The 1,123,661-nt window shown below is 39.2% G+C and overlaps 11 protein-coding genes and 3 long non-coding RNA genes across 34 annotated transcripts; 10 read left to right on the top strand and 4 right to left on the bottom strand.

Moving 5' to 3' along the window:
- Positions 1–1,774: 1,774 nt before the first annotated feature.
- Positions 1,775–50,826, top strand: PRMT3 (protein arginine methyltransferase 3). Of its 2 annotated transcripts, XM_052695688.1 has the most exons (15): positions 1,904–2,105; positions 2,300–2,382; positions 3,589–3,638; positions 4,948–5,050; positions 6,306–6,459; positions 8,433–8,571; positions 11,257–11,322; positions 15,109–15,230; positions 18,637–18,736; positions 25,801–25,879; positions 31,096–31,283; positions 33,667–33,753; positions 42,100–42,150; positions 42,346–42,433; positions 50,099–50,826. In XM_052695688.1, the coding sequence occupies exons 1-15, from the start codon at positions 1,939–1,941 to the stop codon at positions 50,206–50,208; spliced, it is 1,587 nt and encodes a 528-aa protein (XP_052551648.1). In that variant the 5' UTR covers positions 1,904–1,938; the 3' UTR covers positions 50,209–50,826. The 2 variants fall into 2 exon arrangements, with proteins under 2 accessions (XP_052551649.1, XP_052551648.1); XM_052695689.1 differs by lacking the exon at positions 33,667–33,753 and having other exon boundaries at positions 1,775–2,105.
- A 22,520-nt stretch (positions 50,827–73,346) lies between these two features.
- SLC6A5 (solute carrier family 6 member 5) lies at positions 73,347–98,508 on the top strand. Its single transcript, XM_052693452.1, has 15 exons — positions 73,347–73,521; positions 74,552–74,692; positions 75,835–75,966; positions 76,058–76,231; positions 76,708–76,849; positions 77,281–77,413; positions 79,666–79,800; positions 81,092–81,195; positions 83,240–83,364; positions 86,538–86,650; positions 86,925–87,056; positions 88,089–88,188; positions 93,750–93,850; positions 96,151–96,318; positions 98,353–98,508. Exons 2-15 carry the CDS (start codon positions 74,623–74,625, stop codon positions 98,506–98,508), a joined length of 1,785 nt encoding a protein of 594 aa, XP_052549412.1. The 5' UTR covers positions 73,347–73,521; positions 74,552–74,622.
- A 9,473-nt stretch (positions 98,509–107,981) lies between these two features.
- NELL1 (neural EGFL like 1) lies at positions 107,982–394,300 on the top strand. Of its 3 annotated transcripts, none has more exons than XM_052694359.1 (20): positions 107,982–108,166; positions 112,059–112,187; positions 130,297–130,447; positions 145,328–145,498; positions 162,120–162,216; positions 167,815–167,887; positions 168,146–168,228; positions 173,180–173,314; positions 174,163–174,265; positions 177,592–177,665; positions 185,741–185,840; positions 204,869–204,997; positions 256,087–256,212; positions 288,428–288,550; positions 331,210–331,305; positions 373,680–373,820; positions 382,804–382,997; positions 387,710–387,886; positions 389,264–389,488; positions 392,350–394,300. In XM_052694359.1, exons 1-20 carry the CDS (start codon positions 108,118–108,120, stop codon positions 392,398–392,400), a joined length of 2,427 nt encoding a protein of 808 aa, XP_052550319.1. In that variant the 5' UTR covers positions 107,982–108,117; the 3' UTR covers positions 392,401–394,300. The 3 variants fall into 3 exon arrangements, with proteins under 3 accessions (XP_052550319.1, XP_052550321.1, XP_052550322.1); XM_052694361.1 differs by having other exon boundaries at positions 373,746–373,820; XM_052694362.1 differs by lacking the exon at positions 373,680–373,820.
- LOC128086121 (uncharacterized) lies at positions 383,694–569,064 on the bottom strand. Its single transcript, XR_008209242.1, has 8 exons — positions 568,960–569,064; positions 550,304–550,420; positions 536,059–536,228; positions 418,202–418,327; positions 412,649–416,285; positions 404,752–404,821; positions 403,650–403,774; positions 383,694–385,757 (listed from the first exon to the last, which is right to left on the bottom strand). It is a non-coding gene; the product is annotated as an uncharacterized LOC128086121 (long non-coding RNA).
- Positions 397,472–482,319, top strand: LOC128086124 (uncharacterized). 2 transcript variants are annotated; one of them, XR_008209246.1, is made up of 5 exons: positions 397,472–397,577; positions 407,076–407,148; positions 419,048–419,222; positions 453,802–453,899; positions 481,753–482,319. It is a non-coding gene; the product is annotated as an uncharacterized LOC128086124 (long non-coding RNA). The 2 variants fall into 2 exon arrangements; XR_008209245.1 differs by lacking the exon at positions 419,048–419,222.
- A 3,902-nt stretch (positions 569,065–572,966) lies between the features above and the next one.
- ANO5 (anoctamin 5) lies at positions 572,967–622,359 on the top strand. Of its 7 annotated transcripts, none has more exons than XM_052694349.1 (23): positions 572,967–573,142; positions 582,445–582,489; positions 584,899–584,969; positions 589,714–589,761; positions 595,236–595,280; positions 596,589–596,702; positions 600,891–600,959; positions 602,070–602,354; positions 602,692–602,805; positions 603,930–604,096; positions 604,843–604,977; positions 606,534–606,639; positions 606,729–606,789; positions 608,210–608,361; positions 611,665–611,739; positions 612,353–612,575; positions 614,414–614,583; positions 615,645–615,742; positions 615,983–616,113; positions 616,892–617,097; positions 618,131–618,312; positions 619,143–619,248; positions 619,979–622,359. In XM_052694349.1, the coding sequence occupies exons 1-23, from the start codon at positions 573,082–573,084 to the stop codon at positions 620,198–620,200; spliced, it is 2,886 nt and encodes a 961-aa protein (XP_052550309.1). In that variant the 5' UTR covers positions 572,967–573,081; the 3' UTR covers positions 620,201–622,359. The 7 variants fall into 7 exon arrangements, with proteins under 7 accessions (XP_052550309.1, XP_052550310.1, XP_052550312.1 ...); XM_052694350.1 differs by having other exon boundaries at positions 595,239–595,280; XM_052694353.1 differs by having other exon boundaries at positions 572,968–573,142; positions 603,981–604,096.
- Positions 622,360–640,415: 18,056 nt separating this feature from the next.
- On the top strand, positions 640,416–673,688 carry SLC17A6 (solute carrier family 17 member 6). Its single transcript, XM_052694363.1, has 12 exons — positions 640,416–640,976; positions 643,961–644,213; positions 644,959–645,077; positions 660,108–660,222; positions 661,194–661,281; positions 661,383–661,469; positions 662,310–662,452; positions 665,917–666,066; positions 668,863–668,995; positions 669,673–669,783; positions 670,898–671,025; positions 671,384–673,688. The coding sequence occupies exons 1-12, from the start codon at positions 640,891–640,893 to the stop codon at positions 671,714–671,716; spliced, it is 1,746 nt and encodes a 581-aa protein (XP_052550323.1). The 5' UTR covers positions 640,416–640,890; the 3' UTR covers positions 671,717–673,688.
- Positions 673,689–769,767: 96,079 nt separating this feature from the next.
- FANCF (FA complementation group F) lies at positions 769,768–771,563 on the bottom strand. The gene is given in 2 exon segments (XM_052694373.1): positions 769,768–771,455; positions 771,457–771,563. Coding segments are annotated over 2 exon segments (1,173 nt in total). The 5' UTR covers positions 771,549–771,563; the 3' UTR covers positions 769,768–770,374.
- Positions 771,564–778,116: 6,553 nt separating this feature from the next.
- GAS2 (growth arrest specific 2) lies at positions 778,117–876,759 on the top strand. 6 transcript variants are annotated; one of them, XM_052694382.1, is made up of 9 exons: positions 778,120–778,213; positions 784,320–784,407; positions 802,288–802,460; positions 808,680–808,804; positions 826,863–827,004; positions 836,262–836,325; positions 841,094–841,238; positions 845,052–845,159; positions 875,479–876,759. In XM_052694382.1, the coding sequence occupies exons 3-9, from the start codon at positions 802,319–802,321 to the stop codon at positions 875,695–875,697; spliced, it is 945 nt and encodes a 314-aa protein (XP_052550342.1). In that variant the 5' UTR covers positions 778,120–778,213; positions 784,320–784,407; positions 802,288–802,318; the 3' UTR covers positions 875,698–876,759. The 6 variants fall into 6 exon arrangements, with proteins under 6 accessions (XP_052550339.1, XP_052550342.1, XP_052550341.1 ...); XM_052694379.1 differs by lacking the exon at positions 784,320–784,407 and having other exon boundaries at positions 778,117–778,213; XM_052694381.1 differs by lacking the exons at positions 778,120–778,213; positions 784,320–784,407 and adding an exon at positions 784,947–785,076.
- Positions 876,760–881,357: 4,598 nt separating this feature from the next.
- Positions 881,358–884,785, bottom strand: SVIP (small VCP interacting protein). The gene is made up of 4 exons (XM_052694389.1): positions 884,631–884,785; positions 884,411–884,461; positions 882,406–882,519; positions 881,358–881,840 (listed from the first exon to the last, which is right to left on the bottom strand). Exons 1-4 carry the CDS (start codon positions 884,691–884,693, stop codon positions 881,826–881,828), a joined length of 243 nt encoding a protein of 80 aa, XP_052550349.1. The 5' UTR covers positions 884,694–884,785; the 3' UTR covers positions 881,358–881,825.
- Positions 884,786–932,185: 47,400 nt separating this feature from the next.
- LUZP2 (leucine zipper protein 2) lies at positions 932,186–1,046,152 on the top strand. Of its 3 annotated transcripts, none has more exons than XM_052694376.1 (12): positions 932,186–932,539; positions 979,355–979,472; positions 980,527–980,597; positions 982,400–982,481; positions 988,628–988,690; positions 998,763–998,825; positions 1,000,703–1,000,765; positions 1,011,147–1,011,221; positions 1,014,253–1,014,417; positions 1,035,271–1,035,357; positions 1,044,942–1,045,019; positions 1,045,466–1,046,152. In XM_052694376.1, the coding sequence occupies exons 1-12, from the start codon at positions 932,478–932,480 to the stop codon at positions 1,045,568–1,045,570; spliced, it is 1,032 nt and encodes a 343-aa protein (XP_052550336.1). In that variant the 5' UTR covers positions 932,186–932,477; the 3' UTR covers positions 1,045,571–1,046,152. The 3 variants fall into 3 exon arrangements, with proteins under 3 accessions (XP_052550336.1, XP_052550335.1, XP_052550337.1); XM_052694375.1 differs by having other exon boundaries at positions 1,044,942–1,045,012; positions 1,045,457–1,046,152; XM_052694377.1 differs by lacking the exon at positions 1,011,147–1,011,221 and having other exon boundaries at positions 1,044,942–1,045,012; positions 1,045,457–1,046,152.
- A 21,786-nt stretch (positions 1,046,153–1,067,938) lies between these two features.
- LOC128086118 (alpha-centractin-like) lies at positions 1,067,939–1,078,020 on the top strand. 4 transcript variants are annotated; one of them, XR_008209241.1, is made up of 6 exons: positions 1,067,939–1,068,232; positions 1,068,640–1,068,765; positions 1,069,564–1,069,693; positions 1,069,827–1,070,053; positions 1,076,530–1,076,777; positions 1,077,420–1,077,541. XR_008209241.1 is itself a non-coding variant. In XM_052694385.1 (6 exons), the coding sequence occupies exons 3-6, from the start codon at positions 1,069,674–1,069,676 to the stop codon at positions 1,077,955–1,077,957; spliced, it is 432 nt and encodes a 143-aa protein (XP_052550345.1). In that variant the 5' UTR covers positions 1,067,976–1,068,232; positions 1,068,640–1,068,765; positions 1,069,564–1,069,673; the 3' UTR covers positions 1,077,958–1,078,020. The 4 variants fall into 4 exon arrangements, 3 of the variants coding, with proteins under 3 accessions (XP_052550345.1, XP_052550344.1, XP_052550346.1); XM_052694385.1 differs by lacking the exon at positions 1,076,530–1,076,777 and adding an exon at positions 1,077,889–1,078,020 and having other exon boundaries at positions 1,067,976–1,068,232; positions 1,069,827–1,070,043; positions 1,077,420–1,077,545; XM_052694386.1 differs by lacking the exons at positions 1,067,939–1,068,232; positions 1,068,640–1,068,765; positions 1,076,530–1,076,777 and adding an exon at positions 1,077,889–1,078,020 and having other exon boundaries at positions 1,069,543–1,069,693; positions 1,069,827–1,070,043; positions 1,077,420–1,077,545.
- Positions 1,078,021–1,090,868: 12,848 nt separating this feature from the next.
- Positions 1,090,869–1,092,313, bottom strand: PTH (parathyroid hormone). Its single transcript, XM_052694388.1, has 2 exons — positions 1,091,923–1,092,313; positions 1,090,869–1,091,142 (listed from the first exon to the last, which is right to left on the bottom strand). Exons 1-2 carry the CDS (start codon positions 1,092,006–1,092,008, stop codon positions 1,090,869–1,090,871), a joined length of 360 nt encoding a protein of 119 aa, XP_052550348.1. The 5' UTR covers positions 1,092,009–1,092,313.
- A 6,725-nt stretch (positions 1,092,314–1,099,038) lies between these two features.
- On the top strand, positions 1,099,039–1,110,539 carry LOC128086123 (uncharacterized). Its single transcript, XR_008209244.1, has 3 exons — positions 1,099,039–1,099,150; positions 1,108,143–1,108,289; positions 1,109,285–1,110,539. It is a non-coding gene; the product is annotated as an uncharacterized LOC128086123 (long non-coding RNA).
- Positions 1,110,540–1,123,661: the final 13,122 nt, after the last annotated feature.

The raw sequence follows: 1,123,661 nt of genomic DNA on the forward strand, positions 1-1,123,661 counted from the left end.
ACCTTGAGTGGTTAAAACTGAAGAACGTCACTGCTATGTAAATTTAGAGCTATACAACTGACTAGGAATCAATCGGGTTTACTATCTATCTACATATTTTTTTTTATTTACATTTTCTCTCTCTTTATTTTTCTCCAGTGTACATTACACAAGGTAAAGTGATAGCAGCCTAGTAATAGTTTGCTCAAAAATGTTTCACTTGCTTTCCAAGCAGTTTCCATTAACACACTTTCTGTGCTTTTGAATAATGGCAAGCATGGTGGTGACGGGTAGAGAATAAATGTACGTGGCCTACAAGCAATATGATGACACTGCATTTGGTGTGTGAACACCCTTGGGTGGCCTCCCCAGTGTTGTCTTTCTAGAGCTGAAAAAAAGTTTGAAATGCAGTCCAAAAAAATCGTAAATATTTGAAGTTTCTTCCCCTTGGCCAGGATTATGGAATAGTAATTACATTGTAAATCTTCCTGTACCATGCAAATCCCTTTATAAGGATTAGGAGATGGTAACAAAGATGATCATATTCCAAGAGGTTCTGGTGTAAGCTGTGTGCTTTGGATGCAGGACTTCATACAGTCTTCACCCAATGAGTTACAGACATTGTTCTGGATGAACAGGTGCTTTACATTTATTGAGAATCTTACTCCAAGCAATTAAAGGAAATAATAATAAAAAAAGATTCAGTTCCAAGCCTTGGCGGCACATTCAGTCTGTTGCTCTCTGAGTAGGCTCAACAATAGCTGAGGGTGTGCAATGGAGCAAAGACTATGCAATCAGTGACCCCTTGCCCCTTCAGTGGGGGAGAATTTCAGGAAAGCACAAAGACGCTGCTGTTCCTGCCTTGCTGCTATCAGCCAAGGACTACTTGCACAACAGTGGCTGTTGGATCTATTTCTGTGATTAGCTGCTTGAATCAGATGGAAAAGTGTGTTTTCTCACCCTGCATCACTCCAGTTTCTTTCCTAGGATCAGATTCTACTCTGGGAGGAGGGGGTAGCAGCATCTGGCTTGCCTCGGTTTCTTCTGCACTTTGGGGGCATGCAGTGCTTTTTAACAGCGTTTTGCACTGCTTCCTAGTCAAGGAGCAGTGATGCATCACTTTGTAAGGAAACCAAATTTCATCAGGAGCACTGCTTTACCCCACGAAGCAGCACTTGCAGAATTGCTGTATACTGCTGTGTCCACAAGGAGCAATGGATAATGGAATTTGAAAACAGAGGCTGTGAAGGAGAGTGATTCAATAGCTGCGGAAACAACTTTCCTTTTTAAAATCTGTCATTCCGGTCATATCCGAAATCAGTTTCTGTGTTTGGATTTTCTCGTGTCCCTTTGGGTTTGCCTGAAACTGCAAAATTGAGGCAGCTCCAATCTGTCGAGTTAGTATGGCATTTAGAAGTCTTGTTAGCTTTAAAAGGAAGCCAAAGCAGGAATTCCATTATGTTTGGAAATATTTCTACTAGCACTACGGCAGATTGGTGCACGTGGAGCTACTGACAGGCACAAAGCCTTCATTCAGAACAGAACGCAAACAGCAGCTCCTCAGACACCACAGGTTGTGGTGTCCAACCATCTTATTTTTTGTATTTATTTTTCTGCTTTTCACCCTGGCTGGCAGTCCTGAAAATCTCTTGCTAAACTTTATTTAAAAGCCAGCTTGCAGTTGCCGTTCCCGCTATTTAAGCCTCCCCTCAGGCGGACGCTGCTCGTTGCAAGCATTTCCCGCCTCGGCCCGCCAGGTGGCGCCTGGCCGCCCTCCTTTCGCGGCGCAGAGGCGCGCGCGCGCGCGCTTTTGAAAAAGAACGGCCGGCAAAGCTGCAACTTCCTGCTTCCGGAGGGCGCCGCCAGGGTGCGCGCTGCCACGCTCTCACGTTGACGCGCGGGGCGGGGCGGGGCGCGCTGCCGGCCCGGAAGCGGCGCACGCGGGAGCGAGGCGCGGGAATGGGCTCGCGGGTAGAGGAGGCGGCTGCCAACTCTGTGCCCACAGGGCCTGAGCGGGACGACGAGATGGCTGAGCTGTCTGACGGCGAGGAGGCCTGGGAGGAGGAAGAGGAGGAGGAGCGGAGAGCAGGCGAGGGGCTGCGTGCCCGCTGCCTTTTCTGCGATAGGTGAGCGGCCCCCAGGGCCGGGCTTCTCAGGAAAAGGGCAGGCGTGCAGCAGGTGGGGCTCCCAGCCCTCAGGTTGTCTCTGGCTCTGCCGTGTTATGCCCGTGTGTCGGAATGCAGCAGTGTAAGCTGCGTGCGTTACAGATCCCACGTTATGGTGTTTGAGTGCTGTGTACTCAGTAACTGTCTGCTTACAGGTGGTTCTGCAGCCCCGAAGATGTGTTCTGCCATTGTAACGCGGAGCATCAGTTTAATGTTCGTGATGTGGTCAGAAAACACGGTAGGTGCTGACCCTGACTAATAACTACCTATGTATTGTTGTCTGTTAAAAACAAGTTGTGAAGATCAGCTTGATGGATTTCATGTTGGTGATAGATATTGCTATATCCTATATTCATGCTCGTTGTTACCTGCATGTTTTCTTTACTGAGAGAGCTCTTATCAGGCTCTCTTTGGTTAGTAGATCTCTGCTGGCTCGCTCTGAGTCTCTGCTGTCTGCTTTGTCTCCTCAAGCACTGTGCTAAGTGTGCATGGCCATGAATAGGGTTGAGCTAGTCACCTGTCTTGCAAGTTGCTATGTGATGTCTGGACTTATCACTGGAGAACCAAAAATCTAATGATGATTTTTTTTAAGGTTAATTTCTGCTTAAGACTCCCGTGCATTTAGGCCAAGATGGTGACTAAAGGAAAGAACATACAGGAGGATGCACATGAAGCTAAGGGGTGTGCTTTGGAACAGTTAAGTGTTGAACTGCTGAACCTCAAATTCACATCCTACTGCTGGTAGAGGAAAACCTAGGCAACAGAGGAAAGAGAAAGAGGATTGGAGAAACAGTGTTTTGGGAGTGTGTATGAAAAATGGGAGAGAAGAAGGGTTGGGAACTACATGAAGTGTTTAGAAATCTGCGTGTGAAATACTTACACCTGGTCTGCTTTCAGTCTAAAACCCAATAGAAGATATTTTGGGTTTATGTGGCATCCTCTCTGCTCTTGAGGAAAGTACATAATTACAGTAACTTGATCTTTTTGAGTTAGGCTGAGGTTTTAAATTAGTATAAGTGTGTGTTCTTGATTAGTAGGATCAATTTACCTGTTTGTTTGTTTTTAAGCAGAAAGCTGAAAAGTATAACAAGGAGCACAGCAGTCTAAAATATCAGCAAGATGGCCTGGTAGGAGATAAATATGGCTGTTCCAATGTACGTTGCTTGCTAAATGAAGGAAATACTTGTGAGATGAGTTGGCATGTTTTTTTTTCTTGACATGTGGTAAAAGTATCTGTACTAAAGGTGAGGATTTCATAGTTTGAACCTAAAAAGAGCAGAATTGTAGATGGCATGTCTAAGATAGGAAAACTGTACTGGGTGATGATGTACACCCTAAGGGGAAGCTGGCTGACTGAACAGGTAATTACTAATCTTATCACTGTAAAATGTGGATTTTCAGTAACACAAGCTGTCTCTGCTTTTTTTTTTTTTTTTCTTTCCAGGACTTGATTTTTATGGATACATTAAACTAATAAACTTTGTCAGGCTGAAGGTAAGTGTGCTATGTAATATTTCTGTAGATGATGTCTGGAGAATGTGTAATCAAGACACTATGCTTTCAATGTTCTTTTAAAAATAACTGTATGGAAACTAGGATGACACTTGTAGAAGTAAGAATTTCGTAGCCATTGATTGGTTTATTTAGATGTGAGCATTTTAACTATGAAGTTGTTTTAATTTCAGATGTGTTTATTTAATGTGACTTCTGTTGTTTCTATGAGATAAATTTTATACTTGCAAAAAGCTGGTGCTGTGTTCTGTGATACTATTTTGTTACTTCGTCTTGGCCTCTGACTTGGAGGTCTGGCGCTAGTATTGGGGTCACTTCACAGTGACAGAAGTTTCTTGGTTAACAAGCGTGCAAAAAAGGCTTTCGTGGGAATGTGAGCCAGGTAGAACTCTGCTGCAGCGCAAGGAAACTTAGGTCTCAGAATGTAGAATTAAGCTTTGCAAAAAATAGCAAGAAAAGCTGTTGGGCACCTACGGTTTTAAGTTAGGCTTGACTAGCTTTTGTGTTTGTGTTGACTTGAATATGGGTTCTTTGGTTGTTCTGAGGATGTTTACGTTTATAAGGAAGAACATTTTGCACAACTGAAGTTTTTTTAAATGAAATTTTCAAGTCTTTACTTAAATCCTTGGATGGTTATTTAAAGCATAACTAACTATTCACAGTAAATCATTTAAACGAAAAAACTGGTCCAGAATCTGACCTCTCCTTTTCCTAAGGAAAGGAATTAATTCCTATTAATTATGCAAGTGGGAGAGAATGTAGCGTTTCTGAAATTGATCCCCAAAACACTGTGCACGTTGAAAGACTTTGCACAATTAGGATCTTGGCTTTACAGATTAGCCCTGTTGTAAGCTGTGAGCCTGACAAAGCTGAACACCTGAGTAAACTTGATTCCTGGCAGCAGTGCAATCCTAAAGATACCTTTTGACATCTGTCAGTCTCCTATGCTTTGCTGCTTGTACTGGGTTCCACAATCCTGGGTTTTGCTGCCAGTCTAGCTTCTAGATGTATTTTTGTGTTGTTCTATGGTCACCATGGTTGTAATGTTAGTATGCTATTTTGGATATGTGCTGTCAGAGCTAGGATGGAAGACAGAACTTAATTTCTTTACTGTTGCTGCTTGTGCTTTAAAACAGTATTTGTCATAGCCCTTGCCATAAAGCTGCTTTGGAAATGTCACATTTATTTTAATGGGTGGAAGAAAAGGCCTTTGCTTTTTTGTCTTGAATGGACTTGAATGGTTTGTTTTTTCAAAGGAGCTTAGCCTGCATGCTGTTCTTCTTTCCTTTAGAAACCTATGCCAGCTTATTTGAATTCACTCAGCAGCCCGCTGCCTTGGGATGGAGAGGACTATCTGAAACCAGAGCTGGAAGATGATCTCCTGCTTCAGTTTGGTAAGAGATTGTATTTTAGAATTGAATGTATTGTATCTTGAGGTAAATGTGATGTTTGCATCATGCAAAGTAACCCTTCCTGTACTGAAATTAATTTTAGTATGCTTAAGAAGGTCCATGTAATAGTTTAAGTCAGGATGTTACATCATTCTCTGATATTTCTACCACATATTGTCAATTAGTTTTAATGGCTGGGATTTCTGTAGCCTTGTTTATTATATGCATTCACTTACATTAAATATGTTCTTAGTTGCCATGTGTAGTAATTAAGCAGATGAAAGGGGTATTACACCTGTATTTCAGTGAGGCTTCTATGAGATTTATAAACCTCCTAAACATAGGCGCTTAAAACTGGGTGACTTCAATAAAAAAAAATCCACAGTAGAAGAACAGAGCAAGGAATTAGTTGTGTTGAAAATTCCTTCATCTTTTATATGGATTGTCATTGGATAAAGGGAGTGTAAGATGAGAGTTAGGCTTTCTAGTGGTTCTGACAGTCTGTTTGCTAGAAATCCTTAGGAATACAGTTTGACTTCAGAACATCCTTTAGCAGCCCACAAACCTCCTACTGGCTTATTTGGCACTTGATTGGGTATCTTTGACCTGAACTATGAGATATTTAAACTCTACTGGAGCTTTCCCACTCAGTACTGTCTGTTTCTAAACAACTCCAGCTATTGCTAGCACACGGAGGGATGGCGCAGGGTGCTATAGTGCTTGAGCATGTATTTAGTATACGTTTCACTGGTTATAAGCCTGTCCTGTGTGTGCTCTTTGTGCAAGTTACAGGATTCTGGGATGTGTGGTTCTTTCAACTGCCTTTGCGGTTTGCTGATGGTTATGGATTATCTGAACATCTCCAATTTGTACTTTAAGTATCTCTTTGTGCTTGAGGAACAAGTAGTTGGTCTGCTATCATTAAATGTAATAAACATAGTTATGGTTTATTTATTTATTTATTTTTGTTAGTGAAGTCGTTATCCTGACAAGCTGCAGTTGCTTCTTAACACCCCTGGAAATGTGCTGGCATTGTCCTTTGAACCGCTGATAACTTTTTTAAAGAAGTCTCAGCTCAGGATGTACTTGTTTTGCTAAGTTTGAGTTCACTTTTTGCATCTTGCTTTTATTGAGTTTCTGCAGCTGGCTCTCTCAAATTCAGCGATGTTATTGCCTACAAGAAACAGAAATAGCAGTATTGGTTGAGTATTATGTTTATAAGCAGTTTTATGGTTTTTCCTCCTTTTTGTTTCAACAGATACAGAAGACCTATGTGAACCCACAGACATTTTGTGTTCTAATGGCTTAAATGATACCTCGGTGCTCCTTAAACAATTAAAGCATGCAGAAGACAGAGCAAGACTTGCTGAAGCAGCCTTCGCTAGAGCACAAGATGATCTTCAGAAAATGAGGTAAGTGCTTTAGCTGAGGTTTTTTTATCTGATGTGTTTTAGACAAGATAGAACAGTTTCTAAGACCAATAGGATTTGTAAGAAGTAGTAGAGTGTAACAGTGGAATAGAACTCATATCTTGTGTTGGAAATTTTGTGTGGTTTAATTTTTCTCGATGATCAGTGAAATTGTAAAAACTGTGTAAACAAAGCATGGTTAGGAAGGCTGAGTAAACACACAGAAACATGTACTTTTCTTCAGACCACTCTGTTTTTCAAACACTTTTCCAGTAGTCCTTTAAATATGAATTAAGTGTTGAAGATGTATGCAGTGGTGAAGAGGTAGTCTGAATTACAGGACTTGGAGCATCTTGAGAGAGATTTTTGTGCTGATTCAGTTTTCCCCTTCCCCGTTTATTTTTAAGTGGAATCCAGTTCCTTCAACAGCTGTACGTCATGCTTGTAAATCTTGAGGTCTTCAGAATGCAGGTTAATGATGCATATGCATAAAAACAGGAATTTAAGTTTCTTTAGAGAACACATGAGATTCAATGCTGTATGGAAATATCATTTCAAGATGATAACTGCAGTGATAAGGCACTGAAAAACTGGGTTGACTGAACTCAATTCATACTCTCCTTCAAATCCCAACAACTATGGCAAAATGGGCAGTTTTGTTCTAAGAATTTCAGGTCTTCTCTTGCAATTTCTTTTCAGCTCTCTAAGATTCATTCAGCCTTACATATTTTAGGCTTGTTCATCAAGCTACCCCTTGGTATAAGCGGGACCCTTTAACTGCTCTTTTTCAGTGTAGGTTTTTCCAATTCAGAAGGGATCAACCAGCAGGAAAAGTAGCCAGTTGTAGATGTGATGAAGCAGACTGCTTTGAAATTATGGACAGATTAACCAGCTACATTGTAGTGGCCTGTGTGCTGTAGTTTGTAGTGATACTGGTTTGTACTGTTATTTATGACTGTGTACAGGTGTTTTCTTTCAGGTAGACAGCATAGGGCTTCCCTCAGTGCGATTAAAGTAGCTCAGAAGTCAAATGTGAAGTGGAAATTAATTTAAGGGACCTTAAGCTACAGCAGCCTGTTTTTTTCTCTTGTCTTTGGTCATTGAAATTGGTTTATGCCAGTATTTAGAAGGCTGGTTCATTGACCTGAACTTCTGGAATATAAAAGCTAGATGAAGGAGCTTTCTCGTGCTTTACCTGTCTGCAGAGACTTCTTGGGAGATTATGCAACTGTAATTTGTCTCAGTGTTTATATTATGCAGATTTTTCTCTCTAGAATTGGGAAAAAATGTTAGGTGTTTTAATGACTGTCTGTTGAGGATCAGTCATGCAACTCCCTGGAAAATGTTGCCTTATGAGTGTGAGAATATGGGAGGGCCAGCTAAATGAGTATAATGTAATATCTGTGGAAATGTTTCTCCAGGCTTGCCAGGCTCTGCAGTCGTTTATGACGAAGTTGGTTCCGCCCTAATACTTCAGCTTTGAAGTTCTTTCTTTAGCTGTCCACGAGTTATTCAGTGATGTGTGCTGAATGATTCTTCAGTACTGCTTGTTTACTGAGTCCGTATCTACGTGACACGACATGACCTCTGTTGTTGCCCTGTGGATGTTTACCACTGTGGCTCTAGCTTTTGTACTAGACCAGCAAGTGCAGAACAGATGATTCCTATATAAAAGTAGAAATTAACTACGAATTGTGACGGGCACATAGATAAATACAGTGAGTGTTTCAGTGCTGATGTTTACTGCTTCAAGTCAGAGAGAAATGCTGAAGGGTAATGCACCAAGTGCTGGATCGTCATGCAGCAGCTTCCAGACGCCAGCAGAGGGAGATTGTGCACATTTGAAGTCTATGCCAGACCCATTGCTGTAGAAACCCCTGGGCAGTCTGGATTCCTTCTCTTTCAAGCTCCTGCCCCCACCTCCTGGTCGTGCTCTCATAAGCATATCTCAAGAGTATATTTCAAATTGATTACAGACAATTTGCACAGGATTTCGTGATGAACGATGTCGGAAGCAGCTCGTCATCCAACACCATTGCAGACCTTCATGAGGATGAGGATGGCGTTTACTTCAGCTCCTATGGGCATTATGGGATACACGAAGAGATGCTGAAGGTTAGAAAGTGATCTCAACTGCATCTTAGTAGGACTAAAGAGGAGAGATGGAATGAAGTGGGCTGTGTGCCTGTAAATATACTGCAGAGCAGCTGCATTTTTAACCCTTTCTATGCAAAATATTTTTATCCTTTGGAGATTAGTTGAGTTCCTATTTTCAATTTTATTCCTTTTGTGTAAGTTCTGTTTACTGTACAGGAAGTACTAGGTGCACAGAATCATTCACTACAGATACGTGTTTTGAAATGTTGTGTTTTCCATACCACAACTCTACCTTGGCAGAAGCAGCTTTTCGTGTAGGCTTAAAAGAGAAATGAAATAATGTGGTACAGACAATGAATTTTTCTAAGTTTATATTTTCTGAACAATTGGAGTTTGCCTTATTGTAGTATTGTAGAAATATTGTAAACTGAAACTAGGTATTTGTGCACCATCCAGCATACTGATAATAGAACACTGAACAGCTGGAAAAATTATGTGCACCTCTTATATAATAAAGATGATATAAAATAGTCAGAATTGTTCAAAGGGAAACCTGTAATGCCCTTTTAACTTCAAAAAAGAAAATAATGTTATAATTGGCATGCAAACCAACATCCCTTAATGCTTCCTTTCATAGAAAAAGTCACGATTAAGAGTGTTGTAAGCAGATTTACTGTTTTATGGCATAAATAAAATTCTTTCCTGCCTGTATGGATAAAATATGCACTTGTGAAGTACCTTAGTCCTTACAGGTAGTATGTGTATCCTTCTGTGTTGGAGATCAGTTAGTGGCCCCACTGTAGAAACACTCATGGATCTGTATTAAGAATAGTGTAAGTATGAGGTAGGTTATGAAGGGGAGGGAGTGCTGTGGAGAGACAAAGCACTGCTGCAGAGGTGGAGGGATGTTCTCCAGAATGCATAAGCTAGGGAAATAGGATCAAAATCTTGAAGATAAATAATAGAAGTTGGGTTTGGCAGTCAGTTACATTAAAAATTAAGACAAGTGTTTGAGATGTCACAGGAATGGATGGGGAAGCCTTTGCTACTGAAGTTCTTAGTAATTCTGCATCTCTGCAGAGGATCGATTTTAGAAAATCATATTCTGTTGATTTCAGGGAGTGTTTGTCAGGATGCCTTTCAGAATTCTGACTTCTTTTCTAAACAGGAAAAGGTTGATCTTTACCATGTATAAATTGAATGTTTTGCTGTGTGCCTGATGTTTACTTAGGTTTTGGTGCATCAGCCTTATTTAAATTGTCCAGTAACTCGCTACGTTTGAAGGAAGGAGGCTGTCTGCATTTTGTCTGACAACACTCTGTTTTGAAACCTTTTTTCTTTATTCTTAGTAGTGACAGCACAAAGTTGGTTTGTTTCTTTTACAGCACTCATTTCAAATACAGGAAAGATAACTGCTGCTTTTCTGCAGTGAAATGCCCAGTCACTTTCCTTTCCTTTTATTTTTTTTTTCTTGAGAATGTTTTGTATAGTAATCTGAGTGAAATTTCTTTCCACTTTATTTAAAAAAAAGAAAAGTGTGACATGGCAATGGGGAGTGAAAGTAATTCGTAAGTAGAGAGACCTGAAAGTGAATGACTGTGGCTTACTCAAGCCAGTAATGCATATAGGAGACACAGGATCTTGCGTTGTATTGATTAAGCTGGGGCAGTGCTGAGGCAGTGTCAGTGGGCAGGATGTAAAGCTGAAAGCTTTGCAGCTGACTGCATTACTGATTGATGTTGAACCCTTTTTTTCATTCTGTTTTGGTTGTTTCAGCAAATAGTGTGATAGAAATGAACTAGTAAAAATAGTTATTGTTGAAATATTTTTTCTCAATGTAATATTACAGTAATAAAATATAATTTTAAAGGATTCACTTTTTTATTCATAGTTGTGTACTTTTAAAATACAATTTTCTACACTGTTTGGGCTGTATGTGAGATGATGCTTTGTAACCTTACCTGGATTCTAGGGTTTTCAAGACTGAGTATAGCTTAGTTTGTCTAAATAATTTTTATGAATATACCTTTTGTTCTCACCCCAATCTTTTTTTTCCTAATAAAATACTTCTCACTAGAGAAAATTTATTTAATTTAAATATTTTTTCTGAAAATTATCTGCCATAGTAGAAGAATGTACTCATGATTATTTTTCTACTTTAGTATTATTTCTAGGCCAAATGTCTTAGATAAAGATCACTTTTGTAAGGCTTTCATTTGCATTGTTCTAACATCTGACTTACAACAGCAATTCCAAAACTGACTCCTAGCTGTAAATTTGTGTACTGGCTGATGCACATTAAATGAATTAATATATCACCATTCTGGCAGATTGAGCTACGCCATCAGCTTTCATACACTAAGATACTATAAATGCTCGGTTAGATGCTCGTTAGGAACTTTAAAGCATCCAAAAATCAAACATAGAATGTCAGTATGGTGTAAGTTGTCTTTTTTGTATGTTTGTTTTTGCTATTTTTTTTTTCCTTCACTTGTAGAGGTTCAGCTGACTTGATTTGCTTAGGCAATAAATTTTAAAGGGTTGCAGTACAGAACTTCATTGTTGCAGAATCCTTATAGGTGTAGCAGCAACAAAACATCTGTAGGTCAGGTTAAAAGCCAGTTGCTCAGCATGTTTGAACTGTATCTTGTATACAAATAAGCCAAGTAAACATTGTGTGGGTTGTTTTTTTTTAAATCATAGGATAAAGTGCGTACAGAAAGCTATCGTGACTTCATCTATCAAAATCCACATATCTTCAAGGACAAGGTGCGTAAAACAGTTCAGAAAATTCAGTAATTTCTGTTTTTTTATTTTTTTATTTTTTATGTTTCTGTTCCTTGAAGTGGTAGAAATGGTACAGACCAGCTGCTTTGTGGCTTTGGAAATGGAGTATTGCACTGACAAGGTTTGATTTAATAGACTCAGCTTTTATTAGTTGATAGAATGTTATTCAGCTGCTGGAGGGTGGATAGTGCTGATAACAGAAGTGTTGATTGCTGTTGTCACTGTTGTGTGTGCTGTGTCAGGATGTTCATTAATTATGTTGGTGGGGTTAGGCTGAGCCTTTCTTGTCTAGTATATTAAGCAGAATCCATCTTAGAGGGGCTCAAACAGAATTTAAGTGAATTTCAATCTGTGCCTGATTTCAGTAAAGACATCCTAGGAGCACTTAGTAATTAAAACGGGGGAAGAATTCACATGCAACTGACTTGTTGAATTGTTGCTTAATGCATCCAGGCTAGGTTATTACGAAGGGACTTGAAATCAGCAGCTGGTATTTCACTTGCAATGAGGAAAAAAGAGACCTGTCTTTATGATCCTACTGTGGTTATGACGCCAGTGCAGTTGTAACCTGCATGTCTTCTGTATTTTGCTTGGCTGTTTCTGATGAATTTGATGTCTTCTGAGTTATGCAACGCAGGCTTCTGTTCTGGAGTAGCTTTCATCCACTTACTGCTTACATTCTTCAGCTGGCAAGTTCATGGAATCTTCCATAAACTTCCAATTTTTATTTGAATTTTGATTGATACTTTGTTAATCAGCAAGACTTGAGAATAGCTGTGGAGGAAATGAAGGTGTGCCCATCTAATAGCTGCTCTTTATATTTCTTACATCAGATTTCTTTTAGCAACTTTTGCTTCAGCTCATGTCATAAGCCTGTTTTTACTAAACACAGCTAAGGTTTTCATTGCAGTGACAGCGAGCAAAAGTGTCTTTAAAACATGATGCTGACAGTTTGTCAAAAGTTGTGAATGATCAGATAGCTTGATGGCTCGTCCTACAGGGCAGAAAGATTCAGTAAAGAAGCAAAACTTTCCCGTGTGCAGTTCAGTTTCACAGATGAACCTTGAATTGATAACTGGATTTTCACAGAGGGCAGCTGATCTCTGAGTTCCCAATTAGCTGGTATCCAGATGATCTTTGGGTTGCAGATTTCTGCTTGAGGAAGTGTTCACATGCTTTGTTTAACTTGGGTGTCATATGATGCTCTCAAAATCGTATTGAAGAGTGAAACTTCCATCTTGAGAAAATAAGCAGATTCCTCTTAAAAGTTTGTTTACAATTACTAAGAAAATGAATAAAAGGAATAGTCTGACACTGTTTCCAAGATTCTTGTAGTATCTATAGAAATCATATGATATTTCCCTTTAGGAGATATGCGGTGATGCTTTTTTATTGTTTATGAAAAGATAGCTGTGAGAGTAGTTTATTAAGAGAGCTTATCTAAACTTTTAATTGCTAATCTGAAGTGTCCCTTAGAAATGCATGAAATCAGCATATCTATGTCATCGATGCTGTATTGAGGAGAAAAAAATAGGTTTTTAAAACATCCCTTCTACTAAGAATTCATAGATGGAATTAATTTAATTGACCAAATTAGCTAAAAGCCTGTTTTTCTGAATTTGAAGTACTTTTTTTTTTCCTACTATGAAAACAAGATAACGGCGTGTGTTATGGTATAGTCAGATCACTAGTCCAGCTGTTCCAGATCCCTGGTGAGTGGCCATATGTGATCACTGCAAGAATGTATTGGCTGCAGACCCTTGTCCTTAGGCTAACTGGTGATCATTCTGCTCGCCTTTCCCTTCCTCAGATGTGTTCCAGCTTGTGCGTATTCTCTCCCTTGCCTTTTTCTCCATCCCTGTCCCCTGCCTAAGTCTAGATGAGTTCCATCTGGGTTTTTAAGTGACCAGGGCAGCTATCCAAATGTTGTCCATTTTGATTTTTTTCCCATTTGTGGTGATTGCTCTCTTTCATACAACTACATGTCAAGAGCAGTCTTTTGCAGAGGTTTGTTTTTGGCTCTGACTTCTAGCTATCATGGCTCAGCAGTTCTGTTAACTACCATGGTCAAGTGCTAGAACAGATGATTCTGGGGGCATGAGATTTCAACAGCTGCAGGAACATTCTATTAACTTCCTATTCCTGTCTCCAGAAGATTTCAGCCTAGGCACTTCTGTAGCCTTTGCTACTCCTGCGTAACATGTCGCAGATGGGTCACAGCACAGACTCCCTTTGGAAGAAAGCTGCAGACTTCAAGTAGAACAACTATGTCTCCAACTTCTGTTTCAGAGGTAGTGCTGGGATGCCAGTGTTTTCTAGGCTGATTCCAGATAGTAAGTTTGTTTATGAAGGCAGGTGGCATTTGCTTCATCAGTTGCTGCTTCCCTGTGCACTGCAACAGAAGTCACGCTTTGTTGCAAAGTATAAAAGGGTATTTTAATTCTTGCTAGCTTCAGTGTTGTTGTCTGTATTCATCCTCAAAGTTGTATAATATACAGTGCAAACGTGCCTATTGTGCAGAACATTCATGAGCTTAAATTCTGAAAACTTGTAGTGTGAAATTTAAAAGGGCTTATGTAAGTTTTTTGTTGTGCCAAGCAGTCTTAATTGTTCGTTCATAAGAGTGCATTATTGCCTTGAAATATTTTGTAAAAAGGAGTTGTAATTCTCAAGCGTGACATTGATTACTAAGTGATGTGATATCTCCTTAATGAATTAATGCCATGTCATGAAAGCTATGAAGACCATTTTACAACAGTGGAATCTGTGCTAAGGGGAGCTAGTGAAATAAGTTGGTACTGCCTTCTAATGGATGATTCTTTTGATTACTGTTACTAGTAGTTTCAGAAGGTATGGCACACTGGTGTTATCAATGAGTAGGCATTTTCTTTCTTTTTGTATTCTCCTTTTGAAGCATATATACCTCTTAACTATCGCATTGAGTTTTTGTACTTGAAGGGAAGAATGAAACACACAAACATGTAATTATGATTTAAAATCAGAAATCTTAAGATGTAAGATAGGAACAGTTGTGTGAATTTACTTTGGATTAAAAAGGACATAGCCAATGAAGAAGATAAATATTGATATAGTAAGAATGTTGAGAGAATGCATTCTTAGTGTTGAACAGTCTGTGGTTGAGACATTTCTTTTCTTACACAAAGAGATACGAATTTTCAGTGACTTCAGATGTTCTTTATATTGAGCAATGTAGATATTTTAGAATTAATTTGTAAATGTTTTTTTACACTTGTTGAAATTACTTAACAGATCTACTTAAAGAAAATATAAAGGCTTTTGGCTTTGTGAGTATTTATGTATACGTTATCTTCTTGTGCTATAGTTGGAATTAAACTACTGGAAAGAATACAATTTTTTTCAGACTTCAGGAGAAACTGCAAAGTTAGAATGTGCTAAATTCAGTTGTTAGGATGATTCACTAATATTACAATTTTTAAGGCTCTCATTTCTTCTTTTTCCTTTTTATATAACTTTTTAGTTGTTTCCTAAGTAGTTACTTGGGATGAAAATGATCTCAGCAGCAGCGGGAGCTGGTCTGCTTTATTGCCAGTCTGTAAAAGGCAGAGGATCCTATAGGAGATCTGAAGTTACAATTGTGATTTGACTTGGATGTCTGAATGTAATAAGAAGATCTGATGCTACATTTTTTTTTTTTTTTTCTTCCATTAGAACGTGTAGAAGAGTGTGTAGAAAAATCAGAGCAAAGGAAATAAATGGAAGCAAAAATATGTTGCTTACTCATTTCAGGTTGTTTTGGATGTTGGCTGCGGAACTGGAATACTCTCCATGTTTGCTGCCAAAGCAGGTGCAAAGAAAGTGATTGGAGTAGACCAATCTGAAATCATTTATCAAGCCATGGACATCATTAGGTAGGAAAGCTGTGGAAAGAGCGTATGGTAAATATTGCTGTAAAAAGTTATTAAAATATTTTTCCTAATTAATGATCACGTATCACTTGGTTTGTCTTTTACTGAAGTCCTTCTTTGATCTGAAGATTAAAACAGGCTTTAATTTCTGTAAGCTGATTTTGTGGATTACAGAAAATTGAAAGCTTCACTTTACTGTGTCCATTTAAATACACATATATATATATTTAGATCTTCCTGTTGGAACTGTTGTGGATTTGAAGAAGAAAAAAAAAAAAAATGAAAAAAAGCTTGTTATGGAATCATAGATTCACCAGGGTTGGAAAACACCTCCAAGGTGATCCAGTGCAACCGTCCACCTACCACCAGTATTTCCCCACTAAACCATGCCCCTTAGTACAGCATATAATTGTTCTTGGCCCCTTAGTACAGCATATAATTGTTCTTGAACACCTCCAGGTGACTCCACCACCTCCCGGTGCAACCTGTTATGTATTAGCTATTTTCACCAGTTTTAACACCAACAGAGACATGAAATTTTGTGATTATGTGGTATCAACCTTTCTCTAGTAAGATTTTCTATGTTACTATATTTAAGGGACTCACTCTTTGTGGAGAGTAATAAAAGTCTACTATCTCATTTTATTTAGTTGGAAACATAGTGCTCTTTTTTTTTTTTCCCACTAATTGGTGATTACCATTGTACTCTGTTTTCTATAGTTTGAGGGGAAAAAAAATCCATTTCAGTAGCACTATACAGCATGCTATTTGTGAGGTTGCTAAGAAAAGATGTTTCAGTGAAAACGACAAATACAATGTGTACCATGTAAACTGTCACACAATTGTGTAGAGTGGAAGGGACCCCTGAAGGACATCTGGTCTAGGCACCATTCAGTTCGGGTTCTGCTGCAGCAGGTGGTTCAGACATTGTTTGGTCAAGTTCTGGACATTGCCACATCTGTCTGAACTTCTGGCAAATGTCTTATTTGACTAGCCTCTTATTTTTTAAATATCAAATTGAAATTTCTGTGGTTGCAGCTTTTGTCCACTGCCTCTCATCCAGTCTTTGTGATATTAGAGGCTAGCTTTGTCACCTCTTCAACCTCATGTTAGGTAGGGGCAGGCAGTGGATATTCACCTTTTATCCTTTCCTTCTTAAAGCTAAGGAAACCCACTTCTCAGTCTCTCCCTGAGTGTTATGTGCTCCAGCCCCTGGTTATCCTGGTGAATCCCATATGTCACTGTCTTGTACTGCAGGTCTCCCATCTGGATGCTGCACTCCAGGTGTATTTTCACAAGTGTCAAATAGGAAATGTTTGTTCCTTGAGCTGCTGCTCCCATCTTCTGTATATGACACAGCTGGTTATTATTTCTACAGGGACGTGCTGGTTGCTCACGTTCATCTTGTTCACCAGCACCCCTTGTTAGAACAGAGTGGAGAAAAGCAACCAGAGTTGATTTCTAATCCTCAAGAACCAATCTGTCTTGTTTTGTGATTATTCCAGCTGAGGTGGTCTTTGTCTTTGTGAAGCTGAGGTTCCTCTCAGCTTGGTTCTACAGTCTCTCCCTTCTAATTTATCATCTGCTTTCCTCAGTTGAGATCCATCCAGAAATTTTATAAGGGTGCATTCTTTCCCATCGTCTAGGTTGCTCGATTGGTATCAGATCTAGCACTGAATCCTGAGGAACACCTCTGATACCTGGCTGTCAGACTTTGTATTACTTTTCTCAACTCTTTCAGATCTCATGGTTTGGAAGGCTTTCCTCTCATGTAATAGTTTATTTATCTATTCAATGTTTCACTAATTTACCTTTATTGGGATAATATTGGAGGCTTGTGAGTTTGTGTAAAAATAAAAGAATGGTGCCTGAGCACTTAAGGATTTTCGAGTTTGAGGCATGGGAAAAGTAGGCTAAAATATGTACTGTTGATAACTGAGGTTAATAATGCTTTTTCTATTCAGAGCATCTGTGAAATAAAAAGCAAAAATAGCTGCTGAGGAATTTGGGGATCACAGTTCATGGGATTTTAATGATACAGTAATATTGTTCTTGAGGTGTAACTGTGGGGACACAACATGTCACACTTGGATGCTGTAACGTTTTTCTGTTAAATAAATACCAGGTTAAGAAAAGTGCAATATTAAGTATTAGTTGCAACGTGGAGTGCATAAATAGTGTCCAAGTTGTTTTTCCTACAGTCTGTAAACTTCTTTGTATGTTACAATTGAAATTAAGTATGTAATTAATACTGAGGAAGAGTACTGGTTTATAGTGTCCTTGTGCAGTGTCATTTACAATGTTATCTTTACATCCTTTTTGCTCTTAAAATATTGATACAAGTGATAGCCCTTTTAATTTCTGTTTTTATTTTTCCCTCTGAACTTCTGTTTTGACTCCTGTTTACAAAACTAAGTATTATATTAGTGGTGAACTGCTATTCTTCTAAGGGAAGGCTGTCGCATGTGCAGAATTTAATTGATGTTTCTTACAGCCCACGTGTTCAAGCAGCCCTTTGACCCTTTCCCTCCTTTTTTTCTGATCTTTCTCCTATTGTCTTCTAGATGGAATTTTTAATGTGATTACTGATTTGCATTGAGAGTCAGATGGTGTGAGAGAGTGAGATGTCAGGCTGTGGGGGGAAGGGGCAGTGATGGGAACTACAGTGGATAGATAAATTTCTTTGGGAGTACTTTTTTGCTCTCGGTAACATTAGCTAGAGGTATGTAGCAATTTAATTGTCATGGAGTTTTTTGTTTCAAAAATACCTTCCTTATACAGAAAGAATATTTGTGTCATTACTTGTGCGTGAGGTAATACTGATTGATAATTAAACATTGCAGATAATTTTGGCAAAAACCACAGCGAGGACAAGGCCTTCGTTATGGAGTAACTGTAATATTGTTCTAAATGGGAATGTTCTCAGTGGCTTTGCTGCTGGCTTCCTCAAATGATAAAAGAAAGCAAAACAGCACAGTTGTGCAGAAGAGCTTTGTACAAAGCTAACTTCGATTTCTGTCCTAGTGTGATGAGTAGCCTCTAATCACTGCAGACTTACACTACAAGGGTCAAAGAAGGATAATTAGAAACAAGCAACTTTAAATAAAAAGGAGTATAATTGTAAATTGGCTGCTTTTCTGTTCTGGGTTCTGAAGTCTGCACGCTTGCATGCACAAGAAGTTGGAGGTACACAGTTGTACTGTCTGCCACCTTTGCCTGATGCTTAATGTCCTGAAATTTTTGGCATTCTGGTAACATACCCTCTGAAGTATAACTAACAAGAATAATATTGCCTCTTAGCCTTTTTTGGGGGGAGGAGGGAAGAACGGCTCAGTAGAGACATCAGTATATCTCTCTTGACAGCATCTAATGGAAATATAAACTAACTGGCTTATGTTATGACTTGCAGATTAAATAAACTTGAAAATACCATTACGTTAATCAAAGGAAGAATTGAAGAAGTAGATCTGCCTTTGGAGAAAGTGGATGTAATTATATCTGAATGGATGGTAAGGCATATGAATGTTCTTTTCAAAGCATTGCTGTTCTTAGGAAAAAAAATGCATTGTTTCGTTATAAACGCCTGAAAAGTTCTTCTTCAAGGATTACTTCTTAAACCAACAAGACATTGTGCTTATAGCAGTGTTTTTCATAACCTGGGAGGTGGGATGACAGTTTAAATTATGTGGTATTCAAATAGAATTCTTCATCTTCGTTGTACGTGTTACTTCAGGTCAAAGTTCTGTAGGTACAGTTAAGCTGTTTTGGATATAGCCAGTAAGTTGGAGTTACGTAGTTGAGCATGCAAATCTATGGAACTATTCCATACTCATGAATAGTAATATTAAAGCTGCTCTTATGATAATACTTCATGTTTTGTATTAGTCATGTAGCTTAGATCATTTTGATAAATAAAATGCCTTTAAGTCCATGAAGACAACTCAAGACAGGGAAAGTGAATTAGAGGAGCATGTATGCTGCGAAATCTGTAAAGAGAGAGAACTTGAAAACAGCATTATTGCTGATTGCAGAGTTTTTAGTGTATGAATGAAATAACTGATTGTAAAAGTACATGATGATGATAATGGATCATTTGTATGCTGCTTAGTGCATTTCCTGTCGGTCATTTCCTGGAATGTGTTTGATTTCAGGTGCTGGACTGTTATCATTCTTTCATATGCTTTTTTTCAAACACAGTTGTGCTTGCTGCCTTGCACTGCTACTAATAAAGAAATCTGTTTGTCAAGACCCAGGTTCAGGCTGAATTACATAGTGGTTTAGTCTGTTCATTGTCAAAAGTGTGGGAGGAAGCACTCTGACTTTTTTTGTGGACTTCCACAATTCAGTTTCCTATGTCACAGACCTTGAAAAAGCTCTTAAAAAAAAAAAAAAAGTTGTTTTTCCATAATAATTGCCACTGTTCGGATTTGAATTTAAAGGATAGAAGAATTTTTCATTAAGATCAGTAATGAAAGCTTAAATTCTTTTGTGTGGCTGTTCTAGATGCAGAGAGGCCTTTGGGCATGTTCACTGTGCATCCGTATGTACTTAACTTCCAGATAAAGGTGAAAATAAGTTGTTCTGAAGTATTTTCATGTGCTGGCAAACTATAAGTGTGTTTTGTTCCACTGCTGTAAAGAATGTTATGTAAAGCATGAGCTGAATTTAAGGTGGAGGTTGCTTGTTTCAGTAAAGATTTAAACGAGTAGTAGTGGTAGTAGTGGATTAAAAACCAGTGTGTTATGATTGGTGATTTCTGACAACGTAGTGACTTCACTAGAAACAATAATAGCTCTTTTGAGGAAACTTCTGATCAGTTTCTAATATATGTGCCAGAATCATGTTTTCAAGAGCATATTTTTTATTCTGGAGTCCAAGCTTTGCTTTTGAAAATGATTTGGGCACTCCAGAACTTAAGATGTGTTGTAAATGGATTCCTCTAAGGTGAAATAGAGGACGATGTAAAACACTTCATGTAAGAAATCAGGTAATGGATGTTCTCTGTTTCCCATTTTGGTGCTGATTTAGCTTTTAATGTTACAATTATATAAATGTACTCTTGACTTAATGAGGTATTCTAAACATTTAGGGGTGTTACTATTTTTATAGGTTGCTGCAATACGGAGATAAAGAGGACAATGCTGTGAGTGTAAGATTGATAGCTGGGTATGGAGCACAGACAGTTCCAACACTGTCCAGAGAGGAGTCTTATGTTGTCTAGATGCAAATGAAGATTCCTCTTTGTCTGGCTTTCTCATGTTCCCCATTTTCACAACTGTGTGAATTGGCTTTTTCTTTTCACTCTCTGATTCTGAGCAGTGTGAAATATTTTGTGTTAATATGAGAACAGAAGTGCTTGAAAATTGACTGACCACTTGCTTGAAGATGTTGTACTTACTAAGCATGGAAGCAAAAAGGATCTCAGTATATCATGTTTTCTGTTTTTTGTTTGGAGTGTCTGGATGAACTAGCAGGGAAACCTCAATGGGTAATTTTTCTTTGTAACAAAAAATATGAAAACTTGCTGCTGCTTTTAGCCAGCAAGCTGCTACACTAGCAATTACTAAACCCTGCTATGGAGCCATCGCTTGGTTTTGCTTGGCAGAGAGTGGTGCTGAAGACCAGTTCTGTAAGCTTTTTAGAGCCATGCATCAGGAAGTTATAAGCAGGTGTGCAGCAATAGAATGGAGGCTGGAGGGAGGGAAAGATGCTGCATCCAGCAGGAATATTTCTAGAATGCACTTTCTGAGAAAACTGGCACATGAGTGTGTTATCAAAGGTACAGCACTGCTTTACGAGCACCTTCACTGCAGTGATTTCTGGTGATTATTCTACTTGTGTAAGTGACCTGTGACTTCCACAGGTTGCTATTCCTACCTATTCCATTTTTACATTTATTCCCTTAGAATATACAGAAATGAGAGAACCATCTTAAATATTATGTAATGAGTAGTTTGGGTATCTGTATGTCAGATACAGACAAATCCAAACAGTATTTCAAATCAATACTTGTCATCATCTGAAATAATGTTTTTCAGTTGAAAATTTATTTAGATCCAGTTTTGTTTTGTTCAAGGCTTAGAGGGTGAACCATGAGCAACTGCCTCTTTTGTGGCTTTTTTTTTTCCAGCCTGTGAAAGGAATTAGCAGACAGTGAACAGTGATCTTACTTTTGATGTAACAGCTAAGTGACTTACTTGTAACATCTGAAGTATATATACCAAAATTAAAATTGGGCAATAAGGGCATCTGTGTAATTGTATTCTACTAAAACCAGCATGCGGACTGTTCTGAAAGACAGTGGAATGTGTTTTGAGCTATAAGCTCTTCTGCTGGTGTCTGAAAGGAAGACTGCTGAAGATGGAGGACCTCTTACAATAGTGGATACCCAGATAAATCCGTCTATTTAGATATTTGCATTCTGAAGACAGCTATGGGTTCTTTGTAGCAGAACACTGGTGAAGTATTATTGGCTAGATGCATGTGCTTTGAGTGCTGTAGGCTGGGAGGGCTGAAAAGCCAGTTCATATCATGAACCATATTAGCTTGTGGATAAGAATGGCCAAATCATAATCTGTTCTGCTAACCAAACTGATTCTGCTAGACCAAGGTCTTCTGGTTGTTGGAGATAAACTGAATGTACAAGTGGGTGCATCTTGTACCAGATCTCACTGCTGGTGTCCTTCATAGAGGTTTCCCTGTACAGGATTGCCCAATAATCTGTTCCAGGGCTATAAGCTTCTGATGCTCCATCCTCCTTAATTGTCTCGAGTTCACACGTGCCAAAGCTTTGGAAGCCTTAAGTTGTAAAACTACCAGTTATGTTTTAGTGGTTATGTTTTTACTTATCTGCTTTTACCTTAGGAAACCTACAAACAAATCTCTTCTTGCACAAATTGTAGGCTTACATGAATTTCTAAGGAAAGATGCAAATAAAGTATAAATAAATTTGAAAGAGGAGCTGCTGTGCCAAGTCCTTGAAGCCTGTTTTTGGTGAAATGGAATATTTGGCAGGACAAGATTTGCTATCAGCGTACAGAATGTGGCTGTGTTATTGCACGTGTGGAGTCTGGCTGTATAATCATAAGCTTTGCAGGCAGCCCATTGAAAGGATAGAAACAAAAAATACAGTGTTTTTCTAGAATGCTGTTATTCAGCTGGGTCTGTTTACAGTTGTTTTGTTTCCAGTCAGTGCTTCTGCTTCTGCAGCTAGGAATATGAAGGTACAGATTGAGAGACTTGTTCCCCTCTCAAATATTTATCCCCCTATCAAGTGTCCTCAGGTTTTAATGGTAGGGGGTTTGAGATGGTTGTCTCAAATTCAATGTCAGAACACTGCATTGCCATACATTGCTGGTTTACGTAGTGCTGTATGATACTGAACATGCAGTGTCATCTTAAGAGTGGAAAAACTGGGAAACAATCGGATTCTTATCGGATTCTTAAAATCAAAAATGGCATCTAGTGCTCATGTTGCTCAGGCAGCTAATAACCCTTTTCTTGTTTTGTCTTATGTAATTTTGAAATGATATTAATGTGATTTGTGAGTAGAGGTAGCCTGGATCTTGGGAAAAGTACTACGAAGTGAGTGTGTCTGAAATACTGGAAGCAATCTTATCAACCCTTGCTCCTTTCCGCTGTTTCTATGTAGACACCCAGTGCTGGTGCTTGGTTTTTTGTTTTTTCTAACACTTGCTAGTGTTTGTGTGGTCTTCATATTCTATGTTGAGGTGTTCTACTCCTATAAAACAATAAAAATATAGTTTTCAAGTTTACTTAAGATTTTATTTCTTTTAATTCTGTGTGAGAAGCGTACTAAGTGCCTGAGTACTTTGATTTCTCTGCAGTGTTGTGTTTATTTGGTGTTTTTTCTTTTTATTTTGAAAGAGTGTTTTATTTTCTTATGTTAATAGCGAATGTCACTTTGCACGCTTCAGATCTGCTCTTTTGATGTTCTTGCTCATCTTGCATGAGTTCAAGGATACAACAGGAAGTATTGTTCATTTTTTGCTTTTTTTTTGTTATATCATAGAGTAGGCATGTAGGTAAATATTGTTTCTTGGTTCTGTGCTTGCTGCGTGGGGTTTTTTTCTCTGCTGTAGTAAAAGTTCTAGAAATTTCTGCTGATCTAAGCATGCTAATACCACTGTTTGGATATATCTGGATTTGTATCTGGATTTCACCAATGAAAGAGCTGCTTATACTTACGATGTATTGAATTAAATAGAAGTGAACCTTAGAATGATGTTGTCTATTTGAATAATAAGGAAAATGTAACAATACAGGATACTAAGCTATCCAAGTTCTCGGACTGTTTTACAGTCCTGTTACAAAATGCAAGATATGGATATAAGGGGCATACAAGATGTCTTTTATGCCTATTAGCTCAGCCAGTAGCAAGATAAAATTATCAGTATTCTACTCACAGTTTTGTGTTCTAGAAATCTTTGTGCTCATTAATCTTGAGGGTGCCAGTATATACTGAAGTAAAACAGACAAACAAAACACTGAGCATTTTTTGAGGTGGAAACATGGAAGCAGGAATGTTGCCCCACAGCATCATGGGGAGAAAACCAGTGTAGTTCTCTCTCCAGATGGCACCCCTACAGGTGAGGCAGCAGCCTGTGAAATTACATTCTAAATTACACTGCAGCTGAACACAGCGCACAGGGCAAAATGTTTTGGTATAAGTAATAAATGACTTGATTCAGTACCTCTGACAGTTCATGCAATTTGCAAGAATGCTGTATGGAACTGGGGATAAGGGGAAGAACAACAGCAATGCTGGAGTGGAATGGTTTGGGAAAAGGACTGTGAGAATTTCACTGTATTGCTCGTTAGGAGGTGCATCTTCCAGAGATTGTAGATAGTGGGCATCTCAGACAGAAAGAAGTGGATATCCTTCTTTGTATCTATCTTTATGGATATACATTAAGATGTTGCTTTGCAGCTTGCTGACTGTTGGTGTTAACTATTTGTAAGATTTGTCTTTGAAGTCACATTTTCATTTAAAAGCATGAGAAGAATTTATATGAGCCAAATGCATCATATTTTTAGAACGGCAAGAATTAAGAAGAGCTTTATGGTTCCAGTCTGTGCTTTCAGCTTTGCTGAAAGCATAAAATAATCTGGTGCAATAGGAGCCCCTGGCCTTTTCAACCATTTTGCAAAGCTTACAAAAGACTGTATTGCTCACAAAGCAGTAATGTTCGTTCTGGGGTTCACTCTAAGGATTTTGTGAAAGTTAGGCAATAAAGTGGAAGAGAGGGCAGCATTTGGATGAAAAGTATCCTGTAGAGCACTGTCATCTTAGAAATAGGATGAGAAAAGGACATTTCTGTAGTTTTCCAACTGTTCTTTTATTGAACAAAAGGGCAAAAAAACAGTGGCTGTAGAAATATAGAATTGTTGGAAGGGTGAGAGAAGGGAAAGCAGTCTTTACAGATTTGCTTGGTTCCTGCTGTTTGACCTTGTAGGACTGCAAGTCTGAAATCTGGACTTTCCATTCTCTTTTTTGTTCTTCTCTATTGTCAGTCAATTGTACAAATCAAGCCACATGGTTAAGCTGTGTTACGAGCAAAAGTAAGGATTTTGCTTGAAGCGAAAAAGCAAAGTGTATCCTGGTTGGATTTGTCTGAATTTATTTGATGTCATAAGAATGTGAATGAAATGCGCTGCACTATTCAGCAGAGATCATATTCAAACTTGGAGACAGGATGGTAGCAAAACTTTTGGCTGTATGTCTCTTTGAAATTTGGATTTGACTTACAAGTAGTTGCAGTTTAATGTTTTATTTGAAATATTAATTGTGTGTAATGCTCTTCTCTATCTTGTGCGCTCAGAAAATGCCTGACTGAAAATCTGGGAAGTTTACAATAAGCTGCTCTACTTGGCTAGAGTGGTATTCTCTGCTTTAATCTATGCTGTAGAGTACAACCTTCTCTAAAATTAACCATAGCACAAAAAAAAACTAAGCAAACATTGCACTCAGGAATTTTATCCTGAGAACATTTTAAGTTCTGGTGCTGTTGTATGATGCAGACCATTCAGAGAACCTCATGTATTTGCAGTGTGATTCATTTCCACCTATCTTTCTGAGCGTTGTCCAGTCTGGTGCAGGGTACCACTAGGTTGCAAATGTCAAGAAGCAAAGATGCATTCCTTTTGTGTTTCAGTGACTTCCTACATTGCGATAGTTCTAACGCTGCTTGCGGTTCGCAGTAGGAAAAGAATTTCTTTTGTGAGTTATTGCTATAAAATAATACTTAGAGCTTTTCACTTGGGATTGAAGGTGAATTTGACGTTTTGGAACTCAGGAAGTTGGTTTAGGTGGATATTTATTGCCTACAGTTTGTTGATTGATTAGATGTTAAGGTATGTGTAGCGTGGGGGTGTTTATCTCATGAGGTTCGAAGTGATGGCGCTACTGAGAAATTCTTTAGGTGCTGGCGCTTAGCAAGCAGTGTGGACATGTAAAAATCTCAAACCGTGTTGGTGAGTCTGTCTGTATTATTAAGTATGCTAAATGAGAACTGTAATGACTTCTAAAATTCTTTCCCTTGTGTGCATACAGGGTTATTTCCTTCTCTTTGAGTCTATGCTGGATTCTGTCATCTATGCAAAGGACAAGTACCTGGCAGAGGGAGGCTCAGGTTGGTGTGCATAATTCTTTTAATAAATTTAGCTCTGAGGGAAAACTAAATTAACTCGGAGAACTCGGAGACTTGGAATAAGCTATGCATGAATGAGAAAGTTGCCAGTCTAAATGAAAAATGTTTCCATTAGCATGAGCTTCAAGGCATTAATTTACTGTGTGGATAGTAGAAGAGCATTAGGTGGGGTATCAAGGTCTCATGTTAATGGTGTTTTTAAGATTTGAAGGGGTTATTTATTCTTAAGCATGGCCTAAATTTTTCCTCCCTACTTCTTTCCACACATACCCCTGTGGATGGGGAAGAAAGAAACACAGTGGCAAATAAACTTCATTTTAAGAGTACACTTTTATGTTTTGAGGTATTATTTTCCTTAATTGAAGGATTTGGATGGTAACCTCAAGCTGTATACTTCAATGAGAAATGCTTAATTTTTTTTTCCCCCAGATCCTCTGATTTGAAGAATGAGTGTTGCCTATCTGGACAAATACAGATGTATAAATGTCTTTTAATCAAATTAGGGCACTGGGTTTAAAACCTTTCAAAATACATGAAGCTAAATAGCAGCGATCAGAAAAGATTGCATTTGTTTTCCTTTCTCTAAATATCAGTTTCTGCAAAACTACAAACAGAAGAGGTTTTATTCTTTAAGATGTAGCACTGTTCAGTAAGGTACATCTAGAATGAAGAATTCACGATGGTGAATTAAAGGAAAAGTGGATAGAGTGCTTTCTAGGGCAGTGGAAGTGTGGGGAAGACATATGGTTTCATATGCTAAAAATTATGAATTAACCAATGGAATTCCGTTGGTTCTGTTCAGAATTTTTATCCTGTGCCAGTAGGAATGGACTTTTTGGCTGGAGAGGTGGGGAAGTGACAGAAGAAAAATATTTCACTTTGAAATTGAGTTCTTTTGTCCTTTTAAGTAAATTAGATAGCGTCATCTTGAGCAATGTTTAAATAGTTGATAATGTAAATATTTAGTGTGCATGAGGTGGTCTTGTGCTCTGCTTATGCTTTATTCCTTTCAGTTGATTCCTTTGTCAATGTTGTATTTCATATTGACCTTTTCAATCATAGCCATCAGTCTGGTTTTTTTCCCCCCAGTTGTGCTAACCATGCGCATAGTTAGTTTCACCAGGCTGCCTTAATGATTGGATTAATGACTGTGTAACAGTGCTCGCTGCAGTGCTTCACTTTGATTGCAGTAAGCTTTTGTATGCTACAGAGTGCAGAAGAAAAGAAGCAGTTTTTTAATGCAGTTTAACATTTGGTTGAGATTACTGTTCATGTGTGAAAATAGAAGCCTCTTGAACAACTTGACACAGAATAAAAGCATTTTTCTTTTCAGCCAGATCTGGAGCGCAGTTGTAATGTGCTCTGTGTAGGTATATGCTAATCATTTTACATCACAGTGTAATTATTAAATTTGAGGACATATTTTAAAATAGTAAGGAATCACTTTATTCTTAGCTAGTACTTCCACAGCCTTTTGAATGGAGCCAGAAATTGTTGACCTCTGTGGAAACTATAATAGAATCTTGTTCTCTAGGATCTTTCTGTATTGTTGGCATATTTGCTAGTGGCTTGAGCTTCAACGGTTTCCATTTGAGAGAGTGTGATGCTTTTGTAGTACGCTTAACCTTTGTGGTCTCAGAATGATCTTGGGTTCTTAGCTGACTCTTGCTACTAGGTATACTGTATTCCAGTACCAGACTGGTACTGTCAGGTTTTAAACAGAATGCTTAAGATGCTTGCTGTTACTGCTCTGCCAGTTTGCATAGCAGGTAAATGGCTGTGCCGAAGATCTGTGCCAAAATTGCTCAACGATCAGTTTAACAAAACCGGTGCTTCTGCAGCATAGATGTACAGCAGCAGCAGTGTGGGCACATCCAAATTTGAATGAGCTGAAACTGAGAGCTCATCCAGTACTTAACATCTTAACAGAGAAACTCCTGAGTTCTGCCATAGAGATTAATTCTGTCTGAAGCCTCTTAGAGTTATTAAACCAAAATGGTTATTTATAGGGGCTGTTTGCAAGCTGAGAAAAGCAGTAGGAGCAGCTGTGACTTGGCCAAATCCATCAGTGACTGAGGCAAGAGGAGAACCCTGATTCCCAGATACGTGTCCAGTTGGTCATATCATAGCCACTTCAGCTTAACCTATTGGCATACTGAGTCAGATTATGCCAAACTGTCTAGGGTAATGTGTATAGTATGCAATAGTTTTATTTGAGAACATAAAATTCTTGCTGCCTGTGACCCATCTGTTCGTTCTTCAAAGCTGTTTATTTGCTTGAGTGCATATTTTTTCCATGTACTTGAGTGCAGTGCACATCAGTTAGGAGTGACATAGGCAAGGAAGGTATAGTTCAAAATGTAATCACTCGTTCGTATAAAAAAGATGGTGTATTCACTTGGAATTATTTCTGCATATCCAGGGGACTACTGTCTTACCCTTCAGCATCCTGAAATTTGTGAGGCATTGCTAAGGGAGAAAGGGTTTCCCATTGTGTACTGTTCACCACGTGAGCTGCTACTAGTGACAGATGACTTCAAGGCACTGAGTCGAGAAGGACACAGATGTCAAAGCGATGAATCTGAGAGCACGGTGGAGCATGTGCTTTTGTCCAGTCAGCATTTTGGTCAGCTCATCTTTGAGAAGGAATAATTATTGAATCATAGCTTTCATCAGGGGGAAAAAATGACAACTCGGTCAAGATTGCACAGGAAGGTGTTACAAAGCTGCAGAAAAAGCAGGAGACTTTTGGAGGATCAGGGGTAATGGTGGCAATGCAGGTTGAAGGAGATGCTTTTAAACCTTGACAAAATTCTTCTGTTTTAGCATGATTTAGGATGATACTTGGATAATGTGCTTACGTTCCCAGTCAAACTTCAATACAGTGTATGCTTCCGGATGCGATTGGGTCTGCAAATTTAGCAGTTGGTGTATCACTGTCATCTTTTGCCCACGACTTGTTTATGGAGCTCAGATTTATTTTTTGGAAGTCAGAACAGGCTTAGTCTGGCTTTTTTTGTTGTTGTTGTTGTTCTGTTGATGGAATGAACAAGAACTATCAATTAGGCTTGGGCAGCAGTGTTTACCTTTTTTGTTTTGTTTTGTTTTTGCTTGTACTTTATGTGGTCGAAGACATTTCACTGCTGATTAAAGGATTTGTTATGTAGATAAAGAGACTTAATAAAGTCTGATAGGAAACTTTTTCCCTTAAGAGAACATGCTGGAAATGCAAGCTAGTCTAAGGAAGGAATGTTATAGAATAGTCCATGTTTCGCTGTCATTTTTGTATGTAGTTTCTCTACATTTCTGTAAGTATTTTCTGTATCTGGGTCCTCTTTCACCTCTCTTGTATGCTTTCACTGCATTCCTTGCATCCTGTAGTCACTTAATGTTGTTGTGTAAAGTTGTGTTTTAATTTCTGGAGTGCCTGTGGTTGCTCTTGGAGGTTTGGAATGCTTGGTGATACAGCATGTAATGCAGTTCTCACACTAGTAAGCAGCAATATGAAAGCTTTGAGAAGTATAAATCCCTTATTGATGGCTCTAGAAAGCTACTTTCAGATACTTCAACACCCGATACTGATTTTTGTGCATGTGTGACAGCTGTTAGGTGTGCTGAACCAAACAATTTGTTTCAAACAAGGCAGTTTGAACATCTTCCTATTTTGATACTCATCGAATTATCTTCTTACTGCTGAGTTAATTGTAGGCTGTCCATGGAAAAACCTTCTGTTTTCAGCTCTCATCTGCAAAGTGAGGATGATAGTTCACCAGTGCGATTCCAGTTTAAGCTTGCAGATTTTTATTATTCTGTTTTAGTCAGAATGTGAGAAAAATGACGTTGTGCCCATATTTTGCATAAACTAGTAGATTGAAATGTACATGTGATTGTTTGTTCTAATTTAATCTCTCCATGTGAGAAATAGCTTCTTTAAAGAACAGTCATCTTTACAACATGCAAAAGATGTTTTTGGTTATGTTAAACATACTCTCACAGTACAACAGGATAATTCTAGTTTACTATTTCTATCTTCAGTATTTTTCAAGGCAAAAAAAGTAATGCCTTTCTGACCAGTGCTTTCCCCTGTGCTCATTCGGGTAAGCCAATTTCAAGCAGAGCTGAAGATAAAATTCATTTTACAGTTCACTAGATTTTTTGGGGAGTAAAAGAAAAACTTTGCTTTAGTTTTATTAACGCCATCACATTGATGTATCAGTAAAAAAAAAAAAAAAAAGTGCTTAATAGGAAGCATTTTGTTCTAAAGCCAGATTTAAAAAAAAAAACACTAATTTGTGTGATTTGGAAGCCTTTAAAGCTCTAACGGCAAATGGGAATTTTATTTGTGGAAGGAAGCCTAACTTAATACTAGCTTTAAAATGGGCTTCTCTTAGTATTCGATAATGCTTTAGACAGCCATATTTATAGCAGCTGTTCTACCTGTCTTTTCCAATCAGTAGTGGGTAAGGAATTGATTATCTTTCCTGTAGGAAGCTCTTGAAAAGGCAAATGTCAACTTTCCACTACTGTTTGGAAAAGCTGTGAATAGATGGGTTTTCTAAAAACATTCTTGCAAGAGGAGAGCACAAATGTGAAGATAATGCAAGAATGATAGATATTGATGTAAAACTGGGGGGAAGAATTGGTGAGGGGGTTGTCTTCTGTCATTCCTGTCATGCTGTTTGGTTAGAGTTAGAAGTTTCTCTTATTTTTGGGTGTCTGGAAGTCATTTTCAGATTGTAAAGCATGTATCAGCTGAACACAATAAGAAATAGGAACCAAATACCTCAGTGAAAATATTTGCTCTTCACTGAAAATAAGGTCTTTTCTTGCTACTGCAGATTCCTTATCTGGATTTTGCGTATCTATCTAGGAATTATCAAATGTATTTCAGTGCAGTCTCTGGAAGCCAGAATAGGATGTTCCAAAATATTTTCATCAAACATGAAAATTTCCATTTGTGTCCTGACAGTGGGGTTTGGCTAAAAGAGATTTTCTCCTAAGGAGTAAATATTGTTATCAGAGTAGTGTGGGGAAAGTGTCTAGTCTCCCCTGTGGACATACGCAGAAAAGAAAACAGCAGAAAAAATCTTGTCTAAGAACTGAAAAAAGTTTTTGTCTTTTTAAATGTTAATCACTTAGAAAGGGAATTATGCATGCCTGAAAATAAAATTTCACTCATCTGTTTGTTGTTGTTGCAGTTTATCCTGACATTTGCACCATCAGTCTAGTAGCTGTAGGAGATATGAATAAACATACAGAAAAGCTACTTTTCTGGGAGGATGTATATGGCTTTGACATGTCTTGCATGAAGAAAGCTGTAATTCCAGAAGCTGTTGTGGAGGTGCTGGATCCAAGCACTCTTATATCTGAAACCAGCATAATTAAGGTACGTACCAGATCCTTCTGAATATTCAGTAGTCAGACTATAAGTTCCATTTTATTATTTGTGGAGAAGAGAACAGATATGTAGACACACTTTGGCATATCAAAAATTGTGTAAATGCTATAAGGTTCTTGATGTTGAGACTATATGGCACCATATTTATTATTTTTTTTTTCCAAGTTTAAACAAGACCATAAAGATGTCTTGTAGGATAGAACCATCTAAACATGATATTTTCCTCTATCAAGAATGAAATTTACTTGCATTTCAATAAGGTACAAGTTGCATAACTGAAGTGGAAAAGAAAAACTAACAGAACAACAGAGTTCCATTTTACTTTCCTTCCCTCTTCAGTTAAGTTACTGCATGGAGTTACAGGGTGATTCCTTAGCTATGTCTGCATAGTTAGCTAGCTTTGAAGATCTTGAGTTGCAGCATTATTCACTGTTATCTATGGCTTTCTTCAACAAAAATAGCTGTGCTGAGACTGATAATCCCTTTAATATGGACCTCTCAAGGGGTTCTTCTCCCAGATTGTATAAATACCTGGGAATAACTAATTTTGACCTTCCTCTACATTTCTTCATTCTTTTGTTTAATTTCAGGGTTCTTTCCTTGTAGATGGTAGTCATTATAGATGTCTTAGATTTTGTTAACTGAGCTTGTTTTTACCAGGCTATCTTCATAGTCAATACACATGTCCCTTTTAATTTATATATAATTATGAGCAGTCACTGGCCAGCACAGTTGCATGGGCTTAGCAAACTTTCACATTGTACAGCATTTAAGATAATGGCTCTGCTTAATGGTTTTGTACTTACTTATTTTGGTAACAGTCATGGTTTTTAAAATAGACTGTAGTCAATGTATGTGCTTGTTTGCTTGAAATTACAGTAGGAAATAGTAAAATTAATGAGTTGAGCGAAAGTGGCCTTATAGGTAAATTGTTTCAATCAATAGTATTCTACAAAACAAATAGATTGTATTTTTGAGAGAAAGATTAAAAATTCATCACTAGCTTATTACAGGCAGTGTCTTAATGTGCTTTCTCATATTAGCTAGTTCTTGTTTTGAATAGTTTATAATGTAATTTTCAGGAAGAATGATATTTCCTAAAGAAAAACAAGGTAACAAAAACTCACTAGTAATGTATGAAGTGCTTTCTGTCAACAGTATATAATATTATATAATATTATACATGATATATTATATATATATATATAATGTAAGGCATTTTAGCTGGGTGTGTGGACTAAGGAACTTCTTACAATGCCACTTGTGGATTTTTTTTATTAACTGAAAACTGTTTTTTTTGTTTTTTTTTTTTTTGAACTTCAAGTATTTGATACTTACATATTTAAAGTAAAATTAAAAAAAAAAACTTTGAAATGCAGGTTGCAATTGGATCTGACAGTATCATAATTATCCTGGATGCTGTTCTATGACTATATGAAAAGACACAAGCTGTTCTCTACCTCCTGTTTTCCTTCTCTATCACACCTACTTCACATTCTGATGCTTCCATGGTTGTTCTGCTGTTCAGCAGAGGGCCTCCCTAGGCTGCAGGAAGGAGCCAATCGTCCTCTGTGCAGTTCATCAGAGGTCAATGCAAAGTCCTGCAGTGGGAAGGAATAACCCCTATGCCAGTGCAGACTGGGACCTACTGTCTGGAAAGCAGTTTTGTGGAAACACAACTGAGTGTCCTGATTAAGCCTAAGCTGATCAGCCCCACGCCCTCTTGCAGCAAAGGCTGTCAGATGACAGCCTTGCAGTATGCACTAGAAGGCTGCTGCTAACAAGCCAAGGGATGGAAGCCTACTCTTGTCAGTCTTGGGAAGCCTGATGGTAGAGCACCAGGCCAGTCTTGGCTCCTGAGCACATGGGCAAGCTGGGTGTACTTGAAGTCTAGTGATCCAAGAGGATGAAGTTGATGAGAGCTGAATCTGTCGCACAATGCAATTCCACTTAAATATGAGGAATTTCATTATTTTTAATGAGAGGATGATTGAATGTTGGCCCAGATTGCTCAAGCTGCTGCTCAGGATACCCATATATATAACTGTGAATGATGCTTAATGTCAGCTATGCAAAGCTGTCAGCATTACTTAAAAGCAACTTTCTTGAATGCGGTGAGCTACAGTGCCTAGTACCAATCTATTACTCCTCACTGTCTATTGAATTTGACATCTGGGAGAAAGGATCTTTAGGTGCTTGGTCAGTGTGCATGTATAGTTGGCTCTTCCGTTTTTAAAAAGCTGTGTTAATACTGCCCTACAGAGATGTCTGTATATGAAAGTAACTGTACAACCTGTAAAAATCATCCAAAGAGCTGTCTCAATTTCTATTAAGCACTGTTATCTGACAATTGTTTTATTCTTTTCAACAGCGTATTGACTGTAATACTGCATCTATTCCTGATTTAGAATTCTCATCAGAATTCACCCTAAGAGTCAGAACAAGCACAAAGTGTACAGTAAGATAATTTTAATTTTTTCTTATATGGTCAGTAGAACCTTTTAACTAATGCACTGTTTGAAATAAACCTTTGTTTTTCATTATTCCATGTCTTGAAACTTTAATTTCTGTATTACAGAGATGTGACATGAGCCCTCTTTCTACAAAGAGTTTAAACTCTTGTAGTATGATGACATGGTACAGTCTGAGGAAGAGAAGTGGAAGCAGGGTCCTGTAGCCTGGGAGGAATACAGAGCTGTTGTCCGTGTGTATAGAGATAGGATTAGGAAAGCCAAGGCACAGATGGAGCTGAACTTGGCAAGAGATGTGAAAAACAAGAAGAAGGGGTTCTACAGGTACATAGGCAGAAAGAGACAGGCCAAGGAGAGTGCTCCCTCTCTCATGGAAGATAATGGGGAGCTGGCTTTCTCAGACATAGAAGAAGCTGAGGTACTCAATGAGTGCTTTGCCTCAGTCTTCACAAGTGGTCAGGCTTCCCATGTCTACTAGGACCCTGAGGTGAGGGTGTGGGGAGTGGTTTCTGTCCCACTGTAACAGTGGAACAAGTCTGGTCCCTCCTCATGAAATTGAACGTGTACAAGTCCATGGGGCTGGATAATATCCATCGTGGGGTTCTGAAAGAGATGGCTGGTGTGGTTGCCGAGCTGCTCTCCATCATAAAATCATGACTGTCTGGTGAAGTCCCTGGTGACTGGAAAAAGGGAAATATTACTCCTATTTTTAAGAAAGGGAGAAAGAAAGACTCAGGGAACTGAAGGCCACTAAGTCTCACCTCTGTGCATGGGATGATCATGGAGCAGATCCTTCTAGAAGCATTGTTAAAGCACATATGAGATAAAAGGTGATTTGAGGCAGGCAGCGCGGCTCTGATCATCAATAAGATGATCAGAGGGCTGGAGTGCCTCTCCTGTGACAAAAGGTTGAGGGAACTGGGATTGTTTAGCTTGGAGGAAAAAAAAAAAAAAAAAAGGCTTCAGGGAGACCTCATTGTGGCCATTCCAGTACTTGAAGGGAGCATTTAACAGGAGGGAGAATGGCTGTTAACGACTGCGAATAGTGACAGGACAAGGGGGAATAGTTTTAAACTGAGTCAAGGGAGTTTAAGTTAGATATTAGGAAGTTTTTCCACACAGAAGGTGGTGACCCACTGCAGCAGGTTGCCCAAGGAGGCTGTGGATGCCCCATCTCTGGAGGCATTCAAGGGCAGGCTGGATGTGGCTCTGGGCAGCCTGGTCAGCTGGTGGCAACCCTGCACATAGCAGGGGTTGAAACTGGATGATCATCATGGTCTTTTTCAACCCAGGCCATTCTATGATGCTATGATAATGGGTCTTAGCGTTGTTCTTGTTGCTGTTTTCTAGCCCACTGATTTCCTGAAACACAAGTTCTCTGTTCAGACAGGTTGTTACCATTATGCTGAAGAGTGAATTGGTCACTGTTCTCTGAAGAGATTTAAGTTTAATAAAAATAGTAAAAACAAAATAGATAAAGGTAAACTACATACACTGAACTACCTAAGTTCACTTTTTGTTTTTTTTTTTTCTTGGTCATTCAGTATCTGTTAATCAGTGTTTCTGTTTTCTCATTATGTTTGATTATTTGAAAGTGTCCAAGGGTGAGCATTCCAGTAAGTTCTTTAAAGATGAAGCTCATGAGATGATAGGTCTGCTTAGCAAATCGCAGGGCTAGTTGAGGAATCAAAGAATCATAGAATAACAACGTTGGAAACGACCTACAAGATCATCCAGTCCAACTGTCTCCTCATCACCACTGCCACCACTAGCACCAAACCATATCATGCAGCACGTCATCCAGATGCCTTTTGAACACTGCCAGGGATGGTGATTCCACCACCTCTCTGGGCAGCCATTCCAGTGCCTGACCACTCTCTGAGAGAAAAAGTTCTTCCTTATGTAACTGGTTTTGGATGGATCTGCATGTTATTTCACACTGCTGCATTTGTCGCCGCAGTTGCTGCACAGCAGGTTGCATGTGAATTTGTTGGCATTTTAAACTGAAATTTTCCCATATATGTAATTTAAAATATTAACTTGGTGTAGTAATTGAGTACTTTGTAATTGTGCATCATTTATCACCAAATTAAGTAAAGACACAGTAATACCTGTGATTTTTATTAAATCTGCCAATTTCATTGTTCATTCAAAAATCCCTCTAGTTGCTAATTAGTTGTAAATTCATAAAATAACTCTTTTTGCCTAGGGGCAAGGTCAGCTTTGATTTCTGATCATGCTCTAATGGAATCATGGGTTAATTTAGTTCACTTGTCCACTTCTTGAATAACTGGTAAGCAGTTGGAAATTGATCCAAATTCTTTGTCGCCTTAACTGCTTGAAGAAAGTAAAGTAGTTTATTTCTTAAAAATCATTTTTCCCTAACAATAGATATTTACAAAAACTTTGTTTCAATTCTGTTCTCCTAGCAAGTGTGTCACTAATGTGTAAATCCAGATACATACATGCCTAAATGTTGTGACTTCTGCGGTGAAGGTGAGGGAGTAAGTGGAGGAATGGTGTGTCTGAAATTTTGCACTGAGTTCAGGTTTTAAAAAATGGCCAGAACTCTGTAAAGTATTCTGCTCTTCATCATTTAGGTTTATTGACACTTAGAGAGAAATTTCCACTCTTTCGATGATGAATTGTACAAGTTTAGGTGGGGGTTGACAGTTCATCCATCATATCAGGCTGCCTAACCTTGCAGCAAATGAACAATACAAGTCCATCATTTATCTTGAGAATTTTGGGGGAAGTGCTTTAGGATTGCGATTTGTCCTTTGAAAATAACACTTGATGTTTTTCTGGTTTGCATCTGCTTTTTGTTTCTACACAGAATCATAATCATAGAATGTTTAGACTGGCCATAGACTGGCCTGGGTTGAAAAGGACCGCAGTGATCATCTAGTTTCAACTCCCCTGCTGTGTGCATTGACCAGCCAGCCATTTCCTAATCCATCGAACAGTCAATCCTTCACATCCACACTTCTCATATTTAGAGAGAAGGATGTGGTGAGGGACAGTGTCAAGGGCCTTGCAGAAATCCAGGTAGATGGCATTAATTATTTTGTGAATCCTACAGTAGATTGGTTATTAGTGTACACTGTTATTTGGACTATGGAGTGAGGAATTGCATGTTGCATCATTCCAGGATACTACTGTGGTTGTACAATAGGCATCACTCTATAGAAATGTAACAGCAGAGTGGAAAGCGTTGCTGCTTTTGCTAAAATTGTTTTTGCAGAAGCATAAACCAGTGAGAGGTAATTTAGTAAGTACCCAGAGCAAGGAATTGTAGCCTAAGCCTGTTGCAGCTTGCAATGTAGTGCTAATCCTTGAAGAAATTAACTTTTAACTTGCAGTCTGCTGCTCCTTCCCATCAACCTGTTTCCATTTCTGCAGTGACAGATGTTAAATAGTAAAAATTTACAGGAATCAAACTAATAATGCAGTCTCTTTGATAACTAATTAGTGCATTTACTTTCATTATGACTTGAAAGCCCCTAAGGACCTCAAGTATAGGCAGTCCTTCTAATTACAGTGGTAAGATGTTTAACATACCTAAACTCTGACCTTAGTTTCTTCTCAGTTTTTTTCCCCTTTAGTAGATACTATTTGAAATTGTTTACTTTCAGCCTTAGCAGAGAAATTGATCTCTTCTTAGTTTATTCATTCTTAGTTCTTTTGAATTATTTGGTATGTGGTGCCTAGTATTTCAGAAGTTATTTTGGCATGGGAGGAGTCTTAAGCTTTCCTGAGAGCAAATATAGCAAGTATTCATGTTTGCTTTTTTTTTTTTCTACTATGATTTGCCACTTAACATCTCAGTAGTATCCTAGGGGTGTCCTAGAAGTAGTAAGATTTCAAAGACTGAAGATAATAAAAGCGTGAAGCAGTTGTTTGGAATGATTGTATTTGATAGACTCAAAGCACTTTTAAGTGCATGTTAGCTTTATTTCGGTCTTACGAAGATAATGGCCAAAAATAAATTTAATTAGTCTCTGAAAGTGTATTTTTGTGGTAATGAATTAGGGTTTGTCACTGCTGATTTTAATGAGACATCTGGCTAATATCAGTTAGTAGATGCTGCTGGGAAAGTATTGCATTAATTGTATTCTGAGTTGATCACTGTGTGTGCTTTTGAGATAAAATATAATGGTGATTACCCTCAGTGTAGAAATCAATTTGACAAACTTCCTCTTTTGTTTGTGAGTGTTTCCCCTGTGAGCCCATCATTGTTGATCTTTCCTAGCTGAATAACAATATCCCTTGGGAGGAAAATGGCAGTATCTCTTCATTGCTCCCAGGAGATGTTGTCAAAGAGCAGGGGATGTGTGTAAGAAGTTGGAGGGAAGAAGGGTGTGAAAGAAGGATAATGAACCACAGGATGTGACTGATGTATTAAAACCTTCAAGAGAAAAAGGAAATTGAGTTGCCATGAAAATTGTTTTGAGTTAGGAAAATGTATCTTTAAGTCTTCTCTGTTAAGCGGTTTAGTCCCGTAATGTCCAGTCTTGCACTTGAGAGCCGAAAATGAGCGTTAGCATCTAAATCTTAAGTGAGGAAATACATTTTTTAGTTGTGAGTTGGAAGTCTGATTTTGGTCCTGCTGCAAAACACACCTTGAATGTCTGCTGCCTTAAAGACCACAATATCCCAGTACAAAGCAGGATGTGGCCTTATGATCTGTTCAGTTATTGGTAATCCCGTCTTCACTGAGATCCAGATTTGTGTTCCTTTTAAAACAACAACAAAAAATTCTTTTTAGCAGCAAGTGCTTTTTATTTTTTTACTGTGATAAAAAGGCAGCAACTCTGCCGCATGGATTACAAACATTCCATCTCCATGCTTGGGTAAACTCCATCAAAAGCACATTATCTCCCACTTCTGTGGCCAGCTGTCTAATTGTATTTGTTGTAGCCGCTCACTGTTGGAACATGATGCTAGTGAAGAGCAAGAATGATAAATTACTCACTGTAGGTGATAGCGGTGATGATAATTTTTAATTTCCTTGTTCCTAAGTGAATTGGTAAGGTTGCCTTTGAGTTCCCATAAGGAGTCAAGCAATCTCATTTGTTTTATCCTGTTAAAAAGCTGCACAAAACAGACAGTCGTTATGGAATAAGCCTACTGTTCAGATATGTCTGAACTAAAATTTGGTCTCTTCTTCCCGTTTCAGCTAAGGGCTGCAAAGCGAAGAATGCGTACACCCATTACAGCTCTTAAGGATTTTATGATCTTACTATATTTTGTACATCTTATATGAATAAAAGAAAAAATAGGTTTCAGATAAATCACTTGTGAGGGGAGAAAATGTTGAAGAAATGAGTCGCGTTGAGAGGAAGTGCTTCATTTACAGATCATATGCTTGCATGAACACCTTAGTGTCCCTCAATGATGGGGGAAGACTTAAAACTATTCTGAGAGTTCTTTGTCAAAGCCTGGGTTGGATGAAACTGAGGAGAGGTTACTGGATACTATAATAATTTCAAAAATATATTTCTTAAACTGTTGAGTAAACTTTTGCTAGCCTTTGCCATCTCAGTAATGCAAATCTGTTCCTAATTGTTTCTTTAGCTCTGTAGTTAACCTTCTTAGGTCCCTAGCTAATTGTGGGGAGTTTATTCTGAGGCTGTGTTTTTTGTCCCCATGGCTCTGCTTTCTTTCTGACAGTTTACTTGAAAGCAGGAAGAATAATATTTCTGCATCATTTCTTATATTTAGCATCCTTTGAGGCTGGAACATGTGTCTAAGTAGAGTTTTAGTTATTTATTACCAGTTTAAAAGCCATCATTTTTGTTGTATGGTATTCAAGAGACTGGCACTGGAAAGCTTCTGCCAGAGGAGTTCTTAATGGTTGATGCCTGGTGAAGCTGTAAATGATCTGTTGAGCAAAAACAAAACTGCGATGGAAGAAATAACTGTTATCATTATGCTTAAAACCAAAGAAACCAATGCAGTAGTTACAGAATGTCACCTGACATTTACAGTGGCATTATTGTCTTGTTCCTTTTAGTTTGACTACAAATCTTTTTTCAAGTTATTTTTAAAAACATTTTTACATCCTTCATTAAAATCTGGCCAGCCCTTGGTTTCATTTTAAAATGTCCTTGTCCGTAAGATTACTGCATGTGTGCACAGTGATTTTTTTTTCCTTACCTTTTTGCTGATTAGCTCTGTGTTTAAATTTTACTGCAAAAAGGGAGGACTTTTCCTTCAGTTTGCAAGCACTGGAAATTGCTTTCTTTGTAGTAATGCATATTTAAAAGAAGTTTGTGATTAACTGTTGTAGCTTCTGCAGTGTGTGGTAATGTTTTAAAGTGAAATCACCTGAAAATGCTTTGAACTTTGTACTTTGAATTATTTCAGTAAAATGCGCTTAAATGCAGAGTGTATTTATTGTGCATTTCGGTAACAGAGCACCAAACTCTACTAACAAATAATAGAAATTAAAATGGAAGAGAAGATACATTAGAACCTGAAAAGATTGTCATCAAAGTCACAGTTAGTTTTGCATTATTGGCTATTTTGACTTCCTGATTTCTTATCAGAAGCATAAATTCAGTAGTGAATTTCTAGGACTTTGACTTTGCTGTGAGGAACAACTCTGGGGGAAGTCTGTGAGAAAGTAGATCAAGTGGTATTCTAAATACAGTGTAGTTATTTTTGAAAATGCATAAAGGGAAATGTTTCCCTATATGTTTCTCTATAATGTTTCTTGTTCTCAGCCTGTTCTCTGAAGTGACAATTTTTTTTTTTTACCTCCAGACGATTTTGATAGAGTTACTAATTCCAATGATAACTAATTCCTATGATAACAAACATTGGTTTGGTAATATACATACAAGTTCTCATCTATGGAAAATAAAAATAAGAAAGAAAATGTTTCATTGCTTTTGGCTCAGTAGTTGTAGGAAAATTCAAGATGGGAACCTGTGGAGAATTAGAGAAAAGAATATTTTCTATTTTGCTACTTATCAAACTTGCTTATGGAAATGCTCTGTGTACTCCCTCTGTCTTTGGTAGGAGACCAAGTGATTTCTGTTAAGTGCCAAAATTAAATTATTCTGCAAGTTTGATCTTAAACTTGTTTTGTAGTGGTAAATACATGCTTCCTGGATCAGTGGCTTTGTAGTTGCAACAGAAGTCTTGTGTTCTTTTTTAGGTCTTTCTTCTGGCTCAACAATTATTTCAGTTTCAGTATTGAGGGGAATGGATCCATTTTAGAATGCTGCAAGAAATAATTTAATGAATCAGTGCAGAAAACAATGTAGAATCCCTGGAACCCTGCATATGGTAGACCTTGTGATGTCTAATTATCACTGATTTAGGTAGTCAAGGGCAGTGTTTTAGCATTTTTAGTTTGGGAGAACATTAATAATGCAAGGAATTAAATGGTTATTTGTCCTGATTCTTTACAGAATCATACAGAGTCCTCTATCCCTGAGCACAGGAAACAAGCAGGTAGCAGAGGGATGGTTTCTTTGCTTGTAACTGTAGTCTCCTTTCATCCTAAATCCCTAAAAATGTTCATCTGGGGATGTTTTCTCAGGGTCAGATGTTACTTCTTGCTGCCGAGTGCCTAGCTGTTTGCAGCTCCCCTAGCTGTGATATGTCTCCTTGGAGTTTGGGGCACTGTTTTTGCTTTCTGCTCGAGAACATAACTTGGTAGTCTCATTTTCTCTGGAAGCCATTCTTTTTTCCTTCAATTCTTAATGCATTTTTATTATCTCAACCTTTATCTTCCCTTATCCAGTAATCGTATCTTAACTTTTATTTGCAAGCATACCAACAGTATTGATGCAATGATTGATAGGTATTTTTATGGCTTAGATATCTGATTAGTATCCAGAAAAGATTCTGTGTCAGTAAAAGAAGTCTCGGTGGGTCAATAAAACTGTGTCAAACTTCTCAATCTTCACTGAAAAAGGCATATTAGAGACAAGGATATAATTCAACTGAAAATGAGATTCTCGGCACTGAATGAGTGATAGGACCTTTTGCTTAAGGGGTGGAAGAGTTGGCAGTTCCAATATCCTGGTATTCATTTGTCATGAAGGTCCCATAGTGTCTCTTTGGTTCATTTCTGAGCTTTCCATACTTCTCTAGAGTGCTATTAGTTGAAAAATCTAAAGCTGGTGATTCAACATAATGTTTTATTGCTTTAAGATATATTTGCCACCATGTTGTCTGTTCTGGATTTAGACTAGAAAGAAAAAAATACAAGAGTAAATCAGCTATCATTCAGATTATGTATCCATATTTTTTTGTATATTTATTATAGGTTTTTTTTGCTGTCATTCTTCATCTTATTTGTATTTTGTTTACTACAGGCAATTGCAGGTTATTTCGATATATTTTTTGAGAAGGACTGTCACAACAAGGTATGTGGTGGTATGCATTTTAAAAATAACTTCAAGGGAAAATACTTCTTGAGCCCTTTTTCTTTGTCAAAGTGTTTGGCAGCAAGTCTGTTTTGCTGTAGCAACACTCATATGCATGTGTGTTTAGTAATTGATTGATGTAGTCTGATATTAAAACTGTTGTTCTCTAATCAAACTCTTGAACTCTTCAAACAGGTCTTGTTTTCAACTAGTCCCCTGTGTACCAAAACACACTGGAAACAAACAGTTTTTCTTCTGGAGGAACCAATTCCTGTAGAAGCAGGTATATTTAAATTCAGTCCTGGTGCAACAGCTGTGCTACACTGGTATTATCATGAAATCTAAATCTAAAACATTTCAAGAGTTATGTAAGCATTAAAAAGGATTAGTAATAAAGTCCTTCAGCTACTCTTTAGGGTTGTTTTTTTTTTTTTTTGCTTAAGCAAAGCAGTGGGCAATATCTATATATTCTACAAATTTAATGGCAAATGTATACGTAAATGGGCATATATCAAATACTTACATAGTGCCATGCAGTACAGTGAGAAATCTCACTTGTGTTTCAAATGATTTTTCTCCGATGCAAGAAAAACTTAAGACCAGAGTACTGCTATTAATGTTCTCTTAATTTTGATGCTAGTTGTGTTCTTATGTATCAGTGATTGTATGGAGATCCTTGTACCGCTCGTAAACTTTGCTGCACTTGTTAATGTGAATCATGAGTACGTGGATGAGTCTTGTACCTGGAGCTGTGGGATTACTCTGTAATAGAAAATGGTTTCAGAGAACTCACAGCCAAGAGCATGACCCATTGAAGTATGGAGATGTCATTTGGATATGCTGAATGTTGAAATAAACTTGATAGGTACCGTAATTTGCTCCTTGTTGCTCAGATGTGAAGAAAGTAAAAAAGCTTTTCTTGTCATCAGAGATAACCCAAAGTTCAGACAGTGAATTGCTGAAGTACAGTTTGGGGGACTAAACTGATGTTTATTAGGTTTTATTTAGCTGTATTTATTAAGTTTTGACAGTAACTTTCCATGCAAGTAGTCAAATATCCTTTGATTTATAAACGCTGCAACGTGTCCATTACCATCATGGAATAGTTGTGCAGCAGAGAAACATGCATCAAAGCAATGTTACTCATATTGAAGGCCATGGTTTTTTTACAGGTTATCAGGACAGAGAGGATCTGGCAGTGGGGTTTGGTTCTTCTGTCAGCTAATAAACTCATGGTAATATGTGGCCTAAAACTGAAAAGTCTATAAGCAGATCAGGCGTACTGGGAGAGAAGTGTACAGAAATTTATGTGGATTCTGCAAAATAAGCTGAAGTCAAGAGGCTTAGTGGTGATGTGGAGAAGAACTGAGGTAGCTTGTTACCATCAGAGCTTTTTACCAGGTGCTCCTTTCGTAAAGGCACAGTGATCTATGTTCCATGGCAAATCATTTTTGTCATGCTTGAATTTATGTTCTCAAATAACTTATACTTACATATTCTTAAATCCTGTTGCTACTTGGGATGCACAAGTACTTGCGTGCAATTGTGCTTGGATTTGTTCTGTTCAGCCTCTTTCTAGATGAGGCTGGCTAAGCTCCTTGTGCTGCTGTTCATTATGTTTCAATGTCATAGAGCGTGAAGGGAATTTTTTAGAAGTGCAGTGACATTTGTTGGAATATGCACATTATTAAATATTACATAGATCATTTGACATTTACAAAACTTCTGAAATTATTGGGAGGCGTGTCTGGTTCTGGAATTTTTGTCTGCTTGCCATGACTTTCTCAAGACAACTGCAGAAATGTTGTGCTTTGAAGCAGTGAGCACAATCTGGTCGACCTTCAAGATTACTTTTGTCATAATTTCTTCCCTTCTCTTTATTAGCTCACATTTCTTTAAATTATAACAGTAACAAATCTTGCTGTTGCCATGTTTCTCTTTTCTTTCTATTTGCTTCCTTCTCTTTATCATTAAGCCCTCTTTTCCCTTTTATTCATTCCATCTAATTTTACATCTTCTTTAGAATTACCATTTTTGTTTTCGGAGCTGTCATTTTTATTGCAAGGTTCTGAGAGAAACTGGGACGTAATCTCCTTCTCCTTTGTAATTCTATTATTAATTTCTGTGGGGTATTTGTTGTTCATGGAGGATAGAAGTCCATCAGGGCAGAGAGTGTTCCCTTAGACTTACATAAGAGTGTTGCTTTATTTCTAAATAATTGTTGTCTTCTCCTTCAGCATTCCAAAAATCTTTTTTCCAAATCGTGTTACTTTAAGTGCATGCTTAAAAAATAGCCAAGTATAGTTCTTATTCAATGAAGGAAGGCAAAAGGGGTAAACCAGCACACAGCATAGGCCACGTGGTCCAATTTCAGATTTTGGTCAATTTTTAAAACTGTTTTAAAGACTGAGTTGCTTACTGAAGTGTTTGATTTAAATACTGACTAATTTATTGTGGTGCAGTGGGGGCACTTGTTTCCAGTATTTTGATGAGCCACGAAACAGATTTGTTGGTATAAAATACAGGCAATACATTCTCCTGTTCAGTAAATATGTCTTCTGGATATCATGATTTTTGTTTTGTTTTTCAGTAAAGAAAAATGGTTCCTTCAGATTTCCTATTCTGACCAAAATAGTAAAATTGACTTTAGTTCTATCAGATGCTTTACAGCTTTTGGGGATAAGCCTGAAGTGACTGTGAAACTGTGTTTGGATTTGCTCTGCAAAATCAGTTGAGCTTACAGGTATCTGAACCTGCTGGGTATTTATCAGAGAAATGCTGCTTCATTCCATGGCAGAATTCTTTTGTTCTGCCATGTTAACCCTCTTAATTTTTTTCAGTTCTTTGACTCCAGGTTATTTGTTGTATAAATAGATCTATTTTCTCACTCATAAAAAAGATTGAATATTTTGTTCTTGATTCTGATGGTAACAGAATCAAGCCATTACAAGATAAAGGATGGGGCTTGTAATTAATTCTCCCTGCTCTGCCATTCCTACTGCAGCCTTTGCTAGGTGTGCAGTGTTTGCATATCCTCTGAGAGAGGAAATAAGAGAGGCTTAACCTAGATCCAAAGGTGTGGAGGCTGGAAGGACAAAATTGCATCTGCTATGTGTGCTTTGCTACTGAATTTTGGCTTGAGTAAATATGACAGAGTGCTTTGTGTATAGTTTTAGTGGATAATTTCTGCTGATTAGATTTATTTTAGAAATGGGGGAAGTCTCTTACTAGTCACGTATTCAAAGAACTGGTTTTCCTCCTCCCAGACTGGCCTGAGAGACTTGAAGCTGATGTGTGATGAACTAAAACCAAAAAAAGCATCAGCATGTTGGATAGACTTTAACTGCTTAGCATGCAGTAGAAATAAAGAAGCCACATGACACTTTATTGCCAGAAAACTGTTTTTTCTCAAACAAGAGTATTGTATTGTGGACTCCCTACAGAGTACAAGGCTTTTCACAGCAGCTCTTATAATAGCTTGAAAAGGTCTTTGTTTTAAAAAATTGAAATTCAGATGCCAGAGCCATGCCATTCTCTTACAAACGCTCCAAATGTGAATCTTTTCCTTTTATTGTTTGTTGAGATATTCCTACTTCATCTCAGAAGCAGAAAAATACGTACAGCATATCATTTTCATTTGGTTGACCCAAACACTTACTAAATAAAATCATTTTTGTAAGCTTTTTATTTAAAGGGGTGACAGAATCTGTTCAGTAACAGTGCATTAAGTTAAAACCCATATCTATATGCAAGCAGATTCTATTAGCAATAAAACAGCATATTGTCGGCGTCTTGTGTTCTTGGTATTGCCTTGCAGTGGAAATAAAGCCTTGATTTGTTTATCAGTGGAGCTAAAAGGGGCCAGCACAGCAAAATAGAAGGGCTTACATGACCAACCCCCCATAAAATCCATGATTATCGTTAGCTCCCCAGTCTCTGTAATTGGTTAGCTGTTTGTAAATTTACAAACTGAAAAACATTAAAAACCAAAACAAAACACAAAAACAACACTGGCAGTTAGTCTGTCTGAGTGTTTAGATCTTATACTGAAATACTTCAGTATTATGTATCCCAGTGGGGTAGTTTGTTTCCTAATTGGCTTTTTATTGTTTGTTTTGCCTGTCTACAGTTTCAGTGTGGTGTCTTTAGAACAGTCACTTGTTTACTTACAAATAGCATCTCCAAAAATGGTTTGCATTCGATATCTAGTAATTATTAAAACTTGGATCTTGAGGTCAGACTAGATGTTCCATGTCTTGTGATGTAACTCGTGAAGTCTGCTGCTTAAAATTATCCTGTTGACTTGTCAGAAGAATCTGTAAATGTGTATTTTGGGCACAGAGCGGGCAGAATCTCTTATCACTGAAAGGTAATAGAAGTTCTATGTCTGTACAAGAAAGGTTGCACAGATTTCTTGCACCACACTGTTTCCTTTTGCACAGTCTGAAATTGCAAGGAGATACACTACACATGGCAGCAATAGTATGGTTTTCTCAGAGTTTTATTCCAACTGCTGAGAGAAAGATTGAGACAGGCCACACGATGGATCTCTGTTATAAAATGTAGTGACTTGAGACTAGCTCTAGGTGAGGTAGTTTGGCTCCTACAGCTCCACTTGATGCATGGTACTCACTCACTGCGGCAAGTGTTTCTGATGCCTGATCTACATTGGGAATTTTTGCACTGCCACGTGTGGGTTGTGGATGTTAGGCAGCTCATACTAGGCTGTCTTAACTTACTTAACATGCTGTGTAGACTTCTTTAGATTTAGTTTCAGAGGGTTTTTTTTGTTTCAGTTTTGACCTGGGGTGTTGAAACAACAATTTGGTTGTTGTTTGTATGCCAAAGAACAGGCTCATGTATGACAGGAAAGCACAGGGCCTTAAGATAGTTTCACAACAGGCTGAACAGTGAAGAGACAGAAAGTATTTAAACTGAACAGACTGTATGAGAGTGTTGTCACAGAGGAGATGAATAATACTGGAAGCCTGTGATTTCTGCTCAATTCAGAAACTGCTTATTGAAGATTGAGTTGGTGATTGTGTAAGTGACGTGGCCAAGTGGGAAGGTGATGGTTCACCTACAGCTGTAGGTGCCTGTGGATTACCTGGATGAATGGGGAGACTAAGGACAAGTTACTGAGTTTAAGGGAAATGCTCTCTGTTCTGCAAGAAATGATTTCTACCTTTCATTGTTCCTATTTGTTTTCAGAAGATGGATGATATATGGAAACTGCTTTCTAGCCAACTCTTCCAAAGTGATGCTTGCTTTTTTTCAGTTACTTGCTAGACCTCAGTGTTGCTTAAGATGGTGACTCCAGTTTGTTGAAAATAGAGAGGAAAACAAGATTTTGTTTAAAATGTCAGTCTTGTGTGAGAACTTATCTTTAAGAGAGGTGTCAGATCTCACTGTTAATACATTAATGTCTACCTCCTACAAGCCTGTGGTTATTGCTGTGTAGGGGATTGTCACAGCCCTAGAGTGGGGATTTCTAAAGATACTTCTCACTGGCAGTTGGGTAGTTAAGGTATCTTTAGCAGAAGTCTACTGCAGTCTTGTAAGAGCTCTATTTAAAACAATTTCAGTGAGATTTTTCTTTGACAGATCTTAAGGTCTTTGAAGTTGAAGATCTCAAGCTTTAACGGGGGGTCAGAATAAAGAATGCTTTAAGTACCATGCTCGTACTTGCCTCACAATTACTTTCATCAAACTCTTCCACAAAAAGAAAAAAGCTTTGAAAGATCTTGATGGCTGCCTGCCTTCATTTATTCCTTCCATTTTTTTTGTAATCAAAAAGTGAGAGGATACTGAGCTGTATTAAAAGGCAGGAGGGGTCTTCACATTATGAGCTCATTGCCATGGGTCACTTCAAGCTTTACATAGGTATTATGGATATGTATGCAGAAGGTTGCACAAAATCTTCAGGTTCAATCAAATCAGATGAATCAAGTTATAAACTGAAAAGTACCGCTTGCTCATCCTAAATAACTTAGTAGTAGAGGCTCTTGCACTGAGAAGTGTCTTATCTCACAGAATCGCTGTATGGGTGATTTTGTTGCACTGACATAATTAGAAGTTATGATTGCTTATGATTTCTGTGGTGATGAAAGTCAGAATCAAAATAAATGATCACAAGTGTTAAGGGTTAGCGTGTGTACAGAGTGTTCTGTAGAGCATGTAATGAGCTTTGTTACTTGGTAGCAGGTCAGTATAGAAGCAGGGATTTTTTGTTTGTTTATTTTCTCCTGTGCTAGCAAGCTTCTACAGCAGTTCTGCTGAATTCTTCATTTGTTTTCTTTCTGGACAAAGCTCAGGACTTAGCGAAGTCTAATAAAAATGCTGGAAGGGGATGGTAATGCATTCAGTTTTGTCCTAATCAAACTGCAGTGGCACTGTGCAGTTTACTTGCATTCAGCTAAGCGTGATAAGAGCAAGGTGATGCAGCTGAGTCCCGCAGACAGCTTCCTCCAGGCAGCTTGTAGGAGAGGACAATGGTGAAAAAACATCAGTCATCTTATATCTATGTGACATTGATTAATTGTTCAGAACTACCTTCCTGTTACTTGCTTGCAGTGCTGCTGCTTGGTTCAGCCCTCAGAAAAGCCTGTTTAGGAAGGCAGATCTAATGTTGTTACTGCATGAAAATGGCTGAGAAAAATGCTTTGTTTCAGAAATTGTCATATAAACATAATCTGAGGGCTCTGTTCTGTGAAGTCAGCTGTATTTTTTGAAATTATATTTAGATCTCCGCTTCATTCGTTGTATTGCTTTGTATTAAAATGTTTTATGTGGCAGGACTTCAGCCCCCCAGAGGGCTGATTTAAGTCATAGAATTTTAATTCTGCTTGTGGAGATTCTTTACTTCAGTCTATACAGTTTCAAAAACCTTTGGTATTAGGGAACATTAACACGAAGTAGTGAATTTTGCAGTGCATTTCTGAAAATGTTTTTATGTTCAAACTAGGTTAAACTTTCCCACTGAAGAGAAGCTATAATGCCTTTTTTTCTCTGACCTATCCTTCTACCAGGCAAATCTGTCTCTGTAAACTATCAAACCATTTTTGCAATTCTTTTTTCGACTCCTTAGCAGGTCACGAACAGTAGCTTTTACAATCACATTAAGAAAGCAACAGTGAGCATGGTGGGCATGAGACATGGAAGTGAATGGAGCAAGGACTAAAAGAAGAGTAGCAGAAAACTTAATTGCTGTTGCAATTTATGGTGTGAAATGTCTGAGTGGATTTCCTACATGCTTGCTAATGTAACTGAAAGTACAAGCCTTGTTAAGGACTGAGAATAAAAGGGGGTTAATTTTTACTAATATCCAGAAGCAGCAATCTTCACAAAAGCATTGTGAAATTGAGACATCTGCTTGGTAAGCTCATTTAAAATGTGACTAAAAATCCCTTATAGGTACTATTTCCTTAGGATATGAAGCAGCATTTGTAATTGTGGATTTTTTTAATTGACTTAGTAGAATATTGACTGACGGTAGTTTTCCTAAATGTAAAAAGAGTGTAACTTGCAGGTTGGTTGTAAACCTTGAGCCATGCTATTGAAACAGCATTTGTCATTCCTAAGCTTTCACAAGAATTTATAATATGCATATAAGTCTGAGGCACAGATCAGCTTTTGAATACCTGAATGAAAGCCGTTGAGTAAATTCTTGTAGACCTCGAAGTTAGTGTCTTGCTTGAGCACTTGGTGGGTCAGCTGAGTGATAAAGCATCTGTGTGACTCAACACCTCAACCAGTTTAACTGTAGATGGTTAGGACTGTTGCTCAGAGCTTTGAAAACATAAAGGAAACCTTTGTAGACCCTAATTAATTGAGAGCAACTTCTCATACAATATAAACATACTTCATGCATCCGTCCTCTTAGCATACATGATACAGTAATGCAAGCGTATTAATGGTTTTTGTGTTTTTTTTTTCTTCATTCTTGCAGGAGAGGCCTTGAGGGGAAAGATAACAGTCCGCAAGAACAGAAAAGATCCACGGTCCCTCCTTATAACCCTTTTGGTCAAGGATGTAAAGCAGACTTACAGTCTTCAATGAAAGTTCTATGTGTATAGCTATGAAAAATGTCCAATTTAACTGTTAGATTTAACTGTTGGTAGCTGTTTCTGTAAGCCAAAAATGGTAAACTCTTGGAACTTCATATGTGTGCAGGCACAACAGTGTGATAAGGGTACCTGAAACTGAGAGAGAGAGTTTTGGAAATTTTCAATTGAAATTTTGGATGCTCTTGCACGTGCGTATGGCAACTAATGACAAAATGAGATCCTGCTTTATTTCACATAACGTGGGGGAAAGAAAGAGAAGTTGGGTTTGGTTAGATGAGACAGCTGAGTGAGAAAAATGACTTTAAAGTTGTGTTGTGAGGAAAAGTAATCATGATATCTGAATATTACTTTATTCTCCAGCTGCCAATGATGCTTACTATTAAAGAATAAGAAAAAAAAATGTTTTTTTTTTTTTAAATATGGAAAGAGCAGTTAAATGATGTGCCACTGCAGCTCAGCAGTAGCTAGAAAATCACAATGAGAATAAATTTGGAATTTCAACTGCAGGTTGCAGCACCAAAGATTTTATTTTTATTACAACTCTGTGAATAAAAGGTCGTATCATGTTTCAGTTACATTAATCTAAATAAATGATCTGAGTGTGTTTTATGATGCAGTTGCCTGCTTCCTTTTTTTCCCATTTAATTGGATACTCTTTTATCTGTCCACTGATGGCTCATTTATTTATGACTAAGGTTTTTTTCTGTATTAGCCTACTGGAGCATGGGTGGGTGGAACTGTATATTTTTGCAGCTTTAGGAAAAATGCTAGGAACAGTTGCTGCAACAGTACATTTGGTTTGACTGGTTACAGAGATTGAATATGAAGTCAAAGATTGATGTGTGTGTCGTGGGTTTAAGCACACTTGGTTCTAACGCTAATGTAGTTTAACACCAAACTTGTGTTGTACACCAATATTTATACTGAATGTTGATTCAAAAGCCATTTCAAGGAAAGTGACAGCGTTTTGCTAGTTGCTTCTGAACTGCTGTTATAAAGTGGGTTTTTTTTGTTTTTGGTTTTTGTTTTTTTGTTTTTTTTGAAGGACTAAGAAACAGAGATTCTTTGCCTTGGACTCTGCTCCACAAAATTTGAGTAATTAGATACTATAGTGTAGGAAATTCCTTTTTTTTTTTTTTTTTTTTTTGCCTGTAACTAAAGGTTAGCAGAATGTTATCAGTGATTATGCCAATTTGGCAAGAGGGTGGAGGTTTGTATTACAGAAGCTGAAATTCTCTTGCAAGGCAGCCCTTTTTTCACACAGTGAAATGTGTATTGGGAGGAAACCGCAATTAGTACAGTGCTACCACATTTTTTAATTGTAAGCAGCCTTGTGGATTTCTGTGCCATCTCAACACTGTTTCATTCTCTCTTGTGGAAACACACAGCTTACTCATCTGCATCCAAATCGTTTTGTGTGCTTGGGAGGATTGGGGGCTTTTTCCTGTGTGGAAATTAATGAATTGCCATTAAAGCCTGAAATGTCCTGATTAGATGTTCAAGATCTCAGCTCATGTGTGCAGCTTAATTGGAGTGTTCAGTATATTCACTTAGTCTGGTTAATTCATTTTAATAGCCTAAATAAGGGCTTGACCACCAAAAGAATTTAAACCTGTGCTGAAACCTTGTGTTCATCTAGTAATGAATGCATTACTTCTGCTGATGTTTAGATGCTTCTGTTTTATGAAGTGAGATGGCACACAACTGACAAATTCTATATATTTTCAGGATTTTGTTTTCAAGGTAGGCTTTACTGTAAAAATAACTGAGACAATTGAATAGAAAATAAAGATGGATGATTTACTTCCCAGTAGTATTTGACACAACAGTGATATAGTTGATGCATAGGTTTCTGTGACCTGCCACCATTTTTCTAGTTTGGTAACATACATTCCTTTCAAAAATAAGTTGTTTGTTTTTTGTTAAAATGCTTGGAATGAAACTCAAACTATTCCACTATGTAGAAAGGCAGTCTATTGACAGACTGAATGAAAGTGTCACAGGGTGGGTATTCACAGCACTGTGGCAATCAAGCTGCAAGCATATGATGTTAATTTGTTTGGTGCATAATTTACTGTGAGAGTTTCATGTACATGTGAAGTTTTGTGCTTCGAGCATGACTGAATTTTGAGATATTGGACTCTAATCTTGCAAGGTTCCTTCTAACTTTAATTTTTTCAGTGAGTCTCCAGATTTTGTAGAAATGTAGAGTGTGTTTGTATAAATGTTGAGATGGAGAGCTGAGAGGAAAAGGAACAGAATTGGAGAGTGGTATAAAGGCCTTTAAAGAGTTGTTGATCTTTGGCAGCAGGGGAGAATAATGAATGAACAGTCGAAAATTTTTAAAAGGAAAGAGAAAATGTTAGCTGTGATTAGAAAAGAAACTGCTGTGATTAAAAAACAAACAAACAAAAATGCACCAAGATGAGGAGATTTGGTCATTATGTCTTCCAGGAGCAAAGAGTAGGAGGTGGACTAAAGAGGAGTTAAACTTTTGAAGCAGCATGACCAGTGCATGAGCAGATGCTCAGCAGAAACAGATAAAGCTGGATGCAAATCACTTGGAGTGCAGAGATGGAAGACTAAATGGTAATAATTGTTAAGAATTAGGGCACTGTTGGTATTTAAATTTGAAAAAATCAAATCTGAAAAATTCTCATACCGTTGTTTTTTGTCAAATTTGGGACAAGATGTGAGGGAGATGTGAATGATGTTAACGAATGTAACAGTTAATTAGCATGACTAACAGGCAGATTGATGCTACCGTGATAAATCCATTGCTGTTTCAAAGAACTTCCAGTACACGTGGGTGAAAATTGATCCAATAGGCAGCATCACATGGCATCCTGTGGAAGGAACCAATCAATTACAGATGGCTTTTCTCTACCCAGGAATTGGATTGTACAGGATTTATCTGAGAGCACAGTCAGTTATTTCGCTTTTCTAATTGTAATTCTGAGAATTCAATAGTTTAGGAAATGGGATCATTAAACACTTTTTGAAGACATTAATAAACAAATTGGGGGCAGAAAAGTGACAAGTAACTGCTGGGAGTAGAACTCATGCAGTCCAAGATTATAATCCTTTATCCTAAGGCATATGGTCAAAGGTGCAAATGAAGGTATTGCTCTTTGAGCTAGAGCTTCTGTGTTTCTGAGGACAAAGGTGCTGTATATCCATCCTCTTCAAATTCCTTCCATGACATCATGATATAGCCCAAGTGCTGTCCTAGTTGTAATTCTAGGAATGTACAGACAGTCATTTGTCTGTCATTCACATACTGTTTGTTTGGTTTTTTTTTTTAAACAATTGGGTTAATCAGAGTTTCAGATAGATATGTTACTTGATTTTTGTGTACATGTATTTGGAAAAGAATGAAAAAAAAATTGTAGAGAAGCTGAATTTCACTGATGCTTCTCTGTCAGACCAGCTGAAATGAGATAATTTATCTCATGGTATTTCTTTTCTTAGTAGCAACTCATATGTCAAAATCTGTCTTTTCCTGACTAAGAAATACCATATGAATGTGTCCTGTGGATTACACTGGATTATATTTGTCTAGATTTGAAATTCAAACTTGGTGTTTATTTGTCTGCCTCTCTTTCCTTGAGAATTTTTTCTCTTACCTCTTTTCCCTCTCCTTTCTGCATACTGAGATGTACAAATGCAATTTTTAATGCATGCAGCAAGTCCCGCTGCTGGTTGGATGTGGTCTTGTTTATACCACTCAGTCTTCCTCTTGTGTTTCTTGTGCTACCTTAAAGCGTTCCCTTATTTCTGATGACTGCAGCTTCCTGGTGTCTGAAGACTCTGACTTACCCAAGTCTGTCCCATTTGCAAGACTACTTCCATTCTCACTGCAGCCTCTTACCTACAGAAAGGTCAAAAGGGTAGTTTGTTCTTGAGAGATGCAAAAAATTGTGTACAAACATGAGTTTTGCTTTAGCTACCAGCAATACTGATGGAATCAGTACAGACTGTGTTTGATTTGCAGCTATGGCAGAAACAGAATGCTGATGCAATAAGTCAGGTACAGACAAGGGTTGATACAGGTCTTGGCCCTAGAACTTATGAAGTTAAAGCCAAACAAGTTATTGTTGCTAACGGAGAGCTGCTAAAATATGCTGAAATACAGAAGTGATTTAGTCTGTGATGGGCAGGTAGGAGGATATGAAGAAAAAAAGTCAGTGCAAAGATCCATAACTTCATTTTGGTGATCAGATGTGTAAAGTATATCTCCCTCCCCTCAAAAAGCTAAAAAACTGGCACATGGTAAAGGGCAGATGAACCCATGATGGCAATAACATGCCTGTTTCCCAACAGCGTGAAAGTTGGCCTTTCCCCTAACTGTCAGTGGCTGCCAATTGGAAAAGATTACTTGCTTGCCAAACTACAATCTCATGTAGGAATGGCGAGTATTAGTGTCATGGAACTGCTTACATGTGTAAACATCATGATATACATGAATATACTGTAAGTGCTCTGAAATCTTCGAGTTTGCACTGTGCGTTTTCAAAATACTGTATACTAATAACAATCTTCATAGACCAATACTATGTTCAGTGAATGTTTTGTAGTTAAGATAACTTCTGCAAAAATACTCTTCATAACAAGAGAAGCCCATATCAGGAAGGCAGGATTTACATGTCAGGGAAGGCTTTGTTCCGTGTTAACTAGTGTGCAGCTGCTGCAATTGTCTTGAGATCCCCCAGCACCAAGAAGATCATGGAGACCTGTTTGTATCTTGAGAACTGCAATGGAATGTTCTTACTGTTGTAAACAAGTAGAATATAAATACAACTGTTTGAGACCTTAACCTGTCAGTGACGTGGTTTGCTGGGTGAGCAATTAATTATTTTCTGGTTAGTAAGGCTTAATCTTGCTTATTTCACGTTTTCTTGCGGTTGATATTGAACATGAAATCAATGTCTGCATGTGGGTAGCCTTTTTGTCCAATATTAAAACTAATAGGTGAGTTTTAACATCTTAGGAGACTAGTCTGGCATTTTAAGCAAGATTCCTGAAAAATTGATCATTTCTGATATTCAGTAATTAGTTTGCAAGTTAATAACTCTGGAAGTGCTTTGGGCTATTTTAGCTAGCAGAGTGATAGGCACCAATATTGAGGAAAACATTGCCTTACTGAAATAGCTTTAAGAACCCATAATTATTTTTATATTTGCTCTCTCTTGAATAGGAAGTGGTTTGGGTTATTGGGGGAGAGGGGAGGAAAGCTTGTTTGGTGTTAAATAACTGAGGATTTTTGGTGGGGCTATTTTTTTTTTTTTTTTGGTTAGGAAATTATGTCCTGAATAGCACAGAGGACAATGAATCCAACCTTTTTCCCAATTAAAAATCCTCAAATACCAATCTTCATTCATGCTTAAATACTTTGTTATACTTAGCCCAAGGTCAGATGTGTTAAATTGACAGGTGATTCTTAAATATTCTTTAAATTCTTTAAATATTCATATGAAACTGAAGATTGGCTTACATTCTCTTGTCTGCCTGTCTGTGTCCTGAAATCCGTGTGTGCACACCTGAACATAAATAACTCCATCTGAAAAGACTATCGAATGCTTACAGCTCCATTTTCATGTGGATGCTGAACTACAGGTTTTTTCCCTTTTGGTGATTTGTTATTTAATCTTCTTTGTTTTCTGTAATGCTTTTAAATGTTTACTTCTGTACAGTGCAAAGCTCACCCTTTTTGTACCCATCGGAGAGCAGGTAAGCAAGAAAGACAAATGCTCCCGGTCCTACCAAATGTCTCTTTTGTGTGCATCATGCTGAGGTCTCTAATAGGATTTTTCCATGTGCACCTTAGCTTGACCCTCTGAATTCTCTTTGATGGAGCCTGCTATAACGAGGTAGCTCCAGCTTCTGTCATCCAGAGAAAAGGAAACCTTAAACTGCAAGTAGCTAAAGGTCTAGAGATGGTTCAGAAAGTTGGTTGGGAGGATATGCCTACCAACTCAAAAAGGAGAAAGCAGTTAGTTTTTAAGACTTCTTTTCTTCCAGGAAATTGTCTGTGCTCTATTTAATAGTGCTTGAAGTTCCCTTTAATGACTTGTGATGTTTTGGTTTTTTTTTTTCCTGAGTTAAATTTTTTTTGAGAAAAAAATGGTGTATTTATCAAGCATAGAGGAATGTCACAAACTAAGTCTGACTTACTTTCTGGGAGAATTAGAAAGAGCCCACAGCTGTACGGGAAAGGAAGCTGAAGATTGAAAGTTGAAACCAACAGCTTGGGTGAAGATGAAAGTGATGACAAATAGTTTTTTTAGAAATCAGATTTTGTGTGTAATATGTTCTTGCCTTTACAACGCTGATTGACTGCACAGCAATGGAACTGAAGGGTTCTTGAAGGCAAACAAAAATAAATTCAAGTCCTGTGCACATTTCCTGGTGTGCGGACTTCCAAAGAAACATCACGAAGATTTTATTCTCTTCTGTTTATGCAGGCTATAACAGGCGTTAAAACCAATGCAGTACAATATCCAGTGAAAAGACAAATATTGTATTGCACGACAAGACAAGGGAGAACATTGAAATAGTTCACAGTTAATGCTATGATCATGACAGAGAGTTTGCAGAAGGGTTTATTTGGTTAAAAATGTTTAAGAAGCTTATTTAATTGGACTGGAGAATAATCTGAGTATGGTTCAGTTTCCAGGTTTCCAAGTAATTTGAATATTTACTATTTGATATATTATTTGACCTTGTATAAAATTCATAGGTAGATGATCAAATTTGCAATTAAAAGCAATGTTCTTAGTGATGATTTACCATCATAGACAGGAGAGACAAAGAGCTCACACGTCCTGATAACATGGAGATTAAGTTCAGTTGGTGGAATATTTCACACCATCTTTTCTGAATCTGTAACTAGTGACCTGTTTCTTGATGTGCACCAACAGGTTCCTAGCTTTTATTTACTTGGCTACCTCTCATATATCAAAATGGAAACAAATTTTGCTTATATACCTTTCTAAATGGCAAGGATGTTAGTTTCTTTGACTTAAGAATGCATCTAGGTTCCAGTACTCCCTGGACTCCACCATGATAAGTGGGAAGGGCTCTCCCAATGAAAGAATTGTACCATACAGCAATCAACTTACAGATTTATAACATTTCTGTTCTGTTCCTGTAACAATCAGCTGAACTGAAATGACTCCTAATGACAGCAATAACAAATTAAAGAGGAATAAAGCTTACTCAGCATGTTAATTCTGTTTTCCACTTGGGTGCGACTCAAAGTGGAAACAAGTGATAACAAAAACGTCCCATGGAAAACAAGCAAAGTGAAGCTATCTCTCCACAAATGAGAGCTACAGACCAAATAAAACAATTCCTGGATTCAGTTGGCAGATGCTAAAATAATCCTGCTTTACATGGTTGTTTGGAGACTTTTCTGATTTCTTTTTTTCCTTTCTGTTTTTCCTCCTAAAGAAAGCTAGGCAGAACTGAGGATGCCAATTTTTGTTCTCCTTACCAGTCTGGCATCTTGAGATTTGTTACAACATACGTGAAATGATGGGCAGATTTTTCAAAAACAGCTTGCCTTAACTGAGAGAGTACATCTTTACAGTAATATGCAACGAATAACAAGGAATGGATTCAAGTACCTTGAACATGTTCATATTTGGGAGATTTCCATGGGTGAAAACACATGTTGAGTATCATGCAGTATTACCAGAGCGTAATCTGTGCTGTGTAGGCTTTCTTCGTATCTTCCCACCTGGCTTTAAATTGTATCCACATAAGGAGGTGGTTTTCATGCTGCGTAAAAATATTACATGAGCTATGTATCTGTAAAACAGGGAAAGCTCCTCTGGTGCTTTCCAAACAAATTACTATAAATTTGCAGTACCTCTTTAGTACTCTCCAGTACTCCTGTTAGCAGTAGTTCTCATTAAATATTAGTTTTACGAAGAACTATTTTTAACTTTCCAATGTGTTTCAGTGTGCTTGGGTGAAAAGTGTTGGAGGTGAGCAAGGTCTGCTGGTGGGAGGTGCACTGAATCTACAGGCTGTGGGTGGCACCTATCAATGAGAGCTCCTTTGAAGTACTGTTGCTTCAGTCTAGATAATGATGGCTCAGATAATTAAGCCCGAAACACAAGTAGGATTCAATAAGTAGAATTGGACTTTGATTAAACCATCTGATGGGTTATGCAAAAAGAGGAGCAATGCAGAGAGGGAATTTCCTAATAATATTGACTTCTGTCACAGCAGTGGACACTGTTGAAACAAAGTCCTACTCAACTGGAAAATTGGATGTGAGAAGGACTTCTCTGCAACTCGCATGTTACAGTGGCACTATGCTTGCCTACTTGAATTAATACAAAGTCTTATTCTGAATACTGTTCATTTTGAAACCTATGTGTTTAGAGCGTTCACAACTGTTTCATCTATTTGGGCCCTAAAGTATATTTAGCTTAGGTGGTAATAAATACCATACAGGGTCCCCAGAGAGGGAAATGATGCTCTTGCAAATCGATTTGAATACAATTTTGACCGCCTTCATGTTACCAGATAGAAATGTTATCAGACTGTGCAACCTGGTTGGAGCTTGGTGGCCTATTTTTTTCTTTCTCCTCTCTGTCACCTAAAGTGGACCAACATCTCTTGGCAGTAACAGCAAGGAGCATCAGGGAACGCTGCCATCTGAGGAAAATGGAAGGAGAATGATTTCATGAGAATATGCATGTGCCAGAAAGCTTGATGATGTTGGAAGTAACGAATATTAAGGAAAACATATCAATCTCTTTTACTATCAAACCATTTGGCTGTGATTTTAATTTTTTAATTATTTTTTATCTGCTGAAACAGTTCTTTTTTGCAAGAGTTCATCTTTCTGAAATGCCTGAAGAAAAGCCCTTTTGTGATATCTTAACTGAAGAACAACGTTTTTGAGAATCAAGGTAAATAGTTGTCAATATTTTTGGTCATTTTTGGACTCTCCAGCTCCTCTGATATCTGTGTATGACAACAATTTGCTATTGTTATGTAGCTGCCAAGAGCTTTAAAAAGAAGAATGAGGTAACACCTGAAATTCCTGGGGTAAAATAGAGATTTTTGTATTCTTCCAAACATGTTGAAAAGGGAAGTCTTTATTTTTATATGCAGTTTAAGATTATTTTCTCTGAAATAGATTTCCTGAAAATTATTTCTTAAGATTAACTGGGTCTGTGCTTTAATCATTTGCTTTAATCATTAAAGGCATCATGCTATTTCTCATCTCCCTATATTAAAATGAATATTGAATACAGGCAAGGTGACAGGTATTGTAATGGCTATATTAAAGTCTGAATTTGTGATACCTTTCAGAGTTCATTTTGATTCAAGATTTCAGTCAGTGCTTTCCATTGAAAGTTAGGTGCAATGTTAGCAGAGGAATCTATCATGAAGTAGGGATTGTGGTTCAGACTGATGGAATTTTGTTGTTCACACACAGTTTTTTTTTTTCATTGTTTTTTTCCAAATCAGATTTTCTGCCTGATTTAATCATCCATATGGCAGATAATTATTCCTGAAGTAACTGAGATGATGGCAGAGAGCTGTCAACAAAGGAATCGTAGCAAAATCAACCCTCGAAGACCATCTTATGGTCTTACCATCTTACCTGATTTCTCTAACATCTGAAATCTCTGCTCCTGTTAGTGGGAAAAGTAAGCAATGGTTGAACTATTACACCCTTCTCATTGTCTCCCTGTGCCACTTAAATTCATTACCAGCAGAAAATTGTCATAGTAGTCTGCGGAGTTGGGAAAAGGCAGAGTTGGGAAAGGGTTGGGAAATAAATTTGTAGGAGAGTTTAATGAGGTTGGAATAAAACGTTCCTCTTTCATATGCCTGCCACAATCTGCCTGTTTTTCCTGAGTCCTGCCATTTCTCCTCTGAGACCATTCTGTGCTTTAATGTTTTCAATAACTTCATGTGTTTATACAACTTGTTATAGCCCTGCGAACAAAATGGATGTCATTGCCATTAGTCAGCATGCCCAGCTAATAGATTACTGGTACTGAAAGCCTTGTTTTTAGTAAGCTATTGCTGATCAATCGGTTTTTCAGCAGAGTTGGTCATTGCCAGAGATGTTTTTAAAGCACTGGAGCATATAGATCCTTTGAAAAAAGACAAGCATATATTTTTAGATGATCTCCCACACCTGCATTCTCTCTACTTGGTATGTGCAGCTTTATGTTATTTGAGTAAGAAAGAGGCAGAAGTCTATAGTCACACTGTTTGATTTATTGGTTGGGTGTTTTTTCCACATTAGACAATATTTAACCAATCTGTTTGAAAACATAGTGGAGGCAATTAGGGTTTGTTGCCCTGGTTTGGATGCTGACTTCTGGATTAGGAAAATCCTCTGTAGGTTGTAAACTGTTTCCATTCCTGGGAGCGAGTGATCGAGCGCGGGTTGCAGTATTTTGAGGAAACAGGGCAGAATGACAAGGCAGCAGGCAGGCACTCCAGAATGGCAGTGGCACAGCTGCAGCAAGAGGGGCAGGATCCAAAACTAAGCCTCAGTAATGAGAGGTTGTGGATGTCCCCTCCCTGGAAGCACTCAAGGCCAGCCTGGATGGGGCTGTGAGCAACCTAGTCTAGAGGGAGGTGTCCTTGCCCCTAGCAGGGGGTTGGAATTAGATGATCTCTAAGGTCTCTTCCAACCCAAACCATTCTATGATATGATTCCATGATATGATGGGAAGCAGAGGACCTTCCAGACCATATAGGAGACTGAGCTTTCTTACTACCAAGGATGATCTTTAAAGAAGCACTTTGTTCCATGGAAAGGTAGGTGTTGATGTATGAGTTTGGGGGCATCTTTCTATTAAAAGTGGAGTCAGTGCAAATGCTACTGCTGGATCTAAGCATCTTCCCTTCCAGGATTATTTATGCTTACCTAATATTACAGCAGAACTTCAAGCCGTTCAGGGACTTCTCAGTGTGTAGAAATTTGAGCTTATGAAATGTTCTCCAGTGGAACCTTTTGCTCTGCGACTACGACATAGAAAAGTGCGAGAAAGCTATAATTATCTGAATTTATAGGGGCACATCAATTTCAGTACCTGAACTTCAGGTGTGATCTGAGCATCAAGCTAAGACTGAGATGCAGTATCTGAGGTGAACGTTAAGTGTCTTATGCACTGCAGAAATGTTCAAAGATATCTGTAGAGTGGAAGTGTGGTGAGATTCACTGAAACAGGCAATTCTACGGTCTAGAATATATGGTTCTGTATGAAATGAGAGCAGGCTGCCACTTGTGGCCTGTGCAGAGTACACAACAAAGCTTAGTCCAGAGAATCAGAGTTGCTGATACTAAGTTATATAATAAAGCTAGAGTCAGAATTTTTTCTTAAATCTGTACATTGCTTCTCATCCTTATCGACATGTCTAAATGACCGTAAGAGCATATTTGGTCATAAGAATATCAAGAAATTGGACATAGAAAAGGCCAAAAGCTTTTTAACCAATGAACAGGAACAATGATAAAAATGGTTCTTGAATACTGGGTTTGTGTAGGGTGATGAATGGACTGTGTGTAGAAAAAGAGCAAGGGTAGGGAAACAGATTTGTTACGTGCTTTTGTGCATAATGTATTTTCAATAAACAGCCTCTGTCCAGATTATCTCTCTTCTGCTTGCTCTTCTCTTTGCATATAGAATAAAATCCTACGTTGACTTGGTCAAATGCAATTTACCTTTTCTTTTGAACTGAAGGAATAAAGGAAATAAAGGAATAAAGGAAAAAGGGTCCGTAAGCCAAGCTCATATCAAGAGCACAGATGGTAGGCAAAGTTAATACGAGACAAAGCAAAACAACAACAAAAACACTCTCCTGGAACTTGGTGTAGTAATTCTCAACTTAGAACTTAATATGGTTTCTCAGAACATCACTAGAGCCCATTACATTTGCCAGTGCTTCTCGAAGGCCTCTACAAGTCTAATTTCATTTTCCTTTTGCTCCCTAGCAGCTTCTTGCAGTGTGCATGAAGAAACTATTTTTCATTATCTGAAACAGAAAAGAAAGTATGAGCTATCACTTGGAGGATTTCTACAGGGAGTTACGTGTGAATCTGATAGAAGGCCAGCTGTAGATTGTACAGATCACACTTAATCTTTGTAGTACGCTGTCTGGACTGGGGTTTGCACCAGCATGCTTTCCTCTGGTTTCTTCTAGTTTTCTGGATTTGAAAGGGACATAAAAGTTGCCATAGGTGTTAATATTTTCATGATTCCATGTAGAAGCTCTCTGAACTCAGAGTTTGATGAAAATACCAAGCAGGTATATGTCGCTTTCTTGCCATGTGTCATGTCCAGTCACCTCTTGTCACGAGGTCTGAGATTTGCAGCAGTTCTTTATTACCTTGCTAAGCTAAAAATCAGATGAGGAGACCCTGGGTGTCCTGATCAAACACTGCTGACCACCAGCCGACACTCTGGGCTGTTGGTAGTTCCCAGAACATCTATTCAAACAAACAAACAAACAAAATAAAACAAACAAATAAATAAATAATAATAAAAAAAACCCAAAACAGTGCTGTCTTGCAAATCTTTTTGCTACTCCCTGCAGAGTGCAATTGTTTCCAGCCTGTATGTTGGTCTGGCTTTGTTTTAACTTGTATCTGACATATGCTTAATTTCTGTCTCCATCAAAATTGCATTGGTGTGCTTGTATGCTCCTTCACTTTCTTTGGAGGTTCTTTGTTCTTCCTCAGCATCAGGGCTATGTGATACTTGGATTTTCCTCTGTCTGCTACAGACCAAACATTTCTTTATCTGAAGTGAAACCACTAATAATTGTCAATCCCAGCAGGAAAGCTGGAGGAAGAAATGTCTGGTCAAGTTTTATGAAATTCTCTGGGTTCGAGTCTCCAGACATCAAAATCAATTTTGTCTGTCTAAATGTCATTGCTTGAAGTTGAGTAACGATGTGTTTTTTGAGGATGAGCAGATGGGGTGAAAAGAGATGGGAGCCTCACTCTAGATCCAAGAAGTTTCTGTTCATTTTGTTTCAATTATAAAGTAACAACTACTGCTCTGAAAAATTTCCTCTGACATAGCAGAGGCGAGAATAATGACACTGAAGTAATTGGTTTGTCCAGGTGGATATATTGCATACATCCGTACAGGCATTAACTGTTTCTGGTCTTTGACCAAATAGCTCACTATGGTGTGATACCCAAACCTGAGTGGTACCATGGCCATTTTATATTTGGTGGTGGGAATGGTGACATCAAAAGAGAGTCAGCAGCCCCCCTCCATCTCCTCGCCTGGCCAAATCCCACAGCTATGCTGAGGTGGCAGAACCAGCACGCCTTGACAGAAAAGCATCAATTTCTGCTGTCAAAAACTCTCTTTCAAGTACATCACATGAGTAAGTACGTAGCTTCTACTAGTTTGCCCAGCTTGCATCCCAGGGGTGGGATGGGAATGTGGTTTTGATAGTAAAAGAGATTATTACAATAATACAGGAGATGCAGGTTTGTGAATTGTAGGCTATCCTCTAATTTTTAGATGTGCTTGAAGAGAACAGGGGGGTTAGTATAATGCTAGCAGAAAAAATAATCTTAAGCAGTAAATTAAGAGGAGAGGAGTGGGGGAAAAAGTAAAGTCTTCATAGTGTCACCTAGTGAACCACTATAATTGAAGCCTGTCATTCAAAAAGTTCCAGTTCTGTGGTAAGGATATCTAGACATGCTGAAACACTAATATTTAGCATCTGTACACATGGTCTCCAACAAAGCAGAATTTAGTGTGGTAGCTTGTTTGCTTAGAAACTACACAAGACCAAGTGCTGGGTCCTGCACTTTGGCCACAATAACCCCACGCAGTGCTATAGGTTTGGGCTGAGTGGCTGGATGACTGTGAAGAGAAAATGGAGCTGGGGGTGTTGGTTGGTTGATGCTTGGCTGAACATGAGCCGACAGTGTGCCCAGATGGCCAAGAGGGCCAGTGCCATCCTGGCCTGCATTAGAAATAGCGTGGCCAGCAGGAGCAGGGAGGTGATCGTCCCCCTCTACTCAGCACTGGTGAGGCCGCACCTCGAGTACTGTGTTCAGTTTTGGGCCCCTCACTACAAGAAAGACATTGAGGCCCTGGAACGTGTCCAGAGAAGGGCAACGAAACTGGTGTGAGGGGTCTGGAGCACAAGTCTTATGAGGAGCGGCTGAGGGAGCTGGGATTGTTCAGTCTGGAGAAGAGGAGGCTCAGGGGAGACCTCATTGCACTGTACAACTTCCTGAAGGGAGGCTGTGATGAGCAGGGGTTTGGCCTCTTCTCCCAGGTAACAAACAGGACCTGAGGAAATGGCCACAAGTTGTACCAGAGGAAGTTTGGATTAGACATAAGGAAAAGCTTCTTCTCCCAAAGAATGGTCAGGCACTGGAATGGCTGCCCCAGGAGGTGGTGGAGTCGCCGTCGCTGGCAGTGTTCAAGAGGCATCTGGATGAGGGGCAACGAGAGATGGTTTAGTGCTTGTGGTAGCAATGGTGGTGGAAGGATGGTTGGACTGGATGATCTTGTAGGTCCTTTCCAAGCTTGTGATTCTATGATTCTAAGGTGATTGAAAGTAATCGTAACCTCTTCTTTGTGCAACAAGGGTACATTAAATTAGTTGTTGAGCTGACACTTTTAAAAGTTAGTATTATCTCTCATCAGAATAATTAGAAGTTCAGCTGAAATATTGAAACCGTTTAAATACCTGTTAATTAAAAAAAAAAAAAATTATAAACATCTACTTCTGTCTTTCACAAGTAATGTGATTTTGGTTTTCTTTCATGGTTTTCTTTGAACTGGGAAATATACAGAGGCATGAAACCAATCACTGTATCACTGCTTTTTTTTTTTTTTTAATTAGGGTTACATCAAGGAAACAAATAGAAAAAGGGAAACAAAATAACATCTGTTAGCTCTTCTGTGAAGTTCTAAAAACAGTAAGCTCTTTCTTTTGGCGAAAAGACAAACAATAAAAACTAGCTAGATGCTGGAGTTGTTTTCCACTGCTGCTGTTAGAACAAAATATTACTTTAAAGGAAAGAAATAAAAATGGAGAAACAAACACAAAACATAGCAAAAACACCCACAGAGGAGGGAAACAAACCACAAGCAAAGATTTGCTTTAGGATAACTTTAGCATAACTTTAGGATAGCAGGATAACTTCTTTATCTTCTGCTGATTTGTGTCTGCAGTCTTACCACTGATGCCATAGGTGCAATACACAGTCATGCATGCTCTGACATGGAAAATATTGGATATTTTAGACAGAGTCCCCTTCAGTTGCCTTTCTGTGCAGAAGTATGTGGCAATGGTCTACCAGCCAAGCTTGAGTCAGTGGGAATTCTGTCCTTCAGCTGAGGAACATTGCTGAGCTGATAGTAAGTGCATGTTGCTACATTTAGTCAACTGTTTCCTTGGACAAACTTCAAGGGTTTTTTTTGGTTTTTGTCTTTGCGCTGCTCTCAAGATGACTCATAACCTAATCTTGGGATCTGTGCAGAATTGGCTGTTGGAATATTTTCTTTTTTTTTTTTCCCCTACTGCAGCTCTGAGGAATCTGACTGTATTGATTCTTATTGCTTCCTAATGATGTCCATCTATTTTTGGATCAAGTGTTAATCTCTGATGTCAGCGTAAAATGGTACAGTGAAGGGAGAATGCCAATAAAGCCAAGTCAGCTGATGTTCTGTACAAAGGACAAGAAATAAATGAATTACCTGTTTGGAATGGAGGTGTTTAATGCCAATGCACTAAAAAAAGCTGAAGTTTTGAGGAAGGTTTTCTAGCACTGTAATGCAGTTTGGAAACCATAGTGTGGATTTACCATTGCACGATGGCCTCAAGACAGTCATTTGCCTTGGAGCGTTGTTATTTCCAGAGGCATAAGAATATGTAATAAGAATTGATTCATAAATGGGTTTTATACCAATTTCTCTTTCTGTTAAGGCTTGAAAGAAGATTTTCTTTGGAGCAAGTGGGGAGGATTGAACTTGCTTCGTTAAACTTGTGAAACCTTATCCTGGCTGCCAGCATAACAATAGCTCATACTCATGCATCTGCCTGAAGTTAAGATGGCTAATACCTTTAAAAGTTACTTACATAAATGTTTTTTTTTTTTTTTGCAAGAAAGAACAGGAGGGGAGAGAGTGGAGTGTATGGCCTGTGTTCACTCAGATTGAAGTCTGTGGTAGAGCTCAACTCCGTACTCATGTTACCCTTAAATTTTTCTCTGGTTTTATCCATCTGCTGCATACACTGGTCCTGTTTTGTCTGTTTCTTTAGTTGGAGAAGAGAAGTGATGGTATTTAGCTATGTTTCAAGTCCTTTGCAATGTGATATAAAAACATCAATAGATTGGACGTGCAAGTCTGGCTTCAATTTTCCATCCTTCTAGATAGTGGATCACTTTGAATTTTTAATATGACCAAGACATGCAGTGTATTTGGAACTCAGTGTTGAAACTGTCCAGAATTCCAGATGAACCATAGGAAAAAACAGAGTGTTCATTTAAACAATGAATCTCATTCCTTCGGACAGCAACGTCATCTTAATTACTTTGAGGTTTGTACTCGAGAGAATGGTTAAACCTGATTTTCACAGGTAGAACAGACTGGTAGAAGCTTTCTTGCTTTTGTAGTTATTTTTAAGCAATTACATGCCTTTATTTTAAATCTAATTCCCTGAATTTAATGGACAGGTTGTCTTAGGGAATGAATAGTAATTTTTTTGCAGCTAATTGTTGGAGTCTTCTCTTTAGAACTCAAGCTGAAGGTATGTTGCAATTCAAGCCTACTTCAGCATGGCCAGAAAAAAAGCACTGTGCCATTAGAGAACATGGGTCTGCTCCAGTGAAGTGCAGATGTGACGGGTTTATGTAGCTTTGACTAACAGCTGAGAAGCCTGTGAGTAACAGCCGTGTGTGTACAAGCTGTAAGCCAGATTCTCTGCTGCGATGCCAGCCCCTTTCAGCCATCTGACAGTGTAATGAAGCTGAAAAGTGGCTGTGTAATATATCCCTGTCTTCTGTTCCTCAGCCTGGGGTAGTTCCCAGCTGCCACAGTGCTGGCATACCTGCCTTTCATCCAAGGTTTGGACCCAGAATGGGGCTCCGCTGTCCTTACATGGGCTGCCTACTAAGGCAGATGTGATTAGGGGAAGTGTTACCACTAATACATTCCTCTTTCAAGTGAGAGCTCAGGACAGGGAGTTGGTACTACATCTTTTTAATAGAGTAGCACTATCTGAATATCTGCCCTAATATTTATTCTTCACTCAAAATGAAGGAAAGCTAGATTTAACCCGCAGCCTCAGATACTTGCTGCTCTTAGGAATGTCTTACAGACTACTTGCTGATTCAGGTTTACATCCCAACCTGGTGTAAATCTGACTGTAAATCAACATGGTGAACAGATGGATTTCTTCATTTGGCATCACTATAGACGAAAGCATAGGATTCGCCCTTCCTCCCCCCCGGTATACAGGGATCACAGTTGACTCATTATCTCTGCGTGAAAATTGCCACAATTCAAAACACTTTTTTGGAAGTTTGCCTTTTCATGGTGAACAAGGGGGAATTAAGTATCTCCTATGAGAGAACACAGAAAAAGTTTAAGGCTTTTTTTTCCCCCCACTAAGTTAGAAACTCTAAAGATCCAAATGACAATCAGGCTGTGCCTTGTGAAACACCAAAGCAATTATGTTAGTGTTTGAGTGCTTTTTCTTAAAATTGGGCCACACATTGTATTGTCCCACAGCCTCACGGTGGTCAGTGTTACTGCATTTCATCAGTACTGTTTTTGACCTAACAGTTAAAAGTAGAAAAAAAAAGAAAACACAAAGTGAGAGATGTTAGAATTGACCTTATTTGCTAGAGTCTGCTGTATTTTCTGCGGGATGTTCGTGGCATCCTCGTTCTCTGCACTAACCCTACTTAAAATGCATTTGTGCAATTAACAGAAACTCCTGATCCCAGTGTTAAGCACCATTAGTTCCAACAGAGGTGTTTTTATCTTGTTGTGATGCAAGGACAGGTCGTTCTTACCTGGGATGAGCGCAGTGAGCAGGCTGGGAGTAAGCCTAGAGGCGCTATGGCAGTACTAAAACCGTTCTTGACTTGATTGCCCTTGGGTAAACCAGGGGAATATATTCAGAGTTCTAAATAGCATCTGCTTGGTGACTTCCATTAAATACGTCAGTCTTTTTTTTTTTTTTTTCTTTTTCATTTATGGATATTTTTTATTTTTTGATAAGAGATTTGTGGGCTCAAATCTGTTTATTATGCCCTAGATTGGCCTGTGGTTGGGGAAAGTGGCTGGACGGATGAAAAAAACCCATGCATGTACGGGTTAAATAGCTGTTAGGAACATCAATGCCTGGCCAGTGGTGCAGAAATTTCCTTCAGATGCTTCTGTTTCCCCCTCCCCCCCACCTGATCCCCCTTTCTCTTCACTTCGATTATTTACAGTGAATCTCGGCTGAGGGAGAGAAACTGGGTGCTTGTGGCAATGAGGATGCACGACTTCGGCAACGTGCTGAAAACCCAAGGGCCATCCAGTGAGTTATCCGGGTTAAAGGGAATGGAGAGGAGAGCATCAAAAAGTGTATAGTAGAGCCAGTAGTGAGCCTGAGGCATGTCACGGGAGAAAATTAGCAGGTAATTATCGCCCTAAAGATTTTTACAGTCTCTTCATTATTTGGACGTAATTAACTGAGAAAGGGGAAATATTGCAGCCTGATGAGGTTCTTTGGCTTAAGGAGGAGTCCGTGGGAAGGGTTCTGCCTAGAAGACTGTGTTCAGCTGAATTAAGGCTATAAAAATAATCTACGTCTGGTTAGAATTCTGGTTAGAAAAAGGAAATTTGAGATGTATCACTTCGCGGGATCCTGCAAAGTGGGTTTTTTGGTTTTTTTTTTTTTTTTTTTTTCTTTTTTTTAATTGTTTTTGTTGTTCTGAGTTTGATTGCTCATAGCTGCGGGAATGCAATGCTATTTTGGCTTTGCATTACGCATCGCTATCGGTGAATTATCACAACGGTTACCACCATCGCTATTAAATACACGCATATGTATTTAACGCACGCAAACACATCGGCAGTGCCGCGTTGCCCAAAGGGGGAACGTCTCCGCAAGATTCGGGAAAGGGGGCGGATTAACTCCCCAGGGATCGGTGCCAAGGAGCGGGTGCGCAGGCACGGGAGCAGCTTGGCACTGCGGCTGCAGCCGTCAAACGGAGGCAAACTTCGTAGCGGACAGGGAGGGGGAAGGAAGGCAGATGTCGGAGCAGCGGCTGAAGCCCGAACGGGGCTCAGAGCGGGGCTGGCAGCTGAGGGTTGTCTGCCCGTCCGGCGGCTGCTGAGCGGTGTAGGTTTCGCCACCGGCTCGCGGTGTGACTCTGCTTTTCCGTGAGGAAGGGGGGGGGGGTCTCCCCTTTTTGAGAGGTGCTGGACTGTGTTGGTCTGCGGGTTTCACTCCGAACCCTCTCTGCGGTGCTCGGTGAGAGCCTCCCGACGTCCCCACAGAGCGGGGGAGGCGGTGGGAATCGAGTGAGGGGGCCGGGGCCTGCTAATGGGAGTGGAACCTCGATCTCACGCTGCAGCGCTGATTGAAAAGGGAAAGAATATCATTTAGATATTGATATTAAAAGAGATATTAAAAGATTAGATATTAAAAGAGTGAATTAATTGCATCAAATCATCTGAAAACTAAACAAAACAAACGAACAAAAACCCCCCAAAAGTCAGCCCTCTGGTTTTAGAAGAAGTTTGGAGCTGGTGCCTTGTCGTTTCGAGTTTGCTCTGTGCCCTTAGAGACACGAAGCCAGGGCCAAGGACAGCCGAGCTGGCGGCCCCGCTCCGCTCCCTGCGCTGACAACGAGACGCTCCCCCCGCCCAGCACGACTGCGCGCTGTGTGCCCCCAGTGCCGCACGCACCGGTACAGGAAAACATAGAGGCAGGTGAAGAGAGGAGAGAAAAGCAACGCACGGAAGTGTATGAGCATAAAAATACTTCTATGTGTTTTAAGCAGCGTGACCTATGTTGTAAAAATGCTTTGAAGCTCTGTTGTAAGGTGAAAAATTTTCGTGGTTTTTTTTTTTTTTTTTTTTTTTTTTTTTCGCACGGGAAACGCAACGCTCTTCTCTGCGAAAAGCTGGCTTTTTTTAGCGCCGGTCTCCTTTGCTTTCTGTGGCTCACGGAAGAACACGCGCAGGTGAGTTTTTGCTGCTGTCCGCAGTGACCAGGGGCCGCCCCCCGCAGCCCCCGATGGTGAGCCGTGTTACCAAGGAAGTGCGAGTGTTGCGTTTGGTACACGGGAGCCCAGGGCAGTGCCCGCCTGTCCCACGCGTAAGTGCGCACCCCGCGTTGCTCACGCTGAAACAGCAAATAGTCTCGGGAGGAGCTGACGCTAGCACAGCGTATGCGGAGGGACAGCAGCTCTGCCTCTGACGTTAAACAATTGAGAAGGTTGCTTAGGGAGTGTCCCGTTTTGCCTACGCGTTTTTATTTCTTCAGTGAGAGTAAAGCTTCCCTGCGCACAGCAAATCTCCCTTGCGTAGAAAATAACATAAGAGATGATTAAGGGTGGGTTACTTCGTTGGGAAAATGATTGGGGCTTAACTTCTGGCTTAGAATGATGAAGAATCATCCCCCAGTTTTCAAACCAAAAAGCGTTTGATGGGTGGGAAAGAACTCCACTCACCTGACTGCAGTTGCTTTCACCTTGGCTCCCTGTTAAGTCTTATCAGGACAGTTTTGATGAAGGACAATGGCTTACAGTGTGTATTGTTTTCATTTATTTAGGGGTGAGGGCTTCCCACCGTGATGCACTGTAAAAGATAGGCAATGCAGGGTTGTGTGATGGCGCTAAGAGTCCAGGGAAGAACTAAAATGTTTGTATGCTATATGTACAGTGAATGCCTCTCTATAAATAGATATGTGGTTATATATATAATTTTCGTATACATAAGGTATTTTAAATTTGGTTGTAATGTGAAGTACAAGAATGGCAGAAAAAAAGAAGAGAACCGTGGGTAGAGAGAGAGGTGTAGAAATGGATGGTTGTTCCCCCTTCCTGCACATTTCTGTCTGCAGTACTGCGTGTTTCTCACATGTTTCCCCTAATTACCAGAAAGAAAGTTCTTCCGTGCTCTTGCTGGATTTGGTTTAGTAATCAGCCCCCATATGAGTCACACGGAACACGCAATCCCACTGCCGCATGAGTGACAGCTAGCCGACGCTCTGGCTTCTCATTGTCCCTTTAAAACCTGAATCCAAGGATAATGATTTATCAAACTCTTATTATCACAAAAATGTCAAACGAAGGGCACCTTGCTATGCACTGACGCAAAGCCAGTCTTTCTCACGGAAGTATAGAAGCTTTGCTCTGGACTGGGCAAAATCCAGTCCATCAATTGCCTGTACTGCAGCTTTTACCTCTACCAAGTCGATCCGTTGCCATTTAAGACGTGGTAAGCGCTCCATTTCTTTTCTTTGAAATTTAGAAGGACTGAAGGGAGGGGGAGGTTCGTGGTTGAATTTGGTGCTTATGTTGGTTCTCGGCCACTCGTTCGTTGTAGGCAGGGAGCGATGCCGACGGAGCTGTCCGCGGTGCTAGGGAACTGTCCGCGGTGCTGACCGTGGACCCGCCGCTGAGTGAACGCTCCCGCAGCGCGGGGTAGGGCTGCTGCTGCTAGGCGATGGGTGCGCGGGGCGGAGGTGGGGGGGGTATGGGGAGCCGTCCGTGCCGTGCTGGGGCAGGGAATGAACCCTCTCCCCCTCCTTGCCCTGCTACTACGGGTCGGGAGATGGGATTACGGTGTAGAGAACTTGCCACGGAAAGGGCGACGGGTAGTTCCGTGAAACCTCGCTGCGTGTAGGTCTGAAAAGAGGGTACGTTTTCTAAAGATAGTTTTTAACAGAGAGAAAAGAGAGGGTCCATCTGCAGTCTTCTTGAGGTAAAAGAAGAGAAGATGTGTTTTAAAATATAATTTTAGATTGATGGGAAAGGCAGGTGGATGGGAATGTCAGTACTGTGTTTAGCCTAGAGGGAATGTTTTAAAATGAACTTCAGAGGTGTGCAAATAGAAAATGTTAGAAAAATAAGAAGGAAACCCATCTGTTACTGGTCATAATTGCTCTGTTGTGGTGTGGTTATTTGCCTCTTTCACTGCCTTGCTGCTGGGTTTTGGAAGGTGGCAGACAGCTCAGAAACACTCACTAGCACTATTTCACTCGTTTTTTAACATCTCTGCCTGCCTACAGGGCAGCTTGTCTATTGCCTGTATTAAAAAAAATAAAGGGGAGCGAGAAAAGCCAATGTGCATTGTTGAATGACAGAAAGGAAATGGGGCGTAAAATTAAAGAATCTTTCTACACTGGTGATAGGGAAGGGAGCATCCTACACTCGTGATATGAAACTTAACGAGGTCTGGCAGAGCAGTGCTGTAGAAACATTTATCTAAAACTCGAATTGTGGGTTTCCAGCCACTGCTTTTTTTGTTTCGTTATCATTTCTGACTGTTTTCTCCCAGAGTATTAATGTTGAATGAGAGAGCAAGCAGAGGAACTGGGACACTTCGAAATTCACCAAAGCTCTTTATTTTTTATTTTTTATTCTTTATTTTTTTCCACCAAATCCAAATTTTCTAGTGGGCACATTTTGAGCCTGAGGAAATAAATCAGTAAAATCTCTGCAGTCCGAACATTTTTTTAATTATTATTATTATTATTATTTTAATAAAATATGTGACATTGTTATTTCAGGATTATACCAGCCAAAGGGATATGAACAGGCAGGCTGTGAACAGTCCTGAAACAGTTCCTCCTGGACCAAATGAAGGTGCAGGAGTCACAAGAATCAGCCCCGAAAACGAGCCACAGAACGCCCCACTGCAACCCTCTGCTGCCATGGCTCGGCTCCCACGATCGCTCTCCAACGACTACAAAACGCTTCTCTCCGAAGAAACCAAACAAAATGATTTGGAGAGGACGAAAGTCGGAATCTGCAAGCTCAGCAGCACCCCGGTGCAAGCCAACTCCACGCTCCGGAGGGAATCTGCTGAGACCTTTCCGTACAAGCAGGTGGCCGGGGCAGCGGCTGCCGGGCAAGCTGTGATCCCTCACTGCAAAATCGCCGCTTTGCAAAGCACGGACGGGGACGGTAACCCAGCTCTGGGTAAGAGCACTCTGGAGCAAAACAATGCCAAAAGCACCTGGGTGACCTTGAGCCAGAGCACCGTGGTACTGGGTACAGATGGCAACACCTCTGTTCTTCCTGGCAGAGTGGAAGGGGTAAGTTCCCCCTTGCGGGATTTCTCTCCCCCCTGAGGGAGTAAGAGATCATCTGGGGCGGAAGCTCTAATGGGAGCGGACCCGACAAGTGGGGGATGGGGCTGCTCAGTGAGGAGGGGGAAAGAGAAAAGCGGAGAGAGGGCAGCAGATAAGCTGCTGTGTCGCTGGTGGTCGTTAATAACGAGGTATCGGTATAAACGCCGATCGATAGCTCTCGGCTCATTCCCGTGTGCTCGACGAGCCGTGCCCTCCAGGCTCCGATGCTGCCTGGGACCACTGGGAGAGAAGTTCCTTGTGCTCTACCTGAGTCTGCCCCAAGAGAAAGAGCAGGGAAGGAAATTTGGGGTCCTTGGGCATCCCTTTGCTCCGGCGCGAGGTTCTGCAGCCTTCACGGGCTGTGCACTCTGCGCACGAGGTGTCGCCCACCCGAGCTGAACGCCCCGGAGCCAAAAATAGGGCCAAATCAATCAACCGAGACCCCAAAACGTCAGACCCTGCCCCTTCGCTCTGAAGTGATTGACACTGGCGAAGTAGGAGGCCGGAAAGGAGCACCCCACCCTCATCGTCCCTACCGACCCGCAGAGCCGGCTTTATCCTGAAAGGAGAAGTGGGAGGTTTCATTTCACAAAAACGATTTTTAGTTTTCTCGGGGTAAAAGACTGAGCCCGCAGGAGAGGGCGGGGACCCCCGAGGGCACCCCGGAACTGCAGCCGTGAGGATCCCGCTCCGGGGACTGAGCCTGGCAGCTCCCCCCACCCCCTCCCCACTCCCCCCTCCTCTTCCCCCCCGGGCCAGAGATGCGCATTGCAGGGGTTGGAGCTTCGGAAGGGAAATGTCGGGCCGAGCCCTGTGCCCTTCGCCCCAGGGGAAGCACGAAGGGGGGGGGAGGGGGGAGGAGGGGGGAAGGACCAGACAGGGGGTGCATACACGTAGCCCCACACCCACCACCTCCCTTCCCCTGGGGGCAGCCGCTAATTGCGATGGTTGTTTGCCACCGTGGCTGTTTTCCGATCTTCCCCCTTCGTTTTTTTTCCCCCTTTAGGAAGACGATATAGGGGATGAAAACAAAGCCCGAGGGAACTGGTCCAGCAAGCTGGATTTCATCCTCTCCATGGTGGGTTATGCAGTGGGGCTGGGCAATGTCTGGAGGTTCCCGTACCTGGCCTTTAAGAATGGGGGAGGTAGGATGGCTTTTTCCTGTCTCTCTTCCTGCAGTACCGTACGTGGATGAGCTGGGAGCTGCCCCCGTCCCTAGGTGGGGAGAAACCCGAGGGGAGCGGAGGCTGGGGTCGGGCAGTCTCGTACGTGCCGGCAGCATCAGATCGAGTGCAAATCCTCACTGTGCTTTCCGTTTGGTTGGGTTTTCTGTTATTATTATTCCTATTGAAAAGCTGGTGGTCAGCAGGGAAGTTACAACGAGATTTCGTTCGCATTTTCCGTTTAAGAAAAAAAAAAAAAAAAAAAAAGCAAACGAAACACACACGAAAAATAAAAAAATGCCAAGCAGGAGAGTGAAGGGAACGAAGAGCGAACGACGAGTCGCTCCGGCCGCATCCCTCACCCAAATGGTCCCTGATGTCGGGACGGGAAAACGGCAGGTGAGGGGGGAGAAAGAGGATTCCAGGATGCAGGTAGAAGCAGAGTCAATATTCATCTTATTTTGAGCTGTTTGAGGATTGGTCTTAATGCAATTGGTGACAAATCAAAAAATACTCTTCGGAAACACTGTGCGGCCAAATGGAATCATCGCATATGATTCTAGGGGAGAAGATTTGGAAGGGTTCTGAAAAGGTTAATGGTTCACAAAAGGAAGAAGTTGTGCCCGCAGAGGCTCCATTCAAACTCCCGTTGGCGTTGCCCACCCGCTGCAGCTGCCAGCGCAGCGCTATGGCACGGGGCTCTTGGTGCTGAGGTCGTGTTAAGCAGCTGCATCGCCCCCGTGAGGGCTGCTTTGTGCCACAGGTAGCGGTTTAGAGGATATTCATCTTTAAAATATAGATTAAAAAGTTGTGCAGTTTTTTTTGTTTTTTTGTTTGTTTGCCTGTTGTTCCCCCCCCCCCCCCCCCCCCCCCCCCCCCCCCCCCACCTCGCTTACAAAAGCGGGGGGCTGTTAAAATCCTCAGCTGACGCTTTTACCATGTTGAGATAGAGTTGGAAACGCAGCAGAGGTCACTCTCTATCGGGGCTGCGGGCACCGGTACGGGCAAACAAACAGAACCACTTTCGGTGTTGCCGAACCCTCCCGGTGCTGCGCGCTGCCCGGGCCGCTGCCGCCCCCCCGTGACTCACGCTATGCTCTGCTCTCCTCCTTCTCTCCCCCAAGGTGCCTTCCTCATCCCCTACCTGATGATGCTGGCTCTTGCCGGCATCCCCATCTTCTTTCTGGAGGTCTCCCTGGGGCAGTTCGCTAGCCAGGGCCCAGTGTCGGTGTGGAAAGCTATCCCCGCCCTGCAAGGTGAGCGGGACAGCAGCAGCCCCTCCGGGCTGCTTTTGGGGAGCCCCCCCTGCTGGACTCCCTCTTGGCTGGTGTTTTTTTCCTCTCTCAGGCTGCGGCATCGCGATGTTGATCATCTCCGTTCTGATAGCCATATATTACAACATTATCCTGTGCTACACTCTTTTCTACCTTTTTGCCTCCTTTGTACCCGTTCTCCCTTGGGCGTCCTGTAACAACCCCTGGAACACGCCGGACTGTAAAGACAAAAACAAGCTTTTACTGGGTAAGTGGGGGCTGATGGGGCTTTCTTCATCCAAAATCCACACTTTCCCATGCTCCATTGCTGGCTCTGTGTCCCTGAGTATGCATTTGGTTCCTGGGTAAAATCTGACCCCATCCTACTGCCAGCGATGTGCTTCTCTTTTGTGGGGCTGAGCTCCTTAGCATCTCAATAGGAATGTCTACATCTACATAGGAAGGAAGGTGTTATGCTGGACAGGCCTGTGATGAGCTTGAAGTAAGCTTTCCCCTCGAACTGTTTCATTCAGACCCCTTTTATGCCTTGGGCTTTTAGCTATAAGGGGGAAAATGGTCAGATACTGAGACTCACTACTCTTCGAGCCCCCTGCAAGCGAAGTATTACAGAAAGCAAACACAACTGAATTTCAAGTAATGCTTTTGTTGTCATTTTATGCTCAAATGGTAAAACAATCCAATCAATTTTTTTTCTTTTCCTTCTTATTCTCCCCTCAACCCCAGATTCATGCATCATTGGTGACCATCCAAAAATACAAATCAAGAACTCTACTTTCTGTATGAGTGCCTATCCAAACTTGACTATGGTTAACTTTACCAGTGAAGGAAATAAGACATTTGTCAGTGGAAGTGAAGAATACTTCAAGTAAGATCTTTACTTAACAATGTTATGTTACTTACCTCAAAATGTGCAGTAGCTCAGATAGTCACTCATAATGCAGGGACAAACTATTTGGAGGACTGGAAATGTCATCTTTAAGGGCGATAAATGATACCCGCTTTTATGTGTAATAACAGTGAAAGCTCATTTGTAAGGATTGTGTTTTTGTCCTATTCCTGTGGTGCTTAGCACAGCTGGAGTGCTGGCCCACGCTTGGCATTTTTATTTCCTACTGCAATGCGGATACATAAAATAATACGTGGTGAGATTCACTGGAATCTTCTAGAGGGACCACTGAGGATGCTAAAGCAGAACAAAATGCTGTAGGATTTTGCACTGAATTACTCTCTGCAGTTGTTGCATTTTTTTTTCTATGTTTTTTAAATGTATTTTTTCTTTTTTAATTATTATTTTAGGTACTTTGTATTGAAGATTTCAGCAGGGATTGAATACCCCGGTGAGATTAGGTGGCCACTGGCGCTGTCTCTTTTTCTCGCCTGGGTGATTGTGTATGCCTCCCTTGCTAAAGGAATCAAGTCATCAGGAAAAGTAAGAAAATCATCTGCAATTGCACTCTTCCAGGAAAGCAGCACACTGCTTTGATGGAATCATACCCCTCTTTAAAGCTCTGAGAGCTGGTTTCAACAAATGTCTAAGTAATAATGAAGTGCCCCCTTCCTTTCCAAGATTTGTTGTCTGGCCGTAATATTAAAAAGATAATTTTGTGTTAGCCTTTGCTCCCTAATCTGCACTGAATTTAAATTGAGCCCTTTGGCTGTACTTAGCAATTGGATGGCAAAAATAGTGCCTTCCCTTTTGTGTGTGGCCTTCATCAAAAATTCTGCAGTCGCCTCAACTATCATTATAATTAGGGAATCCATGACAAAAATGAAGATGATTTGCAACAAGTTTTAAATTAGTACTGAACCTAAACAGTCCTGTGGTGGATGTGAGCAGCGGCATTATGTACGCTGTTGTCCTGAATATTGGTGGCAACTTTCTGAAACTGCTCCTTTCCTTAACCCAGACCCCTTTCTCTGCCTTTTCACATTTCCAGCTGCTACAGCCTGCGACCATGTAAAGAAGGAAGCTGTGCTCTCATGGACAGGGAAGTGCAGGTGCACTGGTTGGCAAGGCAGCCCTCTGAGCAGGGAAACGCTGCCCTGTCTTTGGTGGCAGTGCTGGTTTGGGTGTATTTCATCGCACTGAATGCAGTGTGTGAGACTTTTCCATCAGTGCCACTGCACTGCTTGCAGATTAAAATGTGAGATGAGCTGTACAGAAATGTAGTTCATTTGTGAAGTGTAGACAGAGAAAAAGTGATGTCCCTCAAAACAACCAACCAACCAAACAAACAAAGCTGCATCAGAATAGAATGGTGTAAGTAGAAGTTTTCTGGGATAGCACAGATCCGGAGACTAAACTACCAGGGAAAAGTTACTCTAACTACACTGAGATATGTCAGTCTGCAAAACAGCTCTGTCTCTGGCTCCAGAGTCTGGCTGTCAGCAAAGTGCCCACTGTGGTAAATTGCAGCAGTATTGGTCTGTCTGTTGAATGTGCTAAGGACCAGGCTGGTAAAGTCAGCTGGTTTTGGAAGTCTGAAACCTGTATGTACTGTACTGATGTGGAGGCTACTAGCCTGCTGAATTTGTGTAGGTCTTATCTAAATGACAGAATCGCCTCTAGGTTTAAGATAAGAGCATCAGGCATACATCAGGCTAGCTTAATTATGTTCCAGTTTACTTAAGAAACCTCAAGCAAATTTGTTTTAAGATGAAGAGTGGAAAAACACTCATCTGGAATGGTCCGGCTGTCCTGGATAAGAATTTCTCTCTCTCTCTCTGGAGTACTTTTTTTCAGTTGCTTCTGAGATGCAGTGAAAACAGGAATCTGATCTGCCTGTACACGCCTTTAAAAGCCAAGTGCAAATATGCTGATGTATCTATTTCCCAGGAATACTGCTTAGATGGAAATAGATTTTATCACTCGCTATGGTTAAATGGAACTCCATTCACTGCACTGAACGCAACTTCTTGAAATGCCCCTTGAAACAGCAAGGAGAAAGCTGGAAAAGCAGTTTCAAACGTCACCTCAGCTCAGAGGATTTCAGTTCCTCTGGGATCCAGAAGTTGAAATGTAAAAGGATTTTAAATACTTTTGGGTAGAGAGTATGGCCTAACGGGTTGTAACTTTGCCATTTTATTTGACTAGAGAGAGCCCTGCTCTGTACTAGATAATTATGAAGACATTTAATGCACAACCTCTGCTGTGTTTTTAGACCCAATGATTATTATGTCTGTCTGGATCATTCCGCTGACTTTTTTTTTTTGTCCTCGCTTTGAGTCCATGAACATTTTTATGCAGATATGTAATTATTAAGTGGTACCGACTGATATTTTCTGGCTTAGATAAATAAGGAAAAATGCACAATACATGGGAAAAAACTTGGATCTTTAGGTGGTATTTGAGTTCCAGTGAGTTGTATTAGTTTCCTCTGGGTAAAGATCAAGCATGGTGTTTCCACTTAGCTTTAAATTACTGTTGCTCTCCAGGCTTTCTCTTCTCCTTTTCTTCTCCTCTGCAATCCCAGTTGTTATCACTGATATTATTCCTGTTTCCAGCAGTAAGAAGAGATGTAAAAAAAAATTACAGCTCCGTCCTAGTCTTATCCCCTGGTTGTTTTCTCTGATCCCCAATAATTCCTTTTTTTTAAGGCAATAGTGAAACAATTCCAGTTCTTTCCTCCTCTTCTTATAAATCCAAATAATCCCTTCTAACAATCTTTTTGGTCTGTCCAGGTTGTGTACTTCACAGCAACGTTCCCTTACGTGGTTCTCATCATCCTACTTATCCGAGGTGTGACACTACCTGGGGCTGGAGCTGGGATCTGGTACTTCATCACGCCCAAGTGGGAGAAGCTCATTGATGCTATGGTGAGCTGCTTGCTGCACTCGTAACTGATAGGATGAATAACCCGTACAGATTTCTCACTTAATGGCTGTTGCAACCATTTTGTGCGTGTGCAGAGGCAGTCCTGTCATCAGTGGAATCCCATTCATTGTGTGGGGAGCGTTGTTGCCATGGCTGTTTGTTGTTTGTGTGCACACACCTTATATTGTACCTATAGGTATAAACATGAGGCGTTTACTTCACATTTAATGTCTCACCCAAATCTCTCAGAGTAGATGCATTTAAAATTGGGAATTAAAAGGGAGATAGAGATTTTTGCATGCTGCCATCCAAGTGGATGCTGCGTTGACTTGAACAAACACGTGAAACTTTGATTGGTAACACAGGCTGCGTTTCTCTGTAAATGTCTTCAGAAATTCGGAGAATACGTGCATTTTTCTCACTGAATAAATTCAATGGTTCTGAAAAATGAGCCTGAGATGTAAATCATACAACTTACTCTAACACCTTCCCCCTCAACAGCATTTATGCTTACACGGAACAGCTGTGATCATTACAGTAGCTACTTTATAAGAAATAATGTTCTTTTCCATCTAGAACAGTATGGAAATAAAGGACTCAGTACCTGGCTTGGCTCTTTGGAAAAGATGGGCTGGTCTGCATGCTTCAGCTCTGATTTCTCACTTAAATTTCAGCTGAATGTTGCTGAATAAACCAGTGAAACACGCTACAAAAACACACCTCCTCTGTATTTGTGTGGGCATGAACCCACGCATCAATTTCGGTTGCTTGAAAGGGCACGTGAGCACCTCCTTCTGTCAATAGCAGTGTGACTTTTACAGGCCTTCATGTCCTTATCTCTATAAACAATGAGTACTGTGATCCTTTGGTGATGGTAGCATTACATCTTTCAAAACAATACAGAATCACAGAACAGCATTGCTTTCCTTAAGAAGATAACAGCACTGTCACATCAGTGCCCAATGCAGAATTTTTCCTCTTCGTTTGTGTTCCCTTTGCTGAATGTATTTATACTGACAAGTACCCAGCAACACAGTGTGCTGAATACTTGTGCCCTTGTGCCAAGATGACATGTTATCATTTCAGTTGGGCTGAATGAGAATTCCTAATAAAATGAGTGCTGTATTTCAGGGCGGGATTTTATTTGTAAATACTGCTTTATTTACATCCACAGCTCCAAATGTTATTTGAACTACTTATGTGTTAATCCCCAGCAGTAATTCTTAGTGTTATTGATCTCACTAATTCTTTCCTGAAGCCAATGCAATTTCCTCTCCTGTCTGTCTTATTTAGGTTTGGAAGGATGCTGCCACTCAGATTTTCTTCTCCTTATCTGCAGCGTGGGGAGGTCTAATTACTCTCTCTTCTTACAACAAATTCCATAATAACTGCTACAGGTATGTGGGAATAAAGTCCATCAGACTTATTAAAGAGATCTTGTCCAAAAACGCTGTTATTTTCCATCTTGCAGAAATGTGCACTGAAGTGTCTACTGCTTCACAGTGTTTAGTTTTCATTCCCTCCCCTTTTTGTCTTGTTGCCTCTTCTCTCCAGGTCCTAATCTAATCTGGGTCTCAAGATGAACTGTCAGTTAATTATAGTCCCTATTGACGCTTCATTTTCAGAGTTGGCAGTTGTAGGTTGAAAGAGAATCTGAGCAGCTGCCAACAGCTGTGAGCAGTGTTTATGGAGCCATGCCAACAGTCAGTGTCTATTGAAGAATGACCTGGGTGTGCAATAAGCTGAAGTTTGCTACTGTTCATACCTGCTTAAGTTTAGCATGCAACTTCTGCTGTATGTGCTTCTCAACTCTTAAATATTTTTTTCCCCCAATCACACGTATTGCATGAAGTTATTTCAGCTTCCAACTCTTAAAACTACTTTTGTGAGGGAAGTGATTGTTTTAGTGATATAGTATAGGTTTTGTCAAGAAATCTGCACAATAACTGCCTGCAGATAGGGGGGAAAAAACAAAAGCAAGGGAGATGAGCAGAAAGCTTCACCGATGCTTTGTGCTGTCTTTAGAGTCAGTTTTGTTTCCCTTGAAACAAATCCATTCTGATTCCTGTTCTTTGGATTCTGCCTTTGAATATGTTTGCCCTGTGCTTCTATTTTTTGACGAGGAATGAGTGTAAGGGAAAAAAATGGTTCAGGTGTCATACCAATTTTTTTCTACACTAATTTAGCAGTGTTTTGCAGCAATTGAAAATATTAATGAAAAATTTGAAAGTAATAGATGGTAATGAAATATATAAAAATATTAAGGCTTTTACGCATGCTTAACATATGATAGGGATGGGAAGAGTGAAGAAAAAACAGTAAGAAAGACTTAGTTCTAATCTGCTTAATTTTACAGTGTATCTTGAATACTGAAATGAAGCTTGACGATTTTTTCCCTTTCACTTTCTAAAACCATTACATTATAATGCAGATGAAATTCTAGAATTCTGGTTTTCAGTTACATATACAGTTGAAACATTATTAGATAATCTAGGATTGGAGTAAATTTACATAAAATCACTTGGTGATACATGCATAAAATGTTTCCTTAAAACTTATCTGGCTTTTGAAAGGATATTAATCCACAATGGTGTTTTTGTTTTTGTTTTTTATTAAATAAAAGTGTATATTTTTTCCATAAGTCCAAATAGTTAATGTAATCCTTCCTGCTAAGTGATGCTCTGTCATCCTTTCCAGAAGCACTGTCAACTCATTGAAGTTCTTAATAACTTTTCAGTTTGTATTTAATTCTGTTCCTGACAAAGAAATACCAGTAAAAATAAGCAATTTTAGCAATCATAGCCATGTTTGGAAGACATTTAGAGCAAACTACTTTCTTTTTCAGTCGTAGTAGTGTAAGGGGAGGTATTTCAAATTATTATCATGAAGATGAAATAAAAATCCCATAAGAATATAATTGTGGACAGGGCCAATGGTGTCTTGCTTCCTGCCAGACCACATGTATTTACCCACCCTAGCCTGGAATTCAGATACGGATTTCTTGAGATTCCCATTACAACACCAAAAAATGAGGACAGTATTGGGGAATCCTCCACAAATGAGTTGTGTACAGTATTATTTAGGACACAAATGATCTTGTCCTGTCTCTGGTGGGTAGTCCACATGTAATGCAGCAAGTAGATGGCCACATTAGGCAGAATTAAAGCACTCTGTTAGGTCACTGCTGCTGTCTTTAGTGATGCCAGAAGCAGAAACGTTCAGCCTTCTGGTTAGCCTGTGGCTTCCTACATGGTGTATGAGCCATGAAAACTTGCACAGCTGAATTCTTGTGGTCTCAAGACTTCCATCATCTCGGACCGGTGTCAAAAATACTGGATAAGTATTAAAGTTCCTCTTTGTCAGTGTTCCTACAGGATGCATATGTCATGTGAGAGTCTTGAAATGCATACAGAATCTTCCCTTTTTGTGCTTTCTTTCCAGGGACACGCTGATAGTCACGTGTACCAACAGTGCAACAAGTATATTTGCCGGCTTTGTCATCTTCTCAGTTATTGGCTTCATGGCAAACGAGCTCAAAGTGAATATTGAAGCTGTGGCAGACCAAGGTAGGGTATGCTGCCGTTTCATTAACTCATGTTAATGAATTTCATTTCATTAATTTCATTAACACCACAGTTCTGGTGACGCCTTCATCTCTATTACTGATGATTCTATCGACAGTGAAGGTGGGAATACTGGCTTCTAAATGGTGTGGATCAGTAATCTACTTATGTGCACCTTGATACAGAAAAAAGTCCAGTATTCATTACTTGGAAGTAAAGATCTCACTCATTTGATAAGAGAAAGCAGCAAGGTGAAATTCATTTCAAAGCTCTTTGTGAAAGAGTGTTTTGAATGAGGTATCTCCTTTATATAATCCGAGCAGTCAGCTGCTATTTGCTGCTGCCTTGTTACATCCTGGTCGATGTAGAATTTGTTCCTGATGGTGGAGATCTTGGATGGGAAGCAGTGGGCTTTGCAGTGTGGAGGTGGAAGAAATACAACTTGAGATGTGGATTATGCTTCTGAAAAGTGGGGAGGATGGAGATGCTTCTATAGTGAAATGAAAAAATTCGTCTGGAATGTATTAAGTGGTACAGATGAAGAAAGCCTTGAATTATGAAGAGAGATGATAAGAAATGTGGATCTGTAACATCTTAATTGGTAGAGCTGAATTGATATGAGAAGAGTGTGGCTGATGGAGGAATTGGTGCTGTTGTGTATGATTTGATATGAAGCAGCAGGATGTAGGAAGGGGTACTATTCAAAGAAGCTTAAAGGGCTGAATTATAGTGGGATAGTTCAGCTCTGTTTCCTGTGAAATGTGCAGCACTTCAAGTCTATGCCAACCCTCACGATCATTTCAAGCTGTGTTAAAAGGACAAGCCTGAAGTCATTTTACAATAACTTACACACGGATTTACACTTCCCACCATAGGTGTTTCTGTGTACGTGTGAGGGTGCTAAGTGTATTGTACTAACCTTCAGCACAGAGCCACCTTGAAGCACTGAAATAATGTATTTTAGTAGCTTCTCCATGAGCTATGGGAAAGCTGCCCATGCTATGCCCCCCTTACCCTGCAATATCACAGAGTAAAAGGAGGCTCTGAACTGAAGAAAGATTAAGGAGTTCAAGAAGGGAATTTTGCATGCTGGTGACTTCTGTAGGTGAAGTGTATCGCTGCCTGCATTAATGCAAAGATACAAAACATTTTTTCCTGAGATTTGTTGTGTAGATAAATCCAGCGCCATAAGGCATCTTGTATTGCCTAAGGCACTTGACTGATTGAGAATCGTGATTCAGAAATGGTATCAGCGAATTCTTAGTAGGGGATAGAAATCGAGAAAAGTTTCCTTCATTTATGTATGATAACATTCATGGTCGGAGAGAAATTAGGTATTAAGGTTAATATGTATTCGATAATTTTATCAGAGCTAAATGGGAAGCAGAAATCCTGTAGTTGATGGAACAAGCACCAGTAGAATGGATTGACCTTTTCTCAGAACCCTGATATTTCTCATTGCTCATTAGAAACCTGCTACTAAAAGCAAAAGGAATAGCACTGAAGGGAACAAGATACTTTGCTACTTAAGAAAAATAAAAGATTCTCAGTTTCCTTCTGTTTTTTTCCTATTTGAGACTAAAATATACATAATCACACAGACTTTGCGGTACTTCTGAGCTGACCAGAGAGGATGGCTAGCTGGCAAGACATTTCTTGATAGAAAGTTGTAGGGGTTAGTACCCTTGCAGGCTAATGCCATGTCAATTAATTCTTTGGTGCTTCATGTCTTCTTTTTTGGTCTGCCAGTCAGCTAAGTAGGAATGGAAAAGTACTGTTGTAGTCCCAACCTTCTGGATGAATTAGACCAGTGTGTTTGGGAAAAACTGTGTGAGTTTAGCTGAGGGTCAGTCTTCATCTCCAAGTTGTGTTAAACTTGTCTTGGCTAGGTGTCATTTGAGTCCAGCCTAGGGATGGGGTAGTAAGACAGGTTTTATTGCTGTATGTGATCATACGTGCTTTCTGGATAGCGTGTCTGCATTTCATAGTCCTTATATGAAGGTTCTGGTTGTGAGATGAAGAACCTCTTTACAGAAGTATCATCAATTCAGCGGTGAGATGGGAGACGGGCACGACGCAAGAGCACATCTATCAATTTCTGATGTAAGCACTGCAGGTGATTAGGAAGAATTAAAGCGCAACCATTGGCTTTTTGCTCAATTTTTATTTTAGATCAAGGTTAAGCACCCTGCAGTCCAAGCCACGGTGCAGTCAGTTTATCGTAAGGAGCACCGTCCTTGGGTGAATCTGCTCTGAAGGGACAGCTGAGGAGAGGGCTGGAGGATCTGGGAGGCAGGACAGTAGAGAGGAATCACTTGGTTCACCTGGTTCATTTACCCGGAGGTGACATATTACTTAGGACAGTAGATGGTCAGTCATGATGCAACGTAATCTGCCTTCAAAGCATGCAGTAACCTGAATGCAAATTGTTGATTGGAATGGGAAGAGACCTATTTTTGTTAAGATATGAATCTGAAGTACTATATAATATTCTGTTAGAATCTGTCTTTCAGGAAAAACTTGTGTTCCCGATGAAAAATAAAATTCTCCTCAAGAAGGGAGAGGCAATCTATTTTGTTTCTACTCTCATGGTTTGACTAAGAACATCCCAACATTACCGAAAAGGCTTTAGTAATTTAAAATGAAAGTTCAAGGTCATTTGACTTCTAAAATTCCAACATGTGCAAAACCTTTGGAGCTTTCTTGTCTTTAACAGCCCACACTGCTGTTAAATTTCATGTTCAGAAAGAATTTGAAATGCTTCACGAGTTGACTACATAGATTATTTCATGTGCTGCTGGAACAGAACGTCTGTTCTGCTATGTGAGAAAAAAACAGCCATAATACATGGCTTTGTTTATGCTTGTTTGGATCAGTGTATCAGCATAGTGGTTAAAAGTGTGTTCTGCAGCTTGGAAGGTAGCAGTGTGCAAATTTCTTGAACCTTATAGCTAAAATGGAAGTTAATCATTTGAGACTCGGTCTTAAAGTGGTAAAATCTTCCTGTATACAGCAGAGACTGATGTGGATTGCTTCTTACTTTATCATGCATAGTAATGTAATAATTTCATTATACTTTGAAATGGTACTTTTCAATTCTCCCTCCTTTTTCCCTATAGGGTCAACCAAATGGATACAATTAATTTTATCACAAACTTTATTTTTATCATTTCCAGGTCCTGGGATTGCTTTTGTTGTTTACCCAGAAGCTTTAACTAGGCTTCCCCTCTCTCCATTCTGGGCTATCATATTCTTTTTGATGCTTCTGACACTTGGATTGGACACTATGGTAAAATGCTTTCGTTTTCCATCCTTTTCTTGGTGCTTTTCCTATTTACGTGTGGGGATTGCTTGCTATTTTCTGTGTGGTCTATGTACTGACTTACAAAGAGAAGAATTAAGGCCATCAGCACTGAAATGATTCAGGCAATGCTTTGGCACTGGCATCCAAGCAATTAACACCAAGGATTAGGAACACTCTGTCTCACTTTGCAGTATATCCAGTTGGACCATTTTGAGTACACAGTGTGTGTGAAAGTGAATCTCTTTATTTTGTCTTTCAGTTTGCCACTATCGAGACTATAGTGACCTCTGTTTCAGATGAATTCCCCAAATACTTACGTACACACAAGGCACTGTTCACTCTTGGGTGCTGCATTTCCTTTTTCATCATGGGATTTCCTATGATCACTCAGGTAATGACATAGTCTTTGAGCATCGCTCTCTGCCCCCAGTCTCCCTCTGGTGGCCGTTCTCTGTTCTTGCAAGAAACGGTCGCAAAATAGGAAGCAGAATTCGAATGATTAAAGACACACCAGGTGAGTTTGAAAGCTTTGTGCATGGACGCTCTGGCTGAGATGCATTTAAGAGACTTGGTTTCTCAAATCTTTCTGAAAGTCTGACTCTCTTAAAATTAATTCCTAACCAAGCATCTCCAAGTAGTCATATAAGTCAGGTATTTGATTAGAAACAAAACAAAAAACCCAAAAGTTGATATGCCATCTAAACCTGTGCGTTAGTCTGGGGTGCCTTCCCTCACATGGGTAACATAGATACGCACTGATAGCCCTGGCAAATTGTGCAGTTAATAATGAAATTCTCATCTACCACAGATAATCCTCGCTGCCTGCTTTCCACTACTTCCTCCAGCATTGTAAGCTGAACAATTTCAAGAGGAGCTGTGCAGACTCTGTAACACTTATCCATCCTTTTCCCCTCTTTGGCTTTCTTTGCCTTACTCCACCAGCTACCAGCGTGACTCTGCTGTTCCAAAGTTTGGGATGGATTCAGTTCTTCATTCGCTTGAGTTATATTGCTTCAGGCTTTCTTCATCCAAATCAGTTGGACTCACTATTATTTCTAGTTTCAATGGTGATTTTGCTTTGGGTGTTGTACTTGGTGGTGCCAATTGAATTGCATTTCTTAATCTAAAAGGAGTGACATCTATGTCTTCCCCTTCATAGGGTGTTTCAGTCACCACAATCTGGCATTCTTTCTGTTTCTTTTCTAGATGAGATGGTCTATGGTGCAGAACATCTGCTACTGCTCTAGTAGAAGGAAGAAATAGTAATGTGGCTTGAATCTCTGTCTCTTGGATGCTTGCTTAGAAAAGGATCTTGTGTCCTGCTCCTGTCTGGTTTTCCTACCTTAGTGCTTAGTACAGGGTTATTTTGGCACATGGAGAGGCATGTAGGCCACAAGTAACTGCTCTTTTCTTTTTTCCTCAGGGTGGAATGTATATGTTACAGCTTGTGGACACTTACGCAGCTTCTTACTCTCTTGTCATCATTGCCATATTTGAGCTTGTTGGAGTTTCCTACATTTATGGTAAGAATATTGTTGTTGCCTATGTCAAAGCAGCGTTTCAGTACACAGTAAAGTAAATGTTATCATTAAGTTCTCAAGAAAAGGTGCAACATTTATTTGTATTTATTTATTTATTGTAGAAAGAAAAACCCAAGAATTCAGAACTGTTATTTTGAATGAAACATTCTGGGACTTCATTGTTATGATTCCTTTAAACCTGTATATTTAAAAAAATATTTTATACAGCTTACTGTCCTTTTTCTATCAGTAGCTTAAAGCCAATGTTTTGAGAGCATGGGAGCATTCTTAGTCAATGCTAAGAATAGACAAAGCATTTAGTGATAATTTTCCAGGAGTTCATCCACACACCAACTCTACGAGGTTAAACTCTGAGCAAATTTGCATTTAGCAGCTTCTGAAGGATTTATTTTCCGTATGCACATCTACCTTTCCTTTTAGAGGGTCTCTCTTCAACACAGAATGAAGATATGCTGCTACTCAGAGTGATTACCTATGCACAGTGGTAGCACTGCTTACATCAACCCACACTTCAAGTGATGGGAAAGATCACCTTTATTGTAAAGCAGTACAGTTACCTCGATGCCTCCATAGCTAACAGTATCAGCTGATTACTGTTCCCAAACTTGCCCACTCTGGGGAAATTGATTCTTGGAAGTGTGTTATCTAAGGTAACTAGTAGGACATGTGATGATCTTGCTATATAGCAGGCTTTTAATTTATGTCTGGAGCATGCTGATGCCACTTATGGCTTGTGTTCAGAAGTGAAAGAAGTGCTGAGTCTTGGTGTCAAAGAAAACAAGGTGAAGGCTGTTTCTGCTCTTGCCATACCCAGAAATGAATGATTTATTTTCAATCAGCTTGTCCTCAACAATCCTGAGGTTTTCTTCTAGGGATGTATACATAGCAGAATGATCTTAGGTCCTAATGCTGTGCACTTAAATCTACTTGGGTTATGGAGTAAAATAAAATAAATGTATGAAAAATCAGACATAACTCAAAACTCTTGCTTGAGAATTGGCTGCTATAGAAAGGACAGGCAATTCATCCTGCCCTGTCCTCTCTAATTTCATGAAAATAGAGCAGTGTATTCTAGCTCTGGTGATGTCCACTCCAGTGGGCTGGCTCAAGTGGTTTAAACTTAATTGTGGTTTAATTTAAGTCAGCTATGACCTATTGCAGTCTTACAGAACATAATGGAAAATATCAAAAACAACATGTCAGAAGTTTTTGATTGCTCACATTTTTATTTTATTGTTATTGTTATTGTTGTTATTATTATTATTATTATTATTTAATGTCCTTGAAATGTATGTATGTTGATTAGAGCTGGTTTAGAAGTGTAATGTCTGTGAGTGAGATGATTCTGGTAACTGCTATCAGCTTTATGTGCAAACGATCTTCTCAAATGACCTGAGAGTCATGCTTGGAGATACCCCCCGAGGCCACGTCTAGAGATGGATCTGGAGGATTATTTAGAGAACTCTAGGTCTGAAATTCAATGCAGGAAATTTGTCATTTCTCCACGCTTCAGTTTCCATGAAGACATGCACAGTTTGCATGTTCTGTCTTCCCACTTAGCACTGGGTGAGCACTTAGTTGTTTCTTTTCTCCTTCCTCCTTGCTGAGGACATACCTGAACAATGCCATGCTAAAAGCACTTGACGCTGCCCTTCTTTGCCATCACTATGATTAGTGTCACTCGGCCTGTGCCAAGATTGCGCCCTCTAAGCCATTGCCATCAGTACAGAAGAGAAAAATTCCTTGCAAAGAATATTTTTCAAGACCTCAGAAGCTACCCCAGTCTGTGGAATTCCTTTGCTCTGTGTGCTCTTAAGTAAGCATGAAGGTAAATAGGAAGAAAATAGCTCTATCTCACCTTTGAACATTGAGTGGCAGAAGAACTACAAGCCTGCCTTCATAGTACGGAACTTTGTTAAATTTGCTTGGCTTTGCCCAATACATTCATTATTCCTTAAAATACTAATTTCTGTGGAAAATGTAAAATAATACAGAATAGATACAGAGCTGCTATTTGAGGAAGGATTTGAGTAGAGGAGATCTTTATTATAAATTTTCTTAAGTAATCAGATGTGGTGAAGATCTGACAAATGGCAAATCATTTGCTCTGTGCTTTCCATACCCATGGATTGTTAACCAACAGATGTTAGTCATGTCTTTCATATGACAGTTTCAAAGATTGTTACCTGGAATTAACCTTTACTTTTAAACACTGAAATCTTCCACTCTCAGCATGAAAAATGAAGGATTTATTTTACATTCATCACTCACTCCTCTAATGCACCATAACTACTTGTACTGTATTAAATCTAAACACAGCTTGTATCTTCGTAAATTTGTATCTTGCAAATGCAAGTGAGGCTGTTGCCCTTGTTAAATTCCTTCAAGCAGTGCTTAAAATTGGCACAATATATTTTCAAGCTCCAACAATTACTTGTTTTACACTCCACTGACACCTTTCTCTGTACACTTGTACTCTTCATGGCAAGCAGGCTGGCAGAATAGTGGCAGGTGCTTTTATGATGAAATAAATCTTTCCTTAGCTCTTGTTACATGTTCTGCTTGTTGAGATTTTTAAATTAAAAAGAGGTACGCTTGGTTATTTCCTTGCAATCACTTATTTTTTTCAGGAAGGCCGTGCTACATTATTCTGTCCAAGTGCAGGTTTTTATTTCATTTGCCAGCATCGATGTTTGTTCTCCACTTGTTAGATGATGATGATGCATGATTGGTAAAGAATAACTTAAAGCTGTGGGTATTAACTTAATCATCAGCATTATTTCCACTGTTGTGTATTGTAATGCAGAGCTAAGCATGAAGATCTTTCTGCTTCAGTGAAACACTGTAGGAAATTGCTTGGAATTGAGAATGCATGACCTTAACTTGATTCAAGCTCCTTCCAGACAGTTTTTTTATGGCAGTCTGTTGTCAGGAAGGTTCATCATCAGAGTGAGTGGTAGCTGCTGCTGTGTGTTGGTAGGAAGTATGTCATTCGTTACAAACATTTCACCTGCAGAAGTTTGAAGCAGATCCTGTTTTTAGCTTGCATTGCACTTCATAGTGGATTTCATGCCTGTAGAACTTTGAATACATCATCCTACTTTAGAAGGGGAAAACTGAAGTTTGATACATTGTTGATTTCCCAAAGTCACACAGGAGGCTTGACTGATCTGAAGGAGAAACCAGATGCACTAAGATTGAATCAGTGCTTTACTAACTAAAACATCCTTCACATTTGAACCTATTTTCTATCATTTACTAAGAGACGCCTTCTCTGTCAGTTCTGCACGTGTTTATTTGCATCGGCCTGAACTTAAGTACTTCAAAGCACCCAAAGCTGAATTTTTGCCAACAATTCCAAGAAAGAGGTTTTTTTTTTTTTCCTTAAACATTGAAGTTTTAAGCAAATCTAGTTAAATCTGCACGAAGCTTGCCCAAATTTTGGAGGCAGAATCCTATGGTAATTACATCATGAGGTAAAGCTCCATTGCAGTTCCAATTTGTGGCCAAGGTAGCAGCACTCAGACTAGCTCTAATATGTGTGGACACTTCAGCCTACACTTCTTGTTGCTGCAACCAGTTTAACCAGTTTGGTTGCTACTGCAGCGTGCTGCAGGGATGGCTGCTGCTGAACATCTCTCCCAAGCAGCTTGCTTCAGATGGTTCACTGAGCTGGAATAAGCAGGAAAACACATCAGAGGGGCAAATCATCCAGCTACTGCAAAGATTGCTTTCACATCCATCACAGAGCAGTCCTGGGTCTTACATTCAGTCCATGCATGCAAAGGTTTGTGTTACAAAAAGGAGAAGCACATGATGAGAAAGATAGGCACAGATCTTGCAGTACCACCTTCTTTAGTTTCTGGATTTTCATCTTTTTATTGCAGTAACAGTTTTCAGCTTTTCTCTTGCATGCTATCTGCCTGTGCTGGCTTACTCTGGGCTCACTGCTAAGCTCAGCTCTGGGGCTGCCCTAGCTCCTGCTGTTCTCCTTGAGGTGTATCAGAAGATGCTGAACAGTGAGCACTGAGCCATTGCTATTTTTTGTGTGCTAGGGCATCCATTCTTAATTGTTAGAAGTCAGGTGGATAGATTAATTTCTCCTCAGTAATAGCAGAAAAGCTTCAAAATTAGGGAGATAAAACCTGGGGATTATCCCTTCTTATGTTCAGCAGCTGCAGCGGCTGGCTCTAAGGGCACTGAGAACATAAAGCAATTCATTGCTTTTCTTCTGAGAATTTCCTACTTCACTGAAGGACTTCCCAGCAATATTTAAGCTCTATCCATGTCTCCACATCATAGAAAAGAGACTAAATAGTGTAGAATAATGCTTTGTACAATGGAAATGGCAGAGACAATCACCCACTTTATCAAATCAAATTGGCCCAAGTTTGAAATGCCCATTTAATGGAGGACCCCAGGTTTCCTTCTTCTCATCACCATTAGACGAGCTGTAACATGTTTCAGTCTTGAAGTTTTTAATTTTTTTTGTGGTTAAATCTCAAATAGCTGTGGAATTGAGGAGGGCCCACTGATATGTACGGTAGTGCAGAGCCAGGCTGAAATGCAGACTGACTTTCGTTGGGTGGCATGGCCAAGGAGAATAACTGGAAATGTCTGAAATAGCATTTTCCCAATCGTTTGCATTTCATTAACTCACATGACCATATAGATGCAATCCATACAATAATCTGAGGGATCAACACATCGGTCAGTCCGTTCAATTGAATGACACTAAATGGAATTTTAAAGATTTACTGATGCTTAAGATCTTTACAGAGAGAGTGGTGAGGTGCTGGAACAGCTGCCCAGAGAGGCTCTGATGCCCCGTCCATCCCTGGAGGTGTTCAAGGCCAGGTTGGATGCGGTCCTGGGCAGCCTGGGCTGGTATTAAATGGGGAGGTTGGAGGCCCTGCATGTGGCAGGGGGTTGGAAATTCATGATCCTTGATGTCCTTTCCAACCCTGGCTGTTCTATGATTCTGTGGAGCTCTCCAATAGTTCTAAGCATTGCTTACGTATTGGTTGAAAAATAACAGGAGATGATCAGTGTCAAAGTTAGGCGATTTAATCGCAGTGGGTATACAGAGGCTCAGATATTATCTGTGCTGATACAAGTATGCAGCTGGATGGTTTTACTGGCTGCATGTCACATCACATCTGAAGACACATCTTAACTAAAGTAGTTTATTTAATTTTTGTTGTTAGTAAGGCTTTTATTTTTATTTTTTTCAAAATGTAACAAGTATGCACACAATTGCAGTTAATCAGCGCATGTTCATTATGGCTCCACCTGGAAGGTTCTAAACTCAGTGATTAATCTCTGCTAAAAGCTCCATTTTTGTTTTTAATCCTTAGGAATCGAGTGATTCACTGGAATTTGTGCCATTTTTGACTTTGTGGTTAGATTCCTTCAGTTGAAGTTTTCAGCTAACATGTCAACAATTTATTATTGTCATTAGACATAAGGATCACAAAAGCTGTGTCGCAAATTGAAACCAGTTTCTTTCGCCCCCTAATTGCATTTGCCTTTTCAACTTACAGGATTGCAAAGGTTTTGTGAAGATATAGAAATGATGATTGGATTCCAGCCAAGTAAATTCTGGCGAGTCTGTTGGGCCTTTGTGACTCCAACTATCTTAACAGTAAGCAAGAATTGCTGGTGCCTTTTTGTGTGTACTTTTTGTTGTTGCTTCGTGTGCTGGTGGGACTCCCCGCAGTGCTGTTGAAGCCTTTCCCTGCTTGTACCAAATGCTGGTACAGCATACCGTGGCATAGCAGCATGGTTTGGTTATTCTGGGCGTGTGTATTTGATGTGTGTGTGTGTGTGTGTGTATAGAGAGAGAGAATGACACAGTCCCTTTCTCTTCTTAGGCTCTGCTAGGGAAAAATGTGTTTTCAGCACGTTATATGCTTTTGGAAAGAGTTTCATGGAGATCTCCGTGACAGCTGCTGTGCAAAGCCGGAGCTATTTTTTTTTAGAGGCTGAAACATGCATGCCCTTAATAACAAATATAACCCCCTTTGGTGTTTCTCCCTGTCTACGACAAGGAACTCGGGCTTCCCCGAGGCACGCCGTGCCGGTGGCAGAGCAGGACAGCAGGTGGCGGCAGCGTCCTGCGCGAAGTGGGACTGCAGCCTCCTCCTCCTCCTCTTCTTCCTCTCCCTCCTCCTTCTCCTCTTCCTCCTTCCCCGGGCTGCCAGCGCTGCTGCCCGCCTGCCTTTAACGATATGACGTTTCAAGATGAACATTGCCACACCGATATCTTTTAGATAGGCTGTACTTCCATGTAGCAACTCCATAGCATCTCAATTTAGTCTAAAAGGGGACTTCATTTTACCATTATGAAGCATAGTTTCTAGGTCTTTTTTCCAAGTCCAGGGCTAAATATATTGCAGTTCTGTTGACAGTCTGACCTTCTAACATATTCTTTATATTTTACCCAAAATACAATTATACTCTTTGAGTGTGTGCCATATTTTGGCACCAGAATGAAATCATGCTCTCAGTGCAGTGTTGGAAAAGTTCTTTGATTTTGGGATGGAGAGGAGGTAGAAGGCATCTTCCATAGTTGGTTACTTCTTTCAGGTAATGTTAGTTCAGGAGTTAGGTCATTTCTTCTGAAAACTGAAGAAGTTTGTGTTAGCATAGAGGAATATGGGGGAAGGGACTGGTTGGTTTTAGTTAACTCAACAGAGCCCTGAGTTATGAGAAGAAACACCCAATGCTGAGAACCATCTTTCCAACAGGCACATTGCAGGTGTTCATAGAATCATTTGCAGTGGAAGTGTTCTGCCCTCTCATGTAGATTTTCTTGACTGTCTTCACCAAAGCATAGGGCTGCCATGCTTGGAAAACATGCAGATCTGGCTCACCTTCCTGGTGGCAGCTGTGGCAATATATCGGCGTAGTTTGGGACATTCATGTTTGAAAGTGTAGCCCATCTTAATCAACAGTATTAGGACTGTGTCATTGTGAACATATGCTTCCTCGTGGGTCTTGTTAAGAAACATGTGCACATGTTCTCTTTCCTTTTTCGCCAGTTTCTTCCAGTGGCTGTTTTCAAGGTCTGCTTTAGAACCGTTGTTACGCTTCTGAAGGGAACTATAAGGCAATTTCTGCTAATTGCTTGGTTGCTTTACTGATCAGACTTGCAGGCTTAGCTGCTGCCAGTAATCACAGCTAGGGAATAAAAAATAATGTTGTCTCTTATGAAAAGCAAATTTGGAAAGCAAGTGAGGTCAGTTCAGGCTTTCATGCTTTGCTGCTGTTCCCTCCAACTGCAATATTTAGTGACCTTAGAGTGAGAAATAATTTGAGACTGATCACTCATAATTCAATTTTTGTGCTATGGAAATGGACAAAGCAAAACCAACCAATACATATATATATTTTTCCTATTATGACTTCTTTAAAACTAATATTTGATGCATTTCAATAGTCTAATATTAGACTTTCAGCTCCTCCACATCTCTGGAAATAAAACCAATCGTTTTATATGCACCTTTACCTAGTTATGCTGTTATAAATCTTCCGTGTGCAATTATTGTAAGCACAGGCATTTCCCAAAAGTTACTGAATTATGCACAAATGTAAGCAGATGTATTGCTATTCATACCATAACTGAAATGGAGTAACTTAACATAATCACATTAGGTAAAACTGCCAATAGGCCATGTAATAAAGCCTGTTACTCTAGGGGCAAGATTCTAATTTCAATTCTTCTGGCATAAATACAGATTTTTGTGGGATTTTGCAAGATTTCCATGAAACTCATTAGATTCGTTCTCTGACCTGCTCATTACGTTTGGTGAGAGCCCCCTGCCTAGCAGCATGTACTTATATTTATATCCCTTGCACAGCAACTGTGTGCACAGCTACCTGCCCTTGGCTACAGAGCAAGTTCGTTTTGCTCATTCAGACTTTTTCCTCCCTTGTTTCCAGTTCATTCTTTGCTTCAGTTTTTACCAATGGGAACCGATGACTTATGGAGCTTACCACTACCCCGGCTGGTCGATGGTGCTTGGGTGGCTGATGCTGGCCTGCTCAGTTATTTGGATCCCAGTGATGTTTGTGATAAAAATGCATCTAGCCCCAGGCAAATTTATTGAGGTAACTCTGCTGTCTTTTTGCTGCTTAAAAATATGGTCACAGGAGACTGTCTTCTTTTATTTTACATAGATTTTTGTAATACTGAATGTCTAATGTTGCTAAGATTTACTCACTGGTAGGCTAGTCATTGTGTTGCAGAGAGATGCTCCAGTGATTTAGAACACAGACCTTCTACTCTCCATCCCTCAACAAAATGCTCCTAAATTGTTAATGGCTTTTAAGAGAAGTAGATGTTACAAATTTCATAAGCCCTGGAAATGGTGTCAATGGAAGAAAGTTATCCCAGCTTTGTGGCCTGTCAAAGCAGTAAGCTTCACCCAACCACTGGTATGTGCTGCACTGCAAAGAGCCCCGTGGGCTCTAGGGGATGACATCACAACATGCCAGGTTGCAGAGTGATAGGCTGTGGTACCTGAGTCCCACGGGGCTGTTCCAGGAGGCTGTGCCCATCCATGAAGCCTAAATATAAGAAAGATAAAAATATCTCATGCGCTACAGCTCAACCTACTTTGCTGACTGAATAAACTCTCCTGCTGTGGTGTCTGAGCTTAAAAAAAAAAAACAAACAGGTGGCACTTGATTTCTAGGCTGCTTTTTTAGGCTTTGTTTTGTAAATCAGACACCTGCTGCTTCCTCTCACCACTCTGGAAACGAGGCAGTACCCTTCTGAGTCTTTCTCAGTTTTGCTCTGTCCTTGCTGGTACTGCTTGTGCCATTCTCTCCTCGGATAAACAGCAGGCACTCATCTGCTCTTTTTATAGCAGTTTTGTCAGTTTGGCTCTCCTGCAAAAATCCATCGGGTCTGTTACACACCTAGAAAAATGAAGAGAGCAGAATTTACTAAGGGAAAATATTCACTTGGTCTCTCAGTATGTCACACCACATGTGCCCAAGGGAAAAGATCGTGTTTTTACATTTCGTAAAGAGCAAAGGAATTTAACATGAAGTGGTGAGATGCCCCAGGGAGAGCATCCAAGTACACAGCTGGCACTAGGCAGCAGTCACTTGTCTAAAGGGGCTGTTCAGCCCTTGTGTCGTGCATGTTGGAGTGCAGAGGTCAGGAAAGAGAACTGCTACTGGAGATGAGTTAACATGAAATTAGAATTGCTTGTTCACTGCTTTGTAAGCTTCTCTCTTTGAGACAAACAGCTGTGCTTCAGATCTTCTAACTCACCTGTACTGTACTAGAGTATATGGCCTGAAAAATAGGATGCTACCCTTACTGTCCTTCTGGTAGTGCACCTAAAGAAATGCCAAAAAGTTGGGCATGTTTTGAAGGGGCTTTCACTGAAGTTATTTTATCCATAGCCCATTATTTTCTGAACATTGGGTCTGCTTCATAAAATCATTATGGTTGATCTGGGAGGTATGTGTTGCAAACTGGCAATTAAGTAGAGATTAAAATAACTGCTATAGAGGCCTGATTCACTTTATTGGGTAATAAACATGTAATTGTTCCCTCTTAAGTAATCAGAAATATGTTTTCTTTCCTTTTTACCTGTAAAAAGCCAATCGTATGATCTATTCAATAAGGAAACCAGCAGAAAGATGAAAAGTTTGTTGTTGTTTGCCACATTAAAGTGCTCCTCTTTCTTTTTGCTGAGGATAGAAATGAAATATTTTGTCATCTCCAAATGAGAATCCTGGTTCATTCATAGCAATGTACTACTTTTTGGTCATTTGTATACTTTGGGGAAATATGCTAAACAGAAATCCAATTATTTTAATGCAGTTACCCACTGCTTAGACGACTGGGCTAAGTAATTGTGCACATGTCCTTCAGTAAGTGAGCCTGGCAATCTGTAGCAGTAGATCTGAGCTCCCCTTACATGGTGCAAGGGAGAATGAATAAATAAAGTCTGAGCGCTTTATCCTCTATTGGTCTTGCAAACTTTGTACGAAACAAACACTGAGAAGTGGAGCATTGCAGGGCCATTGTCAAAAACTTCAAACGAGCCTGCTTTTCTTCCTTCTGCTCTGTGTTTTGCTCCATAACTCCAAATGAGACTCTCTTTTCTCTTCCCTGCATTGCAGCGACTCAAGCTGGTGTGCTCTCCACAGCCAGACTGGGGTCCATTTTTGGCCAAGCACCGTGGTGAACGTTACATGAATATGATTGATCCACTGGGAACATCTTCCTTGGGACTTAAACTGCCAGTGAAGGACATAGAACTGGGGACCCAATGCTAATTGTTCTTACCTTGGTGACAGTAACATCATCAGCCTGTTCAGCTATTCTTTCTGATTTGTTTCCCCACCATTTTTTTTTCTTTCCTGCAGTGCCTGGAAGTGGTTGCTTAGAGAAGTAGAATTAACTTTTGCATGCCACAGGGAAGACCTAGCTAGACCATTTCCAGGGGTAGGTGATGCCCATGCTGTATTATGTTTTGACTGAGACAACAAAACCATGTTGCACAGTGGGTTACACCCCAGGTTTTGTTGGGCTGTGTAGGAATAAACAAAAGATCCTTTGTGACAGCTAAAGGTGGGACTAGAATTCTGTTACCAATGTCATCAAAGGGAAGGATGAGAGTGAACAAGCAGAGACCACTGAAACAGAATGCCAGTAAGCAAGATGTGGGATCAGAGCAGAAACACTGATCTGTGCCCATTTGATGTTTTTTGCATAGGAAAGTAAAGCAAAGTTTAGGGAAAAAAAGAAAATATCATTTGAGATTGGAGCAAATTGTATTTGAGTCAAGAGGCGGTTTGGAAATAGTGCTGGAATGAGGTGCATGGGCATTACAATTAGAGTGCTGCCATACATTTCCTTCTGAAATCTGCTATCTGTCATTTCCATTGGAAATAACTCAGTTACACCACACATCTGAAACCTGGCTGCTCTGGCCAACTGCACACACATTCCTCCTGATTGTGGTTTTACTCTCTTCAGTACTCTGAACGTGGTTTCCTTGTTTCTCTGCTTTCGTTTACAATATCTCCTCAAGAAGCCATCATATAATTTGTGCCTAACTTTGTATTCTTACAGTGGTAAGTGTAGTCTGGTTATCACTCAGTGACATTAATTAGGAGTTAGATGTGCTGTTCAGCCTTGTGAGTCCCCCTTCATTCTCATTCTTTATACTACTTTTAGTTGTATTCTTCTCTTTCAGCCAATGGGGAATGGCAAAACCCCAGTTGTCTATATATTATATATATAGCACATAAATTCTTCAAAGTGGTATTCTCTGGAATGTACATAGTTTACATAGTTTTTCTTCTTCTTTTTTTCTTCTTTCTTTTTTTTTCCTTCTCCAATTTAGAATGTTTTCATGACATAGAAAGAAGACAAAAAAAGCAACAGTTAACCACTGCAGTCATCCTCAAGGATGCAGCAACAGATGTACAGAATGTGAGGGCTGGGGGAGGGGGGGGAATGATAGGACATTCTAAATCACTACATTTTAGGCATCAGTTCTGTGTGGCAATAGGAATGTTAGACTTAAATAACCGTTACTTATTGGGCAAAGTAAAAAATAGAGCTTTTTAGGAGTACATTTATTTAACTGAATAGAAAATCAGCCCATTTTATTGTAAATGCACTAGAACAAGGGAGAGAAATATATCTTCACTAATTGGCAAAAACATAATAACCTTTATGATCTTGTTATATCTTATACATACTTAAATGATATTTTTTAAGAGTGACCAGTGTTCATGTAGTGTGTACTAGTGATGTTTTATGTCCCTATAAATATCTTATCGACCAGTGTAGAGATGGTGAGCTTAGAGTAGTTTAGCTTGTTTTTCCCTCCCAACCACACTCTTGTAGTAGCCAGTAAATGTTCTTTCCTTTCAGGGGGCTGTTTCTCTCCAGCTCTTTTGTCTGTCTGTCTTCATATTACAGGGTCTCAGGTAAATCCTCAGTTACTGTCTGTCTGTAGATCAGTAGGTGTGTCGTGTCATTCCATTCCTGTAGAAGAAAACAAGGCAAAACTAAACCTTGATGTAACACTTGTACGTGTTAACTTGTTTTCTCTGTGTGTGTATATATATATATGTATATGAAATATATAAAGCATTTTGCTGAACTTCCTCTTTCACGGGGCAATTAGTGTTGCCAATTGTAAGCACTGCTGGAGACCTTTAATCCTCATGCAGGACAAGAAAATGCCATCAAGGCTGTCTCTGAGGATGGATTTAGCTACAATCTGTGCTGGCCTCTGAATCTCTGCTCTGCCAGTGCCCATGTCATGGGGCAGCAGGATGGGACCCCACTGCAGCTTCTCTGCCTTAATGCTGTGCCCCTACTTTTCAGCTCTGCCCACTATTTCTTAAGGGGGTTTCTATTCGTATGGCTTTTATTTTCCTGGCAGAGGCGGTGTGAGAAACCATGCTGATGCAATGGAACTTTGGCCCCTACATCTGCTTGAGGCTGAGAGCATTTCTGGGTGAAGAAAGGAACCTAAGTCAGTGAGACTTATGCATTTTGGTCAGGATAAAAAGCTCTAGGCCTCCCTTTACTGATAGTATCTAGCTTCCTGGCTTGATTTTTGGAGTCCAGTGCAGTTTGCTTTTCTTACTGTTGTGATAAAAACAATAGAGCTATAGGCTTGTTCCTCCCAAAGAAAAAAACAAACCACAGTCAAATCATGTAATGGTTCTGAATCCTTTCACATCTTATCTTTGTCTCAGGATGTGCACTGGAACCATAATTTACAGTTTGCAACAAAATTGTCTCAGTATGAGGAAGTTGGCTGCTGTCTATGTTAAGAATAGAAGAGATATCATTTGAAGGAATACTGCTAGGTGATGATATCTGTCCCTTGGCCTGGATTGCCAAAATGAAATGCATGTGAATCCTGTAGTTTATCTGCACTATTTTCATTTATGCTGTTCCTGTGCTTGTTAAATCCTTATCACAGGATTAGATCTGACTTTGAAACTGAAGACAGATTATACAGAGTGATGTTCTTCTAGTTGATTTTTGTCTTTGGCTTTGACCTTCAACACTAGACATGCAAAAACACTTGGAGAGGTGGAGAAAACACTACAGAAGTTGCCAAAGATATGAAATGTTCACTAAATATTAAAAGCAGAAGTTTTTCATGCCAAGCTTCTAAAAAAAAGTATTTCACTGTCCAAATCTGAATGTTGAGATAAAATTAACCAGCAGTGTCCTCTTTAAATGAGAAGTAACCTTGCAATTTGGGAATGCACTTAGCTTAGTATGTTCTAGAAAAGTTTGCATGTACTTTAATAATTTTCTAAAAAGAAACTTAGTAACTAATTAAGTACTGGTAAAAATCTTCAAAGATTTACAAAAAAAAAAAAGGGGAAAAAGCCATATTAGTAAAAATGTGATGTGCTTACTAACAGATCTATCTGTCTCGTGAGTAAAGATGTTCAAATTTGATGAGAGTTAGTTTTGTTGCACATATTTTCTTTGAAATGAAATTGAACTTCTGAATGAGCCGAAATGCACTGTTGTATGCGTGAGAGATCACAATGCAAACGTTTGCCATCTTCAAATTCCTTGGGGTCTTCCTACTAGTGTTTTTAATATGCAATGTTCAAAACTTATATTTCAGCTAGACATGGCAGCACCTTGTTCCCAAGAAAAGGGTTTAACAAAATGACCTTTAATTGAGAGGCTTGAATTGTCTTTACATGACGTTCAATTGGTCCAAGTATCTTTTTTTATTAGGATCTGCTCTGCTTCAATGTCCACCTTGGCACTGAAGGTCATTGCTTCCAATGCGCTGTGGCAATCCCTTACCATGAAACTCAAAATACTCATTTATTTTGATACCTTTTGATCTTTTTTGAATATATGTAGAGTTATATGGATAATATGATTTCTTGCTGCCTGTGACAAAAGCAATTGCTTATTTATGACAGAGCTTGATTTCCTGTTGTTTTCTTCTTCTGCGACTCCACTTTTTCTTGCAGTCAAAGACTGGTATGGAGTGTGGGTTGCAGGCTGCAGAGCTTTTGGCAAGAGGCCTCCCAGAAGGCATGACTGTTTCACCATGAACTCTGCTGTGCCTGGTGTTTGTTAGTTGGTAGCTGAGCTGTTTGCACATCAGATACTCGTAAAATGGCCAGATCTTGGTATTCCAGAGGGACTCAGGTTGATGACTTGAGGGAAGCGGGCGGGTTATTTATGGTTTCTGCCTTCAGGCAGCCTATCACCAAAGAGGAAAGGTTTTCCTGTTGGGTTTAACATAAGGCGAGAACCAGGCTGGACCTTATCGCTTGCAATATTATTATTTGCCCATAATACCTAAATGCATCTTCAGGTAACCATTTGCCTTATAGCTATCTTCCATTGTTAGGGAAATTGTAAATTGACTATAACATGTTATCTGTCATTTATATTATGTAGTCTTACCTTGTAAAGTAGATGCTTAGGTGGCATAAATTGTCACAGCTTTGTTTGGAGCTGTGACAATTTACACCAGCTGAGAATTTGCTCCCTGTGTCCTATGGCACTTTACTACAGACTCATCGCTGATGGGTTAAATCTTAATTACTTGCGTAATGTCATATATAAATATATATATATATATATATTTACAGGTGTTCTATGGGGTACTGCTGCCTATGGATAAAGATATGTACCCTAACCAGGTCACTGTTTTTTTTTCCATTAGCTGTATGTGGAGAAGATGTATTACGTTACTAAGGTTGCATCATACATATCTCATGCAGGGCATAATATAATGCTGTACGTTATTCATTTAAGAAGTCATTATTCTTGAGGCCCTACCTCAAATTTTGTATTTATGTCTACAAATGCAATTTATTGTATTATATATTTGCCTATTATATTTGGATGTGATAAATTAAAATTATTCAATAATGTATGGGCTCTAAAGACTCTAAATAAATGTCCAGTGTTTAAAACAAAATTACTTAACATTTCCTGGTGAATATATTTGCTTTTCTACTCCCTTTCCCTACCCAACATGAACTACAAACATCATTCTTACTTAACACACAGCCTTAAGGTATCTGCAGAATTGATCCATTTGATTGTTAGAAACCTTGAGCAGCAACTGGAAACAGCCCTCTTGGGAAAGGGAGATATTGCACAGCTGCAGAAACAAGAATCAATTAAATGGCTGGGTTTGTAACTGTTTGCGTGCTCGGGAGCTTGTAGAATAATTGATTACTTATCAGAGGAACAACTGGCTTTGTTTAAATCCTTTTTATCCCATCAATTAAGTCACCCCAAAGATTGTTGAATTGTTACAAACAAGGGAGGTTCATATCTGATGGAAGTACAAACAAACAGAAGGGGAAAGGGGACAGAGGCAAGAGAAGAATGAAGGCTAAGCCCACGTTTCCTGATGTTATCACACCTTTGGTTTAAAGCTGAATTCCTGCAGTGTGGTGAGTGCAATACAAAGCAGTCTGTGCTGCAGTACTGCTGTACTAATGATACTTAACAACATTAATGATACTAATCTGACCGATTCCTCTTCTGGGAAACAAGCTTTTAATAAGCATCCGCAAAATACAATAGCTGAAGTGTGATAGCTGATCATAACACGGCATCAGATATGGTGGCAAATGATACATGAGTGCTCTGCCAAGAATGTGATGGCAATTCCAAGCCTCATCCTGAGGGTGACCCAACAGTCACGTGCACTGCTCCAGCTGTTCTGGTAGTCAGTTCCAGCCAGAAAAGTTTTTGTTTCTTTTACCTGAAAACTTACTTTTCTCCGACCTAATGATGGAGTACTGCGGGAATTCTTTGTGCATGTAAGACAGATTCCATGTTGGAAAGGGCTGCAGTTATCAGCGAGCACTGCAGGAGTGCTGAGAGGCAGGTGAATGCCATTGGTCTCCTCATTAGGAGGAAAAACTGAGGCACAGGGAATTGGTCAGATTTCCAAAGTCGAACAATAGTAGTCAATGATATAACACACTGATCTGGGAAGAAGAGGTAATCCTTCGCTGTCACCGCTAGGCTCTGCTGCTTAAAACTGCAGACCCAAGGGCACATCTTGTATCAGCCTAATCATGGAATCATAGAATGGCCTGGGTTGAAAAGGACCACAATGATCATCAAGTTTCAACCTCCCTGCTACATGAAGGGTCGCCAACCACCAGACCAGGCTGCCCCAAGCCACGTCCAGCCTGGCCTTGAATGCCTCCAGGGATGGGGCATCCACAACCTTCTTGTGCTACCTGCTCCAGTGTGTCACCACCCTCTGGGTGAAAAAATTCCTCCTAACATCTAACATAAGTCCCCCTTGTCCTATCACTATCCACCCTCATCAACAGCCATTCCCCCTCCTGTTTATACGCTCTCTTCAAGTACTGGACAGCTGCAATGAGGTCTCCCCGGAGCCTTCTCTTCTCCAAGCCAAACAAGCCCAGTTCCCTCAACCTTTCCTCACAGGAGAGCTGCTCCAGCCCTCTGATCATCTCAGTGCCCTCCTCTGGACCCACTCCATGAGCTCCACATCCTTCCTGTGCTGGGGGCCCCAGGCCTGGACGCAGCACTGCAGATGGGCCCGAGCTGAGCAGAGGGAGACAATCACCTCCCTGGCCACCCCCTTTTTAATGCAGCCCAGAGCACAGTTGGCCTTCTGGGCTGCAAGCGTACACTGCTGGCTCATGGCCAGCTTCTCGTCCACCAGGACCCCCAAGTCCTTCTCTGCAGAATAGGTCAGTTTCAAAACTTAGTTTAGATATGATCTAACCATGCACTTAGGAATTAAAAAAGCAGCACAGCTGAGCACTGATGTAGATGAAGGATTTCTCTTTGTCAGGCCTTGTGCTGGAAGATTTGGAAGCTGCTGATGTGATTATACAGCTTAACGTGGGTACCCTGAACCTGTTGGACTGACATTAAGGAGTTGTGATGAGCTGCATATCAGTGGGTAGGACAGGTGGGTGTAGCAGCATCCTCTGTAAATCCACTTAGTATTTTGGTGCTGTACTTTGTTGCCCTCTACTGCCTGCAAAGTAAACTTTGCCTGTATGAACAGCCAAGCAGCTCAGGAAGCAGGCTTCTGGGGGATTGAGCCTTACCACGAGTGAAACGGGAAGATTTCCTACCCCGTGAAGTAGGAGGTGTTTCTCCAGGTGTGAGCACTGCTGTCTCCCCAGTGTCTGCACATCCACTGGCAACCCAGCCTATGCTTGGCAGCACTGTGAGCAATACTTAGCACTTCTAATTGTCTGCTGTCTGAGAGCTGCAAACAGCATTGCTGCCATCTGAGAGAGGCCAGGCGTAGTCAGGAACTCTCCATCAAATAACAGAATGCCGCAAGCTTTGTGGCTGGGAGAACTAGCAGCTTAACACCACACAGCTAGCAACGTCACCATAATTTAGGTCAAAATCAAGAAGCATTCAGTGTCCAGCTTGCTGTGCAAGAACAGTCTTTCACAGGAATATGATCCGACCTGAAATCCAGCTAGCTTGCCAGGAATAACACTTCATACTTGCTAAAGTGCCATCAGATTTTTTTAAATTGCTACGAATGTTCATGAACACAGCTCTAAGTCTTATTTGAATGTCATGCCTTGTGGCTATTTATGTTTCTAACTAGATTCATACCAGAATATCAGATTTTTCTTTTTTTTTTTTTTTTAACTATAATTTGTTGCCATTTGAGTAGGTATGGGGACAGTGTTGGTGGGGAGAAAGCTATTTAGTTTTTTTTTTGTTGTTGTTCTTGTTTTTTTTTTTTGTCCTTCCTTTCTATTCTTCTCCAATATAAGTGCATGCAAAATAACTAGTGCTTAGCCAGGTCATGATCATTGGGCACAGGGGTAGGGGAGGACCCATGTCATGGAACCTGCTCTGTGCAGAGAGCTTCTGCCCACGTGGCAGGCTATTTGCTGTGCTGCCTGTGGGCTCTGTCCAACAGAATAACAAGCCAGGGATGGTGAGAAGGGAAGTGGTGGAGTCACCGTCCCTGGGGGTGTTTAAGGGGTGTGGAAATGTGGCACTGAGAAATGTGGTCAGTGGGCATGGTGGCATGGGTTGGGATTGGACTTGGGGATCTTAGAAGTCTCCTTCAGCCTTTGTGATTCTGTGATCTTCTGTTCACAACAGAGGTGAGAATATGCCAGGGCATTTTTTTTTCTTGTGTTCATGGTGATTTTTTAAATATCAGCTAATCCAGATTCAGGCTAAAGCTAATTACGTTTCTTACAAATCTTTGTAATACCAGTTTAGACTGCATAACCACTAAATGCTCTGCACCAGTTCTGCTTAGAAGTGAAAGCCATAGTGAAACTTCAGTTGTATTAGATTTGATTTTGTGTGTAGATAAACCCTGATTTTGTTATTTCATAAGCACAAATGTAACTAAGCTGTCATGAATTGGAAGCATAGCTGTATTTCCTAGAAAGAAATGTCTTACATCAGAGTACTGAGATGGGATACAAAGGTGTGCCTTCACCTGAGGATGTGCCATTGCTTTGTTTTCTTGTTGCTATGGCTACATGACATATACACATGTGTATACAATACACCTCTCCATGCCCGAGGGCTAGCAGTAGTGCTGATAACATGGCACACTGAACAAAAGCAAGCTACATTTGAGTGAAGGCTGTTTACTGAAACTGGAGGCAAATGGCTGAAATGCTGCAGGGAAGAGCACCCCGGGGTTTCCTGGAGTGCACACCCTGCTAGCAGCCAGGAACAGCTGTTTTCAGTGATCTTACTAAAGTAACGATTAGGCAGCCATGCCTTCTGATCACGCTGTTGTAAATGTGCACAATCACAAATGCCCCCTAAAAAGGGAATAGCTTCTATTTTATTTATTTTTATGTTCTTCTTTCCTAGAATCGTTTGAGTTGGAATGGACCCTTCCAAGGCCACCTGGTCCAACTCCCCTGCAGTGAGCAGGGACACCCACAGCTTCATCAAGCGTGCAGAGCCCCATCCAACTTGACCTCACATGTGTCCAGGGATGGGGTTTCCACTAAATCTCTGGGCAACTTTTGCGAGTGCATCACTGCCCTCACTGTAAAATACTTCTTCCTTATGTCCAATCTAGTTTTTTATTTTGTTGTTTGTGTCATCCTAGCTTTCTCCAAATGTACACTTTAATATTTTTTTTTTGTGTGGGAACTGGCCTAGCTTTGTGTTAAGCAGAGCCTAACCACAGTGTGGTGAGGTGAAAAGGCAGAGAGGAGCCCCCCAACCTTTCCACCAGCTGGGGCTTGATTGGAACTGTAACGAAGCAGGACCAGCCTTATGGGAGCTCCAGCCTATCATCTCTAACCCAACTTTAAATCAGGTGCCCAAGGGGATGGGGGGAAATTGTGAGGTAGAGCCAATTTTCTCTATACGAGTGAGTTGAAATCGTGGCTGGAGAGAAAAAAAGTAGGTGAAGCGATTCTTTAGAGCAGCCATTGGAGCAGCATCTCAGATGACTTGCAAGTATGCTGAAGCGCTTTCTCCTTTTCACGCTTGACAGACGTGGAGGAGAGAGCGGCTAAGCGACTCGAGCAAGGACACCGGGAAGACCGCGGCAGGGCACGGATCTCCGCGCTACTCTCCGGCGTTCCCGCAGCCTACGGGGCGGCGCAGGGGGCTCATCGTTTTGACGAGCCAGGGGGGCGGCGGCCGGGGTCCGCGCTCGGGGCCGCTCCCACCCGGCGGCCGGGGGGCGGCGCTGGCGAGGCCCGGGGGGGCCCGCGCGTCACGGCGGGGGGCGGGCGGGGAGCCCCCGCCGCGGGGGCGTCGGGGCTGTGCCTGGGCAGCGGGCGGAGCCGCCGCCGCTGCCGGAGCCGCTCCGCGCGTTGGAGGCTGCGTTCCGCTCGGCTCCGTTTCGCAGCAGCTGCCGGCAGGGAGGGAGGCAGGCGGGCGCCGCCCGCGCCGCGCCGATGGGTCTGTTCCCGCTCCTCTGGGCGTGTGCGGCCGCCGCCGGGGCAGGTGAGGGACGGGACGGGGATGCGGGGCCGTCTCCCGGTGGAGCGCAGCAGGAGCCCGGCGGGTGGAAACTTTGCGGGGGGCCGTGGGCCGAGCCCCGGCTCTGGGAGCTGCGGCGGGGAGCGGCGGCTCCGAGGGCGTTGGTGTGGGCGAGGGAAAGTTTCGGGGCGGCGGCTGCGCCCCGCGGGGCTGCGAGCCGGGAGCAGCGGGGAGGGCTGATCCGGCGGCGCCGTGCCCGGTGCTGGCCGCGGTGCAGCCCGTGGGGCCGCGGTGCCGTTTCCCCGAGGAGCGCTGCCGGAGCCTGTCCTCGGCGGCGGCTTTGTTCTCCCTTTTATCCCGAGCGCATCCTTGCTCGCCCGGGGGACGTTTCCTCGCTGGTGTCTGTAGGTGTTCTCAGGGAGATTTCCCGGTGCGATTGGCAGAAGCGCTGTTTTAAAATTGTTCTTAGTGTTTTCCCATTGACGTTCGTTGGTTTTGAGAGGCGGTGTACGTGGAATAGTTGGGAGAGCGTGCCGATCGCCCTTTCCTAGCAGCGTTCCCCCCAGCAGCGCACCCAGGCGCTTGAGGTGGTAAATAGGAGCCCGAACTCTCCTGCTCGGGATTGCGGAGCTGCTCGGAAAGTTCTTTGTGTGCAACAATTACTGGTGGAGCTGCGGGAGGGCCGTGCGAAGTGCCTCAGGTGGAGGTTCCGCTTACCACCTGAATGATTGCACATGGTTGTGGGCACGGCTGGGCTGTGTCGGCTGTGCTTTGAAAGTTTCTCTGTCCCCAGGCAGCCCGCACGCAGCGGGGTGGAGGAAATTCTGAATGTGTTGCACGCATCATACGGAGCGCGTCTGCTAGCTGGAGCGTGGTGTGATTGCCAGGGCTTGAGTGCTGATGATAAAGGGGCAAGCAGAGAGTATGAGCTGTAGGAGCTGTGAGGTGGAATTAATTTCTTTTAGGGATTTCCTGGTGACATCACTCATAATTATATGGCTTAATCCTTTAATCTACTCTAGTGCCTTCAATTTGCGTTGGGCCAAATCCACCAAGTCCTGAGATGATTTCTGTGCCTGCCTCCTGAGTGAATTAGCTGGAGTTTTGCTTGTGTAAGCCACTGATGTGAGGGAAATGGCCCAATTACTTTAAATAGGAATTGAAAGCACCGTTGGTCAGGATGAAGCCTAAGCTTTGCACAGCTCTCCAGTAAGGACTTATGGGTTGATGGTTAATCTTGACTTCCAAAAGAAGCAGTGTTTCCAGCCTTCTTTCTGCTGAAGGGAGGCAGCAGAACATGCTAGATGCAGTTGGTATGCTTGTGGAATCCTTTTGATAGAGCATGAGAGACCACAGGGGAAAAGGAGACTTAGTTATGATACTGAAGCTGCTGATTTGTTGTCTATTAATTATTTAACAAGGCTTCTGAGTGCTTGCTGTAGGCTGGAGAGCCAGCACAGGAAAATGACTAAAAATGACAATGTATTTAATGTAACGTTAGTCTTTTGCTAAATGGATGCTGTGACATTGGAAATCATCTTCTTTCTTGAAAGCACTTGAAAAGCTGGGAGGGGGCACACTGAAGTTGTCACACAGGATTCCCCCCTGGCATGAATTGAAATCTATGGAGCTGCAGTTGATCGGTACTTGTTGAGCCCCGGGTATCCAGGCTGGAATAAATAGCCTTAACAGAGCAGCGGAGCTTCGGTGATTTATGGGAGTGTCTATACGTGCTGGATGTGGTTTCTGTCCTCACCCTCTTGATGTCAGTGGTGGAGCATTCACTGCCTTTAACGGGGTCAGGATTTGTCTTATTGGATGTGGTCTGTCCTTTCTGTTGAGCAAGTTTTAGTCTCTGTCTGCCCTCATAGCAGTAGGCTCTCGGTGCTCCAGACACATCTAACCTCTTTCCAATTAGGAAGAGCATACTCCCCTCTTGGTAGGGGAGGTGAGATTGTCTGATAAGTTAGTTTGCACAGTTTACAATGTGTGGCTTTTCTCCTGAATAAAATCCTTTTGAAGAAATAATAAGTGCTTTTTTTTTTTCTTTTTTTTTTTTTTTTTCTCCTTCTAAAACAACCTTTGCTTTAACATTTTTTGACCAGAAAGGCTGCTCTCTCTAATAATATTTCATTATCTGTGTTTGTGCTGGAGGATCTCAGGTTGCAGCCCTTGCACTGGAAGAGTTGCTGTAGGTTTCTCACAGGTGTTTTTGGTCTCAGCATCGGTTGTAGCCCTGCAATGCCTGAGCATCTGGGATGGGTGGTGACACAGGTAGTACTGAAACTTGATGATGTTGCTGACTACCTGTGAAGTTTTTTTCTTTTGAAGAAGTTTATCTGGGTTCATCTGTCCAATTTCAACTTTCTATAGAGTGGTATTTATCCCCACATCCTCATGAAAGCACTGTGTATGTGGACATGTTGATATATTGGCACTTCTGGAGGTTCATTTCTGCCAGTGCCTCTGCATCTTGGTTTTCATTGCAGAGTAAGGTTGATAGAGACCTTTTTAAAACTGTCTGTTTTTACTAAAAGTGTCTGTGTTTTACTACTCAGCTTACTGTGCAGTAGCGTCCTCTGTGTTAGCACAGCTTGTTATCAGAAGGCATTTTAACATCCAAATAAAGGAGAAAGTACTGTGGAACAGATGATTTATGAGCAGAATACGTAACTTCTTGTTCATTCTGTACACCTCAGTAATTTTTTTAGAGCCTTTCAAAGAATCAGACTGTTTAAATGATCCAGAAGTACAGTCTTGGAATGCCAAATAAATCAATTTAGACCTGAATGTGGAGTCCACTCAGTGGATATCAATCCAGATGTGTTTCACAGGTAATGTCCTTGCCCCACAGAAGTCAGTGGGAGTTTTCCCGTTGACTTGGCTGCATCAGGCTTTCATTCTCTGAGCCTGTTCCAATTACTAATGATGTTAGCAAAAATTTTCGTTAGGAAAGTGCTTGGATCCTGCTTGAGGTTGTTTGACCTATGTCTCAGGCACAGGTCTCGTGCTATATTTATTACTACACTGAGAAAGATGCTGCGGTCAGGCTGGCCTGTTGCCATCCCTTGAGAAAGGAGATACGTTTAAAAATTCAGTGTACCGTAGCCATTAAGTTGCCCTGAACTTCTGAAGGCACTAACTTTAAGCTACTTGCGTGTGCATCTTTTCTGTCAATTTCATTGACTCCCTTATCAATTAAAGGGGTGACCAGCCTTTTCTTGGGCATGAACCTTTCTAAATCTAGGTCTGGATTCAGCCTTCTACAGGTCATGCTGCTGCAGATCAGAATGTTTAGTTAATGAACATTTCTTATTTGTCGGTAGGCTCTGGTGTGCTTTGTGGGGGCTGGCTGAGCTTAAATACAGAAGATGTGCTCCATAAGATTTATTGGCTTTGTGACTCACCTAGGGCTCTGTGATTATGACATCTTTCATCCTGGTACCATATTTCCTCCAGGGTCATTTTGTGCAGTTGGGAAAATAGATCATATTTAGGCTAGTCTGTTGGTCTCAGTTCCGTGTGAAGTGTGAGAGGAGTTTCCAGCCCTTGTGTCTCCCTGGAAATTCTGTAGCCAATAGCTGTATGCTGCACATCTCTTTCATCCTTTTGCGTAGGTGCTTATGCTTTTATTTATTGCTTTCAGCCTCAAAAAGATGCCGGGTTAATGTATCAGTTTTGTGATGTTTCAAGTTGTGCATAATAAAAGCTGTGAAAAGGAAATAGTTTAATTGAAAGATTTGGAAAAGAATATCTTTTTTTCTTGCAACAGAATTACTGTGTCTTCTTAGTAATTACTGTATACGGGATGTGTGTGTAAAGATAATGGAAATGCCTACACTAGGTATTCTTCTCCATGCTTTTCATTATCTGATTTGAAATAAAAATTGATCTAACTCTGTCTCCCTCATCCCAGCTGTAGGATTTGGAACGGATCCTGACTTACAAATTGATATCATCACAGAACTGGATCTCATGAATACAACCATTGGGGTAACACAAGTGCCAGGACTGCACAATGCCAGCAAAGCATTTTTATTTCAAGGTAAGACACGTGTTCTTGACTCTCTTTCCCCAGTTCTGTCTGTGTGAGCTCACAAGAGCTTTAATGCCTGAATCCCTGTAATAGTGGTCTCACTTGTCACTTTCTTTTGCTCAAATACGTAAGGTTTTGGTTGGTTCTTGATTTTTGTGTGCTGCCAGGTCACCAAGGTTAGCAGCCTCTAGAGAAGGTTTTTTTTCTGGTAGATTTATGACACTCCCCAGTATTTTTTTTCCAATTAGGCATGTCAGAGTGGTTCCAAGGTATAGACTGTTGTATTCTTGGGTACTTTCTCTCAGTCATTGTACACATGAAAGAGATGCACAGAGCTGAAGCTGTGTAGACAGGAGAAGGCAGATAATGTCTTGACACTGGTTAGTAATGTGTAGCAAGTCTTTCATCAACTGAGAGAACCACCAAAGTGAGAAGATCAAACTATATTGTGTTTAACTGTCAGAACTAAGTACCAGTCACTTTGAAAGGTAATTTTTCATCCAATAATCTAAGATAATGCTTGAGAAACATTTTTTTTTAATGGAGTAAAATGCGGGATGAATTGGGAAGCTTTTCCAGAAGCCCAGATTAAGAGACAAAGTCTTGTAAGAGGGACACTTATGTCACTAGAGATTAACAAACATTAAGGTGTGGGTAGGAGCATCTGTTACGGAGCATCCCTCTGTTTTTTGCCTGGTCAAGGTTAAGTGGCAAAGCAGACACTTCTGGAGACCATCTCAGATCTTGTTAATCATGTTTCCAATCTTCTATGCTATGCTGAGTAGTGAATTTTCACTGTTTGCCAGATCAGTGCCCAGGGTGTTAATTTAATCACTTAAAGTTACCAGTAGTTTTTCATTTGATACACTTGACTTCATCTGTAACACAGAAACCAATGCTGCAGTACAGGTATTCCTCCAAAGACTGCAGCAGTGGCCTAACAAACTTAAATTACTTGATTATTTCCAACTGCCATTCTGTGCAGCTAACAGCACCTGTGCTGATGAACTCTCATAGTGAGATGTTACAGACTTGGAGTTGTAGCTGTAGGGAAGATGACTGAGATGTGGGTTGTTTTTTTTTGGGGGGCAGGGGGGACGACGACACTGATTGAGACTGAATGGTGAAAATCTTATGTCTATTCAGTCCTGTTTGCCTTGAAAGGCTGCACCTGCAACTTACAAACTTTAGAGAAGACTGACTTAAAAAAAAAAAAAATAAAAAAAAAAATACTGCCTGTAAAGCTCAATGCTTCTGTGAACATCTGTTTTTTAATGTCCACTCACATGAACAAGAGTTCATGATATGAAGTGAATATACAATTCAGAGTCTGTAATTAGCTCAGTAAAGCTTTTTCTAATTCCTCCAGCAAAAAAAAAAAAAATAATAAAAAAATCTTTTCAATGGACACAGGAATAGTCTTGTTCTTGGATATTGTTTATAGAAACTTCTTGGAAGATGGCATAGGAAGTTACTGTCTCTGAAGAGCTCATCAGCCCTTGAGCTAGGAAAAAGACTCAAGACCTTTGGAATATTGCTCCTTCCTGAGAGAGATCTGTGAGAGCTCTTTTGCTGCTGCTGTTGGATAGGATGGAAGTCTGTGGCTGCCTGCTGGCTGCTTCCCTTCTTGTTCCTGTCTGTTATTTGTTAAATGTCAGCAGCTGTATGAAGTCTTATTTAGTAATGGAGGTGACTTACTTTACAGCTACAGTTAGGCTGTGTGCCAGGTCCTTTGGCTGGAACCGGAAGGTACTTAATTTCAATTTTTATCTTGCCATACCTTAAGACTAGTACAGAGCCCACAGGGATGTATGGGCAACTGCTAAGCATAGGTTGGAAGAAGTTGTACTTTCTTTCCCCACAGAATTTCACAGAAATCCAGCCAACGTGACAGTCCTGGGGGAGAGAAAAGATTGAAAGTCAGCGCTTACTTGAAAAATGTCTGTATCTTGCTGGATTTGCTGCTCTCTTTCAGCAGAGCTTTGCTCTGATCAGCTCTTACCAGATGTTAGTAGCTGGTATGTGCTGTGCCTTGCTGCTCTCCTGTCAGTGTGTGGGGCAGCAGGCAGACGGGCTCCCCCCACTCCTGGCAGGCGGATGGCTGATAAGGGCACCTCATTAGGAGACCTCTTCTCTATTGTGCTTTCATTGCTCAGAGTCTCCTTGATCAGAGAAAGAGAAAGTGATTTTGTGAGTTTGTTGTCTGGCATGTGGTTTTCACGGGGCAGTTCTGCCTGCTCCTCACCCCCACTTTGGCTGTGTCCTTGCAGCAATGTAGTAGGGCTCTGAGCTTAGACAAATGCTCCCCAGGGAACATTTTCTGTCTTGTAGGATGTTTTTCCTGATAGGACTTTGCTAGAGCTGTTCAAACTGGGTCTTACATCGTGCATCCCTGCAAGTCTAAATCAGTGAGGTAGAGAAATGGTAACTGCCCCAGACCAGATTGCATAGCACTGTAGTGAAAACGTGAATCGTTTTCCCTAGCAAGGTTCTTCCTGTGTGAATTAAGCTCATTGGTGCTGGAAGCTTTATGAGTTTTGGATGCTCAGTTGCATTTAGAGGCAGAAAGATAAAAGGAGCAAGTGCACAGTAGGAAGATAAATGACTATCTTTAATTTGACTTTTTGATCAGTGGCGTTAGCTCTCTTATAGAAGTACTGTTTGTTACAAAACTTCTGGAGATTGACCTCAGGATTTGATGTATCACAGAGGAAATGTAGAATGACTTTTCCCCTGAAGTCCAAAGCTACCTCAATTGTAGCCAATTCTGATTTTATAATACTGATAGTAAGAGCTGAAATTCAGATTGCCATGCAAAACAGTTTTACAGGCAAAGAATTAAATTTAACTCCATTGCAAACTGTGTGACAGCATGACAGAACCAAAGCGGCAATTGGGAGATGTGGGTTGCTTTTGGACAAGCAAATCTGTTTCTAATTCAGAAAAGCATAGAAACCTGCAATTAAGTGCAGTCATCTGAGTGGTCCTATTGGGATTTTTTCTTTGATTATTTCAGCTTGATATTTTTTTTTCATTGATAAGTTCCGTTACTTGGACGTTTCAGTCCCGTTCTCTATGAAATGGGGATGAGGGAATCAGAAAAGTGGTGTAGGTGCTGACAGCACAAATTAGATGATGAAATTTAGTTTCTAACTCACAGTTGCAATTGTGCAAACAGCATGTTATCCCTAAAATTGTGGTGTCTTATTTGTCATTAATAAATGAAAGAGTAGGGGGGAATAATTGTCGCATCCAGTCTGCTTATTCTAACAGAAAAGTTTAAAAGAAGGTGAGGGGAAACTCATGACTAGAGTGATCTTGGGGAATGGGATCCCGTGGTCCTGGTGTCCAACTGCACATCTTTTTTGCCTCCAGCCACGAGTTTGAAGAATTCAGGGAATCAGTTTAGGGGAGTGGGTGGGAAATCTAACTCAAAGAAATGTATTGGAAGTACTGATCACCCCCTTAATGTGTTACAACAATGAGTTGTAACTGAGTTGTATGAGTTACTATAACAGGATTATGGTATATGTTCTAGTATGTTAAGAAGCACTGAGCAATGAATATCCTGCTTAATGGAGCTCAGTCCCATCCTATACTTCAGATAGCAGAGAAGCAGGGCTTGCTTTGCCTCCCACAGGGGGGAAACCTCAACCTGAAGGTTCAGAAGCAGAGAAAGGCTTTAGTTATACATAAAGCCTGAGGAGGCACTTAGCTGGTCAGCTTTTTCCAGAGCTTTTTTGGGTAAAGTGAGCCCAATCTTTAGCCTGTTACATTATACGATTACCTTAATCAGTGACTTTTGTTCAGCACTCAGTTCTCATTGTGGAAGGAAAATTTTATTCCTTTTACAACCTGTCAGCTACACTCATTTCTTTCTAATTCTTCTTCCCTCAACACCTCCCTTGAACCTCTTTGATAGAGGCTTAAAGTCATTATTTACAAAGCAGTTCCCACAAGGAGTTGATTAAGGTTTTGTTTTTCTCCTTCCTACCAATCTGGCAGTATTTTTAAACTTGGTCTTTAAATTAGGAACTGTCTTTTCACTCTATGTGCTGTCTGTAGCTCGGAGTAGTTTTGACCACCACCACATACTGTTAAAGGTCCACCTCTATGAAGTCCTTTTTTACTTTGCTGTTTCTTTTACTTGTATTAAACAAGCACTGAATTTATAAGGGAAACACCTGGCCTGTGGCTCCTGCGGCACAGAGTTCAGCCGTGCTCCTTCCTGCTTTGTATTGGTTACTTCTGGCTTCTTTTTCTATACAGCTGTATTTTCCTCTGACAGGAAAAGAGAAAGAACGACGGGTGTCTTCGAGCATAGAGCACTGTTTTGTGAGGAAATCTTGTTGAGTTCCTGCAATGAGAGGGTCGTCCTGCTTCAGGTGGAAGGGAGAGCAGGGCTGCAGGGCAGAGGTGCCTCTCAGTATGCTCCTGGGAGCTTCCAGAAGCAGCGCGTTCTTCCCTGTAGCTATTTTTTCTCAGGATGTTACGGATCCCAATTTCTAGACAGCTCCCTTCTTGACTTGCTAATTTCTCTCTCAGAGAGTGAAGGTGTTTCCAGACCCCTTTGAAGTTGAGTTTTGAAGCTGAATGTGTTGCTTGCTCTTAATACAAGGTAATCAGCCGGGGCCATTGCTTCATGCTCTCTCTCCTGGGATGTTCATAGCAAACAGGAGGTGCAAGCAATGTCATTTTTACCTGGCAGAAACAAAGCAGGGGAGGGCACTCCATGGGCACTTCAGCCCTGCTCCTCCTTCAGCTCTGAGGAGCAGAGCACTTCTCTCACTGTTGTCATGTGGGAGAGGTTTGGGACACCAGTGGTGCAGAGGTCTTTCCCTCCTGCCTCCCACTTGTGCTTTGGAAGAGGGGCCTTTATTGAGTTGCTTTTATTTATTGTTGGGTACAGCTCTTCATTGGCCTTGGCTGGCAGCTGGGTGCCTGCTTAGCCCCCCTAGCTGTTTTTTTTTGCCCCTTTTTTTTCCTGAGATGCCAAGAGTGCTCTGCAGGGACATTTGCCACTTCTGCTCACAGAGACTCTCCTCATAGCATCTCTGCTGCCAGCACCTCAGCACCTGGCATGGATCTGTGTTCAGAAGTGGGTTTTGCATTTTACCCTCTTTTTTTCCTTTTTACCCAAGTGCAGAGTTGCAGTGTGAGAGTTGCAGTGTGAGAGAAGTGAGCAGTGGTGAAATAATATCCTCAGGTTGGATATTAGGAATTTATTCTCAGAAAGAGCAGTGAGGTGCTGGCACAGCCTGCCTGGGGGTCTGTCATGGGGTTGACCAGATCAATCTATGTCCGTGACAGGGGCGACAGGCCTCTGCCCTCCCCCCCATTCCTTCCCATTTTTGTGGGACTGGGGTTGGGGGGGGGAGGGCAGCTGCCTGTCGCCCCTGTCATGGATATAGATTGATCTGGTCAACTCCGTGACAGATTTTTGGCGCCCAGCGTGGGGCAGTGACACTTTAATACACCGTACACTACATGATGTTTTGATGTGGAATACTGAAACCCAAAAACAACAACAAAAAAACACAGAACCATGACAGGGTTGGGGGGTCACTGTCCCTGGAGATGTTTCAGAACTGTGGGGATGTGGTTGGTGAGGGTGGATTGGGGTTGAACTGGGGGTTCTCTGAGGTAATTTCCAACTGTAACGATGCTATGGCTAACACCAGAGCACATTTTAGGATTTACTCAGAACTTTGGAGCTGCTGGCTCTGTTGGTTGGGGACTGGGCCGGCACCTGGGCTTGGCTGTGTGAGGGGTGCTGGTGGGGTGAAAGCTGCTCTGTCAAATGCTGTTAAGAGCGAAGATGCCAGAAAGTTTGAGTGGCTAAATTCACTGATGTGCTTTCATGGGTGACAGCCTGGATCCATGGCAGTTCTATGGGGAAAAACCAGGCAGTGTGTTTGAGCATCTGCGGGCCTGTTGCTCCTTGGTGGCCCTGTCTGAGGGTGATGAAAGAAAGTGCAGCTTCTCCGGCTCATGTCTGTCAGCAGGATGGTGAGCAGGTACTCGGTCTCTTTGAGATTGTAGTTGCTCTCATGCTTTTCACCCTTCTTCCCCAGACTTCTCTGAAAGCTTGAAAAGGAGGGAAGTAAAGCTGGAAATGCAGGAGTATGTAAAGAGCCAGTAATTCAGCTGGGATAAAGGAGCCCTGCCAAGAGGCAGGGAATGATACAGATTGATGCTGGGAAATGGGTGGTGAGTAGCAGTTGGATGAGATTAACAGTGACAGGCAGGGCAAGGAAACTGGAACTCACAGGGAGGTAGTTGGAGGGGAGAGAAGAGAAACAGCTGTGGCAAGGAGCTTGAGGCCAATGAGGGAATTGGTGGTGGCTGGGAGGAAAGCAGTGACGAGTGGTGTGAGGGTGCTGAGGGCAAGGGATGTGGGCACTGGGATAAGGAGGATGGTCACCAGAGATGCAGCCTGGAGGAAGAGGTGAGTAGCTGGAACTGAGGGAAAAACTTAAGTGCTGCAGTCTTGCATTGGGTGGGTAGGGTTCGCGTGAAGGTTTGCTTGCAGTAAGGACAGCAAATTTGGGGAAAAAGCACTGGAAGCTCAGATTTGGCAGCACTGGGTGTCTGTGCTTTGTGCTAACTTTTAACAAATGTTTTTGGAGGATAAAACTTGGATCGTGTGTATTTAATTAGTGACTTGGAGCCTTAATTTTCTCTGCTTAGGTTGTTCACCTGTAAAGCTGAGGTACTAATACCCTTTTCTCTAACAGCAGTGGTGTGAAAAGAATTAATTAATTGCTGTCTCAGATACTGCGCTAGAATAATTAACTTGGTCATGTTCTGCTCTGTCTTCAGAGGAGGATTTAAATACAGTGGATTTACTCTTCAAGGTGTGCCTTGAACAATAAAAATAAGCCAACATCCTTACTTGTTAATAGGTGTTACTTGCTGTTTGTTCTTTGCTTTGTGCAGTGACTGAGGCAGGGCCCCTCTGGAAAGCAGTGTGTGATCCTGCCATTGAGGTTGGTGTTGTAACGTGTTCCTGCAGGGCTGAGCAAGGTTTCCTCTGTGGCTTCAATACTGACACCTGCTTAACTTCTTATTTATGTTTGTTCTTTCAATATGGCTCATGTTTTAGTTTTGTGTAAGTGATGTAGGTGTGTTTTTTTTTTTCTTTTTCTTTGGCAATGAAGAAATGAGCCTAAGGGGTTTATGCTTTCTGCAAAACTGACCACTTTCAGTAGAGGGAGATGATCTGGAGTCAAGGTACAATGAGCTGGGTAGAGATGAGTGAACTGAATCATCAAGAAAGGAACAACTACTTGAGACCTAAATATTGAACGGTGCTCTCATGCTCTGAAGTTAGGCAATCTGCTCTTCCCTTTGCCAGAGCTCAGTCATGGTTTTTAAGATGCTTCTGTATACCTATCCAGTGTTGGCTGTTTCCACTCCTGTCTCAATTTGAATTACAGCAAAGCAGCCCTAAGACTAAAATGTATCCCACATACATGAAAATACAGTTTGTAAATCCTCACAGACTTTCTTATTCATTATAGTCATTTTAACCCCTCACCCTCCTAAAAATAAAATATAAGCATAATCTAAAATAGAAACACGGCCATACAACACTACAATGACTGATTTCCAATTTTTTTTCCATCCTGAAAGTTGTCATCCTCCCTTCTGTTATACTTGACATTTTTTGGATTTCCCATCATGTCTCTAATGATGAGGGAAGAATTCTGAGCACGCCTTGCCTCTGCTCTTGGCAGTTATTTTTGCTTTGCTGGGAGATAATAATTGTTCTCCTTGTCTATCTTCATTGCTGCCGTGGCAAGTACAGAGGGACATGGAAGAAGCACTTCAGTATTTCTGTAGTATGCTAAAAGCCTGCAATGCTTCTGGCAAACTGTTGACAAAGTCCTGTAAGGAAGATAAGCAGAAAGAAGGCAAAAGGTCTGTACTCTTCAGTGGGTGGAAAGAGGGAATGGAGGAATTGGTTTCTGACGTTGCTGGTAAATGTGACACGCTTCCCCCGCTGCATGAGCAGCTAGGTTCTTAAAATGAGAGGAGATCAGTTTAGATAAAGTGAGAATAACAGTTTGAGTTTCTTGTGTCTTCATCAGAACAGAAACACAACAAAAATGTCTTTTCCACCCCTCCCCCCAAAAGGATATGAGTGACCTGATACTCCTAAATCTTATTATGCAGCGCATAATCGGGTTTTATTAATTACTTATTTAGAAAATGAGAATTACAGTATGGTAAGAGTAGCATTCTGTGATGTTGCACAGAGCAGGTGTGTGTGCTAGTGATAGCCCTGGGAAGTTGAAGCGATGTGGGGTGGTTGCTGGAGTTGTGCCTCTGCCCAGGGGTGGAGAGCCCTGCACCCAGTGCTGCAGGTCTGGCTTGTGGGCCAGGTGCTGGGATCAAAGAGAGCTGAACAGGAGCATTGCTTGGTGAAATGGCTCGTGGAGCAGAAGCACTGTGTTCTCACTGTAGACGGTGAAGCCTTGTGTCTTTTTGTGGGTGCTCTGAACCCCAAGAGGGGTCTTTAGATTTCTCAAAATGGTTTTAATGGAAACATGTTAATGTCTGTTTGAAGGGAATATTTCTGTTTGCTCTGCTTAATTAAATGAAAAAAAGACACGTGATGATGTTTATTTTCTAAGATTTTTGTATTTTAAAAAGGTACACAAAAGCAGCTACAGACTAAATGCAAGAGGTGGGCATGGAAAACTTCCTGCAGTGAAAAGCCCTGCTGTCTTCAACTACCTATCAAGAATAAAAATTAGATGCTAGTTGAGACCTCAGCCTGCTTCTTCTATGCCAAATTCTAGATTAATCTTGCCACCTGCAGTGTGGGTGTATAAATGACACGAGGGGGACGTTTTTTTCCCTCATTTTTCATTTTTGCCACATAAATGGTGAGAAGTAATCATGTCATACTGTGCTGGTTTATGGCACTATATCATGTGATTGCTTTGCCTTTTGTGGCCTTTTCAATGATACAAAATGCAGAGCATTAGTAGTGTGGGGTTTTTTTTTTTTTTTTTTTTTAGTAAATGGAGCAGAAGATTTCGGCACCTGGTGTCCACTAAAACATTCATTAAATCAGTAGTTACGTAGGCTGCTCACCTGCTAAAACAGCCGAATTGTCTCTAATTCTGACAATAGAGGGGCCTGTAAATCACTGATTTGACACAGGCAGTACTCTGTCTGAGGGCTGGTGTTCTGGCTTCCTAAAATCTCTCACTCCCCATCCTCCCAGCCTGTCTGCTAATGTTTCTGGATGTCCCACTGATCCTCTCTGGTGTAAATAGGAAAAAAAAATAATCAAAAGTAGTACAGTATGACTGCAGCTGCAGGGATTGCTCTAGGTGCCTGTGTTCCCCCTGTGCATATGAGTAACTTCTGCAGTTGAAGCTGGAGTTCTCCAGTAGTGGGAACAGATGATTCCTACAGTGGCCAAGTTGGTGGTGTTAAGGCAGTTGTGTTTCTCACTGCTCCTTCTTCCCCTGCCTTTTCCTTTTGTGTTTTGTAAGCTGCAAGGTAGCGTGGATGCCCTGAGAGCACAACAAGCATGAAACTAGATCTTGGAGGTAAAATACTCGTTGCTTCCCTGATGAAAGGTTGCCTACAGCCGGCGCACAGATCCGTCTCTGCTTCTCTCTCTGCTCACTGCCTGTATCACTGTTGGAATTTCAGAGCCTGTTCTCAGGACTAGGGAAAACAACTAAGCCAAGGTGTGTGGGAGGAGAGTGGGCTTGATGCATGTGTCATGGTTTTTGTGGTCTGTGGAGGTCTCCGCAGATATTCGTCATGCTGTTTGAAAGATGAAGCAGTGCAGCTTAGAAAGTGACATTTGGACTATAAATTGGGAAATGCTGGTGATTTGGAAACCTCATGCATTGGCCTTTATCTCCAGCCTTCCTTGTAGGGGAATTTACTGAGGAGCTGTCAGAGCAGCACTCTGCACTATTAGTTACAGTAGTCTTCTTAGCAAAACGGGGGAAGTTGCTTAGGTTTGCTTCATTGTAATTAATTACAAAACCAGAACAGAATTAAGTTTTTTTTCTTAATGATAGTATTCCTCTCTCTGTGTTAGTCTTTTGTTCTCTGATGCTAGCGGTGCTTTTAATGGTTTTTGATGTCTTGCAAGTACCAGCTTTCAGATGGGATATTCTGCTTCTCTAGCTTTACGCCATCCTAATTGTTTCAAAATGTAGTCATTAAAACAGAAAGTAAACATGATTGCTGGTGTTATTGCTAACGGCAAGAAATGCAAAAAAGAGGGACACATGTGGCAGTTCTATTTAAATAAAAGCTTATTTTCCAAAACAAAGGCTTGTGGAGCAAGAGGGAGCACTTAGTACCCTGAGCACGTTTGCTGTTACGGATGAACCCACAGCAATGGATGCTATCAAAGTTGTCATATTTTATTCATGAGTTGTGGTGTGCTCAGATGAAATAAGAAAAGCCATGCTCAAAATCATAATTATGGTGTAAAAAGATAATACAGTTATTACTGTGGCATTTTTGACAATTGTTAGATCTCAAATAATTCGTATGAAACTTGCAGGGGGAGACTAAGTGTGTTAGCTGTGGTTGTGCCTCTTTGCTGGGGAACTGTGTGCAGGGCTTCACACAGATGGAATTATTCATATTTGGGGCAAAGGTGTAAATGTGTGCTCACGTGTGTCCCACAAAACAAGGGTGGCTATAACATTCAATATAAATGTAAAGAGGCTGACAGGAGGAATTATACTTGAGCAGAGAGAGGCCTTGACAAATGTTTTGTGCCCCGTGCCATTATCATGCAGTGAGTAAATCAAGCAGGCAGCTAGGAGTTAATTTTCTTCAGCAGCAACACGCAAATGATTTTTCTGAGGTAAAGAAAACAGAAGGGAGAATGAATTCATGGCACACATTTGTTTACAAATTGCATAAAGAAAATGAAAAAGCATATGATTTTTAGTAGTAAGCGAGCAAAATGCTTTAAAAATAATTAAGCAACTGTTAAGAGTGCCACTGTTGGAGCTTCTGGCCACGAGAGCATGTCATCATATACTAACTTTGAACTTGTGGGGTGATTTCACTGCCTTTAGTTGGATTATTCCTGTGATTAAAAGGCTTTACTGGACTGGAAATCAAAACCTTTGTGTGGATGTAGCCAGGTCTGTTTGCTGCCAGAAGTAGCACTGGGCACTGTAATTTCTCTCTGCAGGCAAAGAAACTGAGCCAGAGGCCTCTGTTTTAAGGACCAGCTAACAGCTGCTGAGCTCTGGTGCTCAGATGTGCATGCTGAAGGACACAGCCCTTCACCAGGGAGGCGAGTGCTGCTCTCTGAGCAGCCCTGCTGGGGTGAGGCTGAGATCTTCTGCACTGAGCAACTTGGGCTTTCAGCCTCTTCTGCTTTGCTGAGTCTTGGCGTTACTCTGAAAATCTGGGTTGTAGGCTATCTCTGCCAATGAGAAATCAGAATTATTGAAATTTCTAAAATGACAAATCATTCACTCCCTCTGCGTAGTCAGTTGACAAAGCTGAAGTGTGTTTCTAGATGGCAAATGCCCCGGGAGGGGGGGGAAGAGAGGGAGGGGTGTAGATGGAGGGAGTGAGCTCAGGGGTGCCATCAGTAAAATGCAAAATTGTATGCAAAATGTACCCTCTCTATCTGATTTTTGGCTCCAGAGACTCACCTCCTTATGGTAGCATCCTCATTTAGATCTCTTGTATGTGTTGCATGCTTTGCCAAGTTCAATGTGTGTTACCTTTTTTTTTTTTCTTCATTTTTTTTTTCTTGAGATCACTTCCAATTTTGAGGGGCTGTTGCTCTGAGCTTTCCTGAAGATCTTCTGTAGAAGGGAATTGCTTTTGTATGAAGCCAGAACAGAAGCTGTATTTTTCGGTGTCTCATTATCCTGTGCGGCAGTGACTCTTAACATTCTCTGAAGCAGAGCGCTGGAGTGGACTGTGCTGTGTCAGTAATGAGTCCTGGAAATGAGTGTTGCTCACTACTGTGGCACCCAGGCCTGCTGGCTGTGTTCAGGCTGCTCCTCGGGACTGCATTGCTAGTGTAGTTGGTACTCTTTTGAACAGCTGATTATTTCCAAAATTTGCTAACAGCAGCCTTTATCGCAATTGCAGTGATGCGATATGTTAGCTGATATAGATAAACAGTGGAAAAGAAGTTATAATCAGTGACTCCTGCGCTAATTAACTAACAAGGCATGTAATTTGATTAACTCACATGATTTAAGAGCAGATGATGCACTGTTAGTGCTAGTGTAACTTCTGGAGCATTTCCACCAGCTCTGGAGTAAGTAGTTAATTTAAGGGATCATCCATTTGTAAATAGTGTTGATTTCAGCATGAGTCCCTTGAGGACGAATTTGAGCCTACTTGAGGAGGTGAGCTTGTGCCCTGTAGCTGCTTGAAATATTGCAAGTGAGGAAAAGGAACTGCCTGAGCAGCAGGTGATGAGCGGCAAGGTGAGTGCTGCCCTCGACAGCAAGTTTGTTGCAAAGCCTTTGGGCTTGCTCGAGTTTCCTGCTTGTGCTCTGCACCCACCAAATGCCTGGAAAAGGTGGTGTTAGTTGCTGTGTTGTTGCGTGCACCCAAGCCTGCTGCTTGTCCTTTTGTCATGGGAAGAATGAGTGCCGTTTGCCTTGAGTGCTCTGTCTGCCTGCGTGGAGATGAGAAGGGCTCTGGAGATGTAAAGCCTAGATGTAGGGAAGAGGGGCTGCCCCTGCAGTGTAGGCTTTGCTGCAGCTCTCTTCTGCTGTGCCCATTGCGTTGCCCCTGCTGGAGCTGAGACTTGACAAACAGAGGTGGCTTCCTTCTCTCTCAGTGTGAATTAATTTCCAAGTCTTGCATGATATCTGCTGCTCCGCTTATTCCACAGCAGCTCAGTTTCCCCGGTTCAGGTTGAAATGCTGATAAAGCAAACATGAGGCTTAACCTCTCGATCAACAACTTAATTAACATGAGTGTGGTCATTCCAGCCAGTGCTCAGGCTGGGAGAGCTTTCAAGTAGTGAAGAGCCTGACAGTAAGCCCCTGAGTCAACTGATTGGCTGGGGAGCAGCGGTGAGTCGATAAGCAGCAGTTTCACTTCTTTGGTGGCTCAGAATTCTGTTCTCCCTGGCATCTGGAGTTTTAGGCCTGGATTTGCAGTAGCTTACTGGATGGAATGAAATGTATCTGTAATTTTGAATGCTAGATTAATTTTGTTAGGCAAGACCTAGTTTGTAAACTAGTTGTCATTCTGATGTATGTTTGTCAGTGATATCTTAATGTTTACTGCCAGGATAGTTTTGCATGCTGCAAAGGAAGAGTTTACATTGCGTTATTACTGTTTTTCCACCTTCTCTAGCAGAACTGCCTTTGCTGTATAGTCATGGGAGCTTACCTTTGTAACATTAGCTATTCACCCTGATAATTGCTCCTTCCTCTAATTTAATGAAAACCCATTAAGCCGAAAGAATAATTAAAATGAGACATCATCTCTGTGGGAGGTTTGCATATTAAAATCGCCAAGCATTTCACTGCAGATGGATCTTATTCTTGAGGAACATTGTCTGAAGCAACATGTAAAAAGTGATTTATAGTGAATAATCATAATTTAGAAAGCTGTGCTGTTGAACATGATTTCCTACTGTTTATTACCAACTCTGAGCGGAGCTAGCAAGGCAAGGGCGAATAAAGCAATTAGCATGTCTTTTTTTGTGCTGGTGAGAATACCTAGCAGCAGAGATGTACTCGTGGGAGAACATCATGCCTTCTGTGAGCCTATTTGGTAGTAGCTGAAGGGGAAGGGAGAGGTTCTGTCACCGTCTTGTCTGGGCTGAGTAATGGTTGGAGAGGAGTGGGAGCAGATGGGCAGCAGGGGCGTCTGGCACTGGTTTTATCAGTTCTTTGATAGACAGTCTATGAGGCCAATGTAGGAGTCTGTGCTTCGGTGAATGCTTGCCTTCACTGAGAAGGGTTTTGTGGTGCTGTCTTCTGTTTCCATCCCAGCCAACTTCTGGACACTGCCTCTTCTGCTCTTGGTTCCATCTTGAAAAGCTGGCATCTGAAATAACTTACTCAGCACTCCGTTTTTATTTCTGTGTTTCTCTCTATAGAGAGATTTAGCTCTTATTGGATTTTGCCCGTAGCAAGGTAAAAGCCAGTCTGCTGCAACATTCGATTCTTTAATTGCTGTCACTGAGATCCAGACTTTCTCTTGTTGTAGGATTAATTTCTATGTGCTTGTCTGGCGTGATTGTGCAAAGGATGTCCCAAAAGCGCGTTTAAACAAATAGTTTTGCAATGATTGAGGTTACCAATAGAGCTGCATGCTCTTCATTCCCTGCTGGAATAAGGAAGTAAAACAAGAAAGTACTAAAGCAAGGTAGTTAATGACAAACTGTGTCTTGTTACAGAAGACCCAGCTTGATTTAGACCTGCGTTTTTAGTGATATATATATATATTTTTTTCCTCATGGAAGCATTTAGTGAAGAATAAAGATTTCCCAGATGGATTGGGATTCGTCTTGTAAGACCAGTTGTGTGATTTTCTTTTTCTCCAAGGCCTTGAGCTCCAGTCCAAACAGTCATGTAATTCCCTTTCCTTTTGTACCATGGGTTATGGACACTGAGAACTTTGCCTTGTTAATGTGGAGGTATCTTGTGTTTCTCTGTTTGGCTGAGGAAAGTAAGTTCACTTAATGCTCTGAGATGATTTGTATCTGTTGTACTTGTTATACTTTCAGTCTGTGGGTTTTTTCTTTTAGAAGCATTCCAGTATATTTAAAAAGCCCTCCAGACAGTCAGTATTTCACATTAAGAAAATATAATCACATAGAAGGGCATATGAAAGTTGTATCTGCACTTATTTATTTATTTTGTTTATTGCTGAGATTCCATTATCATCCAGGCATGAAGTGATGTTTCACTGAAGATTACTGTGTAAGCCTGTATCGTTCTACATTATGTAGGAAATATGGCATTTCATTACAAGCAGGCAGTTATTTTTATAGAGAGTGTAAAATATATTTTCCCCTTTGGACACCTGCAGTGAGGGGGTGTATGTGTGTTCAGGGTGGTTTGTTTTTGTTTTTTTTTTGGTTTTTTTTTTTTTTTTTTTTTTTTGAGTGAAAATCAGCTTGTAAATAGAAAGCTCTTACTTTAAGTGGATTGTACTCCCAATTCATTAGTGTGGCACTTCCTGCAGAAGTGATGCAAAACATGAATTGATGACATACCTGGAGATCAGGTTGCCCTGCTGCGCTGTCTCTGAGGCCTGTGTGCCTCCTTGCTGTGATTCCTCAGGAGGCACGTGAGCTTTAGAACAGCAAGCTGCCTGCACTCTGCATTATGGATGCGAACTCCTGGATTCCTGTTGAGCCTTCAGGGGCTCCTCTGCTCCCAGGTCCAGTTGCAGGCTATTGAGTCTCACCTGCTGTCTCACTGCTGGGAAAAACCCTCTCTACCCCTTGTTATTATTCTGCCAGTAGATGTTTCTACACCTGCAGTTTTGTCTTTGGTTTTGCAGCGAGAGGATGCTCCTGTGCACTGGTACCTCCTTGGCCTGGTAACGAGCAGATTTACACCAACAAGCAGCTCCAACCCTAGAAGTGTGTTGTTTGTTTGTTTGTTTGTTTGTTTTTAAAAAGCTAAACTTCCTTGTTATGGATTACTTTAGAATAGGGTTGCAAAACAGCACCTGAGTAATGTTTGTTATCTAGCAGTTTGGGCCCACATTTTTGGAATTTCAGGACTTTGTATCTATGGCAAATTCTGCTTTTAATCAATGGAGTTAATGTGATGTGCTGTTCATGTTGTTAGTGTATTTGTGACTAAGCACTGGTCTAGAATAAAACATGATATTTCCAAGCACGTTTCTAACTGGAGTAGTCAGTTAATTGATAATTCACTGATGAATCTGACTAAGGAGCCTGGTATTTGTATAAAATTTGGTGGATAAATGGGGGGTATATGGCTTTATATCTGGACCATTTAGAATGTGTTGTGTTTTGCATGACTTGATTGAAATTTTTGCATGTGTTCCACTGACAGCACTGTCTATGCTTTCACTTAACAAAATTTTTGAGAGCTTCAAAGAAGCAATATATTATTTCTGGTGAGTTTAGCACCGTTATCAACAAAATTGTGAGATACGAGGGTTCTTAGACTTCAGAACAAGACAGCAGTCTTTAGCTGTCAGCGCTTGGAAATGTTATTTCTGAACAGTACTTGTGCTTTGGTACGCAGTACTGATGGATTTTCTGTCAGTGTAGTGGGTCAGAAACCCGCTGTGTGTTTTAAATTGGCAGCCATTAGAAGTGGAAGGTGCGTTAAGTTAGTGTAGTAGAGGATACATTCAGCAGTTGGGTGTAATATTGGGGAGCTTCCTGATATATGGAATACTTTGTGCTGTGTCTCCTGTGTCAGCTGTTTCAAAGAAGACTAGTAGTATTTGTGGCCAGGAGTAACGCTTGGTAAGCTCCATGAGTGTAATGATAGGCATAATGAAATCTTGTAGGTAAACACAAAACCTGCTCCTGTTGCTCTGTGCTTTCTTCCATTCCCCTTTCTGTTGGCTGTGGAAACTACTTATGTTCTTTGAAGCTTTGTTCTCTTCTGATGGAAGTGGTATTGGACAAATAGGTGCTGTAAGGTGGACCTTTATATTTATTTATTGGGTGAATTTGAGCCTCTGGCAAAGATTTTTAAGTGATGAGTTGTATTTTTTGATGTCTAATTTGCAGTACTTTTCAGAGGTGAGCTTTCCAAAGTGCAAGTGTGTTATGCGTTCTGAGCATGGAGGCTCATTTGAAGGGCTTTAAGCTGTACAGGGAAAGTTGAGACACCCAATTACAGAGCATGCTTGAATACTTCTTCCTTAGAGTTTGGTTTCAGTCTGTGGCGTTCCCTCCATAGTCAACATTCCTGAGTTTCGGGTTGTTTTCAAGCCAGCTTCTTCTCTTTCAGTTTGCAAAGCCTCAGTTAATGATTCTTTTTTTCCCCCCTCCCCTGCAGTGAAATTCTGAATTGTAAATCTCATCACTCCTTTGTGTATTACAGCACTCATGCTGGGCCAGCTTCTCAAGATTCGATAGAGTTATAAGGTTTTCTACCAGCTGAGAATTTGTATTGGCATTTTTGGCTTCAAATAAACCTTTTCTAAAGGAAGCTTGCTAGGCTTCTAATTGGTTGTGACACCCAGGAACTGCAAGCAGCTTAGGTCTCGTGAATGTGTGACAAAGGCCCAGCATGAGCAACATGACAAGGGGTAGGAAGGTGAAATGCCACAATTTCTGCACTTTGTCATTTAATCATCTTTGGGAGTGATGATGTATTGTGAGTAAAAGGATGAAATAAAAATGGATGTGTTGGGAGATGGTGCATTTGAACCTTCGAGGATGATATAGGAGAAGGTGTGCTGCTGCTGCTTGGGCATGGATAGGATTAGTGAGACTGGAATATTTCTGGATCTGCCTGGTCACACCACAGTTCCAATAAATATTGCATGAGCTGTCACGCTTTGCTTGCTTAAACTGAGAAATCCCTGAAACTGTAGCATATTGCAGGCATGTCTTGTATTTATTTCTTGGGCAGAAGCACAACCATGTAGCGTTATTAGCAGTAATACATCTCTGCCTTAAATGGTGCAAGGACAGGTTCCCTCTGATGTACAGTGGAAAGGCAGTAACGGAGCTGACGGTAAAAGCTGAAATTGGAGCTTGGTGAATTCTGTTGGGAGAGGCAGTGCTTGAGATTCCTCAGAATTTAGGAGCCTATTTATCTGACTGCAGCACACCATATTTACAGCAATTTAATCTGGTCACAGCAAACACAAATGGCTTGGCATCCCATTAAAAATTGTCAGAAAATCAGTAGCTGACCACTTGTGAACTTGCTGAAGTGACAAGTGGGCATGCTGACAAGGTGCCATTTGTTTGGGCTTTTTTCCACTGAAGAAAAGCAGTGGTAGCGTGTGGTACATGTGTCTTGGAAATGAAAAATATCAATGGCAAAATGAAAAATGTAATCTGAATCTTTGACTTAGCATTTTTACTGGACCATTGTTCCTCTCCCTCCCGCTTCTCTCCCTCCCCCCCCCTTTTTTTTTTTTTTTTTTTTTTTTTTTAAAATAAAATCCTTAGATACAGAAAGAGAAATCCATGCAGCACCCCATGTGAGTGAGAAGTTGGTTCAGCTCTTTCGGAATAAAACTGAGTTCACGTTTCTGGTGACCCTTCAACAGAAGGCATCGACTTCAGGAGTTATACTGTCCATCCGGGAGTTAGAGCACAGGTAAGAGAAAATCTTCTCTCTTGTAGTTGTAGTGACATAAAAAGTACTGAGTGTTTGGTGGCCCATTGTGACAATGTGTTGAAATGGTAGATATCAAATCTGACGTGTAAGTTAAAGCCTCTTGGCTTAGGTTGCAATTGCTGCTACTTGCTGTTTTTTATTTAAATAGGAGGTGTGCATTATTTATGTGTCCTGGTCCCTAAAGTGACCCTACTTAAAAAACAAGAGGATAAAAGCTAACGAGGTGTAGACAAAATGTCTTTTGGAAATTAATTGTAAAGCAGTTTCTGCTCTTAGTTCATCCTGCACACTTGTGGTTTGCTTTTTCAGGGAAGTTAAACTCCATCTCATGTTTTCTGCTTCACTATGTTTTAAAATATCTTAATATGCTTGCTTTTTCAAGATTCAGCAGTTAAGCTGTTCTTCAAACGTGTGCTTCCATCTGGCGTTGTGGGTTTTTTTTTTTCCTGGCATAAATACAATATATTCTTATTGTGTGCATTTCTCTTCTTGTCAGTGTAGGAGGTAATGAAGAGGTCTCTTTCATTAGCTGTTACAGTAGCAAATAGCAGTTTCTATAAAAGCAGCAAAAAAAACCCCAGCACTTTTTTGTGGTATAAACAGTATTGATTTCAAAGATGTTTTGATGTTGTAAGGAGTGTATTGTGTCACCCAGTGTCTTGAAAACTTGAACTACTTGTGACTTTAAAAAAAAAAAAAAAAAAAAGTATATATAACTCATAGGGCTTCAAGGATCTCTGCATCTGGTTTGACCTTCTGTTGTAATACAAATAACACCGTGTTTTTTGCTTGCTTCTGTTTCAAGTTCAATTTGCAATGTTTCTTTCAAGTTCCTGTTGGTATTTAATTTTGCTAATCATTTCTATGGGACAGAATTACTAGCCCCATTTGTTACTTTTTGTTGAGGCAGTCTGTGGAGGAGATGGCAGTGACTTTTTCCGGCCAAATGATCAGTGATGGCTTTTTTCCTGTTCAGCAGCAGATATCCCAACAAGGATAACTAAGAGGACTCTAATTCTTTGTTATTCATCATAATACTTTTCCATCACTTCAGCTTTCATTCTGATCTCTTTCTTTATTCCTGCTTTCATTTTTGGGGCTGTTCTCTCTCTGTACTTTATGTTACATGAAAATCCATCTCTGTCTCTTCCTTTTTACCTCCTCTCACCCCATCCTTCCTTTTGCCATTACTTTTTATTTCCTCCAAGCTCTTCCAAGTTATTGTAGCTCCCTGAAGTCATGGTTAACAAGATCAGCTTGCCATATTATGGGATTTTTCTTATTTGAGAGAGAGGACGTTGAGGACAGACATTGACACAGGAACACCTTCACATTTAGGGACACATGCATGTACTCAGCAATCCAAGGTCAAAGCAGACAGGCAGCAATAATTATACAATGCAAGGCACATGGGTTTTTTGATATGGTCTCTACTGAATTTAGCTACTTCTCTATCTTGGTGGTCATAGACAGCAGCTGGTAGAGATGTACTGTGCAGGAGTAATCTTGATTGAATAAAATGTACTGCTGCTGTCCTTGGCCCTGCGGTTATCTCCAGTTTCTGACTTAATATTTGTCTGCTTAAAACAATGTGTAGTTGAAAGACTGGATGCTAGCCTCGCTTAAATCTCTGTCCTTCCGTCCAATAAGCCAAAGTAGTTTCAGTTTGCCTAATTCTATATAATAACCAAAACAGATGTGTCTGGTGTTGTTAGTGGCTGCTGCTACATTCTGCAAGTCAGATGGATTACTGCGACTGTATCTGTTAAAATAGATTGTTTCTTTTCCTAATGTCTTAAGTTGCTACTTGGACCTTGATAAGGATAATGCTTTAAAACCCTTAGATCTGTGATGACAGAAATGAATAATGTGGATGAAAGTAGGGAAAATATTCTGTGACACTGGTGCGTGGCTGATGAGTACGGGGGTCAGATTATAATGGGCGAAATACCAGAATGTTCACCTTGATGCATGTTGTTGTTGGATGTTATACCAGCTGCTGAGGTTGCTGTGTCTTAGCCTGACGTGTGAACCTGAATGTGCCATGGGTCCTTGACATACCAGTAAGCCCTTGTAAATATTTTTTGCTCCTAACAAGCTTTTGGTAGTTAATATGGTTGTGTTCTGTCTCTTATTTGTTAAGCTATTTTCAACTTGCACACATCTGTGAAAACACACGCTACAAAGAGATCAGTAAGAAACAGGGATTTCAGAGTGATTAAGACCTTTGAGAACAACTATTAGGGGTACCTTATTACCTAACCACTATAGTCTTTAACTACGGATAAGTCAAGAAATCTTCCCTTACATAGAAAATAGGAAATACTGTTTTTATGGCATAGTGGTTTTTGACTTGCCAGCATACCAAAAACTGAGAATTTGAGACTTGAGAACATGCAGGTCAGCAATAAAATAATGAAAGCAGCAGCTGTGTTAGTTATTGGTGGATGAGTTTGTATCTGTGTGGGAGACCTTTTGTTGCATGCTTGTTTAGTGGTTGAGAAATAGATTGTATTCTAAGTTGCATGCTAAGTTATGTGTGTCAGTGTTACTAGTTGAATAGGCTGTTTTGCGTGATGTCACATAGTGGAGACGATCTTTATAAGGTACAAGTGAAAATTTGTGAGGTAGAAACATGTTGAATGAGTGTTTATATGGCCTTTCTCTAGCATGTATTTGCTGGGGTTTATTATTCATGAATGACATGGAACTCTGAAACCAAGATATCTATGGTGTCTTAGAAATACGTAGGTAAATGGATCTTAAATCTTAATGAATAAACAGAAACTGAATACAAAAGGTATTAAGCTAATATGAATACAACATTCCCTGAAGTCAGTTGTTCATGAATGCTGTTTTGTTGCATTAAATGGATATCTCACAGCATTTAGAGATTAGTCATTAATTTGTATCATAATTTGATGTACAGGATTTATACTGCAGAGATGAGAAATGAGTCTTTGTTAATATTTTTATCTTGTTGAATCAACTCGATGATAAAGATTCTGTTTTCATGATTCAAATGTATTAATATACAGCTTGGAAAATTGAAAGATGGATTAACACAGATTTAGTCTAATTGAACAGTCTGGTAAGTGCAGACTATGTGCTAGTTATCTGGAATACAGAGGTGGATCTGCAGATTATATTTTTTCTGAAGCTTAGAGGACAAAATATAATGAAGGATGGATGAACATGTAACTTGTGGATGCAGAGCTGCAGAAACTATTTTCTTTGTTGGAGAATTACGCTAGCCCCTTCTATCTAGATCTCTGTAGGCTCTTCACAGCCTTTGAGTCTTTCAACCATGAAGAAGCTTGGAAAAGGCCATCAAGATGCTTGAAAACCCACCCATTATGAATCCTTATTTCAAAAGTGATTTAGCAGAGTTTAACACAGAGTTGTCTGGATCACAAAGGCCAAAATAGGTAAGAAACAAACAAAGCCCTTTAAAATAAAATAAACTGGAGTCAGCATTGCTTTTTGCTCTTCACTCCTTGAGTTGGATATATATTGATAGCTCCTTCCCAGTACTGGCCAAGATCAGCCTCTGGTGATATCTGCCAAGGGTGCTCAGATACCCAGCTGGATTCTGAAATATTGGCTGCCACCAAAGAAGCTGACTATGATTGTCTGGTCCTGGAGAGCACTATTTACAACTCACAGCTGTAAGGCTATTTTCTCTTGATGTGAAAATCTGGCCCCTAAATTAGCCATAAACACTTCCTACAGTACCTTAGTATTATGACAGTGAGTGGGAAAGGAAAGCATTTATTTTCTTAGCTTATAGTAAGAACATACAAAACATAGGGTTATGTTGCTTGGAAATGATGGTAAGACTTGGTGGGTGCAGATCTCTTCTACTGGCCACATCACTGACTCACATCATTTTTCTTTGTTTATTTATTGGAATGGCCACTCTTGAATTACTACTCATTTGTAGGTCTGTTTGGTCTAAGGTATCAGAGCATTCAGTGCAGGGAGGAACTTGAAAGGGAAAAAGAGGAAACACAATCTTTATGTTCTGGGGAGGCTCCCCATCCCTGAAGATGTTCAAGAAAGGTGTAGATGTAGCCTGAGGGATATGGTTAGTGGGCAAGGATGGGTTGACCACTGATCCTAGAGGTCTTTTCCAACCTTTATGATTCTGTAATTCTATGGTACAAGGAGGGAGCTGATGGCCAAGCTGTTGTCTTGTCATGATGTGGGAGGTAACAACCTCAACTCCAGTTTTCTCACTTTCCATCAGGTGAAATTCCCTTTGATCTTTTGAAAGTAACCTGTTGGTTACTTACTTGCTCTGTAACAAGCTACCCTCCAAAGAAAGATTTTATTGCTAACTACTGGTTTTAGTTTTTATTGACAACAGAGAAATTAGACATAGTAATGCAGAATGAGTGAAAGTGAACTAGGAAACAGAGGAACCGTTACCTAGAAATTACGTATAAGAAATCGAATAAAACCTATTGACCTTGAGGTCTCATCCTATGCATTTTTCAAAGTCACTGAATCCTGAGCAGTACTTCATCTCTCTTTATGTCCCCCCTCCTGTCTTCCCAAGGAAGTTATTGTTGCATTTGCTACTGGTTGCTAAAAAAGCACTAAGGAAAAAACAAACCACAACTGCTTTGTTGTACTGTTTTTTGTGTGTGCCCTGGGTCTGTTTTCCATGCTTCATGCTTATTAATGCTAACTTTCTATCCGTGTGTTGTCATTCTTACTGAAGAGTATTCAGAAGTGGAAGATCCCCCTGTGACAGAACTAGGAAGAGGTGAAATTAACGTTTTTGAGATTGTCTTACAGGAAGCACTAAAAATTTTTTTATATAGATTTTTCAAATGCTTTTATTCTTTTAACATTTAGCATTAACCTACATCTAGGACCTGTCCTTCAGAAACTTTGTCATGTTGGGTAGTTGGAAGCTTGCAAGTTAATGGCACTGCTGTGGTAGGTTTATTGAGTAGAGAACTTGGCTCTTCACTCTGCAGCAGCAAGCTGTATTGGTAGAGATGTTAGGCTGGTAGTGAAAGGTTTTTATAATTAGTGAATCAGTTTTGGATGGGGAGAGGGGACCTGGCTGGAACTCTCTAGTAAGTTGAATACTTCCCCAGGTTACACCACAAACAGCTTCTGAGACTGTTGAGGAGCAGATAGCAAGCTGTACACTCGCTTTTAACAATTGGAATATGTTGTGGAGATACAGTGTTTGGTACTTAGCAGGTACCAAGCTAATTGAAGCAAGCACTGAGATAATCTCATGAAAAGAAGTCTGTGCGAGTGCCTTTTGGCCTTAGTTACAAACCTGGAGGACTGGATTTAGCCCGTGCTACGCTTTAGATGATTTGCAGCAAGATGTGTGTATGTGTAGTGGCTTCAGAGATACCCAGTATTTTAAACAAAAGGCAGGAAAACCCCTGCAAATATATCCACTATCCTTTTTCTTTTAGGGTAAAGGTAATGCCTTCATTAATATTTATGAGTAGAATTGCTAAACTGGCAAGCTCTTTAGAGAATGTAAAGATGCGGCCTTACTTCTGTCCCTCTGCACCACGTAGTGTGAAATGAGAGGCATCTAGACACCTTTCCCCCCCCTTGACCCTCTGCCTCCTGCATGTCTAAAACCTTTTGGCAAAACATAGAAGTGGAAATAGAGTTATGCTCTTCTAGCTTTTTGATTCAGATATGCAAAAGATGAAAACAAAGCAGAATTGTTATATTCCATATATATCCCTCTGGTTTAAACGTTGTGGAAAAGGAGTTACTGGTTGAGTTACCTTCCATCTTGTGGCTCCCTGCTGAGAACCAGCTGTTTTATGTACACTGGGCTGGCTTTAAAGCATGAACATGCTGCTGATAACCAGCTGTTGCAACACACTGATTGGACCTTGTTGGCAATTGGAGCAGAATGGCTGATAGTTTGAACTGTTTAAAACTGAGTTTGGACAGTGCAGAAATGTTGTGGTCAACGAGGAGCAGAATGTGTGGGTCCCCCAGGAGCCTTTTCCAACATGCTGTGTTACTTTGTTGGCTTGTTTTATGGTTCTCAGATATAGGCAAAGTGCTGAAATGTCTCTCTTTGGGCTGAAGTCAACTTTCTGCAAACTGTGCTTTGAATTTTGGTTGCTCGTTAACACTGTAATGCTTCTGGTTAATGAGAAGCTTAGATGCTCACAACTTTTTATTCATAGTTGGTCATTTTCTTGGTTGGACATGAGGTGATGCCTGATGTTTATTTTTACTTCATTTGTTTATTTGCACTTCAGTAAAGATGCCTATGTGCTTTGCCCTAAGTGCTGTCCTATGAGAAGGAAGAGGGGCACAGTGCCTGCCTGAAGGGCTCCCAGCTGAGGGAGGCTGCTGGTGACAGCAGGGAGGAGAGGAGGGCAAGGAGGAAGTGTGCAGGGCAGGCAGAGATGGGGGGGGCATCTGGAGAGGAGCAGGGAGCAGACACTGGCTGGGCCTTGATGGAGTGGCAAGGGAGACTTGTGCAGGATCTGGCAGAAATGTATGGGATGGGTCATAAGTCAAGAAATAGCTGAAAAACTGCTGGCTTGCAGAGCAAGATCAGAGGGAGAACAGTACGCAGGGTGATTTGTTTTCAGATGTCATGCTTTGGTTCTCAGGTGGCAGGTCTCATGATGTTAAAAGGCCACGTTATCGTCTTTCGTTCTGTTAAAATCGGGTATTTTATGGGCCAGTTTTGGGGAATCTGCTGAGCAGCAGTGATGAGTGCAAGGGAAGGTGTGGGACTGGACAGGATTATGCTCTGCAGTGGTTACAGCTGTGCTGAGGGCTCTCTGGTGGCTCCAATCGCTCCTCTTTACCCATGATGATCCCTCAGCTAATGCTGCCTCGAAGTCCTATGGCTAGCTTCAGAAAAATTGTCAGGTCCTTTAGAAAACCCTTTGATAAAAATACTCACGGACTGGAGATGATCCACTGAAACACTGGGGAAAGTAACTCTTGTTCGAGGCACTTTTAGTGATGAGCTCTTTGAGGAGCACTTGAGTAATCCAGAGAGCAACTGTGGATTGCGTTCCTTGCAATAGATACAGCAATTGTATGAGTGCAGGATGATTCTGTTTCGGAGTGGTGGCGATATGTGAATAAATGATTCCTTTTTTTTTCCCCCCTTTTTTCAGGTTACATTTCTATCAGATTAGTTCCTCAGGTTGAATGGCTTGTTGCAACCAAAAGGCTGTCAGATGCAAAGGATAAGGTTGGAATGGGCATACAGCAGAATGAGACTAGCCCTTTCAGGAAAGGTAATGCTTAGCTGCATTTATCCCTTTCTGGAAGATCAGCACCTGCTTTTTGTAAGGGGATATAATCAAAATTTGTCCCATTAACTGGGCTGGGTAGATTGGCTTCTTGCAGAAGCTTGGTCTGGCAGAAGTCCCAGTTATTGCAGCTGTGTGCATTTTAGAGGAAGCATCTGAAAGGCTGTGTCATCACCTTTCTTCAAATAATGGACTCTCTTCTAGGTTCCCTATGCACAGGGAGGCTGCATGTCTTTTTCTTTTTTTTTTTTTGACAGGTGGGTAGCATCTACAATGAAGGCACGTTTAGACATATGAAATGGAAACAGAAACATTATAAGCTCAGCCATTACAACACATGACCATGAAAATAAGTAGCTGCTTTGTACCAGTTCTGACTCAAGCTATATTAGCCAGCAGGCAGATGGTAGAGTCGTTTTTTTTTTTCCTTATATGATCAAGGAAGAAAGTAAATTTGTATTTGGATGATCTTTGCCTTGTTGCAGGTACACAAATGCTTACTTTGAGCATCATAAGTGCTTTAGAGCCTTGCAGCTTGCATACCCAGTTACCTCATGGAAGATCTGTAGAACAGAAGATAAATCTTTATCATAGAAGATGCCACTTATGTGTGATTATTGTGTACAGTCAACAAATATACAATTAGCAGAGTGGCATGGTTAGACTGGTATTTTACAGGTCGTGTAACTAGAGGGATTATCACAGTGAGAAGGGATAATCAAAAAATAAATGAAAATGCTCACCTGTGTCCTAGACTTGCAGAAAAACTCCAAAGGGAGCAATCTCCAGGCAGAGATCCTTCCTCAGTGGCAGTCAGCACTTAAATGGGGTCTGAGAGGTGCAGCCAGGTTCCACCCCTTCTGGTCACACAGCTGAATTATCTTCATCAGTGCTCCCAGGGCTGATCCAGTGCTTGCCTCAGGTGCTCAATCAGAGGTTCAGGCCATGACTCAACAGTTCCCATACAATTGCTAAGTGTTTCAAGGTTGGCTTATACAGGCTTAGATAGGCACTGTCCTCAGGAGTCATCAGAACAGGAAAAAGATGTTAATTGCCTAGGTTTTGTTCCTTTTATTTGAAGTGAAAGGTGTTTGAAGGGATTATGCATGGGTAGCCAACAGCACACTGAAATTTGTTTGTATAGGAGTAATACATTAGAGTTGTAGATTATCAGAGAGTGAAACGTTTGGGATTCATCTTTTGCATTTGCTTTTGTAGAAAGCTAATCTGATTTTTTTTTCCAGCAAGATACGTTCAGTGTTACAGATGATCCTTCTTCTATTCACTGAACCTTTTGTGCAACCAGATGTCAGTCTGATTTTGCTCAGAGCCTTTGATATCAGTACGTAATCTCTGCAACAGCAGTAAGTCTTTAATGCCACATAAGTGATGATTTGCTGTATATGGTTTTGTTGTGCAGCCTCTCAATCTGTCCATATTTAAACTAGCTGCAAAGGGTAGCTCTGTGTGGTTTGTAAGTATGTTCGTGTGGCAGAGAGCTGGATCTGCACATTTGAGTGTGTAAGAGCATTTCTTCAAAATCTAGTGCCTGACAGTATTTCAGAACTTGGGATCTTTATCCTATCACTTTCTCATAACTAGGGATACAAGCATAGCACCTGTGGAAGCAGCTGAGACATTTGACTTGACGGTTGTAACTTATTCTAGTTTTGCATCCTTACAGAACTCTGATAACAACTGCAAGGTGAGTGTTTACTTTGTTTTGAAGTCAGGTGCCTCTCTTGTTTCAGAGGTGTCTCTTTTGTTCCATATGGTTTCACTGACTGTGGTGATGGTTATGGGTGCAGACCTACTAACTCAGCTGCAGAATTTAGCATAATGTTCCCAATGTATTCTCACTGCGTGACTTACTTTCCATCCAGAGAGCATTGGAACACGGTCTCAGTTTGTTTTTTGCTGTTGTCCAGGCTGAACCAGTTGGCAGAACCAGAACAACAATGTGCTCAGTCAACAGGGAGGAACAGCATTAGGCCGAAAGCATAATGATCTGTGATTTGTCACAGAATCTGTGCAGATTGAAAGTCCTGCAGTTGGCATGGTAATGGACTTGGGTGCCTTGGCTGTTGTTTCTGAATACATCCAGGAATGTTTCTGAAGTTTTTTCATTAACATCCTTAAATGTTCTTATATTCTTCTTGGCATGATGCTGTTGAATGAAAAGTCTGCATCTGTAAACATGTGCAAAGGGACAAAGTGGTGAAGAAGCTTTCTGATTTTCTAGTTAATAACATCCAGTGGTCATAGAACTTTCCTTGAATTAGTTTTGCTATGTAAAAACAAAAACAACAAGTGCCTCGACCAGGCAGTCAACCGTCCAGAATCTTCTGCTCAACGACCTCACTGAACAAGTCCGATTCTTACTATGGCAATTATTTTTTCACTAGTTGAGAGATCTGGTGTTTCTGCAGCTTGTGCTTGGTGAACAGTGATTCTAGTCTTGAACTTGTTTGATTTTTTGACCTTAACCCATACAAAGTTGAGCAGATGTGTGAGTGTTTTGACTAGATGGCTGCCATAAGTTTGTACACGTTCACAGGGATGCTATGTGTGCCTGCTGCCTTGTCCTGGGACATCTGTTCAGTAGCTCTACAAACATCTGCTGTAAGTGCTGATGCTGCTTGTTGAAAGAGGCTGTGGGACTTTGGCGCTTGATCCGGGATCTGAAGTTGTACAGTCAAAGTAGTTACTCTGCTTTATTTATGTTTGGATGTGATAAAGGGATAAAGGGGATGATTTCTTGAATGAAGTGCAAAATGTAGTTATGCCTTAGTTTTTGGAGCTCTTATCAAAGCCCTTAATCAGGGCTGTCCTTGCCAGGTGGTGCCCTGTCTTCACTGTGCAGTGTTTTAGTGCCTTATAATAGATGTTAGCATCATCAAGATGAGAACAGAAAGTACTGTACACACACTGAAGATGTTCATAAGAACATTTATCCTAGAGCTGCTCCAGAGGTTGTGGCTCGTGTACTTACAGTATGCTTTCAGGAACCTGAACCTTTTTCTTCCTATATGGAAGTGAAATGAACTGTCAGATATGCAGGTAAATCTTTGCTATGATGTGATAAAAATGAGACAAAAAGGAGTAAACATCAGTAAACTGGTCATTATTCTCTCATAACTGTACCCTTATGGGAGGTAGATATGGGTTGCAAAAGTTGTCAAAAAGAGTTGTAAAGCATCTTATGTTGATTGTGGAATATTGTAATCCATCTGTAAAGCACATTCCATGACCTTAAAATCACCCAAGTTCTTTGTGCAGAGAAAAAAAATCTAAATTTAGAAACACTTTTTTTTTTTTTTTCTGCTTTTCTCTCTTTTATAAATTGAGATTTGAATGAGAGGGACTGCTGTCACATGTAAAAAAAAACCAAAAACATTTGAATTCTGTATCTGGGTAAAAGAAGTCAGTGGTAGCTTGTATGCTTAGCAAATATGGAAATTCTAGCAGTGGAATATTCAACCGAGGTCATATAATGCTTTGTATTTATGTTCTGCGAACAGCGTGCTTTCTTAATACACTTGTTCTGAGAACTTAATCTGTCAAAATGATCTTGTCTGTTTTAAAAGACAAAAAAAAACCAAACAACGCCACTCATTGGGAAATAAAACAAGAAAGCATCATTTTGTGCTAACAAGTTGACAAATAGGTGTCTCTGACATGTCTGGGAAAAAGCGATGAGGAGGGCAGCAGGGGGCTAACTGTAGCAATGAGCTGACAAATGTATCTGAGACCCATTCCAGTCAGACTTCATGCAGCTGTTACGCAGCAGCAGAGCTGGTTGTAATACTCAGCAATCTCCCTTGGGCTACTGATATGGATCTCATGACAAGATTGAAAGTTCACACTTGCTGTTGATGCATTTATTCAGGCAGTATGAGTGTGCAAAGCCAGCTCGTTTTTACCAGGTGCTGTAATACTTTAAGGAACCTTGACTTGTTCTGTTCCTGTGTTTCCTCCTCTTCCTTAAAATGTTGGGAAGAATGTATAAAAAGATGTGTGTTGGACCAGTTGATTTTCTTTCCTCTTGCATGGAAGCTTCTGTTAATTTTCTCCCCTCGTTTACCTGTAAATTTACAGTAGATGAAAACTTGTGCAGTGGCATGTGAACTCTAAGGTGAGTTGCTTTTGAAGAAGCTTTCCTCTATAGTCTAGTTGGAGGAGGAAAGAAAAGATGTCTGCAAGTTGCTTTCTTGGTAGCAAATGAACTGCATTCTGGTTGAGAGGAGACAACTGTGCATTCTGATCAGTGAACATAGCTCTGTCTGTGTGCTTATTGAGACAAGACCTCTCAATTGTGCATCTTGGAAAAACTTAAAAATCCATGCAGATGTGATGGTTTAAACTGCTGTGCTGTATTTCAATTCCAGAGATATGAGCTGGGCTTAACCAGTTGGGCTTAACCCAACCATTTTCCCAGTGTTGGGTTTCTGTTGACTGCTGTTTGCTGATGTTTGAGTGTAACGGCTTCTGATTTGCACTTGTTGAAGGGTGGTGAAAAGTAGGTGCAGAATTTGGCTGCTGTCATCCTCTTTTCCAGTAACAGAAGAGGTAAAATGTCCTGTGGACAGTCCTGTGGCACTTGGCAATGCAGCAGGTATACATATATAGTTAGCATTGTCTATTGCAGTAAGTTTTAACAAATCACTTCTGCTTTTTATAAAATAAGTCAGGGAACAGACGACCAGCTGTTTTTAGTTCAGAAGTAACAGTTGAAGCTAAAGCTTATCAGATGGAAGCTGTGTTGCTTTGCAATTCCCTATGCTGTTCAAATAATATGGCATAGATGTAAGTGCGATATCTGACTGCCATTCCTGGAGCTGGAAAGTTGCATTTTTCAATACCAAACAAAACATTGTGTAATAAGTGATTAGCTCCATAGCTACGTGGCGTTGTGAAGATTGACTGCAGGAAGTGATGTGCTTCCCACAGCAGTAGCTTGTCCTACAGTCATGTGTGGCTTAGGCTGGAACGGGCCTTGAAAATCATTCAGCTCCAACCCTCTGCTATGAGCAGGGCTGCCAACCTCTAAATCAGGCTTCCCCGGCCCCATTCAACTTGATCTTGAATGCTTGCAGGGATGGGCTTCTACAGTTTCTTCAGACAGCCTGTTCTGTTCTCTCACCATCTTCTGAGTAAAGAATTTCTTCCCGAAATCTAAATTTCCCCTCTTTTAGTTCAAAGCCTTTCCCCTTGTCCTGTCACTATCAGACTGTGGAAAAGGTCCCTCTCCTGCTTGTAAGCTCCTTTGTAAGTACTGAAATGAGAAATGCAATGAGGGCTCCCCAGAGCCTTGTCTTCTGCAAGCTAAGCAAGTCCAACTTTCCTCAACCCTTCTTCATAGGAGAGGTACACCAGCACTTTGATCATCTTTGTGACCCTCCTCTGGACCAATTCCAGCAGCTTTACATCCTTCCTGTAAGCTTTACATCCTTCCTGGACACAATGTTGCAGATGAGGCCTTGCAAGGACAGTAGAGGGGGACAGTCACCTTTCTCCTTGCTGCCACCCCTCTTCTGATGCAGCCTGGGATGCAGTTGGCCTTGCTCTCAGACTCTTCTATGATCAACCATGTAAATATATTTATATAAATACTTTGTGCTTGAGAAAGATGCGTTACTCTTCTTTCCTTTCCTTGGTATTTTTTTGATATATTTTTCTTCTTCTCTGCTCCTTATCTGAACAAGAGTGAAAGTTTCTTTAATGACTTCCTATTGAGCTTTGACAAAAGATGGCAATTATGAAACCTTCCAGTTCACTGATGGTACTTGCTCTAGTACTTTCCAATGTCTTCTGTATGTTGACTGTTTTTACCAATAATTAAAATAATAAAAACTTCCTCCCCAGATTTCTTATGACAGTTAAGGTATTTAAAGGGGATGGTGATGGTAGTTAATCAAGATTCTGCTCTTCTGTTTGAGAAGCCCTGTTCCTTTGCCCTCCTCCGGGTTTTATATGTATAAAACCAGGCAGTTCCTTTACAACACCAGCCCTTCTTATTTTTTTCCTCTCTGTACTGTGTCTTTTATTCATACGTATTTCTGCTTTCATTTAATTTTAGTTTTGCCTCTATCTGCTTTGCCCTTGTTTATTTGTTTCAGGTGACCTGATAATGTGTGTGTTGTATGTGGAAGAAATCTTATCTGTCTGAACTGCAAGGCATTGTCAGTATGAAAGAGGGATGGAGTTTATTTTTGTCAAGCATTGTCTTGCTGTTCCCCTTCTCAATCTATTGTGATCTGCTGCCTGTCTCTGTCTCTTGTTTTATCTTATAACATAAAATCTGGAAAATTGAGTTTTTTGGGAGGAACTTGGTTCTGAGTTGCCTCTGCTTCATTGGTAAGAGTAACTCTTACATACACCTTGTCCATACTTGTCCACACCAGCTGATGAGGTCTGTGCACAGTCGAGCTAGGTAAAAGGCTTGAGTGAAAATGAAAATTAGTAGCTATGTATTTATTCTTTTATCTTGGATTTTTCATTTTGCTTTATGGAAACAAACTTTATTATTGTCTGATCGGTTGGTTGTTTTGTTCTGTTTTAATACTCCAAATCAGCATCCATCTTTCCACTGCAGTGTTGACATTGGTATTGCCCAGTTGGGAGAATGTGACACTGCAGAGACCGGCTGGCGTAAGGACTAGCTATAAAACCTAACATCTGTTCTTAAATGGAGTTTTTACTTTAAAAAGAGGCCTGTGTCACCATTCTATAAGTGGGCCATCATTTTACAAGAGAAAGAGAGTAACTTGATTTCATGTGCTGTAAATACTCCATGTGATCTGAGGTCTAAGACGGGGTTTAATAACTTATGCTGCCAATGCGTTGCCAGTGGTAAGGGCTAAATTCACCCTAGAAGATGATCTGGCTCTTCCTGCCAGTGTGACGTCAATTAGTAGCTTTACTTTGCTGACAAGGCAGCACTGCCCAAAGACTATTCTCTTGTGACAACTCTGTGAAAGCTGTGATTGCTTATGCCAGATGTTGAGACACGTAATCTAGCCAGGAGGCTTTGTTCCCTTGTAAAGCTGAACAGTTACAGCTGTAAAAATAAAACTGAGAAAATGAATAAAGCATAATTGCATGTAGGGGAGTCCTGAAAGTAAACAATTTTTAAACTAGATTTGCAAATAGTGAATACAAATTCAGTGATTACCTGGAGCTTTCTTATCTTAACGGCTTATTGTTTGTTCGTTGGTGATGATGCACCTGGTCCTTTATTTTGGCATTGCCTACGAAACGTGCATTTATAGAAAATATCCTGGTGAGTAGAATAAGGATCATTTTCTTGTTCTAGAGCCTATTCTATGGATAACAAGAGGACTTCAGTTTCTAGGACAATCAAATGGTTTTGAATGTGAGCTGTTTTTGTGTCAATGGCATTGCTATTTTTGTAACGTCTCTACCTCTTTTTAGAAAATGATTTATGATGAGTAACATCCTCAAATGGTGACCTTCCATGTTGTGTTTGCTTAAGGAATTCTGTGAGTTAAGAAGAAAGTGACGGAAGCAATGAATAGACCAAAAACGAAACTGATTCTTCTTCATGTTTTAAATGCAGCTATTTTGAACTGGAGAGCAGTGGCTTACGGGATGAGATTAGATATCACTACAGGTTTAATGGGAAGTCAAGAACAGAGGTGTTCCCATATCGCCTGGCAGATGGACAGTGGCACAGGATTGCAGTGTCTCTTAGTGCATCCCACCTTCTTCTCCATGTGGACTGCAACAGGTAAGAAAATACACTCTGTTTTATTTCTTTAAAAATGCTGTCTGCTTACTGCCCAAGAATAACATTGCAAAAGGCGTTTAAAGAAAGCCCTTAATTTTGAAAGCACAGCAAACTGCAATAAAATCAGAAAAGGAAAACAAAGCGTTAAGCTGAAACAATACGTTGTTAATTATGAACTAATATGGAAGTTGTTGACTGCTGACTGGGGAGTATTAAATGCACTTCTGTAGTTTAGACACTTGCTGATGTTATGTTTGACTGTGATTGCGTTTAAGTGTGATAGCTGAGTGTACAGTCTGTTCTGTTGTGAACCGCTTCACTCAGCGTACCTGGAAACCTGAACAGAGAGATATGTCAGAGGCTTTTTAATTTCCTTTCATATAAGCAATGTACGGTTTATTTTGATTTCCACCCACTGCTTCACTTGGAAACTTCTGAGAAATGTGAAAGCTCCTTTTTGCATGCGCAGAACTGGATGCTGTTTATTTTCTGAGGAGTGTTTCTGTCCGACATTTCACTTGTTTGCTGTAGAAGTTGTGAAGGCTGCAGTAAGGCAGATTGCTGGGATTTCAAGGACTAAAAAAGCCACAAACCTAGAATCTCTCTGCTGCAGAATCTCGTCCGCTGCGGTATGACCTCACGTGTTGAAGACCAGCCATTGCTAACTTAATGATCGATGAGGAAACGAAAATAACCTTAAAATTGGGACCTTTGAAATAGTCTATAGGAATGAGGAAAACAAACCATTACTTTCAGTCAGTGCTATTCTAGTGCTGGAATAAGTATCGAAATGTTTTTTTGCCTTCAGTAAGAATATCTGTCCAGCACATGGGTTTTGAAATTGTGACTTGAATGGACAAAGTGACAGCTGATATTTGTTTCTAAAGTCCTTGTTCCATTTAGGTGGACAGAAAAAAAAGTTATGGGACTATTGTGGGAGTAAGGGCTCACTGGAACATCTGGAAAAGCTTTACTATTCACTTAAGTAACTGTAAGGCACTGATTTAGAAGAAAGCTGCAACCCTTTTTTGCAACTGCATTAATTATTGACAGTAAAAACTTCATCTCAAGCAAGCTTGCTTATTAAATCCTTTTGTTTGGACCCTAAAAGCAATTATGTGCTTTTAAAGCAGTTTTAATTTCATTTAGGCATGAAATGATTGTCTTCATTTCAGTCTTTTGATTTACTTATCTAACATTTATTTGTTCATCTGTTATTATTTCTTGGCTTACCACAGCGTACTTTTGTTTCTTGGCATAATGGGTTTTGGGACAGATTACTCTTCATGTCCAATGTCTTTTTTTTTTTGTTTTTTTTTTTACGAATAGCAAGTGGTGTTCTGGAAGACCATCATATATTTTTTTTATTGCTGTCTGCCTTCTTGAATACTACATGGAAGGAAGACAATGCAAAAAGCCTGTCTTGTACAGAATTCTATCCATGGACGTGAGAGCTGCATAGAATCGTGGTTGATTTTCTTTACAGTAACAGACAGCAGTAGGTAAATAAGATTATGGAATAAGGTATGGTGTTACATGAGGAGATAACTGTGTATAGATATCTCTGCTAGGTAGCCTTAAGCAGGCCTCATGCATTTATGAGTGTCCTCTAGGCTACTCCCAGCACAGATCCATACCTAAATGCCGTTTGGCTACGCATTTGTGCTTGTTTATAACAACTCCTGAATAGCGTGATGGGAATAGTTTTTGAAAGCTTGACTTGAGGGCAGATAATAGTGGAAGTTTAAATTAAACAAGAGGGGGGGTTCTGACTCAGCTGTGATGTCTCAGCTCAGTTAATTAGAGACCTTTGTGCATGTTGGTGTTGTAGTTTGCTTTATATTTTAACCTCCTGCATCTTTGGTCTCACAGAATGAATCCACATCTTTTTCATCTTTGCACCAGCATTTCTGGATGACACTACAGTAAGGTCAGAAGATGTGAAAATGGTCTGCTTGGCCTATAGAAGGGCAAGTCAGTGAGGGGTAATTCTGAGATCTACCAAAACCCTGAAGCTTCCTTATGAGTCAGGAAAGCTGGAGCTTAATGTGTTGTACAGAGTCCAGTGTTAAAGACTGTAGACTTCATGTGTAAATGTCACCATTTTAGGCTGTGGTGGTTTCATTGGCTCTTGGCAAAGTTCAGGATACCTAATGAGAATTGATGCTTTGGCAGACTTAATTGAAAGTCACAGGGAAGGAAAATACAATTGCATCACCTGTCCCACATCCTGCAGAGATGCACTCTTTATTATGGAATTAGCTATAACAAGAAGTTAGGTTAAGAGTATCTGTCTAGAGGAAGAGTTCTGTGCTGTGTTTGTTTCTGCTCCCTGTCTCTTGTTTGTTTATTTTTTAAGAGAAAGAAAAAAATGAAGAAAATTCACTGCTTGGATTACTACTGAATTTCTTCAAGGAAGTTGCAACTTTATAGACTTTCAAATGTGTGTAAATTTGCATAGGAGCATTACTCCTTTTTGGCAACTGGAACACTATAGACTGTACTTGAAGAGTGATATGAGAATGTGATGCTTTTAAACTCAGCCTGTACACGAGATTGCTTTGAGAAACTATTTGCATTGGGAGAAATATCCAGACTCCCAAAACTTTTGCTACAGGATTTGCTTTGATACTGGAATGTAGCCCCTGGCCTCTAAAAGCTGCAGATAATAAGAAAGCATTGGGCAATGAACTTTTGAGTTGTAAACAGATAGTTAGATCTACTTGTGTTTTTTCACTGCCTTACCACCCACCTCAATCTGATTTGTTAAATGTCTTTGCCATTTGGTACTTGATTGCCTTTTGGCTTCAACTCAAAGCTGACTTCTGTTTCTTCAGACCTGGCAGGGTTAGGGAAAGCTACCTGAAGCCTTCAGTGCCTTTACGGGTGATCCTTAAAACAGTATAATTGCTGCTACTGTAATGATGTGTATGTGAGATGGTGGGAAAGCGTAAGTATGGAAGGATTGTATTTTTGGGTGCAAGCACAATAGTGATCTTTTGAAATCAGTTCCTACTGTGTCTCATCCTTCTGGTGTTCCTTTGTGAAAGCAGAGTGAGAGCTGTTGCTGAGTTTGGTGCTAGAGCTTGGAGCTGATGGCACACAGGAAGCTATCTGAAAGTCCAGGGTAAAAACTTGTCAATGTCACTGGATTTGGAATGTTTTGATTAGGTTCAGAAAGTTGAGAAAAATGAGAAGACTATATTTGTTATGGATGTCCAGCTGCTGCACAAGTAAAGCCTATGTGAAAGCAGCATGGAAATTAGAGTGCTGTTCAGCTCCTTCCATCCCCAATGCTGAATCCACTAGTGGCATACAAATCTTGTTTTAAGACATTAGTTATGCTTAGAATCTGTACCTCTCCTACTGTAGGGAAAAGGAGATTGTCGGGGTTGCCTTTCTGATGACCATGTAGGCTAACCTAGAGTTACTGTCAGAAGATCATTAAACAAATTGGCCCTAAAGAGTTACTCTGTAATGAAATAGGCTCTGCCAGGCACCTTCCCAGATTTGTTCTCTTTGGAGAGCAGAGGTAAAGGATCCCGCAGTGCATGGCTGTGTTGTCAGGAGATTTTCAACCCCAGGAGATTGTCAGTGCCTGTAATAGCTGCCATTTGCTTTCAGTTTGAGAATTAGTTTTAGGTGTACAGAGTCTGTAATGTCACCAGTGACTGAAGTAGCAGCACGGGGGCTGCAGTTTGAACAGGTGGCAGTAACTGTATTAAAATGCTTGTTCCTTAAGCTGTCAATAAAGACGGCACTTCTGAGTTTATATTTTTCAATGTATTTAATTGCTCTGGGGAGGTAAGCTGAAGGCTGCTTGCTTTTTATTTTGGTTCTTTTATTTCTCATCAACCATGCTGCTGCAAAGGTACTCACCTGTGCAGAGTATCGGGGCTCTTTTCTTTCATCTCTGTCTGCAGGTGTAAAAGGGAGAAGGCAATTTTCTGTGAAAATTAATGCTTTCCAATAGATGTTAGTGTCTTTTCTGTTATGGATCCAGCCCATGGTTTTGATGGATACTCTAAGCTGTTTGATGGGGGAGGTTGGTGAAGTACAAGAAGATGATTATGAAATTGGATAAAGCTAAAGTAGTTTTCATTTGAAATACATGTGGTTGGCATCTTCTACATTTCCTCTTTTAGAACAGAGCACTAAGGAATAAAATATACATGAGCATCAAGACCTTATTAATTGGAAAAATAAATAAATGGAACCCAGTACCCCTGAATCCTCATAAATAAGATTTTCCAGCTTCTCTTAACCAAACTCAGTGATTTTGATTAAAACAGGCATGTCCAACCTGCAGCCCATTGGCTGGATGTTGCCTGGCACAGCTCACAACGTGGCAGCCCCTTGTGCAATGCTGTCACTGAGCAATGACTAAGCACTGTTGCAGTATTAACCCTAGCTGAGCTGCAGCCAGAGCCAGGAGGAGGGTGCAGTGCAGTGCTGCTTCAAGTTAGGTAAAGAAACTGTATGCGTTTTGGTACACTGGCTAAACACAGACTTGTGAATGGGAAAAAAAAATATGCAGCAGTGCTTTCCATTATGATATGAAATTTGAGAACAGGTTTCAAGATTACATTTTTTGGTATATTTTTAATTCCATTTTCAATCAGGGTAAAAACATGACCTGCAGGTTTTTAAATAGAATGTATAGAGTTGCAATCAGATATTCAACTCAAAAGTCTGGTTGTGTCTCTACCCGATTTTTATAAGCACTGTCTTAGCAGAGAGAAATATCTCTTGGCTCACAGCCACACTGTATTCATATCATTGCTTTTTGGCAGTATGCACACTTGTGAACAATTATTGTCAAAGATGAGGCATAGAAAAAATAAAATTTCATCAAACATCTCTGATGAAACTTTGAGACCTCACTAACAATTGTACCCATTGAATGAGACTAATGTGTTAGAAATGTGCTCTATCAAACAGTGCTGCTGTGCTCATGGCATCAGTTGTAGTTTCCATGGAAATAAATAGGAGGCATTTCTTTTAGAGCAACCTGTATGCAGCCCAAGGCCATTCTTTTTCATTCAATGCAGCCTGAGCCAGCTGCGTGTTGGACACCTGTGGATTAAAACAATAAATTACTGAAAATTAAGGAGGCCTTTTGAAGAGAGATTCGTTGCTTTACTTTTGAAACACTTTCCCCTCAGAAGAGCAGATGGCATGCTGGTAGTGTTACGGAGCTAGGTGTTGAAAACTTCTGCTGTCCCAGACTGCGTCTCCATTCTTAAATCTGTAGCAAAAATTGTCACAGAGCTGGTCGCTTATACAGAGTGCTCTAATTGTGCATTGCAGGTGCACCCAACTTCTCATGTTGTGATACTCTGGGTTGGAAGTTTTCACCTACTGATTGTTCCTTCTGGTTGACAGAAAAGCAATAACTCTTTAGCATAAGAGAGGTCTCCAGCTGGCTCTTCATGTCAGCTGCTGTCCATCCTGTATTGTTAGAGGTAATGTACTTAAGCTGCAAGGAAATACTAGTATGCATTCAGTTGGACTCAATAAAATATTTATTTTCTCTTAATTTTTTTCTTAATAGCTGGGGCGTTTCATTGGATACTCAGCATTAGCAGAATGATAGTATGGATGTGACTGATGGCATGTCTTAATCTAGTCTATGTAGAAAACTTCTTAGTTTAACCATAGATGAACTAGTTAAATTTTTCTTTAGTCTACTGCATTGATAGTATGGGGAGAAGGTTGTAGGTATTTATGCAAGTGCTGAAAAAGTACTATAGAAAACAGGTAATCATAATCTGTAGCTGTGCCTGGCTGCCGTTGCCCATGTGTAGAAGAAAATAACTGCTTACAGGCAGTACCAGCAAGGTCAGCAGCTGGCTGCCTGGCATAGAGCAGTGCTGCAGCAGGGAGGCTGTGTAGCTCCTGGTCAGAGGGGATGGAGAGTGGCAGAGGAAATAGCATTAAACCAAGACTGGTAAGTTTCAGTTGAATTTGTCATTTCATAAAGTATGTGAACAGGTGTATTATCCTATTCTCAGATTTCTGTTATGTTTGTCCTGTATTTTTTCAAGTATTTATTACTTAATCACTTAAGCAGTAATCACTTAAATTGGGATGATTACTTACAAGAGCAGACCCTGAAAAATGTAGCATGCATAATTTGAAATGTATGTGGAGATGAATTTCTGTGGATCTTTTTCAGGAGAAGTCTCCTGTTGCTTGGTAAGTTTTTCTTTTCATTTGCTGGATTGCTAATGAGGTCACATGGATAGAAGGGAGATAGTCATAACTGGAGAATCAGCTACGTGAAGCAGATAGTTTGGGTTCTTCCTTTCAGATTGTAAAAACAATTATCCTGCACCAACCAGGCAGACCAGCAGAGATCCACAACATAAAGGAACTCTCCTTTGAGGAATGGTTAGCTGAAGTCTGATTTGGAACTGGAAGTCACAGAGGGTAATACTGGAGCTGAATTGAAAAATGGTAGTATAATTTTAGCATTTACTTCTATGGAAAGCGTTGGACCTGTGCCAGACTGCAGAGGAGAACCTTCTGAACTACTCAGGAGCTGACTTGAAATCTGAGTCTCCATACGGCGAATAGTCCAGAGTCTTTCCAAATAATGTAAAATCTCCTGAGCACTGTGGGGTATGAGAGTGACCGAGAAAAGAGCAAGGCTGCTCGAGTCTGTGAATCCAGCCTAGAGTTGTCTGAAGTGCTCTGGTTATTGGGAAACCTTTCTTTGACAGTCTTAAACGAGGGTAATTCTGAAAAAGTAATTCTTGGATATCTAAACTCATCTGGAATCTGCAGGCTATTGCAGAAATATGCGGAGGCTGCTTGAATCATTTGTTGTTACCTATTGTTTCACTGCTTGGTGTCCAAGCAAACTGCCAACCCTGAAAGCAGTTAGTGGATTAGGAATGATTGCATTTATTTCCTGTGTGTGGAGAGCTGACAGGTGCTCAGAAGTGGAAGGTGTCAAGGTTTGGGGTTTGCATGGCCATGGCAGTAAGGTTCCTGCTGCAGTGATGATATGTTGTCCTCTCTCGCTTCGTGTGTCTTGCAGAGCCTCTTGGCATATTTGCAGACTTGCTGAATGTGGGAGATATCTGTCCACTTCTGATATCTTTGAATGGTCCCATTGAGTGCCAGGGTGCAAGTGAGCCCAGTACTGAGCATGTGGGGACGAGTGCCTGTGGGGTGAGAACTGCTTTGGAAACAGGCAGAGGGAATAGCAAAGGCAGTCCTGTATCACATTTCAGGTAGTGAAGTTTGTCTGGGAGCTCAGGAAGTACTCAAATTTTTTCATGGACAAGTGTTTAGTGAGCTGTGTTTTTTAATAATGCAGTAGATATTGGCTACAGTGTCTAGTTTTTAATCACGTGAAGAACCATTACAATTGGTAGCACCAGTACAATGATACTGTGAAGGAGCAGTATTCAGCATAACAGTAAGGTTATGCTATTTCTAGTTTTATGATTGTGTTTTTGTACCTGTGAGATCAGTCACTAATGAAGGAATCAGTGGAAGCCGCATTACATAATTGTGCTGCAATTCTAGCAGTATTCACTTCAGCATGGTAAGAATCAAAGCGAATCACTATGCCAACTAATGCAACTGAAAGAACTTCCTCAGCCCTAGCTGACTCCTCGTGTGTCACACCAGCCACTTACCTTAAACTTGACTGAAGGATGTGCTGTAGACTGTCTCCAGGGTGAAATTCTGGCCCCACTGAAGTCTGCAATGCAAAATCTCATTACTGAGCCACGCTTTCACCTCTGGAGCTTGTCAGATGCTGAAAGAAATGAGCTTCAAACTTGAATGCTGTCCCTGGGTAGTGCTTTTGCCTGTTGGCCTGGGGGTTTCCATCGAAACTTAATTTTAGAACCAATATAATGGCTTGTTCTATGTTTACTGTATGCTTCATACATTTTGTCAGTCATGCCCAATTAGTTATTATGACAGAGCAAACCACTGAGGATAAAATGGGCAGTTCAAAATCAGTGGGAAAACAGATGAGGGTTATCTGATGAACCTTCAGCGAGAACTGGGGGATGTGAAATGAATCGTCCTTGTGCCAGGTTACTGGAACAGCAGTTAATGGGGAGCACTGGCAGCTCTGGGGAGAGAGCCATGGGCTGTTGTGTAGTGTTGAGACAACTGATGACAGGGCTCTGGTGGGAGCGAGGAAGCACAGGTAGGGTGTTTGTAACTAAATAAAACTCATGGTCCTCAACCCATAGCTACCTTCAGTCGTTAATGGAAATTAGCTGTGGAATCTGGATGAGTGATCACATGTACGCCTTGGTGAGATGATCCTGTGACAAGATACTCTAAGGTAATTAACTTTTCAGCAGATGATTTCTTTTTTTTTTTTTGGAGGGGGAAAAGAAGCTGTTTAGCAGGAAGGTTGCTTGTGGTTGATTTATTTTTGAATTTGTGTTTTGTAGCTGTGCAGAAAGGACTTGGAGTTGAGAGCCTGAGTCTTCTCACAGTCACATCTGTCTTACTGCTCTAGGTGAAATGACTTTTTAGAGGTTTAGAGTAGCCTTGAAACAGAAAACGGGATGTTCCATAGGCTTTGTGAAGAAGGGTTTTTTCTAGGCAGTAAACTGCCAGTTGTGAAGACCCGTGTGCTGCGGATCTTGGGCCGGGGACCAGCTTGTCCCTACATAATACAGGTAGGTGTAATGGAAGCCAAGTTTCTGCACTGCCAGTTCTCACTTAACAAATGTTTTATGTAGAACACTAACAGTAATCTTAACACTTCATTACGAAATGGAGATTGTTGTCGTAGGCATTTAGGAAGAATCATAATGTTACGCGTCAGGAGTAGGTGTAAATACGATTTCGAGATGTGACGTGTTAGGATCTCCCCTGTTCTGATACGTAAGTCATGACATTGGCTTGTGGGCACAGATGATACACAAGGGTACATAAGCTACTGTTTCAGTTTCAGTAAATGCCTTTTACCTCACACCATATCGGTGTTTGTGTGGTGAGATGGCTGGGCCACAGCAGGGGTTTTACTTCTTGAGAGAACTTGTTTGAAAAGTTGTATTTGAGCTATTGAGATGTATTGAGATGTCTGAAGATAAGTAAATTCATATGTAAGAACTGGCCTTGATTTTAAGAAAAGTATGTGCAGTATCTCCTCCACTCAAGGTATTTTTTTGACTCAGACACTGCTTTTAGCTCTGCTGTGGCAAAACAGGCTGAATATGGTAAAAGCTGACATCTTCACCAGAAAAAGTGACAAGTGTGTTTATCTTTTTGCTTCAGCTACCTGCAAGTTACATGCGAATCTTATGGTCACAGCCAGGATCAAAGCCACATGATGTTTACCTCAGAAGTAACAGCTCAAGATAGACTTTAAGAAAAAGTATAAAAAGATTGTCAGAATGTTAATGTGCACTAACCATTTGGGTATTGAGCCCAGCTGGTTTTGTGCTGAGAACCTTGTAATTTTATCACAAGGAAAAAAAAACAACAAATGTGAATAGTGCATAGTGCTCTGGATATGTCGTGTGGAGTAGTTGGCCTTGTATTTTGTCCTTTTATGTTTTTTCTCCCACAACTCTAGAAAGCTCAGATCAAATGGCTGAGTTGCTATTTCTGACTAGAGTGAACTTGTGGGGAATGCAGGTCTTTGCAGTCTCAGTGTAGGGCCTTTTTACTCATATGTTGCAGGTATTGGCACACTTTTGATATTGTACGTCTGACTGGCTGCTTTCTGAGTTTCTCGTACTTTCAGGAGTGCTGTATCAAGACAGGTAAACACTGCAGCCTTGTAGACAGGGTGTTAACCTCCTATTGAGGGATTCTGGAGGATCTTATCAGGAAACTTTATTTTTTTGTTCATTTCAAATCAAAGTTAATTATATTGATCTTGTTTGTAAAGGTGTTTGAAGACACCCTGAGATTTCCAGATAAAAGACACCCTGTAGTGTTCTGAGAAAGATGGCTTTCTGCCCTTTGTGGGGCTGATGTTGCATTATTTACTGGATCTGGTTCTCTTAGAATCAATAACAATGATTGTTTTTAGTCCAGTGCCCCAGCAACGCTGCTGTAAGTCAGCAGTAGTTTTGTTATAGTTTTGTGGGAAACTGCAAAGCCTAAGCAGCCTGGTCATCTTATATTTATATTATTTTCTGTTTAAAAAAAAAAAAAAAAAAAAGCCTCACATGGATGGAAAACATCTCTGTGAAGTTTTGTGTGGAAAGTCCCCCAAACCAGAAATGAATTGTGCTCTTCTAGCCATTTTTCCTTGTTTGTTTCATTTCCTCCTGTTGCTGCGTGATCTTAAAATTTAATTTGCATCTCTTGAATGAAAAAGAGGATGCTAGGAGAGGTTTAGTTAAAGGCGCTTTGTAGTTGTGAATTTAGATTTTAGGGTTGAAATAATTAAGCTGCGAAGTAGATTATGTTCACCTTATCTTGGTGATCATACTGGAAAATCAGTGAAATCATTTGGTCGACAGAATTTGAAAAGAATTTAACTAAGCATGCTAACTTGATTGAGTCTTTACCTGACACATACACTTACTGAATAGCTATTTTTTTTTTTCTCCTGGGAGTTGAACAGATACTTTTGATTAAATAGTTTGTAGTTACTATTGTATATTCGAAATTTAATCACCAAGAGCTTCCCTCAAAACCTGAAATTTTAATCTATATTGTTTTCCTATTTCCAGTGGTTGTGAACTCTTGTCCTGTGACAGATGAGATAACTTAAGAAATCAGAATTTCTATCAGAAAGGTTATTTTTCTGATGCAGAATGTTGGAAATGAAATGAATAATTTAGTTGAAGTTGCTCTGGAACTGAATGCCTGTCAAATAGCGTATCCTAGTTGTGAACACTATTAAAAAAAATGTTAGTGTTGATACATTTGCATTGGAAAGTATTTAGAAAATGGGTTGAAGCAGAGTCATATGATATCTTTGTATTTCTTTTCAAGATCATTTCTTAATCCCTTCAGAAGAATAGACTCTAAGACAAATACCAGCAAGTATCTTAAAGCTAGAGATTGACAAAATCAACAGTTTGTGTAGTTGGGATCCAGAAACATGTTGGACAAATGGCCCATGCAATGGACTGTGTTACGAGGCCTGATGCTAGCGATTTTGGATGCACTGAACTGTTTGCAGCCTCACGTGGAGATTGTGCCGATGGTCAAGGAGGTCAGCATTCCTCTGAAATAGATCAGGGGAAAATCTAGTGTAAAACATGGGAAGAACTTCCCCCTCTCCCGGTTTACTTTTATTTACTTATTTTTTAATTAAGAAAAATTTAGGGTGCTATAACATTGCTTTACTTTGTATGACTTATCCATATCCTTTATTTTTAAGGGATCTGAGAATACAAGTATATGTAAGGTAAGGAATGACTGCAAGAGAACATGAGCTTTGAGGATCAGGTTTTGAATTGCAAAAATCTGTTTAGATGACTCACGTTGATGTCAGAAAGTGCTCCTGTGCTGTCGCTGGAGGGGCCTGAGGAGTGATTAATTTACAGTAAGATGAATCGTATCCTAGAAACATTTTAGTTTCTTTTGTTAATGAAGAGATGTGAGGACTAGCTTCTCTGTAGGTGTAAAGTTTTGAGACATTTAAAATTGGATATGATGAATTGAACACCTGGCTGCTATGTGCAAAGTTATAGCTTCATGAGAGTAAGTGTGGCAGTCAGATCATATAAGCCTGTTCTTTGATTAATAAAGAGAAAGGACTGAGGAATGAGGTTCCCACCATACCTCAGCCACAGCAACATTAGACGGCAGCTCTTAGTTTCCTGGTTATACTACTAATAAGTCTCTGGTTTGAAACTAGCCTGTAAATATGAGAACATGTATTTATATTTTAGTAACCTACTTGTACTTGAGGCCTGAAAGAATTTGGAATGATATGGCATGCTGCCTTTAAAGTAATTTCTGCAGTTACAGGCTACTGCCAAATTTGAAGCAGTTGCATTTCCTGATCAGTCCGTGTTGGCTTGCTTGTCACAAATTCTTTTTTTGTTCTACTAAATATTTCAGCTATTTTTAACTGCTACTGGCATGGCAAATATTATATGCATGAAGAAGATCAGCTTTAATACCTGGACAGTAGGTCCACTTCCATGGTAACTTTTTCATGTGAAGCTTCACATAAGAAACTATCTTGGTTAAAGTGTTACTCTTCCTACCTTCCAGTTTGCGCACATGTAAAATGAGGGAAACAAGGTTTCCCTGTTCTACTGGCTCATTAATAGGATGGTAAAAATAGTTTTAAGGTTGATTATGTGTAAGGGAGCTGTCTCCTTGTCCAGCAGAGGTGGATTTCTAGAGACAGCCTTCCTCTATGCAGAGAAAAGTGTATGCTTGCAGTTTTGCGTGCGGACGTTTTAGAAATGACTCCTTTCACTCATTCCAAAAGAATCCCCTGATTCTTTTAAAGATTTGCCGTATTACTGTATTCATTATGTCACAGGTGCCTCTTTTGAGCGTGTCCTTGAAAAATGTGTTCCTTTCTAAGGATCACTTCTAAGCAAGAGTACTTCACAAATCAGTGAGTGCAGAGAAGGCAGATACATAGATTAAAACAAAAGACCTACAAAATAAAAACAAAAACACTGCAAGAGTATCCTAGCTCTTCCTGTATTAGCAGATCTTTTTCTTACTGACTGATTTAGCTAAACAGAGTGGTTAGTGAGTGTATTTCAAGGAAGAATTGGTTCACTGTTGTATTATTCCAGGTTTATGGTTTAGCTCCTTTGAAGTGTGTTGGTGTAAATTAGGTACAAATCAAGCTTTCTCATGGAACGTGAATGCAGTAGTCATAAATCTGCAAGTCTGATGCATGGAGAAGAACTTCTGTTAACTTGGAGACTAGGTCTGCTAGTGCTAGAGGAGCTATTCAGTCTTCAGCAGTTTCAAAGACCACTGTTCCCTGGAGTTCTCTTTCGAAACGTTCTTATTCTTGCAAAGTATACTGTACACTGCTTGGGTATCAAAGCAAAATGTATCAGAAAGTGATCTCCGAGGAGCTCTAGAGCAGTACTTCATAAAGATCTTCATAAAGGAAGTGTAGTAGATACAGCTTAGCTACTCATGCCAAATACCAAGTACAGTCAAATGTGGATAAAGCTGTGGAAGAAGACACACCTCAGCCCAGAAGAATCAAGTAAGGAGGTGTGAATGAAGCAAAGGCTTAACGTATCAATGTAGCTGTAAACAAACAAAATACAAAACCACAAAAAAACCCCACAACAACCCAAAACAAACAAAAAAGCCTTTTGCTATTCAGCAGGTTATCAGTCTGAAGCATGCTTCCTTGCACAAGAAAGTCAATGCAGGAAAGAAGAGGAGTAGAGCAAAGGCTTTTTCATGTTTAACAGACAATGGTTATAATAGAATTTCAACTCTAGGTAGTAACTTCTGTCACTTCACTTTGAGGTGGGTTACAAAATGTTTATGCTCTACAGGTTTTTCCTCAGTGTAGAAAATAAACTGAATAATCAGTAGCTATTCAGAGGCTTGGAAGAGGTGTATGCACGTGGGTAATCTGCATGTCTGGGTGAAACACTGTTCTCTGCAAATGCGTAGGTGGTTGTTTTTACTTTTTGTAGCCTGCTACAGATTTTTTGCTATACTTATAAATTCATGTGTAGTTTTTGACCTTTTCCTTTGCCGAGAGTATGAGGAGTATTACAGTAGCATGTCTGCATGCTTGCTGATGTTTAACAGCAAGCAACAGTAAAGTACATTCACTTTGCTCATGAACCAAATAGCATGATCCAGGATATCTTTTCACCTGGGAAAGTAAGTACCAACCTACTTCTTATGCCTTCTTTTAAATCCCAACTTACTTACCGGGCATATCCATGGAGATTAGTTATTTTTTTATACAGTAACAGACAGATGTAGGGTCCTGCACTTTGGTCACATCAAACCCATGCATCGCTTCAGATTTGGGGCAAAGTGGGTGGAAAGCTGCATGGAGGAAAAGGCCCTGGGGGTGTTGATTGATGCTTACCTAAATGTGAGCCAGCATTGTGCCCAGGTAGCCAAGAAGGCCAATGGCATCCTGGCTTGCATCAGTAATAGGGCAGCCAGCAGGAAGTATCTGATCATCCCTACCCCCTGAACTTGGCTCCGGTGAGGCCACAGCTTGAGTGCTGTGTTGAGTGTTGGGCTCCTCGCTACAGGAAATGCAGTGAGGCCCTGGAGCGTGTCCAGAGAAGCGTATTGAAGCTGTGAAGGGTCTGGAGCACAAGTCTTATGGGAAGCAGCTGAGGTAACTGGGTTTAGTCTGGAGAAGAGGAAGCTCATCTGCCTGATACAGGGCTGTGGCAAGGTGGGGATTGGCTTCTTCTCCCATGTAACAGCCGGAAGATGTGACGTGATGGCCTTAAGTTGTGTCAGGGAAAGTTCAGATTTGATATTAGGAAGAATTTCTTCTTAGAGAGTGGTGAGGAACTGGAGCAGGCTGCCATGACAAAAGTTCAGTCACTGACTCTGGAGGTGCATAGGGAAAGGGTAAACGTGGCACTCAGGGGCATGGTGTAAGTGGACAATATTGGTGGTGGGTGCAGAGTTGGGTTAAGTGATCTTGGAGGCCTTTTCCAACCTCTATGATTCTGTTCTTGAATGTAGTTACACTGTAACCTATAACTTGTCTGAGTAAATGAAAATAAAACATTCTTGAATATCCACAAATTAAAGGATGTTATACTTAAGAGAAATTCCCATTGAAGTAATGTAATTCAGTGACTGGCTTTCTTGAGAACCTCAATTCTTTGTTCCTTGTTCAGTATTTTACAGCATTTGAGTAGATCTTTAATTTTACATGAGGCATGGCAGAAGGGTTCTGCTTACACTTTAAAATATTGATAAAGATAGCGCATGTCAAATGCCTGTAATTCTTAAAGCTCTTTAAAAGAATGCCATCTTGTTTTACCTGTTCAAACAACAAAACAACTCGGCGTAGTAATTTTTTGGAGACAGTAACAAGTAATTAACTAGTAGAGGCATAAATTTCTGGAGCTTTGAATGTATCATGTTGATGGAATGTGATGAATTAGAATTGATTGTAATTATAATAAACTTGAGCAATAAAATGTTGACTATTAGAATGCATCATCTGACTCATGCTAACAGTTTTCATAACTGTTTTGTTCCTAGCAGTGGTAGTGGTTCTTTCTACTAAGTCATTTTCTTTTCAGGATTAGCAAACTCAGCATATATGACTCTTTGCACTTAACTTTGTAGAGCTTTCTTGAAGTTCTTTCATACTGGAAAGTCATTTTAGGTCCCTGCAGATGTATAAATTTTCTGACAGCATGGCAGTACACAACACAAAAACTAATGATTATTCTAGGTGAGCCTGAGCTAGAAAAGCTTGGACACTAAATGGGAAAACTATTATGTAATGGGTTGTGTTGAATGCCTTGCATTTTCTTTCTTGGTGTTCATTTTTTACATTCAGTCTAAAACTGTAGTTTTAAAGAAAAAATGCAAATCACTCCTTCAAAGATGTAAGTACGTCGTGGGACTTGGCACGTTTGGAGTTTTTCTACTGGCTGTCATGTTGGTATGATAACAGAGCAGCATGCACCACTTTGAACTGGACAGTAGTGGAAATATGTCATCTTTCAGTAATCCTTATTAAATGTGCTGGTTTTGTTCTGAAGCAGTAAGTTTGTGATGCCCACCTGTGGAACATGGTAACGTGAGATTCTAGAGTCTGTAATATCTTTGATCTTGAATTTTTCGTAACCCAGTGCAATGATATCATCATTGTAGTGGTCTGACTTGCTGAAGAAAGTATGAAGAAAACTCCTTTACCGATTTCCTAAAAATAAACAAAAAAAAAAATAAAAATCAAGTCTTTTTAAAACTCCAGATGCTTCTTGAATTTCAAAACGCATTATTACAGCAACTTAACCATGATTTGAATTTAGGAATTTGAGACAGAGATTACTGTGTTCATGTGCAAGTTTTTGCAGTCTGTAAAGCTTGAGCAAATAGAAGAAATTTCTGTTCTTTATCAGATCTGTGCCATTGGTGTGAGCAAACTGGCTGTGTAACAGAGGCAGAACACATGGAGAATATGTATGCAAGCCAAATGAGTTCTGGAGCAGCTGTAAACTGGAGAAGTGGATAAACTGGCAAGTCCAGGCACAAGGATGGATAAAATAGTCATAAAGCCTAAAAGGCTATGGGAGTATGAGGTGGAACAAATGACCTTTGCAAAGTTCATTCAAAATTCGAGACTGTGTGAAAATACTGAGGTGTTATTTCTCTGGTTGGATCTTGTTTATGTCAGCTGTTCTTCCTCAGGACTTGTAGCTGAGTTTGAAGTAGACTACTAAGGATAGGGCGGTTTCCCATTTTATTTTCCCTAGCAGAGTGGGTTCTGGCATTGTGCTTCTTCAGTTTAGCACTGCACAGTTGCACAAGGGAAACTGCAATTTTCTTGAGTCATTTAATTGTTGCTTTTAAGATTATTATGCAACTGCAAAACTGTCAGTGATAAACATTGTGTTTAATGGCGGGTTTAGTTCTTGTTCTGCTTCATACTTTTTGTTGCTGTCTGAATTTGAGTAGGAATTTTTCTGAGTTAAAATAGTATTTGAGTAATGGTAATACTTTCCCTCTGCAGGATTTATGAACGCATCATTGATCCCCCAGAAACAAATCTGATACCTGAAAGTAATTTATGGCTTGGACAGAGGAACAGGAAACATGGTTTCTTTAAGGTAAGCAGATATGAAATAGTGCATGAAGTAGGAAACTAGGTAGGCAATGAAATATTTTTGATTAGTTATCTTGCATTCCTTCATGTGATTTGTATGAATTTCAGTTGAAACCATGGGCCTGGGATGTGGGACAGGTCCTACACAGAAGAATCTGTTTGTGTAAGGTAGAATACTGTAGCTACTGGCTGAAATGCTGAGTATATTGTGGTTTGGTTCCTTACTTGGGGTTTCACCTACCCACTGTGCCTTGCCTTGCCACTCCTGTGTTCATAATGAGGCTGTTGACAACATCAGAGACGATGGCTTTAATCTTCAAAATTTTCCAAAGCAAAGGCTGAGCTGTAGGCTCCTGTCCAGTCTTAATCCCTTTTGGAGACTTGTCTCTCCATGACTTTATTAGCAGAGTATCCTCACATGATGCTTAAGGGTGTCTGTTCTTTGTTGCCTTTTCCAGCATTGGCTTCCAGATTAGAGGAGATCTCCTAGGCCGTGCTCCTGCAGTCTTTGTCAGATACTCGTTGTTTTTGTGCAGTGCCTGTGCCTTGCTGCAAAACAGTAGATTTTCTGTTTCTGGAATAACTTCATTTCTCTGTATTTTTCTCAGACAAGCACGTCATGTCTCAGCAGAGTGAGTAATGGGTGGCTGGGTTTTGTTTATAAGCTTCTTTGTCCTTTTGGAGCTCCAAGCCCAGGCTACTTGTAAGGCTGACTAGCTGGCAGGATGGTCTTACCATTTATAAGTCTTCCCAAGATACTGTCATTGAATATGCCAGTACATCCACGTGAAATAAAAATTTGTGAAGGAAAGATAAACGACCAAAGGCTTGAAAAGTTCTCTCCTATATATTTCATTTAGGTGTTTTTTTTTTTTTGTTTTTTTTTTTGGCTTTTGGTGATCCTGTATGATTTTGATTGATTTTCAATTGCAGAATCAACCAACAAAAAAAAACCCTCCTCCACCAGAAGCAATCTACAGAAAAACTGACAATATTTCTTCAGGTTTTGGTTAACAAGCCATGGACTATCTATCAGTAAAAGAGCCTATATGGTGTATTGATAGGCCAATCCGTATATCCTTGATATTGGCATGGATTTGTTGCCAAGGTGATTTACTGCCCACTCGGTTCACTTTGAAGCAGTCAATTCATAAGATAATTCTACGAGTTGCTGCATTTTTGAGGACCTTGCCTCAAATCCTCAACCTCTTGAGAAGCTAGGAATTTTATTTTTATGCTAAAATTATTTAGGGTAGGATTGTTGTAGCAAATAATAATTTTAATTGTGAAACAGAGATAAAAGCTAACTTTTCTTTCAAGTTAAATTATGGTCGAAGAGTTGCTCTGAACCTGGAGTTCATTCCATCTTTGAGCAGCTGGCTGTCACTGTAAAGTGAAATTGATAGCATTATTTTATTTTACAGCTGCTGTTTTTTTACCTCAGCTGCTTCCCGTAATTCCACAGATGGTAAACATATGTTTATAGCTATGTAGGAAAAAAAAAGTCATTTTGGATTTGCTCATCTTAAATTCTCATTTTATGCAGACATCCGATGCCTCAGAACTCTGGTATATTATGTAATTGTAAATTAATATTTCAACGTATTAACACTTCGGAAACAGCAGGGTAGCTAATGATATGCTAATGAGCTGACCATTTTTATTGATCGTAATGAAACTCAACAGGTGCCTTTGCTTCATGCATGCTTAAATATTTCTCTAACTTTCTTCGGGACAGAAATAGAATTGGTTGTATTTTTTTAATCCTGCTTTATAGTTTTAGAAGTCTTACTTTTGTATGTTGCTCATACCAAAAACTTGGGGCTTTGCCATTTTGTAAAGAGTACGCATCCCTTTCTGTACATTTACATGGTCAGCAGGACCCTCCCATTCTTTTTCAGAGCAATTTGTTTCACCATTTTAGTATATAAATAAATAGATCTGTTTTCCGTAGTGCAAACAGTGCTCTTCAGGGAAATAAGAGCATTAAAGAAGAATTAGCATATTTTGTGTTTGTGTTGGAGCCATGATAATATGTGTATGAAAAAGCACTGGATACTGTTCTAAGCATCATCTATGCTGTTGCAAAAATAATCTTATTTTAATGGTAGCTAGTTAATTAATTGTTCTTTCACTCTGTAAGTGAATAGCATTAGAGTACATTCTACGCTAATTTCAAGTGATGATTCTTCAGTGTATCGGAAGAACAAGGGGAAGGATGTGGTCTTCTAGTAGAATATTTCTAAAGCACAGCGGCTGCTCAGTGGCTGCCATTTTTCTTATGTTTTGTTCCCAGTCCTTACTCTCAGTGATTATTCCACAAATAAGCTTGCTGGGGAATCAAGTGCTGTACGGCGTAATGGAGTGGAGGTGTCAGCCTCCCACTAGGAACTCTCGCTATGTAGTTTGACTGTTGTGGCCAAACATTTGGAATTCAGACAAGGCTGAGTAGTTGTGGCATATCACTGGTGGGAGCTAATGCAGACCAAATTTAATACAGCTAGATCTGTTTGGTTTGAAGGGAATCTCATGAATTACTTCCTTTGAAAAACACGCATAGACCCTTTGGGCTTCTTTGTGTGGCCCAGAAGCGAGATTTCTTTTAGTGCTGAAGAATACTCATATAATGAGATTGGGAAACAAAAGGAAAGAAAGATGGTGACACCAGGCTTGCAGAAGACCCTTATTCTAGGATGGAATTGATGGCTATCGTTGTCAGAATTACTTGCAAAAATTCATTTTGTCATTGAGGAGCACCCTTCCCCTTAAGTTTCCCTCCAAATACTACTGCAGAAATGAGCTTGTTAATGCATTGCTGCCTAAATGATCCTTGTTGAAAGACCATAATTTTCAGATCTGCTCTAGAAGGCTTTGATCTTACAATCCCACTGTTGTTTCTGAGGTACAGCAGGTGCTTTGTGTTTTAACTGTACATCATCATACGTGCACTCAGGCCTCTGTAGATGTTTTGGTCCTGTAGTTAGAAGGAATAAGGTGAAGTCAGTTTTTCAGGTGCCTGACATGGAGTTCTTCACTGTGTAGAGGAGCATAATGCTGATGTGGTGCTCGTCTAGTGGGGTTGCTGTAGCACTGCCTAGACATGGGGCTTAGAGAGCAGCTGCTGAGACATCTGTGCAGAGTCTATTATCAACTTTAGCCTATGCATTTTACACAGCTGTAAGGCTCGCAGTCTTTGAGGCAAAAGTAGGTTTTAAAGGGTGAGAAGCAATGGAGGAAGTGAAAATGTAGAAATAAAGGACTTGTGCATTGCATGGGTCTTTACAGAGTGTGTGGGATAAATCTTCCATGTAGTATGGATATGAAAAGTGCAATAAATAGGGCTTTTGTATTTGTAAATCCTCATGGGATGGGCTTGGTATTTAGTGCCACAAACCTGAATTTAGTCTTGCTGCTGGTAATCTGTGCAGATGGAGGATCTTCACACTAGAGCATCATGAAGCTCTGGCTGTAGTTATAAGTTTAAATATCAAAGATAAATGGTGATGTTTCCTTGGGAAAGGAACAAAGAAGATTTTGACACCTGATATCTCTCTGTCAAGGCCAAATTCTCATATCTTACCACAGAATATGGATTGAGAAACTCTGCCTGGTGCTAAACTAAACTAGGGATTTGCCCCCTGGGAGCTGTGCATGCCTAATTCTTCTGGTTGCAGCTGTAGGAAGCTCTAAGCAACCTAGACTTAATGCTGAAGGAGGAATAGTCCAGGTTCCTTCATAAGTGTTGCAGTAATTATGGCTGTAATAAGCTTTTGCATGTAATGAACTCTTTCTGTTAAAAAAAATACATCAGCGAAATCTGTGCTCCTTCGAGTTAAAGGGTCACTTCTGTATTTGATTGTGGTAACTCTATTTCAGAAGGGTTTTTTGGTACAGAAGGCATCTGTCCTGCTAAATTGGTGTTCTTACATCAACCCATAGTAACGTTTTCATGAAGCCAGGAAAAGAGACAGAAATAAGTTTACTCTTCAGGTTGAAAAAAAAAAAGCATTGCTTTTCTCTGGATGACTTCTTAACTCTGTGTGATGCTACACTGAAACTTTGTAAACTCATCTTTTCGTGATTAAGCCTTTCGCTGGAGAGGCTTAAGCCCTGAAATGTGTTTTTGTACCTCAGCTTCTGATTTCTTACTGATAACTACTAGCAGAAACTGCATAAAATGGCTTTCAGGATGTTTCTTTTCCTGTTGACAGCATTGCTTCTCATTATTACGATGGTTTCATTATTCTCGTAGATGAAAAGGTTAATAAATATATACGCTTCTGCAGGAAAGACAGTGTGATCTGATTATGTCTATTAATATTTTCAGTTAATATTTCATCATAAAGCAGTAAGACGGTGCTTCTCATTACCTTCTGCTGTCTTAGAGAGCGAATATGTAAATGTGAAATGTTGCTGCATTTGCAGGGCTTCAAGCACAATGGCCTATATTTTATTTATGGATTGAAATGAGCATTTTGAGCAAGTGACTGCCCTTAGTCTGCAAAAACTGCTTCACTGCGAGTTAACCAAAAACTATAGTGATCTTAGAAATCAGTAATTTAATTAGGTAATAACTGCCATGATCTTTAATTTGGAAGGAAATGTATTAAATTCTTCTGTGTCTGGGAGGAGACAGGCGTGTCATTCTGTCTGATGAACAGTCGGGGAAATGTAAATTGCAGTGCTTGCAGTCCCTTGTGTTCCCTTGCTCCTCTTACTTAATGACTATGCCATTATTAAAGAAGTTAGTGGGTGCTGGGGAGTAAGCAGGCTACACAGTACAAAAAAAAAGTGCAGGAAGAGCTTTGCGCTGAGTGAATGCACCTCCAGCATTTTTAGGCTACTGGACACTTTAGGGTTTCTCAAGGCAGACGTGTGCAGGGATTACAGGGTGACGCTTTGAGTCCTCTGCTTTTGTCAGGAATTCCTTTGCAACTCAGAGATAGCTTGCAGGCTGGCACTGGATCTTCTGGTACTTATTCCTGCCCTGCTTGGTCTGATCTCTGAGCCTCACGTGACATGCAGTCTGTTCCTGACCTTGGAGTCCTGATTTCCTCTAGCCCTACACAGGGGATCTCTCCATCTGCCTGGGTTAGAAAGCAGATTTAATTCTAACTGATGGTGTGATTACATGAACTGTTTGCTGAGATACAAAGCCAGTAGGCTGCATGACCCAACAGTTAAAATATAGATGCTTACCTCTTGCTTTTTATACTGTTCCTTGTATAATGATAGATTTCATAGTCTTGTTTGGCTAAATCACTAGAGAGTAGTGCTGTGGTGGTGTTTTATTTTCTTGTGGTCAAGTGTCTTGTGTAATAGGTATTATTTAATGTATCTTTTCACTTGTTTGATCCCATTTTGAGACATTTAAGCAGCTTACACTTGATTGCAAAACACAAAACTAAAAAAAGCACGGTATGAAAATTACACAAGAAGCGAGGGAGGAAGAGTTGCTGGTTTTTTTCATCATCTTGAGCTGTATTCCACGTTAGCAGACTGCACTGGTCTCTTCTTTGTACACTATCAACAACTGACTTATGACACAGGTCAAAGTGAATGTTTGTATTCTGTATTACCAGTTATCTCTTCTTTTACAAAGGGTGTTATTCAAGATGTGAAAGTTGTCTTTATACCTAATGGATATATAACGCAGTGTCCTAATCTGAATCGCAGTAAGTATTATTTTCTAAATCTCTTTTTTTTTTAATGTGGATGATTTTTTTATTCTTGTAAAAAAAATATATATATATTTTCAGGATTGTCATTCTTGCGTGTGCTGACACAATGACTGTAAACAGATTGTATTTTATGTGCAGATAAGCAGCATGTGACATGTTAGCTGTGTGATAGACTTTATTTATTTATGGGTTATTTCCCTCTTTCCCCTCTTTTCCTCCCTTCCTTTTTCTTTTTAAACTTCCTTTATTGAGCATGCCCAACCTGCAGTGATTTCTTAAGCCTGGTGCAAGGAATCATGGATTTACAAGAACTCCTGGCGAAAATGACTGCAAAAGTAGGTACCTAAACATCTTTGTCAATTCCCTCTTTCTTTTTGGACTAAGACCATCATATAAGTCTGTTCCTTTTGCAGTTATTTTATGTTTTCATGGTAGAGCTGGTTTTCCCCTCTTTCTGCCAGTAGCCTTATCTGCAGTGGACTTAAGGAGACAGTTTTGTGGATGTCACTTAATTCTCATACAGCTTCTATTGTCTGGCGCAGCATTTGGTAGCTAGCGACAAAATGCCTGGGGTTTGATTTCTGTGAGAAACCTTAGCTTGATTTTCTTTTCCATGCTGAGGGACAAATGTGGAAACAAAGGAGTGAAATCCCTCAACAATTTCCTCACCATGTGATTCTGTCAGTGTGTGGTTTTTGCCTGTGGGGAGTCCTGTGAAATCTTCAGGACTGGCATCGTTTCTCCTTGGGAGCTGAAATGAGGAAATGTCTATAAATCTGCTGGCTGTGCTGATCTCAACACCTTTGATCAATGACTTTTACAGTGTAGAAGTGAATTCAGCTCCAGTTAGGCACGGTGGTGTGTGGTTTTCTTTTTCCTTCCCCTTCTGTTTTGGATTGGAGAAATGGTGAATGGGAAGCTGCAGCGATTTTTGCTGGGGACTTTCCTTAGGCTCTGCTCCCACACTGTGCAGCCAATATCTGTCTTACCTAAAGCCCTTCAGCTCAGGCTGTGGTCATGTTCCGGGTTAGGAAGCTGTGTTTTTGAGATGGATGATCCCTTGGCTTGTGCTGAAGGGAACCCTGGGAACATTTTTTTATGTTAATGTCAGTGAAACATCTGTTCTTATTAAGGAGCAATTAATTGTCTTACATGAATCAGCATTTGTGTGTTAACTACTTGTAGATTTAAGTGCAACAAAAACCATCCTGGAGTTACTTGCAATCTCAGTGTTGTTACTGGAAAGGAATTTCAGAACTAAGATGTGCATAGTAGTGCTACTAGCAGAAAAACATTGATATGTATGATACTTGTTACTCTGCTGCTTCTAAGTGTCCTTTCCTTTCCTAGCAGGGAGGGAACTTTTTTAAAGATAATGTGCACGTTATACTGAGAATCCAGTTACCCAGCTGATATGGTTTGGACAAGCTGACTCCAAATAGGAAATGCGAAGCTTTTAGTTGAATTCACTGCTTGCAGTGTGAAACAGGCAATTATTTTGAGCCCTGCTGATGCCGTGAGCAAGTTCCAATTATGCACTGTACTGAGTAACTTGCTTGCACTGCTGTTAATTACATTTTTGCTTGCTAGTACTTTACAAGGGAAAGCAAATAATGCAGCATTTGTACTGCGAAGACTCTGTACTTCCAGAACATGGTGCTGAGATAATACTTCTTTGTGAGTTCCTTTTCAGTGATAGTAGTGTAGACTTTTGTTTTTGTAGCAATGTGTGCAGAAATACTATTATTCAGGAAAAATACTTGCAGCAGAAAAAGAAATGATTTTGGTAGAGAAATGCAAATTAGAAATAGAGAGGTGTGAGAGAAGCATTAAGATTTGTATCCGTCTGTCCAGTCCTGGAGGTCAGTAGCCACAAGTAATACTAGTGCAGGTATAAGTAATATCGTATGGGACATTGGGCAAGCAAAGAGCAGGATTTGGAAGAATGTACGGCATCCTGCAGAGATCCCATTTGGCAGGGCAGGTGGTCAGAGGATGGCCTGCTAACGTGCATGGGCAGTGATGCCTGGCTTCTGGCCCTGCATGAGGAGATGCAGAGAATGAGCGTGATGTTTTGGAATAGCAGGCCCTGTGGTTCCAAGTTCAAGTGTAGCTTTTAGGATCTGTGATAGCTAGGGTTTCGCTTACTCCCTCAGTCTGTAATTGGTTACAGATGTATAATAACCCAGTGAATGTTGTTTGCAATGAATGTGCAAGTGCTGTTCATATAATGCAAAACTATGAAGATGCAGACCAGGGCTGTTGTGGAAAGAAAACATCATGCCTAGTGACAGCAGGGTCCCGTAATGTTGGTAGCTGTGCAAATTATGCAGTAGATAGGAGAGGAGCTCTGTGGGCTCTCCCTTGAGCTTTATCTCAGGGCCCCATGAGTCTTGTGCTGGTGCAGAGGCAAAGCACTGACTACAGAAAGTTGTTGTGTAGATAGTAAACAGGATTATACAATGATGACCTGAAACGAGCTTACTGCCGTTGTCTTCTTTGTACCAATGTTTGTGAAGACATAGTTTCTAAAGCTCATGCTTATTTTGCCATCATTTAAATTATTGGAATCTTTCCAATGAATTAGTTCAATTGATTTAATCTTCTGTCTGTTAGTAGGGAAGCACTGCAGATCAGTGTGTTAAAAATTGAGCTAACATGTTCATTTGCTGCAGGTGAAAAGGAGCATGCTATATTTCAGCACTCCCAACTGACGTGCTGAAATACTGCTGGCTTCTCTTTAAAAATTATAGGTAAAACAGTGCAATTTTTGCACTGAAATCAGTGTGGGCATCTTCTGCATCCACTTGGAGAGTGGATTATAATTTATTTTTGGTAAATTATGAGCTCATGTGTAAATGTGCTTTTCATTCATTTATTTGTTGCTGGGGCTGGAAGGAGATTCTGAAGACTGTCAGTGCAAAACTTTCTAGGGAGTCCTTCCTTCACTGAGGTCAGACAGACTGCAGCTTGGATTTGATATTTAAAAAATAAATAAAACTCTTGAGTTCCTGGAATAGTTCATCTCATTTGTTCATATTGTGAATGTATATGACCATGGGTAATTCTGTGAACAAAATGTTCCTGTTCACATTTGATGGGTTGTTTTGTGAGACATTTGTTATTAATTTGTTATTAGCTTCACTAGAAATAACATGCTTCAAACAGAAATCTCTTTGCAATTATTTGTGTGGACAAAAGAGAAACATGGAAGGTACACTATGTGAATAACAGCTAGCCCAACATTCCTGAATGTTAAGAACTCAGGATTAGGCTAGTATGTGGAAACTGGTATGGTGTGGGCTTCTTCAGTAGTATATTCCCGTTCATATCCTATGAAATGTAAGATATATGAAGAGCCAGATTTTAAAAGTTTAGCAAATTTAGTTTTGTGCATTTGACAACGTTTGGAAGGGTATTTTAGCTGATTTCATGGAGCAGGAGGTAAATGAGATTTAAACAACAACAAAAAAGCTTACTAAGCAAAATAATATAAACAATCCAGAAAGCTGTAAGGGAGAAAATATTTATTTTCTTAGTGTTTTCTTCTTTGCCTGGAGATATTTATAGTCCTGACAAAGGATATTAGATACTATTTTCAAAAATACATGTTCTGGGAAAAAAAAAAATTAAACATTGTCTAGCAAACATATGTGAATGTTCATTGTTAATTTGTTTTTTTAAATACGAGACCTGTTATAAAGTAGAAGCACAAGACAGGTCAGACACCTTTTAAATGAAACTAAATATGGCTTTTAGGTGGTAAACATAGTGACTAAATAGAACAATCAGAAAAGAGGTTCTGTTGAAAGCAAGCAACTCAGTAAGAGGATAGTTTTGTTTCTGAAATGTGAAGAGCAGTTTTGAAATCACCAGATGTGCATTCTGGGGAGATGTGTATCAATCCCAGTATTACACTAGATAAACAGTTTAAGAAATAGAGAACAATTATTCAGAGCTTTCTTTCCTCAGGACTGCAGAGGAAACAGGCCACAGCTACTTGCCTGCTAATTTCTTCCTTTTCTTCCTCTAAATATCTTGCTCTTATACTGGCAGAAATGAAAAAAGGCTTATTAGAATATTTTTACGTAAAGTGGTTGGAATTTTAGAGGATGAAAATGTATAAATGTCGAATATATACCATCATGTAAAAAAAGCCTACAGCACTGCACACCTTTGTAAAGCCTATAAATCAGAATTACAGCACTGGATTCATAACAGGATAAGGTATGCATTCATTTTGTCATTTGCCTCAGTGTTTGCAGTGATTCCAATGCAAATGTGAAAGCAAAAAAAATCAGGACCTTGAGAAATTGCCTTCTAGCTGGCAATGGGATGGTTTTTAGAGCAGTGGCAGTTGTGGGGTCAAAAGAATGCACGTTTACTTCCAAATATGCAGTCTGGATTTTTTAATTTCAAATTTTATTTGGATTTGTAGTTAATGTCACTAGAAATTGTGTTAAGGGTTAGAGATGATGACACTGGTACCAGATATGCATATGGTGGGAGTGTTCCTCCCTGGATTAATCTCACCTTAAGACAGTGCCTCCGAGGAAGGGAAGGTCTGTGAGGTGGTGAGGAGGGATTTCCAAAAGCCTTGCCTTCTTTCTACTGCTGTATGAATGTGCTTTGCCCCTACTTGTTATTGCATTGTATCTCGTTGGTCAATACAGCAATTGCTGGTGTGTAGATAGTAGTAGTTGGAATTGAGGAGGTCATATAAAGAGTAAGGAATGTTAAGTGCTACCCACAAATCCAGGGTTTTTTTCCAGGAGCAGGACTTGTCCATGGGTCAGTCTAGGAATACTACTCTGTATTAGAATGCTGTAAATCTTATTATCATAAAGTTACAGCCTCTCTACAAGTCAGAGAGCATTAGTCTAGCTGATGCTGACAATGAACAGGCGGAAGTAATTAGAAAAAGTCAGTCTGCTAGCTATCAGGACTTAAGATTTGTAAGCAAATTGATGAGCAATTAAGAAATTTGATTTAAAATCAATTGTAGCTTATGCACTTTTCATAGTGCCTAAGGAGATCTTAGTGGGGTTCATTACAGTACGAGAGACAGTTGTGTATATCATAAGCTGATGTTAGATCACACACACAGCTCCATCGAAGTCAGATGAGTAGGGTTATTTGTTACCTGCTGACATCTTGGTTTGGAGTTTCAAATATCGTGGTTAAATTTGGTTCAGATAAAAATAAATTTTAAGTTTTCTCATGTTTGGCTTTTAAAAATTGCATGTTTGAACTGAAGAAATCTCATCAAGTTAATTTCATTTATAGCTAAATTATGCGGAAACAAGACTGAGTCGATTGGAAGACTGTCACTGTGAGAAGACTTGTCAAGTAAATGGATTGATCTATAGAGACAAAGATTCTTGGGTTGAAGATGATCATTGCAGGAACTGCACGTGCAAAGTAAGACTTTCTAAGGACTTTAAGAAGTAGGACTCAAAATGTGAAAACGGTCCTTGAATACATAATATGAATTCCAAGAATTGTTATGTTTTTAGCATACATCTAGTGGCAGAATGAACAATAGGGAGGTAAACAGTAAAATAAATAAATGAAAATCTGACACATCTTATGTTGAAGCTTTAAATATAAAATCTTTCCCTTGACAATCATGTCTTGTATGTTTTGATTATATTTGTGAGGGCTTTACGGTTTTGGGGTGAATGCAGACATTGCTTTTATTTGATTTTTGAATTGTTTTCACAGTAGTTTTTTTAAATGGAAGCCTTATCTTAATAGTATTCATAGATGCTTAGTTGCATCTTGAATGGTAACAACATGCAGATCTTGTTTTCAGCATTTATCACTGTGAAAAACTAAGGAACAGAAGAGTATTAATATGTAAATCTTGTCTTGTCGAAATTATTTGATAAATATCTGAAGAGAGTCTGTTTGTTCAAGAAAATAGAAAACTGATTGTTAAAAGTATCAGAGATGATTGGCACAGCTTACAGAAAGTGGTGCTTATGTTGTTGTAGGGATGAGCTTGTGTACTCTTCTTGATGTGTTATACTCAGGGAAAGCAGAGTAAAACTAGTAAATAGGTACCTACACAGGGATGGCTTATCTTCAGATGGCTTTGGTTTCAAATCTGTAGCTGGATTGGACTAAACTTCTTAATGAAAGATAAGTGTATAATGCATAGAGGTGATTTCATTTGCCATAACAGTTTTCTGCGTTATCTATTTTGTTATCTATATAGTATTCACTAACTACAGGGATTGAATTTTGTCCTAAAAACGTTTTCTTAGAGTGGAGCTGTGGAATGTCGAAGGATGTCCTGTCCCCCTCTTGATTGCCCTCCTGATGCTCTCCCAGTGCATGTGGATAGCCTGTGCTGTAAAGTATGCAAGGGTAAGTAGATCAAAAACGTTTTTCTTACGCCCTCTGTTAAGCACCTAAACTTGGCCTAAAAGCAGGTGCATTTTATAAAGACTTATTAGCTCCTGATGATTCAGGTAAAGCGAGTTGCAGTGGTGAATTTGATTTTTGTAATTTTCTTCTAAATGAACACGCATGGCAAATCTTTAAGATTGTCTTGCTATATTTTGTTGGTGTAAAAGTGTTCTTCTACTTGTTTGTGAAAAACAAGCAGTAATAAAAAAGAATATCTTTGCTGCAGCTTGTACCTCTTGCTGATGAAGCCTTTGGTCTAAACTTGTCACAGTGACAAGTAATAAACTCGGGTGTTATCTTTTTGTCTGTCTTTTATTTCAGTTTGGAAGGTTTTCATTAAACATAATAGAATTTCAGAACCTGAGTGAATGTCACTGTGTACAGTGATTGTTTTTGCTCATTTCAAAATAAGTTGATGAAAAGAAGTAAATTTTGTGGTTAGTCTTGTTAGTCTTCTGGAAATGAAAGCTGTAGGTAACATTCTTGGAAGAAATAGTCAATATTTGATGCCCTAATGGTACTATGAGGGACAAAGACAATTTATACATGGGAATTTTACCTGAGTACTGTTGCCCATCTTGCCTTAAGAAGCAGAAGAAATAAATGTTTTGTCCTCTTCTTGTAGAACATCAAACTTCATGCATAATTTTTTTCTACAAGTTGTAAGACAAAGCTGTTGAATTATTTTAAGATTTACTAGGAAAAGATGAGCGTTTTTTTAGACTTCCTTTGGCTTGCTTTAGTCACTGAATTTATTAGTCGGAAGCACAGATGTCACGAAGGTCACTTGCTGTTATCTCGTTCAGTTGTTTGCTCATGCTGTCTCATTTCTTTCAGTTGCACTTTGTTCTAAGTATTCTGCTTACCACAAGACTCCTATGAACAGGGAACTCAGGTGGAAAGGTGGTGTTGCCTCAATTTTTTTTGTCTCAGAATATCTTTTTATTTAAAATAACGGAGTCTAGAAAGTTCCTTCTTGAATGTGTAGAGTATGGATGCTTTTTTTGACATGTGTTTGCTGACACATGTATGCACAACAGTTAAAATTGGACATGAAGTAATTGCTAGGCACCAAATTGTAGTTTCAGCTTATATCCCCATGAAAAACTGTGGTCCTGATATTTGTAATGGAAAGATGAACAGTCAGAATTGTCTTTTGTCAGTGATTGGCACAAACTTGACTTGTTATTCTGACAAGAACTCAGCTTGTCAGTCAGTGGGAAGAGATGTATGGAAGTTGATTGAAATTGATTGCAAATGCCAGCTCCTTGACAGAATGATATACAAGGGCCACAGTCAGTTGCTTTTGGGTATGTAGCAGTAATTGCAGGAGATTTCCAGGAGGCTGCACCACAGGTGTTAATTTCTCTGAGCTTTTCTTATTTTGCTCTGATAGAATCATCACTTGTAATTTGCTGTCTCTAGGGATTATTGAATGGCTGGATTATTGAAGTTTCCTGTCTCAGCTGTGGGTTAACTAACAAAGCAGTTCTGGTGTCTGATATGTTAAGGGTTTTAAAAATGAGGTGATTCTGTTTTGATCCCTGCCATCTTGTGTTGGCTTTAGATTACTATCTGACAAAAGGCTATAATTGTGTTGAAAATCTCATCATTTTTTCTCAGTTGTGGTTTAACTTGACTTGCTGTCAGGTGTGTCTGTTTTCATGTTAGAAGCAGTCATGTCGGGAGGAAAAATAAAAGAAAACAGAAAAGTTCTTTAATTCATTGTCTCCCAAAAATATTTACTTGAATTACTGATGTAAATGAAACTTCCTGATCTGCAGTTTTTCCTTGTGAGTTTGCAGCTCAGCCGTATAAACTGGGGTATTTTTAGAGAAAGTCAAGAAAACTGAGATACCAAAAGGAAAAAATCTGATTTCTGTATGCATAGTGGACAATGAAAACAGTTCTTTTTGAAAAATTGTTTTTCTTTTTTTTTTTAATTTAAAAGAGCATTTGTATGTATGTTTAAACTGAAGATCCTTAGAAGCACATTTGTGTGAAAGATTATGATGATTGACCTACTATTTCTTTAGTTTCAAGGCGTTTGTAATCAAATTGGCTGTGACAGTTGCTATTGTGGAAAACTGGCTGTTGGCATCAACTGCTAAAATTGTGTGCACACCTGTAGGTGCTTATGAGAGAAGTGGATCTGTGATTTATTTTCTGAGATTTGAGTGCTTAGAATGCTTCCACTTTCACAGTGCTTTTGCTGCAACTCAGGAAATGTTCAAATCTTTGGCCATTTACAGTACATCCTTTTGCTTTCCTTTTAGTGTAATTGGCCAGTCTGTTACTGGTCGAGCACAGAGATAGCAGAAACACTGCAAGAAAATCATATTGTCAGTGTTCAGCATTGAGTTGTTAGTAATGTAGAGTGCCTTTGTGATGGATCCTTGATTTGTGGAAAATAATAGACCAGTTTAGTGTATTTACTGTCCTTTATGGGACTGGAACTTAGATGTTCAGTTTCAAGACTACTATGAATAGTTATGGTAATACTTGACCAAGCTGTTGGCTGCCATGGATTTGCTGGAGTTTGCCTTCTTCGTAGCGGTGGTAATTCTAAACAAAGCTAGTTGATTTTTTCATAGGATGAGGAAAGTTCACTTTCTAATCTCTTGGTTTGTGTCTGGAGCTGGTAGCCTTTAGCAGAGGGGTCAAAACTTCAGGCAGTAATTTTTTTTAGTAGGGACTTTCAGTTTCCTTGGAAACCTGTTTATTTCAAGTGCATATTCAGGATATTTTTCTGAAATGTATTTCTTCAGTAGATTGATGCAATAGAATCATTTGCTAAATCAAATCCATTTGCCAGTTGTCCAGTAAGCTGAAGAGTTCACCTTTGTGCCTGCAAAAAAAATTTCAAGGTTTAATTGAAATCTGTGCTTTTATTACTCTCCTGAGGTACACGAAACATCTCAGTTTTCTTGAAAGAAGTAACGAAGACTTCTAGTAACATATATATAGTAGCTAATACTACTGTGTCAGTAATGTTTTCTAATGAATACTAATGAATTGGGCTCTATTATTTATTCTTATGCTCTTATTCCTCTTCAGTTGAGGAAGTCTGCTCTTTAAAATGAGTTGCTCTTAAAATGAGTTTATTATTAGTTATGTATCATACTGACTTCTGATGAAAACAAAAGGTATCATATTTTTAATGTATCTATATGAGTGTGATGACTGGTTTTAGATTAGTGTTATACTTCTGTTTTTGTTTGTTACTTAAATGCTCATTTTATTTATACATTTTTAATCCCTCACCTTTTTTTCCCAAATTACAGCAAAGTGTATCTACGGAGGCAAAGTGCTAGCAGAAGGTCAACGAGTATTAGCTAAGAGCTGCAGGGAATGTCAAGTAAGTTTAAGTTGTAGAACCTTTCCCTGATTTTAAATGTGTGATGTCCAAATGCGATGATAAGTTAATATTTTTTTTTAAAGCTCTCCTCATGCAAATGTGATGTCCATTGTCTTGGAAAGGTGACCTTGAAGTCAATGAAAGCCACAGACATGTAAACAAGGCAGGAATATGACCTTTGCGGTGTAGTAAAAATGTGTGAAGTGACTTGGAGGGATGTTTCCTCTTTGATGTCTTGATTTTATGAGGCTGACAAAGAGGAAGTAGCACCTTGAGCCAGCTGCAAATTTAAGCCACACATGCTAAAATTTGGAGCAACATGGCTTTTGTTTGAATTATTCTAAATTTGCCTAAGTATTTCTTAAACTATCTATCTTGCTCTACTACTATTTAAGGTAAATTATGAAGGACTGGGCTGAGGTCTTTCTCTGTCAAGTGCATAACTCTTAGGCAACTAAAGATATGGAAAAGGCTGAGGTGCCCAGTGATTTCTTTCCGTCAGTCTTCACTGACAAGAGCTCTAGCCATATCACCCAAGCTGCAGAAGGCAAAGGAGGGAGCTTGGAGAAGGAAGTTCTGCCTGCTGTAAGAGAAGATCAGGTTTGAGACCATCTAAAGAAATTGAAGGTGCACGAGTCCATGGGACCTGATGAGATTCATCACAGGTTCTGAGGGTACTGGCAGATGAAGCTGCTAAGCTCATGGCAGTCTGGTGAAGTTCCCACTGACTGGAAAAGGGGAAACATAACTCCATGTTCTAGAGGAGAAGAAAAGAAGGTCCAGGGAACTATGGGCCAGTCATTTTCACCTCTGTGCCTGGCAAGATCATGGAGCAGATCTTCCTAAACATCCTACTAAGGCACATGGAAAATAAAGGTGAGGTGATTGGTGGTAACTAACTCGGCTTCACCAAGGGAAAGTCATGCCTGATAAACTTGGTGGCCTTTTATGATGGAGCCATAGCAACAGTGGATATAGGAAGAGCAACTGGTGTCATCTGTCTGAACTTGTGCAAAGCATTTGCTGTCTGGCCAACAAATTGGAGACAAAGGGATTTGATGGATGGATCACTCACTGGATGCTTGCACTCAGAGTTGTGGTAGATGGTTCAGTGTCCAAGTGGAGACTAGCGACAAGTGGCATTTGTCACAGATTGGTGCTGGGACTGGTGTTAAATAAGACCTTTGTAGGTGATATGGATAGCGAGATTGAGAGCACATGCAGCAGGCTTGCAGTTGACACCAAGCTGAGTGGTACAATTGACACGCTAGAGGAAAGGGATGCTATCCAGAGGGAACCGGACAGACTTGAGAGGTGGGCCTATGCTGAACTCATGAAGTTCAACAAGGCCAAATGCAAGGTCCTTCACCTGGGTCAGGGCAATCCCAAGCACAGGTACAGGCCCTGAGGAGAACGATTTGGGAGTATCGATTGATGAAAGATTCAACATGATCAGGCAATGAGCTCTTGCAGCCCAGAAGGACAAAGTGTATCCTGGGTTGGAATCAAGAGAAGTGTGATGAGGAGGTCAAAGGAAATTATTTTGCCTTTTTATTCCGCTCTCATGAGATCCCACCTAGAGCACTGCATCCTGTTCTGGGGCTCCCAACACAAGAAGGACATGGAGCTGTTGGAGGAGGTCCAGAGGAGGGCCACGAAGATGATCCAGAGGGCTGGACGGGCTGAAAAATCTAGGGCTCTTCATCCTGGAGGAGAGAAGGCACCAGGGAGGCCTTATAGCAGCCTTCCAGTCCTTGAAGGAGGCCTACACGGAAACTAGGGAGGGCCTTTATAAAAAGGCACGTAGCAACAGGACAAGGGGAAATGGCTTTAAACTGGAAGAGAGTAGATTTAGACTAGATATTAGGAGGAAATTTGTTACTGTAAGGATAGTGAGACATTGGAACAGTTTGCCCAGAGAGGTTGTGGATTCCCCATTCCCTGGAGGCATTCAAGGCCAGGCTGGATACAGGTTTAGGAAACTTGGTCTAGTGGGAGGTGTTCCCACCTATAGCAGGGGTGATTGGAGCTAGATGATCTTAAAGATCCCTTCCAACCCAAAGTGTTCTATGACTTATGAACTGCAGTTGGTGTTTCAGAACGTAAGTAAAAGGAGGCTGTGTTAGATGAAAACATAACAAGAAATGGTAACGAATGAGTGCTGAACGCGGTAAGTGTGGCAGAAACCAATCCTTGTCAAAACTTATCTTGGGAGAAGAAAGTAGTAGATTATTGTAAAAAACCCATTTCTCTGCTGAGACACGCATGTGTTGAAACTAGAGTATGTCTGTGTCTTTAGTGTGATTTATCACTTCAGAAAGGCATGGCTATTTTAAACACATTTGCTCCCACATGTAATTTCCAAGTATTTCTGATTTTTTTTTTTTTTTTTTTTTAATGTCTTGTTGAATTTATGGAAGGGAAGGTGATACAAGGGAAACTTGTATGTGGTATTAATAGATCAGTGTGTTAGAGCAGTTATTGGAAAGAACTATATAATGATCTGGTTATTGTTGTACGGATGACTGTACTGAGCAGTAATTTTGTGTGCACTAATGGAAATGGACAATAGCTGGTTGTAGATGCAAAAGTAGCTTGTGCAAAATTACTTTGCTGTTGTTAGTGTTTGGCTGTGTGGGGGTGCTTGACATATATACAAAGGTCCTGGCCTTGGTCCTTGCATTTACAACATGACTTAAACTGTATATCTGGGAGGGAAAGTGACTGTATGCAATGAGATGAGGAGAATGGGAGGATTTTCACATTAAAGTGAGACCAGAGTGATCTGAACTACCTCTGTGGAACTCCTCTATGCTGCAAATAAGAGCATTGTACTCATTATTGCGAGTGTGAGAATACATTTGTGAAGATGAAAAGCGCACACTGACCGTAAAATATTTCTCATATTAAGAAGGATGGAACTAATAATAAAATGCAAAGCTCTTTTCACATACTGTTAAAGGAAATGGGTACGTCAGTGTGCGTTGGAGTAATGTTGCAGTTTGCATTATTTACATCTGAATGAAAAGTATTAATAAGTATTTGAAACAGAATCTGTTAATGTGATAATGTGATATCATGGAAAAATGAGCCTCAAAAAAAAAGGGGGGGTTTTCCACAGCCGTGTTTCAAGATGATGTCAAACCTTGCTGGCAAAACTTATTCTGATTCTGGACAGTATTTAAGCGAGTGCCTCCCTCTGCTTCTACAAGAAGTAGAATCTGTTGACAGGAAGTTCATTCACTGTATCTCAAGCATGACCTTGAGTGAAACACCTGTTTATTTACTGCCTCAATTAGCAATGCTTGCTAGATAAAGTCTGAATGGTGGCGAGTCCAAACTTTTGCTGTAAGTGATCATTTTCTATTCAGTACAGGCCTGCTGGTGGACAAGGTATGGAGATTTTTGCTGCTTTTCCACTTGTGTTGTATAACTAAAAGAAAGAGCTCTGTGCTTAGGGAAATGGCTCAAAAAAAAAAAAAAAAAAAAGTTCTGTGTGTGGTTTAATTTCCAGACTTGAAAAACAGATTTCAAGTTTGAAAAGCTGTTGATCCGTGAAAGACATACAGTAGGTGGTACAGGTCAGCTGTCAGTTTATTAATGTAGAATGACTTAAAAATACTGAGGGGAAAAAATCTTGAGTCTGTAAAGGAGAATGTATTTGTAGGTACATTAATGTCAAGTAGATGAAGTTAAGATTACATGCTTCAATTTTTATTGAAGATACAGTTTTATTTCTTGCATAAGAATCAATTTAAGCTAACAAGGCTTTTAACTTAGATTTGTCATCTTGCAAAGATAATAATACCGATGGATCCATATGGACCAAAGGTTTTCTTGATCAATCTATGAACAGTTATTAGTACTGAAAACTAATCCAGACTAACAAGCGTACTTATGTTGAACATCCTTTTAACCATAAGCACTGATGCTACTGATAAAGCCGTTTACTTGTTTCCAGCTGGAATCCTGCCTGAAAACACTCTAGATTAATCTACAAAGAGAAAATGGCAAAGTTAGTGCACAGGTGTTTCTAAGAATCACAGAATGGTTGAGATTGGAAGTGACCTCAAGAGATCATCTGGTTCAGCCTCCCTGATGAAGCAGGGCTGCCCAGAGTGAGGTGCCCAGGACCACAACAAATGTGGCTTTTGAAAATGTCCAAGGAGAAGATTCTGCAACATCTGGGCAGCCAGTGTGTTCTGTCACCCTAGCATAAAAACGGTTTTTAAAGTTTCCTGATATTCAGAAGGAATCTGTTTCCTTTTTGTATTGCTTGTTGTCTCTGTTCTGTCACCAGGCACCATTGGAAAAAGCCTAGCTCTGTCTTCTTTGCATCATCTGTTCAGATATTCATACACATTAATAAGATCAACTCTGTCCCCATCCCACCTTGTTTTCTGTAGGCTAAACCATCCCAAATCTCAGCCTTTTCTCACAGGAGAGATGTTCCAGTTCCTTAATTATCCTAGTGACCCATTACTGGTCACTCCTTAGTTCTTCCATCTCTTATGCCCTGGGGAGCCTTCAGCTGAACACCATATTCCAAGTATGGTCTCACCAGTAGTGCTAAGCAGAGAATCATCTCTTCCCACCTGCTAGCAAGACTTTCCCTAATGTTAGCCTTCTGTGCATAACAGGCACGTGGCTGGCTTGTGTTTGACTTAGTGTCCACTGCGACCTCCAGGTCCTTTTCTGCCTAGCTGCTTTCCAGCTGGGTGTCCAGCTGGATGTGTGCATACTGGTGCCTGTGTGTAGGGGAACTGTTAGGCCACAGCTTGCACTGGTGATTAAGCACCTGGTGAAGGGGTGTCTCTGGCCCAGGGAGCACAAGCAGATTATTTGCACCTGTGTTCCCCATGTGACCAGAAGGGGTGAAGCCACTCAGACTCATACGAAGGCCAGCCACTGATGGGAGAGTTTCTCTTGGGTGCAGGCTGCTTCCTGAGGGGAGTGCTGCACAGCCAGAGAACCCCGTCACCAGTTGGGTGAGTTCAATACTTCTTTCTGTATATGACTCTTAGCCCTCCTGTGAATACTTTTGCCTGGTATCTCAAAGGATCTGTCAGAAATAAGTAGAACACGGGGGCTGTTCCTTCTCAGATGCAGGACTTGCAAATAGTCCCGAGGTTTCAGTTACTGCATTCTCCAGACTGTTGAGGTCCCTATGGAAAACGCAAGTGTGTCTGTGATTCAGAAAACTCATGCCTGTTTGCTTTCAGTGTTTATTCCAGTTTGTGGGTTTCACCAGTGAGAGAATGTGGCTCATTTGAAGACAACAGAAAGAGATCTGTAGCTTTTGTGGGACTGGGAGGTTACTGCTGATCAGCTATAGTCCGGGTTAATGGCTGTGAATGACTTGATTCCTGTTCATAACTGGCTGATCTGCAAGATGTTACTAGTTGTTGCTAGAGTGAGGAGTCAGAGTGCCGTATGAATTCTAGAGATAGATAAGACTCTGTTAACTTTCCAGAAGCTTGACTTATAAGTTTTTCATGAAAATAAGGAATAATTTCCTACCTATAGGATTGACTGAGAGTTCTATTTGGAACTGAAAAGCTTATCGGTAATAAAAGGGATAACTTTCTCCCCCAGTGAAAACAGCAAGAAAGAATCAGAGTAACCCAGACATCTTTGTGTTGTTTTCTGAAGTTAGCCATCTGACACGAGCTGCCTGTAGTTCAAATTTCCATTGCATGTCACTGATTCGGCTTATACCCTATTCTTTTTTCTTAATGTACTTAGCTTTGTAGTTAAAGAAACTTAATTATCTTATAAATGTTTAATTCCAGATCTCATTCTTTGTATGCAAAAATGAGGGCTTTTTTGGTGTCTATGTCCATCCAGAATGTGTGACTGTGTATGTGAATTGAACATAAAAAGTCAGTCATTTTCCTAAGGCAGCCTGAAGCAATAATTCTGGCATGTGAACTGCTCTTACTTATAAGTCAATAAAATCTGAAATCTAATGATGATAATTATTATAATTGGATCTGTACTAGCTTATACCAAATTGATTATAATCCAAAGAATACTCAATGTGAAAAGATTTTTATTATTTTAAAGCTTCTGAATGATGTTTGTTTTCTGAAGAAGAAGATTTTGCAGCAAGTTGGAAAATTTAGGGAAATAGAGTCTTAATGGTAATTGAGTTAATAGAAATCTTTTTTTTTTTTTTTTTTTTAAATCTCCTGATTCATTAAGACAGTATGATTTTGATTTGAATTTTTTAATAGCTTCTTGATTTATCCTGTTGACTTATTTGACTGTAACCTTTTTTTGATCTCTGGCCATCCATTTGACTAGATTGATTGCCAGCTGACACTTTTTGTTCATATGATGGCATCCTTTACCCCTTTTGCAATTGTCTTGTCTGAGCTTTAATAACTGGTGAGTTATAACAAGAGCTTTATCCAGCTGGTAGTTTGATAATGTGATAGTAAATGATGGCTCACTGTGCCTGGTTCTTTTATCACCTTTGTTACTGTGGTTGCACATGGAACTGTGAGGCATTCTTCCCTTTTACTGTGGAAGTCAGAGCAGGAAATCTAACACTTGCATTAACTTCCCTGCTTGTGCAGGCACTTGCTTTGATGTGTGCTGTATGATAGTGTAGGGAGTTGTTAGGGTTTTTTTTAATCAAAAACACAAACCAAACTAATAAAAAAAATGAGTTCTTCTTTGTTTTTCTTGACAGCAAGTTATGCAACTTGCAGCAAGGGCAGCTTGAAAGCAAGGAAAGACAGTTTGACCTTACTTAAACTTAAGATTGCAGTTTCTGGAGCAGCCACTGGTAGTGTCTATAAAATGGTCGCTTCCTGTTTCTTGAAGTTGCTGGGCACCTTATGCATTGTCTGCACTTTGTAGACTCAGAGATATTTGCATGTGTGTAACTGTGCAGGATCTGGAGTCTGAGGAGATGCAGCTGAACCAGTGTGGCCTTGTTGGTGAGGTTAATGAACAGCAAGGGCTTCTACCTGTGCTGTTTCTGACAGCTGAATTACTCCTTCAGCATGGTATGGCACAGTGCTTTGTAGATGTGAAAGAAAGCTTCTGGCTAGCATGAGCATCTTGCTTCATACTGAATGAACAAATAGGTGCTCTCAATATGTTTTGTTCAAAGTCATGTATTTAACCCTCAGGTTATGAGATTGTTGCCTTTAACGTATCTTGTCTTTTTATATGGCTTTCCTATGCTTTCCTAGCCTTAGATGAATTTAGGTAATATTTTACATTTTCTCTGTGATTTGTTAATTTAAAACCATCTTTTTGTTCTGTATGAAAAACATTTTGGGAGGAGTGGGGCTAGGCTTATATTAAAAAGATGGGTTGGCAATGTTATAGGCGATCAGCTTCCTTAGTGAGGCTTCTAGTCTTTTGGAAAATAAGTTTACTCAAGCGTAGGGAGTCTTGTGGCATTGCTGGTATACATACTACTAAGCAAAACTTGTTTGCAAGTATACTTGCCAGTACACTTGAAGGAGAAGGTATACTGATGAAATAAATACAGGTATGGAGAAGGGTGGAGTGGAAGAAGGAAAAGGAGAAGGCTGCTTTGAGGTGAGATTATAAGAATCAACTGAACAAAGAATAGGACAGCGGTTTGATCTGCATGATGAAGCTGATTTTTCTGAATAGAAAGAAGATGAAGTGAAACTGTTGCAAAATCTCCCCAGATCTGTTCTATGTCAAGTATTTTAGAGAATTCCTACAAGCAACTAGAGCCTTTGTGCACAATCTCACTCTAGTAGAAATCAAAATTGTGGGACTGTCTGTACCTTGATTTACATTTCATATAGATATTACTGTATGAATACATCAAGATTGTATTTCTGCTTTGTCATACCTTCAGAGGAATTTTTGGAAATTGGGTGATCAGTACTTCCAAAGAACAAAGTTCTTTCCAAACAAAAAAACACAAAGAAAACACCTCAATAGCTTGCTCCCTGCTGATATGCTGTTGTTACTAGAGATTGCCAGAACTGTAGATGGAACACTGTGATCCTTTCCCTTGCATGTGCTTTCACTAATGTCATCTTGTAAATTTTTCTTTTTAAACTATTATTTATTTTCAGAATGGAGTTTTGGTAAAAGTAACAGAGACTTGTCCACCACTGAACTGCTCAGAAAAAGATCATGTACTTCCGGAGAACCAGTGTTGCAGTGTTTGCAGAGGTAAGCCAGAAGCTATGTGTACTTTGAAGGAATGTATGTTGTTGATTCATCTGGGGGATATGTTGTAAGGAACAATTCCTTTTAATGATACATTAGGTACCTGTATAAACTCGAGTCTGTAATTAGCCTTCACGTAATGCCAGATTGTGATTTTCCTTTGGGTACAAGACTTAACAGATACATGGGTGTAATTGCTGTGAATTAGAGAAGGAGGAGTTGGAGGAGAAAAGGTCTGATACCTCTTATAAATTCCCCTTAAAAAGAAATTGTTTAAACAAGGTATTTTGTTGCTTGAATGTGCCACTGCACTGAAGGTACAGGGCTATAAGCTTTTGGGGGGTGACACTTGAGCTCTGTTTTAAAATGACAGTAGAAATAAGGTTTGAGTTTCTGTGCTTTGAGGCTGATTTAGTACTGAAGTCTTTCAGGACTTGTTTATGAGATGAGCCAGACAATTATGAAATCAAAAAGACAAAATGACCCTACGGTGCAGAATGGCATTTTTTTATTCCTTTCTATAAGATGTTGAGACATAGGTTTCCTTTCATTGTTCTCTTTCATTTCTTGTGAATCCTGGTTGCATGCTACACCAGACTCATGAGCACGCTGTAGCTATTGTCACTGAAAAAGTTCTCTTCAATGAGGATAACACAAGTTTCACAAGGTCAGAGAACTCAAATAACTTTTCTTCTTCAGGTGTGTTGTAAGCAGGGACCTATTGGGTGTAAAGTGTTAAGGTCATATCCAAGGAATTATTATTTTATGCTACTTCTGTTCCACACTTTTCCTATGGCACTGAGACTCAGATAAGCTTAAGGGATCTGGCCTCTCAGAGCAGGACTTAGCAATGCACATCAGGCATGTTCAAGCGAGAGGCATGCCTAGTGAAGGTGAAATATTTCCAGGCTTAGGTGGTTTCTTGCCTGTATGCAAATTCCTCCAGAAAGCCATCGTAGATGTCATTGAAGGAGTTCTGGATCTGTCCCTTAGCCAGTGAAAAATAATTAATAAACACACGCAGTTAAATATTTACTAAGGTCTTGAACTTGCTAGTTTATGTGTGTGGTTGCAGGGGCCAGCACATTTGACACAGTTTGCTGGATGATGGACTAAGAATATACATGCTAATTTTATAAAGCACTTTCTAGAAACATCTGTAACTATTTAAGCAAGCACTAAATGTTACTTCTCTGTCCCTCAGAGGGCTCTGTGTCTTAATGATGCTTAACAGATGGCCCAGTTTGATGCAGTGTAGCACTGAAAAAAAAAAAAATGAGTTTCATTACTTTAAAAAGTACTAGAAATCAGAAAGTTTGAAAGTTGATGAAAGGTAAGTTCTATAATCACTCAATTCTGTGTTATTGCTAATGATAGGTAATCCTTTTAGATATTCATCCCCAAACTGTTTTTATTATTTATTAAATAACATGAATATCTGTACTTGTGGGATGGTTTCCAGAGGCAGAGGAAGGAATTGTACTTCTGCTTCTTATGGATTCTGATAGAGCTTTCAAAACGGTACATCAAACTTCCATGTCACATCTACTTTAGTTGATACTAAAGCAATCCTTTTTCTAAGTTCATCTTTGCTTTTTCAAATTCTTTTCAGAATTATGCGTAAAGATATGATCACTTTTGTCAACTTGATAAAGCAATAAATTGACCTTGGCACTCTTAAGTCTTATTTTATTATATATCTTGAGTTAGAATATGTATTTGACATTTTTGTCTCTGTTCCATGTGATCCAAATTAATAGAAAATAATTTTATTTTATGTAGAGCACGGATATATATATACATATACATAAATATATATATGTATATTATATATATATAAAGGAAAAAGGAATATATTATATTTTTTGGTGTGGGTTTTTTCATATAAACAATTGTGCTCTGATATGGCCAACAGGCCAGAGTTGAGAAAGAAAAGAAAGCTTCTCCATTTTCAAATAATAACTTCCTTAAGAGACAATGTTCATCTTTTTTGCCCAAGAAAATGCAGTGAGGAAGAAATCCAGTGGTAAATATAGCAATTAGCAATGAATGCTGTTTGGGGCATTTGCAGGTAACGTGCAAATTTCACTTTGTGTGTGCAAAGACAGAGGTAATACTTTGTATATGCATTTAGTTGTAACAGTCAACAGGGTGATTAATAAATCTTTACTAGTAATATTAAATTAGATGGCTAACAATTCTGTAAAAAGCTTATTAGTACACACTGTTGACTGGCAGATTTTGTTTTGTATCATATCTTTGTGTCAGGCTTTGCTTTCTTTAGCATTCAGTTGTTGAAAAGTGGAAAGCTTCTACTGAATTTCATGTTCTGTAGAATGTATCTTTGATGAAATAAAATACCTTTGCTGAACTAAATTTGGACAAGATTAGGTTTGCAGCCTTGGCTTTCCTAGTGGCAGCAAAAGAGTTTCAATTGAATGAAAGAATAAATGTAGAGGGCCAACAGAAGGAGAAACAAGAAATATGGAAACTTCATGATGCTGTGGTATAAGACTGTGCACTTTTCAGTGATCTCTAATATCTGCCACACTAATAGCTAACTGCTTAAAATAGAGTATGCAAGAAAAAAACAGCCCAGTATAAGAAACTGGTATTTATGGTGGTGGAAATCATGAATCAACAGAAGTCTGAGTTGAATACTGTAACGTACACAGCTGGTGGGCTTCCTAGATAGTCATTATTTGTAAATGATTAGAAAAGTAAAACTGGTGAATGAGACCTTTTCTTCCTCAGGTTTGCTAATGCTAATTTATAGTATGAGTATATGATAACTAAAAGCCAATTTCAGGATTTCAGTAAAATCATAGGATTGTAGAATGGCTTATGTTGAAAGAGACCTTGAAGATCATAGAATCACAGAACAGCCTGAGTTGAAAAGGACCACAATGATCATGTGGATTCAACACCCCTGCTGTGTGCAGGGTCGCCTACCACCAGACCAGGCTGCCCAGAGCCACATCCAGCCTGCCCTTGAATGACTCCAAGGATGGGGCATCCACAGCCTCCTTGGGCAACCTGTTCTAGTGTGTTACCACCCTCTGTGTGGAAAAACTTCCTCCTAACATCTCATCTAAGCCTCCCCTGTCTCAGTCTAACACCGTTCCCTCTTGTCCTCTCACTATCTCCCTTCATCAACAGCCGTTCCCCCTCCTGTTTATGTGCTCCCTTCAAGTACTGGACGGCTGCACCTCATGGTCTCCCCGGAGCCTTCTCTTTTCCAAGCCAAACAAGCCCAGTTCCCTCAACCTTTCCTCATAGGAGAGCGGCTCCAGCCCTCTGATCATCTCAGTGCCCTCCTCTGGACCCGCTCCCAGAGCTCCACGTCCTTCCTGCACTGGGGGCCCCAGGCCTGGACGCAGCACTGCAGATGGGGCCTCACAAGAGTGTAGAGGGGGACGATCACCTCCCTCTCCCTGCTGGCCACCCCTTTTTTAATGCAGCCCAGAACACAGTTGGCCTTCCGGGCTGCAATCTCACACTGCTGCTCACACTCATGTCCAGCTTCTCATCCACCAGAAGGATCCCCAAGTCCTTCTCAGCAGGGCTGCTCTCAAGGAGATCTTCCCCCAGTTTGTACCAAAACCTGGGATTGCCCCGACCCAAGTGCAGCACCCTGCACTTGGCCTTCTTGAACCGTATCAGGTTTTCAGGGCCCCACTTCTCCAGCCCATCCAGGTCCCTCTGGATGGCTTCCCTTCCTTCCAGTGTATCGGCCGCACCGCTCAGCTCGGTGCCATCTGCAGACTTGCTGAGGGTGCACTCGATGCCCTCATCTGTGTCGTCGATGAAGATGCTGAAGAGCACCGGTCCCACGACCGACCCCTGAGGGACACCGCTTGTGACAGGCCTCCACCCTGACGCAGAACCATTGATCACAACCCTTTGCCTGTGTCCGGCCAGCCAATTCCTAATGCATCTAACAGTGCCTCCTTCACATCCACACCTCTCCAAAGTAGAGAAGGACGTGGTGAGGGACCATGTCAAGGCTTTGCAGAAGGCCGGTAGTAGTCCATCCACCGTTCCTCCCCCACCCACCGAAGCCGTCACTCCATCACAGAAGGCCACCAGATTGCTCGGGCACGATCTGGCCTTGGTGAAGCCGTGCTGGCTGTCTCGAATCACCTCGAATCTATCTCGTATGTGCCTTAACGCAGCCTCCAGAAGGATGTGCTCCATGATCTGCCCAGGCACAGACGAGAGGCAAAACCTTCCCTGGAGAACCAGGCTGATCGAGTCCACGCTCATCGGCATCTCCCACAGGCCCTGTTCCAGCTCTCACTGTCGTTCTGGCCCTCCCATGACCTGGCGTCCCTCTGTCAATGTCTCACCAGCTGTGTCACCAGAAGAGACTAGAGAACGCTAGAGAAGGAAGAACTCACATCTGGCCCCAAGGAATGTAATCCTCCTCTCTCCCACAGATCCCCACTTTCTCAGAGTGATGTCTCACTGGACAGGAGCGTTCCTCACAGCCAGTCAGAAAAGCAAGCAGAGCCTGAGACCAAGGAGTCCCTCCCTGACGTGCAGCTCTCGGGCAGCTTCCCTTGCACAAAGCGCTGGCCCCAGCCGCATGCATTGTCGCACGCACTCGTGTGGGTAGTTGTTGGTGTCTAGACATGAAGGAGACTTGTTAAGCGCTCTGCTGACCCGTAGGGATGGATGGGAAACTACAAGGGGGGGCTTCAGCGTGTGTATAAAGGATGGAAGGACCTGCAGTTAAGATGCTGCAAGCGCTATGCCTTGTCACCCAAGGGAAACGGTCAAACAGCTGCTTTGGGACAGAATGTCTGTGGTGCTCAGAAAGTGTGGCCTTCCAAGGTACTTCAAGTGCCCCAAAGAACAGAAGCAAGCAGTGACGATTCCTTTCTTTCTCCATTCTAATACCTGTAGGTAGCGCGCTGGAGAGAGGCTTTGGAGGCTTTCCTCAGCCTCCTCTTTTCCTCGTACCTTGACAAAAGTGGACGGCCAGAGAACAAGACGACCTTACACACTTTTTTGGGGTTTGGTTGTTTTGTATTTTTTTTTATTGTAATATTTTTTTTTTTTTGGGTTTTTTGTGTTTTTTTTGTGTTTTTTTTTTTTTGTGTGTGTGTGTGTGTGTGTGTGTGTTTTAGTCCAGTCCAGTCCAGTGTAGTAAATTCTCTGTCATACAACTGATGAATGTTCAAGGTCTTGCTGCCGATGGACCATGCTCCACTTGAACATCAAGTGGAGCAGGAAGCAGTCTTCATCCAGAAAAGTGGAATTTTAATGGGATGTTGCTGTCTTGTGGAGAGGAATCTGTGTCCCCCAGGCTCAGCCAGCAGGCGGACACAGGTTTCTGGATGGTGACCATCACTCTCTGCCACCGCTCCTGCTGCTTAGTCTCTCTTCATCATCGGTATCCAGCAGGAGATCACGAAGCTCTGGAGGCACGGTTGTATCCAGGTCATCATCAGAAACTTCTTCCACCAGATTGGAAGGGACCAGTCCTCTCGTGCCATCCGTCAGCTCTCCCAGAAACCAGCCATCCTCATCCACGTCTCCGAAGATGTAAACGTACTGTCCAGCAGTCAGGGGAAGCTCGTTTTCTGGGTCCTCATTAGGGCCCTCCAAAGGATTGTAGCTGTGATGAGCTAAGAACCTTCGAATTAGCGGTGATGTTCGTCTGTGAGAATGCAGGCTGCAGACTGCCATCAGCCGCCCTTCTGACTCCTCCAACTCTTCCTGTGGGTTGGAGCATTCCTGTTTGGGATTTGTGTGTGGCCTCTGCTTTTCGCAAATCTCCTGGAGCTGCGTGCATTTCTCCTCCAGGCAATTGCTGAGCACTTTAAGTTTGGCCATAGCCTGCTGGAGCCTCTGCCGTTCCTGGCACACTTCTGGAGAGCGTCCCTCTCTCAGCAGGTGGTTCTCAGCCGGCAGGGCCTGGCACTGCCTCTCCAGGTTGCTCGGGGCTCGTTGCAGCAGCAGCTCGGTGCTTGTGCCGCCTGGGAGCCCCAGGTCTTCCTTGGCCACCTCTGGCACCTAGAACCAGAAAATCATAGAATAACAGAATGGTTTGGGTAGGAAGGGGCCTTCAGGACTCTCCCGTTCCAAGCCCATGCCATGGGCAGAGACATCTTCCACTAGGTCAGGTTGTCCAAAGGTGCCTCCAGCCTGGCCTGGAGCGCTGCCAGGGGTGGATGGGGCATCCACAGCCTCTCTGGGCAGCCTGTATCACTGCCTCAGCACCCTCACAGTGCTGAGTCTTTCCTCCTCCTGTATCATCCAGATCTGCCCTCTTCTACTTTCAAGGCAGTGTCTTTTGTTGTATCACTGCTACCCTCCCTTACTACAAGTCCCTCTCCAGCTTTCCCCAGTCCTCCTTCAGGCACTGGAAGGACCCTCTGTGGTGTCCCCAGAGCCTCTTCTGCCCCCGGGCTGAACAACCCCCACTCTCTCAGGGTCATCTCACCTGGACGTGAGTGTCCTTCACAGGCAGTTGACTGGAGCCCTGCTCTGCACGGTGGTGGCCCACCTCTCTGTCCTGGGAGCAGTTTGTTCTGTGGCTTTCCACGTGCTGGGGCTCACCCTCCCAGCTCCCCAGGATGTACTGCTCGAACAGACTCCTCTCCAGCTCCAGCTGATGCTGGAGTTGGCGGATACGGGCGGGCTGCTCACTGTCCATCGCCCAGGCCAGCTTGCTGAGGATGTCCGACAGCATGGCGCAGGCCCCCTTGTTGTTCTTATGGGGGCTCTTCAGCACCCCAGCCAGCAGCTGCTGCAGCTTGCGAGCCACGCGCTGGGCCGCATCGCACTCCCCCTCCAGCAGCTCCTGCGTTGCGTGCAGCTCGGCCTCCTTCCAGCACAGCAGCTGCTGAGTCTCTGTCGCCCGCTGCCGCTGCTCCCACTCCTTCAGCTGCTGCTCCTCCTGGGCCTGCTGCTTCTCCCAGGCACAACGCAGTCGGTCGGCCAGGAGCTGCCGCTCCTGCTGTGCCGCCTCCTGCAGCTCGCGTCTCTCTGCGGCCCAGCAGCGCTGCAGCTCCTGGCAGCGGAGCCGCTCGCCCTCCAGCTGGGCCCGCAGCGCCTCCAGCTCCATGTGCTCAGGTGGGCAGGCCTCTTGTTGCTCTGCAGCCTGAACACCCACCTCTGCTGCAGCCTGATGGCAGGCCGGCCTTTGCTGGGTGCACGGCCCAACGGCTGCAGCCCTGGGCCCGGTGCAGAAGGTGGGCAGCTGCCCCTCACCGTGCTCCAGGATGTAATGCAGGAAGCGACTCCTCTGCTCCTCCAGTTCACGCTCCAGGCGCAGGACGTGGGAGGCCTGCTCTCCATGGGACTTTCTGCAGAGCTGCCGCTGGACTTCCTGCTGCAGTTTGTGGCTGCTGCAGTTGACACTCAGCAGCACCTTCGCCAGCTGCCGCAGCAGATCCTGTGCCTGGCGGACGGTGTTGTTGCGCCGCTGCTGAAGCCGCTGCTGCATCTGGCAGAGCTGGGCCGCCTTCTCCTGCATCAGTTGGCGGATCTCTGCATGCCGCTGCTTGCGGCTCTGCTCCTGCAGGCGCTGATGCTTTGACGCCTGCTGCCGCTCCCAGGTGGAGCGCAGTCGGTCGGCCAGGAGCTGCCGCTCCCGCTGTGCCGCCTCCTGCAGCTCACGTCTCTCAGCGGCCCAGCGACGCTGCAGCTCCTGGGAGCGGAGCCGTTCACCCTCCAGCTGGGCCCGCAGCGCCTTCAGCCCCCGCCCGCGCTCCTCCCGCTGCGCAGGGCAGGCAGGGGGCTTTGCTGGGCCCCGGCGGGGATTGGGCCGGCTGCTCTGCTTTGCCTGGCCCCGTCCCGCGTTGCCCCGCACCATGGTCATCACGGGGATGTGAGGAGACCCTCGGCCTCCAAACGCTGTGGCCAAAGGCCACCGACGGTCACTCCTAGCTGGGGTCTCAAGGACAGCTGCCCCTGACCCCGTAGCGCCCACTGCCTCTCGTCCCTGTCGCCAGACAGTGCAGACAGTGAATGCCGTGGGGCTGCGCCAGCGGCCTTTTATACCGCGGGCCTGCCTGGCACATAATGGCGGGCGGGGCTGCGGCCTGCAGCTATTGGCCGGTGCGGCCTTCCGGCCCAGCTCATAATGGCGGGCGGGGCTGCGGCCCTCTGCGCTGTGGGGGGGGGGCGGCCGTGGGGCCCCAGCTCAACATGGAGGCTGAGCACAGTGGCTGTAAGCTGCGCTGGGGGGTAGAGACGTCACGGGGTTGGGCAGAACTGCCCTCCACAGCGCTGGGCCGTAGGGCGACCTGTAGCGGTGCTGCGGTACATGGACTTGTCTGGCACTGCAGAAGAGAAGCAGGAGGCCACCCAGCTCATTGTGATTTCCATTTAGATTCCAATAAAGGAAATATCTCACCATCCCTACGAGGTAGTTCAGTTTAAGGAAGCTGCTTGCGGGTTCTCCTCCCCGCTGAAACACGCGGCCACCTCCACAAAGCTCACAGCTCCTGCAAGCAAAGTGCTCCTTGCCGGGAACAGCCAAGGCCCAAGGAACCTCATCTCCTTCTACGACTGGGTGACCAGACTGGTAGATGAGGGAAAGGCAGTTGATGTAGTCTACCTAGACTTCAGCAAAGCCTTTGACACGGTCTCTCACAGCATCCTTCTGCGGAAACTGGCTGCCCGTGGCTGGACAGGTATACACTCCTTTGGGTAAGGAACTGGCTGGAGGGCCGTGCTCAACGGGTGGTGGTCAATGGAGTGAAGTCTAGCTGGAGACCTGTTACAAGTGGTGTCCCCCAGGGGTCGGTACTGGGGCCCATCCTGTTTAATATCTTCCTTGATGACTTAGATGAAGGGATTGAGTGTACCCTGAGTAAGTTTGCAGATGACACCAAGTTGGGAGGTGGTGTCGATCTGCCTGAGGGCAGGGAGGCCCTGCAGAGGGATCTAGATAAGCTGGATCGCTGGGCCGCTGGGCCGAGGTGAATGGGATGAGGTTCAACAAGGCCAAGTGTCGGGTCCTGCACTTTGGCCACAACAACCCCATGCAGCGTTACGGTCTTGGGGATGAGTGGCTGGATGAGTGTGAAGAGGAAAGGGACCTGGGGGTGTTGGTTGATGCTCGGCTGAACATGAGCCGACAGTGTGCCCAGGTGGCCAAGAGGGCCAACGGCATCCTGGCCTGCATTAGAAACAGTGTGGCCAGCAGGAGCAGGGAGGTGATCATCCCCCTCTACTCAGCACTGGTGAGGCCGCACCTCGAGTGCTGTGTTCAGTTTTGGGCCCCGCACTACAAGAAAGACATTGAGGCCCTGGAACGTGTCCAGAGAAGGGCAACGAAACTGGTGAGGGGTCTGGAGCACAAGTCTTATGAGGAGCGGCTGAGGGAGCTGGGATTGTTCAGTCTGGAGAAGAGGAGGCTCAGGGGAGACCTCATTGCACTCTACAACTTCCTGAAGGGAGGTTGTGGTGCAAAAGGGTCTGGCCTCTTCTCCCAGGCAAATAGTAGGACCCGAGGAAACGGCCAGAAGTTATACCAGAGGAGGTTTAGGTTGGATATTAGGAGAAACTTTTTCTCTCAAAGGGTGGTCAGGCACTGGAATGGCTGCCCAGGGAGGTGGTGGAGTCGCCGTCCCTGGTAGCGTTCAAGAGGCGCCTGGGTGAGGAGCTACGAGATATGGTTTAGTGCTTGTGGTACTGATAGGAATGGGAGGGTGGTTGGACTAGATGATCTTGCAGGTCGTTTCCAACCTTGTGATTCTGTGATTCTGTAATACCTGTAGGTAGCTCGCTGGAGAGAGGCTTTGGAGGCTTTCCTCAGCCTGCTCCTTTCCTCGTACCTTGACAAAAGCAGAGTGCCAGAGAACAAGATGAGCTTACACACTTTTTTGGGGTTTGGTTGTTTTGTATTTTTTTTTATTGTAATTTTTTTATTTTTTTGGGGATTTTTGTGTTTTTTTTGTGTTTTTTTTGTGTTTTTTTTTTTTTTTTTTTTTTTTGTGTGTGTGTGTGTGTGTGTGTGTGTGTGTGTGTGTGTGTGTGTTTTAGTCCAGTCCAGTCCAGTGTAGTAAATTCTCTGTCATACAACTGATGAATGTTCAAGGTCTTGCTGCCGATGGACCATGCTCCACTTGAACATCAAGTGGAGCAGGAGGCAGTCTTCATCCAGAAAAGTGGAATTTTGATGGGATGTTGCTGTCTTGTGGAGAGGAATCTGTGTCCCCCAGGCTCAGCCAGCAGGCGGACACAGGTTTCTGGATGGTGACCATCACTCTCTGCCACCGCTCCTGCTGCTTAGTCTCTCTTCATCATCGGTATCCAGCAGGAGATCACGAAGCTCTGGAGGCACGGTTGTATCCAGGTCATCATCAGAAACTTCTTCCACCAGATTGGAAGGGACCAGTCCTCTCGTGCCATCCGTCAGCTCTCCCAGAAACCAGCCATCCTCATCCACGTCTCCGAAGATGTAAACGTACTGTCCAGCAGTCAGGGGAAGCTCGTTTTCTGGGTCCTCATTAGGGCCCTCCAAAGGATTGTAGCTGTGACGAGCTAAGAACCTTCGAATTAGCGGTGATGTTCGTCCGTGAGAATGCAGGCTGCAGACTGCCATCAGCCGCCCTTCTGACTCCTCCAACTCTTCTTGTGGGTTGGAGCATTCCTGTTTGGGATTTGTGTGTGGCCTCTGCTTTTCGCAAATCTCCTGGAGCTGCGTGCATTTCTCCTCCAGGCAATTGCTGAGCACTTTAAGTTTGGCCATAGCCTGCTGGAGCCTCTGCCGTTCCTGGCACACTTCTGGAGAGCGTCCCTCTCTCAGCAGGTGGTTCTCAGCCGGCAGGGCCTGGCACTGCCTCTCCAGGTTGCTCGGGGCTCGTTGCAGCAGCAGCTCGGTGCTTGTGCCGCCTGGGAGCCCCAGGTCTTCCTTGGCCACCTCTGGCACCTAGAACCAGAAAATCATAGAATAACAGAATGGTTTGGGTAGGAAGGGGCCTTCAGGACTCTCCCGTTCCAAGCCCATGCCATGGGCAGAGACATCTTCCACTAGGTCAGGTTGTCCAAAGGTGCCTCCAGCCTGGCCTGGAGCGCTGCCAGGGGTGGATGGGGCATCCACAGCCTCTCTGGGCAGCCTGTATCACTGCCTCAGCACCCTCACAGTGCTGAGTCTTTCCTCCTCCTGTATCATCCAGATCTGCCCTCTTCTACTTTCAAGGCATTGTCTTTTGTTGTATCACTGCTACCCTCCCTTACTACAAGTCCCTCTCCAGCTTTCCCCAGTCCTCCTTCAGGCACTGGAAGGACCCTCTGTGGTGTCCCCAGAGCCTCTTCTGCCCCCGGGCTGAACAACCCCCACTCTCTCAGGGTCATCTCACCTGGACGTGAGTGTCCTTCACAGGCAGTTGACTGGAGCCCTGCTCTGCACAGTGGTGGCCCACCTCTCTGTCCTGGGAGCAGTTCGTTCTGTGGCTTTCCATGTGCTGGGGCTCACCCTCCCAGCTCCCCAGGATGTATTGCTCGAACAGCCTCCTCTCCAGCTCCAGCTGATGCTGGAGTTGGCGGATACGGGCGGGCTGCTCACTGTCCATCGCCCAGGCCAGCTTGCTGAGGATGTCCGACAGCATGGCGCAGGCCCCCTTGTTGTTCTTATGGGGGCTCTTCAGCACCCCAGCCAGCAGCTGCTGCAGCTTGCGAGCCACGTGCTGGGCCGCATCGCACTCCCGCTCCAGCAGCTCCTGCGTTGCGTGCAGCTCGGCCTCCTTCCAGCGCAGCAGCTGCTGAGTCTCTGTCGCCCGCTGCTGCTGCTCCCACTCCTTCAGCTGCTGCTCTTCCTGGGCCTGCTGCTTCTCCCAGGCACAACGCAGTTGTTTGGCCAGGAGCTGCCGCTCCTGCTGTGCCGCCTCCTGCAGCTCACGTCTCTCTGCGGCCCAGCAGCGCTGCAGCTCCTGGCAGCGGAGCCGCTCGCCCTCCAGCTGGGCCCGCAGCGCCTCCAGCTCCATGTGCTCAGGTGGGCAGGCCTCTTGTTGCTCTGCAGCCTGAACACCCACCTCTGCTGCAGCCTGATGGCAGGCCGGCCTTTGCTGGGTGCACGGCCCAACGGCTGCAGCCCTGGGCCCGGTGCAGAAGGTGGGCAGCTGCCCCTCACCGTGCTCCAGGATGTAATGCAGGAAGCGACTCCTCTGCTCCTCCAGTTCACGCTCCAGGCGCAGGACGTGGGCGGCCTGCTCTCCATGGGACTTTCTGCAGAGCTGCCGCTGGACTTCCTGCCGCAATTTGTGGCTGCTGCAGTTGACACTCAGCAGCACCTTCGCCAGTTGCCGCAGCAGATCCTGTGCCTGGCGGACGGTGTTGTTGCGCTGCTGCTGAAGCCGCTGCTGCATCTGGCAGAGCTGGGCCGCCTTCTCCTGCATCAGTTGGCGGATCTCTGCATGCCGCTGCTTGCGGCTCTGCTCCTGCAGGCGCTGATGCTTTGACGCCTGCTGCCGCTCCCAGGTGGAGCGCAGTCGGTCGGCCAGGAGCTGCCGCTCCCGCTGTGCCGCCTCCTGCAGCTCACGTCTCTCAGCGGCCCAGCGACGCTGCAGCTCCTGGGAGCGGAGCCGTTCACCCTCCAGCTGGGCCCGCAGCGCCTTCAGCCCCCGCCCGCGCTCCTCCCGCTGCGCAGGGCAGGCAGGGGGCTTTGCTGGGCCCCGGCGGGGATTGGGCCGGCTGCTCTGCTTTGCCTGGCCCCGTCCCGCGTTGCCCCGCACCATGGTCATCACGGGGATGTGAGGAGACCCTCGGCCTCCAAACGCTGTGGCCAAAGGCCACCGACGGTCACTCCTAGCTGGGGTCTCAAGGACAGCTGCCCCTGACCCCGTAGCGCCCACTGCCTCTCGTCCCTGTCGCCAGACAGTGCAGACAGTGAATGCCGTGGGGCTGCGCCAGCGGCCTTTTATACCGCGGGCCTGCCTGGCACATAATGGCGGGCGGGGCTGCGGCCTGCAGCTATTGGCCGGTGCGGCCTTCCGGCCCAGCTCATAATGGAGGGCGGGGCTGCGGCCCTCTGCGCTGTGGGGGGGGGCGGCCGTGGGGCCCCAGCTCAACATGGAGGCTGAGCACAGTGGCTGTAAGCTGCGCTGGGGGGTAGAGACGTCACGGGGTTGGGCAGAACTGCCCTCCACAGCGCTGGGCCGTAGGACGACCTGCAGCGGTGCTGCGGTACATGGACTTGTCTGGCACTGCAGAAGAGAAGCAGTAGGCCACCCAGCTCATTGTGATTTCCATTTAGATTCCAATAAAGGAAATATCTCACCATCCCTACGAGGTAGTTCAGTTTAAGGAAGCTGCTTGCGGGTTCTCCTCCCCGCTGAAACACGCGGCCACCTCCACAAAGCTCACAGGCTCCTGCAAGCAAAGTGCTCCTTGCCGGGAACAGCCAAGGCCCAGGGAAGCAGCTCGGAGAGGAGAGAAACTCCAATTCCAGCAGCTTCCCTGTGACCAGCACACAGATGCTGGCTGAGGGCATCTCACTGTCTCCGTGCACTCCCATCTCTTGCCCCTTGCCTTCTCCCAGCTGCTTCCCCAGGCCTCCACCTGAGGTGGAAGTGCTATGGCCATTTGCTGCTCTCCTGCAGGCTGCATCAATCACGGGTGAAAGGCAGCAGCTGAACTGGAACCTGCAGGGACAAGAGAAATGGCAGGGGAGCTGTGAGGGAATGCAGCAGCCCCTGTCCATGACAACTGCTATAACTGAGAAGCAAGAGGTCATTAGGGGCTACAAAACAAAGATGGGTGGAAAGGTGCTATCTGCAAAATGCCAGGTTGAGAAGTTACGTACGAAGCTTCTTTTTGGCTGCCCCTCTGCCTTACAAAGCATAGTACGAAGGACAAGCAGCTCATTGCAAAGATTCCTCCTTGTAGCAGTCCTGAACTTTTCTTCTCTCTGCCTATTGCTTCTTGGAATGTCCCCTGGGACCATGGTGCTGAGCACTACTGTTCCTTACTTGAAACGCAGGCAGTTCAAAGAATTGTAGAATGGCCTTGGCTGAAAAGGACCACGATGATCATGTGGATTCAACACCCCTGCTATGTGCAGGGTCGCCTACCACCAGACCAGGCTGCTCAGAGCCGCAATCAGCCTGGCCTTGAATGCCTCCAGGGATGGGGCATCCACAACCTCCTTGGGCAACATGCTCCAGTCTGTCACCGCCCTCTGTGTGAAAAACTTCCTCCTAACATCTCGCCTAAGCCTCCCCTGTCTCAGTCTAACACCGTTCCCTCTTGTCCTCTCCCTATCTCCCTTCATCAACAGCCGTTCCCCCTCCTGTTTATGCGCTCCCTTCAAGTACTGGACGGCTGCACCTCATGGTCTCCCCGGAGCCTTCTCTTTTCCAAGCCAAACAAGCCCAGTTCCCTCAACCTTTCCTCATAGGAGAGCGGCTCCAGCCCTCTGATCATCTCAGTGCCCTCCTCTGGACCTGCTTGAAGATCTCTCACCAACCATTAGATCAGGCTGCCCAGGACCTCATCCAGCCTGGCCTTGAACGCCTTCAGAGATGAGGTTTCCACAGCTTCTCTGTGGAACCAGTGCTGGCCAACTTGCTCTAGCTGTCATGTTCAGCCCATGTTTAAAATGATCGTATGATGTTTGCAGCAAAGCAGACATAGAAGGGAAGAAGCTTGCTTTATGATGACAGTTTTGGTGATTTGATGTACTTGAATTTAAAAACAGGCCTCAGAAGATCTGCATGTAGAATCTATCCATGAATATTATGTGCGCCGCGTATTGTTTTACCATGGATTTTTGTGTTTCCACATAAATATAGATGTTTGAACTATGTGGCTACTTCGTACTTTTTAGCAAGACAATATGGCATTATTAAGCTCTCTTTCAGGCTTATGAAAAGTTTAGTTAACTGCAAAAAATTTAAAAATATTGGTGTGCTAAAATTTATTTTTTACTCCTTTTTTTTTTTTTTTTTCAAATCACTTTTTTATAGCATTCATAGTGTCATGAATGTTTTATGCTGTTCCCTTCAGCTATTTTCCTCCTTGCCAAACACAGTGTATAATTTTGAAATAGTGGATTTTTTTCTCCTTTGCATGAGTGATTCAAAAAAATTTCACGAGAGTTTTTCTGTTATGCTCATAATTTTGATATGTTAGAAGAGCCTCTATAATAGCCCTAGCTCCTTCAATCTGACTCTCCCTAAATGTGAGAGTGTGAGGAAATAATGAAGTAGCAAGAGCTGGTTTCCTGCAGAAATGTTCATTTGCTGTCCTGTAATACGCTTTGGCTGGTAGATTTGGATTGACTGCTGACACTGATTTAACAGGAAGTAGAGAATCCTACAGATAATCTTAAGCATGCATTTTACTTTTGACACAGAATTACAATCTAAAAATGGTGGCTTCTGCCATCCTTACTTGTTCTGCTTTGCTTTGTGTTAAGGGGATTTCAATTATTTCACTTAAGGCATGAGAACACTCTTCAGTTAACATACTTCCCATCTCTGTCTAGCTGCAAGCTTGGGCTTTGCTTTTTCAGAAATCAAATAATTCTCTTGCGTTGCTGTGAAGTACGTGTTATAGCAAGGTTTTATTTTTATGAAGGTTTAACGCAGGTTGATAACTAAGTACTGGATATACATATTTTTAACTGTATTTGGTATTTAAAAGACCTTTGTTTGCAAAAGGGAAAAGGAAATATTTAGAATCTTGTAGGATGTGCAGTACAATTATTCTAATGCACAGAAATAGAGTGTTTAATAAGATCTGCAGTCAAGTAGCAGCTTGAAAGAATTTAGGAAGTTGCTCTTATGTCACACTACTGAGTTCTGGGACCTCAGACTCTGAAGGCATAAAAACTGCTGTTCAAAGTGCTTCATTGCTCATGACTTGTTTTAAAAACTGGTTCAGATCGTGAAAGGACATAATTGCTAGTGCATATTTTATGACTTCCTATGAGGTGTTTCCCAGATTTACTTTACATATTTACATTAGTTACTGTGGGACTAAAGCATAAGAAGTTAAAAGATTTTGAGGGTGAAAGGACCTTGAACCTTTTAAACATAGCTAATGTTATTAATGGAGGCATCATCAGCACTCTTTTTAGAAGCCTCTGACGTGTGAAACAGTGAAAATGTGGATTGCTGCAGGGGAGTTTCTTGAACAGCAAGAGAGAGGGGGATTACAGTTCCTAAAGTGAACAGCTGGGGACACTGGAAGGAGTGCAGAAAGCATTACAGATGTTACAAGGAAACCCTCAGAAATCTGGGAGGCTCATCAGTGTGAGGGTATGTATGTAGGGTATATTTGATTGCAGCTATGCTTTTGAGTGAATTCTTGCATTCTTCAATCAACAATTAAACCAAATCACCAATATAGTTGGTACTTAAAAGATAGGCAAACCTTGATGTCATCGCAAAACAGTTTAGCACACTGCTTTGGAAAGGCAGGTTTGGGGAACTGGAATGTGAAGATACTGAGAAGCCTGGAAAAATGAGAGCAATGTTTGGGTGCCCCAAATAGAATGAATGTTTAATTTTAGATAATCTGACTTGGGAGCAGTAAACTGTGCAATTTCTGATAGGTACACAAGTGATAGTTTTATGCCTGGCATCATGAAAATTGACCTCTTTCACGCTTGGTTTAGTACATTAGGGGTGGTAGTTCTGCAGTCAGATATTGCTGATGAAAAGATATGGAGGATGCTCTTAAGAAAAATGGGAGCAAACATTTCTGCAGCCTTGATAAGGAAGAGTAATGTTATTAGAAATGTTTGGGCAAGGAGCAGAGGTCATTGTGCCTATAAAAAAAAAAAATGTAAACACGCTCTTCAATATTTAACACCCATCTTGAATAATTTTGAAGGGCTGTTGTGAACATTCATGACTGTATGTGTGTGGGGAAAATGGTTTCTGACATCTGTTCTAAATGTGTTTATCTGTAATTTTAATTCACGCTCATTTGCCTTGTCATCTGTGTTGGCCTGAAATTAGCTTAGATGATCTGATCTATTTAAGATTTTCTGTGCTTCTGTCAAATCCTCTCCAATTGCTTGCTTGCTCACATGTGATGATTCTATTTTAAGGCTTTTCTTGTACTTAGAGAGGCGTTGACTGTCTAGATAAGAATTGGCTGAATATTTGGAAATCTCAGTAATTCAGTTATTTTCACCTGGTCAATAGCAATGTGTGCCCTCTGCTAGCTGCCATCCGTGGCTGGTTGGCATTCAGAGTACATTGGGTAGTTTTTCCATTTGTGTAGGTATGATGAAGGAACACCATAGATCATTTCATGGTCGAGAACTAATAAATATCAGATGTTTGTGGTTTTTTGCATTCTGGTTGCTTGAGGGTGAGTAGATGCTCCCATCAATAGATTGACATTTTAGTCAGTGCTCAGGGCCCTCTCTTCTTAGGAGTATAAGCACAGCACTAGCCAGTCAGCAGCCCTAGGCATGTTCCAGCCTGCTGAATATGAATGAATTTAAGTGTTTACCTGAATTAGTCATTGAATTGGACCTAAAAGTGTGAACAACACAGGTAGCTTATTTTTTTTGCAGGGTGGTCCAAATACAAACTGGTCTTTATTCACCAGAAAAGCACGATAAACACTCGGACCCAATATGAACTGCCAAGAATAGATAGCATTTATTCCTTTTTCACCTTCAAAACCCCAGCTGGGGAGAATGCAGACCAAGGTCTAAGAAGTACAACACCACATCCTGGATATGAGCCTGTCAGTGCTTTTGAAGTGCTAGGTGTGTGTCCTTACTGTGGGGGAAAAAACACTTGCAAGAGCCTCTGATTCAATAGAATGTGTACTGTGACAGTGAGCCCTTACAATTCAATACTGTCATGCACATTTTTCTGCAGGTTAACCTTAAATGACGTTTGTTTTGTAAAAGCTTGAAAGCATACAGCACTGTGCATGCTCTTAGAAGAACAGGTTTGCTGCTTTTTGCTTATGGATGTGTTGAACAAATCTTTTGAAATGCTGTGGGAAGTGGAGCTTGAGCCACTCTTGGTTAACATTTTTAAAAGGCAGGAAATGGTGTTTCATGGGTAATAATAAGAACATATTCATAATAACAAATGCTAAAGGCAATCTAGAAAAGTAGTAGGTTCTATTATCATATATTTCTAATGAGAGGAGAATAGTGGAAAGTTTCTTAGAGCCTATCAATTGTTTTTGATGCAGAAAATGATATAAGGACTATTGTAATGAAAACATGCTGAGAAAAATGAAATAGTTTTTTAAAGGTTTGGATGAGAAGGAAGGAGGTGTATCTTTTTATCATGGCTTATCGTTGTCTAAAGTTGGTTATTTATGCCTCTCAAGTCCCAGCACAGTAGTAGTAATCTACGCTAAATTGAAATGTATTATTTTATAGTAACTAATGCAATGCACTGATATATTATGTGGGCTTTTAGTTGCAGTGTCTACTACTAGTAATTAAGCATGTTAATGCTGTGTGCTAGTTCAAAATTAATTATTCTGAAGGAGCAGAAAATAGCCTGGAATGTCATGGTGTCAGGGAAACAGTGGAAAAAAAAAATATTAAAAAAAATCAACCAAGCAACAAACACCTTGTCTCTGGTGTAATATCTAGAATATTAACAGAATAGAAGTCTTGCTTAGAGATGATAAATTGGATGCTGAATGCAGGAGTTTTGGGTTCCAGTGCTCAGTTTCAATTATAAAGGCAAAAAAAGACAAATACTCTGGTAGCATAAATGGCTAATGAGTATAACTGCCCCTTAATTTTTACATTTCATTTTATTTTTCGACGCAAGTTAAATATATAACGTGCATAGATTCTGTAGCAGATTAATGAATTGCCATGGTTTCCTCCTCTGAAGTTGTCTTTTTTCCTTACTAAAGCCATCCAGGCAAGTGAATGCTTGGAGAAAAAAAAAAAAAAAAAGGCTTGAGTACAAATTGATGGAGGAATTCAAAAAGCCTGTGTACCAAAATTGATTATAGAGTGAATTTCTAACATATAACAAGCTGAAGCTTTCAAGAAATTAATATGGTCAATGTAAATTTTAAATCTGAAATAAGCATGTTTTAATCCCTATTTGCATTTCCTTGTATTTCAGGCCATAACTTCTGTGCAGAAGGATACAGATGTGGTGAAAATTCAGAGTGCAAAAACTGGAACACAAAGGCTACATGTGAATGCAAGAATGGTTATCTCTCTGTCCAGGGGGACTCCACATATTGTGAAGGTAAAGAAAATATTAAACGACCTGCCCCCTTAACAACGTGCTCAGAAAAATAGTATTAAACAAGTGGTGGAAGAATTAATTCCATTGCAAAGTTGAATTTCAAGATAGTGAGATCACTTCTCAAAGGGGGCCCTTTTTGAATGCATGAAGTTGAGATAATCAAAAAAAGGAGGAATTGGTGCTGGTCTATTCAGATTGTCTATTGTTCTCCTTCATTGGTGTGTTCTTGTATTGGCATGCTAAGGTCATGCTGTCATGACAACTTCCAAAATACCTTTTTTCAAGTGCTGTAACCTAAAATGTTTTCTAGAGAGTAACATCTGTGTAAGATGTATTAAACTGAGGCAGTGTATGTTCTGCTGGCAATCATGAGTAAGGTTAGTGTGAAGGGATATGGAGACTTCAACACAGAAATGGTGATCTGCTGTACTTCCTGGTGTGTTTCTGTGGACCAAGTATTTGTTTGAAGCAGTCCTCCTATGATACAGAAGATGCTGTTTTTGTAGCTGAAGGGCTGTAGCTGAGGTACTTCTGTTGATGTTCCATCACAGGAAAAGATGCAATATTCTCTTTTTTTTCCTCTGCGTTTTCTGTGCTTGCTGTTATTTTTAACAATGATCTACATATTAGAAAATGGATTGATGAATCAACATACAGCGCATTTCTTCTTGCCTTTGCCTTAGAAGGCTTTTTTAAATGCTCTTGTATATTAGTCTGCAGTATTTAATCTTTTGGCTAATATAGGAAGTTTCAGAACTACTTTGTAAAAAAAAAAAAAAAGAAAAAAAAATAATAAAAATTCCCCTAGGTTTTTCATCTAGTGGTACTAGTGATGGAATGGACTTTTTTTGACAAGCTTTTAAAGTACACAGAAAAATTGGAAGTCAAGGTGAAAGGATAAAAGAGGTGTGCATGGACTGGGTTTAAATAATCTTATGTTGATTAAAAAAAAAAAAGCTTAAGTGAATAGAATTGCTTTAAGCAGTTCATAAAGATATTTGGTAACTTGTTTCTACAAATCTTGTGGTATTTAGTCAGTTCTCTGCAGACAGAAGTTTGCACGCTCTTGTATATGCACTTTCAGTGTCTGTGAAAACAATTTGTATACATTTCTTTTAGAAGACAGGCAGCCTAGTTGTCATTTTTTTTTCCTACAAAAAGAGGAAAGTATGAGAACTGCTGTATAAGGGCACTACAAAGTCTGTGCAAAAAGCAAAAGACAGTTTCAAGGCTCCTTGTCACCCACAATGCAGAATTGAGTACATGTTCTTTTTCTCCTTTTTAATTACAAGCAATATCCAGTGTTCTTATTAATCTAGTAGCAGATGGTCTATTTTCCTTTTTTCTCTACGATACAAGTTGAAAAACCTCGAGTCAAGTAACTCTGGTGTTGACAGTACATTAGTGGTGGGGTAAAAAATGAGCTTTGGGAAGAAATTAGCTTGAATTTGTATATGGCCTGTGTTGCAGTGAATTTTGGAAGGGCAAATCATATCCCTCACTTCTTGTATGTATGAATAAAGCATGGCAGAACTGAATAAATCCAGCTTTCTTTGCTATCTGAGACAGTGATAGAGGAAAGAGGATTTCTAGGTATTACAATATTGTAAATTTGGTAGATGGAGAATGGTTCTTAGAAGACGAATACCTTTTTCTTCTTCTTATCAACCAGAGTAGCCACAGAGTGACAAATTGGTAGCCCAGAGATAACTTCTTCCAGCCCTGCAAAGGATTTCATTTCATTCCTTAGAACACTTTTCTGCAAAATTGCTTTGTATGCTCCTCTAATTTCATTTATCTCATCTGTGCTTAATCTGCTGGGTAGAATAATTTCATAGGTAGCTTTATAATATTCTCGAAGACATGGTAAAGCTGTTATTTGAATCAGTGAGATCACAGTCATGCATCTGAAGGTGGAATCTCTTAGTGTTGGTACAGAGGAGTAGTGAATTTCTGTATGTATTGTGTAAGAACTGAATGAACGAAACACCTGAACAAGAAGTAAAACCCATACAGAATATCTGTGGGAGCAGGGAAGATACCTTTTGTAATTCTGGTTTTGCCTTTGGTATTCTTCTGCCCTTAAAATTAAAAGATGACATTACGGTTTCCTTTGAGACTGTGAGATTAAAGTAGTTTGTACTTAAGATGCATGCCTATAAGTGGCACTTGAGTTCAGAATGTTCTGGAGCTTGAAATTTTCCAAATTTCTTGTTTCTGCCATTGTACTTAGAACACTTGTGTGCGAATTCTAATGCATGGTGTTATTTTATGGTTATTCCTGCTTACTCTTACGTTCAATTCTGGTGTATTGTTGACCTTTATGGCACCATTTTGATCTTGCAAGATCTCTGACAAGTTGCATTTCAGTTAGCTTTGCTTTATTTATTTGGAAAATAAATTACGAAAATAACCCTGAGAAGCTCTTGCAGTCCATTTCCAGTAACTACTCTTCAAGCAGCTATCAGCTCTTTGTGTCAGAATGCACAGGTGAATGGTTATTCACTATTAGGGATAATGTAAGTATTTTTAAGGAAGATTGTTTCTGAAAATAAGTGCACAAAGCTTGTAGAGAACGAAAGCAGAAAGCAGAGATCTGCTTTTATAGAATACAGACATATTCAAATACACAAGTTTTTTTCTTGGTCCACTTGCATGTGTTGTATATGTGAGACAAATCACTTGCCATTTGCAGAGCAATATATACAAATATGTCTATTAGCCAGTTTGGCTGAGCTTTAACTTCAGATGAGATACTTAGGTGCAAGTGTTAAACCAGTGTTCTTTTACTTCAGTCACGTGGATAAATTCTGGTAACTGCAGAGATGACCAGAGTCTCTGGTGACTGATATGACACGTGCAGCTATGACTTCTTAGCACACCATTTAAATCTGTCATGTTGATTCTTCCACCATGATACGTGGTGTACAGGAGATAAGCAAATATACTTTACTACTTAAAAGCTAGAATGCTTCACGGTTTAGGACTACTTCACAAACACCAACAGGACTCTCCTGAAAGAGCAGAGAGAGGGGAAAGCATTGGCAAATGAAGAGTCTGGAAGCTCAGAGACAAAATGAGAAAAATAAAGCCAAATCAGTTAAAATCCACACTTGTCACTGGCACGACTATCCTCGCCTTCTAGATGCTAGGAAACAAAGAGCCATGTCTTCTGAGAAGAACTTGGTGAGATTCTGCTGTTGTTTCCCAATAAAGAGCAAAAGCAAAAATCACTTTTTTTCTCCCTCCCTATTTCAGTTCTGTGTTCTTCACTACTAGCTAGCTTGAAATTCTGACAACCCTTTTCTGCCTGTGAAGTTATGCTGGTACAAAAGGGATTATTACCTAATTGTGGCTGGATTCTGATTTATTGTGGGGGCTGCTTAAATCTTAAGTGGAATAAATCTCCCCGTTCGGATAAATGCATGTCTATTCTTGCTGACAAGAGTGCATCAAACAAAATTAGTATTAATATCCTTTGCTTCATGCAGAGCTAATCATGCCCCCAGGAGGCATCTAGTATGAGTGATACTGTAGCCACAAGATGTCTTGTCATGCTACAAAGAGGTATTTTTTCCTTTCTAGTTCACTAATGTCACCCCAGAACATTCTTGTTGTAATGGATATAATGTAGAAAAGGATTCATGGACTAAAGTGAGCCTATAAGATTAATATTCTCAGAATTATGTTGGTAGCGTTTTTTTATTTCCCTGTATGCTGCAGCAGGATGACATGCTGTCTAGGATATCTTCCAGTTTGTGGTGATGAGTATAAACAGGCTGTGTGAATTTTAGTTGATCTTCTAGGAGCAGCTGACAAAGTAAAGCTATTATATAAGAACATGAAGAAAACTTCTGTGTCAGAAGCAGCATTTTTAGGTGGTGATTAGGACAGAAATCTTGAATGAGGCTGGTTTGCCCTTAAAAGGCCAAAAATTCTAAGGCCCCACGTACTGTTGAGAATGCCTGATACTACTTTCCACCCCTCCTTCCCCCCTTCTTTACTGGTTAAGTTGCCAGTGATAGTAGATCTGTGAGGAATGTACTTCTGTGAGATTAATTCAGCAGCACTGTTAGTTTCTTTATATGCTCTCTTAAGGTCACCACACTGATGTTACTTCAGCATGAAGAGTTAGCGAGCTAAATGCCTTAATGTTGGTGAGAACTGTTCTATTTTTTGTCCTGATGGCGTGCTCAAGGATCCCTTATGATGTTCATTCGGAGGGAACTTCACACTTAGTCACTTTCTTCCTTCCTCTGTCCGAAACATTTTATCTTAATTTGTCATTACGAAATTATTGCACATTATTGCTCTTTTCAAAAATGTCACATAAGCTGTGAAATATTAACTGAAGATTAAGAACTTGGCAGCAACCTGTTCAGTTTGTATTTACAGCGATCTTATTAGACTAACAGGTTCTGGGGAGATGACATAGAGGTGAATAATTTTGATAATCTTCATCAAGAAAATCTTAATTAGTTTACTTAAATAAGTGGCAACAAAACTTCCTGCAAGTGTCACTTGACTGATACAGTTTCTACTTTTCTTATCAGTGTCTTCCCCAATCCAGTCTGGCTGATATGTTCTAACAGTTATTGGCAGAATGATGCAGTGTTATTTTTCTTATAAATTGTTTCTCCTTTTATAGTAAGCTAAATAGTATTGTTATACCTGTACTTCAGTGTAGCGATTAAGCACACCTAGAGAAATAGGCTGTACGCAGACTTTTTTGGTGTGAGTTCAAGTTAATCCACAATATGCCATCTCCTACAGAATATTTTTGAAATCAGTAAGTAGGAAACAATTTATATGTATATAAAAAAAAATTATCATGCACTTAACATGTAATTGATCTTTTGTTATTCTTAATTTGAGTAGTCCATTGTGACTCACTGCACACAGTAGAAATTCCAAAGTACTGATCCTTCACTCCTGTCTTTTTCCTTCTTCTAAATAAGCAGACCTAAATTACAGGATTAATGAGAAATTTTAACATCCTCCTTCACACTTGTTGGCTTAACTCAGCTTCATATTAGCTTGAACTCAGCTTCACATCAACTCTTTGACTTTTGATTTTCATTACGGTTGGACAAGAGGAATGGTTTGACTTAAAAAATCTTTTGACTTAGAAAATCTTTCTAATTATGGCCTGGAATTATTGGCCTAGAAAACTGCATTTGTGTAGTCTATTTCATGAAGCAGTCTAAATGTCTTGAGGTTGGTTAGTTGACATTTTCCTGTAAGGTTGGGTTAGCAAACTGTCACTTGTTTGGATATACTTTCTATAATCAGCAATAGCAGTTCTTTATTTATGGTTATTCTTATCTATGCTAATGTTAGCAATTGCAGTGTTAATAGCAGTGCCCATTACGTACTGCTGGGGCTTTGAGATGACAGAGGATGAACTGGGGTCGTCAGCTCCTTGCTCTTCTCATTTCAGGTCATAGTAACAAAACTCCCAGTTTTGTCTGAAGTTCATTCAGCTCAAGATATGAAAAGTTGAAATAATTTACTATTTTGTAATATAATTTCTGTTACAATTATATAAAATAAATCTTTCTGGGATTGTGGCTTGTGAAGTCAAAAAGATGGAAACTGGCAGCAAATTTGAGAGTTGTACTTGAGAAACCCAAAACTGGGTGGTATGAAGCACTCTCTTTGGGTTTAGTGTGGTTGATATAGGTCAGGTGTTTGGGGTTTTATAGCACAGCCAGAACAAAAGCTGTTCCATGCTATTAACAGGCAGAGTCTTCCCCAGCAGAGGTAAAATTACTGTAAAGTCTGTGTCTAATGTCTACCATAGCATTGAGAAAGGCTGTATTTCAATTTTATGGCTAAGCATAAAGCTTTGGAGTCAGTAGACCCTCAAAAACACGAGTGAATGTCTGCATTTAATTTGCTGTTCTAGATTTACGTCTGTGAATGAGAGCAGAAAGTATTCCTGGGGCTTCTAAATCTTTCAGAATTTATCACATGAAGTAGGACAATCCCAATCTCAAAATATATCCAGTAAAGACTAGATCAGTCTGCTCTTAGTTGCACTAACTCACTTGCAAATAAAGCTTTTCAAGGGAACATGACCTCTTTTAAGACGGTGAAAGTCAACATGGCAAAAAATGACTGGTATTGACTAATGAAGTATGGCTGTTCCTAGAGTTTGTAACAACCTAAATTGAAGATGACCTTTCTTATTTTATACTGAAGTCTCATCAAAATGAGTCTTATGGTTTTGCAGACTTAATTCGTCCTGTAAAATGTAGAACATGTTGTCATAATACCATTATTCTCATCAGCGTTGCCTTTAAATTCATATCTAGGTACAACCCTGTTAAGATTGAAGTCAATATCAGAGATGTATGAAAACCTTGAGGAGAAAACTGCCTACTCATTTGCCCATGAGCATGGAACCGAGCATGCAGCATGGACAGACCAGATGAACTGTCTGCCTGATCTACCGTACCACCATGCAGTGGCTTTCTGCAGCTGCTTCTCCCTTGCCAGGCATACAGTCATCTTTTTGCCACAGCCTGATGCTGCACGTGATGCCATGGTAGCTATGGGCAGTTGGTGTGATTAGGATTGGGGACATTACCACGTGAATTATCTAAGCTTTTAATCTGGTAATGCAGGAGATCTCATTCTCAGGTCTGTAGAACAATATTGTGTTATCTTACTGCCCCATGGGAAACAAGAATATTGATTGACTTAGGTACATAGTACTATTGTGGTATCGACTTAAGACAATAAGCTTTGGTCCTCAGGATTCTGATGCTAATTTTCAAACCACATTGAGTTTTCCTGTTGTGTGCGTCCAAGACACACAGTGCCCCTTTTCCTTTTTGTTTCTTTTCATTTAAGCTTGATGATGAGATAAATAGAAATAATTGTGAAATTCTTTCCAGAAAGACAAATATATTGAAAAATTCCACTCCAAAGATGCTGATGTTCATACAGCTTTGGTTGGAAAACACCTATTTTCTGAAAGCAGTGCAGAAAGCAAAGCGAAACATAGAGGAAAAAGGCATGCTTTTTCTTTTTTTAACCCATCCTCACAGAAATTAGGAAAAAATAGCCTTATGATATTATTAGTTTTGTTCCAGAAGACCAAACACACAGCAGACTTTTAATGAAAAAAGGAAAGAAAACCCTGTTGCTATACTGCCAGAAAGAAGAAAATATTGAACCATGCAATGTGACTTCTGTTATTGTTCTTAAGATGAGAGAATTCAATGAAAGTTACCTCTTACATTTAATCCTTTGGTCGTTTACATCTTATCCATAGACGGCAACTTAGTGTACAGAACTCTTCCCAAGCAGTTTAAACAGACTGAGAAGTAAACCCAGTCTTGCATGTGTCCTTTCAGGTACAAGGCAACTGGCAATCCTTAGTTGATGTGTTTCTTGCTGTATGAAGTGAATTAATTTACTGTGCAATTCTCCTCCTTTGACACTGACTGTAGAATTTCCATTGCAGCTGTCTTAATTTCACTACGTTGTTGATTGGCAGGTGTCATTAACGTTATGTAGTAACACAGCTTCCATGTGCCAGTGATATATGAGTGTGGTTTTAGATGGTTTCCATTGGCTTGACTTCTGCATCAACTTTTGATGATTATCCTTTTGTTTGTTGTATACTAAACGAAAAAAGCAACCTTCCTCACAAGGTGTTACTTCTTCCTGCAGTCGATGTTCACTAACTGTCTTAGTAACCTTATGTTCTGTACTGCATAGATGTACATATATGCTTAACTATATGCCCTGGATACTTAGCAAAATTAACTAATGTTAAGAAAATGGGACAGCTGTTGGTAGGAAAGAATTGCGTTTGTTGCAAATGCACTGAAATTCTGTGTTGAAATGTTAACAGAGGAAAGTGGGAGGAGGATGTAGAAGTTCACCATATCTGCTGCAGAGACTCACTCAGTGGCAGTTTTTCAACCAGAATTAAGTCCTCATGTGGAAATGTAAAACAATAAAAATCCAACAGTAAAAATGCATTCCCATTTCATAAACATACGACTTGATACCATTAAATATATATATATTATTTATCTTTAAGTTCACAATTTCTTTAAAAGGTGCCTATTAACCTACTTTACAAGACTTTACTTACTTGGCAGTGCCAGCTTCAAATTTCCACACATGTATGTTTGTCAGTGAAAGTTCCTTCTTTTGTCAGCATAACCCAAATAATGCATTTGTTCTTTGTTTGTGGGCTTTAATGAACGAGACTGCAGTTTCCTTGTACTATGACTTGCTAGTGAGACAGAATTAAAAACAAAACAGACTTCCTTCCTGAAAGTAATTACCTAGATGGAAAGATGGGGATAGCATGCTTGCTAGTGGATGAAAGTTTTCAAATAGATATTTTTTTTTATATTAAGCAGATTCTGAAGCTTGTTGGAAGTGCTCTATGTGACTCTAGATGGATTATTTATGTTATCAGAACTGTTTTTATACTTAAAAGTAAATTAGTTTAAATTCATATTCCAACTACCAATCTCTGGAAACAGTATAAATGAAATTACTTGCCATCCTCTGGAGTAACTTCAATTCTTTTGGTGTAATGTCATGCTGAGATTTATATGAAAATGAATTTTAACTTCTAATAAGGTAACCATATGCTTTAGAGTTGTTGTAATAAAGTGTCATAAATAATTATGGTTCCAAAGGAATTCAACCTTGCAACTGTCAGTTCTTCTGTTAGCAACTTGCATTTGAATGCGTTACAATCATTGCTATTAAAGGAAATCTCACTCCAGCAGAATTGCAATGAAAAGCCTATTCTGAGGCTGTTTGTCTGTATGGAGGGGCATGGGGGTGCCATCTCCACTTCAACAAATGCTTTTAGGTGTTAGAGGTGCATTCTCCTGATTTATATTGAACATAATTGAATGTCTTTTGTGTAAAAGTTGGCTTTTTACTTTTGTCATTTGCCAAGAATAGGCAGATCATTTCTAATACAGAAGGAAACAATAGTGTTTTATTCACCATCTGTCTTTAAGCAGTTCACGTCTTTCTACTCTGTAATTTGATTTACTCCTGCCATGTGACAACTCCAGATCTTTTTGTGTTCCAGGACTCCAGATTTGGGCACAGGGAAGCATTTATGTATTTTTAGATTTGTGGATGGAGGGTGCTTAGGAGTAGAGGGCACAGTGCATTATATCATCAACTGCCATTTCATAGCCTTTATTTCTTTACAATTTTACTCTTTTAAAGAAAAAAGAGTAATTTATTTATAAGAGGCCTAATTTATAAATGAGTTAAACAAAAGCCTGTTAATGTTGTTCACTATTATTTGTAAGAGCTCATTGGTAGGAGGAAAAAAAATATGGCTGTGACCCTTGTAGCAAATTGTTCCCATTACATGTTTTGGCTCTGAAAAAAGGACCGAAATTCATGCCAGAAATTGTGATGTTTTAAGTCAGTCTTCCTCACTGTGAGCAAAAAGAGTTCCTGCTGCTCTTTATCCATTAAGACTTGGACTTGGTATTGCCAGTGTTCCTTCTTGAAATTGTTATAGTTCCGCTCCTTACCTCATGCAAACTGTGATATTTCCTTTTACTGATGTCAGCAGAAAAATTTGAAAAATTTTACTGGAGCAATGGCAATTTGTTACCAGGAAAGTGTTTGCATTAAACAACTGGAGCGAAGCAAGGATAGAAGTCTGAATGGCTTTTCTGACAATTACTGGGAGCTTGCTTGTGGCTGAGCTGGACTATAAAATGCTGAGAAGTATATGTTTATAATAAACTGTTTTTGTTTGAATTTGAATGGAAATTGCCAATACTTTTATCCAAATCACTGAAAATGGCGTGTCCAGCTTTTAAAATTTAAAGTGAGGTGCTGCATTCTTGTCTTTTTTTTATAAATCTGAATTGTAATTGGAATCATTCAGAAATTACAGATGTATCTGTGACACACGTGTGTGTTTGTGTCTGTGTGTGTGAAAAAGTGTCTGTATTGCAGCACAAAAGATTTTGCTTACTTAGGAAGTGACTGTCAACTTTCGCGTGAACCCATGAATGATGTGAGGATTGCTTTGATGTGTGTTTTAGGTAATTCTGAGGGCTAGTAAGGCAAATTTGAGTCACAGAGGTTCTGACTTCCATTGATTTTCTGTGTTGTATAGAGCCCACTGATGTGTTTTACTTTCAAATTTTGTTCGCAGACTCTATTTGAGGTCCTAGATTTGGGAAAAGGTTGTGTCAGGCAACAGTCTCTTAGATGCTGTGATTTAATGTGGTTCCAAGGCCAAACTTTTTCATCTGAAGGTCTGTCAGTTTTAGGGAGAAATTCCTATCGGATCCTGTCCTTCCTCTCTCAAAGTACTGTTGCTTTTGTTTCCTTCTCAGACAGTAAGAAATCATGTTATCTTGAAGCCACATTCCCTTGATAGTAACAAAAAGCATTAATGATTAAAGTTGATCTAAAATCTTGTGGGTTGCATACTAAATCAGACAGCGTCTGAATTCTCTCCTGAATGTGGGATTGTCAGAAATTTTAGTCTCTACTGTGATAAACAGAGTGAGCTAAAAAGGGCTGAATACCTTGTACAGATGCTTTCCCTGTGCTGTGTACTGTATGAGCATTTGAGAGAAGCTGTGGGATTAAGTACTGCAGCCAAGTCCAGCTACTTTCAATAGCCCAAAACAGCAAGGGTGATACATTTTGGGAACATGAATTTATGTTCTAGCAAATGAAAATGTCAATCAACACAAGATAAGGTTACTACGGCTGTCCTTTTCTTTCGTTATGATACGTGCTCTGTGAAGGACATCATTACTGCAGAGTTTATCACTAATGGTTTTTCACTATCTGGAAGGTCATTTCTTTTTAAAAACTAGTGGATGTTCACAATTCAAGCTGACAAGAAAATTCAACGATGAAAGCACAAACACATGCCAGTAACAGGCCAGTACATCTATGTTAGGTGACTGGACAGGCATGATTTGGGAGATTATTCCTGGAATGTATTCTGGCTGTGGCTGGGTAGCTGCTGTAATTTGGAGTGATTGTACCTAGGGTTACAGGGACTCCACTTAATCAAATATCTGAAGTTAGCTCTGCTTTTAGAAGGATACTGGACCAGACGACCTTCTGAGGTCCCTTCCAACCTCTTTTGTGTGTGTGCATTTCTTCTCTTATCCTATACTGTATTTTGCATCAGGAGCACTGGAGGGACATTAGATACTGTTAATTTTCTATGACTGCCCTTTGGAGAAGTGGGAAGTACAGAGGGGGCAACTCTTTTGCACAAGTGGAAGTTCTGAAGTGGAAAAAAAATCTGGTTTAAGTGCTGATACTTGTAAGACTTTTTTTTCAGCTACTTGATGCTCCAGCTGTCTCTCCACTGCTCTTAAACAATGGTTTTGAGGGTATGGATGTCCAAATAACAGGGAGAGGATGGCTTTTGGAGAGCTAGAAATCCTATAGTGCCCAGGGTCTGTAGTACAGGTAACAGGTACAGCAGCTTTGCTGCATCCAGAGAAGGATATCTACCAGGTGTTGTGTGTAGACCAGTTGTGGAATTAAAATTAAGGGCTTTGCTATGAGGTAAAGATGGTTTCAAAAGCAAGCAAACAAATACCGATAAACCACAAACCACCTCCTTCTCCCCACAACTTTTAACTACTAGTAAATTTTAACCTTCAGTCAAAAAACTTGAAGTAGAAAAATCGTTCTGCTTCATGTCAAAATACTTATTCTCTTTTATGTTTACCAGGAAATGTGTTTTGCCCTTTGTAATAGCTCAACTGAGGGCCCTTCTAGTAAATATCTGCTGTCTTTTTCTTTGTGTGAATTTATATTGTTTCCAGTAGATGGAAAAGCAAAATCGGTTCTAAAAAATGCAAGTCGAAATCCATGACAAATATTGGTTTATACTGACACGTTTTTCCCATAAAATCTAGCTAGCGACTTACTGATATGATTCGGGGTATTAGAAAGTGACGTGCATATAAAAATAAGGAAAAAAAGGTAAGCAGTTATTGGAAGGACCTCTTCTCTGTTGTATAGTTAAATGCCTACTTCCTTTTTGGAATTTCAGCAGGCACAATTTGCACAATTCCTTACTGACATTTCTCCTTCTGGTTTTTATTCAGATAAATTTGGGATTGAGTTTTACACTGCTAGGTCCAGAAAGAGTGTCTATTTAAGGGCAAACTGTCCTGATTTTATTAAGAGGCATTGAGGCTTTGACATAATCCAGATGTAGTTGGCTTACATTGGTGCAATTTTAATACATCTGGTTTCTGAGGAGAAACAGCTGTGAGGACAGCTCCAAGTTGAGACGTATATTTGTATTACATATTTGTATTAAGTGGTGTTTTCAAGCAATAAGTTCTCTACTTTTCCAGTGTAATTGATTTGTGGAAATATGCAATTTTAATGAAGAAAAAATCCAACATGTTATTGTATTATTGTATTGTATTGAGAAGCTGTATTGGAGCTGAAACTAAGAATGAGATTGGCTTGTCGAATTTCAGTGTCCTGCTAAGAAAAGGAAGGTAGAATTTTTCAAGTATAAAGGATCTGCCCGTTTCCTAGTGTATCTCTGTGCAGGTTTTTCTGTTTTGGTTTGCTGTCCGGAAGCTCTGATAATGGTGTAACCATCTTCCATGGTCTTGCTGGGGTGTTGTGGGGCTTATTGGATAAAGGTGATTGATAAGGAACAGCATGACAATACAAGAAAATAGCCTGAAGCAGGTGTAGAAGAGTAAGCATACTGTTTATACAATAAAAAATGTTTAAATATTCATTTTTATTTATTTAACGCTACTGACAGCTGAGGAAAGGTATTCAATAAAATATTCATGTGCAGATCTAATTTCTTGAAAGATAATTTCTCTTTCTACCAGAAACCTTACAGAATAAGAAGTCAATTTGATTTGGCTTTTTAGATGTATTTGAAAAATCTATTTTTGAAGGTACCTGCATCTATTTAATAATCATCTTCTTTGAACTTGGGGAAGAAAAGGATCTAACAAGAGATATTGATTCAGGTAATTGAATTGAGCACAGAAGTGTGTGCAGCGTCTATGGAAACTGGCATCAATATAAGTTATCTCCTATTGAATTGATGACTTTTATGATTTTTTTTCAGTACTCAGAAATTTTTCCAGTAAGACACACTGCCATTTTTTTTTTTTTCATTTAGTATACCTATTCTTCACATCTGAAGGGTAAATTTGAATTTTACCCTTTGGTTGTTTTAGAAACCTCTACCCTTACTGCTCTTCTAAGTTTTCTTTCTAGTCTTAATTTTGTCCTTCATTTTCTAGATTAGACATCATCACTTTCCTTCTTGCTATTTCTGATTAATTGCACTTTTATGTTTTGCTTTATTCTCTTGAAGATTTGCTTTTTCATACGTCGTCCTGAAATCTCTCACTGAAGCTGTATGTATTGCATGTCAGTTGTCCTTGTAGAGATTACTGTGCTTCAATAGTAGAAACTGGATATTCTTACAGGCTTAAGAAAGTGCTTGAAAATGATTAGGGTGAAATTGGCTACATTAAATGTATGTTAGGTTTACATATTCTCAGTGCTAATTCTTTTTTTCTTGCTTGGATTCCTTTAAATATGTTATTGTTTTGCTTAATGTGCTCTAAAACAAGCAGATGCCTTTACCCTGAAATGCAAACTCCTTTCTATCTCTCATTTTCCTTAGGATTGTTTACCTGTCATTTTCATTTTCATTATTTTGTTAGCCTAACTCTTATGACTGGTGTTTTTCCCTCAAGCTTTCACTAGAGAATGCATTTGTACATATCGGTAGCTTTACATGAATGCAAAGGAATGTCTTCAGATGTGAATGTGAGTTGGTGTTAGCTCAGAGACATTAATTATGGTTTGGAAAAACAGAGCTCTAATCTGTAATGAGGTTATGCTGAGAAATTATCATGCTCTTAGCATGTGTGAAGCAGGCAATTCCCCAAGGCAGCTCATGTCTGTAAGGGCAGTTGGAGCACATGCTTGCTCATTGCTTTGCATGCATGGAACTGAAGACACAGGGCTTAGGTTAGCTGGATTCTTGCTTCTGCTGACCAGGAGAGGTTGTGAAGTCAGACCTATCACTGCAGTGGGCTGGTCAAGAAGTAGCTGTTGCTTTTCCTGCCTTTTCTGTTTCCTCAGGAACAGCATTGTCTGTTCCTTGTTGCCTTGCATTCCAGACTCCACTCTTGAGGTAGGAAAGCTCCATTTTTTGCAAAGTTGATTCAGTTCTTCGGTTCTTGCTTCTAGTTTGCATTTCTTTTTAAAGCATCTCAACACTACACGGCATCATTTGAGCAATAGGAATCCCACAGCAGCCTGAAGTTGTTACTAATGCATTCCCATTACCAGGAGTAGGAGTGGTTGTGAATCTTTCTCTCCATGAAGTTCTTCTTTGCCAGTTGAATATGGACAGAAAAAATTGCAGACTTGAATGATAGTTGAACAGGCAAAATAGAAAACTGTGCAAGTGTATTAGGAAGATGAAGATCATTGCTAGATAGATATTAGTACCTGGGTAACTGACATTTAGGCTGATTCAGACTCTTAAAACAGTGGCCTTAGAGAGGCCAAATTCATGCACGTGAATTATTTTGTCTGTTTAAAAACTTTTTACAGAATCATAATAAAAAGTTTCCTCCATTTACTTGGGCACAACTGACATGAACTTTTGAAGGTCAGGCCTTCTGCTCTGTTCTGCAGCTTGCTTTTAACCCACTACCCCTTAGGTGACTTTATTTGCTTTTTGGCTTCCAGTCTAGCTAGCTGAATCAATGCTGTCGTGAAAAGGTCAGCAGTAATCTGAAATGCAGTTGGTTTGTGGAAGAATGTAAAGCACAATTTCTAGTCTTTCCTCTAGCTACGAGGATCAATTCAGAACCTGGCACCACAATTGCATGATTTTCATATAGTGATTTTTCTTTATCAACAGTAATATTAAATTTGAGTAAAAAAAATGACATGCCTTTTTGCCTCCTAGGGCAGCTGTTGTTAAAGCCAAGGCTGCAGTGCACCAAAAGGGCTTTTAATAATTAGCACCTTGCTGGTTTTGTTTTACTGTCAGTGCTGTGCTTCCTAACAGCTGGTGAAACATTGGATTGCATAAAGATGGGGTAGTTCTGTCAGTATAGGAAGCAACATACTCTGTGCCAGTCAGCTTGAACTTCTGTGTTGTGCGTGTGCAACTTGCCCCCACCTGATTGCCAACTGATTCTGGCAGCTGTTTCTCAGTTAGTGTTGACATTATTGGATGTTCATTAATGTGCAACAGATGATGAATGTGGAGACAGACTGAACATCCTCTCTCATTAAATACTGGGAAACAAATGAATTTCTGTTTCAGGTAAGTAGAATTATTTTTTGTTTAGTTAACACAAATAACTGAAGCTCAGTTACATCTATTTTGCAATTCTCATAGATCTTGAAATGAACTAATGAGGATGGTGGAAAAGAGAACTGTGTCTTGGAGTACATGGGAATCTAATCAATGTGTATTCCCCTGAGCTATATCTGTTTTGTGCTAGGTTGCCATTGATTTTAACATTTCGGTGTTAGCCATAATCCCCTTTGAATATAAATAATTCCCTGGTAGCTTCTCCTGTATTTGAATTAATTCTAAAGCGATTGACTTGAGAACTCTTTATTGGGCATTTTTAAATAAATCTCTGACTACTATGAAATCAGTGAGTATGTTGGACAGTTGGACAACTTTCTCAGTTGATGCTGAGAAAGCCTTAGACAGCTATAAAGTGTCCAAGTTGGATGCTGAAAGAAAAGCAGAAATCTTGAGGGAAAACCAATATGTTTGCAGTGAACTATGTATTTTATTAGTTAGTATGTTGGTTACAGTTCTTAATTCCCTGAAGATATAAAGGAGGCTGAGGTGGCATCCAGCTGAGTCTGAGGCTGGAGGTGTGGGTATATACCCTTATAATTTAAGAGCGTGAGGGGCTTCAGCTCTCTCTTGTCTTAGAACTTGAATTAGTTGAAAAATGTTTTTGAATCTGTAACCTGTTTGGTGCCATTCCTTTGACTTCAGTCTTAAAAAATATTATTATTAAATTGAAGATGCGATATTGAAATTGTTCTGTTGAGACAGGAAAAGCAGGCATCCAACAACTAACCTAAGTTGCTGGTGGTGTTATTGCTTGCAACATATGTATATATATATATATAGCAGTGGGCAATATTTTGACTTGTAGATAGAAGGACTTTATAATCTGTTAAACAGTTTGGAGCTACAGGGGATAAAATGAGTTAGGGATGATTTACCTGAAGCAGCATTAGATGCTATTCTTTGATATTCTTGATTAGGGGTGTGTTTAAAAACCTGGGGGGGAAATGTGTTCTACCATGTCAGTTTTATGTCTTATCATAGGAATTTGGTTTATGTAGTAGAGTGTATCAGATGAATGCTTTGCTATATCAAGAAAAAAATCCTTGCTGCTTTGAAAAATTGAGGATATATTTCTGTTTGAGTTGGTTTAACCAACAATAGGACTGAACTGATGTGTAATGCTTAGCTGAATTCTTGGAATAATGCGATGTTTTGGTAATCCTATTGACGGGAAACAGCCTGGGTATGTGTACGAATCTGCATATTATTAACCTGGATTGATGTGCTTGTGATGTGTTGCTAAGGTGTTCTGGAAGGGTGGGTGAGTTGCTCTCTATGTTAAGGAGGGGATAAACTGCAGGGAGCTCTCTGAATAATGATCAGGAGCAGGTTGGGAGCCTGTGGGTTAAAATTGGGTGTGGAACCAATAAAGGACAGCTGGTGGTTGGGGTCTACTATAGGCCATCTGATAAGAGGAGCCTGTTGATGAGTCCTTCCTGCATCAGCTACAAGAAGTTTCATGCTCATAGGCACTCATGCTGATGGGGGATTAACCACCAAATATCCTCTGGCAAGACAACGTGGCAAGCTGTAAGCAATCCAGGAGACTTACAGAGTCAATTGACAATAACTTCCTGGTTTGAGTAGTGGAGAGACTGACCAGAGATAGAGCATTGCTGGACCTGATGTTCGTTGATGCGGAGGAGATTGTTAAAGATGTAAAGATCAGAAGCAGACTGGGCTGCAGCAACTGTGCCCTGGTTGAATTTGTGATCTTGAGAAACACGGGGAGTAATGGTCTAAAACTTAAATACAGAGAGTTCCATTCAAACATGCAGAAGAACTTCTTTACAGTATGGGTGTTGGAGCACAGGAACAGGTTTCCCAGAGAGGCTGTGGAGCATCTTTCCCATCTAGATGCCCGCCTGCCTATTGTAGGGTACCTGCTTTAGCAGGGTGTTGGACTCAATAATGCCTTGAGGTTCCTTCCAACCCCTGCACTTCACTGATACTCTTACACCATATAATGCCACTGTAGTCATTGGTAGCTAGGGGGTACCGTTCTAGTCTTAGGATCTTCTCTTACTCAGTGAGGGCATATGTATATATATATCACATAAAATGGGAAGATCTAAAGACATATTTTAATTCTACAATATCTAGCACTTCTGTTTTGGGACCAAGCTTTCACTGTGCTGGGTATTATTCGTAGGAATGGTTAAAATGCAATCTCTTTTTCAGTAGGTTTTATGACTCAAATGTAAGACAAGAGACTATTTTAGGTGGGAGGAAAAGAAAAGTGTGGGAATGTGGTTTGAAACTGAAATCCTGGAATAGCTTCCTCTTTCTGCTTGCGTAAAATTCCGATTTTTAAGGGAGTAGGTTTTACTTTAAAATCTGTTTTTGCGAACTTAACATAATTCTGTTGATATGGACTAGTTGTGATGATAAAAGGAAGGCAAGGATGTCTTTCTCTGAAAAGCAGAAAGTTGCACTAAATTCTTCTGTGTAAGTTAAGAATCTCTTCAGCACGCTTTGCCCTCAAGAGAAGGAGTCCTGGATGCCTAGGTTTAGGTAAGATCTCAGCAAGGGTTTCCTCTCTGCCCTGCTTTAAAGAATTGATGGTTGTTTGAAGGGTGCAGTGGCTCCCTTCCAGGAGCCACCCAGGGAGAGTCTGTAATATTTGTCAGGGTTTTTAGACATTGTGGAAAAGGATGATTCCAGGAAGGTTTTGAAGGGAGTGACATGGTATGTAGTGATGTTAATTCAGAGCTAATCTCAAGTACAATGCCAGAGAGTGAGTGACTGTGCTTGGTTTTTGTTACTTTGTAAGTAAAATTGTCTCAGCTACTTGTCATGATCTGATTCTAGTTGGGACCTCGTGGCACTGAACGAGTGATTCTAATTAAAATTGGAAAAGTACGTGATCCTTTTAAAAGTGAAAGCAAACAGAATAGAGAAAGACTTCAGTCAGGAAAAGTATGGAGAAGGTATGATTAAATCTTTTTGTTCAATCTAAACAACGTAAGCATTGGGTCGTGTATTGACTTGTATATTTCTCATGATGCAACAGAGGAAGTTGCAAAGAGCAGGACTGATAAGTGCTATGCAGTATGTCATTTCCATGTGCTGGTTCTCTTGGCCACTGAACCTGCAGTTTGAAGGCTGTTCTGCAGACTTTTCTGATGCAAGAGAAAGCATTGTTCAGACCTTTCTGCAGCGCTCATCTTTGTTTTTCTAGCCTTTTTGGCTCAGGTGTTGAGCTCAGCAGCCTGTACAGTGGTAGCATGACTACTTATGAGATAGATATGTGGTAATATATATACAGATGAAATATGGCTCCTTAATGTTTCAGGATATTTTCCCTGGCAGGTGAGTGCCTGGCAGGACAGAATGACAGAACGAAGTTCTTGATACGTAGTAAGCTGGTGATTATACTTAACTTGCAGCTGTGAACTAATGAATTTAAACACCACATAAAGAGTTCAGATAATTTTGGCTTAAATGCACTGTTCTGTTCTCATGTTCCTGTGCACTTGGAGGTCAATTCTGGTAATGTTTAACTGCCGCAGTTGGATTGAATGATGTCTGAATAGAGAGATATAAGTATGAGGATAAATATCAGCATATGATCAAATTGTTACGTACTTATCAGTTACTTTGGTGCCTGTTTCCATTTAACGAGTACAGATGTCTCACACCAAGTTTCATGCATCTATCTCTCTCTACCCCCCAGTGACAGAGAAACGAAAGCAAGTTGTGCAAAGGCAGATTCAGGTGGGGTATTAGGAAAGCTCAAATAGTGGTCAGGTGCTGGAATGGGCTGCTCACAGAGGTGGTGGAGTCGCTGTCCCTGGAGGTGTTCAGAAATGTGTACATGTGGTAATAAGGGACATGGTTTAGTGATACTGGTGGTAGGTGGTTGGCTGGACTAGGTGGTCATGGAGGTCTTTTCCGACCTTGATGGTGATTCTGTGATTTTTATCTGGGCATTTTGATGTATACTGCATTCAGTGTTTATTTTATATGTATCTTAGGATCGTGGTTTTACCCACTGGTCACTGACCCTAGGGCTAGAAGTGAATTATTCAGCAGTCTGCTTCTAACTGTGCTTGCCCTCCTGTCTATTGGTAGGTGTGGCACAATTATTAATAGCCATTTGTAAGAAAACTAAGTAGAATACAAATACTTCCCCAAGCCTTTTATCCTTTCTTTTCTTCCCTTTCATCGTCTGTGCATTCGCATTACTTTTTCTAATGTCTTATTTTTTGAAGTTACTGAAAAGACCTCCTAGTATCCTGTGCATTCCTTAAATTCCATTTCAGTGGAACTAGAACTCGGTGTGCTCTACCAAAACCAGCAGCTGATTTCCAAGGCCTGGTATTGTTGTGTTGCCACGGTTCCCCACATGCTGAATCCCAAGAACGTGTCTCCCTGGGTGCCTGGAGCTGTTTGTGCAAAGCAGTGATGGTGCAGATCCATGCTGATTGCCATAGGGACGGGCAGTGCTCCCAACCGGTGGCTATAAAGGAAGCAAAGAAAAAAGCTTCTGTTTGCAAGGCAGATGAAAAAGCATGCAGTATAAGTGGTATGTTCTCACAAGGCAAAAGTTGTATTAGGAGTACAAATGGCCATTGCAGACATGGTATTTTTTCCAATGGAAACTTAAGGCGACATTGCATGAGCTGTTTGGCATGAATAAAAAACCCCAGCACGGTTCTTCTGAGCCAGTAAGGCAAACTTGAATCAAGTTCGCTGGGATTTATTGTGACACTTCAAACAGCAGTAATCTGCACATCTTGGGTAGGTGACAGCCTGGGTTATTGAGTGTTGCTCTGTTGATCAAGCTTAAAAATTGTTTTTAATTAAGGTCAGGAAACAAGACTTTTTCAGGACAGCAGTGTTTACTGAAATTATTATTAAGATATAGATTTACTTCAATAATTAAATTATCATAAGAGGGCTCATATGTTGACAACTTCCTGATTTGGCAATTGAAAAAAGTCATTCTCAGCTTTGCAATGTGCTTCTTCTCTTATAATCTGTACCTTACTCTAATATTTTGTATATGTGGGTCTGGATTTTTAAGAGAACTTCAGTGTAAGATTTTCCAGGATACTCAGGTAAGCAATCTCTGCTTTTTGTCTCTCTAGCTGATGGAAATTAATAAGAATGCTCAGCCCTCTTCAAGCCAAACTTTTTTTGTTGAGAACATTGTATCACAAGGAGAAAATGGTTGAGATTTTCTTCTGTGCAAATAGTGTACCAGCGACAGCATGAGCGCAGCATAAAGGATATGTACAATTCTCAGGCTAGACAACAGCTGTCAGTGCTTTTCTCTTGCCTTGGTTAATAATGTGGCCATTAATCTTGTTAGTGAAATTTTGCTCTCTCCTGATTAATATTTTTATGAGGAAGCATAAAACAACTCCCAAAGTTCACCCGAAGATGAGTTTGCTCTGATTTTTGAAATGGTGACCAGGGAAACAGCAGTGTAAATCCTCTGAAGTGTGGGAGTGACCTGGATTTTCACTGTGTATGAAAACATGACTGGGCTGCTGCACAAATGGGAGAAGCTGCTGCTTTTTCCATTGAAAAGAGGAGAGGAGTGGGACGGTTTCACTGTTTGGAGAGAGGTGGGAAGGATGGAGGGAGGGTCAAGTCCTAAAGGTATTTCAGATCTTAATCTTCTATTGTAAGGGCTTAAATTCTTACAACTTTAATGGGTGTTCTAAGTGCTTAAGAAGGAATTAAGAGCCTGCACACCTTGGCACCCCTTGGTGCTCATATTCTCAGGAAAATGTGAGGTGTCCCCTGTGGAATGGAGGGGGGACTTATAAGCTTTGTAGAGGTAGGATTTCAGCCAAACCCTTGCCATTATGGTGGTGTTTTTTCTTTTTTCCTGGATCACACTTGCTAACCTGAATCCCATACTATTAATCACCAATCACTTATATATTGATATCTTGGTACCTGCCTCAAGGCTGTAGATTTTGATGTAGGAAACAGACACCTGCTTCATCTTGGGGACGTAGTAATAGTTATGTGACCTCTAAAACAGCAGTCTGGATGCAAGCTTATCTACCTCTGTTATTTGAGTAAACTATGATATTTGGAAAGACTGCATGTGTGCATCAAGTAAACGCTTACAGTAATTATCTCAAGTGTCAGTTGAGCAGCGCTCTTGGCCAGCTCAGCGTGAAGATAAAAAGTAGGGTAGTAATTTAGGAAAGAGTGTGCATTTTTTCCATTCTTAAATATGAGGGAAAATAAATAGAAATGAGCCAAGCTTTTTCTGAGATGTGTTGTCTACTTGAATAAGTCACTTAATCCAACAAAAAAGATTTGATTTAGGTATCTCAATAAATACAATCAATAGGTGTAATTGACGTTTGTGTTCTTGTTAGAAACTGATGCACAATTTTCCCAAAATGAGAGAAAGGTGAACTAAGAGCTGTGTCCTCACTGAAGATCTTAAGAGCGTGGTATAAGATATATCCTTACATTCTGAAAATTACAACATATTTTATTGTCCAGTTTGATGTAATGTGGAGCAATGTTGAGGAGATGTGGGAAACCTCTGCATTACATTTGAGCAATGGATAATGTAGATGAATGAATAATATATTTGAAGCCTGTGTAACCCATCATCTGTACAGAGAAGAGTGAGGGAAGAAGGTAACAGGAAATAAAGCCATAAAGTTTTTCATTCATGCAGTGTTTAGGTGAGTGCCATGTGCAATAACTAACTGTTGTCCTTAATAGTTGTACTTAATTGCTTATAATTGTGATGCGCCACCTAGAAAAAACACAAAACAAAAAAGCCAACACAAACCTGTAGTGGAAAAAAAAAACAAAACTAGGAAGGTGCATCTGTAGGAGTGCTAGCATTTTTTGTCTGAAGAGATGATGTTTCAATAATCTACATTGTGTGAGTGTCAGTAAGTGAGTTTTTTGACTGATGGCAATAGAAGCAGCAAATAAGAGAAACTAGGAAATTCATTTTGAAATAAAAGCAAGAGGAATCTGTTGTTAAATTAGAATTTCATCAGACTTCTATGATATTCAGCTGTCTTGTGGCTTGTGCTTCATTTACTGTCTTCATTAAAAGCTGAGTGACTTTATATCCTAACTTGAAAAAATTCACAGAAGTAAAATTGAAATTGTTTGGCTTGGAATGTCTATAAGCTTGATTGTTTGAGTTCTTTTATTCCCTTTGAGCAAAGAGTACTCTTCTCTTAATGCCAAGATTCATGAGCTGGATTTAAAAGTGCTATTCTTTACCACCTACAGAGATGCAAGGTCCTTTAGAAGTCCTTCCAGTTCTTTTGTACTTTTTTTTTCTGCAGATCATTTGAAATAGAATATACGGGACAATTTTACAGCATGTTGCTTGTCTGCACAATTTTATCCTTTCCAACAATGTCTAAGTGGAATCAATACTGATAGCTAAGATTTTATACCTTTCTCACAAGTTAGCATCCACTCCATTCCTTCTGTAGCCTCACCTCCATAATGAGAACTGAGATTAGTGAAAATGCCAGTTATCAATGTGCAGGTGACACACTGAAGTGGTCTTCCTGTTGAAGTCTGGTCCTGAGGAACTGTGTTCTGTTCTTCATAATTTCTTCCTCAAAAAGCCATTTTGCTGATCATCATCAAGGAGAATTTATAGAGAGAATCTTGCACAGGAGGGGAAAAATCTATATGTCAGTATTTTAATTTATAAAAATACACTGCCTTTGCTGGTCTGTGCTAATACATCCCCTCTTTGCTTATCTTTTAAATGTTGATGAGATGCACAAGCTTTCAGGCTTTCAAAAATTGACTGCATGAACATCCCCTCTTCCAAGCTGTGAATTCTCATGTGCACTGGCAGAGCCATGTAGGGAATAAAAATATTAATCAGCCTCCCTTATAATTTCTTTCACATACTTTTGTACTTCCACTTACTGATAAGCCAGTGCAGAAAGATAGGAAACTGATCTAAGAGGTCCCTATAGCATGTTTTGCTTGCTTTACAATGGAGAGCTGGATAAAAACACTCTGACTTACGTTTATCTAACCTGATCTTCAAACACTACAGAAAATGAAACTATACAGTTACTCTATTACACTGCTTTCTTTCTCTTAGCTTTTCCAACAACTCATTTAAGATGCATTATCAATCCCCTAATCATCATGGATACTTCAAATGGGTTATTTCATCTGTAGCAGTAGCACTTAAAGATTGTTATAATGACTTCTCCTCTTCATGGCCTAAAACCACCCAGTTCTTCGAGGAAGGTTGTGTTAGCTTAACATCTGGGTTTCTTTGGGCTTCCTCCAGTAAGTCCTAATCTGACATGTACATCCTGAATCTGGAGGCGATGCTCTAAGTGATGCATCGCAATGCTGAGGGGAGCAGAAAGATCTGTTATCATTCGTGTTTCTTTCACAGTGGAGATGGCCTCATTTTGCAGCAGTGTGATACTGACTCATCGGATGCTGTATGTTTAATCTCAAAACCCTTGAGAGTTAATTAGTTACTTTGAAACAACAAAAAAAAATATCTCATTTTGGGCTTCCTTCCAGTATCAGTGTAGTCTTATTATTTTTGTGTTCATGTGTAAGCTGGCTGTTAGCATCACTGGCAAATTTTGTCTGTAAACTCTTTATTTCATTATGTAGGCAAAAACACTGAATAATAATTGAGTGTCAGGACAAACCCTGTGTAAACTGTTCTTAATATCAAGTTTTATTATTGAAACAAACACAAACCTCACAAGCAGCTGATAAATGATTTTAGAACAAGGTGTGTGTCACAAGAAATCCTTACTCTGTTGATGTCTTAATATCACTAGGAACTTCAGTAGCAAATTAAAGAGTGAAAGGGCTAAAATGTTTTGTATCCTATCATAGGTAAAGTAGGTTCAATGTTAGGCTTTCCAGATAGTGTTCATTCTTATCACAAAATATAAATATTTTCTTATTTACACAGCAGTGCACATGCTCAATGCTTGTGGTGACCACTGCATCCTCTGGGAGTTAGGAATGTGGATGCTCAGTTGATTCAACTGTATCTGTCTGAATCTTCTGTCCCAGTTCAGCTAGCTACACCAAGCTGGGTTTTAGCTTTTAATCCTGTGAATAGTCCCACTGAGTAACCTGGAGCCACTCAGGTACTTGAAGTTGAATACATGGTGAAGTGCTTTGCCAGTCTGTAGCTTTGCATTTTGTTACACTCTTTGAAGATATTTCTGTTGAGTAAAGATATTGTCTTGAAAACTCTCAGCTCTGCAGGATCACAATTTCATGAATGTCAGGCATTAGAAAACTCCTTTGTTCACGAACCTCTAAATAATTTGCAATTTCTCCTAAAATTAAGAGGAAAAAGCTGGAGCTTTTTCTTGAAAATCTAATTTTGTAGTGGTGCGCAGAAAGCTGGAGCTGTGTTTATATTGTATAGAAGCTGTTATTTCAGCTTCCCTTATGTTTTCTGTTCTTGTTGAACTGCTTTGTATTTGTCACCAGACTGTCAGTTCTTAGCTTGAACATGCTCACACCTGTAACCAGTCTGGAATGTTAAACAGTGTGTCTTAAAAAATGTTAAATAGATTAATTACAGATGTAGATGAGGATATCTAAAAGTCTTTCTCTATACTGAAGCCAGACCACACTGTCAGTTGTTACTGTCAGACTCAAAGGAAATCCATACAGCAGTTGGTTTGGGCTTGCTGCAGTGCTGAAGTAATAAATAAAAAACAAACAAACAAACAAACAACAAACAAATAAAAGTGCTTACAAAGCACTTCAATTATCATGGGCTTTGCTTTTGTTCAGTGTTCATTGTCTTGGTTGGCTTAAACTTTTCCCTTTTATAAATTAAATGAAAAAAAAAAGTCAAAGCATTGATCAATACCTGATTCAAGAATTACATATATCTGTTTAAAAGAGAACATTTGATTTAACTGCAAGTTTTTTACCAATGAGAGACTCATCAACACACTGATTGTGTATATTGCTCTTTTCATGTATGGTACCAGCTAATAGATATGTCAAGCTGTGGTTTTAAAGTGAGTTGAAAGAAGAAAAAAAGAAGAAGAAGAACTACTTAATCCATTAGAAGTGAATGTTATTCCTGGTAAATGCGTGGTTAGAGCAATTTGCTTCATCTTCTCAAAGCAAACAAAAACACCTTCAGTATGGAGGCAGGTGGAGATGACTGAAAGTGTTTAATCTCTCAAGTTCCGCTGTGCCTTTATTATTAATAGCATCAGCCTGCTTGGTGACTGCAAGCAATGTTTTAAAGTTGAGATGAACAGTGTTGAGGGGGTGGGGGCAGAGAGAAAAATAAACTTGATTAAATGTTAGCATGGCAATAACTGAATCTGCTAGAAATGCAAAAGTCAGTGACTTTAATGAATTTGCAAGTTAAAAGTACTGGAAGCTTTTCTGGTATCAGAAGAAGAAAATAATTGGTGTCTGCCATTGTCAGCAGTATTATTATTTACCTGCAGTATTTTCCCTTTGGTTGCTTGAGCTGATCTATATAACTGTAACTTCTTTTTCCCTTAGCCATGAGAGTGGAGAACAGGAGGAAAACCAGAAAAGCAAGGGAAGGGAAGTTTTCTTTGAGTGCTGTTATGCCCACGTGGTGGTGCATAAAATGATTTTTCAAAAAATGAGATTTGAGATGGAATATACTCAAGAATCATGCAGTATAGATACTTAGTTTTCAGGATGACATGATTTTGTATTGCTTCTTCTTTAAAGATGACTTAATCGCTATGTGCAGTCATCTGTAGAAGAGCTGAGCTAAAGTGTGTGCAATGTTTGTTCTGTTCGTCAATTCAACAGAAAAAAACCCATCTATTTACAACTTTGTTTTTTCCATTGCGGGAAGATAATCTTCCATTCTCACGGGTCCCATAGCTCAGGTTTTCCTTTCTCTTTTCCTTCCTCTGATCTCTGGTAACTTGATTAGGTTGGGCTATTTCTGGGTATGAAATTTTGAAGCTGCAGAAAGAAATATTGTGATCAGTGTGTATTTTTTCTCAATAACGACGATATTCACAGTGAGGAAATGAGGCACATGCCACCTTCTGGCTGGTTTTATAGGAATGTTAGCCTCAGTGCCTTGGTTAAGATCCGGTTTGGTCGTCTTGTGGTGGCCCAACTTTGTTCTGCTTTTGAAATTGAAACAGCATATCTAGTATGGCTGAATCATTTCCAAAAAGCATTAGATTGTCACGCTATTATGTCATTCTGAACAAAATTAAATATGGAAGACAATGATTGGTTTATGTTAAAGTGTTCATTCCTACACATGGAGATGTCCCTGCCTATAGCAGGGGTATTGGAACTGGATCTTACACGTCTCTTCCTACCCAAACCGTTCTATTATTCTGCTGTGCTGGTTAATCTTAGCTGAGCTGGATATGGACATTATTGGATAAAAAGACACAGTTGAGGAGCCTCGTCCTGGAGTCTGGGTGAATAGTGAAATTTCTTATCTTGTTTAAAAACGTCTTCTCTCTTGCACCTTTGCAAAATATTTGATTTCTCAAGAGAAGGTATTTTGTTCTTTGGGAGAGAACTGTACCCCAGGTGCTGTTGTGGTTGCCATGGCACTTTGCTGGGAAGCATCCTCTTAAATACATTACTACTGGCAAAGAAATAGTGTCTTTTTTGGTTGCTTTGACAGATGCTCAGTGCTCATTTTATTAAATATTTTCTGCTGAGTAGTTTGATTTTGGGGGGATAAAACCTTTTTTTTTTTTTTTTTCCTAAAAGAGTACTTTTGAATAAATAAGTTTGAGTTAGCTTTCATGTGCTTTTATTCAATAAATATAGAAACCTCCTATTCTCTCTCCCCCAGCCTTTCTCATTTTAGAAGCTGTTTTAATAACCGGTACGCAAGTGTGATTGAGCCAAGCTGGCTTCACTTACATAATCTGACTGGGAAATGAAATTTCACACATGTGACTTGTCTTGCTGAGAATACCTGCTTTATTTTATTTTATTTTTTCCTTCTTCTAATCTGCCTTCTTTCCCTGGTTGAATTTGGGGATGCACAGCAGTCTGTGTGTGTGTGTGTGTGTGTGTGTGTGTGTGTGAGGCAATGGGTTGGGAGGAGAGGTAAGCTGCTGCTTGTTTTACAACTGAGCCAATTCTTTTTTCTTCACTGAGCTACCTGGAAAAAAAAAAAAAAAAAAAAAAAAGAGAAATTTTTTCTTCAGACCCAAGTCATAGGTTTGTATCTTAATAAGCAAAGAAAAAGATGTAGGAATTTCTTTTAGAAAGTGAAGATATTAGTATTCTTCACACCTAAGCATCCAAAGTAATACAATTAAAAGGAAAGGAGTTAAGGCTGAACTGTACCTTTTGATACTTGCCTGAACAAAATGCCATTAAAACTGAATAGGTAAAGGTTGTGACAGAAGGTGTTGTGTGACCCAGGAACCTTTCTCTGCCTGAGACCCTGTTAACACTTGCAGAGTTTTGCAAGGAACATAGAAGTGGTGAGACATCTCCAGCAGATTGTGAGGGCTCTTCTGGCTCGTGTGGAAAGCTGAGGAGGTGGGTATAGTCTTTGTGTTCTTCACATTTTTAGTCCACCTGCTGTAGTTGGGAAGGCATCTACTCCAACAGTGGATTTATTATGCTATATAGCATGAGTTGAAGTCACAGTGAAGCCCTTAAGCAAGCTTTGATTTAGCTGCGTGCAGTTTTTTATGAGGGCTGCAGTGAAACTTATTCAGAAGGTTATTTTAATCCTGTTCCACAAGATGAAAATAGAAGCATAATTTAAAACAAATGACTTACCAGACATTGAATGCCTAGTGAACTTCTGCTAGTCCCTTGTGCAGGAGGTCATCAAATCAAATATTGTGGCTGAGTTTTTGAAATGCTTGGATAATTTTATGACCAGTAGCAGCATTTGTAGTTATGAGAGGTAAGATAAAAACCATCAACTCATGCTTTAAGGCATAAGGTGATCACTGCAGTGTTACGGGAGGGATGTTTCCCCACTGAGTAGCATTACACAGGTGGTTGTGTACATTGTGTTCTTTTTTTCTTTTTATCTAAGCCATTAGGCTAGGAGGTGACACTTGATGTGTGAACAGGTTGGTTAGACAAATCCCTTATTTGCCACAGAAGGGATATGTTTTCATATGGAAGGCTTTTGTTGCATCACATAATTCAAGCTGTTGTTTACAGGGACATTGGTTTACTGAGAATCTTCTAATGGTGAGGGGTTCCCATTTTGAGCTTAGTAACACTGTGGCTGCTGTGAGATGCTTACTGTTATATATGAATGCACCATTGCTTGCCAACTGAGTTGATACTCTCTCCTTCTTGCTCCCCACGTGGAGCCAGCTTCAGAGCACAGTCTGCAAGTGTTCAATTGTTGATTTCAGAGTAATTGTCAGGTAGTCTTTTGGTGAGTCTGAGAGCAAAACCTAGATCCTGACTCTGCATGTGGTCATTGACAGGGTTATCAGACACTGCGGGGTCCTGTCTGAGGTCTTCTCTTCCCTGACAGATTAGAGCTGGCTTACAAATGTAATACTTTTGCATTCAGCCTATATTTAGAGTTAGTCATGAGAAAAAGCTGAGTACAGTTGCTGCATTGCATGAAGGAGTCTTAAGTGCTATGTTAAAATCTAAATTATGAGGAGCACTCCTTCATGTTACCAGGGCTGTTTTGAGGGGCAAGAATAAAAGATTCACTGAAGGAAAAAGAAAAGAAAAGAAAAGAAAAGAAAAGAAAAGAAAAGAAAAGAAAAGAAAAGAAAAGAAAAGAAAAGAAAAGAAAAGAAAAGAAAAGAAAAGAAAAGAAAAGAAAAGAAAAGAAAAGAAAAGAAAAGAAAAGAAAAGAAAAGAAAAGAAAAGAAAAGAAAAGAAAAGAAAAGAAAAGAAAAAGAAAAAAACTATCCAATAAGAAGTGGAATCTGCTTAGTAGAGCATGCTTGAAAATTGAGTCATAGTATGAAATGCACAGCAGCTCAGGGACTGCGACTCTAAGCTCTCTCTTCCTAATATTTGGCTTACAGGTTTTTTTCTTTGCTCACTGCTCGGATATTGCCTTGCAATTTCTTAGTTCATACAGAAATTATGGCCATTTGATTATGTGCCAGGATTGCTCGTTAATGGCCGGTACTTCTCTTATTCCTGTTTTTGTCAGGATTTATCCTTAGATTCAATAATGACCAAGAATAATTGTATCTATTTGAGTCTTTCTTTAACTGGCCTAACAGGGCCAAGGTTTCATTGATTGTTTTCGTGAAAGTTACTTTCCCATTTTCGGAATTACCTTAGAAGCTATTTCTAGACACATGTACAATAACAATAAATGTTATTTATTGCAGTTATTATGAATAAATAGTAAATAATAGTAGTAATTATAAAACAGATGATGAGAATCTCCACTCTGTAGGAGATTTGATTAGTCTTTCTCAGTTGCCTGAAAATATCTTAAACATCCCGGAATTTCATTTGCAGCTGCAACACATTGGTACCTCAGAATCATTATATTGACCAAGCTTTATTCTTCTTTGTCCCTTAAAATTTATGAACAGTTTAAAGCAGAAATGCTTGTTCATCGTGTTATGTTGCATTTTTTGCTTTTAAATTTTGTCCCGTTTAGTTTTCTAGACCACAAGGTCGTCTCATCCTTCCTGTGTGATGATCTTGTCCTCTTCCATGCTGATGACTTTGCGATCTTAGCATTTCAGAATCTAGTCCTTGAACCAAGGTTACTGTGGAATATATTATGCAGGATCGATCCCAAGAGTGATTCCTGAGAAATACTCTCAAATTTTCTCCTTTCCAAGACCTGCTTTGGCAGTATGGACTGTTGTAGTGTCTCACGGAGATGATTCTCTATCCATGTTATGATGTATTCTTACAACGATTCCAATAACATACACTTTACTGAGTAATTTCTTACAGGATGCTATCAAACCCCAACTTAAAACTGGACGTGTTAGATGCCCTTGATCACTGTCTTTCCTAATCTCTGCCATATTCAGTGTCAAAATCAGTATATATTCATTCATATCACTTTTCCCTCCTTGGAATGTAGGATCTGTGTTTGGTATTCTCCAGTGTTGTTTTTCCTTTAGCAGTGATGATCTGGGATGCACAAAGAACAAAATTGTCAAGTAAAGGTTAGTGAGACTTACTGGAATAAAGGGAAAGCTTCTAACTTTCTAGATTTTCTTAAAACTTGCTACGAAATTGGAATTTTTATGTTCTGAGAATGCTCCTTTCTAATATTATGAGAAACTGGGATATTCAAACAGGCTCGAGGCAATGTAGAGATCATTTTAATTGAATCTAACTCCTATTAAATCATGGTCCTGTTTGTTTTCCTCATGTCTTCCTTTTGTTCTGCTGAAGTGAAAAAGAGTCTCTTCACCATTTGTTCTATTTTCCCTTGAAAGGTGCAGCTCAAGTACTAATACCCTGTGGCTAATTTAGGAGACATGGCTTAACTTGTTAGTCATTCTTTCCTGTCTTTGTATGTTTTTTGTGTACTCCCGAACTCGTCTTTGAAATACATTTCTAATCTTTATGTGTGCATTTCTCACTTTTATTCCAGATGATTGCAGCCTTTTATTGAAGTAATTGAATTATGTTGTCCTTATTCAAATTTTTGAGCTCAATATAGTCCAATCAGTTGTGTTAAGGGATGTGTTTTGTATTGAGGGATATGGTTTAGTGAGAACTATTGGTGATAGATGGAAGGTTGGACTGGATCATCTTGTAGGTCTTTTCCAAGCTTGGCATTTCTGTGATTCTGTTAACTTAGGCACTCATTTAAATCCCAAATATACATATTTTTTTCTTTGTAGCCAGTTTTTATATATAGAATCAGGGAATAATTGTGTTGAAAGTGATCTTATAGCCCCGAGCTCCTTCTGTGGGCTGCTTGCCTCCCACCAGATCAGGCTGCCCAGGACCCCATTCAAATTGGCCTTGGGCACCTCCAGGCAATGGCCTATCTGTAGTTTCTCTGGGCAGCCTGTGCCAGTCTCTAATCACCTCCATAGTAAAGAATTTTTTTTCTTACCTTTGATCTGTATCTACTCTATTAATATATTTTAATTAAAAAAGAAAGAAGTTGGTACAAAGTCATTTGATCAATTTCTTTAGGCAGCTTGCTTGAATTTTCAAGTAATGTTCTTATCTGTGAATTGAACTGGACAGAAGAATACAAGGTTCAGACTGCCTTTGAGGAGGGGTTCAGCTTGATGTGAAGACAGAGGCAGTTTATGATTTGATGTCATGAGAAGGCCAAACTCCCAATGCTCTGAGTAAGAGTAGTGATTTGTTTTGAGTATTTAAATGATTATTAACTAGTATAAAAAACACCTTTGACCCTTATACACACACACTAGTAGCTCTGAAATATGTATCAGAATATTTATCTGAAACTATTATTCATCAAGTTATGCTAAAGAATCAGTAGTGAGTGATTAAAGTATATAAGAGTGTTGAGAAAGCATAGCAACAGCATGGAGAATTAGAATTGTTTGGGGAATGTTATAAAGCAACCAACCACAAGTCCCCACAGAGGTAACCTCACCACCCCAAACAAGGCAACCTTTTGGTATAACCTCCGTACTTCTCCAGACTGTGCTTGGGATGATACCCTGGTGGGAGAAACTCTTGTTCAAACCTCTCTACATTCTTTTCTGCGTATGGCACTGATTACCTTGCAAGACTGAAAGATGTTATTTCAGAAATATCACACCCTTCAAAAATTATTTTATTTGCATTACTGAGCTCTGCGTTCTTAATTTGTTCTGAAGTCATGAATGATTTCAGGTGAGCTGAAACTTTTTTTTGACATGCGATTAGTTTGCAAAAGAAAATATCATCTAGCCCTGCTAAATACCTCTCCAGAATCTAATAAATAATTTCCAGCACTGGATTTTATTTCTAGTTTTGATTTGTGAGATTAATTCAGGTTCTATGAGCTCTGTTCCTCAAAAGCTGCCTATTCTGCATTCCGTGTACAGGGCAGTCTGTATTTATACCTTGCTTCTTCTTGTACTAAATTTGTCTGCTTCCACTCCTCAGGGAGAAACTCCAGGTTGTGTCTGTGGTCTTTGGAAAGCTCTCTAAAATATTTAGGAGTCTGAGAATGACTGACAGGCTCTCTGCTTCTAATGGTACATGCTGGGGTTATTAGGTAGGGAATCGACATCACACTTTGTGTCTGCATTTAGTTTGTACAGTTAATCTTTTAAGAGTACTCTTGGCATAATGAGGTGGTAAGCAGAAACAGATGTAGAATAATGAACATTTCATACTTAGTAGCTATAGCTATGATTACGTGCACTACTGTAGACTGCGAGCCTTACTGAAAAAAATATATGTAAAAGTAGCTGTAGAAATAAAGTAAGATTTTGCTGCTGCCTGGCTGTGTCATGTGTGAGTGCATTGATATTTCCTAAACTGGGAGCCTATTTAGGATCTGAGACTATGTCTACTTTTTAAATACACACAGCTATCAGCTCAAAGAATCGAGAACTTGCCAGATGTGGAAAGAAAAATCTCCCCATCTGCCTTTGCTCATTGGGGGAAAAAGCAGTAATGGCAGCGAGCAACAGAACAGTGTTGAATCTGTCTGCCTTTACCTTCCTCTTTTTCTAATGAGAAGTCTTCTTTCTTTTCAGTTAAAGTTTTGAGGAAAATGGCATTTGAATAGAGGCAAACATGCTCTACCAGTGGGCTGTTGTACATGAAATAGTTGTACAGCCTAAAAACCATTTGCTGATGTGCTCTCAGAAGTTGTAACTTTCTCCAAGAGATCAGAGGCAGCAGGTCTCTTTGAGCTCCTGGTTTAAGACCCAAAGGCAATAGCTTTTACCAAGCCATGCTGATAGGCTAGGCTGTTGTCAGAAATTGGGGAAGATTCTCAAGCTAGTTTCTGAAATGAGGTCATGTAAGTTTTCTTTTTCTTTCAAATTTGGAAAGTGTTAGCCTAATTTCTTCCTGAATTGCGTGAAACAACATGTTGGCTTTGGTCATTCCAGATGGTTTGTTTTCAAGGGAAGTCAGTGATCTGCAGCCTCCTGCTGTTGTGACCATAGTTACCCTCAGTACTGGGAAGATCAGGGTGTGCTGACGCAGTGAGGAATGAGAAAGGAGGAACCAAGCTCCTCTCTAAGGTGATGCTGTCCTGGTCCTCCTCAGTGCTTGGTATATCTTCATTAGCTATTCCCAGGGAGGTGGCAAGTCAGTTTAACCTTATGCAGTATAATCAGTGGTGCTTCCTTGTTAACTTGACTTGTGCTGAGGACTTAGAATCTCCTCTGTTCAGTTGTTAACTCCCTCATTGTAGGACGGATAGGTGGCTGGAACTGGGGTCTGTTAGACTCCACTGCCTGCAGTAAAGGGGGAGTTTTCCATGGCATCTCTTCAGTTGTGGCTTTCAGGCAGAGCAGAACTTCACAACCAACTTCTGCTGGTGGAGCCTGCTGAGACCAGGCTTATCCTGTCACCCTCTGTCATGTAGCATGTGTGTCCCATTAAATTTACATCCAGGAGTGACTCTCGTGGGAGTTACAGGCATTTCTTTGTTACCTCTTGCAAAGCTTAAAAAGTGTTGAAGCAGTTTATGATCCTGTGTCTGTGTAGTATAGGGACTAATTTAGGAGGCAACAGCAGTCAGTGTAGCAGTTCTCTTTTTTTATTGTGGGAATGTTGTTGTGTCTACTGTGAGTTTGTCTATCACAGAGTCTCTTTCTCTGTTTTCTTTCTTTTCTGTTTGGGACCAACGGTAGGTTGGTAGCAGAGTGATCTTGGAACTGTGTCATTTTTATCTCTAACAATGCAATGAGATTACTTTGGGCTTAGTCATGTAATTAAGACATCAAAAGCTAGACTGTTCGTACCAGCACTTTTTCTTAATACTGCCCTGTAGAGGATCTTTGTTCAGACACAATGCCTTGCTGATATCAGTAGTTGAGCAGGTAGTCTAGCCCAACTAGATAGGAGATGCCAAGTTGGAAAGCCTACCTCCTTGGAAATCGAGCATGGCTCTGGTCTATAGCTGTCTATGTTAACTTGCAATGGAAGGCTTGATTTCTTTGCCCCTTATGTTCTTTTTGCCTGCACAGACATAAATGCTTACAGTTACTTTTTCTGAAATTAATACAATTATATACGTACAAAAGTGATTTTGAGTTCAGAAATCTTTCCTGTTGTTTATGGCTAATTCAGAACTCAGGTGTATGGCTAAGTCTAGCAGTCTCTGACAAAAAATCTAGCAGGCTGTTTTAAGTTGTAGTATGTGTTTCTTCATATTGTACATCAATAGCTGTTTCGAGCCAGATTCTTTATGCTTTTAAGGTGTTTGGGCCCTTTGTGTAGTATGTAAGGCATCAGCTATCATCATTTACTGATACTGAAACACTAAATAAAATAGCTGATTAATGATTCTTAAATTGCCCCATTGCAAATTTCAAGATAGTCATAAGTTGGCTATACCTAAAGGAAATTAGGTGAGGATATGATTCAGTTTGGTCACCTCAGAAACAAGCTGCTCATCTTTCATCTGTCAGTAGGAATTTGAATTATTATTCAAACATTTTATTGTTACTGTATCAATAGCATGACTAATCATATGCTTTAAAAGGTGATGTAACAAATTGCCTTGCTGATTTAACATCAAATATAGATTTTAGCATGTGTTGTAATAGCCTGGATGTGCTCATTGTATCTACTATCCAAACCTTAAAGCATCCCTGTGACTGAATGAACATGGATGCTTCTGAATTTTATGTATACTTGGTGTTAGTGATCATCTTTTCTTACTGGAACCTGAAAAATTGCAGTATTTGGTGTCCCTTTAATTATATGCCTGTGCTTAGGATATTGGGATAGAAACTTCAGGGTTAAGAGTGCAAATGGATGCCTATATTTAAGATGAGCATGGCATGGCCAGAGAGCCAAGCGCCTCCTGTATCTGCTTGGAGGAATCAAGGGCTGATTTAACTATATTTGAGTGTGTATGTATATGGATTATTTAAATAGTACATATGACAGTTGCTTCTTTTATTAGCTGAAGGTTAGGTGTGTGGATGTTCTTGTGTGCTTCATGACTGAAGTCTTGTCCTTATGCCAGAGTACAACCTCTGTCTGTCATCCTTGGGATGCTGTGTCTTCCTTGTATTTTAATTAATTGCAGATTTATGGAAGAATCCTAAGAATGTAGGACCTAGTTGGAAAAAAGGAAGATTCGTATAACTTATCTATATAGTTTGTATGCTATGTTATTGTGTTATATGCTAGATAATTGTATTTATTATTTGTTTCTGTCTTCTTTTGATTAGGAGGTCTTTATGACAGAGCCTAAACCTCAAAATTAAGCCCAGTGATTTCTATATTCCTATATCGTTCCCCTCCTTAATGTACCTTTAGAATTGTTCCAATATAGTTGGGTCCTGGGATAATTTCCAAGGTCAAAGCTGCATATAATTTTACCCTTCCAAAATCTTCATGGCACTTCAGAAGCAGAGCATATGACAAGTTGAGGCAAATGGCACTTGCAGCTAAGTATTTTAAAAATAATAAATAGAAAGGCATTCAGAAAGGACTGTAAAATAATGAAGGGTTTATAGAAACTGATTTATGAGGCAAGACCAGAAGTTAAATGCAGATAGTTTGGTTGAAGGCATAGAAGGATCATAAGTGTCTAAAATATGTAGAGGAATAAATGGAGTGCAATTTTTGTGTGAATTGAAGATAGTGGACTAAACATAAGAAATATTTTAGGGTCACCAAGATGATGAGAAGGTAGGACTAAGGAACTCCTGTAAAGTAAATAGAAGTTAAGACTTGAGGAGAAATTTCTATGTGTTTATCTTTGTTAGGTGATAGGATTGATTGGTCTGTTGTGCTGATAGATTAGTTCACTCACTTGTATTTGAATTGATGGAAGTACTACAGAAGGACAAGAAACTGTTCTTTATTGGAAGAAGGTGGACGACTTCAAAAACAAACTTTTTTATCATAAGTGTTTTGTGTGAGAGAGCAGCATGTGTTCTGCGTAGAAATCTCGTTATTCTGCATTACTGATTTTCCCTTGACATTTATTGTACTTAGAAATACTGATGCAGTCTAGATGCAATAGTTACACTTCTATTTTGGTTTAATAGAATGTCAAATGAACTGTCTCAAAAAGGCTGCATTCAAGGTTGTATTAAATGATGCTTTTGTGACTCAATAGGATTTTAGTATATCACTCACCTTAATGACAAATGAATACCTAACTAATTAAAATTGCATCTATCAGCTCTTAAAATGACAGATGTTATCATAATTCTTGCAGGGGGAGCATAAAAATAATTGAATTTGCCTTTCCATCTTTAATGGGTCTCAGATTCTTTGTTTTTAAGTCATACAGTTCCTTACATTACTTTTTCACAGTTTGAAGGAGATAAAATTCTTATTGTAAAATATGTAAAAGAAGAAAGTTCGCTTAGAAGCAGTACTTGCAGTAGTGCTTTTACTACTACAGAAATCCCATTAAGCCAGAAATACAAGGAATGTGAATTAAGATAAATTCAGTTTTTTTAGCCTGACTGTGGCCTCCTTGGTATACCTAACAGTAGCACTTTGATATAGTGAATCTCTAGCCAGTACCATGCTTTGTCTTGGATATATGTAGGATTAAAGACACAGAACTGCTGCTACCTCGGAGTTGGATCATGACTCCACAAGCTGGAAGTAGATATAATTGAAACAAGCCCAGGAATGTGCCACGATTACACTTTTTCCCCTTGATGGTGTCTTTTAAAGACACAATTGTAAACGAATCTTCTATGTATTCTGTTTTATACCAATAATCAGAGATACAATTATAGTTTCCAGATAGGTAAGCAACACTTACAAATCTGATTTGCCATTACTATGGAGCCATGTAGTTAATCATAGTGATTATTTTCTAATAGTCTAATCAGTTTTGTGTGGAACACCACAAGAGTAGAAGGAGTTTGGAGTTCTCTAAAGGATTGCATTGATCCAATATTGCACAGAGGCAAGGTTGTGTTATGCGAGAAAAAAATGTGAGAGAATTGCTCATTATTCAAAGACAGCTTGTAAAAGAACTGTCTTGTAGGAGACAGTGAAATAAAGGCCACATATTCACAGAGGATAAGGACTGAAAACTGCAGGAGAGAAGATGAACCATAGCTATGTGCAGTAAAAATAGCCTGGAAAAGGAAGTCAGATTGAATGGAGTTAAATACAGATCTGGTGCTAATTTAGCATCTGGATCACTATATGTTCAAAGAGGAAGAAGTAAAGGTTAATGTGAGGAGGTATTTACAGCCTTTCCATTTATACTAATACTTATTTTCATGTGTGCTTCCCTGAAAATTCTGCAGAAAGCCATGTGGTCTAAGTGATGATGACATCACTTCTGACTCTTTCTCAATCCAAGAGTGCTTTTCCTCCTTGAAACAGGAATTAGAGTGGCTCATTCTGCTGAGAAAGCTTTGACTTGTGGAAATGGAATGCTTCATGTTCATCTTCTTTATACGTCCCTTTCAGCCTTGTTTTATAGCTCATCACCAGAAACTGTAGTCTTTCCCCTTTGCCTTCATGGAAGCCACTCTTGTACAGCTCTGCTGGGCTGTGTGGAGGGTTTGTCCTCTCCTCTTGTGCTTGCCTTTCTGCTTGGTTTTTGCCAGATGCTTTTGAATTAGCTGTGAGTCCATTTAGCCTTTCACTGAAAGCCCATTGCAAGTACAGGTTCTTGTATAAACAGAGTGCAGCATTTGAAATCAGTAATGGTTATTCAACTCTTTTCTCATGCAGTGTGATATCTTTGTAGATTAAAGCTTTTTGACAGTTGTTATGCTGCAGCAATAGCTGCACAAAAACAGGAAAGAAGCAGTTTAGGGATGCAGTGGATACACAGGACAGTGACAAGTGAACAGAGCACATGTTAGTGATGCAGCATACGTTAATGCAGGTACTTGCTAAGGTAAGAAGTGATTTGTTTGAAGAAACTTTTGTCAATTTGTGGTAATTTGCAGCTGCCAGGCCCAGTAAAGGACTAAGTCCTACCAGTTGCAGCTCACTTCTCTGCTCTTGGCAGCCGCAAACTGGTATTTCCCATATATAACTTATTTCCTATACATATAGGAAATACCATATACGCATGTTGATTTTCATTGACATAGGGTTTGTATTATCAGTTTTTCTTCAATAAAAATCAGGAAATTATGTTATGAAAACCAGTCTCAGAGATGCTTCAAAGTACAGTCTTTGTAATCTTGTGAATTCTACTAGAACACCTCTACTTTGACAGTCATCACCACTCTGGTGATGTCTCTAGCAACAGCTAGCAGTATGTTTTCATAAGCAGACACCACGGTCTGGCAGTACTATCTGAATGACTTCATGCTGTTTGTTTCAATGTGGCAAGGCTACATTGCTGTTAATAAAATGCCGTGGTTTTGTTATTTTTGTTACCAGCATTCCACGTAACAACATCTTGTAAAGCATGGGCAATTAAAGAGTTCATACACCAGTTCTGTGGACGCCTCTCTCTAGACCGGGTTGCCCAAATCCTCACCCAGCCTGGCCTTGAATACCTCCAGGGAGGGAGCAGCCACAACTTTTCTGGCAACCTGTTCCAGGGTCTCACCAACCCCACAGTAAAGAATTTCTTCCTAGTATGTAGTCTAAATCTATGCTCTTGAGTTTAAAGGTATTTCCTCTTGTCCTGTTGCTACATGCCATTCTAAGAAGTCCCTCCCCAGCTTTTCAGTAGGCCACCTTCAAGTACTGGAAAACCACTCTAAGGTCCCTGTAGAGCCTTCTCTTCTTCAGGCTAAAGAGCCCCAGCTGTCTCAGTCTGTCCTCGTGAGGGAGGTGCTCCAGTGCTTTGATCATCTTCCTGGTCCTTCTCTGGACCTGCTCCAATAACTCCATGTCTTTCTTGTGCTGGAAGCTTCAGAACTGGGCACAGTGCTCCAGGTAGGACCTCATGAGAGCAGATTAGAGGGGAAGAATCACCTCCTTCAACCTGCTGGTCACACTTCTTTTGATGCAACCCAGGATGCTATTGGCCTTGTGGGCTGCAAGCACACACTGCTGACTTGTGTTGAGTCTTTTCATCAACCAACACTCCCAAATCTTTCTCCTTAGGGCTGCTCTCAAGCCATTGTCCAACCAACCTGTGTCTGTGCTTGGGATTGTCCCGACCCAGGTACAGGACCTTGCACTTAGCCTTGTTGAACCTCATGAGTACCCTCTGGGTAGACAGCATCCCTTTTCTCTAGGGTGTTCACGACACCACTCAGCTTGCTGCACAACCACATCTGCACAGTTGCTGTGGGTACGCTCCCACTGTTCATGTCACCTATTAAGATGTTATTTAACCCCAGTTCTAGCCCTGATCCTGAATCTCTTGTCACTGGTCACCACTCAGACGTTGAGCCATTGACTGCAACTCTGAGTGCAACCATCTAGCCATTTCCTTAACTGGTGAGTGGTCCGTCCATCAAATCCATTTTTCTCTAATTTGGCAACCAGGATGTTGTGCAGGACAGTGTCAAATACCAGGTGGATGATGTCAAATGCTCTTCCTTTATTCACTGTTGCTGTAACTGTGTCATAAAAAGCCACCAAGTTGTCAGGTGTGATTTGCCTTTGGTGAAGCCATGTTGGACAGTCATGCCTGACAAGCTTGGTGGTAAATCAACTCATAGTTTATTTGCAACTAATGTTTATTTGCAATTAATGAAATCAAGTTAGAATTTTTGTTTTTAATAGAGATGATGTAAGTATATTACATATGCACATAACAAGCGACTCCTTGTGGTAGTGGATACAGTCATTCATTGCTGTTTTAAATGAAAGAGTAACGAAGCATGCCCCAATTTCATATTTCTTAACTGCAGCTAAACTTTGACTACATTATCAAAGGGGAAAGCACTAAATCACCGTTTCAACTTCATAGCCAGAAGCGAAGCAATTAAAATAAAATGTAGTACTAAACTTTGAGGCGGGAATTAGGGTTGCAGGTGAAGGATATTTTTATCATCATCTGTTGGATAGATTTTTTTTTTCCCTTTTATTGCTCTTCTTGTTTAGCTCACCTCAGGTTATGCCTAAGGAATGCAGTATTTTTGCAATTGCCAAAGCAGAAATGCCTCTTTCAGTAACTTGTGCTTTAAATCACTCCATTATCATATTTGCTATGATGAGAAATAAGTCTTGCATTTTTCAGTTATGTCAATTAAGTTTATAAGAAAAAAATAGCTTATATTACCTAAAATTAAGGCTTATTCTTCTGCTGATGTCTGCTTGCTTATTTATTTTCACATTATAAATTAAATTTTGAAAAGCATATATAAATTAAATTTTGAAAAGCAGATAAGATTAAGGCTAGATTGTGTAACGAGGGCATAGAACAAAGAAAATCATTTAGCATGGCTTACAGGAATACTTAGGAAAAAAACTGTTCTGTGACTGTCTACAGTTTTCTTACCTGCACAAGACATTTGGCTCTAACTTTTTTGTGGAACCTAGTTAAGGTGAAATAGTCTTTAACCATGAAAGTAAAATCAGTAAACTGTCTGTCATGTAAAATTACTTGGTTTAGCTTCTGCACCATTGAATTATCTTAGTTGTCAACTTTAAAAACAGTGATAAATTAAATATTTCCACGTGTGTTTTTCTGAAGAGTTGGGCGGAGGAAAAAAGGGTTGATGAAAATAATGGATTGCAAAGATATTTAGAGAACATTTAGGAAAGTACAAATAGTGTTGTGAAGGCCATGAATAAAGAAGATACAGCAACATGTGTATCTACCTACATTTTTCTATTACCTGCATGCTGCTTTGCATTGCAGAGATGATTGTTGAGTGAGCAAATTAGTGTGAAAATGGCCAACTGTTAATTATGTATAAATTTTGCTGTTAACATACCACAAGTCTCATTTATTACAACATTATCTATTAAAAGTCATTATAGAATGCAGAAGCAATTTTCTAGGGACTTCAGATATTTTTAGGCATGGCAAAAAAGCACAAAAATCATCACAGTTTTCATCAGCGTTTAATTTTTCAGTGAGATACAGTGTCCTTCAAAATGCCACAGTAAAAGGTTGCTCTGGGCACAGAGATTCTGCATCAATTCTGTGGGCAGCCTTCTCCAATTTATCATTCAAAGATAACATCTTTGTGGATTAGGAAGAATAAGCCAGTCAATGTTGCAGGACATGGATAGGAGGAGACAAACTGAGTAAGAGTATTAGGGGTAAAAATAGAGCAGTGAAGCAAAAATAGTGGACAGTGGTATGAGAGAAGTGCTGATGGAGCAGGTATTTACTGTAATTGCTCTCAGTACAGCAGTGTGGGGAACGGATTGTTCATTTTGATGGTAGTAATCCGTTGTTCACTCTTAGCCATTAGTAAAATAGAACAGAAGGGATTGAGAAGGCAAGGTATTAGGTAAATGAAAAAGGGTAGAATTATTTCAATAAATCTTATTGCTTGGCTGGTGTGATTGAATGGAAGATTACAGTAAAACAATGTTTTTTTCCTCTCCCCTTCCCAGTATAGCTTCTACTAGTATTGATGGGCACGTTTGGGAAGATTTAAGGCATAACAATAAATAAGGAGATGCATATATAACAGAAATCTGATATTGCTTTTCCAAAAGCAGTACTTAATTTATCAATGTGTACTGAGACCCAAAGGAGTTTCTTTTGTAGGTGAAATCAAAGCTAAAGCAAACAGGACTTGGAGAGTCTATTTAATCATTACATCTATTTAATCAGTAAATCAGAGGCAATTTTTCAAGGGAACGGAACTATTTTTGTAAAAACAGTGTGGTTATATTGCTTTGTTTCCTAATGTGTTGTAATAAATTTGGGAGCAGTAGTAGCATAACCTTTTGTAGCACAACCTTTTATTTGACATAGACTTCTGTAATGGTAACTCTTACAGCCAAGCATGCAATAGTTAGATTTAGAATGAAATCTTGTGCATTAAGAACCTTTTGAAGAAGAAAAATGAGTAGAAGATTGGTACTGAATACTGAGGGAGAATAGTCTAGTTAGATTTATTACTTACAACTCTTATTTCTTTTGACCCTGCAGTAGTTTGTTGAAGCTTCTGTCATGAATTCTAGCCCTGGAAAGCAATTAACTCCATGTCCCAAACAGGCAAATTGTACTGCACTGATGAGTACCATTTATGTAAGTGAGTAGACTTTCCAGACTATTTATGTGTTTATCTGCATAGGCTCATTAGAGATTCACGGTGCAGATCAGATCTTTGTTGTCATGCTTAGGGTTTTAGGAAGAGAGTAATGAAGAACAATAGCAAACTGTTGATTCTAAACTGGAGAGCTTGCAATTGACCAGAACTGTGCCATGCTGATGGACTGTGCCAATACAGCTATAACCTTCAGGTAGGATTATGGAATCAATTTTGGTGGCAGGAATTCCGCGCGTGTGCCTTGTGATGAACCTTGCTTTTTTCACCATCTTGTCCTCAACAGCTAGGAGATAGCCTAAACATTTCCCCCTTGATAGAAGGATATGTAGAAGGCCTAGGGAGGAATAGCATCTCTTTCGTTGTTTTTAATCTTTTGTTGCCTGCTGCAAGATGGAAAAGCAAGTAGCTTTTTGTGTTTGGTGTACTTTTTCATTTCTAGTGAGCTACCAAACATTACTGTGTGGAGGTTGAGCAATATTTTCTTCATTGGGTTATGCGTCACTATATCCATACAGTCATTCACAGCACTAACAAGGATGAACATTGGGTTATCCCAACATCTGACTTATCACATGTGTAGGAATTACTTATTCCTGTGCTAGCATTTGCAGTGAAGCTTAAGAAAACTTCTGTTCTGAAAGGTACAAGTATAATTATGTCCTAACTTAGTAAGTGTGAGTGATGAATGAATGAATTTTTAACATGGACTACAGAACATACCCTCTCTTTAAAAAGAACAGGAAACAGTTTCTCAAGTGAGAGAAAAACTGACACCATCATGGGACAGCCACATGAGTTTACATAACATTTCATATTTTTATAACAAAGGAGTTCAAAATGTATCATACTTGAATTGCATCCTTTTTTGAGTTTCTTTTACCTTTCCCTGAATTTAACCCCTACCTGTTTCAGTATCCTTGGTAATGCTGTCAAGGAGATTACTTTGACTGTTGGTAGAGGTAATGTTTCATTCATAGTCCTATGCTTGAGCAATACAGAGTTTTCTGTATACTGTGAAATTCCATGCTGACTCTCCACCAAAGGGTGGACAGCTTCTGGTTTAGCTTTGTACCTGCAGAATTCTGAGAGCAAACTACTCCTGTGGGGCTGGTGAGTTGTAATTAATTAATTGTATTTGATTAACCATTTTAGTTGTCTCATCGTAGCCAGAAGCAGTGACATTAACACTCGTTATCTTCAGAATTCTTGAGAAGATGTAAGTGTTCTCTGCTTTTTCTCCTGATAGAGACCAGGTCATTTCCCTGAAATAGAGGATTTTTTCTTAAAGAATCTGCTGGTGTTCCTGAGTTTGTTTAAAACACCTTTGGGTGATCATAAACCTTTCCATTCCATAATGTCAGTGAGAGGACATTATGAACGTTCTGCAGAATCCACAAATTCCTTAAGGCAGAGTTTCCCTCAAAGACATTGATCCACTCTGATAGAATCCAAGAGGTCAGGAAGTGGCTGGAAAGGCACTCACTAACTTAGGTAAAAGTTATGAATCCTCCTGGCCTGCCAACTCTTAACTGAAAAGCTGCATGCCTGCTATGTTCCAGTTAGTGGAAGAGCTCCAGACCTGTTCAGGCACACCACTACGTAGTCTATAGTGTTGCCTTGAAGTCTAAGTGCAACTATCAGTATATTTTCGGGGATGAATTAGAAAGCAAAAAAAAAAAAAAGAAAAGTATTTATAATCCTTGGTCAAGCTCTCTGGATTTCAAAACATCAGGGTGACTGTTGTTATACAGGAAGAATCTTGACTTGTATTTGCTATTTTCTTTGGCACGTTTGAACAAATGAGTGAGATGCTGCTGTTGGCCGAAACCTGTTTCCCCAAATGTTCCATTCTGCTTTTTGTGATTATTTTTAACCTGTGTTCTCTAAGCTGTATCATCATATGTGAATTCAGGGTGCACGTTGTTAAAAATAACTCATTTTCAACTGTCAGAGATGTCTTCTGAATTAGTTATCAACTATATATCCCTAAAAGCTATATGATTTTTTTTACACATAACATAAGGCAGTGAACATTTCCATTAATGTCTTTATCAGATGAATGAAATTGCTCATTTAGAATTTAAGGAAACAGATTCTTTCTGTTAAAAACAACAGATTACTTGTATTTTTTTCAACATTAACGCAACAAGAACAGCTTCCTAATTTAAATGATCTTTTATTGAAACCTCAGTCTAATAGAAACTTTAGTTTTTATCCTGGGAAATCTCAAGGCTCTTGGGAGGTCACCCTCCCTGAGCAGCTGCACAAACAGTTAATAATGCACTGCAAATTGTCAGCATAATGCTGGAAAGCGCACGAGAACAGTGGAATTCTGTTTTAAGGTTGGCTGAGAGAGGTGTAATTGTTACCAAAGATGGTAAAGGCATTTACTAATGTAGCTGAGATACAGGTAGACAAGAAGTGCTCCCTATGAATGACTAGTTACATTCCAGAGTGTGTTTGATAGAAGAATTTAAGCCTAAAACGCACTGAAATGAAGAGGCAGGGTGGGAGATGGATGTACTTGAATATCTTTTTATTCTTCTCAGTAACGTTACATCAGTTCAGGCATTAGCTGCTCTGCTCTGGGTAGTGTCCCTGTTCAAGTGTGATTTGCATGTGTATTTCAATGCTTATTTGTGTATTTAACCTGATAGTTATACAGTTATAATCCCTAGAGGGGCAATTAAATTGATAAAGAGCAGGTATGGAATACTGATACTCTTGTCCTGATCGTAAACTGTATGTATATCAGCATAAAGCACTTTTACACTGTGCCTGGAGGAAGAGGTGGCATCATTTTAATGAAGCTCTCAAATTGATAGTACTTTCTGATGTTGTATTGGTAGTTATTATACTGCTTATGGATTCCCAGGTGATGATATACCAGCCTTAATTTATGAGGGCCTTTTAGCTAGCTTACTTAGAATGTCAGGGTAATGCTTCTCAGCCTTGTTGAAAGGGATTTCTTCCTTTGGCTTATCTGCTTTTGTATGGGGTTGTTGACCTCTGACTGGTCAGCAGCACTGTCCCTCCAAGTCAGGAATGATGAGGGTTGCCTGTGATTGTAGTACTGCTGTGCCAGGAGATGAATTGCCATCAAGGAGTCCAGGTTTGTAAACCAGGTTTTAAGATCAGCTTAAACATTTGCAGCCAGGAACTAGTCTTTTCCCATTTGGCCAACTGAGAGAAGCTGAGCTGTCATCTCACAGGAGCTGCTGACTACTGCTCTCTCATGCTTTATGGCTCTTTGAAAGCTTTTTGCTGAGGGTTGCATTGCACAGCTTGAGAAACCAACCTTGTGCTCAAGGTAAAAATCAGGTATGGTGTATGTTAGGTGTATGCAAATAAGGAGAGGGAATAGGAGGGGGAAATAAAGATAAGAAGAGCTGAAATCAAGTGGGTCTGGCCGCGGAAAGGAGATAAGAGACAGAGAGGACAGGATTGGGAGAATTTGAAGAACAAAAAGTAAATAAAATGAACAAGGTTCTGCTAAGTCAGTGGAGTGAAAACAGCATGTGTTTGTTTTTGCATAAGCATAGGGTAACTGAAATTTTAAGTACTCTCTTCTGCTCCACTGCTGTTGTGTTCAGCTATTTTGAAAACTTTGTCTTGACTCCATCAGCTTGTGAATTTATTTTAGGATTTGGTACCATCTGAACAACAACGCATGTTGTTGTCTCTACATTAAAAAAAAAAATCCAGATTATTTAGACTGGAATTTAATACAACTCAAATCATGGGATAACAGTAACAAATAGTAACTAATATGAAGAAGGGACAGGGTTGGGAGAACTTAACCAACGCTCTCCCATCATTACTAATGTTTTCTAGCGAGAAATCATGAAGTAGAGATTGGAGCTTTCTGCAAAGCTGTCTCTTCCTGTCTTTTGTTTTCTGTCTATGCTTTTCTACAAAGTACTTGAAAAATTAGAATTAAGTTTGGGAAAAATGGCCCCCCAATGAGAAAGCAGCTAACTGTGAGAGGCTTGCAACTGAAGTGGTTGATTTGGGATACTTACTGCCATGGTTTTATGGTTTTTGCTTATTGGTATTCCACATTATAACATCATGTAGTACACTGGGGGTTAAAGAGTTAATGCTCCAGTTGCAGGTACCTGTCCCAGAAGAGAAGAAGAACTAGGTCTCCCAGAGGACTGTTTGCAGTTCTGTTACTTTTCCATTCTGATAGAAAAGATAAAAAGCGTGCAGATCACTTTTCCTTCCCTTTTTTCGATCATCTGGCTCGTCTCTGTTGTGGATGCCATCTCATCACAGCATTAGAGTAAGGCCTTTGGCTTTCAGACACTCTCACTTTATTTGATTTATTAGCTTCAGTTCTAATTATATTGCATTATAATGTGTTATCTTGCATTCCAATATCTTAATTAGTAAATTAGTTTGTTTCTCCTCAGATCATTGCAGCTGTTTTGTTTTTTAGGCCCATTTCTCTACCCTTTTCCCTTTTTTCCCTTTCCAGGGGTATGGGTCCATGGATGTCTCTGCCCTGCTAGTCACAAACCAGGCCGAAGCAGCCCGTAAAACGTTGACACTTAAGGATCATCTGTTAGTGGTCTGGAAGACTGTTCCAGTTTGTTTCCATTTGAGTGTTATCGTCTTCCATTACAGAAACTATGAAGCTCCAGTGTCACAAAGTTGGTGCTGGAACAGGCTGCCCAGAGAGGTTGTGGATGCCCCATCCCTAGAGGTGTTCAAGGCCAAGTTGGATGGGGCATGGGCAACCTGGGCTGGTATTAAATGTGGAGGTTGGTGGCCCTGCATATGGCAGGGTGCTTGGAGATTCATGATCTTTGAGGTCCCTTCCAACCCTGGCCATTCTGTGATTCTGTGGAGTTACCTAGATCAACCTGTGCCTGTGACGGGGGAACAGTAGACCTGTGGGTTTAAGCAATTTATAGAGTTTTTAAAGTACGTTTGTAGATGAGAAAATCTTGAACAGTTGTTAGGTTTGGTAATTTTCCCTGCTTTATGTTACATACTATTATGTCTTTACAACCAAAATGTTCATTTTTCCCGTTTACGTGTTTTTGATGCAGCAAGGATGGAGTTTCTTTCTTTCTTTCTCCTGTACAGAGTGGACACACACCAAGTGTTTTTAATTGGAATTTGCAGTTTAATAAGCCAACTATTTTAAATTCATTAGTCAAAAGTGTTTATATTAATTTAGTTAGATTTCATATGGAAATGAAATTGTTTCCTTTATAGCATCAATTTTTTTTGCCTCGGATATGTGGGATAGGCAGTACCATTGCATACCAAAGCATAATACAACTTATGTGTCTTCCACCGTGCTTTGTTTCAGTTGGTATGAGATGAGTGCCTCTGGTGCAACAAAATGCATACCAGGTGCTAAGCATCTCTGTCCCTTGAGGTGCTTTTCCTGTGCGTTGTTCCGGTGTACTCGCAGTGTTGCTGGGTGTATTGCTACTGATAATAGAAGGTAACACACGTATATTTCCCTTTAAGTTAATGAACACTATTTAGAACTGTAAGGAGTAATGCTGATACCTGATTGACTGTAGAGTAGGTGAGTACTGCAATAGTGAGAGCTCTGTGCAATGAACCTTATTTCAGTAACTGTTAAAGAAGATTGAAGTCAGCAGAATAGCACTCACCAAACCTACCACCCTGTAACGCAGCCGTTCTAACGGAGGAACTGAAGCCCAAATAAATGCCTTTGCTGTTGCAAAGAAGATGGAAGCTGGTGATATGTGAATCGTTATGGCATGTCAAGTCTCATTTTGAAGACCGTAAGTTTACCTTTTTAGAAGAAAAACAAACTACTTCACCAGTCTGGAGAGCAACATTAATAATGTATTTTTATCACCTCAAAAGACCACTAGTAGATGAACTCCAATATTTCAAATGCAACAAGCGATCTATACGCATGAATCACAATTTGTGTTCTATTACAGCCGAGCTGATATATACCACTGTGTGCTTTATGGATTTTATTCTAACAATATTAAGTAAAAACCCAAAGCTTTTTTGTGATGAATACCTAACCTTTTACAGGAATTTGTAAAAGCATGGCCCAAAGCAACAGCTTCAGCCTTGCCCTACAGGCTTTAATGAGAAAAAACCCGCAGTGGTACTTACCTTTCAATTTTACCTTTTGTAAAGGAAGCATCAGCTGAAGGTGAATGCTGCTAAGGTAGAAGAAAATGTGAAATACTGAAAGACTACTTGGAAAATGCACAGAAAAACATTTAGAAAAGAGTTAAATAAATGAGCAAATTTTGAAGAGAAGGATCTCTTGCTGCTTCTGCTTCCTTGTTAGGCCCAGTTGTTCCTGGATTCAAGGACTTCTGCAACCCAGTGTAGGTTGTTCTCACTTGCCTTATTTGTAGTCAGGTTGTTGATTCAAGATCCTCATCTCTTTGTGAGAAATCCTCACGCGGTGACATTTTTGTATAGGTTGTGGATTTTCTTTTAATACCTGTGAATTCTCATACTTTGTGTTACAGTAATGTGGGTCATGCTTGCAGTGAGTCCAAGTTCAACTTCCTTCACCTTTGCAAGTTATAATCCTCTTACTTCTCTCAGAGGAAGAAGGAGGAGGATTGTTGTCCAGTGAATTCAGTGAAAAAACTTGATAGCAATACCTCAGGTTAATTTTCAAGTGCATTTGTTGCTGTTAAGATGTTATAGCTTTCTTTTCACATAACTTTTTGTTCCTCTTCTCCCTTGCATAAAAGCAAGATTATTAGATATGCAAGAGCAAAACTCCTCAAAGCTATATTCTAAAAGTCTATTACAAAGAGTCTGCAAGCAGAACAGTGTGAACACACATCAACACCTGAGTGTTTCCCAAGTGGCTGTAGCACTCAGTGTGATAACAAGACGTGGGGGCATTTTTCTTGGCTTTCATCCTTTGTGCGTTGATTCTTCTGACTTCTTAAAAATCATTTAATCCAGTAGTACTGCATCAGGAACAACAGAAATGCAGGAGCAAGATAGTTCAAGGTGTTTGCAGTGGAATATGAAGACTTTTGTCTTCGGTCTGTCGTTTCTGCTTCTGCCCAAGTAAGAGTCAAAGATCACTACCAACTGACAGCTGTTGTTGACCATGGTGATTTAGCTCACAGTTCTTACTGAATAGATGTCTGTGATACAGAAAGCATAAGCAGAGCTGGTGCGTGTTTCGTTTTCAGGGGCTAAAAATGTGGTTGCATTTCAATTGCAGTTACCACTGCTTAGGGTTGTTAAATGAGATACCTGAATTGCAACTACAAGCTTGATGTTTGCACAGTTAATGACCACCCCCCTTCTAGCATTAAATGTGGAAGTAGCGTGTGTTTCCCTTGTGTCTCCATGAGGATGTTGTGGTGAGGAAGGTGGGAGGCTGTAGTTTGGTCTGTGCGTGACTGCGCAGAGGGATGTATTAGGAGAGCTCTGTGTGGTAATGAACTCCTCTAAACCTCACCAGCTAAGGAGGCTCTTTAGCTGTGTTGTCAGTTATTATAGTGGTGTCACACTCTTTCTTGAGTGTGAGCGATCAGTAACAGTGAGAAAGTAACAGGGGGAAAAATAAGTCTGTTTCTTTTTCTTTTGCATGAACATATGTAATACTAGAATTAATCTTTTGAAAGCCATGTATTACTTGGAGATCAGTGCTACTAAGCAGAAAATTTATCCTACTGAGAAAAAATAAAAGAATTCTTCAGTGTAATATCTGGTTTGCTGGGAAAAGAAGGGGGAAGATTTTACAGCATCACTATGGTGTATTTAGACAGGCTAGTAAATGATAGGTTTGATTCGCTGTTGTGAAAATAATAATTTTGAATTTTGGATTTACAATAGGGATTGCTCAAGCAAACAGAAATACAAGGCAAAGTTTCTACCGCTCTCAAATAATCTTTTTCTTTTCTATTGGAATGATGTAAATTAGGCTGAAAATGGGCTTACAGGGAACCAGCTTGATCTTCTGCTGGTGTGGATAGTGAAAATGGCACAGTGTGCTGATTAGTAATTCCTGTGGCTAAAGTTTGTTTCAGGGACATCTGGAGTACTCACTGACCAACTCCCTATTGGAAATTCTTTTCTTACATCATACTTTATCTGTTCAGCACTAAAACTGGTAGCATGTTGAACAAAGTTACCATGCCTTAATGATTTAGTTTACCTGTAAGGCAGAAAGTTAACATCTTCAATGTTGCGTATTTATGGTTCTGTGTTGTGCTTTTAAATTTGCATCAATTTGTATTTAAAATTGTAAATAATAATAATAATAATAATAAAAAGTAAGTTGCTTTTCCAATTAGAATAAAAATATTTATTATTGTAATTAAATTTTGATGAAAAACAGTGGAAGGAACTCGGCACTTAGATGCAGGAATTTTAGCTTTATTTTAAGGAATATTTTTCAACTAAACTTGCTTTGTTCTTTACTGCTGGAGTTAAATCAGTTTGCCTTTGGAGTCGTAAGTGAAATTTATTTCCTCTTATTAACTTAACTGAGCTTGACTGTGGCTTTCCCTGTTTTCTCACTGCAGATATTGATGAGTGTGCTGCCAAGATGCATTACTGCCATGCTAACACTGTGTGTGTTAACTTGCCTGGATCCTATCGTTGTGACTGTGTCATGGGATATGTCCGAGTGGATGATTTCTCGTGTACAGGTGAGCTCTTACGTATGTATCAGTGGTGTTATTCTCTGTATGCTGTGCATAGTAATCACTTTCTATTTAGTCTCTGGTCCTTACCAAAAGCTGTATTCTGGTTGGCCCTCTTCACAGCTAAGGTAGAAGTGGTGCGAGGTTCATTTCCTCCATGTGTTGCCCCTTGGGATTAACTGGCAAGTGACTCAGGAAGCTCTGCAATAGATGCAACTGAGTGCTATTCTATCCAGGACATGGTCCCTTCGTGTCCTACCCTTGTGTCTGAGGTGGATAGATCTGCACATCAGATCCTGTCAGGTTCCCAGCATTGATGTGCCCATTACCTCAATCCATAGTTCCTGTTTCTTCATGGGAGAATAACTTGTCCAAACCATTGGACTTGCTTAATTTTTTAGCAAGGACATGAAAAGGATTAGTGTAGTGAGAAGTAATGTTACATTAGCTGTAGTTTGAACTGGGCAGTGTGAATTGAAACAAAAAATTATCCAGGAGGAAAAGTTTTATGGTTGAAGTTGAAATAAATATGTAAGGGCGCAACTGATATTGTATTGTTGGCATGAATATCGTTAATACTGAGAAATAATACATTCAGGGCAGTGGCATCTTCTTTAGAAGAGAGATGGAGCAGTGTGGTCCTTTCTGTGACAATGATAAATCCAGTAATACCTTTTTTTAATATTAGCAAAATGAGTTGGAGTTATTTGGATCTCATTTCCAGCTACAAGGTCTTCAGGAACTTTCACTGGCAATTTTTAAGAAAATTGAGGAACTACTGAAATGCTTTGGCTGACTGTACCTAACTGGATAGCATCTTTCAACCACAATCCTCAAAAAAAAAAGGCTGATTGTGGGATTATTTTGGTGGTGCACCTGCCTGGCAAAGAATGAAAATATCAAACAGATTTACTGAAATGGAAATAAGGAAACTTGACACAATATCATGTTTAGAATTGCACTGGGTGAGCTATTCATTCAAGTGAAAAGGTGGCATAGGGCTATTCAATATGAGAATGATTTCCAGCCTGGAATAATTACATTGTAATGCATATGTATTGCAAGTCCTCTTTAGGGGAGGTTACAGGACTTGTAGACTTCTGTGATGACAGCATGTTTTGTAGCTATGCTTAGGTAGTATAAAAAACTTCAGGAAGCTCCTGCTCGCCTCTTGAGAAATACTGATACTAAATAGCTGTATGTTTCTTGTTGGAGTTTTTCTTGATCTTTTATATGCCAGGAGAGCTTCAGAACTTTAAATTTTGCTCTTAGTGTGTGTGTGTCATGTGAGGTAGTGACTTTCACAGTGGGGGGAAGGTGTTTCTGATAGTTGACACTTGCTTTCTGTATATGCATTACTGATTTCCTAATGTTCCTTTCCTTCCATCAAGACAGTATCATTAAGCATGCAAATTATGTAGAAAGCAGGATACTTATGATTTACAACAAACCTGTGAAGAGTAGTAAGACCAGTTGCTTGACAGTAATTAGTGAGGAATTAAATGAATGTGCATACACAACAAAAATCCAGAACAGATGTAAGAAAGAAATAACGGAATGAATGAGGTAAATATTTCTCATAGCTTTTATTTTCTTGCTGAAGTAACTTCTCTTTTTTGACATCAGAGATAAAAAGCACAGCAAGTATGTAACGTAATTAGGGAGAAGCTTGGTTCATTGCCTGTTGTACCTAGAAATAATAGTATGTTACAATAATAAATGTTATTTAAAATAAGTGCGCAATAGAAGAAAAATAAAACAACTGGAGAATACTTAACTAGATTCTCCTCATGCTGGCACCACTGCATAAGCAGGCACGAGCAAAACAGATTATTGCTATAATATAACTCCATTTTATTTTATTTTTCTCTTTATTCAAATTAAGCGAAAAATTATCTTGTTATTGAACGATGTATTTGGGGATGATAATTCATTGAGGTGACTCTAATTCATCAACGTGTGCAGTGTCCTCTGTTGAGGCAGGGGCTGTTGAGAAAGGCTTGTATTGGTGGCCAGCCCCATGCTTGCTGGCCCCTGTGGACTGCTGGCTTGTCAAAAGTTGAATAGCAATGATACATGGAAAACATTTATTTTGAGCTGAATGAAGTATTTCAATTCGATGTTGGGAGGTTTATCTTTTCAAAAAGAAATCAAGGGACTGTTGAAGTGCTAGGTCAGTTTGGACAGAGCCATGTTTAATTTGAATTGAGATGCTTAATTTGTCTGTTGTTGAATTTTAGGCATTCAGCTTCTTGTGTATTTTCTCATAGACCTTCATGTTTCTCACACAAATTTTTACTTTTGATGTCGATGAATTATTGTTTTTTTTCCCCCAACAGTTTGTTGAATAATGTTTTTTAGCCCTGATAGTGAGACCTGTGGAGCAGGAATTTCCATCTGATATCAGCAAACAGCTGCTGTATTGAAAGCTGTGCTGAGTGCATAGAAAATGCTGTTACAGAGACAAAGGTGTAACTAAAATAAATAAATTGAAAAAAAAATACTCAGAATGAATTCAGAATCGTGTTAAAATCTGAAATATGATTTAAAATGAGGTAATGAATATTTTTGTAAATAATTAATATTAGTGTCGCATAAGCAGAGGACCTGGTGAGCAGAGGTTCATCCCATGGCATTTTCTGATAGGATAGTCAGCCTAGCAATAGCTTTGACCTACATTCACCAGGGAAGATACATTAATAATGTTTTTGTGCTTTCCTGTTCCTAGAGCTTTGAGCTCTGAATGTTAATTAAGTTGTTCGGTGAAAGACAGTTTTATTAAGAAAGTCACCCTTGAATAGGAAACTTCTTTCTGTCTCTCCCAGTGACACTGACAGGTTGTTTATCTGTTCTCTGGTAAATCATGGTCTTGGTCTTTCTGAAAATGGCAGCAAGATTTGTTGCTCCAGATGCTCTCATTTACTAGAAACTACTGATTTAAAGCATTTTATTGACTACCTCGGGCTTATACCTTGCTTGCTTGTTGAAAAATAAGTTTTTTGGGTTGCTTTCTTCTTATGTAGCAGTTGGGGAGTTTGCATCAAATATGTGCTTTGTTTAATGTTTTTTTGAAGTATTATAAATTCTGCATTAAGAATCTGATATTCTTGTTTTTGGTGGGCTGGATCAATTCTCTGCTGTGTTTTGGAACTGTGAGTGTAGGTCTGTTCTTCTGTAGTTTGAAGCTACAGCCTATAGTTTCTTTACCCCGCTGTCATTTAGTCAATCTAGCAAATGTGGTGTTATATTAATAAGCACTATGCTGCCCATATTAAGTAGATATACTGTGCTAAAAAGAATGGGCAGATGTAGAGTTCTGTGAAATATACCTTCGAAAGGGAGAAAAAAAACAGCAACAGCCCCATTCTCCTGCTCCCCTCTTCTGTCTAAGAAAGGTAACTCAATTATGGTTCTGGCAAAAATGGTTCAAATTGTTTGCTATCACTAAAATTGATGCTTTGAGAATTTTGTTGCTGGATTTTACCTGTCAGGTTCAAGATGGTGTATTTGACCCCATAATAATACTAATAATGCAGTGAGCTTCAGAATGGTGAAGTGGCAATCAGGGCAGGTTGCTGGCCTCTCATCCAAAACCGCTGCACATGTTTGAAAAAGGCCTGAATAGAAGCTGCTAGGCAGCAAGCTGATAATATAGTCACTGAATGAAAGTGCTCTTACTGCAATCCAGTCTACTGACCCTCCTTTCTACCTCTTTCTTTTTAGTGAACTGAATTAGCATTCAAGCAAGAAACTTTCTTGTGTGCGTATGTGGCACTTGGACTTTCCACACGCTGCAAAGTCTTGCATGCTCTCAGAGGTCAATAAAATGTTACCACAGTTTGCATGATGGCCAGAACGGATTTGTCTGCTAGCTGAAAACCTGAAATCTGCGTCAGTAGGCAGACAAGATAGGTCTGTAGTGGAATAGTTTTCAGACTTGTTCAAAGGAAGTGCGTTCTTTAGATATCCTAAAGTATCCTACCTTGCACTAGATCATTTTTAAAGAAATATGAAAATAGAAATTGAATTTAGGTCATAATTATGTGTCACCATTTATAGATTAGATAGCGGATGTTTAGCATTGTTAGTATTAGTGGGCATAAGTACCTCAGTGAGATCCGAACTCTCCTGATTTTGACATTAATTCATAGATATAAAGTGCTCTGAAGCATTCCCTATTATCCTTCTATGATCTTGATTTTTGTGCTTCTCTGCTTATTGCAGCTTATCTTCAGGGCAGGACTTGGACACTTACAAATGCACTTGGAAATTGGTCTTAAGTCAGTATGAATGGTTGATGCTAGGGTTGCATTAACTCAGCAGGCATGAGAGACTGATTCCAGTCCTTTCTTTCCTGAGGTCCTCATGTGTTGATCACTATGAGGCCGGACAGGAATTATCTGCTAGAGTTAGGTAGTCTTTTACTCCAGCCACAGTCAATAGCATCTCTGTTCCCAAACTGTGAAGGAAAACATTGTTTAGTTTCAAGTGCCTTGAAACAGAGAAACCTTTGTTTGGAATCCCTCAGAGGGCTGTTGGCTGAGTTCAGCAGCAGGTAATCTATGCACCACTGAGTATTGTCTGCATCGGAGAACATTTCTTTGCCCTGCAGGACAAGTCAGCAGACAACTAGAAGAGTACTCGCTCAATCTAGCAAAACAAAAGGAGAGTGAATCCTCGTCAGATGACTGATATCTGCATGGGACTTGACACAGAACTCATCAACTCCAAGGAGTTGAGCCTTCAATTGCTTTCACTATGTCTTTGGAGAAGTTTTGTCCAGAGAGAACTAGCACACCAGTGTCATTTATAATGATTTATAACACTACTGTTATAACATATGTAACGTACTATTATTTTTTTATAATAATAGTAAATGGAGTAATCTTTTTGTACTGTCAAAAAAGCTATACTAACGTGAACAAGTTAGCTTTTTAGCACATCCCTAGAAGACTAATAAGTATTTAATTGCTGTTTTGAAAAAGGAGAAGTTGAAGTACAGAGAAGTGGAGTTTCTTGCTCAAACTTAAGGTTGAGACAGTTGGCAGCACTGGAGAGTCAAGGAAATGGAGTCTGAAATATTCTGTGTGAGGAAAAACATGGACTACAGCAAAAAAGTTTAACATTTCCACAGGAAACAATAGCAATTCATTGAAGCACAGCAAGCATAGGCCTTGAGTAACCACATGACCTTCATGTCATAAATCTTCTCCTTCCTCTTTCCATACAGTTCTATAACAGCTTTTGTTACTTTGGAGTTGAATTATTCCTCTGTCTTCTACTTTTTAAATGCCATGTTACATTCTGCTGTTTCTGACTTCACCTGCATTTACTGGATTTAACTCCAACATTTTAAAAACTCTTTCTTTTAAGATATGGTATTTGAGAACTGTGTATTACTTGCTCCTAAGTGCTTTCAATTGGAGGAAAAAATGTGGAAAAAGAAATGTAATACGTACAGTGATTTAAATTCCTTTCTGGTAAATAGTTTATTAAAGATCTTTGTGCTTTCTGTGCTTGAGGTATGGACATGTTTCTAATTTGTCCAGGACAGCTGGTAATCCTTTCAGGTCCTTTTGACATATCAATTTTCTGTAACTTTATTAATAGTAAAATTAATTAAACAACTGACTGCAAATAGTGCTGATAGTTATATTTCTTGGCTGAGACACAATGAGCATTTTTACATGACTTGTTAGGTGCGGCCATTTGTGCTATGCTATCACGTATCATCCCATTTTTTATTTTTATTTTTAATTTTCTCAGTCCTGACTCAGTCACTTGGGAAGGCTTGCTTAATGACTAACCTAGATCTCCGCAATTTAAGCCCATCACCTTTTGTCACGTTCTCAGTGAACACGGGACATTTTGACCCTTCTATTTGCAGGTCTGTTTGAGATTTAAAATCTCTTTTTGTGAATATGCTTTATTCTTCCTGCCTTTAAAGTCTATTTTTAGGTTAATGGCTGTACCAGAAGTGTCCCAAGGTGGGTTTTTTTGTTGTAACTTGATGTTTTCCCCTCAATGATCTGAGCCTGTGTCTCCCAGATTTGTGGTGTCTCGGAAGCTTTTTCACATCCTGCTGCAAGGTAGTTAATGTGTGTCGAGAAAGGAGCTCTGAAGCATGATCCCCAGGTAAAGGGTGCAGTGAACATAGCAAATTAAATGGCTGACACAACCTGGTAGGAATTACCTATTTTCCCTGCTATAACATTTTTTACATCCAATCTGCCTAAGTTCAGGTAGAGAAAGAAGAAATTTCAGACGGATGACAAACAGCCAGATAGATTCTGTATAGTGTTTGCTTTTGCTGCATGTGCAGGTTCTGTAACTGGTCTGCTTGCAATAATGAGCAGCATGGTTAGGAAAAAAAGGCTCAAATGCTCCTCTATTATGCTTATGTATATCTTGTGATGAGTGGCATCCACAGTCTGGTGTGACCAAAATGTGTATTTGTATGTATCTTTATCGTGTGCATACGCATCTCTTACGAAGAAATTACATACAGGGGAAGAGGAGCCCAGAGGGGTGGATTTATGGGCATACCAAATTCTTACTGCTTTGATTTAAGAACTGACAAATAGGATCAGGGATGCCGCTGCTAGACCTTTGGAAAGGCCAGGGACTTGCATTACTTTGGATTGGACAGATGTGTGAGTTGAGGATTTCCTTGTGAAAGGCACTGTGCCATGGTAGATGAGACCAGTCTGCCAAGGAGCAGCTGGCATAGCTGTGAAATGTGTAGCACTCAGCTGATCCGCTGTTGGAACTTGTATTTGCTGCTTGAATGTAAGATTAGCAGAATAAGGCTCTGAAACAAAGGAATTATGTAAAGCTTATTAAGCTCAAAAGAATTTTTTTTCATAAAGTTCATGGTGCTTATGTCTGATATGCTTTTTCTTACAGTGAGAAATATGCAAAAGCTTTTTGCAAGTCTTGGTGTTTCTTTTCAATCTGCGTGTATTTTATTCTCAAGGAAATAATATATTTGTTTCTTCCTTCACTATGATCTTATTTTTGTACCTGTGCTGAATATTTCATAGATGAGTGCATATTGATTGGAGAAAGTTAATATTTTATTAACAGCTATTGATTTTTAAATATCAGTTAGTGTGTATAAGTGATCAAAGAACTGCCTTCTGAGCTACCTTAGGTCTTAAAGTTTTTTCCATATCTGGATTTAATGATGGCAATCTGGTATTTGTTTGAAGTGGCTGGGCTGTGTGTATGTGTGGATGATGAGAGAGAGTATCGCTTTCCTCTGAAGTGTGCAATGTGATCAGGCCTTATGGGTTGTTTTGTTCTAGTTTTGGAGCATCTTTACGTTCTGTCCATCAACAGGAAGGTTGTACTATGCATAATATCTGGAGGTAAATGCCAGCGTGCCTGATAGCCCAGCTATACTAGCCTAATTTCTGAGTTGTTAAACTTCACTGAATAAGCAAAAACCTGTCAGTGTTGCCTTACTGAAGTGCTTGTGACATAATTTTAAGGGGTTCAGAGGAACTGCCACTGGCAAGCAGACTTTCTTGGTCCTTTGGGAGTAGCACAGGGAAGGGGGGAGCAAGAGAGGTGCTTTGATCCCTCACCTTGTAGTTAATATTGTTATACTTTCTGCTTTAGGTTTCTTGCCTCATAACATGAAAATATTCCTATTTAGTTACATGATTGCCTGTAATAATTGCTCATACTGGTGACTCTCAGAAATAACTTTTATGTCTCACTGTCAGAAGTGGGACGTGAGGAAAAACAAATGAATAATTCAGGCTTGCTAATTGTTGGATTAGTCCATTGCCACTTTCATGTGCTAAGTTTTTTTTTTCTTTTCAGAGTTAATAAATGAGGTTCATTTTTAGAAAATACAGTTTAGAGAAGTTGGGAAAATATAGCTGGGGAAGGCTGTTTTTGCAGAAGATAACAAAGGTCCAGAAAACAAGGTTCTCAAGCAAAACGTAAAGGTGACCACAAAGAGAGCTTGATAAACTGTAAGAGTAAAATATATTTTTTCTGTTAATTTCTGAAAAGTTTTCAAATCACAAAATGTTTCCAGGATCATAGAGATTTGGTTTAATCTGCTTTGTGATTCTCACAATGGAAGGTCCTCTTTCACAAAGTGTAATGTAAATAAACTTTTGTAATGCTAACTACCAATGAACATTTGTCCTTTTTGCTAGTTTTTGCCTTCGGAGCAGAGGAATCCTCTGATTTTCAGTACCTTCCTTTCTGGTAGATTCCTTGCTATCTATCCAGTCCTGAACTGCATCCCATATTTTACTTAGGCCATAAATGTCTCTTTGCAATAAAGCAGAGACATTCCAAATGTAATCACATTGCAGCACAGTGTAAAATGTCATTGTCTTTATTGCATGTGCTAGGAGTCTCTGCTCCGTTGAGAGATAAATAAATGTTCTCTACTTGTTCATTTCTTACATGTTTTAAAGAATTACACAAATCCTATACTGCATTATGCAAAATCATCAGTTTTAAGTAATTGAATAGAAAAAGCAAATGGTTCTCTCGCATGGCTTTGCAGTGTCCAGATGCATTTTCCAACAGAGAAAAGCAAGAAGGTAGATTCCATCCATTCTTGCAGTGTGCCCTTTTCTGTGTCTATCTTTTTACTAATTGCCCTCACTGCATCTTCAAGACTCTTTTCAGGGTGGCAATGAGATTGCAGATACAGAGATCTGCAAAGGAAATGTCTTGCAGCTGTTCTGTTCTAAGCAGGGAGGTGCTGGCTGGCACTCCTGTGTGAGCCCTGCTCTGTGCATGGCTGCAGCACATCCAATCTTCATCAACAGAGCAGGGAACGTGGAGGTTTTGGGACTGTGGCAAAATCTCAGAGAAAACTGTATTTATGATCTGAGTGTGGATCAGAGTTCAACTCTTGGGGAAAATGGCAGTGCAGCCTGGAGTCAATGGGCCAAAGGCCTTTCTTTACTGGCGTGGCCCAACCAACTTCAGCTTTGGTTTTAGGCACGGAAGTTAATTCTTCCTGTTTAGGAACAAAGGTAGCTGTTCTCTGTCTGGCAAGCTAAAGGCAGTTATAATTATTTTTTGCTCACTTCACACTAAGGAAATGAGGCTTATTTTAGTCATCAGTGAAGATGCAGAATCCCCACTCTAAGCGACACTTCTCCACTTTCCCTAGACAGTTAAAATCTGTGTGGATGATGTGGGCTCCTGTGTTTTGTTTTTTTTTTCTCTTTTGTTCTGCTTCTGTTAGAATTGAACCACAGACTGAGATTATTAAAACGAAAAGTAACAGATGAAAATTAAAAAAAAAAAAAAAAAGTAAAATTCCTGGCTGATTGATGTGTGACAGTACCAGAAATTGCATATCTTAGAGAGTCATTGCTTTGGGCACCAGGCAGTGTGAGATGTCTAAGTATACATGCTGTTTTTCAAGGTTGATGCTTTCAGAAGAAACTGAAAGGAACGTTTTTGAAGGTCCCTGAACAGCCCTGTCCCATCTGGCATTGCTAAAACCTGTCACCAAATTTGGGTGATGGGAGTATCCAAAGCGGATTGTTACTGACAACTGTAAAGACAATAAGAGGTTTCCTTATTACACAGATACTGAAGAAATGGTATGAGAGTCATCTGGAAAGACTTAATTCAGGGCAATAGAATTTGAAACGTACCTTTTTTTTCAAAGAAACTTTGGAAATGAGCAGTAGTGAGTTTGGAGAATTTAACAGTCCTTTAATATTCTGATATTAAAACTTGTAGGCCCTTTTCCAGGCAGCCAGCTTTTCTGCATGTTTTATCAATAAATAGTCAGATAAGCATTTTCGACTAGCAAAAAAATCACTGTAAAAATCAGCAGGGATTTGCTTTGGTTTTCCTTATACGTGGTTTCAGATGGAGAAGCTGTACGGCTAAATAGTCAGGTAGCAATCAGCACTGATGCTGCTGAATGTTATCTATAAACCTGCAAAGTCCAGAGGCTGGGTTTAGAGATGGTAGAAATCGCACTATATGCGCTTATGTCAATGTATGCTACTGTCAAACTGGAATCTGAGGAAAAAGTCTCACTTAAAATTGCAGCTGCTTTTGATTTGTGGCTTTGAGATTGTTGATTTATTAAAAATCATCAGTGCCATTAGACTGCCTGACAGGATCCATAAATTGGATTGGGAACCAAGGGCAGTTATTACTCTGTGCGGATTTTATTTTTGTGCTGGAGAAAAGAGGCCAATTAATTCCCTGAAAAAATGAGTTTCTTACTACTTTTGAAATACGAAGCTCTCACCTGTTGGGTTTTTTTTTTTTTTTTCAGAAGCCCTTAGAGATATTTGTTTTTCTCACATTATTTCAGTGGGTTAATTGCCTTTATGGTCCAAACATCTGTTCTAATGAAAAGTGTAGTGTGCTTAACACGGTTATTTGAGATGCTGAGGTTAAAACGGATTAGCAAAGTACAGTGAACTTGAGAAACTAATGTTATGTGAAGGTTAAGTGCTTACTGTGCTTGGTGAGTTCAGACAGCTCTTGAAGAACGTTAACAGATCAACGTTGAATCCTGTTCTGTAGATGATCTTAATTATAAAAGTTTTTGAGCAACAGATGGTATAAGAATAAATCATTACCAAAATGAAAAGCTGTTATTCTTGTTTTACTAGCGTGGTGCAACTCATGAACTGTTAAGACTTGTGTACTAAGTAAATCAAGGCAATATGTAGTAGTGCCTCATAGCAACTTAAGGTTAATTAGACTTAAGAACTAATTAATTTTTAGGTAAGGTTTTGTAAAGTTGGTAAGGTAAGATTTTGCTGGTTGCTACTGGGTGCTCCTGTAGCCCTGTGTTTGCTCTCCAGTGAAAAACAATACTTTTTAGGCTGAATGTGAGCTTGCAGTGCTAAGCATCTGCTGCAAATTTAATTCCTTCCCTTTTTGAACATTAGTCTGGGTAGTGAATTGTCAGCAAATCTCAGACTGTATGTAGACTTCGCCTTGCTTTGAACTCTTCCATCTCTCCTTTCTATGTATTGTTTGGGAACAGAAAGCAAGTTTTAAGTAGCAATTAAGGACATTAACTCTGCATACATCTAGAACTAAAACTTAATATTTTATTCTGTTCAATCTCAGATTATCAAAAAGCCAAAAAAAAAAAAAAACCAAAAAAACAAACAATCCACAACAAACAAAGAAAAATTAAAAAAAAACATGTGACTGTTTAAGAAAAGCAAAAAACCTTGTAATAGATTTCTGCTGTAAGAAATTGCATGAGGAAAATTTTGGGGTATTCTGACAAATCAAAGGCATCTTTTTTTGGAATGCTCAAATAAAGCAAGCGCTGGCACAGGGAATTTTACTAATAATTTTTTGAGTGACTAGTGCTTGTGTTTCTCATCTGATAGCTCTGTAGGCTCCATAATTCTGTGCAGAAAAGGTCTTCTGACTTCTCAGATCATCTCTGAATCTTAAGTTCTTTAAATCAGTCTTCACTGGGGAATATACAGCTTCAGTCACTTATTTGAGCATTTCATAGCTTACGAGATATGTTTTTAAAAGGTGGTATATTTTACTGTATTTTTATTCATCATCACAATTATTATGAACTCCTAGTATTAGATTTTTTTTAATAAATGAGATTTGCCATAAAAGCAACGTTAGTCAGAACATTTTTCCCTCTCTGATTACAGAATTCATTGTAACGTTAACTTTTAGAAACACATGTTGTTAGGATAAGACATGATACTACAGGAAGAATAACCCCAAACTGTGCCTCTTTGTCATGGAGGTTGTTCACTTGTTACGGCACAGAGTAGTTTGAAATGAGAGAGCAGAGTGCACCCTGTACAGGCTGGCTAACTTCTAAAAATTCTTCTGTAAGCTTTTTAAGATGTTCATTGCTAGAGAATGAGACCAAAGGCCTTCTCCACTACTATGAGAAATGAAATCAATTCTGTCCGATTTATTTGGTTTGCCTAAAATGAAAGGCAATCATTTTTGTTCATGGAGTGTGTTAAATCTTTATGTAGAGCAGCTGAACACATTAGCCTTTCTAGTGCAAAGGCATCAGAAACCTACTTTTAATGCCTCCTGATGAAGAACACGCAAGTCTAGTCTTTAAGTCCATGCTATTCTTCTGTCCCAGTGATGTCTGTACTTTCATAGGTGATTCATAGGAAACCACACCACGGCACTTTCGGTTTTGTCTAAGAACCACTAGGAACTAGAGTATGGAATACACTTTGAGGTTTTTCTCCTTAAGTCCTGTACTGCTGTGTGAGGTATTCAGCTGACGTCAGATGAAGGTAGCAGCCAACCTAAGTGTAAACTTGGTCTTCTGTCAGCCTAACATGAGAAGCCAGTAATGAAAATATATTAAGTCTAATAAAGTCATATGGACTGGAAAGCTAGTGGATGTGTAAGCTAATCCTGGATTCTGTCCTACCCCCAAATTCTTCAGGTAGCAGTCTAATATCCATGATTACTTTTTTTGTTAATATAAAATATATTTTCTTTTTATTAGAAACTGGCACCTTGAACTGCTGTTCATCTAGTATTAATTCTTTGACAGCAAACTTGGTTGCCTCAGAGAAAATGTTTGGCCTCCATACAAGTGTAGAAGGAATCCTTCCATCCATGTAATGATCATTTTGTTCCTTGAACCATAACAATCAATAGTTTCATAATTAATCCTAGCTGATAAAAATACTCATGTTATTCGTGAGTGTGAACAGCTGCTGTTCTGAGTGTTATTGGACTCAGTATCATCTGAGGTCTTCTATCAGTTGGGCTTGTTCTGTAAAATGACTTTGTCTGTCCACTCTGATTTTTTAACTTTGTTTATTTCACTAAGCAGGAGAGCTTTGTAAAAGTATTTTGGCACTGGGAAAAATATTTTTTTTTTCTGCCTTCTCTTATTCAGTGTATACACCTTTACTGCAGCTGCTGTTCATTCAAGTACTGAAAACTCATAATCTTTTAAATCTTTCCATTTATTTAAAGAAAACAAGTGTGACCTTCCAAGGAAGGTACACAGGTATTGTAAGGATCTGAGAAAAACAATCATTTTCATCATTTTTATAACTCACAAAGAGGAGGATAATTGGTACTTTCTATTTAAGTTCTTCAAATGCTATTTGTTGGTATAATTTCGATTTGCCATAATACCTTACTAGAATGTCTTTGCATTGTAAGCTCTGATATTAACAATATGATCACTTAACATGATTAAATTAAAACTGTTTCTGGAAGCACAGGCAGGTTATTATGAAATATGTGATATAATTAGATGAGATGAACTTGATGTGACTTAAACCGATCAGTTAGAAGCAAAAAAGTCAGAGGGAAATAACTGCTCGAGAGTACTTCACAACAGCTGCAACAGTAATAATTATAGTCCTTGGATACATCCATATGAGTCCTTCAAGGTGCTTCAAAACATTTTAGTATTTTTGTGGCTTAGTTGTCTCAGTTTTACAATAAAGTGCAGATTATACACTAAATCCTGTTGCAGAGATTTTTTTTTTTTTTGCTCCTGTGTGTCTCTCTCTCTGTAATCTTTTTTTAATTCTGTCTGTAACTGTTCAAATTATAACTCTTGCCCCGTGTATAACTTCAGTCTGGGGCAGGAAAGTTCAGCCTTACTAATGTGAATTTCAGACACTGTGTAATGCTGATGCCCAGGCTTTGTCCTGTAGTTTCTTGAAATTTGTGTGTCAATGCAGATGTGTTTTTGTTTCACTTGACAGAAAATATTGTTAAATATTCTGATGTACTTCATCTCAATTCATTTTCATTTGAGTTTTTCCTTTCTGGAGCTCAGTGTTATCTCAGGTTTTTTTTGTTAGTATGGAGTTGTACTTGTAACTCATTAGCTCATTTTTAGAATATAAAGCTATTTGTGTTCTATTTTACTGATTCCACAGCTTTGCCATCCTGTGTCTTTTACTATTGTCAAATGGAAATAACATCTCATTCCTTTGCTTTTTCATCTTTCTATGTGCAGCTGGTTGAAATTTGAGTTACAAAGCTTCTCCCATTGTATGTATTGTTCAGAGAGATTCTGTTTTCGGGGTTTTTTTTTTCCCTTTACTGTTGCTTATCATCTTTAAATCTTTTTATATTCCAATGCCTGGCCCGATAGTTATCAAACCAACCTTGATCAGAGATGTGGTGATCCCTTTCAGCCTAGATGGAAAATGAGAAAAGCCCATCTTAAAATGAAGTGGTAATCCTTCTGTAGTTAATGGTCTTCTTTTGATGGCTATATTATTATTATTATGCAACTTACATTGTGCCTTTTCAAGCAATAAATGGCACTCAGCAAGCAGTACAGAATAGTAACTGTTCCTTTTTGAAAGGGTTTTTGAAAACCTTACAAAACAAAATCTTGGGCTGTAATCATGTCAAGTATTTCAAAGGGAATAAACACAAAATATCAGTCTTCCTTGTGGATTGTTCAGAAAGAGAATGGAAAGTAGGAGTGTATTTTAGCAGTATGGGTTAGAAAGAAAAAAACTGGGTTGCAGAATGAACTGTTGGTTTACCCAATCTAAACGTGCTGGTTTCCTATAGCTGCTTGGGCTAGTGACGTTTCAGGGAAACACTGAATGCCTCGTATGGCTTTTCTTTGCCAGATGCCACAGCCTCAATCGAAGCCATCGTTTCTCTTCATTAAACTCATTTTTAAAATGTTCTTCTTCTTTATTGTACCACAGTTATTTATCCAACGTTTTTTTAATGAATTTTTTAATGAAAAACAAAGGAGATATCTCCTGACACTTATTTTCTCTTTGTATTCCCTCACTGTCACTTCTCCAGCAGAAAACTGCTGCGCTGTATTGCGCTAATTCCAAAACTCCGCACCTTGACATGGTTCTCGCTGATAGTAGGAATCAAATACTAGGCTGTGTTGTCATTCAGGTTTCTCTGCGGGTTAACTCCAGTGAACTTCCTATTTTGCATGCCTGCCTTTGCAAGCTCTTTGAAAATGCAGCTATTTTGCCAGTACTGCTGTAATTGCTGGTGACAGTGCGAGTGACACATGTCTCAATTGAGACAGTGTGAACACTTCATAGGATGCCAAACATGCACCAGTTATAAAGATCTTTCTGATTGAAAAAGATGGCATTCCTCTCATTATAGGAGAATTAAAAGAATCAGAATTGTTTATGTACAGACTTTCAGCTGAAAAATTATGGTGGTTGACCTTATCTTACCTCTTGTTAAATATTTGAAACGTTTTTATCCTATTAATTTCCTAACTGCATGTGAACTCAGTGAGGTGTGCCCCCACAAGATGACTTCCTTGTGTTATGGTGGCGTGAGGTATCCCACTGCAATTCAATTTGTGGTTCCAGTCGATTGCTTTGTTACGCTAATTTACTTCACCTGTAATCTTCACAGTTCTATCAGCTGGCATAAGGGGCCAAATTAGTATCAAAATAAATCCTTTTTCTTCCTTCTAAATTAAGTTGTTAGTATTTATCTATTCAAATTACTATTCATTTTTAACGTCTTAATTCACGGCTCTTTTCCTGCAGCACTGGTGCGCCTGTCAGTGTAATGCGTAGGAACACTGCTTCTGCTGCTGTAAAATGGAGATGAGATGGAGGGCTCGAGCTGACATTCAATTTGTATGTATGGGAGCTTGTGGCAGGAGGCTTCCTCCAGGGAATTCATCACCGTTATGCCGCAGGCCCTGTCTGTGTATTCAGGTTTTCTAAGGAGTGGTTAAAACTAAAAGTTCCATTGTCTTCTATGGGGAAAAGTTGCTTAAGTTCTGTAATGCTAATTTAGTGCTGATTGCAGCACTTGTACATCCTTTGGAAAGACATACACCTCTTCTCTGAAGCAGTGTTCTTTGTTCACGGGCATCTATCAGCTGTGTCGCAGAAGTGATGCGTAGAGCACTGATCGTTAACAATCGAGTTTGAGCCCCTTTAGATGGGAGTATTAAAGCACTGAAATAACAGCTTTTATCCAAATTACTTTCCAGCTGTAATTGCATCGCTGCCTTTTCTCACACTTGCCCCACAAGACACGAGTGGGAGCAGGAGGTGGAGGAACTGGGGTCTCTTTGTCCTCTTTATGGGGAAAAATTCATCTGAGAACTAGACAGCAAAGACACAACATGTTTTTGCAAGGGTTAGAGATGGATGGTGTGTAAAGCAGGGCTATTATTTGTTATGCAAAGTGTGTCTTCATTTGAATAAGAAAAGCATTTGATCATTGTGTTCCTTTTGATACAGAAAGTCTAGGAAGCTAGTGTTGGTATTTGGTGCCTTGCTTCCAATAATTTCCCTGCCATTGTCTGGCTAGCACTAATCCCAACTAATATGGACATGTATCAGGTTTCTTCTACATTTCTTACCTTTTTGTTTCGTTGGTTTAAATATGTGAAAGCTAGTATGTGAAAAGCTATATATATATCTTTCCCATTCTTGTCCATTGGTAAAAGGTTTCATTACATTAGATGAGTTTCACACTGACATAGCACCTTTCTAAACACTGCTATGCAGAAGAGATGGCTAAGGAGTCTTAGTCACTAAGTTATGCAGTCATTTAATGAGTGAGGAGTGAAATTCAGGCTGTGCCAGGTGTGCTTGGCACTGGATTGTGATTTCTACAGCTCTAGGCATGCACTGCAGGAAGGCCTGTGCTCGGTTTGTCTCACAGCACCGTTGCTCCTCTTGCTGCACTGAAGTGCTCTCTATAATCCTGCTTTTCTTCCACGGAATATATCTTGTAATTAGATTCAAAGCAACGCTACAGCAAGTTATATGAATAGATGCATGTATTTTGTGGAGGTTATTTTCCTTTTTTTTTTTAATTTAAATCCATTTTAAGATAATCATATTGCAGATTTAAATTTAACTTTATTCTGGGTGACTTGCAGCCATTTTCTCACAACTTTTCCTTTGTGAAGTATGATCCTCTTAATAGGACTACTTTTTCACTGATACCATTAGAATGTGGATACTATTTGGGGTGAAGAGGTTAGCAAATGGTAGTTCTAAGCTTTTTTATTCCTATAAATATTCATCTCCAATTTTAATGCAAAGACTTCATTACAGTTGTTCACTTTCCATGTGGGGGGACTGGAAGTAACAAGCCTTTGTGGAAGATTGCCTGTACTGTTCTGCAGGTGGAAATGTAGCAAGGGGTCGAGTTGGTGGTGGAAGAAAGCTCAGGAAGTGAAGAGCCTGCCTGGCAGGAACCTTTCCTTAAAGAGAATGTGGAGCATTGATGGCTCAGAGGATTAAATGATAGAGTACTGGGGAAATACTCTGTACTGTAAGATGGGAAGAGTTAGAAATACTTGTTCACGTGCTTTTGTGCAGTGCCAAAAGTTAAGTGTGGCATCATTCAGAAAGAAAAAAAATTAAGATAAATACAATTTAGGCCTTTGATAAGTGTTGATCTTCAAACGTTTTCATAGCTCGCACTGAAAATGCTATTTCATCTTGATATTAGAGCAGATGCTTCCTTCTGACATAGCTTTTGACTCAGATTAAAATAGTCTTTTGCATAAAGCCATGAACAGAAATTACAGGCGTGTCAGAAAATGCATGCTTTTTCAGACAACGTGCTCTGCAGATGTGAAAACATCCTGTAAGACAGCTGACTGTAAAACAAAATACCTTGTTTTCTACTGACTTTACTCATGGTATTATTCTATGGCATGCAGTACAAAAACATGGAAAATACAGATGCTGCTAAAACAAAAAGCAAAAAAGCCAAAGTATTTCTTTATTATTATTTTTTTTTAATTTTACCAGGGGCTTCTGGATGCTCATTTAGGGTCTCTGGCTTTGCTGATGTTGATGTTGCTTTTTGTTGGAAAGAGAAGGCAGTTCTTCCTGAGCTCACTGTTGCTTGATTCTCATTTCTCATTTTATTTCTTTTGTTTGACATCTGTCTTGCTTTTTCTAGTGAAACATTCTAACCCTTCTGCATTTTTCATGTTTCTTTCATGGTTTGTGGTCACTACTTTCTCTGTTTCATTGATGCATACATGAATGGACTTGTTCTGTCAATATTAGGTACCCGATCTAAGCATGGAATTTCATTTTACCTTCCATAAATTGATTTTTAATGGAATATCTTTTTAAATGAAGTTGTTCCCGACACCTGGTGCTTTGTTTTTCTTAATTATTTCTTGTTTTGCCAAAGGCTGATTGCAGCAACCTGCAGCAAGGAGGCTTTAGATAGCACTTTGTGAGCCAGCCTGGTTAACATTGGAAAGGTATGCCACTTCATCCCCTAGAGGCCCTCGTTTGGTATCTCCAATATATTTCTGCAGTGCTTGTTCAATGATTTTTGAGTAGCTGAGCTTACTCTCTGTTCTCCCTGAAATGTGAAGTTTTCTTGGAGAAGAGATACCTTTCTTACATCTTGCACTCTTTTGCATAATCCTCTGCTTGGAATCCTCTGCTTGGATTCCTGTTTGTCTTGGATCGCAGTAGATACTGTTTGTAGCCAGTTTCCTTTGCCTGCCAGTGACTTTTCAAGCATTTGTATTAAAGGTCTTCTAGAGAAGAATATTCTTTTTTTGAATAAACCTTCATCAGCCGTGCATTTCTTCAGTGTTCAGTGCTATGTTTGCATAGCTAAGTAATTTTTATTATTGTTTACTTAAGTGAACAACGTGCAAAATAAAGTGGCATCATCATTATCCTGCAGTTAGTTACAAGAGGCTGAGCAGTGCACAGCACAGGAATTCTGCTTGATCTGTCTTTGGTCTCAGCGGAGGCATCTTCACACTGTCGTATTTTGCTGCTGTAAGAAAAAAAACAGCTGCAGCCAAAGAAACTCAGGTTGGGATATTGTCAGGTCTCGTAGGACAGGGTTGGTCTAGAGTGATTGCTATTACAGTAGAATATCTCCAGGGAAGAACATGGGTGCCTCAGGAAATGGCGATTCACTAGTTGCCATTCCTGTCTACAAATCAAAGTCAATTTGGCGTGTTGAGAGTAAACATAATGCCGGAGTCGCACGCTTCAAGGGGTAAAATGATTTGATCTCTTTCTTCCATTTACAAATTCTGTGGTATCTTTGGGATGCCATAGCAGTATACTGAAGACCGATACCCAAAAGTGGTATAAAGAGACTTTCTTTTTGAAGAGCTTAAAGCCCGTTTGTCCTACTTGAACTCACTGGGGGAAGTTGGGTTCAGAGAAAACCATTTGATAGTTAAGGTGCTTAAATACTCTGCTAGAAGCCAGTTTTAAAAAATGTATTTTTAATAATCTCTGCACTCACCGACTTACTTAGGGGAGTTGCAGCTGGGTAAACATTCTGTTTACATGCAGTAAGTACTTCGTCACAAGAGCAAAATATAATGGACTCCATCATTTGTTGCAGCACTTGTATAATTAGAAACTCATACATAAAGCAGGAAGGTGGTGAGTCTGTGGGGGAAATCTAGCAGCTTGACTTACGCCATTTTTCTCAGTTTGTTGTTTAAGTCAAAGTCTTTGTGACTTCAGTATCACTGGCGAAGTGCATGCCAATGCTCTGCAGGCCTTTCCTTGCATCTCTAACAGGTGCAAAGAAACAATATGTCCTTAAGTGTGATTTTGTGTTCTTGTGCGAGCAGATGGGTGCTTCTGTCACGCACGTGCATTAAGAAACAATTCCAACTCAGTACACTTCAATAGCTCCAATAAGTTTTAGTGTAAGCTTGAACTAGGCTTTGCATGGCTTTTGTAATGTTTTCTTTTTCGTGTGTGGAAGTTAAATTGTCATGGAGTGTTGGCATAAAAAAGTCTTTTGAACTTATGTCACTAATACAAAGTTCATCAAGCCGTGATGGAAAGCTGCATTGAAAGGTAAATTTCATAAGTTTAGTTATTACTGATTTTGAGAGTTCTGCAAAGTGAAGCTCCCAGCTATTGTTGAACTGAAAATACCAGGAAGATGAGATTCTGATATCAACTTCATAAAATATGCAGCTTCCACAATTTTCTGGATAAAAAGCAGCCCATCCTTTTAGATTGAGTCATATTGCAATTATAAATAAATCAGTACCATATTGCTTTAGGGTGCTTTTTTTTTCTTTTTTTTCTTTTTTTTTTTTTTTGACACAATGCAGGTGTTTGGACTCTATTCAGCTCTGAGCAAAACAGGCAAAATAAAACTGTTTCTTAAGATGTAATGGTAACAGACATCTCTCCTGCAAACTGTAATTTAGGCAGTGGCAACTGCTATGCTGTCTCAGATTCTGTCATTATTTGTGATTTCTTTACTTTCCTAAGTGAATGTCCTATGATTTAGAGAAGCTGAGAACTTCACAGAAATGTTCTTACTTTTCATCTGTCAATATTCATTACTCACTGCTCCAGCCTTGCTGGAACTGTATAGTTTCTTTATTTCTGCACAGTACATCAGGGTGAATTCCAAAGCTTTATTTACTCTCTATATGAGAGCTAATTTGTTCTCTGTATGAATTTCCCTGCTTTATAGCTATATGTCAAGTAAAGTGAGAACTGCTCAAAGGAATTTGGAAGAGTTAATGGTTTACAGATATACAAATCGACATACATAAATTGTGGAACTGGACCTGGGGTTTGTCTTTGTGGGTATAGAGCCCACTTCCTCTGCAGTCAAATATAAATCGCATTTGCATTTGGGATCAGGCTGGAGATTACAGGGGTCATGTGGAGAGAGGCTGCCATGCAGACCAGGCTACTGCCTACCTCTAGACATACAGACCATAAATGGATCATAAATGCAATAACGAAAAAGACCCTTAAGATGCTTGGGATCTCGCAGATGAGGGCATAGTTCTGTTTCCCATGTGTGCAGTATTACATTTTTGGTAATTTTGTGAACCATTTCTATTGCCACATCAGCTTCAGTTGCACCACTGATATTAGTATTTAAAAAAAAATATTGTGCTGTATTTCATTAGCAATATTTAAAATGTTCCTAAATATGTTTTTTTTTCCTTTCTTTCTTTTTTTTTTTTTTTTTTTCCTGGCAGTAAAGGGGAGTTTCTTCCATAATGGATTTGTTTTTTTAATATTTGCATCTCTTAATTTGCAGTATGCACTCTTCCCCAAAGTATTTTAATTAATTTTGTCTCTAAATCCAATCTGAATTGCGTTTTTTGAGAGGATGCAGAGAAGGACCATGAAGATGATGGAACGGCTGAATCACCTCTTATATGAAGGCTGGCTTAAGGGACAGAGCTGGTTGAGCCTGGAAAAGAGCAGGCTCTGAATAGTCCTCTTTGTGAGCTTCCAAGCATTTAGAAGGAATTTATAAACAGGAGGGAAATAAACTTTTTACACAGTCTGATAGTGATAGGTCAAGAAGGAATGATTTAAACTAAAGGAAGGGAGATGTAGACTAGATATTAGGGAAAGTTTTTCTACTGAGAGAGTGGTGATGTGCTGGAACAGGCTGCCCAGAGAGGCTGCGGATGCTCTGTCACTGGAGGTGTTCAGGGGCACGTTGGATGGGGCCCTGAGCAATCTGATCTAGCACCAGGTCTGAAGGCTGGACACCCTGCCTCCTTCTCTAATGAAGCAGATGCTTGATAGATTTATTATGTGAAAAATATTTTGAGACTCAAGATTTGAAAGGGACTAATCTTGCGCAGTCATACAAGCTGCCTAGCGTGAAATATTTACAGATGGATTTTTTTTTAAGATTCCTTTTCAGCATTAAAAAACAACGCTGCATGCAAAGAGGTCTAATCTGATTTCAGTAAGAACTCCACAAAACTGCAGCAAAGTGTCCCATTTAAATAGGATGTGTGACAGTTGGGCTTGGTGTTTTCTAATCAACGCGCAAGTTTAAGGTTGCATTCTGGAACTTCTGTACCTGTCAAAACAATATTTCTAATGTTGATATGGATAACATGGGAATTCAATGTCAAAAAACACTTGATACTGACTCTTCACACAAAAAAAAGCTACATCTTTCATATTATTATTTTCATGTTCTTTACTAATTTGGCACATCTACTCAAATGTGCTATCAGAGAGTAGGAAATAAAATTTAAACGCAGAAGGACCAATGGTGCGTGCTTCCAATGATTCTTGAATTTTTCAACATTTGATCTAGTTTCCTGTTTTATCACCCAATGCTGCTTTTCTTTAACCTTGGGCAGCTTCTTATCAGAGTCTAGACTTAAGACCATTCTTAATTCCAAAGTTGTTTTTTGTATTTTCCTTTTTCCTTTATTTCCTTTGTTAATACTGTGTTCAGAAATAGTGAAAACAAATCTCTCTTCCTAAGAGATGTTATATAGCCATTTATTATATATGTGCAAATATATGTTGTTCTAGCAAGTCATCTTTCTCTTTTTTTATTTTTCCTGCTCTGCATTCTACACTTCTTGAAAAAGTTACAGTTCCATTACAGAGAAGTTACTGTTCAAGAAAGGTAGCTATTGTTTGTCTTGATTTGGCCAAAAATGCTTCCATTGTAGCAATTCCTAGAACTACATAGTGAACTTCTCTTGTGAAACTCAAATAGGCTCTATTGGTAGTTGTTGTTATAAAGTAGTAAAGCAGAACAGAGGATCACAGTATAAAGAATGCTTCCCTTAAGGGGGGGAAAAAAATAAAGGGAGGGTATATATAAAAACGCTCTAAATTAGCTATTGACATTCATAGAAAAGATATCAGAATTATTCCAGGTAGTTCACTGAAACTGTCAAATTATAGCTCAGCTGTAGTCGAGCAGAATCATGCGAACATTTGGGAAATAATGTCTTGAATACCAACTAAAAAATAGGAGAATCCAGTTGTACAGATCCAGGATGTTTTGACGTCGTGAGTCCTGAGTGCATTTAGAGGACTCTTCTTATTTCTGTCCATATATATAAGCCAACAGTGGACCTGGTGGGTTTCATGGGAATAGGGCTCATCAGTAAGGTGAATGTCTTAGCAATGAATAGTGAAGTTTCTATATACTGGAGTAGAATATAAACCTTCGTATTTACCTCTGCTTTCAGCTTCTTGCTGAGGAGAAACAAGGAAGGCTCAGTGTTTCGCTGCAGAAATGATAGGTTTGAATACTTCACCTGCCGAATGCTGGAATCATTCAAACGAATGTTACAAGTGTCATTAATTCTCATGTTTGCACACTGGTCTCTTTAGAACATGGTAGTGTTAATCTGTTTTCCCCTACAACTATTCCTATCACGTTACATGCATGAATAAGATTACAGTAGTTTTCTTTATAATCTTTGAATATGTGACTACAAGACTTCATTGTGGAATAAGTATGTTAACTATACCAAATAATAACTAAAGTTGTTGAGGAACAGGAAACTGTCAGACAAATCTCATTGATTCTCTCTGAATACCAGTTTGGGAATGAAAATCTCATTATATTGTTACACCAGTTTCTAGATGGTTCTAGGCAGCCTGGTTTAACAGGCTAAATCAACATAAAACAGTAGCAGTGTTAAAAATAAAAAGACAAACGGTGCATAAGCATAGATTTGATTAGTATTGTATTTAGTAAGCTTGAATTTTGGATAGCAAAATGTGACCAAAATCTAATTCTGTGCCAGGGAAAAAAAGGGAAGAATTTTAATTTATTACTTTAACGTAAACATTTAAGAGGTGTTATTCAGACAGCAAATATGTGAACGTTCAAAATTTTATATTCAAATTAAATCTCACTATTTCTTCCTAATTACCCAGGAGTAGCATATGTCTACTCTTTTAGAATGCAGTCTAAATAATTTGGCATTAAACACCAGAAGCTGTTCATTGTGTCTTAAATCACAATAGCGTTTTAGTTTCCTATTAAAAGAACTGCAAAGCAGATATTTCTGGCAGTACTTTGTATATTTAACTGCTCATAAGGATTAAATTGCAGTGTATCCTTATGTTAAGGAAATGGAACTTCTCTGTTCTTAGAATGGCTTAGTTTGGGTGGGACTTTGAAGATCACCTCGTTCGAACCGTTCTGCCATGTCAGGGTGGCCAGCCATTAGATAAGGCTGACTGGGATCCCATCCAACCTAGTCTTGAATGCCTTCAGGAATGGGGCATCCACAGCCTCTCTGGGCAGCCTATTGCAGCGTCTCCCCACTTTCTTGAGCAAACAATTTCTCTCTAAGGTCTAACCTAAAATCTTTTTTTAATTATAAAGCCATCCACCTCTTGTCCTATCACTATCATACTGTGCAGAAAGTCAATCCCTCTCCTGCTTGTAAGTGCCTTTCAAGTGCTGGAGGGCTGTAATGAGATCTCCCCACAGTCAAACTAAACAAGCCCAACTCCCTCAACCTATCTTCACAGGAGAGGTGCTCCAGCCCTCTAATCATCTTTGTAGTCTTACTCTGAATGCTTTCCAACAGCTTCACATCCTTCCTTGTGTATTGACTTGTACACATTCAGTTATGAGGTGGTCTTGGAGTCGCTCTCCTCTTACACTGGGAAGGATTTTGCTACTTCAAATCACACTTAGAAGATCAGGGATATGAAGAAACCCTTGTTCTTCACATCCCTCTCCAAGTTCAATTCCATCTGCACCTTGACTTTCCTGAGTCCATCCCTGCACATTTGGAACAGCATGCCTCTATATTTTTCCCAGGCCACCCATCCCTGCTTCCTTTTCCTTTTTCCCCTCGGTTTGACCAGCAGATCTTTGCTCAGCCATGATGGTTTGTTGCTTCATCTGCCTGATTTCTTACTTTGGAAAATGGAGAGCTCTAGCAGTCTCAAAAAGGTATCTTTTGAGTACTGCCAGCTCTGTACTTTTCCCTTGTTCCTAAGGATAGTTTCCCAGGGATTGCATCCAACAGTTCGCTAAACAGCCTGAAGCTCGCTCTCCTGAAGGTCAGGCCTGACTCTGCTCCTTGCCAGGCCCATGTTCCTTGAGACTATCAATTCGACCAGGACATGGTTGCTGCAGCCCAGGCTGCATTCAATCAATCTTAACCACTTATACAATCTCTTTCACATTAGTGAGCACCAGGTCCAGCAACACTTCAATTTTGGTGGGTCTGTCTAGTACCTGAATCAGAAAGTGGTTTTCTGAATGGACTCCAGGGGTCTCCTGGACTGCTTGCAGCTCTCAGTACTTTTTCCAGCAGATATCTGGTGGTTGAAATCCTTAACCAGGATGAGAGCCTGAAGGTGTTATGCCTCTTGAAGCTGGAGCAAGAATGTCTCAACTACAGGCTCACCTGAATCAGGTGGCCTGCAGTAGATTCCAACCACCAGATGTCCTCTGTGGGCCGAGTCCCTGATTTTAACCTAGAAATTCATGAATGTTTCTCAGAGGCAGCTCTCTGCACTCTCTCCACTTCTTAATGTAGAGGGCAACTCTGGGCCAGAATTCTTTTGCCTGTATGATCTAGGTGAATGCAATCAGCAGCCACCAGACCAGGCACTGAGTAATCTGCCCCATGGCCGATAAAGCCAAAATTCCCAAAAGGGCACCAGCCTCTCAGCCACGGATTTATCAGATGGGTTTTCCTGCTTCTCTCAGTATCCCTTGCTACCAGTGAGGGGAGAGAAGAAAACTCCATCTGTACTCCAGCTAACAATCAACTAACCATCCCAGTGATCTGAAATCCCTTTTGATAGCTCCTCAGGGCTTCTCTCAGCAACTTTATGGCTGCTCACAAGTAGGTGAAAATACAGATTTGTTTAGGATTGTCTGTGTTCGCTATTGTCTTTTACCAGCTTACCATCCACAAGGTAATTTCTTGTACATAACCTGTTTGATGTATGCATCTCATTCCTAACTGCCTTTATTTTCTTGGAGAGAGTCTTCCCAGGTGCACAGAGTAAAGTTTCTTTTTATCCAGCCTATTTCAAAGGTATCCTTTTTCTTTCATCAGAATTTCCTGTGAGCCGAAATCCCGATGCTGTGAAGTCCATGATATTTCTTAAATTCTATTTTTCATCTGTCATTTTTAAAGCGTTAATAATTAAATAGACATTTGAGTCTTCACGTCATGCAGCAGAGCTTTGTTTGTTCTTTTAAAAGTATTCAGGGAGGTGGCATTCTCCTTTCACAGTTTTAAAATACCATTGGCTTAAGTGTAGCCAGACAGCTGCTTAATTTTACATGAGATCATGTATTCTATACAAGTGGTCTCTGTATTAATAAAAAATGGCAGAATTTGATGACCTTGCTGTTCTTGAAGTGAGTTGTCTCTCTGTTATACGTCTGTTGGTGTATAGCAGTGGTTACTGCATTTGTGCTTACACAACCCAGAAGCAGTTGTCCTCTCTCACAATTTAGAGGTCAACGTAGATTTCCTTTCGATGTTGTAAAAGTAAGAATAAATAGAAATAGTCAGAATCTTTTCACAATGTTTTCCAAAGATGAATGCTTTCTATTAAGTGTGAAGGCTTTGGGTAACTAATGGAAGGAAATCCTTACAATAAGAAAATTGTTCCCATCTTCTGAGCCAATTTAAATTGAGGCCTTCTCGTGTAATGAGAATTGAAAGCAGCTCTGGTGAAGGACCATTCTATGGGATGTGTCTCCAGTAATTGCATTCCAGTGCCTGTCCTTTTTAGAAGAACATTCTTATCTAATAAAAAAAAAAAAGTCAACACACTTGTGAAAAAATAAACCTTAAATCAAATGTCTTTTTTCGAATAGGCTTTTGAACTCTGTAAGGGGAAGCTATCCCGATGTTACAATTATCTGTGACTCTTGTCTAAAAGGTGCTTAGCTTTGCTGTGTCTATATATTTTCAAACGTGGTTCTAATTTTCTGCTAAAGACTTGGACAAATAGTATAACAAATATAACAACCCAAATACTTGATTTTTTTCCCAAGTACGTACAGAGAGAAAAAAGAGAAAGTATGCATTTTTAAAAAATATACACACAAAATGTAATCTTCCTCTTGTGTCATTATAAAAATAATTTATTACAAATATCTTTCCAGTAAAAAAAGTGGATGATATTTATAATGTTCAAAACTTCAAGAGTATGGCAGTAATCCATTTTTTACTACTGACAGTTCTGATGCTGGCTGTCATAACTGCCTAGAACCTTTCACAAGCACTGCATTTCAGATGCACACAAATGAAGAAAAATTGTATTTAGCTGTAACTGTTTATTTAGAAATTATCACTCATCTGTATTTACAAATGCATGCTGAATCTCATTTTTGCTCTGTATGTGCTCTGAATTATTTTTGTGTGATTGTTTGTACTCTACATACAATTTTGCAGTGTGGTTTGGATGGCTTTCTGCAGAATTCAGTACTTCAGGCAGCCTAAATCTTTGTGTAGTGCTCTGCCTCCCCAACATGCTCCCTATTGCATTCTTCTACTTCACTGCTGCCCAGAACAGAGAGCTGTTTTTGAGCTAATGCTGAAGAGAATAGCCATGTGTAAGCCTCAGTAAGATCAGGCTAGAGAAATGCATATACAGAATATTTTGCAGGAAAACAGGTGCCTGAATGTTGACTTCTTTGGTGTTTGAACACACTTATTTATACTTCACACTGAAGAGACTGCCTGTCAATAGGGTTGCATATTAATGGAACGTGCACTTATTTGAGGTATGCAAAACACAGGCTGCTGCAACTTGTAGGTGCTTTACCTTTATTAGCCTCAATATGTACCTGTGTTTTGAAGAAAGTTGAAGATCTGTTAAGCGAATGGCTTCGCAGCTGAAATACATCATGATGGATCATTCTGCCTTGGCTGAAGATGTAGCTAATGGAGCTATTGAAGAGGTGTGATCTTTTGTAGCAAATACTTTGTGGATGGATGCAGAGTTTGGTTGCATTTTCAATCTCCCTCTCACTCAGGAATTAGTTACCTGTCGCCTTTTGCATGCTTGCACAATAAACATTGGTTGCAGATGTTGGAGTGGTGTGCTGCTTGCTTCAGCAGAGTCAATCTGTCTTGTCCACGTGCCCAAGTGCAGGTGGATGCAGGGTGGTCCAACTCTCTCTGTGGCAGTTGGGTAATTGTGCTTATTTTAGCCGTTTCCTATGTATCTGTGCTACTGAGTCTTTAACAGGAAACAGTCTGTTTTCCCATTGCACTCTACCTAGTTTCTTCTTTGGGATTTCAGGAGAAAGGAGGTATTGTTTGTGCCCTAGTGTCAGTGTGCAAACAGACTAGCCTATTTTTAATATAAGGCATTTTCTGCTATTTGTAGGATGCATTGCTGTGTCCTAAAATAAGATATTTAACTAATGCCTGCTTGAAACTACTTTCTGGGGAATTAAATTCGTTTTTTTTTCTTTTTCTTAATGTGATTGTTACCTTTGTAATGCCTTGTAATATTGAAACAAATTCTGTCAGACTGCTCCCAGGTATTCCGTTCATTAAGATAAGCTTATTTTATTAGGTTGCCTGTGAACAAAGCAAAGATAACTACAGTACTTATCTTTAACCACTGTATGCGCTACCATGCAGCACAACCTGTATATGAGCATCAGTATCCCCAGATTCATGGTGGACTTCAGCTCAAACAGAAGCAATTCCAGGTTGCCTGAGGCAAGTAGATAACCAGGGTTATCTAGATTGTGATGTAGATTGTTTTAAAGATATTCTTCAAAACAAGCACTGCTTAACATATGCATGGTGTACAGTTGGAATAGTAGCACGGTTAGGATGGTTCTTTACAGGTGTTATAGTTGGAAAGCTTATTGCAGTGAAAAAGAAACAATCAAGGAAGAAATACCTGTATTTATAGTACCTCCAAAAAGGAGGGATCTCTAGAAAGAGATCCTTCTCCAGTGCTAGTCAGCCCTTAAATAGGAGAGGAGAGGTGGAGTCTTCTGGTCACACAGGTGAATTGCCTTCTCCTGTGCTCCCAGGGCTGACCTAGTCCTTGCCTCAGGTGATCAGTCAGTGGTTCAGGCTGTGGCTCAACAGTTCCCATACACGCAGAGCATACCTGAGTAAGGAATGAGCTTTTTAGTAATTGCTTCTTAAACTGGTGTGCTTAAAGTAGGAACTCAGATGTTGGAGAAGTCTGTGAAAGCTTTGGGAAATTCAGCCAAGTCTTTACCCAGAAGAAAAATACCAGGCTTAAATATGTAGTTTGTGTCACTGTGATTGTAGCTAAGTGGCTAGGAAGCAAGAATATGACCTGAAGCTTGAGACACAATGCGTTCTTTCATACCTTCTTTCTATTTGTAGTAAAGAAATACTAAGCGGAAGGTAAACTAGCAGTTGGTATTTGATATCTTAAACTAGCAGTTGGTATTTGATCTCTTTTTTTTTAGCTGTAGAATATTGATACCCTTTAATTTTCTGTAAGATCTTTAGCTTCTGAGGACTTCAGAAGAATGGTAAATACTAAAACAGGTGTAGAATCTGGAAACATTCTCATTTTAGAGAGAAATTGAGTCACAAAAAAACAAATGATCCTCTAGCAAATGATCCAAAAACTCTGGTGGCAACAACCAAACACTTGAGTAACAGAAATTGTAATACAGAAGAAAAATTTGCAGAGATTTTGTAGATAAATCATCAGTGAGCAAGGAATTATAATTGTAACTGTTCTTCTGAAATGGTACCTGTTTCTTGAGATGAATGTTAGTAATCCAGTGGAAAGTGGTTTTTCTTTTGTTTTCTGGGAACTGCCTCCTCCAATAGCATCCTTCTCAGTAAGGCTCCCAGCTCTGTCTTTGATCACAATCCCCTTTTGTGCTGTGTAGTAATAACAAAAGTCACATGGAGATGGATAAACTCAGTCAGACTTTATGACACTGCCATTCCTGAGCTGTCATTCCATGGCAGTGTGTTTACATATACACAGATCTATGCATACATATGTATATATAAAAAATTAAAAATGAGATGGATTTTTTTCTTTGCTCATTTTCAGCTGAAAGTGAAGTTGTTAAGACGTGGCCTCAAGATTTTTTCCCAGCTCTCTCCCTTGTTCTTATGGAATGATACAGTCTGTGACTCTTTGCATTTGTTTTCCAGTGTCCTTTCCTTCCAGCCTATCTATTTAGGTGGTTTCAACCATAACTTTAAAGCAGAAGTACGTTCTTCCTGATTGGCACTTGAATGGGAGACTTTGAAAGTGATGTGTGAAAGTGATGTTCTTTGCAAATTACTTGTAATCTCTTCTGAGTTTAAACAAAACACGAGCTGACCTTCAACACACACTTCCCACTGTGGATACCAAGAGGATGAGGGAGAATGAAACAAAAAATAACTCACTACTGACAGACTCCCAAGGACTTGTCCCATTTGGAATAAAAGATTTTTGTAAGTTGGCAGAAAATCAAAGCTTTCTCATTCTTATTAACACTGTAGCATCATGATCTGTAGACATCTTTATACCAGGGAAAATTTTATTTAAAGTTCCCATAATTGCAACCAAACTGCTGCTGTGAAATCTTGGGATTCCTCACGCAGAGGAGATTCTCTTGATATTTCTTATGCTGAGGGCAGATTCCCAGGGTCCACTTTTCAAACTTAGTTGCTGACTCCTCAAGGTTTTGTCTACTTAGAAAAACTGACCTCTGTTTAATATTGCCAGAATTTCTACATTTGCAGGAGAAGTAAATAGAATGATTTACATTGTCGTAGTCCTCGAAAAAGCATGGCAGAGCATAACCTCTTTTGTGTTCTGGCAAAACACAAAAGTTACCACTGGGAAATCTGTTGTTTGTATTTGAAGTGCTGAGAAGGTAATCAACTAATTCTGGCAATTATTTCAGTAGGAATTGTGTGTGTAAGTGAGCCTGTGACAAAGGCCCTCTCATTGTAGCTTGAATACAACACATACACCTGCAGACTAATAACAATAATGAATAAAAGTAGTAAGAGGAGGGAGAAAGCCTGGAGAAAGGCTTTCATTTTAAAAGAAAGAATCATTCAGTTTCACTTGCCGGCGAAGCACTTCCTTGAAGGGTAGCTTGATGATCTTTGCATCTGATGCAGCCATTTGAGCACCATGAGACCACAGCAGGAAGAAGGGATGGAGAACAAACAGCCCATGAGGAAGCCTAACGGTTCTGAATGTCTAAGGCATTCCAATGAAAATTGGAAAGAAGCTGAAGTCAATTACTAAGCTGAGCTGGGGATCAACATAAACTAACAAGCATAAATGTAGACCTGAAGTTATCAGCAAAAGCCAGACACGTGTGAGTGTGTGCATATGAGAGCTTGTTACTAAAAGCAAAGAGAGAGCAAAAGATGTTTTGCTTTGATGTTTGTTAGAAGAAAATGATGGCAACCCATACCATTTGGTATCAATGGAGAGGCTCTTCTGAAGGGTTACTTCATAGTATGTAACAATGAATAATTTTATAGGCATCAGCTCTCTCTACTTTATAGAAGTCTGAATTGAGCCTGTAGTCCTTTGAACACTCTTTATTTACTAGTATTACCAAAGTTTATCTTTGATTCCAGAAAGCCTCTGGAACCTGACTATACCTCTTAGTAGAAGGGTGATAGTCTGGTTACTGCATTTGCATGAATGAAGACTACCAAGAAGGATGCCAAACTCTGATTTTTGTTTAAGTCTAATATTTTAAATCCTTTACGTGGCTCTCAGAAATATTTCTGCATTTTCTTGATTCCATTGAACAAAATGGTAAGTCCACCAGCTCAGAAGAGTAAAATATTTGGGTTTTCTTTCTGCAGTCTAACTGTGTGAAGGTAACCTCTAGTAATTAGAGGATGAAGCAAGAAACTTCAGGGTCACATAGCTCAGCACTTCTAATTGATGCTTTTCTACAATAAAATACATCACGAGAGAAAAATGCAGGAGCTGCAGTGAATTAGGCCCAGTGACAGCAGTTAGAATTGCTAGATGAAAACAAAATATGGAAGTCTGTTTGGGGTCCAGTGGTAGAAATAGTTCTCTAAAAAGATAAAATGTTATTACATTTTATTAAATAAAGATCCTACTCAGCAGATATTAGAGCAAGTGGCTGTGAAGACTGAACTGTGTGTTTTTGCTGTTGTTTTTAAGAGCATTGATAGGATCCCCTCTCCTGAGTTTTCTGGTCTTATATTTATGCTTATTTCTGTTGGTGATAGGCAACGAGATAAGGGTTAGTCTTCATAACAGATATTATTCTATGATAGCTTTCTACATAGGTTTTTGTCTTAGCAATACTTTGCATCCTCACTGATTCTTTTTTCCTGTTTTTGAACCTAAACAATCACCATGCAGATGTTGTTGAATCTTGTAATGAAAGCACACCCATCACTGACTGCCAGACCAAACTCCCAGTAATCAGCTGCTGTGGCACCCTTCTTATTCCACTTGGTTTTAAGATGTCATGTCTTCAAGCTGAAAAGCTCACTGTCTCTTGTTCTTTTTTTCCCTTATAGAGCATGATGAGTGTGGCAGTGGGCAGCACAGCTGTGATGAGAATGCAATCTGTACCAACACTGTCAGAGGACATAGCTGCACTTGCAAACCTGGATATGTGGGGAATGGGACCATCTGCCGAGGTAAGTCTGCTATTCTAGAAGCAATGTAAAAGTGGCATACTCTATTAATATTTTCTGACAGTCACCTACATTCTGTTAACTTGTGATGATGGCTGGATTCTGTCAATAATTCACTGTTAGATTCATCATATGGCAACTGGAATGCACATAGAGATTATGGGAATTGACTTGTGCACAGCTTTTCAGCAAGGAGTTATTTCTGGAATGCTAGGAGTAAAGGACTTTTACTGTCATTCTATACTGTCATTTGAGTTAGGTGTCTTTCTGATTTTAAGTGATATTAGCTGTTTATTAATGTCACATCTAGTCTTTAAATTTTAATCAGATGCCTTTTATATTAGAATAATCATCTCTTCTAATATCATATTGCTGCACTTTGTCTACTCTCACATCAGAGTAGGGCTTTTTTTTTTTTGTTCTTTACATTTGAACACTTATTTTGAAGCTTTCTCTCTTATGTTAGCAAGAAATATCTGGAGTTGGCTATGCTTTCTATGAAGTAGGTCAGCTTTTTAGAAAGGTTTTTTATTTCTGTGGAGGACAAGCAATGGTGTATTTAAAGGCAGGGGTATGACTCTGTTAACCAGTTGGCTTGGTGGGGGCTCTGTCATGGAGGTACTACTCAGTTCTACCTCTTATGTATTTATGAATTGTCTTGTTGCATAAAAAGCTGTTTTTGCCTTGCCTGGGGTTTTCTGACTTGCAATAATTGAAAACTAACATTTTTTTTTTAAATGATAGCTATTGAAATTGACAAAGTAGTCTGTTGTGAACTTCCAAGGAATTCTTTAAAGAAGTAGGACTGATATCATTCTTGCTACAAGCTAAAGTTCTTCACTAAGATTGGCCTGTTGGCCACAGAATTAGCATATGCCATCTGATTGCTTTTTGACTTGACTTTTTTTGAGATTCTTCATCTGCACAAAGGATAATGCTATATTCAGTACTGAAAGATGTTTTGCAGTGTTTTAAGAAGCATTCCAGAAACAATATGAAAACGGTGGCCAAGTTAAACCTCCTGTTTTTATTGAAGTTCAGGAGGTGATACTGGGGAGATGCTGTACTGTATTACAGTGAATGTAAATTACGGCATAGACAAAGAGTTTCATGGAAGTCTCTGTGAATAGCCTGGCTGTGTTTCACTGTTTTTGTTGTTGTTGTTGTTGCTTTTCTGATGTTAATACAATGTAAATCTTTAATGGTATTTCTTTGAAGCAGGAATGCTTGGAGTAGCTCACAAACCATCTTTTCACACTGATGATCTTTGGTCACCTAGTACTGGGTTAAAAGTACTGGCCAAAAACTCTAACTCTCATTGCATATTTATTAGTCCAGTAACGTTCAAGTAACTAAATATTCTAGTAATGAGATTACACTTGAGAAATGCAGAGATGTTTTCATCCTCAAAATTTGTTGAAAGCTGAGTTGTGGTTAGACATATGTATTTAAAATGCCTTGAATTGCACAGGTGAAGGTACTTAGGGTTACTTGTTTGAGATAAATGTACATGGAAATAGAGAAAAAAAAGTGATTCTTACATTCTGACTATGAAGCGTGAACTGAGGGGAAAAGTGGAGATGGTAGGAAAGCATTTTGCACTCTAATAATTACTGTATTCACTAGGGCTGAGAATTATCATTTGCTACATGGAATAGCCATTACTGCAAGTCAGATGATACTAGAATGTTGCAGTGTGTTAGCAAATAGTGCAGCGTGCCACGTCAAGAAGTGGTCTGAGTTTCTCAGCCTGTGGTTCTGTGGTCACTTGAGGTTTTTACAATTTGGGTAGCTAAATGGAGAGGCATTCACATTTTACACATTAATGGTAACATGTAATTTGGCTTAAAAAAAAAAAAAAAAAAAAAAAAGGCAGAAAAAGCAGAATTATTATCAGTTTCCAGACATACTGGTTGGCTTACAGTTCTACACTTGGCACAGGAAAAAAGTTGTGCACTTGTCAGGACAACTATCCATAATTTAGGTTGTCTTTTAGCAATTCTGGAGCTTCATTTTCAGGCAGCGTAACTTGGAAAAGAAGTATATGTAAGCCAAGGTAATAAGTTTGATATAATACCATCTGAAGCTGACAAACCTCCTTGAGTCACCTATAAGTGTTTTATATTTACATGTTATAGATGTTTGCAAGCACAAAACATTTGTCTCAACTCCTACTGAAGTAACGTCTCTCCAGTTCTGTAAGAAATCTTATTAATATTGTCCATAAGTAGAAAAATAATTTTATAATCAGAGAGCAATACTGACTTTTGTCTGATTGTACAATATATTTCAACCTTATCTTCGCAATGTCATAAATTCAGAGTAATGTTGCTTTTTTACTTTAGTGACAAATGCTGTGATTACATCTTTGTAAGAAAACAAATACCATAGGTCTGTTTTAGAAATTGTGTGAGCATTTAAATGAAATTGCATAGTGAAATACTGATAAATACAGTGAAGTTATTTTGGCGGGCAAGTTGGTGATATCTGCACTTTTTGTGGAAAGTATGGAGAAATAAAAAGGACAGAAGTAATCTGAATATTAATATGGTTGTTGTGTAGAAATAAAAACAAAAAGACGTGAGGAGTGAAGCAGAAATTTTTCAAAAAATAATTGCATAACCAGGAATGCCATCTTTCTTACACATTTCATGTGTAAGAATTTTTTTGCTTTTCTGTGAATGTGGTAGACTAGACTACATAATTAAGGACTGGATTATGTCAAGGTAGGTGTGGAAATTATCATGAAGAAAAGCAGTGGAAAAGGGCACGGTCCAAGACCAAATGCTCTTTTTCATTAAAATAGATACAATTATAGTTTAAATGACATAAAAACAAACAAAAAAAAATAAATAGAGGTGAATGTAAGAAAATCTTCATAAATACACAGGTACCAAAACACAGGCAGTGGGACTGTATATAAGAATAAGGACAAACAGAACTTATTTATTTCCTATGGATGTAGATATTTTCTCTATTTTCCTGTAAGAAATAGGCTTTAGTTCCTCAGAAAGATACTGAAATTTTGGGGATAGTTCATAAAAAGAGTGAGCTTAAGTTGAGATGAAATGACAAGAGACTATGATGCTGTACCATCATGGTACAGCAAATTTGACAGAGCGCTGGACCCAGAATAAAAAAGGATTTATATCTTATTACTTTTGCAAAAAATGCACAGTAAAATAAGAAAGTCTTTTTTAGAAGAAGCTATGACATTAAAGGTAGAGAATAGTGGTAAAACCAGTTGCATGGAGTATTTAAGTGGAAGCTGAAACTGTGGTCCTACAGGTTACTAGATGAGTAGATGAGATGTACTGCTGTCTAAAGTCATAGAAAGAGTCAAAGGTATACTGAAACGTCATCAGATTTCCCAAAATAATTGATGATATTTTACAGACATCAAACCACAAATAAACGCTGTAGATTCTGCTGGAGTTATAGATCAGTTTTTTGCAACTTGAGCAAAATTTGAGTCAACATCAATGCTGTGTTACAATTGGATGTTTTCTTGTTTCGTGCAAAGAGTCCTAGAAGTAGTGTATGATCCTTGTCCTAAAGTTTGTTTTGAAAGGTAACTTCTGCCATAGAAATGTAGCAGTGGCCCTTTTTAGAATACTCAGGTGGTAAAACAGGAGACTTTCGTCTGCAATGTAGGCAAGATGTGTTGGCTACTCCTTTTTTTGTATATCCCATTTGTGCAGAGCAACCAAAAGTGTAACACTTAACCAAGCATGAATATTTTTCATTTTATTTCTGTGTTTTACTTGTATAGTCTGCCTAACAGGTTTATGTGGTGAACTATTAATACCTCATTTGATGGTTTCTACTGAGACATAGATTTATTACAATGATTAAATGAGGTGGATTTAGTTACAGTCGTAAACATTAATGCAAGTGTGTGCAAAATGACTAATACCTGTCACATCAGGTATTGTGACATAGAAATCAAAACAGTGTTTGTTCTAATTAGTTTCCATGTTGTAGAATCGCTTATTTCTGAGAGTATGAAATAGGATATTTTTTTTTTCCTGCAGCGTTTCTCAGAAAACTCTCAGGGGATTGCAACTCAGTGTATGGTGGAGTCTTAAAGAAGGCAGCTGTAATTTTAAAGTGAGATAGTTTCTGTTTTACTGGTTAAATCTTAAAGTCCAGCTTAGTGTCTTAATTGTACTGTTGTTCTTCATATATATTTACCTTGAAAACTGTGTTTTATAGTGTGGTTGTTACTTAAGGACTTACTGGTCACCTTATGAACATCTTACTGGGATTCTGGTATGGAAAAATGTCCAGATTTTGAAAGAATGCTGTTTTCTTTTCTAAGGCAATGGGAATAATGACATGGAGTCTTTATTCATAATACATTCAAAGCATTTGCTGATGACTAGAGTAAATCACAGGCTTGAAAATTAATTTTGTCAGACGTGAATCAGTAATTAGGACTATTTTTCACTGTCTTGGTCACAAATTGCAATTGTATGGGCATGTCCTTTTTTAACAAATGGCAGTCTGAGTGTTGTCCTTCATTGCAGTTTTCTCCTTTTTTTTTTCCATGCAGGAATTTTTTTTAGTAAAGTAATTCTTAGCCTGAAGTATACTTAATAACCTGAAATAAGTGCAGGTGAAAGAAACTGTATATCTTCCAGTGTGTAGATGTTGTATTGACAGTGTAGTAAATAGACAACTAAAAACAAATTCTCATCCCTTGTTACAAAAAATACTGAAGAATAATGAGAGCTGAAGAAGAAAGCTCTAGTCTTATTGGTTATTCCTGTGCTCCATTCTCTACTTTTTTTTTTTGCGTCCCTCTTACATTGACATCAGCAATACTGAGATTAAATGCCAGCAATGTGAGACTGTTCAGTATGCTTATATCATTTTGTAAAAGCATATCTGATCACTCGGAGACATCTAACTACCACACTAGATTTGGATGTTCTGTGTGTGTGTGTTTGTCTGTTGGATGTGGACTTGAAAGCCTTTGTGGAGTGCTGGAATGTGTTAGGAATTATGTGAAGTCGAGCACAGTAGTGGAATGGAATGAAAAAATCATTCCCCTCAGCCTCTGATTTCTGTGGTTGTAAGGCTTTGAGTCGTTGATATAGATTATAATTTCTTTAATTGCTGTTTTGTTGTAAAATATGCAAGTTGTGTGAAAGAATGTAATAATTTGGACTTGTTTGGAGATTTTGATCCTGTTCTTCACCGTATTGAGCTTTGCATAGTTGTTTCTACCTAGCACCTAGTGAATAAATCACTGCAAAAGCAAATAGATGCATTCACATCCATATTTTGGTGTTACTTGGCTTGTGCAAGGTAGCATAGGAAGTATAAGAACCTGAATTGTCATACTTGTGGTTGAAACATTCCAGACAGAACTGATTTAATGGTTTTAAAAGAATACACAAAAAGATACATAACAAGATCAGAGTTCTTGTAGATTATTCATTCTAAAAGTAGCACAACTTGACTCAGAGTCAAAACAATACGATTCAAGCTACAATATTTCTTATATTCCTAAATTCACTTTCATAAAAGCGAACAAAATTGAATTTTCAGTGTAAGCATCTTTATGGCTTTGTTCATGATGATGCAGTTGTCAATGTGTTATATTTCTTATGGTTGCTCTGTTGGTGAATTAGTTTTGAAGTTATATAAACACGGTGCTTTAGCCACATTCTGTTTGTTACTTTAGTTCTAATGTTGTTGCTTTGCCTTTCCAATGTAAGGATTTAAAACAATATTGATGAAATTGTGATTAAGACTAATTTTCTCTTCTCCTTAAAACATCATCATCTAGATTTTGTTGTGTGAAATGTTGAAATTCAGATGTAATTATATTTGTATGAAGAGCTAAGCTATAGATATTTACCATTTTACAGACCAACGTTGCAGCCTTTCCAAGGGCAAAATATTTCCTGCTGATGAGATCCTGTTCTATGTGGGAGACTGTTCAAGATGATTTAGAATGCACATCAGTTATGGAAATAGACCATTTAAAAACCATGATTAATGTGTCCTGTCAGAGTTCAGATCCTGATCTCTCTGCTGTCACGGATTGTCTCGCTGCTCTAGATTTACAGCCTGTGTAAAAAGAGTGTAACACTGATTTATGTTTGCTTTGTAAGTGGTCCAGTCCAGAGCAGCTATAGTTATCTGTATAAATGCCTTAGTTATATGCAAGTGAAATAAGGTTTATTTGCTTGCATGTATATGTAAAGGCCTCAGCAGCGACCCACGCTTGAGTATTTGTGAGTGTTTCTAGGTTTACATCATAAAAAGGAGATTCTCTTTTAGACTCATTTGCTTCCTGTCTCCAGTTGCTTTGGTTAATGTTGATTCACTCTAAGATCAACATCCTGTACATCACATGCAAAATAATTGAAGCTAGTTACAGAAGTTAATGGCATTGTTTCCTGTGAATTCTTGGGCATTAAACTGGGTTGTATAGGAATGTTGTTTTGCAAGATACTCTTGTTAGGTCCTTTTCACATCCTCATTTTGTCCTCTGCCTTTTAAATTGATCCAGGAGTGACTTGCAAATTCAGTATTTGTGTTAAATAATATTAAGACTGTTTGTGACGTTACCAGGTTGACATTTTCTCTTTCAATTTTTTAAAGTTCAAAATGAACTTTGGATGTGGGATATGGGTTTCTATTCATGTTGGCGGATGTGGCAGCTCACTTCCCGCTGCAGCTCCATTCTCTCAGTGTTTCCCAGCTGTACTTTCCTTCTGTGTCTTTGTCCTCTATTGCCTTCTGCCTTACTCTGGCTGCTGCATGGCTGTGAAATGTGGTGAATTTTCTCATGTGCTGGAAGAACATTCGACGGGTGTGATAAATGTTTGCAAACTGAGATGATTTGGCCAAATTTGATTGGATTTTCACAGTTGTGTGGAGCTTACAAGAATGCTTGTAGAGTTTCAGAGGAGCAAAAGCTGCATCCCTCAAATCTCTGCGTTAGAATAAGAGCCAGGGGCAAGGGGGAATTGCAACCCTCCTCAACTACCTACTAGTTTTGGAGACTGCATTTTATTTCTTGAATACTGGGAATGGCAAAACTGTGTAAGCTGTTTGATGGTGTAATTTGCATATTTCAACCCCAAAAGATTCTCCAGTTTGCAGTTTTTTCACAGTGGTGCTGGTGTTTCAGCCTCTGCAACATGCTGACAGGTTGAGGCACCCCTGTGTGTGCGTAGAGTTCTTATCTGAAGTGTGCAACAATAAAAATAATAAATGCTGCTCTGCTAAGTGAGCGTATGCTAAGTACAAGACTAATGGCAAACTTTAACAGTATACTGTGGATGTTACCTGAAAGAAATGGTGCAGTGAAAAAGAATCTTTTTGGAACCTATTGAAAAAAGCACGAAAGGTGCTTTGAAGATTGCATCATCAAAATGAGTTATTGGGTGAATTCGGTACATGAAATACAAGAAGAATGTGAATTAAAATGGCTTAGAACGCATTGGGTGCAGAGAGAATTAGAAGTTAAGGTAAACCAAGAAGAAGTGGGAATTGAAGGGGTCTCACTTTTCAACATGATTTAAAATCCAGTCATCCAAGAGTTGAAATGAGCAATTCATATATCACAGAAACGAGGAGGGTTTTTTTTTTTTTTTAAGTTATTCCTGAAGGGGCAGAGCTGTGTGACTTATGTTATTATTGTGCTAATAAATACTCAAGCATTCTAGCGTGTCACCTTGATGGTACTTGCGGTTTTCTCTCTATTTTCAGATGTGCACCTAAAAATGGGATTGTCAGGCTGGTTTTTTGAAGCTAAACTTCAGAATGGCCTGTTTGTTTGATGGCTACATGATACACAGGCAAATCAAGTAGGGCTTGAAATTTTAAGGTGATGTAAACTTTGCAAATCTACCTTTGTTGTTTAAAAAAAAGCAATACCAGTCCATACCTTTGTGCACATCCATCTTATCCATCCTTCTCCATAGCCTGTTAATTATGTTTTAGCCTCAAGGGTATAAAGCGTATGTGCCTCACATAGGTTACAGGGTGCCTTTCCTGCCACTGATGAGCAGACGAGATGGCTGTTCTCAGCCATTACATGTAGTATTAATATGTATCCACCCATTCCCTTCAGCACGTAATTTCAGTCTCCAATGGCTTCGCAAACGAGCTGCTGTGAGCAGAAAGCCCTGGGATAGAATAAAATGGCAGTTGGGTGTGGAGCTGCAAGGGTGCTTGCAGAGTTTAAATAGGCAATATCCACTCCCTTGCATTAATTATAATGGTTTATGGATGCTCATTAATAGGCCACTTTTATTACTACAACACATGGTTGTACTGCTTTCCTGACACCTACTATTTCCTCCCTTCAAACAGAACAAAGGAAACAATAGTCCTCTGACATTGCCATGACATATGTTATTTCCAAGAAAAGATTGAAGTAATCAAATCAGTCCTGCATGCGCAGAGCTCTTTTCCCTTAGCCTTGGGAGAGAGACAAGTGAGAAAATTCTTAATGTGGTAATTTTAGACCTGACAGGGCAAGGTATGTGCCTAACTAAAAGTAAGTGATTGACTCCACTGAGACTACTTACATCAGTAGGCACTTAGGTTTTTGGTTTCATGCGGAATATGCTTTGCTGTGTTTGTATCACAGAGGCTCGGATAAACACAGACAATAAGCATTCATCTTTCGCTGTGCATACCAAGAGGAGGTTGAATTTTCTGTATCCAGAGACAGGATAGCTGAACAGCTGAACCTGCCTACTGCTTGTCCTTGAACCCTCAGCAAGGCAGTGAGCTGGTAGGTCAACTTAGTCCTAGTGGTGTTTCAAGATTCTTCAGAATTATGTTGTAGAAATAATCAATGCATTTCTGTAGGAAGCAAGCAGGCAGCGGAAAGTCATGAGATAACAAGACTTAGAGATTACTTTTCAGTGATATCCTAGAGAAGTTGTTGGAGCCAAAATAAAAATGAGTGGGAATCTGTAAGTGGTTGCTAATGGTATTGGTCAAGTGGTTTTTGAGTGCTCCATTATTTATTTATTCTTTTACTCCTATAAAAGCAGTGAAATGTTTCAGGTGGTAAGGTCTGATCTGCTGGATATATGCATTCACTGCATTAAATGCTTATCAGGTAAAAGAAAAAGAGGCAAAAGATTGCGTGCACACAGCTTAGGTAAGAGACAGGCAGTAGATATCTAATGACTGCATGTTTGTACAGGGAGCTGTGCATCCTTGCATAGCCTGGGCTGGGCTTGGACAAGAGGCTCTTGTTGAAAGTCAGTGCTTTCTGTGGGACTCTGGCTCTTGGGCATGAGGACAGCAGAGCTGGGAATAGGTCACAGACTGAGGCAGCTTGATTTCTGCTTGTAACTGGTGACATCTGGTTCCATGCCAAAGGTTTACTCCTTGTCTCAAGGCTTCTGTGCAAAGTACAGGTGCCTGGTGTCTCTAACAGGTAGACTGGTGAAAATGACTGAGGAAAAGTGCTTTTTAAACCAATTTTTTTAAATGTGCATGACAACTGACAACTAATGCATGACAACTAATTTAACTAACTGATACTGATAAAAGTAGATGTTAGAAATTTGCAAGCAGCGTCTCTTTGTGCTGAGTGCTTAAAACTGAAGATTGCACATTAAACAGAAGCATGATATACGCCTGGAAGTATAATGTCAGGTATTTTTATGATGTGTTTATGAGCCCTGAACTGTGTTTTTGTATAGGCTCAAAATTTTTTATGTTGCTGTATTCCAGCAGTCACTGAAAAAATATGCTGGCCTCCAATATAAATAAACTGCTGTAGAAGGCAGCTGAGCTCAAAGTTAGCAAACCTGGTATATATTGTATTTGCTTCTGAAAATAGTTAGCTAATTTTATTTAAACCTTTATGTTCTTTTTGACACTGCAACCCTGATAAACCCTGTAAGCCATGTCTCCTGGGTCACACTGGACAGGTTCAGTCTGGCTCCCATCTGTTCTAGGCAGGCATCCTTGACATGTGTTAATGGGGTTATGTGTAAGAGTACAGGCAGTCTGTTCTTGCCATGAACATTATGCTTGGTAGATGATATTTTGAACTGTTACCTGAGCTTAAGCTGTTACTTCCTATGTGTAGGTATTCTGAGAAGAAACATCTTCATCAGGAATTTGTTCATACCATTTATGGTGTGTCTCATTCGTGAGCAACAGCAGAAACTGGAACACAAGACTAATGCAAGGAAGAACTTCTTTCCTGTCAGAGTGATGGAGCACTGGAACAGGCTGTGCAGAGAGGTTGTGGAGTCTCCTTCTAAGGAGACAGTCAAGACCCATCTGGATGCCTACCTGTGCAACCTGCTGTAGGGTACCTGCTGTAGCAGAGGGGTTGGACTCAGTTATCTCTTGAGGCCCCTTCCAACCCCCACAATTCAATGATTTAAAGAGTTAATGCACTTTGCTGACTCTTGTTTATTTCGAACACCCTGCAACGCTGAAATTCTCCATTGAACTGATTGCCCTGCTGTCATAGGTTGTGTTTGTGTATCTCATATTGGTGACTTATTGCCAAAGCAATATTTATTTTCATGTATCTGAGCCATGTGTGCACTCCTGTCATCCCCAGACTGCACTATGAGGATTAGAATACTTCTAATTTAAGGGAAATTATTTTAACCCTACAGCTGGTAACACACCAATTTAAAAAATGTGCAGTAGATAGAAGGTGCAGAAGTTTGTATCTATGCAGATAGTTTCTCACATTTATGTGGACAGTGACATTTGTTCATGAGGACTGTTGAGCACACATTCAGATGCTTTAATGCAGCCTTTTCAGCATGTGCAGTGATAGATGGCTGCCAATGTAGAAAAAGCAGAAAAACAAGCAACTTTTCTGGCAGTAAGTGGAAGCTTTGATGCAATTATGTTGCAAATCTGCTTGCAATTAGACCAAGAGCATCTCCACTGTGGGCAGTGGAGCATGGCCCCATATCATTGCCAGCTCCAGTTGTGCCGTGATGGCCAGAGCAGACAAAGGCCCTAGGTGCAGAGAATCACAGAATCATAGGAGTTGGAAGGGACCTCCAGAGATCATTGAGTCCAACCCCCTGCCAAAGCAGGTTCCCTACAGCAGGTCGCACAGGTCGGCATCCAGGCAGGTCTTGAACATCTCCAGAGAAGGAGACTCCACCACCTCCCTGGGCAGCCTGTTCCAGTGCTCCGTCACCTCACTGTAAAGAAGTTCTTGTGTACATTGGTGCAGAACTTCCTGTGCTGCAGTTTCTGACTGTTTCCCCTTGTCCTGTCTCCACACACTGCTGAAAACAGTCCGGCCTCACCGCTCTGCCCCCCACACCTCAGATACTTATAGACCTGGATCAGATCCCCTCTCAGTCTTCTCAAGACTAAACAGACCCAGTTCACTCAGCCGTTCTTCATAGGGGAGATGCTCCAGGCCCTTCACCATCATTAGGTATTTCTCATTAAACTATAATAATTTGAGAAGTCTTCTAGTAACTTGGGTGAGACTTTCTTAGGTATGATAATTATATTGGTGATTGATGGTATTAAAGTATTTTTTTTGCTGGCAGCTTACTTGCCTTTCAATAGCAATGTCAACTAGTATGAACACTGTGTCATGATCAATGTCAATAACATGAAATTTCTTTTTATTGCTTTATTTAAAGTATGTATGAAAGTTACTGTTGGATATAAAACAACATGGCCTTCTAAAACAGTGTAGACTTCTGAAGTTCGAGCCAACACAAAGCTTAACATCTTTTTTTTTTGGCTTGGAAAATAAAGAAGTGGATACTTGAGGGGTTCAAATCTGATCCTCAGCAATGAGAGATCATACGTGTAAGTATCAGCTGTGCATTCAAATGATGCTGAAAGAAGCATTTCTGCAATGTAACTGCAGTATTCTTGTGATGTTGAATTGTGGCTGGGCTGCCAAAATATGACTTGATTGGAAATAGGTTTCTTCAAAAGTGTTTGTTAGAAGCGAGGGTTGTTGTTCCTAAATGAATTACAGGAAATTCAAATACATTTTGGTGCAAAACAGTAATATTTTCTTGAGTTAGCCAATTACTTTAAAAGGAATGAGAATTATATAATTCACAAATCAAAAGTTGACTCTCGCTACTTTTGAGGTGATTTAATCACCTTATTTAATCATTGCATAATTAAATAAGTACTGAGATCAGTTTTTAAGATGTACAGTAGTTGTATGTGATTTTGACAACAGTTACTTAGACTTTGGGATGAGGTAAAATAATGACAATTTAGTAATATTTGTTTTGTCTGGAGCATTTGCAATGCTGTATGATGTACTGATAAGATGGAATTTCTCCGTCAGGAGAGATTTTCTGAAGCTGCCCTCAGCTTTGTGTGCAATTCCCTGCAGTTGTGGCGGTCAGATGAGGGCTTGCTGAATGCTGGCTGTGAGTTGCCTTTGCCTTGAAGTCAGCCTTTCTCGTGTGGTTTCTTCATTTACAGATCAGGTAGGCTGTGCGTTCCTGTAGCATGCTGCTGACTTGTTCGAGGAGAGCCCTGTGTGCTTTCATCTGATGTGATCAATATTGACTTGACAAATGCACAGAGGGTGGCAGAGGGGAAGTCAAGTGAGTTCAGTAGCTGTGCAAAACATGCGGAAGCCTCATCCATGTTCTGTTCAGCACATGTGCTCATCGAGTCAGTCAGATCAGTCAGGTCAAAACCTCCTCCTCTCCTCTTCAGGAGTCTTAACTTTACCCTGTTGTCACTGCCTCTGTACACAGAGAAAATTGAAGTGTATTTTGTGAACGTTATTGTCAGTGTCTTAGAACACAAGTTAATAAGGGCAGGGAAACATGTCTATTACTAACGTCTGCCACTGCCTGCAGCCACCGCTGCAGCACATGCACTGGCAAGAAACAAGACAAGAATCCAAGAAGCAACATATGTAATTGCTTGTATCCCTTCTTGTCTCATCTTTTCCTTTCTGATTTTAATGATGTCGCCAGTGGAAATCCTCTGTTTAGTCCTTGGGGTTTTCGGATAGCTTTTGATTTTTTTTCTTTCATATCTTCCTAACGTCCAAATTGCTGCTGTTGTTGCCCATGAGGCTCTGCTGAAAGGGCAGGACCTGTGACTTGTGCTGGGGGTCTCCTTTATATTGGTTCGTACAGCACACTGAGATATAGTGCAGAGGCTTTAGGTTAGCTCTTCCCTGGGATGCAGCACCTTAACTGCATTTGTTTTCCACTAGCTTCAATAAAGGAGTATATTAAGGTCGCTTTTTTTCCTGAATCTCCCAGCTGGCAACATAAAAAGTTGCTTTACTACCAGGGCAGCATTTCTTCTGCTGTCATGTGGTTCTGGGGCTTAGTCTTCCTTTTTACCTGATCAGGCAGAAGGATGCCTCTGTATATTGGAGTTATTGATTCTGAAAATACATGCTGTGTAACTGAATGAATAGTAAAATATTGAATTGATAGGAAGAAATGTCCCTTCAGAGTTTTTTAAGTTGCCATTTAGCAAGAGAAATATTTCCCAAATTCAGCAAACCATCACAGACCAAACATACAATTATTTTTAAACAGATTTTTTTTTTTTTTTTTTTGCTAGTTTATTTAGTGTGAATGAATTCTAGACTGACAGCCCTAAAGTCAGAAGTCTTCAACTCAATTTGTATGTCGGGTGACACAGATAATCAGAACAGAGTACCATTACCAAGCACGGGAAGAACTATAAACTCCAGGAGGTTTGGTCTGTAATGACTGGCAGCAAACTGGCAAAATAAGTTATTTTTATTAGGTTTTGTTACTTGGGTGCCACTAAAAGCATTACTTTGTTTTACAATCTGTATGTCTTTATCTTTATACTGTATCTTTGTCTTTATGTTTGTTCTTTGTTTTTTGGTTCCTCTTCCTAAGTAAGATAACTTGTAAATTTTCTAGTTGAAACTTGCATTTCTAATTTCTTTTCCACAAAACAGTGTTTCACAGAATGTCAATTTTTACGTATTTCAAGAAAGATATTTTTTTCTTACGCTGATGATTTATTTTCCAACATTAAAAGCATCTCTTACTGTGAACTTTAAGTAGGAATACAAGGGTGTACAGCTTGTACAGGGAGAAAATGTGTAAGTTCCAATTTGGTTTTGGAGGCAGCTATGCGTTGGGGCAGAAGTGAAAGAAGGGAGTGGAAATTGCCAGAGGTATTTGCTGACTGGGTGATGATTAATGATAGGAGATGATGAAACTTACTTAGAATTTCTGATCTGGAACAGATTAGATTTAATTATGTCTGAAATTGGAGTTTTTTTACACTTTTTCTTTTAATTAAAACATGAATTTAAAGAAGAAAAACTTCCAAATCTTACAGTCTGAGCAAACAAAAAGTGAAAAGAAAGTATGCTATTTGTTATGCCATGCATGTATTGAAAGTGTTAGAAACTGAGGAAAATGGAAAGAAGGAGGACTTAAATATCTGTAAGAGCTGTCAGAAATGCAATTAATTATTACAGTGTACAGAGGCAGGTTCCTTGGCAAAGCACCAGCTGATAACCTCCGATCCGCTGAAGAATCACGGAATCATCTACAGTGGGAAAGACTTTCAGTACCACTAAACTCAAACATCAATTTGACCTAGTGAGTCTCATCACTACAAAATGTCCCTTGATCCCTCATCAGGGATGGGGATTCCACCACTTCCCTGGGTGGCCAATTCCAATGCTTGACCACTTTCTCCACAAGGAAACTCTTTACAGTATCCAACCTGAACCTCACTGGTGCAAGTTGAGACTGGTGCAACTTGAGGCCTTTGTCTTGCATCCTAGTGCTTGTAGCCTTAGAAAAGAGACTGAATACTTCCTTGTTGCAGTTTCTTTCCAGGTAGTTGTAGGATGATGAGGTCTCCCTTCTGTGTCTTCTTCTCCGGACTGAACAGCCCAAATTCCCTCCTCATAAGTAGTGGTTAATCCTATTCTGTGCTGTCACTGTGTGACAGTCTGCTGCTGATTGTCCTATTTTGGTATGAAATGTAAATAGCAAAGATCCAATAGTGAGAGCACTTAGAATCATGCAAATGCAATCTCTGAGTTTCCAGGGGAAATTCTAGTTGCTGTTTAGTGTGATGAGCTCCAGAGATCCATATCTCAGCAGTGGGTAAGACAACACCTCCCCTAGGTTTTTGCAGCATGGTTTCAGGTTTAGGAGTGTTACTGAGTAATATGCTATCTGAGATAAAGCATGCAAATTAAAAACAAAAAGGATAAAGTGATGTAGCGTACTTATGCTGATGAAGCTACTACTAAGTTTACTGTAATTAGTCCCAATAAAAGAGCAAAGGAGCAAAAATGATACCTACTACAGCATAAACTTTAGCTATCACTTTCTGAGTTACTTTTTACATTTTAATCTGTCCTGAAGGGGAGTGATACATGACTGAGACGTAGCTGACGGAGGTGATAAATGCTGACCATTTCAGCAATTCTCTTTGTCTTGACAGCTCTACTCACTCATCACACACGTGGACTGCTGAGATATATCTCCCTGGGGTTTGTTCTGTAGCAGGACTTCTCTCTCATCTGATGCTTTTATTTTACATTTTGAGAGACTGTATTTCTTTCCTCCTTGGAGCCTGGATAGAAAAGCACAAATATAGTAGCTTCTCACATAAACCAAATTCAACTGACCTTAACTTCAGGCAGTGGAAGTTGTACGTTTAGCACAGGTCAGGGCTTTGTGCTGAACATAGGTTCTAATGTGACTTTAATTCACCAGAAAAGCCCAGACACAAGGCATGAAGTGGAGTGTAAATACTTTAGCTGTATTCATGTTCCTTGTGGGATGGAACAGGTGGCTATGAAGCATGGGGGAGTCAAGCAAATGCAAGCTATAAGCAGTTGTGAGAAATGACTGTCCAGCCGTGGGGTTGAATGTGGAGAGAGCTGTACTGGGCCAAACTGTTAAACAGTGATGCTCTGATGAATTCTAGGGATCTCTGCTCTACTACTGAAATGTCTGCATTATTGTTTTGGTGACATCCCTCTCCCTGGGGTCATGAAATTCTATTCTTATTTGCAAGTACCTAGGAGCAACTTACATACTCCTTAGAGATCCATAGAGACAATAAATATGCTGATAAAACGTGCTGGGTGAAATGCCTTTTGAACTGCAACGCTCTACATGTTATGGGAATGTGGTGAAAGAAAATGAATGCAGGAGAACAAAAATAAGATTCTCCTGGATGACAGTGAATTAGTAGTTTTGTTCTGTTCATTCTCTCTTAGGGTTTGGCATAGGCACGGGCAAATCTGCTTGTGGATGTCTGGAGAGCAGGGCAGGCATGTGGAAGCAAGCTTATTGTCTGGAAAAACAGGCACTGAAAAAATGAAAACAGTATGGAAAAATAAGTAGAGCCAAGATTGTGAATTCTGGGTTTTAGGAATGATGACATAGCTGCAACTGTAAGAACTGATGCTTCCTGTATTGTCATTGTTTAAATCACATGGTTGAGTATCACAGGACGGCCTGCAGTCCATAATGTTGAAGTGGAAGAGAGAAAAAAACCCATTTTTGAATTTATGGCTGTGACATGATTATAGTGTACAGTGGTTTCTATTTCTGCCTGCTTTATATTTTGGTCCTGGGAACTACAGAAAATGGAGCTAGAGAATCTTTTTAAACCGGAGATCCAGGTTTAGGTTCAAATTCCTTCTTATATTTTTTTTTCAGTGCAGAATGTTTTCATGCCATCCAATTCTCGCACACCTAAATGGGAGATAATTAATAATTGCTTGCATTAGATAACAAAATTGTCTGTTGAGCTTTAAAACTGGTAGAAAAGCTTACAAATGGCAGTGGCAGTACCACTTGCTGTAATGCAACAGATGGTTCTGGATCATTGTATCCCACAGGGACTGAAGTGAGTTACAGCAAGGTTAAAACTTTGTCCTTTGTGACGTGCATAATTCACCACTTTCTTGTAATAATATCTCTCTAGAGAATTGACTCCCATTTGTAGCATCTGAGTCTTGAACATGTTTATGGATCTCCTCTCTTTCTCTTTATCCCAGTCTGACCTTTTGATAATAAAGCCATAGCTTATATGAGGACATTGTCAATTAATTAATTAGTCCAATGAGCATAAAGATCTAGTAGCTGTATTTACAGAGCAGCAAAGAGTAGCTGTTTTGTATTGCCTTTTTTCTTGATTACAAGTCCTTGTCAGTCTGTTGGAGAGCAAGTTCTTTAAGATTGAACTACCCCTTTTCTCCATGGTATTTGCAATACCAGTTTTGCTTTGCAATGCCTGTTTTGCGTGGGCATCCATTATGATGGTTTTATATGTTGCTAGCTATGTTCACTGAGGATTATAAAATCCAGTGAATTGAATGTTTGTTAGATTTGTCTATGAGCAATTTTTTGCCTAGGAATTTACTTAGATATTGCTGCATGCTGATACTCACGGATTGGAAAGATTGATTTTTGAAAGACTAGCAGGTTTTTTTTTGTGGTGGTAAATTGCATATGGAACAGAAAAGAATGACAGACTTCTGTTGTCTATTGGCAGCATGACAGTAATCTTAAAAAGCAATCTCTGTTGACAAATGATGCTATAGAAAGGAAACTTTGTACTCAGTTGGCTCCCTCATTACTGCATCTTCTACATCAAATAAATGAGTGCGGAGAGCTTTGTTTTGAAAGCTCATACTGTCCTGGACTTTGAGGACTTGCAATATCAAAGTGTATTGCTTTTTGCAATGTTTATGGCTGCCCTATATAAATCTCTTTACATTTGCCATTGAAAAAACACTCATGCTGTGTATCTGCTGCTTACATTTAGCGGTCTGTTTCCAACAAGGTTTTACAACACCTTGGTTTCGGAGATACTGCTACTGTGTCTTTGGGTAAAGTTCTTTATTGTACATAGAAAGATCTTTGAGCATAGACTTTTGAGATGCGTGAAACTGCTTACCTTTATAGGCTTAAGTAGTTTCTGAATGCAAAGTACTTGTTGGAAATGTTGATGCTTCTAAGTACTAAAGCAGAGGGTGTTTCTTTCAGCATGGTTAACTGTATCACAGCCTCTAGGGGCCTTATTCAATCCTGTGAAAATCAGGAGGTCATTTCTGTAGGTTTAGCCAGGATGGATCTCGGTCTGTTGCAGGGAGTTGCTCAATTACAGGGTGGCATTGAAAGCATGGTGTGCAAGCTGTTTAATAGCATTGTAGATCACCATTCAAAATACAAGAAGTGCCTCATTAGTCTTAACAATTAGCATATTAATGATGACTTTTGGGGTTTCTGTGAAGACTTTCACCCCAAGTTCTCCTCCAGGAAGAATTATATGACGTTGTGGATTAGAGCAATTATCCACTTGAAATGCTGTGATAACCTAAGAACTCTTAGGCGCTGATTACAGTGAATTTTTTTTTGCATGACTGGGGTTTCTCAGTCTAAAGTAACTTAGAAAGTGTGCTGGTGTTGGTCTCATAGTCAACTGGGAGATGTACCTGAGCTGCTGCTGCGGTGCAACTGAAAGAAAGGTCAAGTGTTTTTCCTAGATACAAAGAAGCTTTGATATCATAGTACAAGAAATCTTGCAAGACCTCATTGGCCATATCCTGTATATTTCTGTTGTGTCTGTTCCCAGAAGGTGGTTTTAAACTGGAAACATGTTTGTGAGAATGGAGAAGCGCTCTGATAATATGGATTAAGAGAGAGTGACTTTTTCTAACCTTGCTAAACAGAGCTTGCAGGGTATTGTTACCATGTACAAATTCAGAGAAAGGTGTATATCAAGGAAGACAAAATTTTGAAGGACGCTACTGAAACAAGTGATATTAAATACTTAAGAGTAAAATCAGCTTGTAAATTAGAAGGTTTCTGACCACTTAAGGAGTATAAGAGAATTTTTCTAGTGAATGATTCCACATACAGTTATTTCACTAATGAATCTGAGAAGCAATTAGCCTTGAGATTTGAGGGGGCAGAGATGGGCTGGAAGGATTTGGTTATTTCATAAGCTTGCATCATTTGCAGCTGGAGCAACACTTCTGAGCAAAACTTCAGTAGATCAAGTTCTTTTGTTAAGGAGGAGGTGCAAAATGACAAGTGTTTTTCAAGTGAACTGTGCTGTTCTAAAAGGTTGAAGAGACCCAGTAAATATGTGGTTTGCATTTTGACAAAAGGATTAAAAAAGAAAAAAATCTGCAGGTCTGTTTAACAAATCATAGAATTATAGAATGGCTTGGGTTGGAAGGGACCTCATCCCTGTTATAGGCAGGGACACCTCCCTCTAGACCAGACTGCTCCCTGCATCATCTAGTCTGGCCTTGAATGCCTCTGTGGAGGAGGCTTCCACAACCCCTCTGGGCAACCTGTTCCAATTTCTCACCAAGCTCACAGTAAAGAATTTCTAGTCAAAATGTACTCTTTTCCAGTTTAAAGCCATTTCCTCTTGTCCTGTTGCTACATGACCTTAGAAAAAGTCCCTCTCCAGCTTTCCTGAAGGCCCCATTCAGGTAGTGGAAGGCTGCTATATGGTTCCCCAGTAGCCCTCTTTTCTCTCAGTTTGTCCTCGTAAGGTGATCTTCTTGGCCCTCCTCTGGACCTGCTCCCAACAGCTCAGTGCCCTTCTTGTGTTGTGGGCCCCAGTACTCGACGCAGTACTCTAGATGGGATCTCATGAGAGCAGAGTAGAAGCGCAGAATCACCTCCCTTGACCAGCTGGTCACGTTTCTCTTGATGCAACCCAGGACACTGTTGGCTTTCTGGGCTGCAAGCGCATGTTGCTGGTTCATGTTGAGTCTTTCATCAATAGACACCCCCAGATCCTTCTCCTGAGGTAAGAAATCTAACCTTACAGTTAAATGCGTTGAACTATTTGAGAAAAGCAGAGATAGGAATACTTGTCTGTTATTTCAGACTGAAACTTAGAAGTGTGGAGGAACAGGTTTGCTGGTAGCATGAGAATCATGTAACAAATTTAACTTTCTCCTTATAATATGTTCCATGCATTAACTCAGCTTGGTTAATAGGATGGTTGTTGCTGCTTTTTCCAACTATTTTACATAGCTGCTTGTCATTCTTGTATGTACAATGCATACATGTATCTCAGTATCTAGGTAGATGTAGGAAAGATCTAAGTGGAAGAAAATGTCCTATTTTTCATTGAAAGAAAAGTCAGTATAAAAAGCTTCGCTTCATTTCTGGATGAAGTTCAGCTCCTATATGCAGTGGTCAAAGGCAATTGTTTTCAAGGCAAGAAATGAGGAAAAGTGCTCTGCCTAACTGACATTGAGCTTAAGAAAATGACTTAACAAAATATCCCCCTGCAACCAACTTGTATTTAGATGGAAAAAGAAAAACAAACACTGATGGTATAGATTAAATTGTTGCTTGCTCCATGGCTACATTTATTCTGAACTACATAAGGAAATGCTAAAAACAGAAATAAAAATTAGTGACCATATTTGATTGAGGAAAAATTGAATTCATTTCATAAAAGGTACGAGAAAAAGAATTCAGATCTCACCAGCATACACACAAATGCTTAGGAATAAATACAGTCTAAGCCAGAGCAGTAAATAAAGATGAGTGCTGCAGTCAGTTCTTGTATCATTTAAGCATCTGGTCTATTACAGTTAATGCCAAATTTAGTTCATGTAAAATAGATGTAAATGAATGTCTGTTGCAAAGGAGACTAAAAAGTGAATATCTTCTAAATGGTATTTTACTGCGGTAGAGCGACAAGAAAAGAGAATTCAGTTATTGTGCAGAAATCCCAAAAGCCAGCAGCATTTTCTGCAGCTGCAGTTGGGAAAACAAAGAGGATTCTAGCATCTCTTTTTTTTTTTTTTTTTTCCTATTTAAGAGACTGTTAAACTGTATAGTTTGTCTAGTTCCATTCAATATTCTAAATAAGCAGTTTGTCTTCCACAGTGAAGAGCAAGCTAGCATGGATCTAACTTATAGAAAAATTTCCCTTTGTGCTTCATGCAATGTCATGTGAGCTCTAACACTGATCTGGAACAAAAGGGATACAAGCACTTGAGTGCATGGTGCTCGTGAACAGATGGGTGAGCTAACAACAGAAAAGCCAGGGTTGAGCCAGGAGTTGGCCAGTCCTAGTAAAGCCTGTAGAATTCCCTCCTATCACGTCCTTGCTTACCTGCCACAGCCTTTCAGAGGTCACAAGTATGGAGCTGAAGCAGTCACATTTTTCTCTCTGCAGTTTCTCTTTGGACCAAGGGGAAAAACACAATTTGTCTCAGATCTAGGACTTCTGGAAGGGGCAAACATCCCTTTTGCAATACATAGTATTGCATATACATAGTATTTTATTATGAATGTGGGTTAATTTGTTGTTGTTACGTGGTTTGCAACAACAGCCTTTGCAATTTTCCCATTTGATCTGGGCTCACTGGGATTTGCACTTTTGTTAGACAACATGACAAGAATTTCTTCCTTTGGCTTCCCTGGCTGTCCAGCCCTAATCAATTTTCAGAATTTCAAAGGAAGAATTATTTATGCTATCCGAAAGTACTGTCATGCATGTGGACTGAAAGAATCTTCTTCCTCACTGTTTTCTGTATGTCTTCAGTGGGGTCTTGGATTTTAGGCAATCCTTTGCAAGCACAGCATTTGTCATCATCAGAGGAGTAGGACCTTGGCCTGTGGTCTCAGCTATGAAGTTGCACGTAGTGATGCATGATAATTTTTTTACTTCATAAACAGAATAGCAAAACGTGGAGTGTGAAAGCTAAGTTGCGTAGCTTGGTTTTAAATCTCCTCTTCAGAATTTAAGTACTTCACTGTCAGAAGTGCACAAATTCTCAGCAATCTAGTGGAAAGCTTTCTGGTGAGAGCACTACGAAGATGTCCTTCAGATTTTCTTCCTGATCAAATTGTTTGCGATTGACCTTGTAATACCAAACGAGTAGTGCAGAGTAGACCTTGGTGTGAGTGTACCTTTGCATGAGGGATCAATTGTGGAGATTGCCCATACATTAATTAGCTTCTATTTCCAGGTGTCATTTTCTTGAAAGCTTCAAACAGACCAATGGGAAAAATGAAATGGAGAAGTTCTTCAGAAACCTTTTCAATAACAGCATCATGAGAAAATATTAGAAACTCAGTGAGACTCTTTTTTTTTCCCCCCTTACTCTCTGTGACAGCAAGGTGAAGCTTTATGTCCATCTGACTATTCCTGAAACCTCTGTGCTTCCTCTAATAATTTTATAAAGATAATGTAGATGCCTGAAAGATTTCAGGGCACCAGATGAGAAGGAACCTCACAAGAAATCATTATTCCATTTTTGAATCTCATTTTTTATCTGCTCCTTGATAAATCTTGCTTTTCTGAAAAATGAAAACTTCTGTTGGAGGTTTGAGGATCCAGCAGATTGACAGGATAATTTGTTCCTGGACATGAATTCAGGTATTTCATCAGTGCCCTTACTGCTTTTCCCCTCACTTTCTTAGCAGCTGGTAACATTGACAGGAATATCAACAGGACAGTTTGCTCCAGATGTCTTGGGATTTTTCCAGTTAACAGGTGTCCCTTTCTGCCTCTACTCAACTCCTGTGTCTTCCAGGTTTGGAAGCTCTATTGCATTTTGTTCTCACTGACAGTGAATGATGGACTGGTTCAGTCAGCAGCTGTGTCCTGGAGAAGAGGAAATCTTGTTTTAAATATGGGTAGCTGCTCATTGAAAAGGCTTGCCTCTCAAAGAAGCTTCCTGACTGAAGGTAGTGGAAGAGGTTTTAATAACTGATAGCCCAGAAGAGGTAGAACTGGGCTGACTTGTGATTTGCGACTACTTTGCTATTTTTAAAGGGCTATGTCAGAATACCAGCCTGGATATACTATTCTGTACTCTGCTTTGTTTTCACTGTGCCTTTTAGTCAACTTCATTAAAATTCATCTTCCAATTTTTTGTTGTTGTTGTTTTTGGGGGGGAGGCTGAGCGGTGTTATTTCAGTATACTGGAGGTCATTTTGTGTGAGCACGAAGAGAATTTGCTTCTGTTTAATTCCTTGCTGTACTTCTTCAGAGGCATATTATTTTGGCAATGAGAGGACAGGCTGAACAGTCACCATACCACAGGTATTACTGTGCTCTGTGTCCCTTCCCTAGGGCTACATATGGACTCACTGTACACAGTGGCCTCCTGGACAGGTCTTTGGGGCATGTTGTCATAGGCAGGCAAGGCAAGTCTTGATCATGATTTTTTTTATTAGGAAACATATTTCTGTGCAAGCATTTTTTGTCCCACTTTTGAAGATTTCTGTATAGGCAGTGATTTTTATTTCTAACTTTAAGAAGAGAAAAAGTGGGATTATAGGTTACTGTAGATAATGTTTAGCCTTTCTCCTTTCAACTTAGATATTTCCATGTTTGTTTCTCACTGGAAATTTAATTTGGAGGTTAAATTCTGTCTCAGTGACACGTATACTTATCAAAGCTGCAGTACGCGTTGGGGAAAAGCTATGATGCATATTAGAAATATATGATGTTAGCTTTATTACAGGACTGTACCACTCAAATCACCACCCCTTACATCTGTGGCCATCATTAAATGTGCAAAAGGCCAAGCTGTAACTAAACAGCACTCTCTCTGTGCTGGGAGTGTGCCAGTGACATCAGTGTGGAAGACAACAGCATGCAATATCCTTCTGGACTCAAAAGCATTATGCCTAGACTGAGCTGCCAACTCAGATGCTTATTTGGGAGAGCAGTCAGTGGAATTGCAGTCACTGAAGCTGATATTTCTTATTCTCACCAGACCTACAGAGTGCTCTTTTTCAGTTGCTTATAGTGATATCGGCACTGACAGTTTATAAAGCATTTGTACATGTACCATCTTTGCTGCAAAATGTCTTGAAGAGCTGTAATCACTAGAGTGAATGATCAATTTGTACATGCTTGAGGTACTGGAGCAATATTTTTACCCTTAATTTTACAGGTGAAATATTTTTCTACTACGAAGGATTGAGGATTAAAATTATAAACAGAGACAGTAACATTGTTTTGTGTCTGTTCTTGGTCTCCTTTTAGTCATAATATTTATAGAAGCTTCTCTCTCACATTTATTCTCACACTTTATTCTTACACTCATCATATGCATGATGAGGTAGTGACTTTCTCGTTGATGTATCTTTGAATATAAGTGTTTTTTCTTTTCATTTCTGCACAGTTTTAGGTGTTGCAGGTTAGTTCCCTGTCTGGGACTCTTCTGCCTTTCCAAGTCAGCTTGCACCTACTTCTGATTTTAAAAATGAAATCTTGAAAGATGCCAGAACTTCTGTGTAGCCAAAATATTCCACTCTTCTGGTGGTTATCGATCTGATTGAAGGCACTTAGGGGTGTTCTATTTATTCTGTGTGTAGTTCCATAATTGCTCACTTTTTCCACACTTTGACTCTTCCCAACTTCTTTCAGCTATTGAAGATTCCTGAAACTTTTGGAAAGGAGGAATACAGTACATTTGTCCCTTCTCTTGCAGAGTTTGAGCAAGGGCAGAGCTTTCTGCTGGAGATTCTCTTTCCTCTTGAAGCGCAGCTGACACTTCTGCTCTTTAGAAAGCAGCTCAAGGAGATTGTATTTGAAATGCTATTCAGAGAGGCCCCTCAGCCATTTCTCTCTGGGGTCTCGGGTGCTTTGTCCTCTCACATATAATTTAGAGTGTGCTTAACAAGAAAGGCTCTGTTTAGCCCCATCCACTGTGACACCTGCCAATGCTGATGGGCCCTTTTCTGCAACAGAGCAAAAAGGTGGAATCCGTGCCTTGCTGCCAGCCAAGAACTTCCACCAGCCATTTGTAGATGAAAATCTTCCTGATGAGGGTTGGCTCCATCTTCTTCCTTTAGACAGGCTCTTCCTTTTGTGTGCAGTAGCTCGCTATCTGGAAGATGGATCAGAAACTTCCATTTTTGGGGATAAAGGTTTAGATTGAATTTGCAGCTCGATATTGCAGCTTGCTTGCTCTCAGGGTATTAGTAGTACTTTGCCACAGTTATAGTTCTTATATGGATTGGCAGCAGCTTTTACAGGCAGGCTGAACTTCACAGAAACCGAACTTAAAATGCACAGAATGAGAAAAATGCCTCTCTTGTAAAGGCTCCTGCTGAGCTGATAACAGTCTACAGGAAGACATCTATTTAAACAGAAATAAACATGCCTTGGGATGCTTGGATCCTATTTTCAGCTTTATTAAGCTATTTTCAGCTTTATTAAGAATGCTGTGTTTAATTTTTCCAGCATTTCCAGCCCCATTAATTTAGTTTACACCGCATTTGGATCAATTAGTGCTCTAGATGATAATGCACTATTTGCCTCTGCCTATTTAAAACAAGAGAAATAACAGGATGGATTTTCAGCATGTTAAAAGAATTTGGAGTTTGTCCAAAGATTCTGATTAGTACAAATGGTAAATTTCAGAGCCTGGCCAAATAGGAACAAATTTTCCATGTTGGGTAACTATCCAGTGGATTTATTTTCTCACTCCAGTGAGTTCTCATACCCACTCTTCTAGCAAAATCTTGGCTTCAAGGTGTTTTATCCCCAGTAGACATATTCTCATCAAGAGTGTCCTTCAAAGGAGTAGAAACGAGTTAATAATAACAGAGATAAAGCCACCAAATATTCAGGGAGGGGAGGAAAAAAAAACACACTGCTTTCTAATGGCAGATTTTGAAAGACTTTCTGATTTGATTGCAGTGCTTCTAGAAACCAGTAGAGATGGCATTCAGCTTTCCTGTTGTCATAAAAGGTCTTCATACATTTTCTTATTGGAGATTAAAAAAAATAGAGATCACAACAGTGGGGAAACAAACTCTCCAAACAAGTAATGCATGATGTTATTTGCATAGCCAAAATGCCAGTATGTTAGATTTCCTTGTCATTTGATCTCTGGAACCCACCAGATATCATAAAAATGGAGTCAAAGAAGTTGTGAATTTTCATGTTTCATTTTTGGTTTAGAGAAATGCCTGCTATAAAAAGCAAAGGTAAGACATCAATTTTATTACACTTTTTGAATACAGTAGGGTGCACTTAGCATAGTATCAGATCCTAATAACAACTGCTCCTGCCCACTCCTTAAGAGTATTGACAGCATTGAATTGTAGCTATTATTGTAAAGTGATGCTTCCTACAGTTTTATTGGTGACATATGCACTATAAAATACTGAATCATCAAGGAGCAATATGGGATTTTTTTTCTGCCAAAGAAATATGACTCAACTTGGATAAACTACCTCTATCTATTTTTGGTGTAGAATCATTTTGGAAGTTGTTCTGTTGAGTTACAGTGCTATTCTTTTGCTTTTGCATGAGTGAATAGTATCACATTTCATCTGAGTCTTTTATTTTCATTGTTCCCATGGGGTACCTTGTTTATTTGTCTTGCTGCTGGTCCACTGCAACATGTTTTAGTTTGATGTGATTGCTTACAAGTTTACACGCGATGACTCTTGTAATCTCATTCGCTTCACCAAACTTCATATGCAGAAACATTCCCATTTCACTGAAGCACCTTCTCAATGGCATAATGCAGATAAAGGCAGACGTAAGTCACTGTAAAAATTGCATTGTCATGCTGGATTTGTTGATTTATTCAGTGATAACAAAGGACAAAGCAATAGGTAAATGGCCTAGCCTGGATTCTTCCAAATACCTAACTGATGTAGAAATATTTCCTTCCTTTATTCTCCTTTTGGAAATGTCAGGAATCAGAGCTCTCCTAAGTAACAGTGTTCAGCTTCTTACAGTTTTAAATGCCAATTGAGTAAATGTGGAATCCTGAGAAAGCAAATTGCAAGAACAAACAAACAAACAAACAAAAAAACCCACAACCAACAAAAACCCTCAAAAAACTAATAAAAAAACCCCCACCAAAGCAAAACATGAAGCCAGTATTATTTATATAATTTATATATTTATATTTATATTATTTATATATGATATTCTACTGAAAGACTTGCACTGTCTTTATCTTACCCTCATAGTTTTTTGAAGTTCTGCCACCCCCCTAAAGCTTGAGAATGACTGTGCTGGCTAACATGCCATATAGGCCACTGTTGAAAAGGTTTCTTTCAGGTAGACATAGAAGTCTCTAGCAGTACACTGTGAGCATGGCAGTGTGAGGAATTCTGCCCAGCTACAGACACTCTCAGTTCTGTGGATAACTAGATGACTTCAGGCTCCAGGTTGCCATTCAGAAGAGAGAAACCGCACGCCCATCAGGATGCGCACTCCTGCACAGTGGATTTTTCTCTGCAAAGGTTCAGGTCTGCTGTCCATTACTTTCCTTAAGTCTCTTTGGTGCCTGTACAAATACAGAGCTCTGGCTTTGTAATGACATGTCAGCTCAGGAAATCTTGGCATGTCAGGTGCAGTGCGCACAAGAATGATGCTCATGTTAACTAGAAACTGGCTTTCTGTCCAGTGTATATTTTATTTAATGTTTTCTATTTATGTAACAACAAGATTTCATTATTCTGATTCTATCCAGCAGCAGTTTTTGTTTGCTGCTTATGATTGATTTTATGCAGCATAAGAGATTTAGTTCTTTTTGGTATATAATATTCGTATGGTGTAGAACAAACCTAGTAATTTTATTGAGACTTTCTGAAAACCCACAAATAAGCAGCAGTGTAACAACAGCATGCATAAAGGTTCACCGAGCTCTGCAGAAAGCTGCTTTTCCCCACAATTTGACTTCCCTTGTCAGTGCAAGTTAGAGCAGACCAGCTGATTGCTGCTCAGTGGAATCATACCTTTTTTACAAGATCAAACCTTGTTTCACTCAAAAACCATCTTTAAACAGAAATGGCTTTTGTTCTCAGCCAACTGTGGGAGAAAATTCTCAGTTTAAGGTTTCAGAAATTGTATTTTATTTTCACTTGAAGGAAGATGGAGCAATTTCAAGGGGTTTCTTTACTCTGCTGGAGCAGAGTATTAGTGAAGCTGTAGAATATTTGCATTACTTGTTCTTTGATTGATGTTTTTTTTTTTTTTCCCTGGCACTATTAGATGTGTTTTCAGCTTAGCACATGTATAATTACAAACACGAATGTCTTCACAACAAACAAAACCATGTTGTCTGAAGTATGTCTTAATGCTACACATATAGAGCTCATTCTTGGCTTGACTAATATGCTTTGGTGTTCAGCTGTCATTTAAAGTTGTGCTTCAGATGCACTCATTTCCAGTGAGATATATGGGGAGTAGATTCTGTAGGAGAGAATATATTGCAGTGGATCATTTCACGAATTATGGTGTAATAACGTTATATTTTCATCCCTGATGAGTGACATTTTAATATGGAAGTGAGTACCAAAGTATTGCACCATTGCTTTGCACAGCACATTCTCCTTTACCATAATTTGCACTAGATAGTTAAAATAAACGTCACCTCAAGTGGTTTCCTTCCCTGTCTAGATTGTGATTGCTCCTAATAACGTTGGAATATTTGAAGGCGCCTTTGCATCAGCGTGTAAATCCAACCTATTTTTTATTTTCAACTGCAAGTTTTTCCTCTCTGCCTGCCTGCTGATGCTTGAAGCACAATATTTTAAAAGTTAATTCTCCCAGACGTCACTCCTATTTGTGACTTGCTTCAAACAGCACATGCTTTGTGGAGCTCATTTGCGTGTTCTTTTAAGATGTGCTTGAGATTCAAAACGTATCTTTTCTGAAAATATTTTTTAGAACAAAGACTTGAGCGAAACCAATATAAGCTCCAGTATAGGCTGCCTATAGGCACGAAGGGCACGAAGTCAGGGATTCAGGTTGTTTGTGTTTTGTAAAGTCGGCAGCTTGTTATCAGCCGGAGCTGCTGCTATCAGATTGCTGAGACCCTTAGCGTGAGGGATGTTAAGAACAGAAACATGCAGGTGTGGAAAGTGGAGCTGTTCGAAAAGTTGTTTCACTGACTTTCATAGAAGCCACTCACAGCAGGCAGCTGGAAAAGCTAACAATTAAAATGAGCCTTATATCCTTTAAATCACAACTGACGTGGGCCATACGGCACACCATTTTGTCTTTGTCCACATGACTTCTTCAGCCTTACAGTCGGCATGATGCTGCCAGAGGTTGCACAGTGGCTCTTGTCATTCTTCTGTGCTTTAGGTTGCAAACCTGGGGCATCTTTGTGTGCATAACTGCCAAATGTATGAAGAATTCATATACAATCGAGTCTGCTAAGAGCAGGCTTAGCTGCTTGTTGTTATTCAGAGAAGCATGATGTTATGAGCAGTAGAAGCATGTGCTGGAGCAACAAAAATAAAAGCCGTACCCTTGCTAGTTCCTCACACAGCATTTAATGGGTATGAGGCAGTTTAGTCATGATACTGGGAAACTGATACATCTGTTAAGAGAAAGTACATTCTATGCACCATAAAATTAAATGTTGCATTGCCAAGCAATGCACTGAGTATTCTTTCAGTCAATTTTTGCAAATTAAATATTGTGAAATGATATCGTAAGAAGGTGATGCTGGAAGTCTATTTTGAAAACGTATTCCACTGGGAGCACGCACTGCTTGATAGGAAGATTGCAGCTGCCATTTAAGCAGCTTTGTTTTTTTCTACATTAAAAATATATTGTGTACTGTTTGCAGGCTATAGCATAGAAGGATATTTCACATTTATGTTGAACCTTATCATTCTAAATGAATCCCGAGTACTAAAAATATCTATAGAGCATATGCTCTGTGGCACTAGCAAACTCTGTTGACAAGCTGTGAGGTAAACACGCAGGATCTGGAACATTCTGTGTACATCAGGGAGGAAAATTTTGGTCAGGCACACCAACCTTGAAGTACTGTGCACCTTTGAACCAGCACGTTTGAGGGACACCACACCAATGTAGAGATTATCTCATTACTTTGATTTTTTGAAGCACAACGACATCTTGCTAGTGCCCATACAGCAAAATACAGAGCAGCTGATGCAGAATCGTTGCTGTTAGATTTGTGGCCACATAGGCTTTTCTCTGTAAGAAGCAACCAAGGATCTGTATTTCATCTTCATCTCCCTTTGCACTTCCCCTACCTTTGACTTCCTAAAGCATTTTCCATAGGGAAATATCAGAGAAAGGGAGCAGATGGCAGAAACTTCAGTCAGCACTACACATTCTTCTTAGCTATTAGCTAAGATGTTGGTGTGGTTTTGTGTCTGTAGGAACACAAGTCAATGGCACACTCCTATAAATTGCCACAGAAATGTATTCCTCAGAGTCTGGGAGATTAAGAATTTTGGGGGTAAGTTCTTAGTCACTATGTAAACTGATTTAGTTTTACTAATTGACATGAGCAGTATGTGGCCCCGTGGGTTTCTACAATGCTCTTGGCTCAGCCAAAGATTATACAAGCAAGGATTGTGTTTGCTTTTCTGCTCTTGCTTGTTAAATATGTTCTTTTTTAAATTATATTTCCGTAGTCGATTCTTTTCTTAAAAAAAAAAAAGAAAAAAGAAAAAGAAAAAAGTGCCTTGCAGGTTCAGGTTCTTAATGTGTCTGCCTCACTGGGGGGTTGTAGGGCTTAATTGTTTATAATGTGGAAAAGCTTGAGATGAAAGGAATCATGTAGTAGCAATGTATTATGATGATTATAAGGCTGATGGCGATGCATATCACACCTGCTGTCACACCAGCTTGAGCAAAAGCAATCTAAACCTTTATGCTGAAATTCCAGCGTAGTGGAGAGAACAATATCTGTGTTTTCAGTTATTTTTCAGTGAAGTTTCAGTTCTCAGTGTGTTTTCTCCATTGAAAAATCTGGTGGCTATCTCATCTGAGAAGATCAAAATTTATTCTTTTTATCTTATTTCCTTACATCTTAGGATAAAACTTACCTGATAAGATTATCCCAGGTAAACTGAGATGACCATATGAACAGGTCTTTTGCCACTGGGAAAATGAAAATAATTGCTAAAAAGCTACATTTTTTTTCCCCTCAAGAAAACTCTGCTTTTCTGGTAATGCTTTAGCTACTGTAAAGCCTTCTAATTGAAAATGCAGATAAGCACTGCCGTTATTTCTATCCTATTAATAGTTGTTTGCGTTCTCTTTTTAATCCAACAAATGCAAAGGTCAGAAGAGTAAAAGAGTGTGCAAGTCATCCAGACCTAAGTGCTGTGATATGCCTTAGCAGTGTAATTTAATCTTTTTTTTTTCCCTTCATTGTTTTCTTTATCATTCTTGCTTTCCCTTATATAAACTTGATATGATTGAGACAGAATACCCTGGGGTATTGCTAATGGGATACAGAGCTTTTCATCTCTTGGCTGCCAGCTTGGCGGTCTCTCAGTGAATACAGTCCTTTATCTGTTAGAGACTGCAAGGTAAGCTAGATTTTACAAATGAGGATTAACTCTTACTTCTTTTCCTTAGTAGTGAAATGTCTACATCTAACATGGCATCTTTCTTGATAAGGAGTGAAGATTGGATAGGTATTGTGTATGAATTCTGAACACTTCCTACAACAGAAAAACAAACAGGCTAAGCAAGACCTTCCTTGCCAGAGGATTCTGATCTCTGAAACTGACAATTCCCATCTTTCGTGTGTTGTGTTCAACAAAATGCAATCGTCCTTTGAAAAAGGCATTTTATTTCTGGTGGAATGGCTTGGCAGAATTAATGTGATTTAAAAGATGATGCAAAAGCCCATTAAAAAATATTTTCAGAGGTAATGTTCCTTGCAGCACACCAGAAGTATAATGTTAAAAAGAGAGGTAACTCTTCAATTCTAATGTGTTTGTTTAAAGTTACTGCTCCATGTCTAGTAATGTCTTCACAGAATTACAGAATTGTAGGGGTTGGAAGGGACCTCCAGAGATCATCGAGTCCAACCCCCTTCTTTACATATCCTTGATCCACCAGGAGAGCCAGTGTTGTTTTATTTCATATTTTCTTCTTCCACCTTCCAGTATTGTCACTATTGGGTAGCTGCACAGAAAGTGGGGTATTAGATCAAGTAATTATTTATAGGGTTTACCTATCAAAACAAGTACGTGTTTTCAGTTTCAACTGTTGGGCTTGGGAGATTGCAGCAGCCTTTACAATAATACTACTGAGTCTAACACTGGAAAGTAACGTGTTTACTTCCAGCCAAAAGTGAAAATGCTCTTCCTGAAGTTTCTTTACAATTTCAAAACATAATGCTCTTCATAAATACCACAAGATGTTTTATAGATGCTAGGTGTTGTTTTTTTTTTTTTAATGGCTATTCAATATTCAATTCTTTTTAATAATATACTTTTGAAGATGTTTTTTGAGATAGCTGGGTATCTTTTTATTAAATTGCATAGAGTACCTTTAATGCTACTTCTTACAGGTAAATAAAGTTAGGCTTTATTGGCGAAGGCCCCAATCAAGTCTTCTAAGTAAAGCAAAAAAGTGGAATCATAGAATCGTAGAATCCTTAGAGTTGGAATGGACCTTTAAAGATTATCTAGTCCAACTCCCCTGCAATGAACAAGGACATGCACAGCTAGATCAGACTGCCTAGGGCCAGATCCAGCCTCACCTTAAAAGTCTCCAGGGATGGGGCATCTATCATCTCTCTGGACAACCTGTTCCAGTGCCTCACCACCCTCACCGTAAAAGACTTTTTCTTCCTTAGATCCAACCTAAATCTACCCTCTTTAAGTTTGAAACCACTTTGCCTTGTCCTATCATAACAGACTCTGCTAAAGAGTCTGTCCCCTTCTTTCTTATAGTTCCCTTTCGATACTGAAAGGCTGCACTCAGGTCTCCCCAGAGCCTTCTCTTCTCCAGGCTGAACATCCCCAGCTCTCAGCTGGTCCCCGTAAGTGAGATGTTCCATCCCCTGGATCAATTCTGAGGCCCTCCTCTGTACACGCTCCAACAGGTCCATGTGTTTCCTGCCCTGAGGACTCCAGATCTGGATGCAGTACTCCAGATGTGGCCTCACAGTGCAGAGCAGAGCGACAGGATCACCTACCTCATCGTGCTGGCCATGCTTCTTTTGATGCAGCCCAGGATATAGTTGGCTTTCTGGGCTGCAAGGGCACATTGCTGGCTCACATCCAGCTTCCCATCCACCAGTACCCCCAGGTCTTTTTCTGCAGGGTTGCCTCGACCAAGTGCAAGATCTTGCATGTAGATTTGTTGAGCTTCATGAGGTTCACCTGGGCCTGCTGCACAAGCCTGTCTAGGTCCCTCTGGATGGCATCTGGTCCCTTTGGTGTGTTGACCACATCCTACAGCTTGGTCTCATCAGCAGACTTGGCTGTGGGTACACTTGACCCTACAATCACAGTCGCTGATAAAGATATTAAAGAGTTTCAGCTCTACAACTGACCCTTGTGGGACACCATCTGTCACCAATCTCCATCCAGATATGGAGCCATTGACCATCACTCTCTGAGCTCAATCCTACTAGATTCCTGGGGGATGAAAAACTTAATGTGAGCCAGCAGTGTGCTCTTGCAGCTCGAAACGCAGATGATATCCTGGGCTCCATCAGAAGAGGGGTGGCAAGCAGTTACAGGAAGGTGATTCTTCCTCTCTGCTCTGCTCTCGTGAGGCCCCATCTGGAGTACTGTGACCAGGTCTGTGGCCCCAATACAAGAAAGACCGGGAGCTGTTGGAGAGGGTCCAGAGGAGAGCCACAAAGATGATCAGGGGTCTGGAGCACCTCCCCTACAAAGACAGGCTGAGGGAGCTGGGCTTGTTCAGCCTGGAGAAGAGAAGGCTGTAGGGTGACCTCATTGCAGCCTTTCAGTACCTAAAGGGAGCCTACAGACAGGAGGGGAATCAACCCTTTGAAAGGGTTGATAACTGCAGGACGATGGGAAATGGTTTTAAGTTGAGGGAGGGGAGATTTAGGTTGGATGTCAGGGAAAGTTCTTTACAGAGAGAGTGGTGAGGTGCTGGAACAGCTGCCCAGAGAGGTTGTGGATGCCCCATCCCTGGAGGTGTTCAAGGCCAGGTTGGATGAAGCCCTGGGCAGCCTGGTCTAGTATTAAATGTAAAGATTAGCAGCCCTGCATGTGGCAGTGGGGTTGGAGCTTATGATCTTGAGGTCCATTTTATGATTCTACAGCAAGTTCTTCTTCCTTTGAACAGTTCACCCCTCAAATTCATATCTTTCCAGTTTGGAGAGAAAGATATTGTGGGGTGCCACTTCAGAGGCCTCACTGAAGTCCAGATAGTTGACAGAAAACTTATGTACCTCAGCTTTCTCCTCGTCTGTCGTTACCAGCTTGTCTGTGTCACTCACTAGGGGTGGGTACGCCCTACTGGACTTTCCTTTTCTGGTTGAGATATATGTAGAAGCCTTTTTTGTTCTTTTTGGCATCCTTTGCCAAGTTAAGTTCAAGCTGGGCCTGTACTCTGTACATATGTAATATTTGGGTAGAATCCTGTTAGTCTTAGGCTGAAAGAACGTGGAGCAGAGTGCTGGGATCCAGAGAACTGGAGACACACACAGAATGTAATGTGCACTGCAGGAAAACTGTTCTTAGGTTGTCTGAATGTTCCATATACTGCACTGGGTTCTAACAGACCTACGATTACTTGCACTGGTTACTGAATTCTGAGTTTTTTCAGCAAATTCAATGGGATTTTAATCAAGGTTTTGTTAAGGCTGTGATAATGCATCACATTAGGCAAGGGAAAATGCTTATATTGTGTTTCTAGAATGCGTTTATTTATCTTTAAATTGGGATTGATTAAGCACAACTGATTTCTGAAGAGACTGAGAGCAACTGTATTGTGGCTGAAATGGAAGCACGTTAGGAAGTTCATATCTTTCCTCTCTTCTGCTGCTGCATGTTGGGACAAACGGAACTGCACCACGTTGTGATAATTTGTTGTCTTTAGTTTTCCCAGTTAGGTTTTGATGAAGAGAAAATATTGCTGTAATACTTACAGTTTTTAGTAAAGAAAGAAAGGAAGAAAACGGGAATATACACATTGTATTGATATACTACAAAGGAAAACCCCAGCAGTATGGTATTCCATTTCTTGTTCATCAGAAAATATTTTAGGTGAAAATTTTATTAATCACGATGGATAACTTCCACATCCAAAAGGAAGCTCTAATGCTGTTTTAATACAAAGGAAATAATGTTTATCACTGTGAATCATTGTACTAATTTTAAAGGAGTTGATGTTTCATTCATCAGAAAAACCCAACAAAAAATCCACCAGCCAAACAGCACCTGAGCCCATCCTGCAAGCACTTGGGTGAACAGCTTACTTCTGCAGTACAAATGGCCACAGCTTGATTGCCTATCAGTCAAGCAAAACACCAAGAGAATTTAACATCATTTAACAGCAAAGGAAGGGCCTGCATGGAAGAGTCAGCGCCTTTTGTGAGAGACGCTCAGGCTTCCAAATTCACTTCAGTCTTAATTTCAAAAGTGCTGTATGACAGAGCAGTAGGTACTTGAAAAGATTGACTGTCAAAGCAGCTAAAATAATCTAATGTCAATCTTTACCACAGTAGTTTACTACTTTGGTAAATACTATATATGCAAATACATGAGCAGATAAAATCATGCATACACACACACTACAATATTCACCCATCATTCCTACCTGATATACTCACTGTTACTTACAATCCTTCCAGATACTTTTCTGTTTTGTCCATTTCCTTCACTCTTAGTGTGCATTGCCTCAAGTTTGATTGAACTCCTTCACGTTTTTCGGAGTGCTTTGATCAAACACTTTTCCAAACCCAAATTTCAAGATCACTGATCTTTGTTCATACTTAGCTTTAAGGAATAGTTTTGTACTTGCAGGATTTGAATAAGTGGGTTGACGCTCATTTCATTTTTGTATGTAATGTTACTCTTACATGTGTATTCTCTATAAATATAAATCAGGAATAACAGTTTTACAATCAGCTGTTGGAGGCCTGAGATTTATAGGCTCTTCCTGAGTTGAACTAATGCATGCCTCATGCATCCCGTGTATGAATTCTCATGTGTTAATTAGGTTGGAATTCACTCACAAAGGTGAGGAACTGCATGTCTGAGGAGTTATCTTCTGGTCTCAGGTGTATTCATGTGCTGATTGACAGGCTGATCCACGCTCCCCTTTCTACTCCAACACGAGATGAAAATTTTCCATTTGATTCTTTTGCACAGTGTTTTTTCCTGCCAGATACGGCCTTCTCTGACTCCAGCCTGCTGGAAAAAGGCAGCAGTGGCATTTGGCAGAGTTTGTGTTGAATAAGTCATGCCCTACATCCAGCGATTGTAGTTCACTGAACCTAGGAGAGTTTTGTGCTTTTATAAATGGTACCATCACACTTGAGTACAGCAAAAGAGTGTAGAACCTCTCCTGCACTCTTTGTTTCTGTGCTTTCTCTTTACTTTCTCAGCTATCTTCTAAGCCTACCTCAGCAATGGGTATCTTCTGATTATTCTGATATTTGGCTAACACAGTTGGATTGTTATCAGCTATGACCTTGTGTGTACTTGGCTGAGAAAATTCAATCAGCTAATGAAATTGTGGTCTTTCCATCAATTGATTATCAAATTGCTTGTGTGGCTCAGTTACTCCATCTCTTCCAAAAGTCAGCATGTTTTTTTTTTACCCACACAGCCTGTGCCTGACCCCTTCCTCACCTTTCCTGAATGTCCCCTTTTTCACTTCACGTACATGTAGACTTGGAATTCAGACAAATACCACCATTTTACAGATCACCTCATTGAAAATAAATCAGTAAGATGGCATTTCAAATACATGTGAGAAGTCGATATGACTTTCTCTTTTATAGCACCCAGTGCAGCAGCCTCCAGAAATCTGCTGATTTGGGAGGAAAACAGAGATGATGTAAAGTTTGGGTCAGTGCTTGCTGAGGCAATGACTGGAAGGAGTGTTCTACATTTCAGGTGGGGAATTCAGCACTGAGCAGAAGCCTGCACTGGGCACCTGCAAAAGGTGTATTTGCTGATACTTTTCTCCATAACTCCCTGTACCAATACATAATCTTTGAAAAGTGTGTCAGGCTGAAGCTCTAATTGAGGTCTTCTAGAAAGTGGCTGTAGGTTTAATTGTAAAACAGTACTGTATGGCTTCATACCTGTGTTTGACTATGAAGTGCAAACTCCTCTTTTTGCTGTATCTGCTTACATACTGAAACTGATGTTATTATGAGGCCAGCTATGGTTCTGGATGAATGTGAGCACCCAGTACTTTGGGGTCAAAAATGCAAAGAAGGTGATATTTTGTGTGCTGTATAGAGGGCATGGGCTCACCTTCAGCTGTGCTGCAATTGCTGCTGCCAACTGAAAACCCATTGCTAAAGCACTCGTTATTGAACCTCTCTTACCCTTTATGCTGTCAAATTGAAGAGGACTGCTGCTTAGTAAACAAATTGTACAGATGCTCTTAGAACATTGGTCCTTGCTACTTCCTGGTGCTGCTGAGACGAAGAGAAAGCAAGGACTATCCATTCTGGACAGTTACTTGTGAGTTCAAATATTTGCTCATGCTCAAGTGGAAGAAAAGAGACCCTAAGTAAATTAGGTGTTTCTATTTTAATGGAGTTACTTTTTTTGAAAATTAGTGGACAGGTAGGATAAAGAAAAAGAAAAGGAGTACAATAAATAACAGTCTTGCTTGCATTATATTAGGTCATATAGTAGGTCTTGCCTATATTAGCTATATTATACCTATGATATAACTGTATGTATGCCCGTGGTATGTTGTGGTGGCTGATGTATTTAGCTGTGGATGTGTGAACTGTGCTGCACTAAAGCAATGCTGAGAAACAGGCCTATTAAAAGGTACATTTATTAAATGTATCTCAATATATGAATTTTTATAAAATTAATTTTGTGATAAAATTAATTCTGTGATATATCATTGTTACTTTATTGGAAAGTTAATTTTGGTGTGGATCAGGAAATAGTGTTTAATATATGTCAATTTTACTAGGGAAAGTGACTTTTGTATCTCTTCACAGTCAAGTAATTTTCCTATAAATTTGTAGGATAATTACTTTTATTTGTGCTTTTCTTTTAATAAAAAGTGAATTATTATAATAGATATTTTCACTATATGTTATATAATATCTAATAATTACTGTCTTACGCTTAGAAGTAAGAATAAGAGCTCTCTCAAAATGAGAGTTACACAGTGCAATACCTGCTTCCACATAGCAGCACGGTGAAGTATTGAATTGTACTACCATACAAACAGGATACTGAAAGTAACTTCTTTAGCTTTTTGGGAAAATTGATTGGAACCTCAAAGCCAAACTGCCTAGCTTTTTCTGAGTTTTATAAGTAGAGTGCTAAAGAGAGGCTACAATTTTCAGTACTAAGCATTTGAAGCTGCACTTGACGTGCTGCTTCCGTCCTGGCTGTCTTACACATTGGTATCTAGATCGAGGAAAGAAGAAATAGAACAAAAAAACCCCAAAACAATAAAACAAAACAAAAGTTTCTTGCCTTCCTCAAAAAAGAAAAAAAACAACCCAGCATTAAATTATTCTTTTCCTTCTTGGGGATGTCCATAATACCCTCAACTGGGAACGGAGATAATTGTATTTATCTGGATGGGCCTGTATTCCGTAAATAAGTTGACTGTGGATGTGCAACTTGAGCACGTGCAGGACATGGTGCCAAGTTTGCTATTTTTTTTTTTTTTTTTTTTGTGGATCTGTAATGTAAGAATTTCTTGTCCCTGCAACGTTCCACAAAAATGGCAAATTGAGCAGATTCATCATTTTGATTGCTTCGTACTTGACAAATCTACCAAAGAGGAAATCAAAAATCTGGCTCCTCTGCAGAGAAATTTTATCTATTTAGGAAAGATCACAGAATCACAGAATTGTAGGGGTTGGAAGGGACCTCCAGAGATCATCGAGTCCAACCCCCCTGCCAAAGCAGGTTCCCTACAGCAGGTCGCACAGGTAGGCATCCAGGTAGGCAGATCTTTATATGATAAAGGCTTTGACTATGGAGGAAGAAATCCATTAGCATTACAGAGAGTAATGTTCACTTGGGCAGAAATCTCTTGACGTTAGTAGATTCTGTTTTCTTTACAACAAAGGTTTACTGTCATAGCCTTTACTGTAATGGCATCTTCTCTTAATTTTCCTCACGAAACCTTATTGCAAATTCAGTAACCATATTCCTTTTCAACAAGATTTCCAGACTGAAAATACTTTCAGAGGCAGGATCTACTTATGGGAATACATTAGAAGAATGATTGAACTGTGATTTATTTTTCTTGAGTTAACTTTTTCTGAGCAGGAAGGAGACTACAGCCAAGGTTTGTAACTGGGAGCTCTGAGGTACTATTGGGGCTTTTTCCAGCCATAATAGAGATTTGATATTGGAGGGTCTAAACTACGGTGCAAGTCATAGATCTCCCAGCCCCTAAGATGTATGACAAACCATAAGCACCAAAGCAGGTAGTTTTATGAGAGCGTGGGCACTCCAGTTGATTTACTGTTCAGTCACAGCTGCTCCCTGTTGGGTCCTCTGTTTTGTGAGTAAGGTGTAAGTACAGAAGTGAGGTAAAGATTTTCCTTAATTGATCCCTCCTATTGAGAGTACAAAGGAAAAACACTATTGCTGGGAAATAATTAATTTTGATAAAATATTCTAAAAGTTTTCAGTCAGAGGCAGAAATTCTGTTAAAGAAGAAAGTTCAAATGAGTGAAGCTGGTAAAATTACAAGCAGTTGAAATTGCGTTGCTGTCATAATGGATTTTGAGTATTCTTAACATTCAGAGCTGTGCTATCAGCGCTGCCTGAGCTCTCATTTCTGGCAGTTCAGAAAAGTAGCCTTCAGACAAACGTGCTGATTTTGTAACTGTGTTCACAGATTTGTGGTTTTGATGTTCTCTCTTCCTGCAGACCTACAATACAGGAATTAGAGGGTTTGTAGAAGAGTCATTTGAGGAACAGCAGGGTAATTGTGGGTGTCTTCCTTGGCATTTCCTTTCCTAGCATAAAAAGAAAGAAGCAATCTCCGCCACCAAAGCCTGAGCAACCAAAACAAGCCATTCAGAGCAGCTGGTCTGGGTTGCAGGGACCTTTTCAGCTTCTACAGAAATTGAAAAGAAGCATTAAATTCTTTCATTCTTCAATCATTGCCCAACTTCTTCCACAGTTGCATACTCATTCTGAATTCCCTGTGACAGGTTGCTGCCTGGGTGACTCCTCCCTACTGAGCAGTACAGGATCTTGTAACACTGCGATCCCTATAGCTTTTTGTTTGTTGTATATTTTTGTGGGTTTTTTAAAATAAGATGAAATTACTACATTATATGGTACGTAAAGGAGAGATGAATTTCAAAAGGCTTAACAAGAGCTCTGTCTATGCACACAGGAGGTGTGCTTGGGGATTGGTAAGCAGGAAGGATCAGGAGGACCCATGGCAGGCATCCCGTTTTCTCTCCCAGATACCAACATAATGCCTAGCAGTGCCTGCAGGTAGTAAGACTCCTCTGCTGCAGATGGAACATAAGTTTTGCACTTAAAAGATCTCCAATCTCATCCCAGAAACCCAGAAACCTTTTCCTCCTATTTATTTTAAAAGAAAACAGAACAAAAAGTGAGTGCACTGTGCATGCCTCGGGATAGATGTATTGTAGGAAGCAAACATTGCACTGTATTGGTTATGGTGGCAAAGTGTGAGTGCTCTTACTCAAGCCCCATCAATAAATGCATCTCTCCTCTGCTCTGATGACTTCCAGTGGACATGTGTGATTGTTATAGATAATGTTTATTTTTTTTATGACCTTTATTACTTCTACTTTAAGAAGCTTGTTCTTTCACGTATGTGGTTGTTATAGAAAATAAATATACAGATTTTAAATGCTTTATTACTGTATTTGAGAACTTGGTATAGTTCTTTCCCTGTTCAATGTGGTATATATTGCGAAGAAACTATTCATTTTTTTTTTCAGTGAGTCTGATTATATTTTCCTTTCTTTGCCCTTTATGTCTGCTTTGCCACAAGCTCCAATTCTTTTGTTGTGCAGAAACATCACTAATTCAATCTCTGGTTCCTCTTGTTTTCAAATAATAATTAAAAAAGTAGATGAATTTAACTGGCACCTTTTCTGAGTATGCTGAGACTAGAAGTGGGCAAACTCTCTCAAGAGCTACAGCAGGCACCTTTTACATCTCATCATGTTTTTCATGTTTTCTTTCTTGCTACTAATTTCAGCTTCCTGCAAATTCATACTTTTCTACAAGTATTTAATGAGAAAGAATCCCCAAGTGCTGTTCTTAAATCTTATTTCCCTTTTAAGTGGTTTGAAAATAGATATATTTCAGCAGATTCGCATCTGTGTGTCTGTGAGCAGGAAGTGTTACTGGACAAGAGCAGTGCTTTCTCCACACCATTGCCTTGTGCCAGTCCTAGGAGAGCTGATGTTCCCCTCTTTCCATCTTCTCCAAATCACTTCAGCGTTCCTCTGCCCATGTTATCCTGCACAAAACAGTATGATGTGTTACAGATTATGTTAGAGTACATCGGTCTCTGAGTTCCATGAAGATAAGATGATGTGCTCTTTTGCCTCTAAGCAGTTAAAAATTACAAAAGAGGCTTCCTAGTCCTCAGTACTGTCCTCTCTTTCTTTTTCTTTTAAGTGCAATGGAAAATAAATCTAAAACATTTATTCTGTTATCTAGCACTTTAGGCTTTTTCATAGCATTTGTAACATCTTTCTGCCAATGCTCCATCTGTGATTTTAGCTTCCAGAAAACACTTTTCAATTCTGTCATTGGCTTAAACGCAGAGAGCTACTGTTTAAATATTAATCGTAACTTCCTTTATAAGTGCAGTTAAGCTCACTGATTAACTTGTGAAGTTCAGTATCTATCTAGGAGAGAGTGAGGACTGTGTTTGTGGGTTCAGGGCCCACACTTAGCCTTAACCAAGTTTTTGTTGGAGTGAGCAGTGCCAAAATGATCGTGTCCTGATGCTTGCAAATTCCTTTCCTCTTCCCTCAATTCCCCTCCTTGCATATGCATTCAACAGAAGGCAAGAATAAAAAGTATCATTGAATTGCACACTTATTGGGTGCATCAAGGACTTCCTGCCAAACATGTATAACTGAGAAATATCACAGTGCTTGCTAGAAAAGCTGTGAGATTCATCATTTGTTTCAAATCCTAGTTATCTGACATGAACAATTGTGAAGTACTTGTGCATTTCTGTCAAGAATCACACTGTAATAGAGGCATTCTCCTGTGCTTGACACCTTCTCTTTTCAGTCACAAGCCTCCTCTTAATTCACCTTTTGATTCCATGAAATGTGCACTAATTCAAGGTTTGTAATTTGTCAGTGCACTTACAAATAAAACAAAAGGAAAATACAATGTTTACGGACCTTTCAATAAAATGCATTGGATGGAGATGAGAAACAAGCAGTTAGCAACGTCTGATCAGCCTGTTCTCCGTGGATCACCTGAGCATTGAAATTGTAGTACTTATATTGGGTATAACTGAAAGATCAGCCCCATTAAAATTGCATGCCATATTTTTCCCTTTTCTCTTCCAGATGGTTATTAATCTTTTATTGGTGGTTTGCCGATGGTGTAATCTGAATTTTTCCTTGTATCATTTAAATGACTTATTTCTCTTTATGTTTGCAGTTGGATTGAATTTTAGTACTTTTAATTCTGTTTAGAATTAGGGTGTTTTTGTTAGTAGCTTGCAAATGCATTATAGATTTGAAAAAATACTAAATAGCATCACATATTCCTTTCATTTTTCAGCATTCTGTGAAGAAGGATGCAGATATGGTGGAACTTGTGTAGCCCCTAACAAATGTGTCTGTCCTTCTGGATTCACAGGAAATCATTGTGAGAAAGGTAAAGTTTTGCTGAAACTCAGTTTCTTTGGTAAAGAGGAATAAGATATGCTGCATTAAGAAACTGTTGCTTTCCATTGTGTTGCTTTCAATTCATTCTGATTGATGTTTTCTCTTCAGTGAAGATACTTATTTTGATTCTTCCATAGCTGCTTTTCTCTTCAGTGAAAAACTATTTAAGTCCTACATCAAACAAGGGAAATTTTAAGTGATCAGGGATGTATTGGTTTTGGCTTCCAGTGGACACTTTTAATTAATTACAGAGGATGGTAGGTGAGAAAACATTTATTACACCTATTTCTGTGATGCAAGCTCAAGGTCACCTTCTGCTTTTTCTGAATCTATTGGCATACTAGGTCGGAATTCGGATGCTTCCTTTTCCCTGGAATTCTCAATTAATTTTTTTTGTATGAAACAAACACCAAACTAGAAATGACTGTTAAAAAGCCAGTTTTTGACTGGAACCAGAGCTTGTCAAGTAATTAAATAATTAGTGTATAAGTGTCTGTTTAAATCTCGGCTGTTCTGGTACAATAGAGAGTAATTTAAAGCCAATTGTCAACAAATTTGCTTTGAGTAGCTTCTGAAAACTGCTTTTACGGATGTACTTAAAAATTGAATACTAAAATCCCATAGTTTTTATTTGTCAGATTTTTTTTTTTAATGATTTGTGAATAAAATAGGCTGTTAATATTTTTGTCATCTTGAATTAATTTGAATCCTGCTTTTTCTTGCCTATGGCCTTTGGATTATTTGTTTTAAACAGAACTAAGCTCCCAAGCTGCTGACATTCAGCAATAAGACAGCATTCATGCTCAAGCAATATGAGCAGAACCTTCTTCAGAAGTCCACTCTAATCCTGCTGGCTACCCTCTCTGATGTGCTGTTTGTTCATTCCGTTCCAAAATGTCTGTTATTCAGCGGACACAGTACAAGCAGAGTAATGCTGGATAGCTGGTATGTGTCCTATCCACGTGAAAATGGTCCTATGCAACCAGTATCTGCTTTGTCCAGGGGTTCCCTGCTGATCCAGGCAGCCAGTGGCTTTAGGGCAGCTTTCAGCTCAGCTGCCTAATGTTCTTTCATCTGTGAATCTTAAAAGCATCTTTTTTTTTCCTTACGGCTGTAAAGGGACTTCCTTAACCAGAATACAGTCTTTAAATTGATGAAGTGATGGTTTAAAATTGACAAATGGATGACATAACTGCAATTGAAGGCTATGTTTTTCATGCTTTTGTGTTGTTTTGGTGTAAAATGTGAGTTAGCACACCAAGTAAAGGAAACACAGCAGGCACAGTACCCTTGGTATATCAGTAAATTTAAAGGTGTATATCAGAAGGATATAAAATCTGGAAGTCTGAAACCAGAAGGAACGTTTTTTGTTCTTTGGAGATATTTAGGATTTATCAGGATTCTGCTGCTCAAGCAAATGATGATAGCATTGAGAAATCCGACCTGAAAAACCGATTTGAAAACGAGTGGAGTTTTGCATGTGAGAAGTTGTCACGATTTAGTTGTATCAGCATGTTTGAAACCTTCAGCAGATACACCTTTTGCCATGTTCATATTTCAGTGGCTAGGTGACTGTCACGTTTCTGTGGTAACAGCTTCAGCCATCTGAAGGCACATACCCTGAGAAAACAAAGAAAACTGCATGTTGGGAGTAGAAAGGTGATGAACTATCTTTGAAGCAGGCCCCTTTGATTACTTGCTGACTTCTGGAAGATATAGAGGTGTCAGGAACAGGAGGTAGTTCAGTGAAGACTTCCTCCGTAGTCTCATTGAATTTTGCTGTGTTTTTTTTTCTTTCTTAATCTTAGAAATAAACACGTTGTTATAGTAATAGCAATAGCATTCCTTCATTGACATAGTCTGAAGACTGTGAAAGGGTGGGGCATCAGTTTAATTTAAAGCTTAAATGTTCCTGGTAAAATCTTGTCTAATGTAAGCTGATGGTAAGCTGATGTATGTCTGAAGCAAAATGATGTGTTTTGGGAATGCATTCTATTTGTCATGCTGCATTTAAATATGCCCTTCAAAACAACCACACAGCAATCTCTCATATGTTATTTGTGAACAGAAAGGACTCCGCAATGGCTTAAAATTGTATGACTCAAACTGGCTTTAACATTATGGAGAGGGTATAATGAACCATCAGTTAGAAAGGTCATTGAAAAGCAGGTGCATTTACTTCTGAATATGAATCATGTGTTGCTCATTGGTTTTGTCTGCCTGGTGGAAATGATATCAGGTTAATTAAAAATTCAGAGATAATTGAGAAGTGTGAAATATATGCTGGTTACTTAGTTGAAAAGGTGAAATTAAGATATACATTTGAGGTGTATGTACAAATACATAATTCAGTGTGCCGCGAAGAAGATTTAGCTATTGCCAGCTGGCTTTACCTGAAATGAGGAATTACCATAAGATAGTTGTGGGGCTGCCTTTCCTTTTTGCATCCAGTGTGAACTGCAGATTGGTATCCAGAGATCCTGTCAAGTATCTCTTTTTATCCATTCCTTATAATGCTTTGTTTTCTGTTAGTGTAAGCTTGATGCTTTTTACAGAGCTGCTGTCATTTTTTATTTAGGATCTGATTCTATTTTCTGATTAAGCTTTTTGTTTGCCTGCTTTGTTTAGCAGGCCATGGCTGAAATAAGTGAGCTATGTGATCATTACCATTTGTGATATTCAACACAGTACGGATGCCTATGCTGGAAAGTTTTGATGTTAGAATTTTTACTGACTTTGCTGTGCAATTCCAGTATGTATGTGTCTGACTGCTGAGCTGGAGATGCGCATCCTCAACTGTATGTAATGCTGTTGGCTGAAGCCCAGGTGTGCTCCTGGCAGGGATCTCTGTTAAAGTCTTCTGAGAGACATTTTGCTGTGCAGTGAGGAGTGCAGGCACAGTAGTCTCAGAGTGTTGTAGGCAGTGTGGAGCCAAATGCCCTAATCTTCCATCCAGTGATGTTTTCTCCATCTCATGTTTCTGCAGCATCAAAACAAACAAACAAACAAACCCAAAAACTAACAGACCCACAACATTATTCCTTGATCTACTCTGTCTCAGTGTGCGATCCACAGGATAGTAGAGTAGCATTGTTGGTTTTGGAGACAGGCTTTGCCATTGTTCAGTTATTTGTGGAATGCTGGTCACTACTGTCACTGGCAAAGCACTGAGAGTGAGACAGGCAGCATAATGTGGGCAGGTATCCATAGAGAGGAGTAAACAGATGAGTGAGCGCTTAGAAATGACAGTGTGCTGCTGGTATTCCATGAACATCTTCATGCACGTGGAGGAGTCTTGTGCATGACCCTAAGAAAAACAGACTGACTTCTATGTAGCTCCAGGATGTTGACCAGCAGTAGAATTTCTACCAGTGGTAGAAATTTCAGGTGAGGGAGGTACTGGAATTGCACTGCAAGTTTAGTGTGAGTGTCCAGTACAGGAACACAGGAGTAGAACTGCCATGGAAAAGTAGGTGGTCATCCTGGGCTACATACACCGTGCTCCAACACACACTCTTGGCAATCATTCCAGTGAATCCCAATCGAATGGTTACTCAAATATAAGCTACATATTTACAGTATCTTCTGCACAGATTATGAATTTGGGAAATGAGAAGGAAATAGCAGAAGTGTTTAAAGCAATAGATTCCCAGATTGTAAACAGTGAGAAGCAAGGGTGAGGCATGGCAGAGAAGCATCAGGATGTGATGATTACTGAGGTTTTACTTTTGTGTGTGGTTTCAGACTGTGTGTGCAGAAGATTGTCTGGTATTGAAGTGAGAGGTCATTTTTCAGTATGTGCCGTGGCTGAGAAATGTGCTCTGAATCCTAATAATTATATTTATGGATGAAAAAAGCATCAGCACCTGTAGTACTGTATTAGCTATGTGGAGACTCCTCAGTGCAGTTACAGCTTTCACAGGTGGGTGATGACATGTTGCAATGCTTGCACCTTCAAGTTGCAAAAGTTGTGTATTTCTCAGGAAAATGAGGAGGCCTTTACTTGGTTTATTTTATTTGCAGTATCTCGAGTTGTTTGTTGTCTGTGCAACTGCATACTGCTTTGTGTACTTGTCTCTTAAATTGCTTCTTTCGGAATGTACTGTTTTCTGCAGTCCTCTGGGTAAAACTCCCTACGGTCTGTATTCCTTTGGACCCTGAAGCTAGAAAGAAATGTGAGAATTCCATTTCCATGTGCTGTGTTTGATTCCTGAGCTGGATCAACCTTAGGCGTGTAACTATCAAAGACATTTCAGTTGAGGAACCTGGTTTTAAAATATAAGCAACCAAAACTCAAATCAAAACCGAGGAAGAGATTTTCAGTGAGTACAGGAAGATAAAATTCAAAACTCCCTACCTTTCTCTATCCAAAGATATTTTGCAGAATATGAAGCAAGGTTTATTTTGGGAAACAAACCAGCTGTGCTGCTGTGGGCATAAGGCTTTACATTAGATTCTTTCTAAAGCCTCTCATTTCAAGATGAGGCAAAGATAATACAGTGCAGTACAGAAGGGCTGAAGTGAGCAGTGCTTCACTTATTACAGAAAATGGTGGTTGTGGTTGATACAACACTCCTGAGGGTGTGACAGATCCAGTGAAGGCAGATGCTCCAGGTGGCTGAGGTTACCCTGCTTCATTTGTTGCAAAGCTGTTCACAGCTTTTGTCCCAGTGGTGCTTATTGCAAAATGGCAAGAGGTGATATCTTAATGTGATAGAAGAAACAAAGCTGTCATTTGCAAAGATATCAGGGAATAGATGAAAGAATATCTACTAGAAAAATGTGATTAAGATGGCCTCTGAGGATCAAGGGGACATCTGTCTGCAAATCAACAAATAATTCTCAGTAGAAGCAAAAAGTTGTTTGTTCTTTTTCACAGTGCCAAGCTAAGCCAAGAAAAGTGATGTCTCCCAGATCAGGAAGACCGTTTATTCCCTTAGCTGACCATAGCATGAAGAGACTGGGCTGTCTTCTATAGTGCTTTCACTGCCTCATACACTGGAAGCGCTAAGGTTTGCAGGCCAGGAGAAATATTAACCAGTCACCAGATTCATTTTGTTGTTGTTTTGTAAGGGATATTTTTATTGCTATCTAGTTTTCGTTATGTTCAGGTGTCTGGGTATATACACTGCTTTTGCTTTTGATGAAAGCAATAACTGCTATATTAATCTCTACTGTTAGCTGAGATGATATCTTGACATTCCAGCTAAAAAATGGCTCTAATATTGTAATATTTTCTTGTATGACTTGTGGTCATAAAATCTCTCTTTCATAGTCTTCAGACTTGGTGAGTGATTTTTTTTTTAAGTCACAGAAAATTATTTTGGTCCACGGAACTTGTACTTAGGAATTGAGTAGAATTATTTTGCTGATTCTGGTTGGAATAGTGCATGCTTTGAAACTTCTCAAATTCTACTTTCCTCCCCCGACCAGTGTCTAAATGACAATTGTACCTGTCAGGAATTACTGATGCAGTTTTATTCAAAAAAGAAAAAGGCAGGATTTAGCAAGTTGACATCTAATTTGCATTTGATTTAATATAGTACAGTGTAATCAAGAGGTAATTTCTGTTGATCAAACTTCACGTTGCAGAGAAGATCCAAGCCCAGATTTTAATATTTTTGTTCTCTTGCCTTACATTTTCACAAAAATAGTGTCTTGGCAGGCCATTGTGTCCCAGTTTCAGTTCTAGATGTTCTTGAATTAATATCTTGTGAAGACCATCTTTATTATAGAGAATAGAGCTTATTATAGAGCTTATAAAAATAGCTGGTATATTTGATTCCTTCTTAGTATTATCAGTGAAATGAAAATGGGATATTTAAAGAAATGAATGGATACAACTTCAGGATGTCAGTGGCTTTGTGTCTTTCTTTTGTAATGGAGCAATAGGTTTGACTCCTTCATTGCATCTTTCTTATTGATGCGTAGATTGTAAAAAATCCAAGAAGAGAATGACAGAATGTACTCTTAGAAGGGAAGAAAAAGAGTCTTATCTAGATCTCCAGTGATTAAGAAGCAATTAACAGAAGGAAAAGCTCTCAACAAAATTATGCCATCTCCTTTAGATTAAGGTAGTGACTTGCATTCAGTCTATTAAAAAGCTATTAGAAATGGTCTTGAAATTAGAGATGTTATCTTGAATGTTATGGATGGAACTAGTTGATATTACATGACAACTTAACTTTTTGATGTGTTGAGAACTGAAAAACATAGCTTTCATCAAAGAAAGTTTAGAGTATAGTGGTTCTGACAAACTCTACATGAAAACTTTGGTCAAGCTGAACTTCCAAAAAGCCCTTCACAGAAACAAGGCTGCATAAACTCTGTGAAGTCTAAGAAAATGCAAGAGCCTAAGAGCATGGTTCACATGAATGCTTACATGCCCTATACTTTGAGTGCCTCTGCAAGTGTCATCCCTTTGAACTCATCCAGTGAGCCCCTGTGTGCCTCATTCCCATCTCACTAGCCACATGTGACGAGCTGATGAGCCTTGGGGAACCTTCCAAGTAGAATGAGAGCCCTTGTGTTTCCCCAGGGCTGTGGGCACCGTGTGTCCTGCTTCTTAGTGAGCCTCCCAGTGCTGCTGACAGAACTGCTGGAGGTGCTCCTCGGGCATCGTCACACATATATTGGTGAAGGAAATCACAGAATCACAGCCTCATAAGGGGTTGGAAGGGACCTGGAGATGATCCAGGCCGGACCCCTCTGCTATAGAGCAGGTTCCCTAGGGTGGACTACACAGGAAAGTTTCCCAATATATATTTCCCCAAATATCTTCAGGAAAGTGGAGTCCACAGGCCCTAGTGAACTGTCACCCTCAAAGTCAAGTTTTTCCTCATGTTTGTGTGGATCTTCCCGTGTTCCAGTTTATGCCCACTGTGCCTTGTTTTGTTGCTGGACATCACAGAAAAGGGCCTGGCTCCATCCACTTGACTCCCACTCATGAGATACTAATAAGCATTGATGGGATCCCCCTCAGTCTTCTCCAGGCGGAACAGACCCCGGTCTTTCAGAATCGTTTTCCAGTTCTGAAATGCGTATGTCAAAAGGATAAGGTGCTTTTCCTCAGATTGAAGGGACTTTCGCAAATAGTTGCCTATATGGCTGGCTTCAGTAACATTCCTGGAAGATGCAGAGCACAGTGCTGAAGATGAAAGCGATGTTTGCAGGCAAAAAGGAGGTGCCTGTCTTTCCTAGTCGAGAGAAGAGCATGCTGTGGGGAATGTGGGCAGTACTAGCTGAGCAGCTAAAAATTGCCAGGACTTCTCTTTACAGTCTGTTTAGTGCCTGGAAATCTCTGCACAAAGAGAGGTTTGCTTATCCCTGTTTTCTTTCTTTGAGCTGCTGCTACACACCGAATGTTAGGTGATTATTCATCCATAAGTTTTAATTATGTACTACAGAAGGAAAATAATGTTTTGAAAGACACGGGTAAACTAACAGGTAGCAAACTCCTAAGCTTTAAACAAAAGCTTTGTGTTCTCTCTGAACTTTCTGCAGCCTACAGAGCCAAATTTTGGTCAAAAACATTGCTCAGACCGAAGCTATGGAGTTTGTTTACTGCTGATGGCCTTCTTGCTTTGGCCTTTTGACAGTGAATATTGAAATTTGCTGATAAACAAGAAGCGTGACTTGAGATGCTCTGAGTTTGCTCAGTGAGGTGTTTTTAAGGCATTTCCTCTTGGCTTCAGGGAGAATTTCACATGTGTTAAAGCATCAGGATCTGGCGCAGTTGAATTGTGTGAAATGAAAAATAAATTGCTTTAGTGAAATAAAAGAACGTGTAGATTGGGGTTTTTAAGTGAAACAAGCTGTGTTAGTTGCATTTATAAATGATAAACGTGCCACCTTTAACTCATTGATCTATGGCACAAATGAAACCTAGCTAGTCTACAAGTAAAGTTCTGTTTAAGCTGGGCACAGCACTCGGTCTTCTTAGAAGAAATGTGCTGCTCAGAGGCTTACCATATAGAGCTGCATTTCTGCCAAGTTTAATACAGTGAATACTAATGTATTTCACAAGTGATCTCTTTGAAGTTAATCAAGGTGTAGTGAGAGAAAATGTAGCTCAGTAATCGGAACCATCAGCGTTATTTCTTTGAGGAATAATGTGTCATGGAAGAAATGGAGCAAAAAGACATGCTGATGTTTGTAGAGGTGTTAGAAATTTAATTCAGCTTTCTTGTGTTTTTTCTTTTTTTAATTTAAGGTGAGTTGGTTTGCTTGTTTTCCTGAAGAGCTGTGGTATAAGAGGGGCATTTGAAACTGCTAGAAGGGATACAACCGAAAAACAAGTCAGCTACCAGGATACCTGAGTAGCAGCAAGATCTTTTTCGGTATGGATAGGAATTCCACCCCACAAAAACAGCCACTGCAGCTTGATTTCACTTGTTTGACATACAGAGGAAGAGATCACATCCACATCCATATATTTGGAAAGCAAATAAAGTGACATAGTTCTCTCGCCCTCTTACATGACTTATGTAGATTGTGCAGTGAGGATAGCTAATCCAATTACAGTGCTCCAGGAGTAGGGGTGACAATGAGTTAAACTCTTGCTGAAGGGTGTCATCTTTTCTTTATTAACTGAAGTATCCTCTGCAATACTTATAATTAAGCTGAATTCCAGTTTTTCTGAGTATTTTTGTAAGAGTAACACTCTTTTTGAATGGTTTTCTCCTACCAGCATTTTAGATTTGAGTTACTATAGAATCACAGAATCATTAAAATTGGAAAAGACCTCTTAAGATCATCTAGTCCAACTGTCCACCTACCACCAATATTGCCCATACCACTAAAGTGAAGAAAGGCCTACCACAGAAGTAGTGATTCTTTGCAGCTGAATTAAAATTAGTGTATGGATCCAACAAAAAACAAGATCTTCTTTCAGATTGTTCTCACATCTTTATACAGACATGGTAAGAAATGGAAGGTTTTGCTGATTTGAAAGCTTGAAACCTTGTTTTTCCTCTCTCTGAGCTTTTTCTGCATAGGTGAAATGTTTTCGTCGTCTGTAGTTTGTTTGATTGTGAAATGTCTACTTTGCTTCAGAAAGTGCATGATGTATCCAAAGATAGCTCTGAATTTTCTTCTGGATAATCCTATATATTATGAATGGTGAATTATATCAATAGATTAATACCTACTGGATGTGAGAAAGGCCTATGAATACATCTCCTGAAAAGAGTGGCATTAAAGTCTGGTCTAGATTCAGAGCTCACAAATTGACTGTGCAAATTCCTGTTGCTTTTGTTAGGCTTTTTTTTCTGTGACAGAGAAAGAATATACAAGATGCTGAAGTAATGCTGTGCTTAATATATGTGTGAAGCATAAACATAACATGGATTGTTCTGGTTGAATGTTTTCTTTGCTAGCTCCTTTATGATTGTGGTAGCTGTAAAATAACATGCTCTACCTCAAGAAGCTGGGTGTCAAAGTTATTTTCCAACTTCTTACAATGCTCTGATAAAAATCTGTTCAATCCTTCACATTTGCAGAAATAGAGTTCTTACTCAATGCATCACTCTTTTTTTTTTTTTTTTTTTGCTTTTGAAAATGGAAGCTCTGATCTAGCAGCTCAGTTCAATAGCTGGAGTTTTCTACTACTTAACCAGCGTAACATCAGATTTATTTCTTTCAACATGTAATATCTACTAAGTAGATCAGTCAATTCAGATGCAAACATAAATGGCATGGTTTTTATGTGTAAGAGTAAAATCCAGTTTCTTATTTGATTTTTTTTTTTTTTTTTTTTTCTGAAGAGACATTCTCCATATGCTGGCAATCTAATCTTTGGAATGGGACTCATTTATCTTTTGAGTGAGACATAAAATGAAAGCCCTAAACACTCCTGGTCATTAAAGATACAGTTGAACCTATTTTCTATTCCAACTCAACCATTCTTTAGCAATATCTGCCAGAGAAATCACTTGTTTGAAATAGCTTTCAGGTTAGCATGGAGGGGCACCCCATGCCTTAACGTCATAGATGACTGTATTTGTGATAGCTTGCAGGCCCTTTCAGCTTTTGATAGCAGTTACATCATTTTAATTTTTTCTTAGGTGGAGTACAAGTACAATATAGACTTGTGAGTACCTTTTACCAGGTAGAGGTACTCACACACATGCTGGGAACTGAACTCTGTGATCTTTATGGGTCCTTTTTGACTTGGGATAGTCTATGATTTTACTGGATGTTCTTGTTAGTAGACAATCAGCCTCTGTGATGATCTGCAAAATGAGGAGAGATACCCAAACTCTGCTTAGGATCCCATGTATCCCCCTATCCTACAGCAGCCACTCAGCTTCTTTTTAAATCTACTGGCCAGCTGAACCATCAATGACTTTGGCAGTAGATATTCCTCATTTTAAGGGAGATGAAGTAGATTGCTCTAATTTCCAAGACAACTTTGGTTGCTCTGTTTTTATTTGTTTTTTAATCCTGGCATTGACAACAGGATTTGACAACAGTCAGTCCTTTCTTTCACAGTTCCAATGAAAGTTTTCAGGCTCAGAAGAGCTTTGATGAAAGTTCTTCTTTCTTCTCTTAAGCACTCAAAAATACTTAAATTGTTCTGCTGTTGAGCAATCAGAAGGTGCGGCCAGTACATTTATTTTGCTTGCTTATATGACCAGTTGTGAAGACTGAATTTCAGTTAAGAAATGTTTTGTGAAACCCCCCCCCTAGATTTCCATTTGGTGCTTTGGAACACAGGTGGTAGTACACTGTGGGTGATGTTTGGTAGTGATTTATGTATGGAAAAAAAATTACTTCGGCCATTTCGTTGGCTAAAAGTAATTGTGCTTACACTTTCTAGAAAGATAGTTGGTAGTTCCTTTCCTCTGAATATAGAATGTCTGTGAACTGGCTCAGCCCTTGCAAAAAGTTAAGTTTAGTGTTAAGTTTAGTGATGTGACAAGTTTTTGTTTGCGTCTGTTTTTCTGATGAATGCTCATTCTGTGACTTCCTACAGCAGTCATCCTGGCTAACTCTTTTACCTGCAGTAACTCTGGAAAGCTTATCTGTGTGTCCAAAATAAATTTTAAGAAAGAAAAACAAACACACACCAAACCTCTGCATGCCACAAGGGCTTTTTGTGTTGCGTCTGTTACAGCTGAGGCAGATTGTAAATCCCACAGTTAATGGAAACTGCCTTTTCCTTCGCCTGCTAAAGCCTCCCTTTCAGCTTCCCATCTTAAATTATTATATTTATTACTCTAAGAATGTCCATTGCAGAATTCTTTTTTTTTTTTTCGTATCTAGTTGTATGGAGAAAGCAGAGATTTAATTCACACCTCAGAAATTTTCTTCCGTCTTCTTGTCTCAAATCTTGTTTCTTCTCCAACTTTGTGTATAGAGTTCAGAGCTGTTGCAGTCTGTGAGATGTGTGTGCTGATAGCAATAATAACTCCCTCAGTGCTGCCATTAATCATTCATAGGCTATTGAGTCAGATACCGTGTGATAATGCCTAGCTATTCCTACAGCCTCTCCTTTAAGATGACTGAGTCATATGGTTCTTTTGAAAGAGAACTTTGATTTTTATTACTTTTTTTTTCAATCGTTTCACTATCTTTTCTCAGTTGGCTTTATTAGTTATGTTCATTCCTAAATAAGATGAAAGAAAGTTGCATGAATAGCTGGATGACAGTCAATCACTGAGAATACAGTAGCTGATCAATAATGACCAGAATTTCTGATCCTAGCGTGTGTCTGCCTGGTTTCACTGTGGGGGATTTTTTTAGATCCCTCCATGATACAGGGTTTACAAGTGTAAAAAGAATAAAGCTCTGAATTACACAGGGAGTCGGTAGTCCACTAGTCCAGTTACTGCAGAAAGGTGTCTATTTGTTGATGCTTTAGGTTGTCATAGTACTACTAACAGTTTCTGTACTCTGTGTTAACTAACTAGCAAATCGAGACTGATTAACTAGCAGTCCACTTGCTGAATACTTTTATCAGTGAGCTGGAGCACTTAAAAATAATTCATGATAGCCTCTTTGGAAGATTTTTTTTCCAGGGAAGAAACATGCAAATTGGGAAGTGTAATACCTTTCACATTGGTATTCTGCTGATTCTGTAACACACCTCACTTGATTACATTTCATTCGACATTTTTTGTAAAAGCAATACTCAATCTAGCTGAAAAAATTTATATATAGTACATTCTCATCTGTGGATTTCATATTTCATTCTTCTTCGGGTTGCTATTAACTGCTGGACTTAAAGGGCTCAGGCAAGGTTTCTAGGACGAACTGAAGGAAGGGGTTTTCTGCATATGAAAGTTTTTTTTTTTAAAAAAAAAAACCTAACAAATTCCATTTTATGCCTTTTGTAAGAAACAGCAAATTTAAGTTTTCCTCAGAAGGAAAAATATTTTTGAGACGTAGAGAAAAGGGTTCAACCAAACCGTGAAATAATCCTTATATTTTTTCTTTCCCTCATTTGAATATCAGAAATCAAATGCGGTATTAAGGCTGAGGTGCTTGACTATATCTGAACCATAATGTAAAACCCCCAGTACTTTTGTCTGGGAAAGTGTAGAACATTACAGACTTTTTGTTTTCAATGTTTTGGTTTACGCCAACCTCAACTGTGCTTAAACGGTTTGAGAATCTTGATCTTTTCTGTTTGGTGAAAAAGATTATTATAAAACCTTAGGTTAGCTGTTAGAGTCACGAAACTCGTTGTCAGTCTTTACCTCACTGAGTTGTCTTACAATATGAATATTTAGAATGATTTCAATTATCTAATAGTGATGGAAACTGTAATGTGAGGTGGCAAAATCTGTCTGAATATGCAGTAAACCAATTCAAAAGAAATAATAAAGGGATAATATATATCCGTAACAACATCTTTTAAGTAACATTCAGAATATCTTATATCACTTATCTGACATTTTAAGCAGATCCAGGAGTAGATTGTAAGGCTGTGGATTATTTATATATTTATTTAAGAATGTGCATAAAGTTTAAGAATTGTACTCAGTTTTTTCCAGGAAAGTAGATTATTCCAAACTTCTAGACTCAAGATAATGCTATGGCTTGATCCTCAAGTTCAAGTTGTTCTAGTAAATGAAAAAGTATATGCTGAAACTAGGAATCACTGAATTAGCACAGAACATGTTTTATAACATTGGTTGTATTGTATATAACAGTATACTCTCTTTATAATCTCATTTAATGACTGTAAGCAACATTATAATGATAGGTTAGATATTTCAGCAGATTAACAATGCGGTCTAAATTGGAGCAGGTCAGCCATGGCAGTGTTAACCCGACTATCATGCTGTTCATTTAAAACACAGCTCACTTTTTGTTGTGTCATATAAAATAGCAGTTAAATGAGGGACCACGGCACTTTGTGGACATGGAGTTTGTTTCTGCTTTGGGAGCAGCTTAATAAATTTGTCATATGTAAAGGGTGGACGTTATAGGTAGTTCATCTATCTCAGCAATCAACTATTCCATGGAATTGTCTGCAACTGTTCTTCTAAGGTACCAGGCAGGTGAGACGAAGGGCAGACAAAGAGCTGGTATAAAGTTATGAGAAGTCTTGGGTTCCCTTTAACAAGTAAAGATCCCACTGAATTTGGCAAGGCTATAGACCATTGAGGGCATAGCCATCCTAACAGAGCCAGTCTTCAGGTTTTAACAATCAAGGTAAAGTCTTGTTTGAGAATAACTTTACACTGGAAAGATTATACAGCTATCATATCATATCATATCATATCATATCATATCATATCATATCATATCATATCATCATATCATATCATTACAGCTGATTCATCTAGATGTGTTTCCTCCTGCTTCCAGGAGGAAAATCACAATTAACACATTAAGTTACGCCTAAATAGTTTGTGGATATGTAATGCATATATAATACAGGTTGTATTTGATGGAAGTATGCATCTTTTCTGAATTCCTGAGAAAGGAATGCAAAAATTACTTGTAAATGTTGTCACATAATCATAGGATTCACAGATTCTCATTTTTTTTCCTTATTCTTTCTTATCAAAAACACCCAGTGTTGTTATGAGCATTCTGTTACTTCCACAAGTAATTTGGAAGTGAGATAATCTAATCTAAATTCAGTGTAAATATAGCTACTGTTAAAATATGCTTTCAAGATTAGCAGGTTTACATGTGCAGTGTGGGGTGTAGGTCATCCCTTGTTTTCAGAAAACAAGGATTTCTGTATATAAGCTGTGTGTTTCTGATTCTAAATTATAATTTGCCATTTCTGCATGTGTTTGCTCTATGGAGATCAGTTCACAAAAAATAGCATGTGGCCATTTCTTGGGGCTTTTTTTTGTTTGTTTTTGTTTGTTTTTTGTTTTTTCCTAATGTTGTGTATCTATTCTGAACATTGTATCCTAGAGCTACAGAATTAGACAAGTGAATATTTGTGGAGAGGAATCCTTATATAATGACAAGGTGGAATAAAAATCAGACATTTGCTTTCTAATTCTGGGTTTCATCTTTGCCAGCTTTGTGTGTTATCTGTATCAATTTAGAGTGGCTTAGTGGGGAGGGAATGGCTGACAAAGGATGTAAGGGCTGCACAGTCAAGAAAAAGAGTAAGGAAAAAAGAACTTCATGTCTTTTTCATCTGATCATACTGTGTGCAGCACCATTAGTTGCAATGCTGGTGCCATGATTTTTCAAAGACTTGAGACATTTTCCCAAAAGGTTTTTCTACCAGCACCTCCACAGCTGTAAAGACAGCTCCACAGGAAAGTAGCATGCTTATGTTGTGCACACCAGTGGCTAGTAATGTATTTAACTTTCTCTCCATTATTTATTTTATCCAGATGTGGATAATGATGATATAAAATACCTTTGCAGGGTTGTATGAGATGCTCAATAATAACATTGGACAGGCTTACATTAGGAAGGAGTCTGAATTCCTTTTCTTTAGAACTGCAGTGCTTGAAGGATGTTAACTGAGTGGTGAAAAGAGTTATGATGCTTTTTAATAGAGATCTTTTACATCTACCTCCTTAGTTAGACAGATTGTGTGGTCATGTGGATAGATAATGCTGCACAGATAATCCTGTCCTTGTGGTGCTTCACAGATCAAGCTTCTGATTGCTGTGTTCATCTGCTCTGAGCAGTTAGATGTGAGAATTTCTAACACGGTGTACTGAAAATTTGTTTGCAGACTGTGAACTTGTATTGTATCCATATAAGAATTATGAATGCATGATGCGGTGAAAATATTTTAGATTTAAAAATAAAAACACCAAACATGTGCTGGACTTCTTACTGTAATTTACAATTCAGTATAAAGAGCAGCTTATTAATATTTTAAAGGAGAGTCTTTTCTCTAAAATGATTGAGTAGATGTAATTATTTGTTTTAGCAAGGAGGTTTAAAACCAAGAAATTTTCTGCTGGTGTGAAACTGCTCTAATGCTGCTGGCTATTATTATATTATGGAGCTGTATTTTAGCAGAAAGCATTTCCGCCCTGTCATCTTCATTTAATACAGCCATTTTCAGCTTTATTCATTTCACCTGGGTTAGATTTTGTTTACAGTGTAATGCAGTTTGTGTTATTGAGTATGATTCTCACTGGTCCCTCGTTCTGAAAGATACACAGCCCAAGCCTGCAACGTGCCTTCAGTTTTGCTGCTATAATTACCCAAATCTGCTTAGATTAGAAGTATACAAGTAATGAAGCTGGCGAGAATTTAATATAATCTCTGAACAAAGTCGATAATTTTGTGTGTGTATATCCTGTGTGTGACTTTTTAGGTCCATGTATTGCACTTCCCATAGTACTTGTTTGCACTAAAACCAACTGAGGAATAAGTGGCTTAGCATATTTCTGCACTAAGAATCCAATGTTTGTAAAAGGAGAGCGTATTGTTTTTGATTAGCCTTTTCATTGACTTCAAGCTGCTTTTGCAGACTTTCTTACTCAAGATAATTTGCTCTTGACAGATATTAGTGTTAAATTATGCTTTCAAATGGTATAGATTGTTTCTAGTATTAATCTAGATTGCATAAATGACTTTAAAGATTTCTGGTAGGAACACATTTCTGCACAGAAAGTAATGAAGTCTTGAGACTCAATTTTGCTATGAGAAAAAAAAAGTTTTCTGTCTGTCTCTTATTTCACAGAATGCGGGCTATTGCCTAGCTTTATCTTCTTAGCTCTTCAGTATTCTGCAGACTTCTGTTTCACCATTTTGAGTAGGTGTGAAGTTTCTGACAACAGAGTGCCAGGAGCGATGGCTGGGACTGAATACATGCACTCAGGTGGCAGGTAAACATCCTGCACATGGTTTTTGTTATTTCAGCCAGCAGACTGCTCTCATGCCACATTCTGTGCTGGTTGTTTTCGTTCGCTAGGGAGAAGATTGACTGTGGCTTGCCCATACAGTGCTCAGTGTGACCTGTCTGGAGCAAGGCTGGAATAAATGTCCAGACAGAGAGGAATGTCACACGTCCAGCTGATAGAGGCTGGAGCAAACTCTTGCTTAGAGACACAAAGATTTTTAACTTGTTGTCCAAAAGAAAAAAAGACCTCTTGTTTTCAGCAGAGTGGTAGGGAACTGTCATCATTTGCTGTCCTGTGAGTCTGATAGAGCAGTAAGTAATACTGTATTAAGGGCAGTAAAATTCAAATGGTTGCTGTGATATGTTCACGAGGCCTGTTATGAACAGGTGTGGGTTTGCATGTGAGGGAGATACAATACCGATGAAAACAGAGAAGCTCCCCACACAAAACAACCTAGTGCAGAGTTCTAGAGCTCTTGAGATTGAACGTGTGGGCCATATCCCAGCACCAACATATGATGCATCCTGGGAGATTGCTAACTCTCATTTTATCGCGTGAAAAGCAGGTGTTAGCATCAGTTTTTAAATTGCAACTGGGTGTCTTGAGGAAGAAAGTATGGGAGATGGGAGATCAGTGGTTTGACCACTGGACGTCTGAGCAAGAGCTGTTTGAAACTTCTCACAGTTCCACTTCTTTGGAAAAAGATTGATTACCTCTGTGAGGACTATGGCAGCTACTCCAAAATCATCATTTGTGTCTGCTACAAAAGCAATGTAAAGTGAAGAACTGTCATACCCCACATGCAGTATTTCTTCTCTCAGCTTCCAATTAAACGCACTCAGCTTCATGCATTTGGCTTCTTTATTGATTTTTTTGTTTGTTTGGGTTTTTTTTTTGTGGGAAGTGGGATTGAAAGAAAATAATACTATAAAACACGGATTATACAAAAACCTTTTATATGAGCTATAAACTGTAATTGTTCTTTCATATCCTCCTCCTCCTTTCCTACGTGAGTACAATATGAAAAATGTCCTGTGATCGGAAAGTCTTCAGTCTGCTTTGTCAGCAAAGGTCTCCCAACTCCTGTCCATTTCTTCCCACTGCAAACTTTGTTGTAGTTTGCAGGCATATCTGGAAGTAGAGCATTTAATAAATCTTTTGGCAGTCAGCTTATGTGAGAGAGCGTGTTCTTGTGACTGAAAATTGTTTGTTTCTATTGATGATTGAAATGATTCTGTTCTGTTCACTGAAGGGAGGTTAGCAGTCAGAGGTGGCTCCTCCCAGTACTGATGAGCTTGCTCAGTCTTCTCCATGCAAAAAGACTGACTTAGCCAGAGTAGGAAGGAAATGCTTTATCCAGCTTTAGAAAAGGGGAAAGAATTTGTTGATATGTAACTGATAGAAGCCAACAACCACATCAGTTTTAAATGCTCTGTGATTAATAGATTCAGTGGCAACAGAGCCTGCGCGGTTCTGGATTAACAATGTTGTGCTGATGACTTCTGTTTACTGATATTTTTGCTTGCTTTTGTGTGCTTTCATTCTTGGTGATCCAAGGCATTCAAACCATTTTTAATTCCCTTATCCATTTCCTCTGCCTTTACCGTTGTTAATCTCTGCAGCTGAACCGAGTATTTCTGTGGCATTTGTTTTATCTTACAGAATCAAGATAGGAGAGAATCGAAGAAAGGGAGGGAGACCTGAAGTATTTGAATGAGCAGCTGGACTAGAGACTTAAATTATTTCGAATCCATATTATCCTCAGGGAATGCTGCATTAACCTCAACAAGTACTAATTAGATAAGATGTATTTTTGTGCCTCCGTCCTTAAAATGCAGTGAGTAGCCTCTGTAGAAGGATGGGGAGAGGCTGCTTTGTGAATGCAGCTCCTTCTGCTCTGTGACTGAAATAAATGATGGCTCTTTTTGGTTTGAGGTATACATTGTTTTTGTTGTTCATAGATCTCCTGCTGCTCAAGCACGCTGGGAAACAAATGCATTTCTTCTATGAGAAAATAAAACCTAGAGTTAGTTTTCTCAAAGCCTGTTTTGATCCCCAGCTGAAAATAAGATTATTGTAGGTTTCCTTGGCTGCTCCAGGTTGTCCGTTGCCCTCCTCATCTGGTCTGAGAGCTTGTAACAGAAGTGATGAAAAAGGATAGCCATATCAAGGAGATTTGTAAGCCCAGAATTTCAGCACACTTTCTCCCTTTGATTAGCATTCCAGATAAATGACTTTCTTCCAAAGAAAAGTGTATTTTGACACGCCAGATTACTGTATTATTGCCAATTATATCTTCTTAGGAAGGTGAAGAATCTCAAATTTATGTCAGGCTTCAGTTTGAATCTGTATAAATACAAGTGTATGTGTGTGTCCTGTAATAAGACTGCTTATTTGATCGTTCTAAACAAGGATGCAGAACAAGTCTTGGCTGTGCTCATTGAGAACCATATATAATCTTCTGAATGTCAGATCATATCTTCTGGGGCTTTGAATTTGAATATTTGAGAAACTGAAATGTTATTTTTCAGTTGTTACTGTCTTCCTTGTTTGCAGCAGGTGTGGATGGAGTTGTTTTTGTATGGGTTTCTTACCCAGAACACATGGGGTAGTCTAACTTTTCCTCTGAAACACTGTGTTTTCGAGGATCTTTCAGTCTAAACAAACCATTTGTATTTCAAAACTGTTTCCCTTGAGCAATGTGTTCGTGCATTTTAGGTGTGAAGATGAGCAAGATCAGAATTACTATTTCTTTACAGTACTGAAGAATGCAGTGATATCATTACTGTTGTTAAAAATGGATACGTCAACAAGGTATCCCACATCTGATTTGGCTGTTGCTAAATCTAATATGTCCAGATGTCCGTTGAACCAGTTTATGAAAAGTAACCTTTGCAGCCCTTTGATACTACTAAAGCTATGTGAATAAACCAGAGGGACTTTTGTTGTAGTTGTTGCTTCTTAAGTTCTTTGCAGAGAGAGTGGTGAGGTGCTGGAACAGCTGCCCAGAGAGGCTGTGGATGCCCCATCCCTGGAGGTGTTCAAGGCCAGGTTGGATAGGATCCTGGGCAGCCTGGTCTGTTATTAAATGGGGAGGTAGGTGGCCCTGCATGTGGCAGGAGGGTTGGAGGTGAGGTCCCTTCCAACTCTGGCCATTCTATGATTCTGTGATTCTTTGGTTTTCCATTTAAGGTTGTTGACAAAATGTACGTGGAGAGACATGGTAGGACTTTACCTATTAACTCATCTGAGAGTGTTCTTTCACACACAAAAAATTCTGAGGAAATGTCTTGTAATTAAAAGGCAGTGATAATTTTCCATTTCAAAATGAAAACCCCCACAGCGTGTTCATTTTGACAGTTTATGAGTTATAGTCTTATAGTCCTGAAAGCACACTAATGACTAACTTGATAGGGAATTTGTCATGATTTATAGGAGACTGAGTAATGCTGTACGAGGTGAGGAGAGAACCATATCCAATTTAAAAATGATTAAAATAAGTCCAAATGAGAGCTTAGCAAGCAGTACATCTGCTTGACCTCATGAACAGTAGGAGACTTGAGTGCTGGAAATGTGCAAAGTTCCTGAATGAATTTTCTTGGTCCCAGTAACCTGAAGATTAGCTGCCTCACATTGTTATGAACGTTGCTTGAAAAATCTCACTAAGCACTGATGTCACAGTTTAACATGGAAGTAGCTATAGACTGTGACTGGCAGTCCTATTAAAGCCCTCTGCTTTCAGGATCCATTACATAGCCATAAAAATAACACACAGGGACTCTGCCTGAGAGTTCTTTTTGTCCTTCTTCCTCCTGGGAGGAGATACCTCAGCTGGGTTATCCTCTGTGCTGTGGGGAGAGACCGTCTGTGGGTCCACTGTTCTCTGTGTTGCTCCAGGGAGGTGGGGGCAATCCCACCCTTGCTGCAAGCATTTCTTAGCCAGGTGGGGCATCCCTGACCTCTTGGCGGTGGGAGAGAGCGGGAGGGCTTCTGAATGTCTCTTGCCTCTCAGAAGAGGTAAATAATAGCTTATATGCAGCAAGAAACATTTTTCAACCTCCTCACAGAAGTGGCTAGCCTCTTTAGACAGCCTAACACTGCTTAGCAAGGCACCTTACAGTGTAAATGCTTTGAGAAATGAGATGAGAAAGGCCATAAACTCAGGCTTAACACAACTCATTCACACTAATCACTCCAAAGACCAAAGTGCTTTCTAGGAATTGAAAAAATATTTGTGGAGGCATGGGGAGTGGGTTCGTTCCCTATATTTTTCCATCCTGTGCCACTGCATCTGTTAGGTTTGCAGTTAAGGCTTTATTCTTTTTTAAATTCTGATTCTTCTCTTTCATTGCTGATGATGTGAAGGAGCTTATATTTCTTTCCAGCCACAGTATCACCTGTAGCTATATACTGTAGCTGGCCAGCTGTAGGATGAAGTATTTTTGTAAAGTCATTAAAAATGTAAACTGAATATGCTTGTGTTGAAATAAGAATCAGATGGTACCTAGGAGTTAACAGGCACTGTTCTAGGCAATAACAGAACTGTCAGCTTCTTCAGTAAAAATGTCATGGTGACATTCTTCAATATACTGTAATTTAATTTATATATTCCGTTCTGTGTATGTATGGTTGTGCCACTTGGTGTCAAACACTCTTAAAATGAATATTTACCAAATAAGGAATTTAGCAACTGCCCTAAAATATGATCAAATATATTGCTGCCTTTGAGGAAAAGCACTCGATTTTATTCCGACTTGCACTGTTTTTATACAGTTGTAAGTCTTGTAGCTAGTTGTCGGTAATGAATAATAGTAGACCAAATTTTCTTGAAATCTCTCTCTTTTTTTCATCTGTCTGTTGGCTTTTCTCAGCTGTGAACCTAGCTGAACAGAAATGTCATCCTCTGCTCTAGAGGTTGTAAGATTCTCCTTATAGGAATGTGGCACACTCCAGTTCCTCAAGGTAAAACTCTTTAATGGGAACATTCTTCAACAAGAGCCCAGTTACTTTGTGATTGAATACTATGGGAAAACCAAGGTAAAAATTTGAAACAGAAAAGAATCCTGCCAAGTTTGATTTGATGGGCTGGTCACAAAAGCAAACTAGTGAGTTCTTGCCATTGTGGGCAGGAGAAAGAGAAATAGGAGGGCTTTTACAAATCTGTACTCAAAAGAGGCTGTTCATAGCAATATTTAGAAGTATCTCATATAAAGGTATTTAATAGACCAGAAAGAATTTTAAATACAGTATCAGAGGCATGTGGCTCATTCTTTGATTTGGTGCCAGTATCTGATCTCATTGAGCTGTGTTGCCTCTTATTCTTCCTCTCCTGATAAACACATAAACACTGAAGTAACGAAAGCTGCGTAAAGAAACAATGGGATGTTTTGTTGTTTTGTTTTGCTGCTTGGTCTTCCCTTGAAGCCTTGTTTTCTAGGGATCTTCTTCAGATCATGTGTTGGTCTGTATCTCATATTAAGCTCTTTGTCTGCTCTTTGATGGGCATATTGCTGCAGCTGAGACCCTACCAGGAGCACTGAAGCACTGAAGGGAAGAATTCTTTTGTCCGTTCTTTCCAAGGAGGTGATGCCTTTGCTTTTATTTTTGTACCGTGTCCTGTTCAGACTGCGATCTGCTTTGTGCCTTGCTATGCTGTGTTGGCTTCCCTTTCCTCAGGACAGAAGGTTCAGGCCAGTATCAGTGCTCAAGGCAGCACAACGTGAGCACAGTGACTCATCTATATCATCTGTATTGACTTACTGAAAACTGGCCTGCATGATTTACATATTTTCTGCCAAGTGAATAAAAAAAAAGTTTTTGTATGACATGAGTGTTTAGCTGTACTCCTGACAAGCTTTGGAAGATTCTTTTATAACCTCGAGCATTTAACTTTTTCTTTTTTTTTCTCATAGTCAGAGGGAGTAATGTTTGATTACATGAACTGTTCAGCCTTTCTGTTCAGCAGTATTTTCTTCATTCTCTCTGCACATACACAGAGCTTAATAAATAACCCAACAATGTTTCATGGCTATTCCACACGTAAAGGTCTTACGTACTTTTCTGTCTGTTTGAAAGACTATGGACAGCCTTGAAAGCCTCTGTAAATGTTTCCAGTTTTGTGTGAAACATCTTTTACAAACCCTTGAAAAAACTACAATAATTCTAAAAAACAAATGAAGCACTATTTGACTTGAAGCATGATTATTTCACTTTCCAGTGTTGCAAAGAAGTAAACAGTCCAATTGTTTTGACCTGCCCTACTTAAAATGTTAATTGTGTAATATAAAGTTTAGAGTTCTTCTGCCATTGTTGTTCTCAGTCTTCATTTCTCTTCTTAATTGCACATTTGAACAAGAAATTGTAATGTTTTTAAATTAGCTTTTACAATCTATTGGGTCTTATGGGAAAGAGAAGATAGTTACTTGTAAACTATATGGTTTATATTTAGATAGATCTGGCTGATTCCCAGGAACCTTGTAGGAGAAGCTGAAAATGTTTTTGGGAAGGATGTCTTGAAATATCAATAGCTTTCATTTCCTTGGCCCTTTTTGTTTTTGTGCCTCAAAAGAAAAACAAATCACGTTTTGTATTCAAGGCTAGTCTAAGAACAAGCAAGTATTCTTTGTCTGTGTTAGATAGTTCTCAACAGCTAGCAGCAGAACAGCATTATAATGAAAATCAGACTGTTGTTAGTCAGTGAGGGGAAAGAGTGTCTCAGGATTTTGCCTCTGGTGTCTGGTATTATAGCAGTGAACAGTCCTGACTTCTTTAGAATTGTATCATATATTAATAATTATTATTTATGAACTAATAAAATATCTAGCATAGTAAACTGCACAGGAGCACTTACAGATGATCTAGCTTAGTTCCCACTTACCACAAGTGACTTTGTCACTTAATCATCTTCACGATTTAAAAAAAGAGAAATCAACAGAAGAACAAAACACCTTATCACTCTACTTTAGCCTAGAATGCTTACCTAGATATTGCTGGATTCCAGGATTTACAGCCTTGATTTATTCCTGACAAGTAATACTTACACTGATGTTTTCACACTTGTTCTTTGTTGCAAATGGAATTTTTTTTTTCATTATTTGCCCCCTGATGAGCTTACACAAAGAAATATTATCTCCTCTTGGCTTTGAATGTACCAGACTGGATAAATGAGGAACACTACATTACATGTCATAAAATTAAAATATATATATATATATGTATAAAATTATTAATTGACTGTATATCTTAGTGGCTCTATTTGTTGACGTTTACATTGAAGTTTTTTTTTTTTTTTTTTTAGCAGAGGTTACTGAAATTGTATTGAGATGTGTCATCATATCTTGTTTTACACCATTAAGACTTTTGTGTTTCTCTTGTAAATTCTTCTTTTGATAAATTCTAGAATAGCTTTTGCCTTTTTCAGTAAAAGTAGTCCTTCTTACTCTGTGATCCTGTGATTAATAGGTCTTTATCCTCCCCAGTCATTTCTCAATGATAATTTCCTATCTTTTAGCAGAAATGCTCATTACTGGGCTCTCAAGCAGAATCACAAGGCACTTTATATCACTACTTTTCATTCCATTTCTATTAGTCAAGTCCTAATGACTTTTCCCTTCTTTCAGAATGAAATTTCAGTATTCGCTGGCATTGGCAGTGTTTTCCAAAGTTGTATCAGTTGTACCAACAACAGCTGTGCCCTAGTTTTGTATGTCTTTGCTGAAAACATGGGACCATCTCCAAGACAAATTCTTGAAGAAATTATCTCCTTCAGTTCTCTCTCTTTTTTTTTTTCTATTTTTATCAGTAAGCTTCCAGAAACATGAAGGGTACAGGCATTCCAGTTTTATTGGTGAGTGTATTGAAATGGCATAATTGGAAAAGCCTGGCTCTCTAAGGCAATTCAGCTGCTTGGACTGTGGTTGTGACAGGTGTCTCACTGTACAGTCCCCCATTAATTTCTCTAATTAGATGTCTGTGAACACTCTTGTTATCGCAGGCAAACAATTCTAGACACCTTAAATTCTGCTTCTGTATGTATCTGTAACGACCAGCCCTGCACTAAATTCATGGCAAAACCACTGTAATTAACTCCCCAACTAAGTTTAATTGAGAAACATGCTAACATAGAGCATTGCAAGAACGTTCCCCACAGTTGGGTTTGTGGCCCAGCACACCCAATGGTAGCTGCTGCTTTATGTGGGAAACATTGTGCTGAGCATTTCTGTTTGTAGGTGTACATGACTTGCAGAGTGGCCAAATGATTGGTGCATTAGGGCACAGATACTGTTACCCTCATGTTTTTCAGTTAGGCTGACTGTGCTTAAGCTGTTGTACATCCCTTTCTTTTCCTCTCTCTCATCTCCCGCTCAGATGCGTGCAGGAGGAACCCCTTGAAGATTTCCTGGTGGCGTCATTCCATATTGCAGAGACCCAGACAGACTGATTTGTCCAGCAATATAAACCTGAACATCGTGTCCTAGGAGAGTAGTTAGGTGACTCTGCTGGCCTCCAGTAGTGATAAATGTTTAATCCAGAGATGGCTGCATGTCTGTGTTTTTCTCTCTGCTTGTCTCTTCCTGTCTGTGATGTGCTTCATGAGGACTGGGAACAGTTCCCCCCTTTCTTCTGCAGCTCTGCTTCTTCCCATTCCCGAAGTCTTTGGGGGTGTAAGTGCCAATAACTTAGTGTTGTGTCCATCCTTAACCAGCAGAGCAGTGGCACTGCCAGTCTGCCAGTATGAGGACACATGAGGACACAAGGACTAAAATAATTTCCATCATCCTTTTTTTTCTTTTTTTTTTTTCTTCTTTTTAAAGAGCTATCAGATTGCCAGTGGGTCGGGGGGAAGCAGTACATAAAATGCTTCTTGTTGCTTCAAAGCATCTTCCTTTCTTTGTGGAAGGATTAGCTTGCCACCATTGCAACTGGAGGAGTGAGGTAGGGAGAAATCTTCAAACAAGGTTTTGAAATAGACTCATTTCAGAGTAGAAATTTCTTCATTATTGGAAGTAGTAATAATACGTAGGAATATATTGTAAAGATCTGCTATTTGGTGCTGAACTGGGCTGCTACTATTTCACATGCACTTCCCATATCTTCACCATTTGTGGTCTTTTTTTTTTCTGGTTTCTTTCTCTGGCCACTTTGTTTCCAGCTCTGCTTTTCAAAAGATTAAAGGGCCAAAATGGGGCACCCTAAAGCACTTTTATTATTCATGGAAAGTGCCACATAGTTTAATTATAATGCAAGTAGAAAGTGGTTTATTTCTAGAAAAGAAATTTAATTTAGTACCGTGTAACAGAAATGAAAATTATTCTTTCATCTATGAAATTGTACATTCTTTGTAGTATGGCAGATTTTGTTCAGGTTACTTAATACCGTTTAAGGTTCTATATTAAACACTAAGTGATATCCAAACTGTCACAATTTAAAAATGTTGCTGCGTGTGGGGGTGTAATTTAGTGTCTGCAGTCAGAAATAAATTCATGGACTGTAAATTTAATTCTTGACGAGGCCACTGACTTGAGTGGAGGTGCTTCCTTCATGTCTTCAGGCCCATTTTTCTCTGACTATTAACCATATATCAGGGCAGGTAAATGTGACATGTTGGGAGTGTAATTCAAATCAGGATGTTGGTGCAACAGAGATGCTGGAATTTACTCTTACAGAACGCAGTAATGTGTCAAAAAGTAAGTTTTGGTAAGAAGTATTCAGCTCTGTTAATCTAAACATATTTTTAGAAATACAAAAGAAGGTGTATTAAAATTTCATTTTGGGCATTGCTGTTCTGTTTGTATGTTGCACCTGCTTCTCCTTGTTGGCTTTTCGTGGCTTGTGTGTGCATTGGTATTAAGCCATTCAATTACAGTCGAAGTTAGAGAAGGAGTATCAAGCCTGAATTATTTAAAAAAGGAATTAAAATGCTGTCCATCAGCACTGGTGTTGCACACCATGTTATGAAGTAATATAAAACAAGAAAATCATAGAAATTTAGAATTTTCGTAAAAGGAAACTCACGATTTTGCAGAAGACAATGATAAGAACATATGATTTATTCAATATGTGCGAGAAAACTGCATTTGACAATCAATGCTAGTGAACATAGGTCAAATATTTTCTGATACAGTATTGGTGTATTTTCCATAAGTTGTTGAAATGGACCACTGTTTTTGGGTAGTCTTGCTAATGCATATCAGCAAATAGTTCTTAATTATCAATACAGCCATTTGTAGTTACTAAATCATTAAAACCACAAACTCTAGGCGGAAGCTACACAGCAACAGGGAAAAAAACAAGTGAGAGAAAAAAAAGGAGGAAAATAGAGAAACAAAGTAATATTATGCTGCTCAAGAGGCAGAAATGTATGGATCTGTCAAGTTGAAGGGGACTTTTTAAAATTAAAGGAAAATATATTGTGCTCTTTTGCCAAAAAGAGTAGCATAGCCAAATAATAAGGGTAATTGATGTGGATCTGAGCAATCCAACTGGTTAATTGCACATGAAAATGTTTCCAGTTTTCCTGGAAATGAGAAAAACTGTTCCAGCATAAAAGGAGCAACTGGCAGCACGGTCTGTGCTGCTCGGCAGTTTCAGAGTTGGGCCCTCTAGAGCTAAAATAGTAATGTGCTGTGTTCTCTCTCAGTTATATCACAGTACTTGAACTATATAGCAGCAGAGAAAAAGAGAATTATTATAGTGGGTTTTTTTTCAATGTTCAGTTGTGAAATTATGAATGAAATTGGCTTTCTAATATTTTGCATGTTTAAAAAAAAAATAAAATAGAAAGATTGCAAAGATACTTGTCTGAAGGTGTCTGCTAATAGTTCTCTTTGGAGATGCGAAGGTGAGTTGTTCATGTGAACGTTTCCATTTCCCTTCTTGCATCATGCTGCAGTGGGAGCCATACTGTCCCTGCGAGCTGGTAGGAGGGCTGGGAAGAAGGACAGCACGGTGGGAGGGGTGTGCTCCCTTCCCTTGTGGGTGCTGGAGATGCTCTGCCCAGAGACAGGTTCTTGCTATCCAGTGACACAAATGGGGGCCCACAGTTTTTATAAGCTTTTGCTCAGTGTGTATCTTGGAAAGGGATTACATGTGATTAAGCTATGGAGATAACTCACTGAGGATAGAAGATCCTATCATGGAGTTGCTGCTGTAGGCATACTTGGGGACAGGCTCCAGACAAATTCTTTGTACAGTTCTTGTTCTCGCTGATGTTCAAACTCCGGACATTCACGTTCCATAGCTTTAATTTCATCTAAAGAAGCACCTGAGTGATAATCTTTAGTGCTGTCGCTGCTCTCTTGCACAACATTCTCTGATGGAAGCACCAAATATCTATTCCACAGGAAATGTCTCCATTTCAGAAGGTTGCTTTAGTATTCATCTCTATCCTGCTTGATAACAAGTCAGCAACTGTAATATAATGATATGGGTTGCTTCCAGTGACATGTCATATTGTGAAATTACAGTTTGGGTAATCTGTTTATAAAACATTATGGGTAGCTGCTAAGCAGTGACTAAAGTGCTTTACACACATGCACAAATACATCAAAGCATTTTGTACTGGTGTTGCAGTGAAACAGTTTGACACTTCAGTTACTGTACAGCACAGCCAGGAGATGCTTTGATCTTTGCTGAACTCCTTTGCAAATGGGGGCACACCCCAGTTCTAATTTCTGACCACTTTCTCTTTGTCCTTGCCTGCATAACTGTATGCCTTGATTAGCTTCTGTAGATTGCTACAGGGATGGAAGTGACTGGTAAAGAAAGGGAAGGGATTTCTTTGTATGCTGTGTACAATTTTTAATGGCTTGAAAAATAAAAAAGTATCTTCTTTTCTTTTTTTTTTTCTTTTGAATGAAGATTTTCAGCCAGAAAAACAAATGCATGCATATTCAGTTCTTCCCAGGATGCTCTATTCTTACCTCATTTTGTCTTTCATGTATTTTGGTATAATTCTACCAACTTAAAAACAGTCATTTTTGACTTACAGCAATATTAATGAAGGTAAAAATTTAAACTTTGATGAGGAAGGTTATAAAATATGAAAGCTATTAAAGCATTTCAGACGATTCCAGTCCTCCCTCAGAAATGGATAAATTTATTTGAAAAGAGGACTGTTCTATGAGTGCTTAAGCCAGAAAAAAAAGTCTTTGTTGCAGATTCATTTTTAAAAGAATTCAAATGCAGGCTGAATGACGTCTGGCATGTACAAGCAGGCACAGAGTTTATTCAATGCATTTGAGAGCAGAGCATGTATGGGTTGTTTAGTTTTGAAAGGGTGGGAACGCTCTTCTGGAAGAGAGCAACAAAAAAACACCCAGCTTAGAACAATGCCACAGAGCTTGTCCAACAAAAAGGGAGCTGATTGTATTGGTACATCTGGAATTCTGCCTTGCACTACGATTAGTAGCTCTTCTTTGTAATGTCACCTGAGTATTTCATTCTGTAAGAGAAAAGGGGAAAAAATCGATAAAGAACAACAGAAAGCAGTCAAGGGCTCATTGTAAAATTGCTCCCTTAAAGCATCATTAGAAGCACTGTTTTCATATCTTTCAAACTGCTTCCTCCATCATGTGTCTCCCAGTAGACCATTAAAGAGGCCAAAAACATCCCCAGTAGCTTGTTTCTGTACATAGTATCCAACCAGCACCACCTTGAAGATGTTCTCTTCTAATTCATCTTCAGCTAACTGAACAGATAACCTCACATTGGCTCTGTAGAGTCCTTTCTCAGAGCTGATGCAGCCTATTAGAGTTATTGCTGCCAGTGCAAAAGGAATCTATCAGTTCAAGAATGCACATCTAAACGGGAGGCAGTGTCCACAGAGCAACTAGGCAATGGGAGGAGGGAAGAAAGCATCAAAAATGCCTTTGGAATATCTGCAGTGGCCAGGCAGAGCCAGCTGCCCAGAGGAAGTCAGTCAGAAGGAGGCAACCAGTGCTGTGACCACAGCAAGCCCACAAGGGACAATTTTTCTGTCTGGATATTAACAGGAACACAGCCAAGGTACTGAGGGCAATGAGCAGGAGAGTTTTGAACGTTTTTCCCCATGAGGCAAAAATAGCTAGTTGCCCAGGGGAGCTGTGGAGTCTCCATCCTTGGCAGAGCCAGCTGGATGCAGCCCTGAGCATTCAGGTCTACTAACAGCACGTGCCTTGCTGGGGCAGCAGCTTGGGACAGACGCCTTTCAGGGCCCTGCCAGCCTAAGCTATTCTGACACTGCTGCATAACTTAGGTTTACAAATCACTGCAACGCTTTGTCACTGTTTCCCTTTCCTGTAGATGAATACATCGCTAAGTGAAATGGAATTCGTCTTACCCTTTTTTTAACAGAAGAGATTACAGCTGTCTGCCTTTGAGATAGTCAGCTAAACAACTTCTATAGTCAGTGGAGAAAAACAGGCATTTTAAAATCATCATGTCTTCTAAGGAGGCATCTAAAGTAAGTGTTAGATAAATTGTAGTGTAAAAGCACTCAACTTTTCATTGATGATAAATGGGATCTAGATAACTAGCTCTAAGACAGATACCTTCTTTCCATCCATCTGAAAGCCGGATGGGATGAATGTCACTTTATCATATTTCTGCTTGAAGGGGTTTTGATGCCTGTTATGGGAATATGGGATACAGTCACACTTCTACTGTTTACTTCCTGATATACAGGATGAGCAACAGGTGACTGTTCCCTGTTGGAAAATCAGATCCTAAGGAATCATTTCAAAACCATGGAACAGATATTCTTCTGTGGTACAGAGAGGACAAGAAGATAATGCCATTTTATGCTAGGGTTTTCGTTTTTATTTTTCCAAAGCAAAAGGATCCATGCATGCTGTTTGGTGCCTGACTCCTAAGCCATGGGCACTGCAATAAAATAGTTAACTCTCAGTTGAATGTTTGATTTTCTGTGGGAAGAAAATATCATTAAAAGGTAGGCTGTAGTGGACTATGCATGCAAGTGCTTCATTGTAAGGTCAAAATCAAAGTGACTGAAAAGGAATTGTGGATTTGGTTAATTAGGCACCTGTGAGCCCCTTCTGCAATTCTCATGTGACACAGAAGACTGCAGCGCCGCTCTGCCCTTACTCTGAGTACATCTATCACCAGCACTGCCTTCCTCCCCTGTGGTTGCTCTGCCCAACAAATGCTTTCAGCTTGGCACCAGGTGAGGCTGCTAGTTCTTTGTGAGCAAGCAGCTGTGGCCCTTAGCCCTCGTATTTCTCATTTTTTAAGTTAAAAGCTGAGCTATGCTAATGAAATACACACACTCTCTTATGAAACAAAGAATTGTACTTAAAATGTGTTGCTTCAGTAACGCTGGTTCTTTCCCAGCTATGCTTTTGAGAGGCAGAGCTGGCAGAAGTGGGAGAGGACTGTAAATATTCTCTTATTATTCCAATTCCTTCTTGCCTGTCAGCAGCTTCCCTGATTCACCTGTCTTGGCACTCTGTGCTTACCACCCTGACAAGATGATTCTGCTTCTTGATAAACTGTGGGTGTAAAAATTACTGTTTTGAACCAAATGAAGACAACATCTAACGGCAGTAACCTTTTATCAGCAGCTGAAGTGAACATATTGGATAAGATTATAATTTAGATGTACGTTTAGATGCATTTCTGAAAGAGCTGTATGTAGGCTATAATGTTTGAACTGCAGTTATTTTGATGACTGAAAGTCTGTGAAGCTGGAGACTGCATTTTCACTTAATGAAAAGGGTGGTAGTTTTACCAAGAAAATACCCCTAATGAAATTAATAAAAGGCCTCTTCTTTAAAAGAAGAAAGATTCTTTGAATTTATGTTTAAGAAAACAAGACTCATGTTCAAAAGACTGGCTAATTTTGGGGTGGTATGTTCTTAATGAAGTCATGTATTTAGTGTATTTAATAAATTAGAAGCTAGCCTGTAAGATTTCTGAGTTGGCACAGGTTAAGAACTATATGTAATAGGAATCTCAAAATTTGCCTTTTTTTTCCCCCACAGAATCTCACAAGCAATGTAGGCTCGAAAAGCCTGTTTTGGAAAGCCATATGTCATATATCCTTTTGTGGAGTTCCCATGTTTCTTGGTAACTGTGTGCAGCATGCTTTACTGGGATTTAGTATTCACCTGCTTTGAAACCACCCTTGGCCTAAGTCACTGTCAAGCAGGGATCACCTTCTGTACGGGCTTTCAAGCAGCGTACACCTTCAAGGTTGAGACATTAGGAGCTTTCACATAGCCCTAAGGATAATTTCCAATGCCCATTATCATTTAATCACAGATAACTGTGATAAATAACTGTGATTTGTCACATAGAACTGTGGTAAAGGCAGAATGTGTTTTTTTGCTAGTGTACCACAATCCCCATTCCCCCTTTTCTTTCTCTGATGTTTGTGGCTACTGTTGCTCCCATTGCAAGTCATTGTCCAGAGCAACTCAACTCAAACAGACTTTGACCTGGCTCTGGAGGTGCTCAGTCACCATGGTTTTCATAGAAGAAACACACTGTCTTTTCGTCATGTGAAAATGAACATACCTAATGCAATTAGGGGAAAAAAAAAATCTTACATGGACAATGTCTGTGCTTTGTTTTCAATGGCTTTTTTATTTTCACCTCATATATAAAGTCTTCCTCCTAAATATATAAACATATGTAGGACAGCTCTTCTCAGAAGTGCTTGCTTTTTTTTCTTCCTTTTTTTTTAAAAAAAACTCTTGATATTTTGGCATCCCGTGTGTCAAAAGCCAAGTTAGTTTCACTAATGATGAAATTCAGAAACAGACTGTATGCATATTTAGAAAGTCTTTGCTGAACAAGACCATTTTGTATGATTAATGTATCAGTGTATTCATTAATGTCCATGCTATCGGAAGTATTTACTGAAGAGCTGCTAAAGATTTCTGTAGTATCAAAGATTTTTGCTTGCAAGGAAACAAATGCAGAAGCAGTTTTAATCAAGACCAAACACAGCATCATGAGGTATAGCACCAGTGCTTCCAGTCCCCCATTAACTCAGTTCACTTGGTTCACTGAGTTTTTGGAACCCTCCAAAAGCCTCAAACACAGATATTGAGACCATGTAGCCATTTGAGATTTCAGAAAGTTCAAAATGATTTGTCTTATGCAATGGAATGTAGTTTAGCATGTCGGCTCTTGTGAAATGGTTGTGTAGGGGCATCTTATGGGAGTGGATTAGATGTCAGGGGGAAGTTCTTCACTGAGAGAGTGGTGAGGTGTTGGAACAGCTGCCCAGAGGGGCTGTGGATGCCCCATCCCTGTTCAAGGCCAGGTCGGGTCGGGCCCTGGGCAGCCTGGTCAAGTACTTATTTAATGGTTAGCAGCCCAGTCTGTGGCAGGGGGGTTAGAATGTGATGATCCATCAGGTCCCTTTGAACCCAAGCTATTCTGTGATTACATTGTGACATTCCAAGAATGCAATCAATTTCTATGAGAAATTCCTAACTTTGGGAGTGCTGTTGAAAAGCCATTACGTTCAACTTATGTATAACAAAGCTTAGTCAATTCACTGAAATTGAGGACGCAAAACTAATTTTGATAAATGTGTTTTTTTAACAATGTTCACGCAGTAAGCAATGAAGACTGTTTTCATACTGAAAAAAATCAAACCCCTTTAAGATAATTGCGGACAAAATTTTGTTACACTTTTATGTTTTTCCCCACAAAGTACTGTAATATTACATAATGCTTAGGAAATGTTTTGAGATCACAGGATGAAAGATGGTATAGAAGTGCAATGTATTTATGATTATTATTAACATTTGATGAGTCCCCTGGCTTTTCTTTCAGGATTTTCTACTTATTTCTGTTGCACATTTTTAATTGCTTAGAGAAATGATGCAGTCATATCTCGGAGTTGGTTTAATTGGAATTATTGATGTCTGAAGCAGAACCCAGTCTGGGAAAACTGGGTCTGATCAAAGTCTGCAACTAATGGTTTAGTGAAGTTATAAATTCAGTCTGTAATTAAAAAATGAAAGAGAGAGCGTGTCTTCAAAGTGTGCATTTTGTGCTAAGGAAACAGTCACTTCTTACTTGTTTGGAAATACTCATTGCAGTATTTGAAAAGAGGGTAGCAGTAATGACTGAAGTTCTTAATCCCAAGGATTTGCTGAGTTTTTCACCTGACGTGGCTGGTTCATTTGAGATGTGTTTCAAGCGTTTTGATTTGCTGTCTTCTTTTTGCAATGGGAGCCAATGACTTTGGATTTTCTCTGTGGGAACATTTTTAGCTTAATTCCTGTGTTTACACTTTTAAAATCTGAAATAACGTATAGAGCACACAAGCCTAACATTACCATGAATTCTGGTTCAAATGGATGAAAAGGATGGAGGATATTAAGCAGTCAGTATTAACCTAGCATTAAACATAGAGGTTGGTGGCCCTGCATGTGGCAGGGGGTTGGAGATTCATGATCCTTGAGGTCCCTTCCAACCCTGGCCATTCTGGGATTCTGTGAACTTTTTCAACTGCCTGTTCACTGACTGCTGAGGATGCACAGGACAGTTCTTAGTCAAGTGAAGCTAATCCTGGCCCTCTTTCTGCATGTTTGAGGGTGATGTTAGGACCGTTCTTTTGTTCTGAACATTCTACTAGATTTCTTAAAACATTTTTACTCATTATTTAGTGCTACAAAATATAGTGCTGTCCAAATTGTCCAGGAAAACACGCTTCTTTCATGCATCTCGATATACTTACTGAACAGTGTGTGGGAAATCACAACACACACTGCTTTTCTTTTCTGATGCACGTGTTGTGACAGAGTTAGGAAACTGGATGAATTTAACTGCTTTGGGGGTTGATGGATGGGTACTGGTGTGACTGGAGAAAGTTCCAGCAGACTGAAATACAGAATAACCTTTACTTGTATTATGAACATGATGAAAGACTTTTGCTTTCTTTTAAATGATTCTTCTGGTCTTTTGTTACAAAGGATCTTTTTGTTTGGCCTACCTGTTACCAGAAATAAATATGTATATATTCCAAAGTGGACAGGCATCTTGCATTGAATGATAGCAGTTGTAATTCAGTGCGTTGACTGGAATATCCACCACAAATTTCACTCTCCTTATGAAACTGTGTCAGTGCATTCTCCAAGAGTATGCACTTTTACCATATGCTCTGTATTGATCAACCCATCCTGAACCATTTTTTTCCCTAATTAAGGATGCAGAGAGCTTTGCATTATTCCTTTTATGATCTCAGGAGCTCTTTTTACACTGCTTGTTTGGGGATTTGCTTCCTTGGGAGAGTTTATTGCTGTATGGATGAGAATGCTTTTCTGAAGCTGTTAATCATTCCACGATTAAAGAAAACTAATTGAGAATATTTCCCATTATTACTAAAGTCTCAGGAGTGCCATAGGGCGTACATACTATTATAATCTAAACCTGCAATTTGTCTTTGCTCCTTGTATCCTTTGGTACAGTGATGTATACTTGAAGAAGATTTTTAAGGGGAATGGCTGACACTCCCCTACCCAGCCACAGTGAACGAAAAGTGCTTTTTACCATTTTCTCATCAGCTGCTGCCTCCTGTTAGCAGTGAGATTGTTTTTGCAAGAGTTATTTTACCCTTTGATTAAGGAAGGGCTCAAACTAATCAAAATAACTTCCTAACATTGCAGACTATTGGTCCTGCAGTATAAGTTGCCCAGTGAAGTGGAGGAGAACTTACCATTCAAGTCACTTTAAAATTCTTTGAGGCAAATCACTGAAGAATGCATGGTAGGGAGCATCTCCTTTCTGTTGCAGGATGTACTCAATAAAATAATACACATTTCATGGCTCTTTGATATTGGACTTCAGTATTTCAGGTGCTAGATAGAGGGATGTATTCATTATGTAATATACCTAAAGACTGTAAATGAATTAGCCTGCTAGCATTGGAGAATAATAGTCGGACTCATCAATGAAGCTCTGCAGGTAGAGCTGCTGTCATTTGAATGCTTCTTTCCGTGCAGTCCACTGATGGGTGTGTTTGGTTGAGAATACCATTTGTCAGTGTCCTGCTTCATAAGAAGGTACATTTGTTTTTTGTAACCCTGATGAAGAAGGCTGCAGCCTGCATCTATATTATTTTAGTAATTTTATTAGGGGTGAGCATTCCTTTTCAGAACATCACTTATTTTGTTTTAACAAATATCCCCATAAGGTGATTCTTCTCAAATTCTGTGATGTCGTTAAGGAATCTGTAGCTCTTCAGTTGCAGTATGCCAAAATCAATTGCCAAAAGAATTCTGATTCTGGTTGACGAATTCATCTTTTTATCATGTACATAATGCATTTTGCCATCCAGATTTACTGAAATGTAGTTCCACAATCTGTAATATGTTTTTAATATGGTCTTACCAGTCACTGAACATTAAATGAATCTGAATGTATAGCATTTATGCTTTGAACCAACTTTAAGTGGCTTTGGGCATAAAAGTACTGTGCTAGTAAGGACAGATTTGAATATATGTATGTATATATATATATATAAAGTCTACATAATCCTGACTTTGTGGAAGCATTTCTCTGTGTGCTGAGAGCTTCATTGGTTATGTGCTACTGACATGAAAGATCTCTCCTGTTGATACTGTTCTGTCATTGTATTCTAGTGTGCATATCTAATATTTTGAATAACTGCTTTGTATGGAATAGCTGCACATACAATCCCACAATTTACTTGAATTAGCAGTCAGGGATAAAGACACTGATTATTTCTTCAAAAATCCCATGGCTGGAATGAAGGTTGGCCTTACCACTACCTGGTTATTTGAGAGCTTCTTTTAGAGCGTTGAGAATGATAACCTCAAAGCCAGGAAACTGGATTGCAATTAAAAATTGGGGAGCATCTCACATATTGGCAGTGGGCAGCTGTGGTCAGTTCAGTGTATCTCAGTTATCTCACATGTAAATTGTGCGTGATACTGCTCTCTTCTGCAGAAAATCTAACCAAAGATATTTAATAAATACTATTTGACTAATGGACTGGCTTTTTGTACAAAATTGTCACCAGACTAAGTGTACATGGTTGATCATAGGATGGAGATCATGCGTAATTGTTACGTGTTTCTACAAATATAGAGAGAAAATTTTGGAGTCGTGACTAACTGCTCTGACACGATTAGGAAGAATATGAAGTCAAGTGAATATGAGAGGAGAATTCCTGATGGTTGTGGGGTATTTCCTTCCAAAACTTGAAGGGAGCTTATAAACAGAAGGGGGGATGGCTGTTTTCAAGAGTGGACAGCAATAGGACAAGGAGGAATGGTTTAAACTGAGACAGGGGAGGTTTGGGTTAGATATCAGGAGGAAGTTTTTCACCCAGAGGGTGGTGAGGCACTGGAGCAGGTTGCCCAAGGAGGCTGTGGATGCCCCATCCCTGGAGGCATTCAAGGCCAGGCTGGATGTGGCTCTGGGCAGCCTGGGCTGCTGGTTGGTGACCCTGCACACAGCAGGGGGGTGGAACTGGATGATCCTTTTCAACCCAGGCTGTCCTATGGTTCTGCAGATCTATGATTTCCAGCAGGTACAAGTAGGCTGACCTAATTTCCTGAAGTCAGCTCAGCAATGGTTGTAGTTGGTGAACTGGCTGTTTAGAGCTGTTTTTTTCTCTTTCATCTAAGCTAGCTATACCAAGCATAGTAGCAGTATCCTTCCAACATTTGGGTAGAGCCAAATAAAATTTATATTGGCGTGAAATCCCTTCTGTTTTCAGGATTGTGTAGTTGGAGAGGCATGTTGACCCTAAAATGTGACAAATAGCCTGTGCTTCGGTTTAAAACCTACCCTACTGATTGCAAAGTCAGTCTGTATGTTTCTGGTGTGTGAAGTGATAATTACAGTCCTGTTTGCAGTGGAAACTGAAAGGCATCACTAAATGTGATAGTTCTTCACCCTGCCTTGGATATCCCTGCCACGCTTATTGCTGAGCAGCCTGTCTGCAGTTTTTGTTTCCCATATCACCTAGAAATCCCTAAATATGGGAATCAAAAACTCCTGCTTCAGCTCCGGTGTTGTGAAGTGACATTTATTGGTGTCATTCAGGTCCATTAGGCTGCAGACTCCAAGTGTGCTGCCTATTTAGCATACAAATAGACAAATAAGAGTGCATGAGAGAGACGTGCACCAAAGTGATAAAAACATCAGCTTGGTGCGTGTATTAAAAATGAGTTTCAGTAAATTAGATGTTATATAAAAAGAATTAATCTTAAAAATTACTGGTACCACTGGTCTGTGTTATTATACTGATACCAATTTAATTTCATTTTTTCTTGTTAAACTCATCATGCTAAATTTACACTTGTGTTTCAGATGATTAAAAATCTTGATAACACCAATGTGGCATTACACAATAGAGCATATTACAGCTGTTCTTTAATTATAATGAGTGGTGGGCGCACCTTTAATCTCTGAAATCCACTTTGTGCCATTAAATTGCTCTGTAAGATTGATTATTCCTGAATTTGAGATGTGTTTACTATCTCAACAAATCCAAATTGTCAGAGTTTAGAGCTGGGTCCTTAAAATAGAAAAGTAGAGCAGAACCTGTGCTATTTACTGAGGCAGCGCTGTTCCTGCCTGAGAAGGAACTGCAAAGGCCAATATAAATATAACGCAATTAAAATCAGTCTGTGAAAACAGCCATGACTGCTGGGGAGAGAAGAATATGTTATTTGGCACTGTTTCCTCCTCCACCCCCCGAGTCTCCTAATGAGTTAAAATGGAAGTAATTAAAAAAGAAGCTAAATGTCAAGGAAGGATTTCCTGTGCTGCCTGTTCCTGGCTTTGGTCAGACAGAAGTGGAGTCTCTATCACCTCAATGGTGAGGCAAGAAATTGATTATTGAAGGGGTCAGTAAATATGGCTGAGATGTCTTTCTGTCCATTCTGATTTTTAGCATCTCTGTGGTCCTAATAACAAACTGGCCTCATGAGTGAGTGGCAGCCATGAGTCATTATTCAAATACAAGTAAATTATACAGTTAGCTATGTTATTCTGAGTTGCCATTTGTTTAACAACTAAATTGCTGTACCGTGTCTGAGTCATTGGTATTCCAGTCATGATGAATTGTAACCTGTGACAAGGTCAGAGTGTTGTAGGAGCTTATACTGCTCACTGGGAAAAAGTAGCAGACTCCTAGGATGGCCACTGTCAATGTATTAGTGCTTTGTGTTGTCTGTGTTTAAAAAAAAATGCAGTGCCTTCTTCGTTACTGCAGAGAACTCTCAAAACCCATGTGGAGTTAATGATATGATATTTGTCCAGTTTTGGGCCCCTCACTGCAAGAAAGACATTGAGGCCCTGGAACGTGTTCAAAGGAGGGCAACAAAGCTGGTGAGGGGTCTGGAACACAGGCCATACGAGGAGAGGCTGAAGGAGCTGGGAATGTTCAGCCTGGAGGAGGCTTAGGGGAGACCTCATTGCTCTCTATAACTTCCTGAAGGGAGGCTGTAGTGAGCTGGGGGTCGGCCTCTTCTCTCGTGTCATTAGTGATAGGAGCAGGGGGAATGGTTTCAAGCTGCGGCAGGGGAGATTCAGGCTGGACATGAGGAAGTATTACTTTTCAGAAAGGGTGGTCAGGCACTGGAATGGACTGCCCAGGGAGGTGGTGGAATCACCAGCCCTGGGGGTGTTCAAGGAAAGACTGGATGTTGTGTTGAGGGACATGGTTTAGTAGGAGCTATTGGGAATAGGTGAATGGTTGGACTGGATGATCTTTTAGGTCTTTTCCAACCTTGGTGATGCTATGATTCTATGATTCTATGATTCTATGATATGGCCAATGTAGTAGGAGTTACTAATAAAGAATAAAATTCAGCCTATGCATAATTTCATGTAGAACTGCATGATTATGATTTACTTGCATCAATTTAGGCACGTGGGAGATTCCTTTAGCAAGAGACATTTTCATCTCCACTCATCTGAAATAGTTGTCTCTGCTTTCAGGGTTGATTTGAAGCATTACAATCACTCTTTGCAGCAGGGCAGCTGTGTGACATCTCTTTCTTGCTAGTGCTGTCTCCTGGAGGAGTGTGTTGTTCACTGAACTCATGCTGCAGTTGTCTGGGTGCATTTTTCTGGTGTTCTCCTGTAAGGTGGAACACAAAGTTGTAGGATACTTCTTGTATCCACGAAGCTGTGGATAACAGAGTTAACTGTCAGGGTATGATTTTAATTCAGGAAGCCTGAGACTTGTGCAACCCCTTCTTGTTGGTACATGTCTTTCTTGCTTAGGTCTCCTGATCAGCAGCCAACCAAAGATAAGGATGTGTATTTTTTTGCATGAAAAGGAATACCATACAGTGTGATGAACATATGCCTTTATTACACAACTCTTCTGTCTCGTGGAAACTGCAGATTGTGTAGCTATTGTGTCACACTGAGTAGTTTTCCTTTTAATATTATCACACTGTGACTTAAACATGATGAAATATTAGAAAAAAAGGAACCATTTTAATTTTACTTTTTCACTAGGTCTGAAACCACTGTGTTTTATTTGGAGGTAAATTATGCTATTTATCTTGTATACATAAGTACCTCTATGAATAATGCAAGAAGTTGAGATGATAAAAGTAAAAATTACAGAGCTGTCCTTAACAGACTGGATTAACATCCAGAGAGCTTATTTAAAACCAACTGATGCCTCTTTTATACAATACAAAAATGTGCCATTTTGGAGCTTTTGCAAAGCCATTATAGTGGAGCGTTGCCAGATCCATTAACAATTCTGTAGTAATGACAGCTAGATAGCAGAGATGGGGTACAAGCAGGCAGTGGAAGGATCTATACAAGATGGCTTTTGCATGGATGTTGTAAGAAAACTTGAATGAAAAGAACTGCTATCAAAACCATAGCACTTTCAGACTGAAATGAACTACTAAGTGAACTAGTGTCGTGGTATATGACACATCATTTCTGTCCCTGGCATGGGTAAGGCACTGCTGGTGGAACTCCACTCATTTAAGATATCAAGGAATAGAGGAAGAATTTATATGACTGAAAGCCCGTCATTTTTTTCCATCTCTCCAGGCTTAAGAAATTGTTTTGTATCTCCCTAAAATTCAGTGACCAAAAGCTACTGATGGACAGAGCACTGCCATATGAAAGTCATGTAGTCTTTAGATCATTGGGTATGTTATTTTAACTTGATTGGCATCATCTACAGAGACTCAAACATGGATGCTCTTCTTTTTCCATTAAGCAAGCTGCTGATCAGCTTTGTTATCCTGGCAAACTGTACGAAAAGTGGTTTACCAATCAACTAATTTGCTACAGCACGAGCCTAAGTCAGATGCACTCTCCAAAGGGCTCAGCTTAAGAAATGCACCTTTGGAAAACTATACATTTTGTAAGTTAAAAACATAAAATTGACTGGAAAGAGCTCCAGGACAGGACTGCCCCTTGGCAGCAGTCTTTGAGGGAGAACATTCTCAGATTCGACACTGGGGAAGAGGGGGAAGCAAGAAGAATTCATTTACAATTGACCCATGATAGCAAAGTCACTCACTTTCCAAATAGGATTAAACTTGTTCTGTCAGCCATGACATGTGAAAAGATCATGGTTATAAATACCATTTACCATAATGAATTGGAAGTGTCTGAGTTTGCAAGCAGCACTGGCCACTGATGGACAGCTAGATTTATGCAGTGTTTTGATGCTAAAATTAGCTTCTGCAAAATAAAGGGAGTACAGAAAAGGTTGTAGCAGTGAGAGATTGTAAAACATTAAAAAAAGAGAAAAAAAAAGAAAAAAGAAGGAATTGTATTGAAGGATATTTCATTCAAATCATATTTGTTGTGTGTCAGCATGACTTCCTGCAGTCAATGAAACCACACTGATGTACGTATTTTTTTATTGAGATAAAAACTACACCCTGTGGTTGCTCAGTAACCTTAACTCAGTCTTGCATCAGGATCAGACAGTATTTGCTTTTTAATGCTTGCAGAACTAAATGTAGATTGAGAATCTAATTTCACAAAATTTGTGCGTTCAGTGTAGGCTTTATTTGTATTTTCAGTGTGCAGGCTGCCACGGAAAAATCTCAGTGGCTGAAAGTATATATAATATTTAGGGATGACTTGAGATTCTTTTTAATTGATAACGTACAGGCTGAAAACTGTCCAACATTAAAGAAAATAGTAAAAAGGCTGAGCTAAAAAGAGGCATCAAATATAATCGCTTCTTAAATTACCAGAAGGTTAACATATAATTAATTTGTTAATTTTAATTACTACCCTACAAAATGTGCTGGAAATATGCTCAAAGGGGAGTAGCAGCCAGGTGCCAGGCGTGATTAACTAAGGTTACTAGCAATTAGGAGGTCTCTATTAACCATGTTATGGAAATTTTAAAAACACATTTACTGAAACTCAGCAGGGTTTTCATCTTGCTCTGTATTTCCACTACTTTAGACTTACTGGTGTGGTGTCATTGGCTTCATTCTCTTCCAGCTAAACGTTTTACTGCAGATGAGATACAAACTGCCTTTTCTTTGTGTGTTATGCAAGCAGTAGGTATTTGTTTTGCTCATATAAACACAAATGATTAATTCTTGTTTGCAAAGAGTCCTGATGTCTTGGCACACGGAGTGCCAGGGAGCTGCAGAGTATTGCAGCTGAGCACTGGGAAGGCCAATCCCAAAGAGAAGGTTGTTGCTTTCCAAGGAGCTCTGGGACATGCAGTCTGTATGTACAGCAGGAGCGTTGCTGGAACAGCCTTTCCAATCCAGAACCTGCTCTACAGTGCTTTACATTTGCAGTCTAACTTGTGATTTAAAACCAACAAACCAAACTCACATCAACAATAAGAAGAGCAAAATTTCTATATGTTTGCTTTGCATTTTCAACCAAATGGACTGTGAATGAATGTCTTCTATGTATCAAATTCCACGATGTACTGCTGTTCTGTATTACTGCTGCATCGGTCATGCTGATGTGTCTGTTATTTGGAAGCATGATAAACCATGATCCGTGATCAAGGAAAACTTAAAAAAAAATGCAAACAAAACAAAACAAATAAAAACAACCTAAAGCATTGGTGTCAAAGGAAATTAATTTCCTGGATGGCTTGTGTTTTTCTCTGAGGCAGATATTGATGAGTGTGCAGAGGGGATCATTGAGTGTCACAACCATTCACGCTGTGTTAACCTCCCAGGGTGGTACCACTGTGAGTGCAGAAGCGGTTTCCATGACAATGGAAGCTATTCTCTTTCCGGGGAGTCCTGTGTTGGTAAGCAATGATCAGCATAGTGCTGGTTTTTTGTTGTCTTTTTTTGCGTTCTGCATGGTGTTATAAAGTCACTGCTGAGACACTGTCCTTAACAGTTTCTGTGTTTAAGGCAAAAATGAGAAAGCAAGCAAGCGTGTCTGCGTTTGTCAGCATCCCCAGCCATGTGGTGCGGGCGCTAGTTTAAGAAGCATCACATTTCTGATCGGTTATTACAGGAGGGAGGCACACAGAGATCCAGAGTGTGATTGACTTAGTATGCTTTGCCATTTATCACAGTAAGCTGCTCTACATCCTGAAGGGAGGGAGGGCTTTCTGGGGAGCAGAATGGCCCACGGAAGGGAAGGAGATGCTCCTCAGCTTTCAAATCTCAGAGCAGCAGTATGAGAACACGTTCGGTGCATGTTCCTTGTCGCTTTGATATGTTACTTTTGCATTCTTTCATATCTTCATCATTTTATTTTTGGAGTTATGCAAATAGCCCCCTGCACTCTGTGCACCATATTTGGAGAAAAACACCCTGAGAGCATGAAGGGAGAGGAATTTTTAAAGGGTGCGGAGGAGTTTGTCAGTTCTTCCTGTGATCACTTGTTTCTGTGGGAGGACAAAGGATGAGGCTCTGTGAGGGTTTATCTGGAGCTGGTTCTCGCAATCTGGTGCAGTGAATGTTCGTAACACTTTGTGTCCCAACACAGCAAGTAAGCAGGAATGAAAGGATAGTGGAGGCTCTGCTTAACAATTAACCTCTGCTTAACAATTTTTCTAGCTATTTATTCTCGAAAGTCTTGTACATCATTTCTGTATGATATTATCAGGTGCGTTTAAAACAGTTTGCCAAGGATCTCGTTATAGCTGCTACTGATGCAGTTCTCTTAATTCTCTATCCTTTCTTGGGAAATGCAGCTATTTCATCTCTACTCAGTTCTACGAATTTTCTGTAAGAGCATTTTGCTTTTCTGCTTCTTCTGTGAAGGACTCCCTTTTAATGCACTAAATCCTGTTTATCGTGCGTAAGTGCAAAGGGCTCTCTTTAAGATTTAAAGTATACAATTAAAGTAAAAGTTAGAATCATTTTTTTTTCGTATGAATTTATAAATTGTTGTAACACACATTCCAATCTTTTGCAAATTATAGCTATTAGGGGAAATAGGTCCTTGGAATGAGATAGCATTGTGATTTAAAAATGCAGAGGAAAAATACTTATTTTCAAAAAACAGTGTTTTGTAGATTATCCTGCCAAACTATATTAGCTTCTTATGTATTGTCCTAATCACTTTTTACAGCATTTTGTTACTTAAATACCATGTGAAAATATATTCTTAACCAGGTTCTCATATGTTAAGAATTCTGCTCTGGTTTATTTAAATACTGCAAAATGAGTGATGGGCAGAGCAATATTGAAAATACTTTATCAGAAATCAAAGTGATGTGAAATAGGCCTTTGAAAAGCTCTGAGGAAATTGGAGATACAGGGCATTTGCAGCATTCCTGGTGTCTGCTTGTGCTGCTGCCATGGTGATCTCCATCTCTTTTCAGGCTGACCTTAGGTAGCTGTTTTCTTGCTTGGAAAATACAAGACTCAGATGAGTTGACACTGGACTTGATGATCCTAGGGGTCTTCTGATTCTAAAAGACAGATGCTCAGACATGGCTGTGGTTTTGATTGGCCCATACATGGGCTCAGTTGCTGAAAAATCTGCGTTGCTTTTAAAGTGAAGGACTCTTGGCTATCTTAGAGCAAGAAGGATCCCCAAATTCTCTATGTTCTGTGGAAACTGAAAGGGTGAGTTTTGGTGAAGGTGAACCACCCTCGTTTTGACCTGCACAGCACACTGGAAGTTGGTTAGGTGAGGTGCTCTTCTTGCCACGTGCAAGTTATAAACAGAATGTGAAATGAGTGACATTATTTAACTAAGTTGCTTTTCTGAACTACTGCAGGATACCAGTAATGAAGGGAGTAAACATTTCTTTTGTTTCATTATACTGCTTAAGCTCTTAGAAATGAATTGAATGACTTTGGTAATCCATATGAACAAAGAGACTTCAAAATGTGAAGCTTATTTAAAAACACAACTAAGAATTGGTCAAAATTGGACAGTAATGTACATTCTTGCTTCGACTTAGTTACTTGAGCACTGGCTTTTGTCATGTTGCAGAGCTTATTTACACAGTGGAGTACTTACAGTCAAGGCCAGAGTCCCTCTCTATTTCAAATAAGAGGGTTCATTTGCTTAGCAACAGCATTTTGTCCTAGGATTGTATTTTACTGAAATCCTAGCGTGCACCTGAGCTGGATTTGGCCTGTTGCCCTTCAGTATGTTTTGAAGCATTTCTTCCTTCCTGAAGGACAGATCTTGGAGAACAATAAGCAGGCATAGGAGAAAATAAAAATAAAAATGTTGAAAGCTGCAACAATAAAATAATAACAGATGAAAAATCATAAGGTGGTGAGAGGGAATACTGAGATTTGGTGCATAGCCCAAAGCCCAGGCAGCTGGTGTGGGTGGCTCCTCTTTCCTTCTGAAGGTGACACTTGGTCATTGCTTGTAAGTTGTCAGCAATGCTTGCAGAACATTTAAAATATATATATGTATCTGTCTGGAGAGTGTTGTGATACCTCAGGGATTCTGAAAGCTTTACCTCATTGCCTATGAGAGAACAGTAGATGTGGTGGGGAAGGTCATAATATTGTGCTAGAGCATGGCAAAAAGGATGGGTGGCTTGGCCAGGGTGCTTCAAGCTTGACTAAATACGTTATTGCTCAAAATGTCAACATAGATGACTTGGAAAAGGGGAATATATTTTCATAGCCACGCTTTTACAAAAGATGTCAGCTTAATAAGGAGACAGTGAGCAGACTCAAATTAAGAGGATGTAATTTAATTTCCAGTGGTATCGTTTTTATGAGGCACTGGCCTTTCACACTATATTATTTAGAATACTGCTTGCAGATAAAAGACGATTGCTGTATCTAAGTTGCTACCAAAGTTTCTTTTGCAGTAAAAATACATAGGCTGTAGTTGCTTGGTGTTTCTCTTTTCCTTCCCTTTTCCCTGTCTTTTCCCTCTCCTTTTCCTTTCCCCCCTTCTTCCCTTTCCCCCTTCTCTACTTTTTTTAAATACGAATTTTGTTACAATTTAGGATTTAAAAAAGACCATCAGAATGCTTTATAGAGCACTTCTTGTCAAGATGCACAGTGTCCCAGTATTAACTACTATCCACTGTAACTATGCTGATACAACTGGTGTGCATTGTTGCTTCTCTGCACTAAGTACCTGTTGCCAAATGGTTACCTGGTGCAGTGGGTTATTACTGAATAAACTCTCAACACTGAATTTTCAGTGTCAGCCTTGAAGATTATCAGAACCTAAAAAAGGGAAAAACTGTCAAAGAAAATGCTTTCTTAGGAGAAGTAAACAGTTGTGTCACAAAGCTCACTCCTTCTGCAGGCTGAAAAGTAGAAGCAAATTAAAGTAAATTATACACATTTCTCTCCCTACCCCTTTAAGAGAGTTGATTCTCATCTGTAGAAAATTACTCAGTTCACAGAGCACTGAATTTCTGAGTCCTTTTATACACTGCAGGCTTTAATACACTCCATAGTGTGCTACAGTGTTCTCTACTAACTGGGTTTGAAATCAATAGAGAAGCAGGTTTGTTTTCTGCTTGTTGTGCCTTCTTTCTCTGTCAAAAAAAAAACTAGGTCCATCCCATCCTTCAGAAATTTTCCTCTCTGCCACTGCTTTCCTACCATTAAAGAAGTGGAATGTGGGCAGAAAGGTTTTCGTGTACAGAATATCCAGGATCAACTCCAGAACTTTATTTTGCTCATTGAACATAAAGCTTATGATATTAGTCTCTATCTGTTGATTTTGTGCTGCAAGATAAAAATAATCTTGCTTACTTTCTGCTTCATAAATTCTGGTTCTTGTGTTCTGTGAGGAATGTGAGTTTCATGTTTTAAGATAATTGTGCTTAGTAGTTCCTATACTTCTAGAAAGCATTAGTAAATCCTACATTCTGAATCTAATTTACTGTACAGTGTTCTTTAATAGACTATTATGTCTCTATAGAATACAAGTACCATCACGAAATATTTTCTAACAAAAAGAATGTGTCTGTTTAGTGGTTTTTCAAAGATGAATCCAAGTCACTTTTTTTGTTTTAGATGGAGGAGAAATACATAATTTTGTGACAAATTGCATGTGAAAAATGATTTGTCAAAACAGTGCTTAGTTACACACATTTGTTTGGGAGTCAAGCATACATTTTTCACATAATATTATATGTAATGGCTTAATGTAGCATAACAGTTAGAATTAGCACATTAGTAGGGTTCTTTCTTCTGCAACAACTTATCATGATATTACAGAGCACCTCGCTGCATGACATGCCTGCACACATTTATTAAGATGCTATAGAAAAGTCACACCATTAAAACCTGAATAGCCTGAAAAGCTAAGCAATGGAGTGGCTGGGGACTGGTTTGAAATTTCAGTGAAACCAAGTTAATGAACTTCTGTTGATATGTACAGTCATGCTTGTCGTCTACCCATTCAAATACAATGTCTGTGGGACCTCTCATAATATCTGAGGCAAATTACTTCTCGTTACAGCCAAAAAGGATGGAAAAGGAAATTGCATCTCAGGGGATTATTCTATTCCATTTTGATTCTGCTTTCTTGTATGCCCACGTTAACCAAGCTATATTTATGTACTTCAAAAGCATATTAAGAAGTGAGCATGTCTTGTGTGGCTTTTCTTTTTTTTCCATCCACACAAAAGGACTGGTTGCATTATAGCTGAAATATCCATCAGGTACTTCTGTTGTGTGCTTGTGTAGAGAAGCATACATTTAAAGTATTTGAAGAGTGAAGATTTCGATCAGCTTTACAATAGCCCTGTGCAATGTTTGAGGTGGCAAGTCTTAGCAGCAGTCACTTTGCTGTTGGTGATACATTGTTGATATAAAATAGCAGGCTAGCCCTATAAACAACTTTCTGTTTATAGTCAATGCTGTTCTGTTCTTGCACTTTTACTCTTGAAAAGAAGCTGTTCAGTGGAAAAATAAAGCCCTGCCTTGTTTACTTGTGTTAATTAGTAGTTTATACAACAGATGATCTCAATATAACAAGTAATCTTGCAAAATCATAGTCTAGGTTTGAATAAAAAGAGGAAAATGAAATTGTATTCACGGGTTGACAGACTGTATGGAAGAACTTGTTCCTTCAAAATTCAATAAAGGTGTCTTGTTTTTGAGTTATATAGAGAGAAAGACTAAGGATTCTCCTTGCTATTTTGTATATTTGCTTCTTTTCTTAAAAACTGCTTAGTTTTATAGATGAGTATTTCACCTTCTGCCTGGTGTTGTTATGATGGGCAATGCTATCTGTGCACAGTTTTGCCTTGTGCTTTGTTATATGTTGCAGTTGTGGGCCAGTATCTTCTGAGACCTGCTGTGGGAAAGCAAATGGAACCTGATGGGAGCATGGGGAATTTGAGCTGAGCAAGGATTTGAATAATATAAAAATAATCTATATGCAAGAGCTTTATCATACAATTTTCATATTCATTAGAAGATTGTTTTGGACATGTTCAGAATTTTAAACTGTGCTGATTTCTCAACAGCAAAGTTGACACATAAATTCCAATTGTGAAGAGAAATTTCACAGTGAATATGACTGTGTGTCCTGCATTTTGGTCACAACAACCACAGGCAGCCCCACAGGCTTGGGGAAGAGTGACTGGAAAGCTGCCTGATGGAAAAGGACCTTGGTGTACTGATGGACAGTTGGCTGAATGTGAGCCAGCAGTGTGCCCGGGTGGCCAAGAAGGCCAGTGGCATCCTGGCTTGTATCAGGAATGGGGTGGTGAGCAGGACCAGCAGGACCATCCTGCCCCTGTGCTCGGCATTGGTGGGGCATTGGTACAGGGCATTGGTGAGGCCTCACCTCGAGTGCTGTGTTCAGTTTTGGGCACCTCAGTACAGAAAGGACATGGAGGTGCAGGAGCAGGTCCAAAGAAGAGCAACAAGGCTGGGGAAGGGCTTGGAGAAAAAAAGGGCTATGAGGAGAGACTGAGGGAACTGGGGCTGTTCAGTGTGGCAAAAAAGAGGCTGAGGGCAGACCTTATTGCTTTCTTCCAATACCTGAAAGGTGCTTACAGCGAGAGCAGGGTTGGTCTCTTCTCACTGGTGACAGGATGAGGGGAAGTGACCTCAAGTTGCACCAGGGTAAGTTTAGGTTGGATATTAGGAAAAGCTTCTTTACAGAAAGGGTTGTTAAGCACTGGAATAGGCTCCCCACAGAGGTGGTTGAGTCATCATCCTGGATGTGTTTAAAAACCGTTTGAATGTGGTGCTCAGGGACACGATTTAGCTGTTAGAGGGCTGTTAGAGTTAGGGTAGGATGGTTAGGTTGTGGTTGGACTCGATGATCTTGAAGGTCTTTCCCAACCTGAGTGATTCTATATAACTGTTTTATTCCTTTTTTTCACACAGCCATATACATGCTGATCTCACATCAATGCCAGCAATACCACGTGATCTGCATTAAGCTGCATTAAGCTAACGTACCTCCTTAGGCTTACAACAAGCTAAAAATGTGGGAGCATTTCTCAGTGTTGTTGTTGTTTTTTTGTTTTTTTTTTTTTTGTGTTTGTGTGTGCGTGTGAGTTCCCTCACCACCCCCTGTTTCTTTCCTTTTTGGCTTGCTGAATGAAAGTACAAAAATACAGCAACATTATGAGTTATTTTCCTCAAGTTCCTGGGAATGCTGACTGTTTGTTCAGACTTTTATAAATGTAATCAGCAACAAGAAAAAAATGCCAGAGGGATGTTCTCAGAAAATTACCTCTATTAAAAGTTCAGCTGAAAATGAGTGCAGTGTCCAAGCCTTTTGTATTTGATTAATAGCTAAAACTTTTAAATAATAAATGTCATAAAATAATAAGAAACCATCATTTGCATAAAGAAAGAAAAAAAAATGAGCAAAAGGAGTAGCAATTAGGAATTTATGTTCATGCTGTGTTACTCAGCTTTGCTCGATTGGTTTCTTTGTCAAGAATGTCCCATTTGCCAGGTTGGGTCTCTTTTAATAGGGGCATCCTTTTTATGCGTGCTGAACTGAAAGAAGCAGCGGTGTCTAAATTGGATATCTTTTGGATATATATAACACATTAAATAGTGTAGCATGAGCAGGTCGACACCACTGAGAATATAAATGATGTTAGTTTTGATAATTGCTAACATCTGGCTTTCCATAAATCTGTTAAATTATATGGAAGCAGAATTAGTTTTCTGTGTCATAAGTAAAGAAATTACATGGAGCTGTGTAGGCAATGTGGCTTTATGTTCATCTGTGAAATCTTTTTCATTTTGAACTGCGAAAGATACCCCTCTAATCTGCACTGTGATCCCACTGCATACTCTATATATGCATCTCAAAAAGCCCTTAATATGGCGAAGAGAAAATTGACAATTGAATATTGCTTGTTGATGTCTGCAAAGACCAAGTGAATGCTGCACCTATGCCTTTTTCTTTGACAAAAAAATATAATGCAAAGTCTATTGTAAGGAAAACAGGCGATTTTAAAAAGTATTTTTAGTCTTACTCTAGCTGTTTGAGTATAATTCCTTCCATACCAATTTATTCATAGCTCTCTTCATGTCACTCTTCATGGCTTTTACGTCTGTCACACTCTGCTAACACAGTGAACAAGTTTCAGTTTCTCTTTGTGGAATCCCTGCTACAGCACTGCCAGCGGGCTTTTCAAATACTCTGTAGTGCTGTGGCAAGAAAATAGAGCAGTAATGTTCTTTTTTGGTGATTATTAGCATTTTGGCAACAAGTGATGATGAATCAGACAAGGCATTTTATTAACCAGATCAGTGGAAATTTAGTGATTTGAATTTCCTTCAGATTGTTTCGAGAATTCTTAACATCTTTTTTTAAGTGCTGGCTTTCTGAGGACTGGTGATCCCATGGCACTTACACGAGAAGCATGGCAACTAGCCATCACGCCCTACCTAATTAGAGTTTAGGAAATTTTTCTTCTTAAATTCTTTTGAGTTTTTTAAATTTGTTACTTTAGAGAGGAATTAAAAGTACTTTTGGGTAATACTGAACAGTTCTAAATTTCACTCTAGTGATAAAGGCATTTTAAATGATCTGAGGATTCCTCCCTGTAATTTCTAAATTCATGTAATCAGAAATTTTCATTATAAAAAAAAACATCAGATATTTCTATAGGATCTTCTTCTCTAGTTTCCCTCCCAATGTTGTTTACAGCTTTCACTGTTAAGGCTGAAACGCAGGAGACTCACTGGTTGACTGGCTCTCCTCCAGAAGAAATTTTTTACTGTAGCTCACTTTTCTCTAGTGTATAATGATTTCCTTTTGTTACTTTTTTCTTTGTGCCATTGCTAAATCACGCTATTCTTGCACAGCTTTAAGATTTATTTGTCTATTTATTTATTTATTTATTTAATGGTGTATAAGATGCCTCTAATTTCTTTTATGTTTGTTTTTATTTCAATTCACTTTGCTTTCCTACTAGAGTTCGTAGCTATTAGCATGGAAAACATTGATCATGCTAGGAGCTTATGAAGAATAGTGCCCCACTATTTTGGTGTAAAATCCAGCACAGAGTAGTCTAACAGACTGATTTCTAGTCACTGGAAAATCACAAAACGCCCTTGTCTGAAGGCAGATCAGTGATCAGTAGTTCCACTAGCTGTGTTGGTCTCAGCATTTACAGTTAAACCTGTTAGAGAGAGCTTAAGAATTGTTTGTGGAATCAAAAGAATGATGAAAGGCACATGAATAAGTTGAAAAAAAATCACTGTTTAATGTCAAACATACGTGGGAGATATCAGAAAGAAGATACTCTTTTCCACCAGTAAAAACACAGTAATTACTTACTATTAAAATAACATTTGGCCTGTGGAAAAACATGCCCAAAACATTATAAATGTGCTGTCTTGCAGATATCGATGAGTGTGCCTTGAAGACCCACACCTGTTGGAATGATTCAGCCTGCGTGAACCTGGCAGGAGGGTTTGACTGCCTTTGTCCATCTGGACCATCTTGTACTGGAGACTGTCTCCATGAAGGCGGCTTCAAGCGGAACGGGCAGGTGTGGACCCTGAGGGAGGACAGATGCTCCGTTTGTTCCTGCAAGGTGAGATCATGTCAGAAACCCCATATTGCAGTGCCACTGGTGCTGGCAAAATGCTAGTTCTGAGCCCACCGTGCTGGGGCAGAAGGTAAGCTCTGCTGTGGGCTCTGAAGCTGTCATTGGGAAATCCATTGGGTCTGAGTTCTTTTTTCTTTACTGTGCCAAAGGAGCTGCAGCTGAATAGTGACTAACTCTTCTACCATGACATCCTGTGGGCTGGAGCCATTTGGGGCAGGCCTTCATGGGGATCTCATGTCATCTTTCAGCGCAACCTGCAGGTGATCGGCATGCTTACTCTGCATGCTAAAAGGGGCTTTCAGCTTCTGTTTCATGTGAATATGCATCTCTCAGGACAGGTATTCATCAGTTGTGTTTCTCTTTGGCCTGAATATGTGTGAATTAACTGGTTAAGAAGGAATACCTAAGCATGACTAGAGGGCTTATCACTAAGCACTTCATTTTCTCAAGTGGAGAGGGCAAGGGCCAGCTTTCTCCTTTGCATCCCAGCTTGGCTGTGTTGGCAGTTTTCCCACTTGAGCAGTGCAGTACTTTTTGCAACTTTAAAGAAGCCAGGCATGATATATAAAAACCTACTTGACAGTTAACAGAACCACTTTCTTTTTCTTTTCTTTTTTTCCTTTATTCTCCCCCCTCCCCCCTTGTTTTTTTTTTCCTCCCCCTCTGGAAATTGACCATTCTTTTTGAGCATGCTAGTGAAATTAAAATACTTTCTTCATTTCCACTGGTTAAAGAGGGGCACTGTCACTGAAATGCACCCTAACATTCAGCAGAACTGAAGAATTGCACCAGTCTGAGGAATGGTAAATCTTACATGGCCACTTTGACCTGATATGTTCACAGCACTGGTAAAGCTGTGCTTAGTGCAGAAACACTATTGGTCCTTGCATAATTAAAATGAAATTCTGGCTACTGTGACAAGCTGAACATAAAGAATGAGAAGAGGTTTGTCTGTCCTTGTGTCCTAATGCTTGTGAGCCATAGAAATACCAGAGGGTTTGGAGGGGTGCAGAGATGAAAAGTTATGTTGATGTTATAAGAAACTGAAAGCTTCATCATATCTATATTGCAGTAGGATACCAGAAGGCAAAATCAAGACTTCAGAGTGAATAGAACCCACAGACTACCCTGCTGTTTTGGGCTCAGATGGGAATATATTCTTGTTAGTTGCTATATTTTTTACTTCAAGTAGCCTCAAGCTCCCTAAAACTCCTCCCTTCAGAAGCTGAAGTATACAACTCCACTGAATACATATCAAGGTTTTATTGTAATCTTGGGGAACAGGCTGGCTTATGAAAGGATTTCTAGTCAATACAGTAAACAGTTTAATACATGTGAAGACATCTGGTCTGCCTTTGCAGAATTATAACTATTAGTATTCCTATTTTAAATTGCCTGTAATTTGTTTTCTTTGCCATTTCTCATTGCTCTTATTTCTTATGTTGAATGCTGTTATTAGTGTATGAAAATACATGAAATGATTGACTAGTGCATTGAGATTTTAAACTAAGCTTGGCAGTGTCTTTTGCTATGACTCTTCCTTTATACCTTCCTCATTTTCTAGTCTTTTTTCTCTGTGAATTAACATTTGCATTTTATTTCATGCCAATAGCTGACTTGTTTCAAGAGCCAAATTCTTGTCCGTAAAACAGGGAGAGCTGCTTCTCCATCATATCCCAAGCATAAAAAAAAAAGCCTTCACTCAGCATTTATTGGAATCTGTTACTGAGACATATTTTATAAATTGTGATTGTTTCCAGTACTCCAGGCGACTCTGCAAACCTACTGCAGGGCTCTACCATTTCAATGCAGTTGCATGGAGAGCTGGTCCTGCTTGACCTTTGTGCAGCTTGCTCTGTTTTCAGTGAGGAAAAGGGCAGAGTGCAACTAAATCATTCCTTATACTTCTTACTCCAGCTTTAAAATGATCCTACTCACCTGCTTTCTCTAGGAAACAAATCAGTGATTCGGATTTAGAATAATATGCTTTCTTTTGGATTTTCTTTTGTTAAACTCATTGTAGAGGGGGATATATTTTGTGCAGCAACTGGAACGCATGGATCCTGTCTTGAAAATAATTCGACTCAGAATCCAGTACAAAGGAAATCAGATAGCAGACTTCACTTTGAAGTTCTTTAAATAAGGTTATTTGTGGAGTAGGATAATATCAAATATGAGAAGTTGTATTACTTCAGTTGTATTCTGAAGCAGAAGGATTATTCCAGTGTTTCATCAGACGCAGTCTGTTCAAACTGGGACAAAGTTTACAAAACCATAAACTCTCAAAAAGTAGCTGGATGTATAATTAGTGTAGCACCCAAAGTGTGTTTGATGCGTCCTCTACAAGTATCTTCCTGAACTATGGTGAATTTAATGCACAAAGACTGATAGAAATGTGAAGGGGAGTGGAGGAGAGTTTCTCTCTGCTGCAAAGAAATATATGCCTGGTTGTGTGTCAGGCTATATGTCAGCTTTTGTGTCCATCCCCTAATTCAGATGACCCTTCATTTGCTATGCAAAAGAGGGCTGGGAGATAAGCACGGCGCTGGGAACACTGCCCAGGTGAAGTGTGTTCCTGATGGTGAGAACAGCATGGTGGTCTGATTTCTTCAGCTTCTGACTTCTGTCCTTCGGGCTTCTGTGGAAACTCGAGTCACCCTTTACATTGGTTCCTCTGCAAGTTAGTTTTTCTTCGTTAACAGTAGTTTTGTGTTCGTAGCTCTGATACTTATGAAGCCCATAGAACTGTAAGAAAATCAAAGAGGAAGAGATACTAATAAGATGCTAAATGTCATTATCCCATCAAAAGGAAATAAATTATTTTCTTTCTATTTCTTACTTTTTCCTATCAAAACCCATAATGCTAGTGCAGACCTGCAAAGATGCAAGTACAGTGTTGTACCTTAAGAGGCTTTATGTCATTGCACTATAGGAATAAAAACATTTTCTGAAAGGCATAGAACTGATGAGATTTTAGATAAAACACAGATGCTTAAAGAATAAGGACAGTAGCAGTGTATTATGATTACAGAAAGGTCTCTGGCAAAATTATCGAGTCTTGTCGGTGTTCTGAAATACGGAGAGTGAAGGCAAAGTAAAAGGTTAGCTGCTCCCCAGAGGTAGGAGTGTGGTAGCTCAGAGTAGCGGATAACTACCAGTGCTGTCACCAGATGAAAGAGGAATTTGAAAAATAATCTTGAAAGCTTAGAAAGTAAAGTGGGCTCAAGCAGACAGGTAGTTGCTAACCATTATTTAACAGCACTCCATTACAAAGAGGGGAAAGAGCGCTGTTGTTGGTGGCACTAGGCTGCAAAGACACCTGGCACAGCTCACCTGGAACGTGATGCCTGCTGTGGGCAAGAGGTGGAGACAGTCCTCCTTTCCTACCTGTGGGAACAGAGATTCGGTCATAACTCTCCACTAGAGAAGATTTTCAGTTGTCTTCCACCACTTGCCAAAATGGGAGGATGACTTTGATTTTGAGGAGGAAGAGCTTAATTCCTGTGTTGCATCTGGCCAGTAGGAGCAGACAAGGAACTGGGTCATGAACTGTATTCCTTACTTTCTGATTTATCCCAACTACAAGAGCCAGGGAAAACAAAGCTTGTTAATTCCTTCTCCCGTGGCCAAAGTGACAAATCAGCCACAAGCACAGGATTCTCAGTTACCTTAATTTGATGCAAAGCACAGGAAAGTCAATGGGGCAATCTGGCCATATGGCCTCTGGCTATCAAAAGCACTTCAGAACCATGCTGAGCTGGTACATGTTCTACATTTCAGTAATCCTAAGTTTTTGCTTAAAAACATGATACGAACAGATTCCCACAGGACTGTTGTGCCTCTTTTTAGTAATCACTTATGAAAAGCATCAAGAGGAAAAATATTTCCTTGCTTTGATAGGTACCACTTTATTTGATGTCAGTGAAAAAACGTGTCCTGCTTAAATCAGATACGTGTTTGTCAACTCAGAACAGGTTCTGATGACAGTATGGAAAAGCTCCAATGAAATGAGCGCATTTGTTTTGCAAATTGTGCAGATGTGATTCAAAGCAGACTGTAGTTTCGTTTGTCCCTCAGATTGGCTGCAGGTGAGGCTTGCTTGAATAAAGAGTAATCCGATAATCAGCATTAAAATCAAAAGAATGCGATGTCTAAACTTTTCAATAATCTCCTTGTTGCTAACTATGATTTCAGCTCCAAGTCTACATGAAACATATCAGTATGTTGGCTCACCTATAAACGGTATAATTTCAAACAAAACTCTTCCAATTTTCATTTTTAGAATTAAAATCAATTTGTTTTTCTCTGATGCAAACAGTATATATTCTTTTCGGATGTAGAAGCAAATCTTTTGTTTATCCCAAACAATTCTGTTTAATGGTCTTTAACGAAATGTGCCATCCAATGCATTATGTAAATATTTAGCAAAGCCATATTTTGGAGAGCCTGTGGGAAACAAGCTATCTTTAATACATGGAAAGAGTTATCATGGTTGCTGATAGTTTGTAGTCCATTTAACTTTAAGCTCATAGGTTCAGATGTGGAATAGAGCCAGTTGTGAGTTCACAGTAAAGAACAATTAGTGCCACTGTGATTTTGCTACATTGTACTCCTACAAAGTTAAAGGGACCAACTTGAACATCAGATGGTGCCGTTTGGTGGTTTGTGGTTGACATCAGGGCAATATGTCCTTGCAGGATGGGAAGATTTTCTGCAGGAGAACAGCCTGTGACTGCGAGAACCCCAGCGCCGATCTCTTCTGCTGCCCGGAGTGTGACACCCGTGTCACCAGCCAGTGCCTCGACCAAACTGGGCACAAGCTCTACCGCAGCGGGGACAACTGGACCTACAGCTGTCAGCAGTGTCGTTGCCTGGTATGGGGTAAAGCATTTTGGAGGGGAGCAAGAATAATCATTGGCATTTCCAGTAAAGCCCACTTTTATAAGGTCATCTGTTCTTTAAATGGGTTTTTAAAGTTATTTCACGTGCGATGGATTTGGTTGGAGGAGTTTCAGCTTTTAATTACATCAGCTGGTCTGCTTGTCTTATCAAAATGAGCAGTGCATTTTTAACTCAGGAGATGCTGGAAAAGTGAAGTGCCAATGCCACATGGTGAATTAGCAAAAAATTAACCAAGAAAAGATGGAATAAAGCAAAGCCAAATTACTAGAGAAGCATGGAAAATAAAGAGCGCTTCTTTTCTCATTAGGCACTGTAGATTATTTCCCCAAAGCTTTATTTTTGCATAGATATACTAATTGCTGCAGCAGTGAACTTCATTAAAATGATCAGTTTTCCATTTATAGCTGTCTGTATGATGTTGTCTTCACATATGATATTAATCAAGAGGTGTCTGAGCATCAGGAAACAGATTACATTCAAAGCTAAGTTACCATTAAGTGATAATCATCCATAATGTAAAGCAGTAAAGCAGTAAGTATTCTGTTTTGTATTCTATGATTTTTTTAATGTTTGCAAAAGAACAGCTAGAAACTGAAACATCATCAGTAGCAATGGCAAATATGAAACATGATGTGTTTTACAGGGCTTACTGTGTTTGTAGTCAGCATTTCTTTGCCTAATTTTAATATTAGGTTAACAAACATACAGAGCTGAAAGACAGTGATGCAGTAAATCAGTTTATGTGCTTTATATGATGTTATCAATATCTTAAGTGTTTAGAAAGTAGTCCAATTTAGTACATGTGAATGCTACAATTTAGACATGTGAATGCTACAGCAGTGTCTGTTATTCACAAAGCTAAATACTAACATAAAGTCACCTACTGGAACCTACCTGCTATTGGTCCAACAATTCTTTTAGCAGTTGGCAGTAAAATCCATTTTGACTGTTGCTAGTTAGGTCAATGTTTGATGTTTCTTGTCTGCATGTATCTGCAGTGTTAATTTCCCATTTAAGTTAAGTTACTGTGGCGTTTATGTGACCATGAATAGAAAGAGGATATAAATATTTACTGCAAAAATTACAGTTTATGTACAACTATTGGAAGGCACTATTTGGTATTGCTTTTTAAGCCCCCAAGAACTCAGATTATCTTCCTGTATACACACTGTTTTTTAAGTCAAGAAACTAACGAATGATACTCTGAGGCTTCATGATCAACCACACAGAGAGCTGATCCATAAAATCTATATCAATTTTGGCAAAATAGCACTTTCCTCTTTAACAGAATGGAGATCTAGCTAATAAATGGCAATAAATTCAATGAGCTTTCCTTCATTTTTGTGCAGGAAGGAGAGGTGGACTGTTGGCCTCTTTTGTGTCCAAATCTAAACTGCGAGTACACAGCCACATCAGAAGGCGAGTGCTGTCCTCACTGCGTCAGTGACCCCTGTCTGGCTGACAACATCACCTATGACATCAGGAAAACCTGCCTAGATGGCTATGGAATCACGAGACTTAGTGGTGCTGTATGGACAATGGTGGGATCTCCTTGTACAACCTGCAAATGCAAGGTACGATGAGCAAGATAAAGTGGTAATGAAGATAGGGTCACTTCTGTCCTTGGATGCACTCGTTCTGGTTGCAGGGAAGTAGATAAGACCTGAGGGCAGAAAACCTGACCCACCAAAAGGCTGTGCCTTTTGTGGTCTGCAGGGTGGAAGCAGAACAATCTGTGCTTGTTTTCTTGGAAATGTTGAGCACAGATCAGTAATATCCCAGTGCAATTTTCATTCATTTTGTTGGAGAGCCCTTTAGGCATTCTTAGTATGAGTCCAGGCTAATATTTTAATAATTGATTAATGTGAACATTCAGGAAAACGTGTTTTTGTGCAGAGTTGGCAAGCAGAAAGAAAAACACTGATAGAAGTTTCACATGCATGAAAGTAGAAACTCACTGCAGCTCAGGCATATATACAGAATGGAAGGAGCAGTCCTCGAGTGCAGCCCTGCAGAGAAGGACCTGGGGGTACTGATGGATAAAAAACTGAAAATGAACCAGCAGGCTGCTCTTGCAGCTCGGAAAACAGATGGTATCCTGGGCTCCATCACTACAGGGCTGGCCAGCAGGGACAGGGAGGTGATTGTCCCTCTGCTCTTGTGAGGCCCCATCTGGAGTACTGTGACCAGGTCTGGAGCCCCCAGCACAAGAAAGACAGAGAGCTGTTGGTGAGGGTCCAGAGGAGACCTGCAAAGATGATCAGGGGACTGGAGCACCTCCCCTACAAAGACAAGCTGAGGGAGCTGGGCTTGTTCAGCCTGGAGAAAAGAAGGCAGTGGGGTGACCTCATTGCAGCCTATCAGTACCTAAAGGGAGCCTACAAACAGGAGGGGAATCAACTCTTTGATAGGGTAGATAACTGCAGGAAAAGGGGAAATGGTTTTAAGCTGAGGGAGGGGAGATTTAGGTTGGATGTCAGGGGGAAATTCTTTACAGAGAGAGTGGTGAGGTGCTGGAACAGCTGCCCAGAGAGGCTGTGGATGCCCCATCCCTGGAGGTGTTCAAGGCCAGGTTGGATGGGGCCCTGGGCAGCCTGGGCTGGTATTAAATGAGGAGGTTGGTGGCCCTGCCTGTGGTAGGGGGGTTGGGGATTCATGATCCTTGAGGTCTCTTTCAACCTGGGCCATTTTATGATTCTGTGATTCTGTGTGCTCTCATAACGGAAGTTATTATCCTTGATCTTATAAATTTTGTATGGCTTTCTCAACAGTGGGACAAGAACAGGGGGACACAGGCATGCCTGCTTTGTTTGCTCCTCTGTAAGCAGGTCTGAGGGGTGGGCAATTACTCCACCACCGTGGGAAGTACTGACTCTGCATTTGAGTATTTAGTAGGGAATACTTACATAAGCAATATGCCTGCAGTTTTCCAGATAAATGACCAAGGCAGTTGTCTCTGTACCAGGTAGATGATGTAGAGCTCCAGGAGGAGCTCTAAAATGGCAAGCTCAGCTCTGCCAGTGTGCCTAATTTGGGGCTGCACAAATATAGGATTGTCCAGGACTCTGGAAAAATTATTTTCCAGTGTTTTCTGAGAGTTGGGTACTTTTACCCCAATTCTCCTATCAGAATGCTGTGTTTCCCCAGTTATTGAGTTTAGAAGCTTAGGAGCTATTTGAAGTTGTAATCTTTCTTGAATCTGTTCTGGTCCACTAGGTTCTTGCCTGCTCCTGCCCTTTGCCACACCTCACTGCCCTTCACACAAACAGCTGTTCTAAAGGCTGTAATATAAGCAGAAGCAGCAAAATGGTTCAGAAAAATATATAGCTAACTTCACAAAAAAAAAAAAAAAAAAAAAGTATCTGAAGGTACTTGTCACAAAAGCCTGTTGCTGTGGATTTATGGCTTTAGTAGATACATTCTGCTTACAGACTAGGACTAATGAAAAACAGATAACAGAATCATAGGTTGAGTTGGAAGGGACCTCAAAGACCACTTAGTTCTACACCTCCCACTGCAGGCAGGGTTACTAAGCACAAAGATCGGGCTGACCAGGGCTGCATCCAACCTGGCCTCCACTGCTTTTTTCAGACTCCACAGAAGTTAAGCCTTGAATTCTGTGCTTTGTATCCTTTGTGGTGAAAACTGATCTCTTGCTTCTTGACAAAAATGACTGAACAGAATTATGAAGATGTGTTTTGTGTTGCGTAAAATGTTCTTATGTTCACTGTGCAAACTAAACGGTTGCTCAGGATTTTAAATTATAGAAGTCAGCTTTTCTGCCGTTCTTCAGAGTTTTCCCAATTGGTTTGTGGTGGATCAAAATAAATAGATAAATAAACATAATGCTCGTTTGGAGGCTTTGTGGTTTCTGTAGATTTAGTACATATGATAGTTTTGTAAATGACTGAATGTTGCAGAAAGGTATTTAGCCATGGAGTAAAGCTCAAAAGCTACATGCTGTTTTTCTTCCTGAAACCTACCCTGAACCAACAATGTGAATGATTTTCTTATTTCAGAAAAACAGAGAGCTTCTCTGTATGGGTAGGATCCAAACTCTTGCCATCGACTTTCGTGCCTGGGAGAAAATGAATCAAGTCATCTTTATTGTCACTGTTGTGTGCTGTTGTGGCCTGTTATGCAGGCCAGAGTCTTTCACAGCCAGGTTTCTAATTCACATGTAGTTCAGGTCAGTTCCGGTGGTTGGTAAATAGTCAGTACAGGGAGAAAAAGTGGAGATTATTTCACTGCTATTTAGAACAGCCTCCTCAAAAAGGCACCACAGTCGGGACCTATGGAGACACCCGAGGAGGATGGCTTACACAGGTATTTTTTGCATGTAGTAGATGCATCCACCTCTGCCAGCTAGTATCCCCTGTGCTTTTTGTAAGTTGTTCTGCAGCGGTGATTGACACCCACTTGTTTGTCTGTGCAGAATGGGAATGTCTGCTGCTCGGTGGATTTAGAGTGTCTCAACAATAACTGACGTCCTCAGAGTGGACTGTGCTGGGGGAGGAAAACTGATGGAGTTAACATCTGAAATGAAGCCGTATGCGTTGGTGTTTTGTACAACAGACAATTACCAAAGTCTCCGCAAGAGGAAGATGTTTGGGAGTTGCCTTTGGGACCTATCACTATGCTCATCCTTGCTAGCCTTGTCTGGGTGACTTACAGTACAGCGCATATAAGTCAATGGTTGTTACAAGTTCTCAGTGTTGTAAATTACACACTTTTCCTGTCAAGACATTTGCAAACATGTTTAAATTATTTCATGGGTATACTAATGCTGTATTTTTGTTTTAATTTGTGTATTGACAACATGATAGAATTCAGCTCTTCTTACTTTGGATCTAAATGTTACAAACGAGACAGCCTGTTGTGATTTTGTCCCATGATATCACATACTTAGTTCCAAGGTCCCTGTCGGATGTATTTATGAAAATATGTATGTATGTACAGTCAGATTGCATAGTACTTATATTTCACAGCTGTCCAACATTTTAAAACATTGAAAGGTATATTTGATTGGATAGAATGGAGGTAATCAAACTGAGTCTGTCTTATAAATGCCATGGCAAAAAGCACTTTCTTTTCCATGTGTGTGGAGCAGCAGCAAGACTCCCATAGTGAGCAATGCTACGAAAACATCACACCGCCATTTCAACACATGTTCAGAAGAGTCAGTAGTCCTTATCTGTGTTCTGCTTTGCAAGAGAAACTGCAAATGCTGAAAAAGGGTATAATCCCTCTCAGTATTGCAGTGAGAAAATGGTCAGCCTTGAGATGATGCAGTTTGAATGGATTTTGCAGTTTGGTAAGATTTTGCTGTTGATTGTAACGTCATCGATTAGTTCAGATTTTTTTCTTTTTTATATTTGCAGTGATAATGATGTCCACCCTTCTCAGTAACTGCTGCCGTAATGGCAAAGTGCAGAAGGTGCTGTGCCAGTGACATGCAGGACAGCAGACCTTAACTGCTGGTAACTTTCATTACCCAGTTAATGGCTCAGTAACAGGTTTTTCTCTTTTTTGTATTTTACGACATAGAAAAAGTTTTAAATTTACCATGCACACAGTGTCTTTTAGTACATAAGTTTAGATAGAAATACAAATGAAAACTCGGCCCTGTACTGAGGTTAGAGTTTAGTTTCTCTTCTGTTTATGCCTACTTTTCTCCGGAGGCTAGAAAGTTTGTGACACTAGAGCAAGAATATATTTCTATGATGATGACATCTTCAGCTTAAATGTCACCTTTTTAATGTGCTGTTGTGTTTTGTTCTGCTCATTTGTGCAGTGGGTTTTTTTGTTTGCTTGTTTGTTTGTTTTTCTTTTTATTCAATTAACTGAACGAGTATGTGGAAAGGAGTGCAGGAATAAGTAAAGTGACTACTGTCTGGACAGTCAACATCTGAGGCTTTCATAGCTTCGTGCGGAAAACATGACACTGCTAAAAGAAGAATGAAGTGTGACTGAAATGAAAAAAGAGTCTTAAATGAAGTACTGCCATGTTTCTTACAAGGGGAAAACTGGCAAAACAATATAAAAAATGATGTGACGATTCAGACAGTTTTCTTCCCTTTTTTTTCAAACGTTATTTGTTTTATCTAACTCTGGTTTGTGTGGTAAATTTATTTTCTTTAAATGCCCCGTCATTTCCAGCTATTGATGTATTGACTATATTTGCATTGCCATAATGATTGTATAATAAGGGAAATGGTTGTGTTTTGTATGATACTCCAAGGATGTCTGTAAATCATGCCAACTCATTTTGTATATCACATTGTAAAACCCAACGGTAATTCAGTTGGATGAGACATCCAGTGGGATGAGATATAAAAGGGGAATGATTTAAAACTTGTGGGCATCTAAATAAACTCCTATGTACAGATTGCTTTCCTTTATTAATGGGATTTTAAACTGCTAGTTGCTGTCCTTTCCAGGCTTGAACTTGTGATGTTGCTAAGAGGAGTGTTTGCCTGGAGAAGTAGAATCAGAACTGCAAGAAATTCTTCATTTATGCTTACGCAGACAAAATCGTATATTCCAGTCTGTCACGGATACCAATTTGTGAAGCTCTGTGAATGGGATTAATGACAGCACAAGGTTTCAAAGTCGTTCTTTTCCCATTTAACTCACAGTAGTGAAGCCCTTTCCCAGGATGCTCTCTGAAAGCTCCTGACCTTGTTGAGAGTGCATTCAACAGGTGCACAGAAATTCATATTTTGCCTTTCGTATACGGATTTCCTTCCTGAACCCAATGCAGATTAATTCAATGAAACTCTTTCAGAGCATTTTATTCTGCATTATGTGTCATTATCTCCAAAGTTACACAGCTTGAATTGTTTACATAAAGTCAAAATATTGGCACAGACCTGTTTACGTTGCATTTTAAGCAGTTACTCTATGATGAACTTTTCCATATGAAGCAGTGTGATCACTAATCACATCACGTTTCCAATCAGAATCTACATCCTCAGCTCAGAGGTCGGATTGAGGCACAAAATGTAACTCGCTATGATCGTCTGTGACTGAGGTAAGGATTTTCAAAACCTCTTTCATTTGAAGGGCCTTGGATCCCTGTTCACTGTAAACCTTTTGGGCACTGAAGTAAAACAGCTGCAATATAATGACTATTTTTATATCTCCCTTACTACAAGGAGAGATACAATTACAGGAAACACGATTTCCAAAAATCTCTTTTTGAAAGAAGAGAAGAGCAATAATTTTAAGGTGAGGACGATTGTCGACATGCATTTGTGAAAGGCAGCTTCCTGCTACTTATGGGGCTTAGACCAAACTGTCACTGTTGATAAGTGGAATTTTATGTCTGTTTCTGCTTAATATCTTGTAGAGGAATATTTCCTCTGCTTGTAACTGAGAAACAGATAATTCCAGATCATGTAAAATATTTTTGCTTTCTTCTGGAAAAAATCTCAGCCTGTGTATTGGACCAGGACATCATATAACATATGTTGCCACGCACCGCTTGTGAGGGAGGGGGCTGCTCAGTTCTGCTCTTCGTGTACTTTCAGACTCATCTGCAGAGACGAAGCAAGTACATCTTTGTGTTCAGTTCTGGCAGCTCCTGGAGTCATACACCCAATGAGCCACAAAACTGCTTAGACCAAAGAATTTCTGAGCTATTGCCCACAAATACTAATACCTGGAATGTGTGGGTGATTTGTTAATATATCTTTATTGCTTCAGAAACCTAAATAACAATAAATAACAATTGTCTTTCTGAATCCATCTTCTCCTAAGAGCTAGCACTAGTTTTCAAGTGTAATTGTGTACAGCAGTTAATTAATAGCATCTTTCCAATCAGATTATAATGGCAAACAAAACATTGCTTGGTTTGTTTTTGTTTTGATGATAATGTTTTACAAAGTGAAAGGCAAAATGTCAGGAGTGATTAGACAAATGGTGGAATAGACTGTAATAGAATTAATTCATACCTCCTACTAGCAATATTGGAACGTCTCACTTCTAAAGGTACTTACATAATTGTCTTTAGTGAAAGCATTTTAGAAGGGTCCCATGATACAGTTTGATGGAAAATTTTAAGTGAATGTTGTGATAAGACAGAACTTTTGAGGGGCATACCCTGCCATCAGAAATATATACCTGCCAACAAGTTCCTCTTAAGGTAAATCTTTGGAGCGTCAGAGAGATGTAAAGCGGTACAAGGGAGATAAAAACCAGGCTCTGATCTTTCTGCACCAAAATACCTCTTGCAGAACCACAAAGATGTGGCACTGAGGGCCATAGTCGGTGGGCATGGAGGGGGTAGGTATTACAATATGATATATACTACACTATATACTATATACTACTATACTACTATATATATATGTATACACTAAGAAAGGTATGTATACACACAGAAAGGATTAGGTTCAGGCTTTTAAGTGAAAACAGTCACTAGGAGGTTCACAGCACAAAGAAAGAAAATGTGGCCTTCCCCAGCCAAAAAAAAAAAAAAAAAAAAAGAAAAGGCTCCCAAACCAGGTCATTTAAATTATTTAGTGTTACTCAAGCTGCACGGTGCAAGGGTGTACTGACTTGTAATGAGTGGATTTCTGGCTGGTGGCCAAGTCCTTGCTTTGGCAGTACCTCGCACTTGAATTATTTTTCTTCCTAAATTTGTAGATGAGATTGTTGGAACGGAGTGGGTTTGAGTGGTGTTTGGAATCAAGCCTCAGAATGTTTCTTGTGCTGCAGCAGCACATGAAGCAATTCAGAAGCAATTCAGGCTTCTTTCTTACACGTGCCCTAGTCCTGGCTGGGGGAAACCACCTTGGGAGATGGCACAGAGTGACCTCACTGGCTCACCTGTGTTGGTGTGGCACTGCTACACCCAGTGCTTTGATAGCATTGTGATTTTATTATGATGTGTGTGTGCCACGTACGGTCACAGGTGGGCTCTGCAAGGGGCTTTTGGTTGCCATTCTCTGTTCTGTAGTTCCTTTCAAATGATGAGTCGTGTCATCCAGGCACCGTAACATAATTACCTGTGCCAAAGCTCTTTATTATCAAATGCCTTTGTGGTTCTGTGTGTTTGCACACTGGGTGGACACTTCAGTGCAGAGAGACATAGATGTTCTGCAGCTGACCACATTATCACTCAAACACAGAGCAGAGATCAGGAATTTATCACCACCAGAGTTGAAAAATCCTGCTTTCTAATAATGCAGTTGACTGATTGTTGGTTGATGCACTATAGGACTACTTCTTCTGTCACTAGATATGCAAATGTGTTTAATTTAATCCACTGCTTCTCAGTACTAATTTTAACAGGCTCCCTTTCAGTGTTAAATATGCAGATTTGTTTTCATACCTGAATATTATACAAAATGCTTTACCACCACTGCGCCTTAAGACTCAGAGCAGGCATGCCTTAACACAACATTTCTGGTGATACAATTGTAGAACGTTAGAAGGTACGTTAATGTAAGCAGTAACTTTAAAGTTAAACTCTTCCCCATCAAGTTAAGGGTTATGGACACTTAAGCAAGTAGATTACAAGTACAAGTGCAGCTGTGGTGTAGGTGGTTTTCTGCTTGACCACAGCTTTGGCCACTCATTAAGCTGATGAAGTTCCATCTTTAGCTGCACATGTTTGTTCTGTGAATTTTCAGGGTAGGAGGCAGCTTAGAAAAAAAGGTAAGTACTGCTAAACTTTTTTATTTTTATTTCCTAAATAGGAAATATTTTCAATTCTACTAAAAAAGAAAACTAATGAAAGTGACTTCTCTACACTTCATTCTCCACTCTCTTGACTGCTCATCTCTCAGACCTCTTTACTGCTACAGTCTTTCAACCTGACCAACAAGACAGTGTGAATACTTAGCAGAATAAAATTTGCTTTCATGCTTATAGGAAAGGGAAATTTGGAGCTGTAAGTGATTTATCATTTTTTTTTCATTCCAAGGTCCCTTTTTCTTGTACTAGTCACATAAAGCTAGAATTAGCATGTAGTCTGGACCTCAGTCTTAGAATACTGATAGTATTAATGGAAACGTGACTGAATAAGTTACCTAACTTGTAGCAGAAGTTTTTTCGTTTGTTTTATGAACTCATTTAAATTTTTACCCTCTTCGGCACCAAAGGATTTGTATCTCTACCATTTGAAAGAATGACCTCAGACTGCTCCTGATCACACAGTCCTTTCTGCTTAGAGCCTCAGCAGTCTCTGAAAATGCACGATTCTCGAACCAACAAATATTCAGACATCACTGGAAAGTATTTAGGGACATGTAGGATGATTTAAATCACAAATATTGGCTGCCCTACTATGTGCCTGCAAAGTTCAGAGGCGTAAAGATGAAGGCTTTTGTTGTCTAAGTATTGCTCAGTGAGAAAGTTCAAAGCAATCTGTCTTCCTGAGTTAAAGCATTACAGAAATGTAAGCTGTATGGGATTACAGTATACACATATTTTCGACAGTCCAGAAAAGAGAAATTATCCCTGATGACCTTTTCACCTGTTTAGCCACTGCGTTTGCTATCAGTGTATGTGAAATTGACAAATGATATGGCAGTGCCTGAAAATTGTCTCTTGTATCTGTGACAAAGAAAACTTGTCCAGTGTAAGTAATACTATTTCAAATAAATTGAAAGTATGCCATCTCTTTCTAGCAAGTTCATCCACTTTGGGAGTAGCAATGAGAAATGTCAATCTCCTATGTTCTATAATTATGCCCTAGATGTTATAAAATTAAAGAGATTAGCTTTAGAAAAGTATGGGATTTGAAAATATGCTCTTTTTTTTTTTTTTTCCAGTGGTCCAGGGGGTTCAGTTGGAGCTGTAAGTGATTTATCATTTTTTTTTCATTCCAAGGTCCCTTTTTCTTGTACTAGTCACATAAAGCTAGAATTAGCATGTAGTCTGGACCTCAGTCTTAGAATACTGATAGTATTAATGGAAACGTGACTGAAATTGTATCGTTACTCTTGCAAAGTCTCCAGTCTGCCCTGGTCTAGAAGACATTTGAAGGAAGGGAGGGCCAGGTAACTAAAATTTCTGCAGTGAGAGGATAGGCTGGGAAAATACGCTGGAAAACTTGTCTTGCATGTCTGCAGTGTAGGCTGCAGGGAGCGCTGGGCTTCATGAGCATATTTCAGGTTGGATTTTAGGAACAAAGAGTGGTGAGGCACTGGCATAGACTGCCAGGGAGGTGGTGGAGTCAGCGTCCCTGGAAGCGTTGAAGAAATGTGGAGATGTGACACTGAGGGACATGGCCAGTGGTACAGTGGGGGTGGGTTTGGGTTGGACTTGGGGATCTTAGAGGTCTTTTTCAGCCCTAATAATTCTATGGCCTTAGAGAGGGTTAGAGCAGGAGCCTGGCTGCCCTCTGAGGAAGGCAGTGCTTGGGCAACTCCAGGCCCGTTCCATCAGTGCTCTGTGGCAGCCCAAACTGAATGTGTTCTGAGCCCTCATCAAAATAATGGGCTGCAGATACCTATCTTTCATTACGAGAGTTTAAGAACTATGGGGAGGCAGCAGAAGCTGGAGAAAGGTCTGTGTTCAGAAAAGAGTCAAACATGGTGTTTGTGCTGACCTGCTTTACGAGTTTTTGCTCTGAATTTGTGTTTAAATGAGACCAACTCTTGTGTTTAAGTAGGAACAGAAATCAATGAGGGAAGCCAAACACAAAAGAATGTATCTTTAGCAATTTTAGTTCGTAATGAGAGTACCATAATGCAGCAGCAAGGTCAAATTCAGAGAGCTGGCTTTAATATAGAAGAACGAGTCTAGCACCGTGCCAGCAAGTTCTAGTGTGGCTGAACTGTGCACCATGGCATATCATAAATGTGCATGCAGAAACATTTTCCTCTCAGAAAATATGTGCTATGCAAAAAGTACCTTTCAACAAATGCAGTCAAAGTGAAATAAACCAATTGGCAAAGCACTAACTTTAAAAAAAAAAGAAAAAGAAAAAGAAAAAAAGCCAAAAATGTGTGAATGGCTTCCGTAATGATCAGGTCTTAATTTGAAAGAGGTAAATGATTTGTGATGGCTTAAAAATATTAAGTGTTAGGAGCTTGAGTAGTGAAACTGTTCAGATAGTTCAGAGGAAAAGAATTGCAGAGTAGTATAGCAAAAAAAAAAAAAAATCTTGGTTAATGGAATTTCATCTGTACTTGGGGTAATGCTCAGCAACAGAGGCAAAAGAAATCATACCAACATTTGCAAATGGAGAGACGAAATGGAAAATAAAGCATTATGTCAAAGAGAGCAGTAACTCCAGAATGAGATTTCTGCATTTTTTATGACCTGAGAATACTGCCGATAGCAAAAATAACTGGTTTATTAAGCTCAGGCTATTGCCAGATGCAAAGAAGAGGCAACAGTTCACAAACTGGAAAGCCATTATCAAATATGTAATGTAACATCACTGAATATTTTAGGTTACAAGCATTCTTTTGGCTTGTTGAATGAGAGAAAAGTGGAGCTGAAGTCAAGCAAATCCAACTAATATTCCTTAGTGTTGGATACCTGGGCACTGAGCAGCTGAAATTAGAAGACGAGTGTGCAAGAGAAACACATGGACTGAAGAACCAGGTGATATCAACACAGGCAATGATGCTTTTAGTGAAGATAAATGAATTCATGAAGCTGGTGACACTAAGTATACAAGTGATTTATAGGAAAAACTCCTAAGCAGTGCAAACACGAAAAGGAGTCCAAAGGAGACAGTGCCCTAACAGATAGGTGCCCTTTGAGCTGCCTCACTGTGCAGTGGGAGCAGGGGGCTGGGGTGAGCTGTTGTTGTGTGTTAATGTAGATGTGTGGACAGGAGTTTGTTACAGCCTGCAGCTGGCAGCACGGCTGGAGTTGGGAAGGTGGAGAGTTGGAGCAGATGGCCCTTCAGGATCTCTTCTGACTCGGAGAATTCTATAATAAATATTTTCTGATTAGAGTGAACCTCCACAAGGAGTGGCAAGTTACTTCTTCTTTCTGAAATTTCTTTCTAGTTGAACCATTTCATTTAATTAAGTGGTAGGGCAGTTAGAAACCTTTTGACGCAGCATTGTCTTGACTTTTTAAAATAATTGTTTGATCGCACGGCAGTGATGACTTTGTTGCAACAGCCTGCTTTGGAGGGATAGAAGCAGGTGGCTTACAACTGTACTGAATAAGAACTGCTGATTGATTTGCTATCCTCTAACAACATCAATGTTGAATGACTATGTACTGTACTGCTTGCTACAAAGTAAATTTTTATGACCCGCTTTCTTGCAAATTGGCCACTGACAGGGAAAGTAGAATACGTGGCTGTCTTGGGTCTCGAAGCAGTGAACAGATTGCACTGAGAAGACATGGGGGAAGCAGTGCACAACACTTGCTGATATTTATAACTTCTGCCTCTGTCAAGGAACTCCAAATCGTAGTTCACGGTTCTGCTAGAACCAGACGTAGTCACGGCCCTGGTTTGGTTTTTTTTCTTTTTCATACTTGCTTTCTATACATACGGTTATAGTTTAGAAAAAATATTAAGTTCTATTTTAATGGAACTTGAGAGGACAGTCATAGAGTTTTTAGCAGCCGTGAGCACACAGTGATGTGTTGGGTTCAATAATATTTCCTGCTCAATTTACTCTCTTGGTTTAAAAAAAAAAAAGAGTCTAGAAGGCTCAAAACACAGGAACTGGAGGAACTGGAGTGACATTATAATTCAAGGTGACTGGGTGGCACGCATAAATAAACAGGCAGTAAATATTTTGCCTCTTGTATTCTGGTAGCTTTTATTGGCTGCTCCGTTCAGACTGGAGGAGGGGATACAGACCATCAGCTCGTGCTCAATTCCAGTTCTGTTCTTCTAACAGCCTTACAGCAAGTCAGCAACATGCACTGCCCTGAGTTACACACCCAAACCCTGTGCGGACATGGGATGCAAGTAGGTTTTTCACACCAGTTTAATTCACATTTTGATTATTGTCCCTTTCCGGATGCTAAACCAGCCTGTTTACCTGGCCTGCCACTCTTTCGCAGCGTGAAGCATGGTGTAATCCCAGTGCTGCCCTGTGGCCTGTCAAGTAGTGGTGACTCAGGGAGCCAGAGAATGGGGTCTGTGAGCACCTCTGTCTTTTTCCCCATGCTGCAGACGCAGCCCCAGAGGCTAACAGCTTGTTCTTCCTGCTGCAGGCATTGCCGAGGGGTAAGATGGCACAGACTAAATATACTGATGAGAAGAGAAAAAAGTGCATTTGCAAAAGAAGAAAGATGTGTCTTTTCCTGAGAATTGCCTAGGATGAGGACCCAGGGCCTTTTGATCTTGCTGTATGGTTTCTTCTCTGTCTTTTTCTGTACAGTGTTTTTATTTACAGCTTGCTTGGGAAGGCACTGTAACCTGGCTTCTTTTCACGTACCGAAGCGAGCACATACAAATCATTAGAGCATAATATACTTACTGATTAGGTAATAACATGGCAAGGCAAATAAAAGATTTTATGACAAATTTAAATAGCAGTGGAATAAAGTTCAGGGGACTGGGGATTAAGAAAAGGGATTTCATCTGTTTGAGGTAGATAGTGGCCATTAAACTGTCCCCTGGGAGATTTGCTCAGCCTTGAATAATAGGAGCGTGTTTGTGTGCACATGAATTGCCATACCTTGTTTGTCTTAATCGTATGTGGTCTCAAGCAGTTGCTAAATTGTGCCTCCCTCCCGTGCCTGCCTCCCACCCCTTCATTCCACTGGTTTATTTGCTTTGTTTATGGGCTTATAAGTGGGAAATATAACTTAATTGACAGAGTATGCTATATTTAACATAGCAACATACTGAAACACAATCATACAGGGAAAAACAATGAGAACCAACTCATCAGTAATTGCTGTCAGCCACATCCATTCTTTTTTCCATTCTTTGTGTTTCCTACAGTGACTACGGTATATGGAGGTGAAGGGAAAACTGCTCCATAATAAACACTGCACAAATGCTTTGTACGTAACACCGTGTCTCCCCATTTCTGTAAATTAGAAGCATTAAGGTTCATACATCTGGTTGTGCTCATTAGAATGCTGCAGAAAAAAAACTCTGCTACTGGAACCACACTGATAATTCCCAATGCAATTAAAAAAAAAAAAAAAAAAAAAAAAAAAGTGTTGCTTCATTCCTTGAGTGCATCTTTTTTAAGCCATGCAATTTTTTGAAAGTGCACTGAGATTTATTTTGAAGCACATCTTGACTTTTAATAAATTTATTAAAGTGCTTTAAACCATGTCATAGCTAATTTTGCTCTCCCACAGATCCATCACTTTGTGTTACTTATAACTAACCTTTTTCCATATGAGAGAGGAAATAGATCAAATCTCACAATGGTATGTTTTCCTTTTAATTTTCCAGGTAGTCCATGTTCAAGAAAAAAAATAAAATAAAATACTCAGAAGCATCTTTTAGTATGTCAGCCCTAGAGGTGGAGTGCACAGAAATGTGTTCCTTTGTGACAGCCTGAGTAAGTGGGGTTGGATTTGGGGATCTTAGAGGTCTTACCAACCTTAACGATTCTATGAAGTGGAGGTGTAACAAGTACAAGGTGAAACAGCTTGCTGTGCACAATGTCAACATATGCAACCCATTTCATGTAGCTGGCAGATACCTGTGTTGAAGAGCTTCAGGACTGAAACATCATTTCTGAGATCAAATATGGGGTTTGTTTGCATTATCAGCCTCTTGTATTACTCCTGTTGCCTGGGGGCTCCCCAGTGCTGTTTTTGTAACAAGAGAAATACCTGTAGTTCCAGCTGAAATTCTTGGGCCTTTAATGGCACTCAGCTAATGCTTGGCAGGCCTGGTATGATTATAACCATCATCCTGTTGTTAATCCTCTCTAGTGCCAAGGATTGTTAGGCAGGGACTGCAAACAAGATGAAAAAATGGAATGCGTGTATGTTATGGACTGAAGAACAGAAAGTCCAGTTGCCTTAATTTTGATGCGTTTGGGTTTTTTTCCCCTTTATAGTAAATACTAGTTTATCAATAAAAGTATTATTTGAAACAAACAAACAAACAAAACAACAAAAAAGCCCCTTTCTAAGTAAGTAATTTTTTTCACTTAAACCTTGAGAAAAGTCACTGCAAAATGGCAGTGTGAGCGGTTTGTTGCCTGTTGCTACAGTACTGAGCTGGACTTGCAGAATTGTGTAGAGGTTTCAGAAATAATCTCAGACAGTTTATTTCCCTCTATGTATATCTGCATCTCCAAGGCACGTCTATGCACTGTTGCATAGTTCAAAAAGGGGGAGAAATGCTTTATTTCATGGGAAGGAGTGAGGCGGTGATTGGGAGCTGTCATTTGGGGGCTGCCTCCTTTTCCAGTCCAGGCCAAACAGACACTGAATTTCTCAGCTGCAGCTGCTGGAGGCACAGTTTGCAGCTGTCTCTGCACTATGATAGGCAAATGATGGGGATTTCAGGAATGTGTTGCTTCTGCATAATGCTTTTCCTGATGGAAAGCCTCTGGAAGCTCTGTTCCAATGGACAGGAGCGTGCACCGCACAAGGGAGGTTAAAATGGCAGAGAGATTTGCCTCCAGGAGGCTGGTGCCCTGGTGCTGGGGCACTCAGGGAGGAGCTCTCCTGTAGCAGTGGGTTGTGACCCACAGCGAGGAAGCTGCTGCAGCAGGCACTGATCCTCTGGCAGCACTTCAGTGTCGTCTCATCGATAAGATGGCGGTTTGCACATGTCAGGCAGACAGCAGCTTAATGGGAGATATCTTATGACAGGAAGCTTTAAAAGTTTTTCCATTATCCTGGAGTTATACAATTATGATGTTCTGTGGCATGCAGCTGGCTACAGCTGTGATGGCTGTAATGCAATCTTTCTTCAACTTACCAATAAAATGTGGCAGAAACTGGTATTTCTGGGGCTCTGTGCACATCAGGGATTGCAAGTGCTTTCTGTCCTAAATGGGAAGGCAAAAAAATGTCTTTTGTGAACTATAGCACCATTTTTCACTGTTAGTTTCTAAATCTAATAACTGCAACTTAGGCTTGCTGATAGCAAAAAAAGAAGAAAAAAAAAAAAAAGGCCATGCTTTGTGCAACATGATTACTAATTTATTTAAAAACTAAAATCAAGGCTGCCTGTGGTTTGGGTCTGATTTCACATTTATTTTTCATAGTTTGTTTGCTTAGTAGCTCTGCAGTGAAACAGTGATTAGTTAAATCAGTTATACATAAATTCAAAGACTTGTTCTTCATTTTAGATGTTCAGACTTAATTGGATTTAAATCAGATTAAAAAGTGACTTCTGAGTGAAAAATACCCCCAAGCATGAAAGATGGCTTTTTTTTTTTTTTAACTTATCACTTAAATGGCAGTAGAGATTTCTATCTTTATAACATTTATTCCCTCTTACAGCTAACAATTTTATTCAACATTCTGAGAAAATACTGTATATATTAAAATGTTAGCAGTGCTGATTAGCAGGAAGCCACCAACTTATCTCCCTCAGAATGAACTGTTTCCTAGTCCAGAGTATTTTCTTCAGATTGTAATGAATTTTTAAAGTTCAATGTTATGAAAGGAGGTCATCCTACACATCTATTAGAATATATTAATGGCTGTGAAATCGTATAACACAAGCTGTATTAAAACCATGAAAGGGAACTGCTCCTGTCACGAGATGCCCCAGCAGATGAGCAGTCTCAGGGTTAAGATGGGAGTTTCTCCATTGCATTGTAAGAGACATCAGGGGTTTGTTATGGGCTTGGGCCATGTATATTGACATGAATTACTGGATAATGAAATACAAGGTTAGAAAAGTTTGGATGAAGATGGCGTAGTTTTCAGTGCTGCAGAAGTGACCATAGTTTGGGATTTCCCAAAATGACATCTATGAACCCCAGCAGAAGATCCTTGCAGAGAAGTAGGGTGTGACTCTGTGCTGTTAGGGTACAGCAGTGTCGTGAGGTAGTGGCTCTATGCTGCCAGGCCTTTTGCCTAGCAGAAGTGACCCAGAGTGTTTGGATGTTTGGACAGAGAGGTGAACTGCAGGATGAGCAGTCTGTGGCTTCCCAGACTCCTTGTGATACAGAAGATGAAGAAGACAATGCAAAATCAGGTGCTTAAGTGTATGTGAGGCAAACGGGGTAGATTGTGGAGAACAGATTTTGGAGGAGCGAGCAGAGATTTGTATTCAGGCAGTTTCAAATCTGGCTGATCAAAGACTGAGCAATTCGAGACTTGTTCTCTAGTGGCTTGACAGAGTTGCTACCACAAAGATCAGAAAGGCAGAAGCAGTAATGACCTCTGACTCCAAGTGTCCATGTTCATCAATTATTTAAACAAGGAAGATTAATGTGAAAATAAATAATTGCATTTTGAATTGCTTCTTTACATCAGTAACAAAGTAGGTGTACCAGATACAAACCGATAAAGAGAAAAGATAAGAAACCATAATGCACAAAAAGAGAAGTAGTGTAAACTATAAAGCTCATTGCCACTTTACAGTGAGGGTTGTTGTCTGTGACCTAGAATAGAGAGCTGTAAGAGCAGAACATGAAACCTCTTGTTTGATGCTGGCACATTAAAAATTTGGGGCTGAATTCTACTATATTCCATAATCCAGTACTTCTTTGGTCTAAAATAATTTTCACAAAGTCAGGATGTTGTCTTTTAGTAAGTATGTGTACCCAGAAATATCATGAATACATGAAGACATGGTATTTCAGCTTGATATCTTTTTGTTTTTGGTTTTAGACCATTTCTATCAACTACATTTCAGTCTGAAAGTAAGCCAAACTGCTGTCAATTGCTTTAATTGCATCACTAATTTAAATGTGCTGGGAGAAGGGCATGGTATGCATTAGTGTTCCAGCTGAAATGCAGTAACCCAAATCTTTAGCTTCTTTTGCCCGTGGTACATTTACGATGCTTCTGTCCAGAAAAAAATAAAACATTTTGGAAGCACAAAGCATGTATCCAACCTGTATGCACAGAAATCTGTGAGTAAATGAAATGGTGTCATTATTTATTTACATAACATAATGTTGGTGTTACCTTTAAGATTTTTGAATGCTAAGTGTTGAGAAAACAGTGAATGGAAGTTAGAGGTGGCGTTGACTTAAAGACATTGAGAGCCTGCAGTATTTTTGGTAGGTGCAAATGCTTTTTCAAATTCCATTACTTTTAACTTATTTGTGGATCTTTTCAAAGGCTTTTGTGTGCCAGATAGCTTCCAAAGGCATACTGTGCCCTACATCTGTGAATAGAAAGCTCTGAAGAACTGGTAAGCATTGCTATGACAAAATAACTTACATAATCAGTACATGGCTGGAGTTGTAATGTGTAGTCTGCTATTCTTCACTGAGTATATCATCTTAGCACCCAAAGCAGATGCCACACAAAAAGTCGTGGTTGTGATGCACGTAGTTATTTATCTCACTTGGTCAAAATGTCTCAGTTACAAAGCTATCAGTAGGAGATATTAATAAATACATATGGTGTTTGGCTAGATGAGTACAAGATTATGCTAAGTAGAACACATTCCAGAAAAGAATGATTGTAACTAATTAGAGATCTCCAGTTAAGCTTAGAGTTGTAAGAAAGTAAAATCAAATTTAATTATGCAAGGTCTCAGTTGTGCCAAAGGTGCTATAAAAAATATCTTTATGGAAACAGTATAAGAAATGGACTGGTGCTATTATTAGCATGCTCAGTTGTGCACTTACTTTATATTAGTTTTAAGTTTAATGAGTGTAGAGCAAATTACAAAGAATGCACAGCAGTCATTGGGGTATCCATACAGAATGCATCTGTCTTTGCACTGATTGATAACTCCAAAGTGAGCTTTGTCTAAATTCTTTACATTAAGTGTATGTACACACAGGTAAATGAAAATGTCAATATCAGTATTCCCTTGCAAGCCTAAGCACTGAGTGCTGTTCCTCTGCTCCTGAGTGCTGGCAAAGAGCTGCTGGCAAGCACCAGCACATCCTCAGCTCAGCAGCGCTGTGGGTATCCCAGTCTGGGACAGTGTGGTCTCCCATGAGGAAAGCAGGTCTTACATAATGCTACTTTCCAGCATAGTCATGGGGGAGAAGTGACTGTGAGAAATACCCTGGGATGCTGGAAAAGGGTTCGATGAAAAACTGTTGTTCTTGGAATTGACGCAGAAGTCAGATATGGTTTCTGCTTAGGGCTGTGCTGCCCAAACTATTTTCCCATCCTCTCCAGACTGCTTAACCGCAAATAATTAATTCCCCCCAATGCCAGCCTCTGGGGGGATGCTAGCAATGTGGGTAAATGAAACCTGTAAGGCCATCAGTCTTCCCACTGATATTGTTGAGTCCTGTGAGTGGAAGCCTTTTCTTCACAGTTATAAGAGCTTTTCTTTCAAAGAGCCCTATGTGGTTCTCAGCCCCAGAGATGGCTATTTCCTGTCAGTAACAATCTCCCTGGGCAGTTTTGCCTTTCAGCCCTCCTGGCCGAGCACAGGGGGACCTTCTCTCTCCTTCCCCATTTGTGATGGAGATCAGACAATCCCAAAACATCCATCCCAAAGCTCCACTCCTCTCCGCTGCTTGTACTAAGTGAGGAAAATAGAGTAGAGCACAGCACAGGCATTTCTCCCAGCTGATCCTCAAGCTATGCTGGAAAAGGAGAGATGGGTCAGCTGGATCAAGGATTCATTCCTTAGTCTCAGGGTCACTGCCAGAAACCTAAAGAGGGATTCACTCCTTGGCACCTCAGAAATTTATGATGGATGTACATCTACAGCTGCACCAAGAGCTCTAGGGCTCCCTTATTAGTTAAGGGAGAGGACTGGGTATTTTTAAGCATGACTCACCTGGCCTATTTTAGTGTGTGATGAATGGTACTATGTCCATTAAGTTTAAAGAGAGGTTAATCCAAGTAGCTCAGATGTGAACCTGTTAGTTGATTTTTTTCAGATGAATTCTACCCCTGGCTGCCAAGGTCTTTAAAACATCAGCTGACTTCTGAGGCTAAAGCTGACACAAACAGAAGGAGAGGCAGTGCACAAAGTTGTTTGCTTTGCTATTTTCAGATAACAGCGGCTCTTCAGGTGTGATTTTTCGCTGCCAAACACTTGAGCTGGTTGTGGTCATTTTGTACTATCACAGGTATTGCTTTTCCCAGTCTTAAGAGCATTGCAGTCTCTGTGTGTATGACCTCCATCAGTGAGAAAAAGAGGACCTGTAGTTGCTTTCTCTCTATAACATCTGCTCTCCTGTTGAAAAATCCTTCCCTCTCCTGTTCTCTCCCTGCCCTCCTTTTCCTCATGGCCCTCTGCCTTGACCCCTCAGGATGTAGCTGAACCTGACAGTTTTCTTCAGCTCCTCAGAAGCTGCCCATCTTTCTTACCTTTTGCTGAATGGTAGCAAGAGTAACAGGAGCCATAGGAAGTCACCAGTGGTCATTCACACACCAGGCCCACTCCAGGACCAGAAGTAGGCAGTGAAGCATGTCCTAAGGAATGAAGTCTGGAAATGATGAAACACTGGCGTGTCCTGTATGTCACCATCTTGTCATAGATGGTGCAGTCTCTCTACTGACACAAACAGGGGCATCCTTCATCCCACCTTTTAAAGCTGATCTTAGTAATGTTTTCCATGTGTCAGTTGGCATTCTCAGAGTGAAATGACCCTTGAGGTAGCTTCTTTAGAGACTGGGGAATGAAGTGTTATTGATAAATTCAGGTCTCTATAGAAGAAGAATTTAAATTTTCATTTCCAAGCCTTGCTTGTAATCTGAATGTTGGTGCATCTCTTCCCTTGGAGGATTTAGCTTTGTCTTTTCTCACGTCATATAGTTGCCAGTGGCTTAACACCCTATTTGTTATTTCTCTGATCTCATTTTTGGCCTTTACGTCCATACCAGCTAATGATTGTATAATATGAGCTCTGAGAGCTCTCATCCCTAACCTCATTTTTATTAAATCCAATTCTTGCTCTAAACTGCCATATCCACGTACTTACACATGATTTTCTGTTTGCTATTACCCCAGCTAACACAATGAATCCTACTTTGCTTGGCTCTCTGTTTTCAGTTTGTTATTCCAAGCTAGCTGAATAACTTGGCCTGGCAGACTCTTTAAAGGCTGGGATCAGCCTTTTGATGAGTTGCAGAGTTCTTGAATAAAGGACAAGAATTAATCAGGATAAAAGGGATTTCTTTTCTACAGAAGTGTAGGTGTCCAAGGACCTGTAGAATGCAGAAAATTCATCTTCTACAGCTGATACTTTGTAAGTAAGAGCACAGCAGTGATGCAGCTCCCAGCAGGCAGTCTCTCTTCCCCTTGGAACATTCTACAACAGGCAGTTTCTTGCTATCACCTGAGATTTTCTAGAACCTTCCTGTTCTAGTGCAAGATTAGATCTCTGGTGAGACCTCATTGTGGTCTTCCAGTACTTGAAGGGAGAGCTTATAAGCAGGAAGGTGAATGACTTTTCACATGGTCTAATAGTGATAGGACAAGGGAGAATGGCTTTCTACTCAAAGGGGAAATTTAGATGGTTGGGGGGAAATACTTTACTTAGAGGCTTTGGCATTGCTGCCCAGAGAACTGTGGATGCTCCAGCCCTGAAGATGCCCAAGGCCAGGCTGGATGAGGCCATGGGCAGCCTGAGCTGGTGGAGGACAATCAGCTCATGGCAGGGTGGTTCAAGCTCAATGATCTTTAAGGTCCCCTCCAACCTAAGTCATACTATGATTCCATGATCCCATAAGACATCTGTTAGCTCTGCATACTGTGTTCATGTCTCAGATCCCCATTTCCTAATAATCTTCCTTTTAAGAAGATGAGAAGAGCACACATGGTAGGTTCTAGCTCTGTCAGTTACTGCAAATCTGAAATGACCAGATACTCGAAGACCTTCTGTAAGATAGCATGAAATATATAACATAAAAATCACTCAGTAATATATTGTCCTACAATTCTTTTTCCTTCTGCTTCTCTCATTGCTAATGAAACAGCTGCTCTTTGGTTTCAGGCTTTAACCTGTTTTTAGATTCCTTTTATGCTGTTGGCCCACTGAAATGCATGAACGGCTGTTGAAAAAAAGCTACATCTGTGAGGCAAGAGGAGGGCCTCTAGGTGAAGTAATGTCTAGTAATAAGAGTCTGAATCTGACCTATTCATTTCCTCACTTACTTTGTTTTTGTAAAGTGACTCTGTTCCCTTGGACACAAGGTTTCACACCTTTTCTGCCTTCATTTTAGCATTACCGTGATACCAGTTGTAATGCTGTAATGGGATGGAAAGCACCACTATAATAGCAGGGTGGCAAAGTCTTTGGTTGCAGCAAATGAGGATGAGCCCAAATGCAGTAGCTGTGGACACAGAAATGAAGGAAAAGAGCTGCTTACTTTTGGAAGGCCTGAGGTAGGCAGCGATCTCCAGTGAGATGCCCTCACCTCCACTGCCAACCCTTAAATAAGGTCTGGGAAAGGAATGCCCCTGAGCTCCCCTGCGTTGGCCCTGCCTTCCCACCAGGCACTCAATCACTAGTTCAGGCTGTGAGTTAGCATTTCTGCTACACTCCACCCCTTCATAGCGTGAGTCAATGATGCTTTGTAGAATTTTGCCCGTCTCGGTGTAGATTGAGAAAATATAAGACGATTGATGATTGGTTCTTAGTTGAGATTCATGTTCCTTTGTGGGCCAGTACTCAGTGGCTCTCCTGAAGGCACATAGCTGCTTGGACAAGAGAAGGTTCAGCTTGCATTCCATCAGTCCCACATACTTCACCATTTGGTGCCACGCTGATCTTATAGTGACACTGGAGCATCTCCATGTCATGTTGCTCCTCTCAGCGATCCTGTGGACTCAAAGAGAATCACAGGGTGTGCTATATATGTTTCAGAGGTACCAGAAGAGGTAGGTCTGCCTTTCATGGCAAGATACAGGCCGTGTTCCTGTCCTGGATCAACACTTCAGCTTGCACTAGGGCATGTCTTAGCTGACAGTACAGGGCTTTCTCTTGTAAATGATCAATTAATGAATCTACTGCCCTTCCTCATGCCTCCAGCGAGTCAGATGTCAACATGAGATCATCACTATAGTGGTACAGTTTGATGTTACTAGGATTATTCCACTCTGCTAGGTCACACACAACTAAGTTATGACAGTAGGTTGGTGAATGCACGTATCCTTGAGGCAGGACCTGGAAGGTCCACTGCCTGCCTCCCCACGTAAATACAAACTGGTCTTGCAATTCTTCATGGATGAGAATACTGAGGAATGCATTTGCCAAGTCTAGGACACAGTGGTAGGTTTCTATCTCCCTAATCAATGTGTCCATCAGGGAGGCCATATTGGGTACAGCTGCATGAATGGGCAGCATGACCTTATTTAATTCTCTGTAATCCACTGTCATTCTCCATGTGCTGTCTGACTTCCCAGATGGCCATATGAGAGAACTATATGGGCTGTGTGCAGGTCAAAAAAGCTTTCAAAAACTCATTTTCATCTTTGAATTCTTCCTCTGAGGAATGATATGCGTTAATAGTGAGAAGCAGTTTACTACAAGAGTTCCATCTTTTGGTGTAGTTGGGCTCCTAGTGACCATCCAACACATTATTTATTTATTTATTTTTAAGTAATCCATTGTAAATAAATATCTGTCTGGACTGTCTAGCATAACGCTGTAATGGGATGGAAAGTACTGTGATAATAGCAGGGTGGCAAAGCCTTTGCCTGCAGCAAATGAGGATCAGCCCAGATGCATTTGCTATGGATGCAGAAATGGAGGAAAAGAGCTGCTTACCTTTGGAGGGCCTCAGGTAGGCAGAGATCTCAAGTGAAATACCTTCATTGCCTCTGCCAATGCTTAAATGATGGAAGGGGTGGATCCTGGCTTCATCCCTTCCTGTCACTCAGGTGCACTGCATATGACTTAGCTCCCCAGGGTTGGCCCTGCCTTCCTACCAGGTGCTCAATCACTGGTTCAGGCTGTATTTCTGCCACACCAACCAAGGTCCTTCATTAGTATGGCACTTGCTGATGGATTCCCCCATTCATAGGGCCTGCAGAGCCAGTGTGGTCTCAGTGCATGGTGCTTCTTTCACTGTAGGAAACATACTGGTCCTAAGAGGAAAAGGGGGTGGAAGAGCTTTTATTTCAAAGAAAGAACCTGACAGAAAGGAGGTGAGCATTAAATGGTGCCAGTAGAAAGCAGGATTTATTTATTGCATGAGCAGTAAGAGCCCATTTTTTCAAGCTGTTAGATTCCAACTGGGGTGTCAGATGTAGCACTCATGCATTAAGGTTTCACATAAAGTGATGTGAGTGGGCAAATAGACTATAATGATCTAAATACTAAACTATCCCTACAATAGGGATTGCCGATAGATAACTAAATCCAGAATCATGGAATCACTGTAGGGAACTCCTTGGTGTACTGTGATCTGACCAATATGACCATAAATTGTTGTGTTTTTTACTGTGATATAAATCATTGCATAACTTCATTAGTTAGATACCACCTACAATTAATCAGTTCTGCATTAAACTACCTTAAGCAGTAGTTCCTTATGGGATTTTCAATTTGTAGGCCCAGCTGTGTCTCAGCTGCCACTAATGAACATGCTGAGGCTAATTGAAGTGGGAAGGATCACACTCAGCCTTATGGTTGCAGTGCTCAGCTGTCTCACTGTCAACAGTGGAGTAATCTCTTTAAAAACCCAAGCCAGACTCGGCATATTTGGCTGACTAAAAATATACATACATATTTCTTGCGTGTGTGTTCTGTCTCCTGAGCTTTAGGCTCCTGAAGAATATTTCGGAACTGACAAAGCTCTTTAATCTTTCCAGACTGACCTTTTTTTCTTATTGCTGCAGTCTGGAAGAGAGAGGACTTTTTGTGTTTGCTCTGCATTCCTACACTGATGCGCATTTTTGCTAGAATCTGAGTCATCTCCAGAATATCAGCTAAATCCTGGCTGAAGACAGGAGATCTCCTTAAAGCAGGGCTTGCTTTTTTTTTTTTTTTTTTTTTTTAATAAATTCAAAGCTAAAGAGTGGATCTAGCAGTAAAGTACATCTCTGAGTGATGACAGAATCTACTACTGCACTTATGTATTGGCTTGGTTACAGATGGGGAAGTTAGCATACAGGACATTATGAGCAGGTTGTAAAATCTTTGATTTCCTGTTGGCTCTGCATAGATTCCTATATTGGTTAAACTGATTAAGTTGAATTTTTCAGAATCCATGTATGCAGCACTACACAGATTGCAACTAACAACTGCCAAGATTTCTCCTGTCAATATAAAACAATGAAACCTGAGTATGTGAGTGTATATACCTGTCATGCCTACTTGCATAGCAGAATATGCAGTCTAGACAGCCATAATTTATTGACTAAAGCAAAGACTTGCACTTGGGTTACAGCAATTCCCACTATCAGTACAAGTTAGGGAATGAAAGGATGTAGCTCGGCCTTGCCAAAGGACCTGGGGGTATTGGTGGATGGCATCTGGCCATGAACCAGCAATGTGCCCTTGCAACCCAGAAAGCCAACTGTATCCTGAGCTGCATCAAACAAAGCCCATCTGGAGACTTCACCAACCTTCCAGAAAGGGTAAGCCTCTTGTCCCTGAATGCTCTTCTAAACTAAATCTTGATGAACACCTTTACACACACGTTTATATCATGGTAGAAGGCAATATTATCGCCTTCACTTACTTCACACTGTTCTTCTTTTCCTGCTCTCAGCATTTTAAAAAAACTGTTGGCCATTAGCTTTCATCCCACAATGAAGCTGAGAATATACAGCACTGAAACAGTGTTGGCTTGGTGGAATGTAATAAAGCTGGTCGATGGGAGCAGCTGTGGAGCTGGTGATGGTCTAATTATTTTCTTTATAAAATAAATAACAGTGGAATAAAATAAATTTGTGATTTTACAGTCTTGTGTTTGACACTATCTCCAGCATGAAGTAAGTCTACTTTCTATTACTGCATACCAGTGGGTACAGAGTGGTGTTGGTTTTCTCTGTTATCCTGAGCCCCAGTACAACTGTCTAAGCATTTTAAGTAAGTAGTCAGCGTGTAAGAAAGGAGAATTCAATCCATAAAGCAAAAGTGAGATGGTCACATGAACAGGCAAAAATAAAAAAAGAAAGAAAAACAAAAAAGAACACCTGTAAGAGAAGTAAGAGGCCAAGGAAAGTGTCACTGTTGCTCCTTCTGCATGCTGAGTGCAAGAAGCATGACATGGGGTATGGGTTTGGGGCTCAGTGGACTCAGAACTGCTGACTGGATCCTGGAAGTAGAGAGGGGAGCTGATCAAACTGCCCACTATAGTGAAGTACCACCAAATTCAAGGAAATCAGGAGCTGCAGAGAGGTTTGAAATAATGACAGTGAATGACCTCACATACTAATAGGGAATCTCAAAGGACCTTTAAGCAAGTCCAGAAATTTTTTTTAGCAGAGATCTCAAATGACCTCACTGGCTGTGTTGTGTCCTCGGATGACCCCTGAGTGCTAACTGGTGTCCTCAGATGACCTTTGAGTCCCAACATTTTTGGATGGGTGACCTCAGATAACCTCACTGGCCAAGTCGTAACCTCAGATGACCCCTGAATGCTAATTAGTGTGCTTAGATGGCCTTTGAGTCCAGAAAGTTTTCGAGAAGGGCCCTCAACTGATCCTATGTCAACAGTTTATGGGCCAGTTCAGCCAGGTTCCATGACTAGTGGGGCAGGGTAACCGACGGACCCATGCCCTGGGAAAAGGAAAAGGTGAAAAGTGGAAAGGGTAGGGCAGCAACAATCTGAAGAGAAACAAACTAATTTTGATTCTATGAGTCTATGGATTTTGCTAAATAAGATATCGGAATGCAAGATAACACACTATAATACAATATAACACAATATAATTAGAATTGAAGCCAATAAATAAAATGAGAGAGAGTGTCTGAAAACTGAAGGCCTTATTCTAAGTAATCTGAGGTGATATGGCTGGGAGCAGAGACAAGCCAGAATGTCAAAAAAGGGGTTGTCTTGTCATCTGTGAACAGCTTTTTTCTTTTCCTCTGAGTGGAAAACAGAAACAGAACAGCAAATAGTCCTCTGGGAGAAGTAGTTCTTCTCTTCTGTGACAGGGTAACCCACACATGCTGACTGCTGCCATATTTTTTCCCATATGTGTAATTTCAGAGCTCATTTGCTCAATAAGTTGCCTCACCCTCTCTTTGGGGTTATTTGAAGAAAGGAATTCACCTGATGACCCTTGAGATTGTCCAAGGCCTGTTGTTGCTGAATTATAATACTGTGGCCACTCCTAGATGCTCTCCAGTTCCAGAGTCACTTTAAATGTGTGCGAATGGGACAAAGCATCTTTAAGTTTGTTTTCCACCTTCAGCCTTCACACTCTCCCAGAGTGCAGCTTTCAGACAAGATCTTTTGAGAGAAAAGAAAAAAGGGAGACTGGTGCATACCTTCCCCACCACTATCCTCTATCAAAAGCAGAGTTAGTTAAACAAAAAGTTAAGGTCAGAAATGGAAAACAATATCCAGCCCTTTTTTATCTTATGAGGGACTTATAAGTGGCAGCTTGTTTGGCAAAGAACAGTGCTACCAAGTGGACAAAAGCATTTTCGATTTCCACAATTTTTTTTATGTTGTATAGTCTATGAAGATTTTGCAGAGCATTGACCCCCTAATAACTCCAGTTTCACCCACTCCTGACAGATCTCCCAGACTGCCTGTCTTTCACCATGGCACACATCTCCATGTGTCTTGTAAGGGTTTCCTTGAGTCCATTCAGCTTCTCTCTTGTCAGCATTCACCATTTTAGTTAATAAAAGTAGTTAATTTTCACTTACCTCAAGCCAAGCAGTAAACTATTTATTTGCCTTGCTATTATCATGGTGACACTGCATTGTAGTACAAGACAAATGAGGTTGCAGGTTAATCCCCTGCCTGGGAGAAAATTCCATCACACCCAGGGGTGTGATATATAATATCACCCAGGGCTTATATTACCCCTATATGTAACACAGCGCATTTGTTTGCCATTTAACCAGCACAGCTGAGCAAGCTGACTGGCACACAGGGCAGAGGCACCTTGCTTAGCAGTTGCTTGTTAGGAGAAAGCCAGAACGGAACTACATTTCCTGATAATAATGAACATTGCTGGAGGAGCAGCAACATCTGCTTGGGGGCTCTGTGCCTTTCAGAAACACTTGGGCCCCCTGTGGTAGACCTCTGGAAGTTCTTTAAAGCTGGATTTAGCTTTGCTTTAGGTCTTTTGAGATAAACTATGCCAGTTCTCATTTAAAAAAAAAAAAAAAAAAAAAGAAAAGAAAAAGAAGAAAAAGGAAAAGGAAAAGAAAAAGAAAACAACAAAGAAAATCAGTGAGGAGACTGGATGCAAAAAAAAAAAAAAAAAAAAAAGTATTCCAAGAGGGAGGACAGAAACTGGCTCCAGGGGAGAACAGTGAGACAATGCAAAGTCCCTATGTTCATTTCCAAATGCCCAGGCTTTTAACAGCACTTGCTGAAGCCAAAAGTGCTAAGGTTCCAACTTCTTCCTCCTTGCTTTTCTGTGAGCCACATCCTGCTGCCACAGCCTTTGTGCATAAATGCATAAAAGTGATACAGAACATAGTCTTTCCCTTAACAAAATCAGCATAAAATGAAACACAACCTTAATAAAGACAATAAATAATTTTGCAGCACTTTTTAGGCTCATCTTAGAAGATGAGTAGACATTTAAATAGTACTATGCTTGGCAATGCCCTGCTGTGAAGGGTACTACATCCTGCTCCCTTCATATCAGTGGTAAAACATATACTGACAGGAATGCATCAGGTATGCAGCTGTTTTGTAAAATATCATCAGCTTTGGTTTCAGTCTCTACTGTCTGATCAATGGGCTTGTTGGAAAAAAAAATTTTCTGGTGCCACTAAACCAGTGGTCAAAGCAGAGCACCACATGGTGTCCATGAACGCCCTGAGTTTGGCAGACACTAATTCAGAAAGCAATGTCCAGAAAAGCAAAACACCCAGTCCTCCGTTACACTGTGGGCAAGCTAGGTGATATCAGTGTTTCTTTGCTCTTTGGATCTGTCTTTAATAGCTTTCTTCCATAGCAGACTGCTTTTCATTACTACTTAAAATAGACATTACTGCTAAAGTTAGTACCTTTCATGGTATTTTTCCCTTCCAGCAAGGCTACTATTAATCCTTAAATTTAAAATGTTCTGGTTTTGTCTGACATCGCAGTCACATCTATCTTTTTTGAGAACTTGACAATAATACAGCCAAGGATAACCACTTACTTGTGAAAGAATGGAGCTGAAAATGAACTCCTACCTTGTAGCAGGAAATCAGCTACCAGCTGGTCAGTCCTGAACACTGCTGTGAAGACTGGACAGTTGCACTACTGTCACACTGATGCTACAAGCCAGCTGAACTCTGTAGTCACATAGTGGGGCATACCTGAAATATTGGAGATGCAGCATAAGCTTATTTCTTATTGAGTATCATGCATCCAAGAATAAATTTCACTTTGAATTGTCCCAGTGACTCACTAACACCCCGAAGCAATAAGGTACTGTGTATTCTGGAGCTCACCAGAGCTGCTGTATCCACATCTTTACAGATGGACACCTACATAAGCTGAAAATTGTGTGAAAATACCAGGTCCCCCCAAACGTTGTGTTTTCCTGCTGATTTGTGTTTATTCAACAGAAAGAGCCAAGCAGACAATGTGACCTACAAGCTCTGCTTAGTGAATTCTCATCTTACTGACATTTCTTAGTTTGGTAATCCTAGCTGCTCCTCAGGGACTCTGGGCTTAATATTCAGTGTCTCATCTTGTAGGATCTGAGGCCTAAACCTCAGATAAAACCTCAAGAATGTACTTCCTCAGGAATATAAAAGCTGAAGAAGCCTGGAAATAAGTGGTGATGAAACAGACATTGAAAAGAAAATACAGTGGGTGTTTGTATTGTTACTTGTAGGAAACTCTTAGGAACTTAGCCTTGTGAATGGAAGAGCATTTCTTGAAGAAGTGGAGTATGACTCTCTTGTTCAAAAGTATTGGTTGACGTAAGTGGGAATATTCCAATTATTCTTTTTTTTCTATTGAAAATCTATTGAAAATCAAAAATTGAAAATTTCTATTTCTATTCTTTTTTTCTATCATCTCTTCATCAGAAAGAGGCAAAGGAGAGCTGACACAGCCTCTGCATCCATAGCTAGCTCCTTCCCAAAGGCCTCACACGGCCGCAAAGCACACTAAAGGCTTCCCCAGCCCCTGCTATCTGGTAATAGGATGCCTGAGGTGACAGCTGGAGCAGCACAGACAACAGCCATCTCCTTTCCTGCCATGGTAAGACTTCAGAAAAAGTTCCTTGTGAATGTGTCCTGCCTTTCAGGTCTAGCAACAGTATTTTAATATTTGTAAAATTAAGTCACACCGTGGCATTTCAAACTAGCACCTAGGTATCCTTCTGTACTACAACAACATTAATAAGGCTACTACCAAACCTTGGTGGTCAGGGTAGTTTTTGCTACTCTTCCTTTGAATAGTTTACTGGGAGTCAGAAGCTATTAAATGATAAAGGGCTAAACAGAATGAATGTGGCACCAGCAGCTAAAGATTCAGACATCAAAGAGAGAAGATTAGAAATAACTGGATGATGTTAAAAACAGCAAAGTGATTGTTTCCATAGCAGAAAAACTTTCTGACACAAAATATATCAGCATATAGAACTAGTTCCTGGGGGAAACACTGGCAGCCCACTGACTGAACAGTCCAAGAGGTTTATGGAAATTCAGAGTGAGACAGAAGAACACTTGTTGAAAGTCATCTAAGCACTTGCCATTTGTAACTTCTGGCTGACATTCTCTGCCACGGGAGTATAACTTCTGAACAAGTTGTAATTAGAAAGCAACACAGAGCACAGAAATTATTCTTATTTCAGTCATTTCGAAGGGCACTTTTAATTGGCATTATTCAAATGCAAATGCCCTCAGATATGAATAACAACACAGTTTTAAACTCTCTCCCAAATTATTCCAAGTTTCTCAGTGAGATTCTTTCAGAATGGGCAACTTATATCCTGCTGCCCATTTAAAATAATAAGAGAGAGAAACTTTGGTTAATTCTGAGCTAAATCTTACTGAAACTCCTTTGTAATGAAAAATGGAGAAGTAGCTCAAGAAAGGAATCGGTGAATCATCAACAGCAAGAGTGCTGGAAAACCAACCTTCAACACGTTCAAAAGACTCTGAGCACTGGGATGTGTGTATAGGTATCTATACAGAGTTCTGAAAAGAATGAACATTCGCTCTCAGGGTTGGTCTGGTAGGAGAGCAGAGAGCTGCTGTTTGTATAGCTCTTGCACCTGAAGGAGCTGTGACTGAATAAAATTCATCAAGGATGCATGGTACTGAGAGCAGTTTCTGCACTTAATTGAAATAAAGCATTCTTCCATTAGTCACTCATGCCAAAAGGATAATAATGCTTAAAAAAAAAAATCCTTATTTTGCAGAGATCTCACTATTACTTAGGCAGTTCCTAACTTCCAAGTAAGACATTTCTGCTGGATATTTCTTTGCAACATAGAATGCAGTGACTTTGAGCAACGATTTTCTCTTATCATAAAATATTCTATGTATATATTAGCAAAATTGTTTCATACTCAGGAAGTGTGACAGTACTGACATTTTGTCCTAGGTAGGAATACGTACTCCTGGAACGTATAATTTCACATAGGTCTGCTGAGGAGGGAGCAAAGATGTGTGAGACAAGCAAGATTTGTGTTGCAACTCATACTTCACTGAAATTTAATTTACTGGTTGGTGGATATTTTCCAATTATGTGAAAATGGACGTGTGCAGTGGAGCACACGGCGCATGTTACGAACAGCATGTGTCTTAGTGTCAGCTAAGGACATACACTTATTTGTGTTTAGTGGAAATCTAAACCTCTAGCATCTTGAAACAAAACCATCTTGGTGGCTTCAGCAGCTGGAGATAGTTACTGTGCTTCTGAAGCAGGCTATGAAATTTCTGACAGAGAGGAATCGGCACTGTCAGACCTGCTTCAGCCATCGAGGAACACTGAAGGCTGTACTTCTCCCACTTCAGGCACTTATCAGCTCAACAGTGTTACAGGGTCTGAGATGCACATCTTTTCCCTTAATTTGCTTTTCCTTTTGCCTTGGGATAAGCCCCCTCTAGAATGCCGTTTCTTCCAAAAACGATCTCTGAAGGAAACTGAAAACAGACCAGTCACCTGCAACAACTTTGTACTGTCTTAATATCGTATTTATAGCATAGCCAACACATCCTCCTAAAGGCTGAAGAAACAAGCCTTTACACCAGGTTTTTGCAGCACTTTTAGGTAATCTCTGAATTTATAAATAAATAAATAAAAAGGGATGCTTTATAGATTGAGTTCACAGAACCTTCCCAATTTGCTCCCCCTCTTTTGATTCACAGATCCTGTGGTTGGCAGTCACCTCCAGCCCCAAACTCACGTCATCCCACCCAATATTGCCTTTGCCAGACTTTTCATGGGGAAAGCTCCTGCACTCCTGGGAACACAGGCTGGGTCTCCCTCCAGTTCTCCCTTTCCCCAAGACACTGCTTTATTCCTCTCCATTAACCACTGCAAAATCTCTTACAGAAAGAACTGGGATTTGGTTACGATGCATCACACAGAGCTAGGAACATGAGCCAGCACAGCTCATCGAGCTTCATCTCAGCACTTCATTATAAATAATCACAACGGGAGTTGGAATAGTGACCCTATTTTGGGCTCCAAATAAAATAAATAATCTCTGAGGTTTTAGGAAGTTAGGGCTGAAATTTATATTTAACTAATCAGTGAGGCAATTTTTGCAGGCAAATACTGTTTTCAAAGCCAGACCTAACCACCTCCAAAATATCTGAAACTGTTATTTTGGTTAAGGGATGCTTCTAATAACAACCAGTAAATTTGAAGAATAACAAAGCAATTTTAGCAATACAGGCACCTGTTTATTCTCAGTATTCTTCTCTCTGTAATGAGATTCTTATTTCAAGGTTGGCTCTTTGGTTCAGTGGCATTGAGTGCCTTAGAAATGCCTCCAACTGGCATGTTTAGCAATGAAAATCAGCCTGTGGCACTGAGCGGTTTGTACAGGAGCTGCCTTTATTCGTGCCCTCCACTCATTTAAAAGACCTCCACATTTCTATTTCATCACATTTGAAAGACAAATGAATTTCACATTAGATCAATATCCATGAGCAATTAAAATAAATATGAACCAAACACTGTTATCTCTCTATTAGAAAACTGGAGTATCATTGCTTTGGTAACAGAAGTAATGGTCCCATAATTGACACAGGATAGATAGCTGGAAAGGAAAATAATGAAGTTGCCCAGGGTGAATTTGAAGCAGCAAAGACTTTTAACTAAAGACAAAATAATTTGAAAGTTTTAGCTAAGAAATAATGGGAAAATGAACTGAACACTACCACAGAAATAGCTCTTGCAGGCTTAGATAAAAAATAGAGCAATTGAGACTTGAAGACAACATTGGCACTGATTATAAAAGTAGAGACAGAAAATTAGAGAAAATGACAAAATGTGATGCATAGATACTGCCCTCTTTCAAGTCACTGTTTTCCATGGAATTGTTCAAGAACTAAAGCGTGAGTTGGGAAAGAGGGTGAAGAAATGAGATTGCATCACTGTGGAATAAATCTTCTTTTACTGAAGAGTAAATCATCTCTAGATTCATGCTTTCCTGTGGTGCTAGGGTACATAAACAGTTATCTGCACCTTTCTGTTTCTTCCCAGCCTGGGGTAGAAATACAGGCAATGTGTCCAAGCCCTGTACATGTGCATCACCACCGCTTAACACATCCATGGCAAGTCCCCAGGCAAAGCGTTTAGCATCATGTACAGCAATGCTAGCTGGCAACAAATGTACAAATGAACAGAATGCATACTTTGTAGCCTGATCTGATGAATTTATCACGTAGGGGCAGTTCAATGGAGTGGCTGATCTGAGGACAGAGAGTGGCATTTCTCTGCAACCCTCAGTTAAAACTGCCAAAGAATGAAAATAATCAGGTAGATCACTGTATTAATCTCTGCTCTTTTTTACATGGACAAATTTCTAAGAAAGTAAGAGTAACCTCAGAAATGATGTGTATGGATGGCATCTCTAAATCTGATACTGGGACCAGTAGGATTCATTCACACTGTCACCACCATTTCACTTATCGCATCCCAGTTTTTCAGCCAGCTAAATCCTTTAAACAAATCAGGAAGAGAAGCAGAATTGTATAAGCAAAGTGTTGTTCTGCACTCCGCAGCCATTTTGCAAACACACAGATATCAATGCCAAACGTGTGAGCATTGTAACTGAGGTGTCTTGGCTGTAATCCCACTTGAAAATAGGGTGGTTCAGTCACAGACCTGGTGCTTGGCTGTGCAATACCCAGTCTGAGTGGGATACAAAGGTGATTTCATTCTCCCTACAAGCATTCTTACTCAGGAGTAAATCATCATCTTCTGTAAGAGAAAACAGCCTCAGAGATTCCTTGTTCTCTGCCTGCTTCCTAACAGGCTCTGCAGCTCAGCAGGAAACTACAGGGTACACTTCACTAGGCAGAGCAAAGTGGCCTCGGGCTGCAGCTCCGTCCCATACTCATCACTCTGCACTCTCCCAGGGAGAGCATTCTACACTTTCATTTTTGCACTCCTGCAAGCAGCAATGTGTGTGTGCATGTAGGGGAAGATAGCAGAAGCTCTGACTTCAGCAGAATCAAGTAGGCATCTTCCCCAGACTGCTGTTGTGCTGGAGATGTTAGTAAGTGCATCAAGCAAGAAAAACACCTCCAAGCTACTGCCACCTCCCCTGTGCCCCCTCTCAAAACCTATGAACTGAAACAGCATAAAGGGCAGCATTTAACATAGGGTAGTAATTCTGGCACATTGTGGTGGTGAGCAGCATCACGCTTAACTTCCTCTTAAGGAATAGCTACTTAAAACAGTAATATTTTTAATCAGCTAGTCCTACTGCCTCCCACTTTCAGCAGGTTGCCCAGTCTTTGCTTACATTTTCATGTGATCCAAAGCTGATTTTCTATTAACTGGTGTAGATGTGCTCGCAGAGGGTAATGTATGTTTAACTCACAACTAAATAGTTGCCAGTGGTGCTATACTGTTTTTAGTGGGTGGTGCTCTGTTAAAAGATGAATTTAAAACCATCAGCAATACCCGCAATCAAATGTATATCTAATACATGTATATAACAGAAATATCCTTTCCTACAACATTCGATGAAGATCTCAGATGAAAGTTTCTGACCTTTCACTTCATAATGTAGGTATCACAGCATCCTACAGTATCTGCTCATTTAGTATTAAAATGGATTGAAGACAATTACTAATAACCGCATAATTTGCTCCTCCCTCTTCTCTCCACTCTTTTTAATATCCATTAAAACACTTCATATAAATTTTTTCCTTAGTTGTTTCTATCCCAAGGTTAAATCTTCCTATTTCCTCCCAGGAGATGAAATGGAGTTTTGAAATAAGCAGCGCTGGTTGAAGGATTGCAGCAAGGTTGGATGGACAATTAAGATAATGGCTGGATTACCCAGCTGAATAATCATTTAGATAATGGTTGCTGTCTTGGAACATTTTATAAGGTATGGAATAAAAGGAAAATAAAAAGGAATTCTCTTTGAATAGATGTTTGGCATGACTAAGTGCTGCAACAGCATATCTGAATGATAAAGGTTGTTCCCTAAGACAAAAGCAGTATTCTTTCATAGAGGAGGATTTAATTTGTCTTTCTTTCCTCCTTCAGATGTTTCAAATGCAAAATGTTGCTTTTTCTTGGGTGCTTAGTTGTTTTTTGAACAAATCTGCTCCAAAAGAAAAAGTGCTTTCACCTCTGCTGTGCCAGAACACGGCAGAAGAAACAAACTGCAGAGTGGATGTACTTGGGAAATCTGTACAGGAGGAACCAATATTTATGCTGCAACACAAGGCAATGAATGACAGCCTTAGGCAGAAAGAATATGGGCTATAAGCTGTGTTAGACCACCTGGCTATCTAAGGACGTGGACTTTCTAGGGCAGGCATCCCTTGATCTGAATGTTTTAATCAAATGATCTTCCATTCTCTGAGAAGCAGGATTCCACACACACTAACTATATTTTTTTTTTCCTCAGACAGCTCAGTTTTAGCCTTTGTGTTTCTTTCACTGCTGCTCTCAATTCACTGGGGTGCCACAGTCATGAATACACTGAGATCTTTAAGTATTTATTACTTTGGCAACACCTTTTGCAGCCCACCAGTTTTCTTAATTAAGTTCATAGATCTGTATTACCTAGCATAAGTTTTGATCCATATTGTTTTCTGAGTTGGTCATGATTTGCTGGCTTTTTACAAAACAGCATTTTACTAGTCAGATTCCTAAACTGTGCTTATTAATACAGGAGGCTCAAATTTATCATAGTTTAAAAATCTGTTATGTTGGACTGGAGGGAAAAGAAAATCATCCTTTTGCTTCATTCTGCAGGAGAACCGAGCCATGCTTCTTATCTAACCTTAACGAGGCAGCAGTCTATCCCCAAATGATATTTTTCTGTAATATTTTAGGCAGAATGTATTGAATGTGCATCCTCTGCAGTACAGATACTAACTAAAGTAAATATTTCAAATGACCTTTGCCAGGCGCTGTGTCTACCAGCAGTATTAATTAAACTTCCATTAAAAAGTCCAGAAAAGATTACATGAAAACCAGGAGTAAGCTCCCTCTGACAGACCTGGGTTGGTTTCAGGTGTCATTTAACTGACAGCACAAGTTATTTGTGACCTGTCATCCTTTTCATTACTCAATCAGAACACTCTCTCTTCTTGCCTTACAACTCCGAACAGGATTGCAGACATCTAGTTCATCAGTAGCAATTTTCCATTTCACTTAGCTTGATGCAAACCATCAGATGCTGTGAAGGTGCTGAGACATCCTCTTTAGCTGGTTGACATTGAACTCCTTGTGGCCATGGGGAAAGTAAAGGAAAACCACTTATACCAAATGATCTCTCTATTAAGCTAAGATTGATTTTTCCACAGCATCTTAAGTCCACCATTTAATATTTGTCCTAACTTTATGATCTTCGACAAGAGAGGTAACTCCTCAAATGCCTGGAAGTATGCCATCATTTTGACTGTAAGAAATGTATTCTATTCTACACATCATTAGTTCAGTCTATAAACTCAACATGCTGTCTTCATGATTTTTCAATAGTACTGAAAAAGGAGAAGAGTGGCTCTCTTTGGCCCTCACACCTCAGGTCAGAATATTTTAACACATACCCTTCTGTCATTGGAAAGCGGCATGATTCAGAAAGACTAAAGTAAAGAAAGCCATACAGCCAAATGAGTGAAATCTCTAGAAACAGTAGAGTGTATGCAGCACAGTACAGCCTTCCTCATGACTTCCACCAAGGAGCCTTCCTTCCCTAGAAGGACCAGTGACAGTGACTCTAACAATGAGATCTTCTTTTAGCTGAAGATGCATTCTGAAATTCTTGTAAGCAAGATTGTTTCTTTGTCATGCAGTGTGTGGACCCAAGTAATATTTGTCAGGAAAGTTCACATTTGCATTACAAAGTTTAAGGAAATAAGGAACAGGAAAGTATACCTCTGTCACTGCCACAGTCTTACATGAGACTTGCCTTTGCTTGTCTCTTATCAAATGGCAGATTTCATGCGCAGGACATTACTGAGCAGCTTTAAGAAGAGACAGAGATGGACAATCCCGTGTAAACTTTGTGAATACTTCTGTCTCAGTTTGCATTCCTAATAAAGTTTTAAACTCAGATTGGAGCAGATTGTAAGCTGAACAGTTCGTCTAATTCATTAAACCAGTGTTTTACATTTTAATTGAAAAGGAGTGTCAAAGCACGCTAAAATTGGATGTGAAGAAAAAAAAAGGGTGAAAACAAAAGCTTTGAGAGACAGATAAACTGCCTCAAGATAGGAAGAATTCAATTCTCCTGTGAATACTCTGGAGAGAAAACCATACTGGAGAGTTTAAATGACTAACTGAACTTAATTTCTTTTGTCACCACTCAGTAAGCAGAGAGAGATTTTTGTTTTTCTCTCCCTTTGTGTATTTATGGAATACTATTCATGGCAATTTAGAAATACTTAGATGTTCTTCTGAGAAGTCTGAATCATTGGCCTTTTAACAATTATTCAGTTTATAAGAGAGGAAATTGAATCAGACCTCCACAGTACTGAGTGACAAATGGAATTTTCTCCTAAGATGATTCCTTGTTGAATCGTGTTGCAATGAAATTATGATTAAACCATGGCAACAAGGAAGTATATGTGTGTAGGGACAACTATTTCACATAAACAGAATGATATCTATATTTTATTTTGATCACAACTAACATACAAATGTTCTCCTGAATGACATCTTGGATCCAATATGGAGATAATTGGGGATTGGTGCTAACGTCTTGTCAAAGTTATGTAGATTCTTTTTGAAAAAGACATCTGGTTTAAGTATTCAGTGCCAAATTAAATCTTATAATGAAAGGAAAGCTGCTGATAGCGCATCCATGAATAATTGAAGGACTTGCCTTCCTCTAGATTTGCATTAGCTCCCAGGATTGAAGGAGCCCAGACTTCAATTTATTTAATAGATCTAATCTTGTTTTTATTTAGTTTCCATTTTTATTGCATTTGTGTGTTCTCTATTCTCATTCATGTTAACATCCTTTCCCTATTGTTACACGCAGAACTGTGTGCATTCCAGCACCAAACCAAAAAGTGCTTGTTTCTGGAGCTTACATTTCCTTAAGAAACACAAATTGGTGAGTTATGAGGGGATTCCACCAAAAATATCTGTACAAGAGCTCTTCAAATGCCAAAATGGCTTTTACAACAAATGACACTAGTCTGTAGGTTTCCTTTTCTTCTAAATGAAGAAACTTCTTGTAACAAGGCCTTTTTACAAGGAAACGTGTTACATTTCACAATCCTTTTTTTAAGTCAAGAAATGGCAGTTATAAGTTAAGCTTTCTTTTCTTTATGCAGACTCAGAATGTGCTACAGCCCAGCAAGTAGATGTTTTCCTTGCGTGTATTAAATCCAATGGCCAAAGACATATTTATTCTCAAGATATATCCTTATCAAAACCTCTGCATGTGATTTTTAAAAGAGCATTTTACCTTAGCAGTAGAGCAACAGAGTCATTTTAGTATTCAAGATGAAAGAAAGCCTGAAGATCATGTGATCAGTGCACACAAACTTACATACACGTATTCAGAGATATAAAATGTACTAATATTATCTTTTATATCTGTTTAGTCTCAGAAAAAGATTGTTAACAGATACCCTTCGTTGTATGCGTGGACCAAGTACAAATGCCAATAGTGGAAGGAATTTCACCTACTTCTAAACACACAGTACTAAAGGAATTACTCTTTATCTGGGGCATTCTCCTGCTTTAACTCAGAGTCAAGAGTGTCAAGAGGAAGAATATTAGATTCATTATACTCTTTAAGAATATGCAAACTTCAGCTTACACTTTAGCTGTTAACCACTGATAAACACAGGCTACATGAACGTGGCACATAAAATTTATATATGTCCTAGCAGCTTTTAAAGAGTATGCTATATACATTATTTAAAGAATAATGACATTAGATCTTCTGTAGCCATTCGGAATGAAGGATTAATTATCCGGGACTTGAAAGTACCTGAATACGCCTACATGGTTTTCTCAGACTTTTTGAGCAGTAATCTAAGAACAGTTTTCCACCTTATTTTTGCAAGTAGCCTTCTCTCCCATAGAAAAAAAAAAGTATAAATGGATTAAGAACAAAGCATTGTTTTATTTCTCTACTTCATCCCACTTCTTTTCATGTAAATTATCAGTTCCAAAAATGGAAAGAAATAGACAGGTAATTCCTAGCTAATAGGCTGATCAAATAGATATTCAGGGTTTTTTCCTTGGTTCATGAGCAATTTGCAGGTGAAAACAAGTTTTCAGTGACTACTTTGTTCAACACTCAATAGAGCGTTTCTATAGAAGATGTTGGAAAGGACTCTGCTCAAAATCACCTGTAATAACAAAGGTGGGACAAGCATGTTTAGTTTTGGACAAGTTGGCTCAAAATCTCTGCTCCTCACCAAGTAGGAATGGGATTCCAAAAAAAGGATGATTATTCTGGTGCATGGGCAATGGGGCGATGCTGGCTTCTCTCTCGTTTCTCAGGAAGGATGCCTACCACTTACACTTCTTTCTGTATGTAGGATAGGAGTCCCAAAGGCAAAATGGCAGAGACACAGAAACATTTACTGTGAAAAATTACATGTTCGTGCCCCTGATCAGAGAGAGGCATAACAGCATGAAAAGGAGATAAACTACCTTGCATTTGCCGAATTTATCACACAAAAAGAGCATTCACAAAGAAGGTTATCACAAAACCAACTGCTTTAGCTACATCAGCAGCAAGTTACCTCCCAGTAAGTATTTGTATCTCAAAGCCTCACCTACTTTCCTGGGAGTTAAGCCATAGCCTCTTCTCCAGATTTGTACAGGCAATCTCAGATATCTCTCTGCTGAATGCCACCGAGTTTTTTAATGCATATATCAGTTCTGTGTGTACAATTTCCTTTTTGTTTTGTATAGGACAGTCTAGGTGCCTTCAAGGGGCTGGGCTAGGACAGACAGTCCTGAAAGATGGGCATCACACCACTGTGATGAGGCCTCATAGGCAGCAGCCTCTCCTTCAGCTGCCTCAGAACTAGTGTGTTGGGCTCTGTGAGCTTTGCCATCCCCAAATCGAGCAGCCGTTTTCATTCCACGTGCCACACCTACATAGAGACATTTGGCAACCTGCTTCTAACATGCTCAGTGTAGACATGTTGCATTAAGCAAAAGCAGAAAACAATGTTTTTGACAGAGCTTGGTTTGATCTTGGCTATTGCCTTCCTGAGCAGATCTGGAGTGCATTGATAAGAGCAGCCTGTCCTTGGGCTGAGAACTGAAGACATGACATTTTTGCTAATGCTCTTAATCTCATTAGATATCTGCCTGGAAGTTTTCCTGCAGGAAGATGACTCAGAGTGTAGAATGGATATGGATTTTTTTTGTTAACTTGCAAGGCTTTTTCCTCAGCTTTATAACATTCACAGACACCAAAGTGAAACAGTTAATACTCTGCAAGGCCCTGTAAGTCCAGCATAACTCACTACATAAGGCAATTCCAACTGATGCAGTAAAATGAAGACTACTCTAAATTTGTTAAAATGGTGCATAGATCACACTCTATAGAATTATAACTTGACAATTTAGGGTATTTCAATAGACCATTCACATTTAACTAAGCTGTCACCATCTGTTCCACCTTACAATTTCAAAAGCAAGAAAACATTGTCACACTTTCAGCTATGGAATGTTCCTTGTCCTGCGTATTTCAAGCCATATATGTGTTTTCTAGTCAGCATTTAGGCCCAAACCCAAAAATCTTTCCCTTTAGGTACTACAAATTCTTGGATAGTCTTATAGCAGTATTTACATCAAAGTGGAGTTTGAGATAGCCAGTCCCCTTTTACATCCTTCCTCTATGTTCCTCAGTCTGTGTATCTGCTATATTATAAAATCCACTGGTGAGGAAAACAACTGTAATGTCAAAAGCCTCAAAGAGGACATTGTGATATCTTCTGCCTGTCTTTTCTACGCTATAAAATTACATATACACACACAAAAAGAAAATGAATATTTTCTCAGCATGTTGTGAAGCTAAATAATGCTCATTCTCCTTCCAAGAGTATGGCCCTTTAAAGAATTAACTTCAAAGCACCTGTCCAAGTAGGTCTCAACCCCCTTTTTTTTTTTTACCAAGGAAGTTGGTGCTTAACAGAATTGGCATCTGTGCAAATCAATATGCTTTTCTCTTTAAAGGAGCTCCTCTTTCAGGCCCTTTAAAAAGTTTGCATGCGTACTTATCAGGAAGCCCAGGAGGATATTCCTGTTTATATCTCTTTTTTCCTTTCATCGCAAAAAGACAGTATTAATCTCTAGCCCATCCTGCCTGCTAAAGGCAGCCTAGTAAAATGGCATGTGTGGGTCACAGCACCTTACAGCAGTTACTGAGCTGTCAGTATTCAACTATTAATTAGTTACTGGTGGTACAATTTACCCTGAGAATATTTCAGCAAAAGAAAGCGTGCTGTTTCAATATTCTCAACAATCTTTATATATATATATATATATATATATATATATATATATATATATATTAAGACCAGAGCAATGAAGTCTGCTCTTATTTCTATCTTTCTTTCTTCACCCAAAGATTTCCTTTGAGACAATGAGATGATGGGTTGTAGGAGAGACAGTCTCTCATCTGTAGGATTCTATCTTGAACACAGACAGGGATGCTAGTAACCAGAAACCTATTATTTTCCATCATTCAATTTCAGTGCATCTTGCAGTGCACAGATATTTCTAGTAGAACATGTTTAGCACAGAAAATACAATTGCAGTTTCTGTCTATCCTAGACAGCCCTACTTATGCTATGGTGCAGAATTTACAGCCTTGCCAGAATTGCAGGTTATATTCAAGAAATGTTTGGGAAGGCTCTTCTTCTTTTACACTTCAGCATATTTCCAGAATGCACTAATTAAGCTAAAAGGCATCAGCAGAACAGTTTTTCCTCTTGAACTGTGCTATTTTGACAGGGAAAGGTAGTGTAGTATTCTGTGGAAGAGGTTTTGTTGACTATAACAATCCCAGTTGTTTAATTAATTTAGATTGGGTGTAAGAAAGAAGTATTTTACAGTAAAGGCACTGGAGCAGGTTGCCCAGAGGGGTGGTGGATGCCCTATATCTAGAAACATTCAAGGTCAGGCTGGAGGGGCTCTGAGCACCTGATGGAGCTGTAGGTGTCCCTGTTCATTGCAGGACCTTTAAAGGTGCCCTCTTACTCAAACAATTCTATGATAACAAAATTTTCATTGAAGGGAAAAGCAAAACGTTACAGTTCAACTCACTTATTATTTTCTGTATGTTCTGTTTGAAACTTGGTTGGATACTGGAGAGATGAGACATAACATTGTTCAGATCTGATAAAAACAGCACTAGAGTTAATCAGTAAATCAAAGTATCTCATATTATCCCATGAGATATCTCACACATCAAGTGAATTTAGAAACACCCCTGCACAGACTTACCCACTGACTCATAGAGCAAACAAGTTCTACACAGCTCTCCAGAGTTTATCAGAAAAGACCAAAACATACATGGGCACTTCAGTTTCTTGCAGTAGAACACACATAAAAAAGCCTTGAACTAATGATGAACATCATCATAGGCTTCTGAAACAGCTGCCAGGATGGATGAGCTCATGAATTAGACATTTTAGCAGTGATGTGAAATAGATAAGTATTATTAACTCTAAATTAGACAAGGATAAATGGCAGGGACAAATCTCAATGGCTTAGATCATGAGAGTCCGTATTTCATAACTGGGCCTTGATTCAGAGAGCAATTGGGTACACTAGATGCAACTGAAGACACTTAGGAACATGGAAGAGGATGAAATTTCTGCATATTGATCAAATTTAACTCTTATTAATTGTTGGACAAGTTGTCTGATGTAACCATGAGGGGCAGCTGGACTACAGGTGAGCTGGGTCCTGTGGATCCAATTTCTTTTTTGTTTGTGAAACTACAGAGAACTATTGCAAAGAAAAAGGAAGTAGGCCTTTGTAACATGCAAGTCTGCTAATTCAAGTCCCATTCAAACATATAATTTCAATCTTAATCAGAAAGTTAACAGAACAACCAGGCAGGAGTGGGTGCCCAATTCTAACAATGCTTAGGAAAAAACAGACTCTAATATAGATACCATCAAGTAACTGCAGCATAAGTTTTACGTATAGTTGACTTTTATACAAGCAATATTTTGCTTGTTGGTTCCAAGAAACAACACTTTACATACTATATATATTTATAAATATATGTAGCCTATAACCTTCAGATATCTTATACTCAGTTACCAATTCCCTTTAAAGTTTTCCTTTTTTCTCCAGCTGACAAAGGAAATAAGCATGCAGTGTGAACGGATACCTATGGTCCTGCTATTCTCTGAGGCTGTTCTAAATCCAAAGCTAGGCAGAAGTGAGCGGTACAAATGCTTCAACTGAGGAGCTGCCTGTTCTTCCATCTTAACAGAACGGAAACAGTGAGCCTGAGGTCTGTGGTGACAGCTACATCTTTTCAGATAAGATCACAAGCTGAAGACATCCTGATTTGTATAATCATCAAGACACAAAATTTATGCAGGTATAGGTTTTTGTTTGTTTGTTTGTTTGTTTTTTGTGAGTACTAAGCATCACTCTCCTTCCTCTAATTTATAGTGGAAACAATTTTCCATATTTTCTACTGTGGATTTTTGCATTAGTTATATTCTTTGAGACAACTATTGATTTATTTTTTTTTTTTACCCTTACGGGGCTAAAACATTCTCAGTGACTAGGTTTACATTACACAGCTAGGCACAGCTCCACCATACCTAAACCTAAGCGCCCTGCTATTGTCCATGCCATAATCTCCACAATACAAGAGCTAAAATTATACGAATCCGGAGAAAATGGCACTCTCAATTATGAGAACTCTTTACAAGGAATCCAAAGGAGATGGGCTTAAGCTTCACCTCCTTAGAAGGAAAGGGCTGCAGGAAGGCTTCGAAAGCAGAAATTTTAAGAACTTTATCTCAGAGTGTGCAAACGCATGCTCCAAGAAGTAGATGCCTGCTTTAAGTAAACAATAGGAGGATTTGGAACTCATTTTATCACCCCCTTCAAGCAAAAAAAACTATAAGTACCAGGTTGCAAATAAAAGAGAAGGGAAATGCACAACATTGCTCTGCTCGATATGAAATCTCATCTGGATTTCCATTCTAAGAGTACTTATTTGACCAGTTGTTACAGGTGCTAAGGGGAAGTTTTCATTTCCGAATTCTGCTAGAGATTAAGCACAATGCTGCTCACTAAAGAAAAGACGTAGGTGAGTACTGAGGTATCACAGCGGACAGGGAGGCCTGTGCAGTCTTAAGTAGTCACTGAGAAGACTTTTGGGAATTTAACTGACGATCTAACTGGGAATTTAACTTATCAGAGGTTACTCACTGATCATTATTCAGTAATTCTGTAGCATTGGCTGATTTCACCCCAAAATCTGTGAAGTACTGTGCACGTTGCAGAAACTCTTCTCCCAACTAGCTCTACTTATTATGTTTTTTGTTACTCTTTGCAAGCTGATTTTGCAAAGGCATCAAGGGATTTTCACATGGTGATTCTAGCAGCCCTTTTGGCATGCTTATGCTCAGAAACAAATGGGAAATGTAGGGACTTCCAAGACCGTCAAATAAACAAATAGAGAAGTTAAAATCTGAACTCACAAAACAGGAAGTCAATAGGTGACTGTGTCACATGTCATTTTTCCTCTATGTATATACACAAGTTTCAGATACATCTATATCAGCCATTTAAATTAGAGGTATAAATTCGTGAAGTTTAATTTTTAAGCATGGCATCATGCACGGCATCAATGAACAGTAATTGCAAGATGTAATTACAAGCACAAACACAATTAAACACAGCATTTTAATGTATAAGCATTCTGCTTAGATATTCAGGAAGGGCTGCTCTACACGTGAGCCAAATAATGGCACATTTGTTTTGTGAGTACAATTATGTAACATTTTTCCTCTCTAACTCAAGAACAAACAGATTTTGTTTAAAAGGTTTGTTATTTGGTTTGTTACAAACCAAATAACATTAATTTTTTGCTCTTAGTCTAACACTGAACATATGATTAACTGATACCCTTTAAAGCACCAAGGTATGAAATGACAAGCTTTCCTTTTATACTATTATCCCTTTGCTGTACTAATTGCGTGACAATTCGTCAACCTGTATATTAGAGGACACATAAATTCAGTTTTGTTCTTGTACACAGAAAAACAAATCTTTCTGTAGAACTCTAGTCTTCTGCACTCCACAGTGAAGCCAATGTCCTCTGTACTCTCAGTGTGCTCAGGGGGTAAGGGTTTGTGGTGCTCGGTGTCAATGCTTGCAGTGTGCATACCAGTCTTTGTAATGCCAACAGAGTGAAAAAGAATCCCAATGGCTTTTAATCTTATTTTCACTATGTTTCTGATTTCAAAGCCACGGACTGTAAAGCATTAGGCTAAGTCCAATTGAGCAGGTGTCATCATGCCATAATTTCAGGGATGTTTCCACCATTTGCAAAATATCTACAGTTACACACCAAATTCAGTTAATGAGAAGGAGGAAAGATTCTGCTTGGCATTATGAGCTATTTAGAAATGAAATTAGCTGCATGAGAACAACTGTTTTTTGCACGCACATGAAATATTTTGTCCATGTGCATATTAAATTCTAGTAGTTTAAAAGAACATTTCCAGGAAAAGTAAATAATGACTTTGAGAAAATCTGTCCATCCTATGCCATGATAATCTTAGAAAGGTCAAGAAATTTATTTGGACTGGATTCACCTCTAATGTAAATCCAATTTGGAGGCATAGGATAATTTTAAATGAAAACTAGCTGAACTCACCTCTCTTGTCATTGTTTCAGCAACACTGACGCTTTGCTGCTTTCAGTCACTGGCTTAAATTGGAAGCCTGGGAAGAATAAAGTCATGTAAAATGGGGCCAGATACAACTGTAAATCTAGTTTAACAAATGGAGAATAGCACAAAAGCAACAGCTTCTATTTGCCTCCTCACATCTCCCAAAAGGTTCACCACAAAGAATGGTTGAGCTTTAGCAGTTCTCTGACCTTGAGAAACTCAGTGCCCTGTGTGTCACCTGGAAAAAAACGTAATTTTTGCTGAATTCAAAGATAACCTAGTACAGTGGGCAGGGCTCAAGCATCTTAGAGACTTGCTAGCTTTGGCTTTCATTGTGGCCTTTTATCCACAGCCATGAATCATTCTTGCACACTTCAATCTTTTAGTACTGATGGGTCTGAGCAGTAGAATCAGAATTGGTAATAAGACCTGAATCTCACCTCATATCCATTTTAAAAAGGAACCTTCTGCTTGCAGATTTATCAAATAGCTGTAAAATTACTGAAAGAAAGATCAGAACCAACTACAGCCTGGGCTTATCTTGACTGGTTCAACATCCACAGCCAGTAACATTGAGCCACTGCTTCCCAGCCGTGCCTCATTATTTTCTTGTTCTAATCCTCTATAAATTCAAGTACAAACAATTCATTTCTTCCTTGCAAAAGATCAAGTCCACTTAAAAGTATGGAACCAAATTATGCCAGCAGAAGAAGAACATTGCACTTCTCCTTATGAATTAATTTTCATCTTTGTCACAAAACAACTAGGTGAACTTGCTTTGAAAATACATTTCCATCTCCTTCTGCTAGCAGTAAGATGACTCATAGACTTTTGGGAGAAGAAATAACATGTAACACTTTGCATATCAAAGTGAAAAGTAAATTTGAAAGGATTAGGCAGTTGGCTTTTCTGTCACAGTGGTTGGAACGATCATTTCTTGTATACAAAGCCTTGATTGACCAAACTATGTGGTGAAGGAATATATCATGAAATGCAAACACCTTTCTGCATTGCTCTTCTTGTGAGTGGGGAACTTGTGCCTCTGCCCTCACTGCAGTGATGTGCAACAGAAGCATCAACAAAGCAAAGAGAATTTTGCCAGATTCAGCTTCACAGGAGAACACAGAAGACAGGTAGAAGACTTTGAGATGTTTTAGAAAAGCCAGGGGAATAAGTCACACAGTTGTTATGCTTCATGGATATGTTTAAGTTGTACAGCGGTAAAATCACTTGCCATCACTCAATCACAGAATCACAGAATGACCCGGGTTGGAAGGGACCTCAAGGATCATGAATCTCCAACCTCTCCCCTACAGGCAGGGCCAGCAACCTCCACGTTTAATACCAGACCAGGCTGCCAGGGTCCCATTCAGCCTGCCATCTTAGAGACTGTTGCATAGCTGCCAAAAGAATTGGAGTTGGAAATACAGCTCCCATGCCTGCCTTGTTCTGCCAAAGATCAGTCAGAATAACAAGTGGAAAAGGAAGAATCAGAACAGAGTCCTTAATCTGTACAACTCCTGGTTGTTTGAGCCTCACAATAATCACATCCCTCAGGAGCTCCCACCACAACAACTATATCTGATCCGAAGGCCAGCAGTCCCAAGGTTTAGTTCCAACAGCAAAGCTCAAAACACATTTAAGATTCTTACACTATCCAGGAATGTCCTGCACTGTGGTCATCTCTATGCTTCCTTTATGTTTCATAAAACAAAACGAAGCAGCATTAGTTAGTGTCTCTTGATGGTAGATAAAGATAACTGATGCATAAGATTAATGTATATTCATGAATAGAATTATAGCTGTGCATGAAAGCACTACATTAGCGCTTGGTAATCAACATCTACTTTCCTTTTTTTTATTTTTTTAAGTTAGCACAGTCACTAATCAAAGATAATTACACCACTGCCATTTGAAATGTTTATCAGGAGTTCTGTAGGAGGAAGAACAAGAAGTGCAAATTTTTTCTCTTCAGTGACATGCTGTACTGACTGAAGCTGCGCCAACGGTATTGCGATTTGGCTTTGCAAAGCTTATTTGTAGAGTTTTGGCAGGGAAATAACAATGGCAGAGAAGTATCACTTTCTATCTGAATACAGAGCTATACCTAAAAATCACAGGGTGAGACAAAATATTAAACTAATTATCACTGTCTGCAAGATAAAGTACAGAAGTCATGAAAATTCCACTTTCTGATGAAGCTGAGGCACAGAATAAACAAGTTTCCAAACAAGCACAATCAACTGCTGACAAAGTCAGAATTCAGATCTCCTGATTCTTATTTCTCAGAGTTAGGAAACTTTCAGAAAATGTCAATGAAAATCAAGAATAATTTCTATTTGGTCCAAAAACCACAGTGGAACAGCACAACAAGCTTTTTATTTCTGACTACTGCATATTAACTACACAAGCAAGGTCTTAAGAGGACAGCTATACTGTATTTTAAACTAGAAAATCAAGGAGATGGTGATTATTTTCTGAATTTGGATTTGGTTTAGATAACACTACTGTCTACACAGATTACGTGGGTAATTCCTATACAAATTTACTTTTTCTCATCTTCCTTCACCTATCTCAAAAACCATATAAATTTTTTTGCAGAAGTCTCCATCACTCAAAAACCCTACAATATTTTACATGTTAATAATTTTTACTGGATGGACTCCTTTGTCCTTTTCTGTTGTGTATTCATTAGCTTGTTATTCTCTATGATTTCTTGAGAGGAAAGACAGAAAGACTCAATTTCTTTTGCTTCAATCCTTTTTTGCCAGTATTACCTGCACTGTAGCAAGATGGATTTTATTGCTGTAGAACCGAGAACATGCAGACAAAACTGGGGTAATACTCCTTGTATGCAATGGTACGATCACTAATATCAACTTTAGGATCATGCAAAGAGCATTTATGAAGTCATAGTTCTTCATTTTCTTGAGACTTTTGGGATGAGACTAGAGGGAGGAGGTGGGCAAGGGAGAGGTTGTTCAAGAAAGTAGACAGGAGTCAAACACTTTTCCTTTCTTGGTTGCCCAAAACTATGGAATAGTGTGATTTATTCAAGCATCTCAAGACCTCATTGCAAATAACATTTGTCTGATATTACATAAGCAAATATTAAAGTTTTCAAGCTATCATAAGAATATTTAAAAATAACATAATTGCTTACTTCTAGAGACAGGTGCAAAGGTTAGCTGGGTTGTGAGGTCACAAAAAGCTACAAAAGATAGTTGTTCTACTAGTTCTTTGCTGCTCTTTACTTTAAAATCCCATTTTCCCAGAAATAACAGAATTTTTTTCATTCTAATTGGAAAATAAATTACATTTACAGACTAATTATTAGATGTGCTGAGCAACCCGAGTGCCATTAATTGAGTAGGAATGACTGGTAGCCAAATAGAAACAAAAATAAGAATTGCCTCATATTAACCATTGTTACTCAACAACAGAAACAATAGACTCCCAAATCCATTTTAGGTGTTGTGAGATACTGTTGGAGTACTGCTCAGAGCACAGAACTCACAGAATCCTAGTAATTATATTGCACAAATCAGTCATAGCAACATCATATAATTTTGTTCTCTCATCGGTTATGTATATGCTTGAGTATTTAAATATGGTTGACTTGGTTTACAAAATGCTCTAAAACTTTGCTGTATTTTTTTCAGCTTTTAAAACTGGCAGCACAAATTTAGCTTTTCGTGTAGCAAATCTTGGAATGCCAATGTGTAATTAATTGTAATATGTGAAAATGGCAAACTTTTAATATTGCTGGTTACATTTGGAAATCTTAAATGTAGACTAGCATCTAGATGCATATCCTGCATCTAAAGAGCTCCCCTCCCATTCATTACCACTGGGGCAGCTTTGTCCCCCTATAATCATCAGATCAGGAGCTATGCACAAGAATATAGTACTGAAGAGTGTCGTTATGGCTGTATTGGCACAGCCCTGGGGTGTGTGTTAGCTGGGCCTCCACAAATTCCGTGCTCAAGTCCTGGCAGAGTGGCTTCAGTCCTTCACCTTCTGGAGTATTAAAATAAGTTCCAGGCAATTTACTTGCAGAGGATCATTTGAACCAGTCTCTAAAATCAAGGTGCTATCAACAATCTAAAAATGGTAACGATCTTCTGGTACTTTTCATACAGGTCCTTTTTGCACATCTAACTATAAAATTAATTTGTGAGAGCTGAGCTCCAGCTCAAGCACCTGACTTCACTTTCCGTTCTGTGATTCTTCTTTTACTAGCAATTCAAACTCCAATAAAATCCCAATGAGAGCCAAAGCATAAATTTTCTTCTGAAGCCTAATGCGTTGCCTTCGTTTTCTGTTCACAGTTCTAGTCACAGAGCTTAGCTCTTTTTGTTTTGAGGATTAACAAGTGCAGGGTTACTAAAATACATCACCTTGGAAATCAACAACTACCTCTAGCAAAAGCTGAAGGTTTATTCGTGTGCTTCAAGATCTGCCCAGTGGCCACCCAGATGGGTGTCTCAGAAACAGCTGGTGCTCCATCTGCTCTGATGGCATAGGCATCAGACCCTCAGTGCACGTGCTGAGGAGACCTTCTGCCATCCATAGTTTATGCTACCAGAGAGACTCTACTTCGGAGGGTTCCTGGCTCTCCACGGCAGTTTGAATTTGAGAGCAGTGCTAAGACTGAGAGTTCTTTCTGAGTTGATCTTTTTAAGCAAATTTTCAGTAGGTGCTGATGTGGAGGATTGACAGAGAAGATTTCCATCCTATAGCAGCATAGACTAAGAGGCATCTGTGTATCAACTGGTTGCCATATGGTAGCAATGGTGCTAGGCCAGGCTCTTCTGCCAGTGCCAGCAGAGAGATCTCTGCAACAGAAAGACTAGCAGAAGGCAATGTATCATCATAGCAATTACAAAGTCCCGTGCACCCATGGCCTGAATGGAATTCATGCTGACTCAAAAGTGTATAACATTTACAGGGAAATGAATGCAGCTGATGCATCAGATAATCAGTCAACAGTTACAAGGGAGATAGCATAATCCCTCTTTTCTTTGCTTCACTGAGTGATTTTTTAGGAACAGTATCTTTTTTATCACATTTACAAGAACACTTGGAGCTCCCAGCCAGGGATACAACCACGTTATTTCCCAAAGTGCTATTTAGACATCATCAGGAATCACTGTCTGAAACAAAATAATCCCTATATGAAGCTCAAATTCCATGGCGCAGTCTTTCAGACATTAATAAAAGGGCAATATCTGTTTGAAGAAATAGGAAGAGAGATTTCTGAACAGCAGGTCAATATCAACCAATCTCTAGGCACTAGGTTTCAGGGGTCTTAGGTAAGGCCTCATTTTTGTTAGTCTGCAGCTATTTAGGTAGTGAAGAGTGCTGAAAAAAGGTATGAGAAACAGCAGTGAATTCAACTACAGAATAATAAACACATCAACATGCCATTTGTAAGCAGAAATGACTGCAATCTCTGTGCTTGAAAATTAATGATGGGGGGAGGTGACACATGTACAGCATTCAGTGTAGGCTTTTTATTGGCAGTACCCACCTATTTATGCTGGAAGTTCATGTCCCTCATATGCATGATAATTAGAGTCCATTAACTGGGAGGGGAAGAGAAGAAGAGTTTTCATGAATGATGACAGCATATGAACAGGGAGGAGGGAGGACAATACAACAATTATTTGTTTTCCAAGAATAAAATCTGCCATTTCCATGAAAATGGGTTTAATTTTTTTTATTATTATTTATTTATTTTTAAATCTACTTGTCTGGAATCACACTATTCAGGATTTAATAGTACAGCTGCACTCTGAATCTTCACATCTCAAAAAAGACTAACACAGCTGCCTTTAAAGAGTGGAGCTGTGACCCACAGATGGAAACGTATCAATAGCCTCTGAGCAGACTGATTCATCTCACAGACAGCCCTGAGATGGCTTCAGACAATGGAGAACTTTATCACCTGGTGCTGTTTAACCTCAGAGTGAAATATAAAGCGACAGGATGCTGCTGCACCCCATTGGGAAGGGGTTGAAAAGGAATGTCATGTAATATTTCAGGAATGCTGGGCTGAGAATTATCGCCTTGTGATTCATACACCATAACTTGATTAAGTCAATGCCCCAACTCTTCCAGATTTAGACTGGAGTAGAAGAACAATTAGTTACATTAAGTGATTAATTACGCAATTATGTTAATTAATGCTATATTATAAATTGAAAATTTGCTCCAAAGAACTATCTCATGGTCAGTACACTGCTAATGCTTCAGTTCCCATACTTCTACACGGGTCCTAACTAATTAGTCACAGCAGCAATCTTTGAAGATTGACAGAGGAGGGATAGAAAAAGATGTAATCAATCATGCAAATGTTTTTCTATCACTTCAATATCTGGATTAGCCTCAATTAGGCACAGACATGTTTAATTTCTTTAAAATAATAATAATAAAAAAAAAGCCAAGAAGTGCAGGATCATGTGCAAACAGCTAAAAGCAGTTGCAAAGGGAAGAACAAAAGGCAGAACAAATCCAATTTGCTTGTAAACCAAAAGGACTTTTGCCAGATCTAATAAGCTTTATATGATACACTGATGCAACTCTCATGTAATAATTACTGCTAATTTTACACACCTTCTGGAGTAATTTAGATTGCACCATTATCAAACATTTCCAAAGTTTTCAGTCTCTTAGAAACTATACTTGCTGAAAAATTTCTGGTTAGCTTAGTATGCATTTCAAAGTGCAGTGAGCTGTTTCCACTTAGCCATTTTAATTATGCAGGGCCATAAGCAGCTTTATGAATTACATTATAAAAAGCATTTTCATTCTTATATTGCAATTACACAGTGAATGAGAAATCAAATGAAAATGCTCTGGTTCGAAGTCAGATTAGCAGAAATACATACATCTTCAAGAGAGATGCCATCACCAATCAATGAACCAAAAGCTGCAAATGCATGCAAGTCCTTGCAGTCGCTCGAATGCTAGTGGTAAAGTCTCTGCTTGAAAAGGCATTTAGTCAAACCTTTTTATTTGAATTTGTGGTTGCTTCCTTACTCATATCACAGAGCAGTGTTTGTTGTCCATCTCTTTCAAGCACGGGCTAAACAAAACCCTGTCATAGCCTTCTCCTGAACTAAAAGTTTTCTGCCTTCTGTGCCATCTGATCTGCTGAGGTAGGGAGGGAATTGAGACGAGGAAGGAGCAGAATTGCCAGAGCAACTTTCTTGTTACCAAAAGAAAGGAAAACACTCAGGCTAGAAAAGTGCTGCAGAAAGAATACGGGTATCATTCTGAATGCCAACAGCAGCAGTGATGCTTAAACTTCTCTTGGGACAGGAAAACCAGAGAAAATCCATAACAGTCTCCTACAGGTGAGGTGTGACATCTGTGTAATTTTTTCTTTTTTAATAATAGAAGTCTTACATTTTCTGAGACTAGTTCTCCATACCTGTCATCCTCTTCTGGCAACAAAGTCAGACATTCTCAGAACAGTGTGTCAGAACATATTAATGCAAAGAAATAATATTAAGAAAATGCTCAGCAATAGCAGAGTCAAAAAATGTGATTCGAAAGAAAGTCAGTGTGAACAGTGTGAAGCAGAAATGTAATGGTGCATTTTGATCCCCATGTCAAATACCCAGAGTTAGGCTGTATCCACTGCCAGAAAGATGGTCAGAAAGAAAAATTCATAACTTGACTGTATGCAAAGAGCAGCACATTCACAAAATTACAAATATTCAAGGTGAGCAAAATCAATGTATAAATCCGTAAATCCACTCCTACTCTTTCAAGTTGCATCATAGGAGACTGCAATGAGGAAACTGCAGAACATTAAGAGACCTTATGTTCCTTGTGAGGATGTTGAAGGGATTAGGAGCACAGACAGTGTTCTCCTGGATCCTCCCAGTTGGCAACTGGGACCTGGGTAAAAAGAAGAAGAATGGATCAGCAGAATGAATGGCCGTGTGAATGGTGTCACACACAGGGTTTGGGATACTTTGGTCTTGAATACACCTTAGAGAGACCAGGCACGTTGACTGGATGGGATGCAACTGACCAGGAAGGGCAAAAATGTCTGGGAAGCAAGCTGGCTGGACAGATCGGTATAGCTTTAGCAGCGATTTATGGGCTGGTTTGGCCTGGTTCTGTGACTAGCAGGACAGGGGGACACACAGACATGTGCCCTGGGAAAGGGATAAGGGAAAAAGGGTAGAAAGATGGGCCCAAAACAAAACAGTGGCAATGATCTGAGGAGAAACAAACTAATTTACTAAATAAGATATTGGAATGCAAGATAACATATTGTAAGGCAATATAATACAAAATAATTAGAATTGAAACTAATGAATCAAATTGAATGAGAAGGAGTGTCCAAAAGCTGAAGGTCTAATGCCTAATCACTGAAAAAGAAGTGACCTATGGAGGCCTTTTATCTCTTTTGAGATGAAACGATAACAGAACAGCAAACAGTCCTCTGGAGGATGTAGTAGTTCTTTTTTAGGACAGGTATCCGGGCCTGGAGCATTAACTCCTTAACTCCAGTGGACTACACAATGTTATCGTGTGGAATACTGATAGCCAAGCATCAGGAAACAAGCTTTCAACTAGACTGAATAGGCTAAGGGGACAGTTTTCTAAATGGCACTGAAAGGCTGAGGAACATTGTCACTTTAGGAAACAGCGAGGGAAACCCTCAAATTTGTCCCAGAGGAAGTTGGGAGGCTCCTTGAAGAAGGCAACACTGATGATAGCCTGGCTGAAGTGTATCCATACCAATGCATGCAGCACGGGAAATAAGCAGGAGGAGTTGGAAGCCACAGCCCAACTGGAAAACTATGACCTAATTGCAATCGCAGAAATGTGGTGGGATGAATCACAAAATTGGAGCATGATGAACCAAGGGCTACAAGTTTAATGGAAGAGACAGGTAGGAAAGGAGTGATGAGTGAATTGCCCTCTATGTCAATAAATGGATAGGGTATGAAGAGCTGCCTCTGAGAAACAGCCATCATTAGGCTGAGAGCTTGTGGCATAAGATGAGATTGGGCCAGTAAAGGTGGTTGGGGTTTATTACAGACCTCCTGATCAGGGGGAGCCTGTAGATGAGGTTATCTAGTTTCAGCTGCAGAAGACAGTATGCCACAAAGATAACCAAAGGGCTGGAGCACCTCTCTTATAAAGAAAGAAAGGCTGAAGGAGAGGATTTAGCACGGAGAAGAGGAGGATCCAAGGAGATCTTAGTGTGGCCTTCCAGTACTTGAGGGAAGCTTACAAACAGGAGGGAGACAGACTTTTTACACACTTCAATAGTGATAAGGGGGGAATGGCTTTTAATTAAAAGTGGGGGATTTAGGTTAGATATTAAGAAGAAATTATTTACTTGGAAAGGGCTGTCCAGAGAAGATGTGGGTGCCCCCATCACTGGAAATGTTCAAGGCTGGGCTGGATGAGGCCCTGGGCAACCTGATCTGGTGCCTGATAAAATATCTTAAAGATTTTTTTAAGGACATGACTTACGTACAGACTAGAAATTAACAGGCATGTTAGCCTTGTGGAAGAATAAGACTGATTATCATGAAGGCATATAACCCAAATCTTTCTGGAACTTTACATCTACAGAGACACTCAGGATCAGGCATGAGGGCATCTTTACACTCATTCTTCTTAGTTAACTTCATGGAAGCATAAAATAATTTTGTTACATGTCAAACAAAAGAAAAATGAAGACAATTATTTTTTTCCAACAAACCAACCTTCTTCAATAAGCAGATTCTATGCAACTCAATTCACTGGGGTTTGAACCTTTCTGGAGAAAACAGTCTTACGTTACTGTATTTATCACTGGGCCAAGACATCAGCACTGTAGATGGTACTTCTTAACATAAATTAACATAGCATAACAGTGGCTTGCATGTAATTGTTGAAATGGAGATGTTGGTAGATATGGTATCTCTTTAGGAGGAGCACAAATAAAACAAAATACTAATTACTTTTTGCCAGTATAAAGACTCACATCTCACATCAGAAAAAAAGGTCAGGGTTGTGCTATTGCTAAGCATATGATGTCTCCTGAAGTAATAAAAGTGGCAGCAAGACAGCCTAAATATGTTTTCATTTCTAGAACTGTGAATTTCCCTATCCTTCAATTTTTCTTGTGCTTTGTACTGATACATGCAATAATCGGAATGGCTGCATTCATCTGGACAGTGAAGTGCTATTGAGCCTCCCTTCTTCCATTTCTGAGTTCCCCTCAATGTGACTTTTCAATTCATTTTTGAAAGCTAATGCTAAAATAAATCAACATACTGGTTCTTCTACAATAACAAAGAACTCATCAGTCAGCAGATGAATTTTTCCCAAAGTTATTAGTCATCTTGCAAACCACTTGAGGAAGCACAAATATTATGACAGTGAAAACATCAGCTCAAATTTAGCTTCAGAAAGATTGATGTATGTAGCTAGTTGTGTTCCATGGGTTTGTTACCATCAGCAGCCTTACCAATGTGAGGAGTTTCATTTAAAAGACAAACGTCAGGAATACGAAGCAAAACCTACTTCAAAGATTTAGAGTATGTAACAATGACATCTCTTACTTAAGACCATAGGATAAGCAAGAACAGTGGTGCAGAAGTGAAAGAGGAATCAATAGGATTGTGGCTTTCCCCAAGTGAACTAATGACAGTGGTTATGATTGTTCCTACAATATTTGATGGGCTATTATAAATTTATAGTTCTGTAATGCACTACTCTTTATTGAAGAAAATGCAGTACAGGAATTCACTAGTTTGACTAAAATGATTCACCATGTTTAGTTCAGTTTGTCATGTCCAAAGTTAGCCAAACCCAACAGTGTACAGAACCACAGGTGGGCTCTATCTGCAGTAAAAGCTTTTCAGCATAAAACATAATGATAGCTATGCTAAAATATGTAAAATATAAAGCTAATAAATCTTATAAGATTAAGTCTATGAAGGGCTCATATTTAAGCTTCCTGAAACTCCCTTATTCTCTGAGCATTCATTCTTCATTGTGCAGAGCCCTCTAAAGATTAAAATCTATTTTCAGGCTATCAGGTGCCTCTTGAATGATTAAGGAGAAAAAGGAACGAAAACAGCTAAAGATTGTGTCCCATTTTGTCACTTCCTCATTCACAGAGTATCAATAGAGAAATTTGAGCTAGAGAGAGTTATTTGAACACTGCTGCCTGCGTAAGGATCATCATTCTGTCTTGCTATTATCTACAGGTTACACACTCAGTAGGAAGATATTTTAATCAATAAAGCCCTAAAGTTATCAGCTAGGATGATAATAGGATTCCATAGCATCTGTTTTTTCCCAAGGTCTGTGACCACATTAAAGAAAAGCTCTCTGTGCAACTGCAGACTGCCTTCGCTTCTCATCGCCACAACATCTTGTGGTGCTGTAACTTCATTAAGATGTCAGTGAATTGTTTAGGCTAGCAAGGTGTTCAAGTAGGGCTGCAGCTTCTTTGCAGAAGTTAATAGTTCAGATCATGCACTCTAATAGTTCTTAGCAAATTGATATGTTATCACTGCTTAATTTTGGTAAACATTCTTACTGGGAAGTAGTCTCTCAATTGCAGCCCATCTAGAATAAGCTCATTTATGCTAATGTCTTTCTCCTTGACACTCAATAAATTCTTCCTAATGCATTAATTATGACTGCAGATAGACCAATGATTATTTCATATATGCTAATTAGGAATAATTTTATTCAGGCTGCCACACACATCAGTAAACAAGTGGAATGAATTCCCCACAGAGAGGATAAAAAGACAATGATTCTCTTTCGAATACAGCTTAGAGAATTTACCCCACAATCAAGAAGTAATTAGAGAAGAAATGAGGAGCTAAAAAATATAGGTGTGAGAGACAGCAAGAACAAGTTCTTTCTCAATGATAGTATAAAAGCTGATAGTTTCTTAGCTAATTAATTTTTACTACATATGATTAAGAAGTATAATCTCTGTCTATAAAGTAAATAAATAATACAATCAAATTAGCTCCAGTTATAGTAGAACAAATTGATATAAAAAAGTGTAAGCACAGTTTTAGCCTTAGGTTTGGAAAAGATGGGAGGTTGAAGAAGGCCATGTGACACATTATTCTCATTTCTACTCACTAGGTAATAAGGTTAAGACATATTGGAGAGATTTTTCTGCTCCTAATATTTATGAACCATAGTGCTGCTACTAGGGCTCTAACTTCTAAAACTTCATCCTCTATGCCTCTTGTCTCCAGTCTGGTCAGATCCCTGTATAAGCATTAAGGTTCTTACTTGGAGAAAACTGGTCTATGGATACAAAAATTCGTACTTCATTTTTCTCTTTATGTCTTCCAAACCTAATTAGCTCATTTTAAAAGTTTACAAGCTCAGGGCCTAAAATCCTGCTGAGAACTTTCTGTAAACATGAATATATAACACACCAGACTCTGTGATCTAAATTCAGCTATCAGTTTTGATGTGTGAGTCAAAGTACAAGCTAATTCTGTCTTCCAAAATCAGATATTTCAGTGTTTGAAGGTCGACTGTCTAAATTGGATAAATTGATCCAACATTAACATTAATGCATGAAAACATTATAGAATAAACTGGTCCAATATGGTTCTGAATAAGGGAATTAGTTTTAATGTCTGAACCTATTTTTGTATGGCCTCTCATAATTGTTGTCTACATTTTTAAAAAAATCATAATAAATAAAAAAGGCAGGCAAATACTTGTTTGCAATAAGCATGCACTGAACTTATACCTAATACTACCCTGAAGTCTTATCACCACAAATATGGGATGAATGGCTGCAAGCATATCTATATGCCTGTACCATCAAAGGAACATGTTATCATATGCATGGAGATAGAGCGTGGCTTTTTACTTGAACTGTTCTGCCCCTGGAGTGTTGAGATGAAATACCAACTTCTGGAACCATAAGAATTGAATTAATTGCTAAAGAGATCCTAAAGAATAAAGAGCTAGTTTGTTAAATTGATAAAATCATAGCAGTGGAAGAGCACAAACAATGGGAAAGATGTGGGGTACCACAACTGTAACCCAAGGAGCCTGCTGATTGGTGCAAGGAGCCACATCCCAGAAACTGAACCAGCTGAAGCCAGAATACTTCCTCAAACTACCTGGGGTCAGAAGCACACTGTGAGGAAAAACATATGGCCTTCATCTCAATGACCACCAGATGACCACCAGGAGGCATTGTGCATGCACAGAAGCATTTAATTAGGGGTGGAGTTCAGGGTGTAGACTGGGTGTGAAATATTGTAATGAATTCCTAGAAGTAACTGTAATAACCACTCCTTTCCTAGAGATATCATGAATGTGCGTGTATTTGCTCTATAAATAAAGGTATTTAGGTGTGTCCATCATGCAGGCTAGGAGGGATGTTATAAAGCATACGTGCTTTATAACAACTTTGTGGTTATAAAGTTTGATTCTGCAACTCAATACTACTCTAGTTAATCATGCTGGAAGGGTTTTGTGGCTAAAGAAAACTGCTTTCCTTTAAGATGTAAGTTCATAGTAGTTACAAATGCATATGGCTCAGGTTCTGAAGAACATGTGGTTTCTGGATCTCATTTTCCATAGCAGTAACAAAAGCATGAAAGGTTTTCAGTTTGTCTTGCATGTCAAACTGTATGGTACAATTTCTTTTTTAACTTGGAGACTTTGAGAAACACTCCTAATCAACTCTCAAACTGATAGCACAGTACTGAAATACCTAATTAAAAACAAAAGTCCTTGTCTGAAGTCATCTTAGCTACCAGCATCATATCCTTTTATGTAGGTAGGCAATTCCTTGCCCTAGAGGTCAGCAAGTATACAGAATTATTCCAAATGGAGAGGAAAAAAAGAAAAAAAGACTGAACTCTGTTAATGACTCTCTGAAACAATCAGGAAAATAAGTACAGAATTATTAAAATTAACATCATTCAGTTTAGACAGAAAATCCTTAACTGCCCAATTAGATTACACCATCACTTGAATACTTTACAGGTAAGGGTTGCCTACTGACTGTCTTAGCTACACTACTCTTCCAATTAATGCAGGATTTATAATCTTGGAAAACACCTTGAAAAAAATTCTACAAAATGTAAATTTTTATTTCATTCTTTAGTTCTCCTGGGTGGCTGTTAGAATTCAGGGAAAAGACAATAGAAGATCAGGTAGATACTGTTCAAGAGCATTAGCCATAATGATCACACTGTTGGCAATTTTGGAGATATAAACACATAGCTGCTAATGAGATGTGTTTATGACACCAAAGCAAGATTATTTTGCCACTAAACATTACTTAAAGTGGTGATAGTGAAATCCCATTTTCCCATATACTGTAGTATTTAAAGGGGAGGCTGTTCTCTTAATATTAATTTCAACAAAGTTCCGAAGAGCCAAGTTAAACTAACTCACAGACAATATACTGAGTATAACAATAACATATCACATAACAGATAACATAACTGGTCCCTTGCTGGTAGAACTGCAGCAACATGCTTCATTTGTCTTTCAATACACTCTCATAAGATTCAGATATTCAGATACATCTATCTCAAGAAACATTAGATGAAGTTATGTGGGAACACAAATTCCTACTAAATTTTATATAAAAGGAAAATTTAAATGAACTTTTTTTGTTGGTTTTTTTTTTTCCCCTTCATGGAAATAAAAAACAACGAGAAATCTTCATAATTCTGTTTGCATCTGTAGCAGTCATCGTGACAGCAGCAGTTCTCATGGTTTGTTCACTAACTGAAAATAGGTGATCACCTTATTGATGCCTATTTAATATTATGCACAAGTGATTGGCTGCAAGGAAGGCTGAACTGTCTCAAAGGATTTTTTAGTGATACCATATGGGAACAAAATTGACAGGTGTCCCTGGTTAGGCAAGGAGTACACAAAGCATATTAATAAAACCTTTTAAAAAAAGTCTTTTGAATGCAAATACTCTGAAAGTTCAGCAGGAGTAGAGGCCTCAGCCCCATAGAGAGCTATAAAACATAGAACAGTGGCATTTCAGTATCTCAGAGCTCAGCACTACACACAGAAGACAAATTTTGGTATTGACACTTTCCTATTTGCAACCTGTTTTGAGCACCTTTCTACATTCAATACTTTTCATATAAATAAAAACATAGAAGAAACTGATTTCTTGGTCAAAAGTTGCATTTATATTCTGATATTCAAATAAGTTTCATTTGTTTATGCAAATTCTTGTTCATTGCTGCAAGCTTTTTCAAGAAAATATCACTGTGCTCTTTATAGTACGTATGGATGGGATCTAGGAAGCGTAGTCTCAAAATGTCTTGCTACATTTCAAGCTGCATTTAAAAGAAAAAAAATTAATTTCCAAGCCACTGAGGATTTGCATACTTTCACTAGGGGAAGGCTGAAGAGGGAGAGGGTGTATTACAAGCCAGACACTTTTTCCAATCTGGGAATAATATTCTTTTTCACTGGAGACAAAACCTACTCTCTGGATAAGACTAACATCAATTATGTGAGAATATTTAGAGTATTCAATATAATAGATAATAATTTTAATTACTTAAATACATAATTGCCTAACAACTAAACCCAATCAAGATTTTATTATTATTATCACTACCAGACACAAAATGAACATTCATGAGTAACTGTTTACTTAAAAAAAAAAACAACACACATACATGAAATTTAAAAAAAAAAACACAAACAAAAAAAAAAACAGAAAACAACCAAACCCACTCCCAACTATGTTTTATTGGAAATTGCATTTTGTGTTGTTGATAGATAATTATAAATTACAAAAGAGCTCAAAAGATGTGGATTTAGCAGAGATTTGGCACTCTGAGATCATCATAATTTATCAAATTTCTCATATTAACTAAATCTGCTCCTTACAGCAGTGCCCTGCTGAAGATGTTGAAACAAATCCAAGACCATATGAAATTTATGTTGAAAAAAGAAGACTCCCTCTTTTCTAGATTTTAATTTTGATAGAAAATCCATGCCATTCTCTGTTCCTTTTACCTTCAGTCAGTATTGCCAGAGTTATTGCTTTTGTGTGACATTCTGTATATTATGAACTCCTGAATTGTGGAACTGTAACCTGAAACAAGATCTAGTAGGTGTTTTACAGAATGCAATTACTTGAAACATAAGTGGAAATACCAAAGACAGTAAATGTAACATGCAAAACTCTACAATTTTCTTTCAGTTCCATGTATTTGCTATGTAGAACAACTGATGTTGGGCACCATCATGTGCATTCCTCATTACTTAAATAACACAGCTATCTTCCACCAAGAGGATCACTTGAGATATAAATAAATGCAATTGTATGATTCTATGGTTCAATTACTCTTCCTAAAATTCCACACTAGTTCATAACAACTAAATGCTCTGTCACAATTTCTGTAGTGCTCACCTTGAGATGGTCCCCCATTGCACCCTTGTAGCTAGCTAGGGTGAGCCAGGCAGAATGGGCTGTCAACTGGCTGGATCTTTGGGCTCCTAAGGCAATGGTAAAATGTTTAAAGTCTAATTTGATGTTGGCTTTGAGGGGCTTTACTCACAGATCGTTACTGAGGCTAATTCTGGGCAATGTCAGCAATGACTGCAAAAGAAGAAAGCTCCCTCAGAAAGTTTGATGGTGATGCAAAAGGAGGGGCTGATCCACTGGTAAGCCCAGATGCAGTTCAGAGGAGCTGCAACAAACATGAGAAATAGACTGAGAAGAACAATATGAAATTAAATAGTGACAAAGCTCTGCACTTGAAAGAGAAACTCCATGGGACAATATAGGATGGGATCAGATGGCTGAAAAACAAGGAAAGACCTTAATATCCTGACAAACAAGTTCAACAAGAATCAGTACATGGGCTCCTGGGCTGATGAAGGGCTACTGCTGCTAGGCTACCAGCAAAACCATGGGTAGCAGATCAAGGGAAATAATTGTTCCCCACTGTGCAACATCTGTGAAAATACAGCTGCTGTGTGTCCATTTTTGAGTTTCCGAATACAAACAAAATGTTGTCCAATCAGAACAAGTCCAGCAAAAGGCCATGAAGATGGTTATGAGGCTGGAGAACATGGAATACAATAAGGGCTTGTTTGGCTTAAAAAGAAAAGAAAAAAGAAAAAAAGATAAGAGGATACCTAACCACAGTCTTCTACTGCCTAAAAGAGGTTTATAGTGAGAAGACACTTCTTAGAAGCATGCAGAGAACTGACAAGAAGCAAAGACCACAGTCTACAGCATAAGAAATCTAACTAGATGTAAAGGAGAATATCATCAGGGTCACTGTGGTGAGGAACTTGTTGCTCACCTTATCTCTGGAGATATTTAAAATCTGACCAAGGCATGGCCCTGGGCAACCTGCTCTAAAATCAAAGCTTGTCCTGCTTTGATCAAGATGTTGGACTGCACCACCTTCAAAGTCCTCTCCAGCCTAAGTTAATAATTGGTAAAAAAAAATTAAAAAAAATCATGAAATGCTGCTATACATAAATAATGTAATATGGAAATAAAAATAATAATTAAAAACAAAAACCAGTGACAGAAAGAGTTTCTTTTTTTCATGCACTTTTCATTGAATTCTGGGAAAGACAAGATTAACAACATTGGACTTTGCATGTTTGCCCGTAATTTTAGAATGTGGATGAAGACAACATTGGAGGACCAACGTGATACAGTCTAGTCAGCTAAACTCATGTCCAGCATACTTTCTATGCTGAGGTGAGAGAGGATCTTAGACGAAGGCACCCTGCTGGCACTCTCATCCGAGAGCTCCTGGCAGAATCCAACCAAGACTCACTTCACTTATAATCTTTGGCAAAGCATGAATAGGATTACATAATGACTCTGGTCACACGATGACTCTGGTCCAAATGACACGTGGCCTGAAAACCGTAAGTACAACCACTTAATATACTCATTTATTATGTTTGTAATAAAATTCCTCATAGTGGTGAGCACATAAGCAGAGAAACTCTGCCCTGGAGCATAGCTACCCTTGCAGCAATTCCCATCCAATGGTGCAATGGCAGCCCCTCCTCCTTACAGCTTGACATTTGGCCAGTGACCTGTAAGTGTGTTTTAACCTCTTAAAACACTCAGAGTCAGGACTCTCCTATTTCACTGTAGTTCTAAAATATTTATCACTTTTCTTTAAAACAGTATCCACTGTCATTATTTTGTTATATTTCATAGTTTAAAATTATTTTAAAATCTCTTGTGGGTGTTTGCTTTTTGAATATTTTGTTTTCTCCTAGAATCTGGCTTCCTCAATTTTACTTGGCATTACAGTGGATACTGCTCATAGAAGTTCACCTTAAAAGAAATTGAAGCAAACCTGGCATGATCAAAAATTGTAAGAACTAAGTTCCATGGTAATCTATGTATGACTGTGAGATCATTCAGCTTTCTTTCTGAAACAAGAAAGTAAATAGTCAGCAAAATATTATATACTGTGCAGAGCAAATTCAAAAGCACGCTGATTAGAATGAGACTTTGCAGCAAGCTGCAATCAAAGTTAGATTTGGGTTTTTGCTTCTTTGGCTGTTTCATACGCCTGTTCATTCTCCAACACAATATTAGAAAATGTAACAAAAGAAAGCTGAATGAGCATGAGGAATTTTGGAGTTGCTCTTTACCTTCTCTGTCATTACAGTTCCTAGAATTACAGGGAAACGTACCCAGCTTGAATACATCTTCAAATTACTTGGCTGAAATGCTGTGTATTTACAAATCACCAAAATGTACTTCTGTGAACAGATCATCTTTAGAAAAAGAAAAAAGAAGCATAAATCCTCCTTCTTCCCATACAGATTGGAAAACCCAAAAGAATATTAACATAAAATTCAGAACTAATTCTAGTCATTCATGTCTTTCATGCTTGTGAGTCGAGCATTGCCTTTGCTCCACACCTGCCTTTATAATCACCGCAAAGTATGATTGGAACATCAGACTCAGTTCTTCTGTGATTAGAAGGTAATTAGTTTTAATTTGTTGTTAATGATAAAAAGAACCAGTTATGGAGGGTTGTTTCAAACTCTGAACCCCTTTTTTGCTGTGATTTTCAGCGAGCTCCATTTTTTATGATGATATAAGACTACTATTCCTGACTACATTACCTCTCTTGTTCATACAAGCATTAATCTTTCACAGATAATGTGGCTTTTTCTAAGGAAAGCCTTAAGCCTTAGACTAAAAGCACTCAATTTAGGTGCTTTAGAAATAAAATTGCATTGCAACCACATAGAAGGCTGGTTAAATACCTTGCTGTTCAAATGACTTGGGAAAATTAATGGACCAAATGGAAGTAAAAACCTCTATGTTCTTTTCTTTTAACTAAATAAGGACAATGTAAATGTAAAAAAATTGCCAAGTAGATTATATAAGCAATCAGTTGCTAACAATGCTTTTCTAAGTGAGCCAATATATCAACATTATTCAGAATTCTGGCTTTATTCAGGCTTCACTGGGAATAGCAATTATACCAGATAAAAATACTAGAATTTTCTCTCTTGTTAATTAAAGGACAGTAATGGATTTTTGGAGGTTATATATTAGTGAGATATTAAGATGATGTATTTTCAGAACTAGATATGAAAATCCACAAAAACATAATACCATTACTTCTGCATATCTCAAATACCTGGATGTGTGTTTCAGAAATGTTTAACACAATTAGCATCAGTTTCTGAACTCTATTCTGTTCTGTATGTTAAGCACGTGACTAAATACGCCTGTGAGATCATTTCAGCGCACTTCACATTTCTCTCCAGCTAGAAAAGATGCCCATTAGCCCCCTGAAAGATCACTGAAAAGCCATTAGGATAATAATCTCTGCTTACCAGACTTCTTTATTTAGACTTTCTTCACACTATGCATTTTGGGGAGCAAAACGTATTTATATATTCATTCAGTATCTGACTCAGAGCTCTTTCTGAGATCTGTTGATGCTACTAAATTACAAATTATAAGCAAAAACCTTTGAATGGAACTTTCAGTGAGGGTTGCTGATTACTGAGAGAAGACTTCAATGATTGTGGATTATTCATTTCGCCACTGATATTGAATGAAATTGAAAAAGAACACTCAAGTTCAAAAAACTGAAAAAGAGGTAACACAAGAGTGTTTATCATTACACACCCTTGGATTCCCAAGGACCAGCAAAGAAATGCAAGACCACTCTGGAGTAACAAATTGATTGACTGGCTTTCATACAGAAAATAACTGAGGCACAAGAAGTGCAAAGAGCAGCATGCTGTTCTGAAGTAACTTCCCAAACTGAGTAATCACTACAGCTGACCTCCCCAGGTATGTTTTCCATTCTCCATCCATAGCTAAGATTAAACTGGCTCCCATTTTCACAGCTGAGCTGGTTGCTGTGTTTAAATGAAGTTCATTAATTTCACCAGTCAGAACCAGGACTCCAGGCTGCAGAAGACTCTGTGGAAGATTCCGTTTTAACTTCCCAAATTTTGTGAGAAAACAAAGAAATTTATCATTAAGTTTTCCTGTAATTAAATGTGCTGCTAGAAAAAGTATCTCTTAAAGAGTAGCCTAATGTTCCAAAATTTCTTGCCTTCTGTGAATGAGAGCAATGCTTCTTTTCAGATGTTACATTCTCTCCAACAGCACATCTCTCATATGAAAATTAATGTGCCCTGCTTGATAACCTCTGCAATAATATTGATGGCACTCAAAATTGCTGCTTCTGTTTGATGCTGTTAGCTTTTAAAGTTATAAAATGTCCATCCACAATTGCTTTTTATTGATTCAGGAGTTTAGTTACATTTTGCATAACAAAATTAATTTGCAAACGTTTAGTTAGTTACTGAACATTTTAGCTAATTACAAGATAAAAGAAATATTTTGTATGAAGTGAGACAGGAAAAAAATGAAAGTAGTTCAGAAGTGTAGTTGTCTGTTAGCTGCCAGAACTCTTTAAGTAGTGTGGGAATACTGATCAAGTATAGAAGTCTTGCCAGACTGCAAAGCATCAAATAGTTAAACAGAAATCTCTTTTATCACACTTTTTTGATTAAAGAAAATATTTTGGCTAAAAGACACAGACAGCCTTAGTACATTTTCAGAAGAAAATAAATAAACATGTTAGCGTATCATCAATATATCAATATGTCACCTTGATTTCATTTCTGATACTGCTTCTCAGTAGCAGGAAAAAGAAAAAAAAAGAAAAAAATACTCATGTGAGAACGTTAATAGCTAAAGGTGTTGGGTAGAAGGACAGATCTCTTTAAAAATATTTGTCTAATTCCTATGAAATAACAATGTGAAATTGTGTGAAACTAGAGACTCTGAGTCTTCTTTTAATATGCTAATAGTGATTAGCACCAAGGCATAGGCTGACAAAATCAGCCCTCATCCAGGGCTCCTGTCCTATTCCTTTCTTGGACTGTTGAAGTTTTCTAAGGTCTGCAGCCAAGCACAGGTTTAGGTCAGAGCAGCACAAATGTACCTGGTATCTACAAAGTGTTGTGGACTTGAATGCAGGCTCAAGATGTCATATATAAACTAAACCAGACTTCAGAGGCGTAAATGAACTCTTCAGCTGTATGTGAAGGAGAAGCAATCAATCCAAACGTTCAGCAGCCGTTCACAGAATCAAATATCCAGAGAGGTTTGAAGTACAACATCTAAGAAGATTTTGTAAATGAGAAGAGCACAACATACACGTGGAAACACCAGTCATTCCTTTGATTACATAAGATACTCCAGGAATGTTTCAAGTCTGATACTCACAGAAGTGTATCTGCTTTTTACAAGAACAAGACAAATAATCTGTTATATTTGTCTGTGCTGTTCCAAACCACTTTAAAATGGTGCATTACATCTTCCTGCTTAATCCTATCTGAATTTTCTTACCCTTTGATTTATTCTAGCTAAATCGGTTCTGTGATAACACTGTGTAGAGCTTTTTGCTTTTATAAAACTGGTTTTTATGTATTCATTTACTTCAAAGCTCTACAAAGTGAATTACTAAACAAATTCAATCCCTCTCTCTCTGTATCTGATCTACTTTGGAAGTGTCCATAGTATGACGTTAACTGAAGTGACCTACTTGAGAGATAATTCCTCATTAGTTGGTTATGCAGAATAAGAATAGCACAGTCTTTTGAGGGCTTGCCTTTCTGTTTGATGATTCAATTTGCTCTGTATTCATCCATGAGACACCCTGAGATTTTAAGGGGCATACCCTACCACTCAGAGTGCCAGAGAAAATTGCTCTCAGGCATATTGTTCTCGGAGCTGGCAGATCTTTAGGGAAGCCTTCCTTAGGGCACAAGAGCTCTCCCTCCCCAGGTGGAGGAAGTCAGGAAAAAGCAGCAAGAGACCAGTGTGGCTGATCCTGCTGGTCAAATTGGAGAGCAAGAGGAAAATGCACAGGCAGCAGATGAAGGGACGGGTAACACGGGAAAAATATAGGGATGCTGCTAGGCTGCGCAGGGATGTCAGAAAGGTCAAGGCCAAACTCCAATTGGACTTGGCAAGGGATGTAAAGAAGAACAAGGAAGGCTTCTACAGGCACTTCAACCAGAAAAGGAAAGCCCAGGAGGGTGTAACCTTCCTAGTGAGCAACACAGGCAGGCTAGTTACAACAGACAGGGCAAGACTGAGGTACTCAACTTGTTTGCTTCAATCTTCACTAGTCATCGAGCAGATGGTTCAGAAGGTGGGGACCAACATGGTTTTACCAAGGGCAGGTGCTGACTGACCAATTTGGTGGCTTTTTATGACGAAGTAATTGCGTCAGTGGTCAAGGGAAGAGTCACTGATGTTCAGAATTTCAGCAAGATCTTTGACATGATACCCATACCATCCTTCTCTCCAAATTGGAAAGATATGGATTTGATGGATGGACTGTTCAATGGATGAAGAACTGGTTGTGAGATTGTACCCAGAAAGTGGTGGCCAATGACTCAACATCTGGATGGAGATCAGTGACAAATGGTGTCCCTCAGGGATCAGTACTGGAACCAGTGCTTTTTCATCTATGACAGCAGTGGGATCGAGTGTGCCTTCAGCAAGTTTGTGGACGACAACAAGCTGTGCGGTGCAGCTGACACACTCCAGGGGCAGAATGCCTTTCAGAGAGACTTAGGCTTGAAAAGTGGGCCCCTAGTGAACCTCAAGAGGTTCAACAAAGCCAAGATAAAAGTCTACACCTAGATTGTGGCAGTCCCAATTATCAGCACCAGCCAGGGGACAAGGAGACAAAAGAATATAGTACAGACCTGCTGAAAAGGACTTGAAGGTACTGGTGCATGGCAATCCAGACTTGACCCAGCAGGGTGCCTCTCAGAGCCCAGAAAGCCAACTGCATAAAAAGCAGCATGACCAGTAAAGTGAGGGAGATGATCCTGCCCCTCTGCTCTGCACTGGTGAGACCTCACCCGAAGTACTGCATCCAGATGCGGAGTTCTCAGTGCAGTAGAGGCATGGACCTGTTGAAATATGTCCAATGAAGGGCTACAAAAGTGATTAAAGGGATGAAACACCTTCTTTCTGAGGACAGGCTGAGAGCTGGGGCTGTTCAGCCTGGAGAAGAGAAGGCTCTAGGGAGACCTGGGAGTGCCTTTCAGTATCCAAAGGGGGGCTATAAGAAAGAAGGGGACAGACTCTTTAGTAGGGTCTGTGGTGACAGAACAAGGAGAAATGGTTTCAATCTTTAAGAAATGAGATTTAGGTTGGATATAAGAAAGAACTATTTTACAATAAAGGTAATGAAGCATTGGAACAGCTTGTCCAGAAATCTGGCAGATGCCTCATCCCTGGATACATCCAAGGTCAGTCTGGAAGGAGCTCTGAGCACCTGATAGAGCTGTAGGTATTCTTGTTCCCTGCAGGGGAGTTGGACTAGATGACTTTTAAGGGTCCCTTTCAACTCAAACAATTCTATTATTCCATAGTATTTTAAGATTGGACTTTCTTGGGATATTGTGATATATTAAATCTGATTTCTTCCGGCATATATAATAAACAGCAAATAAGACACACATATTAGGCTCCTTCACCACCCAGGAACACTCTCCAAAATCTCCAGGAGGTATACTGACAAGAAATTACATGGTTTTAATCTATTTTAGAGAGAAAAAACTAGTACTCATTCAGATTGCCTAATTTATGCCTGATTCCACGTGCGATGTGTTTATTATACCGCTCCTGTACCTTCAACAAACATTGTAAGATAGAGATAAGGAGGCATTCAGGCCTTTTATATTCAGACTAGACAATAAACGTAACAGAGAAACTAAATCTGTTTTGTAAGATATATGGGACACACAGTATTGGCTGAACACACCAGTAATTAAATTCAAATAGCACAGTAAGAGAACTGCATTCCCAACCATCCTTCCTTATATACCAATCACAGAGAAAGAAAAAGACCGAGTAAGGCTGGTACTAAAGATCATCCAGAGATGACAGCCAGGTAAATATCCACCCTGGCATAACTGAGCTGACACTTAAACATGCAGTTCCAAGAACATAAGTAACCAATCTTCACAACAGACTAACCCAGTGTAATTGCTACCAACCCTGCTTCCAAGAAGGATTAACCTCGTACAACCATGTGGCAGTATGACTGCAGAGACAAACTGCAAGACGTTACAAAGACAAGGTACCATGACACAGCCGTCTGAGAGATCACGGGCTACTAGACACCAAGGCCATAGGTTAACAGGCACACACCCATCTATCAAAAAGATTCACAGAACAGTAGCCGAACACGGGGCTTCTAAGCACAGCGTGGTAATTTATGGTTGAATACAAACTTAGAGTAGCCGTTCAGAGATAACTGAGTGATACAGCTGCCCAAAGACAAATAACTAAAACAGGGACTCAAGCAAATTAACAAGAAAACTTAGCCATCAAGTGGGCTAACAAAAGAAAACAAAAACCCACACAGAAAAAAAGCCAAACCACAAACAACAACAACAACAAAAACAAACCAAAAAACTGGAGTTCCATGGTTCATATCCACAGGTAGGCTAAATACTGATTGTGTGTCTGGGTCTGTTTTTCTCATTACTTCAAATCATAGAACTGCTCAGGTTGGAAAAGACCTTCAAAACCATCAGGTCCAATTACAACCTAATCATAACTCTAACAGCCCTTTGCTATATCATGCCCCATATCCACTGCACCATATTTAAATGATTTTTAAACACATCCAGGGATGGTGACTCAACCACCTCCCTGGGAAGCCTATTCCAGTGCTTAACAACCCTTTCTGTAAAGAAGTTTTTCCTGATATCCAACTTTAATCTTCCCTGGCAGAACTTGAGGCCATTTTCCCTCATCTTGCCATCTGTCATCAGTGAGAAGAGACCAACTCCGCTCTTGCTTCAATCACCTTTGAGGTATTTGAAGAGAGCAATGAGGTCTGCCCTCAGCCTTTTCCCCAGACTAAACAGCCCCAGTTCCTTCAGTCACTCTTCATAGGGCACATTCTCCAAATTCTTCACAAACCTTGTTGCCCTTCTTTGGAACACAGCACTCGAGGTGAGGCCTCACCAATGCCAAGTACAGGGGCAGCATGACTTCCCTAGTCCTGCTCACCACATCATTACCATTACAAGCCAGGATGCCATTGGCCTTGGCCACCTGGGCACATTGCTGGCAAACAACACCTTTGCAATTCATTGCTGCAGAATCCTCTGGTTAAAGCAATCAAGCAAATACCAACATCAAGGAAGCAAAAATGTATTTAAAAGGGAAAAAAAAAAAAAAAGAAAAAAAAAAAGAGGTCTCAACCAGAGTGAAGGTTGGATGGGAATATGGAAGGAGTAGCACAGTAATGATGAGTTTGGAATAGGGACCATGAAGTCATCTGCTCACGTTAAGCTTGAGAGCTGACTGCTGTTGAATAATTTATAAAAAGTTACATCATTAGCTAGTTTAGTTATACATGTGTTCCTCTCAGGCCGATCTAATGTGAAATGCATAAAGCAGATCAACAGAAATGCTGTGTTCCCTACAGGTCACAAAGTCAAATCTCCCCCAGTTGCAGGCTTTAATCTACATACTTATTCCAGGTGGTTGCAAGGCATAGATCTAAGATACAGTATGGTTTTTCCCAGATTCTGTCATTAATGCAAGTCTAATTTTGGCAAGGAGGAGAAGCAGCAGGGCATGAGATGCTGTGGCAGACATTCTGGTGTTGGCCTGGTGCCAGCATGGCAGAACATGGCAGCATTTCGTGCACATGTCAGGCTGGATTCTTGGTTATTCTATGCTCTTTAAAGCTCCAGCCACTGTTGCTGTGAAGTAAACTTTAAACGATCAAATGAGCATGACCAATAGAGAAATATGCAGAAATATTGCACAGTCAAATAATTTCTTCCTACTCTCCACATCATACACTACAGCATGTATGGGCAGTGATTTAGATGACAGCAACAATGTTATAACTACAACTCTGTCTAATTTTGGCATCTATTCAGTACAGCGTTAAGTCAAGATATAACTTGGACATTCGTACAACAAAATTGAGATGAGTGGTTCCATAAATTCCCAATTGGTGGCCTATAAAAAAAACACCATGAAGCTCAAGTACTACTGATGTTTGAATTAGCAGCATCCTGCAAAAGCAGCTACAGATTACAAGCTGAAGTGAGCAAATTCAATTGCTAGACACAGATCATACGCTGTTTTATTATTTGGCTATTCTCTCTTGAACAGCCTGGTTTGAATAGAGCAACTTCAACGCAGCAACTGCTGACATGAAGCCAAACAGTGCTCCACTGCTTACAAAGCAAATTTGTCCAATCTCAGTGGTCGATATAGCCTGTAACTAACAGAATTATGTGAAGATTGATTCTTTAGAACGCACTGTGGAAGAGAATTAGGGTGCTTCTCAGATTATACTTCTAAAATCCCACTTTTAAGATTCTAAGATTCTACTTCTTCATCTAAAGAATCTGTCAGAAGAGTGGATGCTACTCTCTTACAGACATGTTAAAAGAACTAATCCTGGGACATTTTTCATACTACTGAATATGCCATGCATTTAATAGTTTGACAGGGGAGAGAGCAAAGGATCTGAAAACAAAAGAAAATGTAGACTACACTGTAGTTTTATTTGGCTCATCCACTTCTCATGGATTAATTACCTGAGGTGAAAAAAAAGCTTTAAATCAGAGATTACACAATGGATTCCATTTCCAATTGCTTCAGAAGAGCCACAAATGAAGTCAGCATTATGTGTCTGTATTTATCCTGCTCCCATTTACAGCAGAAACTTGTATTATTGATTTTGTTACCAGGGAAACTGACTGCTTGAAAAGTAGTGAGATTTAGGATGAATATACACTGCTGTGGACAATAGAGGAACAACAATATTTAATACTAGAATAGTTTGCATAGTAGACATAGGTTAATAACATTCTTTGGGGAAAAAAAAAAAAAAAAGCCTACTGAATTCAATTATCTGTTTGGAAATTACTGAGAAAATATGAATTGTTTAGCTAAGAGTTCTAGATGAGTAACTGTACAAACAAAGACGCATAGCTTTGTAAAAAAGACTTTAACAAAAACACCAGTACCAAGAATTGCCACGAGCTGTATCTACAGAGAACATTACTGCTGGATTCTTAAAATACTTCAGTTAATGACTCTAGGAAGTGTATTGAATACTTACTAATGATTGAAAAGCATGTCACAGTTGAATACATTTTCTGCAATAAGGCATTATTTATCCATAGCACTAGATATTTTTAATAGGTTTCTGCACATCTAGCTATTTTGCTCTAAAGATTTTTGCCTGAAGTGACCTCCAGAATCCTTTTAGGTAGTTTTGCCTGCAGAAACTTTCCTAATGGTGTTCCTACCTCATGGGAACAATTTCAAATGAGGCTTTGGTGGCAGGTTAAGAGCAGCATACATTCTTTTCATAACCTCCTCTGCTTTTTCACTGCCATTGACTGCTCTCTGATAGGCACAGTATTCTTCATATACAGTGGGCTGGAACATGTGACCCCAAATGCATGACCTGAACAGTCTTTCTTAGTGAAGGTAATGAAAACACAGCTGCTGAACTAGTGAGAGAGTCATAAAAATCAGAAGCTCAAAGAAAGTGCTCTAATGGTAAACAAATAAACAACAAAAAATGATGGGGATTTTAAATCCTAGTTTGAAAGTATGTGAAGATAAACACGATTTTCAATGCTGCTTATCCAAACTGTCAGTTTCAGGGATGCAGACACCAGTTTCTATTAACAGGTATTATGAGAGCAAGGATTTTTGAAGGAGAACAAGGGAAGGAGGAATTCTGTCTATTTGGCTGTTAGGTCATCCGAAGCTTTTGAAAGCTAACATTTGTAGCTGAATTAGTCATTCATTAAATCTGTTTGTTTTATACTTAGAAACTGTAAGCACAGAATAAAATTAGGTTTTGAAACTCCTCATCTTTATAAACAAGAAACATAAAAGTCCTGTATAGTTTCAGCCTCAACACACTTTAAGGAAAGCAACAGGGAATAAATTCATGCCTGTATGCTGGTACAGGTGTACATCTTCATGTTTATATGTAATCACACACCAGAAGAAACCTGAGTTTATTGCATTTGCTCCACAGTAAATTATTTGTACTGGTGAAAATTACAAGAGGCCAAGCAAAGGGGAGACTAAAATTAAACTGCCAACCCAGGTAATTAATTAATTACCATTCTCCACACACTGTTCTATGCTTTCCACAGTTGTCATGTTGATATCAGCCATTCAAAAAGGGAACACACACGTGTTGCATACAGGAGAAATATGAAGAACACGCCACAGAAGACAAGTTATGAGCTGATGGCCTGCAGTCTATCCAAAAGTAGACTCCAGATATGGTGGTTTTAAGCCCAATCCATGTCTATAACAGATGCCAGAATAGGATGCTAGGGAAGGATTTCAGAACAATGTGATCATATCAATACTTTCCAAGCACTTTTAGTAATTCCAGACCAAGAGTTCATTTCTACGTATGTATGAGGTTCTCTGAACCTCTCCAACTTCCTGCTGATCCCCTATGAAGTTTTAGTATCCCCTAATTCATGAACCCACCAGCAACAACCTTCTGCCAGCCTATAAAAAGACAAAAGAACTCAAACCAACACTGCAGTGAAAAGGACTGGAAAACAGCAGCTCTTCAACTGCTGAAACAAGAACACGAGGAGATTGATTTAAGTAGATTTTTATCACATGCAATTGCAAAGCAATCAAGGGTTCTTAACAACAACAAAAACCTTTGTGCTCTTAAAATAATGATTAGCAGACAGTCTCAGCTTTAGCAGTAAGTTCTCTGTCTAACCTTAATTACTTCATTATGCTATACCAATTGCCAGTATATACAAGATGACAATTTATATATAGGAAGACAACTCAAATCCATCCTATGACATGTGAGGGTAAGAGACACAACTGCAGATCAGCTTTTACTATTTGCTTCATTTAAAGTTTTTACTCCTGATTACCTAAAATAATTTTTTATGTAATTAAACATCAAAATAGATCCCTACTAAAATATACTTTAAAATACTGCTGCGGGAGTCTCCAAAAACCTAGAGAATAAATCACCACAGGGGGAAAGAGAAGTTCAGGCAAAAATATAATTAGCATTCATTTTGTTGTTAAAAGAAATGTTTGATATTGAAGCTTTTCTTTATAAGAAAGATTGCCCTTGGTTACTAAAGGAGAGATTATCACTAGAAGCCTGGTGCTGGGTAATGTTTATGATTCCTTCACACTTAAATGACTCTCCTGGAGTAAAGCTATAGAGCACTTGTCTTTCCAGCGATGACACAATCATATGATACATTAATTGAGAACCTCAACTTGGTGGAATGTTCAGGATGGGCTGTTCAGCTGCAGCTTATCTGAATCGTAGAATCACCATATTTATGTGCTGCACTGGATTTTCTTAAACAGGCTTTTATTTTTTAATTCAAATATCTTCATTTTTCTTGACAAATATTTGCAACACCTATTACAGTAATTTTGCAAGAGGCCACATTACAGATGAATATAAATCATTACACAAAATCAGAACCCTAGTGCTTCATACTAGAAAAATTATTTTGTTTTAGTTGGCAGTTAGGTTAATAAGCTATAATTCTCAGCACTTGTTGTTTTTCATATTTCAGAACTACAGCAACAAAAGAAAAATGTCTGACAAGAAATGTTTCCTTCAACATGTAGAGTCATATCATCAGGCAGTGACAAATGTGTCAGTGTGAAACATGAATCACCTCAACATGTGGGAGACTCAAGGGCCTTTTGTTTTGTTGTTATTCTTATGCAGAATTCAGCAAAGAGATTTTCAGATGAACATGCATCTTAAATTCCTTTACGCTCTCTGTCCAATCAGGTGTTTCTGTTTGCAGCAGCACTCATTGCCATGTATGGCTTGAATAATTTGTTGCTTAACAGTAAGAAAACAGAAGCTGGAGTGATTGTTTAGAATATGAATACATACAGACTTTATTGTTAAACTGCTTATGCTGAAAGGCGACCACCCTTTAAGGCAGCAGGAAAGCCACCACCACCACAGAGAAATTAAATACAAGATGTCATAAGTGATAGTCTATAAACATACTGTAATAAATATATGCAAACACCTGTATGGAAAAAGGCACACCTAAACTCATCACAGCTGTGAATGCAATTCAATTTCCAGTTGCACAATTTTTAATTAGGATTTACTTAACAGAAGCCAGTGTAACTGTACTGTCAGACCCGAGACCAAAATTCAGATGCTACTACAGCAGCTGTGTCCCTCCACACTGTCAGACCAGTTGGCCATGGATGAGATTTAACGTGCATATTCCAAATTACCTCCCAGGTGCCAAGAGGAAGCAGAGAGACACTTAACATTCTGAGCAAAGATGACTCCGGGCTCTCCTCCTTCTGCAGAGTAGGACCCTAGCAGCTGTTTATCAGGTGCCAGTATGGAGAGAAACAACTGGTTCTTCAGTCAAGTCCAGTCCTAAGCCCTACTCTGGTCTCCTGACTGAGATACCTCTCCTTGGCCATTCTCCCACAAGGGAGCAGCAGAAATGCAGATGTAGATATGTAAGATAGCCTAGGAGCCTCACTGCTCCTTGCAGGTCAGGAAGGTTGGGTAAGACTAGACACATCTGGCTCTTCTCCCACTCAGTCAGTAGTGCGTGCTAATTCCGCACTAGGATCTCGTGAGGGTCTCTTACAGGATTTACTGCTTTACAGGATTCTTTTTTGGATTGTTGAATTTTATTTTTTTATTTTTTTGCAGGAAAGTGGTGGAAAGGTATTTTATTCATTTGTATCAAACCTAACTAAGCACTGATCTTCATCAGTCATTCAAAGCTTTTGTTTCGGCTGCACGTTCAGCAACCACACCAGATCAGATTCCTCTTTCTCCCTCATCTTCCAACAACTTGGATTTGTTAGTTTCAGACCAAGTTCCCTAAAAAAACCTCACTGACTTCTTTCTCTTTTCTGATCCAAAATGGAGCTGCAGTGAGAACCACCTCTTCCATTCATTTTTTTCCATACTGGGGCTTTTTTCTTTTGAAATGAATGAGAAGTATTATCAGAGGATAGATTTCTTCCCCTCCTTGCCCTGGAAATCTTTCAATTTTTAAAATGAAGTCAGATGTCCGACTTCACCAGAATCAATATATTCTGAAATATTGAGAGAGACAAAATATTGAGAGAAACAAAAAGACATTTCAAGGAACAGAAGAGCCATGAAATACATTAGTATGCTTTTGGTCTTAGAATTATTTATATACAAAGATAATATGAAAAACAAGAATAACTGCAAAACAGTGCTTGGCTTTAAAATTCTCAATGTTTATTTTATTTTCATATTCTACTGCACACCAGATCTGAAAACTTCAGCTTATAGGCTCTGAGATATTCTGACAGATACTCATTGGGGATATATTATTTGGTCTTGTGATAATAAAAATGACTTTGTAATTATCATGACTTGGAGAATGTACTAATATTTGGAAAAAGAAAGATGTATCTGTGATGATCCTCGTTATATATCATTTAAGACATATCACCCAAGCAGGTACTGAGCAAGCACTGTTGTCTATTATTCCATCAAGCAGACACCAGTGTGAGCCTAATCTTTCTATGAATAATTTTAATGTTAATTGCTTTTGTAATCTTAGAATATATATTGCACAACTCTTGCAGAAATCAAACATATGTACAGGAACTCTTCAAAAGTAATGTATGTTTATAGCATAAAATAAATATAGTTGAATGCTAAATGCTGCTTAAAGATACGTGAAGTACTTAAAAAGAATGAGTTTATCTTCTGGAAATTGCTTATTTTTAGTAAAAAAAAGACTTAGTTTTACACTTCTAACACTAAATAGAAGTAATCTTATTTCCAATAACCAGTGGCACTTTTTTTTAATCTTACAAAAATCTAGAAATATTATAAGTATGAATTATTTCTTTCACTCATCACACCCATACTTTCTGGCACCAGATGAAAGCAGCATTGGAGCAATGCCTATCACATTTGGAAAGGTGGGGTAGAAGGAATCCCCCTCAAATAGAAAATCAGAGAGTCATTTGAAATTTTAGAACTGTTGAAGTGTTTTAAGTAAGAGGCTTAGAATTTACTAAAGGGGGTGTGATTAGTATCTGGATTTAGTGGCAACTCGTGTACCCCTCTGCAACAACAGCAATGATCCCAGCCCTCTAAAAAGCACGCAGTTAGATGGCTTCTGCCTCAAATTGAATAATTCTTTTGGTTAATGAGAACTCCACACTGTTACCTTAGGGAATCATAAAAGTCAACACTAAGTGATACATTTTATCTGTAATTCTGAAAGTACCAGTCAGGATTAAACTGTAATCATGACTTGTTATTAGATCAGTGTATTTTTGACTAATGCTTAGCTGTAGCAGGATTTATCACAAGTTCAGTTCCATCTAATGCTTTCCCACTTGGATTGCTCCCTGCAGAGCTAATTGGATATCAGTGGAAGTTCTCCGGAAATTTAACCACTGAAGTGGCAGATGTATTTTATCCTTAAAAAAAAAAAAAAGCAGAAAAACAACCAAGCCAACCAACCAAAATAACAACAAAAAACCAACAACAACAACAAAAAAAAAACCAACCTCTCCAAAGGATCCTTTTTTCACTTCTGCCAACAGTTTTTGTTTGCATTCATTTTTCCTTTTTATCTCCTCTTTTTAATGACTCAAACCAGAGAAAGTGAGTTGTCCTGGGAGAAGACTATCCTTTCAGGGGCAGTGATGTACACGTGCTCCCACAACACACCTGAAAAGGAATCTGGAGCTGATACTTTCTAAACTTCTCGACCAGTGCAAACAACACTCAGAAAGCCCCTACAGAAAAGGCCAAACTGGATAAAGACTTGAAAATAAGCGTCCTTACTGCACATATTTGGGTGTTCTCATGTGCTTCGGTTGACTGTAGTTGAAGAAATAAATGAGCAGACAGCAAGCTCAATTTTGTCTGATACTGCAATCTGTATGATCCTGAATTTTTATGGCTCTGCACATTCAAATAGACTCGAAAAGTACAGACATTTAGATATGAGAGCCTCAATATTCCAAAGACATTTGAAATATAGCTACACTTCTGCCTGTTGTAAAGCACTGCCTACCTGTTATTTGAATTTAAACTATATTTCACCTAGGTTGACAGTGGAAATCAGTCAGGTTACATGTTGTCCCAAAACACTGCTAGCAAGGACCTTAGCAGGTTTGAAAAGCTGAATTATTTGGAGCTAAAGCCTATTATTCTAGCATACTCAAATATTACCAGCAATGCATTGAAGTAATGAGAAAGTACCTCACCATGTAAGAATTTACCTGGTTCCTACTGTGATCAGCTTACTACTGATGCTGCACATGGAAATATCCTCACTCCATTATGAATCTTTAAATACCAAAGATTAAATTTTATCAGCTAGTCTTAACAGATGGGAATATATTCACCCTCCAACAACTAACAGATCAAATACATAAACACTATGCAACAACAAGAAAAATATCCAAACAAAGGGAGCAGGGTGCCAAATGAGATCAGAGCATTAGTATTTGAAAGGTGATAGGAATATTGTGTTGTTTTTGTTTGGGCAACAAGATGGGACAGACTGAGGTTGAGAGGTGAAGCATACATGTTAAGATGAGGTATTTTATCTGGTAATGATATAAAGAAAGGGATAAAAACATCTCTCAGGGAATGAAATTGGAGGAAACCAACTAAGGTAGCAAGTAATGAAGAACTCTCACAAAATCGTAATTAAGCAAGACATGAAAAAATAGCATGACCAAGGGTATTTATTATAAACACTAAGAAGAAATGTTAAATAAAGGTGATGGGCTTCTTAAATATGGAAAATAAACACATCATGAGTTTGGTAGAATAATAAAAAGGGGTAAAACATTACAATAAAAACATTAGGATAGAAGTATAACTGAAAGCCCAGACCGTATTGGCACAGGTGAAAAAACTAACCAAACAAAAATTATAGTGAAAGTCAAGTAATGTAAATAAGTAATTGTACTAAAATGCAGTACAAAACAGAAGGTTTGACAATCAGGAAGTTTTTGTACTACTAAAAGGTATAATCAGAACAGGACAATCAAAATGCAAAGGAACATCAGAGTGGCCCTGAAGGCAGTAAAGACATTTCCAGATAAATCAGCTGTCACATCAGATATTAACATAAGTATATTTTTAATTCAAAATTTGTTTTATGATTTTTAATTTAATGAGTTTTATGAAATTTTCATTTAATTATTTTTTAATTATTAACTAGTGAGAGGAACCCATGGTAAGAGGAATAATCCTTGCAGAATAATGCACAGCCAATGTTCAAGTGCTATTGAGTAGCATTGGCTGACTAGTGCAAAAGAGCTTGTTCAGGATGTAGTTTACAAAAATCCACTTTGCAACATTGCTTATATTTTAATACACTGCCTTCTACAGGAGGAAAAAAAAACTACCTTTAAAACTAAGGGGTAGCTTAAATAATGCTAGCTATGTAAAAATGAGGTAAGTTACAGAAAAAATAAACAGTCAAAGGATAAAATGCTGGTAAGAAATACGGAGTCAGAGTTTCACCACTTTATGGCGAGTAGGATTTTAGAAATGAACAAAAAAAAAATATCACCAAAAGTGGAAAAAACATACTGGAAAAAAAAGATCAACTAACCACCATCAACAAAATAATGCTTAAATGAGACTGTCAAGAAAAAAAGGTTTTGAGCATCATCTCTTGAAGTGAAAACATGAAACAAGCGATTACTGCAGTGAGAAAGTTTTCTAATGATAGAAAAATGACTACAGATAATCTAATCTAGAAGCTGAATGTGACGAGTCACAGCAAGGTCTCATACTAAATGGCTATTAATAACATTAAATTGCTTGTCAGTAAATTCACAGTACTAAATATTGGAAAAAATGTAGAAGACTAACTGTACATACAGAATGACTGGCTCTATTTCTTGTGTAAAAGATATTGTGAATGAATATCATCTGAATGTTAAACGTGACTCAAAACAGAATGATACAGTTTTCTTACAGGAAAGGAACAGAGACCAAAGCATAACATAACATTAAAAGCCATTTCATAAATACACAGATTTCCTTTACACTAAATATAATCCATCCACAAAAACACTCTCGCTAACAAAGGGCATCACTCAGATTTTGATTCTCAGCAGAATCAACAGACACTGTGTGCCAAAAGTATACAGCTGTCAAAGCATCACCATCAGCCCCTCTGTTGCACAAGCTGTAAGTCAGTTGCTTTATTTAGGATGTTAGGGAGGGACAGGGAGATATGAAAGGCAAACAGATTCTAATTTTTAAGATTCACAGAAGTTAATAGAAATCTAAACTTGCAAAGCAAGTTCCCATAAATACAACTTCTGAGTTTCTGGCAATCACTTCACCCATACAACAAACTTTCTGCTTTGTCACTTGCTTTTATCTCACACTTCTTCCCTGTTTTTCTTATTCAGTTTCACCAAGGCATATTACTGGAATAAAATAATAATAAAAAAAGCTAGAATAAAGTAGTACAAATACTCCTTTAACCAACAGCTTCTAGATCCAGAGTCTTCACCTGGACAGTGAGGACACAAAGGTACCAGAGCAAATAAAGATTTTGCAAGTTTTCAGCAAGTTGAGGTTTGAAATTAGCATAAATTAGAGAGGCCCCAAAGCCACTGCATTCAGTGACTGAACATACGGCCCAACACAAGCGCCATGCAACACAGGACAAGATCACAATGGTACCTCTAGATCAAGAATAGTAAATGCTACAATCAAATTGCTAAAAGGACAGCAAGACAGACATCCAAACAAGGAAACCAGGAAGGACCATGATGAGCTGAAACCCACCCAGACAGATTAAGGCGTATTTGCAGAACGGCAGGAGGGAAACCAGCACTGCTGCCACTAGTCTCATTGATTTCAGGGATCCACAATTTCAGTCCAGAGTTTGTAGCCCCCGAAATTTTTAGCCAACAGTAATCAGTTTCACTTCCAAAACAACTTCAGTCTTAGAACTGAAAAATGAAGAGAGGATTCCTCAACTAGCTTTTATTGGTTATTCCCATCTTTCTCCTCTCTTCATAGAATCACCAGTGCGTGGATGCTTACACAATTAGCAAGCAGAGGCATATCACAGCACAGATTATAAAATATGCAAATACAGAAATATGAGACAAAATCGCAGGTACTAGTTTCACCAGTTCTGCTATTTTAAAAGAAAAAAAAGGAATTAAGTATGTAGCCACACTGCTTTTTGTCTCATACAATGTAATACAAAGCAAAGCAGAAAATACTGGTCTACAGTTAAATTCTTCTTGAAACAAAATATTTTGAGTTTTGTCTATGCTATTATTTTTCATTGCATGAGGCGCTGGTGTTACAAGTTAATAGCATGAATGCATCTGCGTGACAAAAACAAATATAGCCTGAGTCCTGTAGTAGCTTATACCAGAAGTAGTTTGCAAGAGAACGCAAGCCTGACATACACAAATCACAGAATGGTACAGAAATGCGTTATTGTGCTCTTTTCTTAATAGAACAAAACCACTATTATCTGGCACACTCTCTCTCCAGATTAGATTTTGGTGAATAAATGGATGTTTTGGAAAAACAAGCACCACCAACTTGCAGCAGGCGAATCATCATCATCAATCATTTTACTTACTGGCTTGTTTGCCTGGAATCGGTGACAGTATTTCTGTGGTTTAAATTGTCCCTTGGCACGAGGCATATGCTGTGTCTATTTAAAGTATCATCACTTTGCACGTTCCCTTTTCAAGGCAGTATGCGTGGTTTAAATACAACACTAGAAATCTGACAGATACCTGAAAACAGGGACAAAACAGTGTGTGTATAAACTACAGCTCTAAGCCCCACTGACAGCTGTGGACACTGATAAAGCAAGGCAATGCAGGCTTTCGCCCCCGAGAAAAAGGTGCTCTCTCTGGTTGCTTTCTAGGCCTTAAGGACACAATTCAAACTTCTATAAACTAAATGTTATCCTGAGTGGCGATGTGTTTAATGTAAGTTTCCTTCTATTTAGTGGTTTTTTTTTTTTTTGAGCAAAGCCATTTCAAATAGCTTCTGTTTCTTCTTATGCTGGTGATAACCAGCGAACTTCTTGAGCAGTACTAGAGCTGGATCACTATTTTAAAGGAGATATTTAAAAACCTGATACAATGTTTTTTAAGTGATTAGGAGTCCTACCAACCCAAAACGTAGTATGCCATAATGTTTGTAGATAGCAGGGTTAAAGCTCTGGGAAAACCAGGCCTTTATGGATTGTCTTTCAGTGCATCACAATCTCTCTCCTTGGCAGCACAATAACAGTTACTGAGCAGTTTTGTTCATCACATGTAAGCATGCTTTAGTTTGTGTATATATAATGTACATGCACTGTTTTCGTTTCTTTCTCTATAAAAACAGTTTTTCCAATTGCTTTGAATCATGTTTTCCTCAGCAAAAACTCACAAAATAACTTTAACTTACCTTATACTGAGAAGTCTCACACTAGCTTTCATTTGAATTCATATTTGCAAAAAAAAGAAATATTATCACAGAAAATTAGAAGGAAGGTGCTCATTTGTGAGGAAAACATTAATTTCTAGAAGGCTAATGTGCTTGAAGTGCCTTAGAGGGTGAGAGTGTTTCAGAAGTTATCAGCAGAGATATATTAGAGAATAGTGGACAGCTGACCTATTGAAAAATGTATGGCAGTTACATTTATCACATTGCTTTTGTTTTATTATTGCACTCAACTCTCATAAGGATTCAGTATTTTCCTTTGCAAATATTTCAGTTCATAGACAGTAAGTGACCCATATACGCAAGCAGAGCAATCATGCCAGAAGACTACTATGGTAAAGCTAAAGGAACTCACAAAATGAAAAGCAATTAGACGTAAGAAATAGAGAAAACTTTAAGAAGGCTGAAGGAGAAAAACAGGATGAATCTAAAGTTTTGGAGCAAAAAAGCAAGAACCTCTCTATGAATCCTGATAAGTTTTTAGGTAAAAGTAAACAAGAACTGTTAAGCTCATAATTTTGCTTGAAATCCTTTATATCTCCCAGTCACAGTAACTCCCATTTTAACTCCCATTTGCCAGAAAACTGACTCTAGAAAGAACTCAGTGGAACAAGCTAAAGTGCAGAATACAGCATTTCTGGCTCATTCTCACATAGTGTTTTGCAATACAACACTGATTTTCAGATATATGGAGTAACTAATAAGGTCGTATATACTTTTTATTGTGTGCTGCTTTATAAATAAAGCAGTGCGCAGGGCCATTCCACAGCTGTCTTATAAATTAAAAATACCAGGACCTTAAGGTCATTTGTAAGGCTTTTAAGAAAACATCATTACTTTTCTGTTGGAAAAGAATAAATTTTCGATTTTGTCACCTGAAGTTTCTCATCAGCTTGTGATCATGCTGTGACAGAAGTATAGAAGTTATTATGGAAAAAAAAATATCCATCCTCTCACCTCACGCACATTATATACGTTCTGTGGTGCCCAAAGGTGCTATTGAAAGCTAGTTGTTCCTAGAGCTGTAAAAACATCAAGGGAGACAGTATTTCTGCCAATAATCTCAAAAGGAGATTACACCCAGGTTGTTTAGAGGCAGTTGGCAGAACCAAATCTTAAGGAGATCGAATGAAATCAATGTTGGAGGCTGGTGCAATAGTACAGCACACAACTTCCAGGTATGTGGCATATGTGACAAAGGAGTAAAGGATGAAACAGGTTCAAGGTTAAATCTGATTAAGCTGTTCTGGTTCTACACACTGAGGGATAAGTAACATGAACCCACTAGTAGTCTTCCATCAAGTCGGTTAACCTGAAAGAAGGCAGTGAAACAATGCAGGGGCAAAAATATGTAAATAGATTAAGAAAATTGTTTTAGTAGCTGAGTGACATTTCAAGAGGATTACAGAGATAATACGGCAAAAATATGCCTGAACTCACCACCTAGTAATTGGACAAAGAACTTAGAGGGCAGTTACTTTAAAACCCTAAATTAGTGTGGTTCTTTAGAATAGAGAACATCATCAGCACTGTCATCCTTAGGCATCACGCTTGGCTGTTACCTTTAATTAATAAAGTTAAGTACCTTGCATCATTAGTCCAGGGCAAAATTAGTTAAATGAATTTGACACAGAATAACAAAAATTTGTTCTGTTATTTGCAAACCTTGAATAATGAAGGGGAAATTAGAGCAATTAAAATCCACTGTAACTTTATTGTCATCAGCATATACTTATTAGACTTAAGAAAACGGATGTACTCGGTTAAACTGTATGGACAAAACCATCTAGCAAAATTCACTATTTTAAATTAATTCATATTCTTCTAAGCCCTTAAACGCTTTCTGTGAAGTTTGCATCTTAGATTTTACTGAAGAGATTTAGATGAACACAAACATAAGAAGCTATATTTTAGAGAAAACTGCTTTTATTTTCCTTTGTATTTTAGTATTACTCAGGTCTAGACAAATCATACCAGCTATATTATTCATATGTCTGGAAAACAGAGCCACAAAGGAAAAAAAATTGTGAGGTTTGAAGGGTGGAAGGTCAGTGTTAATTGTAATGTCATTAAGCTTCACTTTGAAACCATACCCAGCTCTTCTCTGGGATTCTGTAATTTAGTAAATCCCTAACTCTTGCCCCCAAGAGTTGTCCTCTCAAGGCTGAAGCATGATTGCATCATACATTTCATACACACAAATGACACAGAACAATTCTGGTTTCCTACTTCCATCTTTCAACACTATTTAAAGGCATTAGGTACAAAAATCACAAATCTCTAGTTAGGTTTTTTTGGTATAGGCTGACATTATTTGGCTCTCATGTTATAACTGGCTTTAACCCCAATAAAAATATCTGCATGAGACTGCTGTATTCTCTGGCATGAAATTGAGTAAAATGTAAATACTGACCCCTAAATATTAGCACAAAACTTGTCCCGTCTTCCAGATGGTAAATTAATTTGTTTAACTTGTTTTTCTCTTGCTCGTGGCAGTGTTTGTTGATGTTTGCATAAGTGTAATATCAGTGCAGTAAAGCATTTATAGAGCTTATTTCAAAGCCTGTGTTACAAGTAGACAAAAAGCAGTTTACGATGTAAGTGAGCCTTCTGGCACCAAAACCCATCTGACTGTCAACCACTGAATTTATCTGAAAGGATATGTCTGGCCTTTGGAAGAGGTTTAGAAAGCTGAGAGGACAGCAGTAATAGTGTGTAACAGAGCAGTGCAGTTGCTTTGCAGGCAGGGCTAATTTCATTATGCCTTTTAACTCATGAAGGTAAGAAGTTTAATGAGGCACAAGAGATTCTAAGAGTATATATTTCTTTTTTGAAAAAACTTGAGGCCAGGAATGATCTTGAAATTATGTTGATCAAAAGAAGTATGTGGCTTAGTCACATAATACATTCAGGTAAAGAAGTAATCCTAATATGTATGCATCTGAAGAGAGATTGTCAAAGGGAAGCAGTAGTGCTGCTACAAGAGGTACAAAATACACATTTCTGTATAGTGGGATCAATTTGGCTCCCATTCTAGTACTGTATGCATAATTCATATATGTGCTCTAATCAGAACAGAGGTGGTCTACTAAGCCAATCAGGGAAGTAGTGTTTGTCCTTCAAAAGATGATTAAAACGCTGCCAGCTGAATGGGGGTCCAGTCTACAGACACATCCAGCATCAGCACTGTAAACACACGCTTCAGTTTAAATCAGTTTTGGCTCAACTCCAGAATGTCCTGCAGGGAAAGTTGGAACACCATCAGCATCTCAACACATCCTCCAGTTCCCATTCATGAGGTTTGTATCCACAGAAGCAGCTCAGCTTAACAGAAAGACCTCAAGTGTTCCATTTCTAAGTAGTTTGAGCAGATTGTACACTTCAGCTACATCAAAATCACAGGCAGAAATGAGGGCAGAGAGCATATAAGCTTGTTCAAAGCCATTCTATAGGCATTCTTGCACCATGCAGTATGTACCCAGAACAATATTATTAAGCTTAGAAAAAAATAATGCAAACACTCAAAGATCATATACACCAATTGATAATACGATCACAATAATGTGATCACATTCTTATCACAAAAAGACAAACTGAAAGAAGTTACAAATTCTAGAGAAATTTGGTTTGCTAATAGAAGAAAATATCATTACCTTTAAAGAGAAAGTTGCACAATCAAAAGAATTTTAAGACATGGTTGCCTGTAGAAAAAGAATTAATAATCAAATGTCCCTTTTGGTTACATGGCAAATAACAGGGTTTGTATCAACTTTAGAAACACTCAGGCTCAGTGGAACTATGGTTCTCATTACACCTGATCCTCCTTAATAACAATTGCTATTGCGATAGGTATTGATCTGTAGTGCTCAGTTTGTATAAGATCAACACCTGGTCCTTTGCAATGAAATGACTACTCAGTGAATTGGATGACATAAATATCACCTTTACTTACTTGTGGCTAATACTGTAAAGCAACAGCATTTGAGTGAAGCCTGAAGTCCAGTGTTTGGAGTATGACAGGTTTTTGAAAGGAAGCAAGAAAATGAGGAACCCAAACTTGAAATTCCCTGATGTTCCTTTAAACAGAACAGCCTGAAAACAACTACGCACAGCTACAAATAAGTAAAATTAATTGAAACCACCGGTATTCAGCTACCAGAAAATCTGGTCTAGTCATACTTATTAAGAATGTACATCTATGACATACTCAAGTACTACAATTAATTTAATCAAAAGTAATATTCAATTCTGCATCAGATTACTTGCCATTATTTTGAAGAGAAGAATTTTTGAAAAATGCCTCATCTTATTTTGGATTTGCTTTCTCAGCATGAAGACCTACGAGCAACAGTCTAGCAGTATCAGCACCTCAGCTCCACATGGGAAAAGTAACTTCATTTCTGCACTAAGTGTTTTTTGTATAATTATGTCATGAAGGAAAGGATGAGCTCTTCAAGTGTGGCCCTTTCTTATATTGGATGTTAATAAGAAACTGCTAGTTTAAAACAGCAGTGATATATTGCATAGCACAGAATTACTCAGAAAAGGTGAGTCTGTGGAATGAGGTACAGAGCACAGACACAACCCATTAAGAAGAGCTGTGGCAGTAATTCCGTACTGCCACTGATAGTGTGTGTTTCAGCTGAGTTGAGTCTACTTAATTTCAGTGGTATCTTTGAGGAAAATGGAAAGAAGAAAGAAATAGAAGCCTAGACTTTCCTGTCAGCCTTCAAGAAGGGGAAAAGAGGTTGAAAACGGACTTTTCTATAGCAAGGTTCAAGCAAAAAGTTTTACAAGGAAGGATAAACTACCATATTTGAGGATTTCACTCTCAACTACTTAACCACGCCAAGCAATAGATAGAGGCCACGTGCTTATGAATCAAATAAACCTGTACTTCAGTTTACATCCTTTATACCTGAGTGTTCCTTAGAATTCGGTCTGTGTCTGAAATATACAGCTAGAAAACAAAGAAACAACATTGAGTCAGCTGGTTACCATCCCTCAAGAGATGTAATTGTTGTTGATAATTCACAGAACCATTTATTTTAATAGCAACACCTCAGACCTAGTATTAAAAAAATATAATCCTACCTCCAAAACTTCTGTGATATCGATATTGAAGCTCAAAGTTAGGAATTGGAGTGTCAAATGTCCCATAGCACAGCTGGGTCATAATACCAGTTCCATACCCTTGGAAGGTGCCATTTACCCACTATATCACTGTAGCTCTGTGTAGCTTACTCAAATATAGATTGCTTAGAGGTGGATTTCTCAAATGTCAAAATGCTCTCTGTTGTACCTGTGTTAATTAAAGATAGGCAACAGTTTTAAATGTAGCTTTTACACACACAATATAAACACTAATGATACAAAGCAATTAAGTGGTTCAAATGAGATAGTCTAAATGCTTCAGTATCCAAAACAGAAAAAATAAGAAGAACCCTATCATTTTACTCACTGATATGCTGTCTAGACTCTACTGAAATAGTACAGCACTCTGCAAAGTGTTTCTTCCACTGAATGCAGCTATTTCCACAGCTACAGCCTTCAAAATCTACTCATTATTTTGTTAAATAAGCCACTATTTTTCTTGGCTATAATGTTAAAAAGCCAGCTATAAACAGCATCACAGAACAAAGCAAAACGAAGAAAAACTGGAAGCCTTTAAGAAGGGCAGAATCTAGAATGCGCCATGATACATTTACCTTGAGGAGTCACAAAAGTGTTATTAGCTGACATTTGCTCATGCCTAATACTGCACAATATTACTATTCAAAGGCTGAAAAGGATTGGTGGATAAATCTTGCACGTGTGAATAGACCTACTCAGATCAGTCAATTCTCTTTTCAGAGAGATGACAGCGTTTGCCCTACATGTTCTACGACTATAAGGGACTTGGATGTGAAATTATGCCTTACTGGAACTGAATAACTACAGTGAAACACAAATTCTTCCCACAGCACTCCCACAGACTATTCACCCTGCACACACTACCACTCACCTCTTCCTTCTATTGCAAGCATTCCCAATTTGCTGCTCAGCAAAGACTGCAGCACTACAGAAAAATACGCAGCCATGCTTTCTGTTGTGATATAGGAATTTCAGAATAGGTTTAAAGATTGCAAACAAAGTCATCATAATCTTGGTTGGTTTTTTTTTTTTTTTTTTTTTTTTTTTTTTTTTTTTTTTTTTTTACTTCAGTCAGTATAAAGATATCACTTGTGAATTTCCAAATGGAGCACACAGCAATGCAATCAGAAATCTGATCATATCTCTTTATCAGACTTTTATAAGCCTCATTTTACTCGAGAGAAATATCTCTCGCCTTGCAACCACACCTTATTTCATCTCATCACTTTATGGCAGTACATACATTTGTGAGCAAATGTTTTCAAGGATGAAGCACAGGAAGAGAAAAACTTCATCAAAATCAAACACCTTGAAACGCTCGCTAAGAATTGCATCCACTGCCATGGAATCAGAGTGATGCATTAGGTTCACAAAAACAAAGTCACCCTTTTTTAAATAAAAAAAGTTTTGTTACCTACATACATTAATCATATACTTTAATATATTTTACGAAAGCTATTTTGAAAATAATGCCTCCTGTTTCATGATGTTGATAGTATGGCAGTAGATGTTGAGCTTTCCCACGTTACATGTTGTTGCTATGTGACAGATGGCATCAGAAAGGCAGCCTGGCAGAATGCTATCTGACATGGAAGCTTGTATGAAGCAATGGTGTATTACTCAATTTCTCCATGAAGAAAAAATAGCACCATGTTCATAAACACTTGCTGAGCTTTTTAGGAGACCAACCAGTGGATGTGAGCACAGCAAAGCAGCCAGCTGTGCATTCCAGCAGCAGTGAGTGGCTCACCTCTACCGATACAGATTGTTATGAGCAGGCTCTTGTTCATCACGGTGAAAAGGCATAGCTAATGACAGTGACTACATTGAAAAATAGGTTTTACAACAGATAATTTGCTCTATCAAATTTGTGTTATTGTCCCTACTGTATCAGGTGTAGCTTCCAGAGAAATAATCAGGAAGTATTATTTTCGAAGCAACCTTCAGAGACGGAGCCCTAGACAATTCCTTTTCATTCACTGTGGTCCATGCAAGCAAAAAGGTTGGACACTCATGCTCTGTTCCCTATGCTAAAATGTGATGTTACCCTAACCAGTGTTTCATTCATTATTTGCCTGTTCCATGCAGTCTTCCCACCAATAGCCCCAGTTCTGAACAACTTACACACTGCTAACACACCAAGAAAGTCAAGAAATCTTCTTAATACAGGGAGTTAATTTTCCTGTGATCTTATCTTTGCTGGATAAGAAACATATAATAACGCAAAGCCATTTTGGCAGAGTCATCCAGCATATACACTTGTAATGTTAGGAGCATGTTCTTCAGAAGCAGCACAGCAGCGTTCCAAACAGATTGTTCAGGAAGTGGAAATTTAGACTGTTGGAAGGCAGAGGTCAACAACTGATACCATCTAGGACCATAAGACACACTATTTTTTTCTGACTTTGTCCTGTGTAAGTGAAAAAATACTCTTGAGAAGAAATCCTAGAATGGATGACCCTCTAGTCCAGCTTAAGCCAATGCCAGTAAGCACCCTGCTAGATTACGTGCTCTAAGGTGCTTCTGTGCCAGGAGGAATCTTGGACTGGCCCCCAAATTCAAAACAGCACGGAAAGTACTGCTTATATGTACTCATGAAGCTATGCACTGAAAAGGGGAGGAAAATGTCCTTGTTTATAGTAAATACATTAATAGTTATGGAGATTATTATATTCCTACAAGGAATTTCAGCTAGAGGTATTATTTATAGTCCTGCCACTGGCTTTGCCTTCCCCACTAACTGACCCTCCACAAAACCTCCTCTCTCAAGCTGGCATGTGGTCAAAACTGCCATACAAGTGTGAGGAGGAAAAAAGAAAACTGGTTTGGTTAGTATCAGTGTTAGCCTTACAATTATCAGCAATTTTCAAACCATTCATCTTACAAGCCTGTATATTTATCTGCAATCAGCCTGCCATTTGTGAATGGATAGCACTAATGCACTGGCTTTTGTTTTTACCTTTGCTGTTGGAGTGTATGTTTCACTGGACTCCTTGGTTTGATTTCATTTCAGTGATTTAGTCACCAAGCAGAAGCGGTCCCTTTTCTGAGAAGATCTAACAAGCTCCAAGATGCTCATGGCATGAATAAAAGGTATTACAATCATAAATAAGGAAGTTATTGGCAGTAGAACATCCAGACTTCAATTTTTAGCCACTTTCAAGTTTCCCTTGAAAACTTTTTCTTCAGTAGAACATGCATTTGAGATGACAGACCTGGTGCTAAAGCAGAAGACGAGAGAAAATGTGAGCAAGCCCACCTACTCATGCTCAGCCTTCATTGTGAATTTATCCCCATTTCACAACAGCTAACATATATGGATTAAGCTTTTGCTTTGGTCCATAAACAGCACAGAAATGAGAGTAATGCAAGTCCATTTGTGCTTTCTGTAGAAGCAGGTAGATAATTTAGCAAGACATTACATCCAATACCATTGGCAATAAACACCGCATCTAACAGAAATATTGCTTTCCTTCTTTGTTTAATTTTTTTCCACTTAGTTTTTAGCATCTTGACTTACTGGACTTAAGTGTGTTTGATTTCTACTACTCTACATTTGCACAGTAATGCAGCTGTTCTGCCATTACTTTCCTGCTGTTTCCCCTGAAGACATTCTTTTATACAATAAAATTCTACATGAGATTTTTCTTTTACTTGAAGCGATGAGGGAAAAGAGTAAATAAGTTGTAATTTCCTTTACCCAGCACAAACCAGAACTTCATCATGGACAATTTACTTCCTTGAAACTGCTTTCATCCTTTCACTATACATGAAAACTAAACAACTAGTGGCAGCGAAGAAGAAGAAAAAAACAACTTATGCTTTCTTACAGGTACAATTAAACAAGAGTTATCTAAAAGCAGGAGAACTATTTACAGTTGCTTTAAAGAAAACCATCACTTTCTCTGGTATTTTAGTGCATCACAGAACTGGTGTCTATATTCACGAGAAATTAGGTTTTGAAAGCATAGCTGTTCATATCAGAATGCAGCACTCCTCCAAACCTAATAGGACTATGGCATATTATAGCCAAGAAATTCAAGCTTCAAATATTCATAGACCATTTTAAAACAGATAAAGATATTCAAATAGTAAACATTTTCATATAATAAAGCTACATCTGTTTCTGAAAAATTCATAAGGAAACAGTGAGAAACAGAATTCATTGAGGTTGCTATTCATTTTATACTTGACATCTATTAGTTTTTATATTTTAAAGTTATAGTGCCTAATTACAAGCAATTTAAATAGATATACTCAACAGAAGCTTTCACGAAGTTGCAAGACAGTGAAGTCTTCTGAACTCACTGACTTCACATGAGCTAGCAAAAAGGAAGAGACTTCAAGCTTTACTTCTCCCCATTTATTACTGTACAACAGCAGTCGGTACACAAGATACATTTGTCACTGGTACAGTAAGAACATAAGGACAAGCAAAAGCTATAAAAATCAAGTTAACAACTTTGTTCAAATGACACATCATCAAATTCTGAATCCATTTCATTCACATTTTAGCGTTGATTAAACTTTTTATTCTACTGAATTTCTCATGTAATTTTTGGACACTAAAAACCTATCGTTGCAAAGGTGCAGAAATTCAAGGCCTTGTTTTGACTGAGCTGTCACAATCCTGGCACATTGCAACAAAAGCGAGAAGAGAATTTATCTGCAAACTAAAAGCTAAATACCTTCACATACGTGGAGCTGGAAAACGCACCATTATTTTAAGGCATAATTTTATGTGAACGTATAAGGGCAACACAATAGAATTCTTTTCTTCACAAAGAGCAGGAAATGAAATAAAACAAAGTAAAAAAGAAACAGAAACAACAAGAAAAAATATAATATTCCCTTCCTGCCTGAGTTAAATTCTTGCCACTCATAGTAAATAGATGCTGCTAGATATCTAGAGATATCTAGTGATTTATTCATCAGCATTACACCACGAGAGCATGTTTCATTCACAGAGGCAAAGCCAGCAATACCTGCTATTCTCACTGTTAGGCAAAGGAACGTATCTGAAAAGTTGGTTGGGGTTTTTTTGAGGACTTCCTGTTACTCCTAGCAGTGAATTCAGACTAATTTCTGAGGTTACATTGTTCTTCCTCTCTGGTAGTAATTTTTAAGCTTTCTATTTACACTTTAAGGCTTTACATCTTCTTAGCTATGAGAAGCAAACTGAAAATTCCAATAAAATCATATATATGCCATGCTACTGTCCAAAATGCCAGACTGAACAACAAAAAATTACTTGAAACTTGCTCACTGATTCTATTTCCAGTCCATGCACAATGAAGCAGATACAATAAAACATGCTGAGGAACAGGGCTGAAGAATCACATCAAGATGCAATCTTATGAAATATTAAGAGTCTGCAAACGAAGATGCAGTGCTTGTTAAGGACTTGGGATAATAAATGGAATTATTTACAAACCAAAAGCAATCCATCAAAAACACGTAAAGTTGAATTATGTTTCAGTGAAGACCAGCTCTTCTGTGTAATGCTGTTGAACACAGCAATAGATTCCATTTTGACTGTAGGTGGAATTGGGAGGCATAATCTACACTTGGAATGGGTTCAGCAGTTTGTAAAACACTGCTCAAAATACTTGTTTTGCTTTAAGTTATTTAAGTGAAATTTGGCATTTTAGGCTTTTTTAAGAAGGTGATATTACAAAATGCAGTGGACAGAGCCATAGAATAAGGATATTCTGTATGTTGTGGCTAATCTAAGAGAAAGAAGTAAAATCTCCTGTTATCTTTTCCCTGTATAACACCTTTGGCACCAGTGTCACCTGAGGTTCCAGGAAATGATGAGGGGAGAGCCACTAATGATAAATGATCCTGCAAGTCCTCCCTATCTACAACTACTGCTGCTTAAGCGAGAAATCTGCAGATGGAAGACTTCCTGGAAAGGCCATGAAGGTCAATTAGACTTTTAGGTGAAGCATATGGATGCAATTCCTCAGCACTTCTGCTAGGTTTCCCCACATTAACACCATTGTGTCTGCAAGGAAGATAAAATTAATCCCCAAGAGCTTAATAAATGACTTCTAAAGGGATATGCTGGCATCCTGCAGGTCCAAATCCTTCAGCTTTTTTTTTTTTTTTTTTTTTTTTTTTCTTAGACTACATTCACTCGATTCTCAGGGGAAACTTCTGAGCAGAAACTCACCTGTCTGTCACATTTTGACAGTCCTTGACTCTATCTTGGCTTCTGTTGGAAAGCAAATATTGCCTCTCTAAGTGAAGATGGAAACTGTCTACTAGAGAACCGTAGAGCCATATAGGCTGCAACACACCTGACAGTTGGGTCTCTAAAGTGGTGAATTTGTGAAAGAAAAAAAAAAATCTATGTTGCAGGAGTTGCACTGTTAGTTTCTGTGCAACTTAAACAGAGTTTCTTAAAATAAAGCTTGAATTTGGAGATTTCATGCATGACCAAGCACATAACCTGGTAATACAAGGACTATTTACAGCTGATTGTAAACAAAATATCATTTTTAACTTCTGGAAAAAACATTAAAAAATTCTTATGTACCACACTACTCTTTCCTAAAAGTGTACTAGCTTTTCTTAAAGGGATTTTTTCCTTTGTTTCTGTTAAAAAAACTGTCAATCAAGAAAATTTACACTTATTACTCTATGTTCAACCATCACAACAGGGAGATGTGCCAATAAACAGTGAAAACAGAATACTTCAGATCTTCTGCAAAACGAAATATTTCACTTTCGCCATCACCTCTGTATTTTTTTCTTGTAATCTTTAACTTACATTTGCTGGTGGGAAGGTATATTACGTTGTCCTCACAAATACCATGCATTTTAATGCCAGCAAGTGGAATTATTGATAGCTCTATTGAGCAAGGATTTGGCAAGTAGAGAAATGTTGAGCCAACTAATCTTACTTTAGACTAGCAAGGTATTACACCACATTGTGCCTCTCTATGGTTTCATTATTAAATTGCTATTCATATTATTTGATGTATTTATTACTCAGTGGCACTCAATCATTTCAAAATAGCAAATGCACATTATAAGCAGAAACAACTGCTGCCAATTCTGGGGCCTAAAGTGCAACAGCAATGACAAGTAACACAACCTTCCTCTCCAGGAAAAAATAACAAAAAAAAAAAAGGTCCAAAACTAGCATCACCAACTCCTTCTACCATTCCAGAACCAGGATAGAAGCCAGAAGCAGCTCTTTCCTTCATGGATTTCAGAGCTACAGACTTCAAAACAACAATTGATTTTCTAGAAAGAGGAATGATAAACATTTTGAAGTTCAGGTAGATTGCTGCGTTTTTTGAGAAAAGCAGTTGGCATACTTATAACCATTTAATTATTCTGGCCATTTATCTCTGCTTCATTTTATACCCTTTTTTCTTTATCTCTGTTTCTTTAATTAGAACTTATCTGATACATATCCTTAGATCACAGCAATTATATCAACCCTCTAAGTACTCTCATTATCTCCTCCTTCAAGATCTGCTTTAAATCCTTGCATCTGTTGAAGTCAGACAACCAATACTACAATCATCCAGATCACTATTTTACAGTGCCACATGGGGTTAGACACGATATGGATTAGAAATTGAACTGAAACTAAACAAGATGAAATGCACCATGTAGAGCTGAAAGGAAAATATCAGGCTATAGTTTAAAACCAAGTATTGGATTTATAAGGCTTTTATTCATGGTCCTGAAACAAGAAGTAGGAATGTTCTATTGGAATTTCAAGACAATGAGGGGGGAAGAGGCCAATCTTCAACAGAGTACATCAAGATGTAAAACTCTGTCACAGGCAGAAAGATTAGTGCAGAGGAAAGGCAATACAGGAGTGGAATGGCAAAAGGACAAACAGGAAAGGAATGCTCACCCATCTCTGAGGACCTATGCTTGCAGAGAAAAACTCCATGAGGAAGGGATCTTCAACCAGAGCTCCTTCCTCAGTGGCAGTCAGCCCTTAAATGGGGTCTAAGAAAGGAGCAGCCAGGCTCCAACCCTTCTGTTCACACAGCTGAATTCCTTCACCTGTGCTCCTGGGGCTGACCCAGTCCTTTCCCCTGGTGATCAATCAGTGGTTCAGGCCATGACTCAAGAGTTAACATACACACTGAAGTAGAGGAGTGAGGTTCAAACACACACTGTGAAACTTCAACTTCTAGGCAAAAATCCTGAACTTTTAATAGCCGGGAGCTCAATCTGAAATGACTAAGGAAGAGAAGGACTTTGAAAATTAAACTACCAGAAAACATAAAGGCAGCTAGAAAATAGAAAAGTTATTATCCCTTTAGAACTGCATGTCCTTCTTATTACTTTTACATCACTGTTATTGCTAGAGGAAAGAATATACCTTACAGTAGCACTGGAAACATTGGCACAATTCAAGCACTGATGACTTTTCACCTAGAATACAGCTTTAAGTATAGATAAACTGAATTGAAAGCAGTATAAAGGCCTACTTAAATGGGGAAAGGAATCAACAGTTTGTTTTGGATAAACCTAAAAGGTGACAACTTTTTTAATCAATTAAAACAAACAAAAAAACAGTCAAGAAAAACAGGACAATCTGAGAAAATGGTTTCTGGCATGAAAGTGCACATGAAGCAAAGATGTGTCATTGAATCTCTCCACAAGAAACAAGTTGCACCCACTGACATTCATCAATGCTTGCTGAACATTTATGGAGACAAAAGGAGACCAAACAGTGGGATGTAAGTACAGTGAAGGTTGGACTGCGTGGGCACCTTTTCATAGCAAAGATGCTATCATAGCAGCTGTGAAACAGTGGGTCATTTCCACTGGTGAAGAGTTCTACAAACACAGCATGCAGGCTCTTGTTCCTTGCTGAAGAATGCACAGCTAATTGGTGGTAACTATGTTGAAAAATAGTGTTCCTTAGCTGGGCATTTGCTCTATCAAATGGTATTATTGTGCTCTTTGCATCTGTTGTCCTTTCCCCTGTTGTTATTTCCCTGGAAATAAATAGGAGGCAGTACGTATAATTCCACCGGTACAAATCTAAGTAGTAACAGAACAATCGTGAATAAATTGCAACACAAAAATTAGAAGTTTATAAATTTTGGAAATTATGATACAGCTTTCCAGCAGAGAGGCTCTGAGAAGAGACTGACTTAAAAAAAAAAAAGATAAGTAGAAATCTAATTAAAAGTTGTAACAATGAGCAGGGGTAGGAGTAAATTCAGAGGCAGATTAAGCATCACAATCTTATATTCACAAAGGAAATCAGAAGCCACAATAGAATGACCAAGACTAGAAGCAAAATAAATAGTGGAGCAAGGAATACAGCAGCAAAGACTAGAGAGTCTAAGAAAGTTAATCCAAGTACTTTACATTTATACAATGGTTTTTCAAGTCCACTTTAAGAATATGTTGGTAACTCCTTGAAACTTAAGTATGCTTCCCCTGTGTAATAATAATCATCGTAAGCTACTCAGATATTAGCTTTGCTGAAATAACTGTCAAAGACACAAGACCTTCCTACACACTACAATGAAATAAATTTTAATTTGCACTTTGGTAAAAAGAGTTTGTCTGCTAAGGCTAATGTTTTGCATTTTCTATTTTGCTTCCATAACAATGGAATATACTACTGAGGAAATAGAGTAAGATAATGAAACTGGATAACAAATCAAGTAAGACCAGCTTTTAAAACAGTTGGCAAACAAGCATGCAAGACAGTATTCTCCTGTTTACAACCTCTGAAATTAATGAAGTCTACGTTTATGAAAGCCACTGAGGAAAAAGAGGCACAAGGAAAAACAGTGTAGAAGAAGATATAAAACAAAAAAAAGTTGTGATCAAATTAAACACGAAGAAATTTTCTCCAGAAGATGCGTACGTGCACTTGCTAGTGCAAACAACTAGGAGACAGAGAGGGGCACAGTTTTAAGTGACCCTAAACAAAAATCATTCATTAAAGAGCACACTGATAGACTTGACTAGAAGTTGCATGTTGTAAACTCCATGAGCATCTCAAAAAAGAATGCAGCATAATGCTGGTACAATCTGTCATCAGCTCCACCCTGCAGCTTTTCTCGTGTTTTAGGTAGTAGAAAATTATAATAGATGATTTTTACAGCACTATATACTTCTTTTGGTCTTAGCAAAGAGTCAGTCTGTAATAACAAGTTGCATTGAATTTCATTTTCAGAATCCTGCTTGTATACACAACTTACAAAAAAGAGCAAAGACTTCCATTTTCTTGATGATCCTCTGTCCTATGTAGTAATGCATATACTTAAGGCTGGCAAACTGATAGATTGCCCTGAGATGTAAAAATAAGAAATACTTTTTCAAAGAGCTTAGACACTGAAATTTCTAACTCAAGTACTATCATAAATGGATATGATGGAAAAAAGTGTTTTAGCACAAATATTAGACAATTGATATTACTGTTATGATTCATGCCCAAGACTAAGCCTGGGGCAATTAAATATGCCAAGCATGTTTAAATGCTGCTCACAATAGGGGTGAATAGTACTGTTTACATAAACAATACAATTATTGGGTACCAATCAACATAGACCCAGCAGTCAGTAGGGGAGTACCAATTTAAGCAAGCAAAGAATCTAGACATTTAATTTAGCTATACCAAGGACATTTCCAAAGATAAGATTTTGTGAAGCAGATAATGATCACAAACATCACGCTTGTTTTTGTCAGATTAGTTTTCAGCTTGTTCTCTTAAGAAAGAAAAGATAAAAACATCAACACTTTTAGTTACTGTTTTCATGGTAAAGATCAATTATTTTTGTAAAATGGAATTTCACGTACTTAAAGTTGTCATGCAAGAATGCATTTTCATAGACAAACATTCTTGCTGGAATCAAGTAAGTTCAAATAATTGAGCCTTAGTATAATATTAACTTTATAACATCCATTCTCTGCTCTTTTAACAAATATGAACACACTGAGTGCATCTGGTTGCCTAAAAAAATTAGACAAATGGATTATGTCCATTACTCTGAAAACACCCTATACACACAGAAATACAGGCACCTTGCTGATTATAGAAATGCACGCATTTACCAGCATAACTATTGAATTTACCTTCTATGCACAAATACAAGTAATCATTTCAGATAAATATTGAGTATGTATTTAGGAGAGTTTTACGCATGGAAGAAAAATTAAATTTCTAAATTAAGAAAATGTACATAATTTAAGAGGTAATTGACCAACAAATGTTGTGTGTGATTCTGTTTAACCCAATTACATGTCATTTGTAAAGTGGGAATACAGCTAAAATCACCATTTGTGGAAGCACTATAAATAGCAATTAAGTCCAGCTTAGATGTTTTCCAGCTTTCTTGTAGTCTTCCCTTCAAGATGTCATAAAGAAGAGGTCCCCAATCTTTCTACAAAATCTAAGCATAAGCTTTCATTTTTGATTTCAAGCATATACTTCTGAAGGAAGGAACATCAGAGCTCAGTCCAAGAAAGATTCAATTATACAAGCAGGTCAAAAGGAAACATTTTTCCAAGGCTAATCTAGGAACAACAAAACAGTTTCTCTTCCTTCAACACCAGGTCAATTGTGCACGGTGCCAACATTATCACTTATCCAACAAGAAAGTAACACAAAGTCCTATCAAATCTGGACGTGAAGACTGTTACTGCAATTTGTCTGGTTACACAACAGTCAGCAGTCTGTTTCAATGCTGTTGTATATTTTAACCATTAAAAACCAAGACCATCTTAACCAGCAAATTTCCATTTTCTGTACTGTGGCACAGCAAGATGTTAAAAAGCCACTGACCTCAGCTCCATTTTTGCAATAAGCAAAAATAATACAACAGACAGAGCCCTTCATACTTAACTGTCGCCTTTTTGAAATACTCTAAAGTCCATATGTTTATTAGAACTGTCCTGAAATCGTCTATAACTCAAGAATGCAGGAACTGAATGTTCATATTACACATCTTCTGTGAGTGCTCTTACCAATCTCGTGTGCTCTCTGGCCCAGAGAATATCAATTTGCAGTAAATGAAAGAACTCCATGAGGATGCATCAAAGCAGAAATGTATCAAAAGCCAAATTCAAATCCAGCTTGAATGTGGCTTTACTTCAGGTTTCTGACATCACCAGCAAATGTCTTTCCTTCTCATTTCACACAGAAAGCTTTGAAAGGCCTTCATTTCATCCTACTTTAGTACTGAATAAAATCTGAAACCTAAGAAAAGGCACGAGATATGGAAAAGAGTTCCTATACATAACTTTGTGAGCTGCTAGATGGAATGCTGCATTTGCATGCACAGCAGCCCTGGCTTCATGTTTTCCCATTGCTGGCAGCTGTGTGTGTATGAGCACTGTTAGCACCAGTACTCCAAGCACTCCTCAGAGGGCAATCGTGTTTTAGTTACTTCTGCAAGAGGGGAAAGTGTTGGAATGAAAAGCTTGCAGTGCTACTCCATCTCTGCTCCTATCCAAAACTATTACACGTAAATTCTCAGGAACTTTGCCACACTTCTAACTGGTCAGCAGCACAACTCTGATTTCACTGGGCCCACATACTACACATACCCATAAAGCATTCTGTGCAGCAAAAATGTCTATTGGTATCTAAATGCCACTGATACAGCTTTAGCTTCCTAATTTTTGCCTGTCTTCTAGCTCAGCTGTTGCAAGTAAACCTACACAGAGCAGTAAAGAACTATCTGCCACAGGAAAGAAAACAGGTAGAATAATTTAAGGAAACAACTGGCAGAGGAATACACCTTCAAGACACATGGGAGAAAACCACTTCAAGAACTGAAGCAAAAGCAAAATTTAAATCCATAGAATAAGGGAGAAATTCTGCAGGTGTAAAGGAAACAATGTGTTCATGGAGCATGAGGTTAATCAGAGAATCACTTTGCACAGCTGTATGTGCTAGCCTGATTGGAAATCCTCATTTATTTATCTATTTGTAAAAACACAAACTCCAGCCATGTATTACATCTGCTTGCCAATACATTTCCCACTGAGGAAAATGCATTTTGTGCAAGGCTTTACTTAGATCTAAATACCAATTGAGTTACAAGAAAAAAAGTCTAAGTTCCCCTTTGAAAAGCTGTGGTAACATTTAAAATGTAATGGCTTTTGGAAAATGACAACTAATTAATCAACAGCAAAATGCATGCTAGGCATCCAAATAATTAAATGTCAATCAGCATAATAAGCGTCTTTTTACTTTCTACTTCCAGATTTACTTAGTTTCACAGTGCATCTCCCTACATACACTGGTACATGCATTTTGTGATTATGCATATTCACATCAAGTAAAATCTTAATAATTTGTATTACTTCTACCCGCAGAATTCCTCCTTATGATCTTCAACTACCCCTGCTATTTCTAAAGGTACAGATATCATTGTTACTACAAGTTGTTTCAGTCTGCCTTTGTTTTACATGCTCTCTCCATTATCTTGCTACATACCCAGAGGATTTCTATCCACTGCTGATCACTAGAACAATTATTTCACTGTGTTACAAATCTGTAAATCAGTCATCACTACACAGAGGAAATTAACTGTGTTAACATAAGCATTGTGGAGTCTGAAAAAGTGGCCTGCCATGGAGCTGTAAGAATTTCTCATCTGAAGAATGTGTTCTGTTTCCCCACCCAGCTCTAATCAGATTTGTTATAAAGCAAGATGAAAGAATGAAATAATTGCTTTACTCAAGATTTTTTTTTTAAACAGTGGAGAAACGTAGGTTAAGTTTGCAGTTAAGACTGCACTGAGTGCTATCTTCCCTAGGCACATCATCCCTAGCTCTTTGATTCAGATTCTTCAACACCTCATCCACTCATGAGGCTAAGTTACACCTGCAGTTACTCTAACAGGCATTGAACAGGACTGCCTTATAGAGGGGATCATCTTCCAGTTAGCTCCCCTTTCCTCCTCCTCTTAGACATGGCCAAGATAGGAGCTGCTGGAGGTTTCCTTCTCATCTCATCCCTTTTTCAGGGATGAGATCAGGGCATAAAGGCTGCTTCTTTCCCCTGTATTTCCTAGCTCTCCTGTCACAGGTGAGCAGGAATAAATACAATTAACTTGCACATTCATACATACCTGTACAGGTATTGAGGAGCTTAGAGAGAATTATTTGTTTAAAACATCTTCTAACCATTTAATTATAAAGATAAGTAGGTGAATGTATGTACAAACGTAATGCATATTTTCTTTGCGCAGGCACAGCTGAGTGTACACACATGAATATTAGGACTAAATAGTTCTAGGAATACAAAACACCACAGGACAGCAGTTGTATGCCCATAGACGGAAACAAGTTTGTGCAGAAAAAACTAAACTGGTCTTGATGACATTGGAAATAGAATTCTTGAACAATGAGTCAAGATTCAAAGCAATCAAAAGATTTTTCTTCATGAAGGTTTATGTGAAACTCTATCCAACATGAACAAATTGTAAGGATGTGCCACTGGTACTGTATTTTATTTTATTTCACTCTCCCAAAAAATAAAATACCCTGTATTTTAATGCATTCAGAAAAGCAGTGCTTTCCAAACACATCCATTACTTTACTTGCAAGTCATTGTGCTTAAGCACTGGTCCTGGCTCTATAAGTGGGCAGGAAAGTATTTCCTCCATAAATTTACTATAATAAGGTGACAGTAGCTGCTGTAACTGAGGCTGGTAGATTGTTTCTACCAGAGAAATACTGCTTGGTCCAAACTCCTCCATTTAATCTCCATTCAAAATTTTTTTGTTTAGTAATTTACTCTTACCTATTCTGTAATTACAGCAAGACATTTCACTCGTGTTCTTTTTTAATTATCACGGGAATAAGTACTTTTATTTAAAGAGTTCTAATCCATTACTGCAATTCTCCCTCCTGAAAAACAGGTACAGCACCGTGGGGGAAAAAAAAAAAGACTTCCGTGCTTTTGAGAAATTTTGTGCAGTTTGAGATCGACTTATTAAGTGGACAATGCATTGCATATTTGTAGCTATCCCATACAATACCTGTCTCACACAGACATTCTAGTTTGGTCACATTACACAAAACCCATTACTTTTCTTAACCTTCTATTTACAATACCTTTCTAGTCATTTAAAACCCAAGGGTTATGAACCGTTCCACTTCCACATGTATTCAAGTGTTTGAACTTCTTTATTTGGTCTATAGCCTAACATAATAGGGTCCAAATGAAATTTTGGCATGATTCATAACTTGCAAAAAAGGGGAACTTTGTAGCTGTGTGAAATTGAAAGCATGGGTTCAGTCATGAGGTACCTCAAAGGCAGAACATCTTAATAATCTACCTCAGAGCTGTAAGCTTTCATTGAAACACCATCCTCCATTCCTTTAGTGCCAATGTTTAATTCCAGTGGACAGCAAAGTGAATCTCCTGACCACATCAGTATATCTACTGTTAAGGGCTTGTCTGAGGACCAGAGCTGTTATCACATATGTAAACAGATAATAGCACAGATACAGAAATGTGTCACGAGGACAAGATTCAGAATTGCCTTCAATATTTACTTGTTTGTTTTAGTGCTTAAAAACACATCTATTCTTTTTTGAAAGCCAATCAAGAATGACTGGATAAGCAACCTTTCTATTGCTTCTCCCAAAGATACAGAACTTACCCACATTTACAATACCCTCACAGCAAATCCTTATGAAGATCTTGTGCTTTGATGTTAGGTTGGTATGACCATGGTTGTAGGAATCATTTGCAAGGAAAGAGAAAGAGCAAGGAAGACAGTCATATTTCTACATGTGAAGATGAAGAGATGATGGGAAGATAGAACAGACAAAGCAAATACTCTTATTGCACTGCCTGTTCCTGTCACCTTCTGATACACATTCCTGAAATTCAGGATATATAACAATGCTGTTCTGGAGATGAGCAAGCTGTGACTTATTCATAACAGGCTTTATCAGTAGATCAATTTTAATTTTTAGTAATACTAAGCAGCACAATCATAAAGAGAAGCAATCACTTTGTGATGACAGCAGTGAATTTCTTGTATTTTCCTCTATCAGTAAGAAAATCGGAAATGCATCCAAATATCATTTTCATGTGCAAATTTATTATCACTAGATCATATTTTATTACTATTATGTGAACAATGTATTCAGATATTAAGCTCAGAGAAATCCTCCTCATTTTTGGCAGTTTCCCTTTTATAACTCTTTAATCCCAGCTAGTTTGTCTCATTAATATAATTCCTCATTGATGGCAATCTTACAATAATGGACACTTCACAACAGCAGTGAATGAATAGAGAATCTAATAAAAAGTATGAAAGTGAGTCCAGCAAAATGACAGAAACAAAAGCCTTTGTTGTGTTTTTTTGTTGTTGTTTATTTGTTTTTTTGTTTGTTTGTTTGTTTTAAAAGAAGAACCATCTTCATTTATTCCACTGAGCAACTAAAAACCACCCTCCATTAAGAAAAAAAATTTAGTTAGGGAATATCACATTGAGATTTCTTTTGATTTAACAGAACCACCAGTTCCTCCTAGGGATAAAAAAAAAAAAACAAAAAAAAAACCTAGAATATGTTAAAACTAACCTGATTGAAGAGACTTCACCGACTAACTACATACTAGTCATAGTTCCAGTTTCAGATTTGAGAACAACTAAGTGTCATCACCATTATAAAATACACCCAAGGCAGGATACAGAGGTTTACATTTTTCTAACAGCTAAGTAGAAACCACTTCCGAACACCAGCCCTTCCTTATTCACAGTATGCAATTAATCCTCTCCTGCTATTTATACTCCTAACCTCATTTCATATCAAGCATCCTTTGCACTAAAAAGTCATGAGAAAGAACCAATGAACAGTCAAGTACCTATTTCTCAGTAGACTGCTTGCTTTGTATGTTTTCACATTGATGAAACACAGCTGTCAGATCCACCCTTCAACAACTTAACAAGCACCCAGATCATCTCTCAAGGTTCAGTAGCTGCTCACAGCACAACGACTTCCATGCAGTTGGGAGGGAGGGACTGAACACTGGCAAAATTATCTCAGCTGGATAGTACTTCTCTGCCCTTAAGGAATCAATGTTCTGAAGGTTTCATATTAAGTCTTAAAGTGATACTGTAGTTTACTTCACAACATGCAGGAAATTCACCAACTCTAACTTCTCAGTTAGTTGAAGGGTGTCAGGGTTCATCTAATAGCACCATGGTTGACAGATTCAGCACTGCCAAAAAGGGTCTTAATGAGGATCCAGGGAACTACAGGCATGTCAGCTTGACCTCAGTGCCAGGGAAGGTTATGGAATCATCTTGATTGATATCACACAACATACGCAGGACAACCTGAGCATCAAACCAAGTCAGCATGGACTCATGAAAGGCAGGTCCTGTCTGAACAACCTCATCTCACCATTATAAACATGAGTCAGCAGTGTGCCCAGGTGGCCAAGAAGGCCAATGGTATCCTGGCTTGTATAAGTTTGCAGGAGCAGGGAGGTGATTGTCCTTCTGTTCTCAGCTCTGGTGAGGCTGCATTCAGTTTGGGGCCTCTGACTACAAGAAAGACATTAAAACCCTGGAGAACATCCAGAGAAGGGCAACAGAGCTGTGAAGGGTCTGAAGCACAAGCCTTATGAAGAACAGTTGAGGGAACTTGGATTGTTTAGTCTGGAGAAGGCTCAGGAGAAGTGTGGGGTTTTTTTTTGGTCTCTGCAGCTACCTGAAAGGAGATGGTAGTGAGGGGAGGGTCAGCCTCTTCTTCTGTTGCAAATGGCCTCAAGTTGTGCAGGGAAATACAGGTGGCATATTAGGAAAAATTTCTTCTCTGGAAGAGTGGTCAGACACTGTAACTGGCTGCTCAGGGAGGCGTTAATCATTCCTGGAGGCATTCAAGAAATGTATAGATGTGGTACTGAAGGACATGGGTTAAGAGGGAAATATTGGTAGTAGCCAGATGGTTGGACTAAATCATCTTGGAGGTCCTTTCCAAACTTGGTGATTCTATGATTCTATGTCACAGCAATAAGAGACTTGTTGGGAAATGAACTGATTAGAAATGCTGTCAAAGCTAAACATTTTTAGGGAGAAAGTAGTGGAAAGTCACAGTAGCTTTTGTGGTAGCCATTCTATTGGTGACGCAGCACTAAGTCCTCAGTTTCTAGCAGGAAAGAGGGAAGGAAGCAGAGTAGGTTCTTGGAGCAGGTCTGCTCACCCTGAGGCAGAGGAATTCTGCTCATCGCAGACAAAACCGTGTGCAGTTCTAACAGGTTACAGGGGCTGTTCAGGAACTCTGTGAACACACATCACAACCATCAGATTTTTGGCACTGTTAGCAAGCATCATCCTCAGGAGTCTCTCAGAACACGCGAATCTCCTAAGTGAGCAGCTTCTTAAGATAGCATCACATGGTTATCTACATCTGTGTCTGTGACAGGGGGACAGCAGGCCCACCAGCCCAAAAAGGGAAGGGGAGAGGAAGGGGTGTTGATGGTTTACAGGCCGGTTCAACCAAGTACTGTGACTAATGAAGCAGGGGAACCCCAGGGAAAGGGTAGGGAGATGGGCCTAAAAACAGAGCAGCAGCAATGATCTGAAGAGGAAAGTTTATTTACTAATATGATATTGGAACATAAGATAATGTTATAATACAATATATAATTGGAATTGAGGCTAATAAATCAAATAAAATGAGAGAATACCTGGCTTTCAGAAGATCAGCACAGAAGTGGGGCATTAACTCTTTTACTCCCAGTGCTTTACTGGATGTTATGATGTAGAATACTGATAACAAAAATCATAAAACCATGGCAGATAACTACCACAGAGCAATCCCTCCGGGTCTCACAATCAAGTATAACTGCTGAATTTCCTAGAGCTCTGTGAGCTGAACATCCCCAGAGTTCAGCTACTGATCTCAGATAAATAAGAGAAAAGAGAAAGAGTCAGAAATATGTAATCATGTCTCTAACTCACTACCACAAATTGGAATTGGTTTTTAACTAACTCTGGTATGAGAAGTGACCAGCAGCTAAGCTGACATCTACAGTCACAGGAAAATATTACATTGAATTCATGCCTCCTTTTTAGACATTTTCAATGTAATAACTGACCCGCAGATACAGAGAACAGTAACAGGGAATTCTTAGTGGTGGGAGTTTTCCTCTTGGAAATGATGCTACTGCTAAAACAAAGATGTTGAGGTTTCACAGTATTAGGATGGGTATCCCAATACAAACCATCTTCCTTCATGTGTAAAACACTGTCATTAAATTATAAACACTCAATAGGAAAAGTAAGCATGCTAAGGAAATTTATTCAGATCACCTAAACCACTCAAGTCTGTAAGATCTGGCTCGAAATACCACCACACACACATTTTCTAGGACTGGCAATCAAGGACATAAAGAGAAACCATCTTTCCTCTTGGCCCTTGATTTATTCCCACTTCTACAAGTAGCCTAAATTAAGTCAGATTCTACTCAATTGTGCTTTCTGCTAGAGATTATGACCCCACTCACTTGCACGTATTCAGAGTGAAATAAATAAGACTACAGATGTGTAGCACAGAGCATAAGAATTCTGAGGAAGTTTGCCATTTTTAAATAAAAAAGCTCTTAGCCTTTCTAGGAGCTTGCTTACATTGTTTGTATTTGAATGTGAAGACACTAGCAATTAGTTAGATGACATTTACGATAATTCTTTCCACAAAAAAAACATAAATATTAGATAATGCCTTAACAAGGAAAAAAGCCCATAGATACAATCAATGAACCCATTTCTGACGTATAGCAGGGAGCAAGAATTTCCAAACAGAAAACTATTTAAACTCAGCTAGTTTCATTCCAAAATAAATTTGCATTAGTAAGCCTGAGAAGACTACAGTACTATTGTAAATAAAACTCACTCTGTTAGAAGCGTTTGTGTTAATAATCTCTAACTGGTTCCTCAATATTTGCCATCTGGCATTTGTTCATTTTCTTGCCCAGCACACAAGTCAGTCATGACTCAGAAGGGACGTGCTGGTAAATTTTTTTTAGAAGATGCTGAAGAATAGTTTCAAGCTTCTTTCATTCTTTAGAATGATTTTTTTCTTCCACATACAGCTTTATTTTTCCCCTTTCTTATTTTTTAACTTGAGGACCAATTACAACAACAGCTATCTCAAAAGTACAGACATCAACAGATACAGTGGCCAAAGACTTGAAAAAAAATCACAAAAGAATCAAGCTTTTTTCTACTGAATCCAAAAAACACTAGCATCTGCCTTGGACTTACAGAATGAAGATGACTTTTCAGGCATAAGGGGAAGAAAGGGAACTTTAAAGAAAAAATCACAACTACAAGTGTGCTCTTCCAAAAGCTACCAAGGCAATTTTACACACACAATGTGAGACAAAGTATAATATTAGGTTTCCTGATTATTTCCAGGTGATCAGTTCTGTGCACTAGATCAGTGCATCACTTTCCAGGAGGTACCCACAGAGTACCCAAAGTTTCATCAAGTCTCCACAGTTTGGTTCCAGTTGTACAGAAATTATAGATATATTTGTCAAAGTGTCCTGGGGAAAGATGACAGTCCCAAGTTCTAGGAGAAAAACTGTTTTGATGCACTACTAGGAGAATATTGTGTGAGCATAAATTCACTGAGAAACATTGTTAGTACCAATGTTACCCAGAAGGGGAAAAAAAAAATAATAATAAACCACATATTTCTAGGTTTGCCCTCTTGTTGGTGGACACCTCCAGCATGAAGGATCGCTGCTAACGTGAGCAGTGATCTGTTTAATCTTAGCACTGTTATGTATTACAAGATAAATACAAATGATAGCTTTTTTTTAAACAGAGATGAAATACCTACTATTAACTTGTAAACTAAAAAGAAAAGCCAAGAAAGAAATGATTTAACTCCTCTTGAATATCATTAAGTGATTAAGTTATTCATTAGTCTGGGATAACAACTCACTCGTTTCTTTTGCCAGCAGGAATAATATTTTGTTTCTGGGTGGATTATCAGTAAGAGTCCTCATTGAAGAGGAAAATCATTTCTTCCCATTTCTTCATGCAAAGTTGAGAAAGGACTGAGCTTTCACATGGAAACGGAATGTTTTCATCAGATCTCACACTTTGAGATAGCAATTTGAATTAGGTGAGCTACTGATAATGCAGTAGGAAGTTGATTTGATCTGCTCTCTTTATCTGTCTTGCAAAGTTCCAGTGATTTGCAGACATTAACATTTAACTTTTACTTTCTTGTTTGTTATTTTAATAAAGCCTTGGAACTTGAGCCCATTACCTCAGGGCAGAAACAATTTCACTGAGAAATTGGAGATAAACACCCAGCTCAATTTCTGATGTTATTCTTTTGTCCTTACTAATGTAAAAAAAAAAAACCCAGCTTGTATAAAAATGACAGTCCTATGGAGTGAAAAATCACCTTGACCAAGCATCTATTCAAATCCCTATTTACTGCTGCAGGCTGATGGATGGGTTTTACACTGACATTTTTACACTGTGAAATTCCACTCTTCAAAGCCCCACGTCAAGTCTGTCTGGCTGTGTGATAGGAGAAGAAACATGGAGAATAAGATCCTGTTAGCAAGTGTGGTCCCCCACAGCTACACGCTGCTGTAGTTCCCACACTTGTGATCGTTGTTTACAGCCCTTTAGTTGGGACCAGACTAACAGTCCATGATAGAAAATAGACCTCTGCACCATATGCAAGCTAGACATCACATTATGGAAATGTCATTTGATGAGATATGAGGTGCAATTTGAATAAATGTGACATTTGACCTATTTGCCCTGTGCCCATGCAGTTCCCATACAAATCTCACACATCAAGCAACTTGTAAGGATGCAAAACTTTTAAAGTTTTGGAGACAAATATAATCCAGTGCCAAGTTGGGTTTGTTTTTAGTTTTTCCACCAGATCTGCATCACACATCTGTACAGAAAGAAACATTTTGAAAACTTATCTGCAAAGCAGGTGCTCCGCTAGAGGGGACTGAATTCCCAGAGACTGCTTTTGAGTGTCATATTCAGATGAGATAAGGCTTCCCTGGAGAATAAGGCAAGGAATTTTAAGGGAATTACCATGCATCAATAATGAAACACAGAAGTTAAACAATGAAAAATGCATGCTTTCAAATGCATGAATACTTGGAAGTTTCCAAAGCACTCCTCTCCATGGAAATACACACACGCCTTTATTTAAAACACCTGGCCAAATTCTGATAAACATTTCTTTACACATCCCCCTATATGATGGAAGAGGCCAAGCAGAAGGGAGGCAATTGACAACAGGCATTTTACAGCCCCAGCAATCTCAAAATGCTTTCTCATGGCATCAACCCTCATTTCCTCAGGGCTCTGATAAACTAGTAGGAGAAACTTGCACTTGAACTATAAGAGGCACAATATATTCTTTTGTTGCCAGAAGGAGAAAATACCCCATTGGATTTCTCCATAAGCCTAGTTCAGTTCTTGTTGGGAGCTGTTTCGTCCACTGACAGTTCCTCACCATGGGGAACTTGCATGCCTTAGAGGTGATAGGGGCAGCAGTGTGTAGATCATGGCAGAATTTGATTTAGTTACCTAACCTTTCAACTTTCATAAGACAGAGCAGTCATCAGAACCTCACACCCACACATAGTTTATCATTTAGGCTTAAATCTGGTAACAGGACAATCACGTATCAATTTCACATAACATCTAGGATTTAGAATGTATTTTAGCTGTGGTAAACAGCACTATGGCTTTGTAGGTGTTTATACGGGTCTCTGCTTAGAGCAGTAGCTGAGGATAAGGGAGCTAAGAACATTACCATTTTGAGTCCCACACAGAGTGAAATTTAGTACACCCATAGAATGAATGTAGAAGTCCGAGACATCCTTCTGGACTAAAAGCAGTTCAGAGGCACAACAAAGAGCACTGCAAGTCTCAGGTGTTCCAGTCACTATAGCCATGACGCACTGAGAGGTTTGATCACATATGAGCTGAGCCCTGTACTTATGCAACCATCCATTTACATTCAGATTTACTACCTGTTTGTAGTACCACTGCATTTCTTGGAATTACCTTGAAAATATAACATACTTATTAGATGACATCAAAAAAAGTTTTCTCAGTTTGCATTTTTCAGTCCTGGCCCCAATCAAAATACAACATAGGATATACATCCACTTGCCACTAGAAGTATATCCCTAGAATAACCTCAATCTTAAGAGGGAAAACAATTGTATATATTCCACTAGTATAAAGAGTGATTACAAAATAGGCAAGTTATCTCATCTCTAACCTTTATTTCTCATAGGAACTGATTAAAGAGATAGATACGATATCACCTTTATTATGTGACTAGGATATCACCTATTAACAATTAATGTGCCGACTGTGATTGCTTACACAGAGACAAGAGAATTTGAATTAGTGCTAGGAATCCCACATCCAGACTGTTTCTACCTTTCTTCTACAAAACACTGTTTTTTATTTTAAAACAAACTAATTCAAATATAAACTCCATACGTCAAAAGCTTGATCAAATGAGCTACTTATTTCTAGAGCACTTATGTGCAAGTGGTTGTAACACTATATAATAACACAACATTTTACCCATAAAGTGATAGTTCAAGTTGTGTTTGAGCTCGTATTCCACATAAGATTAAACATCATAAGAAAATAAAGTGCTTTTCACCTAAACATACAAGTGTGAAAATGGACAGGGTAGAGCATTTTGACTAATCATTTTACCAATTTCACAAGCAGCTTTAAAAGAGATCACATTAGTTTAGGTTGTTGGTTTTTTTTTTTTTTTTTTTTTTTTTTTTTTTTTTTTTTAATTTAAAAGCCACACACAAAATTCAGCCATTTGTGAAAATCATCTTAGTGTAATTGCTACATCAACCCTGTTTAGTGTGCTCCTTTCTCTTCCTCTGGCTGAAATATAGATGAAGTAATTACATGCAATTAAACTTATTCTTTCCAATGATCTTCCTTGTTTCCTTTTTACAATCACTGCAAATTTCCTTTCACTAATCAACTTGCACTTTTCAAACAATTTCATGCATTTCATGCATCTGAAGGGACAACACAAAATTTAGTTGCTCTTTCAGAATAGTCACCTGTCATCGCTACATTAAAAGCAAACCAGTCAGAGAGCTATTTTCATAGCTATCTTTCAACTGTTTTATTTATTCTAAAGAATGTTTGAACAAGAATCTCTTAAGTAGGTTCCTTTTAGTTTGCCCTGGCAGAAGGCTGTTGGACATTAAAGATCTGTACTGCACATTGAGGGTCTCACAATGAGGTACACACAGTAAAAAAAGAATGAAAGTTAAACAACAGTACAAAATGATTTTTTCCTTTTACCGCAGGTTAACATTAACACAAATCATTAATTACCACAAAGAAATTAAACGTTGTAGAAGTTCAACCACTTGAGGCAAAAACATTTGAAAAAAAGATATCTGCATTCTCAAAAAGAACACACCCTACTTTTACATTAACTTATTTAGTTTTGAGGATTTTTGAGGTAAAGACAACCTTCCTATATATTCTATTATAAAATACAAATATGCCTAAAGATCTATTAATACATAAGTAACACTGCAACATGAACACCAATAAAAAAGAAAAGCCAACATCAGTAGAATATCTGTTCTTTATGAAGTTACAAGTGCTAACATTTTCCTAGTCCCAAACAATGCAGGAATGCAAATACTTCCCAACTAACATTAAGCGATACATCATCAACATCTCCTATATTAAAGATTAAAGAAATGTATTAACTACTGTAGTTGAGGTTGTAGTACAACTGCCATATTTCTCTTTTAGAATTTGCTTGTCCAATTTCTATTAAGATAAAGTGCAGTTGCTTTGTCAACCTAAACATACAGAGATCAATGTAAACACTAGTAAACTTTTCTTATTGAAAACTAGTTATTTCCAAATCTTTCATATTGGAGTAAGATAACAACACAATACATAGCATTATTCCTACCTAAAACTTAAGCAGCAAAAAGGTTTAAAAAACAAAACAAAAAACCCAACAACTTACCTTAATTTCAGCTCTCCCAACATATCCTAACCACAAATAAAAAGACATCACGAGCAAATGTCTAGCTTGCTTCTATATATAGGAGGCTGATGAGCTCCATCCAAAATGCTGCACCCAATAGTTGTACCACAGTGTTTAGTGCTCACCTGTTTGCTCTGGTAACAGAAGCTGTAATTAGATGAAGGTATTAGAATCAGCTGGGAGCTTTGACAGGTGGTAGCTCCTGAGGCCATGTTCTGAAGGTGCTTGTCACGTGTTTTAAGTCTAACTTTTCTTCTTCTTTTTTTTTTTTTTTTTTTTTTTTTTTTTTTCCTGTCCTGGGAAGAGTTATTTTCAGATGAAAAATAACCAATAGTCCTGCACTGTAGAAAACTAAGAGCTATTATCTGTAGGTGGGATGTGTTTTTGATTTAAATGTAATGCTGAACAAAGGTATCTAAATGAGGGGAGCAGTTGGGGTATGGTCCTGGGTTCAGGTTTGGGTCAGAGTGAACATATCCTCAGAGAGGTGACTGAAGTACTGCAATCAGTCAAAACTAATCTGCTAAAACAAATGTCTGCGGTTCCTTTATCCCTGGGCATATAACCTTTTCTGTTCCAGGATGTTTCTTTCCTCGAGACTTTCTTTCCTTTAAAGCTATTAAAAAGAAAGATAGTAGGAAAATAAGTATCGAGTGAAGGAATCCTTCTGCTTTGTATAATGCACTGCTATCTTAATTTAGTTGCATCTTATAAGGTACCTAGCCTTTTTAACAGCATGCAGTTGATTTTTCTTTTTTTTCACAGGGAATAGTTAGGCTAAAGGGTTTGCTCACAGCCAAAATTTAAACTACTTAACAGATGGATAATAAAAATTCAGCCATTTTAGAAATAGGATTGTAGTCAAAACACTGCAATGTCTTTCCTTCTACTTTAACTTAAAGAATTATGCCCTTCTGATATTTAAAGTGAAAACTAAGAATGGGATAAGAATTAGACTGAAAATGTAGAATGTCAGAAGTCCTCTTCACAGCTGGATCCTGATTAGTCCACAGTTACAAAGAGGATGATGTAAGCAGTAATCAATTCCTGATGTGGCTTTTTTGTTTGTTTTTTTTTTTGAGGGTTTTTTTTTTTTTTTTTTAATGTAGGAATCAGTTTCTTGGCTATAAATACGTATAATAACTTAAATGTTTGGGCGTTCCAAAACAGAAATAGCTAAATAATAGAAACAGCTAGTGCTCGATTTGCTCCTTTCCCTTGGAGATTTACCTTGAGCTGTACTTAGGGTCAGGGTTAAGGTTTGAAAAACAGAAAAGGTCTTAAAAGCAAAATCTTTAAAAAACAAAACAAAACCCTTTTTTGTTAACTTCTATGTGCCTGTACAGTTAGGAAGAGGAATGACATCAGCACTGGCTGGTGCCCTGTTTTTGCATCTTATTTTGGGATTGGTCGCAGATAAAACTGGTTAGTATTGAGACTGAGATTAGGGCTAGAGTCCAGGAATCAAAACCCCAGCTCTTGCTGATTTCCAGAGAGCATCCACAAATTTGAATGTGATTCTGCTTTGAAAAAGTACCATGTCTTATTTTGCTTTCTATTTTAAGAATTCACAGCTGGAACCCCAAAGAATTATACTATAACACCACTGCAGTGCCAAAGATTTCTTTATCTATTGGCTTTAAGTGCCTCAAGGGAAGAAAGAAAAAGAAAATACACCTTTGTTACATAGGTGAACCAGGCCAGCTGTTTGGTAGTACAGATTTGAACAGGCTGCTAATGCTGAGCAGTGGGCACACAAATTATGGTTACACCAAGTGGCCATTTTATTCAGTGCTGTGGGTAAAAAGATATAGATGTAGACATAGTTAATCAGCTAGAAAGCTTAGCAGATTTTCCACCTCACCCAATCAAACCTCAAAGGCAGGGCTGTCTTTTGGGAAATGGACTCCTGTGCAGTTTCCTGAGACAGCTGTTTTCTGTGCTGTAATGTTGTTCCCCGCCAGATGTGCTCTGGCATCTCTGGGAGTCTGTGTCACCTACTGCTGTTAATGGATACAGGTTTCAACAGTATCTTCATACTTTTGCCCTGGGTGAAATAGTTGCAGAAAGTTGCAGAATGTGCAGCTATGATTCCAGTTTTCTACTTGGTGAAAATTATTCACTGATTTCACTGTATGTATTTCATGAATATAGTCTGGTCAGATATGTATAACAATAAAATTCAGAGGAAAAAAAATCATATATGATGATTTAATACATGACTCACTTGAAAATCTAATTAAATTAGCTACTATTTCCTTTTTATGTGAACTTGCATGAAACACTGAGAACACTGAGACTAGTTTTTAATAAGTAGTCTCTAGCACTCAATATTTCAGCTCCTGAGTTTGACAATTTTAAAGGTAAAGACAAACCACCTTTCAGTGCAGACAACGCTGTGTGTGCACAGCAGGTCCTAGGGGCTGTTGAGGGCTATGCTCTGGCTCCCAAAGTTTTTTTGCCTCAAGTCCAAGTGATGAACAGGGGCCTGGCCTCTTACTGTTGCCTCTGAAGATTGCTGCTTCTGATTCTTCCAGTCTTTCCCTCACGGAGGATTTAGCTCAAAACAATTGTTCTCACCTTGTATTTTCCTTTGAAAATTTATGCTTTTACTCTGCATCTGAAAATGTCTTTGCTAATACTTATGGGTATAGGAAAATACATTATTTTCCCCAACAAAACTATGATACTGCTATGCAGGTTTACAAGGAAAAGTTTGTTTTGCCTTTCAAACATTAGGCATTGGCCAGCATTCAAGGAAGCACATCCATCTGGATGAACAACAGGCTTGTTCCAATACTAAGTAGCCAAATTCATTCCTGGAGAAATACCAATTAATATTTGAAAGGGTACACAGGAGGTATGAATTTAGCCCATCAGAAGAGGCTAAATTGGTATATCTTAAATATTCTGGCAGGACATATTAGTAGGCTGTGCTCTACAGTAAACAGCTATATGTAATCTGAAATACACAGGTTTCATTTACAACAAATGGGGGGGGGGGGTGGAGGGGGGGGAGGAGGGGGAAGTAATTTTGGCAGCCACAGCACAGCTAAGTGTATATGTCCTCAAAACAGAATTGCTACAGTATATGCATTCAGGTCCTTTCCTCAACCCTTTTCTGATAGAATACGGATAAATATGTGCCACAGATATCTTTACATATGATTTAGAAAGAAATCATTGAGCCTATCTGAGTATTTCAGACCACACATCCATCAATAACTGCAGGCACATATGCTGAACGCTGAATCTATGCCACTAAAATCTGGATTCTTTATGGATGCTAGCCTTGATTCGTTGGTGTCCTTCAGATGATGAAAAGTAGTGGGAAATCCATTCACTGCAGCTCACTGCCTCCCATGTAGGGAAAAATGATCATGCTGGGAAAACGAAATTGCAGTGAAGAAACTTGCCATGAGAAGGAAAATGCAATATTACAGGACGTGTGTCAAGAGGCTATTCCAGCCATTGAAACCTACAAAATCTGTGAAATTCATCTGAATTTACTGTCTGATTGGCTTATCCTGAAAAGGATTATTAAACTTGATTATTCAGGCTTTCAGGGATACTTGGTCACAACCTTAATGCCATAAATAGAGTTTTCACACTCAGTGGGGCAGGTAGTAGGAAAATTACCACTTCCTTTGTCTTGCCATGGTGTAAATAAATTTCAAAAACAAGACATTGAAATTACATGCCTAAAAGACCAAAGAATTTGCATTGTATTTCATAAGCTGTGATGCAGTGAGACACTGAATTTCTGCATCAGGCTTAAAATTACCTGCAATATTCTTGGAACATGGGGACAGAACTTATAGTTATGTTTGCAGTCTGGAAAATATCAATAAAAATGAGAGCTTAGGTAAATACCATTCAGAATCCAGCTGGTGCTAAATAGGACTCCCATACATCCCCTTAGGATTTCAATAGAAATTCCAACTGTCTTCAGCAGGAAACTTGTTTGAGATGAGAACCAATATATGAGATTGTCAGAATCTAAAATTGTAAAGCTTTGATAGTGACAAGAAACATATTACACTTGGTTCAATTACCCAGCATTCATTATTGCTCACTACTGGACCAGAAAATATCATACACAAAAAGCCTACATTATTGAAGTATCAAAAAAAAAAAAAGAGGGATACTAGATATGTTTTCCTATAAAATACCATAGAACACACAACACTCTAAAACATATCTTTTAAACATATACCTCATTTTTACTTTTGACAAAGGATTTCTGAGTAGGTGTTGAACACACAGCATATCATGAAACAAGTCCTCTGCAGTATTTTCCTGCCAATATCAAGGAAAAGAAGGTGATCAGGAGCAGTCAGCGTGGTTTGTCAAGAGCAAGCAATGCCTGACCAACCTGACTGCCTTCTTTGATAAAATGCTTCGATTTCTGGAGAAGGGGAGAGTGGTGGCTCTTATTTACCTTGACATCAGCAAGAGTTTCCACACTACCTCCCACTATGTAGTTCAGTTATGGTCTGGATAGGAGGATAACTAGACAAGTAAAAATACTGGCTGTCTGGGTTCAGCAGGTAGCAGTTAATGGTCATTCTCTACCTGCATGGGGTAGATCCCCTGTTAGGCATCCAGGAGTCCTGGCAGTGTGCTGAAGTGTCACCTCAGAAGATTGTACTGAGAACTCTCCTGCTTGTACATCACTGTCAGTGTTCACACATCTCCTCCAGAGACCAGAAAGAGGTGGAAGAACTCAGCAAGTTCACAGATGACCATAACTGGAGGACCAGCTGATTCCTTCAGTGGTGAGGTGGGCAGGCCTATCGCTCAGAAGGACCTACATTTCCTGGAGGACAGGAACATCATTAAATTCAACAAAGATAAAGTCCTGCACATGGGAAGAAACAGTCCCTAGCAACAATCAAATACTCTATCCAATGCAGGAGAGACATCAACAAACTGAAGCAATTCCAGTGGAGGGCCAGCAAGATGCTCAGAAAGCTGGAGCACTTGCTCTATGGGGAGAGACAAAGGAACACGGTTTGTTCTGCCTAGAGAAAAGACAACCTCTGGGGGATTGAACAGCAACTTTCTAATACCTGTGAAGAGGCCCTTAAGAAGATGGAGCCAAGCTGTTGGTAGCATTGCACAGCAGACGGATTAAAGGAAGCATATTTCTGGTGATGCTAATTCTAGAATATATTCTTCTCTGGGAAACATGAAAGGAATTAATCACATTTCCTCTGTTCTTTTATTGAATGGATAGGAAACCTTTGCATGACTTTATAATCTGTCATGCATTTCAAAATGCTGTATTCAAAGAATCCCTGACAGAACTCCAGAAGGTGGACAATGTCCCAAGGATTAAGAATTTTCTGAAGTATCTTGGAAACATTTTTTTCTTCCTTGTCCACTAATCTGCACTACACAAAGTTCATCTCTAGATGAGGATAAGATTCTCAGTTATTGCACATAACTCACAGTGGTATAGACTATGAATTTTTTAGCAAAATAATTGCTCTTCACAGTCATGTCATGTTTATTTAGTACAATATTTGCAAAGACGTGTTTTAGGAATTATTCATCAGCACAGTTTCTCAGCAGAGGTTTAACTGGATAGCCTGATTTCTTATAATTGCTTCTGTTTTGGGGGGAAATAAGTTCTGAGTTCTCCAGACAGGCAAATTATTATTTTCCATTCCAGTTTTGGGTCCTTCCTTGCTCACTGCACACTATTTTCCAGCTGTGAAGGGGCATTTCCTTTGCTAGCCACCAAGATGAAAGAATTAAAATGCAAGCTGCAACTTTTGAGAAGAAAGAAGAATCATTTTAAAGCTCAGAGATTCTGTGACCCTTTCTCAGACCATGAAAAAGGAAATGACTACTTTATGAATATTTAGCTTTTAAAAAACAGATTATTTTTTGATCTTCAGTGAAGACTCTGATGCTTATGAGAAGCAAAGCTGTTCTCCTATTAGAACCTTGAAGCTAGTGTTGACTCATCTGCATTAGTAAATAAAAGCAGCACAGTATGACTCGTGTGTATAGCTCCAAAACAGAGAAGTTGTGGCCAAAATGCCTTTTCCTGACAGTCCCTAGCTCATGCAAATCATTGAATTGAGATTGAAAATTGTCTGGGAAATTCCTGACTGTCAGCAGGCAAGAGCATTGCACATAACTTAGCAACTGCAGGGAAAAAATCCAACTCTGTATCTCAGCATGACTTATTATCCCACTAAGAGGCATCCAGAAAGCTTACGAGTGTAAAGGCACAACAATAAAAGGAACAGACACCCTTTTCTGAATCTTGCTAGAGAGAAAGATATTTTAGCCGATGTTTTAAAAATATTTTAGCCAATATTATCAGGCAAGGTTAAACATGCAGAGAAGGGGTCGAACATCTTTACCTACTCTGAATTGAAAAATGTTGGCATATTATTAATGATTTGAACAAAGTTAATATGTTCTGATAAAGAAAAACCAACAAACAAGATCAGTATGACTGTGGAATTTTCCTAGGCTTTTACAGAGTACACAATACTATTTTTCTTTGAGAACTGTGTTTTTCTGATATTCAGTTTTGTTCTCTTGTTCTCATGCTTCCCTTATCTGTTACCAGTGGGTATTCTAATACCTGATTCTCCTCCAATTGACTTTTATCACAGCTTCTTTACATCTATCCAACAAACCTTCCACAACGCCAAACATGCCAAACACAGAGAAACACAAAATATGTTTGCAGAATATCAGATGGCATCGTCCTCACACTTTGAATCCAAACTATCTTAAGACATTTCTAAGAAGCCATTTTGTCACCTGTGTGAAAATGGAAGCAGAAATTTACTCCCTGTGAGACTTCACAAAAATCTACAAAATTCTGCATTTTCAGACTAGCCATTGCACACTGTGCAACTTGGAAGTTTTGCACAAGGTACCTCTGGGGATCTATTAGCTCACACCCTCTGAGCTGCTTTGTCTGATGATACATGCCTGAAGAGTTCAGGCCTATTGAGTAAGATGATGGGTACTGAACATCTAAATCAGTGAAATTATTATGCCTTCACACTGAACAAATCTTTTAAATAAATTCTCTCTTGAATTCCTTTTAGTCTGATCAGTTGCTTCCCAAAATTTCACTTTAGGTCTTTCAGATTTACACTGATAGAAATGAAAAATGGGATTTAACTGGCTCTAAGGACTAAACTTTATTCTGTGTGTAGTCAGTGAAGTGTGGAACAGTAGGTTTTGCTGAAAACCTTAACTTCTTCAAAATCTAGTTTTCTATATTATTGACAAAATCTTGTCTATTTATAGATCATAATCATTGTTATGGAACCAAGTGCTACACTGGAGAAGAGCCCAGCTACAAAGAGCATATCAGCTGCAGATCCATTTAAACAACACAATTTACCCTTGATTTATGCCCTTCTAATTGGAGTTCAATCCTTCTGCTTCCTCCATTCCCTTTTCCCTACAGTACCCACAGCTTGGGTCAATCAATTCTTCCAAACCCAGGTGGACTTTATCAAATCTCTCACTATAACCTGTCCGACCTTCTAATCATATTAGTGATTTCCCATCATATAACATCAGTAATTATATTATTAGACTTGTGGGGATTTTTTTTTCCCTGAACTGATATAAAATTACCTCTGCATATTAATAACTTTTCCATCATGAGACTTTAATGAAGCAGAATATCAATGAGATGTGTGATGGGGTGGAAAACTCTTAGTGATATAAAAGATGTTCAATTTTAGAATAGGCACATCATTCTGCCCTATTACATCTTATTTATTTTTCTTCTTTCATTTCCCTCAATGTGGCACAACTGTAAAATTTTATTTACAATTCATAGGGAGAATGATTAAATAGCTCTCATTCTTTGTCTGTCGAACAGCACTGCAAATCACAAAGGCATTCACTTGGTAAGAAGAAATTACAGTTATATTGTCTCATTCTTAGCATCATTTGTTGCTTTGAAAAACATAAGAAAGTGTGTCAAAATGTGGCAGAGATTGTAGTTGTATCAAAAATAACCTTATTAAAGAAGACAGATTTTTTATTAACAAGTCAGAAACCAAATGATTAAACAGCTTTTTCTCTGTCTGAATACCAAACAGAAATCAATATACATTATACAGCACTGGCAGCTGAGATTGCAGCAGATCCAAGGACAGCATAAAGACTGTAATTTACAGAAAATATTTCGCCAGGACAACAGTTGCAATATGAAGTCTAGTTTTGCCCACAGAATATATTCACTTGCTCTTTTCAATACGAATTTAGAAAAGTTACTTGCATAAGGTGTTTTTGTTACAAATCCATAACTGTCAAGTGAAAAAGAATTGTTTCTACATCCTAAGCAGTTGCTCTAGAAAGCCTTATAGAATATTATGTATTGCAGCCTGATGGCAAACACTGTCAATGATTTTATTACTGCAAGTTGTGAAGTTACAAAAAAAAAAAAAAAAAAAAAAAACCACCCAAAAACAATAGAAAGCCTACCTGCAAAACACTGTTTCTGTAACTGCCTTGCAACACTCAACAGAAATACCATAAAAAGTCTATGTTCATCCAGTTTTCACAGTAATTCACTAATTATCAGCTTAATGTAGATCTTCATGAATAGAACACAGAGTGAATTTATTCTGCCCATTCAAAAGTCTAAAGGATTTCTTCCATATGACGTTACTATCAAAGGACCTATAGCATGCAGTAGAACAAATGACAGTTGAAATATTTGAAAAAAATGCAAGAACTTGGTTTCCTATAGCTTTACTTGTAGCAGAGGTGCAGCACACCTGGCATACAGCAACTCCTGTTTCCAAATGAAAAACACAAGATTTTACCTAGTTTTATGAGTTATCCTTGGTTTTCTTTTTCACTTATTGGATTTAACATGGTAGAAATGAAAATAAAATAAAAATAAGTAATAAAAATGTGGGGCATAGTGGCAAGAAAATGCTGGAGATGTAACAGAGAATATAGATACATACTAATCACCATGATCATCATATTCATTGTATTACTTTAGCTTCAGCAACAGCACGGGAAATTATTTAGTGCTAATTTTCTGCACCTTACTTAACCAACAGAAAACACCACCACACAGAGCAACCAGCGCTTCTGTGAAATGGCTTGGTGAAAAGATTCATGTGCATCACAGAACTCATACACATTTCACTAGTCACTACCTATGCATATGAGCCATAAACTAACATTACAAAGTATGGTTTGTGCCTCTGGGGTTCTCCTCGGGTTGTGTTACCCTACATTAGAGTTCAGGTGTAACATCATCTCATTAGTGGAGGCACATAGCCAAAGTCTGGCAGCCCACGTTAATTACCACTGGTGGAAATTGTATTCATATCTTGTTTTAGGATGAGAAGGTTTTGTAACATCAAAAAATAACAGAATTCTTAGTAATTTAGGATACAATCTCTAATAGTCAAAAGCTATTGGGATTAATTATGGTGAATTTTACCAATTTTAAAAGGTTAGCCTTCCTCCTGTAAATAATTGCCATATTTTCTTTAATGGTTCTTTAGCTTCCAAGCACCTCACTCTATTAACATTCAGGTAATAAAATCTTGTTTCTGTATTTTTTAATGGTTGTACCTACAGTACACAGAGTGTAAACCTATGTCTTGGAGACACAGTTAATAACAATCATGAAAAGATCTGCTATATTTCTAAGTAGAATTTCAAATGAAAATGCAGAGGCTTGTAGAAATGGGATTATCTGCTGATAATTGGTTGTTTTACATTTTATATTTTACTTTGTGCTATGAATGCACAGGAAAAGCCATTGGTGGAAAAACTAGATGTCTGGCTCATTCCTAAAATGAACCTAGAATTCCAAGGAAAACAAAAATCTCCCAAAAACTTGCTGAGCAAGTAAAACAAAACAAACATTTGCAGTTTGGAAGAAAAGATAGATAGTATGTGAACAGGAAAATGGAGACCAAATAAAACTTATTAGGAACACACTGCAAGCCAGTGGCAGACAGAAAAACTACTTTTTCCCCTGATTTTCAGCTTTACACTCCTGTGCTGTATTATCTCATACTTCTGGGAGAAGTTAAGAACTCAGTAGAAATTGTTTTTAAAACTGTATGGAATAAATTGTTAGGATACATGGCAGATATTTCTGCAAACTTAATAGTTATGTGATATGGAAAATTGTTTTAAACAGTGTTGATGATTTTAATACTGAGTCCCATTACGTGCTCAGACAATTGTGCTTCTAGATACCTGTAATATTTTAACTGTACTTCCTTCAAAGCACCATACTGACCACTCAGGAAACAGATCTGCAGCTGTTCCACAACTGAGCAAAGGTGCTCCCTATTATAATACTCAATGGAGTCTCAAGCAAACACAACTAAATGAGGACTGTTTTTCTAATTCTTTCATTTCCTATTCAAAACTAGGGATGAAATTGCTAACCCTGTTAATCTTCTATTGTAAAAGTACCTTTTAAATTTACCAATCGCAATGTTAGACAGTGATAAATTCATAATTTAGATAAGATGTATGATTTCGGAATTTGGATAATGCAATGAATATGCCTGGTTTAAAGATTCTGTGTATTCATTTAAGAGGGCAAAACTGCAGGCATGGAAGGCCTAAGCTAAATAACGTTTTTAACAAGTTAAGAACTTATCTTAGAGTCTGCCAAGTCCTGTGTTCTACCTGAATATGTGAAAACCAGTGCTAAGATGGAACACATTAGAACCACAGAAATATACCTGGCTAAGTGAGCTAAATTATAAAGGAGAACAGAGAGAAGATAGTATCGAAAACATTGCTAAGTGGTGACTGAAAGTCATCAGAAAAATAAGATAAGGATTGGAGCAGACCACAGATCTATAATATCGTGAAGTAGCAAAGAAAAAAGAAAAAGAAAGAATAGTTTGAACCTGAACACTAAGAAAATTAAGAAAATTCTGATGGTCTCCAATACTAAGTCTCACACATCCACTACTGTGTTCTTTGCAGGAATAAACCTCTGTAGCTTGCTGACTGTTAGGGTATGATAGACTGTTGTGTAGTAGTCTTTATTGATGTTGTTGCTGATTTTCCTATATGAATACAAAGGAACAGGGAACAAGTCTCCTTTACTCATTCTTCCAACCAGCAGCAGTGTTAGTGGGATGGAAACACAAGGTATGTCTGTTCCAAAATGGAAATGCAAACTTGAACCCACACTGCTACCAGCAATTCCAAGTGATCGGCTTTGCACATGTTCTGTGATTTGAATGATGTGAAGACTTGAGCTTTACCTGCTGGTCACAAGGGGCCAAATGTAGAAAACAGATGATATTGGGAACTTTATACATGCCTTTAGTGTATAAAGCTAAGAATAATCAAGAAACATGTCAGAAAGATAGACAGTAATCTAAATTTCCAATTCTTTTTGAGCTTTTCTCTTCCTGACTTCAACGCAATTAAGTTGAGAGCTAAGAATACAGTAGAGTTTGGCTAACAATTCATGAGCTGAATTCATCAGGTGACAACTCAATGCTGCTTGCATGGCATATTTCAATGCCAAAAAATGCCTCTAAAAGGCTTTGTCCAATTATCCACCAATGACCAATACCCATTATTTTTTCCTTTCAAAAGCTTATAAATCCCTTTTACTGGTAGCCAGAAAGTTGAACAATTTTTAGTTATCTAGAGAAAAGGCTTAAAGCATAAAGACATGGATTTCTCAAGATGACTAGATGATTTCATTTCTCTGCCACTTTTTAACACAAACTCAAAAAGAATCACACTACACACTGCTTGACACAATGAGCCTCTGCATGAAGACAGCGAGCTTCCTATTCCAGTTGGATCGTGCCTGCATCCGCTTTTCAAAGCATGCTGGAGATTCAACAATATGTGAACACTATGAAGTCATTTCCCACTTGAAAAGGTTAATATCCATCTGTACAGAGCTAAGTCCATTTATCATAATAAAAGATATTTTCTAAAGGCTTAGCCATGGACAGGACCATGCATGAGGACAAAGACACCTGAAGCAATTCTCAAAAGAAGTTAAATATATATCTTACCTGAGTGGTTTTTTTCCCTCCTTTCTTTTTTCTCAATAACCCAGGTGGTAGTAAGATATTCAGGACAAGGTCACTCTGCAAAACTGCATTTCTATAAGAAAAAAACCTGCATTTCTATAAAGAAAGTGCTCTCCTGACTCAGATTCATAGAAGACACTGCTCAGCAGCATCTTCTGCTGTTTAAAATAACTGTTTCACTGGGAAGTCTATCAGCGTTTAAACACCTTGCCTGTTGTGAGGAAAAGGCAGTGCTGTTGGTGCTGGTAGCTCCATGAGCACCTCGTGCTCTTGTAAGGGGGTCACGCCACTATGAGTTCTCTATACAGCTCTTTCAGGACTTTCTGTGGGGTTAGAGCATCACAAGTCCACATCACCCACCTTATCTCCTGGAAGATAGAAGCTAACCAACTTTGCTTTGAAGATACATCACTTATTATTTGGTAAACACTACGTCACATAGCCACTAATGGTCTTGCTTGAAAAAGGCTTCCAATCCGCTTGGAATTTCAGTTGATAAAAATGGATCCTAAGAAACTTCAAGGCCATTGGAGGTTGTGCCACATTATGATTTGTTTTATGCTCTTCATTAATGCATCTCATTTTTCCTTTCTCTGTTTCCATTTTTTGTGGTGACAGTTGTATTTTGCTTCTCTATAGACTACTGGAATTTCAGGTAGGCTGAAGTTGAAGAGAAACAATAGTGTATGCTTGGATGACTAAAGAGATACCACTGTCATGGAAGGCTTTCAGCTGAATCCTGATATTTGTTCCTGTATTTGAAAGGGAAAAACTAAAGGATATCTTTTCCCATGCTTAACTCCACATACGTGGACATAGTTCTTTTACACACTTCTATCACAGTAAAACATACTTGCTAGATAGGAAGTCATTAACAAAACCAGACAGAATTACTGGAATGCTATAACCAGTTCTCAAGAGAACACATGTCCCATCATTGCTCCACCTTCAGGACTTGTCCTGTTTCTACTGGAGATCCACAAAGGAGAAAAAGAAATTTCAGTAACAGTTAAGTAATCAAGAACAAAGCTTCTAGGTTTGTAAGACTGTAAGCAAGAAAGAAAGTAATGTTACTACTTTGCTCTTAACAAAACTTACTATGCAATATACTAAAATTTTTTGTTCAGTTATCAAAATCATTATTAATGAACTATCAGGTACTATGAGTGTACAGTGATGAATATACACGATAATCTTACTGGATCCAGGAATACACAGGAATAAAATTAGTTGCATGACTAATAATGCCTAATAATGACTATTCTTAGCTATAATCTTTGTTGCTCGGTTGTTGGTTATTTTTTTCCACAGATCAAAATAAGATTCAAGTGTTACATGCAATCACTTTTTCATTGTTGCATTGATCATTTAATACAAATAATTCTCCTGAAAATTGGGCCATTTTCCAGGCACTGTAAATTAATCCTCCAGCTACACAATTAAAGAAATCATGCTGAAGAATGAGGTAGCAATTTTAGGTAGTAGCTGATTTAGATTCAGCCATATGTGACTCAAAGATATGATGTACCGTACCTTTGCCCCCTCAGCAGAAGCAGCAGTCTGAAAACCATTGTCCACCAGGTTTTTTTGTTATCACTCTCATTAAGAAAGCTGCAGTGCTTAAGATAGCAGGCAATTTGCTAACAGTAGAAATAGTTTCCTTCTTTATTACCTGTTATAAAAGCTAATGAAATGCTTATTTATGACATCAGACTGATGGTCTTGAAGACAGATTATTTATTCTACTCAGAAGGTTGTCAGACCATAGACAGAACCTGGATCAGCTTTCTTTTTCACTGCAGCAAATCAGCCTTGGCCAGAAACAGCTAATCTGAAAATGATGGAGAGTATTCATCTTCAGGCCTATTCAGTTCTGGGTCTCGGTACAGAAACTGCCAACAAACATGTTAATTAGAGAGAGTCTAATTCTGTAGAAGCTGCTGCCATTGGAACAGAGGCATTAGTATTTGTATGAACTTGACAAGTGTCTGCCATGTGATACAAAATGGTGGAAATGCTCCAAGAATGAATGTATAAGAGCTTTCAGCTGTGACTTCTCCTTCTAGGTCACATCTCTTCATCATTTAGAGCAGAGATGTGCTGGTCTCTAAAAATCATCTGGCAGTTTCAGGATTTGAATCAGAGTAGGTAGGGGTGGTAGGAAACAGGAAGAAGAGACTCAAGGTCAGATGGGCATTTATCCAAACCTAGCTGTGGAAAGGTTTCTGAGAGAGACAGGAAAATCAGGCAGATGTCACCACATGGTACTGGCAGAACTTCTTTTTCCCAATTTCCCTTTACGTGGGGCCAAGAACATCCGGATCCAAACCTGTTAGAGAGGAGAAGGAAAATCTAGCCAAACCAGCCTGCTCCAGGAAGAATGAGCAGCAGAACTGGAGAACAAGGTGCAAATGAGTCCAGTTCTCACAACAAGCTATGCTTCTAACAGCTGGTTCAAACAAAGGCACTGCAAACAGCTATAGGAAGAAGAAAACTGCAAACTGAAGCAAGCAGTTGATAATATACTAATTAAAGTATGTGGCACATGATCTAACTACAATTTACACTGTGACTGCTCACATAATCTTTGTGTCAAATATTCAGTGTTTATTTTTTTAGCTGGGTTGCATGATTCATTATTTAAATCTATGGGCTTTGTAAATTTCCATAACAGTTACCTTGTCTCAAAACTAGTAAGGAGCAGAGAAAAAATTATGGATTAGTCATAATATATAACAGAATGCGTGGAACTTGAACAGGTTACAAATATTTTAAGGAATTCCTGAGAAGCACAAGAAATCCCTAAGTAACACAATTGCAATTGATAGATAACTCAGTGAGCTTAGGAACATGCAACATTAACATTGTACCTTAGTATTTCCTGCCACATTCAATATGCCTTCTTTTACATCTTGAATCTCCTTCATTTAAAAAAAAAAAAAATTGAAATGGAGAAGATTTAAGGATTGCAAGCATTATAATACTGACATCACATACAGATGATTAAACCTCTTCTTCATTGAGGTTTTAGATCCTGCTGAATAGCTCATCACTTGTCTGTAGTTAATATACAAGGCAGCACTCTGACATAACTTTAGAAAGGATAAATGAAACTGTCATGGAGGTTTTTGCATGAGAATAAGTATTAACATAATTGCTCTAAAAATATTTAAAAGAGATAAAGGTCACTTGCTGACCCTTCACATCTAGGAATATATTGAAGTTGACCTTCCTCTCTTGACAATAAACTGATCCAGACTCTGCAGTATCCAGATATAATGCTGTCTGCTAATGCTTTTGCAGTTAGGGAAGGATTTTCCTTATCATTCGCAGGATTTTCCTTATCATTTCTTGGTTTTGGAGATTTACTTCTCCACTTGCTCATCCTTTAATATCAACACAGTAGATTTGCCACCGTGTAAAATGGGATTTAATTACTAGATTTTTTCGATTTGTGAAAGGGACAAATCAGATTATTTTCAATTTTGAGAAAAATATTACTTTTGGATTTGAGGTCAACGCACAGACTTCTGCAGATATCTAACACCCAGAATTACCAATCATTCTGTTTTCTTATACATATGGAATTAAAAAAGAAATCACATTAAGATCTGATCAGTTGCTCTGACAAACCAATGGCTATCTCATGTGCCTAAATTTCTGTTTCATATGAGATAAATTCAGAACTTACACAAAGCTGCCCCCAAGCCACAGATTTTGAAAAGCAGTTGCTACTCAACCACAGTGTCATTAAGAGGTCTTGGTATTTGACACTATAGAAAACCAAGAACTTTAATGTGGGGCCTAAGTGTGCCACAAGCACTACAGGGATTCTTGAACAGTACCTTTGAATTCATCATAATTAATTCTTCTAGGGGTGATTTTTGCCTCCAGTATGTAATAATTAGCTTCTTCAAACGTAGTATGCACATATAAACGCATGGCAGATCAATGCATTGGAATAAATTTCACACCTTACAGATGAGAAATCGTAATTGCATTTTCCTCTGTGTCTTAGACATCCCCACCGGAAAGCTGTGACCACTCTTTTAGGCTGGAGAAAGAAAGACTTTTCTGAGTGGGTTTCATAACAGAAAACTCTTTCAGATGCAGTTAGTAATGCTGCCACACACCAGCCTAATGAAACAGAATTTTGTATAAACAAGGAGGTACTTTTTAGACAACATGTTATTTTCAATTGTAAGGCAAAGCAGGTCACGAGGCATAGCATTTATTCTTCGCTTTGCATCTTAAAGTATTTCAGAAGATAATTAATCCTCTGAAGTAATTAATACTAATCATTTAGTAGAAGATAATTATGGTAGTCTATTGCTTTCAACTAATTAGTTGTAAATATTTTCATGATACACTGTAATGTTTTATGTGCAACTGTTATGGTCTGCTGGGTTATAATGCATATTTTATGATGTCTATTTCAAAGTGGTCCACTGTGCATATGCATGGCAGGTCACAACTTTCAACAGATTATCAGATGCACAAGCTAAAGGACCAGAACTTGTGTGCTGGAAATGCTAAGTGTAGAGTGAAATATTTAAACCTCCTTATGATATGTGAGGAATCAGGAAAGACTTCAAAAATCAGGGGCCTTCCTGGCATGCTTTTGGCAGAGGTTCAACAGATTTCAGCAAGTGTTTTCTGTGGTTGAGCTGTTCAGTGAAATGCCTGATTCATGAAATTTAGCAAGGTTTAGAGATGAGAAAGGCACAGAAGTGCTTAGCACTGCCAGGATTGATGAATGCCTAAGCTCATGCTGGAGACAGTGTCTTCTTTTTGCCTTAGACTATTGCTTTTGCTGAGTATCATTTGAATGGCAGTAATACTTCAGCAGCAAAACAAAGCAAAGTTTTAGCATTAAAATGCATTTAAAGTAAGAAAAGCAATGTGTCAGAAAACACCTCTTAAGGGTTCTGTCTTTTATTCTTCCCCCCAGTGAATTACATCAGATCAGATAGGCTTGCAAAACAAAATATTTTTCTAAATGTCATCTCTGGCATACAGAATCTCCAAGATCTGAAAGTCAGCACATGTTCATTGTACTTCTTGCACAATTATCAATAATCATTTTGCAGTCCAAATCTGAAACAGCAGTTTTTGACAGAATGGAGTTTAGCTCAGCTCTCTACAAAACCACTGTTTTACTACCAGCTATAAAAAAAAACATTGGATCCCCACCGCAAATTAAACCACAAAGCTACACTTCTGTTTGTTTGTTTGTTTTTTAAATGCAAACACTTTTTAAGCATCCCCCTTCAAACACAGACTTTCGCCATTTACCTTAATCCAGCAGAAAAGAATTTTCATGAAAAGAAATTAATGCGGGACTGAAGCCAGAACTGGCTGTGTATTTACTTACTCATAGGAGTACAAAGAGGATCGATTCACTGAGTTCACAGTCAGATACTGCAATGCTTTCATACCTTACAGCATTTTAAGTCTAGAAAAGCCCATTTTAACCATGCACTCTAACCTCTTGTTTAGCAGTGGCTGATTTTCATGCACCAGTTCCAGCTTCTAAACACATTTTAAAGCTAAAACTTTGCTTTCTTCTGCTGTTGAAGTACTACTGACTTTCAAATGATTCTTAGTCCCTCACCATCAAAGCAGTTGTAAAAGGCAAAAACTTCGAACAAGACATTTTTTTTAAGAAACAGAATCAAGTTTGATTCTATTACTTCCCAGGGATGAAAATGCACCAGAATTCTTCACAAAGTGCTCTTATTATTAATTAAACTTGACAATTTGAAACATACATGTAATAACATCCTAAAATAATCTCTTGTCTTTTTGCCCTTTGACTTTGCTGCACTTTTCTACTTGACTGCACTACACAGATACTGCTTACAAACAAAGCTTTGGGGAGATTCTTTATTATTTTATTGCATTTCCAATAGTCCTATTTAATATTTTTTAATACTTATCAGTATGTATAATACCGTACCTAATCTGGAGTTACATCAGTGAACTTGACTTTGTCAAATAAGCATTTTCAGATCAAAATTTTAGATCACTCTAGGTAGCTTTTGAGGGGCCCTGTTTTAACTAGATGTCAATCTGAGGCAGAATGTGCAGACACGTTCTGATAATTATTTAAGTACATAAATGTGTGTGCTTAATTATCCTGAGTACCCTTTGGCATTTCTGAAAGGTTATCTTTGCCTACTTACGTTAAAACGGTTTCGTTAACACAGTTTAAATTAAATTGAAAGCCAAATTCAAATGCGACTTCAGTGCTTTCTTGTAAGCCATAAATCAGACAAATATTTGGACCTTTTTGATCTGTTCTAATACAAAATAAAGCATATGGTTACATTGACTGTGTTGGTCTGAACTTTTAGTTCTCTGATGATCTGACTCATCCTGGGGATATTATTCAAAGCGTATCTGAAATTCCAGAATCATGCTGCTAAACATCCGTCTGGACTTGTTCAGACTATTTACTCTTCAGAGGACTGTAAAAAAGAAACTGTCATTTTCTAAACATCTCTATTGAAGAAACATATAGAGAAACTTGTTTTTCCTCCCCATCTTAACTGACAGTTGAACATAGTGGTCAATGAAAGCACAAAACCACATGAAAGCAGATGGAAGAGCCCCTACAATAGGCAAACTATTTCCTTTTCAATGAACAAAGGAAAAAAAATATTTTTCCAAACAGAAGAAAACTTTGAGTAAGGCTGAATTAATAACTTTGATAAATAGTATATAAAAGAAGCTAACAACAAAAGACAAGGACGGGGATAACACTCCAAAAAAGAAATGGGTTTCTTTATTCTAAAATGAAATTCACGCTTTCATATTTAAGGACAGAGGGATTTTACCAAGGTACTTTCATTGTATAAAGTCTCCTGAACCTAATTTTGATGAATTCAGTTGGATGATAAACATTTTTACAGTGTTCTGTACTTATTACTCAAAACCTCCTTTTGTTTTATACAGAACAATTTGTTTCCTTGCAAGTTTTATTCTTGGTTTTAGAGTTTCACACTGATTAGTTCACTTCTGTTGGATGCTCAAATAGCACTGGGAAGCCAAGAGCTTATCTAGAAAGAAAATTGAAACTGCCTTTCCAAAACAATCATTCTTATAATAAACCACACTTTCTTTGTCACAGCAAGATTAAAGCTATTGTGTTAATTCTACATAAGGTATGGGGGAGATTTTTGGACACATTTTTCTGTTCACAGTGAAATGTTGTCCTTGAATTTTACTTCCCACGCAGGCATTTTCTTTCTATTAAGCTTTTTATTCTTTCAGCAGTTCTAAAAGTAGTTTCATGTTTTTCTTCCATGGGCACAGTCTTTACCTAGCTTTATCATCTTATGCCTGAAATGCAGAAAGGCAGACTCTTGCCTTTACTAATGATGTCCCCCAACCCCCTTCATCTTCAAGTTTTCACGTCAGTGAAAAACTCATTTATCTGAAAAGTTATATGTAGATCTGGTCACTTAAACATCTCAGCTTTCAAGTCCACTTGCTATCCTCCATATTCTTCCTCATCTCTGAAATCTTTTTTCTTCCCATCTCCCATTCTTGTTATTTACACTCAGACTATCAACCAATCCCTTCAATAGATAGTGAGAGCTAATATCTATTGGCATGCCTCATCATTAATGACATAGAACCAAACTTTCAGATCTCTTAATTGGTGGAAATACTACATTCCTTTAAGACCACTCTCACTTCTTCATTTCCTGTTCCCATCAGGTTTACTGTCATGCTCTCTGTAGTAATTTTTAAACATTACTCGAATCTTCTTAAACATATGAAGTGCAGTCCACTTTTCTCATTAGCTCAAAAACTGTCATGAAAAGAGTGCTTTTTTTTCTGATCAAAAGACTAGCTGTATTTCAGGAATTTTCGGCTCTTTCAAATTTCAAGTTCCTACTATAATTCACTGAAATATTGGGGTTTTTCAAAATAGAAAGAAAATTAATTTATAAAAGAAAGTATAGAGGAAATAAGCATAAGAATTTATCTCATTTCCTGTAATGAATATTTGTGAGCCTTTGCAAAGAGGAACATTTGCACAACATAAGCCAAATTTTGCAAAAAATCATACAATTTTAAAGATATGAATAGCTGTGCTGAATTTATCTTGTATAAACTAAACTTTCTTTCTTTTTATTCTAAGACGAAGTTAATTCTTTGCAAACCTGAAGAGAATGTATTTCAACAGGAAAAAAATGATGCTGACAACACATTTGAACTCAATATAGCTGCTTTTTTGTAATAGATATTATGTCACAGCCATGTTACATACAACCCACAGGAATCTCAGCTGAGCCTTGAGGTGGTACAGAAAAGCTCTAAAATTTATAAACAAATCAAAACTAAGATTTTCTGAAAGTCTTGAATTGTTTTCATTATGAGAGTTTCTATTTCACATTCTTGGAATATGACTTTGCAAACTGAAGGAGGTATCTTGAATGTTTTGGCACTGGATTTTATATGGTTTTCCCTAGAGCAGTGGATTTATGTGGAAGTTCTAATAGTGTAGTAGAGATACATAAAGTTACAATATTCTGTAGTGTGGAAATATTCTCTAGTTAGTGGAAATTCTTTGTTACAGCTTCACTTTTTAAAAGATGTTTTTGCTTCAACGATTCAACTGAACTGACCACAACAATGTGGTTTGCTACACTGAATATTTTTTTTGTAATAAACGGCTTGGAGAATTATACATCTTCCAAGCAGGTCACTAAAATGAACAAGATGCAGATACTTTTTTTCCCCCTGTATTTAGACTGCCTCATTCAATCTGCTCCTTTCAGTCTTTCAGAATCACACTTATCAAAACTTGGTTTCACTCTTGAAGCCCAGTCAAGCCTAGCAAAACACAATGTATTTATATAACTTAAATCTATAGCTGGCTGCTTTTCACTCTCTTTTTCATACGTGCACAAATACACAGCTAAGCATTGTCTCTCTTTGCCACCTAGCGGGAAGCTTGATTTTACAATTGTCTTTGAGCTACTTCCCAGTAAAAATTATCATAATGGGATCCCACGCCAACATAAAACTTGAAAAGGATTTTGGGTGGGTATTTTGGAAGCGTGGTCAGTTTATGAATGATGTCTGTAGTATATATTACAGGGAAAATTGCACATAGAAGTCTTGAAGGCTGCTGAAAAGACAGATGTGAACTTGGAAATAAATAGGAGTGTTTTTTAAGTTCACATCAACTAGCAAAGTACGATTCAATTCTGAAATAACATAGTAATTTCCTTGTATACTTCCTTGTGTTGTTTGAATATGTCTGCTTATCAGTTCCCTTTTCTGAAGTTAAGTTGGAATATCACCAAATCCTTCTTCAGATTATATTTTCATGCAAAAAATTGAGGTAGGTAAAGACTAGAAAAATTGCCAGTTTTTTTATTTAGCTTTCTTGGTAATAGCGATGCTTGCTGATCTATGCATTTAAAGAATACAAAACCATTTTAGCATCTCTCCACACATCTCTTAACTAAATTTTCTTTAACTTGACAACTGGGCCAACACTCAAGATCAAGTCCTGGCAATTGTTCCCAGTGCCACAAGGATGCAAACAGTCAGAACTCAAGCCCCGAATAGTAGTGTCTCTTGTTTGTCAACTTCATCAAGCCAATTGCCATTTCTATGTTCCATGTGCCTTGAAATAAACTGCTCACAAATGCCCCAACATCATACTAGCTGGATCTATACTAACGATGTTGTAGATTAATTTTGAATCTATTTTATATGTATTTGATCTTTAAAACACATTAGCAAATCACTGCAGAGCTAAGAATACAGATACTTGCCAGCTGAGCCTTCTCTGCTTTTGAATGTGTTAAATGTACAATACAAAGATAACGTAGGGGTTTGAAAGATTTTGAAAGCTTGGGGAAATTGGAAAGACAGATTTTGAAAGCTTGACTTTGGAGGTTGGCCTCAATTAATTCAAGATATAGCTGTGCAGACCGGGGCAAGACAGAAGTGTGAATGCGGCGGCACATCAGACTGTTGTTCCTTATGAGTTACAGGTGCAAAACTATGAAGATGAGAGCCAGGATATCTTACAGGGATTCGAGGACAGAGCCACTGAAAGACATTAACTTGCATTGGGAATAAAAAAAAAGATATCAATCATGAACTAGGATTATTATTTGCAACTACTACTAGAACCTATAGTATATCAATAAACCATCATGTTAAATATTTACTGAAATTATACATAACAAACAAAAGTCTAATTTGTGCAAAAGTTCACAGACACAAGCCCCAAAAAGGCAAGCACCCACTGCCATGTGGAGAATGTTCAAGAGAGCCTGAGTCAGATGTTTCGTATGTCTTTACTCTCTTCTTTTCAGAGTATATATCTGGCTATTTGCAATAAGTCTTCTTGAATCAAGTCAGTAGAGATTGGCATCTTGTATAAGATGTACTCAAAAGCACTGCATTACTGTTTGTACTATAACAGGGAAACAGGATAACAGCTTTCTCATCTCCTAGCTAACATGAAGCATGTTGACATTTTTCAGGCTCTCACACAGAAAGAAGATTACTCATGTCCTCATGTCCCCTTTCTACAAAACAGATTTATTTAAATAGAAATATCTTCTCCAAATTTCCATCTTGCTTTAATAGCTTTCTTATGCTGCTTTTTGTATAGAAGAAACCTTCAAGCAATCATTCTTTATTCTTAAAATTTGATAGGGATAGAAATGGTGATTCATTACTTTCTCAGTTATGTATCAGCTCTTGATTCTGGTCTTTTTCCAGTATTTCAGTGAAGTTAAAGACAAGGGAAATCAAAGAAAGTCCTTAATCATGTTCCAGAATATCACAGTTATTCTCTGCTTGGCACTCACTGAACAGTTACTGGCAAGAATTCATTGCCTGGAGACGCAACTTACAAGTGGAAATGGGTCAAGGAAGACCCACACTTGATTTGCCAAAGGACTGCTTTGATGAAAAGACAGAAAATGCATTTGATTCATCTTTCATTTCCCCAAAGTCAGTTCAGGTCTGTTACACAAAGGTGATTAGAAAAAAAAAGAAAAAAAAGAAAAGGCCTAACAGCCTTCGGTGCTTCTAGCTAGCTAAGGAATGACTGCATTCTACTTAATGGCACTAACTTTTGGAAACTTTCCATATACTGAAGACTGTTTCTAAAGCACTTTGATATTTACAACAGCTTCTTCTTCCACAGAAGACATCAGCTACACTAGAAAAGCATTTTCCACATTTAGGTTACACATAGCATACAATATAATAATCAATGTGATTTTAAAAATGCTAAGCAAATAGTTTTCATGATCTCTACAATATTGGTCTATACTATTACTATAAATTGCATCAGCTTCCAGCTCTGTGCATGCTCTAACCAAGGAAGCATGCAGTTATTCTGATTTATGGTGCACTCATCCAAATTGTATTGACTCAGCTATGTTAGTTAAAGATGCAGCTTATTGTATGAAGTGCTGGACTGGCATAACATGAATAGGTAATATTGGACATGCTAAGCTTACATCTACTCAATTTGAGCATCCATTACTACTAACACATATTGGTGGCATTATGAAACAGCTGAATAACACAGTTTTGAGAAACCAACACAACCTCACCAGTTTATCCTTGTTTTTCTTACCATACTTTAAAGGGCATCTTTGCCAAAATAGTCAAAGGACTGGAACGGTTGTTTCTGCAGTCCACAGTGACAATAAAGAATGCTTCTTCCAAAATACAAGCTTTAGATACTTAAGTCAACTACAGCTAACATGAAACTGACAATCTGTTAAACTCATCTTCAAACACAGTAGTGTAAGGATATCAATAAATGGTAAGAACATAGAGATTCAATGAATAAGCATAGATGATAACGTGATCATTTCATCAATTAAGATGTGCAACTCAATAGCACAATCTTCACCTCACCATCAATTTCAAATGTATTTCCAAGTATTTTTGTATTATATGCAACAGATTACTGATGGTAGATCCATAGCCACAATGATTAAAAAGTCTTAAGAAACCAAGTGAGTGTAGAACATTCAATGTTCAAGAATTTTATGGCTAATGATAATATTGCCAGAAAAGAACAGTTCTCAATCAGGTCAATAACTGACATGTTCAAGCACATATGATTAATCCAGACCTTAAAAAGCTCAGTGCTATAATGTTATATTGTAACAAATAGTTTTTAAAAACCAAAATTATTGTGCTCATTTCTGTAGTTTAGAATTAAACTGCTTCTTTTCCCCTATATTTCATCATCTCAGTTATTTCAATACTTTAACCCTTTAACACTTATTATTCAGATACTCAGAAGGCCTAATAGCAATCAAAGAATCAGAATATTACAACCGGGAAGGGACCCATAAGGATCATCATGTCTGAAATAAAGTAACTGGAAGTTATATCTATATCTAGCAAAAAATATATACGTTATAAAGTAAGTATGGCTGGAACCACATATAAGCAGTATTCCTATAGTAAAATAAAGTATAATTTTCTTACAGATCCTCCACTTTCTGCCCATTACAACAATCAGAAAGTCAGCATAAACCTTGAAAAAGTGAAATGTGCTATGTATGCAGTAAGCACTGAGCACAGTGATTGTGCTACACAACAACAGACTTATCAAAAGCATTTCCATACTAAAAGAACAAGCAGAATGGAACCACAGATAAGATGTACTTAAAACTACTATGGTATAACTGAGAAAGAACTAGGATTATATAGTTCCACTCCCAGAGTATAGAAGATAAATCACCACAGATTGTTAAAAGAGAATGTATTAGATATATTATAGTTGATGAAGAACATGAGTGAAGTATTTTCCAATGGAAAAAAAAATGGGTTACAGGAAACTGACTGTTAAAATTTCTTGGAACATTATTAACTTAAAATGTTAGCATTCTGAGATAAGGAGAGGGCATGAAAGGCTACTAAATTCAATAACGAGACTAATAGCGAAGAATGGTCAATAAAAACCAGGAGGGCAATAAAATTTGGAATGGCTTAATTTGACTTAAAGCATGGGCACACTAAGCAATTAAGCATTGAGAAATACATGTTAATGGGCCCGTGGGGAAAAAAAAAGGAATGGGAAATTTATACATAATGGCCATATGTTCTAAAACTTTGAGCAGGAGTAGAATGTGGCATGATAGTGGATAAAAGTAAATATTCTCGGCACCGTACTTGAGGCTGCTAAAAATTATATCAAAAGAATGAAAGACCAAATTTCAGAAAATATCAGAGCAAGTCTGGCTGTAATATGAGAAGGTGAAACTCCTGTAAGGATTAGCTCTCTAGTACAGCATAGCATACTAGGCCTAAATGTAGGCCAAGATGTCTTAGGTGAAATTTCAGGATGTATAATTCTGTTGTTACACAATGCAACAACATTTCACGACAAATTCTTGGCCCAAAATATGAAATTCCTTGGTTTGACAGTCATGCATGTAACATGCAGAAACTTCCATTCTCTGAGTAGAATTTTATCTTATTTATTTATTTATTTGAATCAGGTTATCAAAAAGAATGTTTTAGGTAAGCTTTTAATGTGTTCTCTATAATTTCAAAATTGCTTCCATGACTCTAGAATCATATCATACCACGAGTTGGAAGGGGCTCACAAGGATCATGGAGTCCAACATCTAGCTCCACACAGGAACCACCCAAAAAGCCAACCCAGGGATTTCCAATGATCAGTAAGGCACCGAAACTGCCATGGAGTTTCAAGGAACAAGACAAAGAAACATCTTTATTTCTCAGGTACTATCGCTATTAAGTGTCTAAGAGCCACCAGATACAAATGAAGCATGAGAGCTACCCAAAGTAATTAGAGCTTTCATTATAATGAAGCACCAGGATAAATAAATAAGATCCACTAATAAATCCAGTAACTTTACATCTTATCATGAAAACTTTAAAAAAAAAAGAAAAAGGAATTTGATTTTATCTAACTTTACCTTCACAGTACGTTCCTATTTAATTTACTGGAACCTATTGATCTCTAAAGATATAGAGAATTCTCTTGGTCTTGTTATGCCTTTTCCTCAGATTGATATTTTGTAAATATCTGAACACAAATACATTAAAGTGAGTACAATAAAAAAGTTCTAATTATCGATTGTTTCCAAGACCTACTGTCACTTTGTTTAATTTCTATTCTGTTTTAGGTAAAAAGATGCCATACAGGATTATTTGTGACTACTGGCATGAAGTAATATCAAAGAAAAAGCTGAAATTTTCTTTTCTTTAAGCTTTCCTACACACTAGAACAATGCATCATATTTTGGAGCACTCAGAATATCTCAGAGCAATATAAGGTATTATGTATTTTCTCATGAGGAATGGCATGCACAAAGTTGATAATATAATAGCATTTACTGAACCCAGGAATAAATGCCAATATACAAGCTCTCAAGAAAGCATCATAGTTTTTTGGTTTTTTTCTTTCCACTCGTGGCCCTATACTGAATAATATGAAATGTAATAGTATAACTTAAATGATAATTAATATGAACAAATAGAAAACCCCAGATATTTTTTTCTTATTTTATTTCTGTTACTTAAATGTAGACTATAAAATTGTAAAAATATGTGACAGGTGGAAAACAATAAACGCCCATGCCCTTTGTACTTCTCAATGCTAAGAATAATACCATAAGACAAACAATATATATAATAATATAATATAATATATATATATTATGTATATATATATATTTATACATTTATATATAATATTATATATATATATATATAATATATATTTTTAATTTGTGATAACACAGCAAACACAGTAAGACAATTTCTATCAGGAAATGAGGTTACTGGAAAAATTCCACTGAAATACTGTGGATTTTAGACAGCTATTTTGATGTAGTCAGAGATTACTGAAATTGAAATGTATTCAAATCCACAACTTTCAGCTGAAGACAGCATGAATGACACAAAAGTAGAGCAGTAAGTTTGAGTAGAACTATCTGAAAAATATTTGAAACCTTCTATTTGTGTAGACCATTTTTCATTATTTATTAAAAATCAGATATTGTTAATAGAACAGATGTTTTTAGTAAGCTCATTAGCATTAAGATAAATTAACAACATTAGATTTTCAGCTGATGGAATTTTTTCCTATTTGATCTATATTTTTGACATATATTAAATCTAGACTACTTTTACATGAGCAGTAATCTGTTCATCTCAACAAACCACAAAGGATGCTTAGAGTTGCCCATTCCATGTACTTTATCTTAAACTCATAGTGCTCATTTTATACATCTAACCGATTTCTTTTTTCCCATTCACCTACCTATAGTTTATTATATAATTGAAAGATGAGATTATTTCCTGCCACATCTTATTCATTATGTTATTGTTTGATTTTTTTTGCTTGCAAATACAGAAGTGAAGCCCATTCCATCTGGAGAATTGTGCTGGAAGTGAAGAAATCCAATTTTGCAGTAGCCTCGTATTTTATTATTAAGATAAGCTGTATTTTCAGTCATTATCAGGCATGGTTCCCTAACTTCCCTTTTATACCCACTTACTCATGCAACTTACTCATTTTTCACCACTTTCATTCCTCATGCCAATCCTACCTATTGTTTCCCTCCTTTTCTTATGCTTATGCTAATTCATAGTCACAATTCAGTTTTACACATCCACCATGACTGTGTACATTGCAACTGCATAGGAGAGCAGACATGGTTTCTTTTCATGTTCACGATATTCTTGAATGAGCTGCAAGTTTTCTTTGAGATGAAGAATGCACCAAGCTAGATTGATAGTTCATTTAAATCATAGTGACAGGGTAAATTTGTGAAGAAATTGTTCTTAACAATATCTAATGTGGAATATTTTGGGCTACAGTATTTTACTCACTAAATTTCATCCTTGCAAGGTGTAGTTTTGTCTCAAGGTATTTAGACCTGTGTCTTCAACTTGTTTTGCTCATGCTTTGGGTGCAGTCTGAAGTGCTTTTGCACTGGCTTTTAACAATCATTGATACCAGTAGATCCACTCAAAGACAATGAAAACTGTGAGTGCCCTTAGGGCTGAATAATTCCTTTCCAAATTATGAACCAATAAAGAACTATGTCCAAAAATGTGTCTGCTTTCTGACTCTATCTGTTATTCTGATGAAAATACTGTCTCTTTTTTGTTTTGTTTTACAATCTCTTTTATGTTTTGACATACTAAATCAGTTTACATTGCCTAAGGTAATGACCATATAAGAAAGAGACCTTTAGCACCAAAATAAAAGTCTCTACCAGTAAACCTAAACGGACATGAATTTCTGCACAGCAGTATACTGAAATAAATTCTTCAAGAGTATTATTAATGGGGAGAAATAAGAAAGTAGTCAAACAGGTTCAGTTATAGAAATAAACCAACACAGGTAGGTTAAAGTGAAAGAAGCAATAAAGTCAATGCCCCTTCTCTAGGCATTGACTGTGAATTATTGTTACAGAATATACTCTAGGTTATAGCCACAGTACAGGATAATTAAAAACCATTCAATTTCTTCCCTGAGATTAATTTTCATCAAGCTAAAATGTGACACAGAGGAAGAACTGGCTGAATATATGTAATCTCTACATCTTGAAATACTTTATTAAGTAGAGGCATTCAATCTATTAATTAGTGTATTGTTACAGGCAATTGGAAACCACAGTCCTTAATCCAAACAGAGTAAATTACAAATGAAGAAATACTGGATTACCATTTGCACAGATATTTTGATTTTGGCTCACAGTATTGTTTCCTGAATTCAATGATGTACAGGAATAAATTAATATGAAAATTACAATGAAGATATTTCATTACAATATGATACAGATCCTCTCTTTATGAGAGACATGCTCGGTAAAGGCCTTAAGCCAATATCTGGCTGTTATCTTATTTGTACAAGGCTGCACTTGAAAATCATGGACAATAACTGAGAATGTATTATTTTATTTAGTTGTGTTATTTTGGTTCCTTCTCCTGCACTGGATTTGTGCAGAGAATGCTCAACATCTTTATCAGAAAATCCACAAGGTCTGTACAACTTAAATCCCATTAAGGCTTCCAATGAGACTTCAGTGTTGCATCAGCCCATTACACATGAGTGACTTTCACCACAATTAATGCCCCTTTTGGAGCACAGTTTTCATCTCTAATCAGAATTTGTTACTCTCCAAGCAGAAAGCATTTTGGTGCTTCAATGGTATACACTTTTTTTCTGTCAAGGACAGCAGTGGCTCTGTATCATGGATGCCTGCCATTAGTAACAACATACAGACAGATTGTGTAATAATTCTTAATAAATTACTAGGTGTTTACATAAAGAAATGCATGTAATTTATCATTTGCACAGGAAATTTTTTTATTTTTTATTTATTTATTTATTCATTTTGCCACTTTGGAAATACGAGGGCTGGCTGATTTTTCAGCATCTGTTTTCTGTGTTTCATCTATTCTTAGTGGCTTCCTCTACCTATTTACTTTTCTATGTTATTTCTTTTTCTCTTGCTTCAGATCCACTGACAAAAATAAGGAGATAATTTAAGAAACTTGAAGCTTTACATAACCCTCTGACTGAGTCAGGATAGCCTTCTACTTACACAGACTCAAGTTTCTCCCAGCAATGCTATGTCGTTTCCAAGTTATATCATCCCATCTTTGCACAATTATCTGACCAAGTGCTGCAAATATAACTGAGCAGCTAACTAATCTGGGAATTCAAACTATTAAGGTATTCAGAAATTCAATCCAAGGAGTCATACAGGCAGGTATAGAATTATGTAGCATTACATTAAAAATCTCATGTAAAAAACATTCATTTTTTTCTTTATTTATTTTTTGGTATTTAGGGCCCAAATTCAGACCATAAAACTATAAGAATAAGAACTAATGAATAAGATGAGAAACAATTTTAAGTTAGGAGCCCAGTTTCTCCAGTGAAGGAATAGGCAGTTGTGTATAAGTAGAAGGGTTGACGACAATTTGCCTATAATTGAAGATATGATCATGTTCTTGGTATTATACATCATCCTAGAGTGTTTGAAGTATGTATTTAGTGTGATGAATTTCAGATATATACTCTTTAACTAAGGTAAATTCTAGGGAAATTTATTGAATGCTGGAATAACAATTAACCACTGCTTATTTTCTTTCAGGACTCGTATCCCAACACATTCAGGAAATTATTTGTATGATTGCCAGATTGGATGCTTTTTCCAGCTTGTTGGTGGCAAGAACTAGGGCCCTCTCCCTAGGAGTAATAACTGCACGTTTAGAAAGAAATTATCTAATAAGCCATATATGTTACAAGATGTGAAAAAGCATTCCAACTAAGAGCCAGTTCTCCTTGTGCCTGAATGGTCACATTCAACACAGAGCTAAGAAGTTTAGCATTTCTCTCTCCTCTGTTTCACCTGGTATATTTTAATGCAGCAATTACCTTAGGCAAAAATTCAAAAGAAGCAAGATCTTTTATATGAAGCAGGAGAAAATAAGCGTTTATATTTGGAGACACTTTTCATGTACGTCTTTAACTTTTAAATAGGCCTTTAAAACTCTGTCCAGGATTATGTGATGTTCTTGAAGGAAATATGTTCACTGAGAAAGAAGGTAGGGAGAGGGATGAGCAGAATCTACCTAAATAATCTACTGATCTCATTTAATAGAGGGAGAGAAAGAGAGAGAATTACTCTATTACAATAAAAAGATTTCACTCTATAAAATAAGGAGAGATTGTTGCCATGGCATCAGCAAAATTCATCCTTCACATAATTGCACACACATGAACCTTTCTTGACAGAACAGAATTATAAATGTGCAAGGTAAAATATTTTCTATTATGCTTCCTCACAGAATTTTAAATAGATATTTGCATTATATTTAGATGAAATCATATAGGTAATTATCTCTTGCAAATATCTTCCAAAGCAAAGCAACAAATTTTGTGCTGACATGGAAATGCACATCTCAGAAGGCACTAGGTAACTCAAAGCACACAGAAAAAGATGCATTCACTTTCAAGCTGCTCTCCAACATAGATTTCTCATGCATGAGAAACCTCTCTCAACCTTGACAAAACCATATTCAACAGATAATCAACAGGCTTAAAGCTGTTCCTGGAATGACTGAACAACTCACAGTCATGTTCCTGGGGATGTGTTCTTCATATTCCTACTATTATTACTACATGGGTTAAGAAAGCATAATCTTATGTTCCACTCTATTTGTATTTACAATGCACATGCTATTTTATGACAATTTCCCCAAGTACACTGAGTACTTAGCAGAGAAACTTTTATTAGAGAGTTCAGGGGCCTGAGGTCAAAAGGCATTGCTAGATTTTCACTGCACTTCTCCATTTCATGCACAGAGATTTCACACTGGTCTTCAATGTCAACACAAACATTGACTTTATATGGTGGTATAATATCATTGTTCACCTCATATTAGTCCTTGCAGTTATAGTGAATTTAAAGATAGCCATTTTGAAGACAAGAGGAACCACCTTTAAAAGGCAGTAATCAAATAACCCATGTTCTTGTACAATACGTGATAAATAATTGTTATGCTAATTTCTGATTAAGTAATAAATGTGTACATTCAAAAAGATCACTGATATGTTGATGATCCCAAGTGATTAGAAGATTTCCAATCACTGAATAAGGTCTTTAATAAGCAGATTTTTACTGTTTTATATATATATATGTATGTGTGTGTGTATATATATATATAAAATAAACTCCTTTACAAATGAAAGCATAATTTCTGAGATTTGTCTGACTTCTAGCCATTAGACTACGTTCCATTTTTAGTCAGCCTTAGTTCTGCCCATGTAATATACAGGTGTAATTCGGCCACCTTTTACAGTAGACAGACTGGGCTTCTTTAGGATGCAAAATAACTTCTGCGCCCTTCTGAACAACAGATCTGGAAATAACAACCTTGAAGTGTTTTCACAAAAGCCACACATGCAGGTAGTATCACCTCCTAATTTCTAAAGGAAAGTTCCTTCTCCATAAGACCTCTGAACACATAATTTCTCATAGCCAGCGCTCTACACAGGGAGTTCACAGTTGGTTGATTATCCATTATGACCGGAAAGTCTTGTCCAGAGGCAAGACCATTTTGAGCATAGTTCCTCAGTCTGACAATTTGACCTACATTCACTGCTCCTAGATGCATGATGTTGCATTTGGTTACACCGAAGTTAAATTTGGACTTACCAGATGAGGAAGGTAAAACATTCAGATGATGCTGTATAATTGGCTTGTCTTTGAGCGGATAAAATTTGAAACTTCACATTCTCTCTGCAGGATCTGTAGTCTTTTTCTATAAAGATAAGAATTCACCCTCCAGTGCTCTCTACCTCACAGTTTCTACCAGCATGACACTCCTGGAAAAGGTAACGAGAGAAAAAAAGATTGCAACTTTGTATAGTGATGTCTTTAACCCTTCCTTTTGCCAGCTATCAATTCACATCCAATCATTTAATATCCTCAGTGCTGAAGCCACCCACCCTTAGAAACTTTGTTGCACAGATCTAGAACTCACGTTTGCTGTGCTGACCCATCAGTCTTTCCTTTCCTTCAGTACACCAGAGTGAAAACAGATGTGCTTTGCTGCATTCTAACATGCCATGTGTTGCAGACTGACAAGACAGATCATAAATAATACAGAGCTTCATTCTCATTACAGTGATTGTAATGAGAAAGATAAATGGGTTCAAATAAAACCATTCAGACTCCAGTGATAAGATTACTATCTCTTCTGAATGTGTATCTAACCCAATTTCATGATATCATTATCCTCCCTGAAATGCAATGGAATATATGGCAATTTAGAGGATCAATCCTCATATATTTTATATATTCTGCGCTTTCTCTAGCACAGGAAAAGTCCTTTCACTTGATCTTCATTATAACTACAGTTCTAGGTATCTGCTCACAGATGATAAAATACCTTGCTACACATTAACACGTACATTGATCTGTGCACACAAGACAGTTGTCTCTCAGTTGGCTTATTCCTTAAAGATCAAAGATCTTCTGTTATGACTTGTACTGAGTTGAGAAATGTAATTAAACAAAACTGAGGAGAGAGAAGAATTAGAAATACCTGAAGAAAGAAACTCACTTGTTTTTCAGACGCAAATAACATTTTCTAGCAATATAACTACTTTGTGTACTTAAAACTTGACATGACTTTTTGGCAAAGTAAATTTTGTTCTCTTTCCTTTTTCTTCCTGAAAGGTTTGTAAATTTCAGTAGCCAAAACGCACAGAAAGACATAAGTGAAACATGGACATTTTCTCTGAATTTGTGGATTGAATATTACTTAAGTTTCCACCAATCCGTAAGCCCGAATGTTTATCACAATGTTTACACAGCTTTTTATTCTTCGCAGAATTATCAAGTCTTTACTGTACATCAGTATTTAGATGAGATTTACCCCTGTTGACTCAACTAAATACAAAATAAGAAATTAAACAGCATTAACAAAACACTCAGATTTGAGCCTCCATTACACATTAGCGTTTCCCCTACATCAAAACTGCCAGAGAATGAAAGTAACTCCTCTGCTCCGGGCTGCAGGAAAGCCTTAAATCACCTCTTCTTTCCAGAAATGATTAATAATTCCTGTATATAATGTAACTGTAACCTTGTGTAAAATATAACTGTATCTTGTGTATGCATGAAAGTGCTTCAGGATGAAAACTGCTGTATAAATGTAAGCTGCTATTAATTATGGCACCCAAAGGAACGTTCAGCTAGCTTAGTTTTCAATCTGAGCCTATATTAACATTCCCGTGTGTTCTAAATTTCCTTTTCTCCACACCTTTTTATTTGCCATTCTGTCAAAGGAATACAAATTCACCATTCCTATTCAACTCCAACCACAGATATACACTCCCTGCTGATTCAAATGCAACAATTTACTAATGAATATATTATTTCTGAAGATCAGCTGAGGCTACTGAGAGGCAAAGACAAGGGAAAAAGTGTATGTACATACACAAATGCATATAAAAAGGGAGATTAAGAATGAAGCTGCTGTATATTGATTTTCTTCAGATTTCCAATTGATTACATAAAATGTGGCAAGTAAGAGAGGTAAAAGATGATAGGGATTATAATCAAATTCATCATTTGAGAACACCTTCAAAGCACTTCATTGCAGAATCAAATCTTACATGACATAAATGTACTAAGAATCTAAAAAGTATTTTCATCCATCAGCAGGATAATTATCTGGTAGATAAACACTCAATAACAACTAGAGAATAATGAAAATGAGAAGTCAGCCTTCAAAAAAGATTAGGGCAAGAATTCATCAGCAGGATTGAGTTGGACAAGGCAGCAGCCCTTACACCTCTTGTGCTGCAGTTGGCACCATGAGACTTCTGCCATAATGCAGTATTAGGCCTTTCTAATGCAGTTGAGTATGGAACTGATTCGTTTCTATGATCCACAGCAAAGATGTGATTTTGAATACCAGATATTTTGTGATGATCATAAAATAGCAGCAATTTCAACACCTGGTGGTTTGTAATTCCCTTCAGAATTGTGAATTCTCCCTTTGTATGCAGTCCTTATTAGTTAGCAAAATTAGCTTACCTACACATACTTAGTATGGGGCTCTCCTTTAAACTCTTCACAGATAAATCTGGAGAACTCATTCTTAAACTTGAGTGGCATGCTAGAAATGTGTTACCAAATATTAACTTCAGTATGATATACAGTCACACTGAGAGGTAGTTCTCTTCCATTCCAAATTTCTGTTTGCCAGGAAACCTGCTCTGTCTGGACCTTTCATGTCACAAGACAGAATGTTCCCTGAAGTCTTGTTCCCTCTTTGATCTGGGCCATTACATCAGGTTAGAAAGATTGTAGACTGAGTGAATAGATAATTTTTACATGCTGAAGCAAGAGGTAGATCTGTCTGTGATCAAATGATTGATTAATTGAAGGTTTCATAGATTTAAGCTGCATTGCTAACGTGCATCACAGTACTAAGAACCTAGGCTGAGGAATTTGTCTTCTGACTATAGATAGGATCCAATCGCCCCTTAAGAAACTGTTTCACCCAAGGTGCATCTCAGAGAGGCAAGAAAGACCTTTATTACCTTCCTTATTTTACACTTCTCTTCAGGAAAGCAACTGCAAGGTTTTCTTTTGGTACTTGTCCAAACACAAGAATAAAGAACAGGAAATCATTTCAGACCTCTTACCAGCCCAATGGAATCTCCTTGTCTTGCTTGCTGTGGATGCTAAACTGATTTTTCTTTTTTTCCTTTATTTTTCACCTGCTGTCTTCCACATTACACTTTGTTTTAGACTGATGGCTATTTCATTGTAAGAAACTTAGAACTGGAGATCATAAACCGAATGCTGGCAGTGTCATGCAGAACAAGTTTCTAGACCAAAGCCTCCTCAGCAATTACATCTGCAGTCATATCCTCACATGCCAAGCCTGCCCAAGTCCCATTGCAGCCCCAGCAGTGTGTATCTGCTCTTCAAGCAAGCAGCATTAAAAAGTGTGTATCACAGAGGAAAAGAACGTAAAAAAATCCATTACCCATGGTTTACTAAATGATTAATCCAAATGTTGTTTTAATTTTTCATGTGAAGAAAATGAAGAAAAAAATATTAATTTTTGGCCTTGAAATTCCCTTATTTCAAATTAATACAGGACGCAAAGACTGTTGACTCAGTTCTTTCTTAATTGGATGAAAAACTGTGGACTACCCAAAGTACAAGCCAGTGTTCAGAAAATTCCTTCCCTGGACATTTATATTATAATAAATTATTTCTCTTCAACTTTGTGTGTGGAAAAAGAAAAAAATTAACACCATTGTCAATTGTCACTCATCCAGAACTACTCACAGGCACAATCCATTTTGAAGCCCATGCTAGAGCAACTTTTAATTCAGTGGGTAACAGCCTACTGTTTTGCTGCCAGAGCATGTATTTCATTTCTTCCCTTTTGGCTATTATTGATGAAGCAAGAAAATCACCTCATTATCTTGTGTAAATCTAATCTCACACAAAATTACCATTTAAAAATCTACAACATTCTCCAGATATAAAGCTTCTGCAATTCAGGGCGTCGTCCCTCTTAACAGTCAGAGAACACAGTGTTCTCATTTAATCTAAATACCATGGATGAGTCAGATTTAATTCTGATTAGAGCTGTGGATTTCAAGTTGCAGATAAAGACTCAAAGATGGATGTTAAAATGGAGTTTTACCATGTATATAGTTTGGGAGGGCACAGCTGTGTTACATAACTTAGCAAAAGTCTGGCAGTGAGTGATGAACATTGGTAATCCAGAGAAAGTCCCATGACAACATTTTTCTCCTCTAATTGTTAAGCAAGTCTCACCTAAGCATGAACTATATTACATGTAAACACTCAAATCAGTGACTTTTTGTCATTCTGCCAGTAACTGCTGCATAAAAGGGTATAAATTCCATCATTCTGTCATTACTAGTTTCAATTTTTACAGGATTAGTTTGTTTTTTCTTCTTAGAACTCCAAGATTTTATCGTGCTTTAATGAATAACTAAAAGGGATCCAGACTCAGTAAGCCTCTGACAGATGTTGTTTAATATCATCATTCTTGTTCTTTTCAGAGCTTACACCATGGGGATTATATTTTGTGGTTTGATGTGTGATCTTTATAAGAATTTAACTATTTCTTTAGTTCATCATATGAAGATGCTATGTTAATGGCTGCTATTCCTGCTTAATTGTTGCTGATTTTTTTCTTTCCCTTGCATTTCCCAAGCATAATATCCTGTAAATCACCTGTCTTTACTTCTCAATGACATAACAAGACTGCCAAACAGTGACATATCATAGATAAAATGGTGTCAGCCAGTAGCTGTTAATGCTGTACAAATTTAGATGACACGATGCCCTTCCTTTGGATCTATCAATTATCTTCAACTCTTCCCTTCATTTTCTGATAGCACAAGCACCATCTTCGGTTCTATACATAAGGGAAGGAAGAATGGCAGACACAGAATAAGAGAAATATGATAAAGCTTGGGACACCAAGATGGCAGACAGACATGGAAGTAGATATCCTAAACAACTTTCATTATTTTTTTAATGTTCCAGACCAGAGATTTTTTTCCATAGGAGGAAAAAACAAATAAAAACAGTAACAAAAAAACAAACATACACATCATCACCAAAACAAAAACAACATCAACAACCCACAGTGATTACGAGATGGCTTTAAGAAAATGAGAAATATAGCAAATACCTACCCTTCTCTTCCTTCCTGGGATAGCAACCAAACACTATGGGCACTTAGAATAATTCATATAAATCACATAGCCCTCAAATACAACAGAAAAATGATCTTGAGCTTCAGCTAAACAGCACCCTTCAGATATCAGCACCAGCTGTGAACGTGTTGATTTTATTGAATCCTGCAACAGTACTGTGGAGTATTTCCTGGTAACTCATTCACAGCTAGTAAAATAAGGTCACCATCAGAAAAAATGCTCTAGTGCTATGACCTCAAGTACTCCATGTTCCTTACTTGTCTCCAAAGATTCCTTATTAACTGCCTGATACAAGTTCCCTTCTGGAAGTACCGCTCTACCAGCTCAAGCTTCTCACAGGTTTTCTTCTCAAGAGTTCACTGTCTTTCTCATTCCTTCTAAGTTGTGAAAAAAAAAGAAAAAAGAAATTAGAAAAAATCCCTAATGTAAAAGATGCTTTTCTGAAAAATCTATTCTGCTCTTGCGTATTCACCTTAACATTAGAAGAGTCATAACTGTTTGATTACTGATAAACACAGCTTTTCCTGCATATTATGGGTTTTTTACTAGTTTAGTGAGGCCGAGGGGAAACTTAGATATATATATTTAAGCTCAGTGCTAACTCTATAGCCTGTTTTTGCAATAACTGCAGCTGATTCAAAGCCATTACTTACAAAGTTCAACAAGATGAAAATTCCCATCCCAGAATCCAATCAGGTTTTCTCATTAATCAAACTGCTTGAGAGCTCCTGCTCCCTAATCACATGTACGAATGTTGCTAGTTCCAACCACTTCTCTTTCAGATGTGAACTGAAAATATCATATTCAACAGTACATTTTTACATGGCTTAAATACTACTTCATGGAAAGAGGGAATCATTTTCCTGTTTTCATTTCTTTCTCTACTTCATGTTATATGAAGTAGTCATACAGCCATGTCTAATTAAAGACATGATAACTAAGCATGATAACTGATAACTGATAACTAAGCATCAGTTAGTGGTGCTTTTTTTTTCCTACTTAAGTGCTATCTGCTTCCTATCTCTGTATTTTCCTGTCATCTCCTATTTTGTTTTCTTCCTCCTACCCATGTTTCTTCAACCGTAACAAAGGAAGAGAAGGTATAAGCTCAGTATATGGCTATGTCCGTGTTTACAAGTTGTGCAAGACAATGCAGAGCAAAACTATTACTGGCATCCAAACTATGCAAATTTCAGGAGTTTTAATTTGGAGTAACTACAGTGAGGATCCATAAATGACTAGGGTACATTATGTGCAGTTCTTGAATCCAACTGCTCCTTCACTTTTGTTAGGAAGGAAACTGTTCAGAGACTACCCCGTGATACAAAATACAGCATGATAAAAGAAGACACCATTGGAAAATCTCCTTTAAAAACAGATGCCTGGGCTAAGTTGTTCATGTAGACATACTCTAACTCACTGAAACCCAAGTAGTTCAGGTCTTAGAGTTACAATTTTCTTACAGTGAACTTCATCAAAAACCGCAACTGAAGGACTCTGAGCCTTGGTTATTGAATAATAGCATAGAGTTTTTATCCAGGAGGCAAGAAACCCAAATACACTTAACACCTCAAAATGAGCAACTTGTCACTGTAGACAGCCACACAGACTGCATCATCAGTCATTAATGCAGTAAGAAAAAAGTATACTTGACCACTTCCACAGAAGCTGAACTAAATTAAACATTTAGAGGGCCAAAAATGCATACTAGGAGACAGGCCAGTCTTCTAGGAAGAAAATCAGAAGGCTTGCATTTTGTTCCCACAACTGTTTATATATTTTAAATTGTCCAATCACTGACTAAAGAAAACAGAAACTATATTGTGAACAAGCTCCAGACTCAGGTAAAGTGTAGTTTCCTGTCTGACAGAAAGTAGTAAATGCTATGTCAGGCTTGAAGCAGTCTTGCACCTGGAGGATACTTATGCATGCCACTGAGAGGCTTAAGGTAGAATTTGGGCACCTTCAAAGCTGGTGTTTGGCCTGCAGTGGAGCAAGGAAAGTGTATCACATGCTAATGGTTAAAAACCTCAGAAATACTGTACTTCAGAAAGTAGATATTTCTAGGGTGTTAAGGGTACTAGAATATGAGCTATGTAGACTGCTTCCTAGACATGACAACTACATTCAATCTGTGTCTTACAGATGAAAAAAAAAAAAGGAAAAGACGTATGGTTGGCTTCTACCAACTGAGGTACAGTATTCTGATTAGCAGTAATGCTGATGAAACATCAACCTTTGCATTTCTGCATCACCCTCTCATTTTCTTAGTTACATGGAGAAGAAATCAGCTTCTCAAATTCTTTGCTTTCAACTTTCTTTAAAGCTAAAAGGCCCTGTGACCCAAGAGATGCTCATAATGTCTGTCTCATTCTGAGTCCTGAGGGTGAATAGTAAATTACAGTGAAGCTAGCAAACAAGAGACATCTCAAGTTTAGCTTCAACTTTAAAATAAAAGACTCTTCCACTAATGGAGTTTATTAATTACCATGGGATCCTTAAAAACAAGAAGTAGAACTTTTATGATTGTTCTTTTTAATGGAAAATGTTTTTCTTCAGGGTACAATGTTGGACACATCACAATTTCATACAGTAAACAAACACAAATACGAATTTGAGAGGAATTCATTTTCACAAGTATTTAAAAAGGATTGTTTGCACCCAGGGAACATGCCTGTTTGGTGATTTAAAAGGTCTTTTAATCTGCATCCAATTTTGTCCTAAATCTTAAAGCAGCCTTTTCACAAAATGCTGTGTGACGCATGCCATACATAAAATGTCACCCTGGCTCAGGCTTTGAGCTAGCTGCACATTGTAATGGAATACGGAGCTCTCATGTGCAGTGCTATTTCAGAATTAAACTCAATGAGAGACTGAAAGCACTTACTCTTTTGATTCTCCATGGTCTGTGCCACTGTATTTTCAGCCCCTCCTCCAAAACAGTTGAAAACCCTGTGAAATATCTCTGCCTTCACTGTCTTCATACTCTCCCCCAGACACTCAGCGCTAACATTAGAGACAAGATACTATACTAGATGAATCTGACAGTGATTGTTATGCATTTTGTGTTTCTCTGAACTTTTACTTTATCAGATCACCCTTAAATTATACCTTCGGTTGAACACAGTAAAAAAAGGCCAAAGCCTGATATTCTTCCTGCCATAAGCAACGCAATTATTCTTGGTGCTTTAAGTAAAAGCTGCATTAAGTTTTAATATAGAATACTGGAGAATTAAGAATCTGAAGTATTTTCACCTTCTCCAAGGTTACGTTTTTGATCAGACTGAGGTTTTTCATGGGGCAATAATTTTCTTCTGTTTCTACTTACACAAGAGGAACAGAGGAAACCTAGCACTAGTTATATGACCAATGACTACCCATGTAACATCATTCTTGAGAGACTGTCAGAGAGATCAGCAAAAAGCCTCTGTGTCAGCTGAACTACAATAAGACACTTTGCAGGCAAAAAAAACTCTGCAAACATATATGTAAGAAGAAAAAATACTTAATAAAACTCTTCCTCTAGGTCTACATACACAAATTATATTCCTATCAAACAGACTTATAAGTGTGGATTCAAAGGCAAAATAAAGATGCCAGGTAGCATTTCACTGTAGAGCTCTAATTATTCACATTGTTTTCCTCAAAATGTTAGAAAACTGTGTAGTGAGTAGTGTGAACACTGTATTCCAGCTGGAAAAATTCCAGCCTAAGATGAACACATAAGTTAGGTTTTCAGCCAATGAAACTATGATATGATCATAGTCATAGAATCATAGAATGGCCTGGGTTGAAAAGAACCACAATGATCATCTAGTTTCAATCCCCATGCTATATGTAGGGTCGCCAAACACCAGACCAGGCTGCCCAGAGCCACATCCAGCCTGGCCTTGAATACATCAGGGATGGGGCATCTGCAACCTCCTTGGGCTGCTGTTCCAGTGTGTCCCCACTCTCTCACTGAAAAACTTCCTTCTAATATCTAAACTAAACCTCCCCTGTCTCAGTTTAAAACCATTCCCCCTTGTTCTATCAATGTCCAGCCTCGAAAACAGTTGTTGCCCCTACTGTTTGTACTCTTCCTTCAAGTACTGGAAGGCTGCAATGAGGTCTCCCGGGAGCCTTCTCTTTTCCAAGCCAAACAAGCCCAGTTCCCTCAACCTTTCCTCATAGGAGAGCTGCTCCAGCCCTCTGCTCATCTCAGTGCCCTCCTCTGGACCCGCTCCCAGAGCTCCACGTCCTTCCTGTACTGGGGGCCCCAGGCCTGGACGTCCACCCGGACCCCCAAGTCCTTCTCCTCAGGGCGGTTCTCAAAGGGTTCTTTGCCTCCTCTGCATAAACACCTGGGATTGCCCCAACCCAAGTGCAACAGTTTGCACTTGGCCTTGTTGAACCTCATTAGGTTCACACCGGCTCACTTAGTTTTGTAATGGAGTGGTTATTTTGTATTTCCTCCCACTGAGAAGGAAAGAGTCACACAAAATCCAGTCTGTGTTTAAATCATTTACCTGTAGTTGGGCTTCTTTTTTTTGTCTTTAATTATTTTAATTGCATATGTCAATGATTCAAACCTCTGGTATTCATCAGAAGACAACACATTAGAGAAAGGTTTCCAAATTGGAACAGCATGAATCCAAGGCCATACAGCTACCTATCTCTAAAGCAAAACATTCCCATCCAAGAAATCATCAGCTTTTTTCATCAGTCTTTACCAAAATCTCTTCTTAATCCAGTCTTCAGAATGACCAGTTGGTGGAAACTACAATAACTCCAATGGTGTACACAAAATAGCAGCTGGTGTTTAGGGCAAGTCATAATGAAGCTAATGGCAGAATTCCCACTGATCTCAATGAGACCTGAGGTAGAAATGTGACAGCTGCATATAAACAAGGGCAGACTGGTAACAGCCTTTCAGCTCATTGTATTTCCTCAGAAACACACAGGGACTTTCATACATCCTTTTGTCCACTCCTCCAGGTCCTCAAAGGAGATTTACAATTACCTTGAGACTAATGCTGAGCAGTACAGATGAAACTGATTTTTGGTAGTTTTCTGTGTAAGAAAAATAAAAAATGAATGTTGTCTCAGTCCTCAGATGGACTTTCTAGACTACTAAAATTCTAAAAATACTAAGCGGGCAAAAAATCTGTATGATTTGAAATGTTTTGTGATGCAGTTTGAAAATAGAAACATTTTGTTCATTGAATTAAACATCAGAAAAGTAATTTTAATTTTAAAACCTTGTAAAGGAGTTAATTTGTTTTTGTTTTTTTTTAATAAAAGGTATTTCATTTTTTACACGAGCAAGCTGGAACTTACAGAAGTTGTATAAACTTCTCCACAAGGATATTTCTCATGTGTTGAAATTTTGACCTTCAGATGGCATGAGGCTTACAGGATGGGTCACAGGATGCTTCTGGACTCCTTCCTAAAAACAAGTGCCTTGAGGCATGTAAAAATATGTCAAGACAGAAGAGAATTGGGTTCAGTACCTGTAGCTGACGTGCTGCTCCTGTTGTCATGTGGCTACTGTACAATCTGTACATGTGGCTGACGGAAAGGGAGTACAAAACTCCTGGGACAAAACAGAGACTGGAAATGGACTTCCTTCAACCAGGTTTGTTAAATGCTTATTCCTCTATTGCACTTGCATAGAGGGATGAGAATTTCCTCCTTGTCCTTCGATTTCTCTGTTAGCAAACTAGTTTAGCAGTGCTATATTCAGACACACTACTCTGTAGGGTTACCTAATCATGCCTACAAAACATCCATTTCATCTTCTCATTTTCCTACTATATCTTTGTCTTTATAGCTCATACCACAGGTGTTCATTCAGCAGGAAGAACAAGGTCAGGATCTTCTCGTTCACTTGGACGAGAGTATCAAAAATCGACCCTGTTTTTTCTTGATTTACTTCATGAAGAAAGCTCTCACACCAGTTCTGCTTTGCTTCAGTCGCCATTTGAGGCCATGGTATAGCCTGCATCAGATATGCCTCTAGGTTATTTTGGCTTGCTGAGATCTTTTTTTTTTTTGACACTCTGAGAATTACTGATGAGTTTTCATACCCCTGCAGCCATGCAACCTGTCTCCTTGGCAGCTAAAAATAACACTGCACTGGTTGGACTGCTCTCCAGCATGGTTCATGTATTCTTTTCTTGGCACATAATTTCCAGCAGGTGTAATCATGCTCTATAAGAGGCCCATGGTAGCAGCCCGTACTACAGTAATTGCTTAAAGGAGCTGCTCTTTTAGAAGAAATGATGCCTGCATTGTCATGCTGGCTGCTGATCATTGCCTGGCACCTCTGCCCCCAAGGCAGGAGTCCAAACAACTTGTGAGAAGGCACTTTGCCATTGCAGCAGATGGACATGAGCATAAGCGGCTTAGGGACTACGCCTGCACATCAAGCATAGGCATTGAGGGCATGATTCCTAGCCAAGAATACTGCAACTGCTGTTTATCTTCTGCTTATGAACCAAGAGTTGTTTATATTCTGCTTACCAACCAAGAGTTCAGGGAATGTGTCATTGCTAATTAAGACCTGGGCTGGCCTCGTATTCTAGAGCATAAAACATGACTGTGCAAAACAAGTGTCTGACTGGCTTGAGTCAGGCAGTAAGTCCTAGCAGGGAACAAGGGAGTCATCAGGACAAAATCTGCACTGGAGCTCACCAAAATGGTCTTTGCTGGAAGCAATACCCCCAGAACACTGCTATATCATCAGATTCAGGAAAAAGAATAAAGCAAGAGTGAACAGCAATATGAATGCTAATATGTAGTAGGTGTACTTATTTTTGCTCAAATGAAAAAGTAAAACCTTGTTACACACAGGTATGTAGTTGAAATGGGTAAAAATGTAGACCCAGTTTAAGAAAAAAAATCCTGACTGTAAATTGCACGAATGCATGGAAAAATCTCTGGAAGGAATGTCAAAAGCATTTTTGTTTATCAATTGTAATACTTGGAAAAAGAAAAAACCCTCTAAGTAGACTAAACTGCATTCACTAGTAGAAAACCCAAACAATCTGAAGGAACGTTTCCTCCCTCTGTTCCATGAGTCAGATAAGATATTGACTGAGGTGCAGCAGGACTACAAGTCTTAGAATGTTTCTGAAAAACTGATCTAGAATTAAGTGACAGCTTCAGAGGCTGTGTCCTTGTAAACAGAAGATGTAAAGCTGAAGATCAGTGTATTATCTGGGACCTGCTTCTGCCAGTGGGAGCCAACCACAACAGCAGATCAAGGGCATGCTGAAAATACTGGAAACATTAAAATTGGATTTTGATCTTGTTGTTATCTGAGAAGCCAAGTATTCATTTAATATCACAAAATCTCGGAGGCCTCTTTACCTTTGTAGCACTAGAAATAGTTAAAAAGAGGGTAAGGAAGGAGGTCAAGTACTTGCTTTTCTGATGAAAATGGAAATTATAGACAGATGGAAAAAAGCAAATGAATGAAAACTGCAAATCCAAAACTCAGTGTTTCACTGCATGATGCTTTAGTGAATACTTGGAACACAGCACCCTAGTAGAGAAAAAGTTGCCAGAGAAGTGAAAACCCAGTGAGCAAAACTGAAGGATGAACACAGCTCACATAAGCTCCCCTGTAGGTTTCTCTTTCTGAGAATGGAGGTCACTGAAGGAAGCGCACTGAGAAAGGAAGCCAGACATTTCTGAGTATTCGCATACAATATAGGAAGCATTCAACTTGCAGAAACTTTGATGTCTGAATGCAAAGAGTTGGAAAACAGCTTGAAGTAATAAAATATGTTGTATCTCTAGAGAAGGATGTTGAAACATGCTGCTTGTTCACCAGCTCTATTGAAGAAGACAGAGAGTATTCCCTTGTCCTCCCTTAAACGTCTTTCCACAGTTCTGAGTTTTCGAAACCATTTTATTCCTCACAGCTACTTTCCTTATCACTATATTTGTATCTACATCAACATCTGCTTTTATATTTAATATATTGAATTTATATATCTCTGTGACCTACAGACATAAGAAAAATGGATCAGAAAATATTTTTGATAGTTACAAACACCGTTAGATAGAAATGTTGCAAAGCCATCACATCCTCGAGTTGTTTCAAGTGATAACGTACATATTTTAAAATACAAAGTAGATTAGGAGTCATTTGTTCTGCCCTTCACTGCTACTGTGCACTTCCTCCTACCATGAATGTTGAAAGCCTAACTCAAAGATGTGAAGCTTGAATTTGCTCAGTGAAATAAATCCTTATGCAGTACTCTTCAAGTCACTTAATTTTCATCTGAATACACTAGTCCAAGTGGTGTACAGGATAACGCATCTTCTCACACTGCTCTGCAGTGCAGTCAGGACCACTCCACACATCAGTGAGGCCCATTAAATGGATATTCCCTGCTTACTTATAGAACATAGGTCAGCTCACAGGTTGAAGATGATGCATTGTCCTTGTGCTCTCCACTAGCTGGCAGAATATCTAATACGTGCAGGGTTGGATTTGCAAAGATGTTGAGAAAGATCACAAAGCACAAGATGGTGAAGTGACAGCATTTTGTAAGGAATTTTCTGGAGGAGGGCAGCATTTGAAGAGCACCAGGTAAAACAAGAACCTCAAGCAAGTAGCCAGTAATTTAACAGCAACCAACAGTACGTGGCACACAGACAATGAAATGCATAAACCAAAGTAGCACTTATTTCTGTTTTATCTTTAGCTTCTCCCTCTCCACCCACCACACACCACCCTCTACAGTATCAAAGTCAAAGGTAGCAAGGAGACGAAGCACCTGAAAATCAGTCATCCTCAGTCATACCAACTCTCTGAACGGTCTCCAGACATTTGCATAACATACCACAACTGTACAAGCTGTGCACAAGGAGGGAGAGCTACCAAAGAAGGTTAAAACACATACTAAGGCTAGACACTAGCATTCTGGCTTTTCTCAAGGTTATTTGGTCCTTTTTCTAGCCTCCAGCTTTTGCTTTCTTGAAAGAAGGTTCTTGCGTCTACCCTCTCACAAATTCATGTATTTACTGTCTGACTCTAGCTCTAGTTATTCATCTCAAGCTCCAGCAAAGCAGGTGTTGCATACCGACTCTCATCTGGCACTCTCATTGCCTACCTGGAAACTGAGAGATCTAAACTCCTGCACTAGGGAAGGTTTGTATGCCCCCTCCCCACTGCTCACCTCAGGCCTTGTGTCCCAGTTCATAGAGATTTGTTGGAAGCATGTCTTCTTCTTGTGTGTATGTAAACCTGTTTTCTCACAGTCCTCATGTAGCTGCTGCCACAAGGAGAGAGAATGCTGGAAGAAGAAAAAAAAAAAAAGGTAGTCATATGGACTTTCCTTGGGCCTTATAACACTCCCGATATATATTTCAAGAATTTATTCTGTCCTATGGAGGAAGGTGGGGGAGGAGATGCTATTTGAAAGCAGCAGTTATAGGAAACACTAAGCATGAGGATGTTTGAAATGTGACCCTGACCTACTCTGTGCTTCACATTTTGCAGGAAAATGCTTTTATCTACTGCAGATTCACAGATTTTAGCCCTTTCCTGAAAGCAAGTGCCTGTGACCCATCTCTGAAATAGCTAAGCAGGGACTACTCTTTTTCTTTTTAAAACACAGTTGAAAGGGGAGATGATGAAACAGCACTGAATAAAATATGAATTCTTGGAGCAGAACTCGAGCTATCCATCTATCATGTCCTGCCCTACTCCTATTATCTTACTGGCCTAGTCAATCTTGAGTTCTTTTCAATGTAACGATCCAGATTCGCCAGAGTGCCTGGAGAACACTGCCCACACATACATGCAATTAGCCACCAGAACCAGCCAAGAAAATGGGACATGTGGGTCTGAACTCTGTAAGGCAGGAAAGGAAGATGCATCTAATTCTTCTGCAATTACAGGCTACTAGACAAAAGGGAAATGGTAGGGTGAGGGGATCTTCCTTCCAAAAGAAAATCACATCTTCCACTGTGTTTTGTGGTTTCTTCCATCTTGCAAGTCATTTAACTCTTTTGAGATTTAATCACAGGATTATCTAATCGCTGGGTCTTGAATGTGAAGCCCATCAAATTCAGGTTCTGAATTGTTACTTGAGCTTGGTGAGCTTGGCAGAGTAATGTAAACTCTAGCAGAAGAGGGAAAAGAAACATATTGAAGTATTATCAGTTGCAGCTGAACTCTGAAAGCAAACAGCAGACAAAAGGCCCAGTGTTCAGATCCTGACATAGAGAAGGAAAAGGCAGAATTGAAAAAGGGAAAACATAATAAAAATGTCATGAGCACAAAACTCTTTCAGGTCTCCTGTTAAGTAAGAGTGGTCCAGCAAAGCAAGGATAATCTGAAATACTGGTTCACTAGATAATATGTTAAGTAAATTCTTGCTTCAGAATTCTAAAGGGAACAATTGTCATCAGGCACTGTCACCCACTGTAGATAGTTATGAAGGACCTTAATAGAGAAAGAGGATATTACACTTTTCATTTAATAATATCTATCTGCTGTTTCATGGTCTAGATAAGAACTTCCCATGATAAATGTATTTAATTGAAAAGGAAGGACTGCTCCTTGCTACAGATTATTTTTGGCTGACTTTTTTCCACTTATCTTTTTTTTTTTTTTTCTATTTACTCCATATGGTCTGGAAGCATTTGCTACTGGAGAGGAAAAATATGTTCTCTACTGAACCAAAACAACAGTTCATGTAATTTTATGTCCTATCATTGGTAGCAGTTAGTATGAGTTACTTCAAACGGAACAGAATTTCTTGTACCTTCTCCATTTAAAAATTTGGAATACTAGCCTCGATAAGAAAATTTTGGCTTGAGCTCAATCTGAGTGTGCCCTGAAACATCGTTATTTATAGTCATTTAAATATTGTATCACATTAGTATTAATTAGTTCTAATTTTAGTTATTGTGGTTTGGTAATACCGGGACATCTTCAACTCACTGGTGGGCAGTATTTTACTTTAGTATTACTTCACCAAGCATGAGTTTAACTGCTTGAGAAGCAGACTGCTTTCCATTTGTTACTAACAAACTTTGTCTACAGAATACAGGAAAAAATCTATCAAAGAGTTCTTCAATGAAAGAGCTAGAGAATTTTCTCACCAATTTTTCAAGCAGTGCATTTCGGTTCATGGTCTTGTCTAATTCTCCAAAAACCACTAACTACAGTCTGCATTTGAACAACAAGCTATTAGCTTGCTGTTTAACAGCTCTCTGTCCTTTTAGTTTAAATTCCCAAAGTCAGATGCAGATCCCTCACGTTGCCTCCTTTCCTCTGGACTGTTCTGTTCAGGTAAGTTTCCCCCCACACACACACACACCCCTTCCACCTCTGTTATGCTTTGTAAAGCAGAATTTAAGTGTGGAGTTGTAACAAACACAGGAGGTCTTCAAAATGATTCACCCAACACAGACAGTCACGCAAATGTTTTACACATGCCAATCTACACCAGTGTTTTTGAGAAGAGATTTCTCCACACACTTTCATTCTTCTAGAACTGTGAGAAAAACAAGAAAAAAAAAATCAGTGGCAGCAATTAGGTATTTTATCAAGCACGTTTTGATGAGATGAGTAGCTGGACTTGTTTTGCATTAGTATTTGACTTGTTTTGCATTAGTGCTCTCCAGCAGAAACAGCTCATTGGCTTAGATTGTATGTTTCAGCAGCAGAAAGCATTTGGGCCCCTCACTGCAAGAAAGATATTGAGGCCCTGGAACATGTTCAAAGGAGGGCAACAAAGCTGGTAAGGGGTCTGGAACACAGGCCTTATGAGGAGAGGCTGAAGGAGCTGGGAATGTTCAGCCTGGAGAAGAGGAGGCTCAGGGGAGACCTCATTGCTCTCTATAACTTCCTGAAGGGAGGCTGTAGTGAGCTGGGGGTCGGCCTCTTCTCTCGTGTCATCAGTGATAGGACCAGGGGGAATGGCTTCAAGCTACGGCAGGGGAGATTCAGGCTGGACATGAGGAAGTATTACTTTTCGGAAAGGGTGGTCAGGCACTGGAATGGATGCCCAGGGAGGTGGTGGAGTCACCGACCCTGAGGGTGTTCAAGGAAAGACTGGATGTTGTGTTGAGGGATGGTTTAGTAGGAGCTATTGGGAATAGGTGAACGGTTGGACTGGATGATCTTTTAGGTCTTTTCCAACCTTGGTGATTCTATGATTCTATGATTCTATGAAAGAAATGTCATGAGGCTGTGCTGGGTTATATGCTAGCATTATTAACTTATTTTTTTTATTTTGTCCCCCTCTTAGTGCAGTATGCTTCAGTAAAATTAGTATCTGACTTTCACAAGTATTTTGGAAATTACAAATACCTCTTTTCTGAAGCACTATGAAAATTCATCATCACAAGACCTACAAAGAGATACTGTAAAAAAAAAAACAACAAACAACACCCTTCATTAAAAATGCATTAGGTGCTAAATGAATCTACAGAACTACACTCACAGACCCATACAGTGCCTGTATGGGGAATAAAATGTATAAAGTTTGCAGCTATAATCTGTTATTGAAATAGAACATCACTGTAATAGGAAGTATCTGCTTGCATCAGCAAGACTACCATCATAAACTTTACAGAGTAATCTTCTGCTGTTAATAGTATTTCACAGGAATCACCATAGACAGCACAGAAAACACATCCACTAAAGGAATACATAGCGATATCCAATGGATACTTCTTTCTCTTAAGTAAATATAATGCAGACTTAGAGAGATCAATATTTCAAAAAGTTCAACACTTAAATTCGATTCCGGATCTGAGAAGCTCAAAATACGAGGATAGGGTACAAATCTAATTCAGATTTCTCATTTTATCTACAAAAAAAGAAAAGTCTACCCTGTGAATTCAACACCAGAACCTAGTACTAAGTATATAAACGTATGGGAAAAGTTGAGTCGCAGCCTGAACCACTGATTGAGCACCTTGGTCAGCCCTGGGAGCATAGGTGAAGGAATTCACCTGCACAACCAGAAGGGGTGGAACCTGGCTCCAATCCTCTGAGACCTCATTTAAGGGCTGACTGCCACTGGGGGAGGATCTCTTCCTGCAGATCTCTTCTTGGTGAAGCTTTTCCCTATGAACCTAGAATCTTCTGACATGGGTGAGCAGTCTTCTTTCCTTCCTCTATAACATCTCTATCTATTCTGTCAGTCCTTCCCTCATCGTACATCTGTTATAACTCCTTTCCCATTATATTGATCTAACTGCTACAAGAAGGAAGGAGGAAAAATTCTCAGACATCTCCCATTATGTTAATGGTTTGCAACTGAAATTGTAATGGATGTGTACATTCAACAGGAATCTCTAAACCAAATCCTTGAACCAGTGTAATTCTGTTACAGCGCAGATCACAACAACAAAATGAATCACCAGCGAGTAAAAACAATCACGGGAAGGAAGAACAACTTGCTTAAACTCATTTCACTGAATAAATAAAATCCCAAGGTCCAGTAACTTTAGCCGTAGTGGAGCTTCAAGTGGCATTTACAGAGAAATTTCTTAAACAATGTGTGATTTGTAGTTTCTTGGTTTCCAAAATAATAAGATTCTTTATCTTTATCTTTATTTTTATTTTTTTTATTTTTATTTTTTTTTTAATCACTGCAACATTCAGGTGGAAAAATATGTGATGTCTAATGGTCAGGCTCCATTTACACTTCATAGCAGTGTGCAATGGATCTTTCTGAGCATCTTGAGGCTGGAAAACGTTTCTATATTACTATTTCCATATCTCGAGTTCTTCATGCTTAAAAACTGCTGATTCATAACAGATATTCCTCTCCCTTTATCACTAAAAGTTACTTTCTGAGCATGTTCAACTCCATGAAAGAGGCAAGAGGATCCATCCATAAAGTCATTAATAGATTTATTTTGATATGTGAAAATCTGGATTAAAAAAGAGTTTCACAGCAATACAAAACATGGGTTAACATGGGCTTAACGCACCTACCAGTAGGTGAGTATTGCACTGCAAACTGCAGAGCGATTGGTTCTCAGTGTTTCCTTGTGAAGCTTTCCTTTAGCACGGAAAAATATTCTTCATTTGTTTGAGAGAGACTCTTGGGATTTATATAACATAAAGACAAAGTGAACTGAAGTCTATGAGAAAATTAGTATCTGTTTCTTCAAAGTAGAGCAGTTTCACCAGGGAAGTTTAGGAGAGCTGTGACAGACAGAGTGCTTCTCAGAGGCACTGAAAAAGGACTTGAACCTTTCATTCACTTTGCCTGCCCTCCTGCATCATGTAGCTGCTCTGAGATTTCTGCATGCATTAAGAAACCTCATTTTTAGGTGAATGTTAGATCCAAGAATCAATGACAGAAATCATAAACTTGTCTCAGAACTATGAATTCCTCTAGCTGTCTGGAAAAGAAAAATTAATACTGAGCCATGTAATTCCTTCAACAGGAATTCACTTTGAGAACCTATCCTCAATGTCTCAGTTATGTGCTGCTTGAAGACAGATCAGTTTATTCTACAGAACAGGACATCATCATAGTAACAATGTTTTTGTCCACAGAAATCGCCATTGCTAGAGAAAGGAAGAAAACTAATCTCTAATTGCGGGTTGTCAGAACCAAGCCGTTTTCACTGCTCAGTATAATTGGAAACAGCACTACCAAAGTGATCCCAATTCTAAAAAAATGACTTATTATTTCCTTTTTCTGACTTTGAAAACACTGAAAAGCCTTCATCTTATTAATAGGGCGTAGCTTTCCAGAAGCACAGAGTACACATTTGTCTGGAGTATTTCTAGATTAGATTTCAGGACGGTCCTTAATCTGTATGAAGAAATAAGTAGGTAAGCAACTACAGTACGATCGCATGGAATGCTCCGGAGTAATGAGCAGATTAAAAAAGAAATTAGCAAATGTTTCAGAAGGCTAAAATCTAATCTAATCAAACACAATTCAACTGAACTTCCTGGCGGAGAGGACAGTGAAGGCGGCCCACTCAGAAGACTTAGTGAGGATTTTCTTTTTAGGATTTTCAGAAATATGGAAGTAGAGGTCTGACTCGGTGCTTTCTCAGACTCCTCGTGGAGTTGCTCTTGGGGACTCTGCCTTTCGGTTTTGCTTTTTTCTTCTCACAGTCCCTCAATTTCTCAAGAACGCTTTCCACCAGCTAAGTGTTACAGAAAGCGTTTAACCAGCATGCTCAGTTTTTGGAGCACGTGCCGACTTTGCAATGATTGTCCCTTCTCTTTGTTTCCGTAGATGAGATTAGGATTTTTCTATCTATCTGCGCCGAGTCTCTGAACAACTTGTTACTGTGAAAGGTTTTGCCCTTCACGCACCCCGAGCCTCTCAGAAAGGGCGCCAGCCTTCCCGCCTTGAGGCAGCGCCCGCCGCGTGCTGCCAGCGCCCCCTGCCGGCACGCTCGTGCTGCGCAACGGAAAGCAGAGCGCCGAGGCCTGAGACCCGCTCGCAGCTTTTGGGAATATCCCTCAAACGGGTATCTTCTACTTAAAAAAATAACACGGTGAAATTGAGATTCAAAGGCTTGAGTTCTCTCAAGACTGCTCTCACTTATATAAAGAACATAAAAAACGTTTAATGTCAGCACTTGCAGTACAGCAGGAGAAAAAAAACAAAACGAAACTTGTCTAATGCCCAAAAGTGACATCTGTGAGGGGAAAAAAACACCAACAAAACTGTGCTATAAAGGATGAAAAGAACATCTAGTACAATTTATCTCCACAAATGCCCTTAATAGACTACATTTGCAACATAAAACTGCTTTTCTACCCAGACAATAACGATTTCTTTATTATTCATATTACTGCTTAACTACCTTGGTGCAGCTAGTAAATCATACTCGAGCTATGCTAAACAGATGGATGCCTTTCTGCTGCCCATTACGGAACGCATAGGTTAGCCATCACAGAAAGTCTTATCAACACGTTTCGCCCTGTCATGTAACCTCCATCTAAGAGCATTGCTAAAATCAGTAGCTGAGATTTAAAAGGTTCATAAGGAAATCTGATCACCGCAACACTGTTTTGTCACACAGCCAATGTCACATAACCCTTTCCACAGATCAGACAGTGGTGCTGCAGGCTGAGAATAGCAGTCTGAATTCAAGCAGCAGCCATCTTCCCAGAACAGCATCTGAAATTTCACTTGAGGCACATAGTAGAGTCAACTAAATTAACGTTTTCACCATTATTGACATTACAAGATTTATTACTCCCTGTTCAATTTAAAAAGATTCCCTGGGGAAATTTTTAAGGGGTGCTTGCTTTATTGGTTGTTATTGAGTTGGACCATTTGACAGCTGGTGTGGAATGTCTGAATAACAAAATCCTTGCTCAGAAGAAATCAAGAGACCTCTGGTGACTGATATGGAGGATATTGATTTGATTTTAGTGTGATGCATTTAGTTTTCATTGTTAAAATAATATAAGAACAGATTAATTTATAGAATGAATAGTAACCATATGAAGTGTATACACAGAGGAGCCTGTCTAGCACTGCTGCTAAAGCTTCTTGTCTCATAGAGCTCAGCTCTTGATCCCCAGTAAGGAATACATTTCGGTAAGATTGCTATGTAGAGTTGAATTATTATGGGAAGGATCAGGGCTGAACCCTAAAACTTCTAAGTTTGATATTGCTAGAATCACTCCAGTAATGCATTACTGTGGATGTTAGGCGAGGAGAGAATGAAAGACAGGAAAGGAAGATTTCTGTCATCTTAGAGCTCAGGAATTATTTTCTTCCAGCAAAAAGTATTAAGAAATCACAAAACATGCTTGTATAATAAGACTATTGAAACAATACAAATACAGGTGAATTAAAGTTGTGCAATTTTAATACCAAGTATTCTGGGTATTAAAATATAAAACATTTAGCATGGCACAAAACACTGATAAAAATGGAAATATTTTCTGAGTGATTATGGAGAAAACAGAGAAGATCTAGTAAAGTGGAGAAAGGAGATAGCAAGAGTGCAATTAATTCATCAAGATGTACAAATAGAAACATATATGAAGACATTTGCTTCTTCTACCTTGCTGATGAAGAGAACTTTCAAAAAAGCACAAGTGCATCAAGTTTACCTGCTACCAGCACTGTTTACTAGTTGCCATCATCAATAAGTCCTTCATCTTAGATTTAGCCATTACAGCCATAAATTTTACCACTGCTATCAAAATGGCTCTCAATCTCCAAAGAAAGGATTGGTGAATATTTTACACCAAGAACCAACAGATAGAGAAGGGATGTAATGTACTCAGAGACAGTTGAAATCAACTCCACAGAAGCTTAAACTAAAAGTTGAAGACTTTTTTGAAGGGACTTGAAATATATCCTTAAAAATGCTCTAGAATGTCTGGGCTGTTTCAATTAAAGGTGAACTCTCTGCTGGATGGGCAGAAGCTAATACTGATTCTAGGTGAAGAACAGGACTAAGAGACCCTTTTCCAATGGTTTCAAGCTAGGCAAAAATTCCTCAGCCTCACACATTTGTTCTCCTCCCCAACTTTGCCTATGGCAAACGTATAGTTGTGGCAACCTGGTTGATCATCTCTACAGCCCTAAGCTGCAACCACGGAATCTGAAAAATTACCCTGTAAACAAAGGAGTTTATTCATTCTGTGAGTATTCTAGGGCATATCTGCTCTGAATTTTCTACTCTTGGTGTTCATTTGAGGCTTCATATGAATTGATCATTAACTCAACATCTGTGCTGCATACTAGCTTTTGGCAAAAAAAAAAAAAAAAAAGTGTTCAAGGCAAGTATTTAGATTCTACAAAACAAAGACAGGAATGTGCTTCTCTAAGCACACAAAGGTTACTCAGCAGGAATAGTTTTGCTCCCACTGTTTTTCTACTATTGTGTACTTTGTTGTGTGCAGCTGCTGTAATTATATTTAAACCTCTCTGTGTTATGTATGCTAATGTAATTTTCTGTACTGTGTTTGAGTCATCCATAATTCACTTATGCTTTTCTAAGAGAAAGTTTTGTGCCAGCTTATCGGGCTGAAACATGAAGTCGGTTTCCCCATATGACAGATGAATACCCAGCCCAGTAGATTAGAGTAAGTTCCCTTATCCTTGATTCTGTCACCAACAAGTCTAGAAAGTGAAGTCATTTTAAGATCAAGAGATTCCCTGGGGTAGGAGATATTCATAAGCAACAACTCTACCTCACCATTTCTGTTTATCTGGCATTTGTCCTTTCTCAGGCTAATATCTTGATACTGGCCAACAGTAAGAGATTCTTTGCACTTTTGTCTCAAAGCTCGCGGAACCACAGAGATAGGCAAGTCCAGGTGAAAGTTGGAAAAATCTGTAAATTTTTTTCTAAAAGCCTCACCTTCAAATGATTAACATTTGTTGGTGAAAATCAATGTTAGATTGAATAGATATGGCTGTTATATCATGTCTGTGATCAAACAAAGCCAGTGAGTGACCATGAATCTCTAAATTCTAAAACAGACAGAAAAAAATATTGCTTTGTGTTACCTAAGTGAGAGCTTTGCATACCTTCATAACAAAACTGGTGGGTCTGTCAGCAGAGGTACTCCATAGGTGCTGCAGTGCTATTCCTGCCATTACACACTGTCGTATCACCGTGAAAGAAAGAGACAAAGCAAGAATACTTCTTGAAAAACCATTTAACAATAAAGCAAAAGAAGAGCACGCTCCTTCACATTAAACCAAATCAAAACACCATGTACAAGATCCTAGCTGCAGATGACTAAAGGCAGCAAATTGAATGATCATATTATGACAGATTACATCCTTGGATAGCGTGCAGCAAGAAGTATCCTGAAACCAAGGAACAGCACGTAAGATCAGCCTCACTGAGAAAAATGATTTATTGCAAGCGAAGAAGGAAAACATTAAACTGAATAGCTTTTCTGGGGACAGCATTCTTCTCTGTGCTTTTTAAACCTGCAGAAAAGCCCCTGGGAATTTAAGATGCTAATTTGAAAGAAATGAAAATTATTCCTAACATACCATTACAAACATTTATAACAAACAGTTCCATTCACTCTGCTTCTAGCGCCTGAAGACCTTTGCCGTTCTGTTTGTTTTCTGGTTGATTGTCCTCATCTAAGAAAGAGATAAAAATGAATGCTTCTGATGGGCTTACTTTGCTTTTTCAATTATATTATTACCACAACAAAAGTCTTGAGCCAGTAAGTTTAATGCAAACTCTGGCTAATGATAGACAAACTAAGCATTTAAGGATTAGGTCCATAGAATTACATCATCAATAAGTTCAAACATGAACATTTACTCACTGTAAATAGGATTAACACTTCCAAAGTAACTGTGCTGGGTGGGAACAAAATGTCAGGAGCAGCTGATATTAGTTCAGTGCTGAAGCTGTTTGTATTATCATATGTAAAATATCAGATACTGACAAAGAGACAAGGGCATATCAGAGGTGACATTAACTGCTTGGTTGCTGCTCCACAGGGATAATGCCAAACACCAGAAGGTGAGAGCGTCTAAGCCCTGAAACAAAAAATCTCTTTCAGAGAGCAGGAAACCTAGTTTGCTAGGCAAGAAAGGGGACAATGTGTGGAAAATGTGCAGGAAAAGCAAAAGGCCAATTATGGAAGCAGCAGAAATCCTATGTTGCTCCTATATCCTTGTTTCCTCCTTAAGGGAAAACACTGTAAGTCTGAGATGTTCTGAGCTGGTTGGCAAGAGAATGATGAACGAACCTAAGCATATGAGGATAGGCTGATTAAAGAAGGAATGAAAGAATTAGGGGTAGAAGCAGGTGGAAGGGAAAGGGATCCAGATGTGGGTAAGAGGAGACAGGTAGTACCTGAGGGATGGGAAGAGAGAACAGAGGTAGGGAATAAAAGACTCTGAGAAGCTTGGTTACCAGCCAGAGGAATCTTTATAAATAAAATAAAATAAAATAAAAAATAACAAACAGGAACAACACAAACCACCCAACTTTCACTGACAAAAAAACAAACAAACAAAAACCTGTGCAAGTGATGCAGCAGTAAATCTTCAAGATTTATGGCTCAAATTACACATAATTTTCACTCTGTGTAGATGTAACATAAAAAGAAGAAGAAAATGAGAGCTGCAAAGGGTGAAAGAAAGGGGAGGTGGAGAGGATCTTGTTTTTTGGGGGGATTATGTTTTCTATATACAAAGGAAAACATTTTCATTCCGAACAATTGAGAAAAAATGAATAACAAATGCTCATTAACAAGAATACCTCGGTATAACCCTTATATATATGGTATCTGGAGAACATAGGAGACTAAACGCAATGGAGACTCTTCTCTGTATTATATATACGTGTCTCTCTTTTCTCCTTAGCTTTCTACTGGGAAGCATTTTTACTGTTCATCACTATTTGTAAACGAGGAATGAATCCTATCGATTTTTGATTTTGTAGGAAGAAACATATAGGCCAATAGCATTGTATACTATACTCCCCACACAATTACAGAGCTTGAAAATTTGAGGGGAAAATTGTGAAGTAAATTCAGTGTATCCATGCTGTGGAAAGTCAGTTTTATGTCTTGAATTGGATGGGGAATTACAAATTGGATGTTAGCCTAGCTGTTACGATTTTACAGACGGACATTTTGTTAACAAGTAAGAAAATACGTTTCTCTTAAAGTAACACAGTTATTGCAGGCCTGTACATGACTTCAGCTTGGATTCATGCTTTTCCAAAGTTAACCATCCAGAGTTGTTTGCACATTTACCTTGCTTTATGATTCGTTTTGCCTGTTGTTTTCCTTCTCCCTACTTCCTTCCCCCTACCCATCTGTTACATGCATATGCTTAATTATCCCCAGCTATTGACGAGTATAGGGGCACATTTAAGAATCATCAAGGGCAGTCTGGAAGTGAAGCTACTATAGGGCAGAGCTGACAAGGCAGCATCAAAGCTGTGAATTCATCCTTGTGAATTAGCACAAGTGAAAAATGAGCAGGTGAATAGATTTTTTGTTTCTTTTGTTTTGTTTTCACTTGGAATCCACTAAATTATGTGTGAACTGGTTTAGGTTTTAGGGTGACCTACATAGGTATGAGCTGGGAAAGACTAATGTACAAACTTAGGTAGAACTGAAGGACTAAACTATCGTTAGGTTACTCTGCCAGGAGTTGAATGCAACACTATTATGGACCATAACACTGAAGAAATTGTGAATCCCCTACCATCTTGCAACTCCTGCTGGTTACTTTGCTTTTTGAAGCAGTAAAATGGGGCTCCAGCCAAGCCATTTGTTTGGATTTGGCATAGATTTATTTATACCCTGCTGAACCAACTGATTCCACTGGCAAATTGATAGCTTGAAACATACCACTGGGAATTATTTGCTGCACAAAGCTGGGTTCTGTTGGCCAGGTTCACAACAGGTGTAATAAACCTGAGGAAAATCTATCACATTTTCCATATAACTCATGCAGGACCCTATTTCCTGACGTACCCCTGCTAGCTGGGTAACTTCTGAGATGCACAGTATAAAAACACGGAGCAGTGCTCCCACTGTTCACCATTTTATCATTCACACTGCAGTTGATAGATTATCACTGGACTGTTTCTATAAAATATAATGATCAGTAGTGACAAAGGGAACTGTTCCGGAACAGTAGTGGATGACACTGCTTATCTTATCGCTGTCTGAGACCATTTTTTTGTTGCATTTAAAATCAGTGGTGAAATGGTCAGTGTTAGGAATCCACACGGTGAAAATTTTAAATCTAGCTTCTCAAGTGGTGATTTCATTCAGTGTACCACATAATCATGCACAGCAACATGGCTGCATTCCAGAGTTTCTTATGAAAGAAAAGCAAAAGAAAGACTCATGGCATTTTGTGCCCCGGCAATAAAAACAGCAAACAACGGTCTATGGGAACTGTTAAGTCACAGCCTGAACCACTGATTGATCAACTGGGGAAAGGACCTGGTCAGCCCTGGAAGCACAGGTGAGGGCAGTTCATCTGTGTGACTGGAAGGGTTGGAGCTTAGCTGCTTCTTAGACCTTATTTCAGGTCTAACTGCCATCCTTTCTTGGTCAAGCTTTCCCCTATGAATCTGAAATCTTGTAATTCAGGTAAGCAATCTTTTTCCTTTCCCTTATAGCACCTTTCTATCTTGCTGAACCCTCCTATTGTATTGATCTGTTTGATTGCTAGTGACAGCAACAAGAAAAAAATGTGACTGTTGATGGGAAATACATGAAATAAGCTTCTCAAAACATTAGAGAAGGACTCATGAAGCAGCTTGGTATGCTGACTCTATTGGAGGCTGAAGTAAACTTCAGGAAAGAATTGTGTAAAACTTGCTTGTCTTTGGAATAAGAAGTTCTTTTGTATTATTTTAAACGTGAATCTTACAGTGTTTAGATAGAAAAACACTCTCATTTATTAGCACTTCCTAAGGGCTATGGTGTGAAATACTAAATGATAAGCAGTCAGAAATATCTTTCAAAAATAGCGTGGCTGTTCTTAAGTGTGAGGAGTAAGAGAAATGCTCTGCTTGGTTCAGTATTCATTTAAGCGTAGCAGGAAGAATGTGATAAGGCTATCAATTTTACAAGGAAGAACGGAGGAATGCAGTTTAATAGCATCCTTACCTTGTGAAAATACAAAGAAAATGAAGAGAAAAGCTGCTTAAGACTGAGGCAAAAGTAGCTAATGCAGATGGAGTTTCCCTGGCTAATAATTGATAGAGCAGTGATTACTCACTGGTTTTAAAACTGTCATTCTATTTCAATTCTCAGACTCAGAAAAACTAAATTGCATCAGAAATAACAGGCATACTACTAAAAGGCCAATTTCTTAGGAAACTCAAAAATTTTAACAATGGACTGCATCCTATTCTGGGCTCCTCAATTTGAGAAAGATAGAGAGTCGAGTAGATGGCTGCAGAGATGAGGGGCCTAGAGTACTTCCATTACAAGGAAAAGCTGAGCTCTGGGACTATTAGCCTGGAGAAGATTGAGAGGGGATCTTAGCAATGCTTATAAATTTCTGAAGGGTGAGAGTCAAGTGGACAGGGCCAGTCTTTTCACTGGTACCTCAAAATAGGACAAGGGGCAATGAGCACAAACTGGAACACAGGAAGATCTGTGCAAACAGAGGGAACGCTTCCTTTCTTTAAGGGTGACAGATCACTAGAACCAGATGCCTGGAGAGGTTGTGGAGTCTCCCTTTTGGGAGATATTCAAAACCCATGTGGACACTTTCTTACTCTAGGGAAGCTGCTTTAGCGGGGAGTGGGAGAGGGGGTTGGACTGGACTATCTTGAAAAGTCCCATGCAATCCCTTCTGTTCTGTTACTCTGTGATTCTGTGTAACTACAGTACATTCCATTAACTTGAGATAGTTTTAGTGAATGGCGAAAACAGACTAAGAACAATTGTATTTAGCATCACTTGTGATTAATGCAAGGAGTGGATCAGGAAAAGTCAGTGTTACTCTCCTATTTAAAGTCATGTTCGATCCTGTAACACATGTTGGAGCTGATATGGCACAATATGAAGCAATTCAAAGTAGGAGCACTACACCTGCATCTCCTGATAGTGGAGCTTCTTCAGTAACTCACGGAAAGACATGAAAGAAAATATGATCAGTGAGTCCTTCTGCAACAGACTGGTTTCAAAAGCCAGGTCAAACAATGCCATGTGTTTTATACTAGTTCAGTTCTTAATCACACTCAATTTAAATCTATGAAACACAGACTATTTTTCTGAGATGCCAATTACTTGAAATATCAGAGTTTATGTACCAGATCACACATACATCACTTTCTCTCCTTAACTCTACAATACAGAGGGCTATCGGTGAACATTTGAGTGTTTATCTGTTAAACTGATGAGACAGTGGCTTTTTGTCCAGTGGTTTTTCACTGATTCAGGTAAAGTTAGCGCTGTGAAAAGAGAAAAGTATTCTTCAGAGCTTTTTGGACAGCAATTCTGAATTACAAGATGGGAAACAATATATCTAGGGCAGTGGGAATGATAAAGACAAACCCAGAGTTTTCAAGCATTTAAAAAAATGCTAACACTCAAAAGATTTACCTGGAGATCTAACTTAGAAAGAATCATCCAAAACTATGTATTTGTAGTAAATATGTAGTAAATGTTGATATAAATATTGTATAAACTTGTAGTAAATGTTGATAGTGAAACTTAAGGATTTCAGAAATTACCCAATCAATGACTACTGGATAAGTAGCTCCCATATTATCATCTCGCATCTTTTCATATTTAAACAAAAGTTTGAAGGAGTAATAAGAACAAGAAATTACAGATGGGATTCTTCCAAATATGTGAAGTACCTGTATAGTTATTCAAGAGGACGTAGTTAGAAAGTTACCACTAGTTTGTCTTCTGAAAACAATAAAACATACATTTCATAGTAATGACCTCATGAAAAAGTATTTGGCTTTAATTAGAGATGGCAGAGCTGCTCTTATGAATTCAACAGTTTAACAAGAAAGTGGAATTATCATTCTTAGAGACAGCCATGGGGGGAAAAAAATGTCCAAGTATAAGATTTGCTGTACAAAAATTACAGAATTATGCACCAGTTTATTTCTTCATTATTTGAAGCAAGAGGTAAACAACATAAGAAGTCATAATATTAGCCCTGGTAGGCTTCTTTGAAGCCAGATGCAATAAAGAATCACCTTACGTTTTGAGGGACTTTCCTCTGTTCCCCTGAAATGTAAATATACTTTGCAGCCAATGAATATTTCACTTTGATATTACATTTTTCTTATTTATTGTTTCTAATTTTTATGTTCAGTTTTCATCACAGTCTGTTTGTTTTCCTGCTTATAATATACGCATGAATTATTTGGTTATTCTGAAATCTTACTATTTATATTTATCTTACTTATGAAGTACTGACTTTTGGATACGTTTTTTTCCATTTCACTTTGTCTCTTTGCTTTCTGCCCAATCTTTCCGATTACATTTGAGGGTGCCTGTGTTTTTCCACTCCTGCTGCTCCTGGATGCTGATTGTGTTCACAGGGTGCACATAACTAATCTGTATGCTCAGCATGCACTGTGGCTGGGAATGACGGACTGTGTGGGCAGCCCTGACAACCCTTCAGGAGGGTTCCCCTGGATGGGGAGATAAGTGCTGCATTTTTCTGACAGGATCTGGTGTAATGATCTGTTAGAGCCTAAGGAAAGGCTGGAAACATTATCTGGCTACTATATCTCACACAGCTGCAAGGGAAAACTATGAAGATAAGTACAAAACAAATTGGAAAGGATGCAGTAAACAAGAACTATAAGTTCACTGCTCATTTTCATTAGGATTAACAAAAAATCTGTATTAAGTCATACTGGATCAAGGCTGACATCATACTACTACTGTTTAATTTCCTTCTTACAACAAAGGGCCCCTTCCATCCTGTTACACTGTTGTTATATCTATCAGGCTACAGGCCAGCATCAACACCTCCAACCAGCAGCACCTCCAAACATCCAGCTGGGTTGTGAGATAACATCAGCCAGTGCATGGCCCTAAGAATCTGGGAAAACCTGAGTGTTTGGGCAGGGGCAGAAACACCTTAGTCACCTTCCTTTCTGTCTATAACCATCACAGTTTTCCCTACAGCAGACAGCCCTACATGCCCTCATTTTGCTCTTGTTTTCGATGGAGACAGAAAAGACAGAGAAGAAGACTACATACAGTTTTCTTCTCTGGGCCATCTGTCTTCACTCATTTCTTCTTAAAACTGTTTCTTGCAGCCTTGGAACTAGACCATCATTAGACAGCAGGCCTTTGCAGTTTCTATCATCTGCTCTTGAAGGGGAGGAAGATGGGAATGCTGGCAAAGAACAGGAAAGTACAAAGATGCACGCGGTCAGAGAAGATGGAAATCGTCAACCAAGGGATTGGAGCTAAACTGTGGAATGCTCTCAAGGAGACAGGCTAAAAAGATACTATACACTTGGTCATTTGATGTCAAAGAAGCCCACGTCAGAAGATGCTTCCATTGTTTGGGCTGTTTTTAGGGTGCCATGCATGTGCTACATAGCTGAAAGCTTTGAAAACTTGCTTTAAGTCTACCAATTATGCAGAATTGGACAATAATTTATAACAGCAAATATGAAACAATTTCTTAAAACTCATGCTTTGAATAGGATTGTTCTTCACAGAGAATTTTATAAACAAGAGAGCATGTTAATTCAATACAATCCACAGGATCAGATGCTTGTATCCTTATTTCTATTATTCTCACCAGCTTGGTAGCTGTGAATGTCTTGCACAAAATAAATTGTGCTTTGAATATGCTTGAATAAGGCAAGATATTAAGTTTCCCATTTCCCAGAAATATTTACAAAGCTGCTCATCTCTTTGTACAATTTTAAAAACCTTCACAATAAACTATGTAACCAAGCAGAGCTAAAAGCATGCATATGCAGGAGAAGAACAAATCATTACAAGGTGTGTTTAAAAGTTTGACTACACTTTATCTCATACAAAACTGCAATGTTTTGTTCTCTTGTATCATAGACATAGAATGGCCTGGTTTGAAAAAGACCACAATGATCATCAAGTTTCAACACCCCTGCTATGTGCAGGGTCACCAACCAGCAGACCAGGCTGCCCAGAGCCACATCCAGCCTTGCCTTCAATGCATCAGGGATGGGGCATCCACAACCTACTTGGGCAACTTGAGCAGTGTGTCAGTGCTCTCTGAGGGGGAAAACTTCCTCCTAATATCCAACCTAAACCTCCCTGTCTCAGTTTGAAACCATTCCCCCTTGTCCTATCTCTATCCTTGTAAACAGCCATAGCCCTGGCAGACGTGGGAAGCCTGACCACCTGTGAAGACTGAGGCAAAGCACTTATTGAGTACCTCAGCTTTTTCTATGTCTGAGAAAGCCAGCTCCCCATTACCTTTCATCAGACAGGGAGCACTCTCCTTGTACCTTTATAATTCCATCCTGCTTTACTTTTTAAACTGATTAATGCATGCTGAAGTGAACTGAATTTCCAAATGTTTTTGCTAGAGCTGCTTAGCTCTTTGCAGCACTCCAGTGCTCAGCCTTCACACAGTAGCCTTATTTAGTCAATCCACAGTCCTCTGTGTTTAACAAAACAAAACAAAACTGTATCTATAATTCAACTTCATTTTATCCATCTACAGCCATGGCTTAATCAACGGGTACAAAATAAATAAAAAAAACCACGAAGTGTCAGCATACCTAATTTCACAGGAGAAATCACTACTACCACAGGAGGGCACTAAACTCTGAGAAACTATAGAACAGGAAGAGAGAAAATGGATGAGAAAGCAGGCTGGTATTTATTAAAATGGTGCAGTTTCTTATCTTAATGCTATTATTTAAGTGCCAGAAATGATGAAGTAGGCCTCCTCATCCCTACTGCATTCTATATATATGTATTTATAATTATTATTATTATTATTATTATTATTATTATTATTGTGAATGTAACTGTCAGTGCAGAACCCATAAGAATTAAATACTGATCTTTGCTCGTGCTATTTATGCTATTTAGGAGCAGTTTAGCAAAATCACTGGAATTGTATTCATGGAGAATTGGAAAGAGTGAAGAATCGTGCCTCAGATGTAGTTAATGAGCAGAGCTTTTAGATATTAAGGTACCTTTATAATGTCACCAGTAGCATGAGGGAGATGGGTTCCCTCTACTCCTCATTAAATTGCAACATAGCTTTCTTTTTGTGGTCTTTCTTGTCACTTCCTTGGATTATTTTAAGAAGTTTGATGTCGTTTATAAACTGAGGAATCTAATTATTAGAGTGCAACTGCATAATTACACATTTAAAATGTGTGCTTGCCTGTGAAATGGAATACAGATTGCTGTTAAGATTACCTTGATCTCCAGCAGCTCTTTTGAAACCCTTCTTAGACAGTCATACAGAGGGCACAGAGCTGGTGCTGTCTCACACTTTCCTCCTTCTGGAGCAGTCGGTACCCAGCTGAGATGTGGCTGGGCTTAGCTGGGACCACACCCATGCCATTTCCTTGCCCTGGGGTAGAGCAAAAAACAGAGTTAATCTTAGCTCTACTGTTGCACAGTTGAGGGAGCTCAGGCCAATAAAAAGGCAGACCATAGTCTGCAAAAGTGTCTGCACCACCTACTACATACAGCTCACAAACTGAAAAGCAATGAAAAGGAAAAAAATGCAGTAATTACATCTTTTTGCATACCATGTACAACTTCCTTCCTTTGAGAACTGCTAACATTCTGCCACCTCACACCAGAGCTACTGACAGCGTCCTCTTATCATTGCCATTTCCTGATGTTTTTTGGGCTGCCTGGCAGAATGCAAATAGAACCATGCTGTCCTCATGTACAAATTCAACTGCCTGTTCCTTCAGTAAGCACATTTCCTGGGCTCCTGGAGTGCATGGCATTCGTGCAGCTGTGTTCACCCTTAAAAGCCGCACAAGAAGAGAGTCAGATGTCAAACACAGACTAAGTAAAAAGCAGAGATAGTTGAGGAAAGCTGGAGTGAATCTTCAGAAAGCTAAAAGCTCCCTTGGGGTTTTTCTCTGACCAGTGCCTATTACATTCCTTTCTTTACTGTGCCAACTGTAACAGGAGAGTGCATTAACAGAAGAGCTCATGGTGCTTCCTCCAGTAGTCACAGAGACTGGGAAGGAGATGCTTTCCTTTTCTACTGTATCTATTTTAAACTCACACTTTTTTATTTCAAAATTTATGCTCAGTCTGATGTGAAAACTTACTAAAACTTTAAACACCTGCAAAACTTTCCTAAGTGAAACAGTACAATCAGCAATACACGTATTTTCAGCAGCATAGTTACTATGCCCTCTGCGAGTCCGATGGAGATGCTGCCATGTGCAGCATATGGAATCCTGAAAGCATGTGCTACCTTAATAACCTTTGGGTCCCCAGATGGTAAAACCAACAGCTGTATGTATTATATTCATTCCCAGTAGGTAGATAATAGACAACAAAATTTTTCAAAGCATCTAACTGATATGCACAAGAGCTCTATTTTCTACCTGATTTAAGACTTGAGGCCATGTGTTCTAACATGCTGTGGTGTCTAAAATTGAGTCAGTCCTCTAACAGGACTTTCAAAAGCAAGGATCCCAGAGCGTGAGCTGTGTTTCTGAGCAGGTCATGGAGTACCTTTCTGAGATGTTGGGAGCAGAGATACTCTTAAAACCTGACTCTCCAGTGCCCACAGTTCTCTGCATTTGTATAAGTTTTGAAAATGCGAAGGCTCCTAAACCAGTTCCGTGCATTTGAAAAAGCCTTTATAAGGGCTGAATTTAAGATTTCATAAAGGCTACAAATAATCTGCTCTCATTTAGCATAGACACTTAAAGATTATGTTTTGCTGCTGAGCATTGTAAGTGTAATCACTGCCAGTGATTTCTGCTGATGCTTGCTAATAATAATAATACACATAGTCTTCTGGAATTTTTATTTTTTGTTTTATATATTCACTGTATTAGGAACACTATTTGAACAACAGACCAAGTGCAGAAATACAATGGCATTCCTGTATTTATTTTTTTTCCCAATTGATATCAAAGGACTAAAATCATCGTGAATAGTGTGGTTCCCCATTTCTTTATTTTGGCAGTACCTATTGCTTGCAATGAGTCATTGAACTGAAAAACCAGAAGAAGAAAAAAAAGGTCAGTCAGCTGAACAATTTGACCTCACTCATTGCAAATATATAGCTTTATGATCATCAGTGGAAACACAAGGAGAGGGAGAAAAGCATTGTGCCTTCGGAAGAATGATCCTGCATCACTTAGGCATGCTCTGAAAACAAGTAAGACAGTCGCTCTTCAAGCTCAGAATAGACAAGAAACTTAAATGCTGGGTACTGCATGTACCTCCTGAGTGCCTGCCATGGACACAGGGTCTTTCACAGAGCAGATGCCTGTCCATGACATGAGCCACTGTGTAATTTACACAAAATTGGTTGTTCCAGAAACCATGCACTTGTGCAATTACAGAGACCTGAAAAGCATCCCTGGAGCGCTCACACAGGTTTGGATACCAACAGCTTCACATGCTGGGTGGAGCGTGTCATTAACAGGCACAAACCAGTGATGGTCACCGACAGCCTTGCATGCTAAATACAGAGTTCTAATTTCATCTGCTATGGGGCATAACAGCATTTCTCTGGCACTTAAAGCTCCAATAAAATTAAAGCCTTGGAAAATACAGCCTTTGAGTTGAACATTGTCACTTGCTGTTGTGAGCTATCCAAACACTCCTGTCCTGTGGTGTGCTTTGTCCCCACACCCTGCATAGAATCATAGAATGGCCTGGGTTGAAAAGAACCACAATGATCATCTAGTTTCAATCCCCATGCTATATGTAGGATTGCCAAACACCAGACCAGGCTGCCCAGAGCCACATCCAGCCTGGCCTTGAATGCATCAGGGATGGGGCATCTGCAACCTCCTTGGGCTGCTGTTCCAGTGTGTCCCCACTCTCTCACTGAAAAACTTCCTTCTAATATCTAAACTAAACCTCCCCTGTCTCAGTTTAAAACCATTCCCCCTTGTTCTATCAATGTCCAGCCTCAAAAACAGTTGTTGCCCCTACTGTTTGTACTCTTCCTTCAAGTACTGGAAGGCTGCAATGAGGTCTCCCCGGAGCCTTCTCTTTTCCAAGCCAAACAAGCCCAGTTCCCTCAACCTTTCCTCATAGGAGAGCTGCTCCAGCCCTCTGCTCATCTCAGTGCCCTCCTCTGGACCCGCTCCCAGAGCTCCATGTCCTTCCTGTACTGGGGGCCCCAAGTCTGGACGCAGCACTGCAGATGGGGCCTCACAAGAGCTGAGCAGAAGGGGACGATCACCTCCTTCTCCCTGCTGGCCACCCCTTTTCTAATGCAGCCCAGGGGCTGCATGCACACACTGCTGGCTCATGTCCAGCTTCTCGTCCACCCGGACCCCCAAGTCCTTCTCCTCAGGGCGGTTCTCAAAGGGTTCTTTGCCTTGTCTGCATAAACACCTAGGATTGCCCCAACCCAAGTGCAACAGCTTGCACTTGGCCTTGTTGAACCTCATTAGGTTCACATGGGCCCACTAAGTCTCTCTGGATGGCTTCCTTTCCCTCCATCTTGAGATTGAAAGCCAAACCGAGTGTCGCAGATGTTGGAGAGCAACCAGATGTATTTTTAGGCCTTGCTCCCATCTAAAAATATACTGCAGTCATACACTTCAGCAATGCCACAAAGGCCTAATGCCGTATGGAGAGCGGAGCACAGCCAGCTGCTGTAACTGGGTGGCTCGACCCGCCTAACTTGAGCTTTGTGATTAAGAAATCCTGCCCTGAAACTGCTGTTGTGCGCTGGTTGCTCAAGGAACACAGCTCTGAACAGGTTTGTTGCACAACATTGTTACTTAAGCCAGAGAAATCTGAGTGTACAAAAAGCTAATCTGAAGAAAGGCTTCGAGATCTGCCCTGAAGTGAAATAAATGCACTGAGCCAAAAGAGGGCTGGAAAGTACCCTTGATTACTGAAGAGATGAGAAATCGGGGGTGATAGCCTGAGGGATGCAGGTGGAAGCTGGCTGGTTGTGCTGGCGGGGAAGGGGGAACAAATGGATTACAGAACGGCCACGTTTCTCAACACGTGGGTCTTTTTCCTGAAAGAAAGGGGGAAAAAAAAGGAAAAGAAAAAAGAAAAATCAAAAACAGCGGTGCTAATGGTGCCCGGGCACCGCCCTAGCCAAAATGTCCGCGCCTGAGCACAGCCCCGCGTCGGCTCGCCGCAGCGGGAGGAGCAGCCTCCCACCGCTACCAAAGCGGCCGTGGGAGGGAAAAAGGGAGAGAGGAAGCGGCGGTACAAAGCGAGCTCCCCAGGGAGAGCCCCGACTTTCCCCGCTCCGCCCCGCGGCACTGCGCATGCATCGCCGCCCCTGACTCACCCCGCTGAGCTGCGGGAGGCGGGCGAGCCAGGAGCGGGCCGAGAGCGGCTGTGGGGGCAGCCACCATGAACCGCCTGGGCAAGAAGGCGAACGAGACGCTGATCGAGATGGCCCTGTCGGCCGACGGTAGGCGCGGGCCGCACCTAGAAGCTGGGGTTGGGGCTGATCTCGGTGCCCGCACCGTGAGGGGACCGAGGGAGGCGGGGATTCGCCTTTGCGTGGCAGCCCCACCGCCGCTCCTCCGTCGGGGTGGGTGGGCTGAAAGCGTTCGGAAGGGATGCGATGATGCGGGTGTCGGCTGCGCCCTGCCGGCGCGGGGCGGGGGTTGGGTGAGATGATATCTGCCGCGGAAAGATCTTCCTGAAAATACGATGGGAGCCGTGCTTTGCCACCGGTCTCAGGAGCGAAGACCTCCTGGCACGGGACAACCACCGCCCCGCGTGTTGGGGCTCGGTCTTGGGAGCTGTTTCTCCCTCGCAGGCTCCGTGACATCGCTTCTCTTTGGGAAAACCTGTTTTGAACTCCTCCAGCAACAGTGTGGTTGCCAAAACCCTCGGCAAAATTGTTTGAGAAAGCAGTGCCTGTGGGTGCTACCCAGGGACAGCCGAGGGGGAGCTCCCCGTGTGCCATCTCTAGCCCTACAGCCTGCAGGCTGCTTCCTAAGTTCTGCGGGGAGCCCTGAGTCATGGCCAGCATGGAGCAGGGCTCGCCTGCTTTCCTGAACCGGCCTGCTTTCCTGAAGGAGTTGGAGACCAAAACGTGTTTAGTCAATATGTGGTAACCAGGCAGGGAGTGATGCTGAAAGTCAGGAATGTGAACTTAGTTCCACAGTGCTCCGTTTTCCCAGGAGTGTCATGTGTTGGGCTTTTTTTAAGTCATAAACCTTGAACCTAAGGAGTTGGGAGGGGTTTCAGTGGGTGAGTGTGATATAGCAGCATCCACCATTACTGGCACATAACTGTACATAGTCATGCACCAATTCAATTCACTTTTTAATCAAGCACTTTTCTAAAGCAGATGAAGAACTTAATATGGGCTAAAGGGACTGGACTTCTAGAAGCTTGCTCATGTGTTATTTTTAAAAAAAAGTCTGGATTAAAATCAGATAAAATCTGCCCTTCCAGCTGTGGTCTGCAAAAGTTAGCAATATGCATCTGTTACCACTCAGGCCTCTCCAAGATCTGAACGTATGCTTTGTACTCTTAAGGAAACCTAAAGAGGCTTCCAGGCATAGATGTCAAATGTGCCATCACACAGTCGTGTCTGGGTGAGGGTAAATAGGAAAAAGGCCGAAGGAAAAGGAAAAGCTGCATTTTCGCCTTAAAGACACATTCATATCTCGATGGTATGTGTATTTAATTCTGGTTTGCAATTGCATTTAATTAAACTTGAATGCTGAAGAACAAGTTATGGTAGTGAAAAGCTACTTACCAGCAGCAGAAAGTTGAGCATGCACTCTGTGTTTGGAGCTTATGTGCCAAACCTTCTACTGCAGAGGAAGTTCTTTCGCTTCCTGATGAATGAGACCAGTGTGAGGTAATAACTTCCACTTTGAAGTGTGTGGTTTTGCTTTTCATTCAAGATGAGCATCATCTACCTGCATATTAAGGAAAAAAAAGAAGTGAACTTGCAAAATTCCAATGTAAGTATCAAAGGAAGAAGATGCAGTATGTTGTTAGGAATGTTTCTTTTGTGCTGCCTTTTGGCATTATATTTTCTGCTTAAGATACGAATGCCACAGCTTCTGGAAGCTGGCAATTGGATCTGTACTGTGTTTTGAGATGTAGATCCATGCAGATGAATGCAGCTTAAAGAGCATGGAACACGTAAGGGGAGCCCAAATCCAACTTCTGCTCTGCAAGGAAGGAAGAGGTTATTCACATTCCCTTTTGGTAGTAAAGAACTGGACTGATGCCATGGCTCATCTTTCAAAAAAAAAAAGGTACCTGACTGCTCCACATTCAAATATTTGCCTACGTGCTTTGTCTTCTTGCTTGTTTTCCTCTGAGAAAGGCAGAAACGTGCCAGGAGAGGTTGATAGTGTGACTTCCAAACAGCACTTGTGCTGGCTGCTAAGAATGCATCGCTGCTCAGGGCCAAGTACTGCTGATGTTTAAGAGAATGTTACTAACTTAATTGAAATTGATTCATACTCGCAATATGAAATGAAAATATAGGCCTGTGTTCAAAACTACAGCTGTCTTTAATTACTGAGGGAATAATAATTTTTGATCTATTTGTAGAAACTCTGAGGGGGTTATCACCCACAGGACAAAACTGGAGGGTTAACTAACATAGAAACTCTCTGAATGAGTATTCCCGGGTATTGAAATAAAGCTCCAATGCATTTACACATAGTTCAGCATAGAAAAGGCAAGTGAGAAAATATGCCATTAACCTCACCAAGCAACACATAATTCCTGCATGAGATTTCTTTACTGACAGAGATGTCACTGCCAGGCACAGTTTAAATACGTGTTGAGCATCCAACAGGTAAGCTTTTTTTGAACAGAAAACTACAGTTTGTAATAGGAAGATCTGCTTTGTGAAACAGATTCCAACAATTTGCAAAGTACCGCCTTCTACGTTGGTGTGCTCGGTAAGATAATTCTGCTGTGATGCTATGAATGAAAAACTGAAAACTTAAATCCCAGTCCACTGCAGTGCTTAAATATTAATTTTATCCTGAGACTGCATCAAAGAATAAAGATTTTCCTTTGGACTGTTGATAAACATTTTCTGCAGCTCAGTGGCTGGCAAAATGGAGCAGCTCCATAGGAAGCTCTATGTGCTCTCACCTGCCTTATTTGTCCCCTGGCAGTTATGTGGGATGTTCTGGACACTTCTGAGAGCTGGGAAATACAGTTGAATTCAGTCAAGTACAAGAGAACTGACCTGTTTCTCCCATCTCAGATGAATTCTTTTTAGCTTCTATGTAAATAAAAAAAGGGGTTGCAGCTTCACTTACAAACAAAATGCAAAGTTTGATTTCCAAGCAGTCTACCTGTCGCTAGCCAGCGCTTAAGAACTGAAAGCTGAGCTAAAATGTGGATTTTTGCTGTTTGTAGTTTGATCAAGAACAGTAATAATACTTTTTTACAGTAGTATCAAAAACTAGAAGGGCGCCTTAACTTCTCCATACAAATGATCAGTAATTACTAGAACATGAAGGAAAACTGGGACGAGATGCAATAACTCTGCTGGCAGATAGTTTGTCAGAAATATTTCTTTACATGTAATGTCTAGTTAATGAATTGTCTACAGGTGAGAACAGGAAGTCTCCTACCATAAATGTATAGTTTAGAAAGTATTAGTAATATCATCTGGTGTGCAACTGTTGCAATGTTTTTCTTATGTGGCAAGGTGGTGATACAGTGAACTTTTCTACTGTTTTTGTTATTGTGGGGCTGAACTGAATAGCCATGTGATTGGCAGGATGTACTTTGCTATCTAGCAGCACCTTCACTGTATTTCAGAATAGCTTTTTGCATGTGGAGATTCAAGGGGGAGAAGGTCTTTGTGCCCTCCTGATAGGAATGCCTCTTGCAATCATAATACAGCTAGGTAAAGATTTTGAGATGTTAGCTAAAGATGCAGAAAGCTGAATAAAATATCAGGAGTTGTTTGTGAAGATGAATTCTTGGAGTGGTGGGGTTGACTCTAGGTTGGGACTTGGTCACTTGGGATTATACTGTAGGCATGTTCATATTTTCTTGATGAGCCTCCTGCAAGAGCTTTGGGCTATTAGATGTTTGGTGTTGGTTGCTGTAGCGTGGTGGGTGCCAAGAGAAGATGTGCTGGTAGCTGAATTGGCTGCAGCTGCTGAGATGGCCTAAGGTAAGGCAGGCTGTGTGAATCAGTGTGGAGATGTGTGCCCTGCGCAACTGTGGTGGTGTGTTCTAAGTAGTAATTACCTTTCTTCATGTAACATAAGGCAATTCTTAATTTACCCATCTGAGCAGGGTAAGGGATACGACATAAACATCAGTGCTCAAGTGTGCTACTCATGAGGAGCTGAGAAAATAGCTTAACTCCTTACCAAAGTCAATTCAATACTGTGGTAATCCAGTGAAGGATTTCTGAATCTATTTATATGCATTCAGAATACATCCAAGGGTGAACTTGGATCACTTATCACACTGCATTGGGATAGAAGTGAAACACTGTAGGGCTACCTTCAGACTGTCTCTCTTTAGCCCCTGCTTTGTCACTAGTTTATGCTACCAGAGAGTTGTATTTTAGTTGGAACTGATGTGCAAGGAATGAGGAAAGAAATTTCCTTAGATCCTATTTGCACAGTTGTCATCTGGTGTTCTCAAGAAATCTTGTAGCTTATTGGGTGATGGGATTTCAGTTCTCTTTGGTGAGGGAGGAGAGGAAATTGAAATACAGTAGTGTGATACAGATCTGTACATGGTGGAAAAAAATAAGAATAGATGAGCATCTATGGAGAGTATCTTAGGGTAAGGTGCTGTTTTATGACTGGAAATCTCCTGTGATGCCATGTCTCCCTTAGCAGGCTCCCAAGGGTAAATGTGAAATCGGAGGCCTTTGGCAAGACAGCAGAACGCCAGCAAGCATTGTGGGTAAGGCTTGTGGTGTAGATGGCTGATCTTTAATTTTCTGCAGTACTCCAAAATTAGAAAAGGCGCTGTGGTTTGTTATTCAAAGGGGTTTTCTTAACTATCAGGTAGGAAATTGGAGGGCTTCTTCTTGCCCATTTACAATGTACTGGAAATATACCACACTGACAAGTAATGACAAGCAGATGTATTTCACAGACCATCAAAAAGTTGGATGTCTGTGCTATTTTGGTCCTGCTAATCAGCTGGTGTCTGCATCAGAAACTATAAGTGATGGGAGCTGTGGTCTACCACCCTGCTTATTTTCTTGACTGATAGGGGACGTTTCTGTGGGTCTTCTATATGATTTCCATGCTTACTCTATGTCGTTTGAGTGACTTGAATAGAAAGCATTGTGTTGCAAACTCATACGCCAATATGTTTCTGTGTTATTTAGTAAGAGAAAGTGAAGCAAAATTCTCAGTGGCACGTGTCATTGGAAGTATGACAAAAAGGGTGCTGAAGCAGAGCATGGGGACAGGAAGAACCAAGAATTGCAGGTGAAATTCAATGTCCATCTGAAATTAAGTGTGGCAAGCAGCTGAGGAATATGGCAGTGGACAGAAAGTGGATGATGTAGTTGTTCACAGTGCTTTTCACTTTGTTAGTAAAGGTACGAGTCAAATATGTTCCTTGTAGTTCTTGCTGTTCCTCTCCCCATTCTGTTTTTCTCCACTATTGCCCCATCTGTAGCTCACTGTTTGTGTTGCTTTTCTCATACAGCTTCTGAAGGAGATTTCTAATGCTAGGATGTACTGTGTGTCAACAGAATGAATGATACCCGGGGACCCCCCACTGCTTATGAGAACTGCTGCAGTGGCTGAAAGAAGTCAGAGATTCCGTATCACGTTTCAATGCAATCCATGAATGAATAATGATATGAGATTTTAAATGGGTCTCTAGGAAGGCAAGCCTGTACTTAACACTTTAAGTGCTTGTAATTCCCTTGAGCTGTGATGAAAAGCGATAGCGCAGTTGTCCGTTCTTCCTCTGTTCTGGAGTGCGGTCAGCGTGCACCTGGCATTTCCATATATGTGCACAGCCATTGCTTGAGCTGCTTGTCTGCTTCTGCAGTCAGCGCTGATGAAAAATGGCCTTTGGCGTATAAATAGTCTGAATGCAAACAAACGCTGCCATAGTCCTTCACAAGCTGCCAGGTCTAATGCAGGCTGCTGTTCTACCACCCTGCTCTTCTGAGTCTTATTTGCCGTCTAGGTCCTAAATCATGTAAAAATACCTCACTTTGTCCAACTACTTTTGGTCTGGGCTTTCTCCTTTTTAATTGCGTTTGAACCTGTCAATTGGTTGGCGTGCCATTCTGCATAATGATGGTACCTGGAAGGTATAAATTCTGCACTCACAGCACATTTGATGCAGTGACTTAGACAGGGCTTACAATGCGGTGGTAGTTATTGCCTTAACCACATAGAAACGTCATTCAGGTTGTGGTTTTTTGCTAAAAACAGATTTACATAAATCTAACATATTAAGCTGTGTGCTTTCTAATCAAGATGGGAAGTTCAATGGGTTTATGAAAGAAAGGCAGCTAGGAGTAAACTTCGAGTTCTAATTCAGAATACCCATTTATTATATTAGAGGTTAGAACTACGGACTGTATTTCATCCAAATTACCAGATTTTGTTAGTTAGATTTTAAAATACTGTTTCTTTTTTTTCTTTTACTACCAATGTGTTGATAAACACCTGTTCTGTGGAATTGCCCATTTAATAATTAAACACATGATGGCCGTGAAGTAGGTAATAATTGAAGGTGGTTTGTTGTTTGTTTTTTTTCTTTTTTTAAGGAAATCATAAAGTTCTTTTCCTATGTTCCTAGTACATTATCTTGGATCTATAAGAAAATTAATGTTTTCACTGTTTAGGAATAGCTTCAAATTTTCAGGAGCAGCTCTGTGTATAGACCACTTCAAGCATGACCTTGAGATGGAATCTTTGGTTCAGGAGTGCAGCTGTTACTGTTGCTGATACAAGATGAAGTAATAACGCTTATTGAACTTGCTGGTGAGCTAGCACTCTAGGTAGGTCCCAGTTCCCCTAGGCAATGCTGTCACCAGTTTGGGAATCTAGTCAGGCTGGGATCCTAGTCCCAGGGGATCCCAGGGAACAGGGGTGCAGCTTTATTGCAAGTCAAGCTTATATGAGTATAAAATAGTAATTGTGTGGGATGAGTGACCTTATTCTGGAGCAGTATTTATTCAGTTTGCATTTTTGTTAGTGACTCGTTGCTGAATCAGGCTCCCTATGAGTAGAAGTCGGTCAGAGTAGGTCCCAGCTGACAAGTTCAGCAGCAATCCCATGCTGATCTTTTGGGAGCGCAGGACGCAATGCCATAAATCATGCATTGATTTAGCAATAAGTATTCATGTTCTTGTACTGATTCTTCTCTTCCCCTCAGAAAGACAGGTTGCTGAATAATGGAGGAGTTTACTGATATGGTCTCTTTAAGACATCCAGGAATAAAATTTTCTTTGACTCCTTGGTAAGGGTGAATATTAGGAATTGTGTTCGTAGCACAAAGTAGCTACCTCGTTTAAGTTTTTAGTTCACCTAGAGCATCTAGACTCCACTCTAGGAACATGCATAGTTGTGAACTGTCAGAGGTTTGCAGAATGGTGTAATGGGTCTCGAAGTCCATTTTACCTGCTAGTTTCTGCTGAGTAAGAAAGTTGCTATTACAGTGTCTTAAGTCTGGGTTCTGCTTCACCTTGGGACCATCCAGCTCCATTTTGGTGTTTGTCCTTGGGCACTGCTGAGCTCTGCTGCTTGACTTGTCCCATCTCTACTCGGCTACTACTCGGCTCTTGTGAGGCCCCATCTGGAGTACTGTGTCCAGGTGTGGAGCCCTCAGAACAAGAAAGACATAGAGATTTTGGAAAGGGTCCAGAGGAGGGCGACTAAGATGATCAAGGGGCTGGAGCACCTCCCCTATGAGGACAGGCTGAGGGAGTTGGGCTTGTTCAGCCTGGAGAAGAGAAGGCTGCGGGGTGACCTCATTGCAGCCTATCAATACCTGAAGGGAACCTACACCCAGGAGGGGAGTAAACTCTTCAAAAGGGCTGACAACAGCAGGACTAGGGGAAATGGATCCAAGTTGAAGGAGGGAAGATTTAGGTTGGATGTTAGGGGGAAGTTCTTTACAAGGAGAGTGCTTAGGCCTTGGAACGGGCTGCCCAGGGAGGTTGTGGATGCCCCGTCCTTGGACGTGTTCAGGGCCAGGTTGGACGTGGTCCTGGGCAACCTGATCTGAATGTGGATGTTTGGTGGCCCTGCTGGGCAGGGGGGTTGGAACTACATGATCCTTGAGGTCCCTTCCAACCCGGGTGATTCTGTGATTCTGTGATCTATCAGGCGGCTACAGGAGGCCTTGATCTCCAACAGCACCATTAGTTTTTTGTGACAACACTGAAGAAATTGACTCATATTAAGATATTTTTATAGATTAACATCTCAAAATAAGCAATTTATTTTGCACTGTTTGTTTTCTTGCATGTTATTTTAACTCTTAACTATACTGCTAATACAGATTTTATAAAATAAGAGAATTTTTCTACTGCCTGTCATACTGTAGCATGAAGGGTAGGTCAGTCATCCATGTGGCATTCCATCCATTTATCTCATTTTAAATGTGTGACTTCAGGCATATCTATGTATTGCTTCCTTCTGTAAACTGCAGCTACTGTAGTGCCTTTAAGGAACTGTAATCTTGGTAGTGCCTATGCCATAAAGGGTTTTTGGTCCTTCAAAAAATTGTCTATGCATTCCACTTTGAAGGACAACTTGCTCATCCTATTAAAACACTATTTAACCAAATAGTTTCAAATGTGGAATCGCGTTGCTTTCATTTCTTTATTTATGTAGGAAAAATGAAGTCGGGCACTGTAAGCAAATTTAGACTATTGTAGAATAACTCACCAGTTCAGTGCACAAGAAGAAATTCTTCATGCTTGCTGTGGAAATAAGAAGACTGACTTAGTAGAAGTACTGCTTATTTGTGGAGTAAGCTACATAAATTCTGACAAGCTGTATCAGTCACGTTTGTATTCTGCAGTCTTCAGTCCTGAATGCTAATTTCTGTGAACTGTTTTGGATTACTGTTGTTCATCTAGGTCTGTAATTGAAATAGAAGTGAACTGTAATTCTTCAGGATGACACATTGAAAGTTTATAAGTAGATTGCCCTTCAGTTGGGTACATTTTAGGACAGTGTATGCTAATGATAGTGGAAATCGAAATTACAGGTCATAGGACACTCGCTCATTTCCACTAATGCACAGCTCCTGGGACATACATGTTTAAGGCATTAGAAATTGCTGTGCGTAGAATTGTAAGGCTGTTGGAGAGCATTCTTTTAGGTGTATGAATGGTTTCACATCTTGTTACGTACAGCAGGACAAGTTGTGTTGAAGAACAAAGCCGTTCATTACAGATGATGGTTTCATCATTGTATCACTGCATTCCATGTTAGGATATAAGAATGCAATTTCTTGACGTGTTTTCAAGATGTATTCTTGTCCAGTGGAAACTATTCTTATCCTCCCTGTTGCTGGCATGGGAAAGCAAAAGCTCAGCTTATATTGCTGAATGAAGAGCCTGGACTGAAAGTCGAGTGCTGAGGTTCAGGAGAAGCCTGCTCTCTGTCTTCTGTCTAATCTATTGTTCCTACTGTAGGCTCATCTGTTCAGTTATTGAGGCTTATTGTGAAGAACAGAGGAGGCATATTAAATGTGTTCATGTTAGAAGTGGATTTGACTTGAGACTTTTAACTGAAGCATTTTTTCCTTTTAAAGATGACGTTGCAGTTCTCACCAAGTTCAAGCTGTTGCGGTCAGAAGGTATCACACTAAGCAGCATTACGCCTTCCTCCCTTCTGTGCATGTCCTCTATTGTTACTCTCCTAATTTTTTACTCTTTTACTTATTACTGTTGTTTTTAATTCTGAAAGCCTCTTGGTTAAGAACTGACCAAGCATCTCCATTCATGGTACCTGTTGCAGTTCTGGGTTGTGGCTTCTTTACACTTAGATATACGTTTTCTTGTCTTGCTGCCTAGGAACCTGCTTATATGTTTGTCAAGGAGTGAACATTTAATAATGTTGTATATCTCAGCTACCTTAGGTTCTGCATTCTCTTTTTGCCTTTTTGTACACTGCACCAGCCTTAATTCAGTTTTATTTCCCTGGATTAGAAAGACCAAGAGGATTTCTTCTCACACAATTTGTGTAAGTTATTAGCTGAGCTAATAACTAAAAAAAGCATTTAATAGTAAAACTCTTAATCACACTTGTTCCTGAGGTTAAATTTTCCTGACGACAGAACTCATAATCCAGAGAAGACAACCATCTAGGCTGTTGTAGGTTATGGAGTTGGTTCAAGTCAGCAGTCAAGGTAAATGGAATGTCACTGCTCCAGGGCCAAGGTGCCTGGCTGCTTCTGCAGTGGGGAGCTGTGTGATGTTGGGGCTTTCTGCTCCTGGACTTGATACCTTCAACCAAAGTTGCAGTAGCCAACTGCTTCCCAGTGCAATGGGCAATGCAGGCAGTGGAGTGATGGTGTTGCTCCCTTTCTTTTTGGCTGTCCTAGGCAGCTGCCTGGTTGGCTTGTTCTTAGAGCCAGCCCTGTAAGGTAGAGCCTCTCTCTACAGGAATGTTCTTGCAGAAAGTGTCTCAAGGAAATTATTCTGAATATTTTGATGGTTGCTGCTTTTTTGAGTAAAGACTTCGAGATTCTTATTATGTTTGTTTTTTCCCATTTTGTGCCACATGTTTCTCTTGTTTGAATGTTTGTGTTGTTGGAAGGTGACATGGGTTCTGTTCTGTTCTGTTCTGAAGCTGTTGTATTAAATGCTTTCTGTTGCTGGTGTTCTGTCTTAAAGTATAGCATTTATGATGTAATTGGGTGGGAAAAGTGAACCTAAATGAGTTACTTCCACACAAACTTTATAAATGACTTGACACTGGTCTTGATTCCTATATGAGAGAATCATAGAATTATTAAGATTGGAAAAGAGCAGTAAGATCCCCAAATCCAATCCCAGCCCATCCTGACCATGCCCACTGACCACATCCACACCTCCATGGCTCTGGAACACCCCAGGGATGGTGACTCCCCCACCTCCCTGGGCAGCTGTGCCACTGCGTCACCCCTCTTTCTGAGAAGTTGTTCCTTATGTTCCTGCACATCAGCACATACAACAAACTTTTCTATAGGAGCACATATAAAAAATTATACGTATAAGTCTTTCAGGCTTGTATTAAAAAAAAAAAAAAAAAAGTAGGTTTATGTTGTTGGTAGGAGTTAAACTAGCTGTAGTTCTTAGAAAGTGCACCAGATAATCTGTCCTGCATGAGCTATGCCACTGATGCTTCCTTGCTGTCTGACAGGGAGGAGCATGATAATTCCCCTGCTGCAATGAAGAGGCAGCTTTGTTGGATTCCTGCTCTGGGTTGTGATGAGCTATATACAAAGGCATTTATCCTTTTCCATTTATGGTGGTGGAGTTATTTAGATACCTGATCTAGGATGCTGGTCTGTCAGTCTGATAAGCAGGGACAGAGTTGTTTCCAAAATCTTCTTAGAGCATGAGCCCAGCTTAAGGGCCTCAGGATTGCACTCCAGAGGAAACTGCTGACAGCAGGTTCAGATCCACAGATCCAGCCAACCTCTTACAGTGATTTAAAGGTATTCAATGTAACGTCCTTCATTATGTTAATATTTAAGAGGTAATCTACTTGGCAGACCAACTGTATCTGTGGGAAAGTCAACTTAAGATAATATTCTTGATTCTGCTATCCTGTCTCCATTATGTGGACATCTGTAATTGTGACGTTCAATGCCATCAATCCCTTAGCAACAAAAAAATAATTTAATAGTTAACACACAACAACTAGGATAATTGAACTTTGATTACCAAAGCAGCAAAGGTCTGGCTGTTGGACTCTCATTATGTGGTAACCTGTAGGACATTTGAGGCAAGGAATAATTTTATCTTCTCAAACACAAGATGCTGATGGGTTTGGTTTGTCACTGTTAGGAATGTTTATGTGACTGCAAGTTAATACATGCTGAATGTGATGTCTCATGGTGTTTTCTCCCTTCAAAGAACCATTCACGTAGCTAGATATTTTTCTAGATGTTGCTTTTGCTTGCTCATAGTTCCATGCCTTCTGGTTTTACTTCACTTTCAAAAAAAGGATATTTTTAAAGGCCTGTACTCATACAAATCTCTCTTTCGATGTTCTTTAGGGGAAGAAAGCAATGGACCTTTATGTGAAACCATTTCAACTGCAGGATCTGAGGTCCCAAGTGGCTCTGAGGTAAGGTATAGTACAGGATTAATGTACTGCTGGTAGAATGAGAGAGAAACAGTGCCATGAAAAAGAAAATTAATTTTGATTAAGAACACTGCTACTAGATTCTCATATGTGTATCTTTATCCATGTAAATGTGTTTTCTTCCTATAATGTTTTGAAGGAGCAAAACTGTGAAAGTAATGCTGCTACTCACTGAGGAACTTCACAACACAAAGCTTTAACATTAGTGGAAAACAATTTGGGGCTTTACAGCATTTTTGGTATCAGTCTTCAAAGAAAAATCACATGGTTGCTTCGGTGTTTTGTTAATACGGAAAACATTGTGCTCCTCCACAAAGCCAGTACTTAGTTTGATACTAGACAATCAAGGCTCTCTTCCATTCCTGTGCTGCAGGTATTTTTAACAGTATAGCTCTTTTTGAGAAAGCCAAAAGAAGGCGAGTTATAAGAACACCTCTCCCTTGCAAGATGTGCAAACTGAAATGTGTCACCGTTTACTCATTTGTCTCAGTGCCTCATTTCCTAATACAGAGTACACAATAAATAAATAGGGGTATGTGGATACTATTCAGTTAAGAAGGAAATTAAAAAGGATTTTGAAATATTTTCTGAAATGGATGTTTTAATTTCTGTTGTCTAATTTCTTAATTGTTGTTGTGTGTTTAGAGGAGGATAGGAAGAGTTTTAGATAAGAATAGCAATAGCTGCTTTGCTGAAGTATAGTCTTAAGTTGCCTATGAGCCCTCATCAGAAATGATACCATGGAACTGAGTGCTGGCAAAGTGTAGTTTTGTTATGTTTTTAGAGTACCTTTCCTCATCTGCCTTTGAAGGTGAATTTAAAGTTGATTTTGTTAAGGCAGGACACCTCATCCTTCTTAGATTACGCAGATCTTTGTTTTGCTAGCACGTGCATCATATCACCCACATTTTTTTTTTTATGAATCTACCATATTTCATCTGTTATTGTGTTCAGTCTGCTTCCTCCCCTTCTATTGTATCAGTCCCACAGTGATCTTCTTCTCCAGGAAACATTTTGTTGAACAGACATAGCAAATACTGTACTGAACCCAAGCAGGCATGAGCTCAAATTACTGTATGAATCATTGCACCGTGATAGGCAGCAGAGTCTGAAGCTGTTTCTGAGTTCCTTTTGAATGCCTGTGTTTACATGAAGATTGCCCATTTCACCAAGACTTGAAAGAATTCTGTTTCATGTGGGAAAGGGCAGGAGACGTGGGAGAAAGGATATGTGATATATTTAATGTTTGGGGACATGGGATTTGAACTTTTTTTTAATGTGTTCAAATCTTATAGAAAAGGAGGCTTTCATCTTCAGCATTTTCTTGTCTGGGAGGCAGTCTGCTTGCAACAAACACATTCCAGATGCTCTCCGTGGTCAATTCATGCTGTATTTTCTCTTTTTCTACTTATGTAGTAATTTTTCTTAATTTGTTCTGAAGTATCACAAAGAAATGTCATACTAACATGTCTGTGGTTGACTTAATGACTTTCTCTCTAAGAGGAGACAGAATAATTTGGTTGTTTCTTCAGGTCAGCTGTCCATCTGACACTTGTTACATTTAAATTGATACTTCTCTCTGCTTTACATCACCCTACCATGTATCCTTTCACACAGTCATTCATCAGATTTTTGCTTTCTATACACAAACTTGGCATAAATTTATACAGTTGTTCCTAATCATCTTGCCCAGCACTGTAATCAGCCATGACAGCCTTAGTTTGTAATGATTAATGTCCTTTATATCCAAGTGAAGTGTTTCCATGAATCGATTCCAACAGTAACATAGCCTTCATTTTTTTCATATAATGCTAATCCTTTATCTTGATATGTCTTCACAACTTCAGTTTCTTCTTTATAAACTGAAAGACTTTACTTTCCCTCAGTTCTTTGCTAGCTTGCCTTTGTCATCCTTAATGCATTCCTAGCAGTTGAGTAGGCATGTGAGAAAACCCACTGTCTCTCCTCTTTTTGCAAAGACCTGTTTGAACTCAGGTCAGTGTGTTCTGTTGTTTTGGCAGCCAGTTTGCTTTTCTGTTTTACAGATTTGGTGATAGGTGGGTAAATGTCTTCTTGCTTAACCAGGTGCTTAAATTTATGTTCCTGCAACTTGGGTGCACTTCATATGAACACCTGAAGTCTCAAAGCCATTTAACTTCAGTAACTTCAGTAGTGGAAGAGAGTTACCTGAATTTCCATCAGGTCACAATTACAGCATGCTTGGATTGTGTTTTTTCTCTGCCCCTCCAAAAAAACCCCATAACTTAGGGTAATGTCATACTTCTACTTGGCAGTAGTAAAACTAAGGTCTTCTGACTAATTTAGAAGCAGGGAGGATTGGGAGAAGTTAACATCTAGATTCTAAAGAGAAAACATTAGCCCTAATATAGTGGCATGTTCCTGACTTTTGCAATTTGTACAGTAAAATGATTTGTATACAAGGGACAGTGGAAGTAAAATAAAAAAGAAGGTGAAAAGCAGTCTGTGGTGAAGCTTGTCAGCATTTATGCAGAAGTCGGATGAAGTCCAGAACTCAAAAAGCAATGAAATTTGCAGTCAGCAATGCTTGTGGTCCTTCCTGTATGATTTTGCATTTGTGCTCTAATCTGTTACTACTTTATTATTTTTTTTTTTCTTCATCTGCTTATTAGTCTCCTTATTTATTTACTTAACCCTCAGGGCCAAAAGAAACAAGGGACAATTAGGATTCAGCAGGCCTGGATATTAGAAGCTTTACAGCATGAATCATTTCTAGATGCTTTGTCATGCAGGGAGGCAGGGAGGTCTTTTCAGCAAATAGCAGGCTGGAAAAGAGAAAAAAGGGACATGGTAGGAATGTTTTGAGATAGGTGCTGCAAAGGGATCTGTTTCCAATTAAGTCTTTGTGAAATCAATTCATAGACAGCCACTCCCATTAAGGATAGACAACTGTCCTAATTCAGTCTTGAAGCAGTATCTACTAAATTAGTCTTTATAGAGTTCCTGTTCCAAGAAGTACATAAATGAATCTTAAAGACTTCAGGCAAATGGGAAGATGAATGAAATAAAAACTGAAAATCTGTTTTCCCTCTGCTTAATGCTTGTGCAGTGAGAGAAGAAAAAAATACCATGAGTTCATTCCATTTGATAGCATGTTTGGTGGGAGATGAAAACACAAACCCATTTGTAGTTTATGTAAATCTGTAAGAAGAATATATGGAGGAATACTGTAGAGAAGAGAATGTATTAGACTTAGGAAGGAAGATTTTGAAGTATGAAAGACCAGGTGAACACTGCTACCACCACTGTCAAAGTGTTTGATTTTTGGCTTTTATTTGAAGGAGTTGGGGTTATTTGAGTGTTTCTGAAAGCACTATTTAGTTCTTGTTCTGGAGATTATACTCTATAAAGAGAAAAGCCCTGCTGTGCAGTACATGGACTTCAGCACGTAGTGGAAAAGTGGTCTCTCTACAGGAGTTTGAATGGACAAGAAATAGTATGCTGACTATCAGGAACTTTGAAAATCCAGCTTCCATGACTTATTAATTTCAGATTGTACTGAGAGTGAAATAAGTTCCCTAGATTATTAGGAAAGCAGTTCACCAAAGTCTTGGGCTAGACTTTGACTGCTGTATGCTCTCATTTCTCAGCATACTCTTTCACTAGGTATATTCAAGCTCTATCTTTGAGTAAAGCTGTGTGGGCAACTCTTTAAGGATGTCTAAGGCCCATGTTGACATCTTATCATAGCTGAGATGGGAAGCTGAGAGCAGAAGCAGTACAGGAAGGAGAGGTGGAAGAAGAGCTGATGGATGGCTTCTGCCATGGACATAGGCAGATCAGTACCCTCAGGAGACCACTGACAGACAAGGCTGTGCCTCCTCTGGTTTCCGGTTTGTACAGTACTTTACATGGCTGATATTTGCAGAACATAATTGGAGAAAACTTTGCAATTCAATATCAGTGTGCGTTGCTCCACAAATCGTAGGATCGTTAAGATTAGAACAAAACCTCAAAGATCCCCTGGTCTAACCCATCCCCACCATGCCCAATAACCATGTTCCTCAGTGACACATCTCCATATTTCTTGAAACCTTGCAGAAATGGTGTCTCCACCAGGATACTGTTGTCTTTCTTAACTATCTGGACATACTTGTGGCTCATGTTCAGCTGGGTTTTTCCAGTAGCAACAGTAACACGAGAGTTAGATTTGTAAATCCTGTTCAGGCTGTCTTAAGATAAAGAACAGTAGAGCCATTGTATTGGCATTGCTTCTCATGTGGATTTTTTGCAAAAAGAAAAATTTCTGTCTGTTTATTTGGCTGAATTCAGAAAAGGGTGTTATTGCTTAGATGAGCAAATGCTCAGGGATGGTATCATTAATGAAGAATGGAAAAGGCCGTGTTTGCGTTAGTTCAACATAAGTAGGATCAAAAGCAGTGTTTGTTTCACAAAATTATATGAGCAGATCTGTGTGTTTTCTCTCAAGTAAAGTTTTAGATGAAAATAAAAATGAAAAAGTCAGTGAACTTGTAATTCTGTAGGCTGGGGACCCAGTTACCTGGAGAAGTAGAGCTCTGCTCAAACTTTGACTGTTGAACTGAAAATCCAACCATCGCTCAGAACAACATTCTAGTGATTTAAACCAAAAGCTACACTGTTTCTCCTCAAAGAGTTTATTTCTTTTTGAAGCATCATTTGCATCATTGCTAACAATGTTATGTTTTTCCCGTGATGCCCCTGGCAGGGTCTAAACAGCACTGAGACTACTTTACTCATCCCTGATCATCAAGTGGTAAGCAGTAAGCAACATTCATGCTTCCTTGCATGAATTCGTGTGACGTCTTCTGTTACCATATGCCAAAAAGTCCCTCACTAAAAAATTTTCCAGTTTCGAGGCAGCCATCCTTCCAAACAAATTGCTTTCTTAGACTGTTAAAATGGATGTGGCTTTTGAGTCTGTTGGCCTCATGACCACATCATGTGATGGCTTAATTGATGAATTCAAGGTAATTGAAAGGGTTCAAAATGGTGAATAAAATGTCAAAATTGAGAACTGTTGGTGAAGAAAACTGGAAAGTTTGCTTTTTTGTTATTCTTTTGGGTTGATGGGATATAGGGCATTCTGACTATGGTGTGATTAACTTGGGATCCCTTTTTATCATAACATGCAGGATTCTGAGTCAGCATGATACTTTAACACGTTTTAATTACTACACGTTGGTTGTAATTACAAAATACGTTAGAAAACAATCTCTGTTATTTTACAGAGGGGGAAGAAAAATAAGAAAACTTGTTTAACATAAGTGGAGAAGTACATGCTGAAGTGTATTCAAGTTGCTTGCTTACATGGGGCTCTGGTGTCTTCCATTAACATATATGCTCTGTTAGCATACTTTTTAGTTTTCTTGGTTCTGTTCCTGCTCAATAGTTTCTTTCATCCAGAGAGAGCTTTTTTCTGCACATTCAACTTGTAACGTGAACATCCTGAGTGTCCTAAACTGCTCTGAAATGCATGTTTTCAAGCTTTCGTGTGTTTGGAATTGAACACAAGTGTTAGAAAGATGCAGAAATAAAAATAATAACAATAAAAAAGGATGTGGGGCTTCTCTTTGTTTCTTACGATGGCAAAGGTTATAGTTTCTGATGCAACTTTGTACTTTGCGTGAAGCATAACTGGAAATGGGGCTGCAGAGAGTTGTAAATGCACTCTTTGGAAGTGGGTAAGTGCTTCAGTTATCTGGGTTGCTCAAAGGAAGAATATTGAAGTGAACCTCAGTAACAGATGTGACAGTGGCTTTGTTTAGTGTGCATTAACTATGGAGGAGTTTGCTTTTTCCTTTTCCTTGCTCTGTGTATTTGCAATTGTTGTGTAAATGTGTTTACAGGAGCTTTTTGCTTTTCAAAATTAGGTTTCATTGAATGGTTACATTTGGCTCAGCAGAACTCTAGTCTGAGCGTTACCTGTAGCTTTCAAGATGTTTTGCTCCATGGAGAGGGAAGTATTCACACAATGTACTCAAATTTGCAGTGATAGTGTTCATTCTGTTTTTAAGCTGTTGGGTTTTTCTTGCTCTTTCACATGTGGAGGTTTTTTTGCACCATGGTTCATTTTTAAACCTCTAGTTTTATGTGCTTTTCTATATTCTGCATTTCTATATGTTTTTTTCTTTCCTGCAATGGATTGTTAGTGAATAAATAGAATCATAGAATCACTTCGGTTGGAAAACACCTTAAAGATCGAGTCCAACCATGACCTAACCATCCTACCCTAACTAACAACCCTCCACAAAATCATGTCCCTGAGCACCACATCCAAATGGTTTTTAAACACATTCAGGATGGTGACTCAACTACCTCCCTGGGAAGCCTATTCCAGTGCTTACCAGCCCTTTCTGTAAAAAAGTGTTTCCTGGTATTCAACCTAAACTTACCCTGGTGCAACCTGACGACCCTTCCCCTTGTCCTGTCACCATTGAGAAGAGACCAACCCCGCTCTCGCTGTAAGCACCTTTCAGGTATTGGAAGAGAGCAATAAGGTCTGCCCTCAGCCTCCTTTTAACCAGACTGAATGGCCCCAGTTCCTTCAGTCTCTCCTCATAGGTCATATTCTCCAAGCCCTTCCCCAGCCTTGCTGCCCTTCTTTGCACCTGCTCCAGCACCTCCATGTCCTTTCTGTACTGAGGTGCCCAAAACTGAACACAGCACTCAAGGTGAGGCCTCACTAATGCTGAGTACAGGGGCAGGATGACTTTTCTGGTCCTGCTCACCACCCCATTCCTGACAAAAGCCAGGATGCCACTGGCCTTCTTGGCCACCTGGGCAAACTGCTGGCTCATATTCAGCCTACTGTCCATCAGTACTGTCCATCAGTAAATAGATTAATTGCTTTATATTGTAGTCATTCTGGTTTGTTTATGGTGTGTACAATAAAAACTGATTAGTGCATGACTATCTGAATTATGTAATAAGTAAATATTTGTTTTGTAAACTATCTTGCAAGCAAGTAAGTGAAATGTTGCATTTTTTTCCTTGTAATCTCAGCAATTTTTCTTACCTAATAATGTAGGACTGAGGTTATGCAGTTCTTAGATGTGCTGATGGGTGCTGTTACTGATGTAATTTAGCATTACTCATTGCTGGGAGTTCTTCATTGTAGTATAACTACTGTAGATAATATTGAGATTCTGCATCTTGGATTAGTGCTCAGTACCACTTAATTACTGAAATGACAGCTCTAAACGATCTTTCCACTCTTGAGATACACAAACTAGAAGGCAATGAAGGACACTGACCCCTGGACCTCCAGTCCCAGTGCTGCAGAGTTGGATCTTTGTGACACGTGAAGCTCTGGAGGGAGGAAGAGCTGTATATGGGAGCTGCATTTCTTAGCATGGGCCTCTGAGGAAGCTCAAGTTTTCAGAGTAAAATTCAGACAGAAAAGTATTGCCCTAGGCAGTTCTTCTATTTGTCAAGTCCAGACATAGAGAGGGCTGAAACATTAGCAAGGTGTGTTTCGAGGAAACTTCATTTTACATAATAGTTATCCCTTTCAGCGTTTAACAACTTGACTTTGTTGTTATGTGAGTGACCAGAAATGGAAATCTGTCTGAATCATGAGAAAATAAACAGGACTGAATCATCTGTGCCTGGTATAATGGCACCTGAAGAATAGACTTGCTTTTCCGCTACTTGTAGCGGAGCATGGAAGAAAAGCTGACTGTATTAAGCATGGTCGGATGCCTGTTAAGGTGAGTCAGTAAGGCTGAGGAAACATTTACTACAGCCTGTGTCACTCAGCTTCAGCCCAGAGTTGTTTCTCTGAGGCACTTTATTACGGTTCTCAGTGGTCACCAGCACTTCCAGCTGCCTGCTCTCCCCTGCTCTTAGTGGTGACGGTCTTGTTTGCTTTGGACCTGGCAGAGCATATCTGAAGCCCTGTGGGAGAAGGCGGCCAGGCCTTCTCCTGGAGTGCTTGGAGAGTGGTTAGCATGCGAGGAAGTTTGAAGGGAGCTCAGTTTAGAGCACAACTGCCAGCTGGCATTTATACACTTCATCTAAATCTGTCTGGGCAGGAGTCATTGTAATATTTGACAGCTTCACTTTGCGTTGAGCTGAGCTTTGTTTGTTTCCGTGCTGACATTTCAGTCTCCCCCGTGAGTCAGGAGCTCTTGCTGCAGGGCTGCACTTCGTCTCATACGGGGTGGCAGTCTGCTTACTGAGATTGCTGGGTGGTTAAAACCAAGGTTGTGTGCTCTAACATCAGGCAGGTGTCTAGGCAAGCTAACAATCACAAGCTCAACTATGATGACTGGTATAGTTAGTATGTGCCTGGTTATCTTGTAGTTAGATGAAAAGAAAATTTAGCCAGGTTGTTAGTGTGTTCAGCTCATCTGCCCAGATGCTATGAAGTCACTTCACTTTTAGAGAGATGGTGAGGCTGGGAAAATTGAGAAATTACTTCAGAACAATGAGTAGTCCTTGTGAATCTGCTTTATTCACCTTCTGGAAGCACTGGCACATGCTGAGCACTGGCACATTGATTCATGGAGTCATACAGTGACTTAGATTGGAGTTAGATTGAGCACTGGAGGTCTCCTCCTCGAGGCCAGGCTAACTTCAGATGTGGATCAGGTTACAACCATAGAAGGCTTGGCTTGGAAAGGACCTTAAAGGCCATGCAGCTCCAGCCCCCAGCTGTGGTTGCTGTCTGTGGAGCTGTGGATCCAAAGGATGGAGATGACACAGTTTGGGTAACCTGTTGGACCTGTTTCTGCTCAGCCGCTCCCTCAAATCCAGCAGGAATTTTCCTTGTTGAAACTTGTGACTTTCACCATATGCCTCTGAGAGAAGGCTGGTTCCATGTCCTCTATAATTCCTCACTGGGCATCATTTAGTTATCCAAAAGCTTCTTCTTGCAGTCTGTCTGTTGTGCTAGGAAGTTTTAATTTGGTTACTTGTATTACAGGAGAAGCCCATCAAAGACCATCTGCTATGATGAGAAGTATAACTTAATAACCGTGGCTTGACCATGATGAGTTATTTTGAACACAGTTCTGAGAAGACCTGTGAAGAAGTAAAATATAATCCATAGCGTTGTATGATTGGCAAATATAACCATTGCAAGCCATCACCATTTCAGGCATTTTAGCCCCATAAGTGCACATTTAGGCACAGAACAGCATGGATTCCGACACATCATGGAGAATAAGCAAACTTGGATGGCACTGAAAAAAACAGTACTTCAGTTGTGGGGAATGATCTAGTAACTATGCTACACAAAGAATTTTGGATGCTCATTTGGCAAGAGCTTTTTTGAAGTTGTCATTATATTTGTGTATATGGCTTTTGTTTGCTCATGAGGACAAACTCTGCGAGCATCTCTGCTTTTTTAAATTGGTGGTTGAGATTAGATGGTACTCAAGTGCAGCTTAGGGTTCACTTAACTGTAACATTGAATAATTATAATACTGTTAATACTGTGTAGATTTCAGTGTGGTTTTGTGTGCTAATCAGGCTAACAGCTGCAAATCATGCAGTTGTTTTGTTTTTGTTTTTTTTTTTTTTAACGAACAGAACTGTAAGAGCTGAACCAAAGAAAGAATACCATTCCCTTCCTCCTATTGGATTCCATGATTTTTGATTCAGGCATCTGAATCTTGCCTGATTGCATGCTATGTTTGTAAGCACTAGTATAGGTGGTGAAGGGGCATAAAGATGTACAGCATGATGGAAACACAGGGATTGCATTTATTTTTCAAACTTGAGCATATTTGAACATAAACACTATTCCTGGAATACATGGACATTATGCACATAGCCTTTTCAGCTCTGGGATGACATGACTGCTGTTTTCCTTCTGCTTTTCAGTGGATCCAACATAACATGGGTGTAATAGGACCATGCATGCTCCATTCATTACCTACTGCCTGTTTCTGTTTTCATATTGTCATCTTTGCGTTACATTCCAGAAAGTCTTCCTACTGTTCTTCTAAACTACACTAAAGTATCCAAATAATGGTAATTAGCGCTCTCAGAGCTGTTTAAAAACCCAAGTTTATTATCAGAATGCCAGGACACTTTTCCCTTTAATAAAAAGCACAGTCATGCTGTTTGTAGATGGTCATGCTTTTGCTGATACTTGGAGGCATTTCCTGGCTTTGTTAAGCACTGCTCACTGACACCAAGTGTGGGGTGCTGCTGAAGACATCTCCCTTTGAGACTTAGAGAGGGATGGCACACTAACTAACTACTTGTTGGTTATTCCAGCAGAGTGGAAGGAGATATAATCTGTTCCTGAAGCGGCGACTCAGGGTAAAACAGTGATGAGTGATATTGCAAGTGCCTTGGGTGGCTGCAGTAATAACATGCTTCACTGTGTGATGTCTTCTGTTAACTGGGAGTGAGGTTCACCATTGCAAATATTTTGTGCTTTTCCAGAGCCTTTTTTCACATGCATCTGTATATGGTTTAAGAAGGAGAGAGATGTGTCTCTCTGAGTTACCCTTTTTTGTTCCTGCTGTGCTAAAATAAAACCCACTTGGATTCTATATAACTGCATGCCAATTTGTTGATTGTCATTAAATAAAAGTAAACAACCAACTTCCTTAGCATGGAATTAAATTTAGCCCTGTGTTTATCTGCTATAGAGAGCTCTTTGCCATATGAACCTGGAGTCCTTTAGGCAATTTGGTAACCTGAATGTGGATGCAATTGTAAATAATATTACCTAATATTAATTTTCATAATAGAAGGAGGTAATTATCTTTCTTTGCTGAACATTAATCGTTCTAACCTATTACAGAATCACAGAATGGCACGGGTTGGAAGGGACCTCAAGGATCATGAATCTCCAATCCCCTGTCACAGGCAGGGCCATCTACCTTCACATTTAATACCAGACCAGGCTGCCCAGGGCCCCATCCAACCTGGCCAATTAGTACATAAGATCAGTGTTATTGATACAAAATTCATATATGCTGATAAATGAAAACATGAGCCTCAATAGTACAATCAGAGCATCAGTTTCCCTGTTGCATTAATGTGTCTCTTTTTTCCATCTGTTTTTTTCTTTGGGGAAGTAAATATACAATTTTGAAATACAACCACTGTGTCATTTGTGTGCCAGTTTGTACATGATCATTCCTGGGATGTAATTCTCTGTGGTAGCTGGCCTTAGTGACTCTTGTTGCATAGAAAGAGATGTATGGGGTTTCACTTCTTGCTGCCTGCTTCAAGTTGTTGAGCTGTGCCCTCCAAAGCTTTGGTGCAGAGTGGTGTTCCTAACTGCAGAAAATCTCATACTGCAGAATAATGCTTGTCTTGATCACTTGTGACACATTCTAAAAAGTGTGTAAGAAATGAAAGCATTGTTCACAGGCATTGCTACGCTAGCATGCATTGCATTTACTCTTTGTATACCAGCTATTTACACGTGATGTTTGTGGTTATAGTCAGTTAATGTGAAAATGATTGCAACTGCATAGAGGCCTTGTTAAAACTTGCCTTCAGCTATGAAGAAACTGAAAAACTGAGGCAACTTTAAGAAAACTGCTCTGCCTTTTGTTATTATAGAGCAACGGCAATACTTGACTCTTAATCATGTGCCCGTATCTTCCGCAGATCGATAAAAGACATGAAAGCAAAGATTCAATATTCTTCAGGGATGGTGTCAGGAGGATTGATTTTGTTCTCTCCTATGTGGATGATCTTAATAAAGAATGGGAAAAGAAGTTGGTAAGTTTGCTTTTTTGAGGTCTCATCAATTATCTATTGTAACCTAAATATCAGTTGCTAAGCCTTTCAAATCATTTCACTCAACTGGAACTGAACTTTGTAAAAAGATCTCTTAAATGTGTAAAACGCCATTCCGTGTACAGAAATTTGTGAAGTGTGCTGTTGCGTGTTTGGAATCAATTTCATTGGATTTTCAGGACTTCATTTTCTGAATTGATTTCTTAGTTGTTTGGGTCGTTCAATATGTTATAAAGTCAGTTTAATGCCAAATGATTTTGCTTTCTTTTAATAATCTTAGAAGTAGATGAGGCCTTAGTGAGCCTACATCTGTACATAGTGTTAATGGAGGAATTTTCTTCTAAGTACGATGTTATCCAGGTTACTTGTAGCAATAACATATATTCTTTTGTGCAAATGGGCAGCGTTTTGATTTTTCACCCTTATCTTCCTTTAGCAGAAAGAGAACTAGATTAGAATCCATCCAATTCTTCTTTTAAGACTTATTTAGGACTCTTTTGTTACTGAATAAGCACAGCATCTCTCTGAGCTTTTGCTTGGATTTTATTTGCTCTACATATGTTCCAGTAAAATACTTAAAGTGACTTTGATAAGGAACTTCCTATGGAACAAAGTACACTACAGCTGGAACAAGCAAGCAAGGGCTTCCTCTGAAATGTCAATTGGTGATCATCCTTGGGTTTCCCAGCAAGATCTAGTTGTCTGAATGGCAATATTTCCTGTGGCAACATAGGTTCTTACAAGGGCATGCTTTATCAAAACCATCTTGCTTATTTGTCAGGCCATAATCCTGGCTAGATTCCTTTTTCTACCATAAAGTAAAATGTATGTTAAAAAGAGTGAAGAGAATACCAGTCAATGCAGAGAGTGGAAATATATATTGATGCAAAATAAGTGAAAGCAACTCTTAAAATAAACCTTTTCCATTAATCATATTCAAATAGCACGAGGGAAGAAATGGGGAGTATTTAGGCAATACCTAACGCTGGAAGGAAGATGAGCCAGTTGCTCAGTCTAATTACTCATTTTTGTTGTTGCAGCATTTTCTTTCTTATTGCTCATTAGTGGGTGGCAGGAGTCTTAGCCAGTGTGTCATTATTTACTGAAGGAAAAAAAGACCATATGAAAACTAGCGGCTAATATTATAGTTCCTTTTTGAGGTAAAGATGCATTTGATAGGCAGAAGCCTCCGTCTTACGAAATTGCAGAACCTACTTCAAGTTTTGTGGGATTTAATTCTCTATGTTTCTTACCACAAGTGTTGGCAACTCCTTGAAAGGAAGCCTGTGGTTGTGTCTGTGCAGGTCAGCTCTGCAGGTGCCACTGGTAGGGCACATCACCTTTCACATGGTCCTTCAGAATCTGCAGAGAAAACAAAATGTACCCTGTATTTATGTCCAGCAAAGACCTTTGTACAATGAACATGCCTTAAATGAATGGAGGCTTTTGTGCTCAGGAGTACTGTGCTGTTGTTTTTTAAATATTGATGTAGTGCAGGTTGTGGAATTTGGTTGAGATCCTGTGCTGGCAATGGCACATTTTCTGTTACTGCAGCACAGTGATGCATCAAAATGTAACAGCTAAGAATGCAAGTGTTCATCAGAAGAGAAAAACAGTCTGACAAAGGGTTCTGTTTCCTTGTCAGGAATTATTCCTGGGGTGAATAACTCCTTTGTGTTTTTTAACATGTCCCTGATACAGATGCATGAGACCAGCTGTTCGTCTTCCCCCTTAGCTTCATGCAGAACAAGCACTATCACTTCTCTGGTGTTTCCAGAAACTGACCAGCTTGAAGTCTATTTTGTATTTGCCTTCCATAGTCTACATGAATAAATCCTAACCACAAGATCGCTGTATAAAAAAATCATTATGATATTTTGGTGAGACAGCAGCTTTCTTTTTCCTTAAAGAGCAGAGAATTAGAAGTATTTTATTGATACATTAAAATGTATGAGAATATGGAAAAAATAAATAACATTCCAAAAACATATCTAACAAATGATTCACATAGGACCAAGGCATGATGGTTATTTGTAAGGTTGGTGCTCCCTGCCTACCAGAAAGGGAAAAGTGAAGAGAGTGAGGGAGGTGAGGGTTTGATTAAGAAATATGTTGGAAAACTTGATGGCTTTATTCTTCTGTCATCAAGGAATGGATCTGTAATAGATTTTTCTATCCATCCTGGGCAACTAAAGATACAGTGCTGCATCTGCATTGGGTATTTTAGTGCTATTGGACTTTGGCTCTTGCCTTGTTAATCTTATCAGGGCAGTTTGTTGAGCTCAGATACGTAGAAGGTAAGGCTACCCTCCCCAAGCCCATCGGCTAGCCACAGCAGAGCTTGGAAAGCTGAGTGCTAGGTTGCTCTATACCCTATATGGGCCATAGTTGTCTCAGAAAATGGAGTTTCTGTCTTACTGCTGCTCCTGAGAGGTTTAAGAAATGTGCTTAAGCCAAATGTGAGGAAGGGGATTGGCCTGCCATCACTGTCTGTCCCACAGGGCTTGTTGTATCCCACTGGAATAGCAGGGCAGGGTCTGAAGTGGAACTCCAAATGTGTGCCCCAAAAGTGTAGCTTTTTATGGTTAAGGTAGTGAATATAAGATTGTTATACATATATATTAAAACACAAAAGAAAATGGCACTGGGACAGGGGTACTTTTTGTCCAGTTTAAGCCTTTGCTAACAATAAGAGGAAATAGAGTGGATAGAAAGCAGGGGAAATTTTTTTTTATTTTTTTTTTTGGTTTGTTTGTTTTTCCAGCAGATTGATTTCCTTTGAAAGATGGCTGTTTCAGGTGGCTGGGAACTACATTCACAAGTGTTTCAGGGAAGGTGGCACAAGAGAAGAGAGCAAGGTGGTAAAACTTCTACTAGGGCATTTCAATTTATCCTGCTATGTCTATAGTAAGAGAAGCAAAGTCAGACAGGGTTTCTGTGTCCTTTGGCTCTGCCAGTGATTAAGCTGCACAGGTTAAAGAGGAGCTGGCTGAGAGCATCTCTGATGGCAGAAGCCTGAGCTGGCTTGGATGTTGGATCTCCTCTAGGGTTTGCCAAGGAAAGAACACAGGCAGTGTGCTTTGCTGGGGTAAAATGGCATCCAGAATAGCACATCTCTTTGGATATGAAGCTCACCTATTTGCTAGGTTATCTAGTGTCTAATTTAATGATCAAATATATTTGGCAAAATGAGATATTAGAAATAAGGTAGAGCTTTGCTAGTAACATAGTTAAAGTATCAATGCATTTTAGCATAGATCTGAGAGCTGTTCCTCAGTTTGCATTCACTGATCCAAGTACTTTATGCAAACTCAAATGTAAATAGGGCAGCCTGCTCCTCACACACACAGTAACAGGGAATTGGCTGTAAACTATGCTGGCTTTTTTTTTCCTTCATGATGTGTGTGTTTAAAAAACATCATGTAAGACTGTGGTAGAGAACACATGACACATCATTGCAAGTTTTAGCAAGAAATCAACTCGTTGTCCATCTGCTGCTTTCTAATGAGGCCAGGGCTCAGTATTTAGTATAGCTTGTGGTTATTCTGGCACTTCTTCAGCAAATTTTATGCAATTAAAGGGAAATTAATTCAGTCTCTCAATAGGAGCAAAAACTGCTCCTGCGGAGAAAGAAGGGAGGAAAACGTTCTTGCCTGAAGACACTGCCTACAATTACTGGCAGAAGTGCAGGGCTCAAGCAGGATATCTCCGTGCCTGTTGCATACTGCCACAGGCACAGTTACTTATCTCTGCCTGAAGTCCATGTTGACTTGACACAGGCAGAGCACATTTGCACTCCCACATGATGATTCTGTAGCCTTATCTACCTGTCCAGCTAAGCTGTTTATGAAACACATTGAATTGTCTGCAATTGGTACCTGAACATTTGCATCAGGCAGGGTTATTGAACTGGAGACACTGTAAACGTTAACAGATAACATTAACCCCAAACTGAATGCTTCCAAAATTTTTCTTATTATCTAGTTTTTCCATTCTACTAGAAATATTGCTGGATCTTAATGATAACACTTGCACCAACTCAGAAATGCTCAAGACTTGGCTTGCTTGTCCACTTAACAGGATCACGCAGCATACAAACCTGTTTCTAACCAGTGGGTTAGGAGCAATTGTGAGTTGGCCAGCAAATAAAATGTGTTTATTTCTCTTCAGGAAAGAAGAAAAGAATTTGAGAGCAATCTGCAGAAGGCTGGTTTGGAACTGGAAACAGAAGACAAGAAGGTAGGAAAAGAACAAAAAGCAGCTTGAAAGAAACTAGTACTAAACAAATAGACCTGCAGATAAGTACTTAGCATATAGCACTTTGTTGCCTTGTAAGAAAAATTAACAAAAAGCTCTAGTAGATTTCAGTGGAGTGTGACTTACTTAAGTCTAGCTATATTTGTCTAGTGAAATTATTTTTCCAGGCATGTTCCTAAGGATTGTGCAAAGAAAGCCATTATGTTTCAGGAGGAAGTGACTGTTTCTGAATTCAAAACAGAAAGAAATCAGTTCCAAAGTAGCTTAAACCTCTGTGTAGGGTATGGTCACAGCTAGATGTTATCTCACCAGTTAGCAGCATATCTGGGAGACAGTGAATAGATTAACATCTGCTCACTGGATGTGGCAGTTCCCATAAGGACAAACCCTGGTGTAACAACTTCAGGATGTTTGATCTGTGTTACTGTTTGGGTTTTAAGTGGAGAGCAGAAGATGCTGCTTTTACAGTCAGTATGTTTTTAGATTTTTCTTTCTTCCAGAGATTGAGTGAGGCAAAATAAACTGTGATGAAGTCCAGGCTATACAGCCTTAGATGGAGATTCGTGGAGTAATATGTTACATTATCTGCTGGCTACTTTCTTCCGTGTGCATATATGTGACATGCTACGATGACACACATAGGGTGATGCCTCAAAATAAGATTATTCCTTATCATAGCTGCAGGGCTGTAATGGATGTTGCAGCTCTTGATAGTTTTGATCTGCTTTGCTGTATAAGAACTGCTCCTCCAGGAAAGAAATCGCCCTGAGAACCTGCAGGGCAGCTGGGCTGCCAAGTGGCCATGCTGCACAGTGAACCCTCACATTTCCAATGCCCTCAGCATGTAGTGAGCGTGCTTAGGCCTTGCAGTGCAAGGTGAATGTAGTCTGAAAAGCATTTAATGATGTAAAGATTACCTGCGTTAACAGTCAGCCATTCACATAACCTATTCAGTGTTTAAAACTTAAAGTCTGAAAAAAAGAGAAGCTTTCAAAACTGTAAAAAGAAATAAGCAGCGTCTAACAACTATACTGATAAATCTTGCAGTAAAACACAGTAATTCTGATGTCAGCTTTAACTTCTGTGGGACAGGAATCTGAAGATGGCAAAATTTACTTTGTGAAGATCCATGCCCCGTGGGAGGTTCTGATCACATATGCAGAAGTGCTGAACATTAAAGTTCCCATCAAGGAAAATGACATTCCCTCAATGGTGGAGAACCCCCTGGACTGCATGCTTACACCATTCAGGCTGCCTGAGAAGGTGATGCACCCAGAGCCAGATTATTTCACCGCACCGTTCAGCAAGGACAAGCAGGAGCTGTACCTCATTAATGATGAAAGCACTTTCTTCTCGCCGTCCATGAGAAACAGAATAGTACGTATGTGGCTTCTGTCCACTTTCATTTACACGTTGATGTACACTGACTGCAGGAATATATGTTCAAGGAAGGAGAATGTAAGCTGTTGTGCCTGTGGGTAGATATGAGGAAGCCTAGATGTCTGCACAGTTTTCTCAGAATGCTGAATTAATGTATTTAAAAGTGGCTCTTCTGCACTTCTGCAGAGCAGGTCATGCAGGGAAGGACCTTCTGAAGAACAGCTTTTTCCTTCACATATTAGTCTTGCAGATTACACACAGTGCACAGCCATTACAGTTCTGTTAAATGGCCTCAAAGCAGGAAAGGACTGAAATTCATGTGTTTGAATCTCAGGTTAATTACATACTTACACGATGTCCGTATGGAACAGAAGAAGGGAAGAAGAAGTTTGGGATTAAAAGACTGCTGAATAATGGCACCTATTCAGCTGCTTACCCTCTTCACGATGTAAGTATTCTAGCATTCCACTCTCTTGAGTATTTATCAATGTTTTTTATCTTTCACCTACTCTGACATTGCAGTTTACAGCAGAAATGAAAATGATGTGCTCAAATCCCTTCGGTTTGTCCTGGTAGTTGATGCTGTTTTGCAGTACAACAAGAAATATCTGCCAGTCTTACTGCTGGGCTTTTATGTTCTGAGAGGTTTCTTCCCACTGATGAGTTTCTAGGGTCTACTTTAAAAAGTCAGTCCCGTAATTTCCAGGAAATTTATTCCATAGTGTATTCCTATAATGTTTATGATACAGATTATGTGGTAATATGTTAGAAAGATAAATTTAAATTTATAGGGAGAGAGTGTAGCTGATGTGACTCTAGGCTGTACTACTGCCAGAAAGTACCTCCTACTGTTGGAAGCACCAAAACACAGTAAGTAGCAGTGCTGTGAAAATCTTTTCCATACATGATGAACATTACTAGAGTAAATTAGTGCCAGAATTTCATTTTGTGTGTCTTTTCATTCAATTTCAAAAAACCACAGCACTGAGTACATGCTAATGCAATGACAAGGGCCAGGGGACAGCTCTGACTTACATTCTCTGTACAGCTCTCAATAAAATGCTTTCAGCTGTGGAATTTGTAATGAAGGACTGCTTCTGAGCTATAGAGGAAAGGATTTAAATTTCCATTATTTTTCCTGAATCGGGAGTGAAATGGTGTTTTTTCTGTTTCTGGGAACTTGTGCAGCTGCATACACTGCACCAGTGTAAAGACCATTTGCTGCAGTAACCTACTGAAGCAAATGAGTATCATAGTACATGTGCAGCTCTGGTGTAACATAGCATGAAGTCTCCCCATACAGTACAGAATCACAGAATCACAGAATGGCCAGGGTTGGAAGGGACCTCAAAGATCATGAATTTCCTACCCCCCTGCCACATGCAGGGCCACCAGTACAGGTTGTTTTAATGTCTGTGATGTTTACTGCAAATGCAAATTATCTCAGAACATGCACATATGAAGAAGTTTCTTCTTAAAGTGTTAAAGGAGAGCGTGGTTGAGTGAATTGCAAATTATTTTAATTGCCTGTTAAGACATGTACATTATTAATGCTCACTTCTTTCAATTTAGTGTTTGAATCTGTCGATGAGCTGTTTTGCCTTTCCTCTGATTTGCTCACAGTGTCAGTACTGGAAAAAGGCAAGTGATCCAAACTGTGACAATGAGAGATACACGCTGTACATGGAGTGGGCCCGTTTCTTGCGGTTCTACAAAGAGCAGCCTTTGGATCTCATCAGGTAAAATATTGTCTCCTTTGTATTACAGTGAAAGCCGATTTGAATATAATAAGCTTACAGATCTGAATTTTTTCTTGCTGGGAAATTTTTATTTGGTGAAGACCTGGTGAGAATCAGGCACATAAGTGGGCACTGAGTACTTGGAGGAAGTAGTGTGTGTTTTAACTAGCAACTGGGAAAATGCTGTTCTGCAAGTAAAGCCTTATCCAGCCTAGCCAGCACTCCTGGAATTGATAGATGTGAAGGCATATAAGGAATATTTTTCATTTTATAATAAATATCTGCCACAATTTTTAAAGAATGATTCGAAATTTTCAAATTTCAATGTAGACTTGAAAAAATGTTGATGAAATCATTTTCTGAAGCTTGAGTCATAACTCAGTGTTCAACATGATGTTAAGCTAACCTTACCCAACATTTCTTTGATTCGTCTCATATCAGCTTAATAGCGACCGCATCACTGCATTCATGCAGCTGCCCTTCTGCCATACAACCAGGTCTATTTCTGTGATAAACTGCCTTTACATTCTAACTGTGTGATCAGAACCATTGTGCCCATTTCTGTGACTCCATGGAGAATGAAAAAGTACATCTTCATTTACATTATCCTCTTGGGAAGACAATGATTGAAGCTGGAGCTCTAGTGGAGGATGTGGGAGTGGGGAAGGGGGGTGAAAAGAAGCAATGTGTATTATTCGTTCAAATTGTTTGATTTGTTTTTTTTTGTTTGTTTGTTCTGTACACAGGAAGTACTATGGTGAAAAGATTGGAATCTATTTTGCCTGGCTAGGATTTTACACTGAGATGTTATTCCTTGCTGCAGTCGTTGGTGTAATCTGTTTTCTTTATGGCTTGTTTACAATGGATGAAAATATGAGCAGGTGAGTGTAATGTTAAAAATCTCCTGAGCTTGAAATGGTAAAAGCTAAGTAAAGCACAAACATTGTTCATGTAGAAAGATGGGTAATGAGCTTTTAAACTCAGCAAATAATTTTGTTTTTCACCTATCTGCGTTGACCTAAATGGTGGTCATTTACAGTCAGAACATTCAGAAGAAAACTGACTATTCTAACTATTAGAATCATAGAATGGCTTGGGTTGAAATGATCATTTAGTTTCAACTCCCCTGCTATGTGCAGTGTCAGCATCCACCAGATCAGGCTCCCCAGAGCCACGTGCAGCCTGTGGCCTTGAATGCATCCAGGGGTGGGGGCATCCACAACCTCCTTGGGCAACCTGCTCCAGTGTGTCACCACCCTCTGTGTGAAAAGATGCCTTTGAGATGCTCAGCAAAAGGTGCAGGTCTCTACTGCACTGGGATCAGACAGCAGCTCCTACAGTCCAGCAGAAAGCACTCCAAAACCTAAGCAAAAGCAAGCCCTTCTGCCTCTGCTGAAGGCTGGAAATATGAAACTCAACTTGTACTTGAAAAGCAGTATTTTATTACCATTTGGCAACAACTTCTAATATCAGAGTACCTACAGTACATAAGGTCTAAAGAGTACTACTGACATGTCTTAAAATTGTTTCTTTCAAGTGCATATTATTGCATTATGCTTTTATATTTTAATCTGACTCATGGAGTATGTATTGACCATTTTATGTAGGTCATCAATTTTGCTGACTGCTGGAAGCACGAGTGCAGTACAGGTCAGCAATGTTCTGCCATCAGAGATGACTTGATTATGGCAGAAGCCAGAGTCTTCTTCTTTTTAAATAAACTTATTGGTTTCTTCAAGGACCCCAAGATTTACTGTATTTAAGAATTTTGGGTGGGGCAGAAAAGAGGGGTGAGCTTTAGGTTTTTCTAAGGAGTCTTTGATAAAACGTTAAGTGTGAACTGCAAAAGGTAGCAAATTAAAACTCAGGAGCTAGCTTTTTGCTTACATTTATCTCTGCACAGAATACAGTTGCTCTCATCTGTTCTATTCTGTCACTGTGAGATTTGCACTAGTTACATTCAGAATTCACTGGGGAATAGTGCTGTGTATGTTCAATTTTCTCTGGACAGGAGAGGTATACACTGGATTATAAAATTCACTCACTAGCTTGTTAAATTCAAGTAGCAAATCATATTGTAAATGGTGATCTGAATTAACACTTTCTTTTGGAAAAGGTGTTGTAGGCATCTTACTAACCTGATGTGAAATAATGTGGTTTGTATCTCACATAAGAGCAGTGCATTACAGCTCTTTTCAGACTTCTGTTTCATTACTGGAAAAAAACAGAATGCCCAAGCCAGGGGATTAGCTAGTGAGCCTCCCTGTAACAGCTTCTTTTTCTTTGCTTGCCCTTGGCTTCTCTGTTAAGGTGCAGATGTTGAGCTTCAACATCAACAAAAGAAGCTTCAACATCTTTGTTTCTGAGGAAATACATTTCATATAGCAGCTCTTAAAATGCTGTAAAAACATATACTATATAACATTTCTGTTCTCAGCAAAGAGATCTGTGATCCTGCAATTGGAGGAGAGATCATCATGTGTCCTCTTTGTGACCGAGAGTGTGAGTACTGGAGACTGAACACCACCTGTGAGTCCTCAGAGGTCTGTACCTGCTTCTTCAGCCCTTTCTCATGTTTATTCACACTGAAAACTGGTTTGTTGCTGAATGTTTCCTCTGTATTCTGTCGCAGTATTCCCATTTGTTTGACAACGTGGCAACTCTTTTTTTTGCCATTTTCATGGGCATATGGGGTGAGTACATAATTGCTAATAAGTTTTAAGTAAAGCAGTAGAGAAATCTTGACCAAACTGTTGAGAGAGGTGCGAAGAAGGAGGATGGATGGCTTTAATATCCTGACTCCAGTGCAGAAGTGATTATTAGCAGCATTGTTAGGATGAAAATCACTTAGATTCTGTTCCAATGAAGTTTATAGGTTACAGTGCATTTTCAGCATTGTTAGGATGAAAATCACTTGGATTCTGTTGCAGTGAAGCTTATAGATTACAGTGGGTTTCGATGATGTGGAAACAGATGAATTTTCTGAGACTGCCTGTAATCATGGGCTCACACTAACTGAAACTGGCTCAGACTTTAAAATTAGATCATTTTGCACATAAGTTCTTTTCTGTTCATCCGTCCTTATAGATGCAGGATACCAAGGTTGTTATTTCTCATTCCCTAAATACCATGTCTGCTGTATGGAACACTATATGAGATACAACTAAGTCTTCATTTTGGTTACAAGTCTTCCATTAACAGACACAGATCTGTGTGCTAATGTATTTGTTATCGAAGGATCTAGCAAGTCACCTTTTCAGAGATTTCTCAGAAAAATAATTTTGAATAAAATGATTTTGTATCGCTGTTTCCCTAAACTTGCTGTGGTTATAAGCTCTAGCCTTTGAGTGACATAGATTACTCATTCAGGAAATACCAAGAGAAGACTTTGGAACTGCAAAAGATAAGGTTTCCTGTTGGCTGTATAAGCTACGGAATCTCTCCACCTCAAATAAGAGCAATCAGATGGCCAAAGGTTTACATTTTAAATTAGTTTACAGAAGGCTTTTAAAACATTATATGATAATATAACTTTTATAGATGTATACATATCATACAAGTTCTTTCTAATATCTATATGTATAATGTTATTAAACAACAAACTTAAAGCCAAGCTCCCTTTTGACCATACAAAGCATTGAACGTCCCCTATGTCTAGAATGACCATCATGTCAAATAGCCATCCAAAAGCAACAAAAATCCTTGAATGTAATATTTGAAAACAGCTCTGCTTACTTGTAACAGTTGTTCACATGTTACACAGTTATACACAAGCAATCAATTGAATTATCACAGGGTTTTTATTCCTAATTCTGTATTATTATTTGTATGTGAGGAGTAATGACAGCTGTAATTGAGCATGGTTGTTATAACCATACCAATAGCCATTTCCTGTCTTGGCATTTCCCATTTCATCCTCTTCTGGAGTTAAATTAACTAATAAGTGTACTGAAACTGTGTTTAAGTCTTAGCTTTGAAATTCAAAAGGTAGCTAATAAAAATAGATGTGTCATATTGTGAGAGAAAATAACAGCCTGAAGTACAGAAACAAGCTTAGTTGGTTCAGAAGGTTTTTCACTTCTCTGTTTTAACTATATTTAATATATCCAACAGTTACACTTTTCTTGGAGTTCTGGAAGAGGCGGCAAGCAAGACTGAAATATGAGTGGGATTTGGTTGATTTTGAAGAGGAACAGCAACAACTCCAGCTGAGGCCAGAGTACGAGGCCAAATGTACCCAAAAAAAGAAGAATCCGGTTACTCAGGTAACATTCAGACTGGGTGGACACACACGTTCAGTTGTGTGCTGCCAAGATAGTTTGATAGTGTGTGAGTTCTGTATCTAATCACTAGGTAAAGATCCATGCAACACTTATGGATTGCATTGGAAGAAAAGATTTCTCTGCTGAGAGCAACTGGCAGCAGTGTAGCTGTGCTAGCATGCTGCAGTTAATGACCCTGCCATCCAGGGGGCTGTTAGCCCCAGGGCAGCACTGCTTCTGTGGCTGAAATGAACAGGAAGCAAGGCCTCTCTGCACTTCAGCCTCTCACATGATGGGCATGGTCCATCTCTTAGACCACAGCACATGTTAATAATTTTCATTTATTATCCTCTAAGGATTTAAATTTCCCCAGGAAACTGATGCATTAAATCAGGAAGACAGAGGCAGTGTCTGTACCTTTCGGATGACTAACACCATCTTTATGGTGCCCTTTACATTTCAGCACAGCTGTCTCTGAAATCTTCACACCTTCCTAAGCGCTCTTTCTCATCCTTTTACAGCATATTAGGGAGCAGTGGTCTTCACCTAAAGACAGACCAGTGTGACCAGCTGTGGCTTTTCCTCAGATATACAAACACATTGCTGGGGAACACTAGAAAGATGAAGACCATGCTATGGAATCTAATAGAGATATAATTAACCATGCTTTTTGACTATGCTAAATAGTCTTAATACCTACTAGAAGTTAATCATCTTCATTTACATTTAAGTTAGGTAAGAATTGTTTCTCAAATTTAAGGCTTAGATAGTTTCAGTGCAACATCCACCACCTTAATTTGAAGTATTTTTAAATCAATCTTCCTTATTCTGGAGTTGTGTATAAATAATGTACTTTTCCTAATCATGAGTACAATAAGGTAACTCAGTCTTCAGAAAAAAAAAACAAACAGAACTTAGTCAGAGTTTGGGAAGCATCATTGTTACATCAACAGTAGACTTGTTTTTCAGGTCTGTCTCCATTCTTATTAGGAAATACACATGCTAAATTTATTTCTTGTGAGTTTTTCTGTCTCTCTTTCCCCCTCTACACATTCAGCATTAACATTCTTGCTGTCATACCAGCAACTTGCACGCTGCAGTCATACAGAGATCTTTGAAGACAAGCGCTATCATTTTGAGTGTAGCTCTGCCAACCTAGTTCAGCTAATTGCAAACAGGTGCCTACGTGCTGTGTGCTGTGTGCTAGTTTGCCTCCCTGTGTACACTTCAGTTCAAAACCTCCACTTCCTTCCATAGCTGTGCAGTAGCAAAAAACAGCAGAACAACTGTGGTTCTGCTGCCGTGGAAGGAGAGGGCAGATCAGAAGTAGTTCATGGCCCTAGTGTGCTCTGAGGTCCTGTGCTGCAGCAAGCCATGATCGTGTGAGGAGAGGGAAGTAATGGCCTGGCTTGTGGGCAGTGCTTACCTACAGTGGGGACCAAAACCTGTGGGCTGGTGAAATGAAGCACCCACAGCAGTCAAATATGGTACTGGTTAATGTAACTGTCTGAAGGAAAAGGCTGTTCTCTCTACATTCATGCTGCTCTCATAAGTCAGGCAACCTATTTGGAATTCATTCAGGAGATAGAAATTGGACCTTGATAAGTTTTTATCTGTGACTGAGATACTGCACTGTTCTGCGCTTTACAACTATGTATTAACATTTGCCATAAAAATTCAATGGCTGCACAATCCTTTATTTTATGACACATAAATTTATTACCTTAGGATTTTCAGAAGCTTTTGTGCAGCTGGGTTTAGCAGTGATCCTTATCAATTCCCAGTTACAGCAAACCAAGCAGGTTGGCCACACTGTAATATAATTTCACTACATTAGATAATGTGCAATACTGAGCAGTGACTTAAAATAAATTAATTCTGCAGACTGGATAAGATGATATAGATGCAGGTCACTGAGTTTCTTGCATCCCAAGGCTAGCTTTGCTTCAGTTACAAAACCATTTCTTCACTGTTTAACTTGGAGAAGAGAAGGCTCTGGGGAGACTACATTGTGGCCTTCCTGTACTTGACTGGGCACTGACTGTTTACAAAAGTGGATAGTAAAGGAACGGTCTTAAACTGAGACAGGGGAGGTTTAGGTTGGATATTAGGAGGAAGTTTTCCCACCCAGAGGGTGGTGAGGCACTGGAGCAGGTTGCCCAAGGAGGCTGTGGATGCCCCATCCCTGGAGACATTCAAGGGCAGGCTGGATGTGGCTCTGGGCAGCCTGGTCTGCTGGTTGGGGACCCTGCACATAGCAGGGGGTTGGAACTGGATGAGCATTGTGGTCCTTTTCAACCCAGGCCATTCTATGATTCTATGATTATTCCTGGCCATGATTCAAAGTACTAGGTGCACTGAAATAGAAATTAGCCATCTTCAGGCTTTAATTAGCACCTCATTTGCTGTTAAAATAGTATTGGCATCATCCTCACGGTGCTCAACAATTTAACTAGAACAGAATTGAAGTCTGCTTTTGCTGATTATAGCAGAATCATTATGATAATGTGCTTAATATTGTGCTGGCCTTTAGTAAGCAGGGTTTCTTTAAGAGAGGCAGAAGTATGCCACGGTGCTCTGGCCTGAAGATTTACCAAATTCAGATTACTTGCTACTAAATTGTATTCCATTGGCATTAATTCTTAAATGAGCATTTCTTAATACATGCGATGTGGTATTCTAGGAATTAGAATTGATTGAGAAAGAGAGACCTTTACACCAACATGGAAAGCTGTTCTTGTGCTATGTGGGAATACTCTTTTGGGTAAGACCTAGCTGCCTGATGCTGTGGCAGAGATGGGCAACTAATGAGTGTAGCCATTTCTTCAATTCTAAAATTGAAGGAGTGGAGGAAAATGATTTCTGGCTGTGTGGAAAAACATGGTACATCCAAGTAAATGATTGTTTTGTGAAATCTTGGCATTAATTTCCTAAAATTTAGGCCAGTTCTGACCTCAGCACTCTACGACAGCTTACCTAGCATTACAGTAAGGGTTCTGTCCTCTTGTTGATGTTTTTCCTTCATCTACTAATTGGTATTTTGCAAAGGTTTAACCATTCTTTCCAGGTACCATCTTTACTCTTAGCATTGTTACGGCCACTTCTGTCCTGATGGTTTTTATTATTATTTTCCTGCTCAAAATTTCAAAATCCTATCCTATCTACTCCTTTAGAGAGCAGTGGTTCTGAGCAGTTTTCCTTGGATGTGGTTACTTTCACACAGCTGTTGTGAGCTCTGTGTGCTGCTTGAAGGTAGAATAAGATGATAGATTTGTGAACTGTGCTGTGCTTGCTTGACTGTTTCAGGAAATGGAGCCTTATTTGCCTCTAACTAGCCAGGCTGTGCGGTTCTGCATCTCAGGAACTACAGTGTTGTTCTGGGTGAGCATCTTTTTTGAATCATCACGTTAACATCTATCACAGTTGCTGATCACCACTAATTATGGTATTAACACATGCTAGAGTGGTAGCTTGCCACCTGTTACTGTTCTGCTGATTTCCTGCTGTCATGCAAAATGCATTTCAATTCAGAGGGCAAAGAAACGAAACATTGGAAATCCATCAGTAAGTAGCAATTTGAAGAGATCTTATAGCATAGGGGTAACTTCTCTGACTTACATTCTCTAGTGAAAAAATTGTGCAGCAAAGGTAAATAAATGAAATATAATTATTCACTACTGTGAAGTACAGAAATATCCACAGAGTGAATTTCAGGGTGGACAGTATAATCTAACTTGTCTTACCCATTTCCATTTCTGAGATCCTTCTGCGCAATTCCGCTTGTCTTCTGCTTACAAAGTAATTTTAGTGCTTTAATGTGTCTAGTATAACAAATTATTTGACTACTTTGCATTTCAGTACTGCTGAACTCGAAAAGAATTGAATTTCTCATAAAATTCATGTAACTCGTAAAGCATGATGCTGACCTTATTTCAAAAGATGCATGTGTTGTGGCTATACTGAGCTGTGTGTCTGAAATCTGCCCTTCCTTTAGGTGTCCCTGATCATAGCTAGCATGATAGCTGTGATCGTGTATCGCCTTGCTGTATATGCTGCCTTCGCCAGCCTCATGGAAAATACTCAGACTCTGCAGCCCATCAGTGGATTACTGACCCCTCAGCTGGCAACTTCAGTCACAGCTTCTTGCCTCAATTTTGTGATCATCATGATACTGAATTTCATATATGAGAAAATAGCTGTCTGGATCACTGATATGGGTAAGCTGTGTAAATGAAGTCAGAACTCAGAAGGAATGGCTGGAGGTAGAACCTGTTGAAAATAGAGTAGTTTATTGTTTGCAACTTTATTTGGTATCTGTGGCCATGTTAAACATTTTCCCTGCATTTCAGTAGTTATTGTAAGCTCCTTTCTCATAGTGCTGCATTTGCATGTACTAAAACGAGCCTGATGGAGTCAATCGCAGTTCTGAACATAATTAAAATAATTAAAAATCATTATGCATTGAGTTTTTAGGAAGCTGAAAATTATTAGGTGATGACTGTGGTTTGTACAGCTGCCATAAAAACAGTTGGGTGATTATCTTTGCATTTTGAGGCTTTACAAGTAGAGAGAAGAATTGGAAGGTGTGTTACAGGAGCTTAACAGGACTTACGTTGCCTTCATTTTGATTAATTGTACACAAGTTCTTGCATGAGGTGTGTGTTGAATACCTCACTTGACCAAATTAGACCAAGAAAAGACAGAATAAGTAACAGATGTTGGTCTTTCTTTCCTTCTCAGAAGGCACGAATGACAATCATGAGGGCTCAGTTACGTTATTTTGCTGCTTGGAAGCGTGGGGGATGAATTTCTTAAGAGAGTGCTGCCTCTGGTTAAGAAAGGAATTCATTTACTTCTGTGGGACTGCTGCCCTCCCGTGGCAGCCGTATGAAATGCAGCTGTTAGAAGCTTAGAGGTGTGGCTTTTGTCCCTGAAAAACCACCTCACCTTTCTGAGCACTGCCTGCTCTATAGCACGCTGATGTCAGATGCCTTCTGTTCTTCAGTCACACAAACTTAAACCACAAACATAGTCAACACGACAGTACTCAAATGTGAAATGACTTTAGCACTGGACTGGTGAGGTCAGCATATTTTCCTGAAGGGGAACTTGAATTTTTGTGGTTTACTTTCTTCTCCCTTCTTCTAGCCTGAATTAGGTGTATGTTAGCATTTAACAGGGTATGTTATTAATAATATGCTTAGGGCTGCTACCTTAAGAAGGTAAACGTGATGGATAATGTGATTATGGAAGTAGGCAAACCTTAAGCAAAGGCTTAGTGATGTCAACAGCCAAGAAGATCAGGTTGGAAAAGACCTTCAAAGTCATCAAGTCCAGCCATCAACCCCTGCTATGGAGTTCTATCACTACACCATGTCCATTAGTGCCATGTCCATGCATCTTTGAAATAGCTCCAAAGATGGGGACTCTCCCACTTCCCCAGGCAGCCTGTATTCTACACCATTCTTCCCCACTCTGAATTTCTCATCTGAGAGGCAAAGGACCTGTCCAGTTTCAGCTGTCAATTTAAGCTGTGTGTATGCAGAACATTGCAAAAACAGCACTAGCATCATTCTCTGCAACAAAGCAAAAATATTGCTTATCCTGCCCATTGTCAACATTAGAATTTTCATACTCTAGAAGACTCTACTAGTTGCTGGTTGCGATGTCCTATTTCTGATATAAGAGATTTGGGGGTAAAGCAAATGATATTAGGTAGTATGTGGCAGGGAGGTTGGGAGTTTCGTGATCCTTGAGGTCCCTTCCAACCTTGGCCATTCTGTGATTCTGTGAGTATGAAGAAGGCAATGGAATTCAAGAATGGGTTCAAGAATGGATTCCACTTGCTTGCCTACTCAGACCAGTGCCTTGTAAATTAAGAGCAGGATGCCTCAGAAGAGGTGCTTCAACTGCTGAAGTGAATTTGGAGGGTATTTTTGATTTTGTGTTCATTTTCTTTGTGATGTAAGGGCATTGTGGGTGATGAGAATTTATGGAAACTGTATCCCTGTGAGAGAATGAAGGAAAATAAAGGTACTGTTTTCTCATTTCACAGAGATTCCCAGAACTCACATGGAGTATGAGAACAGGCTCACCATGAAAATGTTTCTGTTCCAGTTTGTCAACTACTATTCATCCTGCTTCTATGTGGCCTTCTTCAAAGGAAAGTTTGTTGGTTACCCAGGTGCATACACCTACATGTTTAATCGCTGGCGAAATGAAGAGGTAGGATTTCTTGATAAAGGTGGAATTCATAATAAAATAATTAAGCTCTTCATCCCTTTCAGCCTTTGGAGTTACAAATTTCCAGCTGCAGGTCTGGTCTGCGGGCTTCCAAGTACTCTTCCTGCTGTTGGTAGTCAGGGAAACCCTGGCAGTGGAAACTTGTGACTCTCAGGCACATGGGTGAGAAATCTGAGTGCTATTCTTGGCCCCACTTCTCCTGAATTATCAGTGGATTTCACCATATGTTTTAAAAGTAATTCTCTACTGAAAAAAACTAGGAGAAATGGAAATGGCTGCTGGTTTTTGGGTGTCCCTGCTAACTTATAGCTAGATTTTTCACAGAAACCATCTAGTAAGAGGCACCTCTGTAAGGCTTTGCTTCTTTCATACATCACTGCTAATTATGCTGGCTGTACAGAGATGAAACACAGTGTTTAATGAAGTGTTATGTGGAACTCAGTAGTGGAGGAAGAACTTTAGGCAGAGTACAAAGAAGTAATAGTGTGGTTAGTGATAGAGCATTTCCTAATACAACTTGAATACAACTCTTAAGAAGGCCACAATAAAGAGCTGAAATTTTGAAAATAGTGTTTTTAGAAAACAACAGAGACTGAATACTGGCAGTTATTTAAATGTCCCCAGTGTAGGAAAATGAACAGAAAATGCAGGTGCTTGCTAGGTCAGGGTTGGCCTGGTGTTCAGAGCTGCTCAGGCACCATAGATTCCCCTGGTTGGGGCTGTGGGAGAACTGCTGCACCCAGATCCTGCTGCTCCCTCCTCAGAGTGACCAGTCTGAAGCATCTCTGAGTTACTCTCTCTTTCAGTTATCATTATGTTTGAACGTGTGCTTTATCAAGCATGCTGAGCATTTAATGCCTTTCTATAACAGCCTTGCTGAAAACTGTATCTTAGCTGGCAGGCAAGGTGAGAATTAATTATCATCCTAAGAATTTTTAAGACCTTTTCTTCTCTCCTTTCTTTAATTTATACAGCAGTAGAATGTATTTTGTCTGGGTAATGTCCATTACTAATGCCCATTAATGCCCCAATCTGTCTGTCAGTGCGATCCTGCAGGCTGCTTGATTGAATTGACGACTCAGCTCACCATAGTCATGGCTGGCAAACAGATCTGGGGAAATATCCAAGAGGCCATTGTACCGTAAGTTCTCTTACACTGTGATGCCTGTGTTGTAAGGAAAGGAGTGGTAGCAAGCATTGGCAGTGGTGAAGCTAAGAACAATGTGTGCAAATTAACTGCATAGAAAGTAGACAGTTTTTGACTTTTTTTGCTTCTCTTTGTGAAAATGTTTGTAAAAGCATATTGAAACAAGGAGATCGCTTAGAGGAAGGAATGCTTGATCTGCTTTTCTCATTCTTAACTTTTTCTTCCTAAATGCAGCTGGATTTGTAACTGGTGGGGACGCCGCAAAGCCAGAAGTAATCCAGAGAATTTGTATAGTCGCTGGGAGCAGGACCACGATCTGCAGATATTTGGAGCCCTGGGCCTTTTCTATGAATACCTGGAAATGGGTATGTTTTAAAAGTACAGATTCAGAATGAGGATAAGGTACTTTGCACTGACACAGGAAGACTGCATCTCAACTAGTTGTTGAGGGTAAATTGCACCACTTTAATCTAGTAAACAGGAGAGGGTTAATAGGTCTAAATGATTAAATGGGTAAGCCCAATTACAAATAAATGAAAAGGTGCCTTGTACATCTTTGAATGGGAGGGATGTCACAGAAACACTGTAAACACTGTTTCCCTCATTTGAATGCTGAGCATTTTTCTCATTGCAAACAGCTGTCTCAGTCTGTATCCCACTCTTGTTTCCAAGCTGATGTCAGTGGAAATTCAAAGTGGTGGACGAGAGCCACAGCTGCTGCTAGGGTGTGTGCTGCAGATGTGAGATCTGTGAACCTGATCAGAGGGAATCCATTTGTTTTAGGTGTGCACTGAGAACCAGCAGACCAGCAGGGGGAGCACGAGTAACAAAGAGTTTTTCCAAAGGTTCTGTAAACAGGATGTGCGTATTAAATTTGTTTACAAAACCTGAGTGTGTTGCTGTATTGGGATTTATTGCTATCTGCTACTTAAACCACACAAGAGGTTGTGTTTCATTTCCTGCCCTTAAAATGAAGTGGCAGTGTTAGGTCTGCAGTGAGGACTATTACATTCTGAAAGAGATGTTTCATTTTGGTAACGGAGAAGACTTGTGCAGCCCGATGGAAGTTTGTTGTCTGTCTGCAGTTGGCAAGTTGAACTTTCCTAGGGATAGATTTTGACAGTTTTCTTTTCTTGCTTACAGTCATTCAGTTTGGATTCATTACTCTCTTTGTGGCATCCTTTCCCCTGGCTCCTCTTCTTGCTCTGATGAATAATATCTTGGAGATTCGAGTAGACTCATGGAAGTTAACCACTCAGTACAGAAGACCCGTGGCTCTAAAAGCACATAGCATAGGAGTGTGGCAAGAAATCTTGAATGGAATGGCCATCTTGTCTGTTGTCACTAATGTAAGTAAGCTAACCATGCTAAACCAACTCTTCCACTCTTTTATGGGCTCAGAATGTGCAGATTTAAAAGCCAGCTAATGCTTTATCTCCTTCATCGACACCATTCACTTTATCACATCACCCTATGGAGATATGGTCCATTTGAGTCTTTTGTCTTGTCCATGTGCTGATATGTGGAGCTTTCAAACCTTATTTCATTGGACTGTAATCTTTCCTTCACATGTCTTCACCTTCTGTCATTTTGAAATGGCAGAAACCAGTCTGAACTTTAGTGTGGTGGTAGGGGTAGTGGCTCAGACTACTTTTTATACACTGGAAACAAAATGGCATGTCAGTATTTTATATTAAGTATACTGTAAAGCTGGCTGCTGATCAAGAATTGCTTCTTTTTAATGCAGAATATTCAGCAGTATCAGATCTGTAGATGTCTTAGGCAGCTGGACTACTGACAGCTATTGCCAAACTAGTGAAATACCTGAGCATTTCAAATATCTCGGGTTTGTAGGCCAAGTGTGCCAGAAGCCATAGTTGACTTCTTAAATACAGCTGGAGAAAAAAGCTCCTCTTCTTTCATCAAATAATTTAGCTGTTCCCTCGCTGAATTCACATTCAGCCTTTCTCACATGAATTTAAACTTGCATCTCCGTTTTCACCAAGGAGTGTGGTTATCACTGTTAGAGGATGCTATTGCTTTGGGGTGGGAAAAATACCAGGAATTTGTCCTGTACTGCATATAGTAGCTGATATTTCTTAAATGAGAAGAAGAGGAAAAATGATTTTTGAAGTCAGAGTACTCTTCTAGAGAAAAGGATTGACTGCCTCTTAAAATAGCTATTCATATGTTTTGTTCACCAAGTGTTTAAAATTAGCTGGTCCTTATGGCAGAGGATAAAGGCAGGTTCTTTTCCAGGATGACTGTGCTCACCCCTACTTTAGTGGATCCTGGGTTATGTAACAGTCACAGTACCAGAAACTCTTTATGGATCCCCTCACAAATTTTCGTGCTCAATTTCTTCTCCAATTTCATTTTCAGGCTTTTATTGTTGCATTCACATCAGATATGATTCCTCGTTTAGTTTACTACTATGCTTATTCTGAAAATGAAGTCTCACCGATGTCTGGATACATAAACAATAGTTTGTCAGTGTTTGAAATCTCAGATTTTCCTGAGAGAAACAAGCCTAAAGAGAATCCAGAAGGTTTCACACAGTGCAGGTTGGTGTTGGTATAATAATAAATATTTTGTGCCTTTTATAACATAAAAAGCCAGTACAGTTCTGCGTAGCTTACTAGAAATTAAATATCATTTTCAGTGTTCTGAAATTTATGTCCCTAAAGTTGCAACTTTGGCCAAAATTTTCTAAGGATTCTAGGCTGCAGTGCTCTGGTGACCATGGAACTGTGATAAAGGTGCAGTTTAGACTCCAAAGGTGGAAATGAGATGTGGCCTTGAAAGTCAAAGTATTAGAGGCTTCTAGAAGAATTGGAGAAGAAGTTCAGAGAAGTCCTGAGTAGCATTTATATTTGATTTGGTGAAGAAAAAAAAAAATTGAAATCAAGCTAGAGCCCTGTGATGCTTTTGCTTTAAAGCCTCAGGTGTCTGTCCTACTTACACATGTGAGTGTAAACACCTGATTGAGACTGTGCTTCCATTAAGCCCTGCGTCTGTTCAGTACACAGTCTGTCAACATCTGTTGCATTTACTCTATATTTGTTATTCTATATATCTATATTTCAATTATTGCGTGGTAAGTTCCATCACTCCTGCATTATTTGGTTATTGCCTGGAAGAGAAAAGTAAGCTGTATCTAAAATTTCACTTCTCACACATCCTCATTTATAAGCTGAGGCTGTGAGTGAGAGTGTTTAAACAAACATAAGATTGAAACAAATTGCAAGGCAACCTTTTCCTGCAAAATGAAACAGACCGTTTAAATCAAGATGAAAAGGTCCCTAAAGTGACAGCTGTATTTGCTTGTAAGTGTCACTGAGCTTGTAGTCTGTCTCAGGCTGAATGTGACATTTCACATTTTTCTGTTCAACAGGTACAGAGACTATCGGTATCCTCCAGATCATGAAAGGAAATATTTACACACAATGCAGTTTTGGCACATTCTTGCTGCCAAGCTGGCATTTATAATTATTATGGAGGTATGTTCCCTATGTTATTCCCCTCTGAAGTTAGCACCTGATAGACCTTCTAGGTAGTTACTAATGTTACAGAAAAACAGAATTGTTGAGAGTATAAAGTAGCCTCTTCCCTAAGTAATACCAAATAACAAGGTCCTAAATGGATACTCCAAGTCTAGCTTGTAACTTCAGGAAGTTAAACTGCAGATTACCAACAGTGAAAACAACTGACTGCAAGAATTGATCTGTATTCAAAATCCTGGAAGTGTTTTGTGGTGATGTGTATTGGTTAAAAAATAGCTAAGTCAGTAATTTGGATAACTAGCAGTGCAGCATGAAGCCCGTGTTTTAGAGCTTGCAGAGGAAAAGGGTGTGCTTGAAGTGTAATCCTTATCACTTCCCCTCCTGTATCTTATCAGTTCTCCCCAGCAGATCGCTATCAGCACGGCATTATGAATTTTTTTAAAGAAACACTTGGCATTGGAAAGTGATGCAGAAATCCAGACCCTGATGCTTTCCTCCTGGGCTTCCTACTTCACAAACGGTTTGGGATTCAGGCTTTTGTATAACAGGGAATGTTTTAATCTTTTGGCACAACTCAGGTACACACTGTTAGTTAGGACAGCCAAATGAAAAGTGTTCTGTTTCAGGACAAAAAGAGGAGTGGTTTATTTTACATTACGCTGCTTCCTCCAGTTCATTTCTTCTGGCTTCCTTATTTTATTTATTTACTCATTTATTTGTTTTGCAGCATGTTGTATTCATCGTCAAATTCTTTGTAGCTTGGATGATTCCTGATGTACCTGCAGATGTGAAAGCCAAGATAAAACGTGAAAAATATTTGACACAGAAAATCCTGCATGAGTACGAACTTGAAAAACTGAAGGAGAGACTGTGTCAAGGTGATAAACGAGCTACAGAAAAGGAGTTCATTGCCACAGAAGGGAGAATGGAGTTATCCAGAGCCATGTAGTTGAAAAAACAACTATTTGGGATTCAGCTCATTTTAGCTTCTTTATCTGTGACTTGCTCAGTATGCATCATCTTGAAAGCTGTAGGACAGCTTCAGCCCTTTGCTTTCGGTCCAAAGATTTTAGACTTTAAGAGTCATACTGAGCATTTTAGGTTTAGTGAAAACTATTTAAGGACATGACTTAGGCACCGTTCTCTGTGTATGCATCACTTCAAATAATCAATGTAATCTTGTAATCCTACAATTTGGATCCCCAATACAAGGAATGTTAGCGAAAAGGACCCACAAGGTATCATACAGTCGTTACCACCAAGCCCTTACCCTGTATCCCAGCTGAATGAGAAAGATATCCCAGAGGACTTCTGCTGTGGAAAATGCTGAGCATTGCCTTGTGATGTGAATCTTTAAAAGCAGAAAGCACTCTTGATAGCTGGGATAGGGTTTTAGGGCATTTTTGTATCCACCGTGTTTTCTGAAGTGTTTCTTCCTGGCTTATGACGTCTGTACTCTTTTTTAGAAGGAAATAGGTTTTTAAAGATACACCAGTTTAATTCCATTTGGAATTATTTTAAGGCACAGAATCCAGGTAGTGCTTACTAATGAAGGAAAAATACCCACTGTAATTTATTTTCATTAAGCTTCGCCAGCAATAGAGTTTGCTCTTTAAATGGAGATACTGTGGAATCATCTAATTAATTTTCTAAAAGATGTGTGATTTGGAGAAATACAGCTGATTTATTTCTCCATCACAAAACTCACCATTGGAAGAACGTGCTTGACGTAAGTTTTGGGCCAAGCTGCTCCTTTGGTTGGATTCTTCCCATCTTTGTCAATGCCATCTAAGGCCTTAAAATCACCTGCCCATACCGTGTGCTGTGGAGCGTGACTTCAGAGCACAGCAGGTTGGGATTTGGGCCCCTGTGTTAATTGATCAAACCACATGATTGTATAGAGAACAGGATTCATATTCAGATGATTTTAGGAATGCCAAGTACTCTATGTTTACGTTGTTGTCCTTATGCATAGGAGCTTTTCTTTTTAATCCCCAAGAGGGAATTTCTTTTGTTCTGTCATGGGGCCTTTCTACAAAGTTATAGAAGCTGTAAGCAGGTAAATAACTACTTGTGTATAGGAGCTACCAGCTGTTTATGAATGTGCCCTTGTTTTATAATTTTAAGCAGTTATGCATTTTTATGATTTTGCTGTATTTTTAAAACATATCAACACTTCCACAATTAGTGCCTTGTTTATTTGCGTTTGGCAAAAGATGTGAAAACAATCACTATGTGGAAATGAGCATTTCCAAAGTGTGCTTGCAGGCATCATGATACTGTGAACCTGCACACATAACTGTAGTGCTAGCCACACAATGCCTGCCTTGGCACACTTGTCTTTGTTAGTGCTATGCAAACCATTCATGCCCAGCTGTCCATACCTAGGCTGCTTGGATCAGCTTGCACCAAGCTGTTGAGTTCTCTCGTGTGCAAGTACACTGGCTAGAGAGATGAGAGATTATAACATATTTGCACTTTGATAGTTATGCTTCCTTGCAAGTATACAAAAAAAAATTGGATTTGAATGCCATATCAGCCAATGATGTACTGTTTACAAGATCCACAACGTACAGTTTCCATTTTTTGTTTCAACAGACCTAGCCAATTTTGTCTAGTAACCTTGATGTTGTAATCAGTGTCTTGGGTAGAACTGTAAATACTAGCAAAAGTTCTAACACAGAAGTGCCTACCTCGAGCAAACATTGCATGGTTTGGCTGCCAGTCAAGGATTTGAAGCAGATGTACATTTCTCTCCATTTCTGTAAGTTATTCAGCTTATTCTGTAAGTTGACTTAGTAGATCAAGCATCTTGGTAGTTCACGTTTATGATGAACTGACTGTGTTCTGACATACTCAGATACATTTGAAATAATGGATTTACTGCAGGAATGCATGTATGAGTAAGCTAGCTCTGCTGCTTAATATGTAAGCCAAAGAAAAATATCAATCACCATGATTATGTGACACCAGAACTTATATACTGCAAGCACTTTGCTGCTTCTTACATACGTACTGTTAATTAAACTGCTTAATTTAGATTTCATGGTTCTGTTTTCTCCTGTTAGCAAAGCAAACTGTTGCTTCAGATAGTAAAGTAATGAGATACAAAGTTCCTGTGTATGGAACATTAGCTTCTTTAGGTCCTATAATAAATAAAGTGTCCTTTCAAGTTACTGCACTCGAAAGGTTGTCAACAAAATTGCTGTCTTGTGAATGATTCTTGCAATTAAAAAGCAAGATTAAGAACAACAAGGAAATTCCTGAGCTCAGGAAACAGCACTGATATTCAGAAGTCCCATGCAAAGGCCCTGAATTTGATCTCATGCTTGGCCTCCATTTCTTGCTTCTTCCAAATGCGTTTTTTGACATCATTTCCTATTTGATGCTGTAGAAATATCTTTTGCAGCAAAAATGAAAAAATCTGGGACCTACTTCTCTAAAATATGCAATGAAGGAATCTATCCTTACACTCCACAGCATTACTTCATGGTATAATAGAAAACTGTTGGCAAGAATGAGCACTGTCATACTAAGAGCAAACGTCACAAAGAAATCCGAAGCCTGTTTGTGTAACAGTTGGCCTTTGCTTGCCATTCAGCAGTGTTTTGGCAAAAGCTCATTGGCACACTTAGAAGGATGATAATGGTCTAAGTACCTGCTTCCTGAAGCGCTCTCAAAAAGTGGCAAAAACAGAAAAATGGTCTGGTCAGTTTGAGGATGTAGTTATCGTTAAAAGATTGGGATTTGAGATGTTCAAAGTACGCATCTGAAAGTGTCCTTTGACCAAAGGGAAGTTACTTCCACATTGGAACTGCAGCAGGTAAAGCTACAGCAGATTGCTTCATTAGAATTAGTGAAAAAAATCAAATTGGCCTTTCAAGTGTCATACAATCAGGGATTATTGTTTTTTTCAGTTGAAATCTAGTATTTATGTATTAGGTTGATATGATCCAAGCAAATGACTGCAAAATGAGTGCTACTATAAAACACTATGCTGTTTTTTTCTAGAAGATATTATTATTTTTAGATTTTTTATGTAATACTATCAGCTGGAAACAGTGGGAAAGAGTGAAAAATCCATGGACTTCTGTACTGTTCTGACTCATACTGTCATGTAATCAAAGTGGCATTTGTCTGCTACGTATGTTGCTGGTATATATGATACACTAATGTTGGAATAATTTTTTAAACATTGCATTCAGCTAACTTATATATGTACATTTAATAACCTGGCAAATAAAGCAGTGTTTATTTTTAATATGCTGTCAACTTGTTTGTGAAATATGCCCAGAGAGCCTCACAGAGAAAAATACTTGTACAGATTTCTACAGCTCAATGTATGGGATATTTGGGTGCTGTGTACAGATTTCCTACAGTAGTAATTTCAGTAGCCTGAGTAAGAAACTTAGTAAGAAAACCTTCATCTGGCCACCATCTGAAACGATGGCCACACTGTGTAATTTTGTTGCCTTACATTTCCTTAAGAAACTACTTAGCAAGGGAAATGTGGGCTAAATTCTAAGTGCATTGTAAGCAGTGCACATCAACTGTGATGGAATGAATATAGGATACCTTATGAGTGAACTTAGCCTTGAAAGTTTCTCATGTTAGAAGGCCATGGTATAGTGAAAAGATTCAGCCTTCAGGTACAGTACAAACAGTACATAACAAAGTCATTAAGGTTGGAAAAGATCTCTGATCCTCAAGTCCAACTCCATCCCATCCTCACCACGCTTGTTGATTACATCCTTCATCTCCATGGTTCTGGAACACCTCTGGGGATGGTGGCACATGTAATCCCATTCATGGAGGAAAAAAAGCAGCAAACCTCAAAGGAAATCGTAACCCAAAGTTTGAAATCTGCACATTTCATGTCAGATGTAACCAGAGCTAGAGCTAGAATGACAGGTCACTAGGTGGACCAACCTGTGGTTTGGCAAAGAGACTGGATAAAGGAAGAGCAAATGCAACCCTACCAAAGGGCTTGCTTAGATGTGAAATGCTTCCTTCCCTAAACACATGGAAAGAAGTAAAAGGAAAAATACATATGCGATCATTACCATATTGACGCTTCAAGTAATCAAGAAATTATTTGGTAATTAAATTAATTTGTAATGACAATGAGCCTCAGCTACTGTTCTTGTCTGTCTACCTGCATGCCCAGGGTCGTCACTCTGCAGCACAGTTCCAGAATCCGTGAAAAGGAATAGCTATATTAAATCTTGTTCTGGTTTTAAATAATCATTTAAATTCCCCACACTTACATCATTCAGATGCAGCTCAGGAAGTTGGCTTTTTTATTATTATTATTATTTTTTTACATAAGCATGTGTACTGAGAAATGTGCAGGGAGCTGAGTAGGATGTGAAATTCAGCCTCCAGATCAATTTTTGGAAGACGCATATGCACATTCCTTTGCAACAACTAGTGACTATGCTTTCTCAGTCAGAAATGAGTCAATCTAAAGCATTTAGTAAGTGTCTAACTCCTTGTAATTCCTCTTTTAACTCCTAGCAAAGCAGTGCTGTTAAGCGGTCAGAAGCACGTTTTGTGTTCCAGGTGCTGCCTGCCTGAGCCTTGTTGTCTGGTGGCCTGAAGGCCCGCAGCTATTACTTAGCAACACTACATGGTAGATCTACAGTCACTGCCAGAAGTGAATAGAAACCCCAGCAAATGTTGCATATCTATCTAAGCTAAGTTGGAATAAAGATGGAGATATAAACTCAGCTGGCTTTTCAAGATATTGTGTAATTTAATCAGAACCATTCACTGTAGGTGGTAATAAAGATATTAAACTACTCTTTTTAGAATGATTCTTTGTTCCCTGGTATCAGGCTCTGATCCGATTGCATACAGTCCAAAGGCAGAGCAATTGCTGTAAAACATCATTGGGTTACTTCTCTGAGTGATGTCTTTAATCAGCCAGCCTGAAACTGCTGTGTTTAAAGGCTAAACAAGAAATGGTGGGACAATCAAAATAAAAACAGCTGTTTTCAACAGGAGAATAGCTAAGGAACTGTTAATTAGATCTACAAGTTCAAGAATTATAAACAGAGCTGTAAATACATAAAGGACCTGTTTCTATTTATGTATGTGTGCCTGTAAAAGTGGGTCAAGAGATTTGCATAAATACAGCTCACCACGTGATGGAAATCATTAATTATGTGACCACCAGCTGAACCAGCAGTTCAGTACTGTAAGGTGTCAAGACTCCACACTGCTGTAACTAAGATACTAGTGCTTTACAAGCAAAAAGTATTTCCAGCTTTCCCCTCTCATAAGGATTGCCACTGTGCCACGACAGCTTTTCTGACTTCCTCAGAAGTGGCAGTATTACTAAATACTGAATTCTGTGTGCCAGGTAACACTTCCACTCATCTGCTAGCAAAGACTTCCTTTCATGGTGTTACAGTGAGAAGGATTAGTGCAATGGGAAAGCAAGACAGGAGTAGCAAAAGGACAAACAGAAAAGGAATGCTCACCCATCTCTGAGGACCTAGGCTTGCAGAGAGAAACTCCATGAGGGAGGGATCTCCAACCAGAGCTCCTTCCCCAGCTCCTGCCCCTTAAATGGGGCCTAAGAGAGGTGCAGCCAGGCTCCAACCCTTCCAGTCACGCAGCTGAATTGCCTTCACTTGTGCTCCCAGGGCTGACCCAGTCCTTTCCCCAGGTGATCAATCAGTGGCTCAGGCTGTGACTCAACAGTTATCATACACATGGATTTCTCTTTCTCAAAAGAGAAGGCTGCAGGGTGACTTCATTGCAGACTTCCAGTACCTGAAGGGCGCCTATAAACAGGAGGGGAGTCAACTCTCTGGGAAGGCAGAAAAATAGCAGGACAAGGGGAAGCAGTTTAAAGTTGAAGGAGGAAAGATTTAGGTTGGATATCAGGGGGAAGTTCTGTACTATGAGAGTGGTGAGGTGCTGGAACAGCTGCCCAGAGAGGCAGTGGATGCCCTGTCCCTAGAGGTGTTCAAGGCCAGATTGGATGGGATCCTGGGCAGCCTGGTCTGGTACCAAATAGGGAGGTTGGTGGCCCTGCCTGTGGCAGGGGGGGTTGCAGATTCGTGATCCTTGAGGTCCCTTCCAACCCAAGCCCTTCTATGAAATAGAATTTCTCAAGAAATACTTATGTGTCAGCCAAGAACCAAGCCATCCTTTATTAATGATACTTTCAAGCACTTCAGTGCCTCTGTAGCTTGCGTGTATGTTCAGGCCAGAGAAACATTGACAGATGTCAGGTGTAGCATGAAGTTGTCCTGGGGAAAAGCACACTTTCTATATGTATAACCAATGAATAAAAAGATGTTGACATAACTATGAAATAAACAAGAGAGTTTGGCTAAGTAGGTTATAATAACAAAAAGAGAACAGATAGAAAGCTTACCTGCATCCTGGGCTCACTGCAAAACCCCAGAGGAGGGATATCCAGAAGAGATCCTTCCTTACTGGTAGCCAGCTCTTAAGTGGGTCTAGGAGAGGTGGAGCCAGGCTTCACCCCTTCTGGCAGCACAGCTGAATTGCCTTCACCTGAGCTCCCATGGCTGACTCATTCAGAGTACCCTCAATCAGAGGTTCAGGCTGTGATTCAGCAGTTCCCATACACCATCCCTCTGCCTTTTTCCATTCTTTTTAGTGAGGCAGCCTTCTACACCATCATAAGGCAAGTTTTTATAAAGATTTATCAATGGAAAAGGCTCATGCTCTGAGAGCAGGAACACTGAGATTCTGTGTGTATCATGGTATACCTATAAACTGCTCAGAGCCTTTTTATTATGCTTTTGCTGGGTATCCACGTAAAAATAGCAAGTTATTGGCTACTTTTTTTATTGGCAGTTAAGACAGGAACTGAAATGAAGTATCTAAGAGGTTGATTCAATGGAAAGGGTAAAGCAGGCTTCCTTCTACTTTTGCAGCTGGAAGAAATTAAATGCAAAGGAAGGTTTTGGAGCATTTGCTTCACTTTCAATGCAAGGATAAACTCTGCTTCAAACATCAATCAAGAAAGAAGACACCTCCCTGTGTGCAGGGCACCCCCTATTCTCCTGCACGTACCTCCACATATCAGTGATGGATTCACACAGCCTCCTTAAGGTATTTTGCCTCGCTCCTGGGCACAAGGACAGCTTGCTTCATGCATATGGTGAGGATGGGGCAAATGCTGAGCCAGGTAACTTCAGTTTTGTTTGTGGAGAAAATAGTTACAACTTCCTAGAGGGTCATCGTGGTGAATTATTTAACTCTGAAACAAATGCCAATTATTTGTGAACAAATGCACAATATTTTCTGTCATTCTGAAGCTGTATAATTAAGTCTCTGTACAGGAAAAGGACTGATATTATTGAGTACAGGAAAAGTAAATAATACAGGGTCAATGTACTCTTCAAAGAATACATTCTTTTACTGCTACATTCTTAAAGTATGCTGTTCGGTCTAGAGATGTTCCAGCAAGGCCAATCCAAAACAGTAGATAGGAAAATTTCTGTTGGTTTTAATGCTTTTGATCAGATTTGTCAGTAAAATGCATAACACCCCAAAAAATACAGTCCCACCAGAAGTCTCTTCTCAAAACTGGCAATAATGAGCCAACCAACTGTGGGATGTTCATGTTAGCTGCAGTTCAGAGAGCAGACTTCTGACAGGTAAAGTGGACACGTCACACTTTATGCTTCTGCATTTGGACAGAAAACAGACACAGATTCATGGAGCTGCAGATGTCCTCTTGGACACTGCTCACAGGCCTCCTGTCCATAGGGCTCACATCTCCATATGGAAAATGGAGAACCACTGAGAGGTGTGCCAGTTTTTCAGACATCTGCAGACAACAAAAATGTTTGATCTGCAGCTACACCTCTCTAGCCCTCCATCTCTCCCTGGGTGTAACTGCAGCAGCAGCAGGAGACTGCTAAGTGGAGCCCTTCTCTCATTTTCTTAGGAATAAACTCACCAAGCTTGGGTTCTCCACTCTGATCAGTTTTGCCTTCCTTTATTTCCTGTAACACTTGTGCAGAATGACTTGCTTCTTTTTGAGAGCATCGATCCATTGCCAGAAAACCCATTGAGTGGGTGGATATTTTCTGAGGATGGCAGCGTGCAGCCTAAATGCTTGCATCAATCCTTTCTTCTGCTCCCTATCTGAGGGGATTTTTGAGAACAGGTTGCTCTCAGACTGGCTTCCTCTTTATGTAACAGCACAATTCGAAGAAGTCAAAAGCTGAAGACATGTATATCCACTATAACTCCATCCTCCCACGGTGTTAGAGATGAAAACATTCCCTGCCATGAAGCCAGCAGCAAAACCCCCATCTGTTTTCTGAGATGGGGTTACACCATATACTGACACCAATGCTTGTATTCTGAAGATACCAATTCAGGGAACTCTGAGGATCATACAGAATGACTTCAGGTGACAGAATTGTTGATCTCCAGCCCTGAATATTCTGCAATTTGGAATGAAGTAAAGTAGCCAAAGAGCAGAGAAAGCAGAAAAACCAAAACTTTGATAAATATTATGATTTCAAAATTTTATTTTTAAGATTCACAACTGATCTCTTCATCAAAATACGTTTATTTATTTCTTTTATTGCTTTCGTATTCACCTGTACTATTAAAAATGCCAGCGACACGAGTTAGGATATTTTGAATCTCCACTTTTGGAAATCATTCCTTTGGCTTTCTTTCCTGATTTGTTTCCCATTTTTTAAAAAATAAGACTTTTCATGAAATAGAGGTCTTACTGACCTGTTTTGAAACTGAAAATAGGCTTTAAACCATACAAAGATTTCTAAATAGGCAACTAAATATGCTTTGGGGAAAGGCTTAAAATACTAAGACCACAAGTTTTCATTATATTTTGTTATCATCAAAGACAAGAAGCTTTGTGGTTCTTGACAATCTCAGTTTCCCACCTTGTTCTGCCAGACTGGGTAACCAGTTCCAAAATTTGAGCTACACATGCTCATTTTCCTCAGAACTCTTTCCTGATACAAAGAAAACTATGAATTTCTGAGCCTGATTTCTCTTGAAGTGGCAAATAGCAAGAAAAATTATGTTTAAGTGTTAAGTGTATTGGAAATTGGCCTCAATGTCTGTCAATGTTATCAACTGTTTGCAATTATTTTAGTTTTGAAGGTGATCTCTTTCTATCCCTCTAATCCTTGACAAAAGAGATTAATAAAAAGCTTGGAGGAAGAGGTTAATTCAGCTGTTCCATACACTGGCCATCCCACTTCTGTTGATATTAAACATTTATGCATACACAAGAACCACTGGAGCTGTAACTTTTTATCACCCTACTACAGGGAAACGGGGACTACAGGGGAAGATGAGGCATTGAGAATTTGTTGGGGGGGGGGGGGAAGGGGCATATGTATGTGAAATAAAAATAGCTTTCACCACCCCAAGAAAGTTCTAGTTCTGGTCTGTTTTCAGGCTGACAACCTGTCAGGGGTGTGGGAAAGCAATTCCAGAACGTGCTTCATTGTAGATATTGTAGATATTTCTGACAAAAAAAAAAGCTAGAAATCATGGGAAATTCCTACTGTATTAAAGATCCTATTCCTTGAGAGGGACTTTCAGTAGAGAAACTTGAGGGTTTTTTTTGTTTATACCATCTGACCTCTTCTATACCCCACTCAGGCTTACGAGGGGAATCCTGCTCTCTTTCTCCCTCTCTGGAGATAGTTTCCCATTTCCTTCAGGATGCATGATTAGTCATCCATCCTTTTAGTGAAAAAGGATTAACATGGATCATTTTGAGGTCTATTAAAAGTGCTGTAGTGTATGGGGCAGCTTTTGAAAGACAAGCAATCAATTTATGAAGCCTTTTGGAAAACACAGTACAAGACACAAGCGAAGGAAAGATGCCCATACACACTGCAATGGCACGTGCTGCACGAAGCCCTTAGGTGTAATGTTAACCAGATGCAAAATTACCTCTCAGTGATTTATGACGTGTACTGGTGATGAAGCACGCAGCATTCTGAGAATGATTCATATCCTTGTCATAAACGGAAAGAAGTTGGCAGTTTGTCAAGAAAATTCATCTGTGAGAGCAGAGCAGATTGATCCATCACCAGTGATGTAGTAACATGAGCTGGACTGAGCTCAGGGATTCAGTGGAGATTTTTTATTAAACATAAAATACCTCCAGGGAAAGGTGTTTCCATGAGCCATGGGGCCTCCCAGTGGAGAAGAATTTGGAATTGAAGAAGATATTACCAACAGAACGCATTTTTGAGACTATTTTCTTTCCAGCCATTCAGTTTGGGAATGTGGTTATTTCTGAGCTTTGATTGTTGTATTATTATTCCTAATAGAAAGTCAAAACACCATGAACCATGCCAATCCAAAGACCACAGAAGGTAACCATTGAAATGATTATGACATTCTCAGCCCTTTGGAATGCATAAGACATCAAGAAAGAAAAGAATATGTACCAACATACAAGTATGTGGATAAACTGGAAGTTTTAGACACATTTTTACTGAATGTATGAGTAATTCCTTAATAATTAGTTAAACAAGAAAGAAACACCACTTTTGTACACAAACAAAACCACCAGCTATCCCAGCTGATACAACGAATTCTGGTTTGGGAAGCTAAATCTGCAACAGGGAAGCTGAAAGTGCACTAATCCTCATCTAAAATCTAGAGCTAAATGTGATTTTTGGCATCAGGGTTGAAAATGGTGAGGAAGAACGTGGTGGGAGAAGGACTCAGCTGCTGACTTTCTAGACCCTTCTAATTATACCTTCAGAAAGGCAGACACATTAGATCAAGTCTCCAGTTCAGCATGATAAAGGGAAAAAAAAAGGCATCCGTGCAGAGAACTCATAGCATGATTCAGATGACTATAAGACAATTTACTTTTTTGTTCTGGAAATAGCCCTGATGATTTTACAGGAGTTTATATATAAATTAAGACCTACAGTTTGGAACTGGAGGAAAATATTAAGTGAGAGAACAAGAAAGTGAACAGCTAGATTTAACAAGTTATGTGTTACAAAAATTAATTACCTAGCTGCAGCCCCTTGGGTGTGATCTTAGGACACCTGGCAAACAGCACAGAACTGTGCTCGTATTCTTTCATATTTCTACACATTTCAGTTGTGGGTTTTGCTTGACTGTGGCGTAATGCATATTTTTTGTTAATAAAGCAGGCTTAGTTTGTAAGAAATACAAACCCCTCATAGGCCTTTAGAACAACAAAACGGTGAGAGAACTTCTGAGGACCTAGCATCACTTCTTCAGGCAGGCTGTAGAGGATGTGATTCTGTGTATGGGGGGCTGTTAGCTAAAGATAGACTGCTGGTAAAATGCAATGTGCACATTAAGGTTAGTTCTATGCAAAAAGCCAAATCCTGAATTCCTTTATTGTTACTCTGCTGAGACATACCTCCTGCTGAGTTAGGGAGGAATGCAGCCCAAGCAGAGACTTGGACAGTTGTCCTTTTCCTCCTTTAAATTATTATTTTCTAGTGTAGTGAGAAATTTATGTAGCACTAAAACAGAATAAGGAGCACTGCCTTGTAAGATCTGTCTACACTCTTATATTTGTCTTTAGCAAACAGAGCAGCATTCATGGCTCATACACTGCAGTGTACAGAGATAGCATAAATGGTGAAACTGATCGCTTCTCCCAGAGTGAGAAAAGAAGCTATTTAAGACCTCCCCATTAAAGAGTGCCCATAAGGTTCAAAAGGAAGCAGCCAGAAAGCCTCTGCCACAGGAATAGACAGTAAGTTTCTCAGCCACAGAACATGAGTTGTAATAGTCAGACGTGGCGCAGCAGAAGGGCCACAGAGACTCGTATGTAGACATCAGCTGTTCAGATGAGGGCTGTTGGGCTGAAAACCAAAGGGCAGAAAAGCTCGTTCTGGCTTCTGGAACACAAATGCCAACTTAAGAGACAGAGGAGTAAAGCCTGAACCTGGTAAGGGCTGAAGGTAGAGACTAAGTCTCTCAAACATTTTGAACTTTTAAGTTTAGTAAGACCAGTAAACATGGAATTACCATGCACTTCCCTTGTAGAAGACCCGGCATAGCTAAAAATATCCAAACTGGGCACACAGAGATGAGATAAGACATACGCAGGAGGCTCCGTTTGACACAGACAGAATTGAGTCAGCCAGAAGAACTCCTTGAAACATTTCAGTTTGTGGCTCACTGCATTCAGAGGAGCCTGGGAAGGAAGGAGAAGGACAAACCTGGAAGTGAATCAGAACAACACTCTTAACTAAGCGGGCATGCATAACCTTAATCCTGTGTATAAATATATAAAATTAACATGCTAAATAGGGATCCAGAAACACAATACTCATTTCAATTCGTGTCCACAAAGCCTGCTCCTGCCAGAGCAGTGCCACTCTAATACAGCTGTCAAAGTTCGTATCACCCCATGGCACTACACAATATACTTGGAATCACAGCTTCCTCTGGTGGAATAAAGTAGTTAATCTACCAGGTATGTGACAATGTATTTATAACAAAAAACAAGGAAAAAAAAAAAAATGTATGTTTACACCAAAACACCAGATTATAAAATGAAATGCACATGGGAGTCTAAGCTTGAAGATACTCCTTCTGACATTCAGAAAAAGGCTCTTAATTCAGGAATTGATATTTTAGTTACATTTAGAGCTCACAGATGTCTGATGCCTTGGCAACAAGCTGGCTATGTGATACCCCGATCTTCCCCACGCTCCACAGAACACAATGTAATTAACATGGATCTAGTCAACAGTGCCCTAAAATAAAGCAAAGGTTTTCTTGTTATCTTGAAATATGCATTGTCCCAAGGCTTTCTGGGAAGGAGGAACAGCTTACGCATTCAGCAAAGCAACAGAAAGACCTTCCCGAGCTCATATTACCTCTGAAGTTATTGGTTTTCCTTTATATGTTGTGGTAAGAAGAGTAACGTGAGCTTTTACACCTTCAAAACCACAAACATATTGTCCAAAGAAAATATCGAGTACTTAACTTTTTAAATATTTGTTGTATCAAAGAGGAGATAACTTAATGGTTTGTACAAAGCAAAGAATCTCAAAAGATGTGTTGAGGATAACTTCCACTCATAGTTGTAGCAGATTAAATTGGTACAGACCAATTTAATGAGAAAGGAGTTACAACAAAGGTATGGTGATGGAAGGACTGACACAATAGAGAGGTACTATAAAGGAAGGGAAAAAGACTGCTCACCTGTATCAGAAGATTCTAGGCTCACAGGAGAAAGCCTAACCAAGGAGGACTTCCAGGAAGAGATCCTTCCTCAGAGGCAGTCAGCCTTAAATGGGGTCTAAGAGAGGCGCAGCCAGGCTCCAACCCTTCTGTTCATACAGCTGAATTGCCTTCACCTGTGCTCCTGGGGCTGACCAGGTCCTTTCTCCAGATGCTCAATCAGTGGTTCAGGCCATGACTCAACAGTTCCTATACAGTAATGATTTCTGAGATCAACAAAAACCACAGTAATGAAAGCTGGTTGTTTCAATCCAGCTTTCTAATAAAATAAGACTTGCAGTATTTGTTGTATTGTTTCCCTTCATCAATATTTTTGAACATTTTCCTCTCAAATTTTCCAGAAACTTTGAAGTTCCAGAGTTAAGACTTCCCTCTAAGTTCCAGAGAAGTAGTCTACCAGAAGTACTTTTGTAAAGAAAAAAAAATGAGACAGCGAGAGAAAGGAAAAAGGCATAGAGATGACATGACAGTACTAAAGACACAGGCAGGAAAGCATTTGGGAACATGCATGGGAGGTCTCGAGTTCACATAGATCCTGCAGGGCCTGCTGGAGAAGGGCTAGTGGGAGGCTGGCATTACTAAAGACAGGAAAATGGTGGCTCAGAAAGTCAGATCACTCCAGTGTTCATACAATCAGTGATGCTTGACTGTATATTTTAAGTAAAATGATGGGATCTTCAATTAAAATATTAGTAAGGTAAGGATATGCTGGCATTGCTTCCTTGGATTTATAGAATCATAGAATCACAAGGTTGGGAGGGACCCACAAGATCATCTAGTCCAACTGTCCTCCCATTACCATTGCTACCACAAGCACTAAACCAGATCTATTAGCTCCTCATCCAGACACCTCTTGAACACTGCCAGGGTCAGTGACTCCACCACCTCCCTGGGCAGTCATTCCAGTGCCTGACCACTTTGAGAGAAAAAGATTTTCCCTATGTCTAATCTAAACCTCCCCTGGTGCAACTTGTGGACATTTCTGCAGGTCCTGTTTGTTGCCTGGGAGAAGAGGCCAAAAATTTGCGTGGTTTGATGCAGATGCAAAGATTTGACATAAGAACCTGTAGTGGAAATGCTAAGTCACAGCCTGAACCGGTGATTGGTGCAGTTATACAAATCATTTCAGTACTTTTCTACACAGAAGGGCTAGGAAATAGCAGTAGAAAGTAGACAAGTGTCCTTAAATCACCAGAACTTATTCTGCAGAGCTCAGTGGTGAAGATGAAACGTATTGGCTGTTTCTATCACCAGAAAATTATGCCTTGTATGTATAGATTACTAATTACAGTTTTACATGTGACTTTCTCTGTTAACAAGCTGCATTAAATGTAACAGTTTCTCCATACATTCCTCCCACACAACATTTTCTGTACTATGATTTAATTAAGTCTGTCAATAAGCCCATATTTGACATAAGGGAGAATTATTCTCCATGTTCTGTATATATTAAAAAAAAGAACAATAAAAATTGAGGCATGGAAAAATGAAGTGACAAATTCAGGCAGGAATATCAATCCCAGACTCAACACTGCAGTCTAAGAGTCTGCCCACAAACCCATATGTCAGTTCCCTGCTACGGTAAGCACAACTATTTTTCAAATACATATGATGAGCTGTTTTTTTGTTTGTTTGTTTTTTCTTAAACCACCAATAGTTTCCTGTACAAATGGTGCATGTGAAGTTACTTTTGATTTATTTTTAATAGCTATTCTATTAAACGAATGTCTGCAGTGCTGCTCAAAGCTGTGATCTGCATCAACAGCAATTCCTCTCAGTACTTCTCTTAATACATTTTAAAATAATTTTAAGAGACAAGTCAGCAGAAAAAAGAGGTATTACTGCAACTTCAGAAAAGATGTTTCTGGTTTTCTAATTCTAGCAATAAACAGGCATCATCATAAATTCTTCAATTGATACATGTATATCAAGGTATTCCAAGGAGTGAAAACAGACCTGATTATTTAAGAATCAAACTCTTGTGTAAAAGCCTCCCCATGCCGTTAAACCAACCAACAATGTATATTGTGGCACAATAAAGTGGTAGATTAATGTTGTAAAAGAAGATTCCCATCAGATTAGCAAAAGATAATATGCTTCAGTCCTTGGCTAAGATTCATTGTGGGTATTTGCATCCCACTCACCAAGTGTTGCATGGCTCGTCTGTGTTCTGAGAGAATTCTTACTCCGTTTCACCCTCAGAGGTAGGTGCGTTTCTGTCTGTAGTGTGACAGATGGCTCGACTTCCTCAGGGGTCCTTTGCATTTAACTCATGAAGAAGTACAGGAATTGAAAGGAGCAGATGTTCCTATATTATTTGGCAGAAAGATAAGCACCCGGATCTACTTTCAAGATAAACACTTCTATAGTGTTGAATTCTATACTGTTGAACTTCTGTGCAGATACGCAGCATAAATAAATAAACATTTTCAAATACCAGTGTCATTGCTCTGGCAATTGGCTGAATTTCTTTTAGAGGGTTGCTTTGTTGCTAATATTACAAAAGAATTGGGAAAAGGAAAACAGGACATTCTCAGTGTAGAACAACTGGAAAAATTCATGTCATGGAGTAGCCATATAAGCTAACTTCTAAACACCTGCTGCTTTGTTTTCACATGAAATGTGGTATGCTATTAGAAAATCAAAGATTTCACTCGTCATTTGCTGGTGGTTTTTACCACTTGGGGGCAGAAGCAGCAGTCTCAACACGATGGTGAAAAATGCGCTGGCAGAACACGAGGCAAACACACCCTGGATCATCTGAAAACCTGATACTGCCTTGAGAAATAACACTGAGAACTCGTATGTTTAAAACAAGATATTCCTTATTACCAAAAAGTACGGTTTTCAGACATTTTTATGGGGTTCCTTTTGTTTATTTGCCTAATTTGTAAATGACTGTTATCTTTTCCTAAAGCAGCAGCAGATTTCCAAGCACTGGGCTGTGTAACAAATCATCAGTACATATCACCTATATTAGTGCAGAGATTTCCAGGAAAAGTGCTTCCAATTCAGCCTGGAAGTAGCAAGTGCCTCGTAAGAATAGTGTGGGTCTTCTGTCCAGTAGTACGCTGTTATGTTTTCTATTTGCCCCTGTGATCTTGGCCCAAAGTTCCAGATTCCTATTTCTAAGAAGGGAAAGAGTCCTCGTGAATGAGCATTTTCTGTCCACATGCATACATGCTCTAGTATGTTTCAGTATGTCCATGTTCTTTGGGGCATGAAAAAAAGAGAAAAATTAATACTTGTATTTGCAGGGTTGTAGTGAAAACCTCCTTCCTGACAAGCAAGGTCGTTATTTGAGCTTTACTTTGGGATTTTACAGTTTCACGTTCCCCCCTAAAAAAATAACATTTATCTGAAAGTGACATCAATTTCCATTGGGTTCAGTAGACAGCTACCATAAATAGAAGAAAAGAGTTGCATCATAATTTTTAAGGCATATTTATGCTATCCTCAGTCCAAAGTGACTTGGTATTACAGGCATGCATTTAACAGCATAATTAAGATTTTAAACTCAAAACTTTTTTTCCAAAGGAGATAAAAAGTTTTTAAGAACAACATTGTGGCATCTTCTTGTGCACAGGGAAAATAAAATGTATTAGAAGTAACACATGTGATTGTATGATTTAAAGAAACACACATAATTATAGACTGGCATAGGTTGGAAGGGACCATTCATTTGTAACCTCAGTGGACTCAGTTGCCAACCACTAGATCTGCTAGAATTTCTTTTAAAAATGGATCATGAAATGCATATTCATTTGTAACTGCTGTGTGCACAACACCTGGGAAAGAGCAAATCCATTTGTCAGTGTACTAGCAGCAAAGGTAAGGTCAAAAAATGAATTAAAGTTCACCCTCGGTAAGTTTGGAGATGACACCAAGTTGGCAGGCAGTGCTCATCTGCCTGGAGGATGGATGTGGTTGAGTCACCATTCCCAGAGGTGTTCAAGAAACTTCTAGGTGTTGTATTAAGAGGCATGTTTTACTGGGGAAACATTGGTGGTAAGTGAATGATTGGACTGAATGATCTTGGAGGTCTTTCCCAACCTTGGTGATTCTATTATTCTATCATTGTTAAATGTTTTAGCTGAAGGTATAGTTTGCTTTAAAAATGCTAAATCTTAGGCAAGAGAGATGTAAACTGCTGTGCTGGTTTCACGGTCCTCAAAATGGATTATGCTATATTTAGACCCAATTCAGAGGTTTGCTGTGGAAAATTTTGAGAATAAGATGTAAACTAAAAATGAAAAATTGAGTGAATTCACTTATTAAAATAGCTCAGTCAAAAACCTATAAAAATGGGTTATTTACAGAAATCTCCCTCCAATGTTCTTAGAGATTTTTCAGAACTGTTTCTCACTGGATGGCTTTTGGCTGGTTGTCTTTGCTTCTGACCAATACGTGAACACTTACTTAGCAATGATGTTCATGCTAAAATTTTCTGCATCACGTTTCATTTCACCTGGTACTGATGCCAACTCATGATTATTTCAGCTGAATTGAAATTAGGCTTTTTGTGAGAAGAGAATGTGGACAATTATTCATTATAGAAATAACTATTGATAACAATATTGATAACATTACTGTTATACACTAGTGTATTATTTGTTTCCTCTAAACATGTCTTGCTCTCCCAGGATTAAAAAATTAACACATAATACTTAAAAAGCTGATAAGTCTGTGCATCGTTTATAACTCTGCTGACATTAGCTTTCTATCCTATCCTCTCCTCTCCTCTCCTCTCCTATCCTCTCCTATCCTCTCCTCTCCTCTCCTATCCTCTCCTATCCTCTCCTCTCCTCTCCTCTCCTATCCTATCCTATCCTATCCTATCCTATCCTATCCTATCCTATCCTATCCTATCCTATCCTATCCTATCCTATCCTATCCTATCCTATCCTATCCTATCCTATCCTATCCTATCCTTTCCTATCAATTCTCAATCTGAAACAGTAAGAGCTGAGTTTGGTCAGGATGTAGCTCAAGAGTATCAGCATATAGGATGTGATAGACATAAAATTTCTATTCAATGCTCACATCAGCAGCCTATTCACAATAGTTTTTCATTATCCCACCATAGTTTGCTATTATGGGTATATGACACAATTAATGAGTAACTTACTCTCTCTTGGAAAACACTCAGGAATGTTTTATCTAACCCTTAAATCCATGCTCATGTTGTACAAGAAATTCTCTTTCCAATATCAGATATTGTTTCCTTAAGAAATGCTATGATTTTGATGTAAATTCATGTTGCTACATTGAGCCATAGAAACAACAACAATTCTGAGCTTTCTAAATCAGGGCCAGAGCCTCTTCTTGCTTGTAGTGTGTAAATAAACAGAATACCCTTGCCATACAGATATCACAATTCCTCAAATTCTGAAGGGGAAAAAAAAAAAGAAAAGAAAAGGAAAAAAAGAAAAAAGCACTCATCACTTTTTATAAAGGCTTTCTTTGTGGAATTCAATCTTATTTCTTCTCTACTAAATGCTTCTCCCATCCCTTTCTGTATATAGGTTTCCTTTGAGCATTTGCAATAGCACATTGGGAAGATTTGCTTATATAACTGTCTAGGTTTGCATGTACAGGAAAATATCCTTTCAGCAGTGCAATGGGAATGATGATTCTATGTGGAACCATATGCTGAAAACCACGTTCAGTACATGCTGTAACATAGAAATCAGCTTTGTGTTGTGATGCTAGTTAGAAATGTTTCAATTACATGTAGTTTTATTTGCTACTGTAATATTTCATGGTCCAACTTTTTAAAGAAATATTTGAATTCTACAGATCAGTCATTACCGGAATTACAGCATTAAAATAATTAGCTTTTCATTTATGAATTCCATTGCTGTAAAACTTCACTAACCCAACACCAGAGGGCAACATTGGAAACAAATGTTGATATAAATGCAAAGAGCAGTTGCTTTTAGGATACCGTGGCTACAACATACATTTTCAACAGGAAGCCAAATTTTCTCACTGGCTGAGTAAGTAAAGGAGATCAATAATTTTAGAAGAAATCATTTAGATCACAAGTTTTTGTTTGTTTGTTTTTGTAATTAACAAGTCTACAGGGGCTTTAAGATTAGCATGAGTCTTAAGAGAAATAAAACGTTTTGTATGTAAAATCTACTGTGAAATGATAACAGTTGGAAAATTGCAGCTAGATCCTGAAAAGGAAAGTAACTCTGTTATCTGAAGGTGCCAAGCTCATTCCTGTACTATATATACTACCAAAGGGGTCTAAATGTCACATGGGCCTATTATAATACACAAATGCAGAGGGCATAAACAGTATTAAACTATTAAGCATTTAATAGAAAATGATTGCTAATATGATATGAAATAAACTCTGGAAGTCCATATGCAGCAAGAGATAAATATATATGCTATTTGTAGCAAGAGCTATACTATTTGTAGCCCCATCCTTGGATGCATTCAAGGCCAGGCTGGATGTGGCTCCAGGCAACCCGGTCTGGTGGTTGGCAACCCTGCACGTAGCCGGGGGATTGAAAGTGGATGATCATTGTGGTCCTTTTCAACCCAGGCCATTCTATGATTCTATGATTTGCAGCAAATGCCCCGTTTCCCCAGCAGTGCAGCTGACAGCAGGAAGGCCCGGTCCTTTCCCCCCACCTCGGCCTCAGCCACGCTCGCCCAGCGGCGCCTCGAGGCGCCCCGGGCCGGGCGCTGTCCGCGGTGCTGAAGAGAACGGAGAGGGTGGGACGAGGCGCTGACCGAGGTGCTGAAAGGCGCTGAGGTGCAGCTCGCCGCCGCCTTGGGGCGCGACCTGCGTACGTGGGCGGGCGACAGCAGAGCGGAGCGGAGCGGCGCTCCAAGAGCCCTCGACCGCTTCAGCTCCGGGGCGCTGGGAGGTTCGGGCGCGCTGCTCACTGCCTACCGGGGCTAATCGCACCCCTCCCCCTCCGTTCTACAGCCGGGGAAACCTCCGGCACCAAACCACGATTCCTCTGCAACGCTCCCGCGGGGGGCATTCCACCCCCTCCCAGCCGGCTATGGCACACTCCGAGCCCGCCACCGCTGAAGCTTACGGGGCCGAGAAGACTTTCTGACCGTGCCTCGCAGCTCCGCGCGGCCGGGAAAGCCGGGGGCTGCCTGCAGCGCTCAGCCTCCCTCTCGCTGCCGCACACAGGCGCGCTCCCTCGCCCTCTCCCCCCTCCTCCCCCCCCCTCAGGCTCTGCACGCCGTCTCTCCCCCTCTCAAACACGCGCGCACGCTTTCTCTCACTCTCCCTTTACTCGGAGCTGCACTGATAGCGATTTAATGACGGGAAAAAGTTAAGGGATTAAACCAATATGAACCATCGTTGCTCGTAGCAGTGCCCTATCCAGAGCAGAGCAGAATCCAGCGAGCATCACTGCAGGAATGGAGTCGGTAAAACAAAGGATTTTGACCCCTGGCAAGGAGGGATTGAAAAATTTTGCCGGAAAATCTCTTGGTCAACTCTACAGGTAAGACTAAAATATATTAGAAAACTCTAGTTCTTAGAAACAATTGAAAGCTTTTGTTAATCGTGAGCTGCTGGTCGAGGTGGAATAGGTGTGCTCTGGGGAGCTTAGTGGTGGAGAGGCTGGGAGCTGTTTATATATCACCGGTGTAATCTGGATACTGGAAACTATTGCTGAAGCTTCTCAATATGGCACCCTTCTAACTTCTCTATCTGATTCGTGGATGCTGCCAGTGAATATGTAGCCAAAGATTACCCCATCTTTCTCACACAAAAACAGAATCCCATCTAGAAACCATACTCAGCAGAGAGCTGCTCCCCTTGTCTTTGCTTTTTATTAATTCTGAAACGTGCTCACAAGACCTTTATCACTGCTTTCACCAATAATTGAATAATAGTAATAATTTAGTAATAATAATCTTTCTGAGATTTGATTAGTCTTAGCCCTTGTGTAATCCACCGTCAGAGGAAGATAAACAAGGATATGTATAAATAATTGATGTCCAAATGATTTTTTTTTTTTTTTTTAATTCTGAGGCTGAAACGTATGGAGGGATGTGTTTAATTATTTATCCGTCTGCACTGAGAAGCATCCACTTGTCTTATAAGTGATATACGACTGCAACTGATAAATTCACAGGCATGCCTGCATGTTCCTGTGTGTACAAATTTCCACCATCTTCATGATCTGTATAGACAAAAAACAGACACAAATCCACGCATATTTGAAAGGGTATGTACTAAAGTTGACACATCGTGCCCCATCCAAGCTAGTGACTTCAGTGACCTCTAGGACGTTTGAGTATAGCCTGTGAAATTCCAACGTATTTTGGATCTTTTAGTCTGCCAACACTTATCCCAGCGTTGTTTCGAATTGCAGATTAAAGCTAACTGCGGATTTATCTGTCTACTGTAGGTCATGTAGAAGTCTTTTTTTCCGTGCCTATGCGGCAGTATTGGGCACAAGCACAAGGTTCTTCCACAGCATGAATCACAACTTCTGCTGCCATTTTAAGGGAACTGTTACTGAAGTGATAAGACAAAAGTGAAATTTTCATTTTAGTGGAAAGAGTACAGCTTTGAAAAGCAAAAATGCAAAACTGAAGCCAACAGAGACGTAGTAAATATCCTGCATTTTATCATTATATCATCTTAAATTGTGAGGAAAAATAAAAAGGACTAATTGATAATCCGGAGTAACTGCTTCAAAATGTCCTTAAGGAAATAAACTTCCTATTTTTCCCCTAAGGGATTCCACAAAACATAAATGAAACAACGGTCTCTACTGCTTTTTGTATTATCATACAGCGAGTAATGGAGAAAGCATTTGTATTTTCCAGTAAAACTCGGTTTGAACTCTCCATTAATTAATAAATGATCCAGTTACCTCTTTCATTTTTTTTTCTGTTTTGTTTGGTTTGTTGTTTTTTTTTTTTTTCTCCAAGGCATAGGATTGACCTATTTTATTTCCGATTCTAGGAATTCAAATACTTTTCACCTCCCTTATATGTTAACGTCTTCCGGAAGATATTCCCGTTTAATGGGAAGACATTCGTGCATCTTTTTATTCGCACAAACGAATTTTTAACAAAAAAAACCGGGGGATTTTCTTGTATTCGCAATTTAAGACAATAAGAAAAGATGCAGTATTAAAGCACGGAAATAATTCTCCCGGCAAATAAAAATCGTTAGGATTTCAACCGAGTAACCACGGGATAAAGTCTCCCATTTGCTTCAAAGCACAGGCAACAATCTGAGCCTAATTCTGCTAATTGTTAGCGCCCTATTAGCCGGATGAGTTAACCTCAAAGAGCAGCTCCTCCGAAGAGAATGTCTGAGGTGAGAAGACACTCCTAAGGCGGGGGTTAGGGCAGTGGCAGGAGAGAGCCCAACGTCGGGAAATGGAGCACTCGCTCCTGGGTAAGAAGCTAGGATGAAAGCCGTTAATATTTCTGTCTTTTCAATATCTCTCTTGCTGCAAAAGAAGATTCAGAGATTCAGCATGGAGCATCAGCTTGATACATCCGATATCTTTTATTATCCACTCGGTATTTTTAAAGATTCACACCAAAGAAGAGATAGAATTTGCTAAGTAATCTTCTGCGGGGTTGGGATATTTTTTTTATTTTTTTATTTTTGGGGGCATGAGGGGTGGGTAGGGTTTGTTTTTTTTTTTTAAGGGGAGAGGGAGGGGCATGATTCGGTATTTTTTTCTGTTGATTCGACATAGCTTCAAATGGCCAGCACCCTCCAGATTCCTGCACATTGATTTCTCGGTTTGATAGGATTCCCGTGTAAAACCAAGGAAGTGCGAACGGTGAGATCGAGCTCAGAGCTGAGTTAGGAAAGAAACCTAACCCTAGCTGAGTAGATGCGATCTTTACAAAGGCTTCCCCAAAGTCGTCAGTTCTCTAAAGACAGTCATTTATTTATTTATTTCCCACTGCATGTGCCAGCCATTTTGCAAATGGAAAATAAGTAGCAATACCGCCGCCCCACCCTTTCTGGTACTCTTTCTATTGTTCCCAATCCAGAAGCAAAATGCACGCAGAGCTCGTTCCCCCTTGGTGTTTCTATACGGCAGAGGGAGAATAAAACCTTCTCCAGAACACCGTTCCAGTTTCCGTGCTCAACCTCTTGGGCTGCCCAACATGGCGCCTCCGCAGTGGCTACAGATGATGTCTTCTTAATGTGTCCTACATATTTAGAAGTCTTTAATGATAGATGAGCAATTCTCAGCTAAAGCTCCTCCCTGGGTTTCTGCAGCGGGCTGTTGCGGGGCGGAAGGGAGCTGGGCATGACTAATCGTGACTCCCACAGGTCACAGCTGAAGAACAAGTGAAGGTGAACGGAAAACAAGGAGTAAACATCCAAAGCAAGCCGAAGGGGCGGGGGGGGCTGTGAACTTAAGCCTTCAGCTACCCGAGGTGGCTGCGCATTCAGGCAGTGGGGAGGCAGGGCTTGACTTTCCCTTCTTGTGTCGGTCAGAGTCCTAGAGAAGAGGCAGAAGCCCGGGGACACCATCGAATTGACGGAAGATGGGAAGCCCATGGAAATGCCCGAGAAGAAAGCCCCGCTTTGCGACTGTACATGCTTCGGGCTGCCCCGGAGGTACATCATTGCCATCATGAGTGGACTGGGATTCTGCATTTCCTTCGGGATCCGATGTAACTTGGGAGTGGCCATCGTGGACATGGTCAATAACAGCACCATACACCGAGGAGGAAAAATTATTAAAGAGGTGGGAATCCTTCCCTCGTAACTCTCATGCCCTCTCGGTGCACTTCCCAGCTTCAGACCAGGCACCTCAGCGCAGGCAGCCGGGCACCGCTGCAAGGATGCTCCCGTGCCGCCCCTCGGCTCTGCCCGCCTCCCGCCGCCCTTGGTAGCCCGAAACCTTCGTTGGGGAAAGATAAATCATTTCTGCCAATTATTTCTATTTTTCAATTGTAGTTCCCAGCGCAAAGCCGTTTGGGGCTAAAACGAGCGGGCAGTTACGTTTTCCTTTTGCACATCACGTAGGAAAACGCAGCTATCTCGTGAAATAAATATAGGGAAAGGAACACACCGAATAAACCGACTGTAAAAGGGTGAAACGTAAACGGGGAGGTTATGCAGGAATGTTTGATAAAAGCAGGGTGAAAGAATTTGCATTGAAAAGGCTTTAAATGCCGTGTTAAATCTGCTTAGAGCGTAGCGGGCGAGAGGCTGCGTGACACCTAGACGAGGAACGGGACAGCGAGCCCACGGTCATCCCTGCCGGGGGGGTCTGCACGATTCTGCTGCTCTTCCATCCGCGGGGTGGACAGTGTGGGTGCGGTGGGGATCCAGTCGGAAGGGAAGGCTGGAGCTCCTTGTCCCGGGTGCCATCGCTGGCCTCGACCGGCACGGTGAAGGTTTTTACGGGAACTTTCTTTAATCTAGCACGATTACAGCTTTCCTCTACTCTTTCTTTCTTTCTCTCCCCGGTTCCTTGGCTCTGGAAGAAAGCGAAGTTTAACTGGGATCCTGAGACGGTTGGCATGATCCACGGCTCGTTTTTCTGGGGCTACATTATCACCCAGATCCCCGGAGGGTATATCTCGTCCAGACTGGCAGCCAACAGGTAACGACGACCTAAATCTCCTCAGTTTCATGCACGGGGGCGGACAAAGGGGCGGCTCCTGGCCCGGAGCTCAGCTCCGCTCTCCCCGCCCGGGGCGGCCCCGAAAAACCTCCGCCCGGCCGGGCTGTAGGAGTTCTAAAGAAGGAAAGTAGGAAACCAGGAGAAGTGGCTGTTTTCACCCTCCCTCCCAAACTGCTCGCTGGTTTCGGGAGGGATCTCGGCGTTTTTTTTTTTCTTTTCTCGTTATTTTCTCGTTCAAATTAGCTCGGGGAGGTTGTGGCAGCGCTGTTCTAAAGAGCCGCATTCAGAGGCAAGTTCAAAGATTCATTGTTTCCTCAAAGCCTGAGAGATCATTATTTTCTTCCCCGAAAGAATTTTTGTTTTTTTCTCTTGTGAAAAAAGAAAACCATCGGCAGGAATTTTCCATTAACGCAAACGAACGTAGAATGGTCGAAAACACGTTTCCATGAGACTTGCACAATGAAAAGAAAGTGCAGATGGTGCGGGGACTTAAGGACTGGTTTCTATGGTGTCTGGCCATTTTTCAAGCACCCAGGGTGCGATTCTACCTGTTAATTAGATCCGCTGAGTATTCAAGACACATGACGCTTTCACATCCATTCTTAATGCCCCAGGCTCATCGGTAGACGACACAGCAAAGGTCCTAGTGCCAGTCTTCAAAACCATAACAAACTAAGTGTAAATGGATACTAAAATCAGCAGTATATACCTTTATCTCTTCTCAGAAGTGTGCAACATCAAAGGTAGGCATAGGCTGATGGAGACACATTGCTTGGGAAGAAAGCTGGCCTGTATTTGTTTGAGAAAGAGGGGAGTATGGCAAAAATACTCTCTCCAAGGTGAATGCCTTTTAGACAGATATCTACATTACAGATCCTTTGTAACTGAGATAACCCTCCATTGATAAACAAACCCAGAATGCAATGTATGTATTGAAGTGGGACATGCATTGTCTGTGAGTTTACAGGTGCCATCTTTTTGTTAATAGCTCAGAAATCTAAAGAGGCTATTTCGAATAGCAATCAACAGCTGTTGAAGCTGTTCCTTCTTCGAGCTTTTTTTGGCATCTTTGCAGAGCCTAGATTCTCAGGATCAATGGAAGTCTTACCTGAGTTAAGACTGACGAATCTGACTCAGAGAAACAAAAGCCTGTCCTTGTTTGCCCTAGTAATGTCAGTAATTAGAATCAATACAGATTTAATGTGGCGCAGCTACAAAGATTTACAAGACAAAAACACGGAGTCCCAAAAAATCTCAGTAGTTTGTTTACACGTTCTACCTGACCTTGGGCAATCAAGCTTTCTTCCTCTTTATGGATATTCACACTTACATCAGTAAAGGTAGGCCAGTTCTAATTGCTAACCTGGACATACTTTAACCCAATTTTTCATAGATTCGTGATCTGTTATTAGCATCATGGAAAGCTTCTGAAACAGCAACGAGGGAAATGACCAGATAAACCACAGATTAAAGGAACTAGCTGCTAGTAATTACAAACGGTAAAATATAGGTGGTGTCTGTGACTTTTATTTAGCTTGCAGGTAAAAAATGGCTTAGAACAGAGACTTGGATTGTTAGATGTAGTGGCTGAAACAACAACACATCAAGGAGTCCAAACCCTACTACAGATTTTGATATCTGTAGATATTCAGCTTGAAATGAAGGGGATTGCTGTAGGGTCACATGACACTCAAAATAAGGTGCAAAGCTTGGTGTCTACACCTTTTGCAAGAAACTCCACATCAGAAGAAGTCAGGAAAGTACCATTAGAAGCTATATCACATCATAAGCTGTAAAGTTCTGTTGTTTTATATATTCTTCAGCCTCAGCCGATCCATTCAAACTATGCTGGATGACAGACAAGACATTTTTAAAATTATTTTAAGCATCACTGAATTTGTGAATCAACAGTTTCCTTCGCACTAAGGGCAAATTTGAATTTATATAGAAAACATAATGTCAGATGTCCTCCACATAAAAAATAAGTCTCTACGATAGCATCTCCAGATTGGAGACAAGATATGAGGAACAGTTCTTAGTTGAAGAAAAAAATCCAGATTTCTCAAGAGGGAGAGTAATTCATTCCCTGAGAGTGGAAAAAAATAATTATTGTATCAAAAGATGATAGTGTGAATGAAAAACTGATTCCCAAGTGTCAAGAGTCTCGAGGATGGAAACTGGGAAGAGGGTTAAGGTGTGTTTTGTGAGATTTATTGGTTAACAGGGAGTAGCAAAGCGCACAGGACTGAGTTTGTTCGACATTAGGATTCAGTCTAGCAACCAGTTATAGAGATTGGGTTGATAGAACATGAAAGTGTCACTAAGACATAACACATAGAAGAAATGGCCCTCCAGTGGTATCAAGTAAACCTTTCTACACACAGAGCAGTCATTTCAATCTGGGCTGAAACCTTTTGTTTTGATTCCACCCTTATTTTAAAATGCCTCCTGCCAATCAAGAATTAGCAACACGGAGCTCTGAACTCTCTAATATATTTTCTTTTCAATGGAGCCTGTAAATGGGTAGCATTTAACTTAGATTCTTTGCTAACTAGAACTCAAGGCTCCTGTTGCACAGACATTCTGTTCTGCTTTGAACCATAGCTCTTACCATGCATAGGCCCTCAGTACTTCTGACACATCACATATAGCAATTTACAGACATACAGTGATTTACAGATTTTTAAGTAGTAAATGGAGTTTCTCAGAAATTTGCTGTAGATAGCTTTGGTCTCAATTAGCATTCTTCACTGACAATTTTGTTATAGTCTTTTATATAGTTTGCTATAGTAAAGCATTTAGGAAAATGCTTTATTTTAGGTATACATTATAGAAGGTTTATGCTGCTGTAGAACCAATGTGATCAAATAAAACCACCTTGTAAAATTCCAGAGAGCACAGAGAAATACTTCTCCTGAGCACTTACTTTGCCAGTGGTCAGTGGCACTTAAAATCAGGGAATCAAAGTTGGAAAAGACCTCCAAGATCATCCAGATAAGCTGTACAGCAGCTACCAAAACTTCCTCACTAAATCACATCCATTAGCACAACATCTAAATGTTTTTTGAACACTTCTGCAGATGGTGACTCAAACACCTCTCTGGGCAGCCCATTCCAGTTCCTGACCACTCTTTTGGAGAAGAAATTTTTCCTCATATCTAACCTGAATCTCCCCTGGCACAACTTGAGGCCATTCCTTCTAGTTCTATCACTAATTACATGAAAGAAGAGACTAAACAAACCCAGGTCAGTGAACCTGTCAACCTTTGCTTACTTCCATAGAAAGAAGGAACATTCAGCACATTCCAAAAGACATGGACTTGGGCTTCAGGTGCGCCCTCATTTGCAATAAGTGAAGCTTTAAACTTGTGACTCTTCAGTCACGTGTAGAAATAGAGGATTCCCTTTTGCTGCAAGGCTGGAGAACTCTTCTTGCAGAGGAGGACTGGAACAAAATTAATGTACAAACAGCCACAGTAGGCTGAAGGAACAAAGGAAGTGCAATGTGGAGGTCTGTTTGTAGGGTGTATTTCAGCAATATCTTTTCTCTAGGTCAATCAGCAATGAATCTTGCCATCAAGGAAGCATTACATAATGATAGCAGAGTACTGAGATATGCTCTGAGCTCTGTCACAAAGCATCCAGCACAGTTTGTATTTAATTGAGGTTGTTTTTCACAGACTAATTTATGTACAGCCTTATTCTATAATTCTCTTCTACCCATATTGCTCTGCAATGAGAGTAGAATTGTTTTTGTAGAGATGTTTATGTAAATATATTCATCAAGAACAAAACCAGCAATGATTCAGGGCTTCTGAGACTGTAGGGTCAAAAACAGATGAACAACTCCAAAGTAAGATAAATGCTTGTTGATTACAATGCATTCTGATTAGTAATATCAAAGTTTTCTCTCAAAAGAATGAATAAAAAGTGATAATATTTTTTGAGATTATTGGGGATTCGGTGCTGTGTTTTTCACTAAAGTCACAGTGAATTTTCAATTGTTCGAGTGGAGTTTCCGTGAGAAGAACCTGAGATATTTTTACTTTGTTTATAGGTATTTTTCCCTGAAAAAGTGCAAGGAAACATGTAAACTCAACTCTTATGCACTAATACAATGTATCCAAGCCAGGTAATTAGCAGAGCTGTTACTCATAGTGCCAGTTAATGCCATTTAAGAGCACAAGTCCGATTTTAATGCTTTTAAACTACAGGTTTGCATGTGAGCATGAGAATGGCTCTCTCCAGGGGGGCTATCATCATGCAATTACTATGTCATGAATAGAAACCATGAAACCCTCAATCTTCTAAACACACTAAGTCTTAATTTCTACCGAAGTCATTAAAATAACTTTGGCTGGGGTTAATCAGACTTTGCCTCCTCTTAACAAATTTTAAAAAAGGAATAATTCTCAGTAGCTGAAGACCTCTTATTACGAGGAAGAAAAAAGAATCAGTGCTTTGGTAGTCTTCAAATTTCATTTGCATATTTGATTTAAATGGAACATGATGGCCAAGATGTTTAAATGCTTTAAAACAATTCCAGGGATGTTCTGTCTCCAAGAATATTCTTTTCTCTGCCTGTATATTGTATAAGACACCAGGTTACCAGGATATTTGCCCAAGTCAAATGCAGTGTGATGGAGCCCCTTCTTGTGTTTTTCACAACCAAGTGAATGCCTGCAGTTAGGCTAGTCATACTCTACCAGTGTGACTAATATGAAGAGATTAATGTGCAAGTAACGTCCAAGGACATATCTACTGCTATCATAATGCTATGCAGTCCTTAAACAACACCTACTGCTACATTCACATTTCATCAGCCATTTCAGGAACACTGATAAGCTCATTAGTAAAAAAAAATGGATCAGGAAACTGGTGATATATTAAGGATCACTTGGTAAAGATTTTGTTCAAAATAATACATGTCCATAATACACAAAATAATACACTCCACCAGGGAGTGAGAAAGCTCTGGAAAGCTGTCATGCTGAGTGAGATTTTAAGCTATTCTATGTGATCCTCTTGTAAGGAAGTCAGTGTAATCCTATGTGTTTTTCTGTCTTTGGAATGGTCAGTGTATTTAGGTCAATGGAAATTACTGTGGATTGTTGCAAGTAATTTGGGTAAGAGTATTAATACGAGTTTTTTTAAAAAATCATAAATGGGTCACAGGAGAGTCACAGAAGTAGTTATAAAATAGAATATTGTGTCATAAAGTGAAATAATAGCAGGAACTATATATTCAGTGTGTCAGTATATAAAAAACAATAGTTGGAAATAATTTGATTATAAAACATGCAAATAGCTCCACTAAAAAAAAAAACAAAACATTGAATGTAAATGTGTGTTTTAGACAGATGTAAAGATTGAAAGATATAACAAGAATCAGTAAGAAGCAGCCAGATAAATGGGGGTATAAAGAGCAACGTTGAAAGTAACCAGTCATATTTTCTGATATATCCTTTAAAAACAATTTGAAGACATACTGAAAATCTGTAATTAAACCATTGTCCTCACAAAAGCCTTATTATGTTGTGGCAATATTTCCTCACTGATTTACAAAGTAACAGGTTAAACACATACTTACTGCTATTCAGGAATGATTCCCTGAAGTTAATGGCTCATTGTTAGATTATACATGCTCAGGAATTCATTCCCAGGTGTGCAGTTACATATTTAGAATATAAACACATTTGACTTTAGATGCCAAATAGTGTTTCAAAAAGAGATTTGTAATAATCACAGACTTTTTGGTAAAGCAATGCTGGCTGACTATTTTAACTTGTATATACTTGATCATGAGAACTCTGTTACACAAAGACCTAATGAAAGCAGAATAGAATGACAGTTAGTTAAAGAAATATATAACGAATTGCCTTATAATTCCATGATAATGACTTGTATTTCCCATTATCTGTTACACCACAAATCCTGGCACTATCCACATTAAGGATAATTCTCTAATGTAATTTCTCTACAACTCAATTATCTCTCATCTCTGTTGAACTCTTCATCATTGTCACATTCCAACCTGAATGAAAATACATAAAAATCAAACTCTCCCTTCAAATTCTTGTTTTCCAAGTGCCATTCATCTTGTTATCAAGGGCTAAAACCTCATACCCAGCATGTAATCCAGTAGGATTATTTTCATGAATAGACTGAGTGATATTTCAGACAACTGTACATCAGAGCATTTCATCTCAGACCCAAACATTTTCATTGTCATTAACGTGTCACTGAAATCATAATATCTTTCTCCTTAACTTAGTCTTAACGACAACAAAACAAAACATATAAACTGAAATAGCAAGCAACCACACATCTTTACATTCTGCCATACATAGATATAATATGCTGCAGTTTTTTCGGTGCATAACCACAGAATGGTGAGACTGGAGCCAAATTCCGAACTTCTGAAGACATGAGATGATTCAGTTCAAAATCATGCAGATCTAACTGTGCTACAGTCCCAGACACTGGCGTTGGGTTTGTCTGTTTCCAGACAGAGCAGCCTATTCTGAACAAAAAAAGAAAAAAATCCAAAAAAACCCATACTAAAAATCCCAAATGAGATGATTTTGTTGCCCTACTGCATTGCAGAGTCTTTTAAGCACCAGTTACTGCAAGCAGGGGACTGGAGAGCCATCTCTGGGTGGCTGGTACTGCTGTTCCCTCTGCCATATGGCTCAGGGTCTTTCCATTTTTCTGTCATGAATGATGGAGCTGTTTTCACAATGTAATGATGCAGCAAGGGATTTGGATGGGGTTTTTGGTTGATAAAAGGGGGGCTCAGATGTGTGACAAAAATTAATAATGTACCCAAGCCCTTATTATACTAGATTAGATGACGGGAGGTCGGCTTTTACATATTAATGTTTCATGAAAGGCTTGTAATAGGATTTAGTATGAAAGGCACACAGACACATCCCCCTCCTCCCTTCTACACGTGTATGAATGAAAGTAACTTGTTTTTATCATGTTTTTAAAAAGATAGATAGAGCTGCTGTACTATGGCTTCTGGCCACAGATTGTTGCTGGATAGATTGGTTTTAAGCAATTCTCTCCATGTTCTCTCTCAATTCTCTCCGTTCAGCCAAAGACTGGCACTTGGGAATAAGCATTCCCCCCTAATGTTAAAGGTAGCTTATTCTGCCTGTTTGCTAGGCAGCTGAGTTCATTGACCACTCCAATATTCATGGCATAATCCCAGATTCATTAGCCCTATGTCATTTTATGCAAACGAAGGACCTGATTCAGAAAAAAAACACTACATTCTGTCTATCATTCATAGAGCCATGAACTGTCATGGTGGACATTTAAGGTGAATATGTCCACAGTAGAAAGGTTAAGAAAGTAAGCAGAAATGAGTCAGTGCTAGACATAAGCCAAAATGATGATATAACATTGCAGAACGTCTGCCCATATGGGGTTCATTTTCACTTAATTCATATCAAATAAGCAAACTGAAGTAGAAAATATCCCAAGGAGGGTTATCAGCATGAACAATGAAGTGAAAAGATAAGTAGAGTAAGAGAAATATTATCAGGATTACTTATGTTATTTAGTTTACAGAGGGAATGAGCAAGTGACATGGCAGGTACGCACTGAATACACATAAGTAATGTAAATATTCCAAATTGAGTACTCACAGTCTGCAGTCTAGAAGGTAACCACTGAAGCTGGAACAGCTGGAAAAATACAAACAATTGTCACAATATAATATGGATAAAAACAATTTTTTCAGAAGTTAGTACAAGCACTCTTTACATTGACATAAGGTAGAAGTAAGCAAATCATCATTAACAGTGTTAGAAATTTGCTTGGAAGCTCTGTATTTATCATTAGCATTATAGGCTAAACAATTATTTTCTCTTTTTTTTTTTTGCTGAGAAAAACATGTGTTACTCTAAGTGGACTACTACAAGTCCACAAGAGGCAGATTTTTTTGAATTATTTGGATATAGAATAGAAGATATCATCCAGATATGTCAGTATTGCCAATTAACTTCTCTTCCAGCTCTATCCAAGGTCTTCATTCTCCAGAATCCCTGCTGAATGTATGATTCCTCATAACCTTTCAGAGGGGAAAATCTAGCCCTCTCTTACACAGCATAGATTATGCCAGGCACTTTTCCCAACAAGTATCCACAATCACTTCTACCTGCTTTGTTATTTCAGCCCAATACAGTATCAACACTGGATTTCATGCTACAAAATGCAATTGAGGCTGTTGCATAGAAATATTAATGTCGCTGTCATTTTGCTCTGAAAGAATCCACATTTAACCCAAGCAGTGAGGATACTGTCATCTATAACACTTAGTCTTTATATCAGAAAACACTCCACCAGGCAGTGCAAATATAGCCTCTGAGTTTATACATTGCCAGATCCATAAAATATTTTGAAGTATGAACATGAATGATTTATTTTATAACTGCATTATATATCTCTAAATTGAGAGATAGTTATGAATCACAGTCCAAGGCCTGGAACTCAGTAAGATAATTTGAATGAGACGGCCTAGGTTTGAAACATGATCTAGCAAATTACATATTTAAAGAGCAAGCCAACCCAAAGCTAATGAGCTAGAAGGAATGTGTCTGAGTTTTATCTTGACATATATGGGTATAATGAGCTGTAAAACAAAACTACAGTTTGAGAGATTTCCCAGCTGAATTCAAACAGGAGAGAAAGAGGGCTAATTGGGTGATCAAATGAATGAAGAAAAGGAAGATGGGATGGAGATGGCCCAGCTTGCTTAGTGATGCAAAAGAAAGAAGATAGGACTGCTATTGGGTTAGACAGCAGATATGAGAACTGCTAAAATAAGACAACATGAGTGCAAGATATCTATCAGATGTAGGAAGTAACAAGCTGGAAATGCTTCCAAAATAAGTAGGGCACATGCTAATTACTTCTGAGTTGGAACTTCATCTGCTTATGAAAGGATGATGTAATCCACTTGCTGGGAAGAGCATTGATCAGAATTTAATGGCCCAGGAGGGTTTACATCCAGCATCAATTACCAAGATGCTGTCATCATGTGCCAAAGTCTTAAAAAAAAAAAATACAAAAAACAAAAAAACATTCTGTATCAAATATATCTCTGAAGAACAAATGGATCTTCGTAAGAAGTTTCTGGGGACTTTGTTTGACTTCTATGTGCCAGTGGTAATAATGGAACTCAGTGAAGGCAGAAGGTCAAAAAGGGACTTTATATTCCTGACAGACATTGGCTTAATCTATACACGGCATTTCTCTCTGGCACTTGGCTCAGTCAGGCCTTGCAAGGTTTATTCTACTAAAAGACTTGGCAATACTTTGGAATTCGCTCATCTTCAAAACATGCATATCAAGCTATAGCAAATTTGAGTCCTCAAAATGCCCTATATCAAAGTCTTAGAAGACCCCCATCACACTTAATATAGTTGGACAGACACCTTGTAAGAAGGGAATGTTAAGTAGCAGCCAACAATCTGAAATATACAGTGACTGAACATACAGATAACTCAAAGAAAAAAATGAAGATAAAGATAAATTATCACTGCTAGCAAGGTCTGCAGAAGAAATGATCCTGATAAATCTTCGCATGCTTACAGACATTCCAGCCAGCTCTTACAATTTTTGCTTAAACATCTCACTAATAAAAACATTTAAAAAGTTTTAATCTAATATCCAGCCTTGTAGCTCCCCACAGACAAGAAATTATTTGAATTGTTAAAAAAAAAAAAAAAGAAAGAAAAAAATAGCATAATCAACTCTACGTTTTGTTGCTGGCCCTTTGTAGGAGGTTTGTCAAAAGATGACAGTCCGTGAAGTCAGAGCAGAAGATAAATTTTAGCAATCTTGAGCTGATAGAATAGTCTAAAAAACTTAATTTATGTGAAACAGCTGCAGCTGCCAGAGCTGCTCCTGCTCTGGACTTCTCCCAGACAAGCACACGTCCTTAGATGTTCTTTCTTGACAATTAAGACCTAGATTCTTTTTATATATGTTTGATAAAATAAGTTTTCTTTCATCAACATAATACATTATTTTCTGTAAGGAAGGAAATGGCAATAATATTTTTAGGCTACACTGGAAAAGCTTTTCAAGACATGTTCATGTTTTCACTCCTCTTTAGTTTACATCCTCGCTAAACAGAGGGATCTCATCTAAGACCAGGAAAAACATTCTGTGTTTGTTACTGGCCAAATATTGGATTTTGTACGAAGAATTGCCTATATGAAAGACTTGTGCTCAGTTACTACTGGCTTAGCTGTCGTAGGACTGTGGGAAAAAATGGGAAAGCATTCACACCAATGAAGAGTCATTAAATACTGGTGATCATACTAACTCATCCATGATGATGACAAAAAAGCCATGCAAAGAAATATTCTCAAGGTGCTAAAATCAATTAATTGAACCACTAAAAAAGTTCAGACAGCATTAAAAGAGAAGATGATAATTTGTATAAAATGTTCAATACCAATAATTCACCAAATTAAAATCAAGTCCTTATAACGTGATCAGTATTACTGTAAAATCGTGAAGTAGACAGGTCGTGTGTCACAAAAAGGAATATGGGCTTTATTTTCCATAGGTTCCTCTTTTCAATCAGAACAACGGATTTAATTTACCGCAGCAGTATGGAATGTTGCACTTCTTCAAGATTCCCTAAGAAATCATGACAACAACAACAACAAACTTTCTTACTCTACAGAGAGGCTTTAGGTGAAATGATGATCATTGACTTTTTGGAGGTGAAAAATACTCAGTTACTGTTCTTGATGGTTGTTCCAGTAAAGTCACTGAAAACTTGTTTAGTTTATAACGAAATCTGATGTGATACCTTCTATGCACTCATAGCTCCCAATTTTATTCCATCCAAGCATACATCATCTTGTTTTGTAGTCTTAGGTGACCAGCATTTACTATTCCTTAATTATTTGGGATTTTAATGACGTGACATTCATAACTCGTTCATAATGCATATATTTAAGTGTCTTAAAGCACTTTCTTCTTGAAATAAATAGCTAAATTTACTATTTTGAACATATACAGCTATCTGTTTTTCCTTTTTTAAAGAATGGACATTAGTTAAAGTACTCCATATGCTTTAGATTTGACATATTATTTTGTCTAACAGTTTATTTTTAATGAAAGTAGACCACAATTATTTGAGAATAAGGAGACATAATGTTAAATCTTCAGTGACATTAAAGAATGACATCAATGAAATGCACTAGATTCTGACAGCTGGGGAATTGAGTCCTACTATGCACATGGGAAAAGAGTTCTAGGTTTATGGAGTCATTGGAGCAATTTTCACTCCCAGTCCTTTGGGTAAAAGGATGCTTCCAACCAGGAGTCCTTAATTTCAGATATCATATGCGTAACCCAATATGTCACCCATCTGGTGTTCAGCATTTGGCAAGCATCTGTATTCCCACTGTTCTCAGTTCAGTTTATAAGCTGACACTTCTTTCAACCAAGTAACCAAATCTATAATGCGCTTCCATGCAGAATGCTCATGTAATATGGATTGCATGAAAAAAGCAGATGTGAATAGTGAGACTTCATAGAGATTAGAAATCCAGAGGTGAAAATAAGTGCATTTCTTTCTCTTTAGTTTTTCCCCAAAGAGGAAAATGAGCCAACTGGCTTGAAAATCAAAAAGATTAATTCTTCCCACAACTTCATTCCATTCTAAGTATTTCTCCTGACTTGTCAGAGTCATTTCCTTCCTCTGTTCCCATCCTGAATGTCTCTTAGTCAAATATGATTTTGCTGTTATTCCTACTTGTATTACAGAAGGACCAAGTCCCAGCTCACAACCTCTGTATAATGCTTTTGTCAGTAAAACACTGAGGTTCAATGTTAGATCCTGTCTTTTGGGACTGAATCTACTGAGTCTAGAAATGGAAATAGATAAGCAAAGCATAATTCTTTCTTTCAAGGATTCTAGTCACTTTTGTGGGCTAGGATTTACATTTTTACCTCCTCCCTGACATACTACTACCATGTTTATTAATTTGTCCTTTGTGTATGGATAAATTCTTCTATCTATTTAAACCACTTGCTGTTTTGGGGTCAGAAAGAAATTTTCCCTCCTATCCAGGGGCTGTTGAAGGGATATCACAACAGTTTAGTTCCCTCCTAATGCCAAGGCAGAGAATAATGGCATTGTCATTGGCCTGCTCCATCTCTGTGGCTTGCTGCAGTTTTTCCCAGATTTGACCTTAAATCTACTAAAGCTCTTAATTTATACCCTGGAATTTAGATATGTTTTGTGTTTTTTAGAGCAAACACCGCATGAAACAAATGCTTATGGACACCTCTGAACGAAAATTCAACAGCACAGCTACTTGCAATTCCTCAGCTGGTCTCAGTACAATACAGCAGGATTTGGCTTCCTCTTTAAGAAATGTTGGCATATTTGAACCTGACATATAAAGGCTTCATCACAAGTCCATGTTGCTGCAGAAGCCATGGCCAAAGGAATGTGCGGGAAGGCATGGTAGTTTAAGACTGTATCCATTGAGACTCATGTTGATCTGTTCAAGATGATACCAGAATATTAAGAGGACAGACACATACACATATAAAAAGAACAGTGCAGTGTTGGATAGGAAGGAATATTTGTTCCTTTGCATGCTGGTCTCATTTAAAAGAGAATCATGTTTGTTCAAAAATAAACGTAATCATTTTCAATTGCAGTAAGTACAATTATGAACACTACGGGTCTGTTTGTTATGGAAACACAGGGATCCTACAGAAAAACATGGCTTAACATATACATAATCTGTCTGACTTTTTTCATCAGATTTGCAGATGAATGAGTAGTTAGGATGAGGAGAAAATGTAAACAAGTCATAAAATCAGTAGCTTAATAAAGGCAACAAAATGGTAAGAACTGAAATAATGCAATTCAGGGGCTTGGTGTGTGGGAGAGTAAAATTCCTTAGAAATGCATTCTTATTTGCCAGAAATCATTATAAATATAGTTAGCTGAGATATTTAAAACAATAAACAGGAAATCTGTATCAAAAAAAGCAGAAGCATATCACAATACTTCATTAGGAAAAAAGATTCAGTTATAATGGGGGAGGGGGAAGAATAAAAGTAAGAAGGCAAAAAAAACTAATGTTATTTATGAGTGTGCACTGAGAAATGCAAAGAAATGCAAACCAAATGAAAGATGCATCTGCCATTGACTGGGAGTTACAGAGGAAATGGGCTCTCTACAGCAGACGCACTAAAATTGTAGTTGCTAATTTTTTTCTCGAATGCAAATTAGAGAGACATTTCTGACAAGAATCATGAATTTAACTCTTATTTATGCTAACCTCAATTCCATAGCTATTTGGAAGAAAAATTGCAGATCTGTTTTTGAGAAAAATTTTGATAAAGCATGGCTCTGAGAGAGAGCTGACGCTCAAGAAACATTGTTGAGTTCTACTATTTTCTGATCCTCAGTGTAACTGAATGTTCACTAGTACTTATGTGTTAAATACAGGCAAGATCTTTTGTTTGGAAGACATATGAGTCAGATCATTCTCTGAATTGCATTTTACTTTATTTTCTGGAAGGAACAGATTCAAGGAAACAGCTACTTTTTAGTGAACATGAGAACAAAGAAATTCTAGGAAACACGGCTTTAAACTGTGGCAAACAGAAGCAGATTCCAGATACAGAAGTGAAAAACTATACTAAATTTCCTTGAATAAACAGTTACATAACAATTTCGAAGATCTCATCCTTATAAAGAGAACAATTCACGTTCCATATTAACATGATTTTGCTAGGAACAGTGACTTTAAAAGGGTTGTGCTGATTAATACTAGCTCTAGCAAGGCTACACACTGACACAAAGCTACAAAAGAACAACTAACAGACAAAAATTAAGAATAATGACCAAAGTCAGGCCAAACCTGCTGACACAAACACATACACCCGTCAGGCCCAGCAAATGCACTGCTCATGCTGCCAGATGAAGGCAGGAGGAAGCTGCACACAGAGCTAAGTCGTGTCTGCCATCAGATACAGAGTGCAGGGAACACAGTGAGATCAGGTTTGAAGCTGTTTAATGAAGCTTCCTTTAAGTGCCAAGCAGTGTTTCTCTGTATGGCTGCCATTTCTTACTTGTCAAACTTTTATACATGGAATATATTCAGCTTGCTATTTAAGTGTTTGCATCAGGCTGTAGTTTTAAACAGATGAGGGCTCTGTCAAATCAGTTCCACATCAGATACCACAATGTTAACACATACTCAGGATTTTTCTTAGCACTACATGACTTTGTACAAAGAAAATGGACAGTTTAAAGTGGATTTTTTTTTAAATGATAGTTCATTTCATGCTTGTACTTCTTAATGTACTTTAAACAACAGAATTGCTGGGAAGCTGTCAAAGTCAAAATCTATGAGTAAGTGGCCCCTAGAAAAAAACAACAGAAAGGATAATTCATTCCCCATGGAAAATGCTCCTGTGTTTAAGAACATTACATCTCTGTTCGAAATTCTTCCTGCTGCTTTGGCATTTATAAGAGGGGATTCTACTTTAGAAGTAGTGAACACGTGCTGCCACTTTCTTATGATTAAAGCACCTAAGAGAGTTTCTCTAATGCCCAGCTACCTGTTTTAACAAAACATTTGGAGTTCTAATTTCTCCAGATATTAGAGAATCGAATTAGGTTTGGTTGAAAGAAAAGTAAAAATTAGGGAAGAGTGGAGCAGTACAAAGAGTAAGATACAGGTGTGATTACACAAGACGTATTTACTCAAGACACTAGGCAAAATAGATATCTGCATGTCTGTGCTTGGTCTGAGTGCTATCACACAGACTATAAGACTAAATGAAAGTAGATGCTTATCCTGCCCAGCAGTTAGCATATTCCCTATGTAAATTTCATACATTTAAACTTATTTGTGTTGGTATGTGAACATCTGTGAAATAAGTCTTTTTTAAGTCAACATTACAGAAGTTACTTCATTTACTTTTTTTTTTCTCCCACCCTTGCAGAGTATTTGGTGCTGCCATACTGCTGACATCCTCCCTCAACATGTTGATACCATCTGCAGCCAGGGTGCATTACGGGTGTGTCATCTTTGTCAGGATCCTGCAGGGCCTTGTAGAGGTATGGAAAAATAAAATTAACGGCAAATGATTATTAGCATTTAAACAGCAATCATCTCATTTGATGAGGAAAAAAGTTTCCAATTTACTCCTGATTTTTTAGTACAGTGTTATAATTTTTACAATTACAGCTATTTGATTTTCCTATACCTATAAAATTACAAAAGCTTCCCCTTGCTGAGAAGCCAGCAAGAACTAACATTGAAGTTTTACTGAAATCCTGATCCATCTCAGACGGCTAATGGTATAGATACAAAACATAAATATTCTTTTTTACTCTGCCTCCCAGTTCCCAGGGCAGAATGGTGACGAAAAAGAGAATATAAATGCACAAGTATCAGCATAAGTATCAAAGGAGGGACAAAGGATGGCCTTCCAACATTCCAAGTACAATTTAGCAAATAGTTTTCTTTTCCATTGCTCTAAAACAATCAAATAAGATCAACAAGAGTTAAAAAATATAATGTCAGAAGTAATTCACTATCTTTTAATGAACCTTTTTGAGCTCTTAAAGAATTGTGTGGTGTTTTTTGTTTGATTTAAAAGGAGTTACCTTTTATGTCTTTCTTCAAAACCACCCTTTAACTCATAATAGGAAAACTGCAAGGAAATCACTGCATCTTACAGGGTTGAAATTTTAGAAAATGTAATATGAAATATGCTGTGCTTTTTCCCAGAATTCATGCTTGAGAACTATTGTGGTGTCTGAATAGTTATATACATCCACTTTTCTCTTTATTTGATATTTTATTCCCTCTGAAAAAGTAGGAAAATGTTGAGTTGAACAAAACACACTTTAGCTTTAATAGAAACTGAAGTTTTCCTGTGATTGTGCTCAGATTTGCTGTAGGAACGTAAAGCATTCTCAGCACCTTGTTTGTAGTAGCGTTAAAGCAAATATTCACACAAAAAAGAAAAATGAACTGCTCGATTGATCAGCATCATCTAACTTGTGGCATGCCCATTTCCCAGGGGGTCACCTACCCTGCCTGCCATGGGATTTGGAGCAAGTGGGCCCCCCCATTAGAAAGAAGTAGGTTAGCAACCACTTCCTTTTGTGGTAAGTAACTTCAAATTTTTGTCTCGCTTTCATTTGTAACCTAGGAGTACTTTGAGACTTAATTTCCTCACTTTTTCATCCATATATATCTTGTTTTGTAGGTTCCTATGCAGGAGCTGTTATTGCAATGCCTTTAGCTGGGATTCTAGTGCAATATACGGGGTGGTCTTCGGTGTTCTATGTGTATGGTATGCACTTCTCATCTCACTCCAGTATTGCATGACCTTACTCTACCCCATGTAGAGATGTAAAAGTAACCATGAAGAGGCCCCTCCAAAACAGGAATGTCTCCATAATCTAAAAATGCAGTCTTGAGAAAAAGAAAATGAACTGAATTTAAAGGAGAGCAACATTATCAAACAAGACTGGAAAAACCATCACTTCTAGTAGTAGTGCAGCCTGCTATGGAAATCTATAGAAACCCAGATTCTCAGAGGTAACATCACTCTTACAGAACTGTAACTTAAGAGTACACCCCTCTACCCACAGTAGTTCTGCTACATTAAATTACACTGATAGTAAAAAAAAAAAATGGCCCAAGGGTGTTCAATCAAAAAATTGATGTGAATTAAGGGGAAATATCACAGAAAATTATTAAACTACTCAGGGGGTATGTGACTATGTTGAAAACAGTGCCACAATCTTGTCCTTTGAAAATTGAAAAAAAAAAAAAAAGAAAAAAAGAAAAAAAGATGTAGTGCAGTAATCAAACAATAGTGGCTTAAAGCAGAACAGACCATCATTTACATGTAACATAAAAGGGGAGTTGTATCATTGCGTAGTACAAGTTAATGTTAGAACATAAATGATATTCACGCAGAGTGAAGTCACTCTGTAAATGAAACAGAAGTCTTCAAGGCTCTGCACGCATTTTACAGAATTGTTTTTTACAGGATTTGGCTCTTAGAATGATTTGGTAGAGAAGCAGTAACATTAGCAATTTAAATTTGTTACAATTATCCACATATTTTCTTTTTTTGCTACTTTACTGTGCATTTCTTTTGAAAGCCTTTTTCTCCATTCCAAAGGGAGCTTTGGTATAGTCTGGTACATGTTTTGGCTTTTGGTTTCGTATGAGAGTCCTGCAAAGCATCCTACAATCACAGATGAAGAAAGGCGATACATAGAAGAAAGCATTGGAGAGAGTGCCAACCTGCTAGGTGCAATGGAAGTAAGAATATTCATACACTTATATCCTATGAGATAGGAACAATAAAAACCAAACAAATAAAACCAAAATGAATCAACATAAAAATAGCAGTATGTTGGATATTTTAAGACAGACAACAATTGAACTTTTCTGGGGGGGACGGGGGATGATCTGAAATCTGCTGAAGGATTTCTTGGTGAATAGTGCTTCTGCATGAAAAGAACAGAGGAGCGAGAGGATCAGTCATGGAATTCATGTCTGGTCTTTCTCTACTAATGTAAAATACATTTTTAAAAAGAGCTAGAGCTAAAGCTAGAATTGCATTTGGAATTGAAAACTTATTGAGACTTCCATGCTACCTTGAGTTCAAGTGGTTCATAATTTATCCCTTCTGAATTGTGTTCATCTTCATAAAAGTAAACTAGAGGAAAAGCACCACCTTAAGGAACTCAAGACATCAGAAATAGCAAATCCTGTCTACTCTGTATTTGCTTTTAAGGAAAGACTGCCAGATGAAATTGAACATTCTAGTAGATTCATAAGAACATCCCCCATTACAGAGGCAACTGCTGGAGACATGCTATCAAGCTTCAGGAATTTCCTCTAAGCAAAAAAACCTTTAATCTAGATTGAACAGGGAATTAGAAATATTGGCAATATTTTTTTAATGTATAGTTTGCATATGAAAATGTTCTCAAGATGTTCTTAAGTATAATTTGATAAGTATACAAATGGCATATGTAAAGAACTAGCAGCTCTTTAAGGACGCCCTTCTGAGAGCACAATGGCTCTCCATTCCCGAGAAAAAGTCAAGCAGGGAAGGCAGGAAACCATCGTGGCTGTGTAAGGAACTGCAGCTTAAAATGAGGGAAAAGAAGGAAATATACAGAAAGTGGAAGCGGGGTTGTGTATCTTGGGAGGAATTCAGGGCTGTTGTCCAAGTGTATAGAGATAGGATTAGGAAAGCTAAAGCACAGATGGAGCTGAACTTGGCGAGGGATGTGAAAGACAACAAGAAGGGGTTCTACAGGTACATAGGCAGAAAGAGACAGGCCAAGGAGAGTGTTCCCCCTCTGATGAAAGATAATGGGGAGCTGGCTTCCTCAGACATAGAAGAAACTGAGGTACTCAATGAGTGCTTTGCCTCAGTCTTCACAGGTGGTCAGGCTTCCCATGTCTACCAGGACCATGAGCCTCTAGGTGACACTGTGGGGAGTGGTTTCTGTCCCATAGTGGAATAAATCCAAGTCCTTCTCATGCAATTGAATGTATATAAGTGCATGGGGCTGGATAATATCCATCGTGGGGTTATGAAAGAGATGGCTGATGTCGTTGCCAAGCTGCTCTCCATCATATTTGAAAAATCATGGCTGGTGAGGTCCCCAGTGAATGGAAAAAAGCAAATATTACTCCTATGTTTAAGAAAGGGAGAAAGAAAGACTCAGGGAACTACAGGCTGGTGAACCTCACCTCTGTGCTTGGGAAGATCATGGAGCAGATCCTCCTAGAAGCTTTGTTACAAGATGAAGAGGTGATTCGAGACAGCCAGTATGGCTTCACTAAGGGCAGATCGTGCCTGAGCAATCTGGTGGCCTTCTACGATGGAGTGACAGCTTGGGTGGATGGGGAAGGGGTGATGGATGTCATCTACCTGGATTTCTGCAAGGCCGTTGACATGGTCCCTCACCACATCCTTCTCTCTAAGCTGGAGAGGTGTGGATGGGAAGGAGTCACTATTAGATGCATTAGGAATTGTCTGGCCGGACACAGGCAAAGGGTTGTGATCAATGGTTCTGCATCAGGGTGGAGGCCTGTCACAAGCGGTGTCCCTCAGGGGTCGGTCGTGGGACCGGTGCTCTTCAGCATCTTCATCGACGACACAGACGAGGGCATCGAGTGCACCCTCAGCAAGTCTGCAGATGGCATCGAGCTGAGCGGTGCGGCCGATACACTGGAAGGAAGGGAAGCCATCCAGAGGGACCTGGACGGGCTGGAGAAGTGGGGCCCTGAAAACCTGATACAGTTCAAGAAGGTCATGTGAAGGATGCTGCACTTGGGTCAGGGAAATCCCAGGTGTTTATACAAACTGGGCAAAGAACCCCATGAGAGCAGCCCTGCAGAGAAGGACTTGTGGGTCCTGGTGGATGAGAAGCTGGAAGTGAGCCAGCAGTGTGTGCCTGCATGCCCGAAGGCCAACTGTGTTCTGGGCTGCATTAGAAAAGGGGTGGCCAGCAGGGAGAGGGAGGTGATCACCCCCCTCTGCTCAGCTCTTGTGAGGCCCCATCTGCAGCACTGTGCCCAGGCCTGGGGCCCCCAGTACAGGAAGGACGTGGAGCTCTTGGAGCGGGTCCAGAGGAGGGCACTGAGATGATCAGAGGGCTGGAGCAGCTCTCCTGTGAGGAAAGGTTGAGGGAACTGGGCTTGGTTAGCTTGGAGAAGGATCTGGGGAGACCTCATTGCAGCCGTCCAGTACTTGAAGAGAGCATATATAAACAGGAAGAGGGAATGGCTGTTTATGATGGTGGATAATGATAAGTCAAGGGAGAATGGTCTTAAACTGAGATATGGAGGTTTGGGTTAGATATTAGGAGGAAGTTTTTCACACACAGGGTGATGAAGTACTGGAACAGGTTGCCCAAGGAGGCTGTGGATGCCCCATCCCTGGAGGCATTCAAGGCCAGGCTGGATGTGGCTCTGGGCAGCCTGGTCTGCTGGTTGGCGACCCTGCATGTAGCAGGGGGGTTGAAACTCAGTAATCATTGTGGTCCTTTTCAACCCAGGCCATTCTATGATTCTATCCAGTGGGTTGGACTTTTTTTTGAAGAAAACTCAATATTCAGGCAATTTTCAGACACTCACTGGGATCTGGATCCTGCACTTGAATCAACACAGATGGAACAAACCCTGAGCTCACAGAGAGGTGTTGCCACTCAGCAGGACTGTAGTTCTGCCCATCTGTCATCTTTTTTCATTATACAATTCATTTAAAAAGAGTCATAAAACAAAGCAAAATATATCGACCAAACAGCTTCATAGTTGAGACTTGGTTGAAACTAAAGTCAAATTTTGGAGATCAAGTTCTACATATTAAAATATGTGATTAAAATGTGGATAAAAAAAACCAAAAACATGTACTTGCACACTTGTACTTGTGAAAGTAACACCTTAGATACAGATTTCTTTAAAGGAAATGTAGTTTTGGGCATTGTGTATTCATGTTTACATTATAGAACTTTCAGCATCTGTAACTGAACTTTGTGGTACAGATCAGGATCACTGAGTTTATATTAAATTTAAAGTGGATTTAAAATGCATCCAATTGTGGATGCATGTACTTTAGGACAGTTAAAGTCACTGGAATTCAAGTACATAGAATTGTGTATATATTAACTTACTAGAAAATAGGTAAAAAGTAGGAATAGAAAAGGGAGATAGATATTCACTATTGATCAAAATATTGACTGTATTCCTTTCTTGTGTTTCAGAAATACAAAACTCCATGGAGAAAGTTTTTTACATCTATGCCAGTCTATGCAATAATTGTTGCAAACTTCTGTAGAAGCTGGACTTTCTACTTGTTACTTATTAGTCAGCCTGCTTACTTTGAGGAAGTATTCGGATTTGAAATAAGCAAGGTATGTAAGAACAAGCTGAACCTTTCATCTTCACTAAGCAAGAATCAGTCACATTTGTAGTATTTATAGGTAGAAAAAAACAAACCCTGATGTTCTGCATTTTCATGTGGTTGTTCTTTGTAGGTTTCAGATCTTATCCTTCGTGGCTACTAGGCCATTTACCAGCACCTATGTGTGAAATCATAGCATTGTCAAAGGGTCTGGAGCATATCCCATAGGACAAAAAGCTGACAGACCTGGGTCTGTTCACCCTAGAAAAGAGAAGACTGAGAGGGAATCTGATCAATGTTTATTAACATTGAAAGTTTGAGAGGCAATTAGACAAGACCAGAATATTTTCAGAGATACATAGTGATAGCACAAAGAGCAACATCCAAGAACTGGAACATAGGAAGTTCACCCTGATATACCCAAGAACTTCTGCATTCTGCCTTCTTTACCTTCTGTGAAGATACTCAAAACCTGTCTGGACACCTACATGTATGACCTGCTATAGAGAACCTGTTTTATCAGGGCATTAGGACTTGAGGTCCCTGCCAACCTATCACCTTCTTACACCTCCTTTTAGTGTGGGCAGAGCAGCATCCTTTCTTCTACTTAGGAAGAGAAACAGTTGACAGGAAAATAAGATACCTTAGGGTTGACCCAACTTTCCACTTAGCTCATGAATTTTCAGTCAGCCTCTTAAATGGAGCACAATCAAATAAGCCTCAGAAAAATATAGTAAGCTTTTTACCAATATAGATTTCCCTCTTCTGAAAGCAATAAGGACTTGTATATTTCAAGTATTCACATCCTTTTGATATTCTAGGTGGTACTGAACCACACTAAACAAGATGGAGAGCACAGCAATAACAGTAGACATACAAGGTCCTAGGATGCAGTGAGGATTTGTTCAAATGCAACAGCCATAAACACAGAAATAAGGGAAAGAAGCCTCCGGTAGACAGGGAACTCCAGCAAGACACCCTAGCTCCATTGCCAACTCTTAAATGATGTCTGGGAAGGAGTGGATCCTGGCTCCAGCCATTCTGCTCACTCAGGTGCATTGCATGCAGCTGACCTGCCTCCTACCAGGTGCTCAATCACTGCATCAAGCCATGACTTAGCATATTCATTACAAGCAGTAATTATTGTGTACTGAGGAGGTACCAAAGTGTTGCAGTAATATGGGGTATTGTCAAAATTATGTAGAGCTAGCCTGAAATTAAAGATGGGCTTCAAAATCAAAATTAATTTCTCAAAAAATTAGGCCTTCTGAGCTAACCCTGTGAGCCTGCTATAACATTAAAAAAAAAAAGAAAAAAAAAAAAAAGGCCACCTTTAAAAAGAGGATGAGATTGATAATATCCCAATGTTCAAAGACTGGAACAGGATTGAACTGGCATGTCACTTCAGAGACCATTTTCTATATATTGTACTACATGCAAAGATCAAAGTAAAAGTGTAAATGATTCATGATAGTTCCATCAGGATGGAAAATAAAATATTTGCAATTTCAGTCCCAAATCATTATGTGTTGTGTAGCATGTTAATAGATAAAGCAAAACATCTGTTAGTTTGGGTACTTGAGACTTCAGGCCAGCCTACTGACTCCTCAGAATTGTATACAGTGGAATTTTAAATGTAGCTGGAGTTATTTTAAAGAGCTTTGCTACAGCTGAAACATTTTCTGCCATGGATGCAATAAGAACAGTCACATCGTATAGAATTAATCTGGTCATTTTGTTCTAGAAGATTTTTTCTTAGAGTGTGTTCAAAGAAATGTGGAGCTTTGTAACCAGTGGCAGAAAACTTAGTGTTCATCACTTCATCTGCTGTAGACGGATGCTTGTAAAGGAATAGTTATCACTTATTCAGGAACACCCCACAGTAGTCATTGCAATTCCAGGACTTACTCATAGTTAATAGCTAACTGGGAGCTACAAGTTCAGTGAAAGCACAGAGAAAGCTTCTTTCCATTCCCATGGAATGCATCTGCTCTGCACACTGATGTAATTCACTTCAGCCATCAGGACAGGCTGATATACTGTTTAGAAAGGAAATATGCAAAAGCCTTGGCCTTGCACACGCTTTGAGATATAGACAATAATCAGAATTCACAGAACAAAATGTCACACATCCAGAAGGAAGCCATCTGCAAGGAGGTTACAGGACATAGCGGGTGGCAGTTGGAGCCACGCTCACAGATACCTGCTACTGCTTTGAAGGAACAATCTACAAATATATTACAGTTTGGGACAGTCATCACAAAATTAGTTTGCTAATACGCAGAGCATTTTGTGTATCACCAACAGATATTTAGTATGTTATCTTTCACTATAAGCAGATTTTCTCAGAGGGGTCCTGTGTGCAGGTGCCACTTGCAGAGTATCTTTACTGAGAAATCAAAGGAAAATGTATGTATGAGGGTGATCCACAGGGAATCTTTTTGCAGACCTCACACATCTGGACATGTTAGCTTTGCTGGGCGATGCTGTGCCAAGCCCACCACCAACGGAAATGCAGCAATTTGGTTAGACATATTAGATCATTAATTTTCTGAAAAGTAAAGGCTATAAAGTCAGGGAAAAAAAGCTTCTGGTTTAAATCTAAACAATGAGAACAGTTTATAAGTGTGAAGTGTCGAGGCATTGGATGTCCTTAAAAATCTGTCTGCTCTTTGAAAAATGCAACAACAATTCTTAGTTTTAAAACGTCTGAAATCAAAGAGAAACTATGTCTGAATGGTTCTGAAAGTGAAAAATGACAGTTTTCTTGCCATTTAGGCTCTGTTGTTTCTCATCATTATTTTAGGTGGGTATCTTATCTGCTGTGCCACATCTAGTGATGACAATTATTGTTCCTATTGGGGGACAAATTGCTGACTTCTTAAGAAGCAAACAAATTCTTTCCACCACCACTGTGAGAAAGATAATGAACTGTGGAGGTAAGGCTTCCCACCTCATTAGAAAAGTTTCTTGTACAGACTTAATAGTCACAGTGTAATAGACTTAATAGGCACACAGTGTACTGCATACTTTAAATTTGCATGGTTTTACATACGTACGACTAATACTTCAGGGTTATTTTTTTTGTGTGTGTTGTAGATGTGGTTAATAAATTAATATAAACACATCTGTTCCTACATCCAATTTCAAAAGACGTGTTTGATAGTTCTAAAAGCATTTCGATTACTACAGGAGCAGGTGAGCTCTTTTGACTTACAAGTAGCTTCTAAGTGAGTCTTAGATACTCATGTATCTGAGCCCTCTGCACTAAGAGAGCCCAGATTCCAGACCTCACCTCTCAGAGTCTACACTTACAGAAATGAATCATGGCAGTGATAAGAGCTTTAAAGTTCATCACAGGCTGAGAATATACTCCCATTAATTCCAGCCTAATTACAGTTTTTATTTTGAGTTTGAAGGTGGCAGGAAGCAACAATAAACAATAAAATATAGATTATCAGATACAAGCTTTTTAGGGAGGAAAGAAATGCCTGATTCTATTCCATTTCAGGGTAATGTTTTGCATCTGTCTCTTGAGCAATATTACCACCATAAAGTCTGTGACACATGAGAGGGTACTAAATCTGATGCCTGGTTTTCTTTACAATTTCCCAAGGTTTTGGTATGGAAGCAACTCTTCTTCTTGTGGTGGGATATTCTCACAGTAAAGGAGTGGCTATTTCATTCCTAGTGCTTGCTGTAGGCTTTAGCGGATTTGCCATATCAGGTAAGATTATACTGCTGTTATTAATGCATTATTTTATCTTAAGAGACCTAACATTTCATTTCGTTTGTATTCACTGACAAAAATTTAGAACATATCTCTGAATTCAAATATTATTTGTGATCACTACAAACTACAATCAGTAGCATGTCGTTATTTTTCTCACTGTCATTTTTGGTGTTGAAATAATCTTTTCCATATGCAGTGCAGCAAAATTTTTTTTTTTTTTTTCCTATGAGGTGCTCATGCTCACCACAGGATTTCCTCAGAATTAAACATATAGCACAAATGAACTACATTATGCACAAACACCTACGTATATGTCTTTGTTTAGATATTGACCTTTTACTTTTTTTTCCTCTGCGCATTATTCAATGCTTTTTCATAGAACATGGAGAGTGTCTTATTTTCTAAAAGCTATCCAGCTATAAACACCTTTCTTTTTTCCTTTTGTTATCTTTTGATATCCAATGAACTAGCTTCTGCTTTCACTTAGAGAAGCACTTATTCTGGGGACAACAACTTCAGTCACTTTATATAGAACCAAGTCTTTCAAGATATTTTAAATAGTTACCGTAGACATTTGAACAAGATTGAGGTATTGATAATGCAAGGAAACAATCAAAGATTGTAAGCATGATTATAAATCATTTAGAGACAGCCTCTTTTTACTCTACCACTCAGAAACAGTAGGGAACTGCCTTCTGCTAGTCCATGTGAAAGAAGAACATGGGCAGTACTAAATGGAAGTGACACAGGCTGGAAGAAGAAACAACAGGTTACTGACAGTGTGAAAAGCTCACCAATGACAATCTGAAAATACAGAGTTTGTCTAAATAGCTTCTGGTTTATCTAAACAGTTACTACTGGGATATATTTTAGAACTTCAGTTTGGGGAAGAAAAATATATTTGGTATCGTTTTATGATTTTTTTTTAAAGAAAATGAGGACCATAAGAGTGTTTAAGTACTGTTACCCTTTTAGAGAAAAATAAATGCAAATAAGTAGCCAAAATACATCTAAGTAAAACCGTCGCATGAATTACTTTACACTACTTTGCAGAAGTGTAGTATTGCTCGGGTTATGGTACAAATGTTTGCTGATGTTTGCATTGCAGGATTCAATGTCAACCATTTAGACATTGCCCCAAGGTATGCCAGCATATTAATGGGGATTTCTAATGGAGTCGGGACCTTGTCTGGAATGGTATGCCCTATAATCGTGGGAGCAATGACAAAGAACAAGGTAAGTGGCAGTGCAGTTTTCAATCTTCCAGTTTAATGTAACTCATTCCATGAAAAAGACCTTTTCATTACACAGCTTACCCAGAATATGTGTTACCAACTGAGAGCTCTAGGAGAGAGCATCCAGGAACCAGCAAATTTGAAGCATGTGGCACTCGCTATTTGCTCACAATGTCAATGCTTTTGTATACTAATGAATAGTTATTTTCAAAGGAAGATGTACGTAATTAATTGGAAATGGGATATGCAAATGTTTTAGTTTTGCCATCACAGCCTCAACCACTAGTTTAAATCTTTCAGCTCAGAAGAGTTAGATAAGTGTATGAATTGGTCTGACTTAGCAAATTTCTTCTTTACAGACACGTGAAGAGTGGCAGTATGTCTTCCTCATTGCCGCTTTAGTTCATTATGGAGGTGTTATATTCTATGGCATATTTGCTTCAGGAGAGAAACAACCCTGGGCAGACCCTGAGCAGACAAGCGAAGAGAAATGTGGCTTCATTCATGAAGATGAACTAGCTGAAGAGACAGGGGACATTACTCAAAATTATGTAAATTATGGTACCACCAAGTCGTATGGTGCTACAACCCAGGTCAACGGTGGCTGGCCTAATGGTTGGGAGAAAAAAGAGGAATTTGTACAACAGGAAGTACAAGACTCATACAACTACAAGGAAGGAGATTATTCATAACAAACCTAAATATTGGGTATATTTTGTAGTGCTTGTGATTAAATTCATTGTGATTGTTTGCATACAGAAATAAAATGTGGTATAAACGTAAACACATATCAAGCGGGAAGGTCTTACTGTAAAAAAAAACCAAACCATTAAAGTGCAATCTGTATGAGTTGTGACGTCATCACATTCATTAGGTTATATTTGTTCAATAAACATTAGAGTTTTAAGGGTTTACTGGTCAAAACTATAGGGGCAATTAGATTCTTACAGTATACAAGAGATAAAACTCATAAGTACAGAGTAAAGCACAACTAAGCAACCAAGTTGGCACATCTAATGCTCTTTTTAGAAAGCCAAAATTACTTAGCATTAAAAATGCACTTAAATATTTGTTACACTGTATTGAAAGAGATTGTGTTAAATACACACGTTTACTCAGTGCAATGTAGGAATTGTATGTTTAGTCTAAGACAAGAACTTTCTTAAAGGAGGAAGGTTGAGTCCTAGGCATTTACAGGGGACTGATCCAGTTCCTTTAATGGTAATTGTATCAAGCCTAAAAGAACATATAGGGCATATTGTATGTTTATTGTGATTACATGCTGCAGGCTACTCTGTGATGAATAATGGAATTATTTAGGAGTTTTATACTGAATGTTTGGGCACAAATTCTTATTTCTATTCTGCACGGATTCTTATGAAATTATAAGCCTTGTCACGTTCTTCCCTGCATTTATCAACTAATAGAAAAAAAATGTAATGTTAAGTCTGACTGTTCACGCAGACCGTCAAATCTCTTTATCAAAAAAGAAGCTTTATTACTATTTCTTTGAGGAATATTCCAAGTTTGTACCCATGTCTTTAAAGAGAAAAAAGTAACACACTATAAACTAGAAAAAGATATAGTCTTATAAAAAAATTCCAAAGAGAAGCCCTATGAAAAAGGATGTATTTGTTTTTCAGAATATTTTGAAACCAATAGAGGTAACATAGAATAATTTAACCCTTATGCTTCCCTTAATAGCGTTCATATTTTTACACATTGTGCCACAGTTATATACATAGATATAAGTTTATTGAAAATACTGTAATTATAGAAAATGTTCCTATTTTAGAAATCCCTGAAATAATAATAAAAAACTGTATTTGTCTTTCAATTAAACCTATTAATAATGGACACTGAATATAAACTCACAATAAACCAAAGTGGCAAATAACTAGTGTTGGGTTGAAAGAAGCCAACAAGCATCATGCTTGTCTTTTCAGCATAACTCAACAGTGACTGCAACATTAGTGTACCAAGCAATAAGTGCAATGCATTACAAAGTGCATAATCTTCTAGTCTATTAACCTTCATTCAGCTTGTTGTATATATTTGAGGTTGTTGGGATTAAACCAAACTGAACCAAATTGAAGTTAGCAACACCAGACCACTTCTTAATACTCTAAAATGACAACAATGATCCATTTCCTAATTCAATCAAATGATAATTATTGTATGTAATAATCCATTCTGGATTCTTGGTCTGTTCATTGTATCGTGCTAGTGATTGGAAACCCTGCTACCGCAATATACAACTTGAGGATTGTTTATTCTCCTTTCCCTTCCTTCCTTCCTTCCTTCCTTCCTTCCTTCCTTCCTTCCTTCCTTCCTTCCTTCCTTCCTTCCTTCCTTCCTTCCTTCCTTCCTTCCTTCCTTCCTTCCTTCCTTCCTTCCTTCCTTCCTTCCTTCCTTCCTTCCTTCCTTCCTTCCACTCTTTCACTCTTTCTTTCACTCTTTCCTACTTTCCTTCTTTTTTCTTTTCTTTTTATGCAAATCATACCTTAATCTTAAGAAAAAAATATTTTGCTTTGTGCCTCAAAGTGATGTAAAATGTGACCATAGCTTTTGCTGTGTTTAATGAAAAAGATGTGGACTGTGTCACTTTCGTTGCTGCAAAAAGTGTTAATAAAATGCTCTATTTATCCTTTTATATAAAAAAGAGTGCTGTAGTTTCTTGTGATTTTTTTTAGATGCTCTATAATATAGTTGGCTCATGTTCTACACGCTACAAAATCAATTCTGCTGTCAACACAGAGATGATATTTGAGTCTCAGGTAGGAGCTGTGCTGGATACCCAGTGTCCTGCATTACCTGCTCTCTCCTGTGCCCCAGCATAGAAGTGAGGTGAGACAGGACCCTGTCACTGGGCTCTTGTTCCTCCTCCCATAAGGATTCTTGGAGCAGGTGTGAGGGAGGAAAGAGCAGGAGAATCAGTCTGCCAGCCAATGACACAAACTGGGAAAAATGTATAAGCGTAAGGGCTAGTGTGGATTAGCATTCTCTACAGCAAATGAAAGGCTATCATGGACTGCTGCCCTTGGAATTTGTTTCCTTCCTTGCTCCCGCAGCAAAACTCCTTAACTGAAACATAACACTTTTTGTTCATCTTACAGGAATCAGTGAAATTCAAAAAATTCTACATTAAAAACATTTTCTTCTAAAAACAGTCCCTGTTCAGGAATTCTCCTGAATTCAGCAGAAGAAGCTAAAAGCATCAAAGAGAACAAAAGGCCACAAAGAGCAGCTAGAACAGTGATGGGCTCCACACTTCTCACCAGTAGTCATGAGATGCTGAGTCGGGGTTCCTGCTCATTGTCTTGATGGACTATAGTGATGTTGTTATGGAAACATTCTAGAAGATCCACAAGTGGGATAAATAGGGGCTGTAAATGTACTGCTGTGTTTATTAAACCAAGAGGACAGCTCAGAAAATGAAAACTATTTAAGAAAATTAAAACTATTAATCTTAATTTTCAGATTGATTTTACAGATTCTCTATCTTACGGAATTGTTCCAATAGCTTCCTTTCATTAAGCACAGGTAATCTTTTTTTCCTCATTAGCTTGACACCTTTTAATTACTTAGAACAAAGGGAAGACTTTAATCCAGGCACTATACTCCGCCCTGCTCAGCTGTGCACTGTTCCATGGTAACTCAACAACTGCTTTACTTAACAGAACAGAAAGGCAGAAGAAAAGTATTAATTGGAATGCTCAGTAAATTGCTTCTAGGAATGAGGAAGGTGTTTTGCAATGTATTTTTAGAATGTTTTCATGAAAACTGTTCATGTCATAGCTGTTTATCTACCTGGCTCTTCTGTCTTCTGAAAACACACTGTTTATTTTCTTTTTCCCTTCACTTCAAATGCTAAACTACTCTTAAGATTCTCCACATTCTCTTTCTAGCTGTCTGCTTCTGCTTTGACTCTTTTATTTCCTCTTTAAAATGGAATAAGGAAGGAAGAGAAGCACACCAGATTTTAAGGTTTTTTCTTCACAGACTCCTATACATAAAAAATATACAGGAAGCGATTATCAGAAGCATGTCTGAGAAAGAAGGAAGGAAAATGGAGAAAATAACTGGTTCCTTGCCAAGGTTGTTTAAGTGAAGACAAGCAGTAACAGCTGGATCTATTTTGAGGGCAAAGAAGAATTGAGGAGGCATGACCCTTCATCTTGACTCCTACATTTTTTCTCAGTAAATATGCTTATGCTTCTCCCTTACTACTTCCTAGTTATAGAGAGCATGGCTAAACTATTCAGTCTCTTCTGAACAGTGCTCTTGCTGCCCAGAGGCATCTCCTCTGCACTCAGGTTCAAATACTAGCTCCACAGATGCACTGCACTGGTATGATGCAGTGTTCCTCTTTCGGAACTCTCTCAGTCAAATTACCACTAGGAATCAGGATTCACAGTCCCTTGATCGTCTTGTTCTGTCAGCTATTTCTCTTCTGTTCCTCTACCTGATACCCTGTGCTTGTATTCTCTCATTATGCTGAATAAAAACAAAGCACTTTTTACTCACACTTTTATTTATCAATCAATTATTTTCTAAGTGAAGAACAGGGCATTAGAGAGATCATGAGAAAATCTGAGTCTAGACGGGGCTAGAATATGCTTCAAATGTTTGTCTTTGTGTCCTCAAACAATCTCATATAGTATTATTACTCAATATTAAAATATTTGTATTCATACTGGTAAGATCCCTTCTGTCAATGTATATTTTTTCTTGCAGAGATAAAGCTGTCTTAAAATGCACTTTGCTTTCAGATGTGATCATGAAATTCAATTCACCCAATTTCATAAAAACACTTTCCTGTGGGGAAAAAGAAATCCTCAAGGTAAAGGTTGAATTGTAGTGACAAAAGAATATCTGCAAATTTGAATGAAGACCTCTTTCAGCATGAAGCTAAGCGTAGGAATGAATGTGGAAGTCAGAATAAATGTCACAGTTCAAAACTGTAATGTTGAAAAGATAACATCACAGTCTTTGTTGCTGCCTCTGAAAGATAAAATGCTCTGCTCCTTTTAGGATGAGCTGCGAAGGAGTGTGAAGGCTGGTCTAGATTAACTATTTAACAGCAACTGCTTTTGCTCATTTTATGAATTTGTCTGCATTTATTTGCGTGAATAATTTTGTTGCACTGGAAGTTTTAGAGATATTTTAATTTTATATCAACGTATATCCAATCTGATCTAATTAATGTGTTTGATTTTATTATTCTAGATTTGTTTGGCACTCTTTCACCCTGTTGTAGCACAAAGCAAGACAAAGAATGAAACGTGTTACGTGTGTTTGCATGTACAACTACTGAAGCCTACATGAGTTGTATTGAGGTCAAGTGCTTTGACAGGATCTTCAGTATTTGTTGTTACAAAATTATTGTTGAGAAATGCATCTTTGGAAGGATTTTAACACTAGAAATATATTATCCTTACAATTTTTGCTTTAGATGAAGTTGCATACTCTCATTCTTCCAAATGCTCTGGGTAAGGAATAAGAGAACAACACAAAATATGTTTCTGAGCAGCACTCCAATCTCTGGCAAGCTCATGTCTATAAAAAAGTAAGAACACAAGAGTATACTTCTATTTCTCCATAAGAGAAGCAATAAGAAAGGTAGATTTGGTACTGAACATTAAACACAAATTACAGGAAATAAACTTCAGGGTAAACTTACAGAAGAGCTGCCAAATTTTCTAGATTTTGCTTATGACAATTGTGAATAGAAGAAGCAGAAGATGAAGTCACAGAATCACAGACTGGTTGAGGTTAGAAGGCACCTCACTCAGGAAATCACTGAGTCCAACGCGTTTGCTTCAAGCAGGATCACATAGAATACATTGCCCAGGGTCACATCCAGGCAGGTTTTGGATATCTCCAGAGAAGGAGAATCCACAGCCTCTCTGGGCAGCTTGTTCCAGTGCTCTGTAACCTTCACAATGAAGGAGCTATTTCTCACATGCAGATGGAACTTCCTGTGTTCCACTTTGAGCCCATTGCCTCTTGCCCTTTTGCCAGGCAACGTAGAGAACAAACTGGCCCCACTCTGTTGATTCCCTTCCTAGCGATAGTCCTACCTATCTGGATAAATCCATGCTATCCTGTGTCTAAGGCATGATTGCTTAAGATGATTACCATCTTCTAGCAAGACGCTATCCTATCCTATCCTATCCTATCCTATCCTATCCTATCCTATCCTATCCTATCCTATCCTATCCTAATATTGTTCTGAACACACATCAGGACCTTGATAGCACTTACAGGCCTTAAGAGTATTGAGCAGCCTCCTCTGAAATCCTGGCCATCCTCCATCTATGACCCAGCAGCTTTTCTGCTCAAGCCTGAACTTCCCTCTCTCTAGTTTGTCTCCCAAGTAGAATCTGGATCTCTGCTCTGTTCTTGGCTCCTGTTCCACCTCTGCTCCACCTCCTGAGAGCAGTTCCTGGGAGATCTCCATTATCCAGGAAGAGATGTTTCATCTGTCCCAGTATTTTTATGGGACTGAATCAAGTTTTCATCCTTGAACCTACTGCAGGCTTTCTTAGCTGCATACAGGAAGCTGCTTTTTCCGTTCCCAGCCCTCCTGTTAGAGACGATCAGCTTTATTTGTACTGTAAGAAGCTTTTCAGTACTGGCATATCTTTACACTCACTTCTGCTTGGGCATTGTTGCACAAGGGCATGTGGTCTGTTCACAAATGTATGCAAGCAAATGATGCTCTTGATCTTCGCACTATCTGGGGTCAGCAGCTAAAAGCAATGATTTTCTGCAAAACTGGCAATCAAGGCATCATAAAGAGGAACACTACCTTGTACTACTGACAAGGAGTTGATGACGAGGTGTCGCTTGTACCCTGAGGATCAAATGGCAGGTTCTGTGCACCAGGAATAGCGAATGAGATGAGCATTCAACATAGACAAACAATACGGCTGTATTTGGATTAGCAAAATCCCACCTCATGGTAAAGAGTACAGATTTATTCACATCTGCTCTGAGTGTGACACTATGAGCTTTCAATGTAAAATTTATATATGTGTAGATTTGTTTCCTGTACCAGTTTTCTTTCAGAAGATAAAGAGATTAGCAACATAACAAAATGAATTGCCTAACCAAGTCAGCAGCAGGAAGACATTTACTTAAAGTATTAATTATTATATATACACAAAAAGATGGTTATAACATTAATGTAATTGTAAAACTTTAGTTAAAATTGAACGTGAGCCACATAGGGTTTATATACACATATGCAATCACATGATATGTACACAAATATATAGAAATTTGGAGTACTAATAAGAGAGAAATCTTTTCCTGCAGAATAATTTTATCTTTCTACTGAATTGATCAAAATCCTAACACACCCTTATCAAATTAAAATAGCACTGAGTAAGTTTCTTCTCAAAACCTCTATAATCTTCAATAAGTAATGATGGAAACACCAAGAAGAAAAAAAAATAATCACAGAATCACAGAGTTGTAGGGGTTGGAAGGGACCTCCAGAGATCATCGAGTCCAACCCCCCTGCCAAAGCAGGTTCCCTACAGCAGGTCGCACAGGTCGGCATCCAGGCAGGTCTTGAACATCTCCAGAGAAGGAGACTCCACCACCTCCCTGGGCAGCCTGTTCCAGTGCTCCGTCACCTCACTGTAAAGAAGTTCTTGCACACATTTGTGCAGAACTTCCTATGCTGCAGTTTCCAGCCATTTCCCCTTGTCCTGTCTCCACTCACCACTGAAAAGAGTCTGGCCTCGCCATTCCACCCCCCACACCTTAGATATTTATTGACCTGGATCAGGTCCCCTCTCAGTCTTCTTTTCTCAAGGCTGAACAGACCCAGTTCACTCAGCCTTTCCTCATAGGAGAGATGCTCCAGGCCCTTCACCATCTTTGTGGCCCTCCGCTGGACTCTTTCCAAGAGATCCCTGTCTTTTTTGTACTGGGGAGCCCAGAACTGGACGCAGTACTCCAGATGAGGCCTCACCAGGGCAGAGTAGAGGGGGAGGATCACCTCCCTCGACCTGCTGGACACGCTCTTTTTAATGCACTCCAGGATGCCATTGGCCCTCTTGGCCACAAGGGCACACTGCTGGCTCATGGCCAACCTGTCATCCACCAGGACACCCAGGTCCCTCTCCACAGAGCTCCCCTCCAGCAGCTCATCCCCCAACCTGTACTGGTGCATGCAATTATTCCTCCCCAGATGCAAAACTCTACACTTGCTTTTGTTAAACCTCATCTGGTTTTTCTCTGCCCAGCTCTCCAGCCTGTCCAGGTCTTGCTGAATGGCAGCACAGCCTTCAGGCGTGTCAGCCAATCCTCCCAACTTTGTATCATCAGCAAACTTGCTGAGGGTGGCCACCATCCCCTCATCAAGGTCATTGATGAAGATGTTGAACAAGACCGGACCCAGCACAGACCCCTGAGGAACACTGCTGGTTACAGGCCTCTGGACTCTGCACCACCAACAACTACCCTCTGTGCTCTGCCAGTCAGCCAGTTTTCAACCCACCTCACTGTCCACTCATCTATCCCACACTTCCTCAGCTTTGTTATAAGGATGTCGTGGGGGACAGTATCAAATGCCTTGCTGAAATCAAGGTAAACTACATCCACTGCTCTGCCCCCATCCACCCAGCCAGAGACAACATCATAGAAGGCTACCAGGTTGGTCAAGCACAACCTCCCCCTGGTGAACTCGTGCTGACTACTCCTGATAGCCTCCTTTTCTTCCAGTTGTCTGGAGATGACATCCAGCACCAGCTGTTCCATCACCTTTCCAGGGACAGAGGTGAGGCTGACTGGCCTATAATTGCCTGGATCTTCCTTCTTGCCCTTTTTGAAGATGGAGTGACACTGGCTATCCTCCAGTCTTCAGGCACCTCCCCCGTCCTCCAAAACCTCTCAAAGATGACAGAAAGCGGTCCAGCAATCACCTCTGCCAAATCCCTCAGCTCCCATGGATGCATCCCATCGGGTCCCATGGATTTGTGAACATTGGTGTTGCCTAGGCGCTCTCGGACCACCTCTTCCCTGACTGAAGGGAGGTCTTCCCCAGATCCTCTCACTAACCTCCAGGGTCTCGGATTCCCGAGGGGGAGCTTTTTCACTGAAGACAGAAGCAAAGAAGGCATTCAGTATCTCCACCTTCTGAGCATCCCCCGTTACCAGAACACCCCCGTCACTTAGCAGGGGAGCCACATTCTCCCTAGTCTTCCTTTTACTGTTAACGTACTTAAAAAAGCCTTTTTTTATTATCCTTTATCCCCTTTGCCAGATTTAATTCCAGGCGGGCTTTAGCCTTCCTTGTCGCATCCCTGCAGACCCTGACAACATTCCTGTATTCTTCCCAAGTAGTCAGACCCTTTTTCCACATTTCATGGGCCTTCTTCTTTCCTTTGAGTTTGTGCACGAGCTCCTTGCTCATCCACACAGGTCTCCTGCCACCCTTTCCAGATTTCTTCCTCACAGGGATGCACCGATCCTGAGCTTGGAAGAAGAGCTGCTTAAATGCCGACCAGCTCTCACAGGCCCCCTTACCTTCTAACACTCTAGCCCACGGGATAGCTCCAAGTAGGTTCAGGAAGAGATCAAAGTCGGCTCTCCTAAAGTCCAGGATAGCAATCCTAATTTTGCTTTACTTCTTCCACTCAGGATCTTGAACTCCACCATCTCGTGGTCACTACAACCCAAGCTGCCCCTGACCTTTACTTCCCTGACAAGCCCTTCTCTATTAGTGAGAATAAGGTCCAGCAGTACCCCTCTCCTCGTCGATTCCTCCACCACCTGCATCAGGAAGTTGTCTTCAACACATTGCAGGAACCGCCTGGACCGCGCATGCCTGGCCACATTGCTTCTCCAGCAAATATCTGGATAATTGAAGTCCCCCATAAGCACCAGCGCCTGGGATCGTGACGCTGCTTCCAATTGTTTGTGGAAGGCCTCATCAACCTCCTCCTCCTGATCAGGGGCCTGTAGCACACTGCCACAACAGTGTCAGCCATACCAGCCCGCCCCTTGATTCTCACCCACAAGCTCTCCACTGCTACACCGCTCTCCCCCAGGTGGAGTTCAATACATTCTAGCTGCTCTCTCACATAAAGAGCAACTCCTCCACCCCGCCTCGCCGGCCGATCTTTCCTAAAAAGCACGTAGCCCTCCATGACAACATTCCAGTCATGCGAGCTGTCCCACCACGTCTCTGTGATCGCAATGAGATTGTAGCTGTGCGACCACATGCAGATCTCCAACTCTTCCTGTTTATTTCCCATACTGCATGCATTAGTGTACAGACACTTCAGGGAAGCAGCATTCCCCTGCCACACTCCATCCCTTCGAACTCCACCCTCGTCACCCATCAAGTTTTCTTTTGAACCTCGAACTACCTGAACCTCAGCAGCCCTCATTTTGTCCCCTTCCCCCTTCTTACCTAGTTTAAAGACCTTTCAATGAGGCCCGCCAGCTCCTGGGCTAGGATCCTTTTACCCCTTGCAGACAGGTGAGCTCCATCTGCAGCCGTCATGCCAGGAGCAGAGTAAATTGCCCCATGGTCAAAAAACCCAAAGTTCTTGTGCCTGCACCAGCCTCTAAGCCATTTATTGATGAGGAGGGCTTTTTTGATCCTCTCAGTGTCCTTCCCCGCCACTGAAGGGATAGAAGAGAAGACCACCTGCACTCCCACACCATCCAGAACCCTCCCCAGACCCTTGAAGTCATTCTTGATAGCCCTTAGGCTTCTCTAAATCATATATAAGTTCTCTAAATCGTATATAAGAGGTTTAGTTGATCTTGTTCTCTTTGAGAAGATGATGAAGTATGAGATCCTGAGGAACTTCAGAACAACAACCTAACTTTTTCAGGGCTGTAAAACTGACCTGAAAACACATTTGCAGGGATATTAGCAGGAATCTCTTTGTGTTGTACCTCTTATCTTGTACAACTGCTACATTCTCCAAGTCACAAAGGTAGGCAAATCAGTTGTTTTTTTTCTCTCAATGCAGGAAATTGGTCCTCAGTATTTACTCCATCCTTAAGGTGATATAGTTAAGGTTCATAACGTTTCTAGAGGAATGAGTGACCTAAAAGTATTCCTCCACTTCAGGGATGTCCTCAAATTCAGAATGCAATCCTTCAGAGCATCTATAATTGTTCCCAATTGAAAAAGAAATATGAAGAAGAGCTTCCATGAAGAATGGAACTTCCTTCAGTCATTCAAACAGTTGCAGTCTTCCTGTGAGAGTTTTCAAGCTTCCTGTTCTCAGTCTTACCACTGACACAGTAAAAATGATGTTTTTCAGGAAATGCTGAACGGAGTAGAGTAGAATTAAAAGGTTCAGATGGAAGGCAAGTACAAGGATCTCCTTGTCCAACTTCCTGACTACTTCAGAGCTAACCAAAAGTTACAGCATGTTATTGATGACATTATCTGTATGCCTCTTGGACATTGACAGGCATCAGCCACTTCTCTATGTAGCCAGTTTAAGTGCTTGACTTAACATTTCTATGCCACGCAGATGAATATCACATGCACTGTATATGCAATGTAAATGTGTTAAGGTCCACAAAAACAGTGTCTGGTTTAAATTGATGTTCAGAAAATGAAAGTGGATGGATGGATATGTAAGGATCAAGAGAAAGGCAAAAAATCCACATATTTTGAAAAATAGTTTTGAGTGATACAAGCCACTTTTAGAAGAATCCTGATGCATGCATGATGATTCTTTATCTCCCTCTACACTGCAGCAGCACCTGGGAGTTTAAAGGCCACTATAATGCCAAAAACAGATGTCAAGAAAAGCAAAATTAGGATTGGAAGGAGAAAATGAACCACATAAGAAAGCACTCCAAAAACAAATGATAGCATTGTTAAAACTGGAAGGCTGCCATATAATTAGAGTTTGTCTTGTATAATCAATTCAATGTGTCAACACAGTACAATTGCCATAGATGGCCATGAACCACACAAATTTATGAAGAGGTTATTAAAATCTTCTTCAAGATAAGCACCAGAACAAGCAATGCAAATGCTTGCAGCTTTAATCTGGAAATTCCCAGCTCAACTTTTTTCTCTGCTGTGTTTTCCCATGTAGTTATGTCTGCCTACAAGATCAATAAAGCACAACAGTTTACCCTGAATAGATAGAGCAACAAATTAAATTCTATTTCTGGAAAATTGCTTGTCTGCACATACAAGCCTTATGCAGAACGTCAGTGATAGCACTGCAAGTTGAATCCCAGCCATCTGCTCTGCTTTAAGAATCCTGAAGGCAATGGTCCATTGATTTTTCTCAGTTGGTAACATGGTGATGTACAATAGGGTGGGACTATGAAGAACACGATAGGACTGTGGTTAGACATTGGCACACCAACTGTGCTTCATGAGTCAGTACTCTGCACTGAATGAACATGCAAATCCCAATTACTGTTGACATAAGCCACTCAATAATAAAAATATAAATAATCACTTCACTCTGAGTTGTAAAATCAGAGCTAATTCACATGATATGTCCATACATATTCTCCAAAAACATTTCAGTTTGTTTTAAGCAATCTGAAAATTAAATACACTAAAAATTAAATATGTTTAATATTTTAAACAAAAATCATATACCAGAAAAAATAATTTTGGTGATTTTGGTTCCTATCCTTATGTCTCAATCATACATAGCCAATTAAAACCTGATCTCTTTTTCTTGTTCAGATGTAGTCTGTGTCATGCTGACAAGCTCAAAATTTGACTTTTTCATAAATCAATACACCTTTCTTGTCAAATAAAACAATCATTTCTGTGTACTGAACACATTCAAGAGAGACAGATGTAGAAAAGCAAAATTATCTCTTTGGGCCTATAATTTCACAGGAGAATATTTTTTTGTCTGTGCTACATATGAATGAAAACAAAGGAAATGAATTTAGAAAAAGCATTTTCTAATTCATTTATTTCCTTGCATTTGAGTATCTTTATTGACCTAGAAACTCATTCATACAACGACAGCTTTACTGCAACCATCATTTATTGTTTATGTTGTTAGATGTAATTACTTGGTGTTCTATTTAGAATAAAATACTCTGGTTTGTGAGTGGTTTATATGTCCTTGCACATTCATTTGATGTAAGAGGACACAAAAAGTGCTCAGCAGAAAACATGCAAGCTGAAATAACTGCTGTGAACTTGAAATACCAATGATATTCATCAAACCTCCTGAACATTTAACAATCAACATTAATAAATCAACACAATAAACAAGTGTTTTATTTAAGATCTATTCCCTAACTGATGCTTTAATGCACAGAATGTGAAACTCTGGGGAACTGGGACCACTTGTCTATCAGAATAACCAGATCTGCTCCTTATGGGAGCAATGTGATGTGAAGACACTGACTTCAACACAAGGAAGACAAACTAATTTACCTTCTCAGGATTTCACAGAAAGAGCAGATCAGCCCCAGAGCAGCTCCTGGCTATGGCTGCTGATACAACTGCCTTTCATATCCTAGGCAGGTATTCCGGCCCTTCAATTACTGAACTTTCTGCAATCTCCTGATCACCTAGCATGAAGTATAGAGCATTTGAAGCAAAGAGAAGTTACATCCTTACAACAAGGAAGAGAACTAGGAAAGAGAAGGGCACATGTCATATCCCCCAAGCAGGGGTTGTTCCACGTGCTCTGGGGCAAGTTCCAGTTAAGCAAGGCATCTTAACACACCTGCATTTCTACCATCTGAGAAGGCAGTGCCACGCAAGAAGGTCAATTCCATAGAATAACAAATAACACATAACCCAGAGGCATTATGTCATCAGAAAAAAAGCTCAGACCAACAAGTGAACCTGAAGGTACTGCTTGAAAATGCTTATTTTCTTTTTGATATTTATTCCTCTAATCTTGTGAATCTATCACTATCGAGTATATTACAAAAATGAAGTAGTGAATTATCCGTAAGTTAATTAACAGCAACATCTTGGCAGTATGACTTAATCATTCTATGTCAGGTTGCTATTTCTTTTCTCATTCCTTTCAATTCAAGCAACGTTGACTTTCTTTTTCTGCAATGAAATCACAAATTCATGTCATTCCTTCTGAAAGAACCACATAAAATAATCTAAAACGCATACAGGAAAAGTGTGAGAAGTAATAAGACAGGCAAGAGTCCCCTAGATGAATGAAAGCAAATTAAAGGTAACCATTAAAACGCACTGCAAACCAAATGTCATAAAAAACAACGAAATCTATTAACAAAATTGTATTGCTGATAATTGAAAGTTAGCTCTATCAGCAACAGTATATATTTGTGTTATGCATTCAAAGACTTTGGGGAAACCATCCATCACTTCCAAAATGAGAGATCTGGATAATTTTTAATAATAGGTAATTTTCTTTTAAAAGCTTTTTTGATGTCAACATGTTAGAGCTGATATGGAAAAGTGTTTATGGAATAGCTTGAAACCTGACATCCCACTATGTGTGATTTTGCTTCTGTTACCTGAATAAACAGGGTAGGATCTACATGAGACTCTGTGTCATCTGTAGTGAAATAGTGTATATCTTCCAGGGAAAAATGCTGGAGTCAGTCTTTTCATCTGGTGTGCGTGGCCACTAATTTAATTTGTGATGATTAGCAAAGTTCAGGACGATACATACAGATGAATTATTGAATTGCTTTTGGGCACTAATTAGAACAAGTTTTCAGTTCGTATCTGAAGTACTCTTTATCTTGTATGTAATAACAATAAAACAAACTTGATTTGTTCTCTGTTGATCTTGTGATTGATTGAACGTATGAAAATCCTTGGCCTCTTCTCTCGTCCTTGGCCTCTAGTGGTAGAACTAGAGGGAATGGCTTCAAGCTGCACCAGGGGAGATTTAGGCTGGACACTAGGAAATACTACTTTTCTGAAAGAGTGGTCAGGCACTGGAATTGGCTGCCCAGGGAGGTGGTGGAGTCACCAATCCTCGAGTTGGTTTAGTGAATGCTATTGGTGATAGATGGATGGTTGGACTGGATGATCTTGAAGGTCTTTTCCAACCTTGGTGATTCTGTGATTCTGTGAGAATAAATCAGCATTATATTCCTAAAAGGCTATTTGCTCTTCAGTTTGTGGACACTGTTCTCCCTGTATACATGCAAAACCAACAGAATTGTCAGTAACAGTGGCGATGGGAGGCTGGGACTTGTGGCAAATTTAGCTGCATGCTAATATTTGATTTGCAGCATGAAGCATAAAATCCTTCACAAAGAAAATATAGCAAAAATGAAATGGATGGCATTTTATATAGCAACCCTTGATGACATGGCTATATGCTGACAATATCTGTCTCCTTCTTCTTTCTGCCCTTCCCATGCTGAGCCTATGATATGCCAGGTGCTGCTGCAGCTCCACTGGCAGCTCCCCTGTGCCCGGGCTGGGCCAGCTGTGTGCTCGGTGCTGCTGCACTGTGCATCTCAGTCCTTCATCTTCAGGTTGTGTTCACAGTTAGGAGACATCAGAATTAAATTGTGTAGGCACAACACAAGTCATCTCCTTTCCCAGATTTATTCTGGAACAATGCATTAAAGCATTTTTTTCCAAGACCTCTGTGTCACTCGGTACATGAATAACAGATGGGATTAGCAGATATCAGATCTGGTTTTTTATATTCCTTGTTCAACGTTATCACCCCATTTAAATCCTGATTTGGAGTCAGAATGATTAATTTCCTTATCCGCTTTTCAATAATACTCATCACTACTGTGTGCTAGAGCTTCAGACATTGATTCACATTTCCTCAAGCACCGAGGTTAAGAAGAGGGCCCTGATGGCATATGTAGGTTGAGAACGAAGTACAAAAATATGAAGATGATAGCCAATTTAGGATGCTGATTTGAGGCAGATTCATTCTGATTTTTCAGAATAATTGGCAATAAATAAAACTACTTAGGTTTAGAATGCAGTGTCACATGTCCATTGTAGTTCTAAATGCACTAATGCCATCAGATCAGACCATATCATCTCATGGCATTTTCCTAAAAACAAGAATTTTTGAATATTTAGAAGTTTTGCTTGTTTTGTTGAATAACCCAGCAGCAATTTAGAAGTTTTGGAATAATTAAAAAGAAAATCAGTTTATTGGAATGGCATTCAACAGTCTTGACTAAAACATCACCCTCCTTCATTAGTGATCCTGTGACTCAGTTACCATACTGTTTCCTATCTAATGAATTAGTTGATCTTATGAGAACAGTAGTGCCCAATCCCCAAATCTCTGTTTCTTGCCTCATTCTCTGTCAATCCGAACTTGGCTGCAATTTCCAGCCCCAGTCATTAGTCTCAATTCCTTGTCCCCTCTCCAGCAGCAGGCTTGTCCTCCCCTAATCTTGTCCGTCCCCAGCCCAGCCTCCAGACCTCCCCTAACTCCAACCTGGCCTCATTTCCCAATACTATTTGCCAAACTAGCTCTCTCATGACCAGGGCTCCTGGTGAGGAATCAAAGAAGAGAGGAGACTTGATTCTGTACCAGGTACTAGTTACAGATTCCAAATGCCCCTCATAATATTGAGACGGAATTTGGCACAGATACAAGACTCTTTACCAATCAGTAGGAAAAACATAACCAAAATGGTGGAGTGCAGAAAGTCAAAAAGACAAGTAATTTTAATTCATAACATATTGCTGTAGCCTCGGCTTCCTTTTTCTCAGTTCTCCCCTAGTAAGTGGTAATTAAATGTCCACCAAAGAAAAGAAAGGCAGCTCACTCCTTCAGTAGTATTCCCAGGATTCAGCATTTCACTATCCAGATAGTGGCTGCATCTCTGTATTTCAGATAGCTTAGTGAGATGGGAGCAAAGGCGGCTTCATTGGAATAGCACAAATCTCTATCCATATTCAAAGCTTTCATGGGGCTGTGAGAGCAGCCATAAGAAGCTGCATCACCCACAGAATCTTTTATCACAGGGATTCTGCACTAGCTAAACTGCACGGGGAGTCTGCCTTGATGCATGCAGATAACTAGTTGTCCATTTGAAGGCAACGATGTAACTGCATTTTTTACTAAATTTCAGAGGACAAATATGACAAATTTAAGTGCCACCCTGGAGCTGAAAGTTGCACTTTTAAGTATTTCACAGTTTAAATCTATTAAACTATTTAATATTGCTTCAATTTTACAGTAATTTTCAATTTCCAAAAGATTTTCTTCTTGCTGTGGGAAATAGAGTTTTCACTTTTTTCATGCAGATGGACAGAAACAGGTTGGCTGTTGCCAGTAACAAAGCAAAAGGCTTGCAAGGAGAGTCATTCAGCTTTTTTAGTGCAGCTCTCCTGTCTTCGGATGACTCAAGACAGGTTGACAAGAATAAGAATGATCCTAATACCTCTGAAATTTCTGAGGACTTCAGTACGTGCATTTTTTCATGAGTCAAAACGTATTGAAGAAAATCCAGGCGAAACTCCAAGATACAAATCAGCTTGAAATTGAAAATGAATATAAGTAAACTAGTAAGCTCTTTTACAAAGGAATTTTCTCCTCAAATATCTTGGTTGTTTTTCGTAGCTATTTACTTGAGAATCAAAAAACTATAAGCAGATTAAAGCAAATGCAGAATGAAAACCTTCAGCAACCTGCGAATCTTGTGCAGGAGCTCAGTCTGAAAAAGGCAACTCCACAAGGAGCCACTAGAGTATAAGAAATTTCACTTATTTTAAGATTCATCAGAAATACAGTTTGTAAAATCCAGACTATGAAAAATGAATGGTTCTCAGCAAAGGGGGAAAACAACATATTGTACAGCAGACAAAGAACATTTTGGCACCCAAATAATGATAAAAATACTGAATATAAAATAAATAGTAAGTGACACTATCACTTGTGTATCTCAAAGCTGCCAAATGTAGTGGCAAAGTATACAATTTGAGGATGTTGTCCTTTATTTACATGAAGAATGGAAGGCTGGAGGCAGTTTTGTACTGTGAGATGGGAAAAATACAATTATGTCAGTATCAGGTAATTCTGAGTTGCCTTACCATGTTGTAGTTACTAACATCAACTTTTCTAAAGTGTTATTTTGAAAGTGAAAAGCTAGCTATTAGCTACACTTCAAATATATAAATAAAAAACCTCATGGCTATTAGATATATAGCACCAACGAGCTGTCAATGTGATATGCTGCAGTTCAAACTCTACACACACCATTTTATATTTATAGCTACTCTTACTTTTTTAAGTCCTACAAATGAGAGAGGGGTCTGACTCTGGTGTCACTCCTGGATGCTGCCAGGCTACTGCTCAGTCTCTACTAGGGAAGTTGATCACATCTAGCATCTTATGCACCAAGGACAGGATTTTGATGTGACAACTGTTGCCATTTTCCTTTTGGCAAGCTGAGTTCCTTTCAGCAAAGTTTCACATGGACTGCACTATTGTGGAGAGAAACATTGGCTCAAACTAAAATTTTAGCACAATTCAACATTAGACAAGGCAACTGTTGAGTTTTAATTGGACTCCCTCACCAGCACAGTTTTCCTTATGTCCAAAGCTTATTAAATCAATTCTTTGTCCCTTTTCAGATTTACAATTTTAAGTTTCAAATTCTTACTTTTATGTCAGGATTCTGGCATAAAAGATCTTGCAAATTCACAGCAACATAATTTGTAATGTGCACCACCAAAAATAAGTGCACGTGCATCCCTGGATCCCTCCCTGGATCATGCATTGCACTGACACATTCAGCAGTAGGGCCAGAGCCCACCCATGAGTGCAGCTAGGGAGTGCTGAGGATTCACAGAATCACAGAATCACCTGGGTTGGAAGGGACCTCAAGGATCATGTAGTTCCAACCCCCCTGCCCAGCAGGGCCACCAAACACACATTCAGATCAGGTTGCCCAGGACCCCGTCCAACCTGGCCCTGAACACGTCCAAGGACGGGGCATCCACAACCTCCCTGGGCAGCCCGTTCCAGGGCCTAACCACTCTCCTTGTAAAGAACTTCCCCCTAACATCCAACCTAAATCTTCCCTCCTTCAACTTGGATCCATTTCCCCTAGTCCTGCTGTTGTCAGCCCTTTTGAAGAGTTTTCTCCCCTCCTGGGTGTAGGTTCCCTTCAGGTATTGATAGGCTGCAATGAGGTCACCCCGCAGCCTTCTCTTCTCCAGGCTGAACAAGCCCAACTCCCTCAGCCTGTCCTCATAGGGGAGGTGCTCCAGCCCCCTGATCATCTTAGTCGCCCTCCTCTGGACCCTTTCCAAAATCTCAATGTCTTTCTTGTACTGAGGGCTCCACACCTGGACACAGGACTCCAGATGGGGCCTCACAAGAGCCGAGTAGAGAGGGACAATCACCTCCCTCTTCCTGCTGACCACCCCTCTCCTGATGGAGCCCAGGATCCCATTTGCAACAGAAGTGCCTTAGAATTGGGGGTCTGCTACTCATCACTCTGGTCACATGAGGATTCAAGAACACTTGGAATGTTTTGTGGCAGGTTGCCTTTTTAAAGGAAAAATGATAATAATGGGAGCTCTGTGACAGCTGCTCTGTGGCGTGGAATGTAAATGCTCATCCCAGTGGAGGCAGAGTAGACAGCAATGTGCAGATGAAATAGGAAAAGGTGAAGGGTCATTCACCTCTGACATGGTTCTCCAGAACATATCTTAATGATCTTCAACGCACAGTGATGCTGGTTCATTTGTTACGCCTTTTTAGTTTTGCTTGAGTGCTCAGTAAAACTGAAAATATGGGCAAATATAGATTACATAGTCGATATACACATAAATATACCAGAACTAACATTTAGCACTCTAGAAACCTTTATGAATAATTTGTATTTTAACTGGGCAGGGCATTAATTACATGCAGAGGAAAACTCTTAGTTCATTTATCTTCCTTTTGTTGATAAATTATCTTTGCACAAAGCACAGACTGTTACCACATCTAAGTATTTTCACTGTAATGCTTACTGTTAAGAAACTGACACTGGCAGCTAACAGTGACAGCCAGCCAACCAATTTTTCTACATGGGCAGTCCAGGAATAGATACACGCTGTATTCCCAGCAGCATCTGATACTGTACAGAGCCACCTGAAACTGCTGGCAGCTTCTATAAGGTGTGGGAAACAGGATATTTTATGAGGTCATTGAGAAGTGTTTCTACTGTATCACCCCCTGATGCAGCATGCCTGCAATGCAGCTTCTTACCTCAGAATGCACTTGGTTCCTTTGCAAGAGAAAAAGAAGGTCAAGTACTTCTTTGCCCAGTCTCTCTTGGTGTAACAACAGATAGTACAATCTGCCACAGAATTTTTAGTGGCAACTGTGTCCTTCTTAAGGATATACCCTCTAGTAACACTGTCTAACTAGAGGTCTGATAAAATCTTAGTCATAACATCTAGTTTCATTTCTCCCTTTTAAAGTTACCAGAGATAGTGTATATGTATCTATATTCAAAATTGCTCCTAAAAGAACATCTTAACTCTGTATCAACGTTTTGGTAACAGAAGAATTACTGGTGTCTCTGAAATAGATGTACAATAACATTTTTCAAGGATCACTTGACAGATTTTGCATTTGCATTACACACAAAATGTACAGACGAAGAACATCAGGAAGAACTCTCAAGCCATTTTAAATTTTTGTTTTTCAAATATTCAAAGTCCTAAATTATTTGCAACCTAAACAGAATCTTTTAATATATTTTTGCATACATTTTTGCAGAATTCTGTATTAATTTTCCACTCAGAGAAGCACTCTTTTGTCACCTGAAACTTCCAAGAGGTCTCTGCAGTACTCAGAGAGTGGTTAACACAGGAGAAAACACCAAACACATCCAAGGTTCTTTTTCCTGTTAAAGCACAAACATGGACTGTATGTATCTTGACAATTCAATGTCACATGTGGCAGCTTTCAGATGCTACGTAAGTGGGCTACTTAAGTGGGAGGAGAAGACAAATATAAGCAGACTAACAGCAGTGGTTTTTTCTCTAATCAAAATGCAATGGCGGGTGTGGTGGTATTGGGTTGATGGCTGGACTAGTCGTTCATAGTATCTTTTCCAACCTTAATCATTCTGTGATCTTAAGGTTCAATGCTAGTTTGGAAAAAGAAATTAATGCTGGTAATAATAGAGACACTCCAGTGGAGCTAGTTACTATGTACAGCAGACACTGTCACTGTAATTAATTCATTCACTAGAACTAAATCAAGGAAAAACTCCTTTAGTTGTTATCTTGCATAAGGAATGACTTGAGTCTGTGTCTCAGTGTCAGAAACTAACGTAGTCTTGTGGGGGCTTGAAATCTGGCAGCTGGCAAACTGTGATGGTGGATAAGGGAAAGAAGCAAGAGCAATTTTATTTTTTAAAGTCTGACCCTCTCTGTTCAAAGCAGGAAGATTTAAGATTTTTTTCTCTTACCCTTTCTTGGCATTCTGCATTTAGAATTTACACTGAAGCAAATGTGAAGGCAGAAGCTCAGTGATCAGGAAACTGGGATTTAAATTTTATGATTACCATTTATCTCATTCAAGTTGCATCATGGTTATCTTAATACAAAATGCTAACAGAAGCAAAGATTGCTGTGAATACAGCACTTATCATAACATTTTACCTCAAAGGGATATTTAACAAAAATGTAACTGTTCCAAGGTGCTGGTCCAGCGTGCCATCATTCAGTCTCACTTCTGTGACCAAAAGCAGAATGCCTAAGTCACCTGTCTCGGTCCAGGATAGGAAGAAAGATAGACAGCAAAGGAGAAAAATGTAGATATGCTACAGCTGAACTACTATTTTGTTTTGTGTTTATGGTAACAATGCTAAAGATTTCCTATATGTTACCTGAGAGACCTCAAAGAAAAGAAAGCATTGTGCTGTCTTGCAGGTATATGCATATACATCCACTTGGTCTAATTGGACTGGACTTGGCTTAGTTTAAGGATAACATCATTCTTGATCTTAACAGAGCTTTGGCTCATCATAGTCTAAAAATTGTGCCTGAATGGCTGGGAATGTGTCTTACTAGTTCTTTACTTATCCAGATACAGGCATTGAAGAATTAGAACTAAGCCATCACAGTGAGCTCTGAATAACTGGATGGGGTAAAACAAGCCTCTATTTCCTTCTAGAGGTTGCCTTCAAGCGTGCAGACACACTTTTCTACTTATAAAAATTCTATCGTTCTCCTTTAAGGAATGAATTGCTAGAAGCAAAATAATACTGGGCACTCCAGTAAACTGCTTTGAACTACTTGGCTTTGCAGACATGCAATGAATGCTCCTTGAAGAATCACAGAAATTAGCAGTGAATAGATTATATGCTACATCTTCTCTTGCCCACTCTGAGTCCCACCCAGAGAAAGGAACTCTAGAAAATAAGATTAGAAATACTAGAAACATCGGAGGAATATTATTAGGACATAAGCATTTCTAAATGCAATTATTATCTCCTATTAAGAAACATCTGCACTTCAGGTCCCACAACTGTTAAAATACAGCATTGCAAGGAAAGTAGCATGAGGAAGCATAATTCTATGTGAGGAAATTAAATTTTAGTGAATTTTCTGCACTCATTTTTCTGAAAAAGCTTAAAACACTGTTTATGGTTTCTGTCATGGAACATAATTCTTTGAATTCCTTCCGTGAGAAATATATTTGTTTCTGCACAAATATCCCAGAAGAATATAGAATGACTAGTAGATTATCATTGAGATAAATGAGCAAAAAAGCTCTCCTTTTTCTCATTCCTAAGTGTAAGAAAATACATTTCTCCATGCCACGAATCACAAATACGCAAGAATCCTGGCCAATGAGTCAATCAGATATACCCTCTTAGGATTGAATGTATAAGAGATAAGCATTCAGTCCTAAAACAATGACAATGCCTTTATCACAACGATGACAGAGCTATAAAAACCAAGGAGAGGTGTAACTTGTGTTGCCAGTAACTTATGCAGCTCTTCTTACCCTCTCATTGTGCTGTTAAGTTAAAAATGCACACAGGTAGTTACCATGGTAATACCTGCATCACATGATGATCTTAAGCTCTTGCAGAGACATAGAGCATCTTTTCAAAGAAGCATGCACAAATGCACACGGATAACTTGTGTTATACTTTACACAGATTTCTTTGTTCTGTACATTTTAAATTAGATCAGGTTGGAAAACATCAGCACAGAAAAGATTGTGTCAAGAGCTCCCCAGCTCAGCATCTGTAGGTGGAAAGACATTCATACCTAGCTAAGCAGGCACAAATGATTGATCAGATTTTAGAGCCCTGAGTTAGAAGTTGCATTAATTTCTTGTATCATGCAAACATATTGCATGCCCTTCAAAAAGAATTATATCAGAAATAACTGATTATTTCCTTTGTAATACGGTCCTGAAAGCATTTGTCGGGTTGAAAAGGCATCTGTATATATTAAATTAAACTCAGACAGTCACACTGCAACAGCAGAATAAACTGCACTTTGAAATTCTAGATCTTTTTCAAAAATCGGAATAACAACTTCCAGGGGCAAAGCATGGGCTTTGGTCCCTTTTTGTCACAGTCTGAAGAAAATGTCCCAGTTGATCAGACAGTAAAAATGCATTTCAAGCTTAGGAGTATGTTCTTATCTTCCGCATCTTAGAAGTGAACTCTTCCTTTTTGTTGTTTTTTTCTTTGAAGCACTCATCACTCAGTTTGATCCAAATCAATGCCCATTGTGTGAGGGTGTGACCAGAGATGGATGTGAAAGAACGGAAGAAATAGAAAAATACCTTAATTGAAAGGTGTTTGCTTACACTTGTGAGAGTAGAATAAAGAAGAGAGTGGATGGAGGATATAGTGAACCTATCTAATCCCTTTTCCCATTTCTCTGATGCGACCACTGAGCTTTTGTATGGCTCACAACACAAAGCCATAGGTAACCTTGCAAAATGAAGGCAAACCAGCATTCTCCTTCTCCTGCTCCACATCACTTACAAACACCACTTACCATCTGCTATGGCGATTTTTCAAAGAATCTTCCTGCACACTCTGCCAGATATACTAAAAAGAGCAGGGGGATATGAATGCTGCAGAAGCCTGGCCTCACGTCTCATAGCAACAAAATAGAAAAAATTCATCACAAAAAAGGATGTGATGTTGCCACTGCTGTCTACCATCAGGATTTGTCACAAGTTTAAAAGTAATAAAAACTGAATTAATCTGTAGGATTTTTCCAGGTGGTCTGGTGGCTGTATTTTTATCCCCAAAACACTGCCTTTTCAGCCAAATTGATTAGATTTACCTCACGTCTCTATATCTGACAATAGAATACTCTGAGATCTGCATTTTAGGTCTTTCAAGGTTCACCAGTAATTTTTAATGCATTTAAAAAAGCAAAATTATGACAACATTTTAAAAGCTACTGAAATCTTATCCAGTCAATTACAATGGCATCCAACACGGACCTGCTGCTATTGTCTGTGCTTACCTACACAACCTGGCAATGCAATGGTGGTGAGATTTTATCACCAGGAAAACGTACAGACATTTTATTTTTCTCTCAATCTGAAATTTCTATTATACAAATGGCCTGTAAGATACCCTGCTTTTGACTGTTCAAGGCCACAGAAGTGAAAACTAGTGTTTAGATTTAAGCCAGTATGCATGGTAAGCACCAGTGTAATAGTGTTAGCATGAAAACATCTCTGAAAAACCAAATGACTTACTTTTTCACTTTTCTCAATATTCTAGTGATTTTTAAAGAAAAACAAATGTACAAAATGATTATAGAGGTAGCAATGGAGCCCAACTGAGAGGGCTGTGTATAATTCTAACTTGAAAACCAAGACTAGTGCTTTTTTAACAAGTGAAGGTAAAGAGGAAAAATTAGGGGAAGAAGTGAGTGACATTTGATTCTGTGTATAAGCATTTCTGAGAGGAATGGAGCACTTTGGCTTCTATCAGTATCTGAAGACAAGGAGGGATTATAAGTACTTACAAATGATATTTTCAATGTTTGAAAGCTTTTTCCCTCCCATGTTTTTTTTTTGTCTACTTTCCATACCAGAGCCCTACTTTCCATATCCCCTGTTCTCTGCCATGAGCTACCTGCAGTTAACAAAACTCAGTCTCTGGAAAATGTCAAATATAATGAAAAAGAAAGAGGAAAAGTTATAAAAGAGAGAGAAAGTTGGCAACAAGTCCTCCTATGGGTCACATTCTCACAGGTTCTGCAAGTTCTTCTTTTTCATTCACTAAAAAGCCTGCTACCACTTCAGCTTCTACTGCTGCTGCCACTGCTGTTTGGGTTTGGGCCACCAGGGTATTATCCACAAAAAAACCCCCAAACAAACAAAAAAACACCTCTTAAAGCACTGCAGAATGTCAGTGGTGGTTGACAAGGTGGAAAAACAGCTTTATGCTTGAAAACTATAAAAAAATGAACCACTGGGATTTTCTTTCTTTACCATGAACCAGATTGTGAAAGAAGCAAGGGAGTATAATAATACCATCGAAGAAAGAATAAACTACATATTATTGTAATGTGACATTCAAGGATGACTTTGAGAATCATTTGGACATACGTTGGATCAGATTCTTCAGTAAAGTCTGGAAAAGAAGGGTTTGAGGTCCTGTAATATGAAATCCAACACCAGGAGCCACAAAGAAAGAGGAATTTACACTGGTTTGTCACCTATGTAATCAACACAATGGTATTTGTTCTAGCTCTCAGAAGAGATAAATAGAGCTATGATTTACAAGAACAAAAGTGGAGGTTAAGATTAAAAAAGGAGCTAGTGGGCAAGTGGTAAAAAGCAACTGGAGGCATGACAGAACATTTAAAACATGTTTTGTTATTTTGATTCTTTATGTTGACAGCCATCACTTTACACCTAGAGTAAATCTCAGTCTTAGAAGAATGGAATAAGCCCACCTGTCAACCAGATACCTACACAGATACACCTGAGAATCTCCTGAGAGACTTCAAAGACATCTTTGATAATAACTATTTTATGGAGACTTCAAAATGAACCATAGTGAACATAAAGATAATAACAACAACGGGGAGAAAATTATGAATGATCTGTATTAGAAATAAGGTCCATCATTTCATAAAAATAAGGTTTCATTCATCCACCACTTATTGTTTTTTGTGAATATATTATATAGTTGTAGAAAATCTACATTTTATAATATAGTTGTAGTAAATCTAAATTACTTCAGCATCTGCCAGTTGGAACAGGAATAGGGGGGGTGGATGAAATTTGTGACTGTGTAACATAGGAACAAAAGTACAAGCTCACGTGTAAATTACAGAAGTCTGAATACCGATTGTCTAGTCATCAGACCAATGGGATCCTGGAAGACTTTTCTACAAGGATGCTGAGGACCTGAAAAGTAAGTACTTTTAAGATTGATCATTTTCTGGAAGTGTGAATACACAAGGACTCAAGTTTATCTCTAGTTCCTGTAACATGTGCAGTTATTTTAAAGAAAGAAAAAGTAACTGTGGGATATATTCTTAAGGGAAGCATCTCAACATTGCTTCATATCCACTGTTCTGTCAAGTTAATAAATGCTTAGTCTTCAGAAAACAGAACGTGATTTTCTTAGTAGTAAATTGGATTCTTTGGTTTCATTTCACAGTGAATTCCTGAGGTAGAATTACTATGCACAAGTCATAGAGTCAAATTAGGGTTGCTCCTCCTGTTACTGACAAACTGAGGATAAAAACACTATTAACTGCACCTATTATTGTTTCAGAGCTGACATGTATGTCTATGGCTTTTAGGCTTACACCTCCCACGTATCACTGTATCACTCAATTCTCCAGAAGTGCTGCTTCAGATTGATAGGTACATTTTCTGGTTGTGGAAGAAAATAAAGTTTTGTTCTCTAAATAACCAAATACATCTTCTAATTTTCAAGAATATAAAAAAATTATGTGAAGACCAAGATGAATCAGTTGGCACGTGTATATTTCAATGAACACATGAGTGGATGTTAGAACGCTGTATTGTCACTGTTATTATCTTTCATGCTACAGTTTTTTTAATCAAATTTATCTCATCAATTCCACAGAATCCTAACAAAATTAGTCACATTTTTTCCATATTGCAAGGAAGGACCAAAGAACACAGGAACAGTCACACTCGTTCAGCCCAGATAGCTTTGACTCCAGCAGTAAAGAGAAGTGCGCACCCGTGGAACAGTACAAACCAAGCAGGCACACTTGATATTTCCCGTTAATACTCTCTCAGCCTCCAACAATTTTCAGCTTGGAAAATTTCCAAAGTCTACTGGCATTTATCCACTGAGTAATCCTCAATTAATCTCTGTTCCACATAGTTTTCTTGTCTCCTCTTAACACAGTGTATGGTGGCTGCTCTGAAAGTAATGCCTCCTATTTCATTATGTTGGCCCATGATATCAGAGGAGGATGCTGGTGGTACAGTATTGCAGGCTGAACCTTTCCACCTGATAGATTTTGTTGCCATGTGAAAAGTGGGAGCAGAGGGGCAGACAGACAGAATGCATGACATGGAAGTACAAATGAAGGAAAAGTGGTATTGAATTCCTCTTGGTGTCAAAAATTTCACTCACTGAAATTCATCGACACTTGCTGAACATCTGTGGAGACCAAGCAGTGAATGTGAGCACAGTGAGGTGTTGGTTGGTGCATGTCAGAAGTGGTGACAGTGACGGTGGTTCCCATCTGTTGGAGCAGATTTTTATGAGGGTGGCATGCAGGCTTTTGTTCATTGCTGGAGAAAATGTATAGCTAATGTTGATGACATGTTGGAAAAAAAGTGCTGAGAATTTGGTCTATCAGATAGTGCTATTGTGCTCTTTGTATCTGTTGTGGCAGCAACCAAGGTATTTTATTATCCAAAATATCCTAAAGCAAAGGAAATTTACAGGTCTAGAACAACTTCTCTCTAAACTTTTTTTTTTTTTTTTTGTCAGTCCCTACTTGCCTATTTTGATGGTCCTGAATTTTTTTTTTTGCTGTTGGAAATAACAAATGGCACACCACCATGCTATGCACAATTTTAAAGACTTCTGTTGTCTTCATTCCTGTGTTGAAGATCTCCAACCTACACATTCATCTTCTGTGTGGAAATCAATAAATTCTTCTGAATTCCCTTTCTCTGGACTTTTTTAGTATTTATTTTTGAGGCCAGAGAATAACAGGTTGATGGTGTTAACGAACTAGGATTCTCTTTTCCTGTTCTAGCCATCTCAAATTGTGGATTTTTTCTTTACTGAGCTCCAAACACAGCATGGCTCTCTATACTATGATTTCTAAATGGTAATGGTCATCATGCTGTATATGATATGTGTAATATGAATTTAGGAAAACTTTTCTCATGTACAAAACTCTAGGATAAATGCACTCAAGCAGTACATAGTTCATAGATAAATAGTTTAGTCCAGAAATGAAAACCAGGAATAGTAAGTAACACAATCAGTGGCATATGGAAAAAGGAGATCAGGTTCTTAATGCCCACTCCGATAAATAATTTATTTTTCATATTACTTACTGATAGAAAATAAGAAATATATCTTGCCCTTTCTAATTTAGTACTATAATTAGGTTGCAAGCTCTTTCGCATGTCTCAAACATGCACTTTCTCTTGTAGTCCTACATAAATATTTAATTCCTCAGCTCAGTGTAGGACAGCTTCAGGCAGAAATGACAGACAACATATTATTACGTGATGTTTTATTAGCTATGACTGAAAGAAGAAGAAAGGGAGCAAGGGAGATACAGAAAGAAGGATGGAAAGATAAAGGGGAAGAGGGAGAGAAGTGAGAAAGAGGGAAGGAAGAAGTTAAGATCTGGTAGACAAAATAAGGAAATATAGACCACCTTAGTCTTTGTTTTACTGAGCTATTGGATTTTGGAGCATCTACTTCTGCTTTCAGTTGAAAGAGGATTGGTCTCATCTCAGAAGAAGGACTGACATGCTTGATTCTAAGGGAAACTTCAAGAGAAAACTGAGAATCGAGAAAAGTGTCTCTGATCAGAACTCAGGTCAGACTGAGCCTTTTCATTCCTGGCTAGATGAGTTCTCATAATTTCCTGTTTGCATTTTACAGCTCCCTGTTCAGTCTTCTTATCTTTGCACAGCATGTCATTGCTAAGCCTTACTACTTATGTGCTGTGCTGGACTAAGGGACTTTGGCAGTGAATCCCACATGGCAGCAAACGATCAAGTTACGATCTGCCAGGGTAGGCATTACAATATGCAAAACCCGCTTGCCACTGTAGCCTCTAAGTGCAACTGAAAATGAAATGCATTTAAGATCATCAAGCCTGAAGTCTGACCTTGAAAATCATTACACTTCTCTTAAATAGGAACACAATGGCTAAATATTTTTGAAGATTTTGGCGCAAGTAATTTTTTTAAATGACACTTCAGTTCCTGAAAGAACTAGAAATTGAAACAAAGGATGAAACCATAATAAGGTATCTTTAATAGATAACATTTGAAGGGCCTTTTCATTAGTTCATTCGGTTTCCCACATAAGGCTATTATAGTAATGCTTTTATTCCTGCTTCATTTCTATATGGATTTCATGCTTTTAGGAATATGGGCTATTTTATACTGCAGCATCTAGTATAGCAAGGTCTGAATAGCAGCTATGGGCTATAGTATCTTTGGCAATATCCTGATCACCCATTTCACTCATAAATGAGCCTTTTTTTGTGACTGCCCTTTTGTCACTACTGTTAAAATGTAGTTTCCTCTTGTGGAAAGAAGAAAAGCTTGTAGAATGGTGGTACTTGTAAATACCATGGCCAGCATACTCATTAAAATGTTTGGCTCCTTATCTGTGAAGAAATCTGCCAAAAATCAGCAGTCTTTAAGGCACTTTGAAAATCCAGGTCTGTAGGATGTGTGTGCTCAATTCATATTGATATAAAAACTAAATAGTTGAATACCTTGTGTAGCTCTGAAAACCATATCTTAAGATCTATGACAATGTCTAGGAAGCTAAAAAAAGTATTTCTTCATCAAGAATATATATTATTTATCTCCATTTCAAGCTGTATTTTCATTCTTTAGCAAAGAAGAGAATAGTGATAAGCTTAACTTTTTTTCAAAATACAATATACAATGGTTTTCATTGGTAGCAAAATGAGTTGTATTCAACTATGCACTACGCCTTCTATGTTAAGCTATATAATACAAACCAAAGGCTTTTACTGGCTATGCAAAATAGTTTATTACTAATAGCTACACATAGCCAGGTTTAGTTAAAAAAGAAAAATATGGCTTGATTTAAAGAGCTTACACCCTCCAAAGACCTAAAAATAATCAATTCTTTAAGAGGTTCTGGAGCTTTCAAGTATGTTTTTTAGAGCAGAAATCTGATGCGGATTATAAAAAGAAAACAGTACTCTAATAGCTTCCAGGATTATTTTACATCACAAAATTGCACAACCCCATGTGCAGACTGCGTAACACAGTCAAAATCTGTGCTTCCACGTGTCCCTGTTTATTTCAATATGACTTGAAGTGTTCATACCAGAAATAAAACTACTCTTAAAAAATGTTAGGCTGTAATATCACTGCAATTAGATGCATAGCATCAGGGTACTCTGTGCAATGCTGCAGAGTTTTTGCTTTGGCCAAGATTTCCTCTGTGTCCAAAGGTGCTGGAGGCCTCCTGGAGGTGATCCAGGGCAGATCTACGAAATGTGAGCACTCCTACAAAATGAAGGGATCACTACCTTTCAGTGCAATGTTTGAGGGTACGAAATCTGAGAATCCAGAATTGAACATTTTTAATCAAGCCTAAAAACTAAGGGATTAGGGGAAAAATAGAATGACAGAATTTGAATGCATTAAAATTTAGTTCAGTCAGCTGTTCTCTGGGGTTGGTTTCGCTTTGCTTTTAGCTTACTGGGCACTAAGACACTGGATCATAACAATGTCATCACATTACACTTCCTAGTTTTCTTCCATTTTTATAAGGACCAGAAATTGGCTTTTAAAAAAAACTGAAAGTTTGTGATTCTTGTGAAAGAGGCTGAATTAAGAATTAAGAACAAAACTGTGAAGCACAGTTATACAGAATCACAGAATCACAGAATGGCCAAGGATCATGAACCTCCAACCCCCTGCCACATGCAGGGCCACCAACCTCCCCATTTAATACCAGACCAGGCAGCCCAGGGCCCCATCCTGTCTGGCCTTGAACACCTCCAGGGATGGGGCATCCACAACCTCCTTGGGCAGCCTGTTCAGCACCTCACCACTCTCACAGTGAAGAATTACATTCTGCTGAAATGTTGACGATTCAATTAAAGACAGTTACCTCAATGGTGCTGTTTTCAGTTTCCAAGGGGGAATGTGCTCAGGCCATGCTGGCTACATACATTAGGATTTCTCCTCTCCTTAACTACCTGTAATAGTAGTGATGCTGTAATCTGTAGAACAGCTGGGACTAGGAAAATATTTTTACAAAAGAGAAGTTCACTATGATGCACCAACCTGTCAGAGCATTAGCTTTGAATGCACAGTGAAGAAGAAGCAACTCAGATAATATAATGCATGACATCACCCATCCAGGACACCAGCCTTGGAGTTAGAGCTAAAGGCTTTTCAGTGTGCTTCCAAGTGCTGACATTAAAGAGAAGGGAACTTTTGGCAAGGAGAATAAACTAAATAAAAATGAAGCTGTTGTTCAGGGAAGTATCTTGCATAACAAAAAAGTTGAAATATTCTGATTGCACTGAAGTATCATTTGTCTGAAGAATTTAAGGGCATTTCAAGAATAGAACATTCAGTTTTGGTACTCCTAATCTGAAAGCTTGTAGTTTTTCTTATACATATTAATGAAGCAAAATAAGATGTTTCAGCATATCTTTTTTGTTTGTTTGTTTTTTAAATTCTCATTTTAGACATTCCAAAACTTAGATGATTTTCTCCTAAATAGAACAGAAACAAATGCTGGAATCTCAAGCTTTCTACAGGCTGTATTTCCTGTCTTCAGTGCAGCATTTATTCCAGTTTGTCAGAAAAGAAAGACCATCTTTGGCTTAGACTCCCATTGGGGATGGGAACTAAGCAGTATCCTGGGAAGTGATTTAAAAACTATATTGTTGAGCTGCACTTCCAGCACTCCCAGGAGAATGAAAAAAAACAGTGTCATGAAGGCAATAATGTCCATACTATGACTCTAAGTTTTTAAGAGTCTCAATAGCACTCAAAAATGCTGTCACAGAATGCTGAGTTGTATTAGATGACTGTTTTGTTTGGCATTCCCACGCCCAGAGAACAAAAACAAACAAACAAGAAAATAAATAATGTCTTGAGCTGTACTAAAATAAAAAGACATACTCAGCAACTTAAAGAAAGCCTTTTGGTAGCTTTGTAGTTCTTGGGTGTCTCCAGCTTGCTCCCATAATTAATAGGAAGCTGGCATAAGGTCACAGAAGAGAATTTTTCTTCTCAATATGTAAAGAAATTACTGATTATATACACAACCATTAAATCAGCCTGTCTGATCACAGCTATGAGTTTGCATGGTTTGCTTCCAGTGATAAACACACACAATGAGAACAAAGACATTTAGTTCTCTATGCATCGCACCGCCATGCAACAAACACAAAAAAGTTTGTGGTTAAACAGAATTGCCAGACATTAAAAAGAATAAAATTGATTATTCCACTTTATAGATTTGCTAAACCTATAAATAATAGCAGATGTTCCACCAGCTATACATCCCTTTCCAGGTAAGCTGATTACTAATCGTGAGAGTGCTGGCACACAATGGCAAATGAGTATTAAAAAACCCTTGTGGAAGATGATAGAAAAGTACCAGTTATTTTCATTATGTAGAAAGTTTTTAGCAATATTTGCTATCCTAAGTTTTCTGTTTCTATGGGGGAAGGGTAGGTACAATATACTCAAGCGCTTAGCTTTTGCCTGTCTGACTAAATTCATAGATCCTGGCGAGCTTTGCTCATTTATCAGAACACTTTGCTCTGCTTGGTTTCACAGTAGCAGTGAAACGGAGCACCAAAGCCGATGCACACCACAGTTATTTACACATATAAAGAGATGGAGGCAAGAGAGAGCTTTCAAAGAGAGGGCTGGAGGTTCCCATCTGGAGCTGTAAATGAGAAGCTTTAGCCTCACACCACCCCACAGGGGACACGTGCACCAGTGCAATAACGTTTTCTATACATCTGGTTAAGCCAGCATTAGATTGAAAAATGCCAGTTTCCATCCACATGCCACCATCTCCTGAGCCCTCAAGCTTGTTCTCGGGTCTCATAAAATACTCGCTTCCACCTGTTTCCACCAGTATCCCCTAGAGTTTACCATGAATTTAATTGCCTGCCAGTTTTTATGTCTGCTTGAACTACAAGACCTTTAAATAATTTATATCCTAATTACTGTTCATCATTTTTTAACTGGAAGGCTCAGTTCCATTCACACAAAAGAAAATTCATGGCATTTGTTCTAAGGAAATACTTTCAAGGAGCCACATAAAAATAGCAAGTGTGATCATGGTTTTGAAGAATGAACTTAGACTTACTTTAATAAAATATCATAAAAATATTAAGCATTCCCTCCTGATGTGGATCACAGACATTTTAGCACAGTTTCTATTAAATAAGTTCATAGTTCATGTGAAATGTAATATCTCTGATTTCTAGGAGAGCTTATTTATTGATCATCTCATTCAGGGTTACCGTTCTGCTTGCCGTTTTTTATTCCTTTTTCCCAGTTGGCAGGATTAAACCCAACTGATGTTTCAATCAATCTCTGCTAACACAACCTCAGGCTATCAAATTCATCTATGATAATTTGGAGCAGAAGCCAGCAGTGCCTCTGGGCCACAGTTCAGAATTAAACTTTTTTCCTTAAGAGGAGAGGGGAGGGAGAGTGATTTTTTTTATTATTTTTTTCTTCAAGACTATAGTATTTCCAGGTACAAGTTAGCAATGCTTAAAGTTGCTCGATGATTTGTAGCTGGGCACTGGAGGGAGAGGGGAAATCATTCTAATGGAGTGTTATAAGATTCTTGAGTTCAACAAGTTAATAGAAGACATACGTCTGGAATGATTTTGCTGTTAGCATTTTGTTTGAGAAATATACACAAAGGAAAAACAGAAGATGAAATTATAGGACAAGGGCAGACTGAAGGCTTTTGAAGTTTTACTGCTGCTACCAGGAATAGCTGTAACTCTTTTACAGGTTTATGGCATTTCTGTTAAGGGTATCCTTGCCAATATTTTAAAAATCTGATTGTGCATCCATGCACGATTACTTCTCTGCTTTTGCCCAACTGGGCCTATTTAAGAGAGTAGAGGCCAAAAAAAAATCAAGTGCTCTAAGCATCCAGAAGCTCCAAAAATGAATTCATTGTGAATTTGAAACATACGTGATTTTGTAGACAGAACTATCTATTATAGGAGACACGGGTTGTTAAAAGATCTGCAAAGGGCTAGAGCACTGGAGAAGATAAGAACAAAAATAGTCTTTGAAGACATTCTTGTGTAATTTTACTCAAAGGAGCAGCGTCATGTTTATGAGTAAATGTTTCTAAGACACAGGTCTGAATTTGTCAATAAATTCATATTCTGTCTCAACTCCGGTTCGTCAGTGAAATTCAGTGCTGGGTCTCCAAGTCCCCTTCTCAAAAAGCCCTCCAAGCACAATCTATCAGAGAAGGTTTCTGACCTCCAACGTTCAGAAATGCAACATTCATGATGAGAACAAATACTGAGAGTCCTCACATTAAAACATATTCACATGTGCATTCATGAAAATGATGCTGTTTGCTTCATGCCTCCATGAGTGTGTATTGAATGCTGGTGATGCTGCATTTGGTCACATGAGAAGTGCCCCTGTAGTTGAGCAAATGGGGAAAGAGCATATACAGCCCTAAAGTAGTTTCAGAAAAGACTATTGGCATTTCCCTTTCCTCAAAAATTACAGCATTTGGAGAAAAATATAAAGAGAACTACTAAAAAACAAAAAGAAAAAATGAACTCACCCCAATACCCAGTACATTTCATGATTAAATATTTAGATTTACAGAAGTCATTTCTCAGTTGACCATATTTATCTTGTTTTAGTTGAATACCTCATCACATTTGAGCTTTGGCTATCCGCAGCTCAGGAAGCGTGATTACATTTTTTATATAATACTGAAAGATGTGGGAAAGATTTCTGAACTGTCTTTGTTCCTCAGCCTTCACCAAAGGCCTAGCAGATACTCTGTTTTTTTCCCTCAGGAAAAGCAACATATGGAAATAATATGGGGCAGATCTCACTCCAAGATACTTTTATGGCCTTGGAAATCTGTCTGTTCAGGAGGCAAAAGTATTTCTTGACAGAACCACTGTCAGCTACTAGGTTCTTGTTAAGACAACCAATTGTGCTCAGTCCAGTGTGAATATAGTGACCTCTTGGGCATGACAGATCTCTCTTCTTATCTCCAGTCAAGGTATATCGTGCTCCTCGTGGTGTCTGTCAATCACCTGCAGCAGCTTACTGTTGTGCAAACTCTCAGCACAGCATAACAGTGAAACCTTTTAAAGACAGCAGATTTTCCACTTGATTTTGGAGAGCTGTATGTACGACAAAGATACAAGGAGAAACCCACTTTCTCATCTTCTGCCCCTGCTTGGGAGCATCTTGCCTGCAGAAGAATGCTTTGCGTGGCTTCAGTTGGGATTACAGGGCCACTGTTTAAAGCTGAATGTAGAAAGAAGCTCACACCTAGTTCAAGCATGCTCTTTGGATCATGAAGGGTAACAGGAAAGATTTTAACTGCCAAGTGGTATCAAATATGACTCTTCTGCTTTCACTGCACCTCTGCTTTAAAATGAGATTGCTGTACTCTGTGACAGATCTCATTAATGAGAATGTTGATGTGAATTCATAAAAAAGAAGGGACTATATGCAATCTGCTTAGCAGTGCTAATATTTCTCTGCCAAATGCTTCATCCCAATGAGTTTTGTAGTAATAAGGGAATTTTGGAGGAAGTTGCTGTAATAAATTACTCTTCCTGAGAGAGATTAGAGTCCTCTGATAGTGCCCATGTGTTGTAATATCCGTGGTCTACAACCATTTCATCATTCTGTGGTATCCTTTGTTGATTTATTGCTTAGCTAACAGTCACCAGAGGAGAAACTTGCTAATATTCCATAACTCACTTCACAGAGTATTATGTGTAACATCACATTGCAAGTTTCTTATAGACCAAAAGACATGCCAAGCAGCAGGCCTCATTCGCAAGGAATTAAGCAGTATTGAAGTCCAATAGTCCTGTTCAGACAGCATAATAGCCATCAGGATCCAAGACTTCTATTACCTGAAGAGACAGAGACCCTTTATTTCATAGTTTTTTTTACCAGATAGAAGATCGTATCGCATTTCTCACAAGTTGCAATAAAAATCTAGTTTAAAAGACAGCTGAATATAACTTCAAAAATACATGAGTAAATGATGAGGGAAAAAAAAAAAAGCAATTACTTACGTTTTTTGTGCATGCTGTCTTTTTCTTTTATGCAAAGTTGTACATAGAATACAAGCAGAACCCAGAATTCTGTGGATATAGAAAAAAGAAACAACAACAACAACAAAAAACAACAATCAGGAAAATGATTTAGTTACATTAGAAATACAATTCATTGAAAAAAAAATCACTTAATTTTGTACTGCATCCACAGTGTAAAGTTTTCTAATTTTCTTTACGAGCATTGTGTTTAATCAGTGAATAAAAATTAAACTAAGTCACTAGGAAAAGGATTCCACACGTTTTCTAGAAGGTAATTCATCATTCCGTTTTGCAGGTAAAACTTTATTTTTGTTTTCAAAATCAGGAAAAAGAATGATAAGTAGATGCTTGTATGGATTTTCATTACAGACAGATTGCTGACATAATTGCTTTGCTTCTGCCCTGAAATTTTAGTCTCTCAAAGACTATTTTCTTTAATGAAAGTCTCATTGTCTCTCTCTAAAGAGAGATAACAAGGAAGCAATTTGTGCCTTTGCTTATTTGCTGTAGATGACCGCCTTAAAAGAATAGGACCAAAATAACAATTCACCTATGTTTCTTGATGAGGCTCTAATGTGCATACTTGTTTGAAAGTTATACAAATAATAGTATTTCTAACTGGCATTCATAGTTAGCTTTGTAATGTAAAACAACAACAAAGGCTTTCCATCCACCTAATTGTAGTGCTTAAGGGTCATATATCTTTTTTTCTCTCCTCATCTTCAAATCTCTCATGCAACAGGTACCCAAAATTGCTATGTGTGAGTTTCACTGATATAATATATTCATGTTCTGAATATTCTCTGAATATTCTCTATATAATGAATATTGGAAGAAAAAAAGAATTAAAAGTAGTTACATAACTGCAAGATATATAAGAAATGCAAAGAAAGACCAAGTAAAAAGATTCCCTTCCTTCTCCTTATTTTGTACGCAGAATTCACTCTACTGCAAAAGTAGATGCTGACCTAAAATTTAGACACATACTTATATTCCAAAACACCCATTTAATAATGGTTTCAAAGTGTTTTTCATCGTTGAACAAACAGCTGTAGCGACTTTGTAGACTGGTTTTGCTCACTGTTACATAAAGAATACTTTCCCTTTAAACAGATGAAACCAAATGAAATAAAGAACAAAGAGGTGGAACATTTTATTACTGAAGAGATATTTCATAATTGTCTTAAGGATTCCAGTTTAATCAAATTCACTTAATGTTATTGGTAGACCAATGCAGCACGGATTTAATCAAACTGATACAGAGTAGTTGAAATCAGTGCTGGGCTTCCCCAGCTTAATACATTTTCATTGAAGTTGGATGTATTGTTTCCACACACTGACACTTCTGAAAATGAAAACATCAATAGTGTGGTAGAGTTGTAATGAAAATACACAGAGAAGCTCCTGGATCAGCCTCAGCGTCTGCTATTGATACTTTGGGAGTCTGGGGCACTTCTGAGAGGAACATGGGAACCTGATGGCATTGCAAAGCTGAGCACCTGCGATGGAACAACTCTGTGCAGTCCGGGCTGGGCACTGGTTGGCCAGGAACCACTCTGCACAGGGAAAGAGGGAGGCTTTGGTGGGTAAGGAGAATGTGAGCTAGCTCTATGTCCATCTGGAAATACAGGCCACTGGGCTTCTTTAGAATGAGTGCAGCCAGAAAGGGAGAAAAGAAGTTTGCTCCCTTCATTCAGCATATGTGAGATAGTATTTGAAGCAAAGTCCAGTTCTGGATTTCCCAGTGAGAAATATGTTGACATATTAGGGCATACTGGTGAAAGTGAAAAAATAAAGTGATGAAAAATTAAGGCAACAGGCGAAAGGAGGAACAGACTGCAAACAGTTTCTCAATGGGCAATTCGCAGTTATCATCAACTGCACTTAATCTCCCAAGTGTCATGGAATGTTTACAAGCAGGTTGTGATTTTCTAAAAATACCTCCTCATATATCTGATCTAAGGCAATTCACTGAGGTGAACAGAAAGACATTCATTAACAGGGATAAGATAATTTTTCTGGGAAGTAGGTTTAGCTCAATGGATTTGCCAAAAGGAAATCTCTGAATTTAATAACACTGACGAAGAAGAAGGTGGAAGGATTATTTTATAAGGGTCATTCAATACTACTGCATCTCTGAATAGCATGTCATAATAAATATTATTAATTTATGTTAGTATGTGGTATCCTTGGAGATGAGTTGCTTCTGCATTACACTGCATCCAGTGCTTCCTGTACTTTCTCTGTTTTTTCACTGTGACGCAAATGCCCCCTTGTATAATTTTGAACTTTGGTTTCTTCCAAAACATCTTAAGAGCCTGAAAAACCTAATGTCAAGAAAGCTCAGCTCTAAGTGTACTAAACAGAAGGCTTGAGCTTGGCTAAATGCAATCACTTATGGACCACAGAGGATATTAATGTGAAGAGTTCTTGCATTGTTACTGCTAGATCTATTCTCACTTAAATCTCTGCTATGTGATCAGGAAGCTCAGAGTAAAGCTGTAGAATGTAAACTACTTTTATGCTCATTCATTCATCTCAAGTATTTCTTCAATCTGAAATACAACATTCAGAAAGTTGTTTAAAGTGACATCTCATAGTAATCCCAGAGGTGAAATGAATCCTCAGGAGTCAATGTCATAAACACGAGGGCTAACCATCCATTCTTCAAGATTGGGAAACAGGGTCCTCACGTCTCTCAATGCAGACAGGCTCTTTCCAGACCTGTTCTCCAAGTGCATCACAGCACAGGCACAAAATTGTTTGAGTTGTTTCTCATGGTTAATTGCTAGCACACTCCTTGACATGGATTCGTTCTCCATCAGCCACAGTTGCAAAATGCTTGGGCATGGTATGGAATGCAGTGTTAGATGAGGGCTTCTTTCAGCAGGCAGTACAAGCCAAGGCCACCTCTGGAGGGCTGAGCATGATCTAACCCTACAGATGTGAATTCTGCTGTGCTGGGGAAAGAGTCTTTATTGATTACATTTGCTTTGACAAAGTCAAATAGAATTCCTTTTTTATGAACCTACCAAAGGTTTTCTTAAGATCTCAATGGCTGAATAATGCTCCAACACTGTAACTTCAGTATAAATGAAAGTGGTCATTTTGCATCTCTCTACTAATGAAGTAAAATGCTAATGTTACCAGGGAGGTGCAGCTGAGCACTGCTCTAAAATTTCCCAATGAAATATTCATCAGAATTCAACAATATAGCGAAAAGAGAAGAATAATATTGACTAGACACAACTGAATGTTAATTACTTGTCACATAGTGATTAATGTTTTTCTTTATATATATAATTATATGTAGGTACTATACTGCAGTATTACTATTCTGTAATAAAACTGACAATTTTCTGGGGTAATATGTTTACCATTCAACAGAATGAAAAAGTGATGTATTGATTATTTTAAATTTGCAGCAGAGATCTCCCCTATGACTAATTGTGCATTCTGTTGTGCTTCCCATCTCTGATCCCTCTGCACAGCTCCCATGAATCTTTAATTCCCTTCCAACTCAGAGATGCCAGAACCACTTTTCATCATCCAGTCCACTCCGCTGAATTCCAATGATCGCTGCAAAACAGAGTATTGAATATATTGAATATATATTAGAATATATTTCTGAAACTGATTGTTTCACAAGTTACATTGTTTCACAAACTATAATAAAAGAGAATTGTTTTATTAAACCACACATTTGTCTTAAAGGGTTTACAAACACTCTTTTCTATGGAAATTTCAAATATTTGGAAGTAATGTGGGAAAATAAAGGACCTTTCAGTATCAAAACTGGTGATTTGGAAACAACATTTCCATGGAACTGATCATTTTTAATTTCATTGCAGAAGCATTTCATTAAAATTTTAAGGAGGAAGTTTTCTATACATAGCGTGCTTTTATTCCTTTTTGATTAGCCCTTTCCTTTGCTGGTTTCAGCTCGTCATTTATTATTTAATTGTGCTTCTTTATCTTCCCCATTTTTCGCACAATCTTTCAAACAGTACTGTTTGTATTGTACATGAATGCATCATGTCCACAAACTTTCTTTTCTGTATTCAGATAAACTTCATCGCTTCTTTTCTCTCCGCATTGCATTTGCTTTGCTTGCATTGCTTCTTTCTTCGTGATGAAGTGCAAGAGTAATGTAATGCAATTTTTCTTACAGTCCATTTACTATATTTTTGATAATTTTTAATAGGACAATTAATATTGACAATGCTATAATGGAGTTATCATCTCCTTGGTACTGTTTCTGGAAATAGTCAAGCTGGGAAAATGCAGTGAAACAGAGTTGGTGGAATTCTCTTTCTTACAGACAGCAGGAAAAATGAACAGATCCTTTCAGATCCAAGCCATCCCATGAGTCTATGATTCTACTGTTAGCTTGGACTCATAGTAGGAAAAATAAACTCAACAGCACACACGTCAAAATCTGTGCATGGCACAAGCAAAGGGGAGAAACTTGCAGGAAGGAAGTGCAGTATGCTGAATATTTATATTGCAAGGTATCCTGCTCTCATAGATGGGTACAAACCTTCCTTTGTTCTTTCTTTCTTTCCTTTAGCATCCTTATTTCTTGGATTTCTTGGAGATTCAAAACATTATATATAACTTTATCAAGAACACACAAAAGTAATGCTCTGATGCTCTTAGCATCTACTGAACTACTCCATACATGAGATTAAAACGAGAAACAAATTTCATCATTTCTTCAACATTTCCTTAAACATTTTTATTGTAACTGCAGCAATTAAACGGATTTGTAGATATGGGGCAGTAGACCCTGAAAGCATGATCTGACCAGATGGGCACAAGCATAGAGACAAATAAATAATTGGCAGTAAATAAGGCTTCACAGTCCCTGCAGGAGATGAGTGACAGACCTCATGCTCAGAGCATTAACATGATGGGAATTCTAAAGGCTCAAGATTTATGTGTGCTGCTAACACAGCACACATGTGCACAAACACATGCAATTTCTTAATCAGTCCTGGCTCAATTTTCATGTACCAGCCCCAGGTCAGAAAGGGTGAATGCTTCCAATCAATATCCAGTTGTTAGAGTAACAGCCATGTCCGTTCTGGATGGCTGAGTGGGTGAAAACATGTTTGTTCTACTTAATGTGACACAGTCCCATCAAATTAACAACCACGATGGCAGGAGCAGGCTTGCTTAATGGGCTGAAGTCAGTTCCACAGAGAATTTATTATCAACACTCAACCAATAGATCTGAAACCTCATTACTAGAGGTTTATTTGCCGATAATAACTGGAGGCACACTTTATGTACAAAGGCGTTGTCTGATTTTGAAGATACAGAGTGCTACGCTGCTTAGTAAACGGATTGCCTTTAAATTGACATGACCTTAAGATAACATAACATCCGTGTGTCATCCAAGCAGTAGAGTTATTTAGTCAAGTCCCTGTTTACACTACAAGAGGTACTATCTTTGTATGTGCAAAGGGTTTATTTTTCCTGCTATATGTCCAAGCTAACAGTAGAAACATCAAATCACAGGATGGCTTGGATTGGAAAGGACCTCAAAGGTTATCTAATTCCAACCCCCCTGCTGCATGTAGGGTTGCCAACTACTAAATTAAGCGCCAAAGCAGGCTGCCCAGGGTCCCATCCAACCTGGCCTTGGACACTTCCAAGGATGAGGCACACACAGTCCCACTGGGCAGCAGTGCCAGGGCCTCACCACCCGAACAGTGAGCAGCAGCAAATCCTTACAAGATATGCAAGAAAGCTGACCCTCAAAATGTGGACGTGAGGTCTTAACTGCAAATTCTAGCAACCATTCAGAAAAGCTGTTTTTAACCAGATATGGCTGGAATTTATCATCCCTGATAAATTTATCTCAACAGAAGCTCAGTTCTCAGCTATGGGAGTATAAACTTTACCTAGCTTCTCAGTTAATCTAATTGTACACAGAAAAGGCTTTTTCTTTACTTAACGCCTCAGTGGTGGATAGAAAATTTTGGGTAGGGATTTTATACTTAGTACCCAGAATAAATGGAGAGCAATGTGCTGCTGAAGCAGTATGGCAGAATGAAAGCGCATGTGAGTTGGCATGAGAAGAGCCTGTCCTCACCATGCCAGGCTGTATAGTGTTGACAGATGGAGTACTACTGCTGCAAGAGTGAGGTGCTGTCACCTGTGCTCCTGCTGCACAGAACAGGGAGGAAGGAGAAAGGCAGAGCTGGGGTTGCCTTTCCTATGGGAATGGAAAGAGAGGATGGCAAATGATGTCTGTGGGATGAGTATTTTCTTCCCAAAGGACTGCAGCATTCTGTCCTCGGCTGCCTGCAGCCAAGTGCTCACCTCACCTTGCCCTGAGCATTCACTCGTGCAAAAAGCAACATCATATAGCTTATAACTTTGTCCATTCCTGCCTGATTTCCACAGGGTAATCAAAATTCAGCAGACTGCAAGATGAATTCCCTGCCACATTTCAAAACCATACTGTTAACTACAGAAAGACTTAAAAATTCACAGGGGAAAATTTCATATTAGCGTACCCCCATTTTGTCTCAGCTGTTTTCACTTTCTTCTTCTAAAAATTGTAGAACAAAGTAGTGATCCAACACTAAAAAAATCAACCAAAATGAATTTTTAATCAAACAATTAGTTTGTGAGAAGATCTAATAAAGGAAAATGTTAGTCCCACATATTAAGTTATCCTGTAAATAGATGAAGTGCTTCACTGAAATCACTTAACAGAAATCTATCCAAATCATTTCACAGAAAAGTTTATTTATTCATTAAAAATACTTATTTTTAATTGCTGTTTTTCTAACAAAGGAATCTGCTTTGCTCAGAGCAGCCAAAGTTATGGCTGAAACTTTGGAAGGTAGAAAACTGACCAATTGTGGCTGAAGCTGAACAGCCTTAGGTTATGAGATGCTGCCACCAGAGAGCCACAGGACCTGGTGTGTTGCTGTCTGGTTGGTGTGGAAGAGAGGAAGATGAGGCAGAAGGATACAGCTCAGCTGGTTAGGGGTCTGTTTATGCATCTGGCAAGCTTTATTTAAGAAATAAAGATAATTATTCTAACATTTGTCAGAACTCTCTAAGGATTTTTCCTTAATTTTTTCCTATTGAAAGTTCTCCTATCTCCTAAATCCCAAATTAATTATCTCTTTGCTTGCCAGACCCTGGATGACATGCTTGAGTCTGATTTATTCGATTTGTATTTGTTGCTGAGTTTTTTCAGCAACACATGCCTCCTATCCCTGTTCTGGAGAGCTACCAGTATTGCCTATCATATGCCAAGAAAAGTCAGACAGAATGAAAAGGAAAGAAAAAACATCAACCCCTAATCTCTCTGATTTGGGAGTGACTGTGTGAACATATGGAGGTGGGCACATTTTGTGTCTGCATTTTAGAGTTAGCTTTCATCTAACAGTTTGTGACTTTATTCATCTCACAACGTACTCTGAATTTATCAGGAATGCTTCTAAGTTGGCTAGAGACCTAGGAAGGTGAGCATAGCAGACCTGGGACAACATCCCAGCCTTATGAGCTCAGTCAGGTTTTGTTCTTGATAAAGGGAGGAAGGGGCTCTCGCCCACCCAGGCTGCCATCCTTTCTTGTTGTGACTGCTCTGGCAGTGGCCTCAGCTGCATCCATTGCCAAGCAGCACAGCGACAAGAGTCTGTGATCAGGAATGGAAGAACTGAGCCAGAGCCTTCAAGCAGCTTTGCCAGCAGGTGAGAAAAGAACACCTTGAGACTTCGTCTTGAAAATTTAGCGCAAAGCATTATGAAATGGGGTGTAGGGGTATCTATTTTGGAGACTAGGGAGCAAAAAGCTTACTGTTCTGTGACATTTGCCAGTCAAGAAGCAGAAGTTTTTTTGAAGAGATGACAGATACTTGGATACCTCTGCCTGGATAATAAAACTTCTGAGTGTATCAGTGCCAATGATTCAGCTACAACAAGACAGAACTTCAACTTCTTAAAAAAGAAGGCAGGGGGAAGGGTGTAAGAAAAGAGTTTGTAGGATGGGGGGATAAAGAGCATAAATCTCCTTGATATTTAACTGAAAATAACCACCAGCCCAGAACACCCAGTAAACACATCAATTGAAATTCATTTTAATATAGATAGGAGTGGCCATTGCTTCTTTTTTTGCAACTTGTTGGTTTATAATTCCTCAGTTTTCTTCCGTATCTCTTTCTAAAGGCTCACATCCCCTTTCAGCTGCTCCAAATCACAGTGAGGTTAGAACAGTGGCAGCTGTTTATTACATGCCGAGAGCACAGGTGTGTTTCAGTTCCAGCAGTGACACAGGGTAACATCCCAGCCTGAAAGAAATGGATTTACTGAGTGCTGGCAGGAGATTGAAGGGGGAGGTGGAGGCTGTACATATGTAAAAGAGGGTGATCAGAACAGACATCTGCCATTTTTATATAGAGCATGGCATCTGAAAAAAGCAAGATAATGCAATTTATCTTAGGATATCAGTTCTGAAGAGCAGGAGCTCTTAAGAACTCCCATCTTAAACAATAAATGCAAACAGTGCTCTCAAAAAAAAAACCAACCTACTTTTGCCTTCCTTATCATCACAACTTGTGCCTTGGAGAGGTGAAAAGCAAGGATGGTAGCCAAGCAACAATAAATAATGTTTAAGACTCCTTCTGTCTTCAAAGCAAAACACATCCTCATCCCACTCCACACCACTCCTCCTTTGTCAGCGCAGGCAGCACGCACACAAGCATGAGCCTCTGTGGATTTCTGTGCCTCCAAAGCAAGTAAACAAGATTTATGAACAGATTAAGCTCTTCTGGCATGTTTAGAAATTCTTCCTTTCATCAGAATACAGCAAGGATGACAAGTGAACTGCTAGAAAACAGTCTGGTCACAATTTTAAATAATTGTAGACAAAATTTTGGGGTGGATTTGTGCATGTTTCCCCTGTGCAACAAAGCTAGACTGTGCAATTAATTGACTTGGTGGTTACTAGAAAGAAACACATTTCAATAAATACAGAAAGGTTAGACTCTCAATAGAGAAAGGTCTTGACACTGAAACTTCGAGTTTTAGACTTGAATTCTATTCAGTAATTAAAACAACAAGGCATGGTGGTAAGTCTTCAGAAAAGCCAGGTACATTCCCTCCTTACATTCTCTCTTTCTTTTCATCTGGAAGAGTGAAATCAAGGTACAAGCAAAGGTACAAAGCATTTTCAGATGCTCGTTTATCAGAAATCAACATTTTTTTGCTCAGCTCTGGTGTAGTCTCACTCCTGCTTATCCACACAGGAGTGCTTGGCTTTGCAGCAGGCTCTGGTCCTGGCACTGTTTTAAAAAACTGTCTAACTGAAATAGCTTCAGAGGGGTTGTGGAGTATTATCCGTTACCTCTTGGTTTGCCAAACAGAAACACAAGTTATTTCCTATGTAACTGGCTGCCCTAAGCCATTAGTGCTGTTGGCAAGCTGCTGTTCTTTCCCTCTCCTTGTGACCTTGATAGCACAGCTCAAGCAAAAGCTTTAGGAAAAGAGAGTTGACTTCTTCTGCCTGACTTCCCCATTTGCAACTTGGAAAGCAACAAAGATCTGAATTGCAAATGGTATTGAGAACTGCTGTGAAGAGAAGCCCGCTCCTGTAGATAAGTGCGTGCGCACACACACAAAAGTCTAACTGCTAAGTAGTTCATATACTATAAATATTATTTTGCCACTGCAGATGTGGGAACACTAAGTTGTTTAATTACATCTTGACATCTGCTGCTCTGTAATAAAGTAAGAAAGGATGGAATTCTGTTAATTGCTGTACAGTCTCGGTTATGCTTGGCTCAACAGTTTGCCACAATGATTTTATCAATTACTGTTTGGCATTTTCCTTCTCCCACAATTCACATGTATGTCACAACATATTCAGTAGGTAATTATAACAGGAACATCAAAAGAAAAGCACCTAAGATGAATGTGTTGTTCACACCATTTTAGTCAAACCAAATAAATGTTGGGAGAAATCTAACACAACTGGCATTTTTTCGTACTTAAATCCTCTTCCAAAGGGCTGATGCATCTTTTTGCAGGAAGTGAACAGAGAAAATGTTGATGAATGGCAAGTCAGCAACTGAATTTAACTAGAGATGTATAATTTGTTATTGTCAGATAAGCAGTGTTTCTGAAGTCACATCACAGAATCACACACAATCACAGAATGGCCAGGGTTGGAAGGAACCTCAAGGATCATGAATCTCCAACCCCCATGCCACACGCAGGGCCACCAACCTCCCCATTTAATACCAGCCCAGGCTGCCCAGGGCCCCATCCAACCTGGCCTTGAACACCTCCAGGGATGGGGCATCCACAACCTCTCTGGGCAGCTGTTCCAGCACCTCACCACTCTCTCTGTAAAGAATTTCCCCCTGACATCCAACCTCAATCTTCCTTCCCTCAGCTTAAAACCATTTCCCCTTGTCCTGCTGTTATCTACCCTTTCAACAGCAGGACGGTGGCCATATCCAACCTAAAGATGACCTCAGATCACCACTTGTAAGATATCTCATGTGAAATATCATTTAACCTTCAGAGATGAGAAAAAAATTACAATTAGTTGATACTGGTGTGTAGATTCCATGGTGCAAATTCCGTAAGACATAACCTGTCGCTGTTGTGCCTCAATCCACCTAAATTGATTTTATAAAAGCTGTGTGGCAAGCTTCTGGCACATAGCAGTTCTCTCTAATTAGATACAGTCTACCATGGCATTGTTTCTTATTCCTTTGCAGTTGTCTTTTTGTAACATTTTGCAATGGGAAAATAACTCATGGTGAATAATTTACTTGTAAAATTGAGGCAATACAAACAACACAGGGACATAAGTGTGTCTTTTGGGATCAAATAGGAGAACTGGGGCATAAATATATCTCTGTGCAGCAAATCTGTTTACAGACCTGTAAGTGTGCTCATTATTTGAAAGTATATGATGTTCAATGCTATTTGCTATGATTTAACAACAGTACAATCTTTAAAATCTTTAAAAATCAGAGAAGTGAGAAAGTTGACTATATGCATTCATTGAGAATGCAACAGAATTAAATTATTACTGTCCCTGGAATACCTGTGTATCAGTTCAAAATCTAGACAGGGCTCTAAAAGTCTGTGTAATGATGCTGATGCCAAAGAAGCATTTAAGGATTTTATAGGCAGTTCTGTGCTAACTTTGAACCTGCTGCTGTAAGAGTGCAAGGAGCAGCTGAGAGAACTGGGATGATTCAGTCTAGAGAAGAGGATGCTGTGACTCTTCTTTCTTTACAAGGAGAGTGGTTAGGCCCTGGAACGGGCTGCCCAGGGAGGTTGTGGATGCCCCGTCCTTGGACGTGTTCAAGGCCAGGTTGGACGGGGTCCTGGTCAACCTGATCTGAATGTGTGTTTGGTGGCCCTGCTAAGCAGGGAGGTTGGAACTACATGATCCTTGAGGTCCCTTCCAACCTGGGTGATTCTGTGATTCTGTGATTCTGTGAGACTTCATTGCTCTCTACAAATGCCTGACAGGAGATTGTGGCGAGGTGAGGAGTCAGCCTCTTACCCCAGATAACAGCGATAGGATGAGAGGGAATGGCCTCTAGGGGATTGCTCTAGGGGAGGCTCAGGTTGGGTATTAGGAAATAATTTCTTCTCAGAAAGAGCAGCGATGCACTGGCTCAGGCTGCAGGTCAGGTATTAAGAAATCATTTCTTCTCAGAATGAGCAGTGATGCAGTGGCACAGGCTGCCCAGGGAGATGGTGGGGTCAGCAACCCTGGGGTTGTTCCAGAACTGTGGAGATGCGGCATTGAGGGATGTGATCAGTAGGCATGGTGGGGGTAGGCTGGGGTTGGGCTGGACGATTATGGCAGTCTTATCCAGCCTTAATGGTTCTGTAATTCTGTGACAGCATGGCTGAGGATGTGCTGAGCACAAAATGTGCTGGAGCTCATTGTAAATACTTGCTTAGCCCAAGTTAGCTCATGTACATGGTAGCCTCTCGTTACCAACACTCAGGCCAAAACTGGAAATTGCTGAGCATAGTATGAGCATTAGTCAGAAGAAAGAAGCAATTTTGTGAGAATAAGGAGATCGGAGGATATGACTAACTTTTCATACTCTCCAAGAGGTAATTTTTTTTTGGATGGTGAAATACATCTCAGACTCAGGCAATTTTATCTGATTGCAGTGTTTCCCCTTTCCTTTATTGCCATAGACATGTACCGGTGGGAGCTGACAGTGACTCATTCTCTAGGCTGCAATGAGCAGAGGAATTGTTTCGTTTTCTTCTGTATGACTAACACAGAAGAAAAAGACCATTAGTGCAATTAATGCCCATTCATATCTACTATCCTTAAAAAAAGTCTTCCGAAAATAATGAGGAAACAGTCTTTGAGTCAAATGTTATCTTCAGCTCCAAAATGTCTGTCTGGTATCTGCATGGAAGACTTTTACCCAAACTCCGAATCTGAAGGCATTACTCGCTTGAACTTAAATATCAGTGGGTGAGTAAGCTATACATTTTAGTTTTCATGGTTACCTACAAACACACACTCACATATATTATCTTTTTCATAACCAGGAATAATGTATAGTGACTGCAGTTTAAATATAGGGACAAAAGTACCTGGCAGAGAGGCTGATAGGGAGAGAATTCGCAGAGGAGGGTACTTGCAACAAAATAGAAGATGACCCTCCACTTGTTGGCATCTTCAGTCACCTTTTTTGCTTGTCTTTGGAGTTCATTTTGGAGGTGTGAAGATGACTAAGAAATATCCCTTTTAAGTGTAACAGATGGTACAGATTTTCTGTAAGATGTTTTAAAATGATGATACAGTGATACTGAAAATAAGACGGCTAAATGTTTTTGTGCTCATTCCACCAGATAATGATCTCCACAGGTGTAAAAGAACATGAAAATTTAGATATTATACATGCATGAATATCATCAGATATTCGGCTTCGTGCTAGATCTTATACTTTTTTAAGGCACTACAGACATGAAAAGTCACACATTTGGCTCTGGTGAACAAGAATCTATGTATAGAGAAATGCAGTAAATCAGGGGATGCTTATCACTGTAGTAAAAAACAGTATCTGTTGTACTGTGAGCCTCCCAGGATTTCCCAAGACCATACTGTACCAGGAAGAAGAATCAGGATGATAAATGGCAAAGACACTTCGCCCCATCCTACTGCAAAGCGGTCTGAGCAGCTCAGCTTCTACTTAAAGCCATAAAGCTTAAAGCACATTCCTGATTTGAAAAAGTACACTGCAATTTAAGTGAAGAAAGAGCCTAGCTCTCTGGCAGAGCTGGCTACAAGCACCTTTCCACCCTCGTACATCATCCTTTCATTTTCATGCAGGAGTAATGAAAGGACCAGACTCCTATATCATTTCTATGTGTATTCTCAACAATGTAGGTTGCTCTGAAAGTAGTGCCTGCTATTTATTTCCAAAGAAACTACAACAGATGTAAAATGCATAGCTAATGGTGGTGACTATGCTGAAAAAACAGCGCTGTGTAGCTGAGAATTTGCTCTATCAAATGGTGTTATTTTGCTCTTGATATCTGCTGTCATTTCCATGGAAATGTATAGCAGGTATTAGTTAGTTACTTTCTGGGTAACCAACATATAAGCATAGAATAGAATCATAGAATATCCCTAGTTGGAAGGGACCCATAAGGACATTGAGTCTAACTCCTGGCTCCACACAGGTCTACCCAAAATTCAAACCATATGTCTGAAAGTGTTGTCCAAAAGCTCCTTAAACTGCAGCAAGCTCAGTGCCATGCTCACTGACCTGGGGAGGGTGTTCCAGCACCAGCCTATTGGTGAAGAACCTTTTCCCAATATCCAACGTGAACCTCCCCTGAACATTGTGACTGCATGATAGATAATCTAATTTGGCAATTAAGGAAAAAATATCTTATATTAATTAACTATTTTCTGAAGTCTAAAGGTGGATTCCACTGTTGTTTTCTATGAGATTTTAACATGAGTGAAATGATTGGGAAGAAAACACATTTTTAATCTCCTTGAATCAAAATTTAATAATTTTTTGACCAATTTTGATCCATTTTGACCAATCCAAAATCCATTTTGACCAATAGATTCCAACAGAATGAAGCAATCCAGGTTAAAAAAAAAAAAAAAAAAAAAGGCAAACTAAAACAAGTCTGAAATTGAGTAATTCCTGAAAAGGATAATAGTGTTTACGCTGACTACAAATGTTATGTGGCAGTTATGAAAAGGCTTAAATCTTGTATCTCCTCACAGGTATGTAATACCTGGAATACGACTAGTTTCATTCTGTTAAGACTCTAGAAACAATAGTGAATATTGGAATTAGCATTTTATATGATATCTTTAAGTGAAATCTCCACTTGAATGCTCTAAGCATTGCCACTCTGAAAAACAGGATTAAGATCAAAAACAGGCAATGCTTGGTGAATTGGTTCCTTCATTCAATGGGGTTGTGGACCTGCACTGTGGATGCTACAGAATCAATAAGTTCCCAGTGGTTAAGTAAGTTAGTGAGAGAGCTGAACTTCAAGTACACAAAGAGCTGTTTGAAGAAGGTGATGTATTTTCCCACCAAGTAGCAGAGACAGAAAAGGGAAATCACTAATGACATAAACCACATGAAATTTGACTTATGTGAAAACAGCTGCTCAGCTTCTCAAAAACTATAACACATGTTGCAATGACAGTGAAAAACTGATTCAAAAATCTCAATTCTGTCTCTCAGAATTCTGTCTCTCTTTCTTTTCTGACTGCCTGATTTGATTTTTATAATGCCTTGGAGATGATGGCCTTCCTAATCTAGAGCTAATACATGAATCCTGAAAGGTAAATGTATTTTCAGTATTCATAGTTTTCATTCACTCATTCATTCAACAAAAAGGGGATGGAGTTTCATTATATCTTTTTATATCACCTTATCACTGTCCTTCTGTGTCTTCCTTTGGTAAAGATAAGTCATATGAAGGAAGAAAAAAAGTCTTAAATTACCACTTCTATATTAATAACAACAAGTGCTCGAAAAGTGTAGTCTTATATGCCGTAAACCACATTTTCCCATGTATACATCTTCTCAGGATGTGAGCAATCAGAATAACTTACAAAAAGTAAACACTTTTATACATACTTTATCCAGTGATAACAATCAGGTGAAAGTACATAGGAACTGAAATCAATGAAAAAAAGACACGTTTAAAAAAAAAAAGCCAAAAAAGGAGGTATTATTTCCAACTGATTCAGTCATATGTACTTGAAATTAACATTCAGAAAAAAAACCAAACAAACAACAAACCCACAGAAATCAATATGAAGCGCTGCTGCTTCTGGTTTGTTTGAAATGCTCTAAGGCAAAAAAAAAAAAATATTCAAACCCATCTCCTTTCAGTGATGGTCACTTGAAGAAGAAACTCAAGTTGCAAAATGAGAACAGAATGTACAGAGAAAGCCAATTCAGGATTTTTTTAAAATAATACAAAGAAATTATGTACAGAATTACTCCACTTCAGTACCTAGCGCAGTCTGAAGCAGCTATTTGTTAGAAGTGGAGAAATGCAGCAGTGTTCTGCTATTCATTTCACACCTCACATTACATCATGTTATTTCGGAGTAAAACCAAGCAAGCAGAAGAGTAACAAAAACTATTTTTCCTAAGTATGCAGAACTAATAGAGAGAGTTATGAAAGCTTTTGCAGTGCTTTCTTTTTGTAGGGCTTCTGCAAAGAATAAAAGAAATATTTTTTTCACTATTTAACCATTGATTAACACCCGAAATGTCATGTCTGTGGTGGTCTCAAGCTCTCAGTGGTCTCCAAGAGAAGAGAGAAAAGGTTTTCTCTTTAGTTCTTGCCACCAATGCTCACGATGTTGGCCTAACAGGAGACACCACAATTGAATGAACGCTTTTCTTCAGATTAAGAAGAGGATTTTGAGTTGACACCACTGGCAAATGCCTCTACCAGCTCCTTCCAGAGCTTTGCAGAAGAGAACATGAGCAGAAGAGCAGTGCCTAAAACTCTGGGCTGAAGTGCCGGCAGAGGTGCCCAGCTACCATCTTGAATCATGACACTGCAGCAGAAAACAGAGCCATCCCGCAAGCAGCAAGCCTGTGTTTTCACGACATCCTGTTCTCTGGCTCTGCCAGAGTCTCTGCCAAGACTATGAATAACCTTTAAGGCCAATGCAATTAAGCCATTTCTTGGAAAGCCTTGCTGTGCTTCACTGCACTAAGCCAAGTTTAGGCTATATCTGAGCTGCATTTGGGAGCACATGTGTTGTAGTAATCTGTCAGGGCAATACATTGGCAGCAGTGGGAGACATTTTATTTTATACAATTGCTAGTGCAGTAGAGGCATATTCATCTGCACATAAGTAGACTTTATAGTTATTCACATTAGGGGCAAATTTTCAAAGAGTTGCTAAGGTTTTTGGCCAGGTATGACAAGGCTTTTATTGGGAACTGCATGTGTTAAACTAAGCAATGTGCCGTGAGAAACATCCATATGTTTTCTTTTTCTGGCTCAGGAACGTCTCTTTTTTTCCCATTTTTAAGGCAGTGAGTGCAACTGACAGACTGAAAGCTGTGCCAAGAACTGGGGAAGCTCTGTGCCCCTAAGGATGCTCTCAGCCCAGGAGTGCTCTGGCTGTGGGTGTTGGGTCACCCAGCAATGGGACAAGGCCAGAGGTGGAGGAGTCAGGGCCAAAAAGGGATGCTCACAGCTAATCCACCTCCCTCCTCCCCAAGCATGCTAAATTCACCCCCCCCAAAAAATCATATTTTCAGATCATTTTCCTTTCAAATTTGTATGCTTGAAAAGAAGTCTAAGCTGATACTGAAATGTTTTTTTTCCAAGCTGGATGGCTCAGCATCAACAAAACAAGAGTATCTGTTTCACGCTAGGCCCTTTGGTACTCCTGCTGGCTTCAGTGCAGCAGGAACCCTTGCAGCTTCAATATCCTGTTGCATTCTAAGCCAGGAAAGGACTGGAGGACAGGTTATGTCCTCTTGAACCACATATAGCAGAACAGCCACCAGCACAAGCTCAGGAAGTTTATGCTGCTGCCCAGCACTCCGAGTTTTCCCCTAATTATTGGCACACTGTAAATGAATAAATTCAATATTTTTTCTTGTGACTTTTCTTTTAATAATAATCAGAAAATATTTTAATGTTTAATATTTATAAAAGCATTAAGATTATTAATTATTACATTATTTACAACCTTATTATCTGTCTGTAATCAAACGCACATTTTGCAATTCGGAATTCAAATTGTCCTCCTAAACATATGAAAGCCTTCTCATAACAGAAAAACACTGGTTAGGAGATGTTTAACAAATCTTTATGCTTCTTAAAAGAAAGTGCTCATTACTTCATGTATTGGGGTGGAAGCTGTATTTGCAGAAAAAGGACAATACACGTCCAAGGAGCTAACTGCATGTGTTAATTACTGTTTAACATGAGTAAAGACTCTGCTCCGGGCAATTTTCACCCAGCATTTGGAAGAACAGTTCAGTTTCAATCATAATCAAATGAAGCATTATGTAAAATCACACCACAGCAACTGCACGCTCAGTGCAGTATGCACGCTGCCTTTAAAAATAGGTTGGGACATGGATAGGAAAATTATTTTTCATACTGAAACCATACATAGAAGAGAAATTGAAGCCTCTATACCCTTGTAAAGTAGTTTTGCCATTGGAAAGCTAGATAACAGTGTGAAAACATCAATAGAGAGTTCGATATAGCTGGACTGCTGGAAGAAATAAATGAATGTAATCCACTTTTCAAAGGGCACTGCTGTAAAGAAATACCACAGATTTAAAAATAAAGTTTTGCTGGCACTGAATTTGATCTCTAGTCTACTCTTGAGAAGTCAGTAGCTTCAGTAATGGCCTTAAACTGGAAGAAAGTTCACTCCTTCCTCTCCTGCATCCTAACAGCAAAGAGCTGGCAACATAAGTGATCAACAGACACAATTCCTTATGCTAGTATACTTTATATCAATTTCTTTTTCTTTGTCCCTGAACTGTTCTACTTGATATGTGCTATACTGTGCCAATTGGTTTATCATTTCAGATCCAGCTGAAATGCTGTCTTGATCATTCCTATGCAGCACTGCATACTTTGTTCATGCAGGCTCTGGTTTTGTGTAGCTTTCTCCCCTTTTGAGCCTCTCATCATGCAGACAGAGCTCACTTTGCTTTGAGTGGCAGCGTCCCACTCCTCACCTGTGACATCTGTCCCTGGTCCCCACCTACCTCAGCGACAAAAGGAGTGCCTGTTCCTTCCCCCTAGGGCTTGTACAGAGCACTGCAGTGCTGAGAGATCTCCACCTCCTCTCAGCAGTGAAGAATGGCAAGAAAAAAAGCTTGTTTCCTTCCAGTAGCAGACTGTTGATGAGAAAGAAAGGCAAGGCTGCAGCACAGTCTTTCATTTACTGCAAAGCTATTGTTGCTTACTTCCAAACACAGAAGGGTTTCTCTAAGCAGCTGCAGTTAGAGTGTTGGCCATGATGTGGGATATCAAACCTGTCAGACAGGACACAGGGTCCCAGAATTATCTTAAGTGTGTGACTAAGAGAAAAACGTTTGTTTGGTTAGGGTTTTTTTGAGAAAGATTTTGGCATACGTACAAATACATGTGATATATAAAGCAAAGCAGGTCTTTGCTAAGGTCATCTATTCTCTCACACACCATTTCACAAGAGCTAGACCACTTTGGATTTAGGAGTCTAGATACGCTCCACACCCAAATAATGACTCCAACAGCCTATAGTTAAGACCTACCTACAGTAATAAAGCAACTGGATGAAAATAAATAAAATAGGGGCTGCAAGCACAGCTTCAGACCGAACGGTAGTGTTGTATCCCATCTCCTCATTTCAATTCAATACTAACCAAAGCACGACAATGTTTACCTTCGTCTGATCTTTAATTCCCTACATTTATGTGGAATCATGTGCAGACGCTCTGGAAACCAGCCTGGAAAAGCCTGGCATTTTAATTGATCCCAGAGCCTGGCAGCCCCTGCTGCTGCGGGCTGTGCAGCCGGCCCTCGAGCAGCAGCGCGGTTGCCTAGCCACGGCTGCACGAGCTGGATCAGTCCAGGGAGGAACTAACCAATCAATTTTTTAATTTCCCTGTGTAAACAGCAGCAAATCAGAACGGGTTTTGAAATCTCATTAGTGGGAAGTGAGACTCATTGTGCGCATTTTAACATGTGTCTTAACTGTATGCGGTGGCTTGCAGCCAGAAATTAGAATAGCGTGCTTCACAGCTCGCTTCAGAAAACAAGATGAATATATCATGCTGAATTCTGAGTGCTTTCTGAAAATATAAAAACATGCAACTCTTTGTACTCCCCTATCACTTCTATCTACACACCTTGCAGGAAAATGACTCTTGGGCTTTTAAGAGGAAAATATAAATTTGCTTCACTTGTTCCCAAAAGAACTCAATTTGGCACAATGAAAATATTAACCATAGATATCAGAATTCAGAAAGGAATTAATATTTTCAGTCATCACAAAAAGACAGAAGTTCTAGCTGTGTTCAAATTCATGCAAGTTTTGCCATGAGAGGAGAAGAGAGGGGAAAAAAACAAAGAAGGAAGAGAAGGGTGAATAGCATTCATAAAATTCTAAGCCCGTCACCATGAGTGAGGCAAATTTGCCCTGAATAATTCAGGCCCAGCAGTGCTCTTGGGAGGTAATACAGATCTAACTCTTACACTGTTTAAAGTACAAACACAGTCTATGGGCACTGACCCATTCTGGCCATTATCATGTCCCATCTGGCATGTTCAAACACTGCTGCACTTCAAAATATTGTGCTTTTTAAATTTTTAAATTTTTTTTTTTTGTTTTTATCAGAATAGACAAAATACTCTCTGTTAAGGCCTTTGGAATGCTGAGAGTCACATCTGTGAACCTCCTGATGAACTGCTTTCCTGTAAGGGTAAAGTAAGAATCGCTTTGGTCTGAAGCCTGGCAATAGAAGAGGACAGGAAAGGGCCAAACGACTTCACTGGAGCACCAAATATCTCACTGCCCTTCCTCACACGCAGGCAAGCTCGCAGCATATTACAACTCATCCAATGACTTCACCTCACACTCCATCACAAGCCTCAGTGCAGATGTCTCCAGATGAAAAGAAAACACATAAAAAAACCACTCATGAGCCAGCAAGAATTCAAAGAATTCCAGGAGCTGAGAGCCAATGCAGAAGTTGAGGTGCAAGGCAAATCGTCTGTTTCTGCATAGCTAGAAGTTCTGTTTTATTAATATCCAGTGCCAGCCAAAAATGCAAGTTTTTCAAGTCCTTCAGAAGTAAGGATAGATTTGATTAAAAAACTACAAATCAACGTCATTTTAAATAATGCACCACAGGGTGTGAATTTTAGCTATAAAACCCAATCTCAAACTTTTTCTTGAAAATTGAGGTATTAAAGGCCTTAAACTGCTCATTCTTACGTATACAGATTTGTACTCATCTAACTGAAAATTAAATGTGGCCTAACAAGAGCAAATAAGAGCTAATAAATGGACCCAAAAGTCTTCTCTGTAAATTAGTTTTCGCAGAAAGAATGCTGCTTATCACAGACTCAAATTTTTTGCTAAGTCTGACAGATAAGCCTCATTAGTTTACAAGTAGTTGTGCACATCTGATTTTTACATAAAAAAGTAAATGAAACCAGTAGTTGTCAGAACCTTTGTTGTTATCAGCATGCCCAACACGTACTAGCATTTGTATGTTCCAAATGGTAAAAGAGCAAATATGGAAAGATGGTATTTTCCATGAACTATCAAGGTCTGCTGTCTGCAGAAGACCTACCTAAGGCTGAATGTGAGCTGTGCAATTGCAAAGTTTATTAAAGGGAGGTTCTCAAATCCAGCACGGTGACACAAAATCCCAACAGCACAACCCGTGAGTCCCAAATGAAATGCCAGCAGGGACAAAATATTGCTTCCTTGAGTGCTTCTTTTCTCATTTTGGCTGGTGGGAATAGTTCATGAAGACCATATGGCCCTGGAAGATTTTGATAAAAGATGAAACTTTTGCTGTCTGTCCCTATGTGACATTTTGGGACTTCTTTTCCATTTACAGATCTGCACTCAGTGCCGTGAAGCTCAAAGACCTATCAAAGGAATTAGAGATTAAGCCAGACTTATTCATTCTTTTCTAGGCCTCAGTTAACAACTGTTGTCCAGTAGACTTCTCTTTGTCCAACACAGGATATGTTGGCAAAGTAGAATTAAATTAATTTTGCTTTCTAAAATAAAAGTGCGAAGATAACAATCAGCAGAGAATGCACCAAACATCGTGTTGACCTCCTCAGTCTAACTAAGGAATTCAGAAAACATACCCATGTTAACATGGGCAGCAAGGAGTTCCTTCCATGGAGATTCCCCCTCTGCTTGGCCATTGCCCCCTTCTGTCACACGGAACAACACGTCTTGGTCTGAAGTACTTTAAACTGACCTGGAGAATCTAACCAGTCTCTGACATTCATAGTTGTATTTTGTGTTTAAAGTAGTGATCTGAATAAGCTAAAATTATCATGATAATCATGATCTGCTTTTCATAATGAAAAACAAACAAACAACAACAACAAAAAAAACCACTAGAGCTAAAGGTAAAAAGCATATTATTTACAAGTTGGCATAATTTTTCACTAACTTTTCACTAATTGTCATGGCAAAAAGTGAAGCTTAAATGATATTTCATAATACGTACTATTTTTTACTTCATTTTAAATAAAAATGCTTTTTGGTGTCTTATGCTATTACAGAACAAAATGGGTATTTGCTTTACTTGCCCAGCAGCAGTGAAAATGCCCTGAGTAAAATTCCTTTGGAAAGAAAGAAAAGAAAAATTACTAAGCATTAGCAATAATCAGCAAAATCCTTTTGTCTCGAGGACTTAGCTTTGATTCACCCTGCACAGAAACAGATTTGGCTATGAAGGTCACCAAACAGTTCTTTATCCAATGTAATGTAAAAATAGCATGTTTATAAACACAGCTTGTCCTTCTATCTCAGCCATTGCTCATAGAGAATGGCAAAAGCAAAGGAAAGAATGAAAGGATAATTCAGTCACAGTAGTCTGTTACGTCCTTGACCTCTTTGTTCTGGCCTCCATTCAGATCTCAAACTTGGAGACAAAATGGCATCAATTCCTTTTAGAGATTTACATCCCATAGGAAAAAAAAGACTTGCTCCTCTATTGTTTAGAAGATGTATGACTTCCACAGTCTTCAATCACTATCAACTTAAACTGGCTTTCCATTACTAATTCAGGTGAGAACAGTTTCCTAGGAAGGCCAGGAAAAATATCTGTTTTTTCAGATAGCTTTCTTGGAATTCTGGGAGTTGCTGTTAAAATTAAAATAGAAACTTTTAGGTTGAAAATTATTTCAAAGAAAATAGGCACCCACATGCTAGCACTTTTTTTTTTTTTTTTTTTTCCTTTAAAAGTATTCTTTTACAGTGAATGGAAGAGGAGATAAAAATATCTTTTACTCAGAGATCACATAGATGTCACAGTTCAGGCATATATTCTATCACCATTTAAGTAGCACAAAAACTGCTGGTAGTCTTAATCAGTTCTAAAACTTACAATTGAATACTTACTATGAATATTAAAGCAGAATTCTCCTTTTTAAAGATTTTTTTTTTCCAAACATTCATCTTGTTAGATCTGAGGTGTTATAATGAGGGGCAAACCAAAGTAATTTTCTTAAGAATTCAAACTTTTGCAGCAGATTGAAGGACTCTAAAATAAACTTCTCTTTCCTATTACAAGTGCAGCCATCTTTCTTCTCTCCATCACCACTTCTTCACACCAAATGGATTTTCCACTTCTTCACCTTTTTGTCTCAACTTAAACGTTAATTTTCCTCCCATTTCATTGTGTGCAACCAGAGAGGTGAAATGATTGTGGATGTTCCCCTTTTTTCACTCTGGTAAATAACAGGGTTCTTTTCATGCTGACAACATGCTCCAAAAAGCCAGACTTTACTTGTTTTAGCAGACATTTGCTTTTTAAAACTCTCAGAGGGCCTGACCATATGTTCAGCTCACATTCATACAGCCTGGTTAATTTAACCCTTTAGGGCCTCATTACTAGCTTGAGAAAATACGTTTCATAAGTGTATCAGGATTGTAAATGTAATTCCATAAAACAAATTTTCAGTATTAGGACACTCAATCTAGGTTTTCTGTTTAAAATATATTTTATTTTATAGAAATCACACAGTAACTCAGGCCAGAGACGAAGAAGAAATCCATTTAAGTCATCTCTCAAAAACAATGGAGATCCCTTCCAGCTTTGACAAGGTGACACTAGAAAATGAACACTCAAAGTATTTTAATTGATCTTTTGGTAGAAGTTGCCTCTCTCATAATGATGTATTAGATTAGTATTTACAGATGTTCTCAATAGCAGCTTTTCTTGTGCCTCTCCAGACCATTCACATGCTCTGGAACAGCCAGACTCTCCAGAGACAAGGAAGGAAAGTGGTGATTCCTGTTAAAAGTGCAGGGAAAACAATGGCACTAAGGCTGTCCCTACTTTTATGGTTCTGAGACAAAGGGAGGACTTGGCTAATGAGCAATACTAAAATATTTAGCATTTCCTGAGCTTCTCTTTTCTACATGGAAAACTTTTTGGGCTCCATTTGGACAGTGGAGAGTTGGGACTATGTGGACTGGAGGAAGGTCATATGGAACATCCATGTCAGGTTCAGCATAGACTGAATTAGACAGTACAGTTACTTCCCTCTGCATGACTGCCATATTGCCAGAAGTGGGATTCTCCACTTGTGAGAATATGTTGATGGGCACAAACTTCATATGATGCTGAAGCTGATCACCCTGGGGCTGAGCCTTCCCAGTGCACTCAGCCTTCTCCTTCAGTTTTTTCTTTCTGCATGCAACTGGAAAAAAGATTTAGCTAACAGCAAATGCTTGAGAAATCCTCTCCTTTTCTAAGTTGTTCATAAGCAAATGACATTGCCATATGCAGTTAAAGATAATCACTACTTGTTACTACTTTCAGCAGCAACTGCAGTACAACAGCTTCCACAAGACATTGCTCCCCAGAAGGGTGAGGGCGCACAAGTGGAGAACATGTTGTCCCCAGCAAGAATGCAGATCAGGTAGGCACGGACCCGAACAATATCAGTCCTGATAAAAAGACTGGAACCAGTAAAAAGCTTGTGTTTAGCATCATGCTCCAAATCACCGAGACAAAACCAAACCTGTAAGCACCTAAAGCAGCTGTCCAATAAAAATGCAATTCCTATCCCTTAGTAGGGACAGTAGCATAAGCTGCTGTATCAATTTCTGGGAAATGCTTCTATAGGCTTTTTTGTTAGACATTTATTTTATGAAATTAGAAAAAGAAAATATTCTTAACTCTGTCAATGCCACTACTAAGTGGAAAGGAGAAAGCTTACTCCATAGAAATTTCTGCTTTCAGAAATCAAACTTCATCTGAAAGACTCATTTTCTGATCTGTTTCCTGGTTTTCTAGCAACCAGGTGACAAAGACCAGGAATGCATGCAGGTTGCATTTCTGTTTCTTGCACATTTTTATTCACTGACCTAATCCTCAACACAGCTATGTAATCAGGAAAGCATACTGCTTTCCAGATTGTTTTCATGGTGACTGTAGAAATGCACGACAAAGATCTGACCCCAGCAGCTCAAACAGAAGTCCAAGCGCTCTAATTACAAGATGCTCAGGTTTCTTTTGTGTTCCCCTCCAACCACGAGCCACAGGAGAAATGAGATGAGATGGCATTTGGGTCTCTATTTCTACCACAATTTGGGAGACTTTACTCCCTCTCCTCCTAAATTGCTGTACTGGTGGGAGTACACATACACACTTTGAAACCAAATCAACTCAGTACTTGTTTCCTCACTAGTGAGGCAAAGGGCCAAGGAAGGCTTGGCTCCTAATTGAGGTGCTGCATACAGCTTCTTAAAATTCTGTAGCAGGAATACCACCCCAAATTCTCCCTGAGGTCAGGAAGATTCTGGAGTGCTTTGCACCCAGCTCCACATTGGGGGCAGAATTCACAGGGTGCTCAGAGAACAGGCAAAGCACAGGGAGACAAAGTGCAGGAGAATGCTCAAAGCATTTCAATATCTTTTTCACGGTATGCATGAAACAAAGGAAAAGAGATGCTAGCTTGGTCAAAACAATTTATAAAGACAGCAGCTTTTTCAGAACTCTTTATACAAAAGTAATTCAGTTATTTTCGTGTTCACTTATTTCAAAGTGTCACGGTTCTTTAACAGAGTCTAGATTAGCAACAATTGCATTGGAAATTTATGTCTGAAACAGAATAAAATATTCTCAGTGTTGCAACATAATCACGTTTAGTAATTGTGGATAAGTCAAGATGAAGTTTAATCATGAAGTCATGCTTTGGTTTCATTGGGTGCATGCATTAATAGAGACTTTAGGATGGAAACAAATTATTGCCATAAAATGTACTCCAAAGACCCATGTATCTGTATGTTTGTGCCTATGTCAAACTACAGCACCATTAACATTGTGGATCGTCCAATAATTCTGCTCTCCCTGTGGACAAGGGCTGTGCAGAAATAATTACTTGGCAATCACATGCACTTCATCACTTCCAAATTAGATTTTAGTAATCCACCGCTTTATTTCCAGAGTAATCAAATTACCACAATGGAGTTTCCTTCACTTTTTTTTCCCACTCTTTCATTTGATATTTATTGCCACAGATGCAAATAGAGTTAAGCAGTCAGGAGATAAACATGATTTGTAGAGAAACAGTTGCATAGCATGTTTTAAAACAAAAATGGAAACTATCCTCCACATCTTCTCTATTCCAGTGTAAATGCATTCCATGAACCAGCAGTACAAAAAAAGAATGAGAAAGCATTTTCATGGAATACTCTGAGGAGATTTAGATTTTGGAGGAGAAAAAAATTTATATTATTACATAGGAATTGCTCTTTTTCTTCTGAACAGTGCTCCTACAGTGAAATTCTGTTAAAAATTTCACTTAGTCACTGTGGAAAACTTTGAGTGACTCCATTTTGATTCTGTGATACCACCTCAATCTTTTGATAGACAACTGGACAGTTATGGAGCAGGGGTTTGGCCCACATTTATCAGGTCATATCTACTCATTACAGTGTCTAATGAAGTTTTTAAATTTAAGCTCTAGCCCTTCCCCGTTGTTGGATAAGGTGTAAGGAGTTGTTTACACAAAAATTTTTATATCTGCTTTAGCAAATTCCTCATTCAACTTGAGTTGTCTCTTCCATTTGTCTTTCATTGCTTTGTTTTCTTTAATTTCTGCACTAAGGGCTTAATGTTGAACCAAATCTCCTGAAATTAATGTTTAATGTGAAATTAATTAATTAATTTTTATTTTCTCCTTCTTTATGGACTCTGTGACAGATTTTATTTTCTATATGTGCAGTTCTGAAATCCATCAGGATTGTCTAACAGTTATTTGTTAGATCATAATGGACCTCCAGGCAATTAGGTACCTACATTTTACTGAATGCCTTGTTATGAATGAACGGGGAACTCTAATGCTAAAATTAAGGTTTTTGGCTCAGGATCAACTGGTGTATATTGGAGCCTAGAATTACATAAAATGTTCTTAGTTACTGATATATTCACAAATAGCTAGGAAAGTAGATAGATCCAAATATTATTATGTAAGTTATTATGAATTCAATGACACATCTAAAAGCAGAGCACTCTCTTGCTGGCTGCTGTGATAAAAATTCATTGAAATATCATTATTTCTTTACTTGTAGATGTACTGAACAATGTACCAAGGTAAAATGAAATTCCAGAAAGGAATCTCCTTGATAATCTAATGGACTTTATTTCTGCAGCAATCAAAAGTGGTTCAAGTAAGAACTACATCTCATTGGCTATTGAAGTAGAACCCTTAAATCTCTTCCAGCTTTTTACAGTATTGCAGAATACTTCATATGGAAGTTTCTTGAGATACTCAGTATTTCTACAGTTACACAAATCAGGACTGGGGGAATAGCATTTCTTATTATTCTCCCATGGCTTTATTAGATTTTTAGCCTACTGGCTGGCCCATCTTAAATCACCCAAAGCCACTTTCCGAGATGCTGTGATATAGCTCCTTTTGAACATGTACTTGCCAACACTGCTAGGAGCACAGCTTGCTCTAGTTCTCCTGAGTTAGGGGTGACAGAATGGAGCTTGTAGTACTGCAGTCCCTGAGGTCAGCCCTGCCACAGAGTGAGAGGATCAGATATCCATTTAGAGAGGATCTGGAGAATCCTTCTGATGACTAAAGAAAAGAGACAGCTTCTTTTGAAGCACAAGCTCCCTCTGCGCAGCATTAGTTTTATGCTGAAGCTATTTCTTCTCCTTGACACTGAGAAGAAAAGCTTGAATTCACTGAAATCAATGCAAATTTGCTATTGCGTTAAATGGGGTTGTGATTTCATGCTGTTGTGTGTTTTCACTTTCAAGCACAGTTATGTCAGCACTCCTATACAAATTTAGCTTGCAGCTTTACCACTGTGAATGTGGAAAGAAGAAAGTAAGGTCCATCCTAAAATCCTCACTCTTCTTCTCAGTCAGCATCTCTTGCTTTTGGCAGTGATAGCTCTGATTAGATTTTCATCCCTGAGCTCTAATATGATACAACTGCACTAACTGCCAGTCTGACCAGGAAGAGTTGTCAGAATCATCCCTGATCATATTGATTTCCACCTTGCATTTCCTAAACAAATGCTTGTGCTACAAACAGGAGAGCTCAAAATGTCTATTGGCAGAATGAGCAATGGAGCTAATGTGGAAGAAAATGGGAAAAAAATGGAATGAGGTGTAAAAGCTTAAGGTCTACGTTCAGTCTGATACACCTAGAAACAAACAGAGCTTTTCTTTCTAGATATGGATATTAGAATGGGTTAAAAGCATGCAGAGGTTCGCGCAGCATGTAATAATACTATTTTAAGGTGAGGGAGGCTGCTACCATCTGCCTGTTACATCTAAACCTTCTGGTGCACTCTAGTGGCTGACCACTGGCATGTATAATACTTTTGCTTTGAAAAATCCTAGAAAACAGGGTTTTTTGTCTGGATGCAAAAGCAAGTAGTAGGTTCCTGTTCTGCATCTAGCTCCCATTCCCAGGCAGCAGAAGTGAAGAACTCTTCAGTAACAACAGCAGGGAAAGAATCCTGCAAATCCATGTCCATTAAAGCCCAAGCTCATCCCAGCAAAGAACCATCTGCATCCACATCTAACTGATTCAGCTTCTAAATCTTTCTCTGCTCTGGCTTGGAGCTTGCAGCCTTCCAGATTCCCTTTTATTACCCAGGTATACTAACATATGGTCAATATACAGGTACATATAGGTACATGCATGATTACGTGCATACTGCATTTACCAGTACACACCAGGTGTTATCTCATCCAAAGAACTGTAACGCTGGAGAGAGAAAGAAACCCTGTGCACAACCTGATAATTTCCCCAAAATTCAGAAATAAAACTACAATGAGGAAACTCCAGCTATTTTGAGGAAAGGGTGCTTATACCTCACATAGCACTATGCCTATGCATGTTGCTCCTTCACACAGAAACCAAGATGCAACAAGATGAAATGCATTGCCCAAGCTCATTTCACCGCCTAACGGCAAAGTTGAACTAGATCTTCAGTCTCTTGAGTTCCTCTCCAGTGCTTATCCAATGAAGGACCGCTCTTAGCGAAAGCATAAATCTTAGACTGAAAATCTAATGGAAAGATACTTGCGTTCACGTAAACTATATTTACCATAATCACTGCAGTCCTCTCAATCCAAACAGTTCTGGGGTGAGTTTAATTAGAAATTGCCGTGCAGCACAAGATAGATGCTGGTGACTGGGGAGATTATATGACTGTACATTAACATCTTTCCCCGGGAGAGTAGTTACATTAGGAAAAAATAAACAGCATTGCCTATACCAAGCCGTCAAGAGTCAGAGAACTGTTCTCTTTTTCCTAATAAATTTGTTGCTCTTTTCACTTGTCTCCTAGCCGCTGAGTTTTAGGTACCATTTTTCTTCAAAGCACACAGGTTTCTACCTGAAGCTTAACAAACAGAAAATTAATCAAGATATTGTCAGTAACCAAACCTCAAGTAAAGGTCTATGGAAGGTGTGGTTGAACCTTCAGGCATATCAGGGTCCCCTCAATTTTAAAACAACCACTCGCATGTACCCAGCTGAGTTAATCTCTTAAATACTGTGGTACTCTTAAATATCACAAATGCAATTCTGTACCAACAGTGGTTCCACTGAAGTCAAAGAGATTTTTCAAGACCAAAGTGCTATTTAAACATGAGGAAAAAAATCCCCTTACTCTTAATTGAACACACTATTTCTACTGGTTCTTTTTCCAGAATGCTCATGCATAATCACAAATAGATTTTTCTGATGTGTAACTAATACTGAAATCATTTATCAGATGCTGAGAAGCTAAGAATCATTTATTAGAAGGAAGAATCATAAACCCTACTAAATCCATATTGATCTACAGAAGCCTCTAGCTTCAAACCATGCAAGAATTATGACAACAGTGGTCCTACTATGGTCTGAAGAGTCAGATTTGTTACTTCGTGTGATGTGGGGTTAAAATAATTTCTAATGATCAAAGTATTCCTTACAATAAATAAATAAATAATCAAATGAACAACAAAAAAACAAAAACAAAAAAACCCTACTGTACCCTCAACCTTCAGGAAGGTACAATGTATTTCTATGTAGGTCAAAGGAATTTCTTTTCTTCCCCTTAGAAGAGCAAAGACACAAAGTGAGTTAGCCGTCACAATGTTCCATCGGAGCGTCATCACCTGGCATACCAGCATAAAGCTGGAAAAGGAAAAAAGCGTATCATTCATCAATCAGATGAAAGCCTCCACTCTTGAGTTATTCTGCTAAATTGCAGTTATCTGAAATTGCTCCCCCAAGTTCTTTGAGTATATGCAGAGATAAAAGTTTCAAAGCAGTTTATTTCAGATGACTCTTGAATTTAGAAGAGAACAAAATCTGTAATGAGTAACTCAAAGCCTTCAAATTCGAATGGATAATTATTTGCACAATACATGCCCATGCAACCTATTGTGCTCTGTTGGATAGACAGAGCAAAAAGGAACAGTCTTCAACAGTAGGAATTGAATTACTTTCTTTACTAATATGTTGTCTCCTGTCATCCACATAGCTTGTTACTAGGGAACAGGAAGAGCTGCCTGTGGAGTTTGCTTCACATTCCAGTTCTGAAATATATCTTGGTGCCATCTGGATGTTGCCTACAGATTGGTAGCTATCCAGACTGGTGGGAGAAAGTCAGTTGCTGGTGTTATGCCCACAGTGGCATGAGACAAGCAGCAAGTGCTCTATGCACAGAGAATGAGTAACTGGATGAGTAACTAATACACCTAAAATCCATTGCCTTTAGAGGATGGGTTTCCAAAACTGCATTGCAGGCTCTGCAAAAATTCATACTCCGATAACTTGACAACTAAAGGACACAGAAGTAGGTCTTGCTCATGAAGGAAATGTTTTCATCCTTAGGTATTGATGAGTAAGTGGCTCACAGATTGTACTAAGCAAGGTCAGGGCAGTAGCCATTGCAAAGCACTTAAACACGCTCAGCCATGTTTCAAGGGATAGGTAGAAGAAAGCAGTCAGCCTAAGTTCTGTTGCCCTGTTACCATAGTGTCTTTTAACACCATTTCAGGCCAGGGAATGCCCACAGGATACTGCTCTGTAAAACAAGTCAGAGTAGGCTAGTACATCAGTACATAAAGGAAATAATCTTTGCTTGGTGATTGAGTGCCAGAGAGAAACTCCAAACTGCATGGACAACCTTTGGCTGCATGCCCTAACCACGACTGCCTTGAGCTTCTCCTGTGTGGAAAACATCTCACCATCCATACGTGACAGAAGATGCAAGTAAATACTGAAAAAATGATTCCCTTTGCTTGAATGACTTAAGGCTTTGAGGTACAGGAGGGAAAAAGCTGATTCCGATTTTCACTCCTAAGCGACTTAAGGAAATAGATTCCAAGAAGCAGTATATTTATGCCAGCAATGAGTGAACATAGTTTATTTTGTTATTCTGAAAGCACAGAACTGTTTTCATTAAAATATACTTTGACTGTGAGCGTAAGGCTGTGGTGACAGATTCAGTGCACTGAATTAATACAAATAGATTAAATCCTCTAGTGTAGATGCAGACTTCTAGAGAACGATCATAGCCACAAAGACAAGGTGCAGATAGCTACTTTTGTATGGAAATACAAGAATATAGGAAAGAACATTTGTTTTGAAATAAGAAAAAACAATTTCAGAAGACACCATGCCATCTCCAACAAAAATGAAGTTGAATTCATCATCTATGCATACTCTTCTGCAACAGAAACATGCTTGTTACATGATAATACTGGGATGGTTATTTTTCCATTTTTAAGACATGAGTTCAACAAAGGTGTAAGACTCTGTTTAGCAAAGCAACACTGGCTGGCATGATTTCTGGTTTAGTAACCACTGCTTCACCTCAAAATCCTCCAAACTACATTATTTTCCACTTCATAATGCTTCAGTGCTATCTTTTGATTACTTTTTCATTCCTGAAGTGTTTTCCTTTTGGATTCTAATTCACAAATTGATAACCTGGATTATTTTCCATTGCAGGTGCTTGCAACAGAAAATGAGAGTCAGCAAAGGATAAAGTAATCCTACTAGACAGGTGACAGGGGAGCATCCTTCTGTTCCTGTGAGAGGAGCAGCGCTGTGGAGTGAGCCAGCAGGGAAAGTGCAGGTGAAGGATCAGATGAACTGAGCTTCTCTGAGATTTCCTGTCTGTGCTTATCTCAAGATCTCTCAGAATGTGGAATAAAAATCAGGAAGGACAGAGAAGAACTGTTTTCTTGGCAAATGTGGAGGAATTTTAACTAGAAACAATAAAAGTCTGTTATGAATAAGTTAAGATCTAGGTCAATTCATTTAATTACAAAGACACACTTGTATCTCAGCATAAGCATGGTAAGAAATGCAGAATCTAGAAATTAACAGGGAAAAGAACAATAACAATATATTTAATAATGAAAATACATCAATATGCAAAATCAAGCCCACAAGCTCTGGGGTAGTTGGAGCTTAATGTTTGTTATACTACTACTACTACTATACTACTAGTTTGTTTTACTACCTCTTCTTTCTTTTCTCCCTTCTCCTATCTCAGAGTATTTTTTTCATTGTGGGGCAATTCTAATAACTTGAGAATGTTTTTAGATGAGAAACGTATGACAAGTGCTACAGAAAGCAATGCAAGGACTGCTTATAAACTTACATTTCCCAGATAAAAGAATGTAATAATCAATCACACAAAGCCATACACGCTGTTCAAACTGATATTGATTGGATAAAATAGGCCACATAATTGCAAAATATGGCTGCATGGTTTGTGAGAAGCACCGGTAAGAAAAACAAAAGGGTTTATTTCCAGCTCTGCCAAACAGTACCATGACCATTTAGGTCAAAATATTCTGGACAACGTCATTGACTATTCACTTCTCAGGAAATTTCATCTAAGTCTAAACCTCATGAGTCAGTCCAGAACTTTAGGTCCAGAGAGCCTTACATTGTTAGGAAACCTGGTTTTAGATTGAATTTATACACTGGGAGTCCCCTCTGAGGTTTATGAGAGGCTCTGATAACCACAGAGGCATGAGAAAATCCCATGTGAATTTGCAAAACCTTCCCCAGATTTGTGCTGGGATTTCGTATCTCCAGATGAAACAGCTTTGACAGCAGAGGTTCAATTTGCTCCTTTTCCAGTTTCCTAATCACAGGTTCTGGCACCTTCACCCACCAAGCCGCCATTTTCCTGCTCTACAGCACGGCCTCTCAGAGTAATGGAGAAGGCAGCAACCTGTGCAAGCCTTGTCCCTTATGCACACAAGCTCCTGAACAGAACATTTTGTTCTGATTAAAATGTAAGAATTAGAGATATAAAACCCAAGGGAAATATTCTGAACACATTTATCTTCTCTGCCCTTTCGAGCTACTTCCCTCCTTTCCCAAACTCCCTTTATTTTGGTGTCCCAACTTCCACACTAGTATTTTTATCTTAACTTTCTCTGACTTTTGCTTGTTATAAATTCCACAAATCAATTTATGTTGTGTTTATTGTTGGCATTTCATGACTTCTATTGCATATCTTCAATTTATTAATTAATAACCATTTATACGTGGTTATACTTTTCAACTTGGGTTTTTCACTGTCCAGTTTCTCAGATCGTTGTCTCTTCCTCTTGAACACTGTTCAACAATGCAGTATATCTGTCATTATCATTGAAAATGTTTTTGACTACTTGATTCAATAGTTAAATGTTTCCACTGATGGAAATACAGATCTTGTTTGCTAACTTCCTTGCCCTTTGCGAGTAATTCATTAAATTCTCCATTTTAACTAATGTGCCTTATGGGAAACTATTATCTGAATCTTATAAAACAATCCTCAGTAGGAATCCTTAATGATGAATTCATTGTCTAAAGTATATTTTAGATGTTTAGTAATTACCTACATGCTGAAATTATGTCTGCGGATCACAGAAGTGACATTTATTTTCAATGACATGATGATCGTGTTCCTAAAACAAATTCCTTACTTTTTTAAATTCAAAAGCCATATCCCACATCCTGCAATATTCTCTTAAGATTTCCCATGCTAGTGAATAGCCATGTTATTAAACTCTTCTACAGTATTCACAGAAAATAAAACCAGAAGATAAGCATAAGAAAACAATCTGATTTTTGGTCACTGAATGTACTTTGCCTTGCTTGCATTCGCTTTAGTAAAACCATTTCTTTCCTAAGCTATGATACAGTCAAAACCTAGAAAGGTAAGTTCATCTTGGTTTTGTGCTCAGTAAGCATTGCAAACTGTCCTTACTAAATTCAGACACGGGTGACTCACAGTTCCCAAGTTTTACAGGTGAGTATATGCAAACAGTCGTGATGGTTCCTCAGCAAACAATTACCCTTGCAAACGATACAGCACTAATTAGTGTACTTTGTTACTGAAAATTAATTGGAAAAACAGCACTTAGAAGATTTGTAGGGGACAAAAGACCTAAAATTAAAGAAATTACAACAATTCCTACTGCGTCTGAAGTGATCTGTTCATATTTTATCACAATATCACGAAACGATTACCATCAATATTACAGCATCAGGACAACAATATATTCTGGAAGTAACAAACATAACGTGCACTAAGCCAACTTTCAAATTGAAATATTTTAGCCATTTCAAAGCTCTACCAGCTATCTTTTGAGTTGTGCTGCTTGCAAAAATCTTAGATTTCTTTAATAAGCAAGCAGAAATGATAGAAGAGTCTGACTTGAAATTACCTTTCTGCACTGCTCAGTAACTACAACATAGCTTAAGATATTGAAACCATTTGGGGCTTTAAAAAAAATTCCTTCACTTTAAAAAGCCAACAAGTAAATTTTTAACCTCATACAATCTGAAGCAGCTGAGACAGGAACTTCACAAAATCAGGTTTTGCAACGAGAGAAGCATTCCAGTTTCCAAGATAAGTGGCATTTCTAGAGAAATAACTGCTTTTCAAGGTGTGTCACCTGGTTACAAAAGTGACTTTGCTGAGAAGTCTTTGAAAAAAAAAAAGATCAGTAGAAAATGTATATATTCATGCATGTGCACGCATTCCAGTTCTGATGATAATGAGCAAAAATCCTTACTCAGTGTTTTCAGCAGAAATTCTGAAATCTACTGGTCATATATAAAAGCCCTTGGATCTAAGATCTCTGTCTGAAGTCTCCTTAAATTCCATGCTTTGCTGCTGGAGTGAGGTTGAGGGCTGCGAAAAATTATCCTTTTTCAGGCAGCTGCGCAGCCTTACAGGACAAGATGTGCTGTGTGTGTGGATCACCGTGGAAATGAGTCATCCAGAAGAGAAAGCTTCACTAGTTCACACTAGTACTGCCTTATGTCATGCACCTATGACTCTGCATGGTCAGGAAACCATAAAACTCTCTAAACTGTGGTGGTTTCCCCCAGTCCCTAGGAGGTGCTCAAAGAGGGGCTGCAAACTATGTACAAGACTATGTTTTGCTCTGACCACTGAGGTCGCACAGTGTCACCAAGACACTGCTGTGCCAGCAGCTGTCTGCAACAAAAGTGAAACAAATCCTTCCTGCCCATGAGTCAAGTCCAAGGAATTCCCACAAAGTGATTAACACTTGTGTCAGTCTACAGGTAGTCACAGAAATCCTCACAAAACATCAAGTGAATGAGTGGTTCCTGGAGATGCTGCATGGTTACAGATTGCTCTGGAGTCCAGTGTTACTGCAGGCATTATGCAGCTCTGGGGAAGCCTCCTGTTACCCATAACCAAAGTACAGCCAGCAAGAGCACACACAGCTATTCCTGTGCCAACAACTGCAAGTGTAGCCACTCAATCTGTGACTATTCCCTTGCCTTTCATTTCCTCCAGCACCTGTGCCAGCACAGCAGCAGTGTCCCACTCTGCAGTACTCCGTTGCACGTGATTTACCTGCTTGCAGCTCAGAGCAGAAAGCTATCAGGGCAGTTTGGAGAGGCCCAAATGCACATGTGGTCCTGGCATATTGCAAGAATACACCATGATAAAAGTGCTGTGCAAAGCAGCACAGCATTACCTAGAGCCCAAGCACAGAAATCTTGCAACTAGGATTTCATATATCCATCTCAAGGAATCACTGTGATTTAAAACCCTTTGAGGATGTAGTAGTGAGAGTGCAATTAGCAGAAAGCAAGCTTATTTCTTAAGTGGTAACAATAAACTAGTGAACTGGCTGGAGTCATCATTAGTGAGCCTAAAACAGATGGTATCTCATTTTTAGCTATAGGCAAAATGCCAAATGACATGACTAAATAGAAAAAAATCCCTATAGTATTGCATTTTTGTGCCTGTTGAGTATGGAGACTGAAAAGCGGGAACATTTTTAATAACCTTTCTTTGACAAGCTTAAAGCCATTTAATGCTGAAGCCTTTACTCGACAAAAACCAAGAGAATAGGCCTCCAGAGAAAGCTCCCTGCTTGCACAGTTTCACCTCCCAGCAAAACACATTATGCAGCAAAGCCACACAATACTTACTTTCCATTAAAAAAACAGACCCTCATCAGCTATCGCAGTAGTAACCTTTCAGTCCAGGCTTCCACAGCATTTATTGGCTGAAAAGTTGTTTCTATGAATAGCAACTGTCTGGTTTAAAAACTGAAAATCTCTTTTCTGTTTCAGGGAATAGCATTTGTAAAGGCAACAGAGGTCAATGAAAAAGCAAAGGTACCTAAAAGTAATCCAAATGCCACGTGCTCAATGGCCTCAGCTAACAACTGGCAGTGCTTTTGCCGACACAGCAATTTTAATAGGAGGACCTGAAAGTAATTCCAAACACAAAAGTCCTCGACATGAAGGCATTCCAGACACAAAAGCCTCACAGCACCGTTGGATGAAGAGTCATATGACAGATGGGTAGATTAATTAAACAGCAGGCCAGGCTCTGGACTTGACTCTGGCCTGGTTTTTGCTCCTTTGATCATAGAATCATAGAATGGGTTGAAAAGGACCACAATGCTCATCCAGTTCCAACCCCCTGCTATGTGCAGGGTCACCAACCAGCAGACCAGGCTGCCCAGAGCCACATCCAGCCTGGCCTGGAATGCCTGCAGGGATGGGGCATCCACAGCCTCCTTGGGCAACCTGCTCCAGTGCCTCATCACCCTCTATGTGAAAAAGTTCCCCAGAACATCTAACCTAAACCTCCCCTGTCTCAATTTAAAACCATTCCCCCTTGTCCTGGCTCATGTCCGGCTTCTCGTCCACCAGGACCCACAAGTCCTTCTCTGCAAGGCTGCTCTCAAAATGTTCTTTGCCCAGTCTGTATAAACACCTGGGATTTCACAGACCCAAGTGCAGCATCCTTCACTTGACCTTCTTGAACCACATCAGGTTTTCAAGGCCCCACTTCTCCATCCTGTCCAGGTCCCTCTGGATGGCTTCCCTTCCGTCCAATGTATCAAATGCACCACTCAGCTTGATGTCATCTGCAAAGTTGCTGAGGGTGCACTGGATGCCATTGTCTGTATTGTTGATAGAGATGTTGAAGAGCACCAATCCCAAGACTGATCCCTGAAGGACACCACTTGTGACTGGCCTCCACCCTGATCACAACCACTGATCACAACCCTCAATTTAGAAAGAAAGATGTGGTGAGGGACCATGTCAAAGGCTTTGCAGAAGTCCAGGTAATTGACATCCATCACCCTTCCCCTATCCACCCATGTTGTCACTCCAACATAGAAGGCCACCAGATCACTCAGGCATGATCTGCCTTTGGTGAAGCCATGCTGGCTGTCTCGAATCACCTCTTTATCTCTTATGTGCCTTAACGTAGCTTCAAGGAGGATCCGCCTCATGATCTTCCCAAGCACAGAGATGGGCTCACTGGCCTGTATTTCCCTAGGTTCCCCTTCCTTTCTCCCTTTCTTAAAAATAGGAGTAATGTTTCCCTTTTTCCAGTCACTGGGCAGCAGTGATGGCAGGAAGAGGCCAAAATGCGTCTCCATCTTTCTGTCTTCGGGTCCATTCAGCTGCCTCCAGCTGGTCCAACTGGCACCTACTTAACACTCACCTGGCGCACAGCACCCAGAGCTCTGGGCACATGGCAACAACATTACTGCATAACAGTGATTCCCAGCTGGCACGCTGGCATCCATGCAGCAAGCAGAAAGGCCAGATGAGAACAGCAGTGAGGCCATTATGACTTCTGCCAGTACTTAGATCAGGACAGACAGAGCTTGCTCCAAAACCTGAATAGCACAGATTTTGTGACTTCCCTCCTTGGAATGATCATCGTTGCTGAGACAGGCAGTGATTAGAGGTTAAGGCCCAAAAGGCAATGCCTTACCCAGGTGACACACAGTGCTCATTTGGTGGAGCTAAATGAGCTCAGCACTTTTCAGTCCTACTTGAGCACCTGACTCCCAAAAATGTGTGCAGTAAAATGGAGGAAAAACATTGGTATTTGTGGTAAAAAAAGCTATATGAATACTATGATCAAAAGAGGAGGATGTTAGAGATCAGAGTCAGAATTAAATTTCTTCTAGCTTGCAAGCTTGCTCTAATACAGGTTAAAGAAGCAGCACTACATTCTGGATTAATTTAATTTTATGATTTTTGTCGCAACTCTTCAGCTATTCTGTGATTTTTTCAATCCAAGCCAACAAAGTCATTATATTGTCTAAGAATCAGTTCATGCTGTGCATTTTAGACAGACTGTGGGTTATTAATCATTCTCCAAATGTGGAAGAGGGAATTCTCAAAATTCATCTGTTCAAACGTTTCCCAGTACAGGTTGCAGTTTCACTCAGCAATTGATTAGTCATTTAGTCATGAGTTTTTTGAGCCCCCAATTTAGGCCTCTATTTTGCCAGTAGATATATTTGTTTTTCAAAGGCTTTGTTAAGCAACAACATTTATTTAGTAGATTTTAGGTATTTCCCACTTGCATTATGGATTTCATCTCAGCTCAGCTGTTTCATTTTCATTTCAGCAACCCAGAGTGTTCCCACTATAATAACTATCAGCTCCCAGCTCCCCCTGCTTCTTTTTGTAAGGACACAAGGGCACCGAGGCTACTTTCATTCAGAGCTCACTGATCTCAGTGTTTCATTTAACCATTGCTGTGTAAGCTAATAGGAAACCCAAACAACCTTCTCCATCCACTCCACCAAAAAGGAAAATCCTGCAAGCTGCTTTCAAAATGTCATTTGCACAATAAGCAGTCTCTGTTCAGCCATGCTAATTCAGAAAGAGCAATATATATTTTACTTTTTAGTGAGACTAAAAGGGATTTAAAATACCATTAGACAAAGGCACCAAAATCCAATGTAGTCCAATTCATTGAAGCATACATGCAAAGCATGTTGCAACAGTTTTTCTACTTCACTATATATTTTTTTTCATCTACTGCCAAAATTGTAGTGGAAAACTCTTCGATTCAAAGCAGACTAGAAACTGTTTTCCTACTAATTTGCTTTTTAATTACTTATGCATATTGCATTGCAAAGAGTCATTTTATAAAGAACTATTTAGAGATACCTTTAAAGACAGAAAATTGCATCTTTCAAAAGAAGGCTTAGTAATAAGCAGCACTTTTTTTTCCCCAAAATATACATCATGCCATGCATGTTTATATTTAAATTTCCTAATAATATTATGCCAACTAGGGTGTTAATGACTAATCACATTCAGATACTGCTGCACCTTCTTGATAGATAACTTAATACAACTGAAAATCTATGACCAGCTCTATCCTTCTTAGCCTGATTTGAGATACTACAGACTTCACAGGGTACAGAATAACAATATTCTTCCCTAAGTTGTGCAGTGTGAGAACAAACAGCGATAGCAATGAAACTTACCACTGACCACTTTGTAAGTAAACACAAACTATTGGCCTCCAGCATTACTAGCATTTAAACCTCCCAAATGCAGTTGCAGTGCATTCCCATTCATATTTGGAAGTCTTAAGAAAGAGCATATACCCAGAAGTCTTAAGAAAAAATAACTAGGAATTCTTGTACCCAGCAGAACTGGCAAGAATACAACAGGCAACAGAAGCATGCCAGTGAACAGTAGTTTTTAGAGAAGGAATGGGATGAAAGATGGGCCAGGCTTTCATCCACCCTAAAAGCTGATGAAATAACTTGGCAAGTACGAGGCAGCATGACACAGACTCTACTAGCACTTGACTGTTTGCAATCAGGCAATAAAAGAAGAATTTTATTTCACAGGGAATACGTTTGAGTATGATCTGTTTGCCCTCTCTTCTAGCAGAATGAAAGGATAACAGGGGCACAATCCTGCCTCTAACAGCTAATCAGGACACCACCAGGATTAGTTTGGCATTTTATCTGTTTTTCCACACCCCGGGCACTGAGAACAACTTTCTAATAGTAAAGGCACTTCAGTTATTTATTTATTTTTCCTCACAAAACATTACAGCCAATATGTTTACCCTACTACTTTGGTATCTCTATTTTGATGTATTGAAGTTCTGAAGCTGCAAACAAAGCTTCCACAGTAAATGGCAATAATATTTTTTCCGCTTCCCTCTTAATTAGAAGGATTCCTTTCAAGTTATTTTACTCTGTTTCTTTTGGGTTTGTATTTCTTGTTGTTTCACTCAAATATAAGAACTTGTTGTCACATTAATTGTACAAGTACAGCAGTGGAAAAGGCTGTTCTATAGAGATTCCTAAGAAGGTGCTCACCTCTTCCCTATTATTTTGGAGGCTCTAAAGATTCCCATTGAAAAACATAGCAATATTTTAGAAATATCTTCTGACATAGGAATTCAAGCTGAATATCTTTGTATGTTGAACAGTGATGCAATTTTTATCTAGTGAATTTCTGAATTTCTTTTCCTTTCAAAAAGAATAGCAGTAGCATGGTCATAAACTGCCTAATTTACAATGGAAAAGAGGTATAACATAAGTTCTGTTATCCACATCCTACAATATACAGGTCCACATTAAAAGCTAACCTGCCCACTCAACGTAAGGTATCTAACAAAGTGTTCAGCAATCCACTTGATGCATATCTCAGATAAATTCCACACAAATGGCCTCTTTACCAGTGTATCTAGGAATGAAAAACAGAGCTAGGATCAGATCAAGTCTGAACACTATGTTCATCTCAAATCCATCATATTTGATCACGTATTATACTAGACAGAAAAAAGATTAAGAATCTTGGATCAAAATTTTAACTGCAGGCTTCCTTTACAGAAAAGTCCACGAATGAGATCAAATATATCCATTGCTTTCCTGAATTCTTATAGTTCCACTCTTGGACTAATCTTTCTACTGTCTGCAAGCAAATGTTGAAGCATTCAGTTTTGGTCACTGGTGCATTCTCCTGGTGGGAAAGACTCAACTACACATTCAGTTTAGCAATCAACACACAAGATAAATTGGAATAGTTAGAATGAAGATAGGTTTTTAAGCTCAGAAGATTTTAAAGCGAGAAGTCAAAAAAATAAACACAACCACAAGAATAAATATCAACTTCCATGTGTTACTGTAAAGATATACTGGACATAAAAAAAGATAGACAAACAAACTCAGTACTTCACCCGAAAGGACTGTTTCATTAACTGATACTATTTTTGTTACATTTAAGGACTATGAATTTTTCGAAAGAATTAGCTTGGTTTCATAGATCTCTAGGAAACAAGGAAAGCAATATTCACATTTCCTAGCTATAGAAACTAAGCAACTAAGCATTAACTGGCCTATGATCTCACATAAGCCATACAAAACAGCACGAAACAAACACACATCATCTATATTTCAGGCAGTTACAATAATGTCATTTCAACACTGGTAGAAATGGGCCAGTGGCTGCCATGTGGGCTGATATAAATCTTTGTTCCGCAGTTCTATTCTACCAGTCAGTGAACAGGACTGCAGCAGAGGTGCTTTTTACTGCAAATCCTCACACAGCTACTGGAAACTGAAGCCTCAAACAAAGAAAGAGGTGCTCGTGTGAAAGATCCCCAAACAGTTACAGTTAATAAATTGTCCCGAAACCATGAGGGCGCAACATGAACAAGAAATGTGCAGGTGTGGAACAAATCCTACCAGGGGCGGAGGATCAAGCAAGTGGTGAGTGGAATTTTCTTTACATTTGGCAGAATGTTTATACAGAAAATATCATGGGAAGCAAGAAAGAAAATCAGAATACCTAATGTATTTTCCAAGTACCTGTGCCAAGAGTAGTAAAATGTTGATTATTTACAGCATAAATACTTGTCACGTGTAAAAGACCAAAGGACAATTACGCAGCAAGCATGAATCATTATTCTTTCCTGTTTACTTCCATCTCTGAAATATAATTAATCAGTTGCATTTACTGACAGATAAATACATCTATTAATGAGCCAATTAATGAAATAAATGTATGCTTTAATAACTATTAAATGTTAAACATATGGAAGTGTAAACAAAGTAAATCAACTCCAATCAATAGGTTTTTAATATGATGTTTTTAACCTGAATACTTCAGATAGAATTTTTCAATTTTCATTTTCCAAACTTGTTTTTCAGAGTGAATAGCAAACTAAATGAGGACCTGCTTCCTTGTGCTGTCTTTAGGCAATAGGTACCATATGGTGATGAAGCCAGACATGAGCAATGACTCTTTCACAAAAAGGCTGGATGTCTGTTAGTCAAAAGGGATGTTAGACTATTGTGTTTCCAAAAGAAAACAAAATCAACACAGTATGAACTAAATCAAATTCTGTCCAGCTCAGAAAACCAACTACCTGATAGTTTTTCATACCTATATTGTCCATAATTCATTTTTGTAATTCTATGGATCAGCATATTATTGAGATCAAGAGTTATGAACTAGTGTTAAAGCTAGAGATGAATGCTGTATGAAAGAATACTCTTTGAGAGAGGTGGGGAAGTGTATTTTGCTAGCAGATATCTCAAGTCTCCCAGATGTCTGAAAAGAAGGAATACATCATCAGTCAAAACAAAAGCTGGTTCATGAACTGCTAAACCATAGACTGAACACACTTGACTGCGTGCCAGAGAGGATGCAGTTCATCACAGTTCCACATAGTTAATCTCTATCACTGCTCTCAATACCATGAAACTTTAGAATGACTATTCTGCCCGAAGGAGTTGATCATTAAAATTAACAAAAGCAAGATCATGTAGACAACACAGTTCAAAAATAACACACCATATTTTATGTTACAGATGCACAAAAAGCATGCACTGCAATTTGATATCTGAACTAAGCACTAAGCTGTAAGAAGACTTAAATCTGCAAAAGATGAGGATGCTAAATATTCTCAGATAGAGAAACATTTCAACAGTCAACTTTGACAGTGGTAATAGGCGATCATTGTTGACATCAGCTATACAAATAAAACATGTCTGTTTTTCAGGAATCCATGTTTTCAGGTATTGAAGTAGTTGTGCTGTGCTCTTACCAGGAACAGATGCTGTAGAAACAAGATTCTTTATTTCCCAGCCAGGGTGTCCCCACCAAAGGGTCCTTGGACTATCCAGTAAGAACATATATGCTGGTATACCGGCACACTCTACAACATGCAGTTAACCTAAAAATTTCAGTGAACACTAACTGGAAACCACTGCGGTATAACATAGACAGCCATCATTTTCAAGTTCCTCCATTGTTCCGTATAAAGCAGCAAAAATGCATTTTACATACATGCTTATGCAAAGCAAAGTCCTTGTACAAGGTGGTTGCAAAGATTACAGATCATCAGATCAAAGGACAAAATTGCTACCAATGGTGAAAAACTATCAGAAGGTCTTGCATCCCTAAAAGTTTACTTCAAATAACAAGTCCTGATGTTAGCTGCATATTTGCCTTGGGTATAAAGTATTCCTAGCTGTATTCACTCAGTTGCATGCCAGTGAGCTGAACTTGAAGATGTTTGTATAGTACAGTATAGTACAGCTGGGAATCTTTGTTCTTTGCACTGCAGCTGAGCAACCAGGAAGAGGTATTTGTAAAGCTGCAGCCTATCCAGAGTGATGCCAAACAGCACCCTGGCCCTGGCTGCAAAAGGAACCAGTGCAATGTTAGATTTCTGGAAGATGAGAGATTATTCATCTTAAAAACAAAACAAAACAAAACAAAAAAAAAACAAAAAAACAAAAAAACAACAAAAAAAAACACACATGGAAAATGCTGTACAGTGATATCCAAATACTTAAGAACTTCAATGACACTTCCGTCCTTTAACATTTTTCTTCAAGAGAAACCACAGAAGTTGGCTGAAATAGTTCTATAGTATTTAAATATTTTTTTTAAAAGATTCACCATAAATTAGAAGAAAAATAGGATGGAAAACCTAAAGGAAGTACAAAAATGGCTGTAGAAAGATTGTAAATACCTTTACTTATACTGACACAGCTATGGAGCCAAAAATTCCCATCCTGACTTCAACTGGTGTCACAGAAGTAGGATCCCAAATAAGCCACTAGCATCTATTGCTATAGTGCCTAGAAGGCACTCTACAGTAATTGCTTACATCTCACTCTGTAACAAATGGCTTCTCTTACCCCTTAATGAGGGTGAGCTTGTGTACCTCAGAGGAGGAAATGACAAGGGCAGTGAAGAAGCAGCTGCCATCAATACTTGTCGTTCCCTAGATCCACAGTAGCTTGCTAAGATGCCCATATCCCAACTCCTGTCTTTGACAAGTGACGTGACTTTTTAAATACAACTATTACAACCAAGAGAAGAGCTTTCAAGGTGAAGGCGATTCCTTCTTCATTCTCAGTAGGACCATTTGTATTATAATGAATACACAACAAAAAAGGTTCTTCAGTGTGGCCCTTTTAATGGTGCCAACTTAAGATCTTAATATATTTCCTTATTATATTGCATATAAGGTAAGATTTGTTCCTATCACCAGGATGATTTATGCAAACAAAAGACATTTTATAAAGAACCTATGGCTTTCTTTGCACTACAGTGCCTGCCCATTATGTAACAGATCAGTTCTGTTCCTTACTTCCATGGGTGGAGAACACCGCATATGAGTTCATCATTCACAGATCAAATCAGACAAAATTTTACACTACAAATGTGCATGATATGTGAAAAAAAAAAAACAAAAAACAAACCAAACCAAACAAACAAACAAAAATAACCCTGCTTTAAACCTTAACTAGGCTATCACTTATGTAGCCTAGCCAGGTTTGCCCCAGCAGGGGCTGTTTTAAAGGATGTGAAAGCCTCTTTCTTCCTGTAGCTGTAATCTATGGCTTGCCCACAGTGGGCTTTGTGGAGCTGAAGCTCCTGCTAAACTTAATTCATCTGCACTGAAGTAAGCAACATCTGCACAGCACATCTCCTGTGACAATGTGCATTCTATTATCAATATTGATAGCATATAAAATTCAATGCTCATTAGATCTTTGTTTATAACATTCTTACGGACACATCTCTACTCAATATTGGTTTGGAAGTTCTCCAATCATTTCACACTGGTTTGCATCTCAGCAGGACAGGCCCTTCTGAAGCACTCCAAAATTCTGATCTCAAGCCCATTTACAATATCTGCCTATTGCCAAAGCCTTCTCATCAAGGCTGCCCATAAACAGAACAGAGAAAACATTCCAAGAGCACCCAAAAGGCTTGTTACATTGACACCCGGATACAAAGGCAGCAACGTGGAAAGAAAAAACAAAGCCTCCCATTCTGCCAGCAGCAGTGGGAAGCTAAGACTTTGGATCAGAATTGAGGAAATGCTTTATTTCTCTGTTGCAAACATGAAACAATCTTGAGTCCCACAACTCAATTGATAAAATCCATAAGAATAGAATCTCGTGATCTACCATTTAAGAAATTTGAGAGGAATTCAAAAAGTATAAAACACCAACTAAACGTGCATTTAGAGAGCTCTCAGAACCTGAAAAGCAAAGCCAGATGGCTCAAAAATGCAGAGGATTCCACTGGTGTGAGTAAGAGGAATCAGCCACTCTGAACTGGTTCTCACTTTGCTCAGGAATGATCACCACCAGGCACTCTGGCTTCCTCAACAGCGCAGCGAAGTACTGTTCCAGGACTTCCACGACTGCAGAGCTGCTTATCTGACCCAGGAGCAGAGCATGTTGATGGCACAGCTTCTTGCTCAGCTCCAGCTGCTGCAGAACCAGCTGCTCCAGCACTACCATGCCAGCAGGAGAGCCCAGCATTTCCAGCCTGCAGGTTATCCTGGATGTTTACCCAGCAATCGCAAGAGTCCTTGCGAGTAGCAATTCAGACATTAAGAAACTCTTTGCTCCCAAAGATTCGGCAAGTTTATTTCAAACCATTATGTTATATTTGCCCTGCTACTAGTTAAATGCCTTGCAAATTTAAAAATATTTTTTCAAGCATAGAACACTTTGAATTATTAATATTAGAATTCTATATACTTCCCTATCTCCATGTAAATATGTACAGAAAGTATTCACTGACATATAGCAATTAAAGGAAAATATTACTTGAATAAGAAGCACGCCTAAAATAACCTGTGTCCCTGTAGGCAGGTGAGGATCCAAGATGCTCTCACCATGTGGATGCCCTCCTGCTCCAGGGTGTTTCTGCTGTTCACTGCTGAATGCCTCTCAGCTCTCCACAAACAGGAGAACAACTTGCTTTTCTGGAGCATCTAAACAAGGGCATGCAACTTTGTTAGCTTCAAAAGCCATACCAATTTTCAAATCACTATTTTAAAAAACTTTTCAAATACAAATCTCAAAACCAACATTTTCATGTATGCTCATGAAAGCAGACCTCCAGAGAGCTCCTGCCAGCAAAGCAAGAGGATTTAAAACAGAGCAGTGCTTCCCACTGTTACTGCACCTCTTCCACAGTGCACCCTACTACTGCCCAGCTTCATCCATCACTACTGACAGGAAAACGTGCAAACTGCAGGCTTTTTTCCTGCCTCCACCTTCTTGTTATATTACAGAGAGAGCCTACCTACCTAGAGCAAAGGCATTTTTTTTTTCCTCCCATTTTTTATTAAGCTTACAATAGAATGATATTTTAGGAGCAAGACTTTGCCACTGAAATCATTTTAGAGAATATTCTTACAAAACTGTAGTATAGTTGAACCATTAATCTTCCAAAACATGTTCAGGCAAAAGGTAATCAAGGCTGTGTGTCACGTTAAAATAAGCAGAGAGGGAAACATTTTAATTAATGAACTTGAACATCTGAATTCATCATGGGGTTTACTGAAAGAAATGAGAAAAAAAGACATATTACTGTTCTTGGTGAAGACCCCAAGGAAACAGAATGACATTTAACAGAGCTCAATTTTCATTTGTCACTGAAATAACGAATACTAAAATAATAATTAAATGCCCTAAAGATTTCTATGGTGGCTGGTAATAACTATATCATGAGCCACCTAGTAAATTTCCACTTTAAGACTCCTTAGCTGTAGGTATGTTGGTGTAGGGGCCTGAAATTATTATGGTACAAACCCTCATTTATTTTCTTGCTTTCATACCCACCATACACAGCTTCCTTGGGGTCTGATGAGTGCAGGTCTGACCCTGTGACCCAGGGCAGCTCTGCCACCACAGCACCTTTACCTGAAGCTGCAGTTTGCCTCCCAGGGGACAGGCACCACTGCCACTAGCTTGGTGCTCAGGCTGAGCTGATACATCTTACCAAAAGGCTGCAAAGCTCATGGCCATATTTCCAAAAGAAGAATGAATGATGAAGAATATCCACAGATACCTAAAGCATAAGGACTTTGAAAAATGGTGCTCTTTTCATCTCCCATTGCAACACAGCTAGGACCTCGAGGCTGACTAGGAGGTACCAGTGTTATCGCAACTCACATGACATGAATGGAAAGATTAAAATATTAAGGAAGGAAAAAAGGATAATCTGAAGTAAATTTTTGTTGAGTTCACTGCTTTGGTTTTATGGGACTGACAAAGATTTTTGCTTATGATAACTGCTGAGTGTCTCAGTCACTAAAGAACAGCTTCTGTCACGGCACTAGGACTTTCAGTAAAACAACTTTGCCACGCTACGTAAACATAGCCCTCCTAAAGGTTAGAACAGAAACTTTGCTTTCATGTTCTGTCCGGCTCAACTCAATAACTTTACCCCATTTTTTTTCTTGGATGAAATATATCCTAATGAATTGGCTATATTCCTAGCTATAAATGCAGAAAATTGACTCTTAGTCACAGTGTACCAACTGTGGATACAGAAGTTTATGAAAAGCAATGAAGATATTTTATTTAATGTTATGCATATTTTGTGTGCAGTAAGTCTATTTGAATCACAGAATGGCTTGGAAAAGACCTTAAAGACTATCCAGTTCCAGCCCCCCCACCATGGTCAGGGTTGCCTCCCATCTGCTCAAGCTGCCCAAACTCCATCCCACCTGGCCTTGAACATCTCTCTCAATAACTTCTCTCATTCTGTACACATAGCTGGGATTGCACTGACCCAAGAGCAACACCTCCTGCTTGGACATGTTAAACCTCATTAGCTTCTCATGTGCCAACTTTTTGAGCCTATCCATGTCCCTCTTGATGGTGTCCCTCTCTTCTATTGCATCAACTACACCACTCACATTGATGTCATCAGCAAACATGCTGAGAGTAGACAAGGTACTATTGTCTAAGTAATTGGTAAAGATGTTGAAGAGCTCTAGTCCCAAGGCTAGTGAGATACATCCTGTGAGCAGTCTGCACCAAAGCCTTTGACCACAGCCCATTGGCTGCAACCATCCAACCTTTTTTTTTTTTAAATCCATCCAGCCTTCCAATCCAAATTTCTCTGAATCAGAGATGAGGATGTGGTGCAAGCCCATGTCAAAGGCTTTGCACAGTTCAGGTAGATGACATCAGGTGCCCTTGCTTTGTCCACCAATGCATTTACCCTATCATCAAAGGTCACCAGATTGGTCAGGCACAATCTGCCCTTGGTGAAGCTGTGCTGGCCATTTCACATCACATTTGTATGCATTTGTATGCTCAACAAATACTGTGCCAATAACTGCTTTCTATGTAGAGAGCAGAATAGCAAGAAAGCAAAAACATTTGGAGATTGACTTATATGCTGCCTTATTCTTAATTTAAATAGATAGAAGTCCATTCTGGGAAGAAAAGGCAAAGAAAGAAAATAGAGAAATATTGATTATAATGACTAAAGTCAACATAAAACAGAAAAAAGCTCTGTTACGATATTAAAGGAGGATATATTCAAATGTATGAAAGAACCTAAGTAATTTAAGTGTGAAAAGCTGAAAGCATGCAACAAAATCTATGCATTTGTTAAATAATTAAACTGGTCTCTTAAGAATGGTTTAATACTAAGCTGCCACATAAAATCTTGCTTTAATTTTAGTTTAAATGCTTTTAACTGAGAATGAGGTGTGAATATAATATGTTGTTTTTTGCAAAAGATTAATTTCATCCTTACAACAAAAGGTAAAAGAGAAATTGGCATTCTTTGAAATGTCATCCTTCTCATTCCATTACAGTTAGTCAACAGCTCCTTTAAAAAAACAAAAAATCTAAATCCAGTCTCTGGGAGTGGCTTGTCCACAAAAGGAAAGGGAAAGTTTAACATGCTGTAATAATCAAATGGAGGAGAAAGAGAGCAAGTGTGAGAATGATGGAAAACTATTACTTGCAATTAAAGAAGACCAAAAAAATTTTTAAAGGAAGGTATAAATTAAACATGGTGGCCATGGAATCTCCTCTCATCTAATTCAGCCCTTCACATCCCTAGAATTCTTGAGGTCACAACGCCCAGGAGATTCAACCGCCTTTGTACCCATGCTGAGAAAGAAAAACCCACTTGCCAGACAAAGGTCCTGCCACGTAGGAACTGCACCAGCCACCTGACAATGAAGCTTGCTTCTGAAATAGCCCTGCATCTACCCACAGCTGTTTACATCAACACATTACACTTGCCATACTTGATAACAAACACTTTTGTTAGCGGGATTGTAAAACTTCATTAGTGAAACTGCAAAATTAACTAGATGGGACAGTCCTTCTGTGCCTGTGCCTCTGATTTCAGAGTGCACAGTTACTTCAATCAAGGTATTTTAGAACAGAATTTGAGGCAGGAATGCAACTTGGCTCCAAATAAATCCGGTTTCACTGAGATGTTCTGACCTGAGAACTTCCTCATTTGTTGTGGCTGAAAGAGTACAGTAATACCTCAGAACATAGAGCATGAAAAAAAAAAGAAAAAAAAGAAACCCAAACCTGCAATGCAGTCAGGTTTAGATAACCACCTGGGCAGTCCTATTCTGTTGCACAGCTTCTTGCTGCAATTGGGTTGGAGGGAAGACTGAGCAACTAAGTTCCTGCTGCACTGCTCTACACCCAGAGAAGAAGCAAGGTTCATACACTGTATTTCCTTTCTTTAAAGCATCAGTTACTCAGGAATTACTTTCTTCAGAACCAATATTTATGAGATATCCCCTATAAGTAAAGATCTATAACACAAGAAGAATGAAAGACCCCACATCCTGACTTCAGAAGATATACTAGCATTCAGGACAGCACACAAATAGTCAACGTGAAAATACAACAAAAAACCTGAGGCTGTTTTTGTGAAGGACCACACAAGAAGCTGAAGCACAGAAATCAATGAAAAGGCCCCTGCTTTTCTGCAGGGACTTTCATATATCAGTGAAATGACATTATATTCCTACAGCATTGCCCTCACATCTCTATCTTTAATAATTCCTGGCATTAAGAATGCAGGTGATAGGAAGGCAAAATATGCATCAGTTACAGAGAATGCTCAAAGTAAATTAATAAATCTGTAAGTTAATGCTCAGGTACTTCAGATAATCAAGTAGCATGAGTTGATGAATACAGCACTGGTTTGACATCTTGTAGATATTTGATGTAAAGTAATGAAACCCTTTTTTCTCCTATGTTGTTTGTGCAGAATTGATTTTAACCTTTTTGTCAGATATTTCTTCTGAAGACCCATGGTTGTTGTAGAAGCATGCAGAATAAATATGCTGTTGCTGACAGCAACTACCAACTGATTCTACAGCATGGAAAATGCTTCCAGTTCCAGCTACTTAAGAATTGTGTATGTGTGTAGGCGTGAGGGAAAGCTTAATCAGCTGGACATAAATCAGCAGGCATCTTATGCTATTGAACTCTATTGAATGCTATTGAATGCTATTGAGATTTACAATAATAAAGCAGATAGCCTTCACCTTCATCAGGTTATGACTAGCAGAATTTCAGTCGTAATACAAATGCCATTGACTTGATGATCTTGAAGGTCTTTTCCAACCCAAGCTATTCCATGATTCTAAATCTGATCAGAAATCAAATCAGAAGTGTATTAATGTGCCAATTCTGAGGGTATCAGCAGATGAATGCATTGGGTCCCAAGCAGTTCCACTGCTCAAATTATGGGAAATAAAAGTAGATCTTTGTCAGTTTGGGATGTCTTCTTTTATTTATTATCTCTTGTACTGAATACTAAGAATTTATTCTAAATGAAAGATAAATGGTTTTCTAAATTAATAAATAGTATGTAGAAAAGGGCTCAACTGAACTGAAAGCAGTAACATACTTCTTCCAATGATTTTGTTTGAATTCTGTTTAGTTTTTCAGCTCATCGCATTTGAAATGACCACATGGACAATCAAAGTAGCTCTGTTTGTGCACTTTTGCAGCACGACGGAATTAAGGAAACTCCATTTCTCTCTGACACTTTTCACCTAAGCCAAGACGTCTAACCTTTTCTCAACCAATTGGTTTGAAATAAAAAAGAAACACCAAAGAGTGCACTTAAAGAAAGCAAGGAATACTAATGCCACCAGAAGTAACAGTTGCACTTATTTCCTACCCCAGCCACATGCCCTTACACGTTTACCTTTGCTCCAGCACATACAGGCTCAAGCAATAAGGTGAACCAGAATGGGAAATAATTCAAGTTAAACCTCACGTGCTGGCTAGCAGGGCCTCACCTACGTAACAGGACCATACAAACACCTGGCCTGTCCCCTCCAAGGGAGACGGCAGGCCACCTTTCTTTTTTTTCCTTTTTTTTTTTTTCTTTTTTAAGAGCAGAACAACCTTGACAAGCCCATGGAAGCAAAGCCCCACTGTGTTGGAAGCAGAGCTGATGGCCAGCACTGACCATGTCCTCAGGAGCGGGAGGGGAGCCAGGCTGCACACACAGTCTCCCCACCACCATAGCACTGCCTGTGGCTCCCCAGGGACAGAAGCAGACAGCGCCGAGCTGCAGAAACAATCAGCCCTCTTGTCCTCTTCCACAGAGCCCTCGCAGATTTATAGCTCTTGGTAACACGCTTCCAAGAAGTCACATAGTGGCAGTGATTTTGGATCAGCAAGACTCTCAAACAAAGAAAGAAAACCAAAGAAAACCAAAAGAAAGAAATAAAGCATTGACAGAACGAAATGACCCGGTAATTGTTTTGGAAGTGAAGCAGTGAAGGTATTTGGAAAAAACTAGGCTGCCAATATAGAGAAAAAACTGATGGAATAATAATATGCCATCACAGGAAATATATCTAAAATGATCATCTTTTCTTGCTTTCAAGCCTGATGCTGAGCAGCTGTAGCTTGCATAGCTCTGCAGCAATACTAAAGCAGATCCATTGAAAACTCTGCCCTTAAGTTCTCAAGTGCAAGTTTCTAGGATAGGATATAAAAGAATGGAATTCCATATATGCCTGAGAGCACTGGCATTTTTGCTAGTAATTGAGTTAGTTTCTAATGCTGTGTTTCATTAGTAAAGCTAAGGGGGACAAAAGTGAAATTCAATGACTGCCCCATGAAAAATTAGGAGAGATATATTTTAAAACCATTTATTAGTTTAGCTGTTATGAGGCCATTGCATAATCACTCCCATACTAATTTTATTGGCTCACAGAAAATATAATTTGAAAGTATTATGTTACCTGCATAAAGCATACGTATGGTTCAGATGGTCAGTGCAATCTGTTTGTGGGAGCCATAATGTATGGTTTTGGAATAGAGATGGCGTACATAAATTAAGCAAGGTATTTTCTAATCCCCACAATATTTCAAGAAATGGGACAGCCATTATGTAACAAGAAATGTCTCCTACACCTTCCTGACAGATGGGACACAAACATTATTACTTTCCCCTGCTCCTGCAGGGCAGGTCACTCTCTCAGTTCACTGGAGTAATGTGCCACTAATTCTAAAGACTTCATCATTCATTTAGATTTCAGCATCTCACCGTGGTAAAAAAAGCTACTATTTTCCATTTGCTACACATGAAGTCAATTACTTTTTATCATAGAAGTACCAGACGAATAAGAAATTGGTCTGTGTGAAGTTTACAATAGCCCACATAACAAACGATTTTGTAGGTAATGCGAAACGGCTATTTGCTTTTGCTTAAAAACTGCCCTAGAACTGCAGCAAAACCTTCAGAGCAGCCTGCTTTCATAATTAAATAAGGGCAGATTTGTGATGAGACCGCAGAATATAAACAGCTGCAGAGCTGCCAGCTGCCACCAACTCGCCACAGCACTCTGAACAAGCCATCTGATCCCTCTGTATTTGTCCTTCCCCCTCACTAGCTCCACAGACCTGTGATGCTAACCCTTTGTTTAGAACTGAATTTCAGTAAGAGATTTGCAAGTTACCAGATTGATGTTGCGTAAAATATTTTTTAATCTCCAAACTACAAATGCAATAATACTATTTTTGCCATTACATTTCAGGGATACCTCCCCCTCTCCCCCCCTCCCCCCTTCAGCCCAGTTGCTTCTGTGGGACCAAGCCACTGCAGTTCTGAATAAGCCACGCAGTTGCACACAGCAGATGCAGAAGAAGAGGAAAAGAATCAGTGCTCCAGCCTCTGAAGTGACAACTTCCCCTACAAAATGTGTCATGAAGCGAAGCACAGAGAAAAATGAAGACCAAAGGGCTCTTCTAATCTTGTTGAGGAAAAAAAAAAAAAAAAAGTTCCTTTCAGATCCTGAGCAGAAGTTGAACTTTTTACCTCAAACACTTGTGCTGCATTCACAAAGCACTGAAGTTGTGGTCTTCAGTAGAAAGAGCAAAACTCCACTGTTCCTAAGGCTTTTGTAGTGACATGGATTCATCAGGTGTCAGGGCTGCATGTCACAGTTGCCAAGAAGATGAAAAAGTTTGCACTTTAAGAGCTTCTGTATTTTAGAATTATTTGGATGTACCTTTACCTAGACTAAAGGAAGAAAACTTTCATCCAGTATTTGGGTTGTTTTCCTATAACTAAAGGACACCAAAAATCTTTCACCTTTCATGCTTTTTGTCTGTTATCTAACTGCTGTTAGAAGGAAATGGAAGATGAATGTTTAGACACAGTCACCACAGCACACACTAGTTCTAATTCGCCTTTAGATACAGAATACTTTACAAGTGCCTCTTCTGCAAACACACATGATTTCAGAATAACATCAGATTCAGCTAACTCCTTTCTTGGACCAATTGCACACAATACAGTTTTAGGCCCCACTTCACATATTTTATAAAACAAGTAATGATTTGGTGACTTGTGTTGCTCCTACTCAAGCTGTGATAGGTAATATCCACATTGTCATTTCTTCCAAATTATAATGCAAACATCAAAAGCAATGTGACATAAATCATTACCTTTAACTTCTACTCCATTTTTCATTTTCTCACTCACTGTGAGCTAGTAATAACCACAATACTGCTGCTATGCCAGATAGTTCTGCTATTTCGTGTTTGTTTTGCAAAGGTATAAAGGACTGAATAACTCCCACAGCAAAAGATGATGGGATTCCAAGAGCCTGAAGAGTTCAAATCATCTCATCAGTACAACCACAGTAGAACAGAACCACATGCAGGCGTTTGGAGCCTGCACTCTAACACAGTACCCACACATAATAGATGCCCATTTCACCACAACATCACTGTCTAGAGCTTAGAGTGCTCTGTGAGGAACTGAAAGGTTAATGAGCAAGGTGGCTTTAATTGCTTTTTTTGGTGTGTTTTTTTTTTTTTTTTTTTTTTTTTTTCCTAAATACCTGGCCCATAAACAAAACAACTGCCTTTAAAAGCTCCATATTCCAAAATGTCTACAGCAAATGTACTTCTGTTGGAATTTTCTATTCGTGGAACTGGACTATAAATAGGGATATATCTTTAATAAGTTGCAGAGACCATACTCTTTTCAAATATCCTGCCTTTGCTAGAGGCTGTAATGACAACAGTGAAATAGCTTAGAGACCACTGGGAGCAATTTGTCAGTGCAGTGCATAGGGTCCAGTGTTTTCCTGTTGTAATTAGTGGATAGTGCATGCTCACTCTTGGCTTAAGTTACTGTAGTAACTCAAAAACCAACCATATGTCCAATGGCTAGCAGAGCCTGTATGTGTTCGTTTGCACAACGCACCTTCTGTAAATTGTTCCTGTTGGTCTTCTGCAATTTATTTCATGCTTTCAGCCACAGACTTCAACTGGCAGTGTCACTGAAATGTGTTTTTGACATTATTAAGAATACAGACAAGAATGATTTGTGCCATTTTTCCCCTTCCCAAATTGAAAAGGTACAAAACATGTCATATCCAGAAAGTCATGGGACAAAGAAAGTTTCAGAAAATTTGACCAAGATGGAAAGTGTGAAGATAAGAATTCAGTGTGACCAGCATTACAGCTCATGAAGCTTTTCTCCATTACCTAACAGAAGCAATTATTTTTTCACATTTCACATATTCACATATTCTCTACGTAGCAGCTCCTGCCCTACATACTTATCTGTGCAGGCATTCACAAGGGCAGAATTTCTTTCTGCTTCACTGGTTGTTATGTCTGTTACATTTATCACAAAAATTTGGGCTAGGTCTTGCATAATTACAGTCAGCAGCAGGAGTCCAGTTGCATGGAAAGTAAAGCTGCACTAAGCTGTGTTAAGACAAAACTCATTTTCTCAGTTTCAGTGGATGAACGCCAGTAGTAATAAGCAGCCCTTCAAAAATATCAGAAGTGCAGCTCTAGTCATTATGAGCCACATGCACTGCTCAAGATGAGCACAAGGTGTAACAAACAGTTAATTCTGAAACAAAGAACTGAGAACAGCCATACAAACCTACTTCAGCAAGGTGCAAAGTACCCAGAATCCCACCCATAACCAGAGTAATGAGTTGTTCCTTCTTTTGTATCTCTCATCTATTTTAACACCTACTTTTTCCCCTAAATGGAAGCCATAGGATTTCATTTTCCTATTTTTAGATAGAAATCATCCATTGAAAAAAAAAAAAAAAAAAGACATTTTAGGAAGACATGAAGAAACTGAATCTCTGTGAAAGATAGAAGACGAGCAAGGGAGGTCAGAAAAGGTGTTGATAAAGCATTCTAGTAGGTGATAGTCTTACCATTACAGAAAATTGAATGCAAGCATTTCAAGCTCTAACTTACTGCTGTCAGACCTCATCTGCATTTTTTTTTTGCTGACAAGACAAAAAAGACCCATTTGAAAGGTATGTTTAAGTTTTGGCTCACACAGTAAATAATTATTATACACTGATTTTGAAATAGGGGGAAGTATCTACTTGACTACTCTAGCAGAAGCAAGGAATTTTATCTCTACATTATAGAAATCATTTTCTGCACCATGGTTGACGTCTTGGCTGTAGGACTAGAAGCTATTCTGAATAAGTTTACTGACAATACAAAACTGGGAGGAGCTGATGACTCCATCAAGGGTGGAAAGGCCTTGCAGAGAGATCTAGGCAAATTAGAAGGCTGGGCAATCATCAACCACATGAAGCTTAACAAGAACGAGTGCCAGACTCTACGCCTAGGAATTCACACAGACTAAAGGATGAGGTGCTAGAGAGTAGCCCTGCTGAAAGAGATTTGGGCACTGATTGACAGAAACATGAGTTGACAGCGAGCCCAAACAACCAGGAAGGCCAACTGTACATTGGGCTACATCAAGCATGGCATTGCTAGCTGATTAAAGGAAGTGTTTATGTTGCTCTAGAATGACACAGCCAGTTTGGATGGGGCCCTGGCAGCCTGGTCTAGTATTACATGGGGAGGTTGGTGGCCCTGCCTGTGGCAGGGGGGTTGGAGATTCATGACCCTTGAGGTCCCTTCCATCCTGGGCCATTCTGTGACACTTAAGTCCCCTAGATACATTGATTTTCCAAGAATGAGATGGTATGAACTGCTTTTACCTGCACATTTGTATCACCATTTTTCTGGTGTGCTGGGCTTCAATGACTGTCTGAACAGGAAGGTGTAATGATGGCACATCATGCCATTTTCTTGCTTATCACTTCCAACCCTTCAACATACCTACATAGTTTGAGACTGGTAGAACATTTTCTCCAAACCCATCGAATTTTCCAACTCAGCAGAATGTTAAGCGTGTTATCAGGAGCACAGCCAACACTTCCATTTGGTAGGAAAAAACCCACTGGTGTTATATTCTGTAGATGGAAGAGAGCTTCACATATTTGTCTGGAGTTTTTTGAAAGCCTGGGCCAGACTTAGCAGGTGACTAAGTCCTAGATTATCAACAAATCCAGTTCTTTTACACTGCTCCTAGCTCAAAATAAAAAAAAAAAAAAAAAATTAAAAAAATAAAAAAATCAAGCTTGCAGAGAGATACCATTTACAAGGCAAATTATAAAACAAAGAATATTCCACCTAAGGAGCTTTCACTTCAACATTAAGAGCAATAAGGCCATGTGAGACACCAGTACAGAATTTATTGTCGCTAGCATGATTTAAAATCCTTTTCCCTAGGGTGCTGCATCATTTCCTAGCTGAAAGGGCAACACTGCAACAGTAAGCAGCAGGTGCATGACCACACTGCCACGCTTGTTTCAGAGTTTGATCATGTTCAATTAATTCCTAGAAGAAATCAATAGCTAATTTGCATTCACAAGAAAATATTAATGACTTCACCGCCTCTAAGTATTGGAAGCAGAGGTTGCATTAACACTCCAGTGTGCTAGTATTTCAAAAGAACTCACTATCTTCTGTGATAAAAGAATAAAACCATGGAATATTCCCAATTATTCTGCATTTAAAAAATAAATTAAAAAAAAAAAAAATCAAGCATTTCCCTGTGTGTTTTACTGATAATGGGGTCACATAGCAAATAGTCTTGGCTTACAGACTCATTTCCATGGATGCCATTTTGACTATATGCAATATAAAGCAGCCATATTCTTCCACTGTTAACTATAAGCTGAGAGAAGTACCGTATACAGGAGCTCAAGACCATCATCACACCTTCCTGTTCAGACAGTCATTGAAGCCCAGCACACCAGAAGAACGGTGACACAAATGTGCAGGTAAAAGCAGTTCATACCATCTCATTCTTGGAAAATCAGCCTTAGAAAAGCATTCAAATAGAACCTTTGACTCACATCAACTGCCAAAAACCTGAAATAACACTTTATCAGATGCTGGGATTAGCCTCTTTGCAAGCCATACACTATGTATAGCATATGTCTGAGTATTCAGCCTGGATTTGCTTCCCAGGAGAGAAATATAATAGGAAGGTACAATTCAAGACTAAATTCAGAATTTGATTGCTATGCTTCTCTGTTCAGCGCACACTCCTATCATTTCTGGTAAAATATCCTAGTTGAGGGTTACAGTAAATTGATCACATGATGTTAAAGGAATTTATCATGTAAGAGTAAAGGAATTTAAGAGCTGAATACCTAATATTATTAATAAAACAGGTCTGTGAATAGAGACAGCCGTGGGATATAATTTATATTATTACCTAATCCTACATTAAATTAAAGCTGGTAAAATAACAATTGCAAAGACAAAATAGACTTGCAGAGGGTTTTTCAACTGCAAACTCCTGCTGGGCACTGTAGGAGTGGGGATTTTCTCCCTGCTTATCTGCTGCTTTTATAAGTGACCTGCAAACTTAGCTTATCCTTTGGGATCGGGAATCCCAGCCCATCTGTACAGAGAGACTCTGCTACCCCCCTCTGTGGTAGCTGAGAGGATTCCATACACCAAATGCCAGTCACTCAAAGGATGCACAGAAAAAGATGCCTAGCTGAGAAAGAAGAGAGCTGGCAACTAAAAGCCATTGGGATATGAGCAAACCTGGAAAATAATCTCAGTAACTCTTAAGGCAATGGCACACAAGGAATTGAAATTGTGCAAGTACATGAATGACAACAGTACTACAGTACATATATTTACTAGCTTAAAATGTTTCCGGTGCACTCAACAGCAATAGAAGAAAACACACCCCAGATATGTTTACTTCTGCTCTAGCTTGTTGCTACAGAAAGGTTTTCAGTAAGATGTATTAAGATGTATAGGTAAGGGAGAACAAAGACGTAATTTTCTTCAAGTTGTCAACCAAATCTTAATTTCAAACTCAGCACAGGCACAGACTAATAGAAAATGATGTATTTTGTCAAAATACCATTTAATTTCTCTTGAGAAGGATACAATATAAAGAGCAAACATTTTTATTAACTAACTGATAAAAACCTGTTATTCCTGCCCATACCTCTGATGATTTGAGTCTATTTTATCCCAAGGCAGATAGGATATTGTTTTTTTGCACTCATCTCTGTGAGAGCAAACCTCATTTAAATACTGCTTCTGACTGCACATACTCTCCCCCCCATTCACTACTGTAATACTCCTTCCTGTTAAACCACTGACCCAGAGCGGTCATCAGGGAAGGCAGAAGCTGAGTGCTTTACCAGAGCAGCCAACACTGAATCAAGTGATTTCTATTTTATTTGAATCATGATATTCACAGACTACTATCCACAGAGGCAGTAAAGCCACTTCATTTTGGTGAAGGGCAAATTTACCATTTCTCCAGGATCTTCACAAGGGAAAAGTTCTCTTTCTTCTCTCAGCATCTTCACTTGCATTTTACATTTTTCCCCATTGCTCTGCCTAAAATATATAAGAACCTCAACATCATGATTCCCATGCTCTCAGTGCCTCTTCACTCTGTTCTGCATACACACTTGCACCATGTGATGGGTCATTCAAACTCTTAATGAAAAATAAAGTATAGCTTTAAATTTTCCATTTGACAGAAATAAAAAGTTTGCAATCTGATTTTGATTTATCTTGTTATTGCAAGTTTCTTCTGCCACTTTAATACAGACAATAGTTCAGGCGTGTTTCTCTTTATCAGTAAAAAGAGGAAAGGAGGTGGGCAAGGAAGAGACTGCTGTCATTTGTAATATCTTACTTCCCATAACAGCTCAGATTGTTTAGGTCAAAATTTTGCAGATTTTTGGCTGCAAGCCTCAGCCTACAAGTATGAGATGCAAACACAGAGGAGGAGATCACAAACATCACTCTTTCTCCTTTCCTGTTTAAGCTGTTATTAAAAAAGGAGCTCCCCCAGAAATTTAATTGTGTGTCTTTTGTTGCATAGTTAGCTCAACAAGCATGCTGAAATAATAGGGGATGTGAACTGATGCATTGATTTCAATAAGTGCCATATGGATTTTGGAACTCAGTAATCGTGGATCTGGCACCTCTTTATAGCGTATCTGGGACAGATTGGAACATTGCTGTGAAATTGCTATATCCAGGTGCTTCAGCCTCACTGAAGGTCGACTACCTTCTACCATTCAAGTTTCCTGTAAGGACAGAATTTAAAATCAACTACGGACTAGAATAGTCAATAAAGGCACAAATCAAAGTGATGCTGCCCTTTGTTCAGTTAAATCTCTTGCCTTCCTCTCCAGAATTATTTTGTAAATGATTTTCTCACCAAAGTATCTGTTACCACTATTTTAGCTATAAGAGCTGCTGCAATGCTAAATTATTCTGAAGGAAGACACCTGCCTTTACAAACTGCATGTTATAAGAGAAAAGTTTTACAAAGAGCAAGAGTTGAAACAGAGCAAGAACTGCCTATCAGCAATTGAATTAGCCTTGAATTAGCTAAAAGTTACTAAAAGTCTCATCTTCTGGCCGACATCTTGAGGATGCTAAGAAATAGATCTTGACCAGCAAAAACAAGATGCTCCTCAGTCATAGAGACCCAGGTACCCAGGAACAAGTAGTTAAAGAGCAATTTTCTTGCAGTAATTCTGAAAGAAATTCTTTACAGAGAGAGTGGTGAGGTGCTGGAACAGCTGCCCAGAGAGGCTGTGGATTCCCCATCCCTGGAGGTGTTCAAGGCCAGGTTGGATGGGGCCCTAGGCTGGTATTAAATGGGGAGGTTGGTGGCCCTGCATGTGGCAGGGGGGTTGGAGATTCATGATCCTTGAGGTCCCTTCCAACCCTGGCCATTCTGTGATTCAGTAAGAAAGGGAAGTTCCTTACCCAACTTTTCCTATTAATCTCTACGAAGAAGGAAAACTGGTAAAATTTGTTTTGTTACTATAACACTTGTAACATTTCCACATCTTCTTGTCATACTTGACATATATCAGGACAGAAGGGAATGACTGACTAGTATCTTTGGGTATATCATTCACTAGGAACATCTGATAGCAAGAAGTATTTTAACAGACAGAAAGCTCTATGCCTGTTAAAAGCGTTAGGAGTAATGCTCAAGTGCAGAGTTTCCATACGAAATGCCAAAACTGCATAACACAGGGACCTATGGCTAGACAACAAGTTCAAACTTCATACTTTATACTCTGAGCAGTTTTAAATGCTTGTAGTTCATATTCCTTTCATTACTACAGAAATACTGACTCAGGTCCCCTAACACTGTACTCTCTTTTGAGACTGACCACCAATCACAAGTGCCAAAACAACCCCATTTAAGACAGCAAAACCATGACTGCCACAGCTGCAACTGTTAGAACAAGTTTACTTGCAAATCTCCACAACTTCATTGCCTCTGACATGCTGTCTGAATCCAAAGGAAACAGTTATACTTTTGATAGAAGAGCAATGCATCCTTCTAACTAAGGGCATTACCCTTGAGTAACAATTTTGCTTCATAGAGAGAGGTATAAGAACTTATAGCCCATATCTTTATGTCCATACAAATCAGAGCAGGCACTATTTCATCTTCCAAGTCAACAACAGTTGATCTCCTTGTATTCTTTGTTTCTCTTTCAAAGTCACCAGATCACTCCTCCTTGAATTTTGCCACCCTTGTACATTTTCACTTTGTAGCACAGAACGTTACTCAAATTAGTGCCAATCAGTTAACAAATACATGTAGTTAACCTTACAATCCGAATAAAATCACCTTCTAATCCTTCCCTAAAAGCCATTTCAGTAACAGGAGAACACTTTTCTCAACTTATCTCAATCCTATCTGAATACACACTACACTCGACAGATCCTCCACACATGAGGTTAAAGATGAACCTTCTATGCTATTCACATTTCCCACCTTCACTGATTATTGTATCTTATCTGCTTACACTGGTAATTCTAGCTTACAGAGCTAAGTAGACAAGATCTCATTAATTCTGAGGTACAGCACTTGTTTTAAGTCATGGTGGCCCAGTACTTTTTTACCCATTTGAGTTTTGTCAACAGAAACAGATTCAACAAAAGATAACTCCATTGGACTCCATTTAAAAAGTTTGTTATACCACTCACTTTTGTTTCACAAAATGAATATATTTAATGTAACAGATCATGGGAAAGGGAAGAAAAACACAGCAGAATATGTCACATCTTACTGCTGTTTTAATAAACATTTAATATATTTAATATTTACATACCAGTATATAACGAGGTAACTAATAAAGCCTTCAAGTTTTAGAACTTTTCAGTAAGCTTTCAAGTTTTTTCTTTTCCCCTCCTTCACTTTAGATCTAGAGGCTAATTCACAGACAATTCACAGATCTTTTCTGAAGATCAGAAAATGCCAACAGAACAGACAGCCTAATGAAGGCAATCACTACTAAATCAACCCTGCATTTGGGATTTTCAGGTTTGAATCTCCATCATTCCCTTTGAACAATAAAAAAAAAAAGCCAAAAACAAAACAGACCATGATCATAACATATCTGATATTTGTAGTCAATAAAAAATGAAAGCTTATTTTAAAAAAAAACATCCAAAAAAAACCAGGTTCTTTATTAGCTGAGCAGTAAGCACTGTAAAGGAAGATATTTACTGCCTGTCACCAAGAGAATCAGCAGTACAGATGCTAAGTAACAGGCCTTCCTGAGAGTTCATGTGCAATCAGAAACAGTGTGATCAGCAGTCCTATCAGAGCTTGGGTTTTCAACTCAAAGCAGGACATAGTTCTCTCCCTTCAAATAAGTATCAGTCAGATTTGCTAGGTTTCATAAAGTTTTGCGTTGCTCTGGTGTTCACACATTGGCTCTGCTTCTTCCTCAAGTCTTTCTCCAGCAGCAGGTCAGTCCACACACTTAGGCCACAGACTTGAAAGTCTCCATCTCGGGCCTTCAGGAGCTTCAGAGCTGCTTGGGTTTGCTCCCTGAGTTGCACAGATCCCTGACAGAGGCAGACAAAACGCTCCCTCAGCTCCTCCCAGCACAATTTAGCCTCCTCAGGACCACTTCTAACCCACCGTCCATGCAGCGAGTCATACAGCAACTGACTTCCCCACTCAGCTAAAAGATCCAAATAACGCCTGCTTAACCGGGCATAACGATCGGCTAGCGAGGCGAGCAGAGCGCCCGAGAGGAGCAGACAGCAGGCAGAAAACCGGTGCGGATCCTCCAGTAGCCAGGAAAGCAGGGGATCCGCAACGCTTCCAGCTTCTGCTCCACTCGCCGTGCTGTCCCCATCCCCCTGCAGCAGCAACAACGCCTCCGCCACCACAGCGAAAGCCCGAGGCCGGGGGAGCTGCTCCAAGACAGGTCCAAGCCAGCCCAGGGCCGCCCCAGCTTCCCGCCCGTCCTCCCTCAGCCGGCACAGCAGCAGTCCCGCTTCCGCGCACACCCGCGGGCCCAGCTCGCTCGGGGACAGCGCGCAGCTCTCCAGAAGGCGGGAAGCGGCCTTCCTGCGGGCCAGCAGAACCAGGCGGCCCGGTTCGGGGCCAGCTTCCCCCTGCAGGAGGCGCTGCAGGAGGCGGCGGCAGGCGGTGGGCGGCAGAGCGCGGTTCTCTAGCAGCGCCAAGCCCAGTAGCTCCGAGCAGGCGCCCAGATGGCAGAAGGAGAGCGGGCTGCCCGTCTGGCCCCGCCGCAACCGCCGCCCCACAGCGTCCCGGAGACGGGGTCGGCCACGGAAGCGGTCGTGGAGGTGCTGGAAGTAGCGTGCCCAATCCAGAGCCCTGTCCAGGGTCGGGGGGTCCCAGTCCCGCACCTGGACAGAACGGGACACAGCAAACAGCGCAGGCAACTCCGCCACCTGCCCCAGCACAGCCTCCATGGCGCCGCGGATTTGAGCGCAGCTCCCGCCTCGCGCCCGGAACGAGAACCAATCCGAGCCAGCAGGGGCGGAGATTTGTAATTCTATTGGCTGAGCTGGACATCAATCCGCTGCAGATTGATTCCGCGTTAAAGGGGAACCTCGATTGGGCGGGAGAGAAATTACAGCGTCAAAAAGGAAAAATGACGGGAGTAAATGAAACAAACAAACAAACTCTAAATTAAAAAGAATTAAAAAAAATACCGCAACACCTTTGATCCCTGAGTGATATTTACAGAAACAACTCACAAGCACAACGCATCCCAATATGGTGTATTTCCCATCTCCAGGAGGTGAAGTGCAAAGGACAGCCATAGTTATGCTCAGCCCTCACCACGTGCAGACAACCCAGCTAATGGCCTCCTGCCCTATTAGCCCTACGCGCATGGCACCCAAACCACCAGGATGGCACTGCGGAGGAGAAAGGAGGCTGCCTCCCTGCTGAGGGAATGACAAACAGCAATCCTGTCCTCATGCACAGAAAGCTTCTAGATGTTTCTCCTCACAAACACCTCTGTTTCTCTCACAGACCCCTCACAGCAACCACAGTGTAACCGTGCCACAACTGTTTCCCTCACTCACTGCAAAACACATAACCCTCACTTCCCTACACACACATAACACGTAACATACACGAGGCATTAAAACCAGCAGAACGTGGCCTACCTGTTGGATCAGCAGCCATGATGCACCTTCCTCGTGCTCTTCTCCCCCCAGCCTCATCCCCACCAGCACAGCCTCCAGAAGCTTGCACCAACACCAGGTGCTGCTGATGGCTCAGACAAGGGGTGGCTGTGTGGGGCTGGGGGCCCTCGTTAGCAGAAACAGCTTTTCTCTAGGTTTTACTATGAGTTTTTCCCTGGCCACACACACTAGTCTTAAAGGAAAGCGCTTGTTAGTAATTCATATATTCATAGAAGATAATATTTAAAAACAAAGCAGAAGCATAAAGAACGGCTTAGCTAATAGCCTAGTCAGGCCTTTGCTAGGACTACCCAGGCTGGTGGTTCAGGAACCTTCTTTCTGAAATACACTCAGAGAACTCTCACCTGTGTATCAGAAACTAATAAACGTTTGATGAAGATAGAGCACGTGAACTTCAGGTAAATATTTGAACTAAATACAGAACTTTGGGGTTTTCTACTTAATGGAAGAGAGATGGAAACCTGATGTGGCTCAGTATAATTACTGCTTGGTAATTTTGTGTTTTGGTTAGGTTTGATGCAGCATTTCTTGAGCTAAGTGCTATGGCAAAAAGGAATAAAACAGTTTCAGTGTACTCCAGACCCAAATTCTATTTTAGTGAGGGATGTGTTTGGAGATGCTTACATTTTGTGTCATAAAGAAATTTCCCTTCAGATCAGATATCTTTTCTCAGGTAATCTTTCATGTTAATGTTTTTGTTTTTTCTCCTTTATTAGGTCTATATAACATGAATGTATCTTTATATCCCAGTTGAAAGAAATCAAATAATCACATTTGCAGCATCAGGAAACAGTCAAAAACAGGTTATGAAAATCTATTCAGACTAGAAAAAAAACCACTAACACGGTATCTGGAATAATCTTACTTCTGAAGGGAGATGTGTTTTTGTGGCCTCTGTAGAACTGCCTGAAAAATTGAATTTTAGTTTTATGAGAAACCCTCACTATTCTACACCCAGTTCTGTCTCCAAATTTCAGCATTCTTTTTCTATTAGGACAATAGAGTTTACCAGCTCTGTATGTGACACAATAGAAAACACAGTAATGACAGCAGAGCAGCAAGATCCTAGGTTATAGTAAGTGAAAATTTACTCAAAAGCAACAGCTACAAGCACAGAAGTAAAGGGAAGATGCTGTTTACTTTTTAAAAGCCTCAGTTATGCAGGGATCTCTAGCAGAATTCCTTCCCCTCCACTGCCAACGCATTATGAAGTCTATCTCCACCCATTCCTTGGCACTCAGCTGTATTGCTTGCATCTGAGCTCCCCTGGATTGACCCTGCCTTCCCACCAGGTACTCAATCACTTGTTCAGGCTATGACTTAGCATTGTAGTTGCATTCAGCCTGCACAAGTGAGGGAGCACAGTTGATGTATATAATAAAATGCGATTCTAAGATCTAGCACAGTTCTCCATAAGATAGTATCAGAAGATAAATTCAAGGAACAATAACAAAAAAAACACAAAAACAAACAAACAAACAAAAAAAAGTCAAGATAGCACTGAGACAGTTATGATTAATGTACTTAAATTGTTATGCTGTAGCAGCATGTAGAAGTATTAATTATTTCTCTGCTCACTATAGAAGGAAATATTTTTCTACTACAGATCCTACATTATTTTTGAGAGTCTGATCGATGTATGTTCTGAAGTACTCCACTGCAAAGCTGGAACCTATTGATCTGTTGATGCTGGTACTATATAGTAATCAAATTGGAAAAGCTTGGTTTCTTTCCCACAGGTGAATTATTTTCTTCTAATTTGAAAAAGCTAACAAGTTAAACTTCTGTGCTGAGGTTTGTTTTAGTGAAGTAGCATCTGGAATACCTTTTGGGCTCTCTATACCAACAACAAAATTGTAAATTATAATGTCTTCTTTAGATACTATCTATCAATTTATTCTAAATTGGTTGCTACTCAGAAACAGTGCTCAGCAGCTTTTCAGAGGTTACTTGTAAAGGTCTGTATGCTGCTGAGCTGAGTTTTCTCAAGAGGAAGGCCTGGGGGAAAATGAAGGGATGCTTAAAAAGTAAGCCTTACTCGACAGAGGAGGGGAAGTATAATGTGGAGTGATGTTATGGAGGAGGAGGGGAAATGGTGGGGCTGTGCTAGATTAGGATATGGAAGATAGAGCAGGACAACATACATATGGGTATAGAATGTTGAGAAAATTTTCAGGTGCTGGGTGTGATCCTGCTCAGCATCAATCATTTTCAAAGAAAAATTGAAGTTGCACTTCTGGGTCTCACGTAAGTGATCACGTAAGATTAGTCTGCTTCTGCTGATGATTTTGGTGATTGCTACAGTAGTTCTCTCATACTTATTTAGGCTATGTTTGGCTGCGTGCTTCATTCAGGATAAACTATGAAGTCTCCTTTTGTCTGACAAGAAATGAAATCCATTAAGATATCTTTAAGGAAATCTGTGTGTGAGAGTACATGGGGCTTTCTTCAAAGGAGGTAGGGCAAATATACAACAGTAGCACTTGTCAACAGCTGTGAAAATTTATCACTTCACAGACTGAAAAGTAACCTTGTTTTGTCTGTTTTTAAGAAAGCAAACAAGTGAAACAACAAGCAGGCAAAAAAAAAAAAAAAAGCAACAAAGCAACACAAGACAGTAGAAAAGAAAATTGTAAGAAAAAAGGCATACTTTTTTACTCTAGGCTCAAATACAGATTTACAGTTGCAACACAGGAGGCTAAACTCTTCAGGTAGGTGCATCTCACTAGAAGCTGTGATAATGTGAATAGGGGGTAGAGGTGGTTGTTTTTTAATATGAAGTTTATCCTTTAATGTCTAAAATGAGTGTTAAAATAAAAGCAGATTCTTGAGAATGTTCATCTACTGTTCGGTTAGGTTGCAGTAAACGTAGCTCTATGAGAGCTTGTGGTTGATAACACAACCACATGTATGATTAAAAAAAAAAAATATGTTGCTGAGCACTAAGAAAAGTGTCTATCTACTAGAGGATCAGTGGAGTACTTTCCACAGCTCCTTGCAAATGAACCCACATTTCCAGGGGACACTGAGGAAGTTTCAAAAGCCCTATACTTTGTGTGCACTGCATTGTTTTCTCTAAGCTGAAAAGTAAATGTTTAATGAGAAGGTTTTGTGAAACTAATCAGTTTCCTTACTCTGGTTATGGAGCCAGTGAAATTCACTCTGGCAGCAAATACCAGTTATGAAACAATATTGGTCAAGCCTTCAGCCAGAGTTCTGGAGGATGTTGTTATATTTATCTTCCTGTTGGAGCTCGTATTAGCTGTAATGTAGTTATACTGTTTCTCCTAAAAATAAAATGGAAAGGCAGTCTTTTTACTCCAGATACCTAGTCTCAGAAAAATCCAGAATGGTATTTTCTTAGATATGAGACTTAATTTTAAACTAAAGAAGTGATTGACTAAATTAAGATAGGTGAATGACGTACATTTGTTGCATGAAGATACTTAAAAAAAAAAAAAAAAAAAAAAAAAAAAAACCAACCAGAAGCAAACTGTGGAAAGGCTGTTTAGCTGCATAAGAATGCATGCTAGCCATCAGGTTGCACCAACCATTATATAGTAACCTGTGTATATTGATTGTGAGCTCACTGAGAGCACCTGCAGATTGCCTTGCTATTTCTGTCACAATGTTTATGGAAATCTGAGCTTATGTACCTACAGCTGATAGAGCACACAACCCCTGCAGTAACTTCTGGTGAAGACCTTAGAGATGCTGTGGCAGTTTCAAAATCTAGCAAGGCTGCGATCAGCTTTTGAAATAAGAACGAGTGTGTGATCAAATTGTATAAGAAAGGCATTGAATGTTGCAATTTATAGACCAGTGTGAGCCTTAGTCTGTACAGATAACATATATACCAGCAGGGGAATTTCCCCTGGAATCCTCTGCAGTATGGCAAGCCCTGCGTGTGTTGGTTGTAGTGCTTTGATGTATTAATTGAGAAGCCTGACTGGGATGTGTTAGATTTGAGTAACTGATGTCAGTGATTTAGAAGCACTTGTGTAATGCTCTGGAGCGTGGGAAGAAAATCCGTGCATTGAGAAAGTGTTGGATCTAGCATAAATAACATTTCAATTAGGAACTATACCTGGTTATTCAAAAATAGAATTTTTAGGAAATTTATACAAATAAACAGACTAAACATAGCCCTATTTCTTATTTAGGTGAGTTGGGACTATACCAGCAAAGCTAGTTAGTTACTTGTATGTAACCCTTCTGTATGCTGGAAATGGAAATCAGTGGCAAATTGTGCTACCTCTCCTGATTGCAAATAGTCAATTAGAAGTAGTGAGGAAAATACAGACACTACAGAAGCTCTCTCTTACTAGGTGAGACACGTGAGATGATTGCTTGTGCCCTCCTAAACCTAATGCAGTTAAAGGTGTACTAGTGATTACTAGTTTTGCCTAAGGTAGTTTGAGATTTAGTTCAGAGTAAGGCCTTTGGTTTTGAGCATTCTCTCACTTTATTTGAGGAGTTCAGGTTGCTTCCAAAGTAGTCAGTACTGAAACAGAGCTCCTCCTAGCACCTCAACTGCCAGTGTTGAACTGAATGTTTAAAGGAAAGGTTTCCTCCACCCATCATGGTACTGATGCCACTTGGAGTAAATGGATTGCACTGATTATGCAAGGAGCTTGGATGGGGAACCTCAGTCGTCCAGGAATCCTAGAGAGGATTATGGACTGGCCTGATGGTAAAAAGTTTGGAACATCACCAGGAGAAGCTATGTTGTGTGGTTCTTAAGAGGCCTCACCATGCAATAAACTACCAGAAAATGGAAAGAAATATGCCCTGTTCACGAATGGATCATGTCATCATAGTGGGGAAACATTGCAAATGGAAATGGAGCCCTACTTGACAAGTTGCACAGGTGGCTGAAGGTAAAGGAGGATCAAGCCAATTTGCAGAGGTAAAGGCTGTCCAACTGGCCTTATATGCTGCTGAAAGGGAGAGGTGGCTTTAACTTCAAACTGACTTATGGATGGTGGCAAATGCCTTATGGGGTTGGTTACAGCAGTGGGAACAAAAAAACTGGCAATGAAGAGGTAAACCTATTTGGGCTGCTGAACTGTGGAAAAACATTGCTGCCCAAACAAAAAATATGGTTGTAAAGGTGCATCATGTAGATGCTCATGTGCCTGAGAATTGGGTGACTAAAGAATGTGAAATAATCATTTGGTAGATTGAGCTGCCAGAATTGAGATGGCTCAAACAGATTTGGACTGGCAAAACAAGTGTGAATTATTTGTAGCTTGGTAGGCCCATGAGATCTTGGGCCATTGAGGAAGAGATGCAACATATAAGTGGGCTGGAGACCAAGGGGTGTACTAAACTATTGATGCTATTGCACAAGCTGTTCATGACTGAAACGCGCACCGTAATTAAACAAGCTGAGAGGATGAAACCTCTCTTGGGGTAAGGGCGATGGCAAAATATAAATACAGAGAGGCATGGCAGGTCAATTATATCACCTTGCCACAAACCTGCATTGGTAAGCGTTATGTGTTTACCATGGTGGAGGCAATCACTGGGTGGCTTGAAACATGTAGCACCCCATGCTACTTCCCAAAACACCATATTAGGTCTTGAGGAACAAGTCCTATGGCGACATGGCGCTCCAGAAGAAATTGAATCAGATAATGGGACTCATTTCAAAAATTCTCTTGTAAATGTTTGGGCCAAAGATCATGGCATTAAGTGGATTTATCATATCCCCTGTCATGCACCAGCTTCTGGTAAAATGCAATGATACAGTGGGTTGTTAAAAACTATGTTGAAAGCAATGTGTGGCTGAACATTTAAGCACTGAGAGAAGCATTTGGCAGAAGCCACCTGGTTGGTCAACACACAAGGATCTATCTACTGTGATGGTCCTGTCAGCTCCCTACACACTGGCAAGAGGGGTAAAGTCCCTGTAGTACATGTAAAGAGCATGTTGGGAAAAGCTGTTTGAGTCCTTCTAGCTTCTGGAAAGGGCAAATGTTTCTGTGGAATTGTTTCTGCTCAGGAACCTGGTTCCACTTGGTGAGTGATGCAGAAAGATGGGGATGTTCAATGTGTACTACAAGGGAAATTGATGTTAGGGGAGCGCAGTCAGTAATTCCATGTATAGATATGTATATAGATATGTGTAGTGCATTTTAATTATTGCTTGTTTGTATAAATGTATATATATTAACCATGATGTAGTGATGCGGATGCTGTCATGGACACTGATGGATCTAGAGATAACTGTGTGGAACTTATAGAAGTTTCAGTTGCTATTTGTTGTAGCAGAGATTTTCACAGATCATAGCATGTGTTGATTAGAGTAGTTCTCTATGGTTCCCTTTTCTAGTCTTTTTCTCCTTAAAGCTAAGAAAGATGCTAATTGGTTGGTAACTATTTTTCTTATAGGATTGGTTGTACATATTCAGCCTTTTGAGGCACTCGGAACCCTTTCCATCCCTGCCTTGTCCCCAGCATCACCCAGCTCTTTCAGTGTACTTACTAAGAAGTCTAAAGGAGCTATCTGTTTCAGAGGGCTTCTTTTTAGAATCCCCTAAAAATACCAGTTCTCTAAAGCTTGAGGCATAAATCACTGACTGCTGTACCTAACGGTTTGTAGTTTGGATATATCGTGCTGTGGTACTTGTATGGACTCAAGCATATGAGGACTAAGCTAAGTCTAGTAGTACTGTTACTAGGTTTAGTATCTCAATGAAATCTCTTTAATGGAACAAAAGCCTGTGCTTTTTGAATTGGAGCTGAAAAATTCTTTCCTACCTGTATATTCTATGTGTTTCCATGACAGTTAAATTGCTGTCATTCACAAGAGTATAGGGAGATCTTATAAACACGCTTTCTCGTTGGAATTGGTCTTATTTTTCACTTAGAAATACATATAAAACTCAATGTAAGGCAACTATGTATAGAGCTATTTCTATATGTGTCTAGGTCCTAATAACATAAGTTACTTGGATTTTTCATTACACTTTCATTACAGCAGTATCCTGAGAACACCTTAAGTAATCAAATAGACACAAGTTCTTAAGATACTGTACAGAACCATGAAGAAGCAGTATTGGCCTGTGTGTGCGGAGGTAGACGAATTAACACACACATGCACATGCTGGGTAGGCATTCCTCCTAAGCAGTAAGGCTTTTAAATATCTGTTGTTTCCATTTTCATGTCTCCAAAGCTTTTATGTGAATTTTTCCAGCACATTTCTCATTATTCTCTCAACCTTTCCTCTGCTGCATGGCTGCAGTTTCCAGACACATAACCTGAAATGTCCTGGGAGAATTTACCTAAAAACAATAAAGCCAAGGAAATGGAAACCACAGAATATATACACGATTCTTTTTTCAGGCTTTGCTAAGAAGCTCATTGGTTAATATTTACAAAGGAATTCAACTTTCCATATTAACATCCTTTTCCCTGTTAAGCAAATGTGAGAGAGTGGAATGGTAAGAATCATCACTAAAGTGGACACTCTAGGTTGGGATGTTATGTGTTAATTTCATTAATGATTCAAAGATTTTACTTTTCTCCATCCCAGTAGTTCAAGAATAATATACCATGGTAAAAAAAAAAATGGCTAAATTAAGTGCTAATGTGAAACTTTGAAGGGAATTGTCTTTCTATTTAAGAAAATTGTCTTGGTTGATTATCTACAGAAATAGAATGAAATACTGGTTTCTGTTACCTGTGCATAAAGCATACTCTGAAAGGAAATTATTAGAACCAGTGCAGCTGTTTGTAGGTTCAATTATACAGTAAAACAGTTCCAGTTGCTATTGAGGGCCATTTGTTAATAATAAGTTGTGTACCTGTCTGTGTGAAATGCCTCTGGCCGGGTTTGTCTGGATCTTACTGATGGTAAACTTCTCAGGTCACAGAAACCACTACCAAAACTGTCATGCTGTCCAGATATTGATCTTTTCTGCAGAAAGGGCAGCTCAAATAAGCACAAATTGAGCCTTTGTTCCTAGTTCCAGAGTTTTTAATCTAGTAGTGTCCTTTTAAGAGGAAGTTTTTCCCATAGTTTGCAGAAAATACTTGTATTCAATTAGTAGAATTGCCAAGAAAATGGTTTTCTTCTCATGTTACAGTTCTCCGCAGCAGTGATGATTTTTATATTTTATATTATTTCCATATTCTTTTGCTTATGACTTGGTTCCTGGTCCTGTGCTGAACCACAGTTAAGGGTTAGGAATCTAAGAATCATCACAATGTAGTTAATTTATTAATTAGAATATACTACTTCATAGCTGATCCTGAAATACCACAGCTAGCTATCTGAATAAGACAGGAAATTAGCAGTGTGAAATTCATGATTTCTATCTATGGAGAAGAATCTTAATGGGGAAAACAGCAACAACAAAAAAGGGGTTGAATTGTAAGACAAATAGTATTTGCATAAACCTAGGTTTATGGTTTAGGTTTATTTGCATAAACCTAAAAGCCAGCAGAAAAGAAACACTAATGTGCTGTGTGAAAAGTGATGGGTGAAGTCAGATTCACAGAATTAAGACAAAGATTGAAATGAAAGACCTGTTTTATTAAAGGTCCCAGTTTTTCTGGTAAGAGAAATATAGCAATCGCAATATTAAATCTAGAAATAACCAAATTCATATTAATTCAATTAATTTGAATGAAAACACTATTCTCAGTTGAATCCACAACTGCACATTTTCTCCCTTTTCTTGACAGTGCGATAGCTTTCCTTTCTGTGAGAGAAATGTATTTGAAACTACTTCAATATTTTTTCTCTAAAAAAAATCTGTTGGAGTTTTACACCGTGCACAGAGAAAAATGACACAAGGAGATCTTGTTTGTTCCTCTTTCTTTCTGTGACACAATGACACTCATCAGTTGTTTTGGAAAAAGAATGAAAAGAGTGAAGTTCTTTTAACTAATAACGTATGACCCAGGAGGGCTGGAATCTGGTGTTGTTTTTTTTTTTTTTTAATATTTATTTATTTGTTTGTTTGTTTGTTTGCTTGCTTGTAGAAGAGGGGCAGAATGGAATCATCTTCCAGACAGAACTTACCTTTGACCATCTGTTCACAAACCCCGAGGGATTTAGGTGTCTTGCTGCAAGGAAACCCAATTCCTGGGGATCTTTAAATCTCTGGAAGATTTCACAGAATCACAGAATGGCCCAGGTTGGAAGGGACCTCAAGGATCCAACGCCCCTGCCACATTCAGGGCCACCAACCTCCTCATTTAATACCAGCCCATGCTGCCCAAGGCCCCATCCAACCTGGCCTTGAACACCTCCAGGGATGGGGCATCCACAACCTCTCTGGGCAGCTGTTCCAGCACCTCACCACTCTCTCTGTAAAGAACTTCCCCCTGACATCCAACCTAAATCTCCCCTCCCTCAACTTAAAACCATTTCCCCTTTTCCTGCACTTATCAGCCCTTTCAGAGTCGATTCCCCTCCTGTCTGTAGGTTCCCTTCAGGTATTGATAGGCTGCAATGAGGTCACCCTGCAGCCTTCTCTTCTCCAGGCTGAACAAGCCCAGCTCCCTCAGCCTGTCCTCATAGGGGAGGTGCTCCAGTCCTCTGATCATCTTTGTGGCTCTCCTCTGGACCCTCTCCAACAGCTGCCTGTCTTTTCTTGTGCTGGGGGCTCCACACTTGGACACAGTACTCCAGATGGGGCCTCACAAGAGCAGAGTAGAGGGGGACAATCACCTTCCTGTCCCTGCTGGCCACCCTTCTTATGATGGAGCCCAGGATACCATTTGCTTTCCAAGCTGATTTCTGTGTAAAAAAAATCTTGAGTTGCTCTTAGGGATCCTCATCTGTCTAGTGAAAGCATCCTATGTGTTGAGTAGTTAATATGACTGAAGCTTTAGGCAAGAATATTAATGGTTTATAATCTGAGCATAACTCATCTGAATGCTCTGATCCTACTGGAGAGATGCTACAAACTGTAGCATAGAAATGATTCTTTAGAAAGAATTGCCCAGAATATTTTCATGGGAATAATCCAAATGGATTTGTGGTCTCCAAGTGAAATTTGCTTCTATTTTCCTGGGCAGGTAAACAGTAATTTAAGAGCTTACATTTTTCTGCAGAATTAAGTTATTAAATAAAATCAATTGGGATACATAAAAATGTTAGATTAAAAAAAATCTTTTTTTACCTCGTTTTTAAATAACAGTTTTAAAATGAAATTACTTGATAGACCTAAAAATGAAACTGTTGTTCGAATGTTTTCAGAAACATTCTAAATCAATATAAACATTGAAAATTGTTAATTTCACCCCCCTAAAAGGTTTACTCTAAGCAAGTAATCTGTTTGGGAAGTTCAGCTTTGAGTAAATCGCTTTTCTGCCCTCCATGAGAATTGTTTGAACTTCTTTCCCTTAGTTTTAGAGCACATTCACTGGATTGAAGTGCTTTATGCTGACCTAATCTATTCAAAGGCTTTGGAAGAGAAGGAAGAGTCTGTATCCTATTGACAAAGTTGTGTTAGATGGCCTGATTCAAAAATTATACTTTGTCTGGCTAATGTGGGAAGAACAGAAAGAGGATGAATTGAAAATGTAGCGATTGCCTGTTAGGATGCAATGGTTCTTCAGAAAGTAGTTTCAGAACAGAGAAGTCTGTTTTTCCTTTTGATTAAATTATTGTTTTGTTGCTTCCTTCTGTGATGGAAAATAACTGTTTATAAGAGCATCTTTTTTTCTTCCTAGTTTCCAAGTCCTTCTCTTTTTCAGTTTTTACGGAAGTTTTTGATTGGAAAGTGTAAGGCTTCATACTAAATGAGCAGGGCTCAAGTTATACACGTTACATTGGTTTTAAATAAATTGGCCTGTGGATGTGCAGTATGCAGATAAATATGTTTTGTCTGCCTACCTTGTTCCTCTGGCTAAGGCACCACAATCTCTGATTACTTGAATTGACTAGTCTGCTGGAAAGCACCGAAGAAGCTATCCAAATGTTGCTTCAATTTTGTTAGTTTTACATGTTGGTTTAATCAGCAAATTGAAAACAGTGACTTGAGTCCCGTTCTGAACATTTCTTCAGTTGTAGTTTTAACCAATATAAGCAGAAGTTTGTTCAGCCAGATTTCATCATGGATCTCCCCATAAGTTTTCCTCCCCTGTTCTTCACATCCCACAGAATGTACCCAGTCAGCTGTTTCTGGTCATTATACAAATTACTGTCATCTTCAACAAAATCCAATTAATAACTCTTGGGAGAGTTCATATGAACTTTACAAAGGTGGGAGTCTTTGTTAGATTCAGTAGCTTTTCAGCTTTTTTTTCCAAGAGAGATTCCAGACTCTCTTTTCCACAATTAACACACTGTGGACCTGACATCCTTTGTACCTGGTCACAGTTGTGTTAGTCTTTTGGCCTTACTAGCACTTGTTTTTATTTCTGTCTCCTATGGTATTTAATAAAGGAGACCAATCCTACTTTATTCGATTGATAAGAGAAATGATTATTTACTCTATCTGATAGGATGTCCCATCCCTGGAGACATTCAAGGTCAGGCTGGATCTGATCTAGCAGCCTGAGCGACCTGATCTAGCCGTGGTGGCCCTGTTCATTGCAGAGGAGTTGGAACAGATGACCTTTAAAGGTCCCATTCAACTCTAAGGATTCTATGATTCTATGATTCTATTTAGACCATCATGTTGTCTTCATGATCTAATTTTTATTATTACAGTAATGAAAGTTAAAGGCACCCCAATGAAGCTGTGACTTTTATTTATGTCCAGGAAGACTTGATGTATGCTACAGTGTGGATCTGTGTTTATGTCTTGGTAAATCAGCCTGTAGTTTTGTGTACTTTTTTCTTTTCTTTTCTATGGATCAAAATTTCACATGTGTAACTGATGGTTATACAATATTTGACAGCAAATCCGTAAGGAGTTACTGTAGCACTCTTTTACCTGATGCTATCACATACCTAAATCTGAATTTTTTGGTTTATTTTATTCCTAAGTCTTTTCACTTACCACACCTATGATATTTCCCATGAGTGTTTTACATGGTTGTTGAATTATTTCTTCATTTAATATTTTGTGTACTTTTTTTGTACTTGAGACAGGTTAAGAGCAAATAACATACTAAAGTAAAAGATCACACAGAATGTTTTTTTATCCCTGGTCTTCTTTGCAGGCATGGCTATAATGTTGATGAGGTAAAACACCAGCTTTCTATCTACAGCCCACTTGCTTCTTATTGGTTTGGGGCATCTGGTTTCAAGGTTGGTCTGAAATTTGATCTTTCTGAAATTCTCTCAGTGTGTTTCAGCAACACATGTCATTAATGAAGGGAGTTGGGTAACCGGTCTCTCTGTTGTTTGTAATTCAGGCTATGACAGGCAGCAGGAAAGCAGAGAAGCTTCAGCCAGCTCCTATTAGGAAAACATGCACAAGGCACAGGCTACAGCATAAACAGAGATATGTCAGGCTCCTCCCTAAAAGAAAATTGAAAGAGTGCACTTGGCAAGGATGCTTTGCTTTTTTGGTTGAACCTGTTGAATGAAACAAGCTCATTTTGACATTGGTGTGGCTAACATCAAGGAATAAAGGGCCATTTCTAATGGAGAGAAAGATAAACTAGAAAAGGCTGATCTGCGGATTGTAGGTGCAGAAGTAACATCTGTGCAAAATAATAACCTCCTGAACTTAGAATTTCCAGAACTACATAAGCGTACTGTTGTCTGAAACAAACATGTTGAAAACGTAAATGCTAGTCTATTGTTAGCAATTAGCTATGTCCTTATGACATTTCAAATAGCAATGCTGGAATCTGGGAAGATTCTTCTGAAGGAAACTGTCATTCCACAGCATGTCCTTGCATGAAGAATGGCACAGAACTGATTCTGGAATTGAGTAACTTCTTCACAGCAAGAAGAATGCTTGCGAAAGAGGTAATACCTTTAAACAAGCAATATTTTCATTTCTGTTGAATTCTCAATCTATGACATCAGAATGTTTAAAGGTCTCTTACAACTGCCAGGATATGTATTGTATCTTATATATTGATATATAGTTATTTATATATATATATGTATATGTACACATAAACCCTGCATCTTGTAGATTTAGAACATGCAGAAATCCAAATAATTTGTCTCAGATCACACACGTTCTTTGTTTTCTTATGAAAGCAAGTATCAGAGCCAAGATTATTCCCAAACCTCCTAGCTTCCCCTCTAAGAGCATTTTATCAGAAACATTTTTTGCAGGATAAAGAGAGATGGAGAAGGGAAATATGTGCAGGACATCTGTGAATTAAATTGTTAGATCAGACCCATCTTTATGTAATTCTTGCTTTTTGATGATGATGGACTACTTTACAAGGAAACATTTTTATCCATATGCATGTTATAGATCAGTAAACTGAAATATGAAATAATTTGATGAGGCTCATACAACAGTTCAGTCCTCAGGGCTGACAAAAGGAACCAAGTCTCCCAACCCTCTTAAAACAGGCATGGCTTATTAAACGAGCTGGCATACTTTGTAACAATTCACAGTGTAGCACTGGGAATAATGTTCTTTCCATTAGGAATGCTTCAAAGATGCCTGTTCTGTAGAAGAATGAGAAGGAGCACTGGAATCAAAGCATTCCCTGAGGTATAAGATCACCTGCTTGAACTGAGCAGCTACACCAAAAAACAAAACAAACTAACAACAACAACAGCAAAAAACTGGAAAAGAATAGCAATCACATGTCATAAAGTGAAAGGACGACAAAGGCTTCTGAGGAGAATGAAATGGAGAAATGCAGAGCTGAGAAAAAGCTGCTAAAAAGTCATGTTAGAAACACCAGAGCTGGAAGAGCTATGAAGGAAGTATGGAAATAAAATCAAACTGGAAGAGCACTTGATTTTATGGACCAATTAGCCCCCTCTTTTGTTGTTGTTGGTTTTTTTTGTTTGTTTGTTTTTACATTGTTGGCTAGTCATTATAAAACTAGGCTTACTAGAGTTACGCATTTTGTGAGCTGCTTCAAGTGAGGTGGAATTGTCTGTTGCTTTTGGCTTCACAAACAAAGCACTGTGAAGAAAAGATGAACCAAACTTGGAAGCCAGCCCAAGGCAGCTGCTTGATGGGTTTTTGGTAAAGAAACAAAATCTTGAATTAAACTATAAGTTGCTCCACTGACCAAAATAATTTCACATGCAATATGATAAACATAAGGAATAAGTTACTGAGAAGGAATGTTGAAGAGAAAATTATTAATGATTTTAAGACGAAATCTCAGTATTTGTCAGGAGAAATCGAGCATTGAAAGGCAGAGAAAAAACAAGGGAAGGCAGAATTTTAACCAACCAAGAGGGAGCAGGTTGTCAAATGTTACTAGTATGTTATTGGACACTTTTCTGTTGTAAGAATGTCATCAAGTCTTAAATAATGATCTGGTATTCTTGTTTTGGAAAATTTGTTACTTACAGAAAAACCTTTTTGTGTATTTAGACTGTTTGCATTTTGTTGCTAAACTGCCTTCCAAGACAGAGTGTCTGTCAGTTGATTCATACTAAGATTTGTGTATTCTGAAGTAGCTACTGTACGTGAAGCTGACGAAATAATTCCAGGATGATTCTGATGCTGGAAGAAAATGTTACTTTGATAGCTGTTGACATTCTCAGATCCTCTTTTACTGCTCTTGTGCTCGCAGTAGATAAATTCTGAATCTTCTATTTGACCTCATTGTAATGACATCCATCAGAAGTAGAAACCAACTACAAAATTTTGTTATTTAATATGTATGGAACAGGAAGGGAGATTGGTGTTTATTTGCAGCCAGTAGCATTCTAAGTACTTACTAACATGGACTCTTTTTCTTCTTGAAATTATTTCAGTAGTGACTGTGCAAAATGAAAATTTTGGGAGAACTAGTTTTAATTGCAGGCTGTTTTACTCCATATTTATGTGACATAACAGAGAAAATAATTTAGTTGATAACAGTGGTAACTCCATCTTAGCTTGTGGAAGGCCTCTCCCTAAAGATAAATTTACCTCCTGGAAGGTGCGTATACTCCTGTCCACACATCCTGGTGGACTGGAGACAAAAAGGGCTAGAAAGATGATCTTGCTAGCTACAGACATATCAGTCTCACCTCGGTGCCAGGGAAGGAACACCACAGGCTTCGGGAAGAGTGGCTGGAAAGCTGCCAGATGGAAAGGGACCTTGGTGTACTGATGGACAGTCGGCTGAATATGAGCCAGTAGTGTGCTCAGGTGGCCAAGAAGGCCAATGGCATCCTGGCTTGTATCAGGAATGGGGTGGTGAGCAGGACCAGGGAAGTCATCCTGCCCCTGTACTTGGCATTGGTGAGGCCTCACCTCGAGTGCTGTGTTCAGATTTGGGCACCCCAGTACAAAACGGACATGGAGGTGCTGGAGCAGGTGCAAAGAAGGGCAACAAGGCTGGGGAAAGGCTTGGAGAATATGGCCTATGAAGAGAGTGAAGGAACTGGGGCCATTCAGTCTGGTTAAAAGGAGGCTGAGGGCAGACCTTATTGCTCTCTGCCAATACCTGAAAGGTGCTTACAGTGAGAGCGGGGTTGGTCTCTTCTCACTGGTGACAGGATGAGGGGAAGTGACCTCAAGTTGCACCAGGGTAAGTTTAGGTTGGATATTAGGAAAAACTTCTTTACAGAAAGGGTTGTTAAGCACTGGAGTAGGCTCCCCAGGGAAGTGGTTGAGTCATCATCCCTGGATGTGTTCAAAAACCGTTTGGATGTGGTGCTCAGGGACATGATTTAGTGGAGGGTTGTTAGAGTAGGATGGTTAGGTCATGGTTGGACTTGATGATCTTTAAGGTCTTTTCTGAGTGATTATATGATACAACTATACTTGTGTGTGTGTGTATATATATATATGAATGCAGATAACAAGTGAGGCAGAAGCAATTGTTCAGCACCACCCAACAGATGCTGAGCTAGCTCCCTGACCAGCAGAAGAGAGAGAGAGATCAGTTCCCACCCCCTTCAAATCTCCTTCCATTTGATGGCATACGGTCGGGAATATCCCTTTGGCTAGTTTAAGTCAACTGTCCTACTTCTGTTCCCTCCCAGTTTCTTGGGTCCTTTGCTGCATGTGGCCTTGGCTCTGTACAGTATTGCTTAGCAGAAACTATAAACATCAGTGTGTTATCAACACTGTTCTTCCCCTAAAGACAAAAACATATCCAACCAGTCACTCTAAAGATAGCAATTCTATCCCATCTGAAACTAAGAAATCCATGTATAAAGATGCATAACTGAGAGCAAAAATATTATTATTTTTTAATCCTGATTTGTTGTCCCAAAACAGAAAGTTTGTCATACTTGGGATAGAATTGGCTGCATCTCAGCAAATTAGAAACATTTTCTATGTTGGTTTCTACTGTCAAAGTAGTCCTCCTGTCTGCTCAGGAGTATGCCATGTCATAAACATTATCAGAATGTGTGGACACTGGTAGCTGAAGGTGGCAGGAATGAAAATCTTTCATCTAGAAAAACAATGAAGAAATTGTTAGCATTTCATAGGGGAAGTTTGTTTATTTCCTCTAAAAAAAAAAAAAGTTAGAAAGCACATAGTTGACATGATTTTATATAGGAAATGTACGCATTTGTGCTGTGGAGTGTTGGGTCAAATTTTGAAGGCCAGTTTCTAATATTAAAGTATGAAACAGTGAAGTTGTAGTCCTGCTTGAAGTGTGAATCTCAGTGCCCTCGTAACTGTGGTGTCACTACTGAAACACCCATTACATTTATATAATGTGCATTTCAGATGTGTTATCTGGCACTGCGTTCCTCTCGGTATTCCTTGCATAAGATTTAATCTAAGAAGTAGAAAATGATTCAGACTGCATCTGTGGATGCACACTCTTTTGCTATCAGCTAATATTAGATTAGTCTTCAGTACAAGAAAATGGATCAAGGAATTAACAACCAACTTTGGCTTCAGAGTCTTAGAGCTGCCCTTTCAGTCGTTTTCACTGCTACACAGGCAAATGCATGTTCAAGATTTAGTGCATGAGGTCTGGAAATGCCTCAGCTTTGCTCCTTTGTCGAATTGCTTGGGAGGAGCCTTGTAACTTCAAGAGAATGTCTGAAACTTAAATCTTTTACTGAAGAAGTAATTGCTTCTCAGTGAAATGTTTTCCATGTTGTGTATAAAGTAGCAAAACTTTTAAGGGTCCAGAATGGCATAACAGAGTTGGTCTCAAGGTCAGATAAAACCTCTGAATGATAGTTTAGTGCAGACAGGAATCTGCTTAACTGTTCTGTACCCTGTTCTCCTCATTTTCCCCAAGATACTTTGTTAAATGTGAGGGCTCTCTTCTCCATTTTTATGTATTTTCTGATGAAGAATTTGGATTAACACTGACTGAAGAAAACCATCATGCTCAGGGCCATCCAAATGTCAGTACCCAGGACAAAACTAGGAGATTTTATAATTGTGTGCTGATACTCAGCTGTGCCGAGCCGTAGCCATATACTAAATGAAAGGCTCTCATTTAAGGAGCACTCATCACTGCAATTAATAGTCCATCAGAACAGCATAATATGAGCATAAGAATAAAATAAATAGCAAAAGATGAGGGCATTCTGATTGGCCAGAAATGAACAACTGCTACTCAGCAGGAATTTGCTTATGGTGCAATTACTGAGAAATAGCCCAGCATTAAGTGTGCAAATCAAAATTTCCCAGCAGATCAGAGTAGGAAGGGAATAGATGTAAGCAAAAAATAGGGGTCAGCTTGATGTACTTTTCAGCAATCAGGTTAAGACAAGTCTTTCAGTATAATTATATATAATGTGCTTTGGCTAGAATAATTTAATTAATTGAATATAGATTGCAAGAGAAAATAAGTGTGCTGTTCAACTGGAGCAATCTGATGGAAAGCGATAGCATGATATCATTAGGAAACTCAACAAGCTAATCTACATCCATGTGTTGAGATAAGCAGAAGTCCCAACATCTGTTTCCCACTACTGAATTCACAAAAGGGGCTTCCCTGCATAGGGAATAAATGAATAAACAACATTTGGGGAATGTAATCTCCGACACTGAGCACAATGCTGAAATGTCATGAAAATGAAATAAGGTGAGAATGAAATAATGACTGAACTAAAGGTGCTCTAGGAGTTAGCTGGGATTCGGCTTGGCAAAGGAAACCCAGCCATGCGAGAGCAAGCAAAACCTCTATCCATCACTCTTCTAAAAATGTAACACAAGAAAGATTAATTCAGGAGTAGAATTTATGCAAAGTTGGCTGCAAGGTGGCATGAAATGGTTGTGGAGACACATGGAATCCCAATATGTGAAGTTGAAATGATATTCTGAGAAAAAAAGAAGGATCAATAAGTGATGATCAGACAGATGTCCTTAAGTGCCCAGAAGTCCCAGCAACAACGATTTGAATTAAAGAAAATGAATTAAAACTTAAATACGATTTTTTTCCTTCTCCAGTCTTGGAAAGAGAGCAGTAATAATGAAAGAGAAATGGACCTAAGCACTAACTTGCTGCCAAGAACTGTAACACAATATCACAGCATTTCAAGGGTAAATCAGTGTCAACTGCATTTGACTCCTGAAAAAAAAAAAAAAAAGTAAGAGCTTAACTTCCGTTCAGTCCATGCGGGCCGCTGAAATATAGGAAACGGGATTGTGTGGGGGAAGAGGCTGAAAAAAAGAAATAAAAGTCTTTTCCAAAGAGAGCAACGAGCGGAGCGGCCAGAAGTACGAGGAGCGGCTGCTGCCGGGCTGCTCGGGTCGGGGGCGCGGCGGCGGCTGCTGCTGCTGCCGGCAGGATCGGGGGTGGGGGGGTGGGCTGCTGTGTGGGCGGTGGGGGAAGCCTGCGCGCCTCGGCGGGGCTTGCTGGCGGCCCCACGGAGGAGCCAGCGGCCCGGGCTCCTTTAAATTGAGGGCGTTCCGCCGCCTGCCTTCAAGTTGAAAGAAAAAGGGGCCGGCAGCTGGAAGGTGAGCTGCGTTTAGCAGCACTGAGCCGCTGCTTTTTGTTTCTTGTTCCCGCGTAGCAGGGCAGAGGCTTTGCTTTCTTACTTTCTTTCCTTCTTTCTGTCTCTCTCTCATTTATTTATTTATTTATTTTTATTCTCTGTGCGTCCAGAGGTAGAAAGCAGTACGGAGGCGGTGTGAGAGCGTGCGTGGGGGTGCGGGAGGGCCGGCGGAGGGGGCTCGGCCGGGGACAGCTGGCTGGGTTGGAGCTCCTGGTGGGCTGTTCCCGGGCATCCCGCGATCCCGCGACGGCCGTTCTTGGTCCTGCCCCCGAGGGGCAGAGCCGGGAGCGGCGCTCGCTGCACTTATGGCAAAGCTATTAGCTCAGCCGTGTGGCGGAGAGGCCCCGAGGACAGCGCGGACGGGCTCGGCGGAAGGTGAACGCGGGGCGGAGCGGAGCGGGGTAGTCTCTCGGGCTTCGGACATTTCTCCCGTCCCTCCCGGCACGGCTGCGAAGCCGTTCGGCGGAGCCCTGGGTGAGGCGGGGGCAGGAGGACGAGGTCGGAGAGATCGCGGCGCGCGTGGTAAAGGCAAGTGTGGGGCAGCAGCGGCTGCCCAGGTGCTCGCTTACTCCCCCAGGCTCCGGATTCAGCCCTCGGGAAGCCCTTGGGGAAGACTTTGTTTCTAAACATCTGTCTTAGCATCCTCTCTTCTTTGCGTCTCCCTCCTCTCGGCTTGCTGTTGTGGAGGTGTGCGTCAGCTTTGCCTTCCAGAGCTCCAGCAAGGATGCTTAGCAGGGACCTTACTGCTGCTCTAGCACTATTCTGGCAGCACTTCAAAATTAAAACCAACCAGGTTCTCTTCAGTTTCCATGTGTATTAAGTTCGCAAGTGGTTTCTTTGCTGCAAAGTAGATGCTTTGCCAAGCGTCATGGTTTTATGGTGGTTTTGTGATGTGGATTGTGATTTAATAGGAAATTAGCTGACATTCCTAAATTCACACTGTATGGTTCAATATACAGGCACTGGAATGGCTGCCCGGGGAGGTGGTGGAGTTGCCGTTCCTGGCAGTGTTCAAGAGGTCTGGATGAGGACCTGCAAGATATGGTTTAGTGCTTGTGTCACCAATGGTGATGGGAGGATGGTTGGACTAGATGATTTTGCAGATTGTTTCCAACCTTATGATTCTATGAACAGAACATCTGATCGGTGTTGTACTGTGGTACCCTGGTTGGAACCACAGCCGCCCTGAAGCCAGAGAAAGGAGAAGTGAGAAGGGTCAGTTATAGCCTCATGCCTGCAGTCGATACTAACTCCAGGCTACTATCTCATTTGATTACTTTATTTTCCCTTTTGGCCCACAGTCTTATTTCATTTAAAATCTGAAGTACCTTCTTGACTCTGCTTGAAACCTCTCTATTGAAGCCTCTTGCTGATTTCAGAACAGAGATTTTCTAATTAAATACAAAGCTGATGATAGCTAGTCAACTTGTAACGCTGCCTCTCTAGTGTGCTTGCAGAAGGAGACACGTTCCTACTCCTTGTCAGATGTGATGTGACAGGTGTGTGTATATTTCCCTCTCCATTTGGTGGAAATGGGAACTTCTTTCCTACTAACTTTCAATGGCTTTTTTTTTTTTCTTTTTTTTTTTTTCCTTAGATAAGCAGAAAAGCATGCAGTGAGAGCCAGGCAAATCAACTAGAAAGTTTTTGGACTGTGATAGGAAAAGGCTCAGTTTCCGGAAGTTGTAATTTCATGAGCAAGTACATCTAGAATATTCTTAAGGCTTTATTTTGGTCTATGTGAGAAAGACTCATTGCGTTCTGTATGGAAGAGAAGACATTATCAACGCAATTAAGTTCTTTCTACTAGGCACAGTCTTAGAAATATCCAGGCTTTCAATGATTAGCTCAGATTTTTGTGCAGTTAACTTTGTTCTGGTCTGGCTTCAGACCAAGGGCCTTACAGGTCTAAAGTATCAGTGTGCTCTTTTTGCCAGATTCTGTATCCTCTGCTCTGAGCACTGTGCACACTTGTAGCAAGTCTATTCATAACGTAAAGGACAAAGGCTTCTTGTGATTAAAGTTTACTTTATCAGTGCAGATCACATTTTGATGTAAACCCTTAAAAATTCTAATTGATTAATGAGTTTCAGATGGTGGTTCCCCTCCAGTGCCCCTCCCAGCATGTACAGTGTGCTCCAAGTTGAGTTGGGAAAGCTCCAGGAACCTTGGGCTAAATTGGTTGTGGCCTAGTTTATAAGGATAATAAAATAACTAGAAAAATTGAACTTCCCTTCAGAAATACACTTGCTGCATCTATGAGCGTATGGTTTATCTTCTTGTTTATGGTGGCAAGAAAGTAAGATAATAAATATACATATTTAAGGTAAAGCAGACAAGAATGATCTGTTGTTCAGTAGCTCTTCAAGAAGAGTTTTGAGATGTGGAGGCAGAATCATAGTGATTTAAGAGTGATTCAGTTTGCTTTTACATATAAGGAACCTAAAGGAAAGGTGACTTTTGTTCCGTAGTAAACTGAAAATTGCAGGTGATAAAGGTTGGTTGAGTTGATCTACCAGTGAGTAACTGGCTTCTGATTGTTTTCCTACTGCTTCTTTTAGTCTCAGGTACCTCAAGTAGCGTAGCTTTCATGATTCCACTTAGGGAAGTTATTTCACTGTCTAGCAGATCTCACCATTGGGAAGTGTCCTGACATCACAAAAACCAATTACAAGAGTTGTTAGTTATGTATGTGGCTCTCAAAAGAAGACGTTCCTATATGTTATTTCTTTCCCCCCATTGTTTTTGCCTCTAAGTGTCTGTGCCCGTGCATATGTATGTAATTGAGAGTATGGAAAAAACAAAGAGCAGTTTTCAGTCTGCAAACTTAACGTATTCTCTCCAAATCTGAAAAATATGTTAACAACAAGATATAAAAACTAGAATCAGTTTTCAACAGTGAATGTGCTGATGCTTAAACTTGCTAAGTGTATGAAAGTAGCACTTGCTTATTTGTAAGTGCCAACTGCAAGAACAAGTCCCACTTTATGGGCAGCCTCATTTCTGGTCACACAGATGTGTGTTTTGTTGCTACAGATCTATTTATGAATGTTGGGTCTTATTTAAGCTCCTTTTGCACCCAGCTTACAGTAAGCAAATGCTTCACGCAGTCCACTTAAACTCCAGTAAAGTTTCAAATTTCTGTTCTTTTCCATCTGCTTGAGGTGATTAGAGCTAGCAGGGAGATCCAGCAGAAACCCTTGCCAGATACTCATGAGCTCTGTTCTGGCTTTTGATCCTCTGTCTCCTCTCTTTCCAGGATGGCTGCTTTCCAATAGCATTACCTTCTCTCTAAGACAGCAGGAGATTGTCTGCAGTTATAGCCGATACCCCTCTGTCAAAGCCAATGTGCAGTCTAGTGTTCAAGTTACAGTTGCTTCAGAGAAAACTATTGCTGCTCTTGTCTAAGTTGCTGTCTTCTCTTTCTACCAGTGCCAATAAAGCTATTGCACAGTTGTCTGCATATTTTTTGCTTCTACAACTGAGTAGCTAACACACTTCCCCTTGTCATATTAGGGAAAACCTCATTTCACAAACTTAAAGCCTAAGTATTTACTTCTGTGCAGATTTTTGAAATAGTCTTTGAACCCAAGTTCCAAAGCAGAGCTATGCCATCTTCTGTTTAAGCTTTGTAGAGCAATTAGGCCACTGAATTGGCATACATGCAGATTTTCAGCCCTAGATAACTGCTTTGGCAGCCAGTCAATTACCTTGCTGATAAGCAGCAGCACCCACATGCACCAAAGCAGGTCTCTGCTACAGAGGCAAGCAGTGTGTCTCATAAAACTTACACCATGCTGGTATGGTATCAAGGGAATGTCATACAGGACCTTGGCATCAAAGATGATTTGATCGGTATCTAAACACAGTGCTGTATTGGCTTTACGATTTTTCCATTTCATAAACACTTTTCTCACCTTATTCTAACTGAATTGGAAGAGAAAAGCTTGTTTCACTAGTTATTTAGCTTATGTGCTAATTCTTAAAACAAGAGAGAAGATAGCTTAGCAAGACTTTGTCCCTGATCTGGAAGAACTGTAACGTGATGCAAGTTAAAAGAAATGGTTCAATCCTCCATTTGTTTGTTGAGATCTAAGGGCACGTATTATGATTAGGAACAAGGTTGAAGCAACAATGACACTTGTGTAATAGAACACTGCATAGTCAGCAAGTACTCAGTATAAGCACTGTACATACATGCTAGATTGATAGTTTGGAGTGAAATGTTGCTGAATTGCCTGGTTAATTCACAGTATGGAGCATGTGTGTTTTCTCTGTGTGTGTACATATATATGTATTTATGAACACTCATGTACAAACTTGTATTACATAGAGTAAAATTAATGTTTTCATCATAATCATGCAGATTCTCCTTCTCTGGAGATATTCAAGACCTGCCTGGACTCCTACCTGTGCAGCCTGCTGTAGAGGGCTGCTTTGCAGGACTCAATGATCTCTGTAGGTCCCTTCCAGCCCTACAGTTCTGTAATAATACTCTGTCTTTCTTGAAAAATAGTGTTACCAAAATCTTACAAGGAAAGGAAGGCTGTTGGAATAGGAAATGGAGTTGAATCCAGGGGCATGCAACTGTGAGCACTTAATTGTACAACCAGTCTTACTTTACAGATTAAGTGATCCTTGACTCCTGTGTGTTTTAAGTACAGAGGGTATCGTTGAATCCTTTTGTTGTTCCAGTTGGCCCCTCCAAAAGCCCATGGAATAACAGAAGATTATTTGTTTGATTGCTTTGACCTGATGATCATTAACAGCAGACAGTGTAAGTTACACTGCTGGCAAAATACAAGGAGCGAGCTACAATAAACACAAAACTAAATGTGCCACTGTAAACCCAAATAAAAACTTCTCTGTTTGATAGAAGTTAGCAGAGAGAAATATAATCTTTTAGTGCATTGAATCTGTTACAAGTCTCTGTGTGTACTGTAAACTATCCTACATGGAATTCTTCAGCTAGACAATAAGTCTGAGAATTTGAGATGTCTTCCTCTTATTAACAGAAAGCAGGGGGGAGGAAAATATAACCAGGAACAAAACAATGAAAAGTAGCTAAAGATCTCTCCCAGTCTGTCTTCAGAATAGTAGGGGAAAGCAATAGCTTGTTGAGGAGAAAAACATAGCTTGAAAAATACTTACATATACCTCGATTCAGCTTCAGCAGTTTATAGAAGGGTATAGCATTCTATAAAATGAGAAATTTGTTATTTGTGTTGTCAACAGTTTTAAAAAGCTGCATATTAATGAGTTGATGGTACTATTAGAAAGTAGTGAGTTTAGGAAAAACAGTACTTTTCTGGCTGCTTTGTCCATACCTTGCGTCTGCCAAGAGAAAAGGATGAAATAGTTGTTGAAGCCAAAGAGAATTGCCTTCTCAGCTGTGTTGGTGTATCCTTGAACGCTGCTGTCTGTCTCTGTGGCAGGATAGTTGTTTTCTCTTAACAAATTTCTCAGTGCTAAATTGTCAGTAAAATTCTTTCCGGCTCTCCAGAAAGTAAATATATTAAGATGATGGAAGGAGGTGAGATAAAATAGTTTGTGTTGGAAGGGACCTTGAAGATCATCCAGTTCCACCCCCTCTGCTATGAGGGGGTTTTCCTTCTACAGTGAGACTCAGAGATTTCTTGAACTTCATACAGCTGACCACTTTTTTGTGAAACAGAAGGTAGTCACTACTTGAGACTGGTGTTACTAGTGTTCAGGCTTCCCAAAGCCCCATCCAGCCTGGTCTTGAACATCTCCAGGAACAGGGAATCCACAGCTGCTATTGACAGCTTATGCCAAGGCCTCATCACCTTCTAGGTAAATAATCTTTTCCTAATGTTGAAACTAAATCTGTGTTCTTAGTTGAAAGCCATGACTCCTTTTCCTCTTGCTACACCCCCCCATTTTTCTTGTAAGCCCCCTTCAAGGCTATTATAAGATCTTTGCAGAGCTTTTATTCCTTCTCTAAGCTGATCAGTAGGTACTTCTTTACTGAAATATGGTGGTGGCTTAAGCTAAACTTAGGAGTTCACTAGCAACCAGCGTTTGCATGAAGAATATTTAACAATTTGACAGTTTCTGACATGCACATGTAATTTGATCTCTAACATGCTATCTCCAATGGAGTTTGTGATAGGAAGCAAGTTATGCTTTATGCTATTTCTCAATGGCTGACTTTTGTTGCACTAATTCCAACAAGAAGGAGTTTTAGCAAGTTTAAGGCTCATTCTCAGAGAAGAAGGGGGATAAAGGAGGAAGAAGACAACGTCGTGTCAGAAATGAAACTAAGCACGTGAAGAGATCAAGTTGGATTGTGTATTAATTCATCTGTGATTCATCAGGGTTCTTGGTGAAGAGTCATCATCAATATTAACTTTCTCATCCTGCTGTCCTCACTTTGTATGCCAGCTCCACAAAGTAACCCACACCATTTCAGTAATTTTCAGTAATTTCAGTAATAAAATATTGTTAATTCGGGACTACTGTTTCAAGCAGACTGCTATTCCAATCCCAGTACAGACTGTCATTCTCAGTTTACAGCTATTTTTGTCACCTCAATTTGTCTTTCTTCTTTCCTTCCTTTCCTACTCTGAGAATCAGTGTCTTGGCCAGGATCTCAGCTCTTACTAGCCAAGGAACTGCTGAACTCCAGCACCACTGCATGCTTCAGTCAGAGCTCTGTTTCTCCCACTTTTCTTTCAGCAGTGAGACTCAGATTTCTTGAACTTCATACAGCTGACCACGTTTTTGTGAAACAGAAGGTAGTCACTATTTGAGACTGGCAAATGGGACGCCCATCTTAAAAAGGGCTGGAAAGATGATCTTGGTAGCTACAGACCTATCATCTCACCTCAGTGCCAGGGAAGGTTATGGAACAGATAATTTCAGGAGCCATCATGAATCAATTAAAGGTCAACCAGGGATCAGGCCCAGACAGCATGGGTTTATGAATGGAAGATCCTGTTTGGCAAACCTGATTTCATTCTATGACAAGGTGACCTGTTTAGTGGATGAAGGTAAGACTGTCAATGTGGTCTACCTGGATTTCAGTAAGGCCTTTGATACTGTCCCCCACAACATCCTCATGGAGAAGCTGGCTGCCCATGGTTTGGATGGGCATATGATCCGCTGGGTGAAACACTGGCTGGATGGCTGGGCCCAAAGAGTTGTGGTCATTGTTGTTAAATCCAGTTGGTGGCCGGTCATGAGCGGTGTCCCCCAGGGCTCAGTACTGGGGCTGCTTCTATTTAACATCTTTATTAATGATCTTGATGAGGGGATTGAGTGCACCCTCAGTAAGTTTGCAGATGACACCAAGGTGGGAGGCAGTGTTGATCTGCCTGAGGGGAGAAGGGCACTACAGAGGGACCTGGATAGACTGGATTGATGGGCCAAGGTTAACTGTATGAGTTTCAATAGGGCCAAGTGCCGAGTCCTGCATTCTGGTCACAACAACCCCAGGCAACCTACAGGCATAGGGAAGAGTGGCTAGAAAGCTGCCTGATGGAAAGGGACATTGGTGTACTGATGGACAGTCGGCTGAATATGAGCCAGCAGTGTGCTCAGGTGGCCAAGAAGGCCAATGGCATTCTGGCTTGTATCAGGAATGGGGTGGTGAGCAGGACCAGGGAAGTCATCCTGCCCCTGTACTTGGCATTGGTGAGGCCTCACCTCCAGTGCTGTGTTCAGATTTGGGCACCTCAGTACAAAAGGGACATGGAGGTGCTGGAGCAGGTGCAAAGAAGGGCAACAAGGCTGGGGAAGGGCTTGGAGAATATGGCCTATGAGGAGAGACTGAAGGAACTGGGGCCATTCAGTCTGGGGAAAAGGAGGCTGAGGGCAGACCTTATTGCTCTCTTCCAATACCTGAAAGGTGCTTACAGCGAGAGCGGGGTTGGTCTCTTCTCACTGGTGACAGGATGAGGGGAAGTGACCTCAAGTTGCACCAGGGTAAGTTTAGGTTGGATATTAGGAAAAACTTGTTTACAGAAAGGGTTGTTAAGCACTGGAGTAGGCTCCCTAGGATGGTACCATCCCTGGATGTGTTCAAAAACCATTTGGATGTGGTGCTCAGGGACATGATTTAGTGGAGGGTTGTTAGAGTTAGGGTAGGATGGTTAGGTTGCGGTTGGACTTGTTGATCTTTTCTAGCCTGAGTGATTCTATGATGCTACAATTATGATGCATATTTAAGGATAGCCCTTCATTTTAGAGCTGAAGTAATATCTCAGTTGCCTAAATTCTCTGTTCTGATCACAGAGAGATTGGTTTGAAGTGTAGACATACTGTGGTGCTCTTTTCACAGACTGGCAGGGAAACCTAAGTTGTTTTCCTGTAGCTGGTCCAGAAGCCTTCCCTCTCTTTTCTCTAGCTTTGAAACAAACAACAGCAAAAAAAAAAGGCAATTTTCAGACCATAGAATTACTCTAGCCTTCCTGGTGGCAACAACCTATATAGTATCTGTCTGTCTGTCAGCATGTTATCATGTTGATTGTTATAAATTAACTCAAAATTCCACATATAGGCTGTTAGAGATGGAGGGGTTGGTGCACCTTTCCTGAACAGAATGTTGTCTCCCTGGAATACCTGTTGACACAACCCAACTCGGGGAGTGCACCTTGTGATAACCTTCTATGAAAGCAGAGATCCCTTCAGGGTCCCATGATGAAAATGTTTGTGTGCATCCCCAAAAGTAAAATAACACAATAATTCAGGTTGGAAGGAATCTCTAGGGACCATCTACTCCAACCTTCTCCTCAAAGCCTGTAAGAAACTTGAAAATACTTTCAGTGAAGAGGTGCATTGTCTTAAATATTTCTTCTTAAAACAATTTTGCTTTTTTCAGGTGGTTTTTTTTTTTTTTTCTTTCCAGGTTTTTTTTTTTTTTTTTTTTTTTTAGGGTGTTTATCAAAAGAAACAAATGGCAGGATTTTTCTCTTGCATCAATTTTTCAGTTTGTTGGTATCTATGTGGCTCAATGTTTCAGGAAGTTTTTCCCTCTTTGCTTTATTTGTGTGTTGCATATGAAGTGAATATTGATAAATGAATGCGATGGAGTTTTCAAGGTGATTCAAAAGATTTAACTTTGCCTCTCAGTAGAGCGGATAGACTCCAGAAACCACACAAGAAAGTTACTATAAGGATTTTTTTTTTTCCTGTAAACCAAGCATGGAATTTGCCTGTTTTTTTTTTTTCCCTTGTAATCTTTGATGATGAGATGGAATTAGTTATCCATCTTGATTGTGGTTCTGACTGTTCAAAGTGAAGCAGTGAGTTAAATGAATTGTTCTGAAGACTAAGAACAACTTTAAAATGCTGTTGTGGTAACCTTTAAGTTGTTAGGATCATGTAGTTAGAAGGAGTCCATTTTGCGAGTGACACACTAGAGGGCTTTTTGGAGTCAACAGCATAATTCTTTTTTCTCTTCCCTTGAACAAAACGAATAGGTACAGCTTGGATGTAACCAACCAGAAAAACATTGATCCAAGTGGAAGTTTTTTGAAAGTCAGTTTCAAGAACAGAGCTGTACCTCACTTACATATTTTGGTCTATTTTAAATTCCTTTGCTTCCAAAGGACCTGTGATACTTGAGGATATTTACTGATTTTATTGATCCCACATTGACTGAAAAATCTGTCTGATTTCAGTGAGAGATATATTTATAGTGAAAGCTGTGTCTACCTACTTCAAAAGCAACTACCATTTCAGAACTGAGGTAAGGAGTGTGGTCCTCTCAACATGATATAAGTAGATATTTTTGAGGAAAAAGGAGATTATTTAGCATGCTATGGTTTAGTAAATGCTGCACAATTTTGATGTAAATATTAAATATCCCAACTAGTTTTTCATGTATTTGGAAATGTAGCTTGCAGCGCAGTTTTATGACGATTGTGTTTTATATTCAGTAAGCATTTTCCTTTTGGCAAAGGATTTACTTATTTACTTATTTACCCTTTTTGTTCCAGGTTTCAGTGGTATAGTATAACAAGTCTCTCCTCTCCTCTCCTCTCCTCTCCTCTCCTCTCCTCTCCTCTCCTCTCCTCTCCTCTCCTCTCCTCGCAAAAGAAACAGTGTTTGCAATGATTGGTAAGCTGAAGTCAGCTGCCACATGTAACCACAGATAGAATGGAACAGTTGGAAAAATAGATGAAGTACAGTTCCTTAAAGCTTTACCCCTACCTCATTAATAATTTCTTTAGTTCCACATGCACAAGGCAAGGCCTTGTGACTGCTGGTTGGGGTGACAGAGCTCTCAGTTGCTACACTCTACCAAGCAATAAAGTAACCCAGCTTACTGCCATAAGTGATAGAGTTCAGGTCTGATTTTCTTTTCAGAAACACATAACCTCTTTCCTTAGCACACTTGTGCCACAGAGGGGAGAATTAGTCCTTCAGGAATGGGAATATAGGTCCAGTGGGCCTAACGTCTCTGGCTGCTGCAGGAGTTGAGCACTTAACTAATATTTAACACATGACGTATTGCCTTACCTGAAGCCTGTGTTTCCATAAATTGCCACTGAAGCAGAGGATAAAAGATGGAAGTGGGAAGTGTGATGGGTGACCAGCCCAGGCTGTCGTGCTGCTTTCTGAAGGAGTAATATTATTCATCATATACATCTTGCTTCTTTAATTATTCTAAAGCTGTAGATTACAGGGATTCTACTTGGTAACTACATTTGCTATTCGTTAGCAAGTCTGTGCAGTAGTGTAACTTAGTTGCTCACATGTTTTTCTTGGGCCTGATCCAAAAATGGCTGAAACTTTCAATTTATTTTGAATGGATCTTGGATCAGGCACTGTAGTGAGTTGCTAGTGTTCTGTGAAATGTTTGTTTTGTTTTGGATTTTAATCATTCTTTGTAGAATATTTGGTTATGGGTTGATAACATGTAGCTGGGTGAGTAGGAATGAAGTAGACATTTATTTATGTGATTTAATCATTTGAAGTGAGCCATTAATAGTACCTCAGTCATAGATGCTGTGTTCACGTATTAGATCCACATTTCTTTGTCTGATTTCTCAGAATCATAGTTAAAGCTGTTGTCTACCACCATGTTAAAAAGAGGATCTGTAAATTGTATTTGCTGTATTGATTTACGTGTTTGTTTCTTTTTTCTTTTTCAAAAAGTACTAAAACAGGTACAACCAGTGGATAAGCAATGTGCACTGCTCTGAGCCCAAAAGCACGTGGGCCTGGCCTCTCTGATATGCACCAATACAGTCAGTGGCTTGCCAGCAGACATGAGGCCAACTTGTTGCCGATGAAAGAGGATTTGGCCCTGTGGCTCACAAACTTACTGGGTAAGATATGAGAAATACAGTCACTGGACAGCATGAAAATTCCACTCACTGTCAGTTGAGAGTGAAAATCTTCAGACTTTGTTGTGCTTCAAAAATAAAGATGGTTAGAATTAGCTAGCTAATTCCACCTGGAACAAATTTTAACAAGTCAGAAATACTCATGAATAGTTAGCCTACACAGTGATTCTGTAAGTTCAGTTATGTTACTTGCACTCTCCTCAAATTTATTTTTCCTCAAATTTTCTTTTAAATTAACTTTCACATGGGTTTTATCTGCTAATATAATGAAGCTGGATGTTGCTACAGATACATCTTATTTTCTACTGGGAGACTTTCCACAGGCACTGAGTGCATCGAATACCCTGAATGAATGAGCCCATTAAATAGTTTTTTTCACTGATCAAGCAGCCTAGTTATAGATAATCACCATTCAGTGCAATGCATGTGAAGACTTGCAGAAGCTTGTGTGTAGAAGGGTCTGACCTAGGAGTTGCAGCTGGGACCTGGAGATTTTCTGGTTGTGGTTGTATCTCCTGATGCATGAAGAAGAAACAAATTGCTGATGGCAATTCACATAAATCACGTATTTCTTGTTAGACGTAAACTTTGTAAAATCCTCATCTGAAGAGAAACACATCAGCAGTTGCTCTTTTTAATCAAAGAGGAGAAACACCTTTTAGACAAGTTGACATTCACATGATACTTCTGGAGGCAAACTTAGAAGAGCATTTTTAAAACTGGGATTTTTTTCTTCTGGAAATCTGCTTTGGTCAGAAAGTAGGCAATGTTTTATCTTGCCTGTTATTGCAGTTGAACATAATCAGTGATATCATACAATGATAGAGTGCCTTTTCTTTGCATGTTCCACAGTATTGTAGTTTCTTATTTGTTTGGTTTTTTTTAAGACAAAGGAAAATATTCTTAAGCTATGATAAACATAGAAAAACAGGGTGTAAGTAGAATGCACTTATACCACAATAATTTCATATAGGCAATATTATTATTGGAATAGTTCTGAACTTGAAGTTTTAAAACTGGCACCTTAAATTATATTGCTGTGTGGTATTTCCATTTAAATCAACAAATTCAAAATGTTGTCCAAGTGAAGCCAGATGAAAATCCAGAAATCCTGCCTTTTTGCTATAATTGCCACAAGATGGCAATCCAAAAGGAGGCTTTTTGAATCAGAGGCAGCCCATTCTGTTAAGGATTTAATATATTGTTTAAATTTTTTAAACAATGAAGTTGTAGTGAGGCCCACTAAAACAAACAGAAGCTTGTTTGCAGTTCCTAACAGAGTTCTTCCAGTGATGAGGGTAGGAATGAGGTCACTTTTTTAGGAAGAAAGTAGCAACCAGCAGGAGGTTCTGAAACGCCAACTGTAATTAAAAATCTGATTTCTCATATGGACACCAAACTCTTCACTGCGTCGACACAGCCTTCTTTTAATTAAGCAACATGCACAGCTCATTTGCATAATGCATTCCCCAACACCTTCTCACATGCAAGTTGTTATTTTCTCAGCTTGTTGTGGAGAACTGAAGTTATAGTGATTTGTTAAAGTGCTTTGAATTCCTATGTAGAATTCCTATGTAGACATTGTTATTCAAATGAATTAAGTTAAAATTCAGTCAAAATGAATTAAGTGTAACTGAATTAATCTACTAACATATTTTGTATATTCACTCAGAATTCACATTTGGTTTAATTACTTTATAATTGGGGTTAACTTTCGTGAGAGGAGGGCACATGAGCATATTGCTGTGGGATAAAATTTGTATGAATTTATAGCATGCTATTACCTTGTTGTAAATGCCTGCTTATTTCATGATATCCAAAAAGGATATGCAACATGCAACTGTTTGGATGTGGTGCTCAGGGACATGACTTAGCAGAGGATTGTTAGATTTAGGGTAGCATGGTTAGGTTGCAGTTGGACTTGATGATCTTTCAGGTTTTTTTCAACCTGAGCAATTTCATGATTCCATGCTTTTTTTTTCTTCTTTTGTTCTTTCCCTTTTTTTTTTTCTTTTTTTTTTTTCTCCTCCTTTCCGTGTTGAAAACAACTTACTTTGCATTAAGGAATGCTGCAGATGAAATGAGTGTTGCAGATGGAAGTGACTCATATGATGCTGTAGAGCATCATTTTCATAGTGAGCCACCTCAGTATTGCAGCGGGCGAGAGGAGTGGAACAGTGAATATTGCAACTCTCAGCCTCACTTCTCTCTGCTGAACTAGATTGGCTGAGAGAACCCTACTGTGACATAGTTAAGAAGATGTTTTGATCAATTGTCTTGCAAACCATGATCATCTCCTAAAATCATCTTCTTATAATGCATAGAACCAAAGAAACAGCAACACTTGCTGCCAACGCCTTCTGAATTGGATAGATAATGTATGTATGTAGTTCAGTAGAATCCTCTTGATGGTGCTGAAACCTTCTGTTCCATCTTGAGCAAATTTCACATAGGGATCAGAACTGTTTGGTCATAGTAATCTTCTAGCAGAGGCAAAATGGTGATTTGACAGCAAATGGGATTTGCCCTCTTCTGTGCCTTCTTATACATTCTATCTTTTTTCTTATTCCTAGAGCCCACTTACCAGATTCAGATAATTGCAATACCAAAGCTTATTCCATCCAGTTTTGTTTAGCGTCTGGGACCACATAGAGTAGATCTGTAAGATGTTCATTGGCTGTGGCAAGGTAACTGGGCTCCGTGATATAATTGTTGTGATCTCTTCCTAGCAGAAATTCAGGGCATCAGAAACTCATTGGTAAGGGGCTGGAGGCTGCAAAATGTTGAGGATGAGGACAAGTAAAAATTGCATGTTGCATGAGGGACGTGCAAATTGCTTGTTCAGATGCAGAATTGGACAAGACTTGGAGAAAAGGAGAGGATTGATGAGGATGGTAGGAGACATTCAATTACAGGCTAGGTTTGGAATATGATGTTAAGAGGTGTAAAATTTGAAGGATGAAAGGTAAGAAGTCTGAGGCAGGAAAACTGTGTTTCTCAGATTCTGCTTTAAAGCAAAACCTGCTTCAGCTCAAGCATCTTGCTAAGAAGATTTTGTAACCGTACTTTCATTTTTAACAGCAATGTGTTCATCTAAAGCCAGTGGATAATAGAGGGAAATGATAAATACCAATGAGTATCAAGACATTTATGATAACTATACCTCTAGTGTTTCTAGAGCAGCTTCTTTTTCAGCTGAGAGGTTTGATAATTTTCTTTAGTGTCAATATGTGTTTGAGGCTGTTTATACATTTCATTTAAAGTAAACAATGTCAGTTCTATCAGCATTACTCCTCTTGATCTCTGCTGTTCAATGATATACAGCAGCCTTTCTGTCCAAAAAGATCCACTTTCTAAAATTTACATAAAATCATTGGCTTTTATCTCTCCTCTTTATATATATGTTTTGTTACCGTGGGTTTAAATGCCACAGAAGTTGGGAAGAAATGCCACAGTCAAAAGGAATACTTCCATTGCTGGCTCAGTACTCTAGAAGCTCACCCTTCCACTGATGAATTCTAGAGATTCATCTGAGTAAAAGATTTCTGCTTATAAACTATTAGTTTGGTGTTACCATTGAAACATCTAATCTTTGGGTTTCAAACTAAAAGAGGGGAAATTTAGATTTGACAGTTAAAAAAAAAAAAGTCTTACAATAAGAGTAGTGAAGCACTGGAACAAGTTGCCCAGAAAGGTGTTGGAAACCCCATCCCTGGAGACACGCAAGGTCAGGCTGGACCAGGTTCTGAGCACCTGATTGAGTTGTGGGTCTCCTTGTTCATCTAAGGAGAGTTGGAGAGGTGGTCTAGATGACCTTTACAGCTTGCTTCCAACTCGAACGATTCTACACTTCTATAAAGTAGTTCATCAGCTAGTTTTGAGGCTGTTCTTGCATTACTGAAGTGAGTGCAAAAGAACAAACTGATATAATAGAGGAACTAGACTTGGGTACTTTTGTTTTAAGATTTGAGCACCTATCCATTTTGCTAAAGGTTCTGGTTGTCTGGAGGCCCACGTCCTCAACAACTTGGATGCACATCCTCGGTATGGGCTCTTGAGTTTCCCTCCCACAGAATTCCCAAGCTGCTTAGATCAGGACTCCCAGGTCTGAGTGGCTTTATAGTTAGCTGCCCATGCTTCCCAAATACTAGGCATTAAAGTAAATGGGTTTGTCTTTTTTAAGAGGCATCTGGCTTCTGCAGCATAAGGAGTAAGTAATATTTGCAAGTTTTGAGAGGGACTTCACTCCTGTTGTTTTTTCTCTTTCATATTCTAGTGTTGGTTTTTTGTTTTTTTTTTTTAAATTGTATTTAATGTTATTACCATTCTATAAAAACATTGTGACTGCTTTCTTGTAATTTTAGGGGGAGTTATCCGTTTTTAATGGAGTTTAATGTTTTTTCCTTACAAATATACAGAGTTTTTTTTTTTTTTCCTCAGGCTATGAACATTGCTCTCATTTGAATCAATACATTTCAACTGTTAAATATGTCAGTGTCTGTTTTAGCAAAGAAATGCCACCTCTTGGAGACATAAAATACAGTGAATTGAAAGCTGACACCTAATATATTTTTCATTGGATACAGATGTTCAGTGCAAAACTAATTCTTCCAGCTTTTGTAAAAGGGAACAAAACTACAATGCTCCAGCTTACAATATGCAGTGACTAAACTGCTAATGCTATTCAGCATTAAAAATAGTGTAAATGTATTGTTCAATCTCAGCAGAAGATAGATTTTTTTTTTCCATGTCTATTAAATGAGAAGACAGTTTTAAATAGCTTTCAGGTTGTTTTTCTTTCTTCTTCTTCTTCTTTTTTTTTTTTTTTAAATCTTGACTGGTAGAGTAATAAACCTATAAATCTGCAAATCACAGGACAGAATAAATGTGTACAACATGAGTTTTGTTTTCCTTGTGCAAAAATAAAAGTGCATTCTAAAACAAAATAAAACCTTCCATAGTTAAAAATGTTTGAAACATAGTTTAATAGAAATTGAGTCTATTAAAAAAATATTATTATTAATAAAATAAAGCTATTCTTATGAGTCAGTAGCTTTTTAGTTTTAGGTTTCTAATGGCTTCTAATCTTTTGCTATAAATGCAAATTGGGGAAAAAATATGCCAGAATGATACTGAAGGTTTTTGAGGTGCTGAGATGCTGAGTTTTTATTATTATTATTATTCTGTGGGTTATCAGTTTCAGATCTGACTGCAGTTGAATTTGGAGCTAAAGTAATGTCAATTACATATTAACTACCTTTGTATTGAATGTCTGTAGAGCTGCTACTGCTCTGCTGCCTGGAGAAGTCATTTAGGTATATGGGAACCGTAAAGTGGGTTGTGTGGCAGAGAGAATTAAAGGGAGGGGGAAAGAAAGGAAAAGTTGTATCTGAAAATGATTTGCTGTACAGGTCTTAATCTTTGGCGTGCAACTGTCCAAACTGAAATGACTGGCAATTTATTTTGCCTAAAGAATGCTGAAGTATCTAACAATTTTGAGACAAAAGCCTACGCAAATAAATTTTTATCATCATGGCGTGATTCTGGGAGTTCAGCTGGAGGTGGCAAAAGATTGCCTTCTCATCTGGTCTGTCTCACCTAGTTTGAATACCATGGGACCATTGGGATTACAGTGATACCAAAGGCTACCTGCTCTGCTCAAGCTGGGCAGTGAAATACAGCATGAAACTTTTTGTTCTGCAGTCACCTTCCTGCAGAATCAAGACTTTGTCTCATCATTGAATACTTCCCTTTCCTTCATTGTATGGTTTGCTACTTCTACAAAATAAACTGCATTCAGTGTGTTAGCAATATTTTATGCTATCACTACCCACATATGTCAGTGTAAACCATCTGCCTACTGCACTCTGTGTTTGCTAAAAGCACTGGAATTTCATAAATAAAATGAGTTCTTACAGGCTAGAATTATTTTTCAAGTAACACAAGCCTACCTAAAGAAAGCATGTTATTTTAAAATTTGCCTTATACGTACTGGAGATGCACTAAGTGAGATTATTCAAAGAAATGCTAGTTGTTCAATTAAAGTGTGTTTTAAATTGATGTCTAAATTTCTTTTGATTTCAATGCATTTAGAATGTGCCCGTTTGTTTGTTAGTTTAGTTGTTTTGTTTTTTCTTAAAACAAGTGCCATCTATACCATTGCACACTGTTTGCCATGCTAACTTTCTGCTTGCTGTTCAGGTAGAGAAATAACAGCAGAAACCTTTATGGAGAAATTGGATAATGGTGCCTTGCTTTGTCGGTTAGCTGAGACCCTGCAGGAGAAATTAAAAGAAAACAGCTTTGAGGCAAACAAGCCTGGCAAAGTAAGTGTTGTTAACTATTCTAGCATGTAATATTTTTCAATTAAAAGTTTTCATTTATGGTGCCTCTTTTAATGGACAGGGAGGTAATTCTTCCACGCAGAGAAGAAGATAATGTAAAACTGGGAGAAATGAATGCTTCTTCAATAATTATGAAGTAATAATACAAGGAAGATATTGAGAAACAACTTGTAACATGTGGAAGATAGCTTCCATATCACACTGTTAGATCTTATTTGATAACAGACAAAATGCAATTCTTGTATGTATTTGCAATGGGGAATATTAAGGAGCAGAGGGAGGTGTCATTTCCTCCTTAAACAGCTCCCAGAAGGCCAGTAACACAATTCTGCAGTTAGTTTTCATGTCTAGAGTTTAAAGGTCCTGTGGTGTACTGGAAGGGATTCAGAGCTGCAGAGACATTGTGGAAAACATAAACATTCAGGAGATACTGAAGAGCTTTGCAAAGACTGAGTTAAGCTCTCACTTGATCTCAGCCATAGGCCAGTCTTTCTGGGAGAAGCTAAAGAGTGCAGTGAGCATCTCTCTGGGAGAAGTTAGGTGAAATTATTGATATTTACATCAACTCATTTGCTCTAAATCTGTTTTTATTTCTCTGTTGATCTGGTTGAATTCAGATTCATCTTCCTTTTCAAGGAAGGTTAAGAAAAAAAAAAGGCAAATACAGGAGAGGAAAAAAAAAAAAGCCTAAGAGCAGGAAGCAAAAAAATGCACTGTCTGTTCTTGATGTTCTCAAAATGTGTCTATAGGAGAAATCAGGGCACAGAATAAATTTTATCAGCAGTTCTGAGAACTGACAATGTTGTCAAGAGCAGCTTCTTTAAGTTGTTTTTCTCATAATTGTTGTTGCAGAAGGAATTGTTTGTTCTAAGGCAGGCTTCATTTTTAACTTTGTGCAGGTTTTTGTGCTTGTAGAGGGGAGAACTGGATTTTCTTCTTCTGTCTTTCTGTATTCTGCTTGCTTTATTTCCTGCTAGGAAGAGAAAGTAGGGGATGGATAGCTGGGAGGAAAAAAGACAAGTAAAAAAGAAGTAAATCAAAGAGAGAGACAACACTACTTCCATAATGGAGGAAAAGACACATGAAACTCATATTCTGTATTTGAACTGGTAATCCAAATTTAGCTAGTGGAAGTACTGGATAACTTCTGAATTCCTCCCTATGATGTGCTCCAGACTGTCTTTACCTAAGAGGTGTCCTTTTAGTGTCTTGGTAACTTCCAAGCTGGGGAAAAAAAAAAAAAAAAAAAAGCCTTACTTTTGTTTGACTTTAGGAACTAATGGAAAAGGGGTATCACTTGTTAGTGATTCTTTGTACTTTTTTGTAAAAAGGTACTGTGATTAATAAAAGCTACTAAAAGCTTCAGTGATTACCCATAAGATGAATTTAGTTTCAGAGTTGTAAAATATTTTTCTGTTTCGCATCTTACCCAGCTGGCATGCTAAAAAGGCCATTAAATTGTAAAGGTCAATGCTTTTTTTCATTTCTCTAAGGTAGACATCTTGAAAAGCCATGTCCACTGAGTATAAAATTTCAGGAAAATAATAGATGTAAATTGATCAACAGGCACAGAACTTTAGAGAATATTCAGAAGTTCAAATAACGCACTTTGTTGTTACAAACTTTGTTTGTTTGTCTTGTTATTTTGTCTTGCATCATCAGACTTTTTTTTGACAATGGATCATTTTGAGATACCTGGCGAGATAACCTGGGAACATGTCAGTGTTTGATACTTCTTTGTTTTGCATCTGGAAAGAACTAGAGCTCTGTTCTTACTTCCTCATCTGGCAATATAGCCTTTCTTACTTCAGATAGCTGATCCACTTTTTTTTTGAACTGAAGTTGCATTAGGAGCCAACTAAACTTTTGTAATCCTATATCTTATTGGAATAACTAAAATTTTTTGGCCTTTTTTTTGTTTGTCAAGCTGTTATAACAGGCAATGCAATTAGATGGAAAAACATTCTACTCCACTGCAGTTTTACCAAAATATATTATTTCATACTTATTAAAAATTCAAAGAAATGGCAGAGTAATAGCGTTTGTGTCATTGTAGGCTATTAGGGAACTATTTATCCTTTCAGACTGTAACTCCCTGTGTAGCAATCTCAAGCAATATGAATCGTCTGCAAATTGGAAAATCTGACTTGTGGTGCCAAGGAAATATATGAGGAGATTATACTGTATGAAATTTAGCATGGTAAGAATTCCAAAATCCTCCTCTGAATTATTATTATTATTATTATTATTATTATGCACTCTGTTAATAATATATGTGGAACTTTGGGGCCATTTGACTTTACTCTGAACAGGAAAACAGAAATATTAGTCTTTCAACGAGGTGCTTTGCAGCAGAAGACTTCACTGGTAGGTGGGAGTTCTACAGGTACCAATCTCTGCCAAAATACATACAAAGATTTTTATCCATATATTTTATTTATTTGAGATTTTCTAGATCGAAGCAGACCAATAGTAAATGAGTGGCTGCCAGAAGAATCAGTTTGAAGGCAGCACCAGGGTGCAACTGATTGAGGGAGACAGGATGAAGATAAGGCTGAGGATAAAGATACTGTGAGGGAAAAAAGTCTTCCAATTAAATCCCTCCACTAGCTTGCAGATTTTATTTACTTTCCTTATATATGTGCTACTTCCTAGATGGCAAAGCTCCATAAAATACTTTGGGTTTAGTTTTGTCTTAGAGGAAGATGATATATTCCATTCTGCTTGATAGATACTGCTGTTCATGAATTTGCTTTTTCAGCTCTTTGAAGCTGTCTGGTAAGTTCAGCAGCAATGGCAACACATGTAAGAAGTCAATTGGAAACTAATAGTGCATACACTGACTCACTAGTTGTTTGCAATTATTTCTGAAGTCTATATTGCAGTACTTTACAGAATCCAGAGGTTAAATCCTATTGCCTCTGATTAAACTTCTTAGGCAATAAGTTTTTATTAATTGTCTGTCTTGTGTTTGTTTCTTAATGAAACTTGAATACTTCCTCTCTCATGAGAGAGAACCAAATGATTTGTCTTTAGGGAAATCCCCTAGGCCAGCCTTTTTGCCTGAGAAATAAATTAAGAAAGCATAAATGAAAATGGCTATGTCTCCCAAAATATCAAGTCTACTAAATCTAGAAGGAACGTGCTGGTATTGATATAAACTCTTCCTGTGTGGTATGGAGATGCTTTTGGATGTTGGAGATATTATCAAAAGAGTAAAGAAGCTGCTAGTAATGTGACTTTGGGAATACAGCTTTAAGAAACTGGAAAGCAGATTAAGGGATGTACAATGCAAAAAATAAAGAGGAAGGCAACAAAGATCAGTAGAGTAGCCTTTTATGTAGAAGGACTAAATAGGTTAGGAGTCTTAGTGCAGAAAGGAGCAGCAGTGCGTATGGTGGAACCTTCAAAATCATGGTGGTGTGGCGGATGTTCTCTATGCTGAACTGTGACATCTAGTTAAGCTAGTAGGAGCCAAACAAAAAACAGGGGGTTCTTCTTTATGAAGTGACTGGTGGATGCTACGTAGTCTTAAAGTTAACCTGAATTCAGGAAAACACTGAACAAGGTAATGAATGCACAGTAACCACATCTACTGTCCCCTTGCATAAAGTGATTAGAGCCTGAGTATTTGTTGAAAAGTGTAATGTGTGCTGTTGTCTTAGTCTTCCCTGGATACCCACTTAAGGTCAGTCTAGGCTAGCTAGTTCCTTGGCTCACCTGGTAGAGTGCTTCAGTGGCTTATTACTTCATGGGGATGAATAACTTGCTGGCTGTGCAGCATGGTATCTATCTTTTCACAAGGTTCGAACTGCAACTAAATTAAAATAAATTGTACTTGTAGTTCTATACACAGAAACATAATTTTCACTCTTTAGGACTGAATCTTTACAGCTAAAAATAGTACCCAAATCAGTGTGTACTTCATATCTGTTACCCAAAGGAATAATATGCACTAGAGTTTGGCAGCCTCTGATGCCATTTACACCTTATCTTCTCATTGCCCACCTAAGCTTAATGCCATCATAGATTCTGTTGGGCATCAGAACAGATAACCTGAATGCATCTGTCATGAGACTGAATCTCTAACTTGTGGTGTTAGTTAATCATACAATAGTATATTATTGAAAGCATTTCAGTTTCTAAAGATGAAAAATTCAACAGTGGTTGATGTTGGGTGCAAGGTTCTTTTGCACATTCCAGACGACAGTCGTCTTCTTTGTTCAGCAGCTAGATTCAGGCATGCTTCACAACCTGAGGGTTGGGAAATGTTGATGTTGGTTTTGATCCCTTGCTTCAGGAAGACAAAACTTTGAGTTTTAAATGTAAATAGAAATTTTAATTAGGGAGTGCAGTGTTAGAATAATGTGACTATTCCATATGTGTTGAGAGAAATATTTTTAAAAATTTATATGGAGTTTTTACTCTCATAAGTAAGCCAATTCATGTACATGTATGAAATGACAAGGAGATGACTGATATCCATTTTAATAAATGCTGAACATTTGTAGCAAGTTCCTGGAACTACCTGGGCTGCTGCTAATGATCTGCTGTCTAGAAACTACAGACTTATTATAGCAGGAGTTATTCCATAAAAGTGATTCATGTAGCAGGATGCCATTTTGTAATTTTCTCCCATAGGCTTGGATTTCATCTCCAAGCTGTCCTGGCAGTATTTTACTTTTCCTGACAGATAGTTAATTTGAGAATCTCACAGCTGTACAAACAAATTTAAAGCATCAAGGCATGTGCAGTATGCACAGAGCCCCCATTTGCTTAGGCTTATTTTAGTAAGCCCGTTAATTATGATTTTAAAATAAACACGGAGAAATTGTGTTAATAGTTATCACCATTTTAATAGGCTATGTATAACAGTCTGCCCACCAGCCTTGAAGTCATATATTTATATATATTTATGAATATTCTACTTAAAATGATGTTTTCATGGCAAATGAATGAGAAGAGTTTGAAGTTGAATCATTCCTTTTCTCCGAGTTCTCAGAAGTTAATCAGGTGATTTCGACTCAGATCTCTCCTAGAAATACTTTTGAATGATGAATCCACACCTAAAATTCAGCCCCATTTTCAGGAAACCTTGTTCTAGATTTGATTTTCTCTGTGAAAGTAGACATACAAAGGAAAACGAAGTTGAAAATATTTGAGTCTTTGAACACTTAATTCACATATGGATGCAACTTTATTCTTCCAATGGAAGCTGTGATTTAATAGCTTCCCTGTTTAATGAGATTAAAATGAGTGTATGTGGGAAAAAAAAAAGCTGTTGTATATCAAACACTAATTTTTGCCCTCGTGCACGTATGTACTTAAAACTATAGCAATTTATTCACACACACATTCATGTTTCCTAACATTAAGTGATTCTGTTTACCTCTTAGCCATAGGCCTATTATCTGGAGTGCATTCTGCAGTGGTTCCACACGCAAAGCTTTCACTTTCACTGGAGAATTCACTTGTGAATCTGATGCTTGGTGGGTACAGAGCACCATCATAGCATTGACTTCAATGGACACATGCTGATTTACCTACAGTAAAATTTTGGCTAAGCAAGCGCACTGTATGTATTTTGAGATCTACAGCCAGGAGATCTAGACTGAGATGTGGGGTGGAGATATTCTGCTCTTAATTTATGTCTAATATTGAAGTTGGATCTTAGCTAAGCACCAATTCATTGGATTTTGTTTGAAGTTTTCAAGATGGTCATGCTTGTAAGGACAGTTTTGTATCTGTGGAAGTAGGGACAGAATCCTGTAAGCTGAAGGACCCTCCAAGCCAGGGATTTAACTTAAGTTCTGTCAATGGGGCTAATGTCAGAAAGGCAAGATTATCAACTGGAGTTCACTTTCAGTTTCAGGTAAAAGCTTATTGTTTGCTCTTGGAATAATGTATACTCTGCTTTCATTTTGCACATCTATTACCTGGGATACTGTTTGTTTGCTGTACATTAATACGTTGATTTGTAAATGAAGCTCGTCTTGTGCCAAACCCTGCTGCTACCCAATTTGCCAAGCTGTGATCAGTATTAGTTAGTTTGTATTATGGAAAAATAGACGACTCAGCTCATTTAAAAAATAAAAATTTTTAAAAAAAAAAAAAAAAAAAAAAAAAAAAGGAAACATGATTCTGTAAACATTAATGACAGACAGGCCTTTGTTTTTGATTCTTTTACTTGAGTGGGCTTTATGTCTGCTCTGCAATAAGGCCACAAAAAAAAAAGAAAAAAAGAAAATGAGTAAATGCAGTATCCCTACAGAGGAGAATCTGGACTAATGCTTTAGGATTTAGCTTATTTCCCGTATCATTTCCCATATCAGCAATCCCATATTAGGATTGCTCTAACTGTTCACAAGAGCTAAAGATGTGTTTATTCTTGTTCTCTTCTCAATTGTTCATTTGAATAAAGGTGATCATGTGAGTGGAAAAATAATCAGAATTCTGGGGGTTCATGAGGAGTAACAAATACCTTTGTGTCTCTGAAGAATGCATTGGTGAGATAATCAAGTCTTCTGGCAACAGTTTAGAAATGAGAAATTCTAATTTATCTTCATATTGATGAATTATGTAAGTTAAATGACAAATTAATACCTCACCATAACCCTCATTTTTAAGTAATCTAAGAAGGTCATTTAAGTAAAGGACAGGAGAGAGAAGACTTATACAGATGCTAGAAAGTTAAATTATTTTTGTTTGTAGAACAAATTACCCACTTGACAAATGTTCTGTCAGTTTATTTTCCACCTAAATTCAAATATCAAACTAAGTAGAGAATTAGGAATGTATTTAATAATTCCTTGAGCCAACTATCTTGGCTGGTAGGCAGGACAGGCTGTGCCTGGCATAGTTCAGACTCCTGACAATTGGTTTAAGATTCAACTAAGCCTGAATGAAGTAGAAAGAATCACTGTATTTTTTTAATACAGTGATTTAATTTAAAAATGAAGAGATGAATAAAATAATAAAAATTGGGCTAGTTATTGCAGGTTATAAAATGAATACATAAACTTTTTGAGTTTCTCTACTGGAATTGTCAAAACCTGGGTGCATATTAAATTGTTCAGTTAAAACGCAAAGAAGAAACAAATTTATATATTTTTAATTTCTCCTCATAAGAAAATGTCCTGCCCTAACAAAATCTTCCTCCCATTGAATGATTGAGGTGTTCTGCAATTAAAATCAGTAAATTCATAGTTGCCTTTTGTTAGATCTTCCTGAAACACAGTCATGCTTTCTGAACTTACTGCAACAAGTTCTTAAAAAAGAATGAAGTTAACAGATTTCTAAACAAAATCAGGTATGTGTGCCTGCTATGAGAATGTCTGTAGGTACAGCAGAATTGCATCAGTGTTCTTTAAATTAGGAAAGGGAGTCATTTTTCCATGAGTAAAGGTGTATAATTCAAGTTCAAATAGAAATTACACTAAGTTTTCTGTTTGGGTGGTCTCTTTTTTTTTTTTTTTTTTTTTTTTTTTTGAAATGTTTTTCTTTTCTTCTTCATGTTACTCTTAGACCTTGGGTATCCAGACTAACAATGTCATCTAGTCAACATGGTATTTTAGTTTTTACTATAAGCTTCACTTTTTCAAGGTTATCTGTATGCTGTAGATGGATTCCCATCAAAAACAGTATTCTGTAAGCTTAGTGCCTTGAGCCTGTCTGTCCAGAGGAAAACTCAGCTGCTGCTTATCCATCTATGTGCGTGCTACATGGCAGAGCAAAACACCACACTGCTTAAGCAGGTCTGGTCTGCCCATGGTCATGTTCAGGTGCTCTCTGTGAGCTGTAAATCTGACTCTCGAGCCAAGAATGTGGTTAGGCTATGAACAGATTTTCTGTGGTCTGTGGCAGCAATTTGCTTGTCTGCACTCTTGTACTTTCTGGAGAAGCTATTTGTTTTGCAGCTAAAGCCTGCGGAGCCAATTTCTAATCGTGCACAGTAGAGATGTGGCCCTCAGTTTCTCAAGAGGATTAAAAAAAAGTACAGCACTACCTTTTTGCATATCAATCTTTATAGTGACATCCTCGTGTGGATGCAAGGGGAGAAGAGTGATCTTGTCAAAAGATGCGCAATTCCTAATGCATCTGGAAGGAATTATTTCCACAAGACTGGAAAGCAGTTTATTAGTGAATTCCTTGTACCTTTCTCAGACGTGTCAATAGCTTGCTGAGCTCCTGCTCATACACACAACTGGATTGCTACCATGTTTTTTGCAGATACTGTAAGACTGACCTGCAAGTGGTTATGTGAACAAACCCTATATGCCTCAGCAAGCCATTCTTACTTACCACTTACATGTTTCTGCCTACAGGAGGGTTGCATGACAGTATAGGATTCTAAAGAGATCATAATGGGAGATTTTTGAACTACTTGAGGATCTTCTGTGGCTGTCTGCTTGGCACTTTCTAAATGAGTATGTTGAAGAATTTAGCAGCTTGGTGTTTTATGCAGAATGTTGAGGGCAGTGCTACAGTACTGGAAAAAGCACAGAAACATGATGCTTCTTGAAGATCATCATTCCTACTGATGCTATATGTCCTTTGGGAAACATGGTTTCTTCCATCATTTTATTGTAGCAGAAGTCGTAATTTAATCTCCATGGGAAGATTTAGGATCTCTTGCATATCTCTCCATCCACTCCCGCTTGACCTTGCAGAAGTATTAAAAATTTGCATCTCAAGGTAAATGTCATGGAAAAAGTAGTGCATCCATAAGCAGCAAATAGCCTGTTAGCTCCTGCTTTGGAAAACATGTTAATCCACTTAAAAAGAGGACTGAACTTTGTTTACTAACAGCATCACTTAAACAGGAATTGTCTCAAGTTTTTGTTGCTTTCTTTTTTTTTTTTTTTTTCCCCAGAGATATCTGACAAATCCAGAGATATCTAACTAATACAACTTTTAAATGAAATACTAAAACTTAGATTCTTCATAAAATATCAGTTGAAACTGGATTTTTGTTTGAATAGACTTTTACCATTATTCCATCCAGCATGTTGCAAATAGATATATTTTTCTAATTTGTAGTTATGAGGAATACTATTTAGACTATCATAACATTTCTGTTCCAGATAATTCCACATTAGGCAGTTGAATGAATTAGCTTATGTTTATTGATTATTATGCTTTTTGATTGTTGAGAAAATCTAAATTAGATCAACTATCCTTAGCTTAACTGTGCATCAGGTCAAACAGTGTTAGCAGCTAGAAGGGAGAGAACTACATAATTTGATGTTTTTACCAATAGTGAGTCTTGAACTTAAAAAATGAGCCAAAATTTCTGAAATGATAATAGCAAATATACTGCCATATGTTACGACTGCAAGGCAGGAGAAAATGTTAGTCATTTTCAAGGATAGAAACCAATGTATCATAATCATAATTATATCTAATTCATTTATTTAAACAAACATATTCCCACTAGGGCTTGTGTAGGTAAATTGGCCTCAACTGCTTCAAGTATAAAGTAAAGCTTTTTTTGAGACTGACTTAAGTCTGGTTTGGAAATTTGGCTGTACAGATTAACATTCCAACATGTTTTTCAAATCATGGATGCTTTTAAATTTTACATCAGTGTAGAATTCCCAGGGCTCTAGCAGTTTCCTTGTGGTTTCTAATTGGAGAACTTGTATAACATCAGCCTTTATCATAAAGGCAAAGGTACATTTTTCTTAGAAAATGAACATGAAGGACTTTGTAGAGTCAGACTTACCTGTAGCAAACTATATGTGAGACTCTTTCTGAATGTTTTCAGTATCTGTGTAAAAATTACATCTTTGTTACACATCTGGAAATAGAAGAAATGAACACGTAAAGCATCTGAAAAAAAAAAGTCTGTCTTCCTTTAGACTGTAGATCTTTATCACAGTCTTCCTTGACGCTTGGCTCATGTTAGGTAAAGCACCATTTGGAACTAATCATTAGAAAGGGCTGGGAACCATGCACAGGCTCCGTCCCCACCTCACGCTTCAAAAGATAGAAAAGTGTGAGATTGATCACTGGGAGAAGTGCTGTAGGAAAGGAAAGACTGTAGGGTGCCTGACAGTACACTCAGAATTATAATAATTACATCTATGAATTTGAATGACTGCCTGTGTTTGTTATTCAGGCTGCCAATGAAAATTTAGCCTCTATAATTCTGCAGATTAAAGAAACGTGTTGGTTGTTTGAATGTTCCATGCAGACACATGGAAACATCTTTTGATATGAAATGTTGGAGCCTATACCTTGTTTTGATAGGCTTGTTTTATTCAAACTGAAATTGTGTAAGCATAGTCATTGCCTTAGCTTGGACTCTTCTGGAATGATTAAAAGGAAAAACTGACTTTGAAATTTCTGAGGCTAAAATAAGTTGGTTTTGCTAAAATATGGTGTTTTTCATATTTGAGAGAATCGTCTTCCTTTCAGGAATATTGACCTTCCTGAAAGTCATGTTAAGGAGTGTGAGGGACAACCAGGTGATCTGAGACAGCCAGCGTGGCTTTACCAAGGGAAGGTCATGCCAGATCCATCTGGGGGCTTTCTATAATGGAGTGACGGCATCAGTGGACAAAGGGAAGGCAGCTGATGTCATCTACCTGGATTTCTGCAAGGCCTCTGATGTGATTTCTCACCACATCCTTATCTCTAAATTGGAGAGATACGGATTTGAAGGAATTGATTGGAAGGTCACAGCCAGAGGGTTGTTGTCAATGGATCTATGTCCAGGTGGAAATTGGGAATGAGCAGTGTTACCCAGGGGTCTGTTTTGAGTCCAGTACTCTTTAACATCTTTATCAGTGACATAGATAATTGGATTGAGTGCAACTCTCAGCAAGTTTGCTGATGACACGACACTGAGTGGTGCGTTCGATACAGCAGAAAGAAGGGATGCCATCCAGAGGGACCTTGATAAGCTTGAAAGGTGGGCCCTTGTGAAACTAATGAGCTTCAACAAAGCAACATGCAAACTTAAGATGAGCCAGCAGTGTGCGCTTGCAGCCCCTAAGGTCAATGGTACCTTGGGTTCCATCAGAAGAGGGGTGGCAAGCAGGGTGCAGGAGGTGATTGTTCCCCTCTATTTTGCCCTCACCCAGAGTACTGCATCTGAATCCAGGGACCCCAACACAGGGAAGATGTGGAACTTCTAGAATGGGTCCAGAGGATGACCATGAAGATGATCCAAGGGCAGGAACACCTTTCCTATGAAGATAGGCTGAAGGAACTGCGTTTGTTCAGACTGGAAAAGAGAAGGTTGCAGGGAGCCTCACTGTGGCCTTCCAGTATTTAAAAGGAGTTGAAAAACTTTTTGCATGGGTAATTGGTGATAAGACAAGGGAATGGTTTTAAACTAAGGGGGATTTAGATTAGATGTCAGGGGGAAATTTTTTACTGAGAGATTGAGGACATGCTGGATCAGGTTGTCCAGAGAGGTGGTGGATTCCCCATTCCTGGAGTTGTTTACAGCCAGGTTGGATGGGGAATTTAAAAAATCTCAATCTAAACATAAATTCTGAAAACCAATGGTCTAACCATTACTCAGAACACTTATTGAAAGAGAATGAACTTCCAAATGTAAGTTTTGCCATGATGTCTATTAATTATTCTGCGTTTTATTTACAGAATTTTAGTAAACTTTTTGTTTATTTAGATAGTAATCTTTCTCTTTAGAATTTATTCTGTGGCATTTAAAAGCACCTTTGATATTTGCTTTGGCGTGCTGATATTTTCAGAACACAGATTAATGTAAGAAACGTCTTTAAACCTAACACATTCTTGCAGTTTGTAAGCTAAATTAAAATGTCTTTGAAAGGTGATCAAGAAAGGTGACTTTGTTAGTAAGCTTAAGTATTTTATGTAGTTAGATGTCCAGAAACTTTGAAAGCCCATTTATAGATCTTCTGAAATTTAAATAGATTCAATTATTTAACTAAATTTAAAAGTGTGTAATTGAGGCTGGGTTTAAGTTATAATTATTATTTATTATTTATAATTATTTATTAAACCCATCTTTTTGAGATGATAATTAGGGTTTTTATCTGCTGCTGAATGACCAGGAGGCTCTGTCTTGGACAGAACCCTTGGAAGAAGAAAGCCATGATCAAAGTCTTAGCTTTTAAATGCATGTTATTGTTAAATTAAGTTTATTCTGCATATACACTTTCATCTTAAGTAGTGTAGTGGAAATGGTAAGTCATGGCTTGAAGCAGTGATTGAGCATCTGGTGGAAAGGCAGGGCCAACCCAAGGGAGCTCAGGTGCAGCTGAATGACCAGAAGGGCTGGAGCCAGGATCCACCCCTTCCCAGACCTATTTAAGGGCATGGAGTGGAGGTAAGGTGTTTTGCTGGAGGTCCCTGCCTACTGGAGGCCTTTTGAAGGTAAGCAGTTATTCTTCCATTGTTTTTGTATCCACAGCTGCTGTGAATGGGCTTGTTCTTATTTGCTACAGCCTAGGATTGTGCTACTCCACTACTGTCGCTGTACTTTCCATCATGTTATAGCATTACAAGCAGTTAAAATTAGAGCTACTTGAAAGAAATGAGAGTTTATATTTGACTGATACCAATAAAGAATGCACGCTTAAGTCTGTATTTATTTTAACAATGTACTCTCTAACTTTAAACAAAGCCACAATGATGTTATCTATTTCTGTTGTCACACCATAAATCTGTTGGGCATTCCAGAGAGATCACAATTACTTTAATAAAGTCTAGGAAGTTGATAATGAGTCATTTTTGGCTTTTGACGATCTCTGCAGCAATTGCATAGCGTAACAATCTGGTTACCATATGATTTTTAAACTTGAAATTCAACCTGCTATATCAAAATGGCATCTTTCTGCAGTATGATGGTGGGAAGGCTACCTGTCACTGAAAGACACTTGATGTTTAGCCAATTATTGCATTAGTTGCTTGGAGGCATTGTCTACTGCAAATGCATTGTCACTTTTCATATGTCTAGAGGCTATTTCTGATTCCATGTTGAAAAAGATTGCATGATTTCTATTGATCAAAATAACTTCAAAATTTCTACGTTGAGTTTCTGTTTTAAATTTCCCTCTATTAGTTTTAATTCTGTCTCTAGAAGAACTAGAGGGGATTGTATTATTCTTTTTTCTTTAAATTCTGGGTTGTTTTTTCTTTTATGATGGGAGAGGTTTTATTTTCTAACTCCATGTACGTATTTTTCTATTCAGAGTTATCCATATTCATTTTGTTCATTTACTACATTGTTTTGATTGAAGAACCTGTCTGCCATAGTAAATGGAGTAGGGAGGGGGAAAAGAAGTATGTGAAGTCCACCGTATCAACAAGCAAGTAATTATTTTTTGTTGCAGGAATTGTTTAATTTATTCATTGTTCTGTTCATACTTGCTGATGCTTCCTTGCTTTTCACTAAATCTGAATCTTGGCACTGCAGTGCGGTGTAAGATGAACTTCATTTGCTAAAGTTAGAATATGGGATACCTCTTCTGTGAATTATAAGTGGAGTCTGATATCTTCCAACTTTGGGTTTCTGAAGAATTAAGAAGAGCAGAAGGGAGTTTTAAAGGTCCCATCCAACTCTAAGCATTCTATGATTCTACAGTAACTGAATTAATGCATCTGCATAGACATATCCTCACTCTGCAATGAAGTGAGCAGCAGTCACTCAAAGAAGAGCAAGTTCTTCTAGCAGTGAGCTTTGATTTGTTTACATTGTACAAATTAATAAAGGACAATTAAAGAAACCATTCGCAGAGAGGGTAGTGGCAGGTCTTCTCTTTTTGTATTCCACAGCCGAAGAGCAAATTCAGGGGGAGGAAGACTTCTATAAGACTAATTAATACTATTAATAATAATAATAAAGTGGCAACAGAATTTATGAAGTAGAAGATTATGTAGAGTAAGTAGAAGAGAAGCTAGTTTTGAAATTAAAGGCAAGTTTATAAAAAGCTATGAGACAGATACATGTTAAATCTCGCTTATATAATTAATTTTCTCAATTAATACTCGTGTAATAATATTAAGTTGGTACTATGGACACACTGATGAATTCCAATACTGTGCTCTCAATAGGGTATTGCCTCCAACCTTGTTTTGGTTATTAGGTGGTAAAAGTAACTTTCCTATGAGTGTCTATCTAAACCTCTTCCGCAACAGACAGAACTGCTAATCTTCTTCCTTGTATCCAAGGGAGAGTAGCAGTTCAAAAAAGCTGTGAAATCCCTTATTCAGAGAGATTTGGGGTATGGTTAGGAATTCTAAAAATGTGACTCAAATCTGCTATTAAAAATGTGTTTTTCCTCATTTTGGAAATCCAGTTGAGAAATATATTTTTCCATGTGATTTCAGAGCATTGGTGTAAGAGAGTCCCTTTTGAGTTTAGAAGCGAACCTGACAGCATTTTTCCAGGATTGCATCATATGTTTCACTCACACTTTCACATCCTGCATTAAACCACATGCATGCACATCAACAAGACAAGATTGTAGGAGGAGGATAACTGGGGAACTGTTTTCGTGATATTTGATAGGAGTAATTGCAGCCACTGCTGTTTCAAAGCAACTGTGGTTATATTATACTGTGTCAACAAAAGTCAGTTGTGCCATATGGAAATATAATTACTTCAGAACGATCTGCTAGAAAGCACTTTCAAGCCATTCAGGCCATTTGTACAAATCAGTAAAGAATACTTATGTATGAAAGCTTTCTTAAATAAGAGCTTTCATGTATTTTAGGTTGAAAATTATGGTGATAGTTTTGGAATTATTAAAGAAAAAAAACAAGCCTGCATTTCTATTTAAAAGGTGGTAGGGAGATTTATTAGGTGATAAGAAAATACAAGTATTTCCCTGTGATTTCTGTGATCAACTTGGTCATGATCCTGCTGTTGTTTAATAGAAGGGAGGTTTTGCTGTTTTCTTCAATTCCTAACGTTGTGGGAAATGGGATGACATACCAAATGCTATATGTTAGTGAGATTATGCAGTGCTGGGGATATTGGTCTGTCTTACAATTGTTCCATAAAATGTAAGGTGATGCAAGGTGACTGCAAGGTAATGATTTTTTTTTCTTTAATTATGTAAGGTTTTCCCCTTCTGTAGCCAATACCTGTCTTGTTTTTACATTTCAGTGCTTTTCTCTTTTGAGCTTCTTGGAAGACCTGTTAATCAGATATTTTGTCTGTTACTCTGAAGTAGGGAATACTGGGGTTTTGTTAAGTATGATAAATGTGTCTAGATTCTCTTATTATTGGCTGTAGCTATAATTGTGAAACGTTGTATTTAAGACTTTGAATTCTTTTAATTGTAAAGAAACTGTTGTTAGGTCCATGGGTGTCTAAACTTCACAGAGATATTAGGTCTGTTGATGTGCTTAAAGGTCTGTCTTGCTAAAGTATAGATGTGTTATTTATGAATAGTCCATTATGTAAATGAGGTTTTACATTGTTTATTTACTGACTACAACTGCACAGATTACTGCTGTATAAACCATCTATTCTGAAGAACTACAGAAATGCATTGAGTATGCAGTCATTGTGACAACCTATATCTGCAGATGGAAAATATTTAGAACCAAATTTCTTCCCACATTGTTAATAATGGAGAGAAACAGTGACCCATGCGATGCCTTCCTGCCAGGCATCGCAAAGCTTTCCCAACAGCACCCATTAAGAAAGGCAGCATCATCTGCTTGGCCATCTCCTTGGCCATTGCTACTCTTCTGCTGCTGAGGGCATCCCCAAGGAGCAGCTCCTGATCCCAGGCCAGCACTGCTTGCTGACTCTTGCCCCATAAACTCTGGACTGAGTAAGGCAGGTTGCTTGTGCCTGGAGTAGGAAAAAATCTGATTGCTGACTGGCATCTACCAGCCACATAGCTTAGTAGTTGCTTGCTTTTGTCTTTTTTACCCTTCCTCCTAGTTCAGATTTCCTGAAATAATATGAAGGTTTTACCACAGACTTCATACACCCAATAACATGACCTGAAAGAATAAAGATCGCTTCTGGGGAGATGTGGTAGGATAAAGTCAATAAAGAAACAGAAAACAGAGCTGTTTCTGGAGAATTGAGTGGAAAGGAACAAACCTGCTATGATTTCACCCATAGCATCCCTCTGAACTGTTCCTGAGCTTGAGAGTGGTTTTTGCCTCGGAGAAGACACTCTAGTTTTCTGCAGAGCAGAGCATCGAGTAACTGTCAGTGCATTGTGGAAAATCCAGCAGTGAAAACTGAGGGGTGAGCTGGGAGGCAGCAATATTTGACAACGCGAGTATATTTTTGAAGGAAGACTAGATGTGGCTTCATCTTCTTTCTGTGCTCTCTTGAAGTAGCTAATACACAAGTCTGCAAGTACCAGGAACACTGGAACTAGCTTTTATCATTTTGTTCCTTTCCCACTGCTGTTAATCTCTTATATGGTCATCCAGGATTTGGGTTTTAAATTGGACATAGTTATTCAAAAAGTTCCAAAGCACGTAGATTCCTCAGGAATAGTCTGTTTGATATCTGTACATTGACCTGTTTACTCAGTTGGTTCTGTGTTCACATATTGCAGCACAAAGATGCTGTGGTCCAAGTGTAGGTGTTGTAGTAAAAGAATTTCATTGTTTGATATTATGTTGCTTTTTTAAATAATCACATAAAACTGATCAGTTTATCTGTTAATATGCCATGGAAAAGAATTAATATCTCCGTATTTTGAAACAAAATTATTATTGTTGCAAAGCAAGGTAATAAATGTAAAATGCTACAGTTGGAATCAGAATTATCAGGAGGTGGGAGCTGCATAGTAGTCTGAGCAACAGACCTAAACATTTGTAAGGCAAGTGTATATCTTTAAGGCAACTTAATCTCACTTTTAAGGCAATTTCTCGCATCATTATAATTATTAAAACAACAACAGAAACGTTGTGTGTATGTATCCTCCAATTATGCTGCTGTTGTTGTACCTCCAACATAATTTCTCAACCCTAAGTCTTTAAGTACTGATGTGGGTAAAATTAGCAGGAGCCTACTCCTGTGCTCCTCTTCCTTCCCTGCATTTCCAGGAATTATTCTGTAACTTTAAACACCAAAATTTGGATGTAGATCCAGGAACTATTAGACACACATCTTCAGTTTCCTACCTTCTTTGCTCACTTGTCATTGAGTAACAACTGACTCCAAAACAGAAGGAGCTTTTTCATAAATCAGCATAATAGAAAAGCAGCACGTGAAAATCAGCATGGAGCTGAATTCCTCTATGATTTAAGATGTCTGAAGTTACATAGTAATAATATATCACTCATTCTTCTGAAATGAGAGATGGCGATTTTTCATTTTTGGAGAAGTCTTAAATGAGTACTAGATGCTGAATTATTCCTGGCATCTCGATGTCTCAATAAAGTACCAAAGCAAGCAACAAGTTTGCTGTGATGGTTACTGTTGTTCAGAAATTATGTGTTATGGTGATAGCTCAGATATCAGAGGAGCTGCTATGTAGCTAACTGGTACAGTGAGAGACTCTCTCTTAGACCTTAATCTTGTAGCAATTAGGCTACATTTCTGTGTTGTGTAGAGGGGGCTTGTGTATAGTGTTGGGAGCTGGTACCATTTCTTTCATATGTAGAGTCTTTTGTCCTTGAGATTGAAAATCTTGTACCATTACCAGGCTAGAGGAAGATTGACAAAACTCTTCTAATGTGGGAGATCTCAAGCTAGATCTCAAATTTGCCTTGGTTTTAGGAACATTCAGAAAATTCCTCAAATCTTTCTTTATAACGTTAAGCTCTTGTTTTAGTTTTTTAATTCAGTGAACTGGACCAAACATTAAATACCAAAGTTGTAGTTGCTTATATTCTTTATTTAAGAAAAAATAAAATAAAAGGATTGCTAATACCCATTCAGTTCTAAACTGTGCATCACGTGTCCAGTCACAACATTTTTGAAACATCTCTGTGTTTGACAGCTTTATGCCACTAAGTTCACTTCTCATTGTTTCTTTAGAATTCTTAAAAGAAGGAAATTTGTTGGTGGCAGGTACTAATTAACTTCTGTGTTGTTGTTGTTGTTGTTGTTGTTTTTCAGACCTTGCCAGTACGGAAAATTCCATGCAAAGCCAATGCACCTTCGGGGTCTTTTTTTGCACGCGACAACACAGCAAATTTCTTATCCTGGTGCAGAGATGTAGGAGTGGATGATACCTGCCTGTTTGAATCGGAAGGTTTGGGTATGTATTTATTTATGTAGTAGTTAGTAAAGAGCTTGTTGCTTGTATTTTGAAAGAGAGAATGGCTCTTCTAATAGATTCTGACTCCAAATCTGACCAAATGAAGTATCCATCAAGTTAAAATTCATTTAATTCAGTTTTAAGAGGGCCTTAAGTAAAACAAAAATCTTTCAATGTTTTCTTGCATACAAATGCTATTTCACCCTACAACGCCCACTTTTCCAATCATGGGATGTTATTCCTTTGTTCAATGAATGCAGAAGTCTTTTCCTATTTTAGCAGAATAGGATACATGTACGTTCTCAGTTCTTGCTGCAGATATTTAGCTGCTAGAGCAAATTCTTGGTGTGTTGCTCAGCGGGCAAGAAAATAGGATTTTGTTCTCTGTCCTTCTTTCCTTCAGCTGACCTTCTTCCCAGCTGATTCTGGCATGCAGCTCAGGACAGAAGCTAGAAGTTAGCTAACACTAGTGCTTCAGGGAGCTCCATAAAAAGAATTGAATTGTTTAGGAGATAATTCTTGCAACAATATGTCTTCTTCATTAATTTAACTTTTCCCTGTTCAAAGGAAAAAATTAGGACTCTTCAGGGTTTAGATAGATTAAGAAATGAACAGAATCAAATGTGTGTTTATTATCTGAACTCGGACAAAATTGTAAGTAGCTGCAATCATTTTAAAAAAACAAAAACAAAAACACTCACTTTCTACAGATGTTAAATGAACACATTTTGCTTTATCAAGAAAATTATTTGCTTTGTTTCTCAAAAGGCCTTTGCACAACTGAGTTACTTCTTTGTACTGCAATTGATCTGTTCTTTTACAATCTTTGTCTTCTAGCATGACTGCTTCTGAGACTTCTACATTTGTCTATTATTTTGTCACACGAGTGGCTTGGATTTCTTAACTTTTATTTTATGAGGAGGAAATGCATGTGAGAGAAGAAATTGGTATAAAAAAAGACAAAATACTAGGCATATATGTAATGCCTCTGTGTTGTTAATTAAGATGAAATTTTTCTTGCCCATGGTAAATCATATGGAAGACAAACAATCATACTTTAAAAGTTTTGACATGATGGAGAAGTTGAATGCTACCTAGTGTTACAAACTCCAGAAGAAAGGAAACACAGACTTCCAGTGTTTACAATTTCTTGTGCATCGTAAGGAAATCAGATCTTATTTAGAAATGAAATCAGCATAGCTTAAATAATGTAATTCCTTGCCTACGTTAATTCTACGCATACTTTTACACGTAGTCAGAGCTTTGCTAGCGACAGGATAACACTGAATGCAAACACACCTGGAAAGCTGGTGCTAAAGATTACTTCACCTTACAGAAAAGTGGAAAGAAATGTGCCCAAATACACAGTGCGCAAACCAGATGTAGCTCTAACAGGTTGGCTTGATTACTGACTGATTTTTCTCAATGATTTAAACAAGTTCTTTTGCTACTCTGTCTTACTGGACATGGAAAGTACATGTTGAAAAGATTTACTGTGCTGTAAATGGAATTAGAACTTGATAATGGTTTGACCTATTTTTCTTACATTGACAGGGTGGTAGTGATCATGCTGTTTCCAAACAAGATAAAAATAGGAGTTAGTATTCTCCCTCTGTTGGAGGTAAAACGTGGAAAAAGTTAATTTGAGTAATATTTTCGTTACTACATTAGAAATAATGATGAATCGTAACAGTTACTAATTGAAAGGTTTTATGTTCTGCTTTCTCCCACAAATCACTTTTCTCCTGCAGAAGAAATAAAAATTCAGCATAGGTAAGTTCTATAAAAGGTTCAGTTCAAAATGATGAGGAACATATGCAAATGGCATGAAAGAGTTCACACTGCCTCAAATGGCATGAAAGAGTTCACACTGCCTCATGAATGTCTGCTGTACGTTTTTTGATTGATAACTCTAAAACTGTGGTTATGAAGTTTTTTCTCTCCTCTATAGCTAATAAAAGTATTGATGCTTAAAACCCATGTGATAAAGCAGGTAGTTTTGGGAAACCTTTGTTAATATTTGTACTTGATTTGATTTTTATCCTCCCTTTTTATGCTATTTTACCAGCATTATAGAATGTAAATACTTCATTTATTTGCCTGTAGTGATATTTTCTTCATGTCAGTGTATCACATGAAGCTTTTAGCCTTTTCCCAGCAAATTTCCACTCATAATTTTAGAATAAAATTGAATATTGATTGCACCAAAACATTTGAATAATGGTTTTTATGATATTAAATATTTTTTAAAGTATTCCAAGTCTATTCAGAAATTAGTAAAATTTGACATGTACTAGCTAAGAAAATATTAATTACTTCTAATTCCCTAGAAACATTCTCATACTGGTGATATCTGAAGTCTCTGACATCATGTTAGAAACCATGTGAAACCACATGTGCATGCATCCAGCACTCCCACAGTTCTAGCACTTACGTTGAAGTCCTATAAAGGTTTTCCTTCACATGGAATGGAATATTGTGAAACAAATGTTATGCAGCCCATAACTGATAAAAGCTTGTGAGCAAGAGCTGTTGATAGGAATTTTGACCGTTCCTTGAGTCTGTCTTCTTGAAAATGGTAATGTTCTAGGGCTAATCCATGTAGTAAGGTGAGTAGACTTGCTTGTGTCACTGTGTCCTTGTTCATTGTTTGTAGATTAACTTAGTAATTAAGCTTGAGCACAGGTTGCAATGCTTTGTTGGATATAAGTTACACAGTTGAAGTCAAAAAAGAAAACAGTCAACTTTTCAAAAAAATAAATAGAAAGAAAGCACAGTGTTTGTTCTTTTGGTAGGTACAAATATACCTTCAAAGGAACTGATGGGATTACTTTGAAAACCTTTGCAAGAGATTAGTAAAATATTAAAAGCATTGTAAGTGTTTTAACCTAGATTTCACTTCAACTATCACAAGAAAATGTTTGGATTTGTTTGTTCAGATTAAAATAAATTTATAGGAGGCTGGCTTTTGTGGCGGTGTGTTAATTTAATGCATGGGTATCTGTGGTAGGGAGTGATGACATACTTCAGTACTTCTTCCTGAGTTTCCATTGAAATTGTGGCTTTGAATTTCAAAATCTTTGTGATAGATTTCTAATATTAATAATAATATGAAAAAAATCACTTGATATTAATCAGGAAAATAAATTAGTTTTAAAATTGAGGCCTAAAATGTAACCTGCTTCTATGATGCGGGTATCTCTGTATGTAGAGATATCTTGAGTATTGCAAGATAGAGGGAGACTCTTACTGCTTCCTGTACTCACTGACTAATTTCAAGTGTTTTTTTTTTTTTTTATAATCATTATTTTTATAGTTAGTGTATTTAAAGAACGGATTAGCTTTGTTACTGCAAAAAACTATTATCTGAAGTAAAACTTATAGCATCTGGTTAAATCTTGAAAATGCAGTCTTTGAATGGGATTTTCCGTAATACCAGAGATGAAAATTTATGCCAAAACTGGGACATGAAACTCCTTGTTGACTAAGAAATGTAATACCTGCTGTAACTCCCCTGTTTCATATCATGTATATTTGATAAGTTCCCCCTCCGTAGGTTTTAGGGCAGCAGATCCACACAGCTATGATAATACAATTTATGAAAGCATTCTTGATGGACATACTTGTAATTATGGTGCTCAAGCCTGAAGAGTGTAATAACTGAAGGAAACTATTCTTGGCCAAATAGTGAGAATGGTAAGGCTTTTCTATGATTGCCTCAGTTAACTGAATTTAAAGCTGAAGTTATGAACTCATCTTTGGTAACAGTGTTGTTGGGTGATTGTAGGACTTGGAACCAGTGAATGTTCTGCGTCTCTTCTATGATGGAGAGTCTACTCGGCAAGAAAAGGGTTTGCCTCTGGTTGTGCCAGCATGCTAATGTGTGTCATTCATTTTGAAAGTTGTTGGATATTGTAGTGATGTTTTGTACTCATATTTTGTTACTGTGTGTGTGTACGTAATGTGTGATGTGGGCTTTTTTTGATGCAATTTCTTGATTATTATATATTATTATATATTATATATCATTATAGTTCAACTGATAGGTTCCTTGAATGAAAATGCATAGTGCTTTAGTGGAAATAGTGAACTTAAATGCAGGCACTTCTGACTTCTAGTCTAATGTTGCTTGTTTGACTTGGAAAAAAAAGAAACAACAAAACTGCACATAATAGTCAAAAGTGGATTGATTAAAAGTACTATGTCTATTGGCAAATAGCTTGCTTTTTTGTATTATTATTTTGTGTTATTACTCTAATTTTTCTGTTGACTGTTCTTTCAGTGACACAGTGTTAAATATCATACCGTTGCATCAAAATAAGGCTTTGTCCCATCTTTCACAGCATTACTAAACAACTCATACTATTTTTTAATATATTGTGCTTTGAGGACTATAAAAGCATCCCAGACATTGTTATTACCATTGAATTAGCATCCTAATTCAAGTAAATTATTAGTATTTAGATGATCTCTAGAGACAAAGCCTGTACTATCCCTAGAGTTACTGTTTGAAACTTTGCTTTGAGGATTCTGTAGCTGATAGTGCTGAAACAGAGAGTGGGGAGAATGCAACTCCTTGATTTAAGTATGTCATATTATAACTGCTTTTGATGCAGAAGAAAGGATATGTTTAAGATCAATTGAAAAGATAAAGGTTGTCAAAGGAAAAAATAAGACCACAGGAGAAAAAAACACCAAGACTACTGAAGGATCTTTAAGGAAGTAAATAAGGAAGTATTCAAGGAGAAAGTGAAAGACAATGGGAAGGATCAACCTTCTTAAAAGCCCTCCCTAGACACGTATGAATTATGGTAATTGAAAGTGTATCATGATAAATATTAAAACTCTATCTCGTCACGTCCAGTAAGCTTGAAAATGCTTCAGAAGCAGAAATCATATTTGTTTTTATTCAAGTTCCTGGGATGAAAAAGTATGATTTTTTTTTTAAAGCTTATTACAAGCCAAGGTTTGAAAATTGTCAAGCAGATGTAAGAAGCTTCTTTCTGTATCTCAAATGTACATTCTGTTGTTTTTTAATTAGAAAACAGATAAAAATCACATGAAATTTCTTATTTAAACCAAGATTTTTCAGAACGTGCTTAACAGTGACATGCTGTTTCTGTACAGCCCCAGGTGAGACAATCACTCTTTCTCTGCACTCTTGACTTTTCCTGGAGCAGTGCAAGATGCAGAAATGCAAGGAGCAAGAAATAGGGAAAAAATGAAGTTGAAGGAAAGAGAACAAGGGAAGAGCGATCAGGAGAGGAGAGCCTGTGAAAAGAGAAATGGGCAGCGGCAAGATGGGAGGCAGTGTGAAGAAAGAAGACAGAGACAGAGAGAAGCAGGGGTAAAAGTCTGCTAGGAGCTGAAAAGAAAGTATTGCTGAAAAAGTTTCTGGAAGTAGCTGGGAAAGACATAGGCAATGAGAACAACAGATAAGTATTTGAAAAAATTAAATGGAAAGCAAAAGAGCCTGTAACTGGCGAAGTGTCCAACATATTTTTTTGTAGATATGTGGAGGTTTCAAAATAATGTATACATTTACTTTCTTCAAGCAAATGGTGAGATTCCCTGGCAGAATAGCTGTTTTCATTCTTGTTCCTTTTCTTTTTTTGCTGTAGATCTGCACAGCATGCTTTCCATTCACAATGGCTATTTGCTTACAGTCATCTAATCAGATGAATTATCCTACGTGAGGACTGGCAGGTGGTTCTCCAGAAATATTTTCTTACATATGTAGCAGATTTTGGGGGGGGAGGGGGGAGAAGATATAATAATGGGAAGTGAAGTATTTCAGCTATTATTGAGGCTGGCTCTGCTATGTTCATTGGATTTTTCAGCTTTTGTGTCTATCAACTTTTCCTTTGTAGGTTATTTTTCCCTAGAAGGGCAGTTTTATCTTCAGGTGGATCTTAGCATAAAGGTGTCTGGATGTGGCAGAGTTCCCACAGTGGAGAAATTTCTTAGTGATACATTATTTCCTTCTCTCTCGTTGCAAAAATTGAAAGGTGTTTGAAGAATGATATAAGATGCTGAAGGATAACATCATGATATTGTTCCTAAATGGCACTGGAGAAATGACTGACTCGATCACGTGGCTCCCATTTGCAGCAGGAGGATCTACATCAGACTTTGTAATGGCATCAATAGTTGCGTTGGCATAAAAATGCTTAATTAGGAAATGCGAGAGTACCATGGAGATCAGGCAGTGTGTATCTTTAAGTAGCACCTGTGCTAATTTTTGTATCTAAAGCCTATACTTTAATTCTATGGAAATAATAATACTTAGCTCATAGGAGTGTTAGAGAGATCTTCCTTTTTCTTAAATACAGCATACATGAGCACTATCACGGAAATGAACATGCTATAAACTTAAACTGATGTGCAGTGGTTTGTTTATATGGTTATACACAGATGAAGACGATTTCTAAAAACCATTTTTGGCTTTCAGCACTTACCGTGTCTAACTGCCCATGGATTGCTACAATCTCAAAAAAAAAAAAAAAGTGTTGCTTCACAAAGGGATGTTTGCCATGTGGTATATTTGGAACGGAATAACTGGTGTTGTTAAAAAGTTGAGATAGTACAAATGCAGATGGAAGCATTAAGAGAATGGGAGCTGCATCTACCATAGGATAGAACGGAATCTCACAGTCAAAGGTGTTGCTTCAGCCTGACCTTGTCACCAATCACTTCAGAATGAATTGACTGTTGGCCTCAAAGGCTGCTAGTTATTTTGTATGTGTGCCATTACGTGTTAATAGAACTGTGTATGTGTATGGTTACCAGTGAACAGCAGTACAATTTGTTTAAGACTTGAGATGTAAGTTATGAGGACTCTACAGATCTTATTCCACAGTATGTGAAATAAAAATGGCTGTAGACACAAAGTATGTATACTCAAGATGAGTACTTGGAAATCAAAACACTTAGAAGTTCGTCTTGTTCTAATTGTTTGCTCAGAGTTACCACAGATGTTGGAACCCAGATAGGTTTAGAAATGCAGCATTGTGTCCCTGTGACTTGTGCTCTATTCTCCAGAATACAATGGTATGATGGTAGCCTGTCATACGGCTGGGTTTTTGGAAAATAGCAGAAACTTCATTTGGGGAATCCAAATTATTTCCAGTGGGTGTTGCAATATACAAAGTAATATTTGTTTTTCTCTCAAGTACCCAACTACGTATGCTGCTATAGTCCTCAAGAATGCTAACGTTTTTCCTTGTTAGAAGTGCTGTCACTCTGTTCTTACTACATGGTCAGATGTTTGTTTTTATGCTTGATTATTGCCTGCACAGATTTCCATCCTCAAACAATGATTTCACTGTTTCCTTTTTTTTTTTTTTTTTTTTCTTCAGTGTGAAATGCATGAACTGTGTCTAGACTAAATTGATTTGCTTAGGAACTTGGGATTTTGATTGGGTACAAGAGTTTTAAGCATCAACATAAAATGTTACCTTTCTTTTTCAAACCTTCCTCCATTTCAGTCTGTGAATCCTTTTGGAAGTAGTATCACTCAAGGCTCTCTTTTCTTCCTCCCTCCAAAAGTTATTCAGCTGTGTACACATGTGAACTGCAGTTCAGAACTGTTGAACTCCCCTTGGCTGTTCCAGAAGTGGTTTATTCCACTGGCAGTTTCAGGGACGTCTTGCTTCTTCAAATCAGGCTTTATTTCAGGGTGATCCTAACTGTTTTGGCACTTTTTTTTAGAATGAAAGTATATGTTTCTAGAGTCATGAATATAGCACTTCAAAAAATACTGACTGTTAGGGAAGATTAAATATTTGATAAAATTACTGAACCGTGGCAAGGGAAAATATCGAGAATAGCTGAACGTCCAAGTCTGCATCTTTTATATTCTTCATTACAGATGGCTGAAGGATGCAAAATAGTTTTCCTAGTGTACTGCCATTCTAGTTTTCATACTCTGTAGTTTTACTTCAGGGAATATATTTAAGTGAAATTAGAGGGGAAGAAAGCCTACATCTTGAATTGCTACACTAGTGAAAGCCTTAAGGGTGAGTATCCAGTTCACCCAACTTAACAAAGATTTATTCAAGTCAGTGGAGTGAGAAATTAAAGTTGCAAAAGTCTGCATGTGTAGGCATCGGTTATTTAGAGGTACTTAACTTCAGATATCATTTGAGTTTCATACATACAGTATAGGACAAAACAGTGACTTCCAGAGTTTTAATTAGACATGGGACTACCTTTTTCATTTTTTTCTTCATTTCAGTTAAGTGAGTTGTTAGAAAACCAAAATGTTTACACAGTAGATGCTTTAACCTCTACTCAATGAAAGAAAACCAATTTTGTTGCTAGATTTTTGTTTTCATGATCTGTGTAATGTATAAGTCTTTGAGTTATTACAGAAATTTCTACAACCTGAACTTTATTCAAAACATGAGGGTTATTCTGCAATAGGTATTTCCAAAGGTATGATGATAATATACTCCTATTTTTTATTTTATTATTTTATATTATTTTTTTTATTCCTTAATTTGTCTCTCTTTTTGGGATTTGGAGAAGCTGATTATATACAGTCAGAGGCCATTCTTCATATGCTGATCTGGTTTTTTGATTAAATATTTTAGTAGACTTTTCTGCAAAGCACTAACTATCTGAATTTTAAATACACGATAGATAAATAGAATTTTACTGGACTATGGTGATATTTCAGAGTATGAAGTTTATGCTGAGTTACAGCTGCATCAGCAGCTTTGAAACTGCAGATGACGTGAAAAATCCAGGCTTAAAAACTTGCATGTGTGTGTCAGAAAGTTTTTTGTGTGATTGGGTTTCCTTATGATGAGCTGAATTCCTTAAGTACCCTCATTTCATATTTGCTATAATAGGAGATAATACTTCTGATATAAGTAGGCTAACAAAAACAGTGATTTAAAGGACATAAATTCTCTTAGTTTGTAAAAGGTGGGGATGGGGGCACCATCTAATTATTACTTTATTTTTGATTACTTGTTATATATTGTTAAACTGATTGCAGGGTACCAAATAATTTTTCAGTGATATTTTTCAAAATGAAGCATCATTAAATAGGAACATCCTAGATCATCACTTGATCTCATTCCTTGATCCTATATTTTTTATTTCAGTCAAATTCCAGTGCTAGCCCAAGAAAAGCAACTTTTATGTGCATCAAGTGTTATAGATGTTGATGATTCAGTTGTGTTCATTATAAATGTCTTTAAAATAGCTTTCATTTATAAGTGTTTTCCATCTTCATTTTGCTTTTCCAGTTCTTCACAAGCAGCCAAGAGAAGTGTGCCTTTGTTTACTGGAACTTGGACGGATTGCAGCAAGGTAGGTGGAAATATTTAAAGAATGAAGAAATATTTGCATTCTTGACAGCTCTGCTTATTGAGAGACTACCCAAATCAGCACATGTCTAGCTTTTGTGCTCATTAGATTCAAGAAGAATGCTTGTCTTGATATCACTCAAGAATATCTTTTGGGCAGTTGGTAACGAAGATAATGAAATATCTCTATCTTCACCTTAGTGAGGGTATTTATTGTTTGTCCTTATGCTAGGAGAGGAAGGAGTTGAAAATTATTTTCCAAATAAAGCTTTGATCTGTTTGTCCTTTTAATGGCCACGTTCTCTATAAACAACTGTGATTTAATTAGCTTTGCTGATAACATCAGTCTTCAGCTGTCCTAAATCTGACCTAAGCAACACTCACTCTTATCTCATTTATTTCGATAAACATAGCTCTGACTCTCACCAACAGAATCAAGACAAGAATTGAAAAACAGTCTGTGTTCCATCTCTGTCAGATGTCCCTCGCCAGGCAGGACCCTTGTTATGTTCTAGAACTAACTTTTGCTGTCAAAACGCCTCTGGCTTTTGATAAACTATCAAAGTGATGGGAATGAGAATGTGATTTTGTTGTTGTTTTTGCTGATATGCTGGTGCTGTGCCTAAGACTTGCTACAAAATATCTGACCAGTTGTCCTGCTGCTCACTTTTAAATGTACATTGAGCTTATGTGAAACTGTGCCCATTAAAGTGAATTGTCATGTTTTTCTAGTATTTGTTAGTTTCTGTAAAATTCCTTGTGTGTACAATCAGTGTGAGGGTAGGCGCCGCTTCCTTCTATATGGACTAGTCTTTTCATGTATGTATTTATGTTTTATGAATGTTCACTTGGGAAGCTACTCAGCTAAATTTATCTGCAAGAAAATGTCTTGTCACTGGAAATCTGCACATCAATAGTGTTGATAAGAATAAGAACAAATTTCCAGTTCGCAGGGGTTTTCTATTCTTTCAAAAAAGGTGAACTCCAACATGTTGAAAACTACAGATAATTTTTAAAAACTTAACTTGACATGAACAAGGGCCTACTGTTCTCTTTGTGCTTGATGAAAGTTAATTTTGACAAATTCAACTTTACTTGATCAAACATTGGTCTCCCAAGATCCCCAGCTTGGAGATAGACTGTTCAGCTCTGAACGATGCTATTCCAATGGTGTAAATCAGAAATGCCTGCCCTCGACTGTTTATTTGATATTATCTAGCTTAAGTCCTCAGGGAATTAATGTCAATTTTTATGTCATGCTGGATTCTGTTGAACTTGGTTGAGTTAGGTTAATCTCATTCTGAAATGGGAACTGAATTCAGAACAGATGTACAAAGGAATTAAGATTCAGCATTTCCCTTCAGATTTATCTGTTGTCTCAAGCTTCCATTTCTCACATACTACCTTCTTCAGGTGTGAAAATAAATCCTGAACCATATAATGTTTTTATTTATTAAGCATATCTATTCCAAAGTCTTTATATATTTTGTATGTATATAATATAAATATGAATGATATATTTTTGTAGTGTATTCACTTATTGATAGCTTGAGGTCAAATAACATATGTCCATATACTTGTTCCTCTTCTAATATCTCTTCTTTGAAAACAAACAAAACATATTTATAATCTCTTAAGTTTCTCCTGCACACAAGAACTGCTGGAGGGAAATACCAGGTTAGTATAACAGAAAAGTAAATATTTGATGTCAGTTTTGCTTGAGCTGTGGTGAACTGTAACTATTGTGGGAAAGGAAAAGAGTTTCTTCCTCAAAGTGCACGAAAGGACATGTTAAACTGACGCTGCTGTTGTGCTGCTTTAAATAGGGGAGAGGTCCTTTTGTGCTTGCTTTATAAAGCAAATTGTTGGTTAACAGCCTGCTGAGATCTGCTTTTTGTAAGATTTGATAGAGTGTGATCATAGAATGGCTTAGGTTGGAAGGGACCCCAAGGATCATCAAGTTCCAACCCCCTGCCACAGGCAGGGCCACCAACCTCCAGAGCTGGTACTATACCAGGCTGCCTAGGGTCCCATCCAACTGGAGAGTTGCCACTGAGGTCTTTGAAAAAGCGCCTGAATATATTTCTGAAAGATTAGAAGACTAAAAGAATGAGTAACTTTTGATTTTTCTCTTCTTTTTCTCTTCAGGAAGTGGAAAGATATGTACCTCATTAGGAGCCAGTTCTTAGCACGCTTTGCTGGCATGATTACTCTTTTTCTTCAAAGTCTATAGTTCCCATAAACCAATGTAGTTTGCTGATCTTATTGAAAGCAGTGAAAGAAACGGGGGGGGGGGTCATTGTGAGACAGAGATGGAATTTAGCTCTGCTCAACATGAACTCATTCAACAGGTGCTTTGTGGATAAGAGACACCAGGTGCTAATTTACCTATGTGTTAGTAACACTTTTAGCATCACCCTTTGTTTGTGTCCCGTGAGACAAATTACAGAGATGATCTGGATCACTAGGTTGTCAGTGGGAATCTGCGCTATCAGCTTAGTTCAAAGAGTGGCACTGCAAAGCCCTGCTGGTTTACAGTGGCATTTATCAGGGATTTATATCACTTAATATCACTTAGTTTTTTCATTAATGGTCTAGACAATATGACAGAAGACAGCCTCAGCATATTCATAGGTGGACAGCACTGGGGAACAAGTCTCTGGTAAAGTTGCCCAGAGGTATCTTGACAAGTGGAGAAAAAAAAAACAACTACAAAACAGGCTGACAAAAAACCTTAATGAATCTAAAATAATCAAAAAAGGTGTACCTGAGGTAGAACGCCTGTACTGGTTAGGGACAGTCTGTCTGAGCAGCAGCACTGCAGTTGGGCCTGGGGATCCACCAGAGATTGGACAAAGACAGCATTCAAAAACTGCAGCAAGAGAAACTCTGACCATAAATGCAACAGAAAGAATGAAGTTATGTAGCACTTCAGGGAGCTAAACAACTACCACAGGTCTCTTGAAATTACTATTGAGCCATTTCAAGGTTTCTGGTATTGTATTCAATTTTTCCTTGGTAAAATAAGAGAGGGGAAGTGGTGCTCTAAGTCAGTTGGAGATCACATTACAGCCTGATGCTGCTTCACTTGTAGTTATGAGAAAGCAGGCTAGAAACAAGTAGAAAAGGAAATTCTCAGCATGCCTTCCAGAACAGAATTTGCACCTCTACTGCATGACGGTCTCCTCTCAGAAAAGATGTTTTTGCAATTCTGGCTGCCTAGCAGATTGATCCGTTCAATATTCACCTAGTTTGGTTGCATGTGGGGGGGGAGGAACTGTTTATTTGTCTTTCAAGTTGTCATCGGAGAAATCTGGAGCACTGTAAGCACAGGGAAATTTAAAATCCTGTCACAATGATGAAAATTGGAGATTATGAAAAGCAGCAGAAGTAATGAAGCAATATTGCTTGGGAGAGTGGAGGAGTTTTATTTGATGAGTAAGGCTGCATGCAGGTGTAGGCCTGGAGCCCAGTGGGAATTTAATGATTTACAGCCTGTCGGCATCTGCAGACAGACAGGAAGTAAATGAATTGCATGTAAGTACTTGCTTCAGTGCTGGCTGACTTTTCGTTAGGCAGACTGCACTAGTTACAGGCCAATATAAGCACAGATTTGGTTCTTAATTTTTTTTTATATTAATTTACTAGGCAGTGGTGTGACTAAATTAAAACTTATCATAAAAATAAAGGGCTGTGCATTTATACCTTTTCCTTCCATGCTTTGATGTTACTGTGGTATTTGGATTAATTTTCAATGATGAACTTGTTATTGCTCAGTATTTTAGTGTCCAGATCTTTACCTAGGTAAGTCAGCATACTTCTGCATCTGGCCTACTATGAAAGAAAATGTGGTTTCATTTATACAGTTTGTTATGAGAAGTCCAAATGGCATTATGGCTTCTCCAAGACAAAGCCCTTCTCTGAAAAAAGCAATCTTTCAGTTATTCTGGTTTTGGGTTCAATGCTGGCAAAGAAAAGCAAAGCAGAGGGGAATTATCAGTATTTAGGAAAATGATGGGCTTTTGGACTCCAGACGTCTGTTTGAGCTCTGCTGCTTGCTCTGAGATGTTGAATTAATCGTTTGCCATAAAGCTTTCGAAAGCAGATATTGTTTTAAAGAACCTTAGTCTCCAAGAGCTGTGCTTGAGGTTCTCCATGCCAAAGTTGCATGTGTTTGTTTTTGTTGGAGCTGCAAGTATTTTTGCCACTGTAAGCAAAGGTCTGAAGATTGGCCGTGAAAAATAGGTTAAAAAAAGCTCCAGTCACTTGTGAAAAATACTGGCTCTGTGTCAATATATTGGTCTGTAAATCTGGTGCAATACTTGTGTCCTGGACCATTTTTAATCCCTTTTCAGTCAGAGCTGTGTAAAAACACATACACAAAAAGGGGAAAAAAAAGAAAAAAAAAAACCCACACCTATAGAAGAATAACAATGTAAAATGTAAAATGCTATTATGCAGAACTTTAAGTCTTTTAGATTACAGCACTTTCAGGCCTAGTGTACTTCATAAGTTAGTAATTTACAGACATATATTATCAGACAAACAATATTTACTGTAAATTTAAGTAACAGCTACCATTTCATGTAATTGCATTAATTTGTAATTATAGCTTCAAAGGGTGATATATTTGGTACTCATTTACTAATGCACATAGCAATATATTATTGCACAGTTGTATGATATAAACAATTGAAATTCTCTGCCTCATTTTGTTTTAAGATACTGAATACTTTAAAAGGACTCTTCATTTGTTTGCATGTTTCCAAAAGGTTTGGGGTGGAGCCTCCTGGATTAATAAAGCTGGAAAAAGAGATCGAACAAGAGGAAACGCTTTCAGCCCCCCTTCCATCTCCCTCACCATCACCAACAAAGTCTCCTGGGAAAAAGAGCACAGGGAAGCTGTTGGATGATGCTGTAAGGAAAGCTTCCTAGCTGATCTATTCTAGGCAATTGCAAAATGTACAGCGGCTTCAGATCTCACTGTATTTTACAGATCTGCAGACTGATAGCACTAATTTGCTTTTAACCACAGTTACTTATGCCTGAGGCTTGGAAAAAATGTAGCACTGTGTAGGAGATCTGTAGTTTAGCCTAGCTTGGTGTTAAAGGCCAAGTTCCCTTCTTATTACTGTGTTGTCTTTTTCTGTTGACTACTTATTCATCGACTCCCACTTGGTGTTTTGTCTGAGAAAGGACTGAGTCAGGACTATGAGATTTGGCCCCTACAGCCTTGTACAGATGGCTAACACTTAAAAACTAGGCTGAGATAACTTCTATACTGCTCTTCTGCATGTTCCTCAGATAGTAAAAAATAAAAGAGGGTTTTTTCCTCATTGTCAGGAAGAATCTTGCTATGAATTTCACCAAACTCAATGCATTATGCAGTAGTGTTCATATCTCTGTTGCAAGCTTCAGAGAGGTTTATTTGAAACTACTGGAATCGCATGAAAAGAACACATTCTGAGACCATGAAAAGGTTAAATCTGAATTGTACAAATATATTCTATAAAAAGAAGCAGTTACTATAGCAACTGCTATATTACAAGATAGATGTGCCACCTGGGAGTTACAAAGCACTTCTTGAAAAATCCATGTGCCGCTTTTTTTTTTTCTTTCTTTTTTTTTTTTTTTTGCTAGAAAAAGCAGATGGGATATAATGTTCGTTCATTTTATTACTTCATACTATTTCATGCAAATAATTACATTTAGATTGGTTTTGCATTTTGTATTTCTTCCTCAGCTTTTCAAAAGCACTTGCTTGTGTTTCAACAGAATTGAGAAACAACAATTATGTGCAGAAGGATAGTGGTGACTGTATCTTGGAGTAACAGGAAAAGTATGAAGGTTGTCTCCAACCACCTCCTTTAATTTAGAAAGCAGTAGGGATAGAAACCTAATGAAATTCCTCCAGTTAGATTCCTGACCCTCGCTGCCCCAGACACTCACACCATAAAATAGTAGCAGTGCTCATATAGTCCAGACACAAAGTAAAATAGGATATAATTCTTCACTCTGCTTCCTTATTTGATTTCCAAATTCCAGTCAATAATACTTCTGTGTCCCTTGGGATAGTAAGGTAATGGGAGCCTTAATAGCAGGATCAGCAGTGAAGGTCTCATTATCCTCTGCTTTACACCAACATAAATCTGTTAGCTTTCATTCCCAATGTCTAATATAGCTTTTTGGCTTTTGCTTACGCAGTTCAAAACAACCTTGAACCTCTCTTTGTCTACTTTTGTCTTTTTACTTGTTTAGATGTAGTTACAAAGGCATATTTCACACTATCCATTTTTAGTTTTGAATTATCCATTGTGCCTCCAGAGGTGATAACTGCTGTAGGTTATTACATCAGAAATCCTTGATCATCAGTCAGCATTCAGAAAGCTACTGTGAAATGGACTAGGCTTGTGTTTAGGGGACTTGCTTCCACATTGCAAGAAGTGCAGGAATGTACTATTTCATCCTCAGCAATTTACACTGGATTTAAGTCATCGACCATTGGCTTCACCGATGTGATACCTTTTGTAGCTGACCATCCAAATAGTTCAATAACAATTCCCATTTCTTCATTAGAAACAATTGAATAATTGTTCTTCAATTTGAAGACAACTCACTTAAACACTTACTGTATGTCAAATACATGTAGAGTCCAGTTGCTAATGTAATTTGAAAATGAAGTATTTTTCACAAAAAATATAGCGCCCCCTAATGCCCCTCACAACCAAAGAGTTAACAGTTCTAACCTTAACAAGGTTTCCAAGTAATTATGTTATTCAGATAACAAATTGAACAACTTCAGGCATAATCAGCCTTCAAATTGTGTTACCAGAACTAGTGTCAAAAGAGTGTTTTTTTTTTCCCCATTCTAGTACAGAAAGAAGTGTTTTGATTAACTCTTAATGTCTTTCTAGTTTGTTTAGCATATTATAACCTTCTAAATTTTTTATTTCAGAAGTCTTTTTTAATTTATTTATTCAGGTTAATCACCTTATCTCAGAGTGTTGTATCTTTACCATTTTGTTAGTTTTCCTACAACAATTTTAAATGGTGCATTTTTTAGCTAATATAAAACATTTCATAGTCCTCGGATCACTTTTACAGGGCCTTGATTTACAAACTAGATTTCAAAAGGTCTTTGTAATACTGTTTGAGATGGATAAAATCTCTAGTATGTTCCTCCAGCATTTTGCATAGTTTGACACTGATGCACTAAGTCAGATTCCATCAAAGAAAACTGCAGTGCACTTGTCATTGCTGTTCTTGCACGCAATTTGAACATCAAATGAGAGTTTTCCACCTAGATCTATTTTGGCATTGATGGCTATGCTACTTTCAGATAATTAAAGTATCAAAATTTTACTAAGAATTAATGACTTTGATAACTTGCAAGGCTATGTTTTCATGAGAGATTGAAGTCAAGTTAGTGCAGCTGACAACAAATAGAAAAGTATGGAGTCACATCTGGCACAGATAAAACATAGCACTCTTGGGGCTGCTTTAATTATTCTTGATTGCATTAATGCTCTATGGTGGGGATTATTGAAGGGTAGTTAGCAATACTGGTGCAGCTTGGTGCAGATCTGTGACTACATCATAATTTCCCATGTCCATCTTTTCTAAGGTGCAAGTGCACTACCTGCAAGTGCCACGTGAAAGTATTGGGTAGGGCCTTTCATCAGTAAGCCAAGATCACATGCTTCATTTTTCATGTTAGCTGTACTAGTACCTTCACAAGTCAACTGATTTACTGTGAAATACTGAGCATGTATCTACAGAAGTTTGCTGAACTCATATTGTGTGGATGAAGAGCTACGAGATGTGGGTTAGTAGCTTGTGGTAGCAATGGTGGTGGGAGGACGCTTGGGCTGGATGATCTTGTAGGTCCTTTCCAACCTTGTGATTCTATGATATTCAAAATGTTTTGTAGATTTCAGTTAAACATAGCAAATTCTATATAAAAAAGTTTAACTGTGATACTTGTCTCTATTTCTACCTCTTTGCAGCTGTAAAATCCTTTTTTGTCATTGGAAGAACCACGGTCTGGGATTACAGGAAAGAGTTTAAAACACTAATTCTTATTGTATTTAATATATCTAGTTTTTAAGGAATTGAACGTTTGTGTGTATGTAACAACTTTTTTTTTTTTTTAGTTGATTTCACATGGTTTATATTTCAAGTCAAATGTATGGCTGATTCTTGAATCAGGTTAAATTTGGTGCAGCTCCTGAGCAGTGTGCCTGGGCAATCTTATGTGCCTGTTAGTTTAGTATGCTTCCTACAGTGATCCTAAGGCAAGTGTAAGCAACCCTTTTTAGTTTCTGAATGCCTTTTCATCTTCCAATTCCCATTATAATGCTATTACAATGCTGTTACCTATGCAAGAAGGGCCAAATCCTCAGTTCTCACTCAGTTGTTTTTTTTCATTCATAACTCTCACAGAATTCTCTAGAAGTTCAATAGAATTTTGGCTCTAGTGAAGAGTTTGCTATTTTCCTTTTATAGAGATGATATGCAAAATAATAGTTATCAAAAATAATTAAAGCTATTAAATAATCACAACCGTTAAAACTGTTGAACTATTAAAAATGTTGAGATTGAAAAGGTAATTAAAAAAAAAACAACAGCATTGAAGACTTAAATTAATGCTATTGTGTTATGATAAACGTGCTCTTGAATGTTTTTCTACAATATTTTACTTAGCTTTGCCAACTTTGCTTTCTCCTCCAGGTTAAACACATTTCTGAAGATCCACCTTGTAAATGCCCTAATAAATTCTGTGTGGAGCGCCTTTCACAAGGAAGGTACAGAGTTGGAGAGAAGATTCTCTTTATTAGGGTAAAGGTTTTATTTTTTTTTATCTGCTAACTCCCTCCTTGGAATTATTTTTCTTTTTAACCAGCACTAACTCATTTGTCTGATACTGTCAAAGAATAAAGAAACTCTGTTAGGTTAACTGACTCATGGATTTATTAGCATCTGGTAGATCCTTCTAATTCTAGGTCATGAAATTTGTTCTGTCTTTGCTCAGTGGCAACTGAGGAGCAAATGGCCACAAATGGAGACTGACTTCTAGCTTTGTTTGAAAGAACATCAGCTGCATCAGCCTTTTTCCCATTTTGCATTGACTGATACTATTTGATGGGTCAGGAAAGAGATCAAAGGCACAGTGCTCATTGCACTGTCAAGTTGTGACTAAGATGTGGTTAAGTAGGGGGAGCAAAACATTAATGTCATATTGCTTAATTGATTAACACGTATTTCTAAACTTAGTGTTGTATTTCATACTTGATATGAATTATATTAACTCCTGTATCACATAGGTAATCTTTAATGTAAATATTTCCTAGCACTGTCTAGCTGGATTTAGCAAAAAAAAAAAAAAAAAAAAAAGTTTATAAACTTAATTTGGATCCTGTTTGTGTATTCTATATGTATATTTATGCCAACAATATGAAAATATTCCAGTCCTCTGATTTTCTGATATTGTGGAAAGAACGTGATTCATATTATGTTTCTTCCCATTTTCCATTTCTCTGCCCACATGTGCTGTGTTGTATAACAACTTGATAAAATGATACATCTTACTATCAAGAACTGTTAACCCTATTTTGCAAAAGGTGTGAAAGTGACCTCAAAGTGAGGATTTAGCACCTGTGAGAACAAAAGAAGTTGGAAGGACTCCTTCCCATCTGTTCCCAGTTCAAACACGAGAGTGGTTACTCTGTCATAATCTTGCACTTAATTTACACTGAAGTCAAATTTAGATAAGGATTTAGGTTGCCCCATGTGTATGAAGTTGAGAACATGTTTAAATAGTATGCTGAGTAGGAACTGAAAAATCCCATTTAATTCAATAATAATTGGGAATGAGTAAGAAATACAGGATTTGTGAGAGAGAGTTTGAGATGTAGCATGCTAGGATAAAGGATTAATAGCTTTTCTGTTTCATAGCCAGCAGTACTTCTTTTTAATTCTGCAATATTTTAGGGTACTAGTTTTAAATGACTTGAAATAAGGTAATTTCATTAACCAAACTTCCCAGTACACTGGGAGAAATTTAACACTTCAGTTTTCTTCCTTTCAATTTTAATTTAAAATATCTTTTAGTTTTGATAAACTAAACTGTTCTGCCAAAATGGTGAGTGTCAAATTCCCTTTCACTGGCTTCTTTATTGTGCAATCTAATCCAACTCGGATTTCTTTCCAAGTTTGCAAACAAAACACCCTTTTCATATCACTCTCCTCCATTCCAAGTAGGATTGTGCCAGAAAATAACAATATAGATTAGACACGCATCTAAAGTATTAGAGATCATTCCCACAGCATTGATATCAATGGAAACTTGACAGGAACTTCAGTGGGAGCAAGTTTATTTTTGTAGGTTTTAGAAGTCATTTGTCTTTGGTTTTTGTTAGCTTGAATCTCGCTTTGGAATACTCGATCACAGTAAGTTTTTATTCTCTATATATTTTTATTGCATACATGAATAGATTTATTAGCATTTCTTTGGAATCCTTTAGACATTTCCTTATGAGAAAATATGTTAGAGATGCATAGCTGAATGCTGATTTTCTTGATATTTGGCGCCCTATTCTGGTGCTGCTGAGACAGTTCCTCCTGTGTTATACGTTCCATGTAGAGCATGGCAGTACCCATTATAGGGGAAAAAAGTTCTTCCTAAATTCTGTAGATCAGTCCCACTGATGAATGTGATCACTTGCAATATTATAGTCAACTTCAAGCTGAACTGCTCTTCAAAAATGAGGTATGAAATCTTATATAACCAACTCTTGTGCGATGTATCTTGGAAAGGGGACACACAGAGTTAAATTTTGAATGCAGCAAAAGAGGCATTTATATAAATTTTACGGTAAGGTATGTGAATCCAACCTTAGAAAAAGATAGCTTTACAAACAATAAATTTTAGTGGCTGATATTTTTATTTCAAACTATCTTGTGTTTAATACATGATATAAGCATAAGGAGGTATACTTTCCACAAACAACTATGTCACTCTCATGGAAAATATACCCGACAGATTCACACCCATAATAAAAGTCAAATCAATGAGTTCTGTTAATTGAAAAGATTTTATTTTTTGTGCAGCTGGATTAAGATCAAATGACATAATGAGTCCTGACAGGAAAGTTTGTCATTTTTCCTGACCTCTGATTGCTCTTAAACTTTTTGACCTTGTTCTTTTAATCATTAAATTCAATTACTGTTACTTTTTTTGTAATAATGAGAAAATGTTTGATAATAGCTCCCTCTAAATCCCCCGTAAATCCATTATTTGCCTGCTGTAGCACCTGTGGAGAAGCTTTCCTTTGGAATTCACTATCAACATGTGTATCATCTTTGCTACAAACAGTCTGGCAGAGTTCTGCCCCTCTGTTTTCCATATCTGATGAGAAGAATGTACTCATTTATAAATATATGAGCACACTTCACTCTAAACCATCCAGGTAGGGACAATGTAGCAGCTAAGTACAGGAAATACAGAAAAAAAGAGAGCAGATTGATCATATGTATCTCAAAATTCCATCTTGTTGTGCTTTTTCAATCCAAATGTCTAATTTGTATTGACTGTTTTTGCTTGGTGAACTTCTCAGGGTTTTGGGGTTTTTTTCATCACTGTTTACCTGAACTTCACTATCCTCCTTGTTTCAGGGATGAAATTTTCCTGCTTCTCTAAGGCCGTTCCTTCTCTAGAGTGTTATCCATACCAAATAACCTTCACTGATGTCTGAAATGCCAAAACCAGTGACAAATCATGATTTCATCAGGACTATTGAACTTGAAGGCCAGTGATGATTTTTGGTCTGTTCTACAACTGATCCTCAGTTGTAGCAGTGGATGGGTGGACACATTTTCATTCTTTAGTTTGTTTTCTTTTGTTTTAACCTGTGGGCCAGTTCCTATCCAAATGCTTTACCCTCGTACTGTTTGGCACAGTTCATCCTTACTTCCTTAGTCATCCTAATGAATTGCATAATGAATTCTAAATGATGATTTTTTTGCTTTATTCTCCTTTCATTTTTTAGTAATAGTAATTAATGACTAGATACCAATAATACCAATATTTTTAAAATAACTAAGAAAATGTCATGTAAAATAAAAATTAATTACCAAGCTAATTATGTAAGACATGATAGAGGAAATTTTAGAACTCATTGTTTCAGTGTTTTTTTTCTTCTTTAGAATGCTGAGAATACAGAAATAAGAGAATTTATGTAATTTGTTCTATTTTTCTTCCCTTCTTGTGAAGATGTTTTGTTCAGCTGACTAAACTCACTTTTTTTTATAAAATGTACTGGATCACCATCTGCATATCTGAGAGCATAGGCTGACTGCCTCTACCATGAGTTCAGACAAAAAATTACTTTATTAATGCTTTTCCATTCTGCAATTTATTGTTAAGAATTATAGATTGGGACCCATAAGTTTATATTGAAAGCGTTACTAGGGGAAAGTATTTCCTTTTTAGTCGGTTATTTCTTGTTGTGCTTCTGCTTCACAAGTCAATCTTTTTGTAAGAGTCCATTTTAAATTTAAGAGATGTTAATACATTTTTAAGGACGTTGAGGCAACAGTTAATGTTCACAGTTCAAAACTAGTAACTGGACTGACTGGAGATCATGGAATCGTAGAATAGCTTGAGTTGGAAAGGCCCGTTCCAACCCAGTGCTGTGAGACAGTTGCTCCCCACCAGGGAGCTAGGGGGCTAGGACCCCATTCAACCTGTTCTTGAATGCCTTCAGGGATTGGGCATCCACAGCTTCTCTGGGCACTCTGCCAGTGCCTCATCACCCTCTGAGTGAAAAAATTCCAATTAATATCCAATTTAATTCTCCCTCTCTTAGCTTAAAACAATTCCTCCTTGTTCTGTCACTATCAGATGATGTAAAATGTTGATCTTCCTCCTGATTTTTAAGCTCCTTTGAAGTACTGGAAGGCTGCAACTAGGTTTCCTCGGAGTTCTCTCTTCTCTAGACTGAACAGTTCCAGCTCCCCCAGCCTTTCTTCATAATAGAGTTGCACTAACCTTTCAACCATTTTGTGGCCCTTCTCTGGTCCTTCTCCCATAGCTCCACATCCTTCCTTTACTGGGGGCCTCAGGCTGGGATGCAGCATTCCAGATGGGTCCTCACAAGTTCAGAGTGGAGAGGGACAATCACCTCCCTCTCCGTGCTGCCTCCCCTCTGTTGATGCAGCCCAGAATACTGCTGACATTTCAGGCTGCAAGAACACACTGTTGGGTCACGTCCAGCTATTTGTCCTTCAGGACCCCCGTGTTCTTCTCTGCAGGGCTGCTCCCAAGGAGTTTTTCTTCCAATCTGTACCCGTATCTGAGTTTGCCCTAATCCAAGGGCAGCGCCTTGTACTCGGCCTAGTGAACCTCATTAGTTTCTTGTGGGCTCACTTTTCAAGCCTGTCCATGTCTCTGTGGACGGCATCTCTCCCTTCTATTGTGTCAACTGCACCACTCAGTTTGGTGACGTTGGCAAACTTACTAACGATGCACTTGATCCCACTGTAGATGTTGCTGATAAATATGTTGAAGAGTGTTGCTCCCAAGACAAACCCCTGTGGGACACCGCTGATCACTAGGATGCAGTTATTCATACTGTCACTTTTTAAGGTTGTTAGAACCAATCTTTCTGCTTTCTTCTCTTTTTTTTTTTTTTTCCTTCCCTTAATCTTCCTGCCTTTCTTTGGTGAGGTGAAAGGATTTTGTATGACTGTAATGTGAACATAGTCAAAGCAAGCACATCTGTCTTGCATGGAAATATTCAACAGTGATTTATGGGCTGAGTTAAATAATATAGCCCCGTAGCTACTGCAGCTTCAGGCAACTAATATGCTAATTAAAAGTAAAAAACAAAACAAAACAAAAAATAATCTTTAAAGTATCTATTGCATATAGCATATTTTTACACTGTAAACATAACTCATGCTACCATTTAGAGAAATGAAAATAAATGAGGCTTAAGTTGCGTCAGTAAATTGAAGTTTCTCTATTGTTCATTAGAAATTGTCATTGAACTTTTAGTATTTGGGTGTAAAAGTGCATTCATTATCTCTTGTGGTATTCTTTAGCTTTAGGTAAAGTTCTTAAGGAATTTGTAGCTTACATGGGAATTTTCAGTAAGGATTTATGCCTAGAGAATGGTGGTTCTAAATAGAATCGATGTGGACTCAAAATAACAAAAATGGTGTTTTAAATGTTTTAAGCTAAAAAGAAAGTTAAGTCATATCTTTAAAAAGTGTCTTATTTCTCTTACTTTGTCATTCTCTTACCAATGTAAACTTACTGACTTCTCCTCTTATTGCATCCAGCTTACATTTGATCTACATTTGTGTTGTTTGCTTAAAATATTCCACTAATGGCAAGGTTTAACTTGCACAGAAAATCCTGTTGATTTCAAAAGCTCACTGCAGTGGAATCAACGCTGTTTAAGTGGCAACTTTTCTCCTATGAGGAGAGACAAGCCAGGAAAAAAGTTGACCAAAGAGGTTTTGTAGTCACCATCCATTGAGGTTTCTAAGAGTCAGTTAATTCAATCCCTGAGCAACCAGATTGGGCGTTATAGATGATGCTGCTTTAAGGGGATTGCACATCCTGTTCACCCTGAATTAGTCTGTGTATGTTTTCTAGTGGGACGAGAGCTGTGCCAGCTTCTTAAGAGAAGTTTTCAGGTATATGAAATATAAATGTTAATAATTATGTTGCAGAAAAAAAAGAGTACTAATTTTGCACTGCAGATGTCTTTCTTCAAGTCTTTCTTATAGAAACTATTTGTATTAACTGTATTAATTAATTATTTTAATTAATTTTATTTAAAAAAATAATTTAAATTAAATAATAATTTTAATTTTAAATATTTTAATTTTAATTAATTTTTAATAATTAACTATTTGTATTAATTTTGTAAATGTCAATCCTTGCAAAATAGAACTTCAAAATAAAATCTGCCATGGCTCTGTGGTAAAATGCAAGATATTCTAAAATAGATTTTGCCATAAATAGTAATGACAAAATCTTATCACATGTGCTTAGTAAAATTGTCTGTGCTGATTCCAATTCTGACCAGTAGAAAAGCAGTAAATGCTGTATTTCCAAACCATTCTCCACTACAGTGTGATACGAAACACTGCATTTTAATTAGAATATCCAATGAATTTGTCAACCAGTGTATTCCATGAGGATGTCTTTCATTTTATTCCCTTCCCAGTTGAGATGCCCTCTAGAGAGACTATGAGAAAGCATAGTTTTGTTTGCTTTTGTTCTCTCTCTTCAAAAATGAATGTTGTTTTTAGAATCTGATGGATTCACAAATCTAAGTTTGATACTTTCAGGGATTTTAAAAAATGAGGAACGTAAAACACCTCTTATTGATTAAATGAATTGCGAATCAACTTGGAGAATTGTGGCATTTTACATTATCAAATGTTTGAAAAATGAATTTTCCATTTCAACTACTTTAATTTTGTGGGAATTTTTTACTTTAATTTTATTGGAGGTGATTGTTCATTTCTTTAAGTTGATGCTGTTTCCAAAGATTACACTTTCAGATGCTACGTTCAAATGCTAAAAAATATACTTGATACATCATGGTTTCAAATAAGTCAAAAATGTTTTCTAGTGCAGAGTAGATAAAAGAATGATATTTATCCATGATCAGCATGTTCTTGAATTATTTTTGTTATTGAATTTTTGAATTATTATTATTATTGGTGTAGGGAACCTGCTTTGGCAGGGAGGTTGGACTCAATGATCTCTGGAGGTCCCTTCCAACTCCTACAATTCTGTGATTCTGTGACTATGAAATAGTCAAGATAAATTTAGCGTGTCTGTTATTTCTGTAGAATTGTGTAGAAATACAATTTTGTGGAAGTGTTGTTAGGTTACACTAAAAGCAGTGCGTCATTAAGGGATTTTTAGATTTGGATTTATAATTTATAAATAATGGATTTAGAATTTGCTATGGACATACTTGGATTTGAAATGTAGTTTGCTGCTCATTTAGTGCAGTATGAATAATTTTAGAATTTTCAAACTATTTGTTAAGTTCAAGTTAAACAAAAGTGGTTGGAAAATTGCTTACAATGGAGGAAACATATGGAAAGAAACTTTGAGATTATGTGCACACAAACATGATTATATATTTTGGCAACACACAGGAATATATTAAAACATAGTCTTAGTTCTTCACTAGACTGTTACTGTCTCTGCATTTTGAACATCTCACCTCTTTTTATGCCATAAATGGAAGTATTTGCACCAATGGCTAGCATGGGATCAAAATCATACTTGCATGGTTCCTGTTGAAATCAGTTGAAACTGCAAATGCTCGACCGTTCCCAACATTTGAGCGTGAGTTGTTCTGTGGTTTGGTTTTATTTCTTGTCATAGAAATAGCATTTCTGAGTCCAAATCCACTTTTGTTTTTTACATCAGTTAATGAATTTTCATAGAAGTTATTCTTTATTAGTCTTAATCCTTTATAGTCTTTTTAATGTTTCATTGTTAATAATTGCCCTTTCAGTGTTATGAAAAGTTTGTTAATTTATAATGGATGTTACAGAGTAAATGACTACTTTAAGAAGATAGACATATGTTGGTAGACAAACACTGCAGTCTACACAAGCCAGGGGATAAAGCTTCTAAATAAAGCTTCTAAAATGTCTCACTTCTTCAAAAGTAGAATTTTGAGTTAAAATAGGTTACGGAGTCATATACAAATACATACATACATTTCTCCTTTTCAAATCTGTTTGTTACATAGGTCCAGCAGTGTTTTCTCATTGTTTTCTTGTAGTAATTGTGCACTTTACTGAGTCATATATTTATGCGAGAATAAGTTTTGCCCTGTGTTTTGATTGAAAAAGGCAACTGCACAAGCCTCAGTAACTAACAATGTGTTTTTTTAATGCTGTGCATGCTTCAGTGGAAATTTGGGAGCAACTCTTCTGCTCTTTTATTTTTTGCCTTAATTGAAATTAAGAGCAAACGACAAAGAATCTGGTGCAATAAGGAAATAGTAAATGCAACAAACCTTTGTTTTCTTTGGCAAAGAGTAATAAACACTGGAGGATTCTTACTCAACTCTTTATCTGAATGGTATTCGAACAAAAAATGGAAAACAAGAAATCCCTAACAAAAACAACGTATTAAAACTGAAGACCAGATACTGGCTGTTCTTCAAGCTGTATCAGCATATCAGTAATACTTGATTCAGGCTGCTTTGAGGTGCACCATCATGCCTTGTTTTCAATCAGCCAGGAAAGGATTTAGAAACAGAATCACAGAATCGTTTAAGTTGGAAGGTAGTTTTTAAGGCTCATCTGGTCCAACTTGAAGGACTTCTCTTGATTCCCCGATTTAACGCAATATTTAAAGTGAGGCCACGCCAATGCCAAATATAATGGGAGCATCACTTCTTTTGACTGGCAATGTTTAATACATTCCAAAATGCAGTTTGCCCTCTTGGCTGCCAGTGCATGCTGTTGGGTCATGCTGAGCCTGCTGTTGAACAACACTCTCAGACCCACTTCTGCAGGATTACCCTCTACCCAGTTTGTCTCTGTGCCTGTGCAATCCTCCATCGTAGGTGCAGCACCAGGCACTTACCTTGAAAACTTCTAGCCGTAGATTTCCCAGTGTTCCAAGCTAAATTCCTTTTGCTGTCAAAAACAGGCTTATCCTCACATCTAGATGCAAAGTTATTTGCACTTCTTGGAAAGCTGAGTGCCAGAATCATTGTTCTAAACAAGCCACTCAGCTATTAGGTTGGTTGGTATTAAAAGCAACGCTGAAGGGATATTTCAATTTGTCAATTGGCATTCAGATTTTTTAAATTATGTCACTTTACAGTATGGGGAAGGGGGCAGGAAAAGAGCTGCTTTTTCTGTTGTTTTTACCACACAATGCCATTGGCAGTCTGACTTCTTTCATAGCCTCTTAAATGTATGATCGCCTTCAGTGTAACAACATTCACATGAAGCTGAGAGTAACTACTGATACAAAAATTTGATTACTTGATTATAACTTTGTCACATGCATAGTCATTGCAAATTCATGTCTCGTTTAGGCAAGTTTAACTTTAGTAAATACAGAGGAAATAATTGTGCCTCAGTCTCAAACATTCAACTACTTCTGCCTATTCTAATGAAGCTATCTTCTACTTCATCTTTGTTCTACCCTATCAAGTAAACCTTACCTGAAACTTCCCTTTCCTGTCTTGTTTTGTTTTTTAATGCTTTTTTTTTTTTTTTTTTTTTTTACTTTTTGAAAGATGGGGGTATCAGATCATGCCAAGCCAAATCCTTGATCCCTACACGTCTGGCCCTTATCCCTGACATCTGGCCCTTATCCCTGAAAATTTCCACTAGAGCAGCCATGTTTTGAGGCACTGTGCATGTGGCTATGGCATAGCATTGAGGCCTGGAAGCCGCCCTTCCAGTGATGTTATTTTACATGTAGTATGCTAATAGGCCACTTAAAAATAATGCGTTGCTTTCAGTTGAAGACAATTGAGGTCTATTTGACAGATATTTCTCTTTCATCCTGTTTACAATCTTGTTGACTTTTCTCTGTTCTATCAAAGGCTTTTCTGGTTTCTTCCCTGTTCAAATGTGCAAAAACTGTAGTGAAGGGAGATAAGAACAGCACATGGAAATTTAAATCAAAACCTGAAAATAAACTCCACACCAACTATCCTCCTCCACCTCTATAGCATCAAGCTACTGTTATGATTTCTTGTATGTGTGTAAAAGGTCTATTAAAAGAGCATAAGGAGCACCCTGGCTGGCATGTGAAGCTCTCTTTGCAAAAAAGTATTTATTTTAATTATCAATGTTCTGGTGTGTGTAACATCTAAAACTACAGCAGCATTCAGAATTCTTCTAACCAAAGTCACAAAATTCAAGTGAAATGGTGGGCTGGTGTTTTAGTGAAGCCAGCTTTTCAGAAATGGCTACACTGCACTAATATCTTGCTTCATGTGACTTAACTCGTTCCCTGTGATTTACTGAAGGGCAAGAGGGAGAAAGTGTCATTTGTCTTTTCGTGAGGGTACAAAGAACCTTGTTTCTTTCTTTCTCCCCTTCCCTGCCCCCCACCTCTCAAGATAGGTAAATAAGTAAGCCAAAGAATGATATAATGGCATTTTTTGTATTGAAAGTGTACACTGTTCTCAAGTTTCTCTCCTTTTTCTCTGTTTTAGTAAGTTTTTTTTTTTTCTTTAAGTCAACTATAGTATTTGCAAGATATCCTTTAAAGTCCTTCATAAGACCAGCCTGAGAGTAAGACTTAATTCTGAAGAAGTCAGTGAGCACTTGGTGTGCATGTATTGATATTTGCATGTTATTCTATTAAAGATTCAGATATAGTATTGCTGCCATGCTTAGAGATGCGGTCTCACTGGCCTAACTCCAGAACGTGCTTTACAGTGAAGGAAAGTAATAGAGAAGTGTGCTTTGGTGTTCAGTTGGTTTTGGTTTGTTCTTGATCAGACATTGTAATTTAAGTAAGAAGTGGCAGGAAAAAAATCTCTCCATGGAATGAAGTTGGATTTCAGGGCTTCAGGAAACCTCCTAAATACTGGAAAGCTATTAAGTAAGTTAACTGCCAGGAGGCTGAGAGCAGCTGACTGTGTAGAACAGTACGAGAAAGAACTTCACTTAATTGTGCCTAAGCATCCAGTTGCCTCCTTTCAGCTAGTGAAAAGCACTGCAAAAGGTCTTTAATATGCTGACTAGGTTTCAATATTGCTTCTCCAACTCTGTCTTTTCTCTAGTGTGGCCTGAGGGCTAAGCCAGATGAGTTACCTTCAAGCTCAAAGCTTTCCATTCCATACAGGGGTGTCAGAAGTATGAAATCTTTGCTTTAGGAAATGTGGAGATCAAGTACTTGATCCAGCTCTGGCAATGTGTATATATATCTGTATAAGATATTGGTCAATGCATTCTTGTGTGAAGCCAAGAGTCTGGCTTTGTTTGGCCTCAGGCCATCAAGTAATGTTTTGCAGATTATAGTGCATATTAATATGTTGATGTTTAATACTTCAGGAATTGCTACATAATATCCCATTTTGCTAATAATAAAGTAAGAAATCCAGTATGCAAAGGCTGCTCCGAAAGTAATGCCTCCTAGTTTATTGTGATGGCCACCATCAGAGATAGATGTTGGTGTTATGGCAATGACAATACAGTCCTGCCATTTATTCTGCTGTTCTGTGACATTTTATTGCCACGAGACAGATGGCAGCAAAGGGGCGGTCTGACAAAATGGTGTCTGAAATAGAAATACGTATGAAGCAATTGAATTCCTTCGTGTAGAAGAAATGGCACCCATTGACATTCATTGACGCTTGCTTAATGTTTCCAAGCATGGCATGTGGGCTCTTGTTTATCACTGGCAGAAATACATAGCTAATGCTAGTGATTATGTTGAAAAACTGTGTTTTGTAGCTGAGAATGTGCTCTATTAAATAGCATTGTTGTGCTCTTTATACCTGTTGTAGTTTCCATGGAAATAAATAGGAGGTATTATTGTCAAAATGGCTTACGTAAAATAAGATGATACTGATGATGACAAATCACGTTGGTGTGAAGCAATAAAAGCTGTCATTTTCACGAGAGAATTTCATTCATGTTTCTCTTCTGCTAAAAATTCACAGCTCCTCCTTAGGAGATATTTCAAGCTGAAAATTAAGTGGGAAGAAATTGTGAGAGCTGGTTCTTGGTATTAACACTGCTAGCCTAATGGCTTGTCTTGCCATTTTAGGATATACATATTATCTGGGTAGCTGTTAGACATGGGAGAATTAAAAGGGAGGATGTGTTCTTCAAATATTGTAACTGTAAGAAGGGAATTTGATGAATTCTGACTTTTGGCACCAAACTGGAAGTACTTACTGTGTTATATATTGCTTTCAAATCTAGTTAAACTGTTCTGTAGAACATACATGCTATAGTGGGGGGGGGGGGGGTTTGAAAACGACAAAGCACATTAAAATAGTATGTGGGGAGACACATTATGAAGAGAAAGATCAGTACACAAGAATTCAGCAGAAATCAATCAGCCCGTTGCCAATTTGCAAAATGACTTCTTAAAAAGAGCAGTCTTGATGCAGGACCTTTCATAAGGTGCTGCTGTGAACAAAGTAAATTTACTGTTACATGCCTACACCAGGTTCCACAGTGTTTGTTGTCTTGGTAATTGAATATAACTTGAATATAACATTTGCAATGTATTTATTTCAAGAATCTGGGCATAAAGACTTTGGCTTTTACTAACACATTTGAAAGCACTAATTTACTTTCAGTATTAACAAGTTGCATTTGTAGAATTTCAGTATGTTTTCAAAAGTCAAGAACTGTTACGGTTGGTGCCTTCATTCTGCATCTTTCTGTACTGGTTTGTTCTGTGAGTGGAGTAGTGAACATAAACCTGGTATATAAGCAGTGCTCTTTCATCCCACAGCTCAAATGTAGCAGCAATGAGTGAGAGAGACTCTTTGAGAAAGCACTTCAGCAAAGAATGTTTCTGTGGCTTTTAGGGCTTCACTGGAGCATCGCCTGAGCACCCAAAGTAAATAAATAGTCCACATGCAATCGTAGAAATATATGTAATTTATTATGCTGACAGTAAGCAAAAACACTTATCCAAAGGAAGTGAAATGTTAAGATGTGAGGAATAAGTGGCATACTAGTGCTGTCTAAAGGTAGTTGTTTTATTTGATAGGAAGAAGTGTTTCTAATATGGAAATCATGGTTCAAAAAAAATGCAAGAGAAGAGCTGTTTCTTTTCCTCTATGCTTGATCATTCTTTCTCCTGCAGTAAAGCAGGAGTAAATGATATTAAAAAAATATTTGTGCTCCTGAGTAACTGAAACTGTGTATGGTAAGATGATGGAGTTAAATACAGTCTAGCTAGAAGCAAATTAGAGCAGAGGAAAATACCTCTGTCAGGAGAGCTGATTCTAAATCAGAATCAAGTTTATATATTAAAAGAAAAAGGTTAGAAACTCCAGGCTACTCTGTTACAGTAATCAGTACCTTTTTGGCAACTAGGACATTTTTCTATTCCAAGAGGTTTGCCAGAACCTAAAAAGATCCTTCTTCTGGTATTTGCAGAAAGATATAAAACTGATGAGTGCGAAGAGATCCAACATGCTAGAAAATATACAACAGGGGATTTCTGTGGGTCTAAATCTCAGTCCCATCAGGTTACAGCTGGCATCTATCAAACCTAGGCTAGATTATTAAAACTAAATTTGGATAATTCACTCATGTGGCAAGACAGTTATCGGAGCACTGAACTTAAATATTCCAAAGAATAATGCATTGCATGAAAAATGTGTGCTGTTAATCTGAATACTTCTTCCCTTGTCCCCCTCATTTTCTTTATCTTCTGCACCAGGGAAGTACTGTTGTTTGTTTTCTGTTATTTTTTTTGTAGCGTCATCAGCACTTAAATGGATGTCAGGGCTTGGCACCTCGTCAGTCGCTCACGAGCACAACAAAAAATACAGTACATAAACCGTTCTAGCATGCATTCCAAAGATAAACTTGGAATTCTGCAGAACAAAAGTGATAGTATTACCATGGTTTTTCCTGGCTTCTTCCCATGGAAAAGTGAGGGTTGGTTACAAAGTTAATTTCAGACGTGCTGTCAAAGCGGGCAAGAAGAGGAGACGAACAACAAGATTTTCTCTTTTACCACCCAGATTTACCAACCCTTGCCCATTTCATATCCATGTAAACTGTATTGTCTCGTGTCAAAACCATTTGAAGAAATGTTATGTATCAAACTAGATGAGACTGATTTCAGCTTCATTTAAGTTTGTGCTTTTAATGAGAATGCCTAACTAAGAGAGACAATCTGGTTAAAATTTGTATGGAATGGAATATTAGAAAGCTTTATTAAGGTCCCTGTGAACTGAAATCATTGTACTCTGTGTGTGCAGTTAGGTTCAGTATTGCTGGAGCGATAGTGTGAGGTTACAGATGGAGTGCTGGTATAAGCAGGTCCAAAGGTGGATGTAATAATTGACAAAGTAGTTGCATGTGAAATGAAATACTCAACTTCAGTATTTAAAATCAATACCTTTTGTGAGCTGAAACACAGATCCTTCATTTTTGTACAGCACTGTAAACCCATTTTCAATTCAAATGCTTTGGAATTTGGAATCAACGTTACTGTGAGTGCTAATCTGATCCTAAAAAGAAATGAGATTGTTCTAGAAAGAAAAGCTGACCACAACAAAAGATCATTGAGCCATGTTGCCATACATTAACTTGTGCTCATGCTACCCTCATCAGTGCAAATAAATCATCTTTTACCAAAGACTTCCATGCAAGCCATAAGCACTTGAACTAAGGTGGTTTTGAATTTAGATGTTGCACTTGATTGAATTTGGCTTGGCGTCTATAGTCAAGAATAGTGATTGCAATTTCAGATAAGTCATTTCTGGTCTGTAATATCTGAACTTTATTCAAAGCTGTTTATTCCATTAAGACTGTGTTCACATTTACTTTTTTTTTTTTTTTACACATTAGTATAGCTTTGGACCACTGCTTACAATGTTGATTTCATAGACTTGAACAGACGCAATTTCATTCCAACATTGTAACATCATACCCCAAAGACTCACAATGACATCACTTGGAAAACTTTGAAAGGATGCTTTGTACTACTTGAAGGAAATTAATCCTAAATATAAACATTTTCAAAATTACGCTACCCTAGTTCTCCCCTAGTTTACTGCAGTGTAAATTAGAAAGTGTTTTAATTAAGCTCATGAAGATAAACAAGCCTATTTCAGGACAGTTCATTAAAAAAAATATAATCTCCACTTTAAATTCAAACAAGATCTGATAAAATAATCTGCCTCTAGATATTTCCAAATGTAATTCTCTTGGTTGTTCATGCAGCTCCATTGATTTAAAAAACAGAGAATGGAGGTAGGAAGCACTTTCCACGTATCTGCATTGTGATTTGGCATCTGTGATTAGTTTCCTAATTTTATTTTGCCCTCAACTCTTCATATATAAAATAGGAAAATAAATCTTTAGACGTCTGTGTTTTTTTGTCTGTTGGATCTTATCTGAAAACATATAGACTGGAATTTCCAGCATAATTAAAAATCATAAAGCAGAAGGAATGCGAGGTACTCTGTAGGTAGCCAACCAGGAGATTGAACTACCAGTACCTTTGTTTTCTGAAGAGTCTCAGACAATCCTGGCAACTCATCCCAATAAAATCAGTCAGTGGTGACTGCAGGAATGTTATCTCAATATCATCAGCTCACAGATGATATTATCATAAGCCCTCTGTTTCAGTTATAAATGCTAATAATTGAAAGATTCTTTTTTTTTTCCTGTGACAATTTGCCCATAAAATCTATAGTTGTGACTCTTCCAGTGGTAGGACAGGGTAAGCAGCTGTATTGTGGAACAGAGTTCGTGGTGTGCTTGGGATCTCAGCTGTCTCTCCTCTAGATGTCATTATTTTCTGTTTTTTAATTCCGACTTATATAAAGCTAGAAAGCGTTTGCATTTAGACTGCCATGTAAGTTAAGGCCTATTGTGAGCTGGAAAGAAACTGAGCTGGAATTTTATGAGATACTAAAAGAGGTAAGGGTCAGCTTTCATGAATTGATATTAGAATGAAGTGTGAATGAAAATTATAGATTAGTGTTTCTTTGTTGAGGAGAAAGTGTGGAAAAATTACAAGTGATGCTTTTTTCAAGGACAATTGTTGCATGCGTAAAAATGCATCTAAGTTTGAACTTGAATTAAAAATAATTGTTAAAATGAGTATAGATTGCAGTTAATTAAATACTGTTAAATATGTCTGACCAGTAGCAACGTGACGAAGAAAAGAAGTCTTCCTATTATGACCTTTAATCTTAAATATCGGTCAGCGTATTTTCTTTTAACTTACCATGCTCTGCCTACAGGGTTGATGAATTTTAGAGGACATGTTTTCAAAAGAGAAAAAAGACACTTGACTGAAGAAAGCTGTAGAGACAGAACTTGAGAATTTTAAAGAAAAAGCCTATTTCCATTTTTAAGCGTTCTGTCCACTAGTTTTTCTTCTGTCCTTGTACATTTCTTTATATGAGTGGCACGCACTGGACAAAGCAGGAATGCTATCAGTTAGGAGTCTAGAGAATGCAAAGCTCCTTATGATAATTAGTCAATATAAGGTGCTTAACGTGTTTTGGTTCTGTCAGAGGAAGGAGGTGGTGGAAATGTTCCCATGAGAGAGTGTGTGAGTAGGAGGAGATGGGATCTCCTGCTATGCAACACTATGGGGGGAAGCGATCAGAGACCAACCTTCCTTTTCAGAATCCAGAACTTTTTGGAAGAGAGTCAGAACAGAGGATCTATTTCCATATATTGGATATTATTTATATCTCTCTAGAGATAGATTATGCCACTAAGATTTTTGGTCAGGTGAAGCAAGTTACTTTTACAGTGAGAGCTTAACTGCATGCCAGCTGTTCCGCAAGTCTGACATAGTCCTTACACTTCAATGTAAATGTTATGCAATTGTCCCTACTGCTCTGGTGGTAAAATGATATTGCATCTTATGAGGAATATTCTGGCCCAAGGGTGAGAGAAGGCTGGGCAAGAACAGATCACTCTTTTCTTCTCCTTGTCCTTTTAGAATGCTGGATTGCTAGAGGCACTCATAGAAAGAAGGCTTGCGCCCTTCTGCATTTCTGAACTTGTTCCTTTCATTGGAAACTTTCAATTTTCCCTCCTTCTAATGCAGAGAACAGCTTTTCCTAAAGTGGAAAGTGAAGGGAAAAATATCCTGTAGAGGAAAGACAGAGGCAGAATGGGGAGTTTAAATAATTGAAATGTGACCCATTCTTAAATGTGATAAATGTACCTTGGTTGTGTTTACTCATTCTTGTTGCCATTAAGAAAAGAATTTGAAAGGAACATCCTCAGTGTAGCTATATTTTAATGAGTCTTTTTCATAAAGTGGATTATAAAGGAATAGTTTCCCCCTAACAGACCATATTGTTTAGTGTATTTAATTATAGGACTAGAAAATTATATGTAACCTTTTGAATTAGTTCAAATAATGGCCGCATGAATTTCTTTACAACTCTATTTTAGGATTGCTAAGCAACCAAGGACAAATGGCTTTATTTCTGTGTGACATTGTATTGCTCTTAAAAGCTTTTCAAGTGAACATTAGTTCTTTGGCACAGGAATAAATGGGATGTAGGCATATTACAGCTTTTCCTGAATCGTTTCTGTTTGTTGACACATGATCTAGCCAGGCCAGTGGCTGGGGCTTCCTCAGTTTTAGACTTCTCACTTTGATTAAATTCCATTAAAACATCCTATTTGAAAAGCATTGTGTTTTGTTGTTTTGAGGAGGAAGATTATTTATTATAAGCAACAGTTGTGGTGAGACAGGGGCTTAGTTTATGCGGAAACTGTGTTTTTTAATTATTATTTTGATTGCTTTCTGAGCTTTATTGCTACTTTACAAGGAAGTGATATAATAACTGCCTATGTAAATATCAAAGGCAACATCATCTCCATAGAGTACAGACGGGATGGAATACAGAGATGCTCTAGAGGCAGTAGCAGATACTGTTGCAGATACAGTGCCTAATATTTTTAAGTTCTTTGCAAATAGCAGTTTGCTAACATAAAATATGTCAGTCTGTTTATTTTAATCCTTTAAGATGTATGGAAACTTTTAGTTTCCTGTGGTTTTCATCATACAAACAAATTGAACAGTCCTAACTATCCTTTGTAAGATCTTCACTCTTCCTGAACGTCCTTTTCTGTTCTTTTCTCTCCTGCTGTTAAATGATGATGGTGTTTGTCTGCCTCCTTGTGAATTTTTCTGTAACTGCAAACCTAATGTGTGGGTGTGCTGTGTGCTTGCTCTTTTTTAATAGGCCATGCTAAACAGCTGAACTGCATCGTGATGGCTGGAGGCATCTCATTTTTTATTTATTCTTCCGAAATACGTAAGAGTGATGCCTTTGAGAGACTCACTAATGGGCAGATGAACATAATCTTAGTCATCATCCTTTTCTTTGTGTGGTAGCTGATGCAACTGTACTTTTCTGTTGCTGACTAGGCTTTAAATGTTGTGGATGAGTAAGACTGTCTCATACAGTGACTTCACCTTGTGCGTGGCTTCTTGCTATGCCAGGCTACAAAAGTTTCTATTTAAAGAAACTACATTTACTGCATGGGATTCACAGCTATGCAAAGTAGCTCTTCCATTGAAAAAGGAAGAATGTAAGGCGATTGGGATTAGAGCTAAGTGTAGAAAAACAAACAAAAAACAAAAAACCAAAACCATTGTGTTCTCGTTTTATCCTGTAGTGGAGTCTGCAGGATATAATCAAAGCCAGGTATGTCATGTTAGCTACTGTAAAAACTACTGTATTTAAAAACAAAACAAAAACCAAACATTAAAAGCTGATTCTACTTAACTTTTCAGGTGACCAGATTAGACAAAGTAAATGGATGTGCAGTCAGAGAGAAATCCATCTGTTTGTGGGCTTAATTTCTCAAGGTCATGGAGAAGGACAGCTATACAAAGCTGAATAAGGGCAAGTCATACTTAATCCTTGATTCCTGCTCTCCATGACCACTTGCATGCAAGGTCTGTAGAAGCTCAGGAAGTCACCAAGAAGAGATGTTTAAAAGCACCAGTTGTTGGGATTTCATTTTAACATTGGGGTTTGTGGTTTGGATTTTTCTTCCAAAATGTTAGGACTTTAGGCTTAACACATTAAACTGAAATATGATCGGTCAACTTGAGGACATTGCCATACTTATCTCAACTGAAATTAATTTTGAATGTTACTTAGTAACCTTAAGCATAAATTTAAAGTTGAGGATCATGATTTTTGCCCCTAAGGAGACTGCCAGTGTTTTGATTTAAATAGGAGGTGAAAGATGGGCATATTATTTCTCAACACCATATGGTTTCAACTGGAGGAAAATCCAGACATGCAAATAGAGGGAATTAGGAGAGCAGAGTTATGGGAAGCTGCATGGACTGTCTCTAGATGCTGTTGGTTTAAAGCTCTCTCTAACAAATTGAGGTCTGTGTGAATTGCAGATCACACTCGTGTTGTTTGAGGTAAGGAAACAGATTTTACCTTCTGGCTTTGGGCAGGTTGTGTTCATGAACTTTGTCAGTATCTCTGTGTGACAGGAAAAATATAATTACAGATACTGAAAGCTTTATTTCAGTTCAAAATATGGTTAATTTATTTATTTATTTATTTATTTTTCTTTTAAACTGAAGTAACTCGGTGTAAGGAAGTGATAGAGAGACCTCAATAGACTCAAAAGGTGGGCCCAGGTCAATATAATGAGGTTCAACACAGCAAAGAGCAAGGTTTTGCACCTGGGCTGGACTATATATGCCCAGGAATATATACAGATTGGAAGGAGAGTAGCCCTGCATAGAAGGACCTGCGGGTCCTGGTAGATGAAAAACTTATCATGAGCCAGCAGGCTGCTCTTGCAGCTCGGAAATCAAATGGTATCCTGGGCTCCATCAGAAGAGGGGTGGCCAGCAGGGGCAGGGAGGTGATTGTCCCCCTCTACTCTGCTCTTGTGAGGCCCCATCTGGAGTACTGTGTCCAGGTCTGGAGCCCTCAGTACAAGAAAGACAGGGAGTTGTTGGAGGGGGTCCAGAGGAGAGCCACAAAGATGATCAGGGGGCTGGAGCACCTCCCTTGTGAAGACAGGCTGAGGGAGCTGGGCTTGTTCAGCCCGGAGAAGAGAAGGCTGCGGGGTGACCTCATTGCAGCCTTCAGTACCTAAAGGGAGCCTACAGACAGGAGGGGATGCCCTGTCCCTGGAGGTGTTCAGGGGAAGGTTGGATGGGGGCCTTTGGCAGTCTGGTCCAGTATTAAATGTGGAGGTTTGCAGCCCTGCCTGTGGCAGAGTGGTTGGAACTTGATGATCCTTGAGATCCCTTCCAATCCAAGCCACTCTGTGATTTTTATGAAATGTTTTTCTGCTGAATGAGTTTCCAGTCACTTACAGCACGCCCAATTTTCATGCTCTAAGTGAGGTAAACGACTTAAAACAAATGTTCCCTTCTGTCTGTTTCCTCCAAGCACGTGAAAACCACCTTGCAGTTGGGTGTTATTCAGTACTACTGTCACATTGCTTCTGAAAGCTTCCTCTTGGTTTGCTGTCTGTAGAGGTAAGAGTGGTCCTCTGACAGTTATACCTGCCTTGTCCACTGAGAAAAGCAGAGGTTTGGGGGGAAAAAAATAAAGCTTACTATCACTTTCATGACAATTATTAGAAAGATCATAACTATAGGAAAGTAATTGCTGGATCTACGATGCTGGTATCCTGAAGATAAGGGTGCCCAAGGAAGGAATCAAATCAAACATTCAGCTTCTGCATCAGTTTTGCGTACATTTGTAGCTGTTTGGAGCAATTGGAAATGTCAAACATTACAGGTAGAGTTAGGGTAATGTAAAGCTTGCTGCAGTGGAATGCATGTGATAATATTAATCAATGTGTAACACATTTGCATCACTTATCATACGCACTCCGTTTCCACGGACAGGCATGGGGAAGAATATTGCAGAAGGTTGCAGGAAATTAATTTTTTTACTTGACCTTTTTTTTATTTTGGAGGCTGTTATTCAGAAATTAGGAGAGACAGAATGAGTCTTGAATAGCTAAAAAACAGATGGTGCTAGAGGGTTTAAAAGAACATTTTCACGTACTTCTGCAGTGCTATAACAAGTGTGTTCACATGCAACCCACACGCAGTTGCGTGGTGAAATCCTAGATTCACTGATTCTTTTTTTTTCTTTTAATTCAAAGGTAAGAGTAAAGACAATTTCTTGTTTTTAATCATTCATTCATTGACTTATTTAAGCAGCTTCATGCTTACGCTTTTGAAATGTAAGGTTTTTGGGGCTTTTTTTCTGAAAGACTGTCTTCCATTCCCCCATTATTTGATCTTAGTACGTTTGGTTTTCCATATCTCAATCCAGCGGAAGCATTTTCCAGTTCACGCTTTTTTCACCTGACCTCATAAACTCTGCTTGATTTCTTTTTCCATACTTAACACTTGCACATCAACTCTTCTCCTGCATGTTCTACAAAACAATTGATGGGAGTCAATGCTTTAGCTAGAGATGATTAGGATTCTTTTCAGTGTCCCATATTTCAGTTAATAGGAAATAGATCTACTTTAAGGCTGGCCCCCAGGTCAAGAGATCTACTTGAAGCTGGCCCCTTATTTGGAGGGGAAAGAGAAACTATTTCTCTTGCCCTCAAAGTCAGTCAGCTGCAGTGCCTTGGATTTATACAATCTCTTCACCTTCACATGCCCTTCAAAGCATGACTACTGCATTTAATTCATTTTCCATGACATTATTCCTCCTTGTCCAAGAAATAAGTGTCTCCAATTGTCAGAAACTCACTTGTCTCTTAATGAATAAACAAGTGTGTTTACTTATTTCTGCATCTGAGTCATTTCTCACACACACAACTCTTGCCTACGCAGGATTCTTTTTCTGAACAGCAGCTAAGGTCTAGTGTTCATTAGATACTACGTGCGTATTATTTCCAAGTTCTGTGAGATTGTGTCAGACAGAAACTAAAAGTAAGACAAGGCATAATTTAATCAAGAGTGACAATCCCAAATGTCCAAATCCTCGCATTACTTGTGTCAGTGTGCATATGAAGATTGAGTTTCAGCTTGTTTCAACATTTAAGCCAATTCCTGGCTTTTTCAGGTGTATGAAAGCTGGCTAAACTCCTGTTCTGTTACAGCCTAGGGCTTTTTAAATAAGGTTGGCTTCCTATGTATGTGTTCAATCTGGAGCTGAAGAAGTGGAACAGGCAATTTTGTTCATTAGTTTCAATCCACATGCACTCGTGTTTTGTGCCATTGTACCAAACATATTGACTTAACCACTTAGCAAAACCAAACAGGGGGAGGGGGCTGCATTTCCACAACATAAAGGGGAAACATTCCAATTTCCTCACACGACTGTTTCTTTTCGCAGAAGTGGGGATGCAATTTCATGGATTCAAAATTTTTTTTTTTTTTTTTTTTTTGGTGGTATAATGGCATGAAAGACGTTACTGTGTCAAGAATGAACCTCTTCTAGAATCAATCTTAGGCCTAATGAAATCCTTCCATGCATTTCACCATGCAAGCGGATCTTTTTTCTTTCTTACCCCACCCTCCTCAAATCATCTTCCATGTATATCTTTGTGTGTGTGTGTGTGTGTGTATGTCAGGTCCTGATGCCAGCTATTATGTGCAGTTCTCTTGATCTTTCTCTGCAGTTTCTCCTGATTCTTCAAATAACTGCATGTTAGTGAAAAATCTCTATGTCAGATCCCATAATTTATGGTACAGTGCTGTAAGTCACTCTTTCAGCTTTTCCTATGAGTCATTAAACTGTCATTCAGTTATTGATATAATTGATCTGAGATTTCCCTCTCCATCTTATAATAGCCTGTCTCATGTTAGTACAATTTTCATTGTGCTCCTTGACTTACTTGTGCTTGCTTGCTTAATGGCTGTCAAAAATAACTTTTCTTCTTCCTGAAAGGGAAAGCTCTTAATTAATGCTGTCTACATAGTTTCAGTGGCTGTTTCTGAGTCACCTATCTGTTATCAGCTCAATAATCCCCACAGTCTGGGACTTCCTGTGTCTGGCCTTCCCATTCTGTCACTAGGCTGCTGTTTGTGCCACTGATAAATCCACGATTGCTGATCTTCGTTGTTACCCAGGTATGCTGTTAGACCTAGTTTTACAGAAGCATTGCTTTCAGCAATTGCTCTCACCAATTGTGAGAGTCTGCATGCTTTTTTAGCATGATCTTTGGCTGAAATATCAAATGAAAACACACGACGCTCAACACAAGCATGCCACTGTGGGACCATTGTAAACAGGTGTCATAACCATCGTTTGCTATTTCTTTCAGGTTGCATAAGGATTTAGTCACATAACATCCTATTAATTCCATCTTCACCCTAATCTCTGCCCTCAATTATTTTTCCTAGCTTCTTTCAGGCCTTAATAAACTCTCCAGTTTATTACAGATCAGCTTGTAAAGAAGCTACTGAACTTTTGCACATGTATATCCCCACTAGTAGAAAGCTCTAGGAACATACACTTTATTAAATCTTTCCAGTTAGCATTGGGTTTCTAACCAAATTATAATTGTTTGCTGTGCTGTCATTAAATGTAAATGATCTTTTAATTTCATACTGTGGTGGTGCTTGGCAGGAAGGATTTGACTCCTACATAAACAGTGAGAAAGGAGCAGCATTTAGCTCCTCCTGAGGGGGAGAGGCAGGGGATGAAAAGAAAAAGGAGTCCCAGGAGGCAAAGATGTTCTCATTTCAGGTCAGCTTTTCCTGTGCTTGTTTTTTTATTTTTTTTATTTTTTTTTTATTTTTTATTTTTTTATGGAAAGGAAGGTGGAAAGGTGGGGATTTTTGTTTTGTTTTGGTAGCGTAGGCAGTTGCCAAATGAACTGTTGATAACTGGGCAATATCATCAGTCTTCAGTCTAGAAAAAAGAGAAATCACCATAGAAGTGAAATAATGATTGTCAGTAAAATGAGACTGAGTTAGCTGAAAGCAATCTACTTTGGATTCTCAAAGAAGAGAAATCTCACCACTGTGATTTAGTGAAGTAAAAAACTTGACGTTACTATGCATCTTTTCATACAAAAATCTGTGAGATGAACAGGGGAATGACAGGGCTGCTTTGTAAGGAGTGAGTGCAATTAACAGAGGACATCACAGAATTTTTTTAATGCCTTATCCTTAATGCTTTTTCAGAAGAGAAAAAGGAAAAAAAAGTAACTTATTTTAGCAAAAAGAGTCAGGTTTAGGTTCCAGAAAAACATGGCTTGAATTACATCCTGAAGAACTGAATTCCTATTGCCTTCAGTAGGAACTGGATCAGTCACTTAATGAAAATGTTGAGTAACTGGTTTTATTCAGTTTTATTAGACTTTATTATGCTTCCCTTGAGACCTTTTGGTGCATATGGTAGTTAATCTGCTGGGAGGCCAGGAGTTTACTTACATATCGCACATGGATCATTTCAATATCAGTACTTAGTGCTGTGCAGACTGCAAGCATTATGCTCTAAGTATTGCTGGTGAGCATTCTGGCTGTGGCATCAGTTTTCAACACCTTTCCCTTTTCCACTTTCATTGTCATGTAGGGGTGGAACAATCTTAAGTCAACTTCATTTATCACAGAAAACTCCATGCGCAAGGGAGGAAACATAAACGAGGCAGTTAAATAATGTAATACTTGTAATTGCCCCCTTTAATACACAGTATTGAAAAGAATTGATTCAACTCTGGCTTCTAGCACTTCCTCGGTTGAATTGGCAAAGGCCTAAGCTGGAAGAATCATTTTGAGAACTAGGAATGTAAATCATTTTTCTTGAATGTAAATGGCCTTATTTTAAAGTCTAAGTCTTCTTTAAAAGTACAGCTCTGTCTGTGACTGATAATTGATTCTCATCTCACTCACTGCTGAAGAATAAATTGTTATTAATTAATAAACTGTTACGTTTATCTGAAGGAGTTTAGAATTAACTGTGGAAATGGTACCAAAATACATCACCATGCCCTAAATCCTTATTCTTTTTTACTATGTGATTACTTGGGCGCCGGATCAAGGATGCTGGCCTATATATGGTGAAAGGTGGATGTTCTTATATGCATAATCTATTGCACCACTAACATTCCTTCTTCCATCTTTAACACTCTAATATACTAACACTTGGCTAGGAGAACGTATGGAAATTACTACTCATCTTGGCTTTGAAGAAAGCTTCATTTAATAGACTGTGAACTCTAAAGAGGTAAAGATAAGCCTAAAATGACTGTCTGGCTTGTAGCTGGCATCCTGAATGGAAGTCCTGTCTTCAGAGAGAGAGGTCAGTAGCCCTCTCTGGTTAGTTTTGACTGATGGTACAGCCAAATTTTGGAAAACAGAAAGCAGATACTTTCATCTGCGTATTCAGTTTCGTACAACATGTTTAAGTTGCCTATTGAGTATTTACACATGCTTTTACTATTTGCTTAGACAAACTCCTCTGCTCAATCTTCAGATCTGAAACAGACTTTGTAAAAATAACTCAATGGATTACAGGAACCTTTTCTGATCTGCATCTACTGTAAGGCTTGGTCTATATTTACTGTAATGAAATTACAGTAGGAGCCTTAGAAGGCTCTACTGGTGTGAGCCTCTGTGGTTGCTTTTCCTGGAAAGTCTATCAGGATTCAGTATATCAACTGCCACTGGAAATCATTCCAGCTGGAACTACGCTGATGAAATTTTTGTATCACCTATTTAAGTCAATACTTTTTTGTTCCCTGCCCCCTTATGTCAGTCACTTGACACGGATAAGCGTGGTGGTGTTGCTGAAGTGCCTGGGAGCTTTATTAGGTTCTACATGAAAACTGAGCTCCTTGCTCAGTGAGAAATATCACCAGGCATAAAACAATAAAGGTTATTTTGCCCCAAAATGGAGATTTAGGGATTTTGAAGAATGCCTTTATTCTGGCCTTATTTTCCACCAGAAATATTTATTACAAAATCAGAAATGTTTGCAGTTGATTTGTTTAAAAAACATAGATGTGAACTAATGAAGTTTATAGATCATTTCTAAAATACTACTGTATTTATACTGTATTCATTTATAAAATACTACTATATACAACATAGTGTAAGAGATGGTTTCACTAAACAGAGTGAATACCCCTTAGAGTATCTGATAACATGAAAATCAGTTTATTTTATAACTCATACAGGGTGGTTTTTAAAGCCCAGCTCTAGCACAGCTAGAAATATTGTGACAAGCAATTACCATCAGCACTTGACATCTTTATTTCAAGTTGAGTTTTTTTAAAATCCTTTTTCCATCTAAGGGAGTTTCATTTCATGTGATTTAACATGTACAAATCCCTGAAAATGAAAAAGAAATGCAAACAAGCTATTTTCCATCTCACCATCATGTCTGTGGAGAGGGGAAGCACAAGCTGACTTACTGGGGCTTTAGAACAACAAAAACTCAGAGGAGGTCCCTAAATAAAACGATATCTAATTACTGGAGCAATAGATGTCACATCCTTTCAAACTTTTAAACGTAATAGAAATCATCTAAAATAGCTTTTTGTCATCGCATAGTAAGAGGGGACTGGATAAGAGGTGACATAATGAGGGAAGCCACAAAACAAAAAAAAGGGGGGGAGGGGGGATGTATTCTCCATGTTTTTCAGGTAGGGACATACTACTTTATGCAATCTGATCATAGGGTAATTCAGGTTGTAAGAGACTGATAAATTTATCTGCCATAATGCACGTTGAAATGCTCTAAGGTTACTCTGGTGCAGATGACTAATTAATACCCGGAATTGGCTCCACAATTTGCACTTTTCCAGATTTGCAGAGTTGAGGTCTCAGATTCCTTAGACGTGCGCTCAGGCACACAAGTGAGTTCTTAAGCATCTAAAATCAACCTTATGTTCTGTCAGCCTCACCCTTTTCTCTGAGAAGACATTCATACACACTAAGTCCAATGACAAAAGGATAATGAAAGCCAATGATAATAACAGCTGCAGGGAGCTCTTTTCCTTCCACATTCTCTTGGGAATTGCTCCCATGACCCCTTTTGTCCACACCAGTGAACTCTCGGTAGGCAGTAGCAGCAACATCTGATACAAAATGGATGTTGCAGTGGTTGGAAACTTTTAAAAATAGAAATGTATCTAAATCTCACCTAACTAGCTTTCAAATCTGATGGCATTGCATGATTTTGCTCTGAATTTTATGATGAGCTCTAGAGATTAGGTTTCATAATCTCTGCCAACGATGTACTTTTAATGTCTGTAATTATGTGTCTTGCAACAATTTATTAGGAGACTGTTACACGTTCTTGATGGCATTTTCATGTTGCTGAATCCTTGGGGAATTAGGCAAACACACCGAGCAACCTGCAGATTTCTGAAAATTTATTTCCTCTTTCAAATATATTTAGAAGCATTGGTATAAGAGATCTAAGAAAGTCACTTTTGGCTAGAGAGGAGAGATCACTCTATCAGTGGTACAGTCAAATAGCAGCAAAATGCTTCCCTAATAGCATCAGCAGCATTTGCAGCAAAAAATGTTGGAATCTGAGTGTGTGTAAAGGTGTGCAGTGTGACTCTGTGGCTTACCACTGGGCTCAAAGCCTGCCAGGTGGTGGTGGTGGTATGTTCTAGCTTGCTGGGTTCACAAAGCTAAACCTTACCAACACTGGGATCTTCTTATTTCTGGCCTGCAATGCCTCTGAAGTAATTGTGAATATATATTTAGAAGCTTGTTTAATTTGTAGTTCTGAATTACTCTGAAAAAAAGCCCCCCCTAATTGCTAGGATACAAGAAATGAGAGTTGCAGCTACAGATGACAGTGCATCACAGCGGCTCGTATTCAGTAAAACATAATTGAAATGCATCCAATTCTTACTTTTCCCAATCTCATTAACCTCTGACCTCAGCAGTGCAATTTTCTCTTTGTGCAGCCACAGGTGTGATGAGTTGCATTATTTTGCTGAACGCCTTTGGATTTTACAATCCATAAACTCACAGTATGTAGCCTACATCATTTCTGAAGCTGGCCTAAAGTCACACTGACTGACTCCAGACCATGATTTGCTTTAGGTTGCTGAGTTTGGCTTGCAGAGCCCAGTCCTGGTTCCATTAAACAGTAGGGTTCTTTCCATTGGCTCTTACAGGACTTGGCTGGGGTTTATCACATGCAATTCCTCTGATACCCTCTTCTCTCTGAAATATTCTTAAAGAAAATTGTAATATGATTTGAAGAATAACAACATCAGGCCAGACTTTCAGTTCCTGTAAAGCAGAATGGATTTTTTTTTTTCATTTCAGTAAAACTATGCTAATTTACACGAGCTTAATATCTTTACATACAACCTAATATCTCTTTAATAAGCCACAAAGCTCTCTAAACTCATTTATATGATAACCAAAACAGTTTAAACAATATTTCACATTGGAGCAAAGTTCTATGTAATGAAACAGCTTTTTTTTTTTAACCTGACTTCTGTAGAATATTGTGGATATAATCTTTGATTTAGTCTTAATGCATAGCAGAACAATCCATATTTTCTTCCTCTGTGATGCTATTATGTGATAATGTTTAATGTTTTCTTAGATGTTTGCCCCTCACAAGATTCCAGTGTTTCAGCTGAAACACAGATTGTATAGAGAACAGCTTCAGTGGCAGCCCTGCCTCACACACAGCACAGATAATGAAGGTTCTCAGCAATCTCAAACACGTTGTTAGATTTGATTTAACAGGAAGGATTTTTGCTGTTATAATTTACTGTGGAGCAGTGGGAAAATTCATGAGTGTCATGAATTTGACATCGATAACCAATGAATAAAATGCATTATTATGCTATGCAGTCTTTTCTTTCTCAGAGCTCTCATGTAATGGAAAAACTGGATGATGTGGATTATAAAATCACAGACAAAAATTTCACCTTCAGCTGAAATGTGTTAGAGTGGAAAGTGGTTTTATGTATCCATATACATGACTTATATGTAAGAGAATTCATTTATGTCTCTGTGAATCTGGAACAACTTCAAAGTTCTTCTGAATTTGTGTTGGTGTAACTGAAACCAAAATATGGCTGTAGGACTAAAATGGTGAACTTGTGGCATAGCACAGCAGAAATAAAAACTGTTTAGGATGCAGAAAAATCCAGTCTCTATAGCAGGCAAGCATTCAAGGAATTCCAATCCAATAGGAGTAAGATAGAAGATGTACCTTTAAGTGAGATTCAGGAAAGAACATGCCAGCAGCAGGTTTTATTTGTCTGTGCAGCAATCCTTAAGGGAAATTGAACCAAATATACTTTTCACTAACTTTCTATTCCTAACTCTTAATCAAAAGTCCAGATTGTACCTTCTTTTGGAAAGTGAACCCTCTCATAACATGGGGGAACTGAAATCCAGCAGCACCTCATTTAATCCCACTGCAGTATCAGATGTAGTGGACTGAAGTTGTTTTGAAAATGCTTTTACTCCAAAAATTTTGGAGGGGGGTGGAGGGGAGGTTATTTCTCCAGATATAGTTTATAAGCATTCAAATAGGAGAGAGGTGCTAAATAAAATTCTGTAAACCGTTGTCTCAAGGCTTTGTCAGCATTTGAACAGCACTTTTCAATTTAACGTAAAAAACATTTGCTTCCTTTATGACTAAAGACATGACTCAAATCCCGTACTGCTGTAGGCTGATCATACGGTTTTAAATTCAAAATGAGGGCTTGAAGTTAATGTTTTATTCATGTCAAAAGCGTATTTTTGGGCTGAGGTAGGGCATTGATACGTTTTGGTTTGAAGAGTTACCTTTTTGCCTTCTATCATGTATTTTTGTTTAATGAGAGATTAGTTTTATTTTTTTGCTTTGTCATTTTATGCTGTGCCTACCAATCTAGATTGTTGCAAAAGGTTAATGGGTGGCATAAATCTCAGAACTGTAAATAGAATCAGCCCTCTAGTGAGCTGTGGGCATGCAGAACAACGCACACATCCATCACAGCCATAAGTCCAAATGCCATTGCCAGAAATGCGTTAAAGGCATTTGTCCAAGGGTGGTGTTTTCACAAGGTAGATCTTTAATTTCTTGTGCTGTGGCTGAATGATTCTTTGCATCTATCCTGAATACATAAGCCAGCTTCTAGACCTACAAAATAGTATCTTCACCAACACATCTGAGGAACACCCCTGTTCCATACCTGCTTCGTTTATGCTAAACACATGAACACCAGGATCACAGTGTCGTATGACTTGAAAAACATGTAGACATGTTTACATCAAACAGGAAAATATTTAAAGATACTATTTCACTTTCTTACCATTTCTTCTTACTCATAGTTCTGAAATTTAGATGGCAAACGTTCTACTATTTCTTTTTCTGTCCTTTTATTGTAAAGCAGACTACTAACGTTAAGTCTATGGATATAGAGAAAGTGCAGTTTTTTCCAGTAGAAAAAAATTCCACTGACTGGCTCGCCTTGAAGACTTCTGTTTTCCTCTCTTATGTCATTTCAGATGCTGCACAACAAGCATGTGATGGTCCGTGTTGGAGGAGGATGGGAGACTTTTGCAGGTTACTTACTGAAGCACGACCCATGCCGAATGCTGCAGATCTCACGAGCAGATGGGAAAACCTCTCCAATCCAGAGCAAGTCTCCAACTCTCAGGGACATGAATCCAGACAACTATCTGGTTGTTTCTGCCCATTACAAAACCAAGAAGGAGATTAAGTGAAATAAGCTTCCCATGCGATTGGGACTCTATATACGTAGGTCCAAATTATTTTCACAAGTGTAGTAAATTTAGTTCATGCTTTAAAAGGACTTCAGAAAACTTAAGACAGACTGGAAATGGCAGCCCATTTTGAAGATCTCTGAATTGTAGAACTATTTATTTCTAGTACTGTATCTTTTATAGCAAAATACCCCTGCTAGGTTAATTACTACAGTCCTATAAGAAATAGACATATATTTTTAGCCAAATTATTATTCTTTAATACATGAATGTATACACAGAGTTACATAAAGGTGTGGATCCTGTTAATGGAAGAAATTACATAATACAAGATATTTGTATGAAAATGTTATGACATTGAATCCTTGACTGTTAGGCTAGTTGAAAAATATATCTATGCAGGTGGAAAGAAGTATTGGTGAGAATTATTTGGTAATGCCTCTTGAAATGGGAATTGACTGGTTTTTATGGGTTGGAAGATTTTTTTTTAACCAACAGAGTATAGACTCGTTGCATGCCAAACAACTTCCCAAAGTGATTACTTAAGAAAAAAAGCCCAAGAAGAAAGACCCACTAGCCTTGTACTCTTTAAAGCTAAAGACAATGCTTAGTGCTAGATGTGCATGTAGATCCTTCCTGTTCCTGACGAAGCTGCCCCATATAGAAAGAGGAGGAAGCCAAGAGGTTGCCCCTTCCTCTCCCAGACAATAGTGTTGGCTAGTACGAGCAGGATGCACAGCCAAGGGAGGGGGGTTCAAAAGATGAATCTGAGCTTTTCCTTCCCCTTATTTGTAATTCTGCTGGCCATGCCAAATATAAAATATTCATTACCCTGTCAGTTGAGTGATTCACATTCTTGTAAATCATTCACACACCTCTAAAATAGCTAAAGGCGTATTGGGGCTTAGTTCATAATTTTGGCTTCTCTTCTTTGTTTATATTTGGTAATTTATGTGCCTTATAACTTCCTACAAAAAATCATTTTATAGGATTATTTCACTGACTTATAAATTTGAGCAGAACTTATTTCATTACAAATGAAATAAACATTTTAAAAATACACATTTTTGGTATTTGTAATCTGTACTCCTGTGCTTTGCTGCTACTGACTGGATGCCTACAGCGTAGAACTTCTCACTGACCTTGTAAGAAATGGAACAGAGAGTGTTGCAAGATAGCACAGAAAATACCTGGATTTTATTGAAAAATAAATATTTTTTCTTTGCAGGAAAGAAAAGGATCAAGTTGTTCTGGAAGTTTTAAAGTGTCAGTTGCTATTCCTCTGTGTTTTTCTTTATAAGTTGAACTGGAAGGCATACAAATGCATACAATGTATACATATAAGGATGTGCTGCTGTGTTCTTTAAAGGCAAAATTTCTACTGACTAGAGCAAGATAGGATCAAGACTTTCCTCTTTCATGCTGGATGCCTTACTGAAATCAGCATGTTTTACCATGCTTGGCAGAACCACCCACCTTACTGCCTACAAATATCTGCTCAACACGAACAGCACACAACTGTTCAGCACACTAAGCAGCAGTATGGAACTCCAAGCAGGTCTTTAGAAAGAACCTTTGTAGCCTTCATTTTAAGCAACTTTCTAGGAGAAGTAAATATAAACTCAGCCAGACCTTTGAAAGGCCATAGGAAGAGCACATTTTCATAGAAGCAAGGTACTTAGGCCTCCTAGGCTAAATAGGAGTGGAAAACGTAAGCCTTATGGGAATGGGAAAGCAAAATTAGTTAAAAAAAGAAAGCACAGAAGCACAGCTGAGGAAAAAAAAATGTTCTTAATATATGCAGAGAGATTTGTTTGCAAATTAAGAGAGAAGAAAAACTTGAGAAGGTTTTTGGTTGTCTATTTTTGGAATGATGGTTACTCCTTCAAGTATAAATTGTTGTGTTTCCATCATCCAAGATTAAGTTTACATAACTGTGTTTTCTTTGAAATGTTTGAAGATATTTACATGTTGCTAGATTAAGAGCAGATGCTTGTAGTTACACACAAACAAAGTGTATTTAGATTTATTTCAATGTTAAGCTTCAACAAATAATCCTGGTAAATCCGAACCAAGATTTTAAATAATAATTAAAAAGAAGAACTGATGTATCTCATTGGACTTCAGCTATCAAAATAATCTTTTGTAATCTCAACCTTCTCAAAAGCACATAAGAACAGTTCCTAACACCTGGACTTAATCAGTAACAGAATGGGAGATCTTGGAGATCTTACAGGACTTTTTACAGCATTGCCCATTAACACCTGGCATGACTGAGATGGGGGCTTGCTGCATTAGATGCATCTGGGATGGATGTGGTGAGCAGAGGAGCAGTTGAGGTGGAAGCAGCAGTAAAACCAACCAACCAACCACTGCAGTAAATTAACCAGTTATGCAAACAAGGGTGGGAATATCTCATTTAGAAGGTAAGTGTATCTTGTGATTGAAATGGCTTTTTCTTATTGTATTAGACCTTATGGTGACGTAGGAGTTGTAGAATTTACTGAGATGCAGTTTGCTCTGAGTAGTTAGGAACCTGAAACTTAATTTACCAAGCCAAAACACTACCAAAATCTTGTAGCAAACAATGCCCTTGTTATCTAACAATGATGGGAACAGAACTGCGTTCTTGTAGGAAGTGTTTGTGGAGGAAAATGTGTTTCACTGGTTAGATGTTGTGAGTAATATTGCAGTTTCTGTTTTCCCAATATATGATATTAAGGTATCTAGCCCAGACTTTTAGGAGACTGCACTGAATAGCAGAGGATCAACAGGAAGAATCTGCAACTTCCATCTCACCCTCTGACTGAGGAGTGGCCTGTTGAAACCATGAAATAGTTGCTTGGTAGAAGAGCCAGGTGATGCAATCAAATGAGAAGATAACTGAGAGGAAGGGTGCTTCACAGTGATTTTTGCCTTACTTGATCTCCGTATAACTCAGTTGAAAGTGAATGCTGAGAATACTGAAAGCCACATACAACCAGGTTGCTATGAGCTGCAGCACAGCCTCTTTTCAAGGGCTGAGTTGGGTCATAGAAAAGGCGATACGGAAGCACCTGTTAGCTGTGAACAAGCAGTGCTAAGGCTCAAGATGGTTAATCAGTGTAAATGGATTTTAAAAGCTGTTGTTCTACAATACCAAATAAGCATTGCAATTCTGGAAGCAATTCAGAAATACTTTGGAAATTCTCATTATAAAACCTGTTACTGGGTTGCACAGGAGGTACCTTATGTTACCTTGATGCTCATATACTACCCACAATTTTGTTTCGAAGCAGGATTATGCACATAATTGAACTGACAATTTTTTTTTTTTTTTTATTTTACCAACAATTGCACATTTATTTGCATTACCACCTTGGTTTATTGTTTTTGTTGTTGCTTTTTTTTTTTTTTTTTTTTTTTTTAGTGACATTTCAGGGAAGGTTTATAAAATCCATGGTAACCAGCTCAAGGGCTGTTTGGTGGGGATGAGCAAAATAGTGAAGTGTGAATATATGCGTGTGGGAAGGCAGAGCAAGCCTCTTATGAGGCCCAACGCTGAATTCATTACATGCGTTCATTTTAGATCAGGGAGATGTTTGTGGGTTTGTCATACCACAGCGTTACAGAAGCATCCTACAGATAGTTTGGTTCCTTTAGGGCTTGCATTTCCTACTGCCTTGCTGGCTGCTGATGTATATAGTACCTGACAGGGAAGGAAGAACTGTTTTTTCATTGCTTTGCTTCTTAGCCTGTTTGGAATCTATGGTAAAGTTAAGCAGATGTGTGAGATCCCAAAAACATGTATGGTGCTGGAGAGGTTCTTCGATCTTAGTCCTACTGCTGCACCACTTGTGTCTGATGAGCTGCATCCCAGAGATTCAGTCTGGTTTTGTGCTAAAGCCAAATGCTGAAGCCATCTAGTTCTAAGGGCTCACAACGGTGCTACCTACCTGTGGGGACACACAGCTTCTGTGTCCTTCCAAACCTCAGGAAGTCCAGCCCCAAACCTTCTTTGTGTGGCATCATGAGTATAGTTTGACAATATGCAGTAGCAGATGGCTTCACTCTCTCTGACTGCACCAATTGTTCTACTGCTGGGAGTCAGCCCTTTCATTGCAATGTAGCAGTACTGCTCTCTGGCTACCAGGAGTTTTTCTAGTGCCCTGCTTTCAGAAGGCAGACAAAAGAGGTAGTTACACTGCTGAAAAGCAAACAGCATCAACCACCTAGCTAATCTGAGTAGATTTTAAGCAGATTTATTCTCTTTGGTGAAATAAGCAGTTAGGACGAGGGGAAATGACAAAATTCCTACTATATTTGATATTTACTTAGTGAACCACAAGGCGATAAGAAACAGGGAGGTACCTATTTCTAAAAGTAGCTTTTACCTTTACTGCTTAATGGTATTTTTCAGGTAACTATTACTTGTGCACTTCTGATCTGCAATATATTTTACTTTTATTCTGCACTGAAATAAATGTTACTAAAAAGTTTATGAAAACAAGTGTTTCTATTCACCCAAATAATTCCCCAGGCTGAGTTCAGATAGGGGTCACCCAAACAATTAAATATGGTGCAGAAGCCTGTTTAAAAACTGCTTTTTTTGAATGTACAGGTTTGAAATAGCCCCCGTGACAAAGCTCAGTGCTGAGTGCCACATAAATATCTCTGTAGGATGCCCACTGCTACAGATATTGGATCAGAATTCGCATTTCAAACCTACATTTAATATTTGATGACATTTTGATGTATTTTCATTATACTTAATTGGTCATAGTCATTTTATTATTATTATTTTTAAATACAGTTATGTGAACAAGTGCCAACAATCAAAGGAAGCTAAAGGTATTCAGCTGCCAAGGACACAAGCTTTTAGCCCCGGTGCTACTGTAAGATCTCTTTTTTGAACCTAATGACTAAGGCTAAGCCAGGAACTCACTGGGTCACAGCCATACTCCTAAGACAGCGTGAGACACTATTTGGGGAAGAAAAATAAGTTTTTACTTCAGGAAAGGTTAAAAAAAAAAAAAAAAAAAGCCTTTGCAGCCTCAACTAGGTCAAAAACGAGGTCGGTGATGCACTGAGGCAGACACGATGCTCTCCATGGAACGCAGGCACTAGGCTCTTCGTGTTGGTCATGCTGCAACAAGCTTTGCTCATCTATCAAAGCAGTGGCTTGAGGTCACTGGTGTGGAAGTCTGGCTCTACCGTAGGTTAGGCAGCTCCAAATAATCAAAGGCAGTTTCACATTAGAAAAAGGGATTACAGACATCACTAGATACAAAAGAAAAACAGCAGAGCTCCAAGCACTTGGCAAATGTGATTGCACTGTAACAAACCCACCCAGATAGCACAGAAATCTCATCAAAGGAACCATCCAAGAGCAGGTCTTTAATTTTGTTTTTCAGAATTCTCTGAAGTGCAGTACTGCCCTCTACGTTCAAAATAAAACAATTCATCAACAGTATCTCAAACTTAGTGTTTACCTTCCAGTGTTCATTATAAATACATACTCTAAAGGAATTTACATACACAAGCAAGGAGAAAAACTGTCAGGCTCACAATAAAACAGCTTCCTTGCTGCAAGTGCAAAACAAGCTTTATAAAGATATTTTATTTTTTTAGGTAGTGTCACAAAAAAAGCTTCAGTTTCTAACGGCCTGCTATGGATCTGCTTTAGTTTTTTGGGTTATTTTTTTTTCCTTTAAGAGAAAAAATGGTGCTAAATCCTCAAGTAGTTCAAAAGTAATTAGGAAACCCAAGGGAGATGCATATGCAGGGGCACCTGAACTGTGCCTAAATTGGACATACGCACATATTGTACCAATTGACCACATAACACACACGCAGACTTACAAGTAAAGGTCACTTCTTTGTGAGAAAACCCTTCTTGCTCCCTTAATAGGGAAGCAAAATATGCGCACACAGAACAAAAATTGGCCAAAACCTAATCGTTCAGAGGCTGGAGTTGTTCATTTTCTTAGTACTTGTTTGCACATCTGCCCTCCTACGATGGCAAAGTACCGCTGAGTCTTTGTATGCAAACAGCAAGAAGCCACATGATGAGTAAGTGCCACTCCGCTGCAGAAACTGGCAAGTTCTTGGCAGTAAAAATCAATCTCATCTCCAGAAGTCACGCTTCTTTATCCAACCTGCCACTACACACAAAAACAACAACAGTGAACCACGGGTTTGTGTGAAAAGGAAGAAAGATATCTACACCACAAGACAATAAACTCCCCATTCTAATATAGGCTATATCCTGAAAGTGATATGGACACAGTGCTTGCTGATAGCAGACACAAAACTCTATGCCCAGAGTTTTATTAATGTGAATCCCCTCATGTATAGCAGTAAGGGGAAGAGAAGAATGCTTATGAAGCCTGAGTTTGAAGAACTGGCTACATCTACTGCCCCAGAGAGCTTCTAATTCTGTTAAAATTCCAATTTGCCTTCAAAGTTTACTCCACAAAAGTTGTAGTCACAGCAGCAGTAGAATTCATTAGGACATATGCCAGTGTGGTATGTTTTGGTAGAAAAACAAAGCTCTCTGCCATCCATGCTGTCCCAGTGTGCCTCAGAAATGAAATCTTGAGCACACAGTGTGATAATGACACATGCTTCCATTTCTCTTCCTCCTGGGTTTTTCATTTTCATCTTGTGGGAAACAACAAAAAACAGGATATTCTTCACTGGATTACACTGTTTCATTTTTAAACTTACTCTAAGGCCTCCTTCTCCTCCAGTACCTGATGCTGCCATTCTTTTTTCTATTTCTTCCTGCTTCTTTTTCTTTTGCTCTACAGAGTAAGCGTTCTTAATACCTCGAGAGGAAGCCTGTGAGAAAACACATTTGCAGAAAGACAGTTATCTGAAAAAGCCAAACTGAAAGTCTTGGCAACAGCATTTTGTGAACTCTGGTTTGCATGAATTGACTGGAGCAGTATGTAAATGCTACTATGACAAAAGAACAGACCTCTTCATATACCTCTAGATATTGAACGCTGTCTTTCCTGTAGTTACATGAAAGAAGTCTTGTTTCCTATTCATACATCTAGATAAACATACTTAATCACACGTACCTAGTCTGCACGTCTGAAGACTCAAAGCCACGATTTCTCTTTCCCGTAAGCCCCACAAGCATTTGGTTTTTAGATTTTTCCAGTGTCTGGGCCTAATTCTGTGCTTATGAACAAAACGAACTAGGAAGAGACAACTTAGGCAGGTAGAATAACTTCCAAGAAGTTTTTCTGTTTCCTAATTCCTTCGTATCTCTCACCTCCTCTTGTCATATGGACATCTAAAAGATAGGATACTTACAGTGGAAATAATGACAGTTTCTATTCTAACAGTAAGTGGATAGAAAAAGCTGCAGGCTCCACATTGCTATGGCAGAAATTGATGTAGTCTTTATGTGCATAGAAAAACCAACAACAAAAACATGCTGGTAATGCATGCCCAGGTTTTAAGAAATCCAACTTTTAAAGAGTGGTGTGGGAAAACCAGCCTGTGTGATAGGTCTTCCTTCAGGGGTCTTGTGGGCAGCAGTACCAGATCCGGCAGAAGCACATACATGAGAAACCTGTTGTTGATTGTCTGCTTTGCATCCTCATAATGATGGCCTAGCAAAGCCCTAGACTAGATGACAGGAATGCCGGATACAGGGAAAACATAGTTAATGCTGTATAATGACAAAGAAAATATTCTTCAAACTGATTTTCAGTTAAGTTCAGGGTTCTGATATTACAGCAGGAGCCATGCAGAAAACCTTAAAATCTACAAATGGAAAACAGAAATTATATCCCCCAAAATTCAAGGCGCTTACAAAGAGCATAATTTGCAATGGGCAACGATGGTAAATCTTACCAACAAGTACTGACTTAATTATATCCTGTGACTTCTAGCCTCTGGGTACCTGGCCTTCTAGGTAAGTTAGGAACGTATGTTCTCTACAGGAAACCAGAAGGAAGAGCACCTTTCATGTGCAAGAAAATCTCAAGCAGAGACAACATCTGACAAAGTACTTTGCCTCTCATACTGGGCAATTGAATTAGGTGGCAAGCAAGCTATCTTATCTGTTACTCAGCATTCAGGGCTTAAAATGCACTCCTAGTCCTGCAAAATCCTGGCAGAATTTTCTCTTTTTCTTCTTACAGAAAGTAACACCACATACTTCTGTTTTCTTGCGTTTTCTTTAGTTAGCCTAATAGCTAGTACAGAACTCCAAAACTATTTGCAACTAAAGTTGCTTCACTGCAACTTCCTCCAAGGAAACCATTTCAGCAATGTAAGAGCTAGATAAGAGAGTTCAGGTTAGACGTAAGGAAGAAATTCTTCACCTCAGGCAGTGAGGCACAGCAGCAGAGAGCTGTGAGTGCCCGATTCCTGGGTGTTCAAGGCCAGATTGAATGGGGCCTCGGCAGCCAGAGCTGATGGGGGGGCAACCAGCCCATGGCAGGTGCAGGAACTGGCTGGTCTTTGAAGTCCCTTCTAATATAAGCCATTCTACGATTGCAGGAGGATATTGTTTTTTGTGTACTTCTCAAAAGTGTATGTAAAGGAGTCATCCTCAAACAAAAGCCCAAACCAAGCTTTGAGATTCAAGGTTACGGGTGGATTCCTTTTACCCAGGCCTGATGGGTTTGCTGCACAAACCGCAGCTCCTTTCCCCACGCAACCGTCACCTAAACACATTCTGAAGGAAGGGCGTTGCGCCAGGCGCAGTTACCTCCATCTGCCTCTTCTCAGCAGCTTCTGCGAGCTGTCTTCTTTTAATTTCCTAAAGGAAACGTGAAAGACGGTTATTCCAACCCGTTTTTATCCGGCTTTTCCTCCGCACGGCCTCCCGGGTGGAGAAGCGGCCGCCCCCAACGGCCTCAGGGCGGGAAGAGCACCGGGCGCGGCCTGCACCTCAGCGCGGGCGGCCGCCGCAATCCCCCCGCACTCACCGGGTCGGGCGTCTCCACCACGTCCTTGACGGCGCCCCCCATGCAGGGCAGGCACAGCCCCATGGCCGCGCCGCCGCACGGCTGCCTGCGCTCCGCCGAAGGGGAGGCAGCGCCCCGCCCCGTCACAAGGCCGAGTGAGCCGGGCCGCCGGGGGCGGAGATGGGCTGCTGGGCGCTTTGTTCTAAATGCGGCCTTAGCAGGGCAGGGAGCGGGCGGAGAATCGATTTGCTCAGCCTGCTGACCGTGATCCTTTCAACGCGCCACGAATACCAGTGTGCTTCTGGGCCGTAAGGGCAGGCTGCCGGCTCGTGGCCATCGGAACACCCAGATCCTTTTCCTCAGAACTCAGTGTCTTCTGTTTACAGTAAATGCACGTGTTTATTTTTACGTATCTGAAGCACGAGACGTTTTTATAGGACTCAGCCTCATGCGCTGCTTTCCTCCTCAATTGCTCCTCAATTCCACCTGGAGAAGTCAGAGAGCTGAGGGTGAAGTGTCTTAGAGAGGCTCCCCAAACCCAAATGTGATGCAGTGAGGAGTCTTGGGACACCCAGCCCTGTGAAGTCAAATCTCCATGCAGTGCCTCTTTCATACTGCTGGAGCAAAAGGGACAGTGATTAATTTCCAGCTCTCTCTGCTAGATCTCACGCGTGACTTGGAATTTACTGGAGTTAAGTGTGCTGAAATGATTATTGGCCTTTTCATTCCCTGGTATTATGCTGCCATCCACTGACGCTCAGCAGTGGATGCTGCTTCCACACGTTGGGTTGTTCACATACTGGTGTTGACAAGGCAGTGATGATACTGACATCGTATGTCAGGAGAAGTGTTTCGTGGGGTCAGTGGGAAGCCTCTGATTTCCTGATTCACAAACCTGAGAGAACTCATCCCTCTCACCAGGCAAAACAGCATTTTGCTGTCACTGATCAGGCAAAATTCAGTTCTGAGCATCAGACCACTGAATCAGGAGGCATATCAGTGTGAGAAATAATACTCATTGATATTTATCTATGATTATCTATATTTTCCATCAACATGATTAGTGTTCCATCTAATTATGTTGGTTCAGCCCAGCTGTATCTGTTTCAATGCCTGGCTGCCCTTTGGTGCAGTTGTTCATGAAGTGATAACCCGGAAGCTTCTGATTTCTGCTGCCCTGTAGCATTACTCCTGTTCTTGCCTGAATTGGGTGTACTGGGTCCTTTTGGAGCCTGGCAGGTGTCAGCATAAAGGAGTTAGGTTATGGTTAAGGATAAAACCACATTTGGGTGTACAGTGCTTTATTTTGCATTCAGCCTTTTGTCTACTTAGAAACGGTTGGCTGTGGTGTAGTGTCATGAATTTCCATGCAAGCCTCTTTTTTCCATGCTGACCAGTAAGACTTCCATCTATTTGTTGGTACAGTATTTTCCAAAAGCCTTTTTCTCTTTCCTGGCTCTGGGACTACTTACGTTTCTTTTTCTTAAAATGTCACCATCATCTTTTTTATCTTAATTATTAACTATGGCATTACCCTGTTCAACACTGCCTGAGTTTATGTTTGTATCTACAGTCCTTCCCAAGGGTTATGCAAAGTGTTACAAGTACTCTACAAAAACAATATGACATCTGTGCAGTTTCTTTCCTGTGATTTTGGTCAACATCTATCGTTTTGCACCAATGTTCTTGCACAGATGTCCTGCCGTTTATTCCACAAGCACATGACATCACACATTACTGTAGTTTTAGTTATTGTGTTTGTTCCTGGCAGCTATAACCATCCATCAGTGAGGATTATTGTGTCACTAAGTAATGATCTCTGACAAGCCTGTTGTGGAAATGCCAAATCACGGCCTGAACCAGTAATTGAGCACTTGGTAGGAAAGTAGGTCCAACCCCAGGGGAGTTGCATGGTGCATGCAAGGTGCATGCAGGTGCATGCAAGAAGGGGAGCCAGGATCCATCCTTTCTCAGACCTCATTTGAGTGTTGAAGTTCAATAACTTTTCAGTAATTACTCTTATATCCTTTAAGAACTCAATTCTTCAGGCTTTATGCAATACGCTGAAAGAAACTGAATGTGGATTGTTTGAAATGAAATCAGGATTGTAGTGTGTTCAGAAACATGGATAACCTGTGGCAGACTGCAAGTTTCATACAAATGAATATTTGGAGAAATAAGAGGCTTGTAAATGGGAGGAATTGGCTTCACTGGGTTGCAGGAGCCAGGTGAGGATTGGTGCAAAGCTCCCCACCCTAAATCACTGGGGCAGCTGGTTCCCTGGCCAGCTGTGCAGGATGATGGCATGATGAGAACGTGAGCTGTCAGCAGATTTTAGGTGAATTCTCTTGCATTCTCTCAAGCTGTAGCAGCCTCTTTTTGCTCTTTTTTTGTTTTTTCCAGAGAGCTTTGCCCTGGGCTGGCAGTGTGTGTATGGAGCTCTACTTCTTCCCTAGGAGAAGGGTGAAGCTTGTCATCTGCAAACTGCGCTGTATTGATCACTTGACAGAATGACATGTGCTGATACTAAGATGATCAGGGGGCTGGAGCACCTCCCCTATGAGGACAGGCTGAGGGAGTTGGGCTTGTTCAGCCTGGAGAAGAGAAGGCTGCGGGGTGACCTCATTGCAGCCTATCAATACCTGAAGGGAACCTACACCCAGGAGGGGAGTAAACTCTTCAGAAGGGCTGACAACAGCAGGACTAGGGGAAATGGATCCAAGTTGAAGGAGGGAAGATTTAGGTTGGATGTTAGGGGGAAGTTCTTTACAAGGAGAGTGGTTAGGCCCTGGAACGGGCTGCCCAGGGAGGTTGTGGATGCCCCGTCCTTGGACGTGTTCAGGGCCAGGTTGGACGGGGTCCTGGGCAACCTGATCTGAATGTGTGTTTGGTGGCCCTGCTGGGCAGGGGGTTGGAACTACGTGATCCTTGAGGTCCCTTCCAACCCGGGTGATTCTGTGATTCTCAATTACAGGTAGCAAAGCTCTTTGGTTAATGCTGTGCTGAGGATTTCATAGCAGTGTAAGATCCATAATATTCATACTTCATAGAGCAGTAATAACAGAAAACACTGGGAGGTTTTGTTTGTTTTTTTCTTGTCTGCTTCTACCATGCTACCAAATACTGTCATGAAGTAACGCGTTTGTTTCGCAGTCATCTTAAATTGCTTCCGTGTAACTGTGGTATGTGCAGTAGCAGCATGGTTCTTGCATGTGTTGCTAGGTGATTTAACAGCAAATGTGTATAACAGAAGTGACCTTTCTGGAGCTTCATTAAGAAGGTCTGGCAGTTTGTTATATGTCTATCTGCAATAGTTAAATTATGATGGCATTTGTGTAAGGATGATCTTGATACAAGTCAATGTGGATAGGTCTAACTGCTCTGTATTCTTTTAGTCCACTAGGTGGTACTATTTGTACAAAAATTTCCTGTATTTCCCAGAACTGCACTTTTGATTTACTGTTTGGTGTTGGTATTGTGGGCACATATTGTGGCTTTGAATTGGAATAAGGATTGCAAGGAGTGTACTATTAGATTTCTGGAAGTCTCAGAAACTTTTTTTTAACGAGGAAAAAATCTGTGTCCTGTAAAGTTCTGTGGAAAAGAGGGGGGGGGAAAGATATTTCTTTAATTCTCTGTTATTTTGTGCATGTGATATAGGGCAGCTGCAAGGTAAGTTTCTTTAAGAACCCTAGCCAAATGACTCAGAGGCTGATGTTCTCTTCAAGGATGACAGTTATTTTATTTTTTTACCCATCATTACCCATAAATGGCTCTATGACTACAAAAGAGCACCTGTTGAGTTTAACAAGGAGGTTCCATCAGAGTTCTTGCTGGTTTAAATTCACTACAAAACCATAAAAAGATAAGGATCTACTGTTGCTTTTAGGTTAGAGTTTTCATAGTAATAACTGATTGTGGGGCAAGGGAAAGGAGTCAGCAGCATGGGATTAGCATGGCTTGCTGGCTTAGTATTTTGGCTACTTTTGTTGGAGTTTCTCCATTATTACTTTTTATATATTTTAGCTTAAGGATTATTGAAAAGGTCAGACTGCGGTCCAAGCTGTGAATAATCTCTGTTTTGAAAGTGCATCTTCTGCTAAGGTCCAGCAAAGTTGACCTTTTCTAAGTCATGGTTTGGCTTCATGGGCTTGCAGCTCATCGTGCTGAAGTTGCTTCATTAGCAGAGTATCCCTTGCCATTAGTCTCCCATCTTTCCTTATGGATTGCCACCATCATCTGTCCAGAAGCAAATGAGATCTATGGATATCGCTCGTGGGTGACTAAAACTTGAATGCTCTATACAGGCTTTCTACGTTGTCTTTCTGTGCAAAGTCATATACACATGAAACATTGAAATCAGTGGGAAAAAATCAGTGTAAAAATCAGTGGCCTCATATCCTTGAAATGAATCCGTAAAAAACAAAAACAAATAATAATAATAAAAAAGAACCTGCAAGTCCTGCTTGACTGAGTGAGTGCCCAGTGTATAGTGATAAACTTTGAAACCTGGCAATGCTCCTGCAGGTTATGTGTGGCTGTAAAAAAGAATGCTTCCAAGTACTGTGCTGAGATGCTTCCCGGTCTGGAATGCCTCACTGTGATAGTAATCAGGGGCTGCTAAAAGGACATTTCTTTAGAAGTGGAGATTGTAATTACAAAGTTTGCATCGTGAAATAGGTTGTGCTTGAGAACAAGGACAACTGAAACCAAAAAGGATGACTTTGCTGCTTTTTAAGGTCAATTTTCACTGTGCTTGCCTTCGTGCATGTCTGTGTTAGAGACCCACTAACCTGACACAGCAATGCATGTTAACAAGGAGAGATTTCGAATTAATGGATCTAGAGGTGTTGGCTGATTCTCAGCTGAAACTGAGCCACCAGTGTGCCCAAGTGGTCAAGAAACTCAATGTTGTCTCAGCAGTGTGAGGACAAACTTTGCAGGGCTAGACAGAAAAGCAAACATATTTACTGTACCTATGGGATAAATGGGATAATTGGGATATTTAATATGGGATAATTCCAGTATGTCACTTAAGAAAACAAACAAAAAAACCTAAACCATTCCTACAGTATTTCCTTATTCAATTTCAAATAACTTGTATCTTTAGGGAAATCTTATCTAAAAACCTTATAAAATAATGTAAACATCTGCTTTGCAATGTGATTGATACATGTAATGAAGACTTTCAGAACATAATTCATTGTGCAAAAGGTGTGGGTGGCATCCAGATAATCTCACTGTGGTTAGGGAGGAAATGAAGTCTCAGTAAACGTCTGGGATGTCACCTGCATGTATTGTTACTGGCAAATCTTGTTGCAGGCAGTTACCTTCATTCACTGCCTTTTACAGAAATGGCTGTCATGCCTTTTAGTACACACTGGTCCTGGAGGTTGTTATTATTTTAATAGGAAAAACTCAGTTAGAGCAGAATATTGTGAATGCATGTGTGTGTATGCTTACAGACACACAGGAATGTTTAACATATTTCTTTAGAACTGTTTCAGAATTACGAACTAGGCAAGGAGGTGTAGAGTGAATGAAGGTGAAACAGCTGCTACAGGGAGGGATGTCAAAGGAGGGGGATTGACTGACCCCTCTTATCAAGGGTCTGGTGAAGGGAGGAGGGAGAGCCAAGGAATGCAGCCTTATCTTTCTCACGCTGCTCCAGGCACTCATGCTCACTTATGTGCACATCCTGTTTGTCTTGAATGCATGCATGCTCTTTGCTGGGAGACCTGAGACATAATCAGTATGCAGTTTAGTTTTGACTGGCAAACTGAAAAGTCAGAGAAATTAAAGGAAAAAAACAAAAACAAACAAACAAAACTTAAAAAAAAAAAAAAAAAAAATAGTAATTTTTAAATATTCTGCAAACATACCAAACCTGTAAATTAAATACTTTCAGGTGAGTTTAACAGCTTTATTTCTTCTCTTGTAAGTTCTGAGTACACTTGGGGCAAAACTCTTCATCTCTACACGTGTGTGAACAATAATTTTGGAACTCATGTTTTGAGATTTAACAAAAGATTGATTTTCCTGCTTTGAACATTGCACCCTTGTCATAGTTTTGTGATTTACAACCCTAATATGGAGTCCTTACCTTTTTATGTTCTCTTTTGTAACCTTCTCAGAGGGGTTAGTTTTTGGTGTTTATCTTCTTCACAGGCTTGCACTTGCAGCTAATCTAATATCGATCTATTTCCCAGATGTTTATTGTTCACAGTTGCAGGCATGGTTCAGGCTGGCCACTATCCTAACCCTTCTCTTCAAAGGACTTGCATGGCTTGGACTGCTCACCAAAGGAGGGAGGGAGGGTGGGAGGGCTGCAGGTGCCTTTCTGACCTGAAAGAAAGCTTTTTATTTCCCATCCCAATTACTTTCTTAAAATGCATCATCCACCAGAGTGCTTTAGGATGTGAATAGTGGTTGCAGACTGAATCAGAACAGAGGTTACCATAAGACATGTTGAGAAAATAGACTTACTGACAATGTAAATATTGTACTCGGATAGAAATGTGAATCTTTCTTGAAATTATGCATTGATTTAGAGCAAATGAAATGGTATTTATCTTGCTTTTAGCACCTTGTATCCTACAACATAAGAGTTCTGACTACCTCTATTACGATGTTCTGTCCTCCATGCCTGCATCTTTTCATCCCACTGGAGTCTGTCCCTGGTCTTTCAGAAGGAGGTGTAAGAGCTGTACTTCAGAAGTCACAGCCGTAACACTGGGGGAATATACCTAGGATAGGCCAATATACCATACCATAGATGTAAGATTCCAAGATTCCAGTACTTGGAATCATTCAAAGGACTCCAGCCTTCTTTGAGAAAAAGTTTTGTCCGCTTCAGATTATCTGGCATTTAGTGCCACTTATATATGTGGGTAGTCAGCCAAGAAGACTACTGTTTCATAGAATTGTTAAGGGTGGAAAAGGCTTTCACAGTCATCTAGTCCAACCATTCCCCACCTCCAGGGGCAGTGACTCCACCACCTCCCTGGGCAGCCTTTGCTGGTGTGCAGCCACTTGTTTGGAGAAGGAATTTCTCCTAATACCCAACCTTAACCTCTGTAGGCAAAATTTGTGGCCATTCCTGCTAGTTCTATTGCTGTTACATGAGAAAACAGGCCAACAGCCTTCTCACCACATCCTCATTTCAGGGAGTTGTAGAGCGACAGTCTCCCCTGAGCCTCCTCTTCTCTAAAAACACTGAAAGTGCAGCAGCAGAGCTGTCTCCTGATTCAACACCCCACCAATCTTATCTGCAATTGTTTGTGCAGCTATTCAGCTCTCTGCCATATTGTTTTATTTTTATGTGAAAAGTTAAAAAAAAAAAAAAAAAAAAAAAAAAAAAAAAAAAAAAAACAACTTCATTTTCCTATGTGCAGCAGAAATGTGTGGTGTCTTTTCTATAAAATCTCTCCTGCCAACCACTCGATTTCTGTGGGTAGTGATTTTATAATGCTGGTGCTATTGCAATCTTATAAGAATGGAGGAGCTGAGAGTTAAATGTGAGGATTTTAATAGAACGCAGTAAGCCTCAGTGTGAAAATTTCTTTCCAGACCTAATTTCTTGGTTATTTTTGTGATTTTCCTTTTCTATTTCAAGAATATTCCTTAGAAGCCAATGCCTTGACAAGCAAAGCAAATCTTCTGATGAAACATAAAGACTGGCCTTTCAAACCACAATAGTAAAGCTGCAGAAATTATTTTTCTGCCTCTCTGTATATCTTCTCTCATAATTTTTTTTGTCTAAAATCACAGTGACATTGTGGTTACTTCTGTCCAAAACTGAAACAGCTATGCCAGGTTTCTGCCTTGTACGGATAAACCTTGCTGGTTACAGGTGACAGAAATAGATTTTTGCACAGGGAAGTCAGAGAAATCATATCTGCTGTTACCAGAATTGTGGTTACAAAAACCAGAATGATTAAAACATCCCCCATCCCAAAGTGCTGGAACTTTACTGAGTTTGTCAAAGTCCAAAATTAGGGTCAGAAACTCTTGCCATAAGTAGCGTAGTCTCTCCTTGGGCTTTGTTGATTAAATATGACAAGTACAAGCTGTGCCCAAAACTCCTTCAGTTTGTGGAGTAAATGCTGTTACAACCATGAATCCCTTTTGACCCTCCATGCCTTGATAGGCAAGGATTAAAAATATGAAATCTTTTGGACAAAAGTCACTGCGTTTTGCTGTTCTGCTCTAAATTCAGAACTTAGTACAGAAATTGTTTTGGGGGCATGTTTTATTTGTGCATATTTTCAGGCTTTTACAGCTCTGTAGATAAGTAAACCCCACAAAATCATCCTGCACTTTAATGGAAAGGACAGTTTCTGGAATCCTTTTCCTCGTGAATTCCTGAGTAAAACCAGTAAGGCTGGTCCTATAACCATTACTCAGTGTAAGTAAGGCCTTCAGAATATGTAGCTGTTGTTAGCTCTCTAAAGCTGGATCCTACACTGTCTCACTTGTTATCACTCTGTGTATGTCCAACCCTCCTTCATTTCTCCCAAGGGAAATCTGGCTGCCTTCCATGGCTGTGAAACATTGACAGGTTTTGGAACTGAGTGTGTCAGCCTGCCTGAGGAGCCATCAGTCCTGGGGGAAGCAGTGATTGTGGCTCTGGCTCAGAAAATAGCCAGTGCTGTTTTCACACCAGAGCTGTGAAAGGAGAGTTGCAACGAGGCGGTTCCCAAAAAGCAACGCATGAACATGCATTAATGGGGAGGCTTCATCCTTGAGCACACCCAGAAATACAAGATCAGCAGCCCTGGGCAGCTGCCAGTCTGATCTTGTGCTGAGAAACATGCTCAGGTGGGCAGGCATCTTGCTCTGGGCTTGAGCAGTGAACCAATTGCAGGTGCTGTTGCTTTGCTCCTGAAAAAGCACACTCACCAACTTCTCAGTGGTGGATTATGCTGGTGTTTTGGATCTGATTTGAACTCGATCAGGAAGGCGAATTCCTCTGAGGGGAAAATAAGTATAGTCTGGATATGCCACCATTTTAACCCTTAGCTTTGGCAGCTGGTGGAGCTGTGGTGTTTTGTTTCAAATGAGGAAATACTAAAAGTCTGACATTACTTTATTACATTATATTTACATCATCTTGTTATGCAGCCTTTGTCTTACCTGTTAGCTTTCGTAAGCTGTCAGACTAGCCTCGCTCACACTCTCACTCCCTTCCTTGCCTTGCCCTGTCCTTGTTATCTTTAAAAGAGGAGTTCCAGTGTCTCCTCCAGTGGTAAGATTTCTGCAAGAAATAAGTTTAAATGCTGTGGAATGAACGCTTCATTAAACTGGAAAATGAATGTAACATGTTCAAGAGCCCGGGGCTAATGTTATAATCACGCTTGCATTTAGTCCCCAACATATTTCTTATTTAAGAGGATCAGGGTTTACAGTACGTTTTGGAACATTGCAAAGTGTTTTGTTACCATAGTTTGGTGGTGCTTTCTTCCAGCAAACAAACTTACAGGTTAATTCACTTGCACTTCTCAAGTCTCTGTCTTATTAAAAACCCATTGTCAAATGTCTTTAGATATAAATGTATTTTGATGGGACCAAGACTAGAAAAACTAAAATACCGTCAAGCAGCTGGTGTGCATTTCTGGTTCACTGAGAAGAAGGAAGGAGAAATCTTTCAATTCTTTTGTGAGACTGATAGCCAAACGCAAAGGATTTTGGATCTACTTTAAATAAAGCGTACTATAAGTAAGGGCATGTTCTTGTTTTCCTTTTCTTTTTTTCCTAGGGCAGATTTTTGAAGGTTGGATATAATAATCTATGTAAGTCCTTTTCAATCCTTACAGTTCTGTGATTGTTTTTTTTAGGTTTTATTTGTTTTTTTTTTTTTAAAGAATCCCATCCGTGATTTACAGTAAAAATACATTTTGATGACGTCTGGTTTAGAAATACATAATGCACCCAAAGAGCTGGGGCTCTGGAAGTGATTGAGCTGCAATATGGTAATAGCCCTTTGGAGCATTTCCTACATGTTAGAAGGAAATGCAATGACTCGTGTACATCTGTGGGTAGACAGATGTTGTGTATCATCCTCCTTTTCATTTTATGTTCTTTGCTGTTCTTACAAAATTCCGTGATATATGGACAGCCTGTTCTTTTACTCTGCTGGCAATCTTTCTTACTAATCGTTATTCTATATTTATCATGTCTATCTACTGCTTCATATGTGACTTAAGCTCCAATCTGTAATCAGTATGCCAAGAAGCTGAAGGCCTGTTTGAAAATGATGATAGTTAAGAGTAGTTGGACAAATACAAAAGTATAAGCAGTTTTGTATTTTTCCTTCTTAATACACGAGGTGTGTGAGGGAAGGAAACAGTCTGACTGTAATTGTTTCAAATGAATTAAATTCCATTTTAGTTAAATCTGTATGAAAAAAAATATATATATAGTAGTAGGAACTGATTTTCATGTCAGCCAGCACATGAATGAATGCTATGAAGAGCGATAAATAAGCTTAATCATTGCTGAATATGCATTGTGATGACTTTCAGTGAAAATAATTATTGAAGTGTTGCATGAAAACAGATTTAAGTCCCAGTAAAGATAAACAGTATTTGAAAATAACCTGTATATATTATGCCTGCAGTCTCTGTGTCATCATCAAAGTGATTCTGTCTTAGATGGCGCTCTGTCTCCTCTCTGTGCCTAAATGTTAACTGGAAACAACTTTGAAGAGGGGGCAATGTCCTATAAGTAAGCTTCATGAAGTCTGATTTCTGTTTTGAAATACAGAGGTCTTTTACTTCCTGACAGCTCAGGGGAAACATGATATTCATCATCATACAGTCATGAATTACTTTTTTTGTGCAGGATTTCTTACTTGGGAAGATGTCTTGCCTGCAGTAATGACATGGGAAGGGAAGCCAGGCCCAGGTGGAAACACTGATTGAGTAGAGGCAGATTAACTCCGCATTTGTCAGATTATTAGAAATCTTGTTGAAAATTCATGTATTTTATTAGTTTCTTTGTTTCTTCCGCTGCAGGCAACTGTTCAATAAAACAAAAACAGATTAAGTCAATTTAAAAAATACACTCTGAACAAGAGATTTCCTGCACTATTTACATTCCTTAAACTCTTGATCAACACGCGTTATCTCTTTTCACTTCAAAGCGTTTAAATCCTTTGCTGCTATCTTCATTTCCAAATGACTTTAGGAATGGCAGGAGCAGGTTGCTTGGAGCTGAGATCTGACATGTTGTCTTTGGCTCTGCCTAAGAGTGTGCTGTGAAAGATGTGTTTGCTGAATTTCTGCTGCTGCTTTTCCCAATAGCAGAATGGATATACTCGTCTTCATCATAACTGATTCTTTCTCTTGATGTTCGGTGATAGCCTTGAGCAGGCAATTCTGCATCAGAATCAATGAAATGGGAAATGCTGCCGTGATCATTGTAAATGGCTGTGATGAAGCTCAGATGAAAGGGAAAAAATTGAACAACTGGGCTGGCAGCTCTTCCTGTGAGAGTGAGAATGCTGCTGACTGCAGGAAAGATGTTGGGCCTGGAAGAAGGAGAAGCCTCTTGGCTGGGAGTCCTCCCTTTGTCCTCACCTCTAGTATGGTCCACAGGCCAGTAACTGCTGCTCACTAATTGCTCATCAAACCTGCTCATGAAGACCTTTACAGGTTACTTTCTGCATCTCTTCAATGGGGCAGTTGTACCTGGCTGTCCAAGGCTTTGCACCTGGGATAGGCACACCTGGCTGCCAGTCATTTCCTCTCTTCTCCAGCACAGAAATTATTTACTCTCCCCTGTACCCTTTGTTCCCTTTGGTGACAAAGCAAGTCCCTCTATCTCCCAGTTTGCAACTGGTCAAAGAAAGTTGCCCCAAATGCTTCCTTTCCTTCTTGGTGTAAGATCTCAGTGCTTTTTGATCACCCAAACTCTTGATATTAAGTAATTTTACCACAAAGATGAAATGCTTCCTCACTTGGGAAAGTTTGAGATTCCTTTATTATTTCCCCTTGAAACTTCCAATCAAGCAGACTCTAAAGAATAGGCTGGCTGCTATAACTAACATACATGTAGCTACACCACCATGGACTTTCTTTTTCAGGATCACTACAAGCTGCTGCTCTGATGGATTTTAGCAGTCCCCGGGACTCAGGGATAGATTATATTGAATCATCCATTAAAGTTACTGCAGCTCAGTGTATCATTTTGGAACAGTAACTAAAAAATAAGTGTGGAGAAAATATTCAAATAAATCAGTGCTTGGAAGAGTGATAAATTAATGTTCAATGAAAGATACAAAAATAGGCTTTAAATTTACTAAATGTAGAGTGATTCCAATAGAAATATGAATGTGAGGTAACTTCAAATGGGAAATTCCTCTGCAAGGCTAGGGAGTAGCAGTATACAAGCAATAGAACATCTCTACTCTGATTTCATATCCAGAAGGGATGAGAAATGGTCACGGAGCAGCAAACAGGAGCACAGAGATTCTTCTCTTTACACTGGGAATGAGGATCATAATACTGTAAATGGCACTGATTTTTAGTTGCTACTTCTGATGTTGGATCAGGCAATTGCTGATGTAAAAGAATGTAATTCTGACACTTTTTTGAAGGCAGCTGGTTTGTAATGAGAATGTGCTTCAAGATCAAAGAAGTGAGGAAAAAGAAAGTAAGAAGTGACAGAAGGTAACTGGAGGAAAAAAAAAAAAAATACAAACTGCCAGCTACCGAAGTGCTTCTCAGCCTGGTGGTACTCAGCACCTGGAATCTGGAGCCTGATAAATTGGTATTGAAATTAGCTTTTTTCCCCCATTTTTTAACGTTATCCTCTACATAGCCCTAGCATCTGACTACCAATGTTGCTAACTACTCTGGAAGCTGCAGATCTTTGTATAGTTCTTTGCCATGATCTTTCTGCTTCAAATCAAGAATGCATCAGCAGAAGTACATATATGGGTTGAATGAAGATCAGCTGTGGGAAACACTCTGCTATTTACTCCATTCAGAGTAAATAAGCTGATGATCCCTTCTCTATTTATCTGTTCATTCGGGTCCTACACGACCTCTTCTCGAGTAAACAGCCTATGGCTCAGGCCCGTTTACTAGGGCATGGGCTGAATAAAAAAAATCCATCACATCTAAAATATTTTTGCTACCTTTTTTCTTATAGTATGTAATGGATATGATAAAATGAACTGTTTATGTATATTTCTCAATTTCTCCATTTTTTTTTTTTTTTTTCCCATGGGGCAGTTAATGGACTACTCTTTTCAATAAAATGCTTGATTTCACATAGTGAATTCTGCTTCAGTTTCTGTGCAGCATACGCATGCATGTGTTCCTATAAATACATGGCTATACAAATGTATGGAAGGATGTTACATAGACTGTAGGTGAAAGTGCAAGAATTAAACTTCACTTTTTATATGACCACAGAACTGAACTCTAGCTTACGTTGACTAAGAATACTTTGTACAGATTACAAAGAATCTATGTCTGGAAGATGTATTTCTACTACACCTTCTGGATTCCTGCTCTCTTGTTCTTGATTTCATCTTAGTCTTTTGGGCAGCAGCTATCAACCACTGAATCTTCAAATCCAGTCTGTCACTGTTGTGGTTCTTTAATTCAGTTGATTTTACCCTGTCACTTTTGCATTTCCAGTTTTGAGTTTATAAGTTAATTTCAAAGCGTAATACACCAATGATTTTAAAGGAAAATGGTATTTCGTAATTTTTTACTCTGAGCAATGCTTTGAGGTCCTCTCACAGCTTTGTGGACTGCTCAGTGGCTTCAAACCACGTGCTCAAGACTTGATCCTTGCCTGTTATAAATGACTTGCTTTATGTTGTTGGCCTGAATGGCCATGCTTTGTAACAGCACAGGAGGGTCCATTCTCAGAGTTTGAAACATTTTGTACATTATCAGTCAAAAAATAATTATAAAAAGTTTCACTTGCCTCTCTATCTATGTACTGTGGCTCTTCTGAGGTGCTGTCATGAGCTTTGTTACCACACACTTAAAGCAAATAGCCCATTGGTCTATCTGGTAGTAACCAGAGTTGCCCATGCTATGGTATGGCAATAGCAGTACCTTTGCTGTGCCCTTCCAGATCTCTTTTCTTGCTCAACTGTAATTGATTTGAGTTTTAAGCCTCTATGGCTGAGTTCCTGACACGCAGAAAATAGGTGGCAAGAAAAGGATGCACATAACGTACAGTTCTTTAGTTCTTTTCTGCTCAAAATGTATGGCCTGTTAGGTGATACTTGCAAACTATACTTCTGCATACTAGAAAAGATGGAGTGTGAAAATGACATTTATTAGAAATGTGTTGACTGAAGACGTGGTGTCAGTGAGCACGTTGGTGGATTGGGGTTGGACTGGATGATATCGTAGTTCTTTTCCATCTTGAATTATTCTAAGATTACATGATCACTTGTCAGAATGGTGGACTAAGCAATTGTTATTTCTTATTGGGTCATAAAACTAACTTGATTGTTCTCTAATAATTTGAACTATGACCAGAGAATTTAACTTTCAATGAATTAGTTTACTCAGTTTATCCCAAGGTGTTTCTGCTTGCTCTGCCTTGTTTTCAGCTGATAACTTTTGGTGGATGTGGGCAAAGTAGACTCTGCAGCACAGCTATGCCCCAAGGAAAACACTCTGCTCTTCTTAAGACGACACCTGCTGTGCAGCACTAAGCATTTGCTGGTGCAGGAAACACAGCCATTGCTTGTCTAGCGTCCAAGAGCTGCAGTCGGTAGCCAGGGGTAAGGAGTCTGCCATTCTGTGTCAGTGCTATAGAAGGCTTTCTTTTCATTAAGCATTCAGCAGAGCAGCAGAGAAAGCTGTGTTTCCCTGTCAGATAATGAGATACCCAAAGCACTGGTCTGTTAAGCCTTTTTCTTTTTTTCTTGGCTCAATGAATTTTTAATTTATCCCTGAGTAGCTGCTTAGCTTCAGCAGAAAAGATTGCTACTCTTGCTTTTCCAACTCTCACTCTGTCCTGTCCTTGGGCTGCAAACATTTCTGTGACAGCTGGCAGCTTAAATTATATGAAGAGAGGGAATGAGCTCCTCCACCCCTTTTTTCTGTGCTTGCAGTGAAAGGCAGAGCTGAGCCATTGCACCCAACCCCAGCACCTCAGCCACCCAGCACCTTTGCAGATTAGGTAGTAACATGGGTCATGCAATGACAGGGAATTCAAGAGATCACACTTTGATATGAGCAGCAGGTAGGATGGGGGGGAAACATATCTATGGACTTGGTTTCTGATTTGTGAAACTTGTTTTTCTGCAGAAGGTGCTACCTGTTCTAGACAAACAAGGAAAAAGGAAATGTTTGTCAAGGCTGGCTCTGGTTTTGCAGCACACAAGCAAACTCAACACAGATGATAAATAACTGTGTGGTATTCCAGTACTTATTGTTAAATGTGTTTAAAAGCCATGTAGAAATTGCCTTGCAATGAATAGCATTTGTCAATGACACAGGAATGTTCTTTGCTTCTCTTTGACAACTCAGAGCAAATCCTTCATTAGTCAGCAGCACAAATACAAATAGGAAGATCCAGAACAGAGGAGTTCACAGAATTGTGGGGATTGGAAGAGATCTCTGGAGTAGTAGTGCATCCACACGCTTAGCAACCAAATGGGTGGTGTATGATAATTAGTATTACGAAAAATTAATTTAAAGGTCTTCATTGCATGCAGTAAAAGCATGTGGTCGACTAAGAGATCGACTAAGAAAAAACCAAACATGATCAAATATGTATGTAAGAACCTGGGGTAGAATGGATCTCATTGGGCTGATATGGTTTTGTACCAAAACAAGCTTCAGCTTAAATAGCAGGTATGACACTGTTGACATAATCACCCTTGTTTAAATAAATAGAGAGAGGAGTAACTGTGTTCCACCAAAGTTTAGTGCATTATGTTGTGGATATAGCAGGATGAGTTAGCAAAATTGTTAAAATTAACTTGGCCCCAAAGATTTTAGACTTAGTCTGCAATGAACTGTTTGTCTAAGCTGTTGCATTTTCTTTTCCTTGCAGTGAGAAATGTGTGTTCTGATTGTATTCCTGCTGTCAGAGTATGCAGGGATGTGAGCCTTCTTGGCTTTTCTCATGTGTCTCATCCCTTTTATCTTCTTCCTGTAAATATACCCATTCCCCACAGTGAGCTTCTCTCCTGGACACTTGTCAAGCTGAAGAAACTGAGAATCTAGACCTGCTTTTTTTGTTTTGCCTATTTCTGATTTCTTAAGGTTTTTTTCCTATCGTGTTCTTATCATTTTATCTCCTTTTCCTGCTTTTGTGACTTTTGTTTAATATTTTTTATCTCCTGGACTCTACTGGTCTTTGACATTTCTCTTGCCTTTGCAGCCAGCAACCCCTTCCAGTCAAATGATATAATAGAATAAAAGCACCTCCTTCTTGACAAGATAAAGGTTTGGCATTTGCCAGTCAGTCTTTCAAATTCTTTTTTCTTTTCTTTCTTTCTTTTTTTTTTTGGAAGCTGACGAATGCCTGTGAAATCAAATTGCAGGGAGGTAAATAAGGAAGAATTTAATTTTTAATATATGAATTTATCCTTGTGGAAGCCTCATTTAATTGTTTCCCAATTTACTCTACATCATTTTTATTGGGGTCGAGTTTTACATTACGTTTTTGTGTTCATCTGTAATTAACTCTGAATACTGCACTTATGACTGTAGTGAAAAGTTCTTTACTATGAGAGTGGTGAGGTGCTGGAACAGCTGCCCAGAGAGGCAGTGGATGCCCTGTCCCTAGAGGTATTCAAAGCCAGACTGGATGTGGCCCTGGGCAGCCTGGGGGATTTCTTGCTGTTCTCTTTGGGCACCTTCCCCTAAAATTCATCAGAAAATTAAATGTTTTTCACCCATAAAATGCTTTGGTCAGATAAAGGTTGGCCTGTTCCATTATAATAACTTATAAATGGAGCTAATCTCACCATTTAACATCAGCTATCAGTCATCAGAAATGCTGGAGGTTGACATGGCAAATAAATCTTTGTTTTCAGTTTTAGCAAATGAAAGCAATGTCAGAACAATCTACCATGGCACCATAGCTGTCTGTCTTGTAGCAGTCTTTAAAGCATCAAACAGATTTCTTCCCAGCTGTATGACTAATAATCAGCTCCTGCAGAGAAAATGTATGCTCTGGGACACATTTGCATTTATTTATCACACTTCAAGTAAAAATATGCAAAGAACTGCTTTTTTTCCTCTCTTCCTGTCATGTCTATATATCAACATTAGAGAAAATTGAACATCTTGTACTGAGATGACATTTTTTTTGAGGAAATAGTGTGAATCACACTCGCATAAAAAGCACTACAAAATTATGTAAAGTAATTGTTTAAATAACTGGAATATATTTTTTGTTCAAATTCTGCCAACGAAAACCAACTCTCATACTGAACTGATTCTGGATTTTGAGAAAAAAGAAATATTTCTAATCTTAAAATGTCATTCACAAAATATAATGGACAAAATTCTGCTTTCCTTTCACCCTGTCATTTTTCTCCAAATCTGGTAAAAGCAGAATACTTCCCATCTCAATTTAAAACTTAATTGTAATAACTGATAAGACAAATGTTAATGTATCTTATTCAAAAAAGGCTGCACTTGTTTTTAAGCATAGGGAGCTTGGAACTGATGACCTTTGGTGTCCCTTCCAGCTCAAACCATTCTATGATTCTAGTCTTCACATCAAAATTTAGATCATAGCACATCTCTAAGTCAATTTAAAGAGATATTTTTCTCATATGTCCACTCCAAATAGTTAAGCATGATGAGCTCTTGATTTTCTCTTTTCTTCAGTCTTTCACTTCATGTCCTAACCATATTTCTTAATCATTTTCATTCTGTCTAGAGTAAATCCTGATTACAGAAGCTGATACTAGATTCAATCTCACTTCTATAACTTCTATAACTCTACACAACAAAGTATATGGAGCCTATTTTTTATACTGATAAATAGGTGAACTCTTGTGTGGATACAATCACAGTACTTATGCACTAGTTCCAGTACATCCAAACCATTTCATGCAGAGGAAAGATAATAACTTTTTTCCCCTTACATAACATAATATTTAGGTTATTCTGCACTATGCAATATAGGCCATGCTGTTGTCCCAGGCTGATCTATACAGATTTTACAGAAATTTTTAGGAATGAGGTTTTAGGGGAAAGAGGTTTCTTCTCCTTTGTTATTTAACTTACTTTGTCATCTGCAATGGGTGAGTACCAGAGCCCTTCACACCACTTCTCACTTTGGACTGCATACGTCAGATCAAAGACAGCAGCATTTTGGCACAGCAACAGAGAATTTAGCATTTGTAATGTTCTTCTTAAAGGAGTAGAGATCTTACCAGAATCTCTGCAGCGTTTTCATGGTTGTTTTGTTTCACTCTGTAAAATAACAAGACTTCACGCATGTCAAAATAAATAAGGATAATTGTTTGCTTTTCATAACAACTGTTCTTATTTATTATTAAATAAAGAGCTCTATGGCCACACAATCACAGAATGGCCAGGGTTGGAAGGGACCTCAAGGATCATGAATCTCCAACCCCCTGCCACACACAGGGCCCCCAACCTCCCCATTTAATACCAGACCACGCTGCCCAGGGCCGCATCCAACCTGGCCTTGAACACCTCCAGGGACGGGGCATCCACAGCCTCTCTGGCCACCTGTGCCCATAGCTGTCAGTACCTCCTATGAAAAAGAACTTTTTTTCTTTATCTAAATTGTATTAGCCAGGTGAATGTAGGTAATCTTTTAATGATCCTGTCATTTAATTTTAATGGTAACATCCAGTTACATGCATTCCATAAATTAAAACATAAAAATTATCTTTTCCTGACAAATATGCTTATTAAAGAAGTCAGTTAACACGGTGTGTTCAGCATCAGCCCAGTTTTTGGCACAGTTCTCAGCAAAAGAGAGATGTTCTGTTGTTGGAGTTCTTTCATTTTGTGTTGAATGGTACAAAGCAGACTGAGAGAACAGGTAATCCTTTGCTCAGCAGAGAAGTGGCTCTTTTCTCTAATTTGGGCACCTGGGTTTCATCTACCATCTTAAAAGCCTATCACCTGTGGTAAAAACTGTTGATTCTCTGTTAAATTAATTCTTAATGGAGTAATTGAAATATAATTCCTATAGAAATCAATAGATCTTCTATTACAAGACCTCAGTAATCATTGGATTATGTACCTGGCACTTTTAATAAAAAATATAAAAATAATATTATTATAAATATATAATAATTAATAAAAAAATAAAAAAAAGAACCACCACTTGCTTATGAAAAGCAGAGTGTATTCTTAAAAAAAAAAAAGAAAAAAAGAAAAAAAGAAAAAGGCAGCAGTTCAAGGTAATTGAGCATAAACATCTTCTTGAATGAGGAATTCATAAGCCTTGAATCGATAAAAAAATATTTCTCTGCTGTGCTATGCTGCAAGGTATGTGAATTTTGGCATCAAGATTACTGTGAGTCTGCAGCCCATGAATGAGAGAACAGTTGTAAACTCTTCATTTCTTTTGTTATTTTAGCATGTTATTTATTTCAAAGAGTGAGGGACAGGAAAATAAAAGGATGCTGATGTAAGTAGTTAGTATGGAAGTGCGGTGCCATGAGGAATGGGACACTGAATCACAGAATCACAGAATCACCCAGGTTGGAAGGGACCTCAAGGATCATGTAGTTCCAACCCCCCTGCCCAGCAGGGCCACCAAACACACATTCAGATCAGGTTGCCCAGGACCCCGTCCAACCTGGCCTTGAACACGTCCAAGGACGGGGCATCCACAACCTCCCTGGGCAGCCCGTTCCAGGGCCTAACCACTCTCCTTGTGAAGAACTTCCCCCTAACATCCAACCTAAATCTTCCCTCCTTCAACTTGGATCCATTTCCCCTAGTCCTGCTGTTGTCAGCCCTTTTGAAGAGTTTACTCCCCTCCTGGGTGTAGGTTCCCTTCAGGTATTGAAAGGCTGCAATGAGGTCGCCCCGCAGCCTTCTCTTCTCCAGGCTGAACAAGCCCAACTCCCTCAGCCTGTCCTCATAGGGGAGGTGCTCCAGCCCCCTGATCATCTTAGTACTGGATGTATTACTCCGAATTTCAATGTATAGGACTGTAAGAAAAGATCACAGACTTCTAAATGCCTACTTGCAGTAGTCTAGCTGTTATTTTGCTTTATTGTCTCTCCTGGAACGTTCACAATAATTAGCAATTTGTTTTAGGCAGTCATGGCAACCTTCTAAGACAGTGAGATCCAGACGTTCAGTACTTGCTGGTAAAGTACCTGTGCTTATGTCTATCTTGAAATAAAGTCCCACCACTGCCTAGGCAGAGAAAGCATGTCGCTGAGGTTGGGGATGTGCTCAGCACCCAAACACATCTGTTTTCTACCATCTACCAGCACAAAAATGTAAAAAACAGGCCCAATACCAGTGTGTGAGTTGAGAAGACTTAGATTATGTCTTTGTAGTAAGTGGGATATCTTTTTGTGCCAGTGTTTCTATTCTTAACATCCTATCCTAAGTGCTTTTGAGGAGCTTCTTTTTCTCCATTAACATTTCCTTCATGTACTTTCTAGGTAGAGGTATAAGTTCACCTTGTCTTGTTTTGACCCTTGGGAGTACTACCAAATGTCACTTTAGGTCTGTAAATTCTTTTGTGGATCTTAGCCTTTGCTTTTAAAATGTCATGGAACTGAGAGCTGACCTTATCACGCATTGATTCTGTCTGGTGTGGTTATTGATGCAGTAGTTGCAGCCCTTGATCAGAAATCATATTATAGAAAGTTTGCGATCATTTCTCAACTCAAGGTGATATCACTCTATTTATAGTTGAGAAAGAAAAAAGAAAAAAATGCCATCATTCATTGAAGTGATGGTATAATCAAGTATATCTGATTATTTTAATGCAACTGCATTTTTATCAGTAAACATGTTTCTAAGTTCTGTTGGCTCAAACCCAGGCATTGCTGAATTTAAAGGCTTTTTTTCCTATTAATTTCAACAGAAAATATGTTTGTGCCTAAACTTTTTGTCTATACAAATTAAATCTTGAAAAAGGTTCATTTCTAACAAGCATTTGTGGCCTATAGCAGGAGTAAATTTGGTTCCAAGAATGTAAAGGATTTGACTTAACAGCAAGTCTTCCTCTTAGATGCTAGTGAATCACCATTATATGTCTGAGATCTTCTTTGTAAGTACCAGCTAGGTAATAAGAGGCCTGTATATCTACTGACTGAAGTGAAACACTTCACGTTGGTGTGTACGCAGTAATGGTGACTGAGCCTTCTCCCCGAGGGAGCACAGGTCAAGCTCAGCCTGTCTGTACATATGGTAAATTATGAATTATGAAAGCATCAGTGTTAACATTGTTAGTACTTGCAATGATCTCTCAAGAGCTAAGCTTTTCTTGGTATCTCTAAGAAAACTCAGAACTGCCCAATATATTATCCTTTCCCATGCATTGGGTTCTAACTGGATTTAGTTGAGCTCTTAGGCTTTAAGCAGAATGCCATGTATCAATCTGGGGACAGAATTAAACATCCATTTACTACAAGAATAGTAGTTTTTGGCAGGTTGCAAATGTAGGTAGCTGCTTTAGTCAATGACTTAGCTGAGCCTATGTCCAGGAAAGCGAAATTATCATGAAGTTAGTGATAGTTGTGAGAGTGAGTCTTCTTTGGGGACTTCTGCTTAAACAGCTAAAGGCCATACTATTGCTTTTAAACTGTTTCGTAACAAACCAAATGATTCCTGTAGCAGTGCTTTATGAATAACAATTGTGAATTGGAGCAAAGCATAAATGTGCCAATGTGCATTTAATCACAAAAAATAGGTCTGGACTGTGTTCTGTTTTGTTCATACCGTGGTGCTCTCCAAATGCAAAAGAAGCACAAGGATGATGTTCCTATACACAGCTGCTCTGGCTTGGATCAAATAATAATCTTTTTTGTGACAGAGCTGCTGCCCATCCTCTGACTTCCTCTAATATTTATAAATAACATTCCATTATTCAGAACTTAGAGTGATTGACCTAGGCTAGTTTCAGAGACCAGCTGTAGAATTCAATGTGCAGATTCTCAGACCTGTCCTTCGTGTGTTGGTTTAGACTACCATTACTGGAGTTACCTAAAGATTTGGCTAGGTTTGGTTAGAGCATCTATCTGAAGGTGTAAATTTATCATGTTTATGATGAAATTTCCTACCTTCAGTAAGATAAGTTGCTGTAAACAGCGAAAGAACTTTCTTTAAATTCCTGTGAACTTCTGACATGTGACTTGAATTCTAATACTAAGTAATCACACCAGTTACATAGAGACTGAAATAGCCATAGAATAATGGAGAAAGTGGCTCACTAAGTTAGAAAGACATTTTAGTAGGAAGAGAAGCCTCCGAGTACAAGGACTGAGAAATATGTCAGTGTCAACATCTACAGCAGTAAGAGTAGTGGGGCTATAATTATTTCAGCACCTGCAGTGTGTTTTGGAGATAGAAAAATCTGTGCCAGCTAATGGAAGTTAAGGCTTTATACCAGGAGGCCTGCACAGATCTAATTGTAACATAGTGTAATGTAGCTGCATTAAATATTTTCCACCAGTTGTCCAAAGTAAAACTGAGTTTCTTGTACTCCAAGCGCAGTGCTTTGTATGCCTTGCCAGTGGCACCAGCCTACATCAGCATGGGGATTGGAATTTGATGATTCTTGAGGTCCCACCCAAGCCAGTCTGTGATTCCTTTGAAGGTGACTATTGCTGGAAATGGCAAATGAAAATTTGGAAGTTTAACTCTGCATTGTAATTTGAACTCATACAAGTTAATCTGCAGTTAAAGTATGATCTCAAATTTTCCATTCAACCAAGGTCAAATATTAGTCTCTCTGTCACAAAGAATTTCATGAAAAGGCATGGCATAATCTGAATATAGTGATAGGATTTATGTTTGAAATGCTATCAAATATTGGAATCAATCACAAATATTCTACTACAGAATGAGAAATAATGTGTTGATGTTTTTACTTAAATCTCAAGCTTTGATATAAATGGCATATTTAATTCTCATAAGACTCTTTTAAGCATCCTTAGCCCTTATGTGATAAGTTTTTAAAAATGCTATTGTGCCAAAATGGTCAATTTTACTTAGTTTACATATTAGCCATTAGCTATAGTTAACATGCTTAATGCATGTTGGTATGTTCACTTATTTGCTTGGGTTCTTTGATTTCTGTTCCAAGGGCCTTTATACGAACAGAAAACATTTTGTTTTGTAGTAGAATACTCGCCTTCAAATGCATGAAGAACTCTCCAAGTATGTTCTCCTTTGATTCAAATAGTATTCACCCAAACTTGCTTAGGCTTATATTTTAAAACGTCTTTATTGCTCACTTTCAATGAGCCTTTGAAGCTGTTGGAAGTCAAATGTCTCTCTGCAGCATTGATTCTTTTTTGTTGTATGGGATGTACTATTGTGGATAATAAAACATTTCAAATTCCTATGGTGCATTTAACTTGCTGAATTCTCAAGTACTTCGTGAATAATAATAAAAAATCAGCATATGTAATGGGAGCTCCTTGTAGCTACAGATCATGATCTACTGTATATACATTTAAGGATGTATACTGTGCACTGTCGGGTAAAACTGTGGAGTTTAAGGGTATTTATAAACTGTACTGCTGGACTGAAGGAACCTTCTTTGTCAGTTCAAGTACTGCGCTAAGAAAGTATTTGTTATTCCTCTTAGCTCCTTTTTTCTTTTTCCTAGTTAAAATTGGACTCCTCAAATTCCTAAGAGCATAAATGCTGTAAGTTAGTAATTCTTTAGTTGGAAATGACTGATCCACTTTTAAAAGAATGCAGAATATAACTGCACCCCAGCCTTTAATGGCTAAATCTTGTCTGTAGCAATGGAGCTGCTTTGAATTATTTGCCCTCTCTGCTGTAGTGATGCAGCTGTCTGTGGGCTGTGCCACCTTCACCAAAATGATGTTTCCACACTGCCCATGGGCTTGGGAGGAAATCTGTATCTGTGTCCAGTTCTGAAATAAATGGGATAAAACTTGAAACTCTCCCACCGTCAAGAGATTCATTTCACAACTGTAGGGTCCCTTTGGGTTCTGTTCAGTCAGGCATGTTTTGCTCCCAAATGAAAACTGAGTTAACAGATGTTTTCAGCTGCCTATGAGCAGCTAATGAGGTGACCTGACACTTAAAGGGAGTTAATAAACATTAGGAAAATCAACTTTTTAGAAGGGTAGATAAAGGGTAGGATAGGATAAAGGGTAATGGTTTTAAACTAAAGGAGGAGAGATTTAGGTTTTATGTCAGGAGAAAGATTTTTACTGAGAAAATTTTTACTGTGGTGAAGTGCTGACACAGGCTGCCCAGGGAGGTTGTGGATGCCTCCATCCCTGGAGGTGTTTAAGGCCAGTTTGGATGGGGACCTGGGCCATCTGATCTAGTACTTGATCTATCAGTAAGCAACGCTGCCTTTGGCATGTGGATTGGAATTTGATAATCCTTGAGGTCCCTTCCAACCCAAGTCATTCTATGATTTCTTTGGTATCAGCCTGTCAGTATCTAAAGGGGAATTACAGAATAGGAGAGAATAGGAGAGAATAGACCCTTTAGCAGGATCTGTGATTATAGATCAAGGGATGATGGTTTCAAGCTCAAAGAAAGTAGATTTAGGTGAGATATAAGGAAAAAGTCTCTTACAGTGAGGATGGTGAGGCACAGGAGCAGGTAGCCCAGAGATGTGGTTGATGCTCAGGTCCTGGAGACTTTCAAGGAGAGGCTGGATCAGTCCCTGGACAACCTGATCTAGATGTGGTGTCCCTGTTCATTTCAGGGGAGTTGGAATAGATGGCCTTCAGAGGTCCCTTCCAACTCTAAGGTCTTTGTGATTCTATATTGTACGTTGTAGGTATCTATGTAATTTTTTTTTTTTTTTTTAATTCTGTGTTCAGTTGTAGCATCATGCCAAAAGCTGCTTTTGCTGAATATCAAATTTCGTCCTCCTATATGCATAACTATAACTACGAAATTAAGAGTGAAATTTTATTTACTTCAAGTTATTTAATATTTACTGCAGTTTTTTTTAGCTTTTCTTAATGTGCTGGTTTTTGTGAATGAAGTTGGGATAGTTCTAGTGTATCTTCTTGAGCCCTGGCTCTTGGATTTTATATTGTATGACAGAACTGATTGTAAGATGTATTGAATGAGATTTTCTGCTTACAGATACTAAGACACCTGTTCAGAAAAAAAGGGATAAATTAGTTTTACTTGTGCTACTGTCCAAGAAAAAGAAAGTAATCATACTTCAAACCAGAGCTGAAAGATGAACAAAGAAAATTGGTGGAATGCAAAAACAGTTCAGCAAAATTAATTAACTAGGAGAAGTTATCAGACAACTCCTGACCTTAGGTCGAATGATTACTATAGTATGCTGTGACAGTCAAGAGAAAGGAAGTGGACTATGAATACACAGTAGACTCTAAATTGCTGTAAATAGTATTTTTATTGTCACCAGCAATTAAGCTGAATAGTTTTAGTGACTATTAATGTGACAGTAGTTTTATAGCACTTAATAATACCCAAATCTGAACATGTTTGAAAGGGCAGATCTTACACAACCAAGTTAAGAGAATATTGTATCTCTGGTATACACTGAAAAATTTTTTATGTTACCATTCCCTTCCTTACAGATCTCTCAGTCTTAAAGTCCTGTAATTAGAGTGAATGATTCTTGCTCCTTACAAAAGGAGGTGAAAAACTCTTGGTTTCCAGGTGTGAGTATACCTGTAGTTTTATGTCCTTGGGTATATCTAGGGGCTACTGCTAAATGAATTATTCAGTGAGGAAGATAAATTAGCACCCAATCAAATATACCAGCTGTGTGTACTTGATGAGAATACAGGGAATACTAGTATTTAGATGCTTTTAGATCGCAGTTCGTTGTACAAAATATTGAGATGTTTTTTCTCCTTAAGAATTTGTATCCTAAACCTGTCTCTGTTCCCTCAAAGGGTAATGAGAGGACAAAACCAGGTATCTGTGCCCAGGAGATTGAAATTGATTTCTTGAGAGTCAGTCTGCAGACAGGGCAGGAATCAAACTTTCATCTGAAATTACTGCTTTTACTATTGGGGCACCTGCTCTCTTAATTCAAGCTAATAATTTTCTCCAACTTTGTGGACTATTTCAAAGATTTCCTTGAAAGTTAACACTCTTTGTAGCTTCGAAAAGATTTCAAGAAAATAAATGCTGAAGGAAAACTTTAATTACTGTTCAATTAAGTCTGGTAATGACCCCTTTAGATTTGAACAGGCTGTATTTAAATATGCATGGCAAATAGATCTCCATCTGCTGAGACTTACACAGAGTCAATGAGTTGGAATAGATGGCCTCTATAGGTCTGTTTCCAGCTGCAATATTCTTTAAGAATCTTTTGGGGAAATAGTTAAAACTCTGTTTGAAAATGTTAAGTGATCCTGCAATTGAGCCTTACCTTTTTATAGTTTACGTTATAGTCTTTAGGAGGAGCTCCTGTGATGTAGTCCTGAGTGTTTTGTATTGTGTTTACAAAATGGATTGGCTGATTTACTCATTTTCTATGTAATTTATATGGAATGGCTTTGTGGTCTATTAATTTTTTTTAAATTTTCTGTTGAAGTCTTTCAGAGTCATTTCAGAAAACAACCAAAACTGCTTGCAGGCAGATAAATAGTTTGATCAATCTTGAAAGCAAGTGCTAGATGGGAGAGAGCTACCCTCCTCCATGGGAATGGTTTTGCTACCTAGCTCAGAAGCAAGAGTGAACTGAGGAGAACTGTGCATCCGAAAAATGCACAGAGCAGAGCATCCTTATCTGAAGGATATGACAGATACAGCTTTTTAATCTTAAAGATTCATTGACAGAGCTCTGATCTTTTTGCATTGTGGTTGCAGAAGTAAATGTCAATGGGTGTTGAAATATTCTTCCAAGGTCTTTTCTTGATCTACAAGATGGTCTGATGAAAAGAGTAGCCCTTGATTGCTTGATTTTCTTCATGTTGACAGTTTAGTTGTAAATTACTTGTGTGGCCAGTCAGTAGTGAAAGTTTTCTAGATACCTGATGAGCTAATTAAGAAGATTACCTTTACATGGACTCACAAATCAAACTTAGTGTGAAGAAAGAATGATGATATGATTTGGCAAGTGAGGAGTGGACTCCATTGGTGGTGCAGAACTAAGACATTCATTGTAGATGCTAGCAACCTTTTATCCCCTCTTAAAAACCCCTTGGTCACATATACTCGCCAGGTGCCTCGTGTGCATTTATGTCTGGCACAAGTAGCTGCTGAGCTTGTTTACTCATTTGTGAGGTCTGTTGTTCATAATGTCTTTCTTTGTCCCACATATCCCTCTTTGTTATTAGTTTGAACAACAAGCATTTGGTTGGTTGCTTTATTAATATACAGAATATATACCAACAAACATGCAAAAACTGAAAAACAAATTAATCCACATCACCTTTTATACCCACAGTCCCAAACATTCATACCACACATCAAACTAACCCCAGTTTAGGAGTAGTAGCTTTTTAGGAAAAGCTTTTAGGAAAGCTTTAGGAAAGTAGCTTTTGCCCAATAAATAAAAAATTTTCTGAGGTGGTTGTCTCATTGCTTGATGTTGACAGATTGGCTGCAGTATCCATAGTCCAGTTACCTCTATAGGCTTCTTTCCTATTGCCTGCTTTCCTTTCCCCATCACCCTAATTCATAATAGTCACCGCCCTTCCTACCTTCCAGATTGATTGAGATTTGTAATAAACTGGTCAGGCCTACATTTGAACTGTTGTTTCTTAGTCTCACGTTGGGTATACATACATTAAAGAAACTCCGCTCCCTTCTGTTGGAGCACTCTGCATTTCTCCCCTGCTAATTAGTCACAGTTGCAGTGTAACAGCTTACACAGAAGGAGCTCAGATGTCTGAAAGTGAGATCTCTTCCTCCCTATTCCACATTTCAATTTTTTTTGGTAGAGTAGTACAAATCTAAATCAAGTAAATGGTATGATTAGTACCTAGTCCTTCTCCCCAGCAATTATACAGGTAGCTTCTGTCCTCCACTTGAAATCAGACAGTTTTCAAGGCTAATTTCTAATTGTATGGCTTGTTGTCATGTAAATAAATCAAAATATTAAAGGCTTGATGGATGGTCTAGATTTTAAAAAAAATAGCTGTGTCAAGACATGCTGAATTTATTTCAATCTCATCTTTGCATTTTCTGAAGACGTGGAAACCTAATATAAAAACATGGCAAGACGTATTCTCTTGAACAGTGAAATCCTTTATTTAGCACAGCTGGCTGGCATGGCCAGATTTACACCTACCTTGTGATAGTGACCCTCATCTTCACCTTCTCTGTGTGAAGGTTTTTAGGCTGGCAGTGCTGTCTTGAGCTTAGTGATGGGCATGGAAGAATGGGTGAGGAGCACGAAGCTGGCTTCTCTCAGAAGCTCTAATTAAGGGGGAGGCATACAAACCGAGAGACCCCACACAGTTACATTTCCTTCTGTAGGATGTCTTTGTGGACAGGGACAGCTGCTTGGATTTCTACTCAGCCGCTTTACTGTGAACTTTTTGAAGGGTTCTTGGGCTCCCTCATGTACGTCCCGTGTATCAAGCTGGAAGGTTTTCTGATAAGGTTAATGAAATGTTATAATGAAATGAGAGCGGATACCAACATGGAATAGGACATGGAATTGCTTGTACTGTGGAACAGGGAACAATTGGAAGCCATATATCTAAGTACTTTTTTTTTTTTTTTTTTTTTGCTAGAAGAAAACTATTTATTTCTTATTTCTCATGTTGTTCTTCCTGAGAAGTGGGGGATCCAGTCAGGGAATTATAAATAATACTGAGCAACCAATAGACTATATTATTTAAAGAGTATTTAAGAACCGATTTAAGTACCTTCCCTGGCCAGTACTTGGAAATGTTTCTCCTTTTTCAATTCCCATCTTATGACATTTCTAAATCTAGGAATAATACCACATCTGTTTACCCTGCTTCTCAGTCTCAGCAATGCCCCATATCTAACCAAAGATTGGATCTCATTGATCTGATTAATGTATTTTCGTTATTCAGGTAAGTTTACCACAGTGACAGTTAGCAAGACTGTACAAGAAAGCAGAGGTGAAAGACAAAGGGGTATTTGCAGAAAATGTTATGGTAAATAGTAAGAAATCCACAAGCAACAAAAGGTCAATGTGAAAAAGACAGCCAGGTCTCTGATAGCAGCAGTAAATTACTGACAGAAGAAAGTAGAGGGCTAAATGAATTCTGTTGCAGTGCTTGCAAAGGAGGCAGGCTGAGATGCCAGAACTAGTCATAAATTTTCCCAGAGTGCAGAGCAGTAGTGGATAAAATAGAGTTTGTACCAAAACAGGTGCTCTGGAAATTAGTATCTGATCCAGAGATTATACAGCTGAAGGGTGTGAATGGAACAAGAGCTTATGTTGGAGAACTGGGCTTGATGGCAGTGTGACAGGAGCTTTGTGCTTTTGTGCTTTGTCTAGTTGATGCTTGTTTCTGAGGTAGAATCTTAAACTTCTGACCTTTGCAATGTATGTAATCGTGTTCCTGTCAGTTATGTAGAGGTGCTAGAGCTTGTTCAGGGCTACGGATGCTGTAGGAAATGAACTGTATGTGTGAGAAACCAGTCCTCTATGCATGGCTATTTCCACTGACTATACTAATTACAGCAAGGCCGTAGACACAGCAGTAGGTTTCTACAGTGTTTCCAGCCTCCATTGAGATAGGATGAATAGCATAGTGATAGATCTTTGTGGAATAAGAGGAATGGAGTTTGCCTTGCTTTTGAAGCTAACTTTTTATTTTTTATTTTTTGTAATGACTACCCTGCTTCACACAGGCTTGAAAGATTACTAAACAGATATAGCAGAGGATTAAGAAGAAGAATTTTTTCTTCTGTAGCAACCTCACATTGAGTAAAAACCACTTCTTCCCTTCCTGCTTTTATTCTTGTACTTGGATTTTTCTCACCTCTCTTAATTTTCTTTCCTCTCTGTTCTTTTTTGCATGTTTTCTTCCCCTGCCCCTTACTGGTTCTGCTTGATGGAACATCTGAAGAGTTATTTTTAATCAGTGAGGAACTGATAAATAAAATGCAGGCTGTTATCTGCAAAATCGAACAAGCGTATGTGCCATGAAGGAAGTTGCTGGGAAGTCTGTGGAATGCTATTTCAGTCACTTAAATAAATGCAGCTTTGTGTGCAGCTAGCAAATAGCTTGGATTTCCTTCTGAGTGCTGGAGGGGGTGGGGTGGGGGGTGGGTTGGGGTGTTTATTCTACAGTGTTTCTTCCCCCAAGAACAGCTGGAAGACCGTAGTATCTAATATTTCAACTTTCTCATCACAGATGCTTAAAAGCTCTTATATTTGATTTGTGTTATTTTGGATATTATTTTCAGTAAGGAAAGATTTAATCCATCTCTGGTTTCTAACACATTTTCTGTTTTGGCAGCTGAGCTCAGAGTTTCAATTTAGCTTTGACAGCACTGATTGGGAAGCTGCTGCCCCTACCACATACTAATGTCTGTCAAACAGTCGGTTTATTCTGTGGCTTGACAAAGTTGGAGCTCTGCTGTATGCCAGCGTTACCAGAGCGCTGTGAGTTCTCATTCAGAGGAGCTGTCATGCCACATGCCATGTTCAGCTCTTGCACATCCAGCTGCATCCCGTGCGATCGTCTCCTTTGAGAATGAGCTTCCAGTTGGCAGCACCTGTTCCTCAGCACCAGAGGCTCCGCTGAAGGAAAGCTGGCAGTGAAACATTAGCCAAGAATTTTAAATGCAGAAATCACAACTAAAGAGCAAATTGTGCTTGGAGAAGGAATACACTGTTTTGTTCCAATGCAAAAGCTGTTGCTTTACTCATGTTCCTGTGGAAGGCATTAGGTGCTAGTTAACTCACTTGAAAAAAGTACAATGTATAGGTCATCTGAAATAAAAACCTGAGAAGATGGCTGGAACTTTGCAGTATTTCATGTTATCATGTCCAGCTTGCAATTAGAATGTAGAGACTTGATAGAGCTGACGTACAAGAAAGGAAGAAGTGTCATCAGCATTGGAAAAATCCACCTTACCATGATACAAACTTCTTGTATCCACCTGAAGGTTCTTATTATTAAGCTGTGATAGATGGTCTCAGCAGAAGATGCTGTTGATGTGCTGACAGGCCTTTTCAGAGCTTGCCACAGGCAGTAATAGATAGTAAAGAATTATCTCGCTAGCTTTTTAATCCTTAAAGCATTTCTGTGAGGCTTAATTACTTAAGGCCTGATCCATTGCAATAATTATTTTGGCAGATTCAGATGTTGAGCATATTTGTTGATAACTTTTTTAGCCTCGATAAAGAGTCTCAAAAGTTTTTTTCAGTAAAGCCATCACAGAAGTGTTAAAAATATTACTGCATAATAATGGAAATGTTCTTTAAGGTTAATCCTATATTTGAATTCCTCAGTAATGATAAATCTGTACTTAAGTAATGACATTTCTCTGCTTATGTAGGAAGGGACTTCAAAGCAGGTTCATTTATCTCTGAAAGTGTCATTTTAATGACAGTAAGCAGAAGGGCAGAGAGGGAATATTAAGGATAAATTTCAGCTTAGGACAACATACCCAATAAGTCTTTTAAATCTGGTGATAGCAACTTTAATTTAATGATGCCAAAAAAGAAAATTAAGACGCTGATTAATGATTTGGTAGTGTTCTACTCAGGAATGCACGGTGCTGGAATTTCATATGTGTGCCAAATCCTTTTGAATCTGGTTGAAGAGAAGCTTTGATTAATGAATGGGGTTATTTTATTAATTTAACAGGAGGTCCTTCCCCTCTGTTTTTTCTTCAGCATCACTGGCCTTAGTTCTCTGACTGGCATGTTGTGAGCTGATAGCATTGAGTGAGGACAGCAGAGAACTTCTGCAGAAGCTTTGTACATCAAAGCTGTCAGCAACTTCTGCATGGTCCTTTGGGAGAAAAACAAATCTCCCTAAAAAGGGATATTTTTGTTTCCTACAGTAGATTTTCCTCCTATCCAACTTATTTAATGTATTAAATAAGTATAGTATTCCAGTGCGCAAGGCCAGACTGTCTGCTACAGTTTGCTTGCTTCTGCCTTTATAAGGGCTTTTTCTGTTTTGTTTGATGTCTGGGATGAAATAGGTCTAAAAATAGTTCTTATGCTGCCAGGTCATGTTTAGAAGGACATGGCTCAGTCCAAAAAAAGAAAAAAGTTTCCAAGGGTGTTACTAGGTTGTAAATTTACTGTGAGCAGAGCTGGGCAGTCACTGCATTGAGGAGAAGCTGGACGTTTCAGTGTCATTCTGACAGTGGTTTTCAGTTCTGTCTAAAGGACTTAAAGGAAGAAAGCCTGTTGGGAGTCAAATTGAGATTAAGCTGTGCTCATCTGCTCAACACAAATATGGCAAAAAGTGCATCAGCAGTGTTTTTTTTTATCAAATCTAAATAAGGATATAATAAGTTCTGATGATTGCTGAGTAATGTGTTAGACTAGCTGGATCCTTCAGAATTATTGCTAGATTCAGGCGAACTAATTTTAGGCAAAATTTTACTGTCAGTAATTAGGCACCTGTTTTTTGTTTGTTTGTTTGTTTTTGGTTTGTTTTTTTTAAGGTTTTATACTATTTCAAGCAGCTCTGAGAACACCAGTTGAAACCGAGAGCTTTCTTCAACTGTAATTTGTACAGATTGTGCTATCTATACTGAAACTATGTGAATGTGCAGCTGACTGATAGAGTCAACTGTCTTGCTATTTGTATTTAGCACGCTTCAATCTATTCCTCTGTCATTTTAAAGGCAGCAATGTTATGAAGAACCATACAAGAAGGAAATAACGTGGCATATATCCCACATAACAAAATAATGATACCTAAGAGTTGTTGTACATTGCCTTCCAGCATCTTTGATTTGCCAGATTTTCTCAGCAGGCTTATCCCTGGTGACTACTAATACCAATGTGCTTGGGAGGTACCATTTGATTAAAGAACACTTATTTTGAGTTATTCATTAGATTTCTTGCCTTTGAGACTGTAATAATTATCTAAATGCAAAGGCCCTCCTATCAGTACACATGCAGATTGTGATATTTTAAAACAGAAGTAAGATGAAAAGGATGCTAATCATGTTCAAATAACTAGTGAAAGGATTGCAGACTGTTCAATGTGCTATACTTTTGGGACACTTTGTTCCACATAGCTCTTCTGTTCTGCATAACTTTCACATAAAAGTGGTTAAACTCAGTAACGGTATTTGATGTATTAGAGTCATGTCCTGGAAAATGGGGGAAAAAAAGTGGGGTGTGTTTGACATTTCTGGGGCTTTCCCAAAGATGGAACCAAATCTTTGACTGGTCCAAATCTTAAATCCTAACCTAAGGACAGACAGGCAAATTTGACAAGGAGTAGTACCATGCTTTTCAGTATTGCCAGTGGGATGAAGGAAACCAAAATCCAATTCAAGCAGATAACAACCTTGACTTCATGAGAAAGACTAGGGCTACTTTGGTATTAAATTTAATTATGTTTGCTTATTTATTTTGAATATTGAATCTACTCTTGAGATCTTTGAAATAGAACATGGTAAAGTTGCTTTTACTTGATGTAAACTGCTTTTTTTCTTTTCATATTGAGGGTGGGAGTAAATTCCTTTGGACAATGCAGAAGTGAAAATCTACAGAAGTTTTGAAGGATCTTGGCATTTCTGCAGTCATCCTATACAATTCTAGTGACATACCCAGGCATTTAAGCAGCAATTCTGATTTCCAGGCATTTACAAGAATGCGTGCATCTTGACATAAGTCTTTGTCTGCTAGAAAAACTCTTCACCTTGACTGTTTTGGTTTTTTTTTGTTTTTCTGGCACGTGCTATGAGAAGTGTCTACTGAAGAATCTTTAATTCACTGCCACTCATACATTGCTCACTATTCCCTCAGCTGTGTTTTTTATTTTACATCATGTATCAATTTTGAACTCAAACTGGTATGTACAAACTAGTATGTACAAAGTCTCAAACAAGCTGAAATATATATATATTTTTAAATGGATGCATTTCTCTTTAGTTAAACTAACTTTATTTCACAAATACATAAAAGTATGCTAGGAATTTGAGTACAGATTCTGATGAGCTTGCAATTTACAACCTCAGTTGAACACTTATTCTGAAATCAAAGGCTTTTGAAATTATTATCATTGGAAATTGAGAGCAAACGCTTTGTTCTTCATTAGGCTGAGGAAGTTAATCTGCTTTTAATGACTTATCTCCTTGGTTTTATCTCTGTTTGGAGCTGGAAGAAAGGCAAGCTGCGAGATATTTTTGAGGCGTTGTCCACCACCTTTCTACCAGTAACACTGAAAAAATAGTACAGTTATTGGCTGTACTGGATGTGGTTGGAAGAAGAGTAGGGACTGCTCTCGTTGCAACTTTTCTTAAATTGGTTTTATCGAGATGCAGAATGTATATAGTGGAAATATTGTTTTTAGTCAGGGAGGTTTCAGTCAGTGTTGAGTTCTTGGGGGATGGGAGGCATCAACATCAGTGTGTTGTTTGCTTGCTACCTGTCTCGCTCCAGTTTATACTAGGGAGAGGAAGTTCTCTAATATATGTATACCCAATGTGAGATTAAGAAACAACGGTTCAAATGTTGATCTGACCAGTTTATTACAGATCCTAATCAATCAGGGAGATAGGGAAGGGGAGGATGGAGACAATTATGAATTAGGGTAATGGGGAAGGGAAAGCAGGCAATAGGAACGATAAGGAAAGAAGCAAGAATTACATAAAGTGGGGATAGTCACCACCAAGATCCAGCAGCATCCTGTTGCACGCCATTCTGATAGTCTGAGGCAAAAGTGCAGGGGAGAGCAGCAGCAGAGTGGCCAGCATTAGGCAGCAAGCGGGCAAGCAATAGAAGGGAGAAAAGTGACAATCATACATTTAACAATAACAGGATGTAGTTTGTCCACTCTCTATGAGGAGAGCAACAACAAATTTGTTGCAGTGAATGCTCTAGTAATTGCAGAGGCTATGTGACTGAATTTGTTAGCTGATGGCAGTTGCCTCAAGATGACTTAACTCCCCTGTTTGTGGTTGTCCTGCTCTTTTTTGAAGAGAATTACAGAGCTATTATATTCTCTGCAAAGAAAGGCAGTTATGACCTTAGGGTATAACATTTAGTGAGTGGTTTTGTGATGCTGTAGCTTCATTCTGTCTTTCTCCTGAATTAATTAGTGTTTAGGATTGGAGCACTGAGCGCTCTTTCCAGTAAACATTAGTTATTCCAATAAACAAATATAAACACGAGTCTCCAAAGAGCAACAATGATAGAAAAATTTAAACGGAACGAATAAGAGTTCCCCTTGTCACTTATTTTGTTGTTGTTGCCTCTGATCTGTATTTAACTGGAGGTGTTTCTGTAACGCTCAACAAGATATTAAGAAAAAAAGAAAGGTGGCAGGAATATACTCTTGATCTCAAGCATTGGGAACAAGTCGAGACAGTATCCAGTGCTCTGTGTGGCATGAGGAAGCCATGAAATAAATTTTGTACATATAGTCATATTTTAGAGATATACTGGAAAGTATAACAAATATAACATTATTACTTAAAATAATGGGACTATTTCTCACCTTTGGTAGTCTTATTTATTTTTATTACCTTCACAAAAATGATACCTTAAGTATCTTCAGTTTAATTTTAGCAGATTTGAACATGGGTGTAGAATAGCTCAAGATCATCCAGTTGTGCCTTCAGAACGTCCTGTCAGCTTTATGACAGGTAACAGCATGTGCTTAATTTACCTTGTGATGTCTTTTATTTTCTTCAAGCAGAGTCATTAATGGGCGACCAATGGATTTATCTGGTTAAATCTATGGAAACGAAACAAAGGGTGTTTCCACACCGACTGAAGGAGTACCCAGTTTTATTCATGCTGACACTATGTGCAGACACAACTGTAACATGAGATTTGATATGGTTTAAAAGTAGAAACTGATATGGTAGAAAAACATGTGCATCTGAAGAAGTGAGAAAGAGGAATGAGACAGGAAGGGAGGTGATGGTGGAAGAAAAGGTGATAGTTAACAAACCCGATGTACATTTAAAAATAGAGATAAAGGACTTTTGTTAGAATAGTTACCTGTGGGTTTAAACTACTACTGCAGGAAGAAATACTAAATGTGGAGACATCTGAAGGTGAGAGTTGAATTGATGAAATGATGATAAAAACCTCATGATAAAATAAGACATGAATCTTCTCTGTCCTGATAGTGAGGATCCTGATGGACTTACTTACAATAATGACATCTTTGAAATAACACCTTTTTCTTATAAAATGACAAAGAAACAGGAACAGCTGTTCCTCTCACCTTTTTTCTATCATACTTACTCATGAATTTCTATCCATCACTGGATGGATAAACACATTAAGAAGAATTTTGGAGATATCATGAACCATTCTTTCAAAAAAAAATTCCACTTTCTCAGGGTTAATAGGTGTATCTGCAACACTTGAGAACAAAATGTGAACTATAAAATGGTTCCATAGACTTATAAGAGGTCAGTAAGTTGTGGAATTAAAGGATAGTTGCAGCATAAAGTATATTAATCATTGGTGACAACTCTTTCTTGTCCCTGCTATAGTTGTAATTTCCTAAAATGTTGGCTAATGATTTTATGAATTAACTTCAGAAGATCAGACTGGAGTCTCCTTTACTCAAAGTATTTGGAAATGATGAGCTTTCTTACCCAAGATGTTTGAGGCTGATGAAGTACAAAAGGAAAAATAAACCTTTAGGTATCAGAGGACTGGAAAACTAATGAAAGTGAAATTAAAAATACAGAAAGGATAATATACTGAAAGTGAAGCATGACAGCAAACCCACAGTGGTTCATGTAGCCATAAAGAAATATACTGACTGTTAGAATCCAAGGTCCTTCAGGAAAAAACGTAGAATGAAATAGATTAATAATTAGCAAGGAAGTCAGCAACTGCTTTCCATCTGACTTTGTAAAGTCTGCCTGACTTCATATAGGAATGGAGAGAAAGCTTATCTTCATCAGTCTGAAATACCTGTTGTATTGTATAATGTTATCTCACATTCAGCTATCATATTTAGTAAATTAGTTTTCTTCCTAAGCTCATTGCTGCTGGCTTTTTTTAAGTCCCATCTCCCTGCCTTTCCCCTACCCTCCACCATAAAGGATTTTCTTCTTTCCGAGGAAATTTTTTATTTTGAGAAGTAATGGCTGAGACTTTCAAAAGAGCTGTAAAGTACCCTTTTTCCCTTAATGTAAATTTCAGCATGAGTGGAGTCATGACCAAAACCACATGCAGCGTGAATGACAAGACTTTGAAGCCCTCAGAAAGTCTGCTCTGGATGAGGACCATAGATTTTCAGGGTTAGCATGAAGCCAGATACTTTGTTTCACTGATAACAAGGAGTGAAAAGAGGCATTAACTTCATTTAAAATAATAAATATTTGAATATATCCTAAACCTATTCTGTTAAATTCTTGGATTCTTCATTATTGTAAGTGATGCACATTAAGCTAATAATAAAATTTATCTTACATGAGGGCTACTTGAGATGTAATGCCTTTTATTTTAAGACATTGGTCCACGATGTCAGTGGTAGCTGTCTGTGGTAATGGCAATAGAGGTTGAACTTTCCCAGTGATATTCCTTTACATGTTTCTGCTGTGTGATAGATGGCAGCAGAAGGGCAGTCTGACAGAATGGTGTCTGACATGAAGTGCATATGAGGCAAAGGCTTGTCACTGAATTCTACCATGCAGGAAAAAAAAATGATTATTTACAAGTACTCATTGTAGATCTTTGTACCAGAGATCTATGGCTGTGCTGAGGAAGCTGCACAGAAGTGTTTATTCCTCACCACCTGCTGCTTTGTGAGTAGCAAGGTGTAGAGCTGGTACAGGGCTGAGGAGCATGGATGGCCAAAAAGGAGAGTGATTACAGAAGGAATACATAAAGAATGTGAATCACATGCTATGTCATCAGTAACGGGCCAGTTGGACTGGAAAGATGTATTGCAAGGGTGTGTTGAGAATACAAGCGGTATCACTGTTTAAAATCAAATATTTCAGTCTAAATTTCTCTACAGAGCTTACTAAGTTAAGGCAAAAAACACCAATGTTTTTAATATATAATTTCAAAACGCTTATGCTTTCAGATCACTCCCCAGAGATTTCTGACCTTCTTTCTTTGCAAAAAGAGATACACTCTTATTACAAGACATAAGATGCTTTTGACTGTTCAGTTGTCTAATATATGGCACACTTGTGCCAGTTGCTTTGTTTGGAACTGGGGGTGCTGTTTCAGTGGACATAGTATAGTACTGGTCTAACATGCAAGTATACAGCATCTGAATTTCTTCCTTGGGCCTGTCTGCTTCTAGTGAGAGCTGTACTGAAATGCAACTTGAGCACCTGAAGTCCAGCAAAGCACTGCTTTACCTGTGATGGGAAAGTAGTTGTTACCAAATCTGAATTTTTAGAAACTTGAGGAAAATAGATGTCTTCAGAAAGTGATTTTAGGCTGGATAAAAGTATCCAAGGGTATCAAACCTAAATTGCAGATGTTTATACTCTAACCCATGTTTATCTATGTGTTCTGTGTATTACTTTCTGTATGGGAACAGCCTGAACCTCTGATTGATCACGAGACAAACACTGAGTCAGCCATAGGTGCATAGGTGAAGGCAATTCAGCTGTGTGATGGGAAGGGTGGAGTCTGGCTGTACCTCGCAGACCCCCATTTAAGGGCTGACTGAACTGAGAAAGGATCTCTTTCTAGAGATTTCTCCCTTTGGAGTTTTTCTCTGAGCTTAGGACCCAGGTGAGTATTTTCATTTATTTCTGATTATCCCTTTCCACCTTGATAATCTTTCCAGTTATACGACCTGTAAAATACCAGCCTAATCTTGCCACTCTGCTAACTGTATACCTGTGGATTTTACACTCTATTTGCTAAGAGCTGGATCACTCATTGCCATAGATCAGAGTTTTGAGTAGTCCAACAGCTCAGGAAACCATAGAGCTACCTAATGGACCTCAGTTTGTTTCATTCTTTTGATAAGCAAAATTTTTTTGCTGCTACTCTGAAAACATACTCTTTTTAAATTAGAGGTAAGTGCTTCTGTAAGGGAGAATAGTATTAAATGCAGGATTTAGTTGTTTTGTTTATACGGTGCTATAATCATCCTTAGTATGAACTAAATAGATAAGTATTGATGAGCATAGATATAATAAGTGCAATAGTTGACACATTATGTGAAAGCTACGGTGGTTACCTAAGCTATATAATATTTACTTGCATCAAAGATACTGCAGTCAGGCTCCGCAAAATCTACAGAAACTATAGCTGTAAATGTTTGCACAAGTTTGAGAAGAGAAGGTAACGTACTATTGAGTGTCAGGATCATCTGTGGAAGTAAAACTGTGGGTCTAAGGCTCTTGTGCTCAGTGCTGTTAAAGATTCTGCAGCAGGCTGAATAGTTGGAAGGATGCTAAGGAGGAGAATTTTAAAAAAAAAAAAAAAAAGTATTGAAGAGTATAAAGGTCAGCATAATTCTATATGGAAGATTTTGGTAAAGGAAAGGACCTTCCCTGAACTATAGTCAACACAGAATGGAAAGCTTACTTCCCCAAACCCTGTGTATTATGGTTGTTAGTCATGTAGTCTGTCGTCAAATTAACCTTTTGATGGTCTTCGTGTGACTGTTGTTGATGCTCTGCGAGTCTGTAATTAAAGACAACTATATGCCTGCTTTGTGTACTGCAAAATCTATCGTTGTTGTTAAAATACAAACCTAAATGAAGATACAGCAGTAATAATATTTCACACCATTGAACACTAAAGTTAATTTAGCATGAGAGTATAAAGGTCAAGGAAATATAGAAAAACTATCAGAGGGGATTTAACTACTTGATATGGGTTGGAAGATGTTGTCATTTATTTATGTGAATGAGTAAATGTAAGAAAACCAAGTATTTGTTTGTATTTGGTAGATACTCACTGCTTTCTGAAGATACTCGCAGCATTTTCAGAGTGTTCCATTGTGAAGTATTGATTTAAAAAAGAATAGCACTTAAACACATCAGTGTCACTAGCTAATGAAAAGGAATCAGCTCAAGGATGATATTTAAATTCTTTGTAAACATTATTTATTATACTATAGAGGGCAGCCCTTTAAAATGTCATTGTTTTTCCTAGGTTAGTGATATATCTCAGTGGAAATACTGTAATAACATATTGAATGAGTTAGCTGAGTGCCTCAGCCCATGACTTCCCTGTTTTCTAAAGATAAAAATGGAAAAATAATCTTCTGATAAACCTTCTATCACAGACAAAGTATAAGGCTGAAATGTAAGAAGAAATATGATTTGATTTGTAGATCAGTGCAATCATCAAATATTAGGATGAGAGCAACAAAAAGCAATTTACCTCCAAGGGTTTATCTTACCTTCTTAATTTAATTTTCCCATTTTAGGTCACTGCTCCAGCAAGCCTTCTGCTGGTTCCTTGGCTACTAGTAAATGATAAAAGTATCTAGGAAGGTTAAACAATGTACTACCTTAAATGCAGAGGGATTTGCTCTCTGAGAATCTCAGAACACAACCCTATAAAGATAGAGTTAGAACTGCCAGAGAAGTGCTTGGTTTTGTTTCATGTTCATTTTTCTAGGGAAGTTTATGTTGAAAAGTCAGTATCAACAAAAGCGCGGGTGAAAATGGATTCAGATGCTTGTGAATATCTGATTTCACAGTGGTGTGCTGTTTTTAACTTGTAGAGAAATTGAAACATGCCTTTAAGCAGAGCTTTAATAAGCTTACTGTTAGTGAACTGAGTAATGTGTTATCTATCACCTTCAAAGGTCTGTCTGAACTTGTTCAATGTTTGTGTCAGATAGCTTATGCACTCAGTGCCATTGCCATACATTGGTAGTATTTTATATTGTGGTAAGTATCACTGGCAGGCGTGTCTTTTTTCAGCTTAAGCCAGAATAAAAATTTGGTTTTCCTGGTGAATTACATTGCCAAATGCTTTTCCTAGAGATTGTTATTGAAATGTAAGAGTGCTTGAGGCCATGTCTGCCTTTCTCATGCAGAGTTCAAATAAATGGCATTTCCATAGAACATACTGTGGTTAAAGAAAGGGATTTGAAAGGTGCACGTGTGGATGCCATCTTGTGTGGTGTGTTTTAATGAGTTCATTGCGACCCAGCCTGGATGTAATGAAATAATTAATATCCCTTTTCCAACCTTCTGGGCAATGGTAATAAAGTTAGAATAGCTGTTGCTATTCTTGCCATTGCAAGAATTCGTGTTTCTTAAAAGAAAAGCAGTGATCACCCAGCCATAATGTTAAGGTTTAGAGCTTCTCTTTTACTCTGTACCCTTATACAGTCCTCTGTCACTCTTTCCCTCTGATTTAGCTTCACGGATTAATATTGATCCATTTTCCTTCTACTAGAAAATTAGGTTAGAGCGGAGAGGTGGGAAAGGACAAAGCATCTGTAAGATAAGTGTTGCACCACAGTATTACTCTGCAGTGTCTTACACATGACCGTTTGCACAGGTGTTTCTTTCAAAATCTGAAACATGGTGCAACAATATGTGCTAACTCATAATTATGAATGGAAGTAACAAAGCAAGAGTTCCTCTGAATAGATTATATACATATAGAGTGATTTATTTTTCTTCTATATGTTCATCAAAATGGTAATCAGAGTTTGTATTACAGCTATTGCACCCCTTTAAGTACAAGAATTGGAACAGGATTTGGGAAAAATCTCAGAGTTGTGGTTTGGGTATTTTGTCTACTAAACTTTTCTGAAGTGAGAATGCATGAAAATGTGTATTTGGTGCTTGTGACTGCTTTTTCCTTCTGTCCTGAAGCATCTCTTTCCTTTGCCTTCTTCAGTATGAATCTCCCACATCAGTCCTGAAGGATTTTCCATCTTTTAAAGTTACTTATTTGCTTTTTAACATCTTTTCTATTTATATGAACACAATTCTGTGTTCTACTCCATCTAAAGAACTGGGGACAGTGTATTGGATGCCTGTTGAAACCTCCTTCCTTCTCATCTTTTTAGTTGGAGAGACAAAGAGGTTAAGGCATGCAGCTTTAGGATCTGGACTGTGCTGAAATACAGAAATTGAATCAAGGTCCAATTGAGGATAGGTTTCCAGAGTTAAATATGACATAACCTAGATTTGACCAGATTCTTAATAGTAAACATTACAAAATGAAAAATGATGCTAAAAGGTAAACAGAACGTGAAAGCTTTAGGTGGTTAATTATGTGTGCATTAAATGTTTATACAACTAATACAAGAAATAAATTTAATGCTGTGGCAGACTGACACAACCCCTTCAGGCTGCATTTACTTTGTTTAGAAGAAGAAAGTGCAATTGTGCTGCTGTAATATAGGATCTACAAGAATTTATGCAATTATAATATGCTATCAGCATGACGATCTTACTGTTGACATAAAGTTTCTCCACTGAGTTCCCATTAATTCTGTATTAATGACATTTTGATACGATCTTGATAGTATAATTTTAATGCATATCATATTTAATAAAGCTTGAATTAGATCTGCACTTAGCCTTCAAAAATGAATTTTTTAATAGGGTATAACATAAAACAGTTTGAAATATTAGGAAAATCTCATTATTTCATCAAGGAAATCCAGTTATCGCTCAGTGCCTTACTACATTCCTGCTGCATTGAGAGAAGTAATGTAGTCTTGTCTGAGGGACGGGATGCCAAGGCACTTCATCACTGGTGCAAATGAGATCAGGCAATATATTCTACTGTAATTCTGTGGAAGGATGCCATGAGAAATTCTCCTTTGCTCACAGTCTATTGCAGTATCCTCTATTTGATACAGAAAAGCAGTATAACTACTTGCATATCACAAAACAAAACAACACTGTAAAACCAAGTATAGAGCTAAGTGGAAAACATTTATGATGATCATAAATAGCTGTTAAGAGTTTCAGAATGATGCAGTAAATGTATGGTTTATGCATGTGCTTTACACACTGCTGGTAATTATATTGCACACTATTGGAATGTCCATTTATGCTACTTATCAGTCTACTCATGGTATGTTGCATGAGGCTATAGATACTAAGTGTAATGAGGAATTATGCAGAATCTTGTGAATAGCATCCTATGTGTGATTCACCCCACACCAAATGAATGTAGATATCTCATATCACGAGTTCCCAACAGGTACAGTGCTTAAATTATGGGGTAATTTATCAAAAATGCATAAGTACTTAGCTTATACAAGTTTCAGTAGCAAAACGTCATCTTTAATGTTTGCATCATTCGGATGGGGATATTTGTAAAGACAGAAGTATTCTAATGATTTAATTGTAATAATTCTTTCTTGGATCTCATTCAATCTCATTGGAGCTTCAGGCGTTGAAACACTGTTCAACTCATCTAATCATATTTATTTCTACACACAGCTTTCTTTTTTTAAATTGATGATGAGTGAAGGTCCAAATAGTACTGGGAGAGGAGAGGTGTACAAGGCTGAATTGGATGGGGCCATGGGCAGCCTGGTCTAGTATTAAATGTTGAGGTTGGTGGCCCTGCCTGTGGTGGGGATGACTGAAGATTAATGATCCTTGAGGTCCCTTCTGACCCTGGCCATTCTGTAATGCAGCTATGTGTGGGTAAATGAGTGAAAACTGTGATGCTCGAATGGGTCAATTCTAACTGAATTGATGCTCTGCTGAGTTGGTGCTAATTATGCTGTATTCTAATCAAGGAAAGAATTCCTGAAAACTTTTTGTTAACAAAAACTGTTCTGTTCTTCAACAATGTCAGCCATATTTAATATTACAAAATGCATTGGGGAAAATCCTCTTGAAATACAGACAGATGTAGAAATGGAGGAACGTTCAAATTAAAACATACAAAAAGATTGTTAAAGCAACTCAACATACTTAAGTATGTTGAACCTGATACCTGGAACATGTTGTTGTTCTATACAATGGTTCAGTCAAGATGTTCTGTCACTTCCAGGCTTACTGCAGCTCTAATATTGCATGAAATGTAGGCCTGCAGTGTGTAACTAAGCTAGGTGGGTATGGTAAATATACAATACAGAATCACTGCTGTTTTGAATGGTGGAAAAAGAGGTTCCACAGAATATCCAACTATTATTTCTTTTCAATAATCACATTTGTGAAATTCTTCATTTCTTTGCATTTGAAGAGCAGACCTCTGTGTGCTGTGTGTATTTGCTGAAGAATCATGGGGTAAACTGAGCTGGAAGTCCAACCTGCTAGAAGTAGGGTTAGTTAAGAGGTTAAATGTATTGGGATTTAATTTATAATTCTAATGAAGACCTCAACTGGCTGGTTCTTAGATAAAGAAAGAGGGAGCTTCCCTGGGAATTTCTTAGTAAGTTGAAATGACCTCCAAAATGACTTCTGAAGCAGCTGCTGATCTGCTCTGAAGTTCAAGCTGTAATTCCAGCACTGTGTTGGCTTTTTCCCTTTTCCTTGCTACAGTGAAGTTAGGAACTCTCCTTAAACAATTGAGTCTTTCATTTAGCTGAGTAAAGATATAAAATATCCATGGATCGTGAGCTGGTATTCTAACAAATAAAAGTAAAATAGACATCCCGGCTAAAATAGTTACTACGTAAATAAAGGAAGAAGTGAATCCTTTCTGCTCTGACAAGCTTGAGCTTGGTACTATATATTTCTGCAAAGAGAGACAGTAGATTCATTTTCTTCCCTAAAATAGGCAATGATACTCCCTTACTTGCTGCATTTAGCCAGACTTACAGAAGTCTGGGTGACGACTGGTGTGATGTGGCACTTCTAAGGGAATATGCTGTTTTTGAAATACCCAACAGCAGTTCCATTCGTGTAATCTGATCTATATTTAAGATGTCTTTGTTTGTAAAAGTGCACATATAATCACCTTAATTCTTACTAAAATAGGAATAGTCATATATTGAATTAGGCTGTCAATGAATTTAAGCAAAAAAGGGAAAATGTTACACTGAATGAAAGCACAATATTTCCTGATCTGTATTTCTAATGTATTTGTATTCAAAGTCTTAGAAGTTGTTGTTTGTCAATATGTGTTCTCCATTTAAGAATGCATAGACGTCAAGTAAATTATATAGCTAAGAAAACTGTAAATATTCTTTCCTTTCTATGAATCAGATTCTCTTCTGAAGAAGCACTTTGTACTCTTAAAAAAGCATCTCTGCTTTAAAAGATAAAACTAAAGATAAAAAACCTCAATATCTCCAAAGCTTCAGATCTAGCTAAGTTAGTTGTGAGGGGTAAATGGATATCTTCTCACATGCCTTCAGGCAAACAGCTTGAGCACAATCAAGTCTGACAGCATTAATGTTTAAGATTAAGTGCCCACTCCTTAATTGAAAAACTTATAAAAAATGCAATTTTAAGTCCTACCTTTGTTTACTGCTGAGTTTTTCTTTTAACAGTAACACAGCTCATCCATGCATTTGGTAACAATATTGGTGTTGTGATCTCCTAACGGCCTGGAAGAGTACAGGCTTTGCCCAGATGGATTGATACCCTCCATTCCCATACCATGACCTGAGATGGGAAGCTTTTCTTTTTGAGGTGTTCAGAAGCTGAGACTGAGCTGTGGCCGTCTGATTGGGATATTCATATACAAGTGAGACTAAAGGAGTAGCGTTGGAAAAGCTTAAAGAGTTTGTACTTGCTGAGTCAGTTCTGATCAGAGTGAGGAAAAACTGGGGGAATGGGTAGGGTGGAGGGGGAGGTGAAGGTGAAGTTTGGGTGCAGCAGAGGAGGTTCAGGTTGGATGTTATTAAAAATTTCTTCCCTAGTGGAAGAGGCAGGTGGAAAAGAGTAACAGTAAAATAGAAAAACAGTTCACAAAGTGGCAGAATCCTGTGAGATCTGTTGAACTTGCACTGTATAATTGAGCATAAATTACTCCCTAGTGCCTTCTCTTTGTCCTTCTTCCACCCTGTATGGGTGCATATAAAGAAAGGGTGGAAGAAGGTGTAGCTGCCCATAGATGCCTGGAAGGTACCTGGGAGAGTTAGTTGTTGGTTTTGTTTTTTGTTTTGTTTTATTTTCTGGAAGAGAAAATGAGAAGCTGACTGCACTTTTTATGACCTTTTTACTGTTCTGCCATAAGTATCCATGGCAACATGACTGTTTCTGATTCTGGTACTGTAGCATCAAAATAACAATAAATGCTGAGTTAAATTACTGCGGTCAAATACAACTTGCTGCCAGGGGGGCCAGGGAAATAACATAGTTGGGACACAGAGTTGTTTTCAGACATTATTTTAGCCTTTTTCTGTACGTTCTTTTTCCTATGTATATTTCTTTTCTTTTTCTCCCTTTCTCTCCCTCCCCCCTCTCTTCATTGTGTTGGGTACGTAATTCATTCCATCTCTATGCCACATGAAGCCTTAATAAGGGTCAAATCTAATTTCAAAGAAGTTTCCATTTCTATTGGCTGTGATACAACCTGCATGTATTCTTCAAACAGTTGAATGGCAATGATGTGCCATGCTAGAGTGTGGGAACTTTTTATTTTATGCATGTCTTGTATAATGTAGTTTCTGGATGCCTTTCATTTAACCTGGCAGGTACACAGACAGCCAGAACTCTGTCTTCTAATGATCAGTTCTCATTCCTTACTCGGAGGGTGGTTGAGGTGTTGGCACAGGCTGCCCAGGGAGCTGTGGGTGCCCCGTTCCTGCAAGGCAGTGAAGGCCAGGCTGGATGGGTTCCTGGGCAGCCTGAGCTGGTGTGGGGCAACCAGTCTATGGCAGGGGCTTGGACCTTGACGATCTTGAAAGTCCCTTCTAACATAAGCTATTCTATGATTCAGTTGTAGACAAGTTTGGGCTTTTTTTCTGTTGCATAGAAAGTTTAATTTTTGTTTCAGAGTTCTACGGCTCTACGATTTGCTGATTTCACTTGTGACAGAGTAAAGAATACTTGGATTTTGGAAGCATTTTCGGTTGACAGTACATTTTACTTGTACTTTTACAATCGAGGTCAAGATAAGATGAAACAAAAACTCATAAAGCGGAAAATAAGAGTCTGAAATGCTCTTGAAGACTTCTGAGTTGCTTCTGCTAGTAAATGATTTTTAGAGATGATGTCAATATTTCAAAAAAAGTATTTTTGGGATCTGTTTCCCCTCTTCCTTTCAACTTGAAGTGCTAGTGGGGTGAATTAGTATCTAATTGACTTAATGATGTGTGAACTCTTGCTGTGCAGAGGTGATACCTCTCCAGTTCCAGTTTGTCAAGCTGATCTGTTACCTGCTGTTTGCTTCTAGCAAATCCTGCCTTTGTACCACAATCTTATATAGAGCATTTTGAACAAATGAAGACTGGAATGAAAATAACATCATTTTCTAATTACACTTTCTTTCTTTTTCCAGGAATCCCCAAGCTCTGCTCTGCCATAACCTCAAAGCCAAGTGCCAGCTGCTGCCTGCCCGTCCCTCCCCATCCACCACTACCAAACCCTCCAGGACGCGGCTGGAGGCAGCACGCTGACTGATCGCCTCGAGCAGGCTGTGGGTTTGCAGCAGCAGCTCGCTGCCTCTGACATCACTCCTGGAGCTCACATCCCACTCTGAGCTCCCTTCATTAGTCGGTCTGTCGCTTGGCAGAGGAAGCAGGAGACGCTGCGAGGAGGATCGGTGAGGAAAAGAACAGAACAGGGAGGCTACATCATGAAATTCTTCCCTGCTTATTACTTGCTGCTGCTTTTTCCTGCACTGGTCTTCAGCGCTAGGTGAGTACAGAGAGCTATTTTGCTTACAATTCTGCTCTGTTTGCTATTTATTCTTTTAGTCTCAGTAATTGCGAGAGGAACAATACAGGTTTCAGTTTCTGCTGGAGTAGAAAGTTTAAAGCAAGGGTATCTTTCCTGATTCTTGTTTTCCTCCTCCCCCTCCTGATCCTCTGAGATGCACTGAATCTTTTACTTGTTCTCTCTGGGCTTTTATATGCTGTTAAAGAGCTGCTCCTGTGTAAGTTGACCCAGAGCTCGGAAGATGAAACAAGACAGTTATCAAATATAAGCTTCATATATACAGCAGCAATAGCACATTCTGTGCTTTATGGGAAATATGGAAGGCTGAAACTAAGGATGTGCTAATATATCCTCCTGTTCAGTGCAGGGAAATAAACACTTAGGTAATCTTATCCCAGCTCAGGCTTCTGCATCTGAACCTATGGCTAATCCTATGAACCTCAGGGTCTTAGGGCTTATCTTCTTGACTGTGAAATACAGGTGAGGTGTTGCAGTGTTATCTCAATGCCAGATAATGTTGAAAAGTTACTGCAATCCAGAAGCAGTACAGCATGTCACTGAGAAAGTGAGCAAAACCTTTTGCAGCCTGAAAATAACAATTGCACTGATTGTTTAGAGCTCTGATAAAATAGTGTTCACTTGCTCAGAGATGGTGTTTTCTGTGTTGTGGGCATAACGTGTTCAGCGAAGGAAAGACACAGCTGATACATTCCTTCTCTGAACAAGACAATAGGATGAGTTAATGCTGCCTGCTGAGTAGATACGTCCTAATGACACTGCTCTCAGTCCAGGCTTCCTAAATTCCCATTGCTGATTAGAAAATAAACCCAGATTTAAAGCGTGGCATTTCTCTGCCCTGGAAGTAATAAGTACACAATCAACTTCTAAACCTGAAAGCATGTTATCGGAGGATGTGTGTTTGTCATGAAAATGCTGGTTACTTTAGTCTTCCTCTTTTGTAAAATGTCTTCCTGTCTTTTTTTGTTGTTGTTGTTTTTGCTTTTTGCAGGAAAAACAAGACATTTTAAGTCTGAATTTCTTATGGACTTTTATAAAAGAAAAAGTCTGTCTGCTAGCTATTCAGAGTGAGGTATACCAGGGGCATCTCTCAGTGCATGTGCAAACATATGAAAATGTTAACTGGAAAAGCTGGGTGGGAAAAGATCTGAATGCGGGAAGAAGTGAGGACTATCACAGTGTTTCCATTATCTTCCTACTGCACCTTTTCTGGGGTGTGATTTCTATTAGTCTGTAACACTTGTGATTTAGAGACCACAGTGCCAGTCAACATATAGAACTCCAAGGCTCTTGGATACATAAATCACAAGAGAATTGCAACACACAGGTGTTCAATAGCTTTTCTCTTTGATCGAATAAGTCTGAGGGAACATTCATTAGTGCTCAAGAATTTAGATATATGTGACTTCTAAATGATCAGAACTATTTTCTTCACTAAGAAACAGTTGAAAAAGGGAACAAGTGCCACAACAGTTTTGTCAGATGCAAGTGTGCACCTTGCATAGGTTTGCACAGATGAAAATGTCATGAAAAGAGATGCAGGAACTGCTTGAATCTTTCAAAATTTGCAGTTTTCATGAAATGTCAGATCAGTAACTTCTGTGTTCAGGAGACTGAACTGGAACAAGACATGCAGTGTAACACACAAAAAGCAGGTGCCTCTCATCTTAATGAGAAAGTACTTTTTTTTTGTAGAAAAACATGGCCTGTGGTCGTTCTTTATTATAATAATAGTAAAATTCAGGTCCTTACTTTCCTCCTTTCCTCCAAAAATAAATGGACAGAATATGAGGAAGTTGGAGCTGACGTGTGAATGCTAACCATGAACGTTCTGACTTGGGGGAGTGCATATATTCCTAAAAGTATAACTTTTGCACACAATTTGTATTACTTTCTAATTGAGGGGTGAAAATGATCAATGTGAGACACTTAAAATTCTATTTGCATACCTTATGTGTTATAAAGTGTTATAAAGTAAAGCTTTGATTATGACATATTTTGAATGGTCATCACGTTCCGTAGGATGCTGACCTTCTCCTACAGTATTAGTGATTTATAAGTCTGGAGGTGGTGTACTATCCTGGTCAGCAGCTTCCTTCAGTCATTTAATTTTTAAGCTCGTAGAATGTGGAGTATTTCTCAACAACTCATAATAGTTTTGTTTTTTTTTTTTTTAAAAAAAAAAATATATATATATATATATAATATATATGAATGATAGAGTGCTATCAGTATGCTGCCTACTGGAAAGAGATGATGCTTTATTCTACCTTCAGCTGAAAATTGTTCTGTCTGCAACAGTAGTTTTTTTTTGTGACATAGTTAATGCATTTGCTGGACTGAAACGCAGCAGGTTGTCAGGAGCAGTTGTGTTAGCAAAATGCAGGGTCTAATATTGTGGTATGTGAAATTGCTTAGGTAAGGAGAAGCACCTGCCTTGCGGTGCAGAAAGTTTTCCACTGTGATTTGCTTTTTACATAAGTTGTTAGAGAAGCCAAGTGTTGCCATTTAGTATGTGTTGACTTGAAATGTATGCAGTATTGTAGAGAACAGAAGTTCTTTCTTGCTTGTCATAGGTCAAGTTATTTCTTTGTCTAATGTCATGGTTTTATAGCTTGAGATGAACCTTGGCTTGTCTTCAAGGAGAATTGTAAACAAATATGAATTGATGAGTTGAACTATATTGACCCACTTCTTATTTTACAATGCTGTTGAAAAGAGAAATACACAGCTGTAACTTGTAAGGTTGGGTTCGTAATACACAGCCTTGAAAATCAGAAATTAATCACAAACATCTCAGCACAGACTATAACAGTACAAATGAACTAAATATCTATTAAACTACAGAAAATCCATATTCTTCAAATGGATTTTGTCTGTATTACTTAAGCTTGGTTTTGTTGTGGTTTCCGATCTTGGTTATTACTCTTAGTCATATTTCAAGCTTCTCTGTACTGCAGGCAAGCTTAGAAGATTGAGTTATATTGGTCTGTCCAGGTAGTGGTGTGTTTGCAGACAGAATTAGTGAAAGTTACTGCTTGGAGTCCCACAGAAATTTAAAGAATATTTTTTTGAAGATGAAATGAACATATTTCAAACTCTTCTAAAGCTTGCAGTTTCACATTTCCTCAGGCTGTTTGGTTTGGGCAGATGTTAAGCGATGGTTGTATATGTGTTACTGGTTTTTTTTTTTTTTTCACATTTCGTTGAAGACACCTACAGAAATGTCCCACTGTACCAAGCTCTCAGTGAATGCACAGAGTGTGTAATAGGCAAAGGCTCTCATTCTGTCTGCGTGCTTCTATGGATGCAGATGCCTAGGCCTTCAGACTGGGGAAAATATGATTTGCAGAAGGGAATATCTGCATGAAATTTGGGTCAGTAACTGAGATTTGCAGTTCTGATTACCTTGTCAAATGAGACTTGCTTGTTATTACATAGAAGGAGCCTCTTCTGAATAGTAATTGTTTCAATTGGAAGGCTAGGCACTGAAGTCTTTGGTCACCAACAGTTTTGTTGTCTAAATGGTGAATATCTAACTCACTCAAAGGGCCTTGTTGTGATGCAAAACTTGTCTTTTCATCTGGTGCTTAAAACATAGAACTCTTCTGTCCGAGCATGAAATTTGCCAGATGCAAAATTGGATTGAAATAGAATTATATAGCTGAGAATAGCTCTGTAGACCCAGTAGATGCATTTTAATACCAGCATTAATGACACTAAACAGTAAATTATTAAAAGGATGTATGAACACCAGGGTGGTGAAAGGCAGAATTTCACTTCACTGCAGTGAAATGGCTGACACTTTTTTTCCTAATAGTACAATTCAGTGACAGCTTTATGATGCTGATGTTAGAAGACAATCCATAATTCAGGTGCTAACCGGCAGTTAACAGCAGGACAAGGGGAAATGGTTAAGTTGAGGGAAGGAAGATTTTTAGGTTGGATATCAAGGGGGAGTTTTTTACTGTGAGAGTGGTGAGGTGCTGGAACAGCTGCCCAGAGAGGCTGTGGATGCCCCGTCCATCCCTGGAGGTGTTCAAGGCCAGGTTGGATGGGGCCCCAGCCTTGGCTGGTATTAAATGGAGAGGTTGGTGGCCTTGCAATGTGGAGGGGGGTTGGAGGTTCATGATCCTTGAGGTCCCTTCCAACCTGACCGTTCTGTGAAATGCCACCTTTTGTTTTATATCAGGAGAAAAGCAGTATGGTCACTTCTGGTAGGTGGATGCTTCTTAATGAATATATGGCACTGGGTCTAGTGCACGCCTGTTGTTGGAAGAAATGGAAATAACTTCAAACCACTTGCTATATGAAATGTGAGAAATTGACTCAGAAACTTGCTTTTTCCTTGTAACATATTTTTGAGGACAACTCTTTTCTTTACAGCATTTTTTGGTTTTGGTATTTTTTTTTTTATTTTTTTTTAAAGTACACAAAATATGGCTACTTTCTATTAGGTAAAGTTGTGTGAAAGACTTCATCTGAGATTTGATGATGGGCAAAGGGGGAATGCCTTTGACAGTACAGTACCAGGAGTTTAGGAAAATGAAAGAAATACTGGAAGAAGTCCTCGTTTGCTAGTTCTTATACCCCTTTTCATCTCAAACATACTTCAGGCTATAGGTAGATGTTCCCAAGTGACTGCTATTGAGACTCCCAGAAGAGTAGGGGGAATCCTACCCCTTGCTGGATTTTGAGGTGCAAGAGTGAGACTTACTTGTGGTAATATATCCATCTGTAGCCATATTGCTGCTATGTGCTCAAGCAGGTGGCCAAAAGCAGTCTTCCCTTCTGGGATCTTAGGCTGAGGTATAGCAGTGTTCTTTCTTTTTCTCATGTTTGAGTGTGAACTGTGGAAAAGTGGGTAGTTTGATGTAGACTGCTTTAGCAGAAAAGAATGTGGATTTTCATGTAAGCTGGGTAGACAACAAAAACAGTTTTATTATTTTGCTTTCTGAATTCATCAAGAAATGTAGGGGCACTTATTCAAGCCTATGTCTCCTGCTCAGAATTCCTTTTGGGCCTGCTTTAGCAATCTGAGTTTCCTTAACTGTGGAAATATTCCAGTTTTTATCAAGGCTTGGATGATTTTTCACACTGGGTTGACGTTTTGTTAGTGCCTGTTTTGTAGAAGTGTCTTTCAACATATGGCTTGGGATGTTGTTATACCTGAAGAAAGTATGAGCTTTGTTGTGGATTGTGTTTAAAAACAAGGCGACAAGTTTACTTGCAATATAATCTGGTTATAGGAATGTATTTGGCTCAATTTGTCTATTTTGATGCATGGGTGAGAGTCTAAGCCAGCAACTTTCCTGGGTATTGCTATTAGGTGAACCAAAGTCTTTTCCTTCTATGAGAAATGTTGAGGTTTGGTTTTATTAAAAATAATAGAATGAACTTGAAAAATGAACAAATGTTGAAAAAAACAAACAAACACTGATAATCCTAAAATAGCAAACAAGCCACCAACCAGAAACTCCCAAGCATGCTCTGATATGGTGCAGACATGCTCAAGGTACTTTGTAAATAAGGGAGTTGGGGCACATCCATCTTGGATAGAAAAGTAAAGCAAGACCTGCTGCAGGTAGAGCTCTTGGCATCAGAATGAAATTGCTTAAGGTTAATTAAGGAATCCCTGTGCTTGTGCTATGGTTTACTCTGTAGATATATCCTTGATGAGTGCCTTATGCAACAGATTTACGTCTCCATGTTTGCAGTTTATTTACAGTGGGACAACCACATTTAATCTGTTTGTCTCCCACTTGAAGAGAAGGGGTGGGAAAACAGTAGATTCTTGTCCAAGCTTAGAAATGTAGTGGTGTATTCTGCTATGACGTGGGGCTAATGTCCGATGAAGAATGATGACCTTGGAATTGGTATGCAGTAAATGTTTTAATCCCAGACAATAAGATATCATGGCAAAACGCTCCTCAAAGTTAAGCCTACCAGCCAAAATTAGAAATCCAGGTGGTAAATCTTTGTAACTGCAGCCAGAAAATGAAAAATTATTTTGTGGTACTTGTATATAAATGTTGAATCTGAAAAGGAAAAGTAGAAAAGATGAGGGGAATGGAAGAATGGGGGGGGGGGGGGGGGGGCGGCGGCAGGGGGTTGGGAACAAGAAAGAAAAAAAGAAAGAAATCAAAATGTGTGACCTTCAGGAGAAACTTAAATTCAATTATCTGTAGATTTGATCAAATCTAAGTCCATGCAATAGCTGTATCTCAAGGCTTCCTAGGATTCAGTTTTAAAATTGTAATAGAACGGTTGGACTTCTGCTTATTACACCATGCACAATGCATTTCTGCTCAGGACAACTGGAATGGAGATACTTATGTAACTTTTTACATATTCCTTGTTTCCAGGGAAATTATAATGCTGACATTTGTTTTTCCTCATCTACTAGTTCAGCTGAATGCAGGGATATCAAACTAAATTTGAAATCTCTCCTACAAAAATGCATTTAACAGCAACCTGTTCCCAGACAGTAATCCTTACCATTCTGCAGACAAATTTCTTATGCAACTTGTCAGAAAGCATTGCTCCTTGTTGTCTGGTTTTGCCCAATGAGTGCACTGGCTGTCTTATAAGGGTCAGATCTGTAGGTACCCTCTGAATGGAAAACAAGTGGTGGTTTTGTCTGAAAGAAGATAGTTCAGGCTATCCTTCAATTTCAATATTGCACCAGTGTTCAAGATGCATGTTGTTATATATGCTATTTCAGGCATATTAGAGTGGCAAGTGTCTTTGAGAAGTGGTATAGGATAAATTGAAAAATTTGTTGTTGTATCAAGTAACGTCTTAACTCTAACTCTGCCTGCTTATCTTCCTGCGCTGTTACTTCTCCCTTTGCCCCAGTGCATTCCCATATTTATTAATCTTCACTTTTACTGCATATTAGCAGTAACACACGAAAAAAACCCTGCTGAAATCTCTGCTGTATTTACTGGAACAGCCTATCTCAGTGAATCACAAGAGCAATCAATGCTGATATTTATGCGCTCAAGAAATAAAGTGGTGTGGAATTTATCAATATCTTATTTACATGATAGCTTTCAAAGTAGTACAGGGAAATGTCAAAATCCTGATGTATTCTGTCTACGTCTGCTATCTGAAGAAGGTGAGGTCAGTATTGTGCCTGCTGCTGTATTTTGCCTAAATGGTTAATGATTGCAGCTGTTTGCAGCATACTTCTGTCGTTGCTTCTAATGAACGCTCGTGTTTTCAATTTATGTTCACAACTTCCCGGCAGGATATGTAGATAAGCTTGTTTTTCATTTACGGAGTAGGAAAATGGAAGCTGGTTTAAAAACTAGCCTGATGGTCAGACAAGTTGTGGCATTAAACAGGAAAGAATGTGTGTTTGCTGAATCCCATCTGACTGCAGAACCAACACCTTCCCCTTGTAGTTGGAGACAGTTCTCTTCATGAACTTCTTGAGGTTACCATGCCAAACACTGTATACCATAGGCTTTGCTACACCTTCAAAATACCTTCTGTTAAAGGACTTGTGTTTATCATACTATATGCTCCATGTAATCTCACTATAGTAATAACTCTTTAGGATCTCTGCAGTTGTTTTTATGGGCCTTTGTAAAACTTGGTTGAATAACAGAAGGGGTTAGGAGGGAAAAAACTGCCAGGCATTAAGATGATCAGAGGGCTGGAGCATCTCTCCTATGAAGAAGGGTTGAGGGAACTGGGCTTGTTTAGCTTGGAAGAGAGAAGGCTCTGGGGAGACCTTGTGGCTTTCCAATATTTGAAGGGTGTATAAACAAGAGGGGGTATGACTGTTTATGAGGGTGGATACTGATAGGACAAGGGGGTATGGTTTTAAAGTAAGATGAGATGTTTAGGTTAGATATTAGGAGGATGTTTTTCACTCAAAGTAGTGACACACTGGAGCAGGTTGCTCAAGGAGGTTGTGGATGCCCCATCCCTGGAAGCATTCAAGGCCAGGCTGGATGTGGCTCTGGGCAGCCTGGTCTGGTGGTTGGCAACTCTGCCTATGGCAGGGAACTTGAAACTAGATGATCTTTGAAGTTCTGTCATGGCTTTTTGTTTTGTTTTTTTGACCCATCCACTATCTCCCTCTCACCCTCTCCTGAGGCATGGATCTGCAAGTTCCCTGCTTCATTAATCACAGGGCTGGGGCGGTCTGGCTGTAAAGAAAGAAAGTGAGACTTTATTGAAAAGCAGGTGAGAAATGTGTGTGCAAATGGAATTGCTTTGACTGAAAAGCAGATGTGCTCTGGGTAGCATTAGATGGAATATATAGCAAGTTTACTCCTGCTGATGCAGCATATGAAATGTGTGCTTGATATGCTAAGACCTATGTCTGTCATGACATAGGGGTTTTTTCCTCTAAATGGAGAAGTAAAATGAATTTTACTCCTTCCTCCCTCACAGCTTTTTCTAAGAAGAAATACTTTTCAGACAGAATGAAATTCAGCCAGGATATGAATCAAACACCTGTGTTCAGTAAACGCTGAATTTTTGAGCAACTTTGAAACTGATCAGTTCATAATTAGTTCTCGTCTTCTGTGCCCAAGTACTCAATATGATCATTGAATTCTTTCTGCTAATTAGTGACTGATTGAGTCCGTCAGTCCCTCTGCAGGTCTACTCCTCTATTTTGCAAGGTGTGTGAAGTTCCTGACACGTTCTCTCCTGAAAATGTGCACTGTGGCTTCTTTTATTCCATGTGAAGTGAGCCAACTTTTGCCAAGGAACCAGGGATTTTGAAAGACTCAATACCTATGATCTGCATTGTATTTTCTTTAAGTGTGCTGAATGAGTCTGATTTTGATGCCTTTTGAATTTCAAATGGGGGACAGCATGATGGCTCCACTAACACTGTGAATATCTGAGATAATAAATAAATGAAATCCATACACTTAAAAATGAGACAGGTATTCAGCTGTTGAGTTATATGGTCATGTTTGTTAGAAATACTTTCTGGCAGCTTTCAGAAAGTCTAGCTTTGCAGCTTTCTTTATTTCTCTGGGAGCTGAGGAATAAGGCTAAATGGTTTGGCTAAATGTGGAGGTTAAGGCCTGGGAAGTAACCATGGTGCCCCGTAACAATGTGGTGAGAGGGCTCTCAGAATCCACAGCATCCTTGTGCTTTCCTTGTGTTGTCTTCATTAAGCATCTTTAAATGTGTGATCGGTACAGCCTGTACTATTTAACTTGGTGGAAAACTCAGGCTCAGGTACTGTTTTCTGTGAAATCTCTGTATTCATGTATGACGTGAAAAAAATAAACTTAAGAGTATAGACAGGGAATAGAGACTTTTCATAGTTGCTTCTCTATTTACTTGGAAAACAAATATCTGCTGTTCAGTACTCATAAATGTTGCTCTGTTTGGTTCAGAAAAGCTTAAGAAAGCAGACATTTAATTTCATATCTTTAACTTGTACCGTCCTTTCACCCTGTCTCAATATTCTAGTTCCTTCCTGAATTTCTAATTCACTGGAGATCTTTTGTCTCAAGGGGAGATTGCTTTTCTGAGTCCATTTGAAGAACTAATTAATGATTCCTTAAAACAGATTTCACTACTCAGTTTTTACAGGAATTTATTTTTATCTGTTCCACATGACAGTATTTGGTATTGCCCCTTTCATTTATACCAAAGACAGACTAAATGTAAATAGTTTCTGAAATCACTAAGAAGAAGTACAAGATGATGCATATACCTGAAGTGAATCCTTAAGGAATATAGGATATTTTATCTGTGATGAATTCCACAGTACTTAAACTCTCTGCATTAAATAGACTATGTATGAACTAGACTATGTTTTAGCTGAACCTGAAGTCAGGGTCAGAATGTTATAACTAAAACACATTGACTCCTTCCTGTAAGGGCATCACATGTTTCCTTTACTACTTAAACTTGATGATTATATCACATGTTAAAAACATCTTTTTAAATGTAGTATTAAACCTTTCTCAGCAACATGTCATATTCCTGTAATAATTACATTTCTGTTTGACTAGATACTTCCTGTGGAACAATGGGAAGTTGACAAGAATCACCTCTAGTTCACCCACCAGAGGAATGTGGAAAAAATCTCGTATGAAATAATTTCATCTGCCTTAATTTTCCAAGATCTGGTGGAGGAAATGGTTCTTAAAGTATCTTTCTGTATAAGATATTCAGATAGATACTGAAATCATTGTTGTTCTAAACATTTGTGAAGACAAGTATAGAGAAACATGCAGATAGGTTTTCAACAGTTCACTTGGAGATTAAACTGGAAGCAAATATATATAGCCCAAAACTTCCCCCAACCACCTAACTTGCAAGGAAACTGTCAGAAAATTTTGCTATATGACATGTGGGAAGTCATAGTAGCCATTGTGGTGTCTAATAGGACGAGATCAGAGGGGTGGTGGTGTTTTCAGTATCTCTTTATAGGCAATAGATAAAAAGGAGCAGTGATGAATTCAGTGATGAATAACTAATTTGAAGTATTCATACAGTCCTAGAGTCCTTATCTTTACCTTTATCTTACCGAAGGCCAACTACAACCTAGAGCTGCTTTTTCTATACAAAAGTGAAGAGAGCTGTATATGTAAGATGTGCACGTGATGCAGGTGTCTGAGAAAATTTGGAATGTAGAGGGAAGGAGATTCAATCAGTTCTCCCTGTTACTACTCATGACTTTAATCCTGATATGTAAAGGCTTATTTCTCTAAAGCTTAATGAGTTTCAGAAAAGTATATTTTAAACTGTATATTTTGTATATATATCTGTATATTTTTGTATATATATCTGTATATTTTTAAACTTCATCAGTGGCAGCATGTACAACTTTCACTGCTCTTCAGATAATACACTGTTTGTAAGAATCTTCTTAACTAACATTATTTATTCCCTGCTAATGAGGATAGAGAGAATTCTTACCTTCTTAATTTAATGAAAAATTGACTGTGGGAAAATCTCGTGGTCTGAAGCAGGTGCTGAAACATCATAGTGGGTATTGATAAAAGTCAGCTAGAAGCTGCAAAATTGGATACAACTTCATCAGTGTGTTTTCAAGATCTCTTTCCCAAAGGAAAATGAATAAACATGTATAGCGTGTGTCTGTGTAATGGATTTCATACTTTGTGTCTACAACTCATGGAAAGACTGTTTTGCCATCTTTCCCCTGTAGCATGAATTAGATGTTTATGCTTTTATGCAGTTAAGTACTTCAAAACAGCTGAATACTTTCTTTTTCTTAAATAGTTAAGGCATCCATTTGTGATACTCCTTTTGCAAATAAATACATCAAACGATTTCTACAGAAAACTGTGTTTTTAATTAGTATTCCACTTCCTTCAAATGTGAGAAGCTAAACTGGAGATAACCACTGTTTCTGGAAAATAAGCTAATCTGGAATTATTTTCAGAATCACAGAATTGCTGTGGTTGGAGAAGACCTCCAAGATCATCTAGTCCATCCATTCACCTACCGTCAATATTCCCCCACTAAGCTGTGTCCCTTAGTACAACATCTAAATGTTTCTTGAATGCTTCTACTTTTTGAGTCTTTCAGTTGAACAAGCTTATACTTTTGTGTAGAAAGTTATAAATATTCTGTTGAAATGCAGGGAACCAATAGAAAGTTGCTCTGTTCATAATGCTGTTAGTTACTACCATAATATCATGGTCTAGCATTCCTGAAAAGGTAACTCGAGAAATGTAGTTACATTAAGTAAGTATTCAAAACTTTTTTTTTTCTGTGTTGTCTTCTAGTTATGCTGATTTATAACTGTGACTTGTAACTTGACAGTTGCTGGAAGCTATTCCAAAGCACTTCCAGGTGCACGTGAAACAAAATGAGTGCTGTTGTGTGCTCTCCTCTCAGCTTGCCCTGCAGATTTCACCAATTCTGCATGCTAGGTAATTCTCCCATTCTAATTTTCAGAAAAATCTGAATTGTTTTGGCCCTCAGATTCTGAATCCTTTTTGCTTCCTCTAGGAGATTTTTCTCTGGGATGTTCACATCTTTTTTTTTTTTTTTTTTTTTATTATTATGTTGATATAAGTTGCAACTTGTTACCTTGTAGTGTGTTTAAATAATGAGGTATATCTTTGTGTTGCATAGATTAGGGAGGTTCCTGAGAATTCATATTGGTAACAAACGTTCCAAGAGCCTTTTTATGGAATATATATGTACCTCTGGGAAGGCCTCTGAATATATGTGAACTGAAGATCTTCTTGTGCAAGGTATGTGTGATAGGAGGAGAATGTCCCCCATGCACCCAACGCTAATATTAAAGAATGTGTACTTTCTACCTCTCCAGCTTGAGTCTTAAAGAGTTTCTTGATTGACTGCTTGTGATACTCAAGTTCAAGTTGCCTGGTGTCCTCACACGATTAATAGGTTCGTATGATGTTCAGTGACTGAGAATTGAATACAGCTTTATGTATTCAATTTGGAATTGCTTTCTCCTTCCAATACTTGAGCCTTTTTGACCCTAGATGCAGTACTCTGTTCTTGAAGGGGGAAAAGATAAAGGAAACTTTCAGTCAATGATTAGTGCTTTACTTACAGAAAGTGCTATGATTAGAAGCTATTGATCTGTAGACTTGTACCAAACAATAGTATTGCTACCTTATACAAGGCAGAAATCAATAGTCAAAAGTGGTGCTTATTCTCTAGCCACTGTTCTTGTGCCTTGCAGTTTAGTTTTCAACAGAGGTAATTCTGAATGACGTGTCCTGCTATGATTCAAATTTATCTTTCTGAGAAGGAGGAAATTTGGAAGACTTACATTTTCTTGCCTTTGTTTTTTTTTCCTCCAAAACCATTATGGAATCTGGAACATAAATCTTGGTTAAAGTAGAATAAAGATGCAATTTTCTCTTCATTGGGGGTGAGGGAGAAATGTGATGTAGATTTTTTTTTTGACATTGTATTTATCATTTGGAATAAAAGCAAAAGCACTGGTGGTTTTTGCACGATTCTGGCTAAACTGAACAGAAATTATCCCTGGGTAAAACCCAGGCAATGAAGAATTGTGCTTGTTTCTGTAGCCTAGAATATATAGAATAAGTGGAGAATACTTGTGGAATTTGGGTTGTTTTCCACATGTTGAAACAGGAAAAATAGAAAAGCATTTCAGTAATACGTATCACATCAAAATGTAGTATTTTCAAGATTAATATTAAGAGAAAGTAACCTCTAAAAATGAAGTGATTACTTAAATACAACTTGGTTAGAAATGCGTCTTGAAAACTTCATCTGTTAATGTTTTTCAGGAAATATTTTCTCCTTCTCCAATGTCTTTAACTTAGGAATACAATGTAATTAATTCCCGTGTACAAGATAGTTCTTATCTTTCCTGAATGTACTGCTTTGTAAAAAAACAAAACAAAATAAAAACAAAACTTTTTAGTAATTCTCAGAACATTACCTCCTCCTTGCTTAATGATTGCTTCGGCACTTGAACGCTATGGTTTTATAAGCACAGCCTGAAGTTCTCATGTGGATAGACCTGTTCCTAGGTGATACTTGGATGAAACTGATTTGAGAAGTGCATCTTCAGTCCTAAGTGAATCCGTTTATAGACCCTCACAGTGCTGTAGTTCTATTCCCAGTTCTTTATTGAATTACTGTTTCTGTGATACAGAAACCATTCCAAGCACTTACAGCAGCTCTTGCATAGGAGACCAAGGGTTTTTATACCAGTTTTTAAACTGTCAAGAAATTTCTCCACGATAAGAAATCACAACTGATTTGTAACAGTCTCTATTCCAACAAGGCAAGATCGTGAGCTGCAAAATAGCTTTATTAGGATTCTGATTGTTTTGCAGTCTTCATGGACATTTGCTTTCTTCAAGTGACCTTGGCAGGATTCCACTGGAGTAAAACTGGAAACAGTCTGTAGCTTTAAAACAATTATTTGCTCACTTTCAGTCATGGCTAAGAAAGGTCTGTTTAGCACCTTTGGAGTCATTGTCCCATCCACAGAATTCACTGAATTACCATGCCTCAGTGGGATGTTTACAGCATCTATATTAGGAAAGAGAGTAAGAAATTGGTCAGCTGAAGGATGGCTCAGTTCAAAGTAGAATCTGCCTATTCTGGTGTTGTAATTGTGGCTGAATCTATACTACCAAGAAAAGAAGGAAACAATACTCTCTATTTAAGAGCCTCTTTCTGAGGTCAGTGACTACAGAGAGCGTGAAAATGGCAGAATTCCCTGACAACACATAAAGAAACACAGTGCTGTTTCAGATGGAGCCATCTCAGATCGTCAGCTGGCATCTGCAGCTTTATTTCTGCTGTGAATCTGGCTGTGCACCAAATGGAGATATCTTTTAACTGTGTGTATTATATCTTTGCCAGCTCATTCCTTCTTTGTGAGCAGAAAACATGGTGATGCAGAAAATTGTGTTTGTATGGGGTATAAGGTCTATTTAATACATCTCTTTGCTGTCATTCACTGTTTTTCACTAACAAAGGAAATTGGTGTTACTCAGTTGGACTCTTAGTTTACGCAGACTGCAGTAACTGAGCTTACTTTTGTGGATGATGCTTTCCTTTTGTGTTTACCTGATTAAATTAATTAAAGGGTTTAAGTACTTGATAAATCTAAAATAAAAAATAAAAAAAAAAAAAAAGAAATGGTTAGCTCATCAGAATTATTCCTGGTGGTAGGCATTACTGTGTTGTATGTTTCGAGTCCACAGGATTTGGGAAGTTATGGGGAAGAACTGTATTATAACACTACCATATATCTTGGGAGCTGTGTTCAAAATATCTGTTCCAGCTTTCATTCCAGGATGAAAAGAACAGAGGCAGAAAATGAGTTCAAACTGAGAAAAGAGAAGGCTGGAAATGGAGTGAGAAATCCCATTAACTGAGCTTGAATTCCATTTATTTCCCTTGGTGCTATGATATTCACTGATGTTGTATATAAAATATCAGTGTCAGCAAATATTCTCAAAGTTCATTTGGATGACTGGCATATTCTGACATGAAACATATTTCTTTGTCTATGAAAGAGAGACTAAAACTGTGGATTTTAATTCCTCTATGAGCTGAAGTGTGGCTTATTGTAGAACTTGGTAAATGAGGCACAACTGACTGCAAAGGAAAGTGTCCTGTTAGTTGTTCTGTGTCCTCAGCTAAATGGTTCGTGCAGCTCTGAAGGGAAGCAGTGTGTCTGGGGCCTGTGCATTTGGAGGTTCTGACTGGCAAGTGTGAAAGGTTTGCTCAGCTGCTGCCTGGAGAAGGAATAGCTGCTGGAAACTGAGCTTGTAGAAATGCAGCTGTCATCATACAGTGGAATTACTGTTTCCAATAGCTAACAGAGACAGGAAGGACTGTCCTTCTGGAAGGACTAATAAGTAGTAAAGGATGCAGACTAACGTTGCTTGACAGAAATAGATATCTGGAAAGATGGGACTTGTAACAGACTGAACTATAGTGCTGGAGTTTCCTTAGTGATTGACTGTAATATTGGAGGAAGGAGTTGCAGAAATAAGTGGAGAAAGAACTGAAGTGTGCAATCACGAGGATACGTTTCTCCAATTCAGACAGTGAATGATTGTGAAAGCCTTGTCATTTTCAAGTTAAATGGCTGAAGAGCCATTTTCTGCTTTTCTTTTCTAGTATTGAGATATTAGACTAGAAGCATACCTGTCTTTGCTACGGAGCATTGTCTTTGTGACTTATAGCACAAAATCATGGTCATACAGCTGTAACTGAAGGAACTGCATCTCGTTCCCATGCAGTTGTTTTCCAGTGCACTGCAGCTGGGCAGATGGTCTCAAGTTTGTCTGCATCACAATCACTGTTATTTTTTGGATATTTATTGTAATAAAGGTACTTTATTCTCCTTCAAAGGTACTTCTGGGAAGATGACATGAGGGTGAGGCTTTGAGTGAGCACAGTATGCTACTTTATCCCCAAAATCCTGAGGGTCTTATGCTGATGAAAATGAATTATTTTCCTCTTGGATTGTTCCACTGGCCTGAGGAAACAAGCTTTCTGAGTGCTTTTCAGTAAGCACTGACAGAAGAATTCGAGCAGTTTCATTAGAGTTACGCTTGGAGGATAAGGAGCAAAAAGAATGGGACTTGTAGAGAGAGACATAGAAAATTATGCTGCTTAGAAGCAGAAAAATACTTTCTTCAGGAGAGGAGGGGGGAAAAAAAAAAAAGCAAAATCAATATCATGGAGTAACAACTTCACAAAAAAGGTAATTCAAATGTTTGGCAGTACCATCAGGTAATGCCTGCCTGGGTGAGATGCTACAGAGAATGAGTTATTTGCCACTTTAAAGGTGTTTAGAGTGTGCTTGCTTGCCTACTGTGTTTCTCAGTATTATATCTACACCCAAAACAAAACCCATTTCAGTTGCAGGAACTTGCAGGAACAATTTCAGTTGAGGAACTCCATCCTCAATCTAGCACAGTCAGAATCCCCCTGACAGAACAACTGCTGCACTTGGTCATGAAAGCCTGAATTATAATTGAAGGTATTCGTTTTATTGTCGATGCAGCCCTCAGAAGGCTTTTGCAGTGGTTGAGTCAGGAGAACGCTGCAGGGAAAATGATACAGCTGAAAGGTTGTCTTTCACACTTATTACTGTTCAGCTGGTGTATTTGTAAAGGTTGGCAATGTACTAGCTGCTGTTTAGATTATCTCAAAATTTTCTTAGAGATTTCTAGTTCAAAATCATATTTCTGCAAGATTTCGTGAAGCTATTAAGAAAATCTACCCTTGTCAAGTCACCACACCTGGCTACTAAAAATGAAATATTCTGTTAAATAAAGGAGTAAAGGCCTTTTGTGCTTCAGTGTCGTTTTTTAATAGAAAATACATGAATGTTTCTGTGGGGAGATTTCTTAAGCAGCTGTGTAATGTTAGTTAGTTAGGAGGAATTGAGGCCCAAACCTGTATTGATCATAGCTGTTCTTATCCTAGTGTAAAAAATTCTTAAAAATGACTTCTTTGTACTTTTAAACAAAAATGTTTCTGTTTTATGCATCTTTTCATTCTCTTCATAGGCCTTTTGTTGAAGCTTATATTGTTATCTTGAAGATTGCGGTATCGTTATCGTTGTTGGTGCAACTTTTCAGGCTTCATTAATTTATTTTTATTTTTCGTAGTTTGTTTACTTGATCATAATAAAGACGATACTTTCTAAGAGTGAGGAAGTTAAATTGAAAAAGAAAACTTTGAAGCAGTAGCAACTACTAACATTTTGAATTTGATAGTTTTCTTTCTAGAGGAACTCACAGGCATCTGTAAGCCCCCTTAGGTGCATAAGTAGAAATGGCAAAAAATGATGAAAAGGCAATAAAAAGTAATACTTCGTTTTTATGCTTTGTGTACTGAACATTGTTACTGCTTGAAATGAAGAATGAAACTGTACCATTACTTTACTGAAATCAGTGCTTGTGCATGTCATAAAGAACTATTTTTAAACAGTTAGTGGATGAATCCCTCCAGAGAAGAAGTAATTACAGTGTAAATGCTTGTTTTCAATTTTATTGAAGACAAATAAGATTTCAGCTCGAGATTTCTCCTTTCTTGTGCCATCAACATATGTTTCAGACAACGAAATTGAGTGCATCATTTACTTTGCTGTTGTGTTAGTCACTGAGTTGAAAACTAAAGAGTGTAGCAAGTCTTATAATTCATCTTGCTTGCAGTACTTGTACCTTGAGCTAATAGAAAACAGTCAGTTAGATCGAAGGTTTGTAGGAACCCTTACAGTCTCCTGTTATATCCAGCTTAAGGGATATTTTCCATCAATCAGTCACCAAGAAAATTAGTAATTCTTTTAAGTCTAATTGTTGTGTTTTGGCTACTAGTTTTATATAGTTTCCAAGCACTCAGAGATCAAATCTGCAAAAATGTAAACAAAGGTTTACTTTTACTTGTTTTATTGAGAAATAGTTTTCTGCAGTTAAGAATTCTTTTGCCTTTTTTTCCATTCTGTTTGTCATATTTAATGATCTGTGATGTAGTAATCAGGGTCACTTTCCAATGAAAATGCCAACTGGATTTAATATTTCCTTGATAAGAGAATTCGTCTATGACTTCAGGCAAATCTGGCTGCTCTGCTCCTCAGTGTTCTGACAGTAAAACTGTAATGGGAACTACCTTTCTTTGTCAGTATCTTTTAATTCATTAAGTCTTTGTTTAAAACTCGATGGAAACCAGTGTTCATTCTGCATGCATAGTGGTGAGATCCAGAAATATTGCATCACATGTTGTTCCATATGCTGTAATTTGCATGAAATACACTTGTTAAGTGTCCCTTTAGAATGGTTTTGACTTTAATTACATATTTGAAAGGTAAGCCAAATGGCTGATGGTCCCCTGGATTAACCTTCACACTATAACCCATTTCTGCCCCTAGTGAAAATAGAAAATTCATTTTAGTCCTCTACCATGTTGTAGTTTGGCTACAAAAACGTTATAAAGCTATGAGGAAAAATTACAGTAATTATAAGTTAGAAAAACTGTTAGATGAGAGAAATTGCTGTTTCAAAGATTGACAAACAAAATGACAACGTGCTAGCAAAGTTTACAGATGCAATAATCATGCCTGTGCATATAGACAGTAATTTTTTTCATTAATAGTGCAGATTTAGACTGATGACATTGCTATGGATGTCAAAAATACACCCACAAACCCGTCAAGCTACTGTCTGTTCTGTGCATATAACCTACCCAGAATTCAAGAGAGTGGAGAGGACATGATAAGCTTCTTAAGTGAATTTACCATGAAAGAATCTGTCTTTTAATATCAGGAATTCAACAGTTTTTAAATCACCCCCTCACCTCGTTGATTTTAATGCAAATACGTCCTGGTAAAATAGCCAGTGGTCAGATATTTTCAAGTTTAGTTACAGCTAATGCCACGATTGGAACAGTGCCTAATTGAACAGCTTCTACTTGATATAGGCTGATTTGCTTAGCAATATGAGTTAGTACACTAGTTTAAGAATCAGTATATTAGTTTAGCTAAAGGAAACCATAAGTGATAGTTCCAAAACTCCATTTCAACTTTAGTGGGTGAACTCTTTGTTTTCCTCAGTTTTGCACTGGAGACATGATGATTTTTGCCTCATGAGAAGTACTGGTGTCACAATAAAATACTTTTATCTTTTGCCTTAAAAAATGCAAGGATATTTTCCTTGGGTTCCACATGTATTGTTTTTAAAAAGTGGTTCACTATGGTCTAAAAGCAATGGAAATCTTCCAAACTGGGGAGAAGTGAAGGAAAGTGAGTCAAAGAGTTCAGTGATGAAGCGGATGGTGAAAAGGGGGAGAGAAATAGGTGGGCACTCAACCACCCTTGAATACTATTGAGCGTGCCCGAAGGGACATATGAGACCCTGAAATAGAGTGAATATGTATGGCAAAGTACTGCATATGTATGACTTAGCCATATAAATGTAGAACCTGAACACTGAGAGCATGTGGTTGCTTGCAAGTTGCCCAGTGTGCATCGTGAGGAATAAAAGAATGCCACTTTCTAACACCACACTGGAGATGGAGAATTTTCTTAACAGATTTGGATGACATCCTGCTTTAAGGAAATGGTAGAACTTAGTGATAAAAGCAAAATACTGTGGATATTGTAAACTTTTCATGCTGCTATGACACAGAAAAGTGGTCCAGACCCGCTTTCTCTGGTTTTTAGTGTTAATGGTTATGGATATTGTTAATGATCTTTGGTAGCTAAACAGCTTTGCATTTACAATGTGCAGTGCAGTGGAAGATCTTGTTTGAATTAGTGAAATAATTCATTTCCCTGCAAATATAAAAATATGACTTTAGGTGACCATCCAATAAGAATAAAGGATTGAGTAAATATGAGTAGTTTCTTCCTTATTTCGTAGAATCATAGAATCACCAAGGTTGGAAAAGACCTTAATATCGCATCAAAGCTATTTCCTGTATTTTTCCTTCCAGATGTAATTCAGAGCTGTAGTTAAATTTGGCAGGGAAAAAAAATAAAACTTTAAGGATGATTTCTTATTTTCTTGACTAAAATGCCACCAGACTAAGGAGTTATACTTGTTCAATAGAAATATATAGTCACTGTGTGAATCACTTTTATTGTTTCCTATTCAAGTGTGGCCTTAAACGATTCCATACCAATTTGCTTGATTTTTATCTACTGGAAAACACCAACTCCAAGAAAAATTAGTGAATGATAAATGACGCTACATGAAACTTTCTGCTTGTGTCATAAGCGAGCAAAGTCTTCTGTGTCAGTTCTTTGTGAAGTCAGTCACAGCTTTAGTACAGTCAAGGAAGTGACAGCAGTATTATTTGCTTTCAGTGCGTTACTCTTTGCAGCCCCTTCTGCTGACAGCTGAAGCATGTGAGAGGACTTTTTCCTAACTGCGACTGCAAAGCCAAATATATTGTGACCAAAAGCGTCCGAGTCACGTCAGCAGGACTGAATTGGTCTTGTATCTGTCTGTACAAGATTTATATGGTTTGGGGAACAGTGGAAAGAGGATGTAACAATTTCAATTCTTGATAGGAGCTCTGGACTGGCACCTGAAATATATCAAACAAGAGTAGTCCTCCTTAATGTCAAGAAGAAGAGGCAGAGAACTTTGCAATGTGATTTTACTTCCTGTTGTTTCTGAAAGAACACAACCCGTAAAACAGACAAAAAATTGACTTGCCGATTAATTTAACTTGGTCATAATTATTTAATGATGATCGTTTAGTATGATTGGTTTTGAATACTTTATTTTGTAGAACTTCCTTAGCTAGAACTAATTCTCATCACTGTGAGCAGGCTGCCCAGAGAGGCTGTGGATGCCACGTCCATCCCTGGAGGTGTTCAAAGCCAGGTTGGATGGGGCCCTGGGCAGCCTTGAGATCCCTTCCAACTCGGGCCATTCTGTGATTCTGCGTGACTTTTGGCTGACCTTGAGCTGCTTTTTTCCCCAATTTGGCAAATTTCCATTGCTTGTTATGCTACAATGAATGACTTTCTATCTTGGTGCACTAATAACCCAAAGTAATATATGTGAAATGCAAGGCAGAAGTTCTGCACCTGGTGAATGTAAACATAAAACAGGTATGCTGTGATTCCTTTGTGAAAGCAGGATCTTTGAGAAAAACAAGGCTGTTGACACCAAGCAAAGCTGAATTGGAAAATTTTAGAATGGTTTCTTTTGCTAAACTAATATACTGGTCCTTACACTAACATGCTGATCCCTGTTGCCAAACCAGCCCATATCAGTGAGATGAAAATAATAAATGAATCTGACTGCCTTCCACTACATCCATTTATTTCTTAGGCTTTCAGCTTCTCTGGGACTGGTAAGGAATGCATTGTCTCAAAACCACACGAGACAATCAACAACGCTTTGTGGACAGTTTTGCATTTGAAAGCATTTCTTCGGAGCTGTTTGCTTTGAATGGGAAAGCTCAGGAGTGTTTTGTTGGTGAAAACTTAGTCTGGCAAATGTTTCCAGCTTGAGACTGGGTGATGATACCGTTGTATCCTGTGAAGGCAAAATACAAGCCGGCATCTCCCGGCTTCCTCTTTTCTATGCCGATTTAAATCTGCAAAGCCTGGAAGACAGGAACCAGAGATTTCCTGCTGAGATCCCCGCAGCCAGAAGCTGTCATTCTAAAGAGTATGCTCAACCACTGTGGGCTGTAGTATAATATGTACGTCTGTCGTTGTTAGGATGCTCTCAACAAATTCATTTGCGTTATTCCTGAGTCTTGGATTACTGTATCGCGATAGTGTCCCCTGCTGGCCAGGGGAGACACAACTCACGAAGTAGAAAAAGATTGACCTTCCTTCAAACCCGCGGGGTGGGATGAGACACAGCTCTCCCTCAGGGCTACAGCTGTGAAGGACTACAGGAACTGCGGGAGGTGGCTGGAGCGAGTAGGACTGTGGAGGCTCTGGACAGGATGGCAAGTTACTGATGTGGAAATGTGCCTCGCTAAGTATGCCAGGACACCTGAAATAGGCTGGGGAGTTCATTGACAGGGCTAATGAAGGAGGGCAGGAAAATAGTTTTGTTGCATTTTGCTTTTCCACAATTCATGATTCTTAAAGTGGCATCACAGATTTTTTCATTTATGTAGGTAAACTGCATGAAGTAACATGCAAAGATTTCTTATGTTGCAAAATATAGAGCATGCAAAATATAGGGCATGCAACAGAGTCAACAAACTGTTACTAAAAAATAATCATAAAATCACTTTTTTTTTTTTTTTTTTTTTTAAATAGGAACAGACAAATAGCTGAAAAACCTCATGAATAGTTACAGATGTTTCCAGTGGTAGATACACCACTGGTGGTAGATGTTTCTACTGGTGGATATAAATGTGATGTGAACATTGATGGGATTCTGTAGTACCCCACCAAGATACTGGTGCTTGTGTAGTGGTCATGTCTAACGATGCTACTGTTTTTCATATCAGGTGAATGTTTGCGTGGAGATGTATATAGTGAATGTACTTAGGAATGGTTTAGAGTCATAGCTGTAGCTGAATTAATGTCTGTGGAACAGCGATCAGTAGGCAGACAATTTGTAACTTTATAGAAGAAAAATATTTGCTTTATAGTTGTTCAGAGCGTAGTTCATAATTAAAGCTTTATCTTGAAAGGAACAATGACAGTATGCTTGCTCAATGCTGAATGGATGCAACTCATTTGATTTCGTAGTAATTTTTTTATCTCCAAATTCTTTTTTCTTTATGGGGAGAGCCGCCTTTAGTCTTTTGCCATAGGTGTATTTTTGAAGTTGATTTTTCCTTTATTTATGAGGCTCTATTTATCTGGGGGTGTTTTCTTATTCATGAGAATTTTGTTCTCGCAATAACACGGAGAAGATCTTGGAGGTTCTCTAGTTTGTAGCATTCTCTTTAAAGGAGAAATGTTTTTTCTTAAAAATGTATTAAATGTATTAAAAAGAAATGCTTGTGATGTTGAGCATTAAGTAATTGAAAAATCTTTCTGAGAATCTCTGATATTCTTTTAGCATTTAGTAGCATTTAGTACTTTGCTCTTACTTCTTCAGGGTTTCAGAAAGACTCCAGTAAAACCAAAGTTTGCCATTGTGTGCTTTTATGGCTGGCTCTGCTGGGTATGGGTGGGAATGGAGTTAGCTTTCTGTGTAGCAGTTCTTACAGTACTGTAGGATCACTAAGATTGGAAAAGACCACTAAGGTCATCAAGTCTAGTGCCAGTCCATTCCCACCGTGCCCACTGACCACGTCCCTCAGTGCCACAACTCCACAGTTCTTGAACACCTCCAGAGACAGTGACTTCACCATATCCCTGGCCAACCTGTTCTTATACCTCACCTTTTTTTGCTGCTGAAACAGTGCTGATAGCCCACTGATGTTTTCATTCTTGTGAAACAATACTCACAGAGTGCCAAAACAAAGTTTTTCTTTTACCACTTGGCCTTGCATGTCTCCAAGAATAAGGCATCCACCAGGTCTCTCAGCAATCTATTCCAGTGCCTCCCAGTCATTACTGTAAAAAAACAAAAAGAAAAAATGAAAAAACTTCTTATACTCAATTTAAATCTCCCCTACTTTAGTTTGAAACCGTTTCCTCTTGTCCTTGTGTATGATATACTCTAGCTACTGTCAAAGAAGCAGTGTTACGATTTTCAAAGTGTGGAACTATGTGAAAATTTGCCAAAAAATGATCAGATATCAATTGAAAGTATAGAGCTTTTGCATCTCTGAAGTGAGATTGCTACTGATACAAAAACTGCATTTTTCTGCTTTTAATGTAGAAGATATCTTGAGAACCACAGTTCCAGAACTATAAAGTGTATTACAAATGACTTATACAGGCTTATGTAACTTGATATATAGTGTCTGAGATCAAACCGGAGGGTTTTCCACAAATATTTGCACTTAGGATTTCATTAGATACTGGTTCTGTTCATGCTATCATGTAGGAATGTAAAATGTGCATTTGTAGTTCCTCTAAAAGTAATACAGACACTAAAAGCTTAGGGAGTGGGCAGGCATCAAGTGTAAAACTAGATTTGTTTGCACTAAGTGTGCTTCCAGAGTAATTCAAACATTTGAATTCTGAGAATCAGGAAATCGCTTAAAGAGATGCCCGGATGTATTTAATTTTAAAGTTCCATCTAAAACTGCTTGGGGCATTTGTAGATCCGTTCTCACATGAGTATATATTGGAATTTACTTATACTATAGTTTTATTGCCTGCGTGCACCTGTTGTGGTGTCTTCCTGCCAGCTTTACTGCCTCTCACCTGCTGTTGTCCAGTGCTGTGAATACTGGCAGTCACATCAGCCTTGGGCAGAAGTAGCAAATGAATGTGACTGAAAGCATCACAACATTTAATTTCGGTTAGCTACTAGAAATTCTAACCAGCCAAGCAGTACGACTCTTCAAAACATTATTTTGTATTTATCACAGTGTCATTTAATACAGAGCATATTTCTGCTTTTCCACTCCCATACTGTTGTCATAGTAGGCTCCTTTCTTCAACCTTGTATCAGAGGCAATAGAGGACAACAGGTGTTTTTGTGATTCTGCAAAACATTTTTCTAGGAATGTACTGGTATCTCAGTAGGAAAGAATTAAGTCTGACTTGGCATGAGTGGTGTGTTATAGATAAACAGCCTTGTTCCAACGTGTTTTCATGTTTTCTATTTAGGGCTTAGTCATCTTGCCAAATGCCTTGTTTAATTTCACTAGTGTTTCCTAGTTGTTAAGAACACTTCTGGGTTGGTGAACCATCCTGAGATTAAAATGTAGTTACTTGAGATTAAGAGAACCCAACCAACCAACCAACCGACAGATGTTAATCCTTCGTTGGGCGGATTATTATTTTTGGTGGATTTATAGGGCTGTGGGTTCTCTTTGTTGTTTGATTTCTCTTGATTTTTGGACGATTTTCCACCATATTGAAGGAGAGTTTGCTGTCTGGTGATGGGGAGAATGTTGTGCTTTCTGGATGGACTTTTTGTTGTTGGCATCAAGGGAATCCTTATGAAATAAATGCTTAAAAAAGCTGAATGAATGAAGCTGAAAAATGAAGCTGAATAATTTTCTGGTCTTTAAAGGTAGTAACACTTCTGGAAGTGATCTAACTCCTGGAAAGTATATTTACAAGTTAGTACAAAGACAGTATATTTCAGGCCACCACTGCAAGCTTAAGCACCTTGACTCTTTTGAATTGGCATAATTAGGTGAGAGAGTCGAACTGAACTGTTCAGGTGCTTCTGTTATTCCAGCTCATTGGAAGTACTAGAAATGTTCAGTAGTACCCCCGTCATGTTTCTCTGGTGACATTAACCAAGCTAGATTTGGCTTTCCATGTGAGACTTGGCCTTGTTTTTGTCTTCGGCGTTAGCTTTAATTTTACCATAAAAATGCTCTACTAATATGAAATGCACTTAGGCTTTTAATATCATATGTGAGGAATAGCAGGAGGCCAGCCAACCAGTTTTGCTTTTACGTGTATTATTCATTGCGCTTTTATTCTGCACTTGCTTTAAACAACAGTGGATAAAATTTACTTCATAGAAGACTGTGAGCATTTTAACCTCTTAAGATAATAGCACAGTACAAGAAAAATATCAAATATTTCACAAAAGACATTTAAAAAAAACAAGATTTATTCCCAATTCTACATTTCTTTTTTTGTAATTTTGTTTTCTTTCTGCTCTCCCCTCTAGTTCTGAATAATGTTTGAGCATTCAGTAGCATTAGTAAACCAGTCAAAGTTCTTTACAGTGGAGAGAAAACATGCTTTTTAGCAATACCACTGAGCTTAGTGTGTCAGTTGAAAATTGAGCTGTAAAACTGCCTGAAAATAGAAGGCTACTTGGAGAACTGAAGCCAAGTTGCTGTTAGGTTCTGAGGTTAGTCTGAAGTCTCTACATTACTACTGCAGGAAAGCAGACATTTCTCATCCTGAACCCATTCTCAGGATTTACAGATATTGTTTGGATTGAGATACTATTGAGAATGTTGAGCAGAATGGTTAGGGACTCTCTTAATGCACAATGAACTAAGAAAGCAAGTGCCACCAGGCTGGATGGTGATTTCTATTTGCAATTACTGCAGAGCAGGCTACCTCCTAAACTCTTTTTAGGCAGTGTAAACTCTGTATTACAGGGTCAAACCAGTATATCGGAAAATGTTAGAAGTTTATGTAACAATGCTTGGCAATGACTCTGTATGAAGTACAAAAGAATATGAAGTGTAAAGCTGTGAAACAGACATTTCAGGAAGAAAAAAGTCAGCAGTTATTTTTTTTTTTCATTTATTAATGAGTACATCAAGGCAGATGGCATGATAATGACTACGAAAATAAAGCAACTGATATCTGTAGGAAACATGCAAATTTAATGTTATTCACCTCGATTGTTTTATTTGATGGTTTTAAAAAGTGGCATAACTACAATACCTGAAATTGTACACTCTTGAGATTTTTGACAGAAGTCAGAAAACGAAAATAAAGCGTACAGTGCAGTGTGGAACATAGAATCATTTGCTGAAAGTTTGTCTTTAGAGATATGAACTATGTAAAATAAAAAAATCCACCACAATAAAACCAAAAATCCATTGGTATAATTGTTGAATCCTTGCTGTTTTAGTGTCAAGTTGCATTCTGGAAAATTTACGTTACAAATTCTTAGCTAATGCAGAAAGCTAATAAGAGAAACTGATTCATGTCAGGATTAAAGAAATGTTCTTTACTTTGATCATTGTTCTTCAAGCAGAATTTTATACCAGTGAAAGTTTGAATACACCATTTATTTCTGTTTAGTTTATTTCTGTAAACTCTTAGAGTAGGTGTATTCTGTATTCTGAGGTACAATTTTTCTTGTTGTGATTAGATGTGAATGAATGGCAGTCAGTGTGAAGGGCCATTGTGACAGATTGATCACTGTATATTCACAAGAAACTGAAAAAAAAAGTTGGAAATGGAAATTTTGTTAAAGAAAAAAAAAAAAAACAAAAAAAACTTGATTCTAAATGTGGAACTGATGATTTGCTCTGATTTAAGAGCATGCGATCATTGGATCTACAGCTTTTTCAAGCTGGCTGCCTGACTGGAAAGAGACCTCCAAACCATTACTTAAAAGCATGCTATGTATTCTACTGATGCACTTATCAACTGATATCATCTATCATGCAGAAGTCATACTTGCAAGTGGCGTGACTTTGTGCAGCTTTAAACAAAATATTTAATGTGTATTGGATCTTTTAGCAAATCTTACCCGTATTAACAGTAGTTACTTGGGTTTTAACCTTGTCTACCTATGTAAGTAGCCCTTTTAAAGCAAGTTCAACACAACTGGTCAGGAAAGAACTAGGTGTGGGAAGCCTGCAACATGAATACATAAGAAATGCCTGATATTCTTCTTTTTACAGAGTGGTGTGTAGGCGTAGAAGTGTCTTATAAACTTAGATCACACTCAGATTTTGCAGCTGTAAGCAAATGGGTATTGTAAGACAAAAATCCCAGTTTGCTTGTCCACTAGCACATCACGAATAGTGGTTACTGGAATAGTACTCTACATTTTTCTTAAATAAAATCTTCATCTGAATGGTGCTACACAAAGTGTAAATGCTTTGCATTCAAATGACTCTATGGCATGAGGAAAAGCATGTGTCACTGTAACAGGCAGGAGATCATAGAAAAATCCACACAAGCAGTCTGCCTGTTCAGGAAAGAATGTCTAATGCTGTTATTTACTAACATCCTAAATCATCCGATATTTAGCAAAGCGGACAAAACAAGCACTGAAAAGAGAAAAAGAAGCTTAAACAAAAACTGTAACTGTGCAGCAGTTGTTACTGAGGTTTATATTTATTTTTTTTTACTTTAAAGAAGACATCACTGGCTTTATATGCCATTCAGTTCTTTAACACTTGCTACTCATAAACAGAAAGTGTGGCTTGGGTTTGGAGGGACCTTGAGCAGCATCCTGTTGTAAGAGATTATTCTTTTACATCATTGTCTCAAAGCTTGCTGGAGACACAGATGAACAAGTGCAGGCAAGTCCTGGGCAAAGGTGGTGAGATCCTTTGTCTGGGGGAAGCAGATGGACAAGGCCAGGGGCAACGAGAGCAAGATGAGCTGCAGCTCATAGCTGTGAAATGCTCCTTTGTGTGGACTTATCTCAGGATGATGGCCATCTCAGGGGGTGCTCAATGACTCTTGCTCAAGACCCTTCCTTGTTACTTAGGCAGGAGAACAAGGAGGATAAAAGGGGAATCGAAAACCATGAGGAGAGGTTTCTGGCAGCAGATTCCTCATGAAGCAGAACAGAGGTTTCTGGCAGCAGATTCCTCATGAAGATCAAGGATTCCTGACTGTCAGATTCCTCGTGAGGTGACTCCTGCATGCTGTCGAACTCTCCTGTGCCTGCTGCCTGAGCGCTGCTGCTTCCACAAGGATTGGCTCCGCGACTGCCTCCGCTACCTGCTTGCTGCCCAAGGCTGACTGCGCTGCTGCTCCCCGTCCCCCACTGCATCTCGGACCTTCAAACGCCGTGCAACAGGACGCTGCTGGATCCTGCTGGTGACTATCCCCACTTTACGCAACTCTCGCTTCTTTCCCGTCTTTTCTATCGCCATCCTGCCCTTCCCTGTTTCCCTGATCAGGTTTTGTAATAAACTGGTCGGACCAACATATGAAACTGTTGTTTCTTAATCTCACGCCAGGTATATGGATATTAAAAGAATCTCATCTCCCTCCTATAAATTGCAGCGAGACACCTGTTCAATCCACATGCAACACAAGGAAAAGATACTGTCACCTTACCAAATGTATTCAGAAATCTGTGTAGTGCCGTAAACACAAGCCTGAAGCTAAGGGAAATGGAAACATGGTGGCATAAAACAGGTAAGTATGAATGTAGCTGACACAGTTTAACTGATGTTACTTGTTTTGGGGCTATTTTAAAAGGAAATCCTCTGACCTAAAAGTCATTAAATATGGGTTCTTTTTTCATTGCAGATCTCCTATGAGGTTTGGGTCGTGTGTGTCTGTGGAACTGAGGTCACTGCTTGTCCTGTTTGTCATCTCAAAAGAGTAGCACAATGGTTCTCTAGTAATGCATCTAGTGAAATCCTGATCCAGGACATAAATAGTATGCAGGGTTTCCATGAACAGCAGTACTAGTAGTACGTGACACTGAGAGGATAGAATAGCTGTAAGAGGAAATTGTTCTCTTTAAGTAAATATCAGTTATACAGAAAAATAGATATACATAGGGAAAAAAAATTACCTTCCCTTTATAGTAGTATAGTCTATATCATACAAACTCTCCAAATTAAAATTTGAGACCTAACAAAAGGTTTAATTCTTTCAAAGACCCTTCCTTTGAAGGTTATTGATATAGAAGAGATTCCCCACAATTTAATCACCCATTTACTGCTATGTAGGGCTCCAATTCTGTCTATATATTATGTGTACTGCTTAGGAAAGTATTTTGCATGTTTAAATCCTCTTGTGAGCAAATAGAAATGCATGGCTGCATATTCTGGGGTGGAATATGATCTGCAATTATATGGCAAAACCATGAAAAAATTTCTAGTATGCAACTAGCAACTTGAAAGTGTAGGGTTTTTTCCAGTTTAATAATTTTATATGAGAATAATCAGTTTTCTGATAACTCATAAGTTCAATTTGAGGTTTTTTAGTGGTGGCTGTGATCTAGATTTTTTTTTTTTCTATTTTTTAATCTAACATTTAGTACAAATGAAGGCCAATTTTGTGTTTTGAATTGTTATTACAGTCAGGTAACATTCTGTAATAAAAATTACTAAGAATGTTAGCTTGTCAAGGTGTTGTTCTCTAAGACAGAAATGTACTGGAAGACACAAAACCTGAGACTTCAGAATCGCCATTCAGTGGGAACAAGATATGGAAAGCCCTCTAATCACTGGGATTAGATGGGTAGCAAGCAGTCTGTAGCTTTCTTTGCCTTCTAGCTGTCTCATACTCTTTCCTCTTTGTTGGTATCTTCAGTCAGATTTTGTGTTCTTGATGGCCAAGGTTATAAATTAACAGTCGTTGTCAATAATGCTATTTCTGAAGTCAGTAATATTTCATATGCAAGGGAAGTGAACTCACATGTTTAATACCTCAGCATATTTGCATCAACCATTAAAAAACTGAGTAATTTGGGTCTATTGCATTGGGGCCTATTTTATCATTGATGTGCCTGTAAATAAAAGAGAAGACGTGCAGTGAAACTTATTGCTCTGTCAGCTTACATAGGCTGCAGAAGGAAGAATGATTTATTATCATAAGCAAACTGCTGAAATGTTTATTTACTAACTTACAAATTCATTATGAGAAGGGCATACCCTTTTAATTACATTTGAGCAGCTTGTCTTGGTAAATAAGGTAGTCTAGTCAATATCAAGAGACTTGATTCCGATTGTTAGTTCTGCCATGGACCTGCTAATCTGACCTTGAGCAGGTCATTGTGCTTGTGCATGCCTCTCTTGCCCCACTTGCATTTTCTTATTTGTCTGTTAGATATAAACAACATAGGGTAGAAATACTTTCTTTTAGTAATATCTGGATTGTCCCTTTTTATGTAAAAGGTCTAAGAATCAAGGTCAATGTTTCACTCCTCTGGTACTACTCTTGTGCAAATAAATAATAGATCATAATGGAATTTTAGGTAGTAACCAGGAAGAATTTATGAGCTGTTGATTTTTAGTAATGGAACCCTTATCTTCTTTTTGCTGTGCCTATTGGAAACTGTTATTTCCCATTGCTTTATCTGCAAACCTTGATTATAGGGAAAACAAAATAATGACATTACTCTCAAAAGCTGGGAAATAACAATGTATTTATCAATTAGACACCTCATTCCATGGATGCTTGTTTTAAACTTATCCAATTAGATTCTGCTTATCTTTTAAGACAATATAAACATTGTTTATCTGAAATCATAGACAAGCTAAGCTGTAATTACAACAGCTCCCCTTATAGAAAATGAAAAATTCATTGAGATAAAAGCTCCTTCAGCACATGCTGAATCTTCTCTTGTGTTGTGTGTCTTCAAAGGATTATTTTAAAAACTCTGATTTCTAACATGGATTTGTAATTTGATAAGACTAATGAAATGACAATACCATGAAGTTGTTAGCCACAGTGTTTTCTTAGTTAAAGTGTTCAATCAGCCTTTATGTAATGTACAAAAATGAATGTGACTTCCTTATGGATTTGTGCCATTTATGTTCTACTACAGTTATTACTTTATCTGAGATAGTGAATAATACCGATTCAATCAAAGTTATAAAGAATAAAATATAGTTCCAGAAGCATATAAACCTTTCTTAAACTTAAGAAGGGACTTAATTTATTTCCTGCTTATTCTAATGGCGTACTCTAAAGTACCTGCATCACATTATCCAGTTAATTTCCTTAGGAAAAATGAATGATTTTCTCCTGTTTCATAAAAATAGAAGTAAAGGAGTAAGTGACAGAAAGCATTTGCTTGCTCTAATGTGCTCTCAAGTTTTGTCAGTCTCTGCAGGATATCATTTGCCAGACAGCTCTTGCATGGGCAAACCAAGGCTGAGAAATCTTGGCTCACTTTGTTCTCCATGTTGGAGAGCGCAATCAGGGTGAAATAATATACAGATAGTGAAGGAAGTGTGCTGGTGAAGAGTATAAGTCTGTGCTATGTATCACTTAGCTGACAGAAAATGTAAAGTGAATCCTCTTAAAGCCTGAAACCTATGCGCACAGGGAGAGAGTACTGTCATTCATGAGAGGTGGTCTTAATAGATGGCCTAGGTGGCTTCATTGTTTTATCTAGAATGGATTTTAAAAGGGAAAAAACTACCAACAAATGAATTTAGTCTGAAAAGAAAAATATCCCCCTCCATAGGCATCTTGTTACAGGTTGCCTGAAATGATGGTTATTTGCTGATGCAAGTAAAGACCAATGCTATCAGAAGGAGAGCTGAAAGGAAACAGATGAAGACTGCTTAGAAAGCAGCTTCATATAGAAAGAATAATTAATTGCTTTAACAAGAAAAAAAATATTCCTAAAAAATCGTGATACTGCCAGAATAGTACATCCAGAACAGATACTGCATGTGGTAAAAATTCAGGGGTTGAACTGCATTAGCTATTTGAAGAAAGTGTGTAAAGAGAGTAAAATTATCAAAATATATTTATTTTCTTTTTCCTTCGTAAGCCACGCTGGTTGAAAACCATACAGCAGTTTCATCTACCTATTGAGCATGATCTGTTTGCATGGGTTTCATGCTTCGATTACAGTCACTTCAAGTTTTCTGTCACCCTAGTGATTGGTAGCATGGTGAGTCTCTGCATTAATTTGTTTTCATGTGCAGTTCATCTGCTATTGATTGAGCTTATTTTGAAAGGAATGTAGGACCAATCTGGTTGGAAGATACTTTTGTTAGTGAATATAGTTTTAAGCATTGTGCAGCAGATATAAATAAGAAGAAATAATTATTGCAAGGCTAAGTTATTAACCAAGATAATAGCTATAATGCTATCTAAACCAGGAAGCCATACAAGCAGCAGTTCATCTCTAGGTAGTAGAACGTCATGAAATGTGAATCCTCAAGTATGGCCCACTTGTGTATTTGGATTTTAAATATGAGTCAGGTCTGACAGTGCATTCTTAGCCAAACACCTTTTTTCTTATTCATAAGAAAACATGTAATTCTACCTTCTGCTCATAGCTCTTTTCAAGGTGTACTGGGATCATCTCATGTGAGATACATTGCAATTTTTTTTTCTTTAATTTTAAGTTAAATAATGTAAGGATTAATAAATATGCAAATTTCTGGATCATATATGCAGCTGAATTAACCAGTGTGTAAGATTACATTTGGCCTCAATGTCATAAAAAATGGGCCAGATTCAAAGATGAAGTGTCGTTCATTTCAAACGCAGATTGATAACAACATTTTTAGTCTTATTTATGACATTTTGTATGACGTATGAATATCCCAACTGATGGTTATTTTCTTGTGCTACTATTTTTGTCTCCAGCATTTGGAAGGAAAATGAAAAGAGAGGGATTTTATCATACGTATTTTTTTTGCCTTCTTCTGTATTCTCTAAATGAATTGTCTTAAACTTGCTAGTTGGAAAAAAAAAAAAAAAAAAAAAAAAAGAAAAAGAAAAAAAGGAGAAGATGCTGTTTGCTGTCATCTTTAATTCACTAAGCTAGCTGCCTTGCTGTTCATGTCCATGCATGGATTTGGCAATTCCCTTGCAACAGCACTATGGAAGTTACACATTGCAGTGCATTTTGTTGGAACTAAGAAAAATAAAAGCTTTCAAGATAGGCTTTGGGTGTGCAGCCGCTGTGCATGTTTGCACATAGCACCACATTCCTTCTTTTAGTGCCTGTGGCTGTGATGGTACATGGAGCTCATACTATGCCTTGCATGGTTACTGCCTACATCTGCACACACAATTGGTTTGAAGCCCACTCCATACTGCTGGCTACAGCTTGTGTGTGGCCATAACTGAGCTGTGCTGCTAAGGTGGCTTCTTCGTCACGTGGTATTAACGAGCTTCTCATTAACTGTGGCTGTGCACAAGTACTACAGCAGGTGTGGTGATCTGCAGTGATAAAGCAGCTTTACTTTCTTGGGTAACTTGCTTTGGATTTGGATCTCCAGGGAGGGAATGTGAGTAGAATTTCTAGATCTGTGCTTTTGATTGAGTTATTTTTTTTTACACTGATAACTTTGATAAGTAAAGAAACTTAGCTCCTGAAACTTGTGCATTTTATACTAAAAATGGCCATTGAAATGATAATGTCCATGCAAAAGATAGAGATTCATTTGCAGAAGAGTTTTCATTTAAAGACTATATGGATAGTTTCTTTAGTTTTATTAACATTCACTGCTCAGCTGTTTCTTAACTTCACCTTTTTTATTTTCCTCTGGAATTGGTTCTGTTCCCTTGGAAAAGCAATGGTTGTGGTGGGGTGTTATTCTTTCAGACTGAAAGCAATGTTATTAAACTCTTTCTAATTGTTCAGAAACCTGTAAAGATGCAATTATTAGCAGAAGACCTTTGTATCTGTTGCACACAATGCTGTGAAGATTCATTTTCATCTTCCGTTATCTGTCAGCTCAAATTAATTTTGTTAGTATATCTACGATAATTGCACTATATTTAATGCAGTGGGACAGTCCCTTAGTTTGGGTCCCTAGCATGGCGTCAGCTGAAGTTTGCTTCAGCTGGTGTAATTAGCAAAGCTCCATGTTAATCAATTTACAATTAAACTTTTGTACAAAATCTTCCAGGAAAAAAGAACTCTTTCACAAAACAAAAATTAGTACTAGTTCAGTGATAGGAGAAATTTACATGTTTTTCTAGTATATCTGTTAATGGTTGATGAATAGGTGCCTGCAGCAGACTTGCAGATTTTAATGAGCTTTCCTAATTTGACTTCCCATATGAAGGTGTACTATTTTTTTGTGTGTGTATTTGTTAATTGAAAAGGGTTCATGAGCAAACAATATTCATTGACGTATTATCCCTTACTAATTACAACACTATTCTTCCCATATGCAATGACTTACTCCCTCAGAGATGCACAACTTTATTTTTTTTTTTCCTACTAATTAACTTGTGTGCTAGTTTCTTTACAAGAAGTAAGAATAGACTTCTTCATTTTGACTCCTACTTTCAAAACTGACATATGGATGTGTTTGGTGTTCATCAGTATAGGAAGAAGTTGTAGGTGTTTCTTCTCAGTTGATGTCCTTGCATAAAGTTACTGTGTTCTTCACGTTTTTGTTGTTAAGTGAAAGGGATGGAAGTACTGGGAAGCTAGCACTGAAGTCCCACATTTTCAAAACCTGTCTTTCCTTTTTGGGTGAGATTTTGTGGGCTCTTCTACTTGGTGACGTGGATGGGCTTCAAAATGTATGAAATCATTGGTTGGCTTTATGTTCATGTGCAATGTTCAGCACTGTCTGCCTCAGGAAAATAGATAACCCTGTTATCTAGGCATTTCCAATCCCTATATAAATAAAACTTCTATCTATAGCTTTTTTGCCTATTTTTCTATACACTGACTCGACTCTGGTCAAAAGTGCATGGAACAAAATAATTAAATTGCATTTTTAGATATGATTTTTTCCTCTTGAAGCTTGTGTTGTATAGTCCTGTATGTTCCCACACTAAAAAATGTCCTTTTTAGTGTAAATCACTTGTGATATTGGAAAGGTGACTGTTGTTAATCTTAAAGATAAAAATAAATTGCAGTCTACTTATGTTACTTGTGAAGTAAAACAAATCTGAACTTAAGCTTCTATCAGTTTTAACAGAACTAATTCCAGAATCTTGCTCCCTCAAGTACCTCTAAGAGAAGACAAACAGTGAAGTTCTAGTACTAGTAGTTTGTGATTTCTCTTGTTCATGGAAATATGAAATATCAGGTTGATCTCAGTCACACAGTGTAGCTTTCTCAGGTTCTGCTTTGATGCTCCTGTTTAAGTCATCAACATATGAAATAATCCAGCCAATATTGCTTACTTCATTTGTCTCAGGAAGTTGGCTGCATTTTATTAGCACTCCACGTGTTCACAAATGATAAGAGAAAGGAAGGAGTTCATCAGAAACACTAGAAAGATGTGGAAATGGATCCCTATTTCCCCTGACTGTGATTAATGCCTGTCTAGTAGAGTATGTGTTCCTCAAAAATCAGGGCAGTTATGATTACAAGGACATGCTGATGGGAGATGTGAATTAAATTAAGCTTTCTGCTCAATATTGGGAAGAGCACAGCTAATTCCATGCTTAACTGGGATGTTCCAGCAGAGTAACCATATGCTTATAATGTGGCTGATCTGAGATTGTGTGAATTGTTTAATTGAGGGTTGGAACATGGCATAGTTTACAGTCAAAATAAATCCACTCCAGTTAGGAAACCACATGTACACGTGCACCAGGGCAGGTTTTTGAATTCTGTTAAGGACTGACACTGTTTATGCTTATCTGAAATGTGAAGAAGTAAGCTAAGTGTATACAGGTGTCAAATGGGATCATTTATTTTGCTCATACATCTGTATCTGCTCAGGTTCCCTTGATTTCCTAGGGCATACAGAAATCAAGTGAGGAGCTTACAGCAGTGAGAATCAAAAGCAAGTGAACTGAGATTTCCTTTTTCCTCACCTATTACTACATCACTTAGATAAACAGAAAACTTCCTCCTTTTATTACTTACAGGATTTATTTTTCTTGTTTGTGATTGTTCTAAATCATTGTTATCTGTGCACTGAGCCATTTCCTTGTTGCTCTCCTTAATCTTCCCCATTCCCCCAGACTTCTTTTCCTTTTGGTGGTGGAGCAGGAGGGGAGCTATTGGACATATAATAAACCAGTAATATTAATACCTGCCTTAAAAATAGGTTACCCATTTGAATTCAGGGATGATGAACAGGAGGTCAACAGCTTTCTGAAGAGCAGAAAGTCCACTTAGAACCTCTTCTTTTAGCCGCTTGAACCACATAGATGTTTTGGGGAGAATCTCCACACAGCGCCCTGTGCCTCAAATCCTTGTGTTGATCATATCATATCTAATGATCGTAACTGAGGATGTTAATAATTTGCAAGGTACTTCACTTGAGATTAGGTGTTCTGCAAAAAGCCAAAGATGGTCTCAGGCAGTTTGAGATAAATTCAAAGGATGAAGGTGTTGAGCAGGATCAAAGCAGCCCTGAAGTAGGGGTTGTTTCTCTTAAATGCAGATCTGTTGGCCTGTTCAGAGGTTGCTTTTAGGATCATAGAATCATAGCATCACCAAGGTTGGAAAAGACTGCATGATGGTGTCCCCCAGGAGTCAGAACTGGGGCGGCTTCCATTTCACATCTCTGTTAACAATCTTGACAAGGGGATTGAGTGCAAACCTCAGTAAGTTTACAGACAGCCCTGAAACACTTCACGCTGTTACAGGCATCTAGCAGAAAGGCTGCATAGGAAAAGTTTCTGTTTGCATACACCTAAATGTGATATTATTCATGCCAAACCAGAAATGGAAAAGCACGATATTGTACTTCAGCAATGATGCAATATTGCTGGGATGAATGTGATACTCAAATTTATGGAAGAAGTATAGTGAAAAGAGTTTCGCATCTGATTTTTATACACTGGGGGTTAGCATTATTAATTATACATACATTTTTAATAGCCAGTAAAAACTACAGCTGTCAGAGCAAATGTGTGTTGTTTTGCATAGTTTTGTCAAATAAGTTTTCTTGTGTTGATTTGGATAGTATTAAAAACTGTTTGAATGTCAGCCTTGTGCATGGTGTAGTCTTGCTTATCTCCTAAATCAGTGAAATTGTGGTGTGTGTTCATTAAATTAGTAGTCACAGTTTTTTATTCTAGTGTTGGACAGAGCAGAATCAGCATAATTGTATTCCTTTATAGCTATGGATAGGAGCATGATATCAATGTTGTCTTATTTCCAGTGGATCATCAGTTCTTTTGTACTGGGGTGTATTTAATGGATAATCACTGTTCTGCCTATTTCATGAATTTTAGAAAAAAATAAGCTAGCTGATCAAACCACACTTTGTCAGAAATGGATAACGGGAACAAAAATACTCAGCGACCTTCCCGCTTTGTTCTCAGGTCTGTCAAAGTCATCTGTTTACCCCCAGTAATTGAGAAAAGCAGAAATATGTAACTTCACATGGATTTTTAGGAGCATGTAATAGATTCTAGCATGCTAAAAGCAAGTTATTCGTGTTTTGGGGATAATTTTTAAAAGAACATGATTTCAGTAGTGGAAAGGTGGAGAATGCACAAGTAGGAAGGGGGAATTAATAGGATTTCACTTCAAACAGATGAAAAAGTTCACCCAGAACTCATTAAATGAACCTTTGGATGGGTCAGCTCTGTAAAATTTCAGGGCCAACTGAGCTAGAATCCAACACAGATCTGTTCACTACTTTTAACTGTTCCAGCGCAGCAGAATTTACTGTAGCGCTGCCCTTGGCCTCCAAAGGTTTGTTCTGTTCTCAGTAAATGATGTTTTCTCTTTCATGCTGAAAAACAAGGAAGAAGGTACAATAAGCCACAGGTACATTTGTACTCTGTATTTCAAATACTCTCTAGCTAGGGGATTTTGCAATGAAGTGCAATGGTTTGGAAGGAGAAGAAATATATTTCCTCTTAACTGGGTGTAAGCTCTTATTCTGCTTCTGCTCTCTTTGTTCAGTTTTCTTCCTTTTGACTACCTGACAGATGATGTTCCTGTTTCCCTTTAATAAGTACTATCCGTACTTGGCATGAAGTAAGCAAAGATGAGATTGGGAGATATTAATTGTAAAAACAAACAAACAAACGAACAAAAACACAGTACAAAAACATGCTTCTAGGTTAGTCCTTAGGATGTTTTGTGTTTTTTTTTCTTTTTTTCCCCACAGATCATACATTGATAATTCAGAGTAATTGATCAAATATGCATTCAGACTTTTCTCTAAGGGATGCCTTAGAAATCTTCTATATGTCAGTGAAAATTGTACTTTCCTGAAGTGCGATAAGCACTTTATGACTCATTTTCATTGTGTCTGTTGTTTCATTTTGGAAGCAAGCAGGTTATACCATTATACCATCATTCTTAGATACTGAAGTAATAATTCCCATTCTTCTTCATTCAATCAATATGCAGTCTTCTATATTAAAAATAATAATCTAATTTTAGGTCAAATGAAGAATGATATGGATTGATATTTCATCACTTGGGCTCCTTCCTGGTTTGATGTCAAGCCAGGTAATAGATTCACAGTTAGTGTGATAATCTTCTTGCCCTCCTTGGCTATTTTTGTTTGTCTTCTGAAAGCATGATTCATTAGTGTGGAGAAGATGAGCATTTTCAATCTAATTGTATAGAACTTAAGTTCCTTTAGGCTTAAATTGCATGTACAGGCTGCAGTGTGTTTGCTAGCAAATTTACCTGGAATTATAACCTAATTATAACCAAAATAAAAATGGTCTTTTCATAATTTAAGAAACAAGATGCTTGACTCGTGGAATCCTGTGGGCTGAGAACATCTGGAATAGATCTATGTGCAAGGTGTTTGAGAGCAAAGGTCTGAACCATTAAATAACATTACAACATCAAAAATTAACTTTTGTGCCTTCCACTATAAAGCTAATGATAATAAATTCCTAGCCTGTGGTAGAGTGTGTTTGTGTCTTCAGTTCAGCCGCTGGAACCCTGAGGACAACTTATTTCAATATACATTTCTTGTTAGTGTTGTGTGCCTTTCTGAGTAGGTCTTAGAACATGATTATAAAGTGAGTTTAATTTAACAAAGTGCAGTAAACATGCTTAGCATAATGCTGTTTTTGACCTATCAGATTTTAAATACATCTTGGAGATTTACAACAACTTTGCACTCTGGGAATGATAAGTCAAATGGATTATGTTTGCTAAAAAGAGCCAGACTTTGCATTGTTTTTAAAATGAGGGCTCATCTTGCTGTTTTCACACAAGGGATTTGCCTGGGTATTGACAGTTCTGCTTCACTGGTGTGTGAAGCAAGTAGCTGCAGAGAGGCCCTCAGGCCTTGGAGCGATGCTCTCTGTGTCTCGTTCCCTGCAGTTTGAATGAGATGCCTTTTTTACCACTTGGCAGGCTACAGATTTCAGAGAAAGCATCTGGAAAGAGGAGGATGGGAAAGTGCTGTGAGTGGGCTTTGCTGACACAGTTGGCTTCACAGTTGAAGCCAGAAATGGATTTTGACAGCCATGGCAGTTAAATTTTGCGGGAAATATATATATATGATTATATAGGATTATATATAGGAAGAGGAAGATGCAGTTCTCAGGGAGTTTCAGTTAACTAGGTACTGATCTTGTCTTGGGCTAGAAATGCAAGTGGAAAATACAGGTTTGTTCCCTGTCCCCTCAAAAGGAACTGGGTAAGAGCTATAAATCTTACCTTTTTTTTTTTTTCTTTTTATCTGAACCACTTTTACTGAAGATCCCTAGTTTCACAGGCTGCTTCAGCCTACGCAAAAGAAAATGAGCTGTGAATGATGAGCTAGACATCAGATTTTGAGTACCTAGGGTTCAGTGATCATCATTTCCTCAGTTTGGCTGCATAAAAATAGTAGTGTAAAAACACTTGCAAATATAAACTTTATACTAGACTTGGAAAAACAGACTGTAGTTGAACGATAAGGGATGAGAATTTACCATATCCTTGGAAACTGGCAGTGGGGAACTATTCAGAGATCTCTCAGGGAAGCACATAAACTTTCTGAATACGGCTGTAATGAAAAGGTTGTAACACATGAGGGAAGAACTAAGCTTGAAGCTAAAATAGAAATTACTTCTTTACAGAAAGCATTCTGTACACAGTGTTCTCCCTCACCCCTTCTCTAATCCTTGGATGTGTGATGGCCTTCCAGTACTTGAAGTGAGTGTAGAAAGAGGAGGGGGAACAACTGCATCAACATGGGTTGATAGTGATAGGACAAGGGGGAATGGTTTGAAACTAAGACAGGGAGATTTAGGTTAGATATAAAGGGGAATTTTTTCACTCACAGGGTGGTAACCCACTGAAACAAGGTGCCCAAGGAGGCTGTGGATGCCCCATCCCTGGAGACATTCAAGGCCAGGCTGGATGTGGCTCTGGGCAGCCTGGGCTGCTGGTTGGTGACCCTGCACATAGCAGGGGGTTGGAACTGGATGGTCTTTGAGGTTCTTTTCAAACCAGGCCGTTTTATGATTCTATGATGCAAGACAAGGGTACCTTGAAAGAGTTAGAAATGAATGCTAGTGAATGCCTTTTGTACTGTGTATTTTAAAATGGTTATATGTTGCTAGGAGTGGAATATTCATGACAGAACCAGTGGCAGCCTTTCCTTCCCTGAAGAAATCTTTCTGTAATGTCAATTTATATCCCGTGTAAATGATTTTGGAGAAATTCTCCAAGCAACCACATATGAGAGAGTCATTCAATATGATGTAAATTATCACTTGATAACTTACTGAGCTACACAAAAATCTAAATTGCTGATTTTTACTACAGACCTCAGTTTCTACTGTTACTCTCCTGTAGTCATAAATTAATGAAACGAAGCGGAATGCTTTCTATCTTGCAGATCTGAGCATGAAATAGTGCTTTTTGAGCCTAAACATTTCCTTTTAGTTTTTTGGAGAGAGCTGTATTTCCCTGTGAAGCTGGAGATGCTTTCCCAGCTGCTGGAGGTATTCCATAACTGAAGCAGATTTAAAGAATCCTGGATTGTTTAGAGTCATTCCCAAAGGCCCCTCTTGGTCAGGGCTAACATCTTCAGTATGGAGCAATTCTGTATCTCCAAAATCTGGGTATAATAAAAAAAATTCTACATAAAAGATGGGATCCTACCATCATGAATACTTAACTCTCTGCAGAGCATAAGTAACATCAGCAAATGATGCCAAGATTTGCTGTGTCACCTCTGGGTGATCTAAGATCTGGCTAAGTGACGTTATTAACTGAGATGAAAGCTAAATTAATTGAAAGTATGACCTCAGATCTCCTGCATACTGATGTCTGGACTGTGGTTATGGAGCATGCAGTCTTTGCTATTATTGCACTTCAGTTCTTTGTTCTTAATAACAGCTTTCAGTAATTAAACTGTGTCATAAATATGCTGTTAAAGGTAAGTGTATTAATTCCTGAAAAATGTGGATATCAGTGAAGTCTAGCAACAGAAACAAGGAACAATACAGACATTTTTGGCTCAGAGTAAACCATTAACAACAGATCTCTTCATGTTTTGTTCATTTTTTGAGCCTTTTTTGAGCTCATGAGTACAGTGCCTCCTAATTCTGCATCTCTTCATATGTATGATGGTAGAATAGTGCCAGCTGTTGCTTGCAGCATAAATGGAGGTGTGAAATGGGAGTTTGAAGCATGGTAGTCCAAACTCTTTTACCACAACATTGTTTCTTATTTCTGAGCTACGCAGGAAAGTGTAACTCTGTACAGGCATGTTTTTCTAATTCTCCCAATAGGGTAATATAAATATGTGATTAAGTCTCTACATTCCTCCTGCTTTCTCTGAAGCCAGTGAAATAAATATAAGGCTATATTGACACTATGGTAATGAATAGTGCATGTAACTAGCAAATAATTGTGTTTGTTTGTTTTTCAAGATTTCAAGTGTTTTTGATTTGCTCCTCAAGAGAAAGGTGACTGGATGTGTTTTTAGATATAAATATGAATGCAAGTACGGACAGAGGATTTTTTTTTCTTGGTTTAATGTGAAGAGGTGCGCCAGCTGGAAGGAGCAATTGCTCTGAAAACAGCTGTTCTGGTTTTGTTGAAGGAGTGAACTGCTCACTAGGGAGGGAGTGAAGGATGAGTAGTGGAATTATCAGGAAGTCAGTACATCAGATGTTAGCACAAATCATGAACTAGGTTGTGTTAAATACAACTTTCCTTCTGGAAGTAACTAATAAACTCTTCTAGCTAGTTATACCAGCTAATAATTCAGTATAATTATAATCCTCCATTCATATTTTATTTAGTTACATATTTGGATGTGAATACTGCAAGGCAAAATGTGGACTTGTCCTTAGTGAGTTATCACATATTATAATTCCCCTTGAGAAAACTCCAATTCAGGTAAAAGTTAAATTAATAAACCCCTCAAATTGCTGTTGGATTCTATAGATTGTACTCCTTTTCTAAACCTCTTGGGAACTGTAGCATCAAACGGAAGTGCCTCCTTTCAACCTCCTGAAAGGCTGACTGCTGCTCACTCCAATTGTGGGAATTTACAGTTAATCTCTGCTAAAGCTTGGCTGTTTCTCACTGGCAGAGTGTCAATCAGTACTCTAACCAAGTGCAGCAGGAAAGGTGTGTCAAGCTGAGTGCTACCACCTGGGGAGGTGGATTTTTTTCCACACCTCTCGCAGCATTATTTGAGGTCCAGAAACAGCTGAAAAGCTTGGTTGTCTCTTTCCAGAACAGTGATCAATATTTTAGCTCTCTCAAGGCTAAGAAGTTGAGAACTAATGATATAAATTACTGAGCTGATGTCTAAGTGCTTTTTTTTTTTTAACTCTAACCTTGCACAATAGTGCACAGGAGTAATGTTTTAAGAAAGAAGAGAACGTGTAGGCTAGCTGGACATAGTATTCCTATGACCTTTGTCTTTCTTGAGTGAAAAACTAGAGAAGAGGATTTTGAGTTGTGCCTAGAGTTGTTCAAATTTTAATTCCTTAACAGCTTTTGAATTGAAGTCTTTTTATTATGCTAATTATATATGGGGAAAGATCATCTGAATGAAAGTATGAAAGTGGATATCTCGTGAGTTTCAGCAAATTTAACTGTGGCACTTGTAGACTGGAAAATAGTGCATTTCTATTAGTACACTGATAATTTGGGAAATCCAGCAGGAGAAGTATAAATTTACATCATTGCAGAACTGCTGTAGTAGTGCTAGAACTCATTGATTCCAATATTCCATATTTGTATTTGAATTTATATGACTGAGGGTCACAAAGATGATGCAACCTTCCTGTATTTATTTATTTTTGTGTGTGTGAATGTCATATTAAAATTATGTATGCAAGCAGTTGCATGAATTCATATCTGACTGAGCAAAAATAGGCTGAGTGCTTTTTTTTCTGGGAGAGAAACGATGGCCGCTAATCAACCAAGTCTCCTTAGTTTGCACACATGATGGATTGCAGATCTGTTCATTTGTCATCCTCTAAAACAAACCTTTGATTTCACAAAGTGCACTGACAAAGAACTTTGCTCTGTGGCATTTCCTTCTGTTGATTTGGAAAATCTTTACAGTGAAAAGTGTGATTCAAAGCAGATAGAGAATCAGAGGAGAAACGTGTGTATGTTCACAGCTGTTCTGTGACAATTAGAAATCTCTGAGAAAGTTCAGTTCACCTAGCTCTTGGTGTAGCTGAAGAAGAGCTTATATCACTGGGAACCTGATAAAAAATAATAACTTTATTGGGAGGGTAAGAGGTACATTTTGTTTCATCTACAAGACGTATCAGGTGCTGGCTGCTGATGGAGGCGTATGTTGGGGTAAGGGTTGCTTTCTGAGAGAAGGGAAGTCTGAAGGAAGTGAGATGCATTTGCTTTCTGTGTATCTTTTTTGTATATGTGTGTGTATGTATATATCTGTATATCTTTATCTATACACAGCTAAGAGAAAAAAAAAATCTATTTCAGTAATCCAGAAGGATTTCTTAGCAGCTGTTCCCCCTCTCCCCCCTTCCCTATGTACTTCTCTTTATGATATATTTAGAAAATAAGTATTTTTAAATAATTCAAAAGATCACAGTCAAAGCTGTCAGGAACATTTGTAATTGCACTTTGAAATGCTTTGCAATATAATTTATGCTGCGGGCTTCGAGAAACTTCTCAGATGCTTGCAGTTCGCACAGCCTCTCTAAAAAGCCGAGGGAGAAGTTGTAAAGGTGGTGATACCCTTCTGCTGTTCACTTAATGATGAAGCTGATATGGACTGCATCCAACTGTCAGTACAGTATATTCATGCACGTTCTTCATGTTCTCATTCCTTGTCACAGAAGCATCATGAACTTGCTTTGGACAAGAGTTGAGTGTGTGAGGCAAGCAAACAAGAATGAGATGTGATGAGCCCTGGTATAGGCTGTGGTTTGGCTTATGACAACAGAATGGTACCTGTGTCTGCTGGAAACCATACATGGTGTTGTGTAGGGTTGATAGAAAGCATTTCTTCTGAGAAGGAAGGGTGGGGGGCTGGCACAGACTGCCCAGAGAGTGGTGGAGTCACAATCCCTAGAGGTGTTCAGGCAAAGTGTGGACATTGCACTGAAGAATGTGGTCAGCAGGCAGCATTGGTGGTAGGTGTATGGTTGGACTTTATGATCTTAGAGGTCTTTCCAACATTAATGATTCTATATATCTGTAGGCTTGTATTGACACCACTCAATCTCAGCTGTGCCCAACACACAAGCAGCATCTCATCCGGAGATGTGGAGTGGGTGCATGTATAGCTTCAACTGTGGTACTTGTTCTGGATGCACCTACTCCACAAGTAAAGACAAGTGGGAACACCAGTGGAAAGAAGGGAGCAAAGTGGCAGAATGCTTTGTCATAGACTTCAGCTGTTTTCTGAGATAGTAGTGTTAAAAAAAATCTTAAAATATTTCACTAAGGGATGCTTCAAATCTCACCTATGTACTAGTAAGATTGGTTTCAGAATGGATGGCCAACATGGTGATAAGTAATTCATAATAAATTAGGATTTATATCTTAAACAGAAAAGTTTATATGCAACTTTTTGGAAATAAAGATTTGCCATAGAAGAAAAATACAAAAGGAAGAAGAAATGAATGCTTTCATTCTTCAGGTTTATGTTTTGCTTATCTGTTCTCTCATGTTACCCATTAGTCAATTTGTTCACACATGATTCTGTTTTTTGAGATACATTACCAATGAATCAGCATGCTGCAAATATCACAGGCAATTTTTATTAAGCAGATATATTTTATTAAACTTAACAGTACAAATATAACATCACACAGACTTCATAAAGGGAAAAATCAATGTGGCTTTAGTCGGTCTAATGGCAATATCAGTTGTTAAGAAATATTGGAAGAATCTTCTTTTTATGTGTATGAAATATACATTACTTTATATATTGTGTGTCAAAAGGAGAGCCACAAAGTAGATACCATTTACATGATGCAATGATTTACACATACACTTGTTTATATGTAATTTTTTTTATTGTTCAAATGAGGAATGTGTCTCTGACACATACATTTTGGCAATATATTATGACACACATTGTTTTGGAACGAGTTAAATAAAGATATTGTTTTAATTTTGCATCCCTTTCATTTATTTTGCATCTACACTTTTAAAAATCTACTTAGCTTGTTCTTTTCTGCATTTCTCTACAATGTTTCAGAAGCAAGCATCTTTTTGGAACTGCAGTTCTCAGCTTCCCAAGTACGAAGGGCTATTCTTGGTGATTTGCATTCACTGTTATGTAAACTGTGGGAGTTTCGAATTCTTGGCATATGAATTTTCTTGTAAATGATGCGTCAGTGTTCTGCACTGGATGATTTATTTCTGTGTCATTAGTTCTGTATGTCAAGGATAACCACTGTGAGTGCTGTCTAGTTACTGCTTAGGTTACATACGACCAAGTCCTGACTTTATCGCTGTACGTGATCTTTACCCTATGCATTCATGAAGTCATTCTAATAAGTTTCCAACAAGACCTGCAGTTTTTCATTTTCTTTCATAGATGAACATATCGTAAGTGGTATGAAGTGACCGTTTCTTGCAAAATAAAATTTATTCACAAATGGAGAGAGTAACAGAAACAAAAAGTACCAAGAGAATGCAATATTTTTCTGACAGTTGAACTTGGTATCTATCAGGTACAGAAAGTATTAAATCTCAGTTTGAATTCTTCTGTCCTTGGAAAACTTATTTTTTTGTTTGGCAGATACTTGTTACTCTGTATATTGTCATCCATGTTAAATATACCCATTCTGTCTCTTGTTCATCACAAACAGTTCACCATTGCTGATGTTTCATTTGAATTTGTATACTTAGATGCATCAGTTTGGCATTCAACTCATCTGTTTACCTATATTAGGAGAAAACAAGTTGTTATGTAGCGAGACCATCCCACATTCCAATTTAGAATCTAGATATTGTACAGTTTTAATTAATTAAATTTGAGTGAACTAATACTGTTCTGAAGCACACAGAGGAATGTTTTAGGAGAATCTCATGCTTTTGTTTTCTATGTTAGACAGGGCTATGAAGAATTAGAGAGACAACTAAAAGAAGTCTTTAAGGAAAGAAGCAATATTCTTCATGAGCTGTTGAAAACTTCCAAAGAACTTGAGGGAATTAAAGTAAATCTCCAGGTAAGGTTATGTCTGGGTTCCTTTGGCTTAGAATTACTTGGGTTTTTCATACTAGTGTCTATTTCGTGAGAGGGGAAAAAAAAAAATCTGTTGTTATTGCTGATTTTATAAAGTTCTTCTTTTGATCTTGCACTAAAACTGTTGTTTTCAAGGGAAGTGTAGTCCAAACGAGTTGGGCTCTTTGTACATTTATTCAAAATAAAACAGAAGAGAGGAAGGAAATGTGGAAAAAAAAATACAGTAGAACAAAAGAAGAAGCAGAAAAGAATAAGCCTTATTAGTTGACAGCTTATTTATTGACAGCTGCATTTATCCTGGCAGCTACTAAGGAAGGATTTCCTTTCCTGCTGTAGGCTTCCTCTTTGCTCTTAAGCTGCGTATACGCAGCTTAGCGTAGCTGCTCACTTTACCCAGCTTACATGCAATCTGGATTTACTGCAGGGGGTTACTTTACAAGTTTAACTGACAAACTGTGTTAGAAGAGCTGCCAGCCAGCCGTTCAGAGTTGAGATACCTCTACATCTAACTGAGGGGGTTTTCTGGGTATCATAGATTGGCTGAAAGGACATTGGCCAAATTAACTCTGAGATCAAATCTGCTCCTCAGAGCAAAAATTAGAGAGCCAAAACTCTGCATCCAAAGTATTGAAATGATCAGATGATTCCTTAAGAGCATGCCTATCTACCTCATACAGCCTGCTGGTCTAGTAAAGACTCATTTTCAGCTGAGAGTTTCGGTATTGCATGCCGTTTTAAAGGACAGTGTTCTCCCAACATTGGGTATTTTTCATCATATTGATGTAAGTTAAGTGGGAAAAATATATCAAGTAGCATCTTTTATACTTTTCATAGAATACAGGTACTGTGTCTCAGCACTATACTGTAGTATGCTGTGCTACGTTTTTCCATACTGCAGAATTCTCTCCTTCTAATCAATGTGTACTGTGCACTATAGAACACTTTCTCCATGTTACAAAAGAGTGCCCAGTCAATCATTTTATTACTGAGTAATACTGATGATGTCTTTAGTAACTGATTTCTTGCTTTGCTATCAGTCTTTGAAAAACGATGAAGCATCAGCCAGAAGTGATGTGCAGAAACTTCTGGAACTGGGCCAAAAGCAAAGGTAAGAATACCTCCTCCCTTTTCTTTCGCTTTCTGGAATGAAAGCAATTAGAAAATGCCACCTTTCCTTTTGCCTTAAATTTTAGACAGTCATGTAGTCTGGATTCTGCTGATCATAACATTAACAGTAAGATAAAGGCAAGGAACTCTATATTGTGAAAAGAACTTGAAACAAATGACATGTGCGCTGATACTGGACAGACATTAAAAATGCTGCGTGGAGATACCTGCTAAGGAAAAGGATTTTGAATTTCTCAGGAAGATTTAGGTATGAAACTTTCTGTCATTGTTCAGCTCTGTGACCCACTTAGTCATTGGATTTTGGACCAGTAAATCTGGTAAATTAATGTAACTTCAATCACAAGTAAGCATAACTAGCATAAAGATCACTTTATTTCGAACAATATTATATAATGGATGCATCTATATCTCATACTTTCCTCTGGAGAACAATACACATAAACTACAGTGTTTAGTTCCTTCACTATTAGAAATGCATGACTTAAATCCCTCAGCCCTCTTATTGCTGATATTTTATGTATTTAGTAGAAGCATGTATGGCAGTGCAAGAAAGCTTGTGACAAGAACCTTCCATTCTTCGATAAAAAGCAAGTTGGAGCCATAAAAAAAAATACCATAGAGCTTTTGGAAGCTACCATGCTACTGGAAAACCATGGTGCAGTTTCTATCACCAAAACCTGGTGGGATGATTCCCATGATTGGAGTGTGCTATTGATAGCTAAAAACTGCTCAGAAGGGACAGACAAGGAAGGAGGGAAGGAGGCGTTGCCCTCTATGCCAAGAAGGAATAGAGTGTGAAGAGCTGCTTGAAACATCAGTATTTCGGAATGATTACTTTAGTACAATAAGGGAGTTGATTTGTGCTGATGATGCTCTGGTTCCATGCTGCTCAATCTCTATTTCAAATCAGTATGTTTCAACCTAGCATTGTCCAAATTGCTGTAGTAATAGAGTCCTGAACAAACAAAAAATTGATCCAGCAGCTCACAAATTCTGTTCTGGTAGTTGAGGTGCTTTCCACAGATTAATTTTCTTTGAGTTAAATTACCAGTTGAACGTCCGCTCAGTTCTGCATTGCTCCTTTGTCATGAAAGATTATTGCAAGAAACAGCTCTGAAAACTCTCTACAGACGTTCTGAAATATGCCAGCCTTGTACTGTGTGACAGCTCCAAAATGTGTCGTGTGTGGGTAGATGGAGATCACCAGCAGAGGAGCACAGCTTGATGCAATCACTTGGAAGAAATTCTGTGATTGCATCTGAAATGCAAAAATGTTTTGACTCAAATAATGCCCAGTCCAAACTATTACCTTGTTTTTTCTCGTCCATTTTTATGCCAGAATATTCTACTGACTTTTCTGTTTTTTCTTTCTAGCAAGAGACATGTGAAAATTGAATTTTATTATAAAATGTTCTTATAACATTTTTTGAAGTTGTCTTTGATAACTATGTCGCTTCAGTCCGATATATCTTCAGAAGCCCAATTACCTTGACTTTATTGTGCAAATCTCTTTTCCTAGAAAGTACACACTGGTAGATGTTCTGTACGACAAACTATTTGGTGAATGTAAAGTGTAGCCAAATTCCATCAGACAATTTTTGTCTGGCACCATCACTGTAGTTCATGAGTTTTTTTTTAATTCTATTAGTAAAACACCTAGCATATACAGCACATCTGTCAGTTACTCTTATAATTAAAAAAAAAAAAATCTGTTCTTGAAGCTGATAAGTGAATTCTTAATGGGCTCTTGGGATGAAGTTTGTGTTTTGTGTTTTCAACTAGGGAAGAAATGAAATCTCTCCAGGAGGCCTTTCAAAAGCAGCTTAAGGAAGCAGCTGAGAAAGCAGAAAAGCAGCAGGCTACGGTGAGTGAGTCTCTGTCCCTTTTCCAATTTTTGAGTTCTTTCCTTCTGTCTTTTTTAAAATTCCTTCTAATATAGAGATTTTGTCATCATCTCAAATTTGTTTACATGTAAAAAGAAAATCTTAGGTTTGAAATATGTATTAGTACTCTATAGAGTACTATTCATATAGAGTCAGAAGAAAGGAGTGGAGAAAATTCATATGTTCAGAAAAACTAATATGTTGGTCTAATTTCTGTGAGCTTTAGGAGTATTTACCTAGTATCTTGGAGATTTGGGCCCAAGTCCTTATGCCAGTGAAGTACCTCATGTCTTACCTGTACCAGAGTACACTGTCATATTGGCATTGACATTTATTTAATTGCTACTGATTGTAGTATATAGTATAGTATGTATAGTTGTGTATTTGACACTGATCTCATTATCACTAGAAAAAAGTATTAGTTCAAAGCATGAATAGCCAAATTTTGCTATTGCAGGAGAAAAAAAGGATCATTCTTTGTTTAATTCTTCAATATAAACGTGAACATGTTCTTACGTTGGTCAGTGGTGTTCTTACAGCATGAACATAAGTTGACTAGATAATATCCAGAGACTCCTTCAGACCTCAAGTGTTCTGTGATTGTCATTGTGGGCTTGTAAACAATCTGCTAGAAGGTTTTTGTAGATGTATTTTTAGTTTCACATTGTGTAATCACTGGTGTATTTGGTAATATTTTATTGGTTTTCAGACTCAATAAACGAGAGTGCTCCTGAGACAGATTTAAAATGAATTACATAATTCAGTGAATATTTGGAAATGCCTTCTTTTTCCTTCGCGTGCCTTTTGTGTGACTTTATGTCCTTGATATGCAGCATACGAGCTCGTTATTTTAATCATTATTTTAAATCTGTGATTCTGTGAAGTATTTTTGATTTAAGAACTGAAAATATTGCTATTGAATGTAATGAATGTCTGCCATGTGTTTAGTAAGAAAGGAGATCTTTGTTTCAATTCATTAGTTGACGGAAGGTGAACAGTCATGATGACCAAACATGTTAGGTGCATGATTAGATTAGACGTTAGGTGCATGATTTAGATTCTTAGTATCTAAAGCAGATTCTAGTGTCTTAGGCAGCTGTCACAGTGCACTGCTACTAGCACTCTCAGGTTCCCGTGAGAGTATTACCATCAAATAGTGGGATCTGAGGGTTAGTGGAACACAAGTACTCCCTTGATATGCAGTTGGGATGCAAGAAGGAGCTGGCTAGATTCTGGAGCTGGGAAGGCAAATGGTCCCTCTATTTGGACTTGAGCATTGATGTCACAAATGTCAAACAGAAATAGCCATCCAGTGTTGAATTATGATTTATGTGGGTCATGTTATACTTGGGTTATAAACAGATATATGTAGTCTCTTTCCCTTTGTTAATCAGAAATCAGAAGTGTAAAGGTAACGTTTTACCAGTTCCTTTGTCTCCCACAAAGCATAATTACTAGATTTTTAATACACGTAGGCTTAATGAGTGAATAAAAGCTCTCTTCTATTCTTGAGGGGAAAAAATAAATATTATGCTTTCTCCTTAAGAAAGTTATATTGTCCTGAAATAAAGGAATGAAACCACGTTCACTTTCTTGGATATATAATCAGAACAGGCTATTCCAACATTGTCTTAATTGTCTTTTTACAGATACATTGACAAATTCTTGCTAGCTTTTGTGGCTCAGCAAATTTTAGCCCTGCAAATTAAATGTGGAAAACGTATTTTGTCATTTAGTCTCTGTATTCCATCTTGAGATTGAGATGAACTCAGCCGTGGGTTAAATAAATCTCAGCTATAGCAGACAGATTATTGGCTCTGTTCTTCATGACATAGTACTGTCTTTTTAACTTAAGCACTGGTGCCTTGCACAAATTCAGCCCCCGAAATAGTGCTTTGGAAGAGCGTAAAACAACAGAAACATAACAAAACCAACAAAAAAAAATAAGACACGAGGAAGAAAAATCCCTGAGTTAATAATAGAACTGAACTTGGAGTGTTGCCATGCAGTTAGAGAAACTGAATTCTTAAACTGTATTCTTAAAGTTGCCAATAATAGAATACTTAATAGGCCACTGATTTTAAGGAAGGCTGCGATGAATCCTTGGTTTGTGACACTTATTTCCATGTGCCTGAGGGTAAAATGTGCGTGTTCACAAATAATGAGACTGAATGAATATTCCAAAAGCGCTTTGGGGTCCTTGGATGAAAGCTACAATAGAGATAGAAATAAATATTATTGTTTTGTATTGTATTATTATAAATATTACTGTCACACATGGTTACTTTACACCCAATTTCTCCCATATTTCTGAAAACAATATGAATTTTGTAAGGCCTGGTGTTACTTTGAGGCAAGCGTAGCTTGAGTTTAATTCTAATTTAATGAATTATGTTTAATTCTAATAAAGTTTAAGCACGCTTTATCCTGCAGGATTTGGTGAATTAAGTCTGTATTTTTTTATCTGAGTAAATAAGCACAGGGTTACATTTCTCAGCACCATGTGCACTAAATGCTATGGAGGGATTGCAAACACATAGCCCTTTGGTTCTCTTGCATAAAGCAATGTATACAGGCGCTAATGTTTGTGTTCAACAGGAACAGCTGTGAGATGGTGATGTCTGTTACATAAAAGCGAAGTGTATGCAAGAGGATGAGGATTCTGTTTCTCCAAGTAGTGAAGAAACAGAATTCAGTTTGGAGGACTGATTTTTACAGCTGCTAACAGAGAAGTGGAAAACAAACAATGCATTTGTGTAACTTTTTCAGTGAACTGTTTCTTCTTTTTCAGTGAACTTGAATACAGAAGATAGTAGTGATTCTTGCTTCTGCCTTAGGTTAACAGGATCTTGAGAGCTTTTTGAAGGCTGGCTGTTCATTTGACTGTGTTTCATACTAACCACTTGTATTTTTGCAAGTAGCTACTATTTCAGGAAGTCACCCTGAGTCTGTGAAGTTGGTTCCCATAAATTTCTGGGCTGCTTTAGATGAGTGAGAGGGTAAAGAACAAAGCAGGGAAATTATGATAGGGGCTGGAAGGGGAAAAAAGAAAAAAACAACACAGTGAAACTAGGGTAGGCAGGCTAATTTTAGATGGCCTTTTCCGTTTTGCTCCTGCTGCTATCTTACATCATGGTAATAGTTTTTAGGAAGGTGTGGTGATGGGGTTGTTTGACAATATAATTATTCTACAGCCTGTCAAAATGAAGGAGAAAATATGTCTGCAGAAAATCCCGCTGTGATTTGTTAGAAAATAAAAACAATATGATTAATTGGATATCAGTATGGATAAGGATGTTCTTAATAATAAAGCACAAATATAACACTCAGAATTTAATTCTGAGATATCTATCACCAAACAAGAATCCTAACAAATATTACAAACTCATAAGAGGATAGGATGTCCATTTCATTCCAACATGTTTTGTTTATTAACAGTTCTTGTGACAAAGTTGTAAATGCCTGTACAACAAAAGCATTGCTTCATTAAACTACAGCTTAAAATTGAAAAGTTTTTTGTGTAAAGAACCCAAGCAGACAGGATATGTTTGGCTTTGGTTTCAGAAATATTAGATGCTTTGTAGATTATTCTCTCCTTTTACCAAATGATAGAATTTTTTCTATGTTTTATAGTCTCAGTCACTTTCTCTGGCTTTTAGAATCATTTTCTACATAGTAATTTGAAAATAAGACCATGAAAGTCAGTGTTAAGTATGTTAGGTCTACTTAGTCAATGGTGTCAGTGAGTCTATTTCAGTCCCACCTTAACTGTTCTGATGTCAGTCCTGAGCAATGCTGATGATGTCTGTAGGTAAGCAATAAGTGCATAGCTGAGCTCTGGCTGTGCAGTAATGACTTTGCTGGTATTCCTCCACTTTTTGTCCATGGTAAATAACTAATATCTGTCTCATAGAATTAGATCACAGCCATCTGCTAAAGCACTTTGTATTTCAGTGGGGAAATATCTAATTTCAACGTTTCAAGGTCACACACTGTGAGTAAAGGCTACTGGGTGGAAACTGTTGCCTTTAATAAATGTAATGAGCTCTGAAGCACTCAAAGCTCTGAGTACCTTGGATGTCTGTGTCCAGGAGACAGAAGCAATGTCTGTGCTAAATACTGAAAAGTTCATTCTGAGAACCACCAATGCATTTTCATTATGTGTTTTCACAATTACTGCTAGATAGTGATTAAAGACTTTCCTACAGTAGGAAAGAGCTGAAAGTCAAACAAGAAAAAAGAGCAGATAGAAAGTGGAAAAGCTGCAGAAAGATTCATAGTTATTATTTCATTTAGCATACCTCTCTTCTAACAAAGAAAAGCACTCAAAAGCTTACTATGTTAGGAGGATCTGGAGGATGAAAGCAGAACTTGTACTCTTCTTGAAAGCAGTTTATGCACTGCTGTCACTTGTGCTCTAAACTCCACTTCTCAACTTGAGATTCTGAAGCGCTGTGTGGTCCGTTGCTATGCCCTAACATTAGGACTGAGTAAAACCATCACACGAATTGCTGGTTAAATTAACAGCCCTGTGGTGTCTGTCAGTGGTTTATGGGCAGGTTTTGCCCAGTTCAGTGACTTGAAGGGCAGAAGGATTTGTGAATCCGTGCCTCTGGAGCGGGGAAACAGGGGACCCCAAATAATTAAAAACAATGGCAAGGGTCTGAGGAGAAACAAACTAATTCACTAAATGTAGCATTGGAATGCAAGATAACACTATAATACAATATAATTAGAATTGAAGCTAATAAATCAAATATAGTGAGAGAGAAAATGTTTGAGAACTGAAGGTGTCACCAAAACGCTGAGGTGAGACGGGCAGTTGGGTTGAGCAGCAGGAAGGAGAGCTGAAGAAAAAGGGAACATCAGATGACCTTGCGGGGGGTTATATCTCCTCTCTGAATGCAAAGTCCTCTGGGGTATGTAGTTCTTCTGTTCTAGACAGGTGCCCGGAACTGGAGCATTAATTCTTTAACTCCCAGTGCACTACATGATGTTATGATGTGGAATAATAACCCGTAAATCCATGATGGATGTCATAAAAATATCTTCTCCAGAAAAGATTGTTAGTTTCAGATTTTGTATGGAGAGCACACAGTCAACAAACCCAGTGCCATACCTTTTTCAGTATTTCATCTATATTTGGACATAGAATGTGCTTTCAGGAGACATTAACGTTATTATGAGAGGATTAGGGCTGAGAACCAGAATGCTCTTTAACGAAGAAGCTGTCAGTATTCAGTGGTAACTTGCAAATCTTTTGAACAGCAAGAAGTACACTACTTCTTAATTTTCAGTTTTCAATCATAAACTTCTACTTTGATTGTGGCCTCAATTTATTGTTATGCAAAAATGTTTCATTTATTATACAATGTATGTAAATTGAATTCATTTATAGATGTGATCTCTAGGCAAGTACTGAGTATACTCATTTTCTGCTACAGAATGATCCTCAGTAGTATCTACGGGTAATTAGTATTTCCCTTAACCAAATCATTAGACAAAATCTGGGAAGGATTTTGGAAGTCTTACTATATCTATCGGTTGATATTTGTCTCATGTACCCCATACAGATGTTCTTAAGTTAAGCTTGTGCTCTCTCATCTATCTTTTGATGTTGATAAGAGCAGTGTCAAGCCCAGTAATGTTTTCTTCAAGTAATGACATCTACCTACTTTTTTTCTTCTTTCTTAACAAGTCTACAGCAACGTCAGGTAAACTATAGTTTCCCATGAGTGTGGGCAGTACTTATATCATAGATGGAGAGAAAAACACATGGGGCACTGGGTGTACAGGAATGAGAATTTAGTGAATTGTAGGTGGATGCTTATGGATGAAAGCACTGTGCTAATTTAATGCTAGTTGAGGTGCTGGCACAGGCTGCCCAGAGAGGCTGTGGATGCCCCATTCCTGGAGGTGTTCGAGACCAGGTTAAACAGGGCTGTCCTGCGCAGCCTGGTCTGCTGCCAGATCTGGAGGGTGGTGGCTCTGCCCATGGCAGAGGAGTTGAAATTCAGTGATCCTCTGGGTCCCTTCTAGTCTAAGTCATTCTATGATTTTGTGATGTTTAGCTACCTTTCAAAAACTCAGCTTTTTTTTTTTTCTTTTTTTCTTTTTCCACCTGTAGATTAACTTTTTGAAGACTGAAATGGAAAGAAAGAGCAAAATGATCCGTGCCCTCCAAAACGAGGTAAGAAGAATGCTTAAGTGTTGGCAATACATACGTGAAGTCAGTTGCAAAGAGGTTTCAGAAGTTGACTGTGTCCTGGTTTGGGTTGGGAAACAGTTTTTTTCCTAGTAGCAGGTGTGGTGCTCTGCTTTGGATTTAGGATGTGAGTAATGTTGATAATGCACTGATGCTTTAGTTGTTGAATATATCCACGTCTACCTAAAATGAGTGATCAATGAAGATTCTCAGCATTTCTTTGATTCAAAACATGAGTAACTTGATGGGGATGTCAACAGATGTACTGCTTCACTTCTTCATCCAGAACAAAAAATAATTCATGGTGAAACTATGGGGTACCATCAGTGAGATGAGTTTTGCTCCATCATAAATGCATACAGGTTAGTGGAGTGCCAAGAAGTCACTGTTGCAGATGATGCTTTGAGTGAGGCACAGAGGTATTGTCAATGCTCCCACTTTGTAAATTAAAAGAATGTAAAGAAATGTTCAGTGATTCATGGATCACAGTATCTCCTGTGACAATGACAGTCCCAAATGGTATGATAGTAGCCTGTGTTGGCCTGCCTCACTGCAGACACTGGGATTTGGGAGTTTGAGGATTTATTAGTGCATATGCCCCATAGTGTATTTTATGAACCAGTTGTACGTTGATTTTCTGGGCCCCTTCCTGATACCAAACACCTCCACAACTTATATTATCAAATTCCATCTTACTGCACTGTTTAACTTGATTATTTTTAATAGTTTTTCCTGATCTCCTCCTCTCAGCAGGTTTTTCTCAGTTGTTCCCTGTGGTCTTAGTTTTATTGGGTTTATTCAGGGCTTTGGGAATTTCTGATACAGTGTTTTTGAACAGCTTCTAGGCTGTTTGTATGGTTTTCTTGTTTGTCTGACTGTTCCTTTGAAAACTTCTTACTATATGCCTTATATTTAACACAGTACTTGTTCATGAAATTGCATTCTGTATACAGGCTTTATGTCGATGTTGCTCTCCTGCTACCCTTGTACTCATTATTGCTCTTGACTAGCAGTTGCACTTATTGTCTGCCATGAATTCCCTGCAAGCTCAGCCCAAGAAAATGCACGAGGAAAAAAAACAACAGTCAAAAACTGCAGTAGCTGTGCAGCTTCTTTCTCTCATGGTCTTTGTGGTGGTTGTGGTGGTGTGATTGCCAGGCACTAAGTGCACCTTCAGCTTGGCTGGGATCTCTATTTACTACATTATGTGAAGATAATGATTTTTTTTTTCCTAGCTTGTAAAATGATTGGAGAATAGATAAAAGCTCAGGGAAAACATGTAAGTTGACATTCATAGTATCGTAAATGTTTTAGGGGTATTTCTCTTATGTAGATATTTATGTCTCTGATGTCTCTGTCATTGTGATTCTCTCCTTTTTCACTAAAGCGCTTTGACTACAAAATAGAGAAGGTGCACAGGCATGATATGACCCATAGAGTGAACAGTTTCTGGATTTCTGCAATAGATGTTATTTGGAGCATCTGTGCAATTGGTGCTTCTCACAAAGCCCACGTTCTTTAGTCAATTAAATTTGCCTTGGGAGAAATTTGGTTTGAGAGAATTGCCCTTCTGTTCATCAGTTAGTGTGTGAGAAAGGAACAAATGGTTATCCCTACCTAATGGCTCTTTGTAGAATCTCTGCACTACATGGTCAGTTCCCTATATGCCCACTAACAGCTTTTCTGGAATGTCAGTAATTGATATAGGCCTTTTCAACAAGGACATCATATTTTGTTAATTAGATTGACAAAATGAATTGTACTTTTTTGAGGAAACATTGTTTATCTATGCCTTGTCTCCAATCATTGAATATGCAGTATAGTTATACAAAACCTGTTTGTAAGAGTAAATATGATGTACATTTAATGGATATTGCTTCTATGTAATTTTAAAGGCTTTATGTTCGTACAAATAGAGGTGCATAGCATAAATGAAATTCCATTCACAGCTACTGTTGCCCCTCTTTCAAAAATAGTGCATTTTATTTAATAGCCCTCTGTTTGTATTGTCAAATATTGAATGCAGCAGTCTCAAATTCCCCAGTAACTATACAAATAATTCCCCATTTTTTTTCCATCCTTTCAGTACATGCCCTATTGCCATTCATCTTGACAATTCAGAGATAAGAATAAACAACAGCAGCTTTCCAACTGAACATAGCAGCTGTGCTGTGGCATATGAAGAGAAGCCAATGTACAGAAATGTAAATTTCAGGCTATTCAGGGCTTTGTAAAAAAAAATTAATAAAAACATTTGTGTGGAGGGGAAAAAAAAAGTGCTATATACAATACATGGTGTTGTCTAAAAATTCCTCTGTTAGAGGTCCTTGAATGTTTCCTGAAAAGATCTGTAAGACCTCCAGATGATGTGTGCTTGTATATAATTTCCTTGAGATAAAGAACAAGGTAGGGATTTCTCCCAAAGCATAATAAATGGTATCATTAACTATATTCTGTACCAAGAAGTAGCAAAACGTTATTCAGCTCTGTCACATGGATGCTGCAATTGCCACTCATTAGACAAAAGATATCTGTATTAAAAAATAAAAAATAATACTCTTATTTAAATAATGTTATTACAATGTGGGTAGAGAAGATAATATCTGTGGGCAAGGTGTTTTATTATGACTGTGTATACTTGAAAGTATGTTAATGTCTTTACATGTACTATTTTACCATAGCCCCATGTATTTATTAAGCTGGCACAGTGCTTTATATCAGGCAGTATATTTCTTGGCTGTTTAGGCTGTGACAGTATTTTGAAAAACATGTATTACATAAAAGACAAAGTAGTACAGGCAGTACAAAGCAAATCGGGAGCAGAAAATGAATTTGATAGCTCCCAGTAATACGTATTCTTCCTGCTAAGAAGCATTGTTTCAAATAAGTACCTTGCAAGCAATAGTTTGGTATTACTCATATATAAATTGTGGTTATAGCTTTAGTATTAAGTAAATCATCCTAAAATGATTTTTCTTCAGTCTTCCTGTGTATAGCTGTACTAATAGAAAATAAAGTCAAGGCATTTTGAAGTCCCTGATCTATTGAGAATTTCATGCTCTGCAGGGTGAATTCAATTGAACTGCACTGAAAGATGGTGGGGTGAAAAAATGTGTTCTTGTAGTAAAGCAGAAATGAAATTTTAAGGCTTTGACGCTTGGCACTATTCTATAAAGGAGGACATTTTATTTCTTCTGTCTTTGTACTCTGGAGATAAGATGAACTCTTATCCTGCGAATTTTGTAAGTATAAAAATCTGTTCCCATGCAGAAGGAAGGTGAGTCAAGCTTCATTTCCTCTTTGGATGCTGTATAGGTTCTCCAGTTCAGAAGAAATCATCTATAAGTACCAGAGGCAGCGGCACTGCCAAAGAAAACCTACATAAGCAGGAAGAATACAGAAGCAGTTTCTGACAGCAGGCAGTTAAAGGCTTTTGAATCTTCATTTGAGGGTTAAAAAAAAATATATTCTTTTTTCCTTCCAAAATTAATGACTGGCATTTTTTCAGTGATTTGTGCAGAAAATGAAAAGTTGGAAATGCTGTTTAATCAGTCAAACTGGGAAAGAAATGTGCTGATCCAATTTATTCTTGTGATGCAGATGAGTGGAAACGTTGGCTTTTAGCACCGTGATGTTAAAACTGCCTACTGGGAAGACCACTTCAAAGGGAGTAACAATGATCTGTGTCATTAAAAGTAGGACATACACTGATAATGGAAAAAATTAGTAAAAAAAAATTAGTGCCAAACTATTCTTTAACTCTGAAAACAGTACACCGTATTTTAGAGTATAATAATCATAAAGACAGAAAACGAATCATGTTTTGTTGTAATATTAAAAATAGAATAGAATGTAAAGATTCCTGATGCACTTTTGCAGTGCTCTGAATATCTTAGTTATGTTGAAGTGGAGGTGGGAGAAGGGGGCAGCCATCTCTTTCCTGCTGTGCAGATTTTGTTCTATTTTAGCATGAAAACATTTGCTGAATTGATATCAAAGTCACTGATGTTAGGATTTTAATGTCTGTATTCTATCCAGTAAAATAGCAATCATCATATATACAACTTTCTCATTTATCTGATGATGGAAAATTCCTTAGCCCTGTGTTGCAGGTATTGACCACAGTAAGTAGGTGAGATGGATGTTCTGATCTCTGTTATTAGGTTGAGTAGAAGTTTTTCTGTCAAGTGGTCTGAAATTTTGTTATGGAATTGGTTTGTAACTAAGTGTGAGATTGAGTGTATAAAGCATATTGTGTGCTTGGATAACTGAAGTGTTCGACGTGTTGTCCTTCTTAATACAATGCAGAAATGCGTTGATGTGTTTGAACACAACCTCTGCTGATAATCTACCTCAGATCACATGTAATTTAACCATAATTCCTCTTCAGCTTGGCTAAACATCAAAGATGAATCAAGTCATCAACATGGAAGAAATGCAGAAGTTTTATCCACCAAGAGAATTACGTTTTGTAGTAATCATTTCAAAGAATGTTTTATTGTCACTGCCCATGTGTCAGATCCTTTTGAAAATAGTTCTCGTTCTAAGAAAATGTTGACTTCATGACATTAAATTATTTACCACTGTAGGGCACAACTCCAAATCTTGCTGAAGCTCTCTCTTAATTTGGAGATAGGCACTCAACTCCCTGTCTACAGCATTTGTAATTTGTATTGTATTTTTTGTAATCTATTTTGCATCTATTTATTGTATCTATTTGTAATGATATGAATTCATTCACAGATGACCAGGCAGAGGCCCATTCCATGTCCTGAGAGAATTCACGAGACAGAGCTTATGAATATTAAAGTGATCTTGAGTGATATGGTTCTGCAGAGAGCAGCATACCTGTATGCCTTAGTGATATCCTGCCCTCCTCCTTTCATATCTATGTCACTTATGCTCTAGGACAGATATTGGCAATTCTAAGATGCAAATGTGCAAGGATCTAAGGGGTGCTTAATGCAGTATTTCACCTCCTGCTGATGGTACAGGAGGGAAAAGAGGCTGTAGGGCTGAATGTAACCACTGTGACCCTTCATTCTTGCAGTGAGAGAGAGCCTGGTTCTTTGGAAGTAAGAAATGCATTTAGTTTTTCATTTTCTTTATCTCGATAGGGCTGTCAGTGGACTTTTAATTCTCTTTTCCTCCTAACCTGTAGCTCACAGCAGTTTTAGCTTCTTTTCACCCTTCTTGTCAAACTTATGAGAGAGAGGATCTTCAGGGCAGATATCTACCTAAGGAGGGGCTCTGCTTTACTGATTCCACGAATGTCTCTGGAGCACTCCTGCAACTCTGCCAAAGGGAATGTTTAAAGAGTAGTCAGGGCTCTGCTGTAGATAATCCTGCATTGAAAAGGCAGTTACCCCATTTGAGATTCATGTCCTGTTAAATGGGATTCTGCATTCAACACGCTGCTGTGTTTTTAATTAAAACTTAGAAAGAATTAGAAATTTGAGCTAGCAGCAGGACATCAGCTGTCAACGTCCATTTGAAATGACTCAGAAGGTGTGATTGAAAATTACATCAAATTACATCTGTCCGATGTGTACCTCTTTGTATCATTTTTTCGTATTGAATTATCTTTACTCAGGGATAAGGAAAATACATGACCCTGGTCTCTTGAAATTGCAAAGGAGAAAATACACTGAAGAAAAAAATAGTTGGTCCTGTGCACTGGTTTTATTATTGTAGCAGGAGAATTCACTCGAAGTGATAAGAGGGTGAGGGAACTTTTTTTCATTTAGCTATTTAAAACATTCGCCAAAAAGACTGCACGCACTGTTATTTGACACTGTTTTGTAATCTTATAAATGGTACTAATGCAAAAACTTCTTTTTTTTTTTTTTTTTTTTTTCTAAAATCAGTAGTTATTTTATTGTTCTTTGTTTTTTTGGTCTTGTTGCTTGTGGTGATGCATGTTCGTAAACTCTGTCTGAATATTAACATTTAGATGGGTGTTTTAGTGAGTCTAAAACGTCATCAAATTTCAGTTATTTCAGATAGAAGTAACAGCTTTGGATTAGGGAAGGCTGTAGCAAAGCAGAGTGTAAGTTTTTTTTTCCTAAAAACCCTCAGACAGTATAGTACAGGAAACTCAGTTTATCTGTCTTAGAAAAATGAAGGGCTGAGTAGACCTAGCTGGGATTAAAGCTTTCACCCTGTTTTGTGCTATATCAAACAGTTTTTCATCATCTTGAAAATATAAAGCTAATATCCAAGCCAAAATGGATTCCAGTATATTCTAATATCAAATACTGTCAGATATTTAATTTTGGTTAGTTGCTGCAATCTGATTTTCCCTCAAAAGGGCACAGAGAGCAATTTTGTTTAACAGGAAATGGCAAAGAGTATTCATCTTGGCAATTGGCTCTGGCACTCTCACTGAGTACAGTCCAGAGCTTTTTATTGTTTAGGAGTGTATTTTGTTGTGTTGTTTTCATTTGGGTTTTGTTGTTGTTGCTTTTGTTGATGATTTTTATAGAATGTCCATAACAGAGAAAGGCTGCAGTGATGAGCTGGAGCTTAGAATGAGCTCATATGCGCTGTTCGTCAAAGGGAGGCAGAGGCAAATATATCTTGTATACAACAAACTATTGCTGTCAGACCTCAGATAAAATGTCTGAAGTGAAGTGAATTGCACTGAATAATTTTCTGAGGGAAAGTGATTTTTCTTTGCTTGAACATGTTCTGTCCTCATGCTTCAGAAGTCTAGCAGGCAAAGGAAACTTGCCTTGAATTAACGATGTCAAAGTTGTACAGTTTGTTCATCTACAGCTGATGTCCTGCTGCTATCTCAAAGAGATAATATAAGTGCTATATATTACAAAATGTCAGCATCAGTATATTAAACCAATCCTCTAGGTGGCTAGAGGTCAACGTGACCTTTTATGATGGTGTCACTGCATCAGTGGACAAGAGCCACTGATGTCACCTATCTGGACTTTGTAAAGCCTTTGGCAGACTACCCCACAACATCCTTCTCTCCAAAATAGAGACAGATGAATTTGATGGGCAGACTGTTCAACAGATGAAGAACTGGCTGCAGGATTGAGTCCAGAGAGCAGTGGTCAATGACTTCATGTCTGGATGCAGGTTGATGATGAGATGTGTCCCACAGGGACTAGTGCTGGGACTAGTACTCTTTAATATCTTCATCAGTGGCATCAATGGTGGAGTCGAGTGCACTGTCAACAAGTTTGCTGATATCACCAAGCTGTGAGGTGCGATTGGCACACCAGAGGGACAGGATGCCATCCAGAAGGACCTAGTCAGGCTTGAGCAGTGGGCCCAGGTGAACCTCATGAGGTTCAATAAATCCAAATGGAAGGACTTTGAGGCAGCCCTCACTACCAATGCAAGCTGGGGGATGAAAGGATTGAACTCAGCCCTGCAGAGCAAGGCCTGGGGATACTGGTGAATGGGAAGCTGGATATGAGCCTGCAGTGTGCCCTCACAGCCCAGAAAGCCGACCTTATCCTGGGCTGTATCAAAAGAAGTGTGGCCAGGGAGGAGGGCATATTGTAAAAAGCACAAGATGCATCTATCTGATGATTTTAATAATATGATTTGGCAGGAAAGGAAGGAATGAACACTGCCAGTACATGTTTCTATTGAGCTTTTAAGTTCTTAGTTTATACTTTTAAGTCTCTAAAGTCTTCTAATGGTCTGGATGGAAATTAAAAAGAAACATAGTGCCAAAAAACCCTATCACTCCTTTTAGCCATTATGCATTGGTATAGTAGGATAAAGTTGTTGAAGAGAAGTAAAGAGACCTGAATTTTATTGAGATACAAGGTAGTAAAATTTTCCAGTGGCATTGGAAAGGAAGAACCATTAGTTTCCTAACAATTCTTAGGCATGAGCTATTTTTCTTCCTTCTCTCCTTCTCTGGAGAGATGATGTATTTAGTCTGCATTGGTAGGGATCACTGCTTTTGTGAAAACATGGCTATATCTTTTAACTTGTTTGCAAAAACCTGTAAGATCTTGAAGTCCAACCCCAACTCATCCTCACCATGCCAACTGACCACGTCTCTTATTTGGAATATCATGGTATCCTTTCTGTAAATATAAAAGACCATATCTAATTAAAATCATTACTGTACATCATTTTAAGACAGTCCATTGAAGACATGGTTACTTAATTCATTCTTTAACTACATTGGGTTTTAAGCTTGAAATGTCTGAGATCTTTTCTGTTAAAGCAATTTAAAACATATATGATGTTTTAAACAAATGAAAAACGTCAAGTTAAACTTAGTTTTTTGTTATTATTTGAATAGGAAAATAAGATCTGTCATCTTGAATTCTTGACTAAGACTTAAGCGTGAGATCTTATACTGTGACTTGCTATGATTTTTTATCCTAAAAATCTGATTGAATTCATTTTGAATAGTCCCTTTCTAGCAAATCTATGGGACATATACATGAGAACACACCTCATTTGGCAATGTTCACAATGAGGATCAAATCCTTCTCTTTACATTTTTACAGGCTCTTATTGGTATACTTCACGTGCTGCTGTAAAACAAACAAACAAACAAAAAAACAGGAGGCAAAGCTGTACTTCGTAGCAACATGTAATTTCCTAAGTGCTAAAAAAGAACTCCAACATTTAACAGAAGTTGTCAGCTCCCTCTGGCAAGCTCCAAATTTTTATGCTCCTAGTAACTGTGACCTTTAAATGCCTGCATTTGGCCTTACTAAACCTCATCAGGTTTTCATGGGCCCACTTTTCCAGCCTGTGTCCCTCTGGATGGCTTCTCTTCCTTCCAATCACGTCTTGAGTTAATGCAGAGCCTCTGCAAAACTATGCATATAGAGGTTAATTATGAATACTTTAATAGTATTAATGGAAGTTTTTCTTACGGTACCTTTCACTTGGCAAAAGGAATAGAAGGGAATAAAAATGTAAAGATTGCAACTCACCCTTAGAACCTTTGACAGATTATAGGTGAATAGGAGAATAATGGATGCAGTTTAGCAAAACAGAGATGATCTGAATTTCTAGATTAACTAAGTGCACTCTCCTAGTGAGATAGTGCCTTTGGCACATCTGTTTGGCCATCAACTCAAGAAATGATGTTGACTTTTTATGTGAGTCCAGTTACATCTGATGTGTGATTACGTTACACTCTATCTCTTTGTATTTACCCCTTGTGAGAAATAGCTGTGCTGAATGTAGTTCATCTTATTGGGATTTTTTTTATGATTTACTTTTGATCACTTGGCATCTGCTATCTAGCTTTCTCAGCATAGAATCTAGTCCTGTGTTACAGTGTTGGTTAATGCAAGAAGGTGTTCCTCTGGAGCCCCAGCTCCCACATCCTTATTAAAGAACAAAATTCATTCAAACATGAGGCTTATGAGAATATTTGTCGTCCTTCCCTTCATGTGCAGCATTTTGCACATCAGTTTTTATGCAAGGCAGAGTCTGGATTGTCTTACTGCAAGTAATGCCCAAATGGCTTTTTGTTTTGCAACACAAAGCTGCGGATGCACATGTCATCTTGAAAACATTTTTCTGCAGCACTGTGCACAGTGCTCACATACAGTTATTTGGCCTTTAAAAGGTTTTGATTACTTGCCCTTTTAAATTGGGAAGTTTAATCAAAAGCTCCCATGCACTTCTTCACCTTGGCTAAGGATGGACATCTTTGACTCAATTGCTACAGTGATTTAGTAAAAATGATATTGAGCTAAGCACTGAAGTCAGGTAAATATTAAAGTGTTCTGTTGTTGTTTTTTTTTTTTATCCTGCCTTTCTACCTCAGCATATCCAATCTAAGTTACCTGCAGTTGCTGGTATGGTTTGAAATCTGTGTGCATTCCTCTTTCTGCCAAAGCATGTTTTAATACAAAGCTGTAGGCTTTCAGAATTTTCTAAGAGAAGTTGCTGCACCTTGGTGCAGCTACTGTCTTTCATTATGTACGTCTCTTCCAGTCTCTTGAAGATGTTGTTCATGTATGAAATAAAACCAGATTGATAAAATATTCAAAAGTTCACTCAAAATGTCACTAAGTCTCAGTAATAAAACAACTTTTTTTTCCCTCAGAACAAAAGCCTCAAAAACAAGCTCCTGTCAGGAAACAAACTTTGTGGTATTCATGCAGAAGAGGTAAGGAAGGTTCCTCTCTATTCTGAACTTAACGTATCCAGAAGAACTTTCTGTCAAACTCTTTGATACTGAGGTTTTGGCATAGATGATATATTGAGTATGTGCAATGAGTGTTTATAAAGCACACATCTGATCTGAACGTCTGTGACTTCACTAGAGGCAACTCAAATATGTTAGCAGTCTGAAAACCAAGGTGTTAGGCCTATACAGTAGAAGTTGAGAATGGTTATTTAATGTACATATAGCTCTCTGAGTATAGATTATGGTCTGTAACAGATGTTAAACTGATCTTCATTCCCTGCTCCTTCATGCCTGGAGTAAGACAGGAGAAGCTAAATGCCTTCTTAAAGTAATTCATAGAGATTTGAAAGGTTTATTACTATTGATCCCTGTAATTTTCCATTATTTCAAGGAAAAAGTGTCATATTATAAAATATTCCCTCTACAGAAACACTTACAGCAAAGATAAGTGATGATACAACCCCCCCATTATTTCAAACACCTCAATGCCCAAGTAACTGTATTAAATGGAGCATTCCTTTGGCTATTTACCTTTTCATGAGAGTGGTTATTACTGTATATAAATATCTCTTCTCACATGGATTTCATCTGCACAAATAAATACCAGAATCGAAAAGAAGCATAACACTTCTTTATTAAAATTCTTATTGTTAAGGTCAGTCATAATTTCTTCAAAGACTGCATTTAAAAGTAAACAGTAAAACATATGAGGTCAAAGCAGTGACTTGTATTAGCTAATTAGCCTCACTGAAGATCTGCAAACACTCTTTCTGAGAAATCCTTAACAGTAGGAAATAATGGATATTTATTTTGCTGGTTGTCAGAATCTGTTATTTTCCTCAGTCATCACTTTTTTTTTTTTTTTCTTTTTCAAGCATACCAGAGTATTTGAGTACAATGAAAGTTTTATATATATATGTGTGTGTGTGTGTGTGTGTGTGCGCCTGTGTGTCTGTGTATGTATGTATATGTATATATGCACACTGTATATATAATATACATATATAGTGCGTGTGTGTGTGTATATAGACACTCTTCCCTTGTTTACTGCTTTAAGAATCAGCTGGACTCAATGTTACTTTCCATATACATTCCATTTTTGCGAGTTTGGTTTTCCTAGCTGTGCAACATCTTGAGTGTTAAGTAATTAACCTGAACCTTTTTGCTGTATATTTAATATTTGCAACACAAATGTCTGTGAGTCTTAAGGTGAAATCTAAAATTAAATGAAGTTCACTGTAGTATGGCAAGCATTGCTGGCAGAGAATTTCAGGAAACTAAACCTGACCTAATCAGCATTCAAGGCAACAGATGCGAGCGTATCTTAAACATTAAGAATTTTACATTTGATGAATCATTGTGGTAAATATATGAATTTTAAGTGGGTCAGTGCTATGAACATAATTTTTTGTTTTGTTTTGTTATTTTGCCTGATTTAAATGGTGCAAGCCAGAGAGATATAGTATACTTGTTATTCTTTAAGTGGGTTCCATATACCAAAGATGATGAATATGCAAAAGCTATATTCTTTTAATCAAATGTCTTTCACAGATAGATTTGCCTACCAGGAAGATCATGCTTCATCATACTCTCCCAGATTGTGTGCACTGAGTGATGTGTTCAGTGTTCATGGTGATGATGGGCTGATGGTTGGACCAGATGATCTTAGTGGTTTTTGCAACTTCTATGATTCTATGGTTAAACCATTTTAATCTGCACTGAAGGTTGTTTTGAAAGTGATGCTTCCAGTTCTGCTTTCGTGCTGTCAGAGATTGCTATTTTTATTCTGGTTTTAAAAGCAAATATATAAAAGCAAAGATATAAAAACACTGATTCTATTTTCCTCGCTATTTCAGTCAAAAAAGATCCAAGCCCAGCTGAAAGAACTTCGTTATGGGAAAAAAGATTTGATTTTTAAGGTGAGTTTATTTCAACGCAGTTTAGATACTGGCTTTGCTATTTAGTTAAATTAATCTGAGAGAATGATAACTGCCTTCATTAGTTTTAAGGAATCATTTAATTCTGTCTATACTGAAAAAAAAACTCAAAAGACCAAAGACAAATTTAATGCCATAATGTAATTTCAGAAATACTATGGATTTTTGTGGATTTATTTTTTTTGCAGACCACTTTAACTGGGGCAGTACTTTTTATTATATTAAGCAATATAATATAGGGCAAAGAAGAGAAGCTTCAAAGACTAAAATAGTATTTGATATCTTTCTGACTAGGCAAGATGAATGGAAAATACTTTATGAGCATCTATATGCATGCTCAGATAACGAAATGTTCTAGCTCCTTGCTGGTGACTAAAATCTGTTGCCCTACTCCACTCTATGTATTTTTCACCTTTCTTACTGAACAGCAGAGTACAGGTGGATATTCTTTTGACATCCATGGCAAATTAAATTTATGCTCAACATTTAGAATGAAGTTTGAAGTTTGTGATAAGCTTAGGTCTCTGGAGTGAAATTCCAATGATGTTCTGAGATACCTTTACAAGAACTGATGATTCTAGGAAAAAAAGAAAATAGAAGAAATGCCTGTTGGATATACAAACCAAATAAATAGTCGGTCTATATAGCTCGTTAAAAAAAAAAAAAGAAAGATAATTGGAGGGGCAGAGTGCACAGACTTTTCTCTGGAGGATATCAAGTCCATGTTACCATAAGGGAGGAGAAGTTACGCCCAATAAAAATTGAGGTCATGTGAGTGGTGGCTGCTAATTGAGTAGTGCTTTTATTCCTTGCATGAAAGATGGAGATAAGCAGTCATTTTCAAAGGGCCTAGAGCTAGAGTTACTTACAAAGTAATTAAACTCAGCACCAAATTTCTTCTGGAAGGCATAGGAAGGAATACTGGAGATACCAGATACAAAATGTGTCCCAGGTTAGTCATGGTGAATTCTGCTCTCGGGGCTCTGACTTTTAAAATAGGGAAAATGTTTACTTGCCCTCTGGGGAGACTATGAACTGATTTATTTAAAAGCTCCTTGAGAACATTAGATGAACAATGTTAATGAATTGTGAAAATGATTCTGTAGTCCTGTCTCCTGACAAGTTTGTATGCAAATACCTGAAACATCTCTCCACTCTTCGGTTCTCTCTGTGATAGATAACTGATTTCCTCATTTGATAAATCCTTTGTTTGCAGCCAGTGATATCTTGGTTAGCCATTTTCCTGACAAAAGAAAATTTCATTTAGAAAGAAAATAGAACAAAGAAGCCCTTGTGTTACCATTCTAAGTAGCTCAGGAAGATGTGGGGAAGAGAAGAATGCATTTGTTAATTTGTATTTATTTCAATTCTGAAGACGCACTGAGTGGAGTTGAAGCTGTGTGGTAAGAGAAGAGCGGAAAGCTTTTCAAAAATCAGCCTGATCTGAGAGGGGCTACAAAATTAGAACAAGAGCAGATGCTTTTTCATTTTGTATCTCGTTGCTCTGATACCAGGTGGACAGATTCCATGCCATCATTGCAATCTGAGGCTGTGTTGTGATGCTCTAATGTTTTGTGATCAAAGCAGTGGATGGATAGCCTTTTGTCTGTGGATAGCATGAAAATGATTTCCTGATTCCTAGTTCCTGTTAGGTCATAGAACTTCTACTCTTTCTCCCTCCCACTGGGATCCTATTCCATTACATCTTATGCTTTCTTCCTGCTTTGCTGGGGAAAGATAATTTGGAGAATTGCATTCCCTGTGTAACTGAACGTTACGAGCTTCTGATTGCTGCTCATTGGAAGGATGCATACTTGGGTCCATGTGATCTCTAGAGGATATGAAGGAGCTCTGCAGTCTGTACTTATGGAACTGATGCTTACTCTGGTAGAATTAATTGTGAAGATGTTTACAAAGAGAGAGTCTTATTGATTGTGCTTTTTTGCTTTTTGTAATCAACACTGAGAAACAGGTTCTTAATGAGCTTTACATTGTCAGAGTACTGATTAGAGCTTTGGGAATGAGTGGGAAAGAAAGAGGAAGGGTGGGGGAAGGCGGTGGGGAGATGATCAGAGGTTTGGAGCACCTCCTATAAAGACAGAGTGAGGGAGCTGGCTTTGTTTAGCCTAGAGAAGAGAAGGCTGCGAGTACACCTCATTGCAGCCTTCCAGAATTTAAAAGGGGATTGGAAACAGGAGGAGAATCAACTTGTTTACAAGGGTGGATAGTGATAGGACAAGGGGAAATGCTTTTAAGCTCAAGGAGGGAAGGTTTAGATTGGATGTCAGGGGAAAGTTCTTTACCGAGTGGTGAGGTTCTGAACCAGGCTGCCCAGAGAGACTGAGGATGCTCTGCCCCTGGTTGTGTTCAAGACCAGGTTGGATGGGGCCCTGGGCAACCTGGTCTAGCATCAGATCTGAAGGCTGGTGGCCCTGCCTGTGTTAGAGGAGCTGGGACATGATCCTGGCGTCCCTTCTAACCTAAGCCATTCTATGTTTCTACGACGGAATGTGTCTCCTGTAATACTCAGTGAATTATGTCTAGCTTTAACATTGTGTGACAGTAACTTAACAAGCAGTAGTAAATAAAACGCCAGTTCCTCATATTTGGCCCGTGTTCACTCTTCTTACAATTCAGAGATCTGTATAAGAAAGTGAAGGCAGGTTAAAAATAGTAATTCTTTATTTCTAGCACTTCTTACAAGAAATTCCTAAGAAACAGCTGAACTGACATTACACGGACGGACAAAGGATGTGTGTAAAAGAGTTAACTGAAGTCTGCTACTTGTAGTCAAAACTATTTTCCAGCTTCTTTTCTGCTGGCCCTGGCTGCTTGTCTCACCTCAGCATTAGAGTAAGGCCTTTGGCTTTCAGACACTCTCATTTCATATGATGTATTAGCTTCAGTTCTAATTATGTTGTATTATATTGTATTATAGTGTGTTATCTTGCATTCTGATATCCTGCTTAGTAAATTTGTTTCTTCTCAGATCATTGCCACTGGTTTTGTCTTTAGGCTCATCTCTCTCTACCCTTTTCCCCTTTTTCACTTTTTCCCCTTTTGGATATCTTAGTCCCAGAACTGGGCTGAACCAGCCCATAAACCATTGGCAGGAAACTTTTTCAGAAGTGCTCTGTGTGCCTGCGTGTGTACAAAAATGCAGGAGTGTTTGGTTTTCCAGTACAGTTCTGATACCTGTTTTTGTAGATAGTCAAGCCTGGCTGAAATTCATCCATTTCATAATATGGATTCACTTTTCCCACGATTTACATCTCCTGTTATTAATGTTATCAACTATCAAGTGGAGTCATGTTGAAAAATGAGATCATTTTAACACACTATAAAATACTCTTCATTATGTTCAACATGTCAAAATGCCTGTATTTCTTTTTATAAAGCCTTTTGGGGAAAAAGAAAAAAAAAATGTTGCTTTCTTTAAACTTTACACCTAGATTTATATAGCACAAAAACAATTATTTCATTTCTGATGATATTTTCCCACTACCCTGTTACAGTGAACACAATTTCTGTATCTCAGTGTTAAAAGATGATAAGAGGAGACTGAGGACAGTTTCAAATGGACGTGTCACGGCTAATTTTCTGAGAGGGTATGATAGCTCTTCTCACTTTCAGTCAATGACCTGCTGTGTGTTTGTTCGTCCAGTGCATTTCCTTAGCATCCAAATCTCCTGCAACCTCCCTGGGGAAATTTGACAATGCTGCTTAGGAGAAGTGAAACAAATAGCTGCTATAAACATAGTGTAATAAGAAACATTCAACTCTTTGTTTTGGTTTGCTTTTTTTGAGTGAGATTTTTAACTGTTGACTTTATTAGGGCTAAGTTCTATAACCTGCAGATTGGCTTCATTGCATCAAGTAATTGAGTAAGATCTGGAAGAAGCGTTCAGGTTATTAAGCATCTAACATGTAGCATTTTTAAACATTTTCTGGGAGAATGACTATCAAAGACTTCAGATATGGAAATATTCTCCAACAGATTTGCTTTGACTTTGCCAGAAGTTACAGGCTGAAGGACAAGGTAGCAAAAGAAAATGCCTTTTAAAAGTATCAATGACGTAGCCGGAGTCCACTGTAGTAGAAGAATACGTCTGAAAATATTCTTATTGATTTTTCCTATTAAATACACAAATAAGCAAGATTTTTTTTAATTACTGAGATTGTGAGGTACATTTTTAAATATATACAGTGATTCCATCAGCAACTGAGTTCTGTTAAAAACTGTTTTCTCAGGAAGGTATGGAAAACACAGAGGACATTCCTTATTTTCTTACGCTGGAGAAGATTTGATTATGTGCTTGTTATTTCTTCATAATGTTTATCCAGTTTGTTTTAAGAAGCCTGCAGCAGTTCAACCTACGTATTTCCACTGCTTTTGTCCATTAGCCTGAAAAGTAAGAAGTGCTTTCTGGTATCTCATTTGAATCTACCTTACTGAAATGGAAATCAACTAGCTACCATATCATTTTACATAGACTTAGAAAGTAGTTTTATTTTCCCTTCCCTTTATAGCCATATCCTGCAATTCTCACCCTGCACCCCTCCTAGAGTTCCTATTTTTTAAAATAATATATGTAGGGATTGGGTTTTATGGTTGTGGGTTTTTTTTCTTCCATGTTCTTCCCAGTACTAATTTGCATACAATTCATGTGGGGCATTATTCTCACCTGAACACATTTCCTTTGATCTGTGCCCACGTACAATGCCCTGAAGTGGCAGTGGAGAGAAAGGCTTTAATCACAGTGTCAAAGATTTCCTGTAGATTCGGCACCAGACCTTGAGAGACGACCCTAGTAGTAGGATTTTGAGTAATTATTTTGAGCTATGATTTGTGCTCTTGTAGTGAATGCCTCTGAGTTAGAAGGAGAATGCATCATGACTACAGGTATTGCAAATTGTTCTTCTTCATCTGTAGCCCAGGCATAATTGTCTTTGTGCTTTTATTACTAAAGATTTTTTGTGCAATAGACCAAGTGATTTTGTGATTGTAGGTGTTGAGGTACTCTGCAGGCCTGGAACTTACAGAGTGGTTTGCATTCCATGCTGTAATTCCATTTGTATACATTGTTTTATGGAGAGTCAGATAATAAGATTGATGTCATTCCTTTTCTGAAGCATTTTCAATACAAGCTAATTAATCAATCAGTGAAGTTAGATGCTTAATAGCTTAATCAGTATTTAATGCTCTTCCACTGAAGTCACTGTGCCTAGTGATGTATGACAGCCAGGATCATGTTGCTGGGAAGAGCTGATTTTTCTTCTTGAAGCACGATAATTTATAATTGTTACTTTCACAATTTGCTAGAAAATAGGTGTAATTTTATTCAAGAACTATCCTTGTTTGTGAAAAGTCATTGTAATGACAGGAAGGAAATTGTAAGTGTATTCTTCAAAGCAGCTGTGTTGATGGCTGAGGAAGTGTAATTGCAGATTTTATTTGTATTTGAAGCTGTTCTTACATGAAAACTCATCTATTTTATCTATTGACTTCTAGAATGGGATTCTGTAACAGAATTCAATTTTTTGCTATTTGGGAATAGTAGGGTTGAGTACACACTTTGTCACTACATTGTTCTGTTCTGTTTTTGTTTTTTTACTTTGCCAATGAAGTTGCAGCCTGCATCTTTAAATGGATGGCTGATCTTTAAATGGATGGTTGGACTGTGAAGGGTTTTATGGGTTATCATGTAGAGGGAGAGTTGGAAGATGAAGAGTTGATGGGGTCTTCCTTGAGGTAGTTCTACTCCAGAGCAATTGGACTAATTCACGTTTGAATTAAGTAATGGATTTAGTCTGTGTAGTTTAGGGTCCCTGTTGTTCTTGCTGCTTGCCACAGTTCAGTCTTTGAAGTTGCTAGATATCTTCTTTTTTGAAGTGGCAAAGCCTATTATACTTTTATCAAAAAGTATATGTTGATTATTCACATAAGGATTTTTTTCTTCATGAAGTCAGTGCTTTAATATACTTTTAGATATGTAGAGGGATGTTACCCACTACTGAACATAAAACTTTATTTCTCAGTTGATCAATTATTTGCAAAGATCATATAGGAATGCTTTCTGTTTTGATAAATGAATTTGAAAATCATATCATAGAACCCTTATATTTGGTAGGGACCTTTAAAGATCATCTTGCCCAACTCTCTTGCTATGAACTAGGACAACTGTAGCTCAGCCAGGTGCTCAAGGCTCCCTCCAGCCTTACCTTGAATATCTCGAAGGCCAGGGCTTCCATCACCTCTGGGCAATCTGTTCTAATGCCTCAACCGCCTCACTGTAAAAGTCTTTTTCCTTTTATCCAACCTAAATCTCCCCTCTTTAAGTTTGAAACCACTCCTTGGATTTGAGCATAGTGAGGCAGTGTGTGGTACACTTCATCACTGGTGACAGTGGGTCACCACTGCTGCTGCAGGTTCCAATGAGTATGTGCAGGCTCTTGTTCATTGCAGGTAAAAATGCATAGTTAATGGTGGTAACTATGTTGAAAAATAGTGTTTTGTAGCTGAGATTTGCTCTATCGAACAGTGTTATTGTGCTCTTTGTAGCTGTTGAAGTTTTCAAGGGAAAAAAAAAAATAGGAGGCATTACTTATGGAGCAAGCTGTGTACCCAAGACAATTTCTATTCACTAAATGTGGCCCAGACAAGCAAAAAGGTTGGACATGCACAATATATGGCTTTAGGCACACGTGTAATTAAATGGAATAGCTGCCAAGAGGGGTTATTCTCAGTTACATTTAGCTTCTGCAGCACTGTAGTGCAATAACCTGTGCAACTCAGAAGCACAAATCTGTGTATTTCTAAGGTACAAATAGTGCTTACAGAAATTCAGAGTAAGCACAGCCATTTCTGCGTACTGGATAACGTATTCGATTAAGCAGTTGTTCCATTTTCTGGTTAACTGGTTTCCAATTAAAAAGTTTTCCTATTCAGACAATGTAAATTATAAAATGAAAATTTATACACTGAATAATTTTGAAGCAGTTATTTGAAGCCTATTGTAAAATAAAATGGAGTTCAAGATATGCCATCTGTTTCATGTGTTGCTAAATATCAATTAGTTAATCATGTTTTCTTATTAAGCAGGGATTATTTAGTCTTCAATAAGCAGGAATTCTTGGTATGAAAAAAAAGGTTGAAGAGATTTATAATGAACTGCCAATTAAAATCCAAATGTATATTCTCTTGAAGAAAAAGCCACAAATAAGGAGAATGCAATAAATACTAGTAAACACTAAAATATATATATATGTATTTTCTATTTGTAAGTGTGCTGTCCTGTCTTCCTGTCTCTCACATCATCTGAAACTTCACCCTAAGTTTTTCTGGGTATGTTCATCCCAAGAAAGATGTTAGAAAAGATCTCCTTATTAGAATAAAACTTAGGACTTCTCCAAAGCCATTTGAAAGGCCATTAATGAAGGGTTTTAATCTTTTTTTCTGATGTCACTGATGTGTCTTACAAAGCTGATGGGATTTCAATAATTCAGCACTCTATGTTGTATAAATGTGATAACCGTAAATTCTTGACCATTCAAAATTATCAGAACAAAGACATGCAGACATTGCCTGCACGTATATGTGTATAAATGATGCTTTAGTTAAAAATTCACTCTGGTCTCTATTAATCGCTTGAAATAAATTTTAAATCACTTTGGATTTCTCTCTACTTGAAAAGCATACTTGTCCTTCTGGATTTGTTTTTTATTTTCCCCCTTAATTCTTTTTTTCCCCTCTTGTCCTCCCTTCCTCCCCTCTTATTCCTTTTTTTCCTTTTTTTTGCGTGATACTTACTATGCCTGGAATAATTTAAATATGGGCATTGTGTGTAATGTAATTCATGATGAGTATAGGTAAGTACATCCCTTTGATCTGGAAAAGTGCACTTCACAGACAGAAATTGCCCAGCACATTCTTTCAGGGGATGAGGAATTGACTTATCTCAGTTTTGTCAGTAAGTCCGGACTCTATAAGAAAAGATATTTTGAAGTTTTCCCAGACCAAAATTTGCAAAGGTCTTTTCCTCCTTCTGAAAAGTGGCCTTCTGTGGTCCTTGTGGCATTCTGCACTTCTACTTCATAAGCTACCTAAGCCACATAAATTGAACAGGCTCCTTAAAAAATGTTTTTAATTAAAACAGCAGTGTAACTATTGTCATAAAAATTCAGGCTTTGTGGATAGAAAGACTTGAGGAAAAAAAAAAATTGATCATTCTACTGTTTGAGGAATAAGTTTAAATAATCATCACTATTGTTAAGTGAGCAGTTCATCATTCCAGAACAGAAACGTTTTTAATGTCAAAATTTTATTATTGTTTGATTTCTGCTTAGCCAGCGGCCTTTTGGTTCAGTAATCTGTGAAATAAAATAAATATACATGAAAGATGCAGATTTCATCATAAGATTTCATAAATGACACCCATGGGAAGACTTTACTAACACATACCAGCCTGTCCTCTGGAAGAAAACCCTTCTTGCCAGAAACAGAAAATGTTTGCTTGATGTGATGTTGTTATTCTGTGTAACATTACTTCATTCTTTTTACGGGGAGGCACCTAGAAATGAAATCAACTACTTGTCCTCAAACTTAATGTGACTGGATTTCCACTGAGAACAGTGAATGATGTTTCTGCAGACATTGCCCTGGTGTGAAGGCAGCAGCTGATGCCTTTAGCTCTGGTTACCTGCTAGATATCAGCTACTCAGCTTGTCAGCTACCTCAGTAATTCATGTGCCTAAGAACAGCAGATAGAAATTTGCATCTTCAGATCTGGTGTTCCACAGATGGTGATGAATGGTAAAGCTGTCTGGCTCACACTAAGCAATGATTCATCATCCTCTGTATAATCCTAAGCCTTTAGAAATATGCACCATAAGAGCTGCCATACTGGCCTCTCATCTATCATAGCAATGCTATTTTGTATGATTTCATTCTTAGTGGCAATGAAATTTATCTAGTTATATATACTGGTTTTCAAATGTTGTTTCTCATTCACTGAAAGTGTATTAATCTGTATAACTGTAGTGGGAAAAAATATTTTAATGTGTAGCAATAATTACAGTGTAATTGATGTGAGAAATTACTTCGCCCAGTCCTGGTATTGAACTGTCTCTGTGTAAAAGCCAAATTTTCAGTCTTTCAAACAAAGAAATGAGCTTATTGGCAGGGTTTTGTACTATATTTAGTAGCAAGCATAAATGTTGCTGAACTCTAGGGAAATTCTTACACAAAAATTACTTTTTTTTCCCCCTTAACAGCCAGTGTAGTTACTCCATTTAAACTGCAGAAAATGAGATTTAAAAAAAAACACTCAGTATTGGCTGCTCTGCTGCACGCTGATGAGCCGCGCCAGAGGTCCATTCTCTGTTGTGTGTGAGACCGTGACTAGTATCAGCTCTAACAAGTGGGATACAGTGGGAATTATGAAGTGCATTCACAAGGGACTTCCCTTCATCTGAGCAAATGACTTCTGCTTTGAGGCAATATTGTCTCATGGTACAGGTTTTTGACTAATGAAAGCGTGACTGCTCTGATTAATCCACAGATAGAGGTGTAATCACGATCAGGGAAATACTGACAGACTTTTGTCATTTTATCAGCCACTACAGCCTATGCCTAATGCTGATCAATGACATCTCTTGAGGTATCTCCTCTCGAAGGACCCTACAGGCAAAGAGCACAGAGCTGTGTAAAAGCCAGCAGTCCTCCCACATGTGGGCTTGGGTGCATGACGCTGACTTCAAATGCACAACTTCCCACTTTCTCCCAGTGCAGTTGCATAGCTTGCTATTCCCATGACTTTTCCTTTTATATCTCCAGGGAAGAATGTGGAGAAATAAACTGGGAGTTAACACTTTGTGTACCAGCAGAGAGTAGCGTCTTATTAGGGACAAATATGTATGAATGTTTCCTAGTTTCTCTATTGATGCTTAGTTATGTTGATGTTTATATCTCAGTGTTTAAAAAAATTAACGTGTCAAATTACAAGCAGAAGTGAGATAAATGAGCAAAATAATTAAAACTTTAAGTAATTTCATGTTTTCAAAATAATACCATGATATGATTACAAATACTTCCTAGTGTGAAATTATCTGTGCTACTGACATTGAAATTAAAGAGTAAATTTACACTAACAAAATGGTGCAGATTTAAGTTCCCACATAAAAATACATTTTTTTTCTGCAAGGAAAATAGTATCCCATGAGGTCTGTTTTTTTGACAAGTATTTCTGACCCAATTCAGACATTTACTGAGAATCTCTTCCTCTCTCTCAGGCACTGCGTGAAAAATTATGGGGAAAAAAAAAATACAATGTAGATGACATCAGCTTTCTCTTTATTCCCACAGGCACAACAGCTAACAGATCTAGAGCAGAAACTAGCAGTAGCAAAAGACGAATTGGAAAAGGCCGCCCTTGATGAAGTAAGAGGTGTAACGTGATGTAAGCATGTTTATCAACTGTGAACGTTTCGGTATTAGACAAAAACAAGTGGAAGTCTTGCAGAACTTGAGATGCGTAGTTAATGCACATAGCTGGGACTATTTCCTCCAAAGTCAGAGGGAGTAATTGTGCTGCATGAAATGCATCTGCATGGTTATTTAAGAGGAGAAAAAGCAAGCTGAAAAGACCCTGGAAAGACTCCTAAAAAAGTATTACTCGTGCACTAAAATATTTCTCCTTGTTGGTCAGTATTGCAGTAACTGAAACCCTCCTTCTGACTGAGGATTTTGCCTCCAGCATTGCAAAATGCCACCAACATAAACAATGATCACGGTAGCATTATCCAAAGCTGTGTGTTTCTGGTGACATAGCAGGTGGTTTCTTGCTGGTATGCTCAGCTGTTCCAAACATTAATTGAAAACTTAAGTGCATACTCTCTTCGCATGCGTGTGCACTCAGTAGTGCCCATGTGCTGCTGTCTGTGGCAATGACAAATGGACAATGCTTGTGCTAAATATCTTCTGAATGCAGCTATTTGTTACAATGCAGAGAGTTGGGAAGGAGAAAGCAAAGAACATCTCGCATCAGGAACTTCTAATGAGAAAGCTATTAAGGAACTCAGTCTGCATGTTAAAAGGGGACTTGCAGCACTCCAGGCTGACTTCTCTGACCCTATGTTTCTTTCCTGGTAAATATTATGGAATTTTAATTTAGGGCTAGGTTATTATTCTGTAGGCTTTCCAGAAGCGTGGAATCATCTTCTGGCAAATTATCATTGAGAAAGTCCTTGGGTGGCATCACTGTTTGCATGCTGTGAAGGTGACATGGAAATGAAGCACTGTAAGTGAAGGAAAAGAAAAAGTTCATATAGGTGGAGTTGTGAAAGAACTCTGTGAGACACAGTGTCCACACTTATTTTAAAGGCAGACTAATACAATCATTTAAGTTTCTACAAATCTTTTTGGCTGTGGCTGAGAGCTTTTCTCTATGAACTAAAAATACGTGGAGATGACCACAGTAAAGACTTTGCCTTCACTGCTTTGACAGTTCTTGCACATGTAGTAGGAATGGGAGCCATGTAGAAAGCAGCACATATTTTTTGGATCATGAGCTGTTTTGGAAATGAATAATTTCCAAATGAGTGATTGAGTCTCAAACTGTGACTATAAGTAGGCATAAAAAATAATTTTTCTTTTGGGAGGATATCAGGATTCTCTTTTTATTATTTGTTTTAAAATATTGCTTGCGTAGATGGTAGACTATATTATATGTCAAGAGTATACTCAGGGGGAAAAAAAAGACATGCATAGTATCTTGATACTACTTTTGATAGACAGACAGCTGATACATGCAAGGTTGTTGAGAACTTCGTTAAACAACATCTTTGATTGTTTCCCTAAATTGTACACTTGTGCTGGGGATGATTCAATCAGTTGGACTTCATACAGTTCACAATTTTGATGATGATTTGCATGGCATTATCCATTTTTAATGATTTTGCACATACATTTTCTTGGATGCAATGATATTTTATCAAATGTGAGTTGCCAGTGGCAATTGCATCATCTATTAATTTTGTAAGTCTCCCTTTTTTTTTTTTTTACCATCACCAAGGTGATATGAATAGCTATACCCAATGTTGATAAGAGATAGACAATCAGTTTAATGTAATTTTTACTGCTCCATATAAATAAGGTACTTTATTTTCATGGCACCAAAGCAGCCATTACTGTAGTGACATTATATCCATCATCCATACCTCAGATGAAAATGGCAAGGTGAACTGTATCTATAGCCTAAGTACTTCAATCTATTACCAAAGCACAACATTTGGAATTTGCAGCTTTATTCTTCAAATTTATTTTCATAGATTTTCCCTTTTGTTCAGTTTATCTGATGAGACAAAATGATTTTAGAAAAATCCATTTTTTTTAATCAGGGTTATATCTGCCGCGCTTTCCAAACATTGCTTAATCACCATTAGTAAATGGTTTTGAGTTTTTTGCAATCAGATTTGCTACCAAATAACCAACGTTTGTAACAGTGTCCATTTGAGTTTTAATTTTGTTGATGTGGCAGGCATTTTTCAATTTGTCTATTTTGTCTTTACAAAGCATTCCATGACATGCACTAAATTTGGCTGCGTGTTTTTGCAGATAAAGTCTTTTCAAATGGTGATCTTTGAAAACTGACAGATTTTCCTTACAAGTTAAACATAGTGCTGTATTGTTTGTCTTGACAACAAGGTGCTCATCTTTCAATTTTTTTTTTTTAGTAATTGATTGCTGCACTTGTTAATACATCTGTCTGTATTTCTACTTGAAAAATAACAGTACTCTAGAACATGTTGCAAACACAATCATGCAATCATGAGAACATCGTTCACCAATAAAAAGATTTAACTTGGTTTAAAGTACAATCATACTCTTAACAGGTGGAAAGGACTACAGCTTACCTGCTCCACAGTGCAACAACATGATATGCACATGTATGTACATGAGGGAAGTCATCCTTCTGTTGGATTAAAATCAACTTTTAGAATGTGGAAAATTACTAATAATTCTGAATATTATGAACAAACTTCCATGCAGAGTCTGTGTCTATTTGCAATAGTTGCAAATATCTGCTTCTCTCTGCTATTTAGGTAGAGAGAAGCTAGAATCTGGACTCAGTAACATTTGGTACATATTTGTTCCTTTAATGGTAACAGATGTATGAGCAACAATCGATGTAGATAAAACACCGGGATGAAAGGGAAGAGGGCAAAGACCTCTTAGTACCTAATGCACAGTAACTTATTCATATAAAAACTACATAAATCTGTCTTAATTCTTGCACTAAATTAAAAAAAAAAATCTAGTACTAAATAAAATTAAAAAAAAAAACAAAAAAACAAAAAAACAACAAACAGCTGCTGTTTGTAAATGTTTGCTTTGATACAGATAGGTAAAGCAAGTAATTCTGTTTGTAATAGCACATCTCGGAGAACTGATGATTTCTTCTTTTCCCCAGGAGTCACAGCTGAAAGCTCTGAAGGAGACTGTGAAGCTTTGCCTGTCCTTCGTTCTGCACAATCAGCCTCCTGCTAACCATCGAGTCCCTACAAAACCAGCAGAGAAGCTGACATCTATAGCTACAAAGGGCTCAAAACTTCAATTTCCAGTGACAAGCACCAAGGTATGGTTTCTCCCTCACTTTATTTTCAAGCATCTCTGAGAGTGTGCCCCATAAGAGCATCAAACTGGAACTAAGGAGGGTTTTAAATTAATTGCAAGATTACAATGATTTTTGAAGATTCTCTGCCTCTTGCTGATGTCAGTAAACTCATACAAAGTTGGAAATGGGTTCTTGTTTTGCTGAGAAACAGAATTCTCTGTGGCTTGCTAACTCGACCATGTCTGCTTGACAAACCTACAAGGGAGAAGGATTAACGCCTAAAAATAAATGAGAATGCAAATAAATAAGATGGTTTACCTGCTGGACACTGATAATGTGTTTGTAGTAATACAACACTGAACAGTGAGTTCAGTGTTATGTTTCTCAAAGAAACCCGCTACAAAAGCCAATATAGAAGTCTAAAGCAGGTTGGAACATACATTCAGAATTTGCCAAAAGGGATGCTATAATGGGCATGGGAACATATATTTAGGAAACAGGAATGGCAACTTAGGAGAAAGTATGATTCAATAGATTAAAGCTTTTTTTTTTCTACAGTTAAAATTTACAATGAGTGATGGATATCCCTATAGTTTCCACCTCCAGGGTTGCATTTTGCTCACCTGTTCAAGCGATTCAGTAAGTTTAGACCAAGCCTAAGGAAGAAAATTTTACAGCAGTGAAAGGATGGGGAGAGAATTTCATCTCCTCCTTAAATTCTGAAAGTCTTTCGTGAAATATAAAAAGGAATGGCCAACTCGCAGCCAATTTGTAATTTTTATGTAGCAGAAGTTGATATGCACTATTAGTACAAAGATTGAAGCCAAAAACCTGTAATTAAAACTGACATATAATTTCAGAACTTTGAATACAATCATAAAATTGAATCTCGTATTGCTACTCTTACCATAATGATTGTAGGTTCCTTAACTATTTAATACTGAGAAAGCTCCACTTCCAAAGCCATTACCTCTGGAAACAATTCAGTGTATTAATTAATAACAGCCCATTAGAGTATGAGCTCACATTTAGATTAAGATTACAAGTTCTATGTTCTGAAGGAGACTGAACTCTTATTGAGTGACATACAAATTGAGTTTTACCCTGGGATTTCAGGAGCCCATTTTCCCTAGTGAACCTGGCCATGAATTGTCTGTTTTCTTCCCATTGCCCTCCTCTTCAGGTTGCAGATGTTCACACCTCTGTCATGAGAACACTGGTTCTCTGAAAGATGGGACCTATCATATCACTGTGCCTGTGTTTGAGATTGATATGGGCTCAAGGACTTTGAAATCTCCTTGGTTTTATGAGTATTCCTGTAGCACAAAACAGGAATGCAATTTAGAGATGGGAACTGAATTTTTAATGCTTGTTTGAAAGGCAAAATGGTCTTCATTCTTTTGCCATAATCAATTAGATTTTGTGTTTAATGCACCTGTTTATTAACTGTAGCAGTATTTCCTTGCTGCAATCTGACTTTTTAGGCACTCTTGGGATACAGAGTAAGTTATACTGCCTCTTTAATAGGCATTGCTCGCATTGCTATGCACATGGCATATGCCATGAAAATGTCAACAAAAATAACGATTTGCAGTCCTGCTCTTCCCCATATTGACACCTCATTGTTATAAGTCTGTGCATTATCTGTGATTATAAAACCACTGAAATCTGTTTCTGTGAAATAGGCTGTCAAGTCACAGTAGGAAGTCCTAAATTATACTCTCCACATCTGAGCCATATTATAAAAGGTTTTTCATTTTTTTATTTTTTTAAAGAATGACTGCCATTCTTGTGTATCTTCTTTTTGGCAATTTTTTTTGATCTTACAAACCAGCTCAATCTAACTACTGGTGTATACTGTTCTTTCTCTATTACATTTGCACAGTCATTACAATATGGCAGTCTTGTATTTAGATGAATATAAGTGTTTGACTACTTTAAATATTTTTTCTTACTTGAAAATAGAAATTTAAGCGTTTCGTCATGTTTGATAAGCAGCAGTCAAAACTTCAGGAAAGAAATGATCATTTGTCTGGTAAAAATCTTCTAAGATGTTCTCACCCAATTTAAAAATGTTATTCTAAAATCGTTCAACTCGTTTAAATATACTGTATGCATCTGTATTGCTTTGATACACATTTATCTGTGGGATTGGGATACTTAATAAAACCAGTGAAAATAAGAAGGTTATATTTTCATATTCATAGTTGACAATCACAATATCAGAGTGCTTGTCAAAGAACATATTTAAGAGTACAACACAGAAAGATTAATTGGGATAATATACCAAAATTCTTGTGAAGGTTCACTATGAATTGCTAAGGAGGTACTTTATTCTTTTAGGAGATTGGAATATAATTATTATAATTATACATAGTTTCAAAAATCAATGCATAGAAGTGAATAAATTAGTCTAAAAAAAAAGGAAAAAAAAAAGAAAAAAAAAAACCAACAAAATTGTTGATTGGATGTGAGAAATTTAGAAATCTTAAGGGACATGTGAGATATGGAGGTGATCTGATCAACCAGCATGGCTTCCCAATGGGCAGACTGTGCCTGATCAATCTGGTGACCTTCTGTGTTGGAGTGACAGTGCTGGTGGAAAAAGGAAGGACAACTGATGTCATCTACTTAGATTTCTGTAAGGCTTTTTGGTCCTGCACCACGTCCTTATCTTTACATTGGAGAAATCAGTATTTGAAGAGTGGACAATTCAGTGGATAAGGTAATCCACTGACATACCAAACAACTCAGAAGTAATAGAGTCATTAGATGGAACACTTTCTTACTCTGTTTGCTTTAATTCTCCTTTCTAGAAAGTGCTAACATTCTACTTAGTAGATACAAGATACCGGTGCCCCAAATGTAAAACAAACAAACAAACAAAAATCCAGCTTCAATAATTTGAAATATTAATGGCAAAGCAAAATCAGACGTGAAACATAGAAACAGACTCCATTTGCAGTAGGAAGGTAGAATATACAGATAATGGGGAATACAATAGAAAAGATACTGGAATAACAGCAACTGGTTTGCTCTAGGGAGTTTTTGTTGTTTCACATATTCCCCAAATCAGTTCTTTCATTACAAATGCCCTGTGGTTTTTGTGTATTTCATGAACTGCAGTGTTTTAAGAGTAGAAATAGCCAAGAATTTCAAGCTCTGAAGAAGAAAATAATACCCTCATCTCATTCTGCACATAGCTTAAACAAAAGACCACCTACAAACATCGCTTCTGTGGCCTCGTCTTGATAGACGAAACACATGCTGAATGACAACTATACTTCTGTAAAAATGGTAATACTGTAGGGTATTATAATGATAATTGAGTATAAATTTGAAAAGAATTTATAATTACACCTATAACGTTCTTCAAAATATACATAAACACGTCGGTAGAATAAATAAGATTTCAGAGTGCTTAAGATGTGCCTAGTCCACATTTTTGAGGACTAAGCAGCTTATTTTTTGGTCATATTTTAAAATCATGTTTGCATAGCATAGAAAACTAGTACAGTAGGTTCAAATTCATTAAAAAATTAGCCAGCTGAGTGTGGTAATTTATCTTCTCATCTTTGTCTCGAAGTAGGTCAAGAAAAAAAGTAAATCAGAACAAAGTACATGAGGAAATTATGTCTATTTCCTAAAATTAGAGCTTTTATCTATCAGATCATGTATCATAATATTCCAAGATAAATGAAGGTTCTGGCCCTTGAACAAAACAGTTTTTTATTTTTCTTTTTGTCTTTATAGGAAAGATTAAGATTCTAAAGTCTTTTCTAATGCATCTGATTTATTTTTACTCAGGGTGACCTCTACACAACACTTTGAAAACTTAACTTGGGACTTATTTTTCTTCAGGCAGTAAATTTCAAACTGATATTATGGCACTGTGTCAGGAAGAACTCCCAATTCTGTCAGTAATAACCCCACTCTAGAGACCAAATGACAAGTAAAAGGGCTCTGTTTGTTAAAAAAAAAAAAAAAAAAAAAAAAAAAAAAAGAGGGTTTGCTGAATTTAAAAAGAAGTTACGGATAGAGATTGCATATTTGAGATATATGATTTTTGCTTATATTTTGCTTTGCAATTTTCTGTTGATTTTGCTGAATACTTCCTTGATGTTGCACGGTCCACTCTCTGCCCCTTCCTGGAAGTTTGGCTCGTGATATTTCAAGCAGTCAAGTTTTTTCCTCTTGCCTTATTTTTTTTCATTTTAATTTTTTTCATTTCTAAATAATGAACTTTTGTTACATGTGTTTTTCACAGTTACGTAGAGCAAAGTTTATTTCATGTTAAATTTCACTCCAAGATGATACAAACCAATGCAGCTATGGCAATGGATGCTCAGATCTCTTCAGAAACTAACTGTTTCATGACTGTGGAGAAAAAATTAGTGGGAGTTTCATAACTCTGCCAGAAGAAAGGGAAGTTGATACTACGGATGAAAAATAACACATCTGTGGTCATCACTGAATGAGAACATCAAGGATAGAGAGCAGGAATGGGAGCATTAGGGCCCTAGGAGGACTGCCATCTTTGTACCTTTCTGCTTTTCTACATACTGCATTGTTCCACCTTTGCTTCTGACATTTAATGAGGCATCACTGGCATATGAAATTACAGTTCGTTGCATTAAGCACTGGGATTGGGAAACTAAGTAAAAAAGAAGGTAATTACTAAACGCAGACAGTGTAAAATGGTATTGGAAAAGGATGCCCTCCACTATTTTAGAATTTAATTTCAGAGTGAGTGAGGAATGCTTATGTCCTTCTAAGGTTCTTATGGTAGAAATCTCAGGTACTAAGAGTATCTGTAAGCCCAACATAGTTAGAAATTTGTTTTGAAAAAGATAAAGGCAATGCAATTTTAGAATTCCTAGTATGATCTATACCTTCAAGAAATGTTCTTTTTTCTTTTTCTTTTTTTTTTTTTTTCTCTCTTTAGGCTCATAGATTTTGATTATCATTATAATTAACTGAATGCCAACCACAGTATTGTATTATATTTTCTTTAATGATGATTTGTAAGAGTATGGCAACCCTTCCTCTCTTCCTCTGATATTTTATTTTCTGAATTTGCCTTGGATTGAGTATGATGTTTTCTCTGAAAACTTCCATAGACCTTTTTCTAGAGTTCTTCAGTGACTGATTTTTAATAAAATTTTATTACATGCTCGAAAACATTTAATGCCAGAGATCATTAAATTGAAAGCTCAAATTCCTTGATTTTATTGCTTACTTTAAAGAAGTCTCCATTATTAGCATGTTCCCTTGATATTAAATTAGTTTTGGATTTGTTTGTTCTTTGTTTTTCACTAAGTACAATCAGTGGAAACCAGGGGGTGGGGAGAAGAGCACCTGGCATCTCTTTAGTTCATATCCCAAAATAATATTTTCATTTAGTAACATCATTATAATTAAAATCATTCAAGTTTTTGTGACATTATCTTTATAATTGCCCACATTTCATAGATTAGTTTTTTCACCTCTCTTCATCTCGTTATGGGCTACAAGTAGCTGATGATAATTATTGATGTAGGTTTCCTGTGTACCGCATCAATTACTAATCTTCTGTTGCAGAGCTTCACTTTATATGTATATGTAAAGTCTAGTGGCAAACGTTAGAGCTAGTTATTATTTTTCTTTTATTTGAAGAAAGATGTGATTTGGAAAATTTTAAAGATGCATCACTGATTCTTGAGAACTGAGTATTTGGGGTATACTGAATAATCTAGTAATTTGATTAAAACCATTGCACTGAACCATCAAGCACAAAGAAAAACAAACAAAACAGAATAGACCTAAGGCATTCAAGTTCAATTTAGTTTTGAGTAATCTAAGAAATTACCCATTGACCTAAAGCTGACATTTCATTCCAGAATTTTTAAGCTATGCCTTCTTAATTTATTGTGCTGTATATCTGAAATGCCATATATTTCATTTTGGTTAAGAGAGTAATATCCATTCATTCATGGAATAGCTCACATTCAATTAAAACAATTAAACAAAAGTTTTTAGTATTAAGCCTAAGCTTGTTAATCTGAAAGTTAAGAGGATGGTGGTTAAAATGAATGTTTGAAGTGGTGACAAATGAGTTTTAATGTTGATATTGAATCTTTTTCATTACTATATATTATGAGAAAGTTCTTTAAAAGCAGTAGCCCTAGTTTCTGTTCATACACCTGTGGTCATGATGACAACTGCTTTGTCAGGGACCTTTTTTATGAGGATTGGTTTTAGAAGAAGAGCTCAAAGAAACAGAGAATTGGAAGAGAACAGTTTATTCTGGGAAAGCGAATTCTTTTAAATTATAAAGTCTTCTCTATGAACTCAGATCTGAATCTTAGCTTCTACTTCAGAAACGTTTCAGCTTTACTGAGCCCATCCTTCTTGCACTGACTTTTGTCTTCCTGAAAATGCAAGTGCCTGTGTTTAGAACTGTAACTTCAGTATCTGCTTATGCTCATCTGAGGAGGCTGTAATTACATAGAAAGCATACCCTGACACAATGTACTACTGCTGCTCTGAAATGTAAGAAGTGTTATAGAGCGTTAATTGTCCCTCAGCTAATTGCTTTTTTCTTTTGTGGTGGGTGCAGAGAACCAAAACTGTTATGGAATCAATGTGTTCATTTTGTTGCTTCAGTTTAAGTACTACAAAGTCAAAAACCATGCAACTAACAAAAAATCAAGTCTAACATACTTATGTACATTACATTTTGTAAAGCTTTGAAGTTTTTTTTTTCCCTTCATGAATGGATAGCCTGTTTTAAAACACCAGAAATATTAGAAAATTGGGGGGGGGGAACAGTTAAAGGAGTCTACTTTATTCTCAAAACCAAAAAGGAAATCAGTGCAAAGTTCCCACTGTCTATTGCTCTGGGGAACCACCAGCTGCATGTGAAGTCATGGTGAGACACATGGTGAGAGATGGTGATTGGTGAGGAGATCCCTTTGTCCATGGTTTTCGGGAGCATCCATCTTCCTGGACTGTGATTCATTAGGGACTGTGTCTGTCCTTCCTCATTCTTAGGTCACTGTCTCCATAGAAGGGTTCTGGCTGAGAGGTGGAGGCCATAGTCTGATGATGTCTGCCTGGCTGCAGCAGTAAAAGACAGGAGAGTTGTTAACAGGAGCAGTTATTCCCTTTTACCAAGGACAGCTTCTGTCTCCTTGCTTGGGGCTCTCCTAGCCTCGTGCCAAGGCTGTCCATCCCATGTCAAGCTTCTCAGCAATCAGGAGTACATTATTTTAAAATGAAATTCAGAGGAGTTTTCAAACCTATGTATGAAGTCAGAGAGAGAAGATTTGTTTATGTATTTAATTCTACTCATGAACACAAACCTCTCTCTCTTAACCCTCCTTGAACTTTCCATACTACAAAATATTAGGTATCCCAGTTTGCCCAATACATGAGAAAACAGATGTTAAAATTTGATAATGATTAAGGGGATGACAAATTATAAGATCATAAGTATGTACGTGGCTGTTAATAAATTTTTCTCCAATAATCCTGGTTATTTATATGACGATACAACAAACATTTCTTCCATTTTAAGCTTAGTAAATTCTATTTTCTTGTTTTATCTGCAAATAAATTTACAGTAGACATCTAGAGCTACTGCTAAACAAATGTCTATTAGAAGAAATAAGAAGTGAAAAGATCCCTATCAAGTAAGCTAATGGCATTCTGGCTTTAGACATATGTGCTCATGAGTAATTAGACCACTAAAAATAAAAATTCTACCTTTCTACCAGCAGTCTGTGGATATGCTGATGGACTCATATTTGCAGTTAGCCAGTGTTGGCATCTGCTATGAATTTCTTGTATCATTATACAATTTAAGGACAGAGGAAACACTTGTGAGCACCTAATTTTGGCAAACATATTTCCCACAAGTGTTCTCTGTAAGTAATTATCTTAATCTGCCATTTTACCATTGATATAAAAACTTTGCAGTTTAATGCTTTTCTTCACGCTTTCAGCACACCACATGGAAAGATGCATTCCATAGTTTTAAGAGCCCAAAGAAGTCTTTCTCTTTTGAGCCAATACATCACAACTGATTTCAGTTCAGTACTGACAAAGTACATACTGTTGTCATTCATATTCTACAGTGAAGAAAAAGAACACAGCTAAGCAAATGGCATATTACTGAGTTAAAATTTACTAAGCCAAAGTGTGATTCAAGAGATAATGTGGAAACAGCTTCACTCATTAGTGAGCAGCATATCCAACAGTTGACTTTTTCCCTTGTAAGCCCTGCCTGTTTTCCATCAAGAAGATTGGCACTATATAGGTGAAATTTGGGTTTAAACTACCTTGAGATACCATTCAGAGAGACTTTGATAGGCTCAAGGAGTGGACCAAGGAGTACCTTATGAAGTTCAACAAAGCCAAGTCTTGCGCCTGGGTCCTGGCAACCCCTATTATCAGTACAAGGTGAGGGAGAAAAGGCTCCAAGGAGACCTGTGAAGAGCTTTTCAGTATCTATAGGAGGAGCTGTAAGAAAGAAGGGGGCAGACTCTTTAGCAGGATCTGTTTTGATAGGACAAGGGGAAATGATTTGAAACTAAAAGAGGGCAGATTTAGATTGGATTGGCCTTTAATGGTCCCTTCCATCTCAAATAATTCTATGACTCTATGTTCTGTTATTCTAAATTATTAGCAAAGGGAATCATTAAGCATAGGATTCAAGAATTGTGGAAAATTTTGAAAGGAAGACAGCTTAAATCCCTAGTTCTTCCAATTACAGTGCTCCCATGGTTTTTAAGTATTCTATTTGGATTCCAGTTTAGCAGTGACTATTGCCTGCTCAGTATTTCACAAATCACTTAAGGTAAATGTTCCTAGGAGTGCTAGGTTGATCATCTGTATTTGGTAGAATGATTTTAAAAATCCTTTATGGGAATATATATATATTATATATATATTATATTATATATATATATTATATATATGTGGTATTTATAATCTGTCAGAAATATACTTACCCTCACAAAAAGAAGTGCTATAAACTACAACTGTTCACTGTACACTTATCTTGTCTGAATTTATTTAGAAATATTGCAGTGCTGTTTATTTAGGCATCCTACTGACATGACTGTGTAACTGTCAGCTTGGGAATACGCAATGGCATTCTAGAAGGAACACATTTTTTAGTTTTAGTACCCCTCAAATATTGACTAAATAGAATGGGAGTGCAAGGTGTGATTCTTAGTACATCGGTGTAATCATAGAGAGCAGCAAGGGGATTATGATTTATATTTTTTCCTTCACAAGTTATGTTCCCATTATAGTAATGAAGTATAAACAATAATCCCAGCTGTCTTTAATTTAGCTGTCTTGAGTATTCAGAGCACTTAACCTTCAGCTGATAGCTGACAGTAAATACAACAGGAACAGCTGATGAAGCAAGAATTAGCAGCCTTGTAGGTTACTGATGGCTGTATAATGGTAACACACTTGGGTTGATGGTTGAACTAGATGATACTAGTGTTTTTTCAACCTCTGTGGTTCTATGATTCTAAACCATGTCCCATTGTAAACAGCAAACTTGTTACAGGTTGTTGATCATAGGTTATTTGGGGAAAAAATTGAATAAGAGAAAAACTTTATTTAGTCAAGTATATTCATACTGTGAAACTGTTTTAATGGATGAATGCCAGATGTGCCTCACCTCTGGACCAGAATTCCATTAGCTGCTCGTAGATTCTAATACAGGAAAGCAGCAAAATATACTTGAAAATGGTGCTGGAATGGCTCACACAGAGTTGCTCAAAAAGATTAACTAACTTGAAGAAAATCTACTTTCATATTTTGCAGAGAGTTCTGTCACAACAAGTAAATGATAAATGTAGAGAGATATACAGATTGTATTTCATCTGATTCATCACCAAATCTAAACTTTAATATCAGCTTCCTGTGGGGGGAAAAAAAAAACAAAAAATAACTGTGCTGAGTGATGAATGGATGGTTGATTCAGGAAACTAGAAAAGAAGAATGTGTGGATTAGTGAAGTTGTCTTGAGAATCTAGCATTGGAAGAGCAACATTTTAGCTTTAAGGATCGTCATGTTTTGTGAATAGACACAAGCTTATATGAAAACTTGAATTTCTACTCTATTTTCCTTATGTAATGATGGATATATTGCTATGGAACGCATTAAGTAAGCACTAATAAGACTAAAGACTTTGTGGTTGTAAAGCAGATGATAATCAAAGGAATCAAAGTGTAGTTTTTAATTAAATTTAGTAGTTTTAGTCTGTCAAATACTGACAGAATACTCAAGGAGAAGCACTGAAGTAGACATGTAAGTGTGCATTGTGTACCTTTCTCATGCTGTTTTTTTTGTTTGTTTGTTTTGGTTTTTTAACCAGTGCCTCTCTGTATTTGATGCCCTGGGTGTGTAGTGCTGGTATGAAGAGCTCTGTAAACCTTCTGGATGAATGTTTAACAGTGCAGGAATTCAATGTTTTGAGTTACAGCTGTATACATCATATCAGTATTTTCCCTACTTAGAGGAGAGTTACCAAAATCCATACTGCTTAACTTCAATGAGCAGTGTTCTCCACAAACAAGTTTTCCCCAGAAGAAAGGTGTATATGATAATTAATGTTTTTCAAAGTCATGATTTCTTTTGCTCGTTATTTGCTGAACCAACCTATTAAAAATTGGTTAAAGCCCTGAAGATTTTTTTTTTCCTACAGAAAGCACAACTCGCAACATTCCCTTTTCCACATGCTCAAAAATCCTACAAAATCCATACAAAAGGAGTTTGTGAGCATTTTGGAGCATTTTGTACACAATCAAAACTACAGATGTGTTTTATCTAGACGAAAATACTACCTTTCTAATATGTTAACCTTGTACAAAAATTCAGTGAGATTTCAAGTTGCTTGATTTGTTTCAATGATTTAATGGTTAAGCTGAAAAATCAGCTTAATCTCCAGGTATATTGTTTATAGTTTAAAAAGTACATATCCTTTATTGTTGAAGTTTTTTGTTTCTTTTTATTTTTTCAAAGTGTGCATTAGTATTTCACTGGAGCTCAAGAGAAATAAAGAATACTGATCTTAGCACATAACACAAATAGATGCCTTGAGCTCTTGTGCTGCACACAGTAGCATTTGTACAAATGCTGTACAAGCTGTGCTTTGCAGTTGAATATTTTTAATTGCTTAATATGGAACATTTACAAAGTTTTCCTACTCCTTTGTGGAATGTATGCTATAGTTTACTTGCCATCCTGAGTTACATTTGTTCCCATCTTTGTGTTTTAAATGCATGTGAAGTCTTAGAAATTCTGAAATGCATTCACTCACTTCACATGCTTAGAGCACAAAAGAAAACTTGCATTTGTTGGCAGATAATTTCTGTATTCTACCACAATATATTTAATTTTGATTGATGGTTACTTACTATTCCTTTGTGAGGCAAGTCATGTAAGATTCAGCACAACCGACATAAAGAAACAAAGTTCTTTTCCATTAATTTCCACTAATTAAGTGAGCCTGTAGTTTGCCATGTTGTACTTCTGTTTCATCACCTACGAAATAAGTGGCATTGCCTACAGAAAAGCACTGTGGGAGAGCTCTTTGGAACGTGCTGATTGTTATGACATCCATGCTTTTTCATCATTTTGAATAAATTCCAATACATAATGTGACCAGCAACAATTAGAAATAGGAAAATGAGATGAAGATAACCTCACAGGAATAGCTATCTACTGTTGTTGGTGTCACATAGATGTGTTATCAGAATATGCTGTATTTGCTCTTTTTATTTGTCATTTGTGCCTATTGCTTGCTTTATTTTTTATATTACTGTATAAGGTGTAGGATAATGGTTGCCTCTTTTCATATGTCTTTGATACCTTGTCTCAATAATAATAATAATTTCTACCTTTTTTTGATACCTTGTCTCAATAATAATAATAATTTCTACCTTTTTTTTTTTCTTTTTTCTTTTTTTTTTCCCCATGTTGCTGTTTGTTGTTGTTTAATGAGTAGTACTATCTGGGTGATGAATTATCAGCAACCAGAAGGCTTTGATTTGTGTAGGTCATTCAGCTAAAGTTCTGTCTCTCCCTGTGTCCTTATGTGATCCTTCAGGTATTCCAGCTGCTGAATTGCTTATGAATTTGAATTGCTCTTTGCAGATCACAGCAGAAGTAGGTAGAAAATAGAACATTGAGAAACAGAGTGCTCTGACAGTACTGAGAGGACCTATGAGGGGATTCTATAGCCTCAAGTTATGTTCTCAGGACAATTGTCTTCAAGGTGCACTATGGAAAAAATATTTTTAAAACTGTTGTTTATACTTAGAAACAAATGAATTTCTTGCAAAATTTCACCAGACGCTCCTAGAAGATGTGGAAAATCATGTCAAAATCTGTTCTCTATTGGAGTTCAAAAATGTACTTAAAAAAAGATTTGAAGAATGCTTTTGTTAGATAGTGTAAGGCAGTGAAATGTGGTGGAGTCGTTAGTATAAAAGCCTATAAAATTATTGGAGCGTTATCCGGGTGTTTCATAGCAAGCCTATAGAAGAGACAACATGTCACAGAATGATGGGATACAGAAAATAGATGTATCTTTTACAATGTACACAGCCATCATTGCTCGGATTGCCTCCAATTACTTTGCTTGACATAGAGAAACAAAAAGTAAAAGTTTATAATTGAAACAGAAATGATTAATGACGTGGATGCCAGCAGTCTATTAGAAAGTCCCTCAACAGTAAAATAAGTCAAGGAAGTCTCGATGTGCTGTGTAAGAAATCCACTCGTATTTTTAGGCCAATGGTTTTAGCAGCTCTACTGACTTCTCAGACTGAATTCCACATCACTTGCTGATGATAATGCTGGAATCTTGTGTTGCTTTTTACTGATAAGATACTCTTTTCAATGCTCTTGTTTTATAAATTCTTAAATACTCAGAATTTTTAGCTTGTAGTTGGTACTAGTATAATTTAAGTTTATGAACAACTTAAAACATGAATTTGCATAGCAGGTTTGGATATTCTTTAGCAAAGGAACAGATATGCTTGAATTTGTATGGTATGAAAAAAGCTTCCTTTAAATTCACTTTGCAATTATGTTCTCTTTTGAAGAGTAAACAAACAGTAGGCTAACATAGCACTAGTAGTAAATGAGTAATTACATCAATACTCGATGCTTCAAGTAGCATTTTTCATGAATAAAAGTAACTGGGCACAGGTGTTTTTGTAATTGAGACTAATTTGGAAAACTTTACAGTGGTCAGTGACCCTCACAGTTGAATAGCAGTTTCTTTTTGTGGTGTTATTGTGATGAGATGCTGTTTCAAGTGATGTCGGAATGCCATCTGTCCTCAAATTTCATAGTTGCTTATTGCAGATGTCCTCATATATTTAGCTGCAGGACTCAGTTCTGTTATCTGAAGGGAACTAAAATGCATTTTTTATTAAGAATTTTCCTTCTAAAGGAACTGCACAAGTTGTCAGCACCTAAAAGTATGTGGCACAATTGCCCTACAGTACACAGAATGTGGCTGAGGGTCCTCTATAGTTGAATATGACTACATTTTGGACTAATACAGGCTAGTTCTTTTATCTCTAAAGTTGTTTGGTTTTGTCTTTATTTATTATCTTGCCTGATAAATATATCAGGCAAGATAAATCTGGCAGCCAGAATGATCTTGCAGAGCAAATGTACCCAGAATTAAATTCTACTGGGTTATTACTGGGCTTTATGTAGAATAAATGGAAGTGATAAAAGATTTCTAAGGCAGCAAGAGCTTTCAAAAAGTGTCATGCGGTTGGCTCTGGACTTGAGGCTGCTCTTTGGCTGTGAGTAATGAAAGAGATGCCCACGTTCTGCTCTCAGGTTATTACACATTAATACAAGCTCACAGAATATTGGCAACAATCCTAGACCTTCCAGCCTCTGCAAAGAGGAGAGTAGGAACTTCATTATTTTGTCTGCTGTACTTCTATTTTGAGTATTGGACGTTATACACATTTACACCGGAAACTTGCAAAGTCTTGTATAACTTGAGAACGTAGTATGTGGTTCACAGCAAAGAGGTTATCTGTTTAACATTTCTGTTTTCCTCTTAGCTGAATTATTCACAAACACCTACAAGTAATTTGTTCTTCCTTGTGTTATTAGAGTTAGGAGATATTCTAAGACATAGGGGCTGTTAAACTATAAAAATAAAAACAGCAGGAAATTGTTTTCTTGCCGTCCTTGTGCAAGTGAACATCTATTCTGATAAATGCAGAGCACTTGAAAATATAAATTTGATACCATTGAAGAAAAAAAAACAAAAACAAACATGCTGTGGAGAAATTGCAGTGACTCTAAAGATACCAGCAAGTGTAATAACAGTTTGTTTAATAATAACTGTTAGAAGAGAATGTAGGAAAGCATGCATACAAAAAAGAACAAACTCGTCTCTGCCTCTGACTCTACTGAATCTGTCACATTATTATGGTACTGAGAGATGTGAGCTAGTGGACATGGTGGTGAAAGGTTAATGGTTGGACTCGATGGTCTTAGTGGTCTTTTCCAACCCTCTATGATTATGAAATGATCAGATTAATAATAATTAGTACTTAGACCAATGACATTTAGTCTCAGCCTTGTGTTCTCTCACACTGGAGTGCAGATGCATGGACAGACACACTGTTATATCTCAATGAATGCTTTACACAGCCTGAAATATGGTGGTGATGGGCTGGTGGGTGGACCAGATGATCTTAGTGGTCTTTTCCAATCTTAATAGTTCTGTTATATAATCTTGATTATATATACAATATAAAAATGACTGCTCACATTTGTGGTGTATTGTACATCACTTAGATTTTTGTGGGATAACATTACTGATATAAATTTTAATCCAGATGGTCAGTGCTTTGGACTAGAATCCAAAATTTTGCTATATATATGCGGTTGTCTTTGTGCTTAATTTTCCTGAATAGCCAAACAGCTGTTTCCAGTAGTTTCAGTGGTTTTCTTACAAGCATATGTATAATTGCTGTATGACAAGGAGATGGTGATGTTTTGTCTTCAGCTTGATGTATGTTATTTTTTGCGGATTTCACAAATTCAGTCTGAGGAATAGTATTTCTAACTTCTGTGTTCAGTTACATTAGATAATTTTAGCTTTTTTCACTGTTAAATCTCACTGGAAATGGCTTATTTTTTAATTTGTCCCCTGAAAACAAGTGACTTGGATATCCTTTATCATGAGTCCTTGTTTGCAGTTAACTGTGGGTAAATGCATCTTTTTGACTATCTTATAAACTGAGGCACAGTGAATCATTACAGATAACTGCTTATTGATCCAGAGAAAATTGATTGCATCCATTTTCATGAGCCTTTTTGCTGTTGTTCCCCCCCTCCTGCCTCCCCCCACAATGGTATGAATATAAATAAGAAAACGCATTTGTTACGAGTGAGGCAACTGAAGGTTCTACTAGAAAACATTTGGTTAAATTACGTGAAATATGCAATGCTCTCAAAACGAGCTGTAGTAGAAAAAGAGCTGCAGAATTCAGAGCACAGTAACACAATGGATAGATGTGGCATCTTTCTGTTAGCGCATAGCTTTGCATTTCAGAAATTGCTTTAAATAGGCATCTGCTGCCAAATTAGACGCCCTAGAATAGCTCTGCAGCTATTTTTGAGGAAGCATGCTGCTCTCCCATTGCAGGTATTTGAGCAGCAACTTAAACACTAGTCTGCTGTGCATAGGTAAAGGACTTCCACACCATTCTGAAAATACAAGTATGTATTTTGTATATTAGCAGAGGAAGATAAATTATCATGATTTTATCTTTTGAGGGTCTTTCTTGTCTGTATTATAACCACTTCTGAGAGTTTGCTGCACATGGTGCCCAGCTCCCCTGGGTGTTTTACTGTGTTTCTGAGAGCAGACCATCATCTTCCATCTCCCCAGAGTTCTAGGAGCACTGTACTGGCTCTGCCATAGAAAGGTTGCTCAATTTAGAGATTAATTACCCTACTTTGAGGTAGTTAGTAAATACGTATTTCTTCTCTTAAGGAGACTCACTTTGATTGGGAAAATTAATTAAGATGTAGTAGGAAATACTACAAATGATACTTGCAATCTCCACAACATCCTCCCTGGCTCTTAACAATAAATGAAGTCGTCTTTTTTTTCCTTTCTGCTAGAGTAGTTACTTTCCATGAGAGGAAGAATCTAGTGGCAGAGTCTCATAAAGAAAAATGTAAAAATTGTAATGCCTGTATTATGACCAGCATACTATAATATTGAGATAGGCAGGTGCATGCATGAGGGAAAATTACACACTTATAGTAATGTTTTGAAAAGGATGATTCATGGAATTAGATATTTGGTATCATAGACGTGATGATATTTGAAAGAATGTGTCCTCTTCTTCCAATGCATGTTCAGCCATATGAGCTTATCATGAACACTTGTCTCAGAGAAATTCCATTACGAACAACACAAATGCATGTGAAATGGGAAGAAAGAAAAATGTAATCTTTCAGTATCCATGTTAAAGATGTGCCAACAGCTCTCAGTTTTAATGGTAGTGAATTTTTCGTAGATTCTTTGTAAAAGTTTTTCTTCTTGTTGCTCAGTGTTCAGTGTTGGCATAACGAATACCAGAAAGAAAATATTTTCCACCTCAGAGGTGTTTGAGTATAATGCAAATTAAAAATAAAAATAAAGGGAATTTTGTTTGCTTAAGAAGTAGTACAGAGAAATTTAAACTTCTGTAGGATTTGCAGTCCTTTGAGATGAATGGCCCTGCATAAATGTAACTGTAGCTGTGGATTAAATAGAAATAAGAAGTGAGCTATGTCTTTTCTTCCTTCTGGTGAATAATACTGCCTGCCTTACAGAGTAAAGTTAGTTACCTCTCCCGAATATACACATATGCACAAACATGCACATACAAATATATATATATAATGTTTGTGTATGGTGACCATCATAGAAATACTAAGAGTGGTATTATTAGAATTGGACTTCTCATGTATTTATTCTATTATGAATAAGTGTGAAGTTGGGATATGAGAAAGTGTGATACAGTGGTTTGCTTTGTACTCTCCACAGGCAGTCATGCATATTTATCTGTGATTCCTGTTGCTGAAAAGTTTAACATATTGCTCCCCTTAGAGCATCTCAAATTCATAGGACTAGGAGAGCAGGTAAAAAGTCTATTGTACAGCGTAAAAAAGATAACAATAATAACTGTACTTCTGCAATTACATATGATACAGCCAAAATGGGGGAAGGGAAAGATGACAGGATCAACTCATTTTTCTTGAGCAAAGGATGTGAGGTATCATGTGGCTGCTGGCCTGTGTGTGCAAGTGATGTGCCGACAAAGTCTGTGGTTTCCAGGAGCAGTCAAATAGAACTGATGCTGGGAAGGAGATATTTCTGGCTCTTGCACTATGTACCTTGCCCAGAAATCTCTGACATCTTCATCTGCTACGTTCAGAACTGCTCTACTTTTTCACAGTGCTACAAATCCTTGAGCTAGTTTGGATTTCCTGGGCGTGACAATAAATCACTCATATCCCATAAGAATAAGAAGTCTCCCAGAAGAGACAAACTCTTGAGTTTGCTGCAAAGCAAGAACAGCTCAGGTGCTGATTATTTCCTATTGGTGGTCCCTTTGAGGAGCCCTGGTTAGCAGCCCTTCTTGAAGCAGCTGAATGTCAGCACCCCCAGCCTGGGGGCATTACTCCATGCACCAGCCTGATGTCACCAAAACAGCCAGGTGGGGCAGGCTAGCAAGTCTTTTCTGTGCATGATTTTGAGTTGGGCCAGTAAAAACTGTTTCTGGGTAAAATCCAGTGATTTCTTGACTTAAAGTCCAGGCTATGGATATGCTTATCATCATGATTGTGAGAGGTAGATTGTGTTTTTGCAGTGGAAACTTCCAGTATTTCTGTATGTAGAGTAGGATAAGTTGTTTTCCACCAAGAAACCTGCTGAACAGAGTAAAATTGAGACTGGGGTGTTTCGACCTAGGTAGAAATGGCACAGGTAAGGTAATTATATAGAGTAGGGAAGAGTCTGATACGGGACGAAATGGGTGTGCTAATTCTGAAAATATTTTTATTGCCATAAAAAGTGCAGAACCAACCCAAAGACAATGGGTTGGTAGCAGACATTGTATGGAAATATAAGGTAGCAACAGTGTTGGAAGACTGTGAGCCTGAGACACCAATGAGAGCCAGGAGAGGCTTCGTACCCAGGGTATATAATGGGATGGATTTCAATGACTAGTTGTGCAGTTTCTCCCTTGCCAGTAAGGAGTGTGCACCCATTATTGCAATAGTAAATAAATTGCTCTTCGCAGAGATCTTTGACTGATTAGAAATTTTTATCTTGAGCGTGTTTCTCACATGGTGATGTCTGTCAATGGAGAAAAATTATCTTGATTCTCACACATGCAAATTATTCATGTATTGTATGTCTACTGAGCAGGAAACTGTTTTGTTTGCTTACATTCAAGATGCCTTACAATCCCTTCATTAGGTCTACAAGACTATTCTTAACTGGAGAACTTTAACATGGAAATTGAATATCACTGGAAACCCTTAGTGTAGAAAAGAGCAAACTGATGGTCTCAGTGAAAGGAAATAAATTTGCTGGTTTGTGTGGGCAAATCATCTGGCAAGTAAGACCTGTCAGTGGAACTGTGGGAAAACATATCACCAAATAATGACTGGAGAGTGGCGCAGTGATGCTGAAAAACCATGTGGGAAGATGGATTGGATAACATTGTCACAGCACGCCAGTAGGAGCTAGATGAATTTTGAGGTTCCATCCAACTCAAGCCATTCTACGATTGCAGCAGGAAAAAATTCAACTATGTATCAAAGTCAAAAGATTATGAAAGATGGAATGTTGTTGATCTAACTTTTTGATCTCTGTCAGTTCTTCCAGTACAGACTTTGAAAGAGAACTGAATGAACTAATGAGTTTGGATTGCTTTTTCAGTTCTGAGTATTCTGAAATTTTGGCCACAATCAAAGCATAATCCAGTGGGTTCCATCAGCAAGAATATGTGCTAAATGTATTGTAAAAATTCTATTTATTTCAAGTATCTGAAATTCAAAGTTTTTAGTCAGGCTTGTAAGGAAGATTCTGCAATTTAAAAACTACTTAAAAAACAATTTAAAAAGGGGGTTAATGATCCTTAAAAAAAACATTCAGTGTGAAATCCTGGGTTGAAAATCTTTGAGGGAGGGTCCAGAAAGCTTTAGGCAAACTGGGAAGGAGTTGAGAAACTTTCCAAAGCAGTTTATTCCAGAGTGCTTGGTAGCAGTTCCATGAGCTTATCTGTCAATCTAGTAAATAGGCTTCATTCAGGCAAAGAATGGCATCTCCCTTTCTTGTTAGGAGAAAGTACTTTTGATAACAAAGCATCTTGTTTGCAGAATCGACTTCAAAGCCTCCCATATCATCAGCAAACAGACTTCAGAAAGGTAGATTATTATTTTTTTAATACTGACTTTCTTCTCTCATTTCATGTAAAAAGCCAACTTTAGTTTCAAAATGTTATAGATTAAAGGTACACGGATAAAACACAAGAATGCCCCTGTGCCATTCTGTCTGCAGTGAACTCAAATCTCAGGAAACCAGCCTACGCCTGGCAAGACGTCCTCCCATCCTCCACCCTTGTCTGAAAGACAAGACTTTCTGTGACCTGTGCAAGAAGCTTTGTAGCATTTCAGTCTAGAGCATTAGATATTATGCTTTGAGTAACAATATGAAAAGCAATTGCAGCTGATGGTTGTGTAATAGCTGGAGTGATGTGATGCCTACAAAGTAGAAATCAGACCAAATGAAGCAGAGCTGTTGCAGTTCCCTGGTTTGGTGTCTTGAGCACTGCTGGCAGCTACAGAATCTCATCCTACTGGTTAAGGCAATTGCATGAAAATTGAAACGCTTTGAAAAACATTATATTTTTTTTGTGAGAGGGGAAAAAAAGAGGGTGCTTCTAGGATAAAGCATGACATCTCAGACATTTTGAGTATTAAAGAGGATGAGAGTGGGAAATTTTCTTGTATTCATTTTCCTAGAAAGAGTATTTGAAAACAAGACACTGGAGAAATGCTTCCTTGGTGGCAGACTCTTCTGCATATCTCAGACTTACCCTGGTTTTGAAGAAATGAGTACAACATGCTGAGAAATCTGGGAGTCAGGGTATATAACGAGAGACCTTTATTTTGCTATTAATAAGAGCTCAAGCTGACTGCTTTTCCTGGCCTCCTATGTAGATTTACTGCTGCAGGTAGTCAGGAAATCACACTGATGAATCTTCTACAGGTATTGTGAATCATTCCATGTACAGTGGTTGGCACACAGGTGTATACCTGTGTCATTCAACAGGAAGAAATTTAAGTTTGTAGACCTGTATTACCGTGATTGCAATCCAAACAGGCCAATCACTCAGTAAGGATAAAAGACCAATTGTGAAATGATATTCATTATTTCAGAGAACACTTTATTTACACTTCTCATCCCTCTCCCCAAAATGTTGGTGCTAGAGAAAATGTAGTTTAACTTGCATTGCATTATGAAGTTTTGATCTTGGTTAGTAACATACAAGACAATATACAACCAAATCACTTTTGTGTGGTTTGTTTCAGATTGAAAGTCTTGATTATTTATGCAGAAGAAACCTTTTCTAGGGGAATGATTTAATGAAAACATGTATTAAAACATTCCTTTTTATAAAGCATACTGAAAATACAGTGTGAGGTAGTTTACAGTTTGTAATACCTGATCGTTGCTGTTCTCCTGATTTTGTAGTTTGACTTTTAAGAAGTTTTATCTATAGGTTTAATTTTTTTTCTTTTTCTTTTATGTCCAGCAAAATACCTCAGCAGAGAAAGAAAGTCTTCACATGACCTCAAGAAAGGAAGAAAATCAGAGCATCCAGGAGTGCGATTCTCAAGATGTAAGCTGAGCACACCTAGAAATCAGGTTTTAATCTAGATTGTATGAAAACATTAAAACCTTAGGTAACTATGTGATTTACTTTTCCTAAACAAGCTGATGCATATATTTTATAAACCATTTTCTACCTTAAAGTGCTGAGGAGAAAATGCACCTCACAGTCAATACTTGCAGGTATATTCCCAGGTTCTATTACTCTGTAGGATTCGTAGAGTTACTGTGGGAAGAAAAGCAGTGGGAAAAGATAAGTTGTGAACTGCTTCAAGAATGGGTTTGTTCATGCAGCAGCATGGTTAATGAACTGCTGCAACAGAGCAAGATGCAGAACATTGTTTACGCAGTGATTCCACTAGTGATCTAACACCACAAGTCACAGAAGCTTCATTTAGTACAAACAAAGCTTTCAGGAAGATGGCTAGTTAGCTGGTTAGCTTGAGAAATAAGAGGTGACAGTGTGATACTGGAAGTGGACAATCCTAACCACTGCCAGTCTGGGCAAGCTACAAGATTTCTTCTTCTTCTAACACGTCTACCAGCGAGTTCTGCTTTTACTGAGTCACATTTCCCATCCAGGCAACATGCTGGGACCTGGAGACAAGGACAAATTCTTACACACAAAGAAGTATTTTTTCTGTTTTCTCATTTAAAATACTTCTTGTGCATATCATTTAAAACCATTTACTCAGTTGTGCTAAAAGCTAACAATTCTTAAAGTGTTTCTTTCTTCTCTTATCATCTCAGGTTTCTTGTTCTTTGTTCTTGTACGATTTCTCTGATAAATAAAAGTGACATTGCTTTTATTTACTGCTTTAATTTCCTGCAGTAAACAAACACTGCATGCTCATTAATCATTCAGTAGCAAAGGACACTGAGTATTGGACCAAAACTTATCCATGTTTCTAAGCAACCACAGAATTTGCCTTCATTTCTGTCTTCCAATTTCAATTGCAGAACTTTAATTCCATGTTCTCCCATTGCTTTTCCAAGGAGGTACAGAGAGAGAAAAAAAGAAATCATTATGATAACAGAATTTCAATGGTAGAAATCATGGTAAAATTCTTGAGGTGATTTCACTAATGCTGCTTCTTGAATGAGAGCTATGCAGGTCACAAGGCGTTAGATCAGTTTAATTTAGCCATCCTCTAAGTGCATTGTGCGTTAAAATAGGAGAAGAGTATGAAAAGCAACAGAAGTGTCTTATGAACACATATGTGCACACTTTACAAGCTTAGAATCATGGAATCAGCGAGATTGGAAAAGAACTCTAAGATAAACTAGCCTGACCGCCCACCTACCTGCAACACTGCCCACTGACTGTGTTGCTCAGAGCCACATCTCCATGATTCTGGAGCACTTCCAGGGACAGTGACTCCTCCAATAAAATGTAGACCTCACTTGCCTAATAACATCTTCTTCGCAGCAGAATGGCATTTTAATAGTTTATCTGGTTAATTGTCAGAGCTCAGTCAAGTTGGAGAGCTCTCTCATTTTCTTGTGGCATCAGAATGGATCTGCTTTATTGTGTTCACATACATCTTATATACCATCCACTTACAAGCAGTAAGGTTTCTGTAGCAGATAATTGGTCCTAACTTCTCCCAGACAACGGTGATAAAGGATGAAAGGTTTCTCAATTGTGACAAGATTAACAGCGCGTACAAAAGAGCCTCCTGTTTATTATTTGACTCCCTTTGCTTAATTCCAGTCTCCTAAGGCTTCACAGGGGTAAGATCTATCAAGGAGTCTGTAAAGCTCTGTGGTGACTCGCTCAGTTACATCTTCCCCCACAGTTAATGATGTGGTTAATGTCCAAGTTAAAAAATTGGAAGAGTTGTATTATACTGAGAAAAAAAATATATAAGAAATCAAAATATCCGTATTCAGTGTAGGGAAAAAATCACACGTCAGAGAAGTGTGTCATGCATATAGGAGAGAACTAAAATCTTGACCTGATGAATTTCAGCCTGAAGTGCAAGTTGTAATGATAGGTTATATGAACATCTAGAATGTTGCACGTTTGCCACTAATGAGCCTGCTGCATATACGGTAAATTAAAAAGCAGATGATTGACAAGGTGTGGATTAATAACAATTCAGACATCAAATTAATTGCAGTATTAGATATTATTTGCATTGTATGAGAAAACACAGTGTGGTTTTTTCTGCTTTAAATGTGTATTAATTTTTTTCAATCTAACATGAAAAGTTTTAGCTAATTTTAGCTAAGTTTGTCTTTTAAGCATTTCAGATTGTTTGAACCAATAATGCAAAATATTTGGAAGTAGGTAATGATTTACCCTTCTAGCAGAGGTGGGTGTATTTTCTTGGTTTCCTCTCCACTTGTGATAAGTGGTATGATTCCTTGAGTAACAAAAGTAACTCTTACTCTCTGCGTAGGTACAGTGAGATACCCTTGTAGTTACACAGTTCAGCAGTTTGCAGATGAAATTGCATATTTTGATAGCCAAGGGACACGTTGCATTTTAATTGGCTTTTTGAAAACTCTTTTTAAATGAAGCTGCACACTTGGCTGATCCACCTTTATAATTTATACATGCAGCTGCAAACCTCCCCTGCTCTGCTGTATAGTTCTCAAGCTGAACTAAATCCCATAACTCCTGAAATTCTACATGTTTTACTGAGCAATCTGCAGATTTTATTACCAGAATTTCATATAAACATAGCTAATAAAATTGCAAACTAAACTAATCAGAATGGAACCATATTTCCAGGCATGTGCCCCACCTCAATTATCATGCCTTGTTAAATTTCTCTCTTCACTGTTGCAGATGGCTTTTTTCCTGTTGCATACACAAAATGTGTTGCTTAAGGCAACATTAAGAATGCATTTGTAGCTATGGCTGTTCAGAGTTCTCATTGCTGTGTATTAGAGCTGTTGAAATTAAGTGCTCAGACATTAGATACTTCCTAATGTCTTTCAATAAAAATGCAGTATGTATAATGTAATGAGGAAAATATTTCTCTTAAAAATAAGTCCATAAATAATTTGGCAGACATCCTTGACAAATCAATGGCGGCAACTAAATGGCAAGGCAAAGAATCCTTTCACACATAAAACATAGAGATTGCTGTGTACGAGTAATTTATGCGTGAGTGAAATTCTGATGTGTGTCGCTAATGGTGACTGCTTTTTATTAAAATAAGGTAATATTAAGGAAGGGAGAAAACAGAAAACAGCTCTCAGTATGGTTCAGAGGTATGCACTGATGCTTTGCAGTATCAAGAAGGGAGCTACGAGAAAGAATGGGATGAACTCTATAGCAGTGATAAGACAAGGGGAACTGGTTTCAAATTAGACAGTGGGAGATTTAGGCTGGAAGTTTTTTACAGTAAGGGTGGTGAAGTACTGACACAGGCTGCCCAGAGAGTGGTGGAAACTGTCCTGGAAGACATTCAGGGTCAGGCTGAAGGGTGCTCTGAGCACCTGCTAGAGCTGTAGTTCACAGAATCAGAATCACAGAATCACAGAATTGTAGGGGTTGGAAGGGACCTCCAGAGATCATCGAGTCCAACCCCCCTGCCAAAGCAGGTTCCCTACAGCAGGTCGCACAGGTCGGCATCCAGGCAGGTCTTGAACATCTCCAGAGAAGGAGACTCCACCACCTCCCTGGGCAGCCTGTTCCAGTGCTCCGTCACCTCACTGTAAAGAAGTTCCTTCGCACATTGGTGCAGAACTTCGTATGCTGCAGTTTCCAGCCGTTTCCCCTTGTCCTGTCTCCACTCACCACTGAAAACAGTCCGGCCTCGCCATTCCGCCCCCCACACCTTAGATATTTATAGACCTGGATCAGGTCCCCTCTCAGTCTTCTTTTCTCAAGGCTGAACAGACCCAGATCACTCAGCCTTTCCTCATAGGAGAGATGCTCCAGGCCCTTCACCATCTTTGTGGCCCTCCGCTGGACTCTTTCCAAGAGATCCCTGTCTTTTTTGTACTGGGGAGCCCAGAACTGGACGCAGTGCTCCAGATGAGGCCTCAGCAGGGCAGAGTAGAGGGGGAGGATCACCTCCCTCGACCTGCTGGCCATGCTCTTTTTAATGCACCCCAGGATGCCATTGGCCCTCTTGGCCACAAGGGCACACTGCTGGCTCATGGCCAACCTGTCATCCACCAGGACACCCAGGTTCCTCTCTGCAGAGCTCCCCTCCAGCAGCTCATCCCCCAACCTGTACTGGTGCATGGAATTATTCCTCCCCAGATGCAAGACTCTACACTTGCTTCTGTTAAACCTCATCTGGTTTTTTTCTGCCCAGCTCTCCAGCCTATCCAGGTCTCGCTGAATGGCAGCACAGCCTTCAGGCGTGTCAGCCAATCCTCCCAACTTTGTATCATCAGCAAACTTGCTGAGGGTGGCAACTATCCCCTCATCAAGGTCATTGATGAAGATGTTGAACAAGACCGGACCCAGCACAGACCCCTGAGGAACACTGCTGGTTACAGGCCTCTGGACTCTGCACCACCAACGACGACTCTCTGTGCTCTGCCAGTCAGCCAGTTTTCAACCCACCTCACTGTCCACTCATCTATCCCATACTTCCTTAGCTTTGTTATAAGGATGTTATGGGGGACAGTATCAAATGCCTTGCTGAAATCAAGGTAAACTACATCCACTGCTCTGCCCCCATCCACCCAGCCAGAGACAACATCATAGAAGGCTACCAGGTTGGTCAAGCACAACCTCCCCCTGGTGAACTCGTGCTGACTACTCCTGATAGCCTCCTTTTCTTCCAGTTGTCTGGAGATGACATCCAGCACCAGCTGTTCCATCACCTTTCCAGGGACAGAGGTGAGGCTGACTGGCCTATAATTGCCTGGGTCTTCCTTCTTGCCTTTTTTGAAGACCGGGGTGACGTTGGCTATCCTCCAGTCTTCAGGCACCTCCCCCGTCCTCCAAAACCTCTCAAAGATGACAGAAAGCGGTCCAGCAATCACCTCTGCCAACTCCCTCAGCTCCCATGGATGCATCCCATCGGGTCCCATGGATTTATGAACATTGGTGTTGCCTAGGCGCTCTCGGACCACCTCTTCCCTGACTGAGGGGAGGTCTTCCCCAGATCCTCTCACTGACCTCCAGGGTCTCGGATTCCCGAGGGGGAGCTTTTTCACTGAAGACAGAAGCAAAGAAGGCATTCAGTATCTCCACCTTCTCAGCATCCCCCGTTACCAGAACACCTCCGTCACTTAGCAGGGGAGCCACATTCTCCCTAGTCTTCCTTTTACTGTTAACGTACTTAAAAAAGCCTTTTTTATTATCCTTTATCCCCTTTGCCAGATTTAATTCCAGGCGGGCTTTAGCCTTCCTTGTCGCATCCCTGCAGACCCTGACAACATTCCTGTATTCCTCCCAAGTTCTCAGACCCTTTTTCCACATTTCATGGGCCTTCTTCTTTCCTTTGAGTTTGTGCACGAGCTCCTTGCTCATCCACACAGGTCTCCTGCCACCCTTTCCCGATTTCTTCCTCACAGGGACGCACCGATCCTGAGCTTGGAAGAAGAGCTGCTTAAATGCTGACCAGCTCTCACAGGCCCCCTTACCTTCTAACACTCTAGCCCACGGGATAGCTCCAAGTAGGTTCAGGAAGAGATCAAAGTTGGCTTGCCTAAAGTCCAGGATAGCAATCCTAATTTTGCTTTACTTCTTCCACTCAGGATCTTGAACTCCACCATCTCGTGGTCACTACAACCCAAGCTGCCCCTGACCTTTACTTCCCTGACAAGCCCTTCTCTATTAGTGAGAATAAGGTCCAGCAGTACCCCTCTCCTCGTCGATTCCTCCACCACCTGCATCAGGAAGTTGTCTTCAACACATTGCAGGAACCGCCTGGACCGCGCATGCCTGGCCACATTGCTTCTCCAGCAAATATCTGGATAATTGAAGTCCCCCATAAGCACCTTCCAATTGTTTGTGTGAGGCCTCATCAACCTCCTCCTCCTGATCAGGGGGCCTGTAGCACACTGCCACAACAGTGTCAGCCATACCAGCCCGCCCCTTGATTCTCACCCACAAGCTCTCCACTGCTACACCGCTCTCCCCCAGGTGGAGTTCAATACATTCTAGCTGCTCTCTCACATAAAGAGCAACTCCTCCACCCCGCCTCACCAGCCGATCTTTCCTAAAAAGCACACAGCCCTCCATGACAACATTCCAGTCATGCGAGCTGTCCCACCACGTCTCTGTGATCGCAATGAGATTGTAGCTGTGCGACCACATGCAGATCTCCAACTCTTCCTGTTTATTTCCCATACTGCGTGCATTAGTGTACAGACACTTCAGGGAAGCAGCATTCCCCTGCCACACTCCATCCCTTCGAACTCCACCCTCGTCACCCATCAAGTTCTCTTTTGAACCTCAAACTACCTGAACCTCAGCAGCCCTCATTTTGTCCCCTTCCCCCTTCTTACCTAGTTTAAAGACCTTTCAATGTTGTCCCTGTTTATTACAGGGGAGTTGGGCCAAATGACCTTTAAAGGTCCCTTACAATTCTATGGATTCTATGATCTGTCTGCCTCACTTCACTGCCATTTCAGAGATTAGTCATAGTTTATTTAATAACTTGTATATATATATTATTTAATAGCTTGTATAAATACAGGCTTTGATTATAAACAGTGAAAGCTTTTCTTTCTGAATCTAGAAAGAAAGAGTTGCTTCTCTGGGCACATGCTAATGAAACTAGGATGAAAGGTGCTTGATTTGAGAAGTCTTCAAGTAAATAAATATAGCAGAATTCTTCCTCTTCTCTAATGAACCTGTAAATGTGATGATCATTCTTAAAGATTTAATAATTTAGCTGGCTGAGGAAAACAAGAAAATGGCTTGAAAGCTCCTCCCAGCTGCGCAGTGTGCTGAAGTCGATGCTAAGCGTGGCAAAATCCCAGTACCTTCCAGGAGCGATTCATAAAATCTCACTATCATGAGACAGGAAAACACACTGGTGACAATTCAGCCCTTTATTTTATAAAAGCAATTATCTTTGCTTTGTGCTAGTTTCCACTACATCAATCTGTTGTTCTCTACTGTTATAATTAGCAACCTTACAAAGGAGCAAGTGGGATAGGAAGAGACATGGAGAAAAGCCAGCAAACAAAAAAATCATCCTGTTTCTTGGTATAGAGAGACCTAGTAAAATGTATATGTATATATGAGAATATGCTTGTTTATTTGCTTTAATCTGTATATCAGCCATAAGCATCTGCACTATGGAATGTCTGTAGGAGTCTATGTGATTGTATGCACATAGACAAATATGTGCCTGTGCATGGACATACAGACATGTATGTGTGGGGATGTATATGCACAAGACTTAAGCTGGGCTGGTTCTAGCCTGGGTTATGCTTATGGTGGGAGATGCTGTTATACTTGTCCAACTTTAGGAACTGTTGTGACTTAAAACAGAGCTCAAAGTGACCAGTTACAGTCCTGGCTATGGTACTTCTGTTGACTGATGCCATGATGAAGGTCATCACTGGCACTCAATATCTAATCTATTTGTTAATGATACACACGTTTTCACAGTAACAAGAGAAAAAATAATTCTTTATGACTTAACAACGTAATAAAGATGTAGGAGTTGCTTTGCTTAGAAGAGTGTACCAGATGGTGTATTTCTAAATGGGAAAACACCTGGGAGAGGAAAAATTTGGAATGCTACAAACACGAACCTTCACTATTTTTTTTCCTACCAACAAGGCCTTTCTTACCTGGCCTATGGAAAGAGTGTTTGTAAATGATACCATATGTCATTCCTAAAACTTGTATTGAAAGCCTGGAACAGGCTGTCCAGAGAGGTTTTGAAATCTCCTTCTATGGAGATATTCAAGACCCATCTGGATGTCTACCTGTGTGACTTACTGTAGGGTACCTTCTTTAGCAGGGGTGCTGGACTCAAGGATCTCCTGAGGTCCTTTCCAATCCCAGGGATTCTGTGATTAATGTGTGATGGAAATAACATCTTCCTTACACAGCTTGACACGCTGTTCCTTTTTTGACCTGCAACATCATTTGTCCAGAGACTCCTGGCTTTCAAGGCCCTGAAACCCTCACATTTATCTCAGTGTGACTAAGCTGAAAAGAATATTTTATCTAACTTACTAGGAAATACATTAAAAACAAGTTCTGTCAGACCCACACTTTTTTTTAGATCAACTTGGTCACAGGTGAGGGACTGTCAGAATTCCTCAAGTGCAAAAACATAATGACATTTCCTCCTCCTTGTCAATCTCTGACTTTTAAATTAACTTCAATCTAATGTAATTTGTACTGAAAGGATATTGATAAAATTCCTTGACATTTAATTTCCATGAGAGTGTTGATTTTCAATGTTGTCTGCTGAGAGAGGTAATTTTTAACCTACCATGATTTAAAATGCTGTGGGATTAGTTCAGGCTTTTTTTTTTTTTTTTTTTTTTTTTAGCAAAAATTCTCCAAGAAAAGAGCCTCAAAACATACTACTTAGACATATTCTTTTTCTTTTGGATTGCTTTATTTCTTTTCTTGTATTCTGTCTAGATAGTATTCTATTCTAGAAAAGTATTCTCAATCATAATTTTTGAAAAACAAATATCTAAAAGAAATTGCAGAAATGCCAGTGGAATCTGTAGTGGTTCCTTTTTGTATGTGTCCATTTACATACCAAAGAATTTTGTGCCTTTTTTCACCAATATATCTGATGTGTAAAAATATTATAATGAGACTTAACTGCAAAAATTTTCCAGATTATTGTGTTAAAAAAGAACAATTTCAGGAGAAGATGTATGTTAAAATTTAAAATAAGTAAAATAACTGTTAGTTTGGAAAGAGTCTTTAAGTTTGATATATATACATATATTTAATTTTAACTCCATTTGCATGTATTAATTTCTATTAACACACACACACACACAAAGCAGATCGCTAACATGAGCAATTTCAAGGCAATGACAAAGATTATCTGTACCTATATTTCACATTTTCTTTGCCTATGTTGTCTTGATCATAGTCCTGAAGGACTTTTAATTTAATTTCAGTAGAAATTTCAGTGCTATTAATGACTTAAGACTTACAACACAAGATCTTTTGCGTTTGCAATCTACTCTCTAATTCTTCCAGCATTTTATTTATACTGTTCAGCTCTGTTTTCTATCGTGTTGCAGAGCGCATTTGCAAGGAAAATAACATTTTTTGCTGTAATAAAATGGCAGTGATGAATCTAACCAGCCTTCCCATACCTTGAGAATTTTCTGACTTCTCCATTCAATAAGCTCAGTGATTATTATGCAAGAGCGATCTAGCAAATCAGACAAGAAAATAGCAATAAAGGAGTCAAATTTAATGTTAGCTTTCAGCTGTTCATTACTATTTCCTCACTCACAATAGAAGATTGTAATTGCTACCCTCTTTCACAGATCAATTGTAGGAATAAACTTGACTACTTCTACTGAGAGGAGAATAAGTATTAAATTGCTAAACTTTTACAGCCACATCAGACACAGGGAAATGTTACCAGTGGCTGTTACCAGAGTATTTAAAAAGACCCACATGAGTTAGAAAAAATCCACAGAAGTTACCTGTGATATCTCCGTTGACAGGTTGGCAAGACGTGTTTGGGGAACCGCAATAATTCAGCATCTCAATTGAAGACAGCAGAAACAGAGACAAGCTTTCAGGTATTCAGTTCTCAAGAAATTCTCAGACTTTTTTATTAAAAGCTCTTGTAAGGCATGCAGTTACTTGGAAGTATGTTTACATGTTTTATTCCAATGCTTTGGAGAGAGAACTTCTTACTTGTACTCTCCAGTTTGTTCGAAATGACTCCGGGCTATCAACATTGCTCCAAACTGTTCTGTGCTTGAATTGGAGTAGCCTAGTCATCAAATGACTGAATTTAATACTATCATGTCAACAGTTTTGGGAAGGAGAGGGAGGGGGAGATGATCAAAACAGTTACCTATTTGTAAATATGCTGAAGTGTACTCAGCAATCTTGCCAATGGAAAAACCTTAAATGAGTAGTACACCTGTGCTTTTGATAATAATAAGGTAATGATTCAGATTAGCATGATTTTTCCACTGTCAAAGGATATTTGCATTGATGCTGTTTTCACCCTCATCAGATGTTGCGCAACCCTCTGTGGATTAAACCTGAAGAGGAAAAATCACCTGAAAGAAATGAGAAAAAGTCTGAAGATTCTGTTAGTGCAAAAGAAAAGAAACTCTAAGTACTACTAATATGCCTTTGAAAATGTTCATCACTTGCTATCATCTTCATATCCTTTTGAGACCAGAGGCATGAATAGTACCAGTTTTCTAAAGCATGCATTTCCACTGTTTCATGAATGTTTGTAAACTAGGCTAGAATAGACCAATCAGTACCTTTCAGCAATAATCCAAAATGGATGTTTGGAAAAATGCTTTGTAATATAGTCCAGTTTTTCAACTGCTATTCTACCTGACTAGTAATTGCAAACTGTAAATTAGTTTTCTTAAAAAAAAACAACAACAACAACAACAAAAAAGAAAAGAAAAAAAAAAAAACACAAAAAAACATTCTCGAGTATTCTCTCAGCCCGATCTATTTCATGAAACTCTGTGGCAGATTAGGTTTTAAATCAAGAATTAAAGGGTGGTGGATGTTGAAAAAAAAAGACAAATCAGTGTAAACCTAGTTGAAGCGCAGTGTAACTCTTAAGATCAAATGTGATAATGGGACATAATGCTCTGTGTATACTTAACTTTGAGTGATACCATTTCAAATCTGCTTACTTATACAATAAAACACATTTGGTTGCTATTTTTTCTAACTTGTTGTCACTGCTAGTTCTATTTTGATCACTGAGCTGTTGGCAAAAATGTGCAGTTCAAAAACAGAAAGGAAGAGCTGCTTGTTTTAGAATTCAAGCAAACATTTTTGCAAGTGGAACCTCGTTAAGATTACTTAGTCTGGGTACCCATCATTGGATTTCAGTTCCATCCTTTGTAGCTGCACTCACCTCAGCAACATAAATAGATTTTATGGAAAGACATTTGGACCACAGCAGGTGGCATGTTGGATGTGTTGGGTAAGCTGTCTCTGTGAGTCTTAGGGTTCTTCTGATTTCTCATGGGCCACACACTCAAAGAGTTTCAAAGCAGAAAGGAAGGGGGAAGAAGAAAGAGAGCATATTTCCTTGGAGTATGTGCCATTGTCAGTATGTGCCTCATAAGATTGAACTGGAAATTTTCAAAAACTAGTGCCTTAGGAACAATTCATTGCTTTTGTGCTCTCCTTTTGCATGAAGTATTTTAAGCAGCTGTAACTTGTAAGCTCCCACTTCCCTCCTATTACTCACAGCAGTGTATTACAACTGTTACTGGACCGAAAGTAATTTACTTAAATTACTTTTGCTTTTGCTTTTCTTTGCTTCTGAATCAGTTTAAAAATCAAACATACAATTTTTCTTTTCATTTAGTGGTATTGTCTGTTCTGGTTTTACCTCTCAGCAATTTCATCAAGTTACTCTCTGTTCCTTCCTGACATTAAGCTCATTCCACTCCGGCATCTTGCTTGTGCTTCCCTACTCAGGAGTGAATGCTGCAGAATGGTAAGTTTTGTTGTGTGGGCTTATTTGGTTGTTTGTTTGTATTCTGCCAGGAGAAATCTCAAGAATTCTGAAAAGAAAAGAAACGTGTGAACTCAGTGATGTGATAATACTACTCAACAAAGTCAAATATCATAGAAAATAATATCCGTGTCAAGTGTTGAAAGAAGTGAAATCCCAGGTACAAAGACCTCAGAACTGAGCTGTGGGTTTTCACAGTCAATCCGACCACTGTCATCAAATGGTATCAAATTCAGTAGTGTTTTGTTTAAGGCAATCTGGGCCATGTAGCAGAGATTTGATTTAGTTCAGTTACAGCCACAACAAATTGTGTCTGAAGACAATTTCAAAATTTCCAGTGAACAACAGAGTCGTGATCTAATCATAGCTACAGCCAGTTCCTAGTTTCTGTTATATGCCAAAATCAGATATTTTTGTGCAGGAAATAAAAATGTTTGGGGTATGGACTGAAAAGGCCACTGAAACTGTTTCAAGCATCTCTCTAGAAAGGTTATGTATCTTCAAGAGCACATCCTAGAGGAATGAGGTAAGGTGTCCTACGTAGCATTCATTTCTTCTTCCTGAAGAATTCAGCGGTTGTAGCAATATAGCTACTGTTAATATAGCATTACACTGCATTCTGTTTCAAGAGATACCTCATTGTTGATGTCCACAATATGAAAAGAAAAAAAGCCTTACAAATCAGCAATAATCTAGCGTTTCGTACTTGCATGCATGTGTGCTTTCAGTTCTATATGTCCCTTACTCTAAGCAGTGAAGATCAGGTGAGACAGAACTGAATAAAGCAGTGTTGGTAGGGATAATTTATCCATATGCTTAAAGCTTTGGAAATTGACTATGTCCTCTCCAAGCATTGTTTGGCTACATTCACACAGGACGTAGGCTGCTGCTCACTTTTCATGTGATTAGGTTTGACATCTTGGAGATGACGACAGGGAATCCTTGCTTATCTTCGCACCGATGATTTTTAGAACAACCCACATAATGATTCAGGATGAAGAAAAAATAACAATGGAAAAATTCATCTTGTGTTTGGCATGAGAATATTTCATGTATTCTCTTGGCATGGCTTAAAAAATACTGCTGTTATGAGGATTCTAATTTTGCACTAAGAGGGAAGTATGCATCTAATGAGATGTCTGTCCTTCATGGTTATACTCAAAGAATTCTGTTCAAAAACTTGTATTTTTTTGTTTGAGAAGAAACTTATGTTCAATTTACAGATTACATATATATGTATTTTAGAAGATATTTGAATTATGTTGAAAAAAAATGAAAAGGAAAAAAGACCTCACAAGGATGCCTCCATGTACTGACAATGTTTTTTACCAGAAAAGGTGTACATATTTTCCCTCAGTGGATCAGTAACCATTCTTTCATTCCAGCCATTAGTGTGAGTAATTTGACATCCCAGTGCTGGGATGGAAGTGAATAGATGTTGGCATTTCTTCTGATGTGTGATTATTTGAGGTTACAAAGAACGCGGTCGTAAAGGAGCTTCAGTTTATAAAATTTCAGTTGCAGTTGTACTTGATCTCCCTAGAATACTCCAAAACACTTTTTATGACCGGCTTCACAGAGAACTGAGTGGCTGGGTCTACTTCCCTATCACACATCACATCACAGAGCAGCACATCTTAGGAAAACATTTTGCAGTTCTGTGCAGTTGCCTGGCAACTAGGTCATACACCATATCCTTTTCTTTGCACATAAAGATTACTTAAGAGGCTTTTCTATTAGATACTTCAGTGTCTAATGGCTAAAAGCAATTTCCAGCCTAAGAATATTCAATTTTAAACTACTATTTGAGTTTGCCTTTTGCATCATAGACTTCATCTCTAAATTTCTCTCACTTTCTATCAGTATGTGTTTGTAAATGTGAACATGCATATTATGTATTTATATTTGTTAGATCTACATGTGTATGTATCCATATGAGTGAGCATGTAAGTAAATAAAAAAGTCTGGAGTGAAATTTCATCCCTGATCATAAAACTTGAAACTAAGAAGTGCTCAATTTACCCAAAAAGATAAAAGTTGTGGTAATGCCTTTATACAAAAATGAAATGTTACGTTTGGCTAATTTCCTTGTTAAGAATACTTTCCAAGTGTCTAAGCTTATTTGTGTTTAAAATGGGTCATTTTCTGCAGTTAAATGCGGCATAGCATTCTGTTAGACCGAGCATACATATCTCATGACAAAATCTTAGTTATCAAGAAGCATGAAAGTAAGTCTTAGTTTTCCCCACTTGAAAAATTAGATCAAGTCCAGTGTTGACCTTTCATAGTGGATGTTATATAGCAAGGGCATTTTTATTCAGTTATCCAGTAACTTCTGAAGTCTGTAATTCTTGGCAGTAATGACAGGTAGTGGAAAGCCAGAAATTATAGTGGTGGTCCACTTCAGATGTATGTGTTACAATGCACTCTGAAAGACCAGCTGTTCTATTTAAACAAGAATCTGCTTGGATGGAGATGGGAAGAGGTTCTTAGCGAGGCTTAGAAAACTAAAGATGCATCACGTTCTGTGTCTTCACCAGGCCGTGTGACGCCAGGGGAAGCAGCCTCACTTTTCTAAGTACTTCACTAGGAATGATACAAGACATTACTTACTAGAATGTCAATTAAAAATGGTCAGTTTTTACTCTGATTAATTATGTTTTTGAGTGAATAGTTAAAATAAGTATTAGTCGCACCCAGAGTTTATTAACTTGATCTTACAAAACAATTCCTGATAGTACCGTCAGTCAAGATTATAACAAATTAAAGGTCAGTAAAACACTTCAGTGTGATTCTACTGTACTCTTTTGAAAGTGGTTTATGTAATATATTAATTATATAATTTTTATTTAAATCAAACCATGAAATGACTCATGTGCCTGAAGTAAATCACATGTGTAAATTACCAGTCCAGCAAAACCACCATAACAGTCACTGACTTTATGTTCTTTAACTAAAAAAGATTTTGCTTAATTTTTGGTGGATTATTTTCCAGGGTAATAGATATCAGAGATTTCCTTCAATGTTTCAACCTTGTTTCAATGGGGAGATGAAAATGCTCCACAGTTCTTTATACAGAAGAGTATAAAGAGAGAAAAGTAACAGGGATTTTATTTTTCTAGATTACATTCAAATTTATCTTCAGTGAATGATTCCTTTGTATTGCACAGTGATTAATAGTTGAACATTGTAGATTCACATACTGTAATTAACACAAGAGATGAGGATGGTCTACTAAGCTAGGATGAGCTAAATGAAAGTAAACAGAAATGGCAATTCATTTCCAGTAACTGTCAGAAATGTATAAGGGTTGCTCCAAAAGTAATGCCTTCTATTTTATTTCATGTTGTGCATCTGGGTACCTACATAAGTAGGAGTGCCAGCATCTCCTATATGCATGCCTTACAGCAGCCCAGTTTGCACAGGAGCTTGAGGTGTACCAGGAATACAACCAAATACATAGATTTTGTTACACATTGTCAAAAACAAGACCTTCTGAAACACAGTAAGTCAGTTTTCTGTCAATATGGATCTAACACAGAATCTGAGTGTGCTCTGCTGCCCATCCTCTGCAGCCTTCTGAAAGCAGCAGACCTCACCCCATGCTCTTCATGGGCTCTGCTTCCAGTTGGACTCCTCAGCAGCTGCCTGCTCACTCTCCCTTCCCTTGCCTTCTCCTGCTGCCACAGCTGAAGCTTTGCCAAGATCCCTTCTTCTCTTGGAAAAAGAGGAGGGGAAACTGGAACAAGCAGTGTCGTATCCACCGTTGGCATTCTCACAGTCCTGTCAGTCCACAGCTGCAGTTGCAAAGAGATAAGCAGGCTCCTAGATATAATGATGCATGTTGGTGTATATGCACGCATGGCAGGCACGCTGCGCTGCTGTGCTCAACACAGGCAATGAGTGACTAAAAATACAAAACAAAAATAGCAATAAAATGTAGCAAATGCATAGAAAACTGGATATTCAGCATATGTCTGCCTTTATAGCTGCAATTTCATGAGAACAATTTTGACTAATTTGCTATGACAAGCAAATAAGATTTTGGTATATCAAGAAATATTTGGTTAATCGTCCATCTTCTTCAAATATTGACCTGTAATGTAAAGCATTGTCACATTCAGACAAATTTCATTTCATATGTATCAGATAATGGCCTCTCACTTCCTTCCCTCCTTCTCTTCATCTTTTCTGCTGTCAACTTGTCAGCTGGGCTGTCAGCTTCAGGGATGATGTTCATATTAAAGGCTGCTGCGATAGGTGCTGATACAATTCAGCATCACGTCCCATTGACAAAAGACAAGTTCTGCACATGCATTGATTCACATCCCTCTGGTCACTGACCACTGACACTTGATTTGGCACAGAACTTGCTGGATGAGCATCTGACATCCTGGCTGAGTGACCATGTCTGTAACTATTAGTGATGAACTCCAGCATTGGCCCGGGCACCACAGCAAGCTTACTTCAGGGCTGATACCACGATGGCACTCATTGTGTAAGAAAAGATGATGTTAAACAGAATTGGATATGGCAGGCAGTAGTTTCCATGTTGCTCTTTTCTATGAATGCCTTTAAAATGACATTGAGCATAAGTGGCTGCTTCAGAATTGTAAACCTGGGCGAAGTTAATAAAATGGGCTTAACACAGTCTTTTGTGCCTAGACCAGAAGGAGAATTTATGTGTATCTTCCCTGTGATGTGGGAAGATGTGCTGCTTAAACAGTATTATTGTTTTACTCTTGGACTGATGCATAATTCAACAAAGCCTCAATTGGCTTTCAATATGCTAATTTTTTAAAAAATTAGAGGGAAGATATAATCTAAAAGCATTTAAAAAATTAAAAATAGTCCAAAACTTAGCCAAGCAAAAGAAACTCATCAAAACCAACCCAAACTCAAGACTTACTGATGTCAAGGGAAGATTGCAGAGTGAAATTGGACCCAACAAATTCAAGTTTATTTTATAATACTTGGGACAAATTGTTTCCTAATTGCATGATTTTTTTGAGAAGCTTATTGGAAAAAAATTTCTTTGATGACATGAAGGGAAATATGAGTATCAATGTTAATGTATAAATGCTTCTATTAGAATGTTAGAATTCTATTGGATAGGAGCTTAGAATTTCTGCTTTTGAGGATTGTATGTTTGTTTGTAAATTTCTTACCTTGAAATATCCTTGTTTCTTGATTAAAAATCACTGTTTTATTGAAAAATTACAGATCAGCAATTTTGAAATAGTGAAATATTATGTTTTAGTGATGTCAAAGCATTAGCAAAGAAAATACCAGCTATACAACACTAGGGAATGTGTGATGAGTAGATTGTAGGAATGCAAATCTTTATATAACTCGAAATTGTCATATTTTGAACAGCATCAAATGATGTGATGGATAATTTTGCTGAAAAATGTCTTCTAATTTAAATTGGTGAGTTACTAGATGATAATTACTGTAAAACATTCACGTTGGCAAATGTGAGCAAAACTGATCTACATGGAATTTAGTTTCAAACTGCATTACAAGTGCAGGTATTATGCACATACCATGGAAAGACAAACAAACAGATAAGTAAATTAATAAAGAGAGAAAGAGAGAAAAAGAGAGAGAGAGAGGAAAAGTTAACATCACAGTTGTTTTTATCCTAGAGGAAGAGATAGCTTTCAGTTTGGAGATCTATACCAGATCTGTACCTAGTTGGAGTCCTTGCTCATTTCTCTCTTTTGATTCATCATCCATGGCACAGAACTGGAATTCCTGGATGTTTTGGTGTGTCTTACTCATATAAACATCAGGACTGAAAAGCTGAACACCTCAACAATTCAACTACCTCAAATTCAACCTAAATTTGGCAGGTGGAATTATACTCTTGCTAATTGGAATACTAGCATCAATATACATCTAATCTCAGACATCAACATGAGAGCATTGTATTTTCTGCAGGAAACTCTGCTTTCACGTATTGACTAGTGAATCAAGTGCTGTTCATATTGAGGGTTTCCTTGTAGCTATCTGCTGCCATGTATATCACATGGTGTGGAATACCCCTTTGGTCAATTGAGTCAGCTGTCCTGACTCTGCTCCCTCCCAGCTCCTTGGGCCTCCCCTCCAGCCCTTCATGGAGATGCTGGAATGGCCTTGGCTCTGTGCAACAATTCCCAGCATTAACTATAAACACTGATGTGTTATCAGCTTTGCTTTTCTCCTAGAACCAAAAGATGGCATTGTACCAGATACTCCAAAGAAAACAATTCCACCCCTGCTTAATCTATGTCAGAAGGCACTTAGCCAAGTTGCTCTGCTCATTTATGCCCTGTCAGATTTCTATCCTCCCTGGATAGATGAGGCAGTTTTTAACTTAGGTTCTTTACTTCAAAACCAAATAAACCTGAGGTTCTTTGGTTTAGGTCTGTATTAATTTAACTATCGTTTTCAAAATAGAATGTGTTAAGTAATGAAGATTAATAGAACTAATTAATACTCGCTGAAAAAAGCCTGAATTGACTTTTTTTGTCTTAATTCCATTATATAACTATGTAACAAGACCAGTATTCAAGCAGTTTTAATTAAAAATGCTTCTTAATCAGTAAAGAAAGGGAAGCTAAATAATGGCTTTACAGGGTTGATAGCATTTGTGATTGCTAATAATAAGACACATATTACCTACTTCTACAAAGGGAACAGGCTCAGATATATGTGCACAGGCTGCTGATAAGCCAACCAATTTCCTAGGTAATCCACGCACAGAGAGAAGTCATCACATATTTCTGGTAGTCGAGTTGAACACTTTAAAGCATCTAGTGTCACTGCTCCACAGATGTTACAGGTAAAAGCATGCTGCGAGTAATGAAATTAAATTGCTTTTACCTTCTCCGGTGCAGATGAGATGGTTGACATCTGTAAGAATTCCCGCGCATCCCAATATTCAGCTGAATTTAGAGGTGCCAGTTAAGTCTTGTTCTCAGGGGATAATAACCTTAATATCACAGAACTCTCTTTGATGGAGTAAAACGTATTGCGTCAGTAATGAATTTTTTATTGCTAGTCCTTGGTGCACAGATGACAACCCTATATTATAAAGCCTGCTGAATTAACTTGTTCCTTCCGTTTGGATATTGCTCTATATTAGCATCCAGCAGCCGTCTCTAGGTTCTTTCTTACACCTTTCCACCCTTCCCCTCTCCTAACGAATCTGAATTGTCAAAAAGAAGGATGATACTGGATTTGTTTCATGCACAGCATGAGAAATCTCATTTCTTATTGCTCCTGAATGGATTTGTTGAAAATAATGCTGTCATTGCTCTTTAAAACTGTTCTGTGATTAATACAGCTGTCTCTTGCCTTTCCTCATTTCCTCCTCCCTCTTTCAGAAACCATTTTTAATGACAAAACGAACACGCTTAAGAATGAAATGATCATTTTCATGGAAAAAATTATTCTGTGGAGAAAAAGAATTCACTAGCTCAAAAGAAGTTTGTAAAGAAAAACAAGCAAAATGTCTAAGAATCTTTTTGTTTCGTTGGGCTTGGCAACCTTTCACAGATGCAAATTTTAATTGCTAAATGAAGCACAATCAGGAGAGAAGGTGTTGGCTCAGTGGTCCCGTTTTGGTTTTGCCAGCTGAACTGTAATGGCACCTTACAGTAACAGCTTTGTGTTCATTGCTTTATCTTTTATTTTTGGAACTCAAAGCAAGGAAATTGATTTGCACAGACTTTTGGGAAAAATATTTTATTTTGTCAGTTGAAATAGCTCTAGTCATTCCAGCGTGCTAGCAAGAAATTCTATACCATTTCAATGATGCATATTGCTCTTCTCATCACAGTTAATAGCAGCGTCTGTGGCAGTTCAACAGCCTTTTCAGAATACATGGTTCTTAACATTTTCTTTCAAGTTCATAAATCAATTCATTCGCTTGGAACACGGCAGAAGCAGCATGAAAGATATCCTGCTCCTATAATTATATGCCTGTAAGGGCAGATTAATTTGTGATGCTAAACAGAGAGGTTTTGTGCATTACGTTTTCTATTTACCATATGCCACAAAACTAGAAGGAATAGATAGAGGAAGGAACTTTCAAACGTGTAGATACACACAAGTAAGGTAATAAATATATCTTGCGTACTTAGCCGTTTATCTTTAATTCATAAATACAATTATTAAAAGTTGTGTGCACACAGCCACCCACCAATCCTTCCGTGCTTCAGATAGCAGTGTGTAAGTAGTGTAATAACTTTGATACATACAGTCAACCATAGGCCAAGTGATGAGAGCATAAAATTTCAAAAATGGGCTTTTAGAAAGGGATTGAAAGTATTTACATTGTAGGCAAATCTTAGTGCTCTCAAGGGAAGACAACCAGCCAGCGAAGTAGAAAGTAGGCTGCAAATCTGATGAACAAAAGTCTTGGTGAGCACAATACAGAAAGGTAGAACGTAGAAGAGACAATTAAAAAGCAAAAAATTAAAATTAAAAAAAAAAAAATCCAGCTCTGCAATGTAAAATGAATGTCCTGGTTTTCTAGTCTGATACTTACTCTTATTGAGCATTCAGATATTCAGATTGGATAGTAGGAAAAATCTCTTTGCAGAGAGTGGTGAGGCACTGGCACAGGCTGCCCAGGGAGGTGGTGGAGTCCCCATCTCTGGATGTGTTCCAGAAACACGGAGATGTGGCACTGAGGAACATGGTCAGTGGGCATGGTGGCAGTAGGCTGGCGTTGGACTTGGGGATCTTACTGGTCTTTTCCAACCTTCATGATTCTATGATTAAAACCAGGTGATAAAGTATGGGAAATGTTTTTTCATTTTCATTCTGCTGTCAATGGTTTGTGGTGACTAGTGAGGCGAGGAAACCCACAGACCCACTCCCCAGCAAAAGGGAAAAAGGGGAAAAGGGTAGGCAGATGGGCCTAAAAACAAAAGAGCAGCAATGATCTGAGGAGAAACAAACTAATTTATTAAATAAGATATCAAAATGCAAGATAACACACTATAATGCGATATAATACAATATAATTAGAATTGAAGTTAATAAGTCAAATAAATTGAGAGAGAGTCTGAAAGCTGAAGCCTTTCTCTAATGCTGAGGTGAGACGGCACCTGCAACAGAGATGAGCCAGACAATCAAAAAGGGATAAAGTAATCTGCAAACAGCTTTTTATCTTTTCCCTCTGAACGGAAAATGGAAATACAAATACTGCAAAGTCCTCTGGGTATGTAGCATGTAGTTCTCCTTTTCTGAGAAGCAGGTACCTGGAACTATCTATGATCCGTGAAACTGCAGCATTAACTCCCTAAATCCCAGTGCACTACATGATGTTATGATGTGGAATACCAATAACCAAAAATCATAAAACCATGTCTGCATAGCTGAAGAACTCATTTGACTTTTTCTTTCCATGTTTCTTTATCCACAGAAGACCTGTGAAGTAAGTCATTTGTGCTGTCATTTCACAGTACATACGCACATTGGTAGCAGCTCAGGTGTCACTTTTCAAGGTATTTTTAGGCATACTCTGCTTCTTTCTTTATCCTTCATTATCTTTTGTAGTCAGAAAGAGGCATTTTAAATTGGTTGCTGTCCCAGCACGTCTCTTTCCAAATGAAAGGAGAGCTCAGCTGGCATGATGCTATGCTCAGCACACTGGCAAGATCAGCTGCACATGGGGACATAGGGACAGCAGAGCTGGGGGTTGGATGTCACACTGAAACATATTGAAATGTCAAAACAGGGAATTTGGAATGCTTCATCCCATCACTTCCAGTTGTATTTCTTGGCAAACATTTCAGCATTGTCCTGAGTAGGGAGAAGAAAAGCATAAAATTGCAGGTTACTGGGGAAAGAATAAAAGAGAAGCCTTTCCCTCCATTCAGCTGGTGTCTTAATTAAAAATGTTTTTAATGAAAGCAGAAGAAAGCAGACATTTTCTGTCTGCTATTGTTCTAGTTGGCCAGATTGAGCAGTTCTAATCCACTGTGTCTGTATATCTCATTAATTAATTCCTATTTTTTCTCTCCTTTCTTGCAGTCTTGTTAATTACAGTCTCATCTATTATACAAGGAATATTTTCAAGCAATGGAAAGGAATATCTCTTTCATGGTAATTGAGCAAAGGAATGGAGAAAGAATGGGATTTTGCTGTGCATCGTGTGTGTCAGTAAGGAGGAAATTGTGCTGTTAGAGTGTGTTCAGGCTGAGTGATAATTCATGCATTCCTCCCTTTGTAATATAACAAATTCTATGCTTTATGGCAGGTAAAAGACGTAGAAGTTGTAATTTCTGCTTGTCAGAATGGCACTTTAGGGAAACATAGCTGGTCTTGGTTTTCACACATTCATGGAATGTTACTAATCAAGTTTTAACCAGTCAGCACTTTAGAATCTTTTATGGTGGGGACTGAATGAGAAATATTTTGGGAGAGAATCTGTGGCAATTATCATAACAGACCATCTTGATTATATATCAGAAACAAGTGCTACATCTGTTGTTTATCACTGCCTTCCTCCATGCATAAAGGCATCTGTATTTCTATAGTACAACAGTTAACAAAAGGACTACAGTGCCTTATCAGAGGGTACACACTCAGCAGTGGAGATACAGTCTATACAATTTCCAGATGCACATAGCAGACATTTTGCAACGCTCAATTTCTGGTTGGGCCAGCAGCACTGGCAAGCAGTGCTGTAAGGACACCTGGGAATTTGTCAAGGTTGCATTTACCTGACTCACTGCAGGGAGGAAAATGAAATGTGAAGGAAGAGAGAGCTATTGCTGACTGTCTTTCCAGCATACCTTATTTTCACAAACAGTTGCTGGCAAAGCATCACCACTTTTAAGCATCAGAACTTTTAAAGAACCACAGTGCAGACGTTTATATAGAATTTTTCCATGGGAGTTCCTTCATTTTTAGATGATACTCCTGTACCTGTGGTCAAAAACATGAAATAAGAATGTGTACTCTACCAAATTCTCTGTGTTGCTTAGTATCAATTAGAACTAAATAAAGGCTTCCTCTTAGGGAGAAGGATGATTTTCTAAACAGAACACTTGTCAGTATTATGCTAGCAATTTAATTGAATCCAACAGAAGAATGTTTGTAAATGCCAGAACATATTTTGGTTGAATTTCACTGGATATTTTACCTCACCTTTAGTTACTTTATTAAAGTCATCTACTGCGAGGGCAATTCTAAGAAAAGTATTTCAGAGAATGCTCTATTACTATACCTCCAAATCAATTACATGTTAAATGTTAACAGTACAGTTCAAGAGAAAAATAAATGTCTCCAAGCAATATATTTTTTTTCCTTTTTACAAAATCATCTTTTAAAACCAAAGGATGTACATTTACTTGTCAGCTACTATATTACTACAGATTTTTATTCCCTATATTACTTTTTTATCTGCTTGTTTAAGGAAACTTACACTCATTAATGAGGAAAGGAAAAGGTTCTTAATCCCACATTTAGGTGGGAGTCACAGGCCTCCAATGGGAGACTTTGGGTGGTCCATTCTTGAGGTCCAGTGTAAAATTACCTTAAGCACTCTCTGAAGCCTTTCTACAAGCTACTGTTAAAGCTGAGAGTACAGACAGCTGTGCTACTGTTATCATGGCTTTGCTCTCAGAATAATTCAGGAACTGTATTTTGGGTGATCTTTAGGCTGAGTTTATGAAGTGAATTTCCACTGGCAGTTGGGTGCCTCCTTTTGAGATCCCTCACGACTTAGTTTCATGCAAAATTAATGCAGCTATTGTGTTTGGAGACTACACTTCATTGTAAACTAAGCAGGGAAAGGGCAGGGGGTGTGCAGACTAACCTCAACAGTGTCATAACATCCAACTTCAATGATGGCAACTGAGAATGCTTTATAGAAGCAGAAAATAGCAGAGATGAGGAAAACTGACCCAAAACACAATGGACCACTTTGATATGTTTGATGATCAGTCACACCTTACAGAATTAAATTATCCCTCAGAGAAGTACCAGATGTATTTTGCATAGCTTTACGGGCATCTCTGAGGGAAGCTCACATTCATCTCTTCCTTCCCCACACCCCATTCCCTCATTTCTCTGCAACTCTGGTATGTCTCTCATTGTGGGCATGTGTATCTCTGGTTCTAGCTCTGGTTTTTAATGTTCTGCAGCCCTAAAGGTCATGGTTTGTCTGATGGTTTGATGGTTTTTCCAAGTCTACATTCTCTAAGTAATCTGAGACAACAAATACGTATGTATGGAAACTGCTGAATCACATTCTGAGCCTCTGATTGACCACCTGAGACGAGCAGTGAGTCAGCCCTGGGAGCACAGGTGAAGACAATTCTCCTGCCCTACTGGAAGGGGTGGAACCTGGCTGTACCTCTCCTAGACCCCATTTCAGAGCTAACTGCCATGGGGGGAGGGTCTCTTTTGGAGATCGCTCCTCTTTGAGTCTTCTCAGTAAACCTCGGATAAGGGTAAGCTTTCTATCCATTCTTCTTTAGTGTGATAACCTGTTTAGCCTAACTTTCCTGTATGTTTCTTAATTATAACATTCATATATTCATTGATTACACATACGTGAAATCTTTAACAGCATCTGTCTGGAATTCAACCTAGGAAGCTCTAAAAACATACGTTAAACATCCGGATTCCCACCTAGGATATGACTTGCAAGACTTTAGAATGCTATTTGTGCAAACAGGCCTCTGTGTTAAGCAGTCTGCTTATCCTTTAAAAACAGCACAGGCATTTCTTACGTTATCCACAGATAACAAAACTTGAGTGTTTTTAAAATGTATGTGTAGATGATATGATGATATCCGAAAACATAACGATGGGGAAGTGTGCTCATGCAAAGCATGCAGTCCTGAGGGTTCTCCAAACTTGGCTGCACAGACACTGAACTCTATTCAATAAAGGGCTAATTTGTTATATTGTTAAAATTGTTGTTGGTTGAGTATGAACAATTGGAAATATATGGGGTACCTTGCTTGGGCTGGAAGGGACCTCAATGATCAAGTTCCAATTCCCCTGCTGCAGACAGGGCTGCCAACCTCCTTATTTAATACTAGATCATGGTAGACCATGGTTATATGGAGCTCATCTTAAATTCCAGCTTACATTAAATGAAATAGTTTGTTCCGAGAGGTGTTCAGGGCCAGGCTGGCTGGGGCCCTGGGCAACCTGGTATAGTATTAAATGTGGAGGTTGGCAGCGGGAGGCTGGAGATACATGATCCTTCAGGTCCCTTCCAACCCAGGCTGTTCTGTGATTCTCTGACCTTGTTAATTAAATATCGATTCATTTTTAGAAACTTTAGTTTTGTTTGTGATAAACCAGAGACTCTGTTGGTACTCACGTTATACTCTAGAATGAACATACAACACGTGGTAGCACGGTGCTTACAAGCACAATGAGAAACAAGTTTCCACAGGAAAAAATAGCAAGTTTCTTGCTTAGCAATGTTATGCATCTACTTTGAGAGGAAGATACTTCTGTTTTATAGCAACAGTTTTCTTTGTGTATGAGACAGTTTTCTTCATGGGTTATAATCTCTAAGGACCTAGAATTAACCTGACATTTTCCATATATGTTCATTTTAGAAAGAGAATGAGTAAGATATTTGCAAGACTCCAAATGTGTCTTATGTTACTGGAATCAGATGAAGGTTGGAAAGATATCTTTTTGACCCGTTACAATTCATAGATTGTTTTACTTTTGAGCATGATAGGCTGAGCCGGTCTAAGCATTTGAGAGCTATAGAGCTGATGACTTGAAAGGAAGAGTAATAGGGTGAGACAATAGGGCCAGGCAGGAAAGGGGAAAGAGAAAGATGTGGAAAGAACCTTGAAGAGGCAGGAAAAAAAAAAAAAAAAGAGTGTAAGAGGAGGTTGTGTGTAGTTAACAAAATATGCAAGTTAGAGATGTAGTCAATGAAATACGTAAAGTGGGGGCTGTCAAGGTCACCAGGCGTAATAGGATCTGCGGGGGCCCCTTGCGTGGTTAGCTAATACGTAAAAGGGGGGCTGTGCAAGTCATCAGGCTCTGCAGGAGCTCCTTGACTCATGAGAAACCATGATGAGACATGGCAAGACAAGACATGCCACACGTCTATTGGGCACAGATAACTGTAGCAAGGGTGATTGGTAGCACTGTGATATAGGGGAGAGCTATAAGAAGAGTGTGTTGCTTGCAATAAACGCCACATTGGTGTCATAAAAAGCGTGTGAAACTGGCCGGGGCTGTCTGAGCACTTTACGACGGGACATTAATCAGGGGTTGCCGAAGCAAAGGCAACAGTTGTGGAAAAAAAAATAACATAAAAGAGAACTGAGGCAAAAGGATATCTGGAATAAGTTTATGAAAGCAGTGAGGAGGCTTCTTATTCTCTAGTTAAATATAATAATTTTCATTAAAGTGATGACAAGTTATTAAAGAAAGAAAGTAGGGTGGAAGTAATGAATATAAATTTTTAGTCAAGTTTTTGTGTTCTGACTTCTAATTAGTGATTTAAAAGGCTTTCAAAAAACTTAAAATAAGAATATTATGTTTATCTAAGGAGTTGTTGCATGTTGCTTTATATTTATTTTGCATGATTAATTTCATGGTGAATTTCATTCATCCTCCAAAACAGCTATGTTGTGTGCATCTACATATATTTTCATCCTTATCTTATTTCTCCTTGAACTATGCACACTTAAACCCTCGTAGGTGTTTTAGTTAGTTTAGGATTAGATTCAGAAAGCGTGGCTCTAATGCCAGCTATTGAAATCTCTGCACATCACGTCCCTTACCCAGCATCTCTGACAGCACCAACCCTGACGTAAGTGTATTTCAGTGGAAACAGACATTGTTCTCTTGACACAGTCTCACTCTGTGCATGAGTATAAAAAATTTGCTGGGGAAGAGCTGTGCCTGTGACATGATGGAGCGTGTTTTATCCTGGTGAGAATGGCTGCAGGCAGAAGTGAGATAGCAGGAGCTGCCTGCAGAGACACAATTGCCTCAGAGTCATCCCAAGAAACATTCAAGTAACCAATTCTGTCTTTATTTTAGCATTACTGATGTTTTCTTTTTCTCTCTGGCTGTGTGTAATTCAGCTCTATGCCCACTGTGACCAGTTCTCTTCTAGTCAAGTGCAACTTTTGCTAGGCTGGGTGTGAGAATTGTGATAGCAGGAAGCTTGCCTGTTTCAAGCAAAACTGCCTGGGATGTCAGCTTCAGGACAGATATGTGCATGTGTGTGAGCCCCTCAGGTCCTGTGCTGAAAGCTACATAAACAAAAAGTAATAAAGAAAAAAGCACAGTGACCCCCCCCCCCCCCACCATGTTGTCAGGATGTGGTGTTAAGAACATAAAAGAGTGGAAATCGTAGGTTGTTTGGGGATGTTGAATGAAAGTAGGAGTGCCCTGCGAGAGGACAATGTTTTTCCCTGCCATTTCTTCTACCACTGTTGGTGATTTTCATATTACACTGCACCTGCTGCCACTGTGACACTTAAAGTTTGGCATCAGGTCCCGTTCTCCTGACTTGGAAATCTTATGTTTGACTGAGATAATGCAAAGTCGATAAAAGAAAGGCCAGAAATGGGTTCCACACCAAGGTAAGCAGTGCAGTGTTGAGGAGTGATCTTGTTTTGCCATCATACCGCAGTTTGTTGGCAAATACTTGTCTGCAGCAGAGGATTTTGTTGTATTTAGAAGCTGTCTGGGATTAGGTTTGTGTTCAATGTCTTTGAAATCTTGATTCTGTAGACCACTTCAGCTTTTAGCTAGCTTCACAGTTTGTGTCAGATGTGTGTTTACCTGGTACCTGAGCCAACCAGCCCATAAAGAAACATGTTGATCCATGAAGGCCTGATCAGGAGGAGGAGGGAAGGGGCAGGGGAGACAGAGAAAGGAGCTCATGTTTTCAACAGTGGGGGATTCCTTTTCAGGTCTTGACTTGAATCAGATACAAATAATCTGTGTGTCATCAAACAACATGGTAGAGGCCTACAGAAGTCATGATTCAAAGCAGAATGAGATGGAATTCTAGTTTCCAAAATATCCAAGATGAGCATCCATCTTACATATCCAAAACAGGCAAGGCCCGGCAGCAAGTCGCAGCTGCCTCCCACCTCTTCAGTGCCACAAGCTGGCAAGAGGAAAAGAATTGGGCAAAAGAAATATGTCTTATTGAGAGTCCCTTTTTTTTTTTTTTTTTTTTTTTTTTTTACATAGAGAGAGATTGTTGCAGGACATCCATGAGAAATGCGAGCCAGACCTTCTCATAGTTTAGGGAGCTCGTGACCATCCTGTTCCCTGATGCTGTACAGAACAAAAGTGCTTAGAGTATTTCCTTCTGTGGGGGAAGATGTAACCGTGAGCAAGTCAGCAAAGAGTTTATGAGACTCCTTGATAGACCCGATCGGTGTGAAACCTTGGGAGTCTGGAGTGTAAGACAGAGAGAAAATGGTATCTGTTTGCGTCTAAGGATAGACAGGAGGTTCTTTTTGTATGCATTGTTAATCTTATCACACTTAAGAAACAAACGTCCAAGGAATGTAACCCTCCTCTCTCCCACAGATCCCCACTCTCTCAGAGTGACGTCTCACTGGACAGGAGCGTTCCTCACAGCCAGTCAGAAAAGCAAGCAGAGCCTGAGACCAAGGAGTCCCTCCCTGATGTGCAGCTCTCGGGCAGCTTCCCTTGCACAAAGCGCTGGCCCCAGCCGCATGCATTGTCGCACGCACTCGTGTGAGCAGTTGGTGTCTAGACGTGAAGGAGACTTGTTAAGCGCTCTGCTGACCCGTAGGGATGGATGGGAAACTACAAGGGGGGGCTTCAGCGTGTGTATAAAGGATGGAAGGACCTGCAGTTAAGGGTTTGGATTTGCGTCTGAGTCCGTGCCATCAGACGCTGCCAGTGCTATGCCTTGTCACCCAAGGGAAACGGTCAAACAGCTGCTTTGGGACAGAATGTCTGTGGTGCTCAGAAAGTGTGGCCTTCCAAGGTACTTCAAGTGCCCCAAAGAACAGAAGCAAGCAGTGACGATTCCTTTCTCTCTCCATTCTAATAGCTGTAGGTAGCGCGCTGGAGAGAGGCTTTGGAGGCTTTCCTCAGCCTCCTCCTTTCCTCGTACCTTGACAAAAGCGGACGGCCAGAGAACAAGACGACCTTACACACTTTTTTGGGGTTTGGTTGTTTTGTATTTTTTAAAATTTCTTGGGTTTTTTGGTGGTTTTTTTTTTTTTGTTTTTTTTTGGTTTTTTTTTGTGTATGTGTGTGTGTGTGTGTGTGTGTGTGTGTGTGTGTGTTTTAGTCCAGTCCAGTGTAGTAAATTCTCTGTCATACAACTGATGAATGTTCAAGGTCCTGCTGCCGATGGACCATGCTCCACTTGAACATCAAGTGGAGCAGGAGGCAGTCTTCATCCAGAAAAGTGGAATTTTGATGAGATGTTGCTGTCTTGTGGAGAGGAATCTGTGTCCCCCAGGCTCAGCCAGCAGGCAGACACAGGTTTCTGGATGGTGACCATCACTCTCTGCCACCGCTCCTGCTGCCTAGTCTCTCTTCATTATTGGAGCCTCTGCTGTTCCTGGCACACTTCTGGAGAGCGTCCTTCTCTCAGCAGGTGGTTCTCAGCCGGCAGGGCCTGGCACTGCCACTCCAGCATGCTCAGGGCTAGTTCCAGCAGCTGCTCGGCGCTTGTGCTGCCTGGGAGCCCCAGGTCTTCCTTGGCCATCTCTGGCACCTAGAACCAGAAAATCATAGAATAACAGAGTGGTTTGGGTAGGAAGGGGCCTTCAGGACTCTCCCGTTCCAAGCCCATGCCATGGGCAGAGACATCTTCCACTAGGTCAGGTTGTCCAAAGGTGCCTCCAGCCTGGCCTGGAGCGCTGCCAGGGGTGGATGGGGCATCCACAGCCTCTCTGGGCAGCCTGTATCACTGCCTCAGCACCCTCACAGTGCTGAGTCTTTCCTCCTCCTGTATCATCCAGATCTGCCCTCTTCTACTTTCAAGGCATTGTCTTTTGTTGTATCACTACTACCCTCCCTTACTACAAGTCCCTCTCCAGCTTTCCCCAGTCCTCCTTCAGGCACTGGAAGGACCCTCTGTGGTGTCCCCAGAGCCTCTTCTGCCCCTGGGCTGAACAACCCCCACTCTCTCAGAGTCATCTCACCTGGACGTGAGTGTCCTTCACAGGCAGTTGACTGGAGCCCTGCTCTGCACGGTGGTGGCCCACCTCTCTGTCCTGGAAGGACACCTCACTCTATCGCCAGCCATGGAGCTCATTGGCCTAGAAGGACAAAGCCCAGGGAGTGGGGCAAGCTCCTTGGGACCAACCCCCATTCCATCTCCAAGGGAGCTTCCCACAGCCACAAAACCCACCTGCATACAAGCGACGCATGAACAAGGTGTTCCTGCTGTTCCATCGTCTACCCCACAGATTTCACAGCGCTGGAATCATTAACCAGAGGAGCCTCAGAAACCCTTCGACCCCCGTTGAGCTGCAAAACAGAAGGAGATTCAACAAGACGTGGAAGGGAATTTAATTATGTGCCCTTAAACAACACTCACACGGGTGCAATTAATGTGTGGCACAGGAGACACAGAGGGGACACGGGCAGAGGACACTGGGAGGACACAAAGACACAATTGGGACGCGAGGACATAGAGGGAACGTGGAGGGGGATGCGTCATAAAATGGGTTGGGACAACGTGGGAGCAGACAAACCGAGTTTGGAGGCCCAGGTTGCAGATCCCACAATGAGAATCACGAAAGAGGGAACAGAGACATCACAAGAAGGTGTTGAGCTTAGAAAGAGTGGCAGAGGAACTCCGCAGAACACAGAATCCCTTTACAGAACAGTGCATCAGCTCCAGGCATTTCCAGAGTCGCAACACTCAGTCACCCAACCAGGTTGGGTTTATCCACGGACGAGCGAGGACGGTCCACGTACTTTGCTTCCAGTCTGCCCTCAATGGCAATTGGTGACATTTGTAATAAATAGGGGAGCACAGATTTCAGTGCTGGTACAGCGAGGTGCTGAGAAGCTGCACGTGCAGCACAAGGGCTGAGTCCACCGGCATCAATGGAGCGAGTGCTGTCTGCCCACCTGCTGGGGTCAGCTTACAGCTCCCCAGGGAGAAACGTGCGTCATCTCCTCGCACAGCAATTAAAGAACGCTGTGACATTATTGGAGGGTTTGGTGTCCTCAGTGGGTGAACCTGGCACCTGCCTGTATGGCAGCGTGTGGCCTTTTGGCTCCAACAGCAATCCAAACCCCACAGAAACAGGGAGGGAGCCAAAGAGCCCCTCAGTGACCTGGGAGCCACAAGGGCCCCACAAGTGGCACCGCAGGGACCCACAAATAAGACACACGGCCCCAGAAGTCCCCCACAGCAGCCTGGGACTGGCAACAGGACCAGTAATTGACCCATAAGTGCCTCCACAAGCGGGGCAGCAGAGACCCACAAATGACCAACAGCAGCCTGTGTCCCAAAAAGTGACACATCAGTACCCCATAAGTGCCCCACAAGTTACCCATAAGTGACCCACAGGTCCCACATCTGCTCCCACGGCTGCGTTGCTTCCACCTGTGCTCACAGGGCTGCACCCTTCACCAGCTGCTCCAGCACTGCTTCACATGCACTCCCCGTACAACTCGCCCAGCACCCCATTTTGGGGGCACCGACCCCTACCCCGCTGTCACAGCCGTGCGCCAAAGGCACCATAACCCCGCTGCGCACGGCCATCAACTCGTCCCAGGACTCCACGCACCTCACAGGCATCCCCCAGTGCGCGGAACTGCCGCTGCCTGCCGCTGAGTCCCACGATCGATCCGGCAGGAAAGTTCTTGCCGGGGTCTCTGCTGCCACCGCGTGGCCGATGCGCGGAACTGCCGCTGCCTGCCGCCGAGTCCCGCCAGCAGCAGAACGCATGCGCCCAGAAATGCGGAAGTGCCGTTCTAACCGCTCTGCGCAGCTCATCCGCCGCTCTCTATGGTGATCAGTCCTCCAGCTAATACGAGCACGCGCCCGGCAACTTCACGACAGGAACTGTTTCTACAAAGCACTGCGGGTACGAGCAAGCAGCCGATCCTCGGACTGCCGGCTCAGCGATATTCTCCCCCTGCTAATCCAGGATGCCCCTCGTCTATTTCCGCCGTTTGATGCCCGAGCCCACCCGGGAACGGACCGGCTCACAGCTGCCCCTCAGCGCCTCGCGGCATCCAACTCGCTCGCCGCCCCGCTGAACCAGCAAACGTCCCCTTCCACCCCCAGCCCCGCGCCGTCCCTCCAGCCGTTTAAAAGCCCTCGCAGCGGCAGTGCAACGCCGCTCGGAGCGGCTCGCAGGGACTCGCAGTCGCGCAGCAGCACCCACCCGAGCAAGTCTCGGGCAAGCACTACATGTGCGCAAATGGGGGCACCGCAACGCGCTATATGTGTGATATATACCGTGATGCGCGTGCGGCCGATTGGCACTGGATTCTTTTTGCTGCAAATAAAAATCCAGCTCATCCCACGTATCCTGCCGACTGGAACAGGACTAAATGCAAGTAAGAGCATTGATTCCCTACGCGATCAGCAGGAGGGAACTGGGGAAGCAACGTCCCTCCCACTGTAAGCAAAGATCACGTTTTTGACCACCTGAGGAACCTGAACATCTGCCAGTTTACGAGTCCCGATGAAACGCATCCCAGAGTCTCGCCCTTGCGCGCTGCTTTCCCATCGGCTGTCACCCGGGCCAGAGGCGAACGGCGGCCACCCAGTCGCCAGTGCGCTCTTATCCTCACGTGGGGTGCTAACTGCTGCGTGCTCGGTTGCTGGCGTGACTGAAGCGTTGGGGAGATCCCCGCGCAATTTGGGTCTGTGGAGAAAGCGTGTGGCGGGGCCGTGCGCTGCGCGGGTGCTGATGCCCTGTTTCCGCGCAGAACATGAGTGGTGGTTCTGGTCCAAAGTAACTCCGTGCATCTTGCTGTGCTGCTGTTAGAGAGGCTGTAGCAGTTGCACTTTAAGCATGTTAACTGCTGTGCTTCCTTGGTATCAGGGTTGGTCAGAAGAGCAGAATAGACTGTCACTTCTTTGAAGCGTGTCCAAGCTGAAGTGGGAAGCTTCACAAAATTCCTGTGTCGGCCTGCTGATCACAGACCTCTTCTCTTAGTTTCAATCCACTTACCCAAGTCTTTTTGTACTTATCCTTTTTTTGTAGGCTACTTTGAAGTCTGTATGGTTACATCTCCACTTTCTTGACTGGGAACTTCAGAAATGGACCCTAGTTGGTTGCCTTTTATCTCCCTGGTGTGGACAAGAAGGTTGCTATCCGCAGTGCTTCTTTTTGTCAGCATGGTCTCATAATTGCAGTGAGCCCACAGAACTACATTCCCTGCTATCACCCTGCTATGTTTTACGTCATGGCAGAGCTGGTAGAACAAAGAGAATGTTTGATAGGTGGCTGTGTGGCTCAAAACATGTTAGGAAAGGAAAGTGCTCTGCAAACGTGTTCCTCCTTTCTATAAAAAGGCCTAGTTAAATCTCATGAATACTTCTCTGGAAAAGTGCTTGTGGTTATTGTTCAGTCTTTGTAGTGTATGTTAGAGACGTGTTGCTTTTTAGTGGGACTGACAGTAATTGAGTCCGTCAGATTAATTTGTTGTCGAAATGCTTAGAAATGGAGTTGTTAGTTTGTGACAGGTATGCTGTATTGTTTCCATTTGCTCAGGAGCACAGAGGTCTCCTCTCGATCCGATACCCAATGGAACATGGCATAGTGAAGGACTGGAATGATACGGAGCGCATTTGGCAGTACGTGTGTTCCAAAGATCAGCTTCGGACTTCCTCAGAGGAGGTGAGATATCTCACTGTGTAGAGGCACCGGTGTGTTTCCTTTCTGTGCATAACAGCAGGAGCCTTTGAACTCCAAGAGGCAATCTGGGGCTCTTCCTTTGTTTTTCTTTCTAAACTCATCTGTTGTTCCATTATGTTCTTTTCACCTCTTATGAGATACCACACAAGAAATGTCCAAGCAGAATTTATCCTCACATCTCCTGTATATTTGGCCTGACTCAAAATCTGACTTGCCGAACATCAATTGTTATTCACTCCCTCTCCCTAATGATTGTGCTCTACACCAAGTGCAGCTGACTGTTCTTGTTATGTCTGTACATTGGGCATATCCACTCAGCAGTGTCATAATCTGGTCTAAAGAGGAAGAAAGACAGTCATGCATTCTGGAAGAAGCTGACCAAAAAGTTAGTAAAAGACTGAAAGCAATAGGTTGTGTCATTGGTGTAGGAATATTTCTGCCAGTATAAAATATGGACTGTACGCTTTCACCCTTTCTAAGGCTGCTGTTTTTGTTGCAGATTGTCTTCCTTTTGGAGTGATCTTGATCATCCTTCCCGGCAAAGGCTGACTCACAGGGTGGACTCCCTAAGATTTCTTTATGGCTAGACCAGAGCCCTCTTGCTTCTCCAACCTGGTAGAGATTATGCATGCTGTAATACAGCTCACCAGCTGCAATCAGTCCCTACTGTGTGTCCTGTTGTACTAATGGTTCCTAAAGAAGAAAAATTAGTAGCCATTCTTGAGAGCATACATCTAGCTGCATCCTGGTTATTACAGCTTGGTTCTTTTTCCTTACCAGCATCCTGTGCTGTTGACAGAAGCACCACTAAACCCACTCAAGAACAGAGAACGTGCTGCTGAACTGAAGTGTTTTTTGAGACCTTCAATGTTCCAGCACTGTTCATCTCCATGCAGGCTGTGCTCAGTCTGTAAGTACCTCTCATCTTCAATGTGCACTTGCAAAATGTTTCTTGAAATCTTTTCTTTTTCCCCCCACAAACAAACAGAAAAAAACGAACTGAGAAAGACCACGTTAACATCCGTCTCGTGTCCCTTTGCTAGGTATGCTGCTGGGAGGACCACAGGAGTGGTGCTGGGCTCTGGGGATGGCGTTACCCACGCAGTGCCCATCTGTAAAGGTTTTGCCATGCCTCACTCCATCATGCAGATTGACATTGCAGGCCGCGATGTCTCGCGCTTCCTGAGTCTCTGTCTCCGGAAGGAAGGCTACAACTTCAACACGACCTCAGAGTTGGAGATTGACAAGACCATCAAGGAGGTGACATAGTGTCTGTTTCTGTGCTTATCCACAAAGATCTCTGCCTGTTGGAAGTCATCGCTCCCTAAAATGTAGTGGGAAGTGCCAGCCTACCTAGCTCTGAAACTCGTTCCTTTATCTACCGAAGGGAGGCTAGATGTAAGATGACTAAGGGACTGGAAAATCCCTCCTATGAGGAGGGATTGAGGGGGCTGGGGCTTTTGAGCCTGGAGAATAGAAATTCAGGGAGGATTTCATCATTGTATGTTAATATCTGAGGGGAGAGAGCAAAGAAAACAGAGCCAGACTCATTTCAGTGATGTCTGGTGACAGGATGGGAGGCACAGAGTGATGCACAGGAGGCTCCATCTGAATGTAAAGGAAAGCTTTTTTTTTCATGTAAGGGTGACTGAGCAGCAATTTTATCAGTTCTGATATCCTTCACTAGTATTTGCCTACTCTTCAAGCGAAGACTTTAGAAAATCCTTGGTAGTTTGGGATCGCAAGTGGATTGCTGCTGTTTTTCTCTCTCTGTGGAAATAATTCACTCACAATATTCATATTTAGAAAGGCTTTTTTAATGCAGTGTTTAGTGGCCTTGTAGTTACACAGCAGTTACCTTGGCTTCTCTTGTGTTCCAAGAGAAGAGGGCAGAGGTGGGACAGTGAACAGTAGCTCAGCTGGTGACTGCCCACCATGGCTTTGTGGCATCACAATTCTCACGTGGACAGGTTGCGCTCTGATTTCAGCAAGGCTTTGTGTAGCTTAGGGCTACCTATGCATTTGTGCCTTCAACGCTCAGATCAGTACTGCTGATGCCTGTCAGTTACTGCCATGCTGTTGGCCTCCATCACAGGCTTTAACTGCTGCAGAGAACTCTGGGCTGTGCCAGCAGCCAAGGCTGGAGAACATCAATGAGCTGTTCTTGAGCCTGTGACCTAATGGAAAAAAAAAATGTGATGGAAATAGCTTGCTTGTTCTGCACGGCTGCAGCTCATTGTGGCTGTGCAGGGGAATGAGAGCTCTTCTGCCTGTATAGATAATGTCATCCACTGACCTCAGAGACAGCCTATGAGGGAGTTGGCTAGAGGTCTGAGTTTTGAATAGAAGGCAGAAGATTCCTGCCTTCGCAGTCCCACAAACAAGGGGTCTGGATCAATGAATCTCAAGAGAAAACAGCTGCTACTGAGTAATGCTCCACTTCCCCAAAATGGCCCTGCCACCTTTGAGGAAGCCACCGCTTGCGCCTGGCCTTCTCCCAGTCCCTGGGGCTCTACCTCGGCGTGTACATGCATGCACCCAAGCGAGGGCGGTTCTGTGTCTTCCAGCTGGTGAGCACTGAGCGCAACCGCTACAGCCTTGACCGCATATCCTCGCTGTTCTCCTCCCAGGCGGCTCTCACTGACTTGCAACACCAAGCCTGTAACAGGCAGAACATGTGGGTTTTTTTAGCTTCCCACCAGCTAGACTGACTGTGAAACTTCAGCAGGGGCAATGCTGGGCTTCCCACTCCTGCTTATCAGATTGAGGTAGGCTATCACATTCCCTGCAACCTGGAGAAGAGAGGGGAAAACCTGGAGTGCTGGAGAGAGAAATGTAGAGGATTACTTCAGAACAATCTGAAGAGAGGACAGGAGGAGAGGGAGACCTTGGTGACTGCTTCCTTCCTAACCTCTGAGATTTTCATTCCTCCTCATCCTTACCAGGGATGGATGAGAGAAAGCAGACCTCATGGAAACACATGAGTTTAGATTCTAACTTAAAATTATATGTGTTCCTTCTTACTAGTGGGAGAAGGTAGTAAGTTTAAAAGTTAGTAACTCTATTAGCCCAGAGTATTATAACTGGCGTGGAACACCTCCAGAGGTGGTAAGCACATACCTTTGGTCTTGTAACTTTCCTCATGATCTGCTCATTGTTTGTTGGCTGATCTCCAGTGCAGGGCGAAACGCTCTAAAAATCACTAGTCAAAAGGAAAGACTTCAGCTTACTTAGGGCAACTTCCTGCATTTCTACCCAGTAAGTGCATAGGAGTTGGAACAAACCTTTTATTGCATTTTGCTGACAAAAACAGAAAAATAACCCCCCCAGGTCTCATAGACACATTCAGTTTTCTCCCTACTCATGTTCTGCTTTTATAGTCCATTGCACAGTCACCTTGCATGCAATACCTCTTCTAGCCTAAGGGCAAGCATCATCTGTTTGCACAGTTGTGCTTATAACAGCAAATATTCAATGATGTGACAGAAGTAGCACTGTAAGGACCTTCCTTTCTCATACCCTAATCTATTTTCTCCCTGTCTGTGCATGAATACCTGTGCTTCATCTTCATAAAAAATGAATTGTTGGAGAGAAATACTAGCGAAAGCTTTACACAAGCTGAGATTTTGATGTATTAGTAGTAATATATGGTGTACTATGTTTGTTAGTGCAGTAATCATGTCACCCATACTTGAGCTTATTCATTCAGAACTAGCTTGGGGATCACTTCAAGGCATGAAAACATATTAGCAGACATCCTTAGACAGTGTGCTCAAAAGCACATTGATAACTTCTCTGCTTCGGCACGTCCAGCACTTCACCTTCAAGTATTTTAATGGATCTGGTTTTTACTATTTTTCTTAAAGCAATGTATGCACTTCTTTACAACCAGCATGGGCTTCTTAAAACAATTAATGATTCTGCACGTTGTGCAAGATACTTTAAAGAACATGGTTTTCAGAAAGTGCCAGGCCTCCTTCTTGAGAACAATCAGCCTTGTAAAGTGCCGCATGTTAAACGGCTTAGAGCAGAGCTCCCAAAATTAGTCTTCACTTTCATAAACATTGGCCAATTTCATTTAATTTAGGATCTGGGGAAGTGCTGTGTTCTGCCTCATACGAGTGTCACTAAGCATACAGCACCAGGGTGCCAGGTCACAAGGCATTCTTGTGTTCCTACAGCTTTATTGTAACCTGGTCCTGTTTCTTGTTTTATCTTTCTTGACCCGACTTTCTGAATCTTAGCATGTGTTGTTTTTTTTTTTAACCTGTGCACATCGACAGAGACTCTGTGGGTCCAGGAAGGAGAAGATGTGTAAGGACAGCACTCTAGGAAGCTTCGTAGTAAAATCTAGAGCTTCAATGGGAATTTGATCCTGTAGCTGCTTGGCACATAATTTCTGAAGGGATGGGGAGCAGAGCTCCAGCTGATCCACCGTGAGCTTCTGACTCTGACCTTCTGTCCCCTTGATAAACTGAAAAAAAGAGTTCCAGGTTGTGAGAAACCGGAGATCCAGTTTGTTAAAATAAATCATACATGTAAGGCAAGGGAAAGCGTCAAAACAGCAGCTTTTGATGACTCACTCAATAGCAAAGCACGTAGGAACTGGGAACAAATGGAGAGGCTACATTAAAAGAAACTCTGAAGCCACATAACGTACGATTGATAATCCTCAAAGGATCCAGGATGACCTTGTCCAGGACACAGTCATCCTCACAAGACTAGGATCAGTTTGGAAAACTTGGCTTCAGTCACGAAAAGGAGACTCAGGCGTGTGTTTGCAGGATTGGGTCCTAATTTGACTGCTGCTTCCTCACTTATCCTGACCCATATACGGCCCCCAAAACTGCTCAAAAAGTATTTGAGTGCCTCGCAATTTGTCAAGTATTTATTCCCACAGTATGCACAAGAGAGAAATCCCCACTGCCTTGCAAAGAAGCAGAGCAAAGAGAAATTACATCAGTTGCCTGCATCTCCCAAGGAAAACGTGACACAGACCTGGCAGCACAGTAAGAGATTTTTCATGGCATTTCTGCGCTTATGACAGATATCTAAAGAGGAGGAGGAAAACAGCTGGACCTCACTGTGGGAAGAAATGAGCACTTAACCACACAAGCACGTATCGCTTGATACAGCAGCAACAACAGCACTGCACTGAGCAGAGAGGAGCAGGGCGGTGTAAACAGGTTGGAACAACAGCAGCCATAGCTGGTGTTTAGCTGTGTTGACAGCAGGGGATAGAAAGGGCCCTGTCAGCAGGAATCTCCTGGGAGGAGACCGACCTCATCGCCACAGTCTGTGCAATCCGTCTCAGAACCTGCAGGAGCAGTCCTGGCTGCGAGGGCAGCACAGAGCGCCAGCAGGGAGGACGTGGCAGAGGACCGTTTAGGCAGTGCCAACAGGAATCCCCAGTGGGAACCACTGGCAGCACTGGTACAGAGAAAGGTGGACTTCCAGAGGCATCCCGATTAGTGCGGGAGGGGGTTTGTGAGCACCCCAGAGGTATTTTAGATCCCAAGGAGTGGGATGAGATTACTGCGGCTCTTGTGGAGCATACGATGAGCGCCCAGTTGGGTGCGGCACTTCGGACACGGGGTTTGATGTTGGCAATATTAAAAACAGCAAAGGAGAAAGGAGAAGCGACGGAGGCCTCCCTCAACTTCAAGCCATTTCCCCTCGTCCTGCAGTTGTCAGCCCTTTCCAAGAGTTGAATTCCCCTCCTGTTTGTAGGCTCCCTTTAGGTACTGAAGGCTGCAGGGAGGTCACTCCGCAGCCTTCTTTTCTCCAGGCTGAACAAGCCCAGCTCCCTCAGCCTGTCTTCATAGGGGAGGTGCCTCAGACCCCTGATCATCTTTGCGGCCCTCCTCTGTGTGGAGGAGGACAGAAGTGCACTTGCAGACGATCTTTCTCAGTGTGATTAACTTTGCTGGACCCACCGCTCCTCCGGGGTGTCCCACAAAGTTCCCAGCGTGTGAGCAAAAGCCTTTTATGAATCATTTTTTAATCAGCGTCCCCTAGTCCTGGGATACTGCACTACTTCAAAGAGCATTCCAGCTTTCACCTCACCCTCTTTCTGCGGTGTGTTTCCAAACTCTAGCACTGTAGGTAGAGTTTTCTGATGCTTTTAACAAAGCTTTTTGACAGAATGCCTCCTGTTGAAATAGTTGCTCCAATGTTATTTGTCAGCTGAGAAGCGTTCCTATGTAGCCTGTCCCAAAGACTTATGTGAGGTTTAGGGTTCCCATGTGCTGGTCATGAATCAGTGTCAAAAATGGGACAGGCCCTGTTCAAAGAGTTTGGAAGTTGCTTGTTCCAGCACTGAGCTGTAGATGCAGCTGACAACCAGATGCAAATGATTCCAAGTTGCTAATCATACAGTAAACTGAGTGTTTTCTTCTCCTAAGTAAGATTTGAGCCTCTATCCATTTGTGCAGCGGAGGATATTTTAATGCCTAGTGATCTAGCAAACCTGGCTTTTACCCGTAATTACAGAGGATTATAGCAAGGAGAAAAATGAATTCTAAGAGATTTACTTGTTTATCAAGGATCTCCCTTTAATATCACTTAAGCTGAAAGTAATTGCTAGTGTGTAGTCTTGCCTGTAATGACTCTTACTTAGCAGTACAGGTGTGTTGTTTCAAGTGCTGACCCAGCTACCTGCTCATGTGATGGTGTTTCTGCAGACAGTGTCCCCTCTGCAGCCCCTTTCCAGAAATCCTCCCACTAAGGCTTTGTATTGCATCCTCCATCCTTTCAGCTGCATGGGGACCTGGTCTCCTGCACCTCACCTGCTCCTTGTCTGCAGCAGGACTGGTGGGACACTACACTCCAGGCTTGTGTTTTCCTGCCATGGCAGCAGCAATGACAGCAAGTAGGCAGCTTGGTAAGAGATCCAAGTGGTCACAAAATGGTAAAGTGCTCAGAGCCCTTCTCTAATGCCAAGGTGTCATGGTTCTATGTATTTTGTTTTTTGGGTTTCAGTATTCCACATCAAAACTTCATGCAGTGTACGGGGCATTAAAGTGTCACTGCTCCAACCCCAGGTACCTATCCCTGTACATTACGGGAGTCACGGGATCTGGCCCTTCCAGGTGGGGGGGCGCTCTCTTGCTGCCTTGCAGTGGGTGCTCGAGGGTGCTTTCCTAGCTCTGCGTCTCTCTCCGGCGCCGCAGTGGAGTCGGAGACCCACCTAACATGGCGCCGAGCGGCACAGCCCTGCCTTCCATCTCCACCTTCCTCCCGTCACGCATCGCGTGACCGCCGCAGTTCCGGTTCCGCCGCGGCGGTGATTGGCTCCTTCTCTCTCTGGGCCGGAAGCGAGCGTTCCGGCAGCGAAGTTCGAAAGCGAAGCGCCGCGCCGCGCCGCGCTCCGTGCAGCCGGTGGGCGTCCCGCTCGCTTTTGGCCCGGCTCTGCGGTGCCGGTTCGCGGCGGAGGCCGGGTGGCCCTGGAAAGGGGGAGCTCGGAGTAGCGCTCCGTGCATCTCTGCACCGAGGCGTCTCTGTACCGGGCTCGTCCGGGCGGGAGCGGCCCTTCCTCGGGCGCCGGGCGGCTGTAAAGATACCACTGTTGGATTTCGGTGTGCACAGCTCTCATCTGACTTCGTCCTGGGCTGTTTTCTCAGTCATGTGAGTGTGAACGCCAGTGGAGTACTTCCAAATGAAGTGCTTCTCCTCATTCAAAATTGTTAAACGCTAGTTTTGAAATACAATTAAACGATTATTCTCCTTCTCTTTTGCTTTGTACAGCTACACCCTGAAATGCCAAACGAAGCCAGATTTTGGCGAAGAATCGATGGAGTTAGAAGCGTGTTGGCTCAGTAAGAATGAAGCAGCTGGTATCAGGAGACAGAGGCCAGAGGCTTAGAGGGCATGCTTGGTCTACAAGAGGCCGGTGGAAGACTTTTTATCCAGCTGCCACGTGTGACTGCTGCTCAGAAAGCCACAATGTTGTACTGAGACTTGAATCATCATTTTAGAAAAATCAGTTTGGAAAGGTAACTTGTGATCTCCTTCACAGCCGTATTTGAGAAATCTTGCCGGCTTGTCCCCTGACCTCTGCAGACAGTTCTCTATCCTGAGCCCTTCCTCAAGGGCTCACACTCAGAAGTGCACGTCACGTGAAAGTCTGAGTCCTAAGACTTGTAAAATCTGGCAGGAAGAACTATTGACGTTGAAACTGTTGATTCCCATAGAGATGCTTGTATAGTGTAGTGATTCTGGTTTGTGTGTTCAGCTGCACGGCTTTTCCATCTGCTAGTTGTTTTGCTTTTTTTTGAATATATGACTCCTAGAATGTTACTGTTTGGTTTTAAAAAGTTAACATAAACAAGAAAGCTCCCTTTCAGTAAGGGATCATATTCAGTAAGCTTGTCATGTTCTGAAAGACTGTTTAGTGTTTCAGCTTAGGAGAGACAGTTCAGCAAGTGATTCGTGTGCGCGCAGTTGATTGCAACTATCAGTCTTTAGAACTACAGAGCACCGGATGAAGCGTGTTAGAACTTTGCCTTAAAGAAAAATGGTGGGTCTGGGGAAGAAGCCAATAAGTTCTTGTTTTAGTTCAGTTCATTTCTTGTGCCTGTTACAAAGGAAGACATTGATGTGTTAAGTGCATAACCAAATGAACTTTGTTGTTAAAGGGAGAGACAGCGCTTGACCTTGCAATTCAAACTCAGAATCGCTTTGTCGTTTATATGTTAATGGAGGAAGGAAGAATGAGAAGCAGAAGGAATGACAGGTTACTGAGAATGATGGAGAAATACGAGGTAATGTCACTAATGGAAGGAAAGCTTCAGCGTTCCGTGTTCAGAATAATCTGTAACTTACCTCCGTTCTGACAACAGGATCTTCTAGGCTTCCAAACCTGGACACTCAAAAATGAAATGTTTTAGAAGCACCTTCCTGTTCTTTGGGTGTTTGTTCCCCCCTTTCGCCCCCCCCCGCCCCCCCCCGTTGTTGTTTTCCCTGCCTCCTTATCCCCTGTGTTTTGATGTGTCACTTTGTTCCCTATCTTGAGTCACTCAGCATTCGTTCTTATATTAAGTGTATATATTGGAATAAATCCTGCTTGAATATTCTGTCCGATTTTAACAGTGATCATTTTAACAGCTGTTCCTGCTGCTGGCATCTTGCTTGACTGATGTGGGCCATAGGATACGTAATGAACTTGAGTTCTGATTCCTGGCTTTTGAAAGGATGCCTGCTTCTCTTTCTGCTGGTTGGGATGGCTCTGTCTGTGAGGTTTGTGGATTTCTCTCTTTCTGTCCTTTAGATCTAGGGGGGGAACGTTGTTATGAACCAGCCCTTTCTGAATTCTTTTAGCTTCATAAAGAAATTACTACCAAGGTTTCCCTGTTATACTGAAAATCTTAATTTCCTCATGTGCTAGCAGATGAAATCTTCCTTAGCGTTAACTTCAAAAATTTGAGTTGAACTCCATCTTCTATCCCTATTAAATGTGACGCAGGTTAAAAAATGTCAACAGAGGAGTAATGATGAATAGAACGTTGTTGTGTTTCTTCTGTTAGAGCTGTCTTTGCCGACAGCTTTATCCCTTAACTACTGCTTCCCTAGGGATCACGTATTGTTAATGCCTGCTGTTGTCTTTTGTAGGTTTATTAATGAGTATTTCTCATTTTTCAGTCTTGGATGCTTCCAGAATCTTGCCGACTTCTTTCAATGCAGATGTTTTGGTATGGTCAAACCCAGTGGAGTTGGCTGGACCAAGCAATACAACGTTCACGTGATAAAGAAGAAAAACGTTTGCTGTGTATGAATTCTTGCTTGATTTCTAAAGCTGCTGAGCTGTGTGAGAAATAAAACTGGATGTTTTGTTAATTTTTATATTCTTCCAAAATCTGCTTGTTTTTATTTTTTTATTGTTCTTAATATTAAAACTTTCTTGTGTAAGGGGCAGCAGATGCGGGTATGAAACAATTACTGTGCCTCTTTATGTACAGCATGAGCTGACACTTTTTGAAGTTTTATTTGAAAAGGTGACACTAAATATACTTCCTCAAAAGGTTGTTTTTAGGGCAGAATTTGGAAACTTTGTTAGTGCCCTTTGTATTATTTTGCAAATAATAAAATTGCATTTGAAAAATGAAGGGGGAAGTTCAATATCAAAATTGGCCTGTAAGTGGTTATCTTAGATTGTGAACACAACCTAATGACGCTCTGTATTTGGGTGTTTTACTTGTGACAAAACAGAAATTTTAATGCTTCTAAGAATATTTTACAGGTTGAAACAGATTTGTGAGATATATGAGCAGGGAAGTGTTTAAGAACAGGTAAGCACAAAGCCATAAGTAAAAGCCTGTTTGCCTTACGTTTTGCTTGCGCGTATGCCCTGTTAGCTTCTGGAAATTGATAAGGAGATGATAGAAAGTATTAGCATGTATGGAAAAGACAACTATTCTCCCCGGCATGCACAGATCTATAACAGCTGCCACATCAGTCATGTTCACAAGATGCGAAGGCTGCAGCATCGTTCCAGCGTGGCAGGCTGGGCAGTGTGTTGGGAGTCAAAATACTTCATAATAAAAACTGGCAGGGAAGCAGATTGAGATCAGAAAACCAAAGTTCAATGCTGTCTAGAACTGACAGTGCAGAATAAAGCAGTGTAATGAGACAGAGTTCTTGCAGGTAAGGAATGGGAGGTATCATCTTCCCCCTGAAATGCAGTAGTTGTGGCACCGTGGGACGTAAAGCACAAGCAAATTGAAGTAAACAAAAATGTGAAGCAATATGAGTGCTTTATTTAGCTTGAAAAATGTACAATAACAAAACTGAAACACTGTATTCTAAGAAAACTTGCTTTTTCTTCAGAAGGCTCTCCATTTTAGAGAGAGAATTTCAAATTCTTCTGAAGTATGTGTCCAAGTAACTGATGTCTACTCTGTCCTAGTAGAAACAATGTCGAAATCTTCAAAACGCTAGGAGGAAACTGGCCTAGATCAGAAGACCGTAGTGACAAGCTGCCCATTTTGCTTCATAGGGTATGTTGGTCTGAATGGGACACCTCTGACCCTTGTGATTCATGGGGTAGCTCTGTCTGAATGGGACAACCTGGAGGTTCTTACCTACGAACTCCAACAGCTGTAACGTTCCCTCAGCCCTGCTCTGTCACATCTGTCTCCCATCCCTTCCCCCTTTGGACCTAGTATAAAGACCTGGTAATCAATTACAGAATGACAGAATGGCCCAGGGTTGGAAAGGACCTCAAGGATCATGAATCCCCAACCCCCCTGCCACACGCAGGGCCACCAACCTCCCCATTTAACGCTAGACCAGGCTGCCCAGGGCCGCATCCAACCTGGCCTTGAACACCTCCAGGGATGGGGCATCCACAACCTCTCTGGGCAGCTGTTCCAGCACCTCACCACTCTCTCTGTAAAGAATTTCCCCCTGACATCCAACCTAAATCCCCCCTCCTTCAACTTCAAGCTGTTTCCCCTTGTCCTGCAGTTGTCAGCCCTTTCCAAGAGTTGATTCCCCTCCTGTCTGTAGGCTCCCTTTAGGTACTGAAAGGCTGCAGTGAGGTCACCCTGCAGCCTTCTTTTCTCCAGGCTGAACAAGCCCAGCTCCCTCAGCCTGTCTTCATAGGGGAGGTGCTCCAGCCCCCTGATCATCTTCGTGGCCCTCCTCTGGACCCTCTCCAACAGCTGCCTGTCTTTTTTGTACTGGGGGCTCCACACCTGGACGCAGAGAGCTTGTTCCCCAGCACACTTCTGCCCTGCTTGCTCACTTGGAGTCCATCAGGAGCCCATATACCGAATTTCTCAAAGGCCTGCCCGAGACCAAAACGCCCAAAGCCTTGATCGAGACGCCATCCCCTAGCCAGTCATTTACCTGACACGTTCTCCTCCATCTTTGTGGCTCCCAGCTACCCACCAGAAGGGCACAGGAGAACTCTGCCCGCACCCCTGATCCCTTCAGCATCTTTCCTCGTTGCAGCATCCTGGGTCCCAGCCTGAGTGACAGTAGAAGGAGAGCAGTCTTGTGCCTTAATGAGCCACAGACGAACCTTCCTGATGCCTCTAACACGTGCCCCTGGAAGAGATCACGCCTCACTGGAGCGATTATCCCGGTGGCAACTGGGAGCCTCAGTGCTCCCCAGCAACGAGTCCCCAGTTACCAAGACTCTCCGCCCTTTTCTGGTGGCACTGGTATTGATGCAGTGCCTGACGGGCCCCGCTCCCTCTGCCTGTTACTCCCTGTACTCTCAGTGTGCTTCTCAGGGCATGAGTTTGGACTACTCCTTGCTATCCCTCTCCTGCGGGAGAGGGCCTCGAATCTGCTACTCAGGGACACTGTAGGGGATATTGCAGGGGTTGGCAATGCTGTGGGGGCTTGGGGGCAGATGCTTTCTTCTGCTTTGAGCGGAGATGAGGGTCCAACCCCTTTCCTCTCACGGGCTCTCTAGATCCCTGACCTGAAGGTAAGCAGCTGGATGGGCTACTGCCACTTGCAGGAACTTTGGATAAGGCTGCGTTTCTGCAGTGGAAGTAGGCTCACACCTCCTCCTATCTGTCTCCCTCAGATATTCCCATGCGCTCCTAAGGCTGCTGATTTCTTGCAGCAGCCTGGCCGTCTGCTCCAGCAGCTCCTTGAGAAGGATACACCTGCAGCCAGGTTCTTTTAACTTAACAGGGAGAAGGGATAGGCAGATGGGAGCTGAGCTCAGGGGAGGAAAGCAGGCAGCAGCAACAATCTATGGAGGAAAGCTTGTTTTACTAACTAGGATGTGGGAATGCAAGATAACGCAGTATAATACAATCTAATTGAAATTGAGACTGATGGATCAAATAAAATAGGAGCGAAAGAGAGTTACTGAGAGCGAGTCAAAACTGAAAAGCCTGGTACATGTAGGGAAGCAGACTCCTATCCCTGCTGCAAGGCAGTAAGAGATCGCCCAACAGGGAAGGGGCAGATCCCATGGCTTCCGAGATGTGCAGGGACAGGTGCCTGGAACAGGAGCACGAACACTGTAACTCCCAGCGCATGGCACGGTGTTATGATGCAGAATACCAAAAACCAAAAGCCACAGAGCCATGAAAGTGTGGTGAGATATTTCCTGTATTGGAATCTAAATGGAAATCACAATGAGCTGGGTGGCCTCCTGCTTCTCTTCTGCAGTGCCAGACAAGTCCATGTACCGCAGCACCGCTGCAGGTCGTCCTACGGCCCAGCGCTGTGGAGGGCAGTTCTGCCCAACCCCGTGACGTCTCTACCCCCCAGCGCAGCTTACAGCCACTGTGCTCAGCCTCCATGTTGAGCTGGGGCCCCACGGCCGCCCCCCCCCACAGCGCAGAGGGCCGCAGCCCCGCCCTCCATTATGAGCTGGGCCGGAAGGCCGCACCGGCCAATAGCTGCAGGCCGCAGCCCCGCCCGCCATTATGTGCCAGGCAGGCCCGCGGTATAAAAGGCCGCTGGCGCAGCCCCACGGCATTCACTGTCTGCACTGTCTGGCGACAGGGACGAGAGGCAGTGGGCGCTACGGGGTCAGGGGCAGCTGTCCTTGAGACCCCAGCTAGGAGTGACCGTCGGTGGCCTTTGGCCACAGCGTTTGGAGGCCGAGGGTCTCCTCACATCCCCGTGATGACCATGCTGCGGGGCAACGCGGGACGGGGCCAGGCAAAGCAGAGCAGCCGGCCCAATCCCCGCCGGGGCCCAGCAAAGCCCCCTGCCTGCCCTGCGCAGCGGGAGGAGCGCGGGCGGGGGCTGAAGGCGCTGCGGGCCCAGCTGGAGGGTGAACGGCTCCGCTCCCAGGAGCTGCAGCGTCGCTGGGCCGCTGAGAGACGTGAGCTGCAGGAGGCGGCACAGCGGGAGCGGCAGCTCCTGGCCGACCGACTGCGCTCCACCTGGGAGCGGCAGCAGGCGTCAAAGCATCAGCGCCTGCAGGAGCAGAGCCGCAGGCAGCGGCATGCAGAGATCCGCCAACTGATGCAGGAGAAGGCGGCCCAGCTCTGCCAGATGCAGCAGCGGCTCCAGCAGCGGCGCAACAACACCGTCCGCCAGGCACAGGATCTGCTGCGGCAACTGGCGAAGGTGCTGCTGAGTGTCAACTGCAGCAGCCACAAATTGCGGCAGGAAGTCCAGCGGCAGCTCTGCAGAAAGTCCCATGGAGAGCAGGCCGCCCACGTCCTGCGCCTGGAGCGTGAACTGCAGGAGCAGAGGAGTCGCTTCCTGCATTACATCCTGGAGCACGGTGAGGGGCAGCTGCCCACCTTCTGCACCGGGCCCAGGGCTGCAGCCGTTGGGCCGTGCACCCAGCAAAGGCCGGCCTGCCATCAGACTGCAGCAGAGGTGGGTGTTCAGGCTGCAGAGCAACAAGAGGCCTGCCCACCTGAGCACATGGAGCTGGAGGCGCTGCGGGCCCAGCTGGAGGGCGAGCGGCTCCGCTGCCAGGAGCTGCAGCGCTGCTGGGCCGCAGAGAGACGCGAGCTGCAGGAGGCGGCACAGCGGGAGCGGCAGCTCCTGCCCAAACGACTGCGTTGTGCCTGGGAGAAGCAGCAGGCCCAGGAGGAGCAGCAGCTGAAGGAGTGGGAGCAGCGGCAGCGGGCGACAGAGACTCGGCAGCTGCTGCGCTGGAAGGAGGCCGAGCTGCACGCAACGCAGGAGCTGCTGGAGGGGGAGTGCGATGCGGCCCAGCGCGTGGCTCGCAAGCTGCAGCAGCTGCTGGCTGGGGTGCTGAGGAACCCCCCTCAGAGCGGCAGGGTGGCCTCCACCATGCTGCAGGACGTCCTCAGCAAGCTGGCCTGGGTGATGGACGGTGAGCAGCTCGCCCGTATCCGCCAACTCCAGCATCAGCTGGAGCTGGAGAAGAGGCTGTTCGAGCAGTACATCCTGGGGAGCTGGGAGGGTAAGGCCCAGCACGTGGAAAGCCACAGAACGAACTGCTCCCAGGACAGAGAGGTGGGCCACCACCGTGCACAGCAGGGCTCCAGTCAACTGCCTGTGAAGGACACTCACGTCCAGGTGAGATGACCCTGAGAGAGTGGGGGTTGTTCAGCCCGGGGGCAGAAGAGGCTCTGGGGACACCACAGAGGGTCCTTCCAGTGCCTGAAGGAGGGCTGGGGAAAGCTGGAGAGGGACTTGTAGTAAGGGAGGGTAGCAGTGATACAACAAAAGACACTGCCTTGAAAGTAGAAGAGGGCAGATCTGGATGATACAGGAGGAGGAAAGACTCAGCACTGTGAGGGTGCTGAGGCAGTGATACAGGCTGCCCAGAGAGGCTGTGGATGCCCCATCCACCCCTGGCAGCGCTCCAGGCCAGGCTGGAGGCACCTTTGGACAACCTGACCTAGTGGAAGATGTCTCTGCCCATGGCATGGGCTTGGAACGGGAGAGTCCTGAAGGCCCCTTCCTACCCAAACCATTCTGTTATTCTATGATTTTCTGGTTCTAGGTGCCAGAGATGGCCAAGGAAGACCTGGGGCTCCCAGGCAGCATAAGCGCCGAGCAGCTGCTGGAACTAGCCCTGAGCATGTTGGAGTGGGAGTGCCAGGCCCTGCCGGCTGAGAACCACCTGCTGAGAGAGGGACACTCTCCAGAAGTGTGCCAGGAATGGCAGAGGCTCCAGCAGGCTGCGGCCAAAATTGAAGTGCTCAGCAATCGCCTGGAGGAGAAATACAGGCAGCTCCAGGAGATTTGGGAAAAGCTGAGGACACACAGAAATCCCAAACACGTTCCCGTGACCAAGCTGTGGGGCAGTGCAGGATGGGGACAGGCAAAGAACAGCCAGCCCTCTCCTCCCCGGGGCCTGGCACAGCCTCCCGCCTGCCCTGCGCTGCGGAAGGAGCACAGGCGGGAACTGGAGGCATTGTGGGGCCTGCTGGAGGGCGTGCGGCTCACCTCCCAGGAGCTGCAGCGCCGCTGGGACATAGAGATATGCAAGCTGCAGACGGCGGCAGAGGAGGGGCACAGTTCGGGACTGGAGGAGTTGTGGGCCCAGCTGGAGGACTTGCCGCTCCGCTGCCAGGAGCTGCAGCGCCGCTGGGCCATAGAGAGAGGCAACCTGCAGGAGGCAGCAGAGGAGGAGCACAGCTGGGGACTGGAGGCAGTGTGGACCAAGCTGGAGTGCGAGCGCCTCCGCTGCCAGGTGCTGCAGTGCCGCTGGGCCATAGAGAGACGCAAGCTGGCCGACAGACCGTGTTGTGCCTGGGAGAAGCAGCAGGCCCAGAAGGAGCAGCAGCTGAAGGAGTGGGAGCAGCGGCAGCAGACGACACAGACTCGGCAGCTGCTGCGCTGGAAGGAGGCCGAGCTGCACGCGACGCAGGAGCTGCTGGACCGGGAGTGCGATGCAGCCCTGCACCAGGCTTGCAAACTCAGTGAGGAGAACTGCTTGCTGGGGAGCAGCAGCTCTCAGCAGACGAGGGAGGAGGTGGAGCAGCTCAAGGACAAGACGTGTATGCTCAGCCTCCTTACCCAGCAGCTCAAAGAGGCCACGTCCACAACCGGAGAGGCCACAGAAAAGGCAGAGGAAGTCAACCTGCTGCAGGGACAGCATTTGGAAAAGGAGATTGGCAAAAGGCTGGAGCCGCCTGGAAATCCAGGCCAGGAATGCTCCAACCAACAGGAAGAGTTGGAGGAGTCAGAAGGGCGGCTGATGGCAGTCTGCAGCCTGCATTCTCGCGGACGAGCATCACCGCTAATTCGAAGGTTCTTAGCTCGTCACAGCTACAATCCTTTGGAGGGCCCTAATGAGGACCCAGAAAACGAGCTTCCACTGACTGCTGGACAGTACGTTTACATCTTTGGAGACGTGGATGAGGATGGCTGGTTTCTGGGAGAGCTGACGGATGGCACGAGAGGACTGGTCCCTTCCAATCTGGTGGAAGAAGTTTCTGATGATGACCTGGATACAACCGTGCCTCCAGAGCTTCGTGATCTCCTGCTGGATACCGATGATGAAGAGAGACTAGGCAGCAGGAGCGGTGGCAGAGAGTGATGGTCACCATCCAGAAACCTGTGTCCGCCTGCTGGCTGAGCCTGGGGGACGCAGATTCCTCTCCACAAGACAGCAACATCCCATCAAAATTCCACTTTTCTGGATGAAGACTGCCTCCTGCTCCACTTGATGTTCAAGTGGAGCATGGTCCATCGGCAGCAAGACCTTGAACATTCATCAGTTGTATGACAGAGAATTTACTACACTGGACTGGACTAAAACACACACACACACACACACACACACACACACACACACACACAAAAAAAAAAAAACACCAAAAAAACACAAAAAAACAAAAAAAAATTAAAAAATTACAATAAAAAAAATACAAAACAACCAAACCCAAAAAAGTGTGTAAGCTCATCTTGTTCTCTGGCACTCTGCTTTTGTCAAGGTACGAGGAAAGGAGCAGGCTGAGGAAAGCCTCCAAAGCCTCTCTCCAGCGAGCTACCTACAGGTATTACAGAATCACAGAATCACAAGGTTGGAAACGACCTGCAAGATCATCTAGTCCAACCACCCTCCCATTCCTATCAGTACCACAAGCACTAAACCATATCTCGTAGCTCCTCACCCAGGCGCCTTTTGAACACTGGCCTTCTGTGATGGAGTGACGGCTTTGGTGGACGGGGGGGGGGCGGTGGATGGACTACTACCGGCCTTCTGCAAGGCCTTGACATGGTCCCTCACCACATCCTTCTCTACTTTGGAGAGATGTGGATGGGAAGGAGGCACTGTTCGATGCATTAGGAATTGGCTGGCCGGACACAGGCAAAGGGTTGTGATCAATGGTTCTGCATCAGGGTGGAGGCCTGCCACAAACGGTGTCCCTCAGGGGTCGGTCGTGGGACCGGTGCTCTTCAGCATCTTCATCGACGACACAGACGAGGGCATCGAGTGCACCCTCAGCAAGTCTGCAGATGGCACCGAGCTGAGCGGTGCGGCCGATACACTGGAAGGAAGGGAAGCCATCCAGAGGGACCTGGACGGGCTGGAGAAGTGGGGCCCTGAAAACCTGATACGGTTCAAGAAGGCCAAGTGCAGGGTGCTGCACTTGGGTCGGGGCAATCCCAGGTATTGGTACAAACTGGGGGAAGATCTCCTTGAGAGCAGCCCTGCGGAGAAGGACTTGGGGATCCTGGTGGATGAGAAGCTGGACATGAGTGTGAGCAGCAGTGTGAGATTGCAGCCCGGAAGGCCAACTGTGTTCTGGGCTGCATTAAAAAAGGGGTGGCCAGCAGGGAGAGGGAGGTGATTGTCCCCCTCTACACTCTTGTGAGGCCCCATCTGCAGTGCTGCGTCCAGGCCTGGGGCCCCCAGTGCAGGAAGGACGTGGAGCTCTGGGAGCGGGTCCAGAGGAGGGCACTGAGATGACCAGAGGGCTGGAGCAGCTCTCCTATGAGGAAAGGTTGAGGGAACTGGGCTTGTTTGGCTTGGAAAAGAGAAGGCTCCGGGGAGACCATGAGGTGCAGCCGTCCAGTACTTGAAGGGAGCATATAAACAGGAGGGGGAACGGCAGTTGATGGAGATAGTGAGAGGACAAGGGGGAATGGTGTTAGACTGAGACAGGGGAGGCTTAGGCGAGATGTTAGGAGGAAGTTTTTCACACAGAGGGCGGTGACAGACTGGAGCATGTTGCCCAAGGAGGTTGTGGATGCCCCATCCCTGGAGGCATTCAAGGGCAGGCTGGTTGCGGCTCTGAGCAGCCTGGTCTGGTGGTAGGCGACCCTGCACATAGCAGGGAGTTGACACTAGATGATCATCGTGGTCCTTTTCAGCCAAGGCCATTCTACAATTCTTTGAACCGCCTGCGTTTCAAGTAAGGAAGAGTCGTGCTCAGCACCATGGTCCCAGGGGACATTCCAAGAGGCAATAGGCACAGAGAAGAAAAGTTCAGGACTGCTACAGGGAGGAATCTTTGCAATGAGCTGCTTGTCCTTTGTACTATCCTTTGTAAGGCAGAGGGGCAGCCAAAAAGAAGCTTTGTACGTAACTTCCCAACTTGGCATTTTGCAGACAACACCTTTCCACCCATCTTTGTTTTATAGCCCCTAATGACCTCTTGCTTCTCAGTTATAGCAGTTGTCATGGACAGGGGCTGCTGCATTCCCTCACAGCTCCCCAGCCGTTTCTCTTGTCCCTGCAGGCTCCAGTTCAGCTGCTGCCTTTCACCCGTGATTGATGCAGCCTGCAGGAGAGCAGCAAATGGCCATAGCACTTCCACCTCAGGTGGGGGCCTGGGGAAGCAGCCGGGAGAAGGCAAGAGGCAAGAGATGGGAGTGCAGGGAGACAGCGAGATGCCCTCAGCCAGCATCTGTGTGCTGGTCACAGGGAAGCTGCTGGAATTGGAGTTTCTCTCCTCTCCGAGCTGCGTCCGGAGCAGGGCTCCAGTCAACTGCCTGTGAAGGACACTCATGTCCAGGTGAGATGACTCTGAGAGAGTGGGGGTTGTTCAGCCCGGGGGGAGAAGAGGCTCTGGGGACACCACAGAGGGTCCTTCCAGTGCCTGAAGGAGGGCTGGGGAAAGCTGGAGAGGGACTTGTAGTAAGGGAGGGTAGTAGTGATACAACAAAAGACAGTGTCTATGGAAAAGAGCTCAAATGCACTGAAGAGTCAAGACTCCAGTGACACTGGTGCATAGGACAGTTTCCATTCTTGAGGAAAGATAGGTAGTCGATGCCATTTGTTTCCCTTTATTGGTTTTTCTTCCTCAGGTCTTTATCATGTCTCTTTTATTTTCATTCTGACTTTATTTCTTCTGACCTAGTGCTGCAATACTTGACCAGAGATTTATGCTGAAGAACTGTAACAAATCTGTTTTCTAAGCAATTCCTTTAAGTAATAGTAATTTCATTCAAATTGCATCTTTTTTTTTTCCTAATGAGAATTACATAGCATCAATGTTCCTGCCAGTGGCTGGCTTTAGTCCTTCCAAAGAGCTATACTGTGGGGCAAAGTGTGATTTTCAGCCAAAAATGAGACAGTGCTGGACATAACTTATCTGTGGCCACATTTCTAGCTAAATAACATTCAGTTGTTCTTCATTTGCCCCACTAAAGCCCTCTATAAACAGTATTTTTTTTAAGCCAAAAGTAAGTTTTAGTATTTGTGAAAGCATTTTCCATCTGCTGAACAGCTGAAGGCTGGAAAGAACAAATTGTATGGATAATAGAATTCTTTGCTTAGATCAAATGGAAAGCGTTTGTGAGTTTGACCCTGAAAGTTTGTATAGTTCCTGCATGTGTCGTTGTGAGAGGATGTAGATGGATTTGTACTAGGTAGACACCTTTATTTTTAACCATCTGTATGACTTTGCATGCATGAGAGACAAAAGGAAAGATTAAAAGTGCTTTCATTGTTTTTGAATTTATGTTGCTATGTTAAAAATAAAAGGCTGTAATAATCTACCCCCAAATGCTAAATTAGATGAGAGTAGTGACAGATCACTCAGTTATTATGCTTTAAAATAATGTCCAAGAGCTTTTGGTCCACTTTATTTTGTAATACATATGTGAGACATAGGTACAAAATACAATTTTATTTAAGTTGGCAAAGATGTCTGATACAAGAATAAATAGAAAGTGCACTTTAAGGCCTTGATTCTACAAATAGGCAAGCAGCATGGAATCCTTGCCTGCGTGTGCAGTGCACTAATGTGCACTGATATTTCATCTGCTTCCAACATCAGAGCCTTTACATTAGTAAAAGTATAGCCTAGATTGTATACTACAGTTCACTAGTTACAAGTAACCTTTTAAGCCTCCAGCAGATTACATTTATATTTGTAATTATGTGTGAGTTTTTCATGATGTTCCCTGAGATGTGCTGGACATCAAACACCAAAAGTGGTATGAGACCACACAGATGTGTTGGCTTAGAGAATTCTACTCGAGGTTTGAGTTCTCACAGTGGAATGTTTGGAGGAAACTGCTGTCACTTCTACAGAGAAAATATTCTTCTTATGCAGAAGTGGTTGAGGTCATAAGGACATTGTCTGTACAATTCAAAATAATTTTATATTTGCTGCTTGCTCTTTATAATATCAACACTGTTTTTTCCCCATCCATGTTCTTGTCAAATTCTTTCTGAGTCCTGCTTATACTTTATCTGATAGTTCCTTTTCCAGGTATTGATTTCTGCATTTTAATGGTTGTCATTTCAGGGTTTTAACAAACTGAAATCCCAATTCTGTAAAAGTGCACATGTGAAGATGGATAATTTTATTTATGTGAGCCACTTACCTATGCATCCTAAGCACAATATACAGAAATTTATAGGTTATAGACTAAAGGAGAGGTAAAAACAAGATATTTGTTTCAGTTGTTATTATCTTGTGTTAACCATTTCCCAGTTCTATAGTTAGGGCTGTGCATACATACATGCTACAATCTCTGTTCTCACTGTTTCTGCAGTTAATCATGAGTTGTCATCTTTTGGAAGAAGAAAAGTTAACGAACCTTTGCTTCATTTCAGTGTTTTATAAAATTTCATTATTTCATGCACAATTTGTTTTAATTTTATTTCATTATGCTTTAATGTAAAGATTTGGGTTCCTTCTTCTATTTTTCATGTTCGCACTCTTTAATCCTAAATTATCATGCAGCTTTTGCTATGTTATTGACATTCATCTGGTTTTAGACTTTTTTGGGAAAATAAAAGTGAGTTAAAGTTTCCATTTTTTCATTAGGACAAATTTGAAGTTTAACCCTAGGCATAAGGCAGTTATACGTTGTTGGTTTACATTACAAATAGGCCCACACATTACAGACAAATGCTCTCCCTATAGGAGTGGTAGAACTGGTTTTAAATATTTTTCAACTTTCTTATTCTATTGTGGATGGTCTTCGTTGTTGTTTTTTGTTTTGTCTTTTATTTTGTTTTTAATTCTCCTGGAAGTAATGAGTTACATTAACTACTTAAAAGATACCCAGGAGATAGCAGCAATGTCCATGAGTGACCTGTAAATAAATTTTATTATTTAGTGGTGAAATACCCACCATCAATGGGGCTACAGTCTGGTATGGAGCCTTTAATCCTTATCATAGTTTGAATTAAAAAAATAAAATGCCTTAATTGATGAGTGATCTACTGACACGTGCTTACTTGGACAGATATAATGCTCTTGGGCTTTTTGTTACGGCTTAGTTTTAAAGAGTACATCCATGTAAGCTCTGTCCAGGTCGATGGATTTCTTCTGCAGTGCTGCCTGCAAATGCTCAGGGAGCAGCCTCCGGTTTCTTATCTCCCCCAGGACAATATCCTCCTTGTTCCGAGGCCTCTGGGTCCTGGCATCCTCAAGGGCGCTGTGCACATCCTGCAGTTTCATCTGAAGCCAATCCTGTCTCTCCACAGTGTGTCGATGCTCTCCAAGATTGTGCATTAATTGCATCTCACTCACTGATCTCTTCCTGAAGGAGAGGAAAGGAAAGGACTCATAATGGCTCTCTTGAATTCATCATCTTAAGTCAAAATCCAGATTTGGGATCTTTTGTAGGATTTTGCAGTACAGAGCTGTACAACTTACCTTTTTCATTTGTAAGGAGTAGAATAACATCTGGAGTAGAGAGGGAGTGTGGATGGTGATTTGCTAATTGTAACAGATATGAGTGAGAAGGCATCAAATATGGGAAGTAGACCAGTAGTCCAATGTGGCAATAGTGTTTGCTTATGTATTTATCTTTTCTTTCACCTGTTGTAGTTGAGCTTAGGGCTTACGAGACAATAGTTAAATTAACTGGTTAAGACAACTAAGTATGGTTTTTATTCAAAGACAGTTTTCTTTGGACACTAGAGTTAAGGAAGCATGATTTCCTATGGATTTTTGTCTCAGTGCCAATTGATGTTGGTGTCTGAGGGTGAGTTCCAAGTAGGCTGTCACAGTAGAGAAGATGTTCACCCACTAGATCCCCCTCAAGCATCTGCTGATAGTGTGGATTACCTGATGATCTTCCCAAGAAAACCCATACATGATTTTTCTTCATCTACTATTTTCAAAAAATGAGTTTAAAAACTCTTCATGTTTCTGAGATCTCTACTGCTCTACAGAGAAGTCAGAATTTGGCTGGCTGGGCCAAGGGGTTCAAAAGTGAGGATGGAAAGATTAAGGTACTGGTACTCAAACAGACCACATTCTTGAGAATAATTCACATAATTCCCCAAACTTTGGAAGTGTATAATAATCTACTTACATCATTGGTCTTCCATCAGAGTTTGTAAAAAAACATATGGCATATAAAATCATTACAGTCTTGGTCAGATTTTTTGTAGAACTCATTTTGTCTGCAGAGATAGAAGAGAATAAATGTATAGATCAGTATTTCCAGTAGTTCTTTGGATTCCAAAGAAATTTAGATTAGGAAAAAAGTTAAAGAAAGGCATCAGAATGGTTTTAAAAACATTCTTCTTGTGAAATAGGCTACAACAAGCAGTACAACAGGAAAAAAATGGTTTTAATACTATTTCTTATGAGAAAACTTCTGTAACTTTGTAGGCCAGTCTGAAAGCTTCTGTCAGCTTTAATTGCTTTGCATTATCATCATGTATGCACTCACATTTTGGCTAACGGGGTGAAAAGGACCACATCCTTTCAGTAGAACTGTTATTTATCATTTGCATTTGATATGCTTTAAGTATGTTGAAATACTTATGCATTGATATGCAACTGCAGATTTGGATTCTTTTATGTATTTCTTTTGCAGAAACGAGTTGCATTTGCTTTAGCATGAGGGGGCTGACTCTCTTCTGGACAATTTTGCACAGAGGCATAACTCTACTGAGTTATTTCATTCATCATTTAATCACACAAAAGAAATCAGAACTGAGCCCCCTGTATTTTCAGTGCTAATCCTGCATTACCCATATGAATTTCGCACTGCTTTGTACATCATCAGCACAGCTGCTGCTTAGAAAATGTATTACCAACGATGTTACAACTGACAGATAAGACACAGTCAAAATTTCAGTTTGGATTTTCAGTATTTACTGCTAGGAAATGCATCCTTTCTGCTACAACTGAAGAAATTTTATAGAGAGCACACAAAACATAAGGAAACATCAAACTCCAAAGTGCCTTTTTTGCAATATTTTCTGCAGTTTTACTTTAGCGCAGGAATCATTTACTATATGTCCTCTTACATGTTAATGTGAATGGCCCCAGCAGTCCATCTAACTCAATATTATGTATTCAGGAATTGGATTCACTTCAAGATATTCTAACACACTGTCTCAGATGTATTCATTTCAAACATTTGGTTTAGATAATAAAACAGTTTGATCTTACTTACATTCACTTTTTTTTCAGGCTACCTTAAAAATAAAATAAAAGCAAGTTATAAAGCAATGATAAAATCTTCTAGATAAAGTGTTCTAGAGAACTTGGAAATAAAATAGAGGTATACTCACCAAATACTATCCTAAACAGTTTTCTGGTTTGGGTATGTTGGCAGATGGCTGTGTCTTGATGTCAAGTATATTTAAAGACTACTGAATTGGTTTCGTGGACCCCTTAAATCTGACTTTAAAATAGAGCTTCTAAGTAACTTAGAAGCCCTTTTATTGTCTCAGTTGATGTCACTCTTAACACACACCCTCCTGACCCTCATGTACCCACCCTCAGATGCTTTTGTTAATTTGGCATTTACACGGAAAAGAAAGGTCTCAGCAGAAAGAAAATATCCTTGGTAGCTATGAAGAAGTCTGACTTTTGAATTCAGATTCCCAATTACTCATAGATTTGTGCCCAAGATAATGTGGTACCTAAAGCTGTTGGAAGGATTTGCAAAGAAAGCTTTGTGATGTTAAATGCAGGCAGTGGGGTCAATAAGCTACAAACTCAAGATAAAACATATTGAAAAGGTAACATATACAATAATTGCCAGAAATGAGAATAGCAATTTTAGGTCAGAAACTAGACTTCTTTGTAAAAGAATACACTGGAGAGCAGCAGAAACCCCAAGATGATAGACAATCATCTAATGAATCTGTGAAATCAATCTAATGAAAAGGATGGTATTGAAATGTCCACTCTGTACCACTGCCCTGTTACACTTACAACCATGAACATCTCTGCGTTGCTCTAATGTGCTGGATAAAATGCAGGCATTTGAAGAGGCTGTGATATATACTGGTACTTCATACATTGTGGAAAAGCAATATAGAACTCTGTCTACATTCTAAGAAGTAAAATGTTTAAATAATACATTCCCATATATACAAAGGAAGACTACTTTTGGCTGCAATATAGATTCCTTACATTATATGCATTTTCTGGGTTCTAGAGTATTTTGCCAGAAAAAAAGTTTGCCTGCACACTTAAATACACCATTTGAAAGTTATTGTTGCATTTACAGTGAATACTGTTTAGATTATGCTATGTTGTACTGTATTATTTCACATACAGATAAAGCAGATATTTTAGTGTATTGGATTACACAGATGGTATTGCTGTGGAAAAAGGAAGGAAAAAAATTCTAAAAATTCATAGTTCTCTCAGTAGATAGTGAAGTGAGCAGCAAAAAATAAAGTGCAATTAAATGAGTTTAGGAAATCTGGATGGAACTGCCTTCCTTTATAATTCAGTTCTCAGAGTCCTTCTTGCTACACAAAAAGAAAAGTATACAGAGCTTTATGGGGATGATACATTTTCTTAGGAGATTTATGTCCATTTTAGCCACTAGAGATACTAACCTGAATGCTTTAGTGAGTAAAAATGTGCAATAGGCATGGCATACCAGGAAATGATTTGGAAAAATCTCTACACAGTTGATAATAAAAAGCTCAATATTTTTGACCATGATAAACATATGCAAACCTTTAAATCAAAGCCTCAAGGCAGTGCTTTTGCAAGGCCTAACATTCATTTGAAACTTCTAGCAGATGGCAGCACAACCTTAGCTAAAGGCCAAGCATTAGAAAATGGGGTGTTTGTATAGAGAAAAAAATGTTTCCATATATCTTGGTAGCAACTGATAGCAAAAATGGGCAGTAAAGCATTAGTGACAATTGCAAAATAAGTGTTAGCAAACATAAGTTGCAGATGTTGTTCTTGCAGTTGCATCCTTACAATGCACATCAAATCTGCAAGAGAGCCCAGGCTGGAGCTTCCCATAAAACAGAGGCAGAGAAAACAGCACAGTATGATATTGCAGTGGAAGATGCTTAATGTGCTTCAGGAAACTTAGAATCTGTTAGTGCAGATGCCTTTGAATGAGATGTAACTTTAGTTGGTTGGTTTGCTGCATACCTAGTCTTTATAGCAACTTGGAAACAGGATTTCTTATTTAATATCGTTTTTATTCAAAAAATACTAAAATCTCAAGTATCTTAAAATATCAAGTGCAGATTACTAAAGTTGATACTTTGAAGGGATTCACATGTGAAAAAATATAGAAGACAAAATTGTGCTGTTTGCCTAAGATTAGAGAAGATACAGAAATAACAAAGATGATACGAATTCAAAATATATACCACGATATTTGTAAACTAATAGAGCCTGTGATGGTTAGTACAGAATGTTTGTTACGATTCAAAACTGCTTTATCTGTTTATGCAGAAAAATAACTTACTTGATAATTACTATTCCTGCGGTCCAGAAATGATGTTATCCCATGTCATCTGCATTCACTAAATATGGTGTGTCAGATGTAGGAATGACAGATAATAGATTGAGTGAATGTAATTCTACAGAACACTGTAATTGTGGACACTTGTCTTTGAACACTGTGAATCCACCCCATAAAGGTCTGCTGAAATTTCTTCAGGAAGATGAAGATCTATGTTGAGATTTTGTTTTTCCTCTTCCTCGAGCATCTTTATTTTAAAAAAAAAAGCAGATCACTTTTGTGCACTGCTTAATGGAAGAGCATAACCAGAGCTAACGCCTGCTGAAGTGTTCTTCAGTAGGGGATTTAAGACTGACCAAATTTATAGACATTGTGGTGAAAAAAAGAGGTATGTAAACTCTTAAGGAACAGTGCAAAAATATCTCTGCAATGAAAAAATATTTCATCATCCTTTGAAAGTGGAAGTGTGTATATGAATAGTGGGTGGGGAAAAAAATAAACATGTTCTTTAAGAAATTACTTTCTGCTAGTGAGGGTACATTACTAGTGAATACAAATGGGCCTAGCTTACAGGAGACAGATTTTGCTTCTCTTGGGACAACGGAAGGAAAACCACAGTGGATTCTGAGTTTCCATTCTGAAAAACATCAGTCAATGCTTAAAACGGCATGGGAGTGAACAGAACAGTTTAGAAACTCTGAGCTGTTAGGTGTTTCAGATATCTGTCAAGCAAGGTCAACCAATTTAGAAATTGATTGCAAACAATGAGTGTATAGGCTACATGATCAATGTGGAAATTTCATTTTCTTTGGAAGAGAGAGGTGAGACCTAGTCATCTGTGACACCTAAGCTTTACTGTATTTCAGCCCAGAAGATTTTAGTTCAGACTTGGTGACTTTTTCTTCATGAATGCCAGCAAATTGTCTCAACTTAAGTTTGAATTTAGTGTTCTCATTAATTGTTATCTAAAACCATAGGATGTTATACACGAAATGAGACAGTATAGTGATATATTCCAGAACTTATTAATGTCTTATCTGTGACATCGTGTGTTACAGATATTAAACAAGGGCACTGAAGAAGAGAGTTAAAAAACTGTAGATGTGTATGGGAGGGAAGAGCTGACCAAAGCCTTTTCCTCTGGCAAGACTTTATCAGTCTTTGACTTAATCAAAGGACTACCTCTCCCTGACCTTCCCTCATAGATAGTACAGATACTTAAACCAACTGTGCATGAAAAAACTGTGCTGCTTTGTTTGCTGGAGGCATGCCACTTCACTTTTATACCACTGAATGTAATCAGAACCTGGGGCTGAAAACAAGTGGAAAGCAGACAGATTTTACAGCCAGATAGGTGAGCAATAGCCATATTCTAAAAATTCTGAATTCTGTGCAGTCTACTTTGTGTAGTCTATTTGTTTTGTTAGGAAAAAATATTATACTGCATCTTAAAACTGAACATCCTGAGGTATAACTGGAATATGATTGGAAGACACAGTCCTTTCTAGGATTATACTTTACATGTCTAAGTAGTATTTTCACAAACTGATCATCTAATCTGGTGCATTAATATTCCTACAGAATTGTCTCTGAGATTCAAAGTATAACTGCTGAGGTCACTTCAGTTCCACGCTATTTACAAAATTGGGGTTTTGCTCCTTTGCTTGTTGCAGTGGGCAGTTCCAGAGAAAAGGCATTAGTATTAGCAGATCATTGAGCAAGGGAACGAAGTAATTGGTATCACACTGGATGACTGGTGAGGCAACCTTTCTAAATGTGTCTGAGGAATGTTTTGCCTTGACACAATGAAGATCCAAAGTGACAGTCAGTAAACTGTTTAGAACTTGATTTGATTGACAAGATTTGTGGCCTTTCAAATACCACAGCAGCATGTTTGGTAATTTATGTAAGCAATGTTGGGTATCTTCAGGCACTTTTGGCATTCCTGCATCTAGATTAAGCTTTAACCACATGCAAATTTCCAATTAGATTAAAAAATAATAATTATAAAATTCAAGAAAAAAGACCAGCAGATTTCAGTGAAAATCTGAAGATGTCCTCTCACATTCATACGGTGTATTGTTTTGCAGCTACCGATAAATGTGAATTTGGAAATAACCTTTTTTCAGTTACACAGTGTTCTTCATCTGAGTCATCGTGTTCCTGATTCTCCCTATCTCTTCGTAAGGAAAGTTGAAAGTTGATGATAATTGTTTCTGTTTTACAGATATTTAGGCAAAGACAGATCAAATGCAAATATCTCTGGGGTAAAAAAAAAAGAAAGAAAGAAAGAAAGAAAACAGAAGCTGGTAGAGTCTAGTCCCAGCCACCTGACTTTAAGTATACTCGCTTACCTAGGTGATAATCTAGACACTGTGATCCAGTTTTTTTCTGGAGTTTTTATTAAGTGAAACACATGCAGTGTCTAATGGATGCCATTTTTTGCTCTCAGTGTGACTTATCCAAGTTACATAACAGATATCCAGTTTATCACAGAACTCCTCTATTGACCTATCATGGACATGTCAGGCTTTGATGACATAATTATGAATGCATGAGTGTTTGCTCTTTGCATGCCACCCTGTACCATGGCTGCATAGAATTTCATATAGTATTACATGGCTGTTTTGAAGCCTAAATGGAGAGCCCTGCTTACCTCATCTCTCTCTTATGAGAAAAATCTGAAGCTTGATGAAGCAGCCCAGAACAGTGAGGAGGAATGCTGAAATGGTTGTTAAGGAAAGTCATGGAGATTATGTGCATGTTATTTTCTACAGAGACATGTTTTAGTGGTCAGTAACACAAGTACAATTGTGTAACACAAGCAGTAATAAAAACCTTGTTTAGTTTCAACATACAGTTCCTTAGAAATATGTCAATATGAGGTAAACTAAATATATAAATATTGATATAATTGTATGTGTGAGTATAGATATTACTTCAGATTTAAATGTTCTGGTGAGTTATTTCATAGTCAATAATTACTTAGTGGCATAGTATAATAGCTCTGTTGACAGTGAACTGCTGATATTTTGCTGAATACACTGCTTTAATGAACCATACAGTACTTCATGACCTTTTTCAGTAGATAAGAAGCTGTTACAGAACTCAAAACTGTTGTTGGATCATCAGACTTTTGGAATCGATACCAAAGTGAATTATGTGTATACATATATGCAGACACACACTCACATGTAGGCCAGAATGTTTATTGGCCTATTACTAGCTGTAAATACTTGACGCAGGCTTGAGCTTCCTTATAACAGCATGAACTGTAGCATAGCTCTAGTGAGAGCTCATGTTCTTTTTTGTTATCCTAGAAACTGACATAGCATCCCTGACAAGCTATGAGGAGATCAGTTTTGGGGGCATAACTAATGCCTGAAAATATTTGGAAAATGTCTAATATTGAGTACAGGAATGAATCCAGAATTCCCCACCACTCCTTTTCTAGGCTTAAGGACCTCATTGATGGTTAAGATGTAGTAACTGTCACTTGAAGCATCCGTCTGCCTACTCATGTGTGCACATTTTATACAAGTCATAGTTTTAAAATCAATTAAGACATCTTCTAAAAAAAGGCTTGAGTAATTAAATATTAGTATCCACTGGATTTTAAAGGCAGGAGCCTGGAAACTGCAGATTCCCCCCCAAGAAGGAGATTTGACCTAACAAGGCTTGTAACAGATAATGTACTAGCTTTGCATAAAATAGCATTGAAGACTTAGGACGAAACAGGATGGAACAATGAAGATCTGAATTTTTTTTCTGCAGGCAGCCACGTATTTTCAAGACGTTTCAAGTTCGTATTCCCGTATTTTCTTGCAGTCATTGCAGATGAGCAGATAATATCCAGGTAAGCGATCTGGAGCTTGATGAAATCTTGTGAGAATGATGTGTTCTATTTACAAATAAAGAATAACATTTCAGACTTCTCCTTCAATCTTCTGAATGTCTTGAAAAAATCCAGGTCAAGAGTGAGCTGAAAAACATGACAAATAGAAAACTGGAAAGAATCATGAGTTTATCTGGGTTACAAAAGAAAATACTGTGTTAGGTGCTTGCAAACATGCAAGAAGGTGCAGACCCTCTAATAATAGTGTTACTAAGGACAAACATTTGTTGTAGTGTATACAAAGTCTGTCACTATTTGAGATACTAATTATGGCCCAGAAATCACATCGTTCAAATGAGAATTTATAGATAGCAAGCCTTATCAAAGATTAGCTCACTTTGTACTCAGTTGTTTTTACATGAAGTTTCTTCAAGTACTCCTTTAATATAGTCCTACATTTAGTCTTTTATATATACTGTGCTATGAATGAATCATATTTTCTTTACTTAATCTTTCCTTTTCACTAAATTATTAGCTTGATATTAACAGCTGTCAATGTCAAATTCTTGAATTATTATATTTCTTTTACTGAACTTGAGAGACATTTTAAATACTGTTTATTTGCATTCTGTGTATGTTTTAAGTTCTTCCATACTGACCAGTAATTTTCTGAAAACTGATTTTTCTTCTTAACACATCCTGGAATACCAGTACTGACATAAAAGTCTTACTGCAATTCTCATACTGTTGTTTATAAGGAAGTCTAGCCCATTATATGTGTTGAGCATCAGTCACTTTTCTGCTTTTTACTGCATTCTTTTCTGTGATTGGATTGGCAATGTAGTCTAAGATAAAATGCCATATTAAGATTCAGTCTTGGTGCTTAATGGTTACTTGCTTATGTTTATTTGTTTCTCTGTGTGAGATACAAAAGAAGATAAAATTGTTAGCTTCACAGATCATCACCCTAGACTTTTCTGCTACCATCTTCAATGGAGAAGAACGTTATTGCTAACTGCAGAGGTTGTTTCAATGAAGAGGATTATACTGGTTCAGTGTGTCCTTTGGATCTTCCTTGCTGACGTGCAAGGAATACATGCATATTTCTTCTCTGTACCAAACTGCACAGATATCTTTATTTTCCTGTTAAACTATTTACTTCTCTGCTTATACTTTTCTGAAATATATTCCCAGACTGCTTCTCTCCCTCCACCTGAAATTCAAACTCATCTCAGTTTTCTAGGCTTTTAGTAAAAGGCCAACATCTGCACTTTTGTGTATCACATTGTCATTTTTATTATGAATTTTTAACTACGGTACTAATAAATCAGAATTTGATTAGCTTTGCAACATGTAGACAATACCGAATACTGAGTAACAAAGGACTTAATCCTGTATTTCTGCCCTCATTTTCTCATACTTTAAGTTTTATTTTATGATATTCCTATCTGTTGGCATAGTCAAGTGAAGGTGAGAATAAACCAATGCTATCCATCGCTCTTCACCACTTGCCATATTAAAATGGCCATCCTCGTCCTTATGGATTCCTGACCCTGAAGTGATGTTTTTTGTGGTAACCACCCCTATGTTAAAAACAGGCTTTAGCCAGGTAACTTTCTTCCTCTTGATTCCTTTCTCTCTTCTTACTGTTCACTACCAAATTCTATTTTCTTGACTGGTTTTCAGTATTTAAGAACAGAAAAACATAAAGATTAAAAAAAAAAAAAAAAAAAAAAAGCCAAATCCATAACTTACACTATACTACTGCAAATATAAAGAAGGGATCCTAAGCCATCATCCCTAGCATCCTTTGTGAAATCTAAGATAGGAAGAATTTAGGAAATGTCTGCATTACTGTTCTCAAGGTTAGTGCCCCTTCTCCTCTTGCGTGCACTGAGAGACTTCTTTAAAAGGAGTCTCTGGGAATCTCTAATGCAAATGTCCTGAAAAGCAGTGCAAAGGCACTGTAGAAATAATAAGAAGTAGGACATATTAATGCACTGACACAATAGTAGCATCTTGGACCTCAAAATTCTCTTTGTATCCATGAGATCCATAAACATGTGTGAGAATATTAAGCCACCTCTTCTGTGCATCTTAGAAACTTGAGCTAACTGTTCTTGTTGCATGCTAGCATCTGTGCTGTAACTATAGGAACCAACTCTATAAATAGCCCATCCCAGTTACCTTTTTCAGAACTTCAGGGATAGCTAGTCCCCAGAATAGATAAATTACATAACTCGGCTCTCTAAACATAATAATTCCCTCTGCAAACTGTTTTTTCTTTGCACCACTGTACAACTCGTGCATCCCTCTAGCTTACATTCAGTACTCGCTGGGTCAGTTGTTCAGCTGACATAACTGTACTAATTTGAGAGAGCAGTGCTAATTCTTGACATCTGAGGACTTGGAATTTTGCTGCAGATGTTTGTTAAAGTGCATTTAAAAAGAAGAGCAGATCTGTAATGCAGATTTTAAAGTTAGTTAGGGCTAAAAGGGCCTACTTCTGTACACACCAGGCTGGATGCATTTGGCTGAGTTATGTGAGGGGTGGAAATACTCCTCTGAGTCATGCACATTTTCAAGATTGTCCTTGGACTTAATTTTATATTAGAACCTAGATAAATATTTCTTTCTCTGAAAAACAATATTATTTAAGAAGTACATTAGAGAAGATCTGCTTCTGGAGTTCTAAAAGAGGATCTGTGTACCGGTCTGGTCATTTAGTGTATTGTAAGTGGAAATGTCATGTTTGGATCAAATACTAACTCTCCAAAATTTGAAGGGTCTTCTATAATGAACTTGTATCCTGAACAGATTTGCAAGCAGAATACCACAGGAGTCTTCAATACATGCAATTTTACGTACTGCTCAGCTTAAGGAGGTGGTAGCTGTAATGTACTCCATTGCTACAGTGGCTTACTGCCTGATGTAAAGAGAGGACACTGCATTGCAATGAGGAGATCTGAAGACATACATGCTCAAATATGACCTCATCACATTAAGGATATACGTAGAGGAGTAGTATCCTTCCAGTAGGGAGCAGATACTAGCAGGGAATGTTATGATTAATGCTGAAAGAGGGCTCTTGCTCGTGGTAATTTTCATACTATCTTTGAGAGAAATCACTTTATCCATTTTACAGAGGAGCAAACAGAAATCAGAAATCTGCCTAGAACTGTAACAAATACCAGTGCCAAGTTTGTCCATTGCTGCATGTAAGTGGAGATACTTTCTTATAAGAGTGGTCCATGCTATACAACATTATCATTGCAGAAACCAAAAGCTGAGCATGTTTAGTATATGAAGTCCTGCATTCCAGAGAGCAGTGCAGATCATAGGACTGTGAGTCTTACTGCTCTGTTTATGCAGTGTTTACAAGTGATTTACTTCCTGCTTCAGTAGAGCTGCAATTTCATCTTCCTTGTATTCATCATCATTGAGGTCTTACAAAATCTGCAAGGTGTTCTTTTATATTTCTTGGATATTATTAGATTTTCACTCTATTTATGTGCCCTCCATCCTTACTTTCTTTCCATCAACCATCACGACTTTATCCCTCTCTGTTGTGGGTCTCCTGAGGTTCTTATTCCTAATTTATGATCAGTCATATGGCACGTTACTTTGCATGTTTCTGAAGGAATAGGAATACACATTGTTCTGCTTAATTTATAGCTCTTGTCTCTTGAAGCATGAAACGGAAACTTTTCACAAAAATACAAATACTGAATGGAATGGTTGTAATTTTTGGGATTTCTGGGAAGCCTCCCACTGACAGCTGTTACTGCTGGTGCCAATTCCACCTCTATGTGGTAAAACACTTTTTTGTGTTATCTCACCACACAACTATGATAATACTTTGTTGCAGGCATTTACTTATTCACTAGTCCTTCTGTGACAGTGAAGCAAGTCCTTCTGAGACAGTGAAACACAGGTGTCCCTCAGCCTGCATGGCTGCATTCTATCACATCAATATTTTGTGTTGCCTAAGAAATACCTTGCTTTTCTATTTTTGAGTACAGACCAAAAAGCAATATAAAAGGCTTTTCAATTTTTTTAATGTCAGTATTGCCCATGTAACATTCTTGAAAAAGGTTTTTGGCTACTTCTGTTTCAGTGTCATTCCTGGGTCTTGCAGTCCAGCCACCTGCTCAAAGCATTGTCAACAGTGAATTCAGACCAGGTTGCTCAGGGTTTAATCCAGTTAGGTCTTGAAAATCTGCATTCACTAAGATCACAGAAACTCTCTAGGCAGCCCATTTCTTACTTGTATTACCCTTAAAAATATACATTTTTTCCTTATACCCAGTCAGAATTTCACCTTTTTCTGTTTATAACCATTATTTCTCATGCTCTCACAGTTGTAGAAAGCCTGGCTTTCTCCTTTGGGTATCCTCTTAGGTACAAACAGGCTGTTAATAGACCCTTTTAAACCTTTTCCGAGCTGAACAAGCTCAGCTCCCTCAACTTCAAAGGCTAACTTCTTCAAGCCACTGAGCCATGTGGTGGTCCTCCTTTGGATCTGATCAACCTGAACATCATTCTTGCACTATGGGCCAAAAACTGGACACGGTATCCCAGATGCAGTTGAGTTAGCATGTGCTGAGTTACAGAGGATAATTGCTTCTCTCAGTCTGCTGCCTAAGCTGCTTTTGGTATTTTATGGTATACAGCTTTTGCTGCTGCCACAGCCTTCTGCTGAATCATTTAGCTCACTGGCCACCTGGACCTTGAGGTTTCTTTTAGCAGTATTGCTCTCTAGACAGTCAGTGCAAGGGATTGATCAATCTCAAGTATAGGACTTTGTTTATCATTGCTGAATTTCATGGAGTTCCTGTGCACTCACTCTTCTAATAAGTGATAAGTAATAAGGTTCTTCTTATTGGCAAGGCTGCCTTTGAGTTACTGACTCAGCTTTCCCGGTTGGTGTCACTGACATGCTTGCAGAATTGCACATTTTGTGTGATCTTTTAGGTCACTTGTAAAATTCTGAAACAAGACAGGGCCTTAAGTAGACCCCTGAGAAATTTCACTTGTAATTGACCTCATGTTGACCATTATCCACAGATTTTTGAGCCTGATGATCCAGTTTGTTTTTCAAGAAATCTGATCTAGGCATTTCAAATGTCATTAATTTACATAGTAAGTAGTTAAATAACTAGAGAAAGAAATATATTATGTAAAATGCTAAAGGAAGTATTTAGTTTATTTAGATTAGATTTATTTAGATTTGTTTATTTAGTTTATTTAGATTAGAAGTATTTAGTGTTTATTTAGACAATAAACAAGACCTTCAGTAGAAACAGTCTCTGTTCCTGAGGACAGTGAAGCTGTTTCAATCTTTGAAAAAGGTTGCTTGGGTGATCTGGTATATTATACAATAATAAGTTCTATTAGGTATGTTAGTGGCCCTAATAATTAAAATGGAATAAGAAAGCATTGCAAGAATAACCAATATGAACAAAAAAGGTACTTCCTCCATTCTCCTTCAGAATTATCTGAATATGTTAACAAAGTAGTAGATAGATGTATGGGAACTGCTGAATCGCAGCCTGAACCTCTGATTGATCACCTGAGGCGAGCAATGAGTCAGCCATGGGAGCACAGGTGAAGGCAGTTGACCTGTGTTGCTGGAAGGAATGGACTTCTCCTAGACCCATTTAAGAGCTGACTACCAGTAGGGAATTACCTCTTTCTGGAGTTTTACAGTGAGCCTAGGATAAGGGTAAACACTCTATCTATTTATTTTATTTTATTTTATTTTTTTTTTTTTTTTTTTTTTGGTTTAGTAACCTGCTTAACTGAACTCTCTTGTTTATTTCATAATTATAACATCTGTATATTCATTGATTACACAATAGAGAAGACAAAATGGACTTTGAATATGACCTGATTTAGTAATTCCTGTATTCCTAAAAATATCACATGCCAAAAGCTGTCATCCACTTAAGCGTTGAATTCCCTCAGGGATTTTGTCCCCTCACTTTCTGTTTCCATCAAAGAAAAATAATCTAGGTACTGTAAAAGCATTTATGTGGAAGGAAAGAGTATGTATGTGTGTCTAAATGTTTTTAAATCAGTGTGTTTTACTTCTTTTGCTATCATACTTTGCCTACCATTTGGCTTTGACAAATTTTATAGGAAATTATTAACTCTTAACAGGAGGGCTCAGCAAGAACAGGCATAGCATTCAAATTCAAAAGCTTTGGATAATTTCATGCATTTGCAGCATCTCAACAACAAGTACTTCAGTGTAATTAAAGCTATGCTATTAGTCATGAACATTTGTAATCTAGGCTAGATCTGCTGAGATGGATGTATCACAAAAAGCCTTCTTTGCCAAGCATGCATTTTCTTTGCTTTGTGTTATCATTACATCTCTACAGCCCATTGATTTCTTGGGATATATCTCTTAGAACCATGAAAAAAGAAAACCAAACCAACAAAACAAACAAAACATGACGTGGGAGGAGGTGTCATCTGAACTTATTGTGCTGTCTCAATCACACATATAAGTAGGAGCAGGGCTGTTAATACTTTTCTGGTGGTTCGGTCACAGACTGTAACACATCTGATGTTCCTGTTTTCTGACTTCTGTTGTCAGAAGAGTTCTGACAACAATTTCAAGAATTCAGTGGCTTCCTTCATTGTAAATTAGGTCGACCAAATTTTTCTAAGTGGCTCTCGTAAATAGACCGTCAGGTTTTCTTAATACTATTTATACTGTTTCTCAAGCACTGAGTCTTGTGCAAGTTTCCTCAGAAAGCCCTGCTACCAATAATTACAGCGATGTACTTGCTGAGGAAATGAGGGGGAAAAAAAGGTACACTCGGGGAAGACTCTTCTCTTCCTTGCATAGGGTGGCGTCTGTTCAAACGCTTGGTGTGGGCACGGTGCTGTGTGTACTCAATCTGTTAGCAAACCTGCCCTCTCGTGGAGAGAAGGAGAAAGCTTTCTTGGAGGAGGAGAAAGGAAAAAAAAAACAAAAACAAAACAAACAAACAAAAAAACGTGGCTGAATGATCAGCAGTACAGTGAATGTGTTTGGTCTTAATGTTGAAACCAAAAATATGTGCTGGTTCAGTCATGTAATTGCGAACGAAGTCCTTGATGTGTGTGAGAAGAAAGGAGATAAACAAAATACCTCCTCCAGAGAAAATTATCTGAACAATTCACTAAGCAAACAATACTAAGTGTGACAGAACTCTCTCATGGCTGCTCCTGTATTAACAGAAAGAAATGGGGCCAAGTTAACCCTGGAGTAATTCTGATGAAATCAGCATACTTCTAGTTATAGAAAGGGTGAATCTGGGAAGTGGCGTAGCTGATTTCTGTCATTTTAAGAGCTGGGAGATGAACTCTGACAAGTCTAGAGAGAATGCTTTAGGATGTCACCACTTACCTGTTCTGTCCTTGTCCCAGCTGGGTGTCTCTCTCACACACACTGAGCTTCATGAATCAGGAATACAGACGTTTGTAATCAGCTGCAGAGCATCAAATCTGTAGACGGAATAAATCAGCATACGACAGGCCGATGCTGCATACACAGAACTTGTAGATATTTGAGATAAAGAAGGTATAAGTAACAAATAGATGTAGTAATATCTATTCCTACAATAATTTATTCATCCAGTAGCACTTATATTAGTGTTACAAGACAGTATTACAGTCTTCACCTCCAAAGTCAAGTACCTCCAAATATCACCTTCTTATGAGAACAGACTATATCTATTAAGCTGTTCCTTATTCTTAATAATCATATGGTTTCATGGAAATTAAATTTTAGATACTTTAAAACATGTAATCAAGAACTTCTTGAAAATGCTTGTGTTTCACCTTGTTCAGACTTGGTTCTTTCATGGGTTCCAACGCGTAAGAATTAAGAACCATTGATTGATGCTAATGTAATTTTCCTGTTTAGTTCCTCTAGTGCTAAAGCAAACAAACAATAATAACCAAATACCCCAAGAGTTCCATATTTTTAACAAGAATAAAATTTTAATTTTATATCTCTTACATTGGTTTCCCTGAGAAGATCTACATATATCCTCCAGAATATAGCATCTGCTCCTTAGAATATCGGTTGTTTCAGTTATCTTCTGATATTATTAGACCTGTAATTATACTTCAGGAATGTTTTAACTGCCATCCCAGAAAATCCTTCCCTCTCCTCCAGCTTTCAAAACTAACTTTGTCATCTGTTAGACATGGAAGGAGTGGCCTCAGCTCTGTTTTGTGACGTTCTGACAAGTTAGCACTGTGCCTCTGACAGTTCAGGTACTCGCTCTGACAAAGAAGGGAGGAGCATTGCAAACTGTAAAAGGTAACTCCCAGTGCCTCCTCCGTCTCTGAAGGTGAAATTACAAAAACATTATATCTCTGTGGAAAGGGTGTTCAGATAAGTGGTGTGGTTTTTTGGGGTGTTTTTTTTTTTTTTTTTTTTTTTTTTTTTTTTAGAGGTTTCATGTAGTTTATCAGGAAGCTAAATGCCATCAATCTGTACAGAACATGTGCTATGTTTGATGCAGTAGAGGTGCTGTTTGTAGACTGCATCAATTCCAGACACAAAACTAAAAGAAAAAACATTTTATGTCTACTCAGATTTTATTCTCCTTAGTAGGAAGTTCTTTACAGAGAGAGTGGTGAGGTGCTGGAACAGCTGCCCAGAGAGGTTGTGGTTGCCCCATCCCTGGAGGTGTTCAATTGTATGGGGCCATGTGCAGCCTGGTCTAGTATTGCATGGGGAGGTTGGTGGCCCTGCATGTGGCAGGGGCTTGGAGACTCATGATCCTTGATGTCCCTTCCAACCCTGGCCGTTCTGTGATTCTGCGAAGTGCTAAAAGTACAAAGTAAAGTGTATTTTAATGGTAGAATTAAGAACTTACATATCCTGGGAAACTTCATGATGACAAAAAAAGGAAAGAGTGACACCCCAGAGAAGAAAGTAGGAGATTACAGATATATATATATATATATATATTTTCACTGAATGTTTATTAAAATGTTCTTTCAGCTCCTGTTTAACCTCTGCAACTAGTGCACCAGGTGAGGGAAATAGCTGTTTGAGATTTGTCATCCCTCTTCCTGTTTGTACTATGCACGGCCAAGTAAAGGGAACACACCTATCTCCTGGAAGAAGTTGAACAAGACCTGACAAGTGGTAAAATCAAGTGAGGGGTGGGAAAGAGGGAGGTGGAGAAAAGAACTCCTTCACTTGAGAACAAAAAGGCCTTTTGTTTTTTCTTTAGCCAATGTGAGGAAACAAAAAAGCATAATTACAGTTTTTCTGGTCACTTTTAAATATTTCTTATAGCAATTTGCCCTTAAGTAAAGTAGTAAAAGTTAAAAAGTATGGAAAAATGTAGAAGAATGGAGCTGCAGGAAGAGCGAGAAGTGGACTGTTGAAAGGGCTCTGGAATAGAGAACTGGAAAGAAGAATTCTCATAGCCATTGAGAATTGCTGTAAATATCATTGGGACTCTGCAGATTTTTATAAAGTGGACTGCATTGCCATAAAATCTTCGTGTAGGGCATGTTTGCAGAGCTAGGTGAAGATTCACATGCAATGTGGATGGGCATGTTTAGGCTATTTGTAATCCAGCTGCTTAATATAACAAGCATAATGAATGCCTGATGGCACAAGTTTTACTGTAGCATAGTGGCCCCAAAACAATCTGTTTGAAGATGTTCTTACCAACGCTAGTGCAAGTTGAGCTATCTGTAATATAGTTGGTGTGAGTAAACCTATCAGAATAAAATAACACTTTCACTGGGTAGATAGGCATAGATTAACTTGTTAATTGCAAACACTTGTACAAGAATGTTTTTTGTTTTGTTTTGTTTTAGAGTATTTGTTAATTTGGAAATGTTTTTTAAATGCATATTATATATGACTCTAAAAGCACCTAGAGTAGGATTCTGAAAGAAAGAAGTAATTACCTCAGGAACTGGTATAGTTACACTAAAACTAAATATTAACTAACAGCTATTTCATGAGGATTGTTTCATGTGTTTTAATTATATTTTAGCTTTATGCACATCTTCCAAGACAAGAGCACCTTTGTGAAAGCAGAATCTAGCAAACCTAGGATGCAGAACTGAATTCAAATGTTTTTTTTTTGTTTTTTTTTGTTTTTTTTTTTTTTTGCATGACAGAGAAATAGTTATACTCTGTGATACCACACAGCCCATTCTAAGGGATGAATCCATAACAGCAGTGCATTCTTTGGAATTATTTCTGTATCATGTGGATGCATCTGAGAGAGTTGTGAAGACAGTTGGCTCAGTGTCTATCAAGAAAGACAGAAGCACATATATATTATTTTCCACACTTCTACATATTGTAGCATCTTGTGTTTGTTTCTTAGGCAGGTTGCCTAAGATGTCTCTCAGTGAAAAATCAAAATCCCCTTTGGAGTCATAAACATCTCCAGTCTTCCCAAATACTAAGTTTGTGACACAGGATGCTTGCATTACTTCCAATTAATTTCAGTTTAGTTGCGAGGCGCTCCACAATTTCAGTGGGATTACAACTGATTTGCCCAGGCAAGAGAGCTATCAAACCTTCTAATTCCTAGCAACTCCCATTATCCCCTATCAGATCTTAACCATAAATAAATAAATACAACCCCACAAATGGTTACAATGGAAGTGAGTAGATTTTATTAAATGTGAAGTGATACCTAAATGTACTCAGATGGATGCTGATACTCCCGTATGGATTGTTGCTTAATGAAATCTTGGTGTTAACAGCTCTTTTGGACAAGTATCATGTTTTCAGCATACAGAGCTACTGTAAGCATTCTTCTGGAAAACAACAAGAAAGATTGCATCATTCTTCAGCCATGGCTGTTATTTAATGACTACACATTTTTGACAGTTTATTTTTCTGATCCTATTTTTCGCGAAAGTTGCTCAGATTTCACACCTGTTTATTCAATTTCAATAACTATAGGAGAAAAACGCTGTAATCTACAGAAATCTGAAATTATTTTTTCAAAGAGTTCTTGAACTAAATTCAGAAGGAGATTGTCAATTCATTGAATCTTGCGTGTGCTCTGCATTGTGCAGGGTGTGTGACTTGCCTCCAGATGGTGCTCTCACATTGACATTTTAGAGTTCTGTTAGTGTTACAGTTTTCATTATTCTCTCAAAATCAGCATTAGCTCTCAGATTAGCAAGAAAATAATTTGGTAGAATGCGTGCCAATGTACCATATGTTCATTACAGATAACTGATATTCCCTAGATTTTATTAGGAAACTACTTTTAGTTCTAGGAAAAAATTTTACTGAAACTGTGTAATATTTTAATACAAAGGTGGGAATTCCGTGAACCTTTAAACCGTGTAATGAGCATTATTTAAGCAATATCTTCATGGTTGAGTAATATCAGCTCCAGCGAGGTAATAAGCCAGCATTATAAACTAAAGTACAAGACAAAAGTACTAATTATTTTCCTCAAAACCTTGAAAATTGTGCTGCAACTTTGTCCGAAGGGCCTTCACTTGAGAAGCCCTTTTTCTTGTGGGGAAGTAGAAGAACCAGATACCATCACAGAAATACCAGACATCCCATTCTTGCTCTCGTGCTGGAATTGTGTCTTCAAGATTTCTACCACTACTGGGTATGCAAATGTGGTCTGTGAGTGTTGCAAACCAGTTCAGGACCCAGGGGTCACAACTCTGGCATTTTAGAGAGAAGACAATACTTTTTTTCCAGTGAATTCCAGTGTTGATTGCATGGTTTGTGTGGGTCTGTATCAGCATATTTCTGCTCAGCATTCTCCTTCACACTGGTACAAATATCACAGCAGAAGATAGAGCTGATTCACGTGTCAGTGATTTTGGACAATCTACATTGTCTTTGTGCAGGAAGCAAGTTTTTATATAGCTTGTAAATACTGTAGATTCTTCTTTTGTGTTCGTTTTCAACCCGCATCTCATTTTACTCTTGCATTTTTCTTCCCAGATGTCTCTAAATGAGGTAGAGTTCACCAGTAAGAGACTCTCTTGGTCATGATATTCTTTTCCTGTTTCTTCTGCCACAGGCAGCTCTGACACACAGGAATATTTTGATTAAGAAGAAAGTAAAGGAAGATTCCAGAGACCAGGACTGTCCTACTGGTAAATCTGAAGCTTAGGTTTACTCTTAAGAAGTGAGTAGCTTTATCTAGTTTTCGTAATAAGGTTCATCCTAAATTCTGTTTTTCTGTTCTTTCTCCTGTATTATGACAACTATATGGGATCCCTTGTCCCTTTCTGGGTGCGCACTGGCGTAAAACTTATTGCAACATACCATTCTTTATTCTTTCCCTTCCTTTTCTTGAGATGAAGCCTCTGCTCCTACAGGCTCTTCCAGTTCAAGGTAAAGTAGTTTACCTAGTTGTTCGTGATGAAGATCAAGATGTCAGATTCTTTTTTGGCAGAGTCAATATTTCCACACTTTCACACTAAGCCCAGTTAGAGAAGAAAAGAAAGCTGAAACTTGAAGATTGCAACATGAGAAATTCTAGAGAACTCTGTAGGAAGTATTGTTTCATGACCAGAATGACCTCAACAGCTTCTTTTTTTAGCTTTAGTGTGACAGTCCTTCTGAATAAAAGTACACAGAGACAGTACTTAAGAATATGTGCTTACTGTGGTTCCAATATCGGATATTTTCCTGCAAAATCTAGTCTTAGGAGTAACTTTGGTTCTCTGGGATCTACCATTAACCACTTTAAAACAGATTTTCCTTGCTCTAAGTTTTTCTGCCTGCACTAATTTAAAACACTGAATCGTTTATACATACCAAAATGGGAAAGCATTTCCAAAAAAGTCCCCCAAAAAGTTAGTGCTGCATTAAAAAGCATATGCTTCTTGTGAGTGTGTTCAACATCTCCTTACCTCAACATACACAAATCTTTTTCAGCCAGACACTTTTGCACACAACTTGGTTGACTATGCTCCAGTATTAATATTTGCTCCATTAGTAGCTTTAACATTAGAGGAGTTGTTACACTGATTGCTGTGTTCTAAGAGAAAATACAAATGGAAGGTACACATTTAGTGGAGTATTTCCAGCTTTCATAGTTTTGTCTGTAGAATTACAGATTCAATTAACCAAGAATCACTTTCCAGAAACCTTTGTCAGGAGTGAGGGATACAGACTAGATTATTTTTACTAGTAATGTTTTTAACATTACATCAAGCTGTTGCAGTGCTGTCTCTGACAATAATTTTATTGGTTGTCTTTCATAAATACTGTCCACTGTTTTCTCTGCATGAATTGCTTAAATGACAAATACTGAAAAGCTGATGCCATTTCTTCACCTGGTGCTTTCCAGAAATGCTTCTAAACCACTTTTCAGAATACTATCTCAGGGCATCCTGTAGCCTAGCTGTTCTTGTGTCTCAGGCTGGAGTTTACTGACCAGTGTGGCTTCTCTTATGTTCATTTCTGTTTTATTTACCCAACTGTTTTCTCTTTCTTTGTGTCTTCTCTGTCCTTCTATCTGCAGTGAAGAGTCACACAGACTTCATGGCATGAAAGTGTTAACAGTCTATTACATATTTCTAATCCAGCATGTAAAGGGAACAGGTAGGAGGCACAGCAGAGATGAGAGTGAAATAACATTAGGAAACGTACAGCTTTGCATGCAACCTGCATCAAAATTATGCTCTTTGCTCTAAACTGAGCCCATCTTGGAGCAAAATAATTCTAATCTATTTCTCTAGGTAGGAAAGAAAGCACAAGCCTGAAGCTCACACATACAAACCAAACAGACAGAGGCAAGTTAATTGCTTAAAGGTTTAAATTACAATAAAGAAAGAAATTTATATCTATTTAGCTTCTCACATAAGGCCATAATGCATTCATGTATAAATTTCCTGATAGAGTTTTTCCTGTATCATCTTCTTGTCTTAATTTGATAAAACCAAATGCATATACAAAATATATGCATTTATCTAGGTGAATGCTTTGTGGTTCATGCTGATGGTGGAAGTTTCTTGCACTTAACTGCTGTTAAGTAACAAGATGATTAGTCAGTGGGAAAGGAGCTGAAATGTATAAACCCTGTCAGGAGTTACAGGAACATATGTTATGACATGCAGAAACATTTTCTGAGTCATCTTTATGAATGGAAAGGCATTTCTTTTCTTTCTTCTAAGAATGTGGTTCACGATCTCCTTGAGAAAGACAACATTACGGCTCAGAATATAGCATGACTTGTACAGATATCCAGGTAGCCGTTTCACTGGATTCTATTTTCTTTTTTGCACACAGCACAGAGCATCATTCATTGTTTCAAGCATTGAGTTTTGTCATTAATAATGATGCACAATGTACAGTTTGCTCATGGATATGATTTGTAGCCTTTATGTAGGGAGCTACGTCCATAATAAGTTGTATAGATCAAAATGAATTTAAAAAATCCTGACATTCCAGCTACTTCTCTCCTTTCTGGACTAAAAAAGAAGTGCCCAGCACTGTCACTTGTTACTAGAGGAAAGCAAATGCTTTAAAAAAAACAACCCACCCTTTAGACCAGGAAAACAAACAAACAAAGAAGTACACACAGAACAGAACTAACTCAAATGTTGCAGTATCTCTACAAAAGTGTCCTTTAGATTTAAAGTCATAACAGGTAAGCAGCTCCAAAAGTAATGCATCCTATTTATTTCCACTGAAAATACAACAGGTACAAAGAGTCAAATAACACCGTTTGATGGAGCAAATTCTCAGCTACAAAACACAGTTCTTTGACACAGTCACCACCCTCTTTGTAAAAGGCAGTTAGTTCATTGGCCCGAAGACAGAAGTCAGAAGGTGCCAAATACAGACTATGTGAGGGGTGTGGTAGGACAGTCCAGTTAAGACTGGCAATGTGTTCCATGGTATTGAAAGTGATATGGGGCCTGGTGTTATGTTACAAGAAAGGTTATTTCTTCTCTGGCCAGACTCTGGAAGTTCAAGCCTTCATCTTATTCAGCACTGTAATGTAGCAGTCAGAATTGATAATTTATCCAGGTTTCAGGAAGTCCAGAAGGAATACCTCTTTCCTATCCAAAAAGACAGTGTGCATCGCTTTACTTGCTGAAGGCTGGAACTCTTTCCTCAAAAGGGAATTCACTTGTCACTACTCTGCTGTCCTGGCCTTAAGAATTAAATGCAGTCTTCTCAATATATTTCCTTGTCTCAGGCACAGCAACTGGATTAACTCTGCTTTTCTAACTATGATGCAAAGTCACTGGAGAGAGAACCATAAAACACTACAGCAGCCTGGTATTTTACAATCTCTAAGTATTGGTATCTTAGTATTTAGTTTGTGGAGTCTCACTGGAATTACACTCAGCCCATGCTACCCAATTTTATGCAGAATGTATGAGTTAATAGAATACAATCTATAGCTTTATTTATGTGTCATTCTTCTTGTAACGTCTGTTTCCCTAAGTTCTCTTTTTCTTGATGCATAGAAGAACTATTCCATCCTTTTTGTAAAGTTATCCACAATGAAATTCAGCTGTCAGTGAAACCAGTTTGCAATGTGTGCAAAACAACACGCTAACAAGGACATTGCACGTTACCTCCTAAGTATCGTAAGTACCATTTAATGAGCAGGGATGATGAGTGTGATTATGTGTACATAAAAGCACAAACACATCTATGACTACCAACTTGTTTGTATTAGCAAGTTGTGTGGCACAGTAGGAATGGATCTGTAGAGTAAACAGTTGATTCTGAGTGATTTCTGCCTGATTTCACTTTATATGTCTTGTGTGGGGGCTACTCCAGAATAACTGAAGTGCAGTGGATTGAATATCCAGTTAGCTGTTGGGGCAGCTATTAGGAAGGCTTCTAGGGTGAATTTCTAGTTTCAGGTTGCTCCACTGTATGAATGAAAGCGTGACAATTGAAGAAGATCAGATTTACTTTGTAAGTGCACGCTTAATCTGAATTAAAGCAGCTAACGTAGCTGCAGTCATCATCAAACTTGCACTGCTTCTTGAAAGAAAAGCTGAAGGCTGAGGTGAACAAGAATTGTTTTGTTCTACATTCCAGCAGGTGTAGAACGTGCTACCATGTCACGTGCTGTCAACTTTTGAGTCATGAAATTTTTCCTTCAGCTCGTTAATAAAGTAGATTTCCAAGTATTAGAAAGGTAACTGCAGAGTTCTGGTGTACATTCAGAAAACCTTGCTCGGTAGAATTCCAAAGATGCAGTTGTCCTTCTCTGTTATCCTCAGTTTGGACTCTGGAACATGATTTTGGATATGGCATGCAGGATCCCGTCTGAATTAGTTTTAATAATTTTTTTCCTTCTGACCGAAGTAACCAGCTAACTCTTATTTTCTTACATTTTTCTAAATTTTGCTGATGAATAAAGTTCTAACAACTTTACAAGCTAGATCAAATGTGTCTTAGAACTGTTTTTGTAAGAATTTCTTCTAGAGGATTCTATCCAGCAGTGATGAATCTTTATGGAGTTTGTGAGAAATTTCTATCAAAAATGACGAGTTTCACCCAAGACCATACTGTTTGTCCGAAGTGTGGCACTCAAAGAAAAGAATCTTCTATTTCAATGGAGAATTGCTTTATTTAACATGAACAGCCATCTGAAGTGTTTTAACAACAAGTGTTTTCAAATCAAATGCTTATTATCTTGATAACTTTCAAAATACAGCATTCTCAGTTATCATATTCGTTTCACACAGGTGAGCCATCATTTTCAAAGTTTTGAAAGGAACTATTAGAGTAAGTATGACCCACTTTTTTTTAATATGAGCTTTAGCTAATGGGAAGATCAATATAAATGCCTCTTTGGTATGCTTTCAAATGTCAGTGGGAACAAATGAATATTTTATTATTTGAAAGAGGAGCTCTCCAGCATGTAGTTGGATTTTATTAACTTTAAATTCTGACTGAGTACAAGTATTCCACTGTTTAGGCAGTAGAAGTAGCCTAACTAGGGAATAAAAAGGACAGATCCTAAATTTCAGAAGCACTGTATTGTCTGTCAAAAGGAAACCCCAATCAAGAATGGTTCAGAAACTGCAAGCATAGTGGATCTATAAGCAAGAAAGTATTCGGAATGAAGCTCCAAGGTATAGTAAATGTGCCTGAAGAACTAGGAGTGTAGTGTCTGTGATAATCAGCTTGTAGCACTTATTAAAAAGAAGTATGTAAGAAACTATGAAATTGAAACAGAAAATCACAACTTGTAAACGATCCTGGAGAAACTGAATACAACAGCTCAGGAAAGGATGTTAATGTGCATGGCAAGTTTCCTCTAGAAACTGGGGTAAATGAGGGCATGTGGGCTGGTAGTCTTGACTTCTGAAGATACTGAGAAGTGCAGTATACAAGGCTAGCTAATAGTGTATTAGGGTGCTAAAAAAAGGGGTATTGCAACTAGGATAAGAGGAGCAGTCCTTGTGAAATTAAGTCCTAATGTAGGATGAATTCTTGCAAAACTAAAAACCCAAATGTATTTGTTGAAGAATTAGTACATGGCCCTGGGCATAAATTATGAGCAGGACTGGCCTGCCTGAAAGTAAGGTAAAAGCAACCAGCAGTTGCATCTTTGACTGGAGGGAAACAAAGAATGCTTATGAAGAAATACTGTAATGTCTGGGACAAAAAGCATAACTCTGAGCTGCTCCAGAATAAGATTAACAAGAGGATGGGTGAAAATATATGTTGTGTATAACATGTGAAAACTAATCTAAAACTGAAATTCAACTGCTTCTTAATCTGAAACAGCAGAAGCCTTGTAACAAAAACTGTCTTTAGTGTTATAGTAGGGCTAAGAATAAGTTCTTTCCTACTGAGAAGATGATCCCGTAGGTATAGGTAAGGGAAGAGCACCTTTTCAACTTACATCTTTGCAGAGCTTTTGGACACATGAAAATTGGAAATATATTTCATAAATATTTTTCATAAATATATTTCATAAATATTCTAGAAAGCTGGAAAATAGTAAATAATTCTAGAAAGGAGCTAATCTTTAGGAATGAAACCATGGAGTCTGTTTCAGAATTCTATATCAAAGGTGTACATTGGTATGGACCTCAGAGTCCCTGTTTTCTGGACTCATAGACCTCATAGATGTAAATCTAAGGAACGCACTTGCCTCTTGCTGGTGGCCTCATTTCATTCCCCTGTAAACCCAGGCATGGGAAAAGAAAGAAGAAATGATGTCACACCTTGATGTGGAATCAGGATAGAATTAGAGCTCACATCTATATTTGTGAGCCCAAACGTGATCCCAGTCAATTAATCTAGACATATATAGAAAGACTGAGAATCAGCCAAACCTCCTGTATGTCCAGAAGCATGTTTGATCAGTTGCAAAAGCCTAGAGTTGTTTCTTAGTTCCAGTATGACTGTAGCTGATAATAAATTAGGATTTTTTGAGATTATAGAATAGAATCATAGAATATCTTTCAGGAATATAACCCCTAATTACTTTATGCTGCTGCAATAAAAAGGAGATAATTAGAGCAGCATCCCTTAAACATAGACATATGAAGCATGTCTATTCCAGATTATTGAGATATCAGACAACCCACCTGGCTATGCTAAGTCCAGAACTAGGCAGTATCACTGCACTCAAACTAATTAGCTGGGAGATGAGAGACAGCTTTGTTTTAGTTGCTCTGTGATGTACAATATACTGTAGTATCAGCTAATGTCTTATCAGCTTGCTTCTGGGGCATGTTTCTCTGTTAACTTGCTAGGAATCACAGAATGGCCCAGGGTTGGAAGGGACCTCATGGATGATCGAGCTCCAACCCCCTGCTACAGGCAGGGCCACCAACCTCATTTAATACTAGATCAAGTTGCCCAGGGCCCCATCCAACCTGGCCTTGAACGCTTCCAGAGACCGGGCATCCACAGCCTCTCTGGGCAGCTGTTCCAGCACCTCACCACTCTCTCTGTAAAGAACTTCTCCCTGACATCCAACCTAAATCTTCCCTCCCTCAACTTAAAACCATTTCCCCTTAGAATCATAGAATCACAAGGTTGGAAACGACCGGTAAGATCATCTAGTCCAACCGTCTTCTCATTACACTGCTACCACAAGCACTAAACCATATCTTGCAGCTCCTCATCCAGATGCCTCTTAAACACATTGCCAGGGATGGTGACTCCATGACCTTCCTGGGCAGCCATTCCAGTGCCTGACTACTCTGAGAGAAAAAGTTCTTCCTCATGGCTAAACTAAACCTCCTCTGGTACAACTTGCCGCCATTTCCCCAGTCCTGTTTGCTGCCTGGGAGAAGAGGCCAAACCCCTCCTCATCACAACCTCCCTTCAGGAAGTTGTACAGTGCAATGAGGTCTCCCCTGAGCCTCCTCTTCTCCAGACTGAACAATCCCAGCTCCCTCAGCAGCTCCTCATAAGACTTGTGCTCCAGACCCCTCACCAGTTTTGTTGCCCTTCTCTGGACATGTTCAGCTGAGCATCAACCAACACCCCCAGGTCCCTTTCCTCTTCACAATCATCCAGCCACTCATCCCCAAGCCTGTAACGCTGCATGGGGTTGTTGTGGCCAAAGTGCAGGACCCAACACTTGGCCCTGTTGAACCTCATCCCATTCACCTCAGCCCAGCGATCCAGCTTATCTAGATCCCTCTGAAGGGCCTCCCTACCCTCAGGCAGATCAACACCACCTCCCAGCTTGGTGTCATCTGCAAACTCACTGAGGATACACTCAATCCCTTCATCTAGGTCATCAATAAAGATATTAAACAAGATGGGCTGCAGTACCGAGCCCTGGGGGACACCACTTGAAACGGGTCACCAGCTGGACTTCACTCCATTCACCTCTACCCGCTGGGCACAGCCCTCTATCCAGTTCCTTACCCAAAGAAGGGTGTACCTGTCCAGGCCACGGGCAGCCAGTTTCCCCAGGAGAAGCCTGTGAGAGACCATGTCAAAGGCTTTGCTGAAGTCTAGGTAGACTGCATCAACAGCCTTTCCCTCATCTACCAGTCTGGTCACCCAGTCATAGAAGGAGATGAGGTTGGTCAAGCACGACCTGCCTTTCATGAAGCCATGCTGGCTGGGCCTGATCCCCTGGACACCGCACACATGTGCCATGTGATTGCACCTAAGATGATTTGCTCCATGACTTTTCCTGGTACCGAGGTCAGGCTGACAGGCCTGTTGTTCCCTGGATCCTCTTTATGTCTGTTCTTGAAGATGGGAGTCACATCAGCGAGCCTCCAATCCTCCAGGACCTCTCCAGTTAACCAGAAACACTGATAGATGGCCGAGAGCAGCTCTGCAATCACCCCGCCAGCTCCCTCAGCACTGAGGGTGCAGCCCATCCGGTCCCATGGACTTGTGACAGTCCAGGTGGAGAAGGAGCTCTCTGACTGTCTCCACCTGAATCGCTGGAGGTATATTCTGAGTAGCATCCCAGGCTTCCAGATCAGGGCGTAAAATGCCATGATAACTGGATAACTGGTCTGGCTATTAAAGGCAGATGTAAAGAAGGCGTTGAGGCCCTCAGCTTTCTCCTTATCCTCAGTGGCCACATTCCCTGCTGCATCAAGTATAGGATGAAAATTCTCCTTGGTTCTTCTTTTAATGTTGATATATTTATAAAAGGATTTCTTATTCTCTTTTACTGCAGTGGTCAATCTGAGTTCAAGTTGGGCTTTTGCCCTCTTAATTTCCTCCCTGCATACCTTATCAACTTCCTTGTAATCCCCCCAAGCAGCCTGTCCCTTCTTCCAGAGGACATAGACTCTCTTTTTCCTCCCTGAGTCTCAACAGTAGTTCCTGGCTCATCCACACCGGTCATCTTCCCCTACGGCTCACGGCATTCAGGGGCAGCCTGTTCTTGTGTCTTTAAGATTTCCATCTTGAGGAATGTCCAGGCTTCCTGGACCCCTTTCCCTTGAGTAGCGACTCCCAGGGAACCTGTGCAACAAGTGTCCTGAACAGGTAAAAGTCCGCCCTCTGGAAGTTCAAGATAGTAGTTCTACTGTTCACCCTTCTGACATCTCCAAGAACAGAGAATTCTACAATTCCATGGTCACTCTGCCCAAGACGGTCCCCAACCTTCCAACCGCAGCCTTCTTTTCTCCAAGCTGAACAAGCCCAGCTTCCTCAGCCTGCCTTTGTAGGGGAGGTGAATTTGCTTAGGATTCTTTTTGCTCTGCCTCCTGTGAGGCAGACAGCTGTAGCTGATTGGGTGGGGTCTCAGGATGGAAAAAGGCCTCTTAAGAGTGTGAGAGGAGTACAAGAGGAGCATAAGGTTGCCTGCATCATTAGCTGGTGGCAGAGCTCCTTTTAATGACATTTCTGAAAGGAAGCAACAGATACTGATCTGCCTGTAGCTAACAGCATAGCTGACAACTAGTCTCCTAATTCATTGAAAAGCATCAGATCCTGGTTAAAAACCCACCGGATCAGTACTATTATGTTTTGAGACTTGTCTGCATCCTTTATCTTCTCCACAAGTGATGTAAAAGACTAGCAAAGGCATTTCATGCTTTACATTAAATTTAATCGGAAATTGGGAGCCCTAAAATGCGTTTACCTGCCACTCCTATAATTTCTGCCTGGTATCACCAGTGACTGCCAGAGCTGCATTATTCTATCCTGACATTGATTTCTTTTCAAGCTTGCTTTTTTCTGAATTTTCTGCTTTCGTATACTAGGATTGAGGATTAATTTCAAAATCTCTTTAGTGTATTTTGCCCTAAATTACTGCTGCGTGCTCTTTACCTGCATTGTAATTTAGGGTTTGGAAATGCAGAGCCCTGCGGTGCTGTGGTTGTACAAGATTCTTTGTTCATAGGCATACAGCAGAGCTTACCACCTACACACTAAAAGCAAAGAACAAAATGGAACACTCAAGCTCTGTGCTTATAGTGTGTCTAAGTTAATTCCAAAGCAACCATGAAGCCTTTCTCACGCATAGGTATTTATAGAAGCAATAGAGTTGAAATCAGTAGAAATTAGAGTAATTGAAGCAGTGAAGTTTGCAGCGAGAGCAGTCAGATTTAATTCTGAATTTATTCAGGCTTTGAAGATGGCATTGCTTTGAGTCAGGAGTTGGATGAGATGAAGTCCCTTCTGAGCAATTTTTTTCAAGCTTCTGATATTGAGGGATTCTAAGAAATAGTACCATCCTCTCTAGTAAGGGAAGAAGGAGATTGCTGTAGTTCAGGCAGAATTTATGGAACCAAGTGCAACAGTTTTCATTCCCATTATATGCCATGGAATGTGAGGGTGCTTAGCTAGTGGAATAGTAAAGCTAAACGCAGTGAATATGATTTCAAGGAAATCAATGTTGTATAGGATTAACTCACAGTATGAAACACTATTTTATGCAATAACAGTTTGGGCAAAATTCTGTCCTGCACTAAGCAAGAGAAAAAAAACTCACTCCATCTACACCCCAAAAGTCAGATCCAGACTATTGCCTAAGACAGGACATCCTGTCCCACTGTGGAATAAAAGTAGCTATTAACGTGTCTCAAAGAAGAAAAATGCTCAGTTTGATTTCTTCTACAGTTGAGCCTCAGAGTTTACCAAGACAGTTTGAATATTTTGCAAAGGCATTTCATTTTTAGACGTCTGACTGCTTCAGCTTTTAATTGTAAACCCAAGTTATCTAAGCAATGAATTCAAGTCTGATCCTGCTAGACAGTCCTGCCAAGAATAAAGAGCAATTTACAACCCAAAAGTCAGATAGTGGCTTCTCTCCTTTGGAAAGTGGGATGTGTTTTTCTCCTTAGGAGGATCCTCGTTAGGAGGAGGGATCTGTTTTCTAATCCATGGCTTGTCGCTCTTCTACTTCTCTCTTGTGAAGAATTTATTGTATAAAGTGGAGCAGTGAGTAAGTGATCACTGAAGATCTACTCACAGGGTATGTTGCAGCCTGCTGTCAAGGGCACTCCCACAGACCATGGGAGAAAAAATTACACTAGGTATACTGATGGAGTGAGTGAGAACTGAAATCAGGTCAGGCAACTTCAGATTTCTCCAAGGTGAGTTGCCAGCTCAGAATGCCGAGCACTGCAGTGTTCACAAGTACTGCATTTAGATTGATTATTCTTAGGATGGGGCTTCTGCATTTCTGCCTGGGCAGAAATATATGTCTGCTGATTTAGTACTTGTGAGTCTGACACATTTAGGCTGCAGTAGACCACCTTTACATTAAAGCAACAACATCAAACTGTACATATATCCTGCTCTTTTAAGCCAAAGATTTTTTATTTTTTTATTTTATTAACCAGAATAATATATCTATGTTCTGCAAAGGTCTACATAGAAGGTGAGCCCCAGTAGTCTCAGCTGTAACAGTGGGCACATTTGAAACAATTTTTCCAGGTCAGCTGGTCAGAGGAGAGTTCATCAAAGTGGGCAATGGACAAGAGTTTATTAAACACATTTAAAGCTCAGAAGACAAAGGTGAAGGTCCAAGAATTAGGGAAACTTTTACTCTGTGTTGACCAGGCATCAAAATATTTTCATTGAATCAGAGTATCCAAAGTTGGAAGGGACTCACAGGGATTGCTGAATCTAACAATCAGACAGCATGCAGGACCACCCAAAATCCAAACTTTGTGCCTGAGAGCGTTGTCCAAACACTTCTTGAACTCCTGCAGCTTACTTCTGTGACCACATCCCTGGGAAGCCCGTTCCAGTGCCTAACCACTTGTTCTGTGAAGAACTTTTTCTAATGCACATCCTGAACTTCCCCTGGTGCAGCTTCATGCATTCTGTTGGGCCGTACCACTGGTTACAGGAGGGAGCAGATCAGTGCTCCCCTCTTGAGGACAATGTGGACCATTACGAGATCTCATATTTTCCATCATTATATTCATCTACCCCATAAAGATGTAGGTAGGTAGCCTTTTTCTTTGAATGTGATTAAGATTCTGACATCAGAATTCAAGATGAGCATGAAATCCACCTGGAACTGCTTAGTGAGCTGTATACTCTCTGTGAATCTTGTGGTAGTGGAAGTATTACTGTGTATTCCAGCAAAGGGCTCAAACACGTTGCAAAACAAAGAGCAAATCACAATCACTTAAGTCTTACACTGCAGAATTTTTAGTTTTGTTATGCAAGGCGGTTTGGTAACAGCCTGTGAGTTGACTTTCCTGTTTAATATTTCTGAAATTTAGGTGTAGAAATAATTTTTTGTCAATAAATTACTTTCTTATATAATTAAATGAAAAATTTCAAGTTGCATTGCCTTGTGCTTAGAAGAATTTTTGAAGTTCTAGAAGAATTAAAATGGCACTGAAACTGTTAATAGTGGTGAAGGACCACACAGGTAATTATTTCAAACTTACTACCTGTATAATTTATTTGTTGATAAATACTGTAACATTATATGCGTGACAGCAAAAAATGTATAAATAAAAATGCAGATTCCTATACATAAAAAAACTATATTCCTCCTTTTAGTAGAAGAAATATACATTTCTAAATATTTTTATAATTGCATTGAACTAGATTTTTTTTTCATAAAATGTAGTTTAAACTTTTAATTCTTATATACAGATGATTGCTTGAATT

The sequence above is a fragment of the Tympanuchus pallidicinctus genome, unplaced genomic scaffold (assembly GCF_026119805.1).
Source record: "Tympanuchus pallidicinctus isolate F22 unplaced genomic scaffold, pur_lepc_1.0 scaffold3, whole genome shotgun sequence".
Lineage (NCBI taxonomy): Eukaryota > Metazoa > Chordata > Aves > Galliformes > Phasianidae > Tympanuchus > Tympanuchus pallidicinctus.

What these genes read in the sequence shown, in the direction of transcription:
- PRMT3 (XM_052695688.1), top strand. Translation starts at nt 1,939, where the DNA reads ATGGGCTCGCGGGTAGAGGAGGCGGCTGCCAACTCTGTGCCCACAGGG. An exon ending in CAAGCCATGGACATCATTAG is followed by an intron (nt 15,231 to 18,636) that starts GTAGGAAAGCTG and finishes TATGACTTGCAG; the next exon opens with ATTAAATAAACTTGAAAATA. An exon ending in AGAAGGACTGTCACAACAAG is followed by an intron (nt 42,151 to 42,345) that starts GTATGTGGTGGT and finishes CTCTTCAAACAG; the next exon opens with GTCTTGTTTTCAACTAGTCC.
- SLC6A5 (XM_052693452.1), top strand. Translation starts at nt 74,623, where the DNA reads ATGGTGGGTTATGCAGTGGGGCTGGGCAATGTCTGGAGGTTCCCGTAC. An exon ending in GGCCTTTAAGAATGGGGGAG is followed by an intron (nt 74,693 to 75,834) that starts GTAGGATGGCTT and finishes CTCTCCCCCAAG; the next exon opens with GTGCCTTCCTCATCCCCTAC. An exon ending in GATTTCCTATGATCACTCAG is followed by an intron (nt 87,057 to 88,088) that starts GTAATGACATAG and finishes TTTTTTCCTCAG; the next exon opens with GGTGGAATGTATATGTTACA.
- NELL1 (XM_052694359.1), top strand. Translation starts at nt 108,118, where the DNA reads ATGGGTCTGTTCCCGCTCCTCTGGGCGTGTGCGGCCGCCGCCGGGGCA. An exon ending in GGACTCCACATATTGTGAAG is followed by an intron (nt 204,998 to 256,086) that starts GTAAAGAAAATA and finishes TTCTCACTGCAG; the next exon opens with ATATTGATGAGTGTGCTGCC. An exon ending in GCTCCGTTTGTTCCTGCAAG is followed by an intron (nt 382,998 to 387,709) that starts GTGAGATCATGT and finishes ATGTCCTTGCAG; the next exon opens with GATGGGAAGATTTTCTGCAG.
- ANO5 (XM_052694349.1), top strand. Translation starts at nt 573,082, where the DNA reads ATGAACCGCCTGGGCAAGAAGGCGAACGAGACGCTGATCGAGATGGCC. An exon ending in AGAAGAATCCGGTTACTCAG is followed by an intron (nt 608,362 to 611,664) that starts GTAACATTCAGA and finishes TGACTGTTTCAG; the next exon opens with GAAATGGAGCCTTATTTGCC. An exon ending in CTATGAATACCTGGAAATGG is followed by an intron (nt 616,114 to 616,891) that starts GTATGTTTTAAA and finishes TCTTGCTTACAG; the next exon opens with TCATTCAGTTTGGATTCATT.
- SLC17A6 (XM_052694363.1), top strand. Translation starts at nt 640,891, where the DNA reads ATGGAGTCGGTAAAACAAAGGATTTTGACCCCTGGCAAGGAGGGATTG. An exon ending in AGCAACCACTTCCTTTTGTG is followed by an intron (nt 661,282 to 661,382) that starts GTAAGTAACTTC and finishes CTTGTTTTGTAG; the next exon opens with GTTCCTATGCAGGAGCTGTT. An exon ending in TAGCGGATTTGCCATATCAG is followed by an intron (nt 669,784 to 670,897) that starts GTAAGATTATAC and finishes TTTGCATTGCAG; the next exon opens with GATTCAATGTCAACCATTTA.
- GAS2 (XM_052694379.1), top strand. Translation starts at nt 802,319, where the DNA reads ATGTGCACTGCTCTGAGCCCAAAAGCACGTGGGCCTGGCCTCTCTGAT. An exon ending in AGGCAAACAAGCCTGGCAAA is followed by an intron (nt 808,805 to 826,862) that starts GTAAGTGTTGTT and finishes GTTGTTTTTCAG; the next exon opens with ACCTTGCCAGTACGGAAAAT. An exon ending in CTTGGACGGATTGCAGCAAG is followed by an intron (nt 836,326 to 841,093) that starts GTAGGTGGAAAT and finishes TGTTTCCAAAAG; the next exon opens with GTTTGGGGTGGAGCCTCCTG.
- SVIP (XM_052694389.1), bottom strand. Translation starts at nt 884,693, where the DNA reads ATGGGGCTGTGCCTGCCCTGCATGGGGGGCGCCGTCAAGGACGTGGTG. An exon ending in TGGTGGAGACGCCCGACCCG is followed by an intron (nt 884,462 to 884,630) that starts GTGAGTGCGGGG and finishes CGTTTCCTTTAG; the next exon opens with GAAATTAAAAGAAGACAGCT. An exon ending in CTGAGAAGAGGCAGATGGAG is followed by an intron (nt 882,520 to 884,410) that starts GTAACTGCGCCT and finishes GTTTTCTCACAG; the next exon opens with GCTTCCTCTCGAGGTATTAA.
- LUZP2 (XM_052694375.1), top strand. Translation starts at nt 932,478, where the DNA reads ATGAAATTCTTCCCTGCTTATTACTTGCTGCTGCTTTTTCCTGCACTG. An exon ending in GAATTAAAGTAAATCTCCAG is followed by an intron (nt 979,473 to 980,526) that starts GTAAGGTTATGT and finishes CTTTGCTATCAG; the next exon opens with TCTTTGAAAAACGATGAAGC. An exon ending in GAACTGGGCCAAAAGCAAAG is followed by an intron (nt 980,598 to 982,399) that starts GTAAGAATACCT and finishes GTTTTCAACTAG; the next exon opens with GGAAGAAATGAAATCTCTCC.
- LOC128086118 (XM_052694384.1), top strand. Translation starts at nt 1,068,589, where the DNA reads ATGGAGTTGTTAGTTTGTGACAGGTATGCTGTATTGTTTCCATTTGCT. An exon ending in TTCGGACTTCCTCAGAGGAG is followed by an intron (nt 1,068,766 to 1,069,563) that starts GTGAGATATCTC and finishes TTTCCTTACCAG; the next exon opens with CATCCTGTGCTGTTGACAGA. An exon ending in ATGCAGGCTGTGCTCAGTCT is followed by an intron (nt 1,069,694 to 1,069,826) that starts GTAAGTACCTCT and finishes TCCCTTTGCTAG; the next exon opens with GTATGCTGCTGGGAGGACCA.
- PTH (XM_052694388.1), bottom strand. Translation starts at nt 1,092,008, where the DNA reads ATGAGTTCTACAAAAAATCTGACCAAGACTGTAATGATTTTATATGCC. An exon ending in TCTGATGGAAGACCAATGAT is followed by an intron (nt 1,091,143 to 1,091,922) that starts GTAAGTAGATTA and finishes CCTCTCCTTCAG; the next exon opens with GAAGAGATCAGTGAGTGAGA.